Source organism: Pezoporus occidentalis, unplaced genomic scaffold, assembly GCF_034315485.1.
Source record: "Pezoporus occidentalis ecotype Australia unplaced genomic scaffold, CSIRO_AGI_Poc_V1 ctg143, whole genome shotgun sequence".
NCBI classification, from domain to species: Eukaryota; Metazoa; Chordata; class Aves; order Psittaciformes; family Psittacidae; genus Pezoporus; species Pezoporus occidentalis.
In genome coordinates this window covers 2,002,730-3,143,145 of record NW_026913241.1, presented here as the reverse complement: position 1 = coordinate 3,143,145, position 1,140,416 = coordinate 2,002,730, and the positions used below count along the sequence as shown (strand labels likewise).

At 38.5% G+C, this 1,140,416-nt stretch overlaps 1 protein-coding gene and 1 long non-coding RNA gene across 6 annotated transcripts; one reads left to right on the top strand and one right to left on the bottom strand.

Annotated features, from left to right (window-relative positions):
- Positions 1-36,838: 36,838 nt before the first annotated feature.
- On the bottom strand, positions 36,839-88,715 carry LOC134159253 (uncharacterized). 3 transcript variants are annotated; one of them, XR_009963088.1, is made up of 3 exons: positions 88,507-88,714; positions 86,637-86,809; positions 36,839-36,986 (listed from the first exon to the last, which is right to left on the bottom strand). It is a non-coding gene; the product is annotated as an uncharacterized LOC134159253 (long non-coding RNA). The 3 variants fall into 3 exon arrangements; XR_009963090.1 differs by lacking the exon at positions 36,839-36,986 and adding an exon at positions 44,709-44,729 and having other exon boundaries at positions 88,507-88,715; XR_009963089.1 differs by lacking the exon at positions 36,839-36,986 and adding an exon at positions 64,395-64,526 and having other exon boundaries at positions 88,507-88,715.
- Positions 88,716-248,536: 159,821 nt separating this feature from the next.
- On the top strand, positions 248,537-884,523 carry CADM2 (cell adhesion molecule 2). Of its 3 annotated transcripts, XM_062610056.1 has the most exons (11): positions 248,537-249,076; positions 654,388-654,414; positions 699,320-699,469; positions 757,885-758,037; positions 760,399-760,536; positions 765,986-766,156; positions 787,739-787,829; positions 814,260-814,438; positions 834,243-834,362; positions 874,500-874,625; positions 876,853-884,523. In XM_062610056.1, the coding sequence occupies exons 1-11, from the start codon at positions 249,016-249,018 to the stop codon at positions 876,969-876,971; spliced, it is 1,335 nt and encodes a 444-aa protein (XP_062466040.1). In that variant the 5' UTR covers positions 248,537-249,015; the 3' UTR covers positions 876,972-884,523. The 3 variants fall into 3 exon arrangements, with proteins under 3 accessions (XP_062466040.1, XP_062466041.1, XP_062466042.1); XM_062610057.1 differs by lacking the exon at positions 654,388-654,414; XM_062610058.1 differs by lacking the exon at positions 834,243-834,362 and having other exon boundaries at positions 248,538-249,076.
- Positions 884,524-1,140,416: the final 255,893 nt, after the last annotated feature.

Below are 1,140,416 nucleotides of genomic sequence, written 5' to 3'. Positions count from 1 at the left end.
AGAACATTTCCTGCTTTCCTGTACACATACACCTCAAAATTACACAGTTGAGAGGTTGAATGAGTTTGGGCTAATTTTGCAAGTTCATTATATTCCAGATTGAAAGGTCTTTTCTTGGGAAAAAAATAAATAAATAAATAATGTCAAATTAGGGGTTATATTTCGTTCACGGTATGGCTTTTTAACACAGTATTTTTAGAATTACTGGTTAATGTTTCTTAAGGATGTATCCTAAAGTAACAAGAGTGTCATGTGCTTCAACTAGTCCAAGTGGTACCTCACAAAATATATGTGTGCCATTGGCTTGAGCCTTTCATTGCAGTATACGTTTCTGCTTAGATATATGAAAAGCAAATATGTAAAGTAAAAAGCCCCTTTTCCAAGGCTGCTATTAAACTGAAATTTTGCTCTGCTCCAGATGTGTCAGAAAGAGATGATGATAAGACGTCTTAGTACTTCCTCCCATCTCCCCCTAACTTTGCATATATATGAAAGTACAGAACAAAAATGTGTTGAACTAAAAATTATCTTGCTACAATCAAAATTTAACTGCCACATATACTCTGAAGAAAACGAAGGGTTTGAGGCATTGAGCAGAGTTGTATAAAACCTAGTTTCAAATTCTATTTTTAAACTTTTCAGGAGCAAGTTATAATTTGCCAAAATTATTTTTAATTAAAGAAATTCACAGATTAATTCCTGTAATTATTACTAGCTCTGTAAATTGTTTAGAAGCTTTAATTATGAACATTTAATATTCAAAATTCAAGCTGAATTGTGATTAAATATAGTCCTATTTCTGCTTCTCTGCCAGATGAGAATAACACTTGGAATGAAGGATTTCAGAGTATTAAAAATATGCATAAGAGTTAAAAACTGTCAAGTTGCCTAATATTTACCTAAAATTCATAGTTTCTTCTTGTTTAATACTGTTACAGCTAGTGAATACTGATGACAGAGGACAAAAAATACAGAGATTTGGAAAAAACTGAAAGGAGTTTGATAGGAAATGAAGGTGAAGGCAAGAGATTTTAAGACTGAAAACTAAGTACATGGTGTTTTGCATGGGCTTGTGTGTGTGCAAATTTGACTTTTTTATATATTTGTGTTTCTGTATGTCTGTACATTTAAAGATATAGCTTTTGAAGTAAATCTCAGCAGGCATCAGCACAGGCGACTTTAACCTAACTTTTGTTGCTGTTGTTTAAGTGCTTTTTGGCTATAAGTGCTTCCATAATTTTACCATTTTTGTTACATTTAGTAGAGATTTGTCCCAGGTTAGTGGCATAGGACAATGACGTGAGGTGATGAAGTTTATTTTATATAGAACACGTAAAAAAGAGGGCTACATACTATATTTTCTAGAACTGTGACTGTGTAGATAGAGCATCAAGATCAATGTGCTAACATGGATTACCTGCTTCCCTCTGATCAGTTCCTGCAATGGAGTTTGTGGAGTGAGAAGGTACGCTCTCAGTAAAACCTACTGAGGAGCAACCAGAAAAGTCTATGATTTCCATGCACACATTCCTACCAAACAACTTTAGGAAAGTTTAACTAAAGAGCAATTGCACTCATAAAACAAACCCCAAACAACAAACCAACAGAAAAGCCCAAAACTAAAGACCAAATGAAGCTTGTGATATTCTATAGGGAAATTAAATCCATTTACTTCCCACTGTGTGTATGAATTAAGACAGTGCAGTTTACTAAGGAATGCCCAATTACGCAGGCACCTTTACCCTTTCTGAGTCTATTCTAGAAAAAGACAAGGAGACAGGCAGAAAAAGGAAGGCTTTAATACCATCTCATTCATGATAGTTTTATGTATTTCATTTCCCAACTAATTAACCTTTTCTGCAGAAAAAGTTCCACATTAGGAAGCACAGCATAACAAACAACTCACCATTACTGAAAAATTGTTTCTAATTTAAAAGTATTTCCCTTCTGTAGAAAAAAACACTCCTAAGTTCCATAGAAAATATTTCTATATACCGTCCTCCCTTATCACCTAAAAAAATCAGACACGTATGCAGAATTTAAACTTAGAATTACTTAATTTCAAGGTCTAGTTTTTAATGTGAAAAATGGTTGTCTCTGAGCAAAATGTTATCCAGAAAGTTTGTATTTTTTCATATTAAAAAATGTGAACAGTGTGTGAAGGGAGTTTATTATGTTCAGACTTGTTATATCATTTAACTGTACATGCATAATCTAGTGGTTTCATTTTAAAGAAGTAGTACTTTAAATGTATAGAAAGCATATGAAGACACAAAGCCTCTCTCTATATATTCACCCACTCACATCCACACCTTGTTTATATATAAGTGCACATATGTGTATATTTATTACAAGTATATATACACCTTCTGTGTAACATTATATATGAGAACTTATATATGTGTAAACAGATGTGTATATACGCATTGTTTTTCATTCACTGAACAAAGCGAATGAGATGAAGTACTGTATCTCTGTCAGACTGCCTAGAAGTCTCATACATGGTCATCATTTCTGCGTTACCAGAACACTTGGACAGTGAACTCCAAAAATAATCTGACTTCAAGAACATATAAGAAAAGTCATTTTCAGAACTAGCGTCTACTCAACGTACTTCTAAAGTGGCCTCTCACTGAAAGAGAAACTTTTCATTGGTGAGATGCTTTACTGCTGCTTTCATTTACCTGGAAATCTATTTTGAATATTTCCTTAGTGACAGTTATGCAAAAACTCCTTAACATAAATATACTTCATTTAAAATCAGTCAGCTAAAACCCTATAAAATGCATCACTTTAATAATTTGAAAAATCATAGTTGCTATTATACAAGAAGTTGGTATAACCAGATATGATTATGAAATGGATAACATGTTATGGTTGAAAGATTCCAATAGACTTGTTATGCTGAAAACATTCCTCAAAATAGATACATTTTTCCCCTACATTCCTGCATTTTTAGAAATTATATTTCTTTTCCACATTTCAAATGTTACATGAGTTACAGACTAGTATATTTATGTGCAAATTTCAAAATGATTGAAATTGCCACTTCACAGCAAAAGAACCCTGTTAATGGCAAGTACTCTAACAAATTGTTCCCAATATCTTTTTTTGCTATGCTCCCAAAGCCAAGCTCCTGAGTGTGTCACATCACCCATTTCACTGCTGAAAAGGACGCAGTCTGTACATGCCTAGTTTATATATGAAGGAAGACAGATTAGCTGAAACTGTTATACAATACATCATCTGGGGATATTTTTCTCAACTCCTGCTCAAGTCACAGGAAGTGACAAGAAGTCGCTTTGCTGACTTGGAGCTGAATCAGGTCTAGAGTGTCCTTCAGCCATATGGGCCCCACAGTTTTATACAGAAGAACGGCTTTAAACATGGGCAGTTCTCTAGAAAGTCTCTTTCCTTATGTAGGTGCTCAGACCTATCATGAAACATTGAGACAGAAGCTTGGAGACTAGAACAGGCATACTAAACACGCAACAGCATCAACTCTGTCAGGCACAGTGTGAAACTGGATTGACCTCTGCATGTTGGTTATGTTACGCGAAAAAGAAAGAGGAATTCTTTAGTCCTTGTGCTGTGCCAATATATTAAAGTAACATTGCAACAACAGCAGCAATTGGTGGCAGAAGATACCATGCGTCATGTTACTTGTCCTTCACCATCTATGAGATAACATTTCTAGTAGAAATTCCATGATAATTCATTTTGTCCCGTATTAATGCCTAGGAATCTTGTGCAAATTCACTTTGTAATCCAGTAGGATTTTTTACTTTATGGATTATATTCAGAATACTGGAAGATAGGAACCCCATAATTTGAAGATAGGGTACATATATTCCATTTTGTGAGCAGTGAAGCCCTCTGACTATCCAATGAAACCAGTAGGGACCTAAGCATCTTTCAGGATCTAGCTCTGTCATTTCTTACTGAGAAAAATGAGATATAAGGCTACTGTAAAAAATATAATTGATACTATTCCTCTAGAAATTGCTGTAAGGATACTGTGGGAATATGCTAATCATGGATTCTGAATCTGCTACACTCAAACTTCATAAATGCAAGATTTTATACCAGTACAGTCAATTGCCAGGTATTATTAGCAAGCTAGTTTTTTTAATAACTGATGCTTAATGAATGTTAATGACGAGAACATGATTCTTCTTCTAGGCCTCTGAGGTCTGGTTTGGACAGACATCAAAAGGGTAAGTTTTATTTTAAAAATATAAAAATTCTGAGATTAGCTTCTAAATTACTGTGTTCTAACTTGCTTTAATTGATTTTCTTATTCACACTTGTTTGAAGTTTGACATCATAGATGCAATGGAAACAGAGCCGTGGATTTAAATATCATTTTGATCTATGTTCTACTTCACAATTTTATTTTATTTGGCATCACAGTTTAGAACACATAATCAAAAAGGTGAAACAATTAAGTACAAAAGATTTCTTGAAACCTAAGCTTCAATATTTCTAACTTCCCTACTCAGCAGTGAGGGACTCTTCTGGTTTTGGGAAACCCCAGAATTCTGCGTGTCCCAGAGTGATTTGAAGAACTTGAATATCCTATCTCAAGTCAGTACACAGGATAGGGGGACTGAGATTTTCTTAAGCTTTTCAGAATTTTCCTTCTGACTGAGATATCATGAATTCTCTTTTTTTTTTTATGAGGGACCAGAACAAACATTTTTTAAGATGTTGGTGCTTTCCATGGAATAGGGCTTGATTAGTTCTACTCAGAGGGAGCTTTGATGATTTAAAACGGGCTTTCTTAGGATTATGAAAGTCTGTGTTAACAAATGGACGTCCCAACATCTCTGCCTCCACACTAGAACAAAGTGAGGAAATATAGGTGCTGAAAATAGAATTGTACCACTGAAAAATGAACATCCTGGAAGGAAAAATATTTCTGAAAATATAATCTTAAATAGGAATGCTGTTTTGTTGACCTACAATAAAACAGATTTCATGTCTTACATAAGTTTAGGAGGATGCTCACACAGTGTCTAGGTATTGATTAGTAAATGACTTAGAAATTTCTGTATAATATTTATTTGGAAATTCATGTACCTCTTGGATTGAAAAACAAAACCAAAAGCACAAATGAACAAAAAAAAAAAACAAACCCAGAATCAACCAGTGAACCAACCAACCAAAGACCCCCCACCCGAGCAATTCTAAGCAGAGTAGGTAAAATTAATAGTTCTGTTATGGACTAAGTCTAAGTATGACCTGCAGTTTAAATTTCTAGATAACACATTTATCTTCTAGCTTCCCTAAAGGATAGATTGTATCTCTCCTAACAGGAGAAGTTTCGTATTATAAAAGGCAATGTGATTGTGTAGTGTAATCACTTGAAGGGAACAAAAGATGATTCAGCTTTCTGCTGCATTTAGGTAAGCACTGAAAGGAATGCAAAAAACATAAAAAGGAAAACCAAAAATCCTTCCTGTGTCCTTTTGTCGCTGAAGATTACTACATCATTTTGATGTCTGCTGGAAGTCCAGTGACTTGACTCAAGTGGACTCAAGCTTCACCCAGTAAACATTCATACCGATGAGAAAAATTATTTCCAAGAACTGGGTTGAACATTTAGCCATACACAAGAGAAAGACATTTGTGCTATTCATGAATGCTGCTCAGAAGAACAACACATTGTCATAAGCATTGCTAGTACAAGTAGAACCAGATAGTAAAATGTCTTTATAATTAAGCAGAAAAATGATGGAAACAGAAGACAGATGAGGAAGAGGAGGAGGTGAGAAGGTCAGGAGTTAGTGCATGGAGATCAGTTTTCTGCAGAAGTGCTGGATAACATTAACACAGAAGAGGCAGGTAAACAAAGAGGAGAAACCAAAAATAAAGTAACAGTCCTTAACAAGCTTAAGAAAAATTGTTTTGCATTCGCTCTCCTCCAGAACTGTTTGTCACCTCCAAATTCTGTTTTTCCTTAAACCTCAGCTATAAACATTAAGCTTATAGGAATTAGTAATATTATAGTTCTTTCTTGAAGACTTGGTTACATAATTATGTAAACTGCAAATATGCAGTGTTCCTTGTGCTGTGTATTTGTGGCATTAAAATTTCAGTCTATGTTCAGTTCAGGCTTTCAGCCCAAAGCTCTAGAGACAAAATTCACCCTGTCTTGCATCTATATTTGAAGATAGCTAGTGGAAACACAGTCAGATTTGACAGCATCTAACAAATGCCTCCATCCTTTCTCCCTGTTGCCAGCTTTGTGAATTTCCTTGGGAATCCCCTACCAGGGAGACAGCAAGGGCAGGCAGCCTGGGGATGCAGAGTACAAGGTGCAAAGAACAGCCACTGGAGAAGCCTGCAAGCCCATAACTCAGCTGCCACAGCTGCCTCCTTTATCATGCTCTTAGCATTTTGATACATGATTAATTTTACTGGAAAATCCTAACAAAAGCTGACAACAGAAGACCTCACTGAAGTTGCACACTTGGAAAGTATTCACAATCTGGGGAAGGTCAGACCATTCTAATTATAACCTGTCTTCAAATGTTCCTCAAATGTTCTGTCAAAATGCTTGGAAATATTTTTTCCTTGTTTGCTTATCTTTTTAAAGTAGATGATCATCTAGAAAGCATTTTTCATGTTGTATATTCCGAACAGCATCCTCCCAAGAAATTGCTCTGAGACCAGGAAAGGTCATCTATGGGAGCACAGAAATATAAAGTGGCAAGAAAATTACTGGATTTTTTTCTTCAGACTAATATTGACTTTTTACATCTATTCTAAGGTTGAATTTTGTGCATAGGTATGACTTAACATAATATGTTCTGACAATTATTTTTAAACTGTAACATACATCTCACTGATCACCACTCCAAATTAATTAATTTTAGATACAGTAATAGCTGTCTATAGGTGTATGTGCAAATCCACTCAATATTTTAATACCTTAGGTTTTGGGGTCAATATAGGTCTTATTTCATTGGAGAGAGAAGTGAAATTGAGTTAAATAATTAGAAATATTTTTAACTGCCAAGTCTAGGTAGAATCCAATTTGCAGCATCTTCATCAAATAGTTTAGAACCTGTTCAATAAAAGGGAATTGGTACAATTATAGTGTATTTAGATTTGGTTCAATGTGTGTGATTATCCTGTAGCTGCTCCCTTTTCCTAACTGACGAAATATCTTGACATTGATAGGCAACTTGAATTATAAAGTCCTATGCCAAATAGTTATGGTTTAAATTTGTTTTAAACAGAGTTTAGCAAACTTCTTCTCCAACAGAGCTGTGGAGAGATTCAATTGTATATATAGATACACAATAAATTAGTTGTGTTCATCCGTTAGGAGTAGAAGAACACACGTGTCAGATAGCTTCAAATTTTCTAGTGAAGCCAGCAAATCCTATAGGACAAAGTCGTGTCAGCTTTCTAATGAGAGAAACAGCCATGTCAAGGCTCTTTCACCTCCAGGGAAACAGAATGCTAACATGGTACCTATTCTTCTTATGAATAGTTATCAAGTTTAAATATCTTTTACCTCAATGAAATCACATTGAGTTCATTATAATCTCATTTCCTGATCCAGAACCACTTAACTTATTCTTATATTAATGCTGATATCATGCATATAGTTAATCATGTCTACATTTTTCTTTATAGGAAAACCAAAGGATGATCTGGCATTGAAAGCTGCATATCAGATAGTAATCCAGTACATGACAATGCTTTTTCTTTACCATATTTTTTCAAATCACAGAATTTCCTTAACTACTTAAGTGGAATTTTGTTGTTGCTGGAACAAATGGCGGCTCTTGCTTTTTCCTATACCCTTTCCCCCACATGCATTATGCTGTGTATGTCTGAAAACAATTTTTCACAGTTATGTAGCTTGCACAAAAAATCTCAGCACCTAAATCCTTGATGAATGCATCACTAAACATATTGGAAAAGATATTATATGCTGATGTGGATTGCAAATCAGATGAAATTCCTCCATAGAGGATTTTTTCACATAGTGAACCCTAGTAAAACTATTGCAACATATTAAGTTTTTAGGAATGATTTTTCATGTATAGGCATCATAAAAACAGCCTTCTAGTTTGTAGCTTTCCCAGATACACTTTTTCTTCAGTAACAAACATCCCACCTTCAATCACTGCTGTGAATTTTTTTGTATCTGTTTTTCTGTTGAACATATCTCTGCCAAAAAGGGGTGCATTCTGATCTGGTTTAAACTAGAAGTTTTTAAAGCAATCCCACTAAAATATATGGAGTTTTTCATCAGATGTCTACAAGTCAATCTATTTCTTTCAGACCCTCCCCTAGGGGTTGATGGAAATGTCCATATTTCTGCTATGTCACTTGATTATGTCTGGTGAGACATCCGAACTAGCTTTGATATAATTATTTTAAATACTGCTCTTTTTCATGGAGTAGCAATATGTGCCTCTGCCTTAAAAACCATGGTAAAGTACTCCATGTTAAGCTTCATGCTGCTCTGGCCTAAACTGTTACCTCTACTCAGTTGCATGGTTTAAAGCACTACACCAGCTACCAAGAAGGAGAAAAATGACTGCTACTGCTGAACCCAGGACATTATGTCAGGTAGCACTTCACTATATTGCTGTACTGCTCTGTAGGTACAACCTGTGACAGTTTTCCTGGTTTAGATCTTGTCATATACACAGCTGCAGGAGCTGCTAAAATCCTCTCAAGGTTTCCAGAACTCTGTGTAGGATATTTCTCATACATGCCATCATGTGGGTGTTTACTTAGCATGACATAGCTTCAAACCATCATTGCCTTTTATCCCCTACGCAGTCTGAAGGCGTTCGACAATGTCTTCTAGATTCAAATGTGAGAAAAGGGAGACTTATCTAACTGTATGCTCCAAGACCTGAGCTACAGAATAATTGCCCCAATGCAGTAGCAAATACAGTATTCTAATAATTGTACTTCCATTTTCCCTACAACGAAGCAAAGAAGTTTTCAGCTACTCATTTATTATAAGGAGTAGCTTCTACAAAGGCAGGTGGTCTGATCTCATACTCATTTTATCTGGTAGTAGTCCAAATGTTTGTTTTAAATGACTTCTCCAAAATTAAATCCAAGAGCACCTAACTAGTTTCTCTGTCTTTCTGATGTTATAAAATAATTTATATGTAAAATATAAAATAAAAATCATATTGGGTTAAATGAGATTAAATCTCTGCAACTGTCTGTTGTCTTCCTCTCTTATTATTTGGGATCAGTGGCCAGTTGTGAACCACATCAGGAAGTAGTACACCGGTACTGCTATGGTGCTTGAGGGTCTGCCTGTGGCATGAAAAACTCCTTAGGCACACACTACACACTGTTGCTTCTGTTCTGGGAGCTTAAAGTCAAGACAGAGACTTCCTAAAATCTTTTGTAATAGTTTACACCTCTTACTAAGTTGCACATTTTTTATCTTTGAATACATGCACGTATAAGCATATCTAAATGTATACATGTAAAATGCTGTATGACAAGCTAGCTGTTAGAATGTGTTTCTTGCATACAAGTTATATCCTGCTTGAAACCTTCCTAGGAAACACTTAGATTCCTTATATTATAAAGTTCATGGTTTTGTCAGGATGCAAGGATTTCTGGCTGTGCATTAATTTTGCTGTAAAATGCACGGAGATGATAAGCTTCCAGCAACTCAGTCCAACTCAATTATCTGCATCCTTCTAGGTGAAGATGTCAGGACTTCATGCCATTTTGTCATTTCACTATTTTACAGTTCAAACTTCTACATGGAGTTAGAGCAATCCGCAATTTAAAATGCCTGTTGAAACTTCCCATCCCTCTGGCAACCAATATGGCACCTGCTTTACTGGATCGAGTGCAATTTGCCTTTTTGGAGATTAACTTTGGGAAAATGAACCAACCCTTGTACACCAAAACTTGCTTTAAACATCAACCAGAATGGCCTAAGTTATGATTCATGTACGTTTGGCCCAAGTCATGCAACCCCACATCACTTTCACTTTTACTTAAAGGTTACACTTCTGAAGAAGGAACTTCATCTGACAAGAATCTTTGTGCTTTAGTTGTATTTCCCTTAGGGCTGCTTCCAGGAGGCAAAAAAAATTTGAGGAGTAGACTTGCCAGCTCCAAATCAAATAACTGAGGCATGAGAGGGCATCTTTTGTGAAGAAAACTTTCTTCAAGTCGTTTTACTCTAACATTGATTCTACCAGAGCCCTCTGCCTTGCAATATACTGACAGAAGCTGACATGTGCAAGAGCGGGATCAGTACCAAAATAAACTTGAATGGCCCAAATTTTACCTTGCATCATTATTGATTTACAGAAATTCTTCAGGGTAGTAAGTTTTTAAACCACTGTGTTAAAACCATCAAAGAAAACCTACTGTACCATGCACATAATGACACATGCACAGGGTTTTACAGAGAGATCTGTCAGAAAAAGAAAAATGTTAAAGTGGTGCAGGCATCACTGTAATTTAAAGCATTCTCATGGTTTCTTATGAGACAGAGTGTAAACTTTGTAAGGGTAATGACTCAGGCGATCTACCTCACATTTTACATCGCTTCTGTGCAAACTATGCCTTTAGACAGCTTCTGATGGGACAAATGTAACAGATGTATTTTCTTCCTTGTGGATGCTTTAAAAGAAAATTCAAGAGGGGGTTATTTTTAGAAGTTTATTTCCATGTAAGAGCAGAGAGTAATTTCCTTCATCTCTCCTCCACTCTTCTTTTTCTTTGTATATACCATTCTCTAATAGTGAAATACATTCCAGATCTACACAGTATTTCAGTGTCAAACATAACCATTCTCACCGTACTTCACTGGATGCATAGCTTATCTGTATCCTTGAGATGTACATTCTATAACAGACATACTGAGAGAAAAATGAAACACTTGTTGCATAAGGAGAATTAAAACAATTCTAAGGGATACAGCTACTTTTGCATTCAAGTCTTTAAATTATCTCTACTTTAAAGGATATAAAACATCAAGTTTTATTTCCAGACACACTGTCCAGTTTATCAACTAGATAATAATTCTATTGCTGGCAACTCCATTTGCAGAATGAGGATTGAGATTCAAGATCCACAATCAGTTGTCCAATAAATTTGAGGAGCTGACACAGGGAAATTTTTAATCTAATTTTCACTTTTTTTTTAATTCATATTTTCTTGACTTTATTGCTGTTTGCATGTACCATAGAATTCTCAAATGGGAGAAATGCATTAGTATTATTTCTGTAAATTGGATATCTGCGGTCACTAGACAGAAAAGCAGTTTTCATCTATGGTAATTACTGGGTTTCAATCAAATATGATTGTAATTTATGGAGTAATATCTTAGGTAGATTATTAATTGATCAAAGGTGTCATCTTAAAAGGGCAAAATTATCAATACACTTCAGCACCAAGGGGCTACAGTCATTACAATACACCACAAATTAATGCTTCAGGGTCCCATTTCTCCCAAACATTAGTAATAAATAAACATTATGCCAAATTTCCAGTGTCCGTATGATAAGATAACCTGATTTAGGAGGGCAAATTTGAACCTGAATTTCAGCTGTTCAGCGCGTCAGTACTCATGGTCCTGACTAATGTTATGTCTTAATGCTAATTTTGATACACTTATCCCTTTGTAAAATACTGAGATTTCAGTGTTAAAACCAGTCCAGTAGGCCTGCTGGTGCAGCTGTTCTTGTCACATACAGTCACAGCATTTACACATTGGTAACTTTAGGCAAGTAACTGAGTGCACTTATCAGCATTTCCTAATGCACTTATGTTTGTAAGACAAAGTAGAAACTTCAAGAATCATCCTAAAGAGTGCTTCAAAGAGGCACAGGAAGCTTGATTGTCACTTTAGGAAATTACAAACCCGTTAGAATATACAGGTCGTGTGAGAAATTCTTTGAGGCTAGCAACAGTCTTTGAAAGCCTGGTTACATTATAAAATGCTAACCTATTAGATCTTCAGAAGCACAGAACAAAACCAGCATAACTCCAGCAGGTGACAAAGGTGACAGGAAAAGATGAGTTTCACTGAAGAGTCCTTTGGCATACAAGTTCAAGTAGAAAAACCTTAAAAAATTGCGGGTGAGGTGATATGGGCACCTTAGGCAAGATAGAAAGCAAACCAACGGATCAGAGAAGAATGTTAGAGAACTAGGATAGACACAAGGGAACGCAAGCAGGGAGAAAGAGCTTATTGGTGGAAGGACTCAATAAATTAGCAAGGTAGTTGATTTGACAGCTAATTTCCAGAAGGTGAGAAGTAAAGTAACAGTGACTCAAGGGAGGAGGGGAAGAATGATGTTTGTAATAATAAGGAAGGAAAATAATAATGATCCTGGAAAGATGTTCTTTGGGGTAGTCAGATACAGACAGGAAAATACAGAGATTGTCTCACATGTTACATCCAGAGTGAGACCAACAAGGATACCTGTTTAGTGCACAAGAGAAATGCTGTGCATGTTGTCTACCTAGACTTTAGTAAAGCTTTTGACACCATTTTCCACAGCATTCTCCTGGAGAAACGGGCTGTTTGTAGCTTGGACAGTGTACTCTTCACTGCTTTAAAAGCTGGCTGTATGTGTGAATCACAGAGTGACGGTGAATGCAATTAAATCTGGTTGGCAGCCGGTCACAAGTGGTGTTCTCCAGGGCTCAGCATTAGGGCCAGTGTTTAATATCTTTATCAATGACCTGGATGAGGGGATTGACTGCAACCTCAGAAAGTTTGCAGATGACACCAAGTTGGGCAGGAGTGGTGACCCGCTGGAGGATAGGAAGGCCCTGCAGAGGGGTCTGGACAGGCTGGATCAGTTGGCTGTGACCAACTGTATGAGGTTCAACAAGGCAAGGTGCCAGGTCCTGCACTTGTATCACAAACACCAGGCTTGGGGAAGTGGGGCTGGAAAGCTGCTGGTGGAAAAGGACCTTAGGGTATTGGTCAACAGTCAGCTTAACATGAGCCACCTTGTGCCCAGGTGGTCAAGAAGTATACATTTGTAAGCTATGCTGAATTATGTGAAAAGAGTAAAATTTTGGTGTGTATCCCTGCCTAAAAGAAGAACAGACAGGGAGCGAAAGACTATCTTCTTTCAGTGCTTGTCTTTATGGTGCAACTCCTCCAAACAAAGATATGTAAACAAATTAAACTGCAATACCTTATCTGCAGCAGTGACCCTTTAGGAACTCTGATTCTTGAAGGGGTGTAGCAGCTTTTAGCTAAACTTAATACAGTTACTAAACTGATAGTTACAGTAGGAAAAATATTACTCTCATCTTGAAATGGCAATGGCTGCAGAGAAGACATATTATTGAATAGCTATTCCATATAGACTGCTTTCATAATCCTAGATAGTTCAACAGTTACAGTCTGTGCATGTGATACCTGAGACAGGGGATTGTCTTTCAGTGCTTGCAGTCAAGGAGTCAAAGCAGAAAAGAACAGAAAATTAATCATAAGATTATATATGGATCTTATCAGCGTACAAAACCAAGCTAAAAATAAATGTATTTATTCAGATACCAGGCAATTTTAGAGCTCGAGTAATCATTCCTTATTATAGAATCTTCCTTAAACTGGAGTACAGCCCAACTTCATGACTTTATGGTGTCAATATCACAATTGACATCCTATCTAGCCTTTGTTAGAAATATAGGGGATTTGCGAGATACATTTGTGCTTGAAAGGAGATTTTAAATGAAGCACTTAACAGAAAAGATCATTAACACTAAATAACATTAACATTTTTTGACGTTATAGCAAATGTAAACATTTATATAACAAAACATTTTAAATTGTCATTTCAAAAGCCAGAATTTCAATATTTAGTAAAAAAACAATACAACTGCAGCAAAAACACATTCTCCACTTTCCAATCATGTACCACGATATAAATATTCTGAGACTACTGTAGTATTCCATTAAATGCACACTGGAGGAAAAAATGGCATACTTTGGTCAAATCTATATTCTAATGTAATGAAACTTGCCACTTTAAGCTACTGTCCAGTAGCACTGGGAAATAAAATCACCAATTTATAGTGATTATCTGTGTTCACATGTTTTTAAATACCTTTTCTATTCTTTGCAAAATCTAATGTTTTCTAGATAATAGATGCCACTTGAGCAATGAAATATTTAAGACAACAAATCTTTTTCTGCTCAGAACAGAAATTGTAATTTATGGAAGCTGTATTTGAAATCAAAAGCTTTCATTAATAAGGGCAGGTTGGAATTGCGTGATTGTTCATTATTTGTGAAGTTCACAATGATGTGTTTGGAGTTGGAAAAGCACAGAAGCAGCTGATTTCTTTAGATTGTCTTATAGTCAGCAAATAGCTCTCAAACTGACTAAAAAACTTACATGCCCAAGACATTAGTGTGATGTTTAGAAGGCTTTTTTTTAATCATTATTTATTAAGATTAATTTATTATTAATTATTTAGGAAGAAAATCTTCACTATGGGGGTGCTGAGGTGCTGGCACAGATTGACAGAGAAGTTGTGGCTTCACCATCCTTGGCAGTGTTCAAGGCCAGGTTGAACAGGACTTTGAGCAACCTGCTCTAGTGGAAGGTGTCCCTTGCCCATGGCAGGGAAGTTGGAACAGGATGATCTTTAAGGTCCCTTCCAACCCAAACCTTCCTATAACTTTACGATTTAATATTAATTATTTGTTGTTATTATTTAATATTTTATTATTATTTTCTTGGTTACAGTTTTCTTTGCATCCATGGGAAAGTAATTCAGGGCAAAATCCTGATTCCACTAAAATCAATGGCAAAACTTCATTGACCTCTTGAAGACTAAACACAAATTACATTTGTTGCTTGTTTTCCATGAGTAAAATATAAACAGATTCTCACATCCTTTCCTATTTAATTGCAAGAACTTCAGTGCCTGGACTGTCTTTCAGTCATGATACATACCTAAGTATTTTAAACGTAATATTCTATTTTCCTTCTTTTTGCCTTCTCAATTTACACACTTTTCAGAATAAAGATGAAGTATTTAGATATATACAGTGCACAGTTGATACACACATATACAACATAAACAACTTTCCTTTTCCACACACATGTATTCGCAATATCCAGTCACATGGGTTCAGATCATCATTTCAACTTTTAAGGCATACTGAAATATGAAGGTGCTTATCTTCTTACATTCTGACCTGGCCAGAAATGAGGCATCTCCACTTACCAGAACAGAGCTGAACAGGGCAACAGGACACCCAAATAAATATATGCCATACATTTACTTTACAGCTGTATGTCCCCTGAATCAGCTTTGCCCTGTCTCAAATTCCATCCACCTGACTCTACAATCTTTCTTGTTGTCGTGACCTTCAGCATTACTGTAAATGATTATAATCACTTTGTGAACATACTTTAATATTCCCATACTTCAGACATCACTTTCCCCCCCATTTAACATTATTGAAAAATAACATGCATTTATGCATTTTCCTATGCAATAATAAGGAACCTTCTCCCAGCACATTAAATGGAAAATTAGATCAAATATTAGAATCATAGAATGGTTAGGGTTGGAAAGAACCTTAAGATAACCTAGTTCCAACCCCCTGCCATAGGCAGGGATGACTCACACTAGACCATGCCACCCAAGGCTCTGTCCAGCCTGGCCTTGAACACTGCCAGGTATGGAGCATTTACCACTTTTCTGGGCACCCTGTTCCAGTGCCTCACCACTCTCACAGTGAAGAACTCCTTCCTTATATCTAACCTCAACTTCCCCTGTTTAATTTTAAACCTATTACCCCTTGTCTTGTCACTTCAGTCCCTGATGAAGAGTCCCTCTCCAGGTTTAAATCCATTTTAAATCCATTAAAAGAATCCATTGCTGTGTTTTTTTTTCTGTATGCTCATTATTTCACTCTAAATGCCTTACACAATCTTTACAATGAAATGTTTAATAATGTTTGGTTTATTTTTTAAATGATATTTTTTAATCACCAAAATTAGGGGTTAGTCTTTTGTTGTTTCTTCTCATTTAAACAAAAAGTAGTTGTATAAGGACCATGGGATTGGCTTCTACAGGGCAGCAGAGAATGTTTTATTATTTCATTATGTTTACTGGTTTGAGAAAGTAAAACATAATGACCACAGAAACACTCAGTGGTCTTAATGTATGTCACCTATCGGATACCCTGAAGAAAAAGGTATCGTACCTTCTATATTTAAATGTGTTTCTCCAAGAAGGTGGTTGTTTTGTTGTTCTACATTTTGAAAAATCACAGGAGGCATGTTCATAAACCCCATTAACAAACAAGGTTTGTGCTCACACTTCCTGCACACTGTTTTGAAAATTGATCCCTAAGGGTCTAATTAGCTATTATGCACTTTTCCTACTGAAAAAAGGAAAAGTAACTTTTATGCTTAAAATAACTTTGCAACCAAAATCTTCCAAAAGCTTTAATCTCTCTTATTCAGTATCTCACCTCAGAATTAACCCAGTCCCATGGGGCTCAATCTCAACATACAGTGAAAGGACCATACAGATTCACCCCAGTCCATATCAGTATTTGTTATCTTCATCAAAAGCTGCAAATTTAGCATGTCTTTGTCCTGCCAGGTGCTAAGTCTTAACTTATACTGAAATTAGAGATGAGAAAAAGGAAGCTGGATCCCTCAAATGAACTCGAAGTGTAGATGCTTGTATAGCACGTTGAAACAAAAGATGACAATGACTATGAGGAGTATGCAGAAAAGGTGTGGTCTGATTATTACAACTTGAAATTCTCACTTTAAGTCCTCCACGATGTCAGGAATGGACATCTTAATTATTTTCAACTCTCAAACATGGTACTAAATTGTCCACAGCATTTAGCAAACAAGAGGCATTCAGCAAATAAGTGCTCAGCTCCACAAAAAACATAGGGAAGGACAAGGGACATCGCTCACTGAAATGTTTCCATGCATTGTTAGAAAATTACTCAGTATACTTGGAACAGTATTTTTCTTGGTCTTAAATATCCACTTACTCCCACCAGCTCACAGTTTTACTTTGTCCTGTTCAACCATGAAGTGGATGCACAAGTGCTTTCCACAGAGATCAAACTTCTTGCCCTTTGTAGATACTATCTACACCCTTGCAGGAGGAATTCTCCAATTAGTAGTTCTTATAAGTCAGTTATCTTCATAAAAGTGGATTTTACCAAGAGACACATGCTACCTAGGAATCCAATTATCTGTTTGACAAATGTTGGGCTGTAGGATGTTTACTCCCTGCTCAGAACAAAAACAAAATGAAGAACATGTTATTAAAAAACAAGAATGAGATTAATACAGTGCTTAAATCTGACATTACACTTTTAGAAAACAAACAGTAAATTTTCATTGTGATTCAGACTTCTCAAAGGTTATTAAAGCATTTTGAAACTATCGTAGAATCAAAATAATTAATAACAAGTTGTTATATAAAAAAAATAAAACAACCAACCAAGATACTTCATTCTGGAAAAGGTTAAATGAAATATTTTGGCCTTAGTGATGTTAAAAAAACAAATCTGCCAAAAATTTTATACATATCATAGAATCATGGAATAGTTAGGGTTGGAAAGGACCTTAAGATCATCTTCTTCCAACTCCCCTGCCATGGGCAGGGACACATCGCACTAGACCATGTCACCCAAGAACATATATATGTTTTATTTTCAACAAAATATCATTTTAGTAAAAAATGTTTTGGGAAAATTTAAATGAACAAAATTGTTTGAAGCACATCTTATGTGACACTAAGAAATGTAATGTTCTTGACTTTATCTGATAGTGAAAGTGTTCCCTTTTAGAGGATGGATTCAAGAAATGTTCTGTCCCAAGCAATGTACACTTGTGTATTTTGCAGGCCAAGCCTGTGTGTTAACCAATAAGTTTACCAGCAGAATTACAGAGAAACTGAAATATGAAAGTAACTATTTTTGAGGGGTTTAACTAGAAAGTCCAACAGTAGCTGAAGCAGTAGATGGATTATAGGTTTTATACCATGGCTGTAGTTAAACAAAAGACTTGTCAAATGCACATTCATAGTGACATCTAAAGACATCAAATGATTAATTACTGTTAATAGTAATGGAAACATTCAGAAAATAAATGGCAGTGGCTTTTTTTTTTGGGGGGGGGGGGTCATACATAATAACACACAAAATAAAACCTAATATTTGTACTGAAGGAGCATAACCATGTCACTACAGAATGCAAATGAATTACATGTGATCACCCAAATATGACTATCTCACCCTAAGCATTTCACCACAATTTACTTTTTTGATTAAACCACATTAAAATGAAGAACAGTGTTTCTGATTGCAACTATTTTTCATTTAGGTTAAAAGACTATGGCAAAACAGCATTGAAGCATAATTCATTGCCAATTCATTTCCATTGTTGACTCATCCGTAATAGATATGAATCTGTTATTTTGGAATACTGATTTCAAAAGGGACTCTCTGTTCATTTGTAAAACACATAGGGGAAAAAAAAAAAATTCAGTGATAAAGACGTGTTTTCTCTTGGTTTCCTGATAATTAATGCTTCCACATATCACCCAAGCTAAATTTATTCCTTGATATTTCCACTGATTTCAACACAGTTCAGACATGATGAACTTCAGTATTTTTCTTTTTTATAAGGAGTTTTATTTTAATGACAGTGCTGTGTGATACTATTACTGTGGGAAGTAACAAGCAAAGAACACTGAGAGATAACATAGCCATACTGCGGAATCGAATGTACTATAAGCACTAGAGGGGTAAAGGGCAATCTGGTTTTCCCCAGTGGAAATCCATCCCACATAAAACACACAAAGCAGCATTTCACTAGATCTTACATATTTTTCAATTTAATTTCAGATTCTTACTTCACATTTTATATTCTCCTACCTAGCAAGGGTTTTAAATAACTTGCACTTATTGTGCATTTTACAATTATAATAAGGTTGGGCAATTATACAAAGAGATTTTTTGCCATTTATTTCCAATTTGATACTTCCCAAAAGCACAAAATCCAAATAAAATCTTTGCAATTCTAAAAGATAGGGGAAAGGGTGCAAAAAGCTATTTATAAGTAAGTAAAAATGCTCAGAGTCTCTTATCAAACTGTCAGTTTAAGAAAGGGAGTGTGGGGGATGGAAATCTATACTGGTATACAACAGGGGAAAATTGAGCAAATGTCAGCAGTACTTAAAAAAAAAATTAAAAGGAGATGAAAATTATTTAAAATATTAGTTAAGAATGGATCTCATGGTATCTTGGAGCTGTTGCTATTTTGGGGGATGAGAAGCAAAGATTTTAATTATGGGCTGTTCCCGGGGTGCTCCAATCTCTGGAACAACAGGAGCTGGCACCAGATCCAGGGTCCCTTAGATGTGCAGAAAGCCACCCTACTGCTGCCACCTTCCACTCACCTCATACAACACGAGTGTGCCTTTTCCATTTTCCCTTCAGCATTTTCCTACGCACGTTATTGTCATCACAAATTTACCCAGTACATGAGCTACCACCCTACACAAAGGTAACACCTCCTCTGCATTTCTGTGAGAAGTAAATGCCAAATGCATTTAACTACACTTTTGCCTATGTCCAGCTGAGATGAGGATTGCCAGTGCCATTTCTGACCCAAAACTGTGGCAGAGAAAGGTGTCAGTGGTTGCGACCGGCTACAGGGCCAGCAGCTGCTTAAACTTCTGTTCTCCACTCATTCCCTCATTCCTGAAATAAATAGAATACCTATTTGACATACCATGTTAACAGAATGGAGAAGGAATAATTTTGTATCTGCACTGGGACAGACAGTATATGGGCAGTTACCAAACGATAGTCACAGTTAGTCAGACTTTGGCACAGAGTTCTCACAGTTTGAAAACTGGCAAGGTATGGCCAGAAAAGTAGAAAAAGATCAATCTTATTCCATGCAATATATGTAAAAAACACCACAGTGAAGTGGTGCTTACTTTAAATCAAGTATATGTGTATATATACTTGTCAGTGTCAAGGTTTTGTTCATAAGAGGGCTGCAGGGGTGGCTTCTGTAGGAAGAGACCAGGGACTGCCCCATGCTAAACACAGGCACCTCTGGGTACAGCTGAGCACATCAGCCAAGCTGGTGGCACTTCTGGCAAAACATGCTTGAGAAAGTGCAGAACACTGCCTGGTGTGTGAGCAGTGAGGAAAAGAAGTATGATGAAACAGCCCTTTGAGCATCAAGGTGAGAGAAGGAGGGGAAGGAGGTGCTCCAGACTGGAGCAGATACCACAGTGCAGCCTGCAGAGGACCCCACACTGGAGTAGGTGATTGTTCCCCGAAGGAACTGTGGCCCATGGGAAGGCCCCACACCAGAGCAGGGGAAAATTATGAAGAAGAAGGATCAGCAGAGAGGAGCTGTTATGGACTGACCGCAGCCCACATTCATCCCTCTGGGGGAAAAAGATGGGGTGGAAAGTGTTTTCTGTTTTTTGGGGTTTGTTTCTTACTATCCAATCACCATTAATTCACAGTAAATTACATTGGTTTTCCCCAAGTCAAGTCTGTTTTACCCATGATAATAACTGGTAAGTGATCTTTCTGTCTTTAACTCAAGCCAGAAGATTTCCCACCCCATTTTCACCCCCTGTCATGTTGATGAAAGACAGTGAGAGAGCAGGTGGGTGGGCATCTGGCAGCCAGCCGAGGTCCGCCTATCACAATAAGGTTAAATTAAGAAGAGTTAAAGAAAGGAAGAGAGCAACATGAAATTATTGATTAAAAATACTTTATGTGGAATATAAAAGTTAAAAATTAGTAAATGTTTATGAACAGCCATTATATTGTTTAAGTTGAATTTAGTTGTAGAAATATGTAAGCTTTCATGGAAGTTTAGCATGGAAGTGAAAGTCAGATAAAGTATATTCTTTTAGTAAAGCCTCAGCTCTTACACTGAGATGCTTGGACAGCTAGAATGCATTAGTTGAAAAAACACTATAAAAATTATTATAGAACTGTTGGATTTTTATTTTGTTTTAATTTAGCCATTTATAGAGGAATTGTAGTTTAAAATATCTTTTGGACAGTATTTGAAATAGCACAAATAAGTTGAAATTAAAGTGGAGGAGATGTCTTTAAGACCTTAATGGTTTTGTCTACCATGAGTAAACAGTATTTCCTTACATTTATAGTATTTCAAAAATACTATGTTGCTACCTAAAGCTTTGCATAGTTGCCCCATCTTATTGCTGCATCAATCTGGATAAATTAATAATGAACCTGCGTTTAATGATGAAACAAAATGTGTTTTGGAATGAAAGTGTACTAAGGTAGTTCTCTAAAAAACTATCCGTTTGCGATAGATTGGTCTAGCTGTGAAATATCCAACTGCATGCAACTTAGGTTAAGAAAATTGCAGTCCATTCTCTTCTCTAATTTTTCCCACCACTTGAATTGCCTTTGGAGAACTTTTAAGGACAGAACATAAAGCATAAAAGGTGTACTGCGTGTGTATGGGATCACAGGATGTAGAAAACAGACCTGCACCTTGCTTGCTAGTGAGGTAACTTAGTTTGCCTTCAGGAGAAGCCCACCCCTGAAAAAAATAGGGTCACTGTTTCTGGCTGTGGCTAAACAGTAAATAAAATTTTACTTAGAAAGACATCTGTTACTGCAGTCTGTTGGTCTGGGGTAAGGGAGGATTGCTTTTCTTTGGGGGTGGTGGGGGTTTTAATATGTTTATCTGGGAACATAACACATTTAGTGTGGATTGCACATTGTGAGAACTAGGATCCTGTGAAGAAAGGTAAACTCGGTATTATACTTCTCGAACACATGCTTGCTCACTCCATCTGCAGTTATATGGACTCATTATTACAAATTATATGGCATCTAGAACATAAATTATAGAGGAAAGTATAAATTCAAATGAATTAGGTTTACTTCTAGAAAAATGTAATCCGTATTTAATTACGCATCTACACAGGTATACATCATGTCCAAGGACTCGGAAACTGATTCAGGTACTTGTTAAACAATAAGCATAATTGGTAGCTTTCAGTGTTTCCCGTAGCATTTTGAAATAAACCACTTGACAAAAAAAAGCAAGGCTGTTAACACATTGACCTGCTCAGCAATTGTTTGTCCTCCCTAAAGTCAGGATGCAATATGAGCTATTGAAAGATCACACTGTTCTCCTATTATCCTTTTTCTGATGCAAGAAATGTGCCAAACGCTGCATTCCAGAGTTGTCATCCAAAGTGAGACAAGGTCTTTAATACATGACATTTGGCTTCCTGCCTCTTTTCCTATGCTCACCGAATAGCAGATAGACCTCTATACCAAAAGTATGTCTAAGTTACTAGATCAAGCAACACCCCCTTAGAAATTATGCATTGGTTAGCACATGCCCTCCAAAACTGAAGCTGAAGAAACCTCCTGCAGAGCAGAGGAGAATATTATTTGTAGTTCTAGACCTGAGCATTAATCACAACAAGGTCAGACACACAAGCAAACCCTATACATTTAAATGATTCAAAGCTATCAAGCAGAGCTTCTAACACTACATTTTTACTATGGCTATCCATACATTGCCTCATACAGTTTGTCACACTTGCAGGCTTGTTTTATCTTTGAATACAAGTCCTTGGTAGCAGCAGTGGGTTCTGTTCATGTGATTGTACAGCATCTCCTACCAGGAATTTCTAAAGTTGACTGGGAAGGTGGGACACCACTTGTAAATTTGGCTTGTATGAAACACAGGATGTAGAAAATAAGAGCAGCAACCACCCTCAGTAAAGGTCAACCAAAAGCTCTTAAAAGAATTCCAAGTAAAATTTCTGTTTCAAAATTCAGGATTTGATAGATTTTTTTTTTTCCCCTCACTAAATATTCCCTCAATTCAGGTGAAAATAGAATTCACACACACACACACAATGTCCATTGAAAACAAGCACAGGTGGAATTGTTTGACTACTGCAGCCAACCCTCCTTCATTTGTACATGCACAAAGTATGGACCTCATGCAGTTGAGAATGACACAGAGAGGGAACATCAAATACTTCATGTGGTTCGGTAACTTGGAAATAGAGAATCTCACAAACATGACCATCTGTCAGTGCTGTACATTTTGCTTGAATTTTGTGGATAATAAATACACTAATGTGTCACCAAAATTAGTTCTTAGTCCATAGGAAAAAGGTCATTTTGACTGCTGAAGGATTGAGCGATTGAGAGAATCATTAACCACAAAAAGCAACCAAAACCAGTCCATTTGATTATTCTGAACATCAGATAAGGTGAATAAATTGTTCTAGCACAGTTCTCAAAGTACAAGAGCACATGTCATGAAAATTATACTTTTAGCCTCAGAAGAAAGGTCATTCAATGGGAATACTACCAGATCAATTACATTATAGGCCTAAAGCAGATTCTGCTTTTGCTGCACCCTGCCTGAGCTACAGATTTTATTCTCAAAGATTGTTAATTTGAAACTTCCTGTGAGCACTAAAATTTAAAAATATTTGCTACTGTCTTCTACCTGTGATTCTAAAAATAGAAATTTACCACTGGCTTCTTCTCTTAAAGGAAAATATAACCAACAGAGTGGGAGGAGGATGAGTAATCCTGGCACCTCTTCTATATTCCAGCTCTCTACATCCTTTCTTGTTTGCCTAGCTGTCACGTAAATTTAGGAATTTACTGTTTTCAAAGTTATATATCAACAGCATATATACAGCACAGTATTCAGCTACCGAATTGTGTGAGCAACATGAACAAAAAGGACAGGGTCTTTAAAGGTGCTCCTGAATACAACTTGACATGCTCTCAGAAATCTGAATCCCACCCAGTGGCAGATTTCAAGTCACTGAAGCATCAGTGACAGTAATTAGGACAAGGTTATTGTTATTCTAAATTTTCCTCCCCAGAAGGGCAGCCTGGGATTGGTGCCTGCAGGAACTGGGTATAGATTTCAGTATTCCTCTTCTTGTCCCTGTGGGAACGTGCAGCATTCACACATGTGCATGTTCATGTACCCTCCATGTGGGTAGCAGCTCCAACCCATGGAGCAGCCTCCCTTTATACAACAACTCACCTTTCCTCTTCACGTTCCCTCCCCAGCACTGCAATCCTGGTCGCCATGCCCACCAGATCTAGCACCAGAGACAGGCATGGTTTGGTTTGGCTGCTGTGCTGGGCATAGGCGGGGAAAGAAATGGCAACATAAAGGTTGCTCTTCCCTTTGAGATAGAAGATAAAAGGCTGTGTGGAAGTAGGACAGGATGAGGACAAAAGCTACCGCTGAGCTGAGCATGTACTGCTCAGCCTGGCCTGGGCTTCCCACTAGCAGTGGCAACAGCAGCAGCAAGAAGCTCTCCCTGTGCAGCCAGACACTTATTATACAAATGTCACAAAGCTATATTAAGCCTTCCATTTGCTACACTGTAAGTTTTCCTTTTGAGCCTGCTGAATGTAACATCAACCTATGCATTCACAGAAAGTCAAGTCCTCTAGAAGGGGATGCTATTGCATTTGGCCCTTTCTGCTGCTGAAAAAGACATGTGGCCAGCTGAAAAAGGCTGCTTTGCCCTCTTCCCTAGGCAAGGACAGTACCTGAAGATGGAACCTCCAGAAATGTTTATGAAAGAAACAGATTAGACATGAGGAGCATTCAAGAAAAAGCTTCTGAGAGCAGAATGCAAACTAGGTAGTAATTCTCATAACCCATTGTTTAGGTTCACCTATATAAAGTAGACATTGATCTCAAATGTGATGAACAGCATTGTGACTTGGATGTTGAAAACTACTTTCTTGTTTTTTTGGAAAAAGGGAGCAGAAGGTAATTCATGTGGATTGTCCATGACCTCCTACTTCTGAGCCACGTGGGACTGGGCTGTGGGATGAGGGCAGCTCTGATAGATACGAGATACCATCATTAAAAAATTCAGAGGACAATGCTTGAAATGCTTGAAAAAGTGAGCAATCTTAAAAAGTTAATTAATATGTTCTATATATGATCTACTGATTATTATTTTCCAAACTTCAGAGGCACTGAAATGTTAATTAATCTTAGAATAGCTTAATATGTAAATAAACATTTTATTAGTCCATTTCTTCTGATCTCTTAAAAAAGTTGAAGTTGATGAATAGAAACCATCGCTTCCACTGAACAAACAGTTTGTTCTCTCTCTGTCCATCACCAATTTATTGGCAACTTTCATTTTACTTTTTCTATTTTATTTTATGCTGGATTAGTTCCAGTGCATGACACAGCCATCAAATGTTTCTACTACTGCACAGAAATGGAGAAGGGACATGTATCACTGTTTAAATGGCAGTGACATATTGACAGCACATGGCACTCCAGCCTTATAACCAAATACTAGCTTGAATAGAAAGATCAGTATCCAGGTACCAGATGCCCATTGAGCTTAATTGTCATTATTTCTCTAACACCACCCTCAAAAAAAAAAAAAAAAAAAGAAAAAAGAAAAAGACTAAGAAACAGCAAGTTAGGATGGAGCAGAATAAAAACTCTTCAGTCCTGAAAGAAGCAATAAGCAACAGCATGACAGAAGTATTGCTTTAGCTTAAAATACTCCCAGCTTCTTTAATCCGTATCATGGAGAATTTTTCCTGTAGCCTTCAACAGCCAAAATCACGGAGCAACTTATCCTTAACTTTTATAGTCAGCCCTAAGCCTCTGCTGTCAAGCCTTATCCATGGAAAAAAAATATTTCTTTTTGACTTACAGATCTATTTATTTATTTATGTTCTTACTTTTTTTTCAAATTGTGAAGCAGAAATAATAAAAAGTCTGCAGTTCAATGCACATCAGCATCAGTTTTCACAAGGGTTATGAGTATGTCTGCATGTGAAAGTGTGTCATAAAGTTCGATTACAGCATCAGACAGCTTTGTTTTGGGATAATAATCATAACTGTTGTAACTAACTCAGTGGCAAACAATGACAGGACAAGGGGTAATGGGTACAAACTGGAACACAAGAGGTTCCACTTAAACTTGAGAAGAAACTTCTTCTCAGTGAGGGTGATGGAACACTGGAACAGGCTGCCCAAGGAGGTTGTGGAGTCTCCTTCCCTGGAGACATTCAAAACCCGCCTGGACACATTCCTGTGTAACATTATCTAGGTGTTCCTGCTCCGGCAGGGGGATTGGACTAGATGATCTTTTGAGGTCCCTTCCAATCTCTAGCATACTGTGTGATACTGTGAACTAGAAGGACAAGAATTGTTCTATTAAAATAAATGCACTCTACTATAAATGCCAGTGTCACACCAGCAAGGTCTGCATGAAATACAAAACTGCTGACAAGAAGGGTTAAGCTACCAAAATATATCAATGCTAAGTCTCAACATAGTTGTTTAAATGTCATCTGAACCTTAGAGTACTCCCTTTCCAAATCTTAAAACTAAATATGATATGTAGAAAAAAGCTAAATATCAATCTCTAGACACAGTGCAATGTTTTAAAAGACCGGTTTTAGAAATAATTAACTTAAGATCCATTTGAGAAAGGTTACAAGACTCAAGTAGCACAGTCAACATTCTGAATGTTATTAAACCTAAGATTTTAAGCTATTTAAACATTTAGATCTCATTTAAATACCCTCTTTTGTATGTGATTTGGCATATTAACAAGGTCATTTGACAACAATTTTGCAGAATTGATGTAAATTACATGTCAATGGCAGATGAAACTCAACTTCCAACTGTGTGATTAAAGCCAAAATCTACTAGAAAGAAAGCCTCCCAAAATCTTGATGTGAGGCTGAAGCTTGATAATCTCAAGGTATCCATGAACCATGTAACAGTGTATCAGTCCCAAACATGTATTTCCCAATAGCTGAATACAATTTGTAACTGAGCCTGTCAACGTGCATGCGCAGGTGTGAATGCTGATGTACATGCCCATAAAATAATGTTAAAGGCATTATCATTTTACAATATTAATTAATCAAAAATCACATTTGTGCAATCTGAATTTAGTTCTCATGCTTATGATACTCTCTTTAACAGCATGATCACAAGCATTAAAAGCTAACAAATCCCCTAACTCCACATTCAGTGCTCAGCTTAGATGGAAATAATTTATGAAAAGCTTTTCAATTTTTTTATTAATCTTTATTTTCTGTGTGTAGTTCCAGTTATTATTAGTGGCACACTCTTCAAACATAGGTTTAAAACCAGAAACGTAATTAACAGATTTCTACTGTGTGATGGATTCCCCAATACCAATTTATTTTCCAAACCTTTCACCCCAGTAAAATGATGAAGATGTATTTGGTATTATGTACATTTTAAAGAGAGGTTACTGGATCACAGAGAGCTTAAGGTCAAAAGTATCAATTGATTTTGCATTTCAAGCCTGAGAGGTGGCTAGAAACTGATTTTTCAGCATTTCTAGCATTAAATAGCACTTTTCATGTTTAAAATATTGCTTTATTGGCTACGATTTTATCTCTGATTCATAGAGAGCAAATGAGGAAAGTTGGGTTGAAGTGATTTAATAGCGTGAAATAGCATTCCATATCACACATAGGAATAAACTCCAGTTTTGAAGGCAAGATCCAGCTGCATTCATAGTGAAACCATGCTTCCTGCAATCTCTTGCCTTATTCAAAATTCCCCAACAGAAGCGCATAATAGGTCCCAGGATGAGTAATGGCCTTCTTGCCCTGATTAATCCAAAGAACAATTCCATCTTGAGCACTGGCTGGGATAGGATCCTGAGAAAAAAGCTGGATGTGATCATTGACTTTTGTCTGGATCATCATACCTAGTCAAAAACAAATCAGCTGGCTTGCAGCCTTACCCTTTCCACCTGAAAAATGCACACATTTGTTGCTCTTCTCACAAACCTTGCAGTCCCTTCCTGTCTCCAGTATTACCAGTAGAAAATGCAACCTAGACCTTAAAAAAAATAGCAAGTATTAGGCAATTCAGATCACCAAACAAGTTGTGTAAAATAAAGTGGTTTTAAAGAGATTACACCTTGTATAAATTATGGCTGGCACTAAGAAAAAAAAATGCATGTGGAACAGAAAAAAATTTAAGGAAGTTTTACTTGTTCTTTGGGGAATATCAAGAAAAATCATTCAAGTCATCACATAGTTATATTAACAGAACTTTAGAGAGCAAATAGCTGTCTACCAAAGTGGCCAGGATCGTCAGAAACCTGAAGGTAAAGAAAATAAAATGTGTATAGGGATGATACAGACTAGCAGTATATATCAGAGATTTTACTCACCATACAATCAATCTAAATTGCAGAAAAATTACAAAGATACCAGGAGAGTTGCACTTCTTGAAAAGTCAGTACAGGTCTTGACAGACCTTACCAATATGTCATTGTAAAGACACAGGAAGTATGGTGTCATTATTAAAACTCCTGATGTGGTGCATGCTGCAGAGTAAATGGTGATTAAATAAAAATATAAAGTAGTAGATATGTTCTTTATATGAAAAAAAACCTTCTGTGATCTTCTGTTTTTTGCAAATCACAGGAAAACAAGTACAGAGTAGTTGAACCATGAAACTTTCTCTTAATTAATCAACAAGAGAAACAGCTTTCTTAAATACACCCTGCATTCCTACAGTTGCTTAGTCAGAGCTTCTAATTCAGACAATGAGCTTAATTCAAACAAACTGTAGAGTCCTCAAGTTTAGTCTGATAGTTTGGTGGGGTTTTGCTTTGTTTTTGTTTGTTTGCTGGGTTTTTTTAATTGGATTGCAGAGAGCTAGTGGAAAAAATGCTCTGAGCCAGAATCAGAAGGTTCTTGGTTTTAAGTTCAGTTACTTTTCAGAGATGTAGGTCAAATCTCTCTAATTCCTTTTCTTCCTTTGGTTGACTGCCATGCAAGTATAAAGAAGTATCAAGGTAAGACAGAAAGGTTGACATTCACCCAAATACAAAGCCCAGCTGTTTTTCAAGTAGATCATCAAAACAGATGTCTAATCTCTGTTCTGGTCACCTGCAAAAGGGTGAACCCAAGGCATTTCATAACACTAAATACACTAAAATGCACCAGTTCATCTGATATAATACCATTGGCAAAAATGCAGGCTTCTTCTTAATTCTCTCCATATATACTGCAGGAGACAAGAAAACTAAGATTTGAACCTGGGGAAAGTATCCAAGAGGAAAGTGGACAGGGAAGAAAGAAGGATGATGCATTCAAGTGCCAGTGTAATATTTTTAATCATTTTTAATCATGTTAGAAGCTAGATCTAAGCAAAGCATGAACCTTTGTGGAATATGATCCAGTATTGCACTCACTGTCACTGTTGCTTTCACTTGAGTCTACGACGCTAAAACTGTTACTTTATTTGCAGTGCTGGACCTTTCCTGCAGAGTGTAGTCTCAGAACAAGAGGTGGAAAGAAATAAATCACTTCAGGAATCTTCATCACTACAGCTGAGCCTCTAATTAATTTAGGTATACTAGAAAGGACAATCTAGCTTTTGCCTACAAAACCATGCAAATTTTACTGGATTTGACCAGACAGCCTTGAATATACAGTGTGATACATCATCAAGGAATAACCATGATGAAACAAGCACTTTTGAGTAACTGGATTCTCTGTTCTTCCTATGTGGTAAGATGTTTCCAAAACATGATTTATCGCTAAATACAAAAATTCCCGAGTAGTTGGTCTCTGTCCAAGAGAATGTGCAAACTAGAAAACTATACTGAATGAGAGATTTTCAAGACTTTTAGTTAATCTTCATTCCTTGACTCAGCAAAGGAACTAAAAAGGAAAAATGGGCCCTTCCTATAGTCAGTTAGGGATCTCCATATATCTGCCAAATCTTACCTCTCTCTCTGCTGAGAGGCAGAATGATGTCTGAAATGCCAGAGGACCAGTTGGTATGTGATCTTTTTCCTTCTTCCCCAAATCTAAGTAACTTTTTATTTAGGGATACAGGCCCAGTTTTGCTCAACGTGTAAGAGAATGATTTAAAAGTGAAGGAAATATCTGTGACTACTATTTAAAGCTAGAAAAGAGAAGGAGAAACTCACACTCCCACCATTCTACCACAGGTTTGCTATCTCTGGGCACTTTGCCAGTGTGCAGGATAACACTTATATGTCACATAGCCTTGTGTTTCAAGCAGATCAGTAGCCAGAATCAAAGCATCTGGTGTTGGCTGTGCAGAACCACTCTTCATAATTAGGTTAATATTTTATACCAGCACATATTTCATGTATCTTAGCCTACTAATCCACCATTATACATGTTACTGATCTCTGTTCCTCATTCATCCGTTCACTGTGACTGAAGGACATTAGTTTTATTGGTTAGAGTCCACAGCCTTGGCCTGATGGAGATGGAGGAATGTAGACCGACCATGTGACACAATAAATCCATTGGGATTAGCGATGATGTATATCATTTTCATGCTTGTGAGAGCACTGACACTATAGTATTAGTCACTGATAATGATCCATCTTCCCAGCATCTGCACCTCATTTCTGTGGAATATATCTACATCGGCTTTTCCCACTAACTAGTACAATTGATTTTCTTTTTTCCAGTTTTCTCCTTTAATTTTCAGTGTTGCAAACATTTTGGAAACTGCTGAACAGATCTATCTTTGGCTAGCAGCTTCAGCATATTGACCAATATTCCTTTGAGTTCACGTCTGCCTGTATCACTGCTTTCATTTTACACTTGGTGTGCTACGAGTCTCCCTCTGCATATGTGACCATGTGGGGTTTGATGATAGCACTTTACCAATTACTGCTCACAGCTGCAGATCTTTCCCAATGGCATTTTTTTGATGCACAGCATTTTATGCTCTTTTTCAGGCCATGCCTCATACTGGTTGTGTTGCAAACATGTTATTGGAAGAACTAACTGGCATGACATCCTAATTTTGACTAATATTTCTGCAGATCTTTGCCAGTTGCATGGCTTTGTTTATTTATAGCAATAAGGATATATATCCTAAAGAAGATGTATGATGACAAGAATGATCTGTAAGCAATAACTATCTATCTGATGAACTGGAATTGCCAGTACTGCCTTTACAGTGAAGCATCATTGAAAGGTGCAGAAGAGCTTTTCAGAATTTACCAGCATGCTATTTTTACAGTTCTCTGCAAGGATTCTCCAAAGCCACTAGATGAAGAATGTGGGGAAATGTCAGGAGCTGGCCTTGACCGATTTCTGCCAATTCAAAGTATTTAAGGACCATGAGGGCAGATCTTCATAGTCTGTGAAGAGGTAGCATTCCTCAGCCTGTTCCCAGCTTAACTCTTCTCTTAGTCCTCCTTTGCTCCTCTTTGCTGCAGAGGCAGTTCTTTGCCTCATGTCTGGATTGTACAGAGATCTTGACTCCCTGCTTCTGAGCAGATTTATGTTAGCTGTTTCCAGCCATTGCTTTAGAGTATAGCTGGCGCTATACAAGGGACATAACATGTTTTTTCCTGGCTTTCCAGCCTACCCGTGAACAAGAAAGGCAAAGCTGTAACCTGGAATCTGGGTTTTTTCTGCTTCAAGTAGTCAGATATGCTTATATATTTACATCTGCAAAGCTCCTGTTTTCTCCCACCAGAGGAACACTATGTCTCAGTGCAGGTTGTAAAGGCATGTATAGAATGGGTCTCTGAATATGCATGTTGAAAGGGTACAGATGAAACATATGTGAATGGTCTGAATTTTCATAATGAAGCAGTAAGAGTGCAGGTTGTGATGTAATGCATAAATTCACAAAGAAGAAAAGCCATTGTCAAAGAAAACACGGATATGCAAAAATCAAATTGACAAGAAATTTTATTCTGTCAGTTACACAAGACCATTGACAGATGATGTTATGGGAGAAAATGTTTCACTAATGCAGTTCATGTGGCATTATCCCAGATGTATCTAAATTGCTTTCATTATTCTATGCTGCACGGCTTGCATGCTTCTATTTTGCTGTGTTCTGCTTGTCTGTTGGGTTGTTTTTATCTAGCAGTCTGAGAGACCAAGAAATACAAACAAACTTCTCAAACACATGTAGATGTTACATAAGCAGGTGTCTCTTGCTAACAAATGAGATACTTTTAATATCAGCTGGATTTGGAGAATCATTTAGACAGTTATTTGCAGTCCATTCAAAGTAGTTGGTGGTTCTCATTGTTCAGTTTCTGAATGTTTCTAAGTCTAAGATGTGTGTTTTACAATATCAAGGGAAACAATGAGCTTCTATGAATCCCCCTTTAAGTACATTACACAAGTTCAAAAACATATAACCTATAGTGGAATAAAAATTTTCTGTCCCATTTTGTTTCAACTCTAGTGCTTCCTTTTTCATTTCCATAGTAATTTTGTTTCACATGAAGCTATTGTGTTCAAATCTACTGCAGTAGAAGATACAAAGAGACAAGGGTAGAAATAATAAGTTATAGCTCAGAAAACAAGTAGCAGCATCAGTGCTTCAGCCTGTTGATACTGAATGGCTGAGGAATCTGTTCAAATGGCATATTGCAAATCTTATCTCCTTGCAAGCTCTTTTAACCTCTAATAATAAATCTATTCTGGGTCTGGAGCAACAGAAGGATACCTTAAAAATCCAATAATTTCAGAAAGAATGTAAAATTGGGTCTTTACAAATGCTCATAGACAACATTTTGCAAAGCATGTGACTCCAGCCCACTCACTGTCACCTTTTCATAATCTCACTTTAGAGATGAACAAAACATTTCTATAAGTGAGCCACCAGCTAAGAGGGGATTTACTGTTGGTGGAAGTGCTTGTCCTTTTCCCTGTCTGCCCACCCAGCTGCTTTGCATGCAGCTCTGGAAGCTGGAAATCAAGACTGAAAATAGCTCAATGTCTGCATTGGTGAAACAAAGACACTCTGCTAGTACTTCATGATAGACACGAACTGGAAAAGAGGCAGCAAGAGACATAGTACTAGACTGCTGGTAGGCTGCTTTTTCTACTAGTTTTTAAATGCCTCACAGAATCTAAACCCCAATAAAACAATCTTCTGACGTGTTGTCTTTGAGGTTGTCTCTTGCTACAGCACACCTGAAAGTATATAGCACTGGCTCAGTCATTTATTTATCTGTCAAAATTGGTCCAGTTTCCCACCTTTTAAGTAGAGTGTCTTCACCTGTGTTACAGAGAAAATCTTGACTAAGAAGGAATAAATGGAATCACTACTGTATGTTTATTTAGAGATAGATATTGACCAATTCCAATACACTAACATATTTAAATGTTTCCACTCTCATTGTGAACATCAAATTTCAAGTGAACTCTCAACAAGAAATAAGGAATTTTAAGAAAAAAGTAGAATGCTGTAACAGAGGAGTAAGAAATAGATACAGGAGTACTGCAGATAAGGCAGAAAAGAGTGAAAGATGTAAGAATAGGCAAAAACCAGTTTATGAAGGACCATAATAATACTATTAACAGGTCAGATTAGTACTTTTGAATGTTGCACTTTGTCACCATAGTTAATACAGATCCAAGTCACCACAAGTAAGAACATAAATTCTTCCTTTGGATGTTTCTAATGCAAAGTTTTACATATCTTGTTCTTTACCAGAAAGACTGTAGCTTCTGTTCAGTTATCTTATTCATCTTTGTGAAATACAGGTAAATGGACGTAATGGCAGCCCCTAATGACAGATGAAGAGTGAGGAAAGGTACTATGCCCTTTTACCCTTCATGTTTCAAGCCCTCATATATGCATTTATGTATGCTCCCCAAATAAACAATCCATCATATATTTCCTTATAATCCCATCCAGAGGATTTTGCTCATTTTGAAATGTTCTTTACATGCAGAATCATGGGCTCCCTCTTCCTTCTTCAGATTTCAGATTTGCCAATAAACTCCCATTGTTTCCTTTATGTCTTTGGTCTTTATCTCACAGCACATCAGTTATTATTTGTGACAAAGCAAGTACTTCTCCAACACTTTTCTCAGTTCCCTACCCTTTAAAGAAACTCCAATCCCCTAATGATGCCAAAAGGTCTTCTCCCAGTTTGGAAAAAAAGGTGCCTCCTGATGCCAGAGCATGAGAGTCATCAGCACAAAAGACTAATAAAGAGCCTATAACAACCATACAACAGAATGGAAGGAAAAGAAAGGCTAAAATAAAAATCCAGTAAGCACAACTTACATTAGACAAAGGGCAGCAGGAGGCTTCCTGTTATAATTCTTTATCCCCATACCTCAATGCCTTATGTCATATTTCTGACATAGGGAATGGTCACATTCCCTACCCAATAGAAAAGGAAGATGAAAGATACTATTAAGATACTATTAGTGGTGGACGTCTTCCCATTCTAACTCAAGAAGTTAAACTGGAACAATTTAAAATATTAACTCTTATGTTAAAACTTGCAAAAGCTGTGAGGTATTTAGCACGTGGCAGTAGCAATACTGATGGAGAGGTCTTTTACGGCATTTGCCAGAAATAGAGAAAACAAAATGTTAGCACTGAAACTGTCTCCTTGAATCTCTATTGCCTTGTCAGTAACATTTTGTGGCCCCAGAGCCGTTTTGCACTTTATGAGTTAGTTTTTTAACACAGTTATTTAGACATGGCTATTGGCCCATAACTTGCCAGAATCTTAAACTAAATGGAAAGATTCTAAAAGACACCATTAAAATAATGTATTTAGCATTTAAGGCCTATAAAGAAAGATTTCTTTGTTCCTTTGTCTTTTAGAAAATATTCTGCTCCATACAATTCATTTCCCTTGTAAACCTATGTGCAACCAATGTTTAATCTCTGTAGTAACAGGGATTTGTAAAACGAAGCACAACTCTGTCTGAAAGGGTTTATTCTTTCCAAGCTATGAGCAGGTCATAGTAAAGACCCGTTTATTTTATGTCACTGGATAATAATTTAAACTTGTAAATAGTGTCACTTTCACTGTGGAGCTTGTGAGAAAAGTTCAAAACCACATGATTTTTACTTTTGGATTCCTTTATCGATTTCACTATTACTGCAGAAAGTAAATACTTTTGGAAATCATTCACAGAGTTGGAAGACAAAAAGCTTGTAACTGGAAAAAGGTATTCAAAACTTTTTTATACAAAACAAACCTACCAAAATGAAATTGTCATAATGTCCCAATCATAAAAGCTGGTGGGCATATGCTTAATGAGAGATGCGTGTTAGTTTGCTGTTTGAATTTGACCCATAAACAAACTAGATCCTCCTCCGCTTTTTTTCACAGGAAATGTATTAGTGTAGGGTGGAGGGCTGTTAAATATTGATGTTTATTCCTCTGGAGATCTGGGATCCATTTTAAAAGACCCTGACTACTGACATTATCAGTGGATTAATTTCCACTTCTACAGAGCCTGGTCTTGGACAGTTACGGGAGATTGACCTCTCTGAAGTCTGTAATGAAAGTAGTGCTGAAACCCTACCACCTCAAAAAGCATTTCAACGCTTCTACCCCAAGTAATATTTTAACTGAAGGGGGAGATTTTTAAGGCCAACTTTTAAATTTAGACATTTTTATATTACATTTATGAGGAAATCTGTTGAAACTAAACAATCAAGCCATCCGAAGCTTGCTATCAGTGTTACCTGATTTACTTCAGGTGTTGCATACACATACATGTATATGTTATGGATTATATGAGATACTGTGTATATTTATGAATATTCTGTATATTTATTGTAAGCAATATGATTTTTTTCTACAGTTACAAAAAAATAAATCTGAATACTTATAAGTGGACCATCCTATAATTACCTATCAAAACTCATGAAGATTGTTTCCAGTAGGAGGATACCTACATTGAACATAGCCCAATAATACATATACTCTCTTAAATGTGATAGTTCATTCTATTAACATGCCAGAACTAAATGAATCATAGGTCTATAATTATGCTAATAAAATAAAAACATTAACAAATACATCCAAGAAAAGAATTAGAAATGCTTTAAATTTAAAAAAGGGAGTATGAAAAACCACTGAGGAAAGTAAAAGCAACAAAATTTTATATCCATAGTCATAGCTAGATAGAAGATGGTAAAAATGGAATGACCATAGGCACCTTCTGAACCAGAAACTATATATTTCAGCCTTGATTATTAAACATCTAGTTTCTGCAATCATATTGTATAGCAGTTTTGTTTAAGTTTGGTACTCATTTATGAAAACTCATGAAGCAGGGCCTTCCTAAAGATAATATATATGAATGGAAAGAAACTGTGATTAGTCAAATAGGTATTCCTGAAAGGATGCAAAACAGGTTCTGAAATAACAGTAAGAAGATTGTAGAAGAAATAATAGAGAATTTTTTAAATATGCTAAGGACAAATTCAGCAAAAAATCCTTATGCTATGCTTTGAATTATTCACCAGCAAAATGTTTGTCTGAATTGCTCCCTTGAAGCTGAAAAAAGACTTTGCATTTAAGATAAAAAAAAATTTAAAATAAGAGAAAAATCAATAGCACATAGAACAGGAACAATAATAAATTGAAAATAGGTCTGTCTCTTCTGTTAAGAAACCTCTACAGAGCAGTGGAGAATAAAGAAGCTTTATTTCTAATAAGGATAAAGCTTTTGAAGAAAAACTGATGGCTGAGAAAATGCAGAAAAGATGTTTCCCTCCCCCACTTGCCCTCAAACCTAAGCAAACAAAATTTATCCTGATAAAGTGCAATATTTAATAAGGGATGTTTACACACTAGAAAAAGAACATAGCTCATATCTCACATATGGCAGATTCTCCAGCACACATTTGTGCATTTCCTGTTCATCTAAATGCTGCAGATTGGTTGAAAACAATAGCATACAGAAACTTTGCTGGCTTTCGCAAAACTTGGCAAAATTATGAGTGGCTACAAAGACTGTAGGTGACAAATAAATTCCTCAAGCTCACAAAAAATAGGCACTGGGATTATCCAGTTGCAGTTTTGCGACATCTTTATGGTTGTCATGGTTTACTCTCAGTAGGAAGCTCAGTCCCAGCCAGCAGCTTGCTCACCGTCCCCCCTGGCTAGTAGAGGAGAGATTCAGAAGAGTAAAAGTGAGAAAACTCATGGGTTGAGTTTAATATGTAAAACAAAATGTGTGTGCACAACCAAAGCTAAACAGGGAATTCACTCACTGCCTCCCATCAATAGGCAGGGGTTCAGCCACCTCCAGGAAAGCAGCACTCTATCACACATAGCAGTGACATAACCCTGAATGTCCCTCCTTTCTTCTTCTTTCCCCAGCTTCCTATGCTGAGCATGACACCGTGCTGGAATATCCCTTTGGACAATTGGGGTCAGCTGTCCTATCTGTGTCTCCTCCCAGCCTCTAGTGCACCCCCAGCGTACTTACTAGTGGGGTGGTGTGAGGTGCAGAAAAGGTCTTAGTCCTGTGTAAGCACTGCTCAGCAATAACTAAAATCCCTTTGTTGTCAACACTGTCTTCAGCACAAATACAGATCATAGCACCATACCAGTTACTGTGAAGAAAATTAACCTCAGCCAAAAGACAGTGGTGGTGGGTTTTAAGCGTTGCTTCAAATTCCATTTCTTTAGATGTACTGTGTGTCATAAGACATCTTGACAAAAGATGTCTGAAATATTTGATAAATGGCAGGGTATGTGTGACAAATCAATAGTCAGTCAGGGGAATAAGTGCTATTTCCAGTATTACAGGAATATGTTTTTTACGAGAATTTGGTCCATTCCTGTTTAAAACGCTCTCTCCTGACTAAGAATCAGAACAGTGATGCACGTAACTGCATACCAATGTTGGGCAGACAGGTTGAATATTCGACTAGAGAAATGACCATCCGAAAGTCCACTAATAGCAGTAACAAATGCGTGATGGCTATGCAAAGAGCCACATGTATGGGTAATGATTAATAATCACATAGCATAAAATATTAGAACTATATGAGAACAAGTTGACTAATCATTTTTTCACCACATCAATAAAACTAATTCATATTTCGCATGCTTTTCATATCTGAGGTATGGGTGTGTGGTTAAAGAAACCAACAAACATGAGAAGAGATAATGCAAATAGCTGCAGCAGAATAAATTAGTAATGTCTATGCCAAATAGCTGTCCCCAGAAAATTGGTCTTCTCTTATTCCCCTCCTCAGAAAGGCTTCTTCTGGCAAGACTTTCCAGATTTTAACAAGGAGCAAAATAGAAACTCTGAAAACTAGTACAATTTCAAAGTGAAGGAGAGTCTTTCTGAAGTTTTCCTTTTTAATCATCCTATTGTATGTTACAGAAGACATTTTTCTTCTGTTAAACTTTGTGGGACACTGATAGAAGGAAGAAATTGCAGCAGAGAGCTTTGTGTGAAGATCACTGCATTTGCTTCCCTGCACCTAGCCTTTGAGTCTGCCCTGAGCTGAAGAATCACTTCTCAAAAGTGATCATATCAGCATCTGCTCCAGTTTTCAACATAAGCTGTTTGGGCAGCTGCTGAGACCCCTATGCCCAGACTGGGTAGGGTGGCAAAAATAGCAATCTTAAAACCCTCTGGGTATGATGCTGACTAATGCCAAGTGCCCAGTGCAGCAGTGGCCATGGGATAGAACCCCAGTACTTTCCTTTCCAGCAGGTCAGGGACAACAGACGGAATAAAGCTGGGCTCAGTAACACCTGGCTCTATTTTGATCAGTATGGCAAAGTGCAGAGGCAAGGACAATGAGACCAGGTGCACAGCAGATATTTTTGGACACTACCTTGAAAAATGATGCGTGGGAAACTCATCTTGTCAACACAGCAAAATGATTTCTCCATCCTTCTCCAACTATTTCATCTTGGTCATTAGGTCAATAAAGCCAGTTTAGCCTAAGCCACTGAGAAGTCTGAAGGTAATCTTCATAAAGAAACATTACCTATGTGGAGCCCCTTGAAATCCTTCCATACATGGCATCCAGTTTTTTAAATTAAAATAATCCAGCCTAACTATTTTCAAATCAGGATAGTTTATGCATGCAGATAGGAGCTGTATATATATGCTTGAGAATTTGAACCTAAGCCATTTCATACTGCCAAAAAACCTGTTGCAAACTACAGCAAGTAAGAATTGTGCAATACATGAGCAAAGATTATTCTTAGAATAAGCTAAATTAATATTATTAATTAATATATATTCTGATCATATATACTTGTAAGAAATGAAAGTACAGCCAGGTATGAAACAATTGGATGATCATGTATATATGTATGTGAAATTGAAGAAGGAAAAATTTTTAGGAAAGGACAATGGGAAACAAAAGTAGTGAGCAGGTTCTATGCCACCAGCAGTCTCATGTCTGTGTGATTAGAAGGTCAATACATCTGAAGCAGCAAAAAGTATATGTTGTGAGAAATTATAAGAAGGTGTGTTGTCATGTCAGCCCTCCTCATGCAGTGAAAGGTCAGTGATCCCACTGTGGAGGAAAGCTGACAATTTCTGTATAAGACTGACTGACAGCACGTACACAGTTGGACATCATGTCTGGAGTCAAAAGACGAGTGGGAAACCAAACAGCTTTAGTATTACGATTTTAGCGCTAAAAGCAAAGTCATATCCAACTTCAATGAGAAATGGCATTTGAAACATTTCATTACATATTAATAACCCTTAATGACCCTTGTTATTTACCACATGAATAACCTTTTCAGAGACAATGGACAGGATTGGTTTCTGGTGCACAGTTTAATCCTGTAGCTTTCAGTTCAGCTATTGAGAGTCAAGAAGAAAATTGGAGGCTATAGAAGAGAAAACAATAAATGTGAGCAACACATAGTGTCATGAAAAACCATAATGTGTTCTTTTCCTCACCTTTCTCTGGAGTTTGAGTGGAGGGATTTTATTTCACCCATAAATCTCAGAGGAGCCTGGTCTCTGAAGCACAAAGGTCCTGATTCTGTTTTGATGTACAATAAGCTACATGACAAGCAACTCCACCAGTGTAAAATAGGTGTAAGAAGAATCCAGCTGTCAATGGCACTTGGATAAAATATGGTTCATAATTCTGTTTGTATCTGTGGAGCAGTCTGGCAAGCACAATACCTTATTACTGCCCTTGAGAAATTTTGCAGAGCTCCATCAGGCTAATTCAAACAATGCATAAGAGTCCTTAAGCAGAACTCAATTACTACTCAAGTGGAAGAATAGGTAATTGGACAACACTCATCAATTTTGGTATAAATGATATTAAGTGCCAGATCTGGAAAGCAAACATTTGGGTTACAAAACAGAACGGAGATTAATTTAATGAAACAGTTACAAAATTCCCAGTTCTCTTTGCTCTTCAGTAGGTAAGAAATAACAAAAACTTTCCACTGTATTTCAGGTAGAAGCAGAAAATGAGGTGCCTTTACATCTTGCATTTTAAATTAAATACACTGCTAGCAAAGGAACCATAGTTAGACATTTCTCAAATTATTATCATCTCCAAAATGTTTCATCCCTACATAACTTTTTTCAAGCTGTGACTCAGAAACAGCATTAATATGAAATTTTATAAATGCAGATGGGAAACTGAAAACACTATTCATTAATTTTATCCTACTTTAAATATAGGCATTGATACAAACATACATGAATGGAATCATGCATGTATATCATATGTTTTCCTTGTGGTAACTTTTTCATAAGGATCATTAAAATGTTTCAAAGCTATTTGGACATTTGATTGTTAAAAGAAGCAATAACATAAGGATTCCTAAACTGTTTGTAAAAGGAAGAGAAAAGGAAGAGACAAATTCATGAAAGAAATCTAGTCTATATCTCCATAATTTAATTCATAGTTACTGAAACAGAAGAAATATATTGTATGGCTATTTTTTCTTGTAAATATACTAAAACTGAAATACTTGTCAAATCCACCCAAATCTGGAATACAGAACATGAAGTAATCTGAAGTTCTCATTTTGATATATAGAAATTAAATATTTATATTTCAGAGGAATAACTCAGCCAAGCTTAATGCAAACTAGTGGTGATCTGCAGAAAGTCACAGCTGATTTTCATGAATATAAGATTCTGAATAAAGGCAGGAAGGATGTTGATTCAATCAATGTGCAATTACACTGGTCCCATAACCAGGTGCATTTGTACCTGTAGTGTTTGTTCAGAAAGAGTGCAGCTGCTGAGGGAAGTAATTTATTTTTTAATGTATTCAGTCATAATGTAGCCATGCTGCCAAGACTATATACTGTACATACATATAATGTAGTCAAGCTTTATATGTATATAAAAAGAGTTGATCTATATTATTGGTACATCTTTATATTTAATTAATAATGACACTGGTAGCTAAACAAAATATAAAAGCTATGTGTAATTTAAACACATATATTTTACAGCAGTCAAATTATGAGCATAAACATGCATCCAAATGTTTTGGAAAAAAATCCTGAAAAATACAATAAATGTGTGAAATTAGGATTTTGTTTCAAAGCAGAGCAGACCCCTTTTTTTCCTGTTGCGGAAATTACTTCACTTTGCCATGGTATAGTGAAATATTCATAGCCTATACTGAGGACTGGATATGACCTTAGTGTCTAATGATCTGAACACTTACCTAAGATGAGGGAAAGTGGGGTTGCAGTTCCTGCACTAATGAATGCTTGTATTCTATATTCAACAATAAACCTATGAAACACATAAATATTCATTGGTGTTGAGACTCTGTCCCCTTGCAGATGAGTGTTCTTATCCTCAGGGAAAGCCATGCTTGATTTTGTTGTCAGTATGTGATTTGACCTCATACTTTGTGTAGTGACTAAGTTTAAGACGTCACTGCTTTGGTTACTCTTCAGTTTTTTTTTCTTTTAAATTAGGTTTTGTCAAAAGAGAAAATGCACATGGATTTACATGTACACATTTCCTTAATGTTTTTAGCTATTCCATCCTTGAAGGATATTGCACTTTCACTATTCTGTTGATCCTACCGTGCTTTGTGCTTTTAAAATTATCGATCAAATTGTAAGAGAAATCCAAATAAAGAAAAAGGAAGTACATGAGAGAAAATATATTCCTGTGAGTGAGGTGAAGACCAGATCAGAGTGTTCATGGTAACTAAATACATCTTGTATTTAATCTAGTTTCCACAAGAGGCAGTTCATTTTGTGAATTTCAAGATAATTTATCTCTTGGATTTACAACTAGAGGTAAAACCGACATTAAAATTCCTAACTTTTTTTTACATTTGCAAATTATATCTCCCTAAACATTTACAAAGAAGGCAAGTTTCAACTTTGCTTTTACCCTCTTCAAAATACAGGTTTCTGAATAGCATGTTAAGTTTGGCAGCGGGGTCAGTAACGTTGCTGTAATGATCAATAATGATGTCTCACTTCTTTTTATTCTGTTTTTTCTTTTTCATTCAGCAGCATCCCTCCCCATCCATTTCTCATAAAAATGGTTTGCTGACTCAAGCGAGACACACAAAGAATCTTCGTGCACAATTTATCAGCACAATTCCGAAGAGATGCTGCAAAGCCTGTGAAAAACAAGATATCCCCCCTTCATGTTCAGTTCATTTCAGCCTATTTTCTAACCTCGCTTCCTGAGGATCGTGTGTCAGAGTTGCTCTGTTAACTGCTATCAGCTACATCTGCCTCTTTTATTTTGTTTAATCTGTCCCCAATCTCTGCTACCAACTGTAAAGTGTTCCATAGTTATATGAGAGGAGCAAGCTTAAAAGAGGGATGGAGAAGGTTAATTACGACAGCATACTTAATATTGTTCCCATTGAAGTAAATGGCATTTTTGTCATTTTGTGTAATAGAGGCAGCATTACACTAATTATAATTTTATAATCTCCCCATTAGAGAGGAACAACAGCAACTCCATTAAAACATATTGCTTAACATCAGATCCCCTGCTGATAGAATCCATAAAATAGAACTTTAAATGTTCAAAACATGAGACACGTAACATGATGTTATATCATCCAATATCTGGGCTTTTTCCTGAGCTCTTATAATCATTCTCATTAGGCAAAATTCACACTTTTTCATATTTTAATCTCACAAAGCACACCATATCCCAGACCTTTTATAAAATATACTAAGTAGAATGCCCAGACTGATTTTCTTTTCCTTCCTAATGCAGATATTCCAGTTTAATAAGGGAAGAGAGAGCTCAGCATTAGTTTAGCTCATGAAAATTGCAACTGTGAGGTTAAACAGACCACTGGAAAGAGTAGTCTTCTAACCCATTACCATTTATTCTATTTTTTCTGTTTTTTAATAAGTTTCCCACTATTTTACCTCATGATCACAAATCAATAAATTAATAAGTACCTATGTTATCATAGAATTCTGAAAACAATCCAGGTCTAGTCTTTGTATTACTCATCCACACGGATGGCCTTGATGCCCTTCCAAAGTACTGCAGAGATGTTTTGTCAGAATTATGTATTTTAGAGTCTACATTTTCACCAAAGCAGCTTCATGGAAGTTGACAAAGCTAACTCATCAGTTAACACCTGTGGGAAGTGGGTCAGTATTAGAACTTACATGAAAATAAAACAACAAACAAGTGAACCCACAACTCTGAAAACCTATTTTAATTACTTCAGCTGTCAAAATGATGCCATATGTAGAACATGCCCTTTTAGCATATTTAATGCCAAAAAGATGCTGTAGAGGGATTATCAGTAGCAGGACCAGTCTATCCACAGTAATTTCACTTCCCTGCAAATTTTCTGAGATCTGTAGATCTGAAAGGAATCTCATCTATTGTGGGGACCAACTATATTAAGATTTCTCCTGTTCAACATATTAATTAATATGGATTTTTTACACAGGTTTTCTTACCTTTTAATAAATGCTAGCAATAACAACTGTTAGATTTTCCCTGCTAAATTGCAGTCATCATTTTCATTATTTCTTGTCAGAATCACAAGTTTTTACATTTGAGGCAGGTAGGTTAAAAGTACAAATTGACAGGAATTTTCTAGGTAGCCACTTCTTAACTATTTCTTCTTTCTTCCCTTCAAACTGCTTAACTTCTATGCCAGATTTTTGTCTTCACTTTTGCTGTGAGGTGCATATTCACAAGCTAGAACACCCATATAAAATAAATCTGCATGCACTATATGCTCATAATTATACTTTGACTCCCAAAACCAGAAGTTTCTATGAGCTGTTTGAATGTGCATACAGCTTATGTGTATCTTCAAGTATATAGTGATGCACCAATATTCAGACAATTTTTTTGGGCCCCTTATTTCAATGATGCTTCTTACAAGGAAAAAAGCTAAGTAGAAAAGAGTATATTAAATAAAAAGATGAAAAATTTAATACCCTATTCACATTAATTTATCACCTCAAAGGATCCTCAAAACTGTAGCAAAATTGTCACTCTTCAAATATTCTAAATTTCTACTCTCCAGTTTTCCTTAGTATTGTCACAACCTGTTGACTGGATACTTTCATGGACTACAGAGGTAGCTTAGCTTTGGTAACTGAAGAAAAAATTCTAACTAACTAATGAAGTAATTCTTCTGTATTTGCTCACATACATACGTATTACATGTATAAAATCATGCCGTAGGGCCCACTGGAGCTATATGTATTGAAAACAGTCTAAACTAACAATTAGCACAAATTTTAAAGAATATCTGTATATACTGAGAGTGAAAATACTTGAACCAAAGTTTCAGAGAAGTCAGTCTCTTTCAGTACTTGCTTCATACAGGTTGACTGTTGCCTAGCTGCATACCTTCCTAGTCATGCTGGACATGAGGCAGATTTCTGAAGAGCTCCTCTTCAATACGGTCCCACTGCATAGCAGGGGAGGAAACGAGACTACCTGAGCAGCTTTTAAAATCTCACTATTGTGAACTATGTTTTTCATTGGTATAGGAGAAATTTCAACTCTTAAGTTTTAGTTCAATTTAGTGAAAAAAGCGAAAACGACTGACAGTGGTTGCAATGGAACTCTACGCTAAATTAGAAAAGAAAATGCATAATTCTATCACTATACCTGAGATTCACCAAATGTTTCAAATACACTTTTAAATATGCAAGATGTTAAACTCATACCCTGCACATCAGTATTCAATGTTTAAGTACCATATTTTCATATTTATACCTTATCACAAGGCAGTGGTATAAATTTTGCAATGCATTACCTGCATAAGCAAGCAAACTACGGTGTTGAATCAGAGGTGGGATATTTTCTGTGTGTTTACTTTACAAAATTAGTTTAGTTGAAGAATACTGGGTTGTGATGAAATTTTGATGATGAAAGGGCACTAGGAAGTTGAACAGCTGTAATTATTCCCTGTAAAAGTATGAATCCTACAGTAAGCACTCCTAGAAAAAGGCAGATTTTTAATAAATGTATAACACTCCAGGACTGTAAAACAAAGTGCCATCTTTCTCTGCATTGCCAAAACATGCAATTCTCAGTACTTAACAACTTACAAATCTTTTTGTTAATGGCACAAGAGGATGTAAAGAGCCTGCAAGAATATGGGCAGGAAAAACATCCTCAGCACTACTTTCAGGTCAGTGCCTGGAAGAAGCAGATTGTTGTTGATAGAGGTTGCCTTTCTTCCAGGATTGAAAAGTGAGTTAGGTTTTAGTGAAAGCTGAACGTTTAGATAGTGGATAAAGTTGGCAAGGCAGCCCTGTGAGATTGCTATTACTGGCATCCGACCATCCGTCTTTTAAATCCCCTCCATAAAGAAGTTACATATAAATAATCTAATAAATTCTGACATACTACAATAAAAGTAAATTGGTGTCCTACTACAGCTCCCCAGCAGTCAAAGTAAATACCTCTCTGAGACTGGAACTTACAAAAAAAACCCCAAAGCTTCCGTGCTTAGAGTCAGGCATATGCAGAAATCTTTAATGAAGACATCCTTAATGAAATGTTCCCAGAGTACCAGGAAGGAGTAAGGGAAAGAGTTTGGAAAGCAAATAGCATCATAGCTTGGTCACATATTTGAGACCAGAAGACAATGTTTCAGTTCTTGTGCTGACTATGGAAATAAGGTCTTGGATTAGGCCGTTAACATCTCTGTGTTTAGACAAGACTACTATAAACAGGGAAGTTCCTTTTAAATACTTCCCGTTATCCATCACAGTTCCCTGTGACTCTCAGTGTGGGTTTGTAGTGGGCTTTAAATCTAAAATGTGTAAATCTTCAAAGGCAAATTTATGTACATTCATAATATCAAGCAATGCATAATTAGATAAAAAATTGCAACAAATAAAACATGTCAACGTTCCTGTCGCTGCTGATATAAATGGCATACGGAATTTAGTAGGTATCACTGCTTTCTCAGGATTTTACACATTAGCTACAGTTATGGCATTACCCCAGTACTTCCTGGTTGCTCAGATGTAAAATACTTTTGAGTTATATATACTAGAAAAAATCTGTTGATCACATTTGTCTTACCTTAATAGATAAGACTGTCTTTCAGTGTGATTCTAACACCAGCCCTGACACATCAGTTTTATTAAGCCAACCATCCCTTGTCTGTAAACATCTGCAAACTATTAATGGATTTTAAAAAGCAGGCCATTTGTGTGTATTGCTTTATAGTATTTCATGCCACACTTTATTGAAAAGCAAGCCCTCAGTATGAATAAAGAATTATTGGTCCTTTGAAATTCAGGACCCCAAATGACAACTCTTTAAAATACTTACAAAATAAACTATATTTCAGTATATTGCATATATCTTTTCAAGTCAAAAGGCATGTAACAGGACTTCTACACTGTTACAAATACAATCCCTCCAAAAATTTGAGCAATATAGCATCTTGAAATTTAAATATGTCATTCAATGTGATACTTCAGTACAAGGCAGCATTTCTAACCCATTGTTGGAGAAGCAAATAAATGCCTGATATAACTTCTCTAACTAACCAAGGATTCTTCTTTCTCTAACACTCAGTAGAAAGGGAGACTCCCTCTTTGCTAGAAGCCCAAAAAACTTTGTATGAATTATGCAATATGGTGACAAGCTTTATCTTTTCTTAGCTATAGCTAGATACTTTTTACAGTATGAAAAGTTATGGAAGTTGTAGGAGAACAGGGTACAGAAATCTTCCTTCCTCAAAATAACATAGTTAATAAAACCCCAGCAAACAAACCACACCCCCCCCCCCAAAAAAAAAAAAGAGAATAAAAGCTCTGAAATCCTTCAGGCTTAATTATGTGTGTATATATACACACACTAAGGGTTTTCTTTAACATGTTTTCTTTTCACTATGTGGCATTGAATAATACTTACCAGTATTTAAAAACCTAGGCATTGTGAAAGTTGTTGAAAGAAGCTAATACACAAAGTCGACTAAACTGGTTAGGCTGTGATGATTTAAACTGTCATTAGAGAAGAGAAATTCTGATCTTAGACGCATGCTTTATAAATACTGTACATTTTTTCCAGACAGCTTCATTACTTTAAACTAAGAAATGCTACAGAACTTTATGTCAAGTCAGACCTGCTCATAATAAAAATATTCAACTTGCACTACCATACACTACTCCTGTTTTTGATATTATCAGCTAAATAGGATTTGTTATGGACAGTACTGGCTGAGAGATCAGTCCATCCTCCTGAGCCATCATGGGTCCTAGACCAGCTGGAGCCTCTCCAGCATTCTTAGCTCCCATATAGGAGCACTGCTCTTGTGGGCCATGGTCTGCAGGTAATAATGTGAGACCTCCAAAACAGTCACCCTGATACAGTATGTGGCTTGCTCCTCCTCAGAACCACTGCTCTTACCCACGCTGTAAACTGGAAACCAAAAATTCCTTGTCTTGCTCTCTTGTACTTCAGGTGAAGGCTTGAACTATTCTGAGGAATCACAGACTGCCTGTCACCTTTCTTTCTTACTCACTATATGATTGCATGTGTCTTTACTGAAATATTGAAATGCTTATATCATGCCTCCCTAAAAGTCTCTCTGTATGTCCCCATCATCATCTGTCTTTTAAATTCTGTTTTATGTCATTGGCGGTGAATGATCTTACATAAAAAGGTTAAAAAATTGATTTAAAATTCTTACAAAGAGCTATATAAACATTGATGATGATTCAATTACATTGTTGTGAATAGTGTTCTTTAAAACAAAACAAAAACGTTTGAGGGCTGCTCATATTAGATATTAACAACTCTACCAATCTGTGCATGTATAGTAGTGACGGAAACTAAAAACAGATACCCTCCCACACAAAATTCCCCCCAACTTACTTCAAGATTACATGGTTGATGAAAGTACAGCAAGTTCTAATTTCTAGTGGGAATAATGGCTTGTAGTTGCAATAATTTAAGGAATAATGTACCCCAACTCTACTTAATAAGGCTATAATTCCATCAAAGGCTTCCGGGGACATCATAAACCATGAGTGTGAAACTCAAGTGGTTTCTTCATGTCACCAGAAGGCTGAGATGGAATTACAGTCTTAATTTATATTCATTTTGAAGGAGCTTTGTTTAATATTGCACATAGATTGTGATTAATGCCTTTGGAACTGCCAAAAACTATTAACTGTGTTCATGGCCTTTTGAAGCCACCAGAAGTCAATTATGCCACTGACTAGTGATTCTCAGAAATTCTTTTTTCAAGAGCTATGGCTCAGCCAGCGCAAACTTGTATAACTATGCTAAAGTTAACATCAATTCAGTCAGGTATATTTATCGCTTTTCTCCTTTGTATTGAGTGAAAATGGGAAATCTTTCTTCCATCTAAGTGCATAGCTCTTTATTTATAGAAGTTCAAGCAAATTAAGGGGAAAATTAATTGGAAGCATTTGGTTAACTTAATCACTGAACATCATTGAATAAATATGGTTTTATTTAAAGGATTTTTCAGTTAAATGCCAATGATTTGTCCACATCACATTAACTGTGCAGGGAGAAGCTTTATTAACAGAAGGGAAATCTTTTTGTTTAAAGACTGCAGGTAATCCATTTTAAAAAGTAGGATTACATGGAATAGCCTAGAGAGCCCACAGACAAAAAAAAAACCTTTGGCATGGGAAAAAAAAAACAAAACCCCCAAAAAAAAACCTCAGAGAGGGAAATCCAGTTCTTAAATAAGTTGTGGATCAAAGTTACTAAAGGTAAAATAATGTCCAAATAATCTTCTGGTTAAAATAGCATTCAAATAATCTTCTGGTTACTCAGAAAGTTTTCTCTTCCTTTCCTACACTGCAGAGTAGGATTCAGTTTTGGATATAAGAATGTCAGACCAACAGTCCACCTAACTCAATAGTCACTCCCTAACAAAGGAGAAAGGAAATAGGTGTTAGGGAGTATTAAGGAGCTACACCAATTTCAGAGGGAGTTAGAGGGTACGTTCCTCCATATTTCCTACAGTATTCATTTATGGGCATATTATCCTTTAATTTTCTAATCACTCTTTGGGCTTGTGGATACTGCCTGCCTCCACAGCCTCCTAGGACAGAAAGTCCCAGTGTCATTGTTCAAGGGATAGCTATTGAAAAATGTGGTTTAGTATGATCTTTCTGAATACCACTGCTTGGCTAAATATAGGGATTTAGCATCACTGGGATGCTTTATGGTATACCATCTCACTGGCATGTTTGATTGTATATCATCTAGGCTCAGGCTTCCTCTCCTGAAGGGTCTCAGCAGGTCCTGTGTGGATATTTACCAGCTTCTTGCTGATTTGTTAGATATCATAGAGGATCTGATACAGTAAGAAATGCCTGTATTTAGGTAACGGCATTGAGCCAAAATGTTTACATGTGTCAGAGAACCTGCCATAAAATGTATTTCCTTGGAGATGACATTGTGTCAATTTCTGAAATTCCTAGTGTTGAATGGCTGATATGATTTATACTTTTGAACAGAAAATACATTGTCAGTGTAATCTCAGATCCTCTTTACAACAATATATTCCAAATAGGGAATTTATATTTGTAATTGGTTAAGATCAGATAAAGATAGAAATTGGCCAAAAGACTTTCAATAAGAGGTTCATGTGATTTATTTCTAAGATGATAGTAGTGCAAATTAGTCTTTAAAGGCAAAAACATGACAACATATTATTCTGTTATATGGTACTTCTGAATAAGATAAATGTATATTCTACACCCCAAACTGAAAAAGCAACATAAAAATGTAATGAAAAAAGAAATGCATAGAGTCATAGTTTAACCCCATCCAGCAATTAAGTACCACACAGCCTCTTTCTCACAGCCCCCATGCCTCTGGGATGGGGGAGAGAACTGGAAGAGTAAAAGTGAGAAAACTCATGGATTGAGATAAGGACAATTTGATGGGACAGAAAGGGAAGGTGAGAATAAGCATATACAAAACAAAGGATACATGGTGTAATAGCTCACCACTCACTGATCGATGCCCAGCCAGTTCCCAAGCAGCAGCCCCCAGCCAACCTTCCCCCCAGTTTGTATACTAAGCAGGACATTATGTAGTCTGGAATATCCCTTTGGGTAGTTTGGGTCAGCTGACCTGGCTGTGTCCCCCTCCATCTTCTTGTGCTTCTCCAGCCTTCTCACTAGCAGGGCATGAGAAGCTGAACAGTCCTTGTCTTAGTATAAACACTAGTTAGTAACAACTGAAAACATCTGTGTGTTATCAACATCATTCTCCTGCGAAATGCAAACCACAGCACTATACCACCTACTAGGAAGAAAATCAACTCTATCCCAGGTGGAACCAGGACACATAGCAATCCCATCTGGCTTTTGGAAGGAGATGTTCTCAAGCCCAGGACCTGATTCAAAAGGCTACCTGTGATGAACCACTGTAACATTACAATAACAACTATAACAATCCTAGCACGGACCAGAAAAATTCAAGCTAGGCGGAAGGTTTTCACATGATATGTGAAGATAATATCACTTGGCATGGGGTGTTTTGAATGCTGAGTGTTTACTAGCCTTCAAAGAATGTTGGAACACATGAAAGGAAGTACAATCCAATCAGGGTATTTAAAACAAAACAACTCTGCCTGAGAAAGTCTCAGAATCAACAATGTTTGGAGGCCAAGAAAGAATTCTCAGTTTCAGTACTACAGGGATGTCTTGTTCTCACGGTCTTCCTAGGCATTTTGTCTTGCACAGAGTCAGATACACTGCTCGTCTGAAACAATCCTGTAGAGTTGCTGTTTGCTTCCTTCTCCCCACAACAAATATTAAATCCTAGCTTTGCTTCCTGAGGCAGATTGCAAATTTTACAGTGTCCACATGTAACATTTGCAATTATTACCAAACTGCTTGTATATTTTATCCTTCTGTGGAGCCTAGTGCAACCCTTAATATTCCTGGCACTCCTTTGTTACTATTTCATAAGTAATCACCTCTACCTGGCTTCTCTGAAAAATTCAACAATTCAATTCAGCCCATGTCAAAAATAAGTCTACCCTCTGAAAGTTTTCTTCTTAGTAACAGCCAATGCTTTGAAAGAAACACTGGTGGAACTTGCCCAGGTTGCTCTCCTTGTTTAGGAGTTTCAGCACTGGAGGAGGTTTCAATTGCTCCAATCCACTGCTCAGGATACTTAAAAAAAAAAAAATAAATCTCTTTATAATCTTGACACTTGTGGTCTCAAGCCATTCTCCAAGAAAAGGTGTCCTCAGGAGTTATCTACTTCATTTTGTGTTTCAGTTCCTGTTGCTATTGAGTAACCAGAAGTATCTTTTCTTCAATTTTTGATATTCCTTCTCTAAAAAGGAGCCATAAAGGACAGAATTCTGGATACACAGAATTAAAAGCAATCAATAAAAAAATTGGAACAATTAAAAGCAATCAATAAAAAAATTGATCTACCGAAATATTCTGGTGTATATGCGGTTTGCATGTACAATGCTTTTCTGATCAATGGGTGAAAAATAGCGATGAGTTCTGGAACTCTGAAACATGCATAACATTTTAAAAGATTTATTTCCAACTGCATATAAGAACAATTTAGGTTTGTTTTTTTTTTTTTGCCCTCATAAGATAGCAAAGCACTGTGGCACATTGCCCTGCGATTTCAAGATGTGACTGGATCAAGCCCTCAGCAACCTAGACTGATCTCAAAGCTGATTGCACATAAGCACAAGGTTGGATGAGAGGCTTCCTGAGGTCCCTTTATCCTGTGACAGCATATTTGTATGTCTTACGTTGCTGTAAATAAATAAATAAATGGGGGGGGGGGGAGTAAGGAACAATTTCAAGTTTTTTATTTGTTGTGATCAAAACAGGGAGTGGCTTTGACAAATTCCTGCAGCAATGGACTCCATTTACCTAGACACTGCCTTTGCCAGCAATTAGTTTTTATTAGCTTTTCTGTTCTGCATCAAAATTGGAAATGGAGTTTGCTAATAAGAACTTGCCAATTTTTTTATCCTGGAATGATCTGTGAAATATTTTCCATTTTTGAAACTTTATTCCTAGCAAAAATATGCAAAAAAGAGAAATTGCAAATGGTAAATTGGAATTGTACATTTGTTGATATTATTTTAATGAGCTGTTAAATATGAATATTTATTACACTGGATTTAGAAGGTGTCAGCTTAAAAAACCCATAATAATAATGAGATGTTGTACATGTTCACTGATATTCCTCTTTACTATTTTCTAGGTTTGAGTGCTGCAATATTTATTTGCAAAGTTTATATACTTTGAATGATACTTTTCAAAGAATTTATTGCCAACGTGGACAAATTGTGGGAAAAGTATAAAATGGGCTCACGAGTTCATTTTGTACAGAAGGACTTCCTTATATTAAAAAAATATTTCCAATAAACCAAAGTCTTTTCTCCAAGTAGAACTAGCTGAGAGTCATAGGCCAAAACAAAGTTTTTTTAACTCAGTGGTGATTCTTATTCCCTCCACAGAAATACAGCCAAGAAATGTGTGCTATGGGAGATACACATGCACTGTGGAAAGAGATCATTTGTGTGTATTTGTATATACATATACATGTATAAATGTGAATACCCATATATAAATAATACAGCTGTATAAATACAGCTACACATACTAAGCAAGGGGGAGCATTCCTGAGTCTTCCTTAACTTCATTCTGTCGCCTGAAGCCCTGCTAACAACAGTTAGTTACAACAAAGTGGGATGCAGCAGCATTAAGTATGATGAGAAAGATGGTTAAATTCATACAGGGCTTATGGAGACACATGTTAAAACTTTAGTGCAGAGGATTCACAAGGAAAGGAAACAGTGGTGTGTTAGGACATCTTTGTTACAACCTTTTTTAATAGAAGTTTTCAAGATTTCTACTTAATTGACCTCTGGAGAATACACAGTAAATTATTTTTTTCTTCCCATGCATTTCAACTTAATCTAATTGAGCATAAATTGAAAGAAAATACTTTCCCTTTCTCACAGTCTGTTATTTGTCTCCAAGGGCCGCCACCACCACAGATAAATGATCTTTGAATCTCTCCAACAGTTCACTGTTCTCAGGGTATCATCAGAACCTCCTCATACGAACATAGATTTGTCTCAATTAATTAATTGAATCCGCAGCAGATACTGCCAGCACCTCCTGTACTTTGTGTAGCTCACTAAATCAGCAGAGCACTGTATATTTCCTGTTAAAGGATACACATCTGGAGTTCATGCTGGAGCTCCAGCCTGTCCAGCGCAGCAGCACAGAAACAGCAGCGATACCGTGGCCATTTGTCAGCCCAGGCACATCGCTGTTGCTGTTATCAGAATATTCCCAGGCACAGTAAAGCAAGATGATAAGCAGCACAGCAGTGCAACAAGCAGCAAAAGCAGTAAGCAGCCACTAATGAGCACTGGATTCTAATGTATAGTGAGGCAAGCAAGCCCCATGGCAAGCAGAGGAGCCTGCTGATTAATAGCTGAACACCAATAACAGCTATAAATTTGATCTAGCACATTCCTATCAAAGCTGTTATCTCAAGCTCCATGTTGGGTGCCAAAAGGACTGTCCTGGTTTAACGTAGCAACTAAGCACCATGGAGCCACTCGCTTATACCCACTCAGTGGGATGAGTGAGAGAATCAGGAGGATAAATGTGGGAAAACTGGTTTGAGATAAAGACAGTTTCATAGGTAAAGCAAAAGCTGCACACACCATCAAAGCAAAACAAGGATTTCATTAACTGCCTCCCATTGGCAGGCAGGGGTTCAGCCATCTCCAGGAAAACAGGGCTACATCATGAGTAACAGTTACTTGGGAAGACCATAAATCTGAACATCTCCCCTTTCCTTATTCTCCCCCAGCTTTACATGCTGAGCATGATGCCATACAGTTTGGGACATCCCTTTGGTCAGCTGGGATCAGCTGTCCTATCTGTGTCCCCTCCAAACCTCTTGTGCCTCCCCGGCCTACTCACTGGTGGGGTGAGGTGAGAAGCAGAAAACACCTTGGCTCTGTGTAAGCACTGCTCATCAGTAACAAAACATCCCTATGATGTTACCAACACTGTTTTCAGCACAAATCCAAAATACAGCCTGATACTAGCTACCATAAAGGAAATTAGCACCATCCCAGCCAAAACCAGTACATCTCAAACAGTGTTTAATCTGTCTTTAAAAATATTAGTAGAACAACTATGAACCCAAGTGAACAAAACTGTTAACATTCAAAAAAAGTGGAGTTACCTGAAAAGCTTAAGGAGATGTACTGTTTCATTTAGAAATAGATGAAACTACAATTCAAGACACTCTTCCTAGAGCATGTTAGTAGATATATTTTTATTTGGATTAGGGTTCTGAGATTACAATTACTCTAAAAGAGTCTGAAGGCCTCAGATACATATGCACCAGCAAAGTCTATAAATTATTGAGAAACTGATCTCAAATTTCTTACTCTTTTTTAAACTCAGCCTTTACATTTGGAGCAGCTCTGTCTTGTTCCTCAAGTGCTTTCTTGAATACCTGAGAACTTCCTTTCCCCGGAGTCCAAGTGTAATGAAGCCTGAGGTGTCCAAGGAAGCGTTGGTACTGAACATACTAAGTAAAATTAATGGTTCAGATGTAGCGCTCTCTGCTGTCAAGTTCCTTGTTCTTTATTTGTGGTCCTACACAAGCGGCTTTGTTTAATCATAAGGTAAGGAGCCACGCAGGCTTTTATTTAGTTATGTGCAGAGTGCTTTCATTCTGAGTAATTTTTACACCTGAATCTCTGCTCATAACATATTGTTGGCTTTTATCATGGAACTTTTACAATATTTAAAGACTCGTATTTGAAAGTTGCAGATTTCTAGATATTATTCATTTAAATTCTTTAGGTTGGTGACCTTTAAAAGTCTACATGATTAAGAAGTATTTAAAAAGGTGGGGTTGGATCTTGAATGAATTACAATTTATTTTACTTTCCTTCTTTTTTTTATGCAACTGTTTTCTAAAAGTAAGGAAAAAAAAAAAAAAAAAGTCTTTCCAGGAATTCATTTTCTGATAACATTCTGAGTGTTCAAAAGAATTCAGGTATCACAGATTCAGGAAAAAATTATTTCCACTAAAACTGGTATAAGCTACTTCCTTACTGCTTAATAGGTGTGAATTTGAACTCCTTCCACTGACTCCCCCCCCCCCCCCCCCCTTGCTTAACCTTTCCCCTCTCATTATTCCCTAGTATTTACAATTTAGATTATAATCCTCACATAATTTCACTCTAGGTCTGCATTCAGTGTCTGACAGATCTACCTGTAAAGAAAACAAATTTGCACCCCTTTCACATAGGCTTTGTAAAGGCTTCTTATTGGCAGTGTCATTAGGTATTAGGAAATAAACTTTATGTAATGTCCTCTTCAGTGACACTCCTTGAACAAAATCTTATCAAAAGTTTATTAAGCAACATTTATGACAACTGGAGTCTGATTCAGGATGTGCATTAAGCCCATTTCTTTGTTGTACTTTACAGCCTCAGCTCTTAGGATACTGAAACCACTGATATGTATGAGACAGATAGAAAAGGGAAGCAACAGAATGTCTTTTCTACTACTCCATCCAGCCCCTCATTGATTATATATCACTCCAGTTTATTTGTTGTTATTTTTTCAATTAAGTAATTTCTAACTTCTAGCTTTCCTCTAATGTGTGAGGAACATAATAGTAACAAATGTGGACCCGTGCTAGTCAGGAAGAAAGTAAAAGGGAAATGCAGGCAATGGAAGATCCCTTTGCCAGCGTCCAGACTGAGGTGAAATGAAGCATCTCCCATTCACAGCAAAGGAATATATATAAAAAAGCCCTACAAACCAAAACCAAACCCAACCAAACAAAACAAGGACAAAAAGTTGCTGATTTTTCACAAACCCTCCCTGGGGTTTTCAGTAAAACTGATGTCCTTGTCAGATCCATTGTTAAGAGCACTGGGTATTTGCTCAGCTGCAGAAATCTGGAGTAAAAGATTGTAGGTTCACTGAAATGGCATTTTCCAATTAAATTGTGTTTTCCTGGAAGTTCCCCAAGCTCTACCAAACACTACGGTTTTACATCCCATGCAAACTACAGATTTGCATCATTTTTGCATGACAGATTTTTGAATCCATTTTACATACATAAGACTTGGGGAAACAAAGCTTTGCAAGGTGAACATTACAAAATATCCAGTGCTTTTTCTTTCTCCCACAGGCTTTCCTGCAGGCACAGATAATAGGGACATTAGTTATTAAATTGGCACTGCATCTTTCTCTATTTCTCTATCATTTTCAAACAGGTTAATTAAAGCATATTTATATGCCAGCTAAATAGAAGGTAACGTGAGTCACAACAAACTTCAGCACCCATTTTTTACATAAATCCTCCTAAACTTATAAATGTCCTTCATTCACTTCCAATAACTGTCTTTTGGAAGATGCAAATATCTGCATCTTCTTTTTTTTTTTTTGGAAAACAAAGCAAATGAGTTATAAAAATTGCTTTTCATTTTTTTTAGGTGGAACTTTCTATTTTCCAGAATTCTGTACTGTTAATAATCTGATTGCAAATAAGCTCAAAAGAAGTTATTTTACACAGTTATGGATAAAAAAAAAGTGAAAAGGTAGGAGAAAATATCCTCTAAGATTAAGAGGAGAATAACTGCTGGTCATGTAGCTCATGGCATGTGCAAAGGCACCAGTACCAGGCACCTCAATCTACTTTTAGCCTAAATGAGCAGGTGAATGAAGGAAACAGTTCATCCTCAGCCTCTCTTGGGACAGATGTTTGCACAATTTCAAGTGCATCTTCTATATACAGTTCTAACAATGAAAATCTCAGGTACCGCTGGAATGCAAAAATCTTAGTAGCCACAAGTACACAAACCTGGCGTATCTTTTGCGCGGGTCAAGACTCAAAAACAAAGTATTAGGTCTCAAGTTACATTGTTTCTCCTTTGTGTATGCTCTGTAACCAATAGCAAAATGAAACAGTATAGCACAGTCTTGTTTCACAGTTTCACACTTGCAGACAATGTGAAGGTGCACTAACTTTTGAAGCATCAGAAGTACACCCTTATATTCAGAAAATTTAACTCTACAGATCTGGTTTTATATATTTTCTTAGATTTTTCTTTTCCCTTTAATATGGTAAATTCCATGAAACTGTCACTGATAAACAATGAATACGGTATTTCTGTGAAGCTAATGCACAGGTTTGGTTTATTCTACTGTACCCTGAAACACCATCATACAACATTTTAGCACAAACCAACTTGGATCATATGCTACCACTGATTTTCAGTCATACTTTTTCATTGATTGCAGTGGAAAGTTCTCGTTATGCATCCCTGGCGTGAAATGGCCACAGTTAGTAGGAAAGACCAAAATAAGCATCAGGAACTTTGCTCAATATTGCGAGCAATCACAAAACCAGAGTTATTTATCCTATGCTACAGAATAATTGCAGCATAAAACCCCAACTTTGGGTTTTTTCTTAATAAACATCATTCCTCAGGAACTAAAAGTAGGCAGATTAAACCATATGAATCAGGATTACTTTCTGCAGAACCAACAAATAAAATCTTCAGAGCCTGGTGTTTCTCACTGTAGGAGCCATGTTGTTGAGGGAAATTATTTTCCCTATGGTAGCTTAAAAATCAGTTTTGCACTCCTGGAATTGGAAAGAAAATTCACAGGATGTAAAAAGCACACAGCCCTAATTATATCTCCCTTTCACAGCTTTAAGAGAAAAAAAAATATAGGCAGATGAGTCAGGATAACATTTTGGGCTTTTCTTATATGCATTATTGGATGCTCATTCCCTATAGAATTCTGTGCGTGATCCTAAATCTACTGGAGGGAGAGTTTTAAATATTGATGCCAAGAAACACACTTCCTTTTTAGGAAAAAAACATGGGCACTTTTTAGAATTTGGGTATGAATGTCCCTTATACTGTTGTACCAAAAAACCTCATGCAACATGGTTTATCACTTTTATCTGTGTTGTGTTTTCTGAACGGTTTACAATACTTAAAGGGCTTATTTACTCCCATGCTGCAAGTTATTATTATTCACGTGTCCTAGATAACAAGGAGGTTTAAAGTAGGGTATACAAGAAATCTGTGAAATGGGATAGAGTCGAATGTAAGAAGCTTTCCCACTTCTCATGCCATGAGTTTAAACCCTGAACTGTGATTTTCCCCATTAGCAATTACAATGTTTATGTAATTCCTCATTCTCCTATTCTCTACTCTAACTCAACAATTCAGTTAGTAATACACCTGATCTGGCTGGCAGTTCTGGCTGCGGGACTTTATGAGCTCCTCTTCCCTCTCAGCAGGGCTTGGAGATGCTTCTTTTCTTAGTCAAGCATCACTGATAGGGAAATCATGTCAGTTCTGGCTGCCTTTGCTCCAGCTTACATTTGATCTGAACATCTTTTCTCTTGATCCTTAACTTTTGCTACTAAGTGCTTTTCTTTTGCAGCGAGCTTGTTCTAGCCCCGGTTTCCATTAGTCATGTTGAGATCTGAGATTGTTATTCAGTCTTTGCATGCTGGAATCCACTTCCACAAAAAAGCCAGCCTCATTGTCTCACTTCTGTGCTGTGGAGTTCATTTCTTCAATGATCTGACTATTGTTCACTTCCATTTCTGCCTTTGCAAACTGAAGTGGAGCCATGCTGCTGGCTGTCTGAGGAGAGAAACATGGGCCTGCTGTTTCTCAATGGAATTGGGTGAGGATGGCAACTCTGGTGGGAAAACAGGTTTCTCTTCCTGAAAGATTATTCTGTAGTCCTTGCTTTTATCATGAGCACATTTATCCCAGCTTTCCTGCCTTGCAGAGTCAATGCTTTTCATAGGAAAAGAATGGCAAGATATGATTCTTTTAGCTAGTAACCCGTCTTTGATGCCATCTTTCCAGAACACTCAAAAGCTTGATTTTAAAGTCCACTTATCCCCAGATTTTCCTTCATATTGTTTATAGGCTTAAGAACTTAAAATGTAAGGAAGAACATCAATAGTTTTAAAATTCACTTGACATCCTGTGGGATAATAGTGTGCAGCACAGAGGAATATCCCAGACTACCTCATTCCTGAAGATTAGCAGCAAAACTAAAATTACTGTAAAGTTTTAGAAAGCTATAAAGAAATATGTAAGATGACTTAAGTAATGTTCCAAGGAAGTAGGTTTTGTATTTTTCAAAGCTTTTTGGCAAGTGTTTTATGCTTGGTTCAATTTCTATTTTCTTTTTTTTTTTTTATTACACCATCAAAGCAAGTCAGTTCTACAATATCTTCTTTACTCGTTTGGTCTGTCTCCAACTTTGATATTCTCATTTTAGGGTCAGCTCTAAGAACTCAGAGCTCTCCCCAGACAGAAAGTTTTATCACTTCTTCTAGGTTTGCTGACCCAGAAAAAATCTAGAAGAACAAGTAATATGAAGAAAGTAGGCATTTAGAACAAAGAAAAAAATACAGATCTCAAGACAGAAATGCAGTCAAGCACAGGGGCATTACTAAGGAATAAGGAGAAAGGATGTCCAAAACACTTAAGGCCCACAGATGAATCGGGGAATAGAGTTAAGGAAGGGATGTCTTTGGAAAGATGTGTTTCCTGCACTACCCACCCTGCACTTTTCTTTAAATGTGGCAAAATAAATATATTAATAAAATACACATAACTCTTTCATAAAAATATCTGTGACCAACCAGAAATCTTTCAATAAGGTTTATGTTCTTGAGATATAGAAATAGTATTAAAAATCCCTTCCTAAACCCCATAATTTCTGCTTCAGTGATAAGTGACACTGATATCTTCAGTTTTACTGTTAACATACTCAGGCAGTTTCAGACAGCTTTCTGTCCATTTGACTTTTTTTAAGATACCTTTGATTTTGTTTGAACAGGCAACAAAACCCAGGCATTTCTTCCAGATTTAGTTACAGAACATACACTACTTCATCATCTTAAGCAGGCTACTCAGTCTACTTAAAGAATGTTGTTGATTTTTCAATGTTTGTGCAGCTACAGTATATCTGACCTAAAACTCTTTTAAATGAAAGACATCTATTGAATCCAAGAGCTTTGAGGCATAAACCAGTCAGCCTTTCACTAGCTCACTGAAATGCTGTGGTTAGATCTATGATTCATGTTTCCTTCCAATGCCTTGGACTTGAATGTACTAATTCAAGAAGTTAGTAATCATAAGGCCAGTATTTTATAAGCTGTGAATGTTATAAGAATGCAGATATATCAACTCAGTACTGTTTTTTTCTGAACAGAATGATTTGTTGTTTTTCAAGTACAATTCAGCTTCAAAATGAAATGAAAGAAGAAATATCAAACTGCAATATAAAATTGCAGTTCAAAGCTGGAATTTACAAGAATAAGCAGTCACAATCAGTGGCATTAGGAAAACAAAGACAGGTAGATAAGATGTTACTTTGCAACCACAGATAACAAAACAAGTTACTGATTTAAATAGAGACTAAATCTATAGATCGGTTTTTTAATTACATTGATATCATTGACTTTATCATTAGGCTTTACCAGAATCACTAGCTAGATTTATATAATGTGGCAGCAGGTTTAGTAAATGTGGGTGTAGATTGTTTTGAATAAGGTATAAAAATAAGGATATTTAGGGAAAAACCAAAACAAAACAAAAAACCCCCACAAAACACTGGGATGAAAATCCCAACTGTAGGAAAAGCTCTTAATTAACTTCAAGAAAGATCAACGGGATCATTTATCCGGCTATCACTGTATGGAGATATATCAGTAAAGAAACACAGATATCTACTTGCTGAGTACAAATCAAACCCTTCAGTTTGCTAGAAAGTAGAAGAGAAAAAGACACTAATTGTTTTATTGTTCATATGCCTTCATATGCCTCATTCCTCAACTAAATTGGGTAAATAATACAAATTTTAATATTAAAAGAAATATTTCCTGCATTTAATTAAGTGCAATATATTTTAGAATATGAATTCATTTTTTCAGCTTAAATAACTGCTTATCAGGCACCACCGACAACCACAATTATAATTAAATACTTACTCTAATAGATATAATTCAAGAGTTTTCTGTTAAATCCTAATGCTGAAAACATTACTGGAGTTGCATAATGCATGTGATAACAATTGCCCTGAGAATTATTGCAGGACCTGCGAAGGTCCTTCCTCTTCTGCCTGGGTTTGTAGAATTTCAGTGGAGTCCCCTTAACTTTGTAGTGAGAGAAGAAAGTTGAGTTAGAGCAGGAGATAAGGAGGCCTTCAAGTTCCTAGACCAGATTTCATTCCTTCCCTGCTAGACAGCTAACATGAAGAATGATTGCCATCTACAAAGCCTTTAATCTGCCCCACTAAGATAAATAAAATGGGGAGCAATCAAAATCTTCAGGATACCCTTCACACTGTATCATATATGGTCAAATTACCTATTTTCACCAGATTAAGCTCCATTTCAGTATATTTCTGAAAGGATGTGATAGAAACACACTGTAGAGCCAGGATGCTAGGGACTGGTATTTTAGGTTTATATAAAGTAAATCTTAACCTGACATTTTTTCTCAATCAGAGGAAGGAAACGATGAACCAAGAAATCTGGGTCTGCTGTGTGTCAGAAGATGATCCCAAGGGAGAGAAGTGGTAGAAGAAAAAGAGTATTTGCTTTAGTTTCTTAGACATACACAAGTAGAATCACTAGAGGACAATTTCCTGCTCCTGTGAAGAAACCTGAGTGGAAAACTCATGTCACAATTAGCAGCAGAGATTCTGTGAATTGCCTTGTAACCACTGATAAAATTCAATTGCTTGAGTCAATGCAAAGGAAACCATACTTGGGTGCACTATCCTTCCTTTGGGAAAAAAGAAATAAGTCATGACAACTTTCCTTGGAAGTGTTGCAAACAATTTCTCAATCCCACCGAACTTTTCTGGATTGTGTGACAGATAATTTCACATATCCATCATTTAAAAGCTATTATGGGATATCTTGGCCTCTTGTGTCACTGACATGCAGATAAACCACCATTCTTATTTCTTGTCTTTAAGCAAATAACATCACTGAAGACCATATCTAACCTTACTGATAGGTGTGTGTCACACCCAGATTGCTACTATTAGAATTATTCCCTTAAATCCCATACAAACTTTGCACCAAAACTTCCTTCTAGGGAAGGAACAGGAAGGAGAGGAAAGGGCTGGTGCATTCCCAGATCTCACTTCAAGAAGTCAGGGTGTAGCTGGGGTAGAGTGCTGGACCTAGAAGCTCAGAAACATAGAAGTGGCTGGTTTAGATATAGTCACACAGTCTGGAGGATAGTGACCTGAGCCTTGCAAATTGCTTGAATCTTAAAAACAGGATAAATGTGGTATTTTCATTGTTTACTATATTAAAGCACTGTAAGTCCATTTCTGTCAATTCTGTATGCTCAGTACAACTGTGAATTACAAAATAGTTTCCATTTTTTTAATTTAATGGAGAATTTGTGAAATCTGTTATCACTACCAATATAGTAGAATCTAAAGTTTACAATTGCCTTATTTTGCTATACGTTTTCCTGCAAAAATTTATAGTTTGAATAAAAGAAGCTGAAAAATTCTAAACATATAAATGCATTACACATGGCATAGGTGGTTATATCTTTTTGTTATTGATGTGAAATTGAAGAACAGAGGTGATAATTAGCCAAAATGTACATATAAATTTCAAAATATTAGCCTTCCTAGTTCGAAGACCCTAATGCCACCCTGTTGATTCTCCCTAAAATACAAAAGAGTATGTTTCTGTCCCAGATGAATCATGATTTGGTGTTCTTCGCAGGAGCTCACTGCCAGATGCTGTGCCCTTTCACCACCAGTCAGCATGCAGGAATCATAGTACTATGAGAAGCCAGCTATGTCAATCCAGTTTTGGTAGTTCTCTGATGAGGTCTGTGTTGCCTACCTGAAACTCAAGTCAAAACGGGGCACTTCCACTAACTAGATCCTAGCTGCATACATTGGAAAAATCTGAATGAAGAACATCCTCAGAATGTTAGCTCCCAGTCCTTGAATTTGTTCCACTGGTGACCTGCCATAGCCCTTAAAAGCCAGCAGTCTGTGTCTCTGCCACATTCAGCATGTCTGAAATCACTGCTCATTCCAGGGAGACATTTGCCCTTGTCCTGAAGGAAAGGGACTTGAGGAGCTTTGTTACAAGGAGAGAAAGTGAGGATTTTTTTCAATAGACAGGTTTAAGTCTTTCAGTGTTTTGTTATTTTGAAGTAAGAAGGAGAGTTTCTATGCAGTAAAACTAACCTTAGTTAGTTTTATGCTGAAATGGTTTTATACGGGTAGGTGTCTGGCAGCTTTGCAGTAGGCTATGCAAAGAGCATGAAGGTTAGAGAAGAGGACAGAAAGAATATTAACAGGGAAATTAATAATTTTATGAGTTTTATAGAATGGCTTGGGCTGTAATGATAGTATGCATTGTGATATGCAGTACCTACTGAAAGTCATAGTTAATGGTTAAGAGTAGATAATATTTAGCATTTATATAGTGCTCCACAGCTTCAAAGGACTATGCAAACATAAATGAATTAATCCTCAGGATTTTAAGATCTCTATTTAGATAGGTAGATTCCTCTTAGAGAGTTCTATGTAACACAGATGATTACATCTACTTACAAAATAGGGCAAACAACAGCAATAATACCACTGGCTTTAGGAATTAGTTAAGCACCATTATTCCTCTTCTGCTGATGAAAAATCTGAGGTTTAACTATCAGGAAATTTCTGTGAAGCATGTAAATGACAGAGCTGAAAAGGAATTTTAGGAATGGCCTATCTTTTGAATCTTATTTCCTGTCTGCTAAGGAAATCTAAGGAGCAATATCATTTAATCTAAAGATATTTTGCTATTTCACATCACTAAAAAGTTCACAGTCATAATACTTGTGTCCTCATAACATTTCTATCACAATAGTATAATTTGCTAATATTTGTTTGAAGCCTACATCATAAGTAACTTTGGGGTATGGGAAAAGCATTCATCTAATATGGTCAGATTCTGACCACTGTCAAAGAAAAGACCAGTTTCGCAGCACCTGTTAATTTATCTATTTGGTGCTTTTTAAAAGCTCTTTCCTTATTATCCATCTTCTCAGCTTTTCAAATACAGCTAACACATGGCTTCAATAAGGTCTGATGTGGTGCAAAGATGTCCACCAGAGTCTGCAGAGATCCTGTAATAACATTGGTCCCACTTAGGAGTTAACTCAGAGGCCTGATGATAATTAAAAATGTCAACATCATTAAATATTTCATTTTTCAAATATGAACCAAGAGGTTGAGTCACATATTTGCATAATTCATATAACAGCCATCTAATTTTGGTGATTGAATTGATGACACCTGGGATGTCTAAACTTTGGGTTTTTTCTCTCTAATCCACAAGTCAGACAGAGAACTTTTCTGATCCTATCAGTGTACTGAAGCACCACTCTGGGTATTCAAATCCAAAAATCTGAGAGAGCACAGACAATCTTATTGTGGTTATTCACATCATTTGTTTTAAGTATGATGGCAGCTGATATGCATGGAGCATAGAGAGCTTTTCTCACTTTATTGTTCCTGCTAGGAAGATAAATGGCAATGTGTCAGTCAACAGTATTTTAATATTAAGCTTTCTTTATCAAGTGGGACTAAATGGTATTACAGCATTGCAGCAATTATCTTATTACAACCTAGCTTTTAAGTTTACTAAATTGGATTTTAAGAAATTAACTCAGTTCTGCAGAAACAAACTTACTAACAGTGCAGCCTGGTAACCTCTTGTTTTACTTTATTTCATCACTAATATGCAGAAAAATATCCCCAGAAATAGGCAAGGAGTACAGCCAAGAAGATTCTTCACAGTGTAGGTAACTTGGCTAACTCTATTCTGAACCTTTTGCCACGCAATTTAAAATGCTAAATCTTACAAGGTTTACATTATAAATGTGTTTCTGGTGTTGGCAGCTGTGGGGGTCTTTTGGGATGTGCATGGGTTTTTGCATGAATATTATAATATACAGACCTAGAATTTTATTATTGGGCAGTAAATTGCTTTGCTAAGGTAGTTGTAAAAAATTAAAACCCAAAATGTCCTAGGATAAAATCTCATCTCATGGGAAATTCAGTTGTCATGGGACAGGAAGGGAGGTCTTCTCATGAATTAATAAATAGCTTAAACAGTAGGATTAAGCAGTCAGCTTCAACAAAAGTAGAAGCTTAACACTGGAGTCCCTCAGGGAGCTCTGCTGGAATATCTACTGCTCAACATAAATGATCTAGAAAAGGAAATGAATTATGAGGTGACTAAGTATTCTGATGATACAAAATTCTTCAAAATAGCCATGATGAAAACTGACTGCTATGCATTGCAGTGGATTTCAGGGTACCTATCAACTATAGGAAAATGAGCACATGAACATTATTGTTGATAAATGTAAGGTAATGTCTACCAGGGGAAAATCTCATCATTAGAAATACACAGTGATAGTCACTAAACAAGCTGTTATCGCTCAGTAGAGATATTGCCATTGTCCATAATCCTAGGAAAGCCTTAGTAGCCCAATACTCAGTGACAGTCAAGGGCTAAGTAGAATGATATGAAAAAACAGCTAAGAAAAGGAACAGAGAGGAAAAGAGACTATTACCACGGCATCAGATATAGTCATGCCATAGTCATATCCTGAATTGCTAATTCGTTCCAGTCTCAATGAATTTTAGTCCTCAACTAAAAACCAAGACTGCCAAAAAGGCATGAGTAAAGAAAAACAAGGGGACGGATTGCTTTCAATACCAAAAAACCCTGACACATTGGGCTGGCAAAGTGAACTCCTAGGTATTTAAAAATCACAGACACAGAACAAAGAATGATTATTTATGTTTTTCTTTTTTTCATAACAGAATTAAGAAACATGAAGTTAGTAGACAGAAGTGTTAAAACAAAAGTATATACTTTTTCAGCAGAACAAATATCTTGTGAAGTTCATTGCCATACAATGTTTTGGATCTGAAATGGGTTTGAAATCAGCCGAGCCTGTGTCATGGAAAAGAGGCCCTGACAGGCTACTGTTACAATGCTGAATATAGACTCTAGCTCAGAGAGTGAGGAAAGGAAGAGAAAGACTGGGAGAGATGCCACTCTGTCCTTTCTCATGTGTCAGAAGCAGAAAGGTTGGCTAGGTGGGAGTTTCAGGCAAATAGGTTTTATGAATTTGGGCAATTTATTTCTTCTTATTGCACTTTTGCTTCTCGTCTGTGAAATGGGGCTAAAAATACATACCGCCTTTATTTTGGCAGCATGTTACAATTTGAGATTTTCTGTAATGTCCTTAAATGTACACAGGTTGCAGGCTTTAGCTTTGATTGCAAAAGTACTCTGACATTTGCCTATGATTAAACAATTTAAAACACCTTCTAAATAATGTGAAGACAGCTTCAGCTAGTTATAGTGACTTCTAAGGAGGAATGACATTGGGTGGAAATTGTGTTGGCAAGTTCATTCTACACTTCATTTGTATTTATTGAGGGGTGGGCTGTTAATGTTGTCTTTGGGCCAGCGTCTCGCTCCTTATTCAGAAATCTGTAAAATCACAATTCAGCCACATTTGAATATAAATAAATGGCTAGAATTCTGCTATTCCCAGGGTAATTTAACTCACATGTTCCTCAGATTCCCATTTCCCTGTCCTTAGAAGAGATCCTGATCACACAGCCTCCAAGAAACTCTTTGCAATTAGAACTGTAGCATTTTCCAGTGCCTCTTTTTGCAGTAATTGCCTAAATACTAAATCTGGCTTGAGTGCTCTTTTTTCTCTTGCCTGCTAATGAAGGAGGTGGAGAAAGATGCTATAGTGTCTATTACTTTGCATGCAAGAACCACTTTCAAGTGAGTGGTGCCTTGACCTATGGAAGTAAGATGTCTGTACTCCCTGTGAAAAGTGATTGCTGCAATCTTGCTCACATGTATTCCTCTCTTTTAAGCATTCTGCTTGTTCTGAAATTTACTCTCTAGGCAGCTTGAAGGCCATTGAACAAAGAGTTTTCCTAATATATCATAATTATACAAACACTTGTGCTGAGCAACCTTGTACTGAGCTGATCAAATTTTTTTCAGGGGTTCAATGATGCTCAGCAGTATTCAGTTGTGATTTGATAGTGTAATGGCTGAGCATAAGGTACAATGAAGTACAGACGGGAATTCTAGACCAAAGACTTTTCTTTAAATGTGACCCAATACTTGCATATATATCTAAGTCACACAGATTCAGATATAGTTGTATTGTATAGCTTTGCAAATAAGACTGCTTCTCTTCACTGTAAGGGCAAAACAAGAACTATGCAGAAAGTCATTTGCAGGTGTTTGCTTCAGAACAGCTTATATAAAAAACTTAATGGACTATTCATGTGACTCTATATAGATGCCACCTTGCACAGTACTGTGTACAAAGTGTCTTTTCAGACATTTTATTTTCTCTTCCAGGCTGCTCAGCTGGCATTTGGAATCCATTAAGTCTTGCTTGGTGTCATGCAAACTTTTGAGTCTCCAGATCTCAAAGCTACCTTTACTAAAGGTGTTCCTAGTAGCACACTCGTTTTGAAAATATAAATATCCAATACTGGATTTCAAAGTTCATCACAGTGATTTTTCAGAAAGTCTTGAATGATTCATTCTGTCTTCAGCCACCAAATAGAGTTGATATTAGATGGATAGTAACTCTTCCCCCACCTCTGAACTTTTAAAACTTGCTAGGATTTTCAACACCTTAACAGATCATTGTATTTTCAGTTTTTCTCACATCAGTATTTGATTTCATCAGCACAGATAATTAAAATACATTTAAAGATATTAAAATGGGAAATCTCTCTTCATGCCAATTTACAGCATCTTTTTGTGGATTCGTTTTGGGGTGGTTTTTTTTAGTGTTTCAAACTACCTGAAAAACGCTTCTACTAATGAGTTTATGCATTGGGATTATTTGAATAACTAGAGCGTTCAATTTAGTTTCAAGGTAACTTTTTCCAGAACAACATTAACAATGGAAGCCAGAACCTTCAAAATTCTTACAACATTAAAGCAAGTAAAATCTAATGAACTGAATTAGTTACTGACCTGAATGTGGGGTTGAATTGAAGAGATTCCACTTTCTTACAAATGTTATAAAACACAACAAAAGTTATATTTCTACATTCAATAATGTTAAAATCTCTGTGAGAATACATATAATTATAAGAAAAATCAGGAATAGTCAAAAGAGTCAGACCATCCTGTCCTGAATTGTCCCTCCAGCTATGACCACAAGTCCAGCATAAAAGTCCAAAAAGTGAGCAATACTTTTCCAGGGGACTTTTAGAACCTCCAACACCACAAAAGGTTCCTAATGCAGAGGTGGTCCCATTGTACTTAGAAGCTTTTATCTGATTTTTCTCACCCAGATTTGTCCAGTTTCTTTTTGACTCTGTATAAGCATTTAGAATTCATTTTTAGAAAAGGATGTAGAATTACAAAGACTAGAGGTTTGGCTCTGTCTTGGTTTTTAATCTATTTAGAATCATAGAATAGTTTGGGTTGGAGGGGGCCTTAAGACCATCTAGTTCCAACCTCCCTGCCATGGACAGGGACACCTCACACTAAATCATGTCACCCAAGGCTTATTTAGTAAGCAATGTGCCTGCGATGTAGCATGGGGATAGAGAATACCGGTACCAAACCCCAAGCTGTTAAACCGTGAGGCTAACAAGGGATTAATTCCTAAAAAATGCCTAAGGGTTGCAGAGGATTTTAACAGTTGGGAATTAAGGAGTGATGGAGTCACTGCAGCTCAGCTATGATCTTTGCCCCAGGATGCGACTTGCAAAGAACAGCAGCAGTCAAGGAAGGGCAATACTAAACTAAACCGAAAGAGGTATCCTTCTACAAAAAGTTTCATCATGTTTCTTCTAGAGCTTCAGATCTCACAGAAGGTCAACCTTTCAATTGAAGTCAGAAATATATAAGCAAAATATTTCCTTCAAATACTCACTGTAGTTGACAAAGATTTTATTCGTACATGTGAAGGAAATTGAGAAGACACTTTTATCCTCTTTGTCACAATTCTTTTTAGTTGTAGTATCCTCTCATGCACTCAGTTTTACTGTTCTCTGTGTACTTCACTCTTCATTGAAGTATTCAGTGACTCTTAGATGACTATAGAGACACATCCAACCCTCCCATAATAGTTCTCATAACTCTCAAAAACATTCTGAGAACTTAATTTTAATCAGTAGAGCTGCTTAAAAGATATCTGTATACATTTTTTGAGTAAAAACATTGATAAGCTTACCGAGGTATAGTGTTTATCCACATACTTCCCACTTTTCCAGTTTTGTTTGACACACAGTGCATTTGGCTTGACTGGAAGGCAATTATCAAGACAGACTTTCCCCGTCACTGAGAGATTGCCCACAAAATAATTCACATGTAACCTATAATTAGACTATAAAAGGTGCAAGTTCTTCTTGTGCTCCCAGTAGGATTTTCTGAGTAAGGATCCTTCACTTTGTCCCTGATAGCTGTCTAGGCTTCCAGGGGACAGTCACTTTCTGTCACTTATCACTGGAAAAAAATATAATGACTTATTAAGGATATTGCCAGACTTAACTAATGTTTATGACACTCTGAATTTTTCAAATGGAAGCAGCTATAAAAAATGAAGAATATTATAAGAGTGCTGGTAGGCATTGTTTCCTTATTTTAAATAGTAGGCCTTTCTAACCTGACTGAAGGAAAGTGATGAAGCTGTTAGCAGCAGATGGGAAAAGACAGACAGTAGTACGTAGAGGTTGCACAGCTTGTGCTGCATGCTTGCCGCACAGCTTGTTTCACAGCACTGGAGGCAAATAGGTCTTTTTCTACATCTAAAAGCTCTTCAGCCCTTTTGTGGCAATGTGCCAGATCCCCAAGAAAAAGAGATTGCCTAGAAAGAAATACGCTGGGGTGTGGGAAAGCAGACATAGGTCTAATAGGCAAAGGTGAGAAAGGCATCTAGATGACTTAAATCTTTTTTTAGCAAGAATATCTCAAAGACACCAGGTAATTGTTCACTGGTAATCTGTATTTATAAATTTCAGAAAAAAAAACAAAACCAAACCAAAACAAAACAAAAAAAACAAAAAAACACCAAAAAAAACACAAACCCCCCCAAACAAAACAAAAAGCACTAAACAAACAAAGAAAGAAACAAAAAAACAAAATAAAAAAGAACAAACAAACATGAAAAACCCCCAAAACCCAAACTCCACCATTTCTGGTCTCCTTGAAAAGATCACAAAAGTAAAAAAATTACACAAATTCAAGCACAAGGGATAGAAAACTCAAGAAGTGAGTGAAAAGTGGTCACGAGTTTTGTGGCCATCATTATCTCCTGAATCTTCTTTGACCATCATTATCTCCTGAATCCTGAACACTGTCTTATGTGTAGTATCAAATTCTGCAAACTTCAATCATGCTTTAACAGCTCAAGTTTCATACCAACAGAGCCTGAGTAGTAAAATATTAAAGCACTACAGGAAACAAATAATATGTACCTAACTTACAGTCTTGAAAAACTTGGCAGACATTTGTGTAAATCAGATATATTGAACACAAACTTAGATTCATATCTCATGAGGAAATATACACAAAATTAAATAAATTTATGTCATTAAAAATATTCTGTCACAATGATACATAGCCATTTCATATTTCAAAGGGTAATAAAATCCTTCTTATACAGTCTGTTCTGAACCTAGGAGTTGTTTAGCAACTTAAATTTGGTATAATATTCTTGCTGAATCATTGTTAAAACATTAGTAATTTGCATTCAAACATGTAGTGACTTCAACACACGTTCTCCACTGTGCCATTTCAGGTCACAATATTCTGATTCATTCCATTTCTGTAAGCAATGTTTAGGCAAGTGGCATGAAGCCTTCCTCTCATGAGGAAGCGTGAAGTGTTTGAGAAGACTGAAGAACTGGAACAGATTGCATTCATGACTGTGAAAGACAGGAAGCTTGTTTCTTCTAAGCAAAATTTTAGCCAATGAACTAAATTTCCTACTTTGGCATGAGTGAGACATTCTGAACGAGTCCTTGTATTTAAAACCAGTAAACAGTACAATTAACAACCTAATAGATAAAGGCTGCCTTTTCCGTGACCTTTCATTGGTCAACACCTTTGACATAGGTAACCAGGAAGCAGAATAACTAGTTCTAGGGGTTTTATATTTATGAAACAGCTGCATCCATTTTTTTTTAGCTGTTATACAACTGCATAAAGTAACAGAGAAAAGAACATGGTAAAAATTAAAACTATACAACAATTGCACAAAGAATTCCTGTATTTCTAAAGTGTAGACTGTAATTAGTAAAATAATTATTACTTAGTTATCAATTGCAGTTAAATTCTTAACAAATAGAAACCTAATTTTAATAATCATCATTAGTGGTTAAAGTATTCAATATTTATAAAAATGTTTTGTTTCCCACACCTTTCCTAGACTGTATCACAGTGGAATAACAGAGAAGCAAAGAGGCAAATTACAAGTTCTAAACCAGACGAGATGAGTGTGAGGAAATACCAGACAGATGATAGTGTATGTTTGCTTTTCTTAAGTTCAGATTTTTAAAAAATTATTCTAAACACCTAATTAATCTGCACATTTTTTCACCCATTGATTTCAAAACACCACGGAAAATATATATTCCTTTTCTAGAAGTGAGGAAAACGTGGGATGGGGTAGGAAGATTTGTTGAACATCATTCATAGTTTGGGAAAAGAAACATCCAAATATCCCCATGAGTACCAGTTCAGAATTTTGTATTTTAGAGTATATTGCCTCTTTCAGCAAAGTACTATTTTCATTTCCATGGAAGGTTTGTTATTTGGGAACTGCATTATCTTACTGAAATGTGAACATGGTTCAAAGTAGGAATTATTTAAAAGAGATTATGTTGTACTGAAAGAAGATTAAAATGCAATTTTTAGGTTTGCTTTTTTCGTTGTTGTTGTTTTGGGGTTTTGTGCTTGTTTGCTGACAGGTCTCAAAATTTATTAGAAACAAGTACATGCTGAAGTGACTAAGGCTTATCTGCTTGCAGATATGCCAAATGGAAAGATATACAAACTAGACCTTATGATGAATAGGCATCTAAGCAATGACATTTAAGTCTCTGAGGGCTGAATGATATCTTTCACAGTTACTAGGCAGTAGGTCTTGGAGACAGCCTCCTAGTAGTAAGTAAAACTTAATGAGAAAAGTTATTCATGTTACTTGTATCCCTGTATTTAGGCATGACAGTCAAAATAAATTATGTTCAAAATTCTTCTCTAGATAACCTATACACTGCACAGTTTGGTGCACTTTGCTTCTATGATCAAGAAGATTTGAAAATTGTTAAAAACTATATTATATAAAGCAACTAGACTTATCTTTCCCTGTAACTGTAAGCACTGTAAGAGCCATTATCTCCCTTCATTAAAATATTAGTATTGTTTACTATTTCTATGTATCACTACAATAATATTGGTTGGTCTATATTGTTTTGTTAGCACAATGTTTATTCCCTGTATCTTGAGTTATAGTATCTAAATGTATCATGGCAGCACATTGTATTTCATCTCTGCAGTAAAGGTACTTTATTGAAAGCATATATAAACTTTATTTCTTTTGTTGGTTGTGGCTTTAGAAATAGTTGAAAAAAAAAAACTTAGTTGCATATGCATACTCCTTCTATTCCTTTCTGTTTCAATATTTTCACTTGTTCACTTTACTACAGGAGACAGACTGGATGAGACAATGCTAAAGTTAAAAAGAAGGGAGAAAACTTAATTAAAACAACAGTTCGCTGTCCATTGAGTAACCATATATGGGCATGTTTTATTTCAGAGACAACTGTTCATTTGCAAAGAGTTACAGTCATTCAATAGCAGGAAGTTAACACAGAAAGAATGCAGATGCAGTTTAACGTATGACGACTTAACCTATTCATACTGCCAAACAAATCTGTTGTGTTTGTAGTCAACACTTCAAAAATTCTTTTGCTGAAGCTCATAAGGAATTACAGGATGAATCTTTGATGCACCCTCAGGAGTGTCAAAAGATCCTCTAAGCAGTGCTGTAATGTCAGACTGCATTTTCAAACTCAGTCTGTTACTCTAGCCCTTACACTTTAAAACTGCTAGAGCTATGTAATTTCATGAAATAAAACACGTGAATTTTCCAATTGGGCAATTTGATTCACACAGTAGTAGTATTTGCATCCACTGGAATATATTGACCCTCTGCATTTTAGCTTCTTTGGTATTTTTGCTGATTCAAGAATCAGCTATTACACAGTTTGTCAGTTATGATTAAGATTTTCAGAACTGTTGAAGAGACTTAGTCATATTTAGTTCCCTTCCATTGTGAAGAAAGTCTGAAGTTCCTTAAATGGCATTAAGAAAATATCAAATGGCTTTGTTTATATATGCAATAGTCCAAACAAAAATCATGCAACTAGAGTCAGACTATCAGATTCTTATATGCACTTTAGAATCATAGAATGGTTTGGGCTGGAAAAGACTTTAAGATTATTCAGTTCCAGCCCCCCGGCCACAGGCGCCGACACCTCGCACTAAACCATGTCACTCAAGACTTCATCCAACCTGGCCTTGAACACTGCTAGGGATGGAGCCCTCACAACTTCCTAGGGCATCCCATTCCAGTGCCTTACCACCCTCACATATTTGTACATACAGATTCTTCTATACAATTGTATTTATTTTATGATTAAAAGGATTTATTTACTTTCTACTATAATATAATTATATTTTCCTGAATAGTTCTGTTATTTTTCGACTGAAACTTTCAGTGATTGATAGGCACAGTGAACAAGCAGAAATGGTTATTGCATGATTGAAGTATTGCATTATTCAAGTGTGGTTCAGCTTCTGAGTGGAACAAAGCTGGACACGTTCTAAGATATGAACCAGAGCTTGCAAAATCTGCAGCAGTTTGACTGCTAAGTGTGTAGCTGTGAGGCTTCAGGTACTACTATATTACAATTGCACTTTCAAAGCACTAATGGATAAATTTATTTGAACAGATCATGATTATAACTAAGTGGAGTTACCCAGTATCATGTGGATAAGTGGCCTCTAACAAAATCAGTATAACACAGTGAGTTTCATTTTACATGATTTATGGTTGCAGTACTACCAGCAATTGTTCAAACACTCAGGTTTCCAGAAGAGCCACTTACAGTCAGGACAGCTAGCTACTGAATTAATAGTGAATGTATTTGACTCTTCAACTTAAAAAGCAATTAGTCTAATGAATTAGTCTAAATGGGGAACAATGAAATTAGACTAAATGAAGGTAACAAACAGCAAATTAACGTGATTTGCTATCTGCTACAGCAAAATAAAAAGATACTGATAAAATAGCAAAATAAAAATGACTGATGAATTTATATATAATTTTACGTATATATACACACATGATACATACACAAAAAATATATACTTATAATGTTAAAAGTTACTATAAATTGGGATAAAAATATTTTGCTTATTCTTCAAATATTTTTTTTAAAAACTGAAAATATCTTATTGTTTACTAGGATACAAGATGTTTTTGCAAAGATTTGCGGAAAATACCACCGTAGATTATCTTGAAGTTTAGAAAATGCAAAAAAAAAAAAAAGTGAATAATGATATTCATGTCCCCCAAGTTTAACCATCAAAACAAGACATATAACTTAAGCTACTTGGCCAGACTTCTGGTTTTCACCAAAGAGACAGTGTGTTTGCACAATTCTCCCCACCCTTCAGATCCTGAGAACTACCTCTCTCCCTTGATTATAAAGCAAGTCAAATTTAGCCATTTTACTTCTTACATAGGCTTTACTTCTTCAAGTGTTTATTTATATTTTTCCTCATCTTGAACCTCAGGGACATTCCTCCCATTTTAATTATTGTAACCTTGATAATGTAAGTCATTAGGAAAGATTGCTTCTGAACATTTCAGATAAGCCAGAGATATCAACAATTCCTGCCAAGTATGAACTATGCTACTAGATCCTAAAGTTTTATGCATATCTTTGATTCTCTTTTTCCATGTTTTCATTAGTGAGCTAAGAGTTGGTGTGTCAGCCAGAACATTAGAGTTACTTTGCATGCACCGTTTTGAAATATCTGGAAGTACAATCATAGGCTGCTGTTCTATAAAAATTTGGAAAATTGTATCTGCCCATTTCTTGAGATCATCCCTGCTTCCTAGTTTAGGTTTACTTTCCAGGGGTACTTCTTAAATAGTATTTATAATATTTTCCGTACTCCAGAACCGGTATAGAAATAAACCAAAACTTTCATACTTTCTTCAACACCAAGAGTCTTGGGGCACTCAGCACCTCCTCAGGAAGCCCATTTCAGTGTTGGACCACCCTCTCAGTAAAGAAATGCTTCCTAATGTCCAGTCTGAACCTACCTGCCACAACATTGAACCATTCCCACACACCCTGTCATGGGACACTATGGAGAAGCATCTCCCTCTTCACTTTGCCTCCTCAGGAAGTTTTAGAGAGCAAGGTCAACCCTAAACCTCCTCTTCTCCGAACTAGACAAACCCAGTGTGCGACAAACCCAGTATCTCCAGATAAGAAATTTCTCTGAATCCTACCTAAACCTTCTGAAACAGAATATATTGTATAGCATGTGAAACATACAGCTGAGTGAATATCAATTCACTCAAGCTGGGGAGGAGGGGTGGGTAAAAGGGGAGAAGGTGTTTGTTTGTTTTTTTGTTTGTTTTCAAGTCCAGCCATTAACAAAATTGTAAGGCAAATTTACTTACCTGGAGTAAATGTGAAGGGATAGCACTTCTGTGAAAAGATCTTTTATCTCACTCAAAACCAAGTCTTATTGTTTACCATTGCACATGCCTTCAGATGAATAGGAAGTAGAAGGTGGATGATAATGTGTCCTTGCTATCATTCAATAACACTTTTACCGGACTGTACTACGTTAAGATAAAAAAGACAAACAAGAGACATGACAGCCTTTTTCATAATAGCAATCCTTTTTCCTCTGTGAGCCAATTGCCGTCTCTACCCCTCTCTGTCCTTCCCCAAAAGGCAAACTATGAAAAAGATCATGATACTGTAATTTAATTCCAAGTATGCTTATTTTTCTGGCACTTCTATGCCATTAGCCTAAGGAGTGTCTTTACGCACGCCATGAAAGGCAAAGCCTACAGGAACAGTAACAAAAATACTGTTAATTTTGAGGACTATTTCCTTCATCTTGAAGGACAAATCTCTTACCCAAACACCAGTTGCATATCCATGACTTGAATTCACGTGGATCCTTATGCCAGTCTGCAAAACCCCTCAACATTCATTTGGAAAAGCGAGTCATGATGTTTTGCTTAGTAGCGCAGTTCTTTGTCATATTTGCATCACCCAATCACAAGTAGCAGAAAGAAAACAAAAGGGTGTCAGAAGTCTTAAATGGTCTACAAGTTCACATTTCATGTGAAATACCAGTGGATGAAATAGTTTATTACCCCATTCTACACCAAATGTGATTTCACATATGTAAGCCTTTCTGAGGTTTTCCTACTCTTCATTAGGGACTGCAGTGATAGGACAAAGGGTAATAGGTTAAAACTTAACAGGGGATTTAGGTTAGATATAAGGAGGAAGTTCTTTACTGTGAGAGTGGTGAGGCACTGGAATGGTTTGCCCAGGCAAGTTGTGAATGCTCCATCCCTGGCAGTGTTCAAGGCCAGGCAGGACAGAGTCCTGGGTGACATGGTTTGGTGTGAGGTGTCCCTGCCCATAGCAGAGGGGTTGGAACTGCATGATCTTAAGGTCCTTTCCAACTCGAATCATCCTATGATTCTATGAAAAATGAAACATAAATATTTATTCCCTCTACTGAGCTACTGTTTGAAAACCCCCCAACTATTTCTGTCAATCTGAGTCTTTGCCGACCTATCTAGTTATTTATTTGTGAAAGAAATCATAGTCATGTCATTGTTTCCTTCTCCAGCTGGATTTATAATTTGTTTGCAAATTTGTATTTTGTGGTAGAAATAAGAAAACACTTAGAAAACTAAATAGCAATAGAGAAGTCTTTTACAAATATTTGATGACCTGATAGTTGCAGAACTACAAAAATCTCAAAGGTGTCCACTTCTTCGTGTCAGAATAATCAGAATACATTTTGCTTTTAAGCAGATTTTAGTTTGGGGTTTTAATTTTTTTGTGTGTTTTTTTTTTTTTTAACTTTACACATAACTTTCACTCTTTGAAGATTTGAACTTATTCTAAAAAAAATTACATAGCTGGTATAGGAAACAAGCTCTAATTCTCTGAATTCAGGATTGCTTGAAATGAAGGAATAGGCACTAACTATAGAAGTATCCTTGTATTTCCTGTACTTCAGCACCAAAATTTTATTGCAGCACAACTACATTTGTTTTTCATGACTGAAGCTATTTTCAATGAGGTGCATACTGAAATACTCTCACCAGTGAAAGGAGAATTTCCAGTTCAAAATGCACCTGGAATTAGGAATGCTTTCCTTCTTAGAAATAAGGAAATCAAAGCATTAATTAGAGAGGAAAGCTTGATATTATTACTAAGTATGTATATTGCATCTTTGATAAACTGATAGATATATAGATGTTGCTAAAACTAAGCTTCATGGTCGTTATCCAGTACATTATGGCTTTACAGCTATGGGACAGCATGAAGGAGGAAGCCACTATTGCTGGCTCTGGGGGAACACACCCAATGACATTGTTCCCTGTAGAAAGCACAATGCCAGAACACAAAACCTCTTATATCTGGGAGAATAGTAGCAGATTTGTCCAGGTTAATTGCTAGCAAACTGACTTTCATGTTTCCTTTCCTGCAACAGCTTAATTCCCTGCTTCAACCAGATATGTAAGCCCTCAGAGAGAATCACATAAATGTGTAGGTAAAGCAGGAAGTAAATGCCCAAGATAGGTGGAGTTTATAAAGCAATGAAAACTTTGCAGGAGTAAATTGTGGTTCAAATGATCTGTGACTCATTTTAGTATTTGTATAAGGTTGCAGGAGACTTTTTCAATGATTAGGAACAGAAAGTAGAGAGCATGAGTCAACAGGTAAAAATAATAAGGGTGAGAGTCCTTGTAACCGTTTGATATATTCAGAATTCCTCATCGCTGAAAAAATTGAATTCATTATAGAATTCAAGAAATGATAAAACAATGAGGCTCCAAGAAGATGATCTTCCTCTCCAAAACTATAAGACCAATTTCACCAAAATAAGAGACCATGACCTTTAAAGATTATTAAAAGACTATTATTCTATCAGTATTAAACTTCAGAAAACGTTGGAATATTTCTTTTTTGAATACTTGGCATGGAGAAGAAAGTGCTGCCAGTACTCTAGAAGTACAAGCCTACAGGAAATGACACAAGTTCCTGGACCATATAATAGTATATATAAATTATATAGCAAGTTCTAGCAAAGTGGAACCTGAATAAATTCTTATAGAAGAAAAAAAAAAACAGAGACTTAATTAGCAGAGTGAGAAAAGAACTTTATAAAAATAAGAAAATGTATTTTTCAAGTTAACATGAATGCAGAAGTCTTGGACTTCGATGCAAGTGCTAGCCTCTTCTTACGTACTTAGTTTAGCTGCTGTAAACAATTGACTACATAGGAACAGATCACATATAAACTCTCCACTAATTCTGCACTTCAAAGTTGGAAGCAGTTTTATGCTATTCTTATCTCTCTTCTCTCCACTGGGTGGAAAAGCAAATTACAACAGCCACACTGCCAGAATATTTTTGTTGGGCTTTCTGCATGAAATCTCTTAATAGAATACTGAAGTCCTTTGCTGTCTCTTGCCATGCACCCCAAATAACCAAAGTTCTCTTCACAAAAGCTGCCATCATAGCCATAATCTGACCTTGGAAATTATATGAATAAAACACTTATTAAAAAATTAAGTTTCCTATGTGTAGCTTTTGCTTTTACACTAATCTTGCTATAATGCTGAACTGACAAAGTTGCCTGACTTCAGATTCCCAGTCCTGTTAATACTCTTGCAAGTAATTATAAAAGCTTAATATTATGAATGAAAGATTATTTGTAATGCAGACTTAATTTTCACATTGCATTTCCATTACAAACAGTCTTCAAAAAGATATAACTTTTTTAGAAAACTAGCATACAAAACACATAAAACACAAAGACCTTTTTTAAGTCAAACTGCCGTCAAATTGCTGAAAGATGGATTCCCATCTAAATCCATGCTGGCATCTTTTAAATCGAATGCCAGAATTTCATCTAAAAAAAATTAATTTATTATTCATTAACATAGGTATCAACAAGCAATAACATTAGTAAAAAATTCCAAATAGTAGCCTGAGTAGAACTTGTGTAAGTATCACTAATCGTTGTGACGGGGCGGGGGGGAAGACATTGTGGCTAACCATGAAGCAATTTGATCTAATATAGAAGTGCTTGGGTACAACTGAAGAACAATTCCATTCATCCTGCTAATAGAAACAGACTAGATTTTCATCCATATCTGTGGCAAGGGCATGAAATAGATGAGAAAGTCTTAGAGAAGGTCATAGCCATGAACAGAGAATAAAGCAAAAATCACTGTCTTCAGAGGTTTGAAGATTTCTGTAATAATGAAAAACTGGCAGATGGACTTGTGGTTTGAGACAATGAAGGTTTTGTGTGGGTAGAAAATAAAAGTATGGGATAAAGACAGGAAGATGAAAGTTTGCTGAATACAGATTTAACAGAAATCAATCACTTCTGCTGTTACCTCAAGGATGTCATCTACCTGCAAAACACAGTATTTACCTAAGAGATAATTTTTCCACAGAAAACATTAATTCAGAAACTTTCTTAGGAAAACAGGGGTCCAGTTTTCAGCTGCTCAGTTGTGTCTGGAAAGCATTTACACCTTTCTCATACGAAATTAGAGGAGTTTCCACTGCTCTCTAGGTAATTTTCCATGTTGTCAGAAAACTGACTATAATGCTGTGATGGCTGAGTCCTCTTGAGAAAGTGTGAGATACAGCACTGGTCAGTGAGCAAAAAAAGTAACAGAACAAAATCTAAACTAGCACAGGAAAAACAAAGTGAGCCTTGGATTATAGAGGTCAGTAGAAGCTACACTAAGAGGAGAAAGTACAGGAAATGGGTAAGAACAAAGTGGAATAATATAAAGCTGCGCTATAGAAAGACTGAATTGAGTAGAAAATATTTTGTTGAAAGAAAGCTAAAGAGGTTTTATCCATAACGAGAAGACAGGATGCAGGAAGCAGGGAGAGAGAACACAAAAGTCCTAGATGAGGAAGAAAACAATAGTTGTGGAAAGAGACAAATAGCATGGTCTTTTCTCTTATCATTTCTTGAGAACATTTTTATCCTATCAGTTTACATCTTCTGTTGCATATTTTTCCTTAAATAGAAAGCCCTAAATTAAAGAATATTTAAACAACAAAATTATTCATAACTGAGGTGAAGAAAGGGTAAGTATAGTAAATGTGGACTGTATTTTGGCTGAGTGATAATAAAAAGAACCTAAACCAAACAGCTTTGAATCAGCAAAGCTTGTAGGCAGGTATTTATTTAATTCCTTCAGGATACAAGAAAACTTCTCCATATTTGTTTATAATTGCTGTACAATTTGTGTAATGTAGCACATGATCCAGAATGTTAGAATAAACTTTGAGTTCTTTAGTGACACAGACACTTAAAGAAACCTGCTGATGTGTTTGACGTTTCCAGGTTTATAATGATATTTATGAAAATTAGAGAAATAAGATAAATATTGGAAGCACAACTATGAGGAAATGAGAAGATTTTTGTTTGGCTTGTACAACATGAACAGAAGGGCCAACTTTGCCTATGTTTATAATGGTTAACTAACCAATATTTAAATAATGACATTATAATATCATGTTTTCAATCCATGATTGCACTTGAGCCTTTGGAACCTTGAACATCTGCTGGAGCAATGTTACACAATTTGACCTTTATCTGCTATTTGAGGAAAAAAAGAAAGTATGTGCAGGGTAACAGAATAAGAGAAGGAAACGAAAGGATACGATAAGCATACTGCAAGCTAAGTCTTTTGACAAAAATGAACATACTAAGTGCTTGGAATAAATTATTTTAGAGGTTAATCCACACCTACACATTCAATTTTAAAAATCTGAATTTGCAACCAGGTCTAGAGTATTATATACCAAGCTCTCTTAAAAGTGCCAACAATATCCAATAAATGGCACAGAAGACTGATTACAATTCTAAATTGCCAATAGAATTCTCTATTATAAATAATGCATAGAACATGCCGTCTTGCACAAGCTGTCTGATAACTGTTAGGGAATGATAACTTGATTGCTTTTTAATAGTGTCAGTATTGATTCTTACTGTTTTGTTGCACTTTGAATGAACAAACTGCAATAATAAAATATATTTCTCATAGAGGTTGAGCTGATGACAATGCTCATATAGTCAGATAGAACAGGTATAGCCTATAAATAGATAGAACAGGTATAGCCTATAAACTGATATAGCCTATCTACCAGGGGGACTGGCTACTGAAATGCACATTAAAAGTAGAAAACAGAAGAATTAAGTCCCAGCTACTGTCACAAAACCACTAACCCTCAATAAACATGTCAGGTCAAAGTTCAGACCTGGCAAAAAAGTACTAATCAGACAAAAAGGCATTCATTATTACCTTAGTTTTCAATAAGTAAAGGACTTACAGCTCAGTAACATAGGAAGACTTATGAAAATTAGGACTGGACATGGCAGACAAAATGTATTTCATGTACTGAACATAGCTCCAAATCTGGAAACCAGGGGCATGAGGACCATGCATAAGCAGTGATTATTCCCATACCCCCTCCAATTCATAAATGTGTAAATACCACTACCAAAAAAGAAATTGAATAAAAAGGATTAGGGGGAATAATTGAATATATATTTTAAAAAAAGGAAAAAGACACCTATGGTATACTGAATCTAAACCGTGCAGCTAAAACACACACAAGCCCAAGTTTACCAAAGTTTAAAATTAATTTGACAAGTTCCACCCAAGACAACCTTGAATGAGTTGGACAGAGACTTGGAAAAATCTTTCATAACCGTTTTAGGACCATACCTACATCTGGCAACCCAGAACATTGCCAAGAACTGGTTTAAGCAGACCTTTAGGACATTTTAATTAGCATTAATCTGCTATGCTGGAAGGGCATTAGGCAGTTTTTACTGATATAGACTCTTCTGTGTTAAATGTATGTTATTCTCTAAAGTGAAATTCTTCCAGACTTACAGAAAATTACCCATTTTTCCAAACACTTTGGTGAACTTAGGAATATTAATAAATTCCTCTTTCATTCTTCAAAACGTATTTGTAAGTGATGCTAATATGTTAAATACTTGACAAAATAAAAGGGAGAAGAAAAGAGAGAGGAGAAGAAAAGAGAGGAAAAGAAAGAAAGAAAGTAAAACCCAAAGAAGCCTTAATGTTTAAAGGCCATAAATCAGTTCCAGAAATCCGTTGATTCTATACAAAACCCATCGCATTCCTCTCTACATCTTCTGGACTGATTTAAGAGCTGGCTAGCAGCTCAATATTTCTTCCTACAAGTGCAGATTCTTAGGTTGCAAAAATTCTTAGTCTCCCTGAAGTCATTAGATTTGTCATGTTTAAAACCCACTGTAAACCAGTCTATTAGCTTTCTGTAGAACAGTTGCAATGGGAGACATAAAGAAGTCGCATCACTCCAATCATAAGGGGAAAAAAGGCCATAGGTCCCTAATTCCTGTGAGTTTGTCTACAGTATTAATACTTTAAACAAACTGAAACCAACTAATCAAATAAAACTCTCAAATTATATGAGCATAGGCCACATCTATTTCAAACACTAAGAGCTCATCAGTGTGAGTCTTAAATCAACGAAGATAAGAGCAAAGAAGCTAAGTCTGATAAGTATTAAGTCTTGAAATGGGGGGGGGGAGTTTTTCTAAACCATTGTTTAAATATCTAGTTACTTCCAAAACTCCCTCTTGCTCAAAACGTGTTACCTCTTCCATAGCACTACCTTACCATTGCTTTAGGTACATGTGAGCAATTAAGGTACTGGCACTACTGGACCTCATGGAAGACATATATCCTTTCAGCTATAGTTTCATTAAAAGTCAAACAAGAAATTATGAGGCGTCTGTGCCAATCCCTATCATTTCAAACCTGACATTTTCCAAGTCCTTTACAGAGTCATGAGTGTGAAATATAGACTAATAATTACAAGTCCAAATTCTGCCACAGTACACTAAGCAGAACAGTCAGATTACCAAGGAAGGCCTACGCCTACTAAGGTATGAGTGTTATAGTGTGTCTCTGATTAGACTGAAGGAATAAAACTTTTTACATGACCAACATATAAAAGCATTTGAAATTTAAAAATGTGTACATGTAGCAAATTGTCCTCACTGACTCATAATGTTGTGGACATACTCAGGACATCCAGTAACATTAAAGCAGATTATTGTTTTTCATACTGCAGAAAGGAACAAGGGTAATAGTTTCTAATAAATTTAGTTGTAAGACAAATATTGTCTATAGTAAATAATCAAGTATTGTCCAAGAGATACAGTAAACTAGATTTACAGAGTACTTGGTAAAAAGGTGAAATTTGTACAAGCAAAAATATTTTTACAAAAAGAGCGTAAAATTTAAGAGAATTGCATTGAGAATGCACAGTCTGTTCCCTTGTTTTGTCTCAGAGTCACAGGAAAGAAATCATAACCTTGAACATAAAACTTGAGTGTGAGAGATCGGCCTTCATATGTTTGTTATCCTTTCCTGACAGTACAAATAAAAACATAACACATTTGCATTTCTTTGTTTACTTTTACTTTCTTTACTTGTACTTTTTACTTTTACTTTGTTCTTTACTTTGAAGAGTAAATGTACATTTAGGAAAAACTAAATGCAGAAAAAAATCCATTGGAAATGCTGCTGAAAGAAACCAAGCTGAAGAGATTACAACACTTTGTTTAAAGAGGGCTCTGCTTTTGCATTTTAAAGCTGGATTCAGCACACCCTAACCTTAGTCTTTCTAGACTGACAGTGACAGGACTTACTGAAAATGATACCTTGAAAAATGTTGCGCTATAATGCCGATGGTGAGATTTCTTAAACTATTTTGAATAATGCTAAATACCTTAGACATGAGTAATCTTTGGTTTAGGTTCCTTACATCAAGGTCCATTTTATTTATTAGAAGAAACTGTTTGCCATCAATCATGTTTTAAAAGAGAAAGAAAGCCTTCTTCTTCTGACTAAAGAATTCCCTTCCTTTCTTCCCTGAGAGTTTATATGTAAAGTACCTCAACTGCTGCTGCATATGTGCTGAAGTAGATCAAGTGTTTGGCATAACTTGGCAAAGGTTGTTATGGCTGATAAAGAGATGAACTGGTTTGCTGCTTTTGAAAAAATGTGTATTGATTTATAGCAAGATATCACTAGGCATTGCTCAAATATGCATGTAAATAATATGCTACTGCTCACATTCATGTTGTATTATTAAACTACAGTGAAGCATTGAAATCCCCATGTAGAAGGCACTCCAGAAATGCAAATGAGTAAATGTACCTGCATTTATATGTTCATATAAATAATGAATAGATTAATATATTTCAAAGACAATACAATTCTCTATTTATTAAATAGATTTTCACTTCCCACCAATATGTATTCTACAAGGCTTTTGGTACTTTCATTTTTCTATTGTTAGACCTTTTGCCATCAAAACAACAAGTCCCCATAGCCTCTAAGCAGAGGCAGGTTAATTTGAAACACTGAAGAGTGTTTCAAAATGGACGCAGACTTAATTAGCAAATACCTTTACCTTTAAGTTCTTGTTCTCATACAGATACAACCTTTGGGTATTTCAGTGGAAGTGTTAAACCCTCACATGGTTGATAGTCCACTTTCTATTGTACTGCAATATAAAGAAATCCACACTGTCAGGAGGCACATCATTTTAAGTCACTACATTTTTTTCATTTTTTTTTTCCAGATCCTTTTTCCTAAAGGTTTTATGCATGTAGTGTAGTATTTGTAAAGGATGTTTGTTTGCTGGATGAGATCCACTTTATTTACAAAACCATAAAGTCTCAATGGTGGCAGTACTATTTCCCCATACCTGTTATTGCACCTCAGACCAGGTGGAATTAGATTTATCTCCAAAAACTCTGTTCAGTACTTTGTGGTTTGTTTTTTTTTCTGGTCCTGTACAATGTCTTTTGTGCTGTTGAAAAAATGTGCACACTGACATTGCCTAGAACTAAGGCTACTGTGCACTGAAATATGAACAATAAAGCTTATGATTTGAAACGTTTTGTTACTTACTAGTTTGCACTTTATCATACCTGAAGCAACCTCAGCATGGACCACATTGTGTGCATTCTCCATATGCAGACCAGAGAAAGACTACCCATCATAAAAAAAAAAATGTAATTTTTTACAAATTAAACAAGTGACATGAAGACATACGTGCCATGAATATGAAACTGAAATCAAGTTCACTGAAGATATCACTAACAGAAGCCAAAGCAGTCATGCCATAGCATTTAACTTCTTATGAATATTGGCATTTTTAGCTGTGACTGCAGTACAAGCACCTCCCAAAGTCTGTCTACGTGCATCTGGTAAATACATCAAATGTCACAAAATGGAGTTACACAGCAAGTTCTGCGAGGGCTGATACTTAAACTCATGACTCCAAGTTTAGTTCATTAATGCAATATTTTTTTCAAGCTCCTTTTCAGGAATAGAAGTTTTCATATCACCTTCCCCTGGTATTTTAGCCAGCAGAGATACTGACAAGTGTCTATAAAAGAGCTCAGCATTCCAGTATTACACCAGTTCATCTGTCATTAATTTCCAACTCAACCATACGGACTGAAATTTCTTATGCTACTGTCAGCTTCAGACTGCAGATTTTTAGAAAATGTAATTAAAAGCAGTTTGGCAGTTTCTCAGAAAATAAACCAAGTCCTTTTCCTTGTGTTAAATAATTCACTGTCTGCTCATTTTCCCCATAAATTCAGTGGGAAGTTGAAGCACTTAGATACTGAAGAAACATACCCTATAATTTGAAGCAATATAGAAAAACAGACTGTGATTTGCACTGAGCCCATGCATTTAAACTTTTTACCAGAAAAAAGAGAGTATTTCTGAAGCCTGTCTCCCAATCACCTGTGTATTGTGCCTTGTGTCATTCCATGGAGAGGTCTAGGAGTGAACAAATTGTACTTCTTTCCGACAAAAACAAATCTAAAGATGTTCTCCAGGAATACATCAAATATGCTCCAAATGCTAACAGGCTTTCAGTTCACAATCCTGACTAGAGCTGATTGGAAGTAAAGCTCCTGAAATGTATATAGTATAGCCATTAGATGTAATTCCCCAACAAATCTGCCATCAATGCTCTGCGCTACTTGCAGTCGGGTGCTTGCTTTAAGTATTCACAGATTTGTTTCTATATTATCAATACGAACACTCTGAGAACAGAGTCCAAGTACAGCTGGAGCCAGTAAAAGGCTGTAGAGAAGAAAACAGACAAGTAGCAACAAACAGCATAATGGGCTTTTTTCCCCTAAGAGCCAAAACATATAGCTTCACAGTGAGAAAAGGAAGGTACCCTTTTTCTTGTTCTCTGTGACGTCCCAGTGTTGCTCAAAAGGTAGGAAAGAAACATCCTATCTTTAGTCAGGCTCACCAGTCCAACAAAGGAGAAACTATTCTTTGCTCCAAAATCCTGCAGGAAGTTTTATATCTCTACAGAGAAGCTGCTCCTTTCTGGAAAAATGCAACCAAACACAGTTATCATTGGCCAAATTGTAAATATTTGCTTTGTTTTTATTTAAACTTAGACTATTTTAACCAAAATGGTAGTTATATTGTGTCTGCTGCATCAGTACCACAAGCTAAACCATGGGAACAAATAAAAGGTAAAATTCAGTCAAGGCTGTCCAGCCAGCTCACTAACTGAACTGAGGATTGTGCAAAGATACTGGAAGGAAGAGGTTACAACTGGAAAACCATCTCCAAAGTTAACATGAATCAGAAGAGCAAATTTTGACTGTGTAGAAAATCTCAAATTTGGCTTCTAGTGTTTCTCAAAAATTTCAAGTAAGCACTTCGTTAAATAGATCTAGTCTGGCCATAGAAAAAAAACCCTTGCTCACCTCTCAAAAGTCTTTCTGAACAATTGCATTTTTCCTTAGCTGTAAAACAACCCCTTTCTCAGATGCTTAAAGATTTTAGAGCCTCTGTTAGACCTTCTTTTAAAGCAGGTGTAAAAACATTGCCAGATATTTCAGTACTGCTTTTTAATTTGCCCAGTTGAAAAAAATCTTTAAAATATTCAACATTTCTCATTGTAGAACCTTACTGAAAAGGCTTTTTCTGTACTTCTGCATCATTTCAAAAATCAATGAATTCATAAATGCTCAGCTTACACTGGCAATGTGAACAATTAGTCTATTTGCATATTTTGTTTTTACAGTGAAGTAAAAGATAGTATATGTTTACACATTTCTTAATTTGTGGTAGGTTTTCTCCTCTTCTCTCTCATATCAGCTTGCTTCCTATGGAAGGGAGAATAAATGAGTAAACTAAACCCCCACAGTCAGGAAAAATACAACCATGCCAGGAATCAATCAGATTTTCACATCTGTCAGAAAAGTTAACAGGATTTTTAACACATTTGTTCATTATGAATAAAAAATAAAAAAAAAAAAAATACTTTCACCACCCAAAAATAAGAAAAAGAAGGAGAAAAAAAATCCTATAAGATGTTTTTGACAGTCAAATTCTGGAAACTATAAAGCGATAATAACTTTGAGAAGTGAAAAGACTATTTAGCAACAAAAATAAACAGAACAATTTGAATAAGCTTCATGTAAGATTTGAAATTTAGAATAAAGTGTCATTCCTTATTTGAATGGGAAAAGGGGAAAAAAAGCAGAATTAAATTCCTAATTCTCTCCATAAGCCTTGAAACAAGCACAGAAATAATCACTGAAACAAACCTACTTAAGTATTACAGATGAACCAGACCTACCTGTGAATGAAGGAAAATATCTTCTTTTTCATCACATTCACATACTAGTAAAACATAGTTGTTCAAGTCAGTGATTAGATAACAGTTCTGAACACCTACAAGTCTAAAATCAAGAAACATTCAAGTTCCTTCAATTTCAAAAGCATCTACTTTTTATGTGACGGCATACCTAAAAGAACACCTGCAAGTTACTGTCTCTGAGTTTGTTACAAATTGAAGCATCACATGCTCTGGATTAACCTGAATGAACTGCAGACAGGTGTGAAAAATTAACCTCAGGACAAAGGGAACCTCATCCTTTTAAGATAAAGAATGTCTTGTCTCAGCTTCCTCCCTATCCCACTGCTTTTTTTTCTGTTTTTTTTAATCTCTTCTTTTTTTTACCAAAGACTATCATGAACTATTTTTTTTACACTTAATACATCTGAGACTAAACTTATTGCTAGGAAGTTAAATTACGTATTACTACATATTTCTATATTTTGCATGCATCATATATGAAGTATATAATATATGATATATACTTACGTAGTCTCATAACATACACAAAAATGCTTATATTATAAATATGCATCAGTATATAATATATAAAATCTATTGGTTTGTGGAAAAAAACAGGTGGATAGGCTTTCGCGATCTCTTAAGACATTCAGGAGGTTTTCTTATGCCCCGGGGATGGAAGCACAGCCTTACCATCTGCCATGGACTGGATGAATTCAGAAACTTTATAGGGATTGGTCCACGGACTAAGGAATATCTCTCTCTTTGTGTGGGTGTGTATATATCTATATGTGTATATATATGTGTGTATATATATATGTATATATATGTGTATATATATATATGAGACAAAAGTGATGGTATATTGATTTTGTAGCTCTTTTAGTCTAATATGAGTCAAGGTTTATAGGATCATGTGATTAGGCTTAAAAGTCTAATTAATATATTCAGTAAAAAAAAGACCCAGTTTATTGCTACAATTTTTTTTTTTACACTTTTTGCAGGTGCAACATATAAAGAAGAAACTTCAAAATATGAACAAATTTGAAGCTGTTACTCTAAATTTATCTTTGTTATGTTACTCAAATGAGATTTTTATCTCCTGTAGGAAAAACAGACAAAAAAAATTGTCATCTTTGGGATCCCTGAAGTTAGTCAGAGCTGACATTGCTAAAATATATCATGAATTTAATAAAGTGATTATGGTTTTTAATATACAATAGAATTTCAGTCTAAGAACAGAAGAGGTTTTCAGTGTGTTATTTACCAAAACAAGTTGGAGGAGGAGGAATTTAAAATAGAGTGGTTTCACATGAAATGAAATTTAGTTACTGTGGCAATATGATTCTTAAAGAGTAAATATCAACCAAAGCCCTGTGAGAATAAAAAAGCTGTGGTTTAAAAGAGATTAGAAGTTTGTATGGTCTACTTTGGTTGATTAAAAAATTATGAACACAATGAAACTCCATCTCTCAGAGCCCAAAATTTACTTTCCAAAAATGGAAAGTAAGAATTTCTAGCAGAATTTAGATAGTTAAAAACTGCAGTCAAGAAAATCTCTGCATACTTTTTATCTATGCTCTGAGATAAGCAGATTCCTCTAGACACCTCAACTTGATTTTCTAATTCCTCAGAGAAATCAAGTTTTGTAAGGCCTACAATCCTGAACAATCAGGTCAATTCACAGCCTGTTAAAGATCCCTCATTAAACTTTCTTCCATTTGGGATGTATTTTAGAGATACTGAGTAAATGAATAATCAGGCCTTAATAAACACACTGGAGCTGACCTTTTCCACTCAACCAACCATCTTGCTGACCAACCTGAAGGGTCTTTCTTTTGTGCTCTCTGTTCAAGCCCTTGAATAATGTGGTGTTTGTCTTTAAATGAAAGATTTAAAAGGTTGGAAGGATGATGACATAGGAAACTATGTCCGCAGCTGAGCTTCTGAATACTTCATCACTTGGCGAGTGCTTTTCTCTTCAGTAACGAATGAACCATCTTTTCCTCCTTTTAAAGGAATAAATCCAGCTTCATTTGTAAATGAAAAGATTCCAGTCTGGCCTTCCAGAAGGGTATTTGGGACATAAGTCTGTAGATGAAGGAGCCTTGAAGAGGGAGAAATTTAAGTGACTTCTTTAAGTGACTTGTTTTCAGAGTTTGCCACTGACTAGCTCATTGAATGGCTTTCTCTACTGTAAACATAATCTGAGAGTCACACTTTGGTGTCAAACTCTTCTTGCAGTCTCCACAAGAGCCAAGCTACTCAATGTCCCTTTGTATTTCACAGTGGGACCAGGTAAAAAATAAAATTGCCTAAATAGTTGGTTGCCGTGGTGGTGGTGATAGGGTATTTTTTTGTTTTTTCATTTGTTTGTTTTGGTTTATTTTGTTTTTTTCCAGGGCTGAAATAGATCTCTAGTTATGCACACCACAAGAAATTTGAGAACAATATAGTTCATGGAAAAATTACTACTTCCTTTCTTCCACCTCTATTTTTCTCTTCTCACAATGCTCCTAACCTCTGCTCTATAGAGTTCATTTTCTCTTACTTTTGATTTCTTGGTCTGCCTGTACTGTACTTGTAGAACTAGCACTATGACCTCAGCTAGTCTTATACTTGAAAAACATTCGTGCAACATGACTGTTTTTAACCGCACAAAAAGGTGATTTTTTCGTTTACCAATGTAATTCCAAACATAAAAGACTTTAACTAAAGTAATTTATTGGACGATGGTAAGCTGCTGCTTCTGACACCAATGGGATACAGAGGAAAAACAATGAGAACTATCTGTTGCTGTAGGCCTTAAAGTTGTAGGCACTATTACTTTCTCCCCCATACATAATTTGTAGCTTATATTCCAAATCATCATTTTCAGAATAGCTGCTGGTTTTATCCTGGGTTTTGATGTATTAAAAACAATATACTGTCTAAGATTTTTACTATGTCCCTGTTGCACCTAATTCCAGTTGGCCTACTTCTCCTTCCATTTAGTAGTCAGGAAGCCTTATTCTCTCCTTTTTAATCTTTTCTTTGAGAAACTTAATGAATTGCAGTTCTTTCAAAGCTTTTCAAATGTCTTTGACGTTTCCCTTGCAACATTTGACCTTGAAGTAGTGAATACTTTTCTGCTGACAAAAACACTCTTGCATGTTGCAAAGATGGGTATAACAAGCTGATGTTTGATTGTTCCCTTTAATCCTTTTTTTCTAATAAGCAACAAAAATGCAAAGGCAGTCTTCTCAAAAAACCTAAACAGTCAAAGAAAAGCAACAGTGTGTCAAAGCTTCAGTGAAAGACCAAAGAAATCTGGTGATGTCACATCAAAGGCAAAGCCAGCCACAGCACAGGTCTCTAGTAAATTTGTTCATCAGTAAAATGAGGTTGAATGAATCACTTATTTCAATGGCTACTCACAAACATCTCAGCAAACCTATACTAAGCTTTTTAGACAGCATGGCAAAGGAGACTTTAGTGGAGTTTGCTGATGTTTATAAAGATAGTTTTCCTCATTTCAGGGATACCATGAGAAATGCAAGGAAAGTATTTGTTTGGAGGCTTAGAAGGGAAGCAAGGGCAACTAGTATAATTTACCAGCTAGGGGCCAAACCTGTTGCCTCAGATCTGGAAAACAAGTTTATAGTAAGAGAAGAAATAGTCTTAAAGAGTCTTGAAAGAATCAATGTATCTGATGTATTAAAAAGGAGAGCTAGTGGAGAGATGTGAAGGTTCTCACAACTAATCCAATCAAAATGACAAGGTAGGAAAGCGATCCCTGCTGCAGAAGCAAGGATGAAGGCGAGTGAAGCAAGAGTGCCCTTTACAAAGTCAAAAAGAATACAGCTACCAAATACTATGATAATTTACATTGGTTAACACACACTTCTGTTACTGTGTAAGCAGTAGCTGTTAGCTGAATTGAAAACTTGCTTTTATAAGGATGCATGTAAACTGAGAGTTTGAAGTCAATGGCAAAAAAAAATCCCTAGCTTCTGTGCTTGGCTTCATTCCACTTGCATAACAGACACCGCTCTCTGCCTGTCACTGCATACGCCTCCACACACTCATGCTTTAATACAAGTGCATTAAGCTCTCAGAGCTGATGTACTGTAAAGTTATCTTTTGTTACTCACATATCTACCCACTCCTCAGCTTTCTGCCTTCTTGGGTGGCATGGACAAATAAGTCATTCTCTCAGCAATTAGGATCATACAATCTTTGGTTTTCATTGGCTGCTATTTTTCACTTATGCTCTAAAAAAGGTATTAGCCTTTTTTCCACAAGGGTAGTTTGGTTTATGTTTATGCATGAGTTTGTACGTACCCACATATGCTGAGCTAAAAAAGTTAACTCAGTAGTTGTCATTTCCTAATTGAAGCATTGCTATAATCGTAACATCAGAAAGCAGAATTTATCTTAAATAAATCTGCATATAAAGGGAGAAAAAAAAAAAAAAAAAGAGGCAAAGAGGCAGGAGGGTGGTAGTTCTCCCAGTCTATTAACTTACTCAGAACTTCTGATTTTTTTTCTGTAACACAGATATTTGGAACTTCTAATATTTTTCTTAAATTTTGAGGGTAAGGAATGTCTGCTGCTCACTCTACAACTACCAAGCAAAAAATGTTTATTAGTGAGGTGGACGATCTTTCTTCAGTCCATTTCCTGACTCATTAGGAGCAAAATCCTAAAGCATATCCTGCATAAAAGTACTAGCATTGAAGCTACAAAATAATAATTAAAAAATAATCTTTGTCTTAAAGATTCCAACCCAAAATGGTGAATAAGGAGAGTGGGAAAAAAATGTTCTCAGCAGCCTTGTGCATGCTATGGAATCCACCTGAAATGTACGAAATTGAGGTTCAGTTCCATTTTTTGATGAAGAATTTGCCTTTTGCCTCATTTTCCAAATCTCGTAACTGTGCATGCTGGTTACTCTTTGGAATGAATCCAGATCAATCATAGTTTACTTAAAAAGTTGTACAGGCCTTAGAAAAATAATTCAAGATCTGTTCTAGAACATCTCTTAGCCTCGGCAGTATGATGTCCACCTGGACTATTCCAAACACTTGCTCAGTTCTGCAACATGCCTCTCTCTGCTTCTCTTCTGTTTCTAAGGAGAAATTGTATGTGAGAAACCCTCACAACTCCCATTTTATCAATACTGATATTTTTCCACAAAACAAACTTTGCACTCATTAAATTGCATTTTCCTATTAAAAAAAACCAAAACACAAAACTGAAAAAAATCAACAAGTTTCTGTCAAAAAGAATCGAACAAGTCCCTCTAAAGGGAATGCAAAACTAAGAATTGTGGTTGTAAGGCAGCTCTGACTTTTGAAACAATGGCTATTTGCCTGCTTTTTGCTTACATAAAATTCACAACACTTGCTCTTCAGTACTTTTGATGTACAGTAGTAAATTACTTGCTTCATATATAGGGGAATCTCCAGAAATATAAGGTAATGTGTGCACTGTGAAATTAAAAACAACTATTGTGTCATGCTACATCTTTTATTGGCACCTTTCTATACCATATATAAAACCCCACTTTATACCAAAATCTGTGGTAAAAGTATTTTAGTGAATCAAGTCTTGCATGTTTGTCCACATTGAAAAAAAATAAGGCTTAGATTTAGGGATTAGTGTTGTAAAGACTTAGGGGAATTAATACATGTAATTGCAATTTACATCTGCTATCTCCCTATCAGTTATCAAGATCCCTGACTAACTTCTGCCTGTATCCAAAGAGGCATTATGTCCAATCTTATGATCCTTATGATTTCAATTTCATAATTACCTAAAAACTAAATAAACCATAAAAAATGTGCTTTTGACTCTGTATTGCTCTGGAGGGTAGAGCAGACCTCCAGCAGGATGATGCTTTCCTGCTTTGGTTTCCCACAGTGCTTAAGCCAGCAGTTGCCCTCAGAGCCTTCCCCAAAATCAGTCCTATCCTCAGGAACAACCCCTATTTCCCCACCCCAGTAGTCCTTATGCATTCTTTCTGTCCTATTCTCTGTTGTTTTATCTCTGAATCTTTAAGTTATTTTCTGGAAAATGGAGCAGTTTCAAGGAAGGGCTGTGAAAGCATATTCCCACATGCAAGGCTTGTCAGTAACCTGCTGATTAGCACAGCCTATGGTAAGAGATTTAAGTGGGCATATATTCAGGAAAAGAATGAAAAAGAATCCAGGCATCCCACTGGTATAAAGGATGAAGGAAAAGGGTCAGAAACAAGTATCACGTACTCTTCTAGCCATGTTTTTTCAATAAACATGACAGCTGCCATGCTGTTTTGTGAGAGCTGTGCCCTTGTCGTGGTATGTTTTACATGCTCTGAGTACACCTACAAGATTCAATCCCTCAGGGGAATCTCATGCAGGAAATGCAATATTGTTGATTCTTGTGATGCTAGGGTGTGAGACAGCAGTCTGTCTCAGCTGGGCATTTGATTCCCCAGGCTCAGATATTTCTAAGATGCTATCTTTATAGCTTGTGCAAAAACGAAAGGGGTAGGAGCTTGCGCAGCCTTACAGGTTAAAGCCCAAAACACTTAACTTCCACTTCTGAGTATGTCAATCAGATACACAAAAGTTCCTTGATGAGTTAAACACAGAAACTAAGAATACGAATGTAATACAACTAATGACTGTGTAACAGAAGGTAAATGACAGCTTGCTTGGAAGACAGCTCGGAGCTGCGTAGGGGATGTTTGTTTAAAGCACTGCTCCATGCTACTCCTCCAGGGTAACATGGAAGAGGTTGAGGATGGCAGAAGCAATTCAGGGGACTATAGTGTTATCTGGGAGTGCACAGGAAGTTATGGCTGCACCCTCTGGGAGGTGAGGGAGGAATGAGGAAGGGTATAAAGGAAACTTATGTTCCTGCCTCCATTTATTCCCCTTTGATTCCTGTTTCATGGTAACGTAGCTGTGCAGAACCACTTTTGTACCATGGCTGTCATCATCCGATAACATTACCTGGAGGAGAAATGTATCTCCAGGTCCTTTTTGAAACTCTGGAGATTGCAGTAGTCTGTGTTTAAATGATACAACACACAGAAAATTATTTGCAGTCTCTTCTTCACCCAACATATACCCACCCTGTAAATAAAAAACACAAACTGCTTGTGTGTTGAGGGAAATTGTAACAAAAAGTTCTTCCTCCAGACAATTTATTTTCCCCCACCTTCTCTTTAAAGTTATAAATCCTCCCCTAAAAATGGACTTTTGTATCAGATACTCAGCTATTTCTCAGAGTTTAGCAATCCAAATTAAAAGGTAGGAATTGAGGTTTGACTATTAGACTAAAAAACTGTGATGCTGGAGGAGAGAGCATTTCACAGGCAAACCTCTGGTTTTAGCGTGAGAATAACGTCAAGAATTTGTCATTAGGATGCAGTATATGAAACTTTAGAAATCTCATTCTAGAGTCAAGCATTAAATCAAAAAAGTAAAAATCTTTTCCCTTCACAACGGCAAATTCACTGAGGAATTTTCTAAACAGTAAAATCAAGACAACTTTTCCTGGCTTGGTCAGAGATATCCATGTATTGCACCTCTCTTTGAAAAAGATGAATAGAAATTATTCCCTGGTTGTATCATATTCTGCTTCCTTTTTGGTCAGCTGGAGATGCAGGCTGGTGATTTAGCATCTCCCAGACTACCAGCATCACTCTTCCTAACATTTTGCTCATATAAAGTATGGGGAGTTCACATTTCTCAATTGGCAAAACAAAGCAGAACTGCCATTAAACAGGGAAAATTCATCAATTTTACCACATCTCAGCACAAAATTACAGAAGCATTTATATGATATGTTACTGCATAATCTAAAAGATGTGATGCAAGAGAAAAGGGAAAATTATTGGGGCAGGAGGAGGGATTGTGTATCGGCTAGATGAGTTCTTTGAGGAACAGGTATGGGAAACACGCTATGTAATCACAGTTTCAAGTGTTTCAGTGACTGTACTTTCTTGTTTACTATTTGAGTTGAAATTTAAAATGTAGGAAATAAAATCTTGAGGTTTCCTATTCACTACAAATAAGTAAGAAATAAGTAGTCATTATTTTTCTGAAAATCGTGCATTTCTTACATATTGGTTCAACAACTTCATAATGCAAGAAGTGAAATATCTCTTAGTGCATTATGGTATCACCTTATCCTATTTTATTGCTGGCAGGTTTGTACTGTATGACAATAAAATCAATAAATGCAACAATAAAATCAATAAATGCAACAATAAAATCATGCATCACCATCTGTGCGTTCAAAACAATTTTATAGCAGATTTACTGTCTAGATCCTTCTTTGAGGAATTTCTCTGAAATATTTGACCATTATATAGGTATATTATTGTACATTATTCTAATAGGCATATATATTATATATTAATTACATACCATACAGGTATGTACCGTATGTACCATAATTACATATCATATAGGATATAATTAATTGTACATTATGTAGCATCTATCTTTTTAATAGCTATATAGATGGAAACATTTTTTCTTGTTGTCATGTAGATATATTCTCAAAATGGAAGAAATTACTCTATTGATGATCTAAATTTTGTCTCTCTGCTCAACAGGTAAGAAAAAAAATGACTGCTACAGCTGGATCCAGGACAGCAAAACCTGTATAGAGTAACTAATTCACAAAATGGAACTGGTTTTAGGTTGGGACGTTGTAAACCCAGCCACTTCTCCTTTTCAGATCCTGGAAGTGACCTTGCCATTCATAAACGTTTCAACTCAGAGGCATTAACGTTTACTCTTTCTGTGAGCCAGAATGGAAATTTTGTGCATTATTTTCAAAATTGCTTTGTTAAATGTCTGCTGTATTTTTATTTTAAGTGTCCTGGTACATAAGAAGTTGATTTTTAGTAAAATTAACTGTATGTTACACCTTAGCTGAGGCAGTGTAAGTTGCTGTCTTTTAAAAGGCTTTAGTTCTGGTGTCCAGTGAATTAGTATGTCTCAAAATGGAGAAATATGAGTCATGTACTGTCATATCCCCTTTTAGCTTGGCTTCAAAGATTTTATGCCTGGTATACTACTGAAGCAGCAGCCACCATCTGAATGCAAGCAGTGCTGGTATAATAACATTTCAGTCTTAACTGGCAAAACTACATAGCACATGTTTAACTTCTTATACCTAATTAAAGAGAAATTCAGTTCCTAGGGTGAGAAAATTATGTAAATTTCCTGGCTAGGACAGATAATATAAGGATTATAGCCTCTTCAGTAGCATGATCTAGTATAGCAGATGCATTACCAATTCACATTACATACACATGACCAAGCAGTTAAAACATTTAGAATTAAATGTAATCTTAATATCCTCAGATTTATGATCAGTATATCAATTATAGTTATCTAAAATTTTATTCCTCTTACTACACACTCCAAAGTTTATCCAGAAATTAATAGCTATCATTAAAATGCCGTAATTAGTATTTTAATATCAAATTATTACAAATATGTTTGTATTTTTACCAAGTGTTAAGAACTGATTTTGTATCTAAGATGGCTACTGAGGAAAACATACAGTGTCTTCTTTTGGGGGGTTATTTCATTAACTGGAATCATCAAGTTTATTACAGTAACTTTTGGGACTTCCTGTCAACCTGCGAGTTTTCCATAATTTTAAAGGGAAACAAACTCCCTTTAGGCATTAAACTGTATTTGCTTTGATGTAAATATGTTTACAAAAGAAATAAAAGACACTTTTTAGTCTCTATTGTGCTATAATATCATGCAACATTTTGCATGTTGTGTTTTGAAATAGGCCTGTAAATACTGATCACATTATTTTTCATGAATATTTACAAGGAATTTTAAATTAAAATGGTAAATGGTTTAAAAAATAGCATGTAAGCCTGAAAGCATTTTGTCAAAAAAAGGGGGGGACACCACCAAGATTATCTTTTGCAAAACTATAAAAAATTCCCCAAATTCTTCTGTTACATTTATTCAGTAGTTCAATTTCAAGTAAGTACTTGTGAAAATTCAAGCAGATTTTATGATGGATAATAAAGAGAAAAATCAAATCTGAAGAATATGTTACCAAAGGCCAAAAATACTATTGTAATAGGTGTATTGTTTCCCCCTATATTTCAAGTAAAAATAATTCTATTTTGAAACAACCAGATTATCATATTACAAAGAATATCTTATTTTAGAGTAGAGTATCCATTTACTTAACATGAAGGGATTCTTTTCTCTTTGAAATATACATTGGTTATTGCAAATTCATGGGGTTTCTTAATGGTGATAAAATGAGAAATATTTAAATATTCAAATATAGCATAAACCTCCTAAATGGTACACTTAGAAACATTTTGTCTTTAAATTTAGATAACTAATAATAACATCCTGATATCGGTGTTTTGAAAACAAACTATTTTGTGTTTCAATATGCAGGACAGTGGCCACGTTACAACTGGGTTATGAGTTTAAAGAAGCCATTTGAGTATAAAGTATTTATCTTAATTATTAAATTAATTCAGTACTAAAAATAAGTAAGTAGTTCAATGACAAGGCAAAAAGAACAGAAGGCAATGATCTAAACAATAAAAATAAAAATAAATAAATAAAGGGCTCCCTGAATGACAGTGTACATTTTATTACTGGTGTAATAAGTTCAAAAAGACTATTTTCAGATCAGGTAAACTTCCTAAATTTCTAACGCTTTTCTTAAATTCAGACAAATCTTAATGAGTTGCTTCTGTCAATGTGCGTAACAAGGTTAGAAATCAAACTGCAAATATTAAAGGCATTTTTACAGTTGGAAAAGGAACAATGGTTTGCCTGTTCAGAGCTAAGTATGCTTGTAATACTCTATTACAGAAGTACTGAGCCAATGAAAGCATTACAGCTGCTCATACTTGAGCTTAAGACTACGGAATGAAAAAAAAAACAACCCAACCCACCAGCAAAACTCCTCAGCAAAACTGACAAGTCAGAAGAAGACTCTATAGTAGCAGCTCAAAGCACATCCACACCCTTCCTTTCAGCTCAGCCACTGCAGGCTCACATCTAAATGGCAGCAAGACACCAGCAGTTTCACTCCCTGTTGTTCTGCACTAGTCTTCTCAAAGGTGTGAATGAGCAAGAGGGCTGGGGTAATCTCACTTATTTATTATTCCAGAGCACTGATTGTTTACAATATATTACAAATGAGCAAAGATGTCAGATATTAGAGCAATTTACAACGTTAGTAGTGCTGCTGAGGAGGTGCAAAAAGGGTGATTAGGTGCTCTTATCCCAGACAATAAATTCTCTAGATCATACTCTTCACTTTCTCTATTACATTTTCCATTTCCTATATTTGGGGTTTTTGGTAGTTTGCTCTTTTCAAAACCAATCTGAGGCAATTTCGTAGTGGCCCTTGGGAATTTGTTTATTAAAGAAGTGCATTTTTTAACTTAGTTTTTGTTGATCTGCTTTGTTGAGTTTGATGAGGAGAGAGGAGTAGCGGTGGTTTTCTAGACTAAATCAGAGCAATGCAAACAGTTTAAGGCCAAACCAATATCCTTCCTACCCCTATGCCATACACAATAACAGAATCTCAAAGGCTCAGTGGCAGTAACCTCCAAATCTGTTCCAAACCCTTCCAAGAATCTTATGAAGAATCATACCAAAGTTATACAACAGCAAATTGCAAATGATACAGAAAAGCACATAACTTGCATAATTCATTACATGAGGTCAATATTTTCAAAATTAAAATGCCTCTGACATTCAACATTAGTATGTTATAGATTCAGCATTAGCTTTGTTCATACTGAAAAACTCAGTTTCAGATTTCACATTCAACCAAAATCACCTGGTCTGCAGCATCCACTGGTGAAACTAAAATGATTAAAGCATAGCTAAATAAATGGGATTTCATTTATTCCTATAATAAATTTAATGGAAAATGGAAATTTTGTTATGGTTTGAAATTTAAGATGATAATTGGCTTATAATACAGTGTCAAATTATAAGTCTTTAAATTATGTTATGCTGGCAAGGAGACATAAATTAATCTTGATAAACTAAGAGAAATAGCTGAACCTAATTACAGTTTAAGGCTATTTTCTATTCAATAATTTCTTGTTGCAAGTGTAGACCTTTAATGACTTCTTTTCATTAACTGATCTAAATACTTTATTTGGTTATAGCAGACTTGATAAGCTTGCTCACTAGCCCACCTATGCATTTTGTATATTATTCATTATAAATCAAAGAGAATTCTCCAACCATTAAACAAAGCCCTTTTGCTCCTGAATAATTCGCACAAAATTGTCTAAGGCATAGGAAAAAAAGATACATTGATTTCAGGGAATAATATTCTTTAAATTAAATTTACTTACAAAGGAGACACTTGACACACTGTATTATTGCCTTTAAAGATGATTTATCCATGTTGATAAAGAAACATGCAGTTAGACGAAGAAACCAGCATTTATTCTTTGTGTTCCCTATTGCTCTCTTTTAAAATTATTTCATTGAAAGCCATTACAGCTATTTTGCTTGTCTTCAATTAGATTGTTTCCTAAGACAGGGAACATTAATCTAATGTGAATAAAATACTGAGAGTAATTATTTGTGTGAATAAACGGCACTATTGTTAAGATCTCCGCAGCCTATTTCCTGATTCTTTAGGACCGTGCATGTTAATAATGTGAGAGCAAATCCTTTTAAATAACCCCTGCCTGTAATGGATTTGACAATATATCCAGTAGCTCTCTGCAACTTATTGTTCTGTGTTCTTATTTTCTTCTGCAGCAGCACAAAACATGAATACTCCAATATTCTTTTCAGATTTCAAAGAGGAATCCTTCAAACAAGTCCAGTGAATTTAACATAACTTGCAGGAGGTAGCATTGCTATTGGAAAAGACCAGTGTGTTAGCTGCTGTGGACAGCGTATAAGGAAGAGGCTTATGAGCTCTTTCTAGATGACAGAAGAGTCAAATCTACATCCTGAAAAACTGAATTATGTGGTACTCTATTGCCACATTTTAGGATCCTATAGGAGGCAGTTTTTCACAGGGATGCTGATTTTTTGTAATAAAAGCTTATCACTGTACTTTTGTTAACTCTTTTGATGATGAGAATATCTTGTGCTGAACATATCGTGTAGCATGGTGATAAATTGAATTATAATTTCTGAATAGTTTATTTTGATACCTCAGTAAACTACATAGCTGGAATGTTATTTTTATTTCTATTATTACTTATGTCCCAGTTTTGAACAGGGATCTAGGACTTGGTCTGCTGAAAAGAATAAGGTCCTCATCTCCTTAATTAGTGTAAAACTGCAAGACTTGCTTGTTCAGATTCAGTCAAATTAACTTTGTAAATGTGGATTGCACTGGGTTTGGGCCACCCAATCATGTGGATCTTGTCCAAAAACTTTGTGTCATAATATTTTTCTTCTGTCTGTTCCAATTTCCAGGTTTTCTTTACCTTAAATTTTTATAGAAGTCAGACTGTACTTCCTAAACAACAAGGTATATATGAAAAAAACAACCCTGAGATAGGAAATAGCAGAATTTTTTCAGCAAAAGGTATTGATATTTCTTGCACCACATAACCACCTAAATAACTCCCCTAAATAATATGTAAGGGGTATCAGAAAATCAGTGTTCAACTCACATTAAGATTCTCCACTTGAGAATCCTATCTTCAAAAATTATATCTACATCTCATTTGGATGAAAAAAAACAGTAAGCATGACATTAACTTCAAAAATTAGAAGAAAATAAATTGAAGTCTTGAACTTACAGAGGTACCCTGACCAGCCAAGTGGGATCTTTGTAATGTTACCAATAGAAACTGCAAAAAAAAGGTTGGCCCAAAAATAGGTAAAAATAAGAAAAGATTCACTTACATAAAGTTTAAAAAAAAATAAGTAAGATAAATCCTATCCAAGCCAAATATCAGGAGAGATACTCCCAAACAACCACGCTAAAGACCTAATCCAAACACCGTGCTCTGCTGACCGCTGATACCTATATTTACTTGTCACTGTGTTTACTTGTCACTGTGTTGTTACCAGAATTGCTCCAGGGCACTATATGCCAGCTCAACCTGATTATTTCCAAACCTTGATTTTTCTTTCTTTGGAATTAATAAAAATTAATGACAAAATAACCATGGATTTAGAAAGACATGAAGTGAGCATTTTGCTTTTTAATTGATGCATGATCATAATTATGCCTTCCTTCAAAAGAACATGGAGCAGCTACTCGAAGTGGTCTATATTTTGTGGGGTGGAGCCTCCAAGAAGGCTCATTCCTACTGCTCAACTGGGGAGTACTCCCTGCTATCCATTTCTGTTCTGTCTTCAGATGCATACGACAAAACCTCATTTCCCAATATCTGTATCTCTGTTTTACTACTTTGTAGAAAAATACTAGAAATATTGATACTCATATTATAAATCTACTGAAAAACAAGCTTATTTTCCTGTGTTTAAAAGGTCATAAAATTTAGTGTTTATCAATGTACTCTCTCCTGTCAAAACCAAACAAACTCCAAAATTCAAATCCCCTGATATTAATTGACATTTGTGTTTACTGCAACTAATTGTGCATAATTGTAGTCATTACAGATCACTGATAAGCAAAAAAAAAAAATCATAATACCGAAAATTTTCAGATAAAGAATCTTCCTCATTTCTGTATTCCTGCTTACAGGTATCTAGTGTAGCATCTATCAGAACTAGTTTTTCACATTTTCTAATCTGTTTCGATGTTTGACATGCCATATTACAAATATTTTGCCCGAATTATGAACAAAACAATAAAGAATAGATCACATTTATTATAACGACAGAGTAACAAGTTAAAAAGGTGACAATTGGAAGTGACAATCAATAGATTAAGATTTGATTCTGCCATATTTTGACTAAGCGCAAACATGAGAAATCCATTATGAGTGAAAACAAATGAGTTTCAAAACTATATTTGATTCTTTCAACGTTAAAATGAAGTTTATCATTACTTGAAGTATTTGTGTTGTCTTAAAGCTGCAACTGACAACAGCTATTCAAAAAAAAGCAAATAAAAATTGCAAGTGAGCAGGAGAGAACAAAACATTTTCACAAAAGACTGTTTAAAGACTTGAAGGTTCAAAAGAAAACAATATTGTACTGGAAACGTCTGAGACTAAATCTACCCAAGGTAAGTGAAAAATAAAACCTAAGGTAAATACATTAAATCAGCTTAGTTTTACGGTAAAGATTAGCAAATGAAAAAAGCAATGAATAGATACATTGAAAAAGTAGAGTGAAATTAATAACTTTTAGAAAATATTTTGGAATAAAAGTACTACAAAAATATAGCAAATAATGGACAAAATTAGAATACTTTTAAGTAGCAAATGCTGCACTGCTTGTTTTCATGTTGAAATGATAACACAACCTAGAAAAAAAATAACATATTTTTGCAGTCTCTCCTTTTTTATGCCAATTCTTGTCTTAATCATCTCTTTGAAGTAATCTTTTCGCCCTCTGCTTACAAAGAAGTATTACCAGGTTTCTAATATTCTAACCTAAACTATCTTTATTTTTAAAATAGAGAAACTGGAAATGTATACAGCGTTGTATCTAAATGTCATGACTACATGATAGAAATATAACGTTATTTTCTATGCTATTTTTTAAATAATTCTGATGTTCTCACATATTTTTTTGATTTATGTTATACCATCTCCGAACATAAAGGAGAGCTTTTTACTGAACTGAATGCAATGATTCCCTTATCTTCTTGTTGGGGTTTTTATCCCCTCCATCGCCCTAAGCTATTTTTATAATACAGAAACTTGTACAAGTAGACCAAATTATTCCTGCTGTGGGGTATTTTCATGCACTTATCAAAAACAAATTGACTATTTTCCTCAGTTAACATTTCTATTATGTTTGTCAGTGATTCTTCTAACACTACTCAAAACTTCTTGTAGTTTTACTTATCTAAAATTTTATCACATTTTCTATTCCTTACATTCCAGATCTTGTAAATATATTGAGTTAGATGAATCTTTAAGTACTGGATCATCTTCCATCATCCTTGTGCCATAGTAAGAAAAAAAAATATTCTTACTTCATTTTGTGTATTACTGTAGATTGTTAGCTCTTAAAAATACATTGCTTCTTAATTACAAATACAGGCCCAGTCTCACATCTACATAATTTTAATGTCCATTGATTTCAAAATGACATAATCACAATATGGAACATAAAAAAAAAAGCCTTGGGATTACAAGAAGCTAAGTTTCCATAATAGCCTTTTGTGAAGAATTTTGCTAGAGAGTTTTTTATCCATATGAATTACCATTAATACCTTTAAATATACCAATTAAATTTTGTTGATATAATCACTATATTGTAGTATGTTTAGGGTATGTACTGGGTTCAGCAGTAGCAGTCATTTTTCTCCTTCTTAGTAGCTGGTGTAGTGCTGTGTTTTTGACTTTGGGCCTGGGAACAGCGCTGATAACACCGATGTTTTTAGTTACTGCTCAAATGTTTAGTCTGATCAAGGACTTTCTGAGTCGCATGCTGTGCCAGGGAGGAGGGGGAGCCGGGAGGAAGCAGAGACAGGAGACCTGACCCAAATTAGCCAAAGGGGTATTCCATACCACAGCACATCATGCCCAGTATAGAAATTGGGGGCACTTACCCGGAAGGGCTAGATCACTGCTGGGGTCAAGCTGGGTATTATCAGCAGGTGGTAAGCGGTTCTATTCTCTTCCCTTGTTATTTCCCTTATCATTGTTATTGGCGGTAGTAGTAGCTACCTTAGTTGCTGGACTGTTCTTACCTCAACCTGTGGGAGTTACATTCTTTCGATTCTCCTCCCCATCTCTCCAGGAGTGGCGGGGGGAGGAAAGGGAAGGATTGAGCAAGCAGCTACGTGGTTCTGAGTTACTGGCTGGGCTTAAACCACGACAGGGTACTTTTTCACTTTTGCATAGGAATATTGATTCATTCCTATAGAATTGTTCTACATCAATTTCAACCAATTTACTTTTATCAGTAAGTAATTCTATGCCTTGTTTAGGGATAAATAGCTAGAAGTTACCCAAGCACCAAGCATGACAATTAACTGGAGATATTCATTATATAATCATTCTTCTTCTGAGTGAATTCTTTTATTGTGATATGAAGTTTTGAATATCTAGTTGGAAGGGTGGCATTTTTACATGTACTAGACTTAGCTGTGTGAGCTCTGTGGTAACGCACATTGGGGTGCAAAGGAAGAGTGTTCATAGTATTGAATAATAGCTTTACAGTTTGCATTTGTATTTACATAAAAGCAAGCATTTTGCTTGCTTTTTGCTTGCTTTTATGGTTTGGTTTAGGCATTTAATCTGTTCCAAACACACCTTATTTACTTTGATGCATTCAGATAGTCAATTACTGATCCAGACCAAGGACACAATTTACTAGCCAATTTAGAAGCCAGCTGCTACTGCAAGAAAATGTGTCACCCAGAAATCTACAAGATATGTTGGAAAAAAAAACAAACCAACAATTAAAAAAAAAACCGCAAAAAACAACAACCCTATGAATTATATTGTCCTCTTTTACTGTCTTGACAACAGGCTCTGAAGCCTGACACTGTTGGAGCACAGGGAGGGGTGCAATTGCATGGACAGAGGTAAGGAGTGAGGAGCAGGATCACTCCTTCTGACAGCTGTTAGCCACTAGCTTATCTGTGACATCAAGCAGCACCATGAATTAATTCCAATATTGAATCATTTTCCCTTTCAGATTGATTTTGTATCTCTTCCGTCTGGAAAGCCTTTTATTTTATGCAAAACAGGTGTTAAATGCTACCAAATTTAATCATACTTGTACTGTTACACTATGAAACAGAATAAGTACCTATACAGGATGCAAGGAAGTGCATTTAAATTCAGTCATAAATATATGTGAACAGAACATATCCTGCATTCATGTTTGCAGCTCATCTTTGCACAACATCAAACTCTTTCAAATGTGCCAAAGATAACTTATTTTTTTTTCACTCATCTGAAAAACTCTTTTAAAATAAAGTTCTTTTTAAAAAAATGTGACTAGCTCTTAAATATTTACTGCAACATACCATCGTATTCTGCAGTCCAAACTTTTCTAGTTTTATCTGACTCTTGATATTGACTATTGCTTCATTATACATGTGAACTAGTATCTCTAATTAGACATACAGAAAGACAGAAAAGTGCTGTATACAAGCTATAGGGGACGTTTGATGCTTATCTGTAAGCACTATTAGCAAATTCTGTAACAGCCACCTTCTGCCACCACTTTACAAAATAGAAAATGCTGTTGCTACGATGTATAAATTTGTACAGGCATAGCCACCAATTCTATGCAGTCATTTAGACCTGCAAGACAGAGCTCTAGTGTCTAACAAATTTACTTTAAGGACACATTTAGCCTTTGTTTTCAGAAAGTCCCCAAGCAACATGATGTTATTTTCAGTATATTTTCAAACACTGGTACAAACTTTGTTGATTTTCATGTTCCATATAGCACACAATAACGAATGCTTCTCAAAAGAGACTCGCCTCTCTAGTAGTTGAGCTGTTATCTGTCATAACAAGGCTGAAATGTGGATATGACACACTTTTCTCCCCCAGCATTGCACGAAAAACCACTCAGGGTTCATACATACCCATCTGTGGTTGATTCCATACCAGATGCCCTCATCCTTCTTGGGTATATTGCTAAAGATTTTTCCACATGTGATCACTTAGAAATTCATTATGTGCAATGAATGGAAGCAGTAATAGTGATTAGATTAATTTTTAGTATAACCACTGAAATGCAAAATGCATTTCCACTTCCATAACATTGTCTAAAGACACAGGCATGCATGGTAATAGAATGAAACAAAACACACACACACACACACACACAAAAAAAAAAAAAGAACTGGGAGAAATGAGTTCATCCTCAGGTATCTTCTTATAATAACTGTAGGGAAAATGATCTTCCAGAATATCTATATGAACAATGAGGTTTTTACTCTAGTTAAGAGACACGCCAAGAAGCTATGGTTGAATACTAAGGTTAGCCGCACTTAAATAAGGACTCAGGCACATGCAGCTGATGATGAAGTAGTTATACATCGGAACAAGATACTATGCAAAATTATGGATTTTTCTTGTCATGCTGCTTTCCATGAAGTCTGAAAGTCCTTCTAGAAAACCTGATTTTACTTTGTAGAAGTTAGTGAACTTAATATTGGGCTAATCACAAAAAGACAGAAAGAGAGCAGTTACAGGCAAGCCTCGTACACACAAGGGGTATAAAAGGTGATGAAAGCAAGAGGTCAGGATACTCTGAGCTCCCTGGTTTTCCACAGATGGACAGGAAAGGATTAGACACATGCCTTTTTACATGGTTACATTACATTCCTACATGCCACCATAATAAACTGTTTAGCGCCTATCTCCCTTACATTTATTTTTTGCTTAAGTAATACTGGACACGTACTTTACATATCTCCTTCGATAAGTCTGCTCTAGTTGTAAGTGCTGCAAAATAGTTAATGTCCCCACGTGTGATAGCCACAGATATCATCAGCGGCGATTAATATCAACACTAAAATATGCTGGAACAAAGAAAAAGACTTGAGGAAAAGTAGAAAAACATGATGGAGATGAAGAGGATTTTTTACATTAGGCAAAGACAGAGAAAAGTAAGATTTCATATATATATCTCAGAACAAAAAAGAAACACAATAAGAAGTAAATAAACGCTTAAAATATCACATCAGTACACCTTATCCTTTATGTATATTATTTCTAACAGGAAATTAGGAAATAAAAGTATTAGAAAAGTTTCTTCTGAAATTAGTTCAAAAAGCAAGACAGAAAAAACCCTCAAAGATAGATGTTTTAATTAGTCTATAAAGACATTTACTTAATTGCTTTCAATATGCTTAAAGACAATTTCCTGCTTTATGAGTTCCAGCAAAATCATGTCACATTTTGGACATTTTTTTATATTATGTCCTGCATTGTTCAGCTTAAAATCAAAATTGCAACTGCTGAGTTATGTTTCCCAGACTAAATCTATCTTCCTTCTGTTTGCACAAGACAGGAGCACAAAATAATGCAAGAAAAAGATTAAAGCTACAATTACTATCTTTCTAGCTCTGTATTATGTCTGAAATCATATTCTACAGTAACTTGCTTAAATAGGTCTAATGCAGCTCTACGTGTTTTTTCCACTCAAACTCTATACTTTTGTCATGGTTTAAGCCCAGGCCATAAATAAGAACCATGCAGTCTACTCCCCCCACCCCCCGCCCCCACCCTCTTTTCTCCCCCTGCTCCCAGAGGGATGGGAATGAGAATTGAAAGAATGCAACTCCCATGGGTTGAGATAAGAACAGTTTAGTAACTAAGGTATAACACAAATCAATACTGCTACCACCAATAATAATAATGATTAGGGAAATAACAAGGGAAGAGAATACGACCGCTCACCACCTGCCTACTGATAAAACCCAGACCAACAGAACAGTGACCTAGCCCTTCAAGGTAACTCTCAGTTACACCCTGGGCATGACGTGCTGTGGTATGTAATACCTCTTTGGTTATCTTGGTCAGGTGTCCTGTCTCTGCTTCCTCCCAGCTTCCCCTCCTCCCTGGCACAGCATGCGACTCAGAAAGTCCTTGATCAGACTAAACTTTTGAGCAGTAACTAAGAACACCTGTGTTATCAGCACTGTTCCCAGGCCCAAAGTCAAAAACACAGAGCTGCACCAGCTACTAAGAAGGAGAAAAAATGACTGCTACTGCTGAACCCAGGACAACTTTTCACAAAATAAAATAACTGATGTTCTTGTGAGAACTGTCTTCTAAATCAATATTTCTCTTTCTACATTCTAACACTTTCTAAGAATTGGAGATTGCACATACTTTTTTAATAAAGGGTATGTTAACAGCTAAGTAAAACAGTGTAATTACAGTGTGAATTGAAAGTGTGACTGTTGCAATCTCCTCTGACAGCATGTATCATAACTGCTGAAACCATGTATGATTTACACTTAGTTTCTAGAATTACACTTGCCGCTGCCTTCTTTTCTAATCCCCTGTATTTTGCCACTCACTACAATTTAAACTGATCAATTAGATCTTCTTTTTTATGGGTGAAGGATAGGAAAGTTAATGATACATGGAGTTTTAATCTTACAGGTACCAGGCTAGGTACCAAGCTGGAATTCTGAAAGCTCATAAGTGTGTGCTTGAATCCACTCCTATGCAGAACATTTAAGAGTTCTTCATATTGAGGATGCTTTCATGTATCAGCGCTTAAGCCATTTATTGTACAGGGAAGGGTGTTATATACAGGGGAAAATCTTACGCATTTCATATTGACTCAAGAATATGGCATGACTGGAAAAAAGCCTTCCAGTGCTCTGCAACCAAGAGTTTAAATAAGATGAAGAACTAAAAAGTAAAGAATCCTGCATCAGATATATTTTACTGTTGTTATCTGAAAGTTCCTATGCTACTCAATTGTTTCTTTGACTTTATATAAACAGATAAACAGGGGTTTTTAGTGAAATCATATACCTAGACTTATAATTGAACTCTTCTAGTTCAAGGACTAGCAAAATCCATCTTCATGTCCCTTCTCTCTTAACCTTTCTGTTCTTCCAAAAGTCAAAGTGAATTTCAGCAAGACTAATTAAGGTTAAATTAAGAAACTCTCCTATTGCCCAGGACACAAGTTAAAACTCTCCTCATACTACTTTTTTCCAAATGAAAATACTAGTTCTTTGTGCTCACGGTTCCTGGAAGTGGACTGTCAGAGTACCACACTAGGGCCATACTGAAGGAAGGGAGTCAGTTTTCAGAAGCTATTTATTTGGACATTTTACAAACCAATAGACAGTATTACAGTTATGAAACTGTAGATACCAGCAGTTGATTTTGCAATTGTCAGAAAATCACTACTCAGTTTTTCTCCCAATAAATACTAGAAGACTACTAGTCTAGGCTGCATTTCAACTTTACCATGTCATTCTACTCAGCTTTGTGGTTTAACAGTGTAGAACACATAGTAAGAAGATACATACATTTTTAGAATTATATCTTGTTTTAAATTTAATATGGCTTTAAGTGGCCTTATAATTCATAGTGTTTACAGTCCAGTAAAGTATTTCTTAAATCAAAATCTGGAATCATTGGTATGCTGAGCCTTTTCAGATTTTGGGGCAGGGAGGGAGGGTTTCATGTACATCACATTTATTAATCCCTAATCCTTACAATTTTGTTAATAATAGCAAGAGACACTTGTGTTTCACTTCTTAATTCATTGATATTCCCTGACATCTTTATGTGAGTTATCATACAATATTCTTTCTACATTTTAGATGTCAGCTATCTGTCTGATCTTCTCTAATTTCTGGAAATGTGGTGATTTAAGATTACTCATATGTTCTCGTAGCACCTTCGCTCTTTTGGTGGGATGCATGGGAGGATTTGTGCTTTGCAGTTTCTACAACTTACAGGGCTTAGGATGAAGAAAAATCTCTTGTGTGACTGGATAAACAATCCAGAAGAAATCTTACATACATGCTCAAATTCACTCTGCTCAGGACAGTGTTCATTTATATACTGATTTCAGTCCTTTCTGCCTTGATAGATGCATAAGTACACTCCTGGGCAAAGATACTTGGTTGATCTGGTGTAACAGGGGCCTGATATGCTGTCCATATTCAAAGTTCACGGTGTATTATCTGTCATCATTAATTTCCTGAGGTCCAGAGTTAGAATCAAGCCTTTTATGTGGTGCTATTCTTAAAGTCATGCTGTGCTACTTAAGAAAATGAAGAATAACATTAATTTTGATAGTGTATAAGAACTGAAAGTCTGATTTGAGTTTTCAGTGTCTAAACTCACTGAATGCATGGGAGTAAATTTGTATAGAAGTATATTAGAAATGTCTGTGTAGGAATCCTGTTATTACTTAACACCCACATATCTTGTAAACTAATAATGGGATTTGTGCTAAATGTTCTGTACACTGCTCAGAAGGTTTACCCTACATCCTCCACTTTGCCCTTTCAAAATTTAATCAAGCATCTGTCATTTCACATCCTTCTCAAAACCCTTCATTTTCCTGAGTCCAGATTATGCCATGCTTGTTATGAGGAACAGGTTGTATTCCAGATTAGTTTGTCTCAGTACGAATAATATCTCAGTTTACATCTGAAAAGAACATAAATACACCATGTGCACATGTATATGTTAAAAGGGGCAGGTAAAAAGGAGAGAAGGAAAAGGAAAACTTTTCTTCTGTGACTAATATGGGCTTTTTCCACGTGTATGCAGTGAATATCATCAGAACCTGGATTAAAGCTTTCCTAGCAAGTCAGTCTGGAAATACTTGCTCATATAACTAAATTTTATCCAGGTCAGTCATCTAAGAGGTGACTTTCCTGGATAGTTTAGGGGATCTCCCTGCCCTCCTTCCAAAATACTCTGTACTTTTTTATGTGGCAAGCATGCCTGGCTAGACAGCCTCTCATTTCTATCATGCTGGATGTAGCCATAGAATCGTAGAATATGACAACTTTAGCCATGGATCCCCTCCATAGAAGCATCCAGTGTTCTCAAAAACAGAAGTCGTAAGAGAGGGCATCCACTTTTCAACACACTATGCAGAAAAAGCAGGAAAACCATGATGATAATTTAGAAGTCAATGAGATTTAAGTAGAAGCAGCTGTATTACTGTGGTGGGTGACATGATCATGAGATGAACAAACACCTGCTACCCACCTCGCAGCATATTGTTAGACTTAATTAGTCAGTGTTGAAAAGCACTTTAAAATCATCTGAAAAAAGGGCAAGTGTTATTAATTTTTATTATAATCACCATAATTATCTCTATTATTGTTATGTGAGATGCACTGTGTGAGAAGGCAACAAGATTGCAACAATGAGTGCTGTTGCTAGAAGATACAAATTATTCATTTATTTTTAAAATTCTCTGAATTATAGCCAGGTCTACACCTTCAATTTGGCTAATGCCTCATTTAGCTTTTGGCCCCACTTCTCAGATATTCTACACTGCACACATGCTAGTTTCCTCCTGGGATGCTGTTTGTAAAACGCCTTTAACTCCTCCTGAAAGAAGCCCCGCATTATCAAGACCGAGGTTACCTTATGTTTTGCTCCATGAAAGCAATGCCTATAGGACCATTACAAGAAATGAATCCTACACTCTGGGACAGTCTTCCAAAAGCAGCACTGCAATTCAGTAAGATCAGACACCCATACCATTCCCTGGGTGACATACCTTACATATACTGTGTCATAAACCCACCACCTTACTATGTCCAGCAGTCAGTATTTCATATCATCTTGGTTCACTGAAGAAGGGAGCAAAACATGTAATACCATCACAGAAGGGATCACAGAAGCCAGAAGAGACCTAGACACTGGAGTACATTTGTGTGGGGAAAGCAAAGGCCCCAAGAGTTGTACTTTTGGCAACATCAAATCTCTGCTTCACAAGAAGTGGTTGGACTGGTTGGTGCTGCAGGGCAGGAGCACATTGTCAGCAATGTCAACTTAAACATCAAATCTCTCTGAAGGCGAGCTTGTTAATGATGATTTCCAGCTAGAGGTCTAGTGCAGGCTGGCACACATGACCAGAGCAGGACCTTTGGAACCATCACAAGAAAGCAGTTGTGGTAAATGCTCAGTTTTCCTTCTGTCTGAATGAAGACAGAAAGTGAAGGAGAAAGGGTCAGCAGGTACTGATTGCATTTTGGAGTAGGTGTTGAGCCAACTAGGATTAAGCAATGGAGGTGAGGCCAACGTATTACAGGATTTTTGTCTTGAATAATGTGAATACAAGCTGTTTCATATTTATCACTACACAGGGGAAATCTCTCTTGTATGAATCCCTATTGCCCTAATCCCTTTATATTTTGCCTTCATTCTCTAGCGTCTTTGTTGTCTAAGATTTTTGATAGCATTTGATAATGTCATCAAATAATCAAACTTTTCAAATTGGTTAGATCATAAACTTCATGACTCATACATAGCATTTTCTAGAAATCACAAGTGACAAGATTTCAGAAAAGTTTCTATTCATTTTCTAAAAATGCCACAAAAATACTTCTTCTCTGCACAAGTCTGTATTTGTTACTGGGCTAGTTACGAACAACAATATATATACGCATAACAGATATATTTATTGTGAGAGTCTCTGCCAAAGATATGTAATTGGAAATGTTATGCACTCAGTATACCTAAACGGAGTGAATGTTAAAGCCTACCTGCCATTTCCTCCCCCAACTGAATAAATAAGCATAGCAGATGTATTTTGAAAGTTCTCCAAATCTCTATTTTTTTTAATGCATTTTGCTGGCTTTCATCATATGTGAAGTATATGGTGAATCTCAGATCATATAAACCATTGCAGTTCAATTATTTTTTAAAATTAAAGTCAAAATTCTTTAGTTATTCCTTTAAACAACTAGTCACAAGTACTATCCTGACTAGCAAGCTTATTATCAACTAGCTAGCCAAGGCTAGTTTCTTACTAACAGGCTTCACACACAGTCTCATTGCCCCCTAGGTCAATGCTCCAGGATCTTATGGTCAGATTTCCTCCTATTTGTTAAGGAATTGATTTTTTTCTTCTATCTAAAGACTGATATAAAATTATTAAAATTTACTTAGAAGTCAAACAATGGCATAATATTTTACAGTGTCCTGGATTCAGCTGGAAACAGGGGTGAAGAAGAGGGGGAGTGAGCAAGCAGCTGCCTGATTCCGAGTTACGGCTGGGCTTAAACCACAACACAGTGAAACACACGAATTCAAAATTCAGTGTTTAAATACTCTGGGAAAGCACATTGCCATCATTACGCAAAATAATTCATGGTCTTTGCTTTGTTAATAACAACAAAAAGCATAGTGGGGATGCGTTTCAAATGTGAGCTTTCAGCTGGATATCCCAGGAGACAAAAAGCAGTAGAAACTCCTTTTATTGCTCAGATGCAATCTAACTGCTATTTTACAACTGAAAACAAAAAATGCCATTTAGCATCTGTAGAGCTGAAATAAGGAGATACACCTTATTTAATAAAATATCCAGGGAATGTGAAGTATCTTGTCCTAGTATGGTGATACTAGGACATATCACAATATTCTTTTCTATATTCCAAGTTCAGACATCTAGCCAGAGATACCAAGAAAGGACATCTGTGGCTGAACTTGGTCAGATTAAAGGTCCATTTAGTCTAGGATATTACCTCTGGAAATGACTAATAATGATGACTTGACTAATAGAGATAATCTGAATAGCAAAGCAAAACAGGATAGAGGGTTATTTCCTATATTGGCAGCCTCTCATCCCAACTACATGAGGTACAGTGATTTTTGTAAGCTAAAAGAGAACCTCCATGGTGTATTTGAATTTAAAAACAATATTTTATCCCATTATTTAATTTCATCATTTTTACCACACACTGACATACCTGACATTCTGCAAAGACTTCTCTGATTTAATCTTCCATTATAAAAAAATTTATTTCCATTCTGTTTTAATAAAAGGAGACAATTCGGAAGGAATTGCCTTTTCTCAAGACCTGGATTCAAGTAAGTACCTCTATGCAAAGAATGAAGTATATAATAGAATAATTCAGCTCCATTCCAGAACTTGTCCAGATCATTCAGAGACAAATAAATACATACAAACGTACTCCTTCTAGTTTCAATTACATTTTGATTTGGAGTTCACCTTTCCAGCTAAAGTTGCCCTGCCTGTACATATGCATATTCATTACTGTGATAGATGTTTTAGTCTTGAAATAAAGTTTTGATGGGATAATATTTCATAGGTCTTGATGAAAGAAGGTGGAGAAAAGCCAGTGTGTATCCTGATGCACAGAACTCTTCATCAGCCTCCATATCAACTACTTACTAGCCAGGGTGAGCAGAAACCCCCATCCCAAAGTCTTTTCTCACTGAGTTCTGCAGCTGCTTTTCCTCCCGGATGGAAATTCATGAAAACCAAAAACCTCTTACTGTTCCTGCTGCAGATGCTCCTGCTTTGTCAGTCCTCCTTTCACCCAGAAGAAAAGAGAAGATTGAAACAGCATCTCTGAGGAATTGCACCACCCAACATCTGGAGAGAACCATAAAGAGAAGCAAGTCATTTTCATCTTTACTTTAACCATTGATGTCAATGTTTGACGTTTATCTTTGAGCTTGAAATTGCACATGGAATGTTTTAACACATTTATTAATACCTTTCCTTTACACATTAACCAATCCTAGAGTATCACTACTCTATTCATTTTTTACCCACCTACCTGTCTAATTAAACATATTCCATTAAGCTTACCTTTTCACTTCTGCATGACTGTGTAGTCTAATTTCTTTTCTGATTCTGACTCTTCCAAAAAGATTTATCTTCTCATTTCAAGTAATGATCTCATGAACTGAAAAATAAGTGATAATAAGTATGAATAAATAAAAAATGCATTAAACACTTATTCCTCTGGAATCTTCAGAGAAAAGGGATTTTTTTTAATATAAATTAAACTGCCAATGATTCAAATTAATTATTTCAGTTGCCTACACTAGTCTAGAAAAGGCAGCCTAATTCAGAAAGACAATAAAACCAATCCACACTCTAAACACTGAACCAAATAATTCACTAAAGAGCCAAAACCATCAAAGCTAGCCACTTATCAGAGTTGATGCTCATAAGGTGGTAATAGCTATTCCTGCTGTTTCAAGGTTCACTGATGCTTATGTCATCATGTCTATGAGCAACTTTCAGAAGCCAAAGCTTTGGTGATTTAATGTCACCATGCCTATTTAATAAATTAAGATTTTTCAAATGTTGACTCTTCAATGGTTATGTGACCTAGTTATGTTTCAAACGTATAAAACTGCTGTTCATGAAGAATTTAGAAACTTCTCTTATAAGAATCGTTGAAACGCTTAGCTCTTCCCTCTGTGTTCATCTGCTGAAGTGGACCATAACTATGCTACCTTGGGAGGATGCTCAAAGTAGTGACCATAACAGAACATCTGGTGTCCTTGGAGGTTGCTTTTCATTTGGTCTTCTTTGGTGGGTTAATCAGGCCACCTGTAAAGACATTTTCTAGTGGTTGCATCAGTTTTTGACATATCTGATGTGCTGTTGCATACCAACCCCAGAGAGTAAAAACCACCTCTGCCATAAAACAAAAAATGAGTCTAAGTTCCTACTTGACTCAATCAGCTTTCTCATCCACTTCACAGTGAAAGTACACTACAAAGTATTTCCTATTCTATTTTTTTTCTGCTTGAATAAGGTTATAATTTATAGTGCATTTCCTGTTTATTCATTTCAATATCCTTAGCTGTTGTTCGTTTTTAGCTTTCCCCAAAACCTAATCCTATCATAAATGTGCTTGTGCCTTAAATTCATGACAAAAATCATACTTTGGTGCATGTCCCTTCAATGTATTGATTAGTCATTTTGCAGTGCTCCTCCAACCCTTGCTTTAAGGATAATTATGCCTTTAAGAAACTTTCACTGAGGTGCCACAGGCAGAAGCAGAAGGAAAGTCTGAAATAACAGAGTTCTAGAAAACTTCTCAAAAAAAAATCAAGTATTGGTCACTTTTAAGAATAGAACATAGAGATGCTGGTTTAGGAGAGAAACGTCTAACAGCCACTTTCGGACAGTTGGAAAATGAGCACCAGCGGAGGAAAAAACATAGGGGTTTTATATTTATTATTCTTGTTTTACTTTAAATGCACTCCAAAATATATTTATATTTATGATTCAGTTTCTTGGTCAACAGTTTCAAAGTTTAGATTCAATTGGGGGTTTGTGGTTGGGTTTTGTTTGGTTGTCGATTTGTGGGTTTTTAAGAAGTCAAAGCTGTCCATTTTCATTTGTTGGCTAATCCATTTCTCTCTAGAAATAGAAGCTAATGACTTTGTTGTGATATGGACCTTGATGTTAGAAAAAGAAAAGCCAACTAAATCATGTAAAGAAATCAACTTCACTCACTCTTAAACTCATTTTAAAGTTGAATAGCTTCAACTGTAATGTAAACAAAGCTTCATGACAAATTATTATCTGCTATAATGCATTATTCAGGTCAATACACTGTAACGCAAGCTGTGTGAGAAAAGTTCAAAAGTAGTTGTTTTTCTCAGTAGAAATTATAGGTATAGAGTTTTAAATGCACAAATTTCTGAGAGAGAAATTTCTTCATAGTGTGTTTTATTCATTGAAAAGTGTCGAAACACAATAATGCCTGATTTTGTCACTTAAACAAAACATAAAGTTCTTATGCATAAGAAGAATCCAAACTTCTAACCTGTCCTTCATGAAGCTGCACCATAATAAGAGATCTATGCTTTGTGACACTGTTGCAGTTAAAATTACATTTTTGGAAAAGCTTCCAAACTGCAAGCCGAGTCATTCTTATTTGAAAGACAAAGTAGAAACAAAAATTGAAAAATAAGATGGTATGAAAAGGATAAAATGAACTTAAAAGGTATTGCCCTCTAAAATTTCAGTTAGACCCCCAGATCTTTCAAACCTTTTTTTAATTTGCATATAATTCATTGTCCATCTGCTGTATTTCCAATTTCTTCTTTGCCATCTGGTTTTCTAATGCTGAATGCAATACACAATTTTTTTCTACATGTATAAGGCCTCCAAATCGTAACCGATTGAATAGAATGTATAATAAAATAAATATGCTTAGACTTTTTGAAACTCTAGCTCGCTATTTAACATTCATTATACACCCTAAATCACCCAGTGTAGCTGATAAGGTGAATAATGACTGTAAAGTTGACTCCTATGAAGAACTGAAGGAAAGAAGGAGCTAAAGCAAAAGACATAACTGGAGTAATTGAAGGAGGGTCTCAAGTTATGAAAAGAAAACATAAATCCCAGAGCAGTTCAGCAGAATGGAGATACTGACAAGAATACATGACTGAGGAAATTTGATGGTCAGAGAATGTTTCATGCCATGCAATAGGGGAAGTAGCAGCAGCTGCATGTTAAACAGCACTTTACTCTGCAAGTGGTCCTAATAATTTTAACAGGATAGATTTCTATTCACTTGTGTCTCTTAATCTGTCCTTTGTAGTGTATCCAGCAATTTTGCCTCTTCAAACACCCCAGGACTCTTAGACTGTTCTAGCTGTTCGTCTCAGCTGTTCTGGTTTTTGTCTGTCTAACTTGCATGCTTTTCCCAACAGGCACTCCAACTCATTCAGTTCAACAGCTGCTACAAACACTTCTATTTTTAACACAGTATCCCAATGGTTTCAAGAGCAGATGGGTCAGAAGCTATATTTCTGTAAAATATGATACACATCTAACCTTACATGATCTTTATGGTGGGATCCAAGAGATTGTTCTGTATACCTTGGGTTCTGCAAACATATCCTGATTTTTCCCTTTGTATTTTCAGGCTTATCAAACAGATCATTTCTATGAATCTACTCATTCAAACAGGGGGCAGTCATTGCAGAAGTGACATAAAATACACTGTGATGGTGATGGGATAGTGAATAAAATGCTTTCTAGGACTTAAAAATAAAAATAAAGCTCTGAATTCAGAGCAACTCCACCAAATTAGTACATAGCTATCTATTGTAAAAAATACTTAAGAGAGAAGTGAAAGAGCATTATAAAGTTTCAAATGTCCACAGTTTTCACAGAAAAAATTTAAGGAAAACATTCAGAAAGAACACTTAATATAGACAAAAAGTTTTTGCAGAATTAGGCCAAAGAATTAAGACAAAGATGTCCTTTTAGACATATTCAGATCTCTGATTTCTACCTCTATCCTTTTAAAAGTACTAAATAAAAGACAACTTCCCCTGGTCCTCATTGCAGTATCTCACTAACAAATTTCACTTAGCTGTCTCAAAAATGAAGTTAAACCTGCTTATTTCAAACTATTTCCACTTCTGAAGAAAGTCTTTTGCACAAGTAATGCTAATTACAAAGAGACTGCATTCAACTGCATTTTCTCACCTTACTTAGCACTTTCTCAGGGATCCCTACTTGAAGCAGGATGTCATTCCATGTAAACAGTCTTTATACTCCAGTTTAAGAGCTTTTCTTTCCCTCCAGTTTCTTTTGTGAAAAAAAAACCACAAAACATATAGCTTCGAGCAATCAGAAGTCCACACAACACAGCACAGACTTTTTACTAAGACTTGAAGAGTTTTAGGTATTTTCTTATTTCCAGATTATGAACAAGAAAGGGAGATAACATTCTAAATAGCTCCAGGAAAGCAGTGAATATCATATGATGCCTAATATGTACATCATAATGTAATTCTCCCGTGCTCGGACACTGACATCAGAGGAGATACTTGTTTACGCTGGAATGACAGTCAAAGGCATATACACTTAATGTACAATAAATCAATTTTGGAATCACAGTATTAATCAAAAAGGAAGGAAATAAATATGTTCAATGAAGGTATGTATTTGAGTCATGACACCAAGTTTCCTCACTAACTGAAGCTCAGTATTTCTGGTGTCAAATCTTCTAGCTGAGACATGCACTGGAGATCTTCCCATCTTAAGGGATGAATAAGAAAGTGGGAATTGAAATACTACAATGATGCTAAGCTGCATCATTCAGGCAGAATCACATCAGCTGGCACTAGAAGGCTGAAAGGAGATATTTCTGAAAACTTCACTCAGGTTGAAATATCTTTTCACCAGCATATACACCCAGCTGAAAGATTCTTCAGATTAACTGCCTAACAAAAGTTAAAAAAGGTACTATATGTTTATTTTGCCTTTTAAACTCAAATATTTAATCCCAAAGTAGCTTTCTATGTAGACTACGCTAAAATATTTTAATCAAAATAACATACAATTATCATACTATTCCATAGTCCATGGATTAAAAAGTATCAACATGCTCTTCTTTTTACCTGCACTGAAAAATCTTGCTTGCAGATAGACTATTTACACCCTCATATTGTATGCTTCTTTTGAATTCAAATCATATTTGTAAGTCAGATTTTAGAACACAATTACAACATTAAGTACAGAGCACGGTTTCAGGGCTGGAGTGAGACTGATTTTTTTTTTTTCAAAAAGGCTGATGTCAATAGACTTTATTTTAATGATTTGGCATTTACCAACATTCATAAAACATCTTCAAAAGTGGAAGAAAATAATAAACCTTAAAATTCAGAGAGAAACAGTTATAAAAAATGCATGATTCTGTAAGGACGTTGTGCTTTAGAAGCTTGATGCTGTGAAGGTACTTGTAGATTACATTGTGGATTGAATAGATAAAACATCCAATCCTTATATATGTGTATATGAAAAAAGTAAGTAGGTGTCCATACATAGACTTATATAAGTTATACAAAACAGCCTTTCCTTTCATACATTATTTTCTTATGTAGAATCATTTGCTTTATTACCCCAAAATATAGGACTTCTCAGTTCATGTTCACTATCACATAATCCACACACAAATTGTTTCACATGCAAAATAATTAGATATATTTTCAATTTAACTTTCCATTAGAAGTTTGTTCCAGAACCTCTCTGTCCTGATTAATTGTTATAAACAAATCAAAGTGCAGCAAGACACCAGAAGCAGAGTATTACACATTACTATGAACTTCTACTGCCACTTTCATAACTGCATTCTCTCAGAAATTTCATTTCTCTTTACATTTTTTTTTAGCACAATAGGAAGGTCCAAATTGGAAAGCTGAACTTATCCATCCCACTGATTCACAGTTTTAAGTAAGAGGTTTCTAGGACACTCTCGTTCTCAGCTGAATCATGGTAGGCAGCTGCTGAACTGCAGGCTCCTCTCTAGTACAGGTTAAAAGTGAAAGCAGGAAATAGTGTATGTGGGGGAAGCAACCTTTGATTTCTACTTCATTGAAAGATATGGGTGTGTCACCCATAACATTCAATTTTGAAGTAACACACCTCAAACAAGATCTTCAAACAGATCTACTTTGACTTTTATGCCACAGATTTGTGAGTTCACTCACAATAATAAATTGCATTAAAATGTATTCTGGGAATAAATGCATATGTTTACACAGAAAAAATGCTTAAAAAAAAGGTTTAAGTATTTTTATTGAAACTGCATTTTCCTTTCTTTTAATAATATTTGGATCAAAGAAACTGTATACCATGATCAAACTTTTGGTTCTGAAGGTTAGAATGGTTTTGATGGTAAAGGCCAATGTTGCTTTCATAATGAAATTCAGACCTTGGGATGATTAAATCAAAGTGACATGCGAAGTAATTTATAATCCCTCTCCAGCATCTTTTAAAATCTCTTTAACAAGTCGCAGTATCTGCTGGCTGTTTGGATTTGCCAAACACAACTGGCTTGCCCTTATCAAAAGCTGTTTGTTAATGCACACAGGTGCTTGGTGTCAGCTCAGGAGCAAGAGCACTGTACTACAAAAGTACTTATTTTCCTGGACGGTGGAGGGAAGTTATGTTTAAATGCTCTAACTTCTTCACCACTATAAAGGTCTTCACTGTTAGAGTGTTTCTAACTGCAATATATTCCAAGTTTGCAGGCCTCTAAAAGCTACCAGCTATTTTCGTGTTCTTGCTAATGATGATATCCATGGCTTTTTTTCCCTCTGTAATATTTCCAGTATTTGTCCCTTCATTATCCCATTCATGCCAAAAGCTATTAAAGAATCATAGAATCAGAGAATAGTTAGGGTTGGAAGGGACCTTAAGATCATCAAATTCCAGCCCCCCTGCCATGGGCAGGGACACCTCACCCTAAACCATGTCACCCAGGGCTCTGTCCAGCCTGGCCTTGAACACTGCCTTGAAATTGAACTTGAACATTCACAACTTCCTTGGGCAACTCATTCCAGTGCTTCAACACCCTTACAGAAAAGGACTTATTCCTTATATCCCATCTAAACTTCCCCTGTTTAAGTTTTAACCCGTTACCCCTTGCCCTATCACTACAGTCCTGAATGAAGAGTCCCTGCCCAGCATCCCTATAGGTCCCCTTCAGACACTGGAAGGCTGCTATGAGGTCTCCATGCAGCCTTCTCTTCTCCAGGCTGAACAGCTCCAACTTTCTCAGCCTGTCTTCATACGGGAGGTGCTCCAGTCCCCTGATCATCCTCGTGGCCCTCCTCTGGACTTGTTCCAACAGTTCCATGTCCTCTTTATGTTGAGGACACCAGAACTGCACACAATACTCCAGCTGAGGTCTCACAAGAGCAGAGCAGAGGGGCAGGGTCACTCCTTCGACCTGCTGGTCACGCTCCTTTTGATGCAGCCCCGGATACGCTTGGCTTTCTGGGCTCAAGCGCACACTGAAGCCAGCTCATGTTCAGTTTCTCATCAACCAACACCCCCAAGTCCTTCTCCGCAGGGCTGCTCTGAATCTCTTCTCTGCCAAGCATTTCTTATATCCTAAAATCTGGGTGATGTGTTTTGGGGTTGTTTTTTTTTGGGGGTTGGGAGTGTGTGGGTGTCAAAATTTCACTCCTGTCCAGCATCAAAACCCAAGAAACAGTTTTCTGTCTCCCTTGCACTGTCCATAATTTCACTGATATAGATTTGTAAGAATCCTTATGGCAATGTCATAATGGTACAGGACAATGTTGTAAGAATACAAAGAGAGCAGAGCTCTAGCTTCATTGTCCAGACTAGAAAATAACTGAATTTCCTGGTTTTGTGTAATTGGATACCAGTGACAGAGGTTGCCTTATACTGGCTTTAGTATCAAAAGAGAAAAATGGGGAGAATGATATTATGAAGACAGAGGAGAAAAATCAAAATCTGGCTGAACTTAATATAAACAGACAATGCAGTTCAGAGCAATTCCCCTGAGAAAGGTGCTGAGGGACAGATGTCTGAATTTTGCTGATCAGAAAGAAGGAAATGGGCACACAGGGCAAAATATCTTAAAGTAGAGCAGATCTAAACCCAGAACTCTTTCCATTAAATTTATCCATCTGAGGGCACAAAGACACTTTCTTTCTACCACCCTGTTCACCTTATATGCCCAGTTAATATAAAGTAAGTGGTACTGTTAAAAATTTATTTGATTATTTTATTCTGGACATATTCCTTCTTTCATCTTTGTTTTTAATTTTCCTGTTGAAAGCTTTAACATACTTTTTCACTTGACATTAAGCTTCCATTTCTTCCCTACAGAGCTATGGCAGTTCCTTACGTGAGGCACAGATATGTTCAAGTTGGTACACATTTTTAAACTAAATTACGGTATGCAATGCTCTTAGCACATGCTTTCCTTGACACTTTGTTCTTGCATGTTAATCAGAAAGTTCCCAGGGGCCATTTTTTTCATTGAATACTGAAAAGGTTACTGCTACAAGGACAAAAAAAAATGCAAATTATTAAATTACAGACAACATACAACACAGTGTCACATGTCATGGAATAATGATCACAACCGCTGAGGGGAAACTGTCAAAACAAAATTTAATGAACATCTCAATACAGTTTAAACATCAAACTTCATAGAATCATAGAACAGTTAGGGTTGGAAAGGACCTTAAGATTCATGCAACTTATTTATCAAAAAGATACATTAAAATGGAAAATATTCTTCGGAAACAAAAAGAAAGTAAACAGTTCCCGCTAGATACTGACCTTTCTTTGGTGGATTTCCCTATCTTTTGGATTCTTCTTTTATATCCATTGAAATAGTAGTTAAAAAAACCCTTAAATCTTTTTGAAATACAGTACCTAAAATTTTAATATACCTGTGCTTTCCCACACAAAAAGATGTTCAAATTCACTTGCTACCATAATTGAGTTACATCATGCTTCAGAAAGTGCTGTGATTGCTTCAGTAACTATTTTATTTTAGAAGCACCGAAACAGAATCTCTGTTGTACAAAAATTTGGGTTTCACTTTCATGCAGAGTATCCAACAGAAAGATAGAAAATTAGCTTATTAACAAATTATCAACTTTGCTGAATGATCACACAAAATGCTAGAGAGTCAAGTCCCATTCAACAATTCATTATCAATTTGGTGACAAATCATGATATACTATAATTCTTTTTATATCACATTTTGATTTCTGCCTAGCTACATATGAGAAGAATTGGTGCTAGAAATATATAGGATCAAGGTGTCGTGCTTTAAGCCCAGCTGGTAACTTGGAACAATCAAGCCATTTCCTCACACACATACTCCTTTCCCTGCCTCTCTGGGATGGGGAGGAGAATCAAAAGAATGTAAACCCCATGGGCTGAGATAAGAACAGTTCAATAACTAAAGTATAATACAAAACTACTACTAATAATAAGGGAAATAACAAAGGTGGAATATAAAACTGAAAAGGGAAAGGAAAAAACCACAAACAAAACAAATCAAACACCAGTAAACACAAGTGATGCACAATACAATTGCTCACCACCCGCTGACTGATACCCAGCCTGACCTGAGCAGAAAACTAGGCCTTCTGGGTGACTGAACCCAGTTTCTATACTGGGCATGATGTGCTGTGTTATGGAATACCCCTTTGGCTACTTAGGTCAGATGTCTTGTCTCTGCTTCCTCATGGCTTCCCTTGCGCCTCCTCACTGGCAGATCATGAGACTGAGAAGTCCTTGATCAAGGTAAGTGCTACTGAGCAACAACTAAAATCATCGGTGTGTTATCAGCATCGTTCTCTGGCTAAAGTCAAAACCACAGCACTGCACCAGCTACTAAGAAGGACAAAAATAACTGTTACAGCTGAAACCAGGACATAAGGTTTAGATCTGCAATTTGTATAGGAATAATTTGAGAGATAACCTCGTTAAAGAAAAAAAGAATACATATGTTTGCAATACTGATTGCAAAAGATATGCTCTTGTGGAAAATTCTAGCCATCTGGAATGGTGCTAAATGAGCTCTTAGCTAGGTTAGTGTTTTGTTTTGTTGATAGCCAGAGCACTTGATTTCTATCTCTGGCATTTATTGTTCTTTGCAAATTGTTTTCCTCACCCACTATAACACTGTTATAGGAACACATGTTAACTCCACTTAAAATATATTCTCACTTGTGACTGGAAAACTTTGACAACGAAACTGAATAAATTAATCATTACAAATTTCTCAAAGCCATTCGGATGGCATTTATTCTCATTTACCAGGCTTCAGTTGTCAGTTAGAAAGACAGCAAGAAAAATTTAGCATAAAGAAAACAACTTTAAATGTTTATCTTTGGCTTAATAATTATCTTCAGGCTGGATGACAAACTGTTAAAATGGTAAGAGGGCTAAGCTAATTGTATTTACTTAATTATAAAAAAACGCACAAGAGAAATAGATACTCTTGCATACATTTAACCTGCATTTAGAGTACTATTGAATATATTCTGTGCAAGAATAAACTGCTAGGGAAAAAAATTTCTACTAAAATTGATACATTATACCAAAACCAAATGGTGATATACGGGACACATAACAAGTCATTTAACATAGATCTATAACTCAACACCTGAGATCACATTACAAACTGTAGCACACTAGTGGAAAACATATAGATGGTGAGAACAGAATCAAGGGAATGACTTCCACTAATATGTGCCCAGTGATATGAACAGGAGGTTCAGTCTGAACAGAAGCTGACCATGAGATTTGTTCCATAGGCTTGATTAGAGAGTAGATGTTGAGATGATAACCCATGTGGTCTCTGAACATGAATTTTGATCTAACAAAGCTTGATAAACCACCAAGGAGTGTTCAGGATCTCAAGCCAAAGAACAAATGGATATATATTCATTCTTTATCTTCTGCACATAGTGCACAAACTATACTGCTTTGGTTTTTAAATTCAGGCACATGCATGAATGTTTATTTTTGGTTGCTTTGCTTTTGCAAAATGATACAACTTTAATGGCAGCACCCTACTTAAGCACTTACTTTTAAGCACACCATTAATTCTATTGGAACCAAATCAATATCAGCGAGTCTCAGGTTAAAAGTTTTCAGGCATCCTTTGTGACTAAGCAGACAGTTCCTTTAATACTGTGGGCTACTAGGAAAGGAAAAATGTAAATTAGCAGCCAGTTGTCTGCAGATTTGGCACAACATGAGTTACAAGGTAAGTAATTCTTTCCACCCCTCCCGTTGCCTTTATCACTCTATTATGCAATGAATTCTGACATCAATTTTTACTGCAAATTTTATTTTAGTGCAATAAATCAAACTTGTAGTTTGATTACAATAAGTGTGTAGCTTCAACCACAATAAATCATTCCACAATTAAAAGAACTCATGAAACCTGGTGATGATTTCTTCCAAATATATGTGTCTAGGACATGGGCATCCTCACTCTGGGATTCACACTAGCATCACATTTGTGACATAACCAGCTCGTATACAATTGATTGCTTCAACAGTTCAGATTAACACACATAGGCCATAAAAATTTGCTATAGACTACCATTATTAAAAGTTTTAATTTTCCTTTTTTTTTAATGTATAGAGTAATTTTAGCAAAACTGAGATTAGAATATAGCTGACAGCTCACTTGATATGGAACAAATTTGAGTTAACACATTATTTCTGCAATATAAAACACAAGATCCATTCTGGTCCCTGTTTACATTACTATTTCTGTTATTATCAATAGAAAATGCATCTAACACTGTTTCTGCCAAATGAGGCAGTCAAGTGAGATACCAACTTTCTTTGTCACTAAAGGCAGAATCATTTGCTTTCACATGGGTGTCTGAATTTGAGTTTGCCTTTCTAGATTTCAAAAGATCTACCCTCAGCATACTTGTAACAAAGCTGAAGTCAACAAAACAAGCTAATAAATTTTAAAGTATTCTTTAGGGAGTTTAATAGTTTTTAAAAAGAAAAATCCACTGATTTAAGCTACTTTCTAGCATGAGTTTGAGGAGCTAAAAAAATGAAAAAGTGGCTCTATAAACAGTCTGTAATTCTTCAACGCAGAACATCTTTGAGGCCACAGTATTTTCCCCTAAAATGTTAATGTGTCCAAATCTTATTCGTATTAGCAAAATACTGTTCAGATAAATATTAACTCTGTTTATTATGAGATTAGCTGTCTGGCCTGATATAACAAACATTATACAGTACTATTTGACATACCTTATTTTTTTCCATAATGTCCGAAATGGCTTTTACAGTTTTCCATGTTTCCAGATTGAATATTGACCATGTAGCCACACAACTGAAACCTTGGCCATTTGAAAACAGAGCATATTCTAGCCTTTGAGCAAAATTGATATGGCTGTATCTCTGTGAAAGAAAAATAGCTCTAACAGTAAGGACTGAGGAAGAGAGTAACCTGCACATATCCACCAGATAGAGGACAGAGTTCTAAGTCTCTGGCATGAATTATCTGTCCAGAAATTGAACACTGTTTGATTCATCCCAAGTAAATGCATATCACCACCAGACTGTTAGTTATCTGATTTTCTATCATCTTGGTCTATTTTGAACCACAAATTCCAACCTGAAGTGAAGCACTTACTTAAATAAGAAAATAAAACTTTCATTGCTTTACTGTTTTGATGTCATTAATTTGGACATTTCCCATGCAAAGACATAAGAATGCACATTTTCTGTCAAAGCTGCAGGGTAAATCCATTGCAGAACAGTTTCACCAACTTTTAAAAATTGAAACCATAAATTTAAACTAAATTATTTTACCTTGAAAACCAGCTATGACCTCAATGATTAAGGAACCAAATTCTAGCTGGATTCCCCATAAATCAACACCAATGCAATTATTTCAATTCTTGTATGCTAATTCAAAATTGTTGAAGCTCTCTCCCAAGATTTTGTAAGTTAATGGAAGTTATCATTGCAAGAGGAACATACTAGAGATTTACATAACTGGCTTGTACAAAAGTCTCTCCTATTCAAAGCTGAGACAGTCAACAGTCCATCTCCTGCTAAAAATGAACTTTTGGTCCTTAAAAATCAAGAGGAAAAGTTTTATTTAAATTAGGCAACTCGGGATTTGGGATTTGTATATGAAGGTGATACTGAGTTCCCTTCTCTGGACAAAGTCCTCAACATTTAAGCATAGTGGCTACACAGCATTTTAAAATATTTTCGCCTTACTCCAATTGTTTCATTTTAGCTCCAAAGCTGCTTATAACCAAAAGTAGGCTGAAGGATGACGTTTCTATGGCAGAGAGGACTACCTTAATCAAGCTAAGACAACTAAAAGAAAGATTTCCCTCCTTTTTTAGTCAAACTTCCATTGTCTGTGGCTGGTCACTGTCCCTGGCTCTGCTCACTGGTGGCAGTGGGACAGAGCTAATCGGTGGCAAAGGACAGAGCTCCAGGCCTTGCTGCACTGTCCCTGGACCTGCTGTACCCTGGCACATCCTTCTGCTTACTTCCATATCTCTCACTGTGGCCTATACCGCACATTTCAGATTATAGAGGCATGATAAGAAAATAATTTGTTCATGTAGTTTTGTTTTCATTCAGTAGTTTAAAGTTTAATGACCGTAGGATTTATTTCCCGAGTGGTTACAATTACTTTTTAATGCCACAGGTATGAACAACTCCAGTCACTCCTTCCAGTTAGCATTTCCTTACATCTGTTAGGAGCAAATTACATTACCTGTCCTACTCCCTATTCATCTAACCTTATTATTTACTTCAGAATGTTTTCAGGCTTCATTATACTTGACTAGCCTTAATAATTTAATGTCAACTATAAATTTTGCTTCTCTGAAGTCCTTTCTAGCCTTTTTATATGCCATATAATTATCCGTAGGAAATCTGACATGGAAAATATCATAACGAATGTTAGCCTTTGGACAAACAAAAGATTTGATTTACACTCACATTGTCTGGCTTCTGCTCTTCTTTCCTAATTTTTAATCATTACCATTAATTTACTTCTCACTCTTTGACAATCTTCCCTGAATAGTTTCATGTAAAGAATTAGCTCTGAAACTGTTAGAAAAAAAAAAAAAAATTAAGACAAACACATAATTATACCAATAGATTTTTAAAGAGTCTATCTATATCTAAAAGGGAAATGCAAGCCATATCTGTTATGCTTCAAGGAAAGGTACTGTTATCTCTTCTCCTGAATTAGCTGAAGACTCTTGCTATCATGAGGTACCAAATGAAAGGCTCTTACATGAGAAAGTCCTGAGCAGGTTCAATATTTCTGTTTGAAAAATGGAATAGCAAAGTTTACTTGAAGTAAATGTCTTTCAGGCTGTTTATGTTTCCTCCGGGGGTTCCATGGCAAATACTGGAAAAGCCACTAAAGTCCCCCTGGCTGCAGGACTTGGTCACACAGACATGTATATGGTCAAAACAGCAGGATCCCTGTCCTATTGTGCTGTAGTGAGGGGGCAGCTTGGCAGGCACCCCTCAACTCTTTACTGCATGTTTTGCTGGCCTTATATTTCCTTTCCTTCCTTTCTAAGTCCTTTCTGTGTACTATACTCACCCCCCAAACTCTTTTCCTTTTGTCTGATTTTAATCACTAATTCAGTATTTCTAAGATGGCTGCCTCAACAATTTATACCTTAGCCAGCAATTCTGTCAAGCTACTGCCCCCTTTTGTTATATATCTAATTATCTTACCTTACCTTACTGTTATATTAATCTTATCTTAGTTAAGTATCCCAATTTCAACTCATCGGTTAAGTCTTCTCTAACTTTTATCCTTCTTAAGAGTTTCATTTAACTTCTTCTACTCAGTCTCAAAAGAGTTTTAATTCATCTACTGTGCCATAGCATGCCAAAGTACTTCATATGCCTGAATATCTTCTACTCAAGTTCTCATAACAGAACTACAGGTTTTGCACAACACTTGGATAGATATTATTTATACTATGCTCCTGAAGTTATCTTTTGAAATTTGCTGTTTAACCACATGATAGTTTTATTCTTTTTTCAGTTTTGATCAAATCTGTATACCTTCTCTGACAGATGACAGGCTTAACCTTCCCAAATCTAAGGATTACTAGTTTTATGCTTTTCTCTTTGAAGCCTATTTATTAAGGATCTGCTGGAGGTTAAAAGTATTAAGTTAGATATAACCTGTTAAGATTAGATTTACTTATCCATTTTTCTTCTTGTTTTTGCACACACACGCACATATACACAGAGTTTATCCCCCAGCATGCTAAACTTAATTATGTTGTGGAAGGCTCAACTGCTACAGTCTAGTGCTGCCGGAACTTCCATGGGTATTTCCTTACGTTGTTTTATAAATTAGGCAGTTGTTTTCTTCCTACATCACTTGCTAAGAAAACAGTGAACACTTCTACTTTAATTTGAGCTTCCTATGAATGATAATGAAGTGATATTAGAAGCATCTATTTTCTTAACAGTTTTTACAAGTTACCTTTCCATATCAGCCTGTGTTCTCAATATACAAAGCTAGGAGCTCAAGTGATGTCCAGTGCAGGATTTCGATACAGGTTTGAAATTTATTATCCTGCTTCTCCTTTTCCTTTTTCTACTTTAAATTGTACCAGGGGATAAATAGGAGACAGTTTTAAACTGAAACTGAAAGAGGGTAGGTTTAGATTGAAAATAGTGAATAATTTTTTTCCATTATGAGGGTGGTGAAATACTGATCAGGTTAACCAGAGAAGCTATGGATGCCCCTTCATTGGATGTGTTTAAGGTCATGTTGGATAGGACTTTGAGAAAATCAATCCAGTAAAAGATGTCCCTGCCAATAGCAGGGAGGTTAGACTGGATGATCTTCAAAGGCCCCTTCCAACCCAAACCATTCTATGATCAAGAAAGCAAGATCCTATATTGTCTGGGTCTCTGGAAATGACAGATAAGACTATCCTAGGAGGGAAAGCATTCTCATGCCATACATAAGAAGTCCTTTGGTCAGCTTCCTCCTCAGATGTCCTTCAACAAAATTCAGCATGTAGTGCAAGCAATCTGAAGTAAACAGACACCAGACAAGATCCTCTGTGCTTAGCAGTTTCAAAACACTGGAAACTACATGATGCACAGTATGTCAGAGAAATATTTGAGAGAGAAAAACTGACACATAATGCTCCAGATCCAAGGATTTAAGTCATGCATGTTTCAGATTACAGTGGGAAAAAAGCAAACCTTGAATCACCCAGTTTTGTTTATACCAGTTGTGTATTGTCTGAAGTGATAAAAGCCTACTTTTGTTTACAGACATCTGTAAACAGTGAATTTCAAATATTATCCCCCTCTGCTCTCCTGAGACCCCACCCGCAGTACTGTTGTGTAGCTCCATGGCTCCCAACAAAAAAGGGACATAGGCCTGCTTGAGGAAGCCCAGAGGAGGGCCACAAAGATGATCAGAGGGCTGGAGCACCTCTATGAAGTGAGAATGAGTGAGTTGAGCTTGTTCAGCCTGGAGAAGAGAAAGCCCTGGGGAGGCCTTATTACAGCCTTCCAGTACATAAAGGGAGCCTACAAGAAATCTGGAGAGGGACTTTTTACAAGAACAAGAAGTGATAGGACAAGGGAGAATGGCTTTAAACTGAAAGAGGGGAGATTTAGATTAGATATAAGGAAACTCTTTGCCACGAGGGTGGTGAGACACTTGAACAGGTTTCCCCAAGAAGCTGTGGCTCCACCAACCCTGGAGGTGTTTAAGACCAGATTGGCTGGGCTTTGAACAACCTGGTCTATTGTGAGGCATCTCTGCCCATGGCAGGGGGCTTAGAACCCAATGATCTGTAAGACGCCTTCCAACCCAAACCATTCAATGATTCTATGTGTTGGTAAACAAAAAAATGAACATGAGCCAGCAGTGTGCACTCGCAGCCCAGAAAGCCAACCGCATCCTGGGCTGCATCAAAAGGAGCGTGACCAGCAGGTCGAAGGAGGTGATCCTGCCCCTCTGCTCTGCTCTTGTGAGACCTCACCTGGAGTATTGTGTGCAGTTCTGGTGTCCTCAACATAAAAAGGACATGGAACTGTTGGAACAAGTCCAGAGGAGGGCCACGAGGATGATCAGGGGCTGGAGCACCTCCCGTATGAAGACAGACTGAGAAAGTTGGTGCTGTTCAGCCTGAAGAAAAGAAGGCTGCGTGGAGAACTCATAGCAGCCTTCCAGTGTCTGAAGGAGCCCTATAAGGATGCTGGGGAGGGACTTTTTATTAGGGTCTGTAGTGATAGGACAAGGAGTAACGGGTTAAAACTTAAACAGGGGAAGTTTAGATTGGATATAAGTGCTGAGGCACTGGAATGTGTTGCCCAGGGAAGTTGTGAATGCTCCATCCCTGGCAGTGTTCAAGGCCAGATTGGACAAAGCCTTGGGTGACCTGGTTTAATGGGAGGTGTCCCTCCCCATGGTGGGGGGATTGGAACTAGATGATCTTAAGGTCCTTTCTAACCCTAGCTATTCTATGATTCTATGATCCTATGATCCAACTATATATATATACACACACAAATACTTACACACTTACTGTATAATACCCACAGATATCAAAGAATTTGATTTTCATTACAGAAAGAAGTTCTTTGGACTATTTTACTGTGGCTGCATTAAGGGAGTACTTCAGAGCCAATTTGAAAATAGCAGGGGTCACAGTGCATTAACAAAGATCAGCCCCGTGAGGTTATTATATTTTTTGCTCTGCAGCCTAACTACATACATGAAGCTTAGATTCTATTTCATAATGAAATAACAAGGTTGTGTTATTGCTGCTCAGAGGGATCACTTTCAATGTGACCAAACTGCTAATTCCACTATAACTGCCCAAAGTGCCTTGAGGGCCCTTTATTAAAAATAAAAAATAAATTGCTTCTGCCACTGTAAAAATCCCTAAATATACAAGGTCTTAAGGGCAGCATTTTGAAGGAGAAATACTCAAGTGTTAGGAGCAAAATTTGCTTAGTAGGAGACTTAGGATTTTCATAGAGTTACAACAAAGCTACATGTGCCTGTATCAAATTATGATAATATGCAGTTGAAGTCAAAAGTGAATATTGTAAAAGATAATGCTTATACTACATCAAACCAGAGAATATAGATACACTCCATTTAGAAATCATCTTATTTATTAGAGCTTGTGATAATCCGAATTGCCAAAGGAGAAGAGAGGTCATTTTTTATGGAAAGAATCCATCTTCTCAGTTCCATACTGCACCTAAATCATCAGATAAGAAGAATCATTCCTTGGAAGTTTAAACTATAAATTAAAGTTGGGTTATATTTCTTGTTTTTTTTTAATCGAAAGCTGAATAACTACAAGACCTGATAGTGGCCATTTTACTGCTGTCAGCTGACATAATTGCTTATCTAATTAACAGGCAACTTAGTGCAGAACTACTGTGGGCCAGACTGCTTTGATTCAAAGTGAATGCAATTTTAAAGTACTTGCATGTTATTAATTTAACATGTACAATCTTTGTGCTTAAAAAAATTGCAGAATTGGGCCTTTTAAATTAATGTTCCTCTCTGAGGCTAAGTTAATATATGTAAAATATGTAGTACTTATATATTAAAATGACAACCTGATGACAAACATCTTAAGTGTCTATAAAGAAAGTACTAAATAAAGGGCACATTTTAAACATGGAACTAGTCTCATGAACTATGCAGACCTGAGCACACAGAAATGTTCAGCCCTGCTTCTTATTAGCAGCACCTACTGTGCAGTAATATTATAGTAGCACTTACTATTTCTAACAAAGACCTATTCTACTATGCAGTGTAAATACAGATGTGGAGAGACAGCACCCACTCCAAAATAATCTCGCATTAGTAGGCAAGGTTGAAAAGTTACTACCCAGTGAACCAGAGTTCCAAAGTGCCAGCTCAGTCCTCCAGGGAAAACACTTTTATATTTTTTCCAGACTGACTACTGTAACTATGAAATTGTTGCTCTCAAATATGTTCTCTTCAAAAACAAAAGGAAATATGATTGATACAGAGATAAAAGTGAAGAGGAAAATACAGACCATAGGAGACTAAAACCTTGGCTGCTATAGCAGTCCTAGGGCCTGTTCACAGCATACTGAAGGTGTTATAAATTCAGAGAAAATGAAGAAATACCTTCGTACTTGACAAAGATTTCTACAATCAATATATTTGGCCCTCTCTGCTGCTTTCCTTTTACTCTTTCATCCTACAGTAAAAAAAATTATGCCGGATTTGTGACAATTTTCATGACTGCAATGCCACACATAGGATTACGACTTAACCAAAGGATCAAGCAGAAAATAAGGTATGAGGATAGGCTGTGAGCTTTTCTGCTAGATTAAAGCACAAATCTTCAACAGAAGCGAGCAGAACATAGACATTGGAACCAAGGATATTTCTTTTACTATAACTGTTCTCATTCAAACTTGCTCCCCTATAACAGCTCATTTGATCACCGTGACAGGCAAGCACACAGAGCTAGAAATACTACAGACAGCTTAACTACACCAATGGGCAAAGGATTTTTTTCTTGCTACAGTTTTTTTGGTGTTTGGCCTATGTGACAAAGGGCAGTAATTCTTGCTCTGCAGAGCAGAGAGACATGTTCACCTGCTAGTTCTTACTTTACCTTTATATCATGTACAGGTGGGGTCTTCAAGCACTTACCATCCTTGTACTTCACCACAAGTTAAAACTTGGGTTTTAGCATTTGATAATAAAGAAGCCTTAATAAGTTGCCTGGCTTTCTGTATCATTTGTGAAACAGTAGAAGTCTCAGACACTTAATTATTTATATTTATTATTATGACTGGAAAACGGGGAATATAACTCCTATTTTCAAGAAGGCGAAAATGGATGACCCAGGGAATCACAGACCAGTCAGTCTCAATGCTGTGCCTGGCAAAATCTTGGAGCAGATTCTCCTGGAAAGCATGCTAAGGCACATGGAAAACAACAAAGTGCTTGGTGACATCCAACATGGATTCACTAAGGGGAAATCCTGTCTGACCAATTTGGTGGCCTTCTATGATGGGGCTACAGAACTGATGGACAGGGGTACGGCAGCTGACATTACCTGGACTTGTGCAAAGCGTTCTACACTGTCCCACACGACATCCTTGTCTCTGAATTGGAGAGACATCAATTTGATGGATGGACCACTCAGTGGATAAAGAACTGGCTGGATGGCCTCACGCAAAGAGTTGTGGTCAATGGCTCAATGTCCGGCTGGAGACCAGTAACGAGTGGTGTCCCTCAGGGATCAGTGTTGGGACCAGTCTTGTTCAATATCTTTGTCAGTGACATGGACAGTGGGATTGAGTGCACCCTCAGCAAGTTTGCCGATGACACCAAGCTGTGTGGTTCAGTTGATACCCTAGAGGGAAGGAATGCCATCCAGAGGGACCTCTACACGCTTGTGAGGTGGGCTGATGCCAACCTCATGAAGTTTAACCATGCCAAGTGAAAGGTCCTACATCTGGGTTGGAGCAATCCCAGGCACAGCTACAGTTTGGGCAGGGAAGAGATTCAGAGCAGCCCTGTGGAGAAGGACTTGGGGGTGTTGGTTGATGAGAAAATGAACATGAGCCGGCTTCAGTGTGCACTTGCAGCCCAGAAAGCCAAGCGTATCCTGGGCTGCATCAAAAGGAGCGTGACCAGCAGGTTGAAGGAGGTGATCCTGCCCCTCTGCTCTGCTCTTGTGAGACCTCACCTGGAGTATTGTGTGCAGTTCTGGTGTCCTCAACATAAAAAGGACATGGAACTGCTGGAACAAGTCCAAAGAAGGGCCACGAGGATGATCAGGGGACTGGAGCACCTCCCGTATGAAGACAGGCTGAGAAAGTTGGGGCTGTTCATCTTGGAGAAGAGAAGGCTGCGTGGAGACCTCATAGCAGCCTTCCAGTATCTGAAGGGGGCCTATAGGGGTGCTGGGGAGGGACTTTTTATTAGAGACTGTAGTGATAGGGCAAGGGGTAACAGGTTAAAACTTAAACAGGGGAAGTTTAGGCTGGATATAAGGAGGAAGTTCTTAACTGGTGGTGAGGCAGTGGAATGGGTTGCCCAAGGAAGTTGTGAATGCTCCATCCCTGGCAGTGCTCAAGGCCAGGTTGGACGAAGCCTTGAGTGAGATGGTTTAGTGTGAGGTATCCCTGCCCATGGTGGGGGGGTTGGAACTTGATGATCTTAAGGTCCTTTGTAACCCTAATTATTCCATGATTCTATGATTTTCCCAGTGAAATTTCTATTTTGCTGTGGGGGGTTGACCCTGGCTGGACCACAGGTGCTCACCAAAGCACCTATCACTCCCTCTCCTCAGCTGGACAGTGGGGAGAAAATATAATAAAAGGCTCATGGGTTGAGATAAGGACAGGGAGAGATCATTCATCAGTTACTATCATGGACAAAACAGACTTGACTAGAGGAAATCAGTTTAATTTATTACTGATCAGATCAAAGTAGGATAATTAGAAAAGGAAAACAAATCTTCAGTCATCTTCCCACCACCCCTCCCTTCTTCCCAGGCTCAACTTCATTCACAGTTTTTATCTCTTCTCCCCAGTGGCACAGGGGAGCAGGGAATGGGGGTTGTGGTCAGTTGATCACACATTGTCTCTGCTGCTCCTTTCTACTCAGGGGAGGACTCCTCACACTCTTCCCTTGCTCCACTGTGGGATCCCTACCACAGGAGACAGTCCACCACGAACTTCTGCAATGGGTAGTCCTTCCCTATGGGCTGCAGGGGAATCTCTGCTCTGGTACTAAAGCAACTCCTTCCCTCCTTCTGCACTGACCTTGATATCTACAGAGCTGTTTCTCTCATATAGTCTCACTCCTCTCTCTGGCTGCTGTTGCTGTTGTGCAGTTCCCCCCACTTCTCAAATCTGTTATCCCAGAGGTGCTACCACCATCGTTGATGGGCTCAGCCTTGCCAGCAGAGGATCAGTCTTGGATCCAGCTGGCATTGGCTCTGTCGGACATGGGGGAAGCTTCTAGAAGGTTCTCCCAGAAGCCACACCTGTAGCCCCTCACTACCAAAACCTTGCCACACAGACCCAATACATCCATCAAAAATGGCATAAAGAGTCATCCACAGTAAATTTCAAAGCTATTCAGAATACAATATGGTTAGTTTAGGGTAAAAGATAGAAAGAAGGAGGAAGAAAAGTAGGAAATTTCTATGTATGGGAGGGTTTTTCCTCTTTATCTTAAAGCTTTTTTTTTTTTCAAAATATAAATTTGATGTGTTTTCATTTCATCAGGAATATAACAATAGACATAGAAATTAGGTTTTTGCATACAAATTTTAAGGTTTTTGCATACAAATTTTAAGTGCACATAATGATGACCATCAGTAGGAAATGACAATTGTGCATACAGTTCAAACTATTTCAATGTGCATGTGATAGATACTGAGTTCATGAGTTCAATTCTATTCACAGCTACTCCTCATGTATCCCTATGTGTGCCTAAATTGATGGCAAGACAACCTGGAGAGAGGTGCTCAGGGGGAGATTTCAAAGACCAAATGATAGAGCAGGGGCACATCAGGATGCTTGTACCAATGGGGCCTTGAATGGGACATGAAGAGGAATCAAAGCGTAACACTTTTCTGGAACTTGAAAATCATAGATTCCCTGAAAAGAAGGAAGCGTTGGGCAGGGTGTCGTGGTTTAAACCCAGTCAGGTAATTCGTTCGCTCACTTCCCCCCCTTTTCTTGCCCTCCCCCTGCTCTCGGAGGGACGGAGAGGAGAATCGAAAAGAATGCAACTCCCACGGGTTGAGATAAGAACAGTTTAGTAACTAAGGTATAACACAGATCACTACTGCTACCACCAATGATAATAATGATAAAGGAAATAACAAGGGAAGAGAATACATCATCTCACCACCAGCCGACCGATAACTCGCCCCCCCAGCCCGACCAAGCTCTGACCGATACCTCCTCCAACCCTGCAGTCTCCCAGCCCTTCCGGCTCACTCCCAGTTACATCCTGGGCATGACGTGCTGTGGTATGGAATACCTCTTTGGTCAGTTTGGGTCAGGTGTCCTGTCTCTGCTTCCTCCTGGCTTCCCTTCCTCCCTGGCAGAGCATGAGGCTCACAAAGCCCTTGGCCAAACCAAAACATCGCTTGTTATCAGCTCTGTTCCCGAGCTGAAAGTCAAAACACTGCACTACACCAGCTACCAAGAAGGGGAAAAATGACTGCTACTGCTGAACCCAGGACATTATCCACCCCTTATTCCATACCATTCACGTCATGCTCAGATCCCATATTTTCAATATACTCTTATCTTAGTGCATAGACCAGTCCCTATAAAGCTGCTGAGTCCATCTGGTCCATGATGTCAGGCTCCATCTCTTGTAATAGTCTTCCAGAGCAGGAGAGACTGTGTGCAGTGTTCACACTCGTGAATAACCTGGGCGATAGTGTCCATTGCTAAGTCCACCCCTCGATCATGAGTCCATCTCTATGTTGCATCTCTGCTCTGATGGCCTGAAGTGCCGTGGGCCCACCAGGCTCAAAATAATTCACTGTCCCCTTCAGCAGTTTCTGCAGCTTGTTGCTGGGGACTCCATACAGCTGCCTTCCATCTCTGACGCTTCCAAAGCACTGGAGGGGCCCAGTGGACTAGATACTTGCCCATACTGTCCCACACACCCTGCCACTCATGACTGTCAAGCCTTGGAGAAAATCTCTTGGTCACCCTATATCGTTGTCTAACCCCAGACAAGGCCCAAACCTGACTCTGCTTAACTTTTGAGATCAGACAAAATGGTTGTGGGTAGAACACAGTCTGTGTGTGTGCCAACATGCTGATCCCCATCACAGTCAGCAGGCAGGTCCCAAGGACACCCAAAGGCCATTCAAAACCTCCAGAACTCTCAAACGATGCTGCTGTACTTGTCACTGTGCTTGCCGGCTCTCCCACCGCCAGCTTCTCTTTTCCTGAGTCCAGCTCTTCCTCCTCTGCCTTGCTGGGAAATGCTGCGTGCGCTCCTGCATCCTCCTGGGGCTCGGCGGGCGGCTTCCGGGGAATGCTCTCGGCCGTCGCGGGGCTGGGCTCGGCCGCGGGGCTCGGTTCCTCCGCAGGGCTCGGCTCCTCCGCCGCCTTCTCCCGCTGCTCGGCAGCCGCCTCCTTCCTCTCCTCGACCGCCCCGACCTCCTCCACCCGCAGCCGTCCCCTCGCGGCCTCCGGCCCCGCTCCCGCCGCCGCTTGGTCCCTGGGGCCGCTCTCCCGGGCCGCTTCTGCTGCCGCCGGCTCCCGAGGCCGCTCCCCCTCGGCTCCCCGCAGCCTCACGAAGATGGAGAGTAGGGTGAGGGCCAGGATGGTGAAGAGCAGCCGGACGGCCAGGTACAAGTCCACGGCCACGTCCGTCCCGCCCTGCTGCTGGAGCCCACCCGTGTTACAAGCCATTGCCATAAAGCACAGTGAGACAAGAACCTTAGCCCAGGCCCCATACTTGATAAACACTATCACAGCAAATACCGGCTCTACGTAAGTTACAACATTCTGAAGCTGTGAGATGAACAAGAACAACTCTGAGAGCCAATAAATCAGCATTGTGACAAGTGACTATTAATTCGGTCAGATCTGTTGTTATCTCAACCCTTCGTGCCCCACGTTGGGTGCCAAAAAGAACTGTCGTGGTTTAAACCCAGTCAGGTAATTCGTTCGCTCACTTCCCCCCCTTTTCTTGCCCTCCCCCTGCTCTCGGAGGGACGGAGAGGAGAATCGAAAAGAATGCAACTCCCACGGGTTGAGATAAGAACAGTTTAGTAACTAAGGTATAACACAGATCACTACTGCTACCACCAATGATAATAATGATAAAGGAAATAACAAGGGAAGAGAATACATCATCTCACCACCAGCCGACAGATAACTCGCCCCCCCCAGCCCAACCAAGCTCTGACCGATACCTCCTCCAACCCTGCAGTCTCCCAGCCCTTCCGGCTCACTCCCAGTTACATCCTGGGCATGACGTGCTGTGGTATGGAATACCTCTTTGGTCAGTTTGGGTCAGGTGTCCTGTCTCTGCTTCCTCCTAGCTTCCCCTCCTCCCTGGCAGAGCATGAGGCTCACAAAGTCCTTGGCCAAACCAAAACATCGCTTGTTATCAGCTCTGTTCCCGAGCTGAAAGTCAAAACACTACACTACACCAGCTACCAAGAAGAAGAAAAAATGACTGCTACTGCTGAACCCAGGACACAGGGGAAAGCAGTACATAATCCATTATTACTCACGTTTTGTCTTCCCTAGTAGATGGTGTTCCCTGTTCAGAAGGGTTAAATGTCTACTTAATTTTCTATTAAATAATTTAAAAAAATATTCAGCAGCCATTTGATCTCTGGTAATTCATTTTAAAGTGGTATGCAGTCAGAACTACATATATCTTTCTTAAAGCTTTGGCCAACTTGGGTTAAGTGACAACAGGAATTGTAAAATCAAATTAAAAAAATCCAAACTAATCAACATTTTAGCAGATCTTTCCAACCAAATTCCAGGATAACTGAATGGTTTTAAACCCAAAGTATGTTTTCTGAATGGAGGACAACTACTAGCACTAACATGCAGTTAAAAAAAAAAAACAAAACACTCCCCCCCCCAAAAAAAAAAACAAAAAACCCCAACCAAAACCAGCAAAACTCAAACAAAACCAAACACACCAACCAGAACTAACATTACTTTTCACACCCAAGCTGTAAAAGCTCTGTCTCTTCACTTTCAAAAACAGAATTACACAAGACAGCTTGAGCCAATCTAACACCTTGTCACTGCTCCCTGCTGCATGCTGTCTCTGTTTACCTTGCCTTAGCTGTAACATACATCAGGTCTCTCCATGAGACAATATCAAATGGTTTTCTGCTGGGTTAGTGCAATCAATCTTTTCAGGGATGGTCTTCAGTACAGCCTAAGAAGGGACAGAACCACACCATGTGAAAAAGCGAGGAGGTGGAACAACTGGCCCTCCCATTTGGCAGTGGTCAGTTGTGGGATTGAATCACAGTCTCACATAATTCCACTTGGAAAGATACCAGGTAATAATCAATTTGACAGTTTAGGATTTAAAAAGCTGGAGAGAGACTTAAATAGATTAATGTTCATTTTGATGACTAAACACATGAAGGATATATGATTTTCTAGTTGATCATAGTGTAAAGAAAGACCATTCAGATGTCAGGTTTTGTCATCAAAATTTCAGGAACACCTGATGATTGCTGTTGGTTAGAAGTAATATTGCACTGCTGATAGAGCATGGCATGCCTGTGATCTCACACATATGAAAAGTTAATTATTAAGAGCATGAAGAAAGTGTACTGCGTGTTCCATTTGCAGCTCTCCAATGACAAGAGCCTCCTCCACTTTGTAGGCATTAGGCTTGGTCTTACGCGCACTAATAGTAGGTGGAACTGCATTCTTGCAATACCACAATGCACATCTGTTGTCTCAGTTCTTAGGTTTATATGCAGAGACCCAGTGGAGCCAGAATCACAGGAGAAATTAAAGGAAAAAGTGTTCTAACAGAAGGAAAAATTAATGATGAAAAGAGTTATTATCTGTGTATGTAGCTATGTCTAGTTATTAGATATGCTTTTGATTGTTAAATAACCAACATTATTTTTTAAGATTACTTAGATCTTTCTTTACCTGAAAATGAGGATTATTTCAGAAAATGTCATTGAAATATTGTATTTATTATTATTGAAGTCACAGGGTCATTAAAATTGGTACAAAGAAGGTGAGCACACTAAGTTCGTATGCCATTATGTAAGACCTCTTAAAAGATACATGATGTATTTCACAGGAGTTCAGACTGAGAATTTTAAAATGTTTTTACAGTATAGAAAACCTGCAAGAAGCAAACATGGAAGATTATACCAAAATGGCTTTAATGGAAGAGATTAGATCATGGCTTCCCACATTAATTTATTTATCTCGTATCAGCACAGGTAAACATATAACTCTTTAAATTGTCAGCTCTAGCACAAAGCCTATCTCATAAACCAGAGGACTGATGAAAGCTAAACTTTTAAAAAATGCAAACTAAAGTAATGAAAATATGTATTGGTATAGAGTGGGATAAAGAACACCAGTAGCTGATGATGGGGAAAGTAATTGGCTCCTAAGAAGATATTTGCATACTAGAAGGAATGTAATAGGAATAAAGGTGGACACTTTGAGAGATAGTCAGCTTCCTTAATACATCCTGGGTTTCTGAATATAATTTTTATAGGACACACACACCACATTCTAAAATGAAAAACAACAGCCCAAATACCTGAATTATTTAAAAAATTTTCATTTTCTCTATGCATAACTGTCTCAAACTCATATGTATCCCAATAGCAACCCTAGGAATACAGTGCAGAAATATTTCACAGGAAAAGTTACCTTTCATGTGTTACTGTTGGGGATACACATACAAAAAAAAAGCTATGAAAAAAATCTCATGACTCACTGCTTAACCAACCTTTTCACTCCAAAAGCATAATCATATTCAAAACCCACCACATCTATTTCAGTCATCAGGTGGATGGAGCAGTTGCTGAAAGCAGTCAGTCTTTCCCCCCATTGAACTCCATAACACACAGTACAGTTTCCTGGCATCAAGCTGAAGAACATTCTGACATAGACATATTTGTAGAAATGAAGCAAACCCCACTCTCCAGCTGGGAGAAACAAATTCAACATTTTCAGAATTCTAAGAAGGCTTATTTTCTCATTTAAAGCTGTAAATAGCTAAGTACACATGCATATCGGCAAGTGGAGGCTCTTGCATCTTTTTAACAGCACCTGCAAAAAGAAAGAGAAGAATGGCAAACTAAAGTATGTGTGGGATGATCACATGTTAGAGGAATGGATTTACATCCACTATATGATTTGTAAGAAATGAATTCATTTTGATTTAAAGTGATAAACACTTCTTTCAAAGAAAACTGTGCCAGAAAAGATATCATTTCAGCTTTCCTGTCCTAAAGCTATTTTACACTCAACTACTTCTCTGCAAAGCTACTGCAAACAGCACTTTACAGAAACCTAAATTAAAATATGTACTATATGCCAAAGATTGATAGTTTGTGACCTATTTCTATATAGGTCTTCACTTTGTTAATCTATCACCTTAAGATACATCAAGAAGCTTTTCCTTTTATCTTTCACTGAACATGCTCTAAACCAAAAAGCACTTATATAAATCAGAATGATTGAGAAATGTGTTTGAAGTTCAACATTTTTAGCATCTCTGGCACAGTTTTTCCATATTAATATTAAAATGAAACAATCTCAGTGAACTACAGTACAATTGATGGAATCATTTAACTCCATAAATATTTTAGCTAATGCATTATTAGCTCCCGTAAATATGTAGCTTATCTGTGCGATCAAATTAACTCTCTAATGCACTGGAAAAATCTGTATCCTTCTTAATTGAATGATCAGTCCTGCTTAATGATATAGTGTATATTAGGGAATTTAAATCACCTTACTTTGTCCCTTAAAAACAAGGTAAGGATTTGTTACTCATATGCAGTTGCTTTTCTACGTCAGTAATCTAAGTTTGAAACATAAATTGCTCCAGATGTTTAACCCACAAGTTTCTCTAACTTTTGAGAGTTGAGTATTAAATATTCAGGTGGTAAATTTCTAATGTATTAGACTAGGAGTCGAGAGATTCAAATTCAGCCTGTTTCTATGACACTTTAGATGCATTCATGGTTTTGCATGTTGTTCATCTAATTTGTCCTCTATACTTATATGTTCAGAAATACATTTTATTTGACATTGGCATGCTTATCTATCGTTCCTTAAGTGTCTTGCTTAATGTTCTTGGCAATACAGAGGACAGAAAACAAACCAGAAAACTTGTATATGTGTTTTGTTGGTTTTGGCATAATGCTTTTGGTTTTGCTTGTGTTCCCCACTCCCCCCCAAAAGCTATCCTCAACTATTTAACCCTTAGAAATGTTATGATCCAGTTCCAGCTTGCCTGATGAATGCCATAACACAAAATCTGCTCAGAAAAAAAACCTTCAGCAGGGACAGCTTTCAGAAATACATCATCTTCAGATGAAACCTCAGGGAGTAAGTAAAAAAGGCAGTCACATTGCTACCATTTCTTCTATCATCTTGGAAGATTCTGCTCACCTAATTTATACAGCCATTCCAAACCTCACTTGACTTATTTAGTTATTATCTTTATGGGGTTTTTCTCAGGGGGTACCTAACAAAGGGCAATTTCTGCATCTAATGACCAGCTGTTCAGCACCAAGAACAAATGAGATGGTCTTTGCTGCCTCCTGAATGTGTTATCCTGGAAGTAGCCTAGAAGGGAATAATCCTGTCTCTATCTGGTGTGGATGAACCACTTCTCCACATCTAACCTGAGTGGTGGAAATGGAAGGAGGGAAAATTCTCTTGAATGAGCTCCTGCTCTCTCCACCTTGTAAGTCAGAACCAACAGTCCCCCCTCACCCCCTTTGCCCAGCTGAGGAACACCTCAGAGCTTCTAGTGCTGCATTGAAGGTGGCAAAGGGAATAATAAAGCTGCCCATCTCTCCTTCACATACCTGCTATTTAACTTAAACCTGGGCCATCTTCAAGTACCTTGAGTTGGTTGTGCGTTACAACCCATTGCAGTGGCCTTCCTCAGAATACACCTTATCAAGAAACACTGGAGCCACTTCTGCACTCTTAGCTTGGAAGCAGGCATCCTGGATCTGCAGTAGTGAGAAGTTTTCCAAGATAATTATGACTGCCACTTTCACTGACTACTTACCATGCAGAGCAGCTGGGTAGCATAAGCTTCCAAACCTACTCTTTTGCTTCTGATCTGCCCTAATAGTTCTTTGTTGCTAGTCCAACTCACCTGATCACCCTGTAGTCAAATACAGTTCTGTGAATGGGATCTTCCCTCAAAAGTCATGAGGAAAAATGTCAAATCGTAAGCCATTCTTCTTACTTGACTTTAGAGCTTCTCTCTCAGGGAAGATTTTTCTCTGCCTATTATGTGCAGCAGTTGTTACACAAACAGGAATTCACTGATTGATAAGACTTGACTTATTAATTGTGCAAAGGGACCAATTATAATATATCATTAGGATGTACCTTTGTCCCTGTAGATGTTGAGACTAGAATCACAGGAAGTCAAATATTATGACAACTATTCTTTTGGGCTTCAATAAGGAGCTTGGAAGTTATTGAAATAAAATATGAAGGGGTAGATGCACATAAAATTAAATGCATTAAAAATGTAGAAGTTTCAAAAATACTTCTGTGTTACAAATAAAGGAAAAGAACTGCTGCTGCTATAAGAAATAGATAGACAAAAGAATTGGTATACAAAAGGAACCAAATAAATAGATAATTTTGACAAACAAGAAAGCAAGCAACTGGATTTTTGTATAGGAATATGACTGATAAGTAACATAATAGGGATGTGAGGTATTGCATAGAATACTTTGTCTTCTATTTCAGAATCTAAGAAAGGGTTTCAAAGACTGAAGAGATGTTGCCAAGATGAAATACTACAGTGTTCTGGATTATCATATTGCATCAGTTAAAAAGTCCTAGACAATTATTTGCCATAATTAAAACTAAAAGCAGTCCTATGGATCACCTGGCATCTAGCAACTGATTAAAATTTGGATAATATGAACTGGTTTCCTTGCATAAAAATCTTAAGTGTGTGGAACCACAATATAGTTTTAGAAGACACATTTGGTCTATGTCTAGGACAATGCTGTGTGACACCATGATCACCTAATGCTTGGTATATCACAACAGGTAATGTACAAAGCATTACTTACAGGACAGCGTCCATGAGGCTATGATAGACAAAAAAATGTTCTCTCTAGAGTGAAATAGAAAGTGAAAGTTAGAAAGATATGAAGATAGCCAGAATATGGCATAAGTTTATTGTACCTAGCCATGCAATTCCTTTATCGTCAATTTGGTCACACATTCTAATGACATAAATGGTCCAGTAGCAGCATGTGTTTTTAACTTAAAGTGACTCAATAGGCAGTTAAATGCCTTTCTGCATACAAATCTATGTATTTTTTTCCTATTATCATTTCGCCATATGCAAAGACTTCTGAGAAGCAGGCTATATTCTGAAAATAACAGTACATTGTAAAAATTATTTATAAAATGGGAAGGAAGAGTCTGTACTGAGTAGTCTTTAAAAGGATTTATGAATACTTTCTTAGGTATTATTCTTTCATATTTTATGCTTGCTAACTGTAAGCTTTAGTAACCACAAATCATTCGTCTAGAGGAAAGGCCCTAAGGTTGCATATCTCAAGTTTTATTCTGACTTATAATTTGAACATAATTGAATGTGAGGATTTCTGAAGAAACTGCACTGAAAAATACAGCATAATCTTTTACTATAAAATTCTAATATATCTAGTATGAGATTATCTCATCTTGACATTCTAGTACCTCTTTTCCCATGTATGTAACAATTACCCTTTATTATTGATGCCACTGTGAATAAGACAACAGAGGTTACTGCTGATGGTGTAAGTTGAGACTTGGCCTGAGGTTCCCTTCTCCAGAAGACATTATCATCTGTCCTTTTCAGAAAAGAAGAAATGCTGACATTTGTAAACAATATCAACTGGCTAAGGTGACAGCACATACAGTGCTCTGTATTCAAAGACTCTTAAAAGCTATTATCTGATGAACATGTGTGAAAAAAAAATATTAAAATACGTGGCATTATTTTACCATTTTAGTGAGGATATTTGCATATGTTAAAGACAGAGAGGTTTGTACACAATGTGAAGCTGACATGTTGGTATCACCAAAAAGATGTGGACCAGTCACTTTTGAAAGGTCATTCTCCAAAGGAAATTATTTTCCTTGTTATCTCACACACAATTGTTTAGTTTTCAAACTTTCTGAAGGCATTCAGGTGTCTGTATAATCACAGTGGTGCATTCCATTAACTATAAAAAAAGATTATGTGTGACCTTTCATCAGGCAAAAGACAGCACAACTGGCAGTTTTACATATTTATTTTCAATTAGATACAAAATGCAGTAGCACTCCAATTTTCCTCTACATACTTGCACAAAGGCAGGCATTTTACACTATGCAGATACTAAGAAAGTCTGAGTATTAAAGATAAATCTGTATTAAAAAAAGTAGTGCATTTAAAGAATGAAATGAAAATTGATTGTGGCATCAGCAAGACGATATAGAGATTTAAACAAACAAAGCAATAAAGCAAACATCTGTTTATGGTCATTACTACAATGCTTGCCCTTTTTCATCAAGATTTTTGCTTCTTTATATCATTTTAGGTACATGAAATATTCAAGCAGAAAAAAAAACAAACCTGACCAACAGATACCATTTTTAGTGTTCCATCAAAACACAGGCTTGATTAAATTCATATTATCTTCCATTCGTTCTATCAACTGCTCCAAAACTGCAGATCTGGTGAGATGTGGGCTAAGTGTTATCGTATTACCTACCTTGGTCTGGATGATCTGAGCATGCACCCCACACTCTCTTCAAAAGATACCTGGGTGTGAGAGGTTAGGAAGAGAGTAGAGAAAGGGGATAGAGGAAATGGCGTGCACCTACCTCTTGTCACACAGGCAGCCAGTCACATTTGAGGGTATATCTGCAGAACAATATCTGTTCCTAGTCTGCTCCAAAACTTCTCAGATAACCCCAGATACTTAGCTGTGGTAGCATAAAACTCCAAGTTGGAAATGCTCAAAACTTCACTGATTTTTATTCTATAAGCAGCTATCACTGCAGTAAAGACATGCTTTGAGAGTTTGCTGATGAAATTCTTCTTGGTCTTCAGATTAAGCTCATCCAATATGCAGTTTTATCTCCAGTTCTCAGCTCTCTCTTCCTCATTAGAGTTCAGCCATAGGCAGGGTAGGGAGATTTCTTGATTAAAATACTTTGGTTAGGTTGCAGTTCCAAGTTTTTCTGGAAGAGACAGTATACTCATTCAAAGAAGAGAATATTATTACTAAATAAATCTCAGTGAAGAAGTTCTGAAATTGAACCTCGGAGCACACAAGTCTCACGTACTAAGACCTGCACAACAGGAATGACCCTATTCCTACTGAATTCATTTAACTCTATAACCACTGAAGAACACCAGTAGCCACTGCATGAAGCTCTGCTTATTGACACTGGCCCTGGGTACATGCAAAAAAATGATGAATACTGTCTTTGACGTGGAAGCCAACGTCAGTTTGCAAGTACTTGTCGTTGCTTCCTGGGTTAATCTTGCCACACACTTAGATGTTCCTTATGATTGATAGAATCATGCATCTAAAGCCATCATTCTCTATCAAATTCAAGAAATCAAATGCGATATATTTTGAGTATTCTGCATTATTACTATCATAATGCCAGTTTGTTCAGAATTACAGGATTACAGCTGTATCAAAAAGCAGAAAGGATTCATCTCAGTTTAAGGGATTTGTTTTACAATAATTTCCTTTCTTTTCTGGCAGATACCCAATAGAGAGGAGTTCAAATACTTTTTAAAGGATCCCTGTCAAAATAAACTGATAAAAAAGTAATACTGAATTAACCCATTTCCTGGATGACCTAACTTTACTTCTCCCTTTGTCAACCCTGCTTGTTTATAGAGAAGTGAAAACTAGCTCTAACACTGCAGTGGAGTTAGTTTTGCTAGACACATGCAAAAATATCTGTTTTTTCTTTGTAAGAACAGTCTATCTCCAAGGACCAAAATTCAAGCCTTTTATACAAGACAAAATTCTGAAGTAATTTGGCCACTGGAGTATTATCCCTAATGTCAATGTCTTCATTATGTTATTATCCAGCACTTACAGAAATGATGATTGTATCAGAAGAGAGAACAGATATCTGACTTCTATATCAGATTTTTGAAAACTTGCTTTTTGCATGTAACTGCAGTGGGTAATTTCAGAATTCATATTCTAATAGTTTCTGCATAGGCATATTTAGTCAGTAGAAAAGAATGGCACAAAAAGAACACAAGTGTCAAACAAAAAATCCCAGTATGACTATCACAGCAGTAGCCAACCAACTTCTATGTAAAATGAACAGCTGGAAGATACTGGATATCAAAGTCTGAGTTTTCCCAACTTAAACATAAGAGCTCTACCTCAAGAAGGTTTTGGTTTGAGATTTTTTTTCTCCTTTGGTCAATTTATTTGATGGAGAAAGGGGAGGAGGATGTCTTGAAAGTTGCAGGTTGAAGTGAGTGACAGTGCTTGCAGTAGCAAGGCTTTTTATAAGGTTTTGTGCTTGCTCCCAAAAGGAGTCAGAGTGGATCCATGTAGGGTCCCTGGCAGACTGTGTTCCCTGGCAACTTCTCTTTGACTACAAAATAAAGAAAAGAAAGTGCAGTGAAAGTGTTTCCATTTTCAAATTTCAAATTCACTTTCAAATTAACTTTATTTTTTGGTGGTATTAGTCTGCTTTCCACCTTTCCATGTCACTAGTAGGTGTACTCCTTAGGCCAGAAAAACAAAAGGGTATTCAGTCAGTTTTACAAGATCCGCAGAAAAAATGCTTTGTTAAAGTTACAGGCAACAATGAATGGTCCCTGAAGTTCCCTAGAGAGAAATTCCCTACTTTGTGCCAGACCTTTTGTGCTACCAGTTTGATATTTCCTCTAGGGGCACAAAGCTAGCAGGACTGGCATGAACTGGATGGCTCACTGCCTTGGACATTCTGGGGGCAGCATAACCAGGACAGCTGGTTTGATCGAGTCAGCATTGTTAGGTTACGAACATTATGCACTAAGGATATCAGTGGCTTAGGAGCATCAATAATAGAAGCTATAAACTATATGAAAATGTGATAGATATCAAAGTGTTGCACCTAGCTCCCTGCATACTGCACTTCCCAAGCAAAAAGTTGTCTCATAACCAAGTTCCAAGTCTTCAGTGCCATGTATAGAAGATACAAAAAGGAGTCATTTTACTTTTCAGTTAGCCCTCCTCATTTCTTCTTCTCCCATCCAGCTTCCCTCCTCACTTCTTCTTCTCCCATCCAGCTTCCCTCCTCACAAACATGTCTAGTGTCACTTATGTTAGGATTCCTATTCTCTGGTGTAAGGGTAAATATATGTATTGAAAATAAAAAGATAGTTCAAACATTTTTAGATTTTTAGAGGTGTGGCATAAAACATTTTTACAGTGGTACCTCATTTTGTGTGTATGTGTTAAAGCACACAGACTTCAGTCCAGAAATTCATCCATTCTCGCTTTATTCAGCCTTCCTTTCTTTCTGTCTTCATTTCTTCCTTTCTCAAGCTGAACGGGATTTGGATAATTCTTTAGGAATCCAAGTCCTCAGTCAGAATTTCGAACATACGGCATATTCTTATCATGACATCAAAATTATTTTTATATGCTTGAAATACACATTTTCAATACTAACAACAGTAGGATTCTTAGTTAATTCATATTGTGCTGCATCAAAATAATATTGGTAATATTATTTCTACTTATCTAATATTATCATTTCTATTTGTGTAGTATCAAAGTATCACAGACTGGTTTGGATTTGAAGGAACCTTAAAGCTTATCCAGTTCCAAACCCCTGCCACAAACAGGGACACTTTCCACCAGACCAGGTTGCTCCAAGCCCCATCTAACCTGGCCTTGAACACTGCCAAGGATGGGGCAGCCACAACTTCTCTGGGAAACATGTTCTAGTGCCTCACCACCCTCACAGTAAAGAACCTCTTCCTAATATCTAATCTAAATCTTCCCTCTGTTAATTTAAAGCCATTTCCCCTTCTCCTGTCCCTAAATGCCCTTGTAAAAAGTCCTCCACAGATTTCTTGTAGGGCCCCTTTAGGTACTGCAAAGCTGTTCTAAGGTCTGCACGCAGCCTTCTCTTCTCCAGGCTGAACAGCCCCAACTCTCTCAGCCTGTCTTCATAAGAAAGGTGCTCCAGCCCCCTGATCTTCTTCATGGCCCTCCTCTGGGTTTGTTTCAACAGGTCCTTATTCCCCGGGCCCCAGAAATGAATACAGTACTCAAAGTAGAAAGGGAGGATCACCTCCTTCGACCTGCTGGTCACTCTTCTTTTGGTGCAGCAGAGAGTCTGTGAGCGTACATTGCTTGGTCGTGTTGAGCTTTTCATCAAACAACACCCGCATGTCATTCTCCTCAGGGCTGCTCTCAATCCATTCTCCACCCAGCCTGTATGTATACTTGGGATTGCCCTGATCCACATGCAGCACCTTGCAGTTGGTTAAATTATCTCTTATATGCTTATATAATCTTAGATACTTATATATCTCTTATTTCTATTTATATACTATTTTCAAACATTCTAAAAACTTTTCCTCCTCTAATCATGATTTCTTTTCTATTCAAACAGGGTTGATGTGCCCAATGCCCTGGGTTCAGCAGTAGCAGTCATGTTTCTCCTTCTTGGTAGCTGGTGCAGAGCTGTGTTTTGACTTTCGGCCTGGGAACAGAGCTGATAGCGATGTTTTGGTTTGGCCAAGGACTTTGTGAGCCTCATGCTCTGCCAGGGAGGAGGGGAAGCCGGGAGGAAGCAGAGACAGGACACCTGACCCAAACTGACCAAAGAGGTATTCCATACCACAGCACGTCATGCCCAGGATGTAACTAGGAGTTACCCGGAAGGGCTGGGAGACTGCAGGGTTGGAGGAGGTATCGGTCGGAGCTTGGTCGGGCTTGGGGGGCGAGTTATCGGTCAGCTGGTGCTGAGGTGTTGTATTCTCTTCCCTTGTTATTTCCTTTATCATTGTTATTATTGGTGGTAGCAGCATTGATTTGTGTTATACCTTAGTTACCAGACTGCTCTTATCTCAACCTGTGGGAGTTGCATTCTTTTCAATTCTCCTTTCTGTCCCTCCGGGAGTAGGGGGAGGGAAAAAAGGGGGGGAGTGAGTGAACGAGTTACCTGACTGGGTTTAAACCTCGACAGCCCAATTTCTCTCAAAATAGTTATTCTACTTGTCTTGTTTCCAGAGATCAATTAGTTATGTTCTACATGTACTTACACACACAGAAAGGATTTATTTACCCATCCCCTTAAAGCTAGTTTACCTATTTGTGCAAAATAGACAATACATATGATTGAATAGAAATGGCATTGCTTTTCATACAAATAGTTGCACACAAATAAAAGGAGGATCAAACCCACAACTCCAACAAATAGTGCAGGAAAATATTACAAAACACACATCCTCCCTTATATAAACTGATGTGAAAGGACTCCTTCTAATTAGCAAAAAATCCCCATTTTTACCAGTAATCCTAGTCTAGACAAGGTTTTATAATTTAAAAGATGATATTCAAAATCATCTGATTGCTATTAGTCCTCTAGGTCTCAAGATGGGATCTGAGATGCATTATTTCTTTATAACAGTGAAATACTGTGAAACAGTTTAAAGGGGTCAGTTACAGAACAAAGTGGATAATCCATTATTAGCTTCAAAAATGCAGAAACAAATTGAAGCATTTAAAATATCATTAGAAAAATCAGATGTTCAGAAAATCCTTAATGCGTGTAAAAACTTGTGCCTTCATTGAAGACATCAACAAACCCCAGAAATTCTTAAAGGAGATTTAGTTTCCTGAAACAGATTAAAGGAAAAGGTTGCCTGTAAAAGCAAGTTAAGACTAAAGAAATTTTTAAAGACATACTTTTTTTTCCCCTGTAAATAAGTTGCCAGCCCCTGACAGCTTTTCCATTGACTTTTATTTTAAAACTTTAAAGATTGCTTAGTTCCCCTGTAGCAGTTACAGGTAGGGAGGTCTTATTTTCAGGATGCTTCCAAGATGCTTTTTGCTTCTACCATTAAGGAAGGCAAATATATTAAGGAAAGTAATTCCTACAGGCTGGTGTCCATGATTAAAAGAAAATCTACATTCTTGCTTAAGTAAATGACTCCATCAGAGACTTCTGTTTCCAACAAGGCCAACAGAGATCAAAATTACTTTGGTTAAAATGAGAATATGCACAAAGCAACATTAGATGGACATAAAAGAAGATCCAATCTACCCTCTACAAATACATCCCCAGGCACTTATGATTTAAATCTTACACAGGATGAAAGAGTTGTTGAAAGCTGTTTTAACCATGAGGTTTTCTTCAACACCTGAGCTAAAATTCTTCTGTATAAAACACGGATGAGTTCTACAAAATTTGATCATTTTAATACAAACACAGACTGTAAGTACTGTTGGGTGATGGTGGGTATGATATGTAGAAAGAAGGAGCCAACATATGATGTGATCATTGCTAGCATCTCATCTTTTTGCTGTACTCATGAAAAATGAGCATAATAGACCACTTTTTTTCTGTCAGAAGATTCTTGCTGCCACCTTGCTTTATAAAAGTACATTTGTTTAGTCAGGGAGCTGACCTCAGGAGAAAGAGAAAATGCTTGTTTTAATCTTAGAAAGAAGCAAATATTCCTTGTCTTATATTCTGTAAAATATTTTTAACAAAACAATAAACGGATGGACTTACTCTGAAATTATATTTTGGATAATACACTAATGTCATTGTGGCACCTTTCACATTACATCAGCTTATCCTATGTTAAGAGAATTCTTCAAGAGTTGCTGGAATTCTTGGATGTAAAATTACCAATCTAGTGTGACCGTGGGACCATAATAAAATCCAGTTCTGTCCAATATTTTTTGAATGTCTGATAACAGTGTTAGGTTTTCACACACACAAAAAAAATATATCTATAAAACATAAAATCCCTTTTCCTGTAAATTTGTAGAATAACAATGCTGAATATTTTCACTTACAAGATTTGTCAGTTGCTTCAAATCTAACCATCAGCGCTTTGCTTTTAATACTTTTGCAATACCACAGATTTCCATGGTCAATGCTACATAGTCCTTGAACATATTTCCAGGTGTGTCAGTTTAGAAGCAGAATTTATGGTAACCTAAAGATGACCAAATCATGACCATCAGGCAACTTGATCTGCACCCAGGACCATTCTATTCCAGACTTCCCCAAAGGCATTGGAAAGGATACTACAGGGTTAAATGAGCCATGGACAAAGACATAAAAAAGAACATGTAGCATGTTTTTTATCTTGAAGGTCAGCAAGTCATTTAAAGAAAAACTGATATTCCATAGCCCCATGTGTGATCACATCTAGAGAAAGAAGTCAGAATGCCAGCAAACATGCTCTGTTGCCTATGACTGCTCTGCTGGTGGTAAAAACACTTGTAAGCATGAAGTATTGTGCATGAATTGTCTATTCTCCTTAGTTGCAGCTACATATCAAAACTAATCAGGGTCCCTTTGATATCTTAAATAGGAATATTTTTTTTTCCTCTTCTGACACTTCATTATGTGAAAGATACTCAGTCTTCTCATTTACTGATTATAAGTCATGTAAGCATGTTTCACTGCCTGAGTGAAAGTCAACATGGAAAGGCAAACAATCTGAGTGCTCTCATACAAATGTTTTAAAGCATTCTGCACTCACTTAACAGAATTAGTCAGACACAAACCACCATATTTCTTCAGTGTAACATCTTTGTAACAGAAGAGATAGCAGGAGGGAAAAGGAAAGAAAACAAATGAAACAGAAAACATTTATTATCTAGACTTCAGGCAGTGACTCAATTTTACTATTCAAATATCCAAGTTCTTCCCATGGACTGGGGAAACCGGAGGGGAACACCAGACTCCTCTCAAGGTTGGTGTAAATAACTTACATATTCAGTCTCCAAATGAAAAATTAATACATGTATGACTTAAATCCCACTCCTGGGTCTTGAGAAAAATGCTGCCTTCTTGTGTTTTGTAAAGTTTATGCACCTTTTGTTTCTGTTGTCTAAAAGAGGTAATAAAGTAAATGAGGGTAGGGTAGGGTGGACATTGTAACAACAAAATATAGTTTTGATTCACAAAATTCTCTAGGGTGATGTTAAAGTAAACCCAGTTTCAACTAGATTCAGACTCTAAATCACCAATGAAAGTAGTATCTATCAGAGAAAGCATATGCTAATACTTTCCTAATCTGAAAATGAGGTTCATAGTAAAACTGCGGGGAAAAAAAGAAAGCAGGCTGGGAAAAGCAAAACTGACTCAGACCTGCATAGATATATCCTCACTGGACTTCTGCAAGGGACTTGTAGAATTGCAAATACAAGCATTGCTAAATGTTGCATGTAGTCATATCGAACATTCCTAACAAAAGTGCTCAGCTACCCTAAAAAGTAAATTTCCTAAACCTTTCCTTCCCTCCTTCTTTCTTATCTTTGTGGATTGGTAATGCAAGAATAACAGAAACACGCAACAGACTTAAAACCACTTGAACACTTATCACCAGCTTGTTCTGAAGATCAGCACCAGCATTTGACATAATATAACATTGTATATAAAGTATTTGATCTAAATATCTGAGTAATATAATTAGTGAGAGAAATTGAAAGTCTTTCTGAGACTCATGCTCATCACTAGTTGGGTGAGGAGGGCATAAGTCACACAGGCTGAAAAAATTAACTCACTCTCTAAAAGTTCATAACATTCTTTGTCTTAATGCGTCTTAATTCTGAACATACGAAGGTGCCAATTTAAAGCTGCTCTCACAAAATGTAACCCCAGTGCAAAACACAGCTAGAACACTCTTCTATATTAGTCTTCTCAGTGTGTTCTTATATATAAGTTATGTCTTCTGAAGAAGTAACTGATGGTGTGAAACCCTTTAGAGGAAACTTGGTGAGAAATTGAGCCTGCTGAGAGGTTGTGGTGAGCAGGACTCAAGAGAGTCAGAGGAGAAAGATGGCGCCTGATGGGGAGACTGTAGTAAGGAGCTCAACTCTAGCAGTCAGGACCCAAGAAGGACTGACCTTCCAGAAGACTCAGGTACACTGGGCAGAGTGCTACAATATAGAATGCAGAAGCCCTGAAGGACTAAAATCAGGGCCAGGACACACAAGCAGACACGGCGGGCAGGAGGAGAGATGTGTATAAGCCCATTTCACTCTGATCTGGCCAGTTTCAGATTTAACGGACAGGCATCCTACTTTATTCCAAGAACACCTTGCTTACTGATTTTAAAAGCTTTTCAGTCTTCCTTAGGGATCTAGGGTGCTTAATTACGTTCATCTCAAAACAGGAGCAAATCTACCACCTTGTCAGGCAGTATTTTTGACAATTTTTGTAGTTTTCTTTATATAATGTTTCAGCCTTACTTTCCATCTTTGTCAAGGACACTACATCCTTAATAATACAAATCCAAGAAGCTCAATACCCTTAAAGCTATTTGCCAAGACTTTCAGCAAACTGTTAAAATGGTGCAAGATGTCATTATTAACTGTAAAAGCTTTGGGAGGGGGTCAGAAGAGGGAAGGTACTCATATTAAACTGTATCCTTTATGAAATTCAAACACAAATGCTGAATTCGGACTAGACCTTTATTTGGTGTAATCAGCATAATTCTTCTGACTTCCCTCAAATCCAGCCATTATGTACATGTTGATTAGCTGGTTTGGTTCTCCTATTCATCGTTACCTCTGCCAAGGACAGAATCTGACCATCACCTCCATGCATTCCATGCTGGGTTATTCCCTATGATAGACTGGAGTATCAGGCCATGTGAACTTCTATGCCTTTATATCCATCAATTTTGATGAGAAGTCACACAGGCATAAGGGTCCATCTGCTTAAATGTCTTTCTGGAGCTGGAAGATACTGTTTGTTTATTCTTTTCAAAGGAGATGCTTATCAAACTCTACAGATTGAGACTATTTCACTTTTCAGAGCAGCCCTTGTCACATTTGTCAAAGTAACTGACTACTTCTTCACTCATTCATTCATCTTTTTTTTCTGTTTTCTAAACTTTTCTTTCCATTGCAGCAGTTGCAGTGGATCAGAGCCATATGGCTCTCACTTTTAACTGCTGCAACAAGCTGCTCTACCACCTGGTGAAGGACTGATACAGACTCTGAAACCCTGCTTTTTATTTCCAGAAATTCACTATCTACTTTCCCAGTGGCTAAGCTTTTCACAAATCAGTGAAAGAACGAATCTAAACCCACTTAACAGACAATACACAGATTGCTGTATTGATATTTATTGAATCTATGTGTCTTGGAAGACTACCATACAGGAATTAATTACTTTTTAGCATCTTAACAGTGTAGAAGAAAAGGAAATGCCTAATGATGGCCAGAATGCACTTTGTGGATTTTTCAATTAATCCTGCATCTAAAAGTAGATGAGTAGATATATTTGATCTTCAAATACCACATATTTCAAGAGTTCGATGAAAACCTCTTTAAAAAACAAATAAAGAATGCTTTTCACTTTTTGTTATATTTTTCAGACAGTATAATAGAACCAATGTTTATCCCCTTCACCTTAGTTACCTTTTCATATAGCATATGCAAAAATTGTTGCATGTTGTATCTCAAAATACTCATAAAGGATTACACTTTTTTCCCTTTAAGTCTTGTAAGTGAAATATACATGCCATTAGCATTCATACTGTAACTGAGAAGCAGCATTAAGGCCAACATGAAGGAAAAAAACACAAAAAGTGGATTTACCAAAAAAAGCCTTTAAAAAAGATAGAAATAAAATATCCATTGAAAATCCTTGTAGGTGCATTTTCCTACATATGCAGTACTGGTGGGCTTCATGAACAGGATAAAAATGTGTAAAGTTTGTCTACATGTATTTTATTCCCAAAGCTTCACATTCATGAGCATCAGCATTTTGTGGAATTGCATTTTCACCCTTAGAAAATCTGGCTGATTGCAGATTTTATATTATGCAGACTACTCAGGGTTTTTGGTTTGCAATTCATAGGTCATAAGCTAAAGTAACTGTGTAACTACCTTATTAATTGGAATGCAAGACACATGAAGAAGAAATATTTATTCCCAAAGATTCAAAAAATCTATCATTACTTGACTGTAAGAGAATAATGGGTGAGGACAGATCAAGGAGTAGGGGTTGAAGGCTAGGATAGAAGGGCTCAGTAAGATACTTCTTCACATTAGATCATAAACCACTAACTGCATATGCTTCAAAACAAGATATTCAAGAAAAAAGGAAAAGTTGAAACATGGGAAAGACAGAAGACTATGGAACAGAAGGACTGTGAGGATAAATAAGGAAGGCAGGAAGGAAAGATTACAGTTTCAAGAAATCGCCTGTCAGAAAGGGAACTGTTTGAGCAGTTTCATATAATCAGACAAAAAACGCACTACAGTGACTTCTAGTATCTCTGAGGAACTGGAGATGACTAAAAGACAACCTTATAAAATTGGATGGGGGATGCAGGGGAAGCTAAATTTCTAAGAAAATTAGGAGCCCTGATGACTCTGATTTAACAACCCATCTTTATTGCCTCCTTATCATGTGTTACTAAAAGCCCTTTAAAGTTCCAGCTCACTGGATTTCTGCCAAGTTGTAGCATATTTTAAAGTGAACTTTGGCATTAGTGAAGCTCAACAAACTTAAAACATGAAAGCTCCTGTAAGCTGTGGAGGAGTCACGTCACAAGTAACTGCACAGTGAACTTCATCAGCTCAGTTCCTCATAACATGTTGTCGAAGGACACAAAAACAGCTCAGGATCCTTTTTGCTCTGTGATCCAAGCTAAAATCTGGCATCTTCGTGACACTAAATAGAAATAATTCAGTAGCACTTAGCAAGTAAAGACTTTGATCTACTAGTCTGACACCACCTGGTCATAAATAGTCTTGACTTTCAGTCCTCGTTAACTTGATGAGGTTAGATCCTGTCCATTTCTACTCTGCCAGAGGACAAGTATTTTAGAACTCTGTTTTAGCCTTCATCTATGCAAAATGCCTATTTTAATGATCCCCCAGTGGAATGGAGTACGCATTATAAAAATTTTGCAGAAGGTCCAACCATTAAATTATTAACAAAGTTCACATGGAACAGTGTTACCAATTACCCTGTCCAGCAATTGTCACTGATTTCACATTAGTACCAAGTTGTAGCATTGTATCATTCTTGACTCCAATGCTTTTCATTGCTAGGGAAGATAATTCATATGACAAAGATCTCCCTCTTTTGCTCCTCTTCCAACTTATCCCTTCCTACAGACCCACTCATCTCTTCCCAGAAGCCTCAGATTCATGCGGTGTGCAAATGCAACCCACTAAAAGATGAAGAGAGCCCAGAAACAAAGACTGAATAGCTGATGCATTTACACTAATTTATTAGCTATTTATTTGTTAATTTAAGAACTGCTTAGCTTATTGAATTATTTGTGATTTCTATTGTGGACAAATTAGTGTCATGGTTACTGTACAGTTGAGTTGATACACTATGCACATCTCAATTTTTGTCAGTTTTTTACCACATATTAGAAACAACAGCAATAATAATGGATCAAAATTCCAGAATACAGAAATGCTACACTGCTGGATTATATTCTAGAATCTGGTAGCTGCCCCACCTGGCACATTTAGTAAATAAATTATATGTAACAGATGCTTTTTCAAAGCCATGGAATAAGTTCCTCCAAGTTTATAGGCCACAGAGACTTCTGAAAATAATGGGAAAACAATGCAGTATGCCCAAGCAACAGAAGATGCTATTTGTAAAGAAGTAAATAAAGTACTTACAAGTGAGAAAATGAAAGTTCTGCCAAAACTGGGCAGAAGTGAGCCATGAAAAATTAAGTTTGTTGCAAAAAGATGCAGTAACACAAGTTAAGGATACAAGGTCAACTGATTACTGAATTTATATTAGGCCATGTGGGTTTCTTTTGCTTTTTTTCCCCTATTTTAGACAGACGTTTAAATGCACACTGCATAAAAAGGATACTTTTAGAGGATAAAAGTTACAAAATGCACGTGTAAATTTGCTGCTGCAAGCAAAATATTAGATGTCTGTGCACCTCCGTTAAAGTATGAGTTTGGTTTTGATTTTGATAGTAGATGACTATAAGTATTTTAAGGGAAATATACATGATTTACTCTATTAATCTAAAGCTTTAAATTGTAGAATGTGAAAGCCAAATGAGTTTTTAACATCTTGTTGTCACTACAGCATTGACTTATGGTAGCAAACTGACAGATGAAAAATCTGCACACTTGTCTGAGTCAGTGAAATGAAGGTATGATAAGCATCAAAACCTTTTCTTTAGCAACCTAACATAGGCGTGTGTACATGGGTCCTTGATCACAAGGGAGGAGAGGAAATGAAAAAGCCCATTTGATTATTAGTATGATGCTCCTATAATTATACAAGTTTTGAACCATAAAAGGAATGAAACCACAGCACTTCACAGATGGTTTCAAAGGGAGACTTCTTCCTGTGTGCCCAATAAGAGCAGATACCATGCAGTTTAAAAATACCAGCTTGTGCTCTTGCATTATTCTCATAATCAGGCACTTTAAGAGATTGTGAGAGGTTTTGGCTGTCCAAAATGAAATAAATTGGTTATTTTCTTGCTGATCAGTGCTTTTCCTTCCACTGTCAGAACCTCCTATATTTTAATTCCCTTTTCTTATTGCTCAGCTTAGCTCACCAACCAAAATAAGATGATGTTTCCGAGATGTTTTCTGTTCCTTTATGAACTTCAGCTTCAAACTCTGCTGAAAGTAAAACCTTGACCCTCATTTTCTGGAGATATCCTACTGTTCTTTCCTAGCTGCTGAGCTGAAAGTCAGTTAAAGACACAAATTTTCTGCCCTCCCTCTTGGAAAGTGGGAATTTACTTCAGTACAGCCAGTGTCTTACTTTTCATTATGAATTATTCAGCTGTTTTGCTAGCTTTCCTTCATACTACGTTATGTCTAATCTATGGCTTGTTTTTGTAGCCTGTGTTCTCATAGCAGTGGAGCTATGATCCGAATCTCTGGAAAGACTAATCAGTGGAGGATAGGCCTTCTCAGATAACTTCCATAGCCTTCACTCAAGTTCACAAAGATCCTATCACTATTTTATAGTATGGCCATATTCTCAATTTTCTCTTTTTTTTCCCTTAAATTTTCTTAGTGTTTTCAACTCTTTCAGCCTAGTGTTCTTTCTAGGCTCCTTCCAAATTACATCTCATAAAGCCTAGGACAGATTTTTATAAAAGGAATTATTTGGCACCTATATCAACAACAATGTGCTTCCTCTTCCAGGCAGTTGCTTTGACTTTACTGATAATTCAGGAATTGCAAGTTCCAAAATACCATGATTTTGGAATCAACCAACTGGTTTGTCATACGCAACACGAGACAGGCCTCTAGAGTAAGATCTAGCTTATCTGACATACATATCCTTTTGAAAACAATAGAAGAAAAGTCTAACCACCGCATTGAGATTAATCTCATCCTTATTTCTAAGGGTGGGTGAAGGAAATCAATCCGCCTTATACTCTGGAATATAGTTTTATTGATACCATTAAGTTCTTCACTAAAAATTCTACAAGAAAATGCAAGAAATCCTATCACCAATGAATCAGAAATGTTTAAGCCAAGATTCTGTTTAAAATTCTCTTCAGAAAATTTGTACTTTGCATGTGTTTTCTATCCCAAAACCATTCTGCACTACCTTCTCAACTTAGGATAGACCAATGTTTCAAAGTGAAATCAAGGAAACTCTTATGAGGATGCTTGGTTTGGCAGAATGTTTTCAAAAAATTATGTCCACCAATTCCTCAAATAATGTCTCTACATTAATTTTTAGGAGTTATAGGACAGAGGAGAGGTTCGGGATGATAAGAACAGTATCAGGACACAAATGATACCGAATTAATTAAGACAATTGTATTTCCTTCAAGTGTCAGAAATTCTACTTTCATTTTCTCTATTTTAAATTCATTATCTGTTTTTGTATGTGCATATTTGGTAGCTCAGCAGAACTCTATTCACTCTCACCACCAGCTTGTGGTGTAAAACTGAAGAATGTCAAGAGCATGCCAAGTGCAAGGTCCTACATCTGGGTCGGAGCAATCCCAGGCACAGCTACAGGTTGGGCAGAGAGGAGATTCAGAGCAGCCCTGCGGAGAAGGACTTGGGGTGTTGGTCGAGGAGAAAATGAACATGAGCTGGCTTCAGTGTGCGCTTGCAGCCCAGAAAGCCAACCGTATTCGGGGCTGCATCAAAAGGAGCATGTCCAGCAGGTCGAAGGAGGTGATCCTGCCCCTCTACTCTGCTCTCGTGAGACCTCACCTGGAGTATTGTGTGCAGTTCTGGTGTCCTCAACATAAAAAGGACATGGAACTGTTGGAACAAGTCCAGAGGAGGGCCATGAGGATGATCAGGGGACTGGAGCACATCCTGTATGAAGACAGGCTGAGGAAGTTGGGGCTGTTCAGCCTGGAGAAGAGAAGGCTGCATGGAGACCTCATAGCGGCCTTCCAGTATCTGAAGGGGGTCTATAGGGATGCTGGGGAGGGACTCTTCATTAGGGACTGTAGTGACAGGACAAGGGGTAATGGGTTAAAACTTGAACAGGAGAAGTTTAGATTGGATATAAGGAGGAAATTCTTTCCTGTTAGGGTGGTGAGGCACTGGAATGAGTTGCCCAGGGAGGTTGTGAATGCTCCATCCCTGGCAGTGCTCTAGGCCAGGTTGGACGAGGCCTTGGGTGGCATGTTACAGTGTGAGGTGTTCCTGCCCATATCAGGGGGGGTGGAATTTTATGATCTTAAGGTCCTTTCCAACCCTAACTATTCTATGATTCTATGATTCTAAGAGTGTTTAAGGAGGAACTTGCAAACTTTCTAACAGTGTGAGCCTGTTTTGGCAAAGGTCCACATAAGTGGGCATCAATTTTACCAGCTTTGCTAAAAAAGAACATATCTAAGGAATCTGTTGTGAAGAAATGAATGGTTCTTCTTCCGTTTCTGATGAGCACTCTATGAAAAGACCAAGCTACAGCCTTTGTCAGGGTAGCTCCTGCCTAAGCAATCTGCCACCTCGGGCTAGAGAGGGGACATAATTACAGCAGAGGGGAGGGTGAGATGGCAAGGAAGACCCTGCTTTGGAGTCATGTAATTATGATTTCCTCACAAGAAAAAGGACATTTTGAAAAGTAAAATACACAGTACAACAGCTCTAATGAGCATTGTAATAGAGCTGATGGACAGCATATGAAATTTTCTGCAGAAGGCTATTATAGCATTTTACACGAATGTAGTTAACAGTATTTCTCAGATTGCTCATCCTTCATTAAAGTAGCTCCTCAATAATTTAATATATATTGCAACTTATCTAACATACTACTTATAGATGTCTTATAAGTACTTAAGTACTTATAGATGTCCCTGTGATATCTAACTGCTTGTGTTGTGCACTGTGCAGAAGCTGAAATACTGTTTAAACAAGAAAAGGTCCTACATTAGCAATTTTCCATCTTCTCTTCATTGCAATAGTATTTATACAATAAATCATTGAATCATGTGATCAACTCACAACTCACATCAAGGAGACATAATAAATGCAATCAGCTAAAATCTTACTCTGCCCTGTCAAGGCATTTATTTCCAGAATATAAACACCAGTGTTGGAACAGTTACTGCTCTTTCCTCATTTTCTTTAATTCAGTGGGACCTTTTCCCACAGAAAAGTGGTGTTTCTCCTCCTTCTTCTTCCCACCCTAACTATGAGCAGTATCACAGACAGATGGGACAGGATTTAGTCCACATCTAGGGATGTTTTCTAGGCACAAGACCTACAAATTAGCACTGCTAAAAGTGGGTAAATGATACCAAATTTGCTACATGCTGAAAGCAATAATGTGACACCTTCTCTTCCAGGCAAGAGGGATATCAACTTGATCTGTCTGGGAAACCTCATAGACCATGCTAAGCTTCTAAAACAGATACATAGACACTGATCACACATGCACAAACCCTAATCTAAATTCACTTCTTAAGAATAATTATGTTAAAGAGCACTATCTAGTTAGATGCCCAACTACTCCTCCAGTCAATACTATCTGATAGAACAGTCTTTTTAAGATACATGGTAAAGTAATCATTTGTCCCAAACAAATTAATGGGAATTAGAGGTCTTAGAAATCAGTAGGAATTAGTGTTCTCACCATTACTGTTTTATTTTCTTTAAGTGTTGTACATTGAGAGGAAAAGGAGATTTGTTTGTCACCCTATAGCATCAGGGATCCTCAGTCTGGTGAATGACTAATGGAAGATTGATTGTAGTTAGATGTTCAGACTCATTACAAAGGAGTGTTTGAAGAGCATTATGATGAAAAAAATCCAGCCAGAACAAGGAGTAAAGCCAGGGAAAGAAGGTAGATAACAAAACAACCTAAGGAATATAATTATATGGGCACAAAAATTGGAGGATCACGAATAAAGAAATTACTTCTATGTAATTACATTCTTTTAAGCACTGGTCAAATTAATCCCTAATTCCGAGTAAGCATGGAGATTAGTTGGCACCAGCTAATTCTGTACAAGAACTGGTGTTTCTGCTTTACCAAATTGAGGTGTAAAGTCCTAATGCTGAAAGCTCCTACACACAGAGGAAAACCTATTTAAGCATATGAAAGAAATTCTGCAGAAAATGTGGGCTGTACCAAAAAGATTGAGTAGAAAGAAGGGCACAAATAAGAAGAAAACAGCATCTTATATGTGTGAAGTACACTAAACTTTAGAAGATGAGGACAAGAAAAGCTAGAGAAGGGAATTTTTAAAACTCAGTCAAAATTTGCACACCTTGCCTGTGTCTTTATCATTGTTTGAAGACAGAAATGTATGAAGAGCATCATACTGTTATTTTCCCTACTTAGAATAGTTAATTAGTTAGGTACATTTCATCTTATTGATTAGCACTTTATTCTGCAAGTAACAACTTGAAATCACAGGAACTATCAGGGCCAAGGTCTCCCTCAGTAAAATATGGGTATAAAAAAAACAGCTCTTAATTAGTCATCATTAAATTATTAAAGCTTTATTATGTATTGAAGCCTACCATTTCTACAGTCGGAAGAATAGACAATGAAGGAAGGGAAACTTGGTATCTCAGTACAAACTAGAATTTGTCATGACCAACTTTTCAAAATGGATAATATATGTAAGTTCTGGCAAGACTGGCTGTCATTGAGCTTGCATAAAACTAAGGATTTATGAACTGGAAACCCAGTGTAAACACTTTGTAGCTGTACAGATAAAGCACAGATCACCGCTAAACAAATCTTACAATGAAGGAGTATTTGTTTATTTCTGAAAAGTGGTCTTTTTAGCAAATACAGGAATTTAATTGTGTTTTTTTAAGTAAGATGTCTGAAGTAATCTGCATATTACATCTGCTTGTATTATCTAGGGACTTGGATTTGGTAATGTAAAAGATTCCTTTCTGTCATAAATTCATTGCTGAAATGTCATAGAATCTATGCCTTTATTGTGTCTATTATGATTGTCTGTTTAGTGCAACCACATCAAGACAACTAATCACTTGGAGAACTACAGAAAATCAAGTTTCACTGACTTTTCTTTATTTACACATTCTGAGAAGCTAATTACAGTCAAACTTCATATTAAAACTAACTCACATTTCCCAAGTAAATGTAGAAGCAATCATTAAGCCTGCCAAAAACTGTATGGCTGGTCTTGTGTTCACACAATTACCAAATAACAGCTTTCCTTGTCCTTATCCTCCCTCACTCCTCCCAAAGCCCCTCAAAATCAGGAAATCCTCAAGTATCATGCACTGGAACAAAGATTTGGCAATGTGAGTCAGAGAGGTGAATTTTGCCAACTTCTGCCCAAATATTGTTGAATTCTGAAACTTCAAAATTGTAGTTGTATAAGTGTCTGCACAAGAAAGAGTACATGTGAAAACAAAGTCCTGGCAATACCTTTGAACATTGTCGAAGCTTGTATCATATGGCCTTGGATTCATTATTTTTCTTCCTATATTTTTAAACACAGAGACAACATGTGATAATAAACCTAAAAGAGTGAATCAGATTGGAGTTTGAGGTTCTCCCTCCAGAACCCCAAAATCCAGGTTTATTAGAAAAAAAAAAGATAGACAAAAAAAAAGTCCATATTTTAACTCTCATTCTCCTTGCACCATCCCAGATTTTCTCTCCTTGAACATAATAATTAGGATATAAGGTACTATCCATCCTACTTAAAATCTGAATTACTGTACACTTGGATAATGATGTGGTCCACATCTTATTTTGATCAGAATGAGTGCAACATGATTTTTTGGTTTTGTTGTAATGAAATTAATTTGATGCTTTGATGAGTCTTGTCCAGTTAAACATACATGATGAAAGTTCAAACTTGTGACTGGGCTCCATACAGAGCCTCATTCCAGGTAAATCATTTAAGACCACCACCCTCCAAATACGGGAGAAAGGCTCAAAATCTGTAAGTGTATTGGAAACAGTTTCTTCCAGAAGGTGAATCAGATAATAGCACTTAGAAACATTCATTGTCCTGGGTTCAGCAACATACACGTTTTCATGCTCTATGCATCAAGCAATTGTGAGTCATTGTCTTCTACAGCCATGCTATTCAAGTGCTCAAATGTATGCTATTTAGACTTGTTGGTAGCTCATATTGAGGCAATTATCCAGAATTACCCATACATCCATTAGTGAATTATTGGAGTTCCCAAGACAGACCTTCCTAGTCTCTTAGAATAACTTACTCAGATGCACTACTTTGCATTTAGATAAATTAAAGAGCTTTTTCTTGGATTTGATCTTCCATTTAAGTGATTCAGATTTCCCTGGCTTTGAACTATCTTATCCCACAAATCTTTATTATCTTTAAGCTTCCCCAGCAGGGTTGTAGAGTATCATATGGATTACTGATACAAATACTACACTGCAAATTAGCGCTCAGCTCTATAAACACTACTAGATATGGTCCTATAAATCTTTTTCAGTAGCTACATCATAAGATCTGTCAAATCTTTCATCCATCTAATCAATTCCTTCTATATATATGCAAACATCTGAACCTTAATGTCACGTCCTGTCAAGTCAAATGTCTGGAGAAAATCAAGTATACTAGATCAAAACATTTTATTTTATCAGTCAAACCTTTAATCTTAGTGCAAAACGTATCAAATCATTCTGGATAATGTTACTTATAAGATACCCACTATTTATTTTGCTTACAGACCCCATAAATTACCTTCCCGTTATTTTATGTCTCAGGCTAATCTTTCTTGGCTGTCTACATTCTCTTTTTCAAGTACTCTAACAATACTTCAGAATTTCCTTAGTTTTTGAAAAGTAGCTTAAGTTATTGATTCCAATCATTCCACAGCTGGTTCTCTAAGTGAAACTTATGTGAATCTGTTTCTTTGGAATTTTTAGTTTTCCTTTCAGTGATTTTTGCTCTGTTTTCCTAAATTGAAATAGAAGCAGAAAGTTTCATTTCTGAGGACAGCTGAAAATGCCCTCAAGGTTTTGGAGATAGCACACTGTTAATTCTGAAAACTTCCTTCCATTGCAAGGAGTGGTACCTTCATCAGTAACTTGCAGGGTTTCTAGGGCTACCAAACCTCTGGCAAATTAAATCTGGATTAGCAATATGGCCATTCATTTTTCAGGAGCCCTTCCAACATGTCTGAACAGCATTGCACCGCTCTCTGTTCACATGCCCAGAGGTTAGACTCTGAGCATGCAGTTATCAGAATACGTTTGCATGGGCCTGAAGGGAGAACGAATGCATTGTTCTCAATCAGGCACCAAAACCTTTTACACAATAGATGGAGAGGGTTAAATGATTCACAATGAGATTTGCAATAACTTGAATGCCAGTAGAGTATGTTCTAGAATAAACGAAAGGAAAAATAAATATGAGGTTTTATGCTGTCACCTCGTCTCCTCACTAACCTCATCTGAGATTCAAGCATTTAACCCCAGTCTGCAAGGAGAAACTGCCCCCCCCTTTAGGTCTATATCTCAATTGCTGCAACATGGGTTTATAACATTTCTATAAAAAATAAGGATTTACTCCTCCTTATAGCACTGCATGGGAGGAGGAAGTGGTAGCATTCCCTGCCCATTTTATATTGACAAATATTTAGAATACATTCAAGATATGGAAGACCCTGTAAAATGACAATAAATTTTAGTCCAGGTCTTCACCCTTCACCACCACAAAAGGTCATTAGAATGTTTTTGTTCCATGTCTTCAGATCTAAATATTTCCTAGATATCTGCTAACCAAACAAGCTTAGCATGTGAGAACAGAGAGCATCCTCTTCCTCTCTCCCATGTGCACACAGAACAATATATAAACTGGCAATTAGACCACTGCCTGGAAGGGATAAACATGAGTTTAAACACATTTTGGACACTACATATTCTAGCAAGATGAATCTTTTACACATGTGATGTTGATTCTGAATATACCCATTAGGTGAGACCTCTTGCAGGACACAGGAAGGCAAACATCTCTATTCAGAAGCAGATTTAACTACTATCTCCTTACTGAAAAGATTGAGTCAATTATAGGGCTGAAATTAAACTCTGCCTAAATCCCATTTATGTAAATAAATTGCTTATGCCTCTGGCTCTTTTACCTCCCCATTTTTAAACTATGTCTTCAAACTTGGCTGTGTCTATTTGCATTGAAGTCAGTACTGAAATATATAGGCTGTACTATTAACTTGTTTAAATTGGACTAGGCCAAGAGTAGACATAGCAACTTACACCTGATTTCCTGATCCTATGTTATCATGAAGTTCCACATCATAAAAAATGTTATTTCACCTAAGTACAAAGTCCATTTAGATACATATTTTACCTTGCATTGTAGAATCATAGAATCATAGAATAGTTAGGGTTGGAAAGGACCTTAAGATCATAAAATTCCACCCCCCCTGATATGGGCAGGAACACCTCACACTGTAACATGCCACCCAAGGCCTCATCCAACCTGGTCTTGAACACTGCCAGGGATGGAGCATTCACAACCTCCCTGGGCAACCCATTCCAGTGCCTCACCACCCTAACAGGAAAGAATTTCCTTCTTATATCCAATCTAAACTTCTCCTGTTTAAGTTTTAATCCATTACCCCTTGTCCTATCACTACAGTCCCTAATGAAGAGTCCCTCTCCAGCATCCCTATAGACCCCCTTCAGATACTGGAAGGCTGCTGTGAGGTCTCCATGCAGCCTTCTCTTCTCCAGGCTGAACAGCCCCAACTTCCTCAGCCTGTCTTCATACGGGAGGTGCTCCAGTCCCCTGATCATCCTCATGGCCCTCCTCTGGACTTGTTCCAACAGTTCCATGTCCTTTTTATGTTGAGGACACCAGAACTGCACACAATACTCCAGGTGAGGTCTCACAAGAGCAGAGTAGAGGGGCAGGATCACCTCCTTCGACCTGCTGGTCACGCTCCTTTTGATGCAGCCCAGGATACGGTTGGCTTTCTGGGCTCAAGCGCACACTGAAGCTGGCTCATGTTCAGTTTCTCTTTGACCAGCACCCCCAAGTCCTTCTCCGCAGGGCTGCTCTGAATCTCCTCTCTGCCCAACCTGTAGCTGTGCCTGGGATTGCTTCGACCCAGGTGTAGGACCTTGCACTTGGCAAGAAATCTACTGGCATCCTGACTCCTGTTTGGGGCAGTGGGCAGGGTATTGTAGGGGAAGTAAGAGTAAAACAAGCCTGTGTCCTAAGCTGAATGTAGTTTCTAACATTAAAGTTTTAAAATGCAGAGTTCCCAAAAACAGTTCAGGAGCATTTCCTTGTAAAATAAATTTTAAAACAATCAAATGTTGAAAAAAGCACATCTTTAAAATAATTCTGAAGTGCCAGATACACCATCAAGTTACTAGAATAGAAAATGTAGCTTCCTATTCAAGGTACAGTACCCAACCCTGAAATCACTGGAATAAGTCTCCAAATAACCTGCAGTGACGAACAAGCGTTCACCTATTCTTGGCCTTCTTCCTAGAGGCTTTCTTTTTTAGTCACTATCAGAGAAAGATTATAGTTCTTGACATGCCTTTCATTAAAACACTTCTTTAACAGGATTATTTTATAATGAGTGTGAATCAATAGTAACTTTGCTTTTTGACATTCAGTTATTAGAGTACATTATAGTATTCATTTTAAGTATTGGCAGCAGAACCTCCAGTTTTCTTTCAAAGCACCCCTCTTTTCACCTTCTGAGAGAGCTTTTCCTCCTCACAAACATATTTAGTACCCCCTTATAATAATAGAAAGGTTAGGGTTACAGGGAACCTTAAAGATCATCTAGTTCATACCCCTTGCCATGGGCAGGGACACCTTCCACTAGATCACCTTGCTCAACGCCCCGTCCAGCCTGGCCTGAACACTGCCAAGGATGGGGTATCCACAGCTTCTCTGGGCAACCTGGTCCAATGTCTCACCAGCCCTCTTTCAGCTTAAAGCCATTCCCCCTTGTCCTATCACTATATGCGCTTGTAAAAAGCAGCAATAAGGTCTCTCCTGAGCCTTCTCTTTTCCAGGCTGAACAAGCCCAACTGTCTTAGCCTGTTTCCATAGAAGAGGTGCCCCAGCTCTCTGAGCATCTTTGTGGCCTCCCTTGGGCTTGTTTCAACAGGTCCCCATCCTTCTTATGTTGGGGGCCCTAGAGCTGAATGCAGTACTCCAGATGGGGTCTCATGAGAGCAGAGGGAAAGAATCATCTCCCTCAACTTTTTGTTCATACTTTTTTTGATGCAACCCAGCATATGTTTGGCTTTTTTACAATCCCACGCAATGACAAGATAACTTTCTTAGACCTGCAGTATCTATCTGCAACAAATATAATGCTCTAATACATTTGTAGGTACTAAATGAGGATCACACTGTAAACGAGTTAGTCAAAATTTCAAGGCATTGATTTGCCTTCAGATGAGCAGCCAGCATGCAAAACATGTTCTCAATTTCCCTACAAATGTGAGTTAAGCAAGAGAATGGAAAAAGAACATTTTCAACGAGATTCATTCTGGTAAAAACTGAAGTAACTCCCAAAAATCCATCGATCAAGGCTTCTCACCACATGAGGATCCATCCTCATTGACATTGAAGCTAATTTGAATGTTACAACAAGGAGAATAAATTTGCACAGGAAAGAAGGGCAAATGATAATCTGGAGAGAGAAGTGAGCCAGGTGTTTAAATTCCTGCAAAGGAAGCCTATTATCCAGAACAAGAAGCTTGTCTTAAATGCCAGTGCTCATAAACTCGGGAAGTCTCTGACTGAGAAATTCTTCAGAAGAACTGAAACGTATCTAGAAAACTATATGTCATTTTAAATAGAACTATTCAATTTCAGGATAAAAAAATAAAAGAGATAGAAATTCTAGCCCTAATGTGGTTTTGGCCGGTTTTGTTTGTTTTAATATCATTGTTTTATTTCAGGATATAGCAAAGTAAATATAGAGCCACTCAAATTACCTTTAACAACAGGGAATCATATAAAACCGATATTCTTCTCCAAATTGAACATATTCTAGATGATTAATACTGTCAGACTGAAATCTGCATAGTCATTAGAAGTGGATATATGTTGCCTCACCACCTTCACAAATATTGCAGATTAAAAAAACCCATATTTATAAACTATTTAAATAAGAAAACATTAGTCTATGACAGATGGTCTAACAAATATTAGAATTAAGTATAGTCACGCAGCCATCATTTGCCTTACTTTGTAAATACATAACACTATAGGTACATGAGTCACATTCAAGAGTTTTACTCAATACAGACAAGGACAGAGATTTAACATTCTGATGCTGAAAGGCAGTGGAATTCTTTGGAGAAGTCCTGCCAGAATCTTGCTTCTTTTTCTGGCTTTGTCAGGGATAACTTCATCAAATTTTCACTTTAATTATTGGTAAAATAGGGCAGCAGGAGGTTGTATTTACCTCATTCCTGAATTCTAAGTATGAAATTAGCACTGTCCATTTTCTTAACCAAGAGGATGTTTGGATAACAGCTGGAGGGGCAGCATGCTCTTTCTGAATATTCATCTGTGCACAGACTATATAGGAAGCCTAGTGGAGATTGGCAGCATATTCTCTGAACCTGGCATGTACCACAGCCTTTAGTACTGAAGCAGCTTCATTCTCGATACAGGGCTCAAAAAGATCATACCAGGCCCCTGACTATGCTCTACTAAGTGTATATAAATGATGATTTTCAGAGTTTTATGCCCTAGCCAAATCCAGAGCAATTTTCTCAGAGACAGCAAAAGTCCTTTGACCCAATGACTATTGTACTGCCAGATTTGGGGTTCCTACTGCAAAGCCAAAGAACCACACTTCAAATGAATGATTTTACATGAATCTGATACCGGCAAAAGGGTTTGGATGGCTTAAGCTCAGGTTTTTTTAATACATAACCAATGTGTTTTGTTCTGTAAATGAGGAAACAAACAGCTTTAAGACAAACAAAACCACATATATGAAAAATATCGCAGAAATAGACACAGCTATTCAGTGCATGGTACAATTGTAAACTGTAATGACACAAGGTAAGCACATATTTTTACATTAATTAATGGATTGACTGAAAACTCAAAGAGTTAAGGAGCCACATTATCTACAGTTTTGAAAATTTTGAAAATTTTGAAAATTCTGAAAATATTTGAACTCAAATTTAAAAATGGAAACATAATCCCCATTTTTAAAAAGGGAAGAAAAGGAAGACCCATGGAACTACAGAACCGTCGGTCTCACACCTGTGTCTAGCAAGATCATGGAGAAGATAATCCTCATTCTTGGTGAAATTAAAACTCAGTTCAAACAAAAAAGCCAATTGCTAAATTAAAAGCAAAAAAAAAGCTTCTATTCAGCCTCTATCTTTTTTCATAAGAATTCAGATTAGCAACCAAGCTCACAGTCTGTTTTTCTAACACCTGCACAAACTCCTAGAGTCAGAACATCAATACAAAATTTCATCAGATGCAGTAAAATCTCATATCTCAAAGCTGCTGAAAAGCTGAGATCCTTTCTCTGTTTCTAGATACACACATTCTGATTGCTTACATTATGCTGGCTCTGGAGTTTGCCATCTTGCTCCATTGGTCCGTTCTAGGACCACTAGAATAGCATAAAACAAATACAAGGGTGGGATGAGTGGGAAGTGAAGGTGGGAAGGAATGCTTTTTCTACTCATGTAGTATGTCAAATCAGCTGAGGGAAAGGGCCAAGCATGCTAGAGCCAGCACAAGGAAGGAAAAAGAATAATGTCATCTCCTTTGGGTAACAGTGAACTATTATACTGGTACAAATGCATGTGAATTGGTATTCTTATAATAAAAACAATAAGGCAAAATTCTGCTATGAAGAAAACATGCTGAGTCAATCCAGCTCCTAATTGCTTGATATAGACAGCCACCGTGGCAAGCACACTTCACTGTTTTTTCTTAGCTAACTCAATTATGTAGATTCTTTTGTAGATTGGTAAATTTATATGGCAAATTATGAAATCCCAAATTAAAGCAGAATTATATTTTGCTACAAAAAAATATGGTTCCCTAAAAGTATTTAGTAAAACGTGAAGCAAGTAACTATTTCCATATTTTGCCAGAAAATACTTTCATATCTACATAAACCATACAAGTTTCACATTATTCTAAATTACACCTCCTAAAAAAAGATGGTATTTCTTTCATTGCTGTTGCTGAACCTTCACAGACTGATGTTGGCAGGCCTTTTTAGTTCAGTAGGACTACGTTGCAGAGGCTTTATTTGTAGTGTTGAATGTGAAGAACTTGAATTTAATACAAATATCAGGTCTGAAACTGGATCCAAACAATCATATGCTTATCAACCAGAACCAATAATAGCAGGCCTTGTGTTATGAATTTACCAGACTCTGCAGTCTCGAATGAAAGATTTTTGTGCTGAAGTTGAGATTACACACTGTAAGAATCACTATGGATGATGGATGCTTAAGTGATCACTTGCTGTTGGCCTTGGACTGTGAAGCTGCAAGAAACACTGATATGAACAAAGCTAATGCAATTTCTGCTACTTTAAGATCATTCAACTGTCCATTGATGTGAGCAGAGATTTGATGGACACAACAATCTCTGGCTACTTGCTCCCAAGAGGCACATAAACTTTACCTGCAGTTCTTTATTGTCCTAAATTTTTAATATGAGAATAGTGGAATAGCCCAAGAATCCCATGGAGAATAGTGATTGAAAACAAACAAACAAAAAAAAAAAGTAGAGCAAGTTTATTAATTGTTCAGATGAGCTGGAATAGTTTTTGCTAGAACTGTTTTCTTACATCAAGAGTTTCCAATGAGTAGAAAAGTGACAAATCTTTACAGGAGCTGGACAACATCTTGCAAAACTTTAAAATGAGAGGATTCATCATAAAGTTGCTCCCCCTTGAAGTATAGCAGCGTGTTCTATGTGCCAACTTATTGCTCATAACCCTGGCAGCTAAAAGTTCAAGGGCTGGATTATCATGCTGTCCAAGTCTCAAGGGAGTTTGTTCCTTTTAGCAGCACTAGAACTTAAGAAAGTCCAAATCCTAATTGCATTTGAGAACTGTTGTGGTTAAACCCAGCCGGTAACTCAGAACCACACAGCTGCTTGCTCACTCCCCCACTTTTTCCTAACCCCACTCCTGGAGGGATAGAGGGGAGAATCAAAAGAACCAGAAAAAGGTAAAACATGTGGATTAAGGTAAGAAGAGTTTACTAATTTAAATACAGTAAAATACTGTAACAACAACAACAGTAACGAAAAGGGTTGTAAAAACAGAGAGAGGAATGAAACTGAAGACAGACAAGTGATGCCCAATACAATTGCACACCACCTACTGACCGACACCCAGCCCAACCCGAGCAGCCATTGGACCCTTCTGGGTGAATCCCCAGTTTCTATACTGGGCATGACATGTGAAGAAATCTATATGATTGATTCATTACATTTTATTTATATTCTATATAACTTTATGATTAACACTGTTCACACATCTCTACCTCTATATGTGTCCTGGGTTCAGCTGTAACAAGGTACATACACCAGTAAAAGCTGATCATTTGCAGCAGCCTGTTGTTAAATACTGAAAAATCCAACATTAGCAGCAAGCACAGAGTTATAGTTCATATAGCCCATTTTAAACAAGAAGAAACTTCCTTAGGAAAAAAGCTGTGTAATCAAGACTGCAAACTGCAGTCTACTTTGTTTAATATGAACCAGTGTGTGAAAAGCTGCCAAGTGTACAGGGTAGCGAGAGACAGAATCATAAACTTATTTGGGTTGGAAGGGACCTAAAAGCTCATCCAGTTCCAACACCCTGCCACTGGCAGAGACACCTTCCACTAGGACAGGTTGGTTCAAGCCCCGTCCAACCCGGGCTTAAACACTGCCAGGGATCGGGCAGCCACAGCCTCTCTGCTCACCCTGTGCCAGCACCTCACCACCCTCCCAGGGAAGAACTTCTGCTTAATCATGAATCTTAATCTACCCTTTTCTTGCCTTTTTACGGGACAGCCAGTGGCTGAACAATATACTGCGAGTTAACATACCTTTAGGGGTAGCTGGCATTAAAATGCAAAGTAAAAAGTAATTTCAAAACTGTTGGATAGAGATCTACTAGATCAGAATAGCAAATGTATGAAAAGACAGGAAAAATTATTCCAGTTTTGATCAATATTATTCCTGTTCCTCATGTTCCATCTCTATGATTTACAAGAATTCTTTCTTCATGACCAAGGCAAAGATACATCAGACACAGAGGAAAAAAAAATTATATACAAAATCTTTTCTCACCTTTACTCCCTCAAACCTTTATCATATTTTACAGTCCTATTGAGCCTTCTAAGCTTTTTTTTTTTCTTATCTTCTTAAACATACAAAAAACCTAAGGCCAGTTATTTTACTTCCTCTGTTGTTCAATACTCCACTACTTTCTTGTCCGTTTTAACCCTGGCTGACAATTAAGTACCATGCAGCTGCTTGTTCCCTCCCCACCATCCTCATTCCCCTTGGTGGGATGGCAAGAAGAACCAGAAAAAGGTAAAACACGTTACTGAGATAAGAAGAGTTTAGTAATTTAAATACAGTAAAATACTGTAACAACAACAACAGTAATGAAAAGGGTGGTAAAAATAGAGAGAGGAATAAAACTGCAGACAGGTGATGCCCAATATAATTGCTCACCACCTCCTGACCGACACCCAGCCCAATCCAAGTAGCCGTAGGTCCCTCCTGAAGTGACTCCCCCCACTTTCTATACTGGGCATGACGTGCTGTGGTATGGAATACCCCTTTGGCTACTTTGGGTGAGGTGTCCTGCCTCTGCTTCCTCCCGGCTTCTTGTGCTCTTCACTGCAGAGCATGAGACTGAAAAGTCCTTGATCAAGGTAAGTGCTACTGGGCAACAACGTGCTGCTCTCAGACTAGAGCCAAAACACAGCATTGCACCAGGTACTAAGAAGGCGATAAAAGACTGTTACAGCTGAACCCAGGACAGTATCCACCCCTTATTCCATACAGTTCACATCATGCTCAGATCACATATTTCAAAATGTACCATCACTTTTATCTCAACACAGCACTGCTGCTAGGAAGGCAATTAACTCCATCCCAGCTGAAACCAGGACACCTTCTGGTTTCATCAACCATCAGGTTCTGAATCATCAGAGAAAACACAGTATACTTGGGGTTTATGCAAATTAAAAGCACCCAACATAATTTGTTAGAATAAGCTACTCTTTCTTAAAAATCTATCCCTCTGTGCATGAATACACAAGTTAAACAAGTTATTCCTACTTCTGCCTTTGAACATATTTGTACATGTTAAGCATTTCTTACTGTCTGGCCATGTCCATGAAATTGCTTAAAAAAGAAGGATGTGTTTTTATTCTGTGAATTCAACAGCACTCGGGTGCGTGTCACAATATAGGGAGACAGCGACAGTCCTACTGCTGTTGTTTTTTCTGTTTTTCATGGGTATACATCAGTAGACAGTACAGATCAATAGCTTGCATTTCAGTTTGTTGAATCTTGGACAGATGAGGACCATCTTTCTTATTCCTGGAAGCTGCACTTTGTATTTGAATAGTTGAAAATCAAGGCATGCACTGCTGACAGCTGTGTATCACACCCAGCTAAGAAACAGTTCAGCTGAAAAAACTCCTGTGTTGTAAAAAGCCATTTTTCTTGTTCAGATATGTCCAAGGCCGGCTGGATGGCTTTCACCTCTACAAACTGACTCCATTCAACCTCTCCTTCAACAGCCTCTGCAAATTGTTAAAGAGGACTCCATACAGCAGCCTTCCATCTCCAATACTTTCCCACACCACAGCAGGACCCATCAGTAAACAGGGCACGTTGCTTTTCCCTTTCTGACAGTTCATTACGTGGTGAGGCCTCTTCAGCACACAGCACCTCCTCTTCTGGTGACATTCCAAAATCTTTGCCCTCTCACTAGGCCATGATGACTTCTGGAATTCCTGGAGGACTGGGATTTCCTATTTGAGCTCATTGTGTAATTAGTGCAGACCACTTAATCCATGTAGCATTGGCTGCATGATGTGTAAGGGAGACCCTGCCTTTGAACATCCAGCCCAGTTTAATGATCAATGAGTCTACTGTATTACAAGTCATTACCATGAAGTAGAGTGAAACAAGAACCTTAGCCCAGGCCCCCCAACCAATAAACACTGAAACAGCAAATACTGGATGCAAGTAAGGTATGACATGCTGAAACTCTGAGATCAAGTGCAACAGCTCCGAGAGCAAATACGTCAACATTGTGCCGAGTGACTGTTAATCCAAAACAATAAATGCTTATCACAAATACAGTTAGACGCACTCTGATCAGATCTGTCGATATCTCAACCCTTCGTGCCCCACGCTGGGCGCCACAAAGAACTCCGGTGGTTTAAGCGCAGCCAGTAACTCAGAACCACGCAGCCCGCTGTGAAGCCCCAGCTTCAGTTTGTTCAATGTTGGACAGGTGAGGACCACCTTTCTTATTCCGGGAAGCTGCACTTAGTATTTGAATAGTTGCAGGTCAAGGCATGCACTGCTGACAGCTGCGTATCACACCCAGCTAAGAAACAGTTCAGCTGAAAAAAAACCTCATGCTGTAAAAAGCACTCTTACGTATCCTAACTGATACACAAAGCTAAATAGTTCTACTGTAAGGACTAGCAACTTGCCACATCAACAAGATAGGAAAGAAGAAATAAAAGCCTTCTGTTCATAAAAGATTGCAGACTTCATACTCTTCAGTTTGTGACAAAAGCATCCTGGAATGAGTTTGCTGTGTTTGGATGATGAGAACTTGGCCATACCACCTGCTTTATGGTACCAGACTTTATAAACACAGACCTATGCAGTTGCTGAGTAAAAGCAAGCTGGTCCATCCAGCAAAAGTGAGCTGAGCAGCAAAGAAAGATGTCTGTTGGAGTTCTGCAAAAGACCTGGATGTCTGCACCTATCACATGGCTTGAGGTTTTCCCCCGTGGGGAAAGAATCGCTCCTCTCAACCTGCTGGCAATGTGCCGCCTAATGCAGGCCAGGAAGCTCTTGGCCTTCTTTGCTGCAACAAAGCATCATCAGGCCATGGTCAGTTTGATGTCCACCAGAGACCCCAGGTCCTTTTCTGACCAGCTGCTTTTCAGCCAGTCAGCTCTCAGCCTCTACCAATGTACAAGGTTGTTCTTTCCCAGGCGCGGAACTTCACATTTCCTTTTGTTTGACATTTTCCTGCAGTGCTTCCCCTGCAGTAAAGCATAAACTTCATCTGTACCACAAAGACCTGTGCACAAATGACGAACTGAGTCTAAGAAACAGGATCACAAAACGTGCAGGTAGAGAGGAGAACAAAACTTTGGAATAACCTTGCAGAATGACAGCAGGAATAAGAAGTTGTTAATGGCATTCCAAAATAGCGATAGCATCCTCTTCATTCAGCTTGCAAACTTCCATCACAAAACTATGCATGTGCCAAATGAATTGCAGGACACAGATCTCAGATATTCCTTCTCCCTTGCAAATTCCATCCTAGAAGTATACTCAGGTTTTAAAAAACATCAAATACCTAAAAATCAATCGTTCACCGCACAAACTAAGTTTTCATTCAATATACAGACATATATATAAACACACACAAAAAGAGAGATCTCACTCCTTATTCCATGGACCAGTCCCTATGAAGATGCTGAATTCACTCAGTCCATGTTGTCAGGCTCCATCTCAGGCAGCTGAGTGGTTCTGCCCTCGGCTTGGGCTCCGCACGAGGCTTGGGGTCTATAGGAATCTTGAAGACCATACATGGCTTAGAGACAAGAAGTGGCTTGGGCACCACTCAACATAGGAAGCTTGGTGTCCGTCAGCAGCTTGTAGACCACAGGACGCCTGGGCAGCCCTGGAGGCTTGGGCACCACTGGAGGCTTGGGTGTCACAGGAAGTTTGGTGTCTGTGCGTGCCTTGGAGAAAACAGGTGACTCGGGCACCACAGGTGGCTTGGACACCTCTGGAGACTTTGGCAGAACAGGAAGCTTGGTGTCCATAAGCGTCTTGGAGACCACAGGATGCCTGGGTACCATAGGTGACTTGGGCACCACAGGAGACTTGGGAATCACAGGAAGCTTGGTGTAGAGAAGTGTCTTGGGGAAAACAGGTGACTCGGGCACCACAGGTGGCTTGGACACCTCTGGAGACTTTGGCAGAACAGGAAGCTTGGTGTCCATAAGCGTCTTGGAGACCACAGGATGCCTGGGTACCATAGGTGACTTGGGCACCACAGGAGACTTGGGAATCACAGGAAGCTTGGTGTAGAGAAGTGTCTTGGAGAAAACAGGTGACTCGGGCACCACAGGCAGCTTGGGCACCACTGGAGACTTTGGCACAACAGGAAGCTTGGTGTCTGTAAATGGCTTGTTTACCACAGGACGCCTGGGTACCATAGGTGACTTGGGCACCACAGGAGACTTGGGAATCACAGGAAGCTTGGTGTAGAGAAGTGTCTTGGAGAAAACAGGTGACTCGGGCACCACAGGCAGCTTGGGCACCACTGGAGACTTTGGCACAACAGGAAGCTTGGTGTCTGTAAATGGCTTGTTTACCACAGGACGCCTGGGTACCATAGGTGACTTAGGCACCATCAGAGGCTTGAGAATCACAGGAAGCTTGGTGCCCATAGGTGGCTTGGAGACCACAGGTGGCTTGGGCACCGTAGGCGACTTGGGCATCACAGAAAGCTTGGTGCCTGTAAGAGGCTTGTAGAGCAGGGGAGCACTCGGCACCACAGGTGGTTTGGGCACCACTGGAGGCTTGGGTGTCACAGGAAGGTTGGTGTCCTCAAGTGGGTTGGAGAAAACGGGTGAGTTGGGCACCACAGGTGACTTGGGCACCACTGGAGACTTGGGCACAACTGGAAGCTTGGTGCCCATAAGTGGCTTGTAGACCACAGGTGGCTTGGGTACCATAGGTGACTTGGGCACCACCGGTGGCTTTTGCATCACTGGAGACTTTGACACAGCAGGAAGCTTGGTGTCCATATGTGGCTTGGAGAGCACAGGTGACTTGGGCACCACCGGCCGGACAAGAGGCAGGAACGTGGGGAGCTTGGCCTGGGATTGTTGCTCTTCCATCTTGGGCTTCACTAGTGAGTCGCCTTCCACCAGCACCTCCTCCAGCCGCGCCGAGCAGGTGATGCCTGTGACGGGAGACGCAAGGTGACAGTGAGAGCCCTCCCCAAGCCCCCTTTTCCCCTTGGCTTCACCTCTAGCGCAGGACTGGGCTCCGGCCTTGATGATCCAAAGGTTGTGATCACCCTCCATGTGGAGCTGGGGCAGCGGCGCCTGCAGCTGCTGCAGCAGGGCCCTGCGCTGCTGCAGCAGGGCCCTGCGCTGCTTCCACTGCCGCATGCTGGGCGCCAGCCTGAGCAGCTCGCTGCAGGGTGGTGACATGGGGGGCTCAGCACCAGCACTGCCGTGCTGCGTGCCCCCCCAGCCTGTCCCACCCTGCACCACGCGGTAGTGATCCCGCAGGATCCAGTCCCAGTCAGCGTCAGTCACGTGGAGCAATGGGGAGTCCCGGTTGATGTCCTTGTGCTCCAGCCTGTCCAGCTGCACCCTGCACCAGGTCGGCGTCTGGTCTTGCGCCATGGAGGACTGTGGCAGGGAGAGAGGGGACCGGGGTGAGCTGTGAAGTCCCCATTCCACCCTCCCCGCCCAGCCCAGACTGTGTCCTAGGGACTCCAGCCCTGGCCTTCTCCACTAACCATGATGTCATGGATGCCATCATGGTACTCATCATCCCACAGGTCCTTCTCTTCTGCCTCTTCCTTCGGCATCTCCACTGTGGGCTGAAGCCAGCAGGATGCCGGCCCTGCCTCTGAACCCAGTGCTGCCTGCCACTGCTCATCACCACTGTCCTCCTCATCCTTATCAGCCAGCAGCTTCTGGACTTGCTGCTGCTGCCCCAAGCGGGGGTCCACCTTGACAGGGTTGGAGGACTTCTTCTCCAGCCAGCCGCATGCCGGCAGCACACTGCGGTTGACAGGGGAGGGAGCCCGCTCCTTGAAGATCTTCTTCTCCTGAGGAGGTGTGTGAACGCTCAGCTGTAAATGCAATAAGCACATGTACATGGCATGTTGGGGGGAGGCGTGTGTGTGTGTGTGTGTGTGCGTGTAAGCACGCCCCACCTTGATGCTGTCTTCCACATGCTGCCCGGCCCTCTTCAGCAGTTCCATGGTGAGCGAGGGCTGCTGCTTGGTGCTGGCAGGAGCTGCCAAGGAGAAGCCAGGCTGAGCTGCTGGCCCCGTGTCCCCAGCCCCACACAAGGGGGGGACAGCAGGGCAGGGGGGGAAGGCACCCACCTTTGTGCTTCTGCCTGCCCGAGCCGGCTCTGCCCAGCACAGAGTGCGCTGGCTCACAGCGCTTCGTGCCGGAGTCCCGGCTGCTCTACACCCCCCAGGGGTTCCTCACGGGGCCCGAAGACCGCACTCGGTCCCCCAACACCACCAGGAAATTCGCGAGTCTCGCAAGTCTGGCAGTCGCCAAAGAGAGAGTGACTCCTTCCAGCAATAGCCTGAGGGCGAGGGGAGCTGCGTGTGATTTTGTACCCCCAGGCACCAAGCGCATCCCCTCTCCCCTTGGGGACCGAGGTGGCGTCCAGCGCATGGACCCCCCAAGCCCTGCATCGGCCCCGGCCACTGCGCTGGCCCCAGTGCCCCGAAGGGGGACAAACACCAGCCCCGCGGTGCCATGTGCGTCACTCCCCAACCTCCCAGACCCCTTTCCCGACCCCTTTCACATGGAGACACTCCCAGCCCTCAAACCATTTCGTGCCCCACATCCCGAGGCTCCCCCCAACTCCTCTGGTGTCCCCCAGCCCCGTTCAAGCCCATTTATCCCCCCCTTTTTAGGCCGCCCCCCGCGCTCCTTCCCCCACACGTCCTGCCCGCACCGTCGGCACCGCTCGCTCTGTTTGCGGTTGCCAGGGCGCTCCCCGAGGAGCCCGGGGCTCCAACGGCCCGGCGCGGTCTGTGCCCCCGCGCAGCCCTGCCCTGGCCCCCGGCCGTTCCATGGCCGCAGGGGCACTGAAAGGCAGGAGGAGAAGAGAGGCGGCTGTGAGCCCTGTGTGCCCCAGCGCCCTGCGGCTGCGTCCCCAATGGCTGCTGCCCCCCTCAGCGTGCTCTGGGCATCCCAAACCCGGCACTTCCCCAGCACAGGGGGCACAAGCACCCGGGCCGTCCTCCCAGCCTGCGCCCAAGAGGCTCTCGCACACCGGCACTGCTGTCCCCAGAGGTTGCGTTGGGGGGCTCTGGGCATTAGAACCACGGTGGCTTGGAGCCCCACCTCCCGCTCCCAAAATCCTAACATGAGGGATCCTCCTCCTCCCGTTCCACAGCCTCACGTTCTTAAGGAATTCCTCTGCCATGATGCGGACCCTGGTGTTGACGCACAGCTTCATCTCGCTCATCTCCTTGTCCGTCTCCTCTGAGAAGTGGATAAGAAACTCCACCAGCTTGTGCTTGGGACAGCTGGAAACAGGACAGTATCCACCCACCCCTTCTTCCATACCATTCACATCATGCTCACATCCCCTAGTTCAAAAGATACCATCACTTTTTGTCTCATATATATATATATATATATATATATATATATGCACACGCACACACGCACACACACACGTATACACACACTCAGACACAAAAAGAGAGATGTAATTCGTTAGTCCATTGACCAATCCCTATAAAGCTGCTGAATCCATCCAGTCCATGATGTCAGGCTCCATCTCTTGCAACAGTCTCTCAGGGCAGGAGAGACCATGTGTAGTGTTGGGTTGTTGCCTGCTGACGACACCGCTGAAGTCGTCCAGTCACTGCTGAGCTCGTCTGGTTTCATCAAAGTTCATTCTTGTAAGTGCATGGCGCTTGCCTTGGTGGATCGGCAGCAGTGTGATAGAGTCGATCTGCCAGGCCTCCCCATAGTTGTACTTCAGTCGTATGTATTGCTATAGGGATTTAATATTTAGGTCGTCGTAGGCTCAGAGCATCTGGCAAAATAATGGCATGTGTCTTAATCTGAACAATTATCTATTAACAAAAGAAACCCCACAAACCAACCAATAAAGTTATCAGGTATAAAACATCATTCAATGCAGAAAAAGCCACTAGTGTTAAGATTTTTAAAGAAACTGGAATACAGTAATCAAAAGAAATCAGAACCAAAGAATGAGTCCATTGATCTTTGTAATTTATTTTGCTGTTCTTTCCATCTTCAGCTTTGTTTTCCTATCAATTGCTTTGCCAGTCAAACCCAATGAATCTTTTTGGCTGGCAGAGATTACAAAGTTGTTCACCCAGGAGAAAGGATGGCATCCTGTGGAACACACACAGGATTTTCAGGAACACTTCCACTAAATGCAATTAAACCATTCCTCGTGTTTTCTTTTCTTTATTTTCAGTTAATTTTGAGCCCAAGTATTTACAGGGCAACAATTTCAAAGTTTAATAAATTGTCCCTGCTCATTGCAGGGGCTGGACTAGATGACCTTTAAAGGTCCCTTCCAACACAAACTATTCTGTGATTCTACGGAATTAACATAGGAAGAGGTTTCTTGCTAGAGCTCTCTTTGAAGTACTACAGTTGTGAAGAGCAAAACACCACGTGAACTGAGACAAGGTAGGCAGCTGAAAGCACTTTCCAGCCTCGGGAAGAAAAGCACATTACACAGCAAACTGTAAGAAATAGTTAGAATGCAAGAAATAATAATAAAAAATTTCTTTTCACTTTAGTGTGTATCTGCATATCTGTATATATTTAGTGTATATCCAGCTGCTGTTTCCATATAAATGCCTCTGGATACCTAATGTAACTGGGGCAAATGGAATGAAGTTTTGCCTTACAAGACAGACGGAGCTTTTCTGCTAAGAATCTCTCAAATAATGGACAGCAACAGCTTATCTTCAGGCAGTTTAAGCAGCGGTGCAATCTTTGATCGGTGCTAAAGTCTGAGTTTTGACTTCCCTAACGTGAATATAGTGGGGACAAGCAAAGGCAAGGGTCTGTTCCTAGAAGAGACTGGTTGTCAGGGCCCTTGGAGTGCATCATGGTGTACAGCAGGGTAAGCAGAATAAGTCTAGGGACTAAGTCCTTGTTGGTACCTGGAAGTGGGAGCGAAGGGGAGCCAAAGGTCACAGACCTTTGGGATACGGATATCAAAACAAATAGGATTACATTTAGGCACTCACTCCAATGCCCAGAAGTCTTAGCAAAAACTTCTGCAGCTCCAAGAACCTCACGGAGTGCAGAAGCACAGGAAACAACCATTTCCTCATTCATCCCAGTGGTCTCACATTTCTAGGAAAAGCAGACATTTCCAGAACTGGCCTTTGAGAAACTATAAGTACACATAGGGCAGATGAGGGCAGAGGAAATATTTTAACGACTGAATTTCCCCAGAAAGATCAAAATCCAAAAGGTGTGTGTATGAACGAGTTAAAAGTTACGTCCACAAAATGCACACTTACAGGTTGTTGGTTTCAACAATAGAGTAATAATTTACAGTTAGAGCTACTAACTCTGCTTAGTGGCATAGAAATTACACAGGATAAAGTCCTCAGATTCCACTGAAATAAAGTACATCTTTACATTTGGTTTATTAGTGGCCAGAATTTCACTCACAGGGCTCCTAAGGAGGAATTCCCAGCACGCACTGTAGCGCATCCAAGTCAGGCAGCCACATCGTCCCAGTTCTTTGCCTTTCAGTTCTTACATTTTCACTGGTACTTTCACTAAAGGTTTTCTGGAATCAAGGTTTCCTCTAATAACATGACCCTCCTTCAGTATCACACAGTATCACAGTATCACAGTATGCTGGAGATTGGAAGGGACCTCGAAAGATCATCTAGTCCAATCCCCCTGCCAGAGCAGGAACACCTAGATAACGTTACACAGGAATGTGTCCAGGCGGGCTTTGAATGTCTCCAGGGAAGGAGACTCCACAACCTCCCTGGGCAGCCTGTTCCAGTGTTCCGTCACCCTCACTGAGAAGAAGTTCCTTCTCAAGTTTAAGTGGAACCTCTTGTGTTCCAGTTTGTACCCATTACCCCTTGTCCTATCATTGTTTGCCACTGAGTAGAGCCTGGCTCCATCCTCGTGACACTCCCCCTTTATATATTTATAGACACTTATAAGGTCACCCCTCAGTCTCCTCTTCTCTAAACTATAAAGACCCAGCTCCCTCAGTCTTTCCTCATAAGGGAGATGCTCCACTCCCTTAATCATCTTGGTTGCCCTGCGCTGGACCCTCTCCAGCAGCTCCCTGTCCTTCTTGAACTGAGGGGCCCAGAACTGGACACAATATTCCAGATGGGGTCTCACCAGGGCAGAGTAGAGGGGAAGGAGGACCTCTCTCGACCTACTAACCACCGCCCTTCTAATACATCCCAGGATGCCATTGGCCTTCTTAGCCACAAGGGCACAGTGTTGGCTCATGGTCATCCTGTTGTCCACTAGGACCCCCAGGTCCCTCTCCCCTACACTGCTCTCTAGCAGGTCGTTCCCCAACCTATACTGGAACCTGGGGTTGTTCCTGCCCAGATGCAGGACTCTACACTTTCCCTTGTTATATTTCATCCAGTTATTCCCTGCCCAACTCTCCAGCCTGTCCAGGTCTCGCTGGGTGGCAGCACAGCCTTCTGGCGTGTCAGCCACTCCTCCCAGCTTAGTGTCATCAGCAAACTTGCTGATAGTACACTCAATTCCCTCATCTAAATCATTGATGAATATATTAAATAATACCGGTCCCATGTAACATATTTAGATGGTAGGTAAATCCTTAATGCCAACACAGCTTCAGAGAAGAGAAAATGATGTTCTGTTCTTCAAACGAGAAGAAAATACCAACTGATAAAATGGTCAAACAGGGCTTGATCACAATCTATTTCTGACCTTTTAATGTCTTCTGTTCTCCCTGATTTTCTGTCATTTCTGCCTAACTTGGACCCAAGCCCTGTCCTAAAGCTGTTTAGCTTCATGTTGCTGCTTAGCTTTCAACCTCCATTTTCAGGATTGAAAGATAAGTAACCGTCACTGAGATAACTGAGTGTTTATCAGCTGCCCGCATCTACCAAGTTGGAAAAAGGCCTACATTTGAAACTCTTGTACTTGTTCTGTATGACAGATAGTTTTATACTATAACTTGGTTATGGGCCTGCTGCTGTCAGTGTCATCATCTAAGACCACAATGATTACCAGGCAGCAATTATTTTCATTTTATACTTATCACTTCTCTCTCCAAATGAAACAGAAGCCCACTAAACAGACACAGACCTCTAGAGTATTACATTGCTTTTTAAGTGTGACTGATTGTTATCCAAAGAAACATTGCGTTCGTATGCGCTTGCCTAGTACACACAAATCACTGGTAGCATATGGAAAATTTCTCCACTGGTGTATACGCTGCTGGGTGTTTTACCTTGCATCACCCTGCTTTTTATTTTTGCATACAGCATCCAAGTGGCTGACAAAGCACAGATGTTGCGTGAAGGTAAAAAGAAGAATTTGAACCACAATCCTACATTTTGCTGTGCTTTAAAACAGGCATTTATGGGGAAGTATTAAACACTGCTGAGAAAAATGACTCTTTGGAAGACAGACAGACATTAGCCCATACAGGTACACGTGTCCAGTGATTAAATCAAGGTAACAACAAAACGCTTAAACTATACACTCGCAGTTTTGAAAAAGGAAAAGAGCCACACATCCGTCAAGTGTGTTGTTTATCCAAAGCAGTTATTGCCCCCACCTTCTTCGTCCTCCAGCTGCCAGAGGGATGGGGAGAAGAATGGAAAGAATGTAACCCCCATGGGTTGAGATAAGAAGAGTCCAGTAACTAAGGTATAACACAAACCACTACTGCTGCCACCAGTAATAATAATAATGATAAGGGGAATAACAAGGGGAGAGAATACAATTGCTCACCACCCACCGACTGATACCCAGCCCAAGCTGAGCAGCAATCTGGGCCTTCTGGGTGACCCCCCCCAGTTTCTATACTGGGCATGATGTGCTGTGGTATAGACCATCCCTTTGGTTAGTTTGGGTCAGGTGTCCTGTCTCTGCTTCCTCCTGGCTTCCCCTCCTCACTGGCAGAGCATGAGACTGAAAGTCCTTGACTGGGGTAAACATTACTTAGCAACAACTAAAGACATTGGTGTGTTATCAGTACTATTCTCAGGCTAAAGTCAAAACCACAGTGCTGGTACTAAGAAGGAGAAAAAAGGCTGCTGCTGCTGAACACAAGACAGGACCAAAGCATCGTTTTTGTCTTTCTTAAGAAAGAACAGTTCTCTTAGGTTCCTACAGGTGAGCCACTAACACTGGTTCCACAGACAGTAGTCATAAGGCTGCAGAACATAATCTGTGTTGCAAAACACCTAAGCATACAGAAACCACTCAGGCTATCCCTTCTAGAAGGCAGCCATGAGGAGTCAAGGTTTTCACAATTCTAGCACCCGCAGCAGCTGGCTTTTCCCTTTCAAGTCCTCCCAGCAGTCTTCATTTATTACAGGAATGGCTAGTGAAAGTGATTTGAATGCAGACATTTACTATCCTCCATATGACTGAAAACTGTACATATGTCATTAGAAACACTCAAAAAATATCAAAACTTGTTCAGTTGCTGTTTCATAGATCCGTAGGTGTGTTACTGATAACTACGAAATGCGAGTGAGCAACTGATAATTATTATGACTTTGTTTCAGCATTTTCCCTATTCTACCCTATAGAAAGTCTGCCTGTCTTGAACAGGTTTAATTGTTGCATACAGACTGGTGGGGTTTTTTTACATGACTGAATTTTTGTTCATGCATTATATGTATGATCCACGGACTAATATGGTCAGAAGATGAGGATGCCTTCTGATGAAAAAGATTTCTCAGTGCTCAGTGATTGTTCAGGTAGCTATATCAAATTCCAGTTACTTTTAGGATTTCAGAAGTGGGCTGGGGATTTTTATGTATTTATTCTGAACACAGCTCTTCTGTGCATCTTGCTTGTTTTACCTGTTGTTCCCGCCACCTCCCTCAGTTTCTTTCTTTCTTAATCACATGGTTGACATTGAAGCTGTAGGGAAAGAAGACACACACGAAGACAGTAAATTGCAAAGTGACCTAAAGAGATTGGAGAAAGAACATCTGCATGCAATGAAACATTTGGCCCTAATTATTGTGAAACATACTGAGAGAAAATAAATGGCAGAGGTACTGAATGAAGAAGACATAAACAAGCTGTGGGACCAAGTGTGTTTTCTTTATTTTCTTAATTATGTTTTAGTAATGCTACTTCATGTCACAAACCACTACAAGTTAGAGGTAAAAGTGGTCAGTGTTCATAAGAATTTTTGTTGTTTTTCTGTAAGAAGTTGCCAACAATATGGAAATAATGGAAGAGTTGCAGATTTTAGTATCGGTAGAGATATGGAAATTAATTCCTAGTAGTGAGATATTACTTAGAACAAAAATGCATAGTGAGCCCACTTTTATCAATGTGTTATTCATTTAAATATATATAGCATTCATGAATATGCTGGATTTATACAAACATTCAGAATATACACATAAAAGGAGGATAAGCATTTCCAGCATTTGATCCATCTGTACACCCGAGGTCAGCAGGAAGAGTGCTCGGTCCCCAGGTTCATTAACTTCGGGTTCTATTATAAATCCCTGGCAACATTTTTGAGGTATCTGTGGCGTTACAATAAAACAGCTATACTTCCAGTAGGAAATGTATTTATCCCCAATTTATTTACTTCCATTTAGGCTGATGAACAGTCTTCAGATGTTAGAAACATTCTTTTCAGTATTGGACTTGTGAAAGAGTTTAGCAGCTTCCAGATAATCCAGTGACACAGCTCCGGGAGATCTTGAGTCCCAGGTCTTTATGAGTTTTGTAAATTTAAACCAGTAGTGTTTCCTGGCCTTTCTAGTAGGTGCGAAATGCCACAGATGCCTCTCTTCAATGTGCTCACTTACATTCCCTCTGTCATTCAGGCCCTGAATTGTAATCCCTGGGATTCTGCAAATAAAGACCCTAAAAAGCCTGATAGTGGTTTCTCTTAATGCCACTTTACACCATTCTAATAGCAACAGAGCCATAAAAATGGCGTAAACATAAATTACTCCCATTTTAATGCCTCTTTATATTATCAGAGTGATGTGAAGTGCCCTTCTTATAAATGAGAATGAGGCCTCAGGAGCCTGAATGATGCAATTCACATGCTAATGGACAAAATGATAGGCACAAAGCAAGCAAAATATAATCTATGAGTTTACTTCAGAACTTGTTTGATGGGCACCTTCTTGTACTTCCCTTTGGCTCCTTCACAAGTCACTCACAGTACCTTAGACACCCCTGTGTTAATCCACATGCAAGTTTCCAAAGAGGATGAGCTTCACTGTTTAGAAAATTCTGTGATTAAAGTCCAGGCACCTCCTTCCCTGCCAGATTCCCAAAAGCAAAGCTCAAAAATGAGGAAGTGCTTCTGGAGTGGGAATCCCAGCACAAGCCCACCTCCCCCAGAGTAAGCTCAGGTGGTGCTGGTGTGCCAGGGCACAGGTCTTCCCTCTGCAGTTTTATGTCAGAGACTGAAGTTAAATGCAAGGTACATAGAAGCCTGGGGGAGGTGTCTTCCTAAACCAATCACAGCAACAGACACCACAGCAGTAACTACCGCAGTCTCAGGCATCATTTATTTGCCAAAACAGTAAGAAGTTTTGTGTGAATGAAATAAAAACCCCTTTGCATCTGGTCTGTTAACACAGTCTGGCAGTGCCTTGGGATGTCCTTCCAGGGACACCTCATGTGGAGAGCTCCGGAGCATCAATGTTTAACTCTTCCAGGCATTTTACCTCCCTGCCAACAGGGTAGCTCCTCCTAATATACCCACTGCTTCACTGGGCAGGAGTACAGCCTTATAAAATGTGTTTTGTAAGGAGTATTTTGCAGACAAATAAGTAGGGTCTGCATATTACAGCTGAGATTTATCCCCTGAGGGAGAGCCATTGTTACCTGTTTTCTATTTCATTGAGAGAAAAATTCATTTCTTTGCACTATTAACAATAATACTGTGAACATGATATGCACTTTGCCAATATTCACTCACTGTTTGCTCCTTGCTTAGACATTTTAAACAGATTGGATACCACATCGTTGGTCAAAAGTGCGTGTTAACAATATCAAAGAATGCCTGAATGACTACCAATCTATAAATGGAAAAACTAATCCAAGTATTTTAAACAAGTAATTAGCCATTTTCTCATGTAAAGCTTTCTATTAGAAACAGAAGATGCTATTAATTGTTTATTAAAGCCAAACAGGAACTCCTGGGAAAGCAGCAAATTTTGACATTTCAACCAGCAGTGAAACATTTTGTTTGAAATCTCACAGATTTCAGAATCATGGTACTTATAAGTCTTGGTGCAAAATCAACAGGTATTTTGATTATCAAATCCACTTGTGTGGTATAACTATACATTATTTATTATATACTAATATTAGGCATCATAATAATCCCATAAGAGATAAAAGACCAGATAAATCAGGTCTGGCAAAGTAATGAACGAATACCATGACTTTTTCTGTTCAAACAGAATAAATAATGATATCGAGTCAGTTTAATTCTGAAATAGCCTGTTACAATCATTCGTCTGGACTCTTATTTTTCCTGATCAGTCCAGCATGGTGTCAGCTTGGTCTGCCTGGCATGCAGAGAGCAGCTCAGGAACAGTTAGCATCAGTGCTTTTACCAGATTCCACAGTTTTTACACAACAATTTCAACACTGCAATTTAAACACAGCCTGTTTAAGCATTGTTGCTGAAGAATTTGGTTTTATTAACTTAAGTAATTGTTACCTTGCCACTGTTGTATTAAGCAGTCACAAGTCAAGGGACATGTATTGCAGCATGCTGCATTGTGTTTGGGAAAATAAGAGTTCCTATCTAAACACTGTTGCTCCAGTTCAATACCTTTAAACCTTTTTTATAAATCCAAAGTTTTATTGCATAAAATGCATACAGTACTTTTTAGTAGACTGTACTGAGTGTTAACATATTTTTTCTTACAGCATTTCCCTGGTGGCTACAATTCTGCCATTGTATCACGAAAAATATGCTGGAGTTACATGGAACCAGTGATCCTAAGGGTATGTGCACATTTAATTAATCCAGACCTGAGATACAATGCTGTTGTTTGTGGTGTTGAGAAGCGTGCCTCATGGCCAAGATAGGAATGCAGTTTTTATTCTTAAAGATATGGTTTTACACTTGGTCATACTAAAAAGCATCTTGTTTATTGATTATTTTATTAACAACAAAACACTTGTTCTTTCTACTTCATACTAGTTCTCTAATCCTTTTGCCATCCACAGAAGTTATCAATAATATTTTCTTCCAATTAGTTGCTAAAATATTAAATAGCGAAAAGCAATGAACAAACTCTTACAGGTCTTCAGGAGAAATAGGCTAGGTAAAATAAAAGCTGTATGAAAACCTGGGCCATAACTAAGCTCTTCTGGATACCACATAGACCTTGGAAAGCAATGTTTATTTCCTTGTGACAGAAAATATTCATTGAAGATAGAAAAGTTTTAAAGTAGTATGTACAGTCTCTCTATCTTCAATTTCTACATTTTACAGCAACAGCACTGATACCAGCTAGAAGGCACTCTGTGAAGAAACTGTAGGTTATATTTTACATGGTTAGAAAAGATAAAGTTCAAGCTCGCATTCATCCTCATTTCCATATGCAGAGTAAAAAGAGGACATTTTTCAGATTACTTTTAGACAGGAAAAACATAAAATCTATAATGCAATCTGGTATTTATTTTAATAGCCTGTTGCTAAGAAGATTACCTGCTGGCATTGTTTTTATGAGATATTATGCAAAATAAATTCTAGTTAGATATTTTGTGTAAATTGCAATGTAGAACTAAGAAAACCACAGTCTTTGAACGTGTAAGTAAGGGCTATAATTTCCCTCTAAGTGCCATACCAGCTGCTCCATAGAGGAAGGTGAGTCAGGTGGCTTGCATGACAGCAAGACAGGCACAGGGCAGGGATGTGACCAGCAAAGGTGTGATTGGTAATTACCCAAGCAAAGGGCAGAGTGATGTCAGGGTGAGACAGCAGATCAGTGCTCGCTAGGCAAGGCTACAGTGATGAGGAGGGTCCCACATCCAGATAGGAAGCTGAGCCAGTGGAGCAGGGGCAGAAGCAGGGAGTGATTGTGCTTGGGTGCATGGCCAGGCACAGGCAGGGCTGCAGCATAGCTCAGGCAGAGCCAAGGTTGAGGGCCTGAGCTTCAGTGCAGCCCCCAAGGGAAGGGGAGGAACAGTTCTGGAACACAGTACTCTGAACCAAGGTTGTATAGCATACTAGCTGCTGACCTTGAGCTAAGGCAGGGTGACATGATGCAGCTAAGCCCTAGGGATGTATTCAGGGCTTTGATAGGTTGTATAGAGAAGACAATCCTATTTTAGGAGTGAAAAGAGCTATAGGCAGCAAGCTGCATCATGTCACTTACCCTCAGGGGCAGCAACTGGGCATGTTGCCTGCTGGTACAGACATAGCCACCAGTAGTGGCTTGGTCAAAGACATGTACAGCAGAGCTCATTCTTTGTCTGTATCATAACCAATGCAACATACCAATTAAACCAAGATTTTCTAGGTATTTCCTACAAATTTACTTTCATCAGTATTCTAGCACATAAACAGGAGAAATCCTGAAAAAAAAAAAAAAAAAAGATGGGCTAATCACTCAATGGAGTTCTTGCACTTCCTTTTTTGTTTTGGGTTTGTTTCTAGGGTGGGGTGGGTGGGTTTTGGGGGGGGAAGGGGTTGTTGGGTGATTTTTTTGGGTTCTTAGTAAGATGCCTTCTAAACTGGTTGCTGTGTCATTCAGATGGACATGACTGCACTGTTCATTTCACATGCACTTGGCAGCTTACCTAAGGTGAAAATAGACATCTCAAGATCTCACACACCTCAGAAAATGGATGTGTTGACAATGAGGAGATGCTGAAAGGTACAATGACTTTTTATACTTCCACAATCTGTGATTTGTGTGGTTTTGTCTCTGTTCTTGATCTTCATTGTCATGTACCTTATTTAGCAAGATTAGCAAAGAGCAACTTCACGGCTTTCATCAGCACATATCTGCAATTTGTCAGCGTTAGCATTTCATGACTAATCTTTCATCTGGGTTAATCTGATTAGACTGTATTGTCAAAGCTTGCTGTAAGTCAGTTTGCTGGTAATAGAGTCCAGCCAAGGAAGACTTCATTTCTGCAAAGCACTTTGCTTCTCTTTCAGCTGAAGGTGCATTGTATCATCATTTACATCAAATCAGTTTTCTTGTCCCCTAGATAAAAGCCAATAATTTACATAAATAATCATACAAAACTTGCCATTTTCCTCATTACTGGTGTCATAAAAGACAATTTCGGCTTTAGACAGAACACAGACTGGTTTGAACACACAGTAATTTTCCTTGCTTTATATTTTTGTAATACAATTGCTTGTAATTTTCCTTGCTTTATATTTTTTTTATACAATTTTTGTGATGAGTTTTGAGCAAATCAAGTGACCTGTGTAGCAGTCAGCTGGAATCACAGCAGTGATTTAAAAGTCACTCAAGTAGGTGATGAGAACGCAGTTAATATGGGCCTTCCCAATCCATGTTTTTCTCGGTTGGTTGTTGGAACATGATGTTGGTGATTGACTGGTCACAGCTTGTATGTGAGATTATGAAGCAGATATCGCTACTATCAGCACAATCTGTTCTCTATCTGTTCAGCACATATGGAAGACAGGAGGCCTTATTTCCCATATGTCCACTGAAGTCTACCATAATAAGAAACCTCCTAGATTTGAAGACATCCAGCTCCTGTTATACAGACTTTTTCTTTTCTTTTCCAGGCCTAACGTAGTACATAAATTATGCTCAAATTTAGAAAGTACCTTGCAAAATAAAAGATCATATGCATTCAGTGATTTATATCTTACCATATTTTTTATGATTTAGTATTGTTTCCAGTAATTAATGTTATTCTCTATTGGAATGCTAGACACATGTTCTTTAAAAGCAATTACTGCTGCAACAATAGCATGGTTCTTCAGCAAAGTTAATTTTCAGTCAATACAATAATGTTTATTGCATTAGAAGCTCACTGTTTACCAGGGAGATACAGAGATACAGCTGGCTTTGGACTATTCATTACTACTCAGGCATTCCATGTGATTATGCTAACTACCTCTGGTCATCTTTTCAACATCTCGTGTATTTGGTTAAGACAGTGTCCATTATCCCTTTACTCCAAGTACAGTATAAAAGCTTGTAATTCCTTCTTTTTTAACTCTTAATGTGATTCATTAAATCCTTAAAGTACATAAAGGAGAAATAACACTTTGTAGAATTATCTCATTCAATGAAAAAAGAAGAATAATGTATAATACATATAGGCAAACTGAGAAATCTCTTTAAAATGTGAGATAGAAATGAATTCTAGGAAAAAGGTTACATCACTAATTGTTAGTGATTGATTGCTAAATTTATACCAAATTATCAAGCAAGGAACTAATTGCTTTCCTGCATTAACTATTATATAAATATGTGTCATTTTTCCCAGTATGAGGCTGATCTCATTCTCAGTCAGATCAATAGTAATTTTTCAATTTGCACAACAGGTGTTAGATAAGCTTTTCTGGGAAAGTACCTCTCCCCAAGCAGACTGAAAACAGACTTCCCCTATAAAAAGATCTCTACCTTATCATCCCTTTAAAGCAATGATGCAACTGATATTTGCGAGTTATGCTACAAGTCACACAGTTGTGAGGTCTTGCACCCAAAGTAACACCATCCTCCTGAGATGTATCCTGTGCTTTTTGCAAGGCCCATTTCTTACACTGTCTTGGTCTGAAAATATACAACATTTCTGCAAATCTAGAAAAATTAGCAGTAGTGAGTCATTGGCCTAGAAATGTCATGAATAGGTTGTAGGGGTTTTATGGCAAAGTAGCATTTTGATTCTCACTGAAAAAGAGTCTTCAGTGTATTTCATTATTAGTTTTAAAATAAGTCTAGATCATGACATCTCTGAAAGACTCTTGGTTGAAGCTATAAATTGAGGGCTGTTTACATCTGTTAAAAAGATCACATCACTTTCATCACTGGCATCTTGAAGCACATATTTAGATACTATGAAAGAGAAAAAATCTGTCTCCATGTGTCAGTCATCTCTCAACAGAATATCTAGTATAGAGATCATACAGGCAGCATCTATCATAGAATCATTGAGCTGATAGGTTGGAAGGTACCTTAAAGCTCATCCAGTTCCAATCCGCTGACACGGGCAGGGATACCGTCCACTAGAGCAGCTTGCTCCAAGCTCCATCCAACCTGGACTTCAATACTGCCAGGGATGGGGCAGCCACAGCTTCTCTGGGCACCCTGTGCCAGTGTCCCACCACTCTCATTGTCAAAAATTCTCTTCTATGTCCTATCTAAAGCTACCCTTTTTCATTTTAAAACTGCTTCCACTTATCCTGTCACTGCAGACCCTGGTAAAAATCTCCCTTCATCTTTCTTATAAGCCCTCTTTTAGACCCACCCCGGAGCAGATCATGAAGCACTGCAGCCTGTGGGAAGTTCATAAAGGATTGACTCCCATGGAATGGACCCTATCCTGAAGCAGGGGAAGAGTGTGAGAAGTCCTATCCTGAAGCAGGGGAATAGTGTGAGAAGTCCTCCCCTGAGGAGGATGGAGTAGCAGAGACGTGATGAACTGACCACAACCTCCATTCCTTATTCCCATGTGCCATTGGCAGGGGAGGAGATAGAGAAAACTGGGAGTGAAGATGAGCCTCGGAATAAAGGAGGGGTGGGGGAAAAGTTCTTAAAAATGTGGTTTTATTTCTCATTACTCTGATTTGATTGGTAATAAATTTCCTTGAGTTGAGTCAGTTTTGTCCACATCAGTAACCGGTGAGTGATTTCTCCCTGTCCTTATCTTGACCCATTAAACTTGTTTTCTTTTTTCTCTCCACTGCCCGAGGGGACTGATGGAGGGTGAGCACCTGGGGTCCAGCCAGGGTCAACCCACCACAGTCCTTTAAAGTTGGAAGGATTCTGAATGCAGTCTGTCCAAACTCATCTTGGTCCTAAACATATCCCCAAGCCCTTTCTCCTCTGAGTCACAAGCCTGAGCAGAGTTATTCTTGGCACATTCTAACAGTTTATATCTGGAACAAGGAAGAAGTATAGTGTTCTTTGAGTGACGAGTAGCATTTTCAACCCGCTTCAGTAGCACTGAAGCTTCTCTGATTTTCTCACTAGCACCCTGACTTACCCAGGTAGGTTCAATTGTTAGTTTAAGATATTGTGAAACCAAAGATTATTGTTCTGTTTATGGATCAAGTACTCCTATACTTCAGGTGACATGAAAAGGGCCTTTGTGAATTTAATGATTCATCCAGTGATTTCTGAATCACAGAATACCCTGGATAAGCACCTAAGGAATGATAGTTCCAAAGAATGAGAGAGTGCTTATTGTGTAATATACAGCATGGTAGAGTGCAGTTTGGGGATTTATGTAGTGAGATTTCTGCTTATACTGCATCTTTAGTGCAGAAGTTCAGCTTCATCATCTACAGATACTTGAAGAAACATTTTTGATTTGGCATTCCAGTTTTGCATTCAATTAACAGGCTGTGTCATCTGAAAGCCAGACAAAGCTAAGACATTCTCTCTAGAGCCTGCAGGTTTGATGTGATATATTTGATCTGACTCCATTACCCAAGCAGTGTTATCCCTCTAGGACAAAACAATCCCAAATCTCATGCATGACATAGAGTCATTTCCCTGTTATAATAAAGTGAGGAACTTAAAGCTTTCTGAGAAACTCTTTGGGCATTGTAAAAAAAAAAACAAAACCACACCACCACAACATAATAGACATCTCAAAGAGAGAAGGGACATTGGAGAGAAAACTGTCTATGAAATCAATGAGACAAAAAGATAAACACTCTACTGAAGGACTGAATGTTCAGTGTGTCTTATACAATTCTTCTAATATAAAACAAGAAATGACATTTAACTGAGAAATTGGATAATTCTGACTTCAAAGGAGGAGATGAAGACTGAATAGACAGACGAAATCAGCTACAAAAGGGTGTTCTTTACCCATTATCAGTAGAAAAGGAACTGAAGATTGAGGTCCCTGCCAGAGATCACTGATGACAAGAACAATCCAGTTTGTTAGGAATGTTCTGATTTTGGAAGTGCCTTGGCATAACAGTTAATCTCATTTTAAATGTTATTCTTCTTTTTCTTTTTCATAAATGAGGACTTGTCTAGTGCCAGTGCAATCTTCCTGTTCATTTCCTTAATTTTCTAGAACGCATTCAGCACCTTGCAGGTACCCACCATGAGGCTGAATTATTGAACGTGGTTTTGTTTACCTTCCTCTGAAAAATGAAAAGAATCTTCAAATGCATGAAGCTGTTACATTATTGGAATATTTACAGGAAAGTCAGTGAAAGAATCCACATTTCTTCTGGGCAAAGCAGATGTAAGGAAAACTTAAATTCCTGAGCCATTTTAGTTGCTGCAGCTGTAATGATTCTTTGGCAGGAAAAGAGACAGGATTTTTGTGTTTGGTAACTACTTAGAAAACAAAAACACACCTTCTACTTATTTTTAATAATATTACTGGACTTATAAAGAAGGTCAGAGAAGGAAGTATGGAAGAAAAACGTAAGAACTTCTTTATTCTGACTTGTAGGTTTATTGATTTTACTTTTATCTAAACACGTACTTTCTTTGGATGCCTGAGAATCTTAATTTCCATGTAATCTTAGGAACCAATGCAGTCATTCAGAAAGTGTTATATTTTAACATAAAAAAAACCAACCAAACAATTACTTAATTCTTGGGAATGTTGGTTAGTAGACTTTATTTTCTAGCAAGTACAGAAGTTTTTTTTCTGGTTTGACTGACACCTGCTTTGTATGCACCCCACCTACCCACCTCTATGATGTGTCATCTTTCTCCTCCTTGTCACAGGTGACCAAAAGGCCCAGACATAAAATTAACCTTAATATTAAATATTTGTGCCCAGGAAATTCTGTTCTGATTCCTGAGCACTGGAGTTACTGGTGAAAATACAGGTCTCCTGAAAAGCCATGTTAACTCCAGGCTGCACAGTGTCAGTGCTGTTTGCCTGCCTGACAATAAACAGCAGCTAAGTTTTACTCTACTTTGGTTAAAAATTAATGAGAACAGAAGGAAATAAAAAGTTTTGCTGTTCAAGATCACTTCTAAAGTATTTTCAGGGCATTTGAGAATCTACAGCTCTTATGCCAAACCCGTGTTCCATAGGTAATAATGGCATTTTACAGAAGGAAAAGAGAAAAAGTTTGAGGAGATCTGTTCTAATTAGATGATAGAAACTATTCACAAATCACTGGGAAATAATTTGTTAAGGAAAAGGAATGAGATAGAGAATAATCCAAACCAGGTACAGAATAATCCAAGTAATGCATTTAACTCCAAAAGCCTTCAGAAATTAGAATTTAAGATCTTGTATCACTATGAGATGTAGGAGGCTGCCTGCAGCTTTTTCTCAACGGAAAACAGTTGGAGGGTATTTGATATCTCTTCTTATAAAGAAGGGATTACTACTTGGGGTGGATTTTGGCCACCAGAGAGGAAGAATGCAGTGCTTAAGTCGCCTGATCAGAAACAGATTTATCAGTTACAAAAAGAATTATTTTCTGCTGCTTTCACAAAAAGTATCCAACTAAGCAACTAGCTGCTAGATTTGAGATCCGTATGTTCTGTAATAAAAATGATACATATAATAATAATTCAGGCTTCTTTACCCCTTCATTTCTTAATACATAGATGAGAGCATTTCTATCTTTGACACTGAGCAGTTTTACTAACAGCAGCAATACAGTTTTTTTGTCAAGTCAAAACAACTCTGGTGCATCATTAAGCCTAATGTGTCCAGTGAAATTAACATAGGATACTTATTCACAGCAGGTCTGAATTTGGTATATTCATTTTAATTAGAAAATAAAACATGAAGACAGATTCTTCCTGATGTAAAATAAACTGACCACAGTAATTAAGAAAACTGACATCTTGTGCCCCATGCACAAGTCACAGAGGATCACAAAGAGAAATCCTCAGAAAAATAAAGCTAACAGAAGATGGTGTAGTACAGTATAAGAAAGATATAGGAAAGAGTGAAAGAGCATTATGCATCCTTTCAAACAGAAAGAAGATGACTCCTGCAGATCTTCAAATTATATCTCAATATACAATTCTTCAAGAGGAAACACACTTCGAAAATTCCACAGAGAACATTTCTGGCAGAAAGGATATCTAAGATCAAATTTTTGTCATCACAACTGAGCCTAAGGACACAGGTAGGAATCTGCAGGCAACACATATGATTAGAAACAAACCTGAAGGTACCAGAAGCCACTGTATTTTGTTACAGGTGTTGCTCTAGCCATTCATGGTGAAAGGAACTGGGACGCTTAGCAAGTATTTGAAGACGAGAGACCTGGTTTACTACACTGTTTCTGGTCTTCCCGAAAGTCTGACTGTATTGAAAGCCTCTGAAATGTCTGGATCCATGTAGTAGCCAACAGACTCCTGGGAAGAAAAATAGAAAAGCTCTGCATAGATAGCTCTTAGAATTAGCAATAACTGCACATTTGCTTCCATGATAATGAAAGATCAGATTGTGTACAAATGGTATTACTCCCATAATTAGTTTCAACATTATACTAGCAGAACTGGCAGCATTAACTTAGTTATACAAACACAAGGTTTGGCTCCAACAACCCCAACCACTAGATAAGAGCATGGTTTTAATGCTTAAGATTAAAAATATGGCTTTTCTTTCTGGTTGATGACTTATGTTTTGCCTCTACACAAATGTGAGCATTTTCATGATGTATACTTGTTTTTTCTCTGTATGGCATGTGTTTAGAATTCAGAGATAGAAATATCAATTTCAAAGTGAAGAAGATTATGAGTTTATTAATTTATGTTAGTAACTGGGCCATGGTGAAAGGTATTAGGGAAAATAGGGAAACTACTGTCATGTTTTCACAATTAAATTCTCACAGAAAAACATATTTTTTTATCAACTCTAATTTTCTCTGGGTGAAAGCAAATTTAGGCTTTTTCTTTTTTCCTCTTGTCCAAAGAGACAGCTCAAAGTTGTCTCCTCCTTGATAAAATAAAAAAAGAAAAAATGCTATTACACTTTTAAAGGGTATAATTTAGTTTCTTATAGGAAAATTAAATAATTTTCTTGATATTTTAAATCTGGATCCTGAAGGGACCGAGTGAATGGCAGCTCCATGGAAAGTATTCAATAAGCCAAAGATTTCCAGATGAATTTAAAGGATATGCCAGGAGCTCCAAATGAAGTTAGGAGTTGGCAACTTCAGGGCTGACACCTTGCAAAGAGCATGGGTACAAAAGGGAATCAGGAAACATGAAGCTCCTTTCTTAAACTGTGTTTATTCAAATACAGGATCATCTCCAGAGAAAAGGAAGTACTCGAAACTGATTCTATAGAGATCTATCAATGAAGGCTGCTTTCAGATAGATTGATTTCGGGACATAATATCACCAAAACCACTGTTGGTAAATCAGTGATAAGGGCAATTAGGGTCCCTTGACTGTCTTCACAGTTCACTACTTTTTGTGCACCTGCAGTATGTGAGTCTCCTCACCAGAACAGCTTTCACTGTTTTGTACATTACTGACCAGAACTGTACCAAATTTAGGATAAAAACAGTATCCAAGGGGGCGTAAACAAGAGACTGCAGAAACTGCAGAATATTTTGCTATAGCTCTATTACTAAACAAATAACATTACCATACAGCGTAAGAACATAATAATAGCTTTTGTTATTCAGGCTTAGACTACATGAAGGCTTGTTACTATGTTGATATTATGTATCTATTATGTATCTACAGGATTTATGCCAAATGCAGCCTTGCAGGATCTTCAGTAAAATTGCTTTAGTTTCATGCTCTCACTGTGGGATGCAAAACATTATCTATTCAGTTGAGTAAACATCTTATATATCCAACCAGATCCCAACATGGGTACAATATGGTCTTCCTGACTGGTTTGTTTCTAAATTTTCTTTGTTTCAGTTTCAGTACTGATTCCAATTTCAATTATACATACTGTTCTTAACAACAGTGGGAAGGAAGTGTTTCCAATGGCAGGCACAACTATAGCAATGTATTACAGTGAGGTGGCTGTTTCAGAGCAAAATTCACTGCTTCTTAACAGGGTCTGGTTGACTATGCTGATTGCTGGATCAAGCTTTTATTGATACCTCCCTGGATATTTCTCTCCTTAGTGCCCTTGTAAACAGGATAATAAAATACTCAAGAAAACAGTTTACCCATTAAAATCATAGATATTAACTGTTCAGAAAGGAATTTCCAGGCTGCTAATTTATTTCAAACTGAAGAGCTATTATTTCCAGAATAGCTGAAGACATGGTAAATTCCATGCTGTTTCAGAGACCTGATGTGTGTAAAGAGAACAATACAGATTGGATGTGCCATGGTTGCACAATGAGGGTTGCACAGTCTTCTGCATCACACTTGACTGCCTACATTCTCCTAAAATAAGGAACATACGGTCCCCATCTGAAAATGGCATATGTCTACACAACAGATTATAGTCGAGTGAACAGGTACTCACAGATATAAATGTGTCATTCCAATACTGTAAATAACCTAACTGCAGCATTCAGTAGATCATGCTAAGTTATCTTTTCTGTTTCTTGACCTTCCCTTTGGAAGCCTGTGGCAAACTAAAGTGTCTTGGAGACATTTTCTTCCAAACAAACATCATCTCTGCACACAAAGATCCATGTAACATAAGGGAAGGAAAATACCTCATTTCTAGGTACATAAGATTTAATACATATTTCTTTCTTAGCTGTATTTAATGCATTCTTGCCAACTTCTCAAATCCAGTTGCCTTCATTATTAGTTTTGGATCAAAGCCTAATCATTACAGTTTTAGTGTTCTAGCTGAAAGAATCCTCTCCAGAAAGCATGGGTCTTGATATTTTACTTTGAAACAGCTTCCAGGAATATTTTTCTAATTCATACCTATGTCCCATAAATGCTATTTCAAAATATTTTATAAAAGAAGCTTGATAGTTGGACTACTTACTCTTTTATTTGTATTTCTTTTTCTTATAGCCCAAAAAACCTAACAACATTTGAGCTTTTCCATATTAACAAATTCAACACATTGGGCCTGGATAACAAGCAGCACAGAATAAGATAACGGTGATTATTGCCTGGCAGATGAAAATGCCACAAGCTACCTTCAGCTACAATAGTAAATGGCTGAATAGCCCAAGGCTCTGTTAAACAAATGACCAGCAAAATCTGTCAACACAAGTAGGTTAGCTTTTCAAATAAATAAGTGCAGCAAAATCAAGATCAGTGGTCAGGTATACAACATTGCTCTTCTGCTGTCTCTAAAAGAATTGATAACTATCTACTGAAAAATAGGAATGGTATAGAAGAAGCAGCAGCAAGTAATTAATATATGCGCTTTAGAAACATTCAGTAGCAAAACTAAAGCTTTGGGAAATAAATCAAAGTGAGTGAAATGTGGGTTTTGTCCAAAAATCAGTCACATGCTAAGAGGAAACATAATAAGTGTCCAAACTACAGCTTATTTTTAACTTCAAGTCTGTGAAGGGGGCAGAAGATCCCACTGTGAGATAAAACTGTCTACTAGGAAAAAGTTAACAATCAATCTGCAATAATAGTTTTCATGGACTACAACTGAGAAACTGCCATCTCATTTGCAGAACGTGTTAAAAAAAACCCCACACTTCATTATGTCCTTCAGACAGAATTATCGAACTTAAAAATGAAGATTTAAACCTTTGAGCATATCAGGAAAAGGGCAGAAGGAGTAGCACATGGATGGATGGATGAGCAGATAGACATTTTTCCTTTTGGTCCTTCATGTATATCCTTTGATGTCAAGTACATCCTTTCAGAACAAATGGTATTTCAGTGTTCAGTCTTTCTATTCTGTATGTAGCCCATCAGCAACTGGCTTTCACTTTAAGGGAGAGTAAGCAAATGAGCAGCCACAGAGGAGAATTATGAATTTTGATTCACTGAGGGTAGTGGTCATTTTAAGATGAGTAATTTTGCATGAGCAGGTATCTTGAATTGCTCTGTGCATTTTAATGTTCTGAAACTGCAAAACATGAGAAGGCATAAGTAGCATTGATCCTTTACTGGTGAATTACCCTATCTGGGTGATGACAAGCCAATTATTACAGATTTTGGTTCTTTACGTGGAAACCATAAAGTGTTTTTTAAGAGAATCATTCAATAATTAATAAAAGCAGCATATAATGTGTATCATAATATTAATAATGGAGAAACAGCAAAATAAACTAGAAGTAAAATATAAAATAGAGCTTTTTAGAACTGGCATTATTCAATTGAAAGTATACAGTATTTCTAGGCTATGTTTCTTCATGTATTAAATGAAGTATTCAAAAGATCTCATAGAAAAGTATAGCATCCTACTTCCTTGAATACCTCGCCAGCTCTTTTACTGACTTTTATTCTGGCCATCTACATTTCAGTTTATGCCTCTCAGGGGTGCTGCCTCAAGGTCAGAGTAGTGCAAATTCATACTCACTTCACTGCCAGTTTTGCTCTTCCAAGCAGTTTCACAGTAAGCTCCAATTCTATTTACAATTTGTCTCTTGTGGGAAGGATCTTGGTTGTCATTTTTTTTTCCAGTACTGTGATGTGGAATAGATATGTGCTGTCATGCTTCTGAGAGATTTGAGGAAAGGAAGCAACTGACTTCCAAACCAGACTTCAGCATTTATTATATATCAACATGAAAATCATAGGAAAAATAAGGAAAGAAAATTGGGAAACTACAAGATGACCCATATTCTGAATACTGTCCTTCAAAAATGCTGGAAATCCATCACTTTTCACAATGAACTAGGCGTTTTCCAGCAAATTAATTGGTGTTAGCATTAACTTTTATTTAATAGTTATCTGGGGCAGGGACTGTTTTGCTTAGGTTGAGGGGTGTGTGTGTGTGTGTGTATTTGGTTTGAACTTTTTCTCGGAGCACGGTTCATTTATTAGATACTTCAAAATTTATACTCTATGCTTATGAACACCCATAAGCATAGGGTGATCAGACTTTCCCTTCTGCTTATAACTCCCTTTCTTTCTGCAAATAGAGACTTTTTTTTGGCATTTTAGTGTTTGATGACCCCTCCCTGTCTTACCCCTGGACACATCACAAACAGGATTTCCTAATAACTGCAAAACTCACTGAAGTTATGTGAATGTGACCCAACTATTCCTTCAGTCTAACAGGTAGGAAAATCACCATTCTTTAGGATAATAAAAGCTGTCTTTTGTCTTGTTTGTCAGATAATGAAATGACTCCACAAAAATCAGTATCAGTAAGGAAGCTCATGGGATGCACAGGAATACCGAGCTCTATGTTACTTTTCTACTGATTCCTTTTCACAGTGCAGTCTTACACTTCTTTAACTCTTCTGGGCAGAACTGATTCCAAATCATGGCACCTACAAAGATAATACAGGATTAAAATCCAAGGATTGCAGGGTCTTGCTAGGCAGTAAGCTCAACTTGAGCCAGCAGCATGCCCTGGCAGCAAAAACGCCTGCAGCATCCTATGCTGCATTAACAGGAGCATAGCTAGTGGATTGCTGTGGGGAAAAAAAAAGCCAAACATTTATTACATTTGGGGAAAGAGGAAAGTTGTCAATAGCTCAGAACGGTGAGTTTTACCAGCAATGTGTTTTCTCAAATACTTACTGAAAGTAAATTTCTCATCATGTAAAGAACGCATACCATACATCACACCCTGCCTGGTACTTTCTTTTGGTTCTTTGATTTGGTGCAACTTCTATAGTAGTTGATGACATTTTAGTTCAACAGCTATATGACAAGTCACATTTACATGGCAATTCTCATACATGTCCTTTATCAAATGAACAAGAGCCATTATGATAAAAAATGCAGCCTTTTCTGCTGTTAGCAGAATAGGCAGCAAAAAAAGTTCAGAATATTAAATATTTTGTTGTTTTTTTTTATTTAACTAGATTGATTTGGATATAAGTAAAACAAATTTTGAATAGGTAGAAGGTACAATAATTGAAATTTAAGGTACAATAATTGAAATTTGTATAGCTGGTTTTCAAAAAAAATATTTATTTTTCATTGATAGAGTATTACATAAAAAGAACATGTAGAAAAGCTTTATCATAAAAGATTCAAATAGCAATACCATATTTCTCTGGGTTTTGGCCCTTTTTTTTTTTTCAGACAAGAAGCATGGCAGAGGTGAAGGAGCCCAAAAATCCCTACACAGGCCAACAGTGAGCTCAAATCCACAGCCTAATTGCTTATGAAATGTTAAGATACCAACAATGAAGACTTCCTACCTAAAAGCTACTTCAGATCTTATGTTAAATTCAACCCAGGAACTACAAGTACTAAACTAGGACAACCCTCCAGTCTGTAGTGGTAGCCATTTCTGGTTCATCTGGCTAATCATGATGAGAGCACAGCAAAACTCCTGCCTCTAACCAAATATAAAACTCATAGTACTTTACAGACATATTTTTCTGGAAAGAAAAGGAAGCACAGTCAGCAGTGTCTACCAACGAAATTAAGGGTGAAATATGGCAAAAAGTAATCTGATCATTATGAAACATCCTGATAGCAAAGATATCTGAAAGACTCTTATGAATCAAGGCATACCATTCAATACATATTTGTGATAAGCAGGGAAGAAAGAATATAATTCCCATTGTCGAAATGCCCATGCATGGTTTTTCTGTTGTCAGTTTACAAAGCTCATTTTCTCAATCCACTATTTCCTAGTCTTGTTTCATAGTTAAGTCAGAATCTAGTCACAGAGGCAATCTGACCACCCAGTTTTGAAAGCTTGAAAAAATACTAGAAATTGTCATTCTTCCTGAAGAAGCTGTATATTGGGAAATGTTTTTGAGGAATACATTAAAGAACTTGGGAGACCAACTTGTGCCTCCCACAAAAGGTATGTATATATGGAATGATTTCTCATACAAATACTAGATTTGTATGCACAGATGCAGTTGTGTGCATGCCTGCAAGCTCAGATCAGCCTTGTGTTTTTGAAAAAAACAGTATTTTAAGTTGAGCACTTATTGAACCTTTCCTATTTCTACTATGCAGTACTGCGTTCCAGAAGTAGTTTTTATAGACCAGTATATACTGAACATGCCTAGTGGTGACATAGCTGGATCTTTGTTCAGTTACGTTTCTTTTAGATACAGAGAACATTTAATGAATGCAATGTCTATTTTGCCTACTTGAATAGTGGTACCATGAACTAACCCCTTATTCTGAGGAAGTGTGGAATGGAATATTATTTCTGGAATTCAGCGATCAGCAACTCTCAGCCCAGGGGACTCAGAAAAGACTACCCACAAGCTATCATTTTTTTTACTGGTATAAAAAGATTGCTTCCAGTTCACACCATGGCATATCCCAGTGCTCCTTGACCTCTCTTATCCTTGTCAGCTCAGATGTGCTGATCAATATGATTCCAGGGGTAAGAGAGTTGGCTTGTCCACCCTCTTTAAGATGGTAGAAGGAATAACTACATGACATGTACTTACTCCTGCATGATAGGGCCAGGTGCTGAGGTATTCCATGAAGAGTCAGGTAAAGAAGTTTCTTACTGTCCCATATCCTTTTATGCAGATGATCAAGCCAAATCAGGAGCTAATTCCCTTTCATTCTGCTACCTAGAAAAGGAAATTTATTAGAAATCTTGGCTTGAAATATCTGTATTTTTTTTCTGTTATATTCTATTCCAGTTTTCTCTTTTTGCTTTACCCTTACACTTCATTTTTCAAATCTCCTAAATGCTAAACACTACACCATAACACAAAATAAGCTATAAATGTTCATACACACATGATCAGCTATTATCTTTTTATAAGCTAAAAACAGATTATGCTACTAAATAAAAATAGGAAGCTCTAACAGTTTCAGGGAAGTAAAGACATGGGGCATTAACAAAACTGGATGGGCAGGGATTGAACCTTGTAGCAGAATGAGCAGGATAAATGATAACAAGCTTTAGTGATAGCAAGACTAAACAACAGGCTTCACTGAGGAAATAAAATGTGAACATTGTATGTAAACAATGCACAAAGCCACAGAACAGATTATCCAGGAGTATAACAAAGATGAAATTGGCATTATTATCTCTGGAGCTTACAAACAACACTATAAAAAACCCCCACAGATAAAGCATATGAACAGGCAATGTTAAACCACCCCTTTATTAATTCAGAAGTTAAGATTTATTTGTAAAAGCTGTGTGCATTAAATAAAGATAGAATCCATATCCATGGAAGCGGAAAGACTACTATGCATATTATTACATTTAAAATGAAAAGATTTTGGTTAATGAAATGGTGAGAAAAAACATTAAGGCTTTTATGCCTCTAAGAAATAAATGTACCTCAATAGCTACACATTATACCACATGCATCCAAACCATTTGAATTATATGGAATGACCATTGGGGGTCAACCCGTCCTTCTTTATGGGCAGATAGGGGGAGTTTTAAATGATAGATCCTGTTGATTCTCGCTAGATTGGCATTTCAAATAAGCTAACTCAAATTTAAATGACAACAGCTTTAACCAGGACATTCTTCTAATGCCTGTTCTGTGCCCATGTTAAACATTTGTCTCACTAAAAAACTTTCTAAAAGGCAAAACTTGCCTTTTCATTGATGAAGCCAAAGAGTGGAGGCAGTATATCTTTAAAGGTATTCAGTACTTCGTCTTCACTAGAGAAGTTCAAGTTGATTAAAACTTGATGGTTATACATAGATAAACCACAATTCTTGAGATGCAGATGATTACCCCAGAGCAGAGCTGAGACTCTCTGAGTAGAACAGTGTGCAAAAAAAAACCCCACAAAAATGTCATTACATGAGTTCTGTGTAGTAATTAAATAGAGAATTATGCTTTCCAGAGCTTAGTCCAGTGCCTTTCAACAGAACAGTCAGCTCAGGTCTTACAGAAACACCTGCCTTTGAAAAATACAGCATCTACTTTGTGGTGAAAAAAAACGGTTTAAATATAGAGAGAAACATAACTGTTGGTATGTATTATTACCACTGTAGCCCTTCAATGACAATAACCCAAGATTACCTGCAGGAGTTCTACTTTGACTCTGATTTCTCACAAAATTCACAAGAAACCAGATAAAATTTCCAATTTTTCTTTTAAATTAAAAATCTGATTTCTCAGCTAACAGGTGACATTTTTAGGTTTGGAGGTTTTTTTCCCCCTTAGGTCATTAATGTTAATAGGGAAAAAATATTTTCAAATAAAAGAATGACTGAGACTGGAAAATGCTTCTTGCTAAGTCATTCTCCTTATTTGCTAGACTATCTCATGGTGATACAATCAAATCATGTCTTCAGAGTTTTCAGCTGACATGAGATCATGTTTGTAAATGCTTTCCATTTCAGCCTTGTAAATCCAAATCAGAGAAGATACAGGGATAAAGAACATGTGGAAGCATAATAACCCTCTCAAGGCACTAAATGACAGCACGATAAGAACCCTTGGAACATAACTTTTTTCTCTAATCCAGCAGAATTTATTTTTTTAAGCATACATCTTGAGAACTTTTCTGATGGAATTTCCATGGGGTCTTTTTCTTTGTTTTTTTTTCTCTCTTGCAAAGGCCTTAACAAAGAGGAGCATTTTCTGAGACACATAAAAGAACTGAGGACTAGACACTGAGCTATCTGTTTGGCTCTGCAGAAGCCTGACATTGCTGTTCCATAAAACCTGCCTTCTAAGAGATTTTAGCTTACCACTTAGGACTATCTAGGCTGGATAGATCTTTCTGCTAAATTTCACCCTTATTCGAAAACAAGGTTTGGAAGTTTCTAGTAATATACCCTCTACACAACCCTAAAATTCATATTTATCATTCCTTGTAGGTTATTTGTCAAAAATAAATATGTAAAATGATTTCAGGCAGGTCATAGCTGAAGATGTGTCCACAGCACCCAGAAACATTTTAACACACAGAAAGTGAAGCAGATCAAAGTTGAGCAAGTGAGGCACAGTCACAGCAAGTCTTACAGTTCCAGGCTGAAAAATAAGTGTTAATATTGAGCACGCATATTGATGGAGATTTGGCAGCAATTTCATTCTTTTTCACAGCTAAATGGAGATTAGAACAATTCAAGGAAACGAAAGATATAGTCACAAAATAAGGTTTGCAGTTACTGCTCGTTTCCTCTTATAGGTCAAAGAAATCATCAGATGTGAAAGTACCATAGTGAAAAGTGACAGAGTTTAACTGTAATGGAAAAGGAAATGTAATCTCCCAAGAGCCTTGCAACACAGGTTCTGAAAACTAACTCTGCTTAGATGCTTCACCGCTAGCTTTGATTCCCAGCACTACAAAATTATGTCTAAAAAATTCCTTCATATCTTTAAGGTACATAATGTTACTAATAACCTCTCTGAACTTTCTTTTAGATACTTAAAGAAGTTTCAGTTCCTTGGTTTTACACCCTGGTATCTCGGGATATCTCAGGCTTCGATGTCCCCTACTTCAGAGATACCAGCTGCGCTTTCCAAGGCTGTTTCTGATTCACAGAGCTAGTTCTAGGCTCCAACTTCCAGGCTGGCAGCCTTCCTCTGGCAGTAACTTTCATCAGACATTTTCTTCTTCCCAATAATTTTCCCCTCCTAACCAGATCGCCTTGATTGCTGCTCACATGAACAACATGTTCTTAAGGGCTTAAGGGTTATCTTCGAAGAACTTTCTCCTTATGCAGCCCTAGCAAGGTCTGATCATCTGACAATCCAGCAATACTGAGAAAGGGCATAGGAGGTAAAACAGAAAATATTTTAGATTCAAGATTCAAGCTAATCAAATTTAGGTTAAGAAAGCCAGGAACACTGACTAAGCCTTTATTAGAAAGTTACAAAGTTTTTCTTTTCCTTTCAGTAAAGAACTCAACCCTCAGCACTTGTCTCGATGCTGAATTTTCATAGATTTGGAAATCCCACTAAACCAGAGAATGGCCTATCAGATAAAATCTGTGTCAGCAGGTTTGAAGAATGAAACTTTTTTCTTTCTACAGTCATCTCAGAGTGAACAGATGCAACGTCTGGTGATTTGCAGACAGAATAAAAGACTAAGAAAATGGAGGAACAATTGGTTTAACCATACAGTCATTTACCCAAGCAGGCTATTTCCATTTAAATAAAAAAAAATTGCTTACCTGAGCAAGTAGTTCCATCTACATACAACTTTCAAAACTGGAATTGAAGTCATATTTGTAAAGTATGGACAACAGATACATAATTTTTCAATGAGATAAGCAAAATTTTCACCAAATTTTATATCTGACAGTATACCGGAAGTATCACATAGAAATCCTTCCGAGGAATCAATATTTAAGATATTCTTCAGGTGACAGAGCGCTTTCTACCTGTTGCATATATTCTGATATCTGGGTTTTGAATTGCAGTTTGCTTGTTTCGCCAACTTAATTACAGAGCTAAGTTTGAAACAAACTTTTCTCTATTGTGTTTTCTATCTAGGCTAAGATTCTATCTGGTTTTCTTGCCTTGAAAAATCTATTTAGGAACATAGTTGGAATAAACCTTTATATACATTTACAAGTTTATATAAGCATTTAGGTGTTTACCGACTACGGAGTCTTTTACACTGCATGAAAGCCATTTGTGTTCAAGCAGTTCACCATTTAGGTAAGGAGGAACATAACTGTGAATTCTGGCAAAGATGGTATTTCTTATTTAACAGAATTCCGATAATATTCACCTAATTAAGAGCTAGGTTTAAACAAGAGATACTAATGATGAAAATATAGAACCTTAGGAGGTTCTGGTAGTTACATTCCAATACACTAGCATCAAGGGATGACAGTATATTCTTCTCCCTATCTTACTTTCATGAGGCTCATGAAACCTGAGGGCTGCTTCTGGCAATTCACCTGGATGCCCTTTTCCCCTTTTATTAGTTCCACTGTGTTTTACAAAATGTACAATGGCCTGTGGTGGCAGAAGATCACCCACAGAGTCTAAATCTGATTCCAGTAGTGAACAAAACACACACAGGCAAGGCATAAATCTCAGGAGGGACAGAAACTAACTTCTTCAAATTTAAAAGTAGAAGGACCGATAGACATTGGCCTGCACTGGAGGGGGTATGGAATGGTATTTGCTTGTGGGAAAACATACCAAGCCTTCCCAATTTCTGCAGGAGTTCCCAGTGCTCTTTAGATGGTGTGCTTATACTATCACCCCCTGGAATTTTAGCAGGCTCTTCCCTGTATGTCAAACCAACCATAACATCAAAGGGGAACAAGAATGAAGAACAGCCTGAAGTGGTGTCATGTGCACAGGTGGCAACAGATCCCTTTTCGCCTTCTTCATTCCTGCGGGTATTCATCAGGGCCAGGAACAATCTGGTTCTGCTACACAGTTTTAAAAACCCTACCTACTTAGAAATAAACTACAGCAAACTAAGTCACCATGAACTTCTTACATCTGTTCAATACATAATAATGAAGTGCAGGCTCATGGAACCCCCTTATTTTGCCAAGTCATTAGTTGCATTGGCAAAGCTGACTTCAGGAAAAGGCAATGAGGTTGGACTGAAAAATACGTTTATTATCTAGTTCTGTTACATTGTTTTATTATTACAAAAGTAAGTACTAAGCCTCAGATTTCTGATGCCAGAAAGTATACACAGACAAGTGCGATGAAAAGTTCCTTGAGAGAAGTAGGGTCTTGCTTCCACTGCAGAATGAAAGCACTGAGAGAGAAACAAAACAAAACTAAAATATAATACCATGGAACTGCATATTAATAAAGTCACAAGGCTTTAAAATAAGCTAATAAAATGTAGGCACCCTGGGCAACTGTGATTTACTGGTATAAGTACTTAACTATTGTTGCTTCCCACCCAGCAAGTCAGAGTAAGTTGTTGTCTTGTGGTAAAAAAGTCATGTATTACTCAGAATTAAAATACACAAACAATTATAAGCGACAAAAAAATGAGAAAACTCATACAAAGCAAAAGAGAACAAGGAAACCACAGTTAGATGCAGCTGCTGCCACCTTATTCAGGAAACCAGTAGGTGGGATACAGTGGATACAGCTCCGAAGGGCAGAGGAGCTCATAAAAACAGGCAGGTCTTTAGGGATGACATCCTCCATCCTCCAAGTACAAGAATGGTCCAAGAATGATCCATCACAATACCTAAGAAAACAAGCAGATATCAAAGAATCCATCTTAGCTAAGCATGAAAGTCCACTGAAAAAAGGCATTACATATAAAGTAGAAACTGGGATAGAATAAAGTGGCATTAGGAAATCCAAAGCTCAGAGTACAGTTGCCAAGGGACACTCTTTCCCACCCCCAGGTTTGCTCTCACTGCTGAGAGCAGTGAGAGCAAACCCCATGTCCCACACCTAAGCTCCTCCGTTCTTTGGGGAGGTTGCTGCTGTGACAGCATGTGACCTCCCAGCTGCTTGTCCTGCACCAGTATCCCAGCTTATTTGTTATCATCCCACAGAGTTATGCCAGCATGCTTCACAGATGAGGTGTGCTTCCTAATTTGGGAATCAGTCTCACACCTACCCCGCTCCTCCAAAGAATTAGCACCAAAACTTTGCACCTTCACACTAACATTAATTGTGTATTCCTTCCAATCTAAGCACGTTGAATCTTGAAAATGTCTCAAAGCAAATCTCTGGTTCTCTAAATCTGCTAGACACATAGCTTTTTTCCAATGCCTTCCCAAATGTTTGGGGTTGTGGGTTTAGTTTCATTAACTTTTTAGGTATCTGGCTTAATGTTGACAACGGGGACAAGTCTTCACTATCACTGGATCTGAGAAACCCCCAAAAGTGAAAAAGAAACTCTCAGTAATATATTCTTTAATGGACATTGTCATTTATATGATTTTGATGTAAGATCTTACTAACATGGAATTAAACAGCATAACTGGAAAAGTACTTATGTAAGAGGTATTATGCTATTAGTAAAAAAATGCCACATGCTTCACATGGGGTGCAATGACCCCTCTTGTAGTGAGGGGTCCAGAACTGAACCCAGGGTTCAAGATGCGACCTCACCAGTGCCCACCGCAGAGGGACAATCACTGTCCTGGCCCTGCTGGACACACGATTGCTGCCATAGTAATTAAGTAAGAAGCCACATTACAAGCCAGCCATAACTGATAGATTATTTAAGGCTATTTCCTTTAGATAACAGTAACTAACATGGATTGAGATTTAGAGGGGTTTTTAATAAAAAGAATCTTGGATACAAAGGTTTGAACTATTCAAGGAATAATTTCCTACCACAGAAGTCAATAGGAAAGCACAGAATTTTCATAAAATAGTTTATGCTGGGGGTGGGGGGAAAGGAACACTGACTAAGAAGTTAAAGACAGAAGAATCAAGTACTGTGACTCAGACCTCTTCTGAAACCCATGGTTGACTCATTCAGTTCCCTCTCTTTCACAGAGATGATAATGGTTCCATACTATGCAAGCATATGAGACTAATGTTGACAGCAGGAGTAGGAGGAGCTGTATATAAAACATAGAAGCCCAGCAAACAGAAAAAAGTATATGCATAAAGGCAGTCACTGTGAATCCTGTGCACTGACTTGTCCTAGAGTCCCTGAAAGGAAAGGATCAAAGCCAGGATCTTGGAAAAAGCTCTGATTATCAACAGAAAGGGCAAAAGAGAAAGGTACAGGATGAGAAACAAGGTGCTGCAGAAGTTCCATCAATGGGGAAACAAGCTTCAGGGAGTATCAAGAAACAAAAAAGCCATGGGAAGAAATTAAATTGTTCTATCTATAGCATGATAGCTAGAGAGTTTGACAAAGTGTTGGAAGAACAAATGTTTTCCCTAAAGCAGAAATGTCAGTGTATTCTCACTAGACCTAGCTGTCTGCCAAGAGCTTCAACAGTTCCAAGAAGGTGTACAACAGTATCCAGCCTATCATTTTAAATATAAGAAGTGACTCTGAATCACCAAGACACACTATTCTAATATGAAGGTCAAAAGATTCAAAAGAAAAGAACAACATACGCTGCCACAGCTAAGAGGTCTGAAAAGGAAAAGGAAACAGAGTGAAGAGAGAAATAGCACTATATTGACTTTTTAATTATGAATATGAATCAGTAAAGAAACAGCAAATTAAAATTCACAAGTTCTCAATGGCAAAAGTACTCTATGGCAGCAAATAGAAGGAAGGTGTATTTGTTATCAAACAATTTTGCAGCCTAAAATCATCCCAAGTCAAAGAGCTATTTCTCAGCATGACTTCCACAGGAGTTGAAAAGGGGAAAGGGAGAATGCCTGTGTGTAGCCAACCCAGACACAAGAAAAAAGAAATGAAGAAGGAAGGGAAAGCAGTTTCACATAGAAAGTATCAATGCTGCAGCTCAAAACCTGACACAGAATGAACTAAAAAGATACAGGTATATGATTTCAAATTATGAATATATTTTAGAGAAAAACAGTGTATAAGTTATGAGTTAACATTAAAGACAGATAATTTATCTACTCTAGATATTAATAAAAGACTAAATATTCATGTATGTAAATTATTAATATTTAAAGGCATGTTATGAACTGCTTAATTATCATTGATTAATCAATGATAATTAAGAAGTGATTAATCAATGGATCTATATAGAATTAAAAAAAAAAACCCAAGTTAGTACCTGAAAATAAGAAGGTACATAAGCAAATATTCCAGAAACAACTGAACATAGGGTGACACTATTTGTGAAGAAACATAATTCAGTCCCAATACACAGACAGCTAGGAAGACTGACACTCCTTCAGAGACACGGACCATTGAGACGACATGGCAGAGGCACTGCCAGAAAGCCAGGCAGGGCTGAGACTCCACAGATTTATACCAAGGGGTGGGTAAGAGCAGAAGAAGGGCAACAATTACATCAACAAATGCTAAGTGCAGGTAAAATCTGAAACTCAAAATACGTCACCCAAATAGCCATCAACCGTATACTTGATAATACAGTAGTGCAAATATGACTTGTTTCTCAAAAAAGGCACAAAGTTATCAATTTTCAGGATTATCTCTATGATAATGAAAAAAGGATTCTGTTTATGCCATAATATTTGCCAGAGCAGCAAAACAGTTTCAGATATTCAAAATAGATGCAGGTGCACAATTCGACAGCTTTCCTTCGAGGCGATACAGATGGAGCTTGGCAAGAACTCTGACATGGTAGGCCAGGGGTCAGGCGAGGCCAGCTGTGCACGCACAACAGCCACAGGATGTGGGGGAGAAATGCATAATGCAAACGCCATCACTGCAAGGAAAACACTGAGTATCAAAAGGGTACAGGGATTGACCAAAATTGTAATTACCCTGGGGAAAGCACTGGATCATGAGGGTGCTATGCCAAACAAATCTGCAGATATGATGAAGGCACGGAGCACCTTAGGGATCGCTGTGGAATAAACAGCAGCCAGCTTACACTGCATCACCCCCTTCTGACCTAAAGAACCAAAGAAGAAATGTTTCCTATGTGAAGTACAAATCAGGGGAAAAGCATAAAGCTGAATGGGTGCAAACTGATTATCTCAGTGGTAGCTATAGCAAAGAAAAAGACAGGAAAAAGCCCTAATTTCTTATGTGTCAAAATGTCTTAATAATGTACTATTGTAGGAATAATACAGTCAAAACTAAAGGCTGGGTGACACAACATTCAAGTTACTATATTCAGTGTGTAAGGTGAACAAGTGATGCACTAGCAATTGAAGCTGGATTAGACAAGTAGCCTGCCAACCTGCAGTATGTCATTTGCCAGTTGCTGATTCTTGTAAATGCCTTTTGCATCTCATCTGCAGAAGCAGGTTTTTTTTTCCTTACTTTTCGAGAAGTAAGCACATGAGGTGCTAGGAGGCCTGCACGGAGTAGATGTCATAACTGACAAAATTCCAAAGTATGAATTCACACATCAGCAATACAGCAAAAAATTCATAGCACTGCCTAAAAACTGTTGTATTTGCAATATACAGCTGAGTCTGCACTCAGAAAAAGTGAGAATCACACACTTGAAAAACATTTCAGAAAGAGGTAGCAGACATGAAGCAAGACTAAAAGAAAAATCATCAACAGATTTTCCAGTATATCCACAATTTGCCAAATCAAGTAAAAATGCCCGGTGATATGAATTTGTGCTGTAAGGCTTGCCATTTGCCACCATATCAATGTTCAAGTAATGAAAATCCATGAAACTTCAGCAGTTTCTGTATCCTGTGGTTTGGTAAACCTTATTCTCTCCCCTTGCATGTCCTCTTTACTTAATTACAGTTACCCCACACGCTGTGCAAAAAGCAAGCACTGAATACAGAATTAATGCTTTCACTTATGCACTGATTGACTTCCAAATACCTAGTATGCATTGGGGTAAATAGAGGAAAACCCAAAATACATTATTTCTGTCAGGATCCTCCTGCATACAGGACTATTACATTCCTGTTTTTCAAATTCCTACAAGTTTAAAATATTGCAAAAGTCAGGCAATTTGCAGAATGGGAATTCAGATGTTGTATAACTACTTTTCAGAGTTTTCATCTTTACTATATTTTAAATTTAACCCCATTCTTCCTGGATTTTCTAGCTTGTAAAATTCTATAGAATTAAACAACCATATCCAATGCATGTCACAGTATTAGTAACTACAAAAAGAAGTACTTGTTTTTACACAATAGAATTATTTCAGAGGCTATAAAGATTGGCACATGCTTCCACTACTGAGCAAATCCATCACTGAGGTAGGCTTAAAAATATATGGCTGTGAATAAAGACTGAAAAAGCAGCGTTTTTTTAGTTCAGAAAAGAGGATATTTCAAGGAGGACTTGCTTTCAAATAAAGGAATAGCACTGTACTCTGCTTCATAATCAATCATTTTCCAGGAAACTGGGGAAGATCAACAAGAAATAATACAGCAAAAATATATGTTTGACACTTAAAAGAGTGTTTTCTAATGTTGAAAGACTAAAACAAGTTCATAACTGGGGGGGGGGGAGACACACAGGAAAAGGTTAGAGACAATTTTTTTGTCATGGACTAGAGTAAGATAATCTGTTGAAGTAATTCTGAGTCCTATATTACTATGGTAACTCAAGCAATTCAGGGGCTGTTATATTTTGTTTCCATTTAGTAATATTTTCATAAGGCATTTCTTTTCATATATTTAGGCACTTATTTCTTCTGCTGAAGAACTTCTCACTTTTTTAGCTATATATTGAAATGAAAATTATAGTTGAGTTGGAAAAACATATTTTTGGTTGTTTCAGGATTTTTTTTAATGATCAAATCACTAAAAAGCAAGTAAAGCTCCTCTTAGGTTTGTGACACTTCTTGCTAAATAGCCCTTTTATTTCTGAACAAAATTTGCACATTTATCCACTTAAGACCTTTTGCCCCCAAACACAGTATTTATGACTTCTTTAATATATTCTTACAAAACCAGGAACTCACACCTCCAGTTTCAAGTTTTTGACAGTTTAATTTATCACTTGTCTGTTGGAACAGACAGTAAAGCTGATTTCATTGTCAGTCAAATCTTAATCTACTACTGCACTTGTGTTAAACTGTGTAATAGTCTGTGTACAGATTATATCTGCTCATCTTTGAATGCTTCTCAGTTTCAGTATTCCAGTCATTCACTCAAAGTTTGAATTTGTTTTAATTATACAAATCTATACTTGGTCATAAAGTCTTGCTATTGCTCATCTTTGTTGTTAGCACCCCATTGCAATTCGCAGTGAATTGCAATGGAAGAGAAATTTATCAAGGCAATTTTGTCTTCTCCTCTATTTTCACCTGTAGAACTAGCAGAGAGAGAGCAATCTCGCTTGTATGAACATTCTAGATAGAAGGAGGTATCCACAAAATAAAAATTTCTAGGAGTATCACAAGTAAGACCCTGCCTCCAGAGGAAAACACATAGCAAACATATCCTTGCACAGAAAGGATGACACCAAAATAACCAATACAGCAAGAAGAGCTGTTACCCAGAGTGAACAGGAGAGTCAACACACAGGCTAGATTCAAGAGAAACAAAATGTGCAAAGAAACAAAAGTGCTTGCAGAGGCATGGCTATTTTTCAAGGCTGTGAAAGAAATTATTGTTCTACTACAAATCATACTTAATGTTTTATTCCTGCCTATATAGCAGGTTCTATGGAATATGATGATGCAGTTGAGTGAAGGACTATCTTAAGTATATATGATGTTGAAAGTCAAAGTTAATGTTCTATGAATGCATGCAACTCTTACCAATGGACTGTAAAGCATGCCTAGAGGAAGTACAACTGGTACACATGCAACATAAAAAGAACCATTTCATGTAACACCTAAAATTATGATAACTTGAAACACTGTTAGAGAATGGCAAATCCTTCAAGATTTAATGGAATCAAAGATACATAGGCTTAAAACTATTAGTCAAGTTCTGTCAGCCATACTATTAACTTAGTTGGGTATTTTTTGTTTTTTTTCATGTTTTTCATATACTCATAAATGTCACCACAGGTATATTTGTTCACCAGAATGTGCGTTAGTAATTTTGAACCTTTGAGCAAAGATTCCTGTTTGTGATACTTCTGCTGTGATCAGGACGTCAGTGTGGGGGGATTTCATCTCCCATAGCAGCTAAAATCCCAGATAGAAGTTCAGATTCATTTACTAGCTTTAATAACTCTAAATGAAAGGCAAAAAAAAATAGGAGAGAGAAAGGGGAGAAAGGGAGAAATAGCTTTCTGAGTCCAGCAGTCAGTTATTCCTTTAATAAGTAGCTGCTTCTCAGCAGTATAGACTGAAGTCCTTTACCTCGAGCATCTTTCATGTTGAATCCAAATTACATGGCTATCCCACCATAAATAGGACTTTACATGTATTATTAATTGAATGACAAGAAGTGTAACACTTTAAAAGTTACCACAACACTTGATTTGTCTGATTTATTCTTGCTATTTTCTAGTCACTTTAGAATGATAAATGCGTTCTTTTCATTATTCTCCATTTGGAGCTATGCTTCTCATTTTCTCTCTCATATTGAGTTGGCAAAAGGTGAGAATTCACATTTGGGACAGCTGAGTTATAAAAAAGCATGACTTTTAACCATAGATGAATACATTATTCCTCTTTCTTCCTACCTTTTTTCCTCCTATGAATTCTTGCCAGCCCTTCTCACACAATGACAGCATGATCAAAATACAATACAAAGAGTTACAATCTCTTTTTATTTAGTGGCATTTCTAGTTACAGAAACACTGAAAATTAATAAAAACAGGTATTCCTAACTAGATTTTAGACTTAGGTTTTCACCTGTTGTGAGTTTTACTGTTTGAGAATTCAAACACAAACCAAAGGTGATGTTTGGTCTTTTTTCATGGTGAATTCACCAGACTTGCAAATCCTCTCAGAAGATGGTATTTTTAATTCAAGCGGCCCACTAATCTGAAAATTGTCTAGTCTTAAAAATAACTTGACTCCCAAGCTATGTGCAATTTCAGAAGGCAGGCATCATACACATTGGGTCACTGCAGAACTAATTTCCCAGTTCTTCAAGTCACCCTAAGCTTTTAGTCCTGATCTTTTGCTGAGCTTCCAGCAATGAACTCTCTGCATAAAGAAAGCGCCGGTGGTACCAGCACTGTTTGGGGCTGTACTTGTTTTTCAACTCATTGGGTGCTACTTCGAATTAAACTCACTGGATTGAAATTAAAGCATCATTCAGGGAAGTGCCCATAGCCTTGTGTTTTGTGTGCAAGCAGGAAACTCTGAAAACAGGAAAGCAGATAAAGAGTAGCAGCAATGTAAGCAGCAACAGTACCCATGATATCCTTCAGTTTTTCTCTCAGTGTTCCTAAAGCATGTTTGAACTCCCACATAATCCCTCTTTCACTTCAGTTTTTCTGCCACCTTTCCCTGACCATGACATTTTTTATCTCTTCAGTTCAGTCTCCAGTTTTTGAAACAGCACATAATACTGGGAATGCAGTTTCAGTTTTCAAGGAAACAATGGAAAATGATTACCGTCTTCCCCAGACAACCTCAGTCAGACCTTTAAAAGGAAGCAGAATTGCAATTTCTCTGCATAATGTCAGGTGGTTTTGGTTCCCCTGAAAGCTGTTTACAGAAGAGGTAACATTCTGCAACTGTGCCTCTCAACACGGTTGCCAGCTTTGTAGGAGAGGTTGCCAGGGCTGGCTTACTCCAAAACTGGAGGAAAGAAGCACCTCCATGTCAAAAGTCTAGAGGATATTTCCACTGCTATTTCTTTAAAGGGAATCCTTCCATCTTATCCTTGATTCTTCTGCTATAGTTTTAGAAATTTGAACATACCCCCCCCCCCCCCCCCCTTAGATCAACTAGAGAGGAACTGGAAGTCCTCTATGCAGTTCCTAAGCTTCCCTATGCATCAATACACTGATAACTACATAGCTAATTATGTTGTCTGAGGCAAACATATACAGAATTAAAGATTTGAAAAATGTATATTTACTATCTAAATGTATATAAATATTATATAATAAATATAAAATTTATATTTACTAACTAAAATGTTTCCAGAATGCAGAGTGCCTTTCTTAACTCCACATCCATCAGATTTGTTTTCCTATCATCTGTGCCCCCCACGTGTCTTAGTCTCAACTGCACAATCCTAGGTATAGCATTACAGCGTTAGATACTTTTCCTTTCTGCTTATGTGAAAGGTAGATTGCTATTGCCTTTTGATCTACTGTTACCTAGCCTCTAGTTCCCTTTCTTGAAACCATAACAGTAATTAAAGCTTCCACCTATGGGAAACTTTAAACATCTGTAACCACTGTAATCGTGCTAATATGTACATAACTGCCCCTACTATTCGCTAACTGTTGTACAGGCCTATTAGCTCTCCTCCACTGAGTGACCACAAAACACATGCTGCTTACAACAGGCCTCTATTTAAAGTCATCTATTAAACTACACATCTTACAGGAGGCACAGATGCAAACTGCATTATGATAGTAGAAAGACTGATCTCCAAGATTTTTTCCCTATGTTTTTCTGGAAAAAGTCTGTCTTGGGTTATAATGGCCATGCACAAAGGCTGGCTGGTGCATGGCTAAAAAACCAAAAGCAGTTGTATGAATGGATGGCAGGGATCTTTCTAGCATCTTAACAAGGTACAGTAGTATTTAATAACAAGAAGGTTATGATGTTGTCACAAGGATTATCAATGCTGACTTATCATAGGAAGTATTTTCCAGGTAGGTACTATGTTTATATACACACTCCCACATAGTGAATGCATCATGTATTTAATGCAATACTGGAATTTAATTGCACTGAGGTTATGCACCAGCATTTTAGCAATGCACAGTAACAGTATGAAAGCCATCTGTTAAAACTGTGGTAAGATTATAGGCAGTTAAATTGCTAAATGTTATTTGCCTGTCTTTTTTAGTTCTCCCTTCTGTTCACTGAGACTCAGTGGAGCATGTGTAGTATTCTGTAACTCACTGAAATAGGAGGTACAGTACTCAGACTAGTCTGCTATCACAGAAGCAGTATCATTTTGTCATTTTCGTTAAATAAGTCTCAGAGCAATTGAGAATGATGCTACCTGGAGGTTGCAGTTATTGCTTGACTCTCCAGTGATGGCCAGCTCAGAATTTAGGAACTTATATGGCATTTCTCATTCCAAACATACACTTGCTCTTGTGCTATGAAGAAAGTGGTTAGCCAGAAAAGAAGTACCAGTCAAGGTCAAGTCTGAACTGTTTGATATCAATTCCATTCAACTCATCGAGTTTTTTGTCATAAGGGAGTTCTTCTCCAGAAAGACTGATGTCTTCTTCAAGCAATTGCGTGCTGCTGGCCCAACTCAATCAAGCTAGCTTAACAAAACCAACCCAAGTGGGAGGGAAAGCACCGATATTGTAAGAGAAGGGAGTGCACTCAAAACCAGCATATTGTTTATAACTTTTTCTTCTTCCTATTCAGAAGTCTAAAAGCTAGCGAATAAATGATACACAGATAATTGCTAGCTTTAAGACTAAACAGCTTGATATCCCTAAAAATGAAGTAATTTATGGAAATTGTTGCACCTTTATCACCTACGAAAGCCTAAAGGTTGTTTTCTTTCCCTAAATAGATTACAGTTGCAAAAAAACCCGTTCACTCTTAAAAATACCCATGTACCTGCTTGAATTCTTCCACCAGTTATGTGAAACATTAAAAAGCCAAAACATCTTTCTCTTTCAAGATATCAAATGTTCATACTATGAGGTCTAATATAGAACCCATAGCTTTTAATTAAGATATCAAATGTTATATCACCAAGGCAGATTGTAAAATATAAACCCCCATACTTCATATGTTGTAATTAAAGCAAGCTATATTAACATTAATGGTAAGCTTTTTTAAAAGCCTCAGTTTTCATGATTGCCAGAACAGAGATTTCATACAAGTCCACACAAAACACAACAAATTCCCACTTTTTAATACAGGCTCAAAGAAAAAGTTCATCTTCCTTTCACCTATGGCAAGAGAACAAGACTAATATAGAATAAGAACATGGCTTCATAAGCTAACTTCAGATTGCTCTAACTACCTCTTCAAACACTGCAGATACTACCTTTGCTTCCACCATTCTGCAGACATTCTGAGAAATTATATGTACTAAATATCTAGAATTAGGTCCTCAAACAGGCTGAAAATAGTGAGGTTGTTCAGCCTGGAAAAGAGAAGGATCAGGGGAGACCTTACAGCAGCCTTCCAATACCTAGAGGGGGCCTAGAAAAAAAGTTGGAGAGGGACTTTTTACAAGGGCAAGTAGTGACAGCATAGCGAGGCTTCAAGAACGGCTTCAAGATGACAGAGGATAGAGGAGATTTAGATTAGATAGCAAATTCTTCCCTGTGAAGGTGCTGAGGCACTGGCACAGGGTGCCCAGAGAAGCTGTGGCTGCCCCATCCCTGGCAGTGTTGAAGATCAGGTTGGACGGGGATTGGAGCAACCTGCTCTAGCTAAAGGTGTCCCTGCCCATGGCAGGGGGTTGGAACTGGATGAGCTTTTAGGTCCTTTCCAACCCAAACCAGTTTATGATTCTGTGAAACCATTTTGAGACACTTGCACCTAAAAAATACTGGTTATATTTTCTCTCTCTTTGAGCCAAGTAACGAGACACCTACAGATGTGCATGACCAAAAGAAAACAGCATTTTCCAGTAAGGTCACAGGATTCTTACAGACATTAACAGTCTACTAAAAAAACAAAGGCCCTAATCCTCCAAATTTTAACATGTAGACTAAACTTTATTGCCATGCATCCTCTTTAAGTTAGTAACAATTCTTACAGTAAGAAGTATATACATGAATATTTACAGCATTGTTGCCCAACTGCAGAGGGATAGCTTTTTAGATAAGGAGAAGGAAACAAGCACCCTTGTACTCACACCTGGGTATAGAAAGTGATGACATATGCTAGCAAATTGCTGAGAGAAGTAGTCTATGTATGAAGTGACAGATCCAAATATTATAGGCTCCCTAATAAACCACCAGACACATTTTACGACAGCAAAAATAATAAGTTTAATGGTTGCTTGAAAAGTAGTTGGACTTCCTATTAACTCTATCCAAACCAAAACCAGCACAGGCACATGCATGAAATCTTACATTAAATACTAGTGTTGAATAAGTTGCAGATCTAAAAGGACTGGGCAGGGACTGTCTGCCCACTGAACTCCATGGCAGGAACAGCAGAAGACAGAGACTTCCTGACTTTGTACAACAACATTTCTTTGTGTAAGATAATCAGATGAATTCCAATTGTTTCAATATTAAATTTAATTCTTCTTTATCTTACAAATTTTTGATAAGGAAATAGTTCAGGAATGCTGGACAACTTTAATGATTAATGTTTGTGATGCCTATACATGTACCTCTCAAGGGTAAATTTTCTGCATGGTTCATTTTTAATGGAAATTGCATGCATACATACTAACTTGCTGTATACCATGCAGAAAATGTGCTACTTTACATCTATCATGACCGAAAAACAGGCAAATATATATTTTCCTATTTTAAAATTATATTTACTCTATCTCTGATAAGAAGCTAATAAACATGCAAAACAGCTGAAGAGAAAAATAAGCAGAAGTGGAAAGAGGTTCTAGCAGCTATTTATTCTCAACACAATAAGGTGATCTGCAATATCTTAATGTAAATAAAATAATTCTTTAAGGTTATACCTTCTTATACTTTCAAAACACAGTGTATATTCTTTGTTTCTCCAGTAGTAATTATATAAGGTTATAAAATGCATACCATGTACTTAAAACTATTATAGGAGAAAAAAAACGTCCACACTCCACACATCATAATGAGAGCATTTCTAGAGAAAGCAAGGTACGAAACCACATATAGAACCATAGTACTTTTAATAAACCTTGATATATAGGAATTTGCCATTTTAATCACATTGACTCTGGATCAGGCAGGTTCACCTTCAAAACACTGGTATATAATTAAAATGTTTAGTTTCTGAATAGTGTTCCTGAAGCCCAAACTAAAACTTCAGTCAAATAAAACATAGAATCATTGAATATCTCAAGTTTGAAGAGATGAATGGGAATTCTATAAGGATTATTGAGTACCACTCCTGGCTCCTTGCAGGCCTACCTACAACTAAATCGTATGACTAAGGACATCACGTAAATGCTCCTTGAACTATGACAGGCTTGGTGCCATGACCACCTCTCTGGGAAGCTTGTAGTAAGATAAAGTAAGTGTGAGGTAGATGTCAAGAGATAAAAAGAATATGCCATTTAACTAATATTAACTGATATAAACTGCAGTATCCCAGAAAATCTCTTACAATATTAAGCATTGCATCAAAGATATGCCCTGGGAATTCCTTTTTTAATTAAAAAAAATGTTGTTTACAAAACAAAATACAAATATACCCTGAAAAAAATCAGATAAACAACAGTGGAGGGCAGAAAAAAAATCTCACTGCGGTATAAACCAAGCAGCTTTGGAAAGAGACTCTTAACTGGAAATACATGATTTGCTTACAGAGGACTGGATGGGTGAATAATGATATGACAAACCCCTTGGTGATGCTAAATTGTTTGGAAGAGTCAAAGCTAGGCCTTACTCCTTACAGTTACAGACGAATCTTATGCAAAATAATGCAGTAAAATGGGAAATGGAATTCAGTATATGCAGAAGAAAGTAGTTGTGGCATAAACAAAACCATCCCCTACATATTATATACACACACAACCCCTTCCTCCCTTTCCCCCAACACATGTACACAAATACAGAGATAAGCGATTTCTATTCAGGCATTGTATAGTTGCTGCCCTGTTTTCTACTGAAAACACACTGATAGTCAGTGTTAAGTAGCAACAAAGAAACATTAGAGAATACCAACAAAGGAAATCAAGACAAAACATGCCACTGTACGAATCTGTGGTTGCCCAGATTTTGAATACTATATGTCTGGCTACTCAAAAAAACTGCTTCTCAAAAAGCAGACAGAAGCAGTGGAAAATATACAGATCAAGTCACAGGAAGATTGTAGGCACAGTATACCTTTACCAAAGAGAGACTGAATAGAATGGGGCTTTTTAGCTTTAATGGGAAGAGGGAAGGTGTAAGGAAATGGGGTAGAGGTTGGACTTCATGATCTTAAAGGTCTTTCCCAACCTAGATTCTATGATATCATGAAGGGTTAATGCACTGAATAAAGTATTACCCATTAAATTATCAGGTAGTAGACTTAAAACAAAACCAAGATATATGCATGCTTAATACAATGAAAAGAGGATGAATTACACCAACACATTCAAAAGTGCCAATGATTTTGCTACAGAAGAGACAGTTGCAGAAAAATCTCCATTGAGAAGATGCTAACAAGATGACTTTGATATAACGCCCCTCTCAGGAAATTCCTAAATTGCTAATTCCTAGAAAATGAAGGAACGTATCATGAGAAAGAAGCCACGGCTGACAATGAGATGACCTATAACTGGACATTCACCACTAGATATTGTTAGAATCAGGAGACTGAGATGGAACTCTGGAATAACTTAACAGGCAATCCTAGACTTGTAGATTTTTAGACGGAAAGTCAGTTAGTGATCTTACATTGGCTGCTTTTATTCAAGCCTGGATGCTAAATTTCTTTAGTTTGTATTTATAACTGATGTCTTTCATCACTGTAAAGTTATGTAGTTGCTGAAATCAAGAGAAGTTGTCTGTCTACAGTCAGAGCATCCCGGCACATAGGAAGTCAAGGAAGAGGGCCAGGAGACCTGAGTGGCTAAATAGGGAATTGCTGGGTATGCTCAAGCAGAAGAGGAGAGTTAACAGGTGATGGAAGGAGGGGCTGGCCACTTGGGAGGAATATAAGGCTGCTGCTAGAGGATGTAGGAAGGCAGCTAGGATGACTAAGGCCTCCTTAGAATTAAACCTGGCGAGAAGGGTCAAGGACAGCAAAAAGAGCTTTTTCAAATACATGGCAGATAAAACTAACACCAGAGGCAATGTAGGCCCACTGATGAACGGGATGGGTGCCCTGGTGACAGAAGATACAGAGATGGCAGAGTTACTGAATGCCTTCTTTGTCTCTGTCTACTCTGCTGCAGGCAGTCCTGAAGAGCCCTGTACCCCTGAGACCTCGGATGAAGTCAGGTCAACGGAGCGGTTTGCCTTAGTCGATGAGGAATGGGTTAGAGATCAGTTGAGCAATCTGGACATCCATAAATCCATGGGTCCAGATGGGATGCACCCGCGGGTGCTGAGGGAACTGGCGGAAGTCATTGCTAGACCACTCTCCATCATCTTTACCAAGTCTTGGGAAACGGGAGAGGTGCCTGAGGACTGGAGGAAAGCAAATGTCACTCCAGTCTTCAAAAGGGCAAGAAGGAGGACCCGGGTAACTATAGACCGGTCAGCCTCACCTCCATCCCTGGGAAAGTGATGGAACACCTTATCCTTGGTGCCATCTTAAGGCATATCAAGGATAAGAGGGTGATGAGGGGCAGTCAACATGGCTTCACCAAGGGGAAATCATGCTTGACCAATCTCTTAGCCTTTTATGAGGAAATAACACAGTGGATGGATGATGGCAGAGCGGTGGATGTGGTCTACCTTGACTTCAGCAAAGCATTTGACACAGTCTCCCACAGCATCCTGACAGCTAAACTGAGGAAGTGTGGTCTGGATGATCAGGTAGTGAGGTGGACTGTGAACTGGCTGAAGGAGGGAAGCCAGAGAGTTGTAGTCTATGGGGCGGAGTCTAGTTGGAGGCCTGTAACTAGTGGAGTGCCTCAAGGGTCAGTACTGGGACCGGTATTATTTAATATATTCATCAACGATTTAGATGAGGGAATTGAGTGTACTATCAGCAAGTTTGCTGATGACACCAAGCTGGGAGGAGTGGCTGACACGCCAGAAGGCTGTGCTGCCATCCAGCGAGACCTGGACAGGCTGGAGAGTTGGGCAGGGAATAACTGGATGAAATATAACAAGGGAAAGTGTAGAGTCCTGCATCTGGGCAGGAACAACCCCAGGTTCCAGTATAGGTTGGGAAATGACCTGTTAGAGAGCAGTGTAGGGGAGAGGGAGCTGGGGGTCCTAGTGGATGACAGGATGACCATGAGCCAACACTGTGCCCTTGTGGCCAAGAAGGCCAATGTCATCCTGGGGTGTATTAGAAGGGGGGTGGTTAGTAGGTCGAGAGAGGTTCTCCTTCCCCTCTACTCTGCCCTGGTGAGACCCCATCTGGAATATTGTGTCCAGTTCTGGGCCCCTCAGTTCAAGAAGGACAGGGAGCTGCTGGAGAGAGTCCAGCGCAGGGCAACGAAGATGATTAAGGGAGTGGAGCATCTCCCTTATGAGGAAAGACTGAGGGAGCTGGGTCTCTATAGTTTGGAGAAGAGGAGACTGAGGGGTGACCTTATTAGTGTCTATAAATATATAAAGGGGGAGTGTCACGAGGATGGAGCCAGGCTCTACTCAGTGGCAAACAATGATAGGACAAGGGGTAATGGGTACAAACTGGAACACAAGAGGTTCCACTTAAACTTGAGAAGAAACTTCTTCGCAGTGAGGGTGACGGAACACTGGAACAGGCTGCCCAGGGAGGTTGTGGAGTCTCCTTCCCTGGAGACATTCAAAACTCGCCTGGACACATTCCTGTTTAACCTTATCTAGGTGTTCCTGCTCCGGCAGGGGGGTTGGACTAGATGATCTTTCGAGGTCCCTTCCAATCTCTAGCATACTGTGTGATACTGTGTTAAATCAGAACATGCATAATCCTCAGCAAACAAATAAAAATTCTAATAACTCCCATTGATAGTTGCTCTCTGTAATTAGTTGAGACATTTCTGAACAGATTTCAATATTATTTGCTAAATCTCAATAGCATATTATTCTGTGATTCCTACTGTATCTCCATATTAGAGAACATCTAAATCTACTACCTATTGCAAACCTATTGCCTTCCTGACTCCCAAGCTATCTCAGGACCTTTTTAGCGTCACTGTCCATAGGGTGATTCTTAAAACTACTAAAGATGACTGTTAGATGCTACTAGGGAACCTCAGTGCTCCCTTACAATGCTCTTGTGCAGTTTCCAGCTCTCATACTAGTAGTCTAAAACTAGATATATTAGCAAAAACATGAAGAAAAGCAAACAGGAAATTAACTTATATCTCTCATGGGGAATTTGTGTAATAGAATAAGTAGAAAGCAGTAGAGGGTATAGAATGCATTGATCTATTCTAAAATGTAACAAGTCTGGGGGAGGCCACAAGGATGATCAGGAGCTGTAGCACCTCCCACACGAAGACAGGCTGAGAAAGCTGGGGCTGTTCAGCCTGGAGAAGAGAAGCTGCGTGGAGACCTCAGAGCAGCTTCTGGTGTCTGAAGGGGGCTACAAGGATGCTGGAGAGGGACTCTTCATTAGGGGACTAGCAATAGGACAAAGGGTGGCGGGTTCAAACTGAAACGGGAAGTTCAGGTTACTGAATGATAACATCAGGTTAGATAGGAAGATGTCCATTACTGTGAGGGTGGTGAGGCACTGGAACAGGTTGCCCAAAGAAGTGGTAAATGCTCCATCCCTGGCAGTATTCAAGGCCAGGTTGGACAGAGGGGTTGGAAATAGATGATCTTAAGGTCTTTTTCAACCCTAACCATCCTATGATTCTATGAAATTAGTAACCATATTCTGTAATACAAGCCAACTCCCTGGATGGTCTTCAGATATAAACTTGTATAGACTATGCAGTTTTGAAAAGCTCAAACAAATCCTAGACTGGCTTTGTTTTCTTGCTCTCTGGACGTCTGGACACTCTGGAATTATTTGGTTTCCTACTTTAAATGATCTCTACTCATGAAATGGAAATAAGAAATATTTGTCAAAATGCTCTAATTTGGAACTCGGCATTACAAGTCAACTTTATTTCTGTGGAAAACAAAAATTCAAATTACTTATACTGGGTAAACCTACGTATCCACTTTTCATCAGCTTTTTCTGCCTTCTTTCTCCCTAGAGAATGAAAAACACTGTTTCAAACAACTCATAGGAAAGTATAAGTAGTATGAGATTAAACAGCAGCTGTAACACTTGTGCAAAACTTAATCTGCAAACAGTTGAAGCGTCTCATCTTCCCATTTCAATTTATATCCCCAAATCTAAACAAGGTGATTGAATGATGACATCTTATGTTTGTGGTTTAATATGGTTTTTAGTGTAAACTTTTTTCCACATTTCTCTTGGACATTCCGAATTCCTCGTTGGAGAAACAGGAAGAGAATTAATTAAATCAGAATTTAAAATTTATCTAATTTTGCTATCTACTACCACTTGACAGAATGTTGAAGGAGTTAAAAGTATGGTCTTACTTTTACAGTAGTTTATTGTTCTAAATGGAAAGTGTTGTTTGACTGAGAGGCACTGTAAATATGTGGTCTGTACAACCACTCCAATCTGATAGCATACAGCAGCAAGCTAAAGCCTCCATTCAAACTAAGACAGTCTACATACTGGATTCTACATACTGGATTCCTGGCTGTAAAGAGCTTAACATATCAATATTTATCCTAGTCCACGGCCAGCACACACACGCAGCATTTTACTTTTCTGGGGAGAGATAGCAAAGATGCAATACAGATTTACGTAATAAAGCTATTGGACTTGTACACTGAACAACAAATATTATTGGCCCATAATTTGTTGTCTGCTATTCAGAGGCTGAACAACAAAGCAGATATTTCAGCAAATTCCAGCTAAAGAATAAACTTGTATAGCTCCTAATCCATCATATTATCTCATATGAACCAGAACATCCACTCACACAGAACAACAAAGCGGGGGTAACTGAACCTCAGTGGAACAATCCATGTAGAGGCCACAGGAGTTAATGGGACCATTAAACATTTACATCTGAATATATACTACATCTTTTACTCATTTAGCAACTTTGAAAACTGTACTACCCACTTCTTCAATCCTGCTGAGGAGATATGCAAAGGAGGCCCGGACAATAGACTTTCACAAAGATATCTGTAAAGCCTCCTAGGCATTTCTCCAAGGCCTTGAATCATTAGGAAGAGAACTATTATGATGCTAGTTTTACTGCCATTATGTTAAACTTAACTGTAACATTAATAAGCATTGAATACAAAAAAGCAGCCATACTGAAAAAAAAGCTTATCTGTGGGTAAGATGTACTGGCTGTAGCACACATGAAAAGAAAAAGATTTCAGCAAAGCAAAAACACCAAGTTATAAACTGCATAAAGGGATGCATCACACAGAAGAAACTCCTCTGCAATATTATTACAGCAAAACCATATTTGGGTAGCCCTCATCCTTTTCACCAGAACTAAGAACTTGTGAAGAAAACCACCAGGATGCTGAGAATCAAGTATTTTCATTCAAATAGGTAAGAGAATTTAGGTCTTACCTGGGGGGGGGGGGGGGGGGGAAGGCAAGAAGAGAAACACCGAAATTGTTAGAGCTAGTTATGTTGAGACACCTAAATGACAAGGGAATATTGTATTTCCATGAATTTCCTGATCTTCTGAAAGATTTCCCTACAGGTATAGTCATTCATACTGCAACACAACAATACTCTTGACGAGATAACCTTCATGCAAAAGTCTAGTAAATTAATTAACTACCATTCTATTGTCTCTCTTTTTTCTTCATATGGGTAAATCTAAGCAATTATAACTTGAAATTTTATGAGTCATTCCTACTAGTGATTAGTTCAGTGACTGCTAATAACTGTTCTTCCTGCTGTGTCCATCATTGCTGCCAGACTAGAACAATTTCCACTAATTTCAAATCAGCAGAATCATTTCTTTTCTCCAAAGCATGAAGCGTACACAGCTCTATGTTGTCATTTCACATCCTTTTTGGTCAGTCCAGATCATCAGGAAATATAAACTGTTTGTTGTCTGTTTGTTTACATTTTCGGTTGCTAAGCTGCATTCCTGGAAAGTTCCTTGTATTTCCAGTATCAGCTACTGTAGTAGCAACACAGATGGTTTTCCTTTTAATATTCCTCTTTCTGACATGTGCCACAGCACGACGCTACCTCCAATTTTTAAGCAACATGTACTATTTGAGGAGCCTACTTAATACTTGTAAGACTCCTGAAGCTGGAAACACTGCATACCTGTTTTAGAAATGCATAATTTGCCACAGTTTGGTATTCTATTTTTTTCTTAAATAGTATGTATACCAAAATCAACACCAACTTTTATCACTGAAAGCTATAGAGATTAGTTTCCCAACATGTAATTTTTACACTACGAAAGGTTTTTCTATGCAGCATTTGCACTACCAGAATTTGAACACATTCTCTTCACATGCCGAGCAATGCAAATGGAAAGCAGAAAAAAATCTCAATATAACAGCACTGTCATAGGAAAAAGTAATTAAATGCCCAAAGCTATCATCATAGAATAGTTAGGGCTAGAAAGGACCTTAAGATCATCCAGTTCCAACCGCCCTGCAATGGGCAGGGACACCTCACACTAAACCATGCCACCCAAGGCTCTGTCCAACCTGGCCTTGAACACTGCCAGGGATGGAGCATTCACAACTTCCTTGGGCAACCCATTCCCATGCCTAACCTCCCTTACAGTAAAGAACTTCTTCCTTATGCCCAATCTAAACTTCCCCTGTTTAAGTTTTAACCCATTACCCTTTGTCTTATCACTACAGTCCCTAATGAAGAGTCCCTGTCCAGCATCCTTATATGCTCCCTTCAGGTACTGGAAGGCTGCTCCGAGGTCTCCATGCAGACTTCTCTTCTCCAGGCTGAACAGCCCCAACTTTCTCAGCCTGGATGAGAGATGGGAGAGAAGTCAGTAAATCCAAATGACAGCTTGGTTATGGACAAATTCATGCCAAAAGAAGAGCTTAGCAATTTCAGAGAAAATTCTGGTTGTTTAAGCATGAACTTCAATGAAGTCATGTGGAAGGTGAGTGATGCATCTGCGCATCTCTGCCTATATGTTGCTAAGCCTTTTTCAGGTGGGACAGACAGCAAATGTCAGCTGTACTGTACAATGCTTTTCCATAACAAAGGTCACACAACATCACTTACAAAGGGAAGCTCTTCTTAAAGCAATGTAGAGAAATAACTAGTCTATCAATAGTCAAAAGACTAAATTGCTCAGTCCAATGTTGAAATAATAAACAGTAACAGACACCTTATGCACCTAAAAAATTCAAATTTTAATTAAGAATATTTTTGCCATATAAATTATTCACAAAAAAATATTATGCACTTAGGCCGATTCTCCTTGTGCATAAACTTAGATAAACTGGCAGTAACAACAGGGAAGTACAGCACAAGCCAACTGCTCAGCTGTCACTTGAGTTAGAACTTAACTCTATGAAAAACAGGACTCAATTTAGAAGCAGGAAGAGAGTATGTACCCTACCAAGTTTTTGTTAGAGTCAGTGTCCTAGGTCAGTGGAGAAGCAACTTAAACTCTGATGTGAAGATTGCCAATGTTTCTGCTGCAATGACAGAAAGAGGCATGAGAGAGACACTAAGCAAGGAGAGACAATCACCACCTGACCAGACATATTTTCTGGAAATAAATGAGATTCTAAATCAAATGAACACAAAATTTCCACTGCACCCTGAAGGAGGGCTTTTCTCCATTCAAAGGTGAGCTAAAGAAGCAACGTTTTGTTTAAACTGCTCGGTGCCACAGTATCAAAACTTCCACCCTACAATGTACAACCAGGCTTGTACCATTCCCCTAAGGAAGATTCTAAAGGAGAGAGACAGCATCAAGGAATGTATGCTTATCTTACAAACACTTAATACTTACCTGTTAGACTTAAATTTGCCCCCTAATAAGCTATTATGTCCATGTGTCTATTATTTGTTTGCTCTAAATTATACTGCCCATGGCAGGGAGGTTGGAACTAGATGACCTTAAGGTCCTTTCCAACCCTAACTATTCTATGATTCTATGATTAAGCCTAATGAAATCAAAGATACATAGGCTTAAAACTATCAGCCAAGTTGTGTCAGCCATACTATTAACTTAGGTATTTTTCATTTTTTCATGTTTTTATGTTGTTCCTACTGTTCCTGTATACTAGTCTTAATACTCCTTGCAAGTTCACAGAATTTTTATGGATAGATATCCAAGATGCTGCTCTTGTGGTCAAGTAACAGTTTTCCCCAAACAGGGCCAAAAAGAGGTTACTCACAACTTGGTTGTGGCAACAGGAGAGGTCTTTCCAGATAGTGATGATCCAAGCAGCACAGTGAGAAAAGGGGAAAAGCTTAGGCTTTTAGCACCAAAACCCTTTCATGCTTTCAATCATTTCATTGATATAATTCATTTGAAAAAATCCTTGTAGGTTATGATACATATATGCTACTGAGTAACAAGACATAATTAAGAATGGCTCCACACAAAACTGTTCATTCTGAATATATTATAAGCATATAGGTGAGAGGGGTTCCTTTAACTCTAGCCTGGTTTTGTGTATTAAACACTTATGACGTGGTGAATGATGTCAACGATAGTAAGCTTGCTTTATGATTTAGTTTCATACAGAAAAGAAGACCATCTTGTACACTTCCAAGACCACTCCATGACGCACAGTAAGTGTGGATGATCTGGGGGTTCAACTTCACATCACACATGATCAAAAAAAAAAACCACACCAATGTAAGTTGTTAAAGTTTCTGCACAGTCAACATTTAGAGAAGTAGCTAAGTGCCTGCATAGTTTTAAGCACAGAAATTATCTGAATGGTTTTGGTAGAAAAGCTCTTCAGTTTATGAATTTCGCTGAGTTCATATACCTTATTATCTGTATGTTTTGTTAAGATACAGTCCAGCATCACTCTATTCAAGGTTTTTTTACATTGCAAATCCATGTAGATTTTTTAACCTAAATGATATGTTCCAAAACTCAGAAACATCCTGCACTTCCTCAGTACTTGTGTAGACAGTTCATTTATCCAGCTATTTGTTTCCCATTTTCATGAGACTATGAAAACACTACAAAATGAAAATGAAGACTGAGGAAGAGCTACTTCATGGTCATATTTGGAAATGCAACTTACAGCCTACGATGATAAACAAAACACTTAGATTGACACAAATCAAACTGTCAGACACTTGTTTTTTGTTTTGTATGATATAATAAAAACTTTAAATCTTCAGCCTTACTTATGACTGTAATCTGTAGTGAATGACTAAGAATAACAACCAGAATTTCAACTAAATTTAAACTACACTTTGTGTAATTTATGTAGTAGAAATAAATGCATTAACTAAATGTAAATCCATTGTTGCACAGTATTATTAGAAGCTCTAAGACTCACTGAAACTTGCAGTATGTTGATAGAGTCCCTTATCAAAATACATTCAAAGCAATCAGCGCGAACAACTTGCCTCACCCCTCCCGTCGGGTGGGGTGTGAAGGTTACCTTTAATCACACACTAGGCGGCTCGCGGGAGAAAGCACAGTCCCTCCACCGGTTGAAAAACGAAACAACAGTCAATTTTATTGTAAACGTACTCAGCAGGAACAAAAGTCGTGGCAGGTTTTTATTCTCATAAAATATCCGAAGAAGAAAAGTAAAGAAAGAAGGAAAGAAAACAGAGATACAGGATCACCACCCACCGCATGTATCCAGGGATGTTTTGTCGGTCAGCGAGTAGAGGCTTTCAGTTGTATCCCTTGTATTCTTTTCAGTGCTGGTAGCCAGCAAGCCCACAAGCATCCAAAGTGGAGGACTGCGCATCACACAGCTGCAGGACGTTGCCTCTTTCTAGGGTCGGGCTCTCCTGGAACCCTCCCGCAGGTGAGGCTCAGTGCAGGGGACATGCTGAGCCTCAGATCCGGTTCACGCTTTGCCCCTGCAGGCGCCGCAAGTGTCTGTGCCGCTGTCTCCAGGCAGTTGATCCTCACGGCCTCAGGGCAGACAACATCGGGAAGCATCCCCCACCTTGGTGGAGCAGGATCCCAGCCCTGACCCCTGGCATTTGGCCACAGGCGCTCAGCCCCTCTCAGGTTGTTCTGTCTTCTGAGTTGTTTTGAGACACACAGAATGGGTCTCTTGACAATCACAGATCTCACATATTCTTATTAAATTAGACTGTCTCACTTCACAAAGGAGCGATGGAATCCAACAGCCACAGGTTAGAGAGGTTTAAGACACAGCAAACATTCTCCTAAAATCCCTGGAGAAAGACAGACCAAAGCATTCCAGAGAGCATATAGCTCTCATAAGGTCAAGTTCAAATCCCTGGAAATGCCTTTGCCTTTCTAATTTTGGTACTGTTCTCAGTGTAAAAGATTAATGAATGGTGTGCTAATATTTAAACTGCTGGATGTGATAACCCATAATCCATAAAAAATTGAGATCAAAAGTTATACTTTGGTAAAAGTACTGCGGTGAAGACTGGAAAATTAATGAATGTGCTTAAGTTTGGACAGAAAACTGGACCTTGCAGCCACAGGAAAATACAGTTGCTTAGCGGTTATTCCAGATTGTTCTAGTGCCTTCACTTGCAGTGACTTTAGGGCCACCTTGAAACAACTGAGATTTTGGTGTTGATTTGCTGCTGTATTATGTTAGTCAACTATAAAGGAAATCTAAGTCAATAGCTATACTCACTTCTTGTTGGGTATAGAGGAAAGGCCCGTTGTTTAAATTGCCAACTACTATAAAAAGTCTGAAATGAACAGCAGTAGTCATCTGCATGATTACTTTGGCTTCCAAACAAGTTGTGTAAGAATTTTTGGTAATGAAATCCCTCTAAATTCTTTGCTTGTACCAATACCTTCCGCAAGTAATACCTCATCCATGTCTTTCCACAAACACAATTACAGGTTAGGCTCATTTCTAAGGGAAGATCACTCTTGAAGTTGATTCCACAATATCAGAAACCTGCTTCAAGGTGCAGGGTTTGAAATCATCAAGAAGCTGTAAAATTTCTTCAGCAGTACTGGAGCACGCTCAACTACACCTGGTCAAGACATGAGAAAAGAACATAACCTTTATATAAATGAAGAGGCAATAATGCCACAAAACGAAGAGACAATAAAGGCATAAAAGGAAAGGATTGTATCTGTTGATTGAAAGGACTGATTCTGTCGAATCATTTAGTAAACTTGGTTCCCGTTTACAATCCATCATCACTTTTGGAAATTTCATATGTGAAACAATTAGAAAAAAACAAGAGAACACCTATTCCATCAGTTTAATCTTCATTAAGTATGTGAGAATGTTATAATGATAATTACTTTTGATACACTGAAGCATTTTCATGTATCGAGACATGGATATGGAATATGAACATTGGAATAGTACCCATTCTTATCTTCCATTTTATTCATGTAGCATGTGCCTAAACAGAATGCATGAACTGAACATAAATAATGTTCCATATCTTTTGTCTTCAACTTACCTTTTATATAATACATAGTTATTGTATACTGTTCAAATGAAATACTGTAATTATTTAATTAACCTGTTTTGCCCTCTGTAAAATGCAAAAGCTATAAATACAGAAGCAAATCAAACTGAGTTCTGCTGTAGGCAAGAAACCAGCCTCCAGTGAATAGCCTGCTGCTCAGATATCATTTGTTAATTTCAGTCTTTCTACTTTCACAGGAAAAACTGACGGTACACATGCAGAATAGTTGCATTTAGGAATTTGCCATAGTCTGGCACTATAAATATTATTCTGATCTTACAAAACGACATAGCTTAATCCAATTAATACAGGAAGAGAAAAATCTCTGTTGTACGAGAAACATTTCAGACAAGTGAAACCCAGAAATGCAATTTTAAAAATGACATTTTCTATGTGTCCCTACTTAACACTGTTTCCATACACAGCCGCTAGCAAGGCTGATTTTCAGTCTAACTCATTTCACTCTTATCACCTGTCACTTAAAAAATTACTGACAATAAGCTACAACACAGTCCTGATATTATTAAAAAAAAAAAAACCTCAGGAAATAACTTACGCCCGTAAGAAGCCAAAATCATGCTTTTTATGTCACTATTTTAAAATGCTGTTAGTACCATCATCTAACAACTGAAGTATTAATGGCAACCAAATGCAGTTGCCTCACAACAGTTTTGTGATTACCAGAGAACTCAGATTTGCTTTAACAAGTACAAGCACCTTAAAAACTTCTTTATAGTTTCTTGTACTTCTCTGTCACAGATATTTTCCTTTGTAACTCTTGCATCTCACTGCAATAGAAATGTGAATTATGGTTGCTAACCCATTAAACCTCCTGTTATATTCTTTCTATGGGAAAACAAATAACGCACCTCCTAATGGCTGCAGAAACTGCAACATACATTTTCTTTTATCCTTTTTTCCACCAAGCAGCGAGCTGACTTGACTGTCCTGTATCACAATGGCAAATGATATAATGAAACACTTCACTGCATCATTATGTAGAAGCACATTACAAAATACACCATGTTCACTTCTTTGCTTCTTCATCAAACAGCATATTAACAGCGCTTGTTATACTGCAGGTCTAGAACTATAATTGCACCTCTGGTAGACTTTATACAAATAAATCCAGCAGGTTTATAAATGTTTGTATTTCAGAAATTTCTGTGATTCATATATAGTGCAATATGATCACAAAAAACAATGTTCTGCCTGAAAACAATTAGAAGTTTTACTTGCAAAATAATGTACCAATTACAGTAACTAACATCTCTCACCTACTCTGAAACAAGAAGTACAGTTCAAAGGGGAGCAGCAAGTTGTATCTTGCATAATTCCTTGAGTTTTGCTTTTTTCCAAACATACTTCCACTATTTTTCTTCCAAAGATGGGTGGGATCAGTTCCATATTTTGGGCCACTAGCAAATAGCAATGTGAGCTTTTACTAATCTTAGTAATCATAATGTCTGTGTTCATTTGTGATTTATTGTCTTAACACAAGGGATTCACACTCTTCAGGGGGAAAAAAAATCCCGAAGTTTTCATTGACTTCATTTGTGATGACTACACTTCTGAGATATAACAGATTTAAAATGATAGGCAAATATTTCAAAAGAGTAACTAAATCAAAGCTAATAAGCTAATACAAAAAGAAAGAAAAGCAAATAACTGAATTCTAATGAATTACCAAATAGATATACAGAACCATATTAACATCACTAAAATTGAAGAATCAAAGACTTAAGAAACGCCAGAATTCAGAATTGCCTGTGCAACCTTAATTTGTCCTCGTTCTGCAGATACATTATAATGAAGTATTTAATTAAGATTAATGTCAAAGGTAAGCACTAATTCCAAGTGGCCAATTTTCATTACACAGCTCTGCATGTTCCTTGTCCAGTTCACACAGGCTTCAGGATGTCTGCAGTACTTCACATTTCTGCAAATGTGACTGTTTGGTGTGAAGTCAGAAAGTGAGAAAATGAGCATTAATATCAATTCATTACCACTGTAAAAACATTTGGTTTAAGTGACTTACCTAACATCACAGAGGAACTCCATGGCACAGTGAAACATAATCCAATTCTCAGAGGCATTATTCAATTACTCCAAGAATGTCTTTTCCTCTTCTTTCAGACCTCTGCCATATTGATTACACATTTTCCAATTTTTTTTCAGCTAATGAATTAGAGATTCTATCTATCAATGTCTTCCTTCTCCTCAAAACCATGAATCATCCCTAGAGCTACTCCTTGGGCTGAATGAGACCAAGGCTCTGTGATATGTGGAGGAGGGGTGGAATGGAATGACAGATGGACAAGGTGCGGAAGAAGACAGGAGGAAGGTATTGTGTAGTTACAGTCCATCATGTAAAAATACAAAACTAACATAAAGGTTGTATAACCAGCAAGTTAATTTCTTTCATTATGAATATTTCCTAACTCTAAGATCCTTACATACTGTGCATGCATCTCTTTCCCTAAAATTTATGAAAGTGAAGGAGGGGAAAAAAAATGTTACCACATTGATATCCATACATATCACCAGAAGGCTCAGAGTCTTTAAATCCACCTTACAGCTTTTCTTTTGAGCTCATCAGCTGGGGAGTAGTATAGTAAATTACAGTTCCCTAGAGGTGAGAGTAACCTCAAATATACTTTCTTATAAATCTCAGATATTTACCAAATGCAGGCGCATAATGAAAATGGGATACATTCAGTTTCAGGCCCTATAAAGCAATTTGAGTAGATGTTTCTTCTTTTTGTCTGAAAACCTGAAGTTTTACTTTCCTCATCCTGTCTCATCCACCATTAGCTACTTTTATCATTCCCCTTTCCTCTGACTTCTCAGCTCATGCTGTGTCAGTTGTACTATTTAAGACTTGATTTTCTTTTTCCATGCTTTATATGTCTTTTTATTTTCTGCTGTCATAATTTTTTATTGCCAGACTTTCTTTTCTGGTTCTTCATCACCACAGTTTCCCTTTTTTACCTCATTTCAAGCCATGTCTCATGCTCCCCATCCTGTGGTTCCTTGTTCTAGTTTCTGTGCTTAAGGATTCTGAGTTCCTCTTTGAAGCTTTACTCTGTTTTCAGATTTATCTTACACTTCTTATTTCCGAAATCACCTTCTGCAGGTCCTAAACTCCTTGCCTGGATGATCACATACTTTGTTCCTCCTGGGGTCTCAACAACACATTTCAATCACTTTGCTTTTCCTTAACACCAATTTTTTCTGCCCCCAGATTTCAACCTCAGTGTTATCCCAGCCTTCTTAATCCATTCAACATTTCGTTCTATTTTTACCCATACCTTCCATCACAGCTGTGCTTTTTCTAGAGCTGGTCTCCCCCCAAAAAATTTGTCTGAATATATTTTTCCTTCCTCCCTTATCTATTTTTCCTCCTTTATTTTGAGCCAGGTGACACCCTTCTCAGTCTGCCTGCTGTCAGCAGATTAAAGACAACACAAACCTCTGAAACCAATGACCTGGATCTATTTCCACTTGTTGGGTACTGTGTTCTCAGTACAGGAGTGGGGCTGCTGCCTAAGAACAGGTAAGCTAGGAAAAAAGGGATGCCCAACCCCTCAGGACAGAGGCTTCACCAGGCACAGCCCAGTCAGATGGTGCTGAAGCAAGGACAGACTCAGAGCTTATAGCAAAGTCCAATCAAGAGTCCACACCATAAGGCAGTATCATGGCAATCATGTAGGTTCAGACTGTGAGGTCAATTTGCAAGTCAAAGTTAGGATCCCTGAATGCTAGGCAGGTCCATAAAATGAGGCATGCTAAGATCAAGCCATTGACTGACTCTGGATGAAAGTATTCCATGACCAGATAGGAGTAGTACTAAGCTAGAGACCTGCACTCTTCTAACATGGCTCAGCTTAAATTAAACTTCTGGGCCCATGGGTGTGGGCAGAGACATCAGATAAGACTGGTTAAGACCATTAATGAGGCTTATTAATGCCATCAGCATTCTGACTGAATGTCTGGACAAAAACTGGAATACATAATTTTTCATACTCCCTGGTTTCTTGTTAAAGAGATTTTTGATGTGAATGCCATGACACAATTAAGTAGGTCTTCAGTAAGGACAATTGTGGCATCAGAACTGTCTGGACATAAGCTAAGCAAAGTCTATGCTTTCTGCTCCTAACTGTGGTATCTAACATTATGGCATCTGACAAAACTGCAATCTCATTCTTGTTGCTAGAAAAAGCAATAATAATTCAGTCTGCCTGGACGGCTGCTTTTCACTGCTAGATAATCTAACTCTTAGGAGAATGCTGAGCAGAGACCAGGTTGGACAAGGCCTTGGGTGATATGGTTTAGTGTGAGGTGTCCCTGCCCATGGCAGGGGGGTTGGAACTTGATCTTAAGGTCCTTTCCAACCCTAACTATTCTAAAGCCTACAACCTATTAAGTCAGTTGTGTTCGGCTGATGTTCATAGAGACAGCAAAAGAAATACTCTTGGCAGAAAGGTCCTATCAAGTTTTGAAACCCTTTTCTTTTAAGCAGGGATGTGCTAGGAGTCTTTAGTATGGGCAAAACAATGTTCAATTCTTTGAGTCTCACTCTGGATCAGCTAAAATAATTTGACTTGTATTTGATAACATTTTCAACCCAGGATGAACTAATGTGAAAACCTGAATCTGAAGAAAAAGCCAAATGTTGAACCTAAATGTTTAGAGCCCCCTTTTAAAATACCAGAACCTGTGAAAAAATCATTATAAACGTACTGGAGTCAGTAATCAAAGATGCTCTTATGAAAGTAAAATGGATGACATTATGTACTACAAAATGAACAACTTCCTTCTTACTGAGTTTTTGGATAGTTCTTTGTCACCTCAGTTGGATGCAAGAGAGGTTTTTTCAACACATCACATAATCTGTGCATAAGTAAGAAAACACAAAGCAATTAAAAATTATAAAGCATCAGAAATAACGAAACTACAGATAACTGTATAAATATCTAGTTCAAAGGCACTAGCTAGGATGTATTCTAAACTACATGTAAACATGTTCATCCAAGTATACTTAAAACATAATTAATTCCATGCAGTAATATCTTTTCATCGCAAACTGTAATGTACATTATATGTACTGAAATCATAAGTAAATAAAGGTATAAGAGATGTTAAAGTTATACAGCTCAGAAATTTTGCGGTTTGAGGTAACTTGAATTTCTTCAAGTAGTTGCTACTTCATTGATGGCTAGAATAGATTGATAATTATCAAAGACTTAGGAGCAGGAGGAGGACCTACCTAGCATGTATGGAGAATAATGTTACCAGCACTGTTTTTTTCTGTGTCTTCATTCCATAGATGATATGGATGAGAGTCTGGTAATGAGTAAGATAATTCTGCTTCCACTTGCCATTGCTAATTCTCTTCTGCAATTATTTTCACCATCTCAAAGTGCACATTAGGTACTTTTCAGTAAGGATGGTTTGACCTTGGTTCACTTTGCATTGGCATTACACTGACAGTGTTGTTTTATACACTTTTTTCTCCTCCAAAAGCCAGTGAAATATCTCAGAGTTATAATTGCTTTATAAATGGGACTTCATTCCCACACATATTTTATATGTAGTAATTGCAGCATCCAATTCCTTTTACTTGGTTCATCTTACTAACTAGCACAGAACAGAATTTCACTGAATTCATAATATTGCTCTGGAACCGATACATACTGTATATTTACACACCAATATGCTTTATGGAAATGAACACATTTCTTCTTAGGAGCATATTTTCAAACTTCAATTGCTCTTTACTGAAGCCAATTTTTTTCAAACAAAAAAAAGTGCAATGCGTTTCATGTCTATATATTTTTATTCACGCCAATATATTTTCACAGTTGGATAGATTTAACTAAATTAGTAGTTACAGTATTTGTTCAAACCAGTGCATTTTTGCTGGCATCTGGTAAGTAAATGTTATCCAATTTTTCTTTTTTTTTTACGAATCAGCTTCAAGCAAACCTACATCATTTAAAACAACAGCAACTCACCTCCACCACATGAAATTTCTCACCCAAACCAAACAAAACCCCAACTCTTCTGTTCCAGCTGTTGAAGTGTGGCAAAGGACTAATGGAAAATGCATAGACATAGAGTTCAAGTCCACGAAGGCCTGTAACAGTGCACTGGCAGGGAAATGCACTGCCTGTGATGGCATGTGCTGCCTTCTGGAGAGGGACCCTCCACCCATGGGAACTCATGCTGCCTCTATCAGGAAGGAGGGGGTGAATGTAAGAATTAAGGCCTTGTTACTGCAAAGATGGCTGTCATCCAACCAGGTATTTCTTCAGTATTAGGTGGCAGCTGCATGGGGGCTTTTGTCACGAGATTTTTGTATTGACCCATGTTAATAAGTCTCACTTTCCAAATTACTATTTTAGATATGATCGCGAGTGTTTAGTGGTATTGCAACTTGGGATAGAATCTGTCTCTAACATCTGTCACTACCAGCTTGCCTTCTCCATACCTTATTTCCCATAGGGCTTTTTTTTTTGTTGTTGTAACTCTGTAATAATATTTTGACTACTTCTTCACCACCCTCTAGATTATACAACCTACTTAAAAATGTGCATTATAGAACACAAGTGTTTCTAGAGCTATGTTTCACAGCTTGTAATACTGGGAGTTTGTATCTCCTTAAATTCCTTCTACATCTTCCCCTCTTTGGTGAATTCAACAGAACCACAATGTTTTGTCAGGTCAATAAGCCTTCCTCAGATATCATTCCAACACCCTGATCACTGATCACTGGTGCTATCAATGAGCATAATTAAAACATGATTATCCCTTCAGATTTTGTTTGTCTTTCAAGACAAAGTCTAGAGGTAGACTGACCCAATACAATGCAGATGGCTCCTTCTAGAGGAGGTGGAGTAGAGTTTTTGAGAGAGAAGCCCAAAAATCTATGCCACTAGAAAAGCATGAAAAGGAAATAACTGAGGAAACAATTAAGAAAGCTAGCTCCTTTGCTACATGAAGGGTTTGTTAGCTCTTGAGTTAACAGAAGCATAGAAAACATTGTGAGGCAGGACAATGTAATATAAGGTCTATACTTAAAGCATAGGGGAAGCTGGACAATTTGCTGTTTACCAGTTCAGAGAGGAAAAACTTGCAGACTCTTTCAGAGTCATTCTTGGAGATTAGATTCTTTTGCTCTGTTTAGCATTAGGATTAATTGTAAGCATCGCCTCGACGGGTATCTAGGTTATGCAGAGGAACTTTTTTCTGGTTCTGATAAAACGTTTACCTACTGCATCTGGTTTTCAGCATTACCTCCTGTTGATATTTTAGGGTTTTGCTTTTTCCTCTGTTCTGAAGTGTATTTCCTGAAGGGTCCCTGTTGCCCATTTGCTCTGGAAGTAATGAAGCTTCTGGCCATTCTGTGTGTGAGCTTCAGCTCCACAGATCAATTACTCAGTTCTGTTCCATTTGTATTGGTTTTAGATGTGAGCGGCCACTGAGTGTCACAAGGCATCATATTACATTTACATAAGATGTCAAATTAACATAGCTGCATTAATGAGGAGAAATATGACATCATGTCTGGCAGTTCTAATGATATTAATAATCAGTTTTTCAGAGATACAGTTGGCCAAATAAGTCAGGGGCTTCTGGCAGGGATGTTTTTTTCTTTTTGAAAAACAGACAGAAAAGTCACTTCAGCATATACAGCATAAAGACCTCTTGATACTCCACTGCAGTTGTTTATTGGCAGGGTTTGAATCTCAGGTTTATTTTTCTAGTATTTAAGAAAGATTTATAGCATCTGAAGAGTAGTAATGCTAACCCCACCTCCATGAACCAGTCTTCTACCAACCTGTTGCTATCTCATTTCAGAACCACCTGAGCCAGAAGAGAGTGGTGGGAACTGGCATTTCTGGTTATGCTTCTGACATAGGGTGTGATATTACTGTGTTCTGGGAAGAAAACATTACCTGGTGTCTCTGAAACATCAGCTTTTCCCAACATACCAATGTGGCAAAGACTTGAACCCCTTTGATGTCCAGATAGGTGCTTCATTCCTACATCTGCTGGGGAACCTCTTTTCACAGTTTCTAATTGCTAAGATGGGAAGACGTTTGTATTTCTCCTATAATGCTTCCCGGAACAAGACTACAATCAAAAGTATGTTTTGTCAAAAGTACAGAGCTGTCAGTTATTACAATTAATGCAAAAGACTTCAGGGTGGATTACAGTTCTGCTTTAGTGAAGGGTTTAAATTAGTTATTCTGTCAGAATTACTCTTTTAATTTCCTCCCCCAGCCCAAAAAAATGCAAGTTTTGAGCATCTGTTGACATTTTTAGTGCTGCTTTAGAAATGATCCATTGTTCCTTTTTGTAAGGCTTCTAAAACATTTTGAGACTCATTCCCTGTTCATTACTGATTTACATGCACTGAACCCTAACAACAGTGGTAGAACCTTTGCTACTCTGTATTTTTCCATAGCAATAAAAAACAAATCACGCCAGTATCTACTCATCCACCAGACAGACTTCCCAGACTTCCCTCTCCCAGGGGACATTCCAGTGCAACCTCTTTGGTAGTGGTCAAGTAACATACTAAAGACCTGAAGATGTGTGCCATGTTCATTGGCGACAAACTCATACAAACGACAGCACTTTAAAATGCAGCTCTGTGATTTGATTCTGTACCATGTGTAGACATCTCTTGGAGATAGGGGAAACTCAGTGTAAATTCCTGATGCAGTCTCAGCTGTTGCTAGGCATAATCATCATTTGCTAACGAACAAAGTGGAAGATATGACTGCAGAATAAGTAACTTCCCAGATCCCACTCCAGTGCAAGACCTTTAAGGTGAAGCTGGCAACTGTTAGCACATCTTTAATGATCTGAGACCATTCACCCTCCAGAGAAATGAGCTTTTAAAGAGCTAACCCCTGCTATAGGTAAGAATATTTCATCTTGTTTATCTCAGTAAAGCTGTTTGGTGTTAAAGAATGGGACATCAATATGGGAATTGAGAGAGATACTGTGCAAAACATACTGCATCCTGTTGGAGAGCAAATCTCAACAGAAAAAGCATGGAACCAGAAGTGGAGAAACACCTGATAATTACAAGCATTTGGGCACAGGGGAATCCTGCTTTCTCTAAGGCAACACAATTTGCTCTATAGTTGTTTACAGGCAGACCCAGCAACTTAAAAATAAGGCATTCGGGTTTCACTACGAGACTTTGGCAAAAGGTGGATGCTAAACACCACAAAGGCAAATATGCAGAAGTAGCCTGCCATCTTGGATTGCCTACCTTATCTTTCAGACCACAGGCAACCCAGGACTACTAGCTGAAAGCTACAAACTTTCACAAAGAAAGCCTTCACGTAAAACAACTTTCTCCAAGCCATTGCGAGGTCAGGTAACACCATGAAAAGTTCTTTACTGCCAGTCTGGGTACCTCACTGATGGTCTTGCTACTGAAGGCTAATTCAGCTGATACAGGCGACTCAGCCAAGCTTTTTGCTGCTTTCAGGGAGATGCGAAGAGAAGCAGAGAGATGAGAAGGAGCTCTGCGCCTCCCGTGCCAGGCAGGGAGCAAACCGGCTGGGTCCTTCCCGCAGCCTGTGCCGCCGGCCCCGTTTTTCCCTGCCGGCGTTGCGGAGAAGCCGGTGGCGGCCCGCAGCCGGTGGCAGCCCGAGCAACCCCATAACCCGAGGCCGCCGCCGGGACGCCGCATTCGCGCTGACGCCCCAGATCCACGGTCTCGCCTGCATGCGGGCTCCGGGACCAGCTCCCTCCCGTGCCGCCAGGATGGAGATCGCTCGCCCGCTCTCCTCTCCCTCCCGCCACGCTGTCCGCGGCGGGCCCCGCCCGGCTTGGCCTCGCCGCGCAGGGAGGCGGCTCAGCGCTCCGCCGCGGCCGGGGCTCTCCAGCAACGCTACGGTGTTAACGCTGAGGGCCACTGCCGCTCCCTCCTCCCCCGGGCGGGGGGATCGCCCCGCAGCCCCGGTGCGGCAGCGGGGAGCGCCGCTCTCCCTGGGCCTGCTGCCTCCTCCCCGAAGGCACCGCTGCCGCTGCGGGCCAGACCCGTGCCGCCGGCCGCCACTTCAGTACCGAGCCTGGACAGCGCCCCGCCGCCCGGCCACACCCCCCGCTCGTCACTCACCGCCTATTGGCTGGAGAGCCGCTATGTCTCCTCGCGATTGGTCCGCAGTGCTGTCACTCAGGGGCCGGCCGCCAGCTCGCGGATGAAGGCGCTGCGGAGCGCCCGTTTGTTTTGTAACCTGGCGCCTTGAGCCTCCTCCGTCACCGTCCCATTGGCTGTCCAGCCGCGCCCGGGCACCTCCTATTGGGCCGCCTCAGGTGTCCGTCACGCATCCACCTGAGTGGTGGGTCGTGCCGTGGGGGCGTGGCCAAGGCGGTGTCAGGGGTGTGGCCGCGGCACAGGGAGGGCCTGGGTGTGGCGCCGGGGGCGGGGCGAGGGGCGGGCCTCAAGGCATAAAGGGGCGGGGCTAAGGCACGGGAGCCTCGCAAGCGGTGATTGCCCTTGTGTCTCCAGCCGGGAAGCGGCGCGGAGCGGAGCAGCTTCCCCGCGCCATCGCAGCTCCCCGCACCGCGACGGGACGGGCACACGGGCGAGCCGGCAGCGGCGAGGGGAGCCAGCGGCAGCACCCGGCACCGCTCGGCGGGGGGAACCTGAACCTGCCTCGCAGCTCCGGAGCCAGCGGGGAGAGCTGCTTTCCCCCCCCTCCTCGTCCTCCTCCCTCCCCAATCCACCCCCGCGACCCTGGTCGTCCTCCTCCTCCTCCTCCTCCTCCTCACCCCACTGGATACAGCGAGGGAGACACTGCGGCGGAGGAGGCGGCGGCGGCGGCGGCTCCTGCGGGGGGAAGGAAGCGCCCGGAGAGCGGAGCGGCGAGAGGCTGCGGATCTGCGTGCCTGGCGCCCACCCAGCCCGAGGGGAGCCCCCAGGATGCGGCTGAAGCCCGGAGCGCTCCTGCGCTTCTACAGCCTCTGCGGGATCCTCGTACAAGGTACCGCCTCCTCCCCACCCCTGCCCCGCGCGGGGAGGGAGGGAGAGAAAGAGGGAGGGAGGGACCCCGGGGGGTATCGCCGCGGCCCGGGGCATCCCAGCCCCCCCGCCCATCCTCCTCCCCGCCGCCCCGCTCCTGACCCGCTTCCTCCCAGCCGCCCTCCTCTCCCCGGGCGCCCCCAGTCTCCCTCCCGGGTAGCGCTATCCAGCGCCAACGCGCCGCACGGCCGTTAACCCTTACTGCCCTTCCTTGGCCGGCTTCTTCCTGCCCCCTCCGTCCTCCCCGCCTGTCACCGGTCGCTCGCCATCCCCTGCAGCCACCCCTTTCACCTCCCTGCTCGCCCGCCGCAAGCGTGCCTCCGAAAGTGCGAGTGCGGCCGCAGAAGCAGCAGCACCCGGTGCGCTGCAACAGCATCCCAGGAAAACGTGCGGGCTCCAGCCGTGCCTCCCCGGCGGCGGAGGGGGGGTTGGGGGGCCCGTGTTTCGCTTGCGCCGCCGCCGGGAATGCGCCTCTGTGTGCGGTATGGAATGTGTACGTAGGGTAATCGGATGAGCGGATCCCTTCAGCATCCTGCTCCGGGCGGCTCATCCTGCGGCTAGTTTCCAGACTGAATGTATTTCCCCCTCCCTCCTCCCCACCGCCGGGCTGCCGCTCTCCCTTAATTAACGTTATCCGTACAAGTCAAACGTGGCCGCGGCCACAGCGGAGGAAAACCTGCCGCACGCTGCTGGGGTGCCGCTGGACCGCCGCGGCTGCCTGCGGGGGTTCCCTCGGAGCTCTCCCGCTGGGGGGGGAGCCGAACCGACGGCCGAGCCTGCTGCGCCGCGCTGCCGCCCGGAGTTTGCCGCCCCTGCGGCGGCGGGATAGCGGCGGCCGGGCTTCGCGGTGGCTATGGGGGTGTCGGGGGGATCGGCGGGTGGCGCGTCTCTGATTCCCTCGCTCGGCGTGCGACTTATGGAGGGAGAAGCGAAGAGACGATTAAACTAAGTGCCCATGTAAGATTAATGCTTTTCTCTTCTATTTCTCCCCCCTCTCGCCTCGGCCGTGCCATCCGCGTCAAGTTTAATATATCTCGCGTTTCCCTCGGCTCCGTCATGTGTCGGGCGGTCTCCGGAGGGAGCAGCGGCTGCCAGCCCTTAGCGGGAGCAAAGGCAGCCGCCGTGGGGCCCGACACACACGACGAGCCTCCGGCGTCCCGAGGAAGTTACCGGTCGAGGAGGGGTGAAGGGGGGCGAGCGCTTTCGGCAACGGCAGCAGCGGGCAGTTCCATCGCCCAAGACTATTTGTATTCTTTGACGATGTTTGAGTTGTCCTGTACGTCACTGCACAAGGAGCTGCTGTGTTGGTGCTATACAAGATTATTTATTGGGGCATGTGCGGCGGGCTGCACCTGGGGGTTGGCTCCTCTCTGCCTTTTGCATTCCCTGTGAATTGTCGATTCATTGCCCTGCGAAGGAAGAAGGGGGGTGGTGGTGGGAAGCGTCTGGACTGACTTTCTGTCACCAATAAAATCGGGGCTGTTGCTGGAGGAGGAGGATTTGATCTTCCCTAAGATGCAATCAGCTGCATTCAGCACATCGCAGTTGGGAGAGTAAACCAGTGATTAAAAACAGTGATGCCTTTCACAGCAGTTCAGGGAGTGTGCCAGGCAAAACGTAACTCCGTGAACTGCATCAGGTAAAAAACATGTTGCGAGGAAAGGGATGTAATACAAATCCGACTGTGGCTATGTGAAAATAACCAGATTGGGCCTGTCCTGGCAGATGGGGAAAGGCGATGCTTAACCTGTTACCCAGCTTGCCCTCTGTGTCTGTAAAGCATCTCTCCCTTTTCAGTTTCCCACAGAATTATTTTTCAGCTCCTGATTAGAATTTCAGTCGGAAACCCTTAGGCTCCTGTATACTGCGCTTCAGCAGTGCTGCTTCACAAGGCCCCTTTTGCTGAGCACTACTGGGGGGAAAAAAGGGGGGAGGAGATACAAAGAACCTGTAGCCTTCAGACAGCAGTGTGAGGAAGTAAGTTCTACCATCCTGTTCTCTTAAGGTAAAGGATATTGGGGAACATGATGAGTAAATGTTTGCTAGGAGAAGACTTCCCTGAATAGCCACCACAGCTAACAGAATGTCACATTTTTTTGGTCCCCCTTATAGTCCTACAGCACAAATGTTGTTTCTGCAGTTTGTGCCATTTATTTTGGCACAACTAGTAGACACAGTTACCATATCAGGCACATTTTTTGTTGGCAGCTTTATACCTGCATTTAGAAGTGGGATTTTTTTTTTTCCCTGTTGGTTTGCTTTGCTTCCCCAAATGGCGTGGTGAAGTGGCTCGATGCATTTGTTAAGGTTTCTCTGATTTTCTGTTTGTGGGCCATAGGACATGCAGGTTTTTTGTCAGCTCTGTGTGAATAAGATCTTTGTTCTGAGGATTCGAAGCATTTCTGGATTGTAACTATGGATGGTTCCTGTTAGTGAAACTGAAGCTAATTAAGTTTAAAGCCAAGGTGACAAAAAGTCAAGCTGACATGTGGCCTGGATGGAAGTGTTCCTTTCTGGCATGATCTGTGGAGAGGCTTGCTTAAGGAATCTGTCCTGAGTATTGATGAAGCATCAGCTGAGGCAAGAGGGCACAGAATAATGCTTCTCAGCTTGTGCATGGAATAGCATTAACAGCAAGCAGCCCTTTCGGAAACGGGGCAAGCAAGGAGTAAAAGAACCCAGTGTCAACTGCTTGCTGTGAAAAGGAAGCGATGGAGGTGGAAGAGGGAGTAATAACATGTTGAGCTGAGAAGCAGTTTGTCAGCTGAGTTCGGGTATGATATTAGTCTGCTCTGCCCTCTCCAGCGTTTGCTGTGAAAATAGTAGGATCTCTGGCTGCTGTTGCCTTAGCTTGTGCACTGTAATGATTTGGGAGTACTTAAATGGTGTCCCGAGGGGTTAAACTGTTAGATATGTTTACAGTCAGCCTTACTTTTTTTGTTTCATTTTGATTCTTTCTGCTTGAGTTTAACTTTCCTTAAACAAAATTTAGTAGTTGGGGGACAGCATATCTTTAGAATAACTGGAGTACAGCACCTGAGCTGTTTTCGTGCAACCTGAAAAGTAAGCTCTTTACCATAAAGAGTTATCCTGTGGGAAACTCTAATATTAAAAACAGTTTTGTTGGATTGACAGTATAGAGATATGGGTTAAGATTATCCTGGAACTGTAGCTGCTGTAGCCCCCTGCTGTGTGATAATGCAAATGGCATCTAATGCCTTAATGTGCTCTGCTCCTGAGAAGACACTGGATAGTGCTGTATGTGGTAGCAAATGATCTGCTTTCAGTTCTCTGCCAACGCCAGGCAAATCTTCTCAACATGGTTTCTTCAGATGCTTTGAATGCTTGCAACCTGTGTACTAATGAAAATAATGTAGGGACGCTTTAATTTGTCTGAAATGGTGATCACTGATGCAGAAAATCAATGAAGACAGGTAATTGCTTATGGGTGAGACTTCCCCCCCCCCCCCATAAGCCCAGATCTATTACAAGCAGAATTAACAAAAAAAAAAAACAAAAACAAAACCCACACCATAATGAAATATGAAATTAATGAACAAATAATGTAAATGGCTACTTCTCAGATTGTCTGAGTTGACTTAAGATGAAGCTGTTGTATATTAACTTGTGTACCTAGATTCTGTTTTGAATATTCAGTAGGACTTCTGGTAGCAAGACCTTGGCAACGTGATGCTAAAAGCATAGGGATTGTCCTGACAGCTAAGGTTTGTTACACTAATATGGTATACAGAAAGTCAAAGGCATGTTGTTGTAATTCTCTAAATTCTTGGAGGGTATAGATGATTACAGACTAGAAGACAGTAGTTTTGACATGATCTTTATTTTGGATCTTTTATGTATAAATTGAAACATAAAATGTATTAGTCTGCTTGGTGGTGGCTGTCTTTATATGACTTCTGTCAATTTAACTATGGCTTGGTAGACTTATTTTGCTGCTTAGATTTCAGGTTAGTTCATACTTTATGAATTCTTTTGCTTGCTTTCTTAATGTCATTTTATTTATAGTCATCATACAGCAGTTAATGTTCAGTTTTAGAATATGAGGTAAATAAACAATCCAGATTCCTATTGATGATGTCATACAGCTTTCCGAAGGAATACATGAATAGAGATTGCTCACTTTTACAATCTTTATCATTCTCACACACAAAATATTAAGTTTCTGTCAGCAGTTCATCAATAAATGGTTTTGAATTTTCTCACTGAAGAAGTAACTCCATGGAAATGTTGATCAACAGAAGCACCTCCACTGAAACAAATGTTTCTTGTGTACTTGCTTGTTCGTTCTTGGTTTTGTTTTATTTTAAGCTTGTTTCAGGATTGTAAACCAGTGAATATCTCTCTGCTTTGAAATGTACTTAATTGTCAGTTGCAACTCCATTATAATGTAAAGTAAATGTCTGTAAGCCATAGTTTTTTATTATAGAAACCTTAGTTCTCATAATTACCTTTCCCATTACTCTGGCCTGATCCTGCAACTGACCAAGTGTGTTGGATGTGATTCATCAAATCATAGTATAGTTAGGGTTGCAAAGGACCTTGAGATCATCTAGTGCCAATGATTAAGGGTATTATTTTAATATTGCTCTGTAAAAGTCAGGATTGGATTGAAGTGGAATTTTTTTCCTTATGCATCACAAATGGTGATTAAGTAACTGATAACTCTGTGGTTAGGACACGGACATCAGGTAGCTGCCAAGAGAACAGCAGTATAACCAGAGCATGGTTGACTGTGTTAGCACAATGATTCCCCCTCATCTAATATTTAAAAAGTAGAAATTGAAGGTGCTTTCTTTGTCTTAATGCCTTCTCCAAGAGAAAGGATTACTTCAATTTTGTTTTAAAACATGAATCTAATGGCAAGCTAATTCTGTTAGGCACTCTCAGAACAATGGAAGGTCTTCTCTAGAGAGAATGCCACTGATGTAGGTTTTACAATACACATTCCAAAACAAATGTAGAATGATAAAATGATTAGACAGTTTAATATGATTTTCCTTTGGGATTGCATCAATATTAAGTATGATCTTAATGAGTATATCCCTTCTTCCCAATTAGTGTTTTTAGGTGTGTTTGAAAGGAAGAAAGGCAAATGTCAAATTCCAGTGCTAAGAAGTAAAATGTAAATTCATTATTTCTTTCAAGAATCTGCCCTTGAGCAACTTATCTTTCTACACAGGTAAAGCATTTTGAAAATAATTGAGTATTTTCAGAAACAAATGGGGGTGTCTTTGCAAGGGTTCTTAATGTGTTGTTTGTTTTTTTTTGTTTGTTTTTTTTTTTATTAACCTATTTCAGCATCTTTTCCCTTCATTTTAAAAATGAAAAAGACAAAGTCTGAATGTTTACAATTCCTCTTATGTTAATACTCAGTAAGCTCGGGATGGGTGCTTTAAATGTCAATACATAGCGTGCTATCATAATAGGATTTTAAGGGGGGAGAGGAAGAAACAGAGAACATTTATTTCAATAACAAAGGAGAGTGCTCACACTGGATGCTGTGTATTGCATTTTCCCAGTGCTCTCTTTTAATACTAATGTCTTAGATGTATGACTTTTAATACGGAGAACTTGAAATGGGCAGAAAGGATTTAGTGAATAATGTAGGTAGTTGTTGTAGATGGCTGGAGGACTCGTTTCCTTTTAACAGTGTCTGCCTACTTGTTGTCCTTTACCTAACATCTGTAAATGTGAAGAATAACATCATACTTATGTCCTTTGCTGTCCTTTTATTTGCAAACCAGAGATCTTCGTGTCAGTGAGCCTTGCTCAGGAGTGTTTGGTGTCTGCTAAGTTTGGGATTTTTGAGGGAAACACCCTTTCTTCCTGACCACGAGTTGAGTTGTATTTACTGCTCCTAGTTCAATCAAATGGTTTTTGGGAGAGTGTGACAGCTTTTATAGTTGTCACATTGTAAGTAGCAGCAAATCACTTTTAATATAACTTTACATTACTGTAAATGCTTACGTTTATTCTTCATACAATCTTTTAATACTCAGTTTAGGATTCTCCTTTTCTTACATAGCTATTAAAGAACATTAGCTGTTCATAAGAAGCTGCTCTTTCAGAAAAATTAGTGTATAGTCAGTATTTTTCAGTTTGAATCCCTAAAGCTCTTAGAGCTGAAGGTTTCTCTGTGTAAGTTTTGGACACATAAAGAGCTATTATTCAACTCCTCTCCAGCTTATTCCTTGTTCTGTGAATGCAGTTGGGAAGCTTTAGGTTATTTGTGAAACAGTGCATATGTCATATGCAGTATAATGATAGTCTGCACGGCTTTGTTAGTCCCTATATCATCATCTTTCTATCAACAGTTTGACTAACTTATCATCGCCTTTGTTGGATGGGAAGGTTAGGGTGAGAGACTATCCTTAGGTTAGACATGAAAATATTCTAGTTATATTTTCTTATATACCACGATATTTATCAATTATTCTAATCATGGTAATTCAGTTGCAAATCTTAGCTACAATAACTTGAGTATGCTGTCATATGCAAAAATAATTTGTGACCCCCCTCCCCCCATGATAACTGTTACACTTTTCTGGATATTATCAGTATCTAATGCATTGTATTATTGCCACTTTGGACAGATGCTGAATAGGCTGATGCAGCTGTACTGACCCGTCTAAGTGTTAAAACTCTGGCTTTTCAAGTTCAGCACAGGAAACTCCACAACTGTGACTGACTGACAGCTCTGAAGAGAAGAAGGCCGAATTACTTCACAGCAGCAGTTGTAGTAGGCACTCTGGTATTTTCCATTTGCTCCAATATTTATCCTAAACTGACCTACATCTGCTGGATTAACGGTGTAACTTGACCTGCTTTTATTCCTGCTATGCTAAAAGGCAGGGAGGCTGTTCTGGTTAGTCCCCACCGAGGGGAAAAGCTGTATTAGTTGAAGCAGAAGCAATCAAATTTATATTAATGGAAAGATGGTACAAAGCATGTTCCAGTGTCAAGCTCATTTTATATTTAGCATTTTCAAAGACTTTTTCCCTTCTTTGTATTAGTATGTTTTTATATTTGAAGTTTAAGTCTTGACATGCTATTCGATACTTCGTTGTGATACATTGATGGATGTAAATTGCAGAACAGTGAAGAAGTCTCCATAGGTTTGCACGGTTTATATAGAGAAAGTTAGATTTCAACATCTGAAAACACTAGCTCCCATTCCAAGTTATTAACTAAAAGAAGCTTTTTTTATTAATCTTCAAGTACATTAAAATGTTGAACTGAAGCTGTTTGGAAATGGGAAAATAAATGCAGTGACTAGACATATTACTCACTAACCTGATTACTAATCGAGGATTAACAGAGCATCTCAAATCCATGAGAGGTCATAAAATGATATAACTGCTGTAATATTTTCTTTAGGTGAATTCATTCATCTAATAGTGAAAAGGGGAGAGTTTCTTTTCTGTATGTTTGGAGAAAGCTTTAAGATAACATTGGAAGTTTTTAACAAGTTTAAGTGATATGTGAAATACTGTGTTCATCAGAGTAAGCACAGCATTGCAGTTTGTCCTTGCCTTTACCATTTTTAACTTTTCCATTCCTCTTGGAGGTTTCTAATAATGTTGTTGCTATCTCAAGACTTGTATAGAGTGGCCTTGTAATACTACAAAAATACAGATGAGATTTGGACTAATAGTTTTGTTTAATGATCGTTTGGTTAATGTAAAGTATCTGTGCAGTTGAAAGGGAATCCCTTCAAATTTAAAATAAAATAAATTGTTGCAAAATTAGAAACACCTAAGATGGATGAGATTTTCAGGACTCAAATACCAAGTCTTAAAATTACCAGGACATTACATAATAAAAGTGTCTTTTGGTGTAAAACCAAATTAGCAGTGAACTGGCTTTGTATGCTGTGCTTTCTCTAAAGGCTGGAGTCCTAAATCTAACATGTTACAGTCTTAGGATAACTATTGCTTATATAAACATTATCAAGATGAATGGAATTGGTGTATAACTAAGTTAAGTATGGGCTAGCATTGTGACCATTTGCTTGGCTGTTTCATACCACTGTCCTTACCTTACTTGGATTTTTTTGTCAAGTATTTGGTATATCTCTCCGCACTAAATGTGGTTTTTGGGTTACAAGCTGCTGGTTAATGCTTTGGTTTGGTATATAAAATGCATGACATTCTTGAAGTGAATAACTCCCCTTAAAGAATGGTCCAGAGCTGACATAATCTCCCTGCAGACATAGTCTGCCTAGGATACCTGTCAAGAAAACCAAACTTGGTTGCTTCTGTTTGCAGCTGCAAGACCTGAAGTAGGGAAACAGCCCTACTTTGTATGCATGAAGGGGTTTCTCTTCTTAAGGTTGTGAGGATAAGGGCCTGAAATTTGCATCCTATATAATCCGTTTACATTAATGTGTCAACTCTGCAACAAGTGAGTTAATGCTATGCCAGCATCTAAGCGGCCTTCATTTGTGATAGGTAGGTAGATAGATGGGGGGGGGGGGCGGGTAGGGGGGTAGGAAATGGGGCAATTTATTTTCTCTAGGAATAAAGTATCACCTCCAGAGTTAACATAAAAGCCTTTGCTGTGAAAGACCAAGGCATGTATGAAGATTAGGCTGGAACAAAGTACTGTTTGACTTTAGGTTGCAGGATACAGCAAAGCTTTTTGTCTTTCTCCTGCTATGACTGTCTACCTCCTCTTTTCCCCAGGAAATGAAATATAGGAAGTGAAACTTCTAGGGCAAGTGCATTCTGTAGAAGCTATGAAAAGACATCCTTCTTTCTGCCTTGGAGAATAAAACCCCTGGATGGGATGCGATATGAGGCTTAGATGTATTTTTTCAATTAAAAGCCTTACAGCAAATATCTAGTGTGATGTATAGTAATATAAGAAATCAGAGTTTACTGATGAGTGTCAATGTCAAAACAGAAGATGTCTTCAGAAATAAAGTTCCACTGCTGTTATGTCCTGTTGATGTGAGATCTTAGGAAATACAGTGTGTGTAGAAAAAGTGGCTTACTGTTCTGCTTGTGTAGGTATATGCTTATCAAATTGAAACATGGGCAGCTGTGCTAGGAAAGCTCGGTTAAGATGCCCTCATGGTATGACTAGGCAGCTTCTGAGGTGCTGCTGCTGTGTCATCATGGTAAACTCCTGCATTGTTCAAATAGGCATCTCATTCACTAGCAGGGAAATTCTTGACATGAAAATTTTCAGCCCAGCTAATACCTAACATACTTCAAAGTGTCAGATTACTGAATGGGAGAATTAATGATAATTAATACAAATACAGTACTTTGTTTAAATTAGTGAAAAGGCCCCACAAGTAGCATTAGGTATGGATGGGCAATCAATTCAGTGTTTATGGTGCTTCAGAACAATAGTTATTTATATTATTACAAGCTTCTAACATTCTTGTATGTGCAAATTTGTTTTTATTTTCTTTTCCTTCAGAATACATTTGTAAATAGTCTATGTCAGATGCTTTAGTAACTCCTGACAGACTTGTTAGTATTGCTTCCTGTGGAAGTGAGACACATTTCCTTGTGTATATACACACACATCTGTGAATATAGATTACAAAAATATATCAATGGATGATAATATTGGAAAACTTTTAAATAGAGAACTAGGTGGTGCTGTTCTTTCATCTATGTAGCTTAGCTGAATTCTCAAGTATGGACAGAGAACATCAGGCTACTATTTTCCAGAATGAGGTTAGCTCTCTTAAATGTTAGAAGTTACTGTTTATGATTTCATTGAGAATGCTACTTTGAGAGCTAGGAACTGCACAATACAAAACCTCCTATTTTATATAGAACAAGTTTTGGATTCAACAACTGCTTTAGTCTTATTTAAGCATGGTGCTATATTCCTTTTATTCTATTCGGAGTGAATTCTAAGAATTGTTTTGACTCTGTACTTGGCTGTATATTTGGGATTATTTGGTCAGATCAGTTTACCATGTTTATCTGTGTGAACCTTTGAAGCCTTTTGCCTTGTTGGCTTCTTAAACATGTTGAGGCTAATTTGCTAACAGTGCAATGAGATCATCAATAATAGCTGGAAGACACTTCTTGCAACTCTGTAGTAGCAGTATATAAACCACAATTAATTAAGCAAGAAAGCCAATTTATTAAATTTTCTTCCATTTACAGAAAATATAAAATTTTAATTACTGTCCTGTCTCAATGCCATTAATGCTGTAATAGGAAGTGCTAGAGTGAAGCTAGACTATAATGAACTGCCAGGGATCTAAACAGATTTGTTACAGCAGCATGAAATGTTGCAGTAGAATAATAAATGTCTAATTAGAATCCCACTTGAGTATGTAGCACCTTAGTAGAAATGCATCTTGTTGACCACTGCTTACAAAAGAATGTTGAAAAAACAGGTGGAAGATAAATAAGGGGAAAATGTATTTTGTACTGAAAAAAAGTGATGAAACTGTGCTCTAGGTAGGCTAAACTTCTAAACATGATTGCTTTAAGTAGTTAATTACTTGTTCAAAACATAAGCTGTAGCTGTTCATATTCACAAGTAGGGGAGTGCAAAAGCACTTTTTTCTTGCAGTTTCTCTCCCCTGTTCCTTCTAAAGTGCTGCACTGTAGAGATGAATCTGAAGCAGCAGTTTGGTCTGTTCTTTTTAATTGCTTATAGGAAGCATTAAATGCTTTTACTTGACTCAGATTTTGTGAAATATGAATATATAAATCCAGTAAGATTGCAAACTAGTGTTCAGCAGGGTTAAAAGCAATAATTCCTTTTAGATTGATTTTGGTAATATTTCATTGTCACAACTGTAGTTACTGTTGTTCCAGTGTTTGAAATATTCCAGAAGGTGTTTCTATTTTCTTTTGGAAAGAAACCCCAGTCAATAGTAATTCACAAAAAATAATCTCAAAATATCTTTTCATTCCTGACAAGTATTCTTGGCACTGAAGCAGAAGCCACATTTTACGTACTGTATGGGTTTAAACCACGACAACTTTGTACAAAGTTTTTGGTGTGTGCCATCAAAAAACTTACTAGTTAAAACCTCACTGCCATAGTTAATTCATTGCTTATTTTCTTATTCTAGAGTTCTATATTGGAGATAGGAGCTCAATTTGCATGGGTTGGCAGAATATTTAGTTTAAAAAGGGTCTGTTAATAGCTTATGTGTTGCTGACTGTAATTGGGTACAAGTGTGCAGGAGATTTCTGAATGGATATTCTGAAATGAAAATTAAAGTAGCTACCTTAAGTTTCTGCTTTCTTCCACAACCTGCAGTTTGGCTTGTGGAGTATCACGTACTCATAAATGCTTCAAGTACTGCATTTTTGCAGCACTTTGCTCTTTTTCAGGAAAGTGCTGGAGCCCTGAATCGATTCCTCTGATATGCAAAGATTCTTCTAAAGAAACATTTGGTTGGAAAGAGAGAGAATTCACTTCTGGTGGTTACTTTTTTTTTAGTTCTTCTGATACAAAACAAATGAAACAGTTTATGTACTGTATTCTAGATGGCTTTGGGCTGTCAGTAAATGAAGGACCACCTCATAATTTATTGCATAAGTTTTCCTGCACCAGTGCATTCGTTTCTAAACAGCAAAGTATGAAAATGTGATGGACTGATGTGTTAAGAGCTACTGGTGTTTTACTGGGAGACTTTTCCAAGTTATAGATCCTATTTAAGAATGTAATTGAAGCCAGTTGCACTGAAAATGTCTTGTGATTTCTAAAACATTCTGAAGTTGTTTTGGATAATGTATGTTGATCTTCAGATCTGAGGAAGAGAGGGGGTTTGTTATTTCAAAACAGCGCAAATGATAAAAAAATCAGCTCTATTTCTTACCTGTTCTGTGTAGATTCTGGGAAATACAATCCCGAAAGCATCAGTAAAGCTCAGATTTACTTTCTGTATACATGAAAATAATGATAGGTTGTGTTTTGTGGCAGGTTGTTGTCATACTGTTCTCCTTGCCTCCTCCACCACCCTTCTGCTCCATCTGAGGGAGACATCTGAACTAGGTGCTGTGTTTTAAGAGACTTTCCTAATAGAAATCGAGATTAGCACTGTAGGTTTTGGTTTTCTGCTTATCTTATGTTGCAGTGAATAATTTATACATGAAGTGCAAGGTAACACTGTATATAAGGTTACTTTTCTAATCCAAGAAGATACCACCCTGTAAACCCATAAAATGTTTTGCTTTTTTATTTGTGAGAAAATGGTATTTTCAACATTCCTTGATTTCCAAGGTCTCTTATGCTTTGTTTTTCATTTTTGGCTTTTATTTTTTTTTTTAATCTGATCATTTGTATTGTCCTTCATTGTCTAGATGCCTTTTTTTTTTTTTTTGTTTTTATGTCAGTATGCTGACATAAGACTTTATTTTCAATGCATTAAATCTATTGAAGCAGGCTATTTGAATAAACATTAAATTTATCGTCTGTCTTGGGCCAAAACATGAGGAACCCATCTATTCTCATCTGAAACTTCAACCCAGGCTTTTCTTGTCTAGGATGTAAGACAAAGTCAAGTTTTGTTTTGTTGTAAGACTTTCGGCTTGCTTGGATTTGGGGAAGGATAATGGAGATAACATTAAATGTTAATGTTTAATTTAAATATTAAAAAAAAAAGTAAAAAAGAGAACCAAAACCTGATTTTACTTCCATTGCACCTATGGAAGGGTTACAGTTTGAGAAGGTTACAATAAAGAATTGCTTTGTTTTCATAACAGTCTCTGCTTTCTGCTGTGGCTGCACTGCTTTAAGTTCTTAGATACTTTCTTTTGGTGTTTGTGGAGACTTTCAGTTTGTTTTTATAGTTTATCAGTCCACAGTTACACTAACTGTTTACTCTCAAATACAGTTAAAGCAAGACTCTAGTCTAAGTTCAGTATAGAGTATGACCTCAGTTTGATTCTTCAATACAGCTTCAGACAGCTCATACTTCAGAGTTTAGATTAAAAAAAGACAGATTTATAGAGAATTTAAACTTGCTTTTAAACTCAAGGGGAAAAGGTTCTGAAATACTTCTTCCAAATATGTAATTTAAAGGAAAGATGTCATTATTTACCGTGAACTGAGTACTTCCCCTTTTTCCTGCCAGTGGGATCTCGGAACCTTTGGGTTTAACTTTAACTATGGTTCATCACTTCTAATTAAATTGAGTTCTAAGGCTATAGGAAGTGAAGGCTAAGAAAGGGACTGACTGCTCTTTGGGTTGGGCCAGGTATTGGTTGGTGGGTGGTGAGCAATTCTATTGTGCACCACTTGGGTTTATTTGGGTTTTCTTCCTCCCTTTCTCCTTTTGGTTTTATCTTCTCTCCCCTTTTTATTTCCATTATTATTATTAATATTAGTATATTCTGCTTTAGTTATTGGATAGTTCTTATCTCAACCAGTGGATTTTAGAGTCTTTTCATTCTCCTCCCCATCCTGCCTGGGATGGGAGGGTGAGCAACTGGCTGTGTAGTACTGAGTTACCAGCTGCTGTTAAACCATGACAGGTCAGTAGAAATTAATGTGCTGAAGTTGTAAAAGAGTAAGGCTGTGTTTCTATTACCTAAATAAATACGTGTTAACAAAAATGGTAGTTTTAATCATTATATTAGCATTGCTTTCAAAGTTGTTAAAGTGCCTATGTGTGAGTTATCCTCTGATGAGAGAGAGTGGGCAAAACTGAAGAGAACTTAAGCGCAACAACTGATGCGGTCTGGAAGTGAAAACTTTTGAAAATGTTTGTTCTCTGTAAATAAAATTAACTTCAAAAATATGTTCTGTTTGGTTTTAACTGTACAGATGAATTATGGAAGCCCTGTTACCAGCTAGATGAAGTCAGAATTAACATTGCTCCAGGTCATTGTGGGTCATCTAGTTAATGCTGTGATGTGAAAGGCTGGCCTACATTTTTGTCCTAGTTTCATGAAACAGATGATCTTCACCGAAGAGACATAATTAATTTCTATGAAATGGGTGGATGTCTGCTTGCCATTCTTTAAATGCAGCCATTTTAGTTAATTTCTGTTATTCTTTGTTTATAGCTGCAGGATATAATATGTTAAAGTTGTGAATTTCTTAGACCCAAGCTGAACAAATGGAAATAAGGGTTCAATATAAATACTTTCAGTACTTTAAGCTTTTTACTTGTCCTGCAAGCATTTGAGATTGCTACCATTTCAAACTACTTTTTTTAGGGTTAATAAACATAACTGATAATGCAACCTCCTATTTTCACACGACCTAAACTTTTCAACACCAGAAGGTCACTTGGAATGCTTCTGGTTTTGCCCTGAGTTTGCTTTACTAACTGTTTTCTTTCTTTCTTTGAGATCTCTCTGTTAAGCAGTAATTCTTCTGTAGAAGATTACCTATTTACTAGCAAGGTCAAAAGGTAATGCATCTAATGCAATATGCTAGTATGAATTTTATCATGTGTTTAAAAAATTATCCACTAAATTTACTGTGGCAGATGTATTGTTTTTATTATTGGCTTCTGAAGACTGGGATGAGGACGGCTGCCAAACCAGACCTTCTGCATATGCCTTGCTAATACTGAAATTTCAAGGCTAATCTTGCTACTCTGTAGACCTGAGTGTGCACAATGCATGGAGTGGGTATCTGTGGAGAGGGAAGTCTAGCAGACACCAGTGTGGTGATGCAGAAGAGGCTTCTGATTAAATCCAGTCTTGGGTCCTTTCTTCTAGACCAGTACTGTCTAGGCAGCTAGCAACAAACTATAGCTGACAAAGAAGTAGCCTTCAGAAACCTCAAATTTTGTGCAGTTAAATGTTGTTAGGAGGGTGCAAGAATTCATAGAATCATAGAATATTAGGTTGGAAGGCACCTAAAGGATTGTCTATCCTTTCTAGGCAAAGTAGCACCTATACTAGATGTTCCAGCACACTGTCCAGCTGAATCTTAACAGTGTCTGATACTGGAGGCATCCATCACTTCCCTGGAGATTGACAAATGAATATATCATCTGTCATATTCTAAAGTTCTAAACTGTGCAAGCACAGCCAGCAGCTTAGTTTCATATATGGTAAATTTGGAATGATAGTCCTGTTTCTTGATGATTGAAAAAAACAACATAGTAAAGACCTCAGATGAAAAATCAATGCACAACCATTCCTTATACCTAATGCTATCCAGAAGGGTAGAGATATTTTTGCAGCTATGGTAAGGTAAATGCCTCAGTGCCATTGTAGGAGGTGGTTTGGCTTGGTGGTCTCTGAGAAACTTCAATGCACATCAACCCCTTCTTGCAAAAAAGCAAAAGTCATCAGGCATTTTGCAGTAAAGCAAAAGAAGTCTGAGACGACGCACTGCCCAAGACAACTTTATCATTGACAGTTTTGGACCTCAGATGAAATCTACTCTTGTAAATAAGGCTGCATAGGTGTCATGGTTTAAACCCTAGCCAGATAGCTTGTTCACTCACTCCCAGTGAGTGGTGCCAGGCTGAGAGCAATCGAGGCCCCTCCTCTCCTGGGGGAATGGGGAGGAGGATCGAAAGGGTGCAACTCCTACGGGTTGAGACAAGAACAGTCCAGCAACCAATGTACAACACAAATCACCACCGCTACCACCAACGACAACAATGATGAGAGAAAATAACAAGGGAAGAGAATACAATACCACTGGCCAAGAAGCCCGTGTCCTTCTGGGTAACTCCCAGTTACCCCCCACCCCGGGCATGATGTGCTGTGGTATGGAATACCTCTTTGCCTAGCCTGGATCAGGCACCCCGTCTCTGCTTCCTCCCCTCCTCCCTGGCAGAGCATGAGCCTCACAAAGTCCTTGGTCAGGGTAAACATCACTTAGCGACAACTGAAAACATCGGTATCACCAGCACTGTTCCCAGGCTGGAAGTCAAAACACAGCACTGCACGAGCTGCCATGAAGGAGAAAAACGACTGCTACTGCTGAACCCAGGACAATAGGAAATTCCATTGCCACATTTCCAGCTTACATGAAATCAGAAAATACGAAGTTTTTTTTCTCTTCCAGATGCTTTTGGGAGGCCATCATTAATATAAGCCAGCTCCCATTTCAGTTGCTCTTTCATGCACATTTGGATCTCTGGCAACTAACCCAGCGTATGTTGCTGCTTATTTTTCAAGTAAAGAAGCTGCATCCTCTTTACAAACTTTTATTGTTCACAGTGGGAGAAATAGTGAGGTAGCAGGCTGGTCGGTTTCATAGCTTCAGTTTGGCTGAGTAGTGTTTTTGTTTAGGGCATTAATTATTTTGGCATAAACTTCCACATCTTCAGGAGGTGATCTAGGTAGAGGTAGGCACAACTTCATGCTCGAACTTTACTGTAAGAGAGGAATATTGGAGCCATAGCATATGCATTTGGTTCTGCAAATGGAAGTATCTTTTTGGCACTTCCTGTTGATCCTTGGCCAGACCATAGAAAAAGGCTTAAAACAGATGAGCACTGCCTGATGCTCCGGCTTGCTTCCTTGGTAGCTGCATTCACATAATAATGTAAGATATTATGGTGAGTTAAGAAATAAGAAAATGTGGAGAGTTCTGAAATGGTGGGTGGAAAGAATCATAAAACTGGGTTGGAAGGGACCTTAAAGCTCATCCAGTCCCAACCATGCTGCCATGGGCAGGGAAACCTTCCACTAGACCAGTTTGCTCAAAGCCCCATCCAGCCTGGCCTGAACACTGCCAGAGAGAGAGAAGTGTTCCACAGCTTCTCTGGGCACCTGTGCCAGTACCTCCCCACCTTCATAGGGAAAACCCTCTAATTTAAACACCTCCTTTGTCACTTTAAAGCCATTCCTCCTTGTCCTCTCACTACAGGCCCTTGTAAAAAGTCCCTCTCCAGCTGTTTTCTAGGCCATCTTCAGGTGCTGGAAGGCTGCTGTAAGATCTCCCTGGAAAGAGGAGGGAGAGAAGTAATGTACATGGCAGAAGGGAAATAAACAGAATATGTGACTTGAAGCATGAAGGAGGGACTGCCTACTGGAAAATAACACAAGACGTTTCAGATGGAAAAGAAGTGCAGAGATTCCTGCTATTTGTAGCTAGTTTGGTCATAACTAAATTGAAACTTAAAAATGTATTTTAATTGCTTTTTTTAGAACTATGAAATTACATGTTTTGCACAAGCCTCTTTGTATACTTTCTGTAATAAAAGAATAAAACATTCTTTAGGGTGAAACATTAAATGTCGATATATGGTTTTAGAAAATTGTGCTAGCTAAGTATCTTATTTCCATATGGACCTCTTTAATCATCACTATCTACTTGTTCCTGTGGTTGGATCTCACTGCGTCTCACTTCAGAAGAACAACTTGAGTTACTTCCTCACTTCAGCTCTTAGCTAGTGACAAGTGTATCATACCTCCATTCCAAATGCTGTGTGCTTGACTAGCCTCAATCCAGAGGGTAAATATCTCTCTATGGATGGAGTCTATTCTAATAGTTTTCAGAATATATATCAGCACTAATCTGCTGTTCTAAACTGCCACATAATATGGTCCCTTTTGTGAGCTAAGAATTAATTTATAAGAGAGGAATTTTTTGTTACTAATCCATCCTTATTGTTAATGTCCACTGCTGCTGGATTACTACATTTGCCATTTACAGGCACTGTCACATTTGGAGCTCACACTTGTGATTTTTAATTATTTTTTTGCTTTGCTTCCAACTCTTAGGCTGTCATCTCCAAACAGGAAACTCTACAGCATGCAAAAGGAATGAATTGCTCCAATTTCTAATCTCAGACTGTTTTATTGCCTTAGTGCTTTAAGTCATGTAGCATTTTCTAGATGTTAAACTGTGCTTTTTCCCTGTACTGATAGTTCTAAGTTTATCATTGGTAAATTTAATTAGTACATTCTTACCTATGTGGTGAATGTTGCTTATGAGAATGTTAAATGAAGTTTGTCCAAAGATCATCCAGAAATAAGCAGAAGCCAGTAGAATTTATTTTCCATATCATGGAACCAATATTTGTTGTCTTTGGACAATATGAGAATACTTGATTGCTGCCTCTTATTTGCAGTAGATAAAAGGTAGTGTCTTCAGCTGGACAGGGGAGAGAACATGTAACAAAGGGCTTGTGGGTCTAGACAAGGACAGGGAGCGATCACTTGCCATTTTCAAACATGGGTGAAATGCACTTGGAGAAATGAATACATTACCAATCAAAGCTGGGTAAGGTAATGAGAATTAAAACCTAAACCTCAAAGCTCCTTCCCCTACACCTCCCTTTTTCCCAGACTCAACCTCACCACTGGTTTTCTTGACCTCCTCCCACCAATGGTACAATGGGAAGGGGTTGTGGTCAGTTCAGGCGGAGGATTCCTCCCACCCTTCCCCTGCTCCAGTGTGGGGTCCCTCTCTCCATGGGGCCACAGGTCCTGCCAGGAGCCTGCTCCAGCATGGACTTCCCACAAGGTCACAGTGTCCTTCAGGCACCCCTTGCTCTGGTGTGAGGTCTTCCATGGGCTGCAGGTGGAATATGCTCCACCATGGACCTCTGGGCTATAGGGGAACAGCCTGCCTAAGCATGGCTGCAGGAGAATCTCTGCTCCGGCACCCGAGGCACCTTTTTCACTGACCTTGGTGTCTGCAGAGCTGTTTCCCACTCCTCTCTGCAGCTGCCATTGCTCCCACGCAGCAACTTTTTCCCCATCATAAATCTGTTATCCCAGAGGTGCTCCCACCATTGCTGATGGGCTCAGCCTTGGCCAGCAGAGGATCTGCCTTGGAGCTGCTTGGCATTGTCTCTGTTGGATGTGGGGAAAGCTTCTGTAGATTTCTTACAGAAGCCACCCCTGTAGAAACCCTGATGGCAAAACCACATCAATGCAACACAGTTGAAAACTCTAGAAATTAATTAACTTCTAGCAGTGTCTGCCTACAGACCAAACTCACAAAGTTGTCAATAGAGATTGAATTTAAAAAGGAAGATCTCCTATTGGACTTCCAAAGTTCTTCTGTGGGTTGCAATCCTTAAAGAGAGAAAATAAATGGCATTTTATTTTTACTATTCAGCTGCTTTATAAACATTTACTTCACCTTTGATTAAAATTTTTAAATATGGGTTTTGAAGACATGCAGGGGTTCTTTATGAATTTGAAATAGCATGTAAAATTTAAATAGTATAGGAGTTACTGTGTAATACTGCGTTAATATTTTCAAGCTAAAGCTGGTTTTTACCTTGAAACATATATTGACATTACATTATTTTAACAAGACTTCATTGATTATTAGTGTGTACAGTTTGGAAATAGATTCTTGGTCATTTATAGTTGATCTAAACAAGTGTCAGTTCAAAATTTATACATTTATAAAGCTTTGCATTGCAGAAATTGCATTATTGTGTATATATGCATGTATAATTAAAACAAGTTAGGAATGTCTGGTATACTGAATTACGCTTTTTTAATAAGAAACATGTCTCAGCATCTTTTTAATTGTGGCAGTTTCATGTGACTGAAGCTAAAGATTTTTTAATTACATTTTTCCCCTTAAAAAGTTTATAACTAATGTTTAATGTTCATTAAGTTCATTTTAGAAAGTAAGTAGTGGACTTAAATAACTCTAATTACTCACTTTTGTTATATAGCATATAGATAATAAAAGTAAGTTTGTGGGCCTTGTGTGCTAATGCGCTGAACATTTAATAGAATGTTCAATATGAATGAATACTCTGTGTTATTGAACATTTAATCTTATAGTTGTTCAGGAACAATCCTCAGTTTTGCTTTGCTTAGTCAAACTTCTGAAGTGCTCCCTCTGTAGAGCGTATTAGAGCAAATCTTTTGAAGAGTGTCATTGGAAACCAGAGTGCTTAAGGCAAGTTTGACACCAGAATGCCTGCCTTAGGAAATCTACTATTTATATGGTATTCAAACAGATTTATATTTATCTGAAAGTCAGGTTCTTTTCTGCACAAAGATAATGGTTAGAGAAGACTTCTTTCCATCATAGTTACTGGAGGAAGAAAACCCAATCGGATCAGGATCCATTTCCACCAGGCCCTTTTCAAAGATGCACTTCAATGTTGGATCAGACTAGGAAGAAATAAGTAAACAATAACGTTCAGAACTGTCGTTACTTGGTGTGTTTAGCACACAGGACATCTGTGAAAATCTTCCTGATCCAGGCCCACATTAAAAAAGTTATTTAAATTATTAGACTGGGGATGACAAATTAAAAGACTGAATCATAGTTTATTTTAACAGTATCAGTTGCCAGGAAGATAACTCTCCTCCCGCGTTGTTTCTAAACATTTTTGTTTGGGAAAATAACCAAGTTTTTCATCAGTTCTGACTTTGCCAGGATGCATTTGTTCTGCAACTTAAAGCTGTTAGATATGCTCTAAATACTCTGAAAATTACAGATCAGTTGAGTGGCAGCGTTAGCATCTTCAGCTGCTGTGTCTTCCAGTAGGCTTTTTAAGGGTGATAGGTGGAGCTTTTGCATTTGGTCCAGTGCCTCAATAAGGCTTTTTATTGTGGCATCCTTTGCATGTCTGGCAGCTCTGAGAAACATGGAGTGGCTCCTGAGACAGTGGGTAGATCCATCTCTGAGTGCCTTTGATTCTGGACTCGCCCTTATTGGTAGAGCCACAGCAGGGAGTAGGGAGAAGGTGGCAGAACCACTGCCGAGGAGCTGTGAAGGTTAGCAGAGGATTTAGAATCACAACTACAAATGCTAAACCAGTTTAATAGACTTCTATAGACTGTATAGACCTTCCCATTATTTCAAATTGTGTTGTTTTGGCTGTACGACCATACTACAAAACCAAAAAAGGCAAGCAAGATATAATTGGATTTACACTTTCCTGGTATATTAACACTCTGCTTTGATAGTATGATGTTTAAGTTTAGGAGACATTAAAATGCCATAAATGGTCAAGGCACTGTGCCAAATCTGTGTGAGTAAAGAAAGAACCAGTCATGTTTCAAATATAGAATCATAGAATCTTAGAATAGTTAGGGTTGGAAAGTACCTTAAGATCAACAAGTTCCAACCCCTGACTTTGAAATACTTTAATATATTTAAAAATTGTATAAATATATATTTATACCGGATTCTGAGACCTTATGTTCTAAACTGTGCAGTAAACCCTAATGTTTTAATAGTCATCCAGCAAAGATCAGGAAGAACTTCTGTTGCTCCCTCATGAACCAGTGTGGTGTTTGGGAGGGGACGGGGCAGCTTACTGGATCCTTTTGTGAATGCAGATTCCTCCTGGCTTATCAGAACTGTCTTGTCAGTTTCATGTCTTTTAGCTGCCTCAAACGTTATGGCTCATCTGTTGCACATAAACTAGCAAGTTCTCTTGAGTTGGTAAGAGCTGCCTATCTAATTCAGTGGCAGTTTGAAGCAGAGCCTCGATGATCTTAAAGGTCTTTTCTAAACTAGTTGATTCTGTGATTGGATTAGGGGGATTTTGTGTGCAAAGAGTAGACATGTACAGTGTAAATGTTTTTGTAATACAGTGGATATTGGGGAGTAGTGAATTTGAGGTACTTATGACTGAGAAAAAGAAGGGGTAACAGATTCCACTGAGTTCGTTCTTTCAGAGTACTGGACCTTAAACAGTGAAAAGTAACTTCCCAAGTACTGTTGTCAGAATCTCTAGCTGAGCAATGTGTATCACAGTATCACAGTATGCTAGAGATTGGAAGGGACCTCAAAAGATCATCTAGTCCAATCCCCCTGCCGGAGCAGGAACACCTAGATAATGTTACACAGGAATGTGTCCAGGCGGGTTTTGAATGTCTCCAGGGAAGGAGACTCCACAACCTCCCTGGGCAGCCTGTTCCAGTGTTCCGTCACCCTCACTGAGAAGAAGTTTCTTCTCAAGTTTAAGTGGAACCTCTTGTGTTCCAGTTTGTACCCATTACCCCTTGTCCTATCATTGTTTGCCACTGAGTAGAGCCTGGCTCCATCCTCGTGACACTCCCCCTTTATATATTTATATACACTAATAAGGTCACCCCTCAGTCTCCTCTTCTCCAAACTATAGAGACCCAGCTCCCTCAGTCTTTCCTCATAAGGGAGATGCTCCACTCCCTTAATCATCTTCGTTGCCCTGCGCTGGACTCTCTCCAGCAGGTCCCTGTCCTTCTTGAACTGAGGGGCCCAGAACTGGACACAATATTCCAGATGGGGTCTCACCAGGGCAGAGTAGAGGGGAAGGAGGACCTCTCTCGACCTACTAACCACCCTCCTTCTAATACACCCCAGGATGCCATTGGCCTTCTTAGCCACAAGGGCACAGTGTTGGCTCATGGTCATCCTGTCGTCCACTAGGACCCCCAGGCCCCTCTCCCCTACACTGCTCTCTAACAGGTCGTTCCCCAACCTATACTGGAACCTGGGGTTGTTCCTGCCCAGATGCAGGACTCTACACTTTCCCTTGTTATATTTCATCCAGTTATTCCCTGCCCAACTCTCCAGCCTGTCCAGGTCTCGCTGGGTGGCAACACAGCTTTCTGGCGTGTCAGCCACTCCTCCCAGCTTGGTGTCATCAGCAAACTTGCTGATAGTACACTCAATTCCCTCATCTAAATCGTTGATGAATATATTAAATAATACCGGTCCCAGTACTGACCCTTGAGGCACTCCACTGGTTACAGGCCTCCAACTAGACTCAGCCCCATAGACTACAACTCTCTGGCTTCTCTCCTTCAGCCAGTTCGCAGTCCACCTCACTACCTGATCATCCAGACCACACTTCCTCAGTTTAGCTGTGAGGATGCTGTGGGAGACTGTGTCAAATGCTTTGCTGAAGTCAAGGTAGACCACATCCACTGCTCTGCCATCATCCATCCACCGCGTTATTTCCTCATAAAAGGCTAAGAGATTGGTCAAGCATGATTTCCCCTTGGTGAAGCCATGTTGACTGCCCCTCATAACCCTCTTATCCTTGATATGCCTTAAGATGGCACCAAGGACAAGGTGTTCCATCACTTTCCCAGGGATGGAGGTGAGGCTGACCGGTCTATAGTTACCCGGGTCCTCCTTCTTGCCCTTTTTGAACACTGGAGTGACATTTGCTTTCCTCCAGTCCTCAGGCACCTCTCCCGTTTCCCAAGACTTGGTAAAGATGATGGAGAGTGGTCTAGCAATGACTTCCGCCAGTTCCCTCAGCACCCGCGGGTGCATCCCATCTGGACCCATGGATTTATGGATGTCCAGATTGCTCAACTGATCTCTAACCCATTCCTCATCGACTAAGGCAAACCGCTCCGTCGACCTGACTTCATCTGAGGTCTCAGGGGTACAGGGCTCTTCAGGACTGCCTGCAGCAGAGTAGACAGAGACAAAGAAGGCATTCAGTAACTCTGCCATCTCTGTATCTTCTGTCACCAGGGCACCCATCCCGTTCATCAGTGGGCCTGCATTGCCTCTGGTGTTAGTTTTATCTGCCATGTATTTGAAAAAGCTCTTTTTGCTGTCCTTGACCCTTCTCGCCAGGTTTAATTCTAAGGAGGCCTTAGTCATCCTAGCTACCTTCCTACATCCTCTAGCAGCAGCTTTATATTCCTCCCAAGTGGCCAGCCCTTCCTTCCATGACCTGTAAACTCTCCTCTTCCACTTGAGCATACCCAGCAGTTCTATCTTAAAGAGAAATAGGTGAAAATATTCAGTTTCAAGGCATCAGGATTCAGCAGGTCCATAACAGTTAGTTGAAAAGTTTTGCTGTTGCTCATGGATGCAGTGAATTGTGCAGATTGTCTTGCTGAAATTTAGCTGCAGCTCTCTGGAACTCCAAACCTCAGCGTGCCTGTTCCTCCCCATGCTGGGTCTTGCAGACAAGTGTTTTGACATTGCAAGTGTCAGTGCCCCCTGTTCTGCATCTCTTGTCAACTCCATGTGCTAGGATATTATTGGGCTCCAGTATGAGGCCTAGAGAGTTTCATTTGTGAAACAGACTGATTTTAATGTTGGTGATGAATTTGATGAAGAATGTTTATTTGGTTTGAAAACTCTCAAATTGTTAGTTTTTTGAGGATAATATTTGTTTTGTACAGTAAAATTGCTACAGCAGAGTAATTTTATATAAGAAGATACTGTATATTTGTAAAGGTAAATGTGATTATACAGGGAGAATATTGTGGTTACACATTAATAGGTACACTTAGAAGTGACAGAAACACAGAGCTGTTATTGATCTCGACTGATAAAATCATCATGTATGGGGAATATGTTTCAAGTTAAGAGAATAGGAATTCCTTTTACAAGGTGTGGTTATAACTGCTCTGTTCCAGTGCTTAAAATTGCATGATAAAACTGAGTTGGTTTTATCACTATTTTGCCCATGCTTATACCTGTATTTGGTATGTTGTCAGCTTTCTCTGTTTATAAGTATAAAAATGACTATGTTTTCCCCCCCTAACTGTATACAGCATATGTTTGCTATGCAATGTGATGGGGAACAGCAAGTTTGCCTGTGGCTTTTAGGAGCTGCGAAGCTAAGTAATTTAAATGCTCAGTCTGCTCTGGTGCCTCTAAGTAGACCATGTCATTTTTTGTACTTGTAGGCTCTATTCATAGGTGTCAATTCACTGGTGTGGTAAACCACACCAGTGTTTGAAGCCAGGATATTCTTTTTAATGCAACTACTAATTTGGAGTGTCTGTAGGACTTAAAAAAATGTTTGTTGTGAAGTTTTTCTTTATTCTTTTCTTGTGATTTTCCACCCATTGGAAATTAATAGTTTTCATGCAGAGGTGCAGTTCGCGTACATTTTCAAGGATGGTGTTAAATTGAAAGATATTCTGACGCGCTCTTATCCTTATGTTTCTCTTTGTTCTCTCCTTCTGGATGTCTGCATGTAGGATGTATTTTCTGAGTTGTCTTGGTATTTGCTAAGAGCAGTGGGATGTTTCCAGGGAACACTTAAAACATCTGGCTGTTGTCTCATTCTGCAAACATCCCCTTATAAAACTGGGTTCCTATTTTGACACTCATGTTTATCTGAAGGTATATTTCACAGAAGGTTCTCAAACATACAAAAAAACCCTTTGCTTTTGAGGACTTCCCTGGGGCACTTCTTTTACCTAGATTAATATAGGTGGCACGTAGCTTATCTTTTCCGTACCTTCAGCCTTACCCACTGGTTAGGGACAGCTCTCCTGGGAGCTTAGGTGCCCATGCCACACTTGCCCCTGACTACTCAGGACTCCTGAATTTCATCAGGCCCTCAAGGGAGGTTGCAACAGGGGAGCAAGTGAAGCATGCATGCTCTGGATCTGGCTTGCTTCCAATACTCTCAGGGTATGCCTTTGAGGTTACTGTGCCAAAGTTAAAGCTTGGGCAGTTGTATACAATGAAATGGTTTAATTCCTAAAATTCAGTTGCATAAAAATTGGAACCTTAAGGCTATTGGAACTCAGTCTATATTTAGAACATGGGTGGATGAAAGGAAGATATTAAGCATGTGAATAGTTACACTAGAATCATAGAACGGTTTGGCTTGGAAGTGACCTTAAGATCATCTAGTTCCAACCCCCCTGCCATGGGCAGGAATACTTTCGATTCGATCAGGTTGCTCAGCTAAGTAAAAGGTACTTTATGTACTTATCTAAAAAAGCTTATGTATCTGAAAAAAAAATAAAACCACATGTATCATATGTATCTGAATAAGCTTACATCAGAATGTGTACTATACTAGTTTTGAATAAACTACTAACAGTTCACGTTGTACGAATACCTTTTTCCAACCTTTGTAGGCTAGTGCTTGATAAAGTGTAACTCTAGATGTGTGTAGTCTTAACAGTAGTCAGTATTTGCCCACTCTGCTACCCCTTACTGTCACAAATACCTTCATTACCTTCTTTTTCATCTGTGGTTCTCACTATGAATATGTCTGAGTTTTTGAAAGTTGAATATTTTAACTTTGCAGTCTGTAGGGCAAATCATTTCATGCATTCTGGATGCTGTATGTTTGCATACATTGAGGAATGCGTGTTGTTATAACGCATGGGCAAACCAACGGTAGAAAATGCAGACCAATAACTGAGTTTTACATGCAGTGGCTCAGCTCCTAGGCAGTTTTGGTTTACTTGGAAGGGATAACTGTTCTGTGTACTTTGTTCAGAGAGGTATGATAATATAGGTGCATTAAGTGCTTTGCCTTATCATGGCTTTTGTTATAAAGGAAGTGATTTCCATTGTCACATTTTACTGAAAAGTAAGCCCTTTATATTTTTTTTTTTGGTGAGGTTCACAAGCTTTTATTATGTGTGGATAGTTTATTGTTTCAGTGGACCATAAATTTAAGAAATGATCACTTTCATGGAGGGGAAGATAATTTCTCATATTGAATTTATTCTGTGGAAGATTTTGAGTATCAGAATATACTTGGAATGTGTTTTTAAATGCAGCCATATTGAACTGCAGTGTTTATGAAGTAAAGGAAGAGAGAAACCCAATTTGTTAGCTGGAATTTTATTTGTATGTTAAAGACAAAATCGAAGCTGGAGTGAGAGGTGTGTCTGTATGTCATTAAGGCTTCCAAAAACAGACTAACAAAACAAAAATCAAGACAGAAGGTTCTGTTCTTGAGTTAAAACTTGGATTAGTTCTTCAGTATATTACCTGTATGTTCAGTATATTGACAGTAAACACTATCAGCTTTGTTACTGGGCCATTGTGGTTGTAAATGATCTTTTTGGACATTTAGCTTTTGTATTTAGGGTTTTCAGTTGAAGCTTTCAAGATTTTCTCAGTTTTACCACACTTAAAAAAAGCTTTAGGCTAATGAAAACGTGGGACTTGTATATTTAGAATGCCTAGGATGCAGATGTCAACCTTTCCATAACCTAATAAAATCAAGGGTTCTAAAGAAATATGTCAGGGATTTACTGTTGCATACTGGCAGATGCACTGATTTCTTGTATCTCTGGCTGAATTTGTAAGTCTTGATTCAAGGAAAATGTGGCAAGAATAATTTGCATATTCATACAAAGGCAAGCTTGATGCTACTAGAGCCTAGAAAGATCACTGCTAGAAGCCAATGTGCTTGTTTCATCTACAAGTTGAGGCAGTCTCACTATTTCCCTTTCATTGCTGTTTTGTTTGGTTTTTGTTAATTGCTTTCACTCTTTCGAGTAATTTCTTTTCACACAGCTATAGTATTTAAGCAGGTAAAAGCTAATGGAAAGGGACAGTTTGCAGAAGCATACTTGAGGTCTTATATACAAGCCAATTTCTTTGACCCACTTTCCAAATATTTAGATCTCCCACTTCCAGTGTAAAGGCCAAGATGCAAACGGAATAAAATGGAAGTGGAAAACTCAAGTGAAACAAAGAAACCTTTTGAGGACTTCCTCATTTTGAAGAGATATTTTTTCCCCAGATAAAACAAAACAGAAATCATGTCTTAAGGTGTATTCTGAGAATGACTGATTGACTTTGTGAAATTTGATGGTGTCCTGGGTTCAGCAGTAGCAGTCATTTTTCCCCTTCTTGGTAGCTGGTGCAGTGCAGTGTTTTGACTTTCAGCTCGGGAACAGAGCTGATAACAAGGATATTTTGGTTTGGCCAAGGACTTTGTGAGCCTCATGCTCTGCCAGGGAGGAGGGGAAGCCGGGAGAAAGCAAAGACAGGACACCTGACCCAAACTGACCAAAGAGGTATTCCATACCACAGCACGTCATGCCCAGGATGTAACGGGGAGTTAGCCGGAAGGGCTGGGAGACGGCAGGGTTGGAGGAGGTATCGGTTGGAGCTTGGTCGGGCTGGGGGGTGCGAGTTATCGGTTGGCTGGTGGTGAGATGATGTATTCTCTTCCCTTGTTATTTCCTTTATCATTATTATCATTGGTGGTAGCAGTAGTGATTTGTGTTATACCTTAGTTACTAAACTGTTCTTATCTCAACCCGTGGGAGTTGCATTCTTTTCGATTCTCCTCTCCGTCCCTCCGAGAGCAGGGAGAGGGCAAGAAAGGGGGGGAAGTGAGTGAACGAGTTACCTGACTGGGTTTAAACCACGACAGTTCTTTTTGGCGCCCAACGTGGGGCACGAAGGGTTGAGATAACGACAGATCTGACCAGATTAATAGTCACTCGTCACAATGCTGATTTATTGGCTCTCAGAGTTGTTCTTGTTGATCTCACAGCTTCAGAATGTTGTAACTTACGTAGAGCCGGTATTTGCTGTGTTAGTGTTTATCAAGTGTGGGGCTTGGGCTAAGGTTCTTGTCTCACTGTGCTTTATGGCAATGGCTTGTAATACGGGCGGGCTCCAGCAGCAGGGTGGGACGGATGTGGCCGTGGACTTGTACCTGGCCGTCCGGCTGCTCTTCACCGGCCTGGCCCTCACCCTACTCTACATCTTCGTGAGGCTGCGGGGAGCCGAGGGGGAGAGGCCCCGGGAGCCGGCGGCAGCCGAACCGGCCCGGGAGAGTGGCCCCGGGGACCAGGCGGCGGCGGGAGCGGGGCCGGAGGCGGCGAGGGGACGGCTGCCGGTGGAGGAGGTCGGGGCGGTCGAGGAGCAGAAGGAGGCGGCTGCCGAGCAGCGGGAAAAGGCGGCGGAGGAGCCGAGCCCCGCGGCCGAGCCGAGCCCTGCGACGGCCGAGAGCATTTCCCGGCAGCCGCCCGCCGAGCCCCAGGAGGTTGCAGGAGAGCACGCAGCATTTCCCAGCAAGGCAGAGGAGGAAGAGCTGGACTCAGGAAAAGAGAAGCTGGCGGTGGGAGAGCCGGCAAGCACAGCAGCTGCACCAGCCCCAGTGACAAGCACAGCGGCTACACCAGCCCCAGTGACAAGTACAGCAGCATCGTTTGAGAGTTCTGAAGGTTTTGAATGGCCTTTGGGTATCCTTGGGACCTGCCTACTGATTGTGATGGGGATCAGTATGTTGGCACACATACAGACTGTGTGCTACCCACAACCATTTTGTCTGATCTCAAAAGTTAAGCAGAGTGAGGTTTGGGTCTTGTCTGGGGTTAGACGACAATGTAGGGGGACCAAGAGATTTCCCCCAAGGCTGGAGAGTCATGAGTGGCAGGGTGTGTGGGACAGTATGGGCAAGTATCTAGTCCACTGGGTCCCTCCAGTGCTTTGGAAGCATCGGAGATGGAAGGCAGCTGTATGGAGTCCCCAGCAACAAGCTGCAGAAACTGCTGAAGGGGACAGTGAATTATTTTGAGCCTAGTGGGCCCAATGCACTTCAGGCCATCAGAGCAGAGATGCAACACAGAGATGGACTCATGATCGAGGGGTGGACTTAGCAATGGACACTATTGCCCATGTTATTCACGAGTGTGAACACTGCACACAGTCTCTCCTGCTCTGGAAGACTGTTACAAGAGATGGAGCCTGACATCATGGACCAGATGGACTCAGCAGCTTTATAGGGACTGGTCCATGCACTGAGATAAGAGTGATGGTATATTGAAAATGTGGGATCTGAGCATGACGTGAATGGTATGGAATAAGGGGTGGATAATGTCATGGGTTCAGCAGTAGCAGTCATTTTTCCCCTTCTTGGTAGCTGGTGCAGTGCAGTGTTTTGACTTTCAGCTCGGGAACAGAGCTGATAACAAGGATATTTTGGTTTGGCCAAGGACTTTGTGAGCCTCATGCTCTGCCAGGGAGGAGGGGAAGCCGGGAGAAAGCAAAGACAGGACACCTGACCCAAACTGACCAAAGAGGTATTCCATACCACAGCACGTCATGCCCAGGATGTAACGGGGAGTTAGCCGGAAGGGCTGGGAGACGGCAGGGTTGGAGGAGGTATCGGTTGGAGCTTGGTCGGGCTGGGGGGTGCGAGTTATCGGTTGGCTGGTGGTGAGATGATGTATTCTCTTCCCTTGTTATTTCCTTTATCATTATTATCATTGGTGGTAGCAGTAGTGATCTGTGTTATACCTTAGTTACTAAACTGTTCTTATATCAACCTGTGGGAGTTGCATTCTTTTCGATTCTCCTCTCCGTCCCTCCGAGAGCAGGGAGAGGGCAAGAAAGGGGGGGAAGTGAGTGAACGAGTTACCTGACTGGGTTTAAACCACGACAGATGGAAATAAAAAGCAGTAGGTAAAATAGTAATAAATATATTGATGCTTTGCTGAGAGTTCTCACAGTCATTCTATACCTCATATAGCTGTATCCAAATTCACCACTGAATGAACATTAGTTTGGTACTGTTAAAAAAGGAGAGTTTAGGTACTCTTACATACCCTAATAAGATGGACAGAGATCTGAGTACTGATACAGAGATCTAAGATGAGTTTATAAAAGAAAAGGAGATTAAAACTCTGAAGAAGTGGGGACTAAATTTAATTCTCCCTGTTACAGAATTCTTCTGGTGGACTATTTCGTTATCCATGCAGCTATCCTGTAGGAAGTGAGCATTTGGCTTTTATTATTTTTGATACCACCAGCTTTTGAGTAACAATGAGAATATTTTTAAACTGCAACTTTTTGAAATAGATCACGTTGATGGTGTAAGTGAAAATGTAGGCTCTAATCTGTACTTCCTACTGTCAAATTGATATCTGTCTTTGTAATGGTGTATCAATTGACCTTTCAAGCTTTTTATACCAAATTGACTATGTAGTATTTTGAACTGCTTTATTTCAATTACTTTTGTTTTCAATATTCCATTTAATTACTTAGCCTAATAAATGTCTTTGTTCCTAACAACCTGAAAATATAGTTTTACTTTAATTGCCATATCTGATTTCACATTAGTGCTCAGTATCCTAGCAACTTAATTCCTTGGTAGTTTTTCTTATTTCAGCATTACTTCTGCAGTTTGACCAAGCTCATTTTTTCTTGTCTGTTGCAAGGCAAATCTGAACATGGTTCTATCTAATCTGCCATTTATTTTTTCAATAAAATGGAGAATATCCAGTTATAGAAATGGAGTCTAGATTAGTCAAGTCTATTGAAAACAGATGTAATGTGGATCTTCTTGCTTGTGTTAATGGATTTCTATTCTTTATCATTCATTTGGATGAGGTAAATGTAGCTCTTTGCTCTGAAATCTCTCTTGATCCTGAAAAAGGGTTTTATAATCTTTAGCATATACAGAGTTATGTTCTGCAAAATTGACATTCACACTGGGGAGAGCATCCTGACAAGTGCGTGTTTTCATCTCCAAGGGTATTCATTTTTGGAAACTAAATGGAAAGAATCTATTATTTCTGCATATGTCTGTTGTTGCAGATAGATTTATTTTTTTTAATGTTGGATATCTAAATAGGTTTCTCGTTGGACTAAATTTTGTTGGTATTTTTGTTGTGGCTTTATTAGTTATATATTTAGATTTTGAATGCTTGTAATGGTTGGATGTGACTCTAACAGAGTGAAATATAAATTGTAATTTATTTAGCATCACTTCTGGCTAGTTCCTTATCAAAAAATACATTTTTTGAAGAAATCTTGTTTACATTTTGAGACACTGAAATAGAAAAAAAACCATCATCCTGGACTTAAGATTAACATTGGGCTTGGAGAAAATAGGATTGGAGTGCTGTGAATCTGGAATAATTTGAAAGCATGCTGGGGGTGGGGAATTAAAGGACAGATGTTTTTCCATGTAAACTAATATGGATATGGTAAATATGAGAGTAGTGCTAACATGTTTATAAAAATTAAGTGTACATTACATATGTATTTTTATAAGGAATTTTCAGTCTTTCCTGACATTACAAACTTAAATATTGAAGTGAATAAAATTAGTAAAACCCATGTGTAACACTTGGTTACTGAAGGGCACACTAACATGAGGATCAGCTTCAAGACTATAGCTTGATTTACTGAATTTCACTCTCAGGCTGTAAGGAACCTGTTTGGAAATTAGTAGGTTTACAAAGCTGACAGAGCTACTTCTGGGAACAGAGAGAATGCCTACGATACTTGATAATCTTGGATAAATAAAACCCAAAATGTCTTTGGGGAAAAAAGCATCTTGTTAGAAAAAGAACGGCTGTAAATACCTATTCCCACAGTGTACCTGTGTTAGAGGCTGTAAAGTCGGAAGACCTGAGAAGACTGGAATTCTTGAGAATCCCTGTGGTCGCAAGGAGATGTGCAGAGAATTCCAACAGCACCTTCTGGCTGCTGCTGGATGTTGTGAGTCCTTGGGGAAAGCAGTAAAGCAGATTTAAATCCAATCTCACAAATCTGCTATAGAAAGGATAAGCCATTGCTTCAGTATCAACTCTGCAGTTCTGTGCTCTGAAAACTTAGAAATTTTCCCAAGATTCTGAATTTTTATCTTTGTAGTATTTATGCATTACTTTGTCTCTTCAGTTGATGGATTGAATGCTTATGACATTTAATGAGCAAAGTGAAATTTTTTGAGCGTTCCCAATGGAATACTCCTTACCAGTCCCTTATCCTTATAGTTTCAGTACTAAGAGTATTAAGAAAATATGTAGTAGTAATTAAATTCCTAAGGGAAAAAATAAAATGTTGATCTGCATCTCAGATTAAGAATTTGAGATATTAAGAGAAAAAAATAATGGTATTTGGATATTTAATACATCTTAAATTGTTCCTTTTATTAATGAAATTTAATATATCAACATACTTTCCAGGCACAAATGAAGAAGAACAGAAATTCAGTTTGTTTTAATCAATTTTTATTAATTCTGCCCTGAAGCTCTTCATGCTTTCAGCATGGAACACAAACATGCAGAGCAGCAGATAGAGAGGAAATCAGTCTCATTAATCTCTTTTGGATAGAGCATGGTGGAGAGTGGTTTATGATGCAGACAGGTTTTACAGATAACATGCTGTCCATGTTTCCACCTAGGCCAAGAAAGTCTTCTGTGTCCTGATCAAACAGGTGCCAAGTTTTTAGTACAGAGTGCAGTCAGAGAAGGGGGGAACAAAGTTTCCTGTTTTCAGCTTGGGAGGTGGGGGAAAAAGGCAAAGATCATAGAACTTTTCTGCCATGAAAAGAATTATTGCTATTAAACTATCTAACTGTGTTGCATCAGTAGCCTTGGGTGCTAGTTTCAGGTTAGCATCTGATCTAATTCACAGGAAATATGTGAAAACTATAAATATCATATTTTTATTTTATTTTTTTTGTTTTATTTTTCCAGTTCAGGGTAAAGCAGTTTTCCCCATGTTTACTTTTAGGACAAAAAAAAAACCCAAAACAACCCAAACAACAACAATTGAAAAAATATTATGGGAAATACATTAAAAAAAAACCCAACCAAACAAAACCCACACAAACCCCCAAACCTGTAGGATATCAGAAACTACTTATGAAACTTCATGCTGTTGCCTGTTGCAACATTAGCCACACATTGCTAATAGCAGTCATTATTTTAATGAGTAGCAGTTGTGCAGCAGATGAGATGAAGGTGATAGAGTTTTGTGGATGTTTAAGACAGTTCGCTCATAGTTATCTACACTCTGGAAAGCCCCCAGTTCTTAAGCCAGGAGCTGGAAGCCTTCATACGCCAGGCTGGAACTCAGAGCTTTCATGTGCTCTTGGGCAGAGACACTCCTAGATTTCTCATTGGAGTCTCTGCTCCTAAGTGCATTCAGGCTCCCTACGCCAGAGAAAGGAGACCTGGAGCACAGAAAGTTTCTCTGCTTGTTCACCAAGGTCATTGTATAATTGCTGACACGATGGCAGTCTGTCCTTAAGTTGAAGACATGGGAAGGTAACCTCCCCAGGTAGTGTGCCCTGAAATATTTGACTTCATAGAAGGTTAATTGCCTCTGAGACATTTGGATAGTATTTAGCATTTTCTGGAATTCCATTAGAAAATAACGAACTCTATTTAAGAATCAATATTGAAAATGCAGTATATTACACTGTGTGAAAGGAGATACTAATCTGTCTCTCCAAAACAGAATTTGTATTGTATTTTTAACTTTATTATCTGAAAAAAGTACATATGCTGTAGCTACAAAAATGTTCTGTAATGGATCACAAAGATATTTCTTGTTCTTACAGGGAAGTAAGAACTGAAGTTTTGTGTGTTAGTGTCCATATGGTGTGTATCCCTAATATCCATTAAAAAAAAAAAAAAGCTAAGTCCAAAGCTTTGTTTCATTGAGTGTTCAGATTTCTTATTTACTGCCTTTAATGGCCATTCACTTTTCCTAATGTTCTGTATTTCAGAAGCAGAAAGAATTAAGAAGCTTTCCAAGAGAAAAGGGTGGTGGTGGGGGGAGTCCCAGATAGACAGCCCTCTTGTCATGTGGCTTGGTGAGTTACATTATGAAGTGGCTCTTAAGTGTCTCTTTTTTCTCCCTCCAATATTTTGAGGTTATACCTGAATTGACATGAGGGAGGAAAGAACTGGAGTGCAGTAACAGGGTATCTAGTTTGATAGAGGGCAGCTGAGTTCTAAAAGTAAAATGTTTGGGATCTTCATAAGGCAAAGAAGGTAATTTGCATATTTATTTTTTTTTTCTATGTTTTCTGCATTACCCTTGCATTTTGGCTTTGGAGGCTGATAGTTGGCTCTCATAATCAGTCTTTTCTCTTTATGAAGTTTATCATAGAATCACAGAATGGTTTGGGTTGGAAAGGACCGTAAGACCATCCAGTTCCAACCCCCTGCCATGGGCAGGGTTGCCTCACTCTAGACTGAGTCATCCAAGGCTCTGTCCAGCCTGGCCTTGAACACTGCCAGGGATGGAGCACTTACCATTTCTTTTGGCAACTTGTTCCAGTACCTCACCACCTTCACAGTATAAAGAACTTCTTCCTTATATCTAAACTGAACTTCCCCTGTTTCAGTTTGAACCCATTACCCCTTGTCCTATCTCTACAATCCCTAAGTCACTAATACTAAGGCACTATTGTATCCCCTATTTACTGCATTTTTTGTCCAAGAAGAGGGGAGAATTATAGCCAACATCTTTCAATGTCTGACTACATGATAGTACAGGAAATTCTTAACTGTCTGATTTGGGTAAATATTTTTCTTGGTAGATGAGAGCCATCGCTAAATTATGAATATACTTCAGGCTTAGCCTGCTGTCTTCTCTTTCTGGACAAGAACCTAAAGCCCACATTCCCAGACTGACGCTGGTGTACGAAGCAAATTGTCTGAGGGATGATCTTTAGTTACTTGTCTAGGAGTCTAGACATGAGTGAAAGCCACTGTGCCCTCAATAAACTTTGAAGAGATTCCTCATCATGTGTGAAAAAAGCCCACCACTTCAATATCTCAGCATCTCTTATATTCTGAATCTGAGAACAGACTCACACCTAAATCTTCACAGGCTGATTGATAGATAACTTGTCACCTGTCTCAGATAAGCCTGAGGGCTTGGAAAATACTGCTTCATGAATTTCTTTCCTAGTCCATCTGGATTAAAACTCTTCTGTGTGGGTAGTGAGTCTGTACTTTACCGTTTTAGGATTCTTCAGACCACTGTGCTTTTGGGTTTCTGTGCATCCTAGTTAAATGGTGGTGGATCAGCAATAATCTGTTCCCTTCCGCTTTCCCTCATGGTCTTCTGGAAGATGAGAAGGTTCCTCATTTTACAGTTCCATTTCTAGTGATGGCAAATTTCAGACCTGTTTATCTGACAGTGTTAGATTCTTAAGTTAGATGCTTAAACCTATGAGACCTGTGGAATGAAATAGTGTTCACTGTTGTCCAACCTGCATATATTTTCCTGCTCAGTATGTTTAAATTAGAACTTCTACTGTTAAATTGCTTTTCTGTGAATGCTCTATGAAAACTGCACCCTTACCCTGTTAAATAATTGCAGTGTAAGTGCTGAGTATCATTATTCTCAAGCAGTATAGTTTATCTGACTCTATTAAAGATGGATTTTGCAAGTTTTGTTTTCTGTTTGAAATGTAGAGTTCTTCATGATTTCTGAAGTTTTTTCGTCTGTCTTCATAGTTTTCTCAAACTTACATAGTCTCCAGTTTTGTGGGGTTTTTTACTCCTTTTCCGAAAAAGCTAATACCTGCCAAGTCAAGTGATATAAATACTCCTCACTGCTAGAATAGATAATTGGCTCAGTTCAGTGCAAACCTCATATAATACTAGTACAATAAGAGAAACAAAAGAGAAATTAGGAAAGATAATATTGGCAGTTCTGAATGGAATTTGAAAATTCAGCCCACAGCTGGGATATGTTGTGAAAAACAAATTATTTCTCCATATAGCCTGCCCTCAGAGTACAGTCCTTTTCTTCTGATCACCAAGCTTATGTTCCAGGCTTATACTGCTGTGTGATTAATTCATTTGAATATAATAGTTCTGATAGATTTACTTGTAGAGACATTTTTTATTAGGTACTAACAGCCTAAAAATAAAAACAGTTTTAAGTGAGATCTCTCTTCTGTGCAATTCTTTGTGGTTTCATACGTGCATTCTGTTCAGGCTAGCTGTCCACCCTGGTTTGGGCACAGTGGAAAGATGTGGATCTGAAATTGCTTAAATGAGGGAGAAAAGAGTTCATATGAACTTTCTTTAAGAGGGAGAAATTCCCATCTTTCGAAGTTATTTTAGTTCTTCTTACCATATTGATTCTTCTAGACTGCTGATTACAAAAACCTTTCTGTGGCTAAGGCATTTAGATAAGAGAAGCAGCCAATGGACTTTTGAACTTAACTCAGAGGGCTGAATCCAAGGGTATTTCCATATTGTTCTGTTTCTTATGTTTTCATCAAAGAGTCATCAGTAAGTATTTATGTTTTAATTAATATAACTGAATCTTCTCTTTAGTTTTGTTAGGTGTTTACACTGGTGGCTTTCAGAAATGTATTGAAGTGGCTTTAGAATGATATTTGTTTTATCATTTATGTAATTCCATTTGATCTTGATATATTCAGAAACCTCATAAACAGTATCTTTGTATCCCAGTTGGCTGATTAAAAAGAAGTATGAATGAACATTTTGTTATACTTCTCACATCCTTAATTCATAGAACATTCTAAAACCATTTCCTTTTTAAATATTTTTTTAATTAGTTGGAACTTGCAAAATGTGTGTTAATGCAACAGTCTTTTATATTAGCAATGCTCTATAATTACGTTTTTCCAGTCATGAAAAATGAATTAGTGCTGCATTTTATGTGTTGACAAATTTTCCTGTTTGTTCTAATTTTACTGAATAGCATACTGTAGCTTCTTGGCACAGCCTAGAATAACTCTATTTAGCTATGACAGTAGGAACTATGCTTAGTACCAGAAAAGGCCAATATTGTGTGTAAAAAATAAACTTAATGGAAAAACAAAGTAAAACAACTCTGAGAAGGATGACATGGGGGAGAATGTCATCTGGTCTCTGGGCCATGAGACACCAGAACACCAGTTTGTCTAGACAATTGGGATCAATGAAAGCGCTTGAAATGGAGCTTCAGACGGACTGATGGGTAAATGGTACAGACAATTTCTCTTCTGGGAGTACTGGTATATTCTTGTCTAACTTGCTTTTGACAGTGGTGAAGTAGGGGATGGAAGACATCAGATACAGCTTTATTTTCTTCATTGCTGACTAATCTGATTAGAGACCTAGCCAAAGCTTACACATTTGGGTAAACTTTTTCTTTGTCCTGTGGGAAACTGTTGTTTTTATTTTTTCCACTCCAAATGAAAATGGAAAATGCCTGAGAGACAAATTGCCAAAACGTATTTCAGGTCTGTCAAAATGCTTTGTTTTGATAAATATGCCCTCCTGGTATACTTTTTTTATAACCTTTATTAAAGATTGGCAGTGAGGTTGCTTACTATTTGATGTAGTTGGCTTGCTAGCCACAGTCCTATTGACGCTTCCTTGGTCATGTAAATTGTCAGATGGAACCAACCAACAATGTTGTTGCTTAACTCCAGGGAATTAGGAAACTTCAAACAAAGCCACCAAACTAAGGTGCACTGAACTACCTTTGTTTCATGTAACTTTCCTTAGCAGATCCTGCTAATAAGTGAGCAGGATTTTATACAGGAGAGGGACTGATAATAATGAGTGTTAATATCTAATTCCTGAATTAGATTGCTGTTCTGGAGCTGTCTTTTAATGCTCCAGTTAATATCTAGTTATTTGCTTATCTTTCTGAAATGTGTATGCTTTTTGCTATTGAGCCACTCTGCTTCTTTACATTACATATTTAAAGTTCAGAATGTTTCTGTGTTGTATCTGATCTAATAAATGCATTGTTCAAACAGTAAAGAATGCTTTCCATGCTTCTGTGCTTTATTCGTAATGCCAGAGAAATCTCCTGTGAGTGACTTAATTTAGTGTTTTACTCATTAACTGGAAGGCATCCTCAGCTTTCAAATGTGAATGCTGTGTGAGATGGTCAAAAGCTTTTCAAAGGTTAACGTATATTGCATTCACTATGCTTTCCTTATCTGCATAGACAGTCATTTGATCACAGGGGGAAATAGGTTGGTTGAGCACAATTTGTTTTTGTAAATGTGTTGACTGCATCTGATTGACTGTTTATACTCGTTTTGAAATGAACTGCAAGGATTTCCAATCTATGTCTTACGCCTTTTTTGTTATCACAGGTGGTTGTGCCTGATTTCCTTTTAAAACAAGACAAACCCAAAACCCATAGTGAATGATTTTGGCTTTGTTTGAAAGCCTTTTGAAAATCTTTGTAAATTCCTTAGCTTGGAATATCATTAACCATGTGCTGCTTGTCCCCACAGAACTGCAGAATATTTCCTGTCTTCTCTTCAAAAAAGCCATGTTGACTCTTCCAATATAAGTAATATTTATCCTCACGTTCTGCTAAGTCCTGCTGTCTGTTACGGTCCCTGCTGTTTTGCCCAATGTAGGGATCAGGCATAATAGACCTGCCTTTCCTTTGACAAATAATGGAGCTATTTTAAAAAACAACACAACAATACTTTTTTTTTTAATTATTAATTTTAAACAACTGTGTTTCCACTTCTGCAATAGGAAGGTAATTTTAAGCACAAATTTGTAACATGCCAGCTGTGAAGTACTGCACAGCAAGGACTATATTGTGTTGGAGGGACAGATCCCAACCAACTCAGAAGTTTGTGTTTTGTTGGTTATTTTGTTTTAATTGAAAAGTGTGGTTAGGGCTGCTTTGAGGATCCCTTATCAATTGCTGGTGTTGATCAGACATTCACATATTCTTGGCTAAATATGGTTCTTAAAGAGTAGTCTGCTAATCTAAGTTAGTAGATTTAAGCTGCCCCAACAGGCAGTAAGGTATAACTGCAGTGCTGCAGTTTCTAACCTTAGTGACCAATGGAGCTAAAAATACCTGCTTTAAAAAGTAAAGTTCATAATGTGATGACTATGCAGAGGTCAGAAAAATGTTGTTACCACAGACAGTTCAACCAGCACAGAAGCGGTCATCTTCATGGTGTAGAACTTGTCACAAAATAATAGAGCAGAAACAGTTTTGTAACTATACTAGCTATAACAGCTGTCTTCGTTATTATAATGTGATCTCTCTGTTAGTGTATACAGTTTAAACTGAGTCTAAAAGAACTGGATAAATAGCCAAATGATGCAAGTAATTTGAAGTTCTGCCTGTGTTGCAGAAGCAAAGTCTCAGCACAATTAGGTGCCTGCCTCACGCAATACAAGCCTTTTTTTCTCTCTTTTCCCCATTTTAAAATACATCTTTTGTTCAAACAATGTGTAGGTTTCTAGCTGAGCTTAATGGTCAGTTTCCTGGGAATTCTTACCGCTCCAGCTGATGGGAATTCCTAGTCATGATTTGTGGGTGTTTTTCCCACGGAATGTAAGACTGATTGTGCTCACAACAGGAGCATAAAGAAAAAAGCCAAAAGAAAGTAAAAGCAAAGTGAAATTCCTTGGTGGAACTTCCCCGGAATGTTGTCCTAGTCTCCAATAAATTCTGGTTAAGATATTTCCTGTATTACAGGTGATGTTTCCTCTTTCATTAGGTGTTTGGTCTTGTTCAGTCATCTAAGTATTATCAGCAAACTCCTGTTACTTTCCTGTTCATATCTTCTTTGATGTAATTTAATAATGGACTGTCTAGTTGACACCCAGACAACTTAATTGAACATCTCTGATTTCCATACCAATTCATGCAGAGTTCCATCAGTGACTTCTGTCTGGTGTAAATGATAACCATGTGGCCCTATGCATTAGCCAGTTATTTCCTCATGCTGGATCCTACTGCTTGTGGCAACTTGGTTTTCTTAAGCACCTTTGGAGGGGGCATCGTTGAAGGCCTTTTTCATTTCAGAGCAGACTTCTGTCCATGGCTTTCTGACACCTTGACAAGACTCCAGTAGCTTTGTGAAGTGTCAGTCTCCTTTACAAAAGCCATGTTGATTCTTATGCAGAATGTCAAAGTTTAATCCTCAAGCCTTCTGACATATTCTTAGTTACAGTTTCTACTTATTTGCTCAATAAGTAGAAATATTAAGTTTACGGAGCTGTAAGTTTTCATAGGATATTCACAAAAGCTTTTAGAATTGGATGTATCTGTATTTTGTCCTTTAATGTCATACTATAGTTAGTAGCTCAGCTGTTTAATCCCTGAGTTCATTTCGACCTCTTGGGTCGAAACCATCTGGTCCTGTTCATTTGTTAATGTTCACTTTTCACAGCCTTCTCTGTGAAGGTTTGAGCCCAGCCTTCAGAGTCCCTTGTGAAGTAGAAAGCACAGGAAGCTCCCTTCCCTAATGACAGCTAATGATTTACCGTCTGCTCTTATGTATCACTCTTCAGAAGGTACTACATACTTCCTCAAACGTTTCCTGCTCACACTGTGCTTGGAAAAGGTTTTAGTATTATTTTTTACAAGTTATTCCACAGATGTTCTTTGGGCTATATTACTGAGTTCTTACCTTTTCCTACCAAATTTTCCCTCAGTGATATGGTTTAGTGGTGGTCTTGGCAGTCCTGGATGGACTTGATGGTCTTAAAGGTCTTTTCCAGCCCAGTTGATTCTGATTCTATGAAATTTTATGATGCTTCCTTCTCATTTATGCTATTTTGGAGAATGTCTTGTTTCTGCTGTCGTAGCTTACCCTGCTGCCAAGAATCTTCTAATGCATTCTCAAGTGACCTTTGGTAAATTATACTAAATTGGTTTGCACCTTTCATACTGTTTTTTTTTTTTTGTCTCTGCATGGACTGCAAAGATGATAGATTCTTGAGCTTCCTTTCAGCTTTCTTGTACTTGTGCAGTGCTCTTTGAAAGTAAGCACAAGAGCCATAAAACCAGGACTATGTTAATATAAGACAATGAAAGATGTATGTAAAACATTTCTTCAGTGCTAAACCTTGTAGTTCAGCTGCTTAAAGCTTGTTCAAGTATTTAAATGACACTATATTCCAATATGAGTTAAATCATATAGGACAGCAAAATATTCATCTTAACAAATTGTGTGAAAACTGACTTTGGTGAGTGAAATAAAAGAGCTGAGTATCAAGCCCTGAAGGCACTAATAGGCCTTAACTGCCCTGGCCAGCATCCCCTGGGACCCCAGTCCACACCCTCTCCCTAAGAGCACTTGAGCTCCATTTAAGCTTGGGCTGGACACCTGATTTTGCACTGAGCTGTTTTGTCTTCAGTCTTGCTCCTGGATGGACCAGAATTATCAGTGGGATTTCCCAGATGGACCTTGGCTCATTCCTTTGCCTGCTGTTCACTGGGACTTGTTGGTGAGACCTCCTCCTGTCACCTTGTAGCTCTGCTCTAGCTGCTTAGATACTTTAGGGCTGTGCTCTGCTGAGGAGGTGCAGTGGGTGCTGGGGTTGTTCCTTCTTTGTGGAGTAGCCCTGCTCTTTCTGCTGTTCCCTGGAAGTGAGGTTGGTGAATTTTATAGATTTAAGAGTTGAGATTTGAAGTAACTGAACCTGTATTACGGATTTTCTTCCAGTTATCAAGGAAGATACACTGATACACTCCCCCCCCCCCCCCTTTTGTTTTAAAGTAATGCTGTAATACATATTTCAGGTAAGCAGCAGTGCTCTGTCCTGTGGTCTGATTAGTCTCTCTCAGTTTCTCACTGGAAGCTGTGGATACTGAAGCTTAGTATGCTTTTAGTTCTCAGCATGGAAGCTGTGTGTAAAGAACTTGTATTAGTGTTAGTATTGTTACAGATTAATTTACTGTTTTCAGTAATTTAACTGAAATGATGTCATACACACTGACTTTTATGGAACACTGTTAATAAGTTTATTAATTTTGGTTTCTCATTTTTCTTTCTTTCGCTGTCTATTTTTGCTCATGGTTGTTACATAAATGAAAAGGCTGTGCTGCTAATTTGGTGAAGAAAGAGAATTATGTTCTCTATGTAAATTGATGTGTTTTCTCTTTGGTTCAGCTTTTTTTAATCTTTGCATGACACCTCTGAAGGGACCAGTAGTTACAGAAGAGGTTCTAGCCATTGGTGAGACATGCCCACCTGATGTGGGAAAAGCAGAAGCAGGAATATGTAATTCATGGAGTCATGTTTGTTGAACCTGTTATTCTCACTACTCAGCTATGCCTGTTACTGAGAACAGGTGAGCAGAGGCACTGATACAGCCTATGTGATATCTCCAGTCTTACCTAGGCCCATTCTGCAGTGCAAGTGCTGTTTTACTCTTTATAATGACACTGAAAAGGGTTTCAGTGGCTTAAAACTCAGCACTAGTATTTTTAAGGGATAGTGTGTTATGTATTTATTTTTTTCTTAACAGTCCATAAATTGAATTACTCTGTTCAGTACATACGATTGTATTGTACAACTGACTTATATGAAACAAATGTTCTCTGTTCTAAAGTGCAAGCAGTGCACATTTAAACTGACCCATCCTGTCTTCCAGCAGGAATTACAACTTTTGGTTCAACATTGTCCATAAGTTCAGTGGACAGAGCTCACACTGTCAGAGCAAATAGTTTAGTCGTATCTGCCTACAAAAATCCATTATATGCATTATGTGAAAGCTGGCAATGCATAGTGAGTAAAAGAATAACTTTCTATATTTTGCAGCAATTAAAAAAAAACACCCTGGTTTCTGTGTCATCATTAGCGCATGCCCAGAAAGTGCAAGAGAGTGTATAGGTACACAGAAAAGTTGCTGTTGCTTAAAACGTGCGAGTGTGCTGCTTTAAGCAGCTTAGATGCACAAACATATTGGTAATTGAATTAATGTAGAATTAAAGATAGTTAACACCACGGAAGATAAATTGAAAGATGATGTTTGCTTATTTACTTGTTTCGTACATTTTTAGTGTTAAACTAAGTTAAAAGTTTTGCCTGAATTCTCTAAGACCTAATTAGTTCTACTTCATTTGAGGAAGAATCTGTTACTTCATCTTGGTACCAGGATTCTTCCATGTCTGCTTCTGTGGTACTGCCCTCTCTGCTGAGTAAAAGCTGTGTCTATGTAAAAGTTTTACGTTTGTTACCAGTTGAATTGAGCATCACTAGTGTACCCATTGAGTTGCATCCAAGGAAGCACGTTGTAGAGTGGGGATTCGCAGGCAGCAGAAGGGAAGTAATTTCTCTGTAAGAATGTTTTACTGTGAATAGTGCAGAATAATACTATCTGACTATCCAGGTTTAAGTCTGTGGGATTGCAAGCTAAAAATAGCTTAATCTTTTCTTGTAAACTGAGCAAGCTCCTTACATTGATCTTAAAGGTAATAAATCAGTCTGGGTTAGTATAACCCCACAGCAGTACCATTTTTCAAGGTAGATGCCTTTAGAAATTAAGTTTTGTGTTTAGTTAGCTCTTTGTTGATTATTTTTAAAAGATCAAATTTTGGCAAAAGTCATAAAACTGCTGTAAGAATTAAAAATCACTGTTTCAAAAATGCTGTCATTTAAGACTGTATTTTGCTTGAAATAAAGGAAACAAACTGTAAATTGAGAATAAACATTAAATATTCTGGAAAAAATGTTTTAAAGTAATTATGCAATAGCATTAAAACTCACTGCAAAAAAAGTCAAAAAATGTCTGTTTCTACTTGTAAAAAACATTCTACCACAAAACCAGTTCTGCTTTTGAGTGCTTAGTTACCTAGTGCAATTCACGTCCCTTTTTTGCTATGTCTTTGTCCAACTTAAGCTGGATTACTTAAAATGGATTACTTAGAATAGCAGGTGTACTTTTCTTCATTTGTTTTTCTTCCACAAGTAGTCCTTAGTGCTTCCCTTTGCATTGCTGTCTCTGCTGCTCCAAGTTAATCTGTACCAATTAAGGATTCTGTTGCCAGCAGGAATTAAGTTAAGCCAGTGTTCCTCCAGTCATTCACCAAACTAAATTTTGACATTCTGATAAAAGGCCAATGGAAGATTCAGAAAATTCCACTAGAAAATGAAAGAATGAGTTCTTGTATTATGCACTAAGATATAAAGAACTCAATTATTATATATCAGTTTCTTTTTATATCACCTACCCTCTTTTTGTCCTCCTTACAGCTGTAGAGAAATGCCATCTCAAGGAAAATTTTTTTTCTTTAAATAATCGGAGATAGGGATTCTGGAAATACTGCATTACACTGCCAAATATTTTTGCTCTACAAACTCCTTAGCTTTACAGCAACGGCAGTCATTATTTGAGCAAATGAGTAAAATCTATGCTCAGTCAATGCTCAATGAAGCTATGTTTGTTTATGTAAATATATATGTATACATTATTTCATATGTGGTTTTCTTGTGTTTCTCTGTTTATTAAACTTGCCTCTTTAATGGTGGGTATTGCAGTACTTGTGTGGCAAAGACTCGTACGATTCAGAATACTCATGGAGGCATGTAGTAATATAGAATGCTTCATTTCATGTAGTGAGAGCCATAGATCATATTTATCTCAGACCTTCAAATGGACTAATACTATTAAGATTGTAATTACAATTTACACATGTCTCTTGTAGCTCCTGAGCCTCATTTAGGTGAATATTTGAATTTGGTACAGGGTTCAGGCGTGTGTGTTTTTTGTTCGTGGTCTGCTGAAACCCTTAAGTTTTAGAGTCTGTCATTCTTTGCCTTGACGAAAAATTATCTTGTATGAAATTATTTCATATTTATTAGCCTTTGTTTCTTGGCTGTGATTGTAGTGTTGCAGTATAAGTTAATCTCCTTGAAGAGTCTGTGTCTCAGTGTTGAGCTTAATTGCTAAGTTACCTGTACAGCTCTTCCCTTTGGCTTGAATATTTTTCTGGAGGTCTTTAAACCTATCGCTGCTGTTTGTTTCATTAATTTTTTTGATTTCAAGGTACTTGTTATACATCTGTTAGACTGTATAAGCATGATGACTGAAATATTTGAGTATCAAATGTTGGATGAGAAAACTGGCTTGTATATATACTTGAAGTTTTAAATGTGTAAAAGTTTATCTGTTTCTTGTTCTCCCAATTCACTGGAAGACCAAATGCCATATTTGAATTCAAAAATAACACGAAGTCTTCCAAAATATTGTCTATAAAGCTACTTTTTTCTTTTTACAATGCTAAGGAAAGCCCCCAACAAACCAAACAACCCATCTCATTTTTTCAGCAAGGAGAGGGCTGTTTTTCTGAACAATTATTTTAGTTACTGGTCTGGCAGTGAGGCTAGAACTGTGTATGTGGTGACATGGGGTTTAGGGACTTGTAGATTAAAACTAACATTCTGCTAGTCTTCTTTGTGTTTGGATCCCTTCCACAGTCCAGAGGGCAACAGTAAGTGTAGGTGGCACAGAGCAGAAGTAAACCATGTGGGAATACAGGGAGAGATGGGGGTTACTTCCTTCAGTTCCTTCCAATGTTGATGTGAAATTACGAAGTAATGGGGACAAAGGAGTCCATCTGAAAGGGGATTATCTACCATCTCAGTACTTCTGAAGTATGTTAATGGCTTACATTTCATCTTAGAACTTGATTTCTGCTCTTGGAGATTTACTTAATTTTTCTCTGAAAAGGGTAGCTGACAATTTTGAACTTAAAACATCAGCTGAAGTATTATTTCAACAGCTAGTACCTTCTTGCAGTTAAGTAAAGGGTTGGTCATGTTCTCTGATTATTCATTTGGGTTAATTTTATTATTTCTACTTTTTCTGAACAATGTAGCCAAATTTGAATTGCAAATGCTTTGGAAAGCATCCAGTTGAAGCAGATGTTTCTACTGTAATCTGTTTAATTACAAAAAAAATAATTTAATTGATTTTAAGGTTTGGGAAATCTTGAAGTTGGCCTGGTTATATTTATTTGCAAATACTTTGATTCTTGGGGAAAAAAAAATAAATCTGAAATCAGAAAATACAAAAAGGAGACATTTCTTGCTCATGATGAATTTTGAAGAAATGCTGTAATTCCTATCACTTCAATGAGGCTACCTCAAAATGTCACCTCCTCCAGTTAGTAATTTCAGTTTATTTAATACTCCTCATTAAGAAATACTTGCAATACCTGTGAAGCAGGGCATTTTAAGAGACTTTGCTGCAGGTTAATGGAGAGGTGATACTCAGCTGGGAGACTTTATACATGCCACTTCTAAAATTCCAGCACAAGAGAGGGATGGGATAATTCCAGTAGGAAGGGATTTTGGGAGGTTTCTAATCCATCCTACCATTCCCAAGGTGGGATCAGTTGCAAGGGCAGACCAGGTTGCTCAGTTCTTGATCCAGAAGGACCTTGAGAGCCTCCAAAGACTGAGATTGCACCAGCTTTCTGGGCAGTCTGCACGGCTGTCTGCCTGCCTTTATGAGGAAGATTACATTCAGTCTGAACCTCGCTTGTTTCAGCCTATGCCTGTTCCGTTTCCTCCCACCACACACCACTGAGGACCCTGGCTCCATCTCCTTGATGACCTTCCCATAGGCACTGGGAGGCTGCAGGGTCCCCCCTGAACTTGTTCTTTTTGGCAGTGCCTGGTTTCCCACTCCCACATAAGCCAGATCACATTGATTTCATCATGCCATAGAATCACAGAATACTTAGGGTTGGAAAGGACCTTAAGATCATCTAGGTCCAACGCCCCTGCTATGGGCAGGGACACCTCACACTAAACCATGTCACCCAAGGCTCTGTCCAACCTGGCCTTGAACACTACCAGGGATGCAGTATTCACAACTTCCCTGGGCAACCCATTCCAGTGCCTCACAACAGAGAACTTCTTCCCTACCAGGGATGCAGTATTCACAACTTCCCTGGGCAACCCATTCCAGTGCCTCACAACAGAGAACTTCTTCCTTATATCCAATCTAAACTTCCCCTGTTTAAGGTTGAACCCATTACCCCTTGTCCTGTCACTACAGTCCCTAATGAAGAGTCCATCCCCAGCATCCTTATAGGCCCCCTTCAGATACTGGAAGGCTGCTATGAGGTCTCCACACAGCCTTCTCTTCTCCAGGCTGAACAGCTCCAACTTCCTCAGCCTGTCTTCATATGGGAGGTGCTCCAGTCCCCTGATCATCCTCGTGGCCCTTCTCTGGACTTGTTCCAACAGTTCCATGTCCTTTTTATGTTGAGGACACCAGAACTGCACACAATACTCCAGGTGAGGTCTCACGAGAGCAGAGTAGAGGGGCAGGATCACCTCCTTTGACCTGCTGGTCACGCTCCTTTTGGTGCAGCCCAGGATACGGTTGGCTTTCTGGGCTGAAGCACACACTGAAGCTTCCTCCCAGCTTCCCTGACACCTTTTGGCTACTGACAGCGTCCCGCAGCTCAGCCCCTGCTGCAGGAGGGCCTCCATCAGGGAGCACCGAGTGCAGCCCTGCCCCTGTGCACCCTCCCCTCTCATCGGCTCTGTCTGGTGCCGGCTCTGCCACCGCCGGGGCAGCCAGAGCAGCGCTCCCATGCCCGGCTCTGGTTCTGAGGTGGGTGACCACCATCTTACCCGCCCTGCTGGCAGCAGCTGCCCCGCCAAGCCCTGTTTGCCCGCCCTGTTCCCCGCGCTCCCTGGGGTGGGTTTTTACCCAGTCAGGGCGGTGCCGTCCCAGGGCGGTGCCGCCCGCTGTGAGTCCCTGCTCGCTTCCGCAGAGCTGCCGGCTCTTGGGTAAGGCCTGACGAGGGCTCGGGGCTCCCTCAGTGGCTCTTGCCACCGAGTCGTGAAGACTTCTCAGTGAAAGTGATCTGTGAGAAGCTGGTAAGGCAGAGGCTGTCAAGGGCTTTAGCTTAGAATTGGCAAGGTTAGTTGGGGAATAAGTGTATTCATTGAAGTTTTAGACCTTGCTTTATGGTTTCCTTTTTAGTAGGACAGTATGGGACAAAGCATATTTCAGTCCTCAGGTGGAGTTTACCTAAGTTGTTATTTGATATTGGACGGTTGCTTTTAGTCACAGTGAGGTAATTTGCTTTCTTTGATATAATTGTCCTTTTCCTCAGATGCTTCCCAGTGGGGAATTCTTCACCCTTTTCGTACGGGATGCATAGGTTTGGGGTTTGATATTTTTGCTTCTGCCAGTTTTTAGAGTTGCTATTTCTCAGTGTGTTAACATTGAAGAATAGCAGGAAATGAAGAGAGCACATGGCAACCATAGAATGAGAATCCTGCCTCATTTGAATGGTTGTCCAGACCTAAGGCTGTGCCTTGGCTGTGTGTCCCTAAAAGCTCTGCCTCTCCTTTTGCTGCCAGCACTGATAGAGCATGGCACTTGGTTCTGTCAGCCTGCTTTATCAGGACTGCATATCACTGCCAGCAGAAGAAAGGAAAAGGCTGCCTGGAATTAAGACTTCAGTTACTAGAGTACTTAGTTCAAATGAGCCTGTGCATGTTAGGGCCACCCTGCAATCCTTTTGCCTGCTCAAGTCCTGGAGTCATTTTGAGAACTGAAGCTGACAGGTTGGGTGCTTGCTGCCATGCACAGGGCCCTGCCTTTCAGGGGGAGTGGAGGCAGGCTCCTGTGCTTTATAAATGGGACAAGGTTTTACATCGTATGCTTCTGTTGTGTTTCACATTTAGAGGTGGCATCACCCCGAAGTTGTCTTCTTCATCAGTTCCAACTGGTTTGAGTGACCCACCACAGGGCATGGCTGAGCCCTGCAGTGCTGATGGGGAAAGCCTTGGGAGGAAGGGAAAAAATCTGCCTAGATGTGATGGGAAAAGTTCAATAGCCCTGCAGAAACCAAGGTAAGAGCAGGAGACAGAAGAGGTCATCCAAGTGCCAGAGCAGGGATTCCTCTGCAGCTCTTAGGGAGACTGAAGGTGGGACACATATTCCTTGGTGGACCATGCCACAGCAAATAACCACCCTGCGGCCCATGGAGAGCTGTCCATGCTGCTCAGGAGGAAGGGGATAGAGGAGCCAGGAGTGAAGGTGTGCGGGGGGGGGGGATATGAAGCTGTTGTAGGTTTTGTCTGTTTGTCACTATGGGACTCAATTGGCCATAAGTTATGTTAAGTTTTCCCTATTAAACTGTGTTTTGCCTGTGATGGTAATTGGTAAGTGATCTCCCTGCTTTTTATCTTGACCTGCAAGCTTTTCCATCATATCTTCTTCCCACTTTCTTCTGCCGATGAGAAGGGGGAGTGAGAGAGCAGCTGGGTGGGTGTCTGTCAGCTGGGGGAGGTCAGCTCACCCCGACTGGGAAGCTGAAAACCACATGTGCTGTTGAGAATATTCATCACAATTGTTTAATTTCAATTATTTTTCTGTTAGAGCGTTTTCAGATTTGTGCATTCAGACGTAGCCTATGTGTGAGATTAAAAGAATTCTCTGATTTCAAATATTTAGCTCTTGAATTCCATTGCTGTGACAGGTGAAGCCAAAGTGCTCCTTCGTACACGTATGTAAGGTACATTTTTGATGTGCCTTTTTAATTCTGAAGCAACTCTTGAGCAATGCATGCTTCTTAACAAAAGCATGCAAAAGGCCAATCAGTTTGAGGGATCAATGCCAGCTAAAGTTTTGCTAAGTAGAAATGACTCGTGTGGCTTCTTAACTAATTCAAATGAGGAAAATTAATGTTTGGCAAATGAGGAGACTGGATGGGGTAAATAGTAATCTTCTGGAAAGATTTGAAATAAATATTATCATAAAAAAATATGTTGGGAATTGTCCTACAGTGCCTCTGTTTACAGAGAACAGATGGCATAGAGATTATTAATGGCATACAAAGCTTTTTACCTCTTGGTCATGAGTTTGAACTGCCATGAGGCTGAACATGATTGAAAGTTGTGGCCATCTGTCCAATGGCCTACATGAAATGAGTTAGCTGTCTAAATCCAGTTACTAAAGCGCATCACCTGCATCATCATGTAAATATCACAGTTTATACTCATTCTTGCTTTTTATCAGTTTGCCTTTTGGAAACAAAACAGCTTTTCAAGAATAGGCAGAGCTCCAGTAGATTACAGGTGCATTTTTGCTGTAACTTTTGCTTTGGTTTTGCCCAGGAATAATGTGGCTGAGAAAATTCATTCATTTCAAGTATTGTAGTTTTAAGGAACTACACTGATACCCTGGCTTATTATGTTGAAAAAGGCATTTTATTTCAATTGCCAAGTCTTCATCTGACTGATCCTGCAGTTATGCTGTTGCAATACCTTTGCTGCGCTCACTAATTGTGTGCTCTCCATGCTAATTGAACCTTTCAAAAGCTTTAAGGCCAGTTTTCTTAAGCTTAAGCTTATCTTTGTGGCTGTCCAAAATCCAGGATGATGCTATGAAGCTCTTCGCTCATTTTGCAAAGCAAATGTTAACTGTTTTCTTTGGAAAACTTGAATGATGTCAAATACATATTTTTGTTTTTAAGCAGATGTTTGTAAGAAGGCCTGACTTAAAAATCTGAGCCTTCTGATTCTTTAGCTTTTAGATCATAGCCTTAATTCACAGAGAAAGTGTTCATAAAAGGAAAAAAAGTATTGCATTGAAAAGAAAACCTACAAAATACCTTTGAACCCCTTAGTGTTTTTTTATTTTTACTTGCTGTATGCACTGTTGAGAAGAATTTTCATACAGAGCTGAAAGCTTTGTGAAGATACTTGATGACACATTTGGTTATAAAACTGAGCATTTGGAAATGCTGACTGCTTTCTTTTACGAGATTGTAAAAACAGATCAGCTCATGCTGAGGATTCCTGTACTCTGGAATGCTAATAAGCATGTGGAAGGAATCAATGAACCTGTCTGCATCAGTTCTTCTATGTTTTTGCTATTCTTTAGTGACCACAGTTTGCTAATAGGTCACCATGTGATGAGGGAAGGAGAAGTTGCAAAGGACAGGAGGATAATCTGAATCCAGTTTATCTTAGCCAGATCCTTTAGTTTCACTGAAAAATATTCAAGTACTTAGAATCATAGAATCATAGAGTAGTTAGGGTTGGAAAGGACCTTAAGATAATCTAGTTCTAGCCCCCTGCCATGGGCAGGGACACCTCACACTATAACATGCCACCCAAGGCTTCGTCCAACCTGGCCTTGAACGCTGCCAAGGATGGAGCATTCACAACCTACCTGGGCAACCCATTCCAGTGCCTCACCACCCTAACAGGAAAGAATTTCCTCCTTATATCCAATCTAAACTTCTTCTGTTTAAGTTTTAACCCGTTACCCCTTGTCCTGTCACTACAGTCTCTAATGAAGAGTCCCTCCCCAGCATCCCTATAGGCCCCTTTCAGGTACTGGAAGGCTGCTATGTGCTCTCCACGCAACCTTCTATTCTCCAGGCTGAACAGCCCAAACTTCCTCAGCCTGTCTTCATACGGGAGGTGCTCCAGTCCCCTGATCATCCTCGTGGCCCTCCTCTGGACTTGTTCCAACAGTTCCATGTCCTTTTTATGTTGAGGACACCAGAACTGCACACAATACTCCAGGTGAGGTCTCACAAGAGCAGAGTGGAGGGGCAGGATCACCTCCTTTGACCTGCTGGTCATGCTCCTTTTGATGCAGCCCAGGATGCAGTTGGCTTTCTGACCTGCGAGCGCACACTGAAGCCGGCTCATGTTAATTTTCTCATCAACCAACACCCGCAAGTCCTTCTCCACAGGGCTGCTCTGAATCTCTTCTCTGCCCAACCTGTAGCTGTGCCTGGGATTGCTCCAACCGAGGTGTAGGACCTTGCACTTGTCATGCTTAAACTTCATGAGGTTGGCATCAGCCCACCTCACAAGCGTGTCAAGGTCCCTCTGGATGGCATTCCTTCCCTCCAGGGTATCAACCGAACCACACAGCTTGGTGTCATCGTCAAACTTGCTGAGGGTGCACTCAATCCCACTGTCCATGTCAGCGACGAAGATGTTAAACAAGACCGGTCTCAGCACCGATCCCTGAGGGACACCACTCATTACTGGTCTCCAGCTGGACATTGAGCCATTGACCACAACTCTTTGCGTGAGGCCATCCAGCCAGTTCTTTATCCACCGAGTGGTCCATCCATCAAATTGATGTCTCTCCAATTTAGAGACAAGGATGTCATGTGGGACAGTGTCGAACACTTTGCACAAGTCCAGGAAGATGACATCAGCTGCTCTACCCCTCTCCATCAGTTCTGTAGCCCCATCATAGAAGGCCACCAAATTGGTCAGGCAGGATTTCCCCTTAGTGAAGCTGTTACTTGCATTAATACGAAACTACAACTTGCTGCAATAGATCTTATCCTAAGCAACTGTTCTTTTACAGTTTGATCCCACATCACTTGCAAGTTTTCACTCTCAATATTATTCAGTAAACATTAAAAAAAAAAAGCGGTGCGGGAGAAATATGTGAAAGAATAATTTGCCAAAGTTACAAAGAAACCCTGCTAAAACACTGTTAGTTAGATCCATCCACTGGTTCCTCTGAAACCATTTATAATATCCAAAGTTATGGAAAGACAAAACTCCATTTATTTAGCTTTGAGTAATAGACTTTTTAACCTCAGTGCCATAGAGGGGAAATTAAGGTTAGTTGCTTTGGGTACCATGCTAAGGCCTGTAACTTCGTTGTCTTTTTATTTTCCTGTGGTGATTACTTGTGGTCAGAGAGATGATAGCAGTGGTCTGAGAGACAGCAGTTGGCTACTGTCTTAGGTTTTGCTGTGGAATTATCAGGGAGATTTCTTGGTAGGTATCCCTTTCTCGACTTTGGAATCATCAGTGAAACTTGCCATAAACAGGACACTTGTCCCTCTAGTCCGTAACAAAGAAAGTCTGTGCTGTCTGCCTAGGTTTAATATTGTTAGTACACCTAGTTTTAATGAAAGAGTACCTTCTTACAGATCAAGTTTAGATTCTTTTCAGATTAATTTTTTTTTGTTTGTTTTAGTGCTGATTAAGTTACCAGCTCTATTAGGAGTAAACTATATTGTATGCACCATTGAAATATTGGCACGTTATGCAAATCTGGGACACTGAAGAAATGATCTTAAAGGTCTAATTTGTGGAAGGTGCAGAAATGTGTGTGTTTCCTTTTATTTCTTTTCTTCTTCTGGCTTGAAGGGAGAAAGCAGAGGTTTCTTAAGTAGGGTTTCTTTAACTTGGCCCAGGCAAAGCTGTATTGGTAAGAACCAGCACTTTGAATCTGCAGAAAGAAAATGCATGTTGTTATCTAGGAATGTTTTATGAGCTTCCAAAGAAGCCTTCAGCAGTGACAGTCAGAATGCTGTTTTGGTGTATTCTGTGTCTGCACTTAGTGCTGTTCTGCAGCTGCTAAAATTGCCAGGCTTTAAACATAGTATATCTTTATCTACAATTGGGATTGAAATAACATGGTTTCGTTTTTGCAGATAGAATATTAATCATTAATATGCAAACAGATACCCAATTACTATTTGTCCTGCTGTTCTCAATTCTGGCAGATTTTCAGTGCTGGGATTTGAAACAAGCTCCTTAGTGTGAAAGGTCTCTCTTGTTTGTGAATAGTGCTGGAGAGCTGACATGCACACTGACTTTATAAGGCTTACTAAGTCATTAGGGACTGTTAGATGTATTACACTTCTTGTAATTTTCCTGGTGTTTATAAATGAATTTTGCTGCATCATTTGGAATAATGGAACTAATACCTTTCAAGATACTTGACATGTCACCATTTTTGTCAGGAAACTTACACAACTATGCTGATACAGTTAATTTAAGTTAGCGGTTGTAGAACTTTTCAGTTGAGAAATAAGCATTTATTTTGTCTCAGTCTAAAAGCTGCTTAACTAGAAGTAATGCAAGCTGATGTTTTATAATGTGAGCTGTGTTTTCAATACCACTGATACCTTGGGGAAAAGGAGTATATGGATAAATAATCATATACAGTTAATATCAGCTTTTCTAAAAATTACTAACTAGGTGATGCAGTAAATACAGGATAGGTTATTAGTAACTACTGATGGAAAAAAAAACTAAAGCAAATAAAAAATGGTCAGACTTCTTGGTAAACTGCACTTCTAAAAAGGTTTCCATGTATTCTGCCTTATTTCAATCCCTGACCAAAACGAGATGCATTCATCTTTTCTTACGTCTTTTACTTCATTCCTTGGTTTCCCTGATATTAAAACTTGTTTCCTTTGTGCCAGCACCAGGCTTCCTGGGTAATGGATCCAGCCTTATACTACTGTAGGTGTCAAAGTGACATTGTTAAAGGACTTGTTTAGACAAGTAGAATTTTTAATGTTTAATTCTTCAAATAGCTTGCTCAGTATTTTACTTCCAAAATATTGCTGAGTTGGCTTAAAATGTATGTTTTAACATCTTTCGTTCAAGTTTAAGAACTGCAGTTAATCAGGATGTATTTGTCACTCTTTTGGCAGCCCTCCTTTTTGGGGAGTAATGCACACTTGAAGATTTTTCAGGTTTTGGGGTGTTCTTTTCATAAAGGTACAGTAAGTTAGTTGCTGGAGAAAAGGTGGTTGAAATACATTTTGAGAAGAAGCTGGTATGGTACTTCCAGTCATTACAACTCTACCTACCTTCACAAACAGGAATCCTAGAAACACTTTTCTGCTTCTGATTAGTTTTGTTCTAATAGAGTAGTTTGTGGCAAAAGTTTGTTGTGGTTTATTAAATTTGCAAAAAAGCTTTGGAGGGCATTTTGTGTATTTCGGGTTGATCCTGGATAATGGCTGAGGCATCTGTCTTGACGGTTAAGTTTGGCAGTCTTCCATACTCAAGCGTGGAGTGAATGTCTTTGTTGCAGTTGTGTTACTGAGGAGATGCACTTGTTTGAATTTTCCAAGTTTCTCTAAATTCAAGATTGAGTAGATTTATAAATAAATTTGGCACTGAGGCTCTGCTGGTTTGTCTGCAATCTTTACTGAATTAGTGGGAGCTTTGTTAATTTAGAACTCCATGAGAGCAGGTATGCTGTTATTTGAGAAGGAACCATGCTGTTTGGGAAGTACTCCCAAGTGTGTCTAATGTTTTATGTTAAATAGTGTGGAGGATCAGCTGCTGTAAGAATGTATTTTGGTTACAGGCTTTCACAATTCATGATGCTGTTTATGGTCCCTAGGTAGCTCCTTAAGGAACTTTATTTTAAAGGAAAATCAAATAACATAATTTTCTTTTCTCTTGATGACTTCGGTGGCTCTTGTTAGAGCTGTGAAATGTAACCTTCTGCTCAGAGATGCGTGTTTGATGATAATCTGCACAGTCTTGCTAGCAGTATTTGCAGCATTCCTGACATATAAATAGTGAGTAGATGCATTAGCACATTCTAAATTGTTATCAGGGAGAGGTTCTTGTTGAGGGTTTTTGGAATGATCAGTAAGTCGAATGCTGAGATAGTGCAGAACGTTCTTTCCTCCCTAATACATATTAAGAAGTTATTACTTCATGTATACAAATGGCTGTTAAACATATTTGGCTTAATGTGGAGAGGTTAGCTGCATTTATCATCATGCAGTTTTTGAACCATCTTTTGAGTTCAGAAGCAGCAGACTGTTAATTTCAGCAATAAACGTCTTATGGTTCAATCTGAAATGCAATAAAATTCAAGCTCTAAGAGGCACTTATTGTGCTTGTTACTGGATACAGTCTTTTTAAGCAGAAAGGGCTTCTAGTTTTGGGGTATTTTTTAAAAGTCTGAAAGATCCCATTACAGGAGAGAAGGAAGAATGAGATGACTGTTCGTATCATTGACCTGAGGTGGTGACTTTTCTCTTTTTGTGGTATTCTTTGATACTGGTTTTGCCTGAATCAGTGAAAAAATTAGGTGTGTTGCTAGAATATTTGTGTCAAAGTGAAGTCTAAACTTCCCCAAATCTGTGGTATGATGGAGAAATGTTGTTCTGTAAATTGTACAGACATGTTGATATAAGAAAGGACAAAGTGTTTCTATCTTTAAACCCCCCAAAGAAGATAGGTTTGGAATGTGTAACAAAGGATGTGTACTTGTGTTTCTGTCTTGAACAAATTTTGGTAGGATGGGTTTAAAACGTTTGAGCTTTTATACCCTAAGCTTGTTACTGTTATGCAAAATTAGTCATATTTCATGTAATGAATCCCTTGCTGGTTGTGGAAGCTATTGATGATACCGTGTTAATCATGGAATATGAGGGGAGATGGAGCTGCTAACGGAGCTTGAGGAGAAAGGGAGGGTGCTGAAGCTCAAATGGGAACTGACACGCTGGAAGGGGAATCTGCCTTCAAGGACACAGCAGTCCAAGGGAAGGGTTTTATACAGACCTTGCACTTTTATTCTGAGTGACGCAATTACTCTGACTACTCTGCTTAAGATGATGTAAAGTTTTTGGTTTCCTTATTAGTCTGACAAATGATTTATGCCTTCTCTGTGCATTCACTGACTTCCTAAGTCGTTCTAGCTGTGTACAGTTGTTGTACAGCGTTATTCAGAAACAGCTGGCTACTGAGATGCTTGCAACTGTATCTGCTGTATAATTTCAAAGTGGTTGTGCTTTCAGATAATTTATGTTACAGTGGATTATGCAAAATATACTTTACTAGAATAGAAGGGAAGAAAGTAAAGTCAAATTAAGTCTTTAGCATAAAAATTAGAACTTCAAACAGGTTTCCCCAATTATCACATCTGTTCCAGAACTTTAAACAGTCCTCTGTCCTGACAAGTAATAATATTAATATGAACACTGGAAAACTGAATGATGAATGGTTAAAATGTGTTTATATTGAAGTGTCATGAATACTGCACAAACACTTCTAAAAAGAATTAAATTAACATAAATGTGGATGTGAGTATTCCTGTACCTCCAAATTTAGGAGAACGATGTACCAGTACTGGGCAGATGTTTTAAAGGCATATATTTACATGCTTGCTGTCAGTCATGACCGAGGTGTATCTGAATTGTGCTCTCTAGCTCATCAAGACATAAAGGAGCTCTTTAAAAACAGCACACATTTTCTAATATGTTGTTGCAGTAATATACATAAAGGAAAAGGAACGTTTGTTTCATTCCCGGTTTTTCCTTTTTTTTTTTTTTTTTGAGTGCATTTGGTTTTATGTTTGTTTGGGTTGTTTGTTTTTCAAACAATATCTGAACAAATTGACTTTTTATACCTGTGTTTTCTAGTGTGGCCATTCCTCCTGAGTACTGCTAATCATGTGTCTTAATGTAGACTGCAGTTACTTGTTTTTGATCTGTGGTTTAAAATAAAACCAAATATATTTTCAATACTAGTGCTGGACTGAGTTGTAGACATTAGGAAGGGTAATGCACAAGGGAAAACCAGGAAAGATGCAAATTAATTTCTGTAATTTATTGGAAATATTTTGAAACCAGAACAAAGTGGTGTGAAAGAGGAGGATCAAGCAAGATGGGAGCAAGTGGTATGAGTTGGGGAAGAAGATAAAGGGTTCAAAATATCGTGCAGTCTTTCTGTTGGCTGTTTCAGAAGAGCAGAATGTTCTTCAACAGCTGCTTTAGTTGTTGGAAATAAATGATGCAAAGTGAAATTACAGGGGTCAGTATAGGAAATGCCTGGAGTTTAGAGATACAGAGGTTCAAAAATAAAGCTTTGATACGAGCTTTCCTGCAAAGAGAATATTGTTAAAGGCAGTGTTTTGCTAAATGAGAGATTGTTTTTGTGCAGCAGTGGAACAGAAAATACTTGCAGAAAGCTAGATTTCTGAAAGAATGCATTATGAATAGTACCTACCAGGACAGAGCATTTGTTGTGTTTGTGGTGTAACTACTCTGAGCCTTAAGACTTAACAGTCAAGTGTGCATACTGAAATTTTGAAGGATAACTAACAGTGTTTCAGCTGACGTTTCTGGCTGTACTTCAGACTCAGGATGCATCGATTTTGTTGACTTGCACTGCACCAGTAGTTGGAAAGCAACTGGAAATGCTCAGGGTAGTTGAGAAGCAACAGATAAACTTTTTTATTCAGCAGTGGTACAGGTAACATCCTCTGTGTAACCTGTGTATCTGTGCAGCAGTGAAAATCGGATCAGTTGTGCTGGCACTAACGTTAGCAAGTACAGCAAATTGATTCTTGGAGGCAGATGGGGACTTGCTGCTTCATCTGAAGCTTGAGTCACACAGAGGACAATTGTGAGCATGTAGTTCTATAACAGAGCCTCTGATGATGGTAATACAGCATACTGGATAGCAGCTTCACAATAGCATGTGCAGCTTTGTTTTACTGAATGAAAAAGAACCATCCCAGTCTGATTGCACAAAGTTAGCTTTCCCAGCAAAGATTTAGTTCTTGAAATTCATGTATAAGCTATTTGGAATATTTATACTATTTAGATAACAGTTATAAACTTAATTGGTAGAGGATACAAGAAAGCAGAAGATCTTCAGTTTGACTGTTCTGTGTGATCAGGCTTTTTACTAATATTTGGAGGTGAATTCCAGGTAGTTTTGAATAACTTAGTGAATAATGCTTCAAATGCCTCCCTTATGAGATATTTCTTCTATCGACTAGAAATCTAAATGCTGTCTAAAACTACAGAAAGTAGTTTGTATCTTTAAAGAATGTATAGTTCTTGGGTATCCCCCCTTTTATCTGAATCGCATGACCATAACACCAGTTAAAGTATGGTTTTTAAATTGGAAATATACTGAACATATTTATCTGAAAAATGGTGAGCGATCTCTCCCACTTGTTTTTTGAGGTGTCCATAGATAGTTTCTTCTATTATAATGAAGTAATAGTGAGAACCTTCAACAGAAGATATCTTCTGATTCTTTCTTCTTGTATTTTTGTGTAGCCTGGCAAAACAACTGGAATTGAAGGTCAGAGGTGCAGTTTATCCTGCAGTCCTCCTTCAGCAGCTTATTCCAGAACTTTGTTAAATGAGCACAGTCCTTCTGTATTTGCCTAAAGAAGACTCCATTGATAATGCTAATATCTGTGTTAGCAGCCAATTTCAATTAGAATGGAAAATAGGAAAAGTGAATAGTCAACACAGTTGGCTGTAGGAAGCTTTTCATTTTCTGCCCTTTTTTTTTTTTTTTAAATTTAAATTGACCACATTTTCTGTCTACCATGATCTATCTGTGGGATCTTTCTGGGATTTCAGTTCTTCAAGGTAACTTTAACAGGTTGAAAAAGAGTTTCCCACTTAAGAATCATTTGACACTACCACTAATATTTTTGTATACCTTAATTGTGTAAACTTTTGGAGCCATACATAGCATTTTCCATAATTAATTCCTCTCATGGGGTTGTTATTCCATGAACTTGCCCAGTCTCCACTGTAATTTTTAGCTTTCACTTATCTTTTGGGAAGGCGTATGGCAGTTTATCACCTATTATAAACAAACTACTTTTGATAACTACTTAATTCCTTTTGATAACTACTAGTTTGCATATTAAGAGTATAAAGTAATATCTAACTGCTCTCTGTGCCACTGATGGCTATGTAGACTTTTAGTCTTGGCTTTTAAATGCCTGAGTAAACTGATGTGCAATTTTGTCATTGCTGTTGCTCTTTGAATTTTTCCCAGTTTCTGTTGTCTGTATCCTTTTTAGATCAGAACCTAACGCAGTATTCAGGATGCAGACAAGCTGAGTTTATACAGTAGTCTTATGATGAACTCAGTTTTGTTCTGTTGTTTTCCTAAAAATTACTACAATTGCATTAGATTTGAGCAAAAGAAATAAGAGTATTGGCTGATTTTCATAGCATTATCTATCATTGCATCACATCCTTGCTTCTGAATGTTTATGGTCAACTTAGCTATAAATGTAAAAGTGGAGTTAGGACTTTTGCCATCTCTGTCACTGAATTTCATAACCATTTTATTGCGAGTTATAAAGTCTCTTAAGATCATCTGCAGTTCTTCACAGTTGCTCATTGTACTTCCTAGTCAAAATAACTTAGTTATCAGTAAATGCATGTTAATTTTTGGTTTTCCCTCTTCTCTAGACTGTTTGTGTGTATTTGGGTTTACTGATCCCTCTAAATTTGTTCTGCTTTTGGTGAACTAAAAAATAAACTGAGTTTAGAGTTGTTTCAATAGTAATTTATAAACTTTTTACAGGGTGGCGCTCTGCCCATGGTATCAGTATGACCGTACCTGCTTTTGTTCGTAAAATCCCTGAGGGACCTCCTTCCTGTGCTGTCGTGTTCAATATCAAAAATGTTCAATGTTAGCACTTTTAAACTTCCTCACTGTTCTGCAGATGTGTGAGCAGCTCTCTATTAACATAAGCTGCTTCACAGTACTACTGTCAATTGCAGATAAGTTCTATCCTTTGCCAGTAACTCCTGGAAAAACAGTCTTGACTTGTTTCAAGTCATTACATCTTCATTCAGCTTCTGTGAAATTACACTGAAACCTGTGCCTGACGTACCTGTTCCTTTGTCTGAATTTGTTCCTCAGGCATGATCTCTCTTCTCTCCATCTTTTTTGGTAGATGCTTGTTAATTTACTAGGCATTGTAGTAGGACTATTTAATCTGTATTTCATGAACCTTAGTAACACGAGTAAATGAAGTATCCTATATAGGAAGGAGCAGCTGCTGCTAAATGTAGCGGAAGTCCTCCTATAATCATGCACATCGATAAAGGAGGCTTACTGTAGTCTGGGGACTGAGATTCTAATTTTCTCTGTTGTGCCTTTAGGCTTTAAGGTAAACTTAAAAATTAACACTTTCAATTTTTTTTTTTTTATTGCATAAGATGTTGTGACATGAATTGTGAAAGGCAAGCATGGGAGGAGATAGTGTTTTGTTCTGCTGCACCCTCTTGGTTTTGCGGCTGGCTTTTTACCTTGTCTGAATGCTTAAAAGTGTTCTAGGATTCCTCAGAGATGCCACATTCATTTGCTGTAAAGAAATCCAGCTATATTTGAGCTGTGTGTTCAACAAAGGAAGGAATTGGACTCAAATATGACTTGTGTAACATATGCTTTAATATTTGAAATCAAGTTAGGTGATAGTAGGGTAGCACAATGAGTTGGGTGGATGTGGGTGAAGAATGGGCCAGTTACTCCCAGCTGGAGTGGAACAAACCACTAGGAATTGAACCAAGCAGATTGATTAGGAGTGATAAGCTTTATTAGGCAAGGCAAATGCAAAAGGGGTCTTGAACTGCTTGCTTGAAGAATGCGGAAGGGAATCCAGAATTCCTGAGTCTCAGACTTTGTTAGATGTTGGCAAGTGGCCATGAAATCCACTAACAGAAAATGTGTGCTGCATTTCTCTCTCTTGCTGGTTCACACAGCTGTTGTAGGTTATAATCATGTTTCAGTTAGGGATGCCATGCTACTTCTTCAATTTTAATTTGCCCTCCATTTTCCCTGTGAGTGTGTATTATAATTGTCTTTAATTATATGTTCACATGCTGTTTTTCACTGGATTCTTACTCAATTTGAGGCATAGGAGGGATGGTATTTGGAGAATGGATGAGAGTTGTACAGTTAATGAAGCTGTTGTCTCTAGGGTTTCTGCTGTAAGTTGATGCAGAAATTGGAAGTCATATAGTGAATGAAACACATAAATGAAGAAAAACAATGGTCTTCCAATGTAAGCCATTCTAGAGTTCAGAAGATTACTGTAGATGTAGATGGCTTCTAACTTTAAAGTTGTTTAAGCCAGCTTTTCATATTTGTCCCCAAAGCATCATTCATAAAAAGGACTTTAATATTTAGTTGCTTCCATGGTAGGTATCTTGGAGCAGTTTTTCAGACACCAGCTGGAAATCTAAGGTAAGAAAATTCTTAGAACCCAGAGCTACAGGCAGTGTTGTGTTGTGCCTGGGATCACAGTCTTAAACTTGTGCGACACTGAAGAATCAATATCCTATTTCAAAAAGGAAGAAGGCTGAAGAGATTTCAAAGCCAGAACTGTATTACTTTTTTTTGTTTTTTTTTTTTTTATTCTTTTTTGTTCCTTCCGTCAATTTGGAGGAAATCCCAGGAGAGTGCTGTACCCTGTGTTGCTCTAGGCTGTTCTGCTCACTCTCCTTGAGCTCGTTTTCCTATAAATCCAGTGGAAGGAAATGGAAAAGAAATCTTAGACTTTTATCACCATCTTACAGACCAGTCAGTCTCACCTCTGTGCCTGGCAAAATCTTGGAGCAGATTCTCCTGGAAGGCATGCTAAGGCACATGAAAATCAACAAGGTGCTTGGTGACAGCCAGCATGGCTTCACTAAGGGGAAATCCTGCCTGACCAATTTGGTGGCCTTCTATGATGGGGCTACAGAACTGATGGACAGGGGTAGAGCAGCTGATGTCATCTACCTGGACTTGTGCAAAGCATGCGACACTGTCCCACATGACATCCTTGTCTCTAAATTGGACAGACATCGATTTGATGGATGGACCACTCAGTGGATAAAGAACTGGCTGGATGGCTGCATGCAAAGAGTTGTGGTCAATGGCTCAATGTCCAGCTGGAGACCAGTAATGAGTGGTGTCCCTCAGGGATCGGTGTTGGGACTGGTCTTGTTTAACATCTTTGTCGGTGCCATGGACAGTGGGATTGAGTGCACCCTCAGCAAGTTTGGCGATGACACCAAGCTGTGTGGTTCGGTTGATACCCTGGAGGGAAGGAATGCCATCCAGAGGGACCTTGACACGCTTGTGAGGTGGGCTGATGCCAACCTCATGAAGTTTAACCATGACAAGTGCAAGGTCCTACACCTGGGTTGGAGCAATCCCAGGCACAGCTACAGGTTGGGCAGAGACGAGATTCAGAGCAGCCCTGCAGAGAAGGACTTGGGGGTGCTGGTCGATGAGAAAATGAACATGGGCCGGCTTCAGTGTGCTCTCACAGCCCAGAAAGCCAACCGTATCCTGGGCTGCATCAAAAGGAGCGTGACCAGCAGGTTGAAGGAGGTGATCCTGCCCCTCTACTCTGCTCTTGTGAGACCTCACCTGGAGTATTGTGTGCAGTTCTGGTGTCCTCAACATAAAAAGGACATGGAACTGTTGGAACAAGTCCAGAGAAGGGCCACGAGGATGATCAGGGGACTGGAGCACCTCCCGTATGAAGACAGGCTGAGGAAGTTGGGGCTGTTCAGCCTGGAGAAGAGAAGGCTGCGTGGAGACCTCATAGCAGCCTTCCAGTATCTGAAGGAGGCCTATAGGGATGCTGGGGAGGGACTCTTCATTAGAGACTGTAGTGACAGGACAAGGGGTAACGGGTTAAACAGGGGAAGTTTAGGTTGGATATAAGAAGGAAATTCTTTCCTGTTAGGGTGGTGAGGCACTGGAATAGGTTGCCCAGGGAGGTTGTGAATGCTTCACCCTGGCAGTGTTCAAGGCCAGGCTGGATGAGGCCTTGAGTGATATGATTTAGCGTAAAGGTGTCCCTGCCCACAGCAGGGGTGTTGGAACTGATGATCTTAAGGTCCTCTCCAACCCTAAGGATTCTATGATTCTATGATTCTATGATCCTGTTAAGGGCCTTTTCACTGGGTAATTTAATTAATAATAGAGACTTTGTTTCATGGTTGTGTGGTATTTGATGTGAAATAAGCATGTCTACCAGAGAATGGCATGAAAGCAAGATGGGTGATAGAATAGCTAGTCTTGTCAACGTTAGCAAGTTTTGGTATGGGCTGCTCAGCGCTTGCATGGTATGAGCAGTTGTATTTATGTACTGAAAGTAAATGCCTTAAAATCTCATATATGTGCTTTTCTGGCAAAATGTTAGGTTTAGAAACCCAAAAGTTAGCTAGCACCATTCCTTGGCTCTATCTGAGAGACAAGGATGTTGTGTGGGACAGTGTCGAACGCTTTGCACAAGTCCAGGTAGATGCCATGAAATGCTCTACCCCTGTCCATCAGTTCCATAGCCCCATCATAGAAGGCCACCAAATTGGTCAGGCAGGATTTCCCCTTAGTGAAGCCATGCTGGCTGTCACCAAGGACGTCGTTTTTCATGTGCCTTAGTGGTTATGAGGTTATAGGGATCTTAATGTGTCACTGAAAACATATCCTTTAATATTAACTGTGGTGTTTTATTTCCCCCATGTATGAAGAAAGATATAACAATGTATACCTTTACTTACTGAAATGGTTAACAAAAATAATGTTTCTAGGATGCTGAGATAACTGCGTTGATGGCAAATGTGAAGAAACCTAAGTGCCCAATTCTGAGAAAGAGATAGATGCTTTTCAGTGAGCATAAGAACATGTATTTAAGGATGAGGAGAATTCAAACTACAAATGCATCTCTTTTTAAGGTATGAACTGTGAAGATTTTCCAGTGTGATAGTGCTCTGCTTAATGTCCTACATAACAATTGTAAATGTAAGCTTTTTTTAAGAGCTTTTTCTGTAAATTTGAGCTTAAAAAGCAAAATTTTTACTGTGGGTAATTAGGCCTGATCATAAGCCATTATTGTAAAAGGAACACTAGGAGAATGTTCTATGTGCTTTTTTATGTGACTGTATTCTTTTTCCTTTTTGACATAATTAAAAGCAAAAGTAAATAAAGCCTCCCCCCTTTGTGGGAGAAAGAAACTGGGGATTTTTTTTCTTGCGTGTTTTCATTTAAATTATTTACTTTATAAAAATTGGCAACTGTTTTTAACAGATCTGGGATGTAATGTCTTTCTCAGGATCATCAGCCCTATGTTCTTGAACACTGTCTTCCATTCTTTCCTCCTCCTTATGGCACTCATGTTTTTCAAGAAATTAAGCTTCTGAAAAATCTCAGTTTTCCTGAAAGATCTTATTTCCAGGTAGACAATAGTAGATTCATAACAAAAGCAATAAAATGTCATGTGAAATTTTAAGTGTTTACACCTACTCTAATTGCTCAATTATTAAGGGTTTGAAAATTCTTGAGGATGACCTTTAGCAGAGTTGTTAACCAGTTCCTAATCAGTTTTCTTCCAATTAGCTATAGAGCACTTATAACCTGGTATTTTGTAGTGGAAAATCAAAGCTAACCTTTCACCATTTTTAAAGATTACTTTTTTTAGCATTAGTGATTTCTGTCTTTTTCGAGTTGCCTTCTGAATCACTTGTGTTATTTCAAAGTGCCAGTGCTGTGTACTGACAAATGAATTTCAGTGGAGTAACCGTGAACCTCCTTCATTAAAAGTTTGGGGAAAATGAAGGCAGTAAAGGGAGAGACTGTAGTGTTCTGCTAGAAGCGGGTGGATTCTAAAAAGGGAGCTGTAGTTTTGCTGAGGATTTTCCCGTTTCTTCCCTGTCTCTCCGACCCCTCCTCAACCACTCATGCATTTACACACTGTCGAACACATGCACCGCCACTACCGCTGACCTGAGATGTTTTGTGCCTTTACTGAGAAATTTGTCTGTGTTCAAATGGCTTCTCAAAGATTTCTTGTAATTTAGCTTTATTTTTAGCCGAGTTGGTCCAGTTAAGTTCAGGTAGCGAGAACTTCTGGACAAAATAATGACACGTACATGCCCCTGTGGTGCCTGTGAAGTTGGTGGCACAGGGCAGCAGCAGTCCTGTGCCTGCACAAGTGCTTCCGCGTGGAGGTTTCAAACATCTGAATCCTCATTAACACTACAGTCTCTGATGCAGTTCCTGGCAAGATAGAAGGGGATGTGTGTAGGTAGTTAGGGCCTGGCGGCCGGAAGATATCGCGTTGTACGGAAAGATAGAGCCCCCCCTGTTTAATAGCCAATAGTATGTAGCTGGTGATGTAAGCAGACGGAAGTGACGCTGTAAACCCAGAGTATATAACGCTGTGTTGCGAAGTAATAAACGCCATTTGCCGTCCACCACACTGGTGTCTGTGAGCTGATGGCCCGAGCGGCCTGGGGTTGGTCGCCGTGCCGTTCCTGAACCAGGTCGCCACGCCTTGCGAAGGCAACAGATGTGTGCCATTTTCTTCAGTGACACATGTATTGTAGGCTCTGATTTTTATTATAATTCTTCTGCAGAGTTCTTCCAGAGAGGAAATGTTTGCCATTTCATAGCTGTCAAATGACTCCTGATTTAAAGCTGTGCTGATTTTACACAACCTAGCTTTTCATGGGGAGAGAGCAATTTTATTATTAATTCTTTATGTTAAACTCAAAATAATAGTGTCCTCCCTCAGCCCATCATGTCTTTTCCTGGCTGAGGTTTTATTTTCTAGTTAGTTATTTGTTCTGCAGAAATAATTTGGTACCTTGTTATTTTGAAGGTGCTCAGGTGCTGGAAGAAAAACTCTCATTAAATATGCATCTTTGGCTGGTTCAGCTTTAGAGTATGAGTGGGAGAAAAGAAATTTAAAACTTACCAAGGCCTTTTAGCTGAAATCAACCATTGTATTTGCCATTCCTTTTTGACCTGAAACATAGTTTTATCCTCTCTGCTGTACCACCTGTGAAAGAGTGAGCTTTCCACTGAGTACATTTGCCTGTTTTTACCAAAGGTTTTGAGACCAGGATACATTGTTGAGAGTGCAACACAGGACAAAACATCTAATAACCAGTCAAGTCCAGGAGTATTGGTACTCCACTGAAGAAAAAGGCTGCTATACTTAAGTGCATGATAGCATTTTGATTTGTGTTATCTTAGGAGCAATTAGAGCACAAAAAGTGGAAGTGGAGTGCACTGTGATTCTGAAAGATAAACACTGAGTCTATGCTGCTTTTCCTTTTTGAATAGCAAGTGAAGCATGGACAAGGCACTAAAGATGTTATCACATTTTGCACTTTAAAATAGCAGTGTAATGCGGTTGGTGTTTGGTTGGTTTGTTGTTTTTTTTTTTAAGTGGTAAGAATAAATTTAAGGAATAGATTTACAAAAACACCCTCTGCACTACAGTTGTGGTCATATCTTTTGTAATTTCATAGTTTGCATTAGGACTAACAAACACAATAAAAACAAATCAATTCCAATTTCAAGGTTTGGAAGACTTCTGAACTAATAGAAACTTGGATAAATGTTGAAGCCTGACAAGACAGAAATAGCTTTTAGAAGTTTCCATGCCACCTTCAACTTTCTCAATTTCCTGTATTGTATTAATATTTTAGTGTCTGAAAGTATGTGAGAGAAAGGTTAAATGTTCAGCCGAGCCTTGTATCCATGCAGCCTGTGTAGAACTGAGGTATATCTTTTCTCAGCCACCATTTCCTTTTAAAGATCAGTGTAAAGATTGATTCTGGAAAGATTTATGTACAAGACAAAATCTATACAACATTAGGACTAAACTTTGAGGCAGACTGTAATAAATCTGCTTTTAAAAATCAAACTAATATATTTCCCATTAATATTCTTTGTTTTTGTTAGATTTTTGTCATGACTGCTATGTTCTAAAATCATTTCAATGTTCAAAATTATTTTAGTGAATCTGCAATTGAGCAAGTCAAATTTATCTCTTGTCCTGCAAACCGATTATAGTAAATTACAGTCATTCAGAACCAAAAGACTGTAATAACTCTGACAGAATTATGAGCAAACTAATGGGTCATTTATTATCAGATAACTTTGCTTTCATTGAAAATTAATACATACTTAGCTAGTTTTCCTTTCTAACTCAAGAATGGCTGTTAAACCAAAAAACTAGAAAGAAACCTTATACCATGTTAACAAAGATCTGTTAGATTGGAATAATATTTTACTGGTAACAGAGTTGACCAAGTTAATTTGTGTCTCCATGGAGCACTTGTTAACACTTCATAGTTTTCTGTCAGGTGAGCATAGTCTGGATTATATTGCCTTTGAGGGGGGAAAATCATCCAGTATTGCTGTTGCTAAAGAGTGTCTGTTTTGAAGATGACTCTTGCCACGTCTTCCTTATTAGAAAGTAGAATATGTTTTTGTTTAGTAGTTTCTTTGTAGAGTGTATGTGTGGAGATAGTATAATGACAATAACAACGCAGGAATAATAGGGATATTAGATGTGTGGTTGTTCTCCTAAAATCTAGAAATAAACCATCATTATGTATGCAGATAAATTTGAAAATACATATATTCAAAACAGATATGAATGATTCATTGCTTTTTATACAGCAGCAGTAGTAATCACATGCAAATCCGGATGTGAGTTATCTGGCATTGATACAGTTACTGTACAAAACTATAAAAGGCAAACTAATTTAGGTTCTGAATATGGAACCATTTTAAACCACATGGGTGTTTTTTTTTTTTGGTTTATGGATATTTTTTCCCCACATGCGTATTGGCCTGTTACTTGCTTTGAAATTCAAGTCTTTCTTATCCTTAAAACTGAAGTACCTTCAGGGGCATGTCAGAGAAACTTTATGCTTCCTCGATAAATATATCTGATCTATTTTGAAAATTAGTACTAGCTTTGTGTTTACTCACGAGTTTAAGATGGTAAGAACATCAGTTCATCTGTCATCTCTAGTTTGAGGCACATTTGATAAATGTTTTCATAGGGTAATTGAACGGTGTAATCAACCAGCATAATCTATAAAATCACAGGGAGATGGAAGAGGCTTTTTAGTAAAGGATAGTTAACAGAAGGGCTCAAAACCATCAACCATCATGATTAATATCAGTAAGGGTAAGCAGTATCTAAGCCTCAGACTGCAGAGGAAATAGGTTGCTAATGGCTGCTAGTTCTGCTGAAGTTAATTCAAGGGACTTTAGGCAGGATGATAGAATTTGGTGGTATTAGTAATTTCTTTTCTTTCAGTTTGAGATACCAGAAAACCAAATAGGGGTGGAGGGAAACGTGAAGGTGAAAGCCATCAGAAAACATTTTAGTCTTAAAAATTATTGGAAGAAATGAAAATACCTGTAACTGCCAAAAGATACTTGGTATGGAATAATATCTAAACAGTGCTTGTAAGTAAGGTATTTTGCAATCATCTCACTTCTATCTAAGAGAGTAAGTACAGAGCAAATGCAAATCAGGGCTAGTTCTGATGAATTCTTGTCATCATAGATACTTAGAGCTTATCACTTTTTAGCATATTTTTAGGGAATCTTTTATTTCATAGACATTATGTATGGGAACCAAACTTCATAACTGGGGACATGGTGTAGTGGTGGACTTGGCAGTGCTAGGTTAATGATTGGACTTAAGTGATCTTAAAGGTCTTTTCTAACCTAAACAATTCTATGAATTGCTGCCTAAAACTGCTTGAGACGCTCTTGATTTGCCAAGATGAAGGGATGATAGGCACTTCTTTGGAGATGTAAACTTTAAGGGACTGAAGGTCTGTGGCAGAATGGTGACTGTATTTATCAACTGTATCCAAGAGAAACACGGAGATTACACTGAATCCTTGAAGAGGATATTCTTAGCTGCAGCTAGTATTCCATCTAGACTTCCCTTCCCCTTTCCATCTGCATTATAACTTCTGGAACTGCCACAGCTTTCAAGGAGGTACTCAGCTCCCTTTCCCAGTAGGACCTCATATTGGAGTAAACGTCATGTCCAGGTTTGTGTTGCATCTCATACTTAGCTTGCCTGCTTCATTGCTCCTAGCTACCTTTAGTCCACCTTACTTAATGTTGCCAAATCATTCCTCATTCTTTTATGATAAATGGGTATTTTGTTTTATGTTCTTGGTTTCTAGAGTTCATCAACTCATATAGAGTTCATCAACTCATATTTTATTCCCCCCCCCCCCCCCCCCCCCGCATTTGCCTCCCAGAACTCTTAAAGATTGCATTATTTTGTTTTGTTACAAACTTCAATAGCACATTCTAACGTAAATTCTTGGGAAACCAGTTAAAGTGAACTGGAAAGACAGAACTTCAGTGGAAGAGAAATTCTGTGGTCTTGAGCAGTAGGGCTTTGTACAACTGTTAACATGTAAATGTGAACATTCATTTTGAAATGCTCTGATTTGTGATAAGTAGTTCTTCTCCCTCATTTTTGTATGACAAGCAAAGCAACCTATAGCAGTGTTACACTGATACAAAGCCTATTTTGTCGGTCTGCATTTTCTTTATTACATTGGTGGTTTTATTAGCACCATTAGCTGTTAACGATGGCTTTGGAGAAAACAAATTGAGAAAATTAAAAATGAGAAGTTAGCTGCTTCTAATAAACTAATGATTATTAAGTATCTTTCATCAGAGCAACATAAAACCAATGTGAGACATTCAGTTTTAAAAAAGAAAATCTTCCTTATGAATGACAAAATATCAGTGAGTTTCAAATTCAGAAAACTCAATCTCTAAATAAATATGAAACACCAGAATTATCTGTGATTAAATTCTTCCTTGCTGATGAATGGATGCTTGCAGTGGCTTGCTGATTAAATTTTACACTTGGAATTATTTTGGCTGTGACATTTAAATAACCCTTCCTTTAACTGCTTTTGTTACAACAATGAAACACTACCTTAGTCATCGTTTAATCATTTTCATAATTATGGGGAAAATGAGAGCACAGAAATTTAAGGCCAAATGCTTCTCCCCACCTTTAAGGTCTTTCTTCAGTGGTCCTCTTCAATTACTGTGTTTTCCACTATTTTGGTGTTATTTATTTGTGGGAAGGACAGTTGTTTTTAAGTTAGTATCTACCTCTGGGTCTGTGCTTTGTTTTAAAATGTTGTGATATAAATGGAGTTAAAAATATCAGATATGCAAATGTATTTTTCCTTTTAGCTTTTCTCCTAGTTCTCTAACTTTCTTCTCTAACTGTATGCTCAAGAGTATTGCTGTTTCTAGCCATAACTAAACTCAGATTTAAAATATTATTCATTAGTTAGTTGATCATAAAGGCAGTAGAATTTTTCTCACTTTTTATTTTCATACACATTTTATCTTAGAATTACAGAATGGTTTGGGTTGGAAAGGGACCTTTAGAAGTCATATAGTCCAGTTCTCGCCCCTGCAATGAGCTGGAATGTCTTCAACTAGGTTGGGTTTCTTCTCTATTGATGATGATGATGGTTCAGTAATTCATTGTCCTTTATATAAAGAAGATTTGCAAAAAAAAGCTGTTTATAGACTTTCAGTAGTTTGCTAATACTGGTTGGCTTCCAAGCATAAAGACCTTGTGAATATTATGCAGTATTCTTTTGCTACTAATGGTTCTCCAGGTTTTAGATTGGTGTAATCTAAAGCTGGTGTAGTTGATTTAGCCAGCTGCGGAATGAACAAATACTCATCTAGTTATCCATAATCCTGGAAAAATTTGACTGTAGTAGGCAAACTGCCCTGAATGCAGAGGGTAAGATTGACTATTAACTGCACTTACCATTTGGCTATGGAATGATATCTTTAAGTAATGGGGGATGATTGAAAACATTCTTGAACTCACTGGCTATGTAGATTAAAGCTGCTTTTGAGCAAAGCAGTGTCCTCACCATATGGAAACTCTGTCTACATGTTGACTTGACCCAAGGTATTATTGCTTTGACACTTAAGAGCTTTTCCACATTTGTATTTGAATGATTGAAAAAATCTTGCAGTCTTATGATACTCTGATACAATGTTCCATGTCTTTCGCTCTTAAAATTCTTTGAGTATATCCATAAATTTCTGAAAATGTCTGATGGGGTCTTCCTCTCTTTAGAGCATAGTACATAGACCATTGAGAATCCTCTTGAAACTGATGTGTGCTTTTTTCAACCATAATATCAATAGTTGTAAAATTTGTTATTTAATGGTCCAATACTCAGGTGATTCTTAATCTAGTTTATAATGAAGAAACTAGTGGTGGAAGTTTTGTGTGTGTTTTTGTTAGTTTGTTTCTTTACTGTTTCTGTTTGCATTCTTGAAGAGTTAATTTAATTTATGGAATACAGTACCTTAATGCATAATTTATGGATACTGACATTTATTGTTTATGATATTTGGGAATTAATTTTAGTTTCCCTGTACAAAAGAAACAACATACTAAGCTGAATTACAAATCAATTCTGTGCAAACTCAGACACTAAAGCACCTGCAAAAGTTGTGAGGTGCTCAAATGTTACAGCAATGTAAGCCATAAGAGAGAGGCAGTTTTGTCCTTTGTCTGCAGGAAGGCAGAAGGAACCTAATGCTAAAGAGAGGTTCTTAAAATGATAAAATGAGACCAGTTCTGCTACTGTACGTACAATAAACTAGACTGAAAATTTAACATTTTAAAGAGGTAGTGTCGGGTGTGAAGAAAAATTTGGCTTGTGAAAGAAAGAAAGGGCCCTTGCTAGCTTGGAATGTTAGATTTGGCTCTTCACCACTGTGTAGGCTTGTGTTATCTGATGAAAAGGTTGATGAATATGCTGCATAGTTGAAAGGAAGTTGAATACGAAGAAATAGGAAATAATAGTATAAGAACTAATTGGGAAGATGTAAAATTATTACTAAAATTATTACTAAATGTTTAGGTGGGCTCTGAGGAAGGGAGGAATTAGGTAAAAAAGGTCCAACTGTGTCATGAGTCTGAGGACATTTTGAGCAAAGCATTTCTGTGGATGTTAAATTTGCTGTTAATGAAGGGGACAAGAGAAATAGAATAGCAGCTTTAAATATTAAAGAATAATTTTTATGCTAAAATAATGATTGGTTTTTAATTGATTGCACAACTGTGAAGTGAAATGTTAGAAAATAATGAGGGTAAATCAAGCACCACCAAAGATGTATTGGTTTCTACCAAGAAAAATGTGTCTCTGTTGTAGAGGAGTTGAAATGTTAAGAGTTTTCTTTTCCAGTGAGTAAGGTGGGCCAATAATTCTCAAACCAAAAATAATTCTTTTTGTTGTGTTGTTTTGTTTGTGTAATATAAAGCTTGCTGTGCTGTAGTTTCTTTTTTCGGTTTATCTACAGGTAAGTGACAGCAGCCATGTGGTAGTAACTCTTCCAGAGGAAATAACTGCAGGGTGGCATTGAAAAGTAGCAGTCTCTTATTCTGAGTGCCAGTATCCTTAAGCTGTCAAACTATGTTGGTAAAGCGAAGCTGAAAGAGTTTAGAAATGTAGTCAGTGTAAGGAGATGTTGAAAAACTTTAGTTCTGACTCTAAAAACAAATATTGTTACATACAGTGTTGTTTATACATGAATTCTTGGAAAGTGGATACTTCAAATATAAAATTGAATTTTTCTGTCTTAAGACTGTCATACACCACCTACTTAACAGGTATCCTTTGATTTCATAAGGTTTGTTTTTGTATGGTTACTTAGTCTTGTCCTTCGTAAACTGCTTCTTTTGCCTACCAGTAGGTGTAAAAAGGCTTACTTGTTCCTAACCCTCCCCATGAGTCATCTCTGTTTTCCTGTTTCTGAACGAGACAGAAACTTTTTAATAGAACTAAATTGGATGAGGGGATAGAAGTCTCAAAGATCTTAGTAGGGGGTGCTTAGTCAGTATCCATGTTGAAGGAATAGCTTCAGCATGAGTTCACACCTAGGTACAAATCAGACAGTCTGGATGGAGCAAATGCCCTAATTGTGGATCTCATTAGATGTCAGAGTATATTAAAAGGTAGGCAATTATAAGAGTCCCCTAGTTGTGTATGGGAATAAAAGCTTCAGTTGAAGTTCAGACTTGACTGCCAGAGAATTAACACAAACTAAACAGTAATGTAAGTTGATATATGAGCTGTGTGGGGTTTGGGGTTTGTTGTTTTTTTTTTTTTCTCCCCAGTTTCTTTCATTATTTGTACTTACATATGTTCTCTGATACATAGTAATAGAAGTGCTAGGGTGACCCCTTTGCAAATCTTCAGACTCCAGTTTCAAATACAGACCCTTAGGTGGAAGTGCCAAATCATGTGGCATACACATCTTTATCTAACCCAAGCTAACTGTAAAAGGTAAAAGGACTGACGGAAGCTTGTACCATTGCAGGGGGGGAGGAGTAATAGAAGTGTTGAAAATCTGTTGTAGGTGAAATAGTCCTCATTCTAAATGAGAGTGAATTTTTAAAGAAGAAAAAAAGTCTTTGTAATTTTAAAGGCCTGTTTTAATGACCTTATGGTTTCACATATGTAAAACAACTTTTCTGTTACTTTATTTTATTCTTTTAAAGTCAGGCTCCTCAGAAGGATAAATCCATGAGTGTCGGTAATGGTTAAAGTCCCTTTCCAAGGTAGAATGAAGTTTGCCTAATTAAAATCTGGTTCGTATTATTTTGGGAGGTCTTGGAATCAGTGTCTAAACTTGAGGTTGGGTCACTTTAGGGTCCAGTCCACACCCTGGCAGATGTCTTGCAGGCCATGTCTTAACAGCATCTTCTGACAGAATGGAACCAGTGTCACACAATCTTTCTCTCTATAGAGAATGTTTTAAGTTTGTTATGTGGTGTTACAAGCTTCAGACTAACTTTGTTTGGTCAAATCTGCTGTGAAGCAGAAACTGATGCACCTGAAACATATACTTCAGTGAGAGCCCGGAGCTCTAGATTATGCTAAAATGCTGGTCGTAACATTGTAGTAAGATTATATTCTGATTGCCACAGTAAAATCAGCTACTGTTAATCAGCCAAAAAATACATATAGAGAACAGAAAGATACACATTAAAACATATCTGAAGTCTCAGCAGAGCTTATAGGTGAAAAGGCAAAGTAAGAGGGCACATTCAATAGGGTTGCCTTCACACTTCACTGTAGTGTATACTGAGGGGGTGGTAGCTCACCTTTCTTCCTAACTTTTATATCAGGATCTTTGTAATCCTTCAAGTGACAGTCTTCTACATACTTCCGGGTTAGCTTTTAAATCATATAGCTGCCATAGCAAAAGCTAATGGGTTTTTCTTCTCCCTTCCCTTTAAATACTTTTCTGGTTCCCTTGCAGATTCTTGTCCTCATGAGAGCTTTAATCTCCTTGATTGTTTTGTATTAGAACTAGTGCCCATATATACACCTTAGTGATTCCCTCTCTTCAGATTCATTACTTGAGAGGAATTGATTTGACAGAGGGCTGATAGCCTTCTCCTTCTTCCTCCTGTGTAATCCCTTTCAATGGGATTCATGCCTGTGAAACCAACTGCATATTGTGTAAATTCTGTTTTGAAAGCTGTTGATGTGAGCAGTTCAAACTGAAGACTTAATAATTGTGCTGGGCTTGATGTATCTAAATGGGAAGTCCATTATTTTGTTAATCAAGTTTTAGTTGCCTCATAATGATGGCTTTGTATGAGACAATGTTGTGTAGTGCATATTGAAAAAAGCTCTTGTCTTTTCCCTCAAGAATAGTAGATATGGTGGATTAGAATGAAGGGGAGCACAAATGTTTTGATACTTTTCATAGTTTAAAATGCCACAGTCATTAATAAAGAATCTGTAGAAAATTATAGTGATGACTGCTTTTGTCGTATGATAAACTTGGTTAATTTTAAGAACTGCAGCATCATTCTGTGAACATGGGAGATCCTGCCTTTACTGGTTTTGTTTTTGTTTTCTCATCTAAATGGCTTCTTTTCTAAAAGAAGTCACCTACACAAACAGCTTTTTATTTCTGTAGAAGATGGCAAAAGATTCAAGGACTTAGAGGGAAGTACACAAGGGGTGAAAAAAAATCACTTCTGTAGTTGGCTACATTAAACAATTTTACTGAAAGATGCTTCTATGCAAAAGCTGATGTCTCCCCCTGCGAACACTTGGTTACCTGGATGAATGCCCATTCTTTGCGCTAAAGGCTGCAAAAACTGCAAATATATTTAATTATCCATTGACAGCATCTAATGACTATGCTAATATGATTAGTTAGAATTTGGAGTTTCAGTGAGATATTAATGTTTTTTGGCAGGGTCTATGGAACTTGGTGACTTGCATGCTGTAGCTGCATGTCTTTTTTTTGGTTTCTTCTGTTTGATTTTCTCAAGGTCTCTGGCTATACAAATTCAGGGCTTCTTTGCATGTTCCATTTTCATAAGTGTGTTTTACCTGGTTAACAATGTGATGCGACCTTTGTTGGATTCCTGCATGTGCTGTTGCCAACAGTGTTTGTGTTTCTCAAGCTGATCTTGAATCTCAAGGATTTTACATAGGTCGCAGTTCTCCCTGGAGTATTAAAAGTGTGTATTATTAGCCAATAAAGCATGTCCATCTGCAAAGTTGTTGACATTTTTTGCAAAGTCAGCTGCTGTATTCTTTTTCTTCTGACCTGTCTCTTGATCATTCTTTAAAAGAGAAGGTTAGAACATGTAGCTGCTGGGTAGTGCTGCCTTTGTGAAACACTGGGCTGCTTTTATTGCTGTGGAAAGGCAGGCGTTTACCTGGGGCATGGTCTTTCATGTCATTTCCACACCAGAATTGTCTTGTGTAAATCTGGATAGGATTTCATGATAAGCAGATGCAGAATGCACATGTAAATATGCCCTGAAGAAAGAAAAATCCAGGTTCAGAAGTGACTTTGACATTTTGGTACTTCTGCATGTACTAGTCATGTATTTTCATATGGTACATGTGTTACAGGGTATTCGTAATGTAGGCTTTTAACCCAGGCAACTTACTTCCTTTACTTCAAATACTTGCTGTAGCTGCTGTAGCTTCTGTACCTTCACCTGAATTTCTGGCTGGTTTTGACTGAAAGAGCTAAAATACTAGAGGGAAACTTGCTCAAAATAAGGGTGTTCGAGTCTGGTGCATAGCCTCCCTCCTAAATTACTGGTTTTAGCTCCAAAACAACTGTTATCTTATCTTGGATAGACTCTTGTTCAGAGACTTATGTCCATAACACCATTGGAAACAACTGCATGGCCTGTCTATAAGAACAGTTTGAAGGCTTGTTGCACTTTGAGTAAAAGCGTGAAAGCAAGTACCAACCACATAAGCCATATTTTGGTAGAGTTGTCAGCTGCTGTTTGCTTCAGAACAGATGCTGTTTCAGCAGGCAGCTCTTCTGAAAGAAGTGTCTTTTAAAATGAAAGTAAAATGAAGTGCTTGGAGAGAACAAAAAATTGAAAGACTAAGCTCAATACAGTTTATGATGAGGTTGCCCTAGAGCACTGGGAGCAAGCCAAGCATAAAAATTAAATGCCTATCTGTTTTTTGTCTTAGAGACGTATCTTGAAGGCTGGTGTGCTAGAAATGGCCAGCAAAATGATCCACAGCCTCACTACTTTGTTCCTAGGGTAAAGATGCTTTCCTGAAGCTCTGTTAAATCACTTGTATCACCATGTCTCATCCCAAGTTTTAAATGAGTCAAGTGTATGCAGCTTCCTCAGTTATCAACCTCCCACAAATATTCACTGGGTTCTGCAGAACACTGTCTTCTCTAGAGAAACAAAAGGTTTTCTACATGATGCAATACAGGCCTTGTGCTGCTATTATTTAGTTACAGATAAATAATTCTAGGTAGATGAAGATAATTTCCAAGAACTTTAGGAACACCTATCAAGTTGTTTTTAATAAGTGCTGATTAATTTTTGTGGACTAGAAAAATTATTACAAGTAAGAGCCATAAAATTAACCATACAGTTTTGTTAAATGGTGTTACATTTGAATGTATTAATTTTATGCCCAGGTGAAAAGACTTTAAATTTCTTCATGGTCTAAGCAAATGTAAAGAAATTTCAGACTCTTGCAACTGTGACCATCTTTTTCATAAATAAAGAATTTGAATTCTTCTGTAGCCCTGTGCTCCCCTGTATGTGGTAACTTTTAATTACTCTTTTCTGCAGTCGCCATAGGCAAAAGATAAACATTACACTTAAGGAATTTCTGCAACCAAACTGAATATGTCAGCTGAGTTTTCCTACTTAGCCTAAGTGCAGGGCTTCAGTACTACCAGAAGCATTTCAGGTTTCTAGTTCTTAGTCAGACTTTGTTCATGATGTATAAAGCTAATGCATACAAGCAGAGTGTACCTGAGCAGTGCGTACTTTTACGTGGTTTGCTACATGTTCCACTTTTTAATATGCTATGCTCTCCTTTTAAGTTGTGCCAGTTGCTTGAAGAGATATAGGGAAAATGAAGTATAAATAAGAATGGGTTTACTGTTGAACATATTCTAAGAAATTTGTTAGAACACACTGCTGAAACATCTTTATCTGAGAAACATTACATTCTATTACACAGTCTTTGAAAACGAAAGTATGTTGTGATGCTGTATTGCTTATGGAAGCATGCCGTGGTCAAACAAAATTGTGAAGATATGTTTGTCTTGGTCTGCTGTGAGATGTAGGGAATGCCTAAAGGTTGATGCTTTAAAAAACAGAGGAGGAGGGAACAAGAAAGCAGTCATGGTGGAGAGAGGCTTTTTATTGACTGACAATGTGTGCAGTACTAAACCAGCAGAATATGAGTCATGGTCATCTAATTGTGTCTGAGAAAGGATACTCCTACGTAGCCGAGGAGGAGGGTGCGCAAAAGTAGCGAACAACTGCTTTAAATGGAGATTAAGGCTGGTAAATGGAAATCTTGTCTCCAGTTTAGAAACTTCTGTGAATATTGGATTTTATAATCCCATACTAATTTCTAATAAAAATCAATTGGAAGAATATATCATCAATTGCTTCTGTTAGAAGCAGTTGACCATAACCTCTACATGAATAAATGTATGAATATTGCTTTATTCAGAGAATACATAGTATTGTAAAATGCCCACAAATGTGAAAATATGGAAGAATAATCTGACCTCAGTTAGTGACTGGTAAAGAAAAATATTTTATTACTGTATGACACACAATAGTAGCTACTAAGATATACCCAGTGCTCAGCATGAATATTGAATTGGTCACTTGGACCATAAAATTGTCTACGCTACTGATATTTAAAGGTTTTTCCCATAAATTGGGGTACTAGAACATTGAGAACAATCAAACCGATTTTGTTTTAGTTTAAAATATACAAAAATCCCATAGCTGTATGCAGTATGCTAGCTCCAGATTGTCTCTTACAGCTGCTGTTACATAGCTACTAGAAATGACAGTGAACAAGGAGAAACAACACCACTGTGCCTCTCTTTATCCTGAGGAAAAGTACGCCAGGCAGTTTAAGTCATGTCCTAGTAGAGCTACTGTCCTTCCTCCCACCTCCTCCCAGCCTTTTTTCTCTTATCTGAGTTTCTGTCTGCTTGAGTAACGGAGTTTATGTAGTGAATTCTTCAACTTGAGCCAACATATTGGCTAAAGTTAGTAATCACTGAAAACTATCACTTTTAAAAAATTAACAGGGACTAGTATATTGCTTTTAATTTTTAAGTATTATCGATTCATGAAAATAAATTTATCACTTGAAGACGATTTAGTCTTTTAGTATTTTGAAAAGATGTCAAAGGACCCAGAAACACAGTAGCAAATGTATGAATAAACATGAAGAAGTTTGAATATATGCAAACATGGTAATGCATTTTAAATTTGCATAATTAAATTATGCTATTTTACATTAATGGGAAGGATTTGTGAACATTAACTAGTTCATTTGCAAGACAGTCATGTTGTCAAATTATTCCTTTCTTTTTTAGGACTAGATACTAAAGTAAGAACAGGGAAGGGAAACCTAAGACTGTAGCAGTACTTTAGGAGAGCTGGTGCCAAGTTGTGATTCTGTGCATTTGCTGTTAGACTGTATCCCTGTATCTTTGTGCATTGTTCTGATTATGACCTCATGATTGGAAGATTTTCTGTTCTCGAAATAAGAAGAAGTTGAAAAGATAAGAGTAGTTCTCATGGACTGGAAAACATGAGCAGTGTAGCTTCCTCTTTCAGTGCACATTCTGTAGAACATGTATACCAAGTTCATGACATCAGATTAGTAAGTTAATAATAAAATAGGAGGAGGTTGTTTCTTAGCTCAGAGTTGTAAAACATTCACAGACTGATGGAAGGAAAGGAGCGTGCCTCTTGATTTTACTCTTTTTCCATCTCATCGCATCATGTCTTACAAGTGGCATAGAGTTCTAGGGGTTGACGCTTCCATTGTTGAAGGCTTATCAAATGGATTTAAAAGAAAAATGTACTCTCTGTAAATTGTGTCTGTAGAGATGGCAATGTCATTTACCTGTGCAGTGTTTCATTGAGCCAGCATGAAGTGTTCAGTTCATAAGTAGCAGACTTAAGCTTGCCTTGAGCTCCAGTGAGTATGTAGGTCCGGTTTGATAACCTGGGCAAACCTTTTAAAAACCAGCTTTTGTACATTCCTGCTTTGGAAGAATTAGCGGTGATAAGAGTTTTTGGATTTGGGGCAACATGAGGCTAGATAAATTCCTTTAATTTCTCATTGTCTTTGTTACTTTGTCTTTCTGTCTGGAAAGCAGTGTTCTCAAATAGATCTCCTCCCTACCCCATAAAGACAATATTAAGCAAATAGCACAAGTACATGCACAAGGAATGTTGTGCTGCAGCTGCTTCTCTTACTCATAGCTTTTTTTGCTGTGGTTATTTCAGTCTAGAAAAACCGAGATTAGTCAAGCAATACTATACTTTCATATTGGATCTGTTTTAACTTTAGAGTATGGTTTTCATTTTTCAACATTCTGTCTTTAATAATAATGCCATGTTTAATTTTTCTTCAAGCCCACTGAGAGTCTCAAATTGTTTGTAAGCACTAGTGAAAACATTCCCCATTGTTACTTGTACTTTCCAGGTGGGGATTTTGAGGCAAGAGGTAGATTAAATGCTTTGCCCAAAATGTCAAGCTAAGTATCTACTAACAAGCTCCTCTTTTAGCTACTGTATGTCCTTTCTTTGTTAAATGCATACAGATGCCAGTTTATTACTAGAGGTGAGCTAAGAAAACCAGAAAAATCCTCCATACAAAAAATGGAAGACGTGTGGATTTAGGTGCTGTCAGTTTCCAGAGGACAGGAAGAATAGAAGACAATGTATGTTGAGATAGATCAGGTAGCTCTTTCTTCAGCTCGATTAAGAACAGCTCATAGTTACAGGTGAATCAAGTGTTCCTCCTGGTGAAGTGTCAGTGGTGGGCTTGCATTTCAGAGCTCAGACCTGCAATATGCAGTAATGTGTCAAGCCAGGGCTTTTGGATGCAGCCCTGGGAGAGGGTTGGGGTGCCCAGGCATAGGAGCATAGGGAGGCTGGATCCTGCATGTTCACCAGCCTACTGTGGGCAGCTGTGGGCTGCTGTGACCAGCAAGGCCAGCTGTCCAGCAGGAAGCAGGCGGTACTGCCTAGAGATTGCACGTGTATTTAGTATGAAAACCTCTTTAGCCCAAGTGATTCTTCATGTCTGAGTGTCCAATGCCAAATAACCCAACTTCTGTGCCCTCAAAAGGAAGGTAGGACAGTGCAGTAGCATCTGTAAATAGCTGCACATGGGTACAAGACTATAATTGTAAGAACAAGACTGACTGCTGGACTTTTAATTCTGCTGCCCAAGCAGGAATGTTGTACAAGATGTCTGAGCCTGTGTGCTGGAGCGGTTTGTGTTCTTGTGCCTTTCTGGCCACCAACAGCTCTGATGGCAGCTGGCAGCAAGACTGCAACGCACTAGGCTTTTACGTGAGAAGAATCCCGAGGTAGGTGGGAGTGTAGCTCAGTAATAGCTTACAAACACACAGTGTGCTGTTGTTTCATAAGCAGCCTGCACCAGTCTGTAAACTGTTCAGGCTTGGGAAGGCGTTTTTTTTTGCCTGGAGTCTTGGGGTGAATCTAGGAGTGTTAACTACTTGAGTATTAAGCTGTCTGTCCACTGCACAGGCATAAGTGAAAACAGCTGATAGCAGGTTACACAGCATCAGCAAAAGCATTGCTGGTGGCCAGTTAAAAGCAAATCAACTTGGGAGTAAGGATGGAAAAGAGAAAGAATCAGAGTAAGGAAGGAGGAAGATGGAAGGCTATCATGTGGTCACTGGGTTCTTGGACTGCTTTGGTCCATGACCTGGCTGTGATGAAGGTACAGTGTGACAAGTACTGAATTTTTTTCTTCATTCTGTCACTTTGGCCTTGATCAACATTCTTTATGTGAAATAATGCCCTGTGGCCTACTGGAGGTTAGAGTGACAGGTCTGAACTTCTAAGTATAGAAATATCCTGTGTTAAATGGAAGTGTGTATGAAGTGGATTAAGGGCTGTACATGTGATTGAAGAAAAAGTGCATGGCTAATTATATGTAAGATTAAGTGAATGCTTTGGCTAGGTTGCCTTCTGAAATTAGGTCTGTCATGGTACCATCTTCATGTACTGCAGTTCTGAACTTTTCAGAATCACACAAGCATTCTCAAAGTAATTACTACAAAGGCACACAAACATTCCAAACTCAACTACTTTCCTAGCGTGCACTGTGCATACTGGAAAATTCAGTGAACTTTGCATCTCAAGGTTATGCATAGTAGTTCTGGACTTTTCCCTGGTCTGCTGTTGACAATCCTGGTTGTAAATGAGGATTTCCCACCTTGGGATGTATCATTCGCCTGGGTTGACTGACAGCTTGCACAAGGTCATTTCAGGTGAAACTGCAAAAAAAGCCGAGTTTCAACTTCACAGAAACTGAAGTGTTTTTGTAAAGTGGGGCTGTATTGCACATTGACAGAGTGTGGCTCTGTGTTACCCTTCAGCAGCTACACTATGTATCAACAGGTAACACTTTGAAAAGGCTGCTGTTCCCATTTGCTGTTTGAGCCCACATTCGCTCTTTCACATACTTTGAATAAGAGCTGCTGCTGTATGTTCCTCTAACAACTGAGCCACAATCCAGTCCAGGAACTAAGAAAAATCCTCAGTATATATTGCCTAGGGTGGTTTGTTTTTTTTTTTATATTTGTTTAGCAGCCATTAATATAGATCAATCTTTTCTGTGCTATCTGAAGGACCAGCAGGACAACTGCTTATTTCTCTCTGCTAATTATACCTGTAATTAAATTGATATGCTTGGTAAGCATTAGTGCCAACTTCCATGCTATAGCTTTAATATACTCTTATTTTATCATGTGGTGATGTGGAGTTGTTTGTATGTTCGGGTTTGTTGGTTTTTTTTTTGTTTTTTTTTTTTTTTTTGTAAATGAGCAATTGATATTTCATTCTCTTGGGTCGTTTAGCATGAAGTCTTTCAGCTGTAGCCAAAATGGGCTTATGTAACTTTGTGAGATGGCAAAATCATTGTCTCATGTACCTAATTAAGGATGGGTAAACAAAAGATAATAATGGAGCATTTAGCTGCAGAGATCTAAGAAGAAAGTTGCTATGGATCTGAACCCAGACTGTAAAATGTGGGAGATTCAGACAATCTAGAGAGTATAGTCAGAGATGGCCTGCAGATGACAGGAATGAATGACTGGGAGGCAGATCTATGAGGGCAGAAAAGGATCTTGCTATTTATCCTGGTTGTTTCTGGCACATCAAGTTGGAAAACAGTTACTATTCCAAAGGAAATTCTGCTATTTAATTTTCACTCCAATTCAGGACTAAGGCTCCATTTGTCATAGAAATAACACCCTAATAATTTCATTTTGGGTGTATTGAAGGCTTTTTGCTGAACTGATGTTGAATCGGTCCTCTCTCACTTTGAAAAAATCAAAACGTTATGTATTGAAATACAGCAAATGTCGAAAGGAAAATAGAGAAGTAAAGTTTTAGCAAAATGGAAAAATCATGGAGAAGTGTTTTTGAAACTTAGCAAGATAGAAAATGTTTTCAAACTGTTCTGAACAAAACCAGTTTTTATGAAAATGCATTTTTCATGAAAAAGTAGATGCATTTTTTTTTTTCTTTTAATGTCCTGCAGGCTATATCGCACAGAGATGAAAATGAGGTAGTTGAAACTATTATCAGACAAGGTTATCTAGAAAGTAGCTGTATAGGTGGTAGGCTGAGGTGGCATCCTGTTCCTGCTACGTTTTGCTGTTGCTGGTGAGCAGTATACTATCTATTTCAAAAGGTACAGTAGTTTTCATATGGCTCACAATAGAAATCAGCTCCATGCTTTTAAAGGCCTGACTTACAACACTTAACTGGAATAGTCTTATCACAGCAAGAGATTCAGCGGACAGCAGTAAGGCTGCTTGTGCAAAAATCTGCAAAGTTAGCTTGTATTTATATTTGTCCAAAACAACCTGAGATGAGGGGTGCTGCTTTTTTTTCTTGCCTAAGCAGCTTTTAACGGATTAATGTGGGGAGATCTGCAAAGCTGTCTGGAGAAATTACACAGAAACAATCAGTTCTGTGTTTGTGTACTTCTGCATTGAGTTGTAGTGTCAACAGAAGCAGTAATACAGATTTTCCAAATCTGCATAATCCCAGAGGAATGCACCAAAATGATACAGTGGTGGTTGTAGGCTTAATGAAATAGGTGTCTATGCAAATAGAAGAAGTAATTTTTGTGTACTTGTTTACAAAATCCAGGCCACACCAAAAAGCTCTGTCTCTTTTTTCAGAATAAAATTGTTTGTAGTAGAAGGTATTAGGTGGCAGTGAAGAAAAATGCTTTCAGCCCTTTTTCATTAAAGGTGAAACTAATTGTTAAGAGAATTTTAGAACAGGCTTTTGTTTTCTTGTATGCATATTTCTGTTGATAGTTGCCAAGATTACTGATAGCGTACACTGAAGTGAAGTAAATCATCAGGTAACACTCTGAATGAATGTGTTCATCTGTCCTTTCCCAGGCGTTTTCATTCATGTTTCTGTACTTGAATTTTAGATTGCAGGTTGACTGTCATTATTGTAATTTAAGGATAAAGTGTCTGCTCCTAAATAATCAGTAATGTGTATGATGATTTCAGATAGCTTGTGTAAAAGGAATCAGATGCAAATGTGTGAAAAATATAAGTACCCCAAATACAGGTTTCCTTATAACTTTGCTCTAGTTATCCTTGTATAAACAAACAAATAATACCTTCACAGAATGTGAATAACTAAGTGCTGGTAGGGATATGCCTCTTAGTCTTGTCCAAAGAGGGAAAAAAATAGGTTGATACAGGCTTTTCCCCCTGATTTTAAGAGTATATTTCAGTTGCTCTGGGTAATTACCATATACTTATGAAATATTTAATCTCCTAAAAAAGCATTTAAATACAGGTAAGTCTAAATTTATATCCAATATTCAGACATACCATAAAATAAAATTAAGTCTTTGATATTTTTCGGTTCCATATCAGGGTTTTGATGTGTTTTTTTTTGTTTGATTTTGTTTGAATTTCAGAGGCTATAAAGATATAGGATTAATTACCTAATTACTTCTCTCCCAACCAAACTGTACAAGCCCTAGGAATGCAGGCTCAGTCTGAGAAACATAGTAGCCAACAGTTAAAACCAAATAAACAGAACACCTGAACGCACAAAAATCCAGTCTCTTGAGTTCTTCCCTCATTTCCACCCATTTTAAATAATTATAAGAGGAACACATTGACCTTTAAAAATGCCCCAAACCCTTACCATGAATACAGCAATGCAGTATTTCTGGTGATCTCAAAAGATACGTGTTCCAGATCAAAAATACTGTCTTGCATGGGAAGGTAGTTTTGTATGTTAAGAAAAAGTGTGGTAGATATTACAATGCAGATGTTCTCATTCAAGAAACTATCTTTGATTTTTAGTAGAGATGATGCTTGTTTCAGGAAGAAAATATACATTTGAATATAAATTAGAAGTGGTGCTTTACTGTGCTTTCTCTATAATTATCCAGTTTTCTGACTGTGAACACAAATGTGTGTTGTTCAGTGAGTAGTTGTTAAATCCTTCCCTTTAAAACACTTACACTCAGTGTAGCATTCACTTGTATGGCTCTTCTGCTTTCATGGACAGTCTCTTAAAACTGAATTGCTATCAAATAATAGGAAACATTTTTGATTGATTGATTTATGAGGAGACAATGTTTATTCCTGACCTTATTAAAAGACTTCCTAATTTGCCTGATACAATCTAAATAGTTAGCAATTATTTTCTCTTTTAAAGTTAGGGTCCATGGTCGTAACTTCACTGGTGAACAGGGTATATAAATCTCAGTCTTTTGAACTACTTTATTCTTCTGTGTTCAGAAATTAATTTTCTGAAAGCATGTATTTCTAAAACGTTCATCTAATTCTGCAGAGATATTTTAGCGATAATTCAAGTCCTCTTCCCAGCTGATTTTTTCCAATGTGAAGACCTTGGTTCTGAGCAGAGGTTTAACCTTCCGGCATGGGAAATGTTAAGTGGATCAGCCACAGTCTGACTTTTTTATTTTCTCAAGAGAAGTAAAACCCCAAGGTAAATAACAGGAATACTAATAATATACTGGCAAGCCCACTAATACTTTTGGATTTTCTGAACCTTAATATTTTGAATAGACTGGCCTTCAAAGGATTTTTCTACTCTGCCTAGCCATTATGAAATCAAAGAGCATTTATTCTGTGTATATAATTTTGCATAGAAATACCTACAATTTTTCAGCGTGATCTTCACACTTCTTAAATAAATGTGACCTGTAATTGAAGTTCCCATTCACTGTCAATGCTGTTCTTCTTAAGAGATGAGTGGGTATCGGAGGAAAAAGTGTGTGCTATGAATCTTTTAATGCTCTTGGGTAGGTTGCAGCTAAAAGATATTTTCTTTAATGTTTTTTGAAATTAATTTCAATTTATTAGGTTTTGTTTATATTATTTGATCTACAGCCACACTTTATTACCATGATCACGTTAGTGTCTCCTACTCATTGAGTATTGCTCAATACTTTGTATGGCTTGGCTTTTGTCCTTTAAAATATTTGTTTGAGTCCTAGAGAAAGATCAAGAAGGGAAATTAAATTGTGATTTGGGCATGACATGTTTATGGTCTTGTTGATGATGCTGACAAGCATGTCACAGTGTCTGAGAGTCAGACCAATGTGTTGTGATTCTGTTGAGGTAAGCCATCAAGGATGGAGGTGGTTGTAGTGTGAGAAGTCAGAAGTAACTGCATTGTTTCTGTGTTTTCTAAATTACACTACTACAGTCTGAAAGTGGCAAATAACCTTGTAGCTAGATCCTCATCAGGTGGGAAAGGACGCTGTCACTCACCTGGGAAAATGTGACCTTTGGAAGGAAGATGTGACTTCTAAAGTGGTTTTTTTTTTTTTTTGTTACATTAGCAACTGGGTTTTGTGTTAACTACAGAAACCTTTGGATATTTTTTCATACTTTACATGAATGTACTTGTCTTCTGGGAGGTTGAGGTTAACTTGATTTCTCACTTGAATTGAAAATCAGTTCAACTACCCCTTAGTCATAATGCTATAAATTACATTCGATCTAGTGTTGAATTTATATGTGAGTTTGTGCTGGGGATTGAGTCCTAGCTTTCTGAAATGGAAGTTTTCGTAAGATGGCAGGTACAGCTGCCTTTTGTTTTTTAATAGCATCTCCTTTGATGAGAAGTAGCTGTAAATCAGGTGTCCCCAATATGGAGGAGGTAGGATTTTTTTGCTTTCACTTAATTGTTGTTATGGTGGTATTTGCATTTTGTTTATGTTTTACTTGCATGTATCCAGTGTAACAGTAATAATTTTATATGAGAATCTTTTAATTAAGTATTTATGGTCAGTCTGTAGCTCATGAAGACCAATTCAATAAACAGGTAGAAATACTAAGTGCATGAATAATACATTGGCTGTCCATAATGCAGACATTTTTAGTTTAGGGTTTATTTCTCTTGTTTTGGTAATATTCAGGCTTCCTTAAGGTGCAGATGGCAGAGCCTCTAGTTTTCCAGATTAATGTTTTTGTAACTTTTTATGGATCTTTTTAGATTTTACTTCTCTTCATATTTTATTCCCTGCCCCCCCTCCCCCCCTCCTCTCTTTAGTCTTACCTGCCAGTGGCTCTAGAAGTGAAGTTTATACAATTCAGCCTTTTATGAGTCACTTGTCTTCCCAGTCTTGCTCAGTTTTGGTTGGTTGGTTTGTTTCCTTTTTATTTTAAACCATCTTGAAAACTGCCCTAAATTCGATGGAAAGGAAATATTCTCCTTAGTACCACCACAAATAGAGGTTACAATTGTCTGCTCTTTGGCCTGCTGGCTAATCCCATTACATGCTGATGGTTGAATCACGTACATATTTTTTAATTAGCTGTGGCAGGCAGCTGTTGCTGCAGGTGGTGGAACAGAGAGGAGGATGATATGGAAGTTAGGGGCAGTGAAAGTGTGTTAGGGTGGAAGAGTTCATATGAGAAAAAGCTGTTGGCTTTTTGAGTAGAAATACAGAATTCAAATCCAGAGGAGGCTGAATTCAGTCAGTTTGATTGCTCAGCTTGATCTTTGTGCTTTACACTTGGGTGGTACTTGTTGTGGAATAGTTCTACAAATAGCATAGCTCTGTAGAAGCTGTAAAGCCTGTGTGATAGTGGGCATGTTATAAAGACTTTGTGACTAATCAGGTAGTCCTAGTTCTTCTAAATATGTGGCAGCAGCAGAGGCATAGAGAGCATGTAAATGGCATGGAGAACTTGAAAGTAGTATGTTCAGTTTTCTCCAAGTTTAAATGCAACATGTTTATTTTACTATAAATGAGTCACAAATTTATTGAAATAATGTGAACTTTATAGCAGTGTTAAAGGATATGATCTCCTCAGTTATAGCGAGTGCACTGTTTGCCAACAGTGGTGTAGAGCAGTGTTTTCTGTTTTTTATTTTTTATGTGTGAAGAGGGGAACAAAAATTTTACGCATCAGTGAATTTTGCAGACAAATGCATAGGTCTGACCTGTTCTTAATTATTTCTTTAAAATCTTGTCTGGAAACTTCAAGTTTATCTCATAGATCACAGTGACCTCATGCTACTAAAAAAATAATTATGAAGAGACTTATAATTGCACTTTTATTTAGTTGAGTGAATCTGTTTTGCTCTAATATTGTTGCTGAGACAGGAGTTTGGATTTAGTAAACATGGGTCATATTACCACAGGCACAAGTGGGTATACATTCTGTATTTAAAGTCACTAGAAGTTATGGATTTATAAACTACTGTTTTAGCATATCTTTCTGAAAATGCTACCACATTTGTGGAGAAACTCCCATATAGGTACATTAAATAACACTATAAAGGGCAGTTATTTCTTTTTATACTCTTTCATAGCTTATTTTTCATATTAATCAAAACTATAACTGTGTCTCATTAGGTTTTTCTTTTTCAAGGTAAGAGAAAGCCTTGCTAAAGTAGTTTTAGATATTTTCTTGTTGGTGGCTAATAAGGACTTCCAGCTTGCGCTTTCATTGTCTTAGCTGAGTAATCTTCAATGCAGCTGTAAAGTTCTATGAGCCTTAACAATTTCTGTGTATGAAGTTGTGATTGGGAAAAAGCATCTTAAAGTAAGAATAAAACCAAGCCAACCAGCCAGCTGATATGTTACTGTGTATACTTCTCTGATAAATGGAGATTGTATTGGCATGCAAGTATCATTATCTGCTTTATTACATGCTGTAGATTGCTAACATTGATTATATCCCAATACAATCTACTTAATTATCTTTTTAGGGCATATAATAAACATAGAAAGCCATTTGCTACAGAACTTTTACTGTAAGTTTTCATTAAAAAGTAGTTGTATATGATAGCACTTCAAACGCTCTGTACTTCATAAAGCATGAGATTTATCCTTTCAGATCTCTTAGTAAATGGAAAACAGATGTCAGCGATCACAAACCTGCATCTTCATCATATGTCAGAAAGTGACATATTCTAAAAATATTAAATTTTAGGTTTTTATTGTGCAGGAGATGTTCTGAAATTTTAACAAAATGTCTGTGTCACCACTTGGTTTGAGCGTTATTGGTAGAACTGAAATAACTTGCAGTGATAGGATTTCCCCACTTTTACATGATCTAGAGAAGAGATGTTAAATTTTTATTTTAGACCAGTGGCAAAAGAAAAAAAAAGTAAAGTTTTTTTTTATTTTTTTTAAATCAGAGAAGTATTCTTCCTTCTCCCAAACCATAGAGCCTACTAGGACTTGGAAGCTAGAAAGCCATCTAGCTAAAGTAACCTGCTCTTCTATCACATAGTTCATATGAACTGTAATTCTTTAGTCCCCAGTTATCAATGACAGTCAGTGACAACAGCAGTCGACCTTTTGAAAGGTTGGGTATTTTTTTACATAAGAACATTGTTTTGTGGTTGTATTAAAAAAAATCCTGCACCATCCTCTTGAGCACAGTGTGCAGTTCAGGCCTCTTGATTTCATGGAAGATTTGGTGAAATTACAGAAGATGGGGGAAAGTCAGTATCAAGGGAATGGAGCAGCTGCCAGCTCAGCATTTCAGTCTGAAGGAGGAGTGAGGGATATGACTGAAGTTCATAAATTCATATAAGTGGTCAGGCAAATGCAGAACTGATTGGCAGGTACTGGGGACATCTGATGAAATGAGCAGAATTGTGTAAACCAGATGAAAGGTACTTACTTAAAATGGATAGTGAGCTTCTGGAAGTTGCTGCCTCAGGATGTTTGTGGGAGATGGAAGCAGGATGTCCAAAAAAGGATTAGATGAATTTGTGAGCAGTGGGTACAAAAGGATGCCAAAATGACTAGGCAGGAATATATTTTCTAGTACATCTTCTAGCATCCTCAATTGAGCAGTTGAGTGTAAGAGATATGAACTCTGGAAAGAGATGAAGCTGGTGTGCTTTCACTTAAGTGTGCCACTCTGCTGACAGAACTGGGTTAGGTAACTCATTGGCTTGATCCAGAAGGCCATTTCTTATATGTATGTGAATTTATAGTAAAATCTCAAGAACAGGTCCCAGTTCACGTGACTATAATGACATGCTGGAGGATTTTCAGAACAAGGCTACATGTTCCTTCATTTTGAATACTAAGCCTTCTCATGGTTTTAAGGAAAAATACTAACATTTGGGACAGAGGCATTTAAAAGCGAACCAGACCTGCTGGTTGTTCAGTAGGAGTTTTAGTTACAAGTGCAGAACCACTGCAGTAAACTAACCAGTGGGGAGGACTGCTCTTCATAATCCCAAACTGGAGTTGCCTTACAGTACGATAAGACTTTATATTTGATTACTATTTGGCTAGTTTGTTTTTACTGGAGTGACACCTCTTAACAGATAATATAAGGGCAGCAGCCTCTTCTTGCGTTCCCTTGCCTGTCAGATTGGAGAGGACTACAAAACGTACTAATTTTGGATGGATTAATGTTGACCTGTTAGTCCTTCTATCCAAGTGGAACAGAGGAGTTGAAGAAAATGATAGAAAGAAATCTTGCTGGGATGGATTAGCAGTAGGCTATTTATTGATTGCTCTTACCATGTGGTATCTTTAGTTCAGTTAAACTGCGTCCGTATTATTCTGTATGTGGTGTTCAAGACAATGACTGAATTGAACCGTTTGCAGATGTGTGGTTTGAATTCATTAACAGAATTTTACTTGAATATAAAAGGATTCCTGACACAAATAGGCTTTGTTTGAGGAACTGTGTAGCTGTTTTGTTCATAGAATGCAGTACATCTTATTTGACTTGATTTCCTTTCAGTATCTTTTAAAAACCTTTTCACATGTACTATAGGAACACAGCCAAATCCCCACCAGACAGGAACAGTAGTTAAGTACACTTATAGTTGTTGCTGCATGCAGTACATCAAATAAAATGGGAATGTAACTATGTACTCTTGTACATAGTGATTTTTTTCACATCAGCCTCTGTAATAGTAATTTTTAGTGTTGTAGTTTTCATAACTTACAGTTTGCTGTACTATTCTTTTTATAAGTGTATAAAGTGTAATACTTGGTTTCCCTGAACTTCTAAGAAGTTGAAATTATGTGGTGAGGGGTTTTTTGGTGATTTTTGGCTTGTTTACTTAGTGTTGGGTTTTTATTTTTTTTAAAAAATCAGGTGTGAGTTAATGGCTTTTCCAGTGTTTCCAAGTGGAAGTGATAAAGAGAAAAGATTCCTTTTGGAAGATAAGGAAAAGAAATCCTTATTGCTGTGCCTTTATGAAAAGTCACCCATCTCAGGGGGAAATGTGTAATAATGAACCTGTTTATATTCCAGAATCAGCAAGGGCTTACATAGCAATAAAATAATTTCCTGATCCATATTTCCAGAACAGCAGTCGCAATACTGAAAATTGTGCTGGTGGTTAATTCAAAAAACTTTTAGGCTCCACTTCAGAACGTGTCCAGGTTTGAACCTCAGACACACAGGAGGTAGGTTCATCTCTTGCTACTGCAAAGGAAATGTGTTGCTAGATACTGAAATATTTATGGCAATACCTACCTAAAACCTTATTAGACGAATCTTCTCTGCTTAGGTAACAGGAGCGGTAAGAATTGATAATGCCAAATTTGCTCTCCATTGTTCTATCAGACTCATATGAGCCATTGCGGCAGCAGAATTGGCGTAGATAGAATCGTGGTAGGCATCTGTGTGCATGGATGTCATTGCAGAAATGGAGACAATACCAAATCTTCAGCTGTTCTTGTGTTACATGGGTTTATTATTTATTTTAAGCTACAAATGGTTCTTTGGCTATTCTGTGGCAGGTGCTGTGAAAAGATCTTGTATGTTAGCATAGAACTTCGCTAACTTAAAAGAAACTCATTCTGGGGACTAGATTTTTTTTTTAATCAGGTCATTCTGGAACAGTATCATTACAACACTGATGTGAACATTGACTTCCCATGTTTTTCACTTAATCTTCCTTGAATTGTTTTTGAATAACTTTTCCTTGCTGTTTCATGATTAATGTTTCCTTTATGCGTTTCAGATTAAATTTTCCTTGTCTTGAGATTTTAATTTCCTACGAATTTGTTTTCATAAAAGAGACATTCAGAAGTGCTTCCAATTTTCTTAATACAGACTTACCAAAGGGACTTGTGAAGGGAACCCATAAATAAACCAAGTCATTTAAATCTGGGTTTCAGGCCTTGTTTTGTGCAAAATAGAGCTACACAGATTCCTTATGAGATTCCTTATGTCTATTTAAATATCCCCTGATAGTTAACTCAGAAGACCAATATGTGTGTTTGACTGTGTTACCCAGCAGGGTGGAATTTTGGCAATGTTGGTGGGAGATAACCTGCATGTGCCAGGGATCCCTCAATGGGACTTTGCCTGTGGACCTGGAAAAGGATTTTCTCTCATACTGTGTCAAATGCAGGGGGCATCTCTTTTCTAAGTGTGTTTGAATTGTAATCTTCAGGGGAGTGGTCAATTACAGGCAGAACTACTCTGATCTTTTTAACCAGAGAGTTTCTTTCTGAATGCCACAGTTTGAAAGCCTGAGGGGAAAACTGTTTAATTCTAAGATAAATGCTGCTAGTGGTGAGACCTTGGGTGTACAGTTCAGATATAAGGCTGGGTCATGAAAAAAACGGACATGACACTGAGAACTTATAAAAATTAAAACCCATTGTTTGGTACTTTAATTTTTAGTGTAACATGAAGTTAAACTACTATGGAAGCAACGTCATTATCACACTAGGGGGATCTTAAAATATTTTATTACTAGCGCAGAAACAGTGCACACATGTTTGATAATTATTTTCTGAGCCATTCAGCCCTTAAGCCTAATTTTAGAGCACCCAGTTGCTAATGCTCCATCTGAACATATAGAATACAAATGCACTTAAGCATAATTTTATTAAATTCAAAGATACTATATTCAAATAAAGGAAATTCAAATACAGGAAATGCCTACTAAAAAATAAAACAATTATTGTGAACTGTGTGGATTCAGGATAATACAGTTGTCCATTCATGAACTCAGAAAACTCTTAAACATCTGCTGAACCATTCATTAATGTTACTCAAAGTACCTGAACTGCAGGTTGGTGGAAGTGGGGATAATACAGAGCCTTAATCATTAAAAAAAACCCTATACTTTAATTTGTTATTTGGCTGTGAATAGAAGTGTGATTGAGTGTGTGGAAATTAGTTTTCAGATGGTCTTAGGTTCCTCATAGTGGAAAAGGAGCTGTTTGAGAAGAATAACTGTTTCTCTAAATTCCCACTTCACCCATACTTTGACCACTTAGTTCAGATTGGAAGCTATTCAAGAGCAAAATCTGTCCATCATTATATATTGCAGCTTTTGTAGAACTGTGTGCTTGAATTTTCTGTGTAGGAAAATCAAGAAAGCTGAAGAAAACTTACTTCCTAAATTCCCAAATCAGAAGCTCAGTCTTCAGGCTTCTGGTTCTGGTTTAACGATATGAAGAGGGAAGAAGTAGCAAGAAGGAAGTTGAAATGTGAATTTTAAGCTTTTAAAAACACGCCAAAACTAAACCAAACCCAAAACTCTGAAACAAGCAACCAACTTCCCTGAACCAAACTTACCCAAACAAAAAAACAAACCAACCCCCCCCCCAAAACTCCATACAAGTACCAGTCACTACTTACAAAAGTATGTCAGGAGGTCTCTTAAAAATACAAATTTTAAGCAATTAATTTGTAACCCAGATAGAAAAGACATTATTCTTTTTTTTTTTTTTTTCTCCTCATAGTTTTTCAGAATAATTGCAGGATTCTTGAAACCATTCTCCTTGTTTCAAGATAGCAGCAGTATTTGTGTCATTTAGCAGAAAACCAACAGATAAGTTGTAAAACTCCAGCTGTTCTCCTTAGCTCTCCTAAGGAAGTAGTTTATAGCATGCCATGATTTGAAAAGAAATGTAGTGTCAGATTTCAACTTTCAGATGTTAAATCGCTTATTATATATCTTTTTACTTTTATGATTTCAGTAACACTGGCATGTACTTTCAGGTTAAAGGTCCCCTGTAAGTATTTAAAGCTTACAATATGCCAGTAGCATGTTTTTCCTTTTCTGTGTGAAACATATGTATGTAGTGGATGAAATGATTCATCACAGAACTTTTTATTCTTTTAATTTTTTCTTAAATCTCATGAGTCTAAGGGAAGATGAATTTAGTTTTAGACATAATAATCCTTTGAATTATCTTTGTCAAATCAGTATGTTAATGTTGTTAAAGTTCTAATTTGAAAGCAAACAAATATGTTTACTGAAGCTTGTTCTCCTGTGTTGTAGTTACCAAACTGGAAATACATTAAATGATTGTACACAGTGTGGCATAAAGACTTTGTGATAATGATATTCATAGAGTTTAACTTCTAAGCATGATAAGTACTTTGTATGAAAAACACCGTCTCATAGAACCTGTGTGCAGCATTAGCTGAGGTCTGTCACAATTCCTGTATGCTGCCTTTAACACAGTAAACAAAAGCCATTTCACTAAATTCAGTAATTTCAGACTAGACATGTGTGTGTGGAATATTTTGAAGAATATGGTCACCTCATTGAGGAAAACTACTTTCAAAGCTGAAACTGTAGAGAAAATGTTTTAAGAGCAAGGTATTTCTACAGTTTCTGCATTTCTGCAAAGAGTAAAGAAGAGCATCTCAGTTCAGACCTGTAGACATGTAACTCTAAACACACAAAACCCTCTGAAGCACTGGAATAAATATTTTCCTCACTGTAAGTCAAAATAATAGGAAGATGTATTTAGGAAGACAAAATCAGAAATGTAGAATTCACTAAATATACAGGAAAGGGAAGTTCCTGAATATGTTTGATTCAAGTTCTTTCCATTTTTCTCTAACACCACTGAATTAAAACCTCAGAATATTATGTGGCTCAATTTGAGCACTTATTTTCTGTGTAAAATACGGACCTTCAGTGCAGATTTCATCAGTCAAAGAAAGAAAACTAGATCTTTAACTATTAGCTTTAGGAATCATAGAGTATCTGAATAGCTTACAGAAATATTAAACAGAAATTTTTAAAACTGATAATAAAAATAATTTTTAAATTCTGTGTTTTTGTACTTCACCTAAAATGGCTTGACCATTAAAAGGCAATGATTTCCTGTTGATCCACTTCAATTTGTTGGTATTCAGCGGCTCAGATCCATTCAATCTGAAGCTGACTCTTCCCCTATGACATCTACTTATAAGAGTTCTGTTTTTAAGTAGTGGAAGGAAATGAGAATGGGAAAGGCACTGATTAAATTATTGTTGTACTTAGTGGTTGAGTTTGGGGATTATTGGAAGTTGGCACCAGTGCTAGTTTTCCTGAAACCCTGGACACTGAAATAATTTGGTTGATTTTTTTAATACATTATTTTTGTGTGTATGTATCGTGTCAGGGAATTTTCAATTCAGATTTTCAAATCTGTGGGAGTTTTCAATGACTTTGGCACAGTATAACTTTCACACTAACAGTACTTCATGTTCTTCCAGTAGAATGATTCTACCCTGATTTAGAGATCTCTCTCCTGTGTTGAGAAACTTACTGTCTTTTCAGATATTTAAAAATAGGATTTTTCTCTTTGGAATCTGCATCGGCTTTTCAGAATGGAATTTTGTCATTCTTGTTTGGATTTTTTTAAATTTATATTTTTATATTTATACACAGACACATAACTTGTCAGTCTCAAGATAGATTGGAAAGGATCTGGAGCGTACAGTGTGCTTACAAACGCTTGCCTACTGTCAATATGAACAGAGAGTAAAAAGATAGCTAGATCTTTGCAGCGTTGGAAGAAAAAGCTTCTCCAATAGGTCTTGTTATACCCCAAGAAGTCACTGAATCAGCTAAAACTGGTACTCCAGGTGGTGGCATATTCTCTGTGAAAATTTGACCATATTATTGATCTTTTGGGGTGACTCATTAAAGGGGAATGTCTTTCAAGGTTTTGGTCAGTTTTTAGTACCATGATGTGTTCCATCCAAAAAAACCCACCCCAATCCCCAAACCCAGTAAATAGTATTTAGCTGCCCATCTAGAACTCTTGAAATATCTTAGACAAGTTGTTGATTTCAGTGAAATTCCAGTGTGCCTGGAATCCTTAAGACTATTTACCCAATCATCATACCTTGTGCAATAACATTAAAAGAGAAGTGAAAGCTAATAAACATTTATTTCAGTCGGAAATCTAATGTAGCAGTAATTCAGTACGCAGCCTGTGAATTAACGGACACGTAATTTAAAGATCTGCACACCCAACAGCAAGTTTAGAATATGAGATCAGCTGTGCTATTCTTATTCTTGCAGGGTCGTGATGCTTGGCAGTTTTGAGTGCAGCTACTGACTGAATGTACTTCAAGCCTGAGTAGTGTGTCCAAAGGAATGGATTTAAATTCATCTTCTATGTTGTTGACTGTATTTTGACATTAGTGGGGCAGCCATCCTGCCAAGTAGCCTTTCCACGTGGGTATTTTAGCGATCCCCTTAATCACTTTGATGTGAAAATGCCCCAGGATCTTAGGCTTAGAAAATCTGCTTACTGTTTTGTTCTTTTTTTGATACCTTTCACAATGAGTTTTTTCTCTTCAAAAACTAAGTCTACAAAACTGACTTCAGCCCTTTCTTTTCTTTGACATGGCAGCAACTGGAAGGTTATGTCAAGTCACATTTTATCTGTAATATATAAGCTCTTATAAGCCCTCTCTGGTCAGATTTAGTACAGAAGATTTTTCGAACTGGACACATGGATCCTGCTGTTACAGTTTTTGAGCAGCAGTTTCAGACTTGTCATGAGGATAAAGCTTTGACTACTTCCGTTGCTCCTGTGCTGGGGTGTACTATTTGGGTGGAGGTGGGGTGGAAGAAAAAAGAGAAACATGAATTGATCTAAATGTCTCTAGCCTAAAATCTGTCATTCCCAACGCCACAACAGTTCCTGTCAGTGTAAGTTATCAGCAGAATAAACAAGCTGTGAGTAAAGGCATCTGGGAAAGAAGCAGGAAACAGAGTAACAGGTTCAAACTTTCCAATAACTTCCATTTAAGGCTTCTAGGTCTTTGGGAATGCAGTCTGTGCAGAAGATCTCGCATGACTCTTGATGCTTTCGTGTTACTAATCAACTAATTTCTTCTGCAGTGGTAGCTTTAAAGAGTTTATTAAAAATCTGTAGACAATGCTGTGCAGTATGGATGCAAGTTGAGAAATTGGTTCAGTTTTTCAAAGGGAAGTGTTGTGGCAGAAATAGAATCAAACAAACCCATGTATTAGATGTTTTTTTTGCGTGTTAAATTATCCTGGCCAGTGATTTGGACCAAAATTTTAACAACAGGAGTGTGGATTGGGGGTGGGTGGGTGAAGAGGAATTGTAGGAGGGGTATATCAGATATGTCAGTAAGTGGGACAATAGAAAGGTATAGCAGTGCTTTAAATGGGAGGGTAAGGAATGCAGGGTAAAGTGAAAAGCATGAAGATAAAACTGCCTCTTTTACTAGCTGTCTTGACAAAATGTTTGCATGTGAAACCATTTGAAAGTAGGAACCTTGAAATTTGAAATAGTTTCCCACTTACTGGGGAAAAAAATCAAAACGCAGTTCTGTCAAAGGTGCTTATCTGTACAAAACATATTTTTATATATATAAATAATTATTGTAGTCTTGCATTAAAATGTTTAATAATGTGAAACTTGTAACATGTCTGATAAAAAAGCACAACTACAAAACCAGCTAGCATGTCTGGGCCTGCCATGCTATGGAAACAGCCAACAACGAGAACAGGTCTGATGCATGTAAAAAGGCATCAAATTAGCAGCAGTGAAAGCAGGGTTGGCAGCAGAATGACACAAGCAAACAGTAATGATGTGATGTCTGTGAAGATTTTGCTAGATTAATAATAAATAGCTATATGTAAATAATTACTGGTTTTGACAGTTTTAATGACAAGTCATCAAAGGAAAAAAAATCTGCATATTTGCAATTGAAAAATGTCAAGTTTGAGATGACAGAGGGAAAGAGGTGTTGGGAACAGAGACAGACAGGTTGTCTAAATATGTATAGTACTAAATACAGGTGATGGCATTACTTGAAATTAAAAATAACCCATGATTCAGTTATTTTTAAATTGTTAGGCCTTCTCAGCTGCACATTTCATCAGGTGCTAGGAGTAGCTGTAACAAGCATGTCGTATTACTTACACATAGCATAGCATTCATACGTATTGGTGGATATCTTTCCACTAAAGGAAAGCTGTTTTTGTGGTGAGAAGCCGAATTCCACTTTTCTCTTTTCCCTATGTAATTTAAGACAGATTCTGAAACTGTGTAATTCAGAAGCAGTAGCAAAGATTTTAAAAGGTTGCCTTTTTGAAATTAATATATGGATGAGTTAGGTAACTGCTGTATATGCCATGGATGTTTTTCTTGTAGGTTACATCTAAAGCTGAATGAAAAAATACCCCTCTTGGCTTGTAAACCGTATTTTATAAATGTTAACTTGTTTCCCTTTATTGCATGTCATCAATCTCACTCATCTCACTGTAGCTTATAGCACTGTAGAAACCAGAAGGCAAAAACAGAAACACTTCTTTCTGTTTAAAGCGATGTGTCAACACCAGGAATGTATAAAACACTTTAAATATGTAAAACCCCCTTGTTTTTTCCCTTGTTGGCCTGTACCAGTGGGATGAATTGGTCATTGTTCAACAACTAAATCAGGAGAAGCCTCAGAAGTGTGAAAGTAGATGAAGTTGTGCTGTTCAGCAGGTCCAGTGGCCATGCTATCCTGGAGCCAGAAAAGACTGGTGTTGCCATGGTGGTGATGGTTGTAACTGGATCTGCTCCTCATGATGTGCAGTATGATGCAGGTCCACTACAGAGTAGTCTGCAAGACAGACATTACTGGGGCCAACACTGAGACCAATAGATGAGAATGAAGCCATTATTGGTATCAGGAAGATTATCGTACCACCAAACTTCCTCTTTCTCTTGGTTCATAAGGTGATAGTAGAAGAGATCTCTTCCAAATTTATTATTAAAGTGAATACATCTTTCTTTTAGCCTCTTTGCACTGAAAAGGTAGAGAGGGCTTGTTAGGTTTTTATTAAAATAAAGAACCTCTTATAAATACTTACTAATTGCAAAAAAGTAGCTTTTAAGTAATGATGGATCAATTATTTATCACAGTATGAGGTGGTATCTCAGGATTTCATCTTAAGATGCTAGTCTCAGTTTTGGTTGGTAGTAAGTATAAAGGTCTGATACAACATTTGCAAGCTCTTTGCTGGTTGTGATTTTTAGTAATGGGTAGACAAAGCTCAGCTCAGATAAGCTCATTTAGTTGTCATACATGTCAGGCCTCCAGTTAGCATAGGATTTGCTAAAAAGTTATGTTGTTTCAGTTATCAATATGTCAAAAAAAAAAAAAGAGCCTGTTAAGATGATACCTAAGTAACCAACACCTGTAAATTTTAGCATGTTTTATTTTCATGTCTTGATTTGAAATTTTATCTGGTAAATGCTAAATTTAGGAAGAAAAGTTGGGCTCCCTTTTAATCCTTGTGAATTTAAATGCTGTCGGCTTTCAAAGAGGAGAAACTGATTAATCTCTGTGTGCATTTTGGTGTGATGCTGATGCTACTGTGATTGTCACTAGACTGAGATAGATTGTTCAGTAATACAAAGATCTTAGAATACTAATGTAAACTTTCAAGTATTGGATACAGTACATTTTCAAGTGTGCCTCTGTTGTGTTGTATTTTGTATGCATGTTCATCTGGCTGTGCCTGAATAGACATGAGCTGTTTTATACTCTTAAATCGTGCATTATTTTTCCAAATGCATTTGACAAAAATACGAAAGCTTTGATCAAGTATTTTAATTTTATCATACATTTGTTTTTTTTGATGATTGCAATTGCTTTCTAGTACACTCATATCCATATTGTGTATAGATGAAAGAAGCACACTATGTTTGGGAAAAGACAGCACAAAAATGGCCTTGTATCTCTGAAGAAGATTATGCAAAATATAAGGAGCTAATTATTCACAAAATTGTATTTATAAATAATTCTGATTGCTTCTAAGTAATTGCTGAAGGGAGTTGTTATGTTTAGAAATTGGGTAACATGTAGCTCATATACAAATCTTTCAACTTTCAGTTGATTTCAGCTAGAGTCAGTTTAGAGTTTCTATCTTATATCTGCATTGATTTGTCCTACCACCTTGTGAAAACTAGTTCAATTTTCCAGAGGATGTGTTAGCTAAGTAATGAGTTTATATTAGGTGCTCTGTCATTACACAGTCACTGGCTTCTCGTTTCCTAAGAAGGTCACCAAAATGAAGGTAGTCTGTCATGGCCCACAGCAGTCCCTGGCTTCTGGTACCCACTCATACCTGTGTTAGCCCTGCCTGACAGAGGTTTCCTGTTTACCATAAAAATTAGCATTACAAGCAAATGAAATTAGTAGTTACGTTTGACCAAAGATGAGATGCTAAGGGATGTCCTCCATTTTAGAAGAACTTCAGTGTGTGGAAAGTTGTGCATAGAATATCACTACTCAGCCTTTTGTGAAGGATAGATGTTATCTAGGATAACCAAAACAATGTCCAGGTTAGTAAATGGCTAGAAGGGTGGTGCCACAGTCAGGGGTTCGGGTATCTTGAACACGGGACTCAATTTAGTAGGCCAGGTCTACTGGGGGCTGGTGGCGCTGGTCTACAAGGGGACGAGCAATTTTGGTAGGAGGCTTGCCAGACTGGTCAAGGAGGCTTTAAACTAGATGTGTTGGGGAAGGGAGGCACCATTCCATGCCAACATGCCCAGTCAGTTGCCAGCACCTATAATAAGTGCTTGGAGCAATGTAGAGATATTCCAGCTGCTCCAGCCAATGATCCGGCTTCATTTGGAGCTTGACTCAGATGCCTCTATGCAGATGCCCGTAGCATAGGGAACAAACAAGAGGAATTAGACGTGTGTGCATGTCTATGGGGGTATGATATAATAGGCATCACAGAAACATGGTGGGATGGCTCCTATGACTGGAGTGTTGGAATGGAAGGTTACAGGCTCTTTAGAAAAGACAGGCCTGGCAGGTGGGAAGGGGGAGTTGCCCTTTATGTTAGGGATAGGCTGGAGAGTATGGAACTCTGTCTGGGGACAGGTGAGCAGTCAATAGAGAGTTTGTGGGTCAGGGTTAAAGGGAATATAGCTATGGGAGACATTACTGTGGGGATCTGTTACAGACCACCTGATCAAGAGGACTCTGTGGATGAAGCACTCCATAGACAGATAGGAACAGCCTCACGCTCGCAGGCCCTTGTTCTCATGGGGGACTTCAACCACCCTGAGATCTGCTGGAGGAGTGGTACAGCCCAGCGCAAGCAATCCAGGTGGTTCCTCGATCGTGTGGAAGACAACTTCCTTCTGCAAGTAATAGAGGAGCTGGCAAGGAGAGGTGCCATGCTTGACCTCGTGCTCACCAACAGGGAAGGGCTCATTGGAAATGTGACTCTCCAGGGCAGCCTTGGATGCAGCGATCACGAGATGCTCGAATTTGAGATCCTCAGGACAGTGAGAAGAGCGTGCAGCAAGCTCACTGCTCTGGACTTCAAGAGAGCAGACTTTGGGCTCTTCAGGAACCTGCTTAGTAAGGTTCCATGGGATATAGCCCTAGAGGGCAGGGGGTCTCGAGACTGTTGGTTGATATTCAAGGATCACCTACGACAAGCTCAGGAGTGCTGCATCCCAACTAGAAGGAAGTGCAGCAGGAGGGCCAGGAGACCTCCTTGGAGCTGCTGAGGAAAATTCGCAGGAAAAAAGAGGCTTATAAAAGGTGGAAGCAAGGACAGGCGGCCTGAGAAGAGTACAGGGATGTTGCCTGGGAAGCTAGGGACCAGGTTAGGAAAGCTAGGGCCCAGTTAGAATTAAACTTGGCTAGGGATGTTAAGGATAACAGGAAGGGATTCTATAGGCACGTAGTGAATAAAAGACAGACTAGGGACAACGTAGGCCCCCTCCAGAAGCTATTGGGAGAACTGGCTACCCTGGATTTGAAGAAGGCTGAGGTTCTGAATAACTTCTTTGCCTCAGTCTTCACTGGCAAAGGCTCTGACCACACCACCCAAGTCTTGGAAGGCAGATGCAGGGACTGTGAGAATGAAGACCTTAGGCCCACTGTAGGAGAGGATCTGGTTTGAGACCATCTTAAAAACCTGAACGTGCACAAGTCCATGGGACCTGGTGAAATCCATCCACGGGTCCTGAAGAAGGTGGCGAATGAAGTTACTAAGCCACTGGCCCACACGACATCCTTGTCTCTAACTTGGAGAGACATCAATTTGATAGATGGAGCACTCGGTGGATAAAGAACTGTCTGGATGGCTGCACGCAAAGAGTTGCGGTCAATGACTCAATGCCCAGCTGGAGACCAGTAACGAGTGGTGTCCTTCAGGGATCGGTGTTGGGACCGGTCTTGTTTAACATCTTTGTCACTGACATGGACAGTGGGATTGAGTGCGCCCTCAGCAAGTTTGCCAATGACACCAAGCTGTGTGGTTCGGTTGATACCTTGGAGGGAAGGAATGCCGTCCAAAGGGACCTTGACACGCTTGTGAGGTGGGCTGATGCCAGCCTCCTGCAGTTTAACCATGCCAAGTCCTACCCCTGGGTCGAAGCAATCCCAGGCATAGCTACAGGTTGGGCAGAGAAGAGATTCAGAGCAGCCCTGTGGAGAAGGACGTGGGGGTGTTGGTCGAGGAGAAAATGAAGTGTGCACTTGCAGCCCAGAAAGCCACCTGTATCCTGTATCCAACATGCATCAAAAGGAGCGTGACCAGCAGGTTGAAGGAGGTGATCCTGCCCCTCTACTCTGCTCTTGTGAGGCCTCACCTGGAGTATTGTGTGCAGTTCTGGTGTCCTCAACATAAAAAGGACATGGAACTGTTGGAACAAGTCCAGAGAAGGGCCACGAGGATGATCAGGGGACTGGAGCACCTCCCGTATGAAGACAGGCTGAGGAAGTTGGGGCTGTTCAGCCTGGAGAAGAGAAGGCTGCGTGGAGACCTCATAGCAGCCTTCCAGTATCTGAAGGGGGTCTATAAGGATGCTGGGGATGGACTCTTCATTAGGGACTGTAGTGACAGGACAAGGGGTAATGGGTTCAACCTTAAACAGGGGAAGTTTAGACTGGATATAAGGGGGAAATTCTTTCCTGTTAGGGTGGTGAGGCACTGGAATGGGTTGCCCAGGGAAGTTGTGAATGCTCCGTCCCTAATGGTGTTCAAGGCCAGGTTGGACAGAGCCTTGGGTGACATGGTTTAGTGCATGGCAGGGGGGTTGGAACTAGATGATTTTAAGGTCCTTTCCAACCCTAACTATTCTATGATTCTGTCTTAAAATCATTAAAGTTTTCAGCAAGGTTAATTGCATTGGAAGTTTGAAGAGTCTATGCAAAGATAATTAGAAAAGAAATAAACCTCGTAACATTTTTTTTTCAGTCTTTATAGAAAAGTCACTTCAATTACTTAAATTATTTCTTAAATACTGAAGTGACCAGAAAGTCTTCAGGAAGTAACCTTTGCTATTGAGACAGAATTGTCGTACTTTTTTTTCCTATAGGGATTGCCAAATTCTGGCTCTAGGTATACACCCCAGCCATAATTCTAGATTGCCTAAAGTTGAAGCCCACATAACATGTAATATTTTCTCTTTAAAGTTCCACATAAACTACCTCATCTGTTCAGTGAGTAATTTTTCTGTCTTTTTGCACTGAACAGGTGTTTACAGAAAGTACCCCAGTGCCTTTATGACTACTTTAACTGCCACTTTGCTGTATGCAAAGTTTAAGTTTACAGATTGCTTACCTTGAAAAGAAACCCAAACAACAAAACAAACCAACCAAACAAATCCCCATAAGTGTCTGATTTTGACCTAAGTTACAATAGAGGGGGAGAGCTATGTGCCTTGATGTGACCTGTTGATGTGTTGTTTTTGCTGCATAGCTTACACCTTTCTGCTATTGTTACAGTAGCATTCCTTTTTTTATCTAGCCTTGACATTGAGCATTATTGTAAGACTGCATAGCTAGAAGATGGTTAGAAGCAAGAAGACCTGAAAACCACAACTGTTAAGAGTATGGGAATGTGTCCTTAGAATTAAACATACATGTCTTCACTGCTCCTTTGAAATGCTTAGTAGTTCCTAGTACTGGCCTTTGTAAAATGGTTTTCATTTTCCTTTAAGAAAATATACATATTTTGCTTAAGCTACTTCACATGTTCTTTCACTGAAAGCTAGTTGTATGTCCTTGGGAGTGGGATTTATCATGATGGCAATAATAAGATTAACTGTAGAAGTGCAGTTGAATGCCACTGTAATTGGGAGTGAAACCATTTACTTCCTAGGTTTGTATGCCCATGCAGAGCATGCTATTTAGTATGCATGTATCTTCATTCAGTGACATATTTAAGCTACTTGTAGTATTTACTTAATAATTGATGAGGCACACATAGAGTAGTGTTAGCCACAAAAACAAAAGGAATTAAACATTCGTTGTCATCAGGACAATAATCAGGACTATTTGAATTACAAGGCTTTTATACAGTACTACAGTTAATAATTGTGTTGCCAATTCTGCATTTCTCAGGAATTTTAACAGATTGTTATCCCATACTCTACCAATGGAATTACTGTGCTGGTATGCCATTAGCATAGTAAACTTGATAAACTTTTTTTGTGGGTATATTTCTAACTGGCTACACTTACTTATGTTCAGATTTCCTCTATAGCCCCATATATATTTGAAAGTAACAACCCACTGTAGAATTAATTCTTTTTACATGAGATTTAATTCAGTTTTTCGACTGAAGTATGATTTCATTTAGGCAGGAGCAGTCATGAAACAGCAATTGTTTTGGCTGTCAATGTTTTACAAGATAGTCTCAAAGTCACTTTAAGCATGTAAACCGTTTTAGTCACTATTTTTGACTAATGACTACAGTTTACTGTCACGTTAATAGTCTGACACTGGGAAATCAGAAAAGCCTAACACTGGAAAATGTAGTTTCTTAGAAGATTTTTCACTGTGATGCTCATAAAATTTGAAGTACTTGCTGAAAGAAATCGCAGTTTCATGGGTCTACACTTCTGTATCGTAGCTGTTTTTAAAATAGCGGTTCTTTATTAAAACAAGAAAAAAGTAGATACTGTAAGTAATATTGCAGCAGCAAAACCAATATAACATATATTAGAGCCTTATAACCCTTATCTTTGCTGGTGCATTTTTTTGTTGTTTGCCCTTCTGAAAAACTCGATGTAGAGAGTTAAACTTTATAGTTTGGTTTTGAAGTCGACATTTGATGTATTTCATTGAACTAAATGATAGTGGTAAATATTTTAAAAGATATAGGTATTGATTTTCAATTGTTTACTTAGGAAAATTCTTTGTCTCATTAGAGAGTGTTTTATATTGCTGCCAGAAGTTTCACATTTTCTAAAGTTCAGTAAGCCTTAGCCTAGTAAGCTTAGTTTAAAAATATTACTACTTCAGAATATAAACTAGGGGAGATAGTTATACTGATGCTGACCACATCTGAAGGACTTCCTCCACATGGTATTAAACAAGTTATAAATTTAAGTGGGTGTTTGCAGAGTTGGTCACCTGATACACGGGGGAAACTCCACAGCCAAGCAGCCATTCTTGGTATGAATAGGGCCAAGTTTTGTGCTCAAATAGATGTTTCTCCTCTTAGAGAGATGTTCAGGTCTTTCTTTCCAGAAGTATCTTGTTTGCTTAATGACTCTCTTGGATTTTTAGCCATACATTTCTTCTACAGTCTGTTTTGGTGAGAAAGGAAGGATCTGATCTTGGTCTGGACTTGTAGTCATGTGTTTAGGTCCTAGAACATGTGATGTTGAGCTTGAACCTTGTTAAAGACTGGCTGTTATCCTGCAGTGGTACTTAAAATTCTGTTAGGAAAAATGTGATATACTCTTTAGATTGTTATAACACTGTTGCGTACTCAAGAAAAGCATAAAGCCTGTTCAGCTAAGCAGTTGCACTCCTAGGGAAACAAAAACTGCTTCATCTAACCCTTGGGATGCGTGTAAGAGCTTACAATGACATCTAAGGGATGCTGCAATAAAGATTCTATTAGTTTATTCACAGTCAGGTTGCCTAACTTTGTAGGCATTATAATATATTTTCCTGAAGGATCTTGCTTGTTCAGAGAAGAATGGCAGGGATAATAACAGCAATGGTTTTTCTAGTCCTCTGAACACCACAAGTGACTGCAGTTCTTATGGATTGCGCAAAGCACCCAGGTACTTCTTCTCAGTGAGGGTGACGGAACACTGGAACAGGCTGCCCAGGGAGGTTGTGGAGTCTCCTTCCCTGGAGACATTCAAAACCCGCCTGGACACATTCCTGTGTAACATTATCTAGGTGTTCCTGCTCCGGCAGGGGGATTGGACTAGATGATCTTTCGAGGTCCCTTCCAATCTCTAGCATACTGTCATACTGTGATACTGTGATGCTGTATCTTACATAGTCATGGTGGCTTTGCACCTCACTGTCAGTTATGCATTTTAGCTCTAGTTCTTAGGGTACCGAACTGAGATTTGTGAGATGCATCCATCAGTAGCCCTCCATGCGCAGAAATGTAGCAGTGCATCACTGGTGTCACCCTTGAGACAGTAGCTGGGATACTTTGAGGTTTTGTGGGATATATTTCTGAAGAACTGTTAGATTGCTTATTGTTATGACTGCATATTGGCTGAGTAATGAAAGATACACAAAAATCTTAACAGAAGTTGACCATTAGCAGCATGCATGAGCCTGAGTGATTTGAGTACTTTCTATACCAACATTAAAACCCACAGTAAAACAAATGTCAAAATTATTACTTACATGGACATTTTTACCATTTTAAACATACTGTGGAAATGCGTTGCTTGTAAACTTTATTAATGTGGCAGACTCGCAAGTAGTTAGGCTTTTCAGTTATGCTCAGTTTTTAGCAACTTCAGTTTTGTAGTTAAATTCATTGGCAAAATCTCTCAAATCTGCAGAAATATTGCCTTCCTATAAATTAATCTATTTTTATATATTATATTACAGGGAAAATGCTAGTTTCCTTGGTAAAGCTGCATTCCATTGGCTTTTATTGGTTGTTTTTCCTATGTGTTTTAAATTTTTGAGATCTGAGCCTTTTTTTTCTTTTTGCTATATTATATGCATATAGCATATGCATATACTTTTATGAAGAAATCTTTTATTCTGATATATACAGCATTGTTTTGCATTCACACCACTCAAATGCTGACTTCATTAAACATCTAGAACAACATACCATTGTTAATACTTATTTGGCAGAACCTAAGGCATAGTGTGTTCACTAATCTGTTAGAGATTAAGATAGAAGTATAGAAATATGCCAGTTTGGAAAAGTTGTCTAATTGTATCAGACAAAGCATTGGATCTCCCACCAGGCTTCACAGGAAACCTTGAAAACGATTATGGTAGTCACAAAAGTTAATTAGATTTGTAACTGTGTTCTGTTAAAATGTTGCTTTAGGCAGTGCATTTCAAACACAGAATCTTTATCCATTTTGGTTTAAAAAGATTTTGAGACTCCTCTTGTGGTAGCAGAACAGTATTGTATCCGTGCTACAGATGAACACGCTGGGTGGATTTCACAGAAATGTGACTTCTGCCTAACTGTTGTTCTGTGATCCATCTCATGATGTGGAGTATTTCCAGCTCTTTCCTTTTAACTTGTATGTAAAGGTAAAATACTGTGTTTTAAAAGTTAATAACCATAGAAGCTTATTGCATGCATTACAACTTAATACTGTCTTCTTACTCCCCATACAAAGTGCGCTTATGCATTCTTTTCTTTCTCCTAGGTGAGTAACTGAAAATTAACAGAATTCCTGGTTGTCAAGTATGCTTAATGCTTTTCTAGAGTATGCTATGGGTAAGTAAGTAACATTCTACTTCATAAAACTGTAAAAGAGCACATCAGCCAAAATGAATAGTTGGTAATAACGTCTGCAGTTGTCTTTTAATAAGTGGCATAATTGGCTATTATATTAACATCGTAAAACTGCAACAGGTTTGAAAATGTATTTTATATGGAGAAGCTTGGATAATAGGTGTTACTTAGTTTCATAGAATTTTGTGGCTTTCTGTCCGTTTGTAATTTAAATCAGATAATTTAGGGTAGAGTTGAAAACTGTGAGAGTTTGTAGGTGTGAAAATGTTTTGGTTTCTAAAGGGAGAAGTGTACATGAAAATGGACTAAAATTCACAGTTGTACAAATTAATTTAGGAAATTATTTCATAGATTGAGAAAACAGCACTGTTTGTGACTACTAAATTTATGAATAAATGCTGTATTTTGAATTTTGTTAATGGAGTTCCCTGGTTATGCAGAAGTTGTTAGGAAAATTTTTGTTTGTGGTATGATACTCCCAAGTTGTTATTTACTCCTTAGTTGTCAGTTCCATCTTTCATATGTTGTTTAAAACTGAGAAGAAATACATGTGTTTTATTTCTGAAAGGTTTTTAAACAGAATAGTTGACTTATACAAGGTTTGCTTTTTATCAGCCACTGGCTGTATGATCAGAAACACTAGGTTTTGCCGTAATCCTGGCCCAACTGAGTGCATTGTGCCATATTACCAGCAACTCCAGTGGCCACAATTGCTTGTCTTGAAAATGTTTTTCACATCAGTCAAAATAAAACGAAACAGAAACATGGCTGCACATAACTATATTAAAATGCTTTAAACCTGTAAAAATCTCAAGTTTTGATGTCACATAAATTGGCATTTAGGTTACATATGCTAGTTAAAATAATTTGTGAGATTAATGCTTAAAGCCTGTGGTGTTAACTTATTGATTCTTTTTTCTGAAAGTAACAGTGTGAACATGGAGATTGTCAAATGCCTGGTTGGTTTAAATACTTTCAGAAGGAAGGAATTTTCAAATTTTGCTGTAGTCATTTTTCTCTTGGATTCTCTTTGAAGTCTGGTATGTGCTCTACCAGTAATGCTTTTCTGCATTACATGGTGAAACTAAAAAGCATGGGTTTATTCAGTTGTACAGTAATATTCATACAATGTCAAAATAGCATGCTTTTAGGAAATGAGAACTTTAAGATTTTGTTTTTAACCTGAAAAACTTAAAAAGGGTTAATATAAACAATGCTGACTAATACCATATGATGCACAACATGTGCAGAGATTACATGCGTACAGAAGCACTTAATAATAATGTGTGCAGTCTCATGGCAGAAAACTTACGTTAAAAATGTAGTGAATAAGATGATTTGGGATGCCTGGCAATCATCTCGTTATGGCTTCCTTATTTTGGCTATATTCAATAGATACTTTGTGTATTCAGGTATATCTGGTTTTATATTCTTGGGTAGCAAGTTAACTTTTCAAGAACTAATAAAGCACACTTGGAATTCAGATGTTTTGTGAGAACTATAAGCAGTTTTTTTCTGATTTGAAAACTTTGTTTTTGCAAAACTTATCCTATGTAATCTATTTAATTGAAATACAGAGAATATGGTAGTGAATGGAAATCTTGCTTTTAAGGGTAATTCACCTATACAAAATTATTCAGCATTGTATTTTCATTCAGTGATTCCTTAGGTAACATATACAACATGCATACTACTGATTGAACCAAACTTCATTCAAGTGTGAATGTAGTTTGCAGACTTCAGAGATATTTCACATTCTTTTCCAGCTACTTGGGTATATAAATCTATTGCATGAAATAACTAAACTTTAGTTTAAAGTCTGTTCTCTGTATCAATCCTGTGGCTGGGAACTATTCAGTTACATGTATCCTTATATATAAATAAGTCTAAAGCTTTTTGCATGCTAAAATTATTCTTCGTGTCTTTGAGTAGCTTATGTTACTAGCTACAACAGTAATTGAAACACTTGATTTTGTAAATATTGGAGATGTTTTATTGCACTGTTTTTTAAACAGCCCCCCCCCCCCCCCCAAAGGTTGTACCTGTAACTTCCATAAAACTTGATGAGAACGCTTTGTTAGTTTATAGTTAAAACTGAGTAGATATTCAGTTCTTCCATCCGTTCCTTCTCTCTCTCCTCTACCAGCTCTTTGAGATTGTTTTGTGGTGTTAATTGAACTATAACTGCCTGAAGCTAAAAATAACTGCTGAAGACAGGAGCATTTTCCCACATGTTTTCATGACGAGGTTTAAAATTCAGCTGACACACGAATGGGCATTGCACTCTCTATCAAAAACCAGAAGCACTGCATTCATGCTGTCTCTCCTGCAGCTATGAAATCAGGGTACAGGCAAACTGCACAATTTCTGAAGTACCTCAACAATTTGAGCAGTCAGGACCATGTCTAATGAAAAAAAGTGTGTTTAAAATATAGTTTGATAAAGGATTTTTCCCTCATCTGCAGGTAACTTTAATACTTCATTATTTGCCCCAGTTTGAGATGAAATTTCAATTTAGTAGGCCTTTGAGCATTATGACTATATCTGGGTTTATTCTGGTTGAAGGTAGAATAGACTAAAGAAATGAATAGTCTAACACGCTGAAGCCATGTTACTTGGATTTTTCCCCTTGGATCTGTTGTTTGGTGAGTTTAGACTTTGTACATATATGTTTCTTGTGTATGGAATTGCTACTTGTCAAGCATTTTTGAGATCTCAGAAATTACAAATCAAATTATTTCTTCAGTAATACCTGCATATCTCATGAAAAAAAAAACATCATTTTGAAGCATGCGTATTTACATACTTAGTAGGAGACAGTTCTTGATACCAGTTATGGAAATATCTTTATTATCTCTAAACAAGGGATTTTCTTTTGTTGTTTACTTTTATGGTAATACCTGCATACTCAGAAGCCAGTCTGCATAATGTGTTTAAAATCACAGATTTTGTTCCTATTGATTGCTGGTTTGTATATGAAGTGTGGGTTTCTTTGAATTTTTTTATCACCGTAAATTTTCCTGTGTATGCTACATAGAATCTCCTGTCAGTGGTAATTCACAGTGTGCATTAATACACCTCGACTTTTGATGGTTATGTAGCATTCCATTGAGAGGTGACAAGTTAGCCTTTACAGTGGCAAGTTAAGTGGCACAGAGACTGCATTTAGATAAAGTGTACTACCTGTTTGGGTATATTTGAAAATGGTTCTATTAGGGGTTTCCTGTGCATATTATTTGCTATTAAGTAGATAACTTGAGGGCAGCCCATGGAGGAACAGAAAATACAGAGTAGAACAGCTGAGTATGGCAGATTGGTGTGAACAAAAATTAGGAAGAATCATTTAGTCAGGCTAAAAATCTGAAGTGGATGCAATGGCAAATGAAAATGCACGTGGATTAGCTGACAGGTGAGGCTCAAACCTGGAAAGCTCAGAAGTCCATAATGGCAGCATTAAGAATAGGAGCAAGTGAGCCTGGTAGAGCATCAGCAGCCAGGTAAGGAGCAGGCATAGGCACTGCGGCAGGATGAGTGTGGAAGTGCAGAGGAGAGGGACAAAGGGAGAAGCTTCAGTTAAGTGGTGTGTTGCCCAGTGTAAAACAGGGCAGGGTGTGAGGCAGCTTCACATACCTTGTGCACTGGGAATGCAAGCCAGCATGCTCTGGAGTGGTCTTTGCTCTCCACTACCTTGGAAGGTCTGTTCTGGCCAGTTACATGGGATGAGCTGCATCTTGCTGGCTAAGTGGGCCAGGCAGGGGCAAAGAACCTGTAGAATTCAAATTTAAAGATGAAAATATGCAGTGCAGAGTTTATGATAACTCTTGTGAAAGAATTCAGCTTTACTTCTAGCAGCTTTGGACATAGGTATATGACACTAAATATTTTTTCCCTATCAAAGCTATCATGTAATGATCACCTGCATTAAGCAGAGTAATTACTGAGAGAAACTTCATGAAGATTTGTCAAGTCTTCAGCATTTTTCTTTGCGGTGAATAGAAGCTGTTGCTAGGGGCAGAATGTGCTTTGCCTATGATCTGCAATTTAATTGAACATCTTGTTATGTTTTTGGTTTATTACTTACAGCACAGGAAATATGCTACGTGGCTTCCGATATAAATAAAATGTATTATTCTTCATACAGCTTGCGATATTCAGTGCTATGCAGGAATAAGGTGATAATAAGGAGAAGGCAGGGAGGGAACATGAGCTCACCGAGATCGTGTTCACCGGGGGGTAAAACAGTGTGTTGATATAAAGACTTTGATTTTATGTTAATGTAATAAGTAAAAATCTTTGGGGCTTTTTGACTTCAGAAGATAGGCATCTTCCAGAAGACAGAAGATGACCTCTTACCTCGGTTAGCTTAAGAAAGGCAGCTGAGCAGTTGTGCTGCCAGAGAGAACTGAAGTCGCTTGTCATTCTTGCAGATAAACTGGATGAGTATGTGCTATGCAGAATTGGGATGGAATTAAAACTACTCATTCTCGAAGTTGCCAGTCTGGAGGCCCACTGTGGCTCCTGGATGCTGTTTTGCGTGATGCTTAAACTTTCCTTTTTTTTTTCATAGTGGACAAGTAGAAAGCAAAATTAGCTGATTTACAGAACTGTGGGTTTAGGTGGCCCACACAGTGATGGTGACTTCCGTGAGCGAGCTATTGTTTCTTCCCACATTCCTCACTCCAGGCTCTTTCTTTTCTGCTATGTTATAGTTTTCATCTATGAAAGCTCATTTTCTTCCTTTTCAACTGCCTCCTATACCTTACTTTATATGGATTATTTTGTTTTTTTGGGTGTTTTAATTTTATTTTTAAATGTGTGAGGCCACACAGAAAGATGGATTAGGTATATGTTTTAATAGTTTGCTTATTTGCACTGCATCTGGAAACTTTGAGACAAATACTGTTTTATCATAGAATTTGCCTTTCTTTCTGTCTTCCTTTCTTCCTTTCTCAATTTAAAACGGAGTTGGATAATTCTTTGGGAATCCAAGTCCTCAGTCAGAATTTTGAACATATGGCATATTCCTATATTCCCCTATATGAAATTGTGTATGTATCCTTGAAATACACATTTTTAGTATTATTAATATTAGGATTCTTAATTCCATATTGTGCTGCATCAGAATTATTCTAGTACTATTGAAATTTCTACTTATGTAATATTATCATTTCTATTTATGTAATATCATAGAATGGTTAGGGTTGGAAGGGACCTTAAAGCTCATACAGTTCCAGCCCTGCTGCCATGGGCAGGGACACCTTCCTCTAGAGCAGGTTGCTCCAAGCTGTGTCCAACCTGGCCTTGAACACTGCCAGGGATGGGGCAGCCTCAGCTTCTCTGGGCACCCTGTGCCAGCACCTCACCACCCTCACAGGGAAGAACTGCCAGAGATCTAATTTAGAAGTACCCTCTTCTTATGTAAAGCCTCTCTTTAATTTAAAGCCATTGCCCCTTGTTTTATGAAGTGCCAAGTGATTTAACAGGATACAAAGAAGCTCATTGGAGAATAGTCAGTAGTAGCAGGCAGCTTGTGTGTATGTTGAGGCCTGAGATTGAACTGCTGCTTCTTCCTCTAAATTGTTTGTTTGGGATTTTCTTTGTTTCATCAACAGTAAAATTCTACATGGAGCTTTATCTTCCTGTGCTACTCAACTATGGATACAGTATGTCCATCATTGTGTATCTCTTAGCTTTTTAACATTTTAACAGTTTAAAGATATTTTTTACCATAGAAATGATTTAGACTTTTGCATAACTGCAAAAATTTGCAGTTTCTTAAACTGGATTTATATTTTGCAGGCTTTCAACTATGAGCTCAAAGTAGAAAGCTATAGGCAATTTTGTTGGATCAGTGTCATTGAGGTCCCTGTATCTCTTTTAACAGGCAGTTAGATAGTTTCTTATCCTAAGCACTATGTCTGTCTAGTGGGCATGTCTGTAAAACCATAGTCAATGAGATGAGCTTCAGTTTATTGTCAAATCATGGACATATTTATATTGATATGCAAGTTGTTGTTTAGGTCTGTATAGCTTCCAGAAAAGGAGAAAAATAAAAGTCCCCATCTAATTTAAAGAAAAATGAGGCTTATATTTTTTATTTATGTGTAACAAACCTGGTTAGGGTTCAGCAATTTTCACTTATACAGCTTTGCTGCTTTTTTGTGTATGTCATGTGGTTTTACTGACTTTTTCCCCGCTAAGCAAAATGGATGAATGGGATAGTTTCACTTACAGCTGTTTTAGGGAAGTAATAACAGGTTTCATACATGAATGTGGTCTCTCTAATACAGTCCATTAAACAGAATAAAAAACAATGCCCTTTTTTGATAATACTATGTATGGTTTATTAATAAATTACACTCTGATAGTAAATGTATTCAGACAAATTGTTTTGGACTCAATCTGGTTGAATAAAAGCACTGACATACAGTAGGATGTGTTTACTGAACAGGATTCAGCATAAGGAACTTGTGAGGTTTTTATGGAAGATACATGTAAAAAGCTAAATAACTGTCCCTGTGTGGATTTAAAATTGTCATAAACCTTGAGATGTTGGAACTAGATGATCTTAAGGTCCTGTCCAACCTGAACTATTCTATGATTCTACTTTGTATACTTAAAACTCTTATTGGTTGGAGGGGATATATTTCCAAGTGAATTAGTATTATCCCTCATTGTAAAGGTAAATTATGCTGGTTACAGACTATTTCATTGCTTCATTAGACATTTACTATTTCTTTTTTGTCCTTAAGATGAAATGACTGCAGTTAATGCAGTATTATAAATTTATATAATGCAATTATACTTACTTAGTGCAGGGCCCATAATCTATCAATAGGAACCCTTAATGGGAAAATTGTATTTGATGGAATGAATTTTCTGCTTTTGCTTTCTTTTTTTTTTTCTTTACAAATTCTGATGTTATTTTCTATCTTTCTGCATTGTTTCTTTCCACTTCATCATCTTTTAGACTTTGTAACAATTTACTTCCTACTGTTTATTCCTCATTGTTCTCACTGCAAATTCTAATTTTGCTTTCTCCTTTTCTATACGAGTTAGCTTTATTTTCTTGACTGCTTCACTGGACAGTAGGAAAATGTAATTGAGACTTTTATCCTGCAGTAAGCAATACTGTCATTCTTTGAGGGTAGAATTAACTCATAGTACAGGATAGAGCTCTATAATATTGTGCTTATTTTATGAATTAAGTAGTGCTAAAGGGTTAAACATGTTAACTCTAAACAATTAAGAAATTAAAAGTGACCTTATCTTATTTGGGCCAGTGGCAACAGTTCAGTTGAGCTGAAAACTTGTTGCTACTGCTTCTGATAAATAGGTTTGTTTCTTGAAGGTAAAATAGGGCAAATTCATAAAAAGTAACATAGTAAAACTAGAATACGTGCCTTTTATTTATGCACTGACCTATTTGCAGATGTTGTCCTAGAGCAGTAAAAGATTAGCACATGGATTTTGCTGCCCACTAAAAGCCAAGGCCCCCACTTGCTGAGATCAGTCCATTTTAGGGTACAAACTAAATATTTCTTTAGCAGAAGTAGTTGTTTAAAATGGTTGGTGTCTTACTAGTGGTTACCACCTTTGCAGGTGAATTATTAGTTGTCTGAATGTTGTTCTTCAAACCACAGTATGGCTCTAGCAAAACCAAATAACTTTATGCTGAAATGACTGTAGAGTCAGTTATGAGTGTCTCGTGCAGGAAGTTTTCAGCTGTTCCAGCTAGCTGTGCTAGAATTCATCTTTCTACGCCCTTAGTCATCGATTTTGCCGGCCTTTTTGCTCATTGACTCCACGACAGTGTTGCAGTAAAAAGTCTTGACTATCTAAAGCAAGCTAAAATTCTTTTCAGAAATGTAGTCAAGGAATGAAAAGATGGGGGTGGGGGGGGGTGGGGAAGAAAATAAATAAATCCAGGAAAACCTGACAAAGGGCAAAATGCTTGTGTCAAACTCCAGATCATTTTCAGAAAGCAGCAGAAATCAGTAGAAGCTTCAAGTGCTTTGAAAACCTCTGTATCCCTCTGTATAGTTTGTTTGATCTGGACTAGGATGGAAGTGTCAAAGACAAACAATTGTTCCTCAAATCCCAAAAGCTGACTGGATGGCAAGAATGTATAGCTACCAGCTCTCACTGGAAGATGTCAACTTTTCTGGTACCTTTTACTTAGCAATTTTACTAGATTTGGGAATGTGAGGGAAACTGATATTCTTAATTTTTTCCATTTGAGCATATGTGCACATGGTATATACATATAGTTAATGAATTATATGAAGCATATTTTTGAAGGATGCTTTTTTAGTCTTTTTTTTTAATCTCCTAATTTAATGTTCTAAACTTACAGTAGCAACCATCAAAACAGCTCTTCTTTAGTATTCTTTCTATTGTAACTTAAACATTGCAAAATACAGCAGTTATATTTCCACTCCATTGCATTAAAGAATTATGGTCCACTGCATGAGTGGATTTCTCAGTCTCTTAAAAAGCTGAGAATACAATTACTGACTGGCTTCCTTCTGTAAATCACTTGCACACACTATGCCCAGGGAGGTTGCTTAGCAAACAGTGCTGCAGTTGCTTGCAGACACTTTGACACATCCATCTGTAATTGAAATTTTATACACAAATATATGGCAGAGACCTCTTACTGACATTTTGTTTTGAATGAATCAGTGCCTTTATATTCTAAAAGATGTTGCGTTATTTGCAGTGCCCATGAAAGGAGTTGTATGCTGATGGCTGAACATACACCACTTCTTCTCTAATAATCTAAAAGAAAGTCACTTCCAAGGCAGGAGATCCCTCTGATCTATATATTTGTGATGCTTAGGGAGTCCTTTAGTATCAAGGTCGTTATGCCTCAGTGCCTATGGTTCAGTCTATCAAAAGAAAGGGGTTATTAGGACAACCTGAGGTCTGCTGGCTCTGTTTCCTGAATAGGCTTTGTTACAGTATTTGGGAGATAAAATTGGAAGAATGCCTCATAAAATGTCAGAGGCACAACAAAGGGGTTCACATGAAAATTGGTCTGGCCCCAAGACCAGTGCTCACCCTTCCAAAATGGGAAAACAAAACAAAGTATTACAATTCTTCTGGAGTGATTTATTAAATAGCAAAGCATGGATATATAGAGGGAATAATTTTCAAGTGAGAACCTTGAAAGAATATTTCTCTTCTGATGGCTACTGTATGGTAGTTTTAAGCTCCTAAAATGCACTATATCGTAAATAATAGTTCATAAAGAAGAAGTTTTAAGAGTGCAAGAATTTTCAATAAAACTCAATAAACTGAGACCATTCTTTCTAATGAATAATTAATGTTTTTATTGAATAAGGACAATGATCTCTACACAGGTAGTATGCAGGACTTTATCTGCTCTTTCGTTGTTTCTTTGAGCCCCATGTGTTCGTGGTCTTTTATTTAGCAGTCCACATGTTCATCAGTACAAAAGCCAAAGCAAAATTTCCAATCACTGTGTGTCTGTAGGAGATGGCTGGTTTTTGAGACATACAAAGCTCTTAAAAGCTTTAAAAATTTTGGCTGACAGGTAGTGGGTGCAGGAATTAAGGGCTGCTCCAGAATGGGTTGATAGCTTTCAACACAGAGAGCAGTAGTCTTGAGTTGTAGGGAAAGGTAACTTGGAGACTAGCACCACTGACTGGGGTTCTCTTGCTTAGCTAACACACTTCTGCACCTGTACCAGGTGAAAAAGTTTTATTCAGAAAGCTCCCTGGAATACTTACAATTCCTGAATTGTGTAACATTGGCTTCATTCTGGTGGCCTCTTGGGAAATCTAATTGCTAGCAGCTTCTTGGAGGTCAATATTATAGATTGCTTTTTACAGAAAGATCAAGGGAAAGATCAAGCTATATTTTTTATTGGAAGATGGGAGGGAGGAAGGACAGGTGGGAAAGGGCAGGGAGTTCAGTAAGAAAATGTGATCTGCACACTGGGGCATAAAACAACTTTTTACCATAACCTGGTATTTGGTGACAGTGCTCCAGAAATAAAGCCCAAGGTTAAAACCAAAATGGAATAATTAAAACACTAGTCACCTCTAGGAGCACTGGTCCTATTAAACAAATAATCTCCTATGGGAAAAAAAATAGCATTGTAAAACTTTGTCATGTTTTGTTATACAATTGTTTATTTTCTGAGTCTAACCTATGTTTGAAGCTCCATTTTATATATATATACTTATATATATTTTTAATTAAAATCAATTTAGAACCTGTCAGCTTTTGAGGAAGTAAATTTAAGTCCTGTTTGATATGATACAGATGTACTGAACTCTTTTATTGAAAACAGTGAAAGTAAAAATGAGCTTAAACTCAATCTATTTATTTTTAAAATGATTAGAAATACCTTATTCCATAAAGCAGACATTGAATATGTGTCTTATTTTCTTGTATTTCTTCTTTAATCTCCTGAGTCTTTCAGTCCAGTTACTATGTGAGTGATTTAAGTGACCAATATGAACAGAATACTTAAAGTATTCGACAATACTCATAAGTAGATAGAGTAAGTATGCAGCATAGATAAAATAAGGCCTCAGGATAGTGGGCTTTGGAGATACTTTGTTCATGGGTGCCTTCATTTCCCATTATCTGAGGCTGTTTAGCAAACCAAAGCTACAACAGAAAGTGGTTGCTTTGCAGAATCTGTTGGCTCATTAGCAGTTCAGGTATTTCAGTTTATGTAATCAAAGTTCCAAAAGAATCTTCTACTCAATAAATCAATATTTGATACCTAAGGCCTAAGTTCTTTGAGTTATTCAACATGAGCAGCTTTCAGTTGGGTTTCTGTATCAAATATCTGCAGAATACTAGAAAAATTGAGCTTTAAAACTCATTTTCTGTGTGAAAACCAGTACTTGCAGAATGGCTTGATAGAGCATAGAGCAAGAGGTGGCTTGTGCTGCATTTCTTCTAGCTTTTGTAATGAGATAAGTCGTTGATATAAATTTAGCTCACAATTAGGTTGATAATGTAGAGATCTGTTTTATTGACCATACAAGAAAGCACTGGCCATTAGTATCATAATTCTAAGAGTATGTTTTATTATCACCCAGTAGTTTTGATTGTCACTGCAGTTTTGAGGTAACTAATCCTGGGCCTAAATTGCCTCTGCCTGGCAGCATCTGGGCTTTTATGCCTTGTTAAATTTTTTTCAAGAGTCCAACCTGGAATAATTGCTGCAGCAAAAACAAGAGGGAGAATGAGATGCTGGAGATGGGTACCATGCTTTCACCTCATTGCCTGCCTGTGACTCCTGTTGCAGTATCTTTTCCATGGTGTCATGGGGAAATGAGAGGAGGTGGTTTGAAACAGATGTGTTGGTGAAAGAGGAGCGAGGGGAAGAAAAGATTCCCAGCTCTACTTTCAGTACGGTGTTTGGTCAAGCCCTCACCTTCATCCTTCCTTTTCTGCTGCCCAGTGAGACTCAAAGGGAGGTTGGAGCCACATCCCATGCTCCCCTTGAACTTCTCCAGAGATTTCTTAGTATCAAGATGTACAATCCAAATTTGTGAGCTATTATGGGGAAAAAAAAAAAAAAGTGAGGAAGTAGAACTTCCCAGTTTGCACAGACTTTGATTTGGGAAACTTAAGTCCTCAAGGGGCTCATAATGAGCAAACATGTAAAAGGTGATGAGGTTTATAAGGGTTGACAGGGAATGTAACCAGGTAATAACCACAGCTCATCAGTACTCACGAGTAAGCTTTATCTCCCTCAAAGCCAGAAATGTAACAGTACAAATCAAGAGTAAAACAGACCACAACTGGTATTTTTGGGTCCATGTGAACAGGATCCTTGTTAGGTAAATCAGATATCACTTTAGGAAGTACCAAATACCACACTTGCAGGGGAAGATCAGTTGTGCTAGAACCACCTAGGTGAAGACAGGGAAGTCCCTTTTTTATGCTGTTGTTTCACTGAGTACTTTCCTGAATGTTATTTGTACTTCGCTTTTACAGTTAGCAGTGTATTGTCTTACTGTCTGAGGCTTGAACAGTATTATTTAGTTGAACAAACATTTTTCTGTTTGCCATTTTGTTCCCATTATCTTTGAGCAATGCATCCTAAATAACGCTTCTCTGTAAGACAAATATTTTGCAGGTACAATGATCAGTCAAAAAACGATAGGTTGTTAGAGTATAATTTTTGATGTAGGTGCCTTACTGATATAACTAGATTAGCATTTATTACACTGTAACGACTTCTTTTTATGCTTGTCCAAGTAAGCTTTTGTATTTTTTTCTTGAATGTTTAGACTGACTCTAGATATTTACTCTATGTTTTAATAATATATAGAGTAATTAAAGGAAAAGAAGACAATACTTATGCAGGAAAAGAAGATGACTTTCTCATTTATCATTTTTCTTTAATATTAGAAAAAGAAAATCTGTATACAGTTCTAGAGTGTAGGCAGTGAAGTGTAGAACCGCATGCCCCTGTCAAATTGATAGAGTGAAGATGTTGAGGGAGATAATGGAAACTTTCTATTCAGTGAGGAGTGGAATAAAGAAGCCATTTCTAGTCATTCTTCAGCATTGATTGCCTTTGTGCTTTAGGCTTGGATAAGAACTTTCACATAATAAAGAGAAAAGTTGAACAAATGTGGAGATCTACTTTAGAAAATGTAGTTAGATGAAGCTTGTCCTTTGGTACAGAGAAATCATGAAAATATTTAATTAATGGAAATTAACTGTAGGTGATAACTACAGGGGTGAGATGCAAAGAAATAAGCTGCAGGAAGTAGCTCTGATTAAAAAACGAAACATTTAGCATGTAGTGAAATAAAGGTCCCCTACAAAACATACATTTCCACATTTCTTGTTTGATCTTATTGCAATAAAGGAAATAAAAGCAATAAAATAAACCTATATTTCACTTCTAGTAGTTCATACTATTCTTTCCTTGGGATGCATCAGGATTCAGTTAAATTTTCTTCACACCTGGCAGTACCAGTCAGAAGACACTTAAGTATTCTACACCTGTTAGTACCTTGTCTCTGCAATCATCATTGCAACGATTAGTATATTAAATTAATCATTTAGGAATTTTATTATGCAACCTTCTAAAGTTTTAACGTACAGTAATTTTGAAGTTGTGTCATTATGGGTGCCTGCTGGGAATTTTTGTATTTAATTTTCATGATGCTTTGGTATTCATTATTTATAGTTTAGAGGTGTCCAGAAGACTGGATTTAGTGAGATTTTGTATAAGAATGCAGGAACCCAGAGACTTAAAGTCAAAACAAATGACGTAAAAAAAGCAACTGAACAGTTGCTGTTGAAACATACACAAGAATTTGCTGTTCCTGCATCAAAAACTGTAGTAAAAATAATATAAATGTTGAACATTTTTCCATCTGCTTCCATTATTTCCAAAATCCTAAGTTGCTGTTAATTGATAGAATTCTTATTAGCCTGGGGTAGGAATGTTCATTATAATAAAAGCAGTGGAGATTGCTGTAGCTGAGAATAAATTAGAATTTCAGTGAGTCACAGGTTTCAGATATTCTTCAGCTTTAGAGATTTTTGTATAGAAGAATGAATGCATGAGTTGGTGTATAAATAGAGCAGAATTGTGAAAAACAGCCCCCCAAGGTCCCAAAGAGCAACAAGCCACCCTCCAAATCCCACCTCATTTACTTCATTTACCTACACCTAAGGAGTAGAGGGCAGAAACAAGATTAGAAGACAAGATGGCAGGTAGTAGGAAGAGAGACACATTTTTACACCAAAATGTGGATTTAAACTGAGAAGGTTGTAAACTGTAAAAGAAAAAGAATTCACACACGGGAAGTTTTCATCAGTGATATAACTGAGGCTAAAATAGCCATTGAAGTAATTTAGATTTCCTAATATATTCAGGACTAATTATTTTAATGGAAATTGGGTTTTTCATTTTCTGTCATTGTTCTCTTATGACTGGAAAGATTTAAAGAAAAAAACATATGTAGAAGTAGCAAAATTATCTGTACTTCAGTTTGTCAGTGTGTTCAGTAGTAGATCTATTTGTATGCTGTGTGTTTCAGTCCAGCATTGGAAGAAGTAAGCTAGAGAAGGGGGGGTGGTCAGAGGAGTTTCATAGCTGTCTTCTCCACTTCAACAAACTACATAATGGGAGAACATCTGTTATTTCGGCTAGTCTGATTTTGACAGTACGCTTCTAACTATTGTTGTCCATCTAAAGATGAATTGTGAGCATCCATTTGCCTAATTTTAGGTAAAGGTGGATTTAATCCTGGCTTTTAAGTCAGAAAGATTTGGGCTCTGACTCCTTTGTATACCGATATTTTCTGTATAACTGTCAATATTTGTTTTTTCAGCTTTGCAATGCTTGCTTTTATATTTTGACTTCTAGGGTTTCTTCTCTTTAATTTTAATTGAAAATTATAATATTTCTGATAAGATACAGTCTAAAGCAAACAAGCGGTATTTACAATATAGCCTGTAAATGCAAATGTCAGAAAGAAGGAATTTTATCTTAATCTCTAATTTTATGGCACTAGCTATATTATATTACGGTATAAAACTGTTTCCCAACGTTCTTTTCGTCTTAAACTGAAGACAATATTTAAAAGTCTTTTTTATACCTAAATAGAGCCAGAATTAAAAAAAACAGCAAAACCAAACCAAACCAGCAAATCCAAAGTTGTTTTAGTCTGTATATTTAGGGGCTCAAGGAAAATAGAATTACGAAAGTAACAGTTCAGATGATACTGAATGTGTAGATGATGTTTTCCCAGGAGCTACACTGGCATTTAGCATGAGGTAATACATGCTTTGTAAGACAGTGGCTACCATGACTGATAGTAATTCACACTGATAAGTATAAATAACTCATTATTAACATTTCTTATGTGTGAATAGAATTTGTGTATGTCGTTACATGTTCACTTCAACTTTTCATATCTCTTAAATCATTGCATAGATATAACTTAGATAAAATATTTATTTACTATGCAGTTCCATTACTCTGCTACAAATACTTTTGTATAGATGTTTTTGGAATTAAAGAAATTAGTGGTTTAAATCTAATTAGTTACCGTATCTAGAATCTGCCTGAGAAGAAATTATTGAAAGTGTAAAACAAGTTTGGTAGTTTGCTGTATTTATTTATTTGCTTGTTACTGTCTTACATTTCCAATTTATTTTTTACTGTTTTAGTACGATGTCTCTTTTCCAGAAAAGGCTACTCTGCAGGAGATTCATAAGGTTTATTTTTCTGTAAGACTAATTTGTGGAAAAGGTATTCACTGTGCTTTAAAACAATGGAAATACAGTAAGGAATACTAGATAGATTATATTGTAGGTGTTTTGATTAAATAAGATCTCTGAAATATTTCATCAAGTTTTCTTCAGTATTATCAGTTTTTGAAGTACTAAGACGTTTAAGAGTAAAGCATAATAGAAAAATGATTTTTGATGAGATACTGGACCTAATGTCGATCAATTTGAAGTACAAAGAATCAACTTAGAGGCATTTTTCAGTGTGCAAGTAACGGTTGATGTGAGTGGCCATTTTTAGTTATTATTCAAGAATTGCTGTAGTTGCTAACAATAAGAGAAACAGCTATTTACTTCTCCATTCCTAATCCATATTTTCTTTTGTAATTGTTAAACACTACATGAATCTGTAGAATATTAGAATTAAAAACTCTTATTACAGTACATTAATCAATTCTGTGATATTGTGGTACTACCTTTGTTATATAATGAGTTCATCTTATTTTCAAGGGCAATCACAACTGCAATCATGTGACATTGTTCAGATAAGGCATCCCCATATACTGTTTCTTATTGCAAAGAAGTAAAATGACAAAGGTTATGCAAAATCATAAAAATTCATGACTTCCAAATGTTTAAATGTGAATAGCCATTGATAACAAATATTGAGCTTCCTTTCCAAAAGATTTCTCCCTTCTTGATTTCTTGTAAATTACTTAATTATCTGATTGGGGGTGAGGAGGAAGAAGTAGCAGTAACTTTATTATTTTGGTATTACTAGGTTTTTAATAATTTTAATCACTTTTATTGGCAGAAATAATGTCTTGTGATTGAGTCTGAGTACAATGTGTCTGTTATTTGTAATGACCAGAACAAGTATGACAAACTTAAAGGAAAGCTGAATTGGGGAAAAAAAGTTTGAAATACAGGAAAAGGAAGACAGACTTACCAAATTCTCCATTTTGCTTGGTTTTGCCTGGAGGAGAGGAGTACTGAGTTAATTTCTAATTGATTTTTTTTTAAGAGATTAGTAAAGGGCTGTTAGTAGCTATAGCATCTATTGTTAAAAATCTCTTGTTAAGAGGGTTAACAACTTGATACTAACAGTGTTTCTCGCTGCTGAAACATCTCATTTTCCTTGATTTGAGGGAAGGTCCTTCTGACAATCATGTAATCAACTGAGATTTGTGAGTTTTTTGTAAGGCAGGAATTGGGTGAAAAAAATACATTTGATTTGGTTGGGGTTTTTGTTTGTGGTTTTTTTTTTTTCCTTTGTTATCACTTGGCTTATTTTGATCAGCTATGAGTTGCTTGTTTCTTATTAGACTGTCTTCTATTAGATTGTCATTAGACTGCTGTTGTCTTTATTAGACCATCTGATCCTTAGCCTGGATGTTTCAGTCTTGCAAAGCAAGCTAGGGAGATGGCATGCAAAACATAATTTTTGGCAGGCTGAAGAGCTCTGTCTCTGTCGTTACCTGTTGGACTCTCCTGGGGCAGTAGATCATAAGCTGTTTATGTGAGCTTAAGGTTTAAGGAGAGCTGTCTGCTTGTTACCTAGTTATAAACAGAGAGTACAATAATTTCCTGACAAAAGATGAGAAGACAGTAAGAGGAAATTACTAAAGTTCAACTCCCTGATGTGTATATTGTCAGGTGTTGTGCTACTTGTGACCGTGCAAGTCATCAGTGCTCTTTGCCCCACCATGTTTTGGTGTGCATCAAACTTCTCTTTCTGGGGGAATGACTTCTCAGCGTGGTCTGCATGCTTGTTATTTGGAGATTAGACTAGCAAAATACTCTCTTCATATGACTTTACCTATTCTTTTTTTTATCAGTTTACATAAAAACTTGCTGCTCTACTTACCATATATTTCTGGAACTTGTATCGGCAGAGATGGCAGAGATACAGCCCTCTTAAAATAACCAGAAAGATGCCAACAGTAGGATGCAGTTGTGAGGGACATCTGACTTAAGGCTTTTTCCCGTTGCTACTCCACCAGCACCTGAACTGGTTAAGCTGCCAAAACACTGCAAAACCCACTGCCTTCTCTTTCCCCCAACTGTCTCCTGCCCGGCACATGTACATACTCTTCATTGCTATTGAGGAGCAAGTGGGTTGAAAACATTCATTGTTGTAGACAAATTGCTTTGTATTTCTATTTGTTTGCTTTAGTACAGACATGTATTTTATGGCCTTTTTTAATGGATTTGGGTAACAATATAGGCTTCTTAAGAAGGAAAGGACTGACTCCTTTCAATGGAAGGAATAAATACTTCAGATTTACGAGGAGGGAAAACAGTGACTTTCATATCTGTGCTGTCAATCTGATTACATTTTCAGTAGGTAATGAGTGACAGTTGTTACCAGCTGATGGCTGCATGGTGACCTGTGTAAAAGCAATTGCAATCTTGTTCCATTTCATGGTCTACAGGTGTCCATACTGCAGAATAAACCAACACAACTGACAGTAATTGCAGTCTCTGAAAAGAGGTCAAGGACAATCCAGCATGCCAGGACACTGCTGAGGCATTTTCTTGTCATTGTTTGAGGCAACTTCTGCGGTTTCCCAAGCTTTGGATTCCTTGAGGATCAAGACAGGGTTTTGATTTCCAGAAACATCAATTTTGTAGTCATCAGCAGGACTGTCTTACTGTTTCAAAAAAATAAACAGTGAAAGGTTGGGGGCAAGATAACCATCTAGTTATCAAAGTATTTATTCCTTCACCAAAATACCTGATGCAAAGAATATATTCTATATTTTTTTCAATAAAATTGGAAATTACCTTACAGTAGTGGGTTTGATTTCAGTTTCAACTAAGAATAATAAGGGGAAAAATAGTTCTTTTTGTGAACTTCTGATGTATATACAGTATAAACACAAACACATATGGGGTTTATGTAAACCTATTAAGCACAGCATATTGTGTGTAGCTGGTGATTTATGATGGAATGTGGCATGATTAATAACAATTAAATGCCAATAAATGCTTAATTGCACCATATGCTCTTTATGGTCCTACAATTATTTCCTTTTGTATTTACCCAAGAGTCAACTATCAAAAGAACTCATAAGGATCCACCATAAACCCATCTATTTTGAGAATTTAAAGTGATAGGGTGTGTGTTTGTGTTTGTTTCTTGTTTATTTTTTGCATTGTATCTTTTTATAATTTATAAAATATAAGATTTTTTTTTATAATTTTAAAGTAATATTGTTTCATTTTTGATGAAAAAAGACTACCCCAAAACCAAACAACAAAAATCTTTGAGTTTTAATTGTGAAAGAAGATGCATTGGTTCTGTTTTCATTAGAGAACAGTTTATTATTTTTCCCCCACCCCCATTATTTTTCTCAGTGATAGTTAAAAGAAATGATAGCAGAAGTTTACCAGCTTCCCGTTGATATTTAAATATAGCTACCTTGGAGTTCTGGCAAGGACAGCTGAAAGAGACTCAGGTGTCTATTGTTCTGTTATCAAATCCTTTTCCTACTCTTTGGAGAGAAAGACAGTAGAAAGAGGAGTAAGAAATTTCCTCCCCAAAGTGTATAAGGGAATGACTATATTGGGGGTGTACACTCGAGGTATATATTAGCCTCTTGGAAGATGAAGGATGGGGTCATTTCAGCTGAGAAATTCACTTTTACGCACTTTTAGATTAGATTTGATCCTAATGATGACATCCCTCCCTGTTCATGCAAGATGGTTATGTTCTAACCATGCAATTGTGCGCCCATTCTTTTCTTGCAGACTTTTACATAACAAAATTAATGCAGATGTTTTAGTAACATCAACAAAATAGATACATTAATTCATTATATACTTACATTTTACTTTTTAGTACTCAGAGTACCACAGATATTTAATAAGCTAGCTGTTAGTACTCTAAATCAAAACTTGTGCCAACTGTTAGAAATCAGAACACACCAAGAAAAGAAGAATCAGAAAAGAAGAAAAAGCTGCCTTTGTAAATGTATTTATGATAATCTTTTTTTTTTATCTTTTCTCTACAATTTTTGATCCCACAGGTTACTGCTAAATCAGCAAAAGTTTTTAATCTTTCTACATTTGAGAACTAGGTTAATGTCTTTTTCTGCTATCATTAGATATATCTGGTGTGTTTTTCTCATGACAGAAGTTTAAAGTGTTATTTTTAATGTTCAGCAGTATATATGTACCTGTAAATAAAAAAAGATCAGTATGTAGTGCTAAAATATTAAGTTTTTTTTAAACCCGCTTTAGACTTTGAAGTTGGTGTTTAACTCTGACAGGTCTCTTGAATAAATAAATCTTAGCGTTTGGAAGCAGTAACTTAAATTTTCTTTGTTTCTTCCTTCTCCCAGACCTTTTCCTCCTTTACCTTCTTCGTTTGAACTGGAACATGGATTTTGTCATCAAATAGCCTCATGTCATTTTATTAATTTTTAATCCTATGGCATAGGTACCTGATACTTCTGTGCTATGCAGCAGTTGAACCTAGAAAGCAGTTTTAACACAGTTTGTGTATTTACTTAAAATTCATGCTAAGTCAAGGAAGGTATATGTTGTTACGTTGTACTATTTAAGACACAACCAGAATGTATTTGAACACTTGTCTGCTTATGTTATTCACTGGAGAGGTAAAAAGAGTCATAGGTTGTCAATGGTATTAAATTATTGATGCATCTAGCCAAAGTGATTCATCAATATTATACTTTGTTCTGCACTTAAGTGCAGAGCAACATCTTATTTTCGTAAATGCACATTTACGTGGAACCAATACATGCCATTTAAAAGTATATTAATGCTGTGGTTTTGAAAGAATACTTGAAGTAATGGCAGATCTTGTGCCATCTTATCACAAACAGCTTATAAGCAAAACAGAAGAGGTAATAATGAGAGGAGGAAGTATTTCTCTGAGATCTGTTTGAAGAGATCTCAATCCCTAAGGGTCAAGTGGGAAAGGAGAAATGAGTTGATGAATGGAGTCAGAGATACTTCTAGAAACATAGAATAATGCTCTTAAGGCATAATAGGTGGAGAGATGGAAATATTTGGAAAATGTGGAGGAAAAACACGGAAAGTTATTAAGGTGCATGCCTGGTACAGTCTATAGGTGCAGAACATCGGTAACAAAGAAAAACTCCATTTTGGGGGTAAAGAGGAGGTTTAGGAGAGATTCAGAATTGGATTACAAGATTTGGATGGTGGAGTACAAGATTTATTCAATAATAGCATTTTGAGAAATGAGTAAGATTTGGTTAAATTGTTTTACTTAAAGTAATATATTCAGTAGTCTGTTCCAAGCCTGAATAGCTCCCCCAGCAAGAGAGCTTAAGGCATGCTAATCTTCTAAAGGGGCTATCAAAGAAGAAAGTGGTATGATCATCCTTTGATTTCTGCAGTTCAAATGACCAAGCTCTCATTCATATCTGGATTAAAAAGGAACAGCTTTTCACACAGGTTCAGAGCAAGGCTGATGCATGATTGACTTTATGATGAGATGCATGAAATGTGTATTAATGATACTAAAAGTAAGTTTAAAGGTAAACCAAATTTATGGCAGCCCATTTGTAATTGAATTTTATTTGCAGAAATTTCAGTCACTAAAGCATCAGCACTCTTCTGATGATAAAGTGGCGTATTATAAATATATTATCGATCAATAAAAAGCAATGTGCAATAGAATCTGTCTAAATGCAGGATGAATGAATGAATCATTACCTTTAAGCATGTTAAAAGATGGCATCTGTCTCTGTCTAAATGCTTGCCCTCTATTTTTATCATGAAAATGAAAATGTATTCCTTTTGCTATTTTGTAAGCTCTTTATTCTGATACTTAGGATATTGTCATCAGGTTTGTTTTTTTTTTTTCAAGTTGTATTTCTGTATTAGGAGTTCATTTTTTGAGTCTTTTCCAGGTTTTCCCAATCTTTTTTCTGTTTCTGACCAGATGGGATTTGCTATTTGTATTTCGAAATTCAGTATTTCAAAATATTTCATGTTGGTTGGAGAAACCCCAAGTGAAACCCATTTTTCTGCTTATGTAACAGATGCATTTTGATTCTTGTTATATTCCTTGAATTAATTGTGTAATTTTCTGCATTTGAAGTTGATGCTACTTTTTACTGTATAATTTATAGATGGTTTAAAAAATCTTTGCTCAGTACCAATTTTGTTCTGTTGTGGATGAAGCCAAAAAGTCCATAGTGTTTAAATGTATGCTGGCTGATTCTTGATCTATTACATAAATTTGCTTACCAGTGTTCAGTATTGCATACTGTGCGTTTTAAGTACGTGATTGCCACTAAGTGCTGAGTCATGCAGGCAAAATCCCATGTGGTGATTTAAGCCTGCCTAATCCGGATACTATGTGTGGTATTTGCATCTTCATTGTTTCTGTACTGCTTATTTGGGATAAGACAATGACTCTTTTATTAACTGTAAAGCTCTGAGATTCTTGAGTGAAATGTGGCAGGAGTGCCAGTTGCTACAGATGTTCATCTTCTCTAAGACAGTGGTGTACAATGAATCTGTGGGTATCGATGAGAAAAAATACGAGTTTCAGAAGCTGGAAATAATTGTTCTATTACCAGTGTATTAGTAGATAATTTAGAGGAAACTGTCTGAAATTTTTCTCCTGACACACAACTTGTTTGTGATCTTAAATTACCAAGGGCCAGATTTTACAAAAGCATCAAAGTATTTTGGTTTTTTATTTTTAATTTTTGTGTGTGAACTTTCTCCTTGTGCTAGGAGGATAAAATCATTTAAACTTTAAAAGGGGTGAATGGAGTTGCTGTATCAGTAGGGTATTTGCAGATGTGTGAAAGCTCCTAATGTAGATTAAGAATACCTGGATAATGTGCAGTGCAAGTTTTTGATGTACCTCATATTTGGAGTACATGAGTGGCTTCCTTTCTACACAGAGCATTAATTTTGTTAAAAATTATAGAGAAAGAAGTAGTTTGTCGGATTTTGGAAACTGGTAATCAAGTACTTTAAAGTTAATGTCGTAACACCAAGGAACAAATAGTGAGAATGCAGACATTGATCAGAGCCGAGAGTGGGGAAGAAAGAAGAACAGGAGCCTACTGAATACACCACAAGACACATTTGCTTAATGACACATATTTGCTTAACTACACAAACAAATGTTTGTAGCAGACCAGGAAACAGACTTTTGCGATATTTATAGTTAAGAAACTAACTTTAAGTAATGTTGATATTTGGTGTATTTTAAAGGTTTAAATATCTTGCTTTTAGTTGTTATGTTGAAATTTGTTACTTCCCCAAATTACAAGTCTTTACACAGAGTGGATTCGACCTTCTCTGAATGTACAACAAAGCCAATTCTCTAGTTAAAATATTTTTTTGTTTTCATTTTATAATGACTTTGTCAAACTGACTTAGTCTAGTAAGGTTTGAATGTCATCATGTCTCTGTATCCACTCTGACAATGGAGGACCCTCTCCTCCATATGTTCATATGAAAAAAGTAATTACTGTGGAATAAGTAGGCTCTAAGATTAACACTAACAGGCTTTTATCTTGCTAGTTTTATTTCCTGATGTAACATTCAGTCAAGCAGCTAGAATAATTTCTTGTTAAATCTGCCTCTCATATTGTGGTAGAAATTAAGCAACCCAGATTTTGCTGGGTTGATGGAAGTGCTTCAGCCTCTGTTTCCAGTAACCCACTGTTTTCATGGTCTCTGGAGAAGGTCAAGAGGGAGATATCCCTTGTTCAGTTGCCCCTAGGGCAGAACAGAAGTAGAAATGCTGAATAGCACAGTAGTATTTTGAAGTATCTTTGAGCTTTTGTTGCTAGCTATTTTACCCATGCTGGTTTAGGACTTGGCTGCTACTTATTTTTATTGTATACAAATAGTTTGATTACAAGGGTTTAGATGATACCGGGTTAGAGAGATGAGAGAGAGTACATGACCTTTCTTACCAAGTTTCTGCAGTTATATTGGACTTTAGGTGATGTACCAAGTATGTGCTGCTAGGAAGCATCCTTAGGAGAAAAGCCAGACTTCTGGAATCTCTTGACTTACTGTCTTCTGGAATGTCTTGACTTACTGTCCAAGATTTTCCTTTTAATTTGATAAACCTATATGTTTGGCTTTTACTTAGAATGAAATCTCCCATGAGGACTTTATGGCAATCCCTCATCTACTTTTTTTATTACAGTGTGAAAGATTTCAAATTGATTTACAGCAAGAAAATAGATCTAAGCTACAGGGTTTTATTAGGTTTCTCCATACAGTGTGTGAAGAAACTAATAAAGAGAAAGTCTCAGAGTTATTTTGAATTATTTGCTCTGTGCACTGTTTATAAAGTTATTTTCTGCATGTGCATAGACATGTGTCTGCGTGTGTATACATGCACATGTATGCTTTTTGTTTTCTACTTCTTAAATGGTTGGCAGGCTATTGAAGATAGTGTTTTGTTTTTTTTTTACTTCAAGTGTAACACATCTTCAGAACATATGAAAATGATCCTCGAACTATTCCTTATGTAATTTCTGCATTTACGCTGTTGACTATGGCATCTAATGTGTGTGGCCCTAGATCATCCTCAGTGATATAAGATAACCTTAAAGGTTTACAAACTCTTCAAAAGCAGTTCTATTTAAACATGAAATATCCTGTGGATGCATTGTTCATTAGTCATTGTTATTTTCAGATGTCACCATCTTTTAGCTACAGCACCACTTGGCAGTCTGGAAAATGTTTTCTCTTTCTGGTTAAATTGAAGGTAATAAATCATATTACTCAAGTCAATATTTAATTATTAGGCTGTGCTTTCTGGATTTCTGGATGATGAGATTTCAAAACAGATATTGCAGTTTTGCATATGTCTTACCTTTTTTTTTTTTCAATTTGGGTTTTTTATTTTTCCTTTCGATTTTAAAAGCAAAATCTTCTATTACTTCTGTTCTTAGTATTGGCAAGATACTAAACTTCGAACCATATATCCAAATATAGAATCATAGAACAGTTAGGGTTGGAAAGGACCTTAAGATCATCTAGTTCCAACCCCCCTGCCATGGGCAGGGACTCCTCCCACTAAATATATCTGTGATTTAAAGATGTCACACATGAAATTAGGTGGTCAACTTTACTTGCCTGGGATCACCTTATTCTTAAAGACATTTACTATTTACTCCTTGAAATAGGATCAGAAAGAAGATGTTAGAATGCCTTAAGTCTTCATGCTGATACTGACAAGTTTTATGCCTAATTTTGATGCAGTTTAATGCACAGATAAAATGTGAGGCAATGCACCTAATATATAGTGATTATTTTTCAGGTATATAGTGGGGTTTTACAACTTTTGTGAAGAGAAACATAAATCTTCAATAGATTTAAAAAAACCCCAACAAAACAACTAGTGTACCATTAAATCTTAAATATTATTGCAAAGAAGTCTGAGGCTGTATAGTTAAATGAAGCCAGTTTTGCCTCCAATTCTAGTTAACACAGTGCAGTCATAATTTTTTATTTATCACCCTCTTTCTGTAAAGTTTATTGTGACATGTTTACTGGGATGTCTTAGTGTTGATTGGTTTCATGCCCTACTTGTGACATATTTTATTGCTCTGACAATTTTTAGACTGAACATCATTAAATGATAGCTTATGGTGAAATATTTCTTCCTTTAATTTTCATTTTTAATGTCAGTGCTTGATGCTTTGTTGGCTAGAAATGGCTGTTTGTAGGAATTAACATTAGACGTTGGTTTATTTCAGAACACAGTCCTCTAATGTTCCAGAATGACTGCAGTCACCCCTCGTGTGAGCACGGACTTGAAGGTCCCTTCCAACTTAATTAGTCTATGATTCTAAACTTCTCTGTGGTCATGTGGCTACCAAAACTCTTAGGGAATGTATGCTTGTAGGCACTCCTGTGAGTAAAAGCAAGGCAAGTAGCTCTCATGTGCAGGAATGCTTCACCTAGTTTATGTAAGAGCTCTATTACTTTTGCTTCCAGATTTTTTCCAAATTCTATGGAATAGCATAGCTTAATATGTGAAATATTTGTACACTAGCAGCTGCATCTGCCTTTAGATGTGTAGCATTTCAGCTTCCATTCTCTGATACATTTGTCAGGATACCCCAGGTTTTTTTGGGGGCTGTTTCACTACTGTGACCTTTGTTTCATTGCTTGTTTGCTGTTGTTTCATTGCTGTGACTGTGTTTGTGACTCTGAGGATGAGCTGGAAAACACGAGGTAATACATACTTTGTGCATGTGTATGCATGCAACTCCTTCCTCTCTGCCTATAGTGCGAAACTTGGAGCAAACGTTTCCTGGTAGAAATATTAAATTTATTTTACAATGCTTAATTTTGTATATTTTTTTCTTACTATCTTTCCATCTCTTTACAGAGTGTTAGTATAGCTGTTGTAATATGCTAGGCTACCTCTTAACTGTTACAGAAGATTTGAAATTCACAGTTTTTTTTCATATACCATTTTAAAATGTTGGAAGATACGATGGTCACTGGAATTTCTTTTTCTGACAAATAGTACTTACTGCAGTAAGCCTAGCAGTCATCATGTGTGAGGCACAGTGCTGCATAAATGTTTACTATTGCTTTTTTATTACTGAGTAATTTACAATTCCTTTGTCAGTCAGTGACCCATGTATGAATATTTGTGTATACCAGTCAAAGGAGACCTTTTCTTTCATGGGGGGGGGGGGGAGGGGGAGGACTCAAATTCTTACTGCATTACAATATTCTGACAAAAGACATTATCATGAGATAATTGATTGTGCAGGAAAATTACAAATGTTGCAGCACCACCAAGGTCATCTAACCCTCACCAATGTCTGTTACCCTATGATAAGAGTGCTTTGTTCAGAAATACTGCCATTGCAAAATGGTCTAATAGTAACACAAAAAGGATGTTCAGAATTTGAGCAAGATATATTTTAAGAGAAAATTGCTACCCAGAAGCAAGCCCCATCCTGACAGTGGTAGCAGCTCAATGGTACACCGTGAGTGATAAAAATGGTAATGGTTGGAAGTTAAGTATCCTACACCAAGTTCATGCAGTTTGCAGTACAGTCTTTACTTTTTGAAACAAGTTGGATTTATTAAGAGCTGAAGCTGTATATCAGGGTGTTTTAGATGCAGAACAGATGCTAAACTTTCTAATTATCAAATACTGAAATCCAAGGTGTCCAATGAGTTCAACAGTAACCTGGTAACACTTAAGAGGTCAAAATAATTTTGTAGAATTGGCAGAATTTCTGTTATCCCTGAGTAAATAATTTAAGCATATTGTAACAGCAATTCAAGGTATGGTATATTCATCTCTGTTTATGGCAACAGAGAGCCTGATAATTGATTTTAGTTGTTTAGATAGATAAAAAGTTATAACTAGGGTAAAGCTTGTATGGAAAATCATGTGTCATGGAAGACTAGAACAGAGGTGCTCCAATTCATTTGTTTCTCCATTGAAGAGACAATTTGTCTGCATTCCATATACTTGCACTCCCAAATTAGATTAGATTGGAAAGAATATCCTTCTATGTAACCAGTACTGCTGCTGTAATGAATATGTCTTTACTAGGCTCCTCATCAATGTAAAAAAGATATTAGCATCCAGAAGCTTCTGGAGTAATGTTATACTGATAGATAGTAGTTTTATTCCATACTTCGTGCTGTAGCTGTTTCAGCAGTTTTTCAGTCGAGTATTCATACATAATATTTGTTGAGGCCTTATTTATACACTTTTGCACCTACATTGATCTTACGTGTCTAGCAATTACTCATTTTCATAGAACAGTTTTCAAACTGAATTCTGAGTATGTTTTAGACCATGTGTTTTCACCTTTAAAGTTCTGAAAATGGCTTCTCATGAGTACATAATTAGCAGAAAGATCAATGGTCTTCTTGACTAATAAAGAATATAACCTCATAGTTGTTAAAGAAGAACCAACTATGTAAGCTTTATGTTCCTTCATACAATCAGCATTAGATATTGTGAATAGGGTGACCTCTTGGCCCACGCTGTGGCTTTCTGATTTAGTTGGTATCCCAGTGGGTGGGGGGGGAAGACACACAAGAGGTGAATGGAACATTCACAACGTGATGCACCAAATGCTACCTTGCTTGTTGTGCTTATCTAAAAACTGTAGCTAACAGGTCTCCTTTGGAATGGCTGGATAGTTGCAGGTTTTTGGTTTTGTTTTTTTTTTTTTTTTATGTGTAACACTTTGAAAAGCTTTTTTGATTCTGCAAATTCGAATCAGATCAACCCAAGACACCAAGAAATTATCAGACCACGAGGCTAAGGCATAAGCCATACATCTCCTTGCTCTTTCTCCAGTATAAATTATGCAGTTTTGTTTATAAAGACTGTTTAAGGAGCTGTCTCTCTTTGTAAGCAGTTTTTGTATCAACCTTCATTCCTACTGTTTTTCTGGCTTGTTTGCTGTAGTCTGAAATGATTCATTTCGTAAGTACAATATTTTGATTAGTGAAATATTGGCAAGTGGGATTAATAATGTAGGTTCTGAGTACTTGGTTCTGGAGCATGACTAGCTTGTTGGATTTCTGCTGCTCACTAAAATCCTGTGGCATGTCTGCTTACAGGAAAGAATTTCCAGAGGTTGGAGAGATATTTATTTTAACAACACAAATTCTCTGCGGGAGGGGGATTAAAGAACTTTACAAGTGCAGAAAATAGATGCACAGAAGGGTGAATAGACTCCAGTGTGATTAAGAACAAATGTAGGCTATGTTTGAATATCAGACTATCTGCATGCTGGAGAAAATATGACAAGTGTTACTTTTATTCCTCACAACAAGAAGATATTATTTCCAGATAAACATTATATACTGTGCTGCCAGCTTCTTTGTGATGTTTTTATAGCTTACTTTTAAGTCATCATTAGTTGGTCAGTGCCAGAAACAAGGTTTCATTTTATCTGAACATTTGGCACTCAGAAGGATAGCCACAGAGAAACCAAATTTGTATGATCATGGAAAGCTTTGGGTTTTCATTTTTGTTTTTTAAATAAGCATATAGGGAGTGAATACCAACTCAAAGACTAATTTAGATCGGCATGGGAAAGTGAAAGGGTCACTGTCATGCCAATAGTCACAAGGGTTAAAAAAAATACGTTTAATGATAATCAGATGCCAGATACTAACTTGAGTTTGCAATGAATATGACTGGAGTTTAGAAATCATTTCACTAACAGGAGCTGTTTAGTATTTGAAGGATAAATTGACCTTTTTTCTCATCTTTCATTTACTTTTTAAACTGTTTTCCCTCATATATCATTGTTGCATAGATATAGAACTGTGCTAATGAAATTGAATTGCCTCTTCTTTCTTGCATTTTAATCACAGTAGAAAACTGAGGATTTTCAGGTAGCTAATCATATTAAACTCTCTTGATACTGCTTCAAGTTTATTTATTTTCATTCTCTTTTCAGGTTCAGTTCTGTTCTTCTGTCTGTTCAATAGCTAGCATAGTTGCACCAAAATGGTTAATTTTGTTTAACTTCTTGCATATATGTTCATCTTTACTTTGACATAGTTTAACTGTGGTCTCCATTAGTTTCAGGTGAGGGCTTCGGTTTGAAGTCAAGGGTACCAATAGTCTGCTGTGTTGCAGGATATAGGGATGACTTCTTAATGGTGGAGGGTGTCACTCTACCACTTACCCTGATACAGTGAGGTATGCTGCTGTCAGGTCTGTATCTAGTGAACAGGACTGTGGGTTTTGATTAACTGATCCTATAGCTGGTGATGTGTTCTCTCACCTTTAAAGGGAGGATATGGGAGATCGAGGAATTTGATTTCCCCACTTGAGCTGCTGCCTGCAAAGCTGATCGCGATGCTAGATGCGTATTGATCTCTGGGTCAGGTGGCACTTTTCATTTAATACTAGCATTTCCAATGTCTTTTTCAACATTAGATCACTTAATGTTGTTGAGCTGCTTTTTCTCCTGTTTTACAGAGAAACTTCTGGCAGTGTCATGTCCATATTATTTACTTGCTTTTGATTTGCTATGAAACCTTTACTTTTAGAAAGTCTTACTCTTACATGTTATTTCTGTCATTCTTTACAGTCAGTATAGATTTCTCTGTTTAAAAACTTAACCATATTGATTGAATGTTCATTATTTTCTTTCCATTGTTTTAATTTGATTTGATTATCCTGAATATCATGATTCTTTTGTAAGATGTTTCCTACTCTTTTACTTGTTCTCCTGACATACCAGCATCATTAGAACATAAGTCTTTACAGGTTGGTGTATTTAGTTACCATACATGTTGACTGATTTTATATATATATATATTAATTATTATTTATGGAGGTACTTGACAGTAGTTGCTGTAAACTGAGAGAGCTAAATAAATCTTCTGAAAGATGACCCAGTAAAATATCTGTTTTCATATGTAGTGATCCACTCAAGTGGAATTTCATCCTGTAATATTTTATGATTACAAAGCACTTTTCATTTCAGAGCTTTTTTGCACTTTTTATCTGGAAAGTTCAATCAGAATGCATTCTCATTGCCCTCATATTAGAAGAGCTTTAAAGTGAAGAAGGCTTTTCACATCAGCTAACAGAAAGCAATATTGCTTTTACCCTCAGTATTGCTAAACCTTTGGCAAAGAATCAACATTTCTGTGAAGAGCTGGTGAATGTGCTTTATGTTCTGCCAGAAGAGGGAAGGAAAAGGGTAGAAAGTTGTCCAGCTTGATTGAAGCTGCTTATAAAGGATGTCCACATCAATAAGACTGGAAAATCTCAGATCAGTTGGCAGGTGGGCAAAATCCATGCCAGGCCATCCAGATGACTGCATGAACCTACCTCATCAATTCCAAGTTGGTGAGAGTTTTGTGGAATTAAATGTGTGTTTAGTCTGTGCTGCTGGTCAAGACTTGCTTCTGTTTCGGTTTGAAGAGTGGCTATACGATACCAGAGTCTCTTCTTATCATGATGGGTTTTAATAAATCGTTGTGAGCCTTTTTTTCCCCCATGGATCCACACATTAAGATTTCAACAGTATTGCTGAGTTGGACTTAGAGTTTCTAACTGACAGAGGTCACAAAGGCTGTTAAGTTCATACCAACATCTGTGGAGTTCTGCATTCCTGTACTCTGACACCTTGATCCACCATGTCTGACTGAAACTGTCCTTTATGGAGAAAAATACCTCTGAGTCCACTTTTTTAGATAGCGTTTTTTCTTTCAAACACATTTGGACTACAAATAAATGTCTTTTTTTTTTCAGTAACTGAATTCTGTTGCTTTCATACAACAAGGCTTAAGCCTGTATCATGAATTTACTTTTTTCCCCTATGCTTTCTCTGCAAACTGGAGTAAACCAGATTAGTTTACTACCATGTACTGCATTAACAATAGACCACTATCCTGCATTGTTTTGTGGAAAACCAGAAGCTCTCATTGCAAACCTGTCACTTGGCCATTCACTTGTCATGTTTAAGAAGTTACTGTTATCTTCCCCTTCACTGTTTCAGAAACCAGCTGAGACAGGGAAATGTTTAAAATTTTTGTAGAATGTCATGAGAAGCAGCATTAGAAATATTTCTTAAAACTTAAAGGAACTCCTTGCAACAGCATATTGGCATTGAAGAATAGAAAGCAGAGGATTACATTTCTTGCAGGCAGCCTTTACAGCAGTAGTAGTGAATCTGTTGTTTACATTTTCTGTCATGTTAGTGTGAGAACTGTCAACTTTTCTTAAAGTCTTCTTTTCAATAAATACAAGTGAGAAAATAGTCACAAAAAGCATTGTTACATTCATAGTCATGCTTACCCTAGTTAGAGAGCATTAATTTATCCCAGAAAGGGAAGTTTCTTTTTATAAAATGCTCAGTAGCTGATTGTCTTTAAAAGACCAAAACCCTAAAAATATTGAAAACCAAACTATGAAACAGATTATTTTAAATATATTTTCAATGTTTATTCCCAAATCATTGTCCTTTGGGCAGTGTATTTAATTTCATTGAATGTGGGAAAAGATGGGCAAGATCCATTCAAGCAGTGTTTTGTACTGTATATGTTAAAAAATATTAATCTGTTTAAGCAAGGATTAGTTTCTCAAAAGAAGTTCATGTTATATGGAATTAATAACCTTCCTCCATAGCAAATTCATTCAGTCTTTAACCTACATTTCTCTCAATTGTCTAGTGAGAAGAAGAAGAAAATAAGACAAAAGAAAATCAGAGATACAGGTAAAAATAACATTTAGATTATTTCAGCTGATTCAGAGACTGTTAGAACCTGTTTCCTGACCTTAAATCTGCCTTCAATGTAATAAACCCTCTGCATGTGAACTACAGGTACATTCTCAGAACTGTCAGGTCACATGTAACAGGTAGTCCTTCCAGACACTTTGTTCTCAGGAAGCAGGGAATTACTTTTCCACCTTTGCAGTTCAGCATAGATTATCCATCAGTACAGAGGTCAGCATAGATCTTCCCCCAACTTAAAGGATCATAGCTATTGAAAACTTGTTGATTCAGAAATGCTTAAGACTAGCAGGAAAATTAAGCATTTTCCTTTCTCCTATGCAAGTTGCAGTGCAGACAGGCTTAGTTCTTACGATCATGAAAAATGAATTGTTTCCTCTGTTTCCCTTCTATCTCTCTGCTTATTTAATGAAAAAAGAATCTGAACTTGCCAGTCTTTGTGCCTTGGTTTTGTTGCTTCGTGTTTCCTTCTAACTATTCCCCCCCCCCCCCCCCGAATATTTGTGGTTTGTGCAAGAGAACAATTTTGTCCTTTCCCGGTGTATTGGCAAATTAAGCTTGTGAGTGGACATGACTCTGTAAGTATGGACCTTTAAGATATGAAACAAATTAGCTTTCACATTGAATTGCTTTTGGATCCTGCTACATTCAAGAAGTAACATGGGAGTTTCTAGAGAATTTTACATATGTAAATATGAAAATGAATAATTTAAGTTTTTCATGTGTAATGTAGTCCAGTTACTCAGCTCTTCAGCCAGTTTAGGTCCCTTTGTTCTATAAAAGGCCTTCTGAATCAGCCTGAAGTTACCCTCTGGATTAATGCTTGTTTGTGGAAAGGAAAATTTCCCCACATTATTCTTACTTCAACCATCCCTCACTGCTGCTACAAGAAAGTTATATGCAAATCATTTTGCAACTGTTGGAAGTCATGTTGTGGAGCAAGTCTACCTGGAATGAAGTTCATCCGTAATTAAAATTTTCTGTTTTCAATCATAACTTCAAAATCAAGCAGCAGCAGACTTTGGGTTAGGCTTAGTGAGCATAAAAAGGAATAGAAATGAATATCATCAAGTAATACCAAGGTAATGGTAAAGCTTCCCTTTCTTACAGAATTTGTAAGGAGAACTATTAACTTCTTATGTTAATTTGAAATGAGCTGAATTCTGTATAATTTAGATACAGACTTTTAATTCTCATAGTTTCTAAACAGCAACGTGTAGGAGTTTGATTATCTGTACTGTAATTTGTTGCCAAGACAGCTTTTAAGGAAAAAAGTCCACAATGAATAGACATGTTTGGTTTGTTTTCTTGTTTGTTTTAGAAAATAGCTGAAGTTTCTCCCACTATATGAACCATTTTAAATGTAGAAAAAAATGCCCATCTTTGTGGGAAGAGCAAGATTTTTGGTTTTTCCCACATATTTTAATTATTAAATGTTATGATCAAGATATTGTCACATGATGAAATTCTCTGAATAAAGTTCCTAACTGCAAAGTGGTACAATATGTGTTGTGCTGATGCTTATATGCCTGCATATCATTTACACTTAATTCCTACTCTTTCCATTTATGCATCTCAGTTTACAGTTACACATGTTTTAGATCAGGATAAATTGTCCAAACCAGTGTTTTACAGCCATTACTAGCTGTAATTAATTTCTCATAAATCTCATTTCACTAGAATAATGTTGCTGTAATGTGGCACTTCGCATTATCTAAAAGATCTGTTTTATTTGGGTTAGAGAACTAGCATTTTCTATATATGAACTTTTTTTTTTTTTTTTTGGCAGTAGTTTAAGTGTTAAAGCCTGAAAGGGTTTAGAAAGCTGCAGTGAATGTGTTAAGACTGTTAATGAAGTCTCTGAATCTAAGGACAGAATTAGCTCTCACACCCACACTGCACAAAGTACAGCAGCTGTCTGAGAGAACTGCGTCATGACTTTTACCTGGGGACACTAGTATTATATTCACTTGAAATTATGAAATTGGGAAGACAGATGTCCCCAAAGGACATTTAAGGAGCTTGTACTTAAAGAAATTGTTTGTCAAAAATCCCTGAAATTTGAATATGAGACCTATGTAAAAATGCCTATTGAGTGTGATACATTCTATTGTGTAATATTTGCTTTTAAGAATGTACAGGCATATACTTTTGATACAGAATAACCTCAGAAGGGAAGAGTGAAAATAGCTTTTGAAAGCAAAGACTTGGAGGTACTTAATTTTGTCAGAGGGAAGGATAGGTTTGCTTATGAATTTCTGATTCAGCAGAATCAAATGCTGGAGAACAAAAAAGGGGTGGCCACTTCTTTCTTTCATTTCAGTGAGTGGGAAAGATGCCTGTGGCAGTAGTCATGGAGAAGAAGAATCTCTAGGATCCAGAATATCTTATTCTTCTCACCTCTCAACCCACAAAAGTTCCTTCGTTCAGGTGCAGAAGAGTCACTGGGGCTCAGCAGATCTGGAAATAACAAGACCAGGACTGCCATTCCCTTGGCATTGTGCCACTCGTCCCCTGATCCTGATTTCATCTATTGCTTCCCAATTTTATCTGTCCATTTAAACTGCCTGTGTTTGCACAAGATCATGAGGGCTGAAGAGCACTTGGCATTATCCAGCGATGTAGGCTATCAGAAAGCTCTGCACGAGGAAGAGGGAAGAAATAAAAATATTCTAGATAGGGGTACTTAATGGGAATGGATATAACTGATAGCATAAAAGCACTAAGTAAAATTGCTAATTACAAGAACAAAATTACGACTGCAAATGTCTTTGAACTGTACATTTATGCACTAGTTTAAATGGTTTCTCTTCATCCACTTTCGCCAGAAGTATGGGAAGTATCTTCAGATCTGATGTTTCCGTGCAGTAAAGAAGTGCTCTTTGTCCAGCAGAAGCTCACAGATAACCATTTTTCTCCCTTTTTTTTTTTTAAGAGGAAACTTACAAAAATGGGAGTCTTAAGCAGGTAGTAATTGAGAAGTACCTTAGTAGACATTTTAAAAACCAGGATATTTGTAATAAGTGGTGTCCCTGTTTAAGAATGCTTGTTCCTCTTTAATTAAAAATAGCCAGCAAAGGCACCTTACAAGACAAACTTTCCAAGACAAAAAGTGTAATTTCTTCATAATGGGCTACTAAATGTAGCGATGACTGAAAGAAAGCACTTCATAAGGAAGAGTTTCCAGAATGTGTGCTGAATCCAATAGCAAAGAGCTAAACATTCCCATATTATGTCTACTCCACTCTCCAACTTTCACAGTACTGTGCAGCAGTGAAAACCCCACCAGCTGCTTCCTCTTGGAGGAAAACATGTTGTTTTTAATAACAAGGAGGGGATGTATTTCATGTCTGTCGTTGCATTATATTTCTTACAGGGATATTTTTATAGGTATTGAGATAACATTTGTCCTTCACTTTATTAAGGTGACTGTTATTAAAACTATATAGCCCATCATTGCAAAATGGAATTTTTAGACCTGATTCTTATGGCTGTTCTTAGAACCCTGTATAAAAATAAAAGAGTTTGATCTACTGAATGCCATCTATTTGCATTCATCAAAATCTAGAGTGATTTTTTCGTCATGGGATAATAGAAGGACGTCCAAGTTTAGGAATTTATTTCGGAAGAATTTTGGAAAGGAGGACTCTAGTGCACATGAGAATCAAAATTTTGATATTCTTATCAACTTATTCAAAGTTGAGAAATTATGATACTTACATTATCACTTTTTATAGTTGAAGATGGATATCTTATAAGCATGGCAATAAGGTGAAAATCTTTAGAGATTCATTTTACAGGTGTGGGTTAAGACACACAGATAGACACAGAATCCTAGGCCTGTTACCAAATATGAGAGAGTAGTTGCCTGTGATACTGAATTCAGTTTCGAGTAGGACTCTCTAACAAGGAAAATCAAGAAAAAGCATTTATAATTACACAATATGTTAAAAAATCCTGTAAAATAATTATTGGTAAAAAGCAGGAAATTAAATAACATTAAAATGGCTGTAAGTATGCATACAGATCACAGGAAGATGCATATATTTATTCCTTAATTGCTATTTACTCAACATTTGGTATAGATTAGAACTTTTGATAATTACTTCTGGATTTCTGTGGTGAAGGTTGGATTTCATCTATGTTGTTTGGTCTTAACCACATTTCCATAAAACTATAGTGTCCTACAGCTTATATCTGTAATCCTACTAATGGGCATACAGTTTCATTTATAGATAAACCTATTTTTACTTTGTATAGAGCATAAGCTATATTCCTTACCACTTGATAATTATCAGATCAATACTTGGAAAGGAAGCCTCTACTACAGCATTGCTGATTACTTTTGAAATACCACTAGCTATGGAGGAAATATAAAATACCAAGAAGGCAGCGGATGTAGCATAAAATATTTTACACAATGTCTAAAGGATATGATACAATAAATATATAGGATGTAACTGCCAAGGCAAGCAAAGGTTCCTGTTTTAGTTGATTCAAAACCCTACAACGTTTTGGGGAAGGAGTAGGGTATGGGGAAAGAACCAGTGTAATAGTTTTGGATTTTTGCAAAAGGTTGGCTGTTGCCTTGCTAAGCCTTAACTTGCAAAATTAATTCAAATTGGCTTGGATACATGCACTGTCATGTGGATTAAAAGCTGGCTGAAAGACTACAAACAAAGGGTGTCTCGATGGTACCGCAGGGATCACTGCTAGAACCAGTCATTTTTAACATCTTTATTAGTGATCTGGGAAAGAGTGTTAACCACATGCTAATAAAATTAGCATGTGACACTAAATTGTGAGGGAATAGAAATACTTGAAAGTTTAGGGAAAAAAAAAAAAAGATACAAAGCCTACAGAGAGATTAGAAACACTGGTAGAAGTACCACAGTGAGCTCCAACATCAAGAAAATGCAGTCCAATTAGGTCTCATAAGGAGGATTTAGAAGATGGATAACATACTTAAAGAAACTTGGAAGCAATTATGTAGAAGAAAAGCTGGAAGTAGGAGTGATAATCAGCAGCAAACGGGATGTGCATAAGCCACACAACGGGGCAGGAAAGGAGGACTATAGCAACTGGAGCAGCTGGTGAGCCCCTTGGGCTGTGGGATTTCCTACTTGGCTTTCGGCAGACATGTAGGAAATGTTTAAGTTTGCTAGAGCAGACACCTGGTAAATGCTGCAGTGGAAAACAGCCATAAAATGGCAGTTCACTTATTTATTAGTTGTTTGTTAGCAGCACAGTTCTCCTTCTTCCTACTTTCTTTGTATGTAACAACAGCCACACTGCTCAAATGTTGCAGATAGTAAATATGGCCATTTAAGCTAATACTGAATAGGGGCATGTTACTAAATTACTGTTCCTGAGGTACGAATGGCAAATATATGGCAGAATATTAAATAATGAATCAAATCACAAGTAAATAATGGAAAATACATTAGTATTGAGTATCTCTGGAGAGAAACCAATTTAGGGCACATACAGCAGTAAATAAACATCTTCAGGGCTCAAAAATTTGACATTCCTGAAATAGAAATACTTTTGATATCAGAATAATAAATGCTGACTGAGTCGTGGTTATGGGATATATGTATTACTAAATTCTTAAATTGGTTTTCTAAAAAATTTATTCTGGTTACTTCAAAAACTAATGAACTGCTTTTGGAGTTCTCGTTATGCAGTATACAAAAATGCAAGTTTTGAAATTGCTCTTAAAACAGTATCTCCCCACACTTGAACTGTGTTAGTGTAAAGAGGTAACTTCCTATTTACTGCAGCTAAAATGTATAGGTAAACTTTAGAAATATAAGCTAATGTTTTGGAGGATCAAGTATTGTATTTTCTTTTTCCCAACTAGAATAGCTGTATGTTAGTGCTAGTCGTTTGTCTGAGAAGTGAAAACCAAAAAGGATTTACTAAGTGTCGTGGTTTAAACCCAGCCACACAGCTCGTTCACTCACTCCCCCAATTCTTGCCCTCCCCCTGCTCCCAGAGGGATGGGGAGGAGAATCAAAAGAATGCAACTCCCATGGGTTGAGATAAGAACAGTTTAGTCACTAAGATATAACACAAATCACTACTGCTACCACCAATAATAATAATAATGATAAAGGAAATAACAAGGGAAGAGAGTACAACACCTCACCACCCACCGACCGATAACTCACCCCCCCCAGCCTGACCAAGCACTGACTGATACCTCATCCAACCAAGCAATCCTAGCCCTTCCGGGTAACTCTCAGTTCCATCCTGGGCATGACGTGCTGTGGTATGGAATACCTCTTTGGTCAGTTTGGGTCAGGTGTCCTGTCTCTGCTTCCTCCCGGCTTCCCCTCCTCCCTGGCAGCGCATGAGGCTCACAAAGTCCTTGGCCAGACCAAACATTTGGGCAGTAACTAAAAACATTGGTGCTATCAGCACCGTTCCCAGGCCGAAAGTCAAAAACATAGCACTGCACCAGCTACCAAGAAGGAGAAAAATGACTGCTACTGCTCAACCCAGGACAGTATCCACCCCTTATTCCGTACCATTCACATCATGCTCAGATCCCACATTTTCAATATACCATCATTCTTATCTCAGTGCACTCTTATCTTAGTGCATGGACCAGTCCCTATAAAGCTGCTGAGTCCATCTTGTCCATGATGTCAGGCTCCATCTCTTGTAACAGTCTTTCAGAGCAGGAGAGGCTGTGTGCAGTGTTCACACTCGTGAATAACGTGGGCAATAGTGTCCATTGCTAAGTCCACCCCTCGATCATGAGTCCATCTCTATGTTGCATCTCTGCCCTAATGGCCTGAAGTGCCATGGGCCCACCAGGCTCAAAATAATTCACTGTCCCCTTAAGCAGTTTCTGCAGCTTGTTGATGGGGACTCCATACAGCTGCCTTCCATCTCCGACGCTTCCAAAGCACTGGAGGGGCCCAGTGGACTAGATACTTGCCCATACTGTCCCACATACCCTGCCACTCATGACTCTCCAGCCTTGGGGAAAATCTCATGGTCCTCCTATATCGTGTAACCCCAGACAAGACCCAAACCTGACTCTGTGTAACTTTTGAGATCAGACAAAATGATCGTGGGTAGAACACAGTCTGTGTGTGTGCCAACATGCTGATCCCCATCACAATCAGCAGGCAGGTCCCAAGGATACCCAAAGGCCATTCAGAACCTTCAGAACTCTCAGTTGATGCTGCTGTACTTGTCACTGGGGCTGGTGTAGCTGCTGTGCTTGCCGGCTCTCCCACCGCCAGCTTCTCTTTTCCCGAGTCCAGCTCTTCCTCCTCTGCCTTGCTGGGAAATGCTGCCTGGTCTCCTGCATCCTCCTGGGGCTCGGCGGGCGGCTTCCGGGGAATGCTCTCGGCTGTCGCGGGGCTCGGCTCCTCCCTGGGGCTCGGCTCCTCCGCGGGGCTCGGCTCCTCCACCGGCTCCTCCCGCTCCTCGACCTCCTCCACCAGCAGCTGTTCCCTGCCGGCGTCCAGCCCCACTCCCGCCGCCGCTTGGTCCCGGGGCCGCTCTCCCGTGCTGCTTCGGCCGCCGCTGCCTCCCGGGACCGCCCCCTCTCGGTTCCCCGCAGCCTCACGAAGACGGGGGCGAGGGCGAGGGCCAGGCCGGTGAAGAGCAGCCGGACGGCCAGGTACAAGTCCACGGCCACGTCCGTCCCGCCCTGCTGCTGGAGCCCGCCCGTATTACAAGCCATTGCCATAAAGCACAGTGAGACAAGAACTTTAGCCCAAGCCCCACACTTGATAAACACCAACACAGCAAATACCGGCTCTAAGTAATGTACTGCATTCTGAAACTGTGAGATCAAGAGGAACAACTCTGAGAGCCAATAAATCAGCATTGTGACGAGTGACTATTAATCCAGTCAGATCTGTCGTTATCTCGACACTTTGTGCCCCACGCTGGGCACCAAAAAGAACTGTGTGTTTTAAACCCAGCCACACAGCTCGTTCACTCCCCCCCCCCCCCCTCCCCCCTTCTTGCCCTCCCCCTGCTCCCGGAGAGATGGGGAGGAGAATGAAAAGAATACAACTCCCACGGGTTGAGATAAGAACAGTTTAGTAACTAAGGTATAACACAAATCACTACTGCTACCACCAATAATAATAATGATAAAGGAAATAACAAGAGAAGAGAGTACAACACCTCACCACCCACCGACCGATAACTCACCCCCCCCAGCCTGAACTGAGCACTGACCGATACCTCATCCAACCCCGCAGTCCCAGCCCTTCCAGGTAACTCTCAGTTACCTCCTGGGCATGACGTGCTGTGGTATGGAATACCTCTTTGGTCAGTATGGGTCAGGTACCCTGTCTCTGCTTCCTCCCGGCTTCCCCTCCTCCCTGGCAGAGCATGAGGCTTACAAAGTCCTTGGCCAGACCAAACATTTGGGCAGTAACTAAAAACATTGGTGCTATCAGCACCGTTCCCAGGCCGAAAGTCAAAAACACAGCACTGCACCAGCTACCAAGAAGGAGAAAAAATGGCTGCTACTGCTCAACCCAGGACACTAAGGCAGTACCATGCCAAGTGCAAGTTTCTATACCTGGGTCGGAGAAATCCCAGGCATAGCTACAGGTAGGGGAGAGAAGAGATTCAGAGCAGCCCTGCGGAGAAGGACCTGGGGGTGCTGGTTGATGAGAAAATGAACATGAGCAGGCAGTGTGCGCTCGCCAACTGTATCCTGGGCTGCATCAAAAGGAGTGTGACCAGCAGGTCGAAGGAGATGATCCTGCCCCTCTCCTCTGCTCTCGTGAGACCTCACCTGGAGTATTGTGTGCAGTTCTGGTGTCCTCAACATAAAAAGGACATGGAACTGTTGGAACAAGTCCAGAGAAGGGCCACAAGGATGATCAGGGGACTGGAGCACCTCCCTTATGAAGACAGGCTGAGAAAGTTGGGGCTGTTCAGCTGGAGAAGAGAAGGCTGCGTGGAGACCTCATAGCAGCCTTCCAGTATCTGAAGAGGGCCTATAGGGATGCTGGGGATGGACTCTTCATTAGGGACTGTAGTGACAGGACAAGGGTTAACGGGTTAAAACATAAGCAGGGGAAGTTTAGATTGGATATCGGGAAGAAATTCTTTCCTGTTAGGGTGGTGAGGCATTGGAATGGTTTGCCCAGGGAGGTTGTGAATGCTCCATCCCTGGCGGTGTTCAAGTCCAGGTTGGACAGAGCCTTGGGTGAGATGGTTTAGTGTGAGGTGTCCCTGCCCATGGCAGGGGGGTTGGAACTAAATGATCTGAAGGTCCTTTCCAAACCCTAACTATTCTATGATTATAATTTGAGTGTAAAGCTACGTGTAGGCTATGAAGATTACATCTTATAGGGGTTTCTTCATTCTGACTGTCTAAAGATAGTTCTGGTATACAGCAAACCTGAGTTGTTAAAGTTGTGTTCTTTCATTCTTTTTCTAAGTATACAAAAATACAATCTTCTGTTTTGCTGCCGAGAGGGTGGCAAAACAAATCTTCTTTCCTCTGGATGTATTTTGTCATAATTGCTTGCACACAATGATTTGCTTGGTGGAAGTTGTTCTTCTCGCTGTTCTTTTAGTTTTGTTAAAGGGTGTTTTCCAGACTGGCTCTTTTCTCTCATGAAACTTCATGAAAGTATCACTTATTTTGAGGATTCCAGATCCTCCTTATTTTAAACTTTTTTTTTTTTTTTTTTTAATCCACTAGAATAAAGCCATTTATGTTGGGAATTTATTATGTAAATATTTTAGAACCTAGTATTTTTTTCCTGTCCATAAGAATTTTCCTAACGCATTGCAGCAATAAGAATCTGTAAAGTATCATTTCTCTAGTAGTACTCAGTGTGGTTTTCCAGCTTTATCAGCTGAAGAGAGGAAAGATTTGTTGTGGAAATGTGTGAAATATGGACAGCAAATCTTCTTTGCCAGGTGTTTATTCTTACATATCTGTTTCCAGTTGGCCCACGCTGCTTCCTCTGGACAGAGCCGAGCAGCTCACATTGTTGGAAAAGCTTTTGCATTGATTTTGAAGCTGGGCATGCAGTGAGCATGTTTGAAGTGGCAATGGTAGCCCGGGCAATGTTTACAGCATTAATTGTTTGCAAAGCTAAAGGTGAATTGTATTGGAAAATTGATGTAGCTGAACAGTAACCCTTATTTTATCTTAAAGCAGTTCATGTAGCAATGTTATGTAGGAAATGCAGCCCTGAAAGAGAGCAGCTCACTTTGTAGTGCCGTTGCTTAAATGAGAAGAAGCTGAAAGTCTCTTTGTCACCTCTGATAGGATCTATACCCATACCATCCACTGAGACTTTTTGGCGTGTAAGGATTGCTTGTTACACGTATATTTCTGTGAATAGCTACCAGAGCCTAGAGAAGAAAATGCTGGGGAAAAGGGCTTTGTGATAATTCATTTATGAGCTACACCTCTTTGAAAAATAATGGAAGTTTCCATCTTCTATACAATTCTGAAAGTTAAGTTGACACCAGTTGTGAGTTGTTTTAGCTGTGGCTCCAGTAATCTGCTTAGTATGCTGCTGAAACCTGGGTCTATCTGAGTGCTCTCTATCAATAACAAAGGTTCAGTTGTTTTATTTGCTTAGTGGTTTGCTCCAGCTTTAGTCAGCACATTGAAATCTACATTTTGAGTGCTTTTTTTGAAACATTTGTTAAATAGATTTTTGCCTTCTGTTGATGATTAAGGTAACACTGTGCAGTTCCAGACTGCAGGATAGTACGCTGGGTTTTATTTGTGATTAAATAAATGCAAATCTGCTTTTTTCCCCATTTAACTTCAAACCGTGGGGTGCTTGGTTTATTTATTCCAATGCAGTACCAGCATAAGCAAATAAAAAACTGGGCATGAAATTAGATTTGAATCAGAAAATGAAGTTCTGTATGAGTATTCTTCGTGTGTGTAGTAGTAGTATAGATTTACAATATTTGAGGGGACAAGTATAATATGCAGCTTGATTTCTGAAGACTGATGTATATCTTTGTCACAAGTGGTGACTTTGCTTTGGCTTCTGCAATTTTTCGATCTTTTAAATGTTTTAAAATGTTGACTATCTAATCCTTCAAAAAGCTTAGTGAGAAGAACAGTAAGTGCATTCACACCACTCAACTCCAGGCAGCTAGAGCAAGGCTCCAATTTGGCACCCAGAAATACCTGCCTGCTTGTGGATTTAAGCTGCAAGTTAGGCTTAGACTGAAGGCACACTTCAGTCCTCCTCTTTCTTCTGCTTTTGCATGCTGTGGTTTACATGGGAATCAGCCAGCCTCATGGATGACAATGACCATGGAGCATGCTCCAGAGAGCACCACAGACTGTTTCTGCTCTGAGGTCTTTGCAAAGCTTAACATTACCCAGAGCAGGTAAGAGAGAACCAATGGAATGAAGTGGTGTTATTCGTGTTTCAGTGGTGGGACATTTTATCAAACTGCTTAAGCAAGCAAGTGATCATTAGAGTGATCTGCTTGTTAGAAGCGGTGATTGCTTTTTTTTGAAGGGTCTGTATTGCATAGACTTATTGACATACTGTAGAAGTATGATCTGTTATTAATGAAAAGGCACTTGGCAAAATCAATTAACAGAGACATTTATTTGATTCATTATTGCTGCTCTTTGTTGTTATATCAGTGACTTACTGAACTTGCTTGATTAGCCCATTCTCCTCCATTTCCAATGCTAAAATCTTTTAAAGACTTTCTCTAAAGCTTTCACTTTGACGTATAAGGCTGAAACTAATAAGATACACTGCTCAGATGCTCTTCAAAAAACTCCCAGCAGTGATGTAGTACAGAGTTGCTCAAGACATGTTAAACCAGCTAATTTTGCATTTAATTCACAAAGAAGTAAGGCAAACATTAGTGGTTAATTGTCTGGGGGACTGGTGGTAAAAAGTGGATGATATCGCTGCTAACGTGCCAGATAAAAGAAAACATAGGAAGTACAAGGCTAGCATCTCTAGAAGGGAATATGGATTACCTAGTTTATTTCTAGAAAAGACACTGTCTGTTTTCTCTTTGCCCTTCAGTAATGCAGGGACTGTATAGTTGTGGGTTGGGTTTTTTGAATTTTATATATATTTAAATCTTATCTTTTTTTGGTAACATGAGGTACAATAACCCTCAGAAAGGGAACAGAAGAAGTGTTTTAGGTGAAATTGGCAGTAGAATGCTTTAATCATTGCTGTAATGTAATATAAAGACTTGTACTGCAGTTACGCAGGTGCAGGAATGGATTTGTTTTTAGGGAGTATCTATGACTTATTCAGTGTGTGCAATGTATGTTGTTACTTTTAAAAAGTCTTTATGGATTTTGTTGTTTGATAGCATTTCCTAGTTATTTCTTGTGGTTGAAAGAACTGTGTAGCATAAAAACTCTTCATATTGTATGGTTTAATTGAATATAATCAGCAATTTACCACACATCGTTTGAAAAGGTCTGGGTAATCTCAGCTAAGAGTATTGGTTATAGGACGAAGCTCCTGAGAAATTGCTTTCTCAACAAAAGTGTAATCAGTTTTAAACATTGAAACCAAGTATTTATGAAATTATGTGATGTTGTGCTCACCATGTTATAAGGGAGAAGAGAGCGCCTTATTTAAAAGGACTGGGATATTAGAAGGTTAATAACACTGGGTGGTGAGTTTCTTTATGATGTGCGAACTTGATGTATAATAGCAGCCTTTCAAAATAGGAATTAACAAACTGACAAAAAAAAGGTGGCTATATTTTAGAAAGAATCTATGTTCTACAAATTAAGTTCGTGTTATCCACAGGCTGCTCAGTCACTGATTCCCAAGGAAGGACTGGAAGTTTTCTTTGATAGTCTCTAGCCTGTAGTTTGTGTTTGCCATCTCCTGGCTGTTGCCCCATGGTGGCCAAGGGAAACCAGGCCTAGCCCACCTTTCCTCCAGGTTAGGGAAGAGAGAGTTGTGTTGCATCAGAGGTGAGCAAATGGCAGGAGAAAAGCAAAAGAGGAATGAGATGTGTTAAATACTCCTAGGCTAGAAATAGTGAAATGCAACAGGATTTAACTTGATGAGGAACCATTGCAAGCCCAGCATGTTGTTGCTTCATTTGCACCTTGTTGCAAATGATGATGGCCAGGTTGTAACCCTTGGGGGTCAGTGCAGGCATAATTCTATAAGAAGTATATGCTAAGAATTAAGAGGAGATAAGTTTTTCCTCCAGGACTTTGTTTCATTGATTCCTTTGGTCCTATCATGCCACAGCCAAGAGGCAGTTCCACAAATTTATGTCTGTTCCTCTTGCATCACTCTAGGGATAAGACAGATATTACTCTAAATCCTAGATGAGAAATTATTCATAGCTCATTCTCATCTCTACCAGCCTTTGACAGAAGTAACATATCGCCCTCTTCATCCACTATGTCACTCCTTGCTGCTGCATTTAAAGACAGTAGATTTACTAGGGTTTTCTTTCTCCTGCATGTTCAGCAGTGAAACAATTAACACTGACTTTCAAACTGTTATAATTTTGCTTCTTCATTAGCACCTGTTTTGGAAAACAGGATCAGTTCACACCTCTGAAGAGCTATGTCAGCCTGTCTGCAGCCCTCCCCAGGTATCATTGTAAAAGCAAGCAGACCTTTGAAGGTTATTGTCTCTGGCATAAGAACTAGAGAATTTGGGGTTAATGATGGTAAGATTCTAGAGTATAGTTATGAAGAAAACTAAACTAGAAAGGATAATTACTCAGGCATTTTTTGCAGTTGTGTAATTGCTTTATACAGTAGGTCATGATTGTGCTGTGGTAATAAATTGTAATGCTGTCCATACTTTTTAAAGGTTATCTTTGCTTTTGCATGCAAGAAAATAACAAATAAGTTGTATTCCAATTTGCAGGTAATCCAGTTCATTTAATTCCAGTTTGCATACACTGCATTTCAGTTGCATTTATTACCACTTCCAAAATCACCTCTTAGAAAACAATGTCTGAATGAATTGGTATAATCTTGGCAATGATGCAGTTGCTTTTATTTGCATATGGTTTTGGTGCCACATGCAGCTTTTCAAGAAATACTCTTTTTTTATTCAAAAAAATATATATTTTTTTTTACTTTGCAAATGTTTCCTATTTGTTCCAGCAGTTTATAGAATCAATCACCAATTCACAGTAAACCCTATTTTCTTTGAACAGTTGCATTTAGAATATTTTGAAGCAGTTCACTAACAGTATGTTAAAAATAAACCCCCTGTAAGGTTCTGTGCCACCCATGATTGCATATTTCTAGCTTTAAAAAGTTCACTATAATTTGGATAATTTTAATCCATATTTTAGGATATTCATATAGAATACTTGCCATATATTCCTTTTTTAAAAGTGTAATTGCTCCTTTCATTTTAGTAGAGATTTCACTATTTAACAAATGCTGTTTCAGATGTGCATTTGATTCAAAGCTTTTGCACTAGTCTCAATGAAGTTTAGAAAGAACTGAGTGTAAATGTGAAAGGAAATTTCCTACTACAAGAATACTGAGTATTCACTGAAGAACTCACTAATGGTAGAGTAAAATATGCTGAATTACCACCTGTAACTGTAATTTATGTATTTATTTGTTTTTAATCTATCTGTAAATGTTGTCTTGTGGAGTTCAGTCTTAAAAGCAAATGTGATCTGTACATTCCCTTGGTGAACTGCATCGGAAGGACTAACGGTGACTTTAAGTTCAAGCATACAAATCCCATTTCTGCGTTGAGGAGGAGAATTTATTTGCTTGTTTATTTATTTATTTATTTATTTTGGTGTGTACAAGTCAGCACTCTTTTCTGGCCCATTAGGAATTTCAACTAGTTAGCGAAGATGTTTCTGTTGTTGGAGTTAGAGTGACCTTTTCCTTTCTTTTCCTCTGCAAGGTGGTTACAATCAAACCTTTATCAGAATTAGGTAAATGCTACATTTTGTTTGGTTAAATAAATATATATATATTAAAAAAAAAGGAAAGAAATGCAAGTCTTTCCAAACAGATAAATGATTGCGTTGGGGTAAATGCAAGTTTACTTGCTTAAATTTACTCTGCGTTGTGTTACAACAAACGATTACCATATCTGCAGTTTGATAGCACATAGACTTATCATTGCTTAATGTAAATATGTCACTGCCTTATCTTTCCCCCCCCCTTACCTGTGCAAAGTCTTATCTCTGTCCTTAAAAAATAAACAATAATCCAAGTTACTTTTTGGACTTCAGAGCGGTTCTGACCTTTCTTCTCATCTCCTTAAAATCTAACATTTAAATGACATAAGCTTGCATGTTTTCACTCTGCAAATGAAAATCAAATTTCGGATAAAATCCTAAGTCTTTGAGCCCATTCATAAAGTACTTAATGGATTTAGCAACTCTGCTTCAAGCTGACTGCATGTTTTCCAGTCACTGGTGTAGGAGCTTGATTTCCCCCTTGAAGGCGAAACACAGACTTTCCTTCCTGCCATTGGGAAAGACTGAAATGTAGGTGGTTCAATTCAAGCTGTTTTATGAGTTGTTTTTTTTTATCAGTTGTGGGTTTTTTTTGTTTGTTTGGGGCTTTTTGTCTGTGTGTTTGTTGTTTTTTCCTCCCCCCTAGCAAAGTTTTAATGAAAGTAATACCTATTTGAGGTCTCCTGCCCTGCTGTGGTCTCCCTTCAGCTTCTTCCAGTGGTCAGCGGACCTTTAGTAGACCTCCCTCATAGCAAAGATAGACTCATTTGAGAAATTAATTGTTAATTTGTTGCACTTATTTTGGGAAGTGTCTCATCTTCAAGAATTTTGTGATTTCTGTGGATGAGGGCCAAAGCAAATTGCTACTCATCAGGTAAATCTGGCACATTAGTCTACTGCTTAAACTTTGTTCAGCTTTAATGCCAGGAAACCAGAACCATGAAAAAACCCAAGCACCTTTGCCTGTCCTCCTGAAAACCTATTCCTGTTTCTACCTACTACACTGTTTTGGATGCTGAATACAGGCAATTATCTTCCCTTGTACTAAGAAATAAATGACTAATTTTTTTTTTCAGTTTGTATGGTGACTTTGTCACTGAGTAATTGAATCTGAATTATTCATGTACCAACTAGTGATACGAAGTGTGTTACAAGTTTTCCAATTGTATGTATATATATATATATATAAATTTTTTTTCTAGCTGTATTGTATTAATTTGTGGTGGAGGTGATGAATTCCATTTGCCTCACCGAGAAAGCAAACCAGAAAGTTAATTCTGTTTTCAATTAGCATGTGAAAACAACAGAATAATAAAATGTAGGAAGGGGAAGTAAATCTGTAAACTTGATTCAAGAGTGGGGAAAACACCTGAGTACAACCTCATAGTTCACACAATGAAAGCGAGCATATATCTGATAAGATGTATGACATATAATGCGGGAAGATAAAAAGTGAGAGGATCTTGCAGAAATCGCTGGGCTAAAGTCACTTTGTGCTGGACACTCAGGCACTGATCACAGGGCAGCCTGGCTGGGCTCCTTGGTTCCACGTGACTGCTGAGCCACGTGTGCTGTGGGCAAGAGAAGCTGAAGCAATGGATGACAATCCAGGGTTGTGACTGTTACAAGCAGGGACTGAAGCCTGGAAAAAAACCAGACTGGCTTGTCCAGAAGCAATGTCTGAAATGCTGATTTGGAGGCTACTTCTGCAGAGTAAACGTTATTTGAAAAACTGGAGGTCAGCTCTGTTGCAGTTACTTAGAAGGCCTCTTATTTTTCTCCATAATAAGACCGTATATTGGGGTTTAAACAATCTTTCGTTTCATGGAGGGAGGAGGGGAAAAAAAAAAATCCAGCTCTGTTGATTTTAGGATTTTTGTCATTTTACAAATCTGTTAAGACAAAGTGGAAGAAAAGGATATTAAGTAATGTGCAAGGGTGAAATGGACTTTCTGAACTAACCAGATTGATACTGTAACGTACACTGAATATTGGAAAAAGGGAAGCTCAGAACCAGTGAACAGATGTCAAAGAATCAGTGTGCTTGCAAGCTACTTCAAGGATGAAACTGATCACAGTATAGGGATTCATTCTTTAGACTGAAGGAGAGGACACATTGTTCCAGCTCCTACTATCTGGGATCTGGAGACAAATCTGTTTTGAAAGGCCTATAAGGCCAGCCCTAAGTACCAAATGATAATTTATCTTCAAGCTGTTTCTCCTTCAAATTTCTCACTTGAAAGATACTGGAGATTAAGCTGTTTAAGTTGTGCTAGGATCTCTTTGACGATGGTTAAGAGAAATTTCCAGAATAAAAGCCTCTAGTTGAAAATAATAGCTGTGTAAACTGTAAGCTTACACTTACACCTAAGGAAATAATATTTGTTCTTGAGTGGACAGCAGGCTGTCAGCAGAGATACTTAGTCATTAAGCAGAAAGCTGGAAATATTCTGAAGTGGTGGAAATTATTGTTTTAATACTCAATGAAATCTAAGATGTAGATGGTTGCAAGAATTGTTTTTAAAATTACAGTCCTTTTACTTATATGTGAAACTGAAACTTTTCAGATTTTGCCATTTTCCTGTCTCTTAAGCCAAGTAGATATTTAACAGAAGTAAGAAATTAAGCCAACAAAACTCATTCAATACTGTATTGAATGCTATTTTGTCTGTCTCCTCTGGAGCAGCTGAAATAAAACAAATGAAGTGTTTCTGGTCACACTCAGGTTATCAAGCATAACAAACCTGAAATGCAAACAAAATAAAGCTGGCAGCAGAACACCATAACCTGGGATGGTGCTTGTCTTGAGCTCCATGACATTAATTCTAGTCCAGAGACGTTGTCAGTTCACAGGTCCTTAAAATAATGTATTCACTTCCCTATGGTTGTGTCTTTGACTAGATCAAACTGCTTCTGCTTATTAGTTTCAGCAGAGCACAGCCAGAATTTGTTTTGGTGTTTAGCTGTAAAATACTTAGATTGCATTCTGCCTTACCTACACTATAAGCACTGCTGGCACGTAGGATGCCTAGATTGCAAACCTCTTGAGAGGATATCAAAGGCCAGGTCCTATTTCAAGAAAGTATTATAATTTAAAAACCAGTAATTTATGTAACTGTACAGGCAACTTGTTTTGTCAGTGGCTATATGAGGTGTATCAGATATTCAGAACAACCTAGAAATAAAATGTGATTGACTTGACCTTATTCTACTCTGGTGGCTATAGTAGAGCTTTGTGGCGTACTTTGACAGGTGGTGACTGATGGTACATGCAGACTTGTCTTAAATACAAGCAGTTTGCCCATAATACTCAAGGCAAAGTAATTGGCATTTCGCTCTTTGCATCCTCATGACTGCTGGACCCAGTCAGCACTGATGCAATTATGTGAATACCTGGAATTCTTTATGCCCAAAGTGCTTTTAATCAGCATGCAAATAATGCAAACTTGAACTACTCAAGAAAAGTAAGAGACCTCATCTTATGTTTTTTTCTATCCAGTGATTGTTATGCCTGCATTTATGCCATTATGTGTCTGTATCATAACATACCTTTTCTATTTTGTACTTTGAATGCTATAAATTTGGCAAGGCAACTTTGTGCATGAACTGCAAAACCGGTATGACGTGAACAAATACATTTTCCATGAGTTGGGCTCAGTTTTTCATTTAGCTGTAAGAAATCTGCTCAGAAATACTGTTTTTTTAATGTGTGTTGTGCTAATGTCAGCCTTTGATCAGGCAGTACATGAATAAGGAATGTTTTTTTCTGAATTAAGTGAAAATAAGTCCTAAGGCAGCCTGCTGTCAGGATCATAAGTACTAAATAAAATATAAGCTATTTAAACTTTGCAACCTCCAAGGACAGGCATAATTTCATATATCAAGAGAAATCTCATATTGTTAATTTAAGACTGATTTGTCTTATAGCATGCCATATATGCATTGTTACAGCTTTAAATAAAAGGTTGAACTTTAAAAGAACTGAGGTCTTGGAACACAGATAAAAAAGAAAGTCTTTTTCTCTACTTCGTCTCCATTAACATTTATTCTTTAGTTATCACAATCATATATTTTACCCTTGTATTTTGCTGACCATCTTTAAAAAGAAAAATAACTTAAAAAAAAAGTCTGGAGTTCTACTTGGTGACCTGGAGGCATAACAAAAGAAAGTTCATTCTTTCTTCAGTATCATTTGTCTTTTACGTTCTTTTTTCTTTTATCTCCTGTGGTTCACTACTCCAGCAAACTGTCACAGTGGAACAGAGATGAGTCTTGAAGATGTGGTAACCAAAAAGTAAATGAACAATTTAACAATATTTGTTCACATTTTTGGAATAATTCTGGCACTATTGCAGTTTTCAGCCTTTGTTGGATGTTGGGGAACCATTCATAGTCTCTCCTTTGAACATACTGATTTTGCATTCTTGACTTCTTTTATGGTCATCTGCTACCATTTTTCTTCCTTTTCTTTGATGGTCTGTGTATTTCAGTTTTCTCATTTTCCAATATATCAGCTACATTCTGTGCATCCTAATTTGGGTTATAAGTACAAAGATTTTTACACTTTGTGATGGAAGCTATTCCTCAAAAGTAACAAGAATAGAGCAAGACCCTTGCAACTCACCCTGCAGTACCCTTCTCCCCCATCACATATGACCACAGGCAATGGCAGCACTTGTCCCAGTCTGTGAGCCATTAAAAAAAGGCATATATATCAGTAGTGGTGCATATGCGGTGGTTTTAGAAACATGCTCTTTATCATCCTCAGACCCTGCAGAGCTCTATGGAATGTTGTTCGCAGGTTGCCAACTTTTACATTTTGTGCAATCCTCCCTTGTGAGCTTGGACCATGTAACAGCAAAATCTAAATGGCTGCTTTCATTTTTTCTTAGGGTGCAGATAAATGCTCCTTTTTTTTTTTTTTTCTCCACTCCTTGCGCCCCAAAGTTAACCAGATCCAGGCCTTCAGGGTCTGTGTAGGCATATTGCTTAGACAAAATGGGATGTCACTGAAATCACTCAAGGGAAATTCTCCTGTTTATGTGGCACTTGGGTAGCTACTCTGTGTCCTGCAGTCTGGAAACATTCTCATCTGCTCTTCACTGCCTTGTTTGTGTGATGTAGCCTCACTGTATCTAGTTTCATCATTTTGCGCTTAATGCATTTTAGGCATTGTGCGCTGTTTTTTGCTAGCATATATGCTAATAATAGCAGTATGTTAATTCATAAAGTTCTTTGTTAGAAATACTTCATTCTTTGTGCAAATCTTTCAAGCTAATAAATAGAAACTGCTACAGGTGTTCTGCCTCAAAACTGGGGACAAGTGTCTACAACTATTTTAGATCCTAATTTTATTCTGTATACTGTTTAGATGAATTATTGCACACTGTACATACATTATTGAAAGCTTTTGGTAAAGACGTGTAATATTTTATTGTGTTGCATTATCAGTGGCATTTCATTGAAGCCATTTCTCATTTCAGATCGAAGCTTTTAATTGACTTTCTGCTTCCTATGAAAACATTACTCATAATATGTAACAAATAAAAGTTTTAGTACTTTTATGATGACAAAGATGTGAAAAGGTTTAACCTGAACAGTAGCTTTGCTATTTTAATCTAATAATCCTGCCTTTATAAAATACTAAAACACTTGACATGGGGCTTCATCACTTAAAGGAAAAGAAGATAACCTAGGCATTGATTAATTTTCCTATGTGGTTGTCAATAATGCTACCAAATGAATACAAATTAACTTACCTTTTTTAGGTGCCACCAGAATTTATTATGTTCTCTGAATCTGCTTTCACATAAATCTTATTTCAACGTACACCACATTCACTGAACTCTGGAAGCTTTCCCATGTAGCATTTAAATAATAAAAAAGGTGGTTGCCAAGGTGGTGGCAATAAGAGGGTTAACTGCCCGCGTCTGCCCTTGTCTTGCCTCCACTGTGAGTGTTCTTCTTTGGAGTCCACCTAATACAGTGACAGAAGAGCATAATGGAGAAGGCTAGGGGACCGGAATCTCCACAGATTTCCATTGAAGACTGAATTTCTGTCTTGTCTTATGATTCTGAGGATTCTAGTAAGCCTGATCCCTTTCCTCAGCATTTAAATATAAAACATTTATATTCTTTAGTATCTGAGCAGCACTTGGAGGAGATAGCTGTAAGATAAAGACTGCCAGAAGCAACTCAGCAAGGAAGAGAAGTAAGAAATATATGATAGATCAGGACTTGAAACAGGAAATCAGGAAAGGTAATTATGGATGACTGTTCAAATGAGTAAGTTATACAGATATTCAAATAATTTATTAGCCATGATTCATTGTTTTCAATTTAGGATGTGATTCTGAACAGACAGTTCACTTGTTTTGATTATTTCCTAGCTTTAACTCTTAATCAAAAACTTCTTGTCCATTCAATACATTTCAGTGTATTTTATAGAAATGTTTTAACAAATGTACATGTATTTAGTGTGCATTCATTGTTCATAGATTGTATGCACAGTAGCTAAATTTTCACATTTTTCAATACAGAGCAAGTCTTGCTGGATGGTACGAGTAATCATATTCAGTGCTTTATGCATTCCACAGATTTTTTTCCCTGGTGTTTGGGGGGAAGCATTGAGAGAGTTGTTAAATAAACAGTTTCAAAATTTTAAGCACTTACATCTTGCAATCCGATCTCACAGTCACCTCAGTCGGTCAACACTGTTACTGTGTAATTTTCCAAGTTCTATTATGTGATGCATAACCAAGCTCTTAGTCTCGTAATTTGGTTAGCTTGGCTGTGGAAGTGATGTTTTAGGATATGATAATGAACAGCAAGAATTCTTCCTGGGAGAAACGCATGAGGAAGAAGAGATTACTTGCAAAGTTTTCATGCCCAGCTTTGCTTTAGGACCATGGGACATGTAAAAATAGCCTGCTAGAAGTTTATATATGCAGTCTTTCCATTCTCTTTTCTTTGGTAAACTGATGTACAAACCTCACAGCGTTAATGGTGTCTTAAGCAGGACTTCAGGTGAGGAGACAGGGAAACAATACAGCAGTGCTATTTGACATGCAGTATAAAATACCAATGAGAGCCCTATCACCATTGCTAACCATTTCTTCATGTTGTATTTGAGACCTGGTAAAACTGCAGAAATATTTCAGAGCTGAATCACAGCTGTTTAAACTTTCAGTTAATCTGTACCTATTTACACTTCAAAATGATAATATAGTGCAAGCCAAAGCAAAAGCTTTTAAATCTTTTAAACATAGTGTAAACCAATACATATGTCCTATGCTTCCTTTTTGTAAATGGTTGTTTAAAGATGATTTAGATTTGGTACTGTTCTTTTTTTTTGATTACTGATCATGTCAGGAAAGGAGAGATGCAATTCCTTATCACTATTACTAATGTCCATATCATAAACAAGGTGCTCTGGGCAACAGGCAGCAGCTTTTTTCTTCCTATTCAATAACTTGTAGAGTCTGAAGGATAAAGGTGAGAATTAAGCATCAGGGCAAGTTTACCTAATCTCAAGCCACAATTTGCATCTTATTTTTACCAGTCAGTCTGTAATAGCAGGGTACATATCAAGCACCCCATATATTTCCTGTGGCCTACAGAAACATACTGTGTACGTAAACCCAAAAAAATATTCTTAACCTTGTTAAACTCTTATGTCTACTCAAGGAACTATTAGTCTTATTACAATTCTGTTAATACAGATCAAATTATGCAGCTATTACAGCTCATTCCCAATAATGATACTGTTAGAATTAATATAAACAAACTTTCTGTATGTACCCCTTTCTCTGGTGTTAGCTTTACCTTTCTTCAAGCCTTTCAGGGGCCAAGACTGATGGTAGTAGCCGTATTTAGTGAAAAAGCAGGGTAGAGTTACAGTGAGTGCTCAGCATCTCAAGCTCTTCAGTGGAAATTGATGATGTCTTCTCTTTGGTGGAAAAGGTATAATTTTGACCTAGGGTGTTTTTCCTCCACAGCAGGGGTCTGCTTTGGTTCATTTTTACTGTGTTGCTAGAACAGTCGGTTCACTTGATCTTTATTATATCGTGTTTTCAATAGGCTCTGCAAGCTTTTTATTTGTAAGCAAGGGATGTTTAAACACATTTGGGGTATTTTTATTTTTATTTTTTTCCAAAAGTGAAAGGATTTTTTTGTCATTTTTCAGTGTCTGTAGACTGAAAGTTTTTCTAAAATCTGCTTCTACATCAAAACTTTAACTTTGTGTGTGAGATGACTTATTTTTAGCAGTCTGAATTGTGGCCTGAACTGTGGACAGAACCACTTCTCCCCACTCTCTGCTTTGAACCATACTTACACTAGTCATTATGGGTCACAGTGTCAAGACCTAACATTATAACTTTCCGTGTGTGTCACATGACTGTAAGTCAGAAGTAAGAATGCCATAAGTGTACCTAGAGTATTCTTTGAGGGGGAAATGCAGAAAAAATGTCCAAGGGATAAGTAAGAGAGATTTTATGGGAGAATTTACCACAGTTTAAAAAGATTTTTTCCTTTTTAATTTTGATTAGTTTATGAGAAATGGAACTCAGTTGTACTTTTTGTTCTCACTCACTGTCTTTCAGGCAAGGATTTTAAAGCGCATCGCATGTTTGTGGCAGAACCCATAACTGAAACCCAAACTTCCTGGCACATTCAGGATGTAATTAGTGGCCTTAGTTTCAGGTGGATGCATGTGGGTAGATTGATACACATGTATTTATCTCTGTCGAGCAAAACGGAACTGAGGTGAGTGTTTACATTTGCGCTTGCAGGAGCAGGTTCTAAAAACACTTAATTTTCTCAAATATCATACAACAGCCACTGAGAATAGGAGAAGCAATTGAATGTGATTAACCTGCAATTGTGTTAATTATATATGGTTGGGATGCTAACAAAATTTCATCAGTTTTGTTTCAGACATGACTTCCAGGGAACTGAGGATCTCCTGCATTTTAATTCCATCACACATGCTGATGTTAAGAACGGTTGGAGGAACTTCATCCCTGAAATTTCTAGTAAAGTTTAATGACTTGGTTAACTAGAGGATTGACCTCAAATCCTCAGCCTCCAGAACAATGCATAAGATTCAGTAGAAAACACTTCTCTATCTCCAGAAAAGCCTTTATGCTATTTAATCAAACTGAAGGATGCAGTTAGTTTTCCATTAAAAATCAAGCTTCACTGAAATTTAAACTTCATGACTAGTACCATCGAATTTACAGTCCACTTTTTGTTTGACTTTACAGCATTTCTACTTTTTTTAGTGTAAAAAGATAATTACTCGTTTACCAGTTAATGCTACCTACCTCAATTCCATTAATGGGAGGTGGCATCCACACTGCCATTAGCCATTAGCTACTTGTTGAGACTGAAACTGTAAAGTTTCTTATGGACATGTTCATCCTGAATAAGCACTGGGACATCTTTGGTAAAACAAACAAAAAAAAAGAGCAAAGCAATAAATCATCCACGAAAATGTGTCAAAATACATTTCTGCACATATTTTCTATTGTTGCTTCTCAGCTGAACTGATTTTCAGGGGTCAGTTGAGACTTCATTCAACAAGAGCTTTTTCAGACATGATAGCATGCCTCAGGATACTCATTCAGATTGAGATTTGCAGAGCAGACAGTTGGAGTTCATTTAACATTTTGGCAAATTGTTATTCAACATTTTTCCTTACAGAAAAGCAGAAGTGTAGCTTGACTGAGTTGCCAGTGTTTTGTAGTATTTGTTACCTAAGTTTCCACTATCCTTTAACTTTGCTTTGTATTTTTCTTTTAATACACTTGCTATTGCCTATTTTCTCCCAAATTAAAACATTCTTAAAAGTACTTATCTTACAATTGATTTTATAGGTATTTATTTTCTCTTAGTTTATCCTCTTTCCCCTGTCTAAAAAGCTCTTAATCTTTCAGATTTCATGATCTGTTATTGCTGAAAAGCAGAAAGGGAGAGCAAGATTTCTACCCTTTGTTTACTTACTGTTCTTTGGAGTCACACTGGCAGCATTTTCATGTCATCCTTTGCAGTATGGTGTAACACTTGGGATTATCAAAAGTCCCTAGCTTTTAGGTACTTGGATTCCACTTAATTACAGTGAGATTTGTATTCCTAAATCACTTAGTACAGATTGCCATATTCCCAGGCGTTAACCCAAGGCAGTCAGCATACCTGAAGAGCATCTACTGGGCAAGAAATTGGACTTTTTCCAGCCAATTACCAAATGCTAATTAGAAGATGAAGTAGGTCAAATGAGAATGAATAACTTCTCTTGCTTGTCTTTACTCAAATTCTTTGAGTGGGCTCCCAGGCAAGGCTTGAGAGAGATCACAACTTCCACAGACAGATGTTTTATGTGCCTTGGCTCATTTCACTATTGCTCTTTTACACCAGGTGTTTCTTATCGCTAGGGCTCATCTAATTTTTGTGTGATTGATAATTCTTCATGTCCCTTAACTCACACCTCCCTTTTATATAGTATTGCTAATTCTGTAGGTCAGAGCATCCTTAAATACCTTACAAAAATCTAGTAAGATATGAACCCCTGAATTCAGAGCCAGTATAAAAATTTATATAAATGTATGTGGTATTAAGTTAAAAAAGGAATATGCTTCTATGGTTTGTGGCCCAGGTGCATTTTTAGTGAAGGTTTCTCAGTACATCCTGTGAATGATATTTGGCAGTAAAATTTGGAATGTTTGATACCAACATTGAATTTGTGATAGTCCTCAAAACATTTTGATATTTACTTGTGATCCACTGGTACAAAGAAGCTTGAATTTCAGTCATCACCTGTATTTCGGGAGTGAAAGACTGCAAGATGCTGAATTTCTGTAAATAACAGAGATTTTAAAGATGTTGTCCAAATGTCTGATGAATTAGAGTACACTTTGAAGCTTTAGCCTAGGTTTCAGTTTATGTGATTTTTATTTTCAGTAGTACTAAGGTGGTTTTTATCTGCTTATCGCTGCATACCTGCTGCCATTCCAATAAATTACACAGTTTCTACAGCATTTGCCACTTTTATTTATGATAATAAATATTTATGCTCTGTGGAGGCCAAGACCTCTCCCTTCCAGAAGGAGCACATAAATGTAGATTCTTTCTTTCCTCTTCCACTGTCCTTAAATCTAGATCTTAAAGATTCTTTAGGGGTTTGGGATTTATTTATTTCTTGATTCATTCATTTAAAATTCATCAGTTCTAACTAAGGGAATTTAAAATTGATCAGGTTTATAGAAATATTCAGAAAGGGTGGTTTTGAAGGGAAAATGAAGCAGCCAAGAAAACAAGCGAAAAGGTTTCAAAAATTAGATAATTTAGCTTTGATTGGTTTTGAAGAGAACAAATGACATCTGCTAACTGCCTGGAGTTAGGAGGAAATTTCCCCTTGAGACTTCCTTATGTTTTCTGAAACACCTTATACTGTCAGTGTCACAGATGGAGCATCCAATTAGAATACTTATGCTGTAATTTTTATATGTTATCTATAAAGTACAACTCTAAAGGAATCATAGCATGAGGAACAAAGCACATCTTGAAATACGACGAGCTTACCAGTAAGCCTTTAATGAGCTTAGAAACATGTAGAAATACCTTGCTCAATAAGGTCCATGGTATGAAGAGATGTAAAAATACATGTTATTCAAATCCTTCCGGCATGGACAGTATGAGAATATGTTTTCACTTACTGCTCAGCCTTGCATTTCTTTGTTTAACACTGTTGAAATGTCTCTTTATGCTTTTTAATTTGAACAGTTTTTAGATGGTAGTATTTTGGAATATATTCAAGTTGCTGTAAAGTGGGTGGGGAAATTGCTCTTCCTAGAAATTTTTCTTCTAGAAGGAGTTGTGTCAGAACAAAGTTACAACTTTTATATGTGGAAGTCTAAACCTAAGGACTGAAACTTTCTGCTTTTAAGATGAAAGGCAAATGAGTTGTTGCTCTAATTATATATTTAAAATATTGATAGAGTGACTGGTAACTAGCAATAAACATCTCTATATGAATTTCCTGTTATATTGATTGTGTCTTGTATAATAGCACATTACCTGATTGCCGTTGATCAGCAAGATGATATGAGATTGTATTTACTACTTTACACTGTTGGGTCTCATAAATTATTATGGTAAATGCGAGAGGCAGAAAAGTAATTGCCGCTGTTAATTATTCATTTTTAATATCAAACTTTAAAAAAATATATGTGGAATAACTTAAATCACCAGTTTATTATTCTAAACTCAAATTGCAATAATCGTTTGATTGTTTTGGGCTTTAAAACCAACAGACATTTTTGTAATTATAACCTCCTACAGTTCTACAGCTCTCATGTTTCTATACAGTTTAATTCTTCCTATGCTGGGAAACAGCCACTAAGAATGATAATGCAGCTGCTGTGCATACATGTAATCGCTGACCTTTATGACACTCTACTTTTGCATTGATGATCCCAGATAGAACGTCAGTGGGCTAATTTCATACATAGAGCATAAACCTACTCTGAGCTTTCTCAGCTACTTTATTAGCAGGTTGACTTGTGGAAGTCTCTGTTTTCTTGATGGGTCAATTTGTCTGTTTTGCTAAACCTATTTTATATGCCAGTCTGCAGATATTCATATATTACCTTCACCTATGTCACCTGAATATCAACCCTCAAATTGAGAGAGTAGCCTGTTTTCCAGGCATTGAACTAATGCAAACTCAAAATACGGCTTTTGGAATTTGGGTCATACTCAAGTGTCCTTTGACTGGCAACACTAAAATACATGACCAGGTGATGGAGAATTTCACTTGCCTTTTCCTTGTGCACTCATCCTTGTTTGAGGTATCAAAAATCCTTTTATATGTTGTGAACTATCGTATTAATAACATTTCACAGAAGTCAGTGGCTACGTTTGCACTGTCCTCTGAGTTGTTTCTGAAGCTTCTCCCTCACAGTGTGCACTAAACCTGTTATTTATGTTCTTATTGCAAGATCTTAGGGTTTCTGCAGGCTGCTCCTGTCAAGAAGCCATGCACTGTTTGTTCTGCCACTGACTTGATCTTGACCTTAGCACTTTAGACACTGTGGCCAGAATCCAAAGGAACACCATGCCCAGCTGGGACAGGGCTGTTGCTCAAATGCATTTTCATCTAATGTCCCCAGGTAGGACGATGTTAATGGTTGTCTATCTAGTGCATCTGCAAACACTGAAGATCCCTTATGAGATGGGCTTGATGCACACAATGGAGAATGCTGTTAAACCTACAGTGTGCTGCTGTATGCTTTCTAACGTTAGAGAAGGCTATGGAACATTTCCTGTTGCGAAAGGATGTGTATTGTGGAGAACCCTTGTCCAGTGAGAACCTTAGGCAATGCATTAATGTGTATGACTCCCTGCAGGAAAGGATAGTGTAGTTTCCTGCGTAATAGGATTAGTTTCTTTGTCTCACCTTGAGACTTTGAAATCCCCTTTGCAACCTTGAAAATTCCATTCCCATGCAGGATGTGTCATTATTTTTCTTCTCCATTCCATTTCCTCCCTGCAGATACCACAATTCTCCTTCTGTTGTTTAACAGTGAGCAGAAGGTTGATTGTATTGCAAAGGTCATCTCAAATTTCTTAGGGTTCCCCTTTAATTGAAAAAAAAAAAACCTCTTCTGTGCTTTGACCAGGTAATTGCAATGGAAATACGTTTTTGCTCTGCTAGCTGTCATTTCCTCTGCTTCCTCATCACCCTGCTCTGCTGTTAAAAAAGGTAGCCTCCAACATGCCATCCTTGTGCATGCATGTGATGCTTGGCTGTAGGCTTGGTTGGACTCCCTTCATAAAGACTCATGCCAGGATGAAGATTCTGTCTTACGTCTCCCGATTACAAGCCCTGCTTCCCTCTTCTGTTACTTTCCATTCACTGTTTTTCGGTCTTGGCTCTTGGTCTCTGAAAAGCATTGTGAAATGCTGACTGCTTTGTAGCCTTTCCCTGATGATGGTGACCCCCAGAGCATTCTTCAAGAGACAATTGAGATAATCATGAACTTCGTACTTAGTCATGTTCCCAAAGGCACTGCAGAATGATGACTTAGAATTTTCTACCTGTAGTGTCCAAAGTCTCATTATCTGGATTACAGATTCGTGAAGTCAGTAAGTAATAATTAAATACACATATGCGGAGAAGTAAAAATGGCATTGACGCTAGGTATTTTCACTTATTTTCTGAAGGACAGTAGGATTTTGTAACCCCAAGATACATTTAAAGGTACTCTACTGTTGCAAATCTATAATTATTGTGTCTGGGTGCCTTTCATGTTAAATAGGTAATGATAGCAGCATCTGTAGTGGATTCTTTTGTGTTAGGGGAAATGTTCGGATGCAGGATTTTTGACCAATTTTAATTAATTTACATTTTCTGCAGGAGGTTGCTTACTTTTTTAGGTTCAAGGCAATGTCAGTTTTCTTCATGCCATTTCTATAATGCAAGAAGAGTTTGCGGAAGAAGACAGTTTACAATGTTCTCACTGGAGTTTGTCAGGCTAGTTTGCCTGAAGTCCCTCAAATGCTTGAAGGAAGAGCTAAAGTATGTGATGCTATTATTTAATCTAAAACATCCAAAGTCCAAAAAGAATGAGCATCACATTCTAAGCCTCCTATTTGTTGTGCAGTATATTATATTCCTCAGGACTGAAGAAAAGCAGATTTGCTAGAGAAGTGGTCTTTTATTGTTCGTGTATCGCTTGCTTGATTGGATGGTGAAAATTAATTGACCAGATGAAGAAGGATCCACAAGACTTAAAATGTTTCCAGGATACAGGAAGCCTATGCTCTGAAAACATTGGAAAGGCAAGCAAAAGAAATCAATATGAAAAAGAATAATCCAAGTCTCAAAGCTTCAGCAGCCAATCCTGATTTTTTGTTTCAGTCTCAGACTCCCGTTCCTGCTGACATTAGCATTTTGCCCTTCAGTGCAAGGCTACGAATGATGTTAATGACTGAATGGAATTAAAATATCAGGGGGGAGAAAGGCTGGGGGGTGGGGGGGAGTTTTGGTTTCCTTGCATTGCAGTTGTAGTTTTGTTGCAATGCCACTCTAAACAGCAGTAATACCTACAAGTAACGTGCATACCTAAGTACTTTGTTAGTGTGGTTCATACATAGAAAACCTCCTCCTACAGACCCTGGCTTTTTGAATTCAGCAGGCAATGGTTGAGCTACATTTATCCAGGCTTCCTGTATCTGACACAAGAGGAAACTGTGGTTTCATGCAAGCGTGGTGTGGTGGTGGAAATGTTTGCCAGGTACTTTTCAACCCTGAGATGGTTTGAACAAATTGTAATCCATGATTGCAAGTGAAAAAAGTGTTGTTAACAAAATTCATGTCAGTTGCACATTCTTTCTATTTGTTTTCTATTTGTTTTTACTTAAAATAGCTGTGACCTTCGGTTGTGTGTAATAGTGAACCATAATTGCTATATTTCACAGTGAAAGTAATATAGCTGTACCTTTCTGACAAACTAAACAAACAAATAAGCTATCACTTATGTTGAATTAGCACTTATCCCCGTGGCGGCCAAATGTAAATGTAGTTTTATGTCAACTCTAGGAAATCCCTGTCTGCATGAACAGCAGTATACAATGAACTGTAATGGGAATTTCTTACAAATCCCTCCCTGCAGGGGTTTACTTTGTCAGTAGTCTCCCACATATAATGTGTCATAATTGAAAGGCAGCATCAGTCAGTGTTTTTTTCCTCCTAATTACACAAGAATATTGTTTTTTATGTCATGTATTTTTATGTTTTGTGTGTGTATCTATCTACACATTTAGCAAATCAAAAAGTGAAGGTGACTTTTTTTTCCTGTCTTTTCTTGAAGGCTAAGTATATTTTGTTACTTCTTAATCATGGGCTTTCATACCAGTCAGTTATTTCCTGTAGTTTGGTGGTATTCTATCATAGCCAGAGACTTTGATCATATGATCTATGACATACGATCAAAACCAGGGGCTGACTGAGAGGAAAAGAATGGACCATCACAGAGGTAATTTTTAGTGAACAGAGTCAAGAAACAGATATTAAAAAACAACTGACATAGTAATTTTATTTCTTATCCTGCTTTACATATATTCACAAATTATCAAGGTTTCTAGAAAACTGGTGTCCTGGGTTCAGCAGTAGCAGTCATGTTGTAGTTGATAGTAGCGGTGGTGATTTGTGTTGTACATTGGTTGCTGGACTGTTCTTGTCTCAACCCGTAGGAGTTGCACTCTTTCTATCCTCCTCCCCGTTCCTCTGGGAGCAGGGAAGGGGAGAGCCCCGGTGGGGGGGGGGACACGGACCTCAATTGTTATCAGCTCGGCACCACTCAGAAGTCAGAAACCTTGACACACTGAAGTTACTCGTGGTGGTCACAAAGATTAGGATCTTGGATTGGTCTGTTTAGGCAAAGTAATCTTTTAACTTTAACATGTACTGAAAATCAAATCACTGATAGGCCATGTGGCCTATGTGGTTTGTTATCAGTAATTTTGATACCAGATTTTTCCTGTTGCTTAAACCTCATGATAATGTGAAAGTCAGCCTCTAAGGAGGAAGTGAATCTGAATAAAGCAATCTATATACGTTCCTCAGAACAGAAATCCTGAGACCCAGGCAATGAGAAGCCATTCCTTACAAGCTGCATTGGTCTGCAAGTGCTCAAATTTGGGAGACGCATATTAAAAGTTTCTTGCAGTTATAGGCAAGGCCTCAGGTGCCATATGTAACTTTCCGATTTGGCTTCAGTTCAGTAAATCCTTTCACAACAACTGAATTAGGAGAGGCAATGTAGGCACGATTGCCATTTCAGTGTGAGTCTACTGTAGGGCATCTGAAAGAGGTGGGGTAGAAGAGACACAGAAGACCTAGGCAGAGATCTTAGCATTTTAGTTTAACAGTGACTAAGAACAAAAGTCCAGATCTTGCATTTCCCTGTGACTGGTCCATAAATGGTAGAGACAACAGTAAAGGAAAGAAACTTCTCAGATGTCTGGGTAGTCTTTCCTTTCCTTTCTGGGCTACTCATCACCTTAAGAGTTCAGTGAGGTGTTTTTATCTGATGAGGCAGATTGTTATCTTTCTGCTGGATAACCCAGTGTGATCCTCTGGCATGATTGTAAGTATGCGACATACATACAAGCTGAAGGACGGTAGATGGAAATTAGGAAAGTAATACTGATTTTGTAGATAACTTTACTAGAACAGTATCATAATTTACCCAATTGTAGTATCTGTTCATTAAGAGAGAACAAAAGAAACAAGCAGACCCCTTAAGAAATTGAAAAGGTAGCAGAGAAGAGTTACAGGGTATTTCAGGAGTGAAAAATAATTCAACTGCGCAGGCTAACACAACTCCATACACGGAGTTTGTGAAGCAAGGGAACATAACATCCCTTTTATATCAGTTATGGTGTGTATCTTGTGATGCTGTCCATGTATACTGCAGTTGTGTCCTCTTTTACTTTACTCAAAAATAACTTATGGCAGAAAGAAGAGTTTGTATTTAAAAATCTAGGAGTGTTTCTTGACTTCTAGGGTGAGCTTTGCCCTGTGGGTGGAAATTGCCTGTTTAAGACTGAATGGAGGTGCTTATAACTGTATTGGTGAGATAATGTTGGAGTAAGAAACATGCTTATGGTTTCTGCTTGTCAGACAATATATGTCAGACAGCATTCTCATTATGCAGTATAAATTGTATAAAAAATGAACTACTTATGTTGACTGATATTGATATGTATAATCCAAAAGTCAGATTTTTTCCTGATATTACACAGACCAGAAGAAAGCTAGGTACCCGGTATATTTGTGACAACTCTTCAAAACTCCAGAATAGTAATTACAGGAGAAATGGAAGACTAACAGAGGCCTGGAGGCTGCCTTGTCTTCTGTGGAACTGTGTTGTTTATCCTTCGTAGTGAAATTTCATCTTCTGCACATAAATAGTCCTATTTTTTTCAGCAGTATATAGTTTTATATTCCTAATTTGTTATCTTTGTAGATAAGTTTACTTTTAATGCAATGCTCAAGAGAAAGGAAATAAACCGTGTTTTTAACCCTTAAAAATTCAGTTCTGTTGTATTCTTACATGATTGACATTCCTACCTTGAAAAGGTCTTCCATCACATGGATGTTGCATATGCTATAATACTCTTAAGTTCACCTGTTCCTCTTCCCAACAGGGGATTAGTTATTCCTTAGATTGCATTACTCCCTTGTCAAATATAACTATGGTTCATTACCAGTGCACCACCCCATGCTGAAAATCTGAGTGTGGAGCAGTGAAGCACATTAATTCCATATTGGGGGACAAGTATAAATTTGGTCTCAGTTGCATATTACTTATAAATGTAATACATTGGTTCTAAAATGTATTCTAAAAATAATCGCATTTCCAGGCATTAATTAGACAAAATTCACCACAAAGCAAAAAGTTTATTGCTCAGAGGCTTATAAAATGTGAAAGATGAGTTGGCATATCTTATGTAATTACCTCAAGAGTTGTACTCCACTGAAGGAAACCCAGTTTTTTACTCTTAAGGCAAAAACAAAACAGAAGTTATGGCAGGTTTTAAACAGTATTTTATAATAGACAAGTAAGAGGCTTGTGATACATTTTGTAGAAAATCTGCCTTTCCTCACAGATTTGTACCTTCAGCACAAGTTTTACTTCACCAGAGCATATTCCATATAAATTTGTTTATCGTAGGGATTACTTTAAGCACAATGTATAATGAAAATGTCATTCATAGTTTTCAAACGTTGGACTATTACATGTTTTAGTTTTAAAATGATGCTAAACAAGTGCTACAGGCAGAAGCAGCTCTTAAAATTCTGAAAGATGCAATCAGAGAAGAAAAAGCCAAAAAAACAACAAAACAACAAACCTGTTTTGTTTTGTTTTTTTTTTTTATGTCCAAATCATTATTTCCGTATGCCAGGGGCAGCCAAATTGTATGTGCAGGAGACCTTTCCCTTTCCCCTCTCACCCCCCCAAAAAATGGCTGGTTTAGGGCCAGGCTAATGTGGTGGCATGCCAGGCAGTCAGCAAGAAAGCGGGATAATGGAAAAAACCTTGAAAATCCGCATACTGTTGGGATGCACAGCACAGCCCAGCATGAAGGCTGTCATATGGATCCAGCTTATTAGTGCTGGCCCCGTTCCATGTCATCAGGACCCAGGCTGGCTCCTGCTGGCTCATCCCCCTGTTCCTCAGTGTTTCCATCCAGAAGGGGCTTATTAGCTCAGGTGCATTGCCTTGCAGGGCCAGGTTTTGCTTGGGACTAACGGGAGGCTAATAGGAACCTGGAGCTCCCCAGAGTCAGATGAAGCATTGCCACAAGCAGCTGCACTGCTGACCTGGCTCGGAAATCTCTCTGTGGCTCTGCTAAAGCATGCTGCTGGACCAGGAATGCCTCAGCAACCTGCCAGGTCTAATATCTCAGCATCTGTGGTGCACTTAATCTACAACCCAGATAAACTATACATGGATATTTTAGCTGAACGTGTTTTTAAAGAATGGCTGTGCAACTCAAATGATCTCTGACTCTTTTGCGCCTTCCCCTGTCTTCCCACATGCAGCTTGCTGGTTGACTGAGTGGGTAGTGAAGGTTGAGCTGAGATCCAGGATGCCCTGATTAGAAGGCTAGTTAACCAATTAGGTGAGAATTTCTTTAGGCCTGTGTCTAGTTGGGTGCTGCATGTTGTTTAGTCGTGTTTGAAGCATTTTGGAGGCTAGCTAAAATCCCTGTCTGAGTGAGATGTTGTTATGAGCAGTCAGCAGAGCTGTCTGCTCCAAAGTGTTTGAAAATTATTAAAGTAAAAGTGTATTCATGTGGAATTTGCTAAATCTGTACCAGATAAGGATTAATTTATTCGTGTATCTCTCTGATGCATTTTAGTAATTTAATTACTTCTGTATTATATGATTTAGGAATTTATTTTATTTTACTTAATAATCTAGCATGTCAGTTTGTTAAACTGGTCAATTATCAACTTGAGTTTTAAAATCAGACTAAAGGAGACTGTCAGTAGAGAGAAGAGCAAATAAGAATGTGGAATAATGAATAATAATAATTAATAATAATAATAATGAGGAGATGTGGAACTGGATATCTTCTGTTTCTTTAATGATCTGAGCACTTCCTGTCATAAACCCTAATAATGTAATTTTATATATTATAATAGGCATATAGTAATAATTACTAAAACTGGGATACATTGGATAAAAATAAAAATGCTTATAATTATCTTTAAAAATGTCTTTCTTTCTAAAGCACCATGAAAATCAGCTGGAACTTATTAGTTAATAAATGCAAACAACTGTTTGTACTGTCTCTCCCACTTCTCTTCCAGATATGGTTTTCCTCTTGTCGTAGGGAACATTAGCTTTAGGAGTAATTTGCTTATCTTTCTCTGTACTTTCTGTGCTTTTGAGGATTCCATGAGAGATTGAACATGGAGCTGATCACAGCAGTTAACATTTATATTAGGGGTTTCTATCGTCTTGCCAAGCGTTGCTGAATCCACTGGAAGCCTGTTCTTTCAGGTCTGAGCAATCTATAATTTTTTATATATTAAATATTTTATACTAAAGAATGCCTGAAAGTGGAATTAGAATTTTATAAATGAGGTAGACATTCTTCTAACTATTCCAGTACACTCTCTATTTCTGCTTCCTCAGAAGATACTTAAGTTTTCAAAAGCTCACCTAACAAGTATATTGAGGGGGAGCCAAACCATTATTTTACTTTGCTGATATGGAGAATTACTCTGTACAAAGCATTTTTCTGTTTCTGGATATAGCCATGGAATTCTTACTAGAAAAAAAATATTTTTCAGAAAAAAAGAAAAAAAGAAAGTAAGTCAGGATTTGGGTGTTTCTTCTTCTTCTTCTTCTTTTTTTTTTTTTTAACTAAATCTTGCTATGATAGACTCCAGTATAATTCTTATTAGCCGATCTATCAAGCCATGTGCCCTTCTTTTTCTTGTGGATCCTGTAACTTCTAGATGCCATTATCCATGTTTTTGAAAAGAACCTTTTGAAAAGCAATTTTATTTTAAAATATCACTCCTAATGATATTTTTGGTGGATTTTTTTCCACTTTTTTTTTTAATATCTTCTCATGTTATACTTTTAATATAATGGGTGACATTCTCTTTCTTCCACCTTTTATGATCTAGTCTACTTTTGTGAACATAAATTTCTTTTTCTGTAAAACTGGTTGTGTCAGAACGCTTTTTACCCGTCTCTTCCCTATAGTGGGATTCTGTTACAATCCAAGGGATTGCTCTTTTAAGAATCTCATTAAAGTCTGAACAAACAATATGAAATGAAAAATCCTTCCCCAAGGCACAAAGGCTGTAGACAATACTTCACTGCAAAGCTATCTAGGTGGGATAATATTAGACAGGCGATAATGAAAATATCAGAAAGATTTAGTGGCCAAAAATGTGTAACAATTAAGGCCATGAAAACGTCCCATTTTCTGAATTTAAAAATCAGATATAATTCACAGATGAGAGAACATAAACACATAAAATCATTCATCAGAATGCATTGGTCATAGGGGGATTTTCTCATGGACTTTTCAAAGATGTACTGAAAATCTTACAGTAAAGGCAGTACTTTACAGACCTCATCAAAAATATCATCAAAAATGGACCAAAAGTTGAGCATACTGTTAAAGAAAAGCAGTTCAAACAAAAAAACACCCATAGGTACATTAACATACATTAAAGCTCACATGATATAAATACTTTCAATACATTTAATTGTGCTAAATTTATTGCCTAAGACTTGGACATACTGTAAGAAGGTCTTGCTAGTCATTAATCTGTGGGAACTTCTGTTAGTTTTAAAAGTATTTGTGTTTAAGCACATGGAGATCTTGAAATTGATTGGTCTGTAACTCAGTATTTTGTACAATTTTATTTGTAGCCAGGGCTTACATCTTTCTTTTCAGTTTGTGTTTCTGAACAGCTTTTGTTTGGTGGTTCAGTTACTAGAGTTCTCTACAGAGAAGGAAAGAAGTGATTGAAAATTCTTATTCCTGACAGGGCGATTGGTGTAGAGGGAAGCTCCAGAGATAATAATAAAAAAAAGGTTTCCCTAAATGAGACCCTTTGACAGTTCTTGTATTCTCTTGGTACTGAAACTTCTAGTAGGGGGGTTCTTGACAATTCCTGTTGTCTTCTGGGTGCCAAAGGCTGGTCCTGTTCAGAGCAGATAGACTTGTGAGTTGTGCATTTTGTTCTGTTTTTATTTTGGATGGAAGGATGAGCATTTTTCTCTTTTATACAGACCTCATTCCAAATACTCTTTGTCTCTATCACCTCCATTTAGAATCTGATCTCGTTTCTGTAGCTGCATATTTGCCATAAAGACCCCAAGGGAAAGTAAAATAATTTAATAGAAACTGTCCCTGAATTAAAGCTTGAAGAAAGGGGTAATTAATGTTAACAAAATCCATAGCTTATAAATAAATATATACAATAACTTGCTTTTGTGTGCTTTGGGCAGATTTTCATTTTGGGGTGCAGTGCTGTTTGTCCCACTAAATGTGTAATTTCTGGATTTACTATAAAAGATGCTAACAAAGGGTTCATCAATGGAATTAATTTATCAAAGCAGGAAGGTTTAGCTATTTGAGGAGTACACACTGTCAATTAAGGCAAATAGTTACTGGCTGGTGGGAAGCTCATGAGCAAGTAATTAGAAGAGATGTTCCCTGTTGAACTACCACACATTATTCATCTGATTTCAAGTGATGCGGATTAGTCTGATAAATTGAGTTGCTTCATTTGTACCTTTCTCTGCTAAGGGCACTTCCACTTTTTAATTTCGTTTGGTTTAGGGGTGGGGGAGAGCAGCTTATTTTAAAACTCATTTAAGTCATTAGTAACTGAGTTGAGAAAGTAATGTGGAATCAAAGTTCCCACTTAACCCTGGCTACATGTGACCCCCTTTGCAATGATGATGTGCCCTGCTCGCTTTAGAAGAGGCAGATAACCTACCATTTTCTTTTCCATGGGCTCTCAAGTGTAATCCAATTCTTGTGAAGTTGATAGAATTGACCAGTAAAAATCCTTGGAATGACTCAGAACACAGAAGCATGGGCTGTTTTCCAGAGTACACAAGGTTAAAACTTGTGGGTAAATGGTGAGGCTGGCTGCAGGTAGCATTGGGAAAGGTTGGTTGGAGGTTTGGCTGCCACTGTGCAGCTGGGAAATGCCAGTTAGTTCTGGCTGCATTTCTCTCCATCTCCTGTAGTACAGGCAAGGACTGAATAATAATCAAGAAGTGGTAGTTACTTCTTTTTCCTTTCAGTACTTAAAAGGGGCCTATAAAAAAGATGGGGAGAAACATTTTAGCAGGCCCTGTTGAAACAGAACAACAAGGGGTGATGGTTTTAAACTTACAGGGGGAGAGTCAAGCTGGATGTGAGGAAGAAACTCTTTAGAATGAGAGTGGTAAAACATGGGCACAGGTCGCTCAGAGAAGTGGTAGATGCTCCATCCCTGGAGACATTCAAGGCCAGGCTGGATGTGGGTCGGGGCAACTTTGATCTAGTTGGAGATGTCCCTGCTCCGTTGCAGGGGGGTTGGACTAGATGACCTTTGAAGGTCCCTTCCAACCCAAACTATTCTATTATTCTATTCCCAGTTAATTACTTAACATGTAGTACAATGCAAGCACTTTGGTGAAGGCAATTCCACTGAAACAGGGGCCACAGGAAGGATACAAAGCAGATGGTGACTTGCTTGAAATCTCTGCAGAAAAGGTTTAGTTTTGTCCACCTACTGCTATTCACAGAGAAAAGGTGCAAGTATAACTTTTAAAGTGCTCTGTGGAGATAAACAAGGTAGAAAAAAGGTGTTATTTGCAAATATTAAAGACACACTGGTCAGAAAAATCACTAGCAGTACAAAATCGTGAAATTATTCTTCCTATCCTCTGACACAAATAATCTTTTGTATTTAGATCAAATTTGTTCTCCTTATAAGGGTTGGATCCCTCTGTAATGTCAATGAACATTATAAATCCCTTAGAAGATAGGATCCCATTACATGATCTCTGGAGATCATGTCTATGTTTGCTTAGTGCTCATTATTGTTGGTATGAATGAAAGTGAAAAAAGAACTTTTGTGTGTTCACATGTTGTGGAATAAATAGACTGGATATGAGTTTTAAAAAACTGAGGGGAAAGAATCAAATGAAAGCAAATGGATACATCTAGGCACTGATGAGTTAAAGTAATTTATTTTAGTTTGCAATTGCTTGCCCTAAATCAAAGATAGACGTTACCAGGCGCTCTTTTCTGTGACTCTTCCCATATGCTATTTCATACCATGTCTGAACACAACGTACAGGAAAAAGAAATGTGTGATTATATGGTCATGATACAGAGAACTCTTGGGCCAGACTGGAGGCATTTTTTGTTTATCAGTTGTCAGAACTTTGGGGACAATATGGTGTGGAGAACCACAGGCAGTGGTACATCTTTTGACTTCAAGGGCTGTATTGCATACATATGTTGGATTTTGCTTTAGCGAAGACATAGTCATCTATGTGATCTATACCTTGAAGCTAAGCTCAAGTTTCCCTCTCCTATTTTCTCTTCTTACACTGACAGGAGTTATTTGAATAGTAAAGGTGGGCATGACTGAGAGTATATTCAACCAAATTACTGGGGCTTGTTAATCTTTAACAACCTAATGGTAACGTTAGAATTGTTACTGACTGCTAACACTTTCTTACGGGTAAATCTGTTTGTTCCTGGGCTGTTAAGATGCTAGGTTAAACTTCAGTGTCTTGTTAGATGTAGATTTTGTTGTGTCTGTTTAGAAACACATGTATTAGAACAAGTCGAAAATTCCACTTACTTTGTTAAGCAGATAGTTTTTGTCAAAAATCTGTTTCAGGAACATTGCTCTGAACTCTGTGGACCATGTAATGCTGGATTACTTGCATGGTATACAAGATGTGTGGGTTTTTCTTAACAAGACAGTAATTCTGTAGGTTGTATCAACATGTCACCTCTGATTTAAATGGCTGATTGATTTAGAAAAACAATACTTGTAGAATGGTCTATCCTTGTAGGCACATTTTTGTGTCCAGTAATCTGGTACAGTACCAGCATATCTGATTTCCACTGAGGATGAGATGTGCTTTGTGTTTAGACCAATCTGTAAACATACATATCTCTGCCATCTAAACTGTACTGTTTACTGTGGGAAGTTGGGTTGCATAAATTAAATATACAGTGCATCAGCACGCCACAATGAAGCATTTTGTGGCATCTGGTTTCCTTATAATTCTTCTCAAATTCCTGTTCTGCTGTTGCCTAGATAAAGTAGTGTAATTTGGTTGAGCTATAGAAACACCTGAAACTAAAGGGAACCACATATTGGGTAACTGAGGAATTAAGTTGTGCATACCTATAAGTGAGATATATGAGGCTGGTACTGTTAAGTTTTCTTCACAGTTTTTCAAGGGCTTTTCCTGTGGTTTGGGAGCCTGGACTGATCTTCTTATGGAGAAGCCAAAATTGGAGTCTTGTGACAGAATAATCTTTCACACTGGTAGTTGAGTGCAGTGAGCACTCTGACGCTCCCCGATGGCACTGAACCACCCTAACTAGCCCTTTCCCTCTCCCTGTTTTGAGTGTATTAAAAGGTAATCAAAGAGGGTTCTCAAGATGTCATAGTAATAACTGGTCTCTATTAGCTGTAGGTATGTATTTACATCTTATGAGTGCTTTTATGTATGTCATCTTTTTTCCTTTTTTGTTTTGTTTTTTTTTTCCCTAAAATTGCACAATATTTTAAAGTGAGTTTGTGTATAACTTGAGTGCATCGTCAGTATTTTGCCTTATTTTAGTTAGAAGCTTATTTAGACAAATCTCATTAGGCATCTTCCATGTAATTAATTTATAAAGAAAATACTGTATGTATTAAAATGTAATTTTGGTTAATGTCTAACATGACTAAAATTATTAATGACTTTTCTGATAGTCATTAGTCTTTGAACCTCTTCCTCAGAAAATCTATAGCAGCTGAAATGGCAGAACACTGTCTAATGATACAATATCTATCAGGTATTACCAATGCTGCTACATGAAAATGACAAAAACATTTGTGAAAACAACATCATCACTCTTTCTGCTTCAGCAAAGCAGGCAAATATCTGTACAGTGTTTTCAGTGTACTTACTTAGATGTGTATGTGAGCGGAGTGCTCTGCACATGGCTAAATAGAAATACATTTAGTATCTAAGAAAAACAGATGAAACTTGGATTGCAGTTTAGTAAAAAATACTTTGATTAAGAAGTATGCAGATAAAGGGGGAAATGATCCTTTTCTATGATATTATCTGAATAACTCGCTCTGGAAAACATCAGTTCAGATTGAAGATAAAAGTTACCTAGTAAACCCAGTTTCTAAACAGGCTATGGTACGTGAGTAACATGTAAAATATTTACTATCCTGACCTTTTTATGTGAGCCCTTGATTTGTTCCAGATTTTTCAGTGTTATTTGACCAGACTCTGTTTTGTAAACCTTTGTCAAGATGTTGTTAATGTCGACACTGACTCCTGCATTCCAAGTGATGTCTTCTGTCTCCTGTTCGGAGATAAAATGTTCCAGTCACTTGCTGGAACCATGAGTCTGCTGGCTGCAAAAACAGGCTATCAGCATTTATTAGTATGGCATTTTTCAGAGGTTTAAGACAAATAAAACATTGAAAAGGAATGAAGCTGGTTGGTTGCTGGTTTCCATTTCACCTAAGAGAAATGAGAATGCTTTTCTTTTTGTCTCAGACATACCTATGTACATGGGTGTGTATATGTATGTGCACACAAACCATGAAAGGCTCACTATTTACAAACTAAGTTCTGTCTTTAGGTTTTATTGTTGTTGGATTTTACTAACTCAGAAACATTAGGCGTAACACTTTGAAATTGGCCATGGTTTAGAAATTAACAGTACATAATTTTTGGAAAGGAAGCAAAGAGAGTTTATTGCTTTAATTACAGTCTAATGTTCATATTAAATATATTTCTATTTTAAAATTCCAGTTCTAAGGAGATTTTAATAGAAGCTGGAGCTGATGAGGCAAAGCAATGCAAAAAGGCTGTTCCAGATGGCATATATCCAGAGGGAGACATTTGTGTATTGACGATGGTGGAAATATATGAAAAGGGAGATAAGTAACGAGTATGAGACTAGTGAAGAGAATCCGAGTGAGAATAGTTCAGGGCTCAATCTGTTGTTGTAAGGAAAGGAGTAGCAGTATTCTCTACATGATGTAACCTGATCCCAGGGAAAGATACTGCATATAGGAAGTCCATCAGGCAAGTGATAGGGGAATGCAAGAGTGAGTCAGCAGGGTAGATAGATGAAATTGCAGGGTGGGAGAACAGAAATTTTGCAAATAGAAGAAGAAAAGCAGAAGATAAATTTGTAATAAAGGTCAGTCTTGAGGTGATGGTAGAGATATAAAGGTCACTTTTATGTATTAGAAACAGAAAAGACTACCTTGTGTGAAGCTTTAGTTTCTGTTATGGATGATTTGGTGGACTATTGATCTAATCTGGAATAATGGTGATTCTTTGTGTTGGAGGGTATTTTTCTTCTCCAAGCAAAGCACTCTGTGAAGCAAAATGTTTACATTTGACTAACTGCATTTAAAATTAATTGAAAGAAGTATGAAACATACTATTTAGTGTTAAAAATCTCTCCCATACCCTTTTGATGTTGTTTAAAGTGGCAACACCAGTTTTATGAATACCTTATAAGTAGCTTAGGCAAAGGTTAGAACTAAAAATTATGTTAAGGAAAGCAGGTTCTTTAGTTAAAAGCAAATAGCAGTTTCTACTTTGATTCTAGAAGGGGAGTTTTCTTGCCAAGTGCCTAATTATAGTGTTGTGTGCCTGCTCACCTGCAGTGCAGTGCAAGTTTTGTTCAAACTCCTTACTCTGAAGCTTCTTTCCAATCTGTTATTTAGTTTTTAGCCCAGTGCAATTTGTATATTTTAGTTTAAGTGTTCATTGCTTTTCTTTGGGTTTTCTTACTCCATCCTGCAGAGTTTGCAGTGTGCCATAGGCACAGTGTGCCAAGGGAGGCGTTTTTTTACCTCCCCAGACACTAGCCAGCAAAGGCTCCCTGGGAGGACTCCTGGGAGCATGGAGAGTTTCATAAATTGCAGATTAATTAAAAATACCCTACTTGGAAATATAAACGTGATACCTTGTGATTCCACATCTCCCAGCTGCCATCTCTTACTCAACATTGAAGCATCCTTGCTCCGATTGCTGACCAGAATATTGGCCATTGTCTGGCTGACTGATTCTCCTTTGCAGTTCAAGATAGAGGGTAACACAAAGTTTAGGTAGCCACTTTCTAGAGGTAACAGAGATTGTTCTTCTGAAAGGAGGTCCACTTTGTGACATTGCGCATTTAAAAGAATCAGTGTACTGAATTAAAGTATGCTGATTATAACGTAGAGCTTAAAAAATATGAGAGTTCCTTTTTGCTCTGCCAGAAAGAGTAGCAGTTATGCCCCTCATGAAGTTAAAGAAAGTCTGCTTTTATAATGAAAATTATTATTAGATGATGGAGACGTGGTTCAGTGGCTGTATCATTGCCATCTTACCAGCTTTCTGAAAGTATCTATCTATCCACCAATTACTCATTCATTTTTCCTTCTTAAAATCACAGACTATGCAAAAAAGACACTGATATATGCCTAAATAATTGGATATTTTTAAACGTTTCTACTGTGACTGCTCTCTCTTTGCAGCCAGAAAATGTTTATCATAGTTCACTCTGTGGTATATATTATATGGTATGTCTGAATATTTTAGCATGTTTTCTTTGAGTCAATAAAATAGGAAGTGCAACAAAATTTAGTCACTTTAGTTTCTGCAGAGAACGAACCATGTGAAGAACCCTTCTGAGCAGTAAGGCAACGTGCTAATTTAATACAATAGACTTTGAAGGGCCTTCTGGGGCAAAGGGGAAGAAACGTGCCAGAGTATTGCTGCAAGCAAGGGGCTCTGTCTGCACTGCGACACGTGTTTCAGGGAGACTGTTGCCTCCCTATCCCTCTTGCTGAGCTACACCTGAGCAGGGGCTGGGGCTCAACTCTGCTCAGGAGCCCCAGGGCTGCTGCTGGAGCAGACACAGTGAGCAAACAGGGAAGGGAAAAAAGAGGATAAGAAGCAAAAGCAGTATTGAAAGTGTAAGCAAGGGGGTGGGGTGAAATCTATTTTGTGGAGATTTTCTGAAATAGAGCTGTTTTCTAGAAGATATCGTCATTATTAAGGCATGTTGCATAAAGCTTTCAGTTTACACCAACGTAAGCTGCAGGATCTAAGTTATACTTCATTGTACAACAAAGATGGAGCTACCCTCTTAAAAGAACCTGCTAATATAGTCTTGTAATTTCAATTTTTCACACATTTTTTAGTCTGTATTTCAGTAAAAAGATGTAATCCACCCCATTACTGCTTTAGGCTAATAGCCTCTAATACAGTATAGTGTCAAAAATGTCAAACTTAATGATAAAAAAAGGGGGAAAAGTCATAAGTGTTCAGTGAAACCACTTCTTTGAATACTTTCCCACAAGATGTTTGCATTCTGTTTGGGGGGTTTTGTAGAATACGTATTAATCACATCTGAAATATAAAGGGAAGGCTGTCCCTCCATGAAACCCTTCCATGTCTAATGTGTGTATTGCAGCTATAAAGCCATTAAATATACTTTTAAGGAATCATTGACATGTAACTTAAAAGAAGAAAAGAGTTTTACACTGCATGTCAGAGAGATCTTGTTGTAGCTTGTTAAGACCCTTACTTCAGCTTTTTAAAATGAAAAACTGTCAATTTTTGCAATCTGTTGGGCAAGGTGGTCAAATTTTTTAAAATAGTAAAAAAAAAATAATCTGTTGTAAAGTTAAAAGGAGGGAAGGAATAGATTCAACAGTATCCTGCTATTTAATTGCAACAAATATTTTAATTACCTGACTCACTCATGTAAGACAAACCTCTGAAAATCTCATAGGTAATTTGATAGTACATATGAGATGAAACACCTGCATGTCAATACTTTGGCCCATTTGCATAACTTCCTTAAGTGGGGAGGCAGTGGTAAAAAACTTCAGCAATGATTTAACAAGTCTTTATGTGTACATTGCTGTCCTTCCATCTCTTCCATTAATATTTGTTCTGTTTTTCTCCTTCATGCTACAGCAGTAATGCTGATGATGCAACCCCAGACAGTCATTTGTGTGTAATAGCTTCGGGCATGAAATGCTTGATTTGCCCTCCTGAGCAACTATCATGGGCTGTGCTCCCCAGGTCTGTATGAGAGGTCGTGAAAATGAGGAGTTGCCTTAAACTCTAGGGACGTGGGTAATACACAGAGTAAAAGGGGAATTGAATGAAATAGTAATGCAGCCATAGTGGAATTGAAGTCAGGAGTAAGACACTTTTTGCTCAAAACAGTGGATTTATTTGATTTAGTTCTTGGGTATTTCCTTTCATACAAGATGAAAATAAGCAAGAGCATAAGACAAGAAAATAAACCGATTATTCTTAAGTCTGTCTTACCATATATAAAGCCTAACATAAACTGTTCACAATAACAAAGAACAACTTTTTTTCCTGTGGACAAAGTCTGTCTGGGCTCATGACAGCTTTCTCTTTAGTTATTTAGGTAGTAAATACAGACGGAAAGCTGATTGTATGCCAATATATTAAATATTCTACTTTTGAAGGTTCTTGGAAAGGTCAAGAATTGCATCACTGACCATTCTGTTTTTTTTACTCCATTTAGAACTTCATAACTTCTCCCCATCTCCCCCTACATGCAAATGCAACAGGTTTTACAAGTTTCCTTTAAATCGTCTCAAATGGTCTTAGCTAATGTGATAAATGTCAAGTATCTTTGAAAATGTCTGAAAAAACTAGTGTCACAAAATGAATTTGTTGAAAAGCAATTTTGAATCTTTCTGTCCTTCTAATCAAAACTTCAGAGGAAAGATGCAGAAATAAAAGTTTAGTTAGCTATTGGAATATGCTTGAATACATTGGAATATGAAATATGAAAATTTGTTTGACCTAGGAGAATATTAATTAATCTGCAAAGAAAAGAGTACCTGCAAATGTAGTGATTTTTCTTCTGCATCAGAGTGTGAGAAATGAAGCTAGATAACTAACAGGATAATAATACAATATACTGTGTGCTGTTATGCTACTGTGCTCCTATATAGTCATATATTACAAAATAACCTATATCCCCAGAATGCCTAAACCAGCATTTGAAAAAAAGGTTAAATTGATTGGACCTGTTGTTTTCATATTATTTTTCCAAAAAGTTACGGGCAGCATTCAAGAAAGTTGAAATAGCTGAAAATATTCAGAATGTCAATTCAAGCCATGTAAATAACTAGTGGTCTGCCAAGAATGCTGGTGTGTCCTCTGTTTGCTGATGGCATTTCCAAGTACACTTTGCTTTATTTGAAAATTATGTCAAGTAATCTATTTTAACTTGGCTTAGAAGCAATATCCACACTTTGGTCTTGAGCTTTGGTTTATGAGTTTATCTCCACCCCCGCCCCCATCATTTTTTCATCCCTAATTGGGAGAGTTGTGTAAAAGTCAATGATAAGGTTACTCTTAACCATCTGCCCAAGAAGTCTCTTTTCTGGAAGCTCGCACGTGCATGCACAGAAGCACTCACCACAGGGTCACTGACCTTGTATAAGAAGCTCCTTAGGCATATCTGAATGAACAAGATTAATTGCATTTCTCTACAAAGATTTAGTCATGCTTCAAGTTAGATTCAAACTTAATTCATATGTTTATGAAATATAAATTCAGTACTACTGGATCTCCACAAAAGAGGTTGTTTGTGGGTTGCTTTTTATTCCTTTTTTTTTTCTTTTTGTTTTTTTAATGGTGCTGGCTGCCTTTTCTATAGTGTTAAAAATGTTTTTATTCAGTTAAAGGGCAAACTTTTGGGTAGGAGTGATTTGGCGAGGGGGGAAGGGGAAGATAGTTCCAACAGTGTTGCTGCATCACATGGCGGCATCCCACCATCTTAACAAACTTACTTAACTTTTAAATAAGTTTATGATCAGCAGCGTACCAAGTAAACTGCCTGGTTTGCTGTTTTAATACCAGATTTCTCTTTGGCTCTTGCGCAAGGAAAGGAAGGAGATTGCTAGATTTATTTCTACATCTGTCAGTATAGTAAATTCTTGGAGATATTACTCAGATACCACTCTCTGCAGCGTAACTTATGGTAATAAAATGTTTGTTACATTCATTCAAATATGTAACAAATTCCTAAATTTTCCTTTGACATCAGGGAAAGTTAGGGTGACTCAGCATCTATGGAAGACTAGCTTTAAAATATGTCTGTGTATCTATACAGGTGAAGTCAAAAGCCCAATCAATGCAAATCTGTGAATAATTTAATGACAGTATATTAACCTACTTTCCATTAATCAGTACATGAGCATTTCTGTATGAAATGCATCTTTTAAGTGAAATCACGAGACTGGGGTCTCTTTCAGAATGTTAAAGTAAAAATTAGAAAACTAGAAAGAAATTGTGTAAGTAGAAAATGTCATTTGATCCTAAATTAAATTTTTCATTTTATTTTTTTTTTACAGTTACAGTCTAAAAAATGAATTTAAGAATGCTTCAAAGGGAAAATTTATTTTAGAAAACATTACCATTTTCTGCCTATTTTAAAACAAATTGTTTAAAGAAGTTAAAAGCAAAACAAAGAATAATCTGTTCATTAAGGATCAGATTTGCTTGTAATACTCATCGGACCTATCTTAGTCTCAGGAATTAAACATAGTTATGACTGGATTCCTGCCTGTACAGGTCTTGAAGGGTATTGAAGGTCTTCGATTTATTTCTAATCCTCTGTAGTTCTTGACTGAATTTCTTTTTGATGTCAGCAATGTATATGTGATAGAAAACATGTGCAAAACTGTTTCACTGTAGGGAAAAAAAATAATTGTGACAAAGATACAGTTCATTCCTGAATCTTTCACAGTTGTTAACTGACATCAAGGGTGTATCCAACAAAAGGACTAAACTTTCAGGAAAGGACGATCAGCATGTGTGTGGTTGGAGATATGTTGTCAGTCATTCAATTGTAAAATGAAACTTAAGAAATATATATCCTTACACAAGGATGGCATTTTTGGGCTGTAGCTGGGAAGAGCATCTGAAATTAACTTGAAAGGTATACAAGTATATTGAAAACCTGAGCTTAAGAAACTGATTTTCCACGTAACAGAAAAAAAACTGATCCAAACAAAAAGAATCAATAAAATGGATATTATGGTTGTGTCAAGTACTAAATAAGTTTCCTTTAAAATATGGACTCAAATGCAGTTTGAGAATGTCTTCAGTCGTATTTCTGAAATCCTTCTTTGAAAGGCTTTTTTTTTTTTTATTGCTAATACTGTGAAAAGTTTTTTTTATGAGTTCATTTCTTGCAGAGGGCTGGATTTTATTCTTAAATTTAAATTAAGGTTTTTAGATGAAGAGGAGGGAACTTACTTTTTAAAGTATAAAATAAATATTGAAGCAGAATATAGGATCGTTTTTTTATATTAACTTACATGAAATGGTTTGGCTTTATATATAGTCATGTCTACAAGATGCCATTTATAGCTAGAAGTCAGTTTATGAATAATAAGATATTGCAAAGAACTGCATAATTTCAAGAACAATGGATCATAAGTGCCATGGTTTGTTCTTTTTGCTATGCACGGCACATTAAATGTTGAATTATAAAATTATATAAATTATACAATTATAATGAATACATTCAAAATATTAAATATACTCTTTTGGCATATTAGTATCATGCTGTGGATCTGGTCTGGAGGATAGCAGCTACATATTTGAATTTTTAATTTGGTTTAATGGTGATCACTGTGTGGGAGATTTTCGAGGCAAGTGTAAAAGGCTGTGGTGCCTTTGTGTGTTCTGTGATGCTGGAGGCTTGATCAAGGTATTCTCACACACCAGGAGCTCCAATCAGCTGAGTTATCCTGCTGCAAATGCGTAGGCGTTTAGGACAATAATGGCTGAAGGTGCTTTTAAAGCTAGGCGGGCTGAGAGGTGTTTTATGAAATCGCAAGCAATTTCACTAATTAAATCAATAATTAAATCTGGTGGTTTAGAAGGTATTTTCTCCTGTTGATTTTAGGGACATTGCTCAGGTACTAAATTGAAAAAAAACCAAAACATTCAGGTGCTTTTCACTTTTAAGAAAAAAAAAAAAAAAAAAGCTTTGCAACTTGCAGGATTAAGGGCAGAATTCCTTTTGTAGGTCTTCACTTGTCTCATCAAAAAGAGAAAGTGTTACTAATTTTGTAGAACTTAAAGAGACATAAAATTAACCAGTAACTTCTCTTTTCCATTACAACCATTTGTTTCCTTGAACTGTATTTAAAGCTGAAACTCATTGTTTTTGAACACATGAATAAAAGTTATGGGTTTTATGTGCTTTTGATTTTATGCAATGTGTTTCAAGCAATTTTTGAAGGGTTTTTTATTTTTCTGTTATAGAGTGCTTTCAAAAAGTACATTATCACGCTGAATCATAGAATGGTTTGAGTGGGAAGGGGCCTTAATATCATCCAGTTCCAACACTCTGCCCTAGGCAGGGACACCACACACTAAACCATGTCACCCAACACTGTCCAACCTGGCCTTGAACACTTCTAGGGATGAAGCATACATGATTACCTTGAGCAGCATGTTCCACTGCCTCACCACCCTCACAGTAAAGAACTTCTTCCTTATATCCGACCTAAGTCTCCCCTTTTTAAGTCTGAACCCATTATTCCTTGCCCTATCACTACAGTCCCCAAAGCAGAGTCTATGTCCAAATGCATATAATAGAGTGAGAAATAGTTTATCTTTTTTGTGAGAATGGGCTGTGAAATATTTACAGTTAAGGTTTTTATGCCAGACTTGCACACAGTTTTTTCGCTGTTAGCAAATACATACTGTGTGTTTTAGCATCTCCTCCTGTAAAATTTTAGCACGGGGGATTATGATGTTCTTTACAAAGAACTGGAACTTGTTCTGGGCAGAATTATTCAACTGTTTCTCCTTAGAGCAATCGGTCTCCTGGCCTTTCACTGCTGTGATAAGTCAGGTGATCTTAAATGATTAGAGTAGGTATTTACAGCATTAAAATCAGGCAAAGAAATGATATTATTACAACATTAGAAAGCCAGTAGATTTGAGCGGATGAGAGAAAGATCTTAGGTGAAGTGAAGAAACAGGATTTTTGCCACCTTCTCATTTTTATTTAATCAGCTTCCAAAGTTTGGTATGTCATTGCTTCTTAGGTGTTACTATTTATTTATGCCTTACTTTGTACACATAAGGACTATACCTTACTTTGTACACGTAAGGACTATATTAAAGTTGACTAGGAAAAAAAGATTGGGCAAGCTGACTTGACTAGAAAAAAGCATAACTGGACTAGAGCATAAATGAAGATTCTAAGTACTTTTTTTCTGCCAGATTTTTTTATTTATATATTTATATAAATATAAAGGAAGTCTATGATTCTGTAACACATCTGTCAACACCAATAGGCAGAATTTCACTGAATCATTCAGAGGTGGAATTAATTTTTCTTCATGACATGACCATATATTGTATGAATTCTCGCTCTCTCTGTGACCAGTGTGTGCTGTTAACAAGGATTTTGCTGAGACAGAAATAATAAAAGCTGATGGGAAAATATGTACAAGGTGTAAAGGTTATAGCAAAACCTTTCCAAACTCCAGGAAGATTAGATTTGAAGGAGAAATCTGTATCTTAACCACGTTCCATCCCAACATTTCCTGTCTGTGAGACCTTGGGAGAAGTATTGAGAAGAATTTCAAAATAATGGTTTGGTCTTATGGCTGCTCTCTAATCTCCTGAAGATGAATCATGAACCTGTCTCGCTCTTGCTAAAATGAAGGTATTGGTGTTACTTTGTTCAACAAATAGTTTTGGGATTTTCTTTAGGTGTTAGATAGTTGAGGAATAGCATGTCCTGGCTCCACTCTTGCTGCCCCTTAATTGTGTTTATATATAAAACCAAAAAAAATGCGGAGCAATTTTGAATGATGAACTCTTAAAACACATTGGTAGAATATTTTTACTCTGTTTACTACATGTTTTTTTTATTTGTTTATTCTTTTCCTCTTTCACATCCTGCAGGTCAGGCTACATTAGAATGTCTGCTGTTGACTTGCTATGACACATCACTGAGAAAATCCTGAATGCTTGTTGAGTCAGATTAAAGGTTGTTTTGGTAGGGCTACGTTAGCCTCAGGTCAGCTCCTACTGATGAGATATATAGGATAGCTCTTCTGAGTTTGCTGCCTACTCTCATTAAGCCTGCTGTGCTGACATAGTGACATGGGCAGAATCTAAATGTGGATGTGTGAGAGCCATCACAGTAGGGTTGTTTTGTTTTTTTTCTGATCATTCACAATTCAGCTAACCCTGTGATTTCATTCCTGTGCTCATGAAGTGCCTGGGTCGCATTTGCAGAGCATGCAAAAGGTGTTAGGCATTGGGCTTACTAGGCAGAGAGGTGCTTGCTTGGGCTCCCAGGTGGAACAGCTTCACACTGTACGTTCGCATTGTAGCTAACAACTTTCTCTGTCCTTACATAATCAGAGTAATTAACCAAGTACCTGGTTCAGACTTTCAAGTATCTGTCTTGTGGTTTATATGTTTTAGAAGTGCAGAACTACCAAAGGAGCAAAATACTAAGGAAAAGTAGTGTGCTTTGTGCTGTGCCACATCAGTAGTCATTGTATCATCTGGTTTCTAGACTTTGTGAAAACGTTTTTGTGTGGTATACTAAAGTCAATGCCATATGAACTGCAATAAGAGGGAACTCTAATAAAAAGATACACAATAATCTATCTAATCTATCTAATCATGTCAATACTAGTATTTGTAAGAGAACTCATTTGAAATCATGTTTTCTATGTATATTTTTCTATGTAAAAGTTATTTCCAAAAGGAAACCTCTTGGTTTTAGGTAGAAATACACATTTTGTAGAACTAACTGGGTATGTAGGGAGTACATTTCAAAGGACAGCAAGTCCCTTTTTTGTAGCTATCCTCATAAAATCAAACTCAGTACTTGAACCATTCTAGTTTCAAACTACATGCACCCATCGCCTTGCCTGCCTCCAGTTATTAATTTTTTGTAGATTTATTTTTTTGTTTGTTAATTTAGTTTATTTGTTTGCATGTTTTTTTTGCATGTTTGGACTTTTGTTTGTTCGGGCTTTTTTTTTTGTTTGGGGGGGTGTTTATTTTTTTATGGGCAGGCTGGATTTAGTCTTAAATAATATGCTTTAGAAGTTTTAAATCAGCTTTGCATAGGAAGGAAATTTTAACCATCAGAAAACTGGGATACACAGTAACCCTCAAGTCTAGGTATAATTGAGCTAACAGTCTGGTTGACTTTTATCTGATGATTAACATTTCTATTTGCTACAAAATAATTGTGTTACTTGTAGCAAATTGGATTTTGCTGCTCCCATCTTAAAATGAAGTACAATAGATATCGTAGTGGAAAGCTATATTTTGCATTCCCAAATTTAACATGAGAAGTATTTATAATAGTTAGGCATCAAAATGATTACTGAAGCTGCATATTCAAATCTTGTCTTTTCTCAGTAGACTTGTAGCAATGGAAAAATCCCATAGATATCCATCAAAATGAATTTTTCAAGGACATAACTCATTATTAGCCAGGAGTGTTTTATAGCCTTTGGATAGTTTACAGTCATTTGGATCTGCAGTATTAATTCTGCATTGCTGAACATCACACATACATTATTTAATATATACCAAACAATGAGCTAAGTGAATTCTTTGTTCTCCGCAGCTTCTCATTTTCTTTGAAAACAGAGCATTGCAGAGAAAGTCTTTGAGATAAAGAAAAGTAATTATTTGAGAAAACTGATGCCAGGTAAGGCCAAAAGTTACTTCAGGCTAACAATATTGATTAGCATTTTTGAAGTTTGATAGCTAATAGCTTCACTTTTTTTTTTTTTTTTTGCCTTAAGGATTTGAGATCTTTTGCACAAATCCTTTGGTTTAACATGACAGCCATATTACTAATTAACAAATTGGAAAGAGTGACTTCAGCTAACTGCTGGCTGCATAGTTTATTAATTTCTATACTGTATAAATACTTCGGGGTGTATGCCGAAAGAATTAATAGTCATAGGAATAATATCACTGAACTTTTCTATCAAGGAGACACAGTAATACTTTATTACAACATTTGAATTAATGTGCAAATTTAACATCCTTATTCTGTGCTATGCTTATTACTAGTCAGAGAGAAACTGATATCATTGCAGACCTAGAAGCAGGAGAGTGTAACTCTGAAAAAACATACACACAAACAACCTCTAAAGGTTGCCTTTCATTTTGTAATTGTGGAATATGAGTAGTGGAAGGAAAGCTAACGTTATCATCTTTTCTCTTAATCATCAGACGTCCAACAAAAACATACCAAACGAACACCAAACCCAAACCTCCTTTGAATAGCCAATATTTATACCTTATTGAGCTCCTGCATCTCTCATATTTTTCTGCTTAGTAGGGAAGGAAATTAATATTTCACCAGACATGCTTAGCTGATAATGATGCTAATAATATTAATTTGTTATTTAATAGGGGAAATTAGCATATTTTTTGTTATGTTTTGAATTTTGTTTTTGAATCTGTAGAATACTTGAGTATTCTAATGAATTCTGGTTGTTCACTTCTACTCTCCAAATTTGAATAACTCACTTTTGAAATATTTTATCATTCTATTCATTTTCAAAGTAGGTTGTATGTAGATACAGGACATACTGAAGGCAGATACTGCCTGGGCTTCTACTCTGTATTTTGTTATTTTTAGTTGTCATTTTGCTCTCATTTGATGGCACACAGCAATTTTTCACATTCTGATTTTCTATGCTGTGCCTCTAGGCTTTTAAATACAGGCACACTGGAGGGCACATGAAACACTTGTGACAATATATCGTGGAAGTGATGTTTCCTCAGCATGGAGATTAGTAGCAACTAATGACTACCGGAACGTTCCTATAAGTGTCATGAATTCTTACTGATCAGAAAGAATTCAGTGTGTGATGATACGTTGAAGATCTACTTTTAAAATTGATATGCATAATATCTTCCCAGCTGTTACCTGATGGATGGATGGAGTTTGTATCAGGACTTTAAAGTTTCCATACCAAATGTCTTAAATTCCCATTGTGAGACACCTGTATGCAATCTTTTTCTTTGCAAAAGACTGAAAAATGCTCCCTATATCCTCCTAAGTGGATTTTCCTTATTAAATGCCTTTTCTTTAGTAGAGTATGACTTTCACCTTTTTTCCTATTGTACCATGATTCTACTGTGCTTTTTATATATTGCATTCTCTCTCTCTATAGACTCAGTGTTTTTATTTCAGCCATGTTTAGTATTGTATTTTAACTGCACTATTTGCTCAGTATTAATGAAGTCCTTGCATGGAGTGTAATTGCAGCAGTTTTATGTGAAGCATGTTGGTCTCCCAGAATAGCAAATACAATTGCTTTTGTTACTTGGCTATCTCTTAATTTCCCTCAGGCTGACAATATTATAATTCATGCAGAGCACCAAAGTTCTAAAATGTTAAAGAAAATGTAAAAACTTGTAATTGTTAGTAAAGGATAAGCTGTGCCTTTTAATATATTTTTTTTACCTTTTTCTGCCTTTTATTTCCTTTTTAATTAATGGAAGGCACTTCTTTTAATTGTATATGAGTCCTAAAGATATTGATGCCTTTACCAGTTCAAGGATAAAAAGTCTTTAAAACAACAATTGGCATAAATCATGCTGGTAACTTATAAGACTCAAAATTCAGGATTCCTGACTTCTGCTCATATCTGACAACCTCTTTGTTTAATCTCCCTCTCAAGTTCAAAGGTCTGTTACAAAAACTGATATACAGTAAAGAGAGTAGAAGCATTAAGAGGGCAGCAATCCATCTCAGTCAGCCAAGTCAGTGAGGCCAGGACAGTGGACAGAATGATGCTATTCTGCATGACTCACTCAAACCTAACTCCCTTAAATCATGAACAGCTATGGAATTATAAAAAGACATCTGACGTAACTCTTTGTAAGTTAACACTCATCTAGTAAGGACCGTGCTTAACATTGTATGGTTCTTCAACACTTGTAACCTCCTCTTCTGGTGGATTTTTTTAAGTAATTGCTTCTACTACACACAGACTTATAGAATGCCAGGTTGGAAGGGACCTCAAGGATCATCTGGTCCAACCTTTCTTGGCAAAAGCCTGGTCTAGATGAGATGGCTCAGCACCCTGGCCAGCCAAATCTTAAAAGCGTCCAGTATTGGGAAATCCACCATTTCCTTGGGGAGACTATTCCAGTGGCTGATTGTTCTTACTGTGAAAACTTTTCCGCTTGTGTCCAGTCAGAATCTCCCTGTGAGTAATTTATACCCATCTTTTTCATGTGACTCCTTGTAAAAAGGGAGTCTCCATCTTTGTAGTCACTCTTTAAATACTGGAACATTGTGATGAGGTCTCCCCTGAGCCTACTTCTCTCAGCCTTTCCTCACATGGCAGCCTTCCAAGTCCTTTGATCATCTATGTGATTATGTTATTATCTTTGTGGTAATGTTATCTTATTATGATTGAGAGGCTGATTGTATTTTTGGTTTAGATCAATAGTTTTGACTGAGCCTTCAGCAAAATGGTATAAACAGTTTCCACTAGTTTGTGTTGTATTAGAATAACTCATTTTGCTCAGGTGAGTTTTTTGAAGCTGTGACTATCAGGTTTATAAGTGAACATTGAAATAAGGTTTATAATTTCTAACTGCGGGGGAAATGAAAGGAAATTACTTTTATTTGCTGTCTACAATGCTACTTGTCTTTTTTTAAAACTGAAAGATTTAATCACATAGTTAAGGGACTGTGCTTTTGAAGAACAAGCAAGAAGAAATTTCAAACTAAATACCAAATGGCAAGAAAAATACCATTTGGGTAAGAAGCAAAAAATTCTTAAAGTGCTCATAAAAGCAAATATCTTGAACATAAGGAGATGCATTTAAAACCAAAACCAAAACCAAATATAAACGTATCAAGTGATTTTCTTCTCCACTTCTTAGTAGAGTGATGTAATCATAAAATATGTTTTTTAAATTTCTACAAGACAGAATTTTTTATATCAACATTTTCAGAAATATTAATTATTTTGGGGGTTGTCTTTAGCTCTTCTTTTCAGTTGTAAAGGATTTGAAATTATAGCCTGAACTTGAACTCTTTTTCAATAAGTTTTGTGTCAGTTTTAGGCAGGTAATCACAGAAGCAATTAGGGATGTTGTCTTGAGGCCCCTTTACTGCAGGTGCAACTGTCTGATTGCTGTTTTGTAATTACTGTATAATTCTAACCACCCATATGCATCAGATAAGCTGTACAGTATGCTTCACATAGGTGGAAACACCTTTGAAGTTCAAATAAGTACTTAATAATTTAGGTTGCTCTATTATTTAGTTTCAGTCTACTCCTTGTTGTGTTATTTGGTTTGTGAAACTCAAAGCTAATGGAGACTTTGTCATACAATTGGTTAAATTATTACAGAAAAATGTTGAATAGCAGTGCTGATTAAAACACTGAAATTAGAATCTTTGAAATATGCAAAAAGCTTTATATCATTATGGAGGCAATGCCAATTTAGGATTTTTGTTTTTGAAGTCTTTGAAGTCTGACTTTGCAGAACAGATTGTGAATCCCTGGCCCATTACACACCTGCAGAGATTTTGGTGTTTTATTTCTCTTGGGTGAAACAGCAGAAGCTCAAACCATGTTAATCACTGTCAGAACCAGTTGTATAAAATGCCAAAATGCAATGAACCAGGAATTTTATAATAAATATGACAATACAGTTTAAAGTGTTGTTTTGTTAGGCTTGCAATTTGTTGTAATTTATCACTTCTGATAGTACTGGAGGGGAAAAATATCTGGGACCTCCAAGTGATCCTCTTACTTGGAAGAACTGGTCCTGTATTTGTATGTTCTTTTACAGATGAATCAAAAATGAGAAGCTATGAGATGTGTAATGCATGTATTTTGAATATATAAAATTAAGATGCACTAAAATTCTCTGTTAATATCTACTTAATACATGGATTTTACTTGAATTAAAACAGAATTAGTCACATCTTGTTTATAGAAAGGGGCCTATATACTATTATCCTTCTAAACAATAGTTTTAGCATATGAGAATATTGGACTTGTGTCACCTCTATGCTACACCGCTAAAAGCTAAAAAGAGAAACAGCTCTCAGCTACATTACAAAATTGATATCTTTTATTGTTTCAGTGTCCTTACTGTTCTGTATGAGCGAAGCATTGTTGAGTCGCTTCTGAATGTTTTAAAGCAACTCTGTAAAATATTTTTCAGAAGTCTTTTCTGGAAAAGAAATGGCCTGATTTCAGCTGCTTGTGTCAAGTGAGTGACAGTGCAGTTCTAGAACAGAAGAGTACTGTTCTCTATTATTTTGCCATACATACTGTTCTTATCCTCTAGAGGAGTGAATTCCGAAATTGCTGTGTCACTTAGCCAGGGGTGACCAGTTCCTCTGAAATGGATTTAATTGAAAATAGAGGTAAATTACGGCCTTTTCTGGCAGAATTTACAGATTCAGGTTCTACCCTTTAAATGTGCACATGCTTGTGCAAGCAGTCAACTTAAAGCGCAAAAATAAGCTAGTTTTGTCCATTGGAGATATATCTGAAATTAAACACTTTAGTAAAACTTTACAAGATTCAATTTCTAATGTATTTATTCCCATGTCTTTGCTACTGTCTGTTGGCTACAGTTTTCAAAGGTACCTTGCAGGCAGGAGTTGAGGATTCTTGCTTTGTTCCCAAAGGAAATTTTTATTGCTTCTGGCACAGTGGTAGTGGAACTGCTGACCACATTAAAAATGCTGCTGACTACACCTCTGTCTGTTGTTCCTCCTGCTGTGACAGCTTCTTCATCACCTAGCTGTATTACGTGCTGGCTGAATCCCTCTGATGACTCTTGACGTCATTGTAGTCCCTGTGTGAGATAGTCACTGAATGAGGTCACTGTCAATTTAAACACTAGGTGTCCTGAGTTCAGCAGTAGCAGTCATTTTTCTCCTTCTTGGTAGCTGGTGCAGTGCAGTGTTTTGACTTTCAGCTCGGGAACAGAGCTGATAACAAGGATGTTTTGGTTTGGTCAAGGACTTTGTGAGGCTCATGCTCTGCCAGGGAGGAGGGGAAGCTGTGAGGAAGCAGAGATGGGGCGCCTGACCCAGGCTAGCCAAAGAGGTATTCCATACCACAGCACGTCATGCCCGGGGTGGGGGGTAACTGGGAGTTACCTGGAAGGACACGGGCTTCCGGGTGGGACTCGTTTCTTGCCCAGTGGTGTTGTATTCTCTTCCCTTGTTATTTTCTCTCATCATTGTTGTCGTCGGTGGTAACGGTGGTGCTTTGTATTGTACATTGGTTGCTGGACTGTTCTTGTCTCAACCCGTAGGAGTTGCACCCTTTCGATCCTCCTCCCCGTTCCTCCGGGAGCGGGGAAGGGGAGAGCCCCTGGGGGGGGGGGGGGCCTCGATTGTTGTCAGCTCGGCACCACTCACTGGGAATGAGTGAACAAGTTGCCTGACCGGGTTTAAACCACGACACTAGGATATGAAAATTCCAAAGGTAGTTCTAACTCCTGCTCTCAAATAGGTTTGTTTTGTAAAGCAATTTTCAGTTGGTAATATTGAAAGAAATAGAATAATTATGTTTTGAGACAGAGTTCACATGATCTCCTTGGGAGGGGAGTAGAAGAAGGAAGATTACCCCAAACTCATCCCTGAAAGATATTATCAAGTTTGATAGTTGTCTTGGTATTTTTTTCTTAAGATGGTGTTCTGGTTTAACCCCAGCTGGCGACTAAGTACCACGCAGCTGCTTGCTCACTCTCCCCACCACCACCACTGGGATGCAGAGGAGAGCTGGGGAGAAGGTAAAAACTGTGGGTTGCAAGAAGAACAGTTTAATAATTAAAAGAAGGTATAATATAATGCTAATAGTAGTAATAATGAAAAGGGGAATAACAAAAAGAGAGAAAGATATAAAACAAAACAAAAAAACAACAGCAAACAATAGTGATGTACCATACAATTGCTCACCACCCACTGACCAATACCCAGCCCGACTGGGCAGTGACCAGTCCCTTCCAGGTGAGTCCCCCCAGTTTCTGTACTGGGCATTACGTGCTGTGATATGGAATACCTCTTGGGCTAATTTGGGCCAGGTGTCCAGTCTCTGCTTCCTCCCGGCTTCCTGTGCCCCTCTTCACTGCAGAGCATGAGACTGAAAAGTCCTTGATCAGGGTAAGTGCTACTGAGCAACAACTAAAACATTGGTGTGTTATTAGCTTTGTTCTCAGACTGAAGCCAGAACACAGCACTATACAAGCTATAAGGAAAAAAAAAAACAACTCTATTCCAGCCCGAATCAGGACAATAGTCTTCCCAGTCAGTAGTACAACAGCTGATGTGTCTCTCTGCAAGACAAATAAAAAGAGATTTTGTAAATGTTAAAATTAAATGCTATTTGTCATGCTGGCAATTTCCACACACTATATCCCAAACACAGCTTTGATACGGATATGAATGATTTCTTGCATCCTGAGGTGACTAAGAAGGATATGGTCCCTTGGAAGGGTGGTGAAATAAGTACCCATATCTATCATGATGCCCAGCAGATCTGTGGTAGTAACAGAGTAGGAGCCATCACTCTTAAAGAAACTCAGACAGGTCTTTCATTTGGAGCTATAATATTGTTTATAGCACTTAACAGAATGTCTTGCAGGAGCTCACCTGAAGTCACAGATTCTTAATGACCACATGGAAAAGAGTTTGCACTGTGAGCATTCTTGCCAAGTCCGAACTCAGAATTTTAGGTCAGAAGACAATGTAGGTTGAATTTGGAGGCACATTTTTGGCCTCACTTATTTGATATGTGCAAGTTTTTCAAACCTTTCTCTCAGGTGATTAATTTGGATTGCTAACAACCCTATTTTGCAAAGCAAAAAGATGACAAGTAATTTATGTTGCATTCTCTTAAATCTTCTCATGGAAGGTTAACATTCCTGGGCTTTGGTTTCCCAAACTCTTCGAGTTTTTAATTTTACTAACTTCTAAGCTTCCTCAAGGGACATAAATGAATTCTTCTATAGGAATAATTGGAGTAAGTGCTAGGGCTCATACCCTAGAGGAGCCTTAGCCTCTCTTCAGTAAGGTGTCATGGTTTAAACCCAGCCAGACAGCTCATTCACTCACTCCCAGTGGGTGGTGCTGGGCTGGAAGCAGTTGAGGCCCATGTCCTCCCCCTGGGGGCTCTCCCCTTCCCTGCTCCCGGAGGGATGGGGAGGAGAATCGAAAGAGTGCAACTCCTACGGGTTGAGACAAGAACAGTCCAGCAACCAATGTACCACACAAATCACCACCGCTACCACCAACGACAACAATGATGAGAGAAAATAACAAGGGAAGAGAATACAATACCACCCGCCGAAAAATGAGTCCAACCCAGAAGACCCTGTGTTCTTCTGGATAACTCCCAGTTTTCCCACCGGGCATGACGTGCTGTGGTATGGAATACCTCTTTGGCTAGCTTGAGTCAGGTGTCCTGTCTCTGCTTCCTCCTGGCTTCCCCTCCTCCCTGACAAAGCATGAGCCTCACAAAGTCCTTGGTCAGGGTAAACATTACTTAGCAACAACTGAAAACATCGGTGTTATCAGCACTGTTCCCAGGCTGAAAGTCAAAACACAGAGCTGCACCAGCTACCAAGAAGAAGAAAAATTGACTGCTACTGCTAAACCCAATGCATAAGGAAAGAGTCAAAGTCATGCATAAGCCATTGCTAATGATCTGCCTCTCACTCTAAGAAAGAGTCACATGGCTATCACCCAGTTACCCCTTTCAGTCTCACCCATTATGACTTTTGAAAGCTTCCTTCCCTGAGAGAGAAGAGCTTTCAAAGCATATAACTTATGACCAAAAGTACCTTAAATTTGCTCGGAACCAGCAAAGTTTTGATTTTAGGAAGCTTTCATATGCACAACCCTTTCCATCTTTTTCCCACAAGAGTGAGACCTACTTTCATTCATGATCAAACTAGTGAAAGTAAATTGCTTCATTGTTACTTTACTGAAAGTCTTATGTCCTAACAGAATAGGGTAGGGCAATCAGTTATTACATGACCATGTTTTGCTATGACAGCTTCTTCTGTGATTTCATCTTAAAGCCGGAGAAGATTTTGCTGTGAAGTAGATCTCTGCTGGATGGATCTGAATTGAAACAAATTCTCAAGATAGTGACTTTAATCTGGTTCCTTGTTTGCTTCCTTTTATCTGCTTTTATCTCTCATTTTGTCAAAGGTGTGATGTGGGTTTTTTTTGCCCTTTTCCTGTTATATCTGCTGTACCTGTGTGATAAGGTCTCTTATGTTTGTTTATCTTTTGATGAATGAGTTCTGAAAGTCTTTTGCTTGAAAGTCAAGCAACAGTCTTGTTTGAAAGTGTCTTCTCTGAAATTACCATTTTGGGATCCTGCTGTTTTATTTGAGCTTGGCTTAAATGGTCTCAGGAAAGAATCTGGTGTTTATGTGAATGACTGACTGGCTTTACTGTCATTTTCTGAACCTTTCACCATTAACATCCATCACTTTAGTGGGGGGAGGAGGGGGAAAGCTCTGTGTGATATGTTTATGAAGTGTGTATGCAGTCCAGGAAGTACATGTTTGGAAAGTATATCTGTATTACAGAAAGTGTAAGTCTGTCAGGCTCTATAACCAGTAAAAATGGGAAATGGCTGTAAGATAATGAGGTACCTAACTTAGGCTCCTTCTCAAGAATCAACCTGTACTTTCCAGTAGGATCTCTCCTGAGTATGGGCTTTAGAAGGGTAACAGAAGGTTTCAGCTCTCCAGAAGAAATCTGTCTTTCAACCAACACACCACTGGGCTGTGGAACACCTTGCCACATGATGTTGTAGATGCCAAAAAGTTTGCACAAGCTAAAAAAAAAGCAGTAGCTGAGTTAGAGATGGAAAAATCATTCAGAGCAATGACATGGAAAGATACCGACTCTGGTACAGGAAATCATTGAATGACAGCTTTATGCAGAGAACCAGAAAATTCTGGGAAAGCTTAATACCTCCTTGTCTTCAACATATGTTTGTCCTTAAGCATCTTCTATTTGGCAATGATACCTAACTACCACATGATCTAGTTGTTTCCACATTCCATAAAGAAATCTTACTGACTTTTGTGGATAGTCCTCATGTCTTTTGGTCACTGCAGGAAAATGAAATATCTACTATATTTTAATTAAAGTAAGGTCAGACTAATTTTTTTGGTGTTTTTTTAAACTGATATATTAAGACTCCCATACTTTCTACACTAGAAGTGTGAAAATCTTGAGGATAGAGCTGAATATGCCTAGTGAATGAATGTTATTAATTCCTGCATTCCATTACATTATAGATAATAGTTTATGAAAATATTTTTTCAGGTAATTAAAAGTTTCCACAATAGCAAGTGCTTAATTTGCTCGTTTCTTAAAGCTGCTAGTAGAACTTGAAGTATAAAAGGTAAAATAAATGTGAAACTCAAATACTGAATATGTTTTCAGCTTATTTTTGTAGATAAGCATGGTCTCATAATAATAAATTCCAGCTATTTCTTCTCTTAATATCTGTGAAGACTTCCTGTTGCAAGTTTACAGCTTTAATTTCTGATTCATACATAAAATATTGTTTACATTTTTCAGGTGTGTATCTGAAATCTTGCATATCACCAGCGATATGTAATGTTTGTGCGAATGGGCATGCTTAGTTTTCAATGGTTAGTTTTAGATGCGTGACCAATTTATACCACTATCAAGGTTGGCTTGTGTTCCCTACTTGCCAGTAATAAATCAATAACAAATAATTCAGAAGTGTAAGTATTCTTTTAAAATAAATTAAGCCTTTAAGTATAAAAAGATTGCTTGTTTACAATACAATGTAGAAAAATAGAATTGATTTCATTTATTCTGAATGAAGTAATACATATGAAAGAATCATCCAGCTGAAGATCAGTTTGAATATATCCCTAAATGTATTTGCATCTTAAGAATTCTACCTTTTTATGATATTAAAGTGATTATTAAAATACCATTTCTCATTTTAGCCATGCCTTGTGAATACTGATAATGTTCAGGTTTCTCGCAAGCACTCAAGTCGGGTTGTATATCTAAGGGTATTCTGGAGACATGACAGAAGGACTGTTGTGCCCTTCACAGGCCACTAGCTTCTGATAATCTCACTTTATCATCAGTGCTTGTTTACAAGAAAGATCACATAAATGTGGTGCTGTTGAGTGATGCTTTGGCTGTTGTGAAGGAGTGCTTGGGCCAAAGTTGGTACTACAGTAGGGAGGGGAAGGCTTCTGCTCAAAGAAGTCTGGGATGCAAGGCTCTCCAGTTGCTTTTTCTGAGGTAATAATTTCACTTGGGCTTTCTTCTTGCACTCCCAAAAGGCTTTACGTACATGGCCTTGCTAATATACTTCACAACCTCTTTTGGAACCAGCCCTTGCAACTTTTTTGGTGGAGTGTCTGGTCACATTATAATATCTTATATTATTTTTCTCAAGAGAGTGCATGACATCTCAAGCAGTTGTAGCCCAGAGAGTGCTTTGTAATTGCTGTTATATGAAGGGAAAGTTGGAACAGGTTACCATAGTATAGGCAGGGGCTTAGGGGAACTAAAGGGAAAAAATGTAGGTACAAAAGCCTTTGGACTAATCAGATGAAAACAATGCATTTGTCTTAGGTATAGCATTATACAAGGGACAGTGGAGTTGGGAATGCTTAGCTCTTTCTGTTCTGCAAGTACTTCACCAAGCTTTTGTATAATAAAAGCAGTATTGATGTAGCTGAATTGCAAGACCTGAGCTTACATCCACATAGACACTGGGCACTGGTGGCAGCTAAAGTCTAACTAATACTACCTTTAAAGGAGTCTTAGGAAGTGTATAGCAGGGATAATTTCACCTAGTTCTTGGGGTGAGTTAGGGGAAAGAGGAAAATGCAGACCCAAACCAAACTTTACTCAGCAATTTCTGGGTAATATAAAAGCTGAACAACACACATTGGTTAAGGAAATGGATTACATAAACATCTTACAACCTTGAGCTAAAAGTAGAATAAGCAAAAATCCCTATTCTGTAAATATTAACTGTAGAGTAGATGCTATATTAAAATTCTCAATCAGGGATTTTTTTCTTCATGTGTTTTCTCCCTTACACCCTCTTGACGCTCTATGATAATGAACAAGTTATTTAGTTAATGAAGAAAGCATCTTGTATTTAAAGATCTACATATTAATGTGACCTTCCTTTGTTCATAGCTGTTAATATTTATTGCCTTTTCTTGTTGAGATTTTATTTGGTGTTCTGTGACAAACAAGAGTATGATTAGTGAAGCTGTAAAGTTCTCATGGTGGCTGCCTGTGTTCCCAAGATAGCAGCATTAGTGTCTGCAGAAGCAGTTAATGCTGTTTATCATTAGTGACAGAGGCTGGGAAGGACCTTCTGTGGCTTTTATCTTTCACCTTGCCAAGAGACGTTGATGAGCTTTGTGATTTAAATGCATAAGTGATATTGTAATACTTATATTCATTTCACATAGACAAGTGCACAGGTAAACTAATTTTGTTGATTGAGATTAATTAAAACCACGTTACTATAGAAATGGACAGGCTGTGAATGGATAGCATTGGGAAAAAATAGCTCTCAGCACTTTGTTTACTTTATAATTAATCTAACATTTTCAGAACTTGTACAACAGAAGTATAGGTTAGTATTTTATAACTGGTTTTTCCACTTGATTTTTTTCAGCAGTATTTAGAGTGAATTTTAAGGTTTCTTTGAGTTTTGAGTTTAGAATCTCGGACTCTACATCTCACATCTGCAATTTAGAACAAAAGAATTTTAGCAACTTGTTGCAATGGACCTTGCTTTTTGAAACACTGAAATGTCTTGTAAAATTATGTGCCTTATGGACCTTAATATTCCAAGCTCCTTTTGTATGTACATGCTTGTGTACCTTGCATCTCCTCTGTTTCTGTGCAGAATCTTTCAACATTCAGCTTGTCCAATATTTAGCAGTTTAAACTTGCATGTCTGGGAAACAGGTTATAAATACTTCTGTGCCAAAGGCTCATTGTATGATTCTACTTATGGAAAAGGTTGAAATTTGATGTGTGTTGTATTTTACTACTGAAACTCTGTTTCAGCATAATCTAACTTGGCTATGATTTGTAGAATCTCATTTTTAAATGAAAAACTTGTAATGAATAACAAAAATAGTTGCACATTTGTATATCCATTAACCTAGACTTCTTAAAAACCCTCCAGATGCTTATAAGTTGCTTATTTTGAGAGCAAAATCCAAAAGAGGTAATATTTCATGACTACTGTCTAAAGGAGGTCTGGGCTACTAAGTTTATGATCCTTATTTATATGCGGAGAAAAGTAAGAGATTTGGTTGGGTATTTTCACTATAGTAGTGTCAAAGGAGGAAAGGTGATATATATCTGAAGCTAACCATAGAAAATGTTCTGAGCTGAGCTCCTTATCAAAAGCTAAGAGCCAGTGCCACAAAACCTTTTTGAACTTAACGTTATGTGGAGGGAATAGGCTTATGGCATTAGAATTTAAATAGCAGTGAGGACATGAAGTATACAGGCCTTTCCTGTCAGCTCAGAGAATAAAGTGCCCAGGTATGACATCCCCTTTAGAGAAAGTACCTTTTTCTGATGATATGTATCCCTTTTTTGTAGTTAGAACTGTTTTAAAGCACTGACAACTTGCAAGTATTTATAGTTTGGTGATTAAAATACTCCAATATATGTTATGTGTTCTTTTTCCTTATTATTTTAAACTGATTTAACGTGTGTCATTAACCACATAAATAATACAGTTGTCTGTAAAATTTTGATCTTTAGCTACTTGTATCACAGTATGCTAGAGATTGGAAGGGACCTCGAAAGATCATCTAGTCCAACCCCCCTGCCGGAGCAGGAGCACCTGGATAATGTTACACAGGAATGTGTCCAGGCGAGTTTTGAATGTCTCCAGGGAAGGAGACTCCACAACCTCCCTGGGCAGCCTGTTCCAGTGTTCCGTCACCCTCACTGAGAAGAAGTTTCTTCTCAAGTTTAAGTGGAACCTCTTGTGTTCCAGTTTGTACCCATTACCCCATGTCCTATCATTGTTTGCCACTGAGTAGAGCCTGGCTCCATCCTCGTGACACTCCCCCTTTATATATTTATAGACACTAATAAGGTCACCCCTCAGTCTCCTCTTCTCCAAACTATAGAGACCCAGCTCCCTCAGTCTTTCCTCATAAGGGAGATGCTCCACTCCCTTAATCATCTTCGTTGCCCTGCACTGGACTCTCTCCAGCAGGTCCCTGTCCTTCTTGAGCTGAGGGGCCCAGAACTGGACACAATATTCCAGATGGGGTCTCACCAGGGCAGAGTAGAGGGGAAGGAGGACCTCTCTCGACCTACTAACCACGCCCCTTCTAGTACACCCCAGGATGCCACTGGTCATCCTGTCGTCCACTAGGACCCCCAGGTCCCTCTCCCCTACACTGCTCTCTAACAGGTCGTTCCCCAACCTATACTGGAACCTGGGGTTGTTCCTGCCCAGATGCAGGACTCTACACTTTCCCTTGTTATATTTCATCAAGTTATTCCCTGCCCAACTCTCCAGCCTGTCCAGGTCTCGCTGGATGGCAGCACAGCCTTCTGGCATGTCAGCCACTCCTCCCAGCTCAGTGTCATCAGCAAACTTGCTGATAGTACACTCAATTCCCTCATCTAAATCGTTGATGAATATATTAAATAATACCGGTCCCAGTACTGACCCTTGAGGCACTCCACTGGTTACAGGCCTCCAACTAGACTCCGCCCCATAGACTACAACTCTCTGGCTTCTTTCCTTCAGCCAGTTCGCAGTCCACCTCACTACCTGATCATCCAGTCCACACTTCCTCAATTTAGCTGCGAGGATGCTGTGGGAGACTGTGTCAAAGGCTTTGCTGAAGTCAAGGTAGACCACATCCACCGCTCTGCCATCATCCATCCACCGTGTTATTTCCTCATAAAAGGCTAAGAGATTGGTCAAGCATGATTTCCCCTTGGTGAAGCCATGTTGACTGCCCCTCATCACCCTCTTATCCTTGATATGCCTTAAGATGGCACCAAGGATAAGGTGTTCCGTCACTTTCCCAGGGATGGAGGTGAGGCTGACCGGTCTATCGTTACCCGGGTCCTCCTTCTTGCCCTTTTTGAAGACTGGACTGACATTTGCTTTCCTCCAGTCCTCAGGCACCTCTCCCGTTTCCCAAGACTTGGTAAAGATGATGGAGAGTGGTCTAGCAATGACTTCCGCCAGTTCCCTCAGCACCCGCGGGTGCATCCCATCTGGACCCATGGATTTATGGATGTCCAGATTGCTCAACTGATCTCTAACCCATTCCTCATCGACTAAGGCAAACCGCTCCGTTGACCTGACTTCATCTGAGGTCTCAGGGGTACAGGGCTCTTCAGGACTGCCTGCAGCAGAGTAGACAGAGACAAAGAAGGCATTCAGTAACTCTGCCATCTCTGTATCTTCTGTCACCAGGGCACCCATCCCGTTCATCAGTGGGCCTACATTGCCTCTGGTGTTAGTTTTATCTGCCATGTATAGCATGTAGCTGCTTTGGTCAGTGAAAGGAATAGAAGAGGTGTGTGAGGGTGGAAGATTTTGTGATACATGAAGTGCCACCTACATAACAGTGATGATAAATTGTAATGCTTCTTGTCTGTTTGCATAATTGCAATATTTCTAATAGGGATTGGAACATAAATATTTTGTTTCTTAGAAAAGTTTAGGATTTATTTTCTAACTTGCTTTAATGTTGTATGCCTTTCTGCTAGGATTTGTTCCATTGAGTGATCTCTGATAATTTTTCATCTGAATTTGGTTAAGGGCAAGCTTTAAAGGCTGAGTATTGTATTTTCTTGTAGCAGCTCAGTTTAACTAAGCAGAGTATGGCAAAACAGTACTGCAAAAGAGAGGTACAAATTAAAATGCATGCACATATACACCTGCTTACATGATATATGATTACACCTTTTTTTTTATAATCACTTGTTCTTAAAAATGCAGGAGTGCTGCTTCAGTTTTAAAGGGAACAGAGTATCAAAGGAAAGTCTAATCTTATTATCTTGTCACTAATATAAAATTGACTTTATTTTGTATACTGGGCAGCCAAATGTTACTAATAGAGACTTTTACTATGAGCTATTTACAATCAGTTTGACTCAGTCAGCTTTGCCTACAGGAAGTTCCAGTTTGATTTTCATTTTGATTCTTTAATGATCTCTGATTCATTTTTGATTTATTTCTGAGATGTTTTCAGTACTGTTTATTTGCCAGGCTATCTTTTGCATTCCTTTTAATCTCGTTCCAGTGTTATTTTGTGCTCTCTAATAAACCCAAGTATGAATAGATGAAGAAAGTTCTATGCTGCTCTACAGTTAAGATTTTTACACTGACTCTTCTTATAGACACAAGGTGAACAGAAAGTCTTGGGAAGCTGCGGTTAACCTTTATTGAGTTCTCCCATTGGTGGACATGTACTGACATGGATCTAATACCTACAGCAGAAGTAATTTCTTTCCAAGTGGTAGAAGACCTTTGATCATCCCGGCCAGTTTGTTCAGCCTTTGTAAAAAGCACAGTATTGATTTAGGATGTTTTGCTCTTTTGTTGGTCCAAAGAGGACTGAGGATTCCTAATGACTAAGAATTAAAAGGCTGTTGTGTTTATTTATTGAGCTTTGATGACTGAGAAGTGAATGACTGGAGTTTGCAAGTTTAGAAAATGGTTGAAGTGACTGAGGATAAAATTTGCTGCATAACTAATAAATCTGTTTACTAGCTCCATGAAAAACATTTCCCTGATGACTAAATCACGTGTCTGTTTTCTAAGACTGGGATTACCATATTCACCCAGAATATAATGGCTATTACATGTTTTCCAAAATTAAACTCATTTGGATATAAACAGATCTTTCAGTCCATGTGGAATTTAATCACAGACCTCACAGAAGTCCATGGTCTTACTACAGCATCTCATAAATTTTTTCATTAGGTAGAAGATAGAGGGTTTGAACCCCTTTGTCACACTACATTTAGCCACCAAAGGTTCCAGGTACTCTGCAAGTCCAAAGCACAGAGAGATCGAAATGAGCATTTCTCTCAAGCCTCAAAAACTTTTCCCATATTCTAACTTGGAAACAGTTGATTCTGTCACTGCCAATGAACTGGATTAAGAAGGGTTATTATTTAATAAGACATTTCCATCTGTATTGTATTTCATGTCCACAAGAATCTGTTTCTTTTACTGCTGCAGTGTAAGATACCATGTAAATTGCTACTGATGAAGCAGAGAAGAGGACTTCCAAACTTTGTTCACTTGTATGACTGAAGGGTTTATAGGGAAAGTTAGTAATTCATTTCTCATTTAGTATTCCTGAATCTTTTATATTCCATTGTTGTAATATAGAGTCAAGCTTTTTAATTATATAAGCTTTTTTGAATAAGTTTCCTCTGCTCTAATCTTAACTTAATAGGCTTTATGTGCTAGCAGGGAGATTTTTAGATAAAAATTAGTTTAGGTAACCTCAAACTTAATGGTAGGGTGAGTTCATTAAGGTCAATGCTAATACTACATTAGTTTTGTCTGAAACTCAAGCGTACAAGGAAAACACTGAGTTAGAGGAAATTTTAATATCTGTAACTACCATTAATAGATTGATTGCTACTGATCAATGCTCAATGCAAGTAGCAATGATGAGCAGGAAAGTGTGGGCTAAAATTAACATAAATTAATATTTCAGCAGACTGTATTTGCTCAAGACTTATTTGTAAAGACCCCCAAAAGATAACCAAGTCTTAGTTCAGCAAGGGAAAGAGAGGGAGTTGATCCATGGGCTTCTTGATGATACATTTATTTAACCATTGTTAATACAATTAGGATTATAAATAATGGTTCAAAGAGAAACTTCTACATGGCCTTAAAAAAAAGAAAGAAATGCTTTTAGATGATACTTAGATTTTTACTTACATAACAGCCTTCTGTCTTTTTCCATAAGGAAACTGAGGTGTAGAGAATGTGGTTCTGTTTGAAATGATCTAATTTCTTCATCTGGTAAAAACTTTATCAGTACATTGTACGATGAATGTCATCTTCCCTTGCTTATTCATTTCTGTTTTGTGTGCACACTGTCATTTCTTTTCCTTTTTCAGCTAGATCTAAGCCATGCCCGAGATCTTATTGTCTTTCGTTTGAATAAAGATATATGGTGCTTTTAGTCCATTTTCTGCTGTATGGGATGTGATGAATTGCAGCCTGCTTTTGCTTAGCTTTATTAAGGAAGCCTCTGTAGAAGCCTGCGGCCATCTAACATGGAAGAGCTTGTACTCACTTTCCTCATTTGTTTGGCTAGATCACTGGCCTGCTGTGGAATAGACAGGAAAGCTCTTCCATCCCAATAAGCTAATATTGATATAAATTATTTCCTACGTAAAAAGGAAAAAAGGTGCTAACAGATAGAGAGGCAGGGAGAGGTTTATACAAACCATTTATGGGCCTGTAGCCTAAGAAACTTCTTTGCCAATTTTATCATGCTTTTACTCATGTTTTCATGGGAGCTGACTCAAGTGCTTTTCTGTGGAATTGAGGAGCAAGAAGGAAAAGAATCATGAGCTTTCAGATATTAACAGTTTTTTCAAACTTTTTAAACACAAATGGGAGTGGAAAATGATGTCTCAATCAAATCTACATATGTGTGTGAACAAAATAATCATCAAATTACTGCTTTTTGTGGTAGGATGGTATTCATTAAGAGGAAGTGTTCTTCAGTGTTGAAACAGCATCTTACATTTTTATGGTTATTCTCCCAAGGATACTCTTGGAACAGTGCTGAACTTTTCTGTTAAATATGTGACGTTTCCCTTTGTGCACAGGATGAACAGAATGCCAATTAGGAAGAGTTCTTTTCCTCTGTCTCCTCTTGAACCCTTCAGTGCCCAAAGTGAGCTCCTTTTTGCTGAAAATAACTTTTGTGAAAAATGATAGTATAAAACTGCTAAACAATGACATCCTGATTCTGGTTGAAGAATACAGCTGTTCTGTGGGCTTTATTCCTGACATCTGTTTTAATGGCATATACCGGTAACAATGATCAGTTGTGGGTTTTTGTTTACGAAAAATCTGCTTCCAAATCAAGTACTTTTTAATTTGCTAAAAGTTACAATGTAAAGGCGGCTTTGTGGTAGCAATGATGAAGTAACTAAGACTATGCTCGTATGCATTATGTATTTGCCTTTGTCACATAAAGAAGCAAAAAACTTTTCAGAACTAAATTAATCACTTGAGGATAAGAGGCTGCAGAATTGGATGTAAGATGAAGACTTCTAAATGACTGAAATACTACGGTCTGTATTTAGTGTAATTCTTTTTAGGCGTGACACTATTTGGGGAGTGGCTAGAATAGATACATAACCAAAGCTGACTCTTCAGTTTATATTTTGAAGGTGAATCAGATCTTTAGTAATACTCAGTTCTCCAGATACTGATACCAACACCTTGTTTTGATGTTTGTACAAGTAATTTACTGTAGGATTACTGGAGAATATCAGTTGGAGGGGACCTTGAGAAGTCTCCAGTTCAACCTCCTGCTCAAAGAGTGTCAGCTACAGGGTCAGACTGGATTGCTCAGGATTTTCTCCAGCTGGGACTCAAAAATCACCCAGGCTGAAGGTAGTACAACCTCTCTGGGCAACCTGCTTCACTGCCTGACCGTCTACATAAGGAGAATTTTTTTCCTTTTAGGTTGATTTTCTCAAATTTCTGCTTGTAAAAACAAACCCAAGACCTTTAGGCAACTTTTAAATATCTCGTATTGGGCATGGCGGTGTTCAAGGCCAGGTAGGACAGAGCCTTGGGTGACATGGTTTATTGTGAGGTGTCCCTGGCCATGGCAGGGGGATTGGAATTAGGTGATCTTAAGGTCCTTTCCAACCTTAACTATTCTACGATTCTGTTTCTATTTAATGTAGAAGTGAAGACTGCAGGGATGAGTTCTGGAGCACATTTAGTGCTTCTTTTTTTGCCTTTTTTGTTTGTTTTTTGTTTGATTTTGTTACAAGTTGTGTGTTTTATATGCAAAGTCATTATTGTACTGTGCTTTTCTATCATTTAGTAAGATTTTATAGGAAACTTAGGAGATTCAATTTTATTGACACAGATTTCCATCTGCTTACTCTGACAACATTGCAGAATGGGTTCTACAAGTTTCTTGATGACACAAAAAGTTTTCAGTATATCTTATTTTAAATTGTTACATTTTAGAGCCTTAATGTCTCGTAAGAGTTCTCAGGCATTGGCCACTGCCACAGCAGAAAACTTTGGTACATACTTGGCATAGTGCTGTGTGGCAGGAACAGTTATTTTAAAGATGGTAAACAGTTCAGAGATCTCAGTACATCTTGGGAATCCTGGTGAAAATAAAATGGTAAACAGAATGAAATGCGATTAAGAGAGATTAAAAGAACAAAGCTGTCTAAAAAAAAAAAACCTTAAAAATATGTTAATGAAACTGTTTATTTGCTGCATGCTAGGGGGAGAGTTTCTCATGATCACGTTAGGCACAGAAATAATTTTCTTTAAACTGTTTGTGCCCATTTTCATTGATTTTACCCATATTTTATTGTTTGTCAACACTCCTTTGAGTCTGAATTAATATTTGAAGCCGAAAACACCTCATCATTATAATTTGGATTTTTACTGCAGGGTACAAGGAGGTTGAAACAGGCTGTTGCATTTTCTTTTTCTCTCCTAATAAAGGGTCATAATTTAGATTGGTTGAAACCAACAGCTATAATTCTGTGAGATCAGTTAATTCATTTAAAGCCTAAATGCTGTCCTAGTTTAATGGTGATCAGTTAGTTGTCCATGTTGTATTTTATTTCAGTGTGTATTGTTTTGTCAACTAGATTATTTGATCTTGAATTGTATTTATGCATTTATAGTGCCTATTGTGTATTTATTTTCTGGAATGCATATTTGAAAACTAATCAAATTGGAAGCAAAAGAAAATTAAGTACTGTTAGTCCTTCTAATTTTAAATATATCTGTCAGAATGAGACTCGCATGTAAGGGAGTTCTATTCAGGAGAAAAACCGACACATTCTTTTAAATGAAAAGAAGTGCATGCAGGTATTATATAATACCAACAAAAAATGGCTGCTAAACATTCCTCCACTAATTCCCAAAGATGCATGATCCCAAATAGACTTGTTCTGGTAAAACCTCTAACCAAACATAAAAGATGCTTTGGAAAAAAGTGAAGAGCCAGGTGGAGGAAAACCAGCCAGATTAGCATCTGTGTATATTCTCAGATTGCTGGGATACTGCAATTGAGGAAATTCCTGAGGTAGAGGATGTAGTTTTTTACTCTATAGCCTTGGAGAGATTTTTCTGCCATGAATTTAAGCTTGTTCTGTTATGGAATCTATGCATGTGTTTATTATTCAGAGCTGTCTGCAGTAATGACTTGCAGAGTTTGGCTATGCATTGTGTAGAAGAAGGACTGGCTCCCACCCTTCATTATTTAATGATTTTTAGTTTGCATTGTGAGCACTAGTGAATCGCTTGCTTATTTGTTCAGTAGTAGAGATGATATACTCTGCCATATTCGGCATTAAAAATGCTTTAAAAGATATAAATAAAAAAGTAATATTAATCATACCACACTGAAATGAAAAAGCCTTTATCACATGAAGATAAATGCAAAGAAAGTATGTTTTGATTATTCTTGAACAAACAGTTTATCTAGTTTAATATTATTATATGTTGTTTTTAGACAAAGGTGATCTTCGCCAAAAATGTGATTAACTTCAAGCTGACAGCTGTTACTTATACCAAAATCATATTTGTATTTTGAGTGGTATCCTCCCTTGTTCCTGGGAGAAGTGCTGCTTCAGCAAGGCTAGGCAAATGAGAATTTCCACAGTTTTGCACGTTAGTGAGTGTCCATTGTAGTGATTGTGCTGTTGTTTCTGCTTGCTCTAACTGTTCAGTTAAATAAATTGTATATCTGGGACAGGATGAAATCTTGCACCCCGTCAGTTACAGAACTCCAGGTGACTGGTGGTAATTTCTGAAGCAACAGTAACTTGTTTGACTTTGATCCATAACCTTTGATCCATAACCTTTGTCTCCTCACCTGCTGTAATCCTCCTAACTTCAGATCTGTATTGACCCACCCATCTCTCACAACAAAACCACAAAACTTTTTCCAGCTGTGCCTGAAGTACAGGTCCTTACGTACTATGCAAAAAATGTTTGGCAAATCTAATTTTGGTTCAGGACTTACATGCTTCTCTCTGAAGGAATGCATTAGTGGAAGAAAACTCTTTGAAAGACAGTACACTGTATTAGGAAGGAAATACACAAATTTGAGAATTCATAGCTTAAAAATGCAACCTCCAAAAACCAAGGAAACCCAAACCAGCTTGTATAGATACCATCTTAGATAGCTACCTTCTTTACATAAAGACTAGAGAAACTGGAATCCAGGGCTACAGTGGGAGTGAGCTACCTACAATTAATACATCTCTTATGAAGTCTAACTTTTTACATGCTTTTATTTAATGTTCTTCTAGGTCAGCTTGTCTCCTTTCTCAGAACTCACAAGCATCTCTTTGGTAAGGTAACTCTCCTTCCTCCAGAAGGATTGGTGTACTTGAACCTTTTTTGACCCTTATTCTTTCAATCTCACGAAAACAGTTACCAGTTTAACGTGTAGCTTGGGAACATAATCTTGTCTTTCAAATCTGTGCTTGTCAGTTGTTTTCTGGAGAGAGGTGGCAGTGTCTTCCTGAGCAGACTGCACTCATTTTAAGAATTATAGGCATATGGTGAGCATCCCACAAGCTTTAGCAGCAGAACATATTTACACCAAAAACATCACTGCCTCTTCATAGTCACATAGTTATCTCGCAGGCTACATTAATGAAATAGTTACATTTCAATATTCATAATGTTATTACATTCAATTTCTGTATCCATTATGTTCCTATATAATATAGCTTGCAAAAATCCTGTTCTCAGTATCAGTGGAAATGCTTTTAGCATTTCTGGTGGAAGTATATAGATAAAATAAATGGTTAGAGACTTAGCTTTATGAAATTATGTAAAATGGTCAAAAACCCCAAATGTAAGAGGAATACAGGTTTGTTTGTGTTTTTTTTTTTTTTGTGGGTTTTTTTTGTTTGTTTGCTTGGTTGGTTTGTGGGGATTTTTGTGTGTTTTGTTTTAGGTTGATTTTTTTTGTGTTTTGTTTTTTTTTTTTTAATGGTTGGGAAGTTTTTAGACATCATTTCCAAATGCTGTTTGGAGGAGACAGTAATGGCATCAAGCTATACATAACGTGTGTGTACAGTTATTTTAGTTTAGTTATATTTCTCAGGGTGGTATTTGCTTCTTAAGCATATGTCTACTGCAGTTTTAAATGCAGTAGCATCTGGACTGTAGTTCTTTCTCTGGAAGGGTGAGAGCTTCCTACAGCTGTATCATAGGCCTGTCACAGGCTGGTATGGGTATATCAAGGGGTAGGTGATGTCTGTAGTGTAGGCAATTTAATTCCAGCTCTAGTACCACCTCAGAGTGTTTATTGGTTTTTAATCTCAACAATGTTTGCCTCTAAAGAATATTTATTAATGTCGGTGGCTACAACACAGCAAAATTCCTCCAATCCTAATTCATTCAGTGTAGGAAAATAGAAAATATTTCAGTTGTAACAGCTGTTACAAGTTACTTGTGTTGTACAAATCTTGTTAGAGCAGAAAGAGGTTGTCATGTTCGTACAATCCCGCTATCTTGTAAATTGCTTGTAAATGCAGGGGTTCCATTTTAGAAATGTGTATCAGTTTTAAATATCTCATTTGTTCTTTATAGAATAATGCAGTAATTTTGTTCTACATTAATTGCCTGTGTATTCATCCTCTGGTTTCTGTGTTAACAGTTTACAAAGTACCAATGATTAGGATTCAAAACAAGAAGAAAAGGTGAGTCTAGGTGTTACAAAGTGACATACAGACTTTGGTCTAGTAGAAATTCTGAGCTAGCTATTTGGAATTCTTCTGTGATAGGGACCACCTTTGACTGATGAGGTGATTTAAGTGAATCTGTTAAGAGCAGGAATTCAACAGGGAGAACCAATTGCAATAACCTAGTGCTGGGGCGAAGAAGACCACTTGTAGTGTCAAGATTTGCTGGTGAAACAAATGTCAAAAGTAATAGGAAGCTTTGTTTCAACTACTTTGTGACAACTGTTTAGCACGGAATTTAAGATTTTCAAAGCATGTCTTATTATATGAAATGTGATTGTTGAGTACTCTTTTAGGCCTTAAAAAAATAGTAACAGCTGTTGTTATGTATGCATCCAGAAGTGCATCATAACAATGCTGAACCTGAAAAGCAGGTAGACTGTTTTGTGATTTCTTCTTCCTACGCTTTCAGTCTCAGTGTAGAGTTCTTGGATAAATTCAGTGTGCCATTGCTATCCATCCTCTATTTTCTCCTGAAGTCTAGTTCATGTGAACTACTGAAGTTCAGAAACACCCTACAGTTTTATGAGTTCAGAAATTTTAAAACTACTGTAAAATGCTTTCTCTTTAACTCACCCAGAACTTTGCAACAGTAATGCAAAGATTTGTCAAATCTTGGGTCATCAGAATTGAATTACAGTTCTAAATCAGGCTGTGGTTGCTCTCCCTCCTGTTTCATGACCGTATTGCTTTGTCAGTGGCTGAGGACAGAAGAAGTTACCAGCATTCTTCTGTAATTAGAGTGGTGCTGTTAAGCAGGGCGCTCCAAAACCCAGAGGTCTCCATTAATCACTAAGGACTGTGTTTATGGGAAGGTTTCATTGTCTATAGTGGCTGCATGCATTAATAGTCTATTCCTTTAACTTTTTTAGATGTGACACCCAAAATACTGAAGTCCATTTGTTAGTGGTGTGTGTGTGAGGGAGGCATGGAGCTAAACAGTAGAAACGAGGCAAAAACTGTCCCAGAGTATGTCTAAATGTTGAAAGAATTTAGAAAGAGAAAAATAGTATTAAAGCATAAGCACGTACCCCATTATCTTCAGGTGTCTGCAGTGATACAAATCAACACACATTCAATTAAGAGAATCATAAAAAGTTACATTTTATTTGGATTTTCTCTTCTTTAGATTCCCCATCACTGTGTCACTGTGTAACAGGAAAGTCTAAATAAAGTTTGAAACCAAAGTTTACTTAATTGTGTAAAGCTAGATCTTACAAGATTACATGAACTCATGCAGTCTATCTGGAGTCCTGTTGCTCTCACCTTGTCATATCCCTTATTCAGGAGATAAGAGAAGATATCTGCTTTTATAGCGAAAGGAAACATGATAATCAGCATGACAGCCACCACAATTTACTTCTACTATAGTTGATAGGAGTGAAGGCTTCTTCTTTTATAAGAGGGAATTTTGAGAGCAAGAAAGGGTTATTAACCTCACTGCCACCCTTCCCTGGCACAACAGTTTTGACTCCTTTTCCCATTTGGAATTCATCATTTTCACCTGTCTTCTGTGCTGTGCAAGGGTCCTTTCACCCTACATGGTGGTGTTGGATGTATCCTGGAAGCTTTGGCAGAGGAAACTAATCTCCTCCCAGTTGCCATAGTGCTGGAAGGTAGCTGGGAGCCTGCAGGGCCACCAGGCTCTGTGCATGCTATGCTGGCAGCATTTGCACCATGCTGCTAGCCTTGGCATATGCCATACCTGGGCCTTCTGGAAATAATTCATTTATGGACTTGTTTTTTTTTTTCTTTAAGGGTAGAAGTATAAATCTGTGCAATTTGTACTCTTTATGGATTTTGCTTTCTTTGCTTTTGCAATAATTTAGCTCAGGACATTTTGAGCAGTTGTTCTTCATGCTATGCTGAACCAGGGAAAAATCAAAGGAAGGTAATGCTTCATTTATGGAAATTTGATTGTTTCTGCAAAATATTTGTCACGCTTCTGTTCAGAACTTCCACTTAGCTGACCAGAATTCTTCACACACGCTAGTTTTAGGGAAATAGCTTGAATATTCTGCTTATAATTGGTAATCACTTGTGGTCTTTCTTGGAAGTCTACTCCTAACAGCTCATTTGTAGAGACCCTTACATTACACAGGTGATGCTTTGAAACAGAAAGCAGGAAGACATTCAGATATGGTGGGGTTAGTGTGATAGGAATTAATTTCATTATGTCAAAAAATAAAACTTTGAAAAATAGATACATTACAAGAAGCATACTTATGAGTTCACAAATTGATGAATTATTGATTAAGCCTATCAATAAAAAAAGGAAAAGGGAAAAGATTATTTGAAAAGCTGTATTCATTCAGAATTCATTATTATCATGATACAAATACTTATAGAAACTAAAATTTGAAAAAGGCAAGGCAATCGCACTGATTATGATTCATCTTTCTGACAGTTGTTAAAACAGCTGCTATATATGAAAATGCATGTTTCTTTTGAAACGGTGCATGGATATTTGACAGGAGAAGGCGGCTTAATGTTAGAACACAAAATACAAGAATATGGGAATATAAAATTAATTAAAAGTGAGAAGAAGGTGGTTCTTTCTAAACAGGCATGCATGAGAACAAAATGATTTTGAAGCATTCAGTCCCCAAAGACTTAGAATTTGGTTATGGAATGAGACATGATATGAACATTTGAAAAGCGCACTCTCACAGTGATTCAAGTCAGTGTGATGATGCCCACTCAGTAGTAAAATAATTGCAGGAGGGAAACTAAAATCGTCCAAAAAAAAAAAATCATAACCTATTCTCATCTATTACTGAAATAATTTCCTAAATTTGCATAACCTTTCTTTTTTTTTTAATAAAAATTTTAAAAGAACTATTTTGGGTATATCTGACATGACTACGTTTTAGTTCTATATGTTAACCAGAAATGTCATTTATAAGTAATGTATTTGGAACAAATTATTTTGTAAATATTAAAATATTTTAAAATATGTCCATTTGCCTTCAGTGGCTTTCTAAACGATCTCAAGTGAATTGATTTGAAAGCTTGTGAAAAAAGAAAAGGCTTTATTTATTTTAGTCTGTATGTATTTAATTCAGTTTAAGCAGAAACTGCTAGAGCATATGAGAGTTTTAAGGGTTTGAATATTATAACTCTGTACACATCTGTCTGGCAGAGATACATCCAGTTATTATGCATAAAATCCATCTCTTAACTAATTAGCAGTCTCAACATGTCTCTGAAGTATAAATGAATTATTAAATGTTGGCCCAGGAATGATGAGGAATTATTGAAGAGAATGAATTAGTTCTTTAGCCATTATGGATGAGGATAAGAAAAAAAGGAAAGATATTTCCACATTGGGGGGGTGGGGAAATAAAAAAGGCAAAAGTATGGATTGGTTTGATTTGCTTGATTTCCAGCTTTAGATTTTATTCTTGTGTTTGTGCTATGCAAGGATGTCTGCTGTATTTTATACTTACTTGGTCGTAGAAGCATATTTTTCTCAATATAATGCTGAACTCTGATGTCAAACAACTATGAGCTATTAAATATATGAATTGAAGAGCCACACTACAGCAACAATACAATGTCAGAAAAAAATGGCAACTTTAAGGCTGGTATCTCACCAGAGGTCGTTGTTAGGAGCCAATTCATATGAAAGCGTGCACTGTCTTTGAAGTAATGCCACCCGACATCTGTGCCTGTGCTAGTAGTTCTGATCAAAAAGTGTAATCTTTTTGTCACCACGTATTTTGTGGAACAATCGGTCTCTGGAGATGCAATCTTTGCGAAGAAACTGTGTTTCACCATCAGTAAAGGGAGGTGTAAATCTGTTTCAAATGGCTTCTTGTCTAGGGCAAAGAAAAAAGTTCACCCTATAAGATGTATCCATCGTGAAAAATACATTGCATAATACAACGATGTGTTAGGGAGCATAATTTCAGTATTGTTGCAATTTCAGATAAAGACTACCTGTATAAGTGGCACTGCGTGTTTAGTACAGTGCCCTTTATCTACTGGATTTACTTGATACTTCATATTAATCTAGTCATTTTATTCTTTTATTCATGCCCTCTTTAGTCTGCATTCTTGAACTGTTTCTCAGTACTGCTTTTATGTGTTAATAGCTTTAAGAGAAACCACTGGAAAAAAAAAGCACAGTTCCTTTAAAGTATGGTTAATTCATTGTACATCTAAAGAAATTCAGATCAGTGATTTTTTTCTTTTTCATATCTTTTCTTACATATATAGTTAATCTCTGAGGGTAAGCTAGAATGTTGCAGATACTTGAATGAAAGTAATTTAGGAATATTGCTAAGGAAGAAAATACAATTTTATTTTCATACCAATATGAAAATTGTAGCTGATGGAATCAATAGATAACTTAATCTTAACTTTCAATAAGAACCAATTTTAGTTTATTTTTATTTCTGGCTAGTACAAGCTCCTTTAGACACTGGTTTCTTTGAACCTTATAAGTGCTCTGACTTTGACATTGTCTGGTCTTCACGCTGTTACAAAAAATAGAATTCTTGCAGATGCTTTTTCATTTTCTAATTCTGGCAATATCTTGTTTCCTCTCTTTGGAGTGTTTGTTCCCTCTTACTCTCTGCCTGTATACAAGTTTGGGGTTTATGCATTTTTTTCCATGTTGCAGAGTTAGGTTTCAGCTTCACATTTTCATTATGTGGATAACATCTATAGCTTTTAGAAAGTATTTCTTTTTAATGCTGTATTTTCACATACTTGGAATGAAATTAAAGTAGTCAAAAAAATGACAAAGGAGCCCCATACTTCTTAATACAATAACAAAGAAACAGAAGTCAAGATATTATCCTGAAATTATTTTCTTCTCTCATTTTGTCTGAATACAGTGTTTTCTTAGTAAATCAAAATAGATATGCAAAGATTTCTATATTATTAGCCATTTCTGTTTAAACTTTCATGTAAGCAGTCTGTGAACTATGTTGTTCTTGTTGCATTGAATGTGGATCAGCTGAGTATGCTAGGAAATCATCTTGAACTGGAGATTTGCAGAGAATTTTTGTTTCTTTCATCTGGTGGTACTATAATTTTGGGGGGGGTGATATAAATCATAACTTTTTCAGCTTTTATGGTTAAATTTTCGTCTTACTTTAAGGGAGGAAAAAATCCATTCTAAAATATGTTTTAAAAACTCTTTAAAGGTACATGAGGCCTCTAAGTAATAGTGTAGTAAACGTAAGTCACTTATTTATGATCAGTTCTGTCATAATCTAGTTGAATCAGTAGTATTCATCAAATACCATTTAATCAGCCAAACTGTTAAGAACATTTTCTTAAATAGAAATGCAGTATAGCTGTCAAAACCATCTTGCTGCTGAACTTAGCTTTGTAAAATAGAAATTTTTGATTGGCTTATATTTTTTGGCCCTTTTTTCCCATTTTCCTTTCTAATAAATCTAGAAAGTAGGTGAAAAGTAATACAGTTACACAGTTTTATCTCTTCTATTGGTTAAGTTAAAGACTATGTACAATCTTTTTTCAAGGTCATACCTTCTGACATACATTCCTTTTATATAATTGTGAATGATAATAAGTATACTGTCACATTGTGGTAGATATTTATTTAAAGCATTAAACATTTATCTAAATGTTTTGTCTTTATGTATATATGTATGTATATATATATATGGTTGTATTTGTTTTTTACTTTTTGCTTTCTTATCTTATTCACATAAGTTTGATTACCTGGATACTATTATTTCTAGCTGTCAGAAGATTATAATTTTCTCTTAATTTGACAGAAAGTGGTAAACATTATCAGCTAGAAACCTCTATGTATTTTCTACTACCATAAGTGAATTTCAATAAGTTGCAGTGTCCTGGTTCTGAGCGAGTGGCTGGGTAGTGTTTAGCTTCCTGCTGGTTTCAAGCATGACAGTTTCTTTCATGAGATTTGTCTACCCTTAAGTGAATAACTGAATACTCTGACGTTCAGAAGCTTTAACTGGTATTGATATCCCAGCAGCCTGATCTGTCATTCTCTGACCTAACTTCTGGAAAGGAGATAGGAGAGCATAGCAGTGGAATTTTTTCTCCAATAGAGCAGCAGCATAGTTGCTTATATAGCGGAGTAGAGTATTTTGTCTGTCCTGGGCAAATTTATAGACAATTATTGGGTCCAGCAGCACCGTATTGAGACTGATCCAATTTAGTGTATAGGGCTGTGTTGGCTACATTTTAACAAAATAGAATAGAGTATGTACTTTGGCTTCTGGAAATCCTTAATGTACAAGCTCTAGAATCTGTACAAATGATGCTGCAGATAAGAAAGTGATTCTGTCCGTTGTTATGTCATTCACATAAACTACTTATTAGAAGAAAGTCATCAAAATTAGCAAAAATATGGGATTAGTAGTCCCATTGCCAGAGAGGTTATGTTTTCACATTTTTCTTCAAATGAATTGCACTGAATGCTTTATCTTAGTGAGCTGAGGTGTAATGTTTGTGGGAGACTGGGGACAGTGACAAAACCACCCTGTTCAAGCAGCAGAGAAGAAATGCATACCAGTTTGTATTCCAAAAAGAATTGTGCTTGGGCCTATTTTAGTTGCATGGGTTTTATTTTGACAAAAGATAAATTCCCCACCTTAGGATTTTAATTTTCTTTTTGTAAGATAGAATGGAATTTGTATCTTACTCACCCACAACCAGATAAACTTTGTTGTATGTGGGAGCTTTAGAACAAAATGTAGTTTTATTGTAAATTTTAAGGTCTGAGTAATTTCTCTGTAGGCAATATAAACACCACAAGGCAGAAACCCTTCTTTTTAATACTCTTTGTTTCTAATGACTGAGGAATCATAAAATATAAATACAAGTGCTATTTAAATTGTAGAATTTATGAGTCGGGAACAGCAAGAATAATTATTAAGAGGATTAGATAATACCTACTGTTACATTAAGGGTTTTTTCTTGGTATTTTTCTAATTACATAGTGAAATTCTGTAAAATCTAAGGTAGACTCTTTTTTTTTTTATACATTTTCATTCCTGGAAGTTGAACACTTCTATTTATGTGGATGAATGATATTATTTTCTGGTTTGTGCATGATCAGCAGTTAGTAACTACTCCAGTTTAAAGTCTTTGTTAATAGAGGGAATGCATGAGAAAGACAAAACTTGATTTGCAAATCTTAAACATATTTGCATTGGATTACATTGTATGGAATTTTGCACTGTTTCAGATATTAGAAAAACATATTTTGTTTGTGAATTGCAAACAAAACCACAAAGCCTGCAAGAAACACCCCTGTGTTAGAAACAAAGGTATGATGCACACTGAACACCAAGGATACCAGGCCCCCAAGTAGCTTTAAGGATTTGTTTGGGGTTTTTTGAATGTTTCTTCTCTTTTCTTCATGCATTTTGGGTTTTTATATCATAATGAAGTATATGCATTTTCTTAGTTGCACAGCCATTACTTGCCATGGCTGTGTAAAGAAAGGAGGACAAACAAAGTAACCAGTAACCTGGTTTGAGGTTGACTAGGCTTTGAGAATTCGAGTTTGCTTAACCCAGTCTTTAATCCGGCTCTTGTTTCACTTGTGATTGTTTACTGTTTAGCAGTCTAGTGCACTTCAAAAATGAATTCTAATGTCTACAAACTTTCTAATATCTGTTTTCATTCAAGAAAAGTTCTTCATCAGACTCCAATGCATTTGATGATTTTGAGACAGGTAATTTTGAACTTTTTATAGTAGTATAATAAAATGAGCAATATACATATATGAAGACATGCATGTATGCTAAGCTGAGAAAGCAAATCTAAAATTTAAGATTATGTTTTTTAAATATCTACTAAAAGGCATATATAGGCTGCTTGTATTCCCCCTCCGGCCGAGACAACTGTCCTTCTACATCCTCTGTGGATCAGCAATCTGCTAACCTGGGTTTACTTTCAGTAGGGAAATTAACCAATCACTCCCCTGGAGCAATCTGATCACTTAACTTGTTGATCTCTGTGTTCAGGTTGGGAGGAAACTAGACCCTCAGCAACTCAGGATCATGTGGCAAAGGGAAAAAAGTGTTCTTAAGGAGGCCCTTCCCTTGCTGTGCTCATCAGCTGATTATAGGGCAGTCATTGGAGAATTTGCATGTCCTCTCAAACAGCTGTAAAGTTCCTGGAAGCAGAGTAATGGCCAGAGAGATGTCACCCCCGAAGCATAAGAAGTTCTCTGATTAATTGGTTTGTCTCAGTGTAACTGTTTCAGTACTGGGGGACAAATCAGCTTGCTGCAAGAAGTTCTTCTTTCAAACCAGTGCTTAATGTTGATAGTACATTCAGACCATTTGTTCTATGGGTTGGAACTCAGAGCAGATTTTAAAGGTACAAGGTTTTAATTTGGGGAGGGCATAAAAATCTGTTAAGTTTTGATCTCTTGAATGCTAATCCTCAGATGCTGTGAAATCTGTTTATTCTTTTGACTTTGCTAAAACTATAAGGATTTTTATCAGTTCAGGATCTTGTTCCCTTCACCTTCTGTATTTTGACCAAGTCAAGTGAGAAATAAATCCTCGCTGAAGAGACAAGCAATTCCCTTTTACTCCTCTCTTGATTTGGATAAGATCTGGCACTCTGAAGAGTTTATTAGATTTGCAGTGTCCTTTGCTTCTCTTTTTATGTATGGCAAATAAGGCTTCATTTCACCATTTCACCTCTGATCCTTTTTATTTCTTTTTTTTTGGTTGTTGTTGCTGTTACAAAGAATCTGTGCCCATATTACTAGATTAGATTTAATCTGAGATGAATATTTTCTAGCCAGTCTTTTCTGCTGTTACACAACTGTTTGAAAACAGGAAAATCCTCATCCAACCTCCAGTTCAGGAAATAGGAAATAGTGTATAAAGAATCAGATCAAGCAGAAAGCCTGCTTTGACAACAAATTATTCCTAATTACAAGAGTCTTAGAAAAAGATTATCCACACAGCAAAATATGTTCGCAATTAAGAATATTGTTGTGGGTCTAAATCAAACAATAAATAAACCTTTACAGTTCAGGAAGAAAAAGCATAGATGGTATTTTTAAAATACAAGTGAATCTGCTTTTTAAGGGGAGTAGATGGTAAATTTCAATATAGTGTCTTGCCCATCCCGTCACCCCCACCCCCCAAGAAGGTCACAGAACTTCTTTTTCTCAGTATTTCTTTATTCAGTTCCTCAAAGTTAGGTATCTCATGCCATATAGGATGCCCTAATGCAGCCAAGAGTTCTGCACAGGTTTGACAGACATGATGCAAGACCTGTGGGGAGGCCTGAGACTGTTTGGATTAGCAGCTGGACAGCAAGCAAGATACCCACCAGCTCTCCCGTACACGTGGGACACTGGTGTTTGGGCAGCAGGACTACTCGCAGAATAACTCAACAAGTGTTCCCTGGATCAGTTATTATTATTACTATTATTATGATTATTATCATTATTATTACCAGTACTACTACATTTTAATTATAAACTTTTTTAAAGATGTAAGGCATCAAATGAGGAGAAAGCCTTTATTTAATTCTCTACAACTTAATTGCCAGAATATTAAGTAATGTTTTGTGCGTTTTTCATTAGTACTGCTTTTAACAGGTCATTCTAACATTCACTTCTATGTAGTCCCAGAGTTAATTTAAAAAAGGTTTTGCTGTCTTTGCATTTCTCAGAAAACAGGGTATAGACTGAGCTATTTTGATAAAGGAAGCAGTCAGTGGAAAACAGTACTATCCAGACAGAAAGGCATACCAAACAGTATAGCAAAAGTGAAGGAGCAGATAATATTGCCTTCTGTGATGGGGATGACTTACTAATTTGCAAAAGTGGGGTCAGTCCTAAATGTGCTCTTCTACTGTCAGACAAGGTTTGAGAATGTCTCCATAAGGACACAAATTTCAAACAGTCATAAGCCACTATGCAAATTCAAGTTTTGCAGGCAGTCTTCATGTTGCCTAAATGTTGTTCATTCATTGACAGTGTGAAAAGCAAACTACTGTTTTTGCAAGTGGGAGATGATAGACTGAATAATATTTTCCTGTTACGTAGTACTTTTGGTGTTCTAGGAAGCATTGTGAGAGTACCTGGTGGTTAAGACATGTAAAAAGTATCTATTTACATGGGAAGTGGTACATCATCTGAATTAGCTGTAGTGGAACAAGAGCAATGAATAAAAAGTAGATATCTGAATGTCAGAGCAGTTTCTCAAGACATGAAAATAGAGCTAGTCCAAAGGGAGGTAAATGAGTTATAGTCGCTTGATAACCTGTAATTGGGTTTGGACAAATATTTTGAAGGCAGTTGTATTTTAAATATCAAGTACTGTATCCTGTAAGAAAGGTTCTGCTACAACTCAGCTATTCTTTTCTCAAAGCCTTATAGTATGTTACTTGTATATTGCAGGTAATACATTCCTTACTACTCTAAAGCTATTTTTCTGTTCCACAAAGCATAATTCATATGAAAGTTTGGGCTTTTTTTTTCTCCTAAAACATTTTCTTTTGAGGCATTGTTCTCCTTCTTCCAACTGCCATTTTTTTCTCATGTAAAATTTAAGTATTCCTCAACTTTTCCCTTTATGTTATATTAAAATATTGATGAAATAGCATTCACAGGAAGGCTGATATTTCTTCTTGTAATAATGTTAAACTTTCATGCTAAATAAGAGCTTACTGTGTCCTTCCATAGTGTTTTATTATTTTCAGAAGAGAGAATAAGGCTTAAGTCTGGTTTGAAGCAGCTCTACTAAATACATGCGTTATGAATTTTCTAATTTGTTTAAAAAATAAACCAGGTAATAGTAAATGATTCCTTCTGCTCCCTTGGGGTGTAAAGAAATGTATGTGTGTCTGTGTGCAAATGTGTGTCTGCTTGTGAGAGACGGTGTGATTGTGCATCGTTTTGGGTACTGTCTTTGTCTTGATACCCTCAGACCGTTTTGTTGATTCTTCATTCATCATGTGCAGTCAGATAACAAGGGAAGTTAATTAACCAGCTAACTGTAGAGAGTAATTATAGCAGTGAACAGGAAAAAAAAATAGGAAAAAGATGTATTTTTTATTCTTTAATTACTGCTTTACATCATTTGCCATTCATCTAATAAGCATTTTTATTTTCTATTTTAACTTAACATGTAAATCCTTCAGAAAGGGTTTTCCAGTTGCCTTATGTGTAGACTTTAATGTCCCCCTATATTCCTCTCCTTCCAGCCTGAGCAGGGGGATTCCAGAGAAATGTTTCATACTTAACTTTTTACTACAAAAGCCTTCACTCTAATAATTGCCCAGATGCGGGAGCCTCAGTTTCCAAGTGTCTCTTGCAGACATTTTATTTTAGTTGGGTTTGTTTTTATTTTACTTCATATACTGGAATATTTTCCAGGTTACTTTAGACTACATTCTCTGGTAAATGATCAATTCTGCTTATTGAATTGGAAAATATTTGACTAGAAAACATAATAGATTCCTCATGCAGAATGGAAAAATGGGGAAATAAATTATTGTCTCTGACACCTCTGAATAAGCATTTCGAGAGTTCATATGCGAGTCTGGAGAAAGAGAGGAGCAGTGGGCTGTTTGAGCATCAATCCCAGGAAGCCACTGAGACAGACAACCAATAAAGAATACAGACCCAAGGGAATGCCAGAGACTATCCATCCTTTGATGATTTATGTTTTAGAAATTAATATTCTGTCCCTGCTTGGCATCTTTAGTCAACTTAGTGCAAGTAGCCCGTGAGCAAGGGTATGCAAGACTGTATATGTATGCAGGAAAATGTGCCCCCATCCTTTTTTTTTTAGATTTAAATTATATGGATTATGCATTCCACAGAGTGGTGTTTTCACCACTTTTTTAAGTTGCAAATGCCTTCCATGTTAATGTTGTAGCATTAACAAAAAATAGTTGTGCTTCTTTCTAGAGAGTTAATAGAGAAACTTATGTACGCTTTTCAGCCTCTTGGATCTCTTCTGATCTTAACTGGTTGTGGGATTGATGAACAGGGCCATTTCTTATCCTTGAATCTTATTTTTATAAACTGTTAGTTTACTCTTGATTCTTATGTTATTTTTAAAGAATATATCCTTATCATCAGCAACATGCATGCTGGTATCTATCTCTTTGGCTTTAGAAACACCAGTGCCAATGATGTGTAGTCCCAATCTGAATTAATTCCTTCTGGCTTCAATTTCCATCAGCACCTCAGAGCCCCATAGTGTGCAGTTACAACTGTGGTCCAAAAAAAATACCTGGTAAACCCCACAGAGATTATTTGATAGGCATTATGCTCAAAGGAGTTCCTCCAGAGCTGTATTGTTGTTTATAAAGTAGGTTGTGTTCATAGCAGAAGGAATCATCACAAGGAAAAATGTTACTTGGGCATGAGGGGCAGAGGCGTCTTTCCCATCTATTCTACCTGTCTGGTGAAGGTTGGAAAGATATCTCAAAGCCCCTGTTGGTTACTTCTTTTTCTGCCCTCTGGACCAACGTAGTTGTTGGCCTGATAATAGTTCTGTGATCTGATTTTTGGAGTTGATGTCTGCCCTTCACACTACTCACCTTTCCATCTTTACCTTTACACATATGCACATCCCACAACCCCTGCAGCTGACACAGGAAAATCCTCTTGGCACTGAAGAAATTCGGTTCTCAGAAAAAGACCGTCTCAGACTGTGAGGCCAGTAAAGTCCGTCTCCTTCCTCAGCCTGTAGAAAGGCTGTGACAATGATAGCACGGAATCCTTGTTCTGTGGCTCTGTCAGCTGTGACAAGGGAGGGCTTGTTGATTCTTTATGGGTCTTGGGGTAGCTGATACATTTGATGCAGGTCAGTTCCCAGCTCAGGCTTTGGAGTTCTACTGAAACCGCCACCGCTTGATGGAGGAGCCTGAAAGAATTCAGCTTGAGAACAAATCAACCAGAATGACTTTTCAACCTAAGGGGGGGAAAATGATAAATGCTAGTGAGAGCACTCCCAGAAGTGTTCTTGATTATTTCAGAAACATCAAGGAATAATAACATTAAGGGAGTTTCTGCTTTTTGAAGGCAGTTCAAAATTATGCTGTACTTAAGGAATTTGGAGAATGAATTTATTGAGTAAATGGAAAAGTAAACACAAAGCTGTATGTTAAACAGGGGGAAGGCTTTATCAGCTCCTTCTAGATGGAGGCAATATGTATAAGTTTTATCTGGGTAATTAAATACACATCAGTTTTTACCATTATGAAAAAGTGAATTTAAGCGAGTGAAAAATGTGAATTTAAAATTATGTCTCCAACAAAGCAAATTAATTGGTCTTTGTAGCCTAGCCCTAGGCTGCAGATTGTTACTGTGCTAAACAGAGAATCCAGCTGTGGGAAGCTCTCAGTGAATGCATTTTTCTTTAAGTTGTAACTCTAGATGAGCTCCCAGTAAACTGGAATGAGAATAGATTCGATTGTCAATTATTTGGACTAAATTATGACCTTTATTGGGTTTTGCACAGCATGTTTTTTTTGTTGAAGTGAGCAGACCTGAAGGAAATGGGATAATTTTGATGCCAGCATTCCAGTAGTGCTGCAGTCTGTCTTGCTGTGTGTAGTAGTGAGCTGAAGAGGTTAACATGAAAAACAAATTACTGAGCTCTTCTGTACTCTTCGTTAATGATGTACTTCACTAGAAAAAAGAAAAGACCACAAATGGGAATGGAACCAGCTTTGCTGGCTGACTTGGTGTTCTGCTGTGCACAGTGTTTTTTTTTACTCACTGGCAGCAAGATGACTTGTTTTTTCCAATTTTTGATGGTAAAGGGTCAGGAAACAGTATTAAGTAAGGCAAGAGATTAGAAGAAATTAAATTGAAATTTTTCTCTTTGCCCAGCAGAAGTCAGCTTTGAAACTAACTTATATTGCTTAAGAGTGACTTATCATTTCACTCTTAAGTGATTTCCTCATCTTCTCCTCCCCCAAGGATAAATTCCAAGTGCTGTACAGAGAAAACATATTATTTGAACATCAAAGTTCTTGCTTTTTATTAAGGTAGGAATGCATTTTTTAAAGCATGTTTGGGAATATTTCAGGTGTTTGTTTCATATGTAATCAGCCTTGCTTTAGCCTTTGTAGTTTTTAAAGGAATGGATACGGATATGCAAGGAGTAATCAAATGTATTTTTCTGAGCTCTATGCTATCCAACAACTCACTGCTCTAAAGAGTATTTTGGGAAGTCAGTTTTGGCAGTGGATACAGCAAAATAGAAACATTGGCATTCTCATTACTATACTGTTTCTTTCCTGCCCTCAGAAAATATACTTGACAGTAATTGATATCAGAAATCTCTAAGTTTCCAGAGTCCCGGGTCCTCCTTAATGGTGATCTTTTTAGAAGCGCTCTAAGAGATTTCATGATTTAATTTTTCAGGAAATGCCACTTCTTTCTTTGTCTGGTTTTGGTGTAAAATCAAGGGGTTTACACAAGCTTTTCCAAACTTTTCCTTTCTTACATAGTGAACAGAAGATTATTACTAAGTATTGAATTAATTTAGTGGGACCTTTTGAATTCTTTACATTAGAGGCTATATTTCTGTGCTAATTTCATCTTTGCAACTTACAGTATTCTGGTTTCTTTATTTTCTAGGAAGACATTATAGAAATTACCAGTTTTCATTTATTTGCTATGTGTCCATTTTGGGTTTATGAGGGAAAACGTGTTTTTTACCTCTTCCTTGTGTTGGCTTTCATTTTAGTATATGCTGAGGTGGACAAATGATTTCCGTATCAACTCTTCTGAGTTTCAGTGTTGAAACACCTAATTATTTTAAAACAATTGAGTACTCTGTACCTATGTCAATGACCTTTTTACATAAACTCCCCTCATGGACACACATTTTGCAACAGTAAAGCATAAAATTGAGACAAAAGGTCCAGAAAAAGTACATGTTTAAAGAGTACTGGCTCATCTATTTATCAGTATGTTACTATTAAAAATTCAAACCTATTTTCAGTATATAGCACAACTCTGGATTGTGCTTATGGCATGTAGGAAAATTACTTCATATTTTGTCCTGTATTGTTGTTGAAAAGTTTAATTCCCCTTTTCCTCCAGATTTCTTTGGCTTTTCTTACTGGACAACTAATATCATCACTGTGTTTATTTAACCCAAATGCATAATGATCATCATGTTACCATTCACTTTTGAAAGCCATTTATTCAGTATTTCCTGTTTTGATTATATTTTAATACATGGTAGTAACTTCAAATATTTAAATATCCCCCTCCTATTTAACCTAATGGTTTAAAGTTACACCAAGTTTTGAATACAGGAATATAAAATATTGCTCTTCAGTAGTAGCACTTTATTTGACTTTAATTTGATGCACTCTTGTGTGATTATAGGAATAAAGCAAGTTTTCCTTCATAAGTATCTTTTGTGGCACAGGTATGCGCATGTATGTGGTGTTGAACATCTGATAAATCTCCCTATGGTTTTCTTACTTTTTTTCTTTTCTGTTGTTTTGTCACATGAAAATGTAACTTTGATTCACTGTCTACTCTCCCTACTTACTACTCTCCCTTCCTCAGTGAAGTCATACTTCAAGAATATTGGTGGGTACTGTAGTCCCTAAACTCTAAATTAAAGCAAAAGTACTTGTTTATATATGTTGATACATAGAATTAGCTCACAGGATGGTTTTAAAGTCAATTCATTATTGTTCATGAAATATTTTGAGATGCTTACATAGGAGGACTTGCAGAATTCAAACCCAATGTATTAAGATATTCATTAATAGTTTATTACTTTGCAATTTCTTTGTGGATTTTTTAAAGATAAAACATCTCTAAATACTAAGTTCTCATATAGTTATCATGGTAGGTCAAAAAAACCATTGTATCTTCATTAGGCTTTGTATGTCTTTTATACTTTCTTGAGTGGTTATTTAGAGGACTATTTTTATATATTACAATTGTACAATGAATGAATTAAAAAAACACCTTGGGAGTGAATGAAAGAACGTTCAACTGAAAATGAATCAAATTTTGTGGGAGATAAGAGGAAACAGATTTTTGGTTTAAAGACAGTAGATCTCTTTTGGAAAAAAAAGAAAGCACGAGCTTGCACTGTAAGTTTATATATTCTGTTTTCAGTTTTGCATTCTTTCTAAAATGTTGTTAAGATAGAACTTTCTGGCTTTTGGGGTTTTAGCGTGGCTTTTTTTGGGTTTGTCTTAAAATGTACTATAGAATTCTCATTTTTTCATTGTTTGAGTATCTTACATTGGTTAGTAGCAATGTTTCTAGGTCTTAATGGTGAAAAATTCCTTCTCCCACTATCCCTTGACACAAACAGACATTTGGCTGTTCTTTGAGAAATAGTCTTGAACTCGGAAACTAGTAAGGAAGTGCATCTTCTGATTTGTGTTTTGTCACAAAATATTACCTATAATTGATTCCATAGAAATACAGTATTGCATACATACAGCCTCATGGGTAAGGTCCAGTGCCCTACCTTATGGCAGACCTTATTGATACCAATAGAAGTGTAACTCGTATTATCCGCTATTTATACTTTGTATTCACATTCAGTGTTCCTGAAAGAGTTCCTGCGTACCTTACCGGCACAAATACATAAAGATAAATAGATAGGTGGATTACAATTAGTTAACACTAAATTCCATTTGACTGTTTTCCACCTATTAAAATAAGAACCAAGTTGTAAAATAAATCCAGAAATTCAGCAGAGTCCTTCTAGACTATTACATCTCACAGTTAAACTGTGGGATTTGTTACAACTCGCAAATGTAATTGGTTTTCTTTTAGCATCATGTATTAAGGAGTTTCTTATTATATTGCGTTTATTAGTAAGCTGTTTGCCACATTTCTAAGAAGAATCTGCATCCTTCAGCCAGCTGTTACCCTCAGTATGCATTGTTTATACAAATTACCTCTAAATAGGAAAAGCAACATAAGGTTCAAAAGAGAATGCTGGACTCAAATTTGCTAGTTTCCCTTCTCTGTCTCTTAAGATCATTAATGACTGTTCTCAGACGCTTAAGCCATTTTTCTTTTTCTGTGTTACCCTACTTAAAAAAAAAGAATCACCTTGCACAGTCTGTGCAGACGTGCAATTTAAACCTGGGATTTATTTTCCTTATCCAGCGTTTTAGAATTAATAGAATTATCTGCTGAGTGCTTTCCTGAGAAAATTAAATTCTGGGAAGGCTTCCAGTTCTCGTCACCTTTTACTTGTGGTGGCTACCACTATAGGGTAAAAGATAATACTACTAATTTTGTGCCAGTCTTGGCAAGCATCCATTAGTTCTAATGTAGTCATGGGATTCTTGTGATTACATAAACTGGTTTTCACTTCTCTTTGTAGTCTTTCGCTCTGTCAGTTTTTCTTTTTCTTCCCTTCTTTTTTCCTTCTTTCTTCCCTACTTTTCTCTTTCCTCCTTTCCCTTCTCTCCTCCCTCCCTTCCCTCCTTTTTCTTCCTTCCCCCCTCTCCCCCTTTTTGTTCTCATTCTTTCCTTCACATTTTTTCTGTCTATTTGTCTCCCATCCCGTCTGTCTGTATTTGTTTTATCCTAGGCTGGGTATTTATGATCTGCTGTGAATTTCAGCTTGTAGAATCACTCCATTGGAAGGGAGTGGTGAGTTTTGATTGTCTACACAGTCCTTTGCATACTCAGGCAGTATACACATCTCTGGACCACTGGGGAAATACGGTAATGCTTGAAAGGCGACGTACTTTGCCTGTTACACTTGAAAACCCAGAAAAAGTTTATCTCTTTTTGTTTTAACTGTATTTATTTTAATGTGGGATTGAATTGAGAAGAAAGTGGCAAATTTAGACTCTGTTTTTGTCACCTCTATTTTAGTGTACCTGTAAGTACTACAGATGTTATGGCTACTGTGATATTCAAGTTATGCTTTTCTACTGACTGTGTATATTAAACAGTTTCGTTCAAACCTGCCACATAAAAATACCCACACATTAAAATTTATGCAGTTTCAACAAACACATTTCTCATTTAGGAAAATAAATTATTTCCTGATTACTTTATCTAAAGATACAAAGATAGTAGAGATTTTACGTGTTTTCCTTGGCAGTCTAATAGTACGATGCAAGTTTTCATTCATGAAGTACAAAGGCAAATAAAATTAGCAAAATTAAGTATTTTTTTCAGCTCTATATTCACTACAACCAGTACTTCCTTCTTTTGGTCAGGTGTGCTTGTTTTCCAGAAGTTTTAATACATGTGGGTTTAGTGTCATTCATATTGCTTGCATTCTCCACCAATATTTGTTATTATTAAAGAAAAAAAAGTTGCAGTACTGGCTTTCTAACATGTACTGTCATCAAAACTGTAAATTGTATCAGCTTGTTGAAGAGGCAGGGGTAGAGAAATTGGTTTTGTAATGAACTGATTGAGTTTCTGTGGTAAATTTGAATTAATATTTTTCATTTGAAAATGTTTTGACCAGAATGCACAGAACTGCATATTGAAGCCATCTCTTAATTTTCAGCTTGCATCTTCTGCAGCATAATGTGCATGACTTCTACTTCTTCTAACTTGGACTGCAGTCTAAAAACAGAGGTGAAAGGAATTTTTGGCCAATAATACTTCTTTTTGTTGTTCTCATCATGAAAAAGAAGTTTTGTCAATAGATATAGAAAGGAAATGATTCTGTTTAATATACTCCGACTTGAGAAGTGAGAGATACAGAGCAATGCATCATGTTGAGCGTATACAGACTTAGTCAGAGAAGCCTAATTATAAAAATAAGTATTTATTTTAAAAGGAAACCTGGTAGGTTTTGGAGAAAGCTTCTCCATGGTATTTGTTGCAGACAAGATAATGTAGGATGCCGTTTTAGATAATTTGGGAAATATTATTTAACTTTTATGATTCAGGAATAATCACAGTTTGACACACTGTTTTTGCTCATCCATTTTCTTCTCTTTTTAAAATTAGTTCAATGAATTGGAAATAAACATGCTATATTACCTTGGTGCAGAAATTGTAGCTTCAGAAAACTTCTCAGAGAAGGAGTCTGTGGCTGTAGGTGGAGGTTTTCTTCCAAAACCAGACCTGGGGCATTAGGGTAATTAAGAAGCTGAAATACAAGATATTAAAATTTCCCTAACATTAAAATAAACAACCACTGTAGGAAAGCTGTTTTATCTAGTGTACTGAGAAAGAAAGCAATGTATTTAATGCTTCTGGATGGATGTGATTGTACTTTATCACCTACTGGCCATATAGAGTTGAACAGATAATTAACAAGTAGCAGGAATGTAAAATGAGCTTTTGGAACCATATTTGAGGGGGTAGGAGACTAGTTAATAGGGGTAAATGCAAACAACTTGATTGCAGTTTGTTTAAAAGACTGAATTTGTCTCTTCAAATATTCTCAAGTATGCTTAGGCATGGGATTCACTCAATGATAGTAAGAATATTTACATCACTGGTATCATAGAATCACAGACTGGTTTGGGTTGGAAGGGACCTTGGAAGATCATCTAGATCCAAGACCCCTACCATGGGCAGGGACATCTTCCACCAGAGCAGGTTGCTCAATGCTCAGCCTGGACTTGAGCACTGCCAGGGATGGGCATATCAAAAGAAGATTACGGTAAACTGAACGTTTTTTTCAAGATGTATCCCTCTCACTTCCACATGACTATATTTTGATGCTACAGCAGCTGTATACTTGCACTGAGTAAAAGCAAGCTCTGTCTCCCAGCTACTCACCTTATCTTATCAAGGGGCTTCTGTTTCAGTCATCAAACTTTTATGTTTAGAGATGCCTTCATTTCATACATCACCGAAATTTTCGTCTTAAATGGAGCATGGGTCTATAATGCTATATGGAGGTGACAGTCCCTCCCAACTAGTGTAGGCAGACAATGCATTTTTATGTTACTCTTCTTGCCAGGTGGAATACAGACTTGCCAAACTGAAATATGAATTATTTTCTGAACTTACAGTGTACAAAGAACTTCCCACAGATAATCTCACAAATAAAGGTGATTCATGTATATTTTTGTTACACCCTTAGGAAAAAGCATTACACAGTCATTCTTCTCAAAGGAGAAGTGCAGCACTGTCTAATGAGTCTTTTGAACACAGACACAACTTTAAAATAAAATAAAGAGTGTTAGTGTTCCCTATTTTACTTCAGAGACAGAATAATGTTACAATTTAAGCCATCATCAAATGCACATTTTCTGCTTGACAGCTGGAGACATCAGATTGTGTAAACTTTGTGGGATGCATTTGGGAATGATATGTCTGAAGGTAGCACTCAAATTCATCCCAACCAAGGGGAGGTTATGGAGGAAGAAGGAAGGGAACCAGGACAGGACCAGCAGCCTGGTGAGCAGGCACATGCAGGGAGGTGGTTTCTCAAGAGCATGCCTGCCGCAAGAGTAACTGCAAGACAGGAGGAGAACTAGGGATGCTGTGGGGCCTGCAAAGAATCATAGCTCAAAGAAGCAAATACCAGCGATGCTAAAATGGCCTCTTAAAAGCTGGTGCAAAAATAACAGGTGAAAAGTTTGTTGTTGTCACTGAAACTTCTAAAATACTCAAATGACCCAATTTCTTGTATTTATAGTAACAAATACTTTAACATTTTAGAATTAAATTACAGTGCTTGTTTGTGGAACTGAATTATGTCATATGATTTGGTTCAGTGTTTGCACACGTTTTCAGAGAAGAGTTAAGTGCATGGAAAAGACCTGTAGTCTTGGCCAGCAAAGCAAATAAACCCCTTTTTACCTGTTATATGGCCATTTCTCTTGAAACCTAACTTGTTTTCTCCGTCAGAGTCCCCTGGGGTTTTTAGTAACTTATATTTGTAAAGTATCTCCCTTTTAGGCAATGTATAAAAACTTTGTTTTGCGGAGAGTTATGGGAGGATGTTCCCAGTTCAGTGTCTTGAGGCACACCCAGGTACAAGTATCTGAAATAATGTTCAGCTTCCAGCCTATTCCGGGGATTTTGTCTGCAATGGCAAATGACCTCTCATTATAGATGCTTCTCTTTTTAAATTGTCAAGGCCAGGTTGGATGGGGCTTTGAGCACCCTGCTCTAGTGGAAGGTGTCCCTGCCTGTGGCAGGGGGGATTGGAACTGGATGAGCTTTAAGGTCTCTTCCAGCCCAAACCACTCTGAGATTTTATGAATAATTTCATTTGTGGCATTACAAATGATAGGTTATAATGTGTCATTTAAAATACAGTTTTGTCACAGATTAAAGTTTCTTAATGCAGTATGTCAGAGCTGCTTTTGTTACTGTAGCCACGCTGTTATGCAGTTACTCACTTTGCAAATGGCATAAGAGAAAGGTAAAGCCTACCTGCTTCTGCTTCTATAAAACTTGAATATTTACACCAAGTGCAAATGTTGATAGATTCAGCAAAATAATTTAATGCATAATTAATTCACTGTAATTGACTGGCTACTAGCCAATGATGAAAGCAAAATATTAGGTAGCTTACAATGTTTCAATTTTGTTTTATTTGAGTTAATAACTTTAATGAACAAGCATTTTAGAAATCAATTCAGGACTTGAAATCCTTCCCTTGCTTTTGGTGCTTGGAAGCCTAACAAGAAATTCATAAAGTTGCTTCCTTTCTGCAAGAAAGTAGCAGCTATGCCCGCTCTTCTTTCCATACACTTCCAGACTGTGAACTTCTGAAGTCTCATATGTAACAGTTTTGATGTACTTATATTCGTTTACTCCCTGAGCCCATACTCCCTTGAGAGCTAACTTTGTGCAGGACTCTAATTGGCAATGAAGGAGCCAGATTAGTGAGTCATCACATAGTCTTGGTAATTCTTTGTTGATTGCCACCAAAACCTGACACTAGCAAACAAGGTCCTAATGATAAAAGCATGAAATAAGAAAGCATGGAAATGTAATTACCCGTTTGTGACCCTGAACTGGCTGTTCTGGTCTCTGAAGCAGGAGATCATTGCGTATGTGTTATCATCTGTATCGGGGTGTTTTCTGGAAGCTACAAAATTACACAAGTGCTTCAACACTCAAAGCTTTCATAGCAGCAAAAGTTAGGTTTACTGTGAGAATAGAGACCTGTCCTCACCAGCTGAAAAAATGGAGTATTTACGAGCTTCATGGAATAGGGGGTGGCATGGGATGAGAATATGCCTTGTGACTGTCATCTTCTGTGCCAGCTACCAGTGTCCTTTGCTTAACCAGATGCTTCAGCAGTAGGGGTTTCTAGTCTGCCCGCTTCTCCTTGTAGCACTTTCTACAGCAAGAATAAGTGATACTGAATTGTTCCTTTGTTCTTCCTCCTGTCATACCTGCTATATCAAATGTCTGGGGTAATGCCTGCCTGCTTTGCTGCTGAAGAATCTCTCTTTGGGAGATCTTGTTTGGATTATACAGGTACCGTCTTAAAGCAAGCAGCATGCAAACTAAACCCCTTCCTACTTCTGTTTAAAACCTGAAAGTTGTTAACAAGGTATTTCTCAGCAAGTCATCTCATCTATACATGTTACTGGAGGACAAACTATTCTCTGGAGTTTCCTTTCCATCTCTTTGTATTTCTGCAAAGTTTTCTAAAAGGAAAATGAGACTTCATTAGCAGGAAAAACCCCAAAACCTTCAATACAGCAATGTCATGAAGTGTTTATTTTAATTAAGTGTTGTCATGGAAGAATGAATAGTTCCAATGAAATTCAGGCATCCAAAATATGAAATCAGCCCCACATTGAATTTCAGTTAAATTACTGTCAGGGTCTGACTGGAGAAAAACCCCAGTGCCAGACCCTGTTTCATTTTGTGATCCCAAGAGTGAAATTCTGACACAAGCGAGATCAAGTGTCATAGTCAGAGTTTGTTTATTACAAGTTACACAAAGATAGTTGTTATAAAAAAGGGAAATTGTTGTAACAAAGGGGATAGTGATAGGACAGGTTGGAAAAAAAAGTAGAAAATGAAGCAAGGATTTGGGGTGCAGAAAGAGAGAGAGAGTGTCACCACCATGAATCCAGCAGTGTCTAGGGAATCTGTTGTCATCGTCGTTGGTGGTGGGAGTTCTTCAGGGTTTGTAGTCAGTATCAGAGCAGTGTCCCCCAAGAGTCCATCAGAGGTGGGTGTCCTTGTGGAGGCATCCTTCTGGAGTCCCCTTGAAGGTACCCCATGGAGTCTGTCTCGTGGAGTTGCCCTCATGGCAATGTCTCCTGGAGGGTGTCCCTCAGGATCCATAGCAGTCATTGATTAAGTGTCCTCATGAAGGTGTCCTTCTGGAGTCATCCTCATGGCAGTGGCTTCCTGATGATGTGCCTCTTGGTAATGTGTCTCTTGGTTATTACCTTTTCCCCTTTTGTAAGGAGCTGGGGGGAGTACCTCTGCTCTTCATGTCACCTATTACACGTTCCTGGTGAACCAGTTTCCCTGGTCTTGCAGCCAGCTCTTCGACACACGTGTCTGCAGCAATTCTTGGGATGATACCTCACACCAGTCCTCAAGGTAATGGACAGAAGAGTCTTAGCTCTTCCACACTCATCCCTCAAGCAATGAATGGATGGTGGAGTCCCAGTTCAGCTCCTCACACCCTTCTCCCAGGCAGTGTATATTGGAGTCTTATCTCAACTCCTCCCACTCATCTCTGAGACAAAAGATAGGTGGATTTCCATCTCAGCTTCTCAGACCAATCTTTCAGACAATTGACAGTGAAATCTGATTTCACATCAGTCTCTCACAGTTACTTCTGTTTTCACTACCTCTGTCAGAATTGTGGAATAGAGTTTTAGGAAATCCCAGCTCAAGAGGGCTGCAGAGAGCATAGGCATGATTATGACAAAATTTTTGTGGCCCTCTCTGGCAAATCGTTAGAAAGGTGTGAAGTCCCATCCTTGCCTAACTGATCGGGGGATCTGATATTGAGAGCACAAACCACAGGATACACATATCAGTTCCAGGATCAAGAGATTGGTTTTCCAACAAGATTCTTCATCTTCCAAAATTCTTCCTATTTTGTCTAAATTAGAATAAATTAAATTCCTTAAATATCAGAAAATCAGTAGAGGAGAATACCCTGGAAGTCTTAGTTTTTTGCTTTAGCTTGAGATTAATAAAGGAGTGACCTTGAAAAGAAATAAATCTGCCTAATCTGTCCTCAGTGTTCCAGAAATATGTGAAGGAATAAAATGGCTGTCAGAGTTACAAGATTCTACCAGCAGTATTAAATGCACATAGAAGGCTGGAAATAAGGTTTTGCTTATTTGCTTTACTCTGCCTCCTTCTCTATTTAAGGGAGTGAGGGGACTGGTTTTAACCTTGTTCCACTCTGCAGGATGGTTCAGAGTTGAGTCTTGCTGATCTTTTAAATTCCTTTACTCTGATAGTCTTGCTCAATGCCTATACAAAAGGATATACTATTTAAATTGGTAATAGAAGAAGTGTTTACAAGATTTAAATATTAAGTTTTTACTCTGATGTAATTTTGAAATGATTAATGTTACTTTCCCATTTATCTCTGCATAATAGGATGAATACAGAATAAGTTAGGATGTGAATTCAAAGTGCAACACCTGTGCTACCTTTACAAAGTAGATTAACCCAAACTAGACAAGATGCTTCAGAGTCAGTGTGAGAGCTCTTGAGTCATAAACTCTGCTGACTCCTGCTGGGTACCTGGAGAGAATCTGGCTGGTTTCTGGCCTCCCTGTCCCTGTGCTTCTGCCCCAGAAGTGGGGATGGTGAAACTGTGGCATTTCTACTGCACAGTAGTATTAACATAAACCAAGGGACATTTCAGTGTATTCCGGTGTGTGAGATGACGAGCTGTGGTACCACGGAGATCTGATTCACAATCCCTGCAGGATTTAGCTGCAGCAATTGAAGAAACAAAGTCCTGCAAACTGTTGGTTTATTTTAACTGCCAAATGATGTGGGAGAAGGAGAGGTCAGGCACTAACCTCTTCAGCCACTGCAACTTAATCAGGCAGGGATCATGAATCAGAGCCATAGAGCTGCTCACATGGGAGTTGACGAAGTGGGATTAATTTACATACTGGTTTATTCTGTCCTTAATGCCTGTTTTAGACAGGTCAACAGTCTTTATGCTGTTGGGTTGACTTGTTCCAGCTCCATAGCATAGAGTTGTGGGATTAGGAGACAGTAGCTTCCTCATGAAACAGAACTTGTTAGCCTTTCATCTGTGCCCCATTCCAGTCCCACAGGAGATGGGGACACAGGTTTAACTAACTGCAGGAGATGTGGACACAGCCTGGACCAGCATCAGTGGGAGAGGTGCAAGTACATAGTGGGGAGGAGACAGTGTCTCTATTCCATAACTTTGAATGCTCTGGGTTCTCATGGAGGGACTGTGGATTTGTAGAGATTTGTAAAAGATGACTATGTTATTAACTGACTAAAGACTAGTTTATGCTCACAGGGGTGAGCCATGCTTCAGAGAAGCACTTCAACAGAGAATCCCAAAACAGTGATCCATCACAGAACCGTACAAACCTACAAAGTGGGTTTCTCTTTTATTCTGTATATGCATGCTAAAGTAGCTGTCTCAAAGATACTTATATGGGGTGAAACTTTTTTTCCTCACCAGAGGTTTAAAAATTAAGAGGTTTCCTTTTTTTTTTCCTTGGGGGGGGTACTGTTATTTTGCTTGCATTGTAGAAAGGCACAATGAAGACTTAGGCAGATTAAATTTCACATCATACAATTCTGAGGTTGAGTTTCTTCTCCATATCATATGAACTTTTTTTTTTTTCATGTACGTGGATAGCTGGATTCTTGACATGGCATTAAGGAAATGTCAAAGTAGGCGTCTGTTCTTAGTCTATAAGTCATTATTTAACAACTTCAAAGATTTGACAACCACAAAGAAAGGAAGCACAAACACCTGGGTATTGATTTTTGTCTTTTGCTTTGTATCTACTTCATTAAATTCTATTGGCATTGACAACTGCTGAACTCTTCTTCAAAATTCTGTGAGCTTTCAGTCTTTAAGGACAGCTTTATTTCCTTTTCCACTCCCTTTTTCCTTCTAAAATCTCTCTGTCATTAAACTATTACTGCACTCTTAAGAAGAACTGTTGAAAATTATATGTGTTGAAGTTTATCCTTGCGTTAAGTCTGTGATAAAGATACGCTGCGGTAACAGGTCGTTGATGAATTTATGGGCACTTCCTATCCATGGATTTCCAATATTTGATTTGGTTACCCAATGTGAGGACTAATAATAAGTCACAAATGGCTGGTATGATATAAAATTGACAATATAAAGAATAGATCCTCAAAATCTCTTTTTTTTTTTTTCCCACATATATTCCAAAATGCATATAATCATACCAGCTGGAAAAAAAAAATCATAAAGATGTTACACTTTTACTTAACTACAAATCATTAGAGCAGTTTGTAGATGGATAGCTGGGAATATATTTAATTTTAAAATGAAGAATAAGTGAATACCAGTAAGCACTTCCTGAATTATCACTTACCTCTCAATGGAAGGTTACATCTGGAACTAGAAACAAGAGAACTCCTCTGTATTGCTGTAGCCCCTGCTGGAAGAGTGACTACTCAATGCAAATGTCGGTGCCTTTTTCATGCAGTTTATCTGTAAAAATAGCCAGGCCCAGATTGATACTAATGCAGTGTTTTAAACAACAAACAGGGCTATGTTTATGATGGTTTCAATTCAGTTCTCTCTAGGGCACGCTGACCATGCCCATGTTACTTCGCTCTGGGTTTCCTCTGCTCTTTATGGTGTCTGCACCCATTGAAATAACTGTTCTTTCTTGGGTAAGGTCAAACTGCCTATAATATTGGGGCTTTTTTGCACCGACCAACTTGTTATTTTGTAAGTTGAACGTGAAAGTATCTGTTGTTCTGTGCTTTAGCAGGGTTATGTCTGAGGAAGCAAAATATGCCAAGATGCTGTTGAGAGCCTCTCTTGGGTGATGGGAGGCAGTTTTGAGTAATGTCATCTGTACTGTGTCCTGAGATCAGACCTGGGAGTAACTGAGCTCCAAAAATGAACAGAGGTTTTACTTTGGAAAGAGTTTATTTGTTCTCTCCAAAAGAGCCTGGGAGCTCTTTTAGCAAGGAGTGTGGATGATCGGAAATGATTCAGTGCTCAGTGTCACTTCTAGATATCTTTTATATTTAGTATTAATGGACCTTCAGGGATGTTTATTTTACGAGGATACAACTTTAATATGAGAAACCAAAGATTGCTGAAAACTATTGATAAAACCATGTAAACATAGGTTTAAAGCGTGGAAGCTTTTATTTCTTCTTATTTTTTGGCAAACTAGAGATGGTTTGCCACTAAACACATATCTCATAATATACATGCTATTTCACAAATGGTAACCTTTATTTAAAGGCAACCATGCAACATTCTCACTGAATCGTTCTCAAGGTCTCTGCTTTTGGAATGAGGAGTGAGCAAGTAGTAAACCCAGAGATTTCTCATTCTGAGAAGGAAAGAGAGGTGTGTGATGCATGATAAGGTAAGTAAAAGTAATATTTCTTCTGGGGTGGTGGGAGAATCAAAAAACAGCAGGAAGTGGTATTTGCAGATGATATTTTAACTGCAAGTTCAAGAACTGTCTCTGATTTTAATTTCTCCAGTTTAATTTCTCCAAGCCTCGAAATACCATAAATCATCTTTTTCTAGTTCTGTGAATCTACACCCTTACTGCCTTTGCTTTCATTTTTCACATTTAATTTCATATCAACTGGAACATATTAGGAAGAACTAAGCCTTTCCTTTGGAAAGGCAAGTTAGGGTGAGAAGAAAAAAAATGGAACTTTTAAAACTCGGTTTGATCTGGTAAAAAAATTGTAATTGAAGATTTTGGTTCAGTTGCAGATGAAACACCATTGAGCAGAGACCTTCTTAAACCTGTAGTTTCAAACTGGCTTCAGAGTTTCTTTTGGTTCCAGACTTAACTCTTTCTTAAGAGTTTTATACATCTGGCTTTCTGTGAGGCAGGATTCAAGCCACTGAGGAAACACTGTAGAATGGTACAGTGAGATATATTATTAATGACTGAATAATTTGTATGTTTTTTCTTTAATAGTAATTTATAAGTAAAATAAGAAACAGCTTAATTTCAGCCAAGCACTAATTGTATTTCAACAGCAAAATACAGCTGTAACCAATGTAAGGTTCATAATTGCTGGTTTAGGTAAAGTTTCAGTGACAGTGGGTCAAAAAGATAATGTGTTTTTTTATTTTTACTACACTTTACCTGTGATCTAGCCAAAGTGAAATGAAAGGAGTCTTGATCTTTTTCAGAGTAATCCATAAGGGCTTATTAGATTTCATGGTAAACTTTTTTGACAGTAAACTTGCAGTGGATATTGAAGTGTTGAAAGATCTTTGAAATGCTTCTAGTAATTTAAGACATAGACATTTCTGTGTGCATTTTATTAGATCAATTTGGGGAAGACAAATAATTTTAAATGTAACTGAAGTGAAGCTTCTTTTCATAGAATCATAGAATCAGCTAGGTTGGAAAAGACCTAAAAGATCATTAAGTCCAGTTTCTTAAAGCACATATGAAATTGTAACAGTTACTAGCTAACAGAATGAAGTAACTGATATTTGCAGCTATATGAAGAGTTGTGTGAAATATTTTAACGGTGTCTTAAATTTTAGTGGAAAATCTGAAAGTATCACTCAAGCAAGAAATAGATTTAAAGGATGCAAAAGTTTCTTAGCGGTACAGTTTTGTTGTTTTGCTTATTTTAATTATTTTTCAATTTAATCTTTCATAAGGTGACAAAATATGGTTTGGATACTGTTGTGAAATTGGATGCAATTACATCATTTATATCCACTTCTTATTGTCTTTGAGAAAGTACCATTGTTTTGCTTTCCAGAAAGCAATTTTAAGACGATACGTAGGAAAATTCTCAGCTGTTAAATTGAAGCCTGCACTTCAGATCTCTTAGAATAGAATCATAGTATCATTTAGGTTGAAAAACACCTTTAAGATCATCAAGATCAATTGTAAATTTAACACTGCCAAGTCCACTACTAAAATGTCCCTAAAAACATCACTTGAGAAACGTAAGGGTGGATATTAAAAGACAGACAATTGCGGAAGAAGTATTAAAACTTAAAATGACAAATATTTCAGGAGCCTTCTTAACCCAAATCATATTTTGTGTTTTCCGGTAGTTTCTTTGAAACTAACCTGTAGGAATCATACGCTGCCTTGTCCCCAGGTGAGAGATATTGTCAAATTGGTCGATAGGTTAAGGACTGGTTGCTTTAGGAAGCAGACAGAAATAACATAACACTAACTTTTTAAGGATACGAGTTTAGCTTAGCTCCCAGTAGCCTGGCATTTTTGTGGTCATCTGTCTTGAGTTACTGCTTTCTGCTTACACCTTTAGCTCCTGCCTGCATCTCAATACTGAGGAGATGCAGAATTTACTCGCAAGTAATGGGTGACATGCAGTTGGCTCTTTAAGCAATTTTGTTCTGGCATTTGCTTTTTAGGGACCTGGGGGACAGATACTAATGCGTATATCAGCATCTAGAAAGTAGTTTGCTAGATCACACATCACTTGATAGACTACCTCATAAATAGGAATTTTTGCTGCCATTTCCCTTATGACTCAATCTCATTTTAGACCCAAAATCTAGACTAGCAACAGGATTTATTTCAGTTCCTTTACAACATGTAGCTTTGGACTTGTTGCAAGAATGTTACTTGAATTGTACATAAATAATTTCTGCTTATGGAGTCTGAAAGAATAGCATTAAATGTTACTGTGCTTTATTTTGGTATTTTTTACGGAGATTCATTAAAATGGATTCAACTGCCTCTAAGAGTCACAAAGCAATGGTCTTCATTAAGCTGCTCGGGCTATCAACCCCTATTTTAATGTTCAAAGGCCTCCTTCAGTTTTCTAGTAAAGAAAGCAATCCAGTATAGTTACAGGAGAGTCAATAAATCCAGGCTGGGAAGCCAAAGTGGCATCCAATTTCAGAGTCAAGGGGCTTTGACAGCAAATACCCTTCTAGGAGGTCCCACTTTACTAAATCGACTGCGCTCTAGCACAGATTTCTCTGCAGCACGATTGCAGAACGGAAAAATGTCTCTCAAGTACCCTTTTTCCAGTCATTTCAAGGTCAAAACTAACTCCTTTGGTTCCATTTGAAAGCTTGCAGGTGTGGTTAGTAGCTTAGGTTACAAAGTAAATGACTTAATAAAGTTGATTCTGCTTGACAGGAGAAATACAGAGATTTCTCAGGCAAGATTTAGTTTGTTATCTCTATTGCTAGCCCTGCTATTTTAACCTCTAGTAATTATGTGACAGCTGTCCAGATTTGCTACAAGATGCGTAGAAGTACAGCAACTTCATGCATTAAGACTTGGCTATTGAAACGAGATGGGGGTGGAGGAGTAGGGGAAGAGATACCACTTTAGTTCTAGCTCTAAATGGGTGTCATACAAAGTTAAATAATGCGGAAAGTTGTCCTTTCCTCCTTCTGGGTTTCTCTGTTCTTTGGCATGGATGGGATGTAACCATGGGCCGCTCAGCATGGTTTTGTTCTTAAGTGTTATCTTAAAGCAAAGAAAACCCAATCCACTACTCCCTGTGGTTTAGAATCTAGGAGGAAAGGAGAAAGCATGACAGAGAGGAGGATGTCCTTTAGTAAAAATGAAGTGATTCTCTCCTCCTGAATTCCCAAGCGAGTGTGTTAGGAGACTTGGGAAGCTCACCTCTGCCGGATGGGGTATAAGGCTTGGAGCTTGGGAACTGCTGACTTCCACTATTGCTGTCAGCTAACCTGCAGGATTTTAGTAGACTGGGAAATGAAATTCCTCAGATGCTGCATAGACATAACATCAAAGGACCAGAGAGGAAAACTGTTAGGAATGGTCCAGCACTGCATTTCATTTTGACCGCTGAAGTACCTCAACCTCAGTTATGACAGCCCTACATGGTCTTACGGGGACACCATCTGGTGGCAAATTCATGACCAGTTTGGCAGGGCGATAAATAGGTGGGGAGAGTTCCCCACTTGCAAGTAGAAGAGGTATATCTGCCAAAGCCTTTCATCTCTCTCTGGTGACAGAAATGCCACAGAGCCAGTCAAGAAAGTTAGACAGCATTAAAATGTTCTTAGCTAGCAGCAGGCATGAAGGTGCAACAAAACTTCATCAAATAAGCAAGAATACCAGTTCACTTTTTAATTTGGGTTTATTACAGAAGGGGTATGTTAAAAGCAGCCTTAGATAGAGGCAAAAAGAGGCAGAAGTTGCCTAGTGAATAGATGAAAACATGGGGGAAAAGGGCTGATGTGGCAAAAAAAAAAAACAATCAAAAACCAGGAATAGAAGACGAAGTATTCAGTGAGCATGAAGGAGAGCTGAGCTGCAGTCAAGCAGGTAATCCAAGTCATGCACTCTAGGTCTGTGTTCTGAGAAATACTTTTTTGCTCTTTAAAAGGGGTTAGCTTTGTATTTCCTAGAGTACTACCACCACTAAACTGGGATCCTACACACAGAATACAGAAATTAATCCTTCTGGTAAATTTCTATTCCTTTAATACTTTTTTTTTTTTTTACTGATTCAGAGACTTTTTGTTTTCCCAAGATGTTTTTTTTAAACAGAAAATATTTGTATTTGAACATGGCTGATTACTTTTCTTGTTTCCTTACTCTCCTTTGCGGTTGTTGCTTGCACAATTGTGAATAGGAAATGGCAATAATGGTCTCATTTTTTTTTCCTGGTTAGTGTCTTTTTTCTTGCAATGAAATTTCATTGAGGGCGCTTGCTTTCAATTGTGACCATCTTGATGGTCAATAACCAGAAATGATAACTGACCAAATTAGCATGTAGAAAACCAAAAAGTTATAAATACATTGAAATATTCTTATCATGGGAAATTGTTAAACATCATAAAATAACTCACAAAGCAATAGCCAAACCCATCATAGTAAATTACAATGTACCATTAACAAGAAAGTGTACCCCACAGCTGTTTGTATGGAAAATCAAGACTCTCACCAGAGTAATATTAACCACTTACATTACACTTCAGCTTCTTGTAATTTTCTCTCCTCCCTCCCTTATCTGTGAGTGTTTACCTTATATGTTACAGCATCTCTATTTAGGAAAACACTCTTTAGTCTGTATGGTCATGACACTTCTGTTTACGGATGATTCATTGTTGCCTTTTCTTGAAGAATATCTTCACATCTCTTATTGAGCTGTGCTGGCCATTCCACATTTTGTTTTCTGAAAAGTTCTGGCTTCTGAGGTAAGAACTGAGATTTGTGGATGCTGACCTCCCATTTTCAGTTTCAAGGACTGGGATGCTATCTAAAGCCACAGTGATTAATTGCAGCATGCAAGGTTAGATAAGAATATATATTTTCAAGGGAATGTAGGTTTGCTGGGTGGTAAAGCGTGGGAATTAAAATGAACTTTTGAACCCCTGAACAAGTACGTGCAGCCGGAACAAACCTCATCAACATGCTGCACATTGGAGAGAGCATAGATGGCCGTTCAGTTCATCGCTTATGCCAGGACCACCAACAAAGGCGATAATTGTGATGGGCTCCTTGATGTGATGAACTGTCCACCAAAACCCATCAACAAGCAGCTGCCACAGAGGAAGGCAGTTCGGTAACTAACACCTGTGGCCTTATTTAAAATTGCAATTAGGTGCTTTGTTGGGGAGTGTTTACCAGTTCCAAGAAATACATACTTTTCTTTTTTTCTTTGATTGCCAACAGATAATTATATCATGTATTTTTTCCTTTATTTGTTTTGTTTTGTTTCATCAATGTGTGCTATTCATGTCTGCTTTTGAAGCATTAAGAAACTTTTTTCTCTGAGTGCTGCACGTGGGTTTGATTTTTCACCAGCATCTGTGCATAACATGAATTGAGATGTACTTGTGTTGTCAGCTTGTTTGAATCCCTCATTTTCTCTGACCATGAAACATTACCCCTTGTGACAGAATTGTTTCATTTCACAGGGTTGCTACACTTAAAATACAATAAATAAATCTAATGAGCTATAAGTAGGCAATATGCTTTCTGGTTTTCTCACTGCAACATCTATAAAAGGGAGAAAAGGATGAAAGTAGCATATTCTACCCTGCAAAGTGTGCCTTTTCAATAAGGGCTGAAAATGGAGATACAGAAGCTGAAATGTCCACAATTAGGACACTGAATGGGGAAACAGGTGAGCTTGGGGTACTGCAATGATGGAGTTTCACAATTAGGCCACTTGACTTAGCAGTGTGTTTGCTTTTGAGTTGTTGCTGGTGTTCTTCCATTTAACATTTAGTAGCTCCTGAAGGTCCAGAGATTTTTCTACCAAGGAAGCATCTCTCCAGGTGGTAAAACTTTCTCTTACGAGTGGGAAAACTTGGAGGGACTGTAGAACAGCTGCATCACCTGCATGAGTTGTTACCTGAAAGCAGCAGCTAGTTGGAGAGGGAGTCTGATTTCATGTTTTTGCATCAGCTTCTTACACAAACTCAAGAAACAGCTCAAACTTCCCACGCAGTTTCATGTGCATTCCTGTTTGATCTCTGGCAGTCTCTGTGCATGGGCTGAACTCAGTGGGACATTTGGGCTCCTAATGCTTTTAGTGGGCGAGGAGCTGCAATGCATGCAGCTCCAGCAGTGTACAGTGCTGATTCTTTTACCTTTGCCCTACCGTGTGGAGCTGAGGGGCAGCAGTGCCAGGACTTTCTTCTAATAGGGGATGGGTTTCATGAGCTATAAAAGAGAAGCTGGTTTTAAAAATATATAAACTATTTGAAATCTTTGAGGGTCAGTGGTGTGGGAGGGACTGCATCTTCCCAGGCTGCCTGGTCCAATGTAAGCCCATGAAGTTTCTGACATCCACACACTAGGTTGCCATGAGAAACCATAAAGATAGCCCAGGCACCTTTTCATGCAGGGAAGGTACAAAATCAGGCTCATAATTTTAAACCATTCAGTAAAAACTTGTTGAGATTGCAGACACCTATGTTTCCTCAGGGTTTTGAAGGCCACTCCTTTTGTCATTTCTTTTCTCTTGAAACTTATACATTTTAGTTTTGTAAACAACCTGAAAATTAGTAGGGCTTCCTTGGTTTGGGAAACACATAGAATTATTAGTCCTCTGGATATATGCAGTGTCTGTAGGAAATAAGCAGGTATATTCTTTTGTTATTATGAAGATGGTGTGTTAGATACTTTTTTAAAGGCAACTCATTTAATAAAATGAAGGGAAACTTCATTGTAGAACTTCTTGAGCTCCCAAAATGTTATTTTTCTCCTTACTGGATCAAATTAAGATTCTTAAAAATCATATCTGTGAGTGTATGGGTAGAAGATGTTGTTTCTAGTTTCGTTTTGGTTTGGTATGAAAAAAGAGAGCAATCAAAGGGAACCACCTTTGTTGAACTGGGCGTTCTTACAGCAGAAATAAGGCGGCAACAAATACTCAACAAGGCTCCTGCCTTAACAACTGCTTGCTGACTAGCATGTGGGTCAGTGCTTATAAATTTGAACTTTCTAATAATTTGGAGAAAGTAAGTAATAAAATAGAGAAATTCTTTAGAGAATTGGAGATACCACATAAAAGAGTAGAATTATTTCTATAGTAAAAGTCCTACTTAAAAATTTGGTATTAAAACAAATTTTGTTAATCCAAACCTAGTAATGATGGTGGTGCATGAAAAGTTTTTGGAAAGGAAACTTTTATATCGTGAAGCAAATACAAAAGAGTTTTGATGTTGTTTTTATCTCTGTGCTCTCTCTTTAGGGAAAGAAAACAAACATGACAGTACATTAATTCATTGTTTCAGCAAAAGATCAGATGCATTCAAAATGCACATTTGTTTCCGTTCTTTGACTTTAGTCAGTGCAGTAGGGGGAAAGACCTGCTTTCTGTGGTAGATGAACGTTGCAAGTACATAATAAACCCAGATCTCCAAACACATCAGTCATGTGTCATCTACAATATGCAATGTGTCTCACATTGCAATTGCTTCCCCAATATTCATGAAACTTTCATTCTGGATATATGTGGTACGTGCCATATAGATGGATGTGACATGAAGCAACAACAATAAGCAAGTGTTCAGTATAAGGAGGCCAAAACAGAAACAGAATAGTCTCTGTTTTACCTTTACATATAGAATAAGGAAGAAAATTGATTACAAATTAACTACATGCAGCTACTCTGTTTACACTGGGGCGTGTTCACACACATACATACAAATGCAGGCACGCAGAGCTACACATGCACACCAGTGCTTGCTCTCCAGTCGGGTCAATTAAGAGTTGGGTGCTTAGTAACTAATTTTTTCCCCCTACTTTGAGAGGATGACATGGCCCTCTAATCATGGCGGTATCTTGGCTGCTAATGGTGAGTTTAGCTTCTTAAGCTCTTGGAGCAGTTGGATATAAGAGAATATCCATGCCATATTCCCCTTGCTTGAGTTACAGCTCTTTTTTTTTTCCTCTTCAGGTAGTCAGTCCTGTTTATTTTGCTTGGAAGCTGAAAAGAGAAATGGGTCTGTGCTGTGTTTTGTCATCACCCATAAATCCCCAGGAGGATGGAGTAATAAATTTCATTTCATAGTTTGACTGTGGAGTTTGTTTTTATTTAAAGTATTTTTATATAGCTTCATGCCTAGATGTCTGATGCATCTGCATGACCTGAAAGTATTTCCAGCCTTCAAGGTCTGGTAGGTTCCATAGACATAGCCCAGAGGGGCTTGATTCAAGCCATTGGGGCTGAAATCTTTGCAGGTTTTTTCAGTTCTAAATTTATTCTTTTGTTTCAGAAAACCAGAGAATAAATCTTAACCCTGAAAAAGGGCTATGAGTCATCTTATTATCTGTAGTACTATTGCCTTCCTTGCATGTTCAAATATTTTATCTAGTCTTATCAAGTGATCCAGCAACTAGAGCTCTGAGCTACTTCTGAAGTACTTGAAATGAGTACATCCCATTTTAATCCTTTTTACAGCTAAAATAGTGAAATATGTCTGTAACAGTGACAGCTGATAGGCTTAAAACATGACAGACTTTGAAATCATCACCTTGTGACCTTCCAGAAGAGAAATGCAACACTTTCTAAATCAAACTTTTATTGGTGGCATATCTCCTCTGCCATTATTTAAAACTTGGTTTCGTTTCACCATCATTGAGTTCACATACAGGAAGTCTTTTTCAGTGCTGCTTTGAATGAAAGCTCATAGCTGTGGCCTAAGGCAAGTGCAGGAGGCCTTCAGGGTAACAGAGGTTCAGCCTCATTAGAAGCTGTTTGCCATTGATTTCTTATCCTAGTGTCATGGTTTAAGCCCAGCCAGCAACCCAGAACCACACAGCCACTCGCACACTCCCTCGCCTTCCTCCCCCTGCTCCTGGAGGGATGTGGAGGAGAACAGAAAGAATGTAACTCCCACGGGCTGAGATAAGAACAGTCCAGTAACTAAGGTATAACACAAATCACTACTGCTACCACCAGTAATGATAAGGGAAATAACAAGGGGAGAGAACACAACTGCTCACCACCTGCTGACCAATACCCAGCCTGACCTGACCTTCCGTGTAATTGCCTCCCCTTTCTATACTGGGCATGACGTGCTGTGCTGTGGAATACCTCTTTGGCTAGTTTGGGTCAGGTGTCCTGTCTCTTCTTCCTCCTGGCTTCCCCTCCTCCCTGGCAGAGCATGAGACTCACAAAGTCCTTGGTCAGAGTAAACATTACTGAGCAGCAACTAAAAACATCGGTGTTATCAGCGCTGAAAGTCAAAACCACAGCACTGCACCAGCTATTACGAAGGAGAAAAATGACTGCTACTGCTGAACCCAAGACACCTAGGCAATGCCAGTATCATTAGACATAGGTGTCAGAGGAGGGGAAATAATGGAAGAACAAAGGGATGTGGAGTTAGCTTACTCCCAGAGATGGTGGAATCTCCATGGAGGAAGATCCACTTGTGCACTAGCAGGTGTTGGTGTGCAGGATTCGGATATGACACTGTGCTGTGGGTGGCAATGCTCCGCCTGTCCAATGCAGAGGATTCTAAAGAGGCTGGGTTAATATGATGATGGAGAGCAGAGTTCATCAGTCAAGAAGCTGCAGTAATTTTTTTCTCCTTGGTTTGCACGTGGGTATGGGGAGGAGAGAAGCATACCTGAAGCCAGCAGGTGTGCTGGGACATCAGTGTCTAGACATTAGGAAGATTTTATGTTTTCCTTATAAAATGCATATAGTCTTTTGGATTCCAGCTGTTACAGAGTGTGATCTTACGTTGTAGCTGTTTATTTGTATGCATTATGCAGTCATCATCCTCATTGTACATGGAATATTAAATGTAGACGTTAAGCACCGTAAGTACTTAAGTAACTTATTTATGGCCATAAGTAACAAAATAACAAATGATAAAATACTTGCAAATTATTAATGTAACAAACAATATTTTTTTCCAAGAGAAAGGTCTTGGTATGACTTTTTTCAGATTTATTTACTTATTTAGATTAGCCCCCCAAGTTTTACTCCCACAGTGGACCAGCAAAAGAGATGCTTGCTCATTGGTACCAGTGAATTCGTAATTAAAGTGCTTCCTTCTAGGTGAAGAGAAGTTTTTTACATGGTGGGTGCTTGTCAGTCTTGAACTGACTTGGAGAAGGCGTTATTTTTAAAATTGCCATGTCAATTTAATTGTGACAGTAACTGAGGCAGGTACCAGCAGTTTTCTTCTGATTATGTTACAGTCTCATCTATTATTTAGTTTAAAACTGACAGCATATATTAAGGCTTAATGAAGGCTTTCAGTAATTTCAAAGATGAGAATTATCTTTGCAGATTTTGGGACGTTTCTGTCATTTATGAGTGCTATGGTTTGAACAAAGTTAGTCTTTGGAGGAGTTTCATACAAATTATTTTAACTTTTAAGTACGGAACTTTAGATTTCCAAAAGATGCTGTTTGAAAATTAGTTGCAAAACAATCAGGATGGTGGGTTTTGGGGTTGGTGGATTTTGTTCTTGAAGAGCATATAGTGTTATATATGTAAAAAGTAATAGAACATCATGAGGTAAAGTTGGAAGTTCAGACTGGTTTATGAAAATAAATCTGGCTCATAGTCTTTTCATAATGCTCATTAAAATTCACCTAATTTAAGTGAATCTGTCTGCTGGAGTAAGAAGGATTTTTGAAATTCATACTTCTGAAACTAGCTCAGGGATAAGAGAGTTTCCAGTTTATTTGTTAAAGAAAGACTGGGTTTGTGTGCTTGGTTGCTTTGTTGTTTTTAGTTTGTTGGGGGGTTTTGTTGGTTCCTCTTTTTGTCATTTCTTTTTTTAAAGAACGAGTTGTTGTACAATTATTCCGTGTTTATGACTTTGTGTGACTCTTTCTTCCTCTGAAAACATCTGAAGCTATTGGCTGATTTCAATCAAATTTGACAGAAGGCTAGAGGTCTCCATGGTAATTACGTTGCTTCCAATTTCATTAAGACAGACAGGGAAAGAGAGCGAGCTTTGAACTGTCATAAATTTGCCTCAGGAACTTTTGTTCTTGTTTTGGGATGGCAGTTTTAAGGAAATGGGGAGTAATTATTCTGGGGAAAGGAAGGAGATGTACAGGCATATACAGAAAGGATGGAAAATCATTATACAGTTCTGAAAACAAAAGTATTAACCAATAGCCATAAAGTTTTAGGAAAGCAAGGTGCTTTTTTGATTCTGCTGCATTTCATTGTTTTAGAAGACGGAAAGGAAAAGTTAGTGGAGTTGCCATAAATATCATTAGCTCTTGTAAGAACTGAGATATAGAGAGGATGACTTTTTTTTGTCAACTGCATTTCTAAACTAAGGCAGTACTTGACAGAAAGAATAATTTCCATTTTTGAATAGTGCTGTATTTTTTCAAACACTCAGAATTTCATATTTTTCTAATTGCATACTTCATACAATGACGGGCGTACGAGTTTATCTTTAAAATTGAGCAAGAATTATGTTTTGTATTTAATTTTTGCTGTCAGCTGGGGGAAAAAGGAGTGACAAGTGGTTAGGAATCTTTAAATAATTTTTATAAATAAGCAACTCAGCTTAAAATCTCTGAAGAAGTGGAGACTGCATTTATGTTAGCACTTCTGCATATATTTATAGAATTATAGAATCATAGAATAGTAAGGGTTGGAAACAACCTTAAGATCATCCAGTTCCACCCCCCCTTCCATAGGCAGGGACACCTCACACTAAACCATGCCACCCAAGACTCTGTAGAATTTCTTCCTTATATCTAACCTAAACTTCCTCTGTTTAAGTTTTAACCCATCACCCCTTGTCCTATCACTACAGTCCCAATGAAGAGTTCCTCCCTAGCATCCTTACAGGCCCCCTTCAGATACTGGAAGGCTGCTATGTGGTCTCCACGCAGCCTTCTCTTCTCCAGGCTGAACAGCCCCAACTTCCTCAGCCTGTCTTCATACGGGAGGTGCTCCAGTCCCCTGATCATCCTCGTGGCCCTTCTCTGGACTTGTTCCAACAGTTCCATGTCCTTTTCATGTTGAGGACACCAGAACTGCACACAATACTCCATGTGAGGTCTCACAAGAGCAGAGTAGAGGGGCAGGATCACCTCCTTCGACCTGCTGGTCACGCTCCTTTTGATGCAGCCCAGGATATGGTTGGATTTCTGGGCTGCAAGCGCACACTGAAGCCAGCTCATGTTCATTTTCTCATCGACCAACACCCGCAAGTCCTTCTCCACAGGGCTGCTCTGAATCTCTTCTCTGCCCAACCTGTAGCTGTGCCTGGGATTGCTCCAGCCCATGTGCAGGACCTTGCACTTGTCATGGTTAAACTTCATGAGGTTGGCATCAGCCCACCTCACAAGTGTGTCGAGGTCCCTCTGGATGGCATTCCTTCCCTCCAGGGTATCAACGGAACCACGCAGCTTGGTGTCATCAGCATTGGCAACTTCTTTTGCAGAGCAACATGCAGCTGAATTTCAACCTTACTGACGCTGATAAATCATCAGAATTGACATTATATGCACAGGTTAAGATTAATGTGTGATCAGTGTGCTCCCCCCCCCCCCCTTTTTTTTTTCTAAGCAAAGCTGAAATTCCTGTGTGAAAGTGCTGTATCATTAATAAATTGGAGGGGTTTTATATGTCCTGGCTTTTTAAGATCATTGTTATTGAATCTGCTTTTAAATTTCTTTGAGACTATAGGAAGTATATGTATTTTTTCTTCTCTTGTGCAATTTAATTCATTTTTGCTATTAGTTGATGAAAGAATCAACCATCAAATACTTGGAATATTTGAGGTTTGAAAGGGAAATAGTAGCAGGCCAGAGGAGCTGAGGCTTGTGATGTGAATCAGAATATCATCCCTGGTGAAGTAAGGTCATTTGCTGTCCTGCTGGTAGCAGGTATGTGGGGTGTTAGATTATCTGGGTTAAATGAGCTGAAATGTCTATAAAATGCATTCAGAAACAATGAATTTTATTCACATGGTAGGAAAGTATCTAGGGCAGATATTGCATTAATCTATTTTATGCTATTCACAGGACACCGTACGAAGTTACCTATTTCACTTATTTTGTGAAATGAAAGAAATCTTTGATAACTGAGCTCTGCAATAGAACTTCATAAAATGGCAGGCATCTTTCAGAGCAGTCTGGATCCAAGAAGTGGGAACATCAGCCATTCCTTCTCAGAGAAGGATGCGCACCATGCTAAGCATCAGTGAAATGGCAGCTGTAGTCCCCCAAAGGCATACCATGCCTTCTGAGCTAGTAGGAGAAACAAACAAAGAGGACGGCATCTTCTGGTAAGGACCAGCTAGTCCCTGACAAAATTGCTTGTAGACAAACAGTTGCCTTCCACAGCTAGGGACAGGAGTGGAATAGCTATTGTTTCTAAGACAGACAAAATTCTCACTATAATGGGGGGATGTTTTTACTTACAGTGTAATTTTCCCACGTGCATTCATTATTTCAAAGTTAAGTCCAAATCACACAGAGAGCGTGAACAATGGAAAACTAGCAATTTGTTAGTGAAACAAATCAGACAGAAGTGAGCAGGCGCAGAAGTACAATTCTTATGAGACGCCATCTTTAATTATTTTTAATTCATAAGCTAAGTGACAGGTTTAGTTAAAATCCTGAGAAAATTCAGTCTTTAATTAGAGAATGTCCTTTGCGTGGGGAAGGTGAGGTAATGTATCCTTCAAATAGAACAAAGTGGAAAATTTTTTTATTTTTTTTTTTACACAAATATCTGAAGTCAATACAGGGATTGTTTATATAATATCACATTAAAATGAATGAAAATTAACATATGCCAAGGCTACTTGAAGGTTGCAAGGCAAGCACTTGCAGCCTAGGAAACGCTGTGATGAAGATTGCCTGGGCCACACTGATTTGTCCCCTTCAGGCAGGTACATTAATACAGTCTTTAATTACCTGTTCACAGACTAGTATTACCTCACAGCCGTTAACTGCTGCTGAGTGCCAAATGAGCTGCTATTCGGTATTGCCTTCCAAGTTCACCGTTCCTTTCAGCTTGTGGCTGCATGTACTATTTACAGTGTACAGTCCTTGCACTGAACACAGAGTTATTAATTTCCTCATGTGCTTTTTCCAGGTATTTCAGGTGTTCCATCTTACAACTAGATCCACAAAGGGACATGGGTATTTTGCTATTTAGCATTTTAATGACTAATTTGTAGGTGTCTGGCCCTCAGCTTAGTGCGCACAACCTCAAGTTAAATTCCCTTTTCAGTGCATGGACGCCTCAGGGTATTGCTGCTACAGGCTTTTGTACAGAATGGGGAATCCTCAGCTCTGTTTAGAGTACATGAATACTTAAAGTAGTCAAGGCATGTCAGCACGAGTCTAATTTACTCTGCCATCATTAGACATAGCTTCTGGTGCCCAGTGTCAGGAGGCAGTCCACCACTGCACAGGTTGACCATGGATGCTTGCATATACAAGGGATGCTTGTACGTGTTGGGTCTGAACTTCTGCCACTCCTGGCTTATAGACAGAAAATGCATCCAGGGGTGATTGCCTAAAGTCTTTATTTCTCTGGGAAAAAGGGCAATTCTGGCTTCTCTCCTGTTGGGATGGTAAAACAACCACCATCCTTTTGCTTACCCGTTACCTTCTGGCTTCAGGTTAGATACTAAAACTATGGGAAAACTAGGTTTACTTCTCACTGTTATTTTTGGGTGAGCTTTCATATCCTCAAGTACAATTTTATGGGGGTAATCTTGTAACTACCAAACAGGTGACACTGAGGTGTGGAACTTTCCAACACCTCCTGCTGGGTGCCACCAGAGAACAGTGCCAAACCTGGACTGGGCTGGGGATCACTTGCAGCATGGGATAGGGAAGGTATGGTGGTGGGTGGCAGCAACCAAGCTGTGGGTGGGCATGGCATTCTGGGGTGGGGACTAGGGTCTGGGGGGGGTAGATTGGTGCTAGGGTTGTGGGAAACACAGCCAAGAGTCCTGATCATCTGCTGCGGCTGTAATGACCATGGGGCCAAGGCTGGGCTGGCTTGGAGTCCAGCTCATCAGGACTCATGGCCAGGCACTGGCAAGGCTGAGGCACAGCAGCAGCACAGCTTGGACAGATATCCATGATGAGAGGGTAGACGTAAAAGCAGCTCTCAAGGGAAGGGGTGCCAGCCCTGGCTGAGGTTTCTTTTCTCATTTTCTTCACAGTGGCCGTCTTCAGGGGCACCCGCTGTTCTCTGAGCTGGCCCAGAGCCCATCTAGCTAAAGGCCCAGTAGGCTGGATGTCCTGACAGCCAGCTCTGTTCCCAGCGCAAGTGTCAGAAAGAGGGAGAGAGGAAGAGAAAGCATGAGCACCTTGTAGCTTGTGTGGAAGCAAACCCAAATGTTCCTGTTGCAAGAGAATTTTATTGTAAAATACACGTCCATTGATCTATCTAAGCCCTGGTGATTTATAAACCACTGACAAATTCAGCTTTAAAACACCTTTGTGATTTTAATTCATATTACTATTATCTTTAAGTTGGATAGAGTAAACTGAGGCATGGTAATTGTCCAACCATTAAAAAGCACCACTTGGGTCTTCAGTTTGACATGCCTAGGGCTTGATTGTGTACAGGTTTATGTGCTGATAAACAGCATTTCCCTTGTTTGTGTTGCTGTTCTGAATGCTCCATGTCTGCAGATTGTGTCCCAGATGTCTCAAATTAATTGCCATCAAATAAGGAGCAGGCAATTAGTAGCCATGAAGAGGAATTTTATTTTCCATGTTTTGATTACAGTATGTAGGTAGGATAGTCTTTGCCAGTTTCAGGCCTAAGATTATTTTTCTATGGTTATTGCCTCTTTCCTCCTCTCTAGAGCTGTGAGGTCCCATATCAGATGTGAGGTGTACCTTTCTCCAGTAGCAGTTCTGGGATGGGTGGGATCCCACAAGGGGGAATGGATGACCTGTGTGGAGGTTGGTTTGCATAACACTAAATAGTTTCTTTGATGTATACTATTATTGATCTGTAATTGTTTCAATATTTATAACATTTTTGGGAACAACAGTAGAAAGAGACGTGTACTTTGATATACACATATATGAGGAGAGGTATGTAAAGGAGAAAAGTTTCAGAGGTGCTAGTAGTAGATTTGGCCTGCAGATTCACTCATCACCAAGACTTATGCACCCCGCTGGGCCAATATCTTAAGTGCTGAGACCTACAGCTCTGTCAAGTACTGTCTGTAAAAGTCTGTAATGATAAAACCCTGTTTTTTTTTCAGAGGGGTTAATATGTTACAATAAGAAGGAAGAGTGAGAGAATTGGAAATACCCTGGGTGTATATAATGAGTAAGTAATGGGAAAGACTGAAATGCATTAATATTAAACCTTCACTACATAACTCATCCTGATTGGACACAGCTGTCGATAAAATATGCCCTTACTCTTGACAAGTAGCTCCTGTGTTTTGCTTATAGATTAGCTTGCAGCCCTGCTCTGTATTCTTTATCTTCATCACTGCACCAGTCCTTTAATTAGGCAGTGAAATCTTCTGCATAGCGATTAGGAAATCACATTTAAGAAGGTGTTACAAAGAGAGGCTCTGGAAGCTGCTAAAAATAGCTTTCAGCTTTGGAAATTCCTCCATCTACTGTGGGAAGGAAATGTGTGTAGGATTCAGAAGGCCATGAAAACTAACCTTTGCTTGGTTGATGTATAAAGTTGTTAGCCTTTAGTATAAGAATACTGTGCTTAATAAAAAATCAGTGTGCAAGTGAGTAACTAGCAGTTGGTCCTTCTCATTACCTGGCAAGCAGAAATCAAGATTGCCTAAAGAAATTAAAGACATGTTCAGCAGCTTCATGTTGATGAAGATTTTTGATTTCAAAAGAAATTATCTGATATTCGACCCAAATGTATTCAGAACTTCAGCTACTTACACTTAAATAAGATCTAGATTTATTACTCATAGCACTGCTTTTTGTAGTGCACTGTATCCCAGTGTTCTTGGTTTGGTTTGGTTTTTTGCTTTTGGAAACATGTACTTCAGTTCCTGGCAATCAGCTAATATTAACTTCCAGTCATTGACTTGCATATAGAAGTATACTCATGTACAGAGAAGCAGACTAGAATATAACATTAGTGTCAAAAAGAATTAAAATATTTTTTTTTGGCTTTTCCTTGGGCTACATGCTCATAATTTTTAGAGAGAAGTTATATTTAGTGGTTGTACTGAAATACTGCTAATTCCAGCTGGAAACTGTTTTTTCCTGCTGCCTGCAAGAAAGGGGCAAAATCAAGGCTTTTTTTGCATTCAACGTAATTGCGTCTGGTACCTATATATACAGACCAAATTACAAACAGAGAGAACAAAGAGGTTTGGGGCTAGAGAAACTGGTTCAGGATGGCCGAGTGGGCAAGAAAAGACTCAGTAGCTTCATCCTTTCTACTGGCTGGAATGTGCTTGGCAGCCATCTGAGAAGGGAAGGCTCCCTAATCTTACTGTGTGGTGGCAGACAATGATGGAGATCATCTGCTGATGGGGAGACTGATGTTCTTGCTATAAATATAAAGGAGAAAAGGAGGAAGCCACTGTTTCTCAAAGCATCTCCTATCTTGTTTTGCTTCATGTTTATATATCTATGTGTTCCTTGTGCTTGTTGTCAGAAGTGTCTGCTTTTCAAAGCAGGGAGTTTTTTGGTTTTGTTCTTGTTTTAATGAAAAAGAAACCCAACCCATAAAACAAAGTCTTGAAGTAAAATTTTGAGTTGAACATGTAAATGTAACAAAATATACTGAACAAAAAGAGTCTTATGTGCCTCTGTGTCTTTTGTGTAAGCAACTTTTATCCCCTGTAATTCTAGCATACTTTTTTTGTCTAATGAATAAAATGTCCAGAATCACTTCATAGAACCATAGAATACTAGAATAGTTTGTGTTGGAAAGGACCTTAAGGCTCATCCAGTTCCAGCACCCTGCCATGCGTATGGGCACCTTCCACTAGACCAGGTTGCTCCAAGCCCCGTCCAACCTGGCCTTGAGCACTGCCAGGGATGGGGCAGCCAAAACTTCCACGGGCAACCTGTTCTAGTTCCTCACCACGTTCATAGTAAAGATCTTCTTCCTTATATCTTGGGCCAAACTTTTTTTCCTCTTCATAAGCATCTATAAGAATTATTAGAAACTATGAACATCTAACTGTAGGTTTATTTCAGTGAATCTGAGGGGTATGCCAGAGAATCTTTATTCACAGCATACACAGTTATCAGTGCTCATTATTAGAGATTGTCTTTTTCTGTCAGTATGAAAAATCATAGTCTTTTAGAAATAGTTTTCCTTTTTATGTAGCCACAGACCTCACTTTTACTTTACTATTTCTACTGCATAATGCATTTTTTTCCATGAGACTGTGAAAAAAGTAGGCAAATCACTGGAATGGGTGATGAGAAGGGTCTCAGACTTGCATGAGATTATTTTGAACATTGGTCTCTCCTTTTTACTAACGTTTTGCATTGATATATTTTAATGATAAAATGGCAGGCCTCAGGGCTAAAGTGCATATCTAGAATTAGAGAATTCTGGGATTAAATGTATTTGTACTTTGCAATGTAAAGATGTTCTACTTTTCCTACACACTAAACACGAAGCTGGGCACGCTGACCAATAAAATACACCTCAAAGTCAGTGAATAACACTGAATTTTCTCTCTGTTGAAAAGAAAAACATGAGAAAGAGATCAGGGGAGTAGGAAAAAAGGATAAAGAAGAAGGTCCAGAAGCATTTCTTTTTTCCTGGTGTGTCAACTTGAAGACATCTTTCTGATCGTTGTCAAAGGATGCTGTTTAGCTCAGATATCTTGGTAAAGCACTCAAGCAGAAAGAGCTGACTTTTCTGCAAGTCAGGAGAAGTGTTAGTAACCTTTTCTGAGTGGGGTTAGGGCACAGTTTAACTTGTTTGGGGGCATCCACACATTGCTCCTAGATTCAGGTGTTACAGTGCAGCTTGTTTGGGTTTCACACCATTGCTGCTGGAGTTAGCCCCTGATACAAGCTCAGGATGGCAGTAACAATGTAGAGGGTAAGAGGGAGCTACCCAGAGGTGGAGAGTACAAGGAGATGAAAGAGGATAAGTCACATCGAGGTGCTGCTACAAAATAACTAGTATTTTGCTATGTGTACTGCTCAATAGCAGGCTTCAGTTCCTTTTCCCAGGCTGGATAGCTAAGTGAGGCTGGGGTTGGGCTTCTCTACTTTCTGATGCTGAACCCAGAGCAGTTTGCGGCCTGTTTTGTAGGGTGAAGGGGAGAATGGATAGCATTTCCTTTTCTGACCTGCTGTGAATTAGGCTCCTTTGGGAGTGACAATGATCCTGATTCGCAGTCCTGCTTCAGTGAATGTTTATGTTTACATCAAGGTGGTTTTGAGTATCAGCATTGACAAGCAGGGTCCTGGCCATAGGACCCCTTTCCCTTCTCACTGAGCAACAGAGGCATGTATCTACATGAGAAGTGGATTTTTTTTTGTGTGAGTTGCAAGTCCTCAAATTCTAGATAAAATTAAAAAGGGGATCGCTTATAATAGGCCTTTATAGGCTCTGTCATAGCGAGATCTTGATTTTCATTTTGTCATCAGTGTGTTACTGCCATTTTAAAGTTTTCTCCTTCCCCCATTCTCCTTTCCCCTTCCCTTCCATTCCCTTCCTTCCCTTTCCCATCTTCCCATTTTATTTTCATTTTTCTAAATGTGTGTGTGACTGCCAGTGGAGGAAATTGAGAAGGTTCCCATTCTTTTATTTCTTGGCTGGTTTATATAATTTGGATTATTAATTCCCTGCATTATTAGAGTTACAATAGGTAAATTGTATTTCATAGGAAGTACTCATTACTATCATTTCCCAGAGACCATGTTATTTTTTTTTTTGTTCAGAAATACCATTTGTAAGATATCTAACAGCACACAGATCCCAAGAGTTATGAACTAAACATTTATATTTAGAATTCTGAATAATAGTGATTGTAAGGTAACAAGCTGCATCCTCCAGAAAGTGTTGGTTTCTGGTATTAACGGAACTTGCTTAAAGCGTGTGCATTGCAAAACTTCCAAAACTCCTAACAGAAGAGTGTTCAGGCCAGCATTCATAGCAGTTCCTTTGACTTTTTCTCTGAAGTTGCTTAATAACTTTTTAAACCTCTTCACCAGTAATGTTAAACACCTGAAAAATCTGAGTATGTGCATAGGGGCATAAATAATGTTCTATCCATGTTTTTCTAACTTAAAGCTATAACATGTTTAAATATAATGGCTTGGCCAAGAACTGTTTCCTTATGCTTCCGGTTTGAGATGGTAGTTTCTTGAAAGGAAGCACCCTATTTGTTTTCCTTAAAGACAGTCAGTGCCGTAATTTCTCAAAACTTGGTTGCATGTATGTAATATGCTGCAGGCAGTTTTAGGAAAATAGGGCAGGCTAATTCTGCATACAGTTTATGACAATGCTCAGGATTATTTCCATTGGAATTATGCATTACTTGGACAACTTGGGAGTATCTTTTTCCGTGCCTGCTTTACTTTAGAGGAACATTAGAAAACAAATGAGGGAATAATTCATGTAATTGCCTCTTTCTTTGTTGCATTAATTTCACTTTGTGTCCTAGACTGAAAAGAGAAGGATAGCGCTACTGTACCCTTGTGCCAGTTAGATATACATACTAACATAAAGGAAACCGTGAAAAGTTCAGTATTCCTGAAAAATCTTCCCTTACTGTCAGTCATTGAATTAATGTGCGAGCAGATTTTCTTAGACACGACATTCACACTCACATAATCACAAGAATGTTCTAGGGCTGGGTTTTTAGCACGTTTTCCCTTCAGCATTGTTCCATTTGAAGCATCTCCCACATGCCATTTGCTTTAGTGTGTACTTGTGGTGCGGGTGAGGCTGGAAGAGCCTAACTTCTCATGTTCCTTTTAAGACACACAATACACCTCGATGACACTAGTCCAAAGTTGATCATAGTTCTAAGCCAGCTTAAATAAAACCATTTTTTGCAACTCATTCAACTTGTTAAAATTCAGTCCTTCATGTGTAATGCAATCACACTGTGTACAATAAATCTTTCATGCAAAAGATCCAGCTATGTTGCTGTTCTCATCTGCAGCAGTATTCTGTTTTAAAAATTAAGCATCCTTTTGAACATACTATATGAAACTCTCAAATAATTAATGTCTCTTAAATAATTAGGCTTTGGCAGAGTTGAAATTCTCCCAGTGACAGAAAAATAACTTCATTTACACTATTAAAATGTATTTAATTACAGCAGTCAGCTGCACTGCCAAGTTATAAAAAGGTGTGTGAAAATGCTCTTTTGGCTGTATGGCCTATAGCATGTAACACTGGAAAATGGATTTGTACGTCAATGAATTAGCACTTCTTGCCTAAAGACACAACGACTAGGCATGCGTTTTGCATGTCTCTGAGGGAGCGTACACCATACCTGTCACTTTATCCTCTTCTCCTTTCTTTACTAATGAATGTAGTACATAGCTTTGAGTTTGTTTTTTTGTTTCCAGTAGTTGTTAACTGTGCAGCTTTTTTACTTGTTTTTAATCTTGTGGCTGTTTAAGTAGCAGTATTGTAAGTCTTTCATCCCTATATATGCTGACAGAGTCCACCCATGGGAAAAACTAACATTTTTCTTCAGGAAAAAAAAAAAGAAAAATAAAAAGAAAAAGAAAGCTAACTGTATTTTTTATTTAGAAAAATGTGATGTGCCACTCACTGCTGTTGTTTTGTAGCTGTACAGCTCTTCTAGATAAAAGGTACACATGGAGTAGTCACTCACTGGGCCGCAGTATGTCAAGTTTCTAACACTGCAGGATGCATTGAATGGCTTAACAGCTTCTGGAGAACGCTTAGAGACACTTTCAATAGTGCCATTAAAGGGATTTTATGTTTAAAGCAAATTACACTCCACATTTAATTTTTTAACTCTGAGTTATTCCTGCACTTTGAATGTAAGTGTATTTTGAAAGCCTGAAGTCGGACAGCAGAGATTTTCCTGAATCAAGTAAAAAGCATTGGTGAGAAAGCTAAATGATTGTGGAGGGATTATTTTCAATAGGTCGTGAGAAAGCTGTGAAAATAGGGTAGAAAGAAGGGGTGGGAACAGAGAATGGCGGGTGATGCCACAACTGTGCTTAGTCCTAGTTCCTACGGGATGGTAAAATAAGCTGGTAGAACAAGTCACTGAAAGAGCTTCCTTGTGGATTTCCTTCACCTAAATCTGGAGGTGAAGATGTTACAGAAATGAGGAGAATAGATAATTTATTTGCATATTGTTTGCAAAGTGGTTTTGGCAATTAAGACTGGAACTAAGTACAGCCGAAATTAAATATTCATGTACATTTAATGGCTTGGTCATTATTGTTATAGAAGTGATTTAACCCTTGGGACTTAAGGCACCTTTGGCATTTCCATCCCCAGCAGACAGCAGAACAGTTGACTTCCACAACAAAATATTTGTGTGCCAGAGATTGGATTTATTTGGTGCACATCTGGTATGTGACTTACTGGGCTTTTTAGGCAGATGAAAACTTCTCTGTCCACTGTGATATAAAAATACAAGCCTAAATTCTTTCAGTTCTCCACAAGCTCCTGCAACAAGTACTGTTTTCCCATTAAGTGCTGCATAATAATTTAGGATATTTTTCTATAAACTACAATGAGCAGTTAAACTACAGAAAAAACTACCAAGCAATGTTTGGCACTGGAAAAGGCATAGCTCCAGTGGTCAAAGTGGAATATCATTCTGATGGGCTATATGAAAAGCCCGTCTTTTTACTCTGGGAGTGGTTAACGTGACCATATGTTTCCAAGTCAAAGGCGGCTTAAAAGTAGATTATCTTGGAAGCTTATTAGGGAAAGTTTCATGTGCTGTACTTGTTAGTTTCTACTGCAGGCTACTAAATCACACCAGAGAGCATTTCTGGGTGGCTGGGGGAAATAACACTGAGGTATTAGGAAGTGGTTCTGTGGTATGCTGGAAGTTTTGTGCTGCTAGTTATTATCTGAAACCTGGCAACTCCTGTTACAGCCTCAGCTATTGCCTCCACCAGCAGTTTCCCATTTATGTGAGGGCTAGAATGGAGAGAGAAACAAGAACTGAAAGAAATGTTTGCTCCCAATAGCCACCAAATTTGTTATTAGTTTTACTCTACAAGCACATAAATCCAAATCAAAGTACTTAGTTGTGCAGAAGTACTTATGAAAGTGGTTTTTAAATAAACTAGCATGTGTCTTGAGAAGAGCAAATTTTTAATACTAGAGAGAGGTGAACAGAGAAGAATAAATGCACTGTTGGTTTCCTGTGTCCCAGAAATACTTATACTTCTTTAAAGGACTCCTATGGTATACCATCGTGGCATTACCTGTAAATCCAAAGGGGTGGGGATGCAGTCTTTAAACAGAAAATAAATAGCTATAACTTTCAACTATAAACTCCACATTCTGGGTTCACAGGGATGCAACTCCACAATCTGGAGGGGGAAAAGGGGGCCAGAGAGACATTTTTAAAAGTGTGGGCCAGTGAAAATGGCAAATCAGTTCTGAACCAGAAAGAAAAAGGAAGTTTCATGTGAAGGTTATATATCCAAAACTAAGAATGGGAGAAGATTGATAGGGGAAAAAAATAATATAATATTTAACCAGCAGCCAGCAAGGACAGTTCAGAAAGAGTTTAAACCTATTAGGAGCAAAAAGAATCCTAATGATCTTTATTATAAATAGTAATCTGTTAAAGTTGTGGAAAAGATAGAAGGACTAGATAAGGTATTTGTATTTGGGGGATGAAGAAAGACAACTAATGCAGTCGCATTGTGTAATGCTAAAATATTTTGCATTCCAGAAAGAAAGAGATGCTAATGACAGTGCAAGTAAAACTGTACTGGGTTATTTATTTAAAACTGTCTTGACATGAGATTGAGATTGGTCATGCAGTTGTGGAGGCAGTGTTTCTCTCACCTTGGTTATTGTGCCAGTGGTGCTTCACTCTATGAATTAATTCTAGGATCTTTTGGTCTCTGTCTGGAGACAGGCAGAAATCTCACTGTCTGGAGAAAGACAGAAATCTCACTGTCTTCTGCACACTTGCTTCATCCACCTCTTGCGAGTTCATCCGGCTTGTTGACTCACAGCCTGTATCTGAAAGAGCTCCCTCTAATTGGCAATTAGCTTGCATCTATCAATCTTATTGCTAGGAGGATTGACAGTTGAGACAGATGTCCGAGTTTATTCAATTAAAGCTCCAGTTGCATCCATTGCCAACCTCATGTCAGGTCAGTCCCTTCAAATACAATTTGCAAAGCTTCAAGCAGGAGCTGTTTCCGTACATTTTCAAACCCATTTTCTAGAAATATTTTCTACAATTTTCTGTTATTTTTTTCTGAGTATGGTTGGAATCTAATTTTAACTTTGTCTTCATTTTGTTATGTGCCAGTTTAGAGCACAGACTCATTATATTTTTATAGCATGAGCTCTTTTAATTGTGTCAGATTAATGCTTCATGATTCAGTAGTCAGTATCCATAGATGGCATTTCCAAACGTGTTATTAGCTATGTGCAGGTAAACAATTCCTTTTATTTATTTTTAAAATAAAATCCTTTATGTGAATCCCACAAAAGAGATTAGTTTCTCATTCAAATAAATGAATCTCTAGCCAGATAAAATCTACTTGCAGTGTGACTATTAAGGTGGTGAATAAAGGCCTTTTGTACATCAGAAGGATTTCATTAACAAGTCAGAAAGGGCATTTGACTTGTTTCCAACTTGGTACAAGCCTTTTTCATTTTCACTGATCAACACAAAGGCAAGCAAGAGATTTTGCTTTATAATGTTTCAGAAAGCCACAACAAAAAAGGTGTTGATGTGTGTATTTTTTTCTCTGTTGCTTTGAGGAAGGAGGGATGAAGCCAGCTTGGTTTTGTCTCCTTCAAAATACAGAATTATTTCAAAACCAGTGGAATTCTTGTGAAAAGATTTTATTACAAGTGCCCTCATGAGCAATCAGTTGATGTCATTAGCTGCCTTTGTGAGCTGGAAGGAAGTTGTACCTCAAAAGAGGCTGGAAAGGATTAAAAATGCTAAAAAGAAGTAGAGATTAGAACATCAATGCTTCTTCTGTCTTTGTAGCATGTTGGAGTGCTATCACTGACAAAAGTAAAAGGCACAGCATAACATTTCATAACTCTGAGGGAAGTGATCTAACTGGTAACTGAACTGAGAACAGATACTTGGGCAAAAATCAGTCTGAACAGTCTTGGATCACCATTTTTATGTTTGTTTCTTGTGGTCACTGTAGCCCCATCACAGTGTTATATTTTCAGAAACAGCAAAACCATATTTGGCAACAGTCTTGTTGCCTTTTTACTGCCTTTTTCATTCGAAGGAGTTGTATGTAGGTGAAGAGTCTGTGTAGGTAAATAAGTTGAACTGTTTCAGTCTGTAAGGGGGGGGGGGGGAGTACTGACAAAGAGATTTAGTTTCATTTTATACTGGTACTAGATAGTTCAGTTGCATTTTGTGCAGTGTATGATTTGTAAACTAGTTACTGGCTTTCCTTTGTTGGATAATTGAAGTGCTCACCATAAAATCCTCTGCACAATATGTTTGCAGGTATTTCATTTGGCTTCCTTTAAAATCCAGTTTCATTTTTGTGTTGATGTTCTAGTTTGGGTTTATGGGTAAGCCTGCTTTTTCTTTTATGTGATACAAGCACCCTATATATAGATGCTCATTTTTCCTCAGACTGAACTGATGCTCTAATTGGTTCCATAGCTCATATCTAGCAGCGTCTTTCAAAACTGCAAGGGAAGTTATGGCTGTGTCCCAAAGTATGGCTCACTGGACTTTAGTCAAACTGAATTTTAAGCGTATTTAAAAATAAGGTACGTATAATGCTTTAGCCTATTAAAATTTTTAAGTTGTATGGGCAGTAATGTCTGGAGGAGTTCCAAAAGGAAGAATTTCTTCCTTGTTGCTACACAGGAGTTTTTTCTCATGAGAAGCACTCCTTTTGTTCTTTGCTTTCCAAATAACCTTGAAAATTTATAGGCTGAACAAGCGGGGCATACTTACTGAGAGCGTTCAGGGTCAGAAATTGAAAACTTGCTTTTTTTTATAGTATCCCAAGAGTTTATGTAGAAGTTTTATGCCTTCCTTTATTCCAAGGCACACAAAGCCTTCTGTGTTTCTTTTAACAAAATAACACTACCAGTTTTTTGTCATTTTTATTTGTGTGCATAACCAAAGCCTCAAAACCAAAAGCGATTTTTTGCATTACTTTTATGAATCACCATGACATTGTTTACCTTGCTATTTCATGTCTGCATACATGTGTGTTGCTTCTTACTTGATCTCCAAGGATTAACCTTTTACTAATGGTATTCTCCATTTCCATGGGCATTGTTTATGATGATAGGCAATAACTGGTTAGGGCCAGTGAAAAGATTAAAAAAGCTCATTGGCATTTGAATAGGTCCACTTGGTCAGTATAGTGGATATACTAAAACATCTGGCCAAGCAAGACAACAGCTTTGCCAAGTGTTTGTGACCAGCTGAAAGATTGTGTAGCGTTTTGACAAAAGGCATTTTGACAAAACTGATTGCCAGGTTATTTGGATGGACACTGACAGTTTGGGGAGGAAAGAATGGATGCAGGTACAAGTGATAAGTGTCTCAGAACAGGACTGGGAACTGTACAAAGAGAAGGAGAGGGAAAATGCTTAGCATTTTTGACCATATTTTGCACTGCGATCAAGAGCGGTGAGCGACACCAAGGAAGCACTTACAGAAGGGATCTGATTTGACCACATCTGCATAGTAGGGCTACGTTAAGTACAATTGAGATAAGAAATCGTGAAAATGATTCTCTTTTTTTTCGCTGAGGCTGAGAAAAGGTAGACTACAAACCAAGAGCTCTGATTTGTGGTGCTCAAGTATCTGGGGCTTGCAAGTAAATATGAAGAGTTTAGAAAAGCTATTGTTTTGTGTTTTTTTCCTTCTGTACAGTGAGAATCATGGAATGCTAGGATTGTTTGGGTTGGAAAGGACCTTAAGATCATCTAGTTCGAAACTGCCTGCCATAGGCAGGGGGACCTCACACCAGACCATATTGCCCAAGGCTCTGTCCAACCTGACCTTGAACACTGCCAGGGATTTACCATTTACCACTTCCCTGGGCAACCTGTTACAGTGCCTCAGCACCCTCACAGTAAAGAACTTCTTCCTTATATCTAACCTGAACTTCCCCTCTTTAAGTTTGAACCCATCACCCCTTATCCTGTCGTTACAGTCCCTGATGCACCTGTCTGTGTCGTCTTCTGTATTTCTTGCATGAGGAAGTCGTCTTCCACACAATTGAGGAACCTTCTGGATTGCTTGTGCCAAGCTGTACTGTCCCTCCAAACAGATACTGGGGTTGTTGAAGTCCTCCATGAGGGCAAGGGCCTGTGAGCGTGAGGCTGCTCCTATTTGTCTGTAAAGGGCTTCATCCACAGAGTTCTCCTGATTGGGTGGTCTGTAGCAGATCCCACAGTAATGTCCCCCATCGCTGTTCTCCCTGTGAGCATAGAAACTAAATCTTTGTGGAATCCTTTTCCAAGAGAATTCCTTCCTACAAGATTTTCTAGAAAACTGAGTCAGAGACTGCAGCTGATCACTTTTCATGCTGAAGCTTAGCAATAAATGGATCCTGTCTGGGACAGAGGCATATCACCACAACCAAATTTGATCACAGAAAAGCTTTAGTAGAACTAATGTAAGGCAGAAGCAGAATTAAGCTGCTTGTTTCAGCTCTGGAACAGAGTGTTCAGAAATGCAAGATTTAAGGCTTGTCAATTCCCAACCCAAGCTGAGTCACTTATTATCCAGTCACTCTCAGGGCAGTCTAGCCTCAAAAGGTTTATTGGCATAGCACAGCAGCATGTTAATGCGGCTAGACCGCTTCCAGAACAGGACGAATAATTTCCCACAGCACTGTATAGACTTGCTATTCTGGGACCTCTCTCTTGATCTTCCTTCCGTGCTCTAATTACATAGCCTCTAATTCTTCTACATCCTTCATTCTAAGGAGGACTATGTCATGCTACTAGTTTAATAATCCATACTGCCTCTTCATAAGGTTAAAAGGCCTTTGGTCAGCACTTGAAAATGTGAGCAGCTGAAGTTAGTCACTATAACTACAGACCTGGTAATTTTAAATGGTTTGAGGTCTGTTTGGGTTGGGACTGGGGAGAAGAATATGAGGCACCAATCAGGTTGTGTTTTAACAAGCTAGAACTGCAGGTAGTCAGTCTGTTACAGGCAGTTGAAAACATGAAGATTTAGGATTTCAGCTTTAGGCTCTGTATTTTGTATTTCTCCACCTCACTTTTTTGGCAATCATAAATGTGAACACGATGACGTAATTCACTGGAGTAATTCACTGGAGTAAATGCAATGCTTTTCAGTGACAGTGACAAGCGGCAAGGACAGTGAAGTGTCTAAATATACATATACATCTTTTGAGCATTATCTGCTTTGTAGAACAAGAGGGCACTTTCGTTAGATGAACTTGTGTTACAGTTGACAGTAGGCGCAGCTAAAGTTCAGAAGGGTTCTGGTCACTGTTGACTGAGTAGTTAATGGCCACATGGTAAAGACAACACTCATTTCTCTTAAAGAAGTCATCAGCTTAGACCTCAAGTATATTTTTAGTTCAAGTGAAGAGAAGAAATATGTATTAGCCAAGGCCTAATTTGTTCTGTAAGCAAACTGAGGCTTTCTCCCTTTTTCTTAAAGCTGCTTGATAGTGCTTATAATATGGTTGGCACCAATGAAATCTTAAATTGAAAAAACACATGAAGAGTAGTATTCTAAATTATGGCACCATTGTTATTTTGTCTACTATTATTGATAGGGTTTGTGCACTGGACATAGGATATTGTTCACAACTGAAAAGTGAAGCAAGAGGAAAGAACATACTTCAAGGGGTAACGGGTTAAAACTTAAACAGGGAAGTTTAGATTGGATATAAGAAGGAAATTCTTTCCTGTTAGGGTGGTGAGGCACTGGAATGGGTTGCCCAGGGAGGTTGTGAATGCTCCATCCCTGGCACTGTTCAAGACCAGGTTGGACCAGGCCTTGGGTGATATGATTTAGCATAAGGTGTCCCTGCCCACGGCATGGGGGTTGGAACTAGATGATCTTAAGGTCCTTTCCAACCCTAATTATTCTGTGATTCTATGAATCTATTCTATGATCTGTAGTGAAAATCTGCTAAGCTTGGATTGTAAGCTTCTGGGTTTCTGTGACTTAGCTGGCAAGAGACGAAGAAAGAGTTTGTTTGCATTTGTTTTTCCCGTTGTTCATAATGCCAGCTTCAAATGTCACATGAGTAGAACTGTGTAAATGGTAAAAAGTTAATGGTAGGGTGGTAAAACAGGCTTGTGTATCTGAAAATTGCTCACACCTTTTGTAGTAGAGATTGCCTGATTTACAAGATCACACAAGTTTGAACCAAAGATTTATGGCTTCAATATATTTAAAAGGTCAGCATTTTAAGGGACAAATGCAATTTTCCCTACTAAACCTGGTACCTCTTGCTGCATGGAATTTCTCATTTACTTCTGGCCTATGAACTACAGTCAGGTGTGGAACAAAAAATTGCAGATCTTCTTCCAGAGTTGACTGTAAATAGGTCCTTGAACCAAAACCAGGATGAGGAATCTCATTGTGGTAATCTTCTACTTAATAGGCACTTTTTAGCAAGCTTGTGTTGTGAATAATATTGAGTAGAGATGGTGGTCATTTAATCTCTGTGGTCATTTATGTTTAAGTCTTGAAGAAGATACAGTCTATGCTAGCTTTATTGGGTAGCAGAGGAGGCTTGACTTCTTCAGATTTTTCTGGCTCTTCTTTAGGATTTTGCACACCTATTTGTTCCTTATATGCATGCCTCATGGAAAGTAGTTGCTGCCTTATGCACCTATAGCCTTGCATAATAACTTGCCTTGAGTTACAGTATTTACATGGCAAGATTGTGAGCTGAATGCAAATATTACTTTTCAGCTGAATTAGTTCCCTGGTATTCAGTGTGCAGCCACGCAAGTGCTTATACTGATACAAAGTTAAGTGGCATTATGGGGGCAAGAAGAAATAGAAGCAGCAACTCCTTTTGAAGAGCTGATTGGGGAAATTTCAGTAATCACACTAAAAATAGCTGTTCTTATAGTAATTAGTCTATTCTTAGCATTTCATTTTTTTCTTCTCCTAAAAGGGCTCTGAAAATGTTCTTGTTACGAGGTCTGGTAATCTGCTACTGGTGGTTATCCATGAGCCCTTATTGTCTGCTGTCCAGACCAGCTCCAGATCTTTCTAAGGTGTCTGGCTACTGCCTAATTACTCAGTACCTGTAGTTATCCTTTCTCAGTGCCTCCATAAAACTAGGTTCTTACTGTAAGCTCCTGATTTACCTCAATATGTCCAGACCCTCTAAAAACAACAAATTATATTTGCTTCTACTCTTCTTCCTTACCAGCATCCTGAATCTCTCAGCCTTCCCTGAAACCAAGCTCCTCATTATGCAAGCTTACAGTGTTCATTGCCTCAACCTTTTACCTCAGCTAACAAGCTGGCATCCATATACTCCTTAGACACCTTCAGCTTCCACTTGCCACGTATCCAGCACAGCTTGAAGCAGTTTGTTGTGCTATAAATTGGAGTTTATGGTAACATGCAGTGTATTTGGAAATGTCACAATATTTAAATAACAAACTTCCATACCCATAAATAACAAAAGAACCCATAAGCAGTGATAACAAGATGACTCTTTTTGCAATCTTAATGACTTATGTAGGTCCTTGTCTGTAACTGAAGTCTCTTTAGAAAACCAGAAACCTCTCCTGCCTTCAGTGGGTCTTAGATAAAGCCGTATGTTTTCAGACAGGCTGCCAGACTATCTACCATCATCCATCTTCATCTTCTATTTATTTTTATTTTAACAACTTTAAATTACATTTTTCCTATTTTATTGTCAGAACTTTTTTGCTTTTACAATCTCTTAGGATAAAGTATTTCCAAAGAAACAGATGGCAATCTTGTTTTCTATGCTGTGAAAGGACACCGCTTCTCAGTTTAGTAAGCAAAGTGAGACCCTTGTGGTATTCAGTGCATTTACAAGGATAAATCCTGTATCAGAACACACAGTTCCTTTTCCATTAATCAGTACAGCAGCAGCTACATGTTATTTCTAAAAAATGGCTGAATTACGTCTTTACACTTGATTCACAGGACAAGTCAGTAATGACAGACTTTTTCGCACTGACCACTAGTCCATTTTCAATAGAGCTAAGTCTTTAATGAAAGTATTTGTTTCCAAAACCCGCTATTACTCTCACATTTATTACTCTTCCGTTTTCTATGTTGGAAGTACAGATCATTAAATAGCTTCTTTACCCATGAATAAAACAACTTCTGGAGTACAGTATCCTTACAGATGAGGGATGATTTCTGGTAATTTCTTTATCTCAGATTGCAATTAGGAGAAATAAAGGTCCTTCTGATCTTGAAATATAGTTCAATAAGAATGCTGCTTCTGAAAATCTATAAGAAAGTCTAGAGAATGGAGATACTCAATCTTTTTTTCTGATTGAAAAACTTAATATGTTCATTTGTACCAAATAAGCTGTGTTGCAGGCTTTCTTTCTGTTCCTGTAAAACTACTATTACACATCTTTAAGTGATCTACTTTGTAATAATTAGGGTATGCTCTTCTTTTTATTCTTCCTTGCTTCTGAAGATTTCACCTTTTAATGGTAATTGTCAAAATGGAAAGACCTAGTGCTCTTCTTGCCTTCATACATATATTCTGATATATGAAAGCTTAAGATGTCTCTTTAATTTCTTTTATTTTTTGGATTATATATTTTAGAAGTCACATCAAGGGCAGCTTAACAAGTAAAATAGAGTTCTCAAGTGACTGAAACTTTCAAAGAGGAAACATTAAGAGAAGGGCTTTTTTTTAAGGAAGTATTTAAAGCCAGTTAAAATTAAGCATTAGCTTCTGTGGTGGTGAATATTAAGCTCAATAACTGTAGATGATAAAAATACTCATTGTTTTGCACACGTATGTGTGATGAGACAAATTGTAATAAATAGCCCATGCCACCAACAGCTTTTATTCAACAACAGTAACACTTGTTGGTCTTGAAATAACTGCTCCTGCTTCCTTCAAAGTGAAAAATTAAGAGCTATGTAAATCTCAAGTTAGTGCAACAAAGAATCAAACCTGCAGCACAATGTCCTCAGCGCAGCTCTCTTGGGCCTGGCACTGGCAGTGGGGCTCTACTCCTCCTCTTGTGGGCTCATGCAGCAGAAGCTGAAAGTCTTGCTCAGAGACTTCAGTGCCCTCCTGAAGCAGGATGATCGTCGCTTTTGGAGTGCTCTTGCGTCCGGGTGGCTGGCAGTGCCTGCGGGGGAAGGAGAACTGTAGGCACCGGGCTGGGTGGGCACGGAGCTGGGTGGGCACTGGGCAAGCTTCTGCTGCCCAGTGAATACGTTCGCTTACTTTATACTACTTTGAATATATAGAAGGGTAGCTACAGCCGCAGCGTTGCTCATTAAATGCATTATGTGGAGAAACAGGGAGAAAAGAGATCATTTTAATGTGTCTGTGGTTTTTATGAAATGTATTGATATGTTAGTATTTCGTAAAACAATACTTCTCGGAGGAAACACATTTAAAATTATTTTTGCAGTCTTGTACCTCTACCCACTGAGTTACAGTTTTGCATATAGTAATAAATTACTTTGTACTTATTTTGCTGAATATGGAAATATAATTTATAATCTTCTGTCATTTAGCTTTTCTCCTTAGTAGTATTTCTGAAGCATTCATTGCTGTTGTAAAATTCTATTAAGATAAGAAAATACAGTCTGTTAGACTTTGTTTCATTTTTCTTGGGACTATCACACAGTGTTTGTCCCAGTAAGGTGGGAAGAGAGAGAATATAATTTGTACTTTCCAGAGCTTTTGATTTTAACTGATTGATTGGTGTATTCTTTTGAAAAAGCTGAGTAAGTTTTATTATGGTACAAACATGACCTTCAAGTAAAGGTTAAAGGTAACTCTAACAAACTACTTTCCCAACCACTCAAAACCAAACAGGAAATGATTGGGCTCAGTTCCTCAGGTAAGTCACCCTCATTAATTGTCTGTTACTGATATACTCGTTGTTATCAGACAATTGACAATTGCTGATATTAAATCTGGAACAAGCATACACAATCAACTGATGGAGTTGAAATACCAGAATTAAGATGCTAATAATTGGCATTCATAGCTAAAACGAAGATTTCTGTGGACCCTGGTAGTTGCAAGTGGTTTTATGGGATCATTTATGGGGTTTAAGGTTTATAAAAACGTGGTTTAATTATTTCTGTCATCTTAATATGATCTTCATTCTTTTCACCTTTCACATGAGGAGACTCATTACTTTCCTCCAAGGATCCAGCATGATAGACAAACTGTCAGAAATAATTATAACTAATGTTGGTCACACACAGAGAAATGTTCAGTAGGAATGCAGTCTATCTGGTGTCAAGAATTCCCTCAGGAAATCTGAAATGAAATGCTTCCCACTTGTATTGGAGTCCTTTTCATCAGCCTCATAATTTCATCAGTTTCATAGTGGTGTAATTCTTTGGCACCCTGATTTATTGGATTGTGGGAAAGAAGTCAAACATTTTATGGCCTCACATTGTTTAGGCTGTCTTTATAACTCCCTGGATAGAATGATTGTTTTGAGATAGGAGTGCCTCCAGTTTAAAATCCAGTGTCCTGATATTGGTTGTCATGGTCTCCAGATCCCTTTGGCAATAAGAACTATGCTTGGCTGTGCTGTAATGTTGGTATGACTTTCACTCCAAAAATTAATGTTACTTGAAAAAGTAAATGGGGATTCTGACTCATTCTATGTACTCCAGCCATTTGCCTTCATTAGAGACCTGGAAAATTTTCGTGACAGCCATATGAGTAAGAAGGTTCTTCCTAATACAAAATAGTTACAACACAGCAGGCATAAGATTTTCTAGTCAGAATATGAAGAAATCAGAATATTATCATCAAGTGGAACATGACCACTCAGCTCTTCTTTGAGTATTTTGGAATGATTGCCTGAAATTATTGATTCTGTTTCTTAGCACTGGCTGTAGCTCAGGCTAGTTGCAACTCGTAAGGGCAGCTAGATTATTAAAACCGACCAAACAAAAACCTCTGAATTTAGAATGACAGGCTCTACCATTTTGGGTGGACATGCTGGGATAAAGCCATTTACACTCAGTCAGGAGCTGCTTTCCTTTGCACCTCTGAGCTTTTTCCTTGGCTAGTGAGTGGCTCCAGGGAGGAAGTATGCCACTGTACTTTGTCAGGATGGAGAAGAGCTGAAACCAGAGAGGGTCTGCTGTTTACAGTCAAGGTTTTTAGAACATTTACTTTGTATGGTAGGTTTAGATTAGATATTAGGAAGAAGCTCTTTACTGTGAAGGTGGTGTGACACTGGCACAGGGTGCCCAGAGAAGCTGTGGATGCCCCATCCCTGGAAGTGTTCCAGGCCATGTTGGAGGAGACTGTGCAACCTGGTCTAGTGGAAAGCGTCCCTGACCATAGCAGTGAGGTTGAACTACATGATCTTTAAGGTCCATTCCAACCCAAACCATTCTATGATTCTGTTTGCTTCAAGCCTGGAACCACAGAGTGGCCAAGCAGTGATCCAGCTGTGGAGCTTGTGGTGAGAGAATATGGGCAGTGAAAGGGGGGAAACTTAACATGAGAGTTGGACAGTCAAGACAGTCATAGTACTATTCTTAAGTAATCTGTACAATTGTATAGAAACACATCGGACATAAACAGCTCTCATTTTCACACTTGCTGCGTAGGCAAAGGAGAGGGATAGTGAAGGTAATTGTGGAGAGTACCTATCACACAGGCTGCTGGTGCAGATCTGTCTCATCTGGGTTCTCGTCAACCAGGTGAATTCTAACCAAGAGGCCTGTTAGGTTTTGCCTTTTAGCATTGCTTAAGGGGAAGGAAACTGAGTAAGGTAGAATATATGGCTAAAAATACTAAGTTGTGCTGCTACTCTGGTAAAAAGTTTGTCTCTCAAACTGTAAGTGCTGGATGATATATTGATTTAGATGTAATATTAGCAATATGAGCTGCATTCTTCAGTAGTAATTGCTTAAGGATCTCCATTACAAATCTCATTTCTGTAAATTCTTAGCCACAGTTAGAAGTTACCCTGTGTGTGATATATGTAAAAAGACTAGGAACAAAGGCTGAGCATGATAGTATTTAAATACTAGTTCTGAAAATAATGTTTCCTTTAACCCCTGAATCTCCTTTTCCTCAAATCTCAGTGACCAAACTTTAGAAACTCTAAATCCAGCTGAAATGGTTACAGATTTTCTTAATTCAAAGCATGTGAGAATCTTTGACTGCATGAGCCTATATCTCTACTTTTTTAGTTAATTGTATCTCTTCCATATGTGATGAGTACAAACAGTGGTTGGAAGGTGGGGTATTTTGTAGACTGAAATAATTCTGTCTTGGCTTCTTGCATATCAAGACTTCTTAGTTGTAATAAATGTCATTTTGATCTAAGACCTATTAATAGAAGTCAAGTAAGCATTAAGAATGGTCCTTTCTTCACTTAGATCTATCAGGGCTCCTTCCTTTTTCCACAGCATTAGGAACAGTGCTCATTCATCTTCTGATACTGAATCCCCATCTTTCACACTTGATGAAGCCTTGCTTCAGGATAAATCTTGTGGCATTCTGCTTCATCTTTCATAAGTGAAATGCTGTTAATAAACCAATTACACACAGACTGCATGGCATTGCTAGCAATCTACTGTATGTATCTACTCGTAGGTTTAGCTGATGTTACTTTTAGTTTTGTTTATCAGATTTAACTTCTTTCCCTGCCTTTTTGACTGCTGTGACTGAAGTAGAAATTGATTCTAGCTTCTTAAGATCACTTTGTCATTAGGCTTACACTGCTATATTGAAAAGCCACAGATAAAAGGTGCTGATGGACAAGGTGCAAGGATTAAAACTATGCCCCGTTTCTATTTGTCTGTGAGGCAATAGATCTGCAAGACTGAGTTAATTTTCTTCTTGCTATTGTTAATGCTGTTCTAGAAGATGAAAATAGAACTTCTTTCCCAGTGTTTTGTGGTTTGTTTTTTTTTTCCACTTGTGAGATTGTTCACTAGTGCTAGAACTACATGTCCTGTCCTACATGAACAAAAAGCAGAATTTTGCACCGCACGTGCACGTGAAGTGCCAAGCTTGCACAAAAGAATTGTTCAACTTTGGGGAATATACAAAAAGATTAAGCATTACTGACAGCCTAAATAACAACTCCCGTCTTTGTCCACACACAACTCTGTGCCAGTATTAGTTTATTCTTCTTCCTTTTGGAAACCTATAACCTAGTTTGCTTTGCCTTCAGGTAGCTCTTCTGGCACTGCGATGCTGAAGAATGGATTGCTGGAAGTGGTTGAGTTCAGACCTTGTAAAGGAAATGAAATTGCTCAGTTAGACTCTCCAGAAGAGCTTCATTTGTTGTAGTGAATTACACTGGTCACTGGCTACCATTAAAGAAAGAAAAAGAGAAGGAACAAGGGAACACACATTCTGAACAGGTCAGATTAAACCATCCAGAAAGGTTCATGGTGTCATAAACATTGAAGAGACTGAAAAAAGACTTTGACAGCTGATAACTTAATTATCTGCCACTATTGGTTTGGAAGGGCTTTTAAACATGTCCAAAGTGTCTACCAAAATTTTCAGCAGGAGTGACAGCAGATTTTTAAGTAAGGATAAAAATGCAGCAGTCTTCCTGGAATAAGACTCTGACAGACCATGATGAATTACCTTATTATAGTTGTTCGCATGACAAATGTACTTGATCAGTGTTTCTTCTTGGGAATAGTTGAGCTTATCCAGAGGCAAAAGTTGAAAGGAAATGAAAGCTAAGTAGTAATCCTAAGGGGAATACATTAGAATTTCTAGCAACAGAAGCTGAGAAACCTAATCAATTATTGTGTATATCAATAGCAAAACCCTTCTCATGTACCCCGTACTATGACTTCTTACTTTATCTGTTTAATATTATTGATAGAAATTTCATGTACACATACTTTTATAATCGACTCAGTTAAAATGAAGAGGTCTATTGAAAGCAAAATGTTTTATAAATAGCAAGATATAGCCTTTTTCCATGCTTCAGGATCAGTCACAGCACTGACTTAGAGTACCTACCTTGAGCATAGAGACCAACAGAGAAATAGAGATGGGCCACATGTGACCCATTGACATTGCAACATCTGACATTGGCAAATTACAAGTGACTTTGTTGCCCAGCTTTCCAAGTGAATTTTGCAGTCTTGAGAGTCCTGGTTATGAAGCCAGTTTGTAGCTGTGTGATTCAGGTGCCATGGCAGAGGTTCCCCTGCACCCCCTGGAGAGACCACAGCAAAGCAGATTTCTGTTTGCACCCATGGAGGACCCCACACTGGAGCATGGGAGAAGTGAAAGGGAGGAGTGACAAAGAGGAGCTCTCATGGACTTCCAACAGCCCCGTTCCCACCCTTACCCTTGCTCCACCGCTGTGGTATGGGGGAGGCAGCAGAGTTGGGAATGAAGAAGCAAATGGGTTTCAGTTTTTTACTTTGTTTCTCGCCATTCAACTCCATCTTAAATGGCAATAAATTAAATGAATTTTCCCCAAGTCAAGCCTGTTTTGCTCATGGCAACAAAACCCGAGCATCCTTATTTTCTACCTGTTGTCTTGTTAAGGAAGAAGATTGAGTGGGTGGGCATCTAGCAACCAGCTAAGGTCAACCCACCACAGCTCTTCTATTATTATTTTTGTCTTGATATAGTATCTCAATACAGGCTTTTGCCTATGATACATGTATTTCCTCTTGCTTCTTTTTCAGGTCTTTTTCAATTTCTTGTGCAATTACTATAAATAAAAGGTGCTTGTTTCACAAAATCTGTGATACAAAACAAGAATGAAATTCAGACAGAGAAAAATCTCAGTAATTTTGGATAAATTAGATGGTTTGGTTTGACCCAGCATATTTTTTGTTTAATTTGACCTACATTATTTAAATACTCTCAACAATTGTATTTTTTTGTTTGGTTGGTTTTTAGGCCTTAAGAAAAATATATATGGTTCAGATTTCTACTAACACTTCTTACAAGACTGTAGTGTAGTAAGTTGATTAGTATACTAATGATGTATTGTTCTAAGTAATGGAAATTTAAACTGAAGATAAACTGTAGGTACAAATCATTTTTTATGATGCCTATATCAAAGCTGTTTGTTTTTTTATAATGTATTTTTATTGTTCTTCTGACTGAGTCATTGGCAGCGATTTTCCAGGCAGTAATGTGAATTAGGGAAATTTTTCTGTGTTTCTAGTTACGTATAAATTATTAGTTTATTTGAAGGCATGATTTGAAAATCAGCCATGCATGCAAAAAAACCTTGTGCTGTTGTTTATCTTGGCTTTAGAGGACAGATAGCTACATCTGCATCTGAGCGTTCAAAACTTGTCAGAAAATCCTTTCCTAAAGAATTGCTTCTGTCAGTGTGGAAATCTATAATTGTGGAAAATAAGATTTTGATATTGTGCGTGCTTTGTAATACGAGGTTCATGAAGTGCTCAGCATACTTTAATCACCTTGATCACATTAAAATAAATGCAGTTAACAGAATGTATAGTCAGCTATTTTGGGAATAAAATTGCTTATATTACACATTTCCACATTTTTCTTTGAATTGTTCTAGTGTTTCTGTGATTTAGAGAACAGGAGTGGGACTGTATTTGGGTCAAAAGATGTATTTTATTGTCCACATGAGTATCTCTCCAGATTTGGTACAGATATAATGCCTCTGGAAAAATTAGCACCTGGATGGGTTTGTTGGAACTTCTTTAGCTCAAGCTCTTTAGTTTTTGTGTTCAAAGTGCAGTGTATATAGTCACATCACTTAGCAGGCAGCAAAGCCTGCTAAGTTGTGCTAGAGACAGCAACACACCTAACATAGTTCAGCTGTATTTTTGCAAAGTTTCAAGCTATATTTTGTACTAAGTTATCTTGAATACTCTCTCCAAAACAATAATGAACTTGGGGAACTTAAGTCTGTGGGGACTTAAGTAGAGCACGTTTACTAAAGCAGATACACGGAAGATACACATCATATTTGAGAAATCATGGCAGTCAGGTGAAGTTCCCAATGACTGGAAAAAAGGGAAATATAACCCCCATTTTCAAGAAGGGGAAAATGGATGTCCCAGAGAATTACAGACCAGTCAGTCTCACCTCTGTGCCTGGCAAAATCTTGGAGCAGATTCTCCTGGATGGCATGCTAAGGCGCATGAAAATCAACAAGCTGCTTGGTGACAGCCAGCACGGCTTCACTAAGGGGAAATCCTGCCTGACCAATTTGGGGGCCTTCTATGGTGGGGCTATGGAACGGATGGACAGGGGTAGAGCAGTTGATGTCATCTACCTGGACTTGTGCAAAGTGTTCGATACTGTCCCACACGACATCCTTGTCTCTAAATTGGAGAAACATCAATTTGATGGAAGGACCACTCGGTGGATAAAGAACTGGCTGGATGGCTGCACACAAAGAGTTGTGGTCAATGGCTCAATGTCCAGCTCGAGACCAGTAACGAGTGGTGTCCCCCAGGGATCGGTGTTGGGAGCGGTCTTGTTTAACACCTTTGTCACTGACATGGACAGTGGGATTGAGTGCGCCCTCAGCAAGTTTGCCGATGACACCAAGCTGTGTGGTTTGGTTGATACCCTGGAGGGAAGGAATGCCATCCAGAGGGACCGTGACACGCTTGTGAGGTGGGCTAATGCCAGCCTCAGGAAGTTTAACCATGCCAAGTGCAAGGTCCTACACCTGGGTGGGAGCAATCCCAGGCACAGCTACAGGTTGGGCAGAGAAGAGATTCAGAGCAGCCCTGTGGAGAAGGACTTGGGGGTGTTGGTTGATGAGAAACTGAACATGAGCTGGCTTCAGTGTGCGCTTGCAGCCCAGAAAGCCAACCGTATCCTGGGCTGCATCAAAAGGAGCGTGACCAGCAGGTTGAAGGAGGTGATCCTGCCCCTCTACTCTGCTCTTGTGAGACCTCACCTGGAGTATTGTGTGCAGTTCTGGTGTCCTCAGCATAAAAAGGACATGGAACTGTTGGAACAAGTCCAGAGAAGGGCCACGAGGATGATCAGGGGACTGGAGCACCTCCTGTATGAAGACAGGCTGAGGAAGTTGGAGCTGTTCAGCCTGGAGAAGAGAAGGCTGCGTGGAGACCTTATAGCAGCCTTCCAGTATCTGAAGGGGACCTATAGGGATGCTGGGGAGTGACTCTTCATTAGGGACTGTAGTGATGGGACAAGGGGTAATGGGTTAAAACTTAAACAGGGGTAGTTTAGATTGGATATAAGAAGGAAATTCTTTCTGTTAGGGTGGTGAGGCACTGGAATAGGTTGCCCAGGGAGGTTGTGAATGCTCCATCCCTGGCAGTGTTCAAGGCCAGGTTGGACGAGGCCTTGGGTGATATGATTTGGCGTGTGGTGTCCCTGCCAATGGCAGGGGGGTTGGAACTGGATGATCTTGGGGTCCTTTCCATCCCTAACTATAAATATATAAAGGGGGAGTGTCACGAGGATGGAGCCAGGCTCTACTCAGTGGCAAACAATGATAGGACAAGGGGTAATGGGTACAAACTGGAACACAAGAGGTTCCACTTAAACTTGAGAAGAAACTTCTTCTCAGTGAGGGTGACGGAACACTGGAACAGGCTGCCCAGGGAGGTTGTGGAGTCTCCTTCCCTGGAGACATTCAAAACCCGCCTGGACACATTCCTGTGTAACCTTATCTAGGTGTTCCTGCTCCGGCAGGGGGATTGGACTAGATGATCTTTCGAGGTCCCTTCCAATCTCTAGCATACTGTGTGTGTGTGTGTGTGTGTGTGTGATTCTATGATTCTAAGACACAATCCACCTTTTTGGATTTTTTTTTTTTTGTCTTCACCATAGGGAGATGCAAGCCAGATATCTGGAGTAGATTCACCATGCCAGTGGTAATACAGCTGCCAGAAGTAAGGCTGTATGCTCCTCTTGCCCTATGTAAATGTACAGTGCACCCTATATAAGCATTGTGCTATGTCCTTCTGAGGAGAAAAAAAAAGGGAAAATACATTCATCTCTCTGGGATTCAAGTCTGGCACTCTTCTATACAAACATACTCCTAGGCTTATTGGTCATTTTCTTTAGACTTACCCAACACATTTCATCTTACTGCTTTTGCTCTTACTGTACTGCAAGTGAGAAGTGGGTTCTCACATTTTTCTCTACTTTCTCTGCTGACAACTTACATATTGGTAATAATTAAAAAACTCTGAAATAAAAAGGTTCTGTAGTCTTTACACCAGTCTTTCATTGGTGTTCTTATTCAATCAATATGCATCTCAAACAACATTGAAAGTGGAAAACTGGACTGAAAGGTTGAGAGGGCAAGTGGGGGTTCTTTGAAGTAATTGAGAACGAAGCTTCTGGACCTGACAGAAATAGCACTTTATACTGTTTGGGACTGATTTAATATCTTAATTGGGTTCATCTGATATTTGGGTTGATGAATTCTATCAGTATAATGAGAGAAAAGAATTGTCAGTATCCTGCAAGTCTCATATGCCTTTTCCCCTTGAAGGTTTCTCTGATTTATGTGTTTGCTCCTTATTTCAGTTCTTGAATATTTTACTGCCTCTTTATGAGTCTTAATTTCGTTTCTTCCTTTATAAAATAATAAAATTTAAAATTGCCAGTAGAGAGCAAATACATGCATTGAAAATAAACTAAACTGGTGAGAGTTTGAGTGGGGTTTTATTTTTTTGCTGTGTCTTGCTGTGCAGAATTATCAATTTTGCCTGTATTTCAGGTATTTAGCTTATTGTGCATAGCACAGATTCAGTCATATGGTACTTCTGTTGAAATTTTGACAAAGCAGTTAAACAGAAGAGTGGGTAAAACTGCAAATTAATTGAATGGATAGACTTGGGTTTAATGGTTCTTTAGCTGTCATTTGCTTGTTTTGTTCTGCTTAATTTAGCTGCTTTTCAGCTCATAAACTTCAAAGTCAACCGAAAGTCGAGCTCAGGGAGGATTCATATGATGCAAGCAGGCCTGATTAGCCTGAGAACTGTGAGCAAATCTGGTATCTATGCAGTCTGCGCAACTGCAGTGAAGATGTAAATAATTAGTTTTTGACTTCTGGATTTGAGCTCAAGGAATTAATCTATAGTAAGAAATTAAAAAGGAGGTTACTAACATTCAATATATAAAATCACCAATTTCATGATCTTAAATAAGATGTCTGTTTGAAGGGAAGGTAATTTAGTCACTTGTGATTTGTAGTAGTTTGAGTCATAAGTAGTGACCAAAACTAAAAATGTTTTGTTTCATTACTGTATTTTATAATGGATTTTTCCAACTGGATTTTATGAACAAAGTATGTGTTTATTCAAGACTGCTAATGTATAATGTGCCATGACATAAGCGCTGATTTATATGTTAGCTAACTGGTCAGATATGTATCAAATGCAACTTCTTCCTCAAGTGTAGATCATAAAACGCTTAACTTCCAATTTACATCTCAGGTGTAAAGCTCTGATCTCATTATATGATATGGAAATGATCTCTAAACCTGTATAGAAATCTGCAGTGATGCCCTTTCCTCATGCTATTTCCTGTTTCTTCAGTCTACATTATGCAGAATTCTTCCCCAGTCTAATTTTCTTTGCCCCCTTTGACTGTGTAAAGAGTCAGTGCCATCTTTTCTATCCCTAAAGCATTAAAGCACTTCCCTTACTAATTATTGCATCTAAATTGCTTGTTGCTCGCCAACATCTGCTGCACAACTTCTCAGCTGAAAATATAGGGTATAATACTCTAACCTATGTTTTTGTTTTTTATTCTTTCTATAAAAGGTGTCCTGGCTACTAAAACTGCGGGTGTTCTGGTGTTTCACATCCAAGCAATGTATCTCCATATACGCTGTTAGAATCTGTTTCTCTTTTGCAAACATCGTTTTGAAATTTCTCTCACACAACATGAGACAGTGCTGATAGATGCAGTTGTGATAGTCATTAGTAAAAGCAGAATAATACACATAAACCCTAAGACAAATGCATTTGTGATTCTGCAGTTTGATAGGAAGAGTAGAAAAGCAAGGGTAGAGCGCTGCAACAGCACAGAATGAGTATTTCTCTGGAGCTCCTGTACTTTATGTCTTAGATGAATGCTATGACCACTGTTTGAATAGGGCAGATGTGTAGGGCTGTGGCGACACTTGCAGTTGCAGGACTTCTGTGTGTTAAAGTCTTCCTTTCTTTTTGAATCTGTTGGAAAGGTGCTGGTGTGCTAAAAAGCTTGGTGCACGGCCGTTTCTGGTAATTATATTCTAGAAGGGCTGTATAGGATACGAGCAGCAATTTTCTTTGTATCTTGTAGATTAATCAATAAAGTCAAGTGGTTTGGAAAGAGCTACAATGCTAGGATATTTACAAATTTGGGATGTTTGGAAAGGTCATTTGTTCATTTGGAAAGAACAAAGAAACCTTTGCTTCTTGATCGTGATGAGTATTAGGACCATAATGAATGTAAAGTCTTTGTAGTATTGCAGGGTGTCCAGGAATGAAGATTACATTTGTGTATTCCAACAGTGACCATTTTGCACAATCATTGTCATTTTGCTGAACTTCTGTCATGAAAAAGAGGGAACATTTTAGATTTTTAATCTTGAAATATTTTGAGATTATAGCACTTTTACATCCATCTTCAGAGGCATTTAGCAACCTCTAGATAAAGCACATTTACATTTTAAAATCTAAATACTTTGTTGTTTAAAAAGCCCTAATAGTTGACATTCTTTCTAGAATGTTCTATAATTCTTTGAGTGTAATAAGACCATTATTTGAAGTTATGTGGGTGAAGCCAAATAGCTTTCCTCTAGAGTAAAATCACAGAAACAAACGCTAGAAACCATTTACCATGGGAAAGTCGTGTCATGTCCCATCTCCCTTCACTCATCCCTGACCTCCTAGTCACAATTATCAAGGAACATCTCCAAAGACAGCTTTAGAAAAGACATGCTCCTGGGCTGGTTCCTACATATCCTGGGGGCTAATACTTAGTCCATTAGTGGTTACTAAGAAATTACAAACTCGACACTGGGATCTGGAAAAGAAGTGATTTTAAAGAAAGCTCTGTTCCACAGGTTTCAATAGCAGGAGAGAAGAAAAGTTAGCTTTCCTGTCCCACAGCTCTTCACTGAGAAAATCAGTTAGATCACCTAATGGATAAACAGAATTAGGTTAACGGAAAGGTTGAGTTTCTCTGCCAGCAAAGCTAGTTTCCTTTCCCCAGTGAGAGTTATCACACTCTGTTGTGCTGTTTCAAGCAACCCTGCTACGAGGAACTAACCCAGATCTGTCTAAATGACAGTTTAAAAAGAAAACAGAAAATGGATTTTTAAGTGATTGAGGTTTAGAGTAGGAAGTGTCACTGAACAGTTTTGGGCCAGTGCATGGCCACATAAATAGAACGTGAAGAAACTACAGCATTTGTGGGGAGAAAGAAGTAAGCAGATGCGCAGTTGCTGGCACTGGAAGAAATCGTCCCTGGCCTGTGCTTGCTGGGTGCATTGGCAATTCTGGGCCAGGACCACAGAAGTGCAGGGGTGGCTGACACCGTGGGTGCTCTCACCCAGCCTCCCCAGTGGTCTGAAACCATCATTACTGCCTGAATCCTTCATTTTGAAATCCAGCAGCGATGTTCAGGTCCAATGATGAGGAGAGCAGTGGACCCTGCCCTCTTTTTGTTGGATTAGGGTTTTTTAAATGAAATCTCTAATTGCTTTTTATCAGCTTGGAAAAATGGCTTATTGATACAGCAGCCCATGGTGGGTGTCAGGGCTGCAGTGGGGATGCACATGCATCAGCCATTACCCCAGGTTTTTGGTGGTTCACAGTTGGTGAGGCCAGGGCCTGTGAATCCCCAGACATTGGTGTGGGCTCCAGAGCCATGAAAGGCGAGTGTGTGGATGAGACTTAGCTAAAGGTTGTGATGGAGAAAGTGCAGAAACTAGAGTAAGTGTAGTATGACCTGGGAAACAAGGGAATGACTCCCAAATGGGCATTGAGACTCTGGGGGCCTCTCATCTTCCTCCTCCCAGGATGGTGGGGACTTGTTCCCTCTGCAGGGGTGAGTAGCCCCGCTTCCACCAGGTACTAAAGAAGAGCCAAGAGGAGGAGGGCAGATGGATCCCCCTCGGGGGCTGCAAGTGAGGGAGTGGGGCAGGTTGGTAGGGACTGCTTAGATGTCCTCCCCAGAGACACACACACACCATGCCAGGAGGGGGTGATTTAAGAAGGGTGTGCAAATGACAAATGGGAATGGGAAAAGGAGCAGTTGTGAGGTTCATGTGGTGGCAGAATCAGAGGGATGGTACTGGATTTGCTCCTGCTGCACTGCAGACTGGAAACTAAATGGTACTGGACTGTTGGTGTTGCTGCACATGGAAAGCTATGATAGTACAGAAGAACACAGAGGGAAATGGGGTAAACCCATCTGGACAGCTTATCCAATGCAATGTTGGTTTGTCAGGTGAGCAGATTGCCAACATGTGCCTATCTTAGAATGGTTTGGGTTGGAAAGGACCTAAAGATCATCCAGTTCCAACCCCCTGCCATGGGCAGGGACACATCGCTCAAGGCTCTGTCCAGCCTTGAACACTGCCACGTGTGGAGGGAGCATTCACAACTTCCCTGGGCAACCCATTCCAGTGCCTCACCACCCTCACAGTAAAGAACTTCCTCTTTATATCCAATCTAAACTTCCCCTGTTTCAGTTTAAACCCATTGCCCCTTGTTCTATTGCTACAGAAGAGTTAGGTCAGCAAAGATACCTCATCTGGCCTGCAGGAGCAAGGGCTGGAGTTTGTAATAGCTGAAAGATCAGACTGTGATGATGTTAACTCCTGTAATCTGAGCATAGGTACACACTGCACATTGTTAATTACTGTTTTCTGGCCCCAGGGTCAAAGGCAGATGTTAGTAGATGTATATTAAGATCATGATGATGTTGAAAGTAAAGTTTAAAAGGATATATGTTCAAACAGTTCTTAAAATACATGTTTCACAGAGGTGAGGGGTGCTTGTCTTTCCTCATAGAAATGTGCTGTCTCTGCTCTGGGACGTGGGATCATGTAATTTATAAAACGACATAGATATCTGTGATTAAAGTGTGTTTGTATCCAAGTCCATTTAGTGTCCACTCTGTCAACATGGTCTTAAACCGTGACAATGCATAAGAGGCAGTAATAATTTTGCAGAGTAGTTAACAATACTTCTGTCATATGTTGTCAGACAGAAAGGTATTAAAAGCCTTCAAAGTAATCAGTTGGTCAACGTTGGGTAGCTCCTGTGATAAATGGTAGCTTGTTAAAACATACTGAATACCTTTAAGTAGGCAGAGATGCTACATAATGGGGAAGGAGAGAGGTGGGCAGAACTGCAGGTTACCAGCAGCAACACAATCATAGGTGGACAGGATTTAATAGCATCAGTGAAGTTAGTTTAAATGGCAGGGTAATGACAATGTGAATGAAAAGAAAACTGTTGGAGTAGCTTTCCTAACAGACCACAATAGACCTGAAGGAAGAGAGGTTGTAGTGGTGGATTTCAAATTATCTGTAAGCATTTGCATCCTGAAGACCTAGCTGGCTGTTTATGTACTAGCTCTGGCTGCATGGCTCATGAGAAGTTAAACTAAATTCAAAGCTTTGCTAGGATTTCATGCAGGTTGTTGCAAAATCGTAAATATGATGGTACTTTATAATTTGTTGGTGTTTTCCAATCCTTCCATTTCACCTAAAATGTAGAATCTATCACAATGAGTCCCAGTGATATGTGTATACAGCCTTAAATCAAGGGATACTTTGTTTTATTTTTCTAATAAGGTAACTTCAGTGAAAAATGAATATTTTTATAGTCCTGGTTGAGGCCCCAGTAATCCACACAAGTTTTGAACAGCTTGTAGGAACAAAGTTTTTTTGTCCCAGGAATCCATGTATTCTGTAGTTCATGCAGTTGAAAGAACTTGTAACTGCTCTGTTGCTGGCATCATTATTTTGCTGAAAAGAACGTGTGTGCCATATAAAGGATAGATTGCTTACAAGCATACATATTTCTTAGTTTATAAACAGGACCACTACTTCAGACATTCTTTGAGCTTCAAGGCACTTTATAAAGCTGACAAAATCTCATGATACATTTGTCATTGTTGGCTGGCTATTGGAAAAGAAAGTAGAAGACACCAAAGCATTTGTGTAGTATCATTAGAGACAAAAAAAAAAAAAGTGTAAAAGCTGTCTTTGAGTTTATACTTTCCAAGAAAAAGTGTATAAGCATGTCCATTTTTACAAGTGGTGTTACATGACACACTGGGCAAAGTTTGAAAGAACAGAACTTGAACCATACCAAGATAGATACAAACATGGATCTTGGATTTTTGTTGCAAGATTTGGCTTTTGAAAAGATTCAGTTTATAGTCATCCAAGGAGAGTAAATAACAGGCTGTCAAATCTCTTGAACAGTATTAAAACTGAAGACCATTTTATAACTCAGTAGTCTACCTAACTTGTTGGTTGTATGTAGTTCTTGAATTTGCGAAATACATGATTTGAACAATGCTATGAATTAATTTCATGCAATTTCTTTTTTTGTGTTCTAGGTAAGAGAATATCGGTTTCTCATGATAATCAGACTACATCAAGGTAACAGATTTCCGATATCTGAAGCCTATGATGGGACTGCAATTGTGTATGTGTGTGGACATCAGATTCTCTTTCATATGAAAAATGTCTGAATCAATAACAGCTTTGATTTCCAAAGGAAAAGTAGCCATCTTTAGCAAATCTTTAGCAAACCTTGAAAATCTAATAGAGTTGTGTTCTGTGCTACAGTTTCATTAAGTTATGTTCGACTTTTCTTCTGTGAAAACTTTAATACCCATTGTTACCATACTGGATGTATTTTGTGTGTCTGGATGTTTGCAAAGTAAGACTAAGACAATAATTTCTTGAGTTTCTTAGTGCTTTCTGTGCTAGAACTGGTCTCACCTAGCTTGATTTTTTCCTTTGATGGTAAACTAATACTAAACATGGACACCTTTAACAAATCTTTGGTGTTAGCAAAAATTTATGGATATGGCTCCTGTAGGAGACACTAATTTTGAATACAAAACAACCTCATTTATCCACCTGGTTATTGAAGTAAAATACAATGGGTTCCTTGTGGCTAAGCAGTAATCAGTAGTTTCAGCCAAGATTCAGTACTAGAATGTATTTCACCTATAGCTTTCTAAGATTTCCCTGGAAAATTTAAGATTGATACTTTTCTTTTTTTTTTTCTTTTACAAATAATCTGTAGTTTTGCAGTCCTTGATGTGGTAGTATTCCATCAAGAGTAGTGTGTAGCAACTTGAAAAGAATCAGGACATTTATAGAAGTCTTTCTGTTACTGATTGCATCCTATCTTTGAAATACAACTTTAAAAAGAATAGTAGTACTGGTGTATCCTTGATAATGTTGTACTCACTTCTCAGCAACTGAGATTTTTGTTGCCAGTATCTGGACTGTTGGATACTGTGATACATAAAATCCTACAGCTATACAAAGGCAAGTAAACAGAATAAATCCTTTACTACTAGATAGAATGCTGTGATGCATCTAAATGGCTTTTTAAAGGTATGGTTTGGTGAGATGTCCAGAGGCTTCAAGATTACTGAGCTAAAGCAGAAAACACACAGAGTTCCTTCATGAATACCATTGGGATGGGTGTGTTTTTCCTTGTCCAGCTGCAGTTTGAATGCCTTGTCAGTGCCATTAGATGAGCGTAAGATTGAGAGTTAGTTAATATGGCAACATCTGTTCTTCAATGTACTTCCAGCAGATGCTCTTACTTTAAATGTAATGTGTGATTTGTTTTAATCTTGGACCATGTTACCTGTAGCAGATGAATGGTAGTAAAGTTGCAGTACAGGTTCTGAAACCATGAGTTGTGTATCTCTGGCCAAATTGATACCTGCAAATTGTGCAGAACATCTTTAATAAGGATGACAGTTGGAACAGTTTCTGATTTATTCCACAAATTGGCATACAGAATTCCTTCCTTCCACTTCTCCCTGTCCCCGGTAGCCATTCTTTTTGGTTCCTGGTGGATTAATGAAACTACGTGGACATACATATATCCAGAACTAGAAGACTTCCCAGAGTTTGTCACTGTGTTTTCTACCTGTCACACCACATGAAGAGTTGTAATGAGAAAATGTCCAGCGATGAAATGTGTAACTTAATTGACTCTATATGTATACCATGCTGGCAAATGGTCTAGACAAAGATAATTTTAAGACAGTCAGTGTTTTCTGCTTTATATAAGTGCATGGCAGTATCTAAGATAAATAAAATGGTGATAACATCAACTATTTCTGTAGTGAAGGAAAGATTTTGGTAAGAAAATGTTCCTTTTCCAGCAGGAATATTAAAACCGGAGTATTGTACAATACAGAGCAGTGCTCTTAAATATGTTTACACAGCAGGCATTCCACATTTCCTGGTATTAAGAAGTTAACTTGCAAGTACCACATCCTTCCTTCAAGGAGTGATATATTATTGCTTGTATGCAAATCCCTGTTTCTGTTACAAAGCATCTGCTGAAGGCTGTGAAAGTTCTTCATATGAACACATGCGAAAACGTGGGCAGCTGTAGATGTTTGCTTGCGTATTGCTAGCTGTTTAACTCCTGTGCAAGCTGACTTTTCTGTTTAATTCTTTTACTAACTGAAAGAATCTTTAGCATTGATAACTCTGCATGTTTATGTTTTACCCAAAGAGACCACAGGAAGTTATATAAGGCAATGTCACAGTTCCTTTTCTTATCTCTATCTTTACTCTGAAGTCTTAAGTCAGTATGTTTGCAATACCTGTTCTGAAAATCACATCTTTCTTAGTGTTCTGTGGAGAATCAAAAATTCTAGTATTTCTTTGATTGTGTGAGAGCTCAGTCCAGGTTTCATGTGGGGACTTCAGAACTCTGGTGTTCTGTCAAGTGACTGGTTAAGCATTATGCATTTTAAGTAATAAGGTCTACCTTCTTGGCCTGAATAATGGTCTACCATACCTACTGTTGTGGCTTAATCCCACACAGCTGGTCACTCCCTCTATAGTGGGATGGGGGGAAAGAATCAGAAGGGTAAAAGTGAGAAAACTCCTGGATTGAGATAAAACCAGTTTGATAAATGGAATATAATAAAAGTAATAATAAATTGTAATGAAAAGAAGGAAAATTACAATGAGAGATAAATAAAACTGAAGACAAGTGATGCAAATAAAAACACTTGCTTACCACAAACAGCCCCATGCCTAGCCAGCCATGATCAGCCGCTCTCTCCCCCCTCCCCACTAGAGCTTTCCCAGAGCTTTCTATGCTGAGTATGCCGTATGGTCTGGAATATCCCTTGGGTCAGTTGGGGTCAGCTGTCCCAGCTGTGTCCTCTCCCAACCTCTTGTGCCCCCCAATCACCATCTGGTAGGGTGGTGTGAGAAGCAGAAAAGACCTTGGTGGTGTGTGCTCAGCAATAATGAAACAGAGCTCTGCATTGTCAACACTGTTTCCAGAACACAGCTACTGTGAAGAAAATAACTCTATCCTAGCCAAAACCAGAACAGGCGTATCGAAAGAGATGTTATCAAAGTTCTTGAGAGATGTATATCTTGGGGTCCATTAGGATCAATAGAGGTTTCTGAGCAGTTTGAAGAAGTAGCTAATCATAAATGTATTGATGTAGCATGGTGTTATATAAAACTACATAATGCTTAACCAAACGCACTCTGGATAATTTGTGACAAAGGCTGTTATAATCCATTTGCCATAATTTCCAAGGCAATTTTCAGTCAGTTTAAGTTGTAACAACAGTGTGTGCTGCAAATTATTACGTAAGCTGCAGAGATTCCTGTTTTTCATATCATTTTCACATACAGCTACAATGTTATAAGCAGCCTATTTATACATGAGGTTACATTAGGGCAAATTGGATTTTTGTCTCTGTACCTATTGTGAAAGGAGGTATGGTCTCTTTGTGATAAAAATGGGTAGGGGTAATGGATAATCCCTCCTTTTACCTCTGCATCCCTGGTCTAGGAAAAAGTAATTGAACAGAAGACTTGACTTCACCAGTAAAATAAAAAGCCTTTAGTCTGCGAGCTTTCTTGCCAGTGCGGGGATTAAATGAAATTTAGGACTATAAGTAGATTTATCAGGTTAAAAGCATACTGATTTATATTTTTTTTTCCTCCTATAAACTGCTTAATGCTGTGAATGAGGAGGGAGTTGTGCAAAAACGCTGATATAAAACGAAGTTGTTAAAGCATGCAGTTTTATTAAATATGCATGTGGAATCAAATAAAAAATTATGTAGAAAATGTATTTTTTTGCAAAATTTTTCAAAATTTAACATTCTTACATGAATAATTTGCATATTTCTTAAATGTATCTCTAAAATCAAAACTTTCTTACAATAGATGAATAGTTAAAAAGGGAAGAACAAAGTTCTAAATTGCCGATGATATCATCTACAATAAGACTATGTCATGGTTTAAAACCAGTCAGGCAGCTCGTTCACTCACTCCCCCCCTTCTTGCCCTCCCCCTACTCCCGGAGGGACGGACTGGTTTAAAACCATGACAGAATACAACAATTATATCCTTTAAAAGTATATTTAATAATTATTCTGTGGCTTTAATGATTACTTCTTCCCTTAAGCAATATAGGGTCTTCTGCCGTTTGGATGTAAATAATATTACTAGGATGTGAAAGTGAAAAAGCATTTCTCATAGAATTCGTATATTGTAGAGTTACTTATGCTGTAGCTTTATATGTTTGTATGCAGCAATATGAAATCATTTACCTGCTCTTCAGATTGCTGGCAAAGTAACTCAAAATCCTCCTTCAGAATTCCTCTAAAGGCAATGCCATGTTGCATTGTCCTTGACAGAGTGCACATTAGCGTCTCATATTTTAGCTTATAATGACAGACCATAAAACCTTAATGCCTGTACATACAAATCAATAGCAAGCTGAAGCAAAGCTCATTTCTTTAGTAATCAAATTATTCAGAAGAAACTACAGCAAAATTACTGTTTTGATAATAATTAAAGAAAAATATTCCTTTGCAAATGATACAGATTTAGCAGAAGTTAGAAAGCCAGATCAAAACTGTTTTCATATCAAACACCAATTAATTTTTAACTAGATTATTTAACAAGAAACCTTCAAAATTAAGCTGCTATTAATGCATTAGAAAGTAAATGCAAATATGTTGCTTTCTAGATCATGGGGTTTCAAACCAAAAAGCAAGTTCTGGTGGAACAGTCAGCTAACTTTTCCTCATCTGAGTCATTCAACTTTTCATCAGTGCTCTTTTTGTTCCCCTTGAGTTGACTATTCAGAAATTCCACTGCTGTCACCCAGTCGTGAAGGATACATTTCTCTTCTTTTTTTTTTTTCCTACTTGGTTTGACAGAGTTCAGTGTGCAAAAGAGCAGTACTATAGTGTGTGCTAGCACTCTTGCTGCTTTGAACAGCATGTCGTTTCTAGTACGGTCCTTCGTAGGTGACAGTAGTAATGAAGCCAAACATGTAGTGTGAGTACATGTGATGGTGGTTGCTAGCCCATGTTAAAGTCTGTACCTGCACACTTTGTTGCTGGTTAGAGATCATATGAGAAGGTGTAATCACATTAACACCACACATTCAACTGTGTGTGTGTGTTCCCTTACGTCAGTCGTATTGACTCCTTCCATGTAAGTCACTGAGTCTGAAGGTTAAAATAAGACTAATTAAACAAATATTTTGTTGGCTTTGGTTTCATAGTTGTTCAGTATTGAATTATTGCTAATCCATGATTGTCTTAGTTTCTTCTTTTTACCAGCAAATATTTTACTTGCCTTCTTACGATACTTGCAGTGCAGGAGGACTTAATGAATAAATATGATTTTAACAGTGAACTTATGTCTGTTTCTAATGACTGAGGCTTAAATTCACACCTGAATATAAGTACACAGTTAAGAACAGTTCCCTCAAATGAATTTGTTTGTTGGTTTTTTTTAACTCCTTAGTAGCTTGCTCTTGGTAGCAGTAGGTGTAGATACAGTCATTTAGATAATGGCAGGTTCAGTGAAGTTCCCGTCATTATTTGGGATTTTTTGTTCTAGATCAATAAAAATAATTTGTGGATGAATATAGAAAATATTATAGTAGTATTGTCTAAGGACATTTTTCTTGACAATTATTGCTGTTCATGTGGAAGGTTAGTTGGAGAATAAAATGAGTTGCAAGGATAAGTAAATGAAACTCTCTTAAGAGACCCTTGAAAACAAGTAACTGAGTTGAATGCTGTAAGAGACACAACCCATAAATTTTTAATTTTCTATTTCAGTCTGTAAGTCTGCATACCCAGTTTTTTTATTCCAGAGTATTTTTCCTATTTCCTTGAATAAGTGGCCAAATATTTCAGTTATTGACCAGAAATATATCAAGCTCCATGGAAACCTGCCAGTAATCTTTGTACTGTGAGAAGAAAATCCAATGAGTTGATTGAGGTACTACCACTTGTAGGAAAAAATGATCCCCTCCCCCAACTTTCTTTTTCCCTTTTCATGTGTCATGTTCTAAAAGTGACAGGTTACTCACTGCTGAAAACTCTTCTACAAAATGCTGTTAATTTCTCTTTGGAAAGAATTTGTCTAAGAAGACTCCAGTCCTGGAATAACATGAAGTACCAGGAGTTGGAAAGTGACAGCTATTTCTTGAAAGGAATAGCATGCATTGCAAATAATGTTCAGAACATAATGGTACAAAAAAGGCAAAATAATTCAACCCTCTATTAACCTTTGTTTATTAAGTATTCTTTGTTTGAATTTGCAAAGCAGGATAGTCCTGGCATTGTGCAGCAGGCAGCACTGACAAAGTAGTGAATTAAAGTTCCTCAATGATTTTCAGTTAATCAGTCTAATTACCTTTCACTCCATCACAGTGGCAACATCAAGACTGTGAAGGAAAACTCTCCAAAAAATATCCTCATTTCTTCTATTGCATTCTTCACATGGGCTCTAATGCAGTGGTAGTAGGATTTTCAGAGAGGCTGTACTATCTCTTCCAGGCTTGTCCACATTTAGTTTTTATGACCACATAGTAAAACCCCACATAACAGTCATGGCTAATATGTCTGTAGATATATTATCTATGATTTATCCTTTTATATAACTCTACAACCTTAATTAATATCTCCCAGTTTAGAGGTAGCTCATAAAATTTTATTTCTTCCTTTTTTACTTCTATGGTCCTCACTGTTCTTGCATGAGTCAGGCAGATGTTTGCCTACTGCATCCTTAAATCCATCTTCTTCTGTCATTTTAATTTTGCTGTGATTCAATTTAGTAATAACAGGTAGAAGGTAAGTAAAGGTTTTGATATGATGCAAACTGTCAGGGGCTGAAAGCTCTTCACAGTAAACACAATTGCACATTCATAAGAAATTGGAAGAGGGTTAGTAGATAACTGTAATCAGCAGTCCTTCTCTTTATCATTATCTGGACTTATCTGGATATTTAGTTATTTTTAACCCTTTTTTTTTTTTTTTAAATTGGTCTTATAGATGAATAAAAAAGTCTATGCCAGGAACCAAATTATTTGTTTTCTCCCCTGTGATATTAGATCCACACTTTTCTCCCTGTGTAATGTCTTTGTTTTGCCCCACATCTTTTCATTCTCTTACTTCCAAGCATGTTTGCACAGTCACATACATAATCCAAGTAGCAGTAATCTGTGTAAAGAAAGTACAACAAAATACCTCAGGTGCTCTGTTTAGGTAGAATATGCATCTAAATGGATTTATATGTAATACGCACTTTGGCAGAGTGCCATGACTTTCAGACTTAACTGTAGGAAGAATCAGCAATGAAAAGTAACCAAAGTTGGAGAAGGTAAAGAAATACAGATTGTCTTTTTGTGCGTGCTGAATTTACATGGACATTTCACTGTAATATGTGATTTTATTTGAAATGCAGAGTGCTGCAAAACAGCATGTTCTGTTAGCCATTAGCATTGCTAATACAGACTCTTTATGTGGCATCATCTGTCCTCTGTATTTGCTTCAGTGGTGGTCTGTTTATACATAAAGATGCAGGGAAGTCTGCTTGGGAATCTTCCTCCCAGCCTACTGGTCTCTCATTACGCGTTCCTTGCCCTTCTGTTCTGAACAGTCACATAGTTTCCCACTTGAAAATAAGGATGGTGCCAGATCCACAATCACCTTAGGCATAGGGGCAAGTGCTGCTGCAGAGCTGCTCTCCTGATTTATAAACTAGTGTCTCTAAGACCTCAGTCTCTCAAGAGTGTTCAGTTCTCCATGGCATATACCTGCTTTCCCTCAAAGACCCCAAAATTCCCATTTCTTCTCTTTTCTTCACTCTTAGCTTCCTTGGTTTAGAAAATGAACCCTGCCAAACCTGAAGGATTTGCCAAATCTACAGCTGTCTTAAAAGAGGGAGTGAGCCTTTGTGAACAGTAGGAGGCATCAGCGTGCAAGTCCATTGAAAGAATAATGTTCTTTTTGAAGAGCTATATATACATGACAATATGATAATTGCTGTCGAACACACATTTGTGCATGTGTTGTGTGTGTCATACATACTTAACTTACACAACTTGCTTTTGTCCCTTAGGGTGCTGCTTAAAATGTTAATAACCCTTTTCATTTAAAAGCTTTCGAGAGGAAAAAAAAACATAGCTTAAGTAGTACATTTAATTAAATGGCTTTTTTTTTTCTTTTTTTTTTTTACCGTTGCAAGGCCTTTTGAGTCAAAATAAAATTGTAAAATCTGGAAAATATCTTGGTAAATGCTTTGAATGCTGTTTGTTCTGCCTGAAGTGTGTATCGTAAGCAGTGCAGGAGGCCTAAATCCCAGTTAGTGTTAATTGGCACAGCTTAAGTGAAGCTAGAGAATGAGTGGCAGCATCAGGTATGGCCAAACCATCCTAATGAAGCAACTTGTTTTCCGGTGTTCTGCATAAAGAATGGATGCATCACTTGTCTTGCTACACACTCAGTATTGTTGATGTTTTCAACTTTTCACTTAAAGCTTAGTTGGGTATTAGGAACTTGAGTAAACAAAAAATACAGCTCCTTAATTTATTGCCCTGAAAAAGAAGTATACACAGGATTCCTCTGATGCTCCTTTATTGTGTTTTATTCAATAAACAGTGAGAGAGAGATGGTTACATGCCATGAATCTATAAAACTGCAGTGTGCACTGGAAAGCTGTCTGCATCTTGTAGTGTTTCTCAGTTGAAAATATAATTTGTGATTTATGAAAATAGTGAACAATTGCAAGATAAGCATATATTGAAATGAAAAAAAACCCTTAGAAACTGTAAAGGTTCTAGGTTATTCTTGTTTGCAGATACGTGATTCTGAAGGAATGAACTTAAAGAGGCTAACCTACTGGGACTTGACATTGAGTACCAGGTAGGCAAGTGACCAGAGATAAAGCCTGATTAAAAACTGAGTGAAATTCAGTTTCTCTTGAAAATAATAGAAAATATGATGTATCCCAAATACAATTATAGAAGCATCTATTTATAGAGACAAGCTTTGCTTCGATCAGAGGTTTCACTGGGCTCATTTCTGTCATTATTCAAACTAGTGAAGATTTCAAGAGTTGGCTGATAATGTGGGTTTTTTTTTGTAAATACCTTTGTTTGGCTTTAACAGAGGTCAGCTGTTTTGTCATTCTGGTTTCCTGACATACTTGTTGGTGATGTTGCTTTGTGACCTCAGAAACACCCTTCCCTTTCTGGAAATACTGAAGAAATTAATTACATGCAGAGCACTTAGTCCTAGTTTTGGCAGTAGAACTTTTGCGGTTTACAAACAAAAGTTTTATACTTCACTGCTTTTACTGCCAGTTTCTTTCTTTGAGTATGAAGTGCCCATGTGCACATACAGAATTGAACAGGCATTGGCTTATCCATGGTTTATTGGTTGGTGCCTGCTCCTTTGACAAACACTGAAAAAAATGGCACTGTGTAAGAATACGGATACTCTGTCCTGCTCTGAAGTGTGCATGTAAATCCAAGAACTCCTTTTTCACACAACTGAATACTTTGTTTTTTCATAACATTCTGCTATTGTCCATTGAGTCATTTATTTCAATGTTAAGGCTGGCACCAGGTGTTAATGCTAAAAGCAAGTGAGCAGCAGTATGTAGCTTAAGCAGGAACTTTGTTCTCTGGAAAAATGATGTGACTTTGTAATAGTAGATTCAGCATGTCTGTTCAGTAAAACACAGGGACTCCTGTAGTGGAAAGTCCTCTAATGGAAACAAATGTTCAGTCTGGAGGGCTCTTTGTTTTTTATTGTTGGTCTAAACAACTTCTTGAAGTGTCTGTGATAGGTGGAACTTATGACCACCCTCTGTGTGTCTGCCTGTTACTGCGGGGAAGAATAGGAAGATGCAAACATGGGTTTGCTTAGTAAGGATGTTTACTTCATTTTCTCAGTGAGGCTTTTCTGTTAAAGAAATTGTAGGAGGTTGAGCTGTTCAGACCTTGACAGGTTATATATCCCCTCAGCTCCCATTTAATGAATGGAAAAGAACTCTTAACATTATTTTGGTTAGAGAATCTTCACAAGAAGGGTGACAGAACCTGAGCTTATTATCCACCTTACCCTGCGTGTAATCTTTTATCTCGTCTGCCTATCAAGTGCAGATGCCAGATTCAGTGCCTCAGCGTTCCCCTCGCTGCATGCTACCGACCCTCAGGGTCTGCTTGAGTCCTCATATGGGTCAATCAGTCATGGGATGGATTGCTGACTACACTGCAGGAAATTAAAATGTTTCCCAGGGTTCACTGGTAGGATAAGAGAAAGGAGGCAGGGGAAGTCTAAGGTAACATACATTAGTGCAGAATTTCACTCAAAGGGGTATTTTAATTTAAATACCTCTATTAAGAGTTTAATTGAGTTGTAGCTTCTGTCCCCACTGTGCTGACATGTAACTATTTTTCTCCCTCTGTCCTTATTGTTTACCCTCACTTCTTTGAACTTAATGTCTTTCTCCTTAGGATTAATAGAGATACACTTGAGTTGCTGCATATCTGTTGTATGAATTAAAATCATAATAGGAAATATTTTTGTTTTCAGAAGCAAATGTATGAAATAGTAATGCTTAAAAATGAAAGGGGAATTTGAAGTCTTGAAGGAAAACTCCATGAGACCAAGATTTATGCAAAGGTGTTAGTACCTGTAGGAAAAGGATGGAATTACTAAAGACAGGCAGAGAATAAACTGAGCCACATCAAAAGGAGCATGACCGAAGGAGGTGATCCTGCCCCTCTACTCTGTTCCCATGAGACCTCACTTGAAGTATTGTGTACAGTTCTGGTGTCCTCAACATAACAAAGATATGGAACTGCTGGAACAAGTTGAGAGGAGACCACAAGGATGATCAGGGGACTGGAGCACCTCCTGTATGAAGACAGGCTGAGAAAGTTTGGGCTGTTCAGCCTGGAGAAGAGAAGGCTGCGTGGAGACCTCACAGCAGCCTTCCAGTAGCTGAAGGGGGCCTGTAACATTGCTGGAGAGGGACTCTTCATCAGGGGCTGTAGTGACAGGACAGGGGGTGATGGGTTAAAACTTCGAGAGGGGAAGTTCAGGTTAGATATAAGGAAGAAGTTCTTTATTGTGAGGGTGGTGAGGCACTGGCACAGGTTGCCCAAAGAAGCAGTAAATGCTTCATCCCTGGCAATGTTCAAGTCCAGGTTGGACAGACCCTTGGGTGATGTGGTGAGGTCTCCCTGCCCATGGCAGGGGGATTGGAACTGGATGATCTTAAGGCCATTTCTAACCTTAACGGTTCTGTGATTCTGTGATTCCTCATACCTCCTTGAAGAGTCCAGTTGCCCCTCACTGAAAAGAAACCTGAGTTGAAGTTGAGCTTCACTGTAGAAGAGACGGCTGAAATAATAGGCACGGCAGAAAATGCATCTTGGAGGTGGTTTTAAGAGTGAAAATGTAGAGGCAGATGTTGACAGAAGTATATAAATTCTACAGAAGAAGTAGAAAAGACCTAGGAAATATGCCTTGCAAAGAGTCACAGAAACACTTGTAACATTACTGTAAGGGGATTAAAAGAATTCCTGATAGCTTCATGCTTTCTCAGGACAAAATCTGAGATTCATGTTGTATTCTGAAGTTTGTCATAAGCTTCCTGTAAACAGCAATGATTTCTGTATCAGAGAAATACCGATTCTATTCTTAGCTCCCCCCCCCCCCGCCCCAGCAGAAACCATCCGTAAAACCTCAGTCTGGCTCGAATGGATAAACAAACTCCTCAACAGTAGTACACTTAGTACTATTTTAAAAGTATATTTTAACTGTTGAATAATCTCACATATATGTATGTGTACATACATGTGTTTATGCTTATGCATACACCCATATAGTACCCTTGAAAAGCAAGTTTATGTGGGAAGCTGATTTTGGTCCCATTCCTGTAACTGTTCTTGAGAGAGCATCTGTTACTCTTTGCACTAATGGTTATATAGAGAAGCAAGGATGGAACCGAATGCCTTCCCTAGTGAATCTAGCCAAATTCTGAACAATTATAAAAAATAAAATAAAAAAAAAAAAAGAAAAAGGCAGGCTGGCACAGGGGATTGAAAGTCATTTGCTCCTGTACTGGCCTACATGTCTATGCCATAATGGTGCAGTATGATCCGGTAGATTACACAGTGGGGTAAGGGGTTACTCGATGTTTGCCAATCCTCTGCCTTATTTGACACAGGTTGTCAAATATATATCCTTAAGAACAACATGTTATTGCTGTAAGTTTGGTGAGTCTTCGTATTACTAAATCCGTGGTGTCCCTGGCACTGAGAAATAGGAGCTGCATGCTGAAGTCCTCTTCTGCCACAAGGAGGGAAGTAAGAGTTGCTCCTTTTTTAAGCAGAGGATTAGTGGGGTGAATTGTAATATAGATTCAGGTCTTACTTTTAAGCAGCCTGTTAGCATAGCCTGTATGCACTAGGACTGGTGCATGCAGTTGCTACCAGAGGAAGTGAAGAGAATACGGACTTTTTTTTTCAGATCTACAGGTGATGTAGAAAGTGATGGTTTTCTGCAGGTATCCTGCAATTTTAGGCGTTGCCTGCTATTCCTCTGACTAAAGTTTGCCTTTTATTTACTTTTATAACTTTCCATAGTATTTGATAGCTCTTAGCTCAACTTTTCTTTTTCTTCCCGAGGATAGAATGTTGAATTTCTGTAAGTTATGCACCTGTGTGAACTAAAATACCAATAATTCTTGAATCTCCTTTACAAAGCTAAATCTGTGCAGTTAGCACTATAGCTGAACTCCAGCTGGCCAAAATTACTGTATTTATTTGAATTCATACCATATGTTAGAATTCCTGGTTTTCAGTTTTATGTTGTATCTTTAGGTTCATAAATAAAGGACTGTCCTTTCCTCTGTAGACAGGCGCACCAGTTGCAAATTACAGTAGCTGACTCATGTTACGCTGTAAATCAATTGTAGGCAAATAGATTTTCAATTATTGACTAACCAAATCAGCTTATTTCGTTTCTCTGTGTTGTTGCATACACTGGCAACATCATTAAATAGGAATTAGCCTGCAGCCTTGAAACCCTGCAGTTCAGTTTGTAAGTGCTACTTTCCTATGTTATTTTTTTCATGCAACTTGGGCAGCGTTTTATAATTCTCACCAGTCCTGGTAGACCTGTTAATTTGCTGTCTCTTCTGCATGCAGCTCCATGTCACAGTTGCCTTACGTTTCAGTGAGGCTATAGTTATGCAGAAGGGCCATGGTGAAGAGATCCTGTTTCCCCCACCAGCTTTTCATTGACCTCAATATCATCCCCTGTGTGAATAAGGGGCTGCCTAACTCTTTGTAAAGAATCAGACCTGAGCGTACCCTTAGAATACAATTTGGGCATTGGAAGTGCATTTGCCTTTTATAGAAGGACAGATCAGAGGCTGCCTTTGCAGCTGATACATTAGTTCTGTAGGTCCCCTACAGAATGTTGCAGTGTGGTATCTTACATGCTGCGATCCATAGAGGGGGTAAGTATTATCGCTTCCTCAATCCAAACTGCTGTATAAATTAGCCAGTGTTTCAAGGATTTAAAAGCTGTCTCTGTATGGGGTATATACGCATACACGCACACATCTTAAAATGTAAGAAATGCAGTTCATGAGATGTCCTCTGTTACTTGAAGTTCATTTTGTATTGACAGACTCTTGCATTTTATATGCTAATGGCTCATTATACTTTCGAAAAGGAATATATTAATTTGATTAATTTCTCACCTTATTTAAATCTTATGAAATGTCACCTGCCATTCAATCTACACATCAGTTATAACAAAACAACAAACATTACAAAGAGGTGAAGCATAAAATTTATCCTAATCACAAAGTAGATACGACGGGTCTCAGTTTATGCCCTCAGACATTGCTGAGTGTCCTGAAAATATGAAGATTATTTTTTTCTTCCTTCACAAAATTCATTAGAATAAAACATTTGGTTTTAAATCTGTAGCTAATAATGTTTGTTCCCATGTCACAGAAAACAAACACAGGATTTTGTAAATTTTTGAGTGAGACCGTGAACTAGATTTGATTTTTTAATAGACAGAAACAAAATGTAAATGAAGTACAAAATATCTTGAAAGCTTAAGGGCTTGGGTTTTGGTTTTTTTAAGGGTATGCTTTGCTGCTGGCTTTTAGAAATTTTGTTTCTAGAGCCTGATGTTTACTGAGAAGAAATAAATTCCTTCATGCCTTCATTACATAGAAAAGTATTTTATCCTCGTGGTTCCCTGGGGCATCCTCTGTGTAGTGTGTCAGTTCCCTTACTACAAGAAGGTGTCTCCTATCTGTCATTAGCCATCCCCCATGCTTTGCTGGAGAATCTCAACTTGAAACCTGTTGAATTTAGCTTCTTTTCTGTGAAAAAAGGGTATTTTTAAGTTTTAGTCCTGCATTAGGGCTTAAAGATCTAGTCTTGGCTTTCCATAGTCATTTTAGACTGGATAGATAAACTAGTTTATGCCAAAGCTTTGCATACTATGACATAATGATCTTTAATGTTTTCAAATAAATTTGCTTTCTCCTAATGTGGGCAATGTACAGTTCTATTATAATAGTAGTATTATTGTGGTTGGTTCTTTCCTCCATTGGAGGCATGTAAATAGATTTCTCATGCTGTTAGCCCTCACTACTATTCCTCAGAGATTTCTGACAACATAAAAACATAGGTGCTGATTGAAACATTCTCTACTTTTTGGGAAAGTGATTCTAGGTTTATGAGTACTTTGTGCATTAATTTCCTCTAGACCTTTTTATTTACATCACAGAAACAATGAGACAGGTTAGAATGGCCTCGAGTAGAAAAAAAGTAACATTTGCTTAGCTAAGTATGCATTTGAAAAAATACATTTCAGAAAATGCTCCGTATGAGAGTAATGCCTACCCAGATTAATAGTTTTATTATTAATGGCTTTAGACTATATTATATCATTTAATTGATGTTTATAAATAGCTTCCTTCCCTGTGGTTATGAAATACAACATTTACCAAACTTCTTCTTTGATGGAATTTACATATGGCACATCATGATGATTAAAAGCCAGCCGTCTTTTCACAGCATGGCAAGAAATAGGATTTGATTTATCTTCCTTGCTTGCCTACCACTTGCTGTGACTGTACTTTTGAAATTTTAATATTCTCATTTCTCAAAAGGAGCTTGTTACATAAAGTATTATGTAAATATCTTTTAGGCTTTGTTTTGGGCTTTCTATATAAAAAATAATAATTTTAAAGTGATCAGCAAATAAAGAAGGAAGGTGGAATTAAAAGTCTTCTCAGCCAAACATGTATTTGTCAAAAGAAGCAGATTTCTGCTTCAAAATCTGAAGGAAGTTAAGTGCTCTAATGTGAAGTGTGCACTGAAGTCCCTTCCATGAGAACTGTTTAGCAAATGAATGTCTGGAAATGTGTCATTCCTAGATTTCTGTTTCTAACCTTTTATAGATTAGTGCAAGCACAGTATGTTTTTTTCTAAGATGAACAGCAAATCACAAGCCTGTTGCATGGGGGCAGACAGATCTCTTCTGCCCTCCTTCCTCACACTCCCTTCTTGCAACTGCCTGCCTCCCCAGCAGCAAGGTCGACACCTCTGGCTAGTCAGGCTGTGATGCGATAATCTCAATGGAATAGAGATGCAACAGCATGAGTCTGCTAAACAGACTACATTTTGAAAGAGTAGGGATTGTTTATTCCTGTTGTGTCTGCTCAGACTTCAACACTCTCGCTTTTAAAATGATGGCCTTCCTGGTACAAGAAATCTGATCAAGGTGGTCTTCAAAACTCTATGCCATGCTGGGAAAGTCTAGTGTAAACCTGTTGTCTGTCACCTTCTAATTCTTTTTAAGCAATTAAAACACCTGCTGATTCACTGAGGTTGCACCAAGATTTTTACTTTGATTTTTTCCATATTTTAGCTTAGTTCTTTTTTTCTTTTGTTCAGTTCAACAAGGGAGCTAAAACTAATTTGACTGTCTTCCTTTTCCCCCCGAGTGACAGACTGTGCCTACTAAACACCTGAAAATAAAGCAAAATTAAACGTACCCAGTGCTATGGTTTAGAAAACTGAGTACAAAACTAAATACTAAAATGAAATAGAATATTTTCTAAAGCTATACACAACAGAGAGAATTAACTAAGGCCTGTACCAAGGGTTTGAAACAGGAGGTGCACAGTAGGTGGCTCATATCAAATACAGCAAACCCAGAGGTAGATTGGGATTTATTTCTTTTAATTGGGTGGTGTTTTTTTTTTTAAAGGACCATTTCACTTGCCAGTGTGTCTACCTCTTAAAAAGCTTGCACATTCAACGTGTAGAGAAAGATGGAATAATTATGCCAAAGCCAAATGACGTACGTCTCCCTCTGACAGTTTGAACTGGTGAATGTGAATATGTCTCTGTGCCAAACAATCCTACACTGTTACTATTAGAAAATAAGAGGAAGCAAACATATCCCTCTCCTAGTTTTTAATAGACTATTTCATACACTTGTCAGTTTTCTTTCTGGTCTTTAGGAATGAGTATGTAAAAATATGTAATTATCAGTTCTAGCAATAACAGATAAAAGAATTTCAGAATTGGAGCCCTGCTTGGGCTTTAAAGCTAGTTACGATAAGGTTTTTCTTGAAATGCTCTCAGGTCCTGCCCCATGAGATGATGTACGGCCTTAAGTCCTGTTGGATTGGAATAGTAAAAAGGATTAAATGTTCTGCAAGGCAGAGTAAATGACTTCCTGTCTCAGGAAGAATAAACATATAAGACCAGTGCAAAACATATTTTTCTTGCTCTGTGCATTGTTGTAAATGCTATTTGTTGTGATAAACAATATGTACAAATAGACTGTAACCACATTACCACGACTGAATCTTGTTTTGCTAGCTATAGGAGGAAAAAAAAAAACAAAAAAAGAGGATTAGATAGGACTTCTTGGGATTTAGTTTATAAACTGTAAACTGTGGCAAATCTCCATTTAAATAACTCTGGAAGGAAGCTTGACACTCCTGAGTTTCAAACTCAGAAGTTTCTCACTTGCTAGCTCAGTCTGCAGTAGCAGAATTCTTGCTGTTTCCAGAAAACTATTGAGCAACAGGCTGCTCTGTCTTGGATAGAAAAGGCTTCTGATTTTTAACATGGTGATTTCAAGCACTCTGGGTATTTGTTTTCTTTATCATTTCTATTGCACAGCAGTATAGAAGTAATTAACCAAGAAAATCTGAGGTGAACTATTCAAGCAATGAAGCTAGTAAATAGACATCTACTCATTGTCTTTAAGGCACACTTTAAATCACAGTGAAGACTTCTTCAAGCTTTTGGTTGTATATAATGGGAAATTATATCAGACAGGTGTCATTTAAGTAATTTTCTGTATGGTATGCTATAAGGAAAACAGAAGAGTATAAATGATTTATGGCTGATCTTTTATAGCCCTGAAAGAACACTGTAACAAAGGGAAAAATCATTATTTGTCTTCACTGCACTTTTATAAGATAATTGTTAGGATGCTGAGCTGAAGAACATTCTTGTTTCTGTGCAGCTATTTTAAACGTGATTATATAATGCTCATATTTAAGCTGGGATAAATATCTTTTTATTCCAATCAGACATTCATTTTTGTTGAAACATAAGAAACAGCTTATCTTTGTCTTGCAGAACAGAGTATAATTTGTATTTACCATTACTGAGGAATGCTGTAATTATACTTATGAAGATTAAGGCACAGATGAAAAATGAGGGGCCTTTTCTTTGCATATGCCAGGTAGGGCATAGACCACACAACTGTGCTCATGTTGTTCCACTGCTGATTTCAGACATGCCCTGTTTTAACAGAGAATTTCTGTGCCTGCTTGCTTGCCTGATCTTCTTCTGAGCAGAAACTATTGCTGCAGTGTGTCTGATAATGTTGTGCTTTTGTACATAGGAAACAATAAAGTATGTATGTGGTCTCACAATGGCAGGGATAGTAACAAACAGATGGCTTCAGTTTATCCCTACAGTGGGTACCCAGTGAGCAGAAGTGAGTTATATTTTGCATTGTTCTCATAAATCTGTTTCACTGCACTTCTGAAAGATGTGACTGGGCTCAGAATAACAGTAGCCAAATGTGTATAAACAAAGCTAAAAATAAGAAATACTTTTGTGTCCAATTTCAGATTTGTTAAATGATTGTTGGGTATGGCCAGTGTTTCTCAGAACATCTCTATAATGGCATTAATGTAAGAATATAAAGTCATAATATATGTTCATGGTAGGTGACAGCTATCTGACAGTTGAATGTTTCCCTTGTGTGTAACAAAATGTTTTTTATTTCATTGCTTTCCATTGGGATTGAGGCATTGGGTGTTTTGACCTCACAGATACTTGGTTCAGTATGAGATGCTTAGCTGGAATGAAACTGGTTTAGCCTATGGCTCAGCTTCAAGGCAAATGCATGCAAAAGAGACCAGTGCTCCAAGAAAATTAATAGCAGAGAGCTTTGTACACACTAATTTAGTGGTGGGGGAGATGTGGTGAAAACTCCTACAGTTCTTATTTGTTTAATGTACTTAAGGCACCTAGAATTGTTAATAAAGTAGAGAGAAAACGGGAAATCGACTAATCCTGGTTTTGAAAGCATGTGAGATACTGTTATAGTTGCTAGCAGTTGTTGCATCTAAATCAAGGCTGTCTCTACCCATTTGTTGTGAGAGTTTTGCACTGCAGCCTTTGCAGTTTATGTGGACCAAAAAACCCACACCGTCTGTGCAAAGCAAGGAGTTTATTGTTAGTCTAACTGGAATCTTAACAGCCTAATCAAAGTTAGTATTATTTGAGCTCTGTTACATACAATAAAGAACAACAGCAGCATTACAGGGAAAGTCTCAATTATAATACATTTAAAATAGTTACATACACTTCCCACTGTCTTCCATTTTGCTCTGATGTTATACTTGCAGTTTCTCTCTGGAGCCTTGACAGCTTCAATCATGCTAAAACAGTAATGGAAGTAAGAGTGGGTTGCAGTGAGTCATCAGCATCCTAAGTCTTTTACTAGGACAAGTATGTTATAAATGCTTTACTTACCCATCACTCTAGGGCTCCTTTGAGGCTGATTTAATATCTTGTTGTAACATGCTGTGCACCTTCCTCTTTTTTCACTGGTTTAAGGTTCCACATTACATCCTATGTATGGTATGTTTTAAAAATGTTGGATGCTTGTTCTCTTATGATCCATCTCCCAAGGTTGCATCCTTTACTGACCAGTAATTGACTACCGAAGTTTTTTCTACAGCCCTGGGTCTTTCATCTGTATTTTGAAGGCCTCTGCTATCATTTCATGCCTGCAGTCCTCTATGCTGAATTTTATACAAGATTTATAGATAGCTTGCCGTATGTGGAATAACAACTAACCACTATTTTTCACTGGTTATAAAAATAGATCAAAATTGTAACAACAGTGAGGTTTACACCCCACCATTGTACAAATCTAAGCTAAATCAGGTCAGCAGGAGTTACCTGATAATTCAACACCTGCTGTTAGATCTTGCTATGCTAAAATAATGCTCTAGGCAAGCCTTAAACGAGTCTAGACAGAAGCTAACAAGTCCCTGTCTTGGGGCTGTACAGTGTTAGTACAAAGCTTGTGAGCTGTTCTTAGCAGTGGTGACAACTTTAGTGGGTTGTGAGTTACAGAGCTGCTTGGCAGCTTAGTGACTTAGTGTTGCCATTCAATATTGCTTTTATGTGATTTTATGTGATTTTTATGTGATTTTGTTATGAAATCATATAATTAGACTTTTCCTTCTTTGCTATTTTTTGTTTTAAATATTTTAAATTTAATGTTTAATTTTTTGAGTTTTAAATATTTGGGGTATAGGTTTACTTTTGTTTTACCTTAAATTAATAGATTACCAAATCATGGAATCTATTAATGGTATCAAACCTATTAGTGATAGATTACTAAATCATGGTAGTGCTACCTTGAAAAGTCAGTCCCTTCTGTGGAGTCTCAAAGAAATAATTGGATATTTGAGGAGGCCTTCATGTGGTTTCAGGTGCCTCAAGGTGACTTTCATTTGGGCTACAGCCTTCCCTTTTTACTCCTCCAAACAGTCCAAAATCTGACTCTGTGGGAATTCTGTAACATGCTTGGCAAAAATAACCAGAGAGAATCCTAAAACCAACTTTCACTAACACAGAGTTTAACTTGCCCAGTGATACCTATGCATGTTCAGCATGTGTAGTTCAGTAAAACTCAACCTGAGGAGGAAACAAAAAAGCAAAGGCAATAGATCCTTAGAATTTTAATTCAACCCCTTCCGTGTGAGGCATTCCACTACAGGTGGGGGAATTCCAACAGCTTGGCAAAGGACAATGTGACATAAAGCACATGGAGGACTATGCCCTTATGCTTAGCAACCTGTACATGATCAGTATAAGGGTGTATGTCTACTTTAGAGGGGTTCATTTGCTTCTTTTCACAGTGGCTTTGTGTATGTTGGGCCAAGGGCTGAGCCAGTTGTTGTCTTAAGAGATTTCTTGCAATTAATCTTTATGTTCTGGAGTCTTAATGTTTGGTGAGTGAAATTATAGATTTAGATGGATTATGTGCTTATGGGTAAGGAAGCTCTAGAATGGAAAAAAAAAACTTGGCAAATATCTTTTCTGTGGAGTAGGCTGGAAATGAAAGATGACTGTGGGAGGAATTTAACATAGAGGACTACAAAAATAGAAGCATGTTAAAATAATGAGTCCTAAAGCAAAAGTAGTCATGTTAGAATTAAATTTTACAGTACAGACAGCTAGGTGCTGGATCATGATTTGGTGGTAATTTGGGGGGGGGGGGGGGGGGAAGTACTTTTTCAGATTATTCCAAGTGAAACAGTTACAACTTGTTGCCATAGACTGTTGCAGATGGCCAAAATATGGATGCGTTATGAAAACACAAATCAGATAATCGAAATGAGAACTATCAAGGGTTCTCAACACAAAAATATATGCCCTTTGTTCTTAGACCTCAGGCTACATGGAAGGTACTGGAAGCTGTGCTATCCTTGTAGTCCTCCCTTCTGTCTTTATTTGTTGGTGGTGTTAAGCTAGACAGCTCCTTGTTCACAGGGAGGAAAAACAGATGTAGCCAGCTGTTCTGAAAGGGACCTCAGTATCTGTCCACAGAGGAGGAAAATGTAGACCTTAAGATTCTTCATTCTTTACTTTTTAACCCATATGTACACCTTCTTCCATGCTTATTCTTTGTTTCTTAGCCCTTATTACTTCTCCATAGAAGCCATGTTCACCAAATAGTGTTGTTTCATTAATTTTGTGGTTTGACAAGTTTCATCTTGATGAAATGTGGGTACAGAGCTCCCTTCCTTTTTTTGACAGCCTTGTGTCCCAATGTTAGTCTTGCTTGTAACTGCATAAATGGGAGTTATATTACTGTAAATAACCTAGTTAAAAGTATCTGTTTGAAAAGAAACAGTGTGTGCCCTTGGTTTAGGGGGAAGGAAAATAAAAGTCCCTACAAAACACCTGTGAGGTAGGCCAGCATTCCCTGAAGAGCAAGAAGGAATCTTTCTTCTAGGCTTTAACAGCATTTTCACAGAGCCTGAAATCTGTAGTAGCTGGGTTTCAGTCTTTGGCACCTGTTGCAAGATCAGTCCAAATGAGTTTCCATTTCATTTTAGAAATGAGTGCCAAAGCTAAGTTTTGGGTAGAATAATTCTTTCCTAAGCAAGCTGGGATGTATCAATGCATGTGGGTTGAAGCATTTTGTGCTATTCAACTTTTGTGCAGAGCATTGAAAGCAGAGAAATTTTGAGGCACATATTTTATTTTCTGTTCTGACATGGGCCTCCTTTTGGTAATTAGCTGAATCTATCTACTGCAATCAATGAACTTGTAAAGAATAATTATCCACATCTGTGTTTTTAATGTACTTTGAATTACTTGTGTGTTTGTTATCAGTGCCCAGTATTGCTGTTTGTACTGTATCAAACACAGGAAGATTAAAAACATGAGCTAGTCTTTATTAAGAGGTAGTGTTTCAGCTGTACTGGACGGGGACGTCACTGTCACCAGGAGAACAAAAAAAGAAATCCTCCAGTACAGCAGTTAGTTAACAGGGCATTGTTACTGTATGTTTTGGTGCTGGCGATTACGGTTAAGACAATTATTATTAGAAGACTAAATCATATAGCGTAGGAGTTAACTTGTCAGTTGCATGTGTAGGGTATTACTTATGCTTATTACTTATACCAAAAATAAAGCAAGAAGGAGCAACAGATGTCAAGTTAAGAATTTGGTTGGAAATATAGATTGGTTTATATTTAGAGATGTATGCAGGGATTTTGTGTGTTCAGCTTGGGCACAAAGCTAGTCTAATTAACCCTGTTCTACAGCTGATGTGTGTGAACTTGTCAAATGATTGGCTGTAAATGAAAATACTAATCCATCAAATAAAAGGCCTAATTTTCTAGACAATAAACTTCTTTTCCTCTCTTGCTAGCTGTCATTCACAGCATGCACAGATAGGCATGGCTGCCAGTGCTGACAAAGCTTGTGTCTGTGTAGGAGAAGTGAGAGGAAGAGAAGGCTTGGCTCTATGGTTTTGTAAAGGGATTCTTAAGCATTTAGACTTCATGCAAAGCTTGTAACAAGACAAGGTTTATAAATGTTGCAGTGTTATAACTGTTAGAAAAGTTATAGAAACCTTGACTGTAAGTTTACAGTCTTCTGGTGGAATTATGCTGTGTTGATGTTTTAAGGTATCTGTAAATAAAGGAAAAGACCTAAAATTCAGGAGTACTAATCCTGTAGTACATACTTGAATGTACTTGATTGCCAATCTCAAGATTGAGCATGGAGTTAGAGCAGAGTGTAAATCACTTGTTAACCTGTGATATTTGTGTTCCCCATTAGAGATCTAGGAGCTTGAAGAGTCTGTTTGCTCATGCTAAGTGGGGCAGGTCATGAAAAACAATTGCAATGGGTAACTGGAGTATCTCTTGTGTGTGCTCTCCCTTTTTTCAAACTCTAAAAGCTCCTCAAGGTGTACTGTTGCTTGGCAAAGTCACTGCTGGAGGTGCTAAGTATGTCTTTGCTGATATGCATTGTTAAGCATAATCTCTAATGACGGGGTTAGTATGTTAAGCCATTTTTCTTGTAGCTCACCCATATTTTAAAATTCCAAAATATATAAAAAGGGCTTTTTTTTTTTTAATAACTCATATCTAATTGAAGATAGCACTGAGTAATTTCCATGATACGTGTCCCTTTACATGGGGGGCACATGCATTACTCAGAATCAAATTATCTGCCACCCCTTAGTTTATGCTATCCCCAAAACTTTTCAGGGAGTTCTAATACTACACCTAAGAATGTCTTGTCTTGGTGAGCAGCATAGTGCCAGCGCAACTGGAATTTTGCCAAAACAGGGGTTTCTCCACAGCCCAACTAATAGTAAAATTTTGGGGTTTATTCCACTTCCTCTCCTCCCTTGTCTCTCTTTTCTCTTCCGCAAACTTAGGCAAAACTTAACATGGTAACTGCTACTTCCATGAGGGGGTTTGATGTGTAGTAGTTGCCAGTATAGCCTAATCATAGTGGACTATAAAAAAAGACTTAAGATCATTTTTGCAAGCATGGGTAGTCACTGCATGTCCTTCCTTGTACTTGCTCACTTACCTGTCCTTACCTCTGCATTCCCTGTGCTTGTTTATGACCACTTGCTGTATATTGCTGTTGCAACAGATTATTGTCTATTCAGGGTATAAGCCTGTGCTTGTACATTTGTTAGCGCAATAAGGGTATAGACCTGATCAGAACTGTGTGCACTTGCAGAATGTAATCTAGAAGGTAATTCTTTGGGGCCATTTTTCTCAGCAAGATACTGAGTAAATAAGTGAGTCAATTATTTTTGTTTCCCTCAATTTTTCAGCTTCTGTAATCTTCGTCTGTATAAAGAAAAAAGGGTTGGGGAAACCATGCAGAAACTGAATGTGTTTTAGAATTTCATTGCAAGATTTTGATAGTCACAGTGGACAGAAGAGTATTTGAATAAATCAGAACTCAGTTTGCATGGCAGGGGGAACTGAGGAGTTTGGGTTCTTATTTTTTAAAGCTGAGGCTGTTGGTTGTGGCACTGAATTTCGGATTTCATTAACCACTATGTCCTTCACTAAGTTTGCACCCAAGCCTGTATATGAACGGTAACTTGTTGCCTGTGAAACTGTCCAATGTTATTTGTAACCAATCGGTTTGTAAAAGCAGACTTTTAAGTTGTGGCATTTGTTTGGTTTTGGGGTGTTTGGTTTTATTTTGGGGTGTTTTGTTTGTTTTTTGTTTCATTTATTATTGTTTTCCCAACCCGGACTGTCAGGGACAGAAGGAGACTGGCCCTTTTTTTAAAGGGTTTTGTCCTGTTATAAGGCTTTGTCTGTAGCAAGTGAGTAGATCTATGCAGCTTCACAGAATATACTTGCTGTTGAATGTAAATATGAATCTTACATGGCCAGAATGCAATTGACAATGCAATGAACTTTAAATCATGCTGATATGGTCCCTCGTACATTATTAAAATCTTAGATAAATGTCCTTAATGAGTGCTTGTTTTAAAATTATCAAAGTGTGTACTATTAAACCCAGGAAGTTCTTTTAGGGAGAATTCAATACTAAACCAGCTTTCATCAAAATGATGGGGGGAAAAAAAATCAATTATAGCAATCATATTATCTTTCAAGTATGTTCAATAAAGTCAGCTGATGGATATAATTTATTCTTTATGGGATTACTGTTTAAATGTACCGGAATACCCTTAAACACAGGAAATATGAAAGCTATTAACATTTCACTTTGTATGAAAATTCTCAGTTTATGAATGCATAAGCAACCTAAACTGGAATTGGAATTCTAGAGAGGAATGTGTGGATTTTCTTTTTCCTGAAAGAAAAAAATCCACACCTTCCATTTTATTTCCTTCATTAAAATGTCCTTAATTATTATATACTTCCTGACATAATAGATTCTGATAATTTTAACTTGCATACTTCTTAGTCTTTCTAGCCTTTCCCTGAAATAATTCAATGGACATATGTAGCCATTGAAGTATGTCAGCCAGTAAATGGTTTAAACACTTTGCAGTTGTCTCTTCTTGCTCTGCCCTATGTCTTTTTCCAAGTGAATAGTGAATAAAAGTTAAATTAGGCACCCTCTGCTTGTACCAATTATGTTTGTACTTGAAGCTTATATCAACAAATTATGTCTTACTTCTCTGTTGTTTGGAAGAGTGTCCAGACTCATTCTTTTCTTACCCCTATTTGATGTATTTTCCAGAAAGAAAAACAATGTTATTAGTAAGTGCTCCAAATTAAGATGTAATATGAAGTGACTGCTACCCAAACACTCTTTAAACCTGATGTCCTTCATATTCATCCAATAGAATAAGGTGAAGCAACAACAGAGAAACAAAATACTCAAAGCAGCTTGTGGGGTGGAGAGTATCGAAAAAATAGGGAAGAATCTGGGAGATGGGATAGGCTGTAAGCAGGAGTACAATGATGTAATTTCCCTTTTCACTTTTATGTTTGCATGTTCATACATGCAAACACATATGTTTATAACTGGCTTATAGTAGATGTTCTTCCCCTCGAGCAGCAAGGTCCAAAATTAATGAAAACACTAGTTTTAATTCTTATCTTACACTCTTGGTGACAATATGCATATCATATACAAGTCAAAATGGCAAATACATGTATTAGCTTAACTTTTTCATTCTTCTGCTGGAATATATCAGTGCTGCCGCTTGATTCTTGAGAGTACTGCAGTTCACAGACTGCCCTTGATACCTGTTTATGCATAGCAGGTTGCTACAAATCAAGATAGGCATTGGCATTTCCAGTCTTAGAAAATTGCTGCTGTGTGTCAATGTGAATAGATTTTGACCTAGTTTCGAAGAATATACTTAGTTCAATGAAGCAAGGTTTTTATTCATGAATACACTTCATCACTGTTAATAAATATGCAGTGGCTATTTGATTGATACTGCTAGCATTCTTATCCTCGTGTAGTTCGATAATATGCTGCTGACTGGATGAATCATGTGAATCTTGGGGGGTAAGGGGAAAACAAAATTGCAATAGACCAAGTAACGTCTCCCTGTGAACTAGATACTGAATTATTGAAAGCCTTAGGTTGTGTGCGTTGCTCCTGGGCTTCAGGTCACCAGCCTTCTGTGGAGTATGTGGAAGGGAGGAAGACGAATTGCTTCAAACTAGTTTCCTTACCAGCAATGTAGTCTCTTACTTACAGGCTTACTGTTCTGTACTTGTGTTTGTGTCTGCTGTCCAAACACTGTGGAAAGGTAAAAGTGGAAGTCTTATCTCATCAGATAAGATTGTCCAAGATCAGTGAAATTAGTCAGAATTTTAAACAACTAGGTTGCACAGTCTCTGACGAAGCCTTTATATATATGTATATATATTTAGCTTTTTGGGGAGTATGGTTTGTATGAACGTTTCTGGAGAAAGCAGAACAAAATATGTAAAAGCTGTGATTGGATAAAATAGAATTGTTCTTCTGTTTCAGTAGGCTTAATATTCCACATAATATTTTTATCTGCAGTAAGATATATAATTAACCTGAAAGACGTTTACAGTGTCTCGTGTAGTGTACAGATGGTATCTTTACCCCTATCTGTATGTCTTGTCTTTTCAAGGACATCCCTCTAGGTCTGTTGCCTCCATAGGAACCAATTCATTTTTGGAAAGATGTGGTCTTAAAATTTAATTTATCAAAATAAACCAGATCTCATGAGTATAAAATATATGCCCAAAACCTACTTTTCTCCAATTTTCATTCATATAATTTTTCTTCATTTTCTAGCCAGACCTGTTTGTAAAGGCCAATTGCTAACTGTGCGTGATATGTAGGAGTTGGATAGAATTAGCATTCCTGTCTTGGCTGTGGAATGTTTTGGCCCTGATCTTTTGCTGAATTACAAATAGATGGACAACTATTTCCCCACAGTAGAAAATGAGCCTCAGGGAAAGTGAGGTCGAGTTACAGCTCATAACTGCATCATGGTTTTAGTACATGTGTGGTTTAGCGAAGACTTTGATTTCTATTATCCTGTGATGATGTGGTAATAAATTCTAATGGCTTGAGTCTCCAATATCCTAAGGCTACTCTCAACTGTTTTTAGGAGAACACGGGTCTGTAAATTTGATGACAGTTAGGTGAGGAAACAAAGGATGCAGCAGGAGAAGTAGGCAGCCTGTCTATTTAATAGGCAAATACTTTCTAGCTAAAGCTCAGTAACCTGTAGAAGAAAGACGTTCTGAGCTGTATTCTGGTGTGCCACTGTTCAAAGTGACAGAGAAGAGCAAAAGTTCATGGCTTTCTAAAAGGGATTAAATGTTATCCATAACATTTCAAGTTCATGTCTGCATGAGGTGTAAAGGCACAGTAGCAAAAAAGGCCAAAGTAATCACAGAAAACTTGCTGCGCCTCTGAGAAGTTTTTATTATGCCAAACAAGATAAATATTTGCCACAGAAGGACCAGCATGTGATGTTGGGAGGGAGGAGAAGAAGGATCCAAAATTTTCCATCCTCTAAATCTTTTATATATGACAAATACATCATATGTCTGCTAGCTCCAGGAGAAAGCCAAACACTGTGTAGGGAAGAAACCTCTAAGGGCAAAATTATCCAAGCTGGCAACATAAGAAGGGCCAAATAAGTGCTGAAATTAATTTTTTCTTTAAAAGGTTGGTTTTGGTTTTGTTTTTTTTTTAATTTGTGCCCCAAACTCTCCTCAACAATTCTGTTTTGTTTATTAAACTGTCCTTCCATTTCTGACAATGTCACTGGTGAAGAAAAAGGGCTTTGAGACACTTTATCAATACTGAATACATCTGTAATAATGAATGTATTCTCAGTAAATGGTTTAGCACGCAGCTTCTCTTTTCTGCAACAGTGTTCTCTCACCTTATTGGAGGTGCAGCTGCTGCTGATGTAGGAGTAGGCCCTGTACACTGTGTAATTCTTTTGCCTTTCTGAATAATTCATAGAACATTTTGGGTTGGAAAGAACCTTAGCAATAGTTTAGTTCCATCCTCCCTGCTACAGGCAGAGACACCTTCCACTAGAGCAGGTTACTCAAAGCGCTGACCTGGCCTTTTGGTTAAGCACTTTATTAAATCAACTTAACTTCTTATGTGAGTGACAAAGAAGTCTTCTTAGAATAAAACTAGCCTCTTTATGATGAAAGAAATATGGTACCAGGAGAAGAAATAATAAATCCACCAACTCTATCTGAATGCCTGTGTTTGTGCATAACCATAGCACCGCAGAACTATTGAAAAACTGTTTTGCTGGAGAATAGATTTCTCTTGCTATGATTTTATTCATGCTATAGGAATATAGTTATTGAGATATAATAGCAAAAAAAAGAAACCCCCCCACCCAAACCAGCCAGGCAGCACTAACAAATCTATTAAGCTTTCCTTCTTATGGAACTGTTCTGCTATGAGTTCTTAAGGAGAACCACCTTCAGATTTAAAGGAAGCCGTGCCACAACCTGTGGTCTGCTCAGGAGCTCCTAAGGTTAATGTACTTCATGGCTGGAGTAAGTGAAAGATTCACTGCTGCCTTGGTCTTTTCCTCTTTAGAGAATTACCAGTAAATTAAATTGTCCATGCTACAAAATACAGAAAACCCAGGAACGAGCTTTAGTTAAACTCTCATGTCTGTGTTTATTTATTTGCCTAATGGTCCTCTGAACTAACCCACAACCTTGGTGTTTATGTTTGCCCTTGTTACTGTTCTGTGTTTCACATACTAAGATTATATTATGGGGTTCTGTTTGTTTGGCTGTTTTTTTTTTTCCAACTGCAATATCAAATTAGAGGCTATAGCTTAGGTTTTTTCCTCATATAGTCACAATTTGCATAAGAAAGCTTTCTGTAATATACATCTTTGCACATTTGCTGTTGAGGGCTGAAGTTTCAGGCACTGTGACTGCAGAACACGTCAGTACAATAAGCACTTGTGTATTTTTAATGCATGTCTGTGTTTTCAGGAGGTGTTATTGTAGTTGATTATTTTACGCAGTGATGTCAAAATGTTATTGCAACACTAGTGATGTTAGACAGTGTAAGTAAGCTTTCTGTGCATTACAGCAAAGGCTAATGGTGTCTCTCTCCTCTTGCTATCCCCAGGCAGTCTTAGTGCACAGCAGCTCTAGGATCAGTACCTGACACACTCTAGCACACAGAGGGGTTGGGACCTGCTGCTTCCCTTTCTTTGATGTACTTGGAATAACAATTATTTTTCCCAACAAAATTCCCTCCTGAGAACCATAAACCAACACCAATTTTGCATTCAAACAAGCTTAAGCGAGGAAATAATAGCACTCCTGGAACGGAGGGTGGACGGAAAGATGAAATGTGGTTCATCTCTAGCTTTCCTGTTTCAGCTGAAAAAATGGAGAGGGGATGCAGATGCAGCTAGAGATTAAGTGCCTGTTCCTTGGTGAGGTCCTGCTTTCTGGTCTGAAGAATTATTTTTGCTCTCTGGCAAAACGCGGACTTGCATCAGGGTGGCAATCTGGGGAGTACGCTGTGGTGTTCCAGGTGTGTTTTAAGCTGTGACACTTAATGTAGCTGTCATCATTGCTAAACACAAATGGTTATTTCTGTCCTTGATGGCAGGAAGTCAAATGAAAAGAACCACTTCTAACAAAAGCCTTCCATCCTCCACACTTTATCTGTTTTTCAGGAACTGAAATAAAAAGAACCATAATAGTTAGATTTTTAAGGTACTAAGGACCATGCAGCTGCTTGCTCACTCACCTCTGATGGAATGGGGGAGGGAACTGGAAGTGTAAATGTGGGAAAACTCCTGGGCGGAGATAATGACAGTTTAATAGGTAAAGCAGAAGCTATGAATGCAAGCAGAGCTAAAAAAGGAATTCATTCACCACTTCCTATCATAAGGCAGGGGTTCAGCCACCTCCAGGAAAGGAGGGCTACAACATGTATAACTGTTACTTGAGAAGGCAAACACCATTAACATCAAACTTTTCCCCCTTCCTTTCTCTTCCCCCAGCTGTATATGCTGAACATGATGTTATATGGTATGGAATTAGAAAATAAGAAAAAATTCTCTATTGTGGGGGTGGTAAGACCCTCGAACAGGTTACCCAACAAAGATGTGGATGCCCTATCCCTTGAAGTGTTTAAGGCCAGGTCAGATGGGACTTTGAGCAACCTGGCCTTGTGGAAAGTGTCCCTGTACATGGCAGGGGGTTGGACCTAGATGATCTTAAGGTCCCTTCCACGCCAAACCATTCTATGATTCCATCCCTCTGAACGCTTGGGGTCAGCTGCCCTAGCTTTGTACCCTCCCAACCTTCTGTGCATCCCTGGCTTACTCACTGGTGGGGTGGCTTGAGGACCAGAAAAGGTCTTATAATGCTTCAGGTGGGTGGTTTTCTCCTGTTTGTGTGGTGCCAGGTATGTTTCAGGAGCTTGAAACAGTGTCCTTCAAGAACCTCAGAGATGTCCTTCAGAAGCACACAGTACCATCCAGGTAACTTGTTAAAGTCCTATGATTCTTACAACCTCTTCCTGTGAGAAAGGATAAATGTATTCAAAGGAGTTGAGTAAAGATGCTTCTTTAAACAATCATACAGCTCTTGAAGTTAAATAAGTACTGTAATAGTCTGCTGAAAACAAGTATTAACTCTTTACCTTCTGAAACGCAGACATGCTCAAATACCACGGAGAGAAGTTGCTAGATAAAGAACAAGCAACTGTGTACCTACCACTTTCTGTCTCTGAAACCAGTTTGTCACATAGGAAATACCTGGAAATGCAGTTAATTGAAACAAGCATCTTTGTCTTCACAAGCTGCTAACTTGTCAGTTGTTAGTTATACACCTGCACACCTAGTAAATGGCTTTTAGTGAAGTAGCACATGGAGCTGGGAGGCGGGAGTCTGAGACAAATAGCACAGTTCTGTGTGCATCCATGGCTGTTCATCTACCAGCATATCCAATGCACAGTGTAATGGGAATATGAAGAACAAGGGAAATAAAACTTGCTTGGCAAGGTGGTCTTTAATGCAGACTGTACATGAACTATTTTTATTGTCATCTTGTGGTTTCCCTTTTGATTCGTCTGTGTCTTCATTATTCAAGGGTTTCTTTGGAGTTGAGCGCTGATCTAAAGGTTATTTTTTTCTCAGTCATGCTTTATCAAGCAATCTCAATGAAGAGTACTGTTTTTCCCAGGACAGTTGTGATTTAGTGAATTTATAATGTGACCATGCAGGGAGAAAAAATACTATTACTGCTAGAACTTCCTGTGAAGTTTTTCAGATGTTTGCTGCCTTTACTCTCAAATACAGTGGCCAGTGATAATAGTCATTATATGGCTATTAGCTTGCTGCATCCTTCTGGCTGGTTGTTATAGTTGTTTTTAAAGGGTAGTATTTAAGTTGTTTGTGAGCTGGAGCAGGTAGTGGATAATGATTCTAGAGTTGAGATGTTGGTATCAGTAAGGCAAATCTAAGAAAAGTAAACAATGTAGAATAGCATTACTATTTATTTTTGTATGTATGTGGGAAATTCATAGACTTTACCTAGACCTGCTCAGCATCTTGATTTTCTTTTTTTCTGTGGTATGAAAATGCAGATAACAAATACTTCTTTATTCAGCTATGCTTTCCAAAGAGACCAGATGAGCTCCATGATTGGAAGCTTGTAATTTCTGGCTGCATTTTCAAGGTGTTGTCTGAAACCTTTGGAATTTTAAATGATTTCTTGCTGCTGAGATGCTTCCTTTCTGTGCTTGACACCATAGCAACACAGGTCAGATGGTGAGCTGAAAGTATCCATCTCTTTATGCATTACACGAAAGAGGAAAATGCAGGTGTGTTTTTAATGAAAGCAGGATTATCAGCTCTGCCACTTCTTTTCTGTATTTGTCCATCTAATTGCAAATTTGTTTTGACTTCAGACTGTTATAAACCACATCTTTGGTCTGAGGTTTCTACATGGTAAGATAAAAGATAATAGTGGGTAATGGATCTTCCTGGGGGAAAAAGGGAGATATTTCTTAGGTTGTAACTGACATAAATAGTTAAAACCCATCACTTAGCTGAAATCGGAGGGGCTGCCAAAATTTAAGATATTCCACAATTCCTAAACCTTCATCCAGATGGATTTGAAGAATTTGCTTTGCATTCATATGTTTTGATGCAAATGAGTTGATACAGCCTGTTCATAGCTTGTCTTATGTCCTGTTTAGCAATTAAATTGTGTTGAATGTATTATAAGAAAAGTGCCTGAATAGAAATTAAAAAATTAGCTTTATAATATAATCTGAGGTAAATGCATGCTCCTTTTGGGTAATATCCTGATTTAGTTTGGGGAAATGGGTGATCACAATGCCCATGTCTCTGTTTTTCCTGTGCCATGAACTTTAACTCTCATGTACAGGGCATGAGTTTTAAGTGAGGAGGTGAAAATCAGAAAGTTTTTCTCTTACACCATGTAGGTAAAACCAAACTAAAATTATATGCACATTATTGCTGTGAAATCAAAGGCCATTTCTGCATTAGCAAGTAGTGTGATATTAGAGGAAGGGATTTGTAGGCTGGAACAGCTGGTGCTGTGGACCCAACCCTCGTGCTGTGTACCTTTTTGAAACATGGGTTTGCATTAGCTTTCGTCTTGTGCATTGGAGCACCTCTCAGAGGTTGGAGAGAGGGGTTCTTGGAATACATCTAGTTTAGTTAATTCACCTTAAAGGGATCTATTTGGGCCTTTCAAGAGTGCTGTAAGAAGTGCTGTTCATCTAAACTAACATAACTGCATAGGAAGCCCCCAGAAGACAAGTATGTGAAATTTGGTTCTAATAAAATTCTGTATTCTAATAATGAGGAACTTCTTGTAAACAGGTAAATATCTGAGCGTGAATTTATGCACCAGGTGTGTCTGGGAAAATATGCCTGAAGGAGATAACTTGCTAGCTAGGGCATTTTCACAGCTGGTCTAGGTAAAGGTCTTCTGTAAGAGTCACACTGATATTTTTTTCATGCATTTAGACAGCAGATAGGAAAGAAAGCTCAAAACAAAAGTGTGGCTTTAACCAAGTCAGCTATGAACTCTTGTTAACTTGGGAGTCTCATCCTGAGTTATGAAAGATGCTGCCCTTTCCCCATCTGCTGCTGTTTGAACTGCCAAAAAACTGTCCTGGTGGTTGGATGGACCTATTTCAGATGTTCGGGGGACTTTACTTTCACAATCCTGATGGCATTAGGGAACCATTCCTCCTGTCAGCTAAACCCCAAGGTTTAGCTTCCCCTTGCGTTTCTAAACTTCAAATAATTTGAATTTACATACTCATTCTTTCCACCATTGTCCATTTTGAGTCTTGGCTTTCCCTTCTCCCTTTCCTCTTTCTCTCTCACTTAAGTTGAAGTAATAAAATATTTTGCCATGGGGAATCTCTGCTTTTTGGCTTGTTTATTTTGGGTTATGTTTGTTTGGGTTTTTTGTTTGTGGGCCACAGGAAGCAGAGAATGTATGATAACAGACTGTTCATGATTTCCCTGTCTCAGGGGCAGAGCCTGGGCTCAGGCAGGTTTGTTCCAAGTGATGTATGACATAGGGATGAGCTTATGTAAGGGATATTCCTCAGGGCTTCTCTAATACTTCCTTATTTCCTCAGGTCTCAGTGTGATGGGAAACTATTTCCTCTAAGTCTCAGTTACTGATGTGAGCCATGACAGCAGCATTGGACCAGGCTTGTCTTTGAGAGGAGATATCCTGGGAAAAGTTTAAAATCAGTCTGGTTTAGTGCATCGCATACTTAGGAAGAAAGGGGTTTCTTCCAGTTAGGTCTTCAAATACAAGAACTTTCTGTGAGAAAAGTGTAAAGCTTGTTTCTCTGAATACAGTATGCAGGTGGTCTTCAGCCTGAGCATGGTTCATGTAGGGGTTATATTCATGTTTTGCTTCTACAGACTGGAAGAATCTGCAAGAAGTCAGTCTCGACAGGTAATAATATTAAACAGTGAAGCATACAAGCACACTGATCTCCAGAGACGACTTGAAATCTAGAGGGAATGCACCCATGTTAGCTGCATGACAGTGCCAGCAGGATCTGTATCATGAGAAAACCCAAAACTTGCCAGATGTTTGCATCTGAAATGCACCTCAAGCCTGTAAGACATCAGAATGATCATTGTGTTAGAACAAAGGCCTTTTCAGTACATAAACCCTGCATTTACCATACAGGTAGAGGTGTATTTCAAGAAATCCTAACTAATTAAAATGGGGGGAAATAAAATACTTCCCATTTTGTAATAAGGATGGCATAATCTGACCAATACGAAAAGATGAACTTCCATGTATTTCAGAGTGTACACTGCCTTAAGGCCACAGATTTCAGAGTGTATGTTGTGGTTTAAGGCCACATTGATAATATGGAGAGTAAATGAAGGCTGGTGCCAAAACACTTTAATCACATATGCTTTATTTTGCAAGTTAAAGGATTTCTGTGCCTTGCAGGAGAGATGGGGTTCTGGCAGAGAAGTAGGGTCCATCAGCATAAGAATTTCTGCCATAATGTGTTCAGCATGAATGCAGGGGAGCAGGGCCCCTTGGGCATCTCCCTTTGCTTTCTCTTCTGGAATCTTTTTTTTTTCTCTCTTGTGTTCCCCAGGAATCTCTTGGATTTCTCCAGTGTCTCCTTTTCCTGAAGTCTTTCCCTCTGCGTATCTCCTGGAGCATCTTTCAGTGTGTCTGCTTCATTTTTTATCCCCCAAAATCTCTTCTCGTGTGTCTCCTTCTTGGGTGCTGTGGGCCACAGCTTTGCCACGTTGGTGTGTTTGTCTTAGAGTTGGAGCTGGCTACAACTGGCACTCCCTCATGGGTCACCCTGCAACTCCCCAACACACAAGAACTGCTGGGTTTGGCCAGTATAACTGTGGTCCTTTTCACTTAACCAAAATATTTCCATAAAATGTTTTCTAGACCGATAACTGAACCTGTCTAAACTAGAAAGACTGAGGGGCAGAGAGGTAAGCAAACATGAAGTAAGGCTACCTGCCTGTGCTTGTGTTAAAGGTTATCATCTGACCCAACCATAGATCCCAGACTCTCCCAAGTCTAGCACAGCATCCCTAGGTCCTGATGGTGCCACCTTAGATCACAGGGAGTTTACATGGCTCAGCATGGCTGTTGATCCTAAAGATCCTAACTTGTGAATTCTGCTGGCTTTAGCAGTGATGATGTGGAATGCCACCACCTAATGCTAGCAGCTAGCTGTTTCCTGGGGATCACTGTTTTGAGAAGAACCAAAGAATGGTCCTTTGACAAGCAGATTTACATCCACTTCTGCTGCCTACTCAGATGCAACAGTCATGTCCCTCCAAGTTTTCTGCAGTAACACCTTCAGTCACAACAGTGAAATACCTCAGAAATACCACTGTATAAAAACTGGGGGCATTATGGGCAAGAGGCAGGCTGATGGAAGATGAGAATATCTCTCAGTAAGTTCACTGTGCATTGCAATATCACATTATGTTTTATTTATTTTAATTGGTTTTAAACATTTGTGAATCTGTAACACCACTAGCGGATACTAAAGTGCTATCAATACCCCAAAATCCAGTTATCTAATCCCTTTTATGGAATTTACCTTCATTCAGTTTAGAATTGTTGGCTGGTTTCCAACTGTAACCGCTTTGTTGCAATGTACCCATATAGGTGTATTTTTCTTTGTGAGATAAAAGCCAGTGAAAATAAAAGCTGTTAATTTAACATATTGTAACACCAATCTCACGTTTAGACCATTTTTTAGAAATTATTAATAAAAATGGTAGAAAAATCAACAAACCAACCAAAGTACAGGCAGCAGGTAGTACTGCCTGTTTGGTATTTGTGTATTGTCAGTGTATAACAGCTACATTGCAAATGGAAGTCAGGTAATATCAGTTACAATGGTATGGTATAGTAGAAACTGATGGCATGTGTTTATTCTTTCATCTTTGGTTAAAAGGTGTCATACTGTTTCTGTAGGAATGTTGTGAAGAATGATTGCATAAAGCTTAAAAATATTTCAAAGTCCTTGGAAAGGAGTGCTTTGAATATATATGACTGTGTTGTTATCTATTGTGAACATTACTGCAGAGCTCTCTTGAAGCTAAACGTATTTTTGAATGCTCTGTGTTTGAAATTGTTTTGTTTTCTGGTATTTGATTTAAAACAAGACCCAATCATCCACGACATTGCAATTAAATAATGAGATAGAGGATGAATGAAGGCAAAATGAGATAATCAACATGTATAAGCAGTTAATCATGCAGGTGTCTTACAAGCACCAGCATGGAGGATTTCTAATCTTGATGGCCATGGCTCGTGAAGGTGATTTTCACTACTGAATGGGTCCAGACTTGAGAATGTTGGATTAAGGTGAATTTCTCTGCAGCTACTCCACCTGGCTGCCGGACACTGAGACTTCAAACACAACTTTAACACAGATTCAAGAATAATATTTAATTCCATAAAGGGACTTTGGAAATACAGTCCTTAAATACATCAGTGGAACATGGTAGAAATGTTCACAAAAAAAAGTTTTGTATACTAGTTACTAGTTAGATACTGGTTTGTATTTTAAAGTAGGGCTATACAGCGAGCATGCAGATGAAAATAACTAGTTCACTGCAGTATGCAGGAGTCCTGATGGTGAAGGGTAATATTTTACTGTTTAATTAGGAGTTGTTTTGTAATACTCAAGAACTGGATTTTACAGGCTGCCTGGAGTCATGAATATTTTGCTTAGCAACCATCTCTGCATAGGATTTTATGGATGCAATTTAATATTTATATAATGGTAGTGTTCACAGACTTGATCAGGATCAAAGACATGTTGTACTAACATGCATGCAGACAGTTTCTTTGCGGTTAACTGTTTCTTAACTGGAACTTCTAATTCAGTGTCATGAAGTGGAAGCTCCAGGGGAAATGTGTCATGTTAAAGCCACTTCTAGATTAGCAAAACCACATTATGACTTTTTAATGTGTAATACTTGCATTCTTTGGGAGAGATGGGATACAGAAGCTTCCTTGAGGGTGAAATAAAGCAGTAAAAAGTGATGAAAATTAAGGTCCCTAAGAACAAAATCACTTTTGTTTTGGTTATCTTGGGGATTTGGGGTGGGTTTTTTTTTTCTGGGTTGGTGCAAGGACAATGATGCCAAATATTCTGTTTAATTTTTTTTTGTATGAGATAGTTAACTGAGAGGTAATGGGCTGCAGCACTTCTGAAGAAAATGGCAGTATGTTTTCTCCCTGCCCATCTGGTGCAATGCAAAATCAATATAAAGAACATAACACTGTGCTGGGGTGGGGGGGAATAAAAGTGCTCCTGAGCATTATCCATATTCAAAAGATAGAAATCTTAATTTATTAGAAACAAAGTTTAGAGCAAATCCCAGGCTGAAGTTTTCAGTACTGATTCTTAGATAATTTATCTTCAGTGGTTGAAGAGGAGAAACAAAAATAATACCAGGCTTCAAAGATTTAATTTATGAGGAAAGATTAAGAAGCTTATTTTGGCTAAAAAAGAATAATATATTTTGTGGTGATTTTAGCAAACTTACACATCTAGGGAGAGGATGGCTAATGTTAAATGAAGCCTTTATTCTTGCAGGAAGGAAAGAGGTGCAGAATCAAAACAGATTAGGAAAGGCTGAGAAAAGGCAGCTCAAGTGAGACATTTTTACATCTAGAGTAATAAATGTATGGAAAAATTACTGGAAGGGTTATTGAAGCATGAAGCATTGATGGATTCTAAAGGCATCTAGTTTAGTTTGTTAGGGATAATATATTGAAATGAAATAGTCAAATAGAAGTGAGGAAAGTGTAGATAAAGTGCCAAGTTTCTGGTTTTTTCTTTTTTTTTTTTTTTTTTATCTCCTGGAAATTTAAGTACTCAGTAAGTGTAAGGAAAATGTATTTTAAAGCAAATTATTCTATTTTTCTTTTTCAGGAACATTCTTAAGAGATTAAAGGAAGATTTGAACTTCTTGTGTATGATACTCCTACTGAAATGCATTCCAAGCTCACATGTTCACCATGCTTTAATGACTAACTTTTGTTGGCTATGCATGTAGAAAAATACCAGATTGCAGTGTTTAACACTTATAGTTTCTTGCAATGTCAGGGAGAACTTGTGTCATCTTTTCCTTTGTTAGAATTATCAGTGAAATTAATGTAGCCAATTTAACAAGTGTATTGTTACTGGAAAATGCATGCTGGGTGCCCCATGAAACGTGCCCAGAAGCTCTTGATTTCAGCAGTAAGCATATGCTAGTGTAGTTGCTGTTTTCTATGTAATACAAGACAAACATCACGTGAAGGTGAGCCTTTCCAATTCTCAGGTCTCTGAGAGAATGGGTTTGATAATCTGAAGTTTGATACGTGTTGCCCGTTAGCTAAAATGGATGCAGATTTGTCAGGGGTAGCTTTCCTATCTTGTAATAGAATTTCAACTAAGGAATACATACAGACTAAGTTGTGTTAGGTGCTTTGTGATACTTGCACAAGCATATATGCTCCTTAGCCACCTGGCTTTACTGTAACTTAAACCACCTGAATCCTGACTGGGGCAGGGGAGATGGGGTGATGGCATGAGCCTGCTCTGTGCAATCTGCCAGATACAGTGTGTCTTGCCAGCTGGCAGACTAAGCAAAGGAAGGGAAATGTGAGGAAGGGAAAGAAGAACCTAGAGAAACAATTTTGTTTGGACCTTGGTGCTGTCCCAAGTCATCTAATACTGTTTCGTCTGTCTTACCTCTTGTTGGAGTAAGCAGGCCTCCACAGTACAATCCTGAACATTGTGCCCAGTTGCAGGCTGGCCTTCCAGATTTGGACCTGGTACCCAAGCTGAGTTAGTTTTGATAGACTTTTAATGCTTTAGTGAAAGAGAGAGTACAGATCAGCTGACTTGTAATTTGCTGTTTGTGAAACTGTTACCTGTAGCATTATAGATGAAGAGGAGCAGTAGAAATTGCCTGACCTGAGATAAGGTAAAAACATTTACTGTCTGGTGAGTTGGAGTTATAGAATATAATGCATACAAAAACAGGCTTCGGTAAGTTTGCTATTTACAAGACTAGTTTTTACAAATACTTCCTTGTGTTTGGATTTAAAAATCCTAATAGGTGGGGAGATATTTTCTTGGACTCAATTATGTCACTTCTCAATAGTACTGCCCTCAGTACCCTTTTTCCTTTATCAGAAAGACTTGTTAATGTATCAGAACAGTTCAAATGTCTATTTAGTTTTTGACTTCTTACCTTTTTTTGCCTCCTGCTTAATGGGACATGGGTTACTTAGTTATGTTAAAGCTTTTCCAGAGGAGGTTTCCATACCTGGATGCATTTCATGAGACTTCAGCAGCCGAGGACTATCATAACCTACCACAGGAGTACACAAGGTAGTAGAACTTGTATTAACCCTTCTATTCAGACTTCTGAAAATACATTTGGCAATATATTGGATATAGCTAACTATCCTGTTCACCGGGCAGCGCTTCTGAGTTTGAGATGAAATACAAGAGAAGAATTTAAGTAAACACCTACCAATTAGGAAGTACATTTTTCATCTTGAGAGTTGAGTGTCCGTATTTCATGCAGGTTGTAGCATCCCTTTTCTGTAGAGGCATTGAAATCAGAATAGGTTTTATAATGTGCTTAAGTTAGTAAATTTTAACATCTGAACATGGCTATTTATAAATGTTTTCCAGTGAAACTCCTGTTTTAAGAAAACAAGTTTTTCTAGACTATATGTGCCCAATTCAGCCATATTCTGGGTTTTGTCCCTCCCGCATAGTTTGGTGTTAAACTAAAAAAAAGTCATGAAGGTGGTCAAGTACTGCCTAGTTAGATATTGTCATAATTAAACTCACACAACAGTAGAGAAATCAAGTTACTCTTCAGTATTACTCCTTGTTCCCTCCTATAGGTCATGGATATGCCAATTAGTATAGTTGTCTAGATTATCCATCCCTTAAGATTTAATGGAAAGAAACAGGCATTTCTAGAGTCTGCATCATCCCAGTATTGAGTAGATGCCTAAAATAAGTCAGGTGGGTGAAGCAAAGATGCTGTGTTTTTTCTTCAAGGATTCTATAAAAGAGGAGGGGTCTGTCTGCGAAAGACACCTAAAATAACATGAGCTAGAGTGCACGTTTCCTTCCTTTGTTATACCACATCCACAAAATGTGTTTATTAAACCAAATAGCGGGAGGATTGTAATGCTTTCATGATTTCTGTTTCATAGATTAGTGCTACCTGGCCTGCAGCTCATCAATCTTGCATTGCCTTTTAGATGTGGAGGTGGCTCCAGGCTGCAGGAGGCTGCTGCTGCTGTCCTGCCCTGGCTTTGAGGAAGATGTTTCCAGTACAGTTTTAGCACCTTAGTATCGTTGTTCAGGATTCAGTGAAGTCTGGGACACAGTGGCTGTTAAAGTCATCTTACCTCTGCAGTTTGAAGAACTGTTTAGGTGCCTATTGCATGTGAAAATGTTCTTCAGTCAAAGGACACACAAAATTACTATTGAAATTCCTTTGGTTACATATTCACACACCTATATAAAGGGAACTCTATTAATGAAACCAGAAGTTCATGCTAGTAAAGCATCACCTGAAGCCAGAACCAAACTAAACCAAAACAATCCTCTCCACCTCAGCCCCTGCCAAGTTAAACTGTCAGAAGGACATAATTTCAGACCGTATCTTTTCAGCTGTTTTGTGTAAACTCAGAAATTAAAAGCAATTACAATTAAAGGTTTTCAATTTAGGCTTTTATTAAAGCATGGGTATACATCTACTCTAGACAGAAAGGTAAATTTATTTAACTGAGTACAGTTGGGGATTTAAATAAAATCTGGTTATTTAAAACTCTTTTAATATATATTGCTGTGTTCCCTGCTCTTTGAACCTTACCTCAAAATGTAATTATCTTGATAACTACTATAAAATATTATGACAAATTACAACACAAAAGAGGATGCAGTACATCTTGGTGAATGTTTTAAATTAACCAGTTGTGTTTAATGACTTGCAAGTTCTCTATGAATAGAGTCCACTCACAGTTTTCTGTATTGATACAACATATACGCAGGTCTATTGCACTGAGAACCCCAAAATGTGAAAAAAAAAACCACCAAAACCTAAATGCTTCAGAAAGTGCCATAGGCAAAATTGTGTTTTAGTTTAAGGAACATACTGAAGTAGTGGTGTCTAGTTGTTAAGTACTCATATTTGCAAAGGTGAAACAGGATGTTTGTGTAAGACTTAAATCACTGGAGGTTTTCATGTTTGTTATTTTAGCCTGCAGTGATTTAACCACTTTGGTTTAATACTTTTTTTTTTTCCTTTGTAGGCCAATAGGATAATGTAGATTTAAGGTCATAGTATAGCGCTTTGTTAGCTGGAACATACTGTTTATATATAGTGATTTAAATGGTTTGTTTCTGGACAGTAGAGCATTTTTGAGTTCAGACACTGAACAAACTCCCTGAACTTCTGAACCTGCTTCCTGATCCATGTCTTCCAGGTGCTTATGTAATAAAGTTCTTTGTGGAAAATTCCCAGATTATCATCTCATCATTTAGGCTTTTGAAGGTCTTTAAAATGTTTTGCTAGCTATTCAGATCTGCTGGAAATCACAACATAGACCAGCATCTTTGAGTCATTATGTTAATTTTGGACCAGACTTTACCTTTCTTACCCATACTGCTGAGGTGATCCATCATCATGCTAAAGCAAGGGAAATTCAATCCATCACTGTTGGATTCTGATACAGGGCTGTAAGGGGATGCAAGTCATCTTCCCGGTAGTAATCAAACAGCTGTGATACATGCCACTTTAAGCTTGTATCATCTTATAATAAATGGTTTTCTTCTTCGTGGGAGCCTGCTAAAATATCTTCTGACAGATGGACTGTCTGGCAGAGGTTTCTTTTTGTGGAGTTCAAGGCTGTGAACTAGTTATTGACAAATACTACATCATCAGTTCCAGCTGAAGACACAAACTAATAAGTGGAACATTGGCACTAATCCCTATTTAATCAGCTTTAAAATGGTAATTTCAAATTGATGAGGGCATAGGGAATAGATTTTATACTTTTTAAGCGCTACTAAAAATACCAGGATATATGCATGCAACCCAAAGATGAAATAAAAGTGCATTCTGCATGTATGTTGAGTGAAGCATGCCACAGAACACTGAGGTTGGAGTCATACTGGCACCAAAGAATTCCTTGTTTTAAAAGTAATGCGATCCCTCTCTGAGTTTCATTCCTGTGTTTGCAGGAGCACTATTACTTTATTTTTTGTTCTTTGCTTTTTGTTATGAGTCATTTCAAAAGCTGTTAAAACATGAAAAAGCATTAAGAAACTGTAATATAAAAAATATAGCAAGCTAAAGCTTCGGAAGTCTTGAAACTGAATTCAGTCACATACCTAATATAGCCTCAGTATTGACAATACTTTCCCAGTCTACCTTACTGCATATTTAGAGATCCTAAAGCTGATAGTTTGAACAGCGCAACTTACTGATTTCTATAAGACATGTATTTGACAGGCTGTTTAAAACTGGTACCAAGTATTATTCTTAAATGTGACCAGTGAGTATTGATATAGAACCAGAAATACTTTCTAACCACCTTCAGTGTTCAGCCACAAAGAAACACAGTGCAGCAGGGGAAGATTTCTAGTCTGTTCAGGTGGAGTAATACAAATATTGTATAACCCCTCTGAGTACATTAGCCTGCAAACATCATTCTCGGTCTCTTTTGAAATTTAAGGTGAGCCATGAAACATGTAATGAGCATAAAAGTTCTTTAGTTGTGTCTTGAAGTTTCCTAGCTTGAATATTGTGAGATTTGAGGTTATTCTAAATACAATAATAAGTCATATAATGCTGGAAAGTATCTTTGTTGAAAGCTGAGCTCAGAAATGTGGGTGGGCACCAGATAAAAAGGTGCCTGTAGGGTATTTAGAGTATGATAGCCACATCTGTGTACAGTCCTGAGCTATTTGAGTAGAAGTATTCATCTAGCTATAGCAGAATGCATTCAGTCTGTGCTGTCTTGCACTGCAAGAACTGGGGTGAATTCACCCAGTGCTAAAGTCTGTGCTGCTTAAAGGAGACTTCTGTTGGCACTTGAGTTACTTAAATTAATCTTGGCTAGGATAGCTTGTTACACTGCAGCATAGACTCATTCTGAGGCAAGAATGAAGAATGCAGTGTCTAGAAATTGTCTCAGTAATTTTATGTACAGATATTTATATGCATAACAGGAAGATCATACTACTGTGGGCAATATTTAGCCTATTCTGCAAGTAAATAAGAAGTATCAGACTGAGTCAGAAGTAACTTGGCACCTTTACATTCAGTGGCAGTTCAAAACAGATAAGCCAAACAGTTTGAAACAGCAGCAAGAATGTGAACGTGTTGCTGAACTTAACCTTCTATTTTCCTCTCTTAGTTCTTGCTCTAAACCACCAAACAGAGTTTATAAAGCTTCTAATAGTTGGTATAGTAAATCTGCTAGAGATCATTTTGCTGAATTTTCTTACTTCAGTGAAATAGTAGATTCACATGCATGTACATTTTTAGCTATTTGAGAAAATTCTCATCAACTAGTGCAGTAGTTCAGGAGTGAGCTTGCAGACACATTTATATAAGAAGGGGCATCAAAACCTGATTTTCAAAAAGCTATACCAGGAGTACTGGGAGATGGAGAAATCCTAAAGGAATCAGTATGACACCTGGGCTACTGAAGATAAGTCGATACGGAAAAATGGGTTATGCCCTTTGGTAAGTAGTAGAATTTTGAAGGCATGTGATAAGTTTATGATGTGCCTGTATTTCTTTCTCTTTTGAAAACATCTCAAATGTAACAAGCATCTATGTGTGCAAACACACAAACAAGGCAGTTTTTAAAATTCCTGGGATATATTAGATGGGACTTCTGCCTTTCACAGTATCCTGATGTGAGTAAAAATAGCTGAATACTGGCAACAAACAATTATAGGACCCTTTTGTTGCCTTATCTTTTGAAAGTCTTTCAGAAGTGCAGACCTGATATAGTAATTTAGACCATCTACAGTTATTTCACTCTTTCTGGGATCTCTGTCCACCTTCTGCTTCTGATGTCCTCTCATTAGAGGTAACCCTCTGCACTGTGTAATGGACCCTGCTTGGAGTGTTACCCTTCTTGTACAGAAAACAGTTAACTAAAGTTTGTAATTGCTCTCTAATATTTTATTTGAAAGTGAATTGAAATTTGAAGTGATCCAAATACTGAGTTTAGATCAAATGTCTTACAGAAGCAGAGGGAGAAGGAAAAGAAGTGAGAGTATGATATACTGACCTTATGTCATATAGACTGTTACTCCTTTTCAACAATGGCTTTGATGAAGCATCAGAAAAAAACTGGATGACATAAACAGAATTTCAGTGCTGTTGATGGCCAAATGCTGCAGGTCTGTCCAGGCCAGAGAAGACATATGATGCTTACAGAATTCTGCTTACTTTTTCTTCAACCAGTTTCATTACTCAAACAGGAAACAATGCAGGGGAACTTTCTTGATCAAGGTTGGGTATATGGGATAGTAAGCTCTTTCCTTTATTTCTTCTCCATTGCTCCTGGACAAACCACAAAAGCCTGTCTTATTTCTATGACTAGTTTACCACAGAGTCTTTGGTTTGGTTTGTTTTCATTTCTTAATTCCTCTGTAGACTCTAACTTGTCCACCCCTAAACTGACTTAGGTCATCTTAGTTACCATCTGTCAAGATGTGCTTAAGTAAAGAAACATCTCACAAATAACCAAAGAGTGACAGATAATTTCCGAATTGATTTTGAGAATATGCTTTCATACCTAATAAACAAAAAGATGGAAAAAAATTGGAAATGGTTTCCAAGAGCAGATTCAGCTTTAGAAATCCAATTTGTGCAAAATTTGCAGCCCAGAAAGCCAACCGTATCCTGGGCTGCATCAAAAGGAGCGTGACCAGCAGGTCGAAGGAGGTGATCCTGCCCCTCAACTCTGCTCTTGTGAGACCTCACCTGGAGCATTGTGTGCAGTTCTGGTGTCCTCAACATAAAAAGGACATGGAACTGTTGGAACAAGTCCAGAGGAGGGCCACGAGGATGATCAGGGGACTGGAGCACCTCCAGTATGAAGACAGGCTGAGAAAGTTGGGGCTGTTCAGCCTGGAGAAGAGAAGGCTGCGTGGAGACCTCATAGCAGCCTTCCAGTATCTGAAGGAGGCCTGTAAGGTTGCTGGAGAGGGACTCCTCATTAGAGACTGTAGTGACAGGACAGGGGGTAATGGGTTAAAACTTAAACAGGGGAAGTTTGGACTGGATATAAGGAGGAAATTCTTTCCTGTCAGGGTGGTGAGGCACTGGAATGGGTTGCCCAAGGAAGTTGTGGATGCTCCATCCCTGGTGGTGTTCAAGTCCAGGCTGGACAGAGCCTTGGGTGATATGGTTTAGTGTGAGGTGTCCCTGCCCATGGCAGGGGGGTTGGAACTAGATGATCTTAAGGTCCTTTCCAACCCTAAATGGTCTATAATTCTAAAATGTGCATGATGTGGTACAGAATAAGCCACTAACACTAACAAATAGAAACTATGAAATGTCATTAATAATAGTACAGTTAGGTAGAACATATTTAATGTTTCATGTACATTGGTTGGAGCACAGAAGTCCTGGAAATTGTACTGTCTTATAGTGAAAACCAGAACAAATACTTCAGCAGTGAGTGAACTATATTATCTAGATCTCTTTCAAAATGTGTTTTCTCAATACCTAGTCAAGACTACCAGTGAAATACTAAGGTACTGTGGTGGCTGTAAATTGGCTGATGAATACATTATGCAATACTAATGTTTTTAACTCACTGAGCTCAATTTTCGTAGTTTTCATGACTTGTCATTGCATTTTTCCCAACACAGGTATTATAAAATAATGATTAAAAATATGGTATAATAACCAAAATAGAATAGTTTTAGATCTTACTATTTTTATTTTTAAAAGCCAGAGGAGCAGGATGCTAGTGAATTGGTTAGTTATTGGGAAGTATGGTAAACCGTGGCTCATGAGTTTATGCAAGCACTGTAGATGTAGGTATTTATCCATCTCCTATCCTAAAAGCCCTAAGTCTCATAATGTTCAACAGGAGGGAAATTGACTTTATTACCTCAGCAGCACATTTTAAGGGTGTTATGATAATGTTTGATTCATACCACTCTACAGTTCCAGCTACTTGTATACTAAAAGGTTGATTTGAACATAGAAAAGAGCAGTTTAGCTTTTTATCAAAGGAAATATGGCAGTAGCTGTAATAATTTGCTCACAGAAATGCAGACCTAGGCTCGGCTTTGGCTCTGTTTTACCATTTTTTTTCTTACTGATGTGCAAGGAAGAAAACATTTTCCAAAGGCAGATAGCTTAAGGTCTGTGGTCCTCAGAGTACACCATTGAATCCATAGACAGTTTTAAGATGAAGTGTTGTGTTCTACTTCATTGAGGGTATCTTTGAAGTGCTAACTACGAAATGGCAAAAAAATATTTGGGGTTTCATGTTAAAAGGAAATAATATATTTGAGGCTTTTGTCCGGTGCTACAAATCCCTTTCATAACCATTGCAGAGTGTGAAGTCAATTGATCACCTTTTTGTAGGCAGACACTGAAAAAGCCACTGTACCTCTAAAAAAATGCAGGAAAACTTCTTCCAGAGGCTTTGAGTTATTCAGACAGGTCGTTTATAAACACTAAGCCTTAATTAGTGTGTCTACAGGTTCAAGCTTTTGAGAAAACTTCTAAATTGCTACCCTGCCTAACTCATGAAAAGGCTTCTTATAATCTGGAATAGATAAAACAGCTGCAAGAAGTGTCACACAGTGCCTGCTGGCAAGGGAAAAGGGTTTTACTCCCGATAATGTACTGTGTGGAAACTGCCAGAGATCTGGCTCAACCTCAATCAGGAAGTATCTCAATCAAGATAGGTTCATGATAGTCAGTCTCTCAGCCTTCAAGGGGAAGCCTGCTAGCTATCTAGTGTTGCCGTTGCACATGTTTACAAGGAGTAACTTCCGAGAGCGCAAATATTTCAGATTAGCTATCGGGGAGCAATAGTGTGACTGTTATTTGCTGCTATTTTCCTGTCATCACTGTGAAAGTCAGAAGCCAAACTAATTTAAAATTTCCATGTTTTTGTAATGTGTTAAGAGGATACACAGATAGAAAAGAGAGAGGCTGGAGAGGTTGTTTACAAGGAGAAAACAACTTTTGGTTGTGGTGTGTTTACAACCTTAAATGTAAATTCAGGGAAGTTAAAATTATCTTTTTCTTCAGTGGGAACCCTTTAATATTAACTGAGTTTATTCTCGTTTTCTCTAATCTTTAAATGTTTGGTTCAACTGTAAGGTTTTTGAGTGTTTTGAGGACTGTCCTATGGCAAAGATAGACATGAAAGTTTAAAAAATACTAATAAGATTTGCTTATCTGAACTGAAGATAGTTTAAATTCAGATGAAAGTATCAGCAGAATGCTTGAATGGTAAATAAATTTGCATCTCTTAAGTACATTCACTCTTAGCTTCTGTCTGATGAAGTAAAGTCTGGATAAGAGATGGAATGCAACTGCAGAGATAGCTTCTTAGAAACCATTGTTTTGGGTGTCAATGTAACTAATATTCATGTAAGATATGAATGCCTTCAGCTGATATGATAGCTTTAAAGGTATAAAAAGAATTCTTAGTAAGTAGAGGTAAAACTTGATTGTTCTGGAAAATTGTTTTATATAGACAAACTTGTCTCATACTGAAACAGAGCTGGTTTGTATGCTGATTCATGTAAGCTTGTGTTTCTGTTGCAAAAGCTGAAGATAACAGGTTATTGATGAGAATAAGACTGGCTGATTTGTTTTACTGATGCTTAAGAGTATATGTCATCTTTTTCAGGAACACCAACATAGTATCAATATAATCAGATGAGCCACACAAGCCTAACTGTCAGTGTTATACTAGTAAGCAGATAATTTCAACATTACTTCTGCTTTTTTGTAGTCTAAGTTGCTCACTATATTAGAAACTGTTTAGGTGTGATCTCAAATAGGCAATATGGTTTTGCACAATTTCCATTGCAGCTTCTAATGCTCTTTGGCAGGTGTTGACTAGAATTGCCTCAAGCCCTTCTACATGTGGGCTGTTTATACCACTGTGTACCAACAATATCATGATAATGGAGGAAGTGCCAATAGTTGCACTGTAATTAAAGCAGAATATAAAGTAAGAAAAGGTTAGAGAGGAGGAGAGAAATTTTAGATGAGAATTGAAATGGCGAAAAAGTTATTTTAATATTTTTGCTTCACTTAACACTTTATATATTCTGTGAAATAAGGCAAGGAGTGAGAACCTACCCCCCCCCCCCCCCCCAGCACATTATTTGATGAGCTGGTATTTCAGTGTTGGATTGTTTTTCCGGCTCTTTCCATTGGTCACAGGGCAAAGCTAACTACTTAATGTTCTTCCAGACTTGCATGCTCCATTGGTGATGACGCTTTATCCAAGTCAGGGAAGAAAGTCAAACAAAAGCCTGATGCACAGACACTGACCTTCTTTCCCCCAGAGCCACTGTGCTGGGCTCTCTACACTTACGAATTAGAGCAGCTTTCTGAGCTGCAGCACAGGGGAAAGGAATGAGCTGTATATACTGGACAACTCATGAGGGAGAAAATAAAACCTCCAACAGAGGAGAAGGAAGATACAGTTTTGCATTATCTATAATGCTTCTGGAAACATAAGTTTAGAATATGGTACTTTGACTCCAGACTAATACTCAGTTTAGATTTCAGGAAATTAATATTGTTACTGTAAGATAATGTAGCAATGTATGGGAGAAACTTCATGCATTAAGCATCTTGTTAGCAGCTACCTGTGAGTAGATTGATGCTGAGTCGCTTCTAACTGGCTGTTACTGTTCCTAGTACAGGATGTGAAAAATGTTCCTGATGAAAATTATATTCAAAAGAGGGATAGCCACTTATAACATGTCTGTTTCAAGTAGCTGCATACCTTCTTCTTTCTTCTTTTAAATGTAAAGATGTATGCTCATATTAATCCTTAATTTTGAAGATCTGAAGAGCCATCACCTGCATTTTCTTCATTGGGAGTTTTTGATCTTTGTCAGTATTAGCAATGCTAGCTCTGTGTGTGTGTGTGTGTGTGTATAGCATGTGTATATTGTGTATGTATACAAGTTTTAGAAACTTCACATTTTCGTACTTAGATGGAAGACCCCAGGAAAAGCCTAGAGAACAAAGAAAACAATACCCAACAAACAAACTAGACCCTTTGTCTTCAGAGAGTTCTTCCCAACATGATCTTTACTCAGAGGTATTAATGCGGACAAGTCAGACAGAACTATCAATAGAACTATTAGGGCCTGTAGGCTTTTTTCTGACTTCCCTTGAGTGTTAAGGTCTGTGGGGGGACACTGAGTTAGTCCATATGAGAGCAGCCTGTCATGAAATTAGAAGTGCCAAGGATGATCTTCATAGCAGAACAGCAAAAAGAGAAAATACGTAGGTAACCAGATGTAAAAGGCTTATTCTGAATGCTATAGCCAAGGATATAATAAAACCATAGAATGGTTTGGGTTGGAAGGGACTTTAAAGATCATCCAGTTCCCAACCCTCCTCTGCCATGGGCACAGACAACTTCTGCTAGACCAGGTTACTCAAAGCCCAGTCAAACCTGGCCTTGAGTGCTTCCCTTTCCAGTTCCCTCCCCTGGAACCCCTCTTTCAGCTCATCTCGTCTCTGCCTCATACTTCTTATCTCTACTACTTAAACTTCAGCATGAAAAACATAAAAGGTCAGGAATCTGGGGCTGTGGAAGCTTGAATGAAGTATAGAATGAAACTCATTTGATCATAAGGACAGAAAGAAATTACATCGTGGGGGGGATGAGGCCTGCCACCGCTCTTGTTCTTGATTTTTAGAGTTCCTTGTTGGTGGATTTGATAACAGTTTTATTATCTAAAACTTAAAACTGGCTATTTATTACTTTCAATAATGTTGTATTCAAGATGGTTGTTGATTTAATAAGACATACATTTCCTTTTCCCCAAATTAGAAACTAAGCAATATTTTTTATTTATTTTTTTTTCAGTGACAATATAAGCACAAAACAAAACCCTCATGCAAATGGGTTCTGCAGGGAGAATACATTCTTAAAAAAAGTGCATAGGTGTAATGTCTTTGTATGTGAAGATGATTACTGCAAACCTTTGAGATCCTCCCACAATACAGCAGAAGCAAATGAGACACTGTGTGCTGTTTTCAGATGATGTAAATGTGTATTCTAACATCATGGATTAAAAAGATTACCAAATAATTCTTTAGGAAGAGCTGAATTACAAAGTAAGTTATAATGTGATCATTTCTTTTAGAGAGTCCATGTTCTAAATGAGTAAAATTATAACAACTGGGAACAGAATTTACTGTTAGATCCTTTTCATAAGCAATAGTTAAAAAGAAATAATCTGATTGTTTTGTCATTTTTTAAGTTGCTACTTAATATAACTAGCTTGTGATGATTTGTTGCAGTGTGATGTGACTTCTGTATAATGATCACAGGGAAATCCTTACCTTATTTTTCTGTCTACCTAGTTACACTTGGGGGCAGGAGAGGTTGGCTGCCTACTTCTGTAGTCTGAATAAAAAAGCATGTGAATATTCTTTGTGTGTTATATGCATTTATAATATGCAGAGTTCTGCATGCAAATAATGATAACATAAAGAAGGATGTAGAGAGCATTTCAAACAGCTCTGCTTAAATAAATAAATAAATAAATAAAAATAAATGCAAGCAATTAGACCTGGAAACAAACATTTAGTAAAGTCTCACTGCATTTGAAAGTGCTTAATACTGAGTGGTAAAGTGTACTATTCCATTAACTGCAAAATAAGCATAATTTAGACAATTGTTCCAGTAGATGAATTTGGATTTTGTGATGCATGATGTACACTCAACATCATGGGCATTCAACAGGGTAGTATCACTTTGAATCTTCTTTACCTTGAATCACCTTCACCAGGCAACTGTACTTTGACATGATTTACTCATTTTGCTGACAGTATTTGAGAGGGCATTGGAATGAGAAGGGAACTAAAGAGCTGATACTGTGATGGTTTAAGCCCAGCTGATAACTCAGAACCATGCAGCCGCTCACTCACTTCCCCTGCCTTCCTTCCCCCGCTCCCTGAGGGGATGGGGAGGAGAATGGAAAGAATGTAACGCCCACAGGTTGAGGTAAGAACAGTCCAGTAACTAAGGTATAACACAAACCACTGCTGCTACCACCAATAATAATAATGGTAAGGGAAATAACAAGGGAAGAGAATGCAATTGCTCACCACCCGCTGACCAATACCTAGCCTAACCTGAGCAGTGATTTAGCCCTTCCAGGTAACTGCCCCCAGTTTACATCCTGGGCATGACGTGCTGTGCTATGGAATTCCCCTTTGGTTAGTTTGGGTCAGGTGTCCTGCCTCTGCTTCTTCCCTGCTTCCCCTCTTCCCTGGCAGAGCATGAGGCTCGGAAGGTCCTTGGTCAAAGTAAACATTACTGAGCAGCAACTGAAAACATCGGTGTTATCAGTGCTGCTGCCAGGCTGAGAGTCAAAAGCGCAGCACTGCACCAGCTACTAAGGAGAAAAATGACTGCTACTGCTGACCCCAGGACAGATACCTACACAGAGGTTGTCTTCTGTGCAGTCTGTGGTACGTAATAGCCACTACCCAAGGTTTATTCAAATTAAAATAAAGCATAAGGAGATTTTATTGTAGTGGAAAGATCTCTATTAATGGATGAATGGAAGAACATATTTCAACAGCAAAACAATTTCAAGGAGCTTTTAATAAGAACATGTTAGAAGATTCTGATGATTCTCCAGGCTTTTAGAAAATTTGAAAAGCATAAAAAACAGCATTAAAAGTACATTTGATGCTAAAAAGCAATCTGGCAAGAGAAATAAGGCCTTGTATACAAATTCTGAGCTTGCTTTGGAAGTACCAGCCCAGCAAATAACCCATCATATAATTGCTTTTCAGCAGGATCAAGGAAATTAAGCTGTCAAGTTGTTCGAATAGAGCATACTGGGGGTATGAAACAGGTACAATAACTGGTATTAATGTGCTGGCTTACAGTAAAACCAAAATATGGCAAATTTAAAAGTTTTTAATTTTGATACATTGCAGCCTTTTCATCCATATGTGAGTTGTCTCATCATACGTAACAATTGCATTTTAAGCCCAGAAATCATGTTTGAAGTTTAAGATTTCATTCCCTTTTGTCTTGTTTCTTTTATTAGTAATGTTTTTAGTAAACAAATGCTATGTGCAAAGTTCAGAATTAGTTTGGTTCAAAACTTGTTTAAAATCCCACAAACGCAACAAAACTGTTGTAGGTAGGAGCAGTTACTGGATAAGTAATAAGTTTCGACAAATTACTAGTATATCAAAAATGTACAAATACTAATTGCCAGACTGGCTTATGCCTCGATTTCAGAACCAAAAAATGGAAGGGAAGCTTGTAAAGGGGGGAGAGGGGAGAAGTTTCATCTTTCTTTTTTGGAAGGTCTTGGTCACTCAAATTTAAGGGATTCTCCTGATGGCTATTGAGAAAGCTTGTTGGTGTTTCATCAAGATTCATCTGCTCCCTTGCCACCTCAGACTGTGTGTGTATGTGAAAAGAAATCACAGCTACAGATTGCAGGGAATGGCATTGGACTAGGAAACAAGCATAGACAAACTTAGGGGCAGAAGCAAATACAGATTAGGGAAAAAAATGGGTAGCTAAAAAGGTTAATTTTAGACTCATCACATATACTTAAAATGTGTCAGGAAATTTGTTAGAAGTTCATGACTGTGTGCTTCTGCATTTTTTTCTTTTTTATGCTTAGTTTTCATTACATTAATGTTTTTACTAAACAGTTTAGTAAAACCACTATTAGACCACTATTAGTTTAGTCAAACCACTATTAGACAGTGGTTATTCCTGAGGCGGCAATTTTATTTATAATGTGAAAGTTAAATGTGTTTATTTAGCTTGATGATAAAATGTCCAACCAACATACTGGCAACCGGGAGACCAGCTGCCACATGAATTATCTGCTTTTCTCCTGGGAAAAGCAAAGCTGTTCTATGACCAGTGGAGAAGTCTGAAAAGATTTAATCTCCATTTCAATGAATGGTTGGTTCTCAGTCTTGAAATGGCAGTCTCAAATTTAAGTGAGGATCTTGCAAAGGGTGGGAATTTTATATAACTTTCACTAATGGATTCTTTTCTTCAAATTGGGAATCCAGAGAAATATATCAACAGTACAGGAAGCAGTAGGAATGCAAGACAAGTATTAAAAGCAAGAAGGATTATTTTGTGTTTCTCAAAGTGTCCATCTTTCCTAATGGAGATTACTTTCTAAGAAAAATGGGTTTATGAGCTTTCAAAATGCTTAAGAAATAGAATGCTGTCCAACCGGTGATTGTCATGTACAGTACCATGTATTCAGGGAAAATATACAAATATAACTAGAAGTAAGGGAACAGCATAAATGTGTTAGAGGAAGAATACAAATTTCCCCCGTACCTGTACACTTTGATGTGCAGTAGGTTGGAAGTGTTCAAGGCAAGGTTGGACGGAGTCTTGGGTGACATGTTTTAATGTGACGTGTCCCTGCCCATGGCAGGGGGTTGGAACTGGATGATCTTAAAGTCCTTTGCAATCACAACTATTCTGTGATTCACTTACACTTGCCCAATCCTATGGTAAACCTAGAGACTTTCGGCGCCTGCACTATGGAGAAAATATTTGCTTAAAGTTAGTGATATGTTCTGATTTGAATGGATGTTTAGTTTTAAAGCAGTCTTATCTTCAGTACTATCTTCATGATTCCTGTTCTCACTTGATTTTGAAAGACTAATCCTGGTGTCTAAGGGTTTGTTTCTGGCCTTTGACAGGAGTAAAAGAGACAGTAAGGAAATATCCTACTTCTGGACATCTTATGCTTGCTTGGAAACACAAAAGGCAGTACAGAGATGCTAAATCAAAGCCAATACTAGATGTCAGAACGTACAAGGAGTCAGTGGAGCCACAGTTCAAGCTGCTTGTCCTGTGCATTAGCCAGCAGTGATTCTGGATATGGTTTCCAAAGAGACAATGTGCACTGCCTGTCTTTTTACTGCCGCTGGGAATTTCTGAACCAATAGCTTCAAAAGCATTTGTCAAAAGGTTAGAGGTCTTCAAGATATACAGTGTCCAGAATTCCATGAAAGCAGGAGGGGCAAGAGTATTGTAATAACTGTCAATAGTGGGGGAAAAAGAAAGATCATTTGTATTCTGTTTGAAAGCAGGTAACCCACTGGTCAATACATACATACCAGCTAGAAAGTCAGTTCCTGTCTAACTGTGGTATGTGTTCTATATCTGGTCCAGTGGGTGTTTCATGGGAGGGATATGGTATTTTTTTGTGCTGGAGGGGAGAGATCTAGTGAGTAAGAAAGTCAAATCTATAGGAAGACAATTAGTTTTGCTAATTGCCAAAGCAAACTTGTTTAAATCTTTAGTGAATTGGAGCACTCTGGAAAACTGTATTTGGATGTTTCCCTAATTGAATAGTAGAGACATAATTTAAGTTGGAAGGAACCTCCAGAAGTCATCTAATCCAAGTACCTCCTTCAAATATGTGTAATTGGGTCAGGTTGCTCAGGGTCATGTTCAAGCAAGTCCTGAACACCTCTAAGGACAGAGATACCACAACCTCTCTGACTAAACTGTAAACTGGTCCAGTATTTAACCACCCTCACTGCTTAAAAAACAAAAAAAAAAACTACTCTCTTTTTTTCCTAATATAATCAGATTTCGCCACATTCCAACTTGTCTATTGCCTCTGTCCTGTCACTGCATACTCCTGAGGAGAGTCTGGTTCCATCTTCTCTGCATCCTCTGGTCATTGGTTTTCCCGGCCAAACAGGTCCAGCCCTCTTGGCATCTCCTTGTACATTACGTACTCCAGCCCCCAACCAGTTTAGTGGCCTGCCACTGATTCTACTCCAGCATGTCAATATTTTTCTGGTACTGAGGAGCCTCAGATAGGATCCAGATGTGGCCTCATAGAAGCTGAAGGGAAGAAAGCAGGCTCACTTTACTAAACCAGCTTGCTGCAGCGCTACTGGCAGAGCCCGGGCTCTGCTGCATGGACACACTGCTGGCCCACGTTTGACTTGTCCACTAGGGAGTCAGGGTTTTGTTTTAATTCAATAAGGTGCTGTCTGTTAGGGCAGAACTTAACTGTAAATTCTCACAATGAAAAAGTAACACATGCTATTTCTTACACAGGAAATAATAACAAATGCTAGTCAGTTTTGTTTGTTTTTTCTTGTTTAATTTGGTGAAGAAGAGCTTGAGCAGATTTTATTTCTCCTTTTTAATTTTACACATTTGACTTGTTTTAATTAGATTTCTGATAAATTTCATCCTATCAGTTTATTTGTAGAACATACTTTGTAGTCTAGAAACATCATCTGCAGGAATGTGAGAGAAATTTGCTTTTTTCTTATGTTCTCCCACCCTAACCCCCTGTGGATTTAAGAGCATTATGAGAGGTTCTGGTTTAGATCACAGAAGCAGTAAATTACTTCTAAGCTCATGCTGGACCCTAGTTTGTTATTTAACCTTAAAAAAAACATACTTTATTTGCTTAAGGAAATTGGAAAATATTTCAAGTGAAATCATGTTCTGTGTCTGATTATTCTTTCTCATTATCACCAGCTGGGTAGCTTCTTTAATTTACTTCTGAATCTCTTTGGAAATCTCTTCTAACAGTAATACTTTACCTTGTGTGTATTTAAAAACAAATGCTGACCAGAGAGCAGCTTATGGCTGACAGAGTGTCAACCTTACCTGCAACACCTCCCTCACTTTTTCCATATGCTTTAGACAACAAGATGAGAAATAAGCACACTATGGAGCAATTGAAACATGAAAGGAATCCCAATGTAGTTACAATGTGTATAAGTCAGTTTGGAAAAAAATGAGGTAAAGAGGTAGTAAAACATGTAAATAAAACCAACAAAAGGAATGTTCTGTGTACTTTCCAGCTGCATTTTCCAGTAATAACACAGTTTATGCAATCTTTTAATCATGATATATACAGTTAGAAGACTAATTAGCATTCACTTTTCTTATAACAGAGATTATTGTCATTTAGGTCTAAGTCTGTTGGTACTACTTGAGGTTTACTCCAAACATTGAAACTCTTCCTGAATCACAAAAATGAAGGGTTGGATGGGGCTTAAATGTTTACTCATCTAAGCCCCTGCACAGATGCAGAACCGGAGTATTGGTATTCATCAGTACTCAGTAAGAGTGATTGCTCAGTGGGTTGACATCATATCTTTTGTTGCTTTAGTTCTTGTATAGATGGATTTTCCTTCATTTTTGTGCCTTCCAGATAGTTAGCAGGAATCTTTCCCTGCAAATTGAGTCTATGTCATCATGCCCTCCAAGAGAGAATAGGAAGAATTGACCAACGGTTCTCACAACTTTGTGTATTGGAAACCTATGATCTGTCTAGAAAGCAATCATTTGCTGAGACACAAAAATCCAGGTTTCCTTAAACCTTTTCCTGTAAATCATACATTTTAACCTATATGAACTTCTGAAAGCTTCTTCCTTTGTGGGTTTACGTTTATGTTTAGATAGTGTTACATGTTCTTCAGGAAATACCACATACATAGAATAAATGTCTGCTCTGTGTTGGTCAAAAGCTGTTAGAATTAAGGGATTTTTACATATTTTGCTGCATATTGTAGTAGACAGTCAGCAAGCCATCATAAATAAAAAATATTAAGAACGGATTCAATCTTTGTTCCTTTACTTTGAGAATCCAGGTCACTTCAGTAATTGTGTCTTTACTGGTGCAAATGTCAGCCTAGTGAATTTGAAATTTCTTGTTTAAATAGAAGCTAGCATTTGTTCCAGCATGCTCAATTCCTGACTTTAATTGCCTGATTATGAAGTGTACTGCTTGTGTAGCATGGACGTGTACCCACAAGTATTTTGCCTATTTTTTTATTATTTTTTTTTTACCCTGCAAGTTGTAGAGTAACTTTGACCAATTTTTATTTCAGTTGTCTTCTTCTATTGGTCTTGGTATTAGTGGCTTCAGATTGCTCTTTCCTTCTCTTAGAATTATAGAATCATAGAATAGTTAGGGTTGGAAAGGACCTTAAGATCGTCAAGTTCCGACCCCCCTGCCACGGCAGGGACACCTCACACTAAACCATATCACCCAAGGCCTCATCCAGCCTGGTCTTGAACACTGCCAGGGATGGAGCATTCACAACCTCCCTGGGCAACCCATTCCAGTGCCTCACCAGCCTAACAGGAAAGAATTTCCTCCTTATATCCAATCTAAACTTCCCCTGTTTAAGTTTTAACCTGCTATCCCTTGTCCTACCACTACAGTCTCTAATGAAGAGTCCCTCTCCAGCATCCCTATAGGCCCCCTTCAGATACTGGAAGGCTGCTCTGAGGTCTCTACACAGCCTTCTCTTCTCCAGGCTGAACAGCCGCAACTTTCTCAGCCTATCTTCATACTGGAGGTGCTCCTCTTGGAAGATAATGTTTTATCAAACAATGCAAGTCCTATGTTTGCACTCAGTTTGTGACAAGAATACATGCTCTGTTATAGCCAGTTGTGGGAAACTTTACAAATGTTGACATGAAGCAAATAATTTCTGAAAAAATATCTCAGCATCTAGTGTTTCAGAGTATCTCAGGAAGTTCAACTCATTTGCCTACATGGCACCACTGCCTTCAGACAGACTTCAGACAGCATACTCCAAACCATCTAGTTCACAGTGTTCTGCACCATAGGGTACCTGTGTCTGAGCCTGTGTTTTCCAGGCTATGTTTTTAATATATTAATTTTGATTTTTTTAATCCTTTAACTTGCCACATATGCGTAAGGGTCTTCATAGAAAACTTTGGTTTTGGTTTTTTTTTTTTTCAAGGGATCCCTGTAAAATGAATACGTATTTATTCCAACATAAATGTATCAGACTGTAGGGTTTTTTTTAAATATGTATTACAGACAAACAGCTTCATACAATTATAGCAGCACGTCATTCCGCCAAGGTTCATGTTTCTTTAGCTTTCCTCTGTCCATAAAGTAGTATGTCTAAATACGCTTTTGGCTGTGGTGGTGAGGGTTGTTCTTTTTCTGTATACAGGTGACAATTTTGTGTAATATTAGTTAGAGTAAAATCCCTGGTTTTAAGTTCTTCCATAAACTTACTTTCTTTCTTACTATGAGCTTGTACCTCATACATATGTACACCTCATGCATAATTCTAGATTCCTGGTTTGGATTGAGTTCCTCATTAGAACCATCACTCAGGTTACAAGTAAAATAGGGTGAACTTTAGAATCAGGGGTGTATTGGTGGTCAAAAGATAGTACATCAAATTGGCCCATCCAGAAGCCAAACTCTGAATCTGATTACCCACAATCTACCTTTGGTTGTTGTAGATGACATTATAAATATACTGTATCCAACAGCACATTGTTTATAATGGACGATTGGCACTTACATTGCATCACAGAAAATAACTGAATTACCATTGTGTGTGATATCTCGTAATTGTCTGTACTCTTTACAAATACCGTGCCCTCTAAGTGTTCTTTCAGCTAAATTGATTAAACTGCAAGCATCAAATTTGTTAGGTCCTATTTTAAATTATGGAAGCCTGTTGGAATAGCAGGATTTATTGTTAATGTCTGAGTTCTGTTTAGGGACATTTTAATCAAAATGAGCTGTTCTTTTTTATACTTAGAGGTTCTAAGCTATAAATAAGCATATGCACAGTTACAGTTAACACAGTCTTGAGTTCACATACAGTTTATGACCTCAGAGTAGAAAAGGAGGTACTTTCTGAAATGTTCTTATCTTTGTACCTCTTCATAAAAACTTTTCTGCTAATGAATTTCACACATCTCTTTTTTACCGGGGCTGAAATTTTACTAGCAATGTGCTGTCTCATCACATGTTAGAGAGATGTTCATAGTAACTTTAATGTGAATACACAATGTACATTATTATAAAACTTCTTTTCAACTGTCTAGAAAAATTTTTAGCACAAATAAACTGGGCTCTTATCATAATATTTATAAAGATTTCTCAGTACATTGTTTCCCTGTCATGATTTTAACAATTTATCCAACTTCAAGAACAATGTAGAAGTAGTGTGAGTTGCAATCCCTTCATTTGGATGTTGGGATTGGGCAACTGACTTGTGCTTGTTGCTCAAGTGCTGCCTAAAGTGCAAGAGAAGTTTTGGGGGAAAAACAATAAAGAAAACAAAACAAAACCAACTTAAGCAATCTGCGGTTGCCTCATTCCTACCAGAAATTGTTTTTCTGTCCTTCAAAAAATCTTAGATTTTTATGACTCCCTCTGGAACTTGCAGATACATGGCTGAGAAACTTAACTTTGATTAACACTGTTTGCAGCTTTTCCTGCTTCTTGTCTTTTAGTAAGTGCTGTGCATTCAGCTTTAATTGTCTTCCTGATGCTTTTCTCATAGCCATTTCATAGTGCTTTCATTATGGCCTGGCTATTTGGAGAAGAGCATAATTTTAAAATGGTATAATCTTCTCATAAAGCATCAAAGCTATAACAGTTCTTACTGTTAATTTATCTAAAATGTGTGAACACCAGTGCCATGCATGAATCTATGCCGATGTAGAGGAACATTTCTCCCCAGATGTGTGTTTTCTGAGACACTTCAGAAAAGAAAAGCAACCTTGACTTAAGGCTGTTGTACTATTGTTCATAAAGGTCTGTCGAGACACCAGGGAAGTTCTGATGCTCCATACACTGTTCTAAAAGATGTTTGCCTCTTCATCAAGAAAAAAAATCCCCAAACTGGGAAGAAATTAATGCTAGTGCCTCATTTTTAGAGAAGGGGAAATAAAATAAAGGATGACTGTGTGGTTTATCAATGTTTGCATTGAAAGTCCATGAGAGAATTTCTGTGTCACTGTAGTTAGCTTTTTAAATGTTGCATTTGCATCATTATTCAGTGAAAATTACTCACTTTTTAAACCATTAATTGAACATACCAGTTTGTTTTCAATTGCTGATCCCAGACGTAAAGGGAAAAAATGTCAGTTTTTTTTTTTTTTTACAACACTGCACTACTGAGTTGTGGAATTTATAGTAGATATTATGAAGGCGCTTAAATTCCTTCCCAATTCAACCTATTTTTGTATGCTTACTGAATCAGAAAAACACATTATTAGGTGCTTCTAACTTCTGTACTGGGAGATACGGGAGAGCTAGTTCTTATTCGTCCTTTGCTCTGTTGGAGAACACTATTAGCTATGGAGGGGCTGATGACCTGTTTAGAGAGCTGGTTAATGGAGTTCTCGTGGTTTAAGCCCAGCTGCCACACAGCCCGCTCACTCACTCCCCCTCTTTCTCCCCCCCTGTACCCTGAGGGATGGGGAGAAGAATCGAAAGAATGTAACTCCCAGGAACTGAGATAAGAAGAGTCCAGTAACTAAGGTATAACACAAACCACTGCTGCTATCACCAATAATAATAATGATGAGGGAAATAACAAGGGAAGAGAATACAACCGCTCACCACCTGCCGACCGATACCCAGCCCAACTGAGCAGTGATCTCGCCCTTCTGGGTAACTGCCCCCAGTTCTACATCTTGTGCATGACGTGCTGTGGTATGGAATACCTCTTTGGCTAGTTTGGGTCAGGTGTCCTGTCTCTGCTTCCTTCTGGCTTCCCCTTCTCCCTGGCAGAGCATGAGACTCAGAAAGTCCTTGGTCAGAGTAAACATTACTGAGCAACAACTAAAAACATCGGTGTTATCAGCGTTGTTCCCAGACTGAAAGTCAAAAACACAGCACTGCACTGGCCACTAAGAAGGAAAAAAATGACTGCTACTGCTGACCCCAGGACAGGAGTGGCTGAAAAAGATTTTACCTTGGAGCACCATATTTGGTTTTGAAAACAGAGCAAAAAGATGTAGAAGCAAAAGGTTTTACCAGATGATCCTTGAGGTCCCTTCCAACCTGGTATTCTATGATTCTATGATGTAAGTTTTAATATTTCTTAACTGTCTGAATTTTCCTAATTCTTTTCAAGATATAGTCCAGATCTGGAGTTCAGTGTTTCATTTCTGTGATTTGATAGACTAGGAGGAGAGAAAATAGGAGACAGGAGGTTGGACACATTCAAATTAACGGTGATTATCTATTTAGTAAGCAGGTTAGTATAAGCTGCAACGCATTTGAATTTTCCACTGGTTTTATTGTTCTCTTATTGAGAGATTGTCCTACACAGACAATTATAGACTATTTAAAGGAAGTAAAAGATATTTGAATTAAAAGTTGAATTATCTGTTGGATACCTTCTTCCAACTCATTTGACATGCCTAGAAACAGAACACAGGGTTCTGTTAGAAGAAAGGAAACCAAATCTCAGCTTTGTTTTAAAGCAGTGGTGGAGTGAATTAATGAGAAATAAAGTGTATCAGTGCTTAGGCAAAAAATGGTCACAGATACAAGATAGCCAAGATTAGATCCTAGACAATTGTGTCCCATATTTAATGGGACATGTACACAAGTCTGTATTTGGAAAACAATGTTCTGTATAGTTATTTCTGCAGTTCAAGAACAATTTCCTGCTCAAATAAGTCTTCTTATTTTTCTTTCTTTGAGCAACTAGTCACTGTCCCTGGAAGTTTTCTGTAATTCAAGCCATGTATATGGAAACTGAGGAGGGCAGAGTAGAACCAAGGCATAGGTATTGTACTTCTTTCAAATTCTGCAAGAATTAAATGAATTACAATTGCTAGGTATTTGGTGTTATCTTAAAGATATTGAACATGGGAAATTTTTCATGAGAATTAATAGACATCGTGTTGGGTGATCTGTCTTTTCTTAAAACTTTAACATTCTTGTGGATATAAATCTATGAAGCAGAAATTGTTATAAATTCTAGTTCAGTGTCCCCAACTACAGAATAAGGAAACCTTTCCATTCTCTTAATGTTCTGAAACCCTATATAAGAGGTAAACAAGAACAGGATGAAGTGTTACTGGAAAATAGCTGCTTCAGTTGAAGTAAAAGTGTTTAAACTTTTCCTCATTTCCTACTACAGTGAACCTGTGATTTCTAGTTAGAATTGTCGTGTGGGAAAAACTCCCAACCAAACAGCAAACAACAGCCTAGCAAAAGCAAGAGTGTTAATTTGCCTATATCCAAATTTTTTATATCAGTTTCTTGTATGTTCTGTACTTTCCTTGGCTATACATTGCCAATATATAGCTTGGACTAGCAGTCTTTCATTATTTTGTTTAAGGCTGTGGACACTAAATTGGTTGTCAACCAGCTGTTGATTTGAGAAAGCTTCATTGGAAAGAAGGATTTCAATTTGTAAAATAGATCAAGTCATTTTGCCTCAAGGAATGTGCAAGTCCTCAATGGGAGAATAATGTGAAAGAGTACAGGATGCACTGAAGAATTTGAATTTATTGTTTTTAAATACAGGTGAATTCTCAGAACCACCAGAAATAGTCATCCAGAAAATGTATCAAAAAATGTGCAGGAAGTTTGTAACAGCCATTCAACTATGATTTTTATCTCCATAGATGAATAAAGATTTAATCTCTAGCAAACTTTTCTTCACTACAGTTTGATTGCTAATGAATAGAGTATTCACTTGATGGTAAGGGAATGATAGTAGGCTTCATTACTTCTAATTTTCCTATGAAATCTGATATGTGAGTCATGATAAAGGTTCTGAAGTTCATATCTTGCCTTAGCCTAATTTTTTTGTTCTTCACAAAATAAGCTTGCCAACATCCTTAATTCATTTAAGTTACAATTTTTTTTTACTGAATTATAGATACAGATCGGTCCAGTGATATGATATGTGAACTGGCAGAGGCAATTATTAGAGCAGTGGCTAGAACAAAGATTGTGAACCTGTTTCCTCTAAAGCTATGTGTAATTCCCTAGGAAAATTAGCTTTCCAAGAAATGCAGCTTTTGTGTTTCTATTGTGTTCTGGCTTTTTATGGAAAAAAGCTTCAACCTTGTCTATTCTGTTACTGGTTTTCTGGTTTGTCACCAGGTTTTCTTTGTGTGTGTGCTTGTAAGTTGGGTTTTCATAGCACCTTCATTTTTGTAAAGAATGAGTAAGTTTGAAGAGATCAAACAGATGGGCTGATCTGAGCCATTGGTCTCTAAAAGGCTTGTGGTGAGTGTTTGGCACTCAATCACTTGCTACCCAAACCAAATTGCAAAGTTGTTTTCCTCTTTGATGGAAAAAGGCAGTGTTATAATTTCCTACAGAAACAATCTTTAGTTTTATTTTATTGATGTTTGAAAAATAGCTGATTAAATAGATAATCAGCACAACTGTATGTTTCAAAGACTGAAAACTCTGTAAGCGTGCCTTTCTGTCAATAATGCATTTCATACTGAAGTTCTACTTCAGTAAGTACTAAGTTTTTAAATTATATTCCAAGTATGACTTAAGTGTGAAATGGCATATTTTATTGGTAGTTGGTTGAGACCTGGGAGTTAGGTTGAATGCAGGATATTTCATCAATGGAATCATAGCAAATGGGTTTATAGGCACATTTTTTTTTTTAAGAGCATTGCTGGCAAAAATAAGCAGTGCTCTCTCATGTGGTTTTCATTAAAGTAGCTAAGTAATTTTCTAGCAGTGCTTTACAGCTTTTGAAATAACTGCCAGAAACACAAATAGCCAAGTTTAGACTGTGTCTGTGATAACAGCAAAATCAAAGATGTCTGTGGAGTTATGGTATTGGTTCCAAAGTCCCTTTATCTTGTGGTTTTTGAGGATGTTTTGGAAAACTTGTGGTATTTGTGTCCTGAATTTGAGATAGAAAACACATACTAGATTATGGAGTATAAGAATTATGGCATTTATTTTTCATGGGTGACACCTAAAACATTATGTCTGAGGGAAAATATTGTCTAATTAATTTCACTTGCATCTGAAACAAGGTTGAAGGGCGATTATTCTGTTTGTCAAGAAATAGTTGATGTTTTGTTGTAAAGTAAAATACGGGACGTGTCAAATATCACAAAAACTGCATTTTAGAAGGCTTCATAGTAACCTTTATTAGTTTCTTGCCCCAAATTAGATTTCAGTATAATTAAGAATATATCTTATGCACAATGATTTTACAGGGGGAAAGTGAAGAACTGGAAAGTAGAGATGTGCTTGCAATTGCTATGAATTCATAGCAATTGGTAATGAAAATAGTTACCTTTTAAATTTGATTATTATTAAAATATAGTAAATACTGGTGAAGCTACAGCTGTAAATCTGTATTTTAATGGTTTTCTAAAATTAATATACTAGTGATGAATTCTTAAAACTTTTGACAGTCTATTATGAGTAATCAGTCATTTTTCCTAATGAGAGACTCTAAAACAATGATAATACTCAAAATCAGAAACTTGCCACACTAAAGAATTGGTGGCACTGTTCAACAGTGTCTAGTATTTATTCTCCTCAGTGGAAAGACTTCCTCCTCTAATGTTCCAGGGTTCGACTAGAAAGCAGAATAGATAAATGGTAAACTGTTCTGGGGAAAAAAGAGTTAATAGGAGCTCAATGAAACCGGCAACTTTGAGAAATTATAAACATGGAGATTATAGACAGTATAGACAATTTTTACGTCCTTTTTTTAATACTGGCTAATTTTGATTACTAGATGCAGCTGGCTGGATAATTTATTTCATGGAGGATCTACAAATATCAAGTTTGTAACAAAGCCTCACCAATTGAATTTCCTCATTAAATGAATTATAGTTGAAATAGTTGAAAAATATTTGAAATGTCTTTTGAATCATAGTAAATATTTTGTTTTAATCTTATCTTTCAAAGGTCTAGAACACAAAATGGAAATGTTTTAAAATGTTAAATAAGAAGACATGGCAATAGGAAAAGGTAAATTATTTTATAGGAAAAAAATCCAAGTAGAATGTTTTTGACAGGCTCTGAGTGCATTTTTTTCCTCTTTGAAATGTTTTTCTTTGAAACTGACTCATTTTGTGTTTTGGGTGGGGTGTTTTTTTTTTGTTAGTATTGGTTGTGTGTGGCTGCATTGTTGTTTAATACAGCTTTTCAGTTGCTTCTGACTCCTTTTTTTCTGTCCTAGTAGGTAGGCAAGACTGGCCTTTAGTAAATTAGGTATAAATGACTATTAGCATGTGACCTTCCCTGTTTGAGTTGAAGGAGCGTCATCTCGCACCACTTGGTCCTTTCCTGGTTATGCTTCACTGGGTCTCTGTCATGGTGCAGATTGGCAGGTCTTGAAGTGTGAAACTGGAAAGGAAGGAGCCAAGCTGTACTCAAAATTTCAGTTCACTAAATGTATCTGTACCCTTCTCTGCAATGCCTCCCAAATGTTTTTAAGCAATCCTCAGAGTCACTGCCTGCTTTTTATTCTTCTCTGCTGCTGCTTCCCTGTGTGTGCTCTCCCTGGGTGTCAGTAATTTTGGAATTGAAGGGAGTCTGGTAACACAAGGAACTGGATATAATGTGTGGCTGGGGGAGATGGGGATCTGCAGTGATAACCCTTGATGGTGGTGGATGACTTGAATAATGTCAGTTTGGGGATTCAGTACTCAGTGTAAGCATCGATTGTAAGCCTATTTAAATGTAACTAAGGAAGCAAGGGACTATAATACACGTAGGAGCTTGAGGCTAAGGAAAAGATGGAGCTAGGGCAGTCCTGTGGGTGTGACATGAGAGTGTCTAGTGTCCAGGAGGAGGCTGAATGCTGGATAGGGAAGATGTCAAGCTCCCGCACTGGCTGGAGGGAGCCTCGTACTTGCCCATCAGTTACTGGGGAAGATAGACAGAAGCAGCAGTGGCCCAGTTCAGGTGGGCTTGGTTAGAAGAAGTAAAGCACTCCATACTTAGTGATACCGGAGATGCAAACAGTGTAAAGGATAGCCAAGAACCAGGATGGTCCCATCCTGATCTTGACCTTGCTTTCTTCTGTAGGTAAACGTTAGCCAGGAGAGTGTGCAGAGGGATGCCTAATTTGAGTTTTGTCTACCAAAGTATACTCAAGCTTTACGCTGGTCAGAAGCTGCTGTTGTGGTATCTGTGACAATACATGTTTCAAGGCATTAACTTTCCATCTGTCCCTTAGCACAACTAATATAGGAAGACACTGCAGCAACCTGGCAGTGAGGAGGAGCAGAGGATTAGTGGCTTTAGAAGGCTGTTTGTCCTCAGTTCAGATGAGGAAAAATACAGGTGGATACTCCATACCAAGAACTCTTCACAGAAACAGAACAGACAGAACTCCATTCTTTTTCCCATTCCACAACAAAATGAAACCATATAGTCTAATTTCTTGATTCCTGCTGACCTTGTTTATTCTAAATAAGGTAATTTTTTTTTTTTTTTCTGCATGTGGTGTTGTGCTACTTCTACAAGTTTATTGTAAAAACATTGGTTATGGAACTTCTGTGTTAGTCTGGTCATTCTTTTTGGGTACCTTTTTTCCCCTGTGTGAACTATACTTTTAAATGGCATTGTATTTAATATAGCATACAATACCCCTTGAGCTTTAATGTTAGTAGTTGCCAGCTCCTATCAATGGCTCACAATGAGTGCTGCCACAGTAATAAAAATCAGGATTATTACTAAAAGCACTGAAATGTACATATTAATAAATAAATACAATTATGAGGATGTAACGCACAGTATCCCAGTTTCTTTACGCTAAAGTCCTGATTTGCAGATGAGTGAAAGATTGACTTTACATTTTCAGAGATGATTAGCTGCCAGCTCTAATCAAATTGAGAAGTAATTAGCAAATCAAAACTTGATTAGCTCTTTGCTTGATTTACTAAAATTACAGTTTATGCAGCTTAAATGACGGGGGAGGGGAAATGTTTCTTTTCTGCATATAGCCTACTGTTCTGTATTAGGGGAGCAAGGGAAGAGCATCATTGCTTATGATACTTAGCTACTTTAATACCCTAGCACCGTTACTCCAGTGAAAATGATACAACTTCACCTCTTCTTATCTTTTAAATAAATATGTTGTGATTAGCTGTTGAGACTTGTCTGGGGATACGTGTGACCCAGACAACCTGACTTTTCATTACTAGTGCTCTTCTTCCTTCACGAAGTGCTTCAGTGTTGTTAAAGAATTATTAAAATGTGAAGGTTGTGCATATGATTCTGTAATAAAGTAAGTTATCTAATTGATGCATGTGCGGCAACAGTACTGGCAAGGTTGAAAGGGGTGAGTGACCCTGACAGGGCCAGAGTTCAGTTTCCATCTCTGCCACTTGCTGGGGAGCATTTCCCTTGGCTTAATTTCTGCAGTCCTGTTTTTCCTTTTCTGCAGAGCAGCTATCATTTATTTTGTTCTTTCATCTTATTGAACTCTGAGTTCCTCAAGAAAAAACAAAATGTAGCTGGAGTCTAAAAGACTCTAATAGATGCCCCTCTAGGTACATAAATCCAATGCAAAATGCTACATTTTTATTTGTGTGGGGACAAGAATAAATACATATGTTTTTTTCCAGGGCACAATTTGCTACAGTCTTCCTTGCCTGTTGTCGTCTTAAGATTAGATAGCAGTAATGCTCTCTGCATTTACATTGTGACCAAGACACGTTTTAATACATCTTTTATACTTCAGTCTTACTTGTTACACAAGTAACTGCAGTGGAGAGCTTCTCTGGATTAATTTAATGGCAGAATTAGCAGGCCAGCTGTAATCCCATTGAAGTACCTTAAAAGCTTTACGTTTTGGAGGTAGCTTGGAAAAGCAAGAGGTTTGAAACAAATTCAGAACAGAGAGTGGGATGCTTAATTTTTTGTGGAACTAAAAATGTACGGTTTAATTAAAGAGAAGACTAGAGAGATAAGCACAGTAATACTACAGTATAAAGCATTGCAGAAATGCTGACATTTAGGGAGCCCGGTTCTGCTCTTAAATGCTAAGTAGGAAACACTAATTAATGAAAATTGAATTATCATTGTGTTTGTATATCTGAAAGCCAGATGGATCCCTCAAATAGTCTACGTTTCAGAGTATATTCCAGCAAACTTCAGAAAAAAAAAAAGGTTGCTTTTTTCAATGCCTTTTTTTGTTTTTTCCCTTTAGTTTTTAAGGCACTTTATTCTCAGACATGGGTTGTTTATATAGCAATTTAATATATTGAGTATTTCTGCCTCAGGCTGCAAGGTTGTGGTATGGCAGCTGATCTATTTCTCTTTTGGATAAAGTATTTAATCCATAAAATTTTCCTTTCTCTAGGGGACGTCAGTAGCCTTAAACATTACTCTTGGGCTTTCAAACTTGTAAAGACTATTAAATGAGCTGTTGTATATTTTTTATCAAAAACTTTATTTGCTTTTTCCTGAGCTCTCATGAGCTGCACCACACTTACCTTCCCCGATTCCTTTCCTCCTCTAGATTCACTCTGCTGTTAGGTAACTATCTCCTTTGCCTACATCTACTGATTAGTTACTAAAGACTGGTGCCATCATCAGTTTGCAGGAGCTGTCATGTCATCACAGGATGTCTCCTAGTGTGGCCGTGCCACACGATGAGGTGCAATTTATTTGAAAGGGGCTCCGTTTGCCTTCAGCTGAAATGTGCTGTTGAAGCAGGTAGATCTCAAGAGGAGCAGCAATGGCAGAAATTTTAACAAGCAAAGATGATGGGTGATAGCCCTGTGAATGGGATTATATGATGTGATCTGAGATATGTGGAGGCTTAAGCTTATCTCTCTGATGTCCTGTCCAATACTTAATTCAGGTGACTGATAGCTCAAGCTTCAAGCTGATAAAATTCATACAGTTAGAAGGATAAAAATTTTCAGCTGAGGTTCTTAGAGGAATAATCAGAACTAAATTCTTTATTGTCCTTTTCTATGTAAAGACAATAAAGCTGTTTTAACTGTGTTGGTGTCAAGGCTGATTTTAGCTACAGGGAACTGAGTTTTCGCATAAGGGGTGCGGAGCTTAGTTTTTAGCTTGGAAGTGTTTCAGTACGGGAGGCAGCATTTGATGAAAACACGCATTCAGCAAAAACTAAAAATATCCTTTTGACAGTGAGGATGAGGAACACAAGAGTGCAACTTCTTAATTTCTAAAATTGTTTGATACCTGCAGTGTTTTAGTTATGATTTTTACATTTTAATTGCTTGTATTTCCAACTGCTTACAGTTTTTACCCTGAATTACGTTGTTTATGTGCTTGTTCTCGGTCTTCTTGATGGAATTGGAATTATCAAAACTTTGTTTTCCTCATACCAGCTGTGATAGTGGTCTAAAAGTTAAGAGATCTAAAGAATATTTTTTTCTCACAGCTATCTTAATGGCTTGCTTCAGGCTGTTTGCATCACAAAAAGTTGCAGTCTTAGAGCTGATTCTTGGGATTACTTATATATATATATGTATGTGCGTGTGTGTGTTGCCTTTTTGAGAGTCATGACTGCATTTTGCCTTAAATTTGCACTGGGTTTGCCTGGGACAGAACTAACTTTCTTCATAGCAGCCTGTCTGGCACTGTGCTTTGCATTTGAGGCTAAACCCGTGTTGATAATGATGTTTTGGATGTTACTTAGCAGTGCTTGCAGAACCTCAAACCTTCTTTTGTCTCACCCTACAGAGGCTGTTAGGCTGGGGGTGGGCAAGAGGTTGGAAGGGACAGAGCCAGAACACCTGACCCCAGCTGACCAAAGAAGTGTCCCAAACCATATGGTGATGTGTTTATCCATATAAGCACTGGGAATGGAGGAAGAAAAGGGGACATTTGAAGTTAATGCTGTTTGTTTTCCCAAACAGCCATTAACATTCACTGGGGCCCTGTTTGCCTGGAAAGTAGCTCGATATCTACCTGCCAATGGGAAGCAGTGAATTTTACTTTTCTTGCACACACATCTTTTACTTTCCCTATTAAAGTGTTGTTATTTCAATCCATGAGTTTTCTCTCCTTCCTTCTGTTTTCTCCCCATCCCACAAAAGAGGGGAGTGAGCAAGAGGCAGGGGAGGTGTTTGACTGCTGGCTAGGGTTGATCCCCTGCAAAATGATGGAGGCGGAACACGTTGCGTTCATTTGCTGGCTTAAAGGAAGTAGTCTTTCACAGTCCTTGAGGATAAGGATGTCGATGGGAAGCTGCCTCTCTTTTATTGATTATTAGGAAGGATTATTAGTAACACAAAATTATTAGGAAACAAAACTGTAGGTATCATCAGGAGTTGAATTTGGAAGGAAAATAACTGGTTTGCACACTGGGATCTTTCCCCAGTATCAGGCTGCAGTTTTTAAATCCCATCCCTAAGTTATATTTGCCAAGCCTCTGAAATAGGGGCAGAGGTTGTGTATGGGCAGTTCCAGATTCCTTTCCTGAGTCTCCCTCTTTTTTTGATTTAAGTAGGTCATCAGTATTTACTTCACAGAGTAAACTGAGTCCCTCTCAGCCAATTCACCAATGTCAGTGCCAGCTGTAGCTGCGGCCCTAAAGTTGTCCTTGCAAAAAGGTCTAATCTCTTCTTGCTGGCCCACAGTCAGGCAGCTACTGCTACAGTAGCGCCATGGCAAATTCCTTGTACCTTTTCCCTGGCTGTTTTTTGTTTCAGTGGGAATAATAAGATTACTCTTAGGTAAGGAACCGAAGCTTTGGTGAATACCAAACTCCTGTATTAAAATCCTAATTATTAATGACATCCTGATGTTCCAATATTTGCACCAGTTGAGTAGGCAGGTGAATTTAAAAGGTTTTACCCTTAGAAGCATTGTGTCACAGCAGATGTGGTGCTGCTTCCTGCTATGTGTTACCATAATTAAGAAGCATTCAGAAGCTGTTTTTCTTTCAGTGGTTCCAGACATGTTCTCGTGAGTCAAATTTTAGTGAAGATCATAACCTGTACTCCACTAATGCAATTAAAGTAATTGACAAAGGCAAGACTAGTTTGCAATGTTAATTAGATTTTTCCATCTCCTCACTTTCAGTTAAGCTTGTTGGTGTGACGCCTTTCTTCCTGCTTAATTGCCATTATTTTTACACAGTATAGAGGTTGTTATAGTCTGTCAGATAAATAATGGTTATTGAAATAATCATGGAGCTGGACTATTTTTGCAAGTTTCGATTGTCCTCTTCTGTTTGAGCAGCTGAGTTTTGTAATTAGCATTTACTTCATTTATGTAGCAGCTTTGATTCGCACTTTAAAAGTACATTAGGTTTTCTGTTGTGGGTTTTTTGTTGGTTTTTTTCTTCTTTTTCTAGAGAACAAGAACCCTACTGTATTGCAGAAACAGACATAGCACATTAAAACAATTGTAATTACAGCAGATGAAATATTAAAGGGCTACAAATCCTTTAAACTTCATGGATTAGGGCGGAAATTACAGCAATGCTGAACGTCAAACCCGACACTGTCAGAAAAATATTTATGGCTTTGGTAAGACAGCAGTATTAGAAGTTGGATTGCTGCCATGGGGATCATACAGTTCCGTCAAACGCTGTTCATGGGCAACTATGTTATGACTCAAGGTAAATAATTCACCCCTTTCAAAATATGCATTGATTTGTAATACTGTTGATAAATTTATTCTTTTGATTGTCATCTAGGTGAAAGGAGGACAAATAACTGCTGAAGGAAGATTAGATACAAAATTCACATCTAGTATTTATAAAGTATGTATAAATACATATTTCTAAAACAAAATACTTGTTCAGCATGTGGATACAAGTGTCTGTCCAGTCCCTGCAGTAATGAGATAGCAAAATCATTTGGTTCCGTTAAGTACCTTGCAGGATGACAAGTAAAAAGTTCTGGTTCACTTGAATAGCATTACATTTGTACATTTTGGTGGAATTCTATGGTCTGCCGAGTTTGAGGTCTGAAATGGCAACTCATATGGCTGTTTTCTCCACTATGCTCACACCTCCTGTATCTTAGAACCTCCTGAGCCTGGATTTAGCTTTCCTATGTGCCATGCTCCTTTATTGCCCCACCTCCCCTCTGTACTATGATGCTTACCCTTCCACATCCGCCCTTAACATATATGTCTTCATCAGAGAGAATCATTAGGAAGTTATGCTGTGTCTGTGGCTGTTCTGGCTGCACCATAGGCCATGCGAACTGGCTGTTAGGCAACTGCTGCAAAATGTTGTCCTGTCAGGTCTTCTTTATTTCACGAGAGACTGTTTATTGTGATCCTTGTCATCCCACAGACATGAGGTGGGTCTTGAGTGCTTACAAGTGGTGTGAAATGGACCTGGATGAAGTAATTCCTGCTGTATCAGGGTATGGCTTAAGATCCTAATGGAAAGCACAGCTGTAGTTCTCCCAGATTATCACCATTCTATGAACCTTGCTGCAAGTTAACAACCTACAGGGAGGGTGAATGATTTGGTCATTGAAATGGGAGTGTTTTAAATAGAAAAGGAGTTTACAGAGCAGCCAAGTTGCTGGTACTTCCCTGACCAAGATATCCCACCAGTGGAAATATCTGTGTAGTATTTTGTCAGAAATACCAGTATGATGCAAAGATCTTCCCAAAATTTGAGCAAAATCATATGGGGTTAAAATGCCCCCTGGCCATGCACAGTGTGAGGTACCAGATGGTGCCTGAGCAGTCACAGAATTCCTGTGCATCTGGACATTGTATCAGCATTGGTGTGAGACCTGCTCTCTAGAGAGTGTTTTAACACACTAGAAGGAAAGCCTCCCTTATTCAAAGTTGGACATCTTATGCTGCTGCCAATCATGTCTGGTAACGTTGGTAGACGTGAATTGCTGACCGTAACTGTCTCACGAGTAATTCAAAAATTCCATGTGAAGCACCAGCTATCCAGTACTCCTTTGAGAGGTGATACCAGAATATGTAAGGGCAGAAGATTTCAGTCTTCATTGGTATTTGCAGTGAAACATACTTGTTTAAAATGTGTGAGCGTTGGCTGGGCAACTAGATCTGTATTTCGGCTGTTTAGTAAAATCTAGGTGTCTTTGCTTCTTCACTGAGCAGAGGACAAAAGAGACTTCAGAAGACTGTAGGAGGGCTGATTGTTTTTACATCCATATTTCCCCAAAAAGAAAGATGAAAAGAGAAACTTGGTATTTCCCATGATGATGTATCCAGAGATTTTTCTGAGTGACAGCGTTAAAATTTGTGGTGATCTATTAGGCAATTGTCTTGCTTAATGAAATGTTTCAAATATATTTTGACATGTCAAAAATATTAGCTATCATCTTATATTTATTCAGCTTTCTAGAGGACTGTCATGATCTTCCCATCATGAGAATGAGCTGTTTCAATTAAAAGGACTACAGACAGGGGTTTGGAAAGCAGTGTGCAAGTGTATAACCTGGGAGGCTTTTGGTTTGTGGTGTTTTTATGTTTGTTTCCAACAAATATATTTGACCTTCAATAACAGAAGGGTAGCAGTGCCAGCTCTCGCAGTATTTAAGACACAAATAGGAGTTTGGGAACGGTTGAAATCTTTGCAGGCTTTCAAACCTCTCTTAGATAGCAAGGATATTTCAGAAGTGAGTTGATCTGTGGCATGTAGAATGGGACACATTTTTTAGATTGAAGGCTTTATAGAATAGGATCATAATCTGTTTTATTATGAGGTATGTGAAGGTGAGAGGGTATGTCTTTCATTGTACTTTTGCAGATAAGTGTGTATTCCCTTCTGCAAATGTTATCATTTACATCCATTCCAGAGAATTCTGTCATTTAAAAGCTGAAGTCATCATATCATACATATCTGTGCTATTCAGAGGGGTGGTTTTGTTTTCTTTTTAGTATTGATTTGGTGATTAAGTTGGAACTTCATAAAGATCAACAAATTAAGAACCGTTATTTCTAAAGCGATACCCATAAACATGGAAATGCAAGGACTCAGAGTTCTAAGTCTGGATGCTCAAACTGTAATGCAGGTAATGCAGTGGTAGAATAGGCTTTTTTCTTGTGAGGGCACAGTAAAAGCACAATGTTTCTGGATGCTGGAAAAGACAACTCAAAAGAATTTAAATGCACTATTTTCTGTTATGAAGTTAAGTATATAAACACATTTGCCTCTCTTAGAAATGCCCATCATTGTGTGATCCATTCAGTGCTTTACTCAGAGCTCACCTGGTAGAAACTGCTGCTTTTTTATGAGTTGAGGGAAGGAACACCAACTTCTACACATTCCTCTAGTGGCTTAGTTTATTAGGGAAATGATGCATTTAACACCCCTACAAACAAATCTGTTGTGTCATGGGATATTAACTTTCTTTTGCCTGAATTAATGAAATCTGTTTGAGGATAATTTTTTTCCCAAGCTCAAGTGCCTTAAATAGAAGGTTATTTTCTGGCAGAAGCACATGCAGTTCACAGACGCAATAAACTGCAAGGTCTAGTGACTGAACCACAAAATGTTAAAGCTAAAATGATGTTGCATGTTAATTCAGAATTCTCCTCTGTGGAGTAATTCCACGGCAATCAGGCAGCCATATCAATATTTTGTTTCTCTGTGTAGTACTTTTGGAAGAGTCTAACTTCACAAAAGAAGGCCTGGGTTAGAGGAGAAGGAAGGCCGAAGGGGATAAATCTGACAATTTTTAGGAAGAACAAATGCAGATATCCAGAAAACAAAGGCTAAATTTGGAGGTTAACATTACCTTCTATACCAGCCACTGTCCAGGGAACTTGTGTAGTAGACAGTTGGCTACTTGTACATCTCATTGATATTCTCTAGCAATACTCATGCTTGTAGGTCAAGTAAAAGGTCATTCAGACAAAGCAGAAGAGAAGATGCTTGCCAGCCTCAAGTTAGTACTGCCTCTGGAGGTTTATATGTCAGCCACTCGGATTTCATTGCATACCTTTATTAAATGCTACAGCTACCATGTAGTCATTCAGCAAGTAATGAAAACTGTGTAAACTCCTTTTAATTAAAATACTCTAGTCATATGATAGTCCTCATGTATGATTGAGAAGATATCTGAATTTTGAACTGTATGAATTCTGTGCATCTTTTTCTCTTGTTCAAGAGCTGAAACAGAGATTCTTGCTTAAATATCAGTCTGAAACTCGTTAACCAAATTACCTTGGCGAAACATTCTTATTTCCAAACTGAATATAAAATATGAGATGTCAGCAAAGCCATGTTTTAGGTTGTTTGTTTTGTTGCTGCCATATTGTACTCTTAACACTAGTGGGAAATAGGTGAAGCAGCTGCCAGCAGAAATCTCCAAAGGATAGCTCATGTTTTCTTCCTCAGCTGTTGCCAGTGTGGTATTTCTGAGTTTGCCTCCAGGAAAAGGTTCAGAAAGGATGTTGGAAGAAGAGCTGGTGTTAACAATAACTGATTTGGATTCTAGTCTGTAAAATCTTTTAAAAACAACTGCTTTAAAAACACAGAAGACATACCAGCAGAAAGGGCCAGCTTTTAAGCACTTGAGGGATTCAAGAATAGCCTCATCTGTTTAAAACATTTGGCAATGCTGCGATTTTTTTACCATTTTACAATGCTGAGAATTTTTAACGTTTTCATAAGCATCATTATTTATAAGTACTTTTTAACAAACTGGGGAAAAAAATTAAAATCCGTGGTAGTGCAGTGATTATGAGTGAATACAAACTGATTTTATTTCTTTAGTAACTAAGGGCTCAAAGTATCAAGGAACAGCAGAATAATAAAAATAGAGAAAAAAAGGCTGTATGTGTTTTCAAATACCATTGTAAAGTTCAGGTTTTGGTGCTTTCACGACAGAATTAAAAACATCAGTGTCAGTGGAGAAATTTCCCCCAAGTATTCCTGTAATGATATTTGCAGTCTGTAGGAGGTGGAGACTTTTATGGGAAATAGGAAAAAGAATTATAGCTGTGTTGATCGGACTACTTACGGTGTTGAAAAAGAGTATCTGAATATCTTTGTCTCTGTTTCTTTTCTAGTCCTTTAAGTCCTATAGGGAATTTCTATTTCTATGTGTTAGCTTTGTGATAAGCATTTTTTCTTCCTCATTTTGGGTTCAATGCAGAGGAAAAAAAAAAGTCTACCTTATCTGATAATTATTGGTAACATGTCGAGAAGCAGGAAGCAAAATAAAGAAGTATACAATTTGGGGGCATGTAGATTCTCCCCACCTTTACCCTTCAGCCTTCCAAAAACCCACCTTCAGTTTAATTTGTGAAAGGTTTTAAGCATCTGCTGCTTCTGTTCTCTTGATTACATCTAAGTGGGAAATGATCCAATATGTCTGTAGAAAAATCTTTGAGCCTGCCATTTCAGATACACAGAAGTTTGATAATCAATTTGTCTCTGTCAATGGTTAATACCATTATATGGATGCACATTATGTGTTGTAACCTCTTTCATGCTGTAACATCTCAGATTATACTCAATATATATTTCTTGTTCAGTAGTGTATCCAGATTCTACTGAAGATGGACTTCCCTCAGTTTTTCAAATGCTTGGGTTAATTTATGTTTTCTTTTGTTCTTTAAGTAACCGTGCTTGTTTCCTGTAGCTTGTGAGTTCGATCATGCTCTTGCTATTATGTTCATTAAATAATGTTTATTTTGAACTGTTGTTCATCGTGACTTACTATCATTAATATCAATAGCCTAGTGTTATATTTTTACCTCTTATTAGTATTCTTTCCACAATAAATAAAAAAGTCTTTCTTCAATAATTGATAAGATAAGGAAATGTAATGTTCTGCAAGTATCTCATTTTTCCTCATTTGGCTCCTTTATAAAGATGCTGCGCGGCCATCTTCCTAAGCAGAGAGCACATTCCTTGCCTAAGGCCAAAACAATTATCTGCCATCATAAAGAAGTTAAACCAGTGTGGACAAGGGGGAGAAAAGGCTTGAAGTCCTACTTAAAAATTCTAGCAGCAAATGCACTAAAAAGTGACAAGAATCAGTAAGGGTACCTTTTGAAAGCAGAGCCATGTCCTATTTGGTATCGAAAACACTGGGCAGCACAGCGCAAGCTGAAAGGGTAAGCGTGCTGCAAGGTCTTTGCATGTTTGCTGTTTTAAATGACTGACTTGCGAAGTAGTCTGGCAAAAGATAGACATGGTTTTATATCTCTGTATATAGTTAAACATATAAAAGGGTAGCATTACCAACTGAAAACTGATGCTATGTTATAAAGGAGTATTTTGATAATGGCTTATGAACGAATTTGTGCTTTATAGGCTTAAGCTTCTGTGTTATTTTTGTTCCCTTTTAGTTACAGTGTTCAAAATAATGCCTTTTTCACTGATACTAGACATAGGCTTGTATCTTAATGAGAAGTATTTATGAAACACAAAAGTTACCAAAAGGGCACAGTGTTGTTTTTATCCGTACACTTGCAGAAACTGAGGCCTTAAGAGACATTTGTGTTCTTTCATAATTTGATTTTTAGAATTTTTTAGTATTGTTATTATGAAGGATAGTTCTCAGGGGTTCATTAAATTTGGTATCACATAGCTGATCTCACGGATAAACTATTATTTGTTTATGGGTTCTGAATGTCTAAATAATCAAGAGACCGGAACATAAAATATATTATGAAGAAATTCTTGGGGTAGAAAGTTCTCATATGAGCATAAATATTAACTGTTGAGTGTATTATCAGGTAGGAATCTTTTAAATTAAAATATTTAAGTACTATCTTGCTACAGAACAATATTGATTTTAAAAAATTCTTCCCATTATGCCCCATTTGTGCCATCCCCCAGCTCGTTCTGGTGCAGATGTATCTAAGATTTTAATAAAGGTTTTCTTTTAGAACAAGTGTGGTTCTAAAATACAAGACATGCTCTAGCTGTTTCCCAGACTAGCTCTATATTTTACTGAGATTAAAAAGGGTATAGTTGCAGTAAGGTTTTTAATTAGAATTCATCTACATGAGTATTTTTTGTTCATTCATTACATAAGAGGTAAGGCCTGTACTACTGTACAGCCTGTAAGTGCTGTACTACTGATCTATAAACACAGAGGTAAAGGAAGGTCCATCTCTTGAAGGAATGAAAAGATAGCTATAAAGCAAAAAAAAAACAGAATCAGAGAGAGAAGTATGATGCAGTTAGATGGTGTCACAATCCTGGCTGGCACAGTGGGCTGCTACTTCAGTGTTGCGATTCTGACAGCAAAAGGAAGATCAGTGTTAAGGGTCTGTTTCAAGAAGAGTAAGACTTTAGGCTGGCCGTCTTGTAGAATTGTCTTCTCCATTAAATGAGCTTTGGAGGCTTCCAGCCTGTGTTGGGAAGTAGAAATTGGTATCTTAGAGACAGAGAGTGGGATAGGACAAGAGGGCTGTGGAAATGAAGAAAGCTTGTTTATGTAACGCAGACTGCTTTAGAAAAGCACCGATGGGGTACAGATGAGCTTCGTTGGGGCTTTACTTAGTTGTACTGGTGCTCAGAGTGAAAGGGTCAGAAATGTTTTGAAGTTGCACAACAATGTGCTGCTTCCCTGAGGTGGTACAGAGGATTTATGTTGTATCAGCCATTGCTAATGGGGTACTGCAGTATGCTTACCTGTGCTGGTAAGCCTTTTCTTTAGTGGTAGCCACATTTGGAATGGGTTTAAGCCGTGCAAAACTGCACCTGTTTAGGGCAAAACAAGGAATGCTGTCATGCAGATTGCAGGATGAGCTTTTTTCCTGTACATAAATACAATAAAAGCTGTATTTTATAAATGCTATGCAAAAGGCATCTGTGGGCCAACAAGGTGAAGGACTTAGCAGAGGGTGTAATGAGTACAGTGATTTAAGTCGAGATGGCTGAGCTGCAGGTGGTTATTACTGTAGGCACTAGTCATGAGAGAGGTTCAAAAAAAGCAGAGGAGTGGGGAGGAAAGGGAGAGTGCCAAAGGAAGAGCTTCGGTGGAGCCCTGGTATGTCTGAGTTGAATACACAATGTTCATAAGAGGACAGAGGAAGAGGCTAATGAGATTTTAATTTGGAAATGGTAGAAGAGAACTGGAATAAAGAGGTAGAATGGTGAGGTAGAAGCTTAGCGATGTTATGCGTTATTTGAATTTGTGAATGGGATTATGCAGATATGAGACTCTACATCAAGTACAATGGTCTCAGGGAATCTTGCGGAGAGCTGGGGTGAAATGAGAAGGCTGTGCTGAAGGTAACTGAAAGCAAAATTAGAACAAGAGAAATAAGTCATTGAAAAAAGGGGGACACACAAGATTTCAAACTAAAAATTCTGGAATTTAATTATCTAGACTTCAAAAAACTTGGAGCAAAGGGGCACATCTGGAATTCAAATGGGAAAAGGTAGTCGTTTGTTAAGTAAGTGCAATTAGGAATGTTTTGAATTTAGTTTAAAAGTTTGAAAAGATAAACAGAAGTTTGAGAGAGAGGGGAGAGGAGAGAGCTAAAGGAGATAGAAAGAGATAGAGTAGTTCCCTACAAGTTTTTTCTGAGAATATTGCAGATACAAAATGTCCTTTTCCACAGAGAGGAATTAGAGCTCATTGGTGGCCTTCTGCATTCTTCCAAATCAGAACAAGATAAATGCAAGGAATGAGGGCCCTGTCAAGAAAGTAAGTAAATGCTCTTAATAAGGAATAAGGAGGGGTTTCATGTTTTTAAAGTAAACATATTTATATGAAGTTGCAGAATGTAGCCGCAAAGCTTGTGGTTTGTTGTGTTGTTTTTTTTAATACTTCAGAAGGGTTATTCTGAATGTAATATTTATATTCTTCTAATAAATTTCTATGATTATTTTTATTAGCAGCACATGTTACACCCAGCCCTGCTAACTGCTGTAAAGAATCTTGCATATGTAATAAAAATATGTCTCTAAACAACTTGGCTATGGTTAATAAGAAATCTGCTTGTTTTCCTGTTAGAGGAAACCTTTTAGAGTTCCATTTCACAAGGCTTTGTGAAAGGCAATTTATGTGGAAGCTTATATGATATCTAATATGATTTAAATAAAATTTGAGCAAACTTAAAAATCTTTTTTTCCTGTTCAGTTTTTATAGACTTTTTTTCAGATAAACCCCATCAATAATGATGAACTCTATAATTTGGTTTAAAAAGTATTCCATAAGGGTCCAGCTGTGAATTTACCACCTGCCATTCTGAAAACTTTTAAAATCTAGTCACTGCTGGCCTTTACATTAGGGCAACATGTGTATGTGTTGCATACTGGATGTGTAAAAGTTCTGTCATTCAAAAGACAGTGACTTGTACAGGACAATAACAACTTTCCTTATAAATGTGAATTTTTCAGCATTGTCACCACAATACTTCAGATATTAAAAAGTGAGAATTTTAGAAGACAAAGCTGAAGTAATGAATAAATGTAAAATGTCCTTAGTTCTTATCTGTCAGGAAGAAGTACTTTGAAGTATGACAGTGATAGAATTTTTAATATGCACTTAATTGAATAAGTTGTGTTAATGTGTCCAAAGCACTTATCAGGGAACACAATAGGTATGATTTTATCAAATCTGATTATGATAAATATATCTTGCCACCCCAGTACAACAGGCATGATGTAAGCGCAGTTCTTCCAGAGCTCCTGCTTTTAGAACTGAGAATAAGTTTTCACCTAAGATAACCGGATCTGGAGCTGTTTACCTGAGATTTTGACAGCACAAATTTGGCATCAGGGGTGGTGTGGTAGATTTACTTGTGTTAAAGTAACTCTTTGGCTTAATACATTAATAGTAAATGTCAATTTTAGTTATTTTTATAAAACACTCAAAACCTATTTCTGATACGCTGTCCCTACTAAGAACCTTGTCCTTTCTCAAACATGTTGTTTTGCTTTCTGACTCTTTCAGCAGTTCAGGGTGAACATTATCATATTGTCAGGTCACCAAGATTTCTGGGTTTACAGTTGTTTTCAATTTGTTCTTCCATTTGCAAATTAAGTTTGGTTCATGAGCATGAAAATTACTACATAATCTAATGCTGTCTTGGGGCAAGTCATAATTTTCTGATGATGTTTGGTTGTTTCATACTGGAGCTGGAAATGTCAGAGTTTGTCCTTCCATCAGTGAAAACCCTATTTTTTATTAATAAGCACAGTGTGATTAAGATATCTCATAACATTAATTTAAATGCCTTTTCAATTTCATTCACTTAACACAGGGAGAGCAATATCACATACCGGCCCTTGCTAAATGCCAGTGGTTCCAAGCCTGAGCACAGCAGTGCTGTTTCGTTGGTAGGGGATGGATGGACCCCTACTGTAACTGCAGTGATTTTGCTGTTTCACTGCACTGAAGAGGGAGGCGGACTATTCACCTGATTCCTTTGCTCATAGTTACATTTTCCTCTGTCACGGGGCAAAGCAGATGTGCTGCAGGAAAATTTCCTCCAACTCCTAGGAGAAAAACAAATAAAAGAGCTATGATTCACACTTCTAGGGGTTCATTAAAATGTATTTTACTCTCCGAGTGTTACAGCCAAATATTCTTATTTCAGTTACAGTTCATACTGGCCATGGAAACTTCAGAAAATAAAAATGTTTCCTCTGAAGGTCCTTAAGTATGAATTTCAAAGAATTTTAATATAAACATAATTCTTCTGAGATGCATTTGTTGGATTTCAGAAAAAGTCCACTGAAGAATGCAAAACAGGCCCTCTGCTTAGTGGGGCAAGTAGCAGGTGGTGTACCCCTCAGGCCAGGCCTGGCCAGGACCCCATATGCTGGCTACCATTAAGCAAGCAGAAAAGAAGACGGGTTAAAACTTAAGCAGGGGAAGTTTAGGTTGGATATAAGGAGGAAATTCTTTCCTGTAAGGGTGGTGAGGCACTGGAATGGGTTGCCCAGGGAAGTTGTGAATGCTCCATCCCTGGCAGTGCTCAAGACCAGGTTGGACGAGGCCTTGGGTGATATGATTTAGTGCAAGGTGTCCCTGCCCATGGCAGGGGGGTTGGAACTAGATGATCTTAAGGTCCTTTCCAACCCTAACGATTCTATGATTCTATAAGATATGCTGCTTGCTATTTTGTACTTGCTACAAAGAGTCAGTTTTCAGAACAAAACAGAAAATTAATACCCAAGCTATGTTTTACAGCTTCTGTCTAGCTTCTGAAGTGTTTGTATATAGATGAGAGAGAGAGCATTGTATATGTTTTCAGCAGTCATCTTCCTGTCACTCATAAATATTTTTTTCCTGAGGGTATTCTCAATCAGTGTATTTTCTATTGAGAAGTTTTCTTTGGATACCTGAGCAGGAATGTCAGGCTTCCTCAGAAAAATCTGATGCCTGTTGATTTTGATGTCAGAGACTAAAAGCAGAATTTTCTATAGATGCTCTAACAAGTCCGCTTGATGATTTTGGATCCAGAGTTCTTACAGCTATTAGCAAAAGCCTGTTATAGCATGAACTAATGCAGTTTCAAATGAAAGAGCCATCAAATTAGGTTTTGGTGGAAAGGAATTTCATTTCCTGAAATGTAATTGGTTTTCCTGGTATCTACCATAGATGGCAGTACCAGTGCAAATTAGAGTTTAAATTTCTTGGATTCTGAGAATATCAGTGGTTAACTGTATAATTTTTTTAAGCTATTAATTGCAAATTTATTTAGGTCATGATGATAATGGTATGCTCCAGAATGTATTACAGAATGAACTATCGAGTGGCTTGAGCTCTCACATCAGTAGTCACTTTACTGAGGAAAAATTCAGATAATTCATAGCATACTGTAATATTACAGTCCTTGTTAAAACTTCTGGTTATCTTCTGCAAATATTTGTCAAAGGTTTTACAGTATTACTAAATTCTGCTTTCAATCTAGGGTGTCCTTTGGGTGGGGGGATTCAATTATGTACTATACATAAGGATCCCATTCATTGCCACCTTTTGATTAACTATAAACCTGTAATATATTTTATATACAGTGAAATTCTAAGCACGCTGTTGCAACTGCTGGCTTGTTGCTGCTGTTGGTATAGAAGAATTACAAGTGGAGATGTCTCCTTTTTTGCCTGACCAGGTACTAGAAAAAGAATCAATAGCAACAAAAATTTCTGTGACCAGGAAGATGAATGGTATTCAGTATTTCTTCTGAAAGAGAAATTTTGTAATTCTTTGGTGGGTCTCATAAAGGTTTGATTTAACAAAAAAATTAAAGGCCTATTTAGGTAGGTGGTATCAAGGGGTAAGTGTTCTGACACAGGCACATAGCGTTGAAGAAAAGGTAGAACAGTGGAATCTCTTTGGCAGGAGATACTTGGAAGAGCTGAGTGAGGAGCTGCAATTGGAAGCAAAATTATGTGACATCTTGAATAAAGAAATAGGTAGCCTAACGATGGACTAAGATTAGAACTTACTAAGATGAGACCTGATTTCACACACCTGGAAGGAGTAATTGCCCTTAAGGGAAAGATGATTCTATATTAAGGTGTGTGGAAGGAGAGTGTATATCTTGCCATTGGAAAAGGGTCATTCTTTCTTGCTTCATTGAGTAACTGAGTGGCAAAGCAAACAGTAGAATTGGTATTCTGAGCCCAATGTTTTTTTTTATGGAGAAGACTGTTAAAATCTTTTTCCTTTGATCAAGTGGCTTTTCACTTGGCACAATGCGCCAGTGTTGAAAGATGATGAAGTGAACTTGGATTCTTGTGTCTTCATCTCTGGCTTCACAGAAATTATATTCAAACTTCAAATGTAAAGAGAAATATTAGCAATTATGCCATCACCAGCTCATATCTCTTGATAGTATGGGACTTGCACAGCAGTGGCTAACTTGTGAAGCAGTAAACTACTGCTGCCTTAAATTTGTTAGATTCTCATGATCTTTTTCTTTGTGTTACCTTAGAGCAAAGTCAACAAGCAATTTCATTTGTTACTTTCAATTTGTGTACTGTTATCTTTCACTTAATTTCCAGTAATTAATAAATTTGGGTTTTCTTCTAATTTTACTCTAGTAAACATTCCAGAAAATACACTGTAGTTTCCCCTTTCAGATTTTTTTTTTGGGTGGAACTATGGCAGATTACTCATTGTCTGCTCTTCGAAGATCCTCCTTGCCATAGCCTGTTCCTTTGGTGAATTTTATCCAACTAAATCTCTTTTCAAGCTGTTAATTTACTTGCTGTTATTTTATTATTACAGAAGTTTCACTGATGCCTAGCTGTTAAGGCTCTGATATTTTATCAGTTTTAAGTATTCATAGTTCATTTCACTCTTTTTTCCTGCAAAGGATTTATAGTTTGGATAAAGATAGGGTGTTTAACCTCTTGTACTGGGTCTGGTTTGGGTTTCATTATTTTCTTTTCATAGCAGTCTGGAGGGTCTGTGTCTTAGATTTGTGACCAAAACAATGTTGATAACACAACCGGTGTGTTGATTACTGCTGAGCTGTGTTTGCACAGCGCCAAGGCCTTCTCTGTTTCTCACACTACCCCTCTACATACAGCTGACCTGAATGGAGCAAAGAAATATTTCATATCATATAGTGTCATGCTCAGCAATAAAACTGTGTGGGGAGTTTTTCCAAAGTAGCATCAGTCTGCTGGTGGGAGATGGTCACTTGTCACCCCTTGCACCACTTGGGGTTTGTTGGTTTGATTTCCATTGTTTTTTATTCACTTGGGGTGTTCTGCGTTTATTTTTTTGTTATTTGTTTTCCGTCTACTTATTGAACATTCTTTATTTCAGCTCACTTTTTTTTCTTGCTTTTCCCCTTCCTTTTGTCTCCCTCATCCCACTGGGAAAGAGTGAGCAAGCAACTAGATGGGGGCTTATGTGCTGGCTGGGGTCTGCCCGTTCTTAAGATACTGGGTAAAAAAGCTGTTCACAGTGTCAGAATCTGGAATGTCTGCCCATTTGTCTTTTCTGTTGAGAGCAGTCGATCCTGCAATCATATTTAAGAACAAAGCATATCTTTGGTTATTCAGTGGTGTCCTTCATCTTACTCATTAGGGTGGCTAATACATTTGCCTTGTATTATGGTCATTTGTTTGAATAAATGTCATCATTATATTGATTAATATCCTGCCTTTCACAAGACCCATAAAATTTCCTGTCTAAATTCTTGATGTCCTATTTTCAGTGATGCAGAGCAACTATTTTTCATATTTAATGCAGTGAAAATCAGTTTTGAACAAAGGACTAAAGGAATGGAACAGACTTTTTTTTAAAAACATATTTCATTGTTTCTTGGGAGAGCTGAAATAAGGCCAAAAATTTCATGTAAGAATCCAGACAGCTGCTTAAATCTGGACAACAGAGGTTTTCTGTTTATTGCATGGTAGAAGCATCATTGGACATCCATATACTCCCTAGTATTGGAAACATCCAGTATAGTTGAGCACAGATTTCAGCAGACCTGAGCTTGACTGAAGATTTAGGCAGTGACTGATTGATGTGAACTTGGTACACAGTCACTCATGCTGAATTTTGCTGTCTGTGATACTCTTCTGAGGACATCTGACAAGACTTAATGTGAGAGTCATCAGGTCTAATATGTCTTTGCCAACTTTCCAGCCATTCTGCACAACAGACAGCTCTAGAATTTAGTATCAGTAGAGCTGAGGCTACCATAATCTAGCAAGAAAGTGTTAAAGAACGACTCCAAACTTGTCTTTGAAATGCTTATAACAAAGGGGCTAAACTGTTTGCATCTTTTTATAGAAATGTGAATTGTCAGATCATCTGCATGACATGATAAGTTATTACAGTTCCAGCAAATAAAATTTTCCTGAATCAGTTTGTTGCTTTCTGCAGAGGATAGGCCTTTCATATTTTCTGTCTCAAGGACTTCAGTGTTAAGGACTCAGCCCTGAGTTTTTTGTATCTCATGCCCTACTGTCTTGTATCCAAACACGTAAATGAAGAGAGAAATTTCGATAGTATCTGAAGTGTTTTAACTTTGGTGGATCCTTACTGATCTCAAGTTGTCTGTGATTCCTTGTCTCAGACAGTCTTTTGGTCTTAGCTTTACTTATGTGGCACAGCTGGATCCTGTGCCTTGCAAATGATAGCAGCAAATGGTTTCCCCACTTCAGGGAATTGCTGCTGACAGTTTCTCCTGAATCAGCTGTTAAGTCTGATACCTTCTGCACAGGCTGCTTTCAGCATCTCCTTTCTGGGCTCAGCTCCAGTGGTGTTTAGCTCTTTCTGCCAACACTTTCTCAGCAGACTAGAAATTGTTTTGCTAAGGTGTCAGTCAGATTTCGCATGGCAGTTCTTGCTCCACCTCTTCTCTCTTGGTTCAGTGCATGGACTGAAGTGCTGTGTACTGTTTCTTCAGGTCCATATCTGCTTCCCCTCCGGAATGCTTCTGTGCTGTTACCTTTGAAAGCTGCTTCTCTCGGTCTCCCTCTGGCTGTGGGCTACAGCCCCTGTGGCTATACTGTGCTTCCCTGATGAGCCTGCTGCTGTTTTAAAGTTGATGGTACTTACACTGCAGTGGTTTTTACTTCTTTCCTCTCATTGCTTCTCTCAGTGTACCTCTTTTATAATGTTTCAACATTTTTCTGCTGAAATTGGAAGTCTGTGCTCTTTCAGGAAAGGGTATATAATGAAACTGTGGAATTTGGTACTTATTAATTCCATTTGATTTTCTCTTCTCATGAAAAGCCCTTGATATTGTCTCCAGCCAAAAGATAGTTTCATAAATATTGCTGACTGCAGTTATTCTGAGGATAATAAATTTCCCTCTATTTATTGAAATAGAAGTGTGTCCTTGTTTGCTCCCTTAAAAGTGGTGAATATGTGTTCTAGATCATTTGGTTTTAAAGAAGTAAGAATTACTTGAAATTCCAAACCTTCAGAGTCTGAAAAATACAAGTCCTATGATGGGTTTCTTTTTCTGGGTAGGTAACCTGTTACTGCATTTGTGAGTGACCTTTAATTTATGCTGCTTACTTACACCTGGTAGTTGTTTTGTAGATAATTGTCAATGAGTGTTAATACATACTGTTTTCTTCAGATTAAAAACAGCTTTGAAAATTCTTTTTTTGTTAACTAGTATCTTTGTTATTGTACTTAACAAATCAGGTGGCATGCTGATCCCTTTTCAACACTGTTGTCTTTTGCAACTTGTATTGAGTATTGTAAAAATTAGTTGGCTAACTGCAAATATTAAATAGTTCTTCAGCATATCACAAATAATTACCACTGCACATAGCAATCATTTATTGCTGTTCATACATGAAGTAGTGTTTTTTATAAAAGTGTATCATAAATAATTGCACTAATAGCAAACACACATGAAGAAATCTTAATCATGGTCAGTGTTACAGTATGTTGTGCTCATGCAGGTGTCAGAAGTGGATTATAAGTGCTGATTAAGTTAGGAAATAAATTAATAGAGGAGCATATAAGTGAATGTCACTGCAAACATATTTATGTAAGCTTTTGATTTAATCTTGCCAGCTAACTGCTGCAGGAGAAGCGAGAGAAGGTTCCACCTGTAAAGTTTTAGTGATAGTTAATACCTCGTAGTTTTAGTCACTGGAGGTTCAGTGGATTTCTCTAAGTGTGGTAATTGGCTGCTCTTTATAAAAAAAGAGATTTCAGATGTCTCTACCTTGTATTCATTGCAAAGCAGTCATTGAAGAGAATGCTGTTTAACCAAATGTAAAATATTCAAGCCAGGGGTGGGAGTTGACATTTTTGCTGTCAAGGACCTTTTTTTTCTCCTATCAGTATACTTTTTCCTCCTTGTGGATGATTAAAATACCATCTCCAAATTATGTTTTTCAAAGTGCAACAGCTTATTTTAAAGACCATACAGTTAGAGAGATCTGTTATGCAGTGTCTGTTCCTTTATGCTGCACATAGTATTCATAAACAGAATTCTTCAACTTGCTGCCACTGTAAGAGGTTTAGCTGGCTTCAGCTTCTAGTGAGTCTGATTTTTCTAAGGCAGGACTAAAGGAATAGCCCTTTGTCTCCTGTTCTAACCATTTTGTTTCCTGTGCATATCTGATGGACATATACAGACAGGCTGACAACAGATTTGTTATCTACAAGCCAGCAGAAAAAATAGTACAAGTAGGAGTCTAAAGAGGAGTGAGTACACAATACCAAACTGACAAACCCTTACAAAGCAGCTGAAGGAAAAGGACATTTGTTTATAATCCTGGACTTTGTCAGCTTACTTATTTTTGATAGAACAAAATTTTAAATTAAAAATCCATAGAAAGTGTTGTGTATTCCTAGAGCCAGCGTGTGGGGTTTTTTGTTTTTTTTTTTTTTTTTTTTTGTTTGTTTGTTTGTTTTGTTTATTTGTTTGATTTTTTCTTTTTTGTCACTTATACGTTATGTGCTACTTGGAAAAGTCTTCAGGCTTATTCATGCATGTATTGGTTTTTAACCTCTGTATTAGGTGTGCAGTATGGTGAACAAAAAGGAGGTGTGCTTATATTTAACAGTTATTAATCCTGAGACTAGAGATTTCTGTCTAGTCCAAGGGTGCACATCTATAGACCTTTGTTAGGAGGTGGTACTTGCCTCCTAACCTGACAGGAGGCTGCACAAGTGCCACTGAGTACAAATCACAGTGCTGTCGGTAAATGAACAATGCTCTTGACAACACTATTAGTTTTGACTCCATAATATTCTGTAATAGTCTGTCCACATGGGGTTTGGTCATTACTGCGGATATTCCTTAAAGCTTCCAAGTGATGTAGACAATTTTAGTACAGCAAAACAACTGTGAAGTCTTATCTCAGTTTTATTTGTAACACGGGATTTTGGGCCTGTCTACCTTCCCCCCTTCCCACCTCCCCGATGTGGAGATATGGAAATAAATTGCACATTAAGTAAAATAATGAAATTAAATGCAACTCATTAAAACAAAGCACTTCTGCTTTTCTTAAACAGAATACTTTTTAAATGAGCAGAAAAACAGAGTAATTTTTCTTGAGGTGTTTTTTGTTGCAGTTGTGATGCCAGTGGAAGATTGTATGAGCCTCTCTCCTTTCGTCTTCCAACAAGGTGACAGTGGTCACTCTTTTGCTTGGTCTCCGGTAAATCTAGACATTGCTCTTGCTGGTCTCTCCTCCTACTCTGCTACTGATTTATGATGTTTATTGCACAGTTTTATTACCATATTTCCTGGTTAATATAATACTATTTCTAAAACAATAGCCGATTAAATCACTCCTACAGGAAGCAGTTTGTTGTACAAGGCTGAACTTCTAGAGGTAGAAGACACACTTTTTTCCTGAGTTTTCCTCTGTTTCTACTCAACACTCCTCTTTCAAGCAGGAGGATTAAAAAAATTGGTGAGGAAGCACCTGTGTAAGAAGCAGGAGAAGCTTGAAGCAGAGCCATGAAGGCTCATCAAGGTGTGCTCAGTGCTGGTCAGCCAGTGGTTTTGTAATGCACACAGCAACATGCACTCCCCATGGTAGGGTGAGAGCCTTTCTTTACATCTAGCAGCACAGTTCCACAGTCTACAAAGAAAAGTCTACGCAGATGTATCTAACATTGATTTTTAGGGTCAGGAGACTTTTCTGTCAAGTTCCAATATACTTGAGGTGCTTAATCAATACCAGTGTTAAACTGCCACCAGTAACCAGTTCCAGGGATATTTTTCTTTGATTTTCTGACTTACTCGTATAACGCTCTGCATGTCTTAAAAGATAAAAAATTGGAGCAATACATGTGTAGATGTTTTTGATGAATAGGATCTTTAGTAGAAATTTAATAACCTCAAATGTAAAATATCGATCTTGTACTTGCTCTTAAAAATTCCTTTATAATTGTAGCTTTTTTTTTTATTTTTAGTTGCAATTACACAGGCAGACAAACGCAGTACTAGCACCTTTAATCTAACATGTGTGACATGATGCAATAAAGTTGGGAACTTGTACGCTGCTTATTAGAGAGAAAACATGAGTTGGCACTGTGGCGGAAATGTGTATTTTTAGACAGTAAGTGGAGTAAAAGGGAGAGAATTCATGTCATGTTTGGTACCATACACTTTGTAAGTGTCTATGGAAATCAAGTATGTTGATGAATTTCAAAAAATACATTGACAGCAACATGACCCAAAAAATGAGTAGTCTGTGTTTTATATATATTTATGGTGATGATAATAACATCCTACAAAATTGCTAATAAAAGGCACTGTTAAGCAATGTTGTGTTCTGGACTTTTGCTGCTAGTCTTGGTCTGGAATAATAATGCTGACCTGTTTATCTGAGTTAGTCTGGCTGGATTAAGTCAGCATTTGAACAGCGCAGAGCTATTTCTGTGGTGAAAGTATGACAGAGTTTTTACTGTTGAAGCAAGAAAAGTACGTGAACTATTTTTGGTGGGGTTTTTTGCTATTTACTACATGATGGATTGCAACTGCTTCAGGTGTCTGTATGCTTTAGAGCTTTCCTGGCTAAGTTTGACCATCTTTCTAGCAGACTCTTCCATTACTAAAATCCAGACTGGCTTGTTAGCACCCTTTCATGGTTTGGTACTCTGAGGAAAAGTTTGCTAGTGAGGGCCCTGCAAGACTGTTCTAGTTTGTGGAGTTTTGACTGCCAAACTCCTGGGTTTGGAATGTCTTAGTGTTTGCTTTGTACCTGTAAATCATGCTTAACGTGATAGTATACAATATCTTGTAATATGAATAAGTAATTTTAAAATCCTAACTGTCGACAACATATTTACAACTTTATGGAGCTAATACCTCTGCTATCTCTTCCTGTCTACCCAAAGTGTCTCCTAGTATATGTCATCTGCTAGTAACCTGTTTGTAATGCAAGAGTAAAGGCTGCTTCTTATAAAAAATCGTACTTTACAACCAAAGGAAACAAAAGATCAATTCCTTTTGTACCTGGCTCCACTTGAGATTCCATGCCAGTTTTAATCTTAATTCCATCAACAATAATATTTTTAATTCTGAAATTAGATGGAGTTACTATGGGCCTTAATTGAAAAAGTTTTGAGCATCTTCAAGAAACTTAGGTTCCTCAGTTTCTCCAGCACCTTGTCACAGTGTTTGACTACCCTTGTGGAGAAAGTTTTCCATCTGCTAAAAGCAGAAGACCATGATAATGCAGTGATGATTGCCTGGGATGACAAGGTCCTCACTCTTCAAAGGATTCCATGATAGCATATAAATATATATATATGCACTTTATTAGATGAAACCAAGCTATAGCTGCCAGCCGTTGGAGCTGTAATGCTCTTAGCCAGTGAGCAGCTTCGTAGCCCTGTGTGTTACAGTGCCAGGCTTGAAGCTGGCCTTTCTGCCATCACACTTAGTGCAAAAGAGAAATAATGCTCTGATTTTAACAAGGGTTATAAAGCTGAGGTGAAGATGGGCAGATGCCACTGTTTCCTGCTGAGCCACAGAGCAGCTTGGATATTCTACCACACTGTGCTGATTGCACACTGGTAATTTTTTTTTACAGCCCTCTCAGCCTCTGCAGCAGCAAGAGAGAAAACGCTGAGCTATCCGCACTTTACTAATCCACTTATATTTCCTAGTCTTTGCTTTGTGGTAAATTCAAGTTATTTTTCCAGATCTTTTGACTGATTTAATAGAAGAATTTATCTCTATCTACAGTTGTCTTGCCTTATAGCAGGAGCTTAATCAGAGTCATAGAACAGTTTATGTTGGGATAAACCTTTGGCCAAAACATGTTCAGTTGTGGAGCTGTTGTTAGAGGTACGCTGGATTTAGACCCTAAACCTAAGTGTCAATATGTTTTCCTTCTGTATTAAAAAAAAAAAAAAAAGAAAAATTAGAACTCCTAGAATAAAATGAAATAATCAGCTGGTATAACAGAAAATGCTTTCACCAAGCTCATGAATTGCAATCAGGTGTGAACAAATCTCTGAAACTGGGTAGCCGTTGAAAACTGTCTTCTATAATCTTCTATAATGGCTTTATTAGTAATTCTCAATATCTCTCTTAAACCCTAATGGGTAGGATGACTATTAATCTGGTTTAACTATCAGTAATAACACAAAAATGTTAACAATAAGAGAGGGGTGGGGGTTTTGATTTGGGTTCTTTCCGTTGCAGATAACTAGCTTTAATTCGTGAGTAAAGAATGTAGAGGGAACTCTTGAAGAAAAGCTCTCGGTTTAGTTTTCTACTTTTGTTTTGTTTGTGTAATTGAGGTGAAAATTGTTGCAGTTAATTGAAGCTGTTAATTTTATTTTTACTACATGAATATAGATAGAACTTCTATTCATAGCGTACAGAAACCGCAGACAGTATAACTCAGAAGGGCACGTTTTACTGATACGGCTGCAGATGGCAACTGCTGAAAGCCTGCGGGCATGGGAGAATATTGAATCTAACTTGAAACACATTTACTCAGATGCTTGTTACAGGGGTTCTGCAACCTCTTTCCAGGGAGTGTTGTGCTTTCACTTGTTGCTAGAACAGAGGAGCGTGAGAGGTTGAGGAAGTGTGTTCCCTTGCTCTGAAAATGAGCAGGGGCTGCAGGCAGTGGGGCTTGGTTTCTCCTGACCCCTCTTTGCAATAATTGGAAAGAGAGAAGCAACAGAAGCAGTGTTCCCATTCTCAGCAGCCTCACTGACAAACTCCAGTGACACCTCAGAAATCGGGGGTTTTCAGCTTTTGATTCCTTAATGATGAATGCCTTAGCAGTGGTGCTATGGGAAGAAGAGACAGTGCAGCCCCCTGGAATTCAGGTGTAGCTCAGCTGCCTTTTGGTTGCAGTTCTTTGCAGACTGTCCCCTGAGTTACTGTATTGCAAAGTATGAAAAATTTTCGTTTGGAAATATGACATTACTCTCCACTTTACCTGATATTGGTTTAATGTTGTTTTATTCCCCATTTCCTTCAGTAGTGCGGTAGGCATTTAGGGGAAGGTATGGTTAGAGGCTTTAGTGATTTCAAGCAACATTGGTAAATGACTTCTACCAAAAAGGTGTTAATAGTTTTTGCTATTTTATATTTTGATGTATGCATGTGAAAGTAGGTGCCAAAAAGTGATCAGGATGTAAATCCATTTGGCATTGTATTTCTTTGATAAATCTTCAACATTCTCCTTCAATTGTTTATAAAAAAATACACACTAATAAACTTCTGTGGGCTTTTCTGGTCTTCATAATAAACTTACTGTGAAGTATTTTGAATTGTGTTACCTAGAGCTCTTTTTTTGCTAAATATGAAAGGACAATCAAATTTTGTGCAGCTTTTTTTATGTCTGTCCACATATGTGTATGTCCTTCTACTTTCCCTCTCTGCTTTTGCTGGATCAATGGCTTTTATTCATGTTTTCTAAAGCCTTAGTTTATCAAAGTATAAGTATTTGGTAATTATGCAATGTGTATTTTCCATGTTTCCAATGCTTTCTTTGCACAATGTTCTTCCTCTGTCCTCCCCAGTTACACAATCAAAAATTAAGTTAGAGTACAGAAGTTTTAAGGAGATAGTTGGAAAATATCAAATTCATTGTCTGCATTTCCTTGTACTGGCCAATCTGCCATCCTCACTTTTATCACCAATGACTGAGCATTATGTGGGTAATACTGGTGATGGTGTAGTCTCCTGTAGTTGTTAGACTAGACAAAAGGTGTTTGGTAGTAGGTAGTTGGAGCAAGATTTAGCTCTGCATTTACTTTTCTTACAGCATTATAGTACTTCACATGCAAATACAGACTCTGCCAGTCAACTCTCAACCCATGGATTTTCTCTGCCCTTGGCAGTGGCAAACATGTGAAGAGGTGGGCCAGATAACATAACTCACCTAGGAATTTACGTTTATGGGATGAAGAATATGCTATTAATAACAGTTCGTTATTTACTTCGGGCAGAGGGATTCTACTTAAACCCTGAAGCATGAGATTTAATTACATTTACATCATTGTCTTTGCTTACAAAGCTGCCGGTATTGTTTATCATCAGAAAATTATTCAACCTTTTTAAAAAGCAACTTTAATATTTGTCTCAATGAACTTTCACAGCGGTAACTCCATAAATTAATTAAACACTGCCTTGGAAATATGGCTCCTTTTTGCAGTTGAAAGTTTAGTATCATTTCATAGAAACAGATTTTTCACACTCAGGGAATAAAGTTCAAAAGAAATTGGATAGTTTTCCCTTTGTTCTTTTATTAATACTTTTTCCTAGTTTGTAAATTAAATTGGGGGCTTGCATATAGTAAGTGGGTTATCTCCTATCATACCCCCCAACTCTTTACCTTCTTTTGGACCACTTCAGTCCAAAATCAAATATGCAATGTTGGTAATCTTACGATTCATCTTAATTAGTTCTATTACTGATAGTATATTTATGATATGCATTCTTCTAAAGAGAAGGCTTTAAAGTTCAGTCAAATTTAGCAAATCCAGAGTGAATTAACTTTTATCTTAAATATATCCTGTTTGCAGATGCTGAAACTTTCAAATTGTGTGATATTTTTCTTTCTTTCTCTTGTTAGTATTAATTTCTGTATTTGAGACAAGGTATAGATTATATCTGATAGCTAGCCAGTGTTCCTGATACTAACTGTAGTGCATGTTATATAATAATTTCAGGCGTGAGGTGTGCAAGTGTAGTATAAAACAGCTATAGCTGCATACGGTGAAGGAATGTAGGTTGTAACTTGAGCTACAAAGAAAACTGAGTCCAAAGCACAACTGAATCCAGAATAAAGCAATGCATAGAAATTAGTGTAAAATGCATCAGTTCCTTCAGCTGACTCTCCCCATAGTTGGAAAATATAGTGATCCTGACATAAAAGCAAGTAGGGGGCAGGGGAATGGACAGGGGACAGGAACATTTACTCTACATTTATGGCCACTTAATTCAAAATGTGATTATGGTCTAAATAAATCTATATGCCTTTCTGAAATTTTATAGTTCCAGTATAAAAGGCTTAATGTTAAAAACTGTATCATGTCAAGATGATTATTCTCTGGTATTTAATTCTCCTCATTGCCATTATACTTTTATGTCCTTAATGTCTTCTCCAGTGCTCTGCACTTCATGTTTTTAAATTACTTGGGATTATTGTTAATACAGTTTTTTCATGGACTAATATAGTTTTTGTGCACTCAACCTGGCATTAAGCTTGGAGAGGACCTTCATCTGTCTTGCATGTAATTATATATGTATAAAAGACCCCGTATTCCTCAGTGACAGATGGCTGGCTTCTTTCAAAAATCTAGAATAAAAAAATAGTTTTCTGTATTTGAATGAACTACGCAACTTTTAGGAATGTAATTCCCTGGGAAAGCTGCATGCTGCTTCTCAAGACATCACTGAATTTTAGGGTGAAAGTGTGAAATGGCATGTGACAGTTCTGGGAATGAGCTCATGGCATTGACAGCCAGTGATCACCTTCCTGGAAGTTCCCTTTTAGGTCAACTGATGCTTAACATACTGATGTGAACAAGAGATCAAATGCATACAGTACCTGCCAAGAGCCAGACCATCATATGGATGCTTGGTCTGCTCCTTAAGATATTGTATGGTTTTGGTTTTCTTACTGGATTAAATTCAAGAGGTAGCTGTTTGTTGTGACAGTATTGGTTGCATATTGATTCCTGGGTGTTGTCGTATGAGTTACCACTTTGTCTAGGTAGCGAGTCTTGGAAGAAATTGTTTTTACATATTGTGAATACTCTCTCAGATAAAATTTCTTGGTTAATTTATTTTATGATTTGCTTTGCACAATAATCATTCATGTTAGCTGATAAGTATATAATAATATGTACATGTGACTACTGATAATTAGCTGCTTTGGAGGATGCTGAAAAATACAATTTCATCTAGCCAAGGTTTGTATCAGATTATACCGATCGTTCTAGGGCTGTTTCAATTTTTTTTTTCCATTTATTTTTCCTAAATCACTATTATTTTCTTTCACTAATCTAAATCGTATAATTATTGCTTGATTCATTGCCTACTAAAGTCAATAGAAATTTCCCTGTCATATTCAGTGGATGTTAGATATCTTTTTTTTTTTCCCCCATCAGCCAGCCTGAATCATTTTTTGTACACCTTTTGCTTAAAATACTTTTCTTTTAAATACTCGTCCTCTTGCACAGGCCAAAACCTTTTCCTTCCTCTTCCTCTCTCTTTGAATGTCAGATTACAGTTCTGAATGAAAGCCCTATAAAGTCAATGGGAAAGACTTCATTTTTACCTAGAAGACAAAACAAAAAGGGCTAAAAAACTTCCGTCATTAAGCAAAATTTCTGAATCATAGAAGGAGCAACTACGTTGAATGTTAAATGTTGACTTCCAGTGGATGAATGTATATTTCGTATGTGTTGCTGTACAGGGATTTCTTCATTGCCCCCAACAATTTTCTGCTGGTCTGTTATTAAAACATACTTCATTTGTGTATTGCATAGTTCAATTTATTTAGAGGTATGGTATAGAAATGAGTTTTGACTTGGTAGGGAAAATATATTTTGAACTATTTGACATATGATGAAAGGTTATGCAGTGTTGCCTCTGAGCAAGTGATACTTCTATTCCCAGTTCCTATATTAGAAATGCACAATACAAAAGTATAGAGACAAATACAATTTTAGCACTTGTATGTTTGCCGTAAGTTACTTCAGAGACCAAATATCTATATTTCCATGGTTGGTTGCTTAACACAGATCTGACTGTCAGAATTCCTTTTCTATGTGGTCAGTTTGTTGTTTTGTTTCCTGAAGAGAATTTGATTCGAAATCACAGTTTTATACAATGTTCAGCATACAGTACTTGATGCTCAGTGTTGCTTGGTAAACAAAATACTGACTGTAGCAGCTGTTCAGTTTTCCTTCTTGAAAGTATTTTTAAGAGTTACAACTTGCCAAATTAATGGTTAACCAAAGACAATATGGTGGCAGTCTCTTTCCACATCTGTACTTCCATTAGGGGGAAAGCAAGATAGAGAAGGATGGTGGAACAAAATCAGTTCTTAAACTAATGTGTAAGTCTCAGAAACTGTACCACAAACCACCATCTTTTCAATACTATTCTTTTCATCCTAGAGCTACTTTCATTCTTACTGGATGTCAGTACTAAAATAACTGCGTATAGGAAAATATATTTTGCTCTTAATCTGCTGGTTGACAGTTTAACTAAGTATTTATGTGGTTCTCCAGGAAGGCTTTGCAATCACCTTGCTCTGGCATGAGCGTGCTGACAGCAGACCCAAAGGTTCACTGTGGCTGGTCAAGCATAGACCAGACCTCCTAGTGAAATGAGAGAAGAACGAAGCCCTTGCTTTGGACTTATCAGCCACGTGCTGTTAACACCTCAATGTCTGTAGAGGTGGTAATATTTAGTGGGAGACTTTGTTCTGCAGTCATTTGGAAAAGGAATCTTATTTTCTGATTATTCCTTTGGATGAGTAAAGGACAGCTTTTAATGATGTCAAAAATGGTAATCTATTCACCTCATCTGATTTGAATGTAGTACAAGGCCACTATAGAAAAGTGGGATTCTGAGAGATGTATTATAGAGGGACCTAAAAACAGAAAGTCTCTTAGCATTGTTTAGTTCATATTCACTGAGAAATAATTATCTTTCATCTATCTAGTGTGTCGCAGTGCTAAACCTCTCTTGATAAATCCTTTGGCTTCCGGACAACAAACATCATCAAACCCAGTTTAGGGATTTTTATAGCTTTTGTTAACCTATTCTGTTAGGCAGACCTGAGGCATGTATTTAGAATGCTTATGTTTGCTGTTCACCTTATTATTATTTGCCAGTTTACAGAATCTCTCTTATCAATTCAACCAAGATGACAATTGAAGGCTAAGCTGTATGTATAGGAAACCATTTTTTAAAAGTATCATTACAGCTAGAGAAATTACTGGTTGGCTGATTAACTGGAAGGATATAAGGTTGCTGAGATTTGCCCAAGCAATACAGCCTTGTTCTCCTCCCTTAAAGGAAAGTAAAGAAAAAAAAAACAGCTTTAAAATGTTCATTTCTGTTGTCTGCAGAACAAGACATTGCAGTATTTGTTTTCCATATTTACTTTTTATATGTAAATTTGACCAAGTGTTGTATGAAGTTTAATTTTATAGTTCTGTTAATAAAATAGCCAATCATTCTAACTAAACTTAGCCACTATTTTTGCTTTGCCAGTGGAACTGGCTTTAGTCATCTGATAATCTGATTGTGCTCTTCCCAGGCTAGCCCAAATATAATGGAATTTAAGCATAATATGCCATGGGAATTACAAAAACAGTGAGAGAGTTTGCAGAAGGAGATCTTATTGAACATGAATAGAAATACCAGAATGCAGCACTGTGCAATTAAAACCTTTTTTAACATTAAAGCATTTTTTTCATGCAGATCATATTTTGGACTTGTGTCAAGACAGCATTTATTTCATTTAAGAAATAAAAGGAGGAAGGAATGGTAAAGTTACCTTTTGCTATTGTAAAAAAAAAACAAAGGTCTCTGGAACACAATTAGACATAACTCTGTAAAAGTTTTTGACACTCTTGCAGCACATCAATCCAAATTATTGTTTTCCTTTATTTAAATAATTCTAACATACAGGTTCTTTGCCATTGTTTAGTTATAAATCTAATAATGTGATTGGAACTGCTCAATAATCTTCTGTCTCGAGCTTTTCTTCATTTCTGATTCATTGTATCTATTATTAAACCCAGCTGTTGATGTTTTTGAACAAACTGATTTCTGAATTATGCATTGTGGTTCTATAATAATGCCACTTCTGAATTATCATGGGCTGCTCGCAATTTACTTTTAGATAATTAAAGGCTGTCTTTATTTCTATCCAAGTTGCCTGTTTTATTTCCCAGAACACAAGGATGTGATTTTATTCACACTGCTCTAGGGGTCTGAAGTTGATAATCATTTTTCTACATCTGCCCTCATCAGTGTCATCTTCTGATCTAGGATGCTCCAGCATTATTCCTTGGCTTTGCTCATTAGCATTCACAATGTTGGTGCCATGTTGTGCTAGTCTGCCACAAGCCATTCCCTGTTGTTTTCCTGAGAAGTGTGTACCCTCATACTGTGGAGTACCCTTGCTTTCTGGAGTTCATTCGTCTTTCTTATCATGTATTCATGGAAACTCTTTCCATGTCAAAATTTGCAGTACCTTAAAATCATGCATTATTTAAATAGGTTATATATGAATGAATGTAAAGATCATTTGGATCATTGTACTGTACCTCATGTATAGTGAACCTCCATGAAACCTCCAAATCCCCATGACAATTAAAAAGAATTATCTTGTTTATCCCCACTAAGGTTCATAAGAAAAAGGGTATTTTAGGCTCTTAATAGTCTTTTAAAAATTAATGTTAACCTCACTTTTACACTACAATGAAAGTTGTATTTATTTCCTCTTAGCAAGAACAAGAATTTTAATCTGGTCCTACTGCTTTTTCTCTTGCCATGATGAAATTCCTGTGACTTTTTCCGCATTTAATAATTGAGATCTGCATGGACTGGTTTCTTTCCTTCGTGATTTTTTGAGGGACTGCTTGTGGTACTTTTAAATACAGTAGTAAAGCTGAGCAGTGGATGGGGCAAAGAGTGATCCTCACCTTGCTAATAAGCAGGATTAATGAAACAGGGTGAGAATTCAATGCATGAAATGTATTTGCTCAAAAATGTAGTAGCAAGTTCTTCAGGTCAATGCTTCCTTCACAGAGCAACTGCTCTTACCTACTTGGTTTCACATGATGTCTTAGCACTGGTGGCAGCATGTTAAGTTTCTATTTACTTTATTGCTTTGTATGCAGGACATTATTATTTCTCAAGAGGCAGCACTGTTAAGATCCTGTATAGAATTTTCAGACAAGTGCTGAGGTACTCTAACAAAAAAATGTGTCTTATTTATGATGTGTCAAATTACTGTTCTGAGAGTAGACCTTTTAGTTTGCATTCAGCCTTTAATTTGGCTGAATTTAAATAGCATAAAACGCCTTTTAGTTGGAACTTGGCTTGCATATTATATCTCTCATTTCAATGAAAAGCATTCAGATGCAAATACGGTTTGTTTGGACTGAGTACAAATGCCACTATCATGACTGATGAAGGCTTTTGATCACACATCTACAAACTGAAACCTTAAAAAGGAAGAGGCTATTTGGACTGGCATCTGCAATGCTGTGAATTATTTAGTTCCCATTATTCATAAATCTCTTTGAAGCGAGGGCTTATGAGGTTTTTAAGGAGGAATAGTCATAGTTGTATTGCCAGTTTCTATTTATGCTGTGAACGACTGCATGTGCAAACTTACTCTAATTGCAAGAGTTGTGCAGAATATGAAAGAGGTGCATGTATGAACTTCTCAGGAATAGGCCAGAAAGATTTCTTTGGTTTCCTAGGGTAAGAATGGAGATGCCTTTGTGGTTAATGTCTGCTTTGATGTGCTCCAATAGGAGCACACCTCCAATAGGTGGGCAAGGCAAGAGTGTGTCCTTATAATTTGGTGAGCTACCCAGTTAGCTGCTAGGGACCTTGCTGGATCTCACAGAGCACATGTACACAGCTGGAGTTTGGAGTTGGTTGTGCTGCTCATTCACTGAACTACAAATCTCTTCTGGCTGTGCTCCCAACAGCAAAACAGCAATAGCAAAGCCACCCCCATTTTCGGGTTCTTTTACTCAGAATCCTTTATTGTATGATGGTTTTGCTACAAATGGGTGACATTTCAAAACATTTCCTCTATTTCCATTAATGGTTGAAGCTAAACACTATATATAAGCACTGTTCTGCCATAAAAGGGCTTGTATACTTGTTTAGCTCATTGTAATTGTATAATAAATGTGTCTGGAAGGTGCCAGAGATGTGAAGGAATGAGTTAGTAATACCCAACAGTAACTTGTCTGTCTGCCTTGCATGCTGGTTTAGTGTTTTCTTGTGGGTTGTTTTTTTTTCCTTTTTTTTTCTTTCAGGAGGGTTTCAATTTGCATTATTGAAGAATAGCTTGGGTAATTATTTCCCTGGTATATGTTCTTCCAGGATGTCATAAAACTCACATTATGAATCAAAATACTATAAAGATTCAACATGCAGTTGTTATACAGCTCAGAAATGTACAACATTCACAAATAGTTTCTTTACTATAAAACTTCTTTTCATTGCAGGAGGAGGAGGACTGTTTTACTTCAGAAGTCATAATTAAGAGGTTTACCCAAAGAATTGCACCATTTTCTGTAAACGGTCACTTTGACTGTGCTTAGTTTCTTTAATTTCCTAAAGAAATAATATTCAAAATTTTCCTAAAAGTATTCCATGAAAGTGTTCTTATCTTTCAGTTTCAATTGACTGTACACAGAGCTCACCACTCATTCAAATGTACCAAAACACCTTATATAAAAGGCAGTGACATACAGACACACACATTTTTATATATATTATAGTGTATCATTCATGTATATTTCTCACACATATATTGCTTTAAATATTCTTTTATAGAATATAATAGTGGATGTTATATATTGTAACATTGCAACGGTAGAAAGGAAGTAATTCCTGTAATGTTACTGTTACATGTTCATTTACAGTTATTGTAAAGCCTTAGCCTATCACTTTATATATGGTACGTCTTATCACTTTAGAAATACTTTCTCAATATTGCAGTGCTGAAAATACAGATGACTGGAGTTTGAAATTTTGACACTTCTGTAACAGTTAGTGTGCCTCATATGCATTTGGTTCTGATCTGAATCTTTATTCAATCTCCCTTTCTTCTCAGTTACTGTTGGCTTTTTCTTTTTCTCTCTGTCTTCATCTTTTTTTACCTCTCTGGCTTTTAGTTTTTCATGTTGACTTTGAAGATTTTTTTTCTTTTGTCATCTATTATTTTTAAGTCAACTTAATATATTACCTTGTATATCTCTGAGACTCAGTTTTTAAAGATCTTATGTGACCTACAAGTAACAACAGTTCTGTCTTTTCATTTTCATTCCACCAAAGTGGAATAACTTGCAAAATGTTGGTTTTCTCTCTTTGGTTATTTCTACTGCTCACTCAGAAGCTCTCATCCAATGCTGTTCTCTACACTGGACCGTCTTACTGTCCTTAGTGCGTCTGCTTGCTGGGTCTATACGCTGATTATAATCTGGGTGTGTACACACACCCTGGTAAAGATGTTTTCTGATGAGTAATAAACAGAACTGAGCAGTTCGTGAAACTCATCTGGTCTGTTTTGGAGGTATGGCCAATGTCTATACATCTAAAGACAAGAGTGAAAGGCACATGATGAAAGGCTCCAGTACATAGCAAAGCTCTGACAACCACATAAACAACATATGTCAGCAGTCTGCGAATGTTCTTGTTAGACTGGCAGGCTGTGAGCCGCTACTTTTGAAATAACTCAGATTAAGTGCAACATAAAGAGGGGTTTAAATATCAATTGAATTTTCTAATGTTAATTGCTGGCCACCTAAGCAGAGCTTTTTAGTCCATCAGCTTAGTTCCCAGTGTTAAAACTCACTTTTTTTTTTCAATTTTTTTTTATTTGCTGTAAAAAGCTTCCAGATTATATATTCCCGTACAGACAGTGCTTCTAGCCTTTTAAATACCAGTACATCAGGCATATTATTGCATATAGTAACCTGAGAGTGATACGGAGAGCCAGTACTGCTGATTGATAGCCACTGTAAATGTAGACCAACAGTTAAACAAATCTTGCCTAAGATTTCTGTAGAGTGACAATATAATTAAAGAAGGAATAGAAATGTTTTTAATGCTCAGACCAAAGAAAATTGGTGGTTAGATCAGTATTAAGGGTATCATATTTGGAACAACTATAGCTTCTTCTCAGTTTTTTATAGGGTTTTCTAAACTTCTCTGACAGTGTTTTAAATTCTGAATTTAATACTACTTTCCTTTCTGCCTGAAAAACCTAATGGCTGTTATGTGAGTTTTCAAATTCTGAATATTCAGGCATATGCTTGTAGATTATGTGTATTCATTTCTCCAGTCTCATCTAATAAAAAATTATTAAACCACAATAAAACTATTAAAAACTAATAAAAAAACAGATTGTATTTCTTTATACAAGAAGAGGGTGAGGGTTGAGTACAAAATCTTAAGTCAGGAATTGTGAATTGTTTAAATTTGTGAATTTTCAGCTGTAGTTCTCATAACTGTAAGAAAATTCTAGAAGAGCTGACAACTTTTACTGCATTAGTTTGTATATTCAACACAAATTTAAAACCATAGCAGGATATTAGAACTATACACAGGAAACAATTTTTTTTTAATGACTAATCATTAATTTAATGCATATAGTCAGGTATAAATTCAAACATGCAATGAAAGATGGTGTGAGGTCAGAAAGCTCTATAGTAAAGATGAAACCTATCTCTGTACAGTGCATCCCTATAAAAATGATTTCTCATTTACATGTCTCACTGAAGCTATGAAAATAAAGTCTTGCTCAGTAAGTCTTGCCTCTTAAGACAGTTTTTCACCTCAGCAGCATTAGTTAGGGATACTGGCTGACAAAATGGACTGGTAATGAGTCTTACCGATTTTCAGCACTGAAGTGGAGTCCTCTCTTATAAAGCCAGATATAAAGAAGACAGTTGTTAGCCTTATTATCTGTATGATTATGAATAGCAGATTGTAAATTACCCAGAGTTCAAGTATTTGTCTCTATGGTATGCACTGTTAGTTGGGTTTTGTTTCTTATAGTTTACCCATGTTTCCTGACCTGGTAGAAAAAAACAGAAGGCAGGAATTCGTTTCTCATCTTACTTCACCAATAGCAAGACGATCAAGTTGGAAGATTTACGTTAACGACACCCATCCTCAAGGCTGGGTGCAGATGCAATAAGTAATTCATATGGAAAACCATGTGTCTTCCTACCTTCTTTCTGAGAACAATTGACCAAGTACGTATTTGAAACTGTCATTTAAGCGTGGTTAGGACTACTTTGACATAAGTTTTGGTTTGTTCTTTAGGGGTCTTAACAAAATATCATAGTTCATTTGGTATTACATCTTCACCACTTTTATCATAAAGAGGTGAATTATCTTGTTATACTCTGATTATAGATAAGTTTAAAGATTTTTAATTTGCTTTGATGAAAAATAGCTGAGAAATGTGTCATTACTCTTCAGAAATGAATGTGTAACACCTTTTATACAGAGATCTTATGGGCTTTGATACTTAAAAAAAATAATTAATTATTGGGAAAGTAACCATGCAATAAAAGCCAGTTGCCTTCTCAAAACCTTCTTAGGATTTATACTAGATGAATTACTTGTATGGAGAGGTAAAAGGAGGAGAACTGTAGCTGTTTGTCTGCCTACATAACTCCTTTCTCTTGATTACAATGTTTCTGATTTCATGCTTTTGTATAAGGCCTTATTTCCAAATACAAGAGCTCTTAATGCTTTCTGGGTTATCAGAGCTGTGGACTGTGAGTGAGAAATAATGTATATAAGCATAGTAGATTCAGAAAATATCTGTTTGTAATAACGTAGAATATCATATACATTTAAACCAAAACCAAACAAACCCAAACAACTGACACCAGACGTGTGTGTCACAGGTGGTTCTGGGGCTGAGCAAAATGAGTAAGGCAAGGTTTCAGGTGTTCTGTATGCATTGATCTGTAGACGTGAGAAGAAACAAAACTCATTGCTTACAGCTGCTTGTGCTTAAGTTACATAATGACACCCAGTTTGTGCCTAAGCCGTTTACTAGGTGTATGCAACTAGAATCTTTTCCTTTCTATTCTTTTGGGAGACCTGACATAAAACACAGAAACTGGATGAGTATGAGTGTACATGTTTTGCATGATGAACAATTCTGAAAATTTGTCTGGCATGCTAAATGAATATCAAAGCTTTTCAAATATTTGGTTTACATTTTGAAATAACTGTAAAAGATCTGAGAGCAAAATGAGTATTTGTATCTCTGCCTGAAGTAACCACACTGCAGCCTCATGGAGGTGTTCATACTACTACTTTGGAGTTGTCCTTATAGATCTTAAAACATTCTCTTACCTTGGTAAAATGAAATATAAAAGATTTAGTCACGGTTGGTCATAAAGTATATTATTTATTTGCAAGTGGAATTTATATGATGTTTTATGGAAACCCAGCTTATGGTGAAATTCCTTACCTGCAACTTGCATCACTTGTAAAAGTTACATGTCCAACTACGTTATAGTATGCATAAAGTTGGCACTTTGGGACAGGCAAATCATCTTATCTGGATGCCTTTAAGAAGAGCCTTTAGGGCATGATTATACTCGTCTTCTAGTTTCACTATACAGTAATATACTGTTATGTATTTCCAGCTGCTAATGTGAATCTGCTACAGCTGGAATCCTGAACTCTAGTGATGCTTAGATTATAATAGGCTTCTGCTGATCTCCGTCATGCCAGTTGTCATGGTCTAAACCCAGTCAGGTAACCCGTTCATTCACTCCCCCCCTTTCTTGCCCTCCCCCTACTCCCGGAGGGACAGAGAAGAGAATCGAAAAGAATGCAACTCCCACGGGTTGAGATAAGAACAGTTTAGTAACTAAGGTATAACACAGATCACTACTGCTACCACCAATAATAACAATGATAAAGGAAATAACAAGGGAAGAGAATACAACACCTCACCACCAGCTGACCGATAACTCGCCCCCCAAGCCTGACCAAGCACCGACCGATACCTCCTCCAACCCCGCAGTCTCCCAGCCCTTCCGGCTAACTCCCAGTTACATCCTGGGCATGACGTGCTGTGGTATGGAATACCTCTTTGGTCAGTTTGGGTCAGGTGTCCTGTCTCTGCTTCCTCCCGGCTTCCCCTCCTCCCTGGCAGAGCATGAGGCTCACAAAGTCCTTGGCCAAACCAAAACATCCTTGTTATCAGCTCTGTTCCCGAGCTAAAAGTCAAAACACAGCACTGCACCAGCTACCAAGGAGGAGAAAAATGACTGCTACTGCTGAACCCAGGACACAGTTATAATGAGTATCGAGAACAAAATTACTATATTTATAGTCTACTTTTCAGAAAGAATACGGAGTTGTATATTCTTCAATATTTTGTGATTAGTATCTCATAATAAAGTTATTTCATGTAATAATCTAGTTGCAGTTTTAAAATATTTAATGTGTTTAGCAATATATTAGGAAGTTTGAAACATGCTTACAGTCATTTTAACTTTTCCATTTCAGTATATGAATTGCTTTTCATTATCTAGGTTCAGTAATTACTATTTTACAAATCTATATTCTATTGGGTTGGAAAGAAAAGGTTCCAAACACCATAAAATATTCTGTCATTACCTGACATTGAAGTCTAGCGCAATGTGTGTGTGTGTGGAGGTTGTTGTACAACGTTGTAACCTGTGCTACTTCATCTCATTGCCTTTCAAAGTTTCACCAGGTGAAATTTAATAGAGTTTCTTGAGTTGATGCATCCTCTACAGAAAAGTCTGTTTTAAAAGCAGCTTCTCTAAGCATTGGTTTTTTTCTCACAGAGCACAGCAGCTGTTGATACTAAATGAAGTATCAGCAGAGTTGAATATCAGTATCAGAAGAGTTGAATATTACTGCCCAGGATGTATGGTCAGTTTGTAGGTTTCTTAGGTGGTGCAGTATATAGTAGTGTGTTGCCAGTTGGGTCTGCACATTAGTTTATGTCATTTATATCTGGCTTCTCTACAGATTTTCTAGTGTGTAGAAAGGACATCAGACATATGGATTAGTTTTGGTATTGCTTAACAACAGGTTGCTTATTTATGGTTTGGGGATTTTTGTGGTAACTGTGGGCTGAATATAGAAAATCAAGGCGTTATGACCTTTTTAACCTTGGATTTGAATGTCTGCTACTGCTGTCAAGAATAATTATATTCTTCTAGTAGAATAGCAGATATAAATAATGCAGTACAATGGGTAGCTTCAAGACAGATTTGTACTTTATGGATTGAGAGTCAAAATAGTATATATTAATGGAATTGGAGGGGTGTGTTATTATTCAAGATAACCTCAATAAATGGGGGAAGTAACTTTAAAGCAAAAGAGTCTTTTAAAGAGAAGGGGGAAGCCCTATATTGAAAAAGGATAAAATAAATATGTGTAAGTAAAATGGCCAATAGGTGGGTGTACTCCAATATGAAGAGGAGAAGAAAAGGATCATTGTGGGCTTGAACACAATGTGGTGATGTTCTGTTAGAGCCAAGTGCCATTTTGGAGTGCACAGACAAAAAGACAGGTGAAAGGCTGCAGTAATAATTATTCCACTTTGCACTAGTGCCACTTCAGCTGGGTATCTTGCCTGATTGCCTATAAATTGTTGAAAATCCAGGGGAAGAAAGGAAGGACAATAAAGAGGAATTTGGAAAACATACCTTAAGAAAGTGGAAGGAGGTGGTTGTTTAGGCAAAGAAGAGAATTAATAAGTCTTCAAGACTGCAAAATGTTAATTGAAGGCACATGTATTCTGTTGCCATTTATATTCATGGAAGGTATGATAAGGGTTAAGTAATTGGATTTGTCTCCTACATATGATGCTTAGGTTATATGTTAAGAAAACAATTTGCCATTTAGAGGGCAGGTGTGCACTAAACCAGGCTACCTTTTAGAGTAAAGAGAGTGCTTTTGGAGTCCCTGTCACCCAAGGTTACAACAATATGTTAGGCGAAAGGTCCAAACATAATTCCTGCTGCATCAAACCCAGGGAATAAAGTAGTTGACCACTTCATAACCCTTCCAAATTTGTATTTGTGTCCCGTTTTGCCTTGCACGTTCAAGAATGCATCTGATGTTCTAAGAGGAAAAATGATTGTAAAACGCTATATGCATCCATACTCCCTAGTATATAGCATATATCCAGTAAGTGTTATATTTTATACACATTTAATGGTATAGTTGCAATAAAATGGTTTATTTTTTCTTTTGTCACTGCAAACTCCCGTAAATTTTTGCATACCAGTTCACTTGTACTTTTTCTCTTAAACCCTGAGGGGAAAAAAACTTATTAAATTGTCAGAACCGAAAAGGTTCTCGTATTTTCAAAGGTTGATCAATGAGTTTAGTAAGCAAAATGTATCTCTTTCTGAGGGAAATTACCTGATGTCATCTTACAAACTTGTGTTGTGGATAGAATGATGCAAAGATAGAATAAATAATAGATGGTTACATGTTTGAATTCCATATAATTACATAGGCATAAGTGCACAGATCTTTAATGGCTATATAAATAGAGGAAGACTTATCTAGCAGTATGTGCATTCTGATTGCATCTGCAAATATCACTAACTGGTATTTTAGAAATCTGCATGAAAGAGTGTGCAGAACTTTTGTATAAGGAAGAATATGTACTATAAAATGTAAAGGCATGTCAATATAGGCAATCAAGTGAGAGGACAAAATCAGAAGTAACTGGATTTAGCCGTGAGGTGTTGTTATTTATAGTTTTTTTTAAATGTATCCTGATCTAAAAGAACTCCTAACGTCCCATGTTTCTCTGTCATTGTTGCCCACTCTTCAGGACTAGGCAGCAATGTCTTCCTGAATGCAGAAAGTCAAAATCCCACCAAGAATTTCAGGTGATGGTGGTTTCTCTCTCCTTCAGTGCCTTTGGAAATGCTGTTGTTGAAAAGGAGGCAGTGAAGCATGCTACATTACAGCACACACTGGTGAATGGGTCTCTTAGTCTCTGAGAGCCTAATAGTTTGCATTATTCTCTGGAGAAAATGATCCTGCTAAGCCTTCTGTCACAGAGAGGAGCTTTTCCAGTCAGAGAATCAGAGCTGGTATTTAGGTGACCTAAATGACTAGTGATAATCCATCTGTGTATCCAAATGAATTAAAAAATAAAGTGCAGTTATCATCAACCTAAAAAGAAAATTCTAAATTGAAATAGTGTAAAAACAAATCCTTTTCTTCTGAAATTTGGAATCTGTATTTTTTTTGTTGGGGTCTTGGGAAGGGGCGGTCAGTTTTTTGTTTAGATTGGTGGTTTTTAATGTAGGCCTATTCTCTGATAATTTTTAGTGTTCCATGATCGCAAAAGGTTTTAAGATTGGAATAAAACTACAGACGAATAAGTATGTCCATCCTATAGACTTCTGATAGCTTATATTTTTTATTGAAGATGAGAGGACCTCCAGTTTTGCCAGAACTGTAAGCTACTCTATTCAGGAGAAAATCAATTCAGTGTGTTTTATGAGTGTGCCTTTCATCTTGTTTTATTTCTTAAAAAGAGCTATTTAGTCATTATAACAGTTAGATATTGTACTGTTTTTAACTCAACCTGCATTCGTAGTATACGTAATAGATGAAACAAGAACAAGACTCTGACCTCAAACCTTTTACTTTTTTCTTTCTTCTCGTTTTCTGAAATAAAGGGTTGGGTAATCTGAGTATCTGGGAGAAATACTTTCTCCCTTTTTTATTTTCATTGAGCTATTGAAGTAATAGGAAGGATGTGTTTTTTTTCCAAAGACAAAAAAGCACAAATCAAATAATAAATCACATATAAGAAAAAATAAAATAAATGCTATATCAAATCTGTCTAAAAATGTTCACAAAATTGAACAGCATTGAGACAGCTGAGTGTGGAGAAAATATTGAACAACTTATGGCCACCATTTATCAAAGAACGTAATTTAACAATTGTTGGCATACAGAAAGCAAGAAGTCAGAAAGATGTATTACAGAAAAATAAAGTACAATGCATTATTGATATTTGAGAGGAAGGGTATGTTAGAGGTTTTAAAATTTGAATCCACCTTTTTACATTCTGGCAGTGATTTTTAAAAACATTGTTTCAGCAGCACAGCTACAGCAGAAATACATTTCTGATTTCAAAATGCCCTAAAAATGTTAGTTCTGTGAAAAATAACTGCCATGATTCAGAACTTGGCACCATTTTCCTTTCCTTTCCTGGTCCTTCAGAGTGGACTTCTTGACATCTCTGACCTCAACATCTTGCTGCCCTGCGACCCCCTCACTCCTGGATCTTTCCCTAGTAGCCAGTCATTTTTGTTTTGCATATGCTGTGACTAGAAAAGCCTTCAGAAAATAAAATATTGTTTAATCTTGATAGAGCTAACTATTAATAGAAGAGTTTTGTTTGTTGGTTTGTTTGTTTGTTTGTTTGTTTTTCCCCTTGGTCTTACCTAGAAAGGTAGTAGCTTTGTCATGCCTTTAAGCCTGACTTCTGAGGATATGGTCTTTCTTCCCATTTTGTTTGTCTTTCTTTTCTGGTCCTTAAAATCTTCCTTAAATTCCAGCAAAGGTAGAATTCACTGTTCACACTTTTCTGTAGTATTACCTCCCTATAAAAAGTCAACTTCCTAAAAAAGACAAAGCAGAGTACCTAAAGAAATACACCATTGAAAATATGTTCTGGTTTTTAAAGAAATCCCTGAACATGGGGATATACCAGAGGTTACTGCCTTCTCTTTTTTTCCATTTCCTGATTGGCTTATTAATTTTGCCACATAAAGTAAATGCCAGCCAAATACAGTGAATTCCAGGTTTTAGGTTACATTGAAGCTATAAATTATTACTGGCCAGTCCTGTTCTATTATAGTTGTACTACAGAAATTTCAAAACAGTGTCCTGCTGATATGCTACTTTGAGAAGTGGGAGACTCGCTGCCTTGAAGAGGTGGTCTCTTTACTCAGCAAGCAATGAAGTCTAATGGGGAAAAAGTGAATGTGTTATGTGAAATGCAAAGCATTCAACTGACTTGCTGAAGACGTAAAGCAGATGGAGATCCTTTGACAGTTATGTTGCTTGTTGAAACCCACAGGTCTTTTGTCACTGACTTTGGTGGCATAAAAAGATGAGTTATCCCATACCTGGTTCTAACCAAGAGATCAGCCTCCCTCTGTTGAATTTCAGTCTTGATGATTCTCATTTGAAACATTTATCTATCCTTGTCTCCTGCTATGACTTTTCATGTAGTAATAAGAGGAGGTGGATACAAATTTTCAAACCTACTGGATGTAGGTTGCAAATTGTCTTCTCTGTGCACAATGATGAGGAAAGTAAGAGAGAAGAGAGAAAAATTCTCTCACATTTGGAAAAAGAACTCGGTGGTAATAAGAGGGAATTTTCCCTCCATCAGAACAACGAGCTGTTGATGGACACAGTTCCCTTCAGTAGGCAGAATTATGTTTTGAAAGACCATTTTCAGCTAATTTGGCTGTTGTGCAGTTTGAACTTTAAAAATTGACTTGTAATTGGACCATGCTGCCAATGGAAGAACTTACAAGTATCAAACATGACATTTTTAAGAAGGTTACTGTCATCTAGTCCTCTATTAGTGGATTTGCAGAGCGGTATAATTGGTGTAACAAGCTTAGTAACCTGTCCTACTTTCAGTTATAATGTACAACCTTATTTATATGTCTTCTTTATTTACTGATACATGATAGGTAATAATTCTCTATCTCATGCTTCAAGATAAAGCTGTCTAATCATAGAATGGTTGGATTCTTTTAATATACATGTATATATGTAACCGTGCATGTAGATTAATATGCATGTATATGTGTACCCAGACACATAGATTACATATGCATGTACATGTATTCTGAGCTATTGAAGTACATATATAATTTTCATATACATATTTCAGGTATATAGATCTGTCTTTTTATTCTGAATTATTAATGTGAGTATAAAGTCTCCTACTGCTTTTAAATTAATGTATGTCAGGTCCTCCAGACCTCTGTTAAGTTTAAGTGGTTATTCTGGCTTGTGGTTCATGTAGATGTAATTCTCAGGACTGAAAAAGAGGGGAAGCAAAAAAAATTGAACAGGTTGATGAATCAATGCATTCATTATCAGCGTATATTTGCATGAAGGAGAAACTGTTCACTTATTATAAAATTAGAATGGCACCATTAATTTTGTTTACTACGAGAGTAATTCTTAGTGCATGTAAGATTCACTGGCTATTTTGCAGGTGAATATGTCTTGTTAAATGGCCTTATGGAAGGAGTTCTGCTGAAGGATCTGCATCTGTTGTGCCTCCGCAAAGCAGAGCTGTTTCGTGGAATGCTGATTTCAGACATTGTGGGACTGATTTGTTTTAGTTTATTTTCACTGGCAGGAGAATGGTGGCAATGCAGGATGGTGCATCTGGAAGTAGGGGAGGGATCAGTGAAGAAATGAATTTTTATAAAAAAATAAAAATAAAAAGGAAAAACCCTTGAGAACTGACATTGTAAAATGTACTTGTAAAGTTAAAAGTTGATTTTTTTTCTCTGGCACTGTCTTCATATATGGCAACTTGGCCTTCACTGCCATGATTTCTTTACTTGTCTTGGTAAAGACTGGTGAGACACCTGATCAGACATTGGGAGGTAGGGGGCAGGGAGAGGAAGAGAGAAAAAGAGAAGGAAAAAAGCCAACTTAGAACTTTTAGATGTGAACAAGAGAAGCAAAAAGACAAAGGGGATTTGGTCTTCTTTTAGTTTTTATCTGTCTTTTGGTCACAGTAAGGCTGCCTTTGAATTGTTAATGTAGTTCTGCCTTACAAGGGCCAGCAGAAGAGGAATCATGTTTTTCTGAGTTTTTTTGTTTGGTTGTTTGGGTTTTTGGGTTTTTTGTTTGTTTGTTTGTTTTTGTTGTTGGTGGTTTTGTTTTCGTGTTTTTTTTTTCATGAAGTTGCTCTTGAATGAAAGCCTTTTCAGAGTGCATTTGAGAGCTTAAAGAGTTGCTGATAGCATATTTTGTGTAATTTATAGTTAACAGTGATTCCATTTTGATTTTGGTTTCTGATTTTTCTTGTGTATCAGCAGCATTATCCATGAACCTCAGAAAACAGAAAATAATGGTTCTGTTGATTTTGGCAGTAGAGCAGTTGTCAGCAGAAATTTTTGAGCTCCTATTGTCATTTTTGTGACCCCATTGTGCCTTTAGAACTAACACTATGAAACTGTGTTGTGCCAGGAGACTGTAGGAAGACTATAGTGTCTGCCCCTTTTTCTCTTGAGTTTGAACACTGATCACTGTTAAAAGTATTTTCTGCTCCTTTTGCTTGCATGGTGCAAGAACAATCTGATGATGATAGAAGTTTCAATGAATAAAACCAATGATTGTGTAACATAGATTATAAATAATTCAAGTACCTGCAGTTTAGCCAATGTTTGTTTACATCAGCTTCACAGGCAAATGATGTTTCAAGAAATAGGAGCAAGGGATGACATAAGATTTAGGAACTTTAGAATGTACTTTTGGCAAATTGTGCTGTAAGCTTTAGAATTCATAAATGTGTTCTCCCCTCCTTGTGATTAATGGTCCATGATTTTTCTGTACTCCTTCCCATGCTTTTTGAGTGAATTTTGTGATACATTTTTCTAAGTTCTCAACACAGGTCATCTGCCAGAATCATAGATCTGAACTATCTCATAGTACTGCAGTCTCTCAAATAGGTCAAATAATCCTAGAAACTGTGTTTCTTAGGCTTTGAATCAATAGTGATAAAAGTTTCTCTGTATTCTTACTTGCTCAAACTTCTGTCTAATCTATCTTTGTTCTCTTCTTGTGCAATCTTTTCCTTGCTTCCAGTGGCTGCTACAAAGAGCAAAGCTAGAGGTGAGTTTCTGCCTGTACTCTTCAATTTGCATTGCATGGTTCTGCAGCCCACATATTTCATCACAAGTTTTTTTTCTGCCTCTCTAAACAGAGAAAGATATTTTTAGATCTTATGGTATAATAGATAAGATCTATTATACCATAATCTATTATAAGATTTTTGTAATTGTCCCTAAGTGCAGACTATTTTCATTGTTTATCAATCATCACTACTCATACTGTATTTTGTTCATTGTTTCAATTCAGGAAGGTTTTAGGGAAAAAGATAAAACCGAGTGCATTGTAGTTAGATTTCTGAGATGTGTTATATTAACGTAGGGGTATTGATGGCCTTTTGATATAAATGAAGGTATTGCATAAAAATGCTCATAAATATGTAAATGTAATTTATATTTTTTTATCGCCAGACATAGTCATAAATATCTGAACAGAGAACAATGAACATAAGTGTCTCCTAAGTATTTCCCATCTTTTCATGGTAGTATAAAAATAATCATTACTGTTTCTGACAGCATACCTATATATATATATATAAAGGCATGCTATAATCTCTGCAGAGGTTTACGACTTCAGAGCAGCAAGGTGATTGTCACAAATCAGTGTGACAAAAAAGTAAACCATTCAGAACTAATCATGTAAGGTCAGTTGTGCTTTAAACCATTTCCTGAATTTCAACAAAGCAGTGATGCAGGAAATGTAACCTGAAGGGTGTATTTTTACTTATAGATATATATATATGCATATGTATGTGTATGTATATATATGAACTTATATTTTAATAGAAAATACTGAAAAGATGTATTTCATTCAAACTTATCTAACATTTCTGGTAGAAAAAGTTCAGTTGTTTGATATTTAAACATCAGATTTTAAGGCAAATATTTATGCTTCTTTACATGTAATTCAGGAGTTAAAGCTCAGTTTGTGAAGCTCAACTATATACATTGACTAGCTTGAAGATGTAGAACAATAATAATCATCAAAAAACCACAGCTGGCTGATGGTGTTTGTGTATGCAAATAATAATTAAAATACGGCTTAGGGGCTTTTTAGCCCTTGCATGGCTTTTTTTAAGATCTTTTTCTCAGAAACTTTGCATGCATTGGATGAACAAGGGGAGTGGATGAAATTGAATTCACATATTTGTCTATGCATGCTATGAAGTTTGCTTTACTCTTTTCTGTACTGTTATGTATTCAGCTGTGATGCAGTGAAACAATGGTCAAGAGTTTAGGACCTTTATAATCAACAAAAAACCCAAGCTAACACATCCAGGGAAGCACAAATAAGCACAGTTTCATCAGTATTCAGTGATTACTTCATGTACCCATATATTGCCGTTCAAACAGAAACTGCCCTGGAGGCACAGCAATTATAGAATGAGTCGGAATTACTCATAGGCCCCACTCATCTGTGAACGTTAGCACACCCTTAATTCAGAAGTACACATGCATATTGAATAAACAAGTGAAACTATATATAGTAAACAGGGGTTGACACTGTAATGAGAGAAAACCTCATAATCTGTAGCTGTGGAAACTCATACCTGTACCTATGTTTGGAATTTTCTTGCTCAGTAAATTGCACAGTGCTGTCAAGAGTTGATCAGTTTTTCTTCTGGTGCTGAACAGTCCTGTGACAGAGGTACCCAATATCCACACTGAATTCACTCCTGCAATAGTTCCGACTTTTGCCAAAAGAATAAGGCCCATCTTGTTATCTCCTGTGGTGGAAGACATAAAGAAGTTGATGTCTTACTGCTTTTCAAATTCCACTGTCTAAGCAGTAAAGAAGGATCTGTTCCTCCTTTTGAAGTATAACACTTAGCTGGCAAGCAGTTGCCTAATACAGCATTGGAATACGGCAGCTAACAACTAAGGGAATGCTTTGTTGCAGGAGGAGTTTCTCTTTCAGCAATTACCTCCCTGAAATCCAGAACTCTTATGTCTGTGCTCCTCTTTATGGATTTTTATCTCTGCTTTCTGAAATTTGGGAATTTGTTCTTGCATTTTCAGCAAGGTGAAGTTGACGCCCATGCCTGCCCTGAGTTCTGGGGCGTCCAGAACACATCAGTAGGTGGCATTCTATCGGACCACCTGTCTTGAAATGTTGTTCATTCTTTGTTAGCATGAGAAAATTCCTGCTGGTCTCTAACTTCCCTCTCTATCCTTGTGGGATTGTCTGTAAGCAAAACATTAGAGCCCTTCTTCTCAAAAACTGCATTCAATGCTCTTTCCTTAAGCATTTTCTCAGACTTTGTTGAAGGCTGTTTCTGTCAAGTGGTGTAAAGCAACTGCTGGACTCTAGTTACCTTAAATTTGTGGCACTTGAGATCAGTTTAGGTTACAAGGTCATCTTGTCTGCTGGTCGGCAGGACCTAACCACTGTGCAAGGCCCACTTAGATCTGGTTGCTCAGAGCCTTCCAGTCAAATCGAAGTACCTCAAGGGTCAGAGATTCCAGAGCGCCAGGTTAGATTATTGCTATCATTTCTTTGTTTTACCATGGGTTTATTTCTTTTTTATGCTTTAAATTACCTAGAAGAAATTGCATCAGAAATGTTGGTGGCTTTCAGAAAGGGTAAATACTTTGTTTCTGCACAGAAGGAAGGATCTTGCTTTGGACTGTCTTAGGCAGATGATGCTACAGGGCACTCATGTTCTGAACAGAACACTTGGGTCATTTCCAAGGCGTCTAATTCAAAAGAACTTGAAAGAGCAAGGGGTAATATTAAACATCAGAATTGTTATTTGTAGAACTGTATTTGATGAAGCCGAAACCAGATATTGCCATCTAAAAATCTGACTATCTGACCAGAGGTGTTTCAGTAAAAGAATATTTTAAGACCTGTTCCTTAACACACCAGATGAGCTTTGTCTGACTTGAGCTCTATAAACGAGCATTTCCTCAATCAAAGCACTAGTTTGAAGACCTCTTGATCTCTTAAGAAGGGCTGTCCTGAGGTTTTGGTGACAATATTGTTGCAGATATCTTCTGGCAACAGTTAGCAATGGTTTCCAGGCTCAATGCACTTGCCAGAGCTGCTAATGATGTGTCAATTTTCAGTCAGCAGGTGAAAGAGAGAGGCTGAGTGTCTTCATTCAAATGTGATTAATTGAGGGCTGGAGTTCTTCTATACTCTATGGTGCGTTTCATGTCAGCTGCTATTAATAAGTTATTTCCAGAGCTGCCCCACTAACCTCATGCAGTTAGACACTTGGCTTTCTAACCCATCAAAACTTAAATTGGAATTTCTGGTAGTTTTTCTGGCATTGGGAATGGTGTGGATGAATATGGCAACCTCCTATTCAAAGAAAAGATTGTAAATGCCAACTGCTGTTGCAGGAGGAGAAGGCAAGTCCTCCAGAGAGATCTCGTGTTGTCTGCCTGTTGAGACGTGCAAAATTCCTTTCTTTTCCTAAGACTTCTGAGGCCCGCAGATCAGAAATCACGAAATTCCCAAGAAGAGTCACAAGTCCCACGAGAGACTTTTTGCAGAGGGGAAGATATAACTGCCTTAACATTGCAGGATTCATACTGTCCAATCTACATAAAAACATGGTGGATTGGTAGGTATTTCTGCCAGGATCCTTTCCCCCATTCTAGCTATGTGTGAAGCTCTTTTTTAATTTTCTCAAGGAGAAATAACATTCCTATCATAGTCCCACTGCTTCTCATAACGAAATACTACTGTATTACCCACTCAGTCTATATATACAAAACCTATATTGTCTCTCCAAAACTGTTATAAAAGCTGTACTTTCCTGGGCTCTAGGGGATTTCCTATTGGTGAGGGATACCTTCAAACTTTTTTCTGAATTAATACTGCACTTTAAATACTATAAATGCCTTTAATTCTATTTAACTTGCCTCACAAGTTTGATATTAACAGGACTATTTTCTGTAGCCCATTGGCTATCTAGGAGATTTTTGAGGCACATCTTTTTCTTGACTTGTATTACATCTGTGTCCCAGAGAAATTGTCCTTACTTTTGAGTTCCATGGAAATGTGGTTGGTTTTTTTCTTCAGTCATCTCTTCTACAAATACAGAGGTATTTTTTCTCTGCTTTGCTTTTAAAAGAGGAGACTAATATTACTTCAGAAACATAAGATTAAATTTAACTTTAACAACAGTACTTAAAGCATACATTTCAGTCTCTAATAAAAATCATCATAGCAGTTGATACACTGTCAAAATGCATCTTATCCAAGAGGCAAAGATCACTCTGGACTTTATTCACTTGATTTATTTTGTTTATTCTCATTATATCAGTGAAATTGGTATCAGCTTGTTTGAAATTCAAGTCATGAGGGATCCTGTGAAGAATATTATACAAATATACTCTGTTATTTTCTGCGTAGTTGTGCACTGTCTCATGTTGTCCTTTAGTTAGGAATCAATTTGTTTCTAGAGATCTTCATCAATGGATATGTTCTTATTCAATCAGCTCTTCGATTATATTTTTTTTTTTCTTGCAGCATATGGTAGAGTTTATTGCATTGCTCTATATAAGTATTTGTTATCTTGGTAAATAATAGGTTTAATTCATCCATTTGTTTTGATGGAAAGCCAAGCCAGGATAAATTGTGTTGACCAGAACTCCCTGTATGAAGGACGTATAGTTGAGATCCTGTCTTCAATTATTTGTAATTAGCCGAGCATATTTCTCATTCAAGGTGAAATTCAAAACTTCCAAGTGCAGGGTGCCGCACCTGGGTTGGGACAATCCCAAACACAAATACAGGCTGACTGGAGACTGGATTGAGAGTAGCCCTGATGAGAAAGACTTGGGGATTGTTGGGTGATGAAAAGCGCAACATGAGCCAGCAGTCTGTGCTCCCAGCGCAGAAAGCCATAAGCTGGGCTGCATCAAGAGAAGCATGACCAGCAGATTGAGGGAGGTGATTCTCCCCCTCTAGTCTGCTCATGAGACCCCCCACACACACTACTGCATACAGCTCTGGGGTCCCCAACACGAAAGGGATGTGGTCCTGCTCCAGTGAGCCCAGAAGAGGGCCATGAAGATGCTCAGAGGGCTGGAGCACCTTTGCTATGGAGACAGGCTGACAGAGTCAGGGCTGTTCAGACTGAAGAAGAGAAGGCTCAGGGGAGACCTTGTAACAGTCTTCCAGTACACAAAGGGGGCCTTAAATCTGGACAGGGACTTTTCACAAGTGCAGGCAGAGGCAGGACAAGGGGAAATGGCTTTCAGATGAAAGAGGGAAGATTTAGATCAGACGTCAGGAAGAAATTCTTCCCTGTGAGGGTGGTTAGACTCTGGCACAGGTCGCCCAGAGAAGCTGTGGCTGCCCCATCCCTGGCAGTGTCCAAGGCCAGGCTGGATGGGGCTTGGTGCAGCCTGCTGTAGTGGAAGGTGTCCTTGCCCATGGCAGGGGGCTGGAACTGGATGAGCTTTAAGGTCCCTTCCAACCCAAATCATTCTATGATTTTATCCTGAAATCACGCAAGTAACACAGCAGCTGTCCATGTTAGGAGCAGGATGAAATAAATGTACACAAAGGAGGCCCAAATACTGCTATTTGTCTTATTTGCATTATCTTCACAAAGTTCTGAGCTGTTCAGTTATTAACATCAGTCAGGCATTAGCTCTGCTGTCACAGACTTTTCTTTATTGAGGGATAGATAACTCAAAGTATCATCTGCATAAAAATGACACACTGCAACATTATGGCAAAAAATACAAACTAGTGGAAGTGAATAGATGTGGAAAGTGTGAATCCAATATAGAGCCTAGGGAAACTCCATAACTCACAGGAGTTTGAAAGAGCATGTATTTATGGTTACAAGCTTTCACCATTGAGACATGTAGAAATGAAAAACCTGTCATATTCCACCTTTAATACAAGGTCATTACAAAAAACTTTCCAAGGCTGTTGTAGTAGCATACTGTTTAAAACCAGGCAGAGCTCCTTCACTCACTCCCCCCTCCCCCCCCCCCCTTCTTGCCCTCCCCCTACTCACAGAGGGACAGAGAAGAGAATTGAAAAGAATGCAACTCCCACAGGTTGAGATAAGAACAGTTTAGTAACTAAGGTATAACACAGATCACTACTGCTACCACCAATAATAATAATGATAAAGGAAATAACAAGGGAAGAGAATACATCATCTCACCACCAGCTGACCAATAGCTCGCCACCCCCCCAGCCCAACGAAGCTCTGACCGATACCTCCTCCAACCCCGCAGTCTCCCAGCCCTTCCGGCTAACTCCCAGTTACATCCTGGGCATGACGTGCTGTGGTATGGAATACCTCTTTGGTCAGTTTGGGTCAGGTGTCCTGTCTCTGCTTCCTCCTGGCTTCCCCTCCTCCCTGGCAGAGCATGAGGCTCACAAAGTCCTTGGCCAAACCAAAACATCCTTGTTATCAGCTCTGTTCCCAGGCCGAAAGTCAAAACACAGCACTGCACCAGCTACCAAGGAGGAGAAAAATGACTGCTACTGCTGAACCCAGGACACATAGCATGATCTGAAGCCTGATTGAATTTTTTTCAGATATTCTAGTGCTATTGAAGTAAAAGAGCTCTTCTTTATAAAATCTTCTCTTGATATAGTTTCACCTTCTAAAGGTAGAATTTTCGTATGTCACCTTAAGGTAATAAAGACACTTTTGGTGTTTATAAATAATTGTACTTTGGGGGTGGGGTCAAGGAGGAACAGCAAAGCTAATGAAGTCTTCATAAGCATTCCTTTACTGTCTTGTTGGTATTCCCTGCCCTGTAGTTCATAACCTCTGAAGTCCAGTGCCTTTTTCTGCTGATTAAACCATGTCCAGTGGCTAAACCTCTGAGTTTGAAAGGTCTGGATTTCATTCTTAGGTCTGCCACAGTTTTCCTCTGTGATTTCTCATGTCACTTAAGGCCAGAGTTTTCTCATATTCAGTGGTTCTGATGGAAAAGAAAGTGGTGATGAAGAACCAAATGTGATGCTTTTTGTGAAGACAGTGCACAGAAAAGCTAAAAAAAGAAAGTTTGAAAATTACTATAATGACAGCGTAAAAGGACTGTGAAGGCTCACGTAAAACATTGTTCCTCATTACACGCTTTTGCTGTCAACACATATACAGGGGTAGTTATTTGGTAAATTTAGATAGGTAGGCAATTATTTCTGTGTTTGTCCAGTTCTTGTTCTATTTTGGTGAAAAGAATATGGAATTTTCAACTTTTAATGGTTGGCCTCCAAATATGAAAATATGGTGCTTGGGGTTTTTGTTTGGTTGGTTTGGTTTTAAACTCCAGGGGATCTTTAAACTTTGGTTTTAAACTCCAGAGGGAGAAAGTGGCAATCATAGTCGTAGTGATAGATGTTTCACGTTCCTCACTGCTCTTTACCTTTTGCAGTTATATTTTGGAAATACTTGGCCCTGTACCGTCCGTAAGCTCTTGCCATTATTGAGACAACTAAGATTTTCACATGATGCTTTTTTACGCAGACCAAATGTTCACTGCTATAGTTCTGTTCAGAATCCTTCTGCCATTCAAGGTTTGAAGTTTTGCTACATACTAAGGAGACTGCAAAAACACAAATCAGCTTTTTCTTTCATAGATTGAGGGACTAGTTAGCAGTGCTGGAAACACAAGTTGTACAAGCCTGTATGTCTATTTTCCTGGTTTTAGTGTGTTTTATTTTGGTATGTTTTCCAGACTAGATGTAAACGAAGCAGCCAATAAGAGTTTTGGTAATGTAACATGCTCATTAAAATTCCAGGTTATAAAAAGCAGCATAGAAATAGCAAAGAAAAGTACAGAGCCTCACTGGAAAGAGATAGGTAGGGGCAGGCTATTGCTGTTGATGTGCCCTTTTCATTTGAGAGACATCTATGCTGAGCCAACATGTCAGTCATTTATTGACTAAATAGTTTAATAACCAATGTAGAAGAGTTTGGGATGGAGTAAGGTAATGTTTGTTTTCATTCTTGTGAAGTGCAACACAGTTATGGAAGAGAGACTCGGGGGAGGATGTTCCCTTTTGAGGTAGACCTGGTTATCATCAACTAAAGCATTTTGTCAGTTTTTATTCCCCAGCATGCAGGTAGGCAACTCTTCTCTCCACAGTGCTTAATATGAATTCCGATAGCCTTTTTTCAATTTGTCTGCCCTTGTTTGGTTGTTAAGTATTTGAGACCAGACTGTAAAAAGCAGCCTATTAGGATAGCTTGCCATACTTGAATAGATTTCTGCTGGAAATTTAGTTGTTTTATTAGCTATCTGAATGGATATACTGTTGTAAATCTGGTCGTAGTACTGAGCATTGAGCCTTTATGGCTATTTGCAAAGAATTTTCATACGCAGTATGTTGCATTCGGGACATGAAAGTATTGTGAACATAGGAGACACAGACACAATGCTGTGTGCTGACCCAGTGAAGTCAGTTTTCAGATTCCAGACAGAAAGAACACTTAGCTTGAGAGTCTGGACTTTTAATTTCAACATAATGAAAAGGATATAGTGAGTACCCAAGATGTGTTCACCATATTTTATAAATGCTGTGGAATTGCTGGGCATGATTTCCTATTATCTGGAAGTTGAATGGAGCTGCTGCTTTGAAGCAGGTTATCAGCTTCTCTTTGTCCCAAGCATCTACATTGTTGAGGCAAAGTTTCTGATAGAGAAAAGGAATTTGATAATAATATCTAAAGCCTGAAGAAAAGATTCAGTTGGTGTATAGGTTACAGCAAACTCTTCATCACTGGTTTTTACTTCTCTGTTTATAGTTATAGATGCTTTTTAAAGCATGGGCTTTTCTTTCAGGCTTGGCTTTGTTCCAGTATGCTTTTTTAACCAAAGGAAGTGGAGAGAGTGCTTTTAAATAAAAGGAAAGATTTCTTTTTTTCTCCAAATATTCTTTTTAAAACACGTAGGACTTGCACCGATTCTCCACATTAGCTTAGTTCTCAAGATCTGCTTCTTAAATCTCTGTGTGAGACCAGATCTTCAGAGAATTCGTTTTATTTTAGTGGCAGTGTCATTGCAACACATGGTGTTTAAATGGCTGAGGATTCACTATCATTGCTAACATTTTGTGCTTTATATTAGTACTAGCTTGGTTTCTTGTTCAGGCATGGGAACAGAAGAAAGGAAGTTAAGCCTTTGGTGCGTGCTAAGACTTCGGTGTGTGCTACCACTGTTGTGTATAGGATCTCTAAAAGTTCATTATAAGTAAGGATTATTTTCTACATTACTCTGGGATTCTTTCAAGGGCTAATAACTTCAAGGTCTTTCTCACATTTTCATTAAATTATGGACTGACTGCATATAAGAGAAAGGTAGTGAGAAATACTTGAGCAGAGTATTATGTAGGGATTTTTGTTCCTGTGCTGTTCATACACTACTAGCTCAAAAATCTGGGATGATTAGAAACAATCGTGGGATTATTTATGTGAATCTATCAACCACAAGATTTGATGGATCATTAGAGATGAAGGGGGGAAATAGGCAATGTTCGCTTTCCATGCGCCTTAGATTGTTGATTCTGGATTAACATCACTCACTACTCACCTGATTGCAGAACACACAACTCCTTTTCCACTAAGCTGATAAAGTGAATTTCATATCTTACAAAAACTAGCTAGCAACATAATGTTGTCTTTATGCAGCTTCTCATCTCAAGTAAAAGAACCAGAACTCTCTGGCCTATTGCAAGTAATGGCCAATTTCAGTAAGAACCTGTGTAACTTATGTTTTGGAAACAGTTGCTGGCTCTCGGAAAGCTAAATAGATGCACAGGTGTGTTCCTGGTCTTCACAGACTGCTGTAGCTGAAAGTATGTCAGCAGCTGTACCCCAGGACAGAAGGTTTTAGGATTTCTTTTTTAGAAGCCTGATTCTATGAGATCGAACACAGATTCTAAGTACTGTAATGATAATAAATGATTATTTTTTTTTCCATGCTGAACATTTATAATGACAGTATCTCTGAAACTGATAAAAGATTTAGTGATGAAGAAAAAACACTTTAAATATTGGATCTTTCATTTGTTGTATATCAGCATTTTATTTATGGGCTCCCTGAAGAGCTAATAACAAACTAAAAACCATGATTCCAACCTAGCAACCGTCTACATTTTTATGTGGTTTATAAAATATGATAGGAATCTTTAAAATGCTGTATCTTGACAAAAATCCCTCAAAGGGAAATGAGCAAGAGAATTAAGTAGTCCAAAATAAAATGAAGCTGTCAGAAGGGAGGGAAGCACTGGAAAGAGAGCAATGGAAAGGAATCGTTTGTGATGACTATAAATGCAGTGGGCTTTTGCAGCAGCCAGCAGTAGCAGTTCCACCAGGGCTTTACAGATCCCCATGTCTGTTACAGCTGCCATTAGAAGTCACTGCAGTTTGCCAAATTCTAGCTTTCCTAACTGTGCTGGATTAGACTGTGTAAGCAAAGATAAGATTATAGGCTCCTGATTTGTGTCGGTACCTGTGCACAATACAGTACATTCAAGTAGTCTCCCACAGGTTTGCTTTTCACTTGTTAGCTGTTGCTGAGAGCAGTGCAACCCTTTTTCATTTGTGAGGGGTGTATTCATGTGATTTTAATTTTTTTTAATAATTATTATTACTCCTATATACATGTTGCATGTGGTGCATTAGAGGAAATACTTAAAAGAATTTATTGTAGTTGGATCTAGAAACAATTTTATATGAGTTTCTTAAGGAAGAAATTTTTACCTTTTCATGCCAGCCTCAGTAGATTCAAGATGTCCGTTGCCTGCAATCCCTTTGTTTCTTTTTTTTGTTTCCTTCAGAAGTATTCATTTTCATTTGTTCTGCAGAATAGTATTTGGTGTACTTGTTTGCCACTGATTTCTGGAAATGTAAAGTGTGTCAGCTAATGCTTCCCAAGTAGCAGCTCTGAAATGAAAGGGAAAATATCAATCCCTACATTGATCTCCATTTGCATTTAGGAATCTACAAGTGTATAAAACTAATGAACTAATAATTCAACATTCTTCTCGGATAATGTTACGTACAGAAATGAACAGGATGAATAAGCTTTCTTTCCTCCCATGGTTGGGTTTCTCTTACAGAATTTAATTTTTGTAATGATGATTGTAATGGACTGCCCATCCCACTCCAACAATAAATATTCCCCAGGAGGCAAACTAGTGAAATAAATGCTTCTCCAGAGCAGACATAATAAAATTCCTCTGATCTTTGGCTTTTTCTCTCTCTTGAAGCTCAGGAGAAAAAGTGGGCCTTGTAGCACTGTTGAGAGGTTACAGATTGCTGGTTTCTGGGGCACCAGCTAGGAAACAAGTTCTAGCATCAGAGAAACACATTCAAAATTTGCTCTGACAACATTTTCCCTCCATTTGCTTTCAGACAGCTTCCACCCCTGCTGATCTCAGTGTTTGCAAGGTAGTGTGTTGTACAGTTGTCTCTACTTTGCCTGCCAACCAATCTAGCATGTCTTTCTGGTCCTGCTTTCCCACACACATCTTTTGCTATGTTCCAATAACACGGGAGGCAGTTCCATAATCTATTATTTCTTCTCTTATGTTCAGCTACCATCTTGATTTGATGTAAATATATTTCAAAGTACATTCAGTCATTTGTGTAAGTTAGTGACAACTACTTTAATAATTTTACCTTTCTAAAAATTAGATCTTAGTTTCTTTAGTGCTTCTGCTAAAAGCAAAGCATTATTTCCCATGACAATTCCTTAAAATAAGATGTCATATCAAAGATTCGACAGTAAACTTGTCTTACCTGAAGTGTTGCATGTTTTCCAAAGGACATGCATTTGCTTGACTTCTTGAGGTACAGTCAGTATTCTAGTCTTTTGGCTGCTTATTAAAAGCAAATTGTGCATGGTATTAAGAAACGTGGACAGCTCTAAGAGATACTCTTGATGGTCAAGTCCAGTCTCTCTTTATAGGCATCACGTATTACCTCCTCTATATATGCATTGTTCTGAAAAAATAGGAATTTTGGTTGTTCAGTTGTTTTGTGGTTTTTATTGGTTGGTTGATTGGGTTCTTTTGTTTGGTTTGTTTTCCTCCTCAGCTAGTTGTCCAATTAGGGAAACTGGACACTTCCATTGCAATTGAGTTTCTAAACTCTTCTGAAGCATCTTATGCACATAATTATCTCTAATGTCAAGATTATCTTTAATTGTAAGATGATCATCTTCTTCCTCTCATTTTTTATCTCCATGAGTAATGCACAGGCACCTGTCATGGCTTCTCTCAGTCTTCGTTTTGGTAGACAGCCAGATATTCTTAAGTCTGTTCGCTTTCCAGGATGGCCTAGGCTACATTATACCTTTCCAGCATGTCACAGTGTTAACTGGCTTGTGTTGAATGAAGCGAGCAGAATGGTCTGCAGTGTTTTACCTGGGGTTCACTGGATCTTTTCTGTCAAGCCCTCCTACCTCTACCCAAAATACATCAACTGGCTTGTTTTATGACTACTTTCTTCATACTGTTTTTTCAGAGTCTGATAAATTAGAAAATGTGTCCTCTGCTCAGTTCTTCCCAGCTGATGAGATTCTAGTCTAAAGCTAAAATTTTGGTTATTAATCCCTAAGTGCAAGGTTGTTTTTTTTTTCTGATTTCTATTATTGCAGTCCTAAAGTTTGTTCATCTATCATATCACTTTCTGTGAGATACACTGGTCCTCTTCTGTATGAATGATACCCCTAAAGGTTTTGTCATTAGCTTGTTCATGCCATCTGTTTGTAAAATTATTTTATAATATAAAAGAGTGGCATCCTTTAAGAAAGCCCAAGCATTAAAGACTCCCCTCAAGTCTCTTCTTCCTCAAACAAGTTCATGTTTCTGTGCTGGTGTATTCTGTGTAAGTTACATGGCGGGTTTATGGGTTCTCATTCTAACACATTTAGGTAAAGATTAAACTAGTGGATTTCTGTTGTCTGCCAGAGATCAGATTAAACTTGACTGATCTATGTTTGTTAATTTTATATTAATTTGCTGGTCTCAGTTGACTATGCCAGGGTTTCTGATCCCTTCTTTCACCTCTTATTGGTAATTTCCACGATGACTTGACGGTGAATTTATTAGCTAGAGCTTTTTCATCAAGACAGTTGATATTTAGCAAGTGCAATGCTGTTTAGTGGTGCTAAAACAGCAAGCAGTGGGATTAAAAAAATACAGAATGCCTAATCTAAATTGCAGCTATACTTCAAATATAATAATCACGACAGGTGGCTTTTTGCATCTTTCTTATTATAATAATTTTCTGCTGGCCATTTTTCATTCACTTTGTAGTTGGCTTGTTACTTTGTCTGTACTAATTACATATAGTCATTCTCATGCTACGTATCCAGCAGTGTGGCACTTGGCCAAGATATGTATCTTTCAAGGACTTTATTGGGTATTTCCTGGGGTGTACACCTTTCTTGCGTATAATTCCACAAGTGCCTTATGTGTGTCTTCCAACCTGCTGCATACATTATAAATCCTATTCCATAATTTGTTACCAGTATGCTTGTTGTCACGCTCTCTGGTTCATCACTGCATCTGTAATGGCCTTTAAAATGTTCATATGTATCTCTTTCTATTTAAAGACATTCATAGCTTTATTTTATATTACTCAGACTTCCCTTGGGAATTCCTGGGATTCAGGCATGCTCCTTGCTGGAGAATTTTCACAGTGATCCGTGACAGCCAAGGAATGTTTCTTCTTCTTTGAATATGTGCAGTATCACTCAAACCAGACTTGCTGCTCCTTTAGAGACACAGCTTGTTACCCTGTCAATAACTTCATGTGATGTCATGGGGAGCTCAACATCCATTCCAGTGCTTCAGTGACCAGAAGAGATTAATTTCTTGTTTGGCAGACCATTTAGCCTATCAGAATGTAAGATTATGGGTAAAAGGGTATATTCACTTAATGTAGGTTTTTTTGCATTTATGGAACAAAGTTGTGAAAGGACAAAACATAATATAGCATTGAGGTAAATTATATATAAGAAGGGGGGATACCAGCTGCTTCAGCTAGTTTTTGTGTCTGCCTCTCTCATAGGTGATACAGGAACCTGTTGTGATCTTGACATAAGGTTTCTCCTGCTTAGAATATCTTTAAGATGCTTTTTCAATCCTTGGGACAGAAAAGAGGCCAGGAGCAAAATCTATTGGGAAGTCTTCTGGGTGATTCCAAGCTAGAATGCCAAAGTCTCATATATTTCCTTCTAATAAAAATTATTTCTTTAGATTTGCTGCTGGCAGAGTATTTAGCACTGCTGAGGGTTCTGGGAGTATGTTTGTTCCCACCTCTCAAAGTCTGTTGGTTTATCATCGACCTTCCCTAAAATAAATATGATACTTTATATATCACATCATGAGAGATGGTAAATGCAATTTCTGGTTAGATTAGTGCTGCTTTTGTTCTCTTTTTTGTGTTGGATATGGTATCTACAAAGTGAAACCAGCAGTAAAAAGCCTTGCTTTAGGAACATCCTAATCAGCACCAGTATTGGTTTTAGAGGGTCCCCTGAGCATCCTGCTGCTAAGAGGTCTTGACACTCCTAGCAACATTTCTTAAGCATTGTCAAAAAGGTCTGTCTGTTACACAACCAAATCTAGATCAAAGGAACTACAATAATTCCCAATAAAATCCCATCTACCAGCATCTTCAAAATTAATTTGCCCCCCCCCCCCCCAAAATCGTTCCCGCCCTCTCTTTTTATCATGCAGCTGCTGCTAGGACCTGGTAACTTCACCTTTACTTTTATCCTTAATGAAAAATTCATGCTCTTGTGTTCTACACATGGTTACTATTCCATTTTACTTCTCATCCTGTAACAGAAGGCACTTGTCTATAGTTCCTGCTTCTTGCTGTCCATATGTCTTCCATTAACATGCAAATATTTTGCTTGTTTCTTCTCTGTTCACTAATTGAATTAGGCAAATCTTTTCATGAGCATGTCTCATGCATGCAAATGCTCTTCGTATCCAGCTTTTGGTCTGTTTTTCTCATCTCTACAACAGTGATAAATCTGAATTTACTGTGGTGTCCTTGCTGCCCTCCTTCTATGTGCTAAATTAGCATTTGACGATTACACAAAATCTCCCAGTTTTCTCTCTTCATTTCTTTAGTCTGAGGTGCTTCCTGTTGGGTGGTTCAGCCTAAATAATAGGAAACTGTTTAGAGGAAGTCTGTCCTTTGAGGAAGAGTTGTGTTTTAGTGAAAGCACTCAAAACTTTGCTTTCATTTGTCTGGTCCTAGAGGCATTTGGTGCTGTCATTTGTCTTTGTTATTATCACTTGCTTCTCCCCTGTATTTCCTTTACAAAGAACAGGAAGAGTTGTGACATGGATGTCTTAATCTTTGCATGTCTTTTTGGTTGGGTTTGGTTTTTTTTAGAATCATAGAATCGTTAGGGTTGGAAAGGACCTTAAGATCATCCAGTTCCAACCCCCCTGCCGTGGGTAGGGACACCTAACACTAAATCATATCACCCAAGGCCTCGTCCAACCTTGCCTTGAACACTGCCAGGGATGGAGCATTCACAACCTCCCTGGGCCACCCATTCCAGTGCCTCACCACCCTAACAGGAATGAATTTCCTTCTTATGTCCAACCTAAACTTCCCCTGTTTAAGTTTTAACCCGTTACCCCTTGTCCTGTCACTACAGTCTCTAATGAAGAGTCCCCCTCCAGCATCCCTATAGGCCCTCTTCAGATACTGGAAGGCTGCTATGAGGTCTCCACGCAGCCTTCTCTTCTCCAGGCTGAACAGCCCCAACTTCCTCAGCCTGTCTCCATACGGGAGGTGCTCCAGTCCCCTGATCATCCTTGTGGCCTCCTCTGGACTTGTTCCAACAGTTCCATGTCCTTCCTATGTTGAGGACACCAGAACTGCACACAATACTCCAAGTGAGGTCTCACGAGAGCAGAGTAGAGGGGCAGGATCATCTCTTTCGACCTGCTGGTCATGCTCCTTTTGATGCAGCCCAGGATACAGTTGGGTTTCTGGGCTGCAAGCGCACACTGAAGCCGGCTCATGTTCAGTTTCTCATCAACCAACACCCCCAAGTCCTTCTCCGCAGGGCTGCTCTGAATCTCTTCTCTGCCCAACCTGTAGCTGTGCCTGGGATTGCTCTGACCCAGGTGTAGGACCTTGCACTTGGCATGGTTAAACTTTATGAGGTTGGCATCAGCCCACCTCACAAGCGTGTCAAGGTCCCTCTGGATGGCATTCCTTCCCTCCAGGGTATCAACTGAACCACACAGCTTGGTGTCATCGGCAAACTTGCTGAGGACGCACTCAATCCCACTGTCCATGTCAGCAACAAAGATGTTGAACAGGACTGGTTCTAACACCACTGATCCCTGAGGGACACCACTCGTTACTGGTCTCCAGCCGGACATGAGCCATTGACCACAACTCTTTGCGTGCAGCCATCCAGCCAGTTCTTTATCCACCGAGTGGTCCATCCATCAAATTGATGTTGCTCCAATTTAGAGACAAGGATGTCGTGTGGGACAGTGTCGAATGCTTTGCACAAGTCCAGGTAGATGACATCAACTGCTCTACCCCTGTCCATCAGTTCTGTAGCCCCATCACAGAAGGCCACCAAATTGGTCAGGCAGGATTTCCTCTTAGTGAAGCCATGCTGGCTGTCACCAAGCACCTTGTTGATTTTCATGTGCCTTAGCATGCCTTCCAGGAGAATCTGCTCCAAGATTTTGCCAGGCACAGAGGTGAGACTGACTGGTCTGTAATTCCCCGGGTCATCCATTTTCCCCTTCTTGAAAATGGGGGTTATATTTCCCTTTTTCCAGGCATTTTTCCCTTTTCTCTTTCATTGTGATGGTTTGTTATATTTACCAGTGTGTTAATTTCCCCCAACAGTATGTAAATATAAAAATGCTCAAAGACTAAACACAGAAAATACAAGAAAACAGTCTGTTGATTCTATAGGGCCATCCCACTTGTTCATTCCAAAGTAATGCAAGAATACTGTCCTGTTAGAAACAAGAGCAGAGAGTTCATGTGTTGTTTGATATAATTCTCCAGATTTTACAAGCTATTTTATTGACTAAAAATGTGTATGCCAGCATTTTGGATTGCTTCTCTGTAAATGCATGGATTTATGAATTGCCAGCACTTTCCTTTCCCCATGAATTGGATTTAATCTCTCAGGTGAAATGGGAATTAAACAGAAGATGAATCTTCCGTAAAAGGGTTGTACTATTGCCAGTCTTCTCTTTAAAGTTTCCAAACCTTTCTGTTAGTAATTTTGAGTTGAACTGTGCATGTTCCTTGGTTTATATAGATTCCTAAATGGAAAATAGTTTTGTGGATGAGTGGCTGTCCAAACAGCACTTTGAGTAGGTGACTTCCTAGCACCCTGGATGACATTCAGTGGTCTCTTGCACTCCTGTGCCTTGTCTCATTTTGTTCGTTACTAACAAGAGGCAAAGCCCCATAACTGAAGCAGGGAGCAGAGTGTTAAGTGACAGTGGGAAATAAGTGGTTTATAGTGGCAGTGGGCAAATACCTTCTAGGGAGAGCTTCTTGAGTCCTGTCTCCAGCACAGCATAATATCCTTTTGTCTGTCTCAAGGTCCTGCTGCTGGTCATCTCTAGCCAGCAGATATGCTTAATATTCTACATGGACAGGGATATCCCCAAAAAGGTCCTTGCTCTAAGCCTTAACAGGAGGCTACACAAGCCAGGAGGCAAGGCATGTAGATGCACAACAGGTTCTGGGTGTGAATGCTGTGGATTCCAAGGAAGATCTGGATGGTGTTTGCATGACAGTGCTGCAGGAATAGGGCACACGTAGAAAGTTTAGGTATTGGTCAGTATAAAACATAACAGGTTGGATTAACTGCAGTTTCAGCGTTGATCTGGTTGGTTCAGGCAGGATGGAGGAAATGAAGTCAGCAGTAATGTAAGAGATTTGTCAGGGAACTGGCAGATGACAGAGAATGATGGTAGGATTTGGGCTTTTGGGAGACTTGAGTTTTCATGAGGAAGGATGCGGAGCACTGTGGTTGTTAGCTGCAATAAAATTTTGAGAAGTAATTTTTGTAGTGTGGAATATTGACTGTTACACGTTAAAATATATATTTGGTAAACTTAGGAGAGCTATATCTTTTTCCTCATTGTTTAATACTGTCAGGAGGGAAATTGAATAACTTTTCAAATACTTTGTTATTACTCAGTAGAAAGTGTTATAAATTGGAAAAGTTGTTTATCTCTGGTATAAGTATTATTACATTACAGCAACATAAACCAAGTTCCATATGAGAGGAGAGGAGTTTGATTTATAACTATGACAGGTTGCATTTAATGTGAGTTTGTCAGTGTTTATGTCAAAGCTATGTATATTTTCCCATTCTCAGATTCAAACTTCTTTGGCTAGAGCAAACCTTCTGTATTGTGCTGTAGCTGTCTAATTCCTTCTGTAATGTGCTGTAGTTGTCTACGCTGTGCAGAGAATTTCATTTGAGGGTTTTACAGCTTTCTCATATAAAGAAGTGAAGCATCAGGCTTGTATGGATTATGTATTTGAATCTTGATCCTGTAAACGTTCAGTTATGTGCTGGGAAGCCTGAAGGGGATCGATTGTTTTTTTAAATAAAGCCAGGCCAGTTTGGGGAAAATACAGAATGATTCTGAAACATCTCATAAAAATTAGCTTAGTGACTTAGTGTTGGATTACAAATGAAGGCGCAAAAAGTACTTTGAGGGCCTTCAAGTTGGCATCAGAATTCACACAAGATTGTCTGAACTTGCTTAGTTTTTGGTATAAGGAGGCTTGTGGTCAGAAGGCATGTTTTCCAAATAGCCATGCAATGAAAGAGTTTTTTGCAAACAGCTTAAGGCAGGGTGTGGGTGTGGGCGTGTGCTTGTTTGTTTTGGGTTTTTTAACTTAGCTCACTAAGTAAAATCAGCTCATGCATTTGGGTCATCTCAGTACTTGATGAGACAGCAATAGCAGAATTCATCAGTCTTTTCCTTCCTCCAGTGACCCTCAAACATTTTCCCTTGTTAGCCCAGGGTTGTGGCATCTATTTATGCAATAAACACTTGTGCCTCATAAAATTACATCTTGGTGCACTTTCTTGTCAAAATTGGTATTGTTAGTGACAATTGCGATCCTTGTCACCTAGTAGGCAGCTTTATAGCCTGTTTTAAGATAAGCACAGTATGATCTTCCTGAGAAATCTGCACTTGAATTAAGCAGTTAAAACATGCCTCTAAACTGGAGTCTTTTTTTGTTACATTCATTTCTTCCTTAATATCTCTTATGCTAAATGAATTTGTGGAAAAACTCAAGTCTCTTACCAGTTTTATCCTACGACTTTTTGTCACAGTTGGAGGCTTCTTGTCCAAATTAATAACTACCCATTTAACAGATTTTCTTCTAATGTCTTAGAATTTCTCTGGTTTGATGTTTCTTGTTTCATTTTTCCCATTTCTGCCTAGGAAAACAGATTCTGTTTCTTTGTTTTCAATAGGACATGTAAAATCATGTTATAATTTCTTTTTTTTTTCCCCTAATGTCCTTGCTATCTTGAAAAGAATCAGATTTGTACGATATTTAAAAAATTGTGTGTCTTTAAACATTGTAAAATGTTTATTCTCTGTTGAGATATTTTTGTGTGTTTGAATCTCATTTTTTCTATTTCTGTATTTGAAAGGAATAGATTACAAGGGGGAAAGTAGGAAGATACAAGTGATTAAAAAAAATCACTGTAAGTGTAAAGATGCAGCCAGATTATCTTGAAGAATGTTTCCACTAACAGTCTACACTTCTAGAAGGAAAAAGAAAAGAAGTAAAATTTCTACAATGTGTGGGTAGCTGAGAAGAAGAGAAAACAAAAAAGGGGGGGAACCAAAAGCATCAGATTTCAGCCTGTCACTTCATCTGAGAGGATTTTTATCACTAATTGTTTAATGTATATAACTACTTTCTTTCTTGCAAGACGTGGGCATTAATGTAACATGAAAGGTATTAAGGAGGAAGGTGAATTCTAATCAGATGATATGCCTTGAAAAATAATTATATGGATGCCTTACCTGTTGTTTTATCTTTTGTTTTTAACTTAGCATGGGAAGGTAAATGTCCAGTCAGACACTAGATCTGAAGAATGATTATTTTACAGGTATTTACATTTTTATTTAAATATATTTTAAGATCCTGGAGAAAAATAATGTGGAATGCACTGTGGAACTGGTCACATGGGTGGCTAGGTCTTATGGGTGCCAGAGTCAAGACTGCAAATACCTTTCTCCTTTCCAGCTCATTGTCACTATATTACAATTAGAGTTGAAGGTAAAATGCAGAAAGAAATCAGGGGGTTGTGTTGCAGGTGTTTGCAACAAAACAAAGTTGGACAAACAAAATGAGGCCCTAGATTCATCTCGATACCACTTTTTACCCCATATTAACAAATTTCAACCAGATGCAAAATATTAAAAGACACACAGTGATAGAATAAAGCTATTGTTTTGGGGAGGCAGTTCAGTGTGTAAAGTCCAGAGTGAAAAATAAAAGCTCTGAATACACAGATTTCCCAAAACATTTCCACTCCATTAAAGTTCCCTTGTTTGAAACCCTGCAGATGTGATAATGGGAGGCTGCTCACAAGCTGAGCCAGCTGAAAGCCTTGAACTGCCAAGGAGTACCAAAGCCCCACATCTCCTTGACCAAAGAGCTTCATGCTGCTTTGGAGCACTCTTCTTTCGAATCTTCTTTCACAGTCCCCTTGAAAGGTGAGATAAGAGCAGGGCATGCTGCAGTCAAAGCTGGGAAGAGGTTTTGTTTTTAGCAAAGCAGAGCACTTGAACACTTCCATAGTAACACGCTTGCCATCGGAAATTGAAATTCCAGTGTGATCTTTGCATCTGCTGGGCTAATGTCAAAGCATATTTCTTTGAGTGGCTACTGGCTTCATTTCTCTAGCTTCTTGGGCTGAAGTGAAGTATTTGTTTTCGGGAAGGTTAGTAGCTCAGAACTGAAATGTAGAATAGATGTGCATTAAGGGAGAACTTAAAAGAGGAAACATTTTAAAGGACTTAACTATGTGGATCTTTTTTGCTTGTCTGTAAGTACTCTGTTCTGTGCTGCTGGAAATAGAGGAGGTTGTCCAGGCCTCTTCCCTGCATTCCTGTCAAAACCTGTGTGCCAGTGTTTCACTTCTCTACCCTGGGGCTGGGAGTTGAGAAAGGCAAAGCAACAAGAGTTTGAAATGCTTGGGGCCTCCGTGAAGGGTGATGGGAGGAAGGAGCTTGGGATACCTCTGAAACAAGTGGAAGACGATTTTGAATTAAATGCTAACACAGATTTTGCATATCAGTTAAACTGAACCGTGTTTCTAGTGCTCATATCTTCCAGCTTCTGTGCTGATTTGAATTTCAGACTCTCCTGGTGGGCCATGCTCCGGCCTCTCACCAGGCCCTAGGGTGCTTTTTCTTTTTTTACCATTTTCAGTGTTGTTCTGTCACTTCTGTCATTCAGGTATTAAAGCCTTGTGGCTGTAGAGGTCTTTGTAATGGTACTTGCTGGGCCGTTCATAGCAAAGTATCTTGCACCACATTGTTTCCCTGTTTCTCTCTTCTTTGTTCCCTTGAGTGTCTGATGTGAGCTTCTATTAGGCATAAATTGTGTATCCTGAGGGAGCATAATAGAAGAACACAAAACGCCAGTCAATCTGTAAAATTTTTAAGCCATGCTTAAAATGTGTCGGGGAAAGGTGGGAGTTCTTAGAAGAGGAACGCAGTGCTTGGAGGAGTGAGAGATCTGGGCTGGTGTCAGGAGGATGCCAGTGAAAGGACAGAGAAGGCTTTCTGAACTATTGTCACTTATGATTGGAATAAGCCATTTAATCTTAAAACCCGTCGAGCTTTATGTTTCACCCGTTGCTATTCAGTTATCTACACTATGGTAATGCATTCATTATGCTTTGTATTGCTGTTGAATGCATTACAATGTGAAGTCAGATTGTAGCATGAAAGTTCACTAAAATGCTAGGTTTGCTCTTTCTCTAAACCACTGTGAAATGAAGCAGAATTTTTCTGATCCTGAACTCCATGAGCTGGCCTTCAAAGTGCACAGATGCTGCCTTGTATACCTCTAGATTCAGTCTTGATTGGAAAAAGAGACTGCCCAGATGAGAGAGGCTTGGACAGCTCAGAAAGCCTAGAAAATTGATCTGAAACAGAAGCTGTAGACAGGTAGCGCCTTAAACTTATCTTATTTCCCATTGGTTTAAAATTCCTATCAAAACGTAATGATGGCAGTGTTTTCTAGTGGGGATTGACATCTATTTTTCTAAGAATAAAGGGCAAAAATGACATTTGGATTACAGAAGAGATGTCATTTACCTATGTCAAAGAAAGTATCGGGGACTCTAATGACCTAGTTTCTTGTTAAATCTCTAGGCCATTGCTGAAGTTAGGAGCATAGGGAAAATACATTTCATCTTCAAAGACTTCAAGATGAGGTTTATAACTTTCTTAAAGAGGAAAAATGAATCCTCTCTGCTGAAATGAAACAGATAAAGTTTCAGCTCAAGATGGATATTTTTCCCTGAAGATCTGAAAATTAAGCCACCTGCTTTAAATGAGAAGTTTGAAAAAATGCAGCATGTTAAACCACCACCTTCAATGTGAAGAAAATGATATAGTTTTACTTCTGTGTAGGTCTAAAAAAATTAAAAATACTTTGGATTCTGCAAATAGCACAAGGACTAAAATATACTTTCATATTTTAGTTGAAATCAGAACCACTAATATTTAGGAGGGAAATTGCATTGCTTAGTAGCACTTTGTATTTTTCTGCTTGTCGTGGTTTAAACCCAGTCAGGTAACTTGTTCACTCACTCCCAGTGAGTGGTGCCGAGCTGACAACAATCGAGGTCCGTGTCCCCCGTCCCCCCCCCGCACCAGGGCTCTCCCCTTCCCCGCTCCCGGAGGAACGGGGAGGAGGATCGAGAGAGTGCAACTCCTACGGGTTGAGACAAGAACAGTCCAGCAACAAATCACCACCGCTACTATCAGCTACAACAATGATAAGGGAAAATAACAAGGGAAGAGAATACGATACCACCGGCCAAGAGAAACGAGCTCCACCCGGAAGCCCCTGTCCTTCTGGGTAACTCCCAGTCACCCCTCACCCCGGGCATGACGTGCTGTGGTATGGAATACCTCCCCGGCTAGCCCGGGTCAGGCGCCCCGTTTCTGCTTCCTCACAGCCTCCCCTCCTCCCTGGCAGAGCATGAGCCTCACAGAGTCCTTGGTCAGGGTAAACATCACTTAGCAACAACCGAAAACATCGGCTTCACCAACACTGTTCTCAAGCTGGAAGTCAAAACACAGCACTGCACCAGCTAACACAAAGGAAAAACATGACTGCTACTGCTGAACCCAGGACACTGCTGTACTATATTAAGACAAGTTGCATATGAAGTATATTTCACTATATTTTTAATTGAATCTGGTAGCTTGCCTGTAGGTTTTATCATTCAGTTTCAGGAAATGGTAAACTGCTGACAGCCATGAGTGGCCTATCCACACGTATATAACTAAGCAGACTCATAATGACACTGTATGGGTGGGGAGGGTTAGGCTGATCTTTTGTTCCCAGTCTTCTGGAACAAGCCAGATGACTATGTCTTTGTCCTTCATGTATTTCTCCATAGCAGACTGCTGTCTCATTATGTACTCCAGATTTGCATGCAAAGCCTGCTATTGTTCTTCTGCTTTGGTTTCAATTCTGTCTACTAAAAAACCCTGCACACACCCACCAGCTTGTGGAGTTCAGTGAGGCTACCAGAAAGAAACAGTGACTTAGGTCTCCAGGCTGGGCATAGATATGCATCAAAGCAATCTAGGCATATTGATGGAAGCATAACAGATGGCTTCTAGATGTCATTGCCTTGGAGGGGAAAAGAGGTGATGTGTTGTGCCTCATTGGGCCATATAGACATTCCCCACACTTCACTAGGATTTTAAATTCTTCTGAGTCTTGAATATAAATGAACCTGTTCTGAAATAGGCCTTGCTTTGGAAGAAACAAAAGCTTTTTTTAAAAAATAACTGTTCCTCGTGGTGGAAACACTCAAATTGACATACGTGCTGGTTGTTGTATTCTTAAACTGCTTCTGTTCATGGAATTAGCGTCACTCCAATCAGTACTTCAAAGTTTTATGCAGCTGCATCGCTCAAAGAAACGAGACGTGGCAGGGGGTGGGGAGAGAAGAGAAGAAAAAAAGAAGAAAGGGAAGGGAGGTGGATAAGACAGTAATTTTAGCTGACATTCTTCAATATATCCATTTTTGTGTTAGTGGCAATTACTTTTCACGAAATGTGGGGCCTGAACGAAAGGAAAAAGGTAATATTTTTGTCTCCTGCTTATTGAATTACTCACAAACACCGGTGTGCATGAACTTTAGCACCTTAGTATAGCTGTGGTGCTGGAGCTTTCTGCATAATTCATCGTAAAAGAACATAAGCCATTCAGCAGTCAGTGCTTATTCAGAGATGTTCTGCATTACTAGCAGCACTAGTAAATATGCCTGCTTCATACATAATTTATGGTTTTCAGCAGAAATAGTTTTATGCTTCATAATAGGTTAGCTTTGATCCCTTAAAATCTGTTTGTTAAACTTAGAGGTTGGGTACAACACAAAGACTTTAAAATCTCTTTCTTGCATTTCTTGTTTCAACAGTCTTCATTTTCACATCCCGTTAACAAGGTTGAAATTGATTCTGACCCACTTTTGGGGAAATGAGCCTTCCTGTAGTGGATTTTGTGTGTAAGACTTTTTATTAGCCAATTCCCTCCACACCAAACTTGAAGTAGAATGAAAATTACTTTAGAAACCTCAGTATAGTCTATTCTATACTTCTACATTAAAGAATTTATTGTTATTTCTTGTGACCTGTAGGAAGAAAATGTAGATAGACTTTGTGTTCTATGAATCCCTCTTGAATGCTGTGATGCAGTTAGAGATCATGTAAATGAGGATGTTGGAACTCATTGAAATATGCTGGTTTTGTTTTGTGAGAAAGTTCCACATTAGAATAATACAAATTAGACAAAAATACGTTCCATCTTTCATATCCAGTAAGGCATCAGGGTAAAAAAGTCACTTTAAAATGTTTCAGTTTGCTAAAGTTTTATTTATGGATATTAAATATATTAAATATATAAATATATTTATATTAAAACAAAATAAAATGCATTTCACAATGAAAATTCAGAATGTTCCCCTTTGCTGTTTCAAAGGCTGTAATACTGTAATATTTTTCCTTTTCTAAACAGAATGTTGTCAGAATTGAGGCATTTCTGTGAAATGTTTCAGTGCTGACACACTTTCCATCAGCAGTTTCTGATGGAATTTGCTCTTTCACCTTTCTCCCTCCTGATCCAATTTTCTCTATACTGTTACCTTTTCTTTATTTCCAGTTATCGCTATACTTCAACCAATTTTCATTCTTTGGTTTTAAAAGCCTTGTTCACATCCAAGCGATTTTGGTAAGAAACTTTAGAATTGACTATTGGTTTTGTTTTAATGTAAATACTTAGGTCTGCCCTTTGAAAACTAGGTCTTTGCATACAAGTCAACTTAGCATTATTAAAGACCAATTAAAAATTGCTTGTTGCTGTTCAGACATCTTGTCATAATCTAATTATCTTCATCTTCCCAGTGTTTCAGTCATGTGCAGGTAGTCTGCTGAAAGCAGTGATTTAGGTATTCTGTCTGTCTGCAGTCCCATTCATTTGCTCCTTTTTCTTACCCACTAGAGTGGCTTTCTGACTCACAGCATCAGACTCAATTTCTGTAGTGTCATCTGCAAGAAATCATATTATTTTAGTCCCTTCCTGTTTCTGCTGTTGTACTTTAATGTTCTAAAAGTTGGGGTAATGTTTTTATGTGATGTGGTCTGCTAGGCATTTTTTAATGATAGTACCTTAAGCCTACATACACATCATAAATACAAGGTGGAGAATGGGGTAGAACTAGCTCTTTTGTCATCTCTTTTACTTACCTTCTGTAACCATTAGTCTATGGACAATCACACACCAGCACAGCTTTCTCTGGCTTATTACAAGTATGCTTACTTAGAGGATAGATACCGCTTTTTTGTCTCATCTCTAATAGCACAACCATACTGGGCAGCTAGAAAAATTGCCTTCTACTTTTTACTTCCATTTGGTACTTTTTAGTCATCTATGAGCATATGAGGGGGAACAAATAAAAAGTTTATTTTCCTGGCTAACTTTCTTTGCTGCCAGAGCTAGGAAACGCTGCTTCCAGTAGTGAGCGGAAGGGAAGTCTTAGCTTCTGATTGTAACTATTTCACCATAGCTTTTAAGATGTTGAGGTGTTTCTTATTAGATGCCTATGGTTTCTGTAATTTGGAAGCAAAACTTTGATTTAACCTATCTTTTACAATAATAAACCTGTTGGCATTTATTCATATCAGACAATTTTCCCTACTCTGTTCTAGGCAGCCGTAAAGAAACACCCTACACCAACACACACTTAAGCTTCACTTAAGACAGCACAGCCTAACGTTTCTTGAAGCCAGGCCACACATCTCACTTCAGAGCTAGGAGGAAACCTAACAGGCCTGCTGTTTGCACACAGCAAGCATGTGTAGGACGTGTTCACAGGCAGCATATTAAGCGTTTTCCAAAACCCTTGCAATGTCAGTATGTGAACAGAGTGGCTATGCTGCGCAGGCTCAGAGGGCTTTCTGCAGGGACTGGATTTGCTGAACATTCTGTTCAGGAACAGGACTTCCCATATACAAATAAATATGATATTGCTTTGGGGAGCAAGAGGGGGGATTGCTGGTTTGTTTGATTCTTCTCTTTTATTCTTTTCCCTTTTTTCCTTCCTTTCTTCCATGGGATGTTTTCCTTCCGTGTGTGAAGCAATGGTATCTGTAGCAGCAGTAGTTGTTACAGTAGCCATAGCAAGTGGGTTTTCTGTATCACTGTACCAGTTCCCGGATATAGACCAGTGTGGAGCTTTTGTACTTTTTCTTGCTGTCATAGCAGCAGCTTAATGGCTTCAGTGTAGCTTTTGGAAAGAAATCACGGTGCAGTAGCAGTGCAACACACAATTGTTTCCTTTACACTTTCATTTGTATATGAAGAAGAGAGTTGTTATCTCCTGCTGTCCTGTGACCAGTCTCATGTTGTTTGCTGTTGTGTTTCCTTTCCTTATTGAAGCTCCAGCTCTTGGAATCACTAGATTATATAATTCTTTCCATATTGCATTACATAAAAAAAAAAAAAAGGAAACATTTATACAAATCACAAATCATAATTTCTACTGCTTGTTTTCTTATTTTCATCCTCTTTCCTAGCACGCTCATTTATTTTAAACAATTTTTTTTTCTTGATGGTATATTTTGGATGGAGCTCTTCTGCCTGTTGTAAAAATTAGATGAAGGAAAAACATCTTTTTAACGGCTAGTGAAGGTCTGTAACAGCCGTATATAAGCAGCTTGTGCTGAAAACATAAAGGTGGGGGGGTGTTTGCTTTGGGGGCTTTTGTTGTTTGTTTTTTTTCTCCCTGCTGCTCCAAAGCAGAGCCATTAAAAGCTGTTTTTACAGAGGGCACCTTCTGAGAACCTGTACAGACTCCTACGAAGGCAAGTTTCCATGCATGGGGAATGAGATGTGCTAGCTACGACAAATTTATTACTTCAAAATAATTGCCCAGAAGCAGTGTAAATAAGTAGGAGTCTTTCAGTGGAACAGATACTGTTTACAGCAGCTTGTTTGCAGACTGTAACAGTCACTTATGTTGTGTTCTGCTCAAAATGTGGAGCAGAATTATGTTTAAGTAAAAGCCAGCCAATTATTCTTTTAGAGATACAAGCTTCCTTTGTGAAACATTGTTGTAAATTGATTGTGTGAGTTTAGTGCAATGTTAAGCAAGGAAACTCTCTGGCTGGCTTTTCAGTAATTTTTTATAATCATATTAGCACATATTTGCTGTATGTGTCTGTATGCACATAGGTCTCTCTTACACAGGAAGTCACAGGAACTGATACCGGTTTTCCCTCTTCTAAACTGATAACAGAGAAGTTCTTTCTCGTCCTTGTGACCTCAGTTGTACTGATTCAGCTGTTTGTCAGCCAGTCTGGGACTGCTGAAATCAAATCATTTCATAGATTCAGTTCAAGGTCTGGCCAGCCTGACAGTCAAAGGGGTTCAGCACCTCACAGGGCAAAATAAGCAGAACTTGGAGAGGGAAATAAGCACCAGAGAAGAGTAGCAGAGGTCTTCTAGAGCCTGCTGCCAATGAAAGAGTAAGATGAACTTAAATACTCCAACTCTGGCACATATGAGAAGAGTGCTTGACAAAAGGCTTCAAGGCAACCGTTTTTGATGGCAAGAAGTATAAATTGTAAATGGAAGAATATCTAAATTAGGATTAAATTATAGATCAAATTAATTGAGAAGATCAAATCCTCTTTTATGCCCCTGATTTTTTAGAAGTGAGTTGTTTTACAACAGGCTGTAAATTTCACCTGACTTTTGACTCATTGGTATTACTGTGTTGATAAATCTGTTTTCATCAGTGGATATTATTCTGGGAGAACTGAAGAATGGAAAGTCCAATGAATGCTATAAGATTTATAAGTGCATGTAGTAGACTGTAATTCCATGGTACTCAGGAGAACTTAGGATTTTAAACAAAGATGTCTTCATTACTATCATCTTACTGTTCCTTTTGAGTTGAGCAGAAGGAGCCACATCTAAAAGTGAGTAAAACAGCCCTTGTAATATCAAGAGGTATAAGCCTATAAAAGAACTAGTTTTTCACGAAGGGTTTAGAAAGATGTTGTGGATGTTTCTGTATCTTCTTGAAATGTGGATACATCACCATTGAACTTGAGATATGTTTTAAAAAAGCAGTATAACAGTGTTGAAAAGAACAATGATCTTTACCCCACAACTGCCTGCCCCAAAGGGCAGACATGGAAGACAGACACTGGTGATAGAATTTAGTTTACCTGAATCTTTCAGTTGATACATTTTGTATTTGTGGTTCTGTGAAGGAAGCTCAGGAAGATGACTAAAACTGGTGGTTACACTGAAAACTGGGGTATAGTGTGAAGATAGTTGTGCTTGTTTTAGGTCAGAAGTGGAGAAATAGCATACATGAGCCTTTGTAGGACTTGTGGTACCAGTTACCTGCTTCCCATGGCCTTTTCTGAAGGAAAGCACTGAACTACAGACTGACAAAAACCCAAAAAAAAGATCTAAGTGTGACAGATGCCTTGAGGCTGAGTATTGACTGAGAAAATGTTTGAATCATGGGCAAAGTCACCTTTTCTGTTGTTCCTTATGCTCTGTGCTCAGAGACATAGAACTTTGTGCAGTCTTTTTAAACTGATATGACATCACAGAAAATCCCCACTGCACCATCAGCTTCCCTTCCCAAATTAAATGATTTTTAAATCTTCATCTTAGCTAACTACTTGAGAACAAAACAAGCTACTCTATAATGGCTGCCATTAAGGAGTCTGTGTTGTAAATGGGTGGGTATAAAATTCGTAGTAATGATGTTAATGAAACACATTGTGTTCTAAGCATTTGCTTGTTTGCTTTGTCAGTGTACATAAATACAGGGGCTTAAGAATACAGAAGTCTTGATATTCTAAATAAAGGCATTTGGTGTTGGAGATCAGTTCTCCTTATACCTTCCTCTCCTATACAGCCTTTCAGGCAGGGATTCAGATTGCTGAGTGCGTGAATGCCAAGAAAGAGATGATTTGTACAAACAGAAAGAAAAAAAAAAATAGTTGAAAGTAAGCAGGCAACAAGATTTATAGTCATGTTGCGTTTCCTACTGATTAGGTTTTAAAAATAATAGCAAAGACCAGCTAGAAAAAATTACTTATTTTACTCAGACATAGAACACACTGTGATTGAAAGCCGCTGCAATGATTACATTCATTCAGAAGATCTAAACCCAAGAGCTGATGATATGAAATATATGTTAGAATCTTACTTTAAAAATCAAAAGTTCAAAACCTCACGTTTAACTTAGATTACTCCACCTTGAAATACATTAATTCAATGCATTGCTCTTTGATTTCTTCACCTCAGAAATGCACTCTGCTGTCCAGAAAAGGTCTAGCTGCCTCAATATGTGCTCAGATGTTAGTCATTGTGTCTCCTCCTCTCCTCTCCTGCCCTCCCCTGACATGCGAATGTGGTCTTTGGTGTTTATATTTCCCTAATGGAGAGGGGGGCTGAGGGGTAAGGAAATCTCTATAATGAAGCTGAAAAATCAGGTTTGTGAATTTTATCAGATGTCCTCCTCTGCCATGTAAAGAATTCCTTACTAAGTGGGAGATTTTTCTTTTTCCAGATCCCTTCATTTAATTCATGCTTGCTCTTTTTGCCTTTTCTTCTTATGACTAAAACCCATCAGCGCTCAATACAAATGTAATTAACAAACACTCATTAGAACTGACTGCAAGAAGAATCACAGAAATGTTGCATGTGATTATGCAGCTCACAGTTTTACAGGCTGCTAACCTGACAGCTGTACAGTAAAAGAATATTCAGAATTTCTTTTCTTTACATTCAGAAATTCTTTTCTTTACATTTCTTAATTGCATAGCAGCATTTTTGTTAGTTTTTCAAGTATTTCATTCCTTAGGGTGATTAAGGAAGCAGCACACCTGTGGCTGCCTCATATGTTCCTTTCATTAATAGTGTTGCTTCTTACTCCATGAGCCACAAAGAGGGAGCTGCTTATCCTCACTTGCTGAATTGTTTTTTGTCTTACTGCCTCCCATTGCAACACCCCTTAGTGAATTCAGAGTTTCATTTAGTATGGGCACGTGAGTATGGCACTGATTCATTTAATACCATGTGTGGATATGTTGTCTGAGGTACTGATGCCCACACTATCAAGATTAAAGCTTGTTCCAAAGATGCTTGCCATTCAGAAAAGCAAACCTTCAACTCCACTGCGCTTTTTTCCTGTCCTGCAGTTGATCCACAGCCACTTTCCTTCCTTGGCTTTAGAGATGTGTATGTTAGCACCTTGCCCTCTTGGCCATGAGAAAATAATGTGATTTAATCCTGAAAAAAACCCACCATATTTGCACTGGCAGTGTTCAAGGCCAGGTTGGACAAAGCCTTGGGTGACATGGTTTAGTGGGATGTGTCTCTGCCCATAGCAGGGGGTTGGAACTAGATGATCTTAAGGCGCTTTCCAACCCTAACTATTCTATGATTCTGTGGTTCTGTGAAGTAATGTTAATGGGACCAATAACTGAATTTTTGGCCATTCTATGAATTTGACACAAGCAAACATTTTCTCAGCCATATGCAGAATCATAGGATAGTTAGGGTTGGAAAGAACGAGTGGTGTTCTCTCTTTTTTAGAAGAAACTGATTCCTAACATTTTGTTAGGTACCAAATAACCTTTAGAATAATTCAGTAAATCATAAAAGCAAAAGGCTTCAACTAAAATATTCTTACAGCCAAGTAGGAAATCAAGTCAACCATTACTGACATTAATTCACTGATCTAGAAAAGTACCACAGTGCACTTATCAAAATGCTTGCTGATTTCTTACATTTTAGTGAAATTTAAAGGAATTGATGTTACAGAGAGCCCTAGTGTTTCATGTGTTATGAAATTCACTGAAACTTTTCTATACTAAAGCAATTATACAGCTGTTGTAGCTCATTAGTTTGACCTTTTTTAATAATAACAATATTTTAAGTAGAGCTTAGCTGTAAAAATATGAGAGTGTTTATATGGAGCTGATAAATTAACTGCATTCAAAAGGGAAAAAAACAAATTAAACTGTGAATCTTATTGCAGATTTGTAAGGGATTCTTTGTGCAAGAGGACATGCCAAAGAATGATTTTAAGAAAGAAAGAGAATTCGTGTTCTTGCATTTGCACCACTGCTATTGTGAGGATTTGGAATTACTTCCTAAGAAATACACAATTGTTCTAATTGAAAATAATTGATGAATAAAGTTATTCTGTTGGCCTATTGGACATACAATAGGCTATTTTAGTTAAACAGAGAGAACAGTTTCAGTCCAGGTGACACTGAAGCTAATGGTAACTTTTACTGCCTCTTGCGGAAATTCAGAAGTCAGTTCTGGGTTCCTGATTCTGCCAGTGGTTTCACATATCCTGTCTTTTTTTGTGCTTTCTCAGGAGTTGGAGTTTATCTGATTCATGATTAACGAGTATCAAGCCTGTATCTAAAAACACTCCTTATGAATGCATAAAGTGAAGAAATCTGGAAAATGTTTTTCTGCCGATTCCTTTTGTCAAACTGTCTCAGTACCTTTAAGAACAGTAATGACAAGGATTTCAGACAACTATGATATTTAGGTCGAAGCCTTTTATTCATAGACCCCTGGAAATGGCAGACCCTATGTTAAATTCTCACGTTAAAAGGGATCCAAGGGTCACAATCAACAAAAAAAAAAAAAAAAAAAACAGACTCTAGAATAAAAGCTTTGAGATTTTGAATAAAAGAGTGATCCTTCCATCTACTGAAAGCGAGGTCAAGTGTTTAAAAAACAGTATTTTTCATATAGCCATTTTTGAGGGCAGCTAGAGAATTCAGGCATATCCTTTCCTTTTAATTAATCTATTTTAAATTAAATTTAAAACATTTAAATTGCTCTTATACCTAAACCCCCTTAACAGTTTCCTTGACACAGTCTGTACAATCTATTAAGGACACGATACTAAATGCAACCTGCATTTAGGCACTTCTAAATTTGTATTGGCAGGGGAAAAGAAGTCTAACCCATGAATGTATCTTTCTAATATACATCTGTGTAGTAACCTAGAGTTCCACAGCACAACTGGGGAAGTCTAGGGATATGTTAAAAAAAACCTTGATTTAGCATTTGGCTCTCTCTGAGGAGTGTGGCATTTGTAAAGAACCCTCTTAAAGAGGACTGGAAAAAAAAAATACAATCAGTATACAGCACCGTGCTTAATGAAGTCACAGCAGCTTTTTCCTGTCTCTTATTGTTGCATGGCACACATCCAGATATCTGCTGTACTAACATTTGCTCCTGGGAGGAGATGAAGAAAAAAGGGTCCATAAGGTTCCCATTGGCCCAGACAACTGAAACATCTGCTAGATTCATGAGCAGCTTGCTGGCCTAAATCAGCAGGGAGAACTGCTGCAGATCGGCACTGCTGTATCAATAGATACTTCATAGACCAGAGGGAGGAAAAAAGAAAGTCAGTAGAGTAAGTGATTTTATTTCAAAGTACACTAAAGTCTTGTGTAGTTTTATATAAAATGATATCTAAATTGCACAAAATTAGAGCCACATCTACAACTGATCAGTTTGGAAGACTCATTAGAGGACAGGTACATGAAAGGATAGCAGGATACAATCCTGATCTCCTAATATCTGCTAATAGGAGCAAGTCACATAGGTTTGCAGATGAAATTTGACAAAAAGCAGTCACCTGAGGAAATATTCCCTTTACTTAGAAGCTTGCACCAGCAGAAGCCTCATCTTTCTGAAATAGAAATAGTGTTAAGATAGTTGTTGGAATTGAATCAGCAGTTCTGTGTCAGGACACACAACAGGAGAAAAGAGGACTTGCTGAAGCAGCAAGTATAAAGGACAGAGGAGAGTATACATCCTCGATGGGTACGAACTGCCCTTCATCTCTTTGGTTCAAGCCTGGGTTCTGGCACCTTAAAGTGTAGCCTGGCCTAAGTAATTTTGTTGTTTATAGTTTGGTTCCACTTAGTTTCAAAAGGGCTGCTAGAACTGTATATAGCAATTGTTCTCCAGACCAAATTCCTGCTATTATTTTACTGTTCCAACCAATTTGGGGGGGAGGACAAAAGTACTAAGTCAGTTTTAAAGCTGTTGTTTCATATTGGAACTTTCATCAGCTTGCAGAGCTGTGCTTCAGAGATCTCTATACTAGAGAACGAGTCAAATATCAAAGAAGGTAAATATTGACATGGTAGATGAACTCACCACTAATGAAAACTTTGTGAATATAGAGATCATCACAAGTGGAAAACCTTTTGCTAATTATTCTTTTTTTTCTGCTTTTGCTCTGCCAGAATCAAAACTACATTCTTCAGGGCATGTTCCCAGTTGGCTGGGTTGCGCCTGCTAATTGATCCACATAAAGTCATTAAGGGAGTGCCTGTTCACATAAAAACATCTGCAAGCACAGTGTTTCCCACCTTTAAGACAGTACTATCTTTTAACACACACATATACTCCTTCACAAAATTTTTTACAATAAATGTAATTCTTGGTTTTGTGTTATTTTAAGTAAAAAGAGCTTACATTAATCATGCGTGCTTTAAAGAGTAGGTACAGTTTGCATTATGTTACGATAAACATCTAAGCCTTTGTATGCTTTTCAGCATTTTCTAGATGTTTTGAGTGTACAGAACTAGGAGGAAAATCTCTCACACAAAATATTAATTCAGACCTTGTGACCATTTCTCTAGCGTGGAACCGTGTTGTGACAGGTTGGAGTGTACCAGAACACTTGTGTTCTTTTTTGATTTCTTTTGTTGTTGTTGCTGTTGTTTGGTAAGGCATTTTTGCACTCGTTGAACTGCAGTGCACTTTTAAGAGGGGAAATGGCTGAGTCATGCCATCACAGTGCCAAACACCTGTGGCTTGCAATGAGCAATCACATGGAGACAGGACAGAAAATGTGTGAAAATTGCGTGCTTTAGATTGCATTTCAGTGCAGTCAGTTTTAGACCCATTGTAACTACTTTCTAATAGATCGTTTTTATTAATACATTGTATTCAAATTGCAGTGACAGGGTATTTTAAATCCTATTTTATCATTGCTAAACATCTGCATGATAGTTCTTTGATAGGATATATAAAGAACTCAGTGTAAATCAGCATGCCTGGCTGCATGCTCTACTTTTAAATTGACAATGTGGGTGTAAGTTTTCCCATGATGTTTAGGCTCGGGTAGTTGTTGTTTGTCCTGTTGCTCATCAGAATGATATTAGTGTCAAAACATTTTTGGCACGTATACTACAGAATTGCTGGCTCACTGACGAGATGCAGGGTTTGGACAAGCCTCCTTCTGTTGCAGTCATCTTAGAAAAATCAGCAATGTTAAGTTCTTCTTGTCCTTCTGCAGCCATTTGGGTAAATTGCTCAGATTTGTGTTCACATAACTGGAGTCTGATCTTTTGCTTGAAATTTCTGGTTATTCTTTTTTGCCTGGCTCTTATTCTATGGAGATTTTCCCAAGTGAAAGAGAGGAGTATCCAAAGCAGAGTATTTTATACTTTTTAAGTGATTATTTATGGTGGGTAGATGATTAATCAGAAGACAGGAAGCAGTGTTCAGGCAGTGCTGTCTCCATATTGTATGTTGCAGTGTGGTGGTCAATTTTAGAGGTCCCCAAATAAAAGTATGAAGATAGCAGTCTGAAGGACTGATTGTATTAACTAGTCTTTACAGCTCTTGAATTTTCTTTTAAAATGACATGTCCAGAACTTCATTTTTTTTGTTGCTCAGAGGAGAAGATTGAACAGGGGAATAAATTGTAACAGGAACAACTTCCAGTTGCACAAGTGGCCAAACACAGAGCTGATGTGAGGTTGATAGTGCCTGATACTGACTTAAGCTAACTGAAGTTCTAGACTGACTTTTATAAGAGGCCTTACTTTTTTGGGGTTGTGTTGATTGCAAGAAGTACCAGTCAGTTTGATGAAATGCTTGGCTTTGGGAGAGAGGAAAGCACATAGTATGTTGTAACTTCATAGCAAGCGGTAGATATGGTAGGATTGTATATGTATGTATATTTGGCTCCACCATAGATTTATATATATTTTTCCATTGCCCTATTATCTGGCTTCTGTGGGTGTTTTTTTGTTTGTTGTTTTGTTTGTTGGTTTTTTTTTTTTTTGGGGGGGGAGGGATGTTTCCCTTTTTTTTTCTTCTTGGAGCACTGATGTGAAGTAAGAAAATGTCATTATCGTCTATTTGCCGATTAGGAATGGAAATGTGACAATGAAGCTCAGATCCTCAGAGAAATGAAAGTGCCCAGTTCTTTACTTTTCATGTTAGAATTGGGTCCCTTCCTCCTTTTAGACAAATGGGCTTTACAGTTTGCTGAGGCACAATGAATTGAGCCCAACACTTTAAAGCAAAAAGTGACACAAAGCTCTAAACCATATTTGCACTTATGAGAACCAGAAAATTCATGTCTGTTACTGAGGCTGTGGGAAGATGAAGTTCACTTTAATTATCTTTGGGTTTGTAACTTCCATCATGAATTTAGAGTTGTGGAGGAGAATGTCTTTTTCCTCTTCCAAAATAAATTGAAATATAAAATCACTGGATATGCTTCTCCATTCACAAGCAAATAATACCATGGTGATAATCTGAAAAGAGTAAAAAAAAAAAGCCATTTATGTGAGGTTCCTAAGAAACAGTACTGTTTGTCTGTGCTTTTTATTCCATTGTGTCTCACACACTTTTTCTTGTTTGTCTTTATGGAATAATTGTACTTAAATACGTAATTTTCTCAAATTTGTATCTGCAATTTCTTTCACTGAAATATAGTCCAAATCAATTATATCTTGAGTTAGCTGCTGTTGTAAAAGCATACAACTGAAACACAAGGAGTGAAGGAAGGAACAAAGGCTTTCTCCTTCTCTATTACTACTGTCTAACATAAATTCTGTAGGCAGAAATCAGCAGCTGTAGCGGTGTGCTCCTGTCCTTTGCATTATTTGAGTAATTGCTTAAACATTTAAGAAATCCCAGCAACCTTGAAGGCACAGTTTGAGGGGTAACAGTTCTTTCTGAGTTATTTCTTGTCTCTCTCCTAAAACTCCGTCATTCTGTGATAAGTTTCTGCAGTGTTCTCATTAACTCAGATTTTCTCTGCTAGTGGTTTTGCTACTGGAGCATGTAATAGTTACCACAGCACACCATTTTAATTTGTTGTTTGTTTTATTTCTTTTTTTAAGCAATGTTTCTTCAGTGAGCAAACAACTGAAAGGACAGTTTCTCTGGAGATAGCATATACTTTAGAGTTTATCTAGATACAGGACTAAATTGTGGCCATTTAAGACAGCAAGTTAGAAAAGGCCAATTGACCCAGTCAAAGGCTCTTTGTGTATCAAATTCTTCTCAGGCAAATTTTTCTTTCTTTAAAACTGCTTATGAATCCAGTTTAGCATGCAGGCAACATTGGCACTTTATCTTTTAGAATAAAGCACAGCAGGTACTTATCTGTCTGTCTTTAATATGTAGCAAATATTTTATTGTACTCTTAAGACTGATCATAGAAATAAAATAAAATAATAGGGCCAACAACTTATTCTGTAGTTTCTTCCTTCAGTATTTGTAGGACATTAACATTCTATCTGTGCAGAAAAAACATAGAGGAGATTAATTCCTATTGAAAACTTAGAAGAAACACTAGTTGCGCAGTAATGCAGACCTCAGTTTATGCCTGCTGCAATGCAGTTCATAGTATCATTTTTCTTTAAATTAGATAAAGACAAGCTAATAATACTTCATCTCTTCAGAGAGATGTTGGCAGTATTTCATATATAAATTAAGAGAAAAGTCAGGAACCTGATTCAGTATGTTTAGATGTTTTATCATACTGGCTTTTGCTTCTAATGTTTTCAGTCTTTTTTGCTAAGAAAGCAGGCCAAAATTAATGTATTCTTCGTACAGATGCAAGTTGCTATTTGAAGTAGTAAGTTGCTTGCCTCTTCACCTAAATATTTATGCTGTAGGAGGTTTTTATTTCCTTAAAGAATTGGTCCTGTTGAACTCAATATAAAAAAAAAAATCTGACTGATTTGAAAAATAATTTGCTCAAGTGTTATTTTCTTTTTTCCTTTCATACAGTTTTGAATTTTTTTGTCAGCTTTGGTTTTGGCTGACATCATGCTATAAAAGTGTGAAACAAAGGTATGGCTTCATGGTTCTATGCAGGACTGGAAAGGATAAATCTCTGCTGTAGGCATTCTGGTGAGAATGAGCAGGACTTTAGGCTCTACTATCTCCCTTGTTTCTATGCTGACAATTTACTTCGCAGGGATGCTGAGCAACCAGGCACACTGGAACCGATGTGTCAAGATTGCTAACTCACTGTCACCTCTTGTCCAGTTCTTCCTCTCTTTCCACACCCATTTCTCTTTATGGTTCTCTGTTATACAGTGGCATGACTAGGAAAAGCTTGCTGTACCGATATGGTGAAACTCTCTTAATTTATAATATAAATGTTTCCTACAAAAGCAGACCTCTGCAGAAACAGAAGCAAAGAGAGGATTATGCTTTCTTGGTGCTTACAGTCACTAAGTCACTTTTATAATTGGCCTAGTAAATAGATTATAATATATAACCTAAGCATCAAAAGAAAGTGTTGAACTCATTAAAGAGCTTTCATTTTAATTGCAAAAAGTAAAAAAAAAAAACAAAACAAAACAAAGATAAACAAATAAATATGAGATGAACTCGCAAGATGAATGTTTCCAAACTGGACCAAATAATGATAATTACTATGCATAGGCTTGTCACACACTGAGATAAAAATCCATTTTAGAATCTGTAAAAGCAGTTGAGCCATCATTTCTGGGTGAAAAAAGCCCTCCTTTCTTGACTGAAAACAGCTTGTGGCTAATGAGATATGAGCTTGTCAGTTCTACTGGAAAGCAGTATTGGTCCTCCACAAAGCATTGTGAAAACAACCTGTGATAGAATATACTTAACTATAGCTCCATCTAGTCAAAATAGTTGAAATAATTTTGATAACAAAGCTTCCTGAAATGAGCAGGGGGACTGTGATACCACATAGTGACAGTGATATCGAGATATCAAGATGCTGCCTTCTTTTTGCAATAGCTTCATTGGTTATTTATCTTTGTATAACCTTCTAGTGTTTTCCAATGAAGGTTCCTGCTCCCTCTCCGTATACAAGAGAATTGTAATTCAGGCCATCAGTACTTCTGTGTTATTGATGGGTTTGGTTGGGGTTATTTTCATTCTTTCTCTATTAGTTTACTGCAGGCAGATAGTACAATTGTTTGACTTGCCTCAAGGTTTGATCATGGAACAGAACATAATCATATATACTGTAATGGTTATATATATGTGTCTGACTGACCTGACCTGCTGTGTCAAGTGTTCTTGCCAGCCATTTGTTGTGAAGAAAGCAAACAAGCTGGATGGGTAGCCCTGTCTTTAGAACAGTGATCGTCTGAGTCACATTCATTATCCAATCATACCTGTCAATCAACTCAGTTAATAGTAAAGTAGGAAGTAAATTGCACTGAACCAACCTAAAAATATGTGTTCAGAAGAGTATGTATTATTTACATATTCTGCATTTTCTAGATGTTTATAAAACTAAAGCATCCCTTTAGTTTTTGCTAAGCAGCATTTGATGGAGGGATTTCACTTTGATCCAAATTAAAACTCATGTGAAAGATACAACTTTCACCTTTCTTCCCCATCCCATCTTACCTTCTTACCCACTCCCCACAACCCCCCAGCTCACATTCTCACCTGTTTCTTCAGCTAAACAGGGATAGTTCTAATATTGCTTGAACTGATCAGCCTCATGCTTTTCCTGTATTCTCTAAAAGCTGACAGGTAGTAAACACCTTTTTTGCAGTGCGTGTGGGAGCCCTGGCCTTTGCAAGCCATGTGTCCCATCATCATCATAAAATCTTATGATATTTTTTCTACTGGTTTATCTTCTACATTAAGTATCAGTATCTGCCCTTAGTACAAATACCAAATTTGGGTGTCTTTTTCCATACCTGCAACCTGAAAGAAGGAATTACTAGCCCTGTTCTGTAAAGCACTACTAAGGTTTCTGGAATGGTGTGTTAGTGTCCTGGCTGCTCATATTCAAGGAAGAGGTGGATTGTCAAGTTTTACAGGGATGGAGGGGCCATCCTGTGAGAGGCAAATAAAACATCTTGGTTTGTTCAGCTAGCACAATGAACACTAAAATGTGATGTATCTGGGAAGAGCGTAATGCCCTTATGAGCAATGCGGGAAGGGCTTAGAGGTTTTCACTGCATGTTGAAATTTAATGTATAATTAATTATTATTAAGTCATATGCTATGTTCTTTATTCCTTTCTGCTCATTCATATTGACCATGTAGGAGTTTTATTGAAATAAAGACCAATTTATTTTTTTTGTATTGTTTTAAAAGAAAGTTTTGTTAGGAATTGAATTATTTTCAATGTGTTTATATATATATTAATAAAAATATGTGATGTATTTAATGTTTTCATGACTTCTTGAGTTACAGTTATATCTGGAAAAAGGAGCCATAATACTTAAAATCTTTTTGACTTCTGTAAGGCTTTTGACTTGAAATAGAGTGACATTTTGAGTAATAACCAAAACTCACTCAAAACCAACCTTACAAGCATCAAGCAACTTAGAAATGTTTCAAAAAGTAGGGTGAAAGTGTAATGACAAAGAAGAACCCATGACTGAACAGTTGTGTTTCTGTGCATTTGTTTGCATATGGAAAAGTGGTTAGTACTGTACTATTCAGATGGTTTTCAGAAACAACCTGGGAAGCACAGTTGTTGCCAGCAATATCTGTGAATGCCATGAAGACTGTGGCTATATGAAGTAAGGAAGAGCACAGGTCAGTAGGCTTGAAGTGAGATAAGTGCAGTGAAACATAGGGACATACGTCAAATAGATACAGGACAAGAAATAAAATGGGTTTGTTTTTGGAGTGGTGTCTGAGAAAAAACACAGGCATCGTGGTTAACAGTCAGACAAGAGTCCCCATCTGACCCTGTGGCCAAGGATATTCATTTAGGTGTGCAAAAAAGAACCTGAAGTGCTGATGGAGAAGTGGCATCATCTTTGTATCTTCTCCTGTGACTGCTACAGTGGCGTCTCCATGTCTGGAAACACACTTCAGAAAGAAAATGGCAAATGAAAGAGGGCACAGAGAAGAGCCACAGACTAATTAAAGGATTAGAAAAATATGGTTTCTACAGAAAGGCTTAAGAGCTCGATTTATTTAGGTTGTCAAAGAGAAGGTTAATGGGTGATATGATCATGGTCTCTAAGTGCCTACAAAAGAAAGAAAAATTTGATCATAGAGGGCTCTTCAGAACAAGTGGAAAGATGCAACATTAGCCAGTTAATGCTAGGTGCTGCAATGAGACATTCAGACTAGGTGTAAAATCCTGTTTTCATGTTTAAACAGTGATGACCATTGCTCTCTCAAATAAGTTACTGAAAGTGCCACTAAGTTTTCCATTACTAGGCTTCTTAAGTAAAGGCGGAATGCTTCTGTTAGATGATATTGTCTTGTTCGATTTCTGCTCACAGAGATAAAAAAAATTAAGAAATAGGAACTTATATATTATGAACTCTTCATGCTAGAGAACCACAGTGATAACACCTAGTTGTTGAAATGATGAAACTATTTCTTTAGACATACCTTTGTCTGGCATGGCCTTTAGGCTTGCCTTCGTATTGAAAGCAGTTCAACAAGCATTCTTGATTTAATGGGACTATTCAAATGGATTAGAACCAGCGCAGTCAGTGCTGGGAGTATGAATGGTTATAAGTTATCCTATGCATAAGGGGTTTATCCAAAGCAGATCCCTTGGGGAGTGATGTGATTCCAGCTACAGGTAGCTGTGCTGCAGTGGGGGCCTGCTGCCCCTGCAGCTCAACGGTGGTACCCAGAGGTGTCTGAGAAGACCTTGTCTGCATCTCCGATAGCCTGAGCTCTTCATCCCAGCATGCTCATAGCCTGGCAGCTTTGCCGGCATGCTTTCTAGGCACATGCTACCTACCTGTTTGACAGACATGAGCATCTCTCAGAACAGTGAGTCCCCCAGGAACCAGATCTAATCTTCAGTGGCATAAAACTTGATATTTGTAATGCTGTGTTAAACGGCACAATGTGGATGCTTTCTGTAGTGTTCATCTATCTCATATAGGCTTTTAAAACCTTTTCCAGTCCTTCCAGTCCCAAAGTTCCTATTTCAATAATTCAAGTTAGATGCTGATACCAGCAGAAAAGCAAATCTCATAAATGTTTCTTTGTCTTAGCTATCCCATCATTTATAAATAATTTTGGTCTTCATGATGAGGCGTGCAATATCTGGTCTTGCTTTGCCTATTTTCTCTGTTCCGCACAGGCTGCCTTCTTTGCAATTTGGCTAATTTCCAGATAAAATGGTTCGTTTTTTTTCTCTACCTTTTTCCATTCTGAGTTTCCTATGAAGCTGTGTGCATCTTCTCCAGATCCACACAGCTTCTGTATGGGTAATGGATAGAATGAATGCTTTGATTTCACTATTATATGCTAGATTAATTCTTACTTCCACAACATCAGCATGCAGTAAAATGGCCAGAGAAAAGAAAGTTCTTCAGACCTCTTTCAGATCGTATCATCTACAGTTTCCATTTAAATGGTTCATCAGAAAAGTTCACCTATTAACCACTCTTCTGGTTAAACATGTCTGTGACATCACAATCATTAGCAAATGATAGACTACATATATGCTGACACCTACATGATAAGAACTAAAATATCAGAAAGGGAATATAGGGTAATTCTGGGGAGTTCTTCCAAATGGGTTAATAGGGTGCTAAATCATTACAGCAGTTTTTTATTAAACTATCTTCCATTCCTAGTCTGTAATGTAAATGACAGATGTCACTGTGCTAATCTCTGGCATTAGGCTGTTTAATGCTTCTTGTATGCAAAAAGTGGTTTAGCCCGCATTGCCTTGTATCCACAACTCATTCTTTAGAAGGTCATCTCTTTGGCAAGATGCCTGTAATTTAGTGGAAGTAATAACAGGCTATGTGCATTTTTCTGGATTTTTAAAATTCTAATTTAAGTGATAAGCAATTTCTGCAGTATCTGGAGGTTCTTTGACGCATGGGAATGAAAAGAGGAGAAATGGAAGGAAATGACATATCTTTGCTGTTCTTTTTCTTTCCATCCTTGTTTATGATTTTTTACTCATCAAGTATTTCTCAATGTGTGGTTTTCAAGAAGTGGGGTTTGATTAATGAAGTGTCAGATATAGAGGATGTCATAAGATTTTAGTGTTCATTTTTTGCAGCATTTGAATTAGCCATGGTGTTTTCGGTATTCCTTTATTTTTGTTTACTATTTCTGTTACCCTGTTGATAGTAAATACCCTTTTATAGTAAATCTTAGTACATAGTAAATTTTGACATTTAGACATCTGTAGAAAGTTGATATTTATACAAAAATCAGACCAGTTTTACATTTTTATGGGAATCCTTTATTTATTTTAAAGCAAGAGAGCGGAGAGTGTTAGACTATCTAGCCGCTAATGCTTTCATTGACGTAGGAGCTTATGTACCAGGCCTAATGCCATCAAAAATATGTTACATAGGGAAATGGGCAGCTATCAAAACCTGACAAGAATTCTATTTTTGTCAATATCAGCAGGTCAAATACAAGTTCAGTTTTTAATCTTTATTTAGTAATTTCTTACTCTGGTCATCTGAAAACCTGTATTTGAGATACTAGACTTCTATATAAAAGGCATGCCTCAGTTTAACTTAGCTTGGGGAACAACTCGGATGAGAGCCACTAAAATAGGATGTTTGTGTGAAGGTTTTATGTGATTCTGTATTGGTACAATTACTGGATATTTTATATATAATTTCCTTGATGTACTTATGTCTGTGAGCTTGTTCACATCTATAGGATTGTAGAGACTTTTCACTTCAGACATATTCCACATGAGTGTCCATCTAGGCATTATACTTATGCTAGCAGCAATACCTGCCCATAAGTGCTTCTTGTATTAACAGAACCTCTATAAAAGGGGGGGAAGAAGGAAGCATGTATTTGATTTAGACTATTGTATTGCTTTTCTTTTGCATTGTATCCTTGAAGAAATTACTGCGTCTCCAGATAATGATGTGTCTTTCTTATTACTGAAAAACTTTTCTTTCCTCATCCATGTTAAAAATTACTTCCATGTTTTTACTGTGCTCCCTTGTTACAGTACTGTTTGTCAGAATGTCTTGTGCTATTTGTCAAAGGCTGTTCTCACAATACATAAGCACTTCAGTCTAACTACAGCATTGAAAATACTTGTGATTCAAAAAAGTGGGTGATACTGCTGCTTTATTGTGTAGAGGTATTTGGAAAACTTCCCAGTGACTTTTCTGCAAGCACTTAGTGTGATTCATAATGCTCTGGGATAGAATCACAGATGTGAAAGAGACCTACTACATCATCACTTCCATTTTCATATGAGATCAGGTTATATTCCCTCAACAGAGGATGCATTGAGTTTCACATACATTTGCAAAACAGTGGATGCATAGGTTCACAATACATTTGCTCTCTAACAGCTTACCAAACCTGGCAGGAAAAGCATTGTCCTGAGAATTTATTAAAAAACATAAGAAGAAACGGGGAGTCAAGACTGACTTGTACCTCTATTTTAAAAAGCTGATGCAGATTTTTATGTTACGCTTTCAGGGATGTTTTCAACAGCCATTTAACTGTATCATCTGTACTAAGGTATCTGTATAGGGATGCAGCACGTGAGCCCTATGCAGAGGCATAGCCTGGATGTGTTGGTGTGTCTGAGGAGATAAAATTGCAATGTATTTCTTTGGATTTAATTAGTATGACTTACGGGGGGAGGGGGGGAGGGAGGGGAAGAGGGGGGCATAAATCCCTGTTTCTTCATTAATCTGTTTCTTAGCTGCAGAGAATATATTGCAAATACAACTTTTTTCAATTTATCATAGTATCTTTTATTGGTCACACACTGAATTCAGGCTCTGTCACCTGTGGGAAGTTGCATCAATAAATTCAGTTTTACAGCTTAAAATCTTTCTTTTCTTCTCTCACCCTCTTCCGTTCTCCATCCCTCCCTTCCCTCCTCAGGCAGCCAAGGGCAGTTTCCACTTACACAGAACGTCACCGTTGTTGAAGGAGGTACAGCAAATTTGACCTGCAGGGTCGATCAAAATGATAACACCTCCCTCCAGTGGTCAAATCCAGCTCAACAGACACTGTACTTCGATGACAAGAAAGGTAAATCATTTCCTGAGCTCATCCTTCTGCATCGTTTTTTCTAAGAAAGAAATATTTATTTCCCTTTAATACTTTAATGTGAAAACATTTGCTAGGAATAGATGTTTTCAGCTATAATTATGACATAATCATTCTGTTTGAGGTGGTTTGCTGAAGGGCTCTCTTCCATACAAAATTGTATTTTATTATTAAAGGAAAAGAATTATATTTGAAATTCTTATTGCAAGTTAATTTGGAAAATATTGTTGCAAAATATCTTGGATGAGCATATATGGGTGGTAAGAGACCGGCAAGGGAAGTTGTCCATAAACCTTGTGACTTGCTTTCATTAGTGTGTGTTTGCGTTTATACATACATATATATATGTTACATTTGTATGTATATAATCCCACTATGTGCTTCAGGTGTACTGCAGTTTTGCTGTTAGTGCAATGCAGAGTTGCTGTGGTAGGTGTTCTTAATAGCTAATAAAAATGCTCACTTTTAGTGCCCTGATTTTTCCAATTATAACATGCATAGATTTTTTAATTTTAGTTAAATTAGAGGGGGGAAAAAAGACATTCCTTACAAAAAGAACAGCATTATCACTGTAGTAGGATATATTTCTAAGATCTTAATCTGATATGAAAAAGCATTCCATTTTACATAATAGAATGTTGAGATAAAAATTACATTATATTCCATAAAGAAATTAAAACTCAAGTTATGAGGAATAAATTCATCACTTGGCTTCAAAATGCAGAAGCTTTGGTGTTGATTTCAGCGTTACAGAAGTTCAACAATATTTCATTCTTAATTCTAGTGCTTGAATTTATTCTGAAAGGTGCTACATACTCTAGAACATATTTTAACAAGTGCAGTTATTCCTCTGCTTGAAATTAAAGAACCACTGTCCAAATGCTTTGCTGGATGGTGACAAGACTTTAAAACATGTTGTAGGACTGAAAATGCTTTGTGGATCTATGCACTTCAATAAAAGTAGAGTCTAAAACCTGTCATTTTATACCTGCCGAAGCTGCAATCAAAATATGGGGCTTTTTTGCTATTAATATAATAGCTGAATTGAATCTCTTGATGGTGTTGAAGTGGTTCCTTTCTCTTTTATCTAATTTCCTGTAGCGTGTAATCATTTGATTTGCAATTTCTTTGAAATCATAAGTACCATTTGAACACAGGATTGAAGATGAGAGGTTTATAAGGTGAAAACTTTTGAGCTGTAAATCTAGTCCTGTAACCTTTATTCATATGGACCCCCATATTAATTTAGCTGTAATCATTGGTGGTTTGGGATGGGTAAATAATGTCTGCAAAACTAAAAGCAGAGAGAACTTGTCTGTTAGAGCGTATCAGTATGCAGCAAATCTGTATCTTTTATAAAATAAGTGACATTTTAAAAGATGCTGAGAAGGACATGGGAGGACTGCAAATAGATTAATTTGAGCTTTGTGGCCATTTTGGTATGAATTGAATTTTCTGTGTAGTTTAGCTAAATCTGTACTTTTACAGCGAATAATTGAAGTTTGTATTACTTTTTAATATAATGAATTGAAACAACAGAATTTGAATGGCATGCAGCATAGTAAGGACTTAGAAGCAATTTATATTCCCCACAGGAAATGTGAGGAGCTGAAGTGTATAAATTTAAAGGGCCACACTCTTTATTGAACTGTTAGCATGTCCCAAAACTTTGAGGAATACTTGACTCATTTTATCTAGGGATTACTGTATATCTGTTAGACAGAAAAACGTCTTGATGTGGTCAAGAATAAATTAGGTCCTTCAGACAGAAATATTTAGTCTTTCTTATGCTGGCAGGGCTTTGCATTCTATGTGATGTGTCCAGACTCAAATATACCAAGGGGAGTAAGCAGCATCCCAGTGCTACACGGGAAACATTCTGCCACTTCTGAAAACAAAGTTGCAGCTCTCTTTGGCAATTTTTCTGTGTATGTATGTGTTCTTATAAGGAAGACAGAGATTTCCTTTACAGGCTTTGATGCTTATGTAACTGAGTCAAAATGGAGAGAGATACTCATGTCTGTGGTATCTTGGTGGTTTCCTCAGTAAATGATGGAAAGTGCAACTGTAAAGGCTTTTTTTTTTCCTTCGTCTTTTTTTTTTCCCCACCTCTCCCAGCCAAGTATACAATTTGGCTATAAAAAGCAGCTTTCTACTAGATCCAGTCATTATATTTAATTTATTGAGAGCAATGCCTCAGCCAGAGTCTTTTAAAACCTGTCTTTTAATGTTAGCCAAAACCAACCTTCAGATCTTACTTTTCCTTTTAACACCATGAAAATTGCTATTTAATAGCTGTGTTTCTCAAACCCTGAAAATTCATGAAAGCTGTTGAGTGGGTTGTAGAGTATTACAATGGTGTAGGGTTAAGGTCTGTGTAGGAAACAGACCCTTAGAAGAGGAGCACCACCAGTAGCCTTTATATCCATCAAAGCTGAGTAACTGTTGATGCTACCATGTTCAGAACTAAATCAAATTTGTATGCCTTTAACTTTACTTCCCTTCAGTAAGTTATTTTCCAGCTATGTACTCATAAGAATGACAGATGCAGGAATGACAGTATTTGTTTTTTATGACTGGAACTATAACAAAAAAAAAAAAATCAGGAAATCTTTCCATTGATTGTTCTGTATTTTAGTAAATATGAGAAAGTCGGGTAGTAAAATGAAGGAAGGCAGTTAAGTATCAAAAAAGGGTCCAAGCTGCAGCAGGAGATAAGGGAGATGACAGCTGACAACATATGGCAGAACAGGTGACAAAAATACAGCAGAATGTCCATGAATTGAAAAGCCCTCAGCTTCTAGATTATACTTGGTGGGACCCCTTTCATGTTAACACTTCTTTCTCAAGCCATTTGGTTCCTCTGCCTTCAAAAAGTATTTTCTGACCAAAATAGAAAATTTGCTGGGGCCAGGATAAAAAGAGTCACGTGTTCACATGGAGGGAATGTCTGCTTCCCAGTCCCATGCCTTTCAACAAGGGGTTAATTATTAGTCTCCATTTCATTCAGAATGGATGACATATTATGAAAAGCATGTTTGCGCCATTTTGCTTTCTACTGAACTGTGATGCAATCACTAAAATTTAATTTAGGAGTCATAGTCTTCCTTTTTCTGTTCTAGATATTCCAAGGAAGCATGGAAATGCAGTGAGCCAAATACACTAATACCAAAGCTGCACTGTTAAAATTATTCTTCTGGTTCTCCGTGTATGGAGAACCACAAACATGCTACGGCCACATGTTTTTCAGTACAGATTTTGCTCAGTTAGGAGGATTTTGTGGCTGGTAAAGAACACCTCCACTGCCACCCTCCTAGCAATTTAATATTAAATATTTATGAAGGGGGCAAAGACTTATTTTTAACTTCAGACATTTTTGGCACCTGGCCTAGACAGTCTTACAATGATACAGATAAGAAATGAGTACAGTTTTGTTCCAGAAGAGGCAATGCTGTAATTTTAGTGAATATGAAACCATGTTTCAGAGGTTGCTTCCAGGTCCTCATAACTTGAAGTAGTTGATTTGGGTTTTGTTGTAAATTTAGGCCTAAAACATGTTTGAATTACTGTGGTAATGGGAACTGGGGGAAGAAAAGAACATTATAGCTTTATTTTATGAGCTAAGCCACAGAAAACATTTGCTTCCCTCTGACTTTTATTTTGACACTCTAAATTAAAGCTGGAACTAACTTTGTCTTCATTATTATTTTAACAAACAGTAGTTAAAATATGTGACAATACAAATGTTTGATCTTGTGCATTGGTCTTACTGATGACCTGTCTCCTTCAGTGTGAATGTCTCTCTCTTGTCCTTTCTGGTGCTGCTTTTTTTCTGGTTCCTCTACCTTGTAGCTTCAAGGACATTGTTTGTCAGTTTGGTTTTTAACTCATGCTCTTTTGTTTGAAGCATGAAGTCTTTACTTAACGGTAAAGTAAAGTGTAGTTTGGGTAAATTGTATTAAATTTTAATAGTCTTTACAACCTTAGCAAGACCCCCCCTCTTCAGTTTCCCCCTCCTGTACAGACTTAAAGATCGTGTCTTCCTGGAAAATAAAAATTCACAGCTCACCCTGGGCAAGTTCACATTCTTTGGAAACAAATGTAAATCACATGCTGCAAATAGAATGACTTTTTCCTTACACACGTTTCAATAATTGCCATAGAAACCTCCATGTTCCTATATGTACCCAAGTACCTATAATTATGTAGCTGCCTTTGGAAGAAGCACAGTGCAGTGATGTAGGACTGACAGCTATGATTTTAAATTAATACTGGTTATTTTATTTTATCTTCACTGGTAACACTTCTTAAGGGTTTTGAGTGGACAATAATCAGAGTGACATAAATATGAATGCAGATGTATAACAAAAAGCATGTAACACAGAAACACAGCAATGGTTGATAAAGGGAAGACTGAAAAAAACCTTCATTTAGCTTGTTATAGCAGCTGTCATCTCATACTCCCTTCAGATAGGGAATATAGATACATGTAGAGCAGGATATGGAGTTATAAAGGAGGCATGAACAACGGTTGTTGATGTCAAAGGTGTTATATCGATCAAAGGTGTTATAGCTCATCAATATAAAAATGTGCAATCAGGCTATCAAAATGAAGAGAAACAGTACCTGGTCTATACGTACCTAACGGTTTTTCTCGGTCAGGCAAGGGCAAATGTAAGATAGCCACTCATCATCTTAACAGAAAAGTTTTCAGGTCTGTCAGTAGTAAAAGAAGTCATGTGTTGACATTGATCGTGACAAGTTTGCCACAAACTAGCATGTCAGATTTTGACAAGACATATGCCTGATGCTAATCATAGATGGCTACATCCCTTGTGTTTTCATGCAGTAGTAGCACTTTCATGTCTTACTGAAAAATTAGAAAGTGTATTCCAAGTGTATTCCAAGCTCAGGATTATTCATCCCTGAGCAGCAGAATATGTTTCTTTAGATGACCTTTGATTTTTTTACATGTAAGAGTACTTGGCATTTATGTAACTCCCTATCATCTTGAAAGCTTTCAGAGATACTGGTGCACTAGGCAAGGGTTATGAGAGGGCACTGTACTCGCAAAGCTCCTGAGAGCTTCTCTGATAGGCATGATGCCCCAGGTGAGCTTGTGGAAACATGTTTTGAGTATAGCAGCTGCCCATAACGTTCTCCAGTTGCTCCCCCTTGGGATAGCACTATCATGTTTGAACTTGCGGGTAAGTTTGGAGACAGGACATGTCTCTAATCAAAACATCGTGCCTTTTGGCATACCTAGCTGTACTATCAACTCCATGAAAACAACTCCAAACCTTTTTCTTTCTCAATATAAAGATATTAAGAGGGAGACTCTGAAATTCAGTGCACAAGGTATGGGATTTTAATAACAGTTTCACATATGTCAGTTTGGGAGGATTCATTATTGCAGAGAACTTTTGATTCTAACTGCAGCACTGCCACAATTAAATGGTGACTGAATTGCCATACAAAACGCTGGCAGTTTCAGGCATAAAAATCTTGTCTTTCTGATGTTATAAACATCTGTTAGTTAGCTGTATTTACCCCTTGACTTGTTTTGTGGAAGCCTAACTCTGGATATTGAATTTAAGTATAAATCCAGCTTGCACTATTCTGTGGTGATTCACCTGCCAATTCTAAGCTACATAAGGAAGCAGAAGCACTTGCAAGTACAAACTACAATTTGAGAGTATTTCTGACTGGGGGGAAACAGTGAACTTCCTTCCTGAGGAATCATTAATGATTCTAGTAAGCAGTTGAATTTAAGATGTAGGTGTACATGTAGACAAACAAACCTCAGGTAGAAGAAGTAGGCTTCTACAAAATGAAAGTCACAGACGCAAAGAAGATACGTCCTTTTGCAATGGAAAGTAGGAAATACATGCTTTAGATGAACTATGCAGACAGGGAGGCAGACAACCTGTGTTGTTGGGAGGACTGAGAGCATTAGTATTTAAGTAATGCAAAATTGAGTAGCAATGATGAATGGGCTTATGTCTCCACCTTCACATGCTCTGTTTCCTATTACATAATTGAGTAGAGGTGGTATCAGACAGTAGATGATGACCAAGCTTAACTCCCTCCTAGGGTACGCATACAAATTAGAGATTCACTGTTGCTTAGAGTATAATGGACCCTTTCAATGAGATAATACACTGTAGTTAAGCCTGTGACATGGCATGAAAAGCAATGGGGAAAATGGAAGAAAACTCTGCAGACAAATACTGAAGTATGATTTTACAGCTGGAAAAGTTGTGGGGAAGGTAGACAGAGGAACAGGGTTGTTATTTTTTTACCCCTGAGCTGAATAGCAATAGCTTGTTAATGCCTTGTAAAATTTCAGAGGTTTCTAGCATTTAAAGAAGAAATTATCAGAGATAGCAATCTGGTTTTCACAGAGACCTTTCCATGCAGATCTTTTAGAATAGTTCTTCCAAGGTATGTATTTAAATTTAATGGGCTTATGTTGGTCAGATCTGTTGATTTCACAGTTATGCTACACAACTATCAGTTTGGCCAGCTTTTTGTCTTCCCTTGAGGCCCATGGTATGACTTACAGACATAGATAACCTAGGTTAAGTCTTTCAGCTGCAGTTTTGTTTCTTACTACCTGGTCCTTATGCTCATTCACTCCTCCACAGTGGGGCAGAGGAGAGAACTGTAAGGGCAAACCCCCAGAAAAACTCATCAAGTTTAATAAGTCAACGATATAGACAATAAAGCAAGTGATGGAAAGGCAGTCACTCACCCCTCCCACCAGCAGACTGATGCCCAACTAGTCTCTGAGCAATCCCTACTTGGGGAAAACAGCTCATAAGGTTTACCGTTGAGCACAGCTTCTTATGGTGTGGAATATCCCTTTGGTTAGTTAGGGTCATTTCCCCAGCGTGTCCCCTCCAGTCTACTTGAGGGGGATGCAGAGTGAGAAACAGAGAAGTCCTTGACACTGTGTGTGCAAGCACTGCTCAGCTATAGCCAGTGCACCGGTATCTTACGCACACTGTTTTGGTCATAGATCAAAAATACAGCACCATACAGACTCCTGTCTAGAAAAAATCAATGCAATCCCAACCAGACCCAGTACACCTTGCCCCTGAGCAATAAGTAGGAAATTAGCATAAATGAATTTAGACAGTAGTTCCTTAGTGGTCTTAGAACTTCTGAGATCAAGTGTCTCACCTGATCCTTAAAAACCAGGATTTAAAAACAGACTGCCACTTTTGAAAGCCAGAATGCTTGTGTTCATGCATCCTAAAAAAGATAATGTGGTAAAAGAGAACAGGAGTCTGTTAAAGTATCTTGACAGTTATTGTCTGTATGACTGTGAAAATTACATTTAAAAAATGTATTACAATGCATTCAAATATTATTTCATTGCAATAAATTAGTAGAACTACTCCCACTTACAGCATTTATTTTTTTCATTTCTTAGCAGTATTAAGTGAGCAAATGAGCATAGTGTAGAGATGGCTGGAAAGTGTAGGAGTTTGCATTATATTGTGCTGAAGTGTGGATACGTGGAGAAATTAATTTTGCCAGCACTCAAGCTAAATGGAGAATGAAGCTGATACATTGGAATATGATGAAGTGAAGCTGTAGTTGTGATGACACTGCTAAGATTACTCTGTTAAGAGTTTCTTGATATTCAGACTGGTGGCTATTTTTGTTTCAAATGGCAAAGAATCTTCTGAGAAGTTAGAAATTGGATGGGGGAGGGAGGCAAGGTTCCAAAAAAAGGGTGGAAAGAGAAATTTCATACACGTGGCCTCTCTGAACTGGTGGTTTGTGTGGATGAGCAAAACTTCCTGTTTTCCTGAAGAAAATGGACCTATTGCATTAAATTCTGAACCCATTGTTTTCTTTCAGACAACTCTTAGAGCAAATGATAGCTAGCAACAATTTGAGTGCAAAGAAGGGCAAGTGGGAGAATATGCTCACAATGATAAGCAGTAGATCCAGGATCAGAAGAGCTCAACATTGTGCATCATAAGGAGCATGAAGGTAGGCAGAAAAAGACATTTTGTTTTTAGTCAGAAGCACAGTGAACAGTATTCCTTAGGGAAAGTGAAAGTTATTTTTATGAAGAAACTAGGTGACAGGCAAGAGTGCTGATTGTTATAGCATGACTTAATACAGTAGAGTCATAGGGATAGGAGAATTACCAGGCAAACCAGAACCTGGATGTTTTGTTGTATAAGGGACCGTTAGATCCAGGAAAACTTTGGAGAATGGAAAGAACTGATTTTGCAAAGAATAGCTGATATTTGCAAGCAGGGTGAAAATTATGCTTCTAAAAAGAAAACAGCAGTGGAAAAAGTTGAGGTGCAAATGTTTAGAAATGGTATATTAGATTATAAATAAGTAGACAATGCTTTAGGATAAAAGCACAAAAATATTTGTAATTAAAAGTGAAAGACAGACACAGAACATTCAGATATTCCCAGAACAGAAAGATGTGATATATTACAAATAGAAATAAGAAAAAATCCACACCCTAAGTACAGTCATGACTTTGCATCTGGATGACACAACTCTACCAAGGACAAACCAGAAACCCTTGAAAACATGACAATATCTGCATGGCACAGTGCCATGAAGAGGCACCTGAGCTAGTGCTTAAGATGTTTCTAGCAGATCTGTCCAGATTCTATAAGGTTTCTCCACACTGGCTAGTGATAATGGAAACAATGAATCAGAAGCTGACTTTGAAACAGAAACTGAAATTGAATGCAATATAATCACAGCAGCCCTAGCCCTAACAGCAGGGGGTACAATCACTGCCATTCCAGCTGGTTTTGGAAGTTAACATGGAGATTAACTATCAGTCAGTAAATGCTGGAGGAGTAAAAACACAGCAGGTCAAGGAGAAATGTAGTCCAGAATGGTGATTAAACAACATATTTTTAGAGAATTACCCAACTGGATGGAAAACAACTCCAAAGATATGACTTGAAGGACAATGACTACTATGTAGGAAAATAGTAAAGGAATAGGAAAAGCTTCTTCTATCAGCATGATATAGAATTGGGAATCTGGGAGTCTGGATTAGTTAGACCTGAGATAACTTGATTCCAGGCCTGCCCCAGAAGCTGGTTTGATAACACAGTTATACCTGTGGACTTCAGCCATCTGCCTTCTCTCTGAGAAGATAGAGGCTTGCCAGACTCTGTATTTCTAACATTGCTCAGTCAAATATGGTAGAGAAGTCCCAGAGCTGCCTGTGATCCCAGATGGCAAGTCCCCACAATGTTGTGTTAGCAGGGCTTAAGAGTTTATTGGCTAGGAGATAAATTCCCTCTGAGTTAGAGCTAACTGGCATACAGTGAGTGTGAATGTCTCTGCAGCATGCTTTCCTTCACTTTTATTTTCACGCTTAGCAAGGGTGAAGACAGCTTGGGTCTTTTTTCACTGGTAGCATGGATTCACTTTAACCTAAAATGGAGGAGATACTACTAAAGGCTCACTTTTAGCCATTCTGTATAAAGCAGGAAGACTTAATGGTAAAAGACTGGGCTATAGTAAAGCAGTGTGATATTTTTCTTTCAAATAGTCACCCTAAAAAAATAAGCCCTTGTTGACTGGCACAATATATATGTGATATAAAGGAATGAAATGAGAAACCTGATTTTGTTTAGAACCAAAATCTGCTGTTAAAAAGCCCAGAAAGCAAAACAAGCAAATTATTAAAAATACGTATAATGTATCTACTGAAACAAATTTGCAAAAGATGTGTACTACATCTAGCTGAATTTTTTTAATACCTCCCGTATATTACAGTCACACCTTATCATGTGAATATAAATCCCACTATATCACCAAAACTAGAATACCTTATTTAAATTTCCATTGGCAGTGGGAAACAAATCAAAGACAAATTTTACCATCAGATGTTATGAAGCCAGTCTAAAAGCCAGATGATTAATATATAGGAGGATCACAGTATTAAGGTCAGGCAAGATGAGGATTTTAATATATCCAGAGATTTAAATCAAAGCAGTAAATGTACACTTTCATAGTGCCTGGTCCTCAAAATATTACCGTTTTCAATTTCTGCAGTGGAAATGAAGGCTCTACCATTATTAGAAGTGCTCATCTCTCCACTCTCGTTCTGGTAGAAACTTGTTTAAGGAACTTCCCTTTATGATTGTTTCAGCACAGAAAGTGTAACAGATCATCATGTCCTGGATCTTTAAGGATCTGTGTGCAGAAAAGTAATTGCTGATGAGCTGCTGATATGGGGTGAAAATCCTCAATAACTCAGTGAGAGACTGTGTGATGTTCTACTGTGAGCCGAAGAAAATAACTTTAAATTGAACAGAAACAAGAACTGAATCAACCTGAATGAGATTATTTTCAGAGGTATGTACTCTGGGTAAAAAGAGCTTGAGGAAACACAAAAACCAAAAGGTTTTTGGTGTAAATGTGTAAATGGAGGAGAAAAAAAAAACAACAAACCAGTAGCACACAGAGTTCAAGGCATGCCAGTAGATGTTAAAAAATAGTTAAAATTCGTGCCTGTAACAGCTAATGTACAGTAACTGACTGATAATTTTTGTTATCTAGATATTGTCAAATATGAATAAGTTTCCAGATTGCTGTTTAAAGAATATAAAATAATTAGAAGACTGGGAAGAGAAATAAAGCTTCATAAATATAAAATAAACCCAATGTGTAAGTTAAGTGTAGAGACTCTAAAAGAACCTTTTTTTGAAATGAAAATACAGATGTGAATTTCCATCATGGAGTCTGCGAAGAAAAAAGCAATTTTCTTTGTATGTGGCAGCTTATATTAAGGCTGGTGCTGCATCCCAAATGCCTTCCAGTTTGGTGTGACATGGATAAACTGTTGGAACAACCATTATTTTTCCTTCCTTGAATTTCAGCTTAGCTTTGAAGCAAAGCCCCATTGATCAGTCTGATCAAACCTTTTAAATGTATCCTGTCACAAGCTATTATTATTTTATTTCTATCTGTAGCTGTGCTGTCCAGTAGCAGCCTAAGAGAATAACACCATGCAACTACACTGACAGCTCAAGTGTGTGTAAAATGGAAGCATAACCAACTTAAATAGAATTGCTTATTATCTAAAATAACATTTAAAGGGAAAAATACAGTGCCATCTTACTAGATCATTCTTCCTATACAGATAACCTTGTCGTGGTTCTGTTTATGCCAGTGAACAAAAGCTTGGTTTATAAAATGTACATCGCAGGATTCAATCTTAGCATATGTGTATGTATTTTTCTTCAAACAGGACATACTTCCCCATCTGATATTCTTCAGATTATTTTAGTCAATTTTTCAGCCTAAAAATAAAGTGAGTGTCGTCTGTATTTCTCCCATCCTGAACAAAATTATCATGTGTCTCAGTGCAAATCCTATAATTTCTACTTTAATACCATGGTTGTGCTGCTCGCTAACAAGAGAAAAAAACCTGTCTGAATAGAACTATGTTGAATGAATATGCCAAACTTGAGTGAACTTGTATGAAACTATGTGCAATACGGCTAAGTAATATACAGAACTAGTACTTACAATACTTGTAAATAATACAAAGAAGCAGACGACTTAAATTCTTAATTCTACATTATTTAAAAGAAGAAGAAATTCCAATGACTTGCAAAGCAATTCGTAGCATATAATTATGTGTATAAAATAGTACTCTTAAATCCTTTTTACCTCTGTTGCAGATAGAATAACTTGTATCAGGCACTAAAGGAGTAGAAAATGAGCAGTTGCACTATTTATACTAGAGTCAAACAGTTTTGGTTTTGCCTGCTGTTTGAGCAATTGTGTGGTGAGCAAACTTAAAAATTGTTATTATATTAAAAATACATATGAATAATTCAATCTCTTAATTATCAAAGGTTGCTAAGGAGAATCACAGAGCAGTCACATTCCATTTCTTTTAACAGCATGATAGAAAGTTTTTGTTCACAATTAATGCAATGATTATCTAAAAATGAGAGATAGGGTCTGAGAAGTATCGAATTGCCTCTGTTGAGTTGAACCATGGGGAATTTCTGGAAGATTTACAATTGTATTGGCTCATTGCTTAATCAGATGGCAGAAAGATGTACTCAGTATGTATTCCTTTCTTTAGTGAAAGAAGTGATTAACCCATGCCAAATGCTATCTTGAAAGACTTTGTTCCTCCACCTACCTAGCAAAATTTTGTTTAATCCCTGTTTTGGTACTCTGCAGACACACAGTGTGCTCTGATGTGCTCAATAGAAGACATTTTGGATCATTTTTAATTTTTGAAGAGTAGATGTTTATCCTAGTCACATCTTGTGAGAAAACCAGAAGAGGCATGAAGACTGTGTAAGGACCCAAGACAGCTGAGCTCTTGGCAAGTCTGGTAGCAACACTTTACATGCTCCTGTCTCCAACTGTCTGTCCTGCCCCACTACCAGATGTTAGAGGCATAGTGAAAACAGTAGCAGAAGGGAATTTACTCTTTGCCCATACAGGAAAATTTGCAGCTGGTTTCCTTCTGATTCTATTCCTTTGTTCTGAGTCTGTTATGGAAGTGGTAATTGCTAGTGTTGGGAATAGAGTCTGCGGCTGTTTCTTAAACCACCATTGCTAATTCCATCAAAGCATTTGTGCCACAACTCTTAGGCTGTTATAGAATAACTCTTCTCTGCAATCCTCTGGTCTGCCTGGGGAGATCTCCTGACAGTTCTGATCCACCGGAAAAGCAGAAATGTCAACTTAAAAAGTCAGACGTATATCTGCATTAGTCAGAACTTTCTTAGCAACTGACTCACACATACAGAATTTTCACCCTGTGAAGATAAGCCAGGACTGTGAACAGCTGTTTTTTTCAGACCTGTTGAAGGTTTTGGTTTCCTCTTATTAACATTTAAAGAAAAAATGCTTATACTTTTCTTTCTTGTAATGCATAATGCTTTGATGTTGCCTGTCAATTTTTTGCATTTCATGTGTCTGTCTTCCTGCAGATGAGCATCTGTTAGCATGGGGCTAGGGGGAGCCATGTATGGGAGGGCTTATTCTGTCTTTGTTTGTTGCAGTGTCCAATTTCATAGTGGAATTGTTCTTGCACTCAGCTGGAAGGATCACCTTAGAGCTGAGGCAAGTAGAAGCCTTGAAGTCATGCAGCCTGCTGTTCTCAGGAGGCCGAGCACAGTCTGTGGTGTTCTCGTTAGAATACCTGTCTCAGGCTCTGTTCATGTGAAGGACACCTGCCTGATCTTTCACCCTGAATTAAAGCCTGTAAAAGGCTGTGAGAAGGTAACATCGTTCACAGGGAAGAACAGAAAATACTTGGGAAAAAAAGTACCAGGCTACTGTGTGCCCTCATCCTCTGTAACAGGCATGCTTAGTCATCTGCTTAGTCATCAAGACATCTTGCCTTTGTTTGTGCTTCAAGCATAGCAAACATGATCTGCAGGATTCTTTACTGTCCAGCAATGTAAGGAAAACTTTCTCTTTCTTTTTGAATCTATTCTACTTCATAACTTTACCGGAGTGAGATCTAGATTTGCTGTCTGGAAGGAAAATAACACCATTTTAATATTCCCTTCAAAATGCAGCATCAAGTATTGAATGTCATCAAGGGGGGAGAAATTGCCCAGCGTAAAGAAGCTTTTTTAAAAAATCCTAAATAAAACATTTATTTCAGGCTTATATCTATAAAAAAGAAACTTATCTAAAATGAAAATACTCTATTTCCATCCTATCAACCCAATTAATTTTTCTTCTAAAATAGAAAGTATATAATGAGGCATTATAATGTCAATAAGTATATTTTTCAGTGAATAATATGCTTTTGTCAACATGGTTTCTTCATCGTTTTGTTTCAAATATATCAGCCCATCTGCACAGATTACTGATAAAGCATTGTTCATTTTTTGTGTCTCTGTTCACTTCAAATTGAAAACTAAATCTAATATAGGGTTTCGTTTTATTGCGTTACTTCACCCACTCATGACAGGTGTGGTATGTTGGAGCAGAGGAAGGAATCAGGTTCATATGTGCAAGAATTGACCTAAAACTCTGAATTTCAGTCCCATGGAAAAGAGAAGCAAGGCATGAACCTTGGTAACAGAGAGCCAAATACCACCAGAACAACCAGTTTCTTAGAATGGTTCTTCCCTAGAATGACAAGCTTTACTGTACAATCAGACTGATGTCCAGTTCTCAAAGAAGGGACATAAAGTTGCTGGGTTTGAGAGCTGCCAGCTCAGTTCCCAGCTCCATCACAGATCCCCTGAGGGCATACCTTTAAATGCTTGCCTGTAGATAGTGAAGGGACAGCATTACAAGGTAATGTGTTGCTAATTATCATTGCTTGGAGTTGTGAAAGGTTTTGGCAATAGCATAGATGGGTCATTTTAAGATTCTTTTGTGCCATTTTCATGTGGGACCAATTCCTAGTAGAAACAGAATCAGAGAAGAGAGCTGCTCCTTCTTCACCGGTACATCTTTAGTTTTTCTCTGCTTATTATCAGAAAGCAAGCAGCACCAATATGAACAAAGAAAGGTACAGTTTACAAGTCCTTCAACAATTTATTTCTTTTCTCATTAAAAATTAGGACATTGGTCACATCTGTGCTCTAAAATAGGAGGGTAAAAAACCCAGATGCACCTTTATTTTGATGCCTTGCTCTTTTGCTGAACTCTTGTAACTCCTGAGGAAACTGAAACTGTGATATAAAACATGTTGTGGCTATGTGTAAAATAGCTCACTTCTGTAACACTAGACTTTTAAAATCCAGCTTGGTTTGAGTATTTGAAGTTAACAAGGCGGTGCATACTTCTACCCGTTTATAGATGAAAGTGTGTTAAGCAGAAAGACATGTTTTACTCAGTCTTATAATCTAAGTCCTTGCTTCATTACTCACATTATTCTCTGCCGACTGTATTCCATTTAAGGTGACGTAAGAAAAGTTCATTCCAAGCATATTTCTTTCTGTTCTGTCTCTGCTACTTGAGCTGGAGTTCATCACCACAAGATGATGCAGTGACACATCAACAGACAATGCTGAGGCTCCCAGTGACAGTCATAAACTCTTTCCTATCATGTTATGTTTGAAGCACTTCTTTTGAGAGCTTATAGAGGGATTCAGAAAAGCATGTGCTAGTTCCCAGATATTTTAAGCCTGAATGAGCTTGGACTCATCCTCCAGATCAATGTATCCTAAAGTGTACAGCATTTCTTTTTAGAAAATGAGAGGATTTACTGTTCAAAGAATGCCAGCCTTGCCGCTGAGGAATTTAAGAGTTGCAGTTCATCAGTGTTTAACAAAATGTGCTGGCCATGATGTTGTCAGTTTGTAATGAGGTAAGGTAAGGGATCTGTATGCAGTCTATCAGGGTATTGCAACTTCCCGAGAGGCTGGTTTTCACACCGGTCAGTAATAAACCCATTTTGCAGGAAAAAAATCACATCCCTATTCATATAGATTATCTCAGAGTGTGTCAGAATCTTCTCCTCTCTCCTAAGACAGTTAGTTAGCCGACATCTATTTTGTTCTCAAGCATGGGTGAGAGTAGGAAAAGAGCAAATGGCAGTGATTCGAAAACACCTTCATTCATTATATGTGCTTTGTAACAGTTTTGAAGAAAGATATTCAGGGAGTCGTATTTTGCAGTGAGTTCCTGTTTCTTTTCTTAACTACCAACAATAAACAGATTTTTTTATGTCGAACTGATCAAGGCACAATAGATCAGAGTTGTCCTTCAAGGTGTAATAGAGGCGATAAGAATTAATTTTTTATTTTAAAATGTGGAAATTACTCTCCTTGTCAGAGAGCAGTATGTCACCCAACCATCCCCCCATTACCACCGTTTAACTTATGATAAAAAGGGCCTTGCATCTCACTTTACAGGCATGACGGGAAGGAGACCTATTAGTAAAGATTTAATAGGCCTGAAATAGAGGGTAATAGAAATTGAATCAGTGTAATTTATGTGGTACTAGCACCACTATCATCTGAAAACCTTCAGAGGTTTTCCCTTCTGCAGTGGCTTGAAATGAGAAGGTGTTTTCAAGTCATGTTCCCGCAAGGTGTGTACTGTCAGTGTGGGGTTTTTTCCCACTTGTCCTGGAATTTTGTGAGTGTGTGTGCTTAATCTGAAATGTTGGAGGAAAATTCTTTTTTTAGCCAGTAGCCCTAGTGAATGGTAGTGTATATAATTGCACCATCAGTTAACTCACGCTCTTCCCTCATTAATATTTGAACCTGTTGTCCAGTTCCAACCTGTTCGAAAGAAAGTTTGGATATCAAATATGTATAAATTTATGAGTGGTAGGAGTAGGGAAGAAAGTTATCTAGATTTATTGTGCTACTGCAAGAAAGGCAAGTAGAATTTTGTTGTTTTCCAATTGAAGAGGCAGAGACTGGCAGCTGAGATAGGAGGCATCCAGTCACCTCATGCAGAGCTCCAGACTGGAAGGTTAAATCCCACTTGTTTCTTACCCAGCAGGGAAGGATGCAGAAGGAAGCTGAGAATTCTTGTAAAAGCGGAAGATCAAATACTGTGGTATAAACATGATGGGCATAACTTCTTGGGAGTTCAATTTTCAGTAACTCTTTGCTGAACAATTAACTAAAAACTCCTTAATAGCTAGCACTGTAAAAACTGTGTGTTCAAGATATAAAAGTATTACAGGTTGCACTCCAGGCTCAGTCCTAAAGGTATATATATACTGACAGTTGCCTAATAGACATGTTGTGTATGTAACAGGCCAAATTATGACCTTGAATAGCAAACAAAATTCGGCCCACTTCAGTAACATTAGCTTGCTTATGTAAGGAACTACTATTGCTCCACAATTCTAGATGCAGAAGTCTGTGACATGCAAATGTGAAAATGTTCTCTTTACTGGAGCTTGACTGGAACTTGATCTGCTGCAGAAGTGAACACAAGCAAGTGCTCATTGGAATCCAGTGTTTATTTCCAAGGTTAAAAGCAATTTAAAATTTTGACTCCTTGCAAAGAAGACAAAATGAAGAAGCAAATTTTCTTTCTGAAACTTTAAGCCATTTCTGAACAGAGTAGGAAAAAATGATCCATTAAATACCCATGTAAATGATGTTTACTGTCTCAGCAAGTAAAATAGCTTTTTTGACCATGTAAAGATCAACATTTCTATAAAAAACAGAGCTGAAAGGTATGTGAGTGATGTGTGTGAGTAATGACGATCTCTCTCACTGTTAAAAAATTCCTTGAGGGAAAAAAATACAGTAAAAAAGAAAATCAGCACCATTAAACAGACTAACTTACTATTTTATGCTTAAAAACAATGCCAGGTTTATGAAAATGTAGGGTAATGTGATGGGGAAGTCTTCCTTAGGCATGTCAGTAATACCAGATTGCAGCTCTTTGGAATTGAATAATAGGCTTCAGCAGTCATTCTTTGACATACTCTACACCAGAGACAGGTAGGTTTTATATTGGAATAGGAAGTGGAACTTAAAAGCATTAAAATGAATTATAGAAAACTTCTCAGTTGAGGAGATTGTGTGATTAGAATAACAAAACAAATCTGATAGTTTGCTTGGGATCTTTGCTACGTTTTGCTATAATATTATGTTTTATAAGATAGATTTTTATTTGTACAGTACATGAATAAGGAAGCCTTATGGTGGTAATTTAGTAGAATGATGATAATGTTGGAGATTTACTGAGAACAATTCCCCAAATCGGTTTTAAACCAAGATTCCAGAATAAACGGGTTGAAAGTTGAGTATTTTGGGTGAGATTCAATTAACTGGGATCCTGACTGGAACCCTCCCTACAGGAGTTGCAAGGTGGATTTTTAGTTAAACAGTAAGCTTTTAACATACTTTAGAGTCTTCTGGCGGAAGGTACTTGTATGTTCCTTGTTGTTTACCCCTTGTGAACATCTGGTGTTATCTAAATTATTTACAAATCTGAGACCATGGTGTAAAAGATGTACAACAGGGGCAATGCAAGTGCCTTACGCACACTGCAGCCAGACCCTCTTCACTGTTTACCACCACGACTTTCTATATGAAGGGGATTTCTGGCAGTTGGCCATATTTTAAATGGTGCTTCACGTTAGGATTTGAGTTTTGCATCCTAATCTTAAAAGAAATGGACTCCTAGATGTGAATTACTTGCCCAAGGCACTAAGGCAATGAGTTTCAAGCTTGGATAAAACCAGGAGTGTCTGGCTTGTATGTACCCTGTTAGACAAGGTATTCTCCTAAATGTCAAATATTAGCTTATGGAAGTAACTGATGTAACAATAATAATACATTGTTTTTGATTGATGAGTCATATTTGTTTATGTGCAAGACCTAGGAATTACTTAAAAAGTTTCCGTATTAAGACCCTTTTCTTCACAGGCAGTTTAACACAGCATGTCAGTCCTTGTGTCTTCTGAGGTAATGACTTGAATCTTATTCTGTAAATGTCACCCAGAGAATAATTATCTTTGCGTTACTATTCAGAAACAGAGTTTGGTTGATTTCTTTTAACCTGACAGCCATGTTTCTTTGGTTCAATAAATGTTATCAGGCATTCTTAGGCTGCTCCTATTGCATCAACTTTAATTAGTTTTTGATTGCTGTTAATTTCACAGCTTTTTCTCCTTAATAAATTGCATCAAATATGCTTCTTTTTGTTGTTGTTGTTGTTGCATCAAGTTTAATTAGTTTTGTGCTTTGCTTACTCTATTTTGCTTGCTCTTTTTAAAAAAAAAAAAACAAACAACTCCTCCACAGCTTCTTCCTCTGAATATACCTCTGAGTCACCAGTTCTGGCAGTGGTGGTTAAAGGAGGTTATAGAACCTCTGATCAGTAAACCTGTCTCTCTCCAGAACTGTAAGATACCCGTCTCACCAGGAAACACTAGTGGTGAGTGTGGCCCATGATAGAAAGGTCACCACTGGGCTTTGCACATTGGTACAATTTACAGTCTGTTTTTACACTACAAAGACATGCTGCAGACTTTAAATGCAATATTTCTTCTAGGCAACCTAGAACAAAAACAATGTGATTCAAATGGAAGTCTGTTTCCTTGGTAGGGTAATGTGGAAGTGAACTGCTTAGCTAGCTTGTGAAAGTGATAGGCCCGCACCATTATTCTTTACATATAATCGGGTGCTTTTGGAAGGCCATGTTTTGTGGGAAGAGTGGTAGGATATTTCATGAGACCAACCAATTCTTACCCTAACCATCTAGTTGTAAGTATTGTAAATTGAAACGCACAGACTTGGAATTAGACCTTTGGCATTCTCTGATTTCCTGACTCACTAATTTATTGTAAAGTTTGGTTCTTTCCAAACCTGATTTAACCCATGGTGTGTAGGAAAGATGTCTTTTTTTTAATCTCATTCTTTGGAATCATCTGGAAATCTCTGTGCTCCTTGTTATTTTCTTCGCTTTTGTGTGGTTTCACTGAAGATTTCTTTAGTGAAAATCTTCAAGATTTTGAGCAATGAGTGTCAGAAAGGTCCTCGAATAACACTGAGAGGTGAGATTTCAATACGCTGCTTCTCTCCATAGAAGAAGGTAGAGATAAGAGACAAAGGAAGTTTGTATCTCAGAAAAGAACTCAGGAATAAAGAAGGAACATAGATGGCTTCAAAGGAACTCAGAATAACATCTAAAAGAACACTACAGGACAGAAAAAGAGATTGTCTTAATTCACTTCCAAGTACTTTATGTTTCAGTAGCAGAATGACTTTTCAGTGAGATACCATGGGGGTAGAAACTGACTCAGGGGAAACTGGTACAGAAAAAGAATTTTATACTTAAGGCACTGGGTTATGATTCATGAATCATAGAATCATAGAATAGTTAGGATTGGAAAGGACCTTAAGATCATCCAGTTCAAACCCCCCTGCCACTGAACTATGTCACCCAAGGCTCTGTCCAACCTGGTCTTGAACACCACCAGGGATGGAGCATTCGCCACTTCCTTGGGCAACCCATTCCAGTGCCTCACCACCCTCACAAGTAACGAACTTCCTCCTTAGATCAAATCTAAACTTCCCCTGTTTAAGTTTTAACCTGTTACCCCTTGTCCTATCACTACAGTCCCTAATGAAGAGTCCCTCCCCACATCCCTATAGGCCCCCTTCAGATACTGGAAGGCTGCTATGAGCCACAGCTTTCTCAGCCTGTCTCCATATGGGAGGTGCTCCAGTCCCCTGATCATCCTCGTGGCCCTTCTCTGGACTTGTTCCAACAGTTCCATGTCCTTTTTATGTTGAGGACACCAGAACTGCACACAATGCTCCAGGTGAGGTCTCACGAGAGCAGAGTAGAGGGGCAGGATCACCTCCTTCGACCTGCTGGTCACGCTCCTTTTGATGCAGCCCAGGATACGGTTGGCTTTCTGGGCTGCGAGCGCACACTGAAGCGAGCTTGTGTTCATTTTCTCATCGACCAACACCCACGAGTCTTTCTCCGCAGGGCTGCTCTGAATCTCTTCTCTGCCCAACCTGTAGCTGTGCCTGGGATTGCTCCGACCCAGGTATAGGGCCTTGCACTTGGCATGGTTAAACCTCATGAGGTTGGCATCAGCCCACCTCACAAGCGTGTCAAGGTCCCTCTGGATGGCATTCCTTCCCTCCAGGGTATCAACCAAACCACATGGTTTGTGTTTAGCCATATTTCTGAAATTTTTCCCTTGTTCAAACATTAAATCAACATTAAAAAAACCTTCTACCTTAATGATTTAATATTCAGTGCCACCTTCAGACTAAAAGACTCCAAATATATATTTTTAATTTCTCAGAGAATATCCTTGACCATCAGGCAAAACCTTGTGAGGGCTTTGATCACTTCTTTAAGGAAAGGCATGTTCTCTGTTTTCAGTAACAAGTGCTTTTGCATCTGTCCCTCATAAAGTTGTGGTCCAGAGGGAATGAATGTTCAGGGTTTTTCATAAGCTTTTATGTGTTTTCAGCATGGGGGGTGGGGATTAAAGAGAGTTTTAGGAACCCTTAGTTCTTTGGACATCTAAGGACACAGGTGTGGTTTTCATTTTGGCAAATAAGCACTTTTGGAAATAGGGCCATCAATCTTTCTCAGCTTCTGTATGCTGCCTATAACTTGGGCTATCTAAGTTTTCCCTTCTTTTGTCTCTTCTTTGCCTTATATAATTATTATACCTTTGAGGGGTGGGAGTGCCTTCCTATTTGTTAGTGTGCAGTGATTCTAAATTAAAGATGTGGGTTTAGATATTTGTATAACAACCAGAGCAAGTAGCAGTTGCTATTTTCCTAGCAGCAGGCTTTGAGGCTGCTTTGCCTTATTCAAGTGGAAAGTATGTAGTATATTGGATAACCTCTAGCAAATTTAATAATATTGGTTTGCTTCCCTGTCAAGGTTCTTTCACAGTTTCTGTAGCCAGAATCAGAAAACATACATTCTTTATTCTACTTTTAAGACTTTACAAGTAACCTTTTTTTCTTCTGAATTTATGAGCTTCCATCATAGTCTTTCCCTTAGCAACACCACATATAAAATTATTGCCAATGTTTCAGATTGCTGACTTACTCTGAACAATACCTACCTTTTCCTAAGACCCAATATTTAGAAGTGTAGAACTGCTATTCTGGAAGTCATATTATTACCATAAAATGTAGTTAGCTTCTTGTAGCTACCGGAGTTCAAGAGCATTTTGTAACAGACATCTGTCTTAGAAATGAACGAATTGTTCACGGTAGCTTTCAGTATATGTCTAGCAACACTCCTGTGAGTCAAGTGAGGAGGTAATCAGATGTGTGGGAGTGACCTCCATGGTGCTTGATAGCAGTGTAGGTGCTTCCAGAGTTAGCTGACAAGTAGCAGTAGGAAAAAAAATGACAATAAATCTGTAAATAATAGAGTAAGAAATAAAAAAATAAAGTACAATGTACTCTGTGTTTAAAGTTCTTTCTCAGAATTCTAATTCCAGGTTGCTTGCTCCTGATGTGTCCTGATGCCACATAGGCATTGCTCAGTGATGGTTTCTGTATCGCAGCCTTTTTGAAATGTGATCACCTGCCACCTGTAAGATTTCCAGGCTCAATCACAACACTTTCTGTTTACTTTCTATTTTTTTCCCTTCCTTTTTAAATGGGTTCATTGGCCCTGTGACCAGACACAGCACGCTCTATTTTTCTCAGAGGTATTTCAGCTTTGTGTTGCACAAGCTCTCTTTTGTTAATGAAATTGAGTAAATAATTCATAGCAATTTTAATGCAGCAGCTTGATTAAGTTATTAATTGCAATACTTCATGTGAGTTTGCAGTGTGTGTTAGAGATCACAGCTGCTTGCATATAGGAGATTTTTCCCCTTTCCAAAGGCACTGTAGGTTTGATTAAAAGAAAGTGCTTTTCCCTAGACAAAAAGAAATTTGTAGGTCACATGCAATGAAAGTAGTTATGGGCTAAACTGCTGTTTGATGGAAACAAAACAAGCAGTAGTTGAATGCTTAAGGTGTATATTTTCTAATTGGGGATTGTTATTTGTGGTGTTACCCCCCCCCCCCCCCCCCGAAAAAAAGGGGAGGGTAAAATGTGGAAAGGCAGTGGGCTAGGGAGTTTTCTTGTTTGTATTACTTGAAGGTTGTACATGCAGATACAAAACAGTTTGATCTAATGTTCTGCTTCAGGAAAACATACTTGGGGGGGTTAGGAATAGTTAGTTCAAGAGTACAAGTAGTTGTCATGACCTTCAATTTATCTCAAAGCTGCTTCAGTCCAGGACAGATAAGGCAGCAAATGAAATAGCGTGTTTCACATATTTGGTAGCCAGCACTAGGGTATGTTTGGATTGTGGTGCACCCACCCTGTCCTCAGTCAGTGTCCTTATATGCATCCACACTAGCTAAGCTGTGGAAATCTCCCTATAATCTAAAGCAAGCCCAAAGCCTACCCTCTTACAGCCGTATGTCTGTATGGAACAAGTAGTCCCCGTGCTAAGTGACAGAGCAACAGCAAACTGCCGCTTCTTTCCTTCTGTAGGATTCATCCAAAACTTTGTGACTGGGGCAAGTTACGTTGAAAGTGAAATACATCTGGATTGCAGTGCAAGCTCATGCCGGCCTTCACATTGAAGCACAGATATATGTTGTAATTGTTAATAATTGTAATGAGTACATGTATAACAAGAGAAGGTAGGTAGCACCTAAAGCATAGCATGACAGTTGACATCGGAGGATCAGTCTCTTCAGCATCTATGGAATTGTGGTTCCTTTTCCAGTGACAACAGCAGTAGGTGGATAAGGTTGGACATAGTTATTCCTGTTTAACATCTTTCATCCCACACTTGTTCACTGATATTGTAGAATCCAGCAACATATTATATCCTACTGGGAATCTCAGTGCTATCTTACAAGCAACAGAGAATTGTAGTGAGTGATACACTGAAACATACAGCAATCTCTGCAATCCTTTAAAACATAGTGTGGAGACATCCTTTTGTTTACTTGGTATCCAGTACAATTAAAACCCTGCCCAGATAAAGCTAAATAAAATGGCATTCTTCAAAAACTCTTAAAATTGTGATCCCTGAAATACAAAACCGTAACTTTAAAACCTAACTTTATGGTACTCTTAAGTCTAAAAATTTTATCGTTCCTGGCCAACACTAAGTTTAAAGACTTTCATATGATGCCTTGCACTGAGCACTCAATTCCAGCAACTCATCATTAACTAATGATAAAAGGCAGGAGGAGAGTGAGTAATGCTTATCGTATAATTTCGAATGTGCTTTTGAGGGAGCTCTTTAGTAGCTGGTTTTCTAGGTTTTTTTTCAGCATGCTTTTGAGATCGGTAACGACTTCAGATAAGAAATACTCAAAGAAACTCTAAATGCAGAGCCGGAAGTATTTATACAAAGATGTGCTTATTTTCCTCAAGGCTATTTCGGGGGGCTATAGTGGCATCCTTTTTTACTTTGACCAGTCATACTGTGTGGAGTTTATTTTTTCCCCTTCGCTTCTAAGCCTTGGCAGTACACTCATTTCTTGTGCAAACAGAATCAGAAAGGTTTTCTTGGTTTCTATTTGTAATAGAAAGTTTAGCCTTTTTTATTACTTTCACTATTGACTCTTGATGTGTTCTTGTCTCTGCAAATACTGCTGAAATAGCTGCTGTCATCTATTCTTTTATATGTTTTGGCTGGACAGGTGCTTTAGGGTCAAATGATAGCTCATTCAGCCAAAACTGTGGTAGCAGCAATTGCCAGCCTCAGGCCAGTTCTTGCAGTTTAGATTTTCAGGGCTTCAGGCTGTGATTATTTGTAGTTCTTAAACTTTAACCAAACATCAGTGCTGCAGTGCTGCTCCTTGCTAAAAGAAACAAACATTTCTTAAAGCTGTGGTGGTATCCTTCCTCTAAACCAGTATGTGTTAGCTGTTAGCTATGTGCTCAGGGATGCAGAGTGTAAAGGAAAAGGGCTCGTACTACATAATGTTTCATGGAGGAATTTGAGATAATATAATGTAGCTATGTCCATGGTCAGGAAATGGTTAAACCTCAGTGACTGAAGATTTCAGGCTTCTGTGCTGACACATACATACACCTGATATTTTCAGCTGCTGTTTACGGGATTCATTCATGGGATGTCTAGAAAGTTAGTCCATAGGAGATGACAGTTAAGTAAGCTCAGACATCTGTTGTGGGTTTCCTTCTTATGCTGACAACTTCCCTTTTTCATTGGTAAGAAATTTTGCAGAAATAAATTTTAAGAAGACTTTGAACAAGAAAGTTCAAAGAAACAAAGAAACAAAGAAGAAGATTGGAATACATAGGGCAGCCAGAAGTGGGAAGGGGCAGCATCCGCTGCATCAGCATGGATGACAGTAGCAGTGTCTGTCATTGAAAAGTATGCCAATTCTCACTGAAAAAGCAATTAAGTAGAGCAGGTTATTTTAAAAAAGTTCTCTTCATCAGTTGCAATATTTGGTCCTCCTCCTAAGTGTCAGCAGGACCTAGAGGAATTACTTCTTGTCCCGTTATTTCAAATTAAGTGAGTCTTTAAAGTGTATTGGTGCCTTGGTTTTGGCTTGAAGAGCAAAATGCGCTGGTTAGAGGTGCTAGAATGCAGTATGCATAAAATAATCTGCAACATTTCCTACTAAGAAAAAAAGAAGTGTATTAAATATCAGATAGACCTACTCACTTCATTCTTCTCTGTGGGTCTTTTTCAGTACTTGGTTCTCTTTTTTTTGCACTGTATGTTATTTAATGTGACAACAAAAATTGCCATGTCTGATAACAACGATAATTAAACCAGAAACTGTTAAAAGGAGAAAGGTCCTACCAGCTGCTGCACTAAGTAGATTGTGACCTTGTTAAACTCCATAAGTAAAAGCTGCAAGTACCAAGGGTTTCTGTCTGTAGAAGTGTTAATCATGGGAAGAATTTCTTTCCTAAGTGGTTTAGAAAGGCTTACCCATTTTTTAACTGACTTTACAATGTTCTTAAACTGATTGACAGTAACATTTGATTAAATATGTGAAAATGAAAACTTCATGTAGGTTTATGCCTTGGGCTGCATTTTAAATATCCAAATTATTTTCTTATTTGCAGTCTACTCTGATGCCCAGTAGCAGTGTTTAGAATTTGTTTTCTTTACTGATGCTTTTATTGCCATTTTTCATGCTATCAACCCTTCATAAAAATGAAAGGGTATCGCACAACAGTTTGTTCTTTCACCTGCCCAAGACTGGTAGCTGGAAGACTGTCCCAAATTTGCAAGTTGATTAGAATTGACAATTCAGAGTATTGCCTAAGTTTGACACCACTCTGCAAGACTTGGATACATTTTATTCTTTTTTTTCCTGAGCCCACAAACTACTTCATACAATCTTTTCCTCTTTTGCCATGGAAAACAGTTATAGGAACGTGAATATCCTTATCACTTTGCGTTTCACCACCATTTTAAAATCCCTAAAATCAATAGCATGAGTTATTAAGTGAACAATACAGATAATCTTTAAAATATTTTATTTATAAATTTATTATTTGTTTGTTTACTATTTGTTCATTTACTGTATGGTGCATTCATTTAATAAGTAATGGCAATATTTTAATGTAATTTACAAAATCAAGACTTGATGTTTATAAGAAAGAAAGATCTCAAAATGATCTGAAGTACCTGCAGGTGCTTCAGAAATTTGTGGTCACATTCTAATTTAAAAAGAATTCTTTGGACAGGCTTATCAGGTAGTTGCAAGGGAAGCTGTATCCACCAAACTCAATAGGTTTACATGTTTATACCATAGTCCTCAGAACTCAGCTTATAAAATTCTGGCCCATTTTCAGTTACAGTTCTTGAATTCCAAACTTCCCCCTATTGTCAGCTCAAACAAGGATAGAATATACTTAGGTTTATGCATTTTTCCCTTTGAACTTCTTTTTCTTAAAAAAAGTATCAGAAGAAACTTCATCTTTGCCTCTTACCTGTTTCTATTCAATGAATATTAATTCTTACTTTGTACCAACAGTCCAAAGTAATAAGGCTTTTTACTGTCCAGTGAATGAGTCACTAGTGTAATTTCCAGTAAGTCATATTGGAAATACGAAAAGAGTATTTTTACATTCATTCATATTTTAAGTGAATAAAAGCTTCATAATTAAATTGAACATTTTCTTTTCTTACAATATGCCTTTCATTTGTTACTAAAGCTTCCTAAAATAGATACAAGAAAGTAATATAATTCACAAAGAATATTTGAGAAGTTTACTACTCAAGTTTGAAGTTATTGTAACATTGCTTAGCTTTACTAAATGTTGTTCATAGTTTATTCCACTTTTAGGAAGTTATTTTGTCATAAATATGGTGACTGTTGTCACTTTCAAGATTAATATGCACTAAAAGTAAGGAAATCTATTTTACAGTGACATAAGACTGTAGCCTTGGGGCTAGAGGGAGTTTGTGCCTCAGTTATCATCTTTGGGGATGGTTTTTTTTCTAGAACTTTAATATTTCAAGATTATGGGCTTATTTTCATTTTCTTATAGTGATAACAAGATACCATCCATAAAAATAAATGTTTGTACAGTGTGCCTAGAAAGAGTGACACAGCTGGCTTGAACCTCATTATCTGCCATTAAATAGCTGTCAAAACATCTGCTTCCCATCTGACTGATTGACGACCGTTCCATAGGCTTGTCCAAAGCTTCAGTTGTTCTATTGTCTGAATAGTACTAATGTTCCTCAGTTACAAATACTGGCTCCTGAAGCACTCAGGAGCAATCACTTTAATTGTTGTAAGGACTTAAAAATTTTTTATGTTATGCATCAATAAAACCTGTGTGTCTCATTACGACTTTAAAAGTACCAGCCATTGCATTAATAGAGATTTTTGGTTCTAAATACAGATAAAATAGGAATATTTTATATTTGTCCCTCCTCTTATTTTAGTACTCTGCACCCTTAATTATCCTTTGTACAGCAGTTAAGTGTGCTTCTAACATCTGGGTATCGAAATCTTAGATACAGTTTCGGTGTTACAGAAAATAGTTCCAGTTGTACTACACATAGATTCAGATATTCTACCTTCTTCATAAATACTCAAACAGTCCAGTATTAAATTTCAAGTGCAAAAAGAGCTTCCATTCCTCCATTTCAAAGATAGCTCTACAAATATCTTAATTCTTTTGGGTCTTTCTTAAGAAGTCCCCACAATGCTTACGTGCGCATGAAAAACAACTGAATGACCATTGCCAAAATGAAGACACCAACCCTCCTGGCACCATGTCCTGTGCAAACAAGGGCTGCTGTTCTTCTGAAAGACAGTAGTTTTGGTCAAAGGCAAGGACAACTGCAGATTTAAAAGCCGGGCATGGAAGCATTTTCCCTTCATTTTTGTCTGTTCTGCACTGAGTAGTTTCCAGCTCAACCATTTCTCTTACCCCACACCTTCATGAAAAGCTACACTCTATCAGCTGTCTGCATGTCAGGCAATTTAGAGCTGTGTGGCTTAAAACTGCATCTTATTTCCTGTCTGAATATAAGCATGCAACTAAGGAGATCCATGAACAGTTATGTGCAGTTTTGTCAATATATTATTCCCTTAGGGTTTGAGGTAGCATTGTATGTGTTGTAGTACTCTGGATTAGGATTTTCCAAGTAAACCAACTGCAAGTTTATTCTGAATCAGCATGATACTGGTAACTCTTTAAACTACTTCTAAGATGTATGTCTCAAGTCTTTGAATTTTAGAATAGCTGGTGTCAGTACGAAGATTCTGCAAACTCTGTACTGCAGAAGAGTAAGTAAGAATCATCCCTTTATGTTGTTTCTCCACAATCACTGTAATCTTCAGGAATATAAGGCTGCTAGCCCCCTCCATTTAACAAGCAGGCAATCTCTGTGACATTATCCATGTGCTCCTTGGAGGGTACCTCAGTTCTGCCTGCCTGGAGCTACAGAGGCAGGAGCTATAAGTTCAGGCTCTGTTCCAAAGGCAATTCACAGCAGTAGTTAAACTAAGCACGATATTAAAGGTTTACTGAACGTGTGCATTTGAAATTCCACTGCCCTTACTACTCCCTTACTTTCCATAAGGAAATATAGGTATGTTAAATGAGAACTGGCCTCTGTATGAGAAAGCACCTGATGTAGAAAGCACTTGTGTAAAATTGCCTTCTCATTGCCTCAGAGAAATAAGACGTTAAGTGGTAGCCAGTTGAAATTGTAATTGATAAACACCTTAGTTGGTGAGTTCTCCTAATCTGTGCGAAACAAAGCAATGTAAAAGACCACATGCCTTTTATTTCTTTTAGAAGCCTAGCTGCAGTAGTTATTCTAATTTTTATAAAGGTTGAGAAAATCATGAGTTCATATACTCACATTTTTCCCTTGTCACAGTTGTTAATAACAAAAATAGGAGCCAGTGTCCATACTTTGTAATTCTCAGTACAGTAAAACAGTGTAGGTATACAGCCTGTGGGAGACAACGGTAGCAAGTCTTCCAAACGTTTTGCATCAGTGGTATGTTCTGCATCCCTGGGCTTTGGTCCATACCTAGGAAAAGGTTTGGAGGTAAGGACCAAACATCCAAACTACTTATTAAAGGAAAGCTGTGAAAGTGACTGTGAGCTGCTTCATCCCAACCGTTATGGTGTTCCACAGCAAATAAACTGTTCATTTAGAGTACTTGTACAAAAGGGGATTTCTCACATATAGACATTACGTTTAGGGAAATCGGAAAAAAGTCATTCTTTCTCTTCCCACCTTGTGGAGCACTTCATACAAGAGAATGAGGAGGCGCTAACACATGCATCACGTCACCTCTATTTCATTTCTCCCATCTGCTTGATGCGTTATGCTTATCATTATATAAACCATTAGGGAAAGAGTTGCATGTACTGAGATGGACCTTTTTGTCTTCTTCTTTCATTTGCTAATGTGAAGCATGAATGCTCAATGCCCAAGTGTGTCATTCGACAGTTTTTGCTGACAGAATCGATCAATCAAGGCTGTTCCTTCGTAAAAAGATTTTAGAGGACAACAGTTCAGTGTTCTGCAATTCCAGTGTTTTCTTTAATCACATCTGGGGATGCCCCTCATTCCTGTGTTTGCTTAATAGATGCCCATTCTGGAGTCTGGTAGAGGTTGCTGTAACCATATTCTGTATGACCTCAGGCAGCTACATGTTTCATCTGAGAGAATAACTAAGTACTTATTCTCAACTCCACCTTATTCTTATAGATTATACCGTTAGTCTGGTGATGTCTTACTTTAAGAGCCTTAGGCATGATGAAAAGGTGTAGTATGGAACAATTTTCTTTGATGATCTTAGGCAAACCAGGGAGTAAGCTGAGGCTAGACAAAATCAAAACCATATGCCATTGTCAGACAGGTTTGGTGGGATTGAAGACTTTACCCTCACAAATTTAACATTTTGATATTCAGATAAAAGATAATTTCTTTCTTCACTGAAAGTTACCCCCTTTCTGGTTCAAGAATGGTTTTTTTCTAAACTGTCATTTCCTAGTATTTTGTTCAGTTTAATTTTGAAAATTATCCACAAAGTATCATCTGCCATTTTTGTACAGGAATTATTCTGTTGTCAAACTTGCTTGGATTTTTTTTAGGAGAACTTTTATTTTTACTTAGACTAATGTAGTTTATCCAAGAAAATGGTCCTCATTTTAACTGTGGTTAGCTAAAACAAAGAATTGGCATATAGGTGCAGATATAGTTACATTGAGAGAAATGTTATCAGCTGGTCATTTCATACAATCTCAGTGTCATCACCCAAAAGACATCCATTATCATGCATAATTTCTTCTGTGTTGTGGACTTAAGAAAACAGACCAAAGGATCAGCTGAAAATGCATCACTTTGGCAGAGGGCCTGCTGAGCCCCTTAATCCTTATACGATTATGAATGCAAGCAAGTATTTTAAGGGAATGACTATGAATTGAGTGTTTATTTTTACTCTAATAGAGAAAGTCTAATTTAATTCTGATTAAATTATGCCTGATTTAGTCAGTGAGAACAGTCTGATATGGTTGGTGCAGAACATTTCAAAGATAGTGAGTTATGATGTAAGATTTTAGTTTCATATACAGTATGTTCCAGTAAATTGAAGGTCTCATTTGTTAATAAGAGTTCTATAAATATAAAAAAGATGCTGGGGGTTATTTATGGCTTTGTTACAGAGAATGCTTTTTGTCTTGTTTTTAATGCCCTAAACCTTCATGAAGAAACAAAAAGAAGAATTTGACAGAACATGATGTTTTCATGACATAATATAATTGCATAACAATCACAGAAGAGGAAGAATTAATTAGATTACTAGAATAAGTATCATCAGAAATAGGAAACTTGTCAATTCTTGTAACATTTTGAGAGTAATTTAAAAAAGACAGAAAAAAAAAGTTAAATGTAAGAGAGAACTGGGACTTTACCTCCCACAGTTATTTTGCACTCTATTGGAAATGTACATTCATAGCATGAACAAAATAATTATCATTAGAAAGACATGTAATAATTGAGAACCTGTCATCAAAAAATAAAAGCAAATGGTTTTGTAAGCTAATAACCCTTTTTTTCATTATTTGCTAGATTAAATATGTATTGTGGAATTGTACCTCCGAGATGGTGCTATTAAAAAAACTGATCAACATAACTCCTCCCTGATACTTTATATATAAATATAAAATCACAACCAGACATAGCTGTTTACCACTCAGTTGTCTTTATGTGTCTACATGAGGTCAGTTCCATGTACATAAATTTTGTACATGTGAAAAATGGGCAGCTTAGAACTGAAATATGTTTGGAGGTGGAAGGAAAGTCAGGCGAAAAACAGGAGTGACAGAAGGTTCATTAAAATACCTGCCACAAAATGATTTACTGCTGTTCTAGTTGCCAAACAGACAATTGTTGGCTTTTGCAAATTCTGAAAATGAAGTAGTTTTAGGAAAGAAGATTTTTAAGTAATAGCATCTACAGCTCCTCAAAGAGGAAATTCATCATTAGTTTAGGCCTATCAGTTACATGCTCTTACATGGAGCAGGACACTGGCTATCTTCCCTTACTATGGCATCAGTATGTCCGCATCTCACGCAGGCAGCGTGGCTCTGAATACATTACTCCATAACCTTACTAAGCCATGCTGGAAGAAACCTGATTACCATCTGAAAACATGGTTCCAGCTGGTGAGTTCTTAAAGAGTATTTCTATTAATTTTTATTTTCAGTATAAGTATTGAAATAAAGGGAAAAAGGGCATGTGAAAGTATGAGAAAGAAGAGACAGAGAAGCTGAAATATGACAGGTTATGTGTTCTTCAAATGTGTTTAATATTTGATGCAAGTGTCTCAGCATATGGAGTAATTTGCTGTTAGTTCCCTTCATGTTATTTTTATCTTTTAATGTGCCTGTCACTCTAGTGTGTTCAAATAGCAGTTTACAATTTATTTATAAGAGTGTGTAAGCCATGACTATCATGATGTTGGGTACAACCATAAGAAAGAGTTTACAAACCTTGTAAGGATTAGTAAAAAGAAGAAGGCTAATGAAATAATATAATTAGATACTGGAAGCACAACTGAGTAATTACCTTGTTACTACAGCAAAACCAAAACGGAACTGAACCCAGATTAGGGCTGGTTCCTAGCCCTCTAAATCCAGACACCCTGCTTAGAATGCATGGTAGCTTCGCTCCTACTGTGTACTTCAGTGCACTGTAACAATACAGAGACATGAAAGAAGATAAAGGGAAAACAAAAAAACCCAGAAGAGATAAAAGAAGTAGAATATAATGAAGAGACAGCATAAAAGACTAGCAAAACTGTGTAAAACAAAGTGCATTTGTGAAGCACACTGACGTAAGAAAGAAAAATAGAATGAAAGCACAAGACAGGAAAATAGCATGTGGAAAGGAATCTTGAAAAAATAGGAATAATCATAAATTTTTTAGGGCTTGATTTATGGAATCTGAAATGGTGTGCAAGCCACAGAGCACAGTAAAAGCAGCAGCAGCATCAGTCAAGGAGAAAGTATCTCAAAAGCTTTTCAGTAACATAAATTGGATTGCAATAAAACAGGACTACACTAATTATTGGTGAAGGCTGTTATGTCACTACTTATTCAATGAAAGTAATATAGTCTATTATACCTCTGAGGTGTATTTTGAAGAATATTTTTTGCAAAATCAGTGTTACCAATACTTAATGGCAACTATGAAAGTCATGATATTACTTCAAGAAAATAAGTTGGTTTGAGTATACCTACAAATACCTGAGTGATTTTTATGTGTTTATATACCCATCTCAGAGATTGCCATGCCTGCCATGCCTTACAGTTTGGAAGATAATGTCATGCTTACCATCAGTTTTCTCTCCCTAAACTTGCACTGTTTTCCTCAGTGGCCCTTCAAATTCATACCATGCAGGTCTCCATCATAGATAGAAACTAGGTAGATTTTGCAAATTCTCTTTGTCCATCTGTTAATCTAATTGCAACTCATTAGTATGGTGCCCTTATCTTAACCTCAGTGAAAATGATGCAGTCTTACATTTTCACTTCCTTTTGGCTCAAGAAAGGAGAACAAAATCTTGGCAGTTAAATGAAGAGCTATGTAGGCTCCCATAAATGTCATCTCTGTTAAATGGCTACACGGCCCATCTGCATCTTTGTAAGCTAAGATACCTTAGGGTAAGAAAGGGAAAATCGTGCACGAAGTTACCTGCCATGGTGCTGATGTGACCAAGGATCTGCTAAGAGTCCTTGAGAATCTATTTGCTGAAATACCACATTCTCCTGTTGAAGCAGAAGGTGAGTGAAGGCGTGTCTGAGTCAAACTGTGACGCACTTGAGCCAAAGGCTGCCACAGTCAGGAATTGCCCTGTAATTGATTGCAGCAAGGGCTTCATGCTGATTAAGATGCTTTTCAGTGTCAGTAACAATGACAGATGCTTTCTTCACTGAAAAAGTGCTTCTCTGTAAATCTCTAGTGTCAGTTTTAGAGGGCTCTCACTGATCCTACTATTCCACCAGATCTAAGAGCATGGAGTAAAGACATCTGTGAAAACAACACTAATTCTACAGTTGTTACAGTAGGCAACTTGGCTATGCCTGGCAAAAGTTTTGTAAACCACAACCATGTCTGAGCTACAGTATTGCAGCAATCAGCTCTGTCTGCGACTGTCAGGTCAATACAAGATCTGTCTGCTGTTTCACAAAGCGGTTTTCTTTCCCCTTTGAAAAGTAATTAAGTTTATCTGTGATATATATTCTGTGTGCCAAGCAATCCTTTATGTTGCATTGATTCTGGCAGTCTGATTAGCAAAAACATCACCTTGCAATGAAAAATAGAAAATATTTTCTGGTTTATGTTTCCACTTACAGACTGAAGAGCTACTTTTTATTCTATGCTATAAAAGCTTACTCAAAGAACCAGAACTCCTAATATGAGTTGCAGAGATAATGAGCATAGGATAACTACTTAAATCTAGAATAAATATTGGAATAGATGAATGATACAGACTGATCAAATATTTAGGCAATCAATGGCCCTGTAAATCGTTACTGTGAATTCTGATGCGCTCTTGCTACTTCTGTTGGGCAAATTATCATTATCTGCTTTGTAATGGCATAGTACAGTATCTGAACGATAAAAGGCTTCCTATAGCATGAAGGCTACAAGAATAAAACAGTTCTCTGTTTTGGGAGGATGGGGATGTTCAGCAATCGATGTGCCAGTAAAATCAGGTTCAACTCAGTAGACAGGAAAAAACTGGACATTTCCCACAGTCAATTTTAGCACTGCTGTCTTAGGAAAGTCTTGAAAAATACCCACGTACCAGTCAGTAGGCAGAGGTACTGACTGAGACATGCAGCCAAGCAAACTAGTGTGCAAAAATACTGGCATAGGTCCCCTGAGTAATATGCAAGCACAGCATCACTATGCTTATATTACTGCTGCTAAGCCCAGCTAATGCAGCTAGACTGGTTTCAGATATCTCAGTACTGTACCTTAGTTGCTAGGTCTGATGTTCCTGTTGTGGTACTACATTGTCCAATGTGGAATCACCTTTTTTGGTGACTATGCTTCTGTTCCTTGTTACAATGCATACTTCATGGTGCTCTACTTAAGACTATTTGAAAGGTCATTAATTCGAGCAGTGGCCACCAAGAAGCAGATTTACATATAGAAACACGTGTTCATTTCCTGTTTCCACTTAACTTCTGGATGCAACTTAGCCTAACTTTTTTTTCAGGCCAGCCTCACCATGATCTGCACCACGGGCTGCAGCAGAATTTCTGCTCTGGCACTGGAGCACCTGCTTCTCTCCTTCTGCACTGACCTTGGTGTCTGCAGAGCTGTTTCTCTCACATATTCTCACTCTTCTCTTTGGCTGCTGTTGCTGTTGTGCAGTTTTTCCCCCCTTCTTAAATCTGTTATCACCAAGATGTTATCACCATTGCTGATGGGCTCAGCCTTGGCCAGTGCTGACCGGTCAGTCTTGGAGCTGGCTGGCATTGGCTCTGTTGGATATGGGGGAAGCTTCTTGCAGCTTCTTGCAGAAGCCACCCCTGTAGCCCCCCTGCTACTAAAACCTTGCCACAAACCCAAGACAGGATGCTATTAATGACATTATAGTTTTAAAAACTGAATTGAGAACATCACCTTTTTTTCCTTAATATAAGGGCATGTTCTTTATCTTTTTCCTCTGAATGCTTTCTATGTTAATGAGCTCAGTATCTCTTGTGCTGCTAGTAACTGTCATCCTCATTTCTAAAGCAAGTGTAGAAGGTAAAAAGTTTGCCTGCTGTATTACCAGCCTAAGAGACTGCTAGAAATGCTGAGATAAGCATCTGCAATTCCTGCCTCCTAGGCACTTTGCTCATCTCACATTTTTCTCAAAGTCTTTTAGTCCAGTTAAGAGCTATCCTCTTCTCAGTACCAGTGTTTGTTTCAGACTGTTGCATGTGGTTGTGTGAGTATAATTTCCATTTACTGTAGTAAAGTTGTTAAGGATGATACTTTTGTAGAGCATTTTGAGGTAGAAACTTAGCTGATCCAGTGTTATCTGAGAATCTGTTTACAACAAGGAATATGTTAGAGCAGGAATGACATCTGAGCAGTTCTGACTGAATGCTTTCCTTCATTGCTATTTCGGTCAAGATCACATTTTTTCGCAGCCAGAATAAAGCTGCCTTGACAGGAGGCTGAAATCAGGGTGTAAAGTGCTTTCAGGCTGTCTTGTAATATTTTTAGGCTGCCCTTGAAAGCACAAATTTGTTTAAACGCTTTCATTTAATTGTTGCTGAGTTTCATTATGGAGTTTGGCAGAGAGAGGGGAGTCATTATGTCATACTGTGGCTGTATGTTTAAAGGACAGTCGATGTATCATGTTACTGCTTTAAGTATATCAGACTCAAGTGAAATAGTGTTATCAGGTGATTTTTATTGTACTGTTAATAAAGTGAGAAGTCTTTATTTTCTGAACAGAAAATGCAGTTAAAATATGGGCAGATCTTCATATTGAAATGCAATGGTTTTATACAAAATTTCTATGGGTGTGCTTGCAGGAGGTACTGATCTCTTTAGGAAGGCTAACAGCTGTACTGCAATAGGAGGAAGCAGTTCAGCTAATGCACGCTTCAGCAAATTAAATAAGTATTCAACTTCTGTATTTCATTCACATATTTTACCTTGCCACAAGGAAGACAAAATGGTTGAAAATTCCTGAACCTGTAATGACAATAAAATATGCTGTTGTCACTGGAAACATGTAACTGGAGTGCAGGGCAAGGGATGCAGGAAGAGTTACCTGCTGCTAAGTTCACTGGCTAGGCAGGTTTTCTACATTACTGAAGTAATAACACATGATAAGGTGTGCGTTTCTGAGCTTTGTGGGGATTCAAGTACTGAGCCATGATGCCAAAGAGAACTTCAGCAGCTGGAATAATGTGCCTTTAGCACAGTGGTGCGCAGTGGCACATGTCTCATTATAATATATGTAACTGCATGGTGATGCAGTTGTAATACAGGAAAGAGGGGAGTTTTCTGATTGCCCTTTACATTATGAATTGTTGTGCCTATACTGTCCAGCCTTAATAAGCATACTGCCAAAGGACAACCTTAAAGCAAAATGATGTATTGAAACTTGGTGGTGGGGCTTAAAAGCATAGTTAAATGCCTGTTCTGTTCAGCGGTTCTAGCCAAAGACTTTCTTCTTGTACTTGCTGCTGCCCCAATGCTCAGCAACTGTGAGATGAATAACGCTGTTAGAACTCAGCTAGTTTGTATTTTGTGTCAGTAAATGAATGTTTTCCCATCCATTCTGGAATGAGAACTAACCTCCACCTTTCTCAGGTGCCTTGCATTTCCCCTAAAAACACTTTAGAGCAAGTCTTAGACAGAAGGAAAAGTCACTGTCACCCTGTGGGGTTAGATTTCTAACCTGTGGGGTTAGAAATCATAGGCTTAGTGAGCCAAAGTGAATCTAGAGAAGGTCAAACAACAAACCGAGATCCAAATCAGAAACGGTTAGTGTGTTTTTCGTACATTCAGCGCATTGCAGGGAGGCAGACCAGCCTCAGTGGACAACATACTTCTCTTCACTGTTGTGACTCTCAGTGTTAGTTTATGTATAAGAAGAGTGAATCAGGAACAATATGCCCTTTTTATTTCTTATTAGAGTGTGTATTTGCTTTTAGAAGATCTCTCTTGGAAGTCTTAAGCATGTACACTGCTACCACAGACCTGTGCAGCCCCTCCAGTGAAAGTAATCAATTGCAAGGCACTGTGGCTTCATAGGGTCTTTTCTTCAATTTTATGAGGGTTTTGCATAATAAAGCAGAATAATTTGAGTTTTACTAGTCTTGCATCCTCACATCCACATACATTTAGGGAAAGATTTTGAAAGTGCTATCTCCTCTGTTTTTAATAATACAGACTTCCCCATTGCATTATTCTGCAGAACTCCAAAAGATACTTATTTCATTTCAGAGTACTTTCTACTAGGTGTTTCCTACAAAGTAACTGGGGCAATAACCAAGTCACTTGTTTTCAGCAACAATTCAGTATGTAAAATGTTTCTTGTTCTCTCTCTTTGTAGTTTTACCTGCCTTACAAGATTTATGTGCTAAAATTAAATGGTGCTGCTTCAGTGTTGTGCTCTATAGAGACCTGTCTTGTTTTCCATTTTAGTAGTTAGGAGCTGATGTAGCAGGATACATTTAGGCTTTGTTTTCTGAGACAGCTAAAAATAGCACCATGAGAAGAACTAAGGGGTTATGCAAAACTTAGTCTTGTTTTTAACTAACTTGGACACTTGTCCAGAAGCTGATTGATACTGTTTATAAATTACTAGGGCACTGCAATATCAGCAGTTGTAATTACTAACAATGAACTTAAAAACTAGTGATAGCTTAAAAGTTATATTAAAAGTTTGTGAAAGATCACAAAGGTAATGCAGAATAGGGGAATAGGAAGCCATCCCTAAAACCATCAATACATTTTTCAAACAGTGCAAACTGTATGCCTAGGACTGTACTCATGTCTATTCTGTCAATCACCAACCTCCTTTTATTAGTTTTAGATAGAAGATAAACAACAAGACGGACAGCTTTGTGTCCTTTGGCATTTTTGTGTCACCACTGCAGAATAAGAGGGTATTATGTCATCACTCAAGCCTGTCGGGTTTAGTTTAGTCTGCTGTTTGTCTTAATGATTGTTTTCCTCATTTTTTCCTCTTAACTTGATACACATACCCAGTATAGATTATATGTTGTTGATGTTACCAGAATCCATTTTTCAAATGAGAGATGTCTTTAACGTCAGCCATGGAATTGTCACCCTTTTTCCCTGTACATCAAAACAGAAATTAGAAAAATAAGCATCTTCCTCACTTGATCAGTTCTGGTCTATACAGAACTTTTCATACTTCATACACTCAGACATCAATTGCATGAGTATTACAAGAACTTTGAGATGTTTAAACCAAAAAGCTTTGTTTAGGTAAGTTCATCATGTCTACCTCTCATGTGACAGCTATAGACTTTGGCACTGTGCATTGATAAATAGTGCCCAATACCTAACTTTAGTTACATCATTTATTATATGATGAAATAAGAAAGAATCTTACGTGATGTTTAGCTTTTGAACCTAGTCAAGTACGTGTGGTAAGAGGTTGAAGAGTTGACACTTGGCTTTTGTTAGTGACTTTGTAACACATTCATTTAATGAAAACTACAGGGTTTTCTCACTAGGGAAGCAATAGACTGGTTCCACAAAAAGACACATGTTCCTTTAGGAAATGTCTGCCTCAAATTACATGTTTAAGGTATCTGGGAAATGTCTGGAAGAGCAAAGCAAAATAAGAGTGGTGTTCTCCAAAGATGGGAAGCTGAATTAGAAGATATGTGAGCTAAACAGTAGGAAATCCTAATAAGATGAAATAGAGCCTGTACAGGCAACTTCAGCCTAAAGGGAAGTATTTAGTGCTTCTTGGGATTCTCCACTTCTCTCTGAAGAGTGGCAGTTAAACCAGGTCAGATCTTCCTTACACTGAAAGAAGGACACAGATGGAAGAACAGAGAAGAGGCTGCTTGGTCTAGCTGGCAGCCAAACAGAACAGTCACTGTTAGTGGGATGGGTAAGGAAGGGGGAAGTTTTTAACTGCCACAGTCTCTAATACAAACCAGTAATAAGACCTTTTGCCTACCAGCCTTCTCAGAGAATGTCTTAACCATCTGGCCACTGTAATTTCTTAAAGGGCTTTGCTCACACATTCACCTACTGGCACTGTTCCACTACCAATATTCATAGTAGGAAGGAGAAAAATAGCGGAGCTAGCAGGTGGGAAACACAGGAAAATAATATTCAAGTATTTGCATCAATTAGCATGTGTTTATATTTCTATGCATATTCATACAAAGTAGGACAGTTTCACAGGACACTTTTAATGGGAAATGTGCAAAAGTCCAGTGGCAATGATATGCAGGTGGTCAGGTGAGTTGGAAATTCTGGGCTCTGCCCCTTCTGAGCAGGGCTTTCTTAAGAGAATTTTGTGGGTGACAGCGAATAGGCAAATTTAGAGCATTGATTTGCCTGCACCTCTTGTGCAAGTAATTCTGAGGATGTCTGCTGTGTGACTCATGGGTAAAATAAGTGGAGGAGGAGCACCTTGTTTGTGGATTGCCCTGATACAGACACAGTATCTGCTCACCACTACTCATGTAGTTAAGCGACCCAGGAGAATTCAGGCAGTTGCCCTTAGGTATCTGTACATCTAGAGAGGCTTAAGCTCAGCAATTCAGCTAGGTACCTGTCGCTGCACAATTGAAGGATTTCAGTGGTGCCCAGAGGTTTTCCTTAGGCACAGGGATTCATATTCCTGATGTTTGCTACGGTTTTATGTGGTCAATTCACCTACAACTGCAGCTAGGTACTGTTACCTAATAAATTGTCAGAAATATCAGAGACCAAATAATGGTGCAGAGTGCCAGTGAGTGCCTAGATATTGTAGTGGCTTTTTGACATGTCTGTCTCAGCTGCCAAATTTATTCCAGTAGAGATCACTTTACAAGATGATACTTGATTTACATTTTCTGATTTGTTTCATAATAGGGGAGATCAGAGTCAAGTCTTTGATTTCATTTTCACAGGGAACAATATATCTTTAGTTCTAAAATGGATGATCAGCTACTACATTCATAGAATAATTCAGTATGTCACTTTGGCTACTGCAATTCACACTGCAAAGCAGTGTAATCATCATTCCCATCCTATGTTGTTGCAGTCAGTAATGTTTCATCTAGGTTCGTCTGTAGCTGTCTTGGCTCTGTAGACACACTGGGGCCAGATCCTCAAGTAGTTCCACAGTTTTTCTCCTCCCTTTCCCTTTCTCTGAATTTAGGCAGTCTCTAAGGAACTTTATCCTCTAAAGTGCTATTGAGGGAGATGGAGTATTTTTTTGCCCCTTTTTGACTTTAATCCTCTTAATGGTTTATGTCTTTTGGTAGAATTAGGAAGACAGATTTGCATATGGGGATTTTGTTTTGTCTTCATCCGTTGGAGATCAACCTGGTTGCAGACATTGCTAATTATTGGCATAAAGCTCATGATCTAGATTTTACAGTGAGAGTCTCCCTATTGTCTCTTGCAGAACTTTACAGTGCCTTTGAGTTAGCGTTAATGCATACAGCTCTGATTACCCTCCTCCGCCTGGCTGTAAAGTGAAATCTGCCAGTAATCTTAAATTGGTAGATTTGTAGTTTTTGTGGTGGAACTGTTTAATCATTCTTTTTTGCTTTTGGTGGTGGGGGTGTGTGTTTTATTTTGTTTTAGTCTGTCACTGTTCAGTCATACTTTACACGACCCAACTAGAGAAAATTAAATATGCAAATAAAGTTTCAAATGTGGGAAACACTGGAGAAAGTATCAGCTGTGTGCATTTTTATCCAAAATTATTGGTGTTGTTTTGTGTTGGGTTTATTTTTCTAATTCAGATTTTTAATAGAGGGTTAGTAAGTGCTGTGTGATTTGATTCCCCCCCCTCCCCCCCCCCCAGTCTCAGAATGGGCCTCTTAGGAATAAAGTAATCCAATATGATTCTTGTCTGTCAAGCTTAGAGGGTTCAAAAACATATTCAGCAAGTAAGCATTTGCAGGTAGTTCACGACTGCACCTTTAATAACTGGATTATAGAACTCATTTTTTTTGTCTACTAGGGATTTTTTAAATAGATTTCTTTGGTTCCAGCTGAATCCTGATAAAGCCATGGGACTGCTGGTCTGAGGAGGAAAAGTATTCAATTTCTAGCTAGCAGTAACGCTCTTCCTCAGTGAGGAAATTAACCCTCGGTACAGAGGTAATTTATTGAGCTTTTCAATAAACCTGAATATCTACATTGCCAGAGCTTCCGAAGTTCTGTTCTTCTTGTTATTTCTGACCATGATGCTGTAATTCAGTGTTGATGCAAAAGTTTCCTGGGGGCTCAAGCTTCTGATATCCTACAAGTAGCAAAAGCAGATGAGAGCAGGTCAGCTAGAACATGATCCTGAAGCATGCGAGAGCTCATTTGTACGTACACACTGAGAATGTTTGGCAGGCTTCCTTCTCTTCAGCTCCTCCCTTTCTGTTGTTCTCACTGAAAACGTTTTCACTGATGCAGTCTAAGATCTTTAAAGCCTTTGTTGTTCCATGAGAAGACATGTTCGTGGGAGAGCCTACTTGGAACAGCACTCATTTAAAGAGGAGATCACATTAATCTGCATTTTAACAATACCGGGTAAGACATCTATGTGGATGGATAGTCCTCAAATTTTGTGTTCAGTACTGTTCAGCAGAGTGCTATTCAGGGTATCAGTTGTTAATTATAAGGAAACAATTTAAACGCCAAAAAGGTGGAGAGGAATGCTTGAATACTTTGCTGTTGTTTTATTTTTCTGTAGAACTGTGATACAGGTAAAAGCTATATGAATCAGAGAATCATAGAATAGCTGGGCTGGGAAGGGGCCTCTGGAGATCATGTAGTCCAACCACCCTGCCCAAGCTGGGTCAGCCAGAGCAGGTGGCCCCAGACCTTGTCCACTCAGGTTTTGAGTATCTCCAAGGATGGAGACTTTACAACCTCTCTGATCAACCTGTGCAGGTGTCTGGCCACCCTTAGGGTAAAATATTTATTTCTGTGCTTAAGTTGAATTTCCTTTTGTACCCATTTCAATTTGTACCCATTGCCTTTGGGCCTGTCAGTACACACTGCTAAGAATTGCCTTGCTCCCTTCATCAGCCTTCTCTGCTCCCTTCATCAGGTATTTATAAACATTGATGAGATTCCCCTAAGCCTTCTCTTCTCCAGAGTGAACATTCCCAGCCTCTTCTTACATGATAGATTTTCCATTCACTTAATCACCTTTGTCGCCCTTGGTTGTACTTTGGTATGTCTCTGTCTGTCTTGCATTGAGTGAGCCCAGAAATGGACACAATAATTCACCTGTGGCTTCACCAGTGCTGAGCAGAAGAGAAAGATCATCTCCTTGGACCTGCTGGCAATGTTCATCCTAATACAGCTCAAGATGCTGATAAGTGTAAAATAATTTAAACTTGCAATTGTTACATTTTTGCACTTCTGTTACAGAAAAGATAAAGTGTACTTTAGAGTTTATATTTGGAAATATAGATGAATATATTTTATGTGCCATTCTCTTTTCAAGAGTTACTAATCAGTATTTCCAGTGTATATTTCATATGTAATTGGCTTAGCCCAGTCTTATAATTTCTTTTAGCAGCCTCATTGTCATGGAGAAATTACCTATCACACAAAAGAAACAAAATTATTTAGTACAAAAAATGGGGAAAGTGTTACTAAGAGAGATGCCAACAGGTTAACAATTTAAAAATTGATGAGGAGAAGGGGAAAAGACTAGATGGAGGAATAAGTGGAGTCAAAGACAGTTTATTCCAAGGAGTGGTGACACCCACATATGTGTACAGTCAGGAAAGATTTCAAAGAAAAAGAAGGAAGGAAGATGAATCATAGAATCATAGAATGGCTTGGGTTGGAAAGGACCTTAAGATCATCAAGTTCCAACCCCCCTGCCATGGACAGGGACACCTCGCAGAATGAAGAATAAGAATAATAAAAATCAGGAAAGGACGAAATCAGCAAGGCAGGACAAATATTGTCTCTTCGAAGATAAGCATATAGTGTGTATACTAAAGGCGGTTATAGGGGAAAAAAATTAAACATGAAATTTGATTTAAGAAGTTTTGATTGAAGAATTTGGAAACACCCTGATTAAAGAAGGACAAGAGAAGGATCTGAGGAAAGCATCAAACTTGGCAAACAGAGTTTGCAAGCAAATGAAAAACAGAATCAAAACCACTGCTGTGTACTGGAGAATGTGGATTAGATACCTGATTTTTTTCCAGAACTGTTGAGTCTACCAGGAGTAAGATGGGAAAAGAAAGTCAGGTGTGTAGACAACAGGTTTATTTTTCTAAGTAATTTTAAAATGAGATCTTAAATTTTGTGCCTGGAGAGAAGGAAAAAGTTGAGTAGCTAGGTAAAAAGGAATTAACTGAATCAGCTCTAAAGTGAAGAGATGAGTTGGAAGGAGGAATCAAGGATACGGTATAATTAAAAATGGTATATTATAAATTAGAAACCAAAAACATTAATGTATCCAGTGTTGCAGATTGTTACTTCATCACTCTCTGTTACATGGGATGCTGTGAACATACTATCATCCAAATGTGCAATTAATGTCCGTTGACAGGCACTTTGTTGATGAGCTCAAGAAAGAGTAGAGTTACATTCACTGCCCTGAAGGCCAAATACCTCCTTTGCTGATGCCATGTCTCAGCCAGCTTGTGAAGCAGAACTGGAAGTCACTCTTGATCTACTACATACAATTCAGTAGTACACAGTAAATTAAAAAACACTTCTTAGACTGTCTCCAATTCTTAAGTGATTTACAGTGTATTAAAAATAGCCACAAAAAGGAGTTAACACTGGAACAACTCCATGCAATTTTAAAATATTCATTTGACAATTATGATATAAAGATATGTCCTTCAGAGCTAATAAACTGAAGACAGGTTTGTTATGGTGGTTTCTTTATCAGTCTTCAGACTATACCAGTTGTGAAAAGTGTAGTATGAGAACCAGCATTATTAATCATCTGTTTTAAGTGTGAGTGTGTCGTGGTTTAAACCCAGTCAGGTAACTCGTTCGCTCACTTCCCCCCCTTTTCTTGCCCTCCCCCTGCTCTCGGAGGGACGGAGAGGAGAATCAAAAAGAATGCAACTCCCACGGGTTGAGATAAGAACAGTTTAGTAACTAAGGTATAACACAAATCACTACTGCTACCACCAATGATAATAATGATAAAGGAAATAACAAGGGAAGAGAATACATCATCTCACCACCAGCCAACCGATAACTCCTCCAACCCTGCAGTCTCCCAGCCCTTCCGGCTAACTCCCAGTTACATCCTGGGCATGACGTGCTGTGGTATGGAATACCTCTTTGGTCAGTTTGGGTCAGGTGTCCTGTCTCTGCTTCCTCCTGGCTTCCCCTCCTCCCTGGCAGAGCATGAGGCCCACAAAGTCCTTGGCCAAACCAAAACATCGCTTGTTATCAGCTCTGTTCCCGAGCTGAAAGTCAAAACATTGCACTGCACCAGCTACCAAGGAGGAGAAAAATGACTGCTACTGCTGAACCCAGGACAGAGTGGTAAGTAGCATTCTCTAGCTGTGTAGCTGTAAATGGTAGTTACTCAATATATATAATTTCTGTGTCAAATTAATGGCTTCAGTCCTTTACCTACTTCTGCAATTTGAGCTGCAGAAAGAAACAACCAGAAGAATATTTTCCCCCAATTTTTAAAAAAAGGAAATTCCTGCAATATTTTTTTAAATGCAAAAGCCATGATGTATTCAGCTGTTTTTTGTCCACGGACAAGTTTCTTCTAGTATAATCAGATATATCCAGTGCATGTGAATGGCCCCCAAAATGTCAAATAGCAAGAATAAATGCTACCAATGGTAGCACGTTTCCATGCATCTATTACTGCCAGTGTCGATTGTTAAATAATGCCTTTATTCATAGTAGAGTTTTTATTCAGTGCAGCTGTCAATATTGACACACTGTGCCATTGTGTGTCAAATATTTGTGGTTTTCTTCCAAATAATATTCTGTAGTACTTGGTGAATACGTCTGACCACCTCTCTGTGCTCCAGGTATTGTGTTGCTGCACAAGAAGCATATTTGCAGAAACTAAGTACAAATCCAAAACCTCCATGAGGAGAAAATCACTTGGGAAAAGCTAAAGAAGATTAATCTTAGTGAATATCCACCAAAGGGGTTTTTTGTTAGTGTTTCAGGATTGGTCACATTACTGAATTTTGTGATAAAGAGGTTCTTTACCCCAAAACCATCTAGAATCACAAGATCACAGAATGTTTCACATCAGAAAGTACCTCTGGAGGTCACCTACTCCAACTTTTTTTCTCCAGCTATGTTCAATTAGAGCAGGTTACTCAGAAAATTAGAGATCTAGAATGTTCTGCTACCCATTTTTTTTCTTTTGAATTTGGTTTAAGTTCATGACTTGGTGCTTCTTCATACTAAGCAATCCAAGTCTCTCAGTCACCACTTGTATGAGAGATGCTCTCATCCCTTAATTATCTATTTCCATCACTATTTCTCATTAATAGTTTCCTTCAGAGTACACCTTCCTCTTCCACAGAAGAGGAAGCATCTGTGTTCTTGTGGTTCAGAGGTAGATTATCTGCTGCTAGGCTATATGAGAGACCTCATAAAACTTTAAGGGGCTGTATCATTAAAGATGTTAAAACCACCAAAGAGGTTTCTGAGAGTCCTCTCTGGAATTGCACTAGCCTTATCTCAGATCTCTCCTGATACTTTGTTCCATATTTCAATTCCCTCAATAGTGAGATCTGCAAGCCATCACTAACACACTAATATCTTTGGTATTGATATATACATTAGTATTTGATTCTACATTGGTATTAGAATCAGTTGCTGGATTTATTGCAGATGCACACATCAATCATTGATGATTTTTTTGCTGGTTTGTTCAGGTTCTGTAATATTTTCAAGGCAGTGACCTGTTCTTAATTGGCCTCTGGAGGAAGCTGTCTTGCTCCACTGACTGCAGCAGGAGTTTAGGGAGTCTGACTTCTTAATGTGGTTAGCATGAATGAGTATTCCTACTACATGTCTAGCCAATGTAGCCATCTGCTACAGGAAGAATGATGTTAATTTATGCATCTACATAAATGATCCAGAAGTGCAGAAGGAACAGGAGCATCTTATAGCTGTTCTCACTTGGAGAGAGATTTCTCTTAGATCAGTAATAAGTGAGGAAGTCTCCCCAAATTCTGCTGAGATAATATGTTTGACTAGGGCTGCATGCTATAGAAATTAGAAGACTGTGACTTTCCAAGAAATCTGAAGCAATACCATCAGCGTGACTCCACCATGAGTATTTCTTATTCATGCCACTAAAAACATTTGCAGGATGATGGAATCATTAAGTTTATCTAGGGAATGAGCAGAGCTGTAATATCGTCATCCACAAGGTTAGAGAAAGACAGGTATAATTCAGTTATGCATTCATGCAGCTTTCAACTTTCAGTTATACAGTTACGCAGCTACCTTAAGACATGGTAAGCTGCAGACCCATATGAAAAACATAATGCACATAGGCTGTTTGAGGAGAAACTGGATTTCCAGTTATTCTGTGTTCCCCACCCTTTAGGATTCCTTGCTTCCAAAGATAAAGGCAGCACATGAGAGTCACCAGCAGTGACTGTAAAGTGCAGTCTCTTGAGGAAAAAGTGAGTATACTGTAACTGATGTTCTTTAAAATATGTAGACTGTCTTAGCAGAGCTCTCTGCTGTTTAGCTAGACAGTTTTTAATACCTAAACAAGCTTTACTCTGCTTTGGTCAGCAATCATTTAAGTACTGCTAACACAGTAATTAGTATCAACATCAGTAGCATGAGGAGAAATTGCCTGCTCTGGTCTTCACGGAAGAGCAAACTTGGAAATCCATGTACCTTTGTTTTAGTTTACAAGAGGATCAGCATTTATTTATCCCTTCTCTTTCAATAATATCATTATCTAGTATTTCTCATTTACAATGAACTCTCATTAGCCTAAGAGAGACTGGTTTGTGTTTTCAGTATTACCCTCAAAAGTGTGTGTGAAATCTAACTTCTATTAGTATTTTCTTTGGTAGGTATGGACTGTTATTACAGCTTTCCATTGTATTATTTTCATTTCTGTAGTATTATGCACTAGTAGTCCATCATTAGGCTTTCAGAAATTACCTTCCCAACTGAGAGCCTGTTTCTGTCTGTAATTTACCATATATAACACAGTATGATGTATGCAGTTTTGGAATATTGTAGCATTAGTTTTGCCTTTTACCATAATTGCCAGGATCAGTACAACCCAGAATAGGATTCATCGTTTTTAGAGTGGTGCTGCATTTGAACACATAGTTAAGTAATTTCCTCTGTAATCCTGAGGGCTTCTTTCCTGTATTATTGCTTTCAAAATATCAGTCTCCAACTTGCTATATAATATTACCAATTACTTTTATCTATTTAATTTATTTTAATTCTGACCATCTCTAACCTTGCCAGATCATTCTGCAATTTTAGTTTTTGTAGCTGCACATTTGAGAAGTATGATTTTAGAGATTTGATAGGCTACCGTGCTGTGGCACATGTCCAGATACATTAATATAATAGGAAATCTTGTAATTCCCCTTTGCAAAGGGAACCAAACGAGCAGACCTTGTAAGACAAAGACTAATGTGACTTTTGTTTTATTCTGGGGGGGCACAGTTAAACATTATACCAAAACAATAAAGCGTCTTCAAAGTTCAAAACCTGTATGTTTTGGAAGGACTTGAAACTTAAATTTCTTATGTGAAAGTGAGGCAGATCTTCTAAGACATGCTTAGACAATAAATGTCATCCTTATGATTTTCAAGTGACAAGTCAAACATACATGTAGTGCCTCTTTAGGACCAAACCCAGGCATTATAAGCACCATAAAAGGCAAGTTCTTCTTTTGTGCATTGCCAAGTTTCGTTAATATTCAGAAGAGAGAAACTGAAGAGAATACAGAAAATGATTGTGAGAGAAAATGTAGCTTGATGCAGAAAATACGGCATGCAGGAAAGTTTTACCATATTTATTCCATTCATGAAGGGCATATAATCATCCTGGCCTTCTTCTGTCAGTTGGCAACAGTTGGAGAAACCTCACTTAGCAGATGTGCTCAAGATCATAAATCGTTCTAAGTCACCTTAGACTGTTTTCATTTTATCCATATTGTAGGAATTGTTGTTGTCTCACTGAAGAAATTACCTTGCTTTTTGGATTTTCTTTATAAGCATCTAAGGCTTTTCTTTAAATACAGCTCACCCTGATAAATAATGGATAACACTGTATGAACAGGTTCTGGTTCCCCAGTGCTTTGGCCTTTTCAAGGCAGTAAGCACAGAGAAGATCCTTCAGTGAGACTGTCAGCATCTCTTTTAATAAAGGCAGTTTGCTGTACTCCTTGACGTATGCATTATCCAACATGCAAAAAAATCTGAAAGATATAACAGGGAGAAGCAGGTTGCTGATGGAGATTTCTCTCTAAATAAGCTAATGAAAGATTTCAAAAGTATTTCTGAGCTGAAAACAGTATAGTCTTTGCTTATGCAAGCCAGAGCATAAAGTAGAAGATGACCAGATGATTAGAGGTAGAAGAAATGTATTCTTATTGACCCCGTTGTTTCTTCCTTTTGATTACCGAGTATTTAAGAAGGGTTCATAAAGAGAAATGCATTGAAATGAATGAAACTAATCTTCGAGGATTGTTATGCTGTTCTTCCGTTTCAAAAACCTTACCTAACACCTTCTACGAAACTCAGTGATGCCCTGAATTTAATAAGTAAATACATTAATGGGCTGGAAAATTCAGTGAAGTTGACATATCCACAGCATCTGAGGGATGCAGAACAAAAAGATGCAGTTTGGAATCTCTGTTTGAGCTCAGTTTGTGCTGGTGATCACTTTCCTAATGGGGGAAAAATCATCATGTGTCTACAGATATACTGAATATCTAACAGAATGCACTAAGTTATACATAAATTATATATATGCAAATACAGATATTCTAAATGTAACAAGGTATACTAAATATCAAGCAGAATACTGTTTACAGCCAATTAGCCAAAGATCTCTTCATACAGATCACAAAGATCTGTGACCTTCAGGTTTTGTTATTTCTGCTAGCTTTACTTATGAATTATGTCATCTTTAAAGGACTCCAATGGTACATACGTCGACCAATCTAATAGGTTGAATAGAAACTTCTAATGTATTTACCAAGTGCCTTTCTCTCTGACTGTGAAAGCAGACTCAATTGCAGCGTTTCTGTGCCAGTACTGAGACCTGTCATGGCTCTAGACTGATTAAGAGATCAGCTGCCTTTCTGACCTTTGGACACTGTTGGAATCATGACCAGCTGGTAATAAAAGCAAAAGTGATATTTTCACAGAAGCAATGTTCATTTCCAGTGAGAGGTAAAAATGGCCTCACCACATGAAGAAATGGAAAACGTGATTACTGAATATCCACGCTGCCACCCTAGCCTTGTATCTGTCCCTGTATGAAAATAATCAGATTGTGTGACTGGAAATGAAAGAGGAAGGGAAAGGATTTTCTTTCCACATACAAATAGTTGGCAAGTTTTAAAATATTAGGAGTTCAGATGCTATGCAAGTACCTACTAGATAGGTTTGACATCAATAGGATAACTGTGTATCAGTTGGAAATGGGTAAACTGTTCATACAGCAACAGAATAATCAGTATATGATTTTTTTAAAGGACGTTGAAATGTTTTGAATAGAAGTATGAAGGCTTAGAAGACTCAACATAGTAATAGTTTGTTTTCCTGTATATTTCCCTTCTGTCTCTTTAAGTTTCCTTCCCTGGTGGTGGTCTGTGGCCTGACAGATTTTGATATACAACTAGAAGCGAGTGCTGTTAGATCATCCCTATAGGCATTTTCATGTACTGAATTAATTAGGAGCAAATCAAAAGGTCTTCTCAAGTATATCCTGGTATATCTGGAAACACAATATAAATCCTTTGAAATCGACTTCCGATTTGATGATGGTACTGCATTCAGAAAGTCGGACCCTGAAAATCGGGGATTGTTTCTGTGTCACAAGTACTAAATTTCTGGGAGTTTAGCACGACCTGTAGAGTATCAGACATCTTTCTGGTTCCAGCTAATGGTCACATTATTCCCATGACAGAGGTAACAGCTCTAACATAAAGAAGAAAACTTCATCGAGTGAATCCCCGGATAGCAGCATATGTCAAGTTAGTATTGTCAAAACAACTGCAAGTTACTCTGGAGGATTTGGGGGGGCTGTTGTTTCGTTTGTTTTTTTGTTTTTTCTTCCCCTTATTCTTCAAGTATGTAACTCAAAATACTAGTAAAATGTAGCCATTTCAGAGAAATAGCATTAGAGATGCTACTCTCTGGCTACTACAAATAACAGGTCCAACTGCTTTTTCTGCCCCGTATGAAATATGGCTTCTTCTTTCTTTTTTTTCATGACAGTGTGAATTTGCAAGTTACTTTTCCCTCTTTGATATAATTCCTATTGCAAGTTTTCACTACATGACTTCATATGATTATTCTGCTTTTCTCTGAAAATAATAAAGGACAGGTATTTGGGACTGGGAACAAGGGACCATTTTATTGCAGTGGTCTTTGGTCTCAACAATTGCTAATTAATGCAGCTGACCTACACGCCTATATCTGTTACTCATAAGAACCTAAACTATGCAGATTTCAAGGTTGCTTGTTTCTGTGCCAGAAAACATTCTGAAAGGAAATCTTTTCCACAGAAAAGGAGAATGACAGGTAAAGTAAATGAAGTGTGTCTGCTTAGGAACAAGTATTTTATGCATAATTATTTCATACCTTGCAAATTAACTACATCGTATGTGCCTGGAAATTACAGAAAACTGAAATAAAGTACTTAGGGCATATTGGAATTTACAATGCAATTACATTTCTTGTAGGAGCGAGGCAAGGAAAGCATGCAAGTTAAGTGAGGACGGAGCTTGTAGAGTCTTTAAGAACGAAACTTCCATTTCTGTGCTTACCTGAGCTGCCTACTCACTACCACAATAAGTAATACTCAGAAACTACCCATGGAATACAAACGGAGTTGTTCGTATAAGCTTCTTAAAAAGTGAAGGAATAAATACTGTCTCCTGGGTGCAACATAGGAACTATATTTTAGTATGAGACGCTTTAAAAAGAAGCTTGCTGTTTCCTGCTGCCTTTTGTGGGGAGCCAGAGACTTTTGCTGCTGTTTGTATTGCATGGACATTTCAGTATATAGGAAATCCATTTATTAGTGTGTATCACACTGCAAATTCATGCAGAATGTTCCCATACGTATTCTATTTCTTTGTTTCCAGATGTTAATTAAATAAGAGAGAACGTTTGTGGTACTTTGTTTAAACTACTATGGTAGAGCCTCAAGTTGGCTTTAACCTTGTAAAATTGCCCTGGCTGGGGCAATTATCACTTCAAAGAAAGAGCAGTCAAAAAGCTGACAGAAAGCTTTTGAAGCTCATATCCTTTAAATAGAGAATAATAAACTAGATGGGATCAGACTTTAAGAACTCAGATCTGCTGAAAGAGATCAAATGCAGGGTATTGTAAATAAATCTCCTTGCCATCCACCAGCCCCTTGAGAAGAATGTCTTCTCCTCCAAGCTTTTACTTGTCATTTGATATTTTTCAGTAGCCGGCTTGTGTTCAGGCTCCACAGGCTTCTTTGCTCTGTCAGCCAGGCTTGGCAAGGGTTTAATATCCCATGTGCAAGACCCCTGTGCCTCTCAAGTCTTCATGCCTGGAGATATTGTTAGCTGGCTAGAAGTACTCCTGACTTCTCCTGTGCCACCAACTGTTCCATTTGCTGTCCCAAGGGAGCAGCCACCCCGTACCCCCTGTCCCAGGGTGAGAAAGCAAGGACTAGGCAGTTAGGCGGGCACTTTTTCTCTCATCCAGCTTCACCCTTTTAGCAAAATGCACTTAACACTGAAATTAAATAAATAAATAAAAAGAGAACATCTGGCATCTATCACAGCTGTCGGTTTCATAAGAGGATCTGGTGTCTTTCTGAACAGATATACCTAAGGATATAGACATGGATGTAGGAATAAAGTTTGAAAATGAGACTCTACAAAGACTCCACCTAGGTGCTTGCCTTGTCTAAGCAATAGCAGTAGAGTTTTCTCATTGGTTTGCTGTCAAATATGTTCAGGCAGGAAGGCTTACAGATGTTTAGGTTTGAAATTGATGGCACAGATAATTAATTGCATTTAAACTTAGCACTTATAAAAATGCTTCTGACAAACTGCTTTCCTGCAGAGGAGTATTATGTCAGTGCTATTTACAGCATTTTTTTGCAACGGCTCTGTGTTGGTATTTCCATTACAAAACTCTATGTTCTTTCAATAAAAAATCACTCTGGGCTGAAATCTGGACCATCTGATCTCAGCTCTTGATTAGTGGTTGTTTTTACCAGTTTTTCAGCAAACTGAGGTGAAGTTTCTGTGTTGTACAAAGGTTAAAGAAGTTGTGGAGGGGAGGAAATGAGGAAGGAGAGCAGCAGGAATGTAGATGATGCAAGTGGTTTATATTTCAGTTGCTTTTTTCTCTACCAGTAGGATCAAAATGGTGTGCTGTTGGCATCATCTGTAGACCATTTGTGCTCAAGTGGCGTTCATTACAGTTCTTTTTAGTGCATGAAATTCTGCACATTGCCCAGCTATAAAAAAATGTTTCAACAGCTACATAAATCTTTATCACAAGGCAGTAGCAATTGAAAATTATAACAAAATAAAATACGATGTAAGATGATACACTGCATTATTTTTTAAATTGTTTCTGACTAAGGGGAGGCAAAAGTCACCATTTCTAAATTATGAGGTGCTGAGGGGAGGTTGGGTGGTTTTCTTTGGGTGTTTTTCCATTTCCTGTGCTGATCTCCAGTTGATGTATATCTGGGTGTGGTGATAATCAAACCATGTGGAAGCACTGGGTCATTTTGAAAATTATTTTTTTATGAGAGATCAGTGATGTGAAACTGCCTTTTCTATGTCTGCTCAGTTGGCATCTGACTAGAATTGAAAAGCTGAGAAAGGAATTCTGAGTCCCCATCTACTTCCATGGAGACAGCAACAGCTTCACTGCTGTGAGGACTTTTGGCTAGTAAAGCAGTCATCAGCTTTGCCTGCTATTTGGGCTGGTAGAAGCCTGCTTCTGTGTGCTTTTTGTTTTCTTGAGCTTGTTTTTTTGGCTGTTATGTCAGTATATTGGTATACATGTAGTTTCTCATTTTGTGGCTTTTGTTTTGCTTGCTTGCTTGCTTTAATGTTGCATCTATTTTCAATCATTATATGCTGTTTAAATTACATACTACGTAATTATTTATTTCTTGTTGTGGCTGGCCAGAAGATATCTGACTTATTTTCTGAATGTTACACACAATCTCAGTCACTTTGATGGGCCTTCTAGCAGTTACCGGCATGCTTGTATGTTAGATCTGCTTAAGCTGTCACCTTCCGGTCATCAAACCCTGCAGAGAGTAAGTCGAGCTTTATCAGGTCTACCCTGAAGTAGCCAAGGAATTCAGCTTGAGATCACTGTAAAGAAACCTGAATGGGAGCCTTAGAAGGCAACAAATTCAAGTGACATTTTTGCTGAATCTTCATGTGCCAGACAGAGCCGATGAGAGGGGAGGCTGCAGTGCAGAGCTCGGGGTGTAGAGAGGAGAGTGCCTGCACTGGTCTGGTGAGGGGAGGGTGCTCAATGGGCAGGGCTGCACTCGGTGCTCCCTGGTGGAGGTGCTCCTGCAGCAGGGGCTGAGCTGCGGGACGCTGTTAATAGACTGCGGGATGTCAGGGAAGCTGAGAGGAAGCAGGAGTGCTTGCTCCTGGCCCAAACTGTGCAGGGGCCTCGAGCCTCACCTCTGCCTTATGAAGGAAAGAAGGAGGCCGTTAACCTGGGAAGCTGGGAATTAGTGACAAAAAAAAAAAAAAACAATGAAAAAAAGAAGGCAAAGGACAACCAAAAGCAAGGGGCTTCCCCCTAAATCCCCTGTCCCCACGCAGAACAGCTTTGCTGTCCTGCAGGGGGCTAATGAGGAAACGCAGTCGAGCCAGAAACAGCCGGCTGATGCCCTGGTAAAGATCTCTACTGGTGCTGCTAGGAAAAAGCGGCGGGTCGTAGTAGTAGGGGACTCGACACTGAAAGGGACAGAAGCACTCGTCTGCCGGCCAGACCCTGTCTCAAGGGGCGTGTGTTGCCTACCGGGGGCACGGATCAGGGATGTGGCAGAGAGGCTGCCTGCTCTAGTAAATCCCACGGACTATTACCCACTCCTGGTGATACATGTGGGTGCTAGGGACATAGATAGTAGTAGCCTGGGGAACATAAAGAAGGACTACAGAGCCCTGGGGGAGGTGGTCAGGGGCTCTGGAGCTCAGGTGGTCTTTTCATCAATTCTCCAGGGTACAGGGGAGGACCTAAAAAAAGCTAGGAGGATTAGCCAGGTTAATAACTGGTTAGAAGGGTGGTGTCATAGTCAGGGGTTTGGGTGTCTTGAACATGGGACCCAAGCTTGTAGGCCAGGTCTAGTGGGGGCTGGTGGAGCTGCTCTAAAGAAGGGAAAGAGCGGTTTTGGTAGGAGGCTTGCCAGACTGGTCAAGGAGGCTTTAAACTAGATGTGTTAGGGGAGGGGGGCATCATTCCATTCCAACACATCCAGTCAGTTGCCAGAACCTATAATAAATGCTCGGAGCAATGCAGAGATAACCCAGCCGCTCCAGCCAATGAGCCGGCTTCAGTTGGCGCTTGGCTCAGATGCCTCTATACAAATGCCCGTAGCATGGGGAACAAACAAGAGGAATTAGACGTGTGTGCATGTCTATGGGGGTATGATATAATAGGCATCACAGAAACATGGTGGGATGGCTCCTATGACTGGAGTGTTGGGATGGAAGGTTACAGGCTCTTTAGAAAAGACAGGCCTGGCAGGCAGGGAGGGAGAGTTGCCCTTTATGTTAGGGATAGGCTGGAGAGTATGGAACTCTGTCTGGGGACAGGTGAGCAGTCAATAGAGAGTTTGTGGGTCAGGGTTAAAGGGAATATAGCTATGGGAGACATTACTGTGGGCATCTGTTACAGACCACCTGATCAAGGAGAACCTGTGGATGAAGCACTCCATAGACGGATAGGAAAAGCCTCACGCTCGCAGGCCCTTGTTCTCATGGTGACATCTGTTGGAAGGACGGTACGGCCTGGAGCAAGCAATCCAGGAGGTTCCTCGACTGTGTAGAAGACAACTTCCTTCTGCAAGTAATAGAGGAGAGGTGCCGTGCTTGACCTCGTGCTCACCAACAGGGAAGGGCTTGTTGGAAATGTGACTCTCCAGGGCAGCCTTGGATGCAGCGATCATGAGATGCTTGAATTTGAGATCCTCAGGACAGTGAGAAGAGCGTGCAGCAAGCTCACTGCTCTGGACTTCAAAAGAGCAGACTTTGGGCTCTTCAGGAACCTGCTTAGTAAGGTTCCATGGGATACAGCCCTAGAGGGCAGGGGGTCTCGAGACTGTTAGCTGATATTCAAGGATCACCTGCTACAAGCTCAGGAGTGTTGCATCCCAACCAGAAGGAAGTGCAGCAGGAGGGCCAGAAGACCTCCTTGGGTGGATAAGGAGCTGCTGAGGAAAATTCAAATGGAAAAAGAGGCTTATAATAAGTGGAAGCAAGGACAGGTGGCATGGGAAGAGTACAGGGATGTTGTCCAGGAAGCTAGGGACCAGGTTAGGAAAGCTAAGGCCCAGTTAGAATTAAACTTAGCTAGAGGTATTAAAGATAACAGGAAGGGATTCTACAGGTACATAGCAAATAAAAAACAGACTAGGGAAAATGTAGGCCCCCTCAGGAAGCTCTCAGGAGAACTGGCTACTCAGGATTTGGAGAAGGCTGAGGTTCTGAATGACTTCTTTGCCTCGGTCTTCACTGCCAAAGGCTCTGACCAAACCACCCAAGTCTTGGAAGGCAGATGCAGGGACTGTGAGAATGAAGACCTTGGGCCCACTGTAGGAGGGGATCTGGTTCGAAACCACCTTAAAAATCTGAACGTGCACAAGTCCATGAATCCTGATGAGATCCATCCACGGGTCCTGAAGGAGCTGGCAAATGAAGTTGTGAAGCCGCTGGCCATCATATTTGAGAAATCGTGGCGGTCAGGTGAAGTTCCCGATGACTGGAAAAAAGGGAAATATAACCCCCATTTTCAAGAAGGGGAAAATGGATGACCCGAGGAACTACAGACCAGTCAGTCTCATCTCTGTGCCTGGCAAAATCTTGGAGCAGATTCTCCTGGATGGCATGCTAAGGCACATGAAAATCAACAAGGTGCTTGGTGACAGCCAGCATGGCTTCACTAAGGGGAAATCCTGCCTGACCAATTTGGTGGCCTTCTATGATGGGGCTATGGAACTGATGGACAGGGGTAGAGCAGCTGATGTCATCTACCTGGACTTGTGCAAAGCGTTTGACACTGTCCCACACGACATCCTTGTCTCTAAATTGGAGAGACATCAATTTGATGGATGGACCACTCGGTGCTGGGGGAGGGACTCCTTATCCATCCAAGGAGCTGTCATGCTGGGGAGGGACTCTTCATTAGGGACTGTAGTGATAGGACAAGGGATAACGGGTTAAAACTTAAACAGGGGAAGTTTAGGTTGGATATAAGGAGGAAATTCTTTCCTGTTAGGGTGGTGAGGCACTGGAATGGGTTGCCCAGGGAGGTTGTGAATGCTCCATCCCTGGCAGTGTTCAAGGCCAGGTTGGATGAGGCCTTGGGTGATATGGTTTAGTGTGAGGTGTCCCTGCCCATGGCAGGGGGGTTGGAACTAGATGATCTTAAGGTCCTTTCCAACCCTAATTATTCTATGATTCTATGATTCTATGTTAGCTGCTTATACTGGTGTAAATCTTTCTGTATTGACAGCTCTTGGAGCCTTGCAATGGCACAGAAACATCCAGATCTAGTAGCAAAAGCAGCACAGTAATGCTGTGTTTTTATCATTGGAAGGTATAAATGTTAGGAGAAGCAAATCTGAGAGCCTTTAGGGTCTTTAGAAAGAGCTGGATAAGAACAATATTAGAGACTTGAATGTCTTGGTTCTTCTCACAAATAATTATGATAGTCCCATTTTACTTTTGACTTTCAGAGGCTTACTATAAAATCAGACTCACTGAAGATTGAAGTACTGTCAGGTCAAAGATTTGAATCTAGAGGTATCCAACAAAACCTTCTGAGTTCTAGAGGCTTTTTTGCTGTTTGCTTGGGAGAATTACAGTGTTTACTTATTTATGGTGCAAGCATTTCTATGCTGTGAATGACTTGATTAACATGTGTAGATTTCCGAAACAGCTTCACTGCAGAGAAATGGGATGTTTGGGAATGTTTTGCCTGTTTTTCAATATATAATGTGGGTTAATCTAAGTGTAGGCTTTAAAGTATTTAAAATTTTAAAGCATTACTCAAAGTTACATTTTGAATTTAAGTCACTCTACCTGCTCCTCTTCCCTTAGTGATTTTCACGCAAACAAAATTGTTAGGAAGGATTTTCTGACAGCAGATCAGATTTTTAGTCATAATCAAAAAAGTGAAACCACTATATGCAACTACATCTTTCTATTATATTTAATATCTTTATATTTATTTTATATTTTATATTTATATTATATTTATATTATATATATTATATATGCATGGAACTTTTGATATAGTCATAATAAGATATACCCTTACAGCATTCAAGAAATCTGATATTCCAGCTCAATATGAGTAGTAATGGATGTGGGAAAAATCTGTAGGCAAGGTATGCAATGTTAGACTTTGTAGTTGAAAGCATAGTTTCTTTGTACATGAAAACGGATTCTCAATATTCGCCCGCATTTGTAAATATATGAAAAAGAAAATTATTTTAGGGAAGAGTTGGTTTAGGCACTGAACAAAGCTATCTGGGGGGCAGAAATCAAAGTTAATGATTGTTTTTTTTAGAGAAAAGACAAAGGTAACTAAAGTCCCTTAGTTTCTACATTTATATACAAGTCACTCAGTACACTGTTCTAAAGTGTGCTGAACTCTTGTACTTTATTCCACAGAGAAAACAAACTACTATGCATGAAGTCAACTGTGTCCATATCCCTGTATTCTAGGAAATGATATAACTGGGCTACTTTGTAGACCCTCTTGTGTAACGTACCACACTTTGTTAATATGCTGTTTCTTACCTTACAACATGAATTCTTGTTTTTCAGCTCTGAGGGACAACAGAATTGAGCTGGTCCGAGCTTCATGGCATGAGCTGAGTATCAGTGTCAGCGATGTGTCTCTGTCGGATGAAGGGCAGTACACCTGCTCTTTATTTACTATGCCTGTCAAAACTTCCAAGGCTTTTCTCACTGTTCTCGGTAAGTTTAAATAGCTGAGCATAAAGAAGCAAGTGTTAAACTTCTTAGGCTTTTGGCAAATTATGATAAGAATGAACTTTTCTAAAGCTTGGCAGAAGATAAATGTAGATGTCTGATCTTGTTTCCCTGATGTTTATTGTTTCATATTGCTGTGCTGAAAAATAACATGACTCTTACTGTTTGCACTGCGGCAGGGTAATGAATTAGGGAACACACAAATACCAAGGTATGAGTGCTCGGTAAAATGGACATAACTTCTACATCCCAAGCATCAGAAGTGCAAAGAAGGTGCATGCGTTCATCTCCTAATAATGTATTGTATAGGGCAAAGAGGGGGAAATCAGAAAGCATGACATCAAAAGGGGCTGTAGAGCTTTATCATTTTTCCTTAGCTGTGCATTTTCTTGGCTCATTCTGTTTCCTTTTTTGTCTATAAAGTGCATATTTTCACTGGGTTTGCTGCTTCTTTTATACTTTATCCTCTAAGTGCTCTGCTGTTTTCTCCAAAGGTTATAGATACACATAGAGACGCCAGGAAATAAAGTTTCTTCTCGAAGCTTTGTATGAGTCTATGAATGTCAGTAGCCCAATCATCCAAAACTGCTATAGTTCATTGAAACACACCTGTGTACCTAAGAGGTTATAAGATTTTAGAGATTGATTTTTATTCTTTTCTCTTTTTTCTGTCCCTGAACTCGACTCTTTTTGTTTTATTTTTATATGTAGACAGTCAGACAGTTGAATTTAATAGGACTAATGTAAGATGTTCTCTGCACCAGTAATATTCATATTAATCCAGCCATGGAATTGGTTTTTTGCATAGGATATAAAATACATCTCCCTTTCTGTCCCCATGAGACTATTGTACAAAACTCTTCACAATTTTGCCATTAAGAACAAAAAATACCCACTCAAGGCAGAATATTCTGGAATACAACTGCCTGTGGTTAATCCTCTCTGTAGAGAGGCATCTCATGATCTAAACAATAGAAGAGCAGACAAGATCAACATTTTAAAGGGCAGAAAGACATAGAAAGGTGTTACAAAGACAAAAAAAAACAGCTACCCACTATTTATCAGCCAAAGTAACCTTATTTTTCACAGGCCTTTTACATTTACCTTCCTTTTGGGGGAGAGTTTAGTGAAAGTTTCCGAACATCAGCTACTTACTTTCCAAGAAAGAAAGCTGCAAGGTTTAAGATGCTGATCTTTTTTTGGTTTGTAATTTTCTATTTCAAAGTAACATTTTAAACTCTTGGAGCTCCTTCTATCTGAGAAGGGTATGTTTTCTGTTTGAAATGTATTACATCTTTTAATCAGATAAACTATCCTTTTATGTACTAATAATCTCTTTATTGACTACTCTGTTATGGATTAGAAGATTTAAGTGTCAAGGTATTATAGTAGACACCATTTTCTGTCCTGAAAGAGAGGTATAGATTTATTACAGAAATGTACTCTGCGATATGTACTGCTGCTTGGATTTTATGTACGTGATCTGTCATTTTGGAAAAGAGATGTAAACAAAGCAAATTGTGAAACACAGGGCACAGGATCAATTAGTGTGAGTGATCCCTTTATCTAGGCACAAATACAAATGCATCAAAACGCTGCAGATGCAAGTTATTACAATGACATCTTCAGAGGTTTTAAAATTACAGTCATCAGTATCACGTTAAAATAAGTTAGTCTTGTGTTTTCAGAAGCCACATGGATTTATACATGCAGTGATTAAATTTTTCCCAAGTCTTTTTTCATAGAAAAGTAACTAGTTCCAAATTTAATGTTATGCATATAGTATGTCATGATCATCCAGCCTCCTCTAAAGAACTGGGATTCAGCTGAGGAATTCTCCATTAGCCAATGGAATTGTGATTATAACTATTGTCTGAAGAGAATGTGTGAACAAACTCCTGTATTTATTTTCATCCTCACTTTTCCTTGGATTTAGTCTGAAAATCTTCACAATTCATGCTTAAATATCTGTCCTGAACTTAGATCAGTTCAGCTTTCTGTTGCCAGTCACATTTTATTTTCACAGTTGTACTTCTGTGCAGACCGGTTTAAACCTTATAATAACAATTCAGACAAGAGCTTCGTGCACAATATACATAGATAAGATGGTTTTTAAAATATAGCCTGTTTCCCTTAGAAAACTAGGTAATTTCTGTTTTCTTTAAATCTTTAGAATCCACTACAGTTGAGATTGACATTTTATTTGCAATAGGAAACAGGATTCACTGACAGGGCAAAGAATTATTTCCTGAATTTAGAACATATAAGGAAGTGAACTTTATGCTGGTCATATATTCTTGTCTCTGATAGTGTCAGTTGCTGCCATTTTGCTTGTTTGCTTGTTAGGTGTTCCTGAGAAGCCACAAATCACTGGATTTACCTCACCAGTTATGGAGGGAGAGAGGATGCAGCTTACTTGCAAGACATCTGGGAGTAAACCAGCAGCTGACATCAGATGGTTCAAGAATGACAAAGAAGTTAAAGGTATTTAAAAGAACTTTGATATCATTTGGTCCAATAGTCAAAACTATACATTGTGTAGAATCGTATTTTTTAATTCATGTTTGTAAAGTTTCTTATATTTAATCATTAAATGAATCGGTGATAGTACGTAGGTAAGGAAATGATTGTGAATTGCTGGATTGGTCATTTAACCATATTTTTATTCTATTTCTTCAAACGGTAGAAACTGATGTTTTTAATTGCTTTGAACTCTCTTCAGCTTAATAAACTCAGCTTCATAGAGAACTATTTGGGGGATTATTGTTATCACAGCCATACCATTCACTGCAGATATTTTACCTTTTAATTTCTTTTTGCCTTTTTAATATGACACGTCTCAGTTGGTCAGTTGCCAGTTTTATGTTACCCTCTAAGTGACTGGGTGAGGCAGAACCATCTGGAGGAGACAGGAGATTGCTTTTCCAGTAGGGGAGTTATGGAGCCTGCTTTGGTGAAGAAGAGTCAGGTTGTAACATTTGAAGGAATCTTGTTTGAGAGACTGGGAACCTGCAGCTGAGGCAAGGATGCTGAGTCTGTGGTGAGGAGCAGGGAGAAGATGGACTTTAAAAGGGCTGAGGAGAACTTCGCAAGGACTGGGGAGAATTGGACAAAGTGTGCTGTAACTGAAAAGTCATGGGGTGACTAAAATCAAAGCTGAAAGCATGGGTTTGCCTTTGAAGATGCAGGAAAATAGGAAAGAGTTGCATATAAAGGTGTCTATTTCTTTTCTGTCTTCTCTTTCACTTTTTAAGTTCTTTACTTAAAACTTAGTTTTGTAGTCCATGTCTCAGAAATGCTGTGATAGTTTAAAATCCTTTTTGGCAAATGGGTGGGCAAAGCTTCCTATAAAAGAAGGTTTGGTCACATCTCCACAGCCAACTGAGGTCCCATTATAGATTAGATGAATGAAAAGGATAAGGTACTGGTGTTTATTCATGTCACTCCATTGTGCATTAAGACCAGATCAATAAATGATTCAAAATCCACCTTATAAGTGTAGCTTTTTTTAATATATATGAAAAAACTACAACAAAACCTCAACCAAACAACAGCTTTATCTGTTTTGTCTCATATTTGTCTGGTGTTGTGGATTTTGTTAGCTCAATAAACTGCCTCAAGCAATTTTTCAGCATTAATTGCAAAGTCCATTAATCTTCCTTTACTATTCTGCACCACAGTTCAATGTACACAACCAGAGCTGTGATATAAAATTGGTAAATAAAGGAGATTGCAGTTGATTGCCCAAGGAACCCAGTCTGCTCCAGAGCATATTGAAAGACACAGGAATTTTAGGCTTGAGTCATTTGAAATGTGTTTGAGCACTTGTAACATGGATAGAAAATGAGGAAACAGAGACATATCCTTTCCAGCCACAGCGAAATTACTGAAAGAAAGGCATCAAACATAATTAAAAAGAAGAATTTGCCAGCACAGCTAGCACACATGGCACAGCATAGATCCTGTCAGCCCAGAAAGATGACAGCATGAATATGTAAATCCAAGACATGTAAATACAGAAAATTGCTCTAAGCAATATCAGTACTTTAAGGGAACCACTGGTACAGTTGACCTAGCAGCATGACAATACTGAAATAAGTTGTATTAAAGATTTTATTTTATAATCTGATGTAAAAACTTTGCTGTTCTTTCAGCATGCCATTGAAGTCAGGAAGTGATTTGGTGATGTGACTCTTTAACTAATTTGCTCTTCTCAACAGTTCCTTAAGGGAGGGTTTTCTTTAAAAAAGGGGGGTGGGGAAGGAGCAAAGAAGATGTGTCAAAAGGAGTAGTAAAGAAAAAAAAAAATTCAGAGATGAAAATACTGAGCACATTCATTTCAGTTTAGTTTTCTAGGTCTTCTGAAGAGCACATTGCCATTTCACAAAGGTTAAAAATAAAATAACCTAACCAGTTTGCAGTGGCATCAGCAAAAGTTACATTAGCTTTGTGCACTGTAAAAGGTGAAATGATAAATCTGAGAAAATAGATATGAAATTATATGCTAATGCAGCTGACATTAAAGGTTAGGAGTTCTTCTGTCTAGCACCAGTAAATCCAATTGTGTTACAGTGTATTATACATGATGAAAAAGAATATAAATGATGCATTGAGTTCAGAGTTTCACCAAAGGGGAAAAAGCCATTCTAAAATTGTAGCTCCATTACTATTACTCAAAAAAGGAATCATAATGAGACAGACTGCTAGTAATGAGGGAGACTGAAGTACTTAGTACCATGCCTTTTACTTTAGTGTTCTGTTTCATATATGCACCAAATTAACAAAGAGATGTGCAGTTTAGCATTCTGGTGATGTTTCTTGAGTATTATTAAAACAAAAATATTGGAGAAGCTACATACATAATTTTGTAAAGAAAAAAAAAATCTATTTTTCCAACCAAATTTCTTATATGCTCTTTTAACAGCATTATGTAAGAAATTTTTTTTAGGTTTCAAGAATATTTTTAATGGATTATTTTTTTCCCCCTAGCAAAATTTGCCTTCAAAAATAAATAAGATGGTATCAATTTGTTTTGTTGCAACAGATTAAGACATTTGGAATTGGTTTATGTTTTTTAGTACACACAAAGAGCTCAGAGAGGTACTGAATATTTTGACTTGATAAACTTCTAAAATGAAGATGTAATTTTTATAGGCAAAGCCATTTCATGTCAGAATTTGATTTTAAATGTAAACAAAAATTATACTTGTCACGTAAAACCAGCAAAACTGTCTTTTTAAAAGATGAGGTATTCTATATGGATGTTCCAAGTATGTGCCTTTATAAATAGTTGCCAATGAACAATGAATGATAGACATTCTGTAATTTCTATTTTCCCTGTCAAACATCTATACTTATGATATATAAACTAGTATTAATACAAGCATATATGTATGTGCACCTATTTGGTGGAGTCATAGAAATGAGCACATAGTTGACCATAAGATTTCTTATGGCCCAGTCTCTGTTCAATGGTTAGGTCAGGTTGCTAAAGGTCTTCCCAAATTCAATTTTGAAAAATCACTATGTCAGAGGTTCCATAGTCTATCTGATCTAGATGTTTCAGTATTTGAAAGCCTTTATTGTGGAGAATTTTCATTATATGTAGATATTTCATGATACAAAATCAGTATTTGCCTTGATGTAACTTCTGTGCACTGCTGCCCCTCAGCTTTTGCTGTATGCCTCTGAGAGGAATGTGTTTTTTTGATTCTCTATGACCACGTGTTAGGTACTTGAAGGCAGCAGTTTGATCTGGTTTTAGTCTTCTTTTCCTCAGGTTGAACAAACCCAGCCATTGTAATCCGTCCTTGCACGTTTGCCAAAATCTTTCTCAAACCAGAAGGCTCAAAGTGGGCCTAGTGCTCTAGATGCAGCCACACACTGAAAAGAGAAGAATCACTTCCCTTCACTTGCTGGCTGTGCTATTATTAATGCAGGACAGTGACAGTGATAGCCAGAGAAAGTGCTTCTGTAATGGATCTTTTTGTTAAACCTTTTCCTCAAGGGGGTATTTAGGAGAGAGAGGAGTAGAAAGGAAATACATGAAATCATTTAATGCAGTAGGCATATTAAAAATTTCTGTAAAAACCCTGGGTAAATATCCTGAATGCTGGCATGCGATAACATACTCAGTACCTGATTTCCACTGCTCTTACATCCAGTTGGGCTTATATTCAGTTAGCATATATTACAATCACACCATTACAACATTTTGACATGAGGAGACATCTAAGAAGATGCAGCTGATAAAGTAGACAAGATAAATATTTCTGTTGATAAGGATGTCAACAGTTTATAGAGTGGTATCACCATCCTTTTTAGGGAGGTAATTAACTCTAGGAATTGAACTCTTCCCAACAATAGTTGTCTAGAGGAAGGCTTCTAAACATCTGTTAAGGAAATTAATTGGTTTTGTTTTTCTAAAGGATTAAGCATCCACAACCTCTCAGTGAAATTAACGTTGTTGGTGTTTTCAGGAGCTGTCTGTCCTCCACCTGCAGTCAGTAAGCAAAGGCATGTGTGCATTACTTGTAAGCAAACAGCGATCTATATAGGTGTTTATTATTCAATTTGGAAACCTAACTCTGAGAACAAAGTCTCATGTGTTTGCTTCAAATATTAGTGAAGACGTTTGTTGTTTTCATTATAATAAATTTGCTTTAGCCCTGGTCAATATTTCTCTCACCTATGGATCTCTAAATATTAATAGTCACCATGGCAGAAATTGAAAGCTCTTAAAGCTTAGCAAAAAAACAGACAGAAAAACGCTTGTATGCAAGAAATAATTATTTCTTAGGGGAAAATGGATATCATGTAACTGTAGTGTCTTCATCTATCTGGAGGCAATGAAAAAGACCACCTCTCTGATTTCAGAGGTATTTTTAATCTAAAAAGGTGTAGCTTAAGCCATTTAAGATTTGCTTTCTAAAACTGATATTTCATTGAAATTTTATTTAGGTCATATTCCTCTCTAATGGGATTTAGTATAATTTGTAAGACGGAAACCTCTCAGTTTTTCTTTTTTGGGGACACAGAGGACATATGCAATCTCAGTGTAATTGAATATGTATGTTTATTTATTTATATATGTCTTTTAAATCTTTCCTTGTGACAAATCACTATAATGAGCTATTTTGCTGAAATACATTCAAATCAGTATTATAAGTAGTCATGAACTAAATGAAACACTTTTAAAGCATGTATTAAGAAGACCTCATGTTGCAGTTAATACATTAATCTTCAGTTCTGATCTAACATGTATGTCCTACAACAAAACTTTCTGAATTTGAACCTTAACCTTGAGCTGAGCTGAATACTTAAACATAGCTGAAGGCTCCCCACACTTTAGTATCTGGGCTGAAAACTGTCAGAGACTTAAGTAAAGCTGCACAAAGGAAGTAGGCCAGTTTAACGTGATACAAACCAGTGAGTGCAAGGTCTCTGAAGTAATTTTATTTCCAGTCTTCTTGGAACTCGTCTGTAGATTCCAGTAAATACTGTGACATGCTCTATTTACAGTTGTTCATCAACATCAATAGCTATACTTCAGTTTAGTTCAGTTTATAAACTATCATAATTCTAGCCAAAGAACAGAATAACCCATGAATATAGTAAGTGCAGGATTAATGTGATTACATGCATGCAACCCTTAGTTTACATCGCTTTAGTGATATCCATGTATTAGTAACAAATTTTGTAATATCCATGTATTAGTATGTGAGTGCGGTATCCTGTAACCAGTTTTAAAATGTCCCTTTTCAATATATATATTCAGCTCTTATAATCAGAGCAAGTTGAGGAATAACTGCAGTCTGATTTTGTCTTAAAGAGATGTGAAAGACTTCTTTTTTCAATTGTGATACATAACTGAGCTTTCTAATGCTGGACTCCTTTTCCCCAAAACATTGGAGATGTTTGTTCTTTCTTTCAGATGTTAAATATTTAAAAGAAGAAGATGTAAATCGGAAAACATTCACAGTCAGCAGCACGCTGGACTTCCTCGCAGATCGCAGTGATGACGGTGCAGTTTTAAGTTGCAGAGTAGATCACGAGTCCCTAAACTCTACACCTCAGATAGCAATGCAGGTTCTAGAAATACACTGTAAGTAACACACGTTTTATATGCTTGCTTTTATAGTTCAGTTTTGTTTCAGAGTTTCTGTTCTGGGAAAATTATAAAAATCTCTGATACCATGCAGATGGGTAATGTCATTCTTTTAGCCAGCTTCTCTGTTCTGTATTTTATGGTTGGTTAGTTTGGGGGTGGGGGATATTGTTGTTTTTTACAGGAGTAACTCTAAAAAGTCTGTTACGAGCTTTACCAGTGAAAACACGATGGGACTGAGCTCCCGGTTTGCTTTGAGAAGTGGTAGAGTGGAAATTCATTTATCATTGTAGCAATGTGAAGGCGTTCGTACAAATCAAGATCATAGTACTTCACAGCCCTCCTTGAAAGTATCTAGAAACAAGGGTATGAAGAAGCAAAGTTCTCAACAGACTGCCCCAATAACTTTGAATCCTGTTAATGAAACTCTGTTTAATGCTGTTAATAATACAAGACCGGGAGGAAAAGCCCTTTATAATTTATTTTTAGGCTTTGTCCATACAGGATGTTGCTCTAGATAATCCAAACTTCAGGTGTTTTGTGTATTTATTTATTGGTTTATTTTTTCAAACAGTATTTCTGGAAACTTCTTGTCTTCTACAGTGCATTGTTTCAGAGTTGAATGAACCTGCCTATGTTTCTGTGTGCCCTACTCTGAAGTCATGTTGTACTTTGAGTCATTTTTCTTCACTTACAAACTGTAAGACATTCAGGAGAACACTTATTCACCATCAGACTATGTTTTCATATTTGCTTGCATTATACCCACCATTCTTCAGGGTTCAGCTATGTGGATTTTTGCAGAACTGTGCTTTGATGAGTCTGTGATTGACAGCTAGCAAAAACAGGCATCTGCAAAATACCATCAGACCAGGTAAAGGGAAGAAACCTTTCATGAATCTGTACCTAGGGTAGGTGTTATCAACCTGTTATCAAGCAGTAACTGCAACTAGTTCCCAACATAACATGTCAAGGACTGCTGGCACACATAACTTGTTTCTAAACAGCGATATTTCCATAAGCATCAAAGGCTCGTAGCACATGTAAAATGCAGTAAAAGCAAGAGCACTCCATGCACAGAAGCTGACAGTATTGCTAAAAAAGCCATCTGCATAAAAGTCTGAAAATGAGGAGGATGTGGATTAGCGTCCATAAGTACTATGTACTGAAAAAAAAGCTGTTTTCTGAAATGTTCTACCCAGCATTTTGTTGAAGGAGATCAAACCCTTTCTTCAACAAATGGCTATTAAACACCTGCTTCCCCTAACATGTTCAAATGACATCTGCACTAGAGACATGGATCCTTAACAGCTTTATTTCCTTGAAATTAAATCCCACAGCCATCAGCCACTGAGCTGGCCCATGCCTTCACTTCTAAATTGCTTGCTCTTCCTTCAGTACCCTGCTCGAGATGTTGGCACTAGAGGAGAGGAACCAAATTGAATGGAATAATAGATAGAGAAATAAGCCAGCTGTATGAGGTTTAAAATGACTCACAGAGACTGAAATGTGGTGTGATTCAGGATAAGGGCACAGTTCTGGTTTGTGTGAGCATCTTAAGGTCACAAGGTGGTAAAGCCTTTCTGTGGTCTTGTATATATAAAGCTTCTTGAATGTTTGCTGTTTCCTTCTGATTTGCACCCTAGGTAGCAAGACATTGCCTTGCTAAATAGCTGTGGGGTTCATGATTCCATTGCATCATGTTTTGGGCAAGACTCCTCTCTCTTCTGTGGGTTCACTGGAGTTTTCTAACAAGGACAAATTGCACCAGGCATTTGCAGTTACTAATATGTTTTTTGTTACTGCCCCTTCAGACTGCCAGCTTGTTAAAAGCCACAATGTGCAAGTAATTATTCTCTGTCATTCCTGCATGCTCCATTAATTTTCCACCGATCAATTTAATACTCTTCAGCACTAGTATAGAGGCATGATGCATGGAAAGATAAGTGAACAATGTGCCAAAAGAAAGTTTAGAAGAGAGGGTGCAAATACATTTAAAACCATAGAGAAAGCAGTATTTTGGTATTGGTGACAAGGAGACTAAGAACAGGCTGTTATTGTCCTTTTCTTAGCACTTACATCTCCATGGTCAACATACTCAGAAGTCTTACACTGGGCGGGTTTTTAATGGAATCGTTATAAAATGAAAAGGGGACTCAGGGAACTAATGATGTGGTTCAGCAGAGAGACTTGAAGGAAAAAGAGGAGAAGGATGATTTACTATAGCAATCCCAAAGACTCTGAATGGAGTACATTGCACTGGAACTGGGCCCTGCGTTTTATTCTCCTGCTATTGCTCACCATCATTTGTGAGTATTACTGCAGTCACTGGATTTTTCCATCAATCCGTAGGACTTCAAAAATCTGAGATATCCTATTTGTATTAATGAGAGGCATGCTCACGGGAACCAGTGTGAGTTGACCCAATATATCCTTAGTGCCACCTGACAGCAGTTCAAAAATAGTGCTGACAGAGCAGATGGATTATGGGACCCCACAAGAAAAGTCAGGAGAATTTGTTAATCTGATGTCCTGTAGGCTCCAAAATCACAAGCAAGTAGTGAGGCATTGCTCCACAGGGCACTTGTTCTAATGTCCGGGAGGCATTTCTGCTGAGCAGAGTGCTATGGGAGAATGATAAGCAAGTGCCTTAAAATGGACAAACAGAACAGCATAGCTGAGCATCAGTTCAGGCAGAGAACGGATGCACAATGATTAGGCATCACCCACTGGAACTGCTCGTGGTTTTTAAACACTTTCCTAAAATCTGAAGGATTTTGTCTGTGGTACATGGATGCTCCTTACCAATTATCAGTGTATCATCACAGGCCAGAAACAAAGAACAATAATAAATTGTCTGGCCATTTCTGTCCCATATAATTATGCTTGAAAGTAAAAAGCCTTCTTTGTTTCAAGCAGCTAGCCCCTGACAATGGAGGAAACATATGGCTTCATCAAAACAAAAAGCACAAAGAAAAGAAAAGCGACTGAACAGTAGGAATTACAGGACTGTTCGTGATAGGTAGAGAAAAAGGAAAGCAATGTAAGAGTTGGAATGACAGGTTTATTATTTATTCTAGTGAAAGATAGAATAAAATTAAATCTGTCCTAGACGATGAGACTGTATGAAACAGATATGTGTAATAAGTCCATGGAGAGATGTAGATAGAGGTGCTTATGAGTCCACACAGCTGTTTTTATCATCAGCTTTAATAGGAAGTAAACTTAACAAAACGAAAGCCAGTAATGCCATCAGCAGCAATATCAATACAGAATATACTTTATTTCCTCTTCTTCCCCTTACACAAATCTTAGCTTTTGTTAGTGCGATAAAGCAATCAAATCAGCTTTCCCCTGTACATGAAATGAAGCTGAGGACTAAACTTGTAAGATAAGAAAGGTTTTATTTTCTTTTAATATGTATTTGTGTATGTACTAGAAATAATGTCTGAGTCCTCCTGCCACTCCATTTTTTAATGGTTAGACCTAGAAGTAGAGATTACCTATGTTATTTATAGCTTGACCAAAAGAAGGATATCTTGAAGGAGACCATGATCAATCCTCCTTTTCACAAAACTTTCCATATCACCTTTGCAGATATCAAATATTAAAATAATAGGGATGCAGGAGGGTAACCATACTGTACCCCACTCCAGACTTTGGGATAATTAGCTCCTCCAGTCTTGTGAGCTTTATTTATCACCAGTTTATGTTATGTCTCACTTGTGTTTAATCTTGTTATTCTGTATATCGTGCTCTGTGCACTGAAGGGCAGCCCAATTGCCCAAGTCTTTCTCATGCTGAAAGGTTTGGCCATTATTTAGTTTCTGCTCAGCCAGCAGAGGTTTGTGGTAGCATGACACTGCTTGCTGAGTTTATTTTTCCTCTGACCCTTACTGTCAACAGTAAACCTAAAATAGACTTGTATCCCCCGTGGCTTTGTTCTGAAGTTTGCTTGTCAGCCTAGCTGACACTGGTTATTAGGAAGTGCTTCTTGTAAGTGATAAATACGAATCTCAAAGGGGTATTTAATTTCATTGCTGACTTTTACATTCAAACTAAACTAGGAATGCATTCTTTGTTCCTGTATTAAAGTATCACAGGTGCAGTACTTCAATTTTAAGGAATTCTCAGTACAATGCTTGCCTAGACTGTGTACTCTTAAGCACATGCACACTCCGGAAAAGACATTTTGAGGGCAAGTACAAATTCTGGTCCACATCTGGGAAGTTAGTGAATTCACTTATCCCTCTTCAATGTCTCAGATACATCTTGTTTCCCAGAAACAGCATCTCTGCATTCCTCCAGGTCTTCCCAGAGCAGAAGCCAGCCAACACGCTGCTTCCTACTTGAACAGAGTGCCATAAAATTACCCAGTGGTTATTACCTTACCTTAGTGAAGATTCTCTGACTACAGTAAATTACCCAGCAGACCTCAGTAAAAATTAATTGTGTAAGTCTGCCCCAGAGACTTCTTTTGAAGCTTTAAAGTGAAATCAAATCATTTGAACTTCAAACCTAATCATCATGATTCTAAAATGGCAGCTGTGATGTGATCCGTGCTAATGGACTCTGTGAGATTTTGCTCAAAAGCTGACCACGTTCCCAAATGACAGCACTAATAAGCTAAATATGTGTTATGTAAAGAAGTGTCTAGAGAGGCAATTTTGAGTAAATTCTATATTGGCAGACACAGATGTGCAGTGAATTGTTGGTCTGACAAGTCTATAGCCATCAGCTAACTTGCTTCTACAGGGTATTCCAACAGTGTTTGTGTAATAGGCCATTTCTTCATTTGTGGGTTGTTATTAGATTCTTTTGCAATGAACATCTGAACTTGACTTTAAAATTAGGCAGCTATTCCAAGAGAATGTTGGAATTGTTGTCCGGGAAATAAATGTATTGATTCTGAATTAAGCAAACGAACCACCTTGAATGCAGCCAAGTACAGAGAGGCAAATCAGCAATGCACTTGTGCAGCCATGTAGAACATAGTGTGCGTGTGTGAGTTTGGAACAACAGTGTACTACTGGGATTTCTGATGTATTCACAGATGGAGGTTTCTCTGACAACAGGATGGGTTTGGATTTTCTGCTGGTGTAAAGCAGAGTAATTTTATCAAAGACCTGCATTACTCACTAAGAGAGCTTAGCCCATTATTTTTACTTAAACAGTTTCAAGTTTTTGTTGGAACTCAGTCTCTAAAGTTACACATTCTGAACAAAAATAAGTGAAGATATATTAAATATTTGTGTGTGAATATGTAAATATGTGAAAATATACAATATTAAATATAGTATATAATAATATACATTCATATAGTGCTGCATGAAATAAGGTATTATAAAAAGAAAGCAAGAAAAGGGTCATTCTCAATTGCTTACGATCATCTCTTTATTACACTGCCTGACACCCTGAAAGACACACCAGCTGAAAGTAAAATGTGGAAATATTTGCATGATTACAAATAGCCTCAATCTCTGTGTGAATACTCTGGCAAGGGATACATAGTCAGAGTCAGGAAATGGCTTACTAGCTAGGATGATAAGGTGTCACAGCTATCCAATTTTTCATTATTTTTTTTTTTTAACAGGGACCCAAAACACTGGACTAGCTCAAATAAATACAGATAGAGTATGTTTAGTCAGCAGTAAGAATAGCTGGAGTACTTGTAAGAACTGAAACTTGCTTTGGCTTTGCCATGAGAGGAAAATGTTAATCTAATGATATCTTTAGTCAGTAAGGTCCAGCACACAATTCTCCTGTAATTTCTTATACAGTGAAATGACATGGATTTTCCAAGGGCATAATTTTTTAGGGGCCTAAGAGAAAGAACTCACTTAAGATTTGCACATCCAGGGCTTTGCTCTCTTCCAGATTGGCATGATTTGCTCTCTTGCTATAACCATTTTATCATAGAATAATTTGAATATTTGGAAATTGTGATATCTCAGAAGCCTCTGGAACCTGTGGAAGGTGACTAGTATGTCAAGCTTAAACTTTCTTTCAAGAGTAACATGATGGCACAGATGCAGCGGCACATTCTCTTCCATGGCACATCTTATCTTGGTCCATGCTGGTCATAACAAATATCAAAGAAAATTTCCCTTTGAGAAAACAGAATTGTTTTGTTTCAAACCAATATACTCCTAATATTTTTGTTGGCTTAATGGTTTGTTCTTTAGAGTTCTTAGACACAGCTCTAGGAGCAAGACCCATTTAGGTTGTGCTGGTTTTTTGAGGAAACCGTCTGCTTGTCATCGTACAGCTAGTTAGACACAACCTTTTGGAAGTCACTAAGCCATTATCAGACTGTCATCTTGTCCTGGGTTCAGCAGTAGCAGTCATTTTTCCCCTTCTTGGTAGCTGGTGCAGTGCAGTGTTTTGACTTTCGGCCTGGGAACAGAGCTGATAGCGATGTTTTGGTTTGGCCAAGGACTTTGTGAGCCTCATGCTCTGCCAGGGAGGAGGGGAAGCTGGGAGGAAGCAGAGGCAGGACACCTGACCCAAACTGACCAAAGAGGTATTCCATACCACAGCACGTCATGCCCAGGGTGTAACTGGGAGTTAGCCGGAAGGGCTGGGAGACAGCAGGGTTGGAGGAGGTATCGGTCGGAGCTTGGTCGGGCTTGGGGGGGGCGAGTTATCGGTCGGCTGGTGGTGAGATGATGTATTCTCTTCCCTTGTTATTTCCTTTATCATTATTATCATTGGTGGTAGCAGTAGTGATTTGTGTTATACCTTAGTTACTAAACTGTTCTTATCTCAACCCGTGGGAGTTGCATTCTTTTCAATTCTCCTCTCTGTCCCTCCGGGAGCAGGGGGAGGGCAAGAAAGGGGGGGAAGTGAGCGAACGAATTACCTGACTGGGTTTAAACCACGACAGTTCTTTTTTGGCGCCCAACATGGGGCCCGAAGGGTTGAGATAACGACAGATTTGACTGGATTAATAGTCACTCATCACAATGACGATTTATTGGCTCTCAGAGTTGTTTCTCTTGATCTCACAGCTTCAGAATGTTGTAACTTACGTAGAGCCGGTATTTGCTGTGTTAGTGTTTATCAAGTGTGGGGCCTGGGCTAAGGTTCTTGTCTCACTGTGCTTTATGGCAATGGCTTGTAACACGGGTGGGCTCCAGCAGCAGGGCGGGACGGACGTGGCCGTGGACTTGTACCTGGCCGTCCGGCTGCTCTTCACCGTCCTGGCCCTCACCCTACTCTCCATCTTCGTGAGGCCGCGGGGAGCCGAGGGGGAGCGGCCCCGGGAGCCGGCGGCAGCCGAACCGGCCCGGGAGAGCGGCCCCCGGGACCAAGCGGCGGCGGGAGCGGGGCCGGAGGCCGCGAGGGGACGGCTGCCGGTGGAGGAGGTCGGGGCGGTCGAGCAGCGGAAGGAGGCGGCTGCCGAGCAGCGGGAGAAGGCGGCGGAGGGGCCGAGCCCCGCGGCCGAGCCGAGCCCCGCGACAGCCGAGAGCATCCCCCCGGAAGCCGCCCGCCGAGCCCCAGGAGGATGCAGGAGAGCACGCAGCATTTCCCAGCAAGGCAGAGGAGGAAGAGCTGGACTCAGGAAAAGAGAAGCTGGCGGTGGGAGAGCCGGCAAGCACAGCGGCTACACCAGCCCCAGTGACAAGTACAGCAGCATCAACTGAGAGTTCTGAAGGTTTTGAATGGCCTTTGGGTATCCCTGGGACCTGCCTGCTGATTGTGATGGGGATCAGCACGTTGGCACACACACAGACTGTGTTCTACCCACAACCATTTTGTCTGATCTCAAAAGTTAAGCAGAGTCAGGTTTGGGTCTTGTCTGGGGTTAGACGAGGATATAGGGGGACCAAGAGATTTCCCCCAAGGCTGGAGAGTCATGAGTGGCAGGGTGTGTGGGACAGTACGGGCAAGTATCTAGTCCACTGGGCCCCTCCAGTGCTTTGGAAGCATCAGAGATGGAAGGCAGCTGTATGGAGTCCCCAGCAGCAAGCTGCAGAAACTGCTTAAGGGGACAGTGAATTATTTTGAGCCTGGTGGGCCCATGGCACTTCAGGCCATCAGAGCAGAGATGCAACATAGAGATGGACTCATGATCGAGGGGTGGACTTAGCAATGGACACTATTGCCCAGGTTATTCATGAGTGTGAACACTGCACACAGTCTCTCCTGCTCTGAAAGGCTGTTACAAGAGATGGAGCCTGACATCATGGACCAGATGGACTCAGCAGCTTTATAGGGACTGGTCCATGCACTTAGATAAGAGTGCACTGAGATAAGACTGATGGCATATTGAAAATGTGGGATCTGAGCATGACGTGAATGGTATGGAATAAGGGGTGGATAATGTCCTGGGTTCAGCAGTAGCAGTCATTTTTCCCCTTCTTGGTAGCTGGTGCAGTGCTGTGTTTTGACTTTCGGCCTGGGAACAGAGCTGATAACAAGGATGTTTTGGTTTGGCCAAGGACTTTGTGAGCCTCATGCTCTGCCAGGGAGGAGGGGAAGCCGGGAGGAAGCAGAGACAGGACACCTGACCCAAACTGACCAAAGAGGTATTCCATACCACAGCACGTCATGCCCAGGATGTAACTGGGAGTTAGCCGGAAGGGCTGGGAGACTGCAGGGTTGGAGGAGGTATCGGTCGGAGCTTGGTCGGGCTTGGGGGGCAAGTTATCGGTCAGCTGGTGCTGAGGTGTTGTATTCTCTTCCCTTGTTATTTCCATTATTATCATTGGTGGTAGCAGTAGTGGTTTGTGTTATACCTTAGTTACTAAACTGTTCTTATCTCAACCCGTGGGAGTTGCATTCTTTTCGATTCTCCTCTCTGTCCCTCCGGGAGCAGGGGGAGGGCAAGAAAGGAGGGGAAGTGAGCGAACGAATTACCTGACTGGGTTTAAACCACGACACATCTCTTATCCTTCTGCTAAGTGTACCTGACAAATCCGTATGTACCAGGACACAAGAGGGAAACCCAGAACAATTATTATATTTTTTAGTGATTTGTGAGGACTGTGGGTGCTATAAGAACAGCACCCACAGTCTCTGCTTCAGACAGCAGAGTGCTGAGTTTTGCTCCAGTACAGGCATGTTTCAGGGATCTTTCTTATATGTGTCATTTATGTTTAACAATGAAGTATACTTCCCCTCCTGAGTTAATAGAGAGTAATAGCTGGTTAGTGTAAGATACCACTAAACATCTTGATGACCTGGACTTGGCTGTATCAATACTGTTTTCAGGATGTACTCCACTCTACAGAACAGGAGGCCTAGGCCTTGGCTTCTTAGATCTCAGCTTTTCAAGTGGATTTCTCTGTCTGAAATATCACAACTTAGGTGGTCATATTGGTTAAAGCCACTTTTTGTTCCTGCCTAAAAAGCAAGAAGGCTATGTTTTCTGTGTGATGTGCAGACAGGACCTTGTTCTCTCAGAAAACTTCCCTCTCTTATCATAGGCGATCTCTGTAAGCCTAAGAAAGCAGGTGTTTCCTTCACTTTACTGAAAATCTGTCAGCTGCTTAAATCCTTCAGAAGCTCCTGAAGAAAAGCTAGATGTTTTCTTCAATGTCTACCTGAGGCTGAAAGAGAGGTACCATATCTTGCAACCGATGCTTCCATCTGTTAGAGGTCAACTGTCTGAGTGGTGCTCCTGCTTTTCTCTTTCAGTGTAGATGTTCTGATGTACTTCTGTGACCTTGAGAATGAGAGAATTTTAAGATCTTCAAGTTAACTCCATGTTATAAGTTTACTCTTTATATGCATTCAGGTTTCCATCCAAGACGGCCTCATATTGAGATACTCTTCTGGTATTTTACCCAAACATTTTTGTTTGGCTTATTTGGGGTTTTGTTGTTGTTGATTTTGGGGGGTTTATTCCTGAATCATTGTATGAATGCTAATACAGACCATAAATGTATCTTAATGTTATTTCAATACTTTGGTGACCATTTCCATTCAGTCTTCCTCAAAGGATGGATATTTTCCTATTTACCGGTGTAAAATACAGTTAAATATAGTAATAATAAGAATGCAAATTGGAAGATACAGCTTCAGTAAGTGTATACCTCTTCATTTTGAATGAAAAGTGAATAAGAAGTTATTCTATATAATTATTTAGCTCAATAATTAATGTAAACACTATGTTAATAAATAAAATTATCTTGTTTAAGCCTTTCATATTAGTGAGTGCTGGAAAGAAATGAAACGTAAAGGATAGTTACTGTAAACAGTAAAGAATTATATCTGTGAACATGAAAGTTCAGTGCCACAGTTTGCATGTTTAAATGAGATCAATTAGGTTAATGATGGATGAAAATAAGAAATCCATTATTTAAATGCAAAATAATTCAAAAACTTGGAGGTCCATTTACTGCTAAACTTTCATCTTTCAAAGGGGATATCTAGTTCAAAGGGTTAATGTACAATCCTGACCTTTCCCATCTGGAGGCTTATGTTCAAATATGTTTTACAAGTGAAATATAATCTAATATAATTTATTTCTTTCTAAAATATTTTGTAGGAAAATCTGCAGAGTGCCTTGTCTATTTTGCATATAAGCTTTAAAATGTGGTGTGAGCGGGTTATTCCATTTATTTGTTGTGTGTTTAGGAGAAGTATCAATAAGGTTTCAGCGGCAGTTTGGGAGGGAGTGTTTAATAATATTAAAAGTAGGATGCTCAGAAAAGAAACATAAAATAAATATAATTCCATATCAGAGGAGGAAGCCTTTAGGCATAGGAAAGAGACAACCTGTGGTAAAAGACTGAAAAGAGAGAGGGCACGCCTACACTGGGGAATGGAACACTGTGAGGTTATCTCTGAACTTGTTCCAAATACCTGTATGAACCGCATAGTGCTTTCCCATGTGGAGATGCTAGCTTCGGTCAGTATGGTGATGTTTCTGAGTTACTGAGCACTGGTGGACTAACAGCTCTTTTCTCTCTGGAGATGAGTCTAGGAACAGAACCTTACAGAGCTCACTGTAGGCTTTTGAGGTCGCATTGTTAACTTGGTCACGACTGGTCGTGTGCTACTGTCACCAGTACAAATTCCCACAGTGTGTCTGTCAGACCATTGGAGCATGTTCGTAGCTGGATGTTAGAAAGAGAAATTAGTTAATCTGCCTGCAAAGATGAGAAAACTATAGTAATGGTGTAAAACAGGCCATGCAGCTGATTTCCTGTAGTGATAAAGCTTTCTCTATGTAGGGAGGTAGGTTCCAGAAATAATGATCCTATTACAAATGACCCATTAGCAGTATCCCCAAGACTGACTGACTGATTTTTAAAGTTCCTAATCTAAGTAACAACCAGTTACTATAAAAGGGATTAAAAAAACCCCCTCTGTATTGTATTTGATGAGATGAATGCCTACATTAATATAGTGTGAATGCGTTAGATGATCTGTCGTAGAGGTATGAAGTGGAAGGTTGAATTTATTTAAAAATTAGAAAACAATTTTCTATATCGCATGACACTGAGAGGAAAATAAAGATCGAGTGTCTAAATGGCAGTCAAGTGTTTGAGAAGTCCCACATCAGGTCCCAGCTGGAGCAAGATTTTTTAAGGGACATGACTAAGATCCATTACGCTCCATGCTGCCTTCAGAAATAAGTTTGAAATGTCTTTTTCATTTTTTTCTAGCTTAGTCTTGGTGTTATTTCAAATGGCATCACCTTGGAAGAAGACTGAAAATTACAAAATCTGTAAAGCACACACCCCAGGTTACAACTCTGGTAACCTTCAGCCAGTCAGTCTACTGATAGAGGACAAAGCTGTTCCACCCCTTCCCTATAGAACTGTCTGGGGGGCTGTTTATTTCCAAAACTAAAGACTAGCAAGCAGGTGAGACAGTTTGGAGGAAAACATATATAGAGATTGTTAGCAGGACCTTCCAAGGAGTAGAAGTTTGCCCTTCGTGAGGTGTGGTATATATTTATAAGAAAGAAGTAAAGTTTTCATGCCCCAATACAGCTACTTAGTTATTTTTTTTATATAGATTCAACTTTTATAACGTCCAATATCTGATATGAATGCTAGAGAAAGGCTTGAAGGGGTATTTTGGTATACTGAGCATCCAGAGCTCTTGTTTACTCCTTCAACAGTTTTGAATGAGCTCCAATTCTCAAGACATATTCAAGATAATTTATGTCAGACATAACAGCAAACTGAAGGCCTTCAGCAAAAGAAACTAAGGATACAGAAGATAAAGTTACATTGGAAGTCATGCACTGACTTAGGTATTTCTTGATGACGTATGTGACTTAGGCAGAAAGCTTTTTTTTTTCTTCTTGTCTTTTTTTCTTTACTCCTCTTAGGTGAATAGGCAAAAATGAGATAAAATATAAATGATTTGGAGAGAGCACAGTGTAAGGCGGTGGCGATGTTAAATGGAACAGATTGTTTAGTCTGAAGAAGTGGCATGACAGGAACAATTAAACAACATGAAATCTTTAAAACTAAGCTTTATCACTTGCATTCACTGAAGAAAATGAAAGTATTATTTCCACCATGTCATCCTGTGTGTAGGGGACTTAGTGGATAACAAAGAAACCAGTGACCCGTTCTGCATAAGCATGTAAAAGGGAATAGCTATATCTGGTGCTATCTTCATGAAGTGACGCACATTTAGAACTGTAGTGACAGTGCCAGTCTGTCTACCACTTAATTCAGCAGGGTCTACTGATTTATGCTGAAGTTTATCTCTGCCATTTTTAAGACCAAGCACAAAGTAGGTAAGAATGATCAATGAACAGATTACGTGACAAAAGAAGGGTAATTTTTTTAACACATTTTAAATGGAGCAGAGAGGAACTGAGGAGCTTTGGTTGTGTACCTCCATATTCTTTTTCGCCTTCCCAAAACCCCAAGCCACTCATTATGTACTACAACATTTTAATTCCTTTTTTTTGTTTTTGGCAGTTTTGGTGTTGGGAGTCTAATATGACCAAAAGGTGAGAAGTTGAAAGAGATACTATGAATATTTATAGAACCAGGTAATCAGTATTCACAGAATTAGTAACCTAAAGGGTTTCCTGTGAACTTCGCTTGAATTCAGGCACTCATGAATTATGAGTGTCAGGAGAGAGTCACTGATCAAGCTTTCTTTTCCCCCACATTGGCGTTTGGCTCGTTGTTTTACATCTACGAGATTGTTTTTACACTCTCCTTATATAAACGCTCTTCTTTCTTCAACAAGCATTGTATCAAACTAAACTAAATGAAGCAAAAGGATGATGTAATAGTCATCAAAGAATCTCTAATAACAAAGGGGCCATATGCTTTTTCTGGTCCTGCTTGACTGTAAAGCAGTTTTTAAAGGAGTATGAAAGGAAGATACAGGAATCTCCATGTGGATATGGTACCAAATATTCATTTTTATCAAAGCTGTATTTTTAAAATATCACAAAGCTCATTTTTACTGTATTATTGAATACATTTATTGAAGTGAAATACCACAATCATTTGATTGTCTCACCCACAAATGCTACTAATAAAATTATTTGTCAGATACATAATACTCAATTTTTCTCTCCTCTGTTTAATCATTGGCTTATTTGTTATATTCTGAAACAGAACATCAAACTTCCTATATCTCCTGGGGTAACTTGACGAAGTTTACCAAGGCAGACTTGCTTTGTGAGTGCTTATTCAAAGCAATAGAGCACAGGCAGAAGCCATGCTACTTGTCATTTGCAAAAGCCACCCAGTTTTTGGGAATGCTGATTCACAGCTGTAGGATGCACACAGCTGGTAAACATAAAAGCTATTAAAAATGGTGAGCACTTTCACAGGGCTGATTAGAGTACGCCTCTCTCTTCTTTCAGATCTCATTTGGGATATCCAATTTGATGCTTATTTTTGCACATGCTGGAGTGGTTTGTCCTTGGAATTTACTTTAAAAGTCTTTTTTTCCTAAGCTTAATTACTTAGGTTTTTTTAGACGTAGGAATAAAATTGTGTAGGATTATAGACTTCTCGAGAAGTTTGTAAGTGCTATCTATATGTGAAAATTGCTATCTTCTCTTGGTTTCTAGAAAGAAAAAAATATACCTTAAACTGTCCTATGCTTACTCCAGTGCTAATTAATCTGGAAAGTAGATACATCATCATTTTCAGAGGTATCTGCTTATTTTATCTTTGCATCTGGAAATGATGGAAAGGTTCCAAGGAAATAAGAGAGGAAAAAGTATGATGAAAAATGTTGAAGGCTGTGGCATAAATAGATTTCACAAACATGGTCATGGAGAAATCAGACAAAGCCAGGTAGAAAATAAATGAATTAGTCTGTCATGAAATACTTTTAAAATCTTATCATCTGGCAGCCATTTATTGCCAGGTGGCAATAATCTTTTATTATCAGACTGTTAGATTTTTATAACATTTTTTAAAATGATAGCACCAGGACTGTTGTTGTTCACTACCACAATAAAATATCAGAGAAATTTATGAAAGCTTTTCAATATTCAGAAGGTTTGCAGTCATAAAATAAATGTATGAAGTAAAGACATGCTGATGGTAGCTCATAATTTAGCTAAACTTGTAACAAGAAAAATGTGTTGTAATGAATCAATCATACCAATTTGGACTCTGGTGCAGAGGACATGGTGGTTAGTGTGCAAAAAAATAAAGGTAAATAAATTAATTAAAAGTGGCAGAGTAAACCTGAGTGTTATAGATCAAGGCAGGAGATGCCGCTGCACACAGTGAAATGAATATGGTAGAACTTAGAGTGGTTTGAGAGCAGTCAATAGGCAACAGCAGTGCAGGAAGGTGGGGAGCTAATGCATCTCTGTAACTCTTGGTGACAAATGAAAATTTGTGAGTTTTCCTGGGCAGTGGCAATTGCTGGCTACACAGACAGCTTGAAACAATAACCCTCAATGACAGAAACCTGCCCTTCATCTGAGTATAAAAATCAAAGCAGAAGTTCATATATTGCAACAAACAATGTGCTTGCTGAGAAGATGAGAATCCTCCTGTTGTTCCTTGAAACCCCAAATTTCCCCTAGAGAAGGAGAGAAACATTCCAGTACCTCTGCCAAATGATCTGTCAGCCATGACAGGGACGTTATACCATAGGCAGGACCTATGTATTTTGTTCTGTGGGCTGCCTGGAGCTCAGGGGAGTGTTTTCCAAACTGGCAAGTAGTTAATAAGACACATTCCTTGTGTTACTTAAGAGTCTGTGAAGGTAAAACATGCCATTCATGGAAGCTCACTGATCCCAGTGGGAAGAATTGCGATGTCGTGCAAGCACAGCTCTCTTCCTGAATGGATCCAATGGTATATTTCGTATTATTGGATCCAATACAGAATTACATTGTTAAATAAAGCCTTTTCTTACTAGCAGTACTTTTAAGGCTTTTTAAAACATTGTGTATAGAAGAAAACTTTGAGACACAAAAGGTAATTAAATACATCTAGTCATCATCCTAAAAGATTAAATAAGAAGGCAGTATCAATGATTTTAGAAGGAGGGATTTGAATAGCACTTGCAGCACATCCTGATGTATTACACACACTCACACTGCAAGTGATGTATTCATCTCTCCCTGTATTGGTGTCTTTCCTGTTACTGTTAACATAGTTTGCACTTAAACAATAAATCCTGCAATGACCACAGACTTCCTTAAAACAAACTAAGCTTCTTACTGCAAGTGGAGAGAGGTTCATAACATGAACTACAGAGAAAGAATCACCTTCAAAGAAAACACGCATCAGAATCAAAGTATTCCAGTGGAGGCCTAGGGTCAAATGATGTTGATGAGCTGTTTTCAATTACTTAGAATGTGAGTAGGGATAGGATTGTGTTTGACTTGATTTTGAAGTAAGCACCTGACAATTTGGTTGCATAGAAACTAATCAGATGGGAGGACATTGTTCTGGAGGTTTAATAATGTTTGTTGTAATATTATGTTCTATAAAGATGCACATTTTAATTCGCAACAGGAAAACATTTGAGTAGTTGTGCTTCCCTTTCTTCACCATTTTCACTAGGTCTAGCTCCTTGGTACTAGTTTGAACTTGGAAGACTAAGTGGGACATTCTGAAAAATGGAAGAAAGCACAGAATCCCTTGTGTTTTAAGAGAGATTTAGAGAGCATATGTCACAGTAATGTCGGCCATGCATAGAGGAAAGAACCTCACCAATGGATTTTTTTCTGTTTAAACCCCAAAGACTCATAAACTAAAATAATTCAGTCTTTCTCTACACACTTTATATGTATTAAACCTTATATGTTATGTCACAATATGGGACATTTTTTTTGTGCCAGGTCTTTTAATATCCTACAGACCAGGAAAAGTACATTCTCTGACAAAGGAACAACCCAAGACAAATATAATTTTTTCTTGACACTGTCACCCTTTTCCTTGAAATGATGTGAACCAACCTTCCCAAAGCTATAAGTTGAGAACAAGGTAACTTTATGTACTGATTGTTACTTAAACAGCAGATAACTTCTTTTATATTTAGTACTGAATAAACCCATGATAGCCAAGTGCAAAGAGAAGATCCAGACATTTTGCAAAATCACTGCATAGCATGCAAAACCATGAATGGATAATACTGCAGGAGATTGTCATTGAAATTTTCTAGAACCCATATTTTCTGTTATGCCATTTTACTTTGAGAAATAAGAGTTACAGACTTCAGGCAATAGGCATGTTTAAAACCAAAGACTTGAAGAGGCAGTGCACTTCATGTGAACTAATAATGTGCAAACTTAAAATCCCTAGCTCAGTATGTATCTTTTACCAGTTTGGAAAAGGTCTTCTTAAATTTGGGTTGGTGTTAGTTAAATAGCTAATCTTGTATTCCAGTTACATTAGTGATATTTTCTTACTATTTTTTTAATGTTTAAAACTGTTTAAACATAAATTATAATGAATATTCTAATATTATATAATTATAATAACAATAATAAAAATGTTTCCATCTTTGGCAAGTAAGAAAGATACTCTGAGAGCACCTGCTCAAATGCTTTTGAAAACATTTCAGTAACATTTTTACATGTAAAACGCAAGAATATATGTACCAAAAAATTCTTGATGTTAAGCACTGACAGAACTTTCAATTAAGCAGAAATATGTAGGGAATATTGAAGTTTTCTGGGTTTTTCTTTTTATGAATATCCTAATCTGGCTTTAGAAACCTTTTTTAAATTTAAGAAATATGCATGGCATATTCCATGTTATGTTGGCACTGAATGTAAATAGGGACAATTTGCATATTACTGAGTTACTGATGGAATTCTAATTCATAATATGGAATGAGTTAAGAATTTTCTGTTATCTGTTCTTTTTCGAAGATCCTGATTTATCCAAATTAGGACATACATAGGAAAAAACTTTTTCAGATTCAAAGTGAAATCTTAGTTCAAAACCTGAGTGGGAGACTTTAGAATACCTGGTAGACCTCTACTATGGCATGGGAGGTTAGCACACAAATCCTTCCACTGTTTGAATCAGACTAAATACTTAAGCCACAGACACTAAAGGATTGAATGCTCTAATCACTGGATTACTGTCAAATAAGTATTTTGCTGGATCTGGTCTACTTTGTATGAATACTTCAGTACTTGGTTCAGTAAGGAACCTTTTTTTCTCATAACCACTGCATAGGCTTTAATAAATTGTCTAAAGAAGTAGTTATGGTAGGCTGATTGCCTTTTCTCATAAAAATTAAATTATCCATGAGGGAGTACACAATGTAGAATGCTGAAATTCAGGATCCTTCTTCAGGGATCAATAACACTATCTCTGTAAGTGAAAAGAAGGAGGTGTTCTTCCATTCTGCGTTGTGAAACTTTTGCCACATTGGAAGATATTTGGGCTTCTGAGTTTAAATTTCATAGTAAGTTATTGCATTTTTATTTTTTTTTTTTTAAATAACAGTAATTCAGCAGAGAACTTGAAAACTGGGAGCCCTGACTAGGATATCTACATCCGATACAGTATTCCTTTGTAAGTTTCTGGAGGAGAACCACTAAGACTTTTTCTGTTAATCCACCGGCTGCCCAACAAAGGCTAAGATGTGAGCAACACAGAGATTTATCTTTTAACAAAATGCAGAGACATGTCTAGTAGCAAGTACTATTTATATTACAGCTACACATATATATATACACATATTTATATATCTATATATCTAAATTCCCTGGAGAAAAGACTGATGCATGCATCTTTGAATAGGTACATTTCCATCACTACTTGAATTCTAGCAGCTCTGAGATCACTAATATTTCTACTCCTGAAATAGTCTACTACTTCCGATAGTCATTTCTTGAAAGTGTCAAGAGAACGTATGTACTCCACTCACCCTAACATCTGCCCAAGAAAAGAGGTGGTCTTATTTTCTGTTTCTAGAATTGTAATTACATTGGAGAGAAATTATTTTTTAAGATAACATGATGCTATCATGACATCATCATAATAGTACCCTTTTGTTTCACAAAGAGATTTTTCTTTGCATAAACCACTGTGTTTTGTTGTTTGTTTGTTGTTGTGTTTTGTTGTTGTTGTTGTTGTTTCGTTATTTTGGGTTTCTTTTTTTAATTGGATTTTCCCAATGCTTATTCTTTTTGGAATATTTATCTTCATAATGTCACTGGAGCTCAGGATAAGGGCATATTTGTAGGTGTCGTAAAGACATCTCAGTCACCAATCCTTTGTTCATAAGAATTCTGCTTGAATTACTTATCTACAATATTTTATCATCATGGGCCAAACCTACAAAAGGATGCAAATTATTAAAGTTTGGTAAGTTTAACTGATGTGAATTGGTAGACTTCTACCAACTTCAGAGGAAGAGCAACAGAAGCTCTGACCCTGAATAAAACCCTTGATCCTACTCCTTTTGTTTGTTTTCATTGTAAAAGTAGGGATCTTTTTGACATATCTGCATTACTTGTAATAAGCTGATGAACATATCTGAAAATAAATCAACCTCTCTTACTGCATTGTTGGTCTTGATGTGTTTTTCTTTAGACTTTGTTTTCTAGTGGTGGTGGTGTTTGCTGAATATTAGGTGACGTTCAAGTTGTTATGATTAATACTTCTGAGTGTGACAGGTTAAAGCTCACAGTATGCATTGAGTACATTTGTACTTGTCAAATTCTTCTAAAATGAACAGTCCTAGCAGGAGGTAGTATTTTGTAAGGGCATTTTATGTTCTGGAAAAAATATCAGTCAGCAGGGGGTTATTATATTTGTTAAAATAGCATATTTAGGTTAGTTTTGATGCAATTATTCTGAAGATTTCTTCTCATTTTAAATTCTGATGTGAATGTGAAATGGAGGACAAGTTTGTCTTAAAAGTTTCCCCCTTCTAAGTGTACACTTTAATTCTGAAGAGAAATCAAGCATAGCTTGAAAATAAAGTGGAAACAGTAACACTGGGAATGAAGCACCCCAACTAGTCTTTGAAAAAGGACTGTTAATAAAATACAAAAATTGTCCATTGTAAGCTTCCCTAAAAACTGTGCGTTGAATTAAACCCTGTATTTCCTGTTATAAAGAAACAAGTAGTTACTGTACGAGTCAATTAATAGTGAAAACATACTTCCTACACTATTGTGCTTTAGAAAGCTAGACATAAATACAAGACTGCTCTTATTCTGTCCTTGTAAGCTCTATTTAGGAGTGCATGGAGAATAGAGAACTGGCTGGGGCATTAAACAAAGTAGGAATGGGAACTTCAAGCTGGGGAAAACAGCACTGCACTGATCCATGCAAACGAAAGCGTCATTGTCTGAAGTCCCCTCTTCTACTTTATGGGTCATTTACAGTAATGTATAAAATACTGACCATTTCTTCAATATTTAAAGCCAGTAACGCTAGCAAGATGGGCCTTTAATTTCTTTCCTCACTTGTGGCTATCCTGATTACTTCCATCAAAGTTTTGCTCTTTTTTTAATATTTCTCTAGAAACCTCTTGATCTCATTGCATTAGTTGTCTCCCTCCTTTGGTTAAATTCTTCATATTCCTATCTGACACTGATTTGTTCCTCTAGTTCAATGTATAGTTAAGAGAGTAATTTGTTCATCTCCAGTAGCACCACTGAAATCACAGAAGTACTTGATGCCCTGATTTATTGAGGCACTTGAGGTCAGTGCCTTAAGCATTTACTAAAAATGAAGCAAATGCCAGCACGACCTCCAGAGGATTAGTCACTTGCATAATGGTTTGCAGGGTCCTTAAAAATATGAACTTGTGGAACAGATTTGCTACTGGTGTAAGGTTAGTGCAGCAGTACTGAAAGCAAAATGATGTTGACCATGCTTTCAGAATTATGGCACATCTATGCTAAGCCTTCCCCTTTTCTTGTCTTGTGCCATGCTGATACATTACGATATGCCAAAAGTAAAAGTCAAAGTGAGAAAAAGGCTTCCAACATTTTTAATTGCTTATATGTCATTTAGTGTTCAACAGGACTATTTGCATCACAATAAGAACTTCTGTTGTTACAGCAAGGTTGTTTTTTTTTTCATTGATTTTGTAGGGTCATATTGTCATGCTTTTTTATTTGCTTGATAGTAGGGTGTCTGTGGTGTCACTGCTGCCTGTCTGCTAATGAGCCTAGGACTTGCAAATTGGATGAGACAAAACTTCGGTACTCTAGATTTGCAGGTTAAAGTATTTCTCCTGCCATAGATGAAGATTGTGTTTTGTATTAGGAAACTGGAGGAAATGAGAATCCATGTTTCCTTACTGAGTCTGAAAATCTTCCTCATTATTATTCTTTCTTCCTTTTCCTAAAGAAAAAATGAGTTCTGTATAGGGATGTTTCTTTCTTTATGGTTGTCTTTTTCCTTATAAGAGGTGCCTCTCTACGTCATGTAAAATATTTTGATTAGGAGAATTTTTTACAAGTTAAAGATCTACTGCAAATGTTTAAATCTGCATGAATTCACAGTACTAACTGTAAGGTTAATTCCAATGTGTAGGAATAATTTTTAGGACAGATTACAGACTTTTCTGTAATGCTTTTTGCAGATATTTAAAACATTCTCTTTGTAAATTTTTTCTGTTTTAGGGGCAGCATTATTACATCTTAGAAATAATACACTGTAAAATGCCTGTAACAAGGTATTTTACCTGAAAGCCCATTGTAGCTTTCTTATTATTAGTTTCAAGTTTCAGCAACAATAAAACTGTTCTTACTCAAATGTATAATATTGCATTCATTCCTCTAATAACATCATTCCACCATACCTACTTAAAAATAGACAAACAATTGTTCAGAGTACTTGTTATTCATCCTCGACGTTTTTATTTTGTTGTTAGATGTCAGGCTTAGGAATAGTTGTATCAAGAATTTGCATCAAATACAGAAAGAAAAAAGTTATTTCCTCTGAGTATACATGTGCTTTCTATCCGTGTTTCCTTGGGATATAAAATGTTACTAGTTTAGTTCCATTGGTCATTTTTATTGCCTTCCTGAAGACAATGGAAATTGCACAAGGCTCCAAATAATAGCATCTCCAAGTGTAAATTAAATCAATGGTATAGTCTTTTGCAAGTAGAGAAGAATGTACTCTTAGATAATAAATCTTTTTTGTGTGTGTATATCAACAAGATGTCTATTTTTTTTCTTCCTAGATACACCTTTAGTTAAAATCATTTCTTCCAATTCATGGCCTGAAGAAGGACAATCTATAATTTTGACTTGTGAATCCAAAGGAAAACCAGTGTAAGTGATTTAACAAGTAATATGGTTTTGTTATTTTCTTTACTCTGCTGTGATTGCAATCTTCTGCTGCAGAAATCTGCTGGTTTTGTTTCATCCTGGGGTGTAAAGTAATCTCTGGTATAGAAAACCCCTTGAAGCCTGTCTTCATTAAGTGTCTGTAGAGGACTGGTCTTTTACTTTGTCATCTATTTTAGTTTTCAGGAAGAATTCCAGCTGTGAGATTATTTTTTTTTTTCAGTCAGTTATATCAACCTGAAAGGAGTGCAGGCTTAATCAGTCACTGTTTGCATCTTTGAACTGATGATAGAAGAGAAAACGTCTCATGAAAATCTTTCTACATCAACTAGCCTTAGAGAAAATATATTGAGCTTTCTGGATGCTTTGGCTGTCATTTAGAGGGGAATTTGAAGTTTAATGATATGTGCAAGCTGGCTGCTTGCTTCAACCTGAATTGCAGAAAAATGTTACCTGCTTTAAGAATCGAAATTGTTTTACTTGGAAATTAACATCTCTGACATAAGTATTTTTTAAAGGCAGAACTGCAGAGATTACCTCATGCACAGAGTCTACTATGTAAATAGGCTTCACACTCTAAAACATACCTTCTCAGATGAGCTGTTACATATTTATCCATAAAAATACATGAATAATCCAATTACTTAAGTTAATATGAATCAAGTTTCTTAAATATTGAACTTTCTGCTCAAAAGTGTTATATGGAGTGGTGTTACACAGCTTTAGAATGGTCTTGAAAGTGATGGTGCAATAGTATTTTCGTTCCAGAAAAAAGCTAGAAATTATGTCATTTAGGGCAGAATTTCTCCTTGGTGTAACTTTATGGTGGACTTTATGGAATTGCTTAATGTAGTAATCTGAAGCAGAATTTAGGTCAAGTCATTGAAGTCCAAAATTACTATTTTGAAAACCTCTTCTGAGTTTAGTCTGGCATCATTTAAACTCCGTAAGTACTTCTGGTGTGTTTTTTTTTTTTTTAATATTACATGCCTGTATCATTTGAAAGCAGCTCCTCCATCCAAATCTTGACTGCACTGAGCAACTCAGCATCTAGACCATGCTTCTACCCTGCTTGAGACTGGAACCCTGGGGGTCCGTTCAATTAGTCTTACATGGTGCTCTGTGCAATTCATTTCTGTGTACCTGTGTACTTTAGAAGCAATATATGTTTCTAAGACAGATGCTTCTGTAGCTAACACACAAAAATCAGTTGCAAGCCATGTCTTGCTTTTATAATATACCTAAAAGAGAAGAAATTACCCTTTACTTAACAGCCTTGGAGCATTCTTCTAGGTATCACGAGGTACAGAGACTGTTTCCCCATTACTTTCAAACTCAGCAGAAGATGTGCAAGTGCTTAATTTTAGGATTGCTCTGAGTGCACTGTTTGCTAGGTGATATATAGGATTTTCCCTATCTCAGTGTTTTCCTCATGGTTTAACAAGCTACATGCCAAGTGCTCATTTGCGCAGACAGAGTAGAGACATCCCAGCTCCAGGAGCTAGATTTGCACTATTCATCTAACATATGATAAAGATTAGAAATAAGGCAGTCATTATGTATTTTTATATTTTAATTAGCTGTTATTTGGTGGGGGGGGGGGCAGTTCGGCCCTTCACATTTGGGGCCTTTAAATAATAAGAAAGTTTGGAGGTTATGGATTGATTTGTTTTTCCTGTCCTTTTTAGTTTTGTGATTTGGGTGATTTGATAGATGGATGTAATCAGTACATGGGGAGGAAGGACAAAGGTGTGTATAATACCAACCAGGGGTTCTAGTCCTTCCGTGATTTCACCTGCCTCTGAGTATTTACAAGAAGGCATGATGCTTTTCAGTTTCTGGGTGTATGGGAATCATTTCAACTGTCTTTAAACATATGCAGAGTAGATCCTTACATCCGAGCTGCTCACTTGGGCTGCCCTTTGCCTTCAGTGGGGTGATTTAGGCACTATTATGATGTCTCTGGTTAACTACAATAGGCAATTGAAGAAGGAAGAGCCAGACTGGATCATAACTACATGATGTTTAGACAGTTAATTCAGTCAGCTATCTGCCTCTACATTTTGTGATACCAAATAGAGATTACTAAATACATACATTTATATAAAATTTTATATCTATGTTTAAATTTGGTCAGATGCATTTTGCTCTTTGACTACAGCTTATATCCACATTTTCATAATCTTCATTAAAAACAGGCTGACGTTTTTTCACATACCAAAGATGTTAGACTGTTAAGACAATTCTCTCAGATGTTAGATTTTCATTTAGACCCCTGTACTTGAGTAATTTCTGAAGGCAGTAAAAAACTATTAAAGCTAGACAGCCACAATATTTTCTATTTGGGACATGCAATATTGTAGATATAGTTTATATGTTACCATTAGGAGACACTAGATAAAACCTAATAATTAAAATGGAGCTTCAGTTGAGGTGCTTACTGATTTTAGTTGCATCCTCAATGGATTCAAAAGCAAACTTTACATGTAGTTTTGGAAGGGCAGCCAAACAAAAACTCCACACCACAGAATTATCAAGGCAGGGCTCCTCTATGTGGTAGCTTTCGGGGCTCAAATGTTTTGCCAATAAATGCACCTCTATGGTGTCCACACCATAAAAGCTGCCAACATCAGCTGCTCCATATTGCTTCATTAGGTCAGTCTTTCACAGCACAGAGCCAGTAATAAATAGGCATCCTCCTGGGAGCAGTTTGCAGTTGCTTAGCATGAGGAACAGTAATGTCATGCTCCCAACCTACATTATGATTACCTTCTGGCTTGGAGAGGGAGAGAAATTGGAGAGGTCCACAGAGACCAAATTTGTCAATGTCACAAGGTAAGTGATGAATTGTGGGCTTCATGGAGAGCTCAGAGCTAACCATGGTTCCTTCATAGTCATTTACACACCCTGAGTTAATTTCTGTACACTGTCAACTTCATGCCACAGTTACAACAGTCTCTCCTGTTTCCTATACGCAGCAGTGACTCATACTAGTAAATGAACACTTACTTCTAGGTACATTTCTCTTGTATCCCAGAGCAATTTTCACAAGCTTCGAAATGACAATCAAGATGAAAATAGAGAAAGAATGAAGCTAGGCTGTAGCTGTGGTGACATTCATGATACTGGTAGCTGCTGCAGTGTAATTCTTTCCTAAAAGGGAAAAGTAGAATGAGGCTAAAGCTAGAATGTACTTGCCCCATCTTATATCTCAACACAAAGCCCCTCCTTGCAGGATTTCTGTCCCTCAAACCATGTGCATCACGGATACCCAGATATTGTGTTTCATTTCTACAATACTGTCCTAAGGAAAACCACTCTCTAACTTATTGTCTTGTAACAGGGAATGGGAAGGAAGCCTTGCTCAAACCAACACCTCTAGGAAATTAGCTGCCCTCTGCATCTCAGATTCTGCACTGTGCTGTTTTATCTACTTATCACTATAAGGATGAGGATGACTCTAGATCTGGTCATCACCCTGTGCTTATTGCTATTAGGGTAATTACTTTGGAGGCAGGAGCTGTTCTTCTGGGTAAGCACTGTATTGCTGCTATAGAAGTGTGATGATGTCAATAGAAAAAGCAGGTCAGGTTCTTGCCTGTTCTGCAGTGGTTTTATAGAGGCAGGCTCTATGAGGGATTAATAAGGCATCACAGATTGTTACAGACTGCCACAGTTCCTCTAGGGTACGTGTTGTGGCTGCTGCAGCTTCAAGAAGAGGCAGACTGCCTGGGAGGTGCTGTGGGTGTTACTGCAAGAGGCATTAGTCTCTGGGTTTGCCCATAGAGCCTGTGATGGGACATGTGTCAGAACACCAATCCCACATGGTAGGATGACATACTGATTACAGTGTTGAGTCAGAACGGAAGTGGAAAAACTGTGAGGTGAGGAGGTGTCCTTATACATTGCCTTCCAAAAGACCTGTCTCTTGCTTCCATTTTACAGCACTGGCTAAATTTATTGTCTCTAGGATCTAGTGTCAAAGCTTGAATTTTCTCTGGAAAAATAAAGTTACGCTTATGGAAATCAGAACATCATTAAATCCATCTAATTTGTTTAATGATGTTCTGATTTAATGATTCTCTGATCCAGTTTGTGTAGCGCTTGGGGCACCAGTTATAAGCAACAAAAAACAGGTATTTGAAGCATTGTATGCATGGAAATTTCTGTAAGTGGAAACGAAAACAGAGGAAATATATCCATCAGTTTACCATGGAGATTGTTTTTAAACAGACCTTATAAGCATAACTCACTATAGAAAACTGCCCTATTATCTGTAATATTTTAAGGGAACTTGAGAACATTTGTGAGGGTTGCTGTCTGATTGATCAATGCCCAGTGGGTAGATCAAATTTAAGGCAGCTTTTGATTTTCAATTTCTAGTAGATGTGTTAGTGTCAGCTTAGTTTTTTCTTGTGTAAGACCTGGTTACTGGTTTGTTCACCCCATTAATAATTTTAGTCAATACTGACAGCCAGTTTGGGGGTTGTTTTAAATTGTAGGCAAAAAAGTATTTAGCTGTTGCTCTGCGTAAGTTAGGTCAAGACACCCTGCAGCTGACATTGCTATTCAATAGCATTCCTTTTGGAGATACTGTTGTATAATTTCAAACCAAACTGTAGCTAATCTCTTGCCTTTTCAATCTTTAGAGCTATTTTATCTTTCCACTATTTTTGGCTGGATCACTGGACAGTTGTCAGGCTATAAAATTTTACCAAATGAACTTGCATCATATGTCTGTAAGGTGCCAGTGTCTCTTTTTAATGTATTTCCTTTTTAGCATAATATAGTTTTACCTAGGCTTTGTTTATATTCCAAAGAAGGAGATGTAAGTCAGCTTCAGAAATCATAGGCATCCTTTTTATGAACTCATATGCAATGTCTAGACTTTTATGAAGTCATATTGCCTGACAATATTTTGAATATTTTAAAATAAAAAATAGCTGTAGAAAATAAAACCCAAGGAACAAAATGGTCATTTACAGTCCTCTGTGCTTACAAAATATTTTAAAAGCTAATGTTTGCTTATTGCAGTTTGCAGCTTCTACACACTGTTGTGTCTAAACAATATAGTCTCGTGACTCAAAACTGACACAGAAGGGAATGCGAGAACTACCCCATAATGAAAGAAAAATTCAATATTTATATTCTTAGCCAGCACGCTCACAAAAGCATGTGATATATATTATAATGTTTCTCAAGCAAAAATGAAATATACACACCCCCCCATTAAAGTCAGTGTCCTTTCAGCAGAAAGGACATCAAAATATAATGAAATAATTAAGGCACAGGAAGCAAGGAGAGAGTTGGCTGTCTCATGTGTGCTTTAGAGAAATGTCTTTCCATTCCATGAGCTCAGGGGAATTACAGTACAGTTGGATGGTTAATGTAAAATGGATATTTGGCCTTGTTTGAAATAAATAGGAAATATTTCAGAACACTCATATGTATCCTTCATTAGAATGTTATTTGTAAGGTCATGAAAAAGTTGAAGAGAAAAGCACAGGTAGTAATAAACACTAATATTATATGTACCCAGTAATATATAGTCAGATGCATATTTTGATACCGGAAAAAGTGATCACTTTTAATACTGAGGGCACAACAAATAATCAAGCTTGCACTTTCAAGCTATTGTAAACTATGTGTGTGGTATCACAACAGAAAGTTCTGTCTTTTCTAGTATCTGTTTAACGAAGGTTCCCTTGAGAGAGGCAAACATTTTGCAAAGGCTAATGGATACAAATACTGATGATAACAGAGAAATATACAGCACCATTCTCTCAGTGACCCCAGTGCATGTCTGTTTCAGTTGAAAAGGACCTTACAGGGATGTGGGTGAAAAGAGAAAACTCAGTAAAAGGTGTTAGCTAGGATTCAGTCAGCTGAATGCAGCAAAGCCTGGACTCACACTGGCTCACTTTTAGCCTACTGTCAGCCAGAACCTCCAGGTCCTCCTCAGCTTAGGTACTGGATTTTGCACGTCATTGCCAAATTTCCCAGCCTTTCTCCAGCCTACAGAGGTGCCTCTGAGTAGTTGCCTTCACCTCAAGTATACTCAGTACAGCTGAACTTAATGAGAGCACATTCCATCACTTCAGCCAGGTCTTTGATATTAAACAGCTGAACAGGAAGATGACTCAGGAGAGACTTCTGCAGAAGTCTGCTTGTAGCCAGCCACTGAGTACTTTCCCTCAACCCAGTCAATGGTCCAGCCAGGTTTTCACTCATTGAGTATTACACACATCCAGCCTAGATGCAAAGAATACTATTGGAGACAGTGACTGAAAACTTGCTAAAGTCAATATCAACAACATACACTGTCTATTAAATCTACAGATCCTGTAATTTCTTCAGAGTTTTCACATTTGGTAGCTAGAAAATTATAGAAGTATTTATTCATGAATCATTTTGTCGCAAGCTAAAGGATAAAATGTATTATAGAGGAAAGAGTATAAAATCTCTTCCTTCTTCCAAGTAGTTACCTTAGTTCACACAAATCCAAAGTAGAAAGATGTGTTTAACCTCAGGAAGGTATTTTGGGAAATGCTAGAAGGGACACATTTGGATTTTCTGATTTTCATTACGTGATGAGAAATGTCATATAATACTTCTCTTCCTGAAGTGTGTAACCTTATGGGCAGGATATAGCCATTGAAGGGGATTCCTGACTCCTTCAATAGAATCATAATTATGAATGATAGCTATGAATGATCTTTATGACTCAGGTCTTATTTGATGCATTAGAATTAAAATAATTTTAAGGTGTTCATGTGTTTCTCCACCCTAGTATCTGAGAACTTGGCAAATATTTAAATGTTTGTTTTTATGACACCTGTGGATAATTAAGGTATTCAATTGCCTCAAATTTACAGCTGGGAACTGAAGCAGAAAAAAATCCCAAGATCAAAACTGACAAGTAGGTCATGTATATTTTATGTCTAACATTGAACACAGTCCCCATTTTCCTAAGAGTATTTGACATGACACAGCATCACGCTCAGAAGATAGCTGATCATTAGTTTGAATTGTAACAGCAAGTTCTTAGCATATCTACAAATCTATATTCAAGAGTCTGAAATTAGAAACTAGTGGAGAAAATTACAGAAACCAGCTTGACATTCAGCTGTTAATGTTTTGGTGTACGTAATTTGCCAATATTGCTTTGAAACTATGTAATAATGGCAGGTTTAGGTTCTGAATCATTAGTCTAGTGTCCAGCTTTTTGTCCATGTACAGTTCTTTCTTACAATGATACAGTTCCCAGCTTCTCTATCAGGTGAGATGGAGGTTCTGTAAGAAATTATCTCATTTTCTGCATAAGTTTTATTTGCTGCAGAGTACTATCTGGATTGTGCCATGAATACTTAGCCACTGGTATCAACTCGGAATGCTAGTATCAACTCCACCTGTATAAATTATCATAATGAATCTGGAAAAGCATCTATGTTTCTGTGCTTATAAATCACCTTCCAGAATGAATCCACATCCTGAGCTGGATGCTCAGGCAGTATCAATAAATATTAATGATTTGAAAAATTGGATGAATTTGTCTATATCCAGGATAAAATATTACTCTAGGTAAATATGAATGTGGTATCAAAGTATTTCTCCCTTAAGCTTCAGACATATTTCTTAGTAAGAAATCCTGAATTATAAGAGTCTATTTCCAGGTTTCTCTGGAAAAGGACCAACTGAAATCAACTAGGTAAAAAGAAAGAAAGTTAGGTTAGGTACTTTAGTTAGCAGAAAGGTGGATAGTTTTGAATTTTGTCAGAACTGCCATGCATTTAACAAACTGGGATTCTCCCTGACATCCTTTGCCTTGATGCCAGAACTAACACTAATGTCTAATACCTCTCAGTAACTGAAGTGTCTTTTTGTTTATCTGATTTATGTTTTCTGGCCACTCTGAGTTTACAGTTAAGTTTCCAGGGGCATATGCCACACACAGCTTTGGGCAAGATTCAGTAAATATATTCTTGAATAAATCCTTACGTGGATGGGGCAAAGTATTGTATCTGTGGGTGTAGACTTGGACAAAGATATGTACCCCTCCTCACAGTTCTCAGCCCTGTGTTTGTTGTCATTGGGGAACAGCTCTTAAGATAGCTCAGGCTCTTCTATTCCTGTCTTTTGCCTATTGCCCTGCCCATTTTAGCTTGTCTTTCTTTGAACTTGGCTTGTTCATCAATTAGATAGAGCCTGTCTCCTACAAATACAGTAGGTATCTCTCTCCTGTCTGCCACTTCTGCCTTGTTCTGGTTTCTTGAAAAGTTTGGGCTTTGTTTGTGTTTTTTTAACCAGCGCTTTTTCATCTTTGTATCTGTGTCCTATTTAGGCTCACTCTATATTCCTCTCTGTTTGGAGAAGTGTGAACTCATATTTCTGCAAGAGGAACTGATTATATTTGAGTAGGTGATTGTTAGCTCAAAACCAGCCTACTGTTAACTTGATCTGATGGGGTACAACCCATGTCAGCTGACATTAATCACTCTGTATCCCATGGTTATTGTCAATGACATAGAAATGTATTATCGTCAACCAGACTTGTAAGTTAAGCATCTAGATTCTCTGCCCATGTAGGCAGCAGTGTATATATAAAGAAAGCTTTTTTTAAACACTACATTTCACACTCAGTCAGGAAGGTAAAGAGCAAATATATCATGTGCAACATAGACTGATCACATAGCATGTGACAGAAGTTTTCTAGATAGGAATATACATTACTCTTAATAGTGGTGAACCTTATTGGTATCCAAATTCTGCTTTTTACTTTTAATGCAATTTTAGCCAATGATCATTGATGCCAGCCCAAATCTCTGGTGTATCCAGACTTAGCATCATTTGACAGTATTTTGCCATCCTTTGCTGTAATTACCTTCTCTGGATAGTTGACCAATATTTAAATTATTGTAATTTTGGAGGAGTTCATCCTAATGATATCTCCTGCCTTGATTTAGCAGGCATCTGTTACATGCTATGTTGAGTGAGTGCTCATTTTCAGTAAAATATTCTAAAATCTTATGAAGAGTATCATGCGAATTGTGGAAAAAAATCTTCCTAGTGAAAATTTCCAGATAGGTAGTTTGTCTTTGCAAGAAAAAGCCAATTATTTGAAAGGATTTTGTAAATGTTCAGCTTGTAACCTTCTACACCAATATTTCATTGATATTAAACCTCCACTGTAGAATTATGCCATGATGTAGCAGATAACATATTAAGAAGCAGGTAACATTTTTGCTGAGATACAGCATGTATATTTAATAGATTAAATTTCAGTTTGTGTTAGCGTCCTGGCCATCTGGGAGGTTGTATCTTCTTTTCACAGCTGGGACCGTGTATGCTTTTTTTTTTTTTCTCAGTATTTTGCAGGAAGTAGGGAAATTGGTGTTATAAAAATTGTGACACAGAAACAGGTGGGAGCAATAGTGCCTGTCTGAAAATTACACGTTACAATAAAGCCTCTTGCAGTGCTTAAGAACTTCCCCTTCAGTGTTCTGTAAAATGATCGCATTGCCTAATAGGCTCAATTCAATAATTGCTTTTCCTCTTTTTTAAGTGTCCCTTTTCTGCAGTGTTTACACATAAAATGGTGCAAAAAGTACAGTATAAAAAGCAACTAAATGCAGCAGTTTTAGTGCTCATTAAATCCATTTTGCATGTGTATGCCTTTCAAAATCATTTTTTTCCTTGCTCTCAGGTGAGAACACATTCTAAAATAAGAAAGGCCCATGGAATAAAATAATAGATAAAATTGAAATGCAGCATGGGTAATTCTAATTTGTGTGCTGGACTGGAAGTTAAAACATGAAAAGAAAGGTTTTGGAAGAGGATATCGTGCTCAGTCTTTTAGATACTTGAGTTTCTACAGATAAGGGATTAGCTACACTTATAGGTAAAAGTACAGTTCTTGAATCAACCATTAGCAGTAGAACACAAGAAGATACCGTAGTGTAACTCCTTCAGTGCAGATCATTCTCATGGTATTTACTCTGTCACACAATTACAGACAGAAAATTTGTTCTCTCTATAGCAGGTATGATCTGGAACACGCAGTGTCATGGAGAACATCAGCTCACTGCATATCTGCATATATATGCCAAATGTAGCAGCATAGTACCCTGAGAACATGTACATGCTTTGAGCTAACAAGGTAAAACAACAGGGGAAGAAGTATGCATTTAAAGAACAGCATAATAAAGGCACCTTAAAATCAAATTAGGATTTCATAATTATTCTTTCTTCTTTGTATTTGGTTTCCTTTCACTCAAAAACTCACATCTCCTGTTCTGAAGACATAACCTCTTGTTATGAAGTTGGACACTGATTTTGGAATTGCTAGTTTTTCCCCCGTTGAGAATAGATTGTACTGTTCCTTTCTCCACTGTTACTTTACCTTTTTTAGTTCATTATTTTCAGTACAAAAATAACACTTATTTTTCACCCTTCCCTTCATTTTGGGACCATGTTAGATATGTTTTTTCTACTTTTATTTTTCCTCCTATTTTTAAAGCACCTAAAATGGGGAGAAGCAGGTTTCTATGACTTGGTCTATTATACATCAATTCTGTACATTTACGATGATCTCAGGCTCTTCGTGTGCAGAAGTCAAGCTCAGAGAGCAGCTGTGTTTTAAAATCACTGAATAACTATGCAGGTGAAGGTATTGGCCTGTTCACCAGTCATTGCAAAGTTGAGGCTCATGTACAATTAATGTGCAGAAAATGATCACTGTAAGAAAGGGTTTAATCGACAAACTCAAGTGTAACCTTCTGCCTGATCATCTTTGTCCAGAATCAAAAATCTTCAGTCAGTGTGCAGATTTTAAAAGTGGTACAAATGGAGTGAGTATGGGAGGATAATTATACAGCAGGGTCTGTTGGCACACTTCTGGAATGGCTGTCTTGCATGTGAAAGACAAAGACACAAGTCAGTCATGGGTTTTTTTTTAAGTGAGCACTGAAGACTCTCCCTGCACTATTCTACCTATTACTGCACTAGTACTCAGACTGCACTTGCAGCAGAGATACCCATTCAGTAAATCCAGTGCTTACTTCCATCATTTTCTATAACCGTACTGGTGATTTTCCTTTCCTCACAAAACTGAGATCATAGTCAAAATGAAATCTTCAATGCTAAATATTTAAACTACCACTGAAAACTGTTTCCAAAACTTTTAACACCTGAGGAAAGACTGAGTCTCTGATTTGTAGTTTGCACAGGAGAGAAAAAGCAGGCTGAAAGGATGCAGAACCAGAAGGAGAAGAAGGTTGCCAAGAAACTGCTATAGGTAGTTGCCTGGTTTGTCCCTCAGTCAAGAACCTACTGTATGAGGGCTGAGCAGCCATGCCGGGGCTGTTAATGATGGATAACCCAGGCAGGGAATGCTTTAACTGGGAGGCAGTGGCGAGTCTACTGGGTTTTGGTTGGTGGGGGTCTGGATAGGAAATTTCATCACAGACGTGTGTGGTGACATGCAAGCATACCTGTTCTTGTGTATCATGCAGGCTTAAGGGAACAGTCTTCATAGAATCATAGAATGGTTTGTGTTAAGGGACCTTAAAGCTCATCCAGTTCCAACCCCCTGTCAGAGGCAGGGACATCTTCCACCAGACCAGGTTGCTCAAAGCCCCGTCCACTCCTCACAGGGGTCCCTGCAGCCCCTGACAGACCCGGGGCACCCTCAACCAGCACAGGATCCCAGGGAGATGGGCAGGTAGATCCTTACTGAGGGGTGCTGCACACGCACACAGGTGCCCAGGATTTCTGTAATGAACATCATGTTATGGATCCACCTCTTAAAACACGTGGCAGCTTTCTGTAGATACATACTTGTTTTGCTGGGTTGTTTTTTTTTTGAGGGGTGGGTGGTCATTACAACTTAGAAACACTGCATTGGCCACTTAAAGATTAAATTAGAAATATTTCATCAAGGATTAAGAAGTGCTAGTGGGGTGGGCTGTGATGTCCCTGTGTTGGGAGCAGGGGTCCATCCACACCTGTGCAGCACCCAGCAGTGCCCACCCCAAAGTGTGGGGATCAGAGGGAATTGTAGGCAAGGGGTAACTTGGAGACAGATCAGTGTTTCTACTCATTATTGCTATTTAATTGTGATTTTGGGATAGTTTTTTGACTTGCTGTTGATCTCAAATATCTTTAGCCTGTCTTCTTACCTCATACAAATCGTTTCTAGAATGCTCCACATGCAATTGGGTTGTTCCAGGCAGTGACATTCTGAGGCAGCTCTCAGCACCATCTACATTCAGCTCGATCTTTAAAATGTATTTACGTGCAGCGTGCACCTAGAGGCAAAAACGAAGTCTAGACAATTATATGGTAATCAACATCAAAAAGGGGAACTACATAAAAATGAAGAATCTTGTTAAAAAGAAGCTGAAAGGGGCAGCTAAGAGAATTAAATCTTTCCAGGCAGCCTGAGGACTCTTTCAGAAAAATAAGAGTTTAGGAACACAGGGTCAATGCATATCACTTAGCAGACACCTGAAGGAGAAATTGGTGAGGCTAAACAGAAGAGAAAGTGAAGTAAAAGTGGCAAAACTGTAATTTGAAAGATGAAGGTGTTTTCTGAAGGAAAGAAAAGATCCTTAGTTTGGAGCAGATTAAATATGAAAATGCAGTTAAGCCAACCCTCCAAAAAAAGAAAGGAAAAAAGAAAAAGGGAGAGGGTGAAAATGTTAAAGAGGCAAATAGCAAAGGAAATTGAAAATAATTGTTAATCTGTCTTGAAATAAATGAGAAAGTGTGTCAGTACATTTCTAGGATCAACCGAGGATCAAAGTATAAGGGGCAGCCAGATGAATTTGCTACATCTGTATTTACTGTGGAAGAAACTGGGTGTATTACACATTCCCTTTTTTCTGAGGTGCTCACCAGCAGGATTTTCTTAAATGGGCTATGGAGGAGGTTGTGGAACGAACAGGCAAAACAAGCAGTAGCAAGTCAGCAGGACCAGATGGTTTCACCCCAGCATTCAAAGGGAATTCAAGAATGAGACTGATGAATTATGAACAGTGACAGGAAACTTCACGCTTAAAACCACCTTGCTAACTCAGGACAACAGGCTTCAGGAGGTATTCCAGAATGTGCAAGTCTGTAGAACTGATATCTGGGCTTCACAGATAGTAAGAACTATAGAAAGGGCTAGAGTTACCATCTGAATGAGAAGAAAAACACTTTCAGGGGAGAATTCCTTTTGCAGAGAGAAAATCCTATCTTACATTGGAGTGCCTAAACGAGCAGAGAAAGTATGCCTTAAGGTGGCATATTTGATGCAGAGGGGAAATATTAACAGATGTTTCCAAAACTGTAAATGACATAGAATTTTTTGGGATTGTTGGTTCTTTCTCTTCAAGTAGCAATGTTTAAGGGTAAACTAAGCTGGTAAGAAAGAGTTCTATTACGAAGCAAGGACGCTGGTTTTCGTACAATGACCAGTAAGCTTTGGCAATTCATTGTCCGTAGATATGGCAGATGGTAAATATTCATGGTAGTTAAGGGAAAACTGTGTAAGTTCATGGAAAGGAACGTCCTTAAGATTCACAGAATAGTTTTAAGCTGTGCTTGGTGTCAGAAATGCCTGAAAAGTAGGTCAGATGAGTGCTTGGGAAGGCAACATCTGTGCTTGGCCTGTTCCCTAGACATCTGCTTTTTTTCCCTGGCTTTGGAGATAAGGCACTGGGCTAGCTGAACTTTTAGTCTGATCCAGTATAGGTGTTCTTGTGTTCTTAAGCATTGAGCATAGACTACTGCAGCTTGCTAGGACCAGATGTTAATGGAGCTGGATCCCATTCGGAGCTTGAGGATATCTCCTTTACGATGCTAAAACTATTAACATGAAAGTACTAATGAATAATAGTCTGTGTGAGAGAAGTTTGTGTGAACTAAAGCACTCCCCTCTGTCTGGAGATAATGATACATTTGGGAGAAGAAAACCAAACTCCTGTAAGTAAATAATGTTTGTCTCTTCCCCACCCCTACCCCCCTACCCCTTTGTTGTATTAGTGTTTCATAAGTTATTTTTAGATGTAAAGAAGCTAACAGTCCACAGTGTAGGACTTAGCTCTGAAATATAAATAATCATAAGTTCCCAGTGTATTGTTGTTAAGATTTCATTGTATTATCTTGAAAGCATGAAGCATTTCATTATTGGTTATAATTTAATACAGAGTGCTTCTACATCAGCTTTTTTGACATTTGGAAGAAATATAACTGAGGTGCAAAAACTTTATGGTTATTCACATTCCTCTGGTGCTCCTGTAGCTGTTATAAATATCAACAAACATTTGGTTACTTGTTGAGAAGAACCCATGATTCAACTCAAGATCTTAGAGTTGTTGCTGTTATAGTTCTTATTATTAAAGGTTTCTTATCTGGTGAAAAGAGGATATTTGCTACATCTCACATACTTCATGATGTTTTTACATGCATTGAAAGTCAGCATGCACATACCTTGGTTAATGAGCTTTGTTACTGAAGACTTTGTGCAGTGCTTGCTTGTCATGCAAGTTGCAGCACTGGTACTTTTATCAGCTCCAGGTGTTGTTGCTGCACCTCAAGTGCATGAAAGAATTTTAGTTACATGAGGCTTCTCCTTGGCTGTGCCATCATCAGCAGCAAATGATTCTAAACAAGTAGTATTTGGACAAGCGAGTAACTGTGAATGAGATTTTCAAATGTTTACTTATTGGACAAAGCAGAAGTGAATCAGCCACTCTCTGTTTTCCTCATGACTCTAGTGCCAGCAAGCATTTGACCTTAGTTCAAAAAATGCAGCTGTTTTTTTCTTAGATGGGATTTCTCAGCTTGCTGTAATAAGAGAGACAGAGTTTCTTATGAGTGCTGGGACGCAGCTCTCACTGAAACCAGTGTAAGTTATGCATGTGAATATCGAGCAGTATCTCAGTTGAAATACCTAAGCAGTGTAAAATCCAGATTCGTCAAATGAAAAAAACCCTCATTAATATCTTGATGTACCCTTCAGGCCTCAGCTATCAGTGGGGGTATCAACAGCAGACAAAATGTTGATTAAGGAAAAAGAGAAAAGGGAACTGATAATGCAGTGTAGTACTTAACTCCTGTTGCTTCTTCCTTGCAGTCTCCACCATTATCTCTATGTGGCACTTCAGTTTAGCCAATGTAAGCCAAGCTAGTTTCAAAAAACACACATTTTTTTAATCCTATAATGTGGAAATGTAAAATATTTAAAATAAGTAGTGGTAAAGCTCTTTCTGCTATTATTCTGTTATTGCTGATAAATCGGTATTTTCCCCAGCTCCTGTTGCCCTGGCTGGGGATACAATATGCTTTTAAACTTGTATGAAGAAACGCAGTGTTATAAATGGATCTGAAGACATGCCGGTTGAGAAGATGTTATTTTCCTCTGTTCTGTGAAATGCATAGTAACTAAGGTGTGCACATCCTATCATTATGCTTTGCTGCTGCTTTCCTATTCTCAGCAGTATTTCATTAACATTAGGATCATAGTTCCTGGCTAATCCCAGTAATTCCAGCAACCATTCTGATGCATCTACTTGAGCACCATATTATCTTAATACTGCTGACATTTGCATGACTTTGAAATACATTTTTCTCAGATATTGTCCATTTAATCCACTGCAGTTTCTATCATCCTTTGTTCTTATAGTCATGCTTTACTTACAGTTTATGAAAAAGAGGAACCTACTAATTTCTCAATAGCTCTTAAAGGTTAAGAAGGAATCAACAAGGTGTAAACAGCAGCATAAGAAGCTCAAAGATTTAGCTGTTTGCACAGACTACATAATTAGAAACCTATAGAACTAAAATTATAACGAAACCTGGCCATTATGATTGCTGTGTTTAATCAATAATTTTTCATGTGAATGAAATTTTTCACATGCCATTTATCATCTCAGCTATACTCTGACAGAAAATAAAAAGGCCCTAGGAGCAGAAATAAAATATTTAAGCAATGTGTGACAATTATTCTTTACACTCACTTTATCTGTATATAGTTTCTCATTTCCTTCTCCCCCCTACTACCACCATCTGAAAGTGTAGGTCGTAGTTTATGAGGCTGAAGGGAAAGGGATTTGTCTTTCTAATTTGCCCATCAATATATGGCACTAATACCAGGCAGAACAGGGGAAGGGCATGTATTACCATCATGCTCCAGTACTGATCCAGAGTACTTCCAGCTCCAGAATTTAAAAGGACCTTTCTGGGCATCACTATTCCTTTGCCTCCTCTTTTGCCCGTTCCCCTGACTGCAATAATGTCTTTGTAGCCCTGAACTGGAACTCACTTCTCTCCCTATGTGAGATTACCTGGCTGTCAGTCTGAAGCTTGGGCTCTGCGGACTTTCAATTCTCCAGATGAGGTCGTGGCTTCACTGAGTCTTCCTTCCCACTCTCTGCCTGCAGCAGTGGGATGTAGCTTATGGAGAAGGTGTCTCCCCATTCTCTTTTTTGCACAATCTCCTAAAAGCAAGGCTGTCATTTGCTTTTTTATTTATCAATATGTCATTAGGGATATCTTACCCATTACCTGTGGGAACTGTTAAACAACTGCATGGTGAATACATTGTGCATCTACCTGAACAATTCCTTGTTGTGCAATCTGTCCATATCAGGCCTTCAATACAAGACTTTTGATACAACATATCTGTTAGAAAGTGGCATCTTTGCTACTTTAGAGAAATTGGAAAACACCTTATCTAATCTGTGGTCAATTCCAGGCAGATATTTCCTATACAGTATTACCTAGTACTTTTCCCTTGAGCTGGTGTCAATTAGCTGACGGTGGTGGTCACTTCCAAAGCCTCCGTTCCCCAAAATGTAAGGCAGGAAGGGGTTATGTTTTTTTTTTCTGTTTGGTTGGTTTGGGATTGTTTGGTTTTTTTTTTCTTCTTTCCTGCTGCTGTTCTGACTTCCACCTCTCCTGCCTTTTTAGCCTCAGGAATCTCTTTGAAAGATGTTGCACTTCTGTGGAGGACTTTTTTTTTTTTTTCCTGGTTAAAATTTAAAAGACATATACATTATTTATAAACTGGCAACACAAAATGAACAGCATAGCCATACCTACCATTGTTTTTTAAAGACAGAAGATTTTAAAGTGCACTTTTTTATGAAAGCTGTTTGTAAGCTGTAGAGGTTACAGTGTTTTCTCTGAACCTAAGATGTTTTGAGCCTCAGACATTAAAATACTGTCCTGGGTTCAGCAGTAGCAGTCATTTTTCTCATTCTTAGTAGCTGCTGCAGTGCTGTGTTTTTGACTTTCAGCCTGGGAACAGCGCTGATAACACCAATGTTTTTAGTTGCTGCTCAGTAATGTTTACTCTGACCAAGGACTTTCTGAGTCTCATGCTCTGCCAGGGAGGAGGGGAAGCCAAGAGGAAGCAGAGACAGGACACCTGATCCAAACTAACCAAAGAGGTATTCCATACCACAGCATGTCATGCCCAGTGTATAAACTGGAGGCAGTTACCCTGAAGGGCGAGATCTCTGCTCGGTCGGGCTGGGTATCGGTTGGCGGGTGGTGAGGTGTTGTATTCTCTTCCCATGTCATTTCCCTTACCATTATTATTATTGGTGGTAGCAGCAGTGGTTTGTGTTATACCTTAGTTACTGGACTGTTCTTATCTCAACCCGTGGGAGTTACATTCTTTTGATTCTCCTCCCCATCCCTCTGGGAGCAGGGAGAGGGAGAGGGAGGAGTGAGCGAACAGTTGCATGATTTTTGAGTGACAGGCTGGGCTTAAACCATGAGAAATACATATAAAAAGGTGCGGTTAATAGCTGGATGCTAAAAAAGTTCTAAAATACTAGGCACTTTGATTTGAAGTACAAAAAATGCATTAAAAGATCCAGAAATATAAGTAGCATAAAACTGGAAAAAATGAAGCGCCTATTCCCTGACATTCTAATATGTGTTTGAAAGAGGTTTACCTTTTTCTTTATGGTATGCATCAGTGTTCTTGGGTTCTTCAGTTTCATTTGCTGTGAAGTGATGGTCTGGCCTTGAGAGTTTGGAAATATGGCAGCCTCTTTCTCCCTCCTCCGTTTTGTGTTTCTACATTCATACCTGATGGAAGGCAGAAATAAAGTAGTTCAGCAAATTTTGCCTTTCATGGGAGTAATTGCCTGCCTGGTGCAGAAACCTCTGAAGACTTGAGAAAGGATGAAGGCATAGAAATGGCCAAACTGTTGTTTGGGAAGTTGGTTAGATTCAGAGAAAACAAAAAAATTGGAGGGGGGGTGAGATAAGACACCAAAAGTTTGAAAGTAGATGGAGTATGTGACAAATCTGGGAGAGATGTGGGCAGAAGGTGAGGTTATAGAATGTGATCAGGAAGTTGAAGGCATTTGCTGTTCTCTGCTATGAAAGCACATTAAAATTAGCACATCTGCAGTGTTCCCACTTGCTGATTGAGGAAGTAGCAGAGGCATATGCCCAAGAAAATCAACAGTCCCTTAGAAAGCACACAGTGGTTTTAATCTTAATTTGTTTCAAGAAGGTGGAGGGTACAATCACAAGATTCTTCTCTTTTTTTTTCACTGGGAGCATTTGTGTATGTGCAAGGTGGAGTTCTCTGATTTTGCGTTTCCTTCAAAGCTGAAGAGCTGGCAGTGCTGGCACAACCAAACTAACTGACAAAACACTACTTCTCCAACACACACAGAATGACTACTGATAATGAATTATAATTCTCTGAACTACATTTACATTTCCAGTATGGATCATGAGAAGATTAGTGCATCACCCACAGCAGTGAGCACACCAATTTGGTCTCCTTTTTTCCTCCCGCCTTAAACTTACCTTAGGGAGAGTGGTACTTTGTGAACAAGCTTGGGGTACTGTCCCCCACATCTGCTTTCATGTAGCAATGGTTTTTGAGTTTATTTAAATTAAATTCTGATCCCTGCTGCATCTCCCTCACAAAGTTGGGGTTGTTTTTTGAGACAATCTTTTGTCTGTCTCTACAAGGGATATTTCTGATGCAATTCACTGATAAGATATCTTCTGATTTCACGTAAGTGCTCTTGTTGATCTGTCTCATGACTATGAGAAAGCCAATATCCAATATCACAGCAGGGTTTTTTATACTTCTTCGGGAAGATTCTGAATAATACTGGATTTAGGTAAGAAACTTCATATATACATACATATCTATATGGATTATGTACTTTTGGGGATATTTGTTTGATATCGCTTTGCCTTCTAGAAAATGACTAACAAAAAATACTGGGGGGGAGGGCGGGGAAGACACAAAAAATGCACAAAAGGCAAAGGGAAAAACTACAGGTAAAGAGTTTCAAAGAAGTTAACGTTTAAATGGGTTGGTAATCAACTGGGAAAAAGCTGTTCAGACAGAGACCAGCAGCATTGCACGGCTGTGTTATGGGCTGAAAGCCTTAGGTCAAAGGGCATCCTAGATTCTAAAGGTAACGAAGGATAAAGAGAATTGGGTTATGAGGCCAATGAGATGGAGATACTGAAGAAAAGAGAATTATGGTAGAAAGAGAACAGTCAAGTTCTTACAGGCAAAGGTGTTTATGAACTGACGTGAAAGAAACCTTAAAATTGATTGCAAGGAGAGATTAGAGTGTAGGGGGAAATACGACTCTGAAAAAAATACTCTCGCACCCCTTAGCAATCTATACTTTATATCTTTAGGTAAAAGACTAAAAGCCTTTGGTTTGAAAAGACTCCTCTTGAGTCACTTTAATCAGTTGCTGCCACAGGCTGCTGAGGGATAAGGACTTTCAGCTGCAAATTCAGTAATCATATCAACATGGTTAGCAACTGTAATCCAGTAAGTCAGCCTGAAGGTGAGAGGACTGTCTGATTTATCCCAAGCAAGCTACAGGCAGGGAGACTGGGCACCTAAGTACATGCGGTGGACGAAAGAAAGGCTTTAGCTGTACCCAGGACAAAAAGGTAAAGGATGAAGGAGTTTGTTTTTTTCTTGTTTGGTTTAGTATTCTTGTTTTTTCTGTAAATGTTGAATACTAACACCATTTGAGATTCCTGACACCTCTTTACAATTTAAGCAACTTTTTCAAAGGCATAATACACTGCTACTGTCTCCCACATTTCTTTTGTTCCTGTTCTCTTTATAGCTGTGAATTCCTGTCAAATTTTTATGATATAAAAAGTGGAATTCTCTATTTTGTTGCCAACTTGTTTTTATCATATGTTGGTAAGTTAATCCTTAACCATTTTAAAAACGTTGGCACGGGGCCATAAATAGGCTACGTTACTTCTGCTGAGACAAATATAATAGCAAATTCTGATGTTCAAAGCTGCCCTCTTAAAAAAAAAAGAGAACTTCATAAAACATACTTAGGATATTCTTGACTAATTCTTCTGGGGAGAAAAAGCACTCTGTGAAGGTTACTCAGGCTTTGCAGAACTGCAGAATCACTGCGAGTTCTTATCTCTTAAAATAAAAAACATCTATCCAAGGCTTTTATGAAAGGCTAGCAACTGTGGATATTGATATTTTTGATAGATGAAATGGTCCCAAACTAGCTCATCCCAATATGACTCATCCAACTGAGACTTTATATAAACAAAAGGTTCCCTCAGGATTTAAACTTTCAACTGGATGATTAACTGACAAAGCTAAAAACCCAGATTCTCAATACAGAGAAACTGTAGGTTTCAAATTAATGAAGCAACATTCCCTTAGATGACTTTTAACATTGCACCAGGATGTCAACAAAAAATCCTCTGATAAATGTAGTGCTACCTTTTCCATTACTCATTTGAGTGTATCTGATAGATTATATTTTTATGGACTTCAGAGAATACAAGTGTGCCTCTTTGGAGAAATAAAAGGCATTGAACAAGAGGGCCGAACTCAAAATAATGGATTTACATGTCTTGTTAGTGTTCCACAAATCCGTCTTCCATCTTTCTAATTTTTACCCACATTGGCTACAGAATTTTTGATGGGATGTTTAGATGCCCAGAGGGACTGAGTATGGAAAAATCAGTGCTGCATCTTTTTATTATTGTTTTGGGGTTTTTTTTGAGTGTGATCTTACAGAAATTCCTGTGCTAGTATTATGGGCCAGTAAGTTCTCTAAGTTGTTTACTAAGGTCTTGGCGAAGAACGCCATGTACATGACCTTTATGTACACAGAAATCAGAAAAGGGCAGCAAAAATGAATGCACCCAAGAACTTCCAAATGAGAATGAATTGCATTGCTTAAATTCACTTTGTTCCGAAAGAAAAGGTGATACAATAGACCTATGTATTATTTTTAAATGAAGTCAAGATAAACATAATGGTTAGCTATAAGGATATTGCTAGAAACAAGGTTTATAGGAAAGGACTGAAACATCACAGTCCTTTGGTTAAGGATAGAGAAAGGGGTGGAAAATGGACAAACTTGTTTTAAAATGTGTAACTTTAAAGGCCTAGGTTATCAAAATTATTAATGTGGATTTAAGTATCAACTGTTGACTTTCGTGTTATTTAAGCACTTGTTGAAAAGGTAAGTCTATGCCCAAGTGTTTTCTAATCAAATCTGACTGTGTTTTTTAAAACAGCCCTTTTTTTTTTTCTTTCCCCAACACATTCCAGCTGGCCTTTACCTTTGTCTCTGAGTTTTTGTAGAAGAAAAGGTTTCTTAGCCTCAGGATTAGAAAAGAATTTTGCTTTACTTACAGATTCTGTGTTAAGTTCCTTGCAAGAAAATTCCTGTTCCACAATGCAAAACATGAAGCGTCCTGGAATATGACACCCATTTTTGATATCCTCATTGCAGTCCCATTTCAGTTTGGCTGGGCAAGAATACCAAATTCTGTTGCTTTTCATGTCAGGTTTTGAGGCTAACATCAAGACAGCTAAGAAAACCATTTATCTGTACTCAAAACCAGTTCCTTTTTGCTTCTGGGCCTTTCTACTAGGATTAAATGTAAATTATCCCAAAATCTAAACCCATTTAGCAGTTCTTCAGGGAGAGTATAGAGTTCAAATTTCTTTTGGGGCACTTACAGAGAAGACATTGGTTGTACTTCAGGATGTTTAGTATGCTTGGGATTAGTATCTCTGGCTTCTTTCCATTTAACACAGTCCTGATAGTGCCACTGTGGCAGCTGTGTGCAAAGCCAAATCAGTAAAAGCAGTATGTACTAGCCAAAGAAATAGCATGGGCTGTCACAGTTGAGCTGTGTCTTTGAAATCATTTCTTCAGTACAGCATGCTTCATTTGTTTGGTTTTGCTTTAAAAGGTGTCACACTGGGAGCAAATTAAACTAGGTAAGCCAGAAGCAGAGCTGTGTTTTAGGGAAGAAAACAGCATCTTGGTGCTTTGCTTCTGCTACCTCCCCCAACTCAATGAAACGTCTCAGTGGTAGCGCAGCTCATTTCCGCTTAACTGCATCCACATGGGAAGGATTTAACCAGGGATATAGAAAAGCACCTCTCATCCAAGATGGGGGGAAAAAGGGAGGACAAATTTGTTCTTTGGGTAACTGTATTGGCACTAGCAGGCTGCATGCTTCTGTTAGTACAGAGCAGGTCTGTGAGCTTGTTTGTGCCATGAAATGTGTGAAGGTAGTAACATGCAATTGCATTAGTGGCCACAGTGCTCATTCCGACTTTATAGCTATAGCACTCCGAGAAAGATGTTTTCAAGATTGTCTGAGAAGAATGGAGATTAAAGTGGTGTGATTCAGCGTAGAAGTAAGCACAAATTCAAGGCACAGGGGTACCCTCTTTGTTCCAGCCCCCACAGTAATAGACAGCATTCTGGCAACTCTTCAGTATGTGAAGAAAAGCTGAAATTCTGCAGTATTGGAAATGTATGTAGTGGAGAAAAATGTGCAATATTAGCAGTGAACATACTCATCATGTGTTTTAGAATGTCAAACCTATAAACCCCAGTTGAGCCAGAACCATTTCAGAATGTTGGGTAAGATAAAAAAACCTCTGCCTGGATCTGCACTCATGAACAATATGGTAACAATATGGCACCCATGATTCAATAGGGTAAACTGTGGGGAATCCACACTTCTCTGTGCCTTGTGTCACAGAATGAAAGCTTTCCCATCAATGCTATAGCTACATTTGTGGTTCGAACAATGAAGATATTAAAGCAATTATTAAGGAATAGCCATTATGCTCTAAATTTATGATTCCTTGACCCTTTTTTCTTGAGATTTTTTTTTTTTTTTTTTTTTCCCCTGCCAGTAGTCTCAGAAGTTATCAAATTCAGGAAAGAGGGAGAGAGAGAAGCCTACTAAGTACAAGGCTATCAGAACGTATAACAAGGTTACAATATGCAGAAGCGTTACTTACCATATCCTGCAATAGTCATTGTCGCTGCTAGGAGATGTAAGATAGATAAAAGTAAATAAGTTTTTGCACAGTGGGTAGGGAGCTTCCAGAATTCATTGCTACAGGAGGCTGGGTTGACAGACAGTATAAGCAGGTTCAAAAAGATACTAAAGATATTCATGGGCAAAAGGTCTAAATACTAAGTAGATACAAAGGAGAACAATAGATGTGCCCTCCGACATCTCCTATAGAATGATTGCGGATGCTGGCAGAGTACAGGGGGAATGGACCACAGGAAAGAGCCATGCTCACATGCTGTCCTTGTCACTGACCGCAGCAGCATGCTGGCCTGGGCTCACAAGCATGTCTCATGTTCTTAGCTCACTTCTGCCTAATTAATGAATTGTTCAGACTGGAATGTCTCAGCCTCCCAGCAGTGCAGGCAAAATTTAATTCTGTGGCTGTGACAGAACTGCTGCTTCAGGCTTCATTCTCCTTCAGAGCGGTGTGATGGAGTGAGAGCTGTGCCCGACCACCATGGTGTGTTGACCGAGGGCTGGCTGCCCAGAAGTTGCTCTGCTGCTGCCACTAAGCCAGCACAGGACAGCTTAATATTAACTGTTAATTAGCAGCTTCCCCAATACGCAGAGTATGGAGATCTGCCTCTCTTTAAGCCCTGATTTTTCTGCCACCATCATCTCACAATGGTAGCTAAGCACTCTCTGTAAGACTGGAGTTGGTATATTACTGTGTGACAAAGCTCCCTGAATAATTTATATCTAAGGCTCCATTTCATACGTATTTGTTATCCTATGGGTTTTCCCCTAGGATATGCCATCTAATTTCAATTTAAAATGTAAGTTCCATAAATTACCACTGCACAGAAGTTGCTTTAACATGCCATTTATGAAGGTAATGGTGCACATTGCAGCAGAAGTGTTTCAGAGTTTCCACTTCTGGGATTACAGATTCACAGTAAGCTGGTAAATGGGAAACAATGAGGAGTTTGGTAGAAAATTGAACAAATCCACTTTAACGTATCAAAGCAAATTGCATCTTAATGTTGTGAACTCTGTAGGGCAATGTTCCTGCAGCAGCATGGACATCTAGGTTCCCTGCTCACATTAAGCAGAAACGAAGTGTGTATATTGTGTGTCAGGTGTATTTACACATCAGTTTGTGAAAGTGCACTTAGGAAGATAATTAAGACATATTTACAGTAAAGTATAAATAAAGCCCATTAAACAGACAGTTCATAATCTTTGGTTTAAAATTGTGTGAATCTTGTTTTGTTCCCTGAGTATCTGATTTTCTAAATAAAATCATAGCTTCAGAGAATAGCCAGTCTAGGTAACAAATTCAGCAACAATTTAATAAGGTGGCATCCAGATGTTGCTAAAATATGCATAATTTGCCCTTATCTTTCAAGAGAAACATAAGTTACAGTATTTTTACCTCAAAAAGTAATATCAATTATATAGCAGTAAATGCATTTCAGAAATAATGATTTTGTTTATATGTCTTGCCTAACTTAAAAGAAAATCATGTCATGGAAGTCATTAAAACTGGTTTTCTGTGCATGAGGCCATGTCTTGGCAAAATGTCTCTCCTTAGGTGCTTAGGTTTAATTCTTATTCTTAACACCTATTATATTTAATAGGCTTTAAAAACCTGCTTAAATTCATGAAACTAAGTATTTCTTGAGTAAGATTAGCAACTGGTTTGGCATCTGCTGATTTTATAGCAGTGTTTTCTATTTTGTTTTATTATTTAGTCATGTAATTGCATCCTTCAATAGGAAAATATAATAATATACTCTCCTACCAAATATATGTGCAAATCCAGAGCTGCTTCTGACTGAAATTACTTAAGTAGTGCACACGAAAGAAAGGGATTGATATTTGGGTTGTAGCGTTCAAAGCTTCCAAGGTACAAGTAATGTAATAGTGAATCTCCAGGCTGTATATATCTTGCCTAAGTGAGTAGTATCTAAGGGCCTGAGATGCTCTATCTGTGAGACAGACAGGATTCAGTAAGCCAGTTTTTCACTCCAGTCACGAACCTGTCTTTTTGGTGATTTCCCTCATGTAGATTTGAAAGTAGATCTTATTGCATGTAAGTAAAGACTGCATACCAGTAATAAATACATCCTGCTGTCTGTTAGGTGAATCTTAGGAACTGTGGAGCTTCTTGGCAGTCCTTAGAAAAGAGTAGGTATCACTTGCCAGTGGGAAGGCATGTGTGAATCTGCAAGACAGTCAGTTCCCTTCTCTGTCACCCTTAACTTGCCTACGGCATTACTGCTGTCAGTGCTTTGCCTTTGGCTTGCCTGATACAAGTCCATAAGGCACAAGAGCAAAGGCTTCACAGAAGAAGCAAATCCAGGATTTTAAGTTAAATCTTATGTTGCTTGTGATAACATGCAGAACAAGCGATTATTTGAGGGAAGGGTGCAGAAAGGGTGGAAAAAGGGACGGGCTGTGACACAGCGCAGCAATGCAAATAAATTTAGATTGTGTGCAAGATGTGCTACTTTGAGACTGATATGCCTGGTTCAGGAAAAACACTCAGCACATGCAAGTGCACTTGCAAATGGTCTAAATAATTTTAGAATCCTTCTACAAACCACTTACATCTGCCTCTGCCTGCTTGCATGATTTCTGATGCCTGTCAGACACACAGGGCCATGTCGCTCATCCCACAAATGGAAAGCTGTTTTCACTTAGCCTGCCAAGCATCTTGCCAAACTGTGGGCCCTGAAACCTTGCAAGAATTATTGTTTAATTTAGGAAAGATCTTGGTCTGATCCACTACCATTCTGTTACCTTTTCTGTTTCTCTTCCTTTCCTTGCTTGTTATTTCACTTTAGTAGTTCCCATCCAAAATGGTAAGGTTGTCATAGAATCATAGAATGGTTAGGGTTGGAAAGGATCTTACAATCATCTAGGTCCAACCCCCCTGCCATACTGACAGCTTATTATAGCCAGTAACTCAAATGATCATTGTTTTTTCTTTAATGTCAAGTTACTATTCATAAGTTTATGTTGCTGCTGTTTGTGATGCATATGTTGCATATACATGTTTCGTGTATCTGATTAAATGCATTGCTTTGGATCCAACAGGCCAGAACCAGTACTGTGGACAAAGGATGGTGGAGAGCTACCAGATCCAGAGAGAATGGTTGTCAATGGCAGGGTCCTAAGCATCAGTTTCCTAAACAAAACAGACAATGGCACCTATCGATGTGAAGCAAAAAATCCTATTGGCCGAAACAGCACAGAATATGTCCTGATAGTACATGGTGAGTGTGTTCTCATTAGTTCTTTGGTGCATGTTATGCATACCTACCATTTCAAGATGATACAATTAGTTGCTTATGAGCATTACCAAAAGAAAAGCAAGAAAAGCTGGAAGTATAATTGCCCTTTTATTGATGCTATCATGTAGCTATGGGGAGTATGTTTAGTTCCTTTTATTGGCAAGCATCTCTTCCTACCATTTAAACAAAATATATTCACTGATGTTGTGAACTTTTTGCAAAGTAAGCACCTGTAAAAATGTTTTGCAGTATATTGGTATTGTTTTATAAATACTTGCCTCAGGCACACGATGTTCAGATAAAGCTGGTTACAAAAGGATATGTGAAGGGAAATATGGAAATACCAGACAGATGGGAGCTTGAGGTTTATTTTTTTTCATAGACCATGAACGACAGGACATCAGGTACTTTTCTTCACGCATGTTATAGTCTGCAACTGAGAAAATTCATGTTATAAAAGTTAGCTGATCATTATCTGGCCTATCATTACAGTCAGTCCTCAAAAATATGTCATGTCCTAAATTCAATGTACTTCTAATAAAATCAAAAAATATGAAGGTTTACATTAAATTACAGTTAATTTTATTTCCTTAATTAGGCAACAATATGTGTCACATGAAGAGAATAGCTGGCTTTGACACTGATCATGAAATAAATCGATAGATCTCAGGTATAGAAGAAGCTATGATGTAAAGTTGCATTTGCCTTTAATACAGGTTTGCAGTATGGATCTACCAGTCTGAAAACATAATGTTCTCTTACAACAGATATGTTTGTGATAATCCCTGGAAGATTACGAGTTCTGTAATTTGAATTGCAACCTAAGTGAATACAGAGGTGAAAGCTCCACTGTAGCTCATGATGGTACTTTTTTCTCTAGTTTTTTAAAAAATACATCTTTGTTTCATTTTATTGATAGTTATAAGATCTAATGCAAATTTTAGTCTATAAATAGACACGTGGACTATACAGATTTTATTTGCTCATGAGTGCACCCTCAGCAAGTGACTATGAAGACAGACTGAGAGACTTGGGCTTGTTCAGCCTGAAGAGAAGGCTCAGGAGAGACCTTATAAGAGTCTTTTAATACCTAAGGGGGAATCTACAAGAAATCTGGAGGGGCCTTTTTAAAAGGGCATGTAGTGATAGGACAAGGGGGAATGGCTTTATACTGACAGAGGGGAGATTTAGATTGGACATTAGGAATAAATTTTTTACTGTGGGGGTGTCGTGGTTTAAACCCAGTCAGGTAATTCGTTCGCTCACTTACCTCCCCTTTCTTGCCCTCCCCCTGCTCTCGGAGGGACAGAGAGGAGAATCGAAAAGAATGCAACTCCCACGGGTTGAGATAAGAACAGTTTAGTAACTAAGGTATAACACAGATCACTACTGCTACCACCAATAATAACAATGATAAAGGAAATAACAAGGGAAGAGAATACAACACCTCAGCACCAGCTGACCGATAACTTGCCCCCCAAGCCCGACCAAGCTCCGACCGATACCTCCTCCAACCCTGCAGTCTCCCAGCCCTTCCGGCTAACTCCCAGTTACATCCTGGGCATGACGTGCTGTGGTATGGAATACCTCTTTGGTCAGTTTGGGTCAGGTGTCCTGTCTCTGCTTCCTCCTGGCTTCCCCTCCTCCCTGGCAGAGCATGAGGCTCACAAAGTCCTTGGCCAAACCAAAACATCCTTGTTATCAGCTCTGTTCCCGAGCTGAAAGTCAAAACACTGCACTGCACCAGCTACCAAGGAGGAGAAAAATGACTGCTACTGCTGAACCCAGGACAGGGGGTGGTGAGACACAGGTTGTCTCCAAGTTGTGGATGCCCAACCCTGGAAGTATTCAAGGCCAGGTTGGATGGGGCTTTGAAAACCGTGGTATACTGGAAACTGTCCCTGCCCATGGCAGGGGGGAGTGTAATGAGATGATCTTTAAGGCCCCTTCTAACCTTTCTATGATGATTTCTGGTAAAACAAATATGTGTTTCTTTGGTGTTTGTAAGATCTCAAAACATTTTTACTAAAGGTTTAAACTGCCTTTAGTTGTCTGGGAGAAAGCTTCTATTAAGGGCTACTTTCAGTTTTCAGTAATGAGCTATTTACTGGCACTGTTGATGAAATGTCATTTATCGAAAGAACCCCTTATTACTTTTCATTTTTCTTGAAGTTCGCTATCAGTTTATGTAGGATTTAGTGGCACAAGTAGGGAGCAGATCTGTTCATGAGGAGCACAGAGCCTGTACTGCTGTGTGAATATTTCTGTATTAAAGACAATCAGAAAAACTGATCCTTCTAACCTGGACTTATGTTGATTACTGCAAGAAAAGAAAAGGAAAAAAACATGTCTTTTACATCCTGGAGGTGGTGGGTTATTGGTTGCTGGCTGCAGGCACAAAGTGTGCTGCCTTTGATGAAGCAATGGCTTCTGTGCTTACCAAATACTGAAACTTCTGTTGCTTGTGTTTCCTACCTAATTTATTTAGGTGGTTATTTCTAAAAACATGGCCTTTTATAATGGAAGATTTTTCTGTCAGTGGTGACTTTGCAATAAACCTCTATCAAAGAGTATTTCATGATCTCCTATGTGTCTTTTGCGTAGTGGCATGCCCCCTGTTGATCTGATTATCTTGCAACAACTTCACAGCAGTCTGTAAAATCATTCATTATCAGGAAGGCATTCTGTTATGTTTGGCAGCATATTAGGCATCTTATCATGTTTAGCTTGCACACTGGTGACCTTTTCTGTTATTAGTACCACTGTTTTCCTAATTGCATTTCTGCAATTCTAGTGTTAGGAGTAGAGAAGGTAAATGTCAGGTGCTTCTGAGTTTTGTGAAACAGTGAGAGCAGTGTGACAGACTATGTGATGATGTTTAGTGCATTACAACTTACTGCATTTCAGAGTTAAGTTTATTTAAGTACAGAAGAGACTGACACAGCTATTTTATCAAATGTAGCACAGTCAGTTGTATAGTTCAATTTAAGCAGTGTCTTACCCCTTCTTTAGCTCATTACATTCATGAATGTCTCTAGTGAAACATAATCCTCCTAAAATTATACATTATTCTCTCTTTCTTTCCCTCTCTTTCTCTGGGGGCTAGCAAACCTACTTCTTACCGTTTTCTGAGATGCATTCTTCCATTTAATAGAGGATGTATTTTTTCCTATATCTTCCTAAATGTATCTGGGGCCATCCTTTGATTTCTCATCCCTTCCCCTGTGCCTAATGCATTGAGGTAATTTTTTGTCCGACTCCTCTGTTACGGCTGATTTATCATATAAGTTTGCCTTCTTAGCTGAGTTATTAGGTTTCTAATACAAGTACATACCAGATTTAATATAAGGGGAGGTATGTTCACAAAGATCTGGGAGGGGAAAGGAGATTAGAGGGGAGAAATCTTCATGAGAAGAGAACCTCTTCGCAAGAGAATCTTTTAAATCACAGGTCAAGGAAGTAAGGTCTAGAAAACGTGACTTACCAGGTCACCTGAAAGGAGTCAGGCGTAAGTGCCCTGAGCGCTAGTAGCCACTGCCTTAATGGAGGTTCTGGAAGTCCAGTTCCACAGCTGTTAAACAACTGTTTTTCTAGGCAGCTCTTGAGCCCAGAGGAATTGCAGTGATGGAGAGAAACAATGGTAATCACATGCCCAAAGTTAGAGAGATACCATGGCTAATTCAGTTTTTCCAGACAAGCTTGTGTAAAAATGCAGAGGATGTCAGTGAAATCCTCTGTAGAAGAAGAGGAGTGGAACCTGATCCACACCTTTTCTTTTCTTAGCCATACTGTGAATTCTTTTTCTACATATTTTCCTTTTTTTTTCACTTCTGCTTCACGGATTTTCAGTCTTTCTGTTTTGCAAAATTTTCATCCGGCTTCTCTTCCTTTTTTCCTCTATGAAGCCCCCTCTCAGTGGGACTCAATCTACTAGTTCTCTCCATTTCTGAAATTATCTTCCTAACTCAGAAGATTTAGACGGCTTTAGAGAGAAGCTTGCCCAAAAATGGAAAGTATAATGTATCATAATTAGAGATTAAGAGTAAGCAAAGTATGTATACACATTAATTATATAAACCAAGCAAAGAGTGTCTCATGCCTTTAACTGGACCAACCTAGACACAAAATTTACAGAAAAGTAGTATTTTTTCCACTCTAAATGATGATGAAGTAATACTGTTTTGATGTTAAGTGATGACAGTGAAAATAAATATTGCTGTAAGTAGATGAATAGCAATCTGTCTAATATAATTAGTATCTGATAACACAAAAAGTCTTTTTAGATTTGAAATATAATTAAAGAAATCAGACTTCAGAGAAATTCAATATATTTGAATCGGGTAAAGGTATGGGCTATTAAATATGCACATGCTGCTTTGCTGAGTGAATACGGCTGCTACTTTCATTTTTCTTAACTTTTATTATTAATGTCAAGAAAACACTTCATAAAGCAGGAAGTTGGGTATAGAGAGTTTATATGCAGCAGCACAAAGGCAAAACGTAGTTTGCTCAAACATTTGTCTCATGCAGTAGCAAAGGCACAAGCTTTAATGCCCGTAGCTGTTGTCATTTCTGTATTGTAATTGGTGAGCTTAGTGCTTTAGAAGTGCACATTCTGGCTGGATATATTATACCCTTTCTTTGGTAATGGGCCCCAGATAATTTTCACTCTCTTCCAATTTATTAAGAATTTTTGTTTACCTTTGTCCAAATACTAGTCATTAATCAGTAGTAAACAGAGCCAGCTGTCAAACGCGTGATGCCCAACCCAAAAATACAGATTCCACTTGCAAAGCTTAGGTAATAACTGCATTGATTTAGCTGAGGTTGAGAAAGGATGTGGTCCATCATAATCAAACTGATGACACAGCTGTTATCTATGTAGCAGGAGTTCAAAACATCTGGATGTCACTGCAGAAGACTTAGTTCAGCATTACATTGAGTGGGTGACAGAAGTCAACATCATTGGGAAATCTTCTTGATGGAAACAGCAGCATCTGGTAATTCGCAGCCCTATTTGACATAAAGTACCTGGGCAAAATATCCTGATTTGCAAATCTAAAGGCACTCATTCAATTAATTGAAATATTCAGAGCTATAATGTGTCATGTATCAATTATCTGGCAAAGCAATATGGAAATCAGCATGAATCAGCAGCTGTGGATGGTCAAAGCACTTCTTATTGCCACAATTATACATACAGTAGAAAGCAATTGAGCTAGTAATTCAGTATGTCTGGGGAAGAAAAAGTGGGACAACATATTCCTTTGACTTCAGCTTCTCAATTATTCTGTTTTTTTTTCTTGGGCAAGCTATTTTTTGCTTATAAAAGCACTGAAAGACTTGAATTTCATCCTCATTAATATTTCGTTCAAACAGAAGATCTATAATGTGTAAGAGCAAAGGTCTCACTGCACCTTTCTTTTGGACTGCAATGCATATATCTTCCACCTGCTTGTCCAGTCCCATTTGAAAACATTTATCATCTTAGCTTTCACAGTAACTTCTGGCAACAAGTTTCTGAATTTAATTATGTGCTTTGAGAGAAAAGTATTCTGTTTTATTTAAGTCTGCTGCTTGTTCTTTTCACTTTCCAACTTTCCAGTCTATTTGGCCTCTTTTGCTGCTGTGCTGTAAGTATGCAGTTAAAATCACTTTTACTTTCATGCCACTTCAATAGATTCTCAAGTATTTCCACTTCAGTCTGTTTCTAATTATGATCTTAGACTCTGCATTTCCTGGATTCATATCTCTTCTATCCACTCTCCTTCTTTAATGGTCTCTTTTTCACCTTTTTCTTCATTTTTAGTCCAGTAGCAAAACTTTGTGATTGACTGTTTTCCATATCTGGACCAGCACTATGCCAAATTTGCACCCTATAGCTTATTAATTCCTGCCTCCAAATGCATTTATAGAGGTTCACCTTCTGAGTACTTTTACTTCTATGAAAGTTTGTTTTGTTTTTTTTTTAATTTGTAGAAACTCTGTGAAACCCATCTGAAATGAAGCAACTTCCATTATTTCTGACAGTTCTAGATTCTTTTATCTTTGTTCATTTGCCCATCCTCAGTTTTTTATTATGTTTCATTTCTGTGGTGATATTCTCATAGAAGCCCCTCTCCTTCCTTTATTTCTGTAACTCACTTGTGCACCTCTCACTCTATGAAAGTAAAAACTGAGTAGAACAGTAATTTGAAATAGAGCTGAGAAGGTAAGATTTTTTTGGTGTTCTTTGAAAACTCATCTTTTCAGACAGGCAATAGACCCCCTGGTTTGCAAATACTACCACTACAGGCCTCTGATAAATCTTGTGCACTGCTGTTGGACACCTTATCCTCATAAACATATATCAGAGAACACATAAAAATATTCACTGAAGGGGTAAAGGGGAGGTGGGAAGGGAAGGGGTGTGCAGCAGCACACTCATCAGTAATCTAGTTACCCTCTATTTTGGTGTTAAGACCTTAGACACTGAGACAGCTGAACAATTTCTAGTTTCCTCCTTTGTAGCTCCTGAGTTGAAATGTCTCGTTTACAGCCACATCTCAAATAAAAGGCATTCTTTGCCTATGGGAAAATCCTACCCTTTGAATGAACAAAGCTTGGGCTTTGTGAAGAGAGAATTGAGCAGACCCATGGTGTAATGGAACAATGAGAACATGTATGGCTACAATAGAGGGTGTTTTGAGTAAAAAAAAAAAAAGGCACCACATTGCCCTTACAACAATCAAAGCATATCAAAAAACACGAGGCTCAGAAGACTACTTAGGACTTGGTTTGAAATTCTGAGCATATGAATACCTCTGCTTTTTAGTTTTGAGAATCTTTTTTTCTTTTTTTTTTTTCATTGTGTCTGTGTTTGAATTAAAAGAAAGAGGGGTTTTCAGTTTTCAGTCCTTAAAACAGAGGGGAAAAGTCTCTCCTACTGCCATCTTTTAAAAAGTAGAAAGTACAGAAAACAACGCACAGGCAGAGGAGCCCGAGCTTTCAGCTGAAAAATAAATAAAACGAATGCTCTTGAAGACTTTCTACATATCAAAAGCCTTCCTTCCTCCAAACCATCTCCATTTTTTCTTGCAAAAGCTGAGGTGTGGAGGAATAAGTTTTCACTGTGGCAGGCCCAAGAAAGTAACTCGTTATAACCCCATGTTAATGGTTGCATTATAAGTACACTATTTCATTCATGTGTTATTCTGCAGAGCATAGCCCTTCAAATTGTGTTAAAATAATTTGGTTTTTCATATACATCGATGATTTAAAGTGACATTAAGCTATTAAATCATTAGCATAACATTGAAATGAAGTTCTCCAGAGGACACTCAGTAACCACTAGAAGAGGTGGCACACACCCTAAAACACAATGTAGATAAATACTGTGCAGTCAGATGAATTAAGAAATCATGGTGTAGGATGGCTTTTATTATGGGACTAAAGAAGAATAATATTCAGTTTACATTTTCAGGTAGGAGATGTCTGTCAAGAAACTTAGGGTGGAATTGTTGGCTTAATTTTATGGCTGAATTGTCCAGCTATTATCCCTGAACACTCACAAGGCAGCTACTTTGAAATTGCTTTTTGTTGATAAATACTTGAATAGTGAATGGGGCATATAGCTGAGCTGTATGAACTGTTATTTCTTCATTTATGGTGACTTTAGAAAAATGAGATACAACTATTTTTAGGTTTTTTTTCAGATAAGCTCAGAATTATTTTGGAAAGGTCAAGAAAATAATATTCCAAAGCAGAGAAACGCTTTTTGAGAGCCTGTTTGACACTCCATTTTTATGTTAAAATATTTAATGAATTTAGTGAAAGAAAAGTTTTTAAATTTTGTTAGATAACATATGGATTCATATGGATTTTTTTTTTTTCCCCATACTGAGATGCTCATTTAAGTTATTGAATTCAGAGTCTTTTATGTAAGTTAAATCTGAATTTGTCCTGGTTTTACTTTTCTTTTTCCTCCCCTCATGGTGGATGCAGCAAATCTCTCCAGGTCCGACCTTTAATAACTTACTCTAAAAGCCTGTAGTTTTGGATAATGTCTTCAGTAACACACAACACTTGAAAATATTTCATTTTTATGTACATAATAATTGGCTAATTTGATATTTCTTGGTTTGGATTCCCTGCGTGATATCTGAAAAGGCAAAGATTGTGTATTAGTTTTGAGGCTTTTTTCTCCATACACAGTAATTGCATAAAGTTAATATTTTGGATGCTTGTACATGGGTAGCACATCTGCAGTAAAGTACTTCTTGAACTAGATATACTAGATATATTGCTGCTGCTCTTTGGAAAATAACTCTGTGATATGATCTTAAGTGATCACTGATTTGCTATAGTGGCATGTCTTGCTCTCTGTTTTTTCTGGACTTCAAGCTTTGCTATTGTTTATACCTCTAGCATTCTTAAACTTCAATTAATATTTTTTGTCTGAGGAGTCAGAATTTAAAATTACCCTGTCTATGAACATCATATGTGATCTTCATGAAGACAATATAACTGTTAATGGAATAATTTCACTTGAAACTGGTGACAAAGTTGTAATCTCACAGTTACTAATGATCTAGATCATTTATTATTCACAAAACTCAAATCTTAAAGAAATTATTAAAGTGACTTGATAATTTTCTTCATTGAAATCTTTCCTGCACCAGTAGATGCTATGTGGAGTGTTGAATTTCCTATCTCTATCTCATATGGTGCTTCTATAACTTCCCTTTCTTTTGAGACTAGGTTGATCAGTTTTTCACTCAATTCAAGAAAGGAAAATGATATTCTATGTGATATTAAAATGTCCACTGGTGGTGGTAGTTTGGTGATCTATCAGTACCATGTTTTATTCCAACTGAGACTGCAGACCTTGGTAAGGTATTAGTTCTGGTATTAGAATCATTAGTTCTGAGCAAATAGAGATAGATATAGATGCTTTGGGAAGATTGCATGAGTCCAAAAGGGGTACGGAAAGCTTTTGTAAAAATTACATGTCTTAAAAAGCTTTGAGAAGTTCTGTTTATAAAGTCTCTGATCACGGTGAAAACAAGCATAGAGGCTCAGAGAGAAACAGGCACTTTGGAATTTGCTCATCTCAAACCTTTAGTATTTCTAACATCCATAAGTTGATGATAATAATTATTAGTTCTGATTATTCTATTTTTATGTTTGTAATTTAGATGACTTGTGAACTTTTTCTGGAGTTTATCCTAGCCTGCATTTCTATATTGTATGAAGGAAAAAAAAATATACAATGATATTTCTTACAGTATTCTATTAGTATTTTACAGTAAATAAGGTTCCCTCCCCCCTTGTTTTCAGTATTCTTCCAACTACAAAACAAATCAAACTGACAAAAATTTGAAATTTTCTTGAACAAAAATTTAAAATCTTCATCAAATCTTTCTTCACAGCTTAGGTTCAGTCTAAATTTGTGGTGGGACCTAAAGCATCTTTAGCCCATCCTCCGAAAGGGAAGCCTATAAGCTATAATCACAATTTTTTCTAGCTGTTACTGCTTGAATTCTTGACGCAATAACATTATCTTTGCTTTGTAATTCAAGTCACATTTTTTATTGCTAAATAACATCCCAGCCTTTCTTCATTTGATCTTCCTCTCTCTTGCTATATTTTACTGTGAATCGCTTTGACTTTGTCTCAGGGATTCAGAACTGTTTTGACAGCTTTCCAAAATGCTCATTGAATCAATCTTGCTGTATGACTAGTCAGAACAATAAGAGTATATCTCAAAACCATTCTCAAGTTGCAGAGAAAGAAAAACAAAATACAACACAAAAAGCATTGCTAGCAAGTATGAGTACCAAAGTTGATAAAGTTGGTTGGAATACCAGTACCATATGGGGATCTCCCACAACACTTGAACTTCTTTCACAAGGCTATGGTTCCCTCACTAGCACTAAGACAGCTGTAAGCCCCTTTGAAGAAACTTGCCTGGCAGTTTTCTGTGAACAGGTCCCCAGGTATCTGCTGGAGCTCATGTTATGATGTAAGGTGGTGTGCCACGTGTGAGAAGAGCAGTCCAAGCAATTTTCAGTCAGGATTACTTTTCCTTTGTTAGAAGGTCTGAAGACAGCAGAATTAAAGTTTTTATTTCTATTTACCTACATTATACTCTGACATGCATTTCCTTTACCTTTCTTTCACTGGTATCTACACAGCTTGTTTACTCCCCAGATATGCCCTTGAAGAAAAAAATTGCTTTTGCCTGAAGAGGGTATATCTTTCAGCTGAAACTACCCATATTAATCCTCATGGCAAGTGAAGAAATAAACAAACCAAGGAGAGGAGGAAGGACAGAAAAAAAGTTTGCCAGGGTAAAACTGTAGGAGTGGGTAAAGTGTTTTATTCTTTAGATATTGCTGCGGGTCATTTCACTTGTGTATTTGTTTTTCCCTCTGTGGTTTCTGTGGTTTGTATTTTCTGCAGGTTTCCTAATCCTTGATTGGTAGGAGGCAGGGAGGAGTTGAAGAGGCTGACATGTTGAAGTGCTAGTTTGCTGTTTGATTGAGGAGAGCTCTGGATGCTTTTCATCATTCACAAGCAGGAAGTGAAATGTCTGCATTGCTTTTTATACCATTTTGGTTAAAATAAATCAGCAGATATGGCCACACATTCTTTATTACTATACTGCAATATTCCATTGGTAAAATGTCCTATGGGATCACTTAGTACAGTAGTTAAAGCACCAAATGCATGCTTGCCTGAGGGGAAGCTCGATAACTTTAATAACATCAAGTTTTGCCTATACTGCATGTGTTCCAACCATGCATAATGCTGTGTTACATAAAGCCAAAGAGCCATGGGTGGAATTCAGCTACACATATACAACTATTTTGAGTGAAAAACAGAGCATAAAAGATTGACAGCTAGAAAGATAGGGCTTGTTTTCTCAGGTAATGTACTATGATGATAAGAATGTGAGAATTAAATGTATTAGTCAAAGACAGTGCAAAGAAGTGCAATAAACTTTGGTTTAGGTTGCAGAGATGCCATTAACTTACCCAAGGTGATTTTCAGTGGGATATAGCTACCCCACTGTGATAAAGCTTTTCAGATTGATGTTGGACCCCTTTGATTTTATTTTGAAATGAAGTAATTTAAAATAAATAATGCTCCGTTATCTCTTTTTACTAACCTTAAAATTACTGCAGTGACTTATGAGTTGCTTAAGCAATTTCAGTGATCTGAGCTGAATTTCTCAGCGAAATAAACATAAAATCTATAATAAAATAGAGATCAGCAATTTGTTTACCTCCCTTTAGTTGCAACACTTATCTTCTTAATAGGGAAGTTTTAGCAAATTCTCCTTGGCCTCTTTCTTCCTCCTAGTGCAGTTCTGTCTGAGTTTTTTGAGTCTTTTTTCACAAAAGGAGTCAAGTGTCATTCTGAGAAAGCTGTCACCATTGTTCAAGGCTGTTGGTGTCTGAATTTGTATTGTACATTAGCTTTTCCTTATAGGTTTTCAGGGGCCAGCTGCCGGTACTTTATTTCATTTAATTTTGAATATTCCTATTTTATGGCTTGGAGAAACAAGGAGATATGGCTTGTCTGTTTACTTAAAAAGAATAAAAATGTTCATCAGAGCCTTGATGTGACTTTTAAGCAGTAACAATGGGCCTAGAACATGTCAATGGTAGAATGCTGCGTTTCTGGGACAAATGGTGCTGGCTTTATTCTTGATGTTTGGTGGCTTTTGTGGCAACATTTTGTCTTGAATGCAGTGAAATTGGCACTTCAAGTATAAGGACAACTGCTTTTTGAAATACAGTTTTTAAGAGGTTTTGTGGTTTTGATGGGTTTAGGTTTTTTAGTAGAGGATTAAAGTGGAACTCAGGAGATCTGTTCTGAGCTTCTCTTTTAGGTTCAGAAGTCTATAAAATATAAGACATTCTGCTTAATTCTTGTGTGCTCATTTCGCCAGCTGTGAAATGGGAATAATACTACCTTCTTTTCCTTACCATTTGGTCTTTATTGTCTAAATGTATTTTTTGTCTTACAGAACCTCAAAGCAGAGATATGTTCTTTACTGCATACATATTTGTTAATGTAGAGTTGTGAACAAAATCAAGACATGTATAGGTGCCTTTTTGTAAGTAGATCTTGGTTTGAGGCTGCAGTCTCAAAAAATGCTCTAAAAACTACCTTTTTTTATTCAAAATGTTTGATTACAAAATTCATTTTCTTACTCTATTGCATGGTCTGCAAATTTTACTTTATTTCTTTCAGGCAAGTTGCATAAGCTTCAGTGATTTGCTCAGTGCAGTATTTGTAACTACTTTAATTGGACAGATGGGCTTTTATACAAGATACAATGACTCCCTTAAAGTAATAGGCTTTACTAATATTACTACTATTAAATGGAAAGGCCTTTTGTTAACTACTAGCAAACCTTAATGGTAACTTTGAGGAAAAAATAGGTCTTACAGTCTGTGTTTGAAGTAATCCAAAGTGCATGTTGTATTCATATAACTCCAAAACATAAAAGTTTAGTATTTCTGTTTAACACTTGTTTTGATTTGTTCTTAAAGGTGCATCTTGTGCTAATAACCATTAGTAAAGTAAAACAGCACCTGAAAACAGGTTCTTCAGTATTATTTACCTACTTAAGAATTTAGATTTGCTTTGTACTAATCTTCAGTATTTTATCATCAGGCTATGTTATTATCTTACCAAATTTATCCTTTTATGCTCTGTGTATTACCAGTTTTAGCACAATTAGAAAGTAAAAAATTAATGCATTATAATGAATATGTTTTCTACAGTACAAATGTTGTAATTCATATAATCTGCCCCACTAAAACTGAACAGCAGTAGGTAAATGTATTGTGAGATACTGCATTATGTCACCTGTTAGTCTACTTCACTGAGAGCAAGAATGGTGAGCTGTTTAAATGGCTAGACTGGTGATAAACAATGACTCTGATGCACAATGAAATGGGAGCGTGTTCCAGCATCTCAGGGCCTTCATTGCAACTTCTCTTTGTGTTTCAAGGGAGATACATCTAGAGTGCTTTTACTGATCACAAATTCAGTGGAGTGCTGTGGGGAGCAAAATGATCCCTAAAGTAAGCACTGAGGGCTTCAAAGGTCAAACTTTATGTTTGAAAGTTGTCAGCCAGTAGTACAATAATTAAATGTTCATGTTAGATGCTTTCCTGTGAAATGCTTGATTCAGATTTCCTGTGGTCCCTATGTGCAACTCCACCAACTGTGTGCATTAATACTCTAGTCTCCAGGTGACAAAGCTGTATTTGTGGCAACATCTATGCTGTGGAGAAAGGTCATGTTTTGCTAGCTGGAAAATTCTGTTGTGCGAAGGGGGGAGGCTCAAGAGGAAGGCTGGGGGCTGCCACCAGTCACCATGTTTTGCTTGTTAGAGTCACCAGGGAAAGTGGCAGAAATGGGTTTTATCTAAATATCCCTCACTGGCTGCCTGCCTGAGCCAGGGCCCCACAGCACTGCGTGAGAGCTGGCCTGAGCCTGGGCAGCCACACCGTGGGAGGCAAGGGCAGCCAGTCCTTGCTCTCAGCTCTCCTTTAACATTCCCTTCCTACTGCATTAAGGCACTTCCTTCCCATTGCTGCTTTCTTGTCACGTTACTGAGAGCCACAGCTCCTTGTTTTCTAATGGCTTACACACCCGAGTAAAGTCTGACCTGACTTTATTGATGGAAAATCAGCCTTTCACGCACCCATAGTCTTTGTTGGTCCTGCTGTTGTGTGGTGCACAAAATAGATGAGATATTCAATAGAGGAGTTGTTTCAAGACAATTGAAGGCAGTCAACTTTTTCTTCATATTTCAATGTCAAATGAGATGCATAATCAGAAATAAGTTGCTACTGCACCCTGTTTTTTCATATTCATCACATTTTTTATTTTGTCATATCCAATTCTGCGGTTAGAGCATGTGTTGTAAAATGTGCCATGATGTGATACCAGGTCCTTATTGTAAAGGATGAACTTTTAAGTGAATTGGGATGACACCATGCTGCCAACGCTAATATTGAAATGGGCTTTGTTCTTTTGAGTTTCAGTCTTAACTTTCTAAGGGTAGAATTTGGGCGAGGGATGTGTGGATACAAATTTTTTGCTTGGCTCTTTGAAAATAGAAGGAAACATTGTCTTTTTTTGTTGTAATTTTTAATACTTCATCCTCCTTCATTTGCTACTGAAACCTATTGCTTTTGAAATAGGAAAAAAAGCACCACGAAACTGTGAAACTTTCTATAGGAAGAGAGAATTCTTATTCTACATGGTTCCTAAATTAGGAAAAAAGTGCAATGAGATCAAAATCCTAGTATCATTTAATACTTGATTTTTTTCCCTCTGCCCTGACTGTGCAGTCAAACTATGTATATTCAAACCTTAATGAACTTTCCAGCATAGAGTCATAGAATAATTAGGGTTGGAAAGAACCTTAAGATCATCTAGTTCCAATCCCCTTGCCATGGGCAGGGACACCTCACACCATGTCCCCCAAGGTTCTGTCCAACCTGGCCATTTTCTAACATGTCATATCATCTACAGGCCCGTTAAATGTCTTAGAATCATGAGACTCTGTGAATTTATTTTCTTTTCTTTCTAAGCTGCCTGGCCATTTTGGCCCAGCTGTGTGTCTTGCATTATGAACTCATCCACCACAAGTCTCTAATGGTTTTAACTGAGGGTCTAGAGCTACATGGAGCTTTCATTAAAAGGGTTTGGATATTTTTTAATGACATCTGATTTGTTAGCAAAAATGTCAAGCACATAGTTGCCATTTCAGAGTTTCATAAATCTGACTCAATTAGTAAAAAGAACCCCTTGACCTCATGTCCGTGAGCCTTAGTCTAAGTGCTAAAGAGCTATTGGCACATGATATTCAAGTCCAATGATCCTTTTGTTCAGTTCCATTTTCTTGGAGCAAGGCTAAATGTGCAGCTCCCTTTGAATTTAAAACCTTGCTAAATTATTTAGTACTACATGCCACAGACTGATTAAATTTTGCACAGAGTAGTGAGATTGTTTCCCAGGTAGGTCATCACTCAGTTCAGTTTACCACTTAAAATTTCTTTCATTCTCAGTCAAAATACAGCAAGGGCCATCCATCATTATCACATTGTCCTTTAATTTTTCTGTCAGCCTTTGTCAAGCTTGAAACAAAAGCCTTTACATTATTATCAACTGCAGCTATTGTTACCCGACTTGTGCTCAGTCATTTCAGAATATCGGTTGTGTTTTTACCAAACAAGTCAAATATTTGCAATAGGTCAGATCTATCTTTCACATAAGCCAGCTAAACCAAACAGAACCATTTCTCATTTCTTTGGAAATGGGGAGTAAAAATGCAAATGCTTAGGGCCAAATCGGCAGTGAGAGTAAATTTTCCAGGCTCCCTGCACTTAAATGGATGAATGTCTTCTGCCTTAGTAAGAAGAATGTGGTGTCAATTCAAGAAAGAAGGAGAGGCGAACAGGAAATTTTGATCAGGCAGGGCTTGTCAGTGTTTTGAAATGATCTTGTACCTACTATTCCGCCACCCATAAACAGGTTACATCTGTGCCTCTGCTAAAGAGCAGCCTCCAGACCTAGCCAAGCATTACATGCTCCTCCTTTATCCACTGTCCGCTCACGATCAGCCATCAGATTACCTGCTGTCTGCCTTCACCTTGCCAGTGCTTGGTGGCATGCTAACAGACAGGAGTGGCCATGAGGAATGCCTTTCTGGAACCTTCTGCCATACTTGTTTCTGCACCCTGAACTGTGACATCACATCTGGTCCTCACTGAAAAGAGAGTTCTTGGCTGAGCGTTTGTATGTCAGCTCAGACCGACCTCCCCGCCCCCGTGCCACTAGAGAGAGTCTAGGAACCCATCTCTTTCATTGAAAATCCAATTCAGGTCTTACCTGTATAACTTGTGGGAACATAGCATGGAAAATATTTGGGATGAAGTGTGACCCCTTTGCTATTTCCAACAACTCTTTTGGAAACAGTTCTCCGTGCATCGTTTGTATTTCAGAGGTTATGAAAGTGATGAAATGAATACCAACCTTAAGAACATTATTGAATTTTTGACTGAATCTTTGTCTGTCAGCAAAAGTTCATTTTTAGGAGTGAGGTTTCAAATTAAAACTTTGACTTACAGGTATCTGAACATGGCTTTTCTACCTTCTTTGGTTCCCCATCTGCAAAATAGAGCTATTTTCTGCTTCACAGGAGGCTAAGGATTAATACCTTAGTATTACTGAAATAGCAGCCTGGTGCATTGATCTGGGTATGGCTACTTGAATTAAAAAGTTCCACTCCACAAGGTCTCTTGCTCATAATGATCTTTGGTATTTAGTGGTGTGAGTGTCATAAACAAAAATTTGTTTTCATATGAATGTGTGCAACTAGGTTCAGAAATTGCAAGGCCAGAAAAGGAATTAAGTTTCACTCCAACACAGGTTTCTCGGGCAGAAGTCTGTAAATCCATTCTTTTAAGATCCTTCTTGAAAGAGAGCTCAAGAGGACAAGTCTACGTAGTCCCTTTTATAGCATGTCTGAGTGGCTGCCAACAGGGAACTCTGGATATTGTAACATATGCCTCACCAGTAGTATAAGATAGGTGTGCTCTGTAGGAAAAATAGTGACCAAGAAGTCCTACAGGACAGCTGTAATTCCCTTTTCTGGCATGCAGATGAAACAGCACACCCTCTTTTTAAAACACATTAATTCATATGTCTTAAGCAGAGCCTATGCTGTTGAGATCAGTTTATAATTGTAGTCTGTCTGATTTTGGGAACTGCCAAACCTGCTTACCTCCTAAACCTACATGAGAGAATGAAGGGCACTGCACATTACTGCTCTTTTTTGGAACATGCATATTCTGCATTCTGCATTCTGTTATGCAAAAGCATTTTCAAGGCAAAGACAAGTAAAGTTTTCATTAGAATCCATAAATATTGGAAGAACTGATGAAGAGTCTGTCAAACTCTGTAGGACTGGAGTGCCCTATACATGTAAGTCTGTTGAATGTGTGGCTTGGTGCTTTTCAGAATGCTGATCTGTGCCTGGATTTGGGCTGTCTGAAACAGGATTTATGGATGGGATATGGTCCAAGACTTGTGAGCTGTTCTTCTTTACTTGTTGCACACTCTAATGTCACAAAAGAAATGCCTGGGCAGATGTGAACCAGGCATTTCCAGAGTCTGGGACAGACATAGATTTCATTGCTTGAGCAGTGCAGTGCTCTTCAGGCTGTTGATTCCTGGTTGCTATCTTGTACTGTAGTCTTTGAGGGCAAGTAATTGTAATGCTGTGAGCAAAGCAGACCAACTGCAGTCATTTGCATGGTGAATTTTACCTTACTCTGCTAAGAAAGAAGCAAAGCCAAAGCTATTGATTGTATTTACGTTTCTTTTGAGAACATACATGTTTCTTTGAGGCTTCTGACTAGCTGCCATTTTGATGTTTGGCATTAGGAGTTTGTGACTTTGACTAGGAAACTAATTTCTGTACAAGTTTAATTTTTTTTCTGGTCATATCAAGAATGGTGATATCTGTCACATCTGTTTTAAAACACTGATGTATCCTAGGTCTTGTTAAGTAGTCTGTTTCCTAGGTAGCCTTTCTTTTAAAATAAGAAATCCTGTTGGAAATACTTCAATCAGAAGAGAAACCAGAAAGCAGTGAACTTGTAAATTCACCAGTGACTCATTGAAGCTATTATGTGGTAAAGTAAGTAGACGGTGTGTTCACAGAATGGAAAGCACTGTCATAAACCATAACTGTACTTGCCAGTTGCAGTTAACTTGCCATTGCATGAAGTAAATGATATATTTAAGAAAGATAATTAATGGAACCATAGGTCACACTCATTAGGTTCTACGTACAAGACTGATTTGTCAAGCTTTCCTAATAAACAAGGCTTTGCTCTCCTCATGAAGTAGGTGGATTTTTTCTGTTTGATTTCATTTGCAGCAGATACCAGGGAAGCAGTTTCCCTTTATGAGAAGCAATTGCATAGATCAGTACATGTGACATGTATCTTTTTGACATGTTAATTTATTTCTAATGCTTGTTATACTCAGTTCTTTTTAATTATTGTGGTACTCGCACTCCAGGTAATGTTACCATTTTTCCTGGTGATTAATGTGGCTACATGGTGGGGTTTTTTTTAAGCCTGTTCCAATTTTTCTATTTTGGGATTATTTTGTACTGAGAAACAGATTAAATATCAGTATACAGCAATTGAAAGAGGGATCTCCTGCCATTTTCTGATGGCTTTGAAAATCCCCCAGGTATAGATTGCACAGAAAATAGTGCGGGCGTTTTTCAAAACCAGAGGAATACAGAAAATTGTAGGTGACTCAGATGTTAACCGACAAGGAGACTTTTAAAGTGGCAAAATAATCTGTCATCCAATATGCAAATAAGGTAAGCATGCTAATTTGAAGCCTTGAGAGTAATGCTCAACTCAAGGACCCTGTGTCTGAAATGTGTTCTGTAGGACCCAACACTGTAAAGCTCATGAGCTACTTCAGCTTCCATTGATTTCAGTCAGAATTGATGGTACTCAGAGACCAATTGCATTTCTTTCCACAGCAAGGGAAGACAGATCGTGGGTCCGATTTTTGCTCTTTTATTGCATTGAATAGCACCCTTCAGAAATATTTTCACTGAAATCAGTGTGGAATGAGTTAGTCATCATCCACTGCTGGGAAACTAGTTCTTTCCTTTTAAACCTACAGTATAAATAATCTGAAAAATGTCAGATACTTTTTATGTCCTTATGGAGGTGCTTTTCCCTAGTTCTCTTTGGGGCTTTTGTTTATTCTTTAAAACCTGCAATCACCTTATAAGCAAAGTGATACTGGTCTTTATGGCTTTTGGCAGTGTAATCAAAACATTTTCAATCTGTACATCTGGTTATGTTCTGCTATGTACTGGAGCATTTTGCAACAGACATTGTTTTTTCTGCAAAGAAGACGCCGCACACCGGAGCTTGTCATACCTGCACTTACCTGATCAAAAGCTGAAAGGGCTTTTATGGTGCTGGTATCAGGGCTGTGCATTCCTTCTGACTCATTTGCAGGGAGGGGTTAAGAGTGGTATTATTGGCGTTTCTGGTTTTTAGTTCTAAACTGGTTTAGAGAAATACTGATGTGTGTATTATGAATAAATTTTAAGCGTGAAGGATGACTGAAAGATGATTGTGCCTGCTACTTAGGGTAAAGATTTTGAAATATACTCTGCTCTGGATCTTAGCAGAAAACTGTGTCTTAAACAAATGTGTGGGAAGAAGAAAAGCAATCCGGAAAAAGCAGCTCTTATAGTTAGTAGCATTTTCTCCCCTTTTTCCTTCCATTGAGTCTGTCTGAAAGTGGGTGTTTTAACATACAGCCATTTCTCGTTAACATGTGTGTGTTTATTTTAGCATGATGGTGTTGTGTTTTATTCATCTCCCACTCTGACACAGCATGTTTCATCCGTATATGGTTTCTAGTGTATGAGACATTTAAAATGGCTCAGTGAAGAAATGGATTCTTGTCACTTAAAACAGTCACTCTCCAGATCTGTGGAAACTCGGTCATTTTAACAGTGTTTTAAATTCTTTATGCTCAAAAAATTGAGAGTGATATAATGTCAAGAATTTAAGGTACTCTGTTGTACCTGTATTAATTTGTGTTAATCATGTTTTAATTTAGTCATTTTCGACATACTTGTATTTACAAATTAAACCACTGTTATGGTTCTCTTTTGTTTGCATGATATGATTTTATTTTATATTTTTTTTCCACTCACCAGATGTTTTCAACACTTTGCTTCCCACTACTGTCATCCCCTCCCTTACCACTGCAACAGTCACAACCACTGTAGCCTTAACAACCAGCACAACCACATCGGCAACAGCCATCAGCACCAGAGGTACAGTATGTTTCTTTGTTATGGCCTGAAAAACACATTATAAATAGGAAATCAGAGGTTTAATTTTTAAAAAGGATAGAAATTGCTAAAGAGAAGGTTCAAGCACTTTAGTTCAGTATGTCTATTTAGTAGAATAATCCACAGGATGGTACATGGTTAAAAAAGATTTCATATGACCTTGAATAATTTCATTGCTCTAGCAGCATGTATGTGAACTTTGACAGGATCCTTAAATTATTTGTATACATTTGCATTTAATTTTTTTAAGGTTAGTAAATTAACTTTAATGTGAAATGCAAGCAAGCTATTTTTAAATAAACATGACCTTTTAAGACTGGTTATTTTGGGTGCTAATGTTTAAAACAAGTTAGGTGTCTTGGCACTGGAATTACTGTTGATGTAATTTTGCTTGATGACAAAGAGGCATCACATTACAGCATCCTTATTGGTCTTTTGTAATTTAAGGTATTCCTAATTTAGGTGTGTCTTTATTTCACCAGAACTAGAGTAAATGAGCTGAAATTTCTCACTCCCTCTCCCTGCCCCCTATCCTGTCAGGATTTTGTCAGCTTTTCAGATGTTTCTAGTGATACTTAGCCTTGTTACGAGCAAAATGTAAAGCTTAATTTTACTGTTGTATTCAGTGACTGATCAGATAACTGTTAAATGGCAAATATGTGTGTGTACTGTGTAGCTAGTCATCTCACATGGTGAATGAAATGGGAGAAGGTTCCTATGGGGTCTGTTGAAGTCTTTCATTTTGTAAGGTTGAAGGAAATAATATTCCCTTGCCATACTGCGTTCACATGATGGAGTATAATTATCCCAGGAAAGTTAAGGCAGAACTATGAAATGTTTTCTTTCTGGAAGCATTGTTACAAGTCAGATGCAGCTATGTGCCGCACTTGTAAAAATAAGCTGAGCTAAATGAAATTTCATTCTATAAAGTTTGTGATAGCATCAGATTACCCAAATTCTTCCTCCACTGGGCATTGGTATTTTAATACTGTGGCTTTCATATAATAATGTGTCATCAAACCTGAAGTTACATTTTTAAGCTTTAATATTACTTACAGTGTGAAAAAAAATATCATTTTTTTAGTGAGAAAGAGAGAGTGTTACAGTAGTCCTTTCCCTCCAGAAAAAAAAAGGTAGACCGTGGAAAACAACACGGTGCTTACAGGTCTGAGTAGCTGCAAGAGGACCATTTCCTTAAAACAAACAGAATGACAGGAATGATCATGTCTTTATAAGAGTGTTATGAGTCAAGCCAGCAGAAGCTTCCCAGCTTTCTGAGGGCTCCGATATTGGAAGGACAAGGTGCTTGGAGTGCCATATTGGTATTTGCTCTCCTTAATGAATTGTTTTCCTCTTCTTGGTATGTGGCTGTAACTAAACTGTGTGGTTGTTATGATTGTATACTTAGTATATTAATGTTATTAAGGCATTGTGTTACCTCTGAAGTGTGGTTTAGGACCTTATCTTCCTTTACTCTGAGTGTTCATTTTCATCATTTGTGTGCCTGGCAGCAAGACAAGGATCTGGAAAACCCTCTTCTAATCTTCAGCTTTTACATGTATGAGAATGAAATCTAATGCTATACCAACAAAGAGTTGTGGCTTTAAGAGAAAACAAAAGGAAATCTCGGTGAAGATCTTCAGTCACTAGAACGTGAGCACTCACTTTTCCCTGAAAAAGAAGTGAATGCAGCAAAATGGCTGAGAAGATGAAGCCACTTCAACCTCAAGGGCTGGTAGATGTGGTCTTTTGAGCAGATAATTTAAGAGATTCAGCTGTGTGGGAAGACTGTTTCTTGAAAAGTTTGTATTGAAAGGAAATTGCAGTCTATCCCAATACAGAGGAAAAGTAGGACACATGTTATAGACTAATGAAGCTGTCTAACAATCTAAGAAGTCAAAACCCACAAAAACTTGAAAACAAGAGAAGATTACTATAAGCATAAGTCATAGGGTATACCAGTGTGGAAGAAACAGGAAACCAGGCATAAAAGCAGAAACAACTAGATGCAACTAGCAAGGTGTGAGAAATTTAACAAAACAAAAGGGTTTAGAAATACATTAGATGTAACAAAATAAAGAAATGTAGTGATCCTATTTGTGAATGATAAGGAAAAGGGTGAAAGTAATTGGTGTTTTATCCAGCAATGGATGACAACTGGAGTGCTGTTTTCTAATAGAAGTGCCATACCGAAAGATGAGCTCAAATAGAGACAGATCAAAGAACAAGGACAGGGAATTTAAAGATCTGCTCTGTGAGGAAGCTGAAGGCACCAGTTCATTTTGTTTTGCTTTCAAAAGACAAAAGTCAGTACGACTCTGATGAAGATTTATTTTCCAAGCTCAGTGGGGAGAATGAAACCAACTGAATTAGTGGCAAAGTTATTCAGTGAGGAAACTTTCTAAATTCAGGGAAGGCAGTGTTGCAGTGTAACTATTAAAGTTCAAAGTTTTCCTTCATCCTTGCTTTCTTTAAATATGCTTGATTCCCATAACAGAGGAAAATGGACAAGATGCTTTCCTTAGGTATCTTCCTCTTCTTTCTTGGACTCATAAATAAATAATGTTCAAAAACTTCCAGTGAATGTTGTGAAAGCAGTCCTGAAATACTAGACCGAACCTTATCTAGATTGTCAGAGCACCTACATACTAGAGGTATAAATGGCATGAAACCTATTTTGGATAGGATTATATTTTCAGTAGTACCTGTTTCAACTCAGCAGAAAGTACCACATCAACAAGTTTTCCTTTGACACTTCTGCTTCTTATTCCATATGAACTAGTATATAAGGACATAAAGTTGAGAAGATATTCATAGTCTAGAGGAGGACCATGAAGACTGTCAGAAGACTGGAGCACCTCTCCTATGAAGACAGACTGAGAGGGTTGGGGTTGTTCAGCCTGGAGAAGAGAAGACTCTAGGAAGAGCTTATTGCAGCTTTCCAGTACCTAAAGGGGGGTACAAGAAAGCTGGAGAGGGACTTTTCGCAAAAGCATGTGGTGACAGGACAAGGGGAATGGTTTTAAACTGAGAGAGGGAAGGTTTAGTTTAGATATTAGGAAGAAGGTGTCCCTGCCTATGACAGGGGGATTGGAACTAGATGATCTCTGAGATCTATATTATATTTTCAACCTTCAAAACATTTTTTGTTATTGTTATTGGAAGCAGCATTTCTCTTTATCTTACTTAATTGGATTTTGTTTGACTGTAAAGAAACAGAAGTTTGCCCCAGATCATAGGGTATTTCATACTATTTAATACTGTCTTTGAACTGGATTTCCAATAATTGATATAACACTCTTGCTGGATGATGTCACTAATTCTATTATAAAATTATGACTTGATACTTACAAAAAACTACAAGTAAATTTTACAAGACATACACAATTTTTACATAGTCCACCTTGATATGTTACTCCATATCCAGTCACAAGAGGTATCTTTGCAGGAATATGATACAGGATATAAAGAGCCCAGAGAGTCTGTAAATCTAAAGCATTTTACATTATGATAATTGTACCTTATTACCAAAAACCTGAATTAATGGGACAAAATTCTCCAAGCCATTATCAGTTAGTTTTGGAGCTGTGTATCCCATCCCTGTCTTAATTTGCATGGCATTTAGTAAGCAACATGAAAAAAAGCTACTGATTGAGTTGGATGACAGCATGATTCGTAAACATGTTGTTTAGTAAACATGTTGTTTAGTCAAACTTTTCACTTTCTCAGACAAATGTATGCTTGCTTTTGTGCTCACTCCTTCAGGAATTCATTATTCTTTTACTGGTACATTACCTACTAACTCAAAAAAATCTAAACACAATTTGATGCCAGTAAGGAGTATTGCCCTTTATATTTTTGTCAGGAGTATCTTAAAGCCTAATAACCATGATGAGGAATGTATGAGAAAATGAGAGTTAAATGTATGAGGAGAAACAATTCTAGAGACTACTGAAAAAATAATTATACACTGTATGAGTAGTTTCCATTCTAGCAGATTTCTGTAGTGTTATTTGTGAAAGCTGTGCATGGATCCATACTGGTATTCTTTTTTGTGACTGGGAAGAGGCACCAGAGGATTGTGGATTTGCTCCTGGTAGTGAAACAAGGGATGACTCCCTTGGAGAAATTCTTTGATCGCATAAGGTTAATTTAGATGATTCTATACCAATCCTTCCAAGTCCTGTAGGTGGAAAGGAAGTGTGATTAGCAGTCTAGGAGAAGCCACCTCAAGTTAGAACAGCTCTGTGTTTCTGCATTCACAAAGGAGAAAAGCTGGTGCACAGCAATGTATATGAAGCCCTCCCACAGGCTGGCACTGTGTTCGTCACTCAGACACGCACCGTGAGATTTAAGTGTAAATCTTTTTCCTGTCAAGAAAAAAAGAAAAAGTCAAAGAATAAAACTTTGTAATTTTGATTTATTCTTATTAAAGATTGAAATCTCACCACCACCACCCCAAATAAGTACATAAGTAACATTGCAACAATATCCCAAACACAAAAGGTAGATTCATTCAGTTCAGTTGCACATATCAGGGTGATTCAGTCTCAGCTGACTCACTTATGTAATGACTGTGCCAGAATGTTCAAAGCTTTATATAGCAATGCCTAAAAACATCTCCAAAAGTCATTGTGTATAGCAGAGATATGATGCTGCTCCCAGGCAGCTGCACTGTGAAGTTCAAGAGTTTGTCAGGGTGACCACAAAGCCAATGAATGTACACATTCATATATGAAAGAAATCCCTGCTTTATTATAATCCACTTTGCTTTTATTGTTTTCGGTGCTGGTATAAAGGAAAGATTGCTTAAATAAGAGCTGTAGAGCTACATTAAGAAGAGTTCACAGTGGACTAAGAAAGGGTTTGAGGATGCAGTCATTCTGAAAACAATTGTGATTTTAATTTAAGTGTGACTATTTCTGTTTAATAGCATAAATTTCAACCATCTTATCTAAAACGTTGTATTACTTTTTCTCCCATTTTTACTTTGGAGTTGGGGGGGGGGGGGAGAAAAAGACTAGAATATCTGTCTCATTATAGGCAGTTTAAATGCAGAAACTCTTCGACAGTACTGCTAGTCCTCAGGGTTTTTTTCCTGTGAAAAAAATGTTAAGCATTACCAGTTCTGTCCTTGTGATTTCATTTTTCTTTCACATAATCTGATTAGCATAACTTGGCACTTTTAGATATTGACAGAGAAAGAAACAACAAAGCAAGGAAAAGCTGTGGAGTATGTGAGGGACAGGGGAGATAAGGGGAGACATCTTAAATGTAGTTGTGAATGTTTATTTGCATCCAACTCTGATAAAGAAAAAAATGATCGTTCTCTAACGTTAAAAGCATTTTGCTATGATAGCATGCTAACAGCTAGTTGGTTTATATACCATTTTATAGCTGTAGCACTGACATAAAATCTAATTTGTGTCTGGTTTAGTGAAACCAGGTGAGAAAAAGTACAACTTTCTGGGGTTTATTTCTTCTTTTTCATCTTGCCCTCTTTTACAGTAATCTTCTCCTGGTTTATCCAACTTCTAGATTTCTCAGGAGGCTGAAAATTTGAGGTTCAAACCAGCACTTCTTTAGATTATGTTTTTCCCACCAGACATAAAAGTAAGCCTTTAGCACCCATCTTGCAAGAACTGACATCTCTTGGTTTTATATTGACTTCTTTCTTTACCTTTATTTTTCATTCTGCTTGTTTCCCAGCTGTTTTGAAGGTGTGCTAATAAATCATGGTAAACCTAAGTTAGACCACGATGAAATCCCAAACCTATTTTACAAGTCTCTTTCCCTAAGTCTTGAAGCCTCCAGCACTGTCTCTGGTCAGAGCTATCTGTTAGCCAGGTGAAATATTCACAGGCTGCATCTTGGTGGTAGTTGGGAAACCTTCCCTAGCCAGTGTCTGCAACAAGCTGATAGGCCAGGAATATAAAGCTCCCTTCCGCTCCTTGGCATTTGTATTGGCTAAATAAAGGAGACCAGGAAGAGAAATGTTGCCCAGTTTCCCAAGGTTCACTGTTATCTGACAGGTGTGCAGGGGAGACGCAGAAGTGCAGTACTGTGGGCTCTCTGCTACCAAGGGCTCCAATATTAGATAAAAAACACCACAGCTGTGTTTGTGTATGGCCTCATCCCATCAGCAGGCATGTGGCTCCTTGGACCAAATCCTAGGCTTTTAGGCAAGCAGGGGGGCAAACCTGGAGCAGAGAGCAAACATACCCAGAGAGCAGAAAGCAGGTTGTCAAGATTTGAGAGTTGTTGCTTTAGGATCAAGGAGAATTTTTTATACCAAAATAGACCTGTCATGGTGAGATTCAAACATGATGTTTATGGAAATATGGGGAAATTAGAACCCAGATTTTAAGGAAAAAAGGAAAAGAAATATTAGGCAGTTCTGTGCCTCCTCTCTTCTCCTGTGGTACTTGCACAATGCACAAGCACTATGTCATGCACATGGGAATCTGGAATACTTTTGCCCAACATGAGCAAGAAAGGTGAATTGTTACTAGTTCTGTCTGTCTGTAGATCCCTGAGTTTCTTCTGACTCCTTCAGTCTGAACAGCTCATTTGATTTCACTTGTTTATGTCTCTTGCTAATTTCCACAGTTTCTGGAAAGAGAAAAACAATAGGTTTAAATTAGTTAACATTTTGCCAGTTTTTTTGTCAAGAAACTATTCTTCTAATGTCTACCTGCCCAGTTCTCATCTGTCTGTGCCTTCTCTGGCTCCTCATGTGTTGAACAGGACTTGAATTTTCTAAAGTTCAACAAGTATGTTTTCAAGATGCTTAGTAGTCCACAGTGCCCATTTTAGGGGAAACAGAGTATTTGTTGCTTTCCCTAAGCAACATTTAATTAGGGTTTCATCCCACTAGTCAGGTTTGGTGGCACAATTAATGCTGCAAATTCTCAAAGCTCACAAAATTAAGATCAACAGAGGAGATTGTAGCCTCTGTTCTAAATCGAAGAACTCTTTGGATTTTAGGTCTGATATGTACACAGCCAGGAAAAACCTTCTTATAATATCATGAAAGTGCCTTTTGTCATGAAAGTGGCTTTTGAGAATGTTTGTGCAGTGGATCATATACCCAGATTTCATAGATGCCAAAGAAATAAAATCAGAAGTCCTCACATGTTTCTTTTATCCTTTAACCTCGTGGTATAAGGTATCTCCCTATAGCAAATAAAAACCAACCCCAAACTCAACCAGTTTCTTACTTCACTGGCTAGATTGTACAGATTTCTAAGTGTGTCCACAGAGAATCAGAATCAGGACAAACAGTATGTGCTCACATGCATGGTGATCATAGACTAAAAGCATGCTGGCTCCAAGCAAGAGGCTGTACAAACTTAGTATGAAAATAAATCTTTATATTTTTAAATTATGGCTAGGAGTTTTATATATTGTTGCACTCACTAAAGATGTCTTCCTGTGGCTCAGAGGAAATAGGACAACAGGACAGTAAGTAGCATCAGATTATAGTCATGAAAGGAAGTACTTTTTCATTTAGTTTGACACAACATGATAAAAATATGGAAATACCTTGATGTTTACGTTGTGAGCAGACCAAAATCAAAAGCAAGTGGTTCTGTATAGAATTCATGTTACAATTAATGTTATTTTTAAGGAGGGAAGGGAAATGGGATGAAGTATCATACGCAAATACGTTTTTACCCTTCGGAATCATCCCAAGTGGCAAAGGGATTGTGGAATAATACCACCCCAAGATCCCTTGGTATTAGCATTAGAAAGAGACAATAAATAATAATATCTCAAATACTTCTAAAAGATGTTTATACTTGTAATGTACGTGGGCTTTTCAATTTCTATTTTTTACAAGCTAAAGGAAAGAAATACACAATTTAGAAAACTGTAGTTTGCTTAACAGCTATTATGATGTAAGATGAAGACTGTAGTCATTATTAGATGTTATTTGGCCATATTATTCATGAAACGAGGCTATTGCATTCTGGAACAAATAAAGATAGATTTCATACTCTGAATAGTTTGCCACGTAAATGAACATCATAAATGAGACATAGATTACAACACAGGCATTCTGAATACATGAAAGGAAAGGAAATAGCATACTATCATATATTAAGAACCTGCTGTTTGTGTCTGGAACAAATAATTCTAGTGCTAACAAATCCATCCAGCTGTCAGCTTGCAGTAATGAAGTATGCAACTTAAAAAGTACACAATGATTTCCAGCCTTGATGGATTATCACTTAACCCAAAATGCAATGCTGTACAGATAAGTATCACAATTGGTTGATGGTCTGATAAAGATTCCATTATATAGCTCAGCTCCAGAGAGGCTTCAGCAATGCATCAGGAATTCAAACATTCCTAACCTGAGCTCTGATCACACTGAGGATTTTTTGACTGCGTATGAATTATGCAGGCTAGCAGTCTCTATTGTAAGCTAGCAGTATGAGAGGTTTTCCAAATTAAGAGTCCCTTCTGCTGGAAGCATGCTCAGTGCCTGCAAAGCAACTCCTTGGCTCTGAATTCATCCTGAGACTTTCCTTCAGGTGCCACAGGCTGCAGGGTCTTAACAGTCCCTCTGTCCAGTCTCCACATGTAACCAGGAAGGAAACACAGGTCTTTCAGAAAAGGACATGGGAAGGATTGAAGTCGTCAGTATGTACACCTGTATGTAAAGTGTAGCACCAAAGTCAGGGTGTACTGAAGACTGTAATCACACTGACCGTTTTTGTCGCACTATAGTTGGGTGGTGACTCAGCCCTAATGTTTCTTCCATTTTATTAATATCTAGTTGTTTTCAACATTCAGGTATAAACAAGACATGAAACCTGTATTATTCATACTAACTTCATACTCCAGTCATGTTTAATAATCTTGTTGCTTTCAAAATAATTTTCAATATTCATGCCTGCTGCTTTAACAGCCAGGTTTCCACTGATTTCAAGTGACGTTTGGGATCAAGTGTTTACAACTCTACGAGTGGTTTGGCTTACAAATCAGTTAAATGGGTTTATCCTATCTGGCTGATAGGTAGTTTTGAGGTTTGAATGAATCTGGATTTTCCAGTCCAAAGAGACAGACTGTTTTTAGTGTGTTGTCAGTGTTGCATGCATTGTCCCAGAAGCTTCAGAATGACCTGCAGATATGTGAAGGAGATATGTACAGGAGAACAGGCTGTAATATCCTTTCTTCTCTATAATACATTACAAATGCATAGGCTCATTAAGTTTCAGTGGGACTGTTTTAGTTCAGCACGTTATTCATAGATAAAATATGTGATCTGCTAAGTTCAGAGGGACCCACTGTGTCAGTTAGCTCATAGGTTTATAATGAGGAACACAAACCTTTGTTTTATTAAAGAGCATCCACCTGAATGAATATAAACCTAACTTAAGACCTAAGGAAATGGAGAATCAACTGTTTCCCTTGGTGTTTCTCATTACCATTTAACTACCCTCATTGTTACAAACTTGAGCCTTGCTTCTCTGTTGAATTTCTCTGAGATTAACAGCCATACAAAGGTTCCTGTTAAATCTTTCTCCAGTAAAAATTCTTCTTATTCTATATGAATTTTCTTCTCAAAAGTGAATATTTATTGTAAAGAAGACTCTGTAAATATGCTTCAAAATTTTTTGCTAGACTTCTGTTGAAAGAATTGAAACTATGATATGTAGGATCTTATGAAGACATTTGGTTGATACGGTATATTTTAAAGAAGCTGTCAAGCCTATCTTCAATGATGAGGTTTAAGGGAAATATAATGCACTTTTTATAACAAGGAGAAAGATTAGATGAATAATTTTCATTAAATATGTTTCAGTGTTGCTATGTTTATATCCAATCACAAGGCTAACGTAGTTTTACTTAATCTAGAGAGAGGTTTATGGTCTTTTCAGATAGTAGCAACAAAAAAACAAGTGTTTTTTTCTGATGTTACTGCATAAGGCAGATTTTGGCAAGGTGTGTGCTGTCAGGATACTGATGAACTGCTTTTCTGTTAAAAGCAGAAGTATACAACTAAGTATCATTACAGTTAACAACAGGGACAACTAAAGCAACTGTTCCAGTGCCATGTGGGATGTTAAAAAAAGACTGAAATGGTGCCAACAAGGTCTAAAAATGAGGAAAGGGCTGAAAAAGAGAGAAAAATGCTTATAGTTTCAAACTTATTGCTAACACCTTTAATAAAAAATGCACGTCTTTCTTACTAACCAGTGAAGTAAAGTCATCAACTGTGCCTTTGAAGGTGAAGAGATTATTCTCTCTGCGCTTGGTTTCTCTGGCAGTCTACTTGAAGCACAGTTAATAACTTCCCGTGTGAGCCTCACAAAATACAGAATTGATACTAATTATATTAAGTTTTTTGGATGAAAGATGACCTTGATAAAACTCAAAGCTTCAGCATTCCCTAGAACAATAAAATAAAAACAAAAACCTACAAAGGGTGACTCTGGAGGTGATTTAACCAGACCTATTAATTTTTCCATGTGAGGTTATTCAGATAGTGAATACAAAAGAAGGTATTCTTAAGGTAGTATTTCAGCATTTTGGGGAGCATTGAAATCAGTTGCCTAGCCATCCCTCTTGTTTGCTGCATTAGTGATTTGGAGTGTCTGTTCTCTGTTGACTCTGGAGGAGTGCACTGTGGAGAAAACAGGGTAATGTGATGTTTGGAAAGGCTGAGGTGTATGTTTGCTTCACAGGCATAGCTCCCTTAGAAGCCAACAGAGCATCAGTATGGCTTCTATTTGGCCTCGGTCTCCTCTCAGACCAATCTGGGGCCCCCATTTGGGATATCAATCTTTACGTGCGTTATTTTCAATGTGTGGTGTACACAATGATTTATGGGCTGATACAGATATGTTTCTAGAGCAGGATGCCGAGTATGTGCCTTGCAAATCTCAACACACCATGCTAAAATGCTGAAGTAAGGCCTGCTGTGACGGTGGTTTGTGTCTCAGCCGCGTTGTGCTTCTGACAGTTGGGTTAAAACGTGTTTCCTTTTTTCAACTAAGGGAGGGAGAGAGACTAGAAATACAGACAGCGTTGCTGTAGTTCTGTTACTTTAAGACTTTAACCCAAAAGTCTTTAGAGATTAATATTTTGCTGCAGTGTGGCCATCACACTGGGGGCAGAAAAGCAGAGTCAGCAAAACTGAAGTGAAAAGAATTTAATACCAATGTTTAAAAAGATTAACTTAAAACACACCTTAGAGGAAGGAAGTGGAAGAGAAGTCTGGTTTGAAGTGTACAGAATCCTAAATGGCTGTACCTAATCACAGCTGAGTTCATTTTTTTTTTGTTGTGAAAATTGAGAGAGAATTGCAAACACATCTAGTTTGAGAAATACAGGGTGGAAAACCTTATTCAATAACACTTGACTCACTGTTGGCTGAGTAGAAAAGACTGAAAGGGAAAGCACAAATGGAAGTGACTGAAAAAATGAAATTCAGAGCCAACACAAGGAAGTACTTTTCACTCAAAGGGAAATACAATTTTTCAATAGCCTACTGAGCCCAGTTTGGAATTGGAGGCACTGGGGTCATTAAAGAAGAAGGGAGATACAATTCTGGAGGAACTGTGTTAACCAAGATTACTTGCAATGGGCTGAATGGCCTTTTCCTTTTCCCCAAATTTATGTTCTTTTTGAAAAACTCTGATTACAAGTCATCCTGCTGTGATTTAGCATGAATTTGAAAAGAATGTATCAAATCCTTTCAATCAAGATGCTTGGGTTTCTTTCCAGCCTGAATTCTTGCAAGCCTGTAATAGAAAACCATCAGTCAAGGAAAAGAAGTATCAGGAGTAGCAATTTACAATAATGTACAATTTCCTTTTCCAGCATAAAGGGTAAGAGACAAGGATTGTAAGCAACAAAGGCCAGAATATGAATCTTGGGAATATGTTATGGGTAGTCAAAAAAAAAAAGGGGCGGGGGGGGGGGGGGGAATCCTCAAGACTGACAATTTAGAGGAAGCCATTCAATTTACTTTGCATACTTCTTTTCTCATGGCTAACAAGTCTCTGCTGTATACACATGAGGTCATGAATTTCATTCAGCACCCTACAGAGGAGAGACAACTTTCATTTTAATGGGTTCAAAGTGCCCAATTAGTCTTTAGCATTGAGTTTGGCCAGGTCCCTGGACATACTTGACAGAAGCTAGCTTTTATGACTATATCAATTTGTTAGAGAGTAGGAACACTGTAGAAGAGTAATATGTAAAAACTTCCAATTTTTTTTCTCATTTGGTGTAGAATTCAATACACATCTATGTGGTACATTTTGGATGTTTAGTTTTGACTCAATTACTGTCTCCAGTGCAGGAATCCTGCACTGAATTGCATTGAAGGGCAGACTTTGAAATTCTTTGGCACAATTACTGCCATCAATCTGAAACTTGTTTGTCCCCTGTGTTGCAGCTTTGCTAGCAAGTGTGCTGAGTTGCTATTGTATGTGAACATCCATATGTCAGATTGCTGTCTTTGGGTTTTAGTTTGGTTTGTATTTTATCTTTTTTCATTAGATAAGATGTGTGGTTTACAAAACAATAGCTGCGCTGGATTATTTACGTTTTTAAAGGTTGCTTAATTCCAGAGCTGTATCCCTCCAGTCCATCTCTGAAGCATCTGTTCCCAATATTTCTGGAGCTAGCAATGCTAAGGAGAAATTAGTCTGTTATTACAATCAGGTTGGCTCTTCTCCACCACGAGGCCTTGTGCCAAGCAGTTTGTAAATGGTTTTATAGGTTCCCAGTTTCATAGAGACTTTTTATTGTTATTGCTATCATAAGTCCCTCTATTATAGCATGACTGTGGGGAAGTGTGCTAATTTTTTTTGTGTGTGATTGAAATGTCCGCTGTTTTAATTCCTTGTGCTTTTGAGTAGTATCCACTAATTCTTACCAAATAATCCCTGTGGAGAAAATTGCTGCAAATTGCTACTGTGACACTCAGAGATTTTAGTTTCTTTTTCCCATGCAGAATGTGCTTCTCTATATTTATTATAAAATACGAGTGAACTGTAGGGTTTTTTTACATAATTCTAAATCCTTCTCAACAAAATAAACAATCAGGAATAATTCATACACAAGATAAATTCACAGTAGTATGTGGTTGCCTTCAGCACCATAACAAAAATAGATGGGTTGTATGCAGTGTGAAACATCTTGTTCTCGGTATATTTGCGGTGTTATGGAGAAATTAGGAAAGTTCAAGGGCAGGAAACTTTCTCGTCAGCGTTTTTTTGGCAATGCTTGCATGCACTTATGTATTATAACAGAATAAATAATGTTCATAATAAGAACAACATATGGGTCAGTCTAAAACACATTTTCTAATGTGTCTGTTTTATTAAAATGTGGTGATTTGTTAAGCTGTTTTCTGAAGACAGAACACAAGGAGTAGATTCTAGGGCTTTGGTTGTTAATGCTGCTCAAATGCTTTTGGGATTATTATTTATTTTTTTAATTTTTCTTAGTGCTGAAAATGTATCTGAGTTTTCTTATGTTACAGTCTACTAATTCTTTTTGTCCTGTCCCAGTTCCTAGTCTATCTGAACAACTTTCTAAATGCTAGCGTATAAAACCATGTTGTGAAGAATCCTCTGAGTCTGTGGTGGATGCATGGCACATTAGGTCTAAGTTCTGAATTCAAGCAACAAACTTAAATCAGACTTTTTGTCTAAATGTAGATGAAAAACAACCATGCTTAACAGCTAGCATGTGCTCTAAACAGAGATCGTATACGGGACAGTCTTCATTCTCTTAGGGATCATCTGGTGAGGGTTTTGTAGGATTGGACATCTCTTAAACCCTTCTATCCCTTTTGATTTCATGTCTACAGAATAGTGCTGCTAACTCTTCATGTTTTCACAAACTTTAGTGGAGAACCCAGGGTAAAATTCTAATGAGTGTTTAAAATTCCAGGTGTCTTAAATTGAATGGGTCTGTCATTCACCAAAGAGATGGTTGAGGAAGGCAATAGGAGAAACAAAACTGGAGAAATGAAAGAAAATGAGTGGCTTCATGTTAATAAAAATCTTCTGTGCACAGTGCTGCATTCAGAGTCTTAGAATTGGCATTAACTCATCAAATTTGAGGACTTTTGGTTTCTCTAGTTTGGACAAAAGCAGGCTGAGGGGCAACCTCATTGCTTTCTACAGCTTCCTGATGTGGAGAGGTAAGTGCTGGTCTCTTCTCCCTGGGATCCAGTAACAGGGCATGTGGATTGATTCAAAGCTGCACAAGGGGAGGTTCAGACTGGACATTAGGAAACATTTATTTACCAAGAGTGTGCGCAAACACTGGATCAGGCTTTCTGGAGAGAGAGGTGGTCCATGCCCCATTATGTCAGTGATCAAGATAATTTGGACATGCTTTAACTATTTGTCAGCCTTGAGCTGTCAGGCAATTGGATTAGGTCCCTTCTGCCTTGACCTGTTCTGTTCTATTGTATTCCATTCCATTCCGTTTCATTCCATTCATCCTTAAGATTTATATCATGGTAGCCACAGCAAATATCAGATGCTGCCCTAGAACTCTGAACCTCCAGTTGAGATTCCTGAAAAGAACTAAGGTTTACATTTAATATCACACATGAAAATCTAGGTCATCTTTCCTTCCAACTAAATTATACTCGGATTCAGGTTATGAAAGAACATAATTTTAAAAAAGACACATAAACACTTAGAAGTTCCAGTGATAGGTTTCCCCATCTGTTGCTGCCTTCCTTCAAGATATGGCTATTTAATGTTTAAAAAAGCTGTTTTAAATCTCCTTGTAAGGGTTGGAAGATGGTAATTTATACTATATTGAAATGAATAATGTAGGAAAAGTGCAGTTATTTTAGCCATATTGCAATGTTAGAAGTGTGCTATAAGGAAGTCTTCTGGAAAGGGAGAAATTAAAATGGCAGTCACATCTTTTCAGAGGTTGTCTTGATGAGGCGAGAGTTCCAAAAATCAGTGTCGTTAGTCCTGAGAATCAACTAAAACCTAACTTCCAACTTCAGATCTTGTTCAAAAATAGCTGTGGATGATTTATTTATTACTGAACATAGAGAGCATGTTGGAATTGTCCGAGCTTATTGTAATGAAAATAGACAGTTTTCTGTCATAAAAGCCAGTTCTTTGATTTATAATTAATTGACCTTTGTCAATAAATGTATTCTATCAACAACACATATTTTAAGGTTTTATCCTCTGATATTTCATTAACATTTATTACTGTCTTTGCATTGCCTATCTCTTAGTGAAAGAAAAATACTGATAAAAGCATAAACCAAGTGTAGCATTGAAAAAAGTGGGGTATTTTAAGATTGTGGCATTAAGTGCCATAAAATACATGATGACCACTAACTGTTGCAGGAATATGAACTAATTCTGACTGCATTCCACAGCTATTCTTTCAGCAATCAAAACCAAAATGATGTATCATCAGCAGAGCTGTGCTGCATTGGAAGCACTACTTACATACATAGTAGGGAAAAAGTGTTGGAAAGAATAGTGCTTGCAGTTTAGCTGTGTGTAATTCAGGCTAAACTTTATAGATACTATCTTTTTGTCAGGCTTGTATTGAAATCTTTAAGAACTTTTCATCCATTTTACATGACATTAAACATACATTATAATTATGTGTTAATTGAATTAGTTTCTGACTACATAATCATGCAGTTTGTTGTTAATGTTGACACTTTTACAGGTGGCTTCCTATGGTCTGTGATATCTTGTCTTCTGGACGATTGTCAGAAAACAGGCTGTAGATCCTGCCAAAGCTTACCTGCACACTTTGTGCATTAGGAGCAATCCCATGGAAGTCAGGGAAGCTACATTTTTTTTTCTTAAGGAAAATGCATGTGTGTCTTTAGGACGGTATTTAACATTAGTGCTAAACCCCATTCTTTTGAGCTTCATTTAAGAAAGTTTATTTGCAAAGTTTGTAACAGGCACTGCAACATACTCATGCCCAAATATTCCATTAAGTTGATTTTTTTTTTCACTTTTCATACTGAGACAAGTAGAACAAAAATGAGGGTTTTTTTGGTTTGTTCTTTTTTCTTGGCGCTCAGTCTGTGTTATTAAAGATAAATAATTTTCATGATAAGGTTAAAGCATTTATATTGTTATGCACTTATCAAGCATTTACTCTGTTTGCTCATTTTATGTAACACTTCACAACTTTGATAAGGTGTGAATAGTTAAGATAAGACCCAGTTTCTCTCTGAAGTGTCCACAGAACCTGCTTCAAAGAAAGAAAAAGCAATGGGACTTCAGACTTTTACTTGTTTTCAAAATATATATCTGAATATCTGCAGTACCATAGTAGATTATGCTAAACATTACTGCTGCTAGACAGCAATGGAACAACTGTATTTTTATGGCAGAAGTTTAAAATAAATTAAAACTATTCACTCATATGCTGAACAGTCCCCATTCCCATTTCACAGATCTTTTATGCAGTGAGAGTATTTAACAAAAATGCACGATTACCTTGCAATTCACATAACCTTTGAAATCACTTTTAGGATAAAATTATGAAAGATTCATAATTTTCAGTGTTGGAATATTTATAGAAGTCTGCATATCTTGCATTCACATACCAGAGGGATAATCCCTCTCCCTACCCCTCCTACACAGTCGTGCTATTTTCACGAGCCACTTGTAAAATAACTTGAGATATTTGAAGACTGTGAATAGTAAAAAAGTCTTTGACTTGTTGTATGAAGTGGTATTAATTATTTCACTAGCTAGAAACAAGTCATAGGGCCCTGTTTTGTTATTGACACAATCATTTGACCCCACAGGTTTTTGTTGGAAGAGAAAGGATGACTGACAAGCAGAGAGAGAAAGCTGAATTGCACAATGCAGGGAGAGGCTGCTAAACTAAAGATGTGACCATTATGTTCATGTGACATTTAACTAACTTAGAAATTGTGTAGAATCTCAGTGCACAGTTGCAGAAACAATCTAATGAAAATATTAAAAGTGATAAATGCAAGTGATGCATTGGTTCTAGAAAACCAATTCAGCAGTACACACTTGAACAGTGAATGTGAGGTCTGAATGAGCTCCTAATAATGCTTTGTAAAGGTATATTTTATCATTGCAGCTAGCTCTTTGAAAACAAGTCACAATTCAGTGATGATACAGAAAGGAAGGTAAAATAGTGGCATCAGAAGGAGAGGAGTAAAAGCCCAAACAGAGGTCATTGCCATGTCATTGCATAAATCTAAGGTGCACCTTAAATAGTGCACCTTTCGGTGTTCCTTACATGCTTAATACTGCACCTCTGCATCAGAAATACCACATGAAGTTCTGGTTATCTGGCATCAAAAAGATGTGATAGAAATGAAGGGAAAAAAACATGTGAGAAGGATGCCTGGTGTTTGAAAATAGGTGTCTCTGCTAAGAGAGATTACACAGACTAGCAGTCTTCAGCTTGGAAAAGAGATAGCTGGAGAGAGAGGTGGTAGCAGTTAAATTAAATTAGAAATGACATGAAAGAAGTGAATGATGTGAATACAGTCGTCAATGCAGAAAGTTTCTGGACTCTGGAGTCAGAAAATGAGTGCGTGAACAAAGGGAACTTCATGTGTTTCATTTCTCATCTGGTTGTAAACAAAGCTGGACCAGGTGGTGGTGTTCCATGATCTGGTGCAGCCATTCCTATGTTCTAAGATTTTTCTGCACAGGAAAAGAATTGCAAATCTCATATTGATCATCATTGAAATGAGTAGAAACATACCAACCTCAAAGGATGGTTCTAATAATTATTATTAAAAATAATAAAATTGTAAATTTAAAATGGGTGGGTTTAACTGTTAGGTTATTAACTAAGGTAACTGTAGACCATGAGGCTACTTCTGTTGCAGTGTTAAGAAAAGTAAAATTTAATATGTTTATTTAATAACCACAAATGAAAATAATAAAAAGTACAAGATGACTAAATCACAACCATAATATCTCTCTACCTTAATCCAATTTATTTAAATTAACTTTTCTAACAATATAAATTACTATTAAAACCTTATTGATGTACGAAGAATGTATATACACTGCTATCCATGTTAGAGTTCACTTACCACAGCAAACATGGGTAAAAATTATTAGGTACAAATCTTACAAAATCAGATGAAGTCGGTGATTAATGCATGAATCATCAACATTTTCAAGAACTACTGTGTCCCTGGAATCACTGTCCCTGGAAGTGTTCAAGAAACATATAGATGAAGCACTCAGTGATACGGTTTAGTGGTGGTCTCAGCAGTCCTGGTGTAATGGTTGGACTTGATGATCTTAAAGGTCTTTTCCAACCTAGCTGATTCTATGATTATATTCTTCTACTGTTTCAGAATTTTTGAATTTTTTTCCCTAAATTTAAGATTTTATTTGTAAGTAAGCCCAGTAAAAGTCTAATGGTCGTGAAGGAGACAGTGATACTCAAGAGTGCTGCTTAATTCCCCTGTTATTGCCATAAATAATACTGATGTAACACATCTTAACAAAATGAATTACAGATTTAGACTCTTTATTGCTGAGTCCCTCAGTTTCAATGAAATTATAAAGTCATAAAAATCAAGTTATGAGCTTTCTTCCTTCCCCAAAATGCAAATACAAATTACAGATAAAAAAAGGCATTTAGTCATTCTACTATATAATGTACCTTATCAGAAAAAAAAAAAATCCCATAACATGGAGGATGCTCATCAGATGTGACTTTTACTGATATAAATGAAGAAAGAAGATTTATCCATGGTCAGATACTGTGTGAGTTCAGTGATAAAATGACTATCAAACTAATTTGAAATTACACTTCTATAAACTTGCAAGTCTCAAATACCATGTATGTGTAAAGAAATATTGTATGGTGGCTCAAGGTTGTAATAGTAGTGGTGATTCCGCAATTAACTGAAATAGTATCAGAAACCTAAAGACCATATGTTAAAATAATGGTAGGAATAGGGAACATAATGCAAATAGAGGGGCAATGCAAATTCAGGTTTTATAACCACGATAAAAATACTAAAAATTGTAAGAAGATTAAATTGCAACTGAAATAACCCTTTACCTTAATCCAATGTAGTTAAACTAAATCTTCTAGCAGTATAATTTACTGTTAAAAACTTACTGATGTACAAACCATGTAAATATGCTGCTATCCACGTCAGAGTTAATTTACCAGAGCAAACATAGATAAAATGTTTAGTACAGTTCTTACAAATCAGAGTAAGTTGGTGATCATTGCAACTATCTAAATTTGAGTGTAGTGCCAGTGAGGGCAGAATTATATGAGCACAAAGTAAATTGTGAATAATTTCTACATATGCATTGTCTTTCCCACCAAAAATCCTCACATATTTCTATATTCAGAAGTTGCAAAATCCATGAATTGAAGCAGTAAAAATAGGGATCTTATATAGTGAATTAACACTATGAATATGGTGGTTTGGGGTTTGGATATTTTTATTCCTTTGGGGAAAAGTGCTATGTAATTAGAGGCTTTTTATTTGTCTTTTTTCTTCTGGTGGTATGCATCAAATTCAGGCAGATCTTCATGTTTAGGAGCACTCCTAGGAAGATCACACAGCGAAGATGATGCTGTGCAGAAATGAGGTACATCAACAGAGGTCTTAGAGCTTATTGTCTTGAAAGAGTAGGTACTAGAAATTGACACCCCACTGAAGTTCTTCCCACAGACAGCAAGGAAAGGCATGCTGCTTTCTAGGTTCCGGGCTGTACATGCACTGTAGACCAGCTGCTGTAGTTCTTTTGTCCTGTATTAGCATGCCATTTTCAATTTCCACTTTAACTGAAATGCTGGGTGTGAAACTCTAGCTGCTGAGAGGATACATATCCTGATCAGTCCTCCTACTCCATCTGACACATAGGCAGGAGAAAGAACAGTTAATTCACATCCAATCACAAATAAGAAACAGTTTTAGCCCTGAAATTTTGAAAGCTTCTGGATTTTACTCTCTGCCAGTACATACCAGTTCATGAGGGAGAGAAGGATTGCTGGAAACAGCTAGAGAGGCATCAATGGGTAGAAGTTAATGATCTGTTTAGAGATTTTCATTCAAATGATGTGGCTTTACATACCCTGAGCATGCTCCTTGCTACTACGCATCAGTGAAAGCTATCAGATAGCAATAGCTTACAGTGCTCAAGCCCTATAAGTCTAACGTAATAATTCCATGTATGAAACTGTGTGCGTGTTACATGAATACATAAAGGAATATTCAGGTTTGGACTGTTTGGGGGAGTTAGAGTGGGTGAGTGAAGAAGGTACAGAGTTTACTCCTGGTCCATCCATTAAGCATGTCTTAATTATGTCTTCTTTTGCTAAAAAAAAGAAGTATTTAACACAGTGCTGCAACTGAACTAATACATAAGATGCTTGAAGTATGTTAAAGAATATATAGCAAACATGTAACAGCACTTGTGTTCCACTAGATGACGCAAAGACGACTGCCCCGGTGTGTATATTCAGACAGTTGAACAGAGTGCACACTCAAGGCATACTTCTATTTGCAATAGGGATGTTAAAGTTTCATTTCAGCAGAGTCTCTTTTGCCTGCTTCAGGCAAAAACTGGAATCCTGGATTAATCCCAGGAACTTGAAAAGAATCTGATGCCTATGCAAATATACATAATGGCAGTCTTAATCATTAGGAATTATGTTATTTTTCAGTTTCTCCAGTAATGTTTCATAATGAATCAAAATGAGCTTAGATGGTTTGCTAGTAGTTTGAATACTAATTAAATTGAGACCTTCAGCAGTTTGTGACCACTTCTAATGCTTCTAATTTCTGTTTGTTTATATTTCTGTTTATCAGTGAGGCTTGTGTTGTAGAAAACCCCAGCATAATAGGGGAATCTTAATTTCTCACTCTTTCTTTCCTTTTTTTTTTTATTTTTAACAAGTCAAGCTTCCAAATCTACAGTAAACTCTTCCTGCTCAGACATCAGTGCAACTCAGGCTATGCCAGCAGGGTTTTCATCTCCCTGAAGTAGGGATTCAGAATATTAAACACTTAGGAGTGGGATTTACAAGGATTTTACCTGCCTAGTTGCCCCATCATTTTCTCACTTCTTCAGTTTTGCTTCAGTGGACAGAAAATGAGATTCTTTGCAATAAAAGATGGAATTTAGCAACAGCAAAACAACCATCTAATTGGGGAAGGAAAAATGTGGGAAACATCGGAAAGTATCTATTGTTTGCCCATCTGTTTTTTGCTAATCATACAGCAATGAATAAAGCATTGGCTAGTATTCTATCCTGAAGTCTGGTTTTGCTAGTTGAAATTTTCTGCTCACTGAATAGGGGCTGAGTTTCATCCTTATTGTTCTCAAAGAGGATGTCATTTCATATCTATGCATCCCTTTTTTGATAGAATTAGATGCTTAGGAACACATGTAAAATGAAGCAGAACTCATGAGCTCAATCATGCCATTTCTGTTTTAACCTTTATGACTGATGAACAGGGCAAAGTCCAGAGTTGGTTCCCTACTTGGAGCTTGGAGGAAGCACCTCTTAAAGTAAGGGGAGGGACCCAGCAGTTCTGTGCACTAGTGGGCTGGTGTGTAAAGAGACAGCATTTGGAGGAAGCAAGCACAAGATAATTTTATAACACTAATTTCCGTGAATGATAGAACTATATATGTAAAATAAAATTGGTACTCCTGCTCCCACTACTAACAACTATAACTAAGAGAAGAGCACTCTAATTTTAAGTCATTATTCTTTTAAGGAATCTCTGAAAAATCTGCTTTTCCTTTGCCTGTCCCTACCACATAGAACAAATGTGTCCAGTACTTACTCTTGGTTCTGGTTGGTTTCATCCACAGGTACAGTAACTCTTTCTGCTGAATTTTAGAGCATTATTAAGAAGTACCAAAAATCAGAAAGCATGGCTGCATCTCTGTGATTCAACATAGTTTATGAACAAAAGTGAATGAAACAGGAAAAGTTGAAGGAGAAAGGTTTATGTTCATAAGGCAGATTCTTTTCTCAGTTTTTCAGTCTCTTTCTTTAAAATCTCTTAAAAAATGATTTTGTGTTCTTGTATCAAAAGATGTTAATAAGCACAAAATGCTGTAAAGAAAAGCATGGCTTTGCTTTCTCCAAAATCTCCACAACCAGTCTAAAATCTCTTTCGTTATAACTGATTTTCAGGTTTGTTTAAAATTTTTCACAAGAAATAGTCTATTGAAATGAATTGTGTAGTTTTCAGGGTGTTCTGGGAATAAAAGGTTCCTGTACAATTTAGGTGTAAAAACACTATTAAAATGTTAGCACTAGAGTAACTCTCCCTAAACATGTTGAAAATGAAGTTTGATTTTTTGATTTGAAAGAGCAGTTCAACTCACCATCAGTTACATTCAGAGCTCATTATGGTTTTGCTGCTATAATTATCAGTCCTTTTATGTCTTAGGCCTTTCTTGTAGTTCTTTGGAAGAATATTTTGGTTTTGATGCACAGCTGCTTGTTTCACACAGGTTCTACCTCAAAAAAATAATATATCAAAATGCTGTTGTCAGCTATGAAAAGCAATCACAGCCACCATTTTTTATGTTTCCTCAAAACACACATATGAGACATTTCAAAGTGCTGTATCAGAGTGTTTCACAACATTTACTTTGTTCTCTTTAAGCAACCCCCTCACCTGGTGCTTTCGATGTGTCATAGATCCCATTCACATTGTTGCTTCTTTAAAGAATAATACTCTGAAGTTCTTACATGTGTGGTATCCTACTCCTCGAGTAATCCTATCTGTATTGCTGTTGGCATATGAAGAGGTGATATAATTTGACGTCAGATTCTGAGAACTGGGAATTAAAAGCAGAGACTTTCTCTGGTACATCCCTCATTTCTGTGTGTTGAGTGTACGGACTAAACAAATGGGGCTTGTTTAATATTTTCCTTCACATGTCAGCATTTCAAACATATTTGCTGTAATAGCTGATTGTGAAGCTTGTCTCATCTCAAAAAAAAAAAATCACCAGTCCATAAAAAAGCATTATGCCAGAATAGCCAGTTTGAAATGATAAATATTATCCTTCCTGACATTCTAATGCATGGGCTTGGCCACTGGAGAGGTACCAGTTCAAGGGCTGATCTTTCCCGCTAGGCTGCACATACTTCCTTGCATACACAATGTTAAACTGTTCAGTGTTAAGCCTCTGATGAGGCTTAACCTCTGAGGGGCTCAGTCACGAGAGTATTTATTTAAAGGGTCAGCTACTGTAGTTCTTCATGTAAGCAATGGGAAACCAAAGCATTTGTTTTGCTTGGGCAAGTTTTGTTTCCACCGTATTTCAGGAAAAGGCAAGTCAACTTCATTCTCTCCATCTGTTCTGTAAAATGACAGGCATCTCTTCTGGCAAAAAAGTCTTGCCAGTAATTTGTCTGACTTTAACCAGACAGGTAGATAAAGCTTCAAAAGAGCAGATGCTTCAAAGAACAAATTTAAGCAACACTAAACATCATGATATTTAACTGTGCTTCTTAGCTGCCACAGATTTTCTTTAAATAACTAGAAAATAAAATCTGTAAAAAAGCAGTGCTTCTGTGTTACCATAAATATGTTAACAGTATAGATAATTAGTCAATTAACTATAAATTCCTGTCATAAGATGCTAAAATGGAATTGTTTAAACTCAGTAGTCGTGAACTTAAATGATTAATATGCCTTATTTACTAACTGTAAATGAGCTTAAAAACATTATGTTCAAATTAAATGCTGTGTCAGAAGTGCACACCTCTGAAGAGGTGCAAGGTGTATAGAGAGATTTTGACTGTCTCTATTCTGTTGAGCATACAGTTGAGAATCAAAGTAATCATTACAGGAAGTAAGACAACATCTGTTAGTGACGCCGTGTCTGTCATATATGATGTATTCAAGTACAGCGTTCCAGTTCATTCATAGATGAAGTGTTGTTGAGGAACTACCCAGCTGAAAGTAGTTTATATATCACTAGGAGTTCTGAAGCATTCTGCTTATGCCCAAGGCCAGATCATACTATTGCTGGTGGCATACACTTGCTCATGAATGAAAGGGAGAGGAGACAAGAAATGTGCCACTGCAGCCAGTGTTATTTGCCCAGGAGGAATTTGTCTTTCTAGGGACACCTAGTCAAGAGAGAACAAGACCAGAGAAGAGGCAATCTGATACTCAGTGCATGATGTTAGGTAGTCAGTTATAGAACAGGAGGTCAGTGGTGAATTTGACATTTCAGTCAGTTCTTTGGGTACAATAACTCATGTGTTCACTCTACCTATGCTCCAAGCCAGTTTCATACGCAAGTGACGTTTTCTTAAACTAAGGTCACAAAACCCTCCCTCTCAGTTAACATGACTGTCAGCTAATGTGGACTGGACTTCATTTCTTTCTTCTCACAGTGTGGAGAGACAGACTTCTATGTCTGAAGATGATCATGCTCATGGCATGTAATTTGCTGTGGTGATGTCCTTATGATTTTATGGGGGGTTCACCCACTCTCATGCATGCCAGAATTGTATTTATTTTAATATTTCTTGTTAATCTCCACAACCCTCTTGAGGCATAATGATTCTGCTTCTCTTTATGTTGCATCTTGAATAAAATGGTCTGTGGCTAGTACAATTTGATTTTAATTCTTTTCAAGTGTGTATTTAACATTCTTGTGATAAAACAAATCAGTTGGGCCCTCAGGCAACTTAGGCTAGTGATACCTACTTTGTGAATTTAAAACAACTTTATGGGGCAGGCAGGTACATAGATGATCAGCTCAGGCAAAACAGTGCTGCCTCTAGGCATGCACAATGTGCAGTACAGCATATTAGTTGACCAAGGATGTGTTCATCAGAAACACATTTGACTCACTGTCCTTTAAATGGCTTAAGCTACACCTTTGTGAACACACTTCATAACTTTGTTACTCCAATTTGACCTAAGAGGTATTAAAGATATTTAAATGTGCATTTGGTTTTCATCCTGACTATACAGTAACATTGAACAGAAAAAAAATTGCAAGAGGTCTCATGGAACCTACTTTTGAGACAAGGAAAACTTCTTCATTTCCAAAGCAGTAGCAGGAAGTAACAGCAACACATTAGCAAGACAACAACAGGATTTATGAAGATATTTGTAGCACTGGGGAAGTTGTTTTAAGTTACAGTTTTGATGAAGCTGTAGGAGAACCTTTCATGAGAAACCAACAGAGAAGGATGGTGCTAATTCTGTGAAAGGTGGGAGACCCAGAAAATTGGGTGGACATACACTCCTCAATACAGATGGGATACTATAGCATTAGTAGGTTTGCTGAGAAATTTTCCTCCTCTTGGAAGTCACATTACCAAAGAGGAAGGGATTGGAGGGAGCAGGAGGAAAAGAGAGATGGCTGATGCACACCAAACTGTTTTCCCACAGAACTCGGTGGTGGCAGGATTTTATCTCCCCAGCTTTGTGGAGACTGTTTGGACCATATATTTACTTGTCAGTGCTAGATTAATGTTTCCATGTGGTAGTCCTGTCAGAGCCCCTGCCGTGTTTGGGGCCTACAGCGTACTTTGAAAGATGCATTCTCACTGTTATTACATGGAGATAAGCTGCAGAGTTATTTTTATCTATGAAGTGTTTTGTGCATTGAATATCAAGTCCAACAGGCAGAGAAGCAATTTCTGTGGTTGCTGGTTCTTACTCCCTGCTATTACAGAGAAACACTCCCATCCAGATTTTTACTTGCATGGCAACTTCTCTAGTGAGTAAAGAGATACAAGCGATTTCAAATGAGTTGACCTTGCTATAAATAAACATAGCTATACCTGAGAAAAAGAGAATTACACTGGTTTTGTCAAGATGGCCAGAAAACTGAAATCCTCAGGCTGAAAATACTGTAATTGCCAAAGAATGCTGAAACGTCAGCTCATTTCTTTGCACATCTAACCTCTCAGTAATTGTAAACATAATTTGATAGAAACTCCATTGGAACAATTTGCTGATCTTTGACATTCCTATTATGTATAATGCTTTGTAAAACATTATCTGAAGTAATCTAGTACGGAATTTTTTTTTTTCCGGAATGGCTGCTGTGACCTTGTTTTAGAAATACAGGAAAAAAAGTGTTTCAAGGAAAAGAAAATACTAAAGGAAGACAAGGCCCTTTGTATCAGAGTTTTCCTCTGCCAGCATACAGCTGCCTTCTGCAATATAATTTCTAAGGTTTTATGTGAACTCCTGCTCCCTGATTCAAGTGTGTCCATTACTAGAAGGCAGGAGAAAAGTAATTGGAGAGCTTGCTGAATTTTTGACAGTATGGATATAACAGTGCTGGCAGCAATGTAGGACAACACAGAAAGAACAGTACATCTTAATAGTAGGATCTTAGCATCCATCTGCTGGATGCTTGTTTGTTATCAGCTGTTAATTTTAAGATACAGAAGTATGGAAAACCTCTTTTTTTCCTACGTATTCTTTGTTTCAGTGGCTTACAACCCATTGCTTAGAATTGTAGAATAATATAAGTTGTAAGGGACCTCTGGAGATCGTCTGGTCCAAGGTCAGTTTAGAGCAGTGCCACCATGTGTCAGGGCTTCCTTCAGGTGAGTTTTATATATGTCCAAGGATGAAGAACCCATAGCATATCTCTGGATAACCTGATCCAGTGTTTGACCCTCCTTGTGGTGAAAAAGAATTTCTTAATATCTAGTTTGAATTGCCAGTCTTCCAGCTCGTGTACAATCACTTTCATCTCTACTCACCTTTAATGTGAATCTGGCTCAATCATCTTTTCTCCTTGCCATGAAGTAGCTAAAGATGGCAATAATGATTCCTCCCTTAGCTTTCTGTTAAGACTGAAAAAAAAGTCATTCTCTCAGCATCTTCACATACATTCTGTGCTCCAGCCCCCAGTCACCTTGTTGACTCTTATAGTCTGTGTGTGCAGGCAGCCACTAACTAGCTGAGCTCTGTAGGGTATGAATTTGCTACTCTCTTTTAAAATGTGCATGAAATATATCATATTATGGCTTATATTTGCAGAGCTATGGAAACTTTTGGAACTATACTAGCTTATAGTACTGTGAAGGTTTAACCATTTATACACTATGGCAGCAAAGGTACAAATGTCTCTTGAAGTATCAAGCATGTTCATGTGCTTGAACAGTTACAAAAGTTTTTAAGAGAAACCACTGTATCTGTACACACATTATTTTAAACCAGTAACATTTTATGGGTCTTTTCTCATGATTGTTGTGATTGCTTTTGTTGCTCAGCTGTCATGAAAATGGTAGGATTACCTTGTAATGCTGTTCACTGAAACCTTGACATCTACATGCAGGTTTACTTGCTTCATGTATTTTTGAAGTTCCAAACTGTATTGCTGATTTTGACTAGCATGCAGATTGAGGACCTAACCTTTAAATGCTCCTCTGAGATTTTAGAAAGTTAGTGTCACTAAATATAAAGAAGTTTCAATCATAATTCTCTAAGTTTAGTTGTGATGCGTAAGTTATTAGCATTTATGGGAAAGTAGACATTACTCGGATGAAAATGAAGACTGAAGCCAGGAGATTATAACTGTTCATTTTTTAAATAGTAATTCTTTGCTACCTTTTTGTATCAGCTGACATATATTTTCAGTGAACAAGTTTTCATGTTAAATTGAAGGTTTTTTATGAACTCAAGGATCCATGTTGACCTGTTTAACAATGTTTAACAACATCCCTAATACTTTTCTGTTTGCTTCCATAATCTGGAAGTAGATTCTCCTATTTCTGTTTATTTTTATCTTCATCAATTACCTGGTGTGAATTACTTCTAGTAATATAGCTTTGTAAGGCTAGCATATTCAGTCTCATCTCTTGGGAAGAAAAGCATCCAACTATTAATTTCTTCATTATGCAAACTCATAATAGTAGAAGATGAATTTCCTTTTATCCAAAGAACAAAAAATATATCAAACAAGATCTTAGTAAAAATTAAACCTACAAGAGTCAATTTCAAATGTTTTTAAATACTATTATGTGGAACATTGTTTGTGAGGACAAGTGAAATACCTGCCTTAACCCAACTGCCGTGGTATCTCAAAATCAGTCATTGTTCTGTGAGTCATTCTATGAGTCAAGATCATTCCTTGTTCATAAGGCTTAATTTATATTAGAGGAATTGAGGCACAGATAAAGAAAACATTTTACCAAAGCACACACCCTGTTGCATGGCAAGAATTTAAACCTGATTTTCCACGCTTATCCATGGAAAAACTAACCGTCCTGTCAGGGGGTGTCACCAGCATGGAATTCTGGAGGGACACCTTACCAACCTCTAGTCCTTACATATTGCTGTGATCAGAATAACTCATTGCTAGGCAGAGCAAGCATACATTTTTGTGATTTAGCTGGACTGCAAGGTGTGAAAAAAAACCTTTCTACCTGAAGTACTGAAATAGATTTTGCAGGAACAGGCCACATGCTGCCTACTTGGCCCAGGTGACAAGAGCAGCGCTTTGATGAGGGGCTGGTACCAGCAAGGGGGACTTTCTGATTATGCACTGCCCAGCACTGCAGGCTCACTGCTGCTTCTGGCGCCAGATCCAGACATGCTGGTGTCAGAGAGAAGCTGTCACAATGGACTCTTGAATTCATGAATCTCACCTTCACAGGAGGAGGAGCAGTTTGTTCAAGTTTTCCAGAGGTCAAGGAAAGCTAAAACCAGTGCTTTTCACAACTAAAGGAATCCTAGCTGCTTCTTTAGTTTATCTGAGTCTCTTTTAGTAGGCAGTGGATGTCTTATAAACGGAAGTGGGGATCTAACACTCTGGTTCCAACTCAACAAAAGCACTTAATCTTGTTTTAAATCCCATTTGTTGCTTACTTACTTGCTTTACTGAATTAAACCAGAAAGCTTGAAATACCCACATTTGGCTTCATATGCTTTCAGAAAGAATCTCTGTTTTTCAGGTGAATGTAATGTCTGCTAGCTTCATTTTGGGAATGATATTGTTGTAGGTGATAGTGAGATAGTTGTAAATAAAATTTTGCTGACTAACACAAGCCTCTGGATTGAACAGAATGTCAGAGTGACCAGAATCAACTTCTTGGAGTGCATCTTTATTTTTAATCTGTTTAAGTGTGCAGGATACTTCAGAGAGTAACACTGTGTCTCCTGGGTGGCTATAATGTAAAGGGAACAGGCTTATTAGGAAGAAAGGAAGGGAAGAAGAAAAGACATAAAGAAAACTTGCCTAGCAGTGGCATTTGGAAGGTGTATTAATTCCAGCTTTGTTTGGAATGCTGTTTTCTGCTTTCAAGTTTTGTGTTCATGCTTTTCTAAAGAGAGGACTAAGGTTTTAGAGGCCTTTTAAGAGGAAATGTCTTTTAATGAGCCACTTCAGTTAAGTAAGAGTGGATGCCAAGTGATGTAGGCTAATGAGACAATTTAGGGTGAAGGGATTACAGGGAAAATCTCATGCGGTTAAAACAGAATAAGAATTGAATAAGGAAAGAAAGGGAAAGTTACTTGGAGTGATGAAATAGGAGATGAGTAGAATATTTCTAGAGGAAAAAAATGCCATGAGATGTTTTTTAAGCTCATGAGCACTTCCAAAAACATTTTCCAGACCAATAGCTAGAAGAAAACCAATTTTAACTGCTGTAGTACAAATATACTGTCCTTTAAAGAGCTGTAGAGCAACAAGGGCTTTCTGCTGGGCTTTACAATAAGAATTTAAGGGCCAAAGCTCTCCTTTCAGGGCAGCACCTTCATTTACACGAGTGTCCTGGTATATGTTCTAGCCAGAATGAATGTTCAATAAGAAGTAAAATTTGATATGGTAGTCCAGAAATACCCATAGTTTATATTTCTTTAAAAATAAGCACTGGTATTTTCAATTGTGGATTAATTCTGGTTTTGTTCTGTGAGTTGTAAGCCTCAAGGAACTGTATATCATAAGAAAGAACAGCCTTTCTAACCATAATTAGTTGCCCTGTGAATATCCCACACATTTTTTTTTCCACAGCCTTTCTTTCTTACCAGAAGTTTTTTAAAAGACCGTTAGTAATGTAGTAAATTTTGACTCTCCACATATTGCAGACACCACTGGAAGGAGAGGTATAAAGCGAATGGAGAAATGACAGCATCTTTTCCTGGTTTTCCCTTGAAATTTCTATTGTTTCTTTTTGGGGTAGCTGGTTGGGATTATTCTTTAATGAAAGGCCCTGAAACTGAATTTCTCCTCAGAGAGAGGTCTACATTTTTTCAGCAGATAGATTATAATTTGGAACTATTGACATATGTTGTAGGACTTTTCTAATTTTTTGAGTTATTCTTAAGAACTGCTCCAGCACACCACTTACACTTATTTCCCCAGTGTTAGACTTTTTACAGCTTTCCAGCATCAGGAACAGGCTCAGGATGCTATTAAATTGGGTTTACCATCTTCAAATAGCGTGAGCACAGTCGGCATTTAGTAAAATAAACATGGACCCATTATTTCTTAATGCCTTGCTTAACAACTTCAAGATTAGACCACATCTTCCATATTCCCAGTAGGCAGCACTTAAACAGTGAGTAATATTTCTGTCTGCCGTAGTCGAGTAATCCCAAATGTAAGTAATTTACAGGATGGCATTAGGGACTGTTACAAGAGACATATTGTAATATGTCACTGAAAATCAGCCTGCTTCTGCACGTTTGATCAACAGCCAGATGGAGGCTTTTATCACATTTATTTAATCTGAAATATACATAGTAATTACAGTGGACCTCTGATTTTTTCAGTCCTCATTGCTGTCTCAAGAGAAGGTGGGAAATGGATCTGTCAGTTGCAAACTGGTGTGGATGTGACCCCCTTGGTAGAATCTGGATGTGTTGCAGCTAGCAACAGAGATCATGAGTGCTGCTGGAAATGAATTGCATGCTGCTGAGTTAAAAAAAAAAAAAGTCCATAAACCAAAAGCTGTGTAGCTTTATTTTTCTATGAATACAAAAAGCCTTTAGGAAAGCAAAGATCAACCTTACTCTTAGCAAATCCATTACCAATCAATGGCATTAAGAATAAACCGTCTCCTGCTAATAGCAGGATGGTATTTAACTTTAAGGCATCTGGAAACAACGATCTTAATATTCCCAGAGGAGAATTTGGTTAAGATATTGAATTCCATCAAGCATGTCATTATTAAATGGGGAAAATATTGTCATTTCCATTAGTACAGGGTTGGCATAAAGAATTGATAGCATTCAATTAAACCATGGACAAAAATTCAGACAAATTGAAAGTAGTTTTATTGCTTAGACAGAAACTTCGCTAATTGCCACTGTCCCAAAGAATTTATATGAGATTTTATGCCCTAATTAAAACAGCTATAAAAAAGCCTCACATATTAACAGGGGTCCTCACCTTCCTATCAATAATTTACTCTTCTCTTACTCTGTGCATTACTATCTCTGCTAATGTCTGTCCCATCTCTGTTTCTGAGATGAGCTGGGTCAGTCAACAGCTGCTTTTGGATGGATTACCCTAACCACAAGTATGCCTGGCTAATCTTCTAGAAATATATTGACAGGCAAAATATGCTATTAGCTGCCAAAGAGGAAATTCTGTTCCAATTACTCATACTGAGAAGTCCCATGACAGATTAAATTGCTATTCAGCATGAATGAGGTGTCAGATTCTGGCTGTAAGTGGCTGGTTTACTGGGGTGTTTTGATGTCATTATAGGTTTATAATTATTCTAATCTGATTTGGTGAGAAAAAATTAGTATGACAAGCATAAAGAATATATTTGAACAATAGGTTTTCTTCCACCACAGAGTAAGTTTTAATTAGAGCTGATCTTCAATTAAATTAAAGCTGCCCTTCTTGGTTTTAAAACTCTCATGAACATATTCAGTACAGTGTATCTTGTGCAACTGCTACTGCAGTAACAGTGAATCTGTTGCTGCTCCTTCTCATCCTTGTAGAACCACACATGTTCTTGGCTAACTTTATGTCTACGGCTCTGCTTTACTGGTGAGAAAACCTTCTCCTACCTAGCTTATGCCATCAGGAACATCTTTATCTCTACACTTCATAGAACCTCTCCATTTGTTTCATGCTATTTCTCAGCTGAAAGCATGTCTTTCCTGCACTGCTTATTTCAGGTACTATTTATTATTTGAGCAGTGATACTGATTAGCTCTGAGAGGCAATATCTGTGAGGGAGACTGTATAAAAGACAGCATAAAAACAAACTGGCAAAAAAGTCACAGTGGAAAAGAGAAACATTTATACTAATTTCTAGTAGGCTTAAGCTATTGGGACTTCCTTAAGGTTAGCAAAATAACTTCTTAAATGCTTTGGCCAATTACTCTCTTAATGATCTCACCATAGTTCATGGTGTGAAGTTGTGGTGATAATACATTGCTTTCTCATGCTATGTGAAAGATAAGGTTTCTGGAGTCCATCTGGGTGCCTGGCCCCAACCCCTGTGACAGCAGGCAGCAGTAGATGCTTACGCTCAGAAAACTCTGCTCAGCACATGCTCCACACTCCCTTCCTACACAGTTGTGTTCATGTTCTTTCTAGCAAACCGAAGCCTGTAGGAAGTGACCAAAAGCCACAACTATAAGGTACTACAAGGAAGGGAGCGTGAGAGTATATTGACATCTCCAGTCTCTGTGTTAATTAAAGAACGGTTCATTATTTTTATAGATAATTAACTTCTGATGACAGGAAGAGGAGTTGTGAGCACACACACACCTACTCCAGCTGGTGCCTGTCCTTGTTTTGATTAACAAAACCAAGAAGAGCAGGGATTCTCCTATATTTGTTGATGGAAAGTCACCAGAAGAAAGATGGTACTTATTAAGTGTGTTTTTTTCTCACAAAATAGAAAGCAATGCATCTGGATTTTCTGCATAAGGATGGGCTCTTCCTTTTTCTCTTTTTTAACTATCTAACAGGCTGAAGTTTCTTGACTTCAGTCTGATTTCTTTTGTTTTCTGCAATGGAGGCACTGAGCATTCTGGAACTTCACAAGAAGATGGAAATTAAAAGGCTGGAAGCAGAGTTAAAGCATCACCTGCCTGTTGCTGCAGCCCACAGCTGACTCATTCAGGGAAAGAAACTTAACAGGGAGATTCTCCAGTCATCTGTGCCAGTTGTCTCTTTCCCTACAGCCTCTTGTAGCCAGAAGTTAGTTGGACAGGCTGCAAGTATTTCTTCAAACACTGAATTGACTTAATTATCCTCTACAGAGCAGATGAAGGCAAAAACTTAGAGGTTTTAGTTCTTTTTTCCTAAGACAAAGTCTGAAGTACTTGCAGTAACTTGCAGTAACAAGTTTATTGATGGACAAAAATACAATGTTGTCAATAAGAAGTCTTTTATGTGCTCTAATGAGGGGAACTGTTCCCTTCAGGAAAGCAGAGCTTTTAAAGCAGCATTAAGAAAAAACCAAAACCCAACCCAGCCCAAACCAAAACCCAACCCAGAAATATAACTAACAACCCCTGTGTCAATGGCACAGAGCACAAAATCTGGAATGAGTCTCTAAGGAGCCTGACAAATGTTGTTAAATCTTTTGTCTTAACATTGTAGGCATAGAGGTCTCTTATTAGCATGGCAAAAATACATCTGCAAAATAAATAGGAATGTGTAATGCTTTTATTTAACTTTGACAACAGCCACCTACTTACAAACACATCAGAAGACATTTGGGTTTTTTCTCTCTGCTGAAAGAAGTCTCAGATTCATGAGAACAACACAAAGTGTTCAAAAGGAGCTGTAGGTTCAGCTGTGAAACATTAGTGTGGGACTTCAATCCTTCTGGGATGTGGGTTCTTCTTAATAGGAATGTATATATAATTCAGCACTGAGAAAAAAAATACTTAGAGGCAAAATGGGCAAAATGTGCTACTGCAGTAACACTGGAAGAAAATGTATTAATTCCTTTGAAGATATACAAGTAAACTTTTTTCCTGTCTGTCTTTTCTGTGGCTGGTGATGTTCTACTATTAAAATAGCACTTTGTGTATGCTGTATAATAGTACACTGTTTGTTCTTCTTTGCTTCAGGCACTGAAGGAAAAAGAAGCTTGTCACATTTTAAGTTCAGAATTGGTTAATAACGAAACACATTTTCAACAAATTTCACAACCAGCCCCTTTGGGCAGCTACTTTTTGCAATTTAAATTAAGGTTACAAAACTTTCTTTTGCCCCTTAACAATACTTCCACAAGTTTCTTGTACATGTATTTTAGTGGTTAGCAGCATATTACAAAAGGAGATTAAAAGTACCTGTTTCAGCACTCTAGGTCAGGCAAGGGAAATTGAACTCTGGGGTGCCCAAATTAAGATGCTGAAATGGGTAAATTCTACTTAGTGGCATTTATCACAGACAGCACTACTGCCACTTTTCCTAAAGCAAATACCCTGTTAGCTATCAGGGCTTCAGCCCTACCTCCTATCCATATTGTGAGTAAATTCCTCTTTTAGTCTTTGTTCCTACTGATGTTTGTCAAGTCATTGAGGTGGGGGAGGGGAGGGAGGATCTTGTTTGGTTTGGGCTGGCTTGGGGATTTTTTTTTTTTTTTTTTCCTTTTTTTCCAAAAACATATAATTGTGGAACAGGTAAAAACTCCATGGACCCTATGGCTAAATCTGGCAAATTATGTTACTCTAAATACATTTTTAAAACCAAATTTGTTCCATAAGCTGCAGGAAGAAATCTGATTTCCAATGAGGTTGTGCCTCATGGTTGACTGCCTTTTTAAGTGAATCATACAAATACTGCAGTGTAAGCTGACCCATTATTAGACAAGAAAAAAGACTCAAGAAGAGTGGGTATGGAGGGAAGGAAAAAAAGATCAGGTGGGAAGGGCTTATATGTTATAAATACCACCTAACCATGTGAAAAGCTTCAAGCAGGATCTGTGCCATATTGGACACCAAAGTACTTGCACTGGAAAGAAACCTCCTATAAGAAATTAATTCTTGGGCATAGATTTTGAGTGAGGCTTTTCTCTCTATTCAGGCTTTTCTAAAGGCTTCCTTCCTTTAGGTTGGCTTCCTTCCTTTAGGTTATCTGATACCTAATAAGGGCTGAGCTCCTGCAGCAACCTGTTCTCTCAGGTTAGTTTTAGGAAAACAGTAATATTGAGATCTTTACTGTCTTTTAATATTTGTTGTAATGGGTTTATGGTTCCAAAGTAATTTGGACTGGGTGATATGATCACACAAGCTATATCTCCTTAGGAAATTAAGCTGAAATGCAGAGAAATTTCAATGGGTAATGTTTCTAGTTTAACTTACATTCACTGATAAACTTCTCAAAACCCAAGACTACTTGTTTCCCATAGTGCTTGCAGTTTGCTCTCCTCTGGCTAAGGCACTTTAAAGTAGTGCAGGTTTAGATGTGTCATGACTTGTGGTTCCTTTCTTGACTTTCTCCACAGTGTTCACCAGCTCCCATCACTCATTTTCGCCCTGCCCTTATCTGCAACAATTCAACAGCCCTTCAAATATGACAGAGCAATTCATTTAAATATTGTTCTTTTGGGGTTCTCCCACCCTAAAATGTACATTGCTTTCTGATTTTGATCCAGGCCCTTCACACAGTTGCTTTTGCAGAAGTGTGGAGTATAGGCAAGTAGTACTAAGGATGATAAGAAATCACTGAATATGGAGAAACGGTAGGAGTCACTTGAAGAGATTTTTCTGCCGCAGAAATTGTAATATGGAGCCATGCCCCAGGATCCCTTGCTGGAGTGGTTCTGTTTTGCCTCAGCAATAGATTATTCATGAAATCAGTTAAAGTGACACTAGCCTGGTGGTTTCAGTAACTTGTCTGAGAAATAGGACATCCCTGTTCTTTTTGCAGCCTTAAGGAATGGTAATTTATGAATAATACATCTGCTTAATATGTCTTCACTTTGTGAATTTTGTTTAAGCTCCACAGCAAATTAGGACCTTTATTTCTAATTTCTCTTTTAGTAGAAACAGTCAAAACAAATTATTATTTTGGATGCCTAAAACCTAGATACATCTCATGCTTAATGATTTTATAAAAATTTCAGAATCTAAGCCAAAAATACATGGTAGTAAAGGTCTTCAGTAAAGGGGGCTACTTAAGCATATATTCCTCAAAATATGCCATGTCAGTGTACACAAACATGCTTGTTCTCCCTTTACTCAGGAAAGGGTTATCTGACCCTTTCCTTCAGCCTGCTCAGTCAAGTCAACTATGCATAAATAAGAAGGAAACTTATGCAGGAGGAAACTGAAATTAGATTAATAATTAAGATATACTTTATGCAAAAACATGAAACACTCTTGCCAAAAATTCTCAGCCTAGCTAGCATGTGAATGCATATAAAAATATTCTACACTGAAACTTTGTGTCAGCAGGTCACAAAAAGCACTTATCTATGTATTTAATAGGTCTAGAATTTATCAGGTGTGTTTCACTTCTCCATGAATGATACAGTTTTTTGTTAGTCATTTTAAGAGTGGTATTTTTGTAAGTTTGTGAACAAAGAGTAACAGCCAAATCCCAGAAGTTGAAAATGGGTACAACCTCAGGATCAGCAATCAGTGTTTTGAAGAGGCTTCCTAAATTTAGGACAAAAACAAATAAAAGAGAATGAGCTTTTGTGTCATTACCTTGCCATAAGATTTCCATAGTCTCATCAAAGGATTAAATAAACAGAAAAAGAACTGATCTTTGAAGAAGATCTAATGCAACAACATTGAATGTCACTGTTTCAGGCTGTGGCTACTGTGGCTACCTGTGCCACTGCAGTAACAAGCAGGCTATACTTAAACAGGAACAGAGTAATTTGTTGGTTTTTTTTTTTTTCTAATGCAAACAGATTATAAGTATTTATTGCACGGTTGCATACTTAAGATTTGCTGGAGTTCTGTGTGAGGCGGGGTAGGATTTGCCTGGTAAAGCCCATGAAGCTTGTAATGGGTATCTAAAAATATTTGAATACTGTTCTATTTTTTGGAAAGCAAGCTGTGGAGTGGTCAGTGCCCATGTACACAGTTAGCATTTTCAGGAACTTTAATGGGAGTTGTTAATAGAAATGCCCGGAACACTTGGACAATTATACATGCTCACTGTATAAATACCTAAGATACAAAATGGCATGGTTTCCTAACCCCTTTGTTTCTATTTTTCAGATACTATTCAGGCACATTTTGATATAGTAATTATTTGTATGATAATAGATAGCCCCAGATCTATAATTCACTCATGGGGCTTAGGTCATTTCATGCAAGGCAAAAGTAAAGTGCATTATCTATATGCATAATGTGGAGCATATTTATATTTAATGCTACCATCATTTTTCTATGAGGAGCTATTTCTATGAGGTGCACTTCCAGTTCAGAATATTGTTTATGTTGTACACATTCTCATTTTGAGATGAAAGAATGCTTGCTCCCCAAGGAAATATTGACCACTTTTGAGGTTCTTTCCTTATTTCCTTTCTTTCCATCTTCTCCTTACTCTCCTTCCTTTCCTTTCTAACAAATAAATTTTTCACTGGTAATATAATGGGAATGTTGTAATGTACGAGTATTTTTATGGACAAACTTTTCTAGTGATACTTATCAATCTAATCTGGCTTTGATGCCAGTGTTAGAAGATTATGGCAGAAACAGGATGCTTCCTTTGCTTTCCAGTGAATACATAAATTAACTTGGAAGTTAAAAGTTTCAACCTATAGCAGCAGTAGAGTCTCATCAATCCACACCGATAGGTGGGAACCTTATATTTATGCTGGCTTTAGGTCATTTCATATAGTCACATCAGATATGTCAGAGGAGGAGTACCTATATATAGGAAATCACCTGAGGATGAAAGCACAGAGGCATAGTCATCTCAGTGTATTGTGAGGATTTTTATCTATACTGTTTATTAAAGCTCAACGAGGAAATAAGTTGTAAATATGGGTGTTGAGCTAAGGCTGTACACTGGAATCAGCTTTTTAAAAAAACATCTCTAGATAAAATGTTGTTCTAACCCTCCTATGGATTATACTCTTCATCAGGAGGTATATTATCGCTTTAAATATCTCTTTTCAGTCTTTAATTTTACCACTAGTATACTATCAGAAGTTAGCTTTTAGTGGGAAAACGTGTTCATGCTGCTTCTGGCCCAGTGTTGGGAAAGAGCATCTCCTGCAGGTCACATGCAGCACCTGGGGACATGGATGTTCCTCAGTGCCCAAATGGGTGCTACCTTTTGCTGCAGGGGAGTAGGAGGTTTACAGCAACATTGCTACGCAGGCACCACAAAAGGAGGAATTTGCTATACAATTCATGCAGGCTGACAATCCTGCACCAAACTGTCACCTTCCATTTTCTCAAGCAAGCAATCACCTCCTCCTTACTCCTTCCAGAAAGCAGAGCTTCTGAAAGGCTCTTCCTTTGGGGAGGCAAGACTTCAACTGTCTTACTTTTCTCAGTGAGGCTGCTGGCACTCAGAACTCAGGGTCATTTTTAATAACCAAAATAGAGCTGATTTCCCCCTGGACTGATTCTGTGTAGTTAGGGTAGTGCCACCAACAATAGCACTATACCAGGAGGTTCATGGAGGCAGAGGAGAGTGCGTGCACAGCTGATTTTATAAGACCTTATAAGGTGTTTCTAGCTTTTTTGAGGCTGATAACTACTATTTGCCATCATGTCCACAGAAGTGTTGTGGCAGCTTCCCCAAAGTCCTCTTAGCAGCCATAAGAGAAAGATTTGGGAGATCAGGAAGCCAGCTGAGACAAAGTGATGTGTGGATGCCTGATGGATTCACTGACTGTTAAGAGCAGAACTGTATCGGTAACAGTGGCCATACCATTTGTGCTCCAGCAAACCTGAAAGTGTAATTTCAGCATGAACATGATTCTTTTATTTCATCTATGTAACATTATATTTATGTATACTTTATGTGCATGTAGATGCATCTGTTTTAGAGTAATGCTGCTCAGCAGAATGCAATTACGGTATCATGGGATCACACCTCCTTGGCTTTAACAGAGACCCTTCTATGGTCTTTACAGACTCGCCCTCTTTTCTGTGTAAATATTTTTCCTGCCTTTCCCTTTTGCAAAGCAAAAAAGTTGTTTGTAACCTATCTGTAGACTCTAAACAGCTCCTACAAGGGAAATGCCCTTGAAGCAGAGAGGCTGATTGCAACATACAGTACGTGCTAATAACGTCTTCAGAGAATTACTATTACTTTGTAGCAGAGGCATTTTCATTAAAATAGAAATCTTGGCATAATCCTTTGATTGAATTTTTACCTTCTTTTGCATATTGCAGGTGAGTCAACAGTCACAGGTTGATGGGTCATTGTTCAGAAGCTCCAAAGAGTTACTCGCTCCTAAGTAGTGCCATTTCCCATGATTGTCTCTTTGCAACTTTTGTAAAGCACCAGGCAACAGAACAGGCAAATGACCAGCGCAGGATCTGGCATTATTCCTTACACTGTGCCTAGAGCTAGTACAATGAGCCTGCTAATACACTGTTATATCTATTACAGTTTGCTCACATTGGTGTTAATCGAGTATTCTTAGTAAATTCAGAAACTGACGCTTGAGACTGAATGATGATCTTTAGGTTGCCTGATACCTTTATCTGACCAAATTCATGCAGACTTAGCCATGTGCAGACGAACTTGGCACGGCTACACTTTATCTGCCTTTTCATTTCTGGTGCAATAGGATAGGAATGAGAGGAAGAGAATATATAAAGGTTCCCCACTGAGAATCAATTCTATAAATTATGTATTATGCAGACACTATTCTGCTGATGCTATCTGATCCCCAATTCTCAGTTCCTTGTTTTTCCTTCTATAAATAGCTGTGGCCAGGTTTTCAGTTGTAGAATGTTGAGGACAAAACCAGAAACCTTTCCCATTTAATAACCTCTGCCAAAGAAGAATAAGGTAATATTTTTCATAACTGTGTTGTCCTCAGGGTTTTAACAATCTGGGAATACAAGCAGCGTTATGTTGTTGATAAGATACTGGGAGTAAAAGTGGGAATAACCTTGCTGAATATTAAAGGGGGAAATGCCCTATTTTCAGGATGATCAGTATAAAATTTGCTATTGTGAATTTTCTTGACAATTTTTGACTGTGTAGGACAACTTTTGCTTTTTGTTTCTCCTAGATCCAAATGCTTTGGCTGGACAGACCGGACCTGACCATGCTCTTATAGGAGGAATAGTGGCTGTAGTTGTCTTTGTAACACTATGTTCTATAATTCTCCTTGGTCGATACCTGGCAAGACATAAAGGTAGGACAGATTTAGTGGAAGTTCGGTCACTTTTGGAAGCAAGACATGATTTCACCTGGGAATGCTGTTCCCTTTCTCCTTCCCCCATCTACTGAATGATTTAGGTGAGAAAGTTCAGTTCACAGTCCAGTCACAAGTGAAGCCCTTGTGAATTCTACACAGTTTTCCTATGGAATGGTTAAGGCAAAGGACATCTAGTTACATACCCAAGGTCATCTCATATATCAGTGATTTAGAGAAATTAAAAGGTCAGATTGCCCCTTGGCTTTGGCCCTTAGCTCTAGACACTTAGTTATATGATCTCATAGTTTTAAGTAGCATGTTGATTCAGCAGAGTATATTTATTGAATGAATAAGATTTTTCATTTTAATAAATTGTGCTAATTATATATTTAAAAGATAATATCAGCTGCAGGTGGTGAGATTTCAGATCAGTGACTCTTTTACCACTGATCCCACAGAAATAAGGGGTTCTTTCCTGGGCTAAGTTTTGCTGTATTCAGAGATTTCACCTTAAGGGTTCTATTCATTTTCAATCCCTCCCACCATTAGCCCTTGACACCAAGCTGTGTGGTTCAGTTGATACGCTGGAGGGAAGGAATGCCATCCAGAGGGACCCTGACACACTTGTGAGGTGGGCCGATGCCAGCCTCATGAGGTTTAACCATGACAAGTGCAAGGTCCTACACCTGGGTCAGAGCAATCCCAGGCACAGCTACAGGGTGGGCAGAGAAAAGATTCAGAGCCAACCTTGCGGAGAAGGACTTGGGGATGTTGGTTCATGAGAAACTTAACATGGGCCGGCTTCAGTGTGTGCTTGCAGCCCAGAAAGCCAACCGTATCCTGGGCTGCATCAAAAGGAGCATGACCAGAAGGTTGAAGGAGGTGATCCTGCCCCTCTACTCTGCTCTCGTGAGACCTCACCTGGAGTACTGTGTGCAGTTCTGGTGTCCTCAACATAAAAAGGACATGGAACTGTTGGAACAAGTCCAGAGAAGGGCCACGAGGATGATCAGGGGACTGGAGCACCTCCTGTATGAAGACAGGCTGAGAAAGTTGGGGCTGTTCAGCCTGGAGAAGAGAAGGCTGCGTGGAGACCTCATAGCAGCCTTCCAGTATCTGAAGGGGGCCTATAGGGATGCTGGGGAGGGACTCTTCATTAGAGACTGTAGTGATAGGACAAGGGGTAATGGGTTAAAACTTAAACAGGGGAAGTTTAGGTTGGATATAAGGAAGAAGTTCTTTACTGTGAGGGTGGTGAGGCACTGGAATGGGTTGCCCAGGGAGGTTGTGAATGCTCCATCCCTGGCAGTGTTCAAGGCCAGGTTGGACAGAGACTTGGGTGATATGGTTTAGTGTGAGGTGTCCCTGTCAATGGCAGGGGGGTTGGAACTAGATGATCTTAAGCTCCTTTCCAACCCTAACGATTCTATGATTAAAGATAACCGGCATGAGGTGACACTGACTTCTGACAAAGCTTCTCTACATTCCTGTTTAGTTCTAGTTATAATTTATTGATATTTAACCTCCAAATGGCTTTTAGACCTATTGTTAAAACTTGGTTAATTCCCTAAAGTGCAAATTTATGTCACCTTGAATAATAGAGAATTCCTGCCGTGCTTTTTGCTCCACAATGTTGGTATTAACTCTTTAAATCTCATTTTAGGTAGGATAATCATGTGGATAGCTGATATAAGCATGTTTTTAATTTCATTGGACTGAGTGAGGGAAACATGAGATTTTTTAATGAGCCAGTAGAAGTGTGTCTTTTTTGTTTTACTTTCCTGAATGAAATTATACATCTTATGCCAACTTAAATAATGCTTTTCACAAAGGGAAAGTTGACTATTGTACACAATTCTTTTTATTCATATATCTTTTTGTTCCTATCTTAAGCATAAAAAAATATCTGTAACAGCAACAGTATGTGCGAGCATGTTCGATTAATAAAACTACCTGGATCTTTATTAAAAAAATGACATTAATTTATTGTGGATATACTTGAATTTGTGGATATGTACTATCAGTATCAATGCTATAATTATTTCTTGGACAAATGAGAAAGTTGAGCATACCTGTATGATGTATGCTAAAATCATGTAAATATATTTGCCTGATCATGAAGCAACTGGAGCACTGTTAGAAATGTACTTCCTATAATGCAGTCTAAACCTAAAAAAATCCTAATTTTTTTTTTCCCTTTTTTCTGTTGTACTGATTCCTATAGGAACATATTTAACAAATGAAGCAAAAGGAGCTGAAGATGCACCTGACGCCGACACAGCCATTATCAATGCAGAAGGCAGCCAAGTCAATGCAGAGGAGAAAAAAGAGTATTTCATTTAGATGCAGAGCTAGAATCTTGAAGTTTTACTTATCAGGCTGACTGCTGGAGGAAACTGGCTATCATTTCTCAGAATTCATTTCTGCCATCTTCTGCTATCTTTATTAACTCACATACCTGCTATAAGCAGCCAGTTTATGCCAACAATCAGCTGTTGACATCATCGTTCTATAATTACAGTATCATGCGTAAAGCAGGACATTTCTTATTGCCTAAAATTCATATCCACTGCTCTCTTAACATACAGTGCTTGAATATACAGCCTTAACAATGTTAATCATCATCTTAATCCAAGTTTTCTACATGTTTAAATGTCATACAGCTTTCTTTTTCAGTTTTCTTTTATCATGTCCCTACTAGTGTGTCATAGAACAATACTCACAACAAATACTATTAGGTAAGGACCTAATTTACTTACATAAAATGTTAAGTGTAAGATTAGAGGTTTACAAAGAATGTTTTATACATGTCTATCTATAATTCAAAAAGCAACTTGGTTTTGAAGCATATGCCCTAGGAAACACAAACTGAAATCTTTTTAGTATAGTTTCTTGTATACTTGGATTTGGTGGAAAAAAAAGCAGTTCACTGTTCTTTTTCTGTTTTGTTTTGCTTTGCTTTGTTTTGTTATGTTTGAAATGGTACCTTGACAACAGTGCCGTGTTTCAGTGGTAAAAACATGCTGAATAGCTATACAGATTCTGCAGAGTTAGATAATAGTGCTTAATTTGAAACAAATTTGTCCTGCCCTTTTACTGCTTTTCAGGATTGCAAAGATTAGAGAACTTTCTGAGTAATTTCTGGTTTTATAATTTATTTGCTTCACATGAACTCACCTGCCTACTCAAATTTGAAGTGTTCATGGGGCACAACCGCAAGGCATTTTAGTATCTGTATATAGTGCATATAATAAATTCAATTAAACATTATTTGATACATATTCAACCTTTTGGGCAGTAACTAAGTCAGTCACAAGTAAGCATTTTCTAATGTCCATTATATCCCTTTAGATATGACTCAAATCAGTATTCCAAGTAGATAACATGTATTAGTATTTTTTGTCTGTATGTCCTAGCACTGTTCAGCAGCAAACTTTTCTAGTTCTTGTTAATTTTTTTCTTTGTTATACAATGGAAGCACAATGTTATATGGAAGGTAGTTTTAAGCTAACAACCAGTGCACAGCCTCAGGTTTTAAATTACAACCACATTTGATTACTATCCTTAAAAAAATACTATTGAGTTGCTAAAATTCTCGATTTTTAATTTGGCAGTTCCAGAGCTGCTTCTCTATGTTGGTTTGCCAAAAAATAGAAAAAAAAAAAGGAAAAAAAGAAAAAAAAATAGAAGTGTTAAAACAAAAGATATATGTTTTGTGTATACAGTAAATGGACTAATTCTTTATATTAAATTCCTGTCTATGCATTTTGTGAGGTACAAACTTATGTCACCGTGAATGATAGAGAATTCCTGCCATGCTTTTAGCTCCACAGTGAAAGTCTCTGTTTGGATTATCTCTGATTTATTTTTTTTTGTGTGTGTAATTGACAGCTGAAAAATCACATGCTCTTAAATATGACAACAAAACACTGTAAGCCCATCGGCTTATATCCTCTTCCAATGAAACTAAAGGGTGGCCATAACAGCTCTTGGAAATGATTCTACACTGGAGTATGCAAGTTAATCTAGCAGGAGCTGGTCTTGCTCCTAGGTTTTGCACCTTTGACAAAAGAGTGTTTCTGTCTGGTTGCTGTACTTGTGAAGCCTAAAAGCATGATGGTCTGCTGTAAAGGACTTTCTCCTGGGATTTTATTTTTGTGTGGGTAAGGGAGAGTTTGGAATACGACATCATGGAGTATGGTGAAACGGAAGACAAAGGTGCTCTGTCAGATTATTTATCAGAAGAGTATGAACCTTTTAAGGACAATATTAGAGTATTTTAATTGTTTTGTTGAAACATTTATCTTGTTGATTTCTAAGAAAAAAAGGTGACGTCAATCAAAGCAGCACTTTTTTTCAAAATATACAGACATAAATAATATGATGTGGTTGAGTGTTAACATAATAAATCATATACAGTATGACATTTTAAAGAAATAAGTCTGCATTGATGTGGTTGCATGCTTGTTTTTACAGATCGCTCCATACCCATCTGTGGAAAAATGCAATAATATGTTAATATAATATGGTAGTTTGAGAGAACCAGGTAGGTGCTACTAGACACATTGAAAACTAGTATAGGTTTACAAGATATTCATGTCTTTCAAAGCATACACATGAAAAAGGCTGGCAAAGGAAGTCATTCAGTTTAATACCAAAAATATGGGTTCTTGTCACAGCAGTAAGTTACATTAGCTAAGGTACAGTATCACATACAAGAAGGTTTTATTTCAGGACCTGGGGCCCAATTCAGCTAAGCATTTCAGCACATCTTCAGCTTCAGGCATCAGAGACATTCCATTGGACTGTAAATCACTATTCATATGCTTAAAAATAAGTGCTTCTCTGGATGAGGGCCTTATTTGCTAAAGTGGAATTCCCCACCAGTGTAGTGTTTACACATTTTTTCATTCTTCCCAACTTCAGCTTGCTTGAATAGTAGGATTGTTACTTGAACCATTACCCATGCAGGGGCAGGTATGACCTTCAAAAGCAGGATTGCCCTTGGGGTAACCATTTCAAACCATTTTCTCCAGTGGCATAGAAAGAGCATTTAAACTTTGCAGAAAAAAAAACAAAACAAAACAAAAAAAACGAAAAAAACCCACCCAAGAGATATAAGTTGTACTGTCAGTATAGGTTATTTCATTAGTTTTCAGTTAAAACTTCTAACATGTGCTCATTTTTAACACAGTTGATCTTCCATTGTCTTGCACCTGGTGATTCCCCTTGCAGCTGTACAAAGCAGGTGTGGAAAGCCCTACACCAGCATTCTACCTGGAGAGCACTTTGCAGGCCTATCTGGTCTTCACAGGTTTAAATCACTACGTGAGGTGTAAAGAGGCATCCCTCCTTTTTGTAAGCAAACCATGGTTCAACACTAATGACATTCAGTAGGCTAAAAGTCTGTTCCCTTTGCCCAAGATCCCATTCTGAAATACCGCTTTTATTACGGTGTGAAGTATCCATGGAATACGCAAAATGGAGGCTCTGAAAGGGAACCACCCTCGCTAAAATGTATGTGACATCCTCTCCCACACACACTTGCCGACTAGCTCTCTGAAGAGCTGGTTTCTGCCAGTGTACTGTTTACAGTGTCAGTTGCTGATTGTTTTTAAACTTTTTGATGTAGATTCTTGGTTTTTCTTTAATGTTTCAAGACCATTCTCATGATTTGAACAATAAAGCGGTGCATCAGAAGACAAGGGGTGTATCATCCCACTCTTTTAGTGTCATCTGACAAACCAAGAAAAAGTTTAAGTAACCTGATGTGTAAATTGAGGCTCGGCATTTAAGTTAGAGCACATTATAGTTTCCATATTACTTAAGGATGGTTTGTCTTGCACTAAGACTCCCTCTATAAAGGAATACGTGAAGAAAAGCAACTTTTCTAAATAAGACATGAAAGTTAACATCTTGTGTGTTTTCATTACAGTATAATATATATATATATGACTATTTCAATGAAAAGGACAGTCATTTGTAATTATGTAATTCATGATTGTAACAGCACTGAAGTTACCATGTACGCACATGTACAGTAGCTATTTCAACAGTTACAGTGTAGTTACATGTAATTCCCTGTAACATAGCAGTTATAGTGTAATTTAGTGCCACTTATTGTAAAGTGTTACCAAAAGGAAAATGGATTTCTTACCTTTACAATTCCATTCAAATTAAAGGTAAGTTTTATTAAATTAGCACTGTAAATCTGATACTGCATTTCTTAATTAAGGAGTTGATTTAAAACTTCATATTCAAAATGTCACCCTACAGCTTCCCCCCGTCTCCCACCCGCCACTTACCCAGACTCCTTCAAGTGTCCTATCTCTACACTCTTAGGAACTGGTAATCTGTGATGAACATACCAAAAATCCAGCTACTTCAACTTGAATTGAATAAGCTGTCTAATAGAGAAAAACGAACAACCACAAAAAAATAACGAGTAATGCTTTTTATTAAGTGGCACAAAGTACACACTAAAAACTATGCAAAAATATAGGTAAATACAGTGTACTTACATGTAAGTATCTTGTACTTGCTGTGTATGGATATTGGAAAACCGTGTAATTATAATATGCATTTTGATTATTTGAAGCAGGGGGGTGACCCCTAACAGTCACAAGGGAAAACTGGAAGGCACATACACAAATAGTGGGTATCCTGATGCAATATGTGTAATTCCTCTGCTTGCAATGATAACTAATTTATAAGAATGCTTGTACCGCTCCTCATTCTCACTAGCTTTGCTTTCCATTTCTTTGAGGCCCATCAAATGTCACTGAAACACGTGTAGGCAAAGTAAAACACTGACTCGGCTAATGGCTTTGTTGCCAGCACTCTGTATGTCTGGCAATACTGTTCTGTAATCTATTTCTGGCTCAACAGCACAAGTTTCCTCTTTTTTTTCTCTCCTCAAGGGAGCCTAGTATGTTAAGATGCTGAAATATGCTGCCATATGCCCTGGTATTTTTAGCATGAACAACAGAGAAAGAGAGAGAGCTGCATTCTTCTGACCCCTATTTTGCTGAATCACCTCACCTGGAATTTCTACTACTTCCTCAGTAATACGAGGTAATCTTAAATTGTAAGTACAAAATGCTTCCATCAAGGTACAGAGGATGCTTTTAATGATAAAGCTAACATTTTGTGAACATGAAATTTTGTATTACTGATCTTTTTGCTTCTTGGCACTTTTCCATCATACCCTTCCAGAAGGAATGCACCAAAAGGCAGACAACATAGACTAGCAAAAGAAGAAAATAACATTGTAAGCCTTCTTGTGGTTGCCATTGCTATAACCCTCCTTTGTGTCCTGCATATCAGGCAAATAGATGTATTCAGCAACAGCCATTAGCATCATTCCACACGCTGTACTATTCCTAGAATATGACATCTACCTCTTAGTCTAAATACTAGCTATGAGATATTTGTATACATTTTAAATACTACTGAATCTTCAGTGTAGTCTTGAAATGGGATCACTATATTTTTATTTTTTTCTGTTAAAAATAGAAAAAATAATCTTGCCTGGGTTCATAATTCTTGCCCTGTTCTTTACTAATTTTGGGATAGTTTGAGGTTTTAACAGGGCATAGGGACACAGCCTCAGCTGGTATAAATCAGCTTCACTCTGTTGCCTTAAATGTGGGCCAATTTACACAAGCTGGGGATTCATCCCAAACAGCTTAAAAATAAACTGCTAGAACACATCAGTATTTAGTCAGCACTAGATAATGATGTGCAATGCAACTGCAACACAGTTCTTTCCAGTAAGGCATGCAGGTTTAAAGAGAAACTTTTAAAAGCACATGCAAGCTTTTGAATTAAATATGCAATACCAATACTGTTGGCATATTCTGACATGTCTCTTACTTATTTAAACATAATATTGCCAGGGCATGTTTACATTAAAAACACGCAATGCATGGGGGACAAGGAAGGACTGTTGCAAACAGTAAGAGAAAAGTAAATGGATAGAGCTTCCTTCGATGTCAACAGAGCAGAGTGGAAACTCATACTGAGAGCAGGACTTCCTATGTGTTTTTTTCAGAGTGGAGCTAGTACCTCTAAAGCAAATGGGAGTTGTCTACTTGGTATTAACAGAAGCTAGCACAGTTTCTTTTTGCTGTTGATCAATCTAACCCAGCACTCTGCACTTGTTTTAACTCAGGAGTAAATAAGGGTACAGACATGGTTTAACAGCACACTTCCATATCACTCCACATCCTCAGGATGCTCCAAGCTTTGTGCACTTCCAGCAGCCCTTAAGGGATTTCTTCCAGCATGTAGGAATCATCTTGTTGCCAAGCGATGTTCATTCTTTTGAGCAATGTTTAATGTACTCACAACCAGATGGAAGATGGTGTGGAGCCAATATGATGACTCTACTAGAGGGTACAAGGGGCTTCCAGAGCCTCTCGGGAGGTGGCAAAATGTAAAAAATAAAATAAAAAAAAAAAAAAACCAAACCCCATGCTTCCTCATGACTTCTATGTTTATTATATATCTGCCCTCCACATTCTGTGTCTTAAATCATCTATTCTCTGTTGGGCTAAAAGCAGCAGTCTAATTGGAAAGGAGGTAAGAAATAGAAGTCTGTCCTCTGAAAGGAGCATGTCTGTGTTACTATTAAAGAAAAGTTCAAGGATTTTTATTTCTTCTCTTTTAATTTAAGATTCCAGGTGTAAAGCCAAGCCTGTTAGGGTCAGCACTTTCGCACTTTCCCTGTGTTCAGGGTCAAGCCAGCAGGGTTTCATGTGTGAGCTCTGATCTCACAATGCAGCACAAACTACAGACAGCCTTACTCTGCCCTTATGCATAGTGTTGAAAATCACTGATGCTATTTTCTTCTAAACATACTCATTTTCTTAATCTTATTCTACATTGAAATCATTGTAGGGTTTTCATAATAGGTTCTAAAGGAGGGGTTTTAAAGTAATAACTTGTAAAGAAAATAGTAATGATCATGATCGACTGTTTATGTTGATTATGAAAAGGAGGAAAATCTTTAATTGCTGGGCCAAATTTTTTACCACTTCCTCTTCCTCTCCTTTCTATGCATATTGATTAATGTTAGTAAATACACAGTTCCACATGTGGTCCTTTTTCAGTGAAAGCAGGTTTTCTTATACCCCTGTATAGCTTCCATGGAAATATGCAAATATGACCTACCGTCATCAGCTTCTGCCTAGACAGTGAGCAAAGAGTGAACTCATGGATTACTGAACTCATATATGTCCTGCTTCCACAAAAGTTGGGTATAATAGACCTATTGATTTCAAAAGAGCAAGGCTCAAGTCCTCAATACACATTGCTATTTAGCTCTTTTCCAGCAGAATTGTAAAGCAGTCCTCATGCATGCTTTACTTTTAGCATAGATATTTTATAACTACAAAAATACTTCAGCTGAAGTTTCCTAGTTTCCTAGGACAAATAGTAAGGCATAATTGGTGAAAGGACTTTAACAACTTCATCTGTTCGTAGTCAGGGTGTGTTCTTCTAGGAGCTCCAGTGTACTCTGCTCTTACACTGCCCAATTATCGCCTTGGGGAGGTTATATTTGAATATGATCACTAACATGAAAACAAAATCCATGGGAATTAAACATATTGCACTGATGGTGAGATACGTTTCCTTCATTTAATTTTGTCATTAATAACGTTAAGCATACAAAATGCATATTGTAATGTAAGGTACATGACACTTGCATGTTGCTATGCCTATATACTTACAAAGTATTCAATGTGTACTTAGTGGCGCTTAAAAAATGTCATGTACGATTCTTCTAAACATTCTTACAGGGTTCCCATTTGCACTTCATCTTTCAGAAAAGTCTTGTCAGAAAATTGTCTGATGAATATTATTGAAAAAAATAAAATTGCAATTTTAGTTATCTGTTGGACATTTCTGAATTGTCTATTCATTTAATGTATTTCCTGGTGCTTGCCAGTTTGGCAGTGGAGTTGATTTAGACCAGTGGCTGTACACACAGACTATTCACTGAGCATGTTTTGCTGTTTCTGGTAGAATTGTTATATGCTTCTCTAAATACTAATTCTGATGTTTTAAACAGTTATCTAAGAAAATAATCTGTGAGACACTGGTGTTTTACAGATAATTACAAATTCTGTTATTTTCTTTGATATTTGTATGCTATTCACTGTGTATTCTTCGTAGTTTCTTCTGACAGACAAAGTAACATCTTTTGAAGGCTGGCCTCACTGTGGGAGAAATTCATCCTTATGAAGAGGTCAAGTGCTAAAAAAGCATTTAAGCCTGTGGGACTTAGACGGTGGATTAGTCCCCCTGAAGAAGCTAGAGAATTCATGCAAGGTTTTCTACACCACTTATAATGCTTGAGTTGATGTTACAAAGGGCAAGAAGGCCACTGGTCTCAAAGGGAGAGAGACAGATGTCACAGGGAAATTCTTAGAGGGTCTGTGTTTATGAAAAAGAATCAAGTCCCATATACAGAGACAGACACTAACCGAGTTTGGTACCTCCATGCAGAGGAAATCCAGGCTGCTCGGGGAGGTTGCGGGGTCCCTCTCTGAAGACATTGAAAACCCACCTGCATTCCTGTGTAACCTGCTGTAGGTGGCCCTGCCTTGGCAGGGAGGGTTGGATGAGATGATCTCCAGAGGTCTCTTCTAGCCCTAATGATTCTGTGATCTTTGATGGCAGAGCTTTCCTATGGCCTAAGCTATTCATGCATTTGACAAATGTACAGCCCCTTTGGATTCAGCAGAGTTGTTCTTATCTTTATTACTTCTTTTCACTAAACCAAAATACGTCCCCTTAAGTAATTTCTAATGTGCCATGACATTTTCAGTACAGTTACAAGTGCAGATTTCCACATGATCCTCAAAGTAATATGCCCATGATATAGGGCAAAGCATGCTGAAAATCTGTAGTGTACCCAAGGAAAATGACACAGTCCAGCAAATGACACAATCCACCACTGGATTTTTAGTTTTCTGCGTTCAAAATGTAGTTCTTTTCATACTGTCCTGTTTTCCTTCATCAGCCAAAAGCTTCCCCAAAGGTAACTGTACTTTGCTCTTTGCCTTTCCCTGGCTGAGAGTAGATTCTTACAGTGATCCTCTTACATGATCCCTTTTAAGGTCCTGTTTCATCAACAGCCAACAAAATAACCTCCCTTGTGCCCACCTTCTGTAGTAATAAAAGACAAAAGTCCCTTTTTGTCTGTGTTTTGGGTTTTATTTTGGGGGGTCTCTTTGGTTGGGTTTTGTGCGGTTTTTTTGGTTTGGGGTTTTGGGGGTTTTTTTTGTGTTGATTTTTTTTTTTTTTTGCAATACGTGTATTGGGAAACAAACATGATTTCTTCTAAACTGTAGCGGCTGCCTGAGATTTCTTTGAATACTGAGTATAATTTCCTTGAATACAGAGTCTCTGTACCAGACTGTCACGGCATTATACACTGATGTGAAAGAGTCTACTTATCCCTTTTAATAGTCATAAGGCACCGTTATGAAAATATACACACTTTTTCAAAAGTAATGTTACAGAACAGCACTTGGCTAAGCTCTGCTGATAAGTAAGGTAAAGGTAAGTGCAATTAATGAAATTCAGGGATAATCAAGTGGGGATAATGAAGATGATTCCTTCCTTGACAAAAGAGTCATAGTACATTGCCTTCTGCTTCTGCTTCAAGCACTTGGCAACATCCTGAGCCATGGGAGGGCACTTTTGATTAGCTCTGGGCTACTTACTTGCCCTAGCTCTTGCTCCTGCTGAGTTCATAGCAATAGCTTCTCTGCTGCTCCAGGCTAAGAGGCTAGGGCCTTATTGATTCTGCAAGCTGCGTGCAGGAAGAAAAGAAGACAGAGAATGTTTTTAAGCAAGCCGGAAAGATTTTTTAGAAAGAGGCCTCTTATTTATTCTGTGGCAGCTTGCAGGAAATTAGCACTAATGTCAGCTGGTAAGGATAGTAACCATTCCTGCTTGGTGTATTGAGAGGGAGGATGGGGGGCGTACATCCTCTGGGTTGTGCCAGCTGGCTGGATGAAAGAGGGAAGGAGGGAGCAAGAAGGCAAATCTGTGCCCTCCCAGGAGCATAGGAGACAGGTCTGTACCTCTAGGTGTAGGAATGAAGGCAGGGGGCTGTTATTATTCTTCTTTTCAGTCTGTATTCACTTCTAGAGCTTCAGCTAAAAGGGATGCAGCCAGCAGAATCACTGAGCTACTGAACAGGAGAAACATTCTCCAAGGCACTGATGCTGACACCCGGCAAACAGGCAGAGCTTTCCATTTCAAGGGCTTTGAGTGGATAGAATTTATAGAGAGGTGGAAATTTATAAGATACAAAAAAGGAAGAAGCAGCAAGCAAATCAGAATTTGGACCTTGATAGATGAAGTTGGATAGAAAGTACAAGTAATTCAAATGGAAAAAATACCTTTTTCAAGGGCTTTTAGTTCTGTATCACAGCATTAGCCAGCTCTGTCTCAGGACAAAGAAGATACTTCATATAATTCTGTAACTTTTTCAGTGCATTTTCACTCTTTCTGGAATATCTAATGCTTACCTCAGAGACAAAAGTGCATATACCATAATGTGATCCAGTTAAAGTACATCATTATATTGCACTCACTAACATAGTATGAGATTACCCTCCAGAACAGCAGTAAGCAACATGACTAGGATCTGTCATATTTATTTTCCCATCCACTCCCCATGGAGGAGTATGTGTGCAATGAAGCATTGTGGCCTATTTATTTATCTATTTTCATATTTCCCCTATGTTTATGCAAGAAGCTTAGGTTAAAAAAAGCACTTTGTACTTGAAGAAGAAACCAGTTTGTGATGGTCGCTTCTTCCTGAGAATCAGTGCCCCAGTTTTAGAATATTCTCCCTGTACAACCTTCAGCATGATAGATGAATAAAGTTATTGATGGTGGTCTACATTTATGAGCTCTAGGGAGCCTTTCAGCTGCACTCAAAATCTGGCCTTTAAAATAAAGTCCAAGACCTTGGGCTAAATTCCAAAACCTGTAAGAAGCTAGTGTAGACTGCAGGGAACAGGCTGAGCTTGCATGTTACTAAGAAGATGCATCCAAGTTTTCCATACCTTTGAGGGCATTCTTTGTGGCCAGCTATATTGCATGGCCATAGGTGACAGAGATGAATTGTTGCCACCACCTTCAAATTCATTTGTTGCCTAAAGGTAATAAAAAGCAATGGATATGGCTACTGTTATAGAGAAGCGTAGCAGTACTCCTGTTGGGGGTTTGGATCCTGGGTTTGGCATTCCCCAGAGGCAGAGTGACCCCTTGTGTTATTTACCTGTATAGAACTGAGATTACTAGTTCCCTCTTCATGCAGCTAGCACATGATTGCAGCTCACCTGACCAACCAGCCTCCCTTCTGCACTGGGAAGCTGAAGGTGATGAAGGATAGAATTAATTCCATGGGATTGGACAGCTGCAAGATGGAGGTATGGTTTCCTATAACTACTCCTTGGGAGCCTCATGCCAGCAAAGCTGATGTTAGTATCCTCCCCTTTTACAGCAACCCTTGTGCAGCGCACAAACACTTTTGGAGAGCTTTTCACAGGAAGAGGGTCACTAGGTCATTGTGGAGAGTTGTTTGCACATGATAAGCTTCTCCTCTGATGGGTGGTTTAGAGACTGTAAGAAGTCTGTTCACATTTGATATCTCCAGTTGATGAAATGTGAATGCGATGTCTTCTGGTTCTGTATGAAATCAGCAGTGGGCTATAATTTAATGTTTTCATTTTTCAGGTTGTATGAGCTCAAACACACAAGCACAGATGCACAGGAACACACACACATAAGCACAACACGTACTTCATGTATTTTTCTATACCTCCTTCTTACCCCAGTAGATATCTTCTAATTGCTCTACTACTCTAAGCTCATGATTTGAAATCTACCATAGCATCTAAGGAAAAATCTTTCTCTTTTTCATGTTTTTTTTATACCTGTACAGCTGCGAGTGTTGCTTTGTGTGGCATAAGTAAACTAACTCTAGGTTTACTTATTGATCAGCAACTTTGGTTGAAATTTTTTCACCAGGAGGCCTATTCAGGCTTTCTAAAGGAGGCCATAATATATAAAAAGGGAGGGGGAGGATTTTCCTACTGTGCTTCGTACAGCTAGGCTGTATTCACTGAAGTCGGAGAGAAATTCAACATCAGTTCCTGAAGCTGCCAATCACTGCACCCAGGATGGGAAGGAAGCTGTTGATTGTGTTGCTGCTTTTTGGCCCTGCTGCAACTTGGCAGAGAGTGTGTGTTGGCAGAAGCACCAGATCAGGGCATTATTTGACCACCAAATCACATACTTTTCTCTGCCAACATCATTCTTTATTTGTTTCAGAGTAGGAGGGAAATAGCATGGCTTGTTTCAACGTTCCTAGAGCCTTAAATCTACCTTTCATTCAGGAAATGAATCATGATCATCCTGCCTTGCTGGGGCAAAACCAGCCTATCTGGTATATTTCCCTTTAATGCACAAAGCTAACAAATAACTGCCCCTGTAAGGAACTGGGAATAAGGGGACGAGAACTGTATAAGCTTGGTGGGGTGGAGAAGAACAAGAAATACAACAGAAGCGAGGAAAAGTGTTGGCAGGAGTAAATGCCTTGCCCAGCACTGTGTGTTTCACCATTAGAATGTGAATGTGAGGTTCACAACTAAAGAAAGGGGATGTAGCTAAAGATTCAGGTAAGACCACAAAAACTGTTAAGGGCTCAGGGATGGAATGAAAGAAATTTCAAAGCAAAGGCAGAAAGAGGAAAGAAGATGATGGCAGACTGACAGTGTCACTGTTGATATGCCTGAAAGCCCCCAGAGCTGGGAGTGTGGAGGCATCACATCAGGTTCCTGACAGAAAGGACTTCCACTGTCACTCACAGATGGCCTTTGAACTGATCAAAGAGTACTGCTAAAATCACATACACTGAACTCAGGAGTCCAAGAGAAAACAGGTCACCCACAGGCAACACCTTCAGCATAAAATATGTAGTAGAAAATAAAGCAGAAGGCAATCTCTTGAGGTTCCTTGTATCTGCAAGAGATCCCCTCCCCATAACTAATGGGAAATTATGACACTGTCTAGAGCATTCCCTATTCTTTTGGGGTAAAAGAATACTAGCAGCTTCAATTGGGACAAGCATATTTGCTATAAATATTTACACCTTCATAACTGCCCTCCCTAACTGTACTGGAGACATAAGGAACTCAGCAGCAATTGCTCCCGGCCAGTGCTCTGCTTCAGCTATCACAAGAAAATGGCAAGTGCAGTCAAAGCCTTTGTTACCAGCTGCCACCCACTTACTTGGGCACTCGCCAAAAAGACAGACAGACAGTTACTCTCTGACAATGGCAGAGGCATTCTCACTTCTTTATAGCTAAAAGGAACTCTAAACACCCTCTGTTAAATTCATACTGAAAGAGGGTAAAACTCAGTGCACTATTAATAAAGAGACAAAACTTGGAAATCTCTCACCTTCTTACATACTTCAGGCAGGATTTTCCTTCCCAGAAATAACCTACTTTATAATAAAGCAATGAAATTTGTTACAATTAACCAAAATAAAGCAGTGAAGAGCATTGTCAGACTTTCATGAGCCACAGAGTTCATTGTACAAATCATGAAATCCTCTTGCAAATGCAAATGAAGTACTCAGTAGAAACCGGGATCATATACAAAGACAAAGGAAAGCCCTTGCTGCCCTATAGCCCTAAAGAATGAGCTAATTTATGTTTTGATTTGGTTTTTCTAATAACCAACAATGCAGTTGATGTCATCTACCTGGACTTGTGCAAAGCGCTCGACACTGTCCCACACGACATCCTTGTCTCTAAATTGGAGAGACATCAATTTGATGGATGGACCACTGGGTGGATAAAGAACTGGCTGGATGGTCGCAGGCAAAGAGTTGTGGTCAATGGCTCAGTGTCCAGCTGGAGACCAGTAACGAGTGGTGTCCCTCAGGGATCAGTGGTGTTAGAACCAGTCCTGTTCAACATCTTTGTTGCTGACATGGACAGTGGGATTGAGTGCGTCCTCAGCAAGTTTGCCGATGACACCAAGCTGTGTGGTTCGGTTGATACCCTGGAGGGAAGGAATGCCATCCAGAGGGACCTCGACACGCTTGTGAGGTGGGCTGATGCCAACATCAGGAAGTTTAACCATGCCAAGTCCTACACCTGGGTCAGAGCAATCCCAGGCACAGCTACAGTTTGGGCAGAGAAGAGATTCAGAGCAGCCCTGCGGAGAAGGACTTGGGGGTGCTGGTTGATGAGAAAATGAACATGAGCCGGCTTCAGTGTGCTCTCACAGCCCAGAAAGCCAACCGTATCCTGGGCTGCATCAAAAGGAGCATGACCAGCAGGTCGAAGGAGGTGATCCTGCCCCTCTGCTCTGCTCTTGTGAGACCTCACCTGGAGTATTGTGTGCAGTTCTGGTGTCCTCAACATAAAAAGGACATGGAACTGTTGGAACAAGTCCAGAGGAGGGCCACAAGGATGATCAGGGGACTGGAGCACCTCCCGTATGAAGACAGGCTGAGAAAGTTGGGGGTGTTCAGCCTGGAGAAGAGAAGGCTGCGTGGAGACCTCATAGCAGCCTTCCAGTATCTGAAGGGGGCCTATAGGGATGCTGGGGAGGGACTCTTCATTAGAGACTGTAGTGACAGGACAAGGGGTAACGGGTTAAAAAAAAACAGGGGAAGTTTAGGTTGGATATAAGGAGGAAATTCTTTCCTGTTAGGGTGGTGAGGCACTGGAATGAGTTGCCCAGGGAGGCTGTGAATGCTCCATACCTGGCGGTGTTCAAGACCAGGTTGGACAGAGCCTTGGGTGATATGATTTAGCATTAGGTGTCCCTGCCCATGGCACGGGGGTTGGAACTAGATGATCTTAAGGCCCTTTCCAACCCTAACGATTCTATGATTCTATGATTCTATAATGATTTGGCAGACGCCACAGATGTATGAAAGGAGGTGAAACAGAACCACAGAAATACGACTGAATTGTACTAACACTAGGTCAGTTTAAAATCAGCCTAACTCTCTAGACTTTTTTGACATTACTCCTGATTCATCTGGATGTAAAGATAGAACCCAGTTATTTCTCCTGTGAAGGGCTGGATGTAGTGTCATCCTGGGGCAAGGGATAAAAAAAGGTTTAGATTTCATTTTTTCTTTTTCCTTTTCTTTTTTTCCCCTTGAATGACCTCTTATGGCAAAGTTCTCCTTAAGCAGCATCAGAGATGTCCCAAAAAAATGCATGAAGTGTTACAGTCCCACTGTAATAATCTGTTCCACACCTTGTGTAGCCTTGGAAAAAATCAGTAACGTGTAAACGTACTGACTTGTTCCAAGAAGTAGAGACAGGCATCCAGCTTGTTTCTAAGCTCATGCATAGAAAGTGGGAGTGGGATGGGTTGGGAAGGATGAGTGTCTGGCACAGCCATATACTGGTAGCAAATTGTCCATGTGTCAACTTAGAAAATGTGCAATTACAGCTGGACAGGGAATAAAAATAAATAACCCAACAACCTGAAAATAATGGAGGGACTGGGTATTTGCTTGTCTGTTTGTTTTCTCTGAAAGTTTACATATTTACTGAAAGTGATGGGAAAGCAGGCGTTTTTTCCTGATGGACTACAGGAGGATTTGGCAAAAGAGAGGAAAACCATGAGCAGATATTCCTAAGTTGTTATGAGAGTAAATTGTGGGCCTGCAGGGGAAGGGATGGGAATTAAGTGCCCTCATAAAATTCACTGGGCACAGCTGCTTTCAGTAGCTGTGCTAAGCTCCAAGAAATGCAAATGACTGGTTTCTAAAGAACGCAGGGCGCAGTGCACTGTGACTAACCCACATCCCCTTGCTCCTTGCTGGCCAAACAGCCACTCTAATGCTCAGTGTGCTATGAAAAACTAACTCCTTTGCTGGTACAGAGCTGGCACCAAGAACCAGCTGAATCTTGTACAATGGGAACTGATCTAACAGCTTCATCTAGCTGGGAGAGGATTACAGCAGCATTTCCTTAGTGGAGAACCAGTCTATACTGAAAGCAAAAATGTAACACTCCTGTGTGAAAGGTCCCTTTGCAAATCATCTCTCACCAGGATACTTTCCCTTTCCCATGACCTGATAAATATAGCAATAAAAGCATTAAAAAAACTTGAGGTCATCCCTTATCTTCTTGATATTCCCTGATACTCCCTGTTCTTTCCTAAATGTATTTGTACCAGGTAACATTCTTTAGGAAAGACCTGGTACTCAAAAAGCCAAGAACTGGTAAGAAAGAAGGATTTAAATGGTATGCAAAGTTTTGCTTTGTTTTGTTTGTTTGATTTTTAAACACAAATACAATCTTGAAGTAGCTGGGTTTCTTACTGCTTCCTAGTGTAATGAATTAGGAATTTTATTCACACAGACAAAACACATATTGCAAAACAGCATCTTGGATAGAGCTTGAGCTGTGATGAATGAAGCCAAGGATTGTCTCACTTACTAATGTGTCTGTGCCTCTTGTTAAACAAAAGTCCCATTGCAACATGGTTAGAGAATACAGATCTATATCTGATCTGGTCTTGAAATGTATTTGAGATATATATATATAGATAGATATCTCTATTTATTCAAATCCGTAGGCAACTTTGAAAAAATCCTTTTGTCTCTGAACGTCTATGTGTGCAAATACATTTTGTTGTCAACATGTTTGTGTTGGGGAGTTACTTAACAGGTGTTTTTTTTTCTGCAAAGCCCTTTGACAGGAGCAAAATCAGTATCAGAATACATCGGTTTCACTGGCTTGTGGGTTTTTTTTTGTGCAAGTCTGGTATCCATTCTATGTTTTGCATTTATGAAATGGAGGTAATACTTAAGGCACTGTTCATAGTACTTTAAAGATTATCATGTTAAAAATTAACCTTTCCCTTTTACTAACATGTTAGTTTAACACCCATTATAAATCCCATTGGATTTGCATTTGTATTAGGTGGTATCAGGAAAGCAAATGTCTGTGACAACCACTGATGTAGAAAGGAACTGAATTCAGCAGAATGTACTGAATTTGCTAATAATCACAGCTTGGATACCTGACAGAGCTGGAACTGCAATACTTAGTCAGAAATAAGCAGGCATTTCTGAATCCTGACACTGGAACAAGCATGGGCTCCCCAGGAACACTCCTGCTGCATCTTCAGCAATGTAAAAGCAAAACAACTTTGGAAACAGATGGGCTGTGTGACAGTCAGGTGTGTCAATATCTTGACTCGAGAATAGGAGGTTGTAATTAAGGTTTGCTTTAGCACAGGAGTTTTAGTAGTGTAGATATTGTTCCTGGTGTTTGTTTCAAACAGGAATTGATAACTTTCAGGGAGCTGACAGTAGTGGTAGGTATTGAAGCGGCAAAAACTACTGGATACTTCAGTCTGACTTTTGCTGCTTTTATAAAAGGTTGGATAGTCTGGATCTAGAGTAATGCAACCCTCTTTTTCCATCCAAGAAAGATAAATTAATGCAAGTTAATTGATAATAATACTATTAATGATTTTAAGACATTGCCTGATACTGAAGTAAAACCTGGCTGCACACAGTATGAGTTTCTGTACAGACCAAGTTCTCTTTATTTTTTTAACCTTAGCTGTTCCTTGCTTTATTTAGAAATAGTCAAATTATCTTTTCCTACTCTGTTTCTCTGGTATGGACCAAACAATAAGTATTACTAGAAGATACAGCAGTATAACAATATACCTTTACAGGAGCTACTGCTGAGTTAGAAACCTTGCACCAATACTTCTATCAGACTCTTAGACTTTAAAACTAGTGCTTCAGCTTGTAAGGTTAGTTCAAAAGATTGCAAATGGAAAGTTTACAGAAGTGTATTACAATGATATATTTGCCAGTAGCAAATTAGTCCAAGTGAGTTTTAAAGCTTTAACTGACATATATAATTCTTAGCAGGTTTCAAACTGTCTCCTCCAGGCTATGATGAATTTCATTAGAAATTATTAAGGCTAGGAAAAAAAAGGAAGAGTAATAAGGTAGTCTGTCAATCATAAATTCTAGAACAATAGAGAAAGTCTCGGATTAAGTCATCTTTCCATACTGTGAACTTGATTCTCATCTCACTGACATGAGAATAGTTCTGCTGCACTCATAACCCACACATTTAACCAGATGAAGATTTAATTTTAGCACCAAGGACTGAAATTACAGTCTGATGTATTTATCTCAAAAGATCTTCTCCAAAATGGAGATTATCCAGCAATGTGTTTCAAATTTACCTGTTCCCAAATAACATGAAATACCACATAAATGGTGAAATTATGTGCCCATAGTATAATCCACTACCTAGTTAATATGCAAAATTATGCATAGTGAGCAGTAAAGAACATTTATGCCATAAGTGAAAGATTAAACCTGTAATTTACAGCTGCATTGTTATGGTCAAGCTATGATGCAAATTTATAAATTTATCACAAACACAGATCTTATATGAGAAGGGGACTCTTAACCTAAGTACCTAATAATGGAAAACATCCAGAAGACCCCACTGACTAATGACAATGTGTCTTTTGTTAATCCCCTATGATTAACGATTACTTTCTTTCCCCCAGTGATTCCATCACAGATTTTAATTGCCAAAAGAAGCTTCACCTATTGGTAACAGAGATATTTTCTAAAGAGGGGGAATTCACAGTTTGGGCACAATTTCTCTCCTCTTATTACTCCCTTCCCTTCACACAGGCCTTGCCATCAATTGCTCCTTTGGCTGGTTGGCTTCTCTGATGAGGGGGCAAGGTTTTGCTTTTGCCATGGTGTTGTCTGGCACCCAGGTATCATTGCCTTCAGCTATTGCTCTTTTCACTGACCCTTTAGCACATATGGGAGGGAAAGGGAAGATCTTTTTACCTCTGCCCACAGCTTGCTACAGTGCAAAGTCTAACTTCTCTCGTTTGTCTTTTTCTCTTCTACATCAGTACTAGATGTTTGGGGTTGACTTGGTGCTTTTTGTGGTTTTTTTTCCCTGTTTCTTTGTACTTTTGCTTTCTTGACTAATGTGGGCTTTTGTCCCACTTCCAGCCCTCTGGTAGCACATGCAGCTGAGCAGCATGATGGTATAAACAACCTCCATTGAGTGTGGTGCCCTAATTTCCAGAGATTACTGGTTTTGAGTTTCATAAGAGGCCTGTGATAAAGGGTTTAGTAGGGGTGAACACAAAGGGATGACCTGTTAACTGGGTTTGAGAATTGAAGTTATGTGTTTTGATATGTAGCCTTTAGTGCTTACCTGACAGAGAAGTCCAGAGGCCTGTATTAAATCTAGATGGGTGGATCAGGGTCTGTAGGACATGGATTCTCATGGTCCACTGAAAACATGCATTTAAAATTGATGTGGGGTGCTAAACAGCATGAGATGCTTACAGAATGGAGTTGTGTGAATGTCCACCCTTCTCTGGAGCTCTGCTAAATTAACTGAGTGTATGATAAATCAGTTATTCACTTGGGCTCAGTACTGGAACCTTTTACCTGAACCTCTTCCAGAAATCAGGTCAAACAGCAGATTTACCAGGAAGGGTAATGGGGTTGTGTGATCCCCAATGTTGGTATGCTCAGTTTGGGCATGAGTGCTCTCCTGTGAAGTGATATGGTTGTGGGGACATCCACATTTGCTTCAGGATTTGTTTGTCACAAGCAGAACAAAACTCTTGGAAGAGTAAGATGATAACTTTTCTGGGTCAGGGAAAATAACTCTTGAGGTTAACAGCTAGGGACCTAACCCATTCTTCTGCAAAATCAAATCATCTGACAAAGGAGAGGAAAAACATACTCCTTTCCCTCCCCAGCTATGGCTTAGCTATGTGGTAGCTGCACAGTTGATGAAAATGTAGGCTTGAATTATCCCTAGTGGAGTGGCCTTCTCCCAGATCTGAAACAAAATGAGATCTCCTCCACAGCAGGTGACTTCTTTACCCATTTAGACCTATGTAAGATGTGAAGGCACCATTGCTGCTCTTTTCTCTCTGATTTTTGAGGCAAAACAAGATCTGTCACTGGTTCACCACCTCAGCAAAATGTACAAAGCACAAAGCCATCCATTCTTTTGGCATCAGACGACTGTCTCAATGGTGAATAGGTGATGGATACCAGAGTACTTCTCGCTTGGGAAACACACCATCCTGCCGAGAGGGGAGTTTTTATACACCCAGCTCAGGCAGCTGCAATTTTCCACTTGGCACTGCTTGCTTAGGAGTTACCATTAGTGCCAACATCAACTTAGGGACTGCCTCAGGAAAGGGGTTATAGTTTATACAACCATTTGCAGCTCCATTTAAGCCTTTCTCATCACAGTTGATCCTTTTCAGTCATCCATGGATGTTGCCACATGAGGAACAACACAAAGTAGTACACGTAGTTCTTCTAATTTCTAATTATAGTGCAGTGGAAAAATAAGAGCTAATAGAAATGCTTGAGCAAACAAAGTTGGGCTTTTTGCCACTTTCTTATTATGGCTCCTCTGATGCCTCTCACTTCTGCTTTGCAATAACCCCTGCTACTCCCATCATGTGGATCTAGATCGGAATCTGTCAGTCATGATTTCAATGTGCCAGATGTGATGTTATGTTATGCCAAATGTGGCCTGAACTGAGTGCTAGTGTGACTCAAACCATTTTCTCTCGTGATCCAAACAAGATTTAATGAAAGTGCAGGGTGGGATTTTGGTCATGACTGTTTTGTGTGTTGATCAGGTCTGTTGGTTTAGCTCCCTAGACATACTAAAAAGCAGTACATTTACTAGCCTTTGTTTTTGCACAAGTGAATGGTGAGTAGCCTCAAATAATATGGGTGGAAAATAGCTTGAAAAGAAGATTTTTTTTTGTTGTTGTTAAAGCGCATGGATTTTTGGTGTTGTCTGGAGCAATTTCACAGAAATAAGAGCAGGTTAAAGGAGGTAATGACATGTTTGTAATTTCATTCCTAAGGCTCACAGTGTCCTTGCCTCTGCCTAGTTTTCAGCCTGGAGATAAATCAAGGGCTTCAATTTCCAAATCTGTCATAGAAGCTTCACAAATAAAAATGCTGACAAAAAATATCTGCTTTTAAATGGCTACTTGCAAGCGCTGACAACTAACAGTCTATACATCTTTCACCTTACAGGGAAGAGAAGTAGTGGGTATTGCCAGGAAAAATGAAGAGGAGAAAGGCAATGCTCCTGAAGTTAAAGTAATGTAAAAGTATGACAACAATAAACCATTTACAACCATGTTTTGAATGCTAGATGAAAACAGATTTCAGGTGGTGTATTAACAAATCCTCACAGCTGCTTGCTGTAGGGGTTAAAAATGGATGTGGAGTTAGAATATAAAGTAGAGAGACCATGTGGACAAGCAAAATTCTTTCCCACCCCAGCTGCCCTCACAGCTGCTATGACTGCTTCACCGTGCCCTCAGATAGAGCTTGTACATGACTGGGGAGGTGTGGGAAACAGGCACCATGAAACCCGGCACAGATTATGCTGGTTAATGCTGAATAATTTGCTATATCTGTTAACTGAAGGCTCTTAATTTCTTGCAGGAGATGAACTCCAACTAAAAGGCAGAGCAGGAGCGGTTGATAGTAATAGGCAAATGAGGACAGTTACTTTGCCAAAAACTAGGGGCGACAGAGCTGAAATGAAAGGCGAGAGTGCTTTGTCTGGCAGCACTGCAGAGTGCCTGAATCCCTGGTTATGGCCCTATGCAGCATCCCACCACAGGGATTGGTGACTGATGGTCATAACTATAGTCCCCTTGGTTTGTAAGATTGAATTCTATATGAAGATTGTAGGGCCATATCATGTTCTTGAAATGCTGACATGGCCTTGCTGCCATTAGAGGCAGGATAGAATGAGTTAGGCTCCATGCCTAGGCCCAGGTTACCTGGCTTCATGAAAGATTCAACCTGCTTCAGCCTAAAAGCAGAAGGTAACTCAGCATGCAAACTCTGTGGGGCTCTGGCCTGACTGCAAGATCTGAATTAATGTGGCAGGATAAGTACACCCACTGACCCAGGTGCTCTTCCCAGGAGACCTCTTGCCTTTATTACCTTCTAACATACGTACTTGTGTGTAGTTAGGACCTTCCAGTCAGCTTGTCTCCTTAAGGCTTCTGCCTGGAAAATCCTGAAGTGCAGCAGTTCTTTCCCAGGTCCAGGGAAGGAACAGTACATGCTCTAGGCAGCTGAAGTGCCCTATGTAAATTTATTTCATGATTGTCATCCTTATGGTGTGTGCCCCCCAGGATTTGCCTATGTACATGCTGTGGGCAGGTTCTGTGATGGCCACAATTCCTGTTCAAGCGGGATCTGTGCTTATATCCTACACAGCAGACAAAAAGTCTGCCTGGATCTGATTTTTAAGGCAGAAAAAGAGAGCATGTCAAAGGGAACTTGTATCTAGTGAAGCCCTTACTGATGAGAAAGGACAGCATATAAAAGATAGAGGACTGTGTTGTCTAACTATAATAAGGTTTGTCTGAAATGCATGAAAACTGCCTGTGGGTAATAATAGGTTTTTAGAGTGAGGAACTTGTACACATACCCTTGCCTTCTATTGATAGGGATAGAAAACCTGCTCAAGACTCTGATTATCTTCATAATTGCAGTCTTTGTCAGATGGTTGCATTCAAAACCAGTTGAGAAGGTGGGTGCTCTCCTTTTGCTCTTCACAACTTCAGGGTCAACCAAGCCCTGTGAACTTCACTATTCTAATTTTACTTCTAGTTTGTAAAAGCAATAGAAAAAGTTTTTACTTCAAGTAGATGACTTGCCACCTCAGAGCCATTGAGAGACAGCTCAGTAAATAGCTGCCACTGAGTTTTTATTTCAGGGAAAGTTTTAGAAAAAGAATAATCTGCAGATCCGGAGAGTAATCTGTGAATAAGGGCAAAAAGGGTTAGTATTTTTAGGACATGTTATGTTCAAAGGACTGTTCACAGTGCTAATGCACAGCCATTAACAAATTGATCTTCAGCCCCTGTGTGTAGTTTAGTAGGAAAGTTTTATAGATGGGAAGACTGAGACAAATCCTCTTGCTCCAGGCTGCCTGGTGACAGAGCTGGCTTCAAAAGTCAGCATCTCCTGTCTCCCTGTGTCATTCCTCCAGACAGCACTGCCAAGCAGCAAAAACTGGAATCAGAGACACCTTTCTGTGAGACTTAAAAGGAATGACTATGAAATAAATATAACAGTAAAAGCAAAAGGCAGACCAAGCAGTGCTGCTGCATTGTGAGTGCTGAGATCTGCAGAGCAAACCCATATTTTGGTAAAACTCACACCAAAGGCATTAAGTTTTATTATCAATATCAGATCATTGCCCATCTCAGTAATCACTGGACTGTCTGTTTGATAAAAGAACTTTTGAGAACTGCTAGGCTGTTATTATATATAATTGCTCTTTACAATGACTGAATATCTTTAGTGAAAATGAAACAGTGATCTCCACTGTAGCAGAATCTATTAAATAATTGGAAGCATGGCTAGTATCTTTGATGTTGAAAGTAAAAAATTCAATAACCAGTCTCATCAGGCTTTCTAACACAGCAGAAAAAAAGGGCTGCAGGCAGGAACATACTGACACTACAGGTCAGTGAAGGTTTATGGATTTGCGTGCCTTAGAAAGGAGGCAGAACCTAGCTGCACAGGACTGTTGAGCCATTAGATACCTCAGGGGGTGTCATGGTATTGTTGTGTAGCCTTCTAAAAATATAAATGGTAGGGCCAGACATCAAATGTTTCTCCCCTGCCCAGATTTTATGAGAATATCGTGTGTCCTGAGGAGATGTCAGAACTGTGCTTCAGCTGTTTTGCTGCTTGACACTGGCATATTATCCTTAGAAGATTAATTTTCACATTTATTAACCCATTTCTACCTCTCACTCACATCTTTCCATCAAAGAAGTGCCTGTTTGTCTTTGAATTAATAGCTCAGATGTATATCGTAGCCCTCATTACAAAAAAAGCATTCAGCTGCCTCTGCTAGATGGAAGACAGCGGGCAGGTAGTTAGTGCATTGCCCTGGGAGGAGAGCACTTGGCTAAAGAAAGAACACATACACACACAAAAATCCTTATTCTCTTCTAACCAGAGGTATCCTGGGACCTTTAATGTGAACATGGGACTGGCTTTTACTGGCTCCTCTGAAAAAACTGCACACAATACACCTCGCGATGCACCTTTATCTGGGAGGCTGAAGAAGGAAAAGGGATCAAGGAGCTTTAGGGATCAAATTGTACCTCCCTAATGTTCATAGTAACATTTGTGCTGGCATTAGGTTGCAGAAAGGATATTTGAAGAAAGAGTTGAAAAGATCAGGTTAGTGATTTCCTCTGTAAAGATGTGTAGTCAAAGAGTTAGTTATTGCTTCTGCAGCATACTGAGGATAGTTGGTATATGATGCTATGACACTACCCTAGTGGACTGTTCCATCAACCATGTGGTGGCCAGTTCCTATATTGCACCTCATTTATCCCACCTGCCTTGAAGAATGAGTCAGCCAAATTGGAGGAAACTGGCCAGGAGAAAGCATGAGCACTCTGCCCATGGTGACTTCTCAGTCTCTAAGGCAGAAAACCAGTCTCTTATGCGGTGCTGACCAGTGCTCAGGGTGAGTGGTGAAGCAGTGAGAAAGATAGTTCTTTCTGGGTCTGTGTGGAAGACAGTGGTGTGCTGGAGAATCTGGAGTGACCTTGGTCTCATACTCAAATCCTTCTATCAGTCCCAAAGCTGTGTGGCATTGGCTTGGATGCAAGCAATAAAATGGGGTCACCCCAGTGCCTTCATAAACAGACATCCAAATCTTTCTGACCTGCAGCCTATTTGTGAGGCTGCTGTCCTTTTTCTTGCTATGGCAAATCCTGTGTACAGCATTGCGTACTATGCAGATCTATTACACGATATTTGCAGTATGTCTCAAGGTGTCCATGTTCCCATTGCTCCATATCAGTCCATCTCACATCCATTGTTTCAAAAGTCACAAACACAGAGCTAATTTTAAGTTGTGCTGTTTTAATTAGTAATCTTCCTCTAGAAGTACTCACCTTTAGTGAGTATAACATGATGATCTAAGCACTTCAGGGGCCATATGGGTATGAAATGGTTTTTTTCCACTTTATGTTAAACTGGGGGGAGGGGAAAGTCTGAAAGAGATACAGATTTATACTATGGAAGTTAATACTTTTTCAGAAGTCTCAAAGTTGGATTGCTGTGAAACCATAAAATCTTTCTCTTCCTTGTCCACCTTTTTCAAGCTTAAGCAAATTGAATGGTGAACTCGCACACAGATCAAAGAGAATGTTAAACCGTTACTTTCTTGACTTGCTTTCTCTTTTAGGATTAGTAACTTTTCATCTCAGATGTAGTATCTTGATCAACTTTTTTCCTTACCTCTATGCTACACAACAGTTTTTCTATTAAAATAGCTTTGCATATTGAGTTCAAATATTGATCCATGGTTTAGGCACTTCTTACAGCATCCCTTATGGGTGTTGGGTTCTACAGTAAAATAACAGTTTGTATATTTGGACCAGCTTCCAAGATATTCCAATATTTTTCACTTGAGGTTTACTGGTGCCTGCTCAGCTGCAACAGGACTGTTAAAATTTGTTAGAGCGCAGCTATAGATAGATTTGGGGTTCAGAGCTTGCAGTTTTTGAGGGTTGAGGCTTTAAATCTCTTCTCCTGTGAAGCAGAGTATGGAATGAACAAAGACCTGAAAATGGGGGTTTATCTGTTCTGCTTGTCTGGCAATGGGCTGCTGGTGCTTTGGGCTGTCTTCTTGCTTTGAGGCAGCAGTCCTTGCTGCTATGCACAGTCTTTCAGCTACTCTTCAAGCATCATGTCCCACTTATATCTCCTATTTCTTTTCCTTCTTTTTTAGTTGCCTTTACAGTGTCTTTCAATTGAAAAACAAAAGAAAATTATGTCTTTTAGTCTTTAATTTGTGATTTGGTGTGTATTTTTCTTTTGCCAGACAACTGAATCTTTCTTCTGAATTCCAGTTTATGAAAACTCTAAACCAGATTTTGGTTCCCACTTTTATCTGTGCCACCTTAGGGCTTCAGCACCCCTTCCTTTCAAGTCCCTGTGGGGAGCACCAGATTAAGAGCAGGGCAAAGGAAAAGGACCCTCACTTGTGCAGCAGAGAGCTCTGTAGTTCCTCCATTAGGATATGTTAAAGGCCATGTGGCTATTGCCACTTATATCAAGCCTGAATGTCTCCATGTTGTCATAACAAGAGCATTGCAGTGTGATTAAAAGCGGCTTTTGCTTGCTCCCATGCCTCAGAATATGGCTATTTTGCTACAAAAGCAGACCAAGGCCCTTTCAATACCCTGGGTTATGGAAAAAAAGAAACTAGTGTAAAATGGCTTTTCTGTCCTTGAAATAAAAAGCCACTAAGCAAAAACAATTTCAATAGTTTCTTAGAGGTACCTTCTCTAAACCCCTGTGCTTTCTGTATTTCAGATATGCTTTTTATCTCATCAGCACTTCAGTGTGAATACTATCAAGGTTTTAAATTGGCTCATTTTATGTTTATGAAGGCTTTCTATATCTAAAAAAATTGTCAGTTAGAAAGCTTACTGGTCTATACTGATACTTCAAAAGCAGTGGAGAAAGATTTATGTTTCAGATAGTTAGGACCCCTGGGGGGAGTTAGGTTTAATATTTTGACAGGGAGAAGTTCATAATTAGCACCAAAGACAGGTTTTTATTTATTAAAAAGCTTAACATTTTATTGCATTAAACACCAAGATTGAAGTTTGTCTTTTTTTTGGGTCTCAAGACATCCATTTTGTACATAGTCTTGAATGTGCAGTCTTTGCCATATTCTGCTGTTGTAAAGTTAATATGCGCCCCCTCTATTTGTTACAGAGCTTCTTGTTTTCCACAGTCTCAGTTCACTTGCCACGCTGAGATCCTTTGCTTTTGGGACTTTATGATTATTATTTTTGCTTTTCAGTTTATTGTATAATATTAAGGACATGATAATATGTGAGATTCATAATTAAAAGTCACTGGATTTTTTTCATTGTAGCTTACAAAAAATGGAAGTAAATTAAAGTAGATTCACAACCCTGTGAAGATTGCTTTCTGAAAATGAACAACACAAGCCAACCTTGATCTACTTTCCAAATGCCAGGTAACCAGTCCTACGCCAGTGATTTAGTCCATTAAAGTGAAAAACATGGAGCTGGAGTATTATGTGCTCAGCTGATTCCTAGTTCATGTCAAGAGTCATGTCAGCTGTTCTTCTAGCTGCCAGAAAGTGGTTCTATAACTCCTACAAAATAACCAGTTGGGGTGGGAAAGCACCTGGCCCTTTGAACAATTCAAGATAAAGGAAAGTAGAAAGGCAACTTGAAGCCCCAAGCAATTTAGAATCTGATTTTAGAGGAATATGATACACAGGATAAGAGTAAAATTGTGAAATAGGGTCTGATACTGACAGCATTTAAAGCACTACTGTCAATCTTCATGAAATGTAGGTTATATGGAGGGATTTGAGGGAAAAGACCGAGTACTTTGCTGACAAGAGAGAAGGATTTTATTTTTTTTAAGTATGAGAACTTTGCTTTGAAGAGAAGGAATGGACAGAAAAAAGAAAGAGGTATGAATGGTTGTATTATACTGATGCTAATATCTATACTGTTTAGGAAATAATGAACCTAATGACATGTGGGAAATTTCTTTCAGAAAATATTGCAGGGAAACCTAACAATGGATTTCTCTTCATTAGCAGTTTCTAAACCCTACTCTGTGCCCCAGAGTTTCCTTTAATCGGTTACAGAATTAGCTATTGTCCTGAATGTATTTAGAGTTAAAACAAAATTTGTTCATTATTTCCTGTTTTAAAAACAAAAGGAATAAGGGGGGGGAAAAAGGTAAAGGTGTTTTGGAAATAATTTTGGATTAGACAAATGCAGGACTGCATAAAAGTGGCACACTTTTACTCATCCACTTCATCAAATTACCATATCTGCTTGTTTTACTGAATAAAATTCTCTCAGGGTGGGTCTGTAAACTAGGTAACAAGAGAGAGAGAAAATTATGGTTTTATTATCATATTCTTGTATCAGAGCACTGAGTAGCTCTTCATTTAAAAAGTCTCTTCCTCGGTTGCACTTACTTGTGCTTACAACGATGCTCAGCCATGTTACCTGCAATGATGCAGAAAATAGAAGTAGCATAAGTGAGCTAGAAGTATTTCTAACCTGGTTAAGTGGGATGGAGAATCCTTATGAAAGAAGGGTGGAGTTCTGGAAAGTCAGCTTTACAAGGCATGGTCAGTCCTGGGCAACTGCTTGTCTTATGTTGTAGTACATAATGCCTAGCTGTCTCTCCATTTGCGCAGGGAGAAACTTATTCTTGCTGCTGCCTTGTCTCCTCCAGCCCCAGTTTTGTATGTCTGGGGACTGATTCATGCTATAAAACCATAATGAAATGTTTTTAGTTGGTAGGCATCTCTGAAAGCTGATGACAAGTTAAAAGAGAGCAACAGACACATGTAAACTGTGAGAGTTTAGGACTCAGTGTCCTGTTGAGGATTTCCATCTGTGCATCAGAGCTCTCTTTGTAAACCCACTTGGCTATTTCTGGTAGACTGATGTAATGAAAAGTGAGGCCAAAGCTTTGCTGCTCAAGTTAAATGTGTGCTGCTGTTCTGTGATCGTTAAGACAATCATTCTATCTTAATGGCATATAACAGCCGGAACTATTTTCAGTCCTTCAGCTGCTCCTGATAGGGGTTAGAGGATTGCAGAGTGAGCCCAGGCAGTAGTAAACCTCTAAGGAATACAGATAACTTAATCAAGGCTGTTTCCTGCCTGCTGAGCATACTGGCTAGTACAAAGCAAAAGGCTGGCATGAAAGCCCTGGATTCATCCCAGACCATTGCCCCTTTAGGGCATGTAAATGTGGGACAATGAGAGCATCCTGTTAATTTTACTGATTACTCTGATCCAATAGCTACCTGATACTCAGTGTTTCAATCCACCTGTGCACAGGCATGTGAATACTAAGTTTTTATGTATTCTTCAGCTGTGTTCCTTATTAATTTCTCCTTGTGATCTGATACTGAAAAGACCTGTCTACTTTCATTCATTTCTATGGTTCAGAATATTCCCTATTTTTGAGCCTAGACATTTTACATCTGGGTTAAACTTCTCCATGCAGGAGTAAGTTTGAAGAGCAGTCAAATTTTTAAGCAGGCAAGTTTTCTTGCCTTCTAGATCAAGAGAGATGTAACAGCATAGCAAAGAAAAAGTTTCTATATAAAATTTCACAGTTCTTCTTACCTCAGAAAAGAGAACGGTCAATTTATTTTTGTAACGGTCAGCATTTTTGTAATGCATCCGTAGCAATCCGACTACTTGAGCAACCGGGTTGGAAACTTTTTATAGAAACCGACAGAAATTTTCTTTAATAGCTAGTATTATTCTTAAATAAGTGACATGTTTTGAAGAACATGTTTTGATGTTCTTTCCTAGTCCTAAATGTCTGTTTAGATACCTTGTCTCAGTTTTGCAGGACAGCCCACTCAGATCTTGAAACTAGAAACATTGGCTTTAAGAATTTATTTTTGTTCAAATTTATCAGTTACTACTTTGTATCAAGAATATATAATGCCTTTCTAATCTGTATTTTTTCCCCCTTCCTTTATCCTCTATTGCCTCAAATTAACTTCATTCTTCTGAGACTAAGTTCTCCTCTTGGCAATGCTGGCTGAGCTTGCAGTTTCCTCCTAATAAATTGGCCTAGCTACCTAAGTAATCTTCACTTTCTCTGCAAGGGGTACTATTTCCCAGCAATGACTTGAATTTCCAATATATTTGTGGGTTGTTTTTTTTCCCCAAAGAAACTGAGGGTTAAATCAAATAAGTACGTGATATACTAAAACATAAGCACATTCTCCTCAGCTCTGAATTTGTCATAGTCTAGAGCCCTGTGGTGGGTGCCTGGATAGGTGAATGGGCACGGCTGCCTTCTTCCAAGTGGGGTACACAGAGCCAGCTGTGTGTCTTAGGGCCACTTAAAATTGCCCAGCTAGACACGTGGCTGCTTCTTACTAGCAAATGGAAACCTCAGAAGGTGTGATCAGCCCTTCTGTGCCACAAACACACCTGAGGGAACAAGTGTGATGATTTGTATGTAAGCCACCAAGTTCTGTTTCCTAAAGCTTTCGTTTACAGCTCTTGACTAAGACTGCTCTCACCTTAACAGGCATCTACTGGAAGTGGCGTTGAGGAGATGGATGCTACTATTTGGTAACAGTATGTATTGTCATCCTCTGTCTGAGGGAATGAAAGTGGATACGTACCCGTTAGTAGCAACTCTTCCATATTTTAATTCATGTGAGAAATTAGAGCCTGGACAGTTTAAAAGGTATGATCTTTATGTGATATAGAGATCTGAAAGTTCATGTGATTTTCCTAGGGCTGAATTTCAGTGCTGCAATTGAGATCTTTAGGGTTGACTTCTTATTTACATTGATTCAAGGGTTTTCTTTCTGCCAGTAATTATTTTATGTATGTATTTATATTCCATGTTTTGAATAACGTGTCTGACCTCACAAACTGTTTTTCTGCCTATAAAGATTGTTTCTCCACATAACCCCTACAGTTTTTTAGTTCTTGAGGCTTCATTCATTCACAGCGTTTAGAGGATAGCATTTTAAGAGCTGATTGTAAACCAGGTGCCCAATGTGAAGTGTTAATAAAAGGCATTCCCTTTTTAATTTCAAAAAGTTTAGCTAGTTTTGCAGGAGTGAAAAGAAGAGCAGGGATTTATTGAGCAAATGTGCTGTTAAGCTCCTACAGCTTAAGAATATATCTGATGTTTACTGTGTTGACCAATTTGTTCTGGCAGCTCTAATTCCCATGTTGTAAGGTATTTTGGCTTTAAGCTTTGGAGAAAAAGCTAGGGCATAAAGGCTTACTACTTGTGTATGGTCAGTAAATATCAATTAAAATTGTCCTTGAAGATTTTTGACATTTGTTGTACATCTCTGACAACCAGATTGACATGAAAGGCTATAACAGATCCTGTGCAGATGTTAAATTCCATTGTATCAATGACATGTGAACTAAATAGAATTTGATTGATAGACTGTAACTTGCTTTGAAAAAGCCATCATGGGCCATTGGGTCAAAAGTGGCCTTTTAAAAAGGGGCCTAAGCATAAATTTGCAACACCTTGAAAGGAAAATTAAATACTCTCAGGGCTATTTGTATTCTATTTCAAAATTTCAAATGCTTTTCAGAGTGTAAACCCTTAGAGATGCAGCTCAGGCTTACTATATGTCTGGAAAGCACCAAGCATATCTACAGGTGGGTAATCATCATCTACCCTCTTGGGATGTGATTGTATAGGCTATATCTACAGCTCTGAATAAGAGGGACTAGTCCCTCACCTCAAGGCTATATGTTATCCACCAGACTGCATGAGCAGATTGGCCAACCTGCACTAAAGTCATGCTTGACCTTGGTATTCCTCTGGATCTCCAAGACTGCTTTATTATTAAATAGTTTGTGTGGCTTTCTCAGTTTGAAACATCTGGTATTGCACCAAAGATTCTGTAGCAGCCTACAGGAGTGGTTTTCCTTTGTCATAAACCTTCTGGGTTAGTAATAAATAATTGTGTAGAGAAAAGTATCCAGATCCTGTGAAGTCTGATCTGAAGTCTCATATCACCTCTGAAGTGACCTATGTCTCTAGACGGACTTGGGCACTGTGATGGAGAGATATAATTGAAATAGTCAAAGCATCTAGGAGACAGCCAGTCTGGATGATCAGGGTCCAGTGCCTAAATTTGTTTCCTGGTCCTTTTTTAGTAAATTGTGATACCACAGCTACGTCTCTTCATTCCACCCCTCCTGCCTGTACAGTAGCAGCAATAAACTCTTCAGAAGTCTTCTTGTCTGTTTGTTTCTCGAAATCAGTGAGCGTCTGCTGTCATATCCTCTCCACACCTGGCCTACTGCATTTTAAGCCAGCTAATAAAATCCCCAGTCAGGGTCCTCTTGGGAAAGTGTAGGAAGGAAAACAGCTGTCTGTGACAGAAAATGCTTTGTGTGCTTCTGGAAGGTGCTAAGTGTTAAAGAGGTGCAAGGCTTATATGGGGGGGGGGGGGTGGGTGGAATCACAAAATCAGAAGCAAAATCTTCAATTGATGAATATGGCAAAAGAATTTTGCTTTTGGGTGTTGCAATATTCCTTTAGATATATAAAACAAACCAGTAGGCAACTTCCTGGAAAACTGGCAGGAGGGCTCTGTAGCAATCACTGTTATAATACCAGGAACCTCATGCCAATGCAGCAGTTGCAGAGCTCAAGGCATAATGTAGTGTATTTATGCATCAGATTCTTCTCCACCCTGACAAAACTAGGGAATTCTTCTTTGTGCCTTGTTACCTGTCATTTTTGTCTGTCCTGGCGTCACCTGAGTGCATGACTGTGTGAGGGCAGTGAAGAGGTTCCTACTAACCTGCTGTGGATGCAATTAAAATTACTTCAGTTATCTTTGATTCAGATGCTTAAACTGGGCTTTGTTCCCCTCTGCTACTTGTTGTTTTGTACTGGCTATAGAGGATACACTTTCCATGTTTAACTGTTCTTCTGAAAACAAACTTCTTCTTCAAGGTTGACAAAAGAAATGTCCAAAAGATCATTGTTACTTATTCCCAAATAAATTGCTGTGAATTCGTAGAAAAAAGTTACTAAGATTAATAGTCTTAATAACCATGGGGAAGTTTTCCCTTCCTTACTTGCAGAAATTGTGTTTTCAAAGTACAGAAGATCACCCTGTAATGCTAATTAGTTATGAGTTTATGCATCTAGAGTTGCTCATCCTTGGACCTATAATGAGGTTGCATCTGTGTTGATGAAAAGTGGAGCAAGCACTTCCTTTTTATAGTTGATCCACATAAAGCTGATGAATGGTGAGTGATTTGCTTATGAAAAATATCCTGAAGTTATGACAACTGCAAAGCAGAACTTTCTCTTCTCAAGTCCTATGGAGAAATCTGAAGAGCCATGAATATGTGCTTTTGTTTATGACAATGTATTAAAAAAGGAAGCTGCTAAATGACAAGAACAATTTTCTTCTGAAGATATACAGAGAAAGCTGACAAATGCCAAATGGATTTTTCTGTAATAATGAGATGAGGAGAAAGCTAAGAGCTCCAGCGTAGATGGCTTGCCCTATGCTTATTAAAATTTAAGAGGAGAAACTAATTGTTCACTTTCAGAAACTCAGTCAATGGCCAAAGATATTTGCATGATTATGGATACTCTTGAGCGTGTGGAGTTAGTATATGTTGCTTGGTTAATCTAAGCATCTTACCTAGCTGCTCATTTGCCAAAAGAAGGGTTGCAACTGTTTTTGCTTTTGGTTATGCAGAGATATTCTATGAGCATCTCACACACACACACAAAAAAAAGCCATCTTATTAGCAGATACCACTTGCTGCTTGGCTGAGTTAAAGCAGTATGAAAGTACAGTAATGTTGAAGAGTTCTAAGACTGAATTATAGCAAAACAGCTGATTTATATTGAATTTATCCAGCTTTGTTTAAATGATATTATTAAAAGGGTTTGGGGGGAGGGGAATAGAAAAAAATTTCCAGAAATGGTTAGAACTCTTTGTTGCTGTGGTGTGTGACTTCTTAATTATGGGTTTTCTGGTTGAAGTATTTTAACTTTTTGGTTGCTCACATTTGGGACTGTGATGGAGGGTACAGTTTTTATTTGCTCTCTCTTTACTTTGTATTTTGGGAAGAGAGGCTGGGGGGTGGGTACCTGGTGCTAGCTCTTGCCTGGTTGCAGTGCCTTGTGTAACCAGGATGGTTTTTGGATGGAGGTTGGAAGGCTGTTTCACCCCAATGAGCAGCAGTGCTGCCCATGTAGGGAGCAGAGCAAGAGGTGGCCAGAGCAAGAAAGCGGAGTAAGACGGGGAGATCGCTTAGAGGACCAGAAGCACAGTTGTGCTAACAGCCCAGCCTAAGAGGACACTGTGCAGGAGAGGTCAAGAATAAAGTTAGTTGCCAACCAGTTTCTCAGTGTCAGATCTGAGCTGTTAAGAGATATCGTTGGCTCTGATAGAACACGGTGTTAGCCCCTGCTTTTAAGAGGCATTTTTACCTCAAAACTCTGCTTAACTGAAGATAGCAGCACAAAAACATTTAAACTTTCAGACATAGAAGAGATGTCTTTATCTTTTTAATTTACCTCTTGGCACATTTGTGATACTCAATTTTTGTTTCACTTTAAACAAATGGAGAGCATGGATTCCTTCATAGCTCAGCAGCGCCTTCCAGGCCCTTCTTCAAATTATTCAAGCTGTGCACAGCACTTTAGGAGAGGAAAAAAAGAGTGGGAAATGCTGTAAAATTATCTCCTAAGAGCAAAGGTGAATCTTGCCTCTTGGTTTCCGTGGGAGGTCTGCTTAATAACTCAGGCTGATCCCATTTCAGAGCAATGGATCTTCACCACCTACTTTCATCCAGGTCTTGTACCCTGTTTATTTCAGATAGCTAATCCCACTATGCAGCCAGGAAAGGGATGTGTTGTGTTATGGTTCAGCTGTCTGATAGCACAGCAGTGTATAGTATTCGGATGTGAAATCTGCAAGAACAATGGTTATAACACTGATCACAATTCCGTCATAAAATATGGGTTGTATAACTAAAACAGATCACAGCTTTGCCTTTCAGACCAAGTTTCAGCTGCTTTTAAATGTGTATTGGCTTGACACATGTATCTGTGTTTCTTTTTTGTCTTGCTAAAAACTAAATCATTTATATAAGGCACAGCCTATCCCTCCCTCTGGCATCGTAATGCAGATTCTCAAAGTTCCCCTAATGTGTATTCCAGTAAGGTCATATGCTGTGGCTGTAGTCTTCTTCAGTCATGAGTCTGCCCTCCTGATTATATGCTTTGGCTACACCATAGGGTAATTCATGAAGAAGGCGGGTAGTTTGAGCCAGCTCTCTCTGAAGCCCTGAGTTCAGGAGGAGAGGGGTCTGTGTCCTTCACTGGGAGATATCTGTGTAGACTGTTTGGGGGTCATGATGGCCTGGTGTCACCACACTGCCCTGGTGTGTTTAGAGCAGCTATAGTGTATGGAGACTCCAAAGTTTCCAGTGCAAGAGCTATAGTTCAAACAGATATTTCTCCAGAAATTCCAGAATTTGAATTTATTCTGGAAGAAACTGCATCCACTGGATTGGGGTCACCCCTGCCTCATTATACTCTCATCCATGCCTGTGCAAAAGCATGTAAAGAGAACTGCATTAGGAGAAGTCTGTAATACAAGTCCCATCACAGAAATCTTCAGCAAGTCAATCTCATTCTAGGCAGCTCCTGGTATTTGAACATTTATTTCCTTTATTCTTTCTCCTGAAATAACACATAATGGATGCACCTGTCCAGTCATGCAGAGAAAATGAGGGCACTGCATGTAAGTTAAGTAATGATTCTCCAGCCCTAAATGTTTTCCTAGCACTTTGGTCCCCAGCATGTAGTGGTACACATTTTTTGTCTCTCTTTTAAAGCAAGACTCAATTTAATTCTCTCTGAAGTGTCAGCTGCTGTGATTGCTTTATTACACAGTCTTATGCCACTCAAAGCTTATCGGATTTTAAATTACCATATAAATCTACGTAGTTAGACAATATAAGAAACATAATTTTAAATGTATCTAATATAGTTTTCAAAGTTAGATAAGAAACAATCAATACTTCAGAATGAAAGTGATCCGCCTAAACTGGAAAACAGGAACTTAAAACATTTTTTACACTTCATTATTAACTATAATAATACTGGCAAAACAAAAAACACTGGTGTAATTAATTGTAACACCTAGGGGGAGAAAAGAGCCAGACACAAAAAACAATTCTCAGATTACACATTGCTTGCTAATTCTACAACATGGTAACATGAGGGTTTGCTAATTACAAATGTTAATATTGCTTAAATTTTAGCAGAATAATTGTAGTCCGCTGTGTGTATTACAACGTGGTAGGCACAGCATAACCTCTGTGAATTTGGACTCCTTAAGAGGAGAAAACAAAAATTAAGCTAGCAGCAGTGCTTGGCTGGAAATCTTTTCACTGACCGCAAGGTAATTGTATACAGAAAGCCTGCTGCAAGGGCAAACTTGGGACTAATGCTTTATTAATGTACAGGAGGAAGATAGTTTGGAAGAAACTTTTGGCTGTCTTGGGAAGGGAGCTTTGGCAGGAGTTGAGGTGGGAATACTGTACCAGAGAAACAAATCAGGAAGACTGGTTTTGAATTTTATTAGTTGTTTCAAAGAAAGCTCTCAAAAGTCCCCTTACTGAGAGAGCATTCAATGTGATTCCTTAGGCAAGAAAGTGGAGATAAACAGGTCTGAAGCAAGAGTGGCCAAAATATCATACAGTAAATATGACTTGGGTTTGTAGTCCTGGGTCTTAGCAGTTGAGTCTCTGAGGACTAGGAGATACACGGACCAAAGATGTGGTCACCTACTGAAAGCTTGACCTCCTATGATCTGGGCTATGTGCTTCACAGTTGGAGCTTCTGTGGCAGCAGCCACCCTATGGCATTGGCATTCTGCTGCCTTACATGTTTGCTTATAACTGCAGTATTTGGGGGAGCATTTCTAGCTGCTTTTCTATTAACTTCTGAGCACACAGTGAGGAGATTGCAGTGCTTCCTCAATGATTTTCATGCTTTTGCTTGAGTTGATTCTGATTGTCAAATATTCAGTGTGTGTCCCAGCCTGCAAGTCTTCCTTTTGTTAAAAGGACTCTTTGACTATATGAACAAGAATTGACATGAGTAATTGAAGCTTAAAATAATGTGACTTTGCCCAATACATATAAAATGAAATATAAGTAGACTGAAAGGAATGGGACTTCTGAAGAGAGCCGGTAGTGCTGCCCATCAGCTGGATGGATGGCTTTGTGCTAGAAAAGCACAAACCTGCATATAACTTCTGACTTTAGGAGTTGTACTGAAGGTTTTCAAGACTTGCATCTGCTCTGAACTCATTAATGTGTGAATGTGTGTTTGCATTTAAAAGTTTCAGATTATATACATTGTTCCTAAAAGGAAAACCACAGGATTTTCCTCAGGGTAGGTTAACTATGAGCACCTGACTGAGAAATTACAGATCCCCTATGATAAGGGAAAGAAACCAGTGGGGATTACTCAGGAGAAGTGTCTAAATGCTGTGGCTCCAGGAAAGGTCAGCAGATAGCAGAGAGGCAGATGGCTACCTCAAACCCTGGGAGCTGAAGCTGCAGGAGGCAGCCCCGGGGCTGACTGCTCCCAGTTGACCATTGCCTTTACAGAGCTGAGTCGGGTACCTGCTGTGCAGATACTCGGGCCTTGGAGAGGATCTCAGCGCATTCTTTTGGTGGTCCCTGGCTGTTGGCAGGGAGACACCAGTCTTCTGTATAAGAGGGGAGCTGGAAATGCGAATGCCAGGATCTTGGGGATTGCCTCAGGCTTGGGTGACCAGAGAGTCTGTGCTGGCTAAAAGCAGCTTGGTTTTCCCCTCTTCTCCCAACTCTGTCTCCTGTAGCTGCAATACCATGCCAACAGCATGCCCCTGCCATGCTACATGGGGCACAAAATGGCCCAAGGTCACTGCCCACAGAGGAGGGAAGGATGGAAGTGCGTAGCTGGCTATGTTTGACAGAAGCTGGCAGCCCTTTGCCTCTCTGCTTGCACCTGTGAAACCCATGGGCAAACCTTGCTCCCTGCAGCCCTGGCCCATCAGGGAGGGCAGGAGAGTTCTTAGCTGCCATGCTGGCTGTGCAAGCTTTTGCACAGCCCGGGATGTCAGCAGGCTTCCATGCAATCTCTGCCTGAGCAGATAACATTACTAAACAATTCTAAGTACTTGTAAAGGTGGCATAGTCAAGCCTCCAAAGATAATTAAGAAAAAACCCCGTCTTTTCCTGAAAGCTCCCAGTGGCTCTAAACTCATTTGACTGTACCGCTTTATTGGAGCTGTGCTGGTTTATCTGGGCAGATGAACTCATTCAAATGTAGATAGTGTCCAAGATTCAAATCACTAGGCTTGTAAACAATTGGAAAGCACAGTTACTCACAGTGGGGAGCACTTAAGAATCGTCTTCAAATGGAAGAACTGAGAACCTGTGTTTTGCATTTTGGCCATTTTTTTTTGTTCCTGCTTTCCCATCACTTCCAAATCAAGTCTCTTTATCTGTTCTCTTTTCATGTTAAGATGCATTGCCTAAAGAAAAGCACAGATATCTTAAAATCTTAGAGAGCTGAATTCTAAGAAGACTTATGCTGTACTCTTTTCTAAAATAATGAAAAATTATTTTTCCCCTTATTTGTCATATTTTTTTTCCCTGCCCTCCTTATAGTGGAAATTTTGTATGTAATTTCCTGCCTTACAAAAATAATTCTGTCTGACTCCATTTTTTCACTTATGATTATGCACTATGTTTGAAAACGCAAACCTGCTACAAAGTGAACATGTAGGTGGGAACTTTTTACTTTCCTAGTCTTTCTTTTTGGAAAACTTAACATAAAATCCACCTGTCTAGCATGCAAAATTCAGACCAATATAAGTACAAATTTGTACAAAATCTCTACTGAAACCTAGTAGAGCAAATTGGTCAGCCCAGCCTCTTTTCTCTAAATATCAAAATCGATTAAACATTCTCAGGTAAAGAATGGAAGACAGACATACACTGTCTAATAGAAATGGTAAATTATGAAAGTGATGGAGCCAACAGAATAAAGTAGGATAAGATCCTATTTTCAAATAAGTGTCTGACATGTCTGTTTGGTACCTGGTGTTTCATTCACATCTTGTTCACCATCTCTGCGGCTGTCACGGGTGATCAGATATCCTTTGATGTCGTTTTTTGGATTGGATATTTTTGTCCACTTTTCTGACTAGTTCAGATGACCAGCCTCACAACTTGAGAGGAAGAAAGCCTAGGAAATATTGCTCTAGCTGCTTCTATTATGTATTATGACAGATTTTCTTTCCGATAGGCATTTTCCTCCTGACACCATATCAGAATACTGCAACTTATTTTTAGGCTGGGAAATTGAATGAAAAGTTGAAGCCAGTACATGAAGTAGGCCTGCTTTATTGATAGTGGACAGAAGAGGTGCTTGCTATGCTGTAAATAATGTAAGTTGCCTCCACTGCAAAGCCACTTTCTAGCCTGTCGCTCTCCGGCCTGTACTGTTGCCTGGGGTTATTCTGTCCCAGGGGCAGAAGTTTCCATTTGTTCTTGTTGATCTTCCTGAGTTTTCCTGTTGGCCCTTACTCCCACTGCATCACATTGACACCCCTGCAATTTGCTGCTACCTGGTGCCATCTGAAAACTGCTTGAAGGGTCAGTCCCCTGTCATGCAGCTCACAGCTGATGATATTTAACGCTATCAGCTCCACTATCAAAGGCCAAGATATGCTAGTCATTAAAAAATAAAGTTATGACTTTCAAATAGGCTTCATACTGTTGATCCTAAAAAGTCCAGTCTGACCACCTCGTAGACCACCCATTCAGTCCCAGTCACAGCAAGTTACCTGTTAGGTGACACTGGTGAAGATCTTTAGAAACAAAAAGTAAATGACATTCTCTGCTGTCCCTCCTGTTGTTTCATCATAGTAGGTAATCACACTGCCCAAGTGCAATTTTCTCAATCTGTGCTGACTGTTCCGAGTCACCTCCCTGTCTTTCACATGCATAGAAATGTCTTCCATGAAGATTTGCCAAATAAAGTTACTTAAGGGTGCCTTAGTGGCTCGTGGTTTCATGGATCCTGGTCCTGCTGTTCTGAGCCCTCCTGGTTGGGTTTTTTTTTAACCTTTTGTAGTCACTGGGGACCATGCAAGTTAAGTACATCCTTTTGAAGATAATAGAGACTGGCCTCTGGACTCTCTTAGGATTTGCCAAGTCAGTCAGGGTGTGACTGCTCCACTTTGCCAGGGGCATCCTGCCAGTGCCCAGCAGTTCCTCACTCTTCAAGGAGGCTCCTGTTGTTACAGAAGGCCAAATACTGTTGTAAATACCAGCAGCAAAGCAGCCCTTGGGTGCAGCGAAGTTCATGCACCAGCCTGGATATTGTCAAGAGTCAGAAAAAAATCTCAGGATGGCAGAAGGTTCCTTGCAAACTGACTCTGAAAGCAAACCTATGGAGATCTTGTCTGGCAAAACCTGTTCAAAGACTGGTAATGTCTGAGTACAGAAATTCTGCCCCCTTACTTGTGTCTATTTTATTGATTAGGTGGGAAACCTTTTGTGCCTTGTATGAAACACACACAACTTAAAACCCCACAGCAATCAACCACCAAATCCAGCAAGCTTTTTCTTAAGCCTCATCCTGACCTTCATGGGTCTGAATGAGTAATACTTTAATTTTCCTTCCCCCTGTTCCTGATGCACTTCCTCCCCCCCCCCTTTACTTTTTTAGCTGGTGTTATATCTCTGCTCTCTCAAAAACACAGAAATATCTAGCAACGTCTTTAGGAGCTCAGGAAGCAGAAGAGTGAGATCATTCCATAGAGTATTGTTGTTCTGTGCTGCTCAGGTGAAGTGAGACTAAAGCAGTTTTATGTCAGCATTCATCAGCATCCCCAGCAGGGAAGATGACTGGGCTGCTTTGTTAATGTGCTCTTGCTGTTCTCAGTTACTAAAACATCTGTTAGGGGTCATTGACATTTGGGCACAAACTAGGGCTTTTCTGAACAACTCTCAAAAAGGAAAGAAGAGCAAATGAAAGTAATATTATCTCAGGTCATGCTGATAAATAGATGGACATAAACCTATTGTTCAATGTTTCTTTTTTTCCCTCCTTATTTCTTCAACCTGTTCTAGAAAAATTTCATGTAGCTAATGCAGCATTATTTTTAAGAGACAAAAATGAATACAGCTGTGATATAATTCTTACCCAACTTGGGTTTTGGGTTTATTCATTTATTATTTTTCCAGGCTTTATGATGACCTAACTTTGTATCTTCTTAATGTGAAAAATGTTACTTTCAGAATCATAATGATTCATTTAATTACTCAGGTATCTGGACACAAACTGGGACTACCAACCTCATTTGTAATTCCTAGAATAATGAACCTCCAAAATATCTGTTTAATCAAGAATGAATTTCAAACTACAGAGGACTTTTCTTCTTGTCTTGGTTGAGTTTTTTCATTATAGTGTGTAGCATATAATATGGAAAAACGTATTTTGACAAGTTTATTTTTGTGGAAATATGGCTTAAGAAACTCCTGTTTCTAGGATTTTCATTCAGATTCAATTATTACCAGGTACAGTGTTGCCATTTTTCCTGCAGTATTGTCCTGGGTTCAGCAGTCATTTTTCTCCTTCTTGGTAGCTGGTGCAGTGCAGTGTTTTGACTTTCAGCTCGGGAACAGAGCTGATAACAAGGATGTTTTGGTTTGGCCAAGGACTTTGTGAGCCTCATGCTCTGCCAGGGAGGAGGGGAAGCCAGGAGGAAGCAGAGACAGGACACCTGACCCAAACTGACCAAAGAGGTATTCCATACCACAGCACGTCATGCCCAGGATGTAACTGGGAGTGAGCCGGAAGGGCTGGGAGACTGCGGGGTTGGAGGAGGCATCGGTCGGTGCTTGGTTGGGCTGAGGTGGCGAGTTATCGGTCGGCTGTTGCTGAGGTGTTGTATTCTCTTCCCTTGTTATTTCCTTTATCATTGTTTTCATTGGTGGTAGCAGTAGTGATCTGTGTTATACCTTAGTTACTAAACTGTTCTTATCTCAACCCGTGGGAGTTGCATTCTTTTCGATTCTCCTCTCCGTCCCTCCGGGAGCAGGGGGAGGGCAAGAAAGGGGGGGAAGTGAGTGAATGAGTTGCCTGACTGGGTTTAAACCACGACAGTTTTTTTGGCGCCCAATGTGGGGCATGAAGGGTTGAGATGACAACAGATCTGGCCGGATTGATAGTCACTTGTCACAATGCCGATTTATTGGCTCTCAAAGTTGTTTCTCTTGATCTCACAGTTTCAGAATGCAGTACATTACTTAGAGCCGGTATTTGCTGCGTTGGTGTTTATCAAGTGTGGGGCTTGGGCTAAGGTTCTTGTCTCACTGTGCTTTATGGCAATGGCTTGTAATACGGGCGGGCTCCAGCAGCAGGGCGGGACGGACGTGGCCGTGGACTTGCACCTGGCCGTCCGGCTGCTCTTCACCGGGCTGGCCCTCACCCTACTCTACATCTTCGTGAGGCTGCGGGGAGCCGAGGGGGGCCGGCCCCGGGAGCCGGCGGCAGCCGAACCGGCCCGGGAGAGCGGCCCCGGGGACCAAGCGGCGGCGGGAGTGGGGCCGGAGGCCGCGAGGGGACGGCTGCGGGTGGAGGAGGTCGGGGCGGTCGAGGAGAGGAAGGAGGCGGCTGCCGAGCAGCGGGAGAAGGCGGCGGAGGAGCCGAGCCCCGCGGCCGAGCCGAGCCCCGCGACGGCCGAGAGCATTCCCCGGAAGCCGCCCGCCGAGCCCCAGGAGGATGCAGGAGACCACGCAGCATTTCCCAGCAAGGCAGAGGAGGAAGAGCTGGACTCAGGAAAAGAGAAGCTGGCGGTGGGAGAGCCGGCAAGCACAGCAGCTACACCAGCCCCAGTGACAAGTACAGCAGCATCAACTGAGAGTTCTGGAGGTTTTGAATGGCCTTTGGGTATCCTTGGGACCTGCCTGCTGACTGTGATGGGGATCAGCATGTTGGCACACACACAGGCTGTGTTTTACCCACAACCATTTTGTCTGATCTCAGAAGTTAAGCAGAGTCAGGTTTGGATCTTGTCTGGGGTTAGACAATGATATGGGGGGACCAAGAGATTTTCCCCAAAGCTGGACAGTCATGAGTGGCAGGGTGTGTGGGACAGTATGGGCAAGTATCTAGTCCACTGGGCCCCTCCAGTGCGTTGGAAGCATCGGAGATGGAAGGCAGCTGTATGGAGTCCCCAGCAACAAGCTGCAGAAACTGCTGAAGGGGACAGTGAATTATTTTGAGCCTGGTGGGCCCATGGCACTTCAGGCCATCACAGCAGAGATGCAACAGAGAGATGGACTCAAGATCGAGGGGTGGACTTAATAATGGACACTATTGCCCACGTTATTCACGAGTGTGAACACTGCACACAGTCTCTCCTGCTCTGGAAGACTGTTACAAGAGATGGAGCCTGACATCATGGGCCAGATGGACTCAGCAGCTTTATAGGGACTGGTCCATGCACTAAGATAAGAGTGGTGGTATATTGAAAACGTGGGATCTGAACATGACGTGAATGGTATGGAATAAGGGGTGGATAATATCCTGGGTTCAGCAGTAGCAGTCATTTTTCTCCTTCTTGGTAGCTGGTGCAGAGCAGTGTTTTGACTTTCAGCTCGGGAACAGAGCTGATAACAAGGATGTTTTGGTTTGGCCAAGGACTTTGTGAGCCTCATGCTCTGCCAGGGAGGAGGGGAAGCCAGGAGGAAGCAGAGACAGGACACCTGACCCAAACTGACCAAAGAGGTATTCCATACCACAGCACGTCATGCCCAGGATGTAACTGGGAGTTAGCCGGAAGGGCTGGGAGACTGCGGGGTTGGAGGAGGTATGGGTCGGTGCTTGGTTGGGCTGAGGGGGGCGAGTTATCGGTCAGCTGTTGCTGAGGTGTTGTATTCTCTTCCCTTGTTATTTCCTTTATCATTGTTTTCATTGGTGGTAGCAGTAGTGATTTGTGTTATACCTTAGTTACTAAACTGTTCTTATCTCAACCAGTGGGAGTTGCATTCTTTTCGATTCTCCTCTCTGCCCCTCTGGGAGCAGGGGGAGGGCAAGAAAGGGGGGGAAGTGAGTGAACGAGTTGCCTGACAGGGTTTAAACCACGACAAGTATAAATTATTTCAGCTATAAATTGATTTCCAGATTGACTTTTATTGATCAGTTTTTCTAATTGTGCTGAATCTTTTCAGATTAGTGTGTGTATGCTCACACTCCCCAAATTTCAGAACATCCCAGTTATGGCTGAAGTGTGCAGGATTTTGCTTGTGGAAGTCTGTGCCTGATTGCATTAGAAGTTTTGCATGAAACAATGCAAATAATACTGCTGCTGCTGCATGTTTTCCCCTCTTTTTTTCCCTACTTCAGAAAGGACATTCTGATTATTATTTACACTGTTAAAAGCCAAATAATTTAATTTTGATGTTGGACATTAAAAAAATGGGTTTTTTTCTTTATTTCAGTTAATTTATTTATTTATTGTAAACTGATAGCAACAGGGTTGGTCTTTCAGCACATTCATTGTCTCACTGACTTCAAGCAAAGTATCAGTGACGGGGCTCTCACATTGAATCCATCAAACTGTGACATATGGATTGTTTTTAAGGATTATATGCCATGGTTGTGTGGAAAGCAAAAATGTTTTTATGCTTTTACCCTAATATCTGTTCCTAGAGGTTAATTGATAAATCCTTGCTGTTACTAGCTTGGCTACATGGTTGAGTTTTGCCTGTTATCCCGAGACAGAATGGAATTGATGAAGTCGTGTCCTTCCTCGCAGAGTACTGTACACCTATAGGTCTTAAATTGTTCTGAGGTCTAGGCCTCAATGCTGATGAACTAGCAAACCATTGCCCCCTGTCACATCTCTTTAATTTATGTGGAGCACCATTGAGAAGACTCTGTATGGACAAAGATGACATCTTTTGAATCACTTTAATTTTATTGCTCCTATAAATGAATGGGAAGACCGCATGGTGAATTACATGTTTTGTTAAATTTACAGTTATGGGACAAAACAAAAATGTTTTGCTAATTCCTTTAGATTTTTGCACTCTGTGTGTGTAAGTACTAAGTAGACCTTGTGTAGCTGAAGCTCTTGCTTTGTATTCTTATCTTCCTGGAAAGCTACAAAACCAGCTATAAGAAAGGTTGCCTCTTCCATCTTGTCTGCCAGAAATCCCCTCACAAGGTGCTGCAGCAGAATATATCTGTGTTGCTGGAGATGTATATCCAGGAGAATATATGGAATGAGAGCATGCAAATTGTTGTAGTTGGGGTAATAGAATGAATTAAGCGCTGTCCAGATAAGGGTTTGGATAAAAGATTGTTAATTAGCCAAAAGTTCATCTGTAAGGACTCTGTGATAGTGCTTCAGACAGTTTCTGGAATTGAGCTGAAGCACACTATCCTTCATTTCCACATGTTTACCCCAAGTCTCATGGGTGTTTACAAAAGCTAAGAGTGAGCAACCAAAAGTGCAAAAGACACACTTTTGCCTTGCAAGATGACAACTGCGACATTTGCTCTCCAAGCTGATTTTGAATAATAGGCTTTCATGCCTTTATTACTTGAAGGTTAAATGTTAATGTGCTCTATATGGTACTATACCTTGAAGTAATTTATTAGCTGTACACAAGATCAAAATCTGTTGCATATTATGCATTGCTCTGCCTACACCTAAAGACTTATCAAGAATTATGTCAACTATTTTGATTTTTAAGGTTTAAGCTAAGCCTGTAAGATATGATTTAATGAAATTTTATGTTTCCCTTTGTATTAAAAGTCACAGAAAAGAGGAAAATCTCAATGGACTTGACATGACAAACAATAGCATTTTTTTCACAAGCCATTATCATTTCTCATGTCACTGAAGACAAATAAGGGACCTTTAATCCAAGGACAAGCATCATGTAACACTTTAAAATATAGAATGTGTATTGAGATGACAGATAAAAGTATTGTGCAGCATTAGCAAGTTATTGCACTCAATAATAAAAATATTGTGAAAAAGTCATTAGGGCCATTAACTGGCTGTGAAGACTCCTTACTTTGGTTCTAGGTAATATTTCTAATTGCATTTCGTTGTTGATTTGCAGGCTTTTGTTTATTTATTGGGAAATCTGTGGTTTGGTTTTCTATTATTTCAGTTTTGGCTTTTTTTAATCTATTAGTTTATGCACCAAAGCTCCATAAATATGTACTTAAAACCTAATATAACCAGGTAACATGTAACAGTGAATGTTCTTTTAATACAGCTGTTAGTAATTTTCATCCAAGGAAAAAATAATACAAATTTGAGACAAAATTCTTACAGATTGAAAAAATAAGGCAAAAAAAGTGGATATTCCTTTTAGCAGAAACATGAGGTTTGTCTCTGCATTTCTCATTTGCTTTCACTTATTGTACAAATAAGCTTAACAGAATTGCTTACAGTTTTTAAAATAAGGCAAAGATACATGCCCACTCAATAACCTCTTTAGTTACTTTCGGCATCTCAATAATGACCTCAGACTCATTGTTTATTGGAATATTTAGAGTTTCTTGGTAGCCTGATGCAAGAAATCAAAGAACATATCTGTCTAAGTTCAAGAGAGTATCAATGGATTTGATCTAAATGTTCAGCAAACAAGAGCTACTTTTTAGGGGTAGCCTGAAATACTGTATGACCAAGAAGGTCCAGGAATCACTGTGATTTAGATGGTCCTCTGAGTCATTGCTCATCCTTCGTGCTTGGAGGGGTCAAGAATTTACTGCATACCCTGTTGTAGTAAATCTTGAACTTTTTTCTAACTCCTTTTTGCTCGGTGAGTTGGAGAGGGGAAGCAAAGAAGACAGTCAGTAAGGAGTCCTTTCTCAAACAGGTTGACAAGCCAGGTTGCCTCGTTAAGTTTGTCTCATTAAGTTTGCCTTGTTGACAAACCGTACAATATGTATATAGTAACATGGGCTTTTCTACTCCCTGCTGTCCACATACCTGAAAACGTAGAGTTACTTCCTACTAAGAGTAAAGTAAAAGTTAAACTAAATGCCAATTCTAATTAGCCACTGAGAATTTTGCTGTTGACTTTCATAGTACCAGAATGTTACGCTGCTATGAGCTTCAGCATAAGGCAGCATCACACCTTGCCCCCAAGGGGCTGGAGTCTTCTGCCTCTGCAGACGTGGTGGCTCTGGATTCCCTGTGTTTGCAGGGGCTTGGTGGGCACCAAGGCTCCTGCTGAACTGAGTAGAATAGCTTTACACTGAAAAGCTGTGAAACAAAAAGTATAATTTGCCACAGCCTGTATGGCTCTACTTCAAGCACTCTGCACAGTGAAAAAGACAACAGCAGAGCCAAGTACCATATCAGCTAAAAGCCAGGCGGCTGTAGAAATCTGTGCCCTGTGGTTGTCTCAGACTGCACTCCAATAAATCAAATCTGGCACTTTTTTTTTTGGTAACAGTTGAATTTTGCTTTGGGATGGGTGAGCCTTTTACCTCTTTCAAAACATCTTGCAGCATGTGATCTTTCGGGGGAAGGAGGAGGAAGAGTCAGGGCACCATAAAAACCTCAGTCCTCAGGCTGAGAATAATGACATTGAATAAATGCTAGATTTGTTAAAACAATAAATGGTTGTAAGAATGTTTGATCCAAAATTACATGTCTAAATGTATGAACCTATCTCTGTGAAAACGGAGGTAGCCAGCTGATAGCAATGTCCTGTCTCATACCATTTACTTTTTCGTGGACAAATAATATACTAAAACAGAAGAACCGCACAAGTATGTGTGTACTCTTTATTTCCGTGAGAAAAGATCTGGTGAACTACAGAGAGAAACGAGACAAAGGTGAGCACAGGCTATTTTCCACAAAATGTATCTCTCTTGGACCTTTTCTGTTCATTATCTAGACCTAAAAGCCAACTGCTTTCTATATTTGAGCAGTTTTTAGAATCCCACTCAATAACACAAATCAGAAACAAAAAAACCCCACTGAAGGCTCAATAAGCTGAACTCCCTCTCTTCTTCCCAGCACCTTGAAAAACAGAAGGGCTCACCAAGATTTATCTTGTATAATGTAGAGCAAACGCCATCTGCACCCTTGTGAGCTTTCTATTTGTGTTTCCAGAGTTCTCATGTTGGGGTTTTACAAAATTGACCTAGGAAAGGTTTACCTCATATGAACTTAATAAAGAATACTACTGAGCCCTGTGTTGTGGTATCATAAGCATCCCATTACCTTTCATTTTAAGGTTTTCCTTTGTGATTTATGGACATAGGTCACAACAGTAGTTGCAAGTAAACAACTGAATAGTTCCCACTAGCACCTGTGAAGGCCTCTGGCTTCTGAAGAAAGAGCATGAAGCTCTGAATTATGTCTTTACCGTTAGCTCCAGACTTGTCAACAATTGGAGAAGAGAGACTGTGAGAGAGAAAATAACATTTACACTTTCTCACTAATTTAATGAAAAATGAAAAGATGAGAGGGGGCTTGGTTAATTTTCCATTCAGCATCAACTTCAATGTTTTTGCAAGGGAAGACCAGGAAAGGCAGGGATCTGTACAGTATAATAAATCAAAAGCTGCTCACGTAGTTGGGAGAAGATGCTGCTGTGCTGAGTTCTGGGGGCATAATCCCGTAATTTGGTGGTTCCAGCCCAGCAAGTGCCACACTGCTTTCCACTGAGCTCATTTATGATCCTAAGCAGTTCCTCGCTGTCAGTTCCTATTTGCATCTTCTCCTTACTGAAGTTTTTTTCTTTCTCTGAAATATTCCCTGTCACATTTCATTTTAATTCTGATTTCTCGTTGTCTTTCCTTGAGCTGTTTCAACTTATATCCTTTTTTTTCGCTATCACCCACCATTGCCATCATTGAGGGGTTAATGAAGCAAACCACCTCTAGCACTAGCATGGTCCCCAGCTCAAAGCTCTTCTTGTACTTGCTTTTGAGACAGAGGAAACAGGTTCTTTATATACTTGCTGTCTCTGGTATGCCTAATTCTTGCAGCTAAACCAGAGCCTCTGCTTCTTTCTTGCATCAAGCCTCCAATGGAAGAGCCTGAATGATGGACTCTTTATAGGGCAGGAAGAGTCAGTGGAGCACCAGAGCTAGTGTATGCTCATACTAGCAGAACTAACAGTGATTAGTACCAAAGATGGATGCAGGCTATTTCACTTGCAGTATGATATTTCTTCTCCCTTTTCTATTTAATACTTTTACATTCTCAAAGCAGCCAGATTAATCTTCATCTCTTTCTTCTTGTCTACAGTTTCTTAAGACTAGAAAGTCATCACAAACTGATTTTAATCTGAGTACCTCTGGGTTATTGTTTGACTTCATCTTCTGTATAAACAAGTAATAAATTGTTGGCTGATATTTTTCTGAGCCTGCAACTTGAACAGGTGTGTGCCATTGCTGTCTTCACTGATTTCCTGCTAGTTTAACACTGTTCCTCTTGAGCAAATTCCATTCCCGTCTCAGCTTTAGTCATGCGTAATCTTATAGCCATGAAACGTTCCTGTTGTTTGGTTAGTGACCCAGCCATCTAATTCTCCTTGGCAATCCTGTCTCTCACTGTTTCAGAAAGCATATCCTTTCAGCAAATATATTCTTCTGTCAACATTTCCCAGTGTTGTCCCACCTCATCTCTCTCACTGGTTTCACAAATTTTCACACTATCTCACCCCAGTCCAATTGTCAGCACCTTTGCTGTCATGCTGATTTTTCATATCTCTGCATTCCAGCAGCCTTTGTGTGCTGCGAGATGCAATGAGGTACAATAACATCCAAAAAGCCAAGTTGGCTTTCTGATGGTAACATCCTCAGTGCAGTATCACTGTGGGAGTTGAAGACGAGGAGGTGTGATCTCTGGATCCTAATGGTCCTTTTTCCCTGACTCAAATTACCAGATGAAGAGCTGCTCAGTTAATGTCTAGGAGTGGAAACTCTTAGTGTAGAAGTGCACCATTTTAAGGGCCTCTTCCCCCACTACTGTATTTCAGTGATAGAGTAAGAAGATTCCCAATAGTCAGCACAATCCTGGAGTCATCTCATATGACTCATGACAAAAACTATACTTGTTTGAGAGCTGCTTGACACTGGTAGGTCTGCTGAATTTGCAAACTACTACATTTGTAGTTGCAAATACGAAGAGTGCATATAGTTTTCAGTACTTTTGTGTATGCTCCAGCTTTAACCCTAAGCATTTAAGTAACAGTTTGACCAAAGTATATTTCTTTTGGGGTGACTAAAATGTTTAGTTAGAATTAATAGAAGGTTTTTGTGGTTGTTCAAGGGTTTTTGAAGATTTTTAGCATTATATGATTTACTTTAAACTTTGCACATATGTTAATACAAAATGTCTTTAAGAACAGCATGTATTCATAGGTGAACTGGGGAAAAGAGGTCATCTTGTTGCAACAGAACATTTGGAGGAGGAGGGAACTGGAAGAAGTTTCACATTTATGTTACTGATTATGTATTCTCTTCACCTTCTTAGAAAGCATTGCAATGTGAGAAATTTGTCCAGAATATTTAATGTCAGGAATTCTCAAACCACATGTGTATACACTATCTGTTCTTGTGTGAAAGATGCTCATTCTTGTGCAGAAAGCTAACTCTGTTCTTCTTAGAACTCTTCAGTTCTTCTTCTTTGAGATGAGAAGTGGATACTCACTCCTGAAATTTTTACCAAAGTGTACTGAGGCAAACTCTGGGGGAGGGGAAGAAAATTATACAGAACAATATGCTAGTAATAAAAAAATAATATTTAGAAGCTATGAATGCAAAACCTCATGTGATAAACTGTTTGACACGGTGTATGTTCTTTTTCTCCATTCCTTATAAACTTGACTTTGTTTTGTTTACTGGATCTCTATATAAGCCAGCAGTGGTGGGCCTGTCTTAGGTTTCTGCATGTGAATAACTTAGATGGGAGGGTGGGGAAGGGGGGGGGGGGGGCAGGTGAACAGTTAAGTATTGCTTCAACCTAAATGATAGGGAAGATGAAATGTGCTCCTGTTTAGACAATGCTTCTGTGACTACATGAAATATTCAGGACTGTGGGGTGATTACCATAGGATGGAACACACGAGAATTTATTTAAAAATATGAAAAGTCATAAATTCCATTGATTAAAACTCTTCAACAGAGAACAGGTATTTGGTTACAGGAGGCTGAAAAGGCCAATGCTTTTGCTTCTGTAAGGAACAAAAAGCATTCTGAGGCCTTTTTATGAAGTTATTTTTTTCTCAACTAGCAAATGTCACAGTAGAAATGGAAAGTCTCATCACAAACAGACCATAGACCCAAGTTGCTTTTGCAGCAAATACTGTCTTATTCATATCTGGCAATCAATCACACTCATTAGAATCATTACCAAAAAGTATAACCTTTTCAAAAAGATTTCCACCACATTATTTTCAGGTTAGCAAAAGGAAATGTAATGACTTGGTAAATATTGTGCATGTGCAGGGAACTGACTTCAAATCACAGATTATCAAATCACAGGTTTAAGGAGATTTCAGGATGCCTGAGGAAAGACACTGCAGAAACTGGCAAGACAAACTTTGCATTTCCTGAAAAATGGTTGTCTTATTTGTTCTTAAAAAATCCTTTTGATGGAAAGTGGATTTCCCTCTCTGCAGTTTCAGTCTGTTATTTCTTGTTACTTCCTTCATGGACATGGAGGATAAATTATTCTCTCTTTCTCTTTTTCTCTCTGCAAAAGCCTTTAATGTGCTTGAAGACTTTTTCAGTTAGTAACCCCAATTTCGTCAGCCTTTCCTTGTACGTTGGGTATCTTGGGCCTCTGATCCTCAGGAGTCTCTGCAAGCAACCCACTTGGTTTTGGTGGGCAACACCCAAAGCTGAACTCAGTACTACAGCAAAATGGATGAAAGCTAGGCAACACAAGAAGCAGCACAGCTTATGCTGTTGGCTATAATCCTGCTTCAATGTTCATATTTTTTTTTACGCCAGAAAATGACACTGCTGATTCATGTTACTTCGACTATCTATTCTATTATAGAATAGAATAGAATCATAGAATAGTTAGGGTTGGAAAGGACCTTAAGATCATCAAGTTCCAGCCCCCCTGCAGTGGGTAGGGACACCTCACACTAAACCATGACACCCAAGGCTCTGTCCAACCTGGCCTTGAACACTGCCAGGGATGGAGCATTCACAACTTCCTTGGGCAACCTATTCCAGTGCCTCGCCACCCTAACAGGAAAGAACTTCTTCCTTATGTCCAATCTAAACTTCCCCTGTTTAAGTTTTAACCCATTACCTCTTGTCCTATCACTACAGTCCCTAATGAAGAGTCCCTGCCCAGCACCCTTATAGGCCCCCTTCAGATATTGGAAGGCTGCTGCCATGTATTTGTCTGGTTTTAACAGGTTGCTCTCTAGCCTGTTTTTGTGGAACATTTTTTTTTCCTTGTCTGACTGTAGCTGTCTGTGTGGAATAATATTGAATACCATTTTTGAAAGAAAAAGAAAAAAGAGGCCCTCCAGTATGAAAGTTAATTTAAAATCATGGTCTCTTGTATTGTGCCAGCTGCCTCTCTGATGTTGGTGTCACCTTTATATACAGCAAATAGACAAGTTCTGTTCTGTCACTCAACCCGCTAATGAAAGTATGGAATCAAAACTGCTTCCCATTGGACTAGTCCTAATGCATCTTTTGATTTCTGAGAGTGAGCACGTAATAAGTACTCTGAAGACAGCCCAAGACATAGTATATGTCTTGTTGATCCAGACTTTCCTTCATTGCTGTCTGTGACTTCCTCATAAGCAGAACAGTGTCAAGTCAATGTATGATATTTACCAGTCTTCCTATCACAGAAGAGTTAAGATCAGAAGAACTTTATCCCACTGGCTTGCTCTGATAAACCTCATTCTTCACAATTACTCATATGTTTCTTTCCTTGCTAGTTCCTTCTTGTTTGATTGTGCTGACAGCTATTTAAGTACTAGGTTAAAGCGACTGCTGTATAATTTCTATCAATTCTCATTTCTGTCTCATAAATACATGTTATATTTGATCTCTTCAATTTTTTAGGAATTTTACCAATTTCCCAGAGATTCATAAAACCAGACATTAATGTGAAAGAAATTTAAGATTATTAAAGTTCCCAAACCCAAGTTTATCAGGCTTATGGAATCTGAAAACAAACAGTCTCACAGACCTGCTTATTCTCTACACTGGCCCTCTGCTGCTTACCTCAATTGTGCATCATATTTCTAGTGAAGACTGACAGCAAAGGAAGCATGTGTGATCATCCCCTCTTTCTGAGGAGGAGTACTTTTTCCTTCCTAGCCACATGGAATCATCCATCACTTCTAGGACGATTTCTTATCTACATTCTTTGCTATTAAACTGTTTCCAATTGCCTCTGTATGCTAACAGAATTTCTTTAGGCTTATGTTTTCCACATAAGCCTGTGGTCTACCAGTTCTCTGAATATATGAGCCTTCTTAATGAAATTAACTGGTTTTATTTTGTCATTTGTCTCAATCTTTCATTTTCTAAGAGCCCTTAATCCTGCCATTTAATCCTATCCCAAATTATTCTCTATTTAGCTCTTTTTTCCTTACTGGATGAAGTCATATTGAAAACACCCACCATTTCAGTTGTTTTCTCTATATTCTGTAAAGGAAATAAATATTCACAGAAGTAATTTAAGAAATACACTCATCTCCCTTAATACTCAGCAACTCACAGGTCTCATTGTCAAGCTGCATATGCAGTTTCTGCAGGCTTTGATAAATTCCCTTTGTCTAGAAGAATATCAAAGACCTCAAGCAAAGCATGGTTCATGGCCTTAAGAGTCTGACATCATATTACCAAGCAGAGATCCTATGAGATAATGCTTTCCTTTTTTTCATTCTAATGCAGCCATCTTATATAGTTTTCTTATTTCTCTTCTATATATCCTTTCATTTGGAAGAGCTTACTTAATTTCACTGATTAATTAAAGAAAGAGTAAGTTATGTAGTCACATTTGTGAGTCTATGCAGTCCCAACTGACAATTTCCAAATGCATTTTCTACGTATACTTTTCTAAGATATGATCTTTTTTCTTGCTTGCTTTTCTCATGTACACACATGTATCATCATATCCCATCTTCAGCAGAATCATGTCAGCAGTAAGGACAGAAGCAACATATCTCTTTATCTCTGGCTTTTTATGGAAACGCCACCTTTAAAAGTACTTTCTTGTTTTGACTTCTTTTGAGCTGGGTTGCTGACTGATCTGAACAATGGTCAATTCAATCTCCCAAAATCTAATATTAGAAGATGAAAGGGAAGGACCCTTGTGTCAAGAGAATAAGCTGAGCAGTGTTCAGAAAGCACCAGTAATTCTCTCAGGAAAGCAGGAAAATGCATTTATGTTTTATTATTTTCTGTCTTCACTCATTACTGACTTCCTTTCATTAATGTTATAGCTTTCTTTTTTTTGGTTACAAAGGTGGTGCCTTTGGATGGTAGAAAACTGTTGAAGAACAACATTTTATTTCTTTTTTGATGAAGGTCTCTTATTTAAGAATATTATTTTGACTTATACAAAGAGAAAGTAAATGTAACATCCAAGTGAAAATTATCAGAAACACGAATGAAAATCATAAATATTCTGTAGCAACTATATAACTATATTAGATAATTCATACTGTTACAAATATAGTTTCAACTTATTTACTGAATTTTTCCTACTTTCCCCACGGTGCTTCACCTCTAGATGCACTGATGGTATAATGCAGTTAAAGGTTTGTTCACATGCCTGCATGCTCCTCAGATTTTGAGGGCAGAATTTTTGTAGCGGGATTTTTCAGATGATTGTGATACAGACACACACACATGTGCCAGCCTTGTTTGATATTGAATTTTGGCATTGTGAAAGCTTCTTACTTTTATATTGACATTTCTGAAGGTGTTTTTATGCAGACAAAACAAATCCAAGCAACTCAGCGCAGAAGAGTCCAATTTCTCTGATTAGCCTTGAATCAAAAGCCGTGTTTCATCTCCATTTATCCATTTCAGACTGAAGAGTTGTTCTTACACATACCCTCAAGTACCATTCTGCATGAATAAGTGAAGTGTCTACATTTCCAGTTTTACTGTAAAGATATTGGCAATTCAGCTCAGTGCACTTCTGCACTTCCATAAGACCTGCTTGCAGAACTGCTGCAAAGCAATTCTATAGTGTTTTTCCTTTTCTTCATGTTGGCCTGGTTGTCTTCAGGCTTAGTCGCATTACCATGTAAAATGTTATTGTGGAATTAATGGCTTCATTTGTCCCTTACTTTCTTGTAAAACAAGATCTGGATTTGGTCCCTATTATAGGTCTGCTTTAATGTTGATGCATAAAATGTGAGAGTATTTTAAAATTATAGGAATTATTACTACAAGTGTTTCCTCTTGGATGAAAAGAGAGATGTAATAGGCTAGGACAAGTATTTCCTGCAGGTGCTGAAGCACATACTTTCTGACACATCAAGGCTGCAGTGTAAAGGATCTTCACACTCACAAGAAGTTTCCAGCAGGTAATTTCTCCCTGTGACCCTGGTGCAAGAGTGCAGCACCTTCTGCATGACTTTTTCAAGTCCATGCACATTATCTAGGAATGAAGGAGCATTTGATGACTCCTTGAAACTCTATCCTGATGGAGTTTATCACCCAGATTATAAATCTGATATATTGAATGAGTTTTCAGGTAGGCCATCCCAAGTTCTTTAAGGCATAGTGCCATGTTGGAAGGCTAGTGTCTACATCTCTTCAGTCTTAAAAACTGTAAAGAATAATAATTGGTGCATGAGTACTCTTGGTCCCTGCAGTCAATAATTGCTGACTCAAAGCATAAATGGGAAGTAGCCCTTTCCAAATCAGTATGAACAGAAGCTTTATTTTAATTCTTAATGCTTTCTTGGTACAAAGACATCCTATTTATACACAACTCTGCAGTAGCAGCAAGGAAGTACTGGGAAGCTCTGCTTGGCAATAGGGAGTGTTGGAGAGATTGTGTCTTCCAGATGACTAATTCTCAGACATAATCTCTCTGAGGCCTCCCATGGTGGGGCGAGGATTCACAGTGTCTTGCAAACAATTAATTCTGGATCACCCTGGACCATCAAAGGAAGGTGTCTCTCTGTATGCTCTTGAGTACAGCCCTCTTTCCCTTTTAGGTAGTTGACCTTGCTCTGGGTGGCAGCTTCAAAGGCTTTGCTGTGGCATTTCTCTGAGTACAGAGACTGCAGGTGTGACTCCTTGGCATGACGAAATTGTGTGAGGGATTGGGCCTTTCCCTGCTCTTCTGCCTCCCTTCATCTGGGGTGAGACTCACTTGAGTGCCACTTACACTCTGGTTCGTAGGATTTGCTTACAGTGCTATGCTCTGAGCGTGTAGGTGCTGTATTTGTGTATGCCAAGGAATCATAGTTATGCATTACAGCAGATGTTTTATGGTAGTTCTGTAATTAGCAGTCTGCACTATTATGCCAGAGGCACAGATTTGATCTCTTGCTCTCTGGGCTGGCAGAGGATGGGAGTTCTGCTTAGGCAGTATGCAAAACCCTGCATCGGCAGGGAAAAGGAATATTTTTCCATTGCTCTGCAGTGGCCCTTATAGCTAATGATGATGCTTTTTTGTGCTCTTATGCCTTTCATTTAAGGATTTCCAAGTGCTTTACAAGCATTAAATCAGATATTCTGTACCCCAGTGAAAACAGCTAGTGTGGGGTACAGAGGGATCACTTCATCACTGACCTCTGGGCCACAACACACCAGCTGTCTAGCAAGGCAGGGCAGAACTGGTCAACATTTTATGATGGGAAGTAAGCAATATAGCTTTCAATTAAAGCCACAGGGAAAATTGATGGAGGCAGAATGCAATGATACTTGCATTTAACCAGAGCACTTGGGCCAATGTATCAATTTTGAGGGGAAATTGCTGGGTTTCTTAATCCAAACACACATGCCTTCCATCAGCACCAGCCGTTCTCTGCCCATGACACAATGACAAGTCACTGGCTTAGTGGTTCAGTGAGAAAGGTTCCTTTCCCTGACTGATCAAAGGCCTACAGCCTGGCAGTCTGAATTTCAAAAGAGACAGACAAATGGTGTGAGCCTCCACAACACAGAATTGAAGACTTGCATCAATACATGTGGATTAAGGCTTTTGTGCTGCAGCCATCAGATCAAGCTTCCAGCTCCATTTAGTAGCTCCTACCAGGACTCCTTGTGCATTTTTGTGATTTTTTTTTGACTTCCTTTACTGTTTCCTTCAGACTATTTAGTCCTATATACTTCACATGCTCAAATTAGAAGTCTTTTCATCTCATGTTCAGAAGCATTTCCTTAGTAAATACAGAATACCCAAAGACATTACATTTGCTAAGCTAAAAGTTCCGTGTACAGGTTTTTGAAATCCTTTCTTTCATTTATCACCTTCTTCTCTCATCTCTTATGTGTCTATCTTAATTTCTTTCCTTAATTCTATTTCTTTTTCTCGTATAGTTTATTTTATTGTCATTTGTTATACTCCCCTTTAGCCAGAATAACTGGCTTATTCTCTTGGCTTTAATTTGGGATCAATGAAGACACCTACATTTTAGATCTGCCTTTCTTTTTCTTATGTAACAGATTTTGTGGCTGGTTTTATGTAACTCTGCATGTTGAGCTCTTTCATGATTTATACTTTTTAGGCTAGTTTACATTTCTGCAACAAATTTCATAAGCTTGTTTTTTTTTTAATATGACACTTTCCTGTTGTTGCTGTATGGTTACAAGTGACAGTGTTAATTCTTTGTTCATCTCTGTGGTTCAAATGCAACAGCTGTAAGCAGGTTGGTATTTCCATCCCAGGTGACTGAAATCCAACACAAGCTGTAGCTTGAAAAACTGCTGGATTATCATCTCCCTATTTAGCTAAATTTTTGACTACTGCAGAAACAATCAGCAATCACAGAACATTGCAGAATTTGAGCCCAGGAACTCTGAATACTGAATGACAAATGCAGCCATTCAGCATAGCATATCAGAATCATATTACCATTGCCTACCACCAAATTTTCCTCTTGTGTGTATAAAGCTTGGTTAGGTGACCCAAATTGTCCCATGCTTGATTTGTTTTGATTATGATATGAACTAATACCAGGTTTGCTGTCTTCTGAAATAGCTTTGTTGTCTTCAAAGCAACATGATGATGCTACAGCTTTTCCTTTCTTTGGCGTCTAGCTTGCTAGCATTATGGGCTGGTGGAAACAGAACACAGATGCTTTCTTTGCACATGGATGATTTGGTAATAACTCCATTGGAACCTCATGTCAGTTTTTCCAGATCACATCAGCAATTGTACCATCAGCAAAAGATCTTCTGCCAGGTTCCTCTGCAGAAAAAAATGCCACTGTGACATTTTAACCTTTCCTTTCTGTAGGTTTACAGTCATCTGAAATCAGAGATATTACTGTCTCTCTTTTTTTTTGACCTCTCCTGCATGTTGTCATGAATGCATTTCTTGGTCAGGCATCATGACCAAAACCACAATACCAATATATTTGTACTCTGTATCTCTGTCCTTTCTTAGCAATACTGGTACAATTATCTGGCAAAGATTTCCTGACATACTTTCACAAAAACATCTATACACCCTTCTGAATACAGCCAACTTTCATTTTCTTGTCTTGTTTATGTTTCGATGTTATCATTTTTACAGAGCAGCTAAAACACAGCAAAATCTGAAAGTGCTGTTTAAGATACTGTGATACAAAATATGAGGATGACCATGGCTATCCCATTCATTCTCTTTGCTATCTCCAATTGAAGAAAATAGTAATACAATAAATACAACATTTCTACATATGTACCCACTGATCGCACCATGTAGGACCAGATCTGCTCTGGATGGACAGTATTTATTCTTCTGTTCTGTCTTACATATCAGTTCATAATGTTCCCTATTGAATGTAAATGAAGTTAGTGTATTTGTAACATCTTTTTCCCTCCTTCTTAAAACACATCATGCTTGGTTGGTTGCATAGATCCTTTCCTAAGTATTGTATCTAATTGCCACATGTTGTTATGTATCATGCAAATGCCTCTGTAAAGAAGCTAGCTAGGCAAGCTAATTAACTTATTTCCATGGATGGTGGATCGTTCCAGGAGAATGTTATTGCCACTGTTGGGATCTTCCAGTTCAGGAAAACTGCTAACATTTTCTTTGGTGGTGGTTGTTGCTGTGTGTGAAAGGATGAGAACAGCAGCTTATGGGAGAAAGGTATGTCACGGCCGTTCTGTGCCACAAGGGTCTGATCTGTCTTAGGAGGGTCCAGTCAGTGAGGCAGAGAATTTGTAGAGGCCAGCGGGTTGGGGTTGTTGAGCAGCAGCTCACTGGCCACCAGCAGAGACCTCTCCTGCAAGTGGCCTGGCACCTTGCTCTCATTCTTGTCCTAGGGGTCAAGTAGACATTTTCACTTTCCACAGGCTATAAATTGATATCAAAGACTGCCGTGCTCCCTGGTGAGAACAAATGACAAGGGTCCTTGTCAATACTTACAGAAGTTCAATACGCTGACCTATATAACTCAGGGTCCTCACAGGTTCCGCTGTGTTAAAGTGGGCCACACTCCATGGGGAAAAATCTGAGCCATTATGTTACAAAGTGTAATTGCTCTATAAATATGTGTTTAATGTTCCATCAGTGCTATCCTTGAAGTGTTGTAAAGAAAGCTATTGCAAATACTGCTGACTTGTAATAAAATGTCTTTTCTTCAGATAAAGCATAAAGAACTAGACAAGTAAGGGTTAAACAGCATAAATACAATTTTATTTCTTCTTTCAAGTTACCCATCTATTTGATTTTTCTCATGTTATTCTTTCACTTCCTTCCATGTTTATTTATATCTAGCTTAGAAGCCAGAACTTCAGTGTTCTGGGCATTGCACAAATACAGAACAAAGGAAGAGCCCCTGTGACAGAGGCTTTGCTTTTTTTTTCATCTCTTTATTGTAACTTATTATGGAAAGGCTGCCTTTTGACAACTAAAGACAAAATGTGTGTGCACCTGGAAATTAAATGGGAACTTGGGTTCCCCCAACCCCCTCTTTCAGCCCTCACCAAAATGATTGCTTTAACTTTGGCTGTAAAGAGAACAAACTTTCTTGGCATTTTTCAAATTCAATTATGCAAGACATTTCATTCTCATGTTTGCTTTTAGAAGGAAATAATTAGCAGGCATTTCTGTTTTCCACACGGATCTTAGTATTCTGCAAAGAAGATGACATTATACCTGGATAAACAGCAAAGTGATTATCAAAACAAAGTCAAATAAAACAAAGAAGACTTTCCTTTTCTTTCAGAAACTCCTAGTACTCTGCAGCATTTCATGTGTAACTGAATCTTTTCTTCTCAGATTAATTTCTGTTATTCTCCACGTGGCTAAATATAGACTAATCGAAGTAGTTTCAAGACTAGTAATTTATTTATGATAATTTTATTGGTCTTAATTCCCTTGTGATTGCATTGGGTTTAATTTGTACTACAGCAGCCTGCATGTAGAAAAATAGGTTTAATGATTTTTCATTATGGAGCTTTATTTTACAGCACACTTTGTTCTTTAGTATTTGGCAACAACCGTTCCTCCTTTTCCTAAGGTCAAAATGATTTGAGCTTCAACTAGGTATTTAGAGAGTTCTGATAAAGAAATTTCATCTCCGTGGATACTGGCCGGTGATGAACAGAACCTTAGGTTTCAATAGAGACTAATCTTAACTCAGGAGAGAAAATTCAGGAGGGGAGAAGCAATCTGCTCTTCAGTGGCAGATCGCTGACAATTTACTTCCACTAGCCACCTCTCTCTTCCTGCCTAAACTGTCAGAGTGCCATGGAAGAAAAAGCCCTTTGTGCCTGTGTGCAGAAAGAGACTGTCATCACCATTATGAATGGTATTTTACATAGGGCTAGTAAAGATCAGCAATTACTTCATCCTTCCTGCCTCTTCTTTGTGATAGTTCTCTTCGTGCTGCAACCAGCTGAGGTTCAGCTCATAGGACATCTGCTTCCCCACCGTGCAAGTGCCTCTGATGGGTTGCCTTGTACACAGACTCCTTCATTCTAGTCATTTTCCCAAATCTGAGCTGGGGAAGAGCTTTCCCTTCTCTCCCAGCACCCTGGGACCAAGATTTGAAATTCAGTTTTTAACTTAGAGCCCTTATTCAGGTTAAGGGGCAGCCACGGTTGCTGACCGTGTCTGCTTCCAACCCAAGGAGGCCTGGCTGGGAAGAGCAAGAAGGTGGGTGAGAGAAGAGGGTGGATGGATTTTGGGAAGACAGAAAGGACAGAAAAGGATAGGTGCAGTAAGGAGCATTGTGAATGGCAAGACAGGGTGTGAAAGCTGGATTGTAACTGAAGCGTGAAAGAATTTGAAAACCTGTTATTTCATTTTTTCCTAGATTGAGAGGAAAACAGAATATTTCTTAGAATGGGAAATTCCAAAATAAACTTGAACTTTTGAAAGTTTGTAGACTGGGTGTTACACTGCCTTCCTGAGTGGGACCAGCACTGGTGGGTTCAGCAATGAAAACTGAAATTCAGCTCTTTATCTCATTTGGCTCAGATTTGGGCTCAAACCACATCCTCTGTCAGTCACTGTAGTCTTGCGACTCAAACGATAGGTTTAACAGTTTAATTAGAGGGGATGATACGGTGTGTGTGGTGTGTAAATGTAGCTCTAGCTTAGCAAAGGTGCCTACAGGGAAAGGTGAGCTCTGGAAGGAGCAAACTACTGCTACCATGAGGTATTGTGGCAGCTCCAGAAAATAGAATAGTGGTGGATCCAGCCTGAAATGAGGGGTTATGGTTTGGTTTAAAAAGACAACGCTGTTTTGTTTCAGATCAAGTGGTCTCCAAAGTAATCTTCCTTTCATCCTGAAAAAGGAAACATGAAACATTGACATAATAGAGATTTTCCTGTATAAAGCATCTGGGTTAAACAAGATGCTTTGATTTCCATTGAATATGCTTGTCACAGTAAAATTCCCAGTCCCTGCTAGTCAGTGAGTCAGACAAGCGAGATGAATAGGGGTGAGTCAGGGATTTTATGACAAAGCAGTGAGTAAAGATTGATGTGATGAAGGAATCTCTGGTGTGGGCGAAATGAGTGTGAAATGACTTTGCTTAGACCAAGTTTGTTGTGAGAAGTAAGTGTGTCTGAATGACATCAGAAATAGCTTTTTGTATAGGAAAAGACAGTCCTTCTGCATAGCCAGTGAGTATTACAACTGCTCACATTTTAAATAGCTCCATCCCAATTTCTTTTAAACAGGATGAGTTTTGAGTTAAGGAGCTTCACTGGATAGAACAGCCAGATCTCTGGTTTGGATAGAACAGAAGCCTGTGTCTAGTTTCTGCTTTCATTGGCTTTGAATAATTTCATATGTGGTTTTGTTTGCATTTTTTAAATAACAACCAGTATTTTTAGGGTGTTAGCTGATAGAGACCCTTTTAGACATTTAAAAAATTACTTACCATGTTCTGTGTACTAGAAACAGGGGGTATTAAACAACTTGATTTATGAATTTAATAAGAATCATACAAATTAGAAAGCAGCACATTATAAAACCAAAGTATAGGAATTTCTTTAATTGCACCTTTGGGTGCAATTCCTGCAGATTAGAACTGTGGCATCTTAGCATCACAGTCAGGTTGTTTACCTACAGGAATCAGGGTGGAAATGGAGATTTCGCTGCTGCTTCTCCATGTTTTTCTGCTATTACAGTGAATGTTTTCTGTGCTATTGTTCTATCCCCTTTGCCTTTCATCTCTTCGTGCTCTGTCTATATTTTATCCACTCTACGATATTTATCTCATTTCCTTTTTAATCATTTTAGCAATTGTCCCTCTAAATATTCTTCTTGTTGTTTTAATTCCTTTGGAATTTTTTAATGTTGGTGACCGTGTTCTTCACTGGTTGTTTCCAAGGAGATATTTTGTTTGTCTCTTATTTTTTTTTTCTGAATCTTTATAAATATTCTTCCTTTTAAAGTGTTTCAGCAGCTTAGTAACTTTGGGTGTTTCTTTTGTTGGTTGGTTGGTTGGTGGGGTTTTTTTCTGTGGTTTACAATTCACATTTATAAATTACAATGACTACTTCTCTGGAGCAATGGTAAATGTAACGCACAATATAGTAGAGGTGTGAGGTCATCTTAAATATGCTAATAACCACCAATTTTTTTTCACTAGAGGACAATGTTGAAACAAACTTCAGTGTGTAGTATTTTAAACATAGAGGGTGTCTGAGACCAGCAAAAGATGCAACAACTTATGTCTGTTTTGTACATGCTAAAACACACGAGAAGATTGTGGTGACATTTTTTGGTCTAAACTAAGTTTTTACTGTCTGTTCAAAAATGTACAAACCCTAGTTGCAGTTTATGTGCTTTTGTGTTATTGTGCTCTGAGATACAAGACTGAGGAAATGCCTCTACTGCTATAAATGGCTCTGCACACCCTAAAGCCAGAAGAGCTGGGGATAACTGTGTCTCCCATCCAGAAGCAGAGTGACTTTTTCACTTAGGCACAGGGCCTAGGGCAATAATCAATTGCAGTTGAACCTGAACCGGTATGTTCAGCCTTGGCTTGTGCCATTAGGGGTTACTGGCATCAGCAGTGCTAATTGAAAAGTCTTCATACCGTACCCTGCTGCATGGTGTGGATGTAAGAAAGGTGTGTGAAGGTGCCTCAAAACTGAGCCTGGGGTTCAGCAACTCAGTCTCTGCTACAAAGCTTTGTATTTCCTCACTTGCCATTTCTCAGTGTTTGGTATCTCCCACACATGCAGTTGCCACCTAAACCAAGTTACATGTTATTTCCTAAGGAGATATTGACTCCATGACTAAAGGAAGAGGCTGAGACCTAGAAGTGAAATTTTCACTCCCAGTCAGCAGGTGATAAACTGAAGGACCATTAGTTCTTACTATATATATTTTTTTTTAATTGACTTCATTGTTTTGAGCAAAGCACTGAGCTCTCTGTTATAAAGTTTTGGTCTGTAAAACTTAGAAGACTAATAACCTGCTTCCTGAGGCTTTGGGTATTCTTTTTGAGGAAAGTATGACTATTTTATGTTGAATCATACTGTCTTATAAGTTCTTACTGTTTATTGCAACAACATCAGGTCTCATGATACTTCATATTCCTTTTTCTCTTAACATTCCAGCTCTTGCAGACACATGACTGTATAAAAATCTCAGCTTTAACTGAAATATATTTCTAGCTGTTGTGGTTGTAAAGAAAGAAAACCTTGATGAAGTCATTCCCTGAAGACTAGAACTAAATCTGGGACAGAAATGAAGAGGACCAAAGCTATGTTCCTACTTAAACTTAATAGTATCTGTCAATGTGAGGCTTGGCAGTATTATGTAAGTGAACAGCAAGGTGGGTACTTGCGTAAATGTTGAGTATATGCAGCCAGGTTGATAACTAGAAAATTGTCAACCGTTTGGCTCAGAGGAAACATTTCTTGACCAGAGAGTGTAACTAAACAAAGTTCCAGGCAGAGGAAGCAAACATTAAAGATGCTTTGTTTCTTCTACTCTGAGTCTCCCCTTAGCTTATTGCATCAGAGGGATTAGGTGCAAATTTTTCTCCCCATTTTTATTGCAATCTCTCACTCTTACTAAGTAATTAGAAATTAATAGCCTTAGATTATCTTCAGTGTTTAAAATTTTTTATATACAGGAGCTGTTAGTTTAAAACTGCATTTCTGTAAACTAGTTGACCTTGGTAACCTCACAAATAAGAAAAGACCATGTACCTTTATTGTAGGTGTCAAAGAACTAGCTATAGTAATGTTGGTTTCATGGCATTGCTACTTTCTGCTTTTCTTTTTTTCCCAACCTTTTGTCTAGACTAGATCTCACGTTTCAGGTGATAACTCATAAAAATGCTTCTACCTGTTCCACACTTTTATGTCCACTAATGTTTTCATCATGAGCTCTGCATACTGTCAACACTACTATGATGAAAAAAGCAAATAATACTCTTATATTTATGGTTTTAAAAAGTCTCCTACATATATCCTTAAAAAAAGAGGAATATAAGTGCTTTTGCAACATTGCCTTTTAAGCATTTTAAATTAAAGCACAAATCCCTGTGTGGAATAAATTGAACATGTACCCATTGAAATCAATGGAGCTACACAGATTTAAAGCAGCTTGATATCTAGCCCTCTACTGGAAATGCTAGATTAAGTTGGAAAGACATGTACTTGAGATCAGTTCATTTCAAACCATGCCTTTCACTATAACGAGCCTAAAAATTCTGAAATATTCCCAAAAACGTGATTTGCACAAAGGGAGGAAAAAAAAAAATTAAATCTGCTTTATATCTTTCTACTGCTTTTACCTGGAAAGATAGACTTGGAGGAGTTTTCAAAATGACTGAAGCAAATCTGACAATTTAGCATAATTGAAAGTGTCTTAGGAAAATGTCTTGGAGGCTCAATTTCCCTCTGAGAAAGGGAGTATCACTGTTGTCACTGACCTATGGCTGTAAAAGACACATGATCAAGACTTATTAATTACAACATTAAATGCCAAATATATGAGATACCACAGACATTTTATTGGATGTGGGAACTAATCAACTTGCTACTGAAGTAATCCAATTCTGTGCAGGTTTATTATTCAGGCACTTTAAAGCTCAAGGAATGACAGCTGATATATATGAGAGGAAACTAAGAGAGACAGCAATAGTTCCTTTTAGTTGTATTTATTGTATTGGATAAAAGTGATACACAGCTTTCTTTTTTGGTCTTGAAGTGATTTGTCTCATGCTTAATTACCATTTAAGTATCAATGACCAGAATATAAAAATAACAGTCATCCTGAAAATCACAGTTGTCTTCAGACAACTTCAGCTCTGCAGGCACCAAGTGAGTGGGCTGCAAGGCAAAGATGCCCCCACTAGCTTTAAGTTAGCCAGTTTTGGCACCTACAACCTTTCGGAACTCAGGTTAATCTGTCTTGCTGAGCAAGGATGCTCCTGAGGTGAGGCGTGGCCCCTCAGTGCCATCATAGGCAGAAACTATGCAGGTTGTCCCCTGGCTGGGGATGCCCCCGCCAGGCCGGGCTCTCAAGGCAGGAGCTGAGCAGCACATGGTTAGCTCACTGTGCTTTGGAAAATGTGGGTGCATGTTTTTGCCTCCTTGAACATGAAGAAACTTCTTTAGCCAAATTAACTCTTGACTGCCCAGAAATTGGTGCCATGTGCTGACTGAGCCAATCAGCCTGGCAAGGTGGAGTCCTCTTGTCAGCTGAAACTGTGTTTTTCAGTTTTTGTGGTGAAGCAAGTGGGATTGCATTAATTACAGGGCAAAAATACCTACTGAATTATATTCCTTAGCAAGTACAAAGATAACCTCCCTCATCAATGGAGGACAGATGACTGTTTCAGTAGGACAGCATTCTTGATGGTAGATTTTTCTTTCACAGAAATGCATTGCATGGCATGTGTGAGAAGCTGTTCAACTCAGTGAAAAACGAAAGCTGCTCATGCTCTTGAATGATGAATTACATGGGGACCGTATTGTGTTTTTACAGATGGCGCATGTCCTTCAAATGGGAATATTATGGCTTTAGAATACACTAAACAAGACAAATTGATGCTTCCTCAGTTCTCATGGACTGGATGGTTACAATTTGAATTCATTAAAACATATTTTATTTGTACTTTAAGTTTGAAAGCAAGATATGCCCTTGGCTGAGGAACAAAACTTAGCAGGAGAATATGCATCTACTTAGCCTCTAAGCTGGAATCTTATGCAAAATTTGTTTTGTGAGCTTCCCTTTTGAATTTGAAATGCAGACTCCAGCTCTGTTTACCCTAAGTTCAGTCATTTGTGAACATATTGGTACAAGCATTAAAGCTATTGTAACAGAGTCATTTTGAGGTCTTTTTTACCTGAAAATACCCTACTGTTGTTTGTCTAGCATGGTAGTAGTGTGACTGAGGTAGTGTTGTTTTGTATGCAGCAGAGTCCAGAGATATGAAGAAAATCAAAGTTTTGTTGGTGTGTTTTTTTTTCCTTAGTATGGTTGCTCAGCTCTATTTAGATAAAATGTCCATTTCTTTGCTGCCCAAAGGCTTTGTAAAACAAAAGTTTATAATATTTGTAGATCTATTTTCACTGTGTTCAAACCGGCTTGAACATTAACACCTCTTTGGAAGAGCATTTATGCTCCTTCCTGTGTTCACAGTGGGTTACCAATTCATTCCTTGTCTTAGTACCTAGAGCCTTACCTGTAAATCAGGTAGGAGCTGGGAAAGAAGATAATGCACACCAGCATTTAAGGTGGCATAAAAGCCTTGTGACAGTTAAGTCATATGCTCATGCAGATTAGCAGTGTTAGAGAAAAACTAGAGAATTAGCAAATTGTTTTCAAACTTCTTTTTACAGGTTGTTTAATGAGAAGAACTAAGGAGGAAATGTTAGCATAATTAGATAAGCATTTCACTTGTAGTTAACAGTGAGGAACACAATGATACCAACTAAATTTTGAGTTGGAATTTTAGGCTGCATGCTAGCAAGGGGAAGTGTGCCCACAGGGATATTTCTGTTACTCATTCCTAATGGAGCTTTGCTTAGATAAAGCAATGGATGTCATCTTCATATAGTGCCTTCCGGCCAGAACTAGCAATAAAAATACACAGTAGATTTAATGCAGCTTGGCTGTCCTCTGACCAGCAAGTTATTCTGCCAGTTGGCTATAGGCAGGGGCAAAGAGTACACTAAGCTTCGGCAGCCTTGCTCTTAAGTCTTTTATTACTGTAGCGTTATGTAGTGAGCCTAAGTTGGGGGGCAGATGACCAACTGAACCTGTGAAAATGCATAACAGAATAATAATGACGAAAGCACAAACACTACCAGAAACGTGAACAGTCTTGCAAAGAATTTAAAAGTGTATTTGTAAACACATTTTCTGTATTGATAATTTAATACGTTAATCATAAGGATATGATTATCTACTCAAGATTTTTCTATTTGATGGTGTCACAGTTAAATAGGCAAGGACATTGTTGGTGACAATCATACAAAAATCCTATTTTAATCAAAGAGAAGTTTTGTGGTTCACTATAGCAGTTTAGTGTGAAAGATAGATTCTTTTTAAATGTGAAACTTCATTACATGACATCCAGCTGTGGCTTTCAGTACCCAGTACATATCACTGGTACATATGAAATATTTCCCTTTTGCTGGAATGAAGCTGAAGGGAGCATGAAGTGTTTCGGTCCTAATAGGAAGAGAAGGTACCACACTATGGTGTGAGCTGCACCATGACCAAGATCTCCACTCAGGAGGTGTGCTTCCCAAACAGTTATGCAAGTATACTATTCTGGAAATACATACAACTTTTTTGTTTTCGTCAAGAGATCTGATAAAGATCAGGAAGATGACAAATTCTGGCACCACTCAGATTCTTAACCAATGCAGAGATATTGATGTTAGTAGCATGGATCAGTATTGCTGTAGCTGTGTGTGGGTGAAGCAGATTACTGGAGAATTTAATCTTCAGAGAAATACAGCAATAAATTATTTAGATTCCAACCATCAACATCTAATAGGTAAATTACAATTTAATTTGACTGAAGAAGACATACCTGGGATACCTGTTCAAGGAGTGCAATTAAAAACCCCTCTCTAAGACCAGAATCAGAACAAGCATGCAAATTTCTGCTTAATACAGTGTTAGTTTCCTTTTAAATGGAAATTATTTCTGATTTATGCTGGTATGTCTCGAACAGGTTTGTGCCCATTTGCTTACATGGTTTACGACACGTGTATTTCTCCTCTGGGCCAAATGTTGTGCTCCCTGTAAAACAAAGGTTATGGCACTAACACAAGTTTACTTCCTTTAGGCCAAATTCTACCCACAGTTTTTTGAATGCAAATCACTGGCATTACACATGGGTAACTGAAAGCTGAATTTACCCTTGAGTGTTCAGTTCAGTTAAAATTATTTCGCAGCTTCCCTGCTGATGGCTAAGAAAGCATCCAACCCCAATGGTATAGCTGCCTTTTATTCAGTATTCTCTTCACAAATCTAATGTAAGGGTTGTTTATAAATATACATGCTTTATTTTAAAATTGCTATTGAAATTCACTGCTTTACATAGTACAGGTATAGTGAAAGCAATATCTGAAAGCTCTTAATTAACCATTCCTGATGTTCAGAGAATGCAAAACAGGCTAAGTATTCAGATATTGTATCCAAGATATTACATCCAAATATCTTTTAGTGATTCTTCAGAAAATTATGACTGGTTTATGGTACAGCTGTACTAGTTAACATTCCTGATGGTCATCACTGCCAATACATTGTGACTTGTGTTTCAGATCCAATCCTGCTTTGCTCTGAGCACAAAATTCAACTCCCCACTGTAAATCCTTTTTAATTAGTTTTTTTGTTTGTTTTTTAATCTCTTACTCTGAGAGCGAATTAATGATTTTGAACTGAGACATGTATAATCTGTAATGATTTAGTTTATCTGGCTTTTAAAGACCATTTGTTTTGTTTTTAATCTGTAACTACCCTCTTTAGACTTGTGGACAGCAAATGCTTAAGGTAGACCTGGTGCTGAGGCCTCAGTGATGCCACCCATGAGTGAATTAAAAACAAAGAACAATCCCAAACCAAAACAAAACCCCTCGAGGTCTTAGATGATAATGGTAGTAGTATATGCATATGTTCATTACCGGCTGTGCTGCAGTACCAAATACCAGACTTCCTGTAATTTTCTCACCTATTTGTACTGGTAGCCTCAGCCTAATTTTCCATGATGAAATATCACAGATTATGGGAAATTTCCTGCATGTAAACTTGCAGAGATCATTGTAGACGCCAGGCTAAATCAAACTGCTTTGAGCATACCCAGTTTGCTTAACAGTGCAGGAATTTGGTTTAGTGGAAACCAATGGTGAATTCCTTCAGCCACATATCAGAATATGATCACTTCATTAGACAGTAATTGGAAGTCATAATTTTCAAGATCCTATCATGTTACATTGCTATATGGTCCTCTACAATGTGAAATATACATACAACAGTCAAGTGGGGGTTAAAATCCCTGTACAATTATCATATGTTATTAAAAGGCTTGTAGAAGGTTTTATATATTTATTTATTTATTGTCAACCCATAGGTTTAAATGGAAAACTATACATGCTTTGAAAATTTCTGGAAGCCACTTGACAACCAAGAAAATGTATTCTTTATTGGAGTACATTGTTTTACTCAGTAAGCTTTTAGAAACCCTGGGGATGTTCCTGTATTTCATGTCACTTAATCTTACATGTCTAAAATCTTTTCACTGCCAACACTTGTAATTTCCTGAGCCTTGGAAACAGCCATTAACTCTCCTACAGGGTCTTGCAATGCATTATATGTGCCCTTACCCTAGTGCGTGTCTCGGATGTATCATGTTACAAACAGCTTTGGTAAATCAACCATTTATTGTAAAATTGGGTGTTAAGCAAAGTTGGATAAATGCCTCAAATATGGATGGTCATTTACTAAAATAAGCTGTAGAAGGATTTTCCTAGCAGTGTCAGAATCAGGCAACCAGTAACGGTTTATGAAACTCTTGGTTACATATAAGTGGCTTTTAATTTTTTTTTTTTTTTTTTGGTGGCAGTAAATGCAACAAAATAAAAGAAGTTTCAGATGACTTTGGTTTATTTAGTCTTCCCATCGCTTCTGCTCTACGCAGCCAGATAAGTACATGCTGTGAAACTGTGAGAGCTTCTAGGGATGCCAGTTCACATAAAACGGCACTTAAGCATATGTTCAATCCCACTAGACTTGTAGTCAAGCATGTGCTGAGAGAGCATTGTTTTGGGAAGGATGAGCAGTTTTCAGTTGCAGTTGCCCATGACTTCATGGAAAGGCTAATTTTACACACCAGTCAAGTAGACTCGATGAATCTAGAGCAACTTGATAAAAATAGCATCAAAACTAATTAGAAGATAGGATATAAAGAGTTATGTCCATCTGTGGAGAATGTTGTTGAGTTCTGACCTTCAAAAACCTCAAATAACTAGCAATATAATAATGCCTTGTAAATGCCTTGTAAATAGGCATATGCAGATTTAGATATTTACACTATGTGCGAAGCCAGATTTAACTGTAAAGGGAAACAGCTTTTGCTAAAAAAGGTAAAGTTTTTCTTTTGTTATTGCAAGTCTGTCAGGTCCTGACATGGACTGAATTACCAATGTTGGTAATTTCACAAATGGCTTTGATCTAATGTAGGTTTGAGTATCACAGGGCTGTGACCATGCTGGATGCACTGGTGGGGTTCTGGGGGTGAGGGGGTGTGGTGCCCTCCTTCCTTGATCAACCCTGTCTCACAGGTCACAGCCAGGCTAGCTGTGCTGGGCAGGGGATGGTGACAGGGTCAGTTGCAGCCCAGGCACCCCCAGGTGCTGGCCCAGGCCTATTTGCTGTCCATCCAGGGAGGCAGAGTCTCTTCAGCAGGCGGCTGGCTGGACCCAAGTGAAAATGCAGCTCCAAAGCCAGGGGCTTAAGCGTGGTCTTTCTCTTGCCTTAGCTGTTTTTCACAAATCCACATACAAGGTTGCACTGGTATGCCATGTCAGAGCACACCTAATTGTTTCCTGTTGGACAAAATAATCCTGGGTACTGGCTGACCTCCTGCTGGTGGTGTAAACCTGAGCAATGTGATGATCCATCTCTGCCCACAAACCCTCTTCAGTGCAGGAAGTACTACTGACCAGAAAGTGGGAAATGGTGTTAAAATGACTTCCTGTGCTGGCAAAGGCTTGGAGGAAATGTGTTTGTGGGAGAATAAATGGATCTGTTCATTACTCTCCTGCTTTGTTCTCAATAATTATAAAACAGAAATTGTCCCTCACCCCAAATCCATGCTATTGCATGCTTCCACTGGATCAATTCCTTCAAATTCCAAGTTTTGTTGAAGTTGGACAGTGACAGAAGTTGAAACAAGGTTGGAAAGTCTTTTCTTATCAATGGGGAAGCCTGATGATAATGCTGGTTCATTAGGGTGGGGAGATGGAGCACACAGGGACATAACCCCAGCTGAATGCATACCCCGCACTGGAGAACCCCCCTGAACTATGAGAAAGGCAGGATACATTTTTCATGCTTGACAGTCCAGATAAATTGAGCTGTGCTCATGACATCAACTTATTTTCAGCCCTTCCAACACTTCTACATGCTCCACCAGGACATGATGCTTCCACCATCACTGCATAGACTATACTTTCCCCACCCCAGTCTTATTTACCAACGTGGCAAGAGGCTTTTCTGAGAACAGATGTTCCCTTATAAATGACAGTTTTCACCCTTCTTGCAATCTGAAAAGAAGCTTAACTGTTGCCTTCTGTGCTCAGTCTCTTAATAAAAAAATAGGTCTTGTTCTGAAAATCTTTTTTGCTGGAAGCTTCATGCATGTTAAAATCTTGCCGTTTAATGATTACCTTTTCTCAGAGCTTAGTGTCTAAATTTTCTGGATATAAGCAGGAAGGGCCTTCTTTAAAATGGGAAGAAAGGTAGCTTAAAAAGAAGACCTTACTATTCTAAAGTCCTTTTTTATTAATTTCACATTTGAGAGAAAAAAATCTTACGACTTATGCCAGGATCTTTTGTTCACTTAATGAATTTTTCAAGGTATTAAAAATAATTTGTGCAATGTGATGACTATTAAGCTAGTAGGTGAGGATGGGAGTAGAATATAATTTCAATTAATATCCCATCTGAAATAAAAAGAACATTCTCAAAGATTAAGAAAAAAAATCTTCACTGATTCAGGAAAGAACATCATTGTCTTTGGAAACTAAGCCATTTGACATGGCAATAACAGCTCCATAGAAGAGAGAGTGGGAGGTATGTTGAAGACCAGTCTTTACATTTAATGCTTCAAAAAAATGAACCTCAGGGAAGCTACCCATCAGCCGAGATCCTCATTCACACTTACAATATATGTGCGAGGATATATACAAATATATATACATACCTCTCCTCCTCATCTTGCTAGTTTCTGTGGGTGTTGTGATTACAGACTGGGAGGAGATTAAACCTCATCGCACAACCACATGGTGGCTCTAAGCAAGTTTACTTTGGAAGTGTTAAATGTGTGAAGTGATCTTCAATATATGCAAATTAAAAGCTTCTGGGAGTACTGTGCATGCAATGAAAAGAAAATATAACCTTCTGCAGATGGAAAAAGCAAGCTTATTAGGAATTAATAACCGTCTTAGTCCTAGGGAAATAAGAGAAAATGGTGCATGTAATTCTTACTATAGCGAAATGTAATTAACAGGAAGGTCAGAGGGCAAGGACATAGTGTGCAATTAAGTCTTCCTCAATCTTGCACTACACAGGTAAACACAATACAAGTTTAATAATGAACAAATCCTCTGGTATCTAGCACACATTTTTAGAGCTCTCATTTACATGAACTCTGTAGGGATCTTATTTCTTGGTATTGCATATTTTACAGTTCTATATAGGAATTTTAGGAAGACTCTAAAGACATTTTCCTCACATCTTTCTTTAGGTTTCCTCTGATCCCCCTACCACTGAAGCATTACTGTAGTTCATTTTTCTGCATGTTGCTTGAAATTTAGTGCTAATGCAGATAAGGCGAAGCTGTAATAGGGCTGCTGCTAACACGTGAAAGCTGTGCTTTGAAGTGATAGTGTAATGAATAACTATGTTAGTTACTGCTGGATACATTCTTTACCTTTCAGATGTCAAGTTATTTTAGGAGGTTTTATGCATTTATTTTTTATTTAGTCCAGAAGTCTTGGTTGAGGATATAGTATTCATCCCATGCCTGGTCACAAATGCATAGTTGTCATGGTTTAAGCCCAGCCGGTAACTCAGAACCATGACAACAGTGGGAACAGATTCAGTTCTGATTGTACTTTGAGCAGGAAGCCAGAGTAGCTAACATCCCAAGGTCACTTCCTACACGAATTAATCTGGGTCTAAGATTTGCATGCAGATCTCCGTGTTAGCTCTTAGCAGTTCTTTTAGGGAAGCAAAACATTTCAGCTAAATATTGGATTTCACCTGTGGTAAACTCAAGTTCTCAGAAGTGGTCTGTTTTTATTCGTGCCCCTCAGCCACCACTTTACTTTCTCTTGTCTGATTTTCTGTCAAGAGCTTCTAGGCTTGCCCTTGATTTCTGCCTCATAGTAAATCTGACTAAGACCCACTTCCCTTTCTGCTTTTACTTTCCAAACTCTCTCTTCACTTCTCTGTGTCTTTAAGCCCAGAGAGTAGTGTGTAAAATGCTGCAAACCATAACACATATAACACCTAGTGTGTCTAAAAATAATTAACACTAGCAGATAGGACTATGTTGTAAACTTGCCTTCTAGGCAGCATCAGCTGAGTTCTATGCAAAGGGGTCTCTAGACTTCGAAACATCAAGAAACATATCAGAAGGGTGAATTCATACACTAAATTATCCCCTTATCTCTGATGTTAGATCTCCCAACTTCACACTGTGGATAACAAGCTAGTATTTAACCTGAAAGCTGTAATCAAATTAAGGATAAGTAGCGCAAAACTGACCTGTCTCATCATTTTTGTCATCAGAGGAGAAGGCCTTTGTCATAAATGCTACAGAATCTTTCTTGGTTTTTGTTTGTTTGGGGTTTTTTTACATGGGCAGGGTTCCCTGTGAGCAGAAAGAAGTCTGAATAAAGTCTCAATGCAGATATTATGATCTTGACAATGTGTTTTCTTTGTTTCTTGGGATGTTGACCTGTAACGTTTGAGGTAAGCAATCCTTCTGAAAACTGGGGGAATTCCTGTTAAGTCTAAATCCTCTTGAAATAGAAATGGCTGTTCAGGTCTCTGGGTGCAGGGAGTGCCAGAGCCTGCTGCTGCCGGGGGAGGGAGGACAGCATTCCACCTGCGTGAGGTGTGAGCAGGTAGAAGATCTGCTTAGCCTGGTGGCAAGACTTAAGGAGGAGGTTGAGACGCTGAGGACCATCAGGGAGTGTGAATGGGAGATCGACTGGTGGAGTAACTCCCTGGCGTGCCAGTTGGAACGGTTCCAGGGAGATACCCCCCAAAAGGGGAAGGACCCCCTGCCCCCTCACACAGAGGGGGATGGCCCGAGACAGCCCCTGCCCTGTAGTTGTTGCACAGAGGTAGGGGACCAAAAAGACGACGAGGGTTGGAAGCGAGTTCCAGTTCGACGTCGTGGGAAACCCTCCCCTCTTCCTGCCTTGCTTCCCCAGGTGTCCCTCCGTAATAGGTTCGAGGCCCTGGATCTTGAAGGAGAGGTAGGTGAGAATGTGGGGCAAGGTCAGCCCACAAGGCCACATAGGAAAAGGGGGTCAACTTTGCACCTCAAGACTGCCTCTGTTAAGAAAGAAAGAAAGAAGGGTCATTGTAGTAGGGGATTCCCTTCTGAGAGGAACAGAGGGCCCGATATGAAGAGTTGACCCTCATCATAGGGAAGTGTGTAGTCTGCCTGGAGCCCGGAGCAGGGATATCACCAGGATGCTCCCCAGCCTGGTGCACCCGACAGACTACTACCCGCTGCTGGTCTTCCAGACAGGTGGGGAGGAAGCTGCTTCCCACAGTCTGAGGGGGATGAAGAAAGACTACAGGGCCTTGGGGAGGATGGTGAAAGAGTCTGGGGCTCAAGTGATCTTCTCCTCACTCCTTCCATCTTCCATTGATGATGTGGGAAGGAATGGGAAGATTCAGCTCATAAACAATTGGCTTCGAGACTGGTGCTGCAGGCAGGGCTTTGGATTCTTTGGTAACGGCTGGTTTTATAGGGCACCAGTCTGGACAACGACAAGTGGGAAAGGTTTGTCTCACAGAGGCAAAAGGATGCTGGGGCACGAATTAATAGGGCTCATTTGGAGAGCTTTAAACTAGATTCGAAGGGGGATGGGGTTGTAGCTGGGCTTGCCCCAGTGGGGCAGCACTCCAGAATTGATGAAGATTGGGAGGCCTCCTATAATCCTAGGGTGAAATCGGTGTGCTCAGCTCGCTCCCTGAAATGTCTGTACACCAATGCGCGCAGCATGGGAAATAAACAGGAGGAGTTGGAAACCTGTGTTAAGTCAGGAGACTATGATCTGGTGGCTATTACAGAGACGTGGTGGGACAGCTCACATGACTGGAATATAGTCATGGAGGGCTATGTCCTTTTCAGGAAAGACAGGCCAGCCAGGAAGGGTGGTGGGGTTGCTCTTTAAGTGCAGGAGCAGCTACAATGCACCGAGTTCTGTCTGGGGACAGATGATGAGCGAGTTGAGAGTCTGTGGGTGAGAATTAAGGGGCGGGCTGGCAGGGGCGATACTGTTGTGGGTGTCTGTTACAGACCACCAGATCAGGGTGAGGAAGTTGACGAGGCCTTCTACAGGCAGCTGAGAGCGGCCTCACAGTCACAGGCCGTGGTTGTCGTGGGGGATTTTAACTTCCCTGATGTTTGCTGGAAGGACCACTCGGCAACCCAGCCACAGTCCAGGAGGTTCCTCCAGTGTATGGATGATAACTTCCTCCTGCAAATGGTGGATGAGCCGACCAGGAGAGGAGCGCTGCTGGATCTCATCCTCACTAACAAGGAGGATCTGGTTGAAGCAGTAAGCGTTGAGGGCTGCCTTGGTTGCAGCGACCACGAGATGGTGAAGTTCAGGATCTTGTGTGGTAGGACCAGTAGAATACCAAGTAGAATTGCAACCGTGGACTCTAGCAGGGCAAACTTTGGCCTTTTCAAGCAATTGCTAGGGGAAATCCCATGGGCAAGGCTGCTTGAAGGTAAAGGGGCCCAAGATAGTTGGTTGACATTCAAGGATTGCTTTTTCCGAGCCCAAGATCAGAGCATCCCGACACGTAGGAAGTCAAGGAAGAGGGCCAAGAGACCTGCGTGGCTAAATAGGGAATTGCTGGGTATGCTCAAGTGGAAGAGGAGAGTTTACAGGTGATGGAAGGAGGGGCTGGCCACTTGGGAGGAATATAAAGCTGCTGCTAGAGAATGTAGGAAGACAGCTAGGATGACTAAGGCATCCTTAGAATTAAACCTGGCGAGAAGGGTCAAGGACAGCAAAAAGAGCTTTTTCAAATACATGGCAGACAAAACTAACACCAGAGGCAATGCAGGCCCACTGATGAACGGGATGGGTGCCCTGGTGACAGAAGATGCAGAGATGGCAGAGTTACTGAATGCCTTCTTTGTCTCTGTCTACTCTGCTGCAGGCAGTCCTGAAGAGCCCTGTACCCCTGAGACCTCAGATGAAGTCAGGTCGACGGAGCGGTTTGCCTTAGTCGATGAGGAATGGGTTAGAGATCAGTTGAGCAATCTGGACATCCATAAATCCATGGGTCCAGATGGGATGCACCCGCGGGTGCTGAGGGAACTGGCGGAAGTCATTGCTAGACCACTCTCCATCATCTTTACCAAGTCTTGGGAAACGGGAGAGGTGCCTGAGGACTGGAGGAAAGCAAATGTCACTCCGGTCTTCAAAAAGGGCAAGAAGGAGGACCCGGGTAACTATAGACCGGTCAGCCTCACCTCCATCCCTGGGAAAGTGATGGAACACCTTATCCTTGGTGCCATCTTAAGGCATATCAAGGATAAGAGGGTTATGAGGGGCAGTCAACATGGCTTCCCCAAGTGGAAATCATGCTTTACCAATCTCTTAGCCTTTTATGAGGAAATAACACAGTGGATGGATGATGGCAGAGCGGTGGATGTGGTCTACCTTGACTTCAGCAAAGCATTTGACACAGTCTCCCACAGCATCCTCACAGCTAAATTGAGGAAGTGTGGTCTGGATGATCAGGTAGTGAGGTGGACTGTGAACTGGCTGAAGGAGAGAAGCCAGAGAGTTGTAGTCTATGGGGCTGAGTCTAGTTGGAGGCCTGTAACTAGTGGAGTGCCTCAAGGGTCAGTACTGGGACCAGTATTATTTAATATATTCATCAACGATTTAGATGAGGGAATTGAGTGTACTATCAGCAAGTTTGCTGATGACACCAAGCTGGGAGGAGTGGCTGACACGCCAGAAGGCTGTGCTGCCACCCAGCGAGACCTGGACAGGCTGGAGAGTTGGGCAGGGAATAACTTGATGAAATATAACAAGGGAAAGTGTAGAGTCCTGCATGTGGGCAGGAACAACCCCAGGTTCCAGTATAGGTTGGGAAACGACCTGTTAGAGAGCAGTGTAGGGGAGAGGGACCTGGGGGTCCTAGTGGACGACAGGATGACCATGAGCCAACACTGTGCCCTTGTGGCCAAGAAGGCCAATGGCATCCTGGGGTGTATTAGAAGGGGGGTGGTTAGTAGGTCGAGAGAGGTCCTCCTTCCCCTCTACTCTGCCCTGGTGAGACCCCATCTGGAATATTGTGTCCAGTTCTGGGCCCCTCAGTTCAAGAAGGACAGGGAGCTGCTGGAGAGAGTCCAGCGCAGGGCAACTAAGATGATTAGGGGAGTGAAGCATCTCCCTTATTAGGAAAGACTGAGGGAGCTGGGTCTCTATAGTTTGGAGAAGAGGAGACTGAGGGGTGACCTTATAAGTGTCTATAAATATATAAAGGGGGAGTGTCACGAGGATGGAGCCAGGCTCTACTCAGTGGCAAACAATGATAGGACAAGGGGTAATGGGTACAAACTGGAACACAAGAGGTTCCACTTAAACTTGAGAAGAAACTTCTTCTCAGTGAGGGTGACAGAACACTGGAACAGGCTGCCCAGGGAGGTTGTGGAGTCTCCTTCCCTGGAGACATTCAAAACCCGCCTGGACACATTCCTGTGTAACATTATCTAGGTGTTCCTGCTCCGGCAGGGGGATTGGACTAGATGATCTTTCGAGGTCCCTTCCAATCTCTAGCATACTGTGATACTGTGATACTGTGAAATAAAAGCCTCTGCAGAAAATGATTTTGGTCTCAATTAAGATAGAAACAAGGACTGAAGAAGAAGAAAGCCATTTTTGTCTCCTTTGGAAAGACAAGTCTGAAATTCAGGTAGTAGGTCCTTGCCTGCCAGATGTATGAGATGCAAGGCAGCAGAAGAATGAGTGCTAGCTCAGATGGGAAGTGAATTACTGAATTTCATGCATTCAGCTGCTAAAAAAAAAAAAAAAAAAAAAAAAAAAGAAAATGTGTATGGTTTTTTTTTGCTGTTTCTGGGGTTTGTATTTTTTTTTTCCCGTACAGTCATACTTTTTACTACATCAAAGCAAGAAGAAATGAACAGCAGATATACTTGCCAGCAAGGGGGAGTGCAGAGGGTGAACTGGGGTTACCCTTTGAGAAAAGGGCATGCAGACCATGTATGTCACATCCAGTTCTACTGTGGCCCCATTCTTGAAGCCCTGCACCTGCCTGGGCTGCCTCAGATTCTGTGGGCACCCTCATCTTCTGCTTTGTCCATTACCAAACAGGGCTGGTGTTGGAGGCTGCCTCGACTCTTCTGTGGGTGCACCTCAGGCATGGCTTGTGTCACTGCCGGAGGTGCACAGCAGCTAGAGGAATATGGCTCTAATTAGGCAACAAGTCTATAAAATATTCCTTTCTTCTTCAGCTTTAAAACTCATTTACCCTTTCCATATATGTCAAAACATGTCAGATATTTAAAGCATAATCTCTTGAGATCATGCTAATTCACGACTCCTTTAACTTACAGCTCTTTTTATTGAATGATTGTGATAGGTTTTATACACTTTTTTTTCCTTGTTTGCTTTCTCTGTTGTAAGTTGAGGCTATGTTTGTTTTCAGGGCCATGACTATATTTTGCCTGACAGAAAATAGGTGGTTAGTTTGAAATATCTGTTATTCTGAGCATCCCCCATTTCTCTTAGCAAAAAATAGGGAGGTAGAAGTTGATGGTACTACAATGCTTGTATTGGCAAGGGAAAGAGTACAGATATTTTTGGTTTACTGAATACTGCATACAGAAAGGATAAAAAAACCCCAAATGAATCAGAGGTAATAATTTATAAACAAAATCATAGTTAAATTATTGAGTTTGAACAGTCCTAAAGAAGGTAGCACAGACAGATTCAGTATTTTAAAATTAATATGAGAAAATATTGTCTTGAACTTGTGCATTTGGTGAGGAGAATGACTTTCTTTAATATTAATAATCCCCATATAGCTGCATTGAACAAATGGTGATAGGGGAAATAACCTTACTTATACTCAGTAGTGCATATGATGAGACTGATATTTACGGTTCTTTAAACCTACATTAATTTTACAGTGGAAATCTTGTCCACCTTTTCTTTTTTTTTTTAATTTGTGTTGATATTTCCTATTTAATATGATCATGAGGACCAAACTAAAGCTCCTGCACTTATGTTTTCCCTTGCAAATCTCGTAGCTGAAGAACTATGGTAATAATATGACGAAGTGTTTAATTTTTGCACGCAATCGGAGCTCAGTTTCAGCCATCTTATAAAATTAACACTGCTATTAGAGAACGTGTTGTCTTATAGTTCTGTCTATCCAGAGCTGTATTGTATTTCTCCTTACCTTAATAGAACGGCTCAATAAATATGTTAATACTAACTGATCATTTTTCTTCTTATAGTGACTGAGGATCTTGTGGTTGGTTGCTTTATAAGAAAGAAAAAAAAACAACCTGCAGCTGCCTTTGGTAGGAATTTTGCCTGAACAAAGATTACAGGCTGCAGTCCAAATGAGATTTCTTTCAGTGCATATCTGTTTCATTTTCTAAAGTTTCTATATTTTGATGGCACATATGGGAGTGAATTAAATTTGAGCTTAAAATTGCTGCTTTAGGAGAAAAAGCCGCTGCAGTGATGTTGGGCTGTTATGCATTTGTTAAAGCTCTTCTTTTTGCTGCCTACCTGAATGTCTGGAAGTTGCTAGTGTTTATATGAAGTCCAGATGAGTAGCTAGGATAACTCTGTGCAATGGAGAGGAGGAAAAAAAGCAGCTGCATTCATACAAACTTTTCCTTTACGTAAGAGCATTCATCCACGGCAGCCATTCTCCACCCTGACACCAGACAAAGGTCTTGCTAATGCTGCTCCTATGCAGCGTACTGAAGGCTGTGGGCATGCTACACAACTGCAGGTTGGCAAGGGCATGACACTATTAACCAAAGCTGTCTCTCAAATCTCAACTGACCTCAATACCAAAGCAGAACTTGCAGGGAGTCCTTACTCCCTTCAGGCTCTGATCAGTTCTTTTTAAGTGGATGGGAATATAGGGTTTTGGTCTCCTAGTGCAATTTGCAAAATATGTATTGCCCAGTATATATGAACTGATGAAAATTGCATAGAACATTAGATTTAAGATTAAAAAGTGCTTCATCACTTATGTAGTAACTGTGTTCTTTTAGTCTATATGTGCTTAAGAATGCAAGTAATATATATTTATATTACAAGTGTGCATGCAAGTAATATATATTTATATGCATAGGTGTTTCTGATACATCCAACTAGTTTATGCAAATCTTGGCAAAAGATATTTAAAATGGCTCTTTAAAAATATAAATAGCTGAAGCAGATATTTGCTTTAGCATTCCTCCACCTACTGGTATTGCACTAAACTGACTGAGATATGCAGCTTACTCAGTAAAATAAAGGAAACAAAAGCACACCCAGAGCACAGGGAGTGAGTGATAAATTAAACACAATTGCGGGGAATGGTGGCTTTAAGGAATGAATATATAATGGTTTATTTCAGATGAGTGGAGGCTGTGCTATGCCTTTCTGTCCATAAGTAGATGTCAGAGGTATTCTTACCATTAAAATATCTAAGACTTAATTTGAGAGAAGTCAGTATTATAACAGATGTAACTGACTCTATATTTACAACAAAACCATGTATACATATATTATTTGAATAATGGTGTAGAATTACCTTAGAACAGTAGCATATCAATCAAAATTAAGTTTTCTAAAAGCAACAGCAATATGAGTAAATCAAGTATGACACTGTCTGAAAAATTACAGTAGGGAAAACAAACACTGTCACAAATCAAGTATGCTCAGCTACACGGGGCTGAAGTTTACAAGGGATGATTTCTTATCACAGTGTAATTGCTGAAGGAGCCTAAGCTCCAAGGCATGCTTCAGACACCCCATGGAAGCTGTCAGTTCTGTGAGTGACATGGCCCTGGCCCAAGGGCAGTGGATGCTTGTGACATCTAAATGAAATTCACGTAAATCAAACAGAGCTGTAGGGCAGCCCTACAGGAAAAAAAGCCCCAAACAACAGGCTTTTACTTTCAGACGGTCTGTAGCCCCAAGACAGCTTTGTGGTTGCCTGGTTTTTCATTCTGTTCACCTACATTAATACACCCTTTTGCTGAGGCTATCATAGGGTTTCCTAAAGAGCCCACTACAATGTGAGATCTGTGAGAAGCCCCTTCATCAGTGAATTACCTGGATGAGTTTGTCTGCTGGCTTTTTAATATTTAAAAAAAATGAGACAATAATGTACTGAGTCTACTGCTGTTTGGCAATCTTGCCTGTATTCTATGCATATATCATGATGTATATTTCACATGTATGCTCATGGGCAGGTCCGTCATTTCCATCTTGTTAGTCATATTTTCTTAGTAAGTGTTAAGAAGAGTACACTTATTTTTATGAATTTTACAAGAGTGTAACTATGCAAAGCAGACATTTTTAATTCTGTGGACAGTTCCCTGCAAAAGCCTTGTAGTGAACCTTTTCCTCTGTTTTTGGAATTGAAAGGGTGATGAGGGTGCAATCACCTTCTATGCTATTGTACCTGGTGACACCAAACAGAAAAAAATCCTTTTAGCAGTGACTTAAAGACTATTTATTTTTCTTTTGTGTAGAGGACTGCATGCATGCAAGAGCAGAGCAAAACCTGGTACCTCAACCAAAGGGACCTTGAATCCATGCTGGATTCTATTGCTAGGAGGAGCCAGGTAGCCCATTAAATCCAGACTCCTCAGTTAAGCCTGAATCAAGGGTGAAGGGGAAGGCTGTTTTCATTGTCACGGGTCTGTGTGAATTATCCTTTTGAATCCCGATTTAACAGTAGAGAAATATAGGTGTCTGTACCAAACGGTAGGCACACTGTGCTCTACTCAGGTCCTCACCCATATGACAAATCACCAGCGCCCTGCAGCATGCCATGGTGCGTACCTGTCACCTAGTCCTGGTGAGCTCTATGTTTCTGATATAGGCACCAAGCCCCATTCAGCTGAACCTGTTCATACAATCATGTAGATGGCTGTGCAGTTGTACTGATGCCATATTCTCCCCTTCTTTCCAGCTGCTAATACCTTTCCGTTAGATAACTTGATTGAAGCCTTGAGACAGAAGCTAATATTTTATTATGCTGGCCAGCCACCCAAGGGTCTAGGAGGAGTGTGCCATGATTCCTTGGGACTGGCAAAAGGCATCTCCTTCACCCTTGGGCGATAGGAGAGAGATGACCAGAGACTGAGTGCCAAAGAGGGAACAGTGCATTGGAAGATGTCACTATAGGAGGAGGCATGGAGGGTAATCGGGTGAGTTTCCTTCTGTTCTGTGCTGTAGTGCTGAGCAGTGTGCTTATTCTCAGTGGTGCAGAGGTTAAGAGGCGCAGGTCTAAATGGTCATCCAAGGGGTAAGCAATTAGTTTTCATGTGGAGTAAAGCCAAAGCCAGAGAGCTTGCACCTGTGATTTCTGATGGAAAAACACTCTTGACTGAACATAAACTAAAGTGAGATCTTTTTTCTGCAGAGCACAGAAAGGCTGTGTGTTGAATACAGAGGATCAACACAGCTGCTTGCTAGCGTCTTGATTAGGGATGGATGAACTAGTTTGGATAAAACAACAACTGGTCTGACTGTGCACAGACCTCAAGCTGAGCCTGAATTTGGAAGGCGTGAAACAATACCAAACTTATATTATTATTTTCACTCTTACACATTAACATTTGTCTGTAGTTCCTGGTTGCAGCAAAATAGCTGAAACAGTGCAAGGAAGCACATTTCCTGGCTATCTGGTAAGAAAAGAGGTCATTTGGTCTATCGTCCTATAACCAGACAAATTATAGATGGGAGAATTTTTCTTCAGCCACATAACCGAATGTTTGACTATATTTCAGAGTATTCAACCTATAGCAATTAAGAAAAAACTGCCAGTAACATAGAATCATAGGATAGTTTGGGTTGGAAAGGACATTAAAGATCATCTAGTTCCAATCCCCCTTCCACTAGACTGGGTCGCTCAAAGCCCCCTGTCCAACCTGACCTTGAACAGTGCCAGGGATAGGGCATCTGCAACTTCTCTGGGCACCCTGTGCCAGTGTTTTGCCACTCATAGCAAAGAATTTCTTTCTGATGTCTAATCAAAATCTACCCACATGACTATCCCTGAAAGGTCTTTTGAAGTGTCTGTGCAGTTTCTATAGAGCAGGTTAGGGAGCACTGAAAATTGCCATGTATGCCATTGCCAGTGTTTTCTCATCATGCTCGAATGTCTGCATAAGTTAGGTGGCTGTACTCCTTGCTCAGTCATGTAAATAACATTTTGGTGATGCTCAGCATTGCAGCTTTGTGTGAACACTGTGGAAATATTTGGATTGTGATTTGAAGTGAGCATCCACTGGGCAGTTGTGCTGGAACATGTGTTTTTTTGAAAATGCATCTCAGTATTTTACACAATAAAATACTAGCTTTGTCCAAAAAATCCTTAATATACAGTAATAAATAAATCACAGTTCAGTATTCTTGTTGAATATACTCACATAGGTCTTTTTTTCAGAGTTGTCTTTAATTTCATGAAGATAGAACATAAGAAATCATATTCTGTGGCCATTCATTTAAACCATGGCTGGTCTTTGGGAAGATACATTTTGCAGTGAAAGCTGCTATTTAACATTCACAATAGTTTTTGGGGTTTTGTCTTTTTTTTTGCCTTTTAAATTACACAGAAGGAATTGTTTCCTGTAAATTAAAATTTCTTTGACACCAATAATTTGGCAATATGAAGGTGTAATATTTTACCTTCATTTAATTTCCTCTAAATTATTCTGATTATGATTAGATTTAAATCATCAAAATAATGAGGTATGTTTCCTTCTCTAAATTACTTCTTTGTCATGTGGGTTTCCCTTTGTATTGAACTTGGTGACTTGCTTTTAATAGTTCTGAAATATTCTGACACTAATTATATTTTGAAATACAACATTCCAACTATGTTGCTTCTGTTTTCTACTCATTTCAGATTGGTTTAGAAGCATTGGCTTGCTATTTTATTGCCAAATTTTGAAGCAGAGAGCCATATTAGATACATCAGTGTGCTTTCTTTTCCATCTTTATCTTTGTTAATTAAATACTCTATCCTCTATATTGCTCATGATTTGTAATTTGTGGTGCCAAATTCCAGGCTCTGCAAAGTGAAATCTATTCACTATAAATGTTTTATTTGTCCAACTGTTTTTGAAAACTAGTTCAACCATAATCTCTAGTATTTTCTTTCTTTGCAGTGTACTAAATGGCCATTGCATTATGTAACAAAAATAAAGCAAAATGCTCTGACACACTCTATGCAAAAATAAGAGATTAAGCATATATTTCTCCTGCTGCTAGCAAAAACTAAAAAGATCTGTCCTTAAGGTTGCTAGGCTATATGCGACAGAAAGATAGCAGATTAGCAACCCCAGCAGATGAGTTCAGTGTTCCTTCTGGTTGAGCACTGGATATGGGACAGATCCCAGTACCAGGAATGTAAGAGGAAGTTACAGATAACGGCATTCTTCAGTTGTAATATACTCAATCTACAGGGAAAAGCTTAATACATTGTAGGTGACCTTGTTTTATTTCCTAAAGCTCTAAACATGTAAAGACAATCACAGTGGGTGGGACAAAAGGTCCATCTGATCCTCTATCCTGACTATGTATGAGTCTGTAAGTGAATGTAAAGAAAGAATAAGCAGGGTAAGGATGTAGGATACTTCCCTTTAGTATTTTTACTGGTCTCAACTGTTTTCACGCAGAGTTGTTTCAGTCTGTTTCAACTGGTTTTGTTCAGGAAGCTCTATATGCCAAGTCTGATCTCCTGTTTAGTAGATGTCAGTGGATTTCTCTTTTATGTTCAAACTCAGAGTTTGAATCCCATAGAACCATGGGGCTCCCAAAATACTGCATAGCCAATTGGTTTCCTTTTTGTGTGTGTGGATCCTGGCTCCTGCTATCTTAATCTAATGCCCCTTAGTTCTGACACTGTAGAGGAGAAATTAAACAGTTGATCCCTATCCACCCTTTTCATACTAGTCATGATTTGTAATTTTTTCTCATATTCCCCCTCAGTCACTTCATTTCCATGACAGAAACTGTTACCTTAGTTGTGCCCTCTACAAAAGCTGTTCTACCCCTTTGATTTTCTGCTGATTTTTGCTGCACATATTTCATGTTACTGTGTCTGCTCTGAGATTGCAAAATATGCAGCATTCAGGATACAGGTATACCATGGGTTTCTACCATGGCATAATTAAGTTCTGCAATTTATTCTCTCTTAATTTTGAAGTAGTTTCTACTATGATTTGTCTTTTTCAACTGCTATTGAGCACTTAGCAGGCATTTTCATGGAGTTGTCAATCACAGTCAAAAGATCACATTCTGAAGCTGTAACACTCAGCTCAGCAGCCATCACTTGAAATGTGGAGTTGAGATTATTTTTCTTCTATCTGACTAACTGTACTTTTACCTATATTGAACAACATCTGGCACTTTATTGCTCAGCCTCTTAGTCTCATAAGAACCTTCTGCAATTTTTCATGAGTCTTGTCCTTCCTTTAATAACTCGGTATCATCAGCAAACTTTGTCAGCTTACCACTCACCCCCTTTGGGAGGTTATGTTTATGACCATATAGAACAGCAGGGATCCCAGTGAAACTCCACTGATAATTTTCTTTCACTGCTTGAGACCAGGTCATATTACATCTTCTTTATCCCATTTTTAAGGTGATTATCTAGCCAGGATTTTTTCCCTTGCATACGGCCGTTTAGTTCTCCAAAAGCTTTTAGCAAAATAATTTGTTGAAAACTTTTTTGAATGCTAAATAGGTTATATATGGTCTGTATCTTGATTTCTGTTGAAATGCAACACTGAGAACCTCAAAGTTCTCTCTTTTTTTAGGAATTTTTTTAAGGCATTGCTGCTTCTCTGAAAACACATGTTGGCTTTTCCAAGTGGATCATGTCTGTCCAAGTTTCTATTCATCCTGTCTTTTATTGAGGCTTTTACAAAAATGGGCCTGAGCAGGTATGAGACTTCCATCTTGTTCCTTTAGCATCTTTTTCCTGCCTTTATTTTGTTTTGTTTTATTTTTTAATGACACCGTATTTTTTTATCTTCAGGTACCAGTGCAATTTTAGGCAGGGATTTATAGCTCAGTGTTTGTCTGCTTCATCCTGAAGCTCCCTTGAAACTCCTGGGTGGATGCCATCTGGTCCTGGTAAGCTCCTACTGTTCATTTTGTCCATTTGTGACATGACTTTTTCTACAATGATTTCAGTTTCATATGGATCCTCTGAGTTTTCCAGGCAAAAGGATTACAGAATGGGAGCCTACAGTACTTTCCATGGTGAATGGAAAAATGGTGTAAAAAGAATTAATACGATTTCTCTGCTATGTTTGCACCTGCTCTGAGTGTACTTTTTGTAGCCTTATCATTTATTGGTCATACAGGTTTTTGTTGGTTTCTTGCCCCTGTTGGAGAAAGGATTTATTATTAGATTTTGTTTCATGTTTATATTGAATCTGTCAGTTTGGTTTTGTGTGTGTGTGTGTTTCCATTAGTAGGGCTCAGCCTATTTGAAGGATGTCTTACAATATCCCAAACCCTGCTGTTTAAATATTATGTCTTTTTCCTGGTCTTATAGAGGAGCTTCTTGAGAGGGTTTATATTTTTTTCAGAAAAAAAAAAAAAATTACTTTGCCATTAGCTCTGGAAATTTGGGATGTTCAGTTTTTTTGAAATCTATTTTGCCATGACTGTTCTGGTAATCTGTTGTAAAATACCGAACAGCTAAATACTTTCATCATAGAGTAGCCTATAACTGGTGTTTATGTATTTTTTCATATTAATTCATTTGTAGTAAAGTTAGTGAAAAGTATCTAGAATTCTAATCAGCTGATTCCTTGTTAATTTGAATCTGTATGTAAACAAGCATTAAATGAAAAGGGATATGGAAATTATAGACCCACAGAGACTTCTGTGATTGCTACAAACATGAGGGATTCCAGACGGTATCCCCTACAGGAGCTAATGTATGGAAACCTGAACATTGTGCAGATTCTGTAAAGTCAGTGGAGCGAAGACGGCAGTTTTTCCTCTGTTGGTTACCCGTCTTATTGTACATTTAAAAAAAAAGATAAAAGAGGGATAAAATTTGTCAAGATTAAATTCCTGCCTTGTCATGACTGAAAACAGTATCAAGCAACACCAACAGCTCCACACAATGTCCCTTTTCTTCCAAGATATACAGTGAGTATTGAGGTCATACTGTGGGCAGTCTTTCCCACTGTTTGGGGGGATTATCATAAATCAGAATATTGCGTTTTGTTGTCAGTTACAGAAATTATTCAAGACTTGCCAGGAGGGCAAACAAAATTCTGTTTTGTGATTTTGATTCCAGGAAAGGAAGATGGGAAGAAATCCTAGAGTCCAGAGATGAGATGAGACTGTGAGAGCAAAGGGTCTGGAAAGGCTTTTAGAGTGGGGCATAGGTTAAGAGAAAGTTAACTGGGGAGTAAGATTGTCCTACACCTTCTGGGAAGAGAGAGACATAGAATTGGGCTAAGGGTCTTGAATTTAGCATTACTAATGAGGAAAGGGATGAGAGTGGACGTAGCAACAGTACCCTCCCTGTGTTTTCTACAGCCATCTCTCAGAAATGTGTGTCAAAGAGGAGTTGCTTGTCCAGGCTCCTTTGGCTCCAAAGCAAATTAATGAGTTTTACCTAATCTGAATTACTAAATCTGAAATCCAGACATTTTCTTCAATCCAGGTATCAATTCTTCCACAATCACAGTCTGAGATTTGCTTAGTTTATCCATTTCCTTGGCTTGTCCTTTTAACTGAATAGAGGAAATATACTTTGCAAGCCTGCGAATATGCAATTTACTCAATGAGAAGTGAATTCCTAAACTTTTTCTGAGTCAACAATGGCATCAATTAGTCATTTTGGATGTGTTGATTGTTGACCACCCATGTAAAAATCTTGGCTGTGAGATGCAGACAAGCACTCACAGGTCTCCTCTGTTAAGCACAGAAGTAAATTTCACCTTGAAAACCAGATATATTTATCTTATTTTTTGACATGCAGTAAGTTAGATTCCCATGTTGGAGATTGTCAGTGCCTAGCGTGCTCACTGTGCAACATGGAAAAAGGTTAAAGATTATCTATGCAGCTCTCAACTATGGAAGAGATAAATAAGTGGCATGGTGTTCCATTTTTGTCCCTGGTTTTGTTTGTTGTTTTTTTTTTATGTGCCTGTGTAGCGGCTACCACAAACACTGAGTTTTGTAAAGGAAGTATAAATTCTTTAATTAGCTCTAACTGTCTTATAATCAGCTCCTACCAGGGCATCTTTTTCCTGCTCTTGCAAGAAAAGCTAAGCAACATTAATATCAAGCTTGGAAATTAGCATTGAAAAAGTACTAAAAAGCATAGGCATTTGTTGGCTAAGGCTGCAAGTAATGAATTTTCTGCTCTCTTAAGTATCTATGGCAAAGATTATTCCTGGGTTTCTCCGTTTGAAATTTAGAAGACTAAGAAGTAGCCCAGAGTTGTCAGTAAAAAAGCCAGGAGGCAGAAAACTGGGAATACCAGAGCAAACCATTTTATGGGCCTCTCTCTGTGCACACCGTGGCACAAACAATAGAAGATTAAATTTAATCTGCTTAGAAAGACAGGCAAAAATTTAAATGAGGTAAAATACAGAGGGAAAAGAGAAGCAGAGACAAGCAAAATAACTCTTGGGGCAGTTAGTCAGTGAAGCGCCCATTAGTTAACTGATATCATGGCACATTGTTGATTTGATTTTATTGGTAAAGGGAAGCCTTGTGTATTTGCATAAACTACATTTCTGCTGGTTAATCTTAGTGACATGCATTTTTTAGACATGCAATTAATTGGAGCATCTGTGAATGATATAAAATCAGAAGAAATATAGATATTTCATAGAGAGCAATTCTACCCCATTCCTATTCAAGAGATAAGACCTAAATGCAGCTTGAAGAGAGACCCAGGGGAGTAACGTGCATTGGAACTTTATGTACAGGAGCAAGAATGAGTCCCATTTCAATGGAAAGTCCTCTTGCAAAGTTATGTTAAAGAATGAGGTCATTTCGCATTTATTTCAGTTAGCACTCCAAAAGCTCCTGAAGAATATGAAGTATATGAATCAATTAAAATACTAGGGAAAGGTGCTTCTGTCTGGAAGATGAATAGTGCAGCTGGTGATGCTTGTGCAGGGGCAGGAGCTAGCAGGCTGCCAGGTTCTAGTAGGAAAAATAGTTTTCTCTGTATTACTAACTTTCTTCATAAGTAACAGAGGTAACAGTGAAAGTATCACAGCACACTAGCATAATTAGATGCTTGCCTCTAATGCCCTGTTTGTATACATTTGAGACACCCACTTACACTGTTGCTAGTAATGTGTTGTAGTTTAAGCTGGCATTAGGCACCCATTGGATTTCATGTGTAGATAATGAGAAATTCAGAGAACTGGCAGCTCACAGAGATAACACTACAGTTCGTCTAAAAAGGACTCTCTGTTGTCACCATAACTTGGCAAAGAGCACTGCTTTGGTGAAGAAGGGGTGCTCAGCTGAACCACGGCCTCAGGTCTCTTGCTCCCATGCCTGGCAGAATGCACATGCTTTTGGGATGACCCACAGCTATGAAAACCAAGTTCTGAAGCTTCACAGGCAGTGCTGGTTCAGTGCTGAAAAGTGATCTCCTGCTCAGTCTCTTGATAGGCTTCAGAGGAAGATGCTTACTGACTTCTCCAGCAAGACAGGGCAGATCTCATGTTCATACTAGTCTAAATTCTTAGAGACATGGCAAAGGAAGAGGGTGGGAGAGAGGGAAAGTTCTCATGTCACCTTCTCGCAGACTGCTGCTGAGGGTTAGGCTGATAGGCTGATCATGGCCAAGAAGCCCCAGATTAGAGTTAGAAAGTGCTCCTTTCCATATGGGATGAAGCTATGATGCTTGTCTTGTTTCAACCTTTTCTGCATAAAATTTTACAAGTTTAGTGTACCTGGTATATTGATTCTGTGCCAACAGCTGCACATAAAATACTAGAATCTTATTTTAAGAAACTTAAAGCCAGCCAAGAATTCACTTGCTTCCAAATATTGGTTGTCCATTGGATAAAGGACTAAAAGATGCTTTGTAGGTCCTTTGACTTTTTCCTTTCCTTTTTTTAATTCTTTCTCCTTTCCTTTTCTCCTTTTTTCTTCTCTTTTCTTCTTTTCTTCTTTTCTTTTCTTTTCTTTTTTCTTTTCTTTTCTTTTCTTTTCTTTTCTTTTCTTTTCTTTTCTTTTCTTTTCTTTTCTTTTCTTTTCTTTTCTTTCTTTTCTTTTTTTTCCTTTTCTTTTCTTTTCTTTCCTTTTCTTTTCTTTCTTTTCTTTTCTTTCTTTTCTTTTCTTTTCTTTTCTTTTCTTTTCTTTTCTGTTCTTTTCTTTTCTTTTCTTTTCTTTTCTTTTCTTTTCTTTTCTTTTCTTTTCTTTTCTTTTCTTTTCTTTTCTTTTCTTTTCTTTTCTTTTCTTTTCTTTTCCTTTTCTTTTCCTTTTCCTTTTCTGTTTTTAAGCTGTTTTTGCTGTGCTTCTTTAAGAGGACTGTAACTTAATTTGCCCTCTTTGCTTCTGTATATCAGATTATTTATCTGCTGTCCTCCTTTCCCTTTAAAATAGCAAAGAAATATTGGACAAGGTTGCATTATCCCCAGACTTCTGTCATTCTTTTTCATGTGTAGATCATACATATGATCTTTGAGTAATAAACTTCTAAGCCTCCTCTAACTGAGGCGTGGATGGGAATCACTGCAGTGATTAGAATACAATCAGAGAACACTGTTCCTTATCAGTTGTAAAGAGAAGGATAAAAGGCTGGAGTGCCTAGATTTCAGTTGAAGAAAAGATGTCACATTTCTGCATGTCTGGAAAAGGAACTTCAACCTAGGGGATCTAAAAAATATAATTTGGGGTTTAGCAGTGCTTATGCTCAGTCCTGATTTCAACTTGCTTCTCAAATATTTGGCTGGAAAATGAAGAAGCTGAGAAACAAGTCTTGCTAATCTTAAAAACAGTACTCCAAACACACTGCTGTCATCCCAAAAAACAGGACATAAATATTTATACAAGAATAAGCATTGACAGATTAATGACATGCCTAATACTGAAGGAGACTTCTCTGTGACTTTGTGTGGGCACCTTCTTCTTAAAAAGACCCTTCTCTCCATTAACAAATAAGTGAGCCTCAATCTGAATAAGCTTTATTATAAGGCAATTAATGGTGTTCTACCACTGAGGTCATTCATCAGCCTACGAGCCTCTCAAAGATTTAACATATTGATCCTTCTTTGTTCCATTTCCCTTTACATCTAATATCTTTAGCACAGTTGCTAACTATTTATTTTAGTAAAAACACAAATGCTCCAAAGATCATTGCCAACAGTTCAGCACTAATGAGGAGCTCTCTTGCAACTAACCATTGTGTGCATTCAATGTGAGAAAGCAAATGGGAAAGGAAAAAGCTTTAAGCAATGTTATGTTGTTATAGCTAATAGTGAGGAGTAGAAAAACTTACCTTTGCAATTATTAAGAAGTTTGAATATCATTCTGAGAACTGAATCTTATTGGACTATAATTTTCATCACTTTTGCTACCATTGTTATTGTTATTGGGGCAGCAATGTTTTCTTCATGATGAAATAACTAAGGCAGTGGAGAATCACTAATACTCTGCAGCAGTCACTTTCTGGCTGAACAGAGAACAAGGAAAACTTTGCTTATGTCCCAAAATGCAGTTTAAGCTAGCCTACAAATCCAACACATTTTTATATCCAGCAGATATTTCAGTCATGTCTGAAGTCTATAGAAAATCTTTGAGTTATGAGTAGAAATTTGCAATTTTTCAAAAAGATAATTAATTTAGCAGAGGACAGGTTCTGGTAGCAAGTGGTTTATTCAGCTTCACTAGAACTCTCTTCTTCAGGGTCTGCACTAGAAGTCAAGGCCCATTATATCATCTGCTCTGAACACCTGCGTATCCTTTGACTTTAGCATTTCACCAGTTATGAAACAAAGAAGTCCTGGTACATGAATACTTGGAAGTCTCCTGTGGCTTGATCCCATGCTACAGTATGGGTTCATACTGTACTTTCAGCAAGAACTTCAGTAGAATCACTTTCCTTGCTTTCTTGTTTTCACAGAAGTTGTAAGGACCTAATATTTTTGAAAAGAAGTTAGACCGTTAATGGGAAAGTTCGCCATGCATCCCACTCAGCTTTCTTTTGGTATCTCTAGCATTCCATGCTACATCTGCCATGAAGCATGCACTGCAACTAGGCGCATAAGTTCCAATAGCTCTCACCTATGTTGGGACCACTCACCTGTCTCCAAGGACTTCATTAGACCTTTTAATAGTATTATTGTGTTCACAGATCATGAGCAAGCAGTCTCTGACATCATCTTCACCCAACTCATTTTTTTCAAAGCTGTGCCCCCAGTGTCTAACATATGTCCTGTAATACAGATATCTAGATATTGCCCTGAAATTCTGCCTGACTTAAAATATATGCTGATGGACCACTATTTTTTAATCAAGAGTTTCATTTCACTCTTTAATCTATGCAGCTCATTGCTACCTATTCACCATTCTGTGCTCTGCAGATGTTTATGCCCCTGGTCAGGTCACGGATAGGTGGTATTAACATTGTTGTAGAAGTGTAGACATTTAATTTCTTACTGTAATGTAGGAAGCTTGTATCCCTGTACAGCATGCTATTTCTTCAAAATATGAAACAGAAGAGAACTTCAAAACATACAACTGGGACAGAGATGAGTTCTCTCCCCAGAAGACTCTGCATTTACCATTAGTTCAAACATTTCCTGTGTTTGTACTTTACAAGTATGTGGCTACTAAGATGGTCCTTCAGCCCAGTGCGTTGACAGAGATCATGAGTTGTTCTTTAAACCTTAGTGAAAACAGAGTTTGAAATACGTCTCTTTTTTTTTGAGAACTTCATAGTTCATCCAAGAGATTCTTTCCATATGATTTTTTTTATCTATTTCACATTTTAAAAATGTGTCTTAATGTATTCTCAATTATTTGTTTTGCATTAGTTTCTCCATAAAATAATTTTTAATTTTAGTTAAATTACTATTTCCTTTTCTCAGCATTAGATATTTTGTCAACACAAAGTTCTAATATCATCATAGCCCTATTCAAAAGAATATTTTATTTCACGTGAATGCTGTGAATACTAATTCTGAAAGTAGTTCCACTTTTATGTGAATGTCATGCTGGGAACATCTTTTCCCGTTATGGTCTTTTCTTCAGCCTAGATACTTGTGGATGTATCTTGCACTGATTTCCTATGCTATAGTTGCTCTGCAGATGGCTTCCTTCTTGCCTGCTGGTGTAGAAGTGCCACTTGTAGTCAGTAGAAAGGCTGCCTTGGATTCAGATAAGCAATGTGTCATCCCCTTTGCACCCTGTAGCTGTTGTATTCAGAATTCCCTTGCTTTCATTAACTAGTGATGATGTAATGTGTATATTCCATAGGGTCAACTCACCATTAACTGCTTACAGATTTACACTAGTAGCAACTGCCTGTTCAAAGCAGAGGGTGAATGCATTGCTGAAGTAACAGTGGAGAAAAAGCAATGGAAATCTGAAGTTTTGAAGTTACAAAAGATATACTGACTGTTTGCCTGAAACAGCTTTGCAGATCTGTGCTGCCAAAGCACAGTTTGTTTCTTTGTTGCAAATGACATTTCCAGAAATGACATCGACAGGCCTTTTAAATGAACCAATTTATCCTTTTTTTTTTTTTTTCCAAAGACACCATCCAATGCCACCAAAGGAAAATAAAAAACGCTAAACAACAAAGGCTTCTACCCCCATCTCTGTGAAAGCACTGGACATGGAGAGTTTAAGATAAAGGATATTTGTTTACTCTACTGAATTACTTTGTGGCAGAAGTGACTCTCAGCATGATCCAGCCCGTTCCTGTATATCATCACAGCTGCAGTACGCGCTTTACCCACAAAATCGCTATGGGTCTTGGGCATCGTTGTGGTTCAGCTGGCACTCAGCCATGCTCATACAGTGAGTGAAGGCAGAGAAATCAGACTGTTCAATCAAAGCAATGAATTATAATGGTTTGGGGTGATCGCTGACATTGTGATTTCTGTCTGCTGTCATGAATGTCAAGATGAGGAAATATATTTACACAATACTGAGTAGATGTAATTCGGGTAAAGTGAAGCTTGAGAACTGTTTGGAAAAAGAGAGTTGATGCTTATCCCATTCACACTTTAAGGATGTCATTGAGGCAGGACTAACATAAAGAAGATGACAGATAAGGTTTGGATTCATTTTGCAAGACCTACAGTCTCAGATAATGTAAACAAATTGTTTTAGGCATACCAAATATTTTTTTATAATACAAGCAGCCTTTCTTGCACACTGTCTTTGCATCACTTATGGAATTTTCTAAGAATACTTAATAGGCTCTATTAGGTTTTGTTGAATCAATATTTTATTAATTTAAATTAATTATAGCTTGTTGAAGTTGTGCTGTGGAGTGATTGGTATTGAAGAGGAATTCTTGTTTACATTAGGCAAGAAGAAGGAATATAGGTTTTGGTCCTAGGCCAAACCCATCAGCTATTAATATCTCAGACATAGACATTGTAAAATGGATGTTATAGGAGTAAAGCAGACTTGGAAGTTTTTTGATGAATTGAGAAGACAAAAATCTTTCTCAGGTCCTTTGCCATACTTCGGTTCCACTGAATCTTTTTAACCGAAACAGCTCCCATATTCTGCTAAACTTCAGATTAAAATAACCCTGAACTGAAAGTATTGTAAGGAAATGTTGTCCCTTTATTAGAGGCAGTTCCTGCTGAGGAACAGTCTGGCCTACTTCCTTCTGTGATTCCTATAGAGTGCACTGATGGAAGCATTCTCTCAAATGGAGTAGAAGAAAGTACAGTGAGGAAGACAGCAGAGCTCACCTTTCCACCCTCCTCAGCCCCTCACTCTACATGTGCTCACCCACCCCCACAGACAGAATTGCTTTCAGGGCCAATATTACTTGGTGGAAAAGAGAGTTGTTTCCCAGCAGTGGTGCCAAAACCCAGTTTTTGTAGGCTTCTCATTCTCCTCCCACCTGTGCTTTTTATGTCTTTCCTAAGTTGTAGACATTCTTGAGAAGCTTATTTTAGTCTTTGCTGGGTTAGCAACTGTAGAACTGCCTATCTGAGTGTAGAAACATCTTTTATGGCTCGGAGGCCCATTACAGAGGAGCATCACTGTCTATGCTATGGAGTGGAGGCTTCCACGGGGAGCAGCTGTACCTAAGTGGCAGTTTGCTTTGGTGTGCTGCTGCTCATCAGCTGCTCTGGGCTGCAGTGGCACTTCATGCTGTGCCTTCTCCCATGATGGGTTCAGGGATCCCTCCAGGAGGATGTCATCAGGTTGAGCTATAGGAGGTAGCGTGAACTTGAGCCCCCATTTTGAGTTGTAATGGGAGAGAGAGAGGTTATCCTGGCAGGAAGTGTAAAGAAGTGAGGTAGGAAGGAATGGATAGAGGGGGAAAAAAAAGGCCTTCTCTTATGTGTTCACAGGATATTACTGCATTTCCCAATACTGTAGAAAAGATTAAAAATCAAATCTTGGAGATTAATTGGTTGTTTCCAGTGAAGATAAATGACCTTGAAAGTTTGAACCTACTAATGGACAGAAAGAACTGCTGAGATTTCATGTTAATATCTTTGTCTTCTCTTTAAGTCAGCAACACTTAGAGAGATAGGGGACTATGGCAAAGGCATGAGACTGCTTTGAAAAATGTTCCCTGAGGAGCTTCCTGAGGCTTTGGCACAGTGCTCTGTTAGTTTTACAGTATTTCTTTCTGCAGTATTACTTTCTGTTTTCCTTCCAAAAAAAATCCTTTTCAGGTTTTTTTTTTCCTCTGACCTAGATTATTTCTTCCCATTGAAATGTTTACCTGTGCTTGGCAGTGTAAACCTAATGTAGAGACTCTTTCAAGATGCATGACTTTCTCCACTAACTATGTAGGAAGCTGGGGAAGATTAGGGCTTCGCATCATCTAATTTCAGATTTCTACACTATCTAGATTTGTGCTGGCTTTCTATATTTCACTTATCATCAAGGGAGAGATGTCAGTATAAGAAATTGTTTGATTCATTCTAAGTGACAGAAAATGGATGAGGGAGCTGCTGCATAGAAGTAAATGCTTCTCTACATTGGCTGAGAATATTCTATCTCCTTGTAGACCTGTAGCAAGGTATAATCTGTTGACGAATAGCTGTGTTTGTACACATGTATATCAGGCTTAGTTGCATGTCTAGCATTGTACTGATTACTTCTACAATGTAAGACACAGTGAAACAACTTAAAAGGTTTGGGAACTAGTTAATGAGGTATCACCATATGCTTAATACAGTGTAGGATGTTACAAATCACCCATTCAGTTACTGATTATTGACTCTAAAGGCTAATACAATGTCCACTGGAAAGACTGTTGCACAAAAATAAGCTGAATCTTCACTGCCATCTTTGACTTGCTAAAACAATCACTGCTTGTGCCATACATCTGTTCATTTGGTTTGCTAAAAATATATAGGAAATCTCCTTTTAACCCCTGGTGGTCCACATGTATCTTTCTTTGTAATTCCCTGGGAGGAGTTTGGTGTTTCCAATATCATATGAAAGGATTATGAGTTGAGCATGAAACTGAAAGCTTTATGACTGATGTCTTCCTGGGACCTTTTGTTCTGTTTTACCATTTGTTTGGTAAGAGAATGGCCAGTCAGCAATGCTTCCAGTCAGGGGAAAGGAGAAAGGGTATAGCTACCAGCTTAATGAGAACCACAGCCTTGTAGGAACCACATGCCAGCTTTCATTAGGAAAAGCAACAGCTCTCACGGCACAAGAACTCATCAGAAACAAGGAATCAGGAGGGGCTGCCTCTCATAGGGGAAAGTGCTGTTAATCAGCAGTTCTCTGGGCAGCCTGTTCCCAGAGGAGCTTGGTAAGCCTCTAACCCTTATCTGTCTCTGTGTAAGACAACAATTCTCTACAAGTTCTTGTCAATGTTTCTCTCTTCCTTAAAATGCAGTATTCCTGGAATGGTTCTTTTTATGTGTTGAACAAAGTGGAGGTCTGCAGAAGTTGAAGCTACAGGCATTTTCTGTCCTGATCTTGTACAGTCCTGTTGTGCTCTCCAGTGCAGACTGATGTTTGGTTGCAAACAGTTGATTCCCTTCCATGTCCAGTCTGTAGGCTGAGGACATAGAGAGTGTGTACATTCATTATGTTTTGAGGTACTTTGGGCACCTCAGTAGCCTTGCACTGAATATTCTGAGATAGCTTTAAGAAGCATATGGCATGGTACTATGCAAAGATATTAATTGGGTTCCAAAAACCAAGTAGCTCTGATAGGCACTGTGATTAATAAAGCTTTCCTTTTCAAAGGATTTGTTGTGCTGTTAACTGTGCCCTGCTGCTGGAGTTGAACTGCTTCCAAGTCCAGACTTCCAAGTCCAGACCTTGCAGCGGTCAGTGCAAGCACAGTTGTGTGTGCACTGTGCTCCACTGCGTGCTACATGTGACCTTTTCATAGTTAATGACAATAGGAAAAAAAGGCAGAATAACTGATCTGAGCCTTCAAACTGATATCACCTTCAAAGCTTCAGAAAACACAGAAGATAGTGCAACCAGTCATGAAGCATTCAGTAAGTATTTCTAGGTTGAAGTATTGTCACCAAGGTGCTGACTGCGACAATGATTTTAGGAATTTCCAAACAGGAATTTTAGGAATTTCCAAACAGGAAAGATATACCACAGCCTAAACCCATCTTACATTGAGACTGAGTGAATGATAGAGTAACCCAAATACGTTCATTCACACAAGGAAAGAGAAATGGAATGTCACTGTGTGGCAAATTTAAATGTACATAAAGAGGAGAAAACAAAAAAATATGGACTAAAGCCTCCCTAGAGAGACATTGTATAAATCAGAAGAGTCTGTTTGATAGCATCAGTTCAATAACTACAACAACAGAAAAGATTATTTTTTAATAACTTGGTCTCTGACTAGGCCCGTACCTTGTAAAATCAAGTGAATGACTGACAGACGCAAATCTCTTTCAAAAGAGAGTCCCTTTTTAATAAGGCAAGTTTAACTAAATTATAAATCATGTCATGGTCTTTGCCTAGGGAAATCCCAAGTCACAGACCTCGCTGATAGTAGCCTGTAGCTCAACACCTATGATGCCAAAACAGCTACTTAGATACAAGCTTTTCCTTATGCAATTTCCCCATCATTTTTCCCTCTGTCAGTTTAACTGCTTGGAGACCAGATTCCACATCAGATATCCCCAGTGGACAAATATGGGGCAGTGATGCTTTTGCTGCATGAGTGGAAGTCATGGGAGGTTCTCACTAGAATTATTCCTCTTCCTTGGAATAATTTCAAAAGTCTGCCAGATTCCCTTTGGGCCTCATGTATGTTTTTTAGGGAAAATATATACAGGTGAAAGGAATGTTAACCTGATATCTTGTTCAAGACAGGGCAGCAACCTCTGTGCTTGATAAAGAGAGGGAATTCTTCCATCCGCACAACATTCCATTGCCAAAGGACATGGGGAGTCCTTATGCTCTTCATGCATTCTTCCATGGTCATAGGGACTGTTTAATTGGGGTTTCTCCTCAGCCCACTGTTTTTCTCTGTGGCTCTTTTACACTTGTTTGCTGGCTATGCTAAGACTATACAGCAACCTGCAACTTCCTTTCTTGTTTCAGAAAACTGCCTTCAAAGGATCTAGCATTCACTCTTCTTCCTTTTGGTTCAACCTCAAAATGCTGTCTGAGATGTTTAGTATGGAGAAGGAAGACATGTAAAGGCAGCTCTTCCTGCAATGTCTGCTACCCCATTTGAGGAAAACAAGGGTGTGCAAGAGCATTTCCTCCTGTGCCGTTGCTGGGAAGACAGAAATATCTATCAGCTGTGATATGCTATGGAGTATTAAACAAGGCATACAACTACCAGATGAAAAGCTAAACAGCAAAACTAGCTGACAATAAAGCAGAAAATAAATGAGTAATTTTTACACATCCAAAATATTAGAAAATCTTGATAATAGTGTAAAACACATGAGTGATTTCTTAAAAAATGATTGAGTTTTGGTTTTTGTTACCTTTGCATTTTATTTCTGTGTTGCTAGTTTGCGTGATGGTCATTTTTTATTCTTGTTCTCCAAAAATGTGTATGTTTTAAAGAAAAAACAAGATAGCTGATATATTCATACATTCTGATCATTCTGGCACCAACCACTACTTGGAGAAATAAAAAGCAAACCAGCCAACCAAAAAGAACAGGACTAACAGGACTCCAAGAGACAACCAAGGTACTAAGTTTGGCACTCTTGGCTGAGCTCCCCCAGCTTATATTTCTGGAACCTTTGCTGATTTAATGAAAGTGTTGCCCAGCAGTAGAAGAATGGCAGTATTTTTGCTCACAAGCATTTGTAATAGCATGTCACTATAAAATCTTTCTTACCACTCTCAGTCAGTCTCTTTTTTACCCTCTATGAATCAGCTTGTGGCTTACATACACACATACATAGTCTAAATTTTGCTGTACTCCCCAGATTAAATTATCTGAGGTCTGCAGTCATATGAGATATCCTCAGCTGGGTTGGTTTATTCAGCAGTATTTAATCCATCTTTCTGTGTGTTTGTGTGAGAATGAGATTATTATGTGTTATACAGCTTTTTACTAGTGTTTAAAGAAATTTAAAAACAAGAAACATTAAAGATGTCGAAAGGATGGTTTGTTCTCCTGAGGGTTTCTGCAGTGTTTCTATCTCTGTAAAATATGGTCTCAGAAAAAAAAAAAAGGAAAGAAAAAAACACCCTGAAAATATAGTGCCATTGCTGACTTTTGTAGGGAAAAAAAGATACAGTGAGGCACTATATTCCCCCAGCTAAGACATGTTTCTGAGATGTTTCTAGTGGGTAATAGTTTGTTAGTGGGATGATGTATGTTACCTTGTGGAGGCAACAGTGTACTGTCATTTCTACAGTTTGTCCAAAGAATTTTTGCCAACCATACTATTTTTCTGAACAGAGCACAGCTACCCATTTCTTTCTGACAGGGCAGGATATGCTGATATATATCACACTGTGGTTCCTGAGCTCCGATGAATCTCATAAAATGAGAGGATAGTCTGCTGTAATTAAATTGTGGAGCAATCCCTGTAGAAAAACATACTCCCCTTAAGGTATAATATGTTTTTAATAAAAAGGATAGATCTCGATGCAGTGTATTCCATCCCAGCTGCCTGACAGTGCTTAGGTATGCAGGATGTTAAATCAAACCCTTGCAATAATAAAATTTGAATTCTGAGATGCTGTATTTCTTTTTGACGAGGAACTAATTGTACCATATCCCTGACATGCTGAAGAAAGGTTGCTTAAAGATCAAGCTCCATCATCACTTTCTGAAGTTGAAGTCGCACACTTCAGCTATGAGAAGAAGACTTGTTTGTGATCTGTCAATTATGTTAGGTACTGATTTTCAAGACTACAGCCAGAAGAAGCTCATTGAGGTAGCAATTGGAAATATAGTGGTCTTTTCAGTTCTGATAGTTTTACTTAATTTTTAATTTTAATATACAGTGTACAGAATTACTGAGGATGGCTGATAAAAAATAGTTGTCATAAAACAACCCAACTAATTAAAAGATATAAAAATTCAAGCAACATAGTATCTTTCATTGTCAGAGGCCTTCATTTCATGAAAAAGAAGCCCTCAAGTGAAATTTCACTAGTTGCTGTCTATGTGGACCGTTTCATTCTTTGATGAATGTTCTTTGATTATAGTAATGTTCTACCACCTGAAAATGTGAGCGTGAACATGTGCCTGCATCCACAAACTTGTGAAAGCTACACACAAGGAAGGACTTGCTTTTGTCAAATGGAAAGCATGTAAGGAATTAAACACTTTAAAATGGCCTTCCTTTCTTGCATAAAGGCCAAAATAATGGTATGTTTGTAGCTGGGGAGGAATTTTCCATTGTGGCAGTTTGGTAGACAGTTTTGTGTGGTTTTGTGCTTTTTTCTTTCCCAGCAGGGATGAATGATGAGTAAAGGCTGATTCATTCTTATCTAACTTTTCTGAAACATAAACTGTATCAGGATACTTTGCTCTGGCTTTCTATGAGGGCATGTTTAAGAGACAGTACTGACTCATCAGTTGTTCGCTTGGCTGACCAGATTGCCAATTTATTATAAAACTGTAAACCTGGGGGCAGAATAGGACTGCCCTTCTTCCAGCTTGTCTAGCTGCTTTCTCTGCCTTTCTAACAGATTGTACTTCCTGAGCATTTCCAGTTAGAATATGAAGATGGACAGTCAGGAAGAAAGAACAACCCTATATTTCTCCCTTTACTATACCTATATGATCCCTCATTGCGTCTGAACAATTGCTATTCTCTACTAGAGTTAAGTTCACAAACTTGAGTAGTGTGGAACATCTCTGTTACCTGAGTTTACTGGTTGGAGCTGAGAAGCTGTCTGTGTGCATACTGACACATTTCTTCTACAGTTGTCCTCTTTATACAGAAGTGTTGTGAATAGAGCACTTGAATGGGACATTCAGCCTGAAGAAGCTGAATTTTCACCATCTGGTTCCTCTGGGAGTGCTACAAAAGCAACACGGTTGGATAGCTGGGCTGAGACAGGAGCATGGACATTGTCTTCCTTGGGGAGGTGGCACAGAGTGCACCGGAGAGTAAACGGTTCAAGATGCAGGGAAAAAAATAGTAAGAGACTGGTAAGCTGCCATTATGACCCGGTGAAAACTGGTCTCCCTCAGAACCGTGTTCAGGGGTGTGCTCCATGGTTGAGGGACTGCACCAGAATTTTTCAGTTTGAACATCATTAAGCGACATGTATGAGCTGATCAGATTGCAGTGCAGAGAAGCAGGGACAGCTCTGCATGAATCTCTTCTGAATGAGGTAAAAATAGGCTGGCTAGAATAAAAACTGAATTGGGGGTGCATTGAGGACTGCTATCCACTTAGCTTCCTGTCAGAAGCTTGAAGTTAGCTTGAAGCAAGGATCAAAGAAGTGGGTGCTTTTACTTCATCATTGCTGTTTATTTGTGTGTGTGTGGTTTTAAACAAGAATTCACCTAATCTTAAAGAGAGAGCTGCACTGCCATTCAGTGAAGATCAAAAATACTTCAGACAACTAAATGTCAAATCAAACTAGATACTGAACAAAATTCAGTGGAATTCAGCAAAACTGCTTCTGGGCAATTGTTTGTGAATGTTCATCCCTGCTTTTGCCCTTCTTGTCCCTAGTTTTCCAGTGGACTGTAAGGACTGTACTCAAGCAATTCAGGGCCATGGGTGCCCCTGAGCAGTGGAAGTGTTTATGCACTAATATTCTAGGGACATTGTTCCATCAGGACTCATAATCAAAAGAAGTCTTTTGAGGGGTCAGGGGGTGAGAGGGTATGAGTAAATGGGTTCAAGCCCAATAAGGAAAGTCAAAGTGCTGTTTTGGGGATTGTTATTGTCTTAACATTGTGACCAGAATTGCAGAATGTATCTGCTACCAAGAAGCTATCTCTCAGCTGAGAGAAAAAGCTGTGTTTCAATAAAGAAATATTGAGCTCAGTCTCATCCTGCATTTCACAACATAGACATAGGCTAAACACAGTATTCTGTGTATTTGATTAGTTACTTTAGATCTGCTCAATTTATTATGGGTTGTATTTTCTTTAATTACATGGGGACCTGAAGCTGCAGACATGGCAGTATGAATTCATAAACCTTGAGGATTAAATCCTACCGATACCGAGTCTCTGAAGCTGCCATATTCTTTATTGTTTCCCTATATTGTTGTGCAGTGATCCTCTGTACTACCAAAGCACTTCCAAAACTCGCTGCAGCCATGTCTGCATATTAATGATAGGTGACATGATCCTTGTTCGCAGTTTGTTAAACACTTTGACATGCTTTTGAATTAAAGGTGTTCTAGAAATAGAAGATCATTATGTGGTTTTAGATTCCCAAACATCTCCTACGTGCATTTGAATATTGATAAACTTGGGGCTTAAAAATGCTGCAATTGCAACTTCAGAAATTTCCTCTGTTCCAGTTTGTTTAACCAAAGCTTGTTTAGCATTAAATATTTAGCAAATCTCTTTCTTCAGATCAGCATACTCATTAATAACTTAAAATATAAGCTGTCATACATTAAATATGCAAATCAGGCTTCTTAGTCAAACTGGGTCCTCAGTCTCCTACACAGAGTTCTGGTAAATAGCACTTTCTGCCATGAGTCACAGCAGTTTCTGTCAAAACTGCTTCCTGAGCAATGAGTGAGGCAGCAGAGTCAGGCTGTATCTTTGGCCAGTGCTGGCTGTCTGTTACAACACACCTTTAAACTTTTGGCCTCTGTTTTCCTGTTACTGTGCTCTGGCAATGTGTTATGTTTAGCTCACTTCACAGTGTCTTTACACAGGGACAGTGATACAACGTTTTTTAGTGTGGGGTTTTTGGCAGCTGCATCTGTGGCATGCTTATTGCCACAAAACAACTTGTCTATTTTAGGACTGGGAGTTGAGGACCAGACAGCCCAGTTCAAGCTATAGTTTTGTGAGAGAAAGTGAGGCTGGAATATGTAGATGTCTGGGGGAAAAGGATCTGTTTCATAATGCTGCCAGACAGAATGTAGGTACATGAGACAAGCCTATATCTTATCTTAGCCATTGGCACAATAAGAGACCTTAGAGCATTCATTCATAGAAGATACCAAATATAAGCAAAAAACCCAAACCCAAAGCCCACAGATTTTTATGTTTTTTTCCTGAGTGAAGTATTTATAAGTTTTTTGAGAAGGGTTCCCAAGGGAATTGTGAAGGATTGATAAAGACTACAAGAACTATTGAACTCTTGGGGGTACTTGGACACTGACAAAAGTAGGAATATATGGTGAATGGTGTGTTGACTTTGAAATGAGCTACCATCTTGTGTAAGCAAAACAGATCCTGGAAACAGTAAGTAACCCCTTCCAAGGTTAAATACATAAAAGTAACTAGTCTTTATAGGGAAAAAGGGGGTTCGAAGGGACAGCTTATGCCAACTCAACTTCTTTTGGCAAAGAGGGAAACTGAGGCAATACATTACTCAGACCTAAAATGGGCAAGCTCCCAGTAGTAGCCAGATTGAGAGCACTTAGTTATCTTACTAAGCCCTATCATAATGCTGTTTTCAGATCACATCACATCAAGATTTAATAGATGTACTGCTCTTCTGCCTTCAGCACAGCATCTTTGTTTTCCCTGCCAAACACGCCAGTGGTGAACTTACAGCCATTTCTTATATGACTTTAAAAAAAGTAATGAAGTAATTTCACACATACACTATTTTATTTAAGATAAACCAATTATTTTTGAGGTTTTTTAAACAAGAATTACCTTAAAAGACCTGAATGGTTTGAATATGTGAGTATTTCATTCTGCAGCTACCATGCTTTTAATATTTATTTTGATTGAGGTTCTGCTATTTGTTAAAGTACCTATTTGCAGAAAAGAATTTCAGCAGCTTTAGCCAAAGCTGCATCATACTTTGTATTTGAAATTACATTTAAGTTTGCAGGTTCCAGACTGAGACTGTGAGACAGAGGAAGACTCATACAGGGAACAAAAACATTAGCAGGACTTGGGTTGTACTAGATTCTACCCAGGATTTTAATTAAAATATATTTTCTGGGAATGGATATTCTTATTTTGACTCTAGCACAATACTGGTAAATAGCAGCTGCTAAATTCTGAAAACTCTGCAGTCTGTGATATGAAGGCTTAGTTTATACCTGAGCACTTTGTTTTAAGCATATATAGGTCACACCTGGTTATCCTCTTTCCTAGGCTTCATACCAGTGATATTTATTAAAATAGAATCTGAACATTGCCCTTCAGCTTTCAGAGCATTTGGCTAAATGGCTATCACACTGCAGGCTGCCTTTTATTTTAAACTATTATTTGTATTGCATCTGAGCAGAGAAGCTATTTAATGCACTACAGCCGTGTAAAAACTGCTGTTTCTTTAAATTCTTTATTTTCCTTTCATCCTGAGTTGTTACCACCACAGTCAGAATTTATTAGCACTGCTCTGTGCACTGGACTGTGTGACCTAAATTTTATGACCTTGCATCCAAAATCTAATTCTCTGGTACAAACGCATATTTCTCTATTGATATTTTAAAGACATTTGCCTCATTAGCATGGCAGGAAAGCATGCGGATGCCAAGTGAAACAATACGCAATTTTGCCTTGCCCTCAAATTCCTTGCTGCAGCGCACTCAACTAATCTTCAATTAAAATTGTATTTTCTCTTCATCTCCTTTTTTCTCTTTGCAAACAAATGATCTGTCAGTGTGAAGGAGGTTTTATTTTGGCCATCTTTGATTATTCCTGTTAGGTACCAGCCTTCAATTTGGCCATTTTTCTCTGGCTGCTCTGGTAACCACAGTGCTATCAAAACCTCTCCAGCACTTTAAAAGTTTCCAGCAACTGTCTTTCCACTGCAAGGGTATCTTAATTAAAAATTGTAATATTAACAAGGAATTATATGCAATAAGAAGATACATCTAACTCTCAGATTGTGCAGAAATCAGGTAAGTGATAGCGAGTAGCAGCTTCCCCCACAAGCGTTCTACAAGAATTTAGATTATTTCAGTAAATGTGAAACTAAGAACCTTTTCCAGGCATTTATCTATCCATTCTTAGGCAAAGAAAGGTATTTGTATGTCGCTGTCAACACAATTTTATTTGAGCATGTCAATTCCTCATAGGCACCCAAATTCTTATGGGTCACTTGCAAAGCTGCGTAACACATTTTCCTCTAGACTGAGGTAGGATCATCAGCTGAACAACTGTAGATACAAATTTAAGGTGCTCTTTACAGTCACAAAACACACCCAATGATGAAAAATAGGTTTTATAGTCAATGCACAATCCCTTTTTCTTTCCCTTTGTTTGCCCCTATTAAAATGTGTGTAGCTTTACTAGCTTCAGAGAAACTTTTCACTGTTAACAGTTTATTCAGCACATGATAATGCACTTGATTAGGTATTTAACCTCCTGTTAAATTCATTGACTCTTGCAGAGTTAAGGAGGGTTGATTTGTGTGCATGCTGACTGAATACCTTTGTTGTATGTTTTTTTTTCTACAAACTGAGAAACTCAGCATCCCAAGGTTTCCTGCTGTCCTTCATAGGTGACAAAATCTCCTACAGTGTTTTTTGTCAAAAGTGCCCTGGGAGGCTTCAGTTTCCACCATCTCTCTCCTCCAGAAATGACCCTCCAGTGTCTTGCCAACAGGAGCAGCCAGCCCTACAGTGGCCAAATACAAAAGCTGTTTTAGCTGAAACATGCTGAGATCATAATTCAAAGATTTGCAGCATTTCTGTCTCAAGAATGCAAATACCTTAGTTTTCAAATAATTGCATACAGAAGCATTCAAAGCACAAATGATAACGAGACAACACACAATGTTTGCTATGGCAACATGAGTTCAAAAGCCAACAATACAGTAATGATGCCTCTGAAGAGAAAAATGTGGAATTACTTTGGAAGGCAGATTGGAGACAGCTGGTGAATCCCAAAGTAAAAAGTGCAAATCCATATAGGCAGCTCTTCTAGTGTTGGTGTAAGGTAAACTTGAAATCATCATGTGGCCATAGTACAGAATCTACTGCTGGGTTTGGTTATATTTGCACTGCTACAGTCCTCCATCCCAGAAAACAATTCTGGCTCTAGACAAAAAGATGTAGAATGGCTTGCATCTGTGCTATCTAAGGGTGTCTCAGCACTGCTTAGCTTTTAATCCAGAGCTCCTCTGGGCCCCACTGTTGCACCTTAAATAAAGTTATTTGTATGCGTGTAGTTTCTTGTCTAATTCAAAATGTCTGAAATAATGGTAAAGAAGCCTGTAAAAGAAGTATTTCTTTTTCTTAGCATGAAAGCCAGGCGTCTGCATTGCATGCTTAATAGCATTGGAAGACTACACATGGTGAGGTGAACCAAAGCAGCTCAGTGTCATCTACAATGCAACATAGGCAACTGTACCTGGCGTAAAGTACTTGGAGCAATTCAGTTTTGATTTGGTGAAAACTGGTTGGCTGGCTTGAAAAAAGCACCTAGAATTGCACTGACTTATACACAAGGGTACCAGAATTTAAGGCTGAACTGTGGATTGAAGTTGATAACAAAGACAACAAAGCCTTTATTGTGTTTGCTTCTCTGTTCAGTGGTTGAAAGAAAGTGTTTGGATACTTATATATAAAATTCAGTCTGACTGCTACATTTCCACGATGAACCATTTGCAAATGCTTTTATGAGCCTGAGTAGAAATTAAATGCCAAAGTACATCACAAGCTTCTGATAGATCTTTTATAGCATCTAAGGCCACAGAATCTTGACTGACAATAACAAAGTATTTCAAATCATGAAATTGAGACTGTGTTGCAAAAGAGATAGTTGAACAAGTCAGATCATTCTGATAGCTGAATAATCACAACTTCACTCCTGTGTTGACTAGTGTTGTGTTTCAGCAAGACTTGAAAAAGTATTGTCAGAACCCATCTGCTACTACAGATAATGTGGTTAACATGTTGTCTGCAATTAAAGAAGCAGAGCTGCTACCTCAGATGCTTTACAAACTCTCAGTTCAGTCACTGAAAAGGGTCTAAATATGCTCCATGTGAACAGTGTTTGCATCGTTTTCCCAAAGCATCTATACAGCAAGTACTGTGTTGGAAAAGAAAGCAGCTCCTGCTGGCTGTTTCCTAGTTTAAATTAATAACAGATATTCTAACAGTTACAACATTTTATCTAAAGCAACAATCAGCTATTAGTGCCACATTATTATCAAAATAGGTCCAGAGAAATGACTTCCCTGAAGGTGGTATGACAGGAGCTGAAAGTGTCATCAGGTTCTGGTAGCCCATGCAAAATGTTATTAGAGTTCTTTGTGACAAAGACATGCTTACAGTTTCAGTGATCCATTCGTGTTGTGAAATGATGCATATGTTTCCACACCTGGATTGGCAGTTCATTGATAGCAGTGCTGAAAACTTTAGTGGTTAAACATCTAGGTTTAGCAACTGAAGTTTAGCCAGATATTGTAAGATTAATTGTTCTGTTTCTTCAGACGCGGACACACTCTATCCCCGCACACAGAGGGTAGTGATGGGGAGGAAAACATGTCTATTTTTTGCAGAGCTGTGTAATGGATCCTGGATGCAAGATCTGTTCCCATGAGGAAGCCTAAAAAAGTAAGATTTATGGTAGATCCTGTAATTCTGGGTTTATAATATTGCATGGGCAGAGGAACACATGTAGGGGGTAACGGCACTTCTGATAAGCCTTTAAAAGGCAAATCCTTGCAATTTGCCCCCTACCTCTGAAGTCCTCAACTGCAAGGATTCCAAAATATGTGCTTGAGAATATATTAGTGGGTGTTCTGGTACAAATCAAGAGGGTACTAAATACGTTCATGTATGAGATTACCAGCTGAAAATTGAAGATGGTAAAATGCAATTCCCCCATGTGGTTGAAGCTGTGCAAAACCAGGTATTCATTACTGTCAGCACTAGCAAAGGAATACCCTACATGTTCTAGCAATTTCAAGTAGTTAGTAAAAGAATCTGCTCAGCTGCTGGTGATATTATCAGTGTTCAGAAGTCTGCCCCTCTGGGGAGTATGTCAATCAACTCATTATCATTAAAAAAAAGAAGTAGATTAGAAAAGTTTGAAATGTGGATTCTGCAGCTCTGACTTTATGGTGGTTTTTACATTATTCTTGTTAATTAAAAAATACTAATCTGATTTTTTTTAGAGCTGATTTAATTTTGAAACAATTGCAAATATCCTGTTTTCTATAGTGGCACGTATCTTCAGCAAAGTACTGCAATATTTATAATATTGTTGCAGATGCTTTTTTTCTGTTCATATTTGCTGATTACCTTAAATAAGTTGCAAAATTCGCAACAGTTTAGGACAATTATTGTTTTTAAAATGAGCTATCTGAAGCACACTTAAGAGATGTGACAGTTGATAGAAATTGTCATGAAGGAGAGGAAAAGGCTGATGATTACGAAAAAGGAAGAAATAAGAATATGTGGTACATCCAAGTGTATGTGTAAGTTTCGTGAAAGCTTTCCTTGATAAACTTTAAAGACAAGGTGTAGAACCCCAAGATTAGGATACTTCTAAATGCAATAGCTGAGATCAAAGAGAAAATCACAATGTTAAATATACAAAAGCACTCATATCTCATACATTACTCAGTCATGGTAAGCGACCCACTTTAGATTTCAAAACACTTTGTGGCTTACACTCTGCATACATACCACTTCAGAGTGCTGTTCAGATATGCTGTCATTCATGTATTGTAGGAAACAAGCTGGGAATTGCATAAAAATCTTACATCTGTTGCATAGGAAATCTGCTAGGAAGCTTAGCAGTAAAGATTACATTAAGATGAGAAAGGCAGCTATGTTCAAGGATCCTTTGCGGGTTTTTTCAACTTCTCAGAATACATGTATGATGGTCATCGGCCTTAATCTTTCAATAACTCACTTCTTAGGGGACAGAAATTGTGTTAAACAAATGAGAAAGAGTAAAAGTTGTATGAGTGCAGCTTTTCCATTTCTGAGACACAGAAGATAATGTGTCTTCTGCTAGGTTAATACCCTTGGTCAGGGACAGGAGGCATTACAAAGCTTTTAATTAACATCCCCAGAGCACTTGTTACAACAGCAGATAATCATAAGTGCAGAGAAAGTTCCTACTTGTATTTTTCTTCATATGAAGGAACATTTAGAGAATAAGAATGAAAATAACAAAAAATAGGTTTTTTCCCCACTGGCAATAATTGTGAGTGTTTTGTGATTTAAGCACGCTAAGTGGATGTTTCATAAGAGATGATGACAATTTCCTTGAGAGGAGAGAGCAGGAGAAAAGAAAAAAAACCCTACCTTATTTTGTATAGTCAATGTTTAGGCATAGCTATGCACTGACGGAGAAAGAAGAAATGTCACAGGGAGAACAACCAGTCATCTATTCTTAGCATTTATCTAGCACTTTACAGGCTTAAAGACTGAAAAATCTGCATTTATATGTGGTTTTAACTCCCCATGGGCCTTCTGGATAGTGTTACTACATGCTATTTTTGTTGTTCTTTTGTTTTGTTTGCAGCTTTGGGTCAGCTTCCCCTTCCTTCACCCCAAAATTACTACCTCTTCAACAGTCAACCATATATAATCATCTTGATCCATTTTACCAGAAGAAGTATTTTCTGACAATCTCATCTGAGTAGCCGTCTATAGAGACATGTCAACTGGTTCTTGCTGATGGAAAGTGCAGTGTGTCATTCTTTTCTTTCTGTCTTCTGGGCTGTACCAACAAACTTCTCTCACCATTTCACGTTTCAGTAGTAACTTGTGATGGATTTGGAGCTGCTTGGTAAGAGCGATGTGACAGATTTGGAGCTATTCAGAAATAATTTATTAGTTCAGCTAGGAGACCGGTACCTTTTCTGCTTGATAAGAAAGTGTAACTTCAGCTTCTCCTCATAGGAGGCACTGTAATGGTCCATGACTCTGAAAATATTTTCTGTATAGAACTGGCACATCCATTTTCAGTCTGGTGCTTTCTTTTCTTGTACTTAGCACTCAAAGGCTTTCTCAGTGTAGCATGTAAATCAGTCTGCTTTTTTAAATGCATATCCCAACTCTTATTACTTTGTTACTTATAAAATTATGGCATTCACTAGTATTTATAAGACCACAATCTGTTTGAATAATTCTTTATGTTTACATTATGTGTTGATTTTAACCCCAGGGTGGCAAAATACATGCTGCTGTTCCCTTCATTTCCACTGATGACAGGCTTACTAACAGGTGCCCATAGTGACTCTAAGTGAAGTATGGCAATTCTTTGTTTATTTTAGTACTTTTCTTTCCTCAATCTTAGCTACTGTTGTCTCTTTCGTCTTTTGCTGGCTCAATCAGAGAATCATGCCCAGTATATCTTCCAATATTTCTTTAGTGTATTTAAGTATCAGTTGCATCTCCAGACTTGGGAAATTGTTTTCCATGGAATCTATTAATGAAAAGGTCACAGAAAAGCAGGATATTCCTGGTTTAGCATGCTATCATGCTCCAGCTGATTGTGTTTCTTTGCTGAATTGTGGCCTTAAGAGCAGTGAACTCTTTCTAGACCTTGCCATAGCATCAAGACATCTAAGGCAAATGTCTATGTAAAATTTCCTCTTCACACAGGTTTCAACTGAATTATTGGATCTGCACAGGAGGTAGCATCAGTCCTCAGCTTTTACAAGTATATCTTTAAGAAGTGTTTCTGTGAATAGCTATGCCTTAATTTTTACAGATGGAAGTTCTCCGTATAGTCTCAGGCCCTTGTGTATTTCTGAAAGGTGGCTATCCTTTTGGTTTAGAGCCCTTGAAAACTACGAAGTAAACTATGTTACACAAACAGCCCATTCCTGTGAAACTTTCTTTTTAGATTAAAAGCAACCTTGTGTTTTTACAGCTGGAAAACAAACACACAAACAAAAACAAAAACACCATGGAGAAGGTATTTTCCCCAACAGAGTGTGGGTGTCAGGGCTGTAAAGCTATTTTCACTTATTATAATATGTAGCCAACTATCATGCTTCACACCATGCCTACATACCTTCATTTTGGCTTGCAGAATGGCAGGCTCCTTCAGCTTTGAACTATTGCGCCTCTTTCCAGTGCTGAGGTTGCACAGGCTGCATAGGTTTCAAATAGCTTTCTATTTATGTGGTTAATTTGACACAAAAAGGATTCTTTGGCAGGTATCACTCATTATGAGTGCTGCTGCAAACTACACCAGTACTGAAACCCAGGACTTTGGATAGTGGAAGTGCATAGAATCATAGAATCAGAATCGTTAGGGTTGGAAAGGACCTTAAGATCATCTAGTTCCAATCCCCCTGCCGTGGGCAAGGACACCTTATGCTAAATCATATCACCCAAGGCCTTGTCCAACCTGGTCTTGAACACTGCCAGGGATAGAGCATTCACAACCTCCCTGGGCAACCCATTCCAGAGCCTCACCAGCCTAACAGGAAAGAATTTCCTTCTTATATCCAACCTAAACTTCCCCTGTTGAAATTTTAACCCGTTACCCCTTGTCCTGTCACTACAGTCTCTAATGAAGAGTCCCTCTCCAGCATCTCTGTAGGCCCCCTTCAGATACTGGAAGGCTGCTATGAGGTCTCCACGCAGCCTTCTCTTCTCCAGGCTGAACAGCTCCAACTTCCTCAGCCTGTCTTCATACAGGAGGTGCTCCAGTCCCCTGATCATCCTCGTGGCCCTTCTCTGGACTTGTTCCAACAGTTCCATGTCCTTTTTATGTTGAGGACACCAGAACTGCACACAATACTCCAGGTGAGGTCTCACAAGAGCAGAGTAGAGGGGCAGGATCACCTCCTTTGACCTGCTGGTCATGCTCCTTTTGATGCAGCCCAGGATACGGTTGGCTTTCTGGGCTGCAAGCGCACACTGCCAGCTCATGTTCATTTTCTCATCAACCAGCACCCCCAAGTCCTTCTCCACAGGGCTGCTCTGAATCTCTTCTCTGCCCACCCTGTAGCTGTGCCTGGGATTGCTCCGACCCAGGTGTAGGACCTTGCACTTGGCATGGTTAAACCTCATGAGGTTGGCATCAGCCCACCTCACAAGCGTGTCAAGGTCCCTCTGGATGGCATCTCTTCCCTCCAGGGTATCAACCGAACCACACAGCTTGGTGTCATCGGCAAACTTGCTGAGGGCGCACTCAATCCCACTGTCCCCGTCACCAACAAAGATGTTAAACAAGATCGGTCCCAACACCGATCCCTGAGGGACACCACTCATTACTGGTCTCCAGCTGGACATTGAGCCATTGACCACAACTCTTTGAGTGCTGCCATCCAGCCAGTTCTTTATCCACGGAGTGGTCTATCCATCAAATTGATGTCGCTCCAATTTAGAGACAAGGATGTCGTGTGGGACAGTGTCGAACGCTTTGCACAAGTCCAGGTAGATGACATCAACTACCCTGCCCATCAGTTCTGTAGCCCCATCATAGAAGGCCCCCAGATTGGTCAGGCAGGATTTCCCCTTAGTGAAGCCATGCTGGCTGTCACCAAGCACCTTGTTGTTTTTCATGTGCCTTAGCATGCCTTCCAGGAGAATCTGCTCCAAGATTTTGCCAGGCACAGAGGTGAGACTGACTGGTCTGTAATTCCCTGGGTCATCCATTTTCCCCTTCTTGAAAATGGGGGTTATATTTCCCTTTTTCCAGTCATCGGGAACTTCACCTGACCGCCACGATTTCTCAAATATGATGGCCAGTGACTTCGCAACTTCATTTGCCAGCTCCTTCAGGACCCGTGGATGGATCTGATGAGGACCCATGGACTTGTGCACGTTCAGATTTTTAAGATGGTCTTGAACCAGATCCTCTCCTACAGTGGGCCCAAGGTCTTCATTCTCACAGTCCGTGCAACTGCCTTCCAAGACTTGGGTGGTGCAGTCAGAGCCTTTGGCAGTGAAGACCGAGGTAAAGAAGTCATTCAGAACCTCAGCCTTCTCCAAATCCTGTATAGCCAGTTCTCCTGAGAGCTTCCTGAGGGGGCCTACATTCTCCCTAGTCTGTTTTTTATTTGCTATGTACCTGTAGAATCCCTTCCTGTTATCTTTAATACCTCTAGCTAAGTTTAATTCTAACTGGGCCCTAGCTTTCCTAACTTGGTCCCTAGCTTCTTGGACAATATCCCTGTATTCTTCCCATGCCACCTGTCCTTGCTTCCACTTATTATAAGCCTCTTTTTTCATTTGAATTTTCCTCAGCAGCTCCTTATCCACCCAAGGAGGTCTTCTGGCCCTCCTGCTGCACTTCCTTCTGGTTGGGATGCAGCACTCCTGAGCTTGCACCAGATGATCCTTGAATATCAACCAACAGTCTTGGGCCCCTCTGCCCTCTAGGGCTGTATCCCATGGAACCTTCCGAAGCAGGTTCCTGAAGAGCCCAAAGTCTGCTCTTTTGAAGTCCAGAGCAGTGAGCTTGCTGCACGCTCTTCTCACTGTCCTGAGGATCTCAAATTCGAGCATCTCATGATCACGGCATCCAAGGGTGCCCTGGAGTGTCACATTTCCAACAAGCCCTTCCCTGTTGGTGAGCACGAGGTCAAGCACGGCACCTCTCCTTGTCGGCTCCTCTATTACTTGCAGAAGGAAGTTGTCTTCTACACAGTCAAGGAACCTCCTGGATTGCTTGTGCCAGGCCGTACCGTCCTTCCAACAGATGTCAGGGTGGTTGAAGTCACCCATGAGAACAAGGGCCTGCGAGCGTGAGGCTTTTCCTATCTGTCTATGGAGTGCTTCATCCACAGGTTCTCCTTGATCAGGCGGTCTGTAACAGATCCCCACAGTAATGTCTCCCATAGCTATATTCCCTTTAACTCTGACCCACAAACTCTCTGTTGACTGCTCACCTGTCCCCAGACAGAGTTCCATACTCTCCAGCCTATCCCTAACATAAAGGGCAACTCCTCCTCCCCGCCTGCCAGGCCTCTAACCTTCCATTCCAACACTCCAGTCATAGGAGCCATCCCACCATGTTTCTGTGATGCCTATTATATCATACCCCTGTAGATGTGCCCACATCTCTAATTCCTCTTGTTTGTTCCCCATGCTACGGGCATTTGTATAGAGGCATCTGAGCCGAGCTCCAACTGAAGCCGGCTCATTGGCTGGAGCAGCTGGGATATCTCTACATTGCTCCGAGCATTTATTATAGGTTCTGGCAACTGACTGGGTGTGTTGGAATGGAATGATGCCCCCCTCCCCCAACACATCTAGTTTAAAGCCTCCTTGACCAGCCTTGCAACCCTCCTACCAAAAGAGCAGCTCCACCAGCCCCCAGTAGACCTGGCCTACAAGCTTGGGTCCCATGTTCAAGACACCCAAACCCCTGACTATGACACCACCCTTCTAACCAGTTATTAACCTGGCTAATCCTCCTAGCTTTTTTTAGGTCCTCCCCTGTACCCTGGAGAATTGATGAAAAGACCACCTGAGCTTCAGAGCCCCTAACCACCTCCCCCAGGGCTCTGTAGTCCTTCTTTATGTTCCCCAGGCTACTACTATCTATGTCCCTAGCACCCACATGTATCACCAGGAGTGGGTAATAGTCCATGGGACTTACTAGAGCACGCAGCCTCTCTGCCACATCCCTGATCCGTGCCCCCGGTAGGCAACACACCTCCCTTGAGATGGGGTCTGGCCAGCAGACGAGTGCTTCTGTCCCTTTCAGTGTCGAGTCCCCTACTACTACGATCCGCCGCTTTTTCCTAGCAGCACCAGTAGAGATCTTTACCAGGGCATCAGCCGGCTGTTTCTGGCTCGAGTGCGCTTCCTCATTAGCCCCCTGCAGGACAGCAAAGCTGTTCTGCGTGGGGACAGGGGATTTAGGGGGAAGCCCCTTGCTTTTGGTTGTCCTTTTCCTTCTTTTTTTGTTGTTTTTTTTTTTTTTTTTTTTTGTCACTAATTCCCAGCTTCCCGGGTTAACGGCCTCCTTCTTTCCTTCATGAGGCAGAGGTGAGGCTCGAGGCCCCTGCACAGTTTGGGCCAGGAGCAAGCACTCCTGCTTCCTCTCAGCTTCCCTGACATCTCGCAGCCTATTGACAGCGTCCCGCAGCTCAGCCCCTGCTGCAGGAGGGCCTCCACCAGGGAGCACCGAGTGCAGCCCTGCCCATTGTGCACCCTCCCCTCACCAGACCGGTGCAGGCACTCTCTGCACCCCGAGCTCTGCGCTGCAGCCTCCCCTCTCATCGGCTCTGTCTGGGTGCCTACGCTGGCCACCACCAGGGCAGCCAGAGCAGAGCTGCCGGACCGGGCCCTGCTCACACGCCGAGCGCTCACCATCCCGCCCGCCTGGCCCCGCAAACTGCCTCACCGCGCTCCTGGTCTCTCGCGCTCCCTGGGTCAGGTTTTTACCCAGTCAGTGCTGGTGCCGCTGCTCCTGGCTCCGCCCCGTGTGAGTCAGCTGCTCGCTCTCGTCAGCTGAGCTGCCGGCTCCTGGGCACGTCCTGTCGAGGACTTGAGGCTCCCTCGGTGGCTCTCGCCGCTCTGAGTTGAGGCTCCTGGACGCTGATCTCCCCCCCGATCCGGCGTTGACGGCGCCCTCTCTCGAGCTGCTCACCTCAGCAATTGAATCATTCAGTGTTTGATAACTGCTGCAGTTTGCATGCTAATGAGGGAGCCTTTCAAAGGTGTTGAGCACTGAACTTGCTCAGCTACCTAGAACTCTTTTCTGTTCATTCAGAGCAGTACTCAGTAAATACAGAGTACTTTGGAAAGTATCCTCCATTCCATATTCACCATCAATTTCCTAGCTCCAGAATTTCCTTCTTCCCATTTGTGTTTTCTGGTACATTGTGGAACATGCTTCTATAGTGCCTTACTTAATAAAGATGTTGTTTGGTGTCAATACCTTATCTGTTAATGACTGGAGTCAGTTTCTGCACTTCTGTGGACTTTCCAGATTAATTCGATTTAGCTCACTGCCTGTTTTGCATTTGAGGGATTTGTTTGAGGTTTTCTTGGTTTTGTGTGGAGGATGTTCAACATTAATATCTTGTTGCTAAGCTGTTTTATGCTTTTTTATTTAAGAGATATCTATAAAGGCTCTTGCAAGATGGTGTGTGAAAAGTCAGATATTTCAGAATTTAAAATTAGGCAAATTACTTCCATATACTATTACATACTTTTTGCATGTACAAAGGTACAAAACTTTTTGTGGCAGGTAGAAGATAACAAGCCTTCACATAAACGTCTCCAAGTAATATAGCAGCAAATTACTTTGATTTATTGCACTGTAATTGTATAGAAAGCCCATGAATTGATATGTCATATGCTCAAAGTAATATAATTTAACTAGAACGATTATGTAGCTAAGTAGAATTAGAACTTGATTGCGAGTCTATAATAACCTCACATAGCAGAAAAATATCTTATTTATTGATTTTAGCCAATGGAAGTTAAGATAGTGCTTTCACACTTCAGGAAGTGAAGGCAGAAAAAGGGAAGATGAAAGCAAGATGGAGACTGGAACTGAACAAATCTGGTTTTATCCAATGCTGTCTCTTTTCTCTGTATATATGGACAGATAACAGAAAAAAAACTCATCCAAGCAAAAACAAAACAAAAAGAACCATAAACCCAAAATTCACCCTTCACCTTCATACAGCCACCAAAAAAAAAAAAAAGAGAAAAAAAGTATTTTTTCACAATATTCTAGTTCTAACCCAATGTGGAACCAAATCTTAACCTTGTCCCTCCAGAAACCTCTGCTGTAATCTGGATGGATAATTCACCTTGTGCCATTTTAGTGTAAGGCTATACTTAACAGTTACTGACAGCTGCACTAACTAATGCTGAAGAATCAAGTGTGTGGTGGTATGAAATACTTACTGTGCAAAACTTACCATTTTGCTTAAAAGTGTAGGTCATTGCTGTAGTTTGCATTGTTGAGAGAAGGCAAGACAACACCTTATACCAATGATAAACTTTTACAAGGTGTTTTGTCAAGTTTCGATAGCAATCAAGCTTGGTCTTGATCAGTAAGTTTGTGTTTTACATACCAACGTTTAAAGGAAGTGAACCTCAGGAAAAGCCATAAGGCTAAAATAAGAGACTGATGGACAGGATTCCGTAAGGTCCTTTTCCCTTACTGTGACATTGACTTCTGTGACTTCTGTGCCTATACTCCTGAGGCTACATTCTGATTTGTAATATGCTGCTGTGCTGAGGGAAAACAGGTTGCAATTATTCACAGCTACTTCACAGAATACTCATTTAACAGTTTCTGAAAGGTGTTGGGTCCCCAGTGGTATGCCAGATATATACACCCTACAGCATCAATTGTTAGGCTGGTATTGTGACTTTATCGTCCCTCAGCAGGCTTTGATACTGCTGCCAGAGGAGAAGGGGCTGGGGTTGATGCAGTCTGAAATGCAGTGTCCTTGATTACATGTCTGGTGTTTCACTCTCTGCTTATGGTAGGATATCAGAGAGCAAGGCTATTTTTTTTAGGCCGTGAAACAGGAAGGCATACTGGTTATTGCATCCCACCACCTGCAAATGCAAGAGTCCAGCATCTTCCTCAATGTCAGCAAAATAAATATGAGATGACTTCTGCCAGTACGTTCCCACTGAGCCAGTAGGTAGGAAGGAAACAATTAACTGACATGTACTGACAATAATAGCTGCTCCAGGCAGCACATTAAGCAGTGCATTAATTGAAGTATTAATTGATTTATAAACACCAACTTCCTGATTAGCTTGATTATTGCCATCATACTGGGATGAGTAGGATGGTGGGGGTCTGAATAAGCCTTAGTGGCAGTGTAATTAAACATTTCTTTTGTTATACACTCTGTGACATTCACTAAGACAATGCAGATACGATGCATTTTTCTCTGCTTGATTAATGAGTTGAATTCATTTCAGCAAACTTTGCAATGTTCAGAGTTGCATAAGGGTTTTCTGAACTACAGCTTATCTGAAAATAAGGTTGTTTAGTGAAATGAACAATGAAAACATACAGGGGTCTGGAAGGCAGAGAAGGGTTAAGAACCAGATGTTTAATAAAGTGTGTAACGAAAGATGCTCTGCTCACTGCCACATATGGAACCTACCTGATGAGGGGCTTGCCAGCTTACTTTTCCAATATGAGCTTAAAGTTTCAGAGGAACTAAACTGGAACTTTGATTGCTGCCCCTCCATGCTCTGAGGATTTTCACTGACAATGAACAAAGGGAAAGCCAAGATAATCAGGGAAGCTGCTCATCCCTGATCAGTCCTTCCCTGATGCTGAGCACAGGGGGGACTGCAAGAGTATAAATTGCACCCTTCAAGGGCCTTAGGAGAGGGTATGAGAGAAACAACTCAACTATATGTTTCTTCTCAACAGGGCATATACCTAAAGGTTTGGAGCGACCCAGGCTTCCTCCCTTTGCAGCATCATTTCCTCACCTTCCCTCTGCAGCCTCTTCCTTCTTATCCATCTCTCCAGACTGCTCCTCTCTTCCCAGTGGATCAGCTGGAGCTGTGACTCATTCCACATCTCATACTGAAACTCAGAACAATATTTAATCCCTTGACATCCCCCTCAAGTTGCTAATGGACTCTGTTTCTTCTCCTTTTGCCCTCTCATCACAGCAGGGGCAGAGAGGCATCTCTGGGGTCCTTCAACACTTTGCTCAGTCAGTTGATTGGACATTGCCTCTGTGTCAGCAGCAGGCATTATTGGAGAGTTGGGAGTGTAGGGAGCAAATCTATTTTAGCTTTGAAGTGGTGCAGTGGTGCAGTTTAAAATACAGATGCTGCCTAGTATGTAGATAGGGTGTCATGGAATCATTGTCACAGGAAACTGAAATCAGAAAAAATGTATACATGCATTCCTCCTCCCCTACACACAATTTCAAAGAGCCCACTGGTTGTTTTTAAGGTGAAAGGGTTTGTCACTGCCTAAAGAACAATGATAGAAAGAATGAGAAGCTGCAGTGGAAACACAGAATAATAATACTCATGTAAAAATCTCTTATTCCAGGGATTTTCTTTGCTTATCTTTTCAGTTAGATGTCTTACAGTAACTATTAGCAGTTCAAGATATGTGTGAACTCCACAGATATTATGTTCTAGTGATCATGTTCTGTTTTTGTTATAAGCCAAATATATTGCCTGTAGCAGTGAGGTTTCATTCACATAGATGTTAACATATTCTTCCCCCATGCTTGAGGGCAGCTTAGCGGTCAGCGCACAAAGCTGGTACATCTGGACTTAGTCTTTCCAGGTTACTAGATTGTACTGATATTTGAGCAGTAAAGGAAGCTATTAAATCTAATTGTATCTTGGGAAATGCTGCAGACTTTTTTAACCTAGGTACAAATCTGGTGAAAAGAATGCCTTAGACTCCCTGAGGAGAGTAAAAAGCAACTTGAAGGAAAGGTCCGATTAGTTTCAGTGGAATTTGTGTTGCTGAAATCTCAGATAGTCTTAAAAATCCCTTTTTAGCTTGGCTAGAAATGTTGGAATATGAATCATGAGATATGTTTCTATGCTAAATAACTCTCCAGAGTCTCTCTTTCCCTGCTGATTGCAACTGACAGTGAGTAGTCTTTTGTTGCTTGGGTCATTGGCACTGTCTGAATAATTTTGGGAAAGAAACAGAATAACTTCAGTCATGTTTATCTTTTATTTACTTGTATAGAATCGGTTCCAAAAAGACTGCAGCTGATATTAGAGTGTTTCTTCTTTGACAACAATGCTATTAGCAGCCTGCTGGTGGAAGGAGGGATCTAGATACAGGGGCAATGAAGTTGAGAACTGAGGTTCACAGGCTAATGCCATGGCTCAGCTTGAAATGGAAGCATGGGCATGATTCTGTGTTCTGACATTTTCCTTGTCTTCAAATCTGGGCTGTTTTTCCTACATGCTCAATATTTCTGGTTTTACATTAGCAAAAAAGCAATAACTCAAGAGCAGTACAACCATCTGGGCTCTTAGTAAATGCACCATGACCCCCTTATATTTTAAATGAATAAAATACAGAACAAACTTCATGTAGCTCAGTACCTTACATGAGGGCAATTTGTCTCTAGACAGTTTATTTCTATCTCTGTTATTATTGAGACAGCTCTTCTGGCTGGTCGTTTTCTACAGGAGTCCTGTAATAAATGGTAACTGTTCTCCAACTGTACACAAAGTTTGTGGATGAAAATAAGTTTATTCTTTGTAAATACCTGTCCTGGGTTTAGCAGTAGCAGCCAATTTTTCTCCTTCTTACTGGCTGGTGCAGCATTGTGTTTTGACTTTCAGCCTGGGAACAGTGCTGATAACCCCGATGTTTTTAGCTATTGCTCAGTAATGTTTACTCTGACCAAGGACTTTGTGAGTCTCATGCTCTGCTAGGGAGGAGGGGAGGCCGGGAGGAAGCAGAGACAGGACACCTGACCCAAGCTAGCCAAAGAGGTATTCCATACCACAGCACATCATGCCCTGGGAGGTAACTGGGAGTTACCCGAAAGCGCACTCGTGTTATACCTTAGTTACTGGACTGTTCTTATCTCAACCTGCGGGAGTTATATTCTTTCGATTTTCCTCCCCATCCCTCCAGGAGCGGGGAGGGGGGGAGGGGGAAGGAAAGAAAGAGAGGGGGGAGTAGAAACTGTGTGGCTGACTGGGTTTAAACCAAGACAGCTCCTTGGCGCCCTTGGCACGCGGGGTTGACATAATGTAATGACAGATCTGACCGAAGTGTGTCAAATCGTATTTGTGATAAGCATTCATTATTTTAGAGTAACAGTCACTCGTCACAATGCTGATTTATTGGCTCTCAAAGTTGTTTCTCTTGATCTCACAGTTTCAGTATACTGTACCTTACTTACAGCTGGTATTTGCTGTATTAGTGTTTTTCAAGTGTGGCGCTTGGGCTAAGGTTTTTGTCCCATTGTACTTTATGGTAATGACTTGTAATACAATAGAATCATTGATCATGAAACTGATCTGGCTTATGTTCCCAGTGTGATCACCACCTTTATACTTTGGGAGGTATATAATAAAAGTGCTTAGCAATAACACATCTTTTTTCTCCTTCTTGGGTGGTCAACCTGTGAAGGAGACATTCTTTTACCCTCCCAGTCCACCCCCCTAGACCATTTACAGCATCATTTGAGAGTTTTGAAGTTTTTGAATGGCCTTTTAATACCGTTGAGACTTGTTTGCTGATTGTGATGGGGATCAGCATGTTGGCAAGCATACAGAGTGTATTTTGCCAACAACCATTTCGTCTGATTTCAAGAGTTAAGCAGAGTCAGGTTTGGGTCTTGTCTGGGGTCAAACGACAATGTAGGAGGACCAAGAGATTTTCCCTGAGGCTGGACAGTCATGAGTGGCAGGGTGTGGGGGATAGTATGGGCAAGTATCTAGGTCAGTGGGCCCCTCCAGTACTTTGGAACTTCACCACCGAACAGGTGCAAAATCCAGAAAAATTAGTAAAACACTTAAATGAGGTGTGCAAAATCTATAAAAATTAGTAAAACACTTAAATGAGGTGTGTGGTCATTCCGGTCATACCAGAGAGGGACAAATCATGGCAACGTGCTGGGGCTTGGCCTATGCTTACAGGGCCTTGTTCAACACTATCCAGCACCCTCAAAAGGAAAAAAATGTCCCTGGATCTGAGGGTAGAGCAACAGACAGTGCAGCTACTCCAGCTCCAAGCACAGCAGCTAGACCACCCCTAAGACAATACCCTAAAGATAATATTAAGTTTAATCCTCTCATATTTAACCACATACTATTTTTGTCCTAAGTGCTCCAGAGGTACTGAATTCAGGCCTTCCAATTCAACTAGAATGGCCTACATTGCATTACTATTAATCATCTGTTAATACCTTGTTAATACATTGTTTGACACTATCAAGTGTCACTTTAGAGTGGCAGCCTTCCTGACTGTGGAGACACATGCAAAATCTGATCAGAAGCTAGGGACATGTACTGTCTCTTAGCTGTCATTACATAGATATTACTTGGGTATATTAGTGTTGCTGAATATTTTTCATCTATGTCTTTTAAATGGAATGATTAATATATATTACTGCTACTGTCTACAAGCAGCAAGGCAACAGCAACAGGCAATGCTTTCTAGGGAATAAAATGCTTAAACTGGTGCCTTTCAGTATGTTGGTTGCTTATGTATTGCTGTTACTCTGCACCTACCATACAAGGAGCTAGGTCTATCCACTCTAGACAACTGTTTGAATAATTCAGGATCTCTTAAATTTGATGATATAGTAATCACAAAACCTGTCTTAACTTGCTTGGCAAATGATTCCATATGATGCAAAATGTTTTCACTGAAGAAGTGGGTTGTGACTGTTCCTTACCTTCACTGGAGTGAGAATGACCAGGTTAAAGATTGTCAGCTACTAAGAGATGATAGAAATGAGGCAAGTATATCAGTTATAGCTGAAAAAGCACAATATACTTCTCCTGTGCTGATGGGGGCTAGCATTAGTGGCATGCATTGGCATCCAGTCTGCAAGTTCCTTTCAGACACAGAACAGTTATTGTGATCTGTGGGGGGTTGGGGGTGGGGGGTGGGGGGGGTGGGGCGTGAGGGTTTCTGTTTGGGGTTGGGGGTCCAGCTTCCACCAACAGCTCCATTGCAGGTAATGCTCCTCTTGGGTTTGCTGGCATTCTGTGGAATTCAGATTGCTCACCTGAGCTGTCCTGGTACTCTTAATAAACAGCAACAGTGGAATTAAAGATAATGGTGACTCTTCAACCTGCCAGACATGTTAAGATGTTTTCTGATTACTATTTGAGTTGCTGTAATACCTGGAGTCTCCACTTGCAAATCAGGCATTGTTCTGAGCTGCCACAAGTGGAATGCAGCCCTTCTGACAAATAGTATTATGCTGAAAATGTTGGCCCTGCAGCCATCAGAGCAGGATTGTCACTGAGGTTGGTTCCCACTGCCATTAGTGACAAGGAGCATAACAGTGGGTTTCTTGTGACAGCAGTTAGAGGCGATGAATCTAGCTGTAATTACAATTGAAACTGTAAATGAGATTCTCTAGACTAACTGGACATTAGATCAGGTACTCTGAGAAGTAAACAGAAAGTCTGAAGAACCTGGCTAATGTCTTACTTAGTTTTGTCCCATTTCGCTTCCTCTAAATTGTCACTGTTGTTATGCTCACATTTTCCCAGTCATGGCAAGATTTGAAAGCAGGAAGATTCTTGAGGGTTCATTGGTATGATGAAAAGTGCACAAGCTTATGCTGATGGGTTAAGTGTTCATTCTCTTGGCTAGTGATGCAGTATTGGAGAATGAAAAAATGTCCGTTTAGGACATATAATTCCAAATAGTTACTCTTCCGCAAGGCTACATAAAGCAATATAATGAAATTACTCCTAATACCAAGAATTATGATTTAGGTTAGTGTCGTGGTTTAAACCCAGTCAGGTAGCTTGTTCACTCACTCCCAGTGAGTGGTGCCGAGCTGACAACAATCGAGGTCCGTGTCCGTCTCCCCCCCCTGCCTCCCCGCACCGGGGCTCTCCCCTTCCCCGCTCCCGGAGGAACGGGGAGGAGGATCGAGAGAGTGCAACTCCTACGGGTTGAGACAAAAACAGTCCAGCAACAAATCACCACCGCTACTATCAGCTACAACAATGATAAGGGAAAATAACAAGGGAAGAGAATACGATACCACCGCCCAAGAGAAACGAACTTCACCCGGAAGCCCCTGTCCTTCCGGGTAACTCCCAGTTACCCCCCACCCCGGGCATGACGTGCTGTGGTATGGAATACCTCCCCGGCTAGCCCGGGTCAGGCGCCCCGTCTCTGCTTCCTCACAGCCTCCCCTCCTCCCTGGCAGAGCATGAGCCTCACAGAGTCCTTGGTCAGGGTAAACATCACTTAGCAACAACCGAGAACATCGGCTTCACCAACACTGTTCTCAAACTGGAAGTCAAAACACAGCACTGTACCAGTTAACACAAAGGAAAAACATGACTGCTACTGCGGAACCCAGGACATTATCCACCCCTTATTCCATACCATTCACGTCGTGCTCAGATCCCACATTTTCAATACACCATCGCTCTCCCATGTATATACATCCATATACATACAGACCAAGAGGAAAAATCATTTTCTTAGTGCATGGACCAATCCCTATAATGCTGCCGAGTCCATTCGGTCCATGATGTTCAAAGTTCATTCTCTGTTGGGATGATGGCTGGAGGGAAGTCAGGGCCAGTCGCTGGTGACCTGGAGACATCTAGTTGATGGGCTATAAAAGCATTACACAGCAGGCAACAGCATACAATTGAGTTCACTGGCTGTTTTCCCCTAAAATCAAATCCCCTTGAGGTATACATCGGACTTCCCCATCTTCCCGCATTACCCACCAAGTATATCCAGGTCCCTGAGCAAAAGCAATCCCACGAGTGGGTTTGCCTTTACCTGAAGCAGGAATTACCCAGACTGTCTTCCCCAGCAAATTCTTCATATGCACCACGGGAACTTTGTCCCCCTCTACAATATGTAAAAGTTCTGACTGGGCTGGGCCAGCCCTGTTGGCAGATCCTCTGGTGTTGACCAACCAGGTGGCCTTTGGTAAGTGTGTATCCCAATGCTTGAAAGTTCCCCCACCCATTGCTCTCAGTGTAGTTTTTAACAGCCCATTGTACCGTTCGATTTTCCCAGAGGCTGGTGCATGGTAGGGGATGTGATATACCCACTCAATGCCATGCTCTTTGGCCCAAATATCTATAACGTTATTCCGAAAATGAGTCCCATTGTCTGACTCAATTCTCTCTGGGGTGCCGTGTCGCCACAAAATCTGTTTCTCAAGGCCCAGGATGGTGTTCCGGGCAGTGGCATGGGGCACGGCGTATGTTTCCAGCCACCCGGTGGTTGCTTCCACCATGGTAAGCACATGGCGCTTGCCTTGGCGGGTTGGTGGCAGTGTGATATAGTCAATCTGCCAGGCCTCCCCATATTTATACTTCAACCATCGTCCTCCATACCAAAGAGGCTTTAACCGCTTGGCTTGTTTAATTGCAGCACATGTTTCACACTCATGAATAACCTGGGCAATAGTGTCCATTGTTAAGTCCACCCCTCGGTCACGGGCCCATCTATATGTTGCATCTCTGCCCTGATGGCCTGAAGTGTCATGGGCCCACCGGGCCAAAAATAATTCACCTTTATGTTGCCAATCTAAGTCCATCTGAGCCACTTCAATCTTAGCCGCTTTATCCACTTGTTGGTTGTTCTGGTGTTCCTCAGTGGCCCGACTCTTGGGTACATGGGCATCTACATGACGTACCTTCACCACCAGGTTCTGCACCCTGGCAGCAATATCTTTCCACAGTGCAGCAGCCCAGATGGGTTTACCTCTGCGTTGCCAGTTGCTCTGCTTCCACTGCTTCAACCACCCCCACAGGGCATTTGCCACCATCCATGAGTCAGTATAGAGATAAAGTACTGGCCACTTTTCTCGTTCAGCAATGTCCAGGGCCAGCTGGATGGCTTTCACCTCGGCAAACTGACTCGATTCACCCTCTCCGTCAGCAGTTTCTGCAACTTGTCGTCCAGGACTCCATACAGCTGCCTTCCATCTCCGATGCTTTCCCACAATACGGCAAGAGCCATCAGTAAACAAGGCATACTGCTTTTCACTTTCTGACAGTTTATTATATGGTGGGGCCTCTTCAGCGCGCATCACCTCCTCCTCTGGTGACATTCCGAAATCTTTGCCCTCTGGCCAGTCCATGATGACTTCTAGAATGCCTGGACGACTGGGATTTCCTATTCGAGTTCGTTGTGTAATTAGTGCAGCCCATTTACTCCATGTAGCATCGGTTGCATGATGTGTAGAGGAGACCCTGCCTTTGAACATCCAGCCCAGCACGGGCAGCCGGGGTGCCAGAAGGAGCTGTGCTTCAGTGCCAATCACTTCCGAAGCAGCTCGAACCCCTTCATAGGCTGCCAGTATCTCTTTCTCAGTTGGGGTATAGCTGGCCTCAGATCCTTTATATCCCCGACTCCAAAAGCCGAGGGGTCGACCTCGAGTCTCCCCTGGAGCTTTCTGCCAGAGGCTCCAGGTAGGACCGTTCTCCCCAGCTGCAGTGTACAGCACATTTTTTACATCTGGTCCGGTCCGGACTGGTCCAAGGGCTACTGCATGAACTATCTCGCGTTTAATTTGCTCAAAGGCTTGTTGCTGCTCAGGGCCCCATTTAAAATCATTCTTCTTCCGGGTCACATGATAGAGAGGGCTTACAATCGAACTGTAATTTGGGATGTGCATTCTCCAGAACCCCACTGCACCCAAGAAAGCTTGCGTTTCTTTCTTATTAGTTGGTGGAGACATTGCTGTTATCTTGTTGATCACATCTGTGGGGATCTGTCTACGTCCATCTTGCCATTTTATTCCCAAAAATTGAATCTCCTGTGCAGGTCCCTTGACCTTACTCCGTTTTATGGCAAAACCGGCTTTCAGCAGGATTTGGATTATTTTCCTCCCTTTCTCAAAGACTTCTTCCGCTGTATCGCCCCACACAATAATGTCATCAATGTATTGCAGATGTTCTGGAGCTTGCCCCTGTTCCAGCGCATTCTGGATCAGTCCATGGCAAATGGTAGGGCTGTGTTTCCACCCCTGGGGCAGTCGGTTCCAAGTGAACTGGACACCCCTCCAAGTAAAAGCAAACTGTGGCCTGCACTCTGCTGCCAAAGGGATTGAGAAAAATGCATTGGCAATATCAATCGTGGCATACCACTTGGCTGCCTTTGACTCTAGTTCATACTGAAGTTCTAGCATGTCCGGTACGGCAGCACTCAATGGTGGTGTGACTTCATTCAGGCCACGATAGTCTACTGTTAGTCTCCATTCTCCATTAGACTTTCGCACTGGCCATATGGGACTATTGAAGGGTGAGCGGGTCCTGCTGATCACCCCCTGACTCTCCAGTCTACGGATCAGCTGATGGATGGGAATCAGGGAGTCTCGGTTGGTGCGATATTGCCGCCGGTGCACTGTTGTGGTCGCAATTGGCACTTGTTGTTCTTCAACTTTCAGCAACCCCACAGCAGAGGGATCTTCTGAGAGACCAGGCAAGGTGGACAGCTGCTCAATTTCCTCAGTCTCCAAAGCAGCAATACCAAAAGCCCACCGGTACCCTTTTGGGTCTTTGAAGTACCCTCTCTTGAGGTAGTCTATGCCGAGAATGCATGGAGCCTCTGGACCAGTCACAATAGGGTGCTTTTGCCATTCCCTCCCAGTCAGGCTGATTTCAGCCTCCAGCACAGTCAACTCTTGGGATCCTCCTGTTACTCCAGAAATATAGATGGGTTCCACCCCTTGACAGCTTGATGGCATCAGGGTACACTGTGCACCGGTATCTACTAGAGCCTTATACTTCTGTGGGACTGATGTGCCAGGCCATCTGATCCACACAGTCCAGTAAATCCGATTGTCCCCTACCTCCACCTGGCTGGAGGCAGGGCCCCTCTAACAGTCGTCACAGCATTGGACACTTAAGTCGTGTTGAAAGGGATTATTCTTCTTTATCACAGGAGCTGGAGTAAAATCAGCTCTTCCACTCCATCTGGGAAACTGATCACCAGAGACTGAAGCCGTAGCTCTCATGGGACGATCAGTCTTGGCCCTTGCTCCCCTCTTCAGTTCACTCACCCGTTCCTCCAAAGCTGAAGTAGGTTTTCCATCCCACTTTGTCATGTCTTCTCCGTGATCCAGCAGGTAAAACCATAGGGTACCCCGTGGCGTATACCTCCTGTATCTCCTCTCTTGAACAATAGGACGCCTTTTGTTAATAGCTGAGACGCGTGTTGGTACACGTGAGGAGCCGGATAAATCAGATAGATTGTCCTTCAATTGTTCGATGTCCTGGGACAGTTTTTTCACAGCTGAGATGATGGAAGGGGTGAGATTGTCTTCGAACTCTCGGAGTTTATGAACCATTTCATCCACTGTTAGTGGTACTATGTCATTCCAGGTCACTGTTGCCAATGAATGGGCATATGATGACGGTGCATTCCGTGTAAGTTTTCGCCACATGGGTCGTGTACATTCAACTTCATCTGGATCTATAGGTGTATCCCCGTTATTCGGCTTGATGTGATAGATCATCTCTACGATGGCCGATTCCCTCAGAGACTGGATGCCTTTGTCTATAGTATTCCACTTGGCCGAACGACTCGTAACATCGTCCTTGTACGGAAACCTTTCTTTCACAGCTGCCAAGAGCCTCCTCCAAAGGCTGAGGGACTTTTTCTCTCTTGCAATTGCTTTGTCAATTCCCCCTTCTCTAGCAAGTGATCCCAGCTGCTTGGCTTCTGTACCTTCTAGTTCGTGACCATCAGCCCCATTGTCCCAGCATCGGAGTAACCAGGTGATGATGTGCTCCCCTGGTTGACGGGTAAAATCTTTTCGCATATTCCGCAGCTCGGTTGAGGTCCGAGGTCGAGAAGTTACCTCTTCTTCTTCTTCTTCGTCATGTGATGATGACTCCTGATCAGATTCTGGACCGGGTGGTGAATTCATCGGTTCTTCATCTCGCTTCACCCTTTTTGCCTCCTTTTTGCTTGTTCTCTTGCGTACAGGGGCAACTGATATTGGTACGAATTGGTCCTCTGGTTTGGCTGCAGTGATTATCACTGTGGTTTGAGTAGCAACTGTACTTGTTACTGGGGGTGGTGTAGCTACTGTGCTTGGAGCTGGGGTAACCGCGCTGTCTGTTGCAGTTTGAAGTTTGAGCAGCTGCTGTACTTGCCACTGGGACAGCTGTGCTGTTCATTGCAGCCAAAGTTTGAGTAGCGACTGTTGCTTTGCCCTCAGATCCGCCGACATTCTTTTCCTTTTGAAGGTGCTGGATAGTGTTGAACAAGGCCCTGTAAGCATAGGCCAAGCCCCAGCACGTTGCCGTGATTTGTCCATCTCTGGTATGGCCAGAATGACAACACACCTCATTTAAGTGTTTTACTAATTCTTCTGGATTTTGCAGTTGTTCGGTAGTGAAATTCCAAAGTACTGGAGGGGCCCACTGACCTAGATACTTGCCCATACTATCCCACACACCCTGCCACTCATGGCTGTCCAGCCTCAGGGAAAATCTCTCGGTCCTCCTACATCGTCGTTTGACCCCAGACAAGACCCAAACCTGAATCTGCTTAACTCTTGAAATCAGTAGTGGGTAAAACACACTCTGTATGCGTGTTAGCATGGTGATTCCCATCACCATCAGCAAACAAGTCTCAACAGCATTAAAAGGCCATTCAAAAAATTCAAAACTCTCAAATGTAAATGGTCTGGGGGGACGACTAGGAGGGTAAAAGGATGTCTCCTTCCCAGGTTGAGCACCTGAGAAGGAGAAAAAAGATGTGTAATTGCTAAGCACCTCCATCATATACCTCCCAAAGTATAAAGGTGGTGACCACACTGGGAACATAAGCCAGATCAGTTTCATGATCAATGATTCTATTGTATTACAAGTCATTACCATAAGGTACAATGGGATAAAAACCTTAGCCCAAGCCCCACACTTGAAAAACACTAACACAGCAAGTACCGGATGGACGTAAGATATCATATACTGAAACTGTGAGATCAAGAGGAACAACCTTGAGAGCCAATAAATCAGCATTGTGACGAGTGACTATCAATCCAGTCAGATCTGTTCTTATCTCAACCCTTCGTGCCCCACGGTGGGCGCCAAAAATAACTGTCGTGGTTTAAACCCAGTCAGGTAGCTTGTTCACTCACTCCCAGTGAGTGGTGCCGAGCTGACAACAATCGAGGTCCGTGTCCGTCTCCCCCCCCCTGCCTCCCCGCACTGGGGCTCTCCCCTTCCCCGCTCCCGGAGGAACGGGGAGGAGGATCGAGAGAGTGCAACTCCTACGGGTTGAGACAAAAACAGTCCAGCAACAAATCACCACCGCTACTATCAGCTACAACAATGATAAGGGAAAATAACAAGGGAAGAGAATACGATACCACCGCCCAAGAGAAACGAACTTCACCCGGAAGCCCCTGTCCTTCCGGGTAACTCCCAGTTACCCCTCACCCCGGGCATGACGTGCTGTGGTATGGAATACCTCCCCGGCTAGCCCGGGTCAGGCGCCCCGTCTCTGCTTCCTCACAGCCTCCCCTCCTCCCTGGCAGAGCATGAGCCTCACAGAGTCCTTGGTCAGGGTAAACATCACTTAGCAACAACCGAGAACATCGGCTTCACCAACACTGTTCTCAAACTGGAAGTCAAAACACAGCACTGTACCAGTTAACACAAAGGAAAAACATGACTGCTACTGCGGAACCCAGGACAGTTAGCATTCACAGACAATGTCTGTTGATTTTTTTTTCTTTCCACCCTATAAGCAAGGTATTTTGAATTCAGATTTAATAATCTCTAATAACCTCTTTCTTAAGGTCTGCTCAACTAACAGTATGAGGTAACTACCATTGATGTTAACTTGTTTTATGGTCTATAGCTGACCATGACCAAACAGAGACTTGCAAAACTACTTTACACTAAAGAATAGTTACAAACCCCTCTTTCCCATCAGTATGAATTTTGTTAGTCTGAAGAGTCTGGTAGAAAAAAAACCTCAGTATCATGCTCAGCAGATAATAAATTATCCTCACCCTTTCCCAGTCTGCAATCAATATGTTATTCACTATTTATTTCCCAATTTTAATCAGATCTAAAGACAGAAACCTCAGAAAAGCCAATCCAGGACAAAACTGATGTTAAGAATGACATTTATTGACATTTCAGAGGCACAAGGAGATTTAAATGAAGTTAAAATACCTTTCAGCAAATGACACAAGACGTAATGAAAAACCAGTGAACACAATAAAATATGTGCTGGCAGCTGCAAGCAGGTCAAAGATGGAATTTACGTAAAAGTAAGATAACTTTGGTTCTGAGTCAGTTTATCCTGCTGCTAGACAGCTGCCTGGTTGTTGCACACAGAAATGACATCATGCTGCCCAGGCCACGCATCTTTACTTCTGATTATATAAAAGAAGAAAACTCTAAGGAAAGGATAAGAGGCAGAGACAATCCAGCAGCTAAAACTCAAAGATATTTAGGTATTCTTTTAACTGTTTATGACAGATACTTATGGTTAACTGATTTTCTGTTTGCTAACAGACAGATTTCTTTCTTTATCTCTCTGGTTCTGATGGATACGTGCATTTTAACATATCACAGGTTTGTCTCTTGCATTCCCAATACATTTTGTCCTGTTCTGCCAGATCTTCTGCATGTACAGCTGTTATCAAGCCCAGTTTCAACTAGGGAGTCCTGTTTTTTTCCCAGACTTAGCAGGGACAATGCTATTTAACATTACTCTGCTCAGCGTAAGACCCTCAAAATATCTGAAAGGGTTCCTCCTAGTTGTTACCTATCATTTTTGAGATCACTTTGGCTCTAAAATAGTGACAGATGGAGCTGTATTAACAAAAAGTATCATAACAAACTGAGATCAACTCCTTCAGCAGATGACTAGGTATCACAGTACCTTTAAACTGAGTCTTTTTAAGGCTGAGTGAACAAAAGCATTGCTATAATCTATTTGAACTGCCATATTCAGCCCCAAAAATTCAACGCCAAAATCCAGAAGCATACTTGTATGAGGGCCTTCCATACAACCATGGGAGATGGCTTTTGGAAGCAGCAGGACAATCCAGAACTCAAAGAAGCATTTAGATGGAACCAAGTAGGGCTGATTTTGGAAGGATATGTGTATACCTGTGGATTATACATCAGAAGACTCTCCGTCAAAAACTGCAATGCTTTTGCACTGCACTGCACAATAATAACTATTGTTGCAAACTCTCCTAACTGCTTTTTAACGTAAGTCCAATGAGAAGTTAAAAAAAAATTGTGAGTAACTTTGATTTTCATGGTCTTATCATGGCTGATTGGAGAGATTCAGGTTTTATTTAGAAGTGCAGTGGTGTTAAGAACTGAGGCACTGCAATTGCAAACCTGGATTTCACACTGTTACATACTATATAGCCACCTAAATAAAAGCAGAACCTTGTCTGTTTTTTAAATTCAAAAACCACTAAAAAAAAATAATAGAGGCAGCACTGAGATTATATTGGTAGCTGATGCAAAAAGGCATCTGGTAGACTTTGGCAGGCTTTCAATAAATACATACAGCCACTGCATGTTGTTTATCAGTCTTTGTACTATAAATAACTGGGATACTGATTCTTATTCTGTTAGTATTCATTCTGTATTAATATATAAAAGGACATGTATAATTACTACTTTGCAAGATCACAAAGCAGAAAAAAATAAGGAAAAATTCTCATCGTACCTTTTCTCCCAAGCTGGCATAAAATGTGCAATATAGTCACTTAAAAGGTACGCTTTTAATATTCTTCCACACAGAGAAATGAAACAAACTGATGTGATATGACAGCTTCTGAAGGGGTACTTCCATTTACCTAATTTTGCGTTTTTTACTCTTTCCTATTCTATAGCTAATGACTTGCTTTTAAAACTGCTACTTTGCTTGTATTGTATAAGTACCTTTAGTGTTCTGAGCATCTACTGAAATACTTTTACAGTTCGGCAGCTGAAAGTGTTAGCTCATCTTTTATTACTGGTTGCGTTTGCACACTTGTGTTAGCTACTTCATGATCTCTTATGATCTCTTGCTGTCCTGATAAGGTGGAAATCACAATCAAATAAAATTTAGATAGATTTTATATTTATACTTATCATCTTCCATCACACAATTTGTCAAGACAGGAGCTGTAGTAAAGCTGCTGCTGCACCTACTGAAGTTATTATACCATAGCTCCATTGTGCTGTTTTATGCAACCATAATCTGCTTCTTTATGAGGCAACTAGATTAGTGCCTCATAAAACTGGAGAAAGCACCACTATTACTGTTCTACAAGTTTTTACGTGTTGCTGAATTTTATCATTATTATTGTTGTCTCACCATTACTGGCCTAGTAAAGCTGTGGTTAGAAGTGAAATTTCTTTGTCTAAAAAAACCCCAAACAAAATACTAGCTTGACAGAAGTGAAGCTCCTTTTGACTGAAGCAGGAGTTTTGTCTGTGGGTTTTGGACAGGATACATGCCCAGGCTACTTATGTGTCCATGATGCTGCCAATGGGGATATGTAATCTGTGGGCCTAAACAAATTTGCAAGTCTGACTTTCTAAATGAGATGAAATAGTTGACATGAAAACTGTTGAATTAAGTGATAAAAGGGAGATATGTATGTCTATATTGAGATATTTCAACACCAGGGGCGATATTTGGATACTAAACTTCTGTAGCTCTTACAGAGCTCTTGTCATTTTTGACACACAAATTTGTCGGCACATACCAGAACTTTCAAAACTAGAACCATTTATTTCTATCTCCATTTCTGAGTAAAATTTGTGACAACAGTTATCAGTATGATGAACTTGTGACAAAAGGGGTGTATTTTGCTTCTAACTGGGGGCAAGCAAGCGGCATTATACCCATTTAGTCCATGTGGGGATTCCCTAAGGAAACTGAGGGAGTCTTGTCTGTTTATTTACTTATGGATGTATTACTCTGGGAAAGCTATGAACAGTCTTTATTTTCCTCTAAGTATGACCTTGATTTTAGAAAAGCAGGACAATCATAGGGAAGGTGGTCCACAAGTTTTAATGAGCACTTCTGCAGACACAGAATGATATGAATTATGTCCTTTGTGCCAGGGGGAGGAAGGGAAATCCTTGAATGAGAGGGCAGGCAATTTGTCTGCAGTGCAGCTTTTGAGAAAGAAAAGGACCTCTTTTAGGGTGGGAGCTGTAGCTTCTGGTGGCATCTAGCCAGGGAAAGAGCTGAAACCAAATCATCTTGGGGGCAGGTGGTGGTGACCCTGCCGCTTGCTTTGGGCACTTTGACTCTGCCAGGACACAGAGCTTGTGGCTGACCTCTGCAAAGGCTTTTAGGTGCAAGGACCTTTGGTAGCCCATAATAAGTCATTGTGCCTGAGTTAAATCATTGTGCCTGGCTGAGTCAAACCCCACAGCATTATTTTTTCTTTGTAGCTATTTGCTAACTGACATGAACCTTTTAATTATCTTTTGGTGCTGCAGTTTCTGAATAACCCACCTTTTAAAGTTCACTTTTCTTCCATTGTGCCTGGTGCTTTATACTGAGTATAAATCATAATTTCAGACATAAATAAGAATATTTGTTTTGACATCATTTCAAATATATTTTAGGAGAGTGACTGCTGAGTGCCCTTTCAGCAAAATGCATCCTTTCAGGTAGGGTCATTTTCTTTTCCTTAACTTGTCAGACAGAAATCTATTTCGGTTTTAGTGTTGATAACTTAAGGAGGCCTCTTGGTTTAAATTTATTAGAAGCCAGGGAAGTTGCCCTGCTGCAGTGTAACCTTGGCTGTCTTACAGGTTTTTCAGCTCCTGTATAAGGGCAATATCCTGAGTAATTTAAGTAAATTTAAGTAAATTTAAGTAAACACAAGAAACTGCAAAATCCTTTTTTTTTTATCACCCTTGATTCGACCATTAGAATAAATTTTCTATAATCTCATAACTTCAAAAGCTCTCTTCACTCCCTTCTTACCTCATCTGTTTAACCAATAATCTATTCTCACAAACACTGAAAATCACATTATGAACAAGGTTGTCTTGATAACCCTGAAACATACTGTGGATCTACGCTTAATTAAGCTATATGTGTATTGAGACTATGCAGTCTAGAGTAAAAGTGGCTATTTCACAGTATCAGAGTATGCTAGAGATTGGAAGGGACCTCAAAAGATCATCTAGTCCAATCCCCCTGCCGGAGCAGGAACACCTAGATAATGTTGCACAGGAATGTGTCCAGGCGGGCTTTGAATGTCTCCAGGGAAGGAGACTCCACAACCTCCCTGGGCAGCCTGTTCCAGTGTTCTGTCACCCTCACTGAGAAGAAGTTCCTTCTCAAGTTTAAGTGGAACCTCTTGTGTTCCAGTTTGTACCCATTACCCCTTGTCCTATCATTGTTTGCCACTGAGTAGAGCCTGGCTCCATCCTCGTGACACTCCCCCTTTATATATTTATAGACACTTATAAGGTCACCCCTCAGTCTCCTCTTCTCCAAACTATAGAGACCCAGCTCCCTCAGTCTTTCCTCATAAGGGAGATGCTCCACTCCCTTAATCATCTTCGTTGCCCTGCGCTGGACTCTCTCCAGCAGCTCCCTGTCCTTGAACTGAGGGGCCCAGAACTGGACACAATATTCCAGATGGGGTCTCACCAGGGCAGAGTAGAGGGGAAGGAGGACCTCTCTCGACCTACTAACCACCCCTTCTAATACACCCCAGGATGCCATTGGCCTTCTTGGCCACAAGGGCACAGTGTTGGCTCATGGTCATCCTGTCGTCCACTAGGACCCCCAGGTCCCTCTCCCCTACACTACTCTCTAACAGGTCGTTTCCCAACCTATACTGGAACCTGGGGTTGTTCCTGCCCACATGCAGGACTCTACACTTTCCCTTGTTATATTTCATCAAGTTATTCCCTGCCCAACTCTCCAGCCTGTCCAGGTCTCGCTGGATGGCAGCACAGCCTTCTGGCGTGTCAGCCACTCCTCCCAGCTTCGTGTCATCAGCAAACTTGCTGATAGTACACTCAATTCCCTCATCTAAATCGTTGATGAATATATTAAATAATACCGGTCCCAGTACTGACCCTTGAGGCACTCCACTGGTTACAGGCCTCCAACTAGACTCAGCCCCATAGACTACAACTCTCTGGCTTCTCTCCTTCAGCCAGTTCGCAGTCCACCTCACTACCTGATCATCCAGTCCACACTTCCTCAATTTAGCTGCGAGGATGCTGTGGGAGACTGTGTCAAATGCTTTGCTGAAGTCAAGGTAGACCACATCCACCGCTCTGCCATCACCCATCCACCGTGTTATTTCCTCATAAAAGGCTATGAGATTGGTCAAACATGATTTCCCCTTGGTGAAGCCATGTTGACTGCCCCTCATAACCCTCTTATCCTTGATATGCCTTAAGATGGCACCAAGGATAAGGTGTTCCATCACTTTCCCAGGGATGGAGGTGAGGCTGACCAGTCTATCGTTACCCGGGTCCTCCTTCTTGCCCTTTTTGAAGACCGGAGTGACATTCGCTTTCCTCCAGTCCTCAGGCACCTCGCCCGTTTCCCAAGACTTGGTAAAGATGATGGCGAGTGGTCTAGCAATGACTTCCGCCAGTTCCCTCAGCACCCGCGGGTGCATCCCATCTGGACCCATGGATTTATGGATGTCCAGATTGCTCAACTGATCTCTAACCCATTCCTCATCGACTAAGGCAAACCGCTCCGTTGACCTGACTTCATCTAAGGTCTCAGGGGTACAGGGCTCTTCAGGACTGCCTGCAGCAGAGTAGACAGAGACAAAGAAGGCATTCAGTAACTCTGCCATCTCTGTATCTTCTGTCACCAGGGCACCCATCCCGTTCATCAGTGGGCCTGCATTGCCTCTGGTGTTAGTTTTGTCTGCCATGTGTTTGAAAAAGCTCTTTTTGCTGTCCTTGACCCTTCTAGCCAGGTTTAATTCTAAGGAGGCCTTAGTCATCCTAGCTGTCTTCCTACATTCTCTAGCAGCAGCCTTATATTCCTCCCAAGTGGCCAGCCCCTCCTTCCATCACCTGTAAACTCTCCTCTTCCACTTGAGCATACCCAGCAATTCCCTATTTAGCCACGCAGGTCTCTTGGCCCTCTTCCTTGACTTCCTACGTGTCGGGATGCTCTGATCTTGGGCTCGGAAAAAGCAATCCTTGAATGTCAACCAACTATCTTGGGCCCCTTTACCTTCAAGCAGCCTTGCCCATGGGATTTCCCCTAGCAATTGCTTGAAAAGGCCAAAGTTTGCCCTGCTAAAGTCCAGGGTTGCAATTCTACTTGCTATTCTACTAGTCCTACCACACAAGATCCTGAATTCCACCATCTTGTGGTCGCTGCAACCAAGGCAGCCCTCAACCCTTACTGCTTTGACCAGATCCTCCTTGTTAGTGAGGATGAGATCCAGCAGCGCTCCTCTCCTGGTCGGCTCATCCACCATTTGCATGAGGAAGTTATCATCCATACACTGGAGGAACCTCCTGGACTGTGGCTGGATTGCTGAGTGGTCCTTCCAGCAAACATCAGGGAAGTTAAAATCCCCCACGACGACCATGGCCTGTGAGTGTGAGGCCGCTCTCAGCTGCCTGTAGAAGGCCTCGTCAACTTGCTCAGCCTGATCTGGTGGTCTGTAACAGACACCCACAACAGTATCCCCCCTGCCAGCCCGCCCCTTAATTCTCACCCACAGACTCTCAACTCGCTCTTCATCTGTCCCTGGACAGAACTCGGTGCATTGTAGCTGCTCCCGCACTTAAAGAGCAACCCCACCACCCCTCCTGGCTGCCCTGTCTTTCTTGAAAAGGACATAGCCCTCCATGACTATATTCCCGTCATGTGAGCTGTCCCACCACGTCTCTGAAATTGCCACCAGATCATAGTCTCCTGACTTAACACAGGTTTCCAACTCCTCCTACTTATTTCCCATGCTGCGCGCATTGGTGTACAGACATTCCAGGGAGCGAGCTGAGCACACCGATTTCACCCTAGGATTATAGGAGGCCTCCCAGTCTTCATCAATTCTGGAGTGCTGCCCCACTGGGGCAAGCCCAGCTACAACCCCATCCCCCTTCGAATCTAGTTTAAAGCTCTCCAAATGAGCCCTGCTAATTTCTTTGTCTTTTCTTAAGGTAGGTTTTCTGAAAAATAGCTACTTTGAGGAACAATGACAATAATGAATTTGGGGCAATTTTAGAAAAGTGGGGGTGATTTCTACATCTGCGATAGATTGAGGTTTTTTTATTCAAAAATATAATAAATCATACGGGAGTATGGATAGAAAGATTTCTTTTCCCCCCACTAGTTTCTAATATCACTGACAAGTCAGTATCGTAATGTAGTGACTTGTTCCTCTAAATAATTCATGTCAATGTTGACAATAATCTCTTAGTAAATTCACAGTGAGTATCCAAGAAACGAATCCAATTGTAGGAAGTGAGGTCAGTGCGGGGTTGTCAGGGATGGTGGTTATCATGAGGGATACCAAGATGCCTGTTTTTAAAAACTGAAGGACCCAGTGAAGTATGGCTATGTTGGGTAATTCAGATTTTCAGAAAGATGTTAGACCAAAGCTCTCCCAACCATTCTAAGCTCTTGGAGATTAATGTGGAGACAAATAGTTCCAGAATGCATTCCTGGGGAAACAATTGCACCAAACCAACTTACTTCTGTTATACAGAATGCTAGAGAAGAAACACTGAATCCCTTGCGCCTAGACTTTGGGAAGTCTTCTGACCCTGTCACTCGTGAAGTAAATAAAGCATTGCCTGCAAAGATCTGTGACAATGTGTGTGCAAAAACTTGTACACAGAAGGTAATTAGGAGTTTTCCTATAAAAATAGAGTGATATATAGAGCTGCCCTCTACTGCTCATTGTTCATTAATAATCACCAGCCTCAAGGCGTTAGCAAGCTGACAGGGAGTAAGCTAGATGGACTGGATGAAAAGAGCTGAATTCAAAATTGTCTTGACAACCTGGGGAAGCTGAGCTGAAGAGGGGAAGTGCATGGTACTTCATGTAGGCAAGCTGAGTCAACTGCATAAATAAAGAATGAGGAGCAGCTGGCTGGGAAACTTACACAGAAAAGGGTCAGGGGTTGTACTGAACCACAAGCTAATACATATGAGTCATGAGTTAAAAATGCCATACTGCTGTGGTGAATCCAAATACCATACTGGGAGGCAGCAAGGCAGTTGAGGTAGTAGTATAGTGCTCAACTTACTTTGATAAAAGTTTAAGGGCCTCAAGGCTAAAAGACTATATTGAATTTGGAACCATCACTTAAAGAAAGATCTGGATCAGACGCAGATGCTTCAGAAGGAAGTGACAAGAATGATTAGAGATCTAGAAACCATCATCTGAGATTAGAGGCCAAATTGGATATTGTTAAAAAACAGAAAAATTTCTGGAAGGAAGGCAAAATTCTTCCTGCCTGTGGTGTAAAACAAAGAGTCTGTAGTGGGCTACAACTGTAGCAGTAAATACAATTTATTGGAAGATGCAGGAATATAAGGAGGGCTTCGGGAAGGGAAAGACTTCAGGGTTTCTTGATGGACTGTATATATGAGGATGAGGAATTGTTTGGATTATCAGCAAAAGGAGGCATAATGTCACTTGTAAACAAGTAAGAAGGTGGGATGGTTAATCTTGTCTTTACCAGGTGAGTAAGTTCCAGATATAGCACTGCTGACATGTAGAAAATGGCTACTGGCAATTTGGACTCTAACAGGAAGGAAAATGTGACAAGGAACAACCTGATAGGCCAAACTGACCTGGAAAACAAGAGTAAAGGACAGATTATTTATGGAGGAAGAAGAAGAAGAGACTCTGCTAAAGAAGGAATATTTCTATATTGCATAGAACAAAGATTTACATGCAGACTTTCTTTGTATTTCTCCCTGCTTTAAAAGACAGAGAAATAAACTGCTTCTTTTGAAATTTTAGGAGATTGAAGACAGACAGGAGGAGCTAGACCAGTCTCTGATAGCCCTTTGCTCTACTGAAAAAAGTAGTGTATGTACAGTATGTACTCCAGAAACCTTCTGTACCTACTTTGGCTGCCACTGCATAATGAAATGCATATCATCATTGCTGCGTAATTATCACTGTACTAGCTAGACCCAACTAGCAAGGAGTATATTGACACTTACTGCAATTACACCTTCCTTCTGCTTTGTAGATGTCCACTGTAGTGCAGAAGTCTTATAGAGTAGTGCCCATGGGCTTTGCAGGATGAAGCCAATTCCAATCAGCAGAAATGGAGGACGAGTCCAATGTTCTCTTAAATTTAGAACCCATCCGAAACCCATCATCTGTATTTTTTGCACTAAAGCAAATATGTAAACAGGAGACGAAGTCAATCTCTCAGGTTAAGCTGTCAAAACAAAATAGAAAATTTCTATCCTTCAGGGAAAAACAAAAACAAACCCAAACCAACCCCAAAAGCAAAACTGGATCTGACTGATGCAAGAAAATATTTCTGATTCTTTGGTTGACTTGACAGAAGAGAGGTGAAAAAGAAGGGCCAGGAGGGGAGATGGAAGCGGGAGTAGAGTATGTATTTTCTCTATCCATCTTGGCCTTTGGCTAGGATGTTAAGTAGGAGAACTTGGACTGTGGTTACAGAAGGGGCTGTTTCACTGCAACAGGTGCGCTCACTTGTGAGGTCTCTTCACTACGGCCTTTACTTTGAGGGGGAAGGGACCGTTTTCATTATTCAGTTATCAATCTAACTGCCAACACGGTAATCTGCTCCTGTCCTGTAGGCTACTAACTCCATGGCTCAGAGAAACGAAAAACCAAAATCATAGTCAGGCCAGGTGAGGATGGGTAGAAATATCAAAATAAAACATATGGAGTCATCACCATGTGCTTTTTATGGAGATCTGAGTAAAACAGGTCTGACACAACCAGAATCCTCATTCCTGAGAAAATTTTAGTTCATCCTTCTAGCCATGTAGGTTTTGGGATGAGTTGTTTGTTTTTTCTTCACTTAGATCTTTTAAAAGTGTGTTATTTTAAAGTGCCTGGACACTGCACTTATTCATAAAAATGACATTCTTGGTGAGATCAGAGAAGCTCTACAGTCTCCTAAAACACTGTCTGAATTCTAAGTAAGAAAAACAGAAAGGAGAAGAAGAAAAGGATCACTCACTTCCTTTAGATGAAGAGGCCATTTATCATTCTACCATTAATCTTCTCATACTGGGGGAAGATTATGGGAAAAGTGGTAGCTCTTCAGCTACTTCATTATCTCTTTAGCTATGTGTCTTCTGAGAAACTTCAGTTTTTTCTGACCCAAACATAGAGGTGAGATAACCTCACTTCTTATTAAAGTTGACAGAGGTACCTTGTCTCAACAGACTCCACAGATCTCTCTTCCTTTGGCATTGTACATCACAGAGTCCTTGTATGAGCATCTCAAGGATATGCAGTAGCTGGCTTTGCAGCTGTGTCCTTTAAGGCTTTTTAATCTTTCATATCACTCCCTCCCAACCTTTGGAAAAGATATGTTATCCAGTTCTTCACATTAAGAATTTACCATTCCTTGGGATGCAATGCTGGTATCCATCCCCTGTGGTGCTTAAAAAGACAGGAGTATTTGATAGATTTAGTCATTGTAAGAGTAGCCTGGTTTTATGCACACTTTTAAATAGGACTGCTCTTTGGAGTGAGATGTAAAAATTATTTGAACTCACCCGATGACCTGAATATTTGCATTCTTGTCACACCCATTCATTTGGATCTAATGACTTCATAACAGATTTGGGGAAGTCTCAGGCAGCTGTCTTTTCAGGTGAAGTATTTCTGGAGAATTCTGCGTAAAAGCTAAAGAACATTAAATCCTATAGTCCAGGAGCTGGGCAATGTAGCTCTATGTGCTTAAACCCAATGTTTAACACTGAAATACACTGGAAAGAGTGGAGGACAGGAGCTCTGGAAACTGGTTATACCATTAAAGACAGGAAAGAGTTATTCAGGACTCTGTTATTTAGTGATAAAATACAGATTAGTTATCCAATCTTTTTACCGCAAATCCTAAGAAATAAAACATGTATCAGGGAGGTGCAGTAAAATAACGGAACACAAATAAGTGATAAATACAATAACCTCATCATGGCTTCTTTTTTTTAACCTTTATCTTGCCATTTGATTATGCAGTGTCAGTTTTCTTCATTGCCATACTGGTAATTTTATTTTCTTTTTGGGTATTGTATTTTTCATGGCTTATTGCAGACTGCATTTTGCCATCCACGTCACTACAGTATAGCTCACATTCTGCCTTCCCATATACGGTAGGAATATAAAGGGAGTAAGAGACTAATCAGAGTGAGCACAAAAGGAGACAGAATGTGTCCCTGAATGCTTAAACTCATCAAGAGAAGGCCTGCTGCCTTTTCTATTTTGAATGCACAGTTGGTGCCCAATATCAGATACTTTTCTTTTGATAGTGGGGTCTATGGCTGACTGCACTGAAAGCATTATAATCTAAGCACTAATTCCTATTCCCTCTACTCTACAAAAAGTTGTCAGTGCTTGCATGCACCCAATAAAGTAGTTTAATCCTACTGGCTTTTTGACACCTGAATAAAACCCTGCTTCCTGCATGGTTTAATGGGCTGAGCAGATGTTTTCATGAGGCAGAAATGAAAACAGGAATATAAAGGTCAATGGCATTGTGGAGACAGTAGTCAAGGACCAAGAAAGATGTGAGATGTAGCAGCAAGTCAGAGTGAAAGGTCCTTGTCAGGCCTACCACATGGTAGAAGAGACCAGAACAACATTTGCTTACTCCCCACTGGTCCCCTCCTACCTAAATGAAGGAAGAGGTGAACAAGGGTATCTGGTAGCGTACAGGAAATTACCTGTAACTGTACATATATCTACACATGCAAAAAGGAGGAACATTCTTTCAATTGGATGTAACTGTAAATGCACTGACGTACAACAACTTCACCAGAAGCCAGGAAGAAGAGATACATGGGATGCAGTCCAGGCTCTGTTAGGCATCTATTAGCAGGATCATACATAGGCAAGCCAGAAAAATCATAAAATCATAGAATCAACTAGGTTGTAAAACCCAATAAATGAGGAAGTTAAGGTAGAGATAATACATATTATCATTATTCCAATCAAAAAAGATTGGAAACACTCTTCAAAAAATAGTGTTAATTTCATAGCCAAAAGACACAGATTTTGAAAATAGCTATTTTATTTGAAGACCTAGCAATAAAACAAGAAAATACTAAGCTATTTGTTATCTACCACATCTTAATATCAGTGGTAGAATTTCAGCTGTCATAAAGGAACAGTGTCAGAAAATGAAGATCATGGCAACAAAGAAAAACCTACAGATGTAGGTAAGTAACTGAAATAAAACAAGCTGCATAATGACACACTTCACAGAGTGGCGATTCAGTATGAGATGCCAGCTTTTAAGAATAATTTCTCATAAACCTAAACATAAAAGTTGCAGGAGGCTGTAGTCCCATTTAGTAAACCAGTTTTACCAGCTTCAAATGTCTCACTCCCATGATGTGCTTTCACAAGGGTAAAAGAACAGTTACAATAGCAATGTACTTGATTTGGGACTTCTGCATTCTTTTGCCTTGCAGTGTTGCATGCTAAGGAAGACTCATCTTTCCTTGTGAGATATGTGTGTTGATCTGTACAGAGATGTCTTATTTATGCTTCTTGTTGTACAACTGTATTTTCCAGAAATAGCTCAAAAACCTTTTTCTGAGGTTTCTAGGAATAAATGTTTTATTTCTTCCTTCCTGGTCAGACATCTTCCTCTATTCTTCCCTTAGATGTTCTGGACCTTCATGCAAATAACTGAGCAGCAGTGAGGCCCTCAGCTGCTGGCACCTTCTGCCTTGCCCTTTTCACCCCCCCCCCCCACCCCGAGGAATATGATAGCCATAATCAGCATGTCTGGAGTAATTTTTTGGCGTCTGCTTTTCTGTTCCCATCCTTATAACCTGAAAGCCCTTGAGAAGGTTTCATTTTCTCTGCAGATTTAGCCTTCGTGTGGGCTGAGAGTACCTTCCCTGAAACACGTTCTCTATTCTTCAAATCGTTTCTTGGAAAAGACTTTGGGAAGTTTAAGATTTACTTTCTTTTCCTTCTAACAATTTATTTTCCCTGGCAGATTTGGCAGGAGGGCAACCTCCCTATTTACTGGAAGATTCACCAAGAGTCAGAGGACCTGTTCTTTCCCACATGTTGCTTATGAAATAGTGTTTTGCAGGTCTGAGAGTGAAGGTACCAAACACTGCCTAACTCTTAAGCACTGGATAGTAGTACTGTAGATTATTATGGACTAGAATCAGCAAAAGCCATTATCTCACCTCCTTCTGGAGGCCATGTACTACCCCTGGTATGACAGGCATGCATGGCCAGCATGCTTGTCTCTTTCAAATAGATGCCAGTGATAAATCAGGAAGATGTGTGACATTCCCTATATCCCTAAATCATGCCATACAAGCACTGTGTTCTACCCACTGATGCTGTGAAAGGGAATCTGAAGAATGTATTGCTCTTTTCCTGTTTGTCATGAAGAGTTTACACCGCTTCTTTTTCTTAACATTCAACGAAAAGAGTAGATTAGTTGTGACATTTATTAGATCATAGATACCCAAACAACACTTCTCTCCAAATCTGTTCATATCATTTGTGCCATATCATGGCACTTAACTGCAATATTCTATCCAACACAGAGTAAAAAAGCAGGCAACTCAGTACTCAAAGATACTGTTAAGATCTTGTAGGATCTTTCTGACCTGAACAATCCTGGTAGGGTTTCTTACCTGCTTTTGTATCTGGATGTAGAAAATCAGGAAGAAAAATTTCTAATTTTAATGTGCTTTTAGCCTCTGCTGCTAATAGTCACTTTAGCTGATGGTAGCTTATTGTACATAACAACAATAATAGAAACATTAACTTTGCTAAATGAATCTGACTCGTGATACATTCTCAAATTCTTTCAGGAAACTAGAAGTATATTAAATTTAACCTGTGCATGTTCTCAAATGTAAGCTGAATCTTTGTAGTACTGGTCAGATGTCTCTTTTATGGGCCCAAAAATAAGGGAAGCAAAGGTTAAAATTCCCCTTGATGTTGCAATTCCAGAAATGTGGAGGCCCTGCTCAGGAAGAAATATTCCTTCTTGCATCTTCTGAAAATTAAATATATGTCCCCAATGATATAAATGTTATGTTACACACCGCCTCTGACCAGCCAGCACAGGTGAAATGTTAGTGAAATGTTTCCACTTGAGACTGGTGCTTACAGAACTGGAGAAAATTAACAGCTTTCCTCTTTATGTAGTCATAGGGAAAAAAAAATCTCATTAGGATATAGATCCTATCTCTGACTGCGCTGCTCTTCAGAAAGCTATTTTATTCTGTCTTTGTACAGAAAAAGGCAAGTAGTAGCCCTGAATACTTGAGTGACAACCCTTTTTCTGTATGTTTTTTGACCTGAAACTGATTCCCCAGTGACTGGCATCTGCTTGGCACAATCTAGACTTGCAGTCTTCTAGTGATATTCAACACTCTCTTTTCCACTGCCAAAGTTAACTTGCTTTCTGCTTCTGAGATTTTGAGTTATAGTCTAGGTTGAACCCTTGCTGGCCAAAAGTTTGCAAACCATTCCCAATAGACCCAGATCTTCATGAGAGTGGTCCTATCAGTTAGTGTTTGTTTCTTAGACTCTGAAGTATTCCTCCTTGTGTAGCTGATACATGACTGCAAAAGCCAGCATTATTTGATTGTTCACTTCAGTAAATTCCATATCCTTTTCCTGAAGTCTTCAAATGCTGGTTTAGTTATACTTGTTGATTTTCTCTGTATGCAGAAGAATTGCCTAGGATGTCTATAGATCAGACACAAGAATGCTGCGTATTTGTTAAGTGTCCATGCCGGTGGCAGAAAGACTGAAAGTAGGAAGGAATGCTAGGGTGTTTTCAAAAGGGTGAATATTTTAGGAATATTCAGGAAACCTTGTGGGATAGAAAAAGCTTAATTATTTTACATTTAGCAGGCATCTCATTATGCACTGCAGCTGTATCTGTGTGCATCCTGGGGTATAGAGCCACTAAAGAGGTGGGGAACACAGAGATACTGGTCATGGGGCACTGAGTCTTTGTTGTGCCTATTAGCTGGCAGTATCAATACAGGACTGCTAGTGTGAACACCCAAAGTTCACAAGCACAATTAAAAATGCAGTGCTGTTGACTAATAAATCTTCTGGAAGTCTTTTCTAGAAGTAAATTAGGCTGTTCTTGGCAGAGTCTTAGGTCTATATGCCCACTCAAATGATGGCAAAGTTTTTTTCAGTGAAGACAAGTTACTAAATGTGCCCAAAAGCAGAAGAATAGCAGTCAACCCTTTAGTCATGACACTAAAGTGACACACTGAGGCACTTTGCTGGCTCATGATCAAAGAACTCAAAGGAGCAGCTCACAGGAGAATGCTGTAATAAAGGTGCAGTAAGACATTAGGGCTTTGGTGCTGATGAAAAAGAAAACAAATATAGTACTTCTTCACTGTTTGGTAAATATGAACTTGGTTGAAATTTTTAAAAGTAGAACATAAATGATGTAGCAGGCATTTATTTTCTTTCCTTTGTTTTAAAAATCCTTTTTGAAAGGAAAGCATGCACCAAATATAACCCTTTAAGACAGCAAAATTCTTTAAAATAAATTGTCAGGAGAGATCAAAGAATGAATCAGGGATGTAGGAAATGCAATGTCATATCCAATATATAATGAGTGTTTCTTTAGCATGTTGCTAAGTTAGTCAGGATCCGCTTTTTAGCATATAGCACAAGAAGCCTTGGGGTAGGTACTGGGTTAACATGTTTGAAGAAAAGAGGAGGAGAAAGGAATACAGAAGAAGTTTTTAAAATCTTCTCTTGGCTGTAGATTATTTTTCACAAATTATATATGTTATTTGGTCAGTTGCTGGGACTGGTCAGGCCTTGCAGCAGATACTGGCAAGGATGAAAGAAATGCCACAAACAGAGAGGGAAGGAGCTGAAGGCAGAGGCAGCACAAAGATGACTCATCTATAAACAAAGATACCAGGAACACAATAATCTGGCTGGCTTTACAGTTCAATTAAAAATAAATAAAAACCAGGAACAATTTCACTCATTTTTCTCACTCTCATTTTTTTTTCTTGTTGCTCAGAATTTTCTAAAGTGTTGCAGTTGCTTTTCTTCAACCTGTTACTTTCAGGTATCACATCTTTAGCAGGTCAGCTACTTTTCTGTAGATTACATCTGGGCACGTAGTGCTTTTATAGCTGTCTGAAGTAACACTGTTACTTCAGAGAGCTTAGAACAAGACAGAACAGCTTGACTTGTTCTCTGCCTCTTCTAAAACTGAGACATAGCTTGAGACACATGTTTTTACCACCACCCCCCCCCCCCCCCCTTCAACCCAAAAGGACTCATCAAGTGGCAGCTCTGGAAGAACTTATTGTGGACTGAAAGCAGACCTTGCATCCTAGCAAGTTTTCCTCTTTCCCCATCCACACCTCAGCTTGTGTTTCCTATCGTTGCCAGGCACCCTGGAGGCTGGAGGTGGGCTACATCATCACCACTGTGCAATGCACAGCCAAGAGTTGGTAGATACTGCTCTTAGTCATGTCCCTGAAAAGCAAAGCTTAATGTCACCGATAATACCCTTCTGACTTCTAAGTTATGACTGCTGTTATTAAGCCCAGCTTAAGCAGAGCAATGTGAGGGGTCTGTACAACAGCACATTTAATGTTAAGAGAAGCATGAGTAAATGACTAAATGTTCTGCTAAATGCAGCTGTGTGCCAGAACCAAGGCATATAAAGCTTGCCCTTTAGTGTTTCTGTATACTTACATGTACAGTTGTCCTGGTACAGGGTACCAGGGGAGTTTCTGTGGTTATGTTCCAGAAGTATAGCAGGACATTACAGCACAGAATGTATAAGAACTTGTGATACACATTTTTGCTGCAGGCTGCACAGCTAGCACTCTGATGAGTGGGTGAATAGCTTTGCAAAGAAGAATTGTACAGTGGGAGTGAATGTTCCCATCTGACAACAGACACTTATCTAAATGGGGACCTCACTGAACTTTAATTAGCTAAAAATAATAGTTCTTTAGCACAATAAAACAGTACTTGAGCTGGTGAAAGATAAAAGAGGACAGTTAATGGAACGCATTCCTAAGAATCAGTGGCAATATCCAGCTAGTTATAGAGGGTAGGTTTTGGGGTGTTTTTTTTCCTTGATGAGCTGCCTGGAAGCTCTTCATCTGCATTTTCTTGGCAGAAGCAGACCTTCCCAGGGTGAGAAAACATATGTACATTATATATTTTGTTAAAGTTAGAAAAATATTAAAAATTAAGAAATTAATACATTTCTATTTGACTAAATAACTCTACTTCAGAATGTTTATTTTGCTTGAAGTCTCATCATTAGGCCTTATTTTCCAGGCAAGCAAGAGTATATAGTACTGTTGTGCCTCAGTCCTACTTCCACTCTCTTCTGAAGTTGTTCCCCAGTTCAGCCAAGCCTTAGATGGATTAGGAGATCTCTAAAGATGAAAGTCCTATTTTGTGAAAACTGGCCCAGAACTAAAACTGGAGTCTTTGCTTCTGCAAATGAAAATTCACAGCGTCGGGCCAACTGTTGATTGCCCCACTGCTGCCTTCTCTAAGTAAATCCATAGCTTAGAGAAGTGCTAAGGCTGGCTTTCTAAAGAAAGAAAATGGTAAGGCCCTGTAGGCACAGGAAATAGAGGTTTAAGCCATATGCAGGAGTATTCTGGTAACAGGAAGATAATGAAACCTGTCTCTGGAAAGATCTGCTTATCATAGATTTAGTTGTCTCCACTTGGATATAAAATTACATTCACATCTCTTCTCTCTCTCTCTTTTTTTTTTAAATGGTGTTATCCCTACCTTACCATGGATTCTGTGAAGATGAACTGATCTCTGTGTTCCAGAACAATTCCTTAAATCCTCTGTGGAATAATTTCCATCTACAGTGTTTGTGCACCACACTGTGGTAGTGCTGTACAAACAATGCAGCAATAAGCCTGTGAAGGAATCTCTGTAGAAGATGATTAATTTATAAGCACTATATTTCTTCTTTTATTTAACTGTCTTATTTCCTAGCTACAAATTACAAGTTCCCCTTCCAATATCCTGATATACCCTCTTAATTCTCTATGCCAGTTTTCAAGTCGCAGTTCTCTGATAGTAACTCCAAGGTCTTTGCTTAGCTGCTTTCTTAAGTGGATGGAGGAATGCTTTGGTGCATTTCATTCTTCTCTTGAGAGCCTAGAAGCAGAGTGAGAAGGTTGGAGGTAGGCAAGTGCAAGGCGGTGATAAGTTCTGTGCTCTCTTACCTGCATTGCTCCATGAGCTGCTCTTGTAGCTTTGTACTTGCTACTTAGCTGCTGAGCCCTGGCCCAAGGTAGGACCTAGTCTGCCAGAAGCTTGCAGTGACAGCTTGATGAGATGCTTCTTTAGTCATTATGTGCAGAGAGGAACAGGGGACGAGATTTAACAAACAAACAAACAAACCAAACCCAGGGTTGACTGCACCTGTCTACAAAACAAGACCACAGGAATTGCCATGCCCTATTATGCCACTGGTCCATCGAGTCTTGTGGCCTAACTCAAATTCTAGCCAACGCCAGATGCTCAAAGCGTGAAACAAGGCACTGTGCAGCAGGCAGCTGTAGTAGCAGGAGGTGTGCCTATTAATAATCACTTGCTTATGTTTTTTTCTTTCCTGCTTGTTTTTTCCTTGGGAGATGAATTCGTTAAATGAATTTCAGCACATTCCTTTCTCCTGACCTTTCCTCTGCTTCAAAAAGAGTTTGTTTCTCCTACTGCAATAGCAGTTTCCCAGTCTTCTTTACAAAGTAGTTGAAGGATTCACTCACGGGGAAATATGCATTCTCTTAATAGTCGCTTATTTCTGTAGGGATTGAAACCTGAGGGAATTTGTCTGCAGTTATATCTGCTCTTTGGCTGTGTGTAGTAACTTCTCAGGCAGGTCATGTACTCCGTTCCACAGCTATCTGCTGTTTCTCTATATATTTTCCTGCATTTTGCATTATCATTTGTTAAATACATTCCAACCTGCAATTTATCTTAGTCAGCAGATTTAGGACCTTTGTGTCTCTCTGCACACCCAGGGAATTCAGAAATAAATCACTGCTTGTAGGGGTAGTTTTTAATGCAACAAATGTTTTAGAGAAAGTCAAGAGGGGCTTAGTCAATATTGTCCGGTCTCCCCTGTGCAATAGAACATTTTCCACATGCTTTCCCAGGTGGTAGGCGAATCCTGATTCAATTCAGTTTTCTTCATTTGCTATTTTTAATTTTTAATATGTATTTTTTTCATTGAATTCAATCTCTGCTGGTTAAATTTCAAGTGTTGGAGATAATGCAGGCAGTAGTCAAAATTACTCTTCTACCACTTATGCATTGATTTTTTTTTATGTTTTGTGCAAAAATACTTTTCCTGAAATGTTTTCTAGGTTAGATAATGTAGAATAAAATAAGAAAACAAGAAACTGCTCAAGTTTGTGAGGCAGGGTTTCTTAGATAATCAGGAAGAGAACCTGTTCTTAATAAGACGCCTCCAAAGATATATTGATTTACTGAGGTAGAAGCTGAATTGACACGACAAACGTGTTTTCCTTGAAACCTGTCAAAAACAGGGTCCTTTGAAGTGAGAAGTATCTGCATAAATAGACATAGAGACTATTAGTCTCCCTTCTGCAACTATTTAAACAAGTCAAAACCTTTATGTATCTGAGTCTGATCTTATGCATGTGTGGAGGTGGAGATCCTGCTCCCAGTGAGGTGAGTTATACTTGCTAGGCTTGCCTGCTTTGCCTGACCACTTTCCTCTTAGTTGCAGGTGTAAATGGGCTGCTTTGGCATTCAGCGTAAACACTCATGTGTTCTTCTGGATCAAAACCAGAGCACTTGGCACTGGAAAGGTTGTACCATCACCCTTGGCCTTGATGCCCCCCTTGGGTGTCGTGTGGGTGCATGGTGGAGCTCCTCTTGTCACCACACATGGCATGTTTTGGACCCTTGACTGCAACCACTTTGAGCAAAGGCTGTTTACCCATCAATTTGTATATCGCTCAGTAGGACGAGTCCTCCACAGTGATGGCAGTCACTGAGCACTCAGGTAATAATGCATAATAAATAATCACAGAGTAAAAAAATTGCTGCAAAGCTTGTGTAAAACTGATTCAAATGGGAGGCAATTGTCACAGCTTAGTTCAAAAACAAAAGCAGTGGTTTTTAACAGAGCTGCAGCAATAATGCTTCATTATTGCAATCAAGTTCCTGTCAGGAGCTAAGAAAGGCTAGAAGCTCACAGGGACCCCTCTTGATAAAGAAGTAACATTCACTTTTTGTTTGTGAAATTAGTCTACGGGTTTAACAAATTATAAATAATTGCTGAAATGAAAAATGATTGAGTAATGAATCCAAGGGACAGTTTTCATATTAGCAAACTTATCTGGTGAACATGCAGAGGAATTCTCTGCCATGTTATTTATCAGCAGGCATCAGAAATACTCATTTTCTCACAGTAAGATGCATCTAACACTTTTCTTAATTTGGAGACAATTAAGACTGGAATGTGGAGGGACTATTGCAGTGGAATGACTCATACCATACTTATTGGGGAACAATAAGATTACTTTGATTTCTGAAGCAAAGCTAAATCCCCAGACTACTTATTTTTAAATAACTGCAGACTATATGCGAATTGGGATAATCGGATTCTAGAGATTTTTCTCTGTTACTGAACCAACAAAAAGCTGACACATCTATTTGTTGTGCATGAACAAAACCCAGAAAAAAAAAACAACAGCCTAGAGAAAATTACTGAAGTTTACAAGTAAGAATGATGTTTGTGTGTGTGTGTTCATATTCTCGGTGTGGCTTTTTGAGGTGCTCCCAACAGTAGTAAATAAATTTTTTTTCAGCAGAGGCAGTGGGCAGATCTTTGCATCTTATGCTTTCTTATTCTGATATGCACAGACAAACTGAAAGAAGGAAGATATTGCCTTGCCAATGTGCCTACCCTTATCTATATTTTATTTTACAAGACTGCTATGTGTTGTAAATGTGGATGTAAACATGTGGCATACCTCTGCCTCCAGCTCCCTACTCCTCTTCAAAGTTGCTTCCTCTTTAGATAGGCACAGGAGTAAGACAGTCATCTTTTTGCCTTATTGGCCAAGTCACCATCTTATATTTTACCAGAAAGGCCATTTGCTTAGACATCTATGGCAAAAGAATATACCTGAAAAAAAAATATATATCTGTGCTTTTTATAGCATTATTGACATAAAAAAGAAATCACATGAAATTGTTCATAAATACAATTTCTGATGTCGCAAACAGATTTTAAGCAGAATTAAGGAGTCACTGAAGTAGAAGACACTAGTAAAAATCCTAGTTATTACTGAAAATGGGACTATTTTATGCAGCCTTTGTGGCTTTCTTAACTCTTCTTTTGGGGAGATATTTGTCCTTCCCTGAACTTAAAATGTAGTACTTTGCTGAACTTAAAGTGTAATGAAAGACTATACGGAGAGAAGAGGTCAGTTTGGTCAGAGGAGGAGTTCTGTAGGGATGTGAGTGCAGAGTAAATGAACTGAATGAGGTGAGAAGGAGAGCATGGACAAAGGAGGATGACCTTGCTGTAGCTACAACAGGAAAGGAAGATGAACTTGTCCTGGAGGCAAGGGGAGGAACAGGGAAAATGGGCTGAGGAATTTTAGTCATTTCAAAGGAAAGAACAGGCTTAGCAGTAGGAATAATGAGGAATGATTAGCTATGCAACCCAGGGACAGAGGTAGCTGTAAGGGAAAGGAAGCTGTACAGAGGTAGCTACAGGGAAGGGAAGATGCAGAGAGAATTACATAAAAGTAAATCAGAAAGCTATGTATCTGTATAAAGATTATAAGGAATTCAATAAAGAATGAGGGGGTTTTAATACATTTTCAGCTAGATTTCAGCTCAGATTTAATTTAGATTTTCACTTTTTCAAGGATTGGTGAGGAAGTCCTTTGCAATGTCCTTCTGAGGAAGGAATTTTGTGACAAGGATTTTCAGAACATGGCATTACCTCTTTACAGTCAAGCTTTCAAGACAATATGGAGCATTTGAAGGCATCAGTAAAGTAGTGGCATGCTGCGTGAATTCTCCAAAAATCCAGATACTTTTGCAGAAGTAATAACTGGACATGGAACACCTTTTGAAACCGTGTCCTACTGTAGTCACAAGTACTTAAAAATAAGCTTCTTCAAGAAATAATCTCCTTTTATCCTAGGATCAGTGTCTTTTTTTAGGGAGTGTGGGTGATAAGGAGAGTAGTTCTTTAGATTTATTAAAATAAAAGAATCTAAGAAAATAATATCAGTTTCTTCTAGTCACTTTTGAAGAAGGCATTATCATTAGGGACTAATACTACATACCCAAAACCACATATTACCAACAATGGGATATCTGGTAAAAAATGAATTCAGTGTGATCTCACAAAAGATGTCTGAACTGACAAACTGAAACCCTCAGCTGAATTTAGTAGAATTGAAGATGCTTTGAGATCACAGGAGAGTCATTCAGAGCTCTTAAAAACCATTTCAGCCAAAGAACTTGATAGAACAACAAAATCTGTGATTTGCAGCAATATTGGGATAACTTTGCTTAATAGGATTCCTTTATATTTGTCTCACTGTGCTGATCATTGTGATCCTAAACATAGAGGAGCTTAGGAAAAGCAATTGACTTATCCAGTTTCTCAGAAGGAAGGAAAAAAGCACAAGAAAACTGATGGAATTCAAAAACTAAAAATGTAGGGAGCTCATGACTGTCCGCATCTAGCTGTGAGCCATTACTCACATGAGTAGGCATACTGATAGCGGTAAATCTATTTGTGGAAGCTGGAGCTCACACCTGGGAGCAGAGCCAGAAAATGGCATAGGAAGCATAGGCACCAGTTTAGAGAGGTAGGTTAAAGAAGGGAAAGGCTGTTCTGCCTGTGTTGGAGGATGTGTAGGTCAGCACAGACGTACTCCTACATTCTCACTCTGGTGTCGCTAATGTGCATGAGGTATGAAGGCAGCTACTGCTTTATAACCCTGGTGCCTCTGCTGTGCACTGCCTCCCTTGCCCAGGGGCAGTAAGCAATAGGCAAGGGATTGTGACAGGGTTATTTGTATCATGAGCAAAGAAAAGCAACAGAGCAGAAGAGCAACAGAAGACCAAGGTGAAATTCCCAAGTTGGGTTTTCTTTTCCCATCACTTCTCTGGATATTCCACCTATCACCCTTTAGCTATTCTCCGCTCTACCCCTTTTTCTCCATGCAGAGCCCCAGTTCTGCCTTTCCTCCCCACCTGCTCTGGACCCCAAATCCCCCTCATTTACCCAACAACACTACAAACCTATCTCATTCACCTGTAGTCCTTTCTGCCACACACAGATCCTCAAAATTTTGCTACATTACTGTTACCACACAGATAGCCATTTGCAGCTCCTTGTGCCCTTCCTGCCCCTTCAGCAGCCTCTGTCACTATGCCGTGAGCACCCTCCAGCAAGTGAAACCATCAAATCTGTCCTGTTGCTTACACTGCTAAATTGAATTTGCTTGAAGCATCTTTGGAAGGCCAAAACTGAATTTGTAACTGAGAAGCCTTGAGCCTTCTCATCGATAAAAGTTGGTGAGAGAAGAGTCAAATTCAAAATCCAACATTTAGTGATTCATGTGTGAAATGAGTTTTACAGAAATGTCTGGAACTTACTCCTCAAACTGTTTTTATGGTGGCAGAAATTTATGGTCAGTTCACAGAGAAGAAATGTGACAGATAAAAGGGGCTGAAAATGCCCTTTATCCTTGTTACAATTTCCTCCTTGGATTTACTATTTGGGGGTCTCTGGTTTTGCTAGATCCACAGAGTGACTGAGTGTGGTGGGCAGCTATGTGCATCTCAACTTTCACAAGACTCAAACAGTGCAAGGATAACTGACCTAACCTGTTTTCTCCTCGACTTCCCTTTATTTATTTTTTTTTTGTTGGTATCCTTAATATTCCTTAAACAGTATTTTTTTTTCCTATATAGGATTCAACTGAAAAGATCTAAAAGGTGCCATACAAACAAATGCACTTGGAAGTTTTGAGGAGCTTCAAAGTGTCCCTGGGAAGCCAATGCTTCATTCTAGGAAAATATATCATCATTATCATCATATATCATATATCATCAATATATAGTATTTAGGCAAATACTTATGTTTATGGTAAAATAAATATGGATTGGCAGAGGTGGTTCATGGATTGGAGACTAAGATCGTAAGCACATAATTCATTTTTTTTTTTGTCTTTAAATGCTCAAAGTATATCTGCAGGGAATTCCAAACAGTTACCCAATTCAGTTAATATGTAATTTAAGAAGGTAGCAGCCACTTGACATAACTTCTATGGTCTTATTATCTTTTTCTTATATCATCTGAATTGTTCCTGTTTATTGCTGGGGTTTTATTTCTCTCTCTACAGAGCTAAAGATGATCCAGAATTCAGTACTGTTGTTTAAGTTCCAATTTGGCATTCAAGACACTTGAGCTCAGTGCTTTGTCCCGGCTGCAGAAATCTTCCATGCTTTCAGGTGAGTCACCAGCATACATGCATCCTGTATTCACATTTATTTTTGTAAAAGCAACGTGCCTAGACAGCTCCTCAAAAAACATTGCTTAGCTTATTGGACATCTATACTCCTATAAGTAAAACTGCACAAACAAGACATATCTGTGAGTGTACCTCGCAATATCTAATCTTAGTAAGAATTTAGTTCTGAACAGCTATATTGCAGCCCACAAAGAAAGGTTTCCTCGCCTGTCTTGCCTGTGTGTCCAAATCCACTGTGTGTCAAAGCAAATCTTAGAATCCTAGAATGGTCTGGGCGGAAAGGGACTTTAAATATCATCTAGTTCCAACCTACTGCCACAGGCAAGGACTCCTTCCACTACCAGGCGCTTTCTTACACAGAAGATGGCAGGTCATGGCAAACCTACTGTCCCCTTTTTATTTCCATTGCTACCAGGCTAAAAAGTAACATCCTCTCTGGCTTCTTCTCTCACTTTTCCTGTTCCAATTACTAATTATTCAATGCAAACTGAACTATATCAAGCATTGAAAATGAGAGCTTCTGATCACTCCTGAATACCTGTCACTTATTGCTAGAACACCTTCCTCAGAAGACAGCAAATATGGATTCAAATAATCTTACATGGCATTTTCCCTATATCTGTCTATAAACTTTAAAATGTCTGCAGACTGACTAGGCTGTGCATCTGCTGAGCCCAGCAATCCCAGAATGTGTCAGATTTAATCTGTGTGGTATCTGGTGAATTCAAGACACACTGAACTCAGAGCACATTTGCTCTGAGTTGATCCTGAATCTACAGTGGCATTTGTCTGGCACTTTGGGCCATCCAGACTTCCTCTTCAGATGCTCAAAATCCTCTGGTTCTGCTGGCTGGAAAAATAATTTGTCTGAAGAAAATCTGAGTAGTTTGGCTCAAAGGGAAGGTATTCTGGGCATGCCAGAAGTCTGACTTTGCATATGCAAGCAGTTAGGTAAGCAGAAGACTGAAAGCCTATGTGGTTGACTTTGTCGGCTAACTATGCAGTCATTAAATAGAGGGCAGCCTTTACCACAGCCTCTTCCTTGTGACAGACTACAGATCTGGACACCTAAACCCTAAAATGATGGGGAGAGCCTTAATCCTGAATGGAAATCAAGGAGGAGTACCTCTGCAGCTCATTATGAAGCACTTGCACATCCTGAAGAAGCATTAACTCTGCGTCTCTTGGGTTACATAGGCTAAGTGACTCCTACAGCAAGCTGAGGTTGGTGAAAGCCATACATGGGCAGCAACCTCTTCCAGCATCCTGTATGCACCCCTCACCCTGAGCAAGGGGTTGCAGTAGGAAGCAATGAATAGAAAGGTCAGGAACTGCCGCATGTGATTGCAAGCTGTGGTTTTATGCGTGGTTGAGCTGATCTTGTGTCTGTCATCCACAAGGAAGTGAGCTCACTTTTTCCTCTTTCATACATAGCTTTGTCATGCTTTTGGAAGTTGTGCTCCATGTTTCCTCTTATGGTAGGAGAAGACTTTCACAGCAGTTCACCAAATGTCTTGTGCAGTTCTGCTCTGAGGTTTGTAGTCTATATAAACTGCAAGCAAAAATCTCTTTTCTTAGTGGAAGCCCACAATAAAAGACAATAAGGAGTTCAGATGTTTCAGTAATGAATATTGTGTAAGCATTGTAGACAAATTTGGCTAGATTATTTTGTCAAAACTGGATAAAATACTTCAGACAAGATAGTGTATTAGGATTCTGAAGTGCAGCATGATTCAGTTTTGTACTACGTGTTGATTGTAGTTGGAGAGCTCAGTGATGGCAAAGGCACATACTGGCTGAACTGGATACCCTTGGAAAAGTTGAACATTTTTAGCCAGTTGTTGCATACAAATGTGTGTTCTCCTATTTGTGCCATTTCATTTCCACATACTTTTCCATTTAAACAGAGTTGTGCTGAAGTCAGATGTAAACAAGACCAGATATTCTCATTAGTCATTTTAGGCTGATGTGGATTTTTTAAATTAATTTACATTTGTCTAAAGGCATATCTATTATTACACCTTCTAAGATGTTCCTTTTTTATTTTTCAAGAACAAATAAGAAAATATCTCTGCAATTTTATGCACTATGATAAAGTATCTTTATGCATAAATACTTCTTTTACTGGTAGTTTTCTGGTTTTCATTACTCTAACTGTTACTATGTTCTAGAAATCATTTTCCCATTCTATTCTGCAACACAGGGCTGTTGAGCCCCAGTATGGCCATTTTACCACCTCTGACTGCTCACTGAACTTGCTAGGGTTAAAGAGGGTAAATATTCTAATTTTCATTCTGTTTTCCCTGATTGCTTTTTCACATTTCTGAGATGTCATATTTTTGAATTCGTGAAATGTTTTAAATAGTATTACAAATACTTCTTAAGTGTTGTCAAGGTTAGGGCAGAAATGACACAAGTCATAAAGTTTTCAGTAGAAGTAAAAAGTATTTATCTCCTAGTGCTTTGGTCCACATGAATTAAAGATGACATGACTTTCTCAAAACCGCAAGAGAAAGTACAGCCTAAAATAATGTGTTTCAAAACAAATATTTAAATCACAGTTTGTCATTTCGGCCCCTCTTTGCATGTTCATGCATTAATGTAACATTCAGTATATGCATATTAAGTAGCTTATGTACGTATGCATGCATGTACATACATAAATATGCATGTACACCTATATATAAACACTTATATATAAATATTTTTTTTAAATAATGATATCTTTTTCCTCTGCAACAGTTAATAATCTATTTCAGATAGTTGGGTATTGATATATTTAGGAGCAATGCTCTTCCACTGAAATTTTAAGAGCTACCAGCATTTCCCAAAGTTCTAACACAGCATTTATTTTTAAATATTTATGCAGTTAAAAACCATACTTTTTATGGACTAGAGATACATGACTTTTTTTTTCCTATAGTTTTAGATTCCCTATTATTTAAAATAATGAGTGTGGTATTGGATATCATGTACTAAAATTTGTTACTTAAAATACGATACATGATACACCTGTGAAACATACTTTCCTGATGAGAGAAAAAATTAGCCAGAGAAAATAAAAATTTTAAGTCACACATGAATTATCTGGAAAAATAAAATTTTCTTCTATATAATAATTTTATAAAGATAGTGGTCCAACTGAAGAGTTCGTATTGCGAGCTTTAAAGTACAGCTGCTAACATGAACTTATGACAGAAAAAAATGTTGGTAGGTGAATTAATTCAATCTTTTATAATGGTAAAGTTATTGAGCTGTGGCAACCATTTCTGTGGAGTTTATATTGACTGAAGATAAAAATGTGCTCTGGACTGTAAACCATTGGCTGAGACAGGATCTGGGTTTATTCATTCTGGCTGTTCTCCCAGAAATAGATGATTGACCCAGAAGACACTCAAATCCAAGGTGTTCAGATACAAGCCCATTTTAAGCTGCAGACCTTGTTGGCATCCTAGAGCTTGGTGAAGGGGGAAGCCTTGACAAGCTGCCCAAATCATGCCTCCTCTTACATTGAGGATGGGCTGTATCTGGTTGAATCTACCTCTGACTGAGCAGCCAAGACTCTTCCGAGAGTGGTGCAGCGCTTAGTGTGTATGCTAGTGCTGTAGTCTGGGTCAGGAGTGTGCTTTTGAATCAAATCCCCCAGCTAGCCTCACTTACTCACTTATGTGATGAGCTTTGGTATGTATCATGAAGCAGCCTCAGAGCACACAAACTGGGTTCCCCTGACATCAAATCAAGCAGGAAGATGCCTTGCAGCATTCTATCAATAACTCAGCCTACAGGGATATACTAGGTATCTTGAAGTAAAACCCACTGAAATGCTTATAGTGTGAACTCCACGTCTTTGCCACCAACTGAAACACAAGTTTCACCTCAATATAAGGAAGAACTTCTTTATGTTGAGGGCAGCAGAGCACTGGAACAGGCTGCCCACAAGGGTCATGGAGTCTCCCTCTCTGGAGACACTGAAAGCACATCCGTATGCATTTCTGTGTTATCTGCTCTAGGTGGTCCTGCCTCAGCAGGGGAGTTGGATGAGATGATTTCCGGAGATCCCTTCCAACCCTAATGATTCTGTGAACTGGGGGACTTGATAAATCTCTTGCTGAGTTGCTCTACACAGCCATGATGTGCAGTCATACTGTAGGAGGTGGATAAGGAGTGCGTTAGCAGTATGGTCTTCCTGACAGTGTGGTATGTGCAGTATGGGGTGTACAGCATGCTAGAGTCCACTCTTAGATCAATGCAAGGCAGGATAGATGTGCCAGGTTTGACTTAGAGCAACTAATTTTCCAATTCTTTGTCATTTCCCTTCAATCATTCATTGTATTTCATTGGTATTTATGTAAGAACGAGCACAAGAGCACTCGTAAAATGCTTACAGTGATAGAGATTTGATCTCATGAGTCTTCTAAGGCACCACTTCCATACAGATAATATAACAATGTTAATAGCCTCAGAGAAGTTGTGACAAAGCACTGCAAATTTCTAATAAAGATATTTAATCCCAGGAATCTTCTCGATTGCAGTTCAGTTTACCACAGTGATGTGAAACCACCATGTTTCTCAAAACATTCTTCAGTTTGAGGGCTCTTTTCATGTAAAAGATAATTAGAGCCAAAGTTATCGCCATTCTACACAGCTTAAAAGCTCCTTTCCTCTCAGTTTTCTAGTTAAAATTACTTTTGAGACACTTCTCCCCTCATCCCCAATAAACAATGGTATAGCAAGAGCTGTTTCTTAAGTGGGATGAAGTCTGTGGTGTTTTAAATTTGGGATGCTAACATTTATTTTTCTTTTGTAAATACTTGGAGTCCCTCATTCTGGCTCTTTGTTAGACATGCTTACACATGAGGACTCTGGAAAGTTGAAAGCTATGGAAATAATTGTGATCTGAAACAGCCTTTTGGTAAACACCAAAATGAGCGTATACCGTTTTCAGAACCTCTCTATCAAGAATTACTAAAGCAAATAGCTTTGAAATTGGAAATGTATTTACCCTGGCCCTTCAGCCTGGCAGAGCAATCTGGACCCATGGAATTGAAACTGTGCATTTGAAACATCACTGCTGCTATAAAGGTTTGGAGACCAAATATGGAAAAGGCAGAGAGCATTCTGGCTTGAAATACATAAGGAAGGGAGGAAAGAGCTAGCTGGGTTCATAAGGTAATGTGAGATCCTTTAGTTGTACAGGGTTAGTCACAAAGCTCTCCTTTTTCAGGGCAAGCAAGTAATGTAAGTTCAGGAGTCTGGAATTCTGTGAATGCTAGAGTAATACTAATTAATTTTCAGTGGCATTGCAAACATTGTAATGGGAAATGAATCATGCTTTTGTCTGTATTCTCTATTGACAATAAAATGAGGCAGGAAATTATTCTTTTTTAACTCTGCTGTTTTCTGTCTTCAAACCTTTGGGCAAAAAATGTGGTATCTTGTGCTGTTTCCAAAGTTTATAAATTAAAATATGCACAGCAAAAAAAAAAATGTTTTGATGATCCCAGACTTCAATGATTAAATACTTTTATTGGGTCTTCTGAAAAAGTTTTGTAAAATAGTAATAGTCTTAAATAGGTCACAGTAAGAAATCCTGTGCATTGTTAAAATGCGTGCCACGTGGTGAGAATTTCTGATGTACTGATGTTGTCAAGGTTGGCCACTGTTTTACACACGTAATGGGCCAAAGCTGATTTAGGCCAGTTTATCTTAAAAAAAAAAGTTTCTTAATAGTCTAAAGACTCACTAAGTGTTTAAGCATATTATTGTTATATTCAGTGTATTTATAGGGATCTCAACAAGCAGGTAATTAGTGCATTGCAATTTTATTTCCACCATTGACTAGCAATGCAAGCCTGTGAGCCAAATTCACAGATGGCACAGTCAACTTTAACTCCACTGATTTCTATTATGCTGTCCTTACTTAATCCACCAATTATTTTAGAATTAAACTTTATTTCAGAACTAAATCTATAATTTCATCTTCTATTTGAACCATTCTGTCCAGTGCTGTCTAACTTACTTGGAGTTATAGTCTGGATTGTATTCAAGGTACAATTTCTCCAGATATATTTAGGAACAGCATAAAATTACAGGTCTTCCTAAAGAGTGTATATGTTACCAGTATATGCTACGCAATGGAGAGGCTCAGTGTAGAAAAACTGATGGCGCTGAGGATCCAGAAGATGACCTGTAGACATTCCCGTGTTTCCCTTTTTCCCATAGACTGAATACCCAGTCATGGCTGAGACATGTAAGGAGAGCTCACAAAGTGCATTCTTTGTTTTAGCTTGATCCAAAATGAACCAGTTTGTGCACTCTGAGACTGCTTTGTGATGCAGACCAAGGCACGGTGAACAGGAGCAACCGAAATTTAATTGCTAGTCTGAACCAAAATACTAATGTAGAAGTATTCTGTAAAAAATATTGAAAGTAGTTTAGAGCCTGGATAGATGTTTAGATAATCTTGTCTTTCAGCAATCTTGTTTCGAGTCAGAGTCACACAGCCTAACTTCTGTGTATCACTGAGAAGTAACCCATAACACAGGTCTGTAATTCTTTTCAAAATACTCTCATTATCTTCTCTCTTTTTTGTTTTACAATGTCCAGATTTCCCTCAACATAAGAAGAAAAGATGCATTGATTTGAGGATTTTTCTGTTCTCTCATGCTATCACAAAAGACCAAAGCATGAAAATAATTTGCTCAAAAAATCCAGGGCAGTGCAGTGAAAACCAATGATTTTTTTGGAAGACATAGTAACACCATGCAAAATAAGTTAGTAAATTGGATAGAAGTGAAAGTAAAAACTATTTAGGGCTTTTTCATCTATGGACTTTACAGTACAGACAAAGCAATGGAGTATAGGATTTCCATAAGTGTTTGTGGTGACACCCAAGCTGCAGTAACTCTGTAATGCTGTTGAGATGATATATGAGTTTGGAAGAAAAGCTGGATCACTGAACCAGTCCTTATCTTGTCTTTGAATGGTTGCAGTGTTAATGACCAAGTCTTCATACAACTCTTACAAATGCTTTAGCCTGATAGTTTTGAAACCTCTGAAAGTCTTTACATTTTGGCAGCCTATGTGCACTTTAACAGAATATTGTCTCATGCTTCTTCATTGAAGAAGTTATGAGTGCTTTGGTGATTTAATGAGCATATACCTAGTGGACGCAGTGAAGAGTGGAATTTTAAACATGAACAAGTGATGTGAAGTCTTTAACTCAGATGGGGCTTTTAGATGAATAGCATCATAATATCTGAAAAACTTACACTGACAGCACAAATCTTCCTTCTTGTATGTTCTAGCAAGAAGGCACAACATTCTCCTTGCCAGTCAAGGTATGCGTCCTGTCTGAGCATATACTCTCTATTTCCAATAGCTCCCAGACTTCTGGGACAGTTTTTCAGCTCTTTGAACAAATTTTGGGCAGTATTGTTAGAAGAAAGTGAACAAAAGCAGGTCTTCAATTATAGCAAAGTTTCCATGCCGTGTACTGAGCAAAACCTCTCAGCTGTATAGTGACAGTAGAATCACATCTCTCATGACTTGCAAGTGAAAATTATTTATATGCAGCTGTTTAAGAAGTAATTTGGGTTGATATATTATTGGGCACCTCCTTGCATTCTTTCCATCACTATCCTGTGTGAAAGTACAGTCCCGTTATACACTTTTTCTGGGTCACTTCTGTGCACATCAGTGCTGGCTGATCTTTTTACTTCTTTACTATTTCCTGTAAATTTGAATTAGAGTTATTTCTTGTTGTCATCATCATAGATTATATTTTATTTTATTATATATTGTATGTATAGATATGTCTTTGTATATATCCTATGCCATTATAAATTTACATCTATATATATGTGTGTGTAAACATACATATATATATGTGTGTTTCTCTGTGTGTGTACCGAATGAGTGAGCTTCAAATGAATGTTTTACTGAGTGGTGGTTGTTCTTTCTGATGTGAGAGATGATCATATAGCACATTTGCCAAGATGCTGTGGAATAATTTCTTTGTGGTTTTATGAAATGCTACCCTGTATTAAACTCTTTTGTGGGTGTAGTCTTACAAGGCAAAAAGGCTGAAAATCAGTCTGTAATTAAGACATGGCTTTCCTACATGACTATAGCATACTAATTATATCATATTGATGAAATGAAATAGAATGAAATTATATTATATTGTATTGATTATATTCTAATGTAATGTTACGTTACGTTATGTTTTATTCTATTATGTTAGATTAGATTTTTTTTCTCCTTGCTATGTCATCATCTTTTTTTTATCCTTCCTTTTTTTTGGTGGGAATGCTTTGGTCTTCCTGTTCATGATCACAATATACCCACTTTTAAAAAGTGGTAGGAACCACTTTTTGAAGAATCTTTTTGAAGTTATTTCATAAAATGAGACAAGTGAGATCCTGGCTGCATTCTCTGATGGATTTTTGCCCTTTATAATTTTCTTTTGCTGAAGCATCATCAGTCACAGATGAGGCAAAAGTTGGACTGTGTAATGCCAGGCCCACAGGCAGCTGTTAAGGATTTGTGCTGCTGTGACTACATGCAGAACTTTTCATCACTGGGTGTCTTCTTGACAGCAAATTGCTCATTTTGGTTATTTGCTACTTGAATTTTTTTTGCTTTACAGTTTTGTTTTCTGAGAGTTCTGGTTTGTAATTTTTAATTTCTTTGAGAGATGAGTTCTGTCACATCTGAAAGTGTGTAGCATCCCTTGTGGCATGTGAGCCATAGAGTGGTCACTCCTGCTTTAAATTTAGAGAACTAAAATAAATTTTGTGGCTCTTTGTGCCTCCTTTTGAGTTGTTTGCAGAGAAACAGCATTTAGAAGGAATCTGCAGACCACGACTGCAAATTACCATAAACCCTGTAATACAGCAAAATGGACTTAAATACTTTAAGCTTCATATGACCAAGCAGTAGGTCCTAGTCCATTGTCTTTATAATTCTACCTGCTAATGAGTTTGGTGACTTGCTTCTGGATCAAAATGCAGCTTATCAATCCTAGTGAATCTTTATCACTTTTCCCTTAAAATGTTAATATTCTGAGCCTTTGGGCTTGAAGAGTGTGGCTAAGAGAATGGCTTTATAAAAGAACTGTGAGTCTTGTGCAGCCTAAGATTTGACAACCTGGGAGGTTACTGAGATCATTTGCCAGTATCATTTCACATTCCTTAGGCATCTCTTTCAGCAGCCTAGTGGAGATATGATACCCAGTCTAGTCTTCTTATAAACTTGTGAGACACTATGCAAAAATATTTATTTTATTACAGGTTGAAGCAGGACATTTCATCTAAATATTTCTTAAAAGTTATTTTTACAATATTATATTTCAAGGTTGGCAAATATATCCTTATACAAACATAAACATGAACAGTAGTTGACATAAAAATACCTGCATTTATGATTCTTGGAAAAGGGACTTAATCAATTTAAGGAGTTATTTATTCAAACACTTATTCAGAAGCTGGAAAAAAAATCAAAGTTGAACATGCATTATTCTATAAATTGAATTTAAAACTGGAGCTGACTTCTCAGTGAAATATAGGTCTCTGGTTTAAAGAGTGAGAGGCAGACTATACTTTTTCCTGACAGTTTTGATTGGATTAACGTTGGGTACAAATAAAACTATTCTGTACCTCTGAACACAGACATTTTTCAAAAGGATAAAAATACATGCTTTTTAAACATTAGATGTCCATGTCAAATGCTCCTTTCGTATGTATTCTCTCCGTATATTGGTATTACCTAGGTTTAAGTTACTGCATACCTACTTGAAGAATTTAAAAATTACTATTTTCTGGATTTGTTTTTTTTTTAAACATTGATAGTTTTATCACTTTATTCATTTCTACATTCAAATTTCTTTGGGAAGCATTACTTTACTGGAAAGTAGTATTAGGATTTCATGACATGAGCACCTTAACCAAGGCAGTCGATTACAATTGTAATTTCTCACAGATGCTTTAACCAGGTGGGTTTAAATTGATATTCACATAAGTTTTAAGAGACTTCCCATAATGGATGTATAGCACCACTCTACATACAATTACCTTCCTGGCAGTGCAACTTATTATCTGTAAGAGAACAGCATATGGCTTTAAGTCAGATGAGACAGCACCACTGTGTAGTAGATGGCTTTCTCCAAAGCTGAGCAGCAAAACTTTAATGCACCATGCTAAAATGCATGTGTGAAGAAACCAAGAGTGTTATAAACATAGGTGATGGCCAGCAGGCTTTTCTGGAAGCATCACCTGTCCTATCAAGATGATGCATGATGACTAGATATTGGCTGTAAACCTTCTTCCTTCCTCCCTTCTTTTCTTCCCTAGTGCTTGGTGATGTTTATAGTGCTTATACAGTTGGGTTCTTTGGTACTACAATTAATAATGTTGTCAGTTTTGACCTCTAAAGACCTATGCAGTAAATTGCATTCTCCAGTGCTTTATATTAGTCAGTTGACTCTATATCCATGGGAAATGCATGTCTTATATAGAAGGTTTCTTAAGAGTTGTGTTTCCCAATGGGCTGCTGTCGACATAAGGCCTTATGTTATGTGTAAAAACACTGTTCAAAACACACTGCAACTATCACAAAATATATGAAGAACTGGCTTAAATGAAAAGACTCACAAAGAAATTGACTGGGGTCATGAAGAGAGTTGAGTTTTACCAGTGTTATTCAATAAGTTGCTTGTGCCTTGGCTTTTGCAAACCGATGCCCTGCCACTTTTCAGGGAGATATTTTGGTGTTTGATCTTTTCCTGAAATATCTGTAATTTGTGGAAATTTTGGTCAAAATATGTCTTGTCTAAATGCTTCCACTGGGGAAATGAAGTTTTAAGAAAATGAAGAAAACATGTTTTTTATTTGACACAAGTTTTCGTCTTAAAATGAAAATACCAAGGTTACCAGAGGTAAGTAACACTTTTTAGATGGGTTGGGTGTTCAGGTGAGACATCCTTGCCAAAAATAAGACTTTCTCAATGTAATATAGAGAATACACTATTTCTCTAACCCACCCTGGATATTGGTTGACTCCCAGTGCCTTTTTCACCCTTATTTTTCTATGCAGGAATTACCTCTCCTTTTTTTTATGCCTTTCTCGACTGTGATTTCTCTACCACTAGGGCAAGTTTGTGAATTCCAACTCCAGATGAAAACTCATCCAGGCCCCAGGCTCTCAGTTACCCAGTCCTAACACAACACACTGTCAAACTCTAATTGATGCAACCATTTTAAGTTTTACTAGAAAACAGTGTAGGAAGAATCTCGTTCTGTCACATTCTATTACCATCCTTCTTCATTGCTGATATCACCTGGGAAAACATGGTGCAGAACTTCCTTGTTCCCACTCTCTGCAGAGAACTAATGGAAATTCTTTTTGCAGAGCAGGGATAGATGGAGAAAAGCCTCAAAGTATGAGACTGGGTGCTTTCCCATTCCTTGATGGAGTATTTTTTGAGAGAATATTGTAATTATCTAGCACAATGTGACTGCGAAAGCAGTGTAGCTTGAATATGTCAAGAGTTAAGACAACACTGAAAAATAGGAAATTGAAGATTTGACATTGACAAGTGTGAAACTGTTGAGAAAAAACTCCTACAGATCTTTCCAAGTTGCTCTCTTCCTTGCTGAACATCTTAATATTGTCAAGAACTTTTTAAAGCCTTCTTTTGTCCCTGTAGCCACTGAGAAAAAAGACTTCAGTGCTGTTCTGAACATCTCAATCAGTAACAAGACTGATGCGGTATGGAAAGCAAAACAGAATCAGTAACACAGAAAAAATTGTTTGATGCTCTGAATGAATGCTGACTGTTCACCTCAAACACTGTAGTCTTCATTTAAAAAATGGGTGTAGAAAAGGAAAAAATCACCGAGGAGTCACACACAAAACCAAATTTATGCAAGTTTTGTTTGTTTGTTTGTTTTTATTGTAGTGCTAAACTGACCTTGGCTTTCATTGCCACAGGATGAATAAAGAGGGAGATATTCATGTAAAAACAAGCATAAAAAGAAACAGGCAGTTCTCCATTTAGATAGCATATGGTTGTTTTCTACTTATAGTAACATAAATCTATATGAAGTCTTTTTGGCTTCATACTTGAAGAGAGGAAAAATTTTTATGTCTTTATTCAAAATACTTGGCATATAGAAAAGAAAATCAGAGAGATCACTGATTTGGTCCGTGCTATGATTATGTTGTACTTAGGCATTATTGTACTAATAATTCTATTTTTTTTTAAATGCCTTATTCAGGCTAGATGGGTTTTTTCTAATTGCACAGAATAATCTTAATAAAGATTTCTTAATCTTTTAATTTTAAAATGAAGTAAAATAATAATGATTGCATGTATAGCAATGAAGTTCTGTGATCTTGATCTTTAGGGTGCATATTCTCCTGTTCTAACTCAGTGTTAGTTGGAGGTCAAAGTTTAAACTCAATTTTCTTCCTCATAGCTTTGAAACTGTGTCCTCAGTTCTGAAGAAATGTTGATACAATGTTTTTATTTTCATAAAAGTAAAAGCAGTAATTTAGCAGCAGTGACTGACACACTAGTTACACACAAAGAGCAGAACTGTCTACCACAATAATTCCCACACAAACAACAGTGAGAAGCTAGAATTCTTTCTATAACAGATTTCTGAGCACGTTTTTGTGGCCTTCAGTTCTGAAATGTTTCATACTCCAAGATGATAGATCAAGTAATCATGGTGAGTAACAGCTGCATTACTTGCACATTTTTGAGTTATTTTGGCTCATTTCAAAGGTTGTTATACAGGGCTCAATTTTAATGTTTTTTAAAAACTCAAATATTTCATTCCAAGTGTGGGTTTTGTTTATATGTTTTTTTTAAGATTTTTTTCTTTATGCAGTTTTCTTGTAACTGGCTTATGGAAAAATAAATGTTTATACTGGATATCTAAAACAATCTGCTGTGTTCAGCTTTGATGGATCGATTGCCACAATAATAGCAGAACATGATCAGGAGGTCTATAAGGTATCCAGTCCTTACAGAAGAAGGAGAATGAGACACTTTATTCATGGTACCCATTTGCTTTGGACTTTAGATTTGTGAAGCTGAATAGATTTCTTCCAAGTGGCAGTATCTTCCTGTGCTCTTGAGAATTAACAGTCTTAGCAACAAACAGTGGCCATGTAGAAGGAGTTCACCTGGGCTTCCAAGTTGTCAGTTTTCTTCCTGATATTTGTTCATCCATTCACTGGTGGGTGAAACCAATATCTTTTAAACTACACAATTTTCTTGAGTAGTAAAGATGCATAGAGGTCTCTGATACATTTACAAGCAACATCTCTGGTAGATTTGCAAACAGCTCTGTAATGATCTTTATTATGCCAAATGTCGCCTAACTAAACTGGTGAATTTTCAGCTCTCACTGTGAGCAAAGTGGAAAAATTTAAAGAGAACTTAGATGGGCTGACCATCTGTAGAAAAGAATAAATGGCATATATTTCCTTCATCTCTTTTCCCTTCCTGCTGATGCTCTCCTTCCAGTTCCTTGAGGTTCTTTCCATATCATTCCTGATGCTTTTTGTCTTTACATTTATTTGGGCCTTTCTCCACTGGAGGCTCTTCTTTGCATCTCTCAGGTTTCCTCCAAAGACAGCCTCCTTCTGTTTAGCCATCTTCCTTTCAAGGCACTCTGAAGGCATGCATTACAAAACAGAAAAGCATAGTTTACTCTCATTATCTCTCCAGGCAATAAGAATTCTTTTTTCACTTTGTCATTTATTTAAAAAAAAAACCCTCACATTCCTTTCCATTCAGCTGTCTTCCTTTTAGGCCCTCTGGTACAGCAGAAGAATGTGATTATTCAAGAAACTGCAATAGAGGTTAAAAGTAGAGATGAACACAAGAGATTTCTGTTGAGAGCCAAGAAAGTACAGAGTAGAAAAATTCAAAGCAGGGAGTAAACCTGAGAAAGAAAATACTAAGAATCAACCACATATCCATAAATGTTCCGTTTGAAAGCAACTTGCATTATGCCCCTAGCTGCATTTCCAGATAGTTCAAAAAAACCCCCATGCTTCTCATCTGTTCTGGAAGCTTGTTCTCACCAGCCTCCTTAACCTTTTCCACGCGAGATATATATTTTATACTCCCTCACCCATGATGCAGTAAAAAGCAGCCACTGAATAAGATCTGCAAAATATTAATAAAAAATTTTCAATTGAGATTTTTTTTTTTTAAAGTAAGTGCAGTATCTTAAATGATATCATCTCTACACCCTTGTCCCTGTATTCCTTCTTTATATATTCCTTCTTTGTATTCCTCTCCCTTATATAGATTGCCAGTCTTACCCAAAGTGGAAAACACTCCCAACGGCGAAGCTGATGTGAACAGGCATATAGGCAACATGATTGTAAAAGAGAAAAAAAATAACATACTGTAATATCATCATGGTGAAAACATACTTTTTTTCAGGATTCCCACACAGTTTGAATTACAGTGAAATCAGATTAATATTGCAACTTTATAGACAAATCAGTTATAATTACCATTATACTTTATAGTGCATTTCAGAATTTTTATTTTCTTTTGGGGGGAGGGAAGGGAAGGACATGGGGGATTGCAAACCTCTGCTGACTGTAGAAATATATTTATTACTCTTGTTCACTGTAGACACATTTCACTGTGCAAACCTTTCAATAGCTCAGTAAAACATTTCAGGTCTGAACTCTATCACTCCATTGACTGAACCTTGCAATTTAAAACTAATGTGCTGTTCCACTGTCTAAAGGCACTCCTAATGCGCGACTTTAACATTGTTTAGGTGCCAGGTAATTTGTTACAACCTGAATTTCATCTTCTACTTAATGGCTGAAAGTTAAATGTTTGCCATCAAAAAACGGCGGTCTGTTGAGCAGTGATCCATGTGAGAACAGTGAACTTGTGTCTCTGCAAATTTGTTAGTCATCTATGAGGCAAAGCAAAGCTGATCTCATAATGTCAAATCCCATTTAGAGCTGGTGAATAGGTTGAAAAAAGGTATTTGAGATCTTTTGAGCAGTATTAAAAAATACACTGCTGTGCAGAAGGATGAAAGCCCCAGTAAATTAATGTGAAGATTCTGGCCTTTCCAAATAATTTATAGTTGAATTCCGTCTCTCAGAAGGAAACTAATGCAGTTAATAAAGGTTGCAACCTCAGTAAACAGTTGCAGAGCAGGGATACTTCCATCTAAGTTTTTGAAGCTGTACCTTTGCCCTTCTGTGTGTACCATTTTCTTTGAGTGTTCTTTCGTTGAACCTCATTAGTATTTGCACTTTCTAACTTCAGTCAAAAGCAGTAACTCCCACCACTTTGCCAAACAGCAGGTTGAAATTGAAATGTATACTTGACTGCATTTTGCTATAAGATGCAAATTTATTCTAGTCTGCATTTTACTTAAATTCTTCTTATTCATTAGCTATAGGCCACAGGGGCACCTAGATACAGAGTCATGAAGCTGGGGCTGGTGCCAGTAGTGACACAGCTCATATTAACACTCATGACTGGTTTTCCCATTTCCCTGCCAGGTGACTGTGTTGTCCTCATTCAGTCAATTCACTCCCCTGAATGTCAGCTATGAAACTTAAAGGGTTTCCAGGCTTTTATGTTTAAGATCTGCTTGTAATTTGCTGCATAATTTACTGGGTAGGTATCCACTTTATTTGGTCAAACTAGTAGGCATTGTTGCTGTTTTAACATTTGGTTTTGCATACTAGGAATAAAATTTTAAGGATTTCCTTTTTTTTTTCAAACCTAAATAGCTGGTTAAATTGCAAATATTTAGGTAATCAAGCTTTCACTTCTAGGTCTTGCGCAGACTGAGCAATTGCAAGAAAGATCTTCATCCCCTCTCCTGCCAGACTGCACCTTTTTAGACACAAATCCACTGGCAACACCCAAGGTAGGATTTGAAATAAAATTAAAAACTTTGTTTGAAGGACAGTAACAATTGATCAGAATTGTCAGAGAGCAGTGAAGAGCACAGTTGCTGGATATAAAAATAGGACGTGACTCTGCCGGTTGTGTGTGCTAATATATTTATGAGTTTGGGCAGAAAGATGACCGGACACTTCATCTGTGCCTAATGCAATTTCATGCAGATTCTCACCAGTTGTGACCTCCTTGTGTTGCTCCAGACTGTTATGCCTGAAATAGCTTGTCCTCTTCATCCAGTATTTTTATTAGACTTCTTCTGTGGCCAAAACCTACGAAATCAAACTATGCAGACTGTGAAGTGCAATGTTTCCTCGGGAATTTCAGAGGAGCCAAAACCATGCTCCAATTAGACAGCTTGCTACATTCTCACCATGGAGAGGAGACAGCACGTAAACTACCTGTACGCATTAATTATCGTCTCCTCCCCTACCTTCCATTTTTCAGCTTGCCAAGTTTATTCCCTAACTGAGTCTTCGTGCTCTTCCTGTGTGGAGAAGGAGCCGTCATCTGGTGTTTGTTTGTGGCTCACACTGAGGGGTTTTCCCCATGAAATGAAAAAGAGATTGGCACAACCCAGAAGGGCTGATCCACAGGGACCTGATCAAGCTGGTGTATGCTTTTTTGATTATTTTTCTTTACTGAGTCATTGGTGGTTAAGAATGGCAGTGGGGAGCAATTAGTGTTTTCATAAAACTTAGACCTAGGGCTGAGGAGAAAGCAGGAAGTAATTTATCTGTGGTAAGCCTCAAGAGTCATAATTTCCCTGTTTGTGTTTCAGTTGAGATGAGTGCCATCCTGTTGTTTGTTTTATAAACTGTTTAATAAACCCTAATGTTTATTAACAGTAATCCATTAAGATTGTCTCCTTTGAGGACTTTTCTGTACAGTGCTCTGTGCTTCAACTAGGAACCCAGTTTTATTTTCCTCTTGTTGTTTCTTGCTTTCATACCCATTCAGGAACTTTAATGATTTTATCTGAGCTTCTATACTGCTCTGCACAGAGGAAGAGCTCTTAAAGCTGTTTAGATACAACCTCTGCCAGCTCCAGCCTTGTCATACAGAAAAATAATTAAGTCTAAAATATGTGCATGCAAGACCCACAATCTAAAATTGTAGCAGCTCAATTTCCTTGCTGGGAAGTGGGAAAATTAGCTGTCCATGTCACATGCATGAGGGTAGGAGGTAGCACAGGTGGTCATAACAACTGCAAAAGGTTTATTACATAAGGCTCTGCTCATTTTTAATAAAATTGTCCTTGAAACCCAGCTAGACCAGAAATTAATAGGAAGCATGCAATGATCTTTTGCTCAGCAATGCACTCTGAAATTTCACATGGTGAAAATCACTTATCAGTGCATCTAAACTGAGTTTTATTTTAAAATACAGTTTTTAATTAAAGTTTGCAATTCTGAGCCTGCTGCTAGCACCTGATATCTCGCTAAAAGGTCACAGCACTGGTGGCATTAATGTATGAGAACCAGATAGAGGAGATTATGAACCTTCAAATTGTGTTTCAGTGCTGGTTTATCATTAGGAGGGGCTGCAGCCATTCCGCTCTACAGGCAGGCTTCGTGATGAAAGTGAGTGGCTTGTTCTTTGGTTGAGTTGTCACAGACAAACCAGTCAGGTTCCTAGGGTGGGTGTGTGCAAAGAGGGGGCAAATGGTTGACTGGGGTCTCAGCTCTCTCCTTTGAAGAAGATGGGACTCCAGCGGCCCCCAGCATAACTGATGCAGTAATGTGGTGGGCAGGGTGGGAATGGAGACTGGGGGTACAGGCATGCTCTCACCTCTGGAAACGATAGGGACAAAAATTCCTCTGTCCAAGATCCATGCCTTCTTCTGAGTTGTCCTTATCAAGAACAGGAACTGCTTGACGTGGCTTGTGCTGTTTACGCTTCACATGACATAAGTGACTTTCCCTGTCCTACTGGAAAGCCCTGAATTAGCTTGATTCCTGTTGTGTCTTGAAATAAAATCAGAAGATCCTATAGCTGCTTCACTGCAGTTGATTGTGATACAGGGAGACAATGGACCAGTGGACATTTGCCAGAGGAGAGATGAGCTGCAGCAGTTCTCAGAGTGGCATTTCAGGGATCTGAAGAGGAGCAAATTTAATTTGGAAACTTTAAAAGGACCTCGCAAGAGAGAGGTAGAAATAACTTGTATTGCACAGGGCTGCATTGTTCTTGTCTGAGCTCCTGAAGCAGACCAGAATTGCACCTTCTGCCTCTATAAGATATCCAAAGAATTAAACTAGAATGATGTACTTCTTACAACAACTTGTGGAACTGTGGTGTCACCTGAGCCAGCAACCTCAAGTTGCTGCTGTGCGGGGGCAGGCAAAGGACAAGGACTGCAAATCCTCCAGTGTGGCACAGAGGAAGCTGTTAAGGAGGTCTCAGAGCCAGGGTTCTCCAGCACTAAGCAAGACTAAGCTGTCTGTAAACAGCTCAAAGGATTAATTTGGTACAGCCATATTGCCACTCTGGTCATAACTCTAAATTACTGTTACTTTATAAATATATTGGACTAGTGAAGGCTGAAACTAAGTGGAACATATTGCCACTGCCTGAAGGGATCTGGTATGCAACCATCACTGAAATCAGAAATGATTATTTGCAAGAACAAAGCCCAGATCTCTGATAGTCATAGGCACATGCTTCAGAATATCTGCCAGATGAGCCGTGGTATAAATTCCAGTGTTAGATTATGTGAGTTGGGCTGTTGAGTTTTGTTGTTATTTTCTTTTAAAATTGCTGTTTGGTCTTGGATAAAACAATGCCTCTTTGCCAAAGTTACTGCTAAGGGTGATATGCCAAAGAAAGGAATTAGGACTAGCACAGGGCATCTGAGAAAGCATATTTCTAAACTTGTGTTATCAATATGAAAGTGAGTTATCAATAGCAGATAAGTGCTTCTTAAATGTACTAAGATGTCCAGGATGCTTCAGAAAATAAACAAATAAATAACAGGACACCTTTAAAAGGTTTTCATTTAGGAATGGAAAATCTAAGCCATAGTGTCGGCCATACTGAGGAAACAACTATGCCAAAAATACCACCTGCAACAGCTAAATGTGCCTATACACTGAGATAAGAAAATAGGCTTCTTTCTGTTTCATTTTCTTATACAGAAAAGAAATTCTGCTTCTCAACTATTATCGTTGTTTTTTTTTTTATTGAAGCATCCTTTCTGTAAAAAAAAGAAAAAATTAAGTTTATCATTTGGAGCCTTGGGAACAGCAACACTTTCAAAAGAGTAAGTCTATGGAAATCAGTGGTGAGAAACAGGTCTTAGGTTACAGTGATATCAAAAGAAGACTTTTGTCATTGCAGGGAAATACAAGCTCTGGCAGCATAGGTACTGCCAAAATGAGAGGGAAGCAAAGGTCTTTCTGCCCAAGACAGGTTTAGATGGGCAGTGACTGCCCTGGGATAAGATGGCTGAACCTGGAGACATGATTCATCTGGTACTAATGAGCTTTTTGCTGCCTCAGAATAGATGAGACAACACAGGGTGTCTCAGTTTAACTGACAACAGCATTAGGTTTTATTATGCTCACTGCTATTAAGATTGTGTTTGGTTAAGGAAGAAGGATGAAGTGGAAAACTGTTACTCTCAGAAGACCTTTGTGCAGAGGTTCATGTTGGAGGTTCAAGGCCAAGCAATAGATCTTAGAAACTGAATGAGTTTCTCAACAGATTTTCTGTTGCTCAGTACCCAGGAAACTGACCGGAAGATAATGACTCTTATGAAAGGTAAAGACTAAACATCTTTCAGTTTCCTCATTAAAATCTTCTTGTTACTTAAAAAAATGTGCACCTAAACCAGCAAGTTGCTATTTTGTATTTCAGCTGTCCTCTGAGCCTGGGCCTCTCAAAAGTTTAGACTGTCAAGCAGGCAGAAAGAGCAAAAACCAGTAGGACTCAATTGCCCAAGGTAACAAAGCAAATCCAAGAATTAAATCCAGGCTGCCTTATTCCCTTGCCATACATACAGCCTGAGGATGCTGTTTTGGCCAGTAGCAAGCTACTTTGTACTAGCTATTGACATATAGTCTAAAACATAGTTCTTAGATTTATGAAAAAAAAATATAATCCCTGATAAGAGTCTCTATATGCCTTGTTCTTTCAAAACCAAAATTAACCACTGGAAGAGTCTTTGCATGTAAATGAGGTTCTCTTCAGGTTTCAAATCTAATCAAAATGGATGCAACTCTCTTCTAAAGAACATCCTTCATCCTCTAAGTTTATCACCAGCCTGACGTCACTCTGGAAATCCCAACTTTTTTAAGAGACAATAAATGTTATCTGCCAATCTCTTCTACTGAATAAGCTCTGTTTGATCTGAATTAATCACACTTGGCAGAAGTTGTTTAAGCCTGCTAGCAGCAATCCTGGTGAACAGCTTGGCATCATTGCTTAATAATGAAGTGGAACAGTATGAAAAACAACATGAAGGAGCCTTCTTTTCATTCCAACCCCAAAGTTAATGAAACACACATTAAAAGTGAATGGCTTAAAATATTCAATGGATTGAAACTGTCTTATTGTAATCATGTTATTACTCTCAAGGGCAAAACATATCTCTTTTTACTTTTCTGCTATTACACTATGTGTCAGAAGTGCACAGAACTGAGAAATACCAGGTACTTCTATAATTTTATGTGCTTTTCATAATTTTAATAAAGAATTGTTCAATTTTCTGAATTAGCCTTCACAAAATTTGCCCAATCATTATCACTTTCACTCCAACATGGTCAAGCATAGTTCAGAGCTAATCATTTTCTATATATTTTTTTAGTCAAGAGAGAGGGCCAGAGACAGGTCTGTGCATCACTTCAGTCCAATAGACTGGTTTGAGGGACTCTCCTGGTATTTAAGCAGTGAATATTTTCATTAGGAATTACAGTAACCAAATGGCAATATTATCTACATATATATAATGCATAATAGATTAATTCAAATTGCTCTCTCTTGTCTAAGAAGAATTTTATTTAATGAAACATCAAAAACAGTGTGATATCTGAAAAAAAGTGTGAGCTATAATTGCTCAAAGCATGCATTATATCTCTAAGCTACATTTTCACTGCATGCGTAACATTTTTAAAATGATGTTGACTGTAATGCCTCTTGCTCTGAACACTCTTCACTTACTGGTTTGAAATTCCTTCTTAATATAAGGGGGGAAAGTAGAAATTGCTTCTAGACATCCAGGGAAACCACTAGAATACAAATGAAATTCTTAACAAGTTTTTGATATGTCAGGAGTCCACTCTCTGAGAAGCAGTTAAACTAATCAATAATGAAACAATGTTAATTACTTTATGTGCCTGTACAGGAGCATCATCTTACATTTACATTTTACATTATATAAGAACTGGAAAAAAAAAAACAACACATATTTTCTCCAGTATTCAGAGGAGCTCTTCCCAAATCCTCTTCTGAAAACTGAATCTAAGCACAAACCCCAGGAAGAATATAAAAAAGGAAAGAATATAGATAAAGAGGAAGAAATGTGTGAAAGAGGAATCTAACAAAAAAGTCTGGACATGAAAGTATGTAAACAAACATGTACGGATACAATTTTCAAAAGCATCTTATTCCCAAGTTCAGAAACGTTGGGCTAAGCTGAATTAAAATTTTCATACATCTCCTGGAATATCCGCTGGAAAGGTGGCTGAGAAGCCACCTTAAACCCAGGACTTTGAAAACAGCTGATGCTCAAAGACCTTTCTTTTAGGAACTTTTGCATTTAAATGTAGATGTTCAGACATAGAGTCATTTATAATAGGATGATATATACATATTTGTAACTACAGTGTCTCAATTTCATTTTCATTTTTGATGGTTTTTTTTCTGTAGATGGCCAGGTTCTTGTAATCTCAGTTCTCTCAACTCAGATATTTTGGTGGAAAAGGATAAATTATGAAGAGTGATACCATTTTGGAAATATGAAAATTTTAGTATCAATCTGAATTTTCCAGATAAAGGATAAGAGTAAAAATTGTCTTAAATAAAACTTTTAAAAAGTTAATGTAAATAGCAAGCAACCATCTAGATTTTTTAATTATTATTATTTTGTTTCTGAAGATAAAAGGAGTTATTGCTGTTCTGAACAGAAATTCAAGTGCCCTGGGGATAAAAGAAGTCTGATTAGAAATTTGGGTACTGCTTACAGATAAACACTCTACGGGGTGAAATATCTGAGAACACTGCTACCTAGCATGCTTGAAAACTGGGAAGATTTTTAGTAAGACTGAAATCTTTCCTTACCTATCAATATGAGATATTTTAATAGTAATATAGAATCATAGAATAGTTAGGATTGGAAAGGACCTTCAGAGCATCTAGTTCCAATACCCCTGCCATGCACAGGGGCACCTTGCACTAAACCATGTCACCCAAGACTCTGTCCAGCCTGGCTTTAAACACTGCCAGGGATGCCCAGTGTCCTTGGGCAATCAATGCCAGCGCCTCACCACCCTCACAGTAAAGAACTTCTTCCTTATAACTAATCTAAACTTTCAGTTAAAGTTTGAACCCATCACTGCTTTTCCTGTCACTACAGTCCCCGATGAAGGGTCCCTCCCCAGCATCCCTATAGGCCCCCTTCAGTTACTGGAAGGCTGCTATGAGGTCTCCACGCAGCCTTCTCTTCTCCAAGATGAACAGCCCCAACTTTCTCAGCCTGTTTTCATAAGGGAGGTGCTCCAGCCCCCTGATCATCCTCTGGACTTGTTCCAAAAGTATATATTTATACCATAGAGAAAAGCATTATTATTTATCATTGAATTCACTTAGCAAGTATGCTTGCTTTCTTTCAAAGCATATTACCATTGCAGACTAATCAAGACTATGAAGTTCTTGGAGATTCAGAGTTGATCTCAGGATAATGAACAATGAATCTATGTGCATGCTGAATAGATTGATTATAATAAATAATAAATAAATAAAGACAGAGTATACTTGAAGTCATTTGTCAAATCTGATCACACATAATAGAGATAAAACTATCCAAGTATCACCTGACTTGAGGAACAGAAAAAAGCTGTTCGAACATGAAGGAGTGAATCCAACAGACTTATTTTTGGACTGTTAGAGAAGCAGAAATGCAGAAAGCTGACTACAACAAATGTATTCAGAAGCAATGGTTACCAACATTAACCTTGATAATTAGAAACAACTGCAATTTTTTTTTGCAATATTGAGTTAAAATGAGATACTGGAATTTCAGGCTTAAATCTACTTTTGACAGCCTGCAAGGCATCTTCCAAGGCATCTGATCACTAGCCATCACCTTTATCTCTGTACCTTTCATCCCTTGCTATGAAAATGGGTCTATGGATTAAGCTTTTGCCATAATCAGTTTAATAGTTCTGGTTTTAGCTTACTATTTGCAGTTGCTGTTGTCTCTCAGGGCACTGGCAGAGTTAATAGCAGCCTTCCTAAAACACTGCTTTGTGTTTCCTATAGACAAAATAACTACCAGGAAAAAAAATGAAGCTATGAATTAAATGATTAAACAAACATCTTTAAACAAGGCATGTTACATGCCAAGTAATAGCTGTGAAAGAATTAAGACCTTGTTTGACAAAAGCATTTGCCTGCTTCGTCTTCAGATACTTCAGATACATGTCCTGCCAAGATGTTAGGGCTAATTGTTTAAAAACTTCTCTCTAGCTCCTTCCTTTTTTTTTAAATCCTTCTATGTTCATGACCTCACATGATCAATAATGCCTACTGCTTCACACTGGTACAAGCAGTCAAATCTGAACAACAGACTGATACATCCCTTGTAGAATTAGAGTCCTTGCCCTAGTAGCAATGGACACAGAGAAGTTTAATCTTTAACTGAATATTTGAAAAAGGAACAAAATTTTCTCTAGTGTAATTGCACCTGGGCTTTTTAATAGGGACAATAAAAGGAATATACATTTGTTATTGACTGAGGAAGGAAAGCTAAATGCTCTGCCATCTGGGGATTTTATTGAGCAGCAGTTTGAAATATTCTCAAAATGAAAGTGAGCAGGCTGATCCATGCGTTGGCAAAGGAGAGAATGATTTGAATTATATTGCTACTTTTGGTTCTAAGAGAGTACTGGTCATCATAACCCTGGAGGTAAGAAAGGTGTAATTGCCTCCCTGCAATGACAGGTGGAGTTCATATAGGAATACTTACTAAAAAGACAAGAGAAGTAACTGCCAATGGCCTACTAATGCAAGACAAATTATCTGCCCATAGAAATAGATAGGACCTCATTGACATTAGAGGAGTTTTATCCATTTACAATAGCAGGATCTGCTTTCTTACTGAGGTTTATTGTTGTACACGTTTTGCCCTGGAGTCATTCTGTAATTACTATAGAAAATAGTGTATTCACTTGATAACTTCTTCTAGCAGAAAAGCAATTTGCCTGCCAAGTGACTTGATGTTCCTAAGAAGGTACTGAAGTTTTGGAGGCTGGAAGTTTTAGCACAAAGAAATAGAAATGAAAGAGGGAAAATGTCTGGCTGGCAGGCAGCATACAATGGAGAGGTCTGGGGAGGGAGATAGGGATGGTTGGTTTTCAGGGAGTACAATTCATAACAAAAAGCTCAAGTTTTAATGTGATGACAAACCCAGAAAAATACTTTGCTAGCCCACTAACTCCTTTCAATGCTGACTCTTTGCAATACAGAGAAAGACACCTGGACTTCCTATCTGAACAAATTGCTTAGGCTGTTCGTGGATGGGTGAGCAGTAGCCACATCCTTCAAGATCAGTTGTCACATCTTTCTAAGCTAAAATTTTATTGATGCAAGAAGGAAAGAGGTCCTTTTATAGAGAAGAGTTATAAGCATATGAATAGCATTGTTAATATGTAAAATACTCTTCGTCCAGTGCTTTATCACTAGTTTACTGGATTAGAAAGGTGCTGATGAAATCTCTGTTTACTGGGCACAAAGCAGAGATGGAAAAGTTAGTGGATACCTCAGAGTGTTACAGTATTGTTATCACAATAGCACAAAGTGTTATTATTTTGTTATGGAAATCAAGACAATTACTTTCATGCAGAAAATAGATGCAAAATATGATGCAAATTTTGAAAAAACTGCTTAGGCCATTAGGGAATGGAAGAATAAATTAGATAAAGTGCAGCAACCTTAAAGCATAATAACTGGTTTTGACTCTATTAGAGGGGAAAATGATTTTGCAAACTGTGATTTACCTGGTTCTGTAGAGCAGACTGTATTGCATGCCTCTGTTGCATTTTCTTTTCTCTTTACAACTGTTCAAACAACAGTTTAGAATCAATAGGTTGTGGAATATTGGAATGTCAGTATCTATTGCAAATGAACTGTTTTATTGTGATATAATTAAAATCAATGAAGATATCTTTAGAAAAATGTTTTCTTTTGTTCATGAAGCCATATAGTAATGTTGAGTAAATAAAATGCTCCAAATTGTCTGCCTTTTTTTAGAAGAAGTCTTTATGTGAAATGAATCTCTATTTATTGTTAGTTTATGTTCTTTTTTATTTCATGCAAAACAGATTAAAAAATAAACCAACTTATCATTCACATAAGAATCTACTCTAAGAGACTGGACTACATGTGTGTAAATAAACATGATACACAGATTGTACATTACTGTCTGTAAGTAAGGTACGACATGCTGAAACTCTGAGATCAAGAGCGACAACTTTGAGAGCAAATAAATCAGCATTGTGATGAGTGACTATTAATCTGAAACAATGAATCCTTATCACAAATATGATTAGACACACTCCAGTCAGACCTGGTGTTATCTCAACCCTTCATGCCCCATGTTGGGTGCCAAAAAGGACCATTGTGGTTTAAGCCCAGCTGGCAACCCAGAACCAGCATCCATTCGCTCCTTCCCCTCCCATCCTCCCCCTGCTCCTGGAGGGATGGGGAGGAGAATCGAAAGAATGTAAATCCCACAGGTTGAGATAAGAACAGTCCAGTAACTAAGGTGTAACACAAACCACTACTGCTACCACCAGTAATGATAAGGGAAATAACAAGGGGAGAGAACACAATCGCTCACCACCCACTGACCGACACCCAGCCCAGCCTGAGAAGTATTCTAGCCCTTCCGGGTAACTGCCCCCAGTTTATATAGTGGGCATGACGTGTTGTGGTATGGAATACCTCTTTGGTCAGTTTGGGTCAGGTGTCCTGTCTCTGCTTCCTCCTGGCTTCCCCACCTCCCTGGCAGAGCATGAGACTCACAAAGTCCTTGGTCAGAGTAAACATTACTGAGCAACAACTAAAAACATCGGTGTTATCAGCACTGTTCCCAGGCTGAAAGTCAAAAACACAGCACTGCACCAGCTACTAAGGAGAAAAATGACTGCTACTGCTGAACCAAGGACACTGATGTATATTTAGAACAAATAGAAAGTGAGGTCCCCGTACACCTGAAGGCTTCGTGATTTTAGATGCAAGAGAGATCCTTAGATTTTATTTCCTCATCACTTTTTTTTTTTAAGTAAATAAAACACCAGCCATTAAAAACCAACCAAACACAAAACCTCAGCTGAAAATACCAATCAAGTTCCTAGAAACCTTCTACCAGCCTTATTGCAGTTTTGTAAATCATTATAAAGTCATAAGGAACTGGATCCAGGCTTTCGCTACACAGCACTCCTCAGAAGACAAGGAACACAGAGTAGATCTAAGAAAATATTTTTTGGTGTTTGTTTGGGTTTTTTTCTGACAAACATACGCATTCATCTAAGTTCATTGGTTCTTCTTGAAACCTTCACTTTTTTAAGGCTTTAAAGAAAAAAGTAGGTGGAAATGTGTTGGGAGTCAGTATTTGTTAAAGGCAACATTTAAAGACTAATTTCACTTTAAGATTAACAGGAGAAATAAGCTTTCTGTGTCTAAGAAAAGAAATTTTTGTCAAATTTAAGTAGGTGTCCAGCTCTGAGGTGACAATAACACCAGTAAGGACAGAGAGGATACATTATCTCTCAGAAGATGTGCAACAGCAGGAGTTCCCAGTGCTGGTCAGAGACTACAGCTGGTAAAAAGCTTCCCGAGGGAGCAGGAGGGACAAGAAGACAGCCATGTGGAAGGTCTCATAAGCACCAGTGGGCTTTCTCTTCTCTATTTTTGAGGTTTTGCAGGGGCAGAATCCTGAAGATGCATGTACAGGGATTTCACAGATCCCTGGTCTCATTTGAGGGAGTGAAATTTCCAGGTTAAGGAGAACACTTACAGGTAAAGTTTTATTAGCAGAAATATTGTTTTGAGAATATATTATTTTTCAGGGATATTAGATGTAGTGAACAAACCTGAAAGGGCAACAAGCCATACCAGTGCAGTCAGTTATAATCTTGCTTCATTCAGGAGAGCTGAATCCCATACTCAATTTTCATTCATCGGTTATAAAAAGGCACTTATTTCACTAAGCAGTGCCAGCTACTGTTATACTAAATGCAAATCTTGGATTTCATTAGACCAACTGTAATAACCTAAAAATAGATGCCTTTCTCCCATACATGTACAAATACTAGCACTTTGTGTATTCTGTCACTGGACACATAGAGAGCACCACTTTCAACTTCAATGCATATGTTCTCCTTCAGAGGACATACACGTTTAAACACTGAAATAACCTGTACCAAATTAAAATTTACATGCACTTTGGTAAAGATGTCATAGTGTTATTTCTGCATGCAGGGTCTATACATATGAAGGTATGGTTTAGCTATATGTATAGTTAGGAAAGTATTCAAGTGTAAGCCCACGGTAACTGCAAGCTGGAAGTCAGTTACATGCAATCAAGCTCAGTTTGCAAGTATTTGACACCCATATGCAATGTCAAATAATTTCCTAAGGACAGACAGTCACGAATAAAAAAGTTCATAGGTTAATTCAACATTTTTCTCTGCTAAACTTTTTAATGAGTTCTCTCACTTCGATACAGATTTCCATAATAGAGCCTGTTAAAAATGAAGTCGAGATGCTTCCACCACCAATCTGAGCATGCTGTAATATCAAAACTCTACTAAGGCAAGGTGGAGTTTGAGATATCTTTTTTTAACATCAACTTTAGTTTTGCATTTGTTTTGGAGAGCAATTTAATGACATTTTTATCTTGTAAAGGTTATTTAGGTATCTTGAAGACAACATTGTTTTTGGTCTACACTTTATTGTAGTGACTTGTATGTGTATTTGTCCCACATATTGCCCTCAGCCCCTTCACTCTAAGGTATGATGTATCTATTTAAGTTTTATGAAATTAAGTCAGCTAATTCCAAGAGCACAGCTTGAAGTAATATTTGTTCTGTCAGTATGGGAAATTTACACAACAGAAAAATGTCATGTAATTATCAGGGGTCACTCCTGAAGCAAGGTGTCTTACCTACTTTTGTCACCCAGCTATGGAAGTTTCAGAAACCCTGCCATAAACACACCCTCTTGTAAATCTATGTGCTTGCTTTGATGTACATACTTCTTCTAACTGCATTTACAGAAGATTTCCCCCTTTCGTTCCACATGCACTCCCAAAGTGCCCATGCTGGCAGCTGTTTGCAGTGAACTAGCATTACACTTTTAATAAGCTGGTTTGAGGAAAATTTTTTTCCTCTGAAGACATATCAAGCATTGCAGACCTCTTAATTAGTGGCACTTGTGGTCAAAGTTCAATAGTCAGGTCTTTTGAGGCATTAAGAGATTATATCCTTTAATAGCTCTGAAATGAATGGAAAACATCCTTATTTGCTTCTCATTTCTCAGCCTTACCAATTTCAGATCATAACTTGGTGTCATAGAATGTGTGCATTACATGTAATAAAGAGGCTATGCTGATGCACTGGCATATCACCAGAACAGGGAGGAAGCTATAAAAGAACAATAAAACCCAAACAATTGAGTGAATCAAAATTACTGTGTGTGTGTTTGTTTCTGCCAGGAAGAACTTCTATTTCTTCATCCTTGGCTATGAGCTTGCAATAGATCAAATTGTTTCATTTGACAGCAGAGCCAACACTTGCTGAAAGAATTTTTGGTTCCTCATGTTTTTCTTCTCCTTTTTAAATTTCATTTTTCTCTCTTCCTCTCCAGAGATTCATCACAGCAACATTCAGCTCCCAAGTGTTACCTTTGATTTGTTCAGCAGTGCATGTCTAAATCAAAGAGAGTGAGGAGGAAGTATCCCAGTTGATATGCAACCTTATAATGGTTTTTCTTCCATAATCCTTCACAGAGTGCCATTCAAGGAAGAAAGGGCCTCAGAGCTTCATCATCATGTTCTGCACATAAAAAGCTGATTCTGTACCTCAAGTGTATGAAATAGTCTATCTTGTCAATCTGACAGTCAATTAAAAAAAAACCAACACAAACCAACGGAACAACACCCAAACCCGAAAAGGATCCAAACCCTTGAAATATGCCCTAACAAATCAGTGATCCCAGATGGCTGGACTAGTTATCAAGCTTGAACCCAGGTGCCCATCTATGACTACTGAGACTAATGTGCTGCAGAAAAAGTCAGTGAGAACCGCCTTGAGTTACTTTCCCACCAAATTAAGGGTATGGAGATGTCAGTACACCTCAGGCTTTATAGATCATATCAGATGCTCTTATGTCGCAGCTTTCAGCTGCATTTTTTCTTTCCTACTGTGATGTGAAGAGAGATTTCAATATTTTGTTGTCAACATCAAAAACATTCAGAAAATTACACTCACATCTCTTCTCAAAGATAGCTTAGCAGGTATTAAACTCTTTCTTATGTATTTGCTTACATTTTGTAATCGAGGACATTTATTTATATGTGAGGTTTGCAATTCTATTGCCGTCTGCTTTCTAGATATACCTTGTCTGCTTGCCATATTTCAGTTTTGTCAGTACACATACACACATGCACATAAGTACACTAAACCACATATATATAAAGCAAATGCTTATTAAAATATACCTTGGTTCATTGTTGTTCATATTTTGACACATTTATAGAAGAATGACCTTTTGCTTCTTAAGTGCAACTTTCCCACAGTTGAAGCCAGCGTAAAGGAAACATCCCAGTGTATTTTCATGAGCTACACTCCTATGATAAAGTTATGGCAGAAAATAAAATTGTCAACGTGTATTTCTTCAAAGTTAAATTAATTTATTTTTTCTTCTCTCAAATTCTTTGTAATTTTCTTTTTGAATACATTTGTCTTTGTGACATGTACTCTGCTGGAGACCTTCAAGTGCAATTAAGAACACCAGCAAGCTATAATCTGAACTGTAAATCCTCAAATGTCCCTTTTAGTCTGTGGGATCCTCTTGATACCTGAACTTCTACCTTCTAAGCTGTTCAAATTCTGCTAACTTATATACCCAGTAGCATAGCTGTGACACCTGAGCTAATGGCAACAATTTCACACCTTAATACCATGTCCTATGCTATAAGAAGTCTGTTCTGCTGAGCAAATTCAGTGTATTACCTTTGCAATCACAGCAGTGATGGGCACTTCTGTCAAAATTGCAACCAGAGGAGATGATGTCATTCTCTAATTCTTGAACAGGTTAATAACATGGGCTCCCATATGGGAAATGGAAGACCTCCCTTCTTGAATATCAGAAAGCTCAAATCTATTTTACTTTCTTGCCATATGAGCATCCTCATTAATGATTAAAATCACGATTTTCTTAATTTCCCTCTGTTGTCTGTTTGGCCCTATGAATCCTGATTTGTTTTTGTTTCCTGCCTCAGTCTAGTGAGTAGCCAGCTGCTTAGGACGTCAAACAGGAAGGTCAAAGTGATGAATTTAAACTGCTCCTGACTAAGTAAGGTCAAGAGTTGTACTTTTAATCTCAGGCAAAGACATAACTCTAGGGTAGTGAGTGCACCCTCAACAAGTTTGTTGATGACACCAAACTGTGTGGTTTGTTTGATATGCTGGAGAGAAGGGATGCCATCCAGAGGGACCTTGGCATGCTTGAGAGGTGGGCCAGTGCTAAATTCATGTAGTTCAACTAAGCCAAGTGCAAGGTCCTACACCTGGGTCAGAGCAAACCCAGGCACAGCTACAGGTTGGGCAGAGAAGAGATTCAGAGCAGCCCTGCGGAGAAGGACTTGGGGGTGTTGGTCAATGAGAAACTTAACATGAGATGGCAGTTTGTGCTCGCAGCCCAGAAACCAACTGTATCCTGGGCAGCATCAAAAGAAGAATGACCAGCAGGTTGAAGGAGGTGATCCTGCCCCTCTACTCTGCTCTCGAGAGACCTCACTTGGAGTATTGAGTATGGGACATGCTCCAGTTCCCTGATCATCCTCGTGGCCCTCCTCTGGACTTGTTCCAATAGTTCCATGTCCTTTTTATGTTGAGGACACCAGAACTGTACACAGTGCTGTGTCACCGACAAAGATGTTGAACAAGACCGGTCCCTACACCGATCCCTGAGGGGCACCACTCGTTACTGGTCTCCAGCTGGACATTGAGCCATTGACCACAACTCTTTGAGTGCGGCCATCCAGCCAGTTCTTTATCCACCGAGTGGTCCATCCATCAAATCGATGTCGCTCCAATTTAGAGACAAGGATGTCATGTGGGACAGTGTCGAACGCTTTGCACAAGTCCAGGTAGATGACATCAACTGCTCTACCCCACCAAATTGGTCAGGCAGGATTTCCCCTTAGTGAAGCCATGCTGGCTGTCACCAAGCACCTTGTTTTTTTTCATGTGCCTTAGCATGCCATCCAGGAGAATCTGCTCCAAGATTTTACCAGGCACAGAGGTGAGACTGACTGGTCTGTAATTCCCTGGGTCATTCATTTTCCCCTTCTTGAAAATGGGGGTTATATTTCCCTTTTCGCAGTTGTTGCGAACTTCACCTGACTGCCATGATTTTTCAAATATGATGGACAGTGGTTTAGCAATTTCATTCACCAGCTTCTTCAGGATCCACTGATGGTCTTAAGGTCCTTTCCAACCCTAACTATTCTACGATTCTATGAATCTCACTCTTAATAGGAAATCTTGTTGTCTTTGTTCACTTAGGAGAGTATTTTGGACCTAAACTGGATTTATGAATGCCAGACTTATCACTAGCTTTCTCTGGACTTTTATTTGTACACAGTCACTGGAAATGCAATGAGAAGCCCAGATGGCTGAACTATGAACGTGACCATTTCTACCAGACTTTCGTCTGTTCTGTTAAGTAATGGTGCAAGCATGGAAAATTTGCCGTAGAGACGAAGGTGACAGACTTTGAAGTACCAAAATATTTATCACAGAAACACAGATTGGTTTGGATTGGAAGGGACCTTAAAGATTATCTAGTTCCAACCCCCCTGCCTGAGCAGGGACACCTTCCACTAGGTCAAATTGCTCAAAGCCCCATCCAACCTGGGCTTGAACACTTACAGGGATGGGTCATCCACAAATTCTCTGGGCACCCTGTGCCAGTGCTTTACCACCCTCACAGTGACTAACTGATTTCATTTTCTTTTCTATTAAAGTATTCAGAAATATGCTATGAGTGGAAGCTCACAGTGCTGGAGTATTTACTTCATGGAATTAGTAACGTACATTCTTATTTTGTGTCCATACAGAATAATACATAATAGCGTAAATGACAAAATAATCACTAATTATTCAAACTTTTTTTCATGTTCTGCATTCAGCTGGTGTGGGATGATATAAGACAGCATAAAAAATAGAATCCAGTTTGTTGTAATGCTTTTTATATTCAAGGAATCCCAACAAACTCTATAGAATATGTTGTTGTTAGGTGCCATTAAAGACCTCCCATTAACTGGAAAAAGCTGTTTCCTCACTTCAAAAATAATTTAGCAGATGCTTCTTAATGTGAAACTAAAAAGAAAAAGCATTCTCAAACAAATTTATGCTGCAGAGCGCAAGCTGGGGAGAGAACTGACATTTGTCCTGTCTTGGTCAACAGATTGTTATTAAATCTCTAAAATAATATTAAACTATATTTTAAGAAACTGACTTAAATCCACAAGGGGAATAAAAGAGAATGAAAGTAGATATTTATCCTGAAATTTCATACTATTGTGACTGTATTTCAGAGTCTGATGACATACTATGCACATGTTCTTATTAACCTTCGGTCAGACAGCGTGGGTTAAGATAGGAATATCATCCCAGGCATTACCCATTAATCTGGCTATCACATTGCTTTACTGAGGTTTAGGATATATGGAAAATAACTCTGGGCCATATTCTGACACCTTTATCCATGCTGAATGGCATCTTATGCAGCATCAAGTCCCCCTAAAATCAGAAGGTTATATCCAGAGAAATGCATTAGTCAATGTAGCGGAATATTATCCTTTGGCAACATCTGCAGATGAAATTGTACTGTCAAACATTACTGCATCAGTCAGAGCAGGGTATCAGAATGGCTTTGTGTACAAATTTGAAACAGATTCTGAGATAGTGGCTCCCGATAACGCCATTTCACTCTCAATGTGCGATTGCTTGCCACAAAGCAGTACTGCCAATACAGCACTAACATTTTATCAAAAAATGACAAGCAAACAATGGATATGAGTTATCAAAGTTATGATACTGAGAAATGTTTGGGATGCCAAGTCAGGTAGAAATTTAGTGTGATGATCTCAAAAACTGCCTTAGTTCATTGTAGACGATCTTAGTCTATGGGGACTCAGACCTCCTGTGTATTCATTTAATTCAAATTATCTTAAACCACACTTTAAACTGCTTTTTCTAGCCAATTAGACTATTTCAGAGCCATTCAGTCTATTTGAGTCTGTGTGACAGCAATAATACTGGAAAATATTATTGTAAGGCCTGTACCTGTAATATTGCTAACGGTGAGTCCCTCTCCAAAAACCTCAAAGAACTACACGCTCAAAGAATTTATAAGGAACTGGCCTTTGGGGGAAATTACCAGAGAAAAGAAATGGCAAAAATTTGCAATGGAAAACCTCTGGTTCAAGAGAGAATAGAGAGAAAGTGTTATTTGATTTAGCCAGTTTTAGCATTAATTTACTATATTTACTGTAATCAAAAATACCTCACATCAACAACTGATGAAAGATAGAAAAATGTTATTCTTTTATTCAAGACATTACAATAATGAAAGCACATGAAGTACTCTTCCCACAGATTACCGGTTTTGTTTTCAAGAATAGGAGTTACAGGAGAACCTTTTCAAGTTACAGGGTCTGACTTTAAGCATCTTTGCCTTTTGATCTCATGTGGCTACATCCATGTCTTCAACCACCTTTCTTAGGGAGGCCCAGGTGTCTGCACATGCAAGAACATCCTAGGATGTCTTCTTCGGTACTGAGGGAAACAAAGTAGAAAAATCATTGCATTGCTGCCTATGTCTTTCAGACACTTGCTTTCCACCAGCTTAGAGAGAAGCCAATGAGATGTTGGTAGGAACTGCTCCATTTGCCCTGGAGAACTAACATTCTCCACTGCTGTACAGCAAGTTATCAAGCTGCTAAGGTTGGTCCCTGCACTACACTTTTTGTTAACATAGAACCAAGAGCTTGTATGCCTTGCAGAAAATTGGTAAAACCTTTTCAGAGTCTTTCCAATGTTTTTCACACAAGGGGTCAGACTTTCTTCCTGAGAGTGTTCAAGCCAGGAAAGATGTGTGATCTTCTGAGGAGAGCTCACTGGACAGAAGTTCACAGCCCACTATGGGAGGCATTTGAGCTGGCCCCCACCTCCTTTTCAGGAGCTTCCAGTCCTTCTGTGTCTGAAGTAAAGATGGGCTCATGCTTTTGGGAGATGTGTTGTAGAGATTCATCAAGAGTGTTGAGGACAGTCATCAATTCACTCAAGCATGCCAGAGAGCTCCCTCCCACTCAGGCAAGAGTCTTTGCTTTTTTCTAAGATGTTGTGCAGTGTTTTAGGGCCATGCTGAGAGGTTTTGCATCACTTAGTTTAGCAGTCAAGGACAAAATGGTTTTGGCCATAAAATATGATCTCACCCATGCCTCCTTCCATCAGACAGTTCACACAGCACATCCTTTCATGACTCTCCTCTCTGTTTTCCTAATTCTCGTTACCTGTGAAGGTGATTTTAAGGGAAATTGTTAGATGACCCTCAATATGCTTTTGTGGCTCTTTGTGATGTTAGAGTACAACCCTGTTAACCTCTTCCACTGTCTTTCACTGTTACCAAAGAACAGCTGTCTCCTCTGTAGGTCTTTTGCTCTTTCTAGGTATATTGCTGCCTTCTTTTTGTAGCGTACCTCTATTCCTTGTCTCCCCTTAAAAATTACTAATTCAGTATATAAAACAGATTTTTCAGATATTAAAACTCATCTGGTTATAGTCTTTTTTATAGAAATAACATGGAAATGTCCATGGCATGAAAGTGACTGTTGTCCCACTCTATACCATCTGCTACTACTGCCACTTTGCCAAATGTTTTCTGTAAAGTTAGACTCTCAACCCAACAGTAAGAAAACCTCATCCTTGCCCCTAGTAACAACCAATATCATTTGTCTGAAAATCCTGTCCCACTCATACCAAAGACTCCAGCACACTCCAGAAATTATCCCAAAGGAGACATAAACAGCTTAGAAAATTCCACATAAAATGACAAAAGCCTGGGAACTTTAAAATAAATGAGCATGAAAGCAACTTCCTAAAATGAGAAGTCTTGTGCAGATTTAAGATTGTCTGAAACTAAAGGCAGGACTTATAGTTAGAACCTAGAACAACACACCTACAGATACCAGAGCTATAAATTCTGTCCTTGAATATACATATTGCAAGAAATTCCTGTCAACTTCCAGCAGAAACATTTGCACAGATCCAGCTATAGACTTCAGCCTAAGTTTGCAGGGAGTCATGCTTGATTTCTTATGGGCATCATTATCAGTTACAACTTGCTTAGTTGCTGTCATTAGATATGCCATGGCATGAAGAGAAGGTATCAGCAGCATCTTAGGATGGTAAAAAAAAAAGAACTTTTCTGATTATAATTACTGTACAGTATAGATCAAATTACACTATTGGGCATTATAATGTTTCAATTAAATGCACAGTGTCACAAATGAAAATTTTAATTTTGACTAAGGATAAGATTATGACTTTATTTCTCCCTTCAAATTTTCATTTTTCTTATGGGAAACTTCCAGGGGAAACAAACATGAGGTAAACAGAGCTGAAATGTGCAGTATGGGTGATGAATTTGCCAAGCTAAATTGCTTTGTTCTGGGTTTAGTGGTTGCAGACAATTCTCTTTGATTTATTTAAAGTTAACAACGTACATTAAAATAATTGAGACCCCAGTGAAGTACAAGGAACAAAAGATAGGACATCCTTTGGCAGGTACAGCTGTACAAATAAAACAGTAATACTCATCATAGGTAACGTAATAAATTTTCCACTAAACAAATTTGAATGCAATTGGGAATCTGAGCCTTTCCCAGAACTGGTACTGATAACAAATGAATTCGTGTTCTACATGCAATATAACTAATAGTAGAGAAAAGAAAGTGGACACTTAACTTGTATTGTGGCTTAGTAATGAAATTTTGGCTCTTAAAACATTGCCCTCCACAAAAGTCTTCACAAGTAAATGAGTTGCCTATAAGCACAATAAAATATTTTAATAAAACTGACTTAGATACCTTCCAGCCTACTTCTACATCCTCATGCTTTTAACTTTAACACAATGTTTCCATTTAATCCTTTTTTGCAGCATCAAAATTTCTAAAACATTTGCTCTGAGGTTCTGCACTGAAGTTTAATCATTGAACTTTTGTCTAGCAATCAAAGAAACACAGTATCATATTGATTGCTACTGCCAAGTGCCTCTCAGTCCTTAGGACTGTGGGCAATCTGCTAGGGGCATTGGATCTAACTAGGGCCAGTAGCAACTCACCTCTGTCTCAATCTCTGACTGTTTGTTAAAGAAAGTTCTTTCTCAACAACTTGAAGTCTTTGATCTGCAGACTGCTCCTCCCAGCAGAAATAATTTAATGGTTAGTCTCCCTTACCTATTGCTGCTTTTTAAATTGTCACCAAATTTCAGCTCACAGTTTTAAGTCTAAGACTTCTCTAACTCCAAAGCTGTTGCACAAACTTAAGTTTATTTATTTTGCACCCTTTATTCTTGCAACAGGTCTACAGTGATTTGATTTTGTTACTTATTAAAAGGATCATCTCCTTCCTGAGTGTTGTCCTACATGCTACGATTTTGCCCATGCCTGTGATGTTTGTCTAAGAATATAAATGTGTGCTCTCATCAGAGCACAAGAAGAGTTTGTATGCTTGAAAACCTGATCACTTTCCACCTATGGCAGCTTATCCAATAAAGCACATTCCTTCTCCTGTAAGATAGTGCAGTGTTGAATGCATTTGTATTCTGGTCAAAATAACTTGCTATAGCAGGACTTACTCCTCTGATCATTGATATCAGAGACAGCTGACTACAGCTAGCAATGAGAAGTTATACTCTGCACAGTGCAGAGGCCCAGTTAATCTTACAGAGTGCAAGCGTCAACCTTAAGGTGCTATGTTGAAAGCAATAATAACACTTAAGTCAACAGAAAAAATCCCCCCACATATTTATGAAATCTTGGCCCCATTAAAATAAATGGCAAAGCTTCTGTTAGCTTCAGAGAAGCCAGTATTTATATTCTATTTTCAAAGAGTGTAGAGTGCAGAAAAACAGGGCTTGAGAAATTGTTTCAACAGACAGGTAGGAAAAACTAGAAGCTAGAATATCCTCCATTCCCCTTTAAGGGCAGTTGCTTGGACCCATTAGCTCCTGACATAATCCTTCCTGTTTGAAAGCAGTGCCTAAGATCACATATAACATTACAAGCAGTCTTATGTTTTCCTTCTGTTAAAACCATCTGCCTTTGTAATCTCTGCCTGCACATCTAGAGGTAACCTTGAACAGAGTAAAGCAAATGCTCCTAAAGAAGTCACCCTTCAGTCTCCAGCGATGGAACGAAATAAGGATTAATTCCTTTCATATGTCTCCATCACCATACTTTGTGAGGGAAGAATATTTCTCCTTTCAGCTTATCAGTCACATTTTGAAGCTTCCTCCCCCCCTCATTTCCCTTAATGAATATGAGAGAGGCTTACCCAAAGGATTTTAGTTGGATGCACTGCATTTCATTGAGCTTACAGCTGTCTAGGAGATATAATACACAATTGATGTGGTGAATATTGGCCCTTTTCCATTTCACTATTTTGGTCTAAGCAGAGAGTTTAAAACACCTTCAAACTCCCAAAAACTGCCCTCTGAGCCCTATACTCCTGAGAACAAGGATCAGGCACTTGGTCTCAGCAAGGAGGCATGCCATGCTGCCCTTTACAGCTGCCAGAGCTGCTGCTGTGCCTCCTGACTTTGGTATCTCCTTTCTAAGGGAAAGACCTTTTCAGAGGGCTCCCGGTGTTGGTGGGTTCACTGCAGCCAAACCAGGGATGCATCCACAGCAGCCAGGGTGGTAGGAGCACGCTGGGTGCAAGTGGTTCTCCTGCTGGGTCCAAGCTGGGAGGTGGGGAAGGGAGAAAAAGACAATATCTGTTGCTCTCCAACATTCAATTTTCCATTTCTCAAAGGCAGAGAGTGTTCACGGAAGCATGATTCCTTGTTCTCTGATTCTCCTTTGAGGCCAGGTCTCATAGCTCATGGGGTAAAAGTGTTTGCAAATAGCAGAGGGTCACATAAGCTGAATCACCGTTCTTCAGTAGTTCTGTAAATACTACTTTTTGCTTGATTGTTTTGGAGTCTGGGGCATGTTTTTTTTTATGCTTTGTTTGTTTTGTTGTTTTTTTCTCTTAAGGGCTTGTTATTTTTAAATATCCTTTATGTGCTTAATCTCTTCCACTTTTACATAAACACTGTGACACATGGGAAGTCAAAAAGGGGAACAAAGTTTGTTAGCACTGAAATCTTCCTTTTTTGCCATCCTGTCAGCTTTACTATATGATAAAGGATAAAGTTTAGATGAAACAGCAGGACTGATCCTACATCAAAATAAGGAATGAACTCTCTTGCTTAAAACTGCTCAGATGAGTGCAACCATTGAATGGTAAGTGGATCTTTGAAGCTGAATGCTTTCAAGTAAGATTTCAGCCTTTTAAATATATATGCACATACATGAGTCTTTCTGAGAATTTGACAGTGCTTATTCACACTGTGTTGTTGGTGACCAATCAAGTGTTCCAAGCACAAACATCCAAATCAGCAAATCCATAAATAGCTGTGCCAGACAGTGCAGAGAGGACTTGAGAGTTCTCTTATCAGCAGAATTCCCAATTGGTTAAAAAACAAACAAAAAAGACGTCACCTAACTGTTACTGAGAATTAAAAATAAAAGTACACATAAAGCATTGAAAACTCACAGCAAAAATATCTGAGTGAAACTTTGCAAGAACTTTTTTGCCATGGATGCTGATTACTCATTGTTTTGATTTCCATTAGAAGCTTCTGGTTGTGTTTGACCTGTACATGTAATTACTGCAACATATTTTCATGCAAAACTTCTTTTTTTGGTTGGATGTCCCAGACTTGTTCTCAAACTGTATAGCATGATAGTGAACCAATGCATATGGTGGGCTGTAATAAGCTTTTACAATGAGGCAAATAGAAGTTTTTAGATCAAAGGAGTGGCAGTCTGTAAAGAAGCTGTTGTTCCCATAATTTCCAGTATAGGGTTTAATGCCTTGCATCAGTTCTTTATTTCTGACAGTGGAGCCAAAGAGGAGCTAGGTGATCAACTGTGTGTGGTTTTAATATCACAGAAAACAACCTATTATGGCTGCAATGACTCTGCAAGGCTTATTACTGTTATCCCAAATGACAACATTAGAGTCACTATTGCTATATCTGCTCTTGATTCTTGGGTCATATGTTGCCGTTGCCATTGCCACAGTATTTCATGAAAGCTGATCAGAATTGGTCTGGGACTGTACAGCCAGGAAACTCGTAGTGGATGAAGGAGGCCACAAGAGTTGAAAAGCCATCTTGTATTTCAGGCAAAAATGCTTAGGACAAGAAAAAGCCATGCATACACACAGAAAATAACCACAGAAGTAGAGAGACTAGAAAGAACAGAATCAGGTGGAAGTCGGATGAATTGAAACAGTACATAAAACTACAAGACATTGTTCCATTGTTAAAATTTCCATTCTCATCTCAGGTTTTCCCCTGCTGCACTAAACTGGTTAATACCTGAGAACATGATTAGGCTTTTGGTCTTTTGATTTTACAGAAGGAAATGCAAAGTTATTTCAGTACTTCTTATTTCCCACTTCTCTCATGTCATGCCTTTTAAAGTTTAGGACTTTTTTTCTTCCTTCCCTTCACAATACTCTTTATCATACTTTTCCCCGTAAACAATCATTTGCATGCTGCAATTCTGTACCCCACTTATGTGCAACCTGTAATAATATACAATTAGGTAATTTTTTATTCATTTCTGTAGTAAGACATCTGTCTTGTGATGATCTTTGTCTGCTGCCAGAGCAAGTGTCAGTATTTGCCAAGATATTTCTTTTGTAATAATAATAATAATAAACCCTCATCAGATTACAAACAAGGACATGTTAGGTACATCTTTTTGCTTTTCTATTCCTTGCAAATTTATCCCCCAAATCCAACCATATCCTAAATGGTTTAAGAGATTTTCTCTCACAAATATAAGAATCTTTAAAAATATTTAAACTTCAAGTTAGAAAAATAAGAAGGAAGAAATTAGCTGTAATGAGAATTCATCCCTTTTTCAAAAAGGTTACTTCTATATCCAACCACCATCTATTTGTCAAAGGGCCATATTCCATTTCATGTTTTTATAGGGTCATTACTTAACAGGTTTTATTGAAATTTTTGATACAACATAAAGAAAGACAAGTGAAGCCCAAGGGACAAAGTATTTGATTTCTGTAGCTTTTCTTGTGTGCGATGATAGGAAACAAACAAAAACGCAAATAAAGTTCTCCATCAGCTGTATAAAAGTAAACTCACAGGAAGAAGTTTCAAAGAAGAGCAGCATTAATGGCAATTTTAACATAACCAAACAATCAAAGTAATCTCTGGTGCAGTATTATTTTAACAAGGATATAGTGAAGAGTTTTCTAAAAGGAAAAGAAAAAAGACACCAACAACTTCTTTTCACAGTGAAATGATGACAAGGCCTGCAGAGCATGCTAAAAAAAGCAAACTAAACATGACAATTAGACTTTTTGCTTGCAGTGCAGCCTCTGAAGACTTAAGCAGGTTGAACTAAAATGTTGAACTAAAAGAGAAATTGCCTGTGAAAGCTGCGGTAGCCAAGTATTAGTGACACGTTCTGTCTTCAAGGTTTTTTGGCTTTTTTTCTTCTTGTTATTTCGATCTAAACTGTTTATCCCTGAACCCTGCTGCTCTTGACAGTATTTTGGGATAACGTGGCTCCATAAAGAGGTAGCAGTGTGGCTAGCTCTCAAACAGTGGCAGGCATAGACACGGTTCCCTCTGCTCAGGATTGCTGTGTGGAAATGATGTAGTAACAATATCAAACAGCTCATCGTATGGTAACATTATGTAAAGTGTGACACCCATACCTTTGAATAAGAGGCATGTATTTTACTACCATAAAGCTAGTCGTCTGAAATACCCCTCATCTTCGTATTCCACTGCAATTATTTCCCATGACAGAGAAGTCTTTGATACAGGATTATATTACCAAGAAGTTTTTGGCTGCTGCTTTATGTTCTTGGCAATCCAGAGGAACTAGTCAGAAAGATGACACTGTGTTTCTCACTTGTTATCAGTTTAATGATCAAATCAAGGAGCAATTATAATTTGCAATGACATACCTAAACTGGGCCTTGAAAGCTCATTTACTCTGAGAGCCATTTCCAACTTTCTCAACCATGGTGGTTATTAGGCGCCATGGAGGCATCTGACCTCTAGTTGGAAAGTGAATCTTAACGTGTTTTATGCCAGTACTGATATAGACGCTGGGTGACGCAGGGGTACTCTGTGTACACAGAGCCCCTCAGCTGCTTGGAATAAATTCTGGTAGAAGCCATTTGTACCACAAATCACAGGAACACTGGAAATGGCTCTTCATTTTGCAAGGCTCCTTGCTATCAAGCAGGTTTCTTATGCCAAAAGCTGATTCTCAGCGTGGCACGTCACTGTGAGGCTGGTGTTTCTACAGCAACCTCAGAGCTGTCACAGAATGACTCCTACAGTGCTGAAACCTTAGGCCCAAGGGCTGCAGCTATAGAGGTAGCAGTAGCGCTCCTATTGTAAATTTTCAGAGAATTTAGGTGATCAAGTAAATTTAAAGTAGATTTCTTCCTCTACCATCCCTAAAATTCTTATTCTCTTGAATCTGTCTATTAATAATTAAACTTTTGTCCAGTTGAGGCAGTCTCTCTCTCACTACTCCTCTGGGACATACAGCTGCTTATCAGCAGCTTTTTACCATTTTGCCATCAGCAACCATTTCAGCTGGTTTCATTAGAAGTACCTCTCCAGACACAGACTTAGGGCAGCAGCAACCCCTCCTCTTGTCCTTCATGTCAAGCCTCCTCAGCTCCCTCAGCCATCCTTGTTACTTTGGATAGAAGAAATAGAGTGGAATCAAAATTATGTAGGAACAAATTGGCCACATTCTCCATTTCATGAGGTCTTTTTATTCCTTCATACATATGGTGTCTTTTCTGACTCTTCACCCTACCACTTCACTTCTTTTTTTGTCCCCTTCTGTAATTGCAATACCCCATGGTGCTCTTCTTTCTCCATATATTTTTGTTTCATGTGTGTGTCACTTCATCTAGCTCCCCTAGGTCACATCAACCTATGAAAACAGGTCCTATTTCTTCTCCAGCTGTCAAGCAGCAGAAGTTTCTACCAGAGAGATCTAAAGTACTTCTCTCTTGACTTTAAATTGGTTTTGTATATCTTGTTTTCAGTGAAGAACTTGGAGAAGCAGATGAAAATAAGAAGCAGTAGCATTAAGAAACTTCAGTACTGAGAAGCTGGTTCATCAAAATCCTGAGATTAGCTCTCAGACTGCAGATTGGAAATCAGTATTTTCCTTTTCAGAAAATGAAAGTATGAATAAATGTAATGATCTATTAAAGCATAGTTAAGTATAAAATAAAGGACAAAAGGACACAATTATAGCAGACTGAATTGTTTTTCTATCTCTGCACATCAGTCACACTTAAGTTCATGAATTCTGCAAGAGTCTTCTCATTTAAAATAGAGGGAATATCTTTTATACTGAGACAACATTTTTTAAAGAGAGAGCTTACATGGGAGCTGCTGTACATCTTTTAAGAAAAAAATAATGAATTTTAAAAGAATTACTTTGAGAATGAATCAAATCTGAAAAATTAAATAGAAATCATTTATACATGATCAAGGTCTGTGGTCACATCCCTACTTTCTTTTCCTGGGGATAACAGTAACATACTAGTCAGGTCTGTTCCTACAAATTTGCAACTGCTGCTTCTGATTTGTTCTGCTTTGATATAATCAATCTGAATTCATGGTATCACCCTGTGCTGCCACAGAAATGACTCGTGGGAAACAGAACAAAATGCAACAGATTCTGCCCTACCACAAATGGGTGTGACACAATGTCTTTACTACAAGGTCAGTTAAGAGCAGATTGCCTATGTAAATTTAATTGCTCTGGGTGTTAGTTAATACCCTGGAAAAAAAAAATGGTGTTGGGGGAGGAAGAATATAACAGGCTGATTTATATTTATGTATTCTACATTTGAAAGATTTACCTATTAAGAAACTCATAGCCTGAAATTGTGAGTGTTGCCTGAACATGAATATTTGCAGTGCTGACATTCCAGGCTAAATTTACTGTATTAGTGTGTTTCAGATGATGGTTTATGCATGTCCTTATTCAAGAATACACTAAACATTGCTGTCCTGACTGCCTTTATATTTGGTTGTCACGTTCATTTATGTTCAAGTACGCTGTCTTGTGATGGGATCTGTGCCTGAAAAGCTCCATTATAAACACTCCACTCACAAAGCAGAGATAGAGAGGCATTACAATTCAAATGATGAGATTCACGTGGATTCAGTTGCACTGGGGTGAAACTGCGATTATGCGTAAGAGCTAGGTACCTTTTCTGCCTTGTATGCAGATGGGTAGGAGGACAAGGGAACCACTGAGACCGTGAGGTATAAGCGGTTAAATTTTATCTTTGGCGATTATTTATCTGATTTCCTTTTTAAAAAAGTGAAACTGTAGTGTGTACTCATTTGTTTAGTCACTTGTAGTGAAGCCAAGCACTAAGATTTGGACTGAAAAACTGAACAATGAGATTATTAAAATGCAATGGGGGATAGTCCAGAACCGTGTATTGGGTTTGTTTACAGAGTTTTTCAGTTGTGCTGTTCTCTCTGCTGAATAGTCTTGTACCTAGCCAGGGATTTTACAGACTTGACCATCACTGAGGCTGAGTCCCCAGAATCAGCTTCCAGCCACTTTTGCAAGCTTGACTAAATGAAAATCTTGGTCACTGTAGTGGCACTGTCAGAAAAAAAACACCCTCATTCCTAAGACACCCCAGTAGACAGGAACTCTGTTAATTAGCAATGGGAAATGGGACTAAGTATAATTTTCTTTTCACAGGGAAGACATTAGGTTTTTGTTGTTTTTTTTTTTACTTGGATATTAAAGCAATAAAGCCTTGATATGCTAATTTGTTGAATATGAATGTGCTTAGAGTCTGTGATGAAGCTGTTTTGACATTAGATGATGGGGATGTTTTGATAGTGCATTTCTGAGGTTGCACTGTTTTGACACAAAAGGCTTTGACAAGGTATTTGTAAGGTCACTGTGACCTACTATTGCTGTTAATGTGGAAATGATGGAAATGTAAATGCACTGATGTCTAATCAATGGAATAAAGTGCTGTAGGATATATATAAATTGGGATGTAAATGAGCTAGTTTGGGTTATAAATGAGCATGTTTGAAAAATGCTTCATGGGAGCTTTCTTGGCCATCTTGCTTTTTCATCCTAGGAGGAGAGGAGTGTTTAACTAAGAAAATCTTATGAGACCTTATAGTTGCCTTACAGTACTTAAAGAGGGCCTCCAGGAAAGGTGGAGAGGGATGTTTTATCAGGGAGTGTAGTGATAGGATAAGGAGAATGGCTTTAAACTGAAAAAGGGTAGATTTTGATTAGACATTAAGAAGTTCTTTACTGTGAGGGTGGTGGGACACTGGAACAGGTAGTCTCGAGAAGCTGTTGATGTCTCATTTGTGGCAGTGTTCAAGGCCAGGTTGGACAGGGCTTTGAGCAACCTGCTCTAGTGGAAGGTGTCCCTTCCCATGGCAGAGGAATTAGAACTAAATGATTTTTATGGTCCATGCCTGCCCAAGCCATTCTGTGATTCTATGATTGTACGAAAACAGTGTTTGGCTTTGTGGAAGTGCTTATTTCCACTTACTAAGACAGGAAAAACTGCACCATTTGATTACTGGTTAATCAAAATCGTGACTTTCTGTAATAACCTTACAAATCTGAATTTAGAAAAACACTCTCCTTTAACTGAGCCTAGTATAATATGAGATTAATCTTCTGGTCAGCCCCCAAAGAGAAAGCTGCTGGTTTAGTGGCTAATGTAGAATCCACTTTACAAAACTCATTTTCCCTCTAGGAGAAAAGAGGCTGCTGCATGTCTGCCCTGTGATAACACCTGGATAAAGCAGGCAGACCTAGCAATGCAGACTGCAGGGCTGGCAAAGCCAAGGGAGGCAGCAGGGCAACACCCAGTGAAACGCTGGTGCCCTGGTGCTTGTGGCAGTGGGATGCTTGTGGCTGTCTTTATTTTCATTATGTTGTGCCAGGCCAGACAGCTCTTGAAGAATTGACAGGGGGCTGCCACACAAATAGAGCAGCCTTTTGTATTGGTGTGTTATGCAATTTAATGCCCTCACAGGAAATGGATCAATATCACTGCAGGAGAGGTAAGGAATCCAAAGAGATTAGTCACAGAAGATGAAGAGTGAAGAGAGAAGAACCTAGAAGAGAAAAGAAGAAACTTTTTCCCTGTCCTTCTGAATGAATATTCTTTTCATTTCTTCCTTCCTTTCACATTCGGTCTATGGACCTCTATATATTTGGGGTTTGGTAGAAGGGCCTTTTTTAATCTTTTTTCTACATTTTTTTTTTCAATTTTTGCAATCATGTGTCTGTTTTGTTGCTCTAAAACCTGCCAGAGTTTGATGTCAGTGAATTGCTGCCTGAAGAGTTTGTATTTGCCTCTATTTCTAACCCTATACAATCTCAGTTTAATCACTATGGCAGTCAGCTAAGAAGAGCCTATAGGTGGAAAACGTCACTATAACATAATGAAGTTGATTTCACTTCAGTATGGCCCTAAGAAAAGCCCTACTGGCACATGGGAAGTGTATAGTAACTCCTCTTTCCCTGTACCAATTCACACACTTGCAGATATGAATTTATTCTTCCTGAAAACAATTTTAGAAAATGTACAGTAAGCCACTGTTATTCTTTATAAGGTTAAGAGCTAGTACTAAACAGATTGCAAACAAGGAAGCCTGACAGAGAAACTTAAAATATCCCATTAAGTAAATGCATCATTCCTTGCTCCCTTCAGTACCCTTTCACCCATCTTATCACTTCCATCAATCTTCAATCACTTTAATCATCTTCTTCCAGCCTCTGTAGCCTGCAAAGAGCATAAAGAGCCCTGCACTGGCTTTGTGGTTTCATTTCTCTTCTCTTTGCTCCCAGCAACACAAATAAGTGATTTCACAACCATTGGGAAGAGGGAACAGAGGGGAAAAAAGATTTAACCTACCTCATCTAATCAGAAGCTCCTAACAGATGGAGGGAAACTGCTCCCTGCACCCAACAGGGAACTGAGCCAGGACTCTTCCCTCACCATCCACTGCTGCCAGCTAAACATCTGATTTTCATCTCTTCTGGAAGCTTACAAAAGCTCTAATCCAAGAAACAGCACCTTGTTCTCTCCTCTTCCTCATGCCATTCCATTCTCCCACAGCACAGGACAGAGCACCCTTCCAGCCTGATGAGTTTCAACATTGTGACAATTTCTAAATCACCACTTTCCACCCACTGTCAAATCAACTGTTAAAAAAAATAAGAAACCCAGCAAAAAGAAATAGTGCTTTTCCTTCCTAGCATGTTCTCTTAAGTTGTTTTGTCAAAAAGGGTCAGAGCACAGCTGTGCAGGAAACAGTTTTTTTTGCATCCTGGACCATAGTTTCTGAGACATCATGAAGAATCCCATTTTACATGGGAAGGGTAAAGGGTATTAACCAGGGCAGAAATAAGGATAAATACAGCTACAAATAACCAAGTCAAGGAACTTTTAGCTGTGATTTGAGACTGAAAATTCAAACCTTTTTCTGTGAAAAGGTAACGTTGTTTTGCAAGCCATTTACACGTCTGCGGGCTTGTCTCACCTGTTTGGAAGACAAATTTCACCCTGCACCTGAGGAACCTCCAATCCGAAGATGATACCTTGGTCCCTGTCAGAGCACCAACTTTATTTGCCAAAATTAAACCACCCATTACACCAATTACTCATTTCCAGCTATTTACCTTGTCTGGGCTGAGTAACAGGAATACATGATAGCATATTTCAAAGTCCAGCTCCTGCCGTGTCATCCAGATGGGGGAACACAGCCGATATTCCTTGGCTCCCATCCTATCAAGTATTGCTGTGTAGAAGATGGGGCTATCAGGCTACCCAAATATGGGGCTACAACTTGTCAGTCTCAAGGGCTGGAAAGGCTGTAGTGCTCCCCAGGTTAGACATAGCTTTACAAGCTACAATAAGGGAAATTTTGTAGACAATGAAAGCAAATATCATTAGTATTCGGTCCCAGGGAAGACAGTGAGTTGTTAGCTCTTGTGGACTTTAAACAGAAAAATATCTTATGGATTCTCCAACATCCAGTTCTGAGGTTCAAACACAAAATTAATCTTAATTTGCCTTTATTTTCTTCAGAGACCCAATCTGCATGCAACCGCACACATGTACATATACACCTCTCATTTACACTAAACTTGAATCTAACAGTAAAAAACAAACAAATTCTTCCATCGTTTTAGAGGAAGGGACGAGAGCAATACTATATTTTCTGATTTAATACCTACTGATATTATTATGATAAAATATACGCTATGCCTTTTCTTCCAACGTTCACTAACAAATCATTCCTTTACTTCTATATACACCCAGTATATTTATCGTATGCATTACGGTGAGTAAGATAACACTTTTGTTTCATAAGGACTTTGATATTCTAGTAGCACAAATACTTAGGCTGGTATTGCAATTTGACAATTTCTGCAGAAAAATAGATGCACATTTGTGGCTGAATTATTTTTCTCACAGAAAATACTTTGGCAAGAAACCTGTTTTGTCAGTGTAATGAGATGTGACTCTCAAAAGTAGTAAATAGGCACAAATTGAAATATAAAAAAAATTTGTTTTAAACAATAGGAGAAACCCAAAACCTTTTCCTGTGAGTGATTAAACACTGGCACAGGTTGCTTGGGGAGGCTAAGTCTTCACCGTTACAGGCATTCAAGCCCCAACTGGGCATGGCCCTGAGCTACCAGTTGTAGGTGACACTGATTTGAGCAGAGGGTTGGACTAGGAGAGAACCAGAGATACCTTCCAGCCTCAGCTATTCTGTGACTCTAAATAGTCACATTTCCCGTGCACAAAGGGATTGTTTCTTTGTACAGTTCCATAAATTCCTCATGTTGTCAGATTCAATAGCATCAGACATCTCTCTGTTTTTGTAATATCTGAAGCTTATCGGAAATAAGAGGGACAATTCAGGGAGTGATTTCTACCTTTCCAGGAGAGAGGGCTGAAACAAAGGCGAGCTTTAAAGCTATTGTAAATTCTGTATGCTGAATTAGAGATAACAGAGTAGACCGTCTTTAAGTGGGAATTATTTAGTGTCTTTAATTTCAAAAGTTCCTCTTAATGTTTAAAGACTCTCCATCCTCTGAATGCAGAAGTCCTTCAGGTGAATTAGAAATAAGGAGAGTTAATGGACTAAGTGACTGAGGCAAAATAATAACTGAAATGAAGTCTTGCTAGATTCCTGAAACTGCATCCTAATCTGATATTCTACAGAGGACTGAAACTAAAAAGAGAGGAATAAAATGTGGTTGGACCAACTGTATAACTCGTGTCAAATGTATTCATTAAACCAGTGAAAGAGAATATGCTAAACTGTGAAGGTTAATTACTAATGAAAAATAAACACATAAAAAGAGGGGAAAAGAAGAAAAGAGAACTCTGGAGTTTGCAATGATTGAATGCAGTGTGCTTAGGGGACTATTGCCACACATCTGCTTTGTGACAAGTACAGTAAAATTAGTTATGGATCATCAAAGAGATTCTTAGCACTTAACAAAATGAGACTGAAAGTGCCTTTTTTCCCCAGGTTCAGACACCTGGGAAAACATTAATCAAACATACAGATTCAGTGGGAGGAAAAATTTGGAAAACAGCAATGTTGAAAGAGACTGAGTGGATAATATTGGCAGAAAATTAGATGCGAATCTGCAATGCAGTATCACAGCAAAAGAGCCACATTTAAATTTCATTTCACATTTCAGTCTGCAGATGAAGAACCATCAGAATTTTTTCCAGGGAGGAACAATAATCCTTTTCTGTTTGAGAATTGTGAAATGGAAAATCGGGGTTGATTCTGCAAGATACTTAATGTTTCCTACTGAACGCCCTTGGGTGTCTCTGATGCAGAAGGGAGCTGGCCCTTAGAAGAAAGTGTATGGGGCTGGGCAACCTCTTACCATAATGTTGCAGAGCAGATGGAGGGAATTCAAAGAAATGCAACACTAGTGATTGATTGCTGAGGGAGCTGGCTTACGAAAAAGATTAAAACTTCTCTGATTTCATCTGTGCCTGGTGCGATGTCGTGAGGATCTTCCTAAGAAGTAGACAGAAAAAAATTGGCCACTGCATAAGAGCTGATTGCCCATTTGGTGAGGTGAGTTAGCTCCCCTTGCTCCAGTGTGTAGAGCCAATCTCTTGGGATGAGCTTGGCTGTCATCTAATTTGTTTTTAGTTTATCTTGAACACTTCTTCTTAACCTAATTTAAATTGGCAGGTTGAAGAGTCTTGTTTTTTTCTATGTGTTTTATTTATTATTTTTTCTGGTGAGTAGCTGGTGATATGAAACAACAAACAATTACAAGTACAGAATATGGGTATAAAAGTCACTGTTCAAACAGGTTTAAGGAAAAGCAAAGGAATGACTCTCTGGAAGGGACAGTTGGCTTTGAATGTCAGCAGAATTAACTTCTCCCAGCCCTGCTTGCGTGACCTGCTTGGTTTGCACAAAGCATGACCCCTTTAGCAGTTGCATATTCAGTACTGCACTATATCTGTCTCAGGGAGCTTGCTTCCTCCTCCCTACTCACTCTCTCCGATTTTTGTGTGTGTGGGCGATAAGCATTGTGATATTTTTTTATAACCCTTTTTTTCTTTTGGTGTGCTGTGAACTTCAACTCTCTGCAACTGCAGCTCTGGGACCAAATTCACACATATCCATTCATTCTTAGATTTGCCTGTTTGGACAGTCTCGTACCTTTGCAAACTGCTTTGAATAAAAAGAAGTGGCCAGTGTTGCATTGCTGGCCTTTACCAGGATCAGTCTGGGAGGAGGGGATGTATTTGACATCTTGCTGGCTGGTGGCTTTGGCACTGCAATTCAGAACTCCAAGTCAGGCCAGGTTCCTTAACACTTGTGGCCTTGTATGTTATTATGACAACTTTATCAATATCACTATAGCATGATTAGCACAAGCACAGGATACACTGCTTGCTGGTAAGCCATACCTATTTTCTTTAGTGAAACAGACAGCTTTGTGTCCCGCCACCTTAATCACATTAACAGAGAAGGCAGAACTTTTATTCTGGAAGACTTTGCTAGCTCTCTCCTGCCTTCTTCTAAATAATAAAAATCACAAGAAAGAGCAATTTAACTTTCACCTGAGCTATTGAAGGATGATAGAAGATTTTGGAAACTGAGAGCAGATGACATAGTGCTGTAAGCAGGCTACCAGCTGCTGGGCAGTAACTGCTCTTCTCCCATAATGGCATGCTACAATTTGTACAGCCAAGAAGGCAGAGCAATGAAGAGAAACTCCCTCCCCAAAATCACGTTTGCGCAGGGAACTTAATCAGAGAAGACTTTTGTGTTCTATATGGGGGATAAGCAGTGATGGTTTCAAATTCAGTTCAGTGACTATATGATTTTCCACTTTTTTATGCACGTGGCATTTTCTTGTGTATTTAAGGAATATTTAGTAGATTATTTCTTAAGGAGTTCACAGACTGTTTCGTGAATGTTGCAGTGGTATTGAACAAAAACCTTTTAAAATGGAGAAACACTACTTTTATTGTGTGTCTGGTATGGTTATGTTCTCACTGTTATACCATTTTATTTTAAACTTAGTCTATTGAACCATGAAAAAATCTTAAGCATGAGAAATGTACTTTTCTTTTGTATAGCTAGTATTATAAGCCTCATAAAAAGCAAAGCTCAGATAGATAAAGAAAATCTTTATTTTTGCAAAATACAAGTAAGAAGATACAATTATTTCACTACCAATTCAAGAAACTGTGCAAAATTACACATATTGTAACCAATATGTTGTTTCATGTCCATGGGCAGAAAAGAAGCTAGGTTTCCCGCAGATCTGTACCCTACATCCCTTCACCTTGCAGCCCCCACATCTCCAAAAACCCCATACCTCCTCCTACAATTACCCCTCCCACACATTCCACATCAGAGCAATATTGCTCTATCTTCCCTAGATCCCTCACATACTATATCCTTACTTTACCTCCATAATCCTAATTGCAGTAAGCCATTTCTCTATATACACGTGGCATGCAAGAAGCAGTGTATGCCATCATAGGTTTGGAGATATGCATGTGGAGCCTGCCCAGCAGCAGCAGCCCTTGACTGCTGGGAGAGCGAAGCAGAAAGGCTATGGACTGCACCAACCCTGCCTATCCTTCAGCATGTTTCTGTCTTCCACCTAGCCCTGCATTTTCCAAAAGTTACTTGGAGCATCGTGTATTTAAAATCTGATATTTCTTGTCAAATGCGGCTGAAACCCTCCTATTTGTTAGCTCACAAGTTACTGGAAAGAGGAAAGACAGACTCATATAAGACTCATATAAGACTCATTTCTGAAGAAAATGAGACAGGTAAGAAAGGAATAGCAAGGGTCATAAGGGTGCAATGATTTGGAATGATTTGTTCATGAAAAGAGAGAAAAGTTTACATCCTTTAAGTTTCATGTTGCCACAAATACTTTTCCTGCTGCTTCCCACCATAAAGTTTATGTCACACCTCTTGAGGACAGGCACAAAGTTCACAGAGGCAGTCACAGTGTTTGGAAACAACTGTGCAGAATATTAGGGGCTAACAATGTCTGCAGCCTCCTGCCTCACTGCTCACTAAGTCTACACATTTCTTATGCAGAGCTGATTTACGGCCGCACTGCTAAGTTTTATCCTGGGAAAAAGCCTCAAAAATATGTCTCTGCTACAGAAATTCTGCCGTTTGTAATTTAGGAAGAAAATGCCTATAAAATATGCTATAGAGCTCTATGATACAGCACTTCAAAATGTACTTCATTTTATGTCATGAAATCTGGAACTTCAAAACCCATTGATTAGAATGAGAGCATCGCTGTACCTTGTTAATTAGACATAGTACTTAACACTATTCTTAGTTTGCACTGTAAGTAGGATTTTTTCGGGGGTACGGAGACAGTGTTTATCTTCCTTATCATTTTGCAGCAAAAGTCAGGAGCTTGTAGTCACCATTTTGAGAGTGCTATGGGTAGAGGAGCTTTCCTGCGGGGGGAAGCCAGAATGGAAGGAAATGTGCATGAGATGGCAGAAGAGAAAGGGGGTACAGTTAAGAATCAATAGCTGAGATGCAATGAACTAATGCATTCTCATAACTATTTTTTAGCCAGTTATTGCGGGGTTGAACAGGGAAAATAGTTACCCTTCTGAACATTTAAGGGAAAAGGTTATCAGCATGCTGGAAATAAATATAGAGCTTGTGCAAATACATAGAAATACCTGTTTGACAGTCAGATTGGGAGCAGGGAATTTTAAATGTACACAACAAGCAGTGAGTAGCTTTTTCTCTGCCACAGTCACTGCATTCACCACATGAGGAAAGGTTAAAAATGCAAACAGCTACAAGCCTCCAGCAGATGTGGGGAAAAAAAAACAGGTCCTGGGGGTGTATCAAAATATATAATATTATTTACATCTAATGGAGGCAAAAGAAAAAGTAAAAGTCAGACAAGTCAAGGAAAAAAATAATCACGAGCCCAGATCACTTGCTTGCTACTAGCCACCTGCTTAGGCAAAGTGCTGACAGGACTTAACACCAGTGGTGTAAACAGGTTCATGCTGACCCCTCACTTCAGCCCAGAACAGTGGAAAGAAACAGCACTGCCCCATCAGCACATCAGCCAGTGAAGAGATATCCTTGTTGGCACACTTCATTGCGTGACACATTGCAGCAGCCCAAACCTTCGCCTTTCCTCTTCTAGGATGCCTGCTCCACTCTAGGCAGGCAATTCTCTTACACAAGAACATGGTTATATTAATTAGGACATATGGCCAGTGTCACCTCTAGATCGCGTTTGCCACCAGCAAAGGTCTTGCTCCAGCTGCATGCCAGCATTTACCTGATGTGGTGAGTCAAGGGCAGGAGCAGACACACAGGGCTGTCCCCTGCATTGGCTCCAGGAGAATGTGTGGTACAGCTGCACCCAGTGAGTATTAGTATGCTTTCAGTTAATGTACTCTGAAGCTGCTATGATTTCAAAAGGAGCACAGAATATATTTTGTCTCAGAAATTAATACATGGTAAGATTTCTGCTCTGTGAATGCAGGTCATCTGAACATGCAGAAACCAAGCTCAGAGTGAATGTGGAGGAAGCCCCTGTTCCCCTGTGTAAACATGTTCTTAATCTTTCTAGGATCTACCTGAGAAAGGGATTAGGATGCTGATCCTCAATTTTGTCAGTCTCCTCTCCATCATCTGGTGGTGTTTACTGAAGCACAGGACTGGTTCCATAATTTTCACATTATTTTCACAGGCTGACCAATGTATGAAGTCAGTCTTTAATTCAAGTTTCTATTTGCATGGTTCACAATCCTTAAAATATTCTGCTTGGAATGTCATATGAGGTTAATTGAGGACCCTCTTGATGGGGGTATTATTGTAATTTGAACTTGGAGAAATCCAATATTAATTCTGGGATGATTCTGTAAGAATTTTTTTTCCTTCTTAGGTTTTATGTTTGTAGAATTAATGTGTAGTTTAAATTCAAACTGATTTTCAATTTATTGAAATTCATAACTTTCTAATGAATTACAGAAATTACACTTTCCTAGAAATAGGGTGATGGCATTGTATTTAAATATTATTATTTGGGTTCTACAACATATGAATATGCATTCAACTATTTTTGGGCTGGTATGATATTATGATTTTAATTTCTCTTGGTTATATGCAGGAAATTATTTCTCAGGTTTGGCTGTGCTCAGATGTGGTTGCTGTTCTAGGCTGTTGCTTCACTATGACTGGAGCTGTGTATAAGAAAACCGACTGTAAGAGTAGCTTTATACCTACCGGTAATGTTGTTTAGGAATCTCCTCCTTTCTATTTTCCCCTCCATTTTTCAGCAGACAGGTCATCTCCATGGGCAGAAGCTTTTGTCCCTGTTCAAAATACAGAACAGCCATGTAACAACCTAAGTGAAAGGCATCTTTATCAAAGCACTGAAGAATCAGTTCAGGTTTTTGTGAAGATCTGTGGATGCAAACTTTATCACTCAAAAGCTACAAAAACATCTTTTCCCCTGAGCATATCTTGGCATCCATAATTCTATCATAATAAGCTTATGCCCTGTTGAAACATTAGATTTTACCTTGCATTGGCAATATTTACGATGTCTACAGTGGATATGTTTATACCTTATACCAAACCTATTTCAATGTTTGACTTACAATGATTTCAAAGAATATGTGTAACAGCTTTTAGTCCAAAGTTCGTTGAAAAGTATTTAAAGCCTGATACAAGGGATAGCTTAATAAATGCTTTAAAAAAGCCATCACCAACCTGATATCTAGGCATTTCCTACACAGATTGAAATTTCCATGATCTAATCCTCCATTGATTGATCTCTATCAGAAAAGAAATGGAATGTTTGATTCCTAGCACATCATACTCTGCTCCCATAAAACTGAAAGGGAGTTTGGATACAAGTGTGATATTCTTGCACTGAATCATTAGTCATTTTTTTAAAATGTGTGTATCAGAACTTTCTATAGATGATACGTTATTTCCAGTTTTGTGGCTGATCCTTCAGAAATAAAATGTGACAGACTCTTACCTCCATATGGAGTCAGTGGCTATATTCTAAGGGTCATCTGCAAGGGATTGTCTGAAAACACCAATTTCATGTTCATGTTCATCTCAGTTCATGAACCAATGTTCACATTCACATCAATTTTATACAGTGTGACTTTGCTTTGCTCTGCTGGACTGCTCAACAAAGTATCTGTCCTGCTGTGGTTTTTTTTTAACTTAATAGTCTGGCCTTTCAGTTTTACACCAGTATTTAAGTCATGCATTAAGAGGAAGTGAGACAATGCTTTATTGCAGAACGATCAAGTAACCGTTCTCCCACCTCACAGCCATTACTGTTTTTTCTGTGCAGAGAATACTCATTACCCAGTACGTGAAATTACAATGGGAAAAAATAGTGAATGTCTCTAGCAAAGGAGTAATTACCATGTACCATGAATTATAGAGTTATGTTTGTCTTCAAAAATGTTGTTGAATTTTTTTCTTTTTAGTTTCCCTTTTTAACCTTCAGATGCTTTAAAGTACTGTGGATTTCTGTACCACCACTTTAAATATCGTAGCCTCATACCATATCATTTGCTATCATTATTGCAGCAAAAAATGTGACAAATTACATCATGTAACTAAATACCCAACTCTTACATGTTCATTGGCCAATTAGGCGAATCAAAAATGTGCGTAACCCCCCATCTTTATTTAAAAAATAGCAGATGAATTTAAACTCAAGAAAAGCTCAGATGCTGTTCTGAATAGTACTGAACACTGGAGTGACTCAGCAATACAGGAGGAACACATGGTTAATAGGTAAGGATCCTTTAAAAGTCAAATACTTAATGGATACCTTATTTTTGTATTTTTCTTCTGCAAGGCCTAAAGGTCAGAATCCTACGATCCACTGTGCATAGACTTAAAGCAAAGAAATCAAATAGATTATATCTTTCCCATTCTTCTTTTAGGAAGTAGCCAGCTAAAGTGCCCAATAAAAAGAGTCCATCAGTATGGGTCAGAAATAAGAATTTGGGCTCCCCCCGTCAACACTAGCATTTTTCCCCTAAGCAATTAAAAATATAGTCTAAACACACTAGGTCATAAAGGGTCCTTACCATAGATATATTCTCATTCATTTTCATATGATGCATGAAAGCTTGACTGTTTTTCATAAAGGATACACAAGCAAGGAAGAAATTTCTAGTTTTTGCTGGCCTTTGTGTTTTTTCTTCTAAAAGCTCCACATTTGCCTGTGTTTTACCGCACTAGGAAAACCAAGCTCGGGGTGCTCAAATTCTCAAGTGCCACAATCCTGTTGATATTAACCACAGATCACTCTATATCTAGCCTTGAGCAAGAGGAGCTGTTGTGAGGGCCAGATGTCCATATGAATCACCCTGCTCTTTATGTGTATGCAGGGTCTTTCTCTGAGGATTTTTCAGGCTGCTTCTTTTCCTTTTCCCTTTGGACAGGAACTTACAGTTGTCTTTCTCTGCTGTCCCTCTCCCATGGGTGTTACAGCAAGGGGAGGCAATTTGTCCACGGGTTATTAGAGCAGACATCACATACACTAGGAATTCCCAGTGTATAAATAATGTCCTTGCTAATTAATTTATTTGTGTTTGAGCCTCTCCTTCTGTCCTGTTACTGGCATTTGTGATTATTAGAACAGAAAGCTCAAGTCCTTCCCAGTCTTTCAGATGGCCGCCTCTTGTGTTAAGTGTTAGCAGTGAGCTGCTCTGTATGCCATCACTGGCATGAAGATTAGCTGGTCTGCAAAAAGCAACAGCAGAGGAAGAATAGAAACGATGGACTTTGAATCCCCACAACCATATAGGATTTTTTGAAAGTTCATTGCTGTCATGGTGAACGTGAAGATTAACCAGGAAGTCATGCAAAACACCAAACTGCTGGCTCAGTGAAATGAGATGCCTCCTTTCTTGCAAGGGAGAGGAGTTAAGTTGGTTATGACAAAAGCACACCCATGTCAAATGAGGATTCCATCCAAAGAAGTAAATAGCAGCTTTACGCTTCCAGTGACTGCAGGTTACCCAAGTGGTGCCATATGGACCTTAAGCTGTTGCAAATATCTGGTCCAGAAGCTCTCCCTCCCAAGGTGAGATGCTTGCTGAGACGAAACTGGTGGAGATAATAACACCAGGTCCTTTGGCTTCTCACAGGAGAGGAATTAATGTAGAGGAAGTAAGCTGAAATTTCAGCCCACCACCACCATTAGGTCTTAGAGATCAGAAAGTCACGGTGGATAGGAATTGCTCTGACGTACACAAGAACATACCAAAAGCACAGCTCTTGGTGCAATCGCAGTGTGTTCCCATGGCCTTCACCAGCCTCTTCCCAGCTATGCCTGAGTGATAAGGAGACAAGATCTTGACAGTGAGATGGGTTGTAGTAAACGATCCTTTAACAAATGGTGTTACTTGTCTGAACACTGTTATCATTGCTAGCAACTGTCACTATATAGATTTCTGGTACCCACAAGAAATACAGCTAGATCTAGCCCATCAGATGTTCTAAGCACTGTCGCAGAATCTTGTCTAGGCGAAGAAGACAAAAATAAATGTTTATCAAGGAGTTCTGATTGCTACAGAATAGTTACCCTGGCTCCTAATAGAAAGTTACATTTTGCAGAACAATCTATAGATGCTATCTCACAGCTGTCACAGTGAAATTACCTTCACAGAAGCAAGCCAGGAGCTCTGCTAGGAGTCACAGAGTGTAGAAATGTCCTGAATCCAAGAGCACCTCTTGGAGCACAGTTATTGTTCATTTCCATTAAAAAAAAAAAAAATGCAGCAAGGAAAGATTTGCATTATTCTTTAAGATAACATGAAAACCACATCAATTTTGGGCTGTACCATTCTTATTCTACCCAAAAGTAATTTGCTTCCTATGCATAGATAAGCTGCTATTTTGTTTTGTGCATCTCCATAAGTATGTATTTTGTTTCCTGCTCAACAGAAACTCTGTGTGAAAGGAAGTATATAAATTACTTCTAGCTCTGTACAGTAACTATGCAGAGTTCCTGACTTATAGTTCAGAAGCTTGAAAAAGAAACTTCTTCATTTTATATTAGTATTTTTTCCTGAACAGTGTCTATGCTGAGGGCTATGGAAATAATCAATAAACTGCAGAGACAAGCAACAATAGTCACCACAGAAAAGTTCAGAAAAATCTAACTGATGAAAAAGTCGAAGCAAACAGCCTACAGAAAATACAACAGGGAACCTGCTGGGTTTATTTTTTCTTCCCTTTATTTTCATGAGTGATCAGCATAATTACATAAAAATACATGGTTTGGGTGCTTTGCTTTGTTTTCCATGCGGCTGGGCACATGAAAGAATCAACTATGGCCTAAAATTAAGGAGGTAAAAAGGTAATCTATCTAGTGGAAGGCATTTTGTAACTGTAAAGGCTGTAGGGGAAATAAAAAAAGCCTCGCTATTAAAGGAAAAATGCACATAAAATTAAGATGGATTCTATGTAAATCTATGAACAACACATATGCAGAATCCATGAGTCTTGGTTTTTGATTTTTTATATAAGACCATAAGATTTTTTCTCCCCCTTATTCAGTAATACATAGTTTAAACTGATGTTCACAGAAATGCATACTCTAAAAGACTTTCCAGGATGGGAAAGCTATAGGTTCCTAAAAAAGCCAAAGCTGGCGATGGACTTTGTATTTGGCAGCTAGGTATGAAAGCAGGATTCCTCTCCTCATGGGTTTAAGACCAAATTAGAAACATAGAAAGCGCGTCAAAAGCTGTTTTAATAGAATCTGTGAAGGTAAAGAGGAGTGTGTATGGAATTGATGACTAAAGCTTGAAGCGCCTTAATGAAGAGGTGGTGGTAACACGTTATCCATGAATTGCTTACTGCTTTGGACAGAGTATTAGAAAGATAGACAAGTTCTGAGAAGTAGCAATCCAGTTCTTGCACCCTAATTGTCAAGATCCTTCAGGACATTTAGCATTGCTGCCAACACTGGATTTACAATACTTTTGTTTTGAAAAAAAGAGCAAAATTGTGCCTGTTCTTGCTTTGGGAAAAAGGGGGCAATTCATTCTTGCTCCCCTGCCTTTGACTACAGCTTTTTCACCTACTTCTGGCTGGACAAAGTCAGTGCTAAAATATCCATGTGAGAAGCTGGGGCTCCTTGTGGCTATTTGCTTGTGAGGAAGCTATACTGAAGCCGTATCTCCTGTAAAATGCATACAGCAAATTGAGCTTTCACATCAGCCACCTGCATCTTAGCAGTTTGATGTTGAGAAGTGACAGAGAGGGCTGCAGAGTTATTGGAGGAGGGGCGGGGAGGAGAGAGTGCTTTGTTTAATTACCCTACTTCAGCTTGATTGCTACAGTGTTATCTTAAAAGTACAAAGATGTGGCAAATAGATTTCTGGTAATTAGCAGTCAGAATATTGTAATGCTAGCACCCTGCATCTTTTGCAAAGGATTTATTCACACTACAGAGAAATACCCAGCCCCTCACATTCTTGATCTCAGTGGACCAGCTATTGGACATGCAGGCAGGCAAGTGCATCAGCCTCACAGATCAGAGGCACTCCTGTGGCAGGTGACAAAGAGAGGACTACATGTCAGGGCTGGAAAGAGATACACTTCATCCTTCATGATGAAGCCCATGATACACCAGCATGTTCGTAAGCATTATTGTCACCGCATCTTAATTCCAGATGAAACTCTGCTGTCATTTACTGCCTTGGGTGAAGCTCAAGTCCAGCAAATGTAGTAAGAGGGAGCTTTAAGCAAGTAGTCAAGAAGTGAATATGAATGCCACAAATTATTGATATAGTGTAAGTAAAATATGCAGGCTGCAGCTGTAGTACACAGAGAAAACAGAAGACGGTATCATCACAAAAACGTTGAACACTAGAGATGTCCTTCCACAGTGGGAGGTGAACAGCACTGTTACCTGCACAAAAGGCATATTCACATAATAATTCAGAAAGAATTAGCTGTATAAGCTCCTGGGGGTCTGTGTGTGTAACACATCCAATGGTAGAACAGTAGCAAACACTGACTTCTACAACTACCTCAGGCATCATCTGCTATCTAAGACAGATCAGAACAAAGCACAAGAAACCTCAAACTGACTGCTCACATGAGACCACAATCCTCTGATCACTTCTTAGACTTCTACACATTTCAGGGGACATTTTGGAGTGTATGTTGGCAAAAGCAGGCATAAGCATCAAAATGAAGGAATTTGCCAATGTAAAATAGAGGAAATTTGTTATCCACCAGCTGTGATACTGGCTAGGAGCTTGGGAAACTACCATGTAAACACTTCTTTACATTTAATGAATGGTGCTGTGATACAGGGTTAAGCTCTTCATATGGACATGACCTAGGTTCAAAGTTATATAAGCAGCTTTTAGTTGGCAATATGGCATAACTTTTGTTTCTTCATTGCATGCAGTTCATCCTCAGTGTAAGAAAAGCTTCTGTGCTTATCTGGGCTTTGGAACAGCAGTTCCCTTGAACACAGCAGGCATTCAGCCTGTGGATGACTTAAGCTGTGCAGCCTTAAGTATGCATGCTTGCATAGAGTACATAGAAACATTTATGAGTCACTAGTGGAGGCAGATTGCTGTTACTTGAAAATAAGAGAAAATGCAATAACAGAAATTCAATTTAGGTTAAAAATGAAAAAAAACAACCCCAAACTAAAAAAATCTATCTAGTTAATTTTAGGAGAATTCAAAGTTAGATATAAGACCTTTAGTTAGGAAATAATTGCACACTTCTGACTTGAGGCAAGAGTCAGAATTTGCTGGAAAAAAAGTGGCACATGTCATTAAATTTAATAATACGTAATTATAAAGTCATAAATATTTGAGATTGGAAAGACCCAGCAAATCACTGAAGTCTCCCTTTTTATCAATGCAGTGCTGTTCCTTATTGCCCATCTGCTGGTACGTTTTCTGTGGACTATTGGAATTCATCGTCAGGAGGATTTGCCTTAAATTCGGCCTCAATTTTCCATTTCTTAATTTCATCCCATTACTCCCTGATATACTCGCTTGTTTCATGCTAAGTAATACCTTTCCCTCCCTAGTGTGTATGTCAGTCAAATATTTGTAGACAGTTAGCGTGCCTCTCCTTAGTTATCACTTAACCAAACTATACATGTTTATTTAGTTCTTTTAATCTTCTTCTTAAGTAAATCCCTCCAGCTGCTTATTTCATTGCTCTTTTCTGCACTCTTTTCAAATCATCCTTGTGGTCAGATTCAATGCAGTATCACAGTTCTTGCCATCCAGAGTCACAGAAAAATCAGGGGGCCTACTGCATCTCTGCTGCAATCTGATGTGTCTTTGTATCCGACCCAGTGTAATTTTTTCCCCTGATCTGTCATGCTGAGCACCATGCAAGGCTGAAGAGAGGTCAATACAACCTCTGTTTTTAAAATTCTGCCCTGAAGCCATCCCTCACGGTGCTGTCAGCAGGGAAAGCATTTCTTCTTCCAAAACCTTACTTCTGGTAGCTTTTCCATCTAAAGATGTTGTGACTTGAGACTTCGGCATTGGGCAATAACTTCACTTGTACTTCTCCCCTCTTTCTGTGCCGCTTTACTGTCCTCTGCCCTGCGTGTTTCAGAGGAGATCAGTAAGAATGGAAAAACAGGCAGAGCAAGAACAACAAAAAAAAGTATCTGGCTGCAAGAGTGTGGAAAAGCTTCAGCTTTTGGGTTTATTATCCCACATATTAGTTGCCCAGGGTGAGGAAAAGGCTCTAGGGAGGCACTGCGATGAAAAATGCCAAGAATGAAGACTAAAGTGGAGAGACAAAACAGTACAGAAATAGCTTTGTGGGGTAAGCTGAAGGGGAGGTAAAAACAGGGAAGAGAGCACATATATTTTCTTCCTGCCCAGCACCTAGCAATAGATTCTGTTCTTGAATAATTGGTACTACACTGATTCCTGTGGATGGCTTTGTTTTTACTTTCCCTTGTTAGTTTTGACATCTCCATTTACACTAAAGCACTTTCTACTTCCTCCGCCCTTGGTTCAACTGAGTTGAAAGGTGGATCTTCCATGCAGACTCTAAATCTGCTCTCCTGGCAGGGCCACTGACCTTACCACAAGGTCCCTTAGATAGTGAGGTCCTAAATGTCTTGGGCACTTAACATCAAGTGGTTTCTAACAGGGCATTGCAGAAAAGTGAGGGGATTTAAGAAAACCTGGTTGATGCTTGGGATTAGAAAGAGACTAGTCAGCAACCGCTTGTTCTCTTGAGACTTTACCTGATTAAATGGAACAGAAATATTGCCCAAGAACTACTAGATTCAGTATGTATCAGTTGTACTGGTGTCCAAGGTAAGGCACTTTGAAGTCTTTGCTTTCTCCTTATATTTTTAACTTTTTATTTCATCTTGTACATCTTACCAATTGACAAAGCTGCATAAGAATGTAAAAAGTAAATGTAAAAACTCTACAAATGTAGAGGTACCTATGTAAATATTCCAATACAAGGATGAGTGTCTTCACTGTCTAGACAAAGGGCAACATATTTCTTCTTCTTTTTTCAAAGTCCTCTGTTTTTTTTTCCCCCTAAAAATAAAGAAAGCGTAATTTGGAGAGGTAGGACTAGCTATAGAACTATAGGGCTTCAGAGTTGTAGGATATTTAGGCACCTAACTGCCAACTTGGTAGGCATGAGGTTGTATCTCTATTTTTTAACATGAATGTATTTATATGACACAGTATTTTTTAAAATAAAATAGGATAGAAAAGTCACGATTTTTTTTTTTTAAATTGTCATGAACTACCAAGTATCCCTCTTGTATAAAACATCTGATAAGTTGTGCTATTAGAGTAACTCTCTGACATCATTCCATGGGAAGAAATTTACTTTTATATGAAGCCTATTTCAAACAATAAGAGGACGAACATGAATAGGGAATGTTTCCATCTTTAATAGAAGCCAATTATTTTTCAACCTAGCCTTCAATTTTGTGCACAACCAGCCACACATGAAAGAGTGCCCATGTGCATATTTGGATGAATAATCAGTACCTGAAGCTGACAGGACTCAAGGAAGCCGACAACTGCATATGAAGATCGTGGTGCCGAAACAAGGGATTCTGAAGAGCTGTCATCATTAAAATGTTTTACGGTTGCACATGCATGTGAAACTAATAACCACAAAGCCACAAAGGCCAGGAGAACAGGGTACTGTGAGACCACAGTCTTATAGCATGGCTTGGATCTAACTGTCCATGGTCCCTTATGTTCTTTTTGGGTGCTACAGGAACCTAGATAAAGTTGAAAACCAAAGTCCCAAGGTAAATTCAGATGACAGATACAGAAAGCATTCGCCTTTCATGACTTACCTAGTGATGTGTCAGGCAGCCAGCATAATATAGAAAGAAGGGTGTTTATGCAGTGTCTTTTCCAGCATACACTATTTTTTTAGCCTGTGTCTGAAATGCCATGACAATTCTGATTTTGAGACATTTTTTGAAAATGCAAAATGTACAGAGATGAAACTCCAGCCTCTGGAGCTCCTTATTTTACATCTTTGTTTTGGTGGCTCAGAAAATGAAGGCTCTTGGATTATGTAAACCGACATGGTACATTTAGTTTCATTTTCCTCAGAATGCATGCATCAACTTATCCATAAAATATTGATTGCAGGGGGCTGAAGCAGTCGGCACAGATCTGGCTGATTTTATAAGAGATTTTATTCACAATTCTGCCACAAAAGCAAGGTGTTGCTGTTATCTCTAACAGAAAGTATGCAATGCCAAAGACATAACAGGTGTCTGTGGGAGAGTGGCTTGCCCTCTAATGCCCAAGTTTGTGTCTTTAAGCACAGTATATATGAAAACATGAGGAAGTCACTGCACCTGAGTTGTTCCTCTGTGGCAAATTGCCTTCATAGCCTTCTTTTCTGTGATATATCTGCTGCAGTACTTACTCTTTCCTTTCCACACATCTATATCTACAAGGGATTTTTCAGGCAGAAGCATGTATGTATGTGCCAAACACTTCCTCTGTGCACAAGCAGTAAGATAATGTTTTGGGAATGTATCATACAGCAGATCCAGCAAACACAACCTGGAAGCATCAGCTTTGTTGAGCCGAGCTACATGGCACAACTACAGAAACCCTGAGTGTCTCAGCACATGCCTGGACCACAGCCAAAGCAGAGGCATAATACATCTGAGAGGACCAGGCATGCGGTAGAGCCTTCATGCTGCTAAACATCTCAGAGGTCTGGGAAAACCCATGAAGTCTTCAATGTGAGCTAGACAAAACTTCCTCAGACAATAGGCTGTTTCAAGGAAAATCACAGCTCCTGTGTGGTTTGACGCAGGAGTCATTGAATGGGTTGCACAAGCTCTCAGGGCAATGCCACAGCTGTACCTCCCCTCCCCATACTACTCATTTTCTCAATGAGAGGGCGGGCATTGCTGCCTCTGGCTATTGATTTAGAGTCACAGATGGCATATGTTACTTGCGTATACATAGATAAATGCCTTTATGTATGAGCTGAATGGCCAGGCCACCTGACCCAGGGACCTGCTGCACCCAGTGAGACACAGCCTCAGCCAGTGGCTGTGCCAGCCGTGGATGGAGGTGGCAGAGCCAGTCACTGCAACCCATGCACTGCATCCTGTTTAAAACACTTGCTAGGTATGCTAGCCTTTGCCTTTCTTGTTGTCTTCTCAGCCCTCAGCTCTGAGAGGTGATAGCACACCCCACCTTTGTGGGTATTTTTCTGGTTACTAATGAATGCCAAGGATGGGGTTCTGGGATCCAAAGATACTGGTCCCACAGCTCCCTGCTGACATGGGAATCCTGTAACATGCTCACACTACAGCCTGCAAACAGCTTGCTAAATTGCAATTAATTTTCTAAACCTTCTCCAAACACCATAATAACTTTCTACCTTCACTGAGGATAAATCAGACATTTTACTACTCAGGCATAATAAACACCATCTTGCCTGACTTCCTGAAGGCGCTAAACATCCCCAAAGTTTCACAGTGCTCAAAGACATTGCGTTATAAGCAAAATGGACATCACTGCCTGTTGGATTTTTTAGGCAGTGGTTTGCTGCCTTCTGGCTCCTCAGAGTGGTCGGTGCTGGCAATGTCTCCCTGAACTGTGCATACGTCCGGGCTCCGGCAGGAAGACAGACGAGGAGCTTTTTGGCTGACCCAGATTTTGAAGCACCGCGGGATCAAAATGCACAGCTCCTTTTAGTCCCGACTGGTGGCTGGACTAGTAAACTGATTATGCAGAGAGGTGTCTGCGGCTTTTGCTGTGTCTCTTCAGTGCATTGCCGTACTTCATGTCTTGCACTTTCTTTGCACAAGGCACATAAAAATTTCCTTGCATCCTGATTTATCACACTTCTTTAAAAGGATTTTTCAAAACATGATTAATAAACCTCAGGTATTCATTAATAAACATATATTTAAGAATTTCAATAACACTGTGTTGCAGCAGCTTCTCATGCTCTTATTTTAGGGAATCAGCATTTGCACCAATAAAGACAGATTCAGTCACTTTCTCAGATTTTGTAGCCTATCCACTCTGGAGATCCCTGGAGATGTCATTACTGAAGTGATGAGACATTCCAGTTTAAGTGCTTATGGTCTCCTCAGAGCAAGGGGCTGGGAATTAAGTATGCGTCTTATACCTAGTGGTGCAGAACAGCATCAATAAATGACTATTCTCCTTAATGTTTGCTTTTAGATTCATGGGGACTAGAAGGAAGCAGTGCCAGACCAGAACTCAGGATACTTAATTCCTGTTCAGGCCTGGATAGGTACTGGTAAACTCCATTGTGCCTCTGGAAAGCGGAGACAATACTTGCATTTATCACTGATCTGTTGTGCTGCTCAAGCAGTTCTTTGAATAAGAAAGAGCTATATGAGAAGGAAGGTTAATTCTGTAATAGAACAGGGCTTCAGTAATGATCACTGGCTCAGGTGAGACATCTAGAGAGATTTTACCTGCCCTGTCCAGTGAAATCATGGGTGGTTTGCCAGTGATCTCAGAAAAATTATTTGGTTTCTCATGTTAGTTCTTCTGCTACAAATGCTTCTATTTTTTTTCTCTTAGTATATGCAACGTGGTGCATCAATCTTGTCTGTGTTTACAACACATTCTAGCACTTATTTTTTGTGTTGGATGACACACATTAACAAACAGAGCAATCATCTGATAGCAAGGTAAGCTATGTGTTAAGGTTAGCACTAATATATAGCAGAAGTCCTTGTGCTTAAAACACAGCTACAGTAAGCTGAATTATTGTCCCTGCACAGTTTTCATAGTTATTACTTGGTAGGTTGCCTCTTCAATGTCAAATTAGAAGTAATTCGGCTAGGACCATCAATGGTGCGTCATGAGGTTTGTAGGCCTACATATTTGAAGTATATTACATATTTTTCTGAACAGTTGTGCTTTCACAGGGTTCTGTATTAGAACAGCATGAAATCTGCTGCTGTTTACCTAGGTTTCATCTAAAACCGCACTGGTGGGTTCGCTTTCTGCAGATTCAGCAGCACTGAGAGTCAAACTCTGTCTCTGTTTCAGACAAACTTGACACTTAAAAGAAAAACTTGAACTCAACCTCCTGAATTCCTTCCAGTGTCTTTCTCCTTTCTGTTCCTTTCTTCAAGGGCAAATTTGCATTTAGCTTTCTGTTGCCCTACCTTGCACAAACTTGTCCACTTTCTTGCATAGTTGCTAGGGTATCTTGAAAGCAGGATCAGAAGCAAGTATCAATTTCATTCACCATTTTGTTTCTGTGGGCACAGAGGATGAATGTTGTGTTGAAGTGTTTAAAGACTAGCTAGAGAGACCATAAAATAGAGGATGAGACAGAAGGGCTGAGGAAAACATTTAAGCAACCAACTGCTTTATTTAAGTATAGAGGAACTTCAGGGAAGAAATGCTTACAGATTATAAAAATGAGGTTTATACTGAGTGTGAAGGTAAAAAATTCTTCTGTACCTTAGTAACTCAAAATTGGACTGATTGATGAAGCAGAGAAGTATTGTGATCTTCATTTCACTCTTCGGGAAGCTACAGCTCCAATAACTGAAATGAAGGTGGAGAGAGAAATCCAAGCAGCTTCAATTTAGGTAGAAACATGTTAAAAGGGTTAGGCACAGATTAAAAAAAAAAGTGGGATTAAGTAAAATAGCAATGAGTTTACTTTTCTTTAAATACTCTCTCTGGCCTGATTTATATATGGATCTTCTGATGTTGTCTGGTTTTTGTTGTTTGGTTGTTGTTTAATTTTGTTTGGCCTGACCCCTTTTTTTAAAGTATTGCTCTTTTAATAAATCACATGAGCAGCTATTATTGTGGCATCTTGTCCTTTAGACTTGACTGAAAACTCGCCTTATTTTTCAGATAGTGCCTTTGTCTGCAAATTATCATTGCGATGTCTTCTGGCAAAAAAGAGGGATTTGAGTGAGGTCAAAGAGCAATCAGTGTGTAGGATTAAATCAGAGAACAGTTCCAGTCTTCCCACAGACTCTTAATCTTAGAAAGCGAAAAAAAAATAAAAATATGAAATTCAAAAGAATTACACAGAAAATAGAGTTATTGCTTTTACCTCACATAATAGGAAGGTAAAATTTTAAACACAGACAGATATTTTTTGTTAAAATTAATAAAACTGAGCATTATATATTTTATATTCTAAAATTCATGTTAACAAGGAGTCTCCAGGGAACCTCTAGAGTTTAAGATTCAAAGTAAAACTGTGACTGAAAATCTAGCCTTGATCATGGCAATTAAAACAGATATCATGCACCTGAATTGGTCTTTGTACAGTTTTAATTCCTTTGTCTTTGTGTAAGAAGATGAATTACTATAAACTTTGGGGTTTATACTTCTTCGTCTGTTCTGGAGAAAAGATGATGATATTTTCCCTCTATGACAGCTTGTGTTTGTAAAGCATGATGGATAACTGGGTTCAAAGTAGCTGAGCATCTACTAAAATATTTTCAGCATATGCTTGGTGTAATTTTTTTTATGTGAAAGCATGACAGATTGTAATAATCAGCACCTTATAAGCCCTTTTCTATTAAAAGGACAGGCATACATGTGAAAGTTCTTTTATTTGTCAGATATGAGAGTATATAAAAGCAGCACCTTCTCTAATTCCTTTATCAATACATCCATATCCATACACACACAGGTATACTTGTATATGTGCATGCATTTTACTTCAATAAGACTTTTCTACTGCCCTGCCCAACTTTTTCCTTGCATAGATGTCAATGTATTTGTTCCATGTTGCTGCTGGTAAGTAATATTATAATATTACATCTTGCTTATAAACATATCTATCCAGATTAGTGAGGGGGTGGTTGTATTGTCTAAAGGGCAGCTGTGATTAATGGGATTGCCTAATACTGATGGAGACTCATGGGCTCATCCTTTGAGAACCTCCCTTGGGTTCACCCACTCCACATACAATAGAGAAAGCAGAGGGTCCATGGAGCAGCACTGGTGCTGATAAAGCTTGAAGTGTTGGTCAGAAAAGGTCTTTGGCTTCCTTAAACCCCAACACAGACTAAGCAAGGACAACGGGAAACCGGCTTTTGCAAAAGGCTTTTGCAAAGCCCCTGTGGAAGAGTGTAGCTGCAATTACAACTACTACCTAGAAAAATTTTCATATACTGCATATGATGTGTTGGCCCAAATGTTGGAAGTTATACCAAGCATCCTGCTCAGGCTTCCCAACAGGGAAGTCTTGTTTACATGGGAAGACACTGGGCAGGGTCTGTTGTAAGATTAATGAGGGTGAGTGATGGCTCAACAGAATCACCAGTGTGAAGTAGCAAATCCTCTCCAGGTCTTTCCTGTCTGCAGAGTGTAACACTAAACCCTCAGCTATATAACAAACTAAATATATTCTTTCTAGGTCATTTTATTGTTAAACTTAACTTGAGATCAGAGACTTGCATCACAAGGTGCTGATGCCTCTGTGTTTTGCAATATAGTTATTGGTACAGACCAAATAGTCAGAATAGTTCAGTAGTTGTGTGAAATCTAATCATTTTGCACAGATTACAGTACCTCTGTATTTTAAATGGATTTTTAAATTCCAGTTGCGGAACTGCATCTTCAATTGCTTCTTGACTGTTTGCAGATGTTACAAATGCCTTTGTATCCAGACAGAGTGATAATGGCTTTGAGCATAGAAATGGACTTGCAGCTGGATTCTCAGGAGAGCTGGGTAATAGCTCACATGTTGAAGTGTGTTCATCAAAGAGGTATTATGGGGAAAGTAAAGGGAACCAGGATTTGCCTGCAATGTGGAGATGAGAAACAGGAACAGGTAGAAAGAATCTAATTTCTTATGGAAGTTCTGGCAAAAATCAAACCCCACCATTTTCAGCACTAATGTTAGGCCAGGATCTGCAACCATTGTTGAAAGTACTCATTATCTTGTTTCCAGTGCAATTCCATTTATTACAGTATGTGTCAAAGAAACATGGAAAATTATTCTTCCCAGGGCAAGCTGCTGCTTAACATGTCAGAAATGTCTAGCCTTTATTGATTAAAATTCTGAGTTCTTTATATGATATAACTATCCTAAGCAGAAATAGCTAATGTGCTGAAAGGCAGTATATTGTATTTGCAAAAAGAACAGCATGAAAAGATTTATGTTCTAGTGATGTCTTGTTTTCTTTACTGTTGCTACAGAGTTGAAAGCCCATCTGTCCTCCTTATTATGTTAAATTCATTCAGGAATCACTTAACTGAAGTATCCTTAACCTAGTGCTTCTGCAAACTAGTACATCTACATAGAGAATAGTTATTAAAATAAACATTTCATTATCAGCATCCTAATGCAGTACTATTGTGAGTAATCAATGAGGTCCCTGGAAATTATGGGAATTATACAATATAATTGAGTTATTTACAATAAAATTGCTAAAGAGTTTTTGACCTTCCCAGGTAAACCTTTTTCTTTTTTTTTATTCATACAACCTGATGATCTCGCTCTGATTTTTGAACACAACATGCTTTTTTCTTTGTCCTTACATAACTTTACAATAGGAATTTATTAAACTAAGCTCAGGTTTATAAAAGAAGAAAATGACCATTGAGTTGCATACAGAATCATGTTGCATTCTTTACATTTAAAACCAACACTCCACACAAGAATTTGATGCTATTCTGCAAAATGAAATAATAGAAGCTAAAAGTTACAATATGAAAAGCTTTTCCATGTTGCTTCCACCTCATACTCTCAGCCTATATTTTGCCCCTTTTACCTTAGTCTCTTAGTCAGCCAGGGAGTAAAGTGGGTTGGAATACCCTGCACACCCATCACAGAGAACATATACGAATCAAGCTAATGCTGAAGACTCAGTTCCGAGAAAACAAATAAGGAAATGAGAATCTGCCAGCTGGTACAATATGCCTTTGCTCTACAGAGTATGCACCACTCTCCATTTGTCCCTGCCTCTCCACTGAGAGAGTTGCACTGAGTGTTGCACACATACGGAAGTCTTGGTGAAAAGCTCTGGTGGCTACTCCTCACCTGCTTCAGTGCCAAGACTTGCAGCTTAGCTTAAACCGATGATGATGTAAGATAACCTTGCAGAATTAACACAAAAAAATAATGAAAGAGCATCCATTTCTGCATTTTCAGAAGTGAGGGCAGTTATCCCTAGCATGTAAGTTCTGATCATCATCTGGAGCTAGTACAGTTATTAATCACATCAAAATAGGGTGTTTGCCCACTCCCTAATTAGAAAGGGAAGGGATATGCATGCAGCTGTGATTTTTGCCGTCAAGACTGTCTGACAACACAGCGCATGGATGTACGGGTTATCATTACATTTATTACAAATATTTTTCTCTCTCCATAAGATGCTCCAGCAATTATGCAGACCCTCATATTTTCATTAGAAGTCATTGTCCAGGTCTGCATCAGGAAAAGTCTGTTGTGAAACCACCAGTATCAGTGGGTTTGGATGAGTGTCAAAGGGATTGGAGTAGATGCTGCAGTTTTAATTAAGTACTTTTTTTCAGAGGCAATAGGCTAATTTCCTTTTTGGTGGGTGGATTAGTGATGCTTTGAGAGGTTAGAAGCCATGCAAGTCACCAGCATGAAAATGAAAGGAATTCTATCAGAGAGCTTATTCCATGTCAAGAAAAAACTCCAGAGAGTAACAGTGGGGAGCTTTTCTGCTGACTGACAACACTGATCCAAGAAGCCCACCTCAGAAGTCAGGTAGGAAAAGGTTGTTCTGTACAGGCTCAGTAGTCCTTCCAAAGAGAGGACTTAGGGACACTGTGTGTCTGGGGGAGGAGGGTGGGAGAGGTAAAACACAAACATGAGTGGTATAAAATAAGTTAGACCTAGATCCCCTAGGCTTCACCTAGCTCTTTGAGACAGACAAGAACAAATCACATGAAGATGTTGCCTTGCATCTTTTGTTACGCATAGGAGTGATGATGGAGGAGAGGACTTGCCAGCCCTTGTTAGTCATTTGATAAGCTGCACTGCTGCGTTTCATTTTACTTAACCACACAAAAAAGGCAGAAGGAGGGAGACAGGAGAGAAGCATTCACATCAGAAATAGCAGAAGGAAATATGGGAGAAGGGTGGAGAGGTGGGTTGGTATTATCTGGTTTATGGCCCTTTTGTGCCATCAGAATGGTACAAAAGGCTAAAAACCATCTTGAGCATCTGTGTTACTGTCTGCAACACCATGATAATAAAAATCTGCTAATGCTTAGAGGAATAAACAACATTTCAAGTTTCCTGAGGTTACATAAAAGAAATATTTATTCTGTCTGAGGAGTATGCAGAGAAGTATTGCATTTAAGAAAATCCCTGCAAAATGTGTTCACAATGTGAGGGAGCAGATCAGCACAGTAAGCAACCTTAACTAGTCTGTTTCCAAACTTTTGACTGCCTAACCATGCAGCCTCAGTTAACATATTCGTCATGCACACAGTATTATACAGATACCTGTAATACTGACTGTCTGGCTAGATATAGATATCTTATTTTTTATTGGAATGTTATCCTCAGTTTCCTCTCTGCTTCTCTTTTCACAGTCCTCCTTAAGCAGAATGTGAAACTAAGACTTTAAAATTTCAGCTGCACTTTTGAACCTGTGATATTTGAAAGCTATTTTTTCCCATCACAACCTGAAACTGATATGTTGTTACACAGAAAAGGTTGCACTTCTCAAAACTCTCCACTTCTAGAAGATGCAGTACATATCCTTTCAAAGATGTGGGATGCACGTGAAAAAAGATATCAGGATTACTTGTCTCACTGGAAATTATCATTGCAGCTCTTTCCTCTACCGTCTTTTTTCTTTACACAAATGCCAACATTTTCCTCTTAAAAATGTTTAAAATTCGTATTCTGTCATGTAGATCCTGGAGTTTACTTTGAAATGTGAGCTTGCTTGTGAAAGCTCTGTTATGTATTTTGGTATTGATGCTACATAAAAATATTAACATAAAGTAAATCCAAGCTCAGGTGCATAATTAAATCTAAAACAGCAATTACTAAAACACTTGAATGATACCCAAGACCAAACTCTGCCTGGCAATTAAAGCCAATCACACTCTTGCAACTCTTAGATTATCAAAAGATTTTGGTATTCACATGGTCTCACAGACCTAGGTACCTAAATACCATCTGAGGTATCTATTTTTTTTACAAAGGTATCTGATCTGGGGGGCAAAGATGAGGGATAGAGGACTGAGCACAGTCCTGTAGCCCAGTAAAGGTGATGCCTTGAAGTTGTAGGTATTGAAGGAAATTACAAAAGAGTCCCTAAAGCACGAAGCAACAGCCTTGGCTCCTCCTTTATACAGAAGGGGATATCAGGAGAGATGATGCCTTTTATCACTTCAGAGCAGGATCAGATGCAAAGGCTAGGGAACTTCCTAGTGAAAACCAAGTATTCTTAGCCTTTTCAATGTCGGGGAGGTTAAGCAAGGGGTTTGTGAGTTGCGTCCTTGGATTCACATGTCTAAATCTCACAGAAAACCTACCCAGGGTATCTAACTGCTTCTGCTGAATCAATTTTGTTTCTTGCTTTCTGGGAAAAGGAAGCGAGCGGCTATGTGGTAGTCAGTTGCTGGCTGGGGATAGACCACGACACTCACATAAGAATGTAAAAGAGTTTCTTGCTCCCTTTGGTAAGCACATCAGTCCAATAACGTAGGCATCAACAGAAACCAGCTTTACACTTTACAGAGAGGAATCAATAATCCTAAGAACACACACATTATAAGTGTATACAACCACCAGGAAGGTTGTAGGCAGTTGAAAAGATAAATCCTTCCTCTCTTCAGCTGGTCAGACCCAAAGATTTGTTTGGTTAGCTGATGATGGTTTTTTTGAGAAGACCTATGTTCTTAATGCAACAGCTCAATATGCAACATTGATTTTGAATAACAAATTGCCTGTGGACCTATAGCTCTATTGTATTATTAGTGTAGCTGAGGTTAGGAAATTGTCTGAAGGAAATAAATTTGAAGCAATTCAAGCACAGGTGAATAGCCTGTTATTGTTTATGAAGCACTGTCATTACAGTCACTTCTGAAAAATCATGTGCTCCCCATGGTTCATTAAATCTGTTTTACTGTCCAAATAAATGAGCTACTTTGAGATGTCAGCTGTGAAGACTGAAACCCCAAGCAGAAGGATTTATTCCACCACGATAGCAATCAGCAACATGAAAGACCTTCCAGAAAACATCTTTTACAAAATTCATGGGTTTATTAATTCATAATGTTAAATATTTTTAGCAGCTAACTAGTCACAGGATTTCATCAAGATGTGGACTCATAAACAAAGGGTTAACAGCTTTGCTTTGATACCCTTATTCTTTCAAAACAAAAGGTAACATTCTCAAAATGGAAATTTTCTATTTCAGCAGATCTGTCTACCAGATTGTCAGAAAAAGTCTTCAAAATGCCCAGCATGAGGCTCCTGCCAAGACTTATCAATAACTGAGTAACAATAACTCCCGTGTTATGGAATCAGAAAAAGGCAAGAAAGGAGCAGGAGAGTGGAAGGTGTGCTTCCTTCAGCCAGGGGTTTGTGCTGCCCTTGCCACAAATAGATTTTAGAGCAGGCCAGGGTGGTCAATGTGCTTGTGGTTCCTGAGCAGGTACTTACACGGTGGCATGCTGTATTTATATCATGCTATAATATTGCAGGAATGCTGCAAAGAGAGGCAGCAGAGAGGAAGGCTGCTCCTGGTGACTGTACTGTGATTTGAAGTGGAACACACTAGCAACAAGGGATGCAGTAAAACAACACCTTCCATAAGAGCATCCAAGCAAGCCAGACCACCAGGACAGGGCAGACAAGTGGTGGGAGAAGAGTAAAGCAGGGAAATCCTGAAGGAGTGAGGACTGGAGGACTTCTGAAGGGAGCAAGAGGCTACCTGTAGTGGAGGGCAGATCTACAGCAAGCCTCAGAAATGACAGTGGCCTTCTTAAGGACTCCAAAGAGAAGTCAGGGGAGAGGACACTTTCTCTCACCTACAAGGATACTGAAAGTTGCTAAATTTGGAAGAAAGCCTGGAGAAAAAGACCCATCCTTCTCTAGAGGGACATTGGTTTTACAGATTTTCGCATTTTATTTCTCACTTTATAAGGTCTGAATTTCCCTGCTTAGGTGTTTTATTGCGTGTGAAATCTGGGGAGCTCCCCACCCCCAATAAATCTTAACTTGAAAAGTTAGAAAACCAGTAACTTCCAGTAGATAGGAAGGATTTGCTTTCTATTTTGTGGCCTTTCTGGTGCAAGGCTTATGAGTAGGTCCTGCAGCATCAGCTGTAGCTGTCAGTACTGACAAACCCCCCATAAGTAGAGAAGCTAAGAGAAGTAGAAGCTACCGCTAAGGAATAATGTTGAAACACTGTAGGAGAGCTGCACAGGAAGAGAGAGGTTGCTCTTCCTCCTTCCCTTTCTCATAGCAGCACCAAAATCTGGGAGCATATCTCTTGAGTATTTGTGATCCCTTTCAGCTAAGTAACACTACCTAGCCTCTTGGACCTTTCAAGGGCAAAATTTAGGTCTTGCACATGAACATGCAGTAGAAAAGTGCCCATGAGGAAATAAGGAACTGGCTGCTAGAAATCAAAGAATGACTGCCCTGAAAGCTGCCTGCGACTTACTTGAGGGTCTGTGGTCAAAAGTTTCATGTTTATGTGCATCCATATTACAGCCTATGGGATGGCTTTTTGTATGTGTCAGAGCAAAGCATAAACCTGTCCATTACCCAACACTGCCTGCGTGGCAGCCTGTGCTCCAAACCAGCCACAGTCAGAATACTGAACATGCTTTTTTCTGCAGTGCAATAGGGTATATGTGGGATAAGTGCAGCATATCAGATTGGTTTCCAGCCACCTACCAGGATTTCATGGCAGGAAATTTGCACAGCTCTTGTTGTAGCCAAGTGACAGATAATAAGAGAAAGGTGCCATTATTAGAACTATCAGTATTAGATTTTCTAATACAACCCTGTTGTAATGAGATCATACACATTGCTCAAGCTACAATCAGAACTTCTGCTGAAGGAATGAGCCTGAATAATAATAAAAGCAGAAAGCATTTTAAGTAAATAGAATTTCCCAGACACTGCATAATGTTGTTTGTTATTGCTATCTTTTATGAGCCTTGAGAAATATATTGTATAAGAATGATTTCCTTCAATATAAGCTGTTATCATGGAGGTCTCCTATGTCAATTCTTATTTAAAATATATTTCCTTACAGTCTTGACATTATGAAAGTATAAATTAATGTGACCTCTTTGCTTCCATTCCATGTTCTTATAAAGCCCCACCGTAGCTCTCCAAAGAACAGTTACGTGCTGCTTTGTGCGAATGTAACCTAAACCACTCTAGATAATAAGATCCATTTTGGCAGTAAAAATTCATTTTATGTACAACTTTTGAAGCCCCTGAAAAGCCAAGGTCTTTCAGTGAACATCACTGCACAGAACTTTTTTTTCTAAGCTCAACAGTGAAGAAGCAAGAAGATGATCTCCCCTCCCTGGTTTCCTAATGGAAAACCTCCATGAGCCCAAACGAGTGCTGCTTCTTTTGAAGAGCTTGTGGGAGCATAAACAGGGAGCCTGACAGCAGTAGCAGCTAGTGCAACAAAAACGCCCTGGCAAATGTAGATGGGAGGGCAGACTATTTCCATGAGCTATAGTAGTAGTACATGATTTCCCTCTTACCTAAAGCTTGCCATTGGCAAAAAGACAAAACAAAACAAGCTCGTACAGTGAAATCCATGTCCCTGATTCATACTTTCCTATTAAGGCCATTTTCCTGCTTTGCACAATTTGCTTTTTATTTTGATATATATTTTCTGTTGCTGACAGCATATTTTCACTGCTTCATCCACATCAATTTCTGGCCACTGGATATTATTATACTATTTTCTATTAGTGTGAAAGAGCTGTATGTCTTCAAAATGTCTTCCTTAGGTAGTTAAAAATCTTGTTTGCAGGCAAAAAGGAAGCATAGCTTATATAAAAAGTCAACGTTTATCATTAGTACAATTGAAATCCTGAGTCTAATCCAAAAATCATTATTAGTCCAGATAAAACTTATGGGAAGAGCATATGTCTATGCAGAAAATGTTCAGTAATAGTAACAGAAATAGTGATACGGTTAAATTTTTACACATGCACTTAGTTTCTGTGTCTTTTCCTGATGTTATGCTCACCCTCTGGTGGTCCTTTTAGTCCTCAGGTTGGGGGTTTCATTATGGTGTTGGCAGTGTTAACAGTGAGTTGTCAGTATCCAAAGTCCTTTGCCAGGAGGAAAATATTGTTCACATTGATATATTCCTCTTTCATTGTTTTGGATTCATTTGGGGTCACTTTTATACATCTGCCAACATGCTTTTACACCTAGCCTTTATTCCATTGATCGGCACCTCCACGTTATAGTTAATTTTTTAGCTTGAATTTACATATGTTAGATATTATTTCTTCATTCACTTTTTCCTCCTGAAAACCAGTTTTGTCTGCATTTCTTTAGCTGTGGGGTCTCCAGTATTGAGCCTTTTCCCCACGTCTTATCATCCCAAACCTGTACTCCTGTTCACCTCACCCTGTGTGTGTACTGGTAAACCATGGTGGTAACACACAAGGATAAATACAAGCAAAGCAATCTGCCATAAAGTTCTAAGGAGTTAGAGAAATTGCTGTCACAAATAAACTGACTAAAATAAGGCTGCAGGAAGGTCAAGGAAAGTTCAGACAGAGCAAGTCCTGACACCTTGCAAACTCAGTGCAAATCTTATGTTACTAGCCATGGCTATACTGTATTACAGATCACCATAATCACAGTGTTATTAAATAATAAGTTTTTCCCTTTCTTAGAGACTTGAAACAGATTTATCTTGTTTAGGCTTTTACTGGGAAACATGAATTTCATCCTCTCAAGTTCTCTTAAGTACCTCACTTTCTTCTGTGATCTTCAGTAAAATGTTTACATAGCAGTGATAACAAAATAGTTTTATAATATAACGTGTAAGTTAGTGAAATTCAACATAAAGGACAAGGTGTGCAACTTTCTGGCTGTCACCTGGCCAGACAGTGCTTCATGCTCATTCAGCCTCTAGCATTTTCAATTTTATCATTTAATACGGCTCAAAACAAACCTAGAATTTTTAACATACAGAGAAAAAGAAAAAGCTGGTAGGTGCAGAGACTTGTATAAGCAAAGGCAACCACTGTTAGGACTGTTCTGTATGCTTTAGTTTAGAAAGCATCACATATCCAGAACCTACCACTGGATTACCCAACACATGTCCACCACAATTAACTTTCATGAAATCTCATAGTCTTATTTCCTAAGAAATGACATTTGAGATCATGTTATTGATTTGAATATTTTATTTTGGTCTGTTCCCCTTTCCTGTCAAAAAGTTTTTGTACCATTTCCCATAGTTCACCTAACTCAAAACAGAGGTAAGTCATCTCAGAAAATACTGATTTCGTACTGAGGGAAACAAGTTTGATCATTGTCAAGTACAAGAAAATCACAAAATTACATAGACAACCCAGACACGAATCTGCATCTCAATGGTCTTTGCTGTGCTGCTGCCCGTGGAAGACCTTGCTCAACAGTTAACACCTTTCTTGGGAAGAGTTTCAGTGCTAGCCATTGCAACAACTCTTCTCTAGCTGAAAAAAGTTTTACTAAAGAATAAATAGGGATAAGATAAGGAGGTTTTAAGACCCTTATAAGTTTCTATCTTCAGCCTTCTTGCCACAGCATTCCAAGTCCAAAACCACAGTTTTTTTCCTGATTGCCCATGCATCAATCCAGGAGGTGCAGAAGAACTCTTGCACTGTATAACAGCTGGAGATAGAACAGCCGGAATGGGTCATAGAATCACAGAATAGTTAGGGTTGGAAAGGACCTTAAGATCATCAAGTTCCAACCACCCTGCCATGGGCAGGGACACCTCACACTAAACCAAGGCTTCGTCCAACTTGGTCTTGAACACTGCCAGGGATGGAGCATTCACAGCTTCCCTGGGCAACCCATTCCAGTGCCTCACCACCCTAACAGGAAAGAATTTCCTCCTTATATCCAATCTAAACTTCCCCTGTTTAAGTTTTAAGCCGTTACCCCTTGTCCTGTCACTACAGTCCCTAATGAAGAGTCCCTCCACAGCATCCCTATAGGTCCCCTTCAGATACTGGAAGGCTGCTATGAGGTCTCCATGCAGCCTTCTCTTCTCCAGGCTGAACAGCCGCAACTTTCTCAGCCTATCTTCATACGGGAGGTGCTCCAGTCCCCTGATCATCCTCGTGGCCCTTCTCTGGACTTGTTCCAACAGTTCCAACAGCTCCATGTCCTTTTTATGTTGAGGACACCAGAACTGCACACAGTACTCCAGGTGAGGTCTCACAAGAGCAGAGTAGAGGGGCAGGATCACCTCCTTTGACCTGCTGGTCACGCTCCTTTTGATGCAGCCCAGGATACGGTTGGCTTTCTGGGCTGCAAGCGCACACTGAAGCCAGCTCATGTTCATTTTCTCATCAACCAACACCCCCAAGTCCTTCTCCTCAGGGCTGCTCTGAGTCTCTTCTTTACCCAACCTGTAGCTGTGCCTGGGACTGCCCCGACCCAGGTGTAGGACCTTGCACTTGTTATGGTTAAACTTCATGAGGTTGGCATCAGCCCACCTTACAAGCGTGTCAAGGTCCCTCTGGATGGCATCCTTCTGCATCAGCAGCCCCATGCTATATGTCTGCTCCTATCACTCTGTCATGCAGAAAATGTAAGAGGGGTAAGGGAAAAGAAGAGCAAATGCAGTGCTCCCCAGCCACCTACATCAATGCTACCCCCACTTGGGTATCAATACTGGCAGCTTTCTGCTAATTTTCCAGTTGTTGCTACCATTAGGACCTAGCACAAGCACAGAGGTAGTTGCAAACAACAGAACTGTGAATAGGAATGGAAATAGAGATTTATATCCCTTAACCATTGGGTCAGAACACAAAGCATGAGTGCTGTTACCACAAAAGTCTACAGTGGAAATACCTTTAGGGCTCCGCTGTTGTTACCAAAAGTATGTCATTTTTGCAAAGTCCCCTAGTAAAAATCTTGTGAGACAGCAGTCGTCTCTCTGAAACATAAAAACATCTATCTTCAATTCATACCAGGGAAAGAAAGTATATAGCCATGAAGTAGCTGGTGGATTCTTTCATTCTAAGTATCCATTCTGTTTGCTTGGGGTTTTTGTTTCCACCTGATTTCTACTAATGTTGTAAATTACAAGATTTCATAGAAAAAACATATTTCTTTTCTCTGTGGCAAATGCACAGAGAGCATACTATCAAGTACTGTACTGCTGAATTGATCCAAGTGAGAAATAACAGCTCTTATTCTGCTGCTACTGTTTTATTTCAGCAAGATCTAGATATCCCAGATGGAGAGAGGACAATACTAAAATGTGCTCTCTACATACACAGTGAGAAGCAGCTTCTGTTCTGATAAATTTATGATTATTCACTCTGTGTGAACTTTTAGGTTTGCATGGCCCATTAGGGCCTCAAGTGAGGAAGGCATTTAAGCATGTGCTTAAATCCATTCATATTCAGAAAACTAATTAAGTACATGCTTAATTTTAATGATGGATCCTGTTCTGAGGTCTATAAAGCTGAACTGACATTGAACTTGGACAATGATCCCTTTCTTTTTCTTTAAAAATAATAACCTAGGAAGTTATATGCATGAGCTCACATTAGTGAAAAACAAGGCTTTTCAATTTCCATGTACAAATATTAGGAACTGAAATAGTGAGGATTTTTTGTAATAACTTCAACTTACCCAGTAAGCTAATATGCAGGGATGTAAAGGTGTTAATTCACAAAAGCTAACTTTTGCCTAGTGAAACTGGGCAATTCAGAATGATAGAACACGGCCTCTGCCCCTGACTATAGAAGCAGCCTAGGAAGATTAATATGACTAATGTCAAGCTAGCAGTCATTCTGTACTTGTGTAACCAGACCAAGATTTCAACAGTCTCCCACAGTAGACAGTATAAAAGTACAAAGTAAATCAGCTAATGTTGCATTTCCCATGCTGACTTCAGTACACTTTCATTTGCAGCTTTAATTGTTCCATTAACAGTACTAGAGATGCCTTTATTTTGTTTTCTAAGCATTGCTATCATAAGACCAACCAAAGCCATAAAGTTATTTCACACTGAGATATGTATGATGCCTATTGATGACAAAATTAAAGGTTTCTGAAGAAACAGTGCTGCAACCTTATTATTAGTTCACTAATTGCTCATCCAATTTGGACTGGGTATGACATTTCATAATATATTCCATTTCACCCTCTTCACCGCACTATGCAGGGCAGATAAGAATTTTGAAAGCTTTAAGGAGGTCTTTCTATTCACGAGAGCAAAGGCGATGTGTAGGCATTCTTTAATGATGTAGGTCTGAATCAGCGTAAAAGTGTTAGAAATGAAGCAGCAGCATATTAAAAAGGAATTTTTGAGAGATTTTAGCAAATCTGTCACTGGTATTTGAAAATGCAGGAAAGTACACAGCACCAACAGAATCTAAACAAGGAGACAAATACTTCAGCTTAACCTTGCAAGTAATGGGAATAGCAGGCAGAGTATGGCCCATCCCTGAAGGACTCATTTTGACCTATAGTAACTGCTTAATCTACTGAGCTCAGTTTAACACCATTTACAAAAAATAGTGCATGTTTAGCAAATGAACAGACATAAAAACACCTCAAAGCTTGTGCTCAGCCTGTACTACTCAAGGTGGCTGCTAGAGCAACATGGGCCTGGGGCACATGACAAGTGGTAGAACAGGAAGATAAAGAGACCAGCAATATATTTACAGATACTAAAATTACACTACTGAAAAGAATTATGTGTTCCTTTCATAAATGTACAGATTGGGGAAAAGGGAATGATTTATTTTACAGCAGTGAATTTTTCCAGGAGATAATTATAACAGAAACGACTGTCTGTGGCAGGGGGTTGGAACTAGATGATCTTTAAAGTCCCTTCAACCCAACAAGTGTATGATTCTATGGCTTTTTCTGGTAGCATTTATGACTGAAATTCAGCATCATGCAGGTGTGCAATTATTAGAGATGGAAGGAAGTCACATCCTTAGCTTTTCCTTCACCCTGCCTCTTTGCTAACTTTCCATCCTACCCAGGTTCTCCCTCCTTCCCCAACCACCAAGGACATTGATCCCAACCCACATGTATACCTGATTCTCCTTACAAATGCTGTATGTACCTGTGTCCTGGGTTCAGCAGTAGCAGTCATTTTTCTCCTTCTTAGTAGCTGGTGCAGTGCTGTGTTTTGACTTTCGGCCTGGGAACAGAGTTGATAACACTGATGTTTCAGTCTAACCAAGGACCCGGGAGGAAGCAGAGACAGGATACCTGACCCAAGCTAGCCAAAGAGGTATTCCATACCACAGCACATCATGCCCGGGGGGGGGGGGGGGGGTAACTGGGATTTACATGGAAGGACACGGGGTCTTCTGGGTCGGGTGGCATTGTGTTCTCTTCCCTTGTTATTTTCTCTTATCATTGTTGTCGGTGGTGGTAGTGGTGGTGATTTGTGTTGTACGTTGGTTGCTGGACTGTTCCTGTCCAACCTGTGGGAGTTGTATTCTTTCCATTCTCCTCCCCATCCCTCCGGGAGTGGGGAAGGGGGGGGGGGGGGGGGGGAAGGAGAGAAAGAGGGAGGAAAAGGAGGGGAGTGAGTGAACGAGCTGCCTGACTGGGTTTTGATTCGGAGAAAACTCCAGGAACAAACTCGCCAGCAGAGTTTCAAGTTGAAAGCAGGTATTCTTTATTGCGGCGCCGGGAGACACGGGGGATAGCTCCTCCTAACGTGTGTCCCCGAATTGCGATGCAGGTCATCCTTATACGGTCACTGAGCATATTACATCATTTTCTAAAAGGTTCCCGGCATGCATACAAAAATGTGATGGTGGTCTTTAAGGGTCGTTTATTTTTCCCAACAAGCTTAATTAACATTACAGACATAGCAATCATCCTGGCCTTCTACTTATCAGTTAGTTTAACTGCTCTCATCCTGGACATCTGCTAGTCCCAGATACTCCCTATCCCCAGGTCCTGTCCTTCTATTCTGCTTTTCTCACACCTTTTGTACTGAGGTCCTGAAACTATGTCAGCTACCTTCAAGCACCGCAGTTATTTTCCATTACAAAGCCATCAAACTTAACATTACTTAGAACTGATTACATTTTGTATTTTTGTGCCTCCTTGTCTCATTTTAAACCACACAGTTCTTTTTGGCGCCCAAAGTGGGGCACAAAGGGTTGAGATAACGACAGATCTGACCAGATTGATAGTCACTCATCACAATGCCGATTTATTGGCTCTCAAAGTTGTTTCTCTTGATCTCACAGTTTCAGAATGCAGTACATTACTTAGAGCCGGTATTTGCTGTGTTAGTGTTTATCAAGTGTGGGGCCTGGGCTAAGGTTCTTGTCTCACTGTGCTTTATGGCAATGACTTGTAATACGGGCGGGCTCCAGCAGCAGGGCGGGACGGACGTGGCCGTGGACTTGTACCTGGCCGTCCGGCTGCTCTTCACCGTCCTGGCCCTCGCCCTCGCCTCCGTCTTCGTGAGGCTGCGGGGAGCCGAGGGGGGCCGGCCCCGGGAGGCAGTGGCGGCCGAAGCAGCACGGGAGAGCGGCCCCGGGACCAAGCGGCGGCGGGAGTGGGGCTGGAGGCCGGCAGGGAGCAGCTGCCGGTGGAGGAGGCCGGGGAGGTGGAGGAAAGGAAGGAGGCGGCTGCCGAGCAGCGGGAGAAGGCGGTGGAGGAGCCGAGCCCCGCGGAGGAGCCGAGCCCCGCGACGGCCGAGAGCATTCCCCGGAAGCCGCCCGCCGAGCCCCAGGAGGATGCAGGAGACCACGCAGCATTTCCCAGCAAGGCAGAGGAGGAAGAGCTGGACTCAGGAAAAGAGAAGCTGGCGGTGGGAGAGCCGGCAAGCACAGCAGCTGCACCAGCCCCAGTGACAAGTACAGCAGCATCAACTGAGAGTTCTGAAGGTTCTGAATGGCCTTTGGGTACCCTTGGGACCTGCCTGCTGACTGTGATGGGGATCAGCATGTTGGCACACACACAGATTGTGTTCTACCCACAACCATTTTGTCTGATCTCAGAAGTTAAGCAGAGTCAGGTTTGGATCTTGTCTGGGGTTAGATGACAATATAGGAGGACCAGGAGATTTTCCCCAAGGCTGGACAGTCGCGAGTGGCAGGGTGTGTGGGACAGTATGGGCAAGTATCTACTCCACTGGGCCCCCTCCAGTGCTTTGGAAGCATCGGAGATGGAAGGCAGCTGTATGGAGTCCCCAGCAACAAGCTGCAGAAACTGCTGAAGGGGACAGTGAATTATTTTGAGCCTGGTGGGCCCATGGCACTTCAGGCCATCAGAGCAGAGATGCAGCATAGAGATGGACTCATGATCGAGGGGTGGACTTAGCAATGGACACTATTGCCCACGTTATTAACGAGTGTGAGCACTGCACACAGCCTCTCCTGCTCTGAAAGACTGTTACAAGAGATGGAGCCTGACATCATGGACCAGATGGACTCAGCAGCTTTATAGGGACTGGTCCATGCACTAAGATAAGAGTGCACTGAGATAAGACTAATGGTATATTGAAAATGTGTGATCTGAGCATGATGTGAATGATATGGAATAAGGGGTGGATACTGTCCTGGGTTCAGCAGTAGCAGTTATTTTTCTCCTTCTTGATAGCTGGTGCAGCGCTGTGTTTTGACTTTCGGCCTGGGAACAGAGTTGATAACACCGATGTTTTAGGCTAACCAAGGACTTTCTGAGCCTCGTGCTCTGCCAGGGAAGAGGGGAAGCCGGGAGGAAGCAGAGACAGGACACCTGACCCAAACTGACCAAAGAGGTATTCCATACCACAGCACTTCATGCCCAGGGGGGTAACTGGGATTTACCCAGAAGGACACGGGGTCTTCTGGGTCGGACTCGTTTTCAGTGGGTGCTATTGTGTTCTCTTCCCTTGTTATTTTATCATTGTTGTCGTTGGTAGTAGTGGTGGTGATCTGTGTTGTACATAGGACTGTTCTTGTCTCAACCCGTGGGAGCTGCATTCTTTTGATTCTCCTCCCCATCCTTCCGGGAGCAGGGAAGGGAGAGGGCGGGGGAAGGAGAGAAAGAGGGAGGAAAAGGGGGGGTAGTGAGTGAACAAGCTGCCTGACTGGGTTTAAACCACAACAACCTGACAGCAGAAACTTGTGCTGGCAACCAGCTTGAGCCCATGTGTGCACTGTGGTGTACAATCCCCACCTTTTTTGCAGCGTGCAAGATTCTGCAGGGTTTGCAATGTGGCAGTTATTCTCAGGGAAATGGGAGAGATCTCACATTTCCCTTTGTGAGAAAATAGTTACAGTATCTGCTGGGTCACAGAGAGAAAGCAAATGTGTTGCAGAAATTAACCCAAGATGCACTGAGCAAGAAAAGAAAGAGAAGATCCCTCACTTCCAAGATATTTATCGAATGTCAGCTTATTCCAAAGTATATAAAACACTGAAACAGTCCAGGGAGCAGCTGTCATTTTCTGGTCTGCTGGGCAACTGCCCAGCCACAAGTCTGTTGTGTGAAAAGTGGGCCCTCCTCCTGCTTTGGCTGTCTTTTAAAAGCGAACAGCTATCGCATGATACCCTCTACATGTCCTTCAAAAACCCACACAATCAGGCCTCATTTGGAAGAAGGTTTTGTTTCTAGCTCCTAGCTGATGTAAGCTTTGCTGTGAGTCACTAAGGAATGGAGCACTTCTTCATATACCTCCCAGGGGCATGAGAAAGTTGCATGTGGGAAACTCCAAAATTAGGATGCTAGTCAGTCGGGGGTGTTCCAGAGTTGCAGCAGTGGTTTTGGATCCTGTCCCTGAGCCTGCATGTAGACAGGAGTCATGTGACAGAGCTCTCCTCAGCATTTCTCACTGCAGAAACATTCAGCCTTTGCTGCAAAATCTCAGCTTTCTTCTTTTTTTCTTTTATATGCATCTGAAAGTGTCTTAAAAACATATACCTTCAATCTCCTCTGAGTCATCAAACAGCCTAAAACAATACTTCCGAGAGCCTGGGGACAGACTTAACACTGCACCACCAAGAAATCTGACATTTTGCTAAGGTACTACATGAGACAGTGTTTTACTGCAGATTTAATTATTTTGCTTCTATCGGAAGTCTGTATGTATTTTGATTTTTTAGGCCACATTTCTTAGACCGGATACAGCTCTGCATTTTTCCTTGCAAGAGAGGAATTCATTAGCTGTAGTGGGGGTAGGAGAACAACAGCTATATTAGTCTAGAAAAAAAAGGTGAGAACACAGAAGGAAACGGCTTTCTACTAACCGTATTTGCCTGTCAATGAGAGAAATGATAGCATAAAGTAGGGTGATGAAATTCTTTGTGTAAGGATACAAAGCCTGACAAAGCAGAGGAGAAAATACTCCTTAGCATCTGCTGTGACTGCAGAAAGTGAGAACAAAGGAAAATCCTGTATAACCTTTCCCATTACCCTGTGTGCCCATACCTATACAACACTTGGATGCTATTACAGCTCTTTCTTCACTGCACGCAGACATTGTTCCTTTGATCTTGGTGGACTTCTGTTCTTTGGACAAATTCTTCCTTGGGTGATAAACTGTTCATGTATTTCTGAGAAAAAGATTTCATGCATGCCACTTGAGAGCAGCTGCTAAACAATGGTTCCAACTTGAAATGGAGAGTTTGATCCTGATAAAGGCATCAGTTGGAAAAATTACCTTAAAGATAGGTCCAGGGACCGGTAGGGATTAGATCTGCAGGCAGTTGAAAAGTTCATAGGTGACATGGACTGCTATTAAACTGCACCGGTGTTTGTCTGATCCAAGGTCAGGATGGAGGAATCAGCACAATAATTATACATTCTGGTTTGCAATTAGAAACCACGGATGAAGTAATGAAAAGCTTTTCAGAACATTCACTTACCATATTATTGGGTGGGTTCTTTTAATAGGTTCTTAAAATTAATTTTGCTTAAGTGACTAACTAGACAGTTACTGTTCAGCTTGGGAAGTGCAAACATGCTGGGGTAACCAAAACAGAAAGAGAATTGACTTTAATATTAGTAGGAGAGTTCCTCCCAGACAGAAAAGGTTAATTTGCTCTTCAGTGAGTTTATGAAGGGAGTGCTTGTGACTAGGGTGATAATTTATAGCTAAATCATATGTTTAAAGGCAAAAGTGGTTACAGAAAAAACTAGGGATAGCATTTGCAGTATTATGCAACAAAACTGTCAACAATATTCTCTGTGCTTTCTTATTCACCCAAGCACAAGGATTTGAGAGAAGGGCATCATGATAGCACTTTTAGTTGTGATTCTTCTCTTTTCTCTACACAGCAGATATCTTAACAGATGCAGAACAAGCGACAACACTATCCCACCCAGCTTTAATGCTGCTCATTATCATAGTCTAAGAGCACTTCTTAAATAGGCATGGCTTTTGTTGAACTTGACTTACACACAAGAGTGCTGCCTGCAGGTACTGACTTTTCATCTGGTTAGAATCTTGGGATTTGTGACTTTTCAGGCATGCAAGTGAAGCAATACATGCCTGAGATGGTGACTTGACGTAGATAAAATCATTGTGAATATGGGTTGATTTTATGTGTGCATGTGTCTTTTATTTTAGCCAAGAAGAAACTGTGATATTGGGCAACTCTGTATGAGACAGTTTTTTTTCTTTTATACATCTCAGATAAGTAGTTGAAATTTTAGCTAGCCACCTGCAAGGTTAAGTAGTAATAACATTGGTAACCATGAGTTAAGAAGTGCTACAATGAATGTGACTTGATGGAAGTCACTTAGAAAGAGATGTTATTATAATAATAAGGAAAGGCTTGCAATGGCATTGTACTGGTGTGGGTAAGGACCAGTGGCAACATCTTGCCCATCCTACCTTTAATGTTATGTGAAAGGGTAAAAAACCCAAGCAAACCTAGACAAGCTCAACAAACAAATACCTGGCAAGGTCTGCCCTTTGGAATTCTTGAAATATAAAATTCTAACTCATCACCTTTAGAACTCTGATTTTTGCTATGCCTGCCATAGTTTGGATGGTGATGGAGTGAGAAGCCCAGACTGACATCTGGAAGGCCACGTTTTAAAATTCCACCCCTTGTTGTGTGTCTGAACTTGCAGATTTCTGTGGGGAAACCTCCAAGGAAAGGAGAGTCACTCAAAACATCTCATTTAACAGTACCTATATAATTTAACAAGCAATGGTATTACAGTGGCTTTCTTCTTTCACCAAGTTCTTTTAAAAAATTCAAAACTGCAATTTATCTTTTGAAGTTGGATGGGAACTTCCTTCACTGTGAGAAGTGTTATGGCCACAAAGTCAGCAGTGGTGTACATCAATTGATATCAATGACATTATTTCATGGTCAAATGAACCTATTTGAATCTAAAGTATCTGTTCATGTTCTATGTGGTTTTTATTGTTTCATATTGCATCAGCTGTCATTTTCATCAGAAACATATTCAACATTAATTTTTTCAATGTATTGCCCTTTTCCTTTTGCCTGCAGATGCTCAAAGGATTTAGACAAATAACTGCAATCACTGTCATTGAAAGTTACCCATACACTTCAGGGCCTCAGTCCTACAAACAGGAGCTGCCCCATTAAACTGAACGAGCCTTATTACATGCAGGAAGTTTCTTAGGTAGAGGAGTGCTAGGATGATCAAGCCCTAATACATGACATTCATTCAGAGGAGCACATATTCCTACATTGCCTGGATTATCCAAAAGCAAAACGACATGCAATGCATCCATGTCAGTGGGTTTTATTTTGGTTGGTTGTCATCAGAGCATTTTTTTGCAAGATGGAAGTGGATGGGTAGAACAGGATCATGCAACACTGAACGGATCCTGCAACACTGAACACCTCAGCCTTAAATGAGCTGATAACTTAAAGGAAGAGCAATAGGCAGTACAACACAGACAGACTGGATTTGTCCAGCTCCAGAAGGATATGATTGGCATTAAACCAGAAGGGAAAGCATGGAAAATCTATAACGTATGTTTGAACAGCAAGTTTCGTTCACAGCTCATACCTGAATCAAATTGCTGGGAACTGGCACATGATTGATGTATCATTTTTTTCAAATAGAGAGACCCTGGGACCTCTTTTGTTCCTGCCAAATTTTCACTATTTTCACTGCAAAGGATATGGTAAAACTATGCCTGATATAACAGAAGAATTTGAAACAGCTTGTAGCTAAAAAGAAAACCAACAACCTCTTTTTAATGTGGCAGGATTGAAAGATATTTGAGGAAAAAGAAAAGTTGAGACAGTATACAACACTGCCAAAGCAGGTTTTCAAAGGATATTTTTGCCTTTTTTTTTTTAGCTTAGTTTTAGTGCAGCAATGTCCCTGAGCTTCAGTCATGGACCAGAGTAACACAGAGCAGCAACAACAAAAAGCTTATTTTCAAGTAGCTTGAAATTACACCAGATAACCCTCTTTCTGGTATTAAAAGCACATGCACAAAAGGAGCATGTGTTTTTAATACCGAGAGCTAATTCTTGAGGAAAAGGAACTGCTGGCATGCCTGCAGGGCCTTTTTGCAAAGTCTGACAGTAAAAAATTAACTAGGATTTGAGCAGTCAGTGCTATCATCCAAAAGAACTTTTCTTTATGCCAATAGCCAGGTTTTGCAGTGTGAGGCTGAACCTTGCAAAATATCACACCTCGTCTCCAGGATAACATCTGCACTTCACAAACTGGAGAAGACAACTAAATGGTTCTCAATCCAAATCAGCTCTTGACACCTCTGAGGTGGAAAGGCATGTATCAGGAAATGATCTGAGGCTGGCTTGTGCAGGGATGCTTCAGACTAGAACTATTTCAGGCTCATCTTCCAGTACAGAAAGGTCCCTGATGCTCCCGAAGCAATGGGGCAAAAAAGAGATTACTCCTGCACCCTTGGCTGACATGTACAAAAGTACAGATAGGTATTTTTACAGGCTATAAGAGTTCAAATTGAGCAAGAAATAGACAAAATCTGTAATCTTCAGGATGCTATCTGCAGTAAAGCTTATGTATTGCAGATCACAAACTATGTTAAAAATAAGTATCTTCTTTGCTATAGCAAAAGAACAGTTGCACCTTCCACATTTCCAGTCTCGCATTTGGGCATGATAAAATCTTAACAACATGCCACTAAATATGCCTTTACAACATCCATTCTGCCTCAGCTAGATATATCTGTGAATCCTCCCTTTGCACTGCAGATTAAACTCTCTCCCTGGATGGCGGAGAAGAATTAAAGTATGACTTGATAGTTTCTCTGTTTGACAATGATATTGTCTGTTGGTTTGTGCTGTATCCAAGATACTGTTCTCTGATCCATGCTCAGAAAACAGATATTGGTGGTGTTAGCTGATTAGCATCTGTATACCATTTAGCATTTCGGTCTCAAAACATACTTTACAAAATGTTGCAGCAGGTGGTTTCTAGACTGTGCAGTGATGCTCAATACAAATACTTCCCTGCATCACCCAGCTAATGCCTTGAAACTTTTCTCTGTCTTAAACAAAGAGCAGTGCTGTCGAGGATGGCCAGTGGAGTCCAACATTTTGATTGAGACATGGCTTGTAACCTGTAGGGTCATATGGGAAGCTTGTCTGACTTCCCATCCTCTATTACAGGACAGGATATCAGCTGGTCAAAACACAAATACTTCTATACCCCAAATGCATCCAGTAACCATTACCATCCATTACCATTTTGGGTAAGCACTTGGACAGGTAACAATATAGGGAAGGAACTTGCTGTTACCTGCTATAAATACACAGGTGTTCCTTAAACGTGACCTTATTCTCATCTGTCACACAACTGGAACATTCAGATTTTAGCCAAGCGCTATATGCATGTCAGGTTAGGCGAGAAGGAAGAGGCTGTGAGTGTCCCTCAGGAAAAAGGACAGAGGAGAGCAGGACACAGGGTTACTCCTTCTGGATGGAGCCTGCTCCCTGCCCTAAAGATGCCTTTAAGAAAATGTTTGCTCACACATTGTTTATTTAATAAAACAGTACTTCAAACCTTCCATTCATTTAAGCTTTCCCCCAAAAGTCACCGTAAAGCCTTTAAACAGAGAGTGTTGGCAGTAAGCAAAAGAGCAGGTAACTGTGATGCATCTCACAGGAACCATCCCTCTTCTTCAAAGCTTGTGAGGAGAGAGGGTGAATGCAAAACTGGGGAAAACAAGCAGCTTCTGGGAGAAGACCACAGTTTGCTTGAGTTTAACATCCATTACCTTTCATATTGTAACCAGATAGTCCAATCCCAAATACAGGGGAGTGTGTCAGTTTTCAGAATTAGGAATAGGATTTCTGTGCAAAAAGCAAAATTCACTCTTCCTGTGAAAAGCTGTGGAGCAGGAAACCAGTGATACCATCCCTCAGAAACTTCCTCTCCTCAACCAGTCCATGGAAAATGGACAGACATTTCAGGAAATTGTGCTTAGTCAACAGTTCAACTCCCTGTAACCCCCCAGAGATGAAGCTGTAAGTCACCCAGAGATACATACCTTGAGACTGGCTCTGTGGAAGCTGAACACCATCAGGCTGAGGACGGATGGCATCATCACAAGCTGCACAGGTCCTGCATTGACCACAGGACAGTTGGGGAGAGATTTGGGCACTGCTAAGCCCCCAGAAACTTACCATCCCTCAGTTCCCTGCCATCAGAGAGACCCAGGGCAAAGGGTGAGAGAGGAGACAGCTGGGGAGAGATTTGGGCACTGCTAAGCCCCCAGAAACTTACCATCCCTCAGCTCCCTGCCATCAGAGAGACCCAGGGCAAAGGGTGAGAGAGGAGACAGCTCTAATGTTTTTAGTTCATCATCAAGGTCATAGAATCATTTATATTGGAAAGATGTCCTGTTCCAGCTTCGGGTCAGGGAGCACAAGCCTGCCATTCCATACAGATGGCATCTGTGTGGAAGAAGGAGTGAAAGGAGGACAAATCAGCCAAGTGTGTGGTGGTACAACAAGGATGATGAAGCACAATTCTGGTTGCCTAAGAATAGTGTATGTTCTAGTAGGTATAACAATCAATTAAAGATGTTATGGAAATGCATAGATTCTCCTTTTTTTAATTTTATTTTTATTTTCATTAACATCTGCTGACTTGGGAGCCATTCCTGTAAACACTCCCAAATTTCATAGTGATTTATAGGCCACTGGAAATGATTTTAGATATTCAGGTCCACGTTTCAACAAACTTCAAGCTGATGGCTGAACTATAACTTTGGAATCCAATTTAAACTGGCCGTTTTAGCACAAAGCTACACATTTTTTTTTATTGCAAATTGGTAGAGGAGACATTCTGTGTTATAAAACAAATTGTATTTTGTTTATCTAGCATTTAAATGTCCAGTGTGCTAAAGCAATACAAAAAAAAGAAGAGCTGGAGTAACGAATAAGACAAATTCCAACTCCATTTGACATTTTCTTCCAGCATGATGATTTTCAACCTTTTTTTTCTCCATTTTCAAATACCTCTTAGCCTTCCATTGCAAACTGCTCCCATTTGAATTCATCTTTCTTAGATATGGCTGATTAAAACTGGAGACAGTATTGCAGATAAGGTCTCAGCAGTACCTTGTGAAATGGCATGAACTCTCCCTCATCTCCACTGAAAATATCCTGTCAGAGGCACATTTGGATTGCCACAGCTCTGGTGGCTCTCAGTTGTTCCATGGCCAACACACCCTGATCCTTCTCAGCATCAGTCAGCCCTAGCTAATGAGGTCCCAGCATAAAGCAAAAAAAGTGATAATAGTCCCCAAACCCAAGGTCATTTACACTCTGTACTGTAAAATTTAATTCCACTTCTATTATTCCCATCCCCCCGAGGTCATGCAGTTCTCCCCCTACGACAGCCTGATGCTCTGCCTCCTCATGGTGTCATCAGCAAATTTCATTTGTGCCCTCTCTATTACACTGCATCATTTGCATGCCATCACCACTAAAATACATATTAAGCAATATCACATTGCTCTGAAATCACCCATGAAACTACAATGAGCCCATTCTTTTAACAAGGGCACAGACGTACAGCTAGAAAAGTGCTAAGCCAAATACAGGCTATAAGACTCTCCCTTCCTCCAGCCATCACCATCTACATGAAGGACCTCACACCACACAGCTACTTTGGAGGCACACACCAAGAGGGTTACATACAGTGCAGCCCACTATATGGACATGCCAGGCAGGAGCTAAAGCATTTGGGAGAAAAGCCATAGGATGTGGCTGTATGCTGCTGAGGTGAGCACAGGCCTCCCTGATACCTGAGCCCAGGGTCCCACAACATACCCTCACATGCAGCAGCCACCAGGACAACATCCCAACTACCAAGGCCCCCCAACAGCATCAATCCCACCAGGCTGCCAAGAGCAGGGCCAATCCACAGCAGCCACAGGGCATACAAGAGCAGGAAAAGAAAGGAATAGAGGCAGGGCATAGGCCTTTCAGGGGGTGAATACAACAGATGTCTGCAAATTCTGTTTTGATAATCTTCAGCTTGTCTTAGCACTGGCTCTAAATGCCTGTGTGCAGGTGTCACGTCTTTGTCCTCCGGCTCTCTCCCTGGTCATGTAATACACACACTTTTATTTGAAAAAAGCCCAAGTAAGAGAAACTCTATGGCCTTGACTTTTATTCTCAACACCCCATGCAGGTTTTCCGAAAAGAACTGTGATAAAGATTTTTCAAAGAAATTGGGGTCACCTGCTGCAGTGAACTGAACATAATTGGGAAGTACTGCAGATATCCTCTGTTTGGAAATGTATTGCGTGTGGAAGATGGCTAGTTCAGTTTTGTATGAGGTTCTGGCTTCACATGCTATTTTTAAGAGCTGTAAATGGAGCAGGTCCTGCCCCCCCTCCCTCCCTCCCCTCTCTCCTCCTACTCACTGATTCCTCAAATTAAATTGGGTACAAATACTGTATCAAATAATTTTCTCTCTACACCATAAAAAGATAGGCACAGAGAGAAGTTCAGACACGTACAGCATGTAACATCTTTATAAGGTAAGATGTGCAGTGTGGCTTTTTGTCACAGGGTTTGCCTTTAAAAATTGTAGCCATCAGCTTAGCATGTTTATTATTCTGTGAGAGCGATACTCTTACCACTTCCTATGACAAGAGATGGCTGTGATAAAAGATTGCTTATACGTTTATCAGAACCTTTTAATTGCCCACAGCATGTGTCCCTTGAGGATCTAAACTGTGGTCCTTAGAAGCATCTGCATTAAGAAAGAAAGACGCCACTATCATTTGAAATTATGTTCTCAGAGCTGCATGTTGAAACAGATGCATCTCCTTCAGCCCAGATTTAACAATGGAACAGAGAGGTTGCTGGCTTCCCCAGTTTCCTTTGTCCTTGCAGGAGAGAGGAGCTAGAAAACTAGTATTGCTTCCCTGCTGGCTGTTGCTGGTTTCTGCTTTTCACGCTACTGAGGTGAATAGAATAGCCCTGGCTGCTTCATTCGTTTTGCTTGAACCAGGAGACCGACAACAGCGAAAGCAGACTCCCCTCCTCTCTCCCCAGACTTTCATGAGTGACAGACCCAGAACAGTTTGCAGAAGCTGACAGTTACAACTTGCTGATTCAGCCCAAGCTCAAGGCGTTCTAAATTGCTCCAGATATTGACTGTTTTATAGAAACAGATGCCATATAGAAACGGGATGCCCCAAACTCTCAGTTGGCTCATCACCTGTACACAGGCAGAGTTCCATACTCTCCAGCAAATCATTGACATAAATATCTACACCCATCTGCCCGGCCTCTCTTTCATAAACAGCCTATAGCCTTCCATTCCAACACTCAAGTCATAGGAGCCATCCCATCATGTTCCGTTATGCCAATGATATCCTATCTCTGTAGATGTGCACACATCTCTAATTTCTTTTGTTTATTCCCCATACTGTGGGTGTTTCTGTAGAGACATCTGAGCCACACTCCAAATAAAGCAGACTCATTGGCTAGAGCTCTGAATCACTGCAAGCATTCATCACAGGTGCTGGCATCCAACTGATAGGGTTTGGATGGACCAGTGCCCCCCTCCCACAACACATCTAGTTTAAAGCTGCCTTCACCAACCTGGCAACAAATCTCCGACCAAAGTACCTCTTCCCCTTCTTTGTCAAACAGGCCTCATAAGCTTCCAGTAGACCTAGCTTCCCAAAGCAAGTCCTGTGGTCTGAGTAACCAAAACCCTGACTATGACACCACTTGTTCTATTAATCTGCCAAATTCACCTGGCCTTTCCAATGTCCTTCCCTTTGACATGGAGGATCAATTACAAAACTATCTGAGCCCCAGAGCCCCTAACCATCTTTCCCAGGGATTTGTAGTTCTCGTTAATGCTTCCCAGACTGCTGCTGTCTATATTAGTGGCACACTCAAGGACCACTAGGAGTGGGTAAGTCAGTAGGACTTATGAGACCAGGAAGCCTCTCAGCAATATCCCTCATCTGAACCCCCAGTAGGCAACACACCTCCCTCAAGAGCATGTCAGGCCAACAGATAGGTGCCCCTGTACCTTTCAAAGTAAAGTCTCCTACTACTATCAACTATCATATTTTCTTGGATATTATCTTGTTGGTAGTTATCTTCTGTATTGGTGCAGCAATTGGTTGTTCCTCCATTAGCTCCCTGCAAGCTGCAAAGCCATTCTGGGTGGGGACATGGGGCTTTGGAGGAAGCCCCTTTCTTTTCTTCGTCGTCTTCCTCCTCTTTTTGTTGCCTTTTTCTTTTTTTTTTTTTTTTTATTTTGTGACAAGTTCCTACTCCCCTGGATTAATGCCCTCCTTCCTTCCTGTTTGTGCTAGACACAACGCTTGCAGCCTCTACACAGTGGCCTGCAGGTTCCCCCTCTCGCCTTCCTAATATCCCTCAATCTCTTGCCTGCGTCCCGCTGCTCAGCCCCGTGCTGCAGAAGGTCCTCCACCAGGGCACACCGTGTACAGCCCGGTCCGCTTCTCACCCTGCCTCGAGAGGCATGTCGAGGCACTTGCTGCAGGCCGAGGTCTGCACCGCAGCCTCCCTTTTCACCGGCGCCGTCTGGGAGGCGACATCACCGCCGGGGCAGCCAGCGCTGACCTCCCAGATCAGGACCCAGCCCCGAGGAGGGTGCTTACCATCGCGCTCACCATCGCACTCATCTCGCCTGCTCCAAGCGCTGCGCCGCGCCTAGACCGATGGACCGAGCTCCTGGGCTGTGCTTCATCCGCTCAGAGGCGGTGCAGTCCTTCCTGGAGCCGCCCCTTGTGAGCCTTGTCTGGCTTCTGGGCAAGGTCCTGTCAAGTTCCCTTCGCGGCTCTGGCTGTTCAGGAGCTGTGACTTTCCCATGCTCCAGTGCTGAAGGCGTCCCCTCCGGAGGTATTCACCTCGGTAATAGCTCCTCCCCGAATTCTTGCCATTTTATCTTCCTTCTATCACAGTTCTCGAGACCATTTCCCCACTTGGCCCAAGCAGTCAAGCAAAAGAAGCAGGATCTTACTGTCTGTTTCATCCAGGAGAATTTGATGAGGACACCAGGTAACTTGTAGATAGTTGTGCTTCTTCTCAAGAGCAGTCAAAGTCTTCCTTTTTACCACTTCACAAGAAATTAAAAAATACATGCTCCTTCCATTGCTATCGGAACTGAACCTCCTTTCTGAGAGGGTCTCCCAGGGCCTTTCCTTGGGCTAGACCTTTCCTGGAGTTGTGCTAGAACAATCATTGCTGTCTGCCTGCAGTGTGTCCTTGTGTGTCACCTACACTCTCCAGCTCAATATAGTGTTGAAAGTCTTGTTCTGACCAGTGGGGTTCCAAATGCACACATCTTCGTATCAAACAGAGAGAAGGACTATTTTCTGGGGTTTGGAGATGACACTGCCTGGTTTCAGGACCTCTAGAACTTCTTGCAGCCAACCTGAAGGGCTATGATTTTTCCCAACAGTTTGACTCAACCTGGAACAGCATGCTAGGCTCATCTACCCAAAGCCACATAGCAAGAGAGTAACAATCCCTGGCTCTGTAACACGCTCTTTTCCATACTGCAGCCAGCTTGCAAAACATGCTTTTAGCAATTTACTACCTACTATACTTTAAAAAAAAAAACTCTGGATCTAACCCTTTTATTTGTTATTTTCCTGACGAGTAACTGAACAACTCCACACAAAGACTTTTGCTGAAATCCCATGCCAATCATTACAAAAGTCTTTTAGGAAAAAGCTATTCCTTTGCTTCTTCTCACAGATACTGTGTATGCTTTCACCATCCATTTGCCCTTCAGTGGTTGGCATCGGTTACTGTATCAGCCCTGCAAAATACCTGTGGAACTACAGCAGATGGTGGCATACCCCTGCAAGCTTAATCTAACAGAAGTAATACTAAGGGCACCTTCTTCAGGCAAAGAAGGAGTAGAATATGAAAATGTCCATATACAAAATGTTATGCATCCAGCAATAATATAGCTGCCCTGATAATGACAATGGTTTGAATATTTTTTACTTGAATAGATCTGTCTGCATTACCGATATCTACAGTGTTGCTTGTGTCCTGGGTTTAGCAGTAGCAGCCAATTTTTCTCCTTCTTGGTAGCTGGTGCAGCGTTGTGTTTTGACTTTCAGCCTGGGAACAATACTGATAACACTGATGTTTTCAGTTGTTGCTAAGTAAAGTTTACCCTGACCAAGGACTTTGTGAGGCTCATGCTTTGCCAGGGAGGAGGGGAAGCTGGGAGGAAGCAGAGACAGGATACCTGACCCAAGCTAGCCAAAGAGGTATTCCATACCACAGCACGTCATGCCCAGGGGGGTAATTGGGAGTTACCCTGAAGGACATGAGGTCTTCTGGGTTGGACTCATTTTTCAGTGGGTGGTATTGTATTCTCTTCCCTTGTTATTCTCTCTCATCATTGTTGTCGTTGGTGGCAGCAGTGGTGACTTGTGTTGTACATTGTTTGTTGGACTGTTCTTGTCTCAACCCGTGGGAGCTGCATTCTTTGGATTCTTTTCCCCATCCCTCCAGGAGCGGGGAAGGGGAGAGGCCCCGGAGGGGTGGGACACAGGCTTCGACTGCTTCCAGCCCAGCACCACTCACTGGGAGTGAGTGAATGAGCTGTCTGGCTGGGTTTAAACCACGACAGTTCTTTTTGGTGCCCAACGTGGGACATGAAGGGTTCAGATAATAACAAAAAGCTACTGTGCATGATGGTAATGGACAATGGGACTTTAATGGAGTGCTGCAGAAAATAGACTTGCTATTTCTGGAATGCTGCACTGTTTTCACAAAGTGCTGCTTCAACTGCATAAGATTTAACATAGGTAACAGCAAGCAAACATGCCCAGCATCCTCAGAAAGAAGCTCCCTTAGCATAACAGGGATCAAGTTGACAGCAGATTTTCAGAAATGGCTTGGCAGCCCATGTGATTAAGAGAGTTTTATGGTTGTCTATCCAAGTCCCTTCTATAAATAGTCAGTGTAAAATTACAACAGCATACTAACTTTGTGTTGGCCCATATCTTACCTACCACCTTCCTGGAAAAGACTCCCACTCTCCAGGCTGATACTTTCTATGCTTATTTTCACCCTCCAAGAATAACTATTATTTATTAAAGTGCAGTATAAACTTAAATGAAATGCATATTCCAAATCATGAGGAATTGAAGTGGGAAGATCCTGAGCATGTGGGCGAGTTGCTGAGGGCAGTGGTCATGGCTGGAAGGCAGCCACAGCAGGGAGTAGTTAGTACCTTTGAAAATGCAGAGGATTTTATATATATACACACATACACATACAAACACACACACATGCACATAATCTGCCTGTCCAAGTGTGGCTCTGAGCTGCAGATTTTTACCCTTAGGTGAGCCTTCTCTGCATGGAGCCTTGTTTATGGCAAAAAAAAGCCTGAGCTTTGAGTGCTTGTCCCTGAAGCTAGTGGGTCTTTGTGTGGCCATGCAGGTAGAGGGGACAGGGCAGGCTGGGCTTAGCACGTCATGGGAACTGGGCATAGCTATTTGTTAACATGCCTGTTTTCAGCTCCTTACTCTGCTATAAAAGGTTTGTGAGTTTGTGCCAAGCCAGAAGCTATGTCATAAGGATGTCCCTTGTTGATAAATTTTGGAAGTAGATCTGCTATGCGTAAAGCATTTGTAGCCTTCTTGTTCTCCCCAGCCTTTCTAGCGTTGGGAGTGACTCTTCAAGCTACGTGCTGTAATGAGCTGTCAGCATGATAGAGGTTAAATTCATCAGGAATGTGAACGGCAGCACTATAGGGATTGGTCCATGCACTAAGAAAATGATCTCTTTCTCTTGGTCTGTGTGTGTATGTGGATGTATATATATGTAAGAGCAATGGTATATTGAAAATATGGGATCTGAGCATGACGTGAATGGTACAGAATAGGGGGTGGATGCTGTCCTGGGTTTAGCAGTAGTAGTCAATTTTTCTCCTTCTTGGTAGCTGGTGCAGCGTTGTGTTTTGACTTTCAGCCTGGGAACAGTGCTGATAACACCGATGTTTTCGGTTGTTGCTACGTGATGTTTACCCTGACCAAGGACTTTGTGAGGCTCATGCTTTGCCAGGGAGGAGGGGAAGCTGGGAGGAAGCAGGGACAGGACACCTGACCCAAGCTAGCCAAAGGGGTATTCCATACCACAGCACGTCATGCCCGGGGGGGGTAACTGAGAGTTACCAGGAAGGACACGGGGTCTTCTGGGTTGGACTCATTTTTCGTCAGGTGGTGTTGTGTTCTCTTCCCTTGTTATTGTCTCTTATCATTGTTGTCTTTGGTGGTAGCGGTGGTGATTTGTGTGGTACGTTGGTTGCTGGACTGTTCTTGTCTCAACCCGTGTGAGTTGCACTCTTTCAATTCTCCTCCCCATCCCTCCAGGAGCGGGGAAGGGGAGAGCCCACGGGGGGTGGGATGTGGGCCTCGACTGCTTCCAGCCCAGCACCACTCACTGGGAGTGAGTGAACTAGCTGTCTGGCTGGGTTTAAACCACGACAGCTTGGTAACTATTTTCTGATACAATGAGACAGAAAAACACTTTTCAAAACTAATTCCAGTTCTGATGTTAAGTTCTGCTTTTCGGTGGTTTCAGTCTGTCCTTTGTATTGCTCTCCAGCTACAGCGAAATCCTTGGTAACATTCCTATGTGGTGTGTGCAACTCATGTTCTTTCCTTTCCTAGAAGATGCTAAGTGAGTTTACAAGTAAATATTTTACACTCCTTCCTTGGAAATACAGTGATGTTGTAAGAAGAGCCAGTGAAACCATAAAGTGAGAATGCAGGTGATCTAAGACGCCCATTGCCAAATTCATAATGAGTTTAATAATGTAAGCAGAAAGAAATTCTAAATTATCAGTGAGTGAAAATAAAATTACCGCATAAAGTAGAAAAGCAAATGATATTCAAGCGTTGCTTGGAACAGAGGTGAATATATTTAAATATTTGTTACACTTCCATGTATATATTTTGTTGGTAGTGTATTCACTTGTTTTCCAGAAGCTTCAATATGTGGCCATCAAGATAAAGTAATAGAACAATAATAATAGTAATAACAATAATAACAAATGTAACACTGTTGATCGGATCATAATTCAGTAATTAATAAAATGTCACAATGCTCTACTAAATTACCTTTTAAAATTTAACTCAGACAATAAAAAGAATAATTAAAAAGAGGAAGGAACAAAACCCCGCTGTGCTGTAGTTTATTTCCTCACAGGTTGCATATTTCTGTTAAAAAGCCATTTCTTTCTGATTTTATAAGGATTAACAAGTTCACTTCTGCCTTCCTTCTACGCTAACATCAACAGTGCTGCAGAAGGTGGGAGGATGCTTGTAAATGCCATGGTTTTGTTGATTTGTGGATACTTCTATGACTAAAGAAATGTAGCAGTTTTGTAAGACAGCCCCTAAAATCTTTTTGCTCTCTGACAATGCCAGATTGTTCAGGAAGCTGCCTAGGGAGCTGTGTTCGAAAATGAAAGCCCCACCTCCCCAAATATATGCACAGTGACTTTCTGAAACATGACTGGTTTTCACAAGTATCCACTGCTGGTTCATTTACTTTCTAAAAAACCTCTTTTGACTAAACTCATCAAATTGGCAGTTCAAAGCTGCAAGTGTGAAGATGAGAAGAAAGCATATAGCATTTATTTAACAACTATCAGTATTAGCAAAATTTTAGTTGATAAGTGGGTGATTACATCATTTCTATTCCATAACTCTTACAAAAGAAGATGAAGTCTTAAAGTCACTTTAGAACACCCTTACCCTGGATTCAAAGGAACAACAAAGTCTACACAGTAGATGATAGAGAAGTTCTGATTTCCACAGAAGTCCACAGCCACTGAATGTATTTCCTAACAAAAAATCTTCTCAAATTATGGCAGATGAATATCTTTTCTCATGTTTTAAAAGAAGAAATGGATGGTTTGTACTGTGGGCCAAGCCCTAATATTGTCTCCAGGGCCCACCTGTGTCCTAAGTGCTACCTTCCTTCAGGATTATGAAGGGCAGGTCCTGCTTGACCAGCCCAATCTCCTTCTATGACAAGGTGTGTCTGGCTGATTGATGAGGAAAAGGCTGTAGGCATTGTCTATCTGGACTTTGGTAAAGCATTTGACACTGTTTCCCACAGCGCTCTCCTGGAGAAACTGGCTGCTTATGGCCTGAATAGGTGTTTTCTTCACTGGGTTAAAAACCGGCTGGCTGGCTGGCAGAGTGGTAATAAATGGTGTCACATCTAGCTGTTGACTGGTCATTGTAGTGGTGCCCCTCGGGGCTCAGTATTAGGGCCAGCGTTGTTCAATTATGAGTGATCTGGATGAGGGGATTGAGTGCATCCTCAGTAAATTTGAGAGCGGCACCAAGCTGACTGGGAATGTTGATCTCCTGGAGCATGAGAAGCTCTGCAAAGGGACCTGGACAGGCTGTATGAAGGGGCTATGGCCAATGGGATGAAGTTCAATACGGTAAAGTGCCAAGTCCTGCATTTGGGTCACAACAACCCCTTGCTACAGTCTTGGGAAAGTGGCTAGAAAGCTGCTTGCTGGAAAAGGACCTGGGGCTGCTGATTGATGGCCACCCAACATGAGCAGCTTGTGCCCAGGTAGCCAAGGCCAACAGCATCCTGACCTGTATTAGCAATAGTGTGTCCAGCAGGACCAGGTCAGTGATTGTCCCCCTGCACTGGGCACTGGTGAGGCTGCACCTAGAATCCTGTGTTCATCTTTGGACCCCTCACTGCAAGAGAGACTTCGAGGTTCTGGAGTGGGGCCAGAGAAGGGCTGCAGAGCTGGCGCAGGGCCTGGAGCACAAGTGGGATGAGGAACAGCTGAGGAACCTTGGGGGGTTTAGTCTGGAGAAGAGAAGGCTCGGGGTGCACCTTATCACTCTTTACAACTACCTGAAAGAGAATGGAGAGAGGAGGTGGCTGGTCTCTTTCCAACTAGCAAGCGACATGACAAGAGATAACAGCCTCAAGCTGCACCAGAAGAGGTTTAGATTGGATATTAGGAACAATTTCTTCTCTGAAAGGGTGCTCAGGCATTGGAAGAGGCTTCCCAGGAAAGTGGTGGAGCCATGTCCCTGGAAGTGTTCAAAAACCATATGGATAAGGCCTTCAGTGACATGGTTTAGTGGTGGCCTTGGCAGTCAGTCCTGAGATAACGGCTGGAAGGATGATTTGAGGGGTGTTTGCCAACCTAGCTCATTCTATGATTCCTAGGGAGGGTCTAGAGGTTCCAGCACTGGAATTCTTCAAAAAGCAGGTTAGGCAGAGCTATCTGTAGTGAGACAGGCAGGAGTAGCTAAGCTTGCTGTAGGGCAAGGGAACAGCCACCTCAGGAGGTCTCACTCCCATCATTAAAGTTCTAATATTATTAGTAGCATTCAGTACTAACTGCAGTAACGGTCTTGTCCTTTTTCTGCAGGCACTGGAATTACTTAAGTCAAGACCAGATATCTTTCAGAAGGAATGTTGTGCTTCAAATATGCTGGGCTGCAAGGAGAGATGAGTGGGGGATTGTTGCTGTGTACTACAGAAGATGTCAAGACTGATGGCTACAATGATCCCCAACAATTCTAAATTCATGGACGTCACAGCATTTGTTTCTTCATTGTATAAGTAATAACATAATGAGGGGGCAAATTCTGCACTCCACCTTCCTCTCACCCAGAAATATGTCATCTGTGATTCTTCATATCGGTGGTTCATTCAATAGCATGGGAAATTATGCAGAGAAAAAGGGCAGGATGTAGTCTTCATGGTACTACCATCCTCAAAAATTATGAACTCCATGCCAAGAAACAATGGTTGAAAACAAAATGTTGAGTTGTTTTAGTTTTGCCTTTTTTCTGGGGGGGAGGGTGGGGGGAGGTGGGGTGTAAAATTTTTGGGGTCCCATCAACTTTTTTATCAAAACCATGAAGTTTTCCTGACATCGTATGGCTCGGTCTCATGGAGCTTTTCCAATAGCAGCGTCCTAGAATGAGAAATGCTGCTGACAAGTGAAAAAATAGATTCTCTTCTTACAGAGCGTAAAAAAGGCCCATTGTTGGGTGGTTTGGCATTTCATGGATGTGACATGCTAAGAACTAAAAAACTCCTCCAAGGCTCTGGGAATTTAAAATCTCAAGGCATCAAGCCATGCAGACCCAGAAATTACTGTTGCTGTTACTTCGGTGATCTTTTACAATCTGACGTTTTCCTCATGTGTTTTGATGCTTTTGATCACTAATATTGCACTGTTTATTTCTCTCCTTTTATTACTGTCAAGGCTAAAATTATACGTGGGGGAGAAACGCACTCAGAAAAGACAGATTCTAGTTTTATTCTCACGCCCACACTGCAAAATACAGCATACAATAAATCTGCAAGTGAATCTGGATTCGTGACTTAAGTGGGCCATTTAATATATGCAGTACCTACTTTTTTACAGGTTTGTCCATATCCTAACCTAATGTCCTGTAAACAGGCTCCAGAAAATTTCTGACATCTCTGGAGCAGGAAACTGCTACGTATACAAAACTCTAACTGTGCTGAAGATGAGAAATGATGGCAGAAATAAATGTGAGAGCCCTTTGATCCCCCCCTTCCTCTCTGCAGCAGTAAATATATTCAGAAAGGCAGCACTGTAGATTTATGAATGTTAGCACCCTGAGAGAAGTCAAACTAATTTACTCTATGAACTTCTCTGACATTATGAAAACTTTACAAAGAGATCATTGCATGTGAAGTATTAAAGTACTATAATTTTAAGTTAAAAACTCCACTCACCAGACATTTAAGTGCCTTTCTGTGTATATTCTGTGTTTAGAAGTGTTTTAAGAGTAAGTGGAAAAACCATAAAGATAGCAAAATGAATTATGCCTCTTGAAGTTTAGGAATAGTACCAACATAAAATAAAATGGCATGAATTCATTTTTCATAGATCCAGACTCGAGTGGTAGACTCAAGCAGCTAGGGAGAAGTGTAAAAGGAGCTTGTTCTGAATGAATCGATGGTGATGAGGGAGCTAACAATGCCACTGGAAATGGCTAACACGGTTACATGGGGTTGAACATAGATACCCTGTGGGGCTGGTCTTGTCTCTCAGGTGATAAACAAATGCACCATTTGGCCTGGAGAAAAACTGTTTGATTGTTGTCAATTCAGGACTCAGCTAGTTGCAAAGCTGAGAGCGTAGGGATTGTGAGCACTGGACTGGACCCTTTTCAAAACATATGGCTTGAAGCTGTAAGTTACAGCTCTTCACCACACTGCTCAGCACCATTGCCTGCAGAGATTACCCTATACAGGAGTACAAGCTGCAGCTGCATTTTCAGACCTTTCCCTCTGCTTATGCTTCATGCTGAGAGCTGGAACAAAGGAAAAATCCCCAAATGAGGTAAAGCCTGGAGGCTGGATAAGTTCTTCATCACATCTGAGCAGATGATCGTGTCTGTCAAGAAAGAAAATAAATAATGGGTAGAAGAGTACTTTTCCATCTGATGTGAAGCTCTCTCTTAGCAGCAACCGTAGGTACCACTTTTGTAGCATCTGTTACAGACTAGGAAATCCTAGACACCCTAATTAGTTCAGAACTACCCTCTGCATCTCTTTGGCTGCAACAGACCCATAAGACCTTTGTTCCACTCTCTATAGTAATTTTGCATAGATTCTAAAATATTGTCCTACGTATTGGCTTTTGTCTGAGTGCATGCCTCAGCGGCCATCTGTGACTTTGAGGTAAATGTCATGCATGACATCTACATCTTTCTGCTATTTGGCTGGGGACCTGACCTCTCCTGGGTACTGGTCAGATGATGGTTCTCATAATTTTCAAGTCCTAAAGGAAGAAATGTAATGCAATCCTGAATAGCAATGTATATCTGCTTTATACAGCTAATGAATGTGGCTATCTAAATAAATTTCAGCATTCAGGTTAGAGCTCGCCTAGATATTTTTCTTCGCAGCACCATCTAGTGCTCCTTACACAAGCCACAATTTTCTTTGACCTTGCCTTCTCTCACATAAGTACACAATCACATAGACATTTTAAAGTAAATACAGCCCTTCCCAGAAAAAAGTACTTGAATAAACGCTGTTTTTTTTTTTCCTGGGAAAATAGTGAAAGAACAATAAATCACAGCTATAGATGTGACTTACTGTGCTCTATAAACAATGCTGGTGAAAAAGGAAGCAGGATAAAATAAAGCAAACCAATAAAATGGAAAGCTGGTTGTTTAAACTATGTTTGGACTGAGAAAGTGCTTATTGTTAGGTATTTGCTAAAAAGGATTCCCTTGCCTATAATATGCCTTGGCCACTTTTCCTAAGCTCGGACAAAGCCTTTTGCTTGGCATTGTAAAAACATGTTTAACTTCATTGAATAATGAACGCTGAAGATAAAGACTGTATTTGCCAATAGCTCAACTGTGGGGAGTGAAGGTGATAAGATTTGCATGAAAAAGAGTTTGGGAATGAGCTCTGAGGCCTTGGTGCTTGGCAAGCCTTGGGGCGATGGGTTGAAATGTTGGACAGGGAAGGTAAACAGGCAAGCCCCGGGAGGATGGGCCAGGATGTAGTTGTGGCGGGAATCTCAGCTGGAAGCCAGAGCATGTGGGGGTTGTGAGAGGGTCTGCAGCATTGTGATTGGACTATTTACCTGGAGAGTTTCACAGGGGCCAATGAGACTGAACGTTGTATGTATGTGTGAAACAGGGTTAACCAATGTACAGGGGGGTTGTACAAGGGGGTTAGAGGAATTCGGTTGCTTAAACAAAAGTATTGTCTGTACCTATCATGCCTACTAAGCAGAGCAAAGGCACTAACCATTGATAAGGAAAAGCAGACACCTGGTTCTGTTGACAAGGAAAAGCAGACTGATTCTACTGATAAGCAGCTATTGATAAGGAAAAGCAGACGCCTGAAGGGGGAGAAGCAGATGGTTTATGGCTGGGACACAGACCAAACCCTAAGGCCATATGTGAAGACTAAAAGGTGAAAAGTTCAATAAGAGGAAGACTCGTTTACTTCATCTTGAAGACCCCTACCCACAAGAGGAAGACTCAGTTACTTCATCTTGAGACCCCTGCCCATGACCAGAGGGGGCACTGCGCAGGCGCAAAGGACCTT

Coding starts and splice junctions, on each gene's coding strand:
- CADM2 (XM_062610056.1), top strand. CDS start 249,016: ATGCGGCTGAAGCCCGGAGCGCTCCTGCGCTTCTACAGCCTCTGCGGG. Junction 760,537..765,985: donor GAATGACAAAGAAGTTAAAG/GTATTTAAAAGA, acceptor TCTTTCTTTCAG/ATGTTAAATATTTAAAAGAA. Junction 766,157..787,738: donor GCAGGTTCTAGAAATACACT/GTAAGTAACACA, acceptor TTTTCTTCCTAG/ATACACCTTTAGTTAAAATC.